This window comes from Orussus abietinus, unplaced genomic scaffold (assembly GCF_000612105.2).
Source record: "Orussus abietinus isolate OABI.00-Male unplaced genomic scaffold, Oabi_2.0 scaffold41, whole genome shotgun sequence".
Taxonomy (NCBI): Eukaryota; Metazoa; Arthropoda; class Insecta; order Hymenoptera; family Orussidae; genus Orussus; species Orussus abietinus.
The window spans coordinates 1-946,276 of record NW_019394496.1 but is presented as its reverse complement, the minus strand read 5'-3'; the positions used below and the strand labels follow the sequence as shown (position 1 = coordinate 946,276).

Here is a 946,276-nt window from a genome sequence, read left to right as displayed (position 1 = left end):
GAGCCGCCAACGGCAACTGGTAGATGGCACAGCCGTCGCGATTGCGCGAGCCCCTACCAGGAATTCGTTGCGCCGCCCTTGGGGGCAAAAAACGGTGAAAGCTAACGTACGAAATCAGAGGGCAGCACACGGTGCGATCGCGCGACCCTGCCCGTGAGCAATCTCCCAACTCATCTCTGCTCCCAACTCATCTCTGTAGCATATGTAATGTACTGTTGTGTGCAGTGTCATCTGTGAAGCCTTCTTGGAACTTTCTCATCATCTACTGTCATCTTCAGAATTACCGATATATTCTGTTGATTCATTTGAAGTAAATGTCAGGAGCTGGGTGTATGCATTTATTTTCTTAAAGCAGATCATTGTATGTACAATTGAATAGTGTATGAAGGAGAATAATGGATAACGAAGAGGATAAAGCTTCTCAAAAACTCCAATCAACCGTTCGACTCGACAAGACACCTACAAATATGGACTATGATGATGATAGAGTAAGGTTAAAGTCGATGGGCTGTATTCCAAATTCTACCCCTTGTTGTATTTTAAATCAACAAAAAAGATTATTTATCCTTTTTATGAGAAATTATTGTAAAATAATATGTCTAATTGTAAAAATTGATATTATTTTGGAACAGAATCGTCCTTCGATAGATTACTAATATTTCGGAAGAAGCTTGGTAACTAAAAGGTGTTTAAACATTTTTAGTTGCATGAGATGACAGCATCATACTCGGAGATATCCTTCGATTCTCAGAGTTCTCCACCAAATTCGGAGCTTCGATCCCTCATTGAATCACCGGACTTAGAAGCTGGAAAGTATCTAATCAGTGACTTGGAGAAAGATGGTGCCAGTAGCAGACCTGATCGGCTTGAATTGAGAAGTGGCGGTACTAGTCCTGAGGAAGATGAGGATTTGGATCCTCCTAGTTATCACAAAGCTCTCGGTTATCTACAGTTAGAAGGAACAGTTATGCAAGATGGAGACATGGTTCTATTTGTAACCGAAGATTTAGAAAATAAAATAAAATTATCTAGTCCAGTCACAAAGAAGGGAGATACTCCATCCTTTCCAGGCTCTCGAAGCTCGACTCCTTGCTTATACAGGCAAGCTCTAACACCACAGTTACCGTTACTTGACCATAATGTATTAAATGAATTAGAAATGGAAGCAAGGAAAGTTGCTACCTCCGTGGACTCTTTAACAGAGAATCTTGCTGCCATCTTGCACAGTGTAAGCAATTTTTCTGTTTAAAATGATTGATTTAACTTTTCTAAAGTACGTTACTTGTTTATTATTCAGGATTGGCATTGTTTATTTTATTGTAGAGAAATGTATTTTTTTCATTGCAAAGAAATTTATAGTATTCTATTTAGTGATTACAAAACAGTTTTATTTTCTTATGTTTTGGTTTTCGTAGATAAATTCGTTCTTGAAATATATACAATAAGTAGTACCTGAATAGTAATCAAGGATAAACGAAAACAAAAGTTAACATTAGAGTTTAATGAGTCTTGAAGTGTTGTTTGAGACAAGTTACTCTTGCAGTATGTATTCGTATTAGATTTGAATTGTTTAGGGTAAAAATTTATCAACTTAGGTATTTATTTCTTTCAGGCTTCAGCTCTCACAGTTGGCTGTTTAGAAACTTATAGAGATGCGGTGTGCAAAACATGTGATACAGTAGATCATAACATCAAGTCCATGTACCAACTAATGGCAAAATGCGAGGAGCTGTCAAAGTCCATGGGTCCTGTTTACAAGCTTGCAGAACAGATGTAAGTATCTTAAGTATTTCTTCCCTTTTTGAGAGTTAAGCGATAAGTTTGATAAAGAAACAATTTTTTCACTACACGTGATACCGCTTATTACTGTAGTTAGTCTCAAATGCAGACATAAGTATTATCACTTAGCGCAACAAAGTACACATTGAGAAATGCATTCAAACCCCGTGTTACCCATCACTGTCTTATCTGTTTATACTTTCTCATTCCTGATTGATTCTTTTAATTGATCTATTTTTAAATACTCTTGCACTCCTTTCAGTCATGGTGGGTTTTAATTAAGCAATTATAACCCGCGATTATAACACTCTTTATAGATAAGGAAATATGAGCAACACTATTTTTCATTCGTTATCAAATCATATATTATTAAAAAATGGATGACGCAATTGTTTCCATAATCTAAATGTTGAATGGTGTTTCAATTATGATTCTAGTATCCTATCGTTACGTGGGTATCAGTGAGTGTTTACATTTGTTGCTTTTAATACCATTCAGCATCTAAATATACTCAATGAACGAGGAACAAGAGTATATCGTAATTACAATATGTAAAACATGATTAAAGGTGCACCCTTTGATTCAATCCTTAAAATTGAAAGTTATCTTTTTGCAGAAATGTCCCTAGGGTGGAAGGATTACCAGTGCTCGCACCCGGGGTCGAAAGAACTTAGGAAAAGCACAGCTTATCTCGATAGGGTTTACTCTGCTCCACAGCTTAGCTTTCAAAAGTACCCTATATCTCGCTGTTTGTCTTAATCCAGCGCCGCTTGCGAGTTAATTAGAAGACAGTCGCTATTTCGAAGGGCCGGTGGTCTTTTTCCGCGCTCGTCTCTGTATAACTTGGTAACTTTATTACCTGCACCTCGGGAGGGAAAGTGGACTTGGAAAAAAGGGGAAATGTACTTTAAAAGTTCGTCACGCGTTACCGAGCTCGCAATCGTTTACGGTGGCTTGGGTCCGGGGACCAGCTGGTGCTAATTCCGGTCTTAAAATTGCATTCTCTGCCTTCCAATCCCACGGCCGAAAGTTCTTCCCGGAATCGTTTCTTCATCTCGATCTTGATCTTTACCCTGGCCGGTAAAAGAGTTAATTGCGTGCCATCCGGGGATTACTCTTGGTCTTCCGCACGCCCTGGGGAATGACGATCCTAAAGTCCCCTCGACTCTTCCAGCGATTGTGGAAAATCAACATTTTAGTTAATTTCGTTGAAGGGTCCCATGAATATTATAGTAGGTCAAACAGGCTCCTTACTCCGTATGCATGGCGCGTATAAACGTTAGCGGACCACTTACTTTACAGCAAAGAGATGAAGAGGATGCTCGAGCTGTTTGAGAGCGCAATGAATCTGTGAGCGCCTACCGGGAAGGAGAGGCACCGGAAGCTCTTCGGGTACCGAGACATCGTCTCGTGTTCTTTTCGCTACCTGTATCTGGAAATGCTTCGAGAAACTGTTTAAGACTGCTATGCAGTGAATCGTTACCATGCGGATCGGTTTACAAATGTTCTTGTTCATCGGGAAATCTTTATCCGACATTATAGGTATTTATAAGTGTTATCTGATTATTTGTAATCGTTGAGATCAACATCGTATCGTCGCGATGGTGCTATTTCCCAAATTTGATCGACATAGGATATCGTTATAAATAATATTAATCAATATTCAGGAAGAAGTGATAGTCTCACCTGAATAACATATTGATATTTTACTTCCGTTTTTTATTTTAATGTTATGCATGCCATTATCATTATTTGAAAAAGTTTTTTTATATAATACATTATTCTCTTGAGTTATGTATGATTATACAAAATGCATTTCTTCAAAATAAAACCACGTCTCTATGCTGTCTTGTCAAGTTACCAGATTTTGCACATATTTATTCAACGCAGATTTGTACGAAATTTAAATTCCACGTGAAATTGATATAATTGCCTCTTTTCACGTGGGGCCCTATTTTTTACGCGCTCGACGAGGCGTTCGCTCGATTTGTAGGCTTAAAAGGAAGCTGCGTTTACGTCGCCTCCTGCAATTTCCGCCAAATTACAACGCAAGTCGTTTTGACGGCGCGTTCGGTTATTTCCATCAAATTGCAGTACCCTTTTTCTTTTTTTTTTTCAATTCACAACGCGTGGACATTTTTCACACATACGTGTATTTCGTGCGATTTTCCCTCACGAGTCTTATTGGCATTGTTCTAGATAACACTGCAGATACTTGTAGAGAGAGGAAGATAAATAAGCACCTTAACCCTTATTCTTAGTACCTTCGACCCACACAGTTAAATTTTAAGTTAGTTTTTCGTACAGAGGACATTTTTCATTTCGACCACTTTTGCGACCTCTTCCTTAAAGTGTTTCTTTACGTGTATAGTAGCCCCTTTCCTTACATCGTTGATCGTAATAGTTGTACTGGTGTATCTTGGTTAGAAAGTGTAAATAAAATCGATCGACTAATATGGAAATCAACGCGAGTATTCTGTCTCCGACGAATTCCTCTTCGGTCCGTATCCGCGCAAGCTGCCTCGCTCTCTTCCATCCGAGCTTTGGTGAAAAGCTATAGGTTCTCATGAAAGAACCTCCGTTCCGAAATCGTCCCGATTTTCGCTACGCACCGCTCAAGGGTCGCGCATAAAGCCCGAACTTCGTCAATCCTTCTCCCGTCCATTAACGAGCGCGGCTCGTTTATCCTTCCTCGTTATTTTTCCTGGCTTTCGATTCCCCGACCGCCATAGGAGTACTAAAGCGTCTAAAAGGCGCGAAACTTTCGGCTCGAAAAGCCTCGAGGAAATACAAGTACATCACTGGCGCGCCTTCGCGCGAGATGTACGCCGCGCTTTTCCGTGTGTGGGTGCGTGGCGCTTTTCCATGTGTGGGTGCGTGGCGCGCGTATGATTCACGGGCGGCAGCGTATGTATGCGGCCAATGGAGGAGACAACGAGCGACGGACGGGACAATTGTCAAAAATTGGATAATGAAACCGACTCGTGCGTGACCGAGCGTTTCGTACGTGTGCGGCCTGTCGAATCGCGCCCGAATGCTCCGTTATTTATCCGCTCGTCGCACGTACAGCGGCGGCAAAAATGTCGACCCGACTCGCCGATAAAGACAGGGTCTACCTTGTCATCGTGGAGTCGTTGGGCGTACGTACCACTGACCCGTTGAAAACCACCATTACGTTTCTACATTGCCGTACGGAAGAAAACAAATGTTACATTTAACGGAAATTTTCATGGATATTGTATAATTAAGATTCGAGAAAACTAGTCGAATGCGACTTTCTTCGTTTAGACTAAATTTACCTGTTCAAGGCGAGTCTATCCGTACTTCGATTTTCCTTTTGGGTTAAGTGTGGATGGTGTGTGTACCCATTTGTTTGTGTACTTCGTCCCGGATCTGTCTGTGTGGACTCGTCTGTAAGGCTATCAGGCAGACCCTGCCTTAGACACCGAAAAATCTCTCCTGAGCAAGATTTTTAAACAATCTGAGAGACTACGCGGTACGAGCGGTGAGCGTAACCGCTGGGGCTATCGAAGGTCTGTGATGAAGTAAGAACTTCTGATATATATATATGCTATGGCCGCCACATCCTATTCGGAAGGAAAAGGACATTTGTCTGGTGCCGTGGTCGAAGTCCGAGCTAAGGGGATGCGTTGGTTCACTAGATCGAGATGAAATAATCGGAATTTTTGGGGGTACCCTTTAATGTCGATCCTTGTTAGCGCTGTTTGTGTTTGTTGCTTTCGTACTGGCAGAATGTCGGGAGATATTGCAGAGGTGGGGGTTGAATTTGAGCGCGGAGGCGAAACTTAGCTAATCTTTAGGTGTGATCGATGATTGCTCCGTAGGGGGTGGCGAGGCAAGAGTCAGGAATCGGGAAAGGATCCAGGACCTAAAGTGCTGGGGATGTGCCCGGTAACCGAAGACCAGTCTCGGCTAACGTGGGGATGCTTGGCTATCATGTTTCAGGATATGCATTAGGAACACTAAGCCCTCCCGGCCACCCATTTCCGCCATTAGACGCCAGACGCCAGAATCGAACGTGACGTCTAGGCCGGAAAATGCAGAACTTGATGGCTAAAAGGATACACGAAGGATCCCTTAAATGTGGGCTCAATTTTTTCTTGCACTTGGCTTTTGGTCTTAACAAGTCGGTGATCGATACAGCCTGCAGCTGAGAGCAATACCTGATGTAAGTTTGGTACCACGTAAAGAAACGTGCACGGTGCTCGGCAGAAGTGCATCGGGCCTGAGATGCATTTGAATCGAAGGATGCACCGGGCTCTACGTGCTCGATCGAGGCTACTACTAACCTCGTATTACGGGAAAGAAATGACGATGTCGAACAAATACCTCGTTAATTTATTCTCTTGGTGTACGAGTGTATTCAATGAGTCGGTTGCAACACGTACGCGCAACGATTGTACAGACGTTTTCAATAATGGTTTCGCTCGGAACTTTCGGGATATCGAGGACATGCCAATATTGCGCATAAATGATAAATTGTTATCCGTTCAGTGCACGGTCGAAAAGGGCTTTTGCGGATTTCCCGTAACGGCGACATTCGCAGATAAATATTCACTGCGTATCGTTCAAGTACGAAGGATTAATAAAACGCGTTAAAACTGATTATTTGTATCGAACTCGGCACAGCTTTTCAAAATCTAGCGCGATTACATGTGTTACATCGAAATGAATCGCTAAGTATAGGAACAGGTGTAAAAATAAGGATAAAGGAAAAAATGTAGTTTGAAACTTTTGGAAATTCTCGAGCGAAATTCCAAAGTATCTGCAGATAGAAATAGGTAACAATGACTTGCGACGATTTGAAATTGGAAGGAACGTGTAATTGTTACCGTTAATATAAAGCCTATAAACTCTAATTACACATGCGTCTCCGACAATGTTGAGAATCGCGCAGCGGTTAAACCGTATGCATTTTCAGCTTACTGGGAGGTCGTACCACGGTGAAATCATTATTTGAAACCTCTGTACGCGTGCACATATGTAAGATCGTGCGTACGCACAAAGCGTGTACACGTGCTCATGCAAGTAGAAATTTGAACATACGAGGTATAAATGCTCGGCTGGGTTGCTCACCGGAACGGGACCGCGCGTTTGCTTTGCCGGGTTTTATTCCCGCATTATACTCAGGGCATTGAAAATAATTTCAATGTTACCGTCGCAGACAGTGGCCATTGACGTATTGTTGACGAGGACACGCTAAACCTGCGGATGATATTGGAGTAATGTTTATTATTGTTCGTCGCGTCGGGACTAGCATTTCACGGACTCTGTGTGCTCATCCGTTTGTGCTCGACAGCGGAATGCATTTAGCATGCAGCCTCGATACAGTGCTTACGTGGTATTTACATGAAGGGTGTCAATGGAATACGATACCGGACACGTGGCCCTTAAGGGTGCACTTCGGTGTCCGGTTACGATGATTGAAGCAGTCGGAGAATTCAGCTAATTCGGTACCGATGAAATCAGAACAGTCCACCATTGTTCGGGCGAGGCAATTTCTTGTTAAATGTCTGTCTCCATAAGGAAAATACCGGGATGCAGTTTAAAATAATGATCAAAAGTTGATTAATACAAACGTCTGTACGATATCACCAGCAAAATTATATTTTATGATCTATGTAACGTAATGGCACCCTTCCACCGCAGGTACGTCCTTTTAATTACTAATGTTATGTGACCGATACTGCTTCATGTGTAGAAAATTAAATTTTTCCGATATTGATTTCCAGATAATCTCTCCTGAGACCGACAGACCCGGTAATTCATTCTTCAGTCTTCCACATCCGCTGTCCATGAAGCCATGACGCCATATTGGAAACAGCGTTTGATACGCAAAAACGGAGAAACAATCACTTTTTCCAGGTAATGCAGCCTTATCGCTTGTTTGATTTCTGCGGTAAAAGAACCTTTGTAAGCACGCCGCAGCTTCAGCTAGTTTCCACCGCAGCAAACCTCATAAACGAACGTTTACTTTGCGACCAAGAGTCGACCACAATGCGTCCCTTCTGACGCGTATTGTGTGACGCAATGTTTCGAGCACGTGCGGTTATACAATCGGCAAGTGCATTCTTATCAGAACCTGTTTTATCGGATGGCCATAAAGCTCGGCGGGTGTCGGGGTGTTGGTACGGAGGAGCTGATTCAATGAGGTCGCTGGACTCGAAGAGATAGAACCTTCGACCGCGTCGCTCCTCGGTGGCGCAGGCTGTGCGAAGAAGAAGAGGTGACGCGAGGCTAGGTTCGGCCAGGCCGCGGGTGAGGTTAGGTTGGGTTTGCCGAGTAAACTGGCCGAGCGAGCGAAACGCTCGTGGTCCGAAGTGACCAGAAGCGGGGTCCGTTTCTAAAGGAAGCAAAGAAGTGCCCCGTGCGCGTAATGACTAAATAAAAGATGGACCGCCAGATAGCCGCCCTATTTGTCAGCCTGTTTGCCCTGGTCGCGACGTCGCGTGTACGTCCGCTCAGATGCCTACCTTAGAGACACTCGACCCTCTTCAGCGACGCGAAATCGACGGTGATGAATTTAGATATATACCCTGGACTTTTTCTCGAGTTTACCCCCTACGTGCACTTTACGTGGTAGTGGGAAACAAAGGACCGCGTCATAACGTTGAAGACTGTAAAGGGGTGGGTTCTGCGGGGAGGATATATCGTAGCCCGTTTTTTAAGGACTAGGGTACATGCCGTAATAAGTTTTTTCGACAATAACAAATCGTTTGAGTTAAACTATTCCAAAATAGCTAATTTGATGTCCTAGGAAGACGTTAACACACGTTTCGAAAGCCGGTTCGAGACTCGTTCCTTTCGTTTTCTATCTTAAACCACGGTCGACGTCCATGGCTGATGTCCAGTGATTAGATTGGGTTAATTCGAGGAGTCTTCGTATCGGTTCCAAGCGCTTGGCCATAAAATAGTCGCCATTCGATATGTGGTATGATTTACGACAGATAAACTCTTAGAGCTGACATTAAGTTTTGGCCAACTTTGTATTAGGGTATCTCAGAACGATATCGTGCTCCGAATTGACAATGAGCCGAGGTTTGCCTTTCCTCGATGATTACCTCTACCACGATGCGATTATATGTTGTATTGGTGTTTGTGAAAATATGCTCATATTAGATTCCAACTTTTTTTCTTTGCCAATATTTATTACGTATTCGGGCACTTCTATAATGAGCGGGACATTTATCCCCATTTTGACTTAAACCGTTTTACCCTCTAATAGGATACGCCTTGTAATCTCCGCTGTATATCATGTATTGCTTACGATAGTAGCCTCTGATAGTCTTATCGTTGGCACTGGGTTTTGGCAAACTTTGAGGTCAGGGGACGCCGGATTGGTATCGTGCCCAGAATTGGCAAGCCTCAAGGTGAACCGAGTTTGATCTCTTCTCGATAATTAATACCGCAGGTACTAAACTACTGCGAAAAGCCAGTCACGAAATCGCTTTCGTAGGCGTTTAATCAAACCGCGTTAGTCGTCAACTACGTGCTGTTTGACATAACACCGCCAGAGTTAAAACGACACCTCTAAGGTTGCTACAATTTCCTTTATCGCACAGCAGTCATAACTTAACTCTCGAAAAGCCCTTTCCCCGATATTACCAACTGAAAGGGCCAAGCCCTATATCTCGCAAATTAATGTACTCGGTCGAAGTCAAAATGTCCATAATAAATGGTACTCGGTTCCCTAAAGCAACTCCCTCGGAATTACCCGCTTTATGGCAAATCGATGCAATGAAAAACCTAATCCACGTATGAAATTAGACGGCCATTATAATGGCATACCCATATGAAGAGTCTGATTATCGATTCTGAAGAGACATTTAATTAATCCTAATTTAATTATTTGACATAACAACTTTTATGATAATCTGCCCTTTAAAGCGAAGAAGACTATTCGAGGAGCCTTATGTTTACGACAGAAGGTTAATTCGAAGTCGAGGTGTGAAACGTCTAAAGATCAAAGGGGTCACAAGGGAGTTGCGGAAAAATCGCGGAGTTCCTGGCAGGTTTCTCGAAAAAGTTTTGGCCCTCTCCATGAGTATTACCTCTTTTTCGTTATTGGAGACTCCATCTACTTGCGCCGCAGCAAGAACACAAAGATTGAAACGCAGGCAGCTGATTCAGCAAGAACGAAGGCTGAAGATTTCCTTAGGCTCTCACCGCGACCAGCATCCATGTCTGGCTACAAGGGTAGCGAGGTTAGGGCGTGACGGTGGTTCTTCTTCGTTCTTTCCTTCCCCTTTTTTTTTAATTAGTGCCCTGTGATCTGCAGTGCGCTTTTATTTCGCTTCTTTCCCGCCGCCCTGACGTCCCCTTGCCAGCGCCTCCGTGCGCAGTTGCGAGTAACTGCGACAATGCGACGTTGATCTTTCTTTTCCGACCCCAAGTAGCAAGTCCCAGGCGATTCGCCTCTGATCTTCAGAGGCTCGTTTCCTTCTCATTTCTTCATGTTCCTTCGTCCAGACGGCCTGCTGTGAAAAAAGTAGCCTATCAAAAAGAATTCGCAAAACTCCGGGATTCGCCTTCCTCGGACCGGCCGCGGGAATCCCGCGGGATAATCCGTTCTCTGGGATAAGGGAAGGGTGGAGGCCTAAGTCAGCCACGTACCGTGGACATAAGGAAACAATGGCTGTTTCCATTTAAGATACGTTATAATTATCAAGATAAAAGTACCGCGATTTGTTCCTGGATGCAAAGAAAGTGCGGATAGATACCTCGCGGTCGTCTCTCTTTGGATATCAGATGAGATTCCTTATACATTTTTATGGTCCATCTTGAGGGTAGGTACATGATACGTATGATCTTATATGATACTTACATATGATAGTGCATATGATCGCGTAACTACCGCCGCTAGTTTCGCGTCATCTCTCTATTGCACTTTACGGTTCTGGCCCAGATGGAAACTGCCGCAACTTGAGATAGCTTATTTTCGAAACTCGCTCGAACGACTGATAAGGTAGTTCGCCGTATATACAGGAGTTGGGTATATAGGTATATAACAGCATTTATAGAGCGGCATCCATGCGGTAGTTACACTCCCTCTCGGCAATTGTTCCTGCGCTTCCGGGCCCGATCTTTTTACGACTCCGTGAAATCCAATCCAGCCGGGCATTCGTATTTGAGTATTCGCTCCACGCGAGTTCGGCGAGGTGGAGGCCGAGTAAAATGGAGCTCGTAAAACTGCGGTGTTCTCTCGCCCTTCACGGCCTTGCCCTGAGCCTGCAGAGCCAACGACAACCAAGTGGATTTCCTCCTTGGGAAATGTCCGGTGCGCCGCCTCCGACGTCGTCGCCGACGCGTACTGCAATTTCCTCTTTCTGTTGCCTTTCCGTTTTCCATCGCCATCCGTAACCCTTTCAAAAGAAATCGCCGTCCTACCGACTTTCGTTACCGTTATTCCTTCCTTAGGACTCTGGGGATCGCGTTAAGGACCGAGAGGACTTAGAAGAGTCTTTAAGTCAACTGCATTCTACGTCCATTTCAATGAACGCGAACTGGGATAATAAAGCGAAAAAAATGAGAGGGATGTCTTTCAGACGAGGTAAATGGGGCAAAACGAAAAACTTCACGGTAATTGGCGTAGGTACAATATGCAGAGGGTACTTAACTTCTTTCCGAGGATCATGATTTTCTTTGTTTCTGACCATTTCAAATAGTATCCGGACTCGAGGGAGGGGGCAAGAATGCTTTAGAACAGAAGAAGCGAAAGACGAGTAAAGTTGACTTCGGCGAATCTTTTGCCTAGACGATGGAGAAAGTCTCGACCCTTGTGTCTCTCGTTACGAATGCCGGAATCTTTTTAAAAAGTTAAAGGTTAAGGTCAACTTTTCATTGCAGACGAAGAGGAAACCTCGGCAGCAATATCGTCGTCACGATTCACGAGAGACGAAAAAAGTTGCCCGGAAGATACAGGACTCTGATGCAAGGGATCGGTTCTCCAACAAAAGTCGCTATTCAATTTTCTATAAATAATGCAACATCCGCGAACTACATTGGGCCAAATTTCTGAGCAAATCTGAATACACAATGCTTTTCGTAGTTAAACGGTGAACACATTGTATAACATTCGTAATATAATCGAAATTTTGCCGGGGAGCTCGAGGGAGAACGTATTACTTATTTTGAACAGCCGATTAAGCGACTAATAATTCGGAGTTAAACGTAAACGTCAGGATTTTGTTTAAGGGAGGTCTGGTGGAAGACTCGGGCTTTAAGACCCTTTTCGCTCCTGCTTCCTTCAGTAATTGCAGCAGGAGCGTTACAATGTCGTAGAGGGGTCCAGGCATCGCCCCGCACACCGAAATTCATAATCGAGATCTTAACAAGAAAACTCGAATAAAAAGCGACGGGAAAGTTGAAAAGTTCCCGGCGTCTCGCTTGTAATTCCATTCCTCGCCACCCTCGGGACTACGCCACTCTGAAACCCCACTTATAATTATCAAAGTTAATTTACGAAGCACGATTTAATTGGTGGGTTCTTCAAGGTTCCTTAAACTTCGTCCTTCGGCGAGTGGCGAGCTCGCCAAGCAAATTCGCGGTTAATGCTCGAGTAGCGCGATTCTAAGTGCTCGGTCCAAAAATCGGACTAAAGACAATGGTTGCACCGCCATTGCCCGATCGGTGGGAAACGAGTCTCGAGTTGAACTCCTCGAATTAAAAATCCTCTCCTCTTCGAGCCCTTGAAGCGATCTTGAGGGGTCTCGATCAGCGTCGATCGGTTCAATTGGTTCCATCAATCCTAAAGGGAAATTGTGAAAAGAGCCGCAACGTATACTCTATTAATGGCGTCGCCGTGTTAAAGAGCGATTTGGAATTGTATGTGAAAGAGCGTAAGGAAGTTACTTATTGTGTCTCTTTTGAAACGGGGTAATGCCTTAAAATTACAGCAAAGGAAGCACCAGTCACGATGGACGTGAAATAATATCCACTGTTTGTATATGTGGTAGCATCATTTTACATTTCAATTGATTTCAAATGTCCGAGTTGGACCGCTTTCAACGAGTTATCATACAAAGTTACTCTTAACAATGACTTCCAGTCAATTCGCTTGTTCTCATAGGAGCTGGTGAAATTCCTGCACAGATAGGTTTATCCATTCTATACGTTATTCATACAATGAATCGTTTATTCGTAAAGTTCGAGGTACTCAGAATTTCGGCCGAAATGCAACGAGGAGGGGCTAACGAAGATTCCGTATCCACGCGAAGTCCCGACCGCTCGTGTATAAATCACGGTAACCTGCGGTTGGATTCCGTGGAAAAAACACTCCCAAAATCGTAAAAACATTAGGGTCGAAAACGCCGGAGTAATTGGTGACCGTCTGCGGTTGCAGAGCGTTTCATGCCCGCGAAAATCCCACGTCTCGTTACGCCCAAATGTTGCATACCACAGGGAGTGGAAGTTCCGGTCCCTAAGGCCATGATCGTGCCCGAAAATCTCCGAAAAGTCCGGTCATATCAACTTGGGTTCACGAGAGATCATATGTCGTCTAATGAACTTCAGTAATTAATTGTATTAACACATTGCTATCGGATAAACCAAGTGTGATAAGATATCCGATTCGCAACTCGAACTCAATACAACTATGTGCAGAGGGACAAACGTGAGTTCTCCGTGCCGTGCGTTAAATTTAAACGAAATTTAATAATTTCTCTAAACAGTTGGCATTGCGCCTTGGTTCATTCTGTACCGCATTATATTACGTTACATTACGCGATGAAATATACATACAACGCATCGCATTTATAATAATAGGTAAAATCCAGGGTGATCTATCCCGTTTCTAAAATTCATAGCAAAGCCTTCCCAAGGAGTGGCCATCTGATCGGAGCACCTGATGGCGCCGCGAGATCCGGATGCCTTAGAAATTCGCAAAAACTCGGGAGAAGCAGGCGAAAAGGGCTAAAAGAGGCTAAAAGATGCAGGAGCAATCGGCCCGGAGTCCGCGTAGGCAGGGAATAGAGAAATCCCTATCCGGGTGCAGGGTGCATTGTGCTTGCGGTAGTGCAGCCCGAACTCGGTGCCCCTCTCTCCGCCCCTCTCCTTCTCGCGATCTTCGGAAGGGTCTCCGTGTCCCCACCCCGCGGCCCTGAGTCCCTGTAGGGCAGCGCGCTCTCTCCGTCTCCGTCCTTCCCGCGGCCAGCGGGCTCGCCCTCTCTCTCTCTCCGGCGCCCGCGGTCCGCGGCCGGTCCACCCTCTCTCTCGCTCTCGCGCACCTCTCGCGCTTCTCGCTCGCGGCGCTCGTGGCGCTCGGAGAGCTCGCTTCAGTAGCTGCAGAGCCGCCACGCGAGTCGGTCGAGGGTTCGTTTGCTGGTCCCCCCCGCAGTCTCCTAGAGGTCTTCGCGCGTCGAAATTCGCAGTCCTTGCTCACCGCGGCCGCGAGGGCCGAGCTCGTCCGAGGAGAAGCAAGGAATTCCGATCGACGCGGTATCGGTAGGCAACTAGGGTTCGAGTTACCGAGTTCGAGGGTGGTTCGCGCGCGGTCGGCGGTTTGAATTTACGCGGGAAACGGAGCCGCGACGCCGGAGTGACCCGCTCGGCGACGGCGGTGCTCGGTGAGTGGCGATGAGTTGACTAGTTGAGCCTGTGAGTCGGAGCGGTGCCCCGAGTGACGCCTCGAGGAACGCAAGGGTCGCGCCACCTCCGGAACTCCGGAACGCCGGAACACCGGGAGCGCCGCCGAGACTTTTTCAAACTGTGCCTTACCCCCCTTGACGCCGACCATTCTTCCGGGCCCGGCGCGACATGGACTTCGTAATATTAAAGGTAACTTTAAAATACAGTTTCTCAATATCGACCTTTCTATATTTCCGATACCGAGATCAGTAAATATTCGGATTTGGCGAATGTTTTTGACTCGCTGCGGAGTAAAGAGAATTCAAAGTGGTTCTTCGCAAAGTTGGGTACTGAACTTCTCCAGGTAACTAAATGGTACTTTACGGTCTTCAAGGTAGTATTAACCGTTTTAGTGCCAGGGGTTTTTAAAAATCCGTGTCGGATTGTGCTATGAAGCGCGATAGCGTTGCGAATCGACGATCGGGACCAAACATCGCGACACAATTCACCACAGTACGAGAAAAGCGCGATCGCGCTGCGTGGCACTAAAACGGTTAAGGGCGTTACCGTACTTGTAATATGTACGGGAATAAAATAAAATGTATATAATGAACGAATCGTTTCTATGTGCATTGAGTACATTTTTGATACGGAACCTCTTTTTTCTTTAGGTTTTTTTTTCTTGGTCTGAAAAACTACTTTGACGGTCGAAAGAAAATTGTACCATGCAGTGGTTAATGTACAATTAAAGCTGTGAGGCGAATTATTTATTATTATGTATGTTGATTTATATTTAATGTTTATTGAAGCTGCGACGAGGACGTAAAAGTCGTGCACATGAAACGTGTACCACCTAGTAATGGACCGTAATTATGAATGGCGAATCGTTATTTTTAAGGCGTAGTAAATATAATAATCTCGAGAACGAAATTTCATTTGACCTCACCTGCCGCAATAAAGTTTCATTAAGGGCTAAGACGACGAAGAATTATTGCGGGGACAAGAAAATATTGCTTTACCGGTATTTACTGTTACGAAGATGTCTCTCTCTTTTTTTTTATCTCGAGGAAATCACGGTTTTGTTCACGATACCGTTCACTAAAATGACGTAAAGATGGGCGTAGTTTCTGAGAAATTTGGAATATTAAATACCACGGTGTTTTTGTGTACAGATTCCCAGTCAGGGTTAAGTGGAGATGAGATATCGCGTTTTTTTCGAAATTATTGCCCGAATATGCTTGAATATGCTTTAAAATGACTCGGGAAGTTGAGTATATCCCAAAAAAAATATGTCAATAAATAACAAATTTTAACATCCTCAGTATTTAATACGGAAAACCTATCTCCTTGTCGAGTTTCTTGTTTTCCCCCATTTAAGAATTTTTGGCAGGTACACTTTTTGCAATTACTTCCTTATAAGACCCGAGGCGTTGCCTATTGCATCCAATATTAATAACTTTATTTCGCGCGAGATACCTGTGTCTGCAGACGCCCCGTAATTCGTTCGCGTTTCGCTTCTCGGGGAGGAGAAATTCAAATTTTTCCCGAGTCGAGTTTCCCCGAGTGAAAAGTATGGAAGGAGACTTTAATTTCACTCCGGGTGCAACCGGTGTAACGAGTATGGCAGTGCCCTTGACGTCCATGCACGTTCCCGGCGGGCCCAAACTTTCCTCCGTGTGGATTTTATTATTGCAAAAGCGCGGAGGGTAATTGTAGTCCCGCACGAAGGAAAAACGATCTCGGAAAGTTCCTTTTCCGTGGGAGTGCCGGAAGTCCTCGAAGCATGTACCGGCGCGGCCGGTGAAGGTATTCTTCGTAGAATCGCGGCGGCCCCCGTGCCCGGCTAACTCGCGGGGGAATTTGAATTTTAGCATTTAATTCGGCCATAATTTCACGGTAATTTTCGGGTGATTTTAATGGAACACGTTCCCCCGTTCACCGGTTTGCATTTTAATCGGATAATCCGACCGCGGGTGGCTGTATTTTGCGTCGATTGTTTCGCGGACTCGGAGGGACCGACTGACCCGTGCCGTTAATAAGTACGCAAAATTGTTCCCTCGGCTAATGACTGCGGCGGTCGGATATAAAAGTAGGGGAAAAAAAAGAACAAAAAAAAATCAAGAGAAAGAAAGGAATTTTTCAGTCTTCGTTAACTAAGATGACGGAGATCATTATATTCCAAAGAGGGAAGAGTGCGTTTTTTGTCCGCTAACGCGCGAATCCCGCGGTCGACGAAGGCGTTTTTCCTCGGATCTCGGCGGCCTCTATTCAGAGATGATTTATTTAATTAAATTTAACTTGGTCACGAGGGTAAGGTTATTTTTGGCCGAGCTTGATGAAAAGTGCTCTCTCAGATATCGGCTTGCATTCCGGATTCCAGTTGGGTAATTCAAATGTCGGCGTTCACGTATTAAACAGGGTGCAATGAAATTTGCGCCCACGTTTTACGCACCGTTATTCTTGCCGGAAATGGAGTCGGAAAGTGCAATATTTTTCGGCGGTGCATGGTTTGCCTGAAATTATTTTTACAGGGAAATCGAGTTGCAATAAGTGAAACGGAGATCACGCCATATTTCTGCAGATAACAGAGCGCGGCTGTTAAGCGTTCCGGTGAGGTGACGAATCGAATACTTTATTATTTCAGTTATTCGTATACGAAAACATTGGTAACTCGAGATTTGATTCTATTTGACAAATCCGTGAAGGAGGGAGGTATTTATCATACATTGAGCACGGCGAGTCTGTCGTGAGTACGCGAGTATAAGGATTGCAGTAAATTGAGTAACACGCGGTCGGTATTTCGTAGGTTACTCCGTCTCACTCTCCCTTTCGTAACTCTCATTCGTTCGTAATAATATCTCGGATTACATTAAAAATAACCATCTCGAATACATGCTTGACTCGAGTCGGAGTTGAAGTATTCGACTCGTCCCATCCCCAATGCGTTCAGCTAATCGACGCGCTTGGCTGGATATATCTCAATTAATTATTACGCGCAAAAGATGCGTCGTAGAAAAAAAAAAAGATTCTACAGGACTCGATTTTCAAGAAGGATGGCGACGCGTAAACCGCGGCCGCACGAATTCTGTCGGACCCTGTATATTCCCGACTCCAGGCAAACTGACGTTCTCGGTCAGCTGACTCGCGCCGTTAATTAGATATTAAAATTATTTCCTGCGGTCTTCGTTAACCAAGATGACGGCAGATCATTATATCCCGGGGCAAGAGGAGCTAGTATTCCTTTTTCTCCCGTCCATTAGCACGCGGGTTCCGGCAATCCGCTCTCGCGATTCGCTTCTCGCGTTTATCGCGTGGGCGAGTGTCCTCGTCGCGCTCGACGATATCGCGGCCCCGGATCGAGGAGAACATCTCGAGGCTCGGCCGAGGAAGCGAGGAAAAAGCGAAGGCGAAAAGCCAGGGAAAATCCGGGCCGGGAGAGCCGGGAATACGTATCCAGGACTTGCGCGGCGGGAGGAATTTTGCGCGGCTCTTCGCGCGCTCAAGCATCTCCGAGGCAGCGCGATAGGCGAGCTTTTTTTACCGATTCTTCCCACCGCGTGGCACGTAATTAATTACTGCCCGGGGGAGAACGTTCCAGATAGACGAGGTCGTTCTTCTTGCGATCCCCGGGACGGGAAATTAATAAGGAGGAGGCATCGATACGCGGATTAGATGACGCGAAATTTGACGCGGCGCTTATCACTCTCACGGAGGCGATCCGAAGGCGAGATGACGTCGAGGTGGAGAAGTCGCAGTTGCAGTTGTTAAGCCCTTCCCCCTGGAATCGAAGGAACTCGCAGAAGGAAGACGATTCTACGTCTCGGTAACCCGAGTTTACCCTTTAAGGTGACGCGAAAGTGGCACTCAAAGGGTCAATCGTTTATGAAATTTCTCTGAGAAACGAGGGTACCGAATCGTTAGAAATCTTGCCACGTGAATATGGATACCCTAAGGAATGTTTCAACGACCATTTAATTTTATTCTTTAAAACGTGTTTACAGAAGTTATAAAACATTTTGAAAGAATGAGATTTCACGGGCGTCGGGATCTTCCTTAGGGCATCTATAGACAGAGGTAGAATTTTAATTAATTCCGTCCAGACAGTTCGGAGAAATGTTTCGCAACGACCGACCCCTCGGATGACACTTTCGCATCACCTTAAGCTTTACACCGCACGAGGAGCTTGTCCATCTCGGGGTGGATCCTTTTTCCCTGAGATATCGCAAGAATATCGAATTCCTTGTGTTTTAAAACCGGAAGTCGAAGTGGATTATCTTCCGCGAGGAAAATTGATTTTGTAGCTCACGAGGTCGCGCCACCTCGATCGGTCCCTTCAACGCGAACCTTAAAGCCCGCTCGACTCTTCGAGTGCCGTACACGCGGATGCGCGTTTCGCGAGCGTTATCGCTCCGATGGCACGGAGGTGTATGCGTGGGCGAGAAACGTTACCGATGAAACAAGTGGATTATGTATATGTCGGGAAAAAGATGGACAACGATCGATCCCGGTTGATAGTCGGCGCGGGTTAAGCGCCGGACGCGGCGACCGCTTATCTCCGGAGTGCTGCGCGATAAGAAGGTCGAAAAGATGCCGAGAGGACTCATCGCCGGCGTTCCTCCTCGTGCCATAGGGTTGAAACACGTTACCGCGACAATCTCGAACTCGAGTGTTCAATAATTAGCCGGAAGAGCCCGGCGTCGAACCGGGTCCGTTGTCTCTCTCTTCCTCCCGCGACGGTCGAAGCGGATCTTTATTAGGTTTCCACTTTTCCTCCGTGAAGGGCGTTTTTCAATTAGGCCGCTCTTGCCCCTCCAAGTGTCTCGTTCAGTTTCCGAGCCGGCGAGCAGAGCTAGACGCTCCTCCTTGGTCCGGCTCCTCGAGGGCCGGCGCGCTTTTCCTACGTTTTCGGCCATTTTTTTCCACCGCTTCTCCCAGGTTCCTCGGAGTTTCCCCTGGGAAACCGGGGCGTCGGGGGCGCTCCTTGCACGCCCTCTCGCGTCTGAGCTTTTGCCCGGGAATTAGGCCGGCTTAAGCCCTGGCGCATTAGTGTTCGAATGCGGTGCCTGGCCGGGTGCCCTCGCCCTTTTCGGATTGTGCCCCTCCCCCAGAATTTCTCGTCTAATTTATTTTTCCATGTCCTTTTTTCTATTTAATTAGACGAGGCCGCGGGACGAGAGCTGTCGCTGCTCTTGCTCGAGATTCGGATCGAAATTCGTTATCTCTTCGCGGGGCCACCACTCGAGCTCCACCGACGGGTTAATCGATCTCCCTGGAGCGAACCTTAAGATCTAATTAAAGGGATGCTGAGAGAGGCGAGTCCGCTGGGGGGGATGTGCGAGTTTCCGCTTCTCGGCGGTCCGGCGTCCGAGGATCTCCGTTCTTTTTTCCTCGGTTTTCCGATTTTTACCCGTCTTCCTCCGTGAAAGCTCTACCCGAGCGACGGGCGTGTTGCTCGCACGCTCTCTTGCCTCTTCACCTCGCCGAGGAAATTAGGTCGTGTTAAGCCCCGGCGTTAATCGCCGAATGCCCGGCCTCGCCCCGATGCTCTCGCCTTCCTTTTCCGAATCCTTTTACCCCCGCGCCTTGATGGGACCGAGTGAAGCGAGAGGCTCTCTTCGTCCTCCCTTCTCCTCTCTTCGTCCGGTTGCTGGGAATTCGGGGGGTTGCTTGAAATTTGGGCCGGGGGCGGAGCTCGAGCCGAGAGCCCCTCTTTCTCTGCGGGGGGTAGGACCCTTGCCGGGATACCAAAATTTCACCCCTCGGACCCTGCGACCGAATGTCCCTTCGAAATGACTTTCCCGATCTCTCTGATCTTCCCGGGGGTTCTTGGATCTATTCTCGATGCCTTCCTCGACCTTATTATCACCGCGCGATTAGGCGCGGACTGTTCACCTCGGCATTAACGCGCCCTCGGATAACGAATCGCTTAATTTAGCGTGAATGGGCTCTCGTGTGGAGAGACGACCGGGTCTCGGATATCCTCGGAAGAGGTCTCGATGACCTCTGGATCTTTCTCCATTGGCCGTTTCATCCTCGCCTACCTATTTTTTTTCTTTCCTTTTATCGATCCACCTGTATCTGCCTATCGACTTAAGGTGATATGAAAGTGGCATTTGGGGAGTAAAATCGTTTATGAAATTTTTCTTCGAGCTGGATGGATCGAATCGTTTGAAATTTTCCCACGTGAATATGAAGGCTCTAAGGTAGGTCCTGATAGCCATGAAATTTATTTTTTGGCTAAGAAATTAAAATGTTTATTAATGAATTGCAAAGAAATGAAATTTCATCAGGGTCGGAACCCTTTCTTATGGCCTCCATGTTCAGATGGTAAAGTGTAAAAAAGAACATGTCGCCTTAATTTGCGCGAGAAATGGAAAGCGGCTGTTTGGGATGTTCTATTCGCGACAAGTTCTAATGAACTGCACGCGGATTTGTCGCTTTACGATTTTAAATGTCAACTCGTCCTGTTTGAGCACGACAGAGGAGAAATTAATTAATTCGTAAATGGATGTGGATCTTATTAACGTAGTATAAACGCGTCGATATTTTCTCCGGTGACTGTGTAATGAGCGTTGATTAAACTGATTTCACGTGCCGTTGCAAAATGCGTATTTACACGGGAATCGCTCCATTCGCGATTCGTATAAAATCATCGATTTCGCCGTCATTAGTCATCGATTTAAATCGCTCCTTTTAACCGATGCCGACGGTAATGTACATAATAGTCGAGCCGTGAACGCGAATCGGACGCGTAGCGATTCATCGCCGCCCCGAAGTTAATTCGATTCATAATTGGTTTCAAATAATTGGAACGAGGTCAGTTCTTTAGCGAACATAACCCTGGAGCGCGTATCAATATGAGCGAACCCGCGATTATTTGTTAGAGGATCCCGGTTATTACGTGAATCTAAAATTTCGGCACCGACGCGGGCGGTCCTTGCAATTTTTATGCACTTTTGTGTATTTTTAGAGGGATCGAGTCAACTGCAAACATCGCAGGGTATATTTTCAGTGCCAATTAGGAATGACAAGTAGAACGAATTAACAAACAGTGGATCCATTTCGTGTGTCCCTAACAAATTCGCTAGAATTCATGAATTAGAGGAAAGGGGCTTCGCTTACCTTATTTTATTTTTGTATCCGAAACGTATGAAGGGTGCAGCTTTTGCGTTACCCTTTCGGGTGCTAAAGGGGTATAGGAAATCCCGACTAGGTCTTGTCGAGAGTGAAAGCGCGCAGAAAGGTGCGAAATTTAATTGAGAAAATGTAGCGATCTCGCGAGGGATACTCGATGCGACATTGCTCCGTCGTCGAATGAAATCCCGCGAAGTGCGCCCAAGAAAAGTTGAGACAAATGGAAAGTACCCTTTTCCTACCTCTTTTTCTCTCTCTTCGTCGTTTCCCTTCTCCGTTTCGCGGTTCTCCTTTTTTCCCGTTTCTTTCCCCGCTGCTCGGGGTTCATACGTAGCCTCGGTGAGGTACCGACGTCGGATATGTATCCAACGGCTCGTGGCGCGCGATTTAATTGCTCTCGTCGGCAATATCGGTGTACTCGTATAAAGGCTCATTACTCGCGGCACATTAGCCAGGGCTACACTTAATCGCTAATTAATCCACAAAGTTACCGTTAATCCCTGGCGGTGCTTCCATGAGTGCGCGCGGGCAAGACTGGCGAACCCTCTCGAGGTTTCCTAGAAGAATCCGCAGAAGAATGACCATTCGTTAATCAATCTCCGCCGTTAATTAAGAGCGAGCAAGGACACGGTTATTCCGAAATTCGGGGTTTACATGTAACGGAGCGTTAACGGTAATTGGTTCCCGATTATCCGTAAAAAAATAAAAATTTTTTAATATTCTCTCGACAATAATTGAACTCCAGTGCCAACGTTTTGAAGGTTGATTTCTCTTCGAACTATGAATTCTGTACACCCGTTTCGTACCCTTATTCTCGAGCCCCCTCCTCTTCCGGCCGGCACGGCACCGGTCGACGTTACCGACTACATTATCATCCGCCGCGATTTCTTCGGGTTCCTTTTCCTTTATCTCGGGTCTCTCTTTTATTCCCTCGCTCTCCCGACTAAAGTCGAATCGACCACCCCTGTTTTAAGAGACCCCGAAGGGACGACGTCGCACGTCCGAGGCATACAAAGGCGACGTGCAATTCTACTTTGCCACGGACGTCGCCGATGAGGAAAGCCAATTAACGCCGGGCGTATTGAATGGTGCGACTCGAAGGACGGGAAAATACGCGTACGGCTGGTGCCCCTCGTATGGACGGTTCTACGTTTCGTCCTTTATTATCGCGGTTATTGTTTTACCGGCAGACGAGGCTGTCTCTGCCCCTCTCGGGGGGGTGGTCGTTTTGTATATCCGCGATTCTTGCACTTTATTCCTACCCTCCTTTTCCCGTCTGATGCGCCCCTGGACCGCGACAATAGGTGTGCACTTTACCGGGGCGTGTTATGTATTATTTTCTTCAATTTCCTCCCCCCCCCCCTTTCTCCGTTTCGCGGCCCGAGGAATCCAGCTATTTTTTCTCTCTCTTTTCTTCGCTCTCCCTTTTTCCCTCTCTCTCTCTCTCTTTCGCGCCGGCCAATGTTCTGCGGCAGTGGTTATTTGTTTCAATTCAATATCACCACCTCCCCGCCACCCGCGCACTCTTTCAGTGGTTATTGTGTTCTCGAACTCTCCTCCCATTCGCTGTCCGCTTGGGCGTTCTTTAATGAAAATAGAAGGTCCTCCCGGTTTGAGGCACATTTTTCAAACGCGACCAGTCGAAGGCACTTTGTTATTGGCTTCGTTTATTTTCTCCTCGCATTTCTCCCTCACCCGCCTTCCGCCCCCTCCCTCGTTATTTCCGCGAATTACTATCCGTTATCCTCTCTGCCAATAACCGCATTAATTCACCCGTAACGCCAATTCATTCCATCGGCCGTCTTCACCTGGATTTCCCACAGCCGGTCTTCTTTTTATCCGATGCCTTCCATTCTTCCTGAAAAACAAAGCCCGGGATGATTTCTCTCTTTGTGCGTTCTTATTTCTTCCTATGTTGCCCTCCCCTTCCTCCATCCCGCGCTTCCGTCCTCCTCTCTTCCCGTTTGGTCAGGATCGTTACGTCGTCTCTGCTGATGTCATTGATCTTCCCTCCCGTCGATTTTTACTCCTGCCTATCGATCCCTCCCCCCTACGTACGCAATTTCATCGTATTCCACCCCTAGAGGGATTTTTTACCGCGCAGCGCGAATTTCGCCGAATATCTCGATTTACTATTTTCAATCGAAAACCTTGGGCACAATTCCTTTGCAATTTTTCACGGATCTCACTTTGGGATTAAACGAACGTTCCACGGGTATAATATATTAGGAAAGTGACATCGGATTTCGAGGTGTACTGCCGCGTTGAATATTTGAAGCGGCCCCCGGAATTCGCGGGGGGTGGTGGGGATGCTCGGTTTCTGGGGCGATAAATATTAAGCGGCGTTTTAAAAAGTCACAATAAATCCCGTCGGGACACGGGCCCATTAGACGCGACAAAATCCGCGTCACGCCCTTTCCAAACACGTCCATGTAAAACAGCCGACTCTCTCCTGGTGGAGGCAACATGCAGCGAATGCATCGCCGAAAGAGTGCGCCAACCCTTCCTCCCCTGGTAGCCCCTGAAAGCGAGGGAGAGGACCAGGTCGAAATAAAGTCGTTTCCCTATAAATATGATATTCCGCCCACCCGGCTGGCGCCCGATAAAACAACGGGTCCCGGAGTCCGGGGTGAAAATATATCTCCATAAACGTGCACTTTTTTTTTTACATTCCTCGCGGGCTCTTTTTCTTTTGCCAAGCACCCCTCGTGCCTCCATCGCGCCTATCTCGATCCAGGTACTAAATGAGGGTTTAAATCAAACATGGTAAATAAAATCGTTAAACCGGGAGACCTCCGTGTACGCTCCAGCTGGGTAACTTAACCGTAGGGACCAGCGATGGAGAGTTGGAGAAATGACGAATGGCGTCAGGTGTCGATGACGTTTTCATGACGAGAACGGTATCGAGGTCGGGCAAATGAATTCAAGGCGGAGGAAGGGAGTTCGGGAGGTAATTTAGGTTTACTGGGCGCCTCCAATCTTCGGCAACTCCGAAATGGAAGTCGGCGGGTGGAGGGAAAGGGGCGATGCCCGCGGGAGGAGAAATAACCCACGAAAAGGGGTTTATTAAGTCAAGGAGAGCCCGCGGCTGGGGAATAACACGGAGTTATTATCGGCATGTATTTGTTCATCCCCCGTTCTGTATTATTACACACTTTATCGTCGGTCCTGCCGGGGAGGCGCCGGGGGATTTTCTCGGGTGAAAGTTTTTCATTCGCCGGGCGGATAGGTTCCGCGGGTCGGAGTTTGCAAATCTCTCGCCGCGCCCCGGAACTTCTCCTCGATCCCTCCCTCCCGGGGGTGGCGGGCGTCGAATGGGCGTTGAGGGGGACAAGGGGCTCCAAGAACTCCGGCCAACTTGCTCTCTCTTTCTCTCGGCGGCGCCTCGGATGACGGCTCGGATAGGAATTTCGCGAGCTAGCGGCGAGGAAACGCGCCCTGGCCGCGAATTGATGGCGCTCGTCTTTTTCTTTACGAGCCTTGGGACTGTCGCAAATCGCGAAATGAACACTCCGCCGGGTGACCGGGGCACGCGGGGGCGGGGTTATTGAATTCCAAATTGCGGCCTTGTTTTCTTTTTTTTTTTTCTCGGTTTTTACGATCGCACCCTCGAGGGGCGGACGCGCGTCATTGGCGAACATCGGGATCCCCGGTCGAGACGAGCCCGAGACGGGGCTGGGGGATGGAAACCATTCGAAGGCGTCGAGCTCGTGTTTGGAGGAAGCCTTCGCTCGCCTAGGGCTCGGCCTTGATTGCCTGAAAGTACGTTAGCAACGAAACGGCGCGTAATTGCATTTTACACGGACTCGGGGAGAGGGATGAATGATTATTATTATTCTCTTTTTTTTTTCATACAGAACTACGTCTTTGTTCTCGTTGCATGTCGGGCTACCAGATTAACGCTTGAGTGTAACGAATAGTGGACGGGCGAGTACGCGAGAGAGACGAAAACATCGCGTAATTTTACGTGTAATGTAGACATTGCGGTTCTGTACAAATGGTTAAATTCTCGATGTTTTTCGACGCGGAATTGTGTTTTTGTTTTCGTGGCGTATGTGGGTACTGACTCAGTGCTCGAGTGTAACGAGAATCAGACATGCGGGCAGGCAAGGGAGAGAGAGGGAGACGAAAACGCCACGTAATTCTACGTGCAATGTTCGCATCGCGGTTCCGTTCAAAGAATGAAGTCCTCGAATATTTTTTTCTTTTTTTTTTTTTAAATCCTTATCCTATATAGTTTCCATCGTGGGTGATATAGCTACCGGAATACGTGCCTCCCTCATTTTAGGTATCCTCAAAGTATTGGCGAGTCACCCAGCAAAATGAGGTGTCCTTCCCCTGATGGGGTTAGTGCAACCGCGTCTTTCCCTCTCATTCATTCGCACTTCTAATCGTCGCCTCCCTCTTGGAAATCGAGATACGAGGGGGTGCTAGTTCTCGGGCTGAAACCCTTGGCAAAAGCTTCTCGTTAAGGATTTAGGTGCGCGAAACCTTGGCACCTCCGGGTTCGGCTCTGAAAGTACATTAGCGCCGTAATTGCGAGGAATCGAATTTCCCCAGCCCCGCTCCCGCTGGCCCCCGGTTTTTATGCAATTATTTTACTGCTTTTTCACCCGGCGGGGGGAGGGGGGGGAGAGACGTATTAATAAAACATCCCCCCTCCTCCCATGGAATATCGGTGTCGGGGCGCGTTAGCCGTTCCCTTTTCCCGAAGAGGTCGGTAATTGCATCCTTCAATCTTATTCATTCGAACTCCCAATCTTCGCGTCACTTGCAAGAGAACCGCGGGGTGGAAAGGGTGGTGAGAACCTCTCCTCCCTTTCGGAACTCTTGCAAGGTTTCTCGTTGGGGTTTAGAAGTACAACCTTGGCACCTCCGGTTCCGTCTTGATTATCCGAAAGTGCATTAGCGCTGAAAGGGCGAGAGGCCGCGGAAAGGTGGGATCGGGCTTTCGCGTAGACTCGATTTCACCCCCGACCCCTGTGCATTTAGCACGATGGATTATAACGCGCAAATCCTGCCACGCATTTGCGATCTCCTTACCCGGAAAGCCCGGCTTGCCGCAGCTCCGCCATTGCCGTGATTTATCATTAGGTTAATAAGGTCTCTCACCTGCTTGTGAAGGGGGGTACGAAGAGACGATCCGACTAGTTATGGCGACCGAAGTGTTGAATCGTGGTCGAATATCGATTCCGGTTCGAAGGCCTGATAATTAATCTTTGAGAGTTTCTTCATTGCAACAGTATTCGTGCCGAGGGATGAACCGATCGATCGCGATGACTGAAATGTCAGGTCGTCCTCGAAAATCAATTGCGACTCGAAGGGTTGATAATTAATTTTTTGAGAGTTACTGTATTGGAAAAGTATTCGCACCGAAGGGTGAACCGATCGATCGCGATGACTGAAATGTCAGGTCGTCCTCGAAAATCAATTGCCACTCGAAGGGTTGATAATTAATTTTCTGAGAGTTACTGTATTGGAAAAGTATTCGCACCGAGGGATGAACCGATCGATCGCGATAACTGAAATGTCAGGTCGTCCTTGAAAATCAATTGCGGTTCGAAGGGCTGATAATTAATTCTCGGGGGGTACTTTATTGGTAAAGTATTCGTACTGGAGGACGATAGATTACGGGGTGCACTGGAATGCTAGGTCGTAGTCGAAAATCAATTGCTGTTCGAAGGGTTGACAATTAACATCCGAGAGTCATCTCATTGGGAAAGTCGCATAAAGCGTTTTCGTGAACTCTACGGAAAGAAAAGGAAAAAAAAAAAAGTTAAAATTTAAGAAGGTTAAAGAAAAGCGATCTTGACATCGTTTGCAAAACGGGATTTTTGAATTTAGATGTTCCCTTAGAAGAAGAAAAAAAAACCGGTGTATCGGAATAGGTAACCATTCATGACAAATTCATGAATCTACGTTTGCAATTCAACGACTGGGAATGCTTCTTTTTTTCGAAGGATTAATCATGGATGCAGGTCGTACCCTTTCATCGCGAAGAATTGAAACCAGTTAGTGTCGTTGTTGGGTCCCATTGAAGTGCTCAAGCCTGACAATAATTTTATTAAATTTGTATTATGTCACGTTTTCAAAGTTAAAATGAATATTAATAACATTCATGGGGAGTATAGGTGGAGTGGCGATTACGGATGCAAGAAAACCGGATGGTGATAACTGCGAGGCATTAATGACCGGCCCTGTACGCTTCCGTTAACATTCCTATTGCACCGGAAACCACCTTCGTTAAATCCAATGAAGAGATCCCGGAAGCGCGCGCTTTTTACGGCTTTGTGACCATATTCACTGGATTCAGAGACCGTCTACCCGAGTAATATCGCGGACCTGGGAATATCCAGTTTAAATAGTTTCACACAAAATTTGCCTCGTCGAGAGGAGGACGATGCAATTTACAATGTAATTCACTTTCCAGTGTTGAAAATCTCGATTACGAGATTAATACTTGGGATCGTTTCCTCATACATTTATATCGCGGCTTGTCGTTCACTTTAAGTGTACCATAGATAAATATCGTTTATTGATGTGATTGTCATACATTTTTACTGTACGCTTATTATTAAACATAGGTACGGTTAAAACGAAATTTCTATGAAGTTGAACGATCAAACGTGACATATAATTTTTGAGAGAAGGTACATATAGCTATTTGTATCGGAGCTCAAAAACGCGTAGCTAGTACAGGAATTCTTATCATTTCTTATCGAAAGGAGAGTCACCAACGTCCGCTATTTTAAATATTCCAAAGCGTGCTGTCGCCCGGGGCGGCGATTGACGTCAATGGAAATGCGGTTCGTGACGCGATTTATATATTTATATATAAAAAGAAGCGTTAAATTTTTGCTCCATCCTGCGATCCTGCCGGTCGGTAAATCCTCAAGGTTATTATTTCGAGAAGGATCTCTCATCGACGGGTACCGTTATGCTCGTACATTGACAAGTATTTTCCGTTACTAGCGAACATGTCGTGAAACCCCGAAGTGGCCGAAGTCGATACCCCGGAGGCGAATTAACGCCTTCAAGTAAGGAGGAAAAGCAATCAACGCGCCGGCAATGAATTTCGCACCGCGGAACGTAACGGCGCCGAGGAAACGAAACGCCGGGGAAAATCTCCGGCAAATTGGACGCGAATGCGCGATATAACGTGACAAAGGAACTAATTATCGCGTGCACGCGGTGAAATCGTCGCGCGGATTATACTCGCGTGCGTAATTACCGTCATTGACGATATTTCATTTTGCGACTCGCTGCTTGCGAGGTTAAACCTTATCATTTCGAGCGCTCCTCTCGCATTTGACGGCGCTATAAAAGCTCCAAGGAAAAAATTGTCCTTTTTTAAATATACAAGTATGTGACAACCGGCATAAGACCTTTTTAATGTATCTACTGATCTTCCTACGAATATCCGAGATATTAAAAATATTAATTTTTATACTGCATTTAATGTCGCACCGTGCGCTTCGTTCTCCCTGCATTGCGGCTTATGGCAAGGGGAACCTAAGGTTGGCGAATTTTGGTCCGAACGTTGGGGCGAGCCTCGGTGTATCTTACTAATATCCCGGGACACGGTCGCTTATGAAGGATAATAACCCTTGTGTCTTGGGGATTACTGCGTCTGCGGCGTCGCCGAGTGCGCCAACGCGTCGAGGATTTATGACTTATTCCTCAAGGCGTCATAAACGTCCCCGACGTCGAGGACACGTGGAGGGCTAATCCCGCTAGGTAATACGGCGGAAATGTGTGCTTGCGGTAACCGTATTTTTCTACGGCACACACCCGGCTAAATGATAAGCCGCTTTCGAGCAAGTGGGCTCTCTGTCCTTACCTCGGACCTCCGCACTTCCTGCGCGCGTCGATGCGTCGAGTGCGTTGCCCACTTCAAGGGTGGAGTACACCTCGACGCGGCCACGTGGTGTGACGGCTCTCTTTGTCTACTTTATTGCCCCTTTGCAAATAATTGTACTCTTGTGCCGCTCCACGTGTACGAGGTGCGCGATTAAGCGACTGGGGCGAGGGAGCGCCGCGGACATTGAACTTGGACTGGCAGGGACTTCCGAGTAAATCAAAATCTTCCTGTATTAACGGGGTTAGTAGGCTGCGGAGGGCATTTTAATCTAAAGGGAATTAAAAGGTGTAGGAAATACTTACGGGGCTGTTTCACTTGGCGTTTCAGTCAGAATTTAAGGTGAACGTGGTTCTCATGTGCTTAAAAATGGCAAGCTTGTGGATGTTGGACATTTTGGATCCTTCTTCATGACGTACATAATTTATATTAATTATATCTTTCCAACAAAAATTTGATTTTTTGTTTTACAACCTCCTATCCCCTATAATCGAGAAAGCACTTGCTTAAGAGATCAGTGTTTTTTTGGTTCGCCCTGATAGAACAAGCATCCAGTCCTCAAGTACAAGTCCTGGTCGAATACATTCAAAACACGAAGGACATAACTCTCAACCGAATTTGTTTTCAAGTTTTTTATTTTATTCAAGCAATAATTTTTCGCTGATAATTTTCTATTAGGTAATTCTTGTAATTTTTCCCCGTGAAGTCACTTGGTCCGTAGGAGATCTTTGGGCGAGGAAAACGCGTCGTCCGATGTCAATCCTTTTCCAAATTGGCAGTGATTTTGAAGTCGGTTAACGCGTAAATACGAACAGAAATGACACGATTTCCGGCGAAACGGGTCGCTTGGGAACGATCGACTCGGGCTTAATTTCGGTGGGGAGTTTTAGTCGGGCACGCCTCGGCGTAGGAAGAATTAATAGGAGGTAAAGACCCGGGAAACGCGACGCGTTTATACGGCAACGACGCCGGGTAGTGGGTGCGTTAACGGCGGGGTGCGGGCGTCGTCTGTTCGCGACGTCGAGTGCGACGCCACTTCGGGGCTGAAGTGGCAGCCCACGTGGTCCGCGCACTTTTGTCCGAGGAGGCTTAACCCTCGCGTTACCCTGACGTGCCGCGCCGACTTCGACGTCGACGACGAAACCCGACGAAGAGGGACCTTTCTTGGTCTTCGTTCGAGGTCGGCCCGGAAAATGCGTCTCGCGTCTTGCGTTTAAATTTTCACTTCCCATCTCCGCATGGTCGATCGTTCATTGGTTGCTTTTCTCCTCGTAAATATAACCGGCGAGATTTCTCCGTCGTCGTAGTCTCGCGATGGACGCTTTTCGTAATAATTTTCCCTCGGTTGGGCAGAGACCTTCCGACCTTTCACGCGGGACGGAACGAGGAAAAGGTTTCAAGGAGTCTTCCTGGCTCTCCTTTGGAGCAGCAGTCGCAAGGAGTGGCGCTAACCTCGGAAGATCACTCGTTGTCGGACCTGCGAAATTAGCGTGACGTTAAGAGAGCCTCCTCTTGCTCTCCCGCGTCCTCCGTCTGTTCGTGCCTTCTCCTTTGAGAGCGTCCTCGCTCCTCGGGGCCCTTGAAATGGTCGCCAACGTTACGGGGGTGGCTTTAAAAAGGCCTCGAGAGACTCCGATAAATTTCAAGTCGTCCTCCAGATACGCAACGGTGGAGGCGATTGGAGGTGCAAAGGCACTTGGTGGATATTGGTAAGGGATCCCGAGTCTTGGAAACTTCTCTGGGAAGCAGCCCTTAAGAAACATTGCTCGCTGGGTGGTCGCGTCGTTTCCTTCGGCAGAATTTTCCAAACCACCTTCAATGATATCCTTAATTGTTTAATCGATCAATTTACTCAACGATTAATCAGACTCCACGTTGTGCAGCAACCCTGCTAGGATATGATGTTCAAGTCGATAACTTCGTTTCATAATATATATGACGTACCGGTTATTTATTTTTCTTTATTATATATATATATATATATATATATTGTCTGGTGTCGGTACACGTTTACCCTTAAATCATAGAAATTTAAGGCGTGCACATTTGATGCACGTGCCTAAGTAACCTCGGGTCAAGATTTCGGAACTTGAGCTGGCAACGATCTGCCGGCACCCAATTGCACATATATGTGCACGTTTACGCATATTTTCACCCAACTGCACTTATATCCCGCGACTGCACATGCGCGCGCCCTCGTTCTCTGCGTCTGCACCCGTCGAATTGGTTTCCACTTCGGGATCGAAGTGGCCGATCGGTGGCTCGAGCCGGCAACCGATCGCGCTTATTTCGCTTAATTGCGAGTCGTTTCGACATCCCCGGGAAATAAGGTCACCGGGAAAAAATAAGGTTGTCCCGGGAACCTCGCGTGGAAGCGAAATGTTACGCCGCTCCAGGGAATTGCGCTGTCGGTGCAGCTCTCGAGAGCTGATCTGCGAATGCGTGCACTGTGTGGAAGCTGCGGTCACAATTGGTTGAATCATCCCTCCAGGTCCCCGATAGCTCCATGAGTCAGGAAACATTTGGCGTTATCATGATTTTCGACTAATGCGGACTTGGTGATTTGGCAACGGGTGGAACGGTTGGTGGAACGGTTGGTGGAAAAGATTGGATCTGTGAGCGTCTCCGTTAAGCCAGGTCGAACGTGCGGGGAATAAAAGAGCGGTAGATCGACCTGGTCGGTAACAGCAATTCCTAATTGAGTGGCGTAAACCTACAATGAGCTTGAAATTCTCTGAAACATTCGAAAACGCTCGATAACGATCGATTTCGAAGTGACATCGGTCCAGGGGGATCTGTCGACATCAAATAGACACCGAGTAAAGACCGATAAAGACTTTGGTGAGATGTTACTGTTGACAATGTGGTAAACCATCATCTGACAACAAACTCGGCAATATTGTAAAGTGACTATTACTGGCGTTGATGACGCGCACTGTTTTCTTAAAAGGTTCACATGAATTCGGAAAGAGGCGCAACGATCGATTCAGCCAGTCAGGATGGGTATCAAGGCCCCTCAATTGTGCTAATTAATATTATTTCCTACGCAAGATGTGAAACAAAACTACGATACTCGTTCAAGAATGAATGCGACGTAGTCGACAGTTTTGCGTCGTACCGGTTTATGTCAAGTTCTTAAAAATAAAACGGCACGAATGGATATCTTGGGGCGATGATACCAATTATTGGTGGTGATAGTAAATAATTATGTTGGGAAATGAAATGACCGTGCACGAGAAAGCCAGACAAACGAGGCAAATTAACGTAAAAAGGACTATCGCTAGTCCGGCCGAAATTGAGAGGCGGAGGATGGTTGGTAGGAAATTAATAAGTCGAGTTGGGTCCGGAAAAGAGAAGAGACGCGATCGACGGTTCACGTTCTCGTCGCCAAGTGCAGCAACGAACGCAGCGGAGAAACCTTTTAGGAGGGACGTTTTACGAGGAGACCGCGGAGAAAACGAGGACGGCCCTGTTTGCTCGATTGAAACTGGATTTTCTACGGACACCGGATATGGCGGCAGAATGATTGGCTGCGCACGGGATGAGATTTCCCTCTCGTTTCGTTTCGACTCCTCTCCTGCCTCTCCGGACGCGGTCTTGGATGGCTTTCATAGGAGGACTTGGCGCTGCCGGGAAAATGGGAGCACTCAGGGAAATTCCGGGAAAGTTTTCGGTCGCCGAGCCGAGGAACCTGGAACCCGACCCGGGCTCCGGGGAAGAAATCTTCCGCGAACAATGGGGGAGGGAAATATTTCGCGGTCGTTTGCGGGCAGGGAAGAATTGTTCTTTGAGGTTGGATCGCGGGGCCCGAAGTGCCTGGTGTGTCTGAGCCTGATAGGCGAAGGGAAAACTACCCGTTTGCCGCCACGAGTGGACCGAGGGAATTTTTACGTGGGGTAGACTAGAGCATAGCATACTCGGTAGGGTGTACGGTAGGACAGGGATAACCAGATTTCATCCCGACTTCTTGAGAAATAAATATCGACGGCGATTCCGGTTGACTCTTTAAAGCATGCCATTTTGGACAAAGAGTTACGGAACATCGCGTTTCGGGCTGGAATTTATTTTTCGAATTTTTTATTTCGCTAAGTGGTATCTCGTTTCCTGGGAGGGTGAACATGCAGGAAAAGCCGAGTCCACTTTGGAATTCTAAATTGTTTTGCTCGAAGGGTAGGATAAGGGCACCGCGAAGACCTGGAAGAGAAACCGAGGATTAATTTAGGCAGGAAAAGGTCTGAATTTTGTACTTAGAGTGCACGTCGCGAGTCGCCCCTCTTCGGATTCGCCATGCCAGATCGGTCATGCTCTCTCATTTGCGCGAATCTGCCGAGGCTTCTGCTCAAGCTGGTCCTCTTGGAAATTACCCCACCTCGGGGGCCCCTGGATTCCCTCTTTACTCTGCCTTCCTCTCGACGGTTTTCCATCCCTCTTTTTAGCCCTTAAGCCGGCCTTTCTCTCGCTCTGCGGTTCTATCTCCCGAACAGCAGGAACCCGGAAAAGGTGAGCTCGAGGTAAACCTGCGGAGCACTTAACCGAGCGCCGATGGGAACTCTTTACCTATGCGGTGGACCCCTTCTCGAAAAAGACACGATACTCAACCTTATATCCCGAAATTCACGCGCCGATGAATCACCCGGCATCGACTTCCCATCGAACGGATCATTATCTCTCCCCCTTTCTCCTTATCCGTCCTTGAAGTTTCCTACATGATTTCCTTTGCCAGAATTAAGGAGCAAAAGGAAGTTCAGCTCATGGCACTTTCGTTAAATCTCCAGAGAGAGAATTAAACGTGTAATAAATGATTCGACATCTTCAAAATAACTTATACTAGGTACCAAAAATAAGAAAGTGATTAGTTTTTCCTCCGCTTAAATTCAATTATTGTCGATTATGTTTAAATTAATTTTTATTTTATTTTATTTTATTTAGAATAAGACGAGAATAGAGAAGAAAATCAGGTTATTGTTATATTTTATTGACATAAATTGGGTTAGGTCAGGTTAAGGTCTTTAAACGCTTTCCTTCTGCGTTTTCGTTCGGTGATTTAGTCGCGGCTCGAATTTCTCGCGGGCGAGATGGGACGGTTTTTTTTTCCCTTTTCGTGTGGGGAAAACTGTGAAAGCGCCCGGTCGATTCGATTTTCCCTCGGAAATGGACGCGCGTGCATTCATACCGAATCGCCATTGTTAACGGGCTATTATGGGAATTATCGCGAGAATAGCACTCCGGAGGTAATGCGAGAGGGAGCTCGCCTCGTAAAAACGGGCCTTGACCGTCGGACGGCTTGCCCGCGTGCGATTTTCCGTTTTTGTTTTGCTCTTCCTTCGTTTCCTTTTGTTCTTACGTCGCGCGAAAACGAGCGGCGCGACTCCGATGAAAATTCCGCCCTGCGAAGAAAGATAGCGCAAGCGCGCAGCTAGACCTTTCATTCGATTCCCCTTTGAGCTGCTTTCTACCTCTACTTTGTTCGTTTTTTGCACCCTTATTTATTTATAGGAATATGTGCGCCCGGAGTTATTGCTCCTTTCAGGGAATGCGAAGGGTGGTACATGTTTCTGTCTGAGGATCCGTTTAATTTGGAATTTTTATTTCCGATTTGAGGAATATGTCCTTTCTGAAAATCAAATCGGATTATCCTATTATCGCAATGTTTCAGGATCAACTTCATTTCTTCAATTTTTTGTTTATTTCCACTTTTATTCCCACTCGTCACTTCATTCTGTTGTTCGAGTAGGCGGCTTATTTTGGAATGATACGGTGTTTTGGAAAATTGTATCGATATCTCATTAGGGCCCTCTTTGTTTCTCCGATGTTTGATTCCTGATGGTTAGTATTTTATGTGCACAGTATAATCAATTTAACGTGACGACGTAATTTACGGGTGAACGTGCGAGCGTTTCGAGCGAAGCCGCTTTACTAGGTGCTTGGATGGGTACTCGACGGAAATTACAGTATCGATCATAGAAATTATCAACCAAATCATGCAGCGGCCCATCCGTAGGATGTTACCGCTGATTGACTGCGTTTCAGCAAATAGATTCCAGGAAAAATGTACAGCCCTTGCAACGTAAAATTGGATGTTTTCAAAAAGGCCATAGCTTGTCATTTTCAAACAAGCTCTTGTGTGCGGAAAATAGTATCATTCTGTCTACTCTAGAATAATGATCCATTTTTTAAATTCCAAACACCGTTAGAAAGAATCGTAATAAATGCATGAAACATATATGGGAGGTTTCATTCGGATACTACATTTGCAATAAACTCGTGGATATATTTAATATACAAAGTTCGAAACTCGTTCACGCGTTCACAAACGTTGGATAGAAATTTAAACCCTCATATCTTTGTAGTTGTACTTGGAATAAAATTATACAATGTACAAAGTTTATCAATACTTTCTACCATAAATTTTCACGATCGAAAGAATATCTTTCACCTTGATTTCGTATGAATATTCGGCGCTGACGTTGTCGAACGCGTATTTCATGTCTACCCTTCAGGGTGGCATTCTTAGACGTTAAGACCCGGCGTCGATTATTCGGGTTAAGGGAGCATTGCATTGCAAATAAAATGAATCACGGTGAACGGGCGAAATTTGAGGTCCATTCATCCCGAAAACCGCGATAATGGACTTTGAGGGTCCTTCCTTGCGAGCGCAGGAGATATTTCAGACGGGGATCCTCGCAAAGGGCGGAAGCTTAACGAGGCGTACTCAGGGGTTCAATTAATATTATTATTTTCTCGCTAACCCCTTCTCGGCGACCGCGATTCTCCACGGCCTCACCCCGTTCATTTCGCTACCCTTCGAGCCAACAATCCCCGTGCCCTCCATTCTGGGTCATGTAACGAGTCCTCCCCTGATCGGGGCGCTATCAGACAACGGCACCAAGAAGGACGCGTCGTCTGATATCCTAATTCTATCGCTTATCCGCGACTTATCAAATTTCTCGTCCTCGGCTTTGGCAATTTTCGCACCTTTGATCGGGATGACACAAAAACCGCGTTCTGCTCCCAGCGGAGAGTCTGGCCGCGCATTCTCGGTGCCTATACTCAGACTCGGGGTCCTTACAATTTTAACGACCCGGTTTTCTCGTTGTGCGCCTTGTTCTCCCGGCCGACGCGTAAATGGCAAATTCATTAGATGAGGGAAAATACGCGCGGGGCTTTAACCCGAAGCACGCGGAAAATGCGAACGCCTCGCCCCCCGCCTCTTGGGCGTTTAATAAATGCGCAAAGTAAATTCAAATGTTCCCCCGTTAAAGCACAAACGTCGGGGGGGGGGGGGGCGTAAAAACGCGTCGCCGCGAACCCGTCGGCTGCAAATGCACTTTGACGGTCCTATCGGGAGGTTATTTACCTTGTTACCGACCACGCCGTCGATCGACTATTCCCCGGCAAGCGCGGCTTCGACTTAGATTCTCATAGAGTCGACAAAAAGCGAAATCCATCAGATAATAAGTGGTCGGATTCGAGGACGTAAATTGTGTCACGGGAACGTCAAGATTTTAAAGGAACGCGCTATTGTCTGCAGGTCGACTCACTTATCGCGTGGTACATCGTTAAACATATAAGTTTTATACAATTTAGTATATTGCATATAATGATGTATATTATTCCGAGACGCGTTTGGGGCGCGGCAATGAGAAATGAAAACAAAAGGAATCGAATACAAGGCTATACTTGTAAACGAGGTTGCTCATTTCGTGACATTAATGTCTTGACATCGAAATTGCCCGTTTTTTTTTTTTTTCGATGCTACGTATCGACAAGGACACGGCTTCCGGTGGCTCACCTTGAATGGCGCCAGAATCGAAGGAGGACGTTGCCGATGGTTTGACGTTGGAAATAATGCAGGGATATTGTTCGATCGCGCCTGCGTGCGGATCTTCTCCCGATCGAGTACTCGTTCAGGCTTACATACGCGCATGCACCTGTCGCGAATGATTTCCTACGGGGTCGCATCAATTAGTCGTTTGCGAGGTAGGGAAGTCCGTGACGCGGCACTCGGCCCTTCGGTTCGTTACGTCGAAGGAGGTGAATTGGCGAAAACTCGCCGAGCGAGACGGAGAGACGTAAAGGAAGAAACGGGGACGGAGACAGCGCGAGGGAGAAAAAACACGAGAGAGAGAGAGGGAGAGAGAAAGGAAGAGAGCGCGAGGTAGCCGGCTCGGCAAAAGAGAGATGCAGATAGAAGTGCTTTAATTTTTCCGACGCTCCTCGCTCTTGAGATAATTGCCATTTGCGCCAATAAAGATGAGACCTCGGCCCCCCCTCGCCGCCCCCGTCGCAGCGTCCCGTTGTAACCCTCCACCCTCGTTCCTCCCTTCTTTCTCCCTCTCCCTGCCGATCGCCCTCCTGTCGGTTAACGACCTCAAACTTTCATAGTCGAACTCGTGCTCTGTCCGTTGACTGGCCAGAACGAGAGAGACGTAAACAAGGGCCCTCTCTCTTCCTCTCCTTCCAGCTCCCTTTCCCACCCCCTTCGCGGGCTCCCGACTTTTCATCTTCCTCTTTCATCCCGAGCGGAGGTTTTCTTCGGTTTCTGGAACTGGCGAGGTCGGCCGGTGCCCACCTTTGTGGTCCGGCTTGGGTTCCCCTCGGGATTCCTTGTCTTCCTTTCCGTGACTGCCTTTTCTTTCTCTTGCACGTTTGTCCGTGCTTCTGCTTTTTTCACTAATTTCGTTCCGTCTCCTTTTCATCGCCCCGTGTTTGTTGCTCCAATCCGTGGGTTACCTCCCACCTTCGACGTCGATTCCATAAAGGAACTGTTCGTCGCGTGGAAGATTTCTCCTTTAAGAAAGATTGGCACAACGAACGCGTGATTTTTCATTTATCTCCGTTATAATGCCGCGAGGCTCGAAACTTGTTCATACGTTTACCTAACTTTACGCGATGAACTCGATTGGATTAATCGTGACTCGTAGCCTAGTTTTTGGGGCCGAGGCTCATCCTCGAATCTCGTAATTTTTTTCCGAAAATCCCCGCCATTAAAACTGGAACGCAGAGAACATTGGGCCTTGGGTCCTGCGGAACAAGTGGCACCCTGGGCGCGGAATTGTCTCCGGTAGGGTGGGATATCTCCCTGGAACATTCGCCGACGTGGATTTTCATCGCGCTTTAATATTCGGGCTGTGCACTATGTGCCCGGTAATACGTGCCACAGACGAGTCTTGCTCGGCTCCCTTGAAAAAAAGGGCTACGCGTTTTGTGACCCGGAAGTTCCGCTCCGAGGCTGCGCGACTCGCGCCTTTTGCTCGCCGGAATGTCGTTCTCGGAGAGTGCAGTAATTGCTAGGCGGCCCCGGTGAAATCTCTGAAGTGCCCCTCCGCGTTCCTAGAATTTTTTAATTATCCCGCGCAATTCAAGTGAATTAATCGACCATAAGTGCGAGCGGTGGAATAGAGGCGACGCGTAGATCGAGGAAAGAAATGGACAACTCCGTTGTCGCCACGCATTCTCTAAGCTTGGATCCCGAGTTTCTTGGGGGACCCGATGATTCAAAATGGCATCCGTTAGGCCTCGGTGGTTGTCGGGGGCACCAATGCATCAAGTGTAGTCGGATGCGGCTCATTAAGCTCGCCTCTGTTGGGTCGAATGATTAATTAGCCGAGACACCGGCGACGATTAGTCGGTCTTCTTAAGACTTCATTGTACTCGGGGCAAAGCGTCACTTGGACGGTGGCTAAAACGGACGACCATTTCGGTGGGCCATGCCAAGTTTAACAGATATGCACGATATTTCAATTTTTGAGGGTTTAAAATATTAATAATATTCGTTCATCCCCGCCCTCGTGGTGCCCTTGAGTCTACAATGAAGCCCCTTCGCGAGAGATTTTTTACGAAATTTTTTTGCGGAATCTTTCCTTCCCTTCGATCCCCTCTTCCCCCGTCATCTTTTCAGTGCCATTCACATGTGTGACATATCGCGGTATCTGGATAACGCGTGAGCGTCGCCACTTGTGGCCCTTTGATCGAAGCCGTCGAGAGCGACGACGTTCCGACGACGGCTCAGGCTCGACACCGCCGCAAGATCCACGATCGTCTTGAAAGGTCCTCGAAGTCGTGCTCCGCCATCTTTCAAGGTTACCGTGTTTGAGGACCTCCCCGGGAGATGGTGTTAAGTAGCTCTCGAGTGGGGTCTTTCGTTAGGGTATCAGGAGTTTCGGTCTTTCAGCTCCTCCGGGGAACCTCTGTCTCGCTTGCTGGCAAATGGTTATCGGACTTGAACTCCGGTATTCTTTAAAAGCCAAGGCGCCTAAATGTCTCCCCGACGGGGACTGACCTGCCCCAGCGACTTCTAGCGTGAGGCATAGAAACACCCCTGAACAAGATAGAGATTTTTAACTTTTAACTTTTTTGAAAGAACTGCGAAGTTTATCGGAGACGTCAATTTTGCGACGTGACGTGGATATGTGTGAAATCCAGTTAGAATAAGCAGTTATTTTCCTGCCGTAATGGTCATAATAAATGAGTAACGATAGGGACTTTTCCTAACGAGAAATTCTTAAACAAATATCTACTTGTATCGCTGCAAGTGAAATTAGGTCGAACGCGAGATATTACAAAGTGGCAATGACGATACTTGAAATATTTGAAAATTTGATTTGCGCGTGGGAGTGAGCGGAGCAGCAGAACGATCAATTGTTCGTCTTCACAAGGTGTCTTGTTTATGACGGGCTCAGGTGTTTAGGGAGACGGGATTTTTATCTTGGGGCAGTCGGTAGCGAAAGAGGACGAACCCTCGCGGAATTCTCTATAGATAGGTCAAAGCCTCCCTCCGGCCTTCGGGAATCGCATCCCCATCGATAGTTTACAATTCGGTCACGCGCGTGCCGTTTCGCAACATCGTGTTGCCCGATACCAGGACCTCTGCCCAAACACCTCACCGGTGTATACCAGTGGACACGAATGCCTTCCCATCGTTCAGTAATAGCACAACATCCGCAAGGAAGGCATTCAAGTTCGCCAGGGTATGTACGTGAAGCTTACATGGTACCGTTATGGGGTGGACGGTGGGTGGTTTCTTCTCGAAAGAGGTGCCCCTTAGACCCCAAGGAAGCTTAGTAACATACTGCACAATAGATTTGCCCTTTTTGGAACCTACATCTGTATATATTTTAGAAGTATTAAACTTAACCCAAGTGACGGCATTACGGAACCACCGAAGTTGAGTGCGAAAAAAGATTACTTCCCTGAGGCAACACAAAATCCATTTATGGTTCCAATATTCTTTTCTAGCGGCGACAAATTGTATGGCACTCATTCGTTTGAGTAGGGACAACAATATGTTTTTGCCCGTTGAAAGAAATTCATTTGCTAATTTAATGAGCAGTTTTTCTATAGATCTGAAAGAATGGTTAAATCTACGATTCGGTATAATTGCAAAGATTTTTGTTGTCGGTGCGATTATTCCCGCAGGAGGAGGAAAACTTTTATCAGCAGCGCCGTTCTTTGCTAAACGTGCAAATATCTTTTCTTCCATGCGCGTCTCAACGGCGGTGAAACGAAGTCAGCGCCCTCCGTGGACTCGTTCCTCGACCGCGATAGGAATGCAGGTGGCAAGTTAATCGTTGGTATAAAATCGAGATCCCTCCTGGCCTCCTAAGGTGACGTCTCGGAACGGTTCCCAGCAGGGCACTGCTATCGTCCCACTATCACCGAGCTATCGTTACCCGGTCTCGGGCGAACGGCCAGGCCATTAGAGATGAGCCACTGGGTGCGCGTCCGAGGCACCAATACCTTCGTCGACCCGACCCCACACATCTCGAGATACCCCCCGAAGTACTTCGGCCGACTCTTCCGAGGGCCGACGTCGACGTGAACAGCAGTTAAAGATTTCCAACCGTTTGCACCGAGCCTCCCATGGCACCTTGGTCCTCTTACTCCGCGCCGCCCCTCGGGTAAGTGCGCCTCCATCCGAGCGAAAAATTCAACTCCAGCGAATCCGAGTGATCCCATGGAGTGCCGCCCTTAGACCGGGTCTTAATGCTTCTAATGACAATCGCCCTCGCCTCTTCCTCCTTCCGCCCCTCGCCTGCCGTCTCCGATGCCCCGCGCCCCCTCGACGGATCTCGAATTATTCCCTCCTCCGTTCCAGAAAATGAAAATTTGCGGTGTCCTACACTTTTCAAGTATAGATCCGGGCTGGTTTTTCAATCCATCGGAGAATTTCTCGCCTGGAAATTGTCGAAATTTCAGGATATCCTGAAATCGCGGGGAAGGCTCTACCGGGGCTCCTAACTTTTCATGTTTTTTTTTTCTTTCCTTCCTTCTTATGGCATCCTTTTGGATCTCCTTTTTTCGGAGAGGGAGCAACCTTGAGTCGTTTCGGTAGGTTTCTCTTTTTCGACCTCGTCTCTCTACTCGAATCGGCCGACCGTGCGCCCACGTAGGCGTCGCGTCCTCACTCAATAAGGACACACCTTCCTGGGTAAATAAGGAGGGAGGGAAAGGCGTCGCGGCAAATAGAAGGAGCACCAAGACGCTTCCTGCCCCCTTTAACTTTCCGCCGTGTTTTCTCTTCCCTGAAGAAATGCGTGACGACTTGCACTTCCGCGTCACGTATCTCATGCGTTAACGTCGGCCGCGACCCTTCCGGCGGGCCAATCGAAGGGGCGTCGGGACGCTCTTTCCGCTTTTCTTGCGCCGCGGGACGTCTCCCGTGGTGGTAATTAGTCGTCCTCCCTCGGGAATAGACGAGCGGGACACCTCGCGAGGCGGCGCACCCCGTGTCGTTGCCCTTCCCGCCGAATCAGGGACTTGGCAAAAAAGCCTAACGGGGCGGGAGGACGATGGGGTGGCAGACGGGGGATACGCCGGGGGAAGAATGAATTCTACGGATGAAATGATCCCGGGCTGCCTTGCGTGTGTGCCGGCTTAGCATCCCCGACGAGACCTCTCCGAGGGAAGAAACGTCTTTAAGGAGGGATGTGAAATCGACGCTAACGAGGTTGCGATCGTTGCTCGAGGTACTGTACAAAAATTCGACGGTTCCATCCTTTGGGCAGAACCGCAATACCAATCGATCGCCCGTGGAATTATGCGGGGCTTCCGTCACGTTCGCGTACTTGCGTGTCCGATTTTCATTATACTTGAATTTTGAGTTCCTATCCTCATATGCAAAAAAAAAAAAAAGAAAGTCGTAATTCTATACCAGAAATATATGAGTTGAGATATGGGATCTATGGTATTGATTGGAGTATTGATATTTCGGGTGTGCCTCATAAACTTCTGTATATATTTTATATCGACTTATTGTATACGTTATATTGATTAATCTACCGCATCGTCTGCCCTTATCTATCTGCGCCCGGTTCCGGGGACTTTTATTTCTCGCGGGTAATATCGTCGTAGGTTTTCAAAGGCACGGAACGAGATATCAATACCGTCGATCGTATCTCCGAGGTTGCACCCCGACGACGACTTCGCCGGTCCTCCGTGTCAGGTAGACACGCCCTCCTTTGGAATCGACACCCCGTGGGTGTCGACGCACCCCGGGTCTCCTACCGGGAATCGAGGACTCGGGGAAAAAAAGTTTCTCCCGAGGGTGGGGTCGCCGGGGGTAACGGGGGGTGCAACGGGAACGACGTAACGCGGCGTTGCGAGCAGTTTGGCGTCGGCAACAAGATCACCCTGTCTCCTTCTCTTTTCTTCATCTTCCTCCTCCACTTCCTTCCTTGGCACGGCCGCGTTTCCCGTCTCGCTTTCTCCCTCCCGGATTCGCGGTCGTTGTCTCTCGTTTTCCGCCGTTCTCTTCGGCTCCCTCGCGTTTCCCTCGTTCTCTCTCGTCCCCCCTCGTTCGCTCTCCAGGAGGCTACCATTTCAACAAAGTGCTCGCCAATAAAAACGTCCCGCTCATCTCGTCACTGTCCGGTCCCTCGGGCATCTTGCCACTTCAAGCTCTCGACCTATTATTCCGTCCTCGTCCCCGTCCCCCGCTTCCCCCCCGCGTCATCATCTCCCGTTTCTGGTATTAGTTCACTGCTCATACCACGGCACGAAATAACCAGCCGTCGTAACGAGCCGCGTTAAGTTGCTGCGGAAAAGTGCGCCTCGGATGCTGCGTTAGTTGATAGCGAGTCGTCCGCGACTCCGCAAGATCGTGCCCATTATTTTGGCTCCCCGACTGTCGACGAAACCCTGGCGTGGTTTAATTGTTGGATCCAATTTTTGAATCGTGCGAAACCTTATGACACTTCAAGATTGTAATTATGGACGTTTAATATCCTCGAACGGATCTAACGAGAATTACCTGCACATGGTGCCTAAGTACAGGTGCATTCGTTTTCAATAAATGCGATGCTGGGTGGGAGGTATTTCTGTAGAAGTCTTTTTATTTTACATATAGGTCGAAATCCGATTTTTTTATTTTATATCCTTCGCTCTCGAGAGGAGAGACAGAGGTCTGCCTAATAAAAATTGAGGTTGGAGGTTCGAGGAAGTCAACAAATTTAGGGGTGGATATTCAGGTCGACACTTGTCAGAGTGTGGAGATTTAAAATCATCTCTGTGGAAGGTGTGAAAACGTGTAGGTGCTAGATCACCCAAGAATGATTTGAGGGAATTTAGGATGAAAGGGACGTCACTTTCGTCATTGCTCTCAAATGTCCATTATACCGTGTTCCCTGGGGACGCCGGCCGTCTCCTGGAGATGCGACTAATCGAGCTTATGCCTCTGATCAACCGTCGGCGTTACCGGGTCCAACGGAATCAACACGTCGAGGACACATCCGAGCCACCTGTAATCGCTCGTCGACGCGTCCAGGCCCGACACAATCGACATGTCGGGGACACATCGATCGGTCATCCCAGAGGCGAGCGGTCCACGTCCGGATGTCAATTCCACTCGGAAGACTCGTGCTCGCTGCTCGGAGACGGGGAAGGGAGATGATGCGCTTTGGCATCCCCCGAAACGTCATGCCAATTGAGAATTACGGGGAAAGTCTGCGGATCCAGTTCTGCATCAGGTACACGTCATTGATCTACCTCTATCAAGAACTTTGGAACATATGTAGACGATTGGTAAAATTCTTTATTTCTCATTTTAACAATTATGTCCTGCTCGAAATGTGTCAGTTGAGGATCAAGACGGAAATCTTCGGATCCGAGTCTATAGCAGGCACATGGATCCACTTTGACAAAAAATGTTGGTGTCTATGGGGGTGACCAATAATACAATAATACAAATTATAACGTCACATTGGTAACCCGAAAGGGAAACCATAAATTACGTATACACTCGCTTCTTATTGGATGAATTATGTACCCGTTCCACAGTGGGGGGCAATTTTCCAAGACGATTCGCGTCTTTCCTTTTTCTTCCCGGCGAGAGAACGAGGAGCCCGAAGGAGCCCCGCGTTTACCCTTCTTCATCGACCGTGACCAACTCTTCTTCCCGAAGCGGAAGGCTTATCCAGGCTCCTCGCGGAATCTAGCTCGGCGCTTAAAAGACCCCGCGGTCGTCTCCTGAGTTTCCGGGACAGCGATTTGACCCGATTATGACGTCGCTCGAGAAGTCGAGGAAGAGGGGAATGCCCCGGTGCCCAATGGGAAGGCCGGGGCCGCGTTGATTAGGCCACGTAGAACGATTCTCACCGCCTCAAACACAGGAATTAGCAGTCTGCCTACTAGTTAGATGGTGCATCACGGATAATTACTAATTAAGCTAACTGGCAGCTTACTCGCTCTCTCTCTCTCCCTCCATTTCCTCGCTCGCTCTCTCGTGCCCACCCCCACGGGTACGCGCACACGTACACGTCGCGGAAACGACGACGAATGGCGGCGAATTCGCCGGTCGGAACGAAGGCCAAGCGCCTTCGGCGGATATGGCGGCGCTAATGACGACGGTGGTTACGCTCAACCGGATACGGGGAAATGCCTAATTACCCGAATTATTCGCCCAAGTGCCTGAGCGAGAGCGGCCTCGCTCGAGGTGGCACTTCGATCGAGCGTTAATGCGCGGGAACGCGAGTCACCCCCTGGTTCTCCTGTCCCGGGTGGGGCAAATCCCCCGCGTGCCCGATTTTGCGCCACTGACCCTCTGCTTCCCACCTGCGACTTAGCTGCCTATCTCTCTCTTGTATATTATTGGCTCTTGGAGAATCCGGACGTGCGAAAAGTCGCGGCTCTGGCTCTCGGACTCTGGAGCTTGGTCACGTATTTGGCCCCGTTATTATTTTAAGAACGCGCGAAGCAGCGTTACCGAAGGTGGCGGCCACTTGGGTCGCGTGCTGGGGTGCAACGTAGGTAAATAGATTTTTGGGGGATTCTCTTAGAGGAGGAGGATCGGTAGAGGGAAAGGGACGGGTGTACGGGAAGATGATCGTTCGGGCTCGTGTCCAGGGTATGTCCGCTTGGAGATTTATTTGTACCGCACCCGCAGTTCTGAGGGCACTTATCATTTTTTTCGAGGCCTTACTTAGCTGGGAAAAAAAACGCGTGCAACCGCGACATATGTCCCAGCCCGTGCCCTTATGCAATCGGATTTCGGAGCGACAGGGTGCACTTTTCGAGGTGCAGCGTTTCTCGAAAAGGATGCCGATATTTGCTGCGCGACGTGGGGCGCCCCTATCGGCGACGCACGCTTCCAGAATAAACAGGGGCTCCTTTTTCATTCGGAAACTTTGTGCACCCGCAGCGAGAGGGAACTTTTTCCGGGTGACTCCGAGGTCGCAGTCGACACCCCTTCGCGGGATGCGCCTCTCTCGTGCCGCCATGGCGGCACAGATGCGACTCGGCCCACGCCGTAATTCGATATTTTTGGGACCCCGCCGACAATTTGTGGCCTGACAGCTCAAACAACAATCCTCCCTTCCGGGCCTCCGGTCTCGCTGCTTCCCGCCCAGGGATGACGGGACAATTGTCGCAAAGTGGGCGGAACGAAACCCTGAGAAGTCTCGATTTCCGTCTCAATAATTGAGTCCTATTCCCCGCCCCAGTCGGGGGAACCATATTATTCCCTTTTCGGGAGATTTCCCCCGGTTGAACGTTTATTAAGCCCCCTTCGTGCCCTTGCTGCGAGGCGAAGTGCAGTCCTTCCGCGCTAGGGGTAATTTCAAGTCACGCGGGAGACTCGATCGAAATTGACGAATTCGGGGGTAGAGCTGAACGAGATCCACGTCTCGTAGGGTCGGAATGGCACAAGGCGGCCCTTATTTTTTTTTTACATGTATTGGTCTTATTTTTATACGCATTTCATGAAAAACTTGAATTTTGCCCGGAGGAGTCCCTAACGTACCCCTAGGAACATACCTCAATACTTCATTACCTTAAAATCCTCGTCTCAGGATGTCGGAGTTTAATCGACGTCATCGTCTGAGACTCTCAGGAAAGATCTTTCGACTCGTCCATCCGCTACTTGACTCGTCTATTCCCTTTAATCCCTCGATTCTCCAAAAGTAGATCTTAAACGTTTTAATCTCGGCTTGAAAACTAGCACGACAGGGCGCAAAATTAAATTGTTCCCCTTCCAGGGCTTGAATATTATCGAATCTGGGACAGAGGGTTCTTAGATCGCGTTTGAGGGCATTTTTCTAAGTCTCAGCCCCCCTCGGGTTTCCAGTTTTCCCCCGTGAGTCGGGCTCACGGGGTGGCGGGCAAAACGCGGCCGATAAGGGGAGGTTTTCGCGCGCGGCTTAACGTTCCTCGTCTGCAGCGGGTCGAAACATGGAGGATTCCACGTCAAAGGTGATTTCCCGAATTTTCGCGCCGCTCGCGATCCCACGTCGTAACTTTGACCGCCTCCCCAGGCCTCGAGGCACCCCGTATTTTTCAAGCCCTCTCGCTTTTTCGCCGACCCCCCGCTCGCTCCCTCTCTTTCCACCCTTCGACCCTCGTCTCGACCCCTCTCCGTCTCGCGGGTTCCTCCCCGGCCCTCTTCATCCGACAGACGGGACCGCGAGCGAGACGAATGGCGAAATATTTCCCGGATCCAACTTTCGAGGGTGCCCCCTGGAAACCACGTATCAGGGCTCTAACCGTGCGTTACCTTGACGAGCATCGGACACGCGTGGCAGGTGAATAAATTCGACTCTAAGAGGGAAGAGGATCCGGGGAGGGGCTCCCCGATATGTCAGGAAATGAAACTCCCCATGGAGCCTGATTTCGTGAGTTATTCCCGGAGACCACCCCTAAATAGGACCCATTAATTATTAAAATATCCTGGGTGTTACTAATGGTACTGTATTAAAATATACGGCATAAATAATTACGCTCTCGATGACTTCTATTTCCGTCTACGTATTTCTGTCTCCATCCGTCTCCGTCTGGATATTTCTATATATGGAAATTCCATGACATACACCTAAAGGGATAAGTTGAGATTGAAATTTCAATCTATTTTTTTTTCTTTTTAATAAATTCAGATCCTCGAAGAGAGGTCTCATCTAATTTAAGGGTTCCCTTCGACAAGACCTGGTAGGGCGGCAGAGACGGCATGGCTTCTCCGTCCTCGCTCCTTGCCGCAGCTTCAAGGATGCTCGACGTCTTCCTCTCTATCCAGCCTTCCGTCGGGATACCGCGGAATTAAACAGAAGGTCCCTCGCCGGGAGCTTTAAGCCGCCATTGTCGATGCCGTGTCATCCTCGCGGGCGGAAGCTCTGCGGAAATCGCTACCGCGGCGCGGCATCGCCGATTCAATTGTGCAGAGTAAACAGAGTCGCGGCTGGAGTAATTGTTAAGCGTGGGCGAGGTTAGGCCGTGTTAGGAGTCGGGTTAGGTCGGGTTGGGTTAAGTAAGTGTCTCCCCGCACCGAGGGAGCGCCCTGAGGCTTTGCCGAAGGCGAACCCGGGATATCGCCACGAATATCGCGGTTGTCGAGCAAACCACCCCTTCCCTTCGGGGCGAATCGACCTCGGAGGAAATGGCGGTGGACGCCAGGAAGAAGCCCCGAAAGGAAAATAGTCCACTCCCGGAGGTTCAGCTAAAAGTATTTGCGATCGTCGCGGCGCGCCTCCACCCCTTGGAACGCATGGCCTTTCCGCCTTCGCGGGGGGTGCGTGCTCGCCTCTCTTGTATACACGCCTTCCTCTATGCCTGCCCCGTTTACCTTCGCGGATCGGATAAACTTCGCCGGAGCCCGCGATAAAATGGCCGATTGTTGACGCGACCCGGAAAAGGGGAAGGCGCTTTCCCGTTTGTCGCGACCGATTCCACGAAAATTGAACCTCCCTGTGGAGCTCTTCCTGGATATTTCATGCCCACTCGGGTGTTTGCACACGCGGAGATTAGTGTGCGAAACTTAAAATGGGGGATGACGATACTCGGCCTCCGCATGCACGAAAAAATTCAATTTTTGCCCCTGAACTGGACGAAGCTTATGAGCGCAAGATACGAGCGATAATTTTGGGATGGAATTAATTTCATCGTGAAATTAATTTCATTTCTTTGACGGGGAATTACATTTTTGTTTTCTTCCGGCGTGGGGGTACCAATTTAGAATTAGAGCGTAACGAAAATCGGACACGAGGATATGCGAGTCTGATGAAAATATACGTAATTCTACGTGCAATGTTAGCTTTGCGGTTCGGTCGAATGGATGGAACCTTAGATCTCTTCAATCGATTCTTTTTTTTAATAACTAGAAGCGATGACTCGATGTACTTGGATTAATTTTCTCGAGAATTTTAGCCGGTGCCGAGGAAAATGTCCTAGTATTTATGAGCATCCGTATATCGAGCGTGAAATCCGGCCGGTAAGTGCGGAGCTTTATGGAGGTTCAATTGCTGAGAATTGTAGGTATAGCTCAGCTGCGAAAGTGATCGTTCGCTACAATCGAGAGGCAATACCAGCTGTCGGAAACGGCTGGCGGTATTTATTTCCTCTCGCAGGGGAGCATGGCTTAGCGCAACCCGTTTGCAGGCGGCATTTCATCCCTTACACCCGGCCACGTGGCCCGGCTCCCCCGACGGAAATCATTTCCCTTCGGAACTAAGAAATCTTCGACATTTTTCGTTCCCAAAAGTTATTCAACGCCGTCGAACGGAAATTATTCGGGGGAATTTTAAAGTCCTCGACCGATTTTTCTAGTCGAGATGGCGCGATACGCACCTTCGATATAACCCTTTAAACGGCACCCTCGATAGCGGTTTCGATTTCACTTAGACCGCTTCAATTTAATTTCCCTCCTAAAGGATTAAACACCCCCCGGCGCCCCCCGGCGCCCCTCGCCCGAGAGACGAGTTCCCGCGAAACGTCTTTCTTTTATTCGATTTTTCTCCTCCCATCACCCCATCGCTTTTTATTTCACTTTCTTTCCTCCTTTTTTCCCTCTCCCCGTTGTTCCGTCATCCCCTGTCAGATCCTACCTTCCCGGCGGAGCTCCCTTTCTGGTCTTAGACCCCCCGCGAGGACGTTTTGACGAGTTCTGGCGCGAACTCCGGGGGTGAACCCTCCCACGCGCCTTTCCGACTCGCTTCTGCGGCTTCTTGTCAATTCCGCGGCGGATTTCTCGCAGCCGCATTTTCCGCTCGACCCGTTCAAGCCGCTCTTGGACTCGCGGGGGGTGCGGATTTCGGACGGGAAATGCCAGGTTCGGCACGGATCCGCTTTAAGGCTACTTCTTCCATCCTTTTTATAAGAAGAGATCCGACAAAAGGTGTTCATCGGGTCCAGACACTTTTGTTTCGGCACTCAATGCTCGCTTGAGTTAAATGACAGAAGTCACTGACTCGATGTCTGGAAATTACCTAACGGAGGGGAACTATTCCCGTCTTGACGTTTCAATCCCCTTCTTCGTGCAGATTTTCTCAAATAAAACGTTCCAACGAGGGCAAGTCTTATAGCCTACTCTTCCCTGTCCGTCCTAAAATTTCGCATTCTTTTTTTACTCCATACATAATTAAAATCCATAAGCAGCCCTGCCCCGACCACATCCTCTCGCATCTCTTGTCCCCGAGAATACAGAAACGGTTTCCGTAGACCTGCATTTCCGAGTCATCATCTCTTATTAGGCGGTGACGCCGTTCGTCTGGCCGTTCCTTCGACAAACAGCAGCTAATTGGATGAATTTGCGAGGGCCGAATCAGCTGAGACCGGCCCAAGTTGGACGGTATCTATTACGTGCAGTCGGTACAATCGGGCGAGTCTGCCGACCGGTTGGTCCACGATTGTCCGCGTCACACGAGTCGGTCCTATTCACCGCTCGACTTCATTGTGGACCGCCCCTACGGTTTACGTAGCCTCGCAGCCAACGCGGCCGACTAGCGGGGTCCCAACTTCTAGGTAGTTCCATTCGACAAGTTCGCCGAGTTCGCCAAGTTCGTCGCCTCGTCGAACTTGCCGATGATTCGTCGACGTCTCGTCGCCCCTCCCATCTTCCTTTTCTCTCTCTCTCTCTTCGCGTCTTCATTCCTGCCCTTCGCGCTCTCCGATTTCCCCCTTTCGTCCTCTCTTCCTCTCGTCGTTCCCCTTTTCCCTCGTTTCTCCGATTCTGTTTGCCGCGGCTCCGCCGGGGTTTTCAGGTTTCGAATCCGGCGGAAAGTTTCCGCCGCCCTTTCCGCGGCGGACGGATGAATAGCGGTTGCCGCGGATGCCGCATTCGCGCCGCGGAAACGCGATAATGGACGCTTTTCCTTTGACCGGGGGCGAAAAGTGTACTCGATGCGAAAGGGCGACACTAATCGCGTCTAGACGCATCGACGGGGTGCGTCGCATTATACAGGTACGCTTTGCCGGGGGGTGGTCGACGGATCGGAAATTGTGACGTCGCGTGACCTATCTGCGACGTCGAGCCTTCACGACTTCCTATTTAAACTATCGTATTTTTGATAAATTAATTAATTTAATTCTTATTAAATCACTATGAAGAAGTATCGTTCGAACGGTCCGGGTAGAAACTATGTGGACAAAATTCGAGGGTTCGCGCCTTTTGCTATCAGTGTACACAGAATTACGTCATTTTGCTCGCGTTGTCGCATGTTCGATATCTCGTAATACTCGAATGCCGAGTCGGTACCTCCATATGCAATGGAAACAAAGACGTAATTCTACGTCAAAATGTACCTCCTACTTTTTCCATGTTTTACCACGGCGGCGCGTTAAGTGCAGCCAGATAATACATTAGTCGTCGAGGCGTCAACTTTATGCTGCTATTCACAGATAAATTTCGTGTCTGGAATTTTTCATCCATACCGGCGCCTTGGCGTCGCTCCTAAATATGCCGCATTCGCATGTACCTCACGTCGTTAACGACTAAGCCGAATATCTAATTTCCTCGTTTACGGTGAAGATCGTCGCAAGGGGAGGCTCGGGATTCGTGACTTGATTAGTACCTTCGGTGTTTTACATATTTTTTTGTATAAACGCAGATGGCTGAATAATACATTGCATTCGATCTTATCTTAACACCGCTTTATTGGCGTTCAATGCGACATTGGTACACGAAATAAATGAATATAATAATAATCTGATACTTATCTGTGTACAAGTACCAAGTCTAACCTCGTTTATGTCATACCATAAACGATTTAATTACCACGTTTATCTTGGTAATTGTCACCGAAGGAATGCATCGAGAGTGATTTACGATGCGATTTGCGATTTTCCGTAATTAAACGCTACGTCTGTCCTCGAGGCGTCTATTTAGTACCTCTGTACCTATGTACCGCTACACCGCTGCATCGGTGCATTGGTGCATCGGTGCATCACTCACTCGCCAATGAATCCCGGGTCGGAATGTTTGGCACCCTCTAAGTGCAACCTCGCACGCGTGCCTGTCGTTAATAGCGAAGTGGAATATCTAATTTCCTCGTTTACCGTGGAAGCCGTCAATCGGGAAAGACAAGGGTGGATGATTCGAATGATTTACGAGCGTCACTCGAAGCCCCTGCGCGAGTGCTTTCATCGCACCCCCTGCACGCGCGAGTGCATGACGCTGGATGACGGGCACTGGAAATAGCCATTCCTATTTCCAAAAATTCAAGTTTTATAATCAATTTTATAAAGCCCCCTTAATTTGCTATATTTATATTGAACTAAAATATGATTCTGCTATTTCTTCAGAGGCGGAAAAATATTTATTTCTCCCATATTGATTGACTACAGTACTGGGATGCGGCGGTTAATGGACGTAGGAGGTAGTGTCGGAAATTTTGTTAAACGTGCAGTTTAACATGATTAACGACGTTATAGGTTTTGAAGCGTTACATTAAATGGATTTACTTTCTCAACTTAAGTGATAACGTAGGTCCCTCTTTAGTACACTCCTTATCACGTCCCGAATTTTGCGTTCCGCGCCCTAAGATGGGTTCACCCTCGTCTCGCAAGTCCGCATCGTCTGCGTAAATTCGTTAAATCCTCTCCGCCACTTAGCCACGTCATAGTCGTCCCCTCGCGCCCTGTCTCGATACTCAATTAGCGCGACGATATTTACGAAGGAATCGACGATTAAGCTGGGAAGAGCATCGCGACGACAGGTGTCGAGCTCGTCGAGGAGAGATCGCTGTATAGGGCGATACAGGCGATATACCGCGTAAGGGGCGGGTGGGGGCCGGGTATATACCCCCTTGGAAGGGGGGCAGAGGGGTGTGTGCACCCGTCGGGAGGAAAGGGGGTGGACTCGTATGAATATTCAGTGCACATCGACGCGGGATCTTGCGGCGTGGTGTGCGCCTCCACGTACCGGGTGGCATGATCTTCCTCTTCGAAATTTTCATCCCCCCACCTCGAGGGGTTGCGGTCCGACTTCGCTCGGGATTAACGTTTTTCCGGGAATTAGGAAAATCGTCGAGACTGGGGTTTAGGAAAGTAGACGTCGCGGCGGTGCTGGGTGGGTTCAGGGGCTCTTTGGAAAAGTCGCCCCCGGAATACATGAAAAGGGGACAACGCTAACTTTTCGGGGGTACTTCTTTTCCGATATATTACCTTCGTTGTGGACTAGTCGAAGACTATCGAGCAGGGGTTTCGGAGGGCCGGTTCAATTTTTTCTAGATCGTGTAGACGTTTTCAATATTTATACAATTTTTTCCTTTTGAGATTTTCCTGGCGCATATTGCCCGAGACCATCGATCGAATCAAAGTTCGATCAATCACCGGTATCCCCTCGGCGTCGTCGCGACAGCCGTTTTGCTCGAGGCCGGATCTCGAATTTGCAATAAGAGCCGATCGTTTCCCACGTCGCGTATATATTAATATATTACGAGGCCCCGGTGTATACGTAGATCAGATCTCGACGGGCCGACACCGGACGTCGACGTAAACTCATATCTTGCGAGCTGACGGGAGGGGCGAGGGAGGGAAGGGTTCGCCCCGAATCGCGGGAAAAGGGGAGGATCGATTTTTTACATCGGGAATTTCGCCCGTCTCTCGGGGTTTTGCATACCCGAGTAGAAATTGTCGCGGTAAGCTTAAGAGTAATCGTCTGTCGGAATCGCGACCCGCGAATGCCGAAATCCCTGCCTCGGGCTCCGAAGTTCTCGGTTAAGGAAGACAAATGGACGCCGCGAAGCTCCGGGGAGGAAACGAAAGCAAATCCTCTTGTAATGGCTTAATCTCATCGATGTATTTCCGTGTTTCCGAGGCGTTTGCGAAACGACGCGGAATGTCCTCCTCGAATGCAAACACGCCTCTTTTAGCCCCCCGCTAAGTGAATTGGCCTTCCGACGAAGGCGATTAGGATGATTCTGCGAACTGCAGAAGACACGTCGCCATTAGTCTCGTTAGGTGCTTGTCTATTCCCGTGACAATCCGTTCGTGACCCCTCCCGAATTTGGGCGTGGTTCTGCAATATTTCAATTATGTCCAAGCTATAAGATCTTAATTTTCCCCATTAAATATATCAAATGGTTGACAAAGAACTGAGTTTCTGCATTATTTTACTGTATTTATTTAAGGACGTCATTCATGAGGGGTATACCGTTAATGAAAAATTATAATAAATTCAAGATACACGTACTGCACGTTTTATTCAGATACGGTACACCATGGTTATAATACACGTGGATGTATTTAATTCGTGCATGCGTTTTAATTTTAAAAGATGGTTTAAAAAATTTCCGCTGAAGCATTATGAAATTCAGAATTTGTTCACACATTTATAAAGGCTCTACACTAATCGTGATATCAGCTTTGTAAATTTAATGCAATATGTGTACGGGAACTGTATGAAATTAACGCTATTAGTAGCGCCCTCTTGTCTCAGGTAATTGAATTTAATTTGCGAAAGAATGTGAAGAGGGTAACGACAATTTCCCCGTCACCCCGTAGAACGTCGCGTTTGCACTCGAGCTTCTCCGAGCTCGGAAGTGCTCCGATCCCATTTGTCGGCAGGGCATGCTCTCGATGGCATAGTTTATGAATTACATTGTAATCGCGTTAACATTCCGCGGCACGTGTGCGTCGGACCTGGAACCACAGCCACCTCAAATCCCTGTCCCACTCGAGGGCGTTCTCGCGTGGCCTAACCTCTAACCTAAACTAACCTAGCCTAACCTCGCCTGAGCTAACCTAACCTCGCTCACCGTGCATCATGGGGGGCGCGGCACATACGCACGCCCAGTGGAATATCGAACATCCCTCGAAGGAGTGCACCGAGGTCGAGGGGACCCCTCGTGTATGCACTAAAGCCGAACCCATGTAAACGTCTTCCATTGACACGATCCAAAGGCCTCGATCGGGACTCAAAGAGATGTCTAAAAACCGACCAGAAAACTGGGTGGTCATGTTGACTTAAAAGCATCGCGGTGTTCCGGGGGCCCTTAGATCGGAAAGGATGGCGGTCGTTTTTAGATTCACTTTGGATGGACATCCTTTAAATAGAATGAATTTAAGTGAGTCGTCGCTTTGCCCGGAAAAGTTTATTTCAGGTTAACGAAGGCGGGTACGTGGTCAGGTTTCATTTGGGAATGGACGATACGTAGATATGGGGTGGATAATCTATTTTAGGAAGTCTACTCCAAGTCTGCTGGAAAATGTACACCGAGATTGAAATCATGTAAGTGTCGTTTTTCGTCAGTCATTTTAGAGTTCTAAATAAAAAGTGAATTCGATTTTCATCAGTGGAAAGCTGATCAGTGTTGGAATGAAAAGGCTGAAGCCTCCTTCGGATGGGAAGTGGTCTTTTGATTTCGATCCCGAGCAGGAATTTTACACAGAGCCTCGATGAGACTCGATCAACGTCACCGTTTGATTGACAAGCATTATGAGGGAAATTCGCCGCGACGTTAGGTCAGAGTCCGTCCATTTTTCACGCCATTTCAGGGATTCCTGGACGCTCCTCCGAGAACGTCACCCTCTTCTCCGAGGCTGATCCACTCGTTCAACTTTCCCCGTCCTTTTCTGTCCGTCCTCCCTCGCAACCTGCTCTCCCTCTCTTTCCCTCTGACTCTGTCATGTGCACACGTGCACCCCCTAGGACCGTCCCTCTCCCTCGACAACGAAAGATATATCCTTTTTTCCCGTCATTTTATCTTTCTCCGCCGCTGCGGTGCCCTTCCGCCACCAACCCCCAATTCCCTTCATTGTCTCTGAAATACACATAAATACACATAAATACATATAAATACACGCGTGCGCATTCCGTTCCTTTTCATGGAATTTCGGGTCCCTTTCTCCGTCCCTTTTCCCCGTCCCTTTTCCCCGTCCTTGTCCCCTCTTTCTCTCTCGCTTCCTCCCTCTGTCCCTCTATCCGTCCGTGTCTGACTGTCTCCACGATGAGTCAGTATTTCACATCGCCAAACACAGCTGCACCGCAATTCGGAACGATTGTGAAGCATCTGTGCCACAGCGATATTCCTTGCTTTCGAAAAATGTGCAGCTTCGAAACCGCTCGTCTCTTGCAGCCCCTTGCAGCTTCTTTTCGAGCCTCCTCTTGAGATAGCTGAAAGAGAGAAAGGAAGGGACTCCTTTATCACATTTCGATTCACAAACAAGTGATCACGGTTCAGAAACGAAGAAAACCCCGCTATTCATCCCTCACGAGGGTACAATGTGCTCCTAAAATCCACTTATCATTTTATAAACACCCCGTAATAACTTTTAACCCTTTGCAGTCGTATCTACCTCAGATAAAAGTACCTCGGAGGCTGAGAGCAGATATGCATCCGCAAAGGGTTAACTTCTTAACGGCGCTGTATTTCCGTACAACACCGTTTCACGGTAATTGCGCATAATTAATGTACTACTACGACTTGTGTCCAACGACGTGAGCAATCCACTTTAGTGGCGTGCCGTTAAAAAACATGACATCCACTGGCATTCATGAAAGTCACAATACTGGTACTCTGTAGCTAAGAGGTTAAAGCACCCTTAAAATCACATTCCACCCAAAACTGTAAAAACTCTTGACAGCTCACTTCTTATCAGGGTGTGTTAGGAATCTAGTACCAATAATTATCACATAATCATTTTTTAATGAATTTTCCTGCCCACGTTCTCGGTACTGCCTCTTGAAGAGAACGTTACCCCTTGTGACAAGAAACGGGATTAAGGACACCTTTCGTGGTAGTAGGTATTTCCACGAGGCCTGTCCGAAGATCTGTCGAGTGGCTCGCGTCTCGTTACCGCATTAACTCCGTGTGAAGTAATAGAGCCATTCGGCAGGGAGGACGCGCATCCCGTCAGGGTGCAATTTCCAAGATGGTCGGGACACTCTCGGCTGGGAATATCGGAGGGGCGCGGGCCTCCTCCGCCTTGCTCGCCCCCTCATCAGACTAAAAACGTCGTCGCGATCAATCTCGCGGCAAGATGCGCGATCCCTTTTCAAGATTGACAATCTCGGGGCAGCGGGAAACTATTACATTTCCCCGGGAATCCTTTCGGTAGGGGAGGAAGTCGAAGGTTGGGTCGCGTGACGCTCGGCGCACGTATGGGGATGAACGCAGGAAGGAAGGCCGACGTCACCCCGGAGGTTGCCTCGCATATAAGCCCAGAAATTGAGCCAGGCTCGACTACAAAGTATATCGATGTATCGAGTCGTAATATATTAACGCCACTTTCCTGGGCTAGGAGGAAATTCTTGTCTCGAGACGCTACTTTGTAAACCGCTCGCGGATGTCGAGGGTGGTCCGCGCCAAGGGGGTTGCAATATTATGACGCAGAGGAGAATATCGGGGTGCACGGGGGCATTTTATTGGGTTTTATTAAACCCTCTCGTGAATCGGTAACGGGGGGTTTCAAGTGGAAACGGTACAGATGTACCCTCGGAAGACGTCGCGAGGTTGTTCCGAGGATGTTGATAGGGGAAGGTGGAACTGAATCGGGGAAGGTAGGTGTACCGGGGTTTGCCGGGAACGATCCTCCTGGAATTTCAGGGAGTTGCTTAACTACAAGGTCTACCTATGTTAAACGAGAAAGTTTGCGCGTTCGTTTGCCACGCTTTGCATTTTGAGCTGTTCTCCTTTCGGATGATGCATTACACTTTGGATGTTTAAACTGAATTCCCGATCGGTTTTGCACTTTTAAATGGAATTCACGTAAATTTTCCCCCTTTAAAGTGAATTCACGCATACATTCTTGAACGCTCGTCAAGCGAAGCGGGAGAGTTGTTGTTCATTAATAAGGGATGTATAGTTGCTGTGGATGACGAGATCGTTGAAGCTGCGCATCTCGTGATCGTCTTTGATTCTATCGGTAGATTCGTGGAGGTGAATTGAACCTGCTTAGCGAGACTCGCCTGGTCCAGGCTTGCCAAGCATGCGGATTGTGTATTACTTGGTCGTTGACGTAACTCGGAGATACTTGGTGAATCGAGCATCAGCTGACACAGCACGGGACTGAGCTATTGTTCGATCAACATCCTAATTGCGAACTATGCTCGCGGCAAGGTGCACCAATCTTGGTTCTGGAATGCGCACAGACCTTTCCAGAAAATCGATCGAGGACGGCCAAGAGTTAAAGCGGTCTTGCTGTAAAGCGTTCTCTTTAATATAATCTCGATAAATTCCAGACATTTTTCAAAAATGGTATACTAGTTTCAATCATCCTGTCAGATTTATAATTTCGATAAAACTTAGTATCCTTAAATTCCATGAAAGTGTACGAACGTATTAATCGATGTCGGAACGATGATCCAGCTAATGTGCAACAAGAGAAAGTAATAATCGGATAATAGCAGATGGGGCAGATAGATACATGGATAGGTGAATCCCGCCCCGAGAATAACTCAGCCAAACATAGACTTTCGTCCCCCGAGGTCTGTCACAAATAATTGTCGTTTGAGGCACGTCCACCCGTCGTCCACGGGTCGCGTGACCAGAAAGAGACCCTCGTCGAAAGGGCTCATCGTTTCACCCTAAACCCGTGCGTTCTCCCTATCCAATGAACACGTGGATGCGTGCATGCGTGCGTTGAAATCTTTCCCGAGGACGAGTCCGGTCACGCGCGTACACGCTACACGAGTTCGTCTCTAATTTCGAGCCGGCACGTTGACGGACGTAAACGTAGTCAACTCGTGGACCGATGGACACAACGGGACAGTAGTCGAAGGGCTGAACGACCAACTGTCCCCGGATGTACAGGGTGCGGTTCATCAAGTTTACGCGAAACCTGCCAGCTTGTCCCGCATGAGCGGCCAGATTAGGGTGTACACGAAAAACACGAACCCTTCGACATCCCATTTTAAAGTCACTCAATACAGAGCATTCCTAACGATTCTCACTGCGGTACATCAACGTGTCCGATAAGATACCTAACTTCGCCTAGACGGACGTACTAAGTCGAGTTGGAGGGTCATGGATTGTTCAGAAAAACGGACAAGGACCCTCCGCCATTCGTCAGCTCCCCAGCGATCGGATTAAAGCTACGCTTGAGTCATTCACCCTTCGTTTCGCCACTTTCAGCTATTTTGAACTTTTTTCATTTGACGGTATCTGGTTCCAAAGTTAATCTCGGTATATGCACGGTAAAGGGAGCAAGACATATAGGGAAATGAACAGCGAAGCGAGATTTTATCTCAGTTTTCCTGGAAATGATGTTTAAATAGGAACCATGGATGTGGAGGGATGATCAGCTCCCGTCATTGGCCGGGCCGGAAAGAACGAATTTCGTTTGGGGCCCTGACCGTGCAAATAGTCGCGGTAATGAGGACCGGGCATAGAATGGCCCTTGATTGCCGTTGGCTTCGCCTCGCCCGTAATTGGGCCGAGCGTTGACACCCAGCGGCTGTGTGCTCCCGATACCGGCAATTTCGGCATCCATTGGTCGCTCTCCAGGACCGCTCCTTCTCTTCTGGTTCGGTGGCGAGACCTCCTCTTTCATTTGCCGGTGATGCTTTTAATTGGCCCTTCATATCCGTCACGTGGCCGCCTCGGATGCTCCTTCCTCTTTGCCTTCCCTCTTTATCCCTGCTTTCCCCTCCCTTCGTCTTCCCGAGAGCCCTGATCGCACGGGAAGTGACCTTTAATTAGGGCCCATTGCACGGCTCTGCGACGTATGACGTATTCCTGACCTGCCCCACGGGAAAGAGTTACCCTTTAACCACGGTTTATCATAATTCGCTGATAGGGCAGACTAGAAGTGAAAATATAGAACGAATATATGCTGAAATTTTGATAATAGAACGCAACTCCGTAGAATGGAACAGTTTTTATTTATTTATAGATTTGAAGGGTAGGTTTAAGCTGATATGAGAGTGGCATCTGAGAGATCAATAGTTGGTGAAACTTTTCTCCGAACTCTGTGTATCGCATCGTTTAAGAATTCACGACGTGAATATGGGGGCTGCAAGGAAGGTCCTGAATTACATGAAATTTCATTTTTTAGAAAAAACGTTGAAAATGTCTACAAAGAAACTTGAAAAAAAATTAAAATTTCAGGGGTGTCAGGATTTTCCTTGCTCTCTCCATATTTGCGTTGTGAAGTTTTAAACGATTCGAAACATCCAGTTCGGAGAAAAGTTCCACTAATGACTTCTCTTTGACGCCACTTCTATATCACCTTAATATCGTAGAACTTGAATTACGGGAATATCTGACCACCGCGACACATGTACGTGAATTATCAGTATAATCTCTCTCCGTAATGCGTCATCGGTGCGTAGGGGAGGAGGGAGCCATTAAATGACACGTCCATCTGTAATTAATGTATCGAGCGATCGGCCGAAGGTGCACGTCGAGCAATTCCGTCGGTCGTCTGTTAGTTTCCAGCCCTGAGAGTAATTCTCTCAGGGCTGTAATACAAACCGACCGTCTAGGTGGATTCATTCGGAGGCTTGGGAATAGTAGTCCCTAACCGGAATCGTTGTTCCATTAACTGGCTACATCCTGTAATTAATCTGACAATAATTCGACCGATTGCCGTGATTGTAAACGTTTGAGTGGCCGATTCGATTCGGGAATCTCATGCTTGGGTGGCGCACGAAATTAACAAATTTTCGACGATGAGCTGGAATTCTGGGATTTTACGATTAATCGCGAAAACGAATGCCGATCACTATCGAACGTATTTGCTCTAGACATTTATCACCGATCAAAATTTGTTCGCCTCGTTTTTGTAGGCATATTTTCTAATTATCTCTCGAGTTCCTTTTGCTTCGTCATCAAAGCGAGACTAAACAACTTTATTATGGTATTAATCAACGGTCACCCCTTTATCACCGGCGCTGGATTCAATTTCTCGGCGGGATTCCTTTATCACTGTCAGTTCCATCTGACTCGCGCATTTATAAGTACATGGCGTACGTGGCCAGGAGTACACGTGTGGCTATGTCACGGCACGTGCTACCAAACCACCGCGTCTTTGTGGTCAACCTCGTGCAAACCGGAGGCAAACCCGAGACAAACGGGAGGCAAACCGCCGACAATCGCCTCCGTTGCGGCCACTTGAAGAGGCTCCGCCATGGTGTTGGCCAGAAAATAAAGAGGCGCCGTTTCTCAATGCCGTGTATTCATACACGTCGGTGAATGGTGCTATTCCACTCCGTTGGTCTTTGCACGCTCCGCACGCATCCCGAGGATTCGTGGTCCCTGGAGAAAAGGCAGATGCTCCTGCGCGATTCCCTAAGGAACCGCTCCTAGTGTTGCCTCGAGGTCCCTCTTCGTCACTTTCCGCATGGAAGTTATTCATGTCGGCTGACATGTTACTTAAAAAGGCACTCGGGTCGACCATACTGCCATCCATTTAATTGTCAACTTTCGTAACATTAACATTTTAAAATCGAAACACAATATAAAGTGGAACTGAGGAGAAGTAAAAAGGTATTGCCTGAAATTTCAATTTTGTTTAAATTCATACATATTCATTTTTAATTTTTTTTTTTGTATCAAAAATGAATTTTTATGAGCATCGGGACCTTATAGCCTCCGTATTCACTTGACCAAATATGAAACGGTGCGATATCCCCAGTTCGGAAAAAAGTTTCATGAACGATTCACCCCCCAAATGCCACTTTCACATCCCCTTAAGGCCTTCATTAGAAATTAGCGTTAAGTGGCGTGTCATTTTGTGAAGGTTCTGGTACGTGCAAAAGCAAGACGGGACGATTCCTTTTTCTTGGCCCGTTCCCGCACAAATGAATGTAATCAAGACCGTGTTATGGAAAATTGATCTTCCTTCAATTTCCCGTTGATAATTTATTCGTACTCTCTAATGAAATATGCCTCAATTAGCATTTCGGAGTTGCCATTAAATTATACCCCGCTATGCGTTTCTCCGCACGTTTCAGAACGTACGTGCTTCGTTCCATGAAAAAACCGCAGTGGGACGATTTTTTTGCACTGGTCCGTTCCCGCCTCCCCCCCCCCCCTTCCCACTACAGCAATTACACTAAACCGGTAGTTACGGACAGTAATTATCGTTGTAGTCATTATTCGGTCGATGATTCAATCCATTTGCGTAATCAGATTCGTTATCCTTGGAAACGTACCGAAAATTTCGGCTCGATTTGTCTGGCACTTTTCGCTCTCCCTGCACCCTAAAAATGGTAAAATGTGACATTTTTGAAAGCCAATTCGTTTATTTGTACCGTTACAAGGAAAAATCACTGTGCATAGGTACTGAATTGTAAACTTGTTAGCTAAGTGCCGAAACTTGGACTGCAAATTGGCATCCTCTCGTTTATCATACCACCCGTGTCATTTAGGCAATTTGCGTTGATGAAGCGTGTTGTCGGGTAGAATTCCTAGTTTGGGTCCCGTTGAATTCCGCATTCCATTTCTCAGCACGTTCCGTGATGCGCGCGTTTCCAAAAGGAAATCGCGGCGCGGAGATTTTTCGTGCCAACCCTTTTCGACCCGGACTATCCCAATTAAGCCAAACCGATATATTTGCGGACGGCCGTTATCGTTGAATCCATTATTCGTTCATTACGATTCAATCCATTTGCGCAATTAGATTCGTTATTTGGGATTGTTCCGCCGGTGGCGAGGGCGAATCGGCGGGAGGATCACAGAGGGCGGAAAAATCCCGGCAATCCGCGGGAATTTGGACGCAATGCGAGATAATTGGCAGGTTTCCCCGGCTCACCAAAATGTATCTGCGCGTTTTTTTCCGCGCGTGCTCGCCCGCGCGGGGTGGCTGCGCTGTGTAAAAAGCACCCGCGGGCTGTGTCCTCAGCGGCCAAAATCTGAACCGGTCGGATCCGGGGGAATAAAATATCCGCGGATTATCTACAAACCGTGGGCAATTTAATTTCCTCGAACGCGAATGGTTATGTGCATTTTTCATGTATGATGGGTCCGTCTGGAACCGGACTCTTCGCGAACCCACCGAACGCCCGTAACGCGACGATCTGTTAGCAAATTATAATATATGAACTCTCGAGAGAAACGGCACGAATGCGTGAGTTTGCAACGCGAAATGGTATCAATATTGACGTAGAGTTGTAGTCGATATATTCCACGCTTTTGGGATTGGCAATAAATCCTTTACCGTACTGGCTAATGCGTACCGTAGAAAAGTTTATTTGCGATCAATTCCTTCGCAGGTCAATTCTCAATTTGCAATTGATAATAGATATATGAATAATTAATAATTAATCTGCAGCTTTTTCTTGCGAGTGAAAGCGGCCATTAATGGGTCTATGACCCCACAAGGTGGCGTTCCCTCGGTGGTGTCGAATACCGCTCTCCACGGTGCTGTTTTCACAGGAACGGTCAACGACAACGACGTGCAAACGAGTCGGCGGTCAACACGAGTGGCGGACGGAAGTGTTAGTGGGCTAACGAGCATTTGGTTATTTCAAAGGCAATTCCGACGACCGATTAAACAATGCGACGCGCCGGGACCGCCGGGGTAACTAACAACCCTCCCACTCGAGCCTAACATAACCTAACGCTCCACTCGTCGCGCTCGTCCCAGATCGAATGATCGACTGAAACCCGAATCGCAACCCGAGCACGATTGCCCTCGACGTCCGCCATCGGCGAAGCACTTCTGACTTTATCTGGCTTTGCGTCTTCTTTATTTCCGGTATAGACATACGGCAATAAGAAATTGGTGCGGTCGAATTTGATTAAACGTATTTTCTAAAATTGTTTAGCTCATATCAAATTATATTTAATACTAATATTGCACTTCTCAACATTCGCCATCGGCGAAGCACTTCTGATTTAACCTGGCTTCGTAGGTATCTCTTTTTACGCCTTCTTCTTGTTATAGACATATAGTCACAGGAAATTGGTAATGTGGAATTATACCGGAGGTGTTTTCCAATATTATTTAATTAGTAGCGGAATTTAGTAAGTCTCATCCTAGGTTTACGTTTGATACGTTTTGTTTATATTTATGATTCCGAACGCTCGATTTTGCTTGCCATTCCTGGTGCACGTGCTCATCCAATATTTGATTCGATGCACATTTCCGGGCCCCGCGGTTGAACACGCATTCAGATCTCGAGGGGATCTGTTTTTCAAATTTGTGGTCGCAGCAGAGGAATGGCTGCACCCAATACGTCTCATTTTGAAAAGATCTTTTGACCGACCGGTTTCGTATGGCGATCTTTCCGTTTCTCGTTTTTGAGTTCTGTCCGATATTTGACTAACGAATGTGCACGTCTCTGCAAGGCCCAAAAGGGTATTCAGAGCTGACTCCGATGTTTCCCGAATCTTAGAATAAATCATGAATACGTTTATTCCTCGTTAGCTGCCACTTTTTAAGCATCAGCTTCTCCTCGGAGTGTTGTATTCCCATTATTTATATGAAATTGCGAAGTGCCTTCAAAAATCAAATTCGTTGGGCACATCCGGAAATTGAACTTCTCGTTGACGAGACGAGAAAAATTAGTTATTTCTGTATGAAAAAGAGCAGAGGATGCGAGCGAGGAGGATGAAGGATGGGAGGGTTAGAAACGGAAAGAGAGGGAGAGAGCCCTTTGGCATGGCGGCGGTACAGGAAGGCATTCGAGAACTCGAAGGGCATTTAATGACTCGAATGCTAAGCCCCCTTCAGCTCGGCTGACCGCTGGCGCAATTAGTTACAAGGCTTTCCCGCCGGATAAATAAATGCAGGGAATCTCCAGTTAAATTGTGGCGGCCCTGAGGGAGCCGCGAAGGTCTCATTGGCCCGGCCGCAAAGAGCGGGCATTAAACCTTCAGAGACAAACGCGCTGATTACCCAGGGTCGGGATTTGGTGAGCGATAATGCACAGTGGTTCGCAATGGCAACCGAAATTCGGATATATCGGTAATTTTGACAGCCAATATAATCTTTACGTATTTTCTCCCACTAATCATTACGCAAGAGTTAGACAATGGGACGAATCGTTACGAAAAGGACCCATTCTCAAGTCGCGACGGAATTAGAAATTACTATGTACAATAGGTACCGGAAACATCGTCGCCATCCACCCTGGCGCAGGGAATTAAGTTTGAAGAGGACGGAGCGAAGCCAAAGACATCCTGGCTAACGAGATGGACGAATAGCGGAAACGTCTTCGGACCAGGAGAGAAGCGACAAAACGGCCAAGTCCTCTTCCTCCGATTTGCGAGACAATCCCAGATCTCGACGGGACCTCAAAAGAGAGGCCAGACTTCCGAATGGCCGGAACTTGGGAAGTTTCAAGGGCAGCTAGAATCGTAGAGCCGAAGCAGAGCCATCGCTCCCGCGGCGCGGAAGGACCGAGACGGAGCGATGGCCCCGCCTCGGGCGAGAGTGAGACGCGCCGCACATGTGGCCCGACGTAGGAAGCGGAGATATCCAAACAGGCGAGAGCCGGCCTTTGAGTGACTTGTAAAAACAATTGGTATCCCTGAAATACAGTGGTGAGCTTTATGGTGTCTGCGTACGGGGCCCGAAAGGCAAAGAATAGCCCCGGGCCGAACGAATTCGGGGATCGAGGAGCGTGCCTCGAAGAGGACGCGGACGGTGAGAGCGAGGGATGGCGAGGAGGAATCGAAGATGCACCGTGGCCGGAGGAACGGGGACGGGAATAGGACTTTTCCTGGGGAGAAAAAGAAGGAGAGCGTCCCTTTAAACAAAGACACCGCAGATTTGCGAGCTAAGTCTGACCTAGGGTCCGACCGCGAGGCCGCGGCGGCAGGGCAAAGAAACTCGCCTTCCACGGAACAATGGCGACCAGATGTGCATACCGATCACCTTAAGCAGGCTCACCGACGCACAAGTATAGAATGCTTTTGTGCGGTATGGCGCGTCTTCGATACGCCGACCGAGTATGGCAGGCACCGCCGCCTTTTCCGTAGGAGTCCCAGTGCCGGTCGCGACTGCACTTGCCTCGTATGTGGTACCGATCTCGGCATTTATTCAAACTGCTTTTATTTATACATCTTCCATTTCAACGAGTCCCTCCAATGTTAGGTTCTCCTGAGTCACTAAGTTCATAATTGAATAACTAACGGTAGAGAATTGAGTTTTTCAAACAAGCCGAACGGCACACCCAACGGACGGATATCTGAAACAAAGACCCTCCTAATTATCATACATCATCATGCAGTGCCAAACATTTGGCATCAACTTGACTTGCAGATTACATCCGCCCTATCGGTCATTTCTAACGCTCTCCACTGCACATAGATTCATGTCCGTATAAAATGCCAAAATTGAAGCGACGATTTAAGTTAATATTTAGCCCGGCTTGGAATATTAAATAGCATATACATTAAGTTCATCGCGTATTACAAATTTGGAGTGATGCCGTATTTGAGTGAAACGTCAGATATAGGATTCAAGGTTTATTGCAGTTCATTTTAACACGGTATCTCGTCGAGTTGTGCGTCTTCTTCGGGAGCGTGTAGAAAGGCCTTTGGAGAGGAAGATCTAGTCGGAGGAATCCGATATACATCGGGGAGGGGAATATTTCCGCGATCTCTTCCTTCCGGATCCGAATACTTTCCGGAGCACATATATCCGGCCGTATCCGAACATATTTCCTCATTCCGCCATCGTTGCGCGCCTAATATCGCCCTCGCGGCTACGCGAGGCGCAAACTTTCTCCGGCCACGGTACGAAACAGTAGCCAGACGCGGGCTGGACTGAAAATAGAAGTCGAGGGTGCACTCCGTGGCCAAGCCATGCCACGGCCCTCCGCGCGAAACCATTTACATTCACGTTTCTATGCATTTACCTGGAGGTTTGCGCCGCGGAAAGCCCGCGTGCTTCTCTGTAATGTGCTTTCTCGCTCGCGTCACTACTTTCCGCGACTGCGTCCACGGCCGAAGTGGTCATTATTCGAGGATGAAATCATAACCGGAGTCTGCCAGGATTTTCCGAAAGCGCGAAGTTGAATCGCAATGCTCGCGAAATGGAGATGATTTTTATATTTTGTTCGCATTCTGTCAACCGAAGGAATTTCTGCAACGTAGCCAGGGAGGCGTTAATATTGCAAAATGCAAAAATGACGGATTTTTCGTGGGCCAAGCGAGAATTTCCGCTGTAGGAGGTTAATTTGCAACTTAACTGGCCTGTTAAAATTAATTCTAATGAGTTTATGAGTTTATTGGAAGCTTTATTTCGATGCGTCTGAAAGTGTCTGTTTAAACGAAGGCTTGTGACCCGGCTATGAACTTATTATACGATCGGCGAAAAAATATGGTGGGCCTATAAACTGAGTACTGAGTAGACACCGGGTAAAACCCGTCCTTCGCGTTTACAGTTAAGTACAAAGTTGCAAAGTTTAATACCCTCTGTTCGAGCCGTTTTGCGTTTATTAGCAGGCGTCGTGGTAACTAACTGTAACACTTTGCGTCCTTTTTTTCCTCTCCGTGCGTGTTATCGCGGCATACGTCTTCGTCCCTTCAAACAGTTAAACCGTTGCTACGAATGTGAGAAAGCGGTAACGTTAATGCCAGGATAACAACCGACCCTGATCGTAACGGGCCGAGTAACGATCGTCCTCGTCGTTAAAGATCGTCATAAAGTCGAAGACAACGCGGAATTTAAAACGGTAACATCGCCGAAGCCGTTTCTTTCGGATCTCCTCTATTATTAGGTACGAAGGTTTACACGTTCGGTTACCGCAGTTAAAGCTACGACGCATTCTGCGTCACCCTGTAGAACCTGGGCTTGTCCTCAGTCACGACTGAGGTGCAGTAGAAAAAGTTACCGTAAAAAATTATTTTTTAAATATCAACGACTTATCATTATGTATATTTTACTTAGAAACGGTTTTAATTAGTCAAAGAGTACGATGGTCTGTTGGTAGGGTTAATAGTAAGTAGTGAAAAATGCAAGGAAATGATATTTAATTATTTTGCAAAAATAGTTTCCCATGAGGTTAACAAGTGGTTTACGAATGTACGTTAAGTGTCACGTCCAATGGATGAATCGATTATGTAGAATCGTCGATACAGACCGAATAGATATTGTAATCGTTACACCCTCGATGCGGGTTTACATAAAATAATGGCCTCCTCCGATTCCCTCGAAAGAAAATCACGACTCGCCGCTTTCTTCCATTAGTTCCGTTCCATTAATTTCCTTCCTCGGGAAAACGCAGGATTATTTACGGGCGAAATATCTCAGAGCGGGAGGGCGTTTCATTGAATCGGGATCTTCGCATTTTCGCTGTGCAGCTAGATAGAGGAGGGAAAATGCATTTACCAAACGATCGGGATTTCAGTCCCGTAATAGCATCTCGGTACCAAGTACTCGCGAGGAGTGACTCGTTTTATCCATTTAGGACGAGATGCTATCGGACTTGATTCACGCGAAATGACGATCAGAAGAAGTGGAACATTAACGATATAATCGGTCACGCTAGGATAACATGATTGCACTTGTTGGAAGAATGAAACCAGACGAGAGACAAAGACATTAGGTTTCGTAATCCCTCGGCTTAACAGAAAGCAACGATGATATCGATAAGTAACTTGCACGTTTCTATGAACTTTTTAATACTACTAGTAGATACCAAAAATGTGACATTTAAATTATAAATTAATCATTTCTATGCTGAAAAACGAATTGTCGGCTACTCAAAAATCGAATTCGCTTTTATTAAGCCAGTTGTCGCACAACAAGACGAAGCCGGGAGTCCAGGAATACAGAGATAATCCCTCGAAACTCGGTCGTGTAACTGGAGTCCTGGTGTTCGTCTAATCCGATTAGAATTGACTTAATCGAGTTGAGGTGGGATTCGTAGGGAAACGTGGCGATGAGCTAGGCCATATCGTGGAAGAAGTTTCAGTCACATCTCGTCAAAAGAGGAAAAATAGCTCCGCGTTAAATAACTCAGGATTAATAATTCAAAACGTTCCCGTGAAAAATTTGCCCAATGCGACGTCGACGACCTCCTGGCAGATCGATTTTCCCGCAAATTCCGGAACCGGTCCGAATCGCGATCGCTTTTCCCATGTGGACGCAATACCCGTGTACAGATTCGCCTCTACCTCGGAAATTCGGGGATTAGGTTCGATCCGAATGAAATGCCGGCCGTCATAGATCCCCGAATTTGCGCCGCGTCCAAGTACGTGCAAAGGTTAAAGGCCGGGGTTAAAGCGAACCAAAAGGGACTTAACCCTGATTGCGAGTGCGTAATAGATGCAGTACAGGGGTGCGTACGAGATGCAGCTCGAGCACATCGACGTGCACGCGTGCGGTCCCTCTTTTCGCGCGGGAATTCACGTAACGCGATCCGCACAAATTCGAGCCGGTGTTCACCTTCACACGTACGTACTACTTACTCGTGCACGAGTACCAAGTAACACGGGCTCGTTTGCGTGGGTTCCTTTACTCGGCCGACCAAAAAGGGTCGCGACAAATAGGCGGTGACGTTTGCCGTTGAAATGCCTCCGTGGTGCTGCCGCTCCCAGTCTGAGATACATTCATGACTCCTCGCGATATTTTTTTCCTTTCCCGTCTCACTCTCCCCGTGGTAAACTTAATATCCCTAGACAAAGTTCCTTCCGGAGGAAACGCGCCCTTCGAGGCGATTTTCGCTCGCGAGTGTTCAAGGCGCGTTCGCGACCCCCTGCTCGGCCTCTTTTCATCCCCGTTTTTTACCCCCTGCGTAATGATCTTACCGTAAAGGGTGTGAAGTCGTTTGAAAGACATGAAAGATACTCTAGCATTGAGAAATAATGTCCTCGAATGTTGAACTCCGTTTCTAAGGTGGCGAGCTCCCTCGGGAGTGGGTTTAATTGGACACGCGTACGTCGTTGGGGTTATTAGGTAATTTTGTGGAACATATTGTTTAATTGGGTTTTGTTTGACTAGGGCTTTTATTCGTTCACGAGAGATTAAGCGACGGGGTCGATTGAGTAAGGCGTGGAAAATGGCTAGCCACTTTATTGACCATTTTTTAAAAATTCAGCACTACTTTATGGGACGGCGCAAACTTAGCGACTGCAACATGGCCGTTCCGCAGCCATTATTCTTCGTGAGGCATTGCCGCACTATTGGCTATTTCTCTTGATTCCGGCTCTGTTTTCGCTGTTATGGATAGCTCCGAACTTAGCACATAATCCCTCGGACTCGGGAACTTCCCAGACGCTTGTCATCCCAAGGAGGCTTCCGTAAAGAAACTCGGATATCTCGACATTGCGGAACATTTGCACGCGTAGAGCTCCCGAGGCGAATTTAGTTAAACTATTTAGAAAACCTTTGTAAAATAAACGAACCTCTACACACAAAAAAAGGACATTAATCTAAATTACCATTACGCTTTCAAGAACTCCCCCTAACCGAAATTTCAAAATGCAGGTGTTGTTAAGCACTACTTTCCCACCAGCGACACTGCTACCGATAGGTGAAGATAGACACCTATGTGTGATAAGAACCTGCTGTATAATTCCCATGGGAAACGACCTCGGTATTTATTGTCACCCCTCGCGCATCAGTGCAAGTACGAGGCAACCAAAAATAGAAAACAATTCTCAGACTCAGAAATATCTATTGCAGTGACATGTCGATACCTGTAATATTTATACGTACAGTTTTATCTGAATAGAATCCACCGTGTTGTCCCTATAATGAGGCTATGCTTCCGTTTTGTTGCAGGTACGAGGTATTCATTGATTGGCGCCGAGACACGCAGCGGGGTGGAGGGTTCACACGGCGGGTCTTCGTCGTGGGAAAATATTTGGATCCCCGTTGGGCGACATCGCAATGGACGGATGGGCCGCGAGGGGACCATAAATTGCGGGTCTGTTTTGAGGAGGTTTAATGCATTTTACGCAAATTACCAGGCAGTCATTGGACAGCCGCGTCCGACTGTGCCGGATCGAGGGTCGCTCGTCGAGGCGCCCTCTCTGGAGCCCTCCAACCCCTCTCGATGGTTTCGTCGTGAAAACCCCCTCGTTGCGCCAACATCCTCGTCGCACCCGCGACCGATTGGCATTTTCCCACCGAAATGCCCATGACGGCTTTAATTGTTGATGGTCGGTCCGGTCCTCGACGCTTGACCAAGGGTCTGGCTTTGCTGTATTCTTGGTGCATCGCCCTATCGGGTACAGATATGGAGCCTCTGGCTGGACTGGATTAAAATACCTTAAACGTGCCCTTTTTGCTTTTTCAAATGTTCCATATAATTACATGTCAGAGTATTTAGGAGAAATCGTTTACGAACGAAGGAGGGACGATTCAGAGCGCAGGATTATGGATTACGGGGGATATCAAATGTTGTTTCGCGGAGTATAGAAGAGACCGTTCAATTTGGTGTTCGTAATTTACAAGCTTAGGGCCAATTAAATTCCGACTCGGCTATAAACTGCAAAAGCGAGGCCGAACAAAATATTTAATCCGTCGCGAAAAATCCTGGGTGCACGGTGCTCCGTACCGCGATCAATTGGTCTCTCCCATTACCGTCAGTCCATCGGGTCGCGCGTTTTCGCCTCGATTCGGGGAACCATTTCGAGCGACCAAGCGGATCGGGTTTGCGGTATCAATGTTTTTAGCGGAACGATCGTTTTGAAAATACTCGGCCCATAAGGTCCGCGTTCGAGCGTGGCATTTGTCATGGGCATGGAAAAGGGAAAAAAGCGAGCACCTCCGATCCAGCTATGACTCCACGCATGGATATGGTCCACGACCCATATATCTCTAGCGGATCGTCCCTACTTCACGAAACGTTTAACTTAATTAACAATTTACCTTTATTTATATTTATTTCATGGAACTTCTCAAAGAAGCCTCAGAGAATATGAAATATTGAATCAATACTTCATTAACATTTCATATAATTCCTTCAATATTTCGTTATTATATCACGTAAGAACAATTACTGACCCATTCCTCGAATAAATTTCGATCGTCCCACGAGGTTACCCGTCCGTGGATCCCTATCTAGAGTGTCAGAGATGCTCGGTCCATGGGCAGCATCCTCTGGGATTGAAGTCCGAGGCTCCGGCGAGCGTCTTGGCGCGCCGCGGGCCAGCCGAGCCACGGGGCGCGTTTTCGCTCTCCAATGATTAAAAACGAGATCGGCGGATTAAAATCCGGCTGCGCGTTTCGAAAGCATCTTCCGAACGCGACGCTCTTCGTCGGCTCGGAGCAAAGCCTTCCCCTTCCACCCCGGCTTCCCTCTAGATTCGTAAATGCGCCGAAAGGCGCAAGCCAGAACCGAAGCTGGCTGAAGCGGAAAGTGGAGCGCGCGCCAACGACGGACGATACGCCCATTGTCTCGGGGAGAAGAATCAGACCGTCTCCGGTCTCTGGGCGCATCTCCGCCTGCAGTACCCGAGTGCACCCCCGTGCACCTCTGGCAGCGTACCTGTGCATCCGCGGCATCGGCGCACCGCGTACCTGTGCATCTGCGCGCACCCCGGTTCCCTCTGTTGTCTCTTTCTCCTCCTCGTTTCGTTTTTTCTCCCCCGCGAGAGGCCCGCGACACCACCGAGTCCCGCCCCGGCGTGTCCCGGCTCTCCGGAATGGGATACACCGATGTGGGGATCTCATACATCCGCCGCACAATCGATGTCGGGATATCTGGGTTACTGTTCTGTCTTTTGTGCACCACCTTCCGTGCGCCAGTGGGGCACCCCTTTATTCGCGACACTGTCTCGGATCTTTCGGAAATCTGGAGGAATGCTTTCTTCTTTTTAACAGCCGAAGTGTATTACGTGTTGGATCGTTGCTACACCGGATAAGACCCGGCTGCCGTGCAAGCTGCGAGATGGTACAAGTACCTGAAGAGGTACTCGAAGAGGTGCTCGAAGAAATGGCTGCACGTTCTCTTCCTTGATATTTCCCTCTGATTATCAGAGAAATCGTATATAAATTGGTTATTGACTCGATTGGGGGGAAAATCTCCGAAAAGGAAAGGAAGTCGGAAGAGGGTAGTTGTCAAGGGAGGCTGTCTAGCCAATTCGTACGATTCTCTGAGGATTCGGCTCGAAGATTTCGAGACCCCACGGCTGGGTGGTTTTCGGATTGGTGTCACGTAACCGATGTTACCCTCGCCGAGTAAATTTATGGAGGGAAATTTCCCCGCGCCACGTAGGGGGAAATTTAAATCCGAACTTTTCCGCGATCCTGCCCCGTGTAATCAATCCGGAAGGCCTGCCCTGGCCGCGGGGTGCCACGGGAAATCCGGGGATTCCACAAGAAATAGGATTTCGTTAACCCTTCGCAAGGGGGTGACTTCTAGAAAACGACGTGGGACTTCATGAATGGCGTCTTATTTCGTCCTATTCATTTTTTTTTGTTCTCGCTCAAGTGACGAAACGGTTTAAAATTAGAGCACCAAACACTATGTTAAAAATAGATGCAGGGATTTAATGATAGGATTAGATGAATTAATGTTTACACGTTGATAAATTAAATAAATTTCGTGATTCGCTTTAATTTATTATATCTATTATGAAACGTTCCTGGTTGAAGGATGTTGGAAAACCTGTGATTCGGGGTAAACATTAATTCCGAACTATCCAGAGGTAAACGTATTTTATTTAATCAATTTAGCGATCCGTCGGAGAAGCCAACAGATTCCCCTTTGGCCTATGAATTCAATTTATCTCCTACGCTTCCGCCATGTAAAAGTCTCGAGGGAGAGCGGATTACCCGAGGAAATTGTAGCCGGGGGGAACGACTAATAATCCAAGGTAGTCGAACGTAGTGACGTTTTACGAGTCCAGAACAAGTCCGGACTCTTCCGGGACGATTATTAAATCGGGCCACGGATTGTCTGGAGTGTTCCGCGGATAAAAAAAAGAAGAAGGAGACACCCCGGTAAAAACGAGAGTACAGAATCCTCGGATGGTAAGAGGGTAGCCAGTAAAACGAGCGCCCAAGAAGTGGGAAAAAAGAGAAAAACGAAACTCGGGGAGACTTTTGTTTCATGGATTTAGTTGATTATCGGACCCTCCCCTGCACCGACTGTAAATCAAGTCATTCCCTAACCTAACCCCGGGCAATTTTTTTACTTTTTACTCCACCCGTTTCCCCTGTACCGCAATAAGTAAAAGCTTGTCATCCGCGAGGCGATTTAAGGGGGTGGAAGATTGGTGCAGGTTTAGATATACTTTGGAACAATTTTTACGCGGTTTACATTTTTTAAAGGGATCCGAGAAATATTGTATGATAAGGGTGATGAGAGTTTTATCGAAAATTGTTTCGGCAAGGCGAGAGAAATGCGCGTTTATATGTCGAAATGAGTGCAAGGGAGAAAGTATACAATGCGAGAGCGAAGGCGAGTCTTTAAAGAAATAAAACAGCCTCAAATCGCAAGAGTGAAAGAGTCAGAGACGCTAGAGGGATTTAGCTGAGCACTCTTCTAGGCCAAGTCTCGGTGTAGTTGTGTCTTCAATAGCAGAAAACTCGAGCGTTTCTCCTCTATGCAAAGTTGGAAAGAAGTGGATTAAAAAATGTCACACTTCTCCCGTCACTTTTGTTGTACCGTACTTTCTGGGTGAATAGGTGCATTACACCTCATTTATTATATCCACGTACGATGTATATATTGCAACGTTAATAATGAGAATTACAACGCTGATAGGAATAAATATTTCCTGCTGAAAAATGATCGTAATCTAGAGACGAATTTACGAAACGTTTGAAATTTGACGAGCAATTGAAAATGAACCAGAAATCGTTTTAATATTCATATTTAAGTAACGACATCAAAGTAGTTTGTAATAACTTATAGCGTATACCTTCTTTAGTTCACTTCTTCTTTAATTACGTTTAATTTTAAAATTGTTTAAAACTGGAATAAAATTAATTCATCGTTTACTCGAAATAGCGGCAACGTTTCTGTGACAGTTACGAAGATAGGTAACATCGGTGCTCATAAAAGCAAGTGGACCACTTCGATATCATTTTCTACAGTACGTAGCGCGTATGGATTTTCGATAAAAATGGGCAAATACAAATAGCACGCTCGAACAGATTATCATTCCAGCGATCCACTTGTTATCGACTCGAGGCGTTTTCCGGGAGGTATCCGCGCGTTCAAAATCGATTTGCCTCGATTCCGTGCAGAGCGCTTCCGTACCGACCCTCTTTCGGAGGACTTTCTTTGAGGGCATTTGCTCGAAATCCATCTGCGGAATGTTTCGCACACGCGGGGGCGTGAACGCGAAAGCCCGGCGAAACTAAAGTCTCGATTTTCCTCCGAAGTTCTTCGACATCCCCTCGAGCTGGCACTTGACCCAGAGCGCATAAAGGTTTCAATCCGAGGAACCTCTGCGACCTCTCGAGCGAGGAGGTGCGCCACTCCAAAGTGAATCCGTGTTACCGCCTAATATTTATTCAGGAATCCGAGGGGCCGGATCTCTCGGAGGAACAAAACTACAACCGGAGCTTTAACTCAAAGGAATATTAATAGAGCCGCACGCGCACAGCCGTGGATCCATATTGTCGTGAATATCGAGCATCCGCGGAAATCGCGAATTTGCTCAGCCGTAGCGGGCAATTTCGTGCCAGTAGGAGAACAAGGCCTGTCGATGAAATTGCCTGCTGAAACTGTGGAGCGCGGACGAGTCGAGAATTTTCCATTTTTTTTTTTTCTTCCCCAGTTATGGCGTAAAGAAATTCACGCTTGTTTTCAGGATATGCTGTCAGAGAGCGTTAGAAAAATAGGGTAAATCTCGAAAGTAGAAGTACATTTTTGTGGTATCACCTCATCGGCCGATGAAATTGTTGGTTCAAACTACGGAGCGCGGAGAAGCCGGGGATTTTCTAATTTTTATTTACCTTCTTCAGCTATGGCGTAAATAATTTTCACACCCGTTTTCGGGATATGCTAATAGTGAGTGTTAGAAAATTATGGTAAAAGACAAAAATTGTTATTAAATATTTTAAAATTTTGTAGCATTCAATTATGAATTCCGAGTTATATACAATTTCAAGTTGATTTATTCATTTATCCATCTATCCTGTACCCCTTCCGTGTAACTCTCCGAGATTTGGAGTATCTGCATTCAAGGGATTTAATTGGGCCTAGGGACGAGCCGGTCAAAATTGTCGTCTCGATGCCGATCGAACGAATCCTTAAAAAAAAAGAAAATTCCGTTTCGGCCACTTTACCCAACACGGTGGATACCTCCTATCTGATGGGGTTGACGCGGAGGGTAGACAATACGCTCTCGAACACGGCTACGATGGCCATCGGGGATCTCACTCGTGAGACCGCGGAGTTGCATTCTGGGTTTCGAGGGCTGGACGAGGAAATGCAATTAGAGAGCAAGTTGCAACGCGAATTGGAACCCCCAGTCCGGAGCCTAATTCTTTTTCCTACCCCGACGAGTCCCGTCCCTCGCTTTGGCGCATTCAACCCCTTGTCCAGTGGCAATGCACATTGTTCGGGCGATACGCGGCCACCCTTATTGACGCAGCTTCGTAAAATGCCCTCTCGCTCTCTGTCTCTTTCCCGGTCGTTTCCATCTTCCCACCTGGTCCTCCGGGACACAATTTCTCCCGTCACTGGCGGGCACAAAACACCGCGACATTATCAGAATTTTATTCGACGGCCGAAACCGCCTTTATTAAACCGGGGATGGCTAATTGAGTCGAGGTCCTCATCTCGTTACTCGTTCTCCTTCCTCCCTTCAATCTTTCGAATCCCCTTTTAATGCAAACATAAAACCTCAGTTGAGTTAATTGAGTATGGCGCTCGAGGGAAATGCAGTCCACTTTCTGCACTGTCGCGTGACGCCTTGATTCGGATCTCCGATTAAGGGGATGATTGAATTTCATTTTGAGGCGGTCTCGGCGTTATTATATTATTAAATGCATAAACCGCTGAGTACTCTCCAGCTAAAAATGCCGACTAGTAATTATTGGACAATAAGAGTCACTTATTCTCCTGGAACCTTTCCATGGGTCTAAACTTTTTATCGCTGTACCGCACGAGTCCATTACGTATCCTTTTTATTGCAATTAATTTTCCCTTAAATAGGGAAGTTAGGTAATACGGTATCAGAAAACGTAAATATTCCTGAGGACAATCGGCCAATTTATTTAAGTATCTGTATGTAAGACCACTTCTATTTGATATTCCCCTTTAAAGAGTTATCGGTCATTTCATTTCCTTCCTCATCCCTTATTCCGAACGTAAACATGGCAATTCATTAGTCTCCCGGCTTCGAAACCCCTCTTACCTTTTCAAGCCGTCTTAAATTAGACACCACGGAGAGAATTAACATTTCCATTGCGCCAGTGCCCTCAATAATCCGTGTTATGAAAGACGCGACGAAGTCGCGCTCTTTCATTTGCGCGGCGCGCATTAGCTAATTATTCGCGTTATTAACTGTTTCCACGGTCGGGGGAGGGTTTCGAAATGTCTCGTTAACGGGCGAGTGATGCCATGCGCTTAAATGTGTCACGTAGTAATTTAAATTCAAGTGACCCACGTCCTCCTCCGTGAGCACCTCGCTCTTTTTATAACGATGCTAATCTCCTCGTTATGACGCTTGGTTTAGCCGGGTTCCCGATGCAGACGCACCTTTAGATCCATTTTCGAAATCTAAACCCATTTCGATGTGCTTCCCCGCGCTTAGTATATCCGGCATTTACCTCAAATCCTAATGAAACGGTAATGAAGTTGAGCAGTCTCGACGAGTATGGCTCGCTATTGAAATTGTTAAACGTGCGAAAGGATTGTAAATCTTGCATCGCGAATAAAGGAGGGTCGAAAGAATACCTATTAGTATTTTTATTCTAATATTTTTCTAATTTAGAATTTCTTTTTAATATTTCCGAAATTTACAATTTTATTCTAATTTTGTTGAATCGTTTTTCTATTTTTCTGGGGTAGGATTCGAGTCAAGTTGCATGGCGGAAAAAATATTCCGAGAGAACGGATTTGACAAACCGGCGACAAAAAACACTGCTTGCTTTTCGACGCCGGACTAGGGAAAATCGTTGAGGGAGATCGGGTTACGAGGGGTACTGTCCGATTTTGGGGAGATTTTTGGCCCAACTGGCCGGAGCCAGTCGGTTTCTCGGCCCGCTCGCATTTTTTGAAAACCAAATCCGCTTCGAATTGCGTTTTTCATTTGGTCCTCTTTCGCTCTCTGTCGGTTCCAGAACGAAAATTAACCGTGGAGTTGCAAGGGGTGAACTCCAATTCGAGGATAAAGGCAGCGTGATGAAATCAAGTCCGACCAATTCGCTCGAACGAACCCGATATGACGTTTCGAGCCGTGATTGGGTAGAAGTTTATCCGCTAAAGTGGGTTTCCTAGATTTTAGGTTAAACCAAGATTATTAGAAACTTACTCATTATTTATGTTTCGGCTTTATATAACCGTGATTAGAAATTTAATGATTTATGAAATGGCCTGGAAATACAGTAAACGTTTAATGACTCTCGGTTTACTTCGCGAGCTCGGAAAATAATTTACCCCGCTATTAATTTCCCCGGGATCTTGCGGCCGCACGGAGGAACCGCACTTCCGATAATTAATCGAATCGCAAAATCCACCCTTTGATATAAAATTAATATTCATTTAAGCTCGGCCGCTCGTTTTCCGTCGGTATTTTTAAGGAGGGAGGAAATTTCAATATCCGGCATCTTCTAATTAAAAACATGCCAATAATAGCGACATGATCGATATCGGCGGTCATTTCCAAGCCTTTCAAGAGAAGCTTTTCTTAAGCATCTTTAATCAAGGTTATTACAGGTGTGGCTCTAATTATTCACCTAAGAATCTCAGCAGCTGCTCCCTTTCTTTCCCTAAAAAGACGAGACGCACTTTGTTGCATACTTAATTTTACTCGAATGACGTCAAATGGGACCCGACCTTTTAGATTTTATTTTCTATGAAAACATGATTTCCTAGTCGCGTCACGTTTTTCTCGGAGCACCCTTGTTCCGGATAAAAAAAAGGCTGAAATAAAACGAGGGCGCTCCTCTCCCACCGACAGGAGCTTCCGGGGGTAGGTACTCGTACCGGAAGTTCCGGGAGCTCGTTTCGCCAAGAGGTGTGCAAGGTCGGATAATTCCCGGCGAGTTTCTGTAATTGAAAAAGTTTCCTCCCGGCGACACTAATCCGGCGGACAGGCAAGTCCTGCCAAACTGCGGACGAAAAGGCGAAGCCAGGACCCAGCTGGCATTCCTCCTGGGCGCGGGTCCTCTGCGTCGTTAAAAGGACTAAACGGCTAAAATACTAAAGCTTCCCTTCTTCTCTCGCCTCCCCTGGAACTCTGGGGAACCCCGACTCCTGGAGTCCAGGTTGGAAATTATCCCGAACCGAGTTGGCAGACTCCTCTTCCGCAGTGCAGTCACCGTGGCGGTCGGATAAAGACCCGGAAAATAGCGGGGGGGTCCAATCCGACGTGTCGCAGTTGGCACTTCTGTGACCAAACTGCAAATGCACCGCGATACACGGAAAAAGGGGAGAGAGGACCTAGTTAGCCCGTAATTGTCGCTTTGCAATCCGCCTGAATCGGTGTTTCCTGAATAAAGGTGCCCTGGATAGGGAAACAAGACCGCGCTCACCGAATTCGTGAAAATCCCAGGTCAAAAGAGACACCAATTTCCTTTTCCACTTATAACTCTACGATCATTCCACTTCCCCGATGTCGAATAAAAAAGTCACTGATCGACCTCCTCTTGGAGATAAAATGTAGAACAGCATCGGATGGTACATGGGTATTTTTCAGTGCCGATTAGGGCGGGACCTTGGGTATCGAAGTGGGTCAGAAATCACAGGTTTCGAGAGATTGAGGTAGTTAGAGATTATCCTGTTTTTTTTTTTTTTTCGGGAAATCCGTGGACGCGTTTACCTGCAGCGGGCAACGCGCGGGAGTATGTAAAAGATCGGAGCAGAGAGAAGCGCGATCCATGATGGCCATGACGGATCCATCGCGGCCTCGTCGGCACCTCTGAACCCGATCTTCAAACGGATCGGGCCATGGTACATTGACTGCGGAAGAGAGGCTGCTTTAACGCTCGACGAAATGAGATCCTGGCCTGATTTTCGAAGCGGACGGGGCGCAGGTGTAGGCCGCTTCCCGAGCCCATAGTGCGAGGCGGCACTCCATCGGGTAATATTTAGAAGCCTCGAATCAAACGAACCAGTCCCTCCTCTCTCGCTCTCTGTTCAAACAGCTCGAATATGTTTGACTGGGAACCGGGGAAGAAGAGAAGACGGGGGTTTGTTTGCGCTTAAACGTCGCAGATTCTTTCAAGCGGTGCCGGTAGTTGTGCAGACATTAAACAGCTTCACCGCTTTGCGGAATGAGATATCGTGGCATGGTAAGCCGAATGGAAGATGCAGCCGGTCCCTTGCAAACGCTCCCCATTGTTGGTGAACGTTGATTTCACCCATTCTACGTAAACCTGTTTATTTACTTCCCTGGGAATCCGTTTTGATGGCTACGTCGTCTGGTCGATGCTCCGCTTAAGGAGTAAAGTCGAATGATAAGGCGGATCATCGGGATGATACCGATCCGGGTTTCTGCCGAGTTTTCAATGAGTCATGGCGTAACCAACTTTTGATCGAAAATCTTATTCCGATTCGCGATCAATATGCAGAGTGAAAACATTGATCATAATGTAAAATCTGATCCCCTTGTAAATTTATTACAATTTTTTCATCGAATTTTATATGTATTAAAAGTATGATACAATTATTGGAGCAGTTCTGATATGGATGAATTAATGAGTAACGGTACTAGAGACCGCGTTGATAACAATTGATACCCGTTGATCCGGGGAAACCTGGGATCCTGGTGGTCGGTGATTCAAGGGATGAAAGGAAGTTCCTTGATACAGAAGAGGATCCGCCGATCTCGCTGGAGAGGTCGCGATACAGAAGCAAAGAAGACACAGAACCCGTACTCCCTCTCTAATTATCCATTATGTATTCATAATTCTAGAATGAGGATAGCATTGTATATTGTTTAATCGTATGCCGGAAACTCTGAAGCGCAGCGAGCAAAACCTCCTCCGCCAAAGGGAATCCGAGGTGGAAGAGATCCTGAATCAAGGAGCATAAACGATAACGTATCCCACATAGAGCGGTCCTAATTATGATGACTTCATTGTGCGCCTTACCTGGCTGCGATATCAAATTTACTCAGGGAATACTAATTTTTATCCCAAGGCACCAATTACCAATTAACCGTTAAGCAAGTACAGCCGTCTTAACGTACAATCTTTCTCATAATTTGGCATCACCGCGCTTCTAACATATAATTGATATCCCGGCATATCATCCCACTTTGCCGTGCCAACTAATTTTTACCGATCCTCGTACAGGGTGAGAAATTCTGCCTTTTTGGAGTAATTTCGGAGCAAGGCGCGAATCGATGTCGCAGGGCATTAGCTTTGATTTTCTTTGGTCCGGCAGTATCTTGGAGGGACGAGGTGCAGGTTGAGATTCTCTTAGGTAGAGAAGAGGATTTGCTGACTTTGCTCCGGAGCTCGTGGTACACGTAATAGCCTCGGTGCAACTCCTCCGACAAGGAGGCGGAGGAGGGACGAGACGACCTCGATTGTTTATGCAAATTCCCGGAGACCCCGAGGAGGAAACGCGGCCGGTGTCCCGCGCGGGTTCCCTCGGGGGACGGGAGATCGAATCGACCATTTCGAGAGTTGCCCTAACGAGTTGTACCGCATTAACGGACTCCTCGAGCAAGGACTCCGAGTGCCCCGCCTCTCCTCGAGGACGAGTCTTCTGTCTTTTTCCGGCCTCCGATAAATGGAAACTTCGATTCGCCGTTTGTTCTCCTTTCTACGGAGCCGCCTCGCTTGTTTCGTATCTTTGCAGTCGCCCGCTGCTTGTTCCTTCTCTTCCTTGTGGAGATACAAATTTACTGGCACGGATGCAAAAGAAAAGGGATGCTCGCGTAAAGGTGGTTTGGCCTACTCCGGAGTCATCGATACTGCAATTCCATGATATACGTTTTTTATACATGCTTTATGCAGGCAAACTTTAAGGATATCTGGAGTTACGTATTTTTGTTATGCCCGTATTTTGCAGTATATCGGGTAAGGAAGGTTCGGTCTACCATCGGAGTTACCAATCTTAATTTCTGATATACATGTTTTGTCCCTACCTTATGTATGTAAATTTTAAGGTTCACTGGGGTAATGCATTTTTATCGTGTCCGCATTTTACTATATCTGTAATGGGATTAGGTTGTCAGCTTGAAAGGCAGCGTCCGAATGGACGGTATCATCTGGTCCAAGATCTGTCGCAGAAACTACAATTTTTTTTTTCTCGTCAATAAAAAAACCACTCCGAAGCGGACCAGTCAGGAGTTTGCGAGACTCACGTGTAAAATATAAAATTCATTGACTGCATCGCGTTGCCTTGAGCATGCGCCTGCTTCGGATGCAAGGGCAAGTGCATCCGCCTTTCCATTGAGAATTCGAAATATTGGATCACCGAGTTGATGCAAGGTCCGGGCAAATTGCGCGAGGAATCGGACGCAGCCAATCTCCATTTCGCGATTTAACGCGGCACCGCACGGCCAAGTTTATCGTTTAGAATTCCGCGGTATGGGTCATAAATAATTTACGACGAGGCGAGGTCGGGGAGGTTCAGCTCCGCGGATGGGCCACGAACCAGGAGTCGGATATCCGACTCGACTGGGATATTTCCCGATCCCGGAATCCCGGGATCGACGTATTGCCAGGAATTCTCGGGGTAGGCAAAAGTCGACCGAGAGATCGCGAGACTTCTCGAGCGGATCGCGGATCGTCGACCTTCCGAATTATGCGGATTATGCTGCCGCAAATTCCTCGAGAGCTATGCAGCCCAAGAGTCCTCCCGTCAGGGTATCTCCGGATATCTGCGGATCCCCCTCGTCCACTGGGGCTGCGGATATGCGGATCTTCTGATCCCGGTGCCCATGGGCCCATGAACCAGCCCAAGGTCGAGTCATCCCCAAACTTCGGGAAGCCGTGATTCGGTTTACGAACTAATAATGCACGTGGCCGTCAGGATATCAACCCTAAAACCATGGGGACCCTCGTCCGGACTTCGGTTCCGCCCGTAAACCGGCTTATCCGGTGCTGGACATGGTGTTACTGGAAACGAGGCGATAAAGATGAGCCCTGCCGATAACGGAACACGGATGGCATTTATTTTCACTTAACGAGTAGCTCTGCGCACTCTTCAGGGCGGCCAGTTGCCTTTCAAGTTTGCCGACTGTCTCGCGTCTATAGGGAAAAAAAATACCCTTCTGCCGCGTGGTATGGGGTTTTTGCAGATTTCTTTCAAAGAATATACCCTTTGAGTAAACCGTATTTTTTTTAAATTACCTAAACATGCGGCTTTAATTCAAGGCTAAAATCCTACGTCAAGTGTTGATGGTACCGAGACATTCAACGTGACGTGTACATGTTGCTTTCCCAAATCATTTTTCACAGTAGGAAAAAAATCCCGAAAATTGGAAACATCTTCTCGATGTCTTCGAGAAAGATGAACGGCTGCGGTCATTTTTCGAAGGCGGCGAATTAAGGAGCATCAAAATAAATGAGACGCAAATGGTAGTTATTTTTACATAACGAGACCCCGTCGGGTTTTTTTATTCGGTGACAAGCCATGTTTCAAGTTACTCCACCCCCCTGGTTTCCTTTCCTGAAATCTCAACACGTGGGGAGCCGGATTTAGAGCCATTCTTAAGAGGAAGGACGTGTACGAATTTACAACGAATTTCTATACGCTCGACGTGGGGTGCAGAAAAGTAAGATCGTGGTGGAAAAGAATTAAATTAGAATGGTTGCCATTCGGGTTTAAATAACGTAAGGGGGCATTTTTCTCCGAAAGCGGCATAATTACTCGGCACGCTTCGTTGACCTCGGCAACCCTAGAATTGCAATAAATTTATCATTTTCCGGAACATTTACCGAGCAGCTGCATTCTCTTTTACATTGCGGCCCGTCGAGTCAAGAACGTCGCGAGTTTTTGGCACTCTGCCAGTGGCAACTTTAACTCAGCTGTAAACCGTTAATCAAACATTATTTGAATATCATTTTTTGACACAATGGAGCTAATGGGGAAGAAAGCTTCTTTTTCAGTTATTTCTTACATAGTGTGCAGGCCACGTCAAAACTGAATAAGAAGAGTCATAAATCGTGATACATCCTTTACTTCAAATCCCTGCACTAAGAATGAACCTTGTCTTCTCATTTTTTATTTTGTGCCACCTTGTTGATAGGAAATTTAGATACATATTCAGGTGACATTTGTTTAATTAAAACTGTTATTACTATTTTCCATTATTTCGGTGATATGATTTTTGTGAAGTATTTCGGTGTACTTCCAAATGGCCGGTGCGATTCAATTTATTAAACCATCTCGCACGTATCGGGTTAAATCGATTTAATCGATTTAAGATTGACAAATATTCCTCGATAGTGAAATTTGTCTTAAGTCGTACTACGATGGTGCAAGTTCTGCAATCACTTTTGTATCACTTTGAGAGCAGTTCTGAGATATCGTATAAACGTCGATATGTTGCCAGAAATCGCGTGAAATACTTCGCAAACTCATTTCCGTAGCACCGTCATTATTTCCCAGTTCAGCGAAAAATGTCGGCGAATTTCTCAAAAATGGCCATTGGAGAAGTTCGAGCGACTTTGCGAAACCGTGTAATGGGTCAGCGAAGTTCTGCCATTTCGAACTCATACGGTGGCCATTACGGGTAAACTAAACCGATCTTCTCGAATACTGTGGGTGTATGAACTTGCACAGAACTTGAATATCGGTATTACCAAAGTTCAAGTGATCTTGTGTAGGAATTTACGATCGGGCCAGTGGTCGCCCATTCCGGTTAACCAGTCACCGACGTTGGTTCAGCACTGATGAATGTTGCCGAAACAATTAATTCAGCGCCGTCAAGTGACGACAACACAACATGATACCAACGAAAATGATACAATAATTTATGATGATGCGTGATAACGTACCATCGATAAAAGAGGTCGTATGAATTTGACCAACTGTCATTTAATGTCAGCTGATTTCCCGCGATGTTCCCAAGGTGTCAATGAGGGGTAATGGAGGTTTCCAAGTTATGCAATCCATTGCGGGATAGGGGAGAATTAGAGGAAGTGATTTTGGAGGGTTAATAGGATCGATTCAAAAAAGGGGATTTTGGCTGCAACCATCTCCTCTCTATCGCCATCACGTCGCTCCTTCCTCTTCAGCGTGAGGTATTGCCGGGAATTTATTCGGGCCTAGCGAGAGACCGAGCTCGTTCGCGATAATGAAATTATATTAGGCGGGTCGAACTCTGAGATTCACTTGTGCACCCCCTGGCCCCAGCCATGCTCTAAACTCGGTTCAACTCCACTCGACCCAGCCCTCCACCGTAAACTTGGAACAACTTAAAGCTACTCCTCCGTGGCGATGCCACACGAGACGCGTCTCGCTCGAGATTCCTCTTTAACCCTTAACCACCCTAACGAAATCTTTCCCACTCCGATAACATGTGCTGTCAGCGCGACCCCCGGGAAATTTGGGACAAATTAAGTGTGACTTCAATTTTTCTCAATTTCCAGTTTACAGAACTTGGTACCCCGATGGACATGAACGCGTTCCATATGGACATGGCGTCGACAATGTATCACGAGAAGGCATTCATGTCCTTCAATGTACATTATATCTGGATGACTCAATGCATAAGTAGGAATGGTCCGGCATGAGTGGTGAAATAACCATAGACCGAATAGGGTTCATCATTAGAAAGTGATGATCTGGCCATCACGGACTGGATCAAAGGGAGATTTTCACTCTTGTTGGACATGTATGTCAAAGGGCCATGGTATGATTCCGAAGTGATCTGTACGTCACCAGATTAAAAGACACGTTACGCAATGCCACATACAGGATTTAGCTACCAACCCAAAGAGTTACCCTTGCTAATAAATTCTTACGCCTAGTCTCGGTCTCTTCAAGAAGTGGCCAAGACGGATACATAAGATGACTTATCGATCTTCACGACGGACTCGACCTACAGGAAGTTAATCTCGGCGAGGAAATCCTTACGTCTAGACTCGGCGTTTCCGAGGTGAGAGGTCTGCGTGCGTTCAAATCAAGAGAGATCCTCAATCTCGTCACATCTCGTCAAGTTTCGCTCGGCGGCATCGTCGCTTCGCCGACCCTTCTGTCGACTATTCTCGACCCAGCCCCTGGTCTTGCTCCCCAGGCTTTGTCGCTTTTGCCCCTTTTTGCCCTTCTTTTGCGAATTCCGCTGGAAAGCCAGACCGCGTGCCCCCAGCCGCAGCAAAAAGGCGTCGCGACGCCTCCGCGCTCGCCCTCTGGCCTGCGGAAGTGTGCAAGGATCAGGACTCGCGACGCCTCGTCCGGAGGTGTCGTCAATTACGGCCATCTTGGACAAAATTAAGAAAATGGCGACTGTTACGTTGAATTCCTATACATCGAGAAGAATTCATTTTATGCTTCTTTTTCCTCAGAGGAATCGTCATCACCCAGGAATTAAGAGCCGATGTACATTCGCAAGGTGCATATAGGGAGCAGTTGCTGCATCGACGTCGTGAATTGGTCAAGAGATGGATAAAGGATGATATCATTTGAACACACCTATACATGCACTCGCAGCTATAAAAGACAAATTTGACACATTTGTTCATTTATGCGATACTCTTTCTAATGGTTGAAAATTAAGAAAGAAAGAAAGGAAAAAAGTAATAACCCCGAGCATCAGTGGTAATTGTACAGAACGCATTATCTAGATTTTAGCTTACATTTTAATTTCCACTTAAACGGGCCCTCGTCGCGTTCATTTTTAGAATTACCGCCATTGCCTTTGTTACGGCACCTGACGCTGGAATCCGCGCAATTGCGATATTTGCTGCAATACTTTGCGTGATAATGCATGTTCTGGAGTGCGTATTTCCTCGCTGCATCCCCCCTGCAACTATGGCCCCCTCCTCAATTAAAGCGGTGATGACAAATTTAAGAAGTCTGCCGATAATAGGGCAGGGCTTCCATTAACGTCACCTAGCGCGAAAATAACCCCATCTCCGCGATGGCACCCCTCTCACCTCTTCCTCCTACCCCGAATGCATTTACCTCGTACTTACGCGTGAAGGGAATCTGCACACACCTTATGGGGCCTGTCATTCTTTCACACATCGGGGGGTGCGTAGATGCAGAACGTGTGGAGTCCTTAAAGTGCCTCGAGACGTCAGGGGGTGGTTTAGCGCCGCATGGGCCGTGATATTATTATATTAAGTACGTATTGCTTACACTCGAGGGCCCCGAGAGGGTGGAACTAGTGTCTCGTGCAGGGGTGTCACTCTTTTGGGCAAAAGGGATTTTTCCGTATATTTACCCCTTACACCAACGGCACCCTCCACTCATTATGCTACATACAGTTTCATTATTTCCCCGGAATTTTTTATTTTATTATCATTCGTCTAAATTCTTATCAGATTAGTATGGTACAAGATGTCTGAAATCCCCCTTGAAATGGTTTACGGCACCTTGTGAAATGCGCAAGTAAAGTCATACGTTTGGTGCCATGTTCTTAAGACGTTTTTAATTTTTATTTCGCCACCCCTTGTGGGCACAGAAGGCACCCTATGCGTTTGAAGTGCCTCGAGGTGTCGCTAGACGGGGTTGAACATTGGGCTTGGTGCGATATTATTATATTAAATACATATTGCTTATGGTGCGTGGGCGGGCGGTGCGAGGAAGTATTGTCTCGCGTAAGGCGCTTTTAGGGCGAACGGGAGAAAGGGGTGATCTCCCTCTTTCTTCCTTTCTCCATCGCTGTCATGATACCAAGAGGACAAAACTATTTCCCTGATTTTACCGCGGTTACAGTAGCGGCACGGTATGGCAGCCTCCCTTGAAAATCTTCCATGCGCCACCCCCGTTCTCTTGTTCTCCCTTTTCGCCTCCCTCTGACTCCTTTCTCTCTCGTTCACTCTCTCCGAGTCTGGCCTTGCGACTTCGCGGGTAAATAGGTGTACTCCACGTGCGCATGCCGGTGCATACCTCGACTCTTTGCTTGTGTTTTTTCCTTGTCCCTGATTTTACGTTCGCCCTTTACCCCTTTGCCTCTTTACGACCGATTCACCTACCCACTCCTTTTGCCCTGCCAGTGAGTCGGTGGGGGTTGCGTCGCTCGTCGTCCTCCTCGGTAAGCGTAATCCCGACATTACCGGCTGGCCGTTTCGTGTAAGTCACTTTATGCAATTATTCACCTTCTTTCGGCCTTCCGACATTTTTTCCAGTATGTTCAATTATACCCTGGCGTATAACAAAGTCGAAAAACGGTGGCCTTTGCGACAATTAGACGAGTCAAATCACATTTTCCCCCGATTTACGAAATCTGCTTCAAATATTTCTCCACATTATTAGTAAAAGCAGTCAACGTCGTCGAAACGAGACATATCAACGTAATCGTTACGCGGGGATGAAAAGTCCCCATGTAAATCCCCCCCCCGTTACAAGCAGAGGGACAGCGCGAAATATATCACTTTACTTGCATTTGATGGGCCATTTTCGAGAGTACATGCACGCGCATTATGCATTTCACCTCCTTCTCCTTCCTCATCCCGACTTTGCGAGCATCCCCTTGCCTCTTGCCACCACCCTCTCGGGCCGGGGGTTGGGGTTATTGTTTCTTCTTGTCGTCGGCGGTAAGCGCAATCCCGGCATTACCGGCTCGGCCGCGACGTATAAATAACTTTGTAACGATGCAATTACTCATCTCCCGGGGTACCTCGTGTCCCGCGATATTAAATTCATAATTCCGCCCCCGACGTTCCCGGGGGTCGCTGCTGAGGGTGGTTGCCGCTTTGGGGGGCGGGGGCGAACACGCAAAGTGTCAATCTGGCTGGACCGCAGACTCCGAGAGGAAGAGGGGGTGGAAAAGGATTTGCGGGATGTGGTTCGACAACCCGTGGAAATGCAGGAGGGAGGGACGCAGGGAGTTCACTCCCTGATCCTTTCAGGGCTGAATCGAGACTTAATCCCCCGGTGCGGCCGCCGCCCCTCGGATCGTCCCAAGACATCTTTTTTCGCGGTTGGAATGGGGTGCTCAATGGAAATCCCATGGCACCCTTCCTGGCCAAATAATTCGACCGTTCCGGGGCCGAGGGTGTATACGTAAATTCCCGGAAATCGCATTACTCCTGTGGGACCCAGCGAACACTTGGATGCACCGAGAGTGAGGGTGCAATGTCATTAGGTCGTTATTGCGGGCGTCGGGGGCAGCTTTTCGCGCGCTCCGTAAAATGGACTCTGATGGGATTATTTGTTAATTGGCAGATTACAGGTAATCGACCGGTAAATTTCGACGGGTGAGCGCGGCGCAAAATTCACGGCAAATTCCCACGCGATCGCCCGCCGCAAATTCCACCCTCACGAGGGATTTTTTTGCTACAAGGGGGTGGCAACTGGAATCTCTTTCCAGGAATCTTGCTAAATGATTTCCACGGTTAATTTTACGATACCGGTTTGCCTCGTGCGATCAATCGACTTCGAGTATAGTACACGGTTGCGGTAATGAAAATTGAGCTTCGTTTTAGTCAAACTTCCCTTTCCATCTACGTCATCGATTAGGGGAAATTCGTGTCAGGATTTGTTCCTTACCGCGCGGAATTAATTCTCTTCTCGGGGCAATTGAAACCTAGCCTATACTTAACGATTGCAAAAAGGCTCAGCTGAATGGAGCCATTCCGCAAAATTCTCTAGGCCGCGAGATCCCTTTGCAGGGAGTTCGCGAATGGCAATGGCGGTCGTTTCAGATGACTCCGACCGACTCCGGGTAATCCGGCTCTAAAAGCGGCCGGATTCGCAGCGAGGGCAGATTTTTCGAAATCTGGGACGTATCCTAGATTCGTTGAATCCATCTCATTTAATTATCGCCCCGATTGCTACTCGCTCGACGTATCGGGTGGTGGATTCTCCCGATCGAGCGCCTTCCGTGGCTCGGAACCAACCCCGCGACCGTGCGCCTCGTCACTTCCCACGAATCGCACAAAAGAACTCATTTCACGGCCCGAATTAGTCGACTTCAATCCCGCCGGTATAGCGAGGCTCTGCTTTAATTCGCTACCCCTCTGAATGCGCGTTTCATCGACGATCGATCGGATCCTCGATACTTTAATACCCCTCTCGGGCTAGCGTCAACCCCCGAGGAACGCGTCCCTGAAAAATCGTGCTATTTTGATAAAACGCGCGTGATTCGCGGTAATCCCGTTCTCTTTATTCCTGACGCGCAAGGATACAGGAAATAAATGAAAAGAAGGGTAATTTCATCGATATCTACCTACTCAGGTAGGTATTTAGTGGTTTCAATGGAAAATTGACTAGACTTTTTCACTTAGAATTACGTCTCTGTTTAATTTCTATGCACGGGAATACCATCTCGGAATCCGAATCTGATGAAAATCCGATATGTGAGTCGCGAGCAAGATGAAAATATCATGTAATTCTCCTTACAATGTTGACATCGTGGTTCTGTCCAAAAGATCGAACCCTCGAATTTTTTGTTTTATGGGGAATCGCGTGCTTATCAGAGAACTCCTTCCGTAGACGATTTGTCAATACCAATCACGTCGATTTCCAGCCTTCAGAGTTCTCATCCCCCGGTATGTCGTCCTGATCGTCAATTGGGGCGAATCACCCCGTCCTTGCGACCGATCCTGCGGGGCACTTTAAGGCCCGTTCTTCGGCCGCGATCCCTGTGATCCGGCACACAAAGGACGGCATTAACGCAAAGGAGGCGTAACTTCGGAAGAGACTTCCCGCTCGCCCCCCTCGAAGCACCCACACCCGGTGGCGTCCGCCCCCGAGACGAGATTCTCTCTTGAACTCCAGCAAAGGATCTCGTCTTTGTAGCGAAAATTGAATTATAATAAAATCAGTCAATAGAATCAATCTCTCCGGGTCCCCCCTGCCCCCCCCATCCCACCCTCTCTTTCTGTCTTTTGGAGATGGAAAATTGCCCTTTCGCGTCCGTTCTTCGTTGTTTCGTTGCACCGGGTATTTACATATCTTTCCCTTGGAATTCGGAGAGCCGGGGTCCGTCCACCCTCTCGACTCGAGGGCCAAGAAAAACCAAGGGGGCAGCCTCTCCCCCAGTATCCGGGGAAGGGAGTTAGATCTTGAACTAATCGGGGAATATTGCTGCAAGCGAGCCGTAATTAAATCCACTGTCCTCGGCCTCGTCATTGCTGGAAAAAGTCATATAGCTCGTCCGCGGGAATTATTTCAATTAGTCCCGCCGACTCCGCGCCGAATGAAATACTTAATCGGCCCGAATCGCCGACTCGTTTTTAATAGTCCCTGATGAATAATTAGTTGCCTCGAGGAATGTTTATTTTGGGAGCTGGTCAATGATACCGTAAATAATTTACGATGATTTGCCTGATATTGACTCGCTTTCATGGGTAATAAAACATCATTTGTTCTTTTCAATTATCATTCTTTTCCCGGTATTTCGCCCTCAAGCCGTGTACATTTTCCTAGTCCGTTGATATTCCGGATAATCGTCGAGGGTAGTTGAAAAAAAAATTTGGGCAAATTTACTCTCCCGCGCTCTTGATTTCATGGGGGGCGCCGGCTGTTTCGTTATGGGGTTTGAAATCGGCTCCGCGCGAACTTCCCTCGTCCGATATAATATTCTTCGTTTTAATTCCAACAATAATTCCCTTAATTGTCGCAGGCGCCGCGTGCGCGAGGTTCGTTTCGCGGTAAACTGGCTCTTTTATTTTCGCCCCTTTTTAGTGTTAATAAAAAAAAGAACGGTAACCAGTGCACCGCGCTCGCCCGATTCTGGGAACGATAATTTGTTTTCCTTTTTTCCCCCGGTTTTTTTTTTTAATCCGGGAAACGTTATTACCTCGCACGCGGACGCGGGACTTATGACACCTATAAAGTAGCACCATTGTCGCGAGGACAATGCAGTTTCGCCCGTGAAAATGAATTCGTTGCCGGATGCGCCACCTACGAGGTGATTATAGGATTTTTATATCATTTCCATGGGGCGTGGCTTGCATATGTATATGTACACACAAATATACCGGGTGTAGCGGATAAGATGACGGAATATTTCCCTTCGTCATAGCCGCCAGATATAATAAAAATGAAAAGATAAGTACATTTTTTTAATAATATCTATACCCTGTCGTTCAGATCGAACTTAACGTAAAGACAAATTTCGGGGAGGGAAATTAAGGAGGAGGCAACATTTTCCATCGGACGTACACCTATCTTAAGAGGTAGACAAAGGGGGGCGGAGGACGAAACTCGATCGAAGAAAATCGAAGGAAATGGAAAGCAGGTGGCGATAACGAATCCCAGGACTCTTTTCACCCTTGTCCCCGTGGCGCACTCGACGACGGTCGATTCGACGACTTAATCAATTTAATATCAATTCATTTTCCGTCGCGATGCGCACCCCGAAATCCGGGAAAATCGGCGGAGTTTTCCCAACCGCGAAGGACGAAGAGATCCCGTAATTCCCTCGCCGCGAAACCGCTAGGCGATCGATGATTTCATCAATTTAATTCACCGCCGCGGAGGCCCCCGTGAAAAGGTCCGCCACCATAAACGCAATTAAAGTAATGAGGTTCGAATCAAGGAAGAAAACACTCCTGACGCCGACAACGGGCCTCTCATCCCTAGGGACTCGAAAGTTAACGCGATCGCGCCAGACCACCTCTCCTTCGGGACGAGGTTCCTCGAACGCTTAACCTCCGCTAATGTCTCGCGAATCCTTCCCTCGCGTAATGGCTGATTTCGCCCTCTGTATTCCGGGGATTAATATCGATATGGAAAATGTAGCCGCGGCTCTGCATTGCACATTAATACACGCTAACGTGTGATAATTCGTACAGACTGTAAGAGGACAACTATACGCAACTTTAATCATCATGAGTGGATACCAAAACCGGAATACTCGGGGTATTAACTTTATTAACCATTAAGAATATTTTATTATACAACTGCATATGTGTATTAACGCTAGACCACCGACTGTTATATTAATCTAGATTATTTCGTTTTCTACGTCCGCAATATTTCCGTGCGGGGTATTGTCCTTCTAACTTTTCCAATGATTAGGAAAATTCGATTTAAGTTCAGATGGAGTGCTTTTCCTTTATTGAAGAACAAGTATCGATGTTCTTACAGTACCTTGAATGGAATCAGAGTTTCTGGTTCCGTCGTCTATTTTATTACCGAATGTAAATAGGGAAGTACGAAATGGGGCGAAGCGGTTCTTCGGTGTTTGTCCTTGGAAGGGTCCCGCTGGCATGGGGTCTCCAGGAAAATGTCCTCCTTCCCGTTACAGGATCTGGAGGGACATTGATCGCGATCTAGGATTTCTTGCTCGAGCCGGAGGTACTTTCTCCACTTCCGAAAGTAATCCCCAGGAATGGCGCTTCCGGTAGGTCGGGAAGCGTCTCCTTGGGAAGCACCAGAAGCGTTCCGGCGGCAACCCCCTTGGGGTAGGTGGTGGGTGGTTGGTTTCATGAGATCCTGGGGCCATCGAGACCCCATAGCACTATGAGGGGTGAAGAAAGGAAGTCGGCCGAGTCACCCTCCAGGAAAGCGTAATGTATGACAAGGGGGTGGATCGTAAAGCGCGAGACGATCGGCAAGTGTCTGCATCCCTTGCTCGCCTGTACGGCGGAAGGGAGGAAGAGGAAGAGAGGTATTCCTCCGTTTCCCCCAGGATCCCTTACGATCCACATCGGCGGCCGGAAGTGGGAGTCGGTCACGGCAAAGGGGGTGGACCTCCATAAAATCATAAATAAACCCCGTCGGCCGTAACTCAGCCGGCGCGATTCGTCTCTTTTGGTTTTTTCAAGCGCGCCGTACAAAAGAGGCCCCGAAATTTTTATCCCTCGTAAAGGAGCCACCCCTTCTCGTCCCGGCGCGTCGTCCGACATCCCCGTGCACACTTCATCCCTCTTGTGCCCTTGCGCGAGTCCACCCGCGGACACTTAAGGCTCTCCCACTCTCTCGCACGTCCCCTTTCCCTCGTGTTACAGTTTACCCTCGCCCTTCTCGTCCTCATACATAAATCTGAATTCATGCGAAAACGCGGGGAATTCTTTTTCGCGGATTTCTTGATCTTCCCGTTGACGCCGGGTACAAAATTCAATTCGCTCTTCGAAGAACATTTTGTTGCGCTACATTTCCTGTTACAATGCCCAGAATAAGGGAGCTCTTGTTGCAAGAATTTTCAGAATAATTTGTGGAACATCCTTTGTCCTCAATTTTTTACTTCCAAAAACTGATTCATTTAAACAAGGGATATTAATTTCCCAAAATCTTTCGTGTGTACTTCATTAATGTGGTATAAAAATACTCGAACAGAATCTGTTTAGGGATATTATAAATATTCTTGGGAAATGTCTTTTTATAAAATGTGGGGTAAAGAGCAGGGGATGAGAGATGGCATTTTTGTCAGAAAATTCACTTCCAGGGGTCCACCCTTCGCACTTAAAGCTCTCGTGCCCTCTCACCCCCTTTCGCTCGCGTTACAGTTTACTCTAGTCCTCGCTGTCTCCGTCCGCTTTTCTAAATTCTCGCGGAAAGCGGAAAATAAATTCCTCGGACTTCTTGTTTTTCTCCTTACAGGGACTCTGGTTTTAGAATAGTGTAGTGGTCGCAATTAGGAAAGACTACGCGCGTCTTCTAAAAACGTCGCGTAAAAATTCACCTCCTCGAGGGCGCCTCCGCTCTCTTCTCGGAGTACGGTGCGAGGAAATGCTTCCTCGAAAAATTCTTCGGCATAATATGAGGAAGCATTCTCCTCCATAACAGGTTACGACGCGAAGCAGAGCAGAAGTAGGACTTCCGGTTAAAGGATAGAAACGAAGACTTATAAAAATTCCACCCCCTTTGGGGCGTCGCTCCTAATTTTTCCTTAGCACTCTTCCTTGGTATCTGCCGAAGAAGAAAAAATATCACCTGGAAAAGTTCTCGGCCAAGTCCCAGTATACTTTCTGTCCGAAGTACCTTCTGATATCGTGCGCCGTTGGAGCGGAAAATTCACCTGGAATGGCCGAAAGGACAATGGCAAGTGCAGTTTTCATTCGGGAAAAGCGAAGCGAACGCCGCGTTCCCCTTTCTTTCCTTTTCACGTACTTTTGTGTTGCGTTCTGCCAACGGGGCCGTTTCCACGCACAAATTTTATGTCCTTCGAGGGACTTCTATTTTCCGCGAGGACTCGCTTCGCTGGGAAATTTATCGACTTTCGCCTTGACTCGCCGAAGTGCACACAATGTTCGAAACGCTTCGGTGAAAACCGAGCTTGGCACTGCGTGGTCGAGAGACCGACCACCAGTGGGAACTTCCAAGTCCCAACTTCGGCGTCCTCGTAAAGTGCACCGACAGAAGCACTTCCCCTTTCCCCTGCAGGAAGGTGACCAAAAGATACGCGGTCGATGGCGCAAACAACGCGATTATCGACCACGAGGAGTTCGTGCATCTCAAATGAAGAGAGGTCCATGGCAAATTTTCAGATTCCATTACCTGTTACTAAACGACTAAACTAAACTAAAGGACTAAAACGATGGCCTGAGAATGCAATGCTGTCATCACTGGTATTACCACACCTTATTAAAAAAATGTCTGCACTCTAGTTGGCTTAGAAACCTACGAAACAGATTGCATTGTCAACTACCTATGTATTTACAGAAATATTCGTCTATTTACAAAATAATCTATTGATAACAGAATGTATCAACGTATTTATTTAGGTGCAAAAGAATAGAAAATGAAATGATTGCTCTCCATATTGTACATAAAGTGCATTTATTCACCAGAATTTTTCATGTGAAGTAATTAATTAATTTAGTACTTTGGGAGATTAAAATTGCAGTCACATATGCGGTAGGTTATATTGTTTAGAAAAGACCAGACTGCATATTGCGGTTCGTTATCCTAGACCATCTTGGAGGTGCATCCACGCCGTAGAGATAATCATCAGCTTGTTCATATTGTATTCAGATATTCCTGACCACGGTCCAGCTTCCGTACCGATGATTCTTATCGGCAAGATCATCCCGATTACGATTGTTCGGAAGCGAAGTCGGAATGACAGTACAGTAGAGATCGATTATCTCCTTTTCTCGAGTACGAGTTTTCATATTGAACAATTGGTCGAAGAGAAGGAAGAATAAAATACACCGACAGCCAGGTTAACAATTGACATGGGAAACAACACAAAAACCGCAGATTTGGTTTTGTCGTAGTTAATGTCAAAGTAACTGTTTCGACGAGAGGATGGTGGACATTTGAAAAATTGAGCAGCGATATCGGGGTTTTGCAAAGTACTTTGTTAACTTTTCACGATAAAATCGACCAACGTCGGACGATAGCGAGGATTGGACTTTTAAATTACAATTCACACGAAACCATTTGAATCAAATCGTGACTGTATCGCTGATTTTAATCAGCCGGTTCAAGCCGAGCCGGCGTTGATGAAAATCTATTGGAACGAAACGCTTGAATAGCGTCTGCATGTCCCGTAGAGGAGAAATGTATCGATAGTGCGACAGAACATATCGCCTTATCAATGTCCACTGATTTGCACATTGCGATTCAAGATTAGAATTACTGGAAAAAATGTCAAAGCTGAAAATCGTATTAAAACGAAAGTAATAAAAAGGAGTAAGAAAATTGTTTCAGCTATGTAAAGAGTACATTTTCAAAAAATTAAGCGTTAAGAATTTTTCAAACGTAGATAATTGATAATCGGTATGAAGCCACATATGTAAATTGTGAGATATCCCTTTGGAAAGATTTTCTTCTTTTTTTATGTTCGGTAATTCGCATATCGAATGCTCTTTCGGAGCAAAGGAGTAACCTGATCTATTTTTCTCCCCCTAAAAAGTTTCGGCAGTCGAATTCGCTGCAAGAAGTTGCAGCTGAACGGCGCAAGATTACCTGAATCAGAAACCTAGTTGATTTGAAGAGTAGCTAATTACGTAATTAAAGTAAGAGAAAGTTCCCTCCAGCAGATTTTCTGAATAAGACAGAGGGAAAAAGAGGGAAACGGTGGAAACGGCAATCGAACTCCCAGGGACGGTGCGAAACTGTTGACTTTTTCAAATACCCAGTCACATCACTAATTATGACTAATTAGCCCCCGATTTTCGGGGCGTCTAAACGGCAGAGAAAAAGGGCGTCCTTTCACCTTTGATGAACGTTTCAAGCTTCGGCTCACTTCTGCTTCTGAAAGACCAAGATGTTTTAAAAATTGCGAGAACTCGTTCACTTGTAATGTTCGGATGGGAGAGGAAACATTTTTCCCGACTTCATATCATACCCGAATTCTTGCCTGTGGATAATTTTCACTTACAAAAAAACTATTTACAGCTTCGCGTCCCGAACATATCTGTATACAAAGTTAGAAAAATCATTACTGTAAATTTCAGATAAAAAATCTATCGGGCTTTTCTTTTTGCACGTTCGAGAATTATTAAAAGAAAAAGAAGGCGAAAAATGGGCTTGTAGGTTTAGCTCCTCAAGGAACTGCCTAAAGTTCGTGGCTCTGTCAACATTTTGCGGCAAAGATATGGGAAACCGTCGACCCTTTTTTCCCCGTTGCATAAAGTCGAGGCAAAATTGTATTCCGTTGGACTTTGTTGACCCCAAAGGTTGACTGGAACGAAACGACGCGAATATCCTTATTAGGCGAGAGGAACCGGAGCCAAGACACGAGGTCCCGTTAAAATTTCGGATGCCGAACAAAAACCTGGCCCAAGCTTTATTCGGCCGCCTTACGACACGTCGTTTTGGCACGTCCATCTTGGGCAGGTCGTGATAGTTACCGTCTCCCGGGTTCGATGCACTTGCTGCACCCAGCTGAAAATTCCTCCGCAATTCTCCTCCCTTTAACGGTCTCTACGCCGGTGTAACTTGAACAGCATCCAGCCCTCCAGAAACCCCGCAAATTACTAAACCCCCCCCCAAAACTAAATACCACGTTTATGAATACCAAAAGGTTAATTAAGAAAGGCTTTGCCCACGTAATATCGAAGACGATTCCAGATATGGCAGTGGAGTGAGGTATTGAGAAATAAAAAAATAAAAATCTAGAACGAACACTATCCACAAATCAGGGATTTGCTTTAACACCTGTTGGGCCTGCAATTTATGCCGATGGTCAATAATTTGTATTGCAAACGGGAAATATAGGAGGTATATTGATATTGAGGAAGGCCTTAAATAAACGTAATCGTACAAAATTCGGTTTCTGGAATTATTTCTCCGTAGCCATAACCTCTGTCGTAGACTCGGCGCCGACTCGGCAGAAAAAATTACCGCGCAGACTAAATAAATCGGCGATTGTTTTTCTCCATTTAGCAGTTTCCAAGCCGGTGAAGTGTCGCAAGCTGCCGGCACTCGGGAAGTACTTAAGAGGGAGTACTCCCGGGCAGGCAATCCCAATTACCCGAGTGATGCGCACGCATCCCGGGATTGCGGAATCGCTTGATTAGGCGAGGCGAATGTGGAGTCGCGCTTTTCCCCGGAAGTCGATTCGCGGAGGCAAAAATGGAACGCACTCGATCGGCGAAGTGTCGGGGCCAAAGTGCCCTCGAAAGGTTCGACATCGTGGCATCGTTCGATCGACTAATTAAGCCACTTTTGACTTGAAGCTTGCGCCTGTAACCCGAACAATCATCCCCATCGAAATATCTCGACACCTTCGCGACTCAGCGCGACCCGTCGAAGGAGGATTAATTAACTGATTTATCCGAACAACGGTCTGGAATTGCCGACAAGTAAATGCGACACTTTCGCCGCCGGTGGTAAAGACGTCGCAGCGTCGAGAAAACGTATACAGAGGTAAATGAAGGGGTTGAAGTCGTTTTTTTCATGAGGAATCGCGTATCGATGCACTGTGAAAAAAAATGGTGTGAATTTTATAACATTTCTGATGGAAGTTTTATTCAGACATGGTATGCTAATTTTATAACATAGTTTGTGTAAATGTATAAAATGTGTCATAAATTTAGTACACGCGTGTGTAATAAAATTATGAAGGATATTAGGAATTTTATGATATATGTATTATAATTTGAGGACATTCGTATGTAGAAAAATTATAAAGGAAAGTAATAATTTTATAATACACGTATTAACTGACTTCGGAATATAAAATTTGTAACTTTCAAATACAATTTCACAAAATTGCAACTTAACGTTATATAATTGTAAATTTATTTAGAAGTTTGCAACAAATATATATTAATTCACTTTTAAGACATCAGATTTATAATTTTATTACAACCTTATGTACTAAAAGTGTACGAATTTTATGAATCTTTTTAACAGTGAGGGACTCGAGGGATACTAATATTTAATTAGATCTTATGGAGAGAAGATATTAATTTGTTACGATAGTATTTTCTTCAATGTTGGTTCGTGAAAACAGCGATCGAGGGAAATAGAAATTCTAGAGAAAATCGTGTACTTGGTGTTCATTTTGTGGATATGCGTCTGTACCTATTTCGTTGCATCGAGCCGTGATTCATCCCCTCATCTTACGCTTGTACGATAATCTCGATAACGTTGATCGGGGTGTTGTGCCGGGGATTATGGAGACCGAGGGAGAGAAGGGGTTGTGGGAATGGAAGTCTGGAGCAAGGAGGACTAGCTGTACTTAATTAACTCCATTTTCCTTATTTCTACTAGTAAATTCATTTTAGGGAGTCGATTCTTTCCGTTTTCATAATCTTATATTTTTGACTAAAGACAATTCTTGTAAAAATAAACTAATTCTAAGTGCAATGCTATTATACAATAGTTAATATACAATATATACAATAGCATCGCGATTTTGTCCAAAGAATCGAACCCGTGAATTTTGTTATAAATAAATCCTGTCTACATTTCTTAAACCCGACAAAAGGCAAGATATCGCGAAATCTTCTTTTGATCTGGAATTTTGAGAGATGATTACGTTGCGCCCATTTTGCGGACAGATCTGAGACCTCGTTGCATCGAATCCACCCCTTTCGCGTTTCACCCCTTCGTCTTAAGCTCCTATGCAAATCTCGATAACGCGTCGTGACAGGGATTACAGAGAAGGAGGCAAAGGGCTTGCTCGCACGGAAAAGCAAGGGTGGATATCTGGAACAAGGGACACCAGCCGTGGGGATTCTAACGTCCCGTACTTTTTTATACAGATCGACAGGAGTGATAGGTAAAAGAGGGGGCAGAAAATCTATGCTTTAACCGCAATTTCGAGGCGACAATCTATCCCCCGCCCTTCCTCGTCGCATGCTCACCTGTTCCGAGAAATAACATACTAACCCCAGTCTGGGAGATCAAAGCTTTGTGCCGCCGATTCGGTACTTGCAGACTCGAGTGTCTCCTCTTAACAAAGCGCAGACAAAAGGGGGACGACGAGGGAGGAAACTTAAAAGGCACACTTTTCGAAAGAATTCCCAGGGAGTCTCGGTTGGCATCTCTGGGGCTCAAGATCTCATGAGAGAAATGAGGAAAAAAGAGGAAAGGTGAATCCAATTTAATTTTCCATACGTTTTACATTTTTAACTCCATCTGGGTTCGTCATTGATTAAAAGACCTAACTCGCGTGTAGGACATTATACGTTATATGTGCCGGAACTAACATTTTGTTATGCATCTTCGCGATGTTAAACAATGAATCAAAGGATAGAGTCATCTTGAATCGATTACCAGTCGTATCAGCTCAGCTAAGGGGAAGCGAGGGTCGGATTAAGGCTCAATGTTGCGCGGAACTTTAACTAATTTACAATGTATATTACGTTTTCTCGATCTTGCCGGAGAAGAGAGGAGAGTGGGAGACGAAGTGCAAGGATAAATCCAAGCTGTCGCCGATTCAGAATTTCTGCGGAGCTTATACATAAACCCAAACCTCTTAGGGCCCGCTCTCCGTTTCCGTCCCCGAGTGCTCTTTCCTCGTCTTATACTGCACATTTATGCAAATTCCCATGACATCGATCAACCCTTCCACAAAGAGGACCCGACGACGAACACTTTTTACGCCCCCACCCGGCGCGTAGACCTATATCTTTTTTTTCCCAATATCTGGCGACACCACGAGATGACGTATTTCAGTCCCTCGTGATAAAACCCAAAATATGAAAAGAACATTTACGTATTTATTCATTTATTCAGATTTATTGGCGTTAATTCCGTTGTTCTCCGTTCTATCGATCTCATGTAGACTTTCGTGAATCCGTCCTCCTAGAAAAACAAAGGGCGCGAATTTTCGTTGGGTTTTGTATTTTATTTCCGGTGGAACGTGCTTTAAAGTGACTGATATCGCGCCTGATCAAGGCACTTCCGAGCCAGACCGTGAGTTCGTTGAAAAATCGCGGAGAAATCGAGCCCTATACGAACCCAATGCGAACTTAAGGTTTCCCTGGGGAAGGAGGTTCTCGAAGGGCGCGAATAATCACCCTGGGGTTGTCGTACCCTTACGCTTCCGCCCCTGGTCTTGTCGCCCTTTCCCATTCACCCCTTCTATTTTGATTTCTCCCTGTTACGATTTCTCGCCTCGTTCGGAAAGGGCGTCGCCGCGAAATCGAGCGACGCGAGGCTGCGGATATGAAAACCTCCGAAGCGATTCGTGTGCACTGCTAAGAGGGCTTTACACGATTCCATTTCGAGGAAAAAAATTGTACACAATTATGAGAAAGTGAGAGAGAGAGAGAAGGAATACGTATTAATAATATATACGTCTCTCTCCTTATAAATCAAACAACAATTATGTAATGTTTCAAGTTATACGTTTCTTTTTAACTATGTACAATATTTTCGGTGTTTAAAATTGTTTGATGCCAGTGATGGTTAATTTGTAAAGCAAATATCTTCTAAGAGGAATGTCCACGATTAACATAAAATTCATGTTAGAGTGAAAACGTGATCCGCACATAAATCTTGGTCGCACGTTTAAGGGGAAATATGTACCCGTAATTAAACTTCCTTGGACCGTAGTCGAGGAGGAAGACAAAGTTTGACGGAGACATAGAAATTTATGCCGACAGAAAGCAGGGCGCGAGGGCGGGGAGGTGAGAAAGGGAGGGGTGAGGCGACGCAAATGAAGTTACCGAAGTTCCGAAGGAATCTCTTTGGCGAAGGCTCTGCCATCGAAATCAAATTTTGCGGCCGAGGACCCGCGGAATTTGAGGAAATGGTCAGAGGGTCGATTCACCTATCCGCGGTATAAAAGGAGAGAAGGGAGGAAAGCAAAAGTACGGTAAAATCGTTTTCCTCCGCGCCCTTTCCAAAAACTTGGGGATTGCCTTGCAAGGAAACTTCGAAGAAAATTCGAGGCTCTCTGTATTCCCAGGAATTTTAATACCGCTTTGTATACTTTGATTGCACCGTAAGAAAATTTAAAGGCATTTTTTACCGTGATGTATACCGTACTTCATAATGACTATATGAATCGTGGTCTGTTTATCATTGAACGCGGGTAATCGCGCGATAGCATTGCGGTGACATCAAAGAATAGAGATTAATCGGTGGAGGTTTCCGATTTTACATTTTCGGTAGAGATCAAAACCTCTTGGAATCGTCAGGAATGAAGAGCTCTGACAAGACCGGGTCTCGTCTCTGTGCAAACTGGTGATAAGTAAGTTTGCCCTGATAACGGAGTAACTTCCGAGGAGGGACAGAACCATTGCTCCCTGTGCGGCGAGCATCGATCAAATCCCGTCAGAACGTAATTGATCGAGACCTCCTCCTTTCCCCTTAAGGGAGGGTAAGTATAAATTACTGCGACAAACTGGCAGGGAAAAGCACCTACGCTTGAAATGAAAACATGAAACTCTCTCGCCGTGACAAGAAATATATAAAAAAAAAACTCACGAATAGAATTTACAATCTCGATTGTGTACAAAAAGTTTTAATGGCCCTCGATGATATACACTGAAATCACTGAAAAGTAGCTTATTAACGGCAAATAATTAAAGTGAAAATGGGAGAATGAAAATGAGAAGTAAATCATAAATGAATGAGGCACATATGAACACTAGATGTTCAGGGAGAAGGTATCAAGATTTTAGGTTAATTTTTATTTTGTCAACATGGACGGCCTACTTTCTCAGGCAATTTGTGGGCGTGAAACGTCAATGTTGCTTTAGGAAATTTCCTTGAGTGGAAAGCGAGACGAACGAAAGAATCTTCTTTGCAGTGCAAGGATGCCATTAGGTGGACCTATAGAGAAGTGCTCGACTCGAGGAGGTTAAAGGAAAAATCGAGGAAAGAGGGGAGGATGGGAGTGTCTTTTTCTGAGGAGAATCGACAGGAAATTTCCGCCTGTGGGTCGGTTTGCTTGATCGAAAATTCTTCATCCTTCGCGACGTCGGCAGTTAAAAATAAAGGAAATCTCCCCGACTTTGAAGGATCTCGAAAAGAAATCCACCTTTTCGATGCTTTTTCATTTTCATCTCACAGAGAGCTAGCGTTTCTATCAGCGTCGCCCAGATCAACAATAGAGGGAGTACTCCCTTCTTCAATAGGCATCATTATCGATCTCCCATTCACCCAAGACGTGTCTTAAAAATCAGACTTGAAAAAAGTATCACCTAGCACTAGAAATCCGCTTAACTGCCAAATGATTTCAGGAACAAATCTGCAACCTTATTTTCTCTTTGTAAAGAATAACCTGTGGTCCATTATTAAATTCGTGTCTCGAGCCTGGTTTCCATTTTGAGTTTGGTTCCTTGGAACCAAGGTTCCATTACATCCATCAGTTTTCCAGATATTATTTATTTGAAAATTGGAATTAGCAGCCATCAAACGTTCCCATTCGAGGCCACTGACTGAGGAAGTGAGAGAAGAGTTCACCCCTTTGACGATCAGCTGCGCTTTCATAGGGGGATGCATCTTGTCGGTCTCGGGGTGCATTTCTGGTCTCTCATTCATTCGGTCCAGATGGTCTGGTTTCTCGGCTCTTAGGTCCGACCTCGAAGGTGGCAGTCGGCAAATTGAGCGTGCACAAAAGTCGCGGTCTTCTTCCAAGGGAGGTGTCGGAGGTGGCTCGAAAGGGACGCCATTCGGCACGTTGAAAGTGCGCGCACGTAAGGAACCGGTAAAGTAGAGCCATAGAGGGAGAGAGCCGTGAGGAGGGCGACGTCGTCCGCCACGTCGAGGATGAAATAAGTTTCCCTATTTCTAAGGAACTCCGACTCTCTCGACAAACATTGGATGCCACGTTGGGCAAATACTCGCACTCGCACCCAGAATATTATCGCGCCGCGGGGATCTAAAACTATCCGGGTGAAGAGCTCATTCCTGACGAGCTCTTTAACGCGGCTCCAAGGGACGGTAATTCCGCGCCAAGATAGTCCCGTTTAGGAAAACCCTCGCTTCTTGACCGACGACTTGCGTGGACTTAACAACAAACCCCAAGGAATCGCTGCTGCCCTCGATGCTCCCTCCTATACGAAGTACATAATTTATTCCTGGATTTGAATACAATACACAGAAAAAAGATATCGCAAAGGCGCCCTATAAATCCATCTAGTTGCTAATTATTTGAGTACAATCAACAGTTGATATTTTCAAATTTAATAGATTTTTAGTACGAGTATTCGTCTCGCCTGATAGATTTCTCGGTTTAATTATCATACGGTGAGAAAATCATCTCTCTAATTGTAAGGGTTCCATTAATTTCGGAAGGAAAGAATTTCTTTATGAATTTTGTATAATGTCGAACGGGTGCAGATTATTTTTCCGCAAGTTTGGTGATAGCCGGTGACAACTAAACAATTATCTACCCGCCTGATAATGCGCAAGGCTGGACGCGAGTCGATCAGCCTTGATGGCTCGCGAAGTGTGAACTTTTGCGCTCTCGATAACACGGCTGACAGTCGCGGGAGACAATGACGAATTTATTAGCCAATCAATGAGCGTGACGAAAGTCAATTGTCGTGCCAAGTGTGAGGAGACCCTGCACAGATGGGAACGTCTCATCACTGAGAACAATAACAGGTCGATTAAGTATTGAAACTGGACGGGTACGTTATTCACGATGCTAAGTTCAACTCGATAAATGAAATCAAGTTAGCTGCGGAAAAATGACGATTAATAATTGTTTATTGCCAACGCTTCGGTATGAATAAGATGGGGCTCTAAGGCTGAGAAAATGGGCGGACAAATGCCGTTTGTTAATAGATGACAGCACAGCTGTATCAAATAGTCGAAGCTGTTATTCTTAATTTTTGATAACTTTTTACTTGAATTTTGACTAATTCTTGACCGCTGGCTGTTGTTAAAAATAATAGAAATCTGTTGTTCATAGATGACAACTCAATTGGATTGAACAAGATGACCGTGGCTAATTTATTGTAAATTTTACTTCAGTTCTGACTAATTTTGTATAATTGGCTGTTGTCAGAGATAGTAGCAATTCTTCGTTGTTAACCGTGCATCTTGATGTTAAGGTCATTGCTATCCACCATTCGTGTTTATCCAGCAGCCAAGGGTAAGTGAGGCAATCTCCAGAGTGAAAACACTTGTTACTAATGCAAATGAATTACAATGCTCGCGAGGAGTAATGCCAGCTCGAGTGCCTGTAGGTAAATACAAGAGCAGCGGAATAATTATTGTTGTACCCCCGAAGAGGGGTTGCTCCTGTTTCTAAACAGTGGAATCCTTGATTGCAAGGAAAGGAAATGGAAAATCTTGGAACGTAGAGAATCCGGCTTAAATCCTCGGCAGTCTCATCACAGGATGGGATTTTCGAATTCAGGAACGAGAAACGCCCTTTGTCCTTTTTGGGCGGAGAATCCCATGACTTGTCGAGTGTCAAAGGCAGGAGCAAGGTCCTTTAAGGTTCTTGCCTGCGAAAAATTGAAGCGTCCCGCAGTCGAGGTTACGTCACGTCTTGCCGAAAAAAGGCATCCTGGGCCAGGACCTCTGAGACCGAAAGAAGACCCTAAGTACTTGTCCTTTTGGGCTCGGAATGTCCTTTGTACCCTTCGGGTATTCTCCGCGGGATGTCCTTTGATGCGTCCTCAAGCATTTCCGAGAATCGTCCAGTCCTAAGGACGTTTCTAAGATTTCTGCTAAATTGTAAAATGAAAACACGGACCTGCCGATCATTGCATTTCCATTTTCAATATGCGAATCGTCTTACTTTTATTTCCTAGAAAAATGATAGATTTCGTAGAGACGGAACACTTTTTAAACGAACATTTAAATTGTGCGTTGTATTTTGTTTGCACGAAATCCGGCCTCGTAATAATATATTAAATTTAAGGATATTCGGGATATATAAGTGAAAAATTTGTTCTGGGTATCAATGACTCGAAACGAGGGGGGAAGTTGAACAAGGCGATGTCTGGACTATCTGATAACGTTATTACAATCTATCACGTATTGAATTAATTTAAGTGTCCTTTGTTCTTCCGGCCTTTCAGAGCAGTCGATAATTGCATCCTGACCTGTCAGGAAGACTGAAAGAGCAACGGAACATTTCAGGAAATTTTACATAAAGGTCCGTGTGTACGTTCTTTACATCGCAGAGGCGTTTTATGCTACGTTACAGTAATTTTAGTATAATACCGATAAATAATTTTACTCGATAGACTCGTAGAATTTACGCGACCGTTCTGGAATTTGGCTGAATACCAAGCACAGGATGAAGCTTGGATGAATTTTATGGAATTTCTTGGGGTGGGTGGGATCCAAACTGTCGTTTCATAATGAAAGGGACGGCGGGGTATCTCGAGAAGTATTTGAGTAATCGTACTCGCGGCGGATTAACGGGCGACAGGTATTTCCTCTTTTTAATATTTTCCACGAGACTTCCGGCAGGAGGATTACATTGCGATCCCCCTCGGATCCGAGCTCATCAGAGCGATATAATATTTCAGCGAATTGGCGTAAAGTACGCTACCACAAAATGGAGGGTGGGTCTGACAAGTGGTAGTAAATACCCCATGCCGTCTCTCTGTCCGAACATGGAATTAAACGTCGAAACTGTTCTTCACCGAGATTACCGACCAACGCTCATTAAAGAAACGATATAGCTGCAAATTAAGTAGAAAGTTTGTTACCACGAGTTTGTTGTCATTGTATTTCTTACGTGAAAAAATAAGTTCCGCCGAGGAGCGACCCTTTCGTGACATAAATACGCCGTTCCAGTAAAACCAAACAAATTTAGCGACTCCAATTTTAAACTTCGATCGCAGTTAAATTTCTCCCGAAGTAATTAACGGAACTACCTTACCACGAAGAGGGTGCAAGTTTCAGCCCCCCCTTTTATCGATTATCGACCACTCGTGATGGATTCCCCGAAGGTATAAAAATTCGAAATTTCCCCCAGCGCGGGATTTTCGATCTCGGCAACCGGTAGTTGGCATCGACCTGGCAGCTTTATAAAAAACGCGAACGGCGGGTAAAGTGGTCGGAAATTTTCATGAGGCTCCACTCTGCTAGATTTCTGTCAGAATCCATCCATCATCGCGGAGCGGAGGAAGCGGAAGAGAGAAAGATGGAAGGAGAGTGCGCCGTGGATAACCACGGGAAAGGATGTTGGTCAAGTGTCAGAGTTTGTGGATGAAGAGTGAAAAATGACGCGATTATGAGAGGGTAGTTTCAGAGGTACATTTTGCATTCCTTATACAATCTCCTTCCTCATAAGTAATACATACCTTCCAAATTATTCTTTCTATACAATTAAAATCCTCCCACAAATTGGCGCTATTTTACATGGAGTAGTATTAAAAATCTATCCTGATTTCATCTCGTATAAAACTAATTGTACAACACGCGATAACTTCAGCACTAGGCAAAACCACCCCTTGTGAAATCAGTTCCACGTTATATTTGGTCACTTTCAAAGAGTCCAAGGAAACCTCAATTTCCCTTCCGAATCAAACGCAATTCTACGGTGGTGAAACCAAAGGGTCCCGCAGAGGGGTGAAAAAAGGAGGGAGATCCCCAAGGGATTGATTTCGATATTGACATGAAAACGAGATCATAGGGGAAGGAAGACGTCTCCTTAAAAGCGCGAAAAGATCGGGTCGAGATTAAAGGGTTCTTTCGGCGGAATGGCGAGGCGATTGCTTTTTCAAGGCGGCATTTGTCGTATGGAAAAAACGCAACGTCTACTTCCGCATCGGCGGAAACGCAAATCAAGCGACATCTCGGCGACGTTAGATCGACGTCTACGGAGGGGTTGGACAGGGATGTTTGCTCGGGCAGTTAGAGGGACGGAGGTTCAGAGAGGGACAGGCGGAGGGGTTGCACATGATGGGAGTGCACCCCTGGACGAGAGTGGGCGCGATGGGGGACGGCAGAGGGTCGAAGATGGGCCAGAGATAGGATCAGGATTGGATCACGACAAGATAGAATTGGATAGGATACCGCCGCGGTATTGAGTCGGATAGGTGGCCGAGTAAACCTTTGAAATTTATTCGATCAATTTCTTCACGGATCGCGGGGCGGGATGGGGGTGGAAATAGAGGTAGATCGAGTGAGTCGATGCGCCGAGGAGATCGAGCCTAGTTGGGACGTTTGATTTGGAAGCTTGATACAAATACCCCAAGAGGAGGCTCCCCCATCCAAACTCGTTGATATCCTTCTCATGAAACGATTATACCCTAGCTTTCTACCGGCACGTTTCTATATTCTTCACAATCCCAACATTCCAATACTATTACATAATCGAATTTTTCGCAACCCCTCATATCTACTCTTAGAAAAATTCCGTTTCAAATTCGACGTTTGCTAACCATGTATACCCTCATCGCCAATTTTCCGTTTCAAATAACGGTATGACAAATTGCAAACATGATCGAAAGTGTAGAAATTAAATATCAAGACATGCATGTACATCGTTCAGAGCTCCTAGACTGACAAACTAATCCACAAGCTACTTTTATAGTTTAATATAGACAGATATATACAGGGTATCTGTATAAATACAAGGAAACGAAATAAATCCGGCCAAGAAATCGCAAGTCGGAACAGCGTTATCAGCCTACTTCTGTGACGAAATCCGAGGGCAATCTCCTAGGGTGTGCTTTTACGTCTAGTGTGGGGCAATTCCCCCGATCGTCCGCAGGGATGGTAATGCGACCGCGTCATCGGCGTCATCGGCGATGCACAGTGGCTTCAATGAGCGATTTCGCGAGAACCGCGGCGGCACGTATAAAGGACTCGTCGGGGGCAGACGCGGTATCAGGGAGACGAGTCGAAAGGAAACAACCCGTGATTAAATACCTTTGGGTATTCAACGGGTCCCCAGGGTCCCCCATGGTGCAGGTGCGCCCTCTGCGTTAAAGCATCCCGCGATTTGCGATTCATCAAGCGATGGATGGGAGTTAACCCCGGGCCCGGGTTTGCGGCCTACTCGCGTCCTCGTGTCTACGCGTCTACGCACATGCGGGCGGGAAGGCACGTCTGCACCGCGTAAACGCGGTCTCCCGCTTTGGGACGGAGTTGCTAATTTTACAAGTGGATAATGCCAGATTTTCCGCCGCGTCGCTCCCCTCGGCGGTTCGATAAATCGAATTAATCACGCGACTCCCGCGTGCGCGATTCCACCCACCTACGAGAGTCGCGAGACGAGCCGCACGCAGACCGAGGGGTGTCTCCTGGAAAAAATGCACCGAATTATCTGCCGACGCTTAATTGATGCGAGGTACGTTAGATGCGTGCAAGGGAAGCTTCCGAACCGACGAACGATATTCCGTTGCGACGGACGCACCTTCGTTAGACTTGCAGCGAACTGGCGTTTAATTATAAATGATCACGCAAGATACGATCGATTTTCCGGGTAGATTCTACGATATGGCGAGAGAAAATTAATAACTTCGTTTAAGTAACTGTTCTTATTAGGAGATTAATTAATATTGAAAATAAAATGATTACAAGAGAGGTACTTTATAATTGATTTCCCTCGGGGTTGCAGAAGGCAACATTATTTACCACCAGCTCCGATTGATCCCAGTCGACCAAATCGGCCACTCCGGGCGGCCAAAAGCGTCGGTGCAACGTGAAAGAGAGCGATGAGAGTTTACAAAAAGACAAACAAATAGTGGGCAAATAGAAAAAAAGAGAGCTAGCGAGCGAGGGAGAGGGAGAGAGAGAGAGAGAAAGGAGTCAGCATTGCGCACCGCCGAAAACTAAAAGGCCAGCCAATGTAAACTGGCTCGGAACTCGTTAAGTAACGCGCAGCCCGTAAAGTACATATGCGAATCGTGTCGGCCACATAATGGATATGGGTTTTCGTAGCTTTTACACGGTAGTCGGGCTTTTTCCTCGCGTCGAGTCAAGAGAAATATTTTAATTCGCCGGCCAATATCGGGCCACGGGCCTTTAATCTCCTCTTTCTCCGGATCCTCGACACGGCCGTGCAGCATCGGCCGACTCGTGTATAATGGATAAGGCCGCTTTTTTCCCCCATCGGATATCTCCTTAAAACGAGAGAGAGAAAGAGGGAATCGGCCCATTGAAATCGAAACCGAAAGCCGAATTGGGGGAGAACGTTTTAATCCCCTGGTTCCGTCAATCCGGCCGATCATCCATCGCTTTTCCGTCAGGGCTGAACATCGGAGTCGATTCCCTTTATTTATTTTATTAATAAATTGCCCTCCGCATAATATGCGCACTCGATACCACTTGCCTCGTCATAATGAATCGTGATAATATACAGATTTAAATGAAACCGGCGATATAAACGGGCATGGTGCACTCTAGAAGCAGGCCGTTTCACGTTTATTTGTTTTCTAATTGTTATTTGCGAAATGCGTATAACGGGGCCTTATAGTCGAAGGACCGAACGAATTTTGACGTGCACTTCCAGCTCTCGTTTTATTGGCGATTGCGGCAGAGTTCGGTCTGTCGGTTCTCTATGTACTCCCGGTTCTGAAAAAGAGAGCTCTTGGAAGCCATCCCTCGTTCCGCGTATCAGGGAATGAAATTAGCAATATCGATATTAAAATATATGTACACGCGCGCGAATTACACGTGCCGAGTCGGTCTCATCATCAACGCTGCGCCTCGACAGGCAGAGTCAAAACGACCCCGAAGTCACGATATCCATTTCGGATACGAGGATTTCTGATAGGTGGGCCCAGAATCGGGAGTGCTTTTCCCCGTATTGATCAACGAGCGATGTCAATATCATGTATGTCTTTTCACGTCGCCTTAATACCTAAGAAGCTCTTCAAATTAATTCGGATGATTTTTTCTGATTTTTTCAAATGCGATCGGATCAAAATTCAGAAACAAGAAAAAGAATAATTATTTAACTCACATAAACTCGAATAAATTGGATGCTATATTTCTCTCCGGAATTATGACAATTGATTTGAGTTTATTTCAGACAAATAAGTATTCCTTGAATTAACGAAATATTTCTTTGGTTAAATGAATTTCTTTTTCTCAGTGTAATTATTATTAATAATTTGGATATCGGGTTTCGACCTCAAAGCGATGACTCGGGGAGAGAAGGGTCCAATCACCGGTTCATTTCGCGAAGTTTTCACTGATTCAGATATATCTGGATCTCTTTATAAAGAGTAAGCCACCCATACAGGGCGAATGGTCGCGGAGGACCGGTGCAATATCATTGATTAAATCGGTGGGACCGACGCACTGATGGAATTAGCAAATTAAACCAGTGCGTTTGGACCATGATGAGGTGGTGAATTCCAGCGCGTTATGAGCGTGGAATAAATGAGACGCGAATGGGACAGAGGAGACAGTGGTCGATGCGGATGGTGTCCTGCTTGGATTGCAAACATTCCCGATTGGACAATTAATCAAGGCCCGAGTGTTAAAATGCTAAAATCATAACCGAGCTTTACTAACGAGGGCTCATTGAGAGTTAGTAAATCCCCTGAATATCACTTTCATGCCATCGACAGTGACATTCACTGCAGATGTTCATCTCCCTATTCGATGCAGAAAACAACTGTCCCAGGGCATAAATCCCCATTCACGGATGCGGATTCCCAGAGCATCCCCCAAGCTACGCCAGCTCGTGCACACCTTAAAAACAAAAACTAAATAAAAGAGGAGACGTTAACGCATTGACGTTTAACATATCTAAGTCCCGCAATCACCCTCTATGCCGTAGGGAAAGTAAAAGCGCCCGGAAAGTCAGGGCGTTTCCAATCCAGCCATCCGTGATCGGCGTCTAAAGACAAAAAGGGATCGGCTTTCGCAATCGTTAGACTCGGCTGAATCCGCATGTGGGATGCTGCGTTTTAGGAAAGTCGAGCCCTTTTCTGGCGGGTCGGGTTTGCCGCCCACCTCCCGGCCACCCATTGCCCACCCACAGCGTCTGTCCCATTGATGGGCCTTGCACCCCGTTATACGCGTACTTTTGTATTTATACGGAATATCCCATACGTCGTGCTCTATACACGCGTGCGATACGGCCAGCACGCATCGTGCAGTGAAATGCGATCCGGAAGAGGAGGCGAAGGCCTTTGAGTACGGCAACCCCCAACGGCGTCGGCGTTTCTTCTCTTCTTCCCGCAGTGGTTGGCCTTCCCTCCGAAGTGCGACGCGCGATCCTCCTTCCTCTTCCCTCCTAGAACTCCCACAGGAAAGGGTCGACCAGCCATCGAGAGCAAAAGGAACGAAACGCCCGGCGCGTTCGGCTGAGAACCTAGGCGCATCATCTTCTGTGTAGATGCGTGGATAGATACTCCAACCCTTCTACGGAGTGCTCCGCAATTGCCCTTAAAAGAAGGGCTCGCCGAGTAGCGTCAAACTTAAAGGGTTTGTATACAAATCACCCATAGCGAGTGGCTCCTCGATAGGATAACTAAAACGATCAATCAGGGCACCCTGCGACGCAATCCTCCGCACCTGCACCTTCAAATGATAGGATGAGGGGAGAACTTTCACGCATTACCACATTTCTGTACAGGGGATCGTTTCGTTAAGAAATCCACGGCGAAGAGCGACACGACCGATACGATCGAAGGGTGTCTCCAAGATCCTCGGGGTACTTCTGGTCACATTTATCCAGGTCCTCTCCATGGCTCGGAAGGCTTCCGCAGCTATGTAGCTAGTAATCGGCAAAGAGGGAAAGGTCTTCCGGGTAAGGATTGCCTCAAATCGCCATCAGGTGGAAATTCGATAGTCGAGGTACACCCAGTACACCCGGGGGTTCCGCGCGGAATGGGGTGGCCGGGAAGGGCGGCGGCAGAGCGGGCGACGGGGCCGTCGTCGGCCGCGATTAAAATGTAAAGGGATTCATCCTGCGCAGCCAATTTATATGCGTCTGGCAAGGCTCGTTCTGAAATCGGCCGGGCCGCTCCGACTCGGGCTCCGCCCGCGCTCGCATTCGATGAATTCAGGACACACTCGATGAATTCAGGAAGCCCGTCGTATAAAGGACAGCGCCGCGGCGCCGAGGGGGAGTCGGGCACAGACGCGCCGCACGGGGCGTCCTCTGCAGGAAACTCCGCGGTCGCGGTCGAAACAATGTTGAAGGGCCCTCGAAAAGGCGCGTCGCGCGACTTCCTGGACGGTGAGCCTCTTTCCGGTCCCATTCAGCCCCGGCCGCCGCGTCGCGGGCTTATTAAAGGACATCGGGATTATTAAGGCGACGAGAGAGACCTCCTGCGGAATTTACGGCGGAACGCACCCCCCCCCTGGTTACGTCCGACTTCTCCCGGTTTTGAAAAACCGCGTGAATCAGCTGTGGAAACGAACAGCGAGGAATCGATCGTTTACCGAATTTCCAAATTTAATTGCATTTGCAGCATCACATGGGGACAACGATTGCGAACGTATTTTGGAAGAGGTGGAGACGATCGATGAGTTTTAGAGATAAAGAATTGATGCGTTTATGGGGGAGCGATTTCTGATAAGTGGTCATTTTTATGTACAAAAAATTGCAGTATCCTCAGTCATGATCGCTCCATTGTCCGAAAGGATGAAAGTTTTGCCGACGTTCGATCCGAATTGCGAGCTCGCAAAGACCAGCTTTAAACGCGTCTCGTCGTCAACGAGTCGTCGCATTGTAAACAACCCTTCCTCACCTTGCGAGATGGAACTTCATCCCTCTGCGAGACGTCATTGCGCGGCCGGAGGGACGGAAGGGCGGTCGAAATGCATCTCGCGGCAATCTTCTAAGCGAGGATGGGCCGCACTCTGTGTCAAAGGGCATGGATTATTGTACTCGTTAGCGGGGGCCAATTTACGAGAGTGTGTTTTTGCTGCAGGTGTCGCATTCGTAAGGTTGCCGGAAACCGTTTCGTACGTGGAAGTCGGGACGTGCGAATGCAACCCTTCACCCCTACTTTATGGGGTTTTAGAATTCATTACAAATAATAAAGGATTTGACGTCACGACGAGGACTCTTGAGGGGTCGAAATGTCAAAATTGATATCATTGACATCGTCTTTATCTTGTTACCAATAACAGGGAGGAATCTTTTATTTTGTCCTAATACCATATATTTGCCTTTTTCCCTCTAAACAATTTCTCAGGGGACATTCTTAGGTAAATCGTTAAAGAGGAATTATCGCCTATCTCGTGTTATATGACGTGGTTTACCGAGTAACTCCCCAAAAGCTGCGATTTTCGAGTCGTGCACCTTCTGGGTGGGCACTTAAACCCTTTCTCGTCGTTCTAAGTGACTCATGCACGAAACGACGTTTAACAATCCGCGACTCGTAAAGTTTCTCGTCCCGGACAATACCGTCTGCATCGTAATTCACCTTCTAACGTCGGAAACGCGAATAAACCGTATAAATAAAACGACGGGGGTATCTTCGTCCTCTTCCTCCTCTTCTTCCCTCTTCCTTCCTGTTCGCGACGACGACGACGACGATGACAACGATTTGGCTCCGTGTCAAATGACGTCTGGAGAATGAACGGGGTCGGTAAGTAGGTGCCAATTTATGCATCACTCGCCGGTCTCTTTCGGTTAGAAAATTCGCTGACATATTACTGCGAGTTCCTGGAAAATCGCGGGTTCGTTTCAGATCTCGACGCACTGTATTCGCGGAAACGTCGCCTCGCATCGACGTCATCGGGAAACGGGAGGCCTCTGGCCGTCCGAAGAGGGATGACATCGGGAATCGCATTAGTGACTTGACACGCCTGGGTATTGACATTCGCGGTCCCGTGTTCCCTCGGATGATTTATGCGCAAATTCCTCAATGGTAAAATCGATGAAAGGGATTAATCGATTCTTCGCATATATTATTTTACTTAATGAAGAACCATCGCTACCTCAAAATTTTATGATTCGGTGCAAGAAAACGCATCGTCAACTAATTCACTGAATAATTAGCTTAATTTAATTACAGACTTTCATAGAATTTAAATGGCGTTGATAACGTTGATTTCACCTGATTTTCGACACAGAGAAGTTGATCCGATTTAATTTCATTGCCGGATTCTTGGAGAGCAATATTTTGAAGGTAAAAGGGACGATACGTGGATATTTTAAGAAGGGGGCAAAGAAGGTAGAGAATGGGAGAAATCTGGAAGCAGACGTGTAGGAAGTGAGGATGTAGCCGAGCTGAGACTAGACACGGCCTATTCACGAGCTGGTGTCGAGAAGAGGGGGCCAATGACTAGAAGACAAAGGAGACCGATTCGCCTGAAGAAAAGACCGTGGAAAAGACGGAAGGAACGGCGTTGGTTGATGAACCATCGGCTATGGAGATTCTAAGGAATTCCTCCCCCGAAAAAAAAATGTAGACTCTTTAATACCGACTTTTAACAAACTTCTCCTTAAATGATTCTTCAACGACACAATAGAATATAAAATAATAATTTCTGAAAGAAGTATCTACTATTCAAACAGTCCCATAGTAATATTACCTCAACGGATACTCAGGATTCTCATGGGTCCATGCAACAGGATAATCAATAAAAATAAGACATTACTGCACATAAGTGCTTCTAAATCGCAACGCATCTCTGAAAAACATGAATAAAGTCATCGTCGACTGATTTCACCGGCGGAATTTCTCGGCCGTTCAATCGATGCCGTTTTCCACCCCCCGGTTCAGACGTCCGATTTTAATCGCCAATTTTATTAGCGCGAAGGGTTGTTACGGGGTTCTGAATGATCCCGAGGTCATCCAGACAACTTGAAAAACCGGAGTCAGGGTTGAGTCAGAGTTGAGTCAGACCCGAGCAAAACGAAAGGGATTCCTAGGGACATCGCGATAGGGAGTGGCACATCGTTAACGGCGCACCCCCAGACGGGAGGGGAATGCACTCCTGGCCGATTTACTATTTTAATAAAGTGGACTGCGAAAAGGCCCCGGGAGTTACGTCGACGCGGGGGAGGCATGCTAATGGCCCCATAGATCCCCAAGACCCTCCGCCCCCGACCTTTCGGATTCGCACCCGGTGGGAGGAGATACTCGCTTAACCTCTAAATGCATAAGATATTTTACGCTCCCTCTTGGCAGCCGCCCTATTCACTTCGCCTTACCGCCAACTCGAAGGACCCGAGGAATAAGAGCCAGACGGGCAGGGCCGATTTTCCAACTTTTCAGGGGGCTATTCCTAAGAAGACACGGATATTCGGAGTTTTCCGAGTCCGCCTCTTCCTGCCCTCCGGTGTAGGTGTATACGTATCCATCGTCCTGCGCGAGTGGTCGTGAATTATGAAATAAACTCCGGAATTCACCTTTTCAATCATTTTCAAGGTGAAATATCCGTGTATACCTTGGGGGCAAAGAAATAAATACTGCAATTTCATGCGATGTTATGTTTCTACTTAATTCTTGATGAATCGGTTGAACCTTTGAAGTACAATTTCTGTCGGTAAAAATAGGTATTCCATCTTACCGTTTTATAAAGAAAATAGTAAGATAAGGATAATTTGTAAAGAATGGGTTAAATTAATTCTGGAGCATGAGAAAATGTATCTACGGTGTAAAGCAGTCCCGGATAAGTCCTTCGATTTGCATGTTACACCGATGCGTCTATTCCACGGCTCTCGTGAACTCGCTCCTAATCTTCAGAATTGTGGGATCACCCATTTCCGCTGCTCGTCGAGGTCTCACGCCGGCGTGCACGCAATGCAACGAGGTACACAGGTGCGAATGTCATGTCGCGCGTTTCACGCGGTCGAATACCCGTACACCCGCTACTGTTTTCGAGCGCTCGAAGCGTGCCAGCCGTTAAACGGTTTAACGCGCGAAATGCGCCGAATCAGCCGAACGGCTAATTGGCTGAGCATTCAAGTAAATTAGAGGGATCTATTGGCCGTATGAACGCGCTCGAAAAGGCATTTCATCTCGCATTTCATCGTTGCCTTGGTGCGAAATCTTATCTATACGGCCTATATCACCGATACGAAATTGAATCACTTCCATCGTAATTTTTTAACGCTAGCAAGTCTCTCAATGCCAGCCACAGTTGTAAATCTCTCGTTACAGCAGATCTTAACTACTCATCTCGAAGGAGAAATGCATTTTTTTGTCGTAAAATACAGGTAACTTCGGCGTACAACAAAATTTCGTATAAACGATTGACCAGAGATTTTTTCATGTAATCATTTTTGTACGGTGAATTTTAGTTTCAGCTCTGCGAGATGGTGCCATTTTCGACTTTTGGAGTATTATCGGCATTGTTGCCAGGACATACGGTCGAGGGTCGGCCGCTGTTCGGAATTATCGATGCTCATGTCGCGCTGATAATGGGAGCGATAATGGCGCGGTGTTCGAAGATGGTACGGCGGTCACCGCAGATCCACTAACGACATCCTCGTAAACCAACTCTGGTTTGGCTCTCTAAACACCACGGCCAGAATTCTGCCTATAGTGGGACATTCGTCAACTTCGGCCCAATACCGAAAACTCCACTTGAGGCGAAAGACTCCGCGGAAACGATGGCGAATGCGAAGTCTCGTTAGGTTCGGGGGCGTTCGATTGGGAAAAGTTGGACCCTCCACTCGGCAGAGAAAGAGAGAGAAGCAAAGTTAACGAATCGGCAAAGGGCCACGGAGAAAGTTGCGAAAGCGGATAGGCGATTTCCGATAAATCGAAGGTCTCGACTAATTCGCGGTCGATTTCTCCTCGCTCCTTCGACTCCTGAAAGCGGCCGTCAAGCTCGGAAACTTGCCGACTTCTCGACTCGATGGGGACTGAATTGGTCCACGCTTGTCCCGGAAACTCCCCGGAAATTGGGGCCGAGGTTCGAGATCTTAGTGGAAACTTTATCGAGGAATAAGCCTCTCAGAAATGAGGGACCACTTAATCGCCGCGAAGGGGCGAATCCGCGGGGGTAACAATGGCGATCTTGAAAACCCTGGAACTCTCCCCGATCGCTTCCCACCTGAAACTTTAATTTCCTTTCTGTCATTCTTTTTTTCCTAATATACATTGTTAAAAAATGTATGTGAATTTTATAACATTTATTAACACTCGAGGTATACTCCTAGCATATGATCATTTTGGTGCTCGCCAAATAAAATATTGTCTTCCAATTTAGTTTATAATTTTTTTATTTGTTTCGATATAGTTTTTAATATTTGTCTTCGGTTTGAGGATGCAGAAAACTTTGTACATACGACATACGTGAAACCGAATGTACTGTCACATTTGGCAAAAAGATTTTAGCTGAGACTTTAATGGAATGAAAGTTCTACTATATTTGACAAAAATAGATGTTTTGAGCTCTTCATGGGAAGGGAGCAATTTGCGCTATTTATGCAATTATTTGAATAAACATAAATGTATTTGGCTAAGTTGTTGTACTCCGAAGGTGTTTTGAGGGGAGTAAGAAAAGTAACAGTGCTTTCTGGAAGGTTCCTTGGACTTTCTTGTAGATTCCAATTTATGCTAACAAGTGTCTTCAGGGTGTCACTTGGGGCCCTTCGGAGATTTAATTAACGTTCTTTCCGCAGACTTCGCTCAACAATGATTATGTACGAGTATGTACCCTTAACCTCGTTGGAATTCGCTACTTAGTTTGCGATCCCGGAATCTCTCCTCGGGATAAACTTCGACTGTTTTCTTCGAGTTTCCCAACATTGTCCCGACTTATCTGGGAACTTCCTGGGGATCATTTTCTCTCCTTATCCCAATCTAATGCATGTCGTCAAGACGCCAAATCCATACATCATTTTCGAGACCAATTAATTCGCTGCCAAGCTCCAAATCACCCCGAACAAAGCATCCATTGTCCGTTCAAATAAAATCGCGACTGTAATTCGTGATTCCCCAAAGAAAGAACGCAACGTCCTCCGCATCGAGCTCAAGTACAAGAAATATAATACCGCAAGAATCCACTGTAGCATTGGCCATACAACAGACCCGAGGAAACCCGGAAAAAATCACTGAGACGCTGCAATTTAATAAGGACGTAAATAAATGTAATAAAATTTAAATGCGCAACTGCAAAATCTGGAGCCATACTTATGCATACCAAGAAACTTCGGTCTCCATACAATTATTTGAATAAAGATAAATGTATTTAGCTAAATTTTTGTACACCGAAGGTGTTTTGAGGGAATTTCACTCCTTTTTGTAAAAAAAAATGTTAATGTCTATTATTAATAATAAAATCGGCAAATGTATCTAATACCTTCCTACAATATCAAAATATAATTACGACAAACATATAATTTGATAAAAAGTTACTAAAAATATTCGTAAATACAATATGTATATAAATATATTTTTTTTATATTAACACCCTCAACATTTTCAATGGTACCATAATTTATCCGCCAATGTAAATTTTGAAATTCTAATATCAAATTTGGATTTAGCGACCACAAAAACTCTGCGAAACCCATTTTTATAAAAATCCAACCAATTTTACATTTTTATCCGCCATATTGGATCCACCATATTTGGCTCGAACTTTACCAAGTTTCTTGATTCCCACAGACTCAATGAGCCAACTGGAGCAACAAGTTTCAACGTCAAAAAAACATTTGTAAAATACATCGGCACCGGAATATCGCGCGAGAGAATTAAATGCGGTTTTGGATTAGTCCTTTTGGGGTTATTAATATCGGACCTGTAAAACTGTCATAACTTGATGCGCAGCACAAGTGTGAACACATTTGCTCGTCGAAATCCCTTTTCCTGGGAATATTCCGCACGGTTCACAGAGTTCCCAGCACTAAATCTAGCAAACGAGATCATCATCTCCCCTGCGACCAGAGTGAGAATTATTTACAGCATCCGGAGTCTTCGTACCGGTTGATTTCGGACCAGCAGACGGATCTGGAAACGTGTCTGGTTTCCGAAACGAAATCTAACGGGTGTCCCGAAACACTCCGAAAATATCCCCCCGCGTAATTAAATCAATTCGATTGGCAATGTAATTGTTTAAAAAAAAAAGGACAACAAAACCTTGTTACCATAATTACCAGAAATCCAGTATGTACGTCACTTGAGATTAAACTACCTGATACAAAGCTGACATTCAGAACTTCTATAAACTACTCCCCGTTTCATACGTTCCTAAGTTTCAATCTCGCATAAAAATAAGAAATGAAAGAAGCACCGAAAACAGAATGTCTTTCATCGAGCGGCTGATTTCCACGAATAATCCCGAGGTCCGATTCCTAACGTCCATATCTCCTCCTCCACGTGGTCCGGACACCGAACAGTCGTGCCGACTTCTAGTTCGGTCTAGGATGTCTGCTGAAAATGAAGTGGCCGATTCAATCCGGAGTTGTTTCTGCTAGTTGAAACCGTTCCGACAGCACGGTTTAATCCCGATCTAATTTGGTGGGCGTCGGGGAGGATCCCTTGCATCTCCTCTTTATTTACGTACTCGGCTGGCCGATTCACTTTCTCTGTCCCGCGAAGAGCCGGGCGTGGCCCGCAGGAACGAGGTGCACGACCACGTACGATTTAATTTAATTTCCGCTAGGTGTTCCAGACTCTGGCAGATCGGCCTTTTAACCCCATCCCTGTGGTCTCCTCTCGCCCCCGGCTTCCCTCGACCGGCTCGCTCTCTACTTTCCGGTCTCGATCTTGCATAGCCCGCGTTTCGACGCCACTCCACCCGGAAAGCCCTTCCTTCGAACTTCATTAACAGCTTCTGGGGAACGTGTCCAGGATCGTCCGGCCAAACTCAAAGGCCCCTTTGACCCTGGACGTCACTTCAAGGCGCATCGATTCCGACCCGCTCGACCTGGGAATCGTTTTTCGAACTCTCGGCTTAAATTGCCCCTAAAAGTCCGGACGTAACGCGGTTTCCGACGCATCGACTGCTTGTCGTTACAGCGGGGACATTTTCCTCTGCATTTATTGCTTCGGCCACTGGATACGGATGTGGCTGATCGCTTTACGAGCCCTTCAATTAAATCCTGCCTGGGAGTCGCATTAATCCTTTAAGGCCGCGATAACGACTCCAGTGAAACGGACTGCTCGATAAATGGCTTTCCCAAATTATGCTCCGGACCCCACGTGGCATTTATCGGAATAGACGTGGAATGAGTTTTTTTATTCATTTCGATGTACCCTCCGGGAATATTTCGCCTGAAATTCCAAAGTGTTTCACATATCGGATTTAAGGATTGTTTATAACGTTATGTAGCTGGTTGCGCGACATTTATACAGTGGAAGAGTAATCGGTTTTAACGAATTTGAAGCGAACGATTTTAGGAAATCAAGTTTGAAGTTAGGTTGAAATAATTACGCCGCACTTGTTTTAAATCGCAGGTAATAATTTATTTAAATTAGTCGGAGCTCGTTCGACAAGAGAGGGTTAGGTCGGAACTTCGGGCAGTTTTGAATCTGACTAATCAACGAACAGATTGTAGCCGTTGATTAAGCAATTCCGAAGTTAAGCGAGGCTCGGCTTTAAGCTTCAATAGGTGGAACTCGACTCTAACTATTTAATTCATGCTTCGACGGCGGTCTTCCATAGACGTAACGTCGACCTATTGAATAAAGAAAGTGGGGAAAAGAATGTGCTCGTGAACCCGAGAGTAAGGGTAATCCATAAGTGACGTGATAATTGACCTAAATGACTACTAAACGCCGTACCTTGACGTCAGTAAAGTCTATTTTATCGCCGGGGATTAAACATGCTCGAGAGATCCGTAATCTAATGAAACCCTCTTCTTTTCTCTTATCCCGTTAGAAGAATATTTAAGAAGGGTGAATCATAGGGTTAATCCGGCTTTTATAAAGCCATACCTGAGTTTCATCCATGAGGGTAAAGTATGCCCTCTTAGTCATCGTCTAAATTTAAAAATAAGGACGAGGACGGACACTTCCCCTGCTGGGCGATAAATAAATTTCTGTGAAACTTTCTGACGCAAACGATTTGCCCATAAATTTACCTAATTTCTCTCGAGAATCCCTTTCTCTGAAAAAAATATTTACTCTACGAAGAAGCATTTTCTACCTCATCGAAATCCTTTGACTCGGACACGTATGCCAATCAATGGACATGCGTCTCTTGTCGTTTACAAATGACGGAATATCCGGTCTTCTAGCCGCGACATTCGATGTCCGTTTGCGACGCAACTAATCAAATCTTTATGCGCGGTAAAGGAAACGAGAAAAGGACGAGAAACGAGGACAAAGCGACCGAAAGGGATGGACATAATGCCCATCCTATCCAGTCCCAGTGTCCATTTCGCGGACCCTCCGGTCTCGGCTACTCCTTTTCCCTCGCCATTATATTCCACGTGAATGCGATTCTGAAAGGAACGACCTCGCCGACGTCCCTCTTCTTAGACGAGGGAGACGCCGCATCGGATATTCTTACACTTTTTTCCACATTTCATTATATCCCGCCGACTCGCAGGCCCCATCGACGTCCCGACAATTTTTCATTAGTTTTGGAGTACAAGAAACTAGAAACGTCCGCTTGGTATTGGAAAATCACCCTCGAAGTATATAATAGTTCGTGCTAATAATAATTGCACTCCCTCTGTAAGCTGGTCAAGAAAGAAACCCCGATTTTAAGCGCTGCCGGAGACATTTGGCACCACGTAAAATTGATTTCACCCGTAAATTAAATGTCTCAAAGTGTTGGCCGTTAAGGAAGAATGCCTGGAAAAATGTGGAATTTTCTGTAATATCTTCTTTTATAATATTTACGGGTACATAATTCGCCATAAATTCGATTCTACTCCTGATTTACCCTAAGTAGCTTTATGCTAATAAGTAATGTATTTCCATACGTCTAGGAGGTATTTGTCCCAGCCATTCCTCGCAAATGGTTATTTAGCCGAGCGAAGCGTGCGACGCTCATTCCGAAGTTTCATTTCCGCAAAACCGGCGTCCCAGTTGGCGGGATCTCAGAGAGTGTGAGAGAGAGAGGGAGAGAGCGATTATCGATTCCGCGGTTCTGATTTCGGCGGTGCACCTCAAAAGGAGGATTCGCGATTCATCATTTCCTCGGCTCGCAGCCGCAGATGAAAGCGGGCCTTCATTTTCTCGCGGCCTAATTTCGAGGACGTGGAGTGCAAACCGGCTGACTCTCGACTAATACGGCTTTCCGATTTTTCTGTTAAGACCGGTGGTCGACCAGAAGCTGCAAAGTGCCACTTAGGACGTTTCATGCATGGTGAACGCCGCCATTGTGCACGGTGAAGGTTTGCTCGCGACTCGGCTTGCGTTTCTCCATCTTTTCTTATATACATTCTGCAAAGTTTTTCCTCAATTACACATCCTCTATTTTGAATACCTATTTACCCAGAGCGGGAAAATTCAATTCCACCAACATAGGAATTCTTTTGTTGCAGGTGAGCGAGGTTGAACGGTGAATTATAACTGGAGTGAACGATGAACGATGTCATCTCCGGATACACCTAGGTATTTCACCATTTTATTTTCTGCGACAGGTGTAGGATGAAAATGGTACTCGTTAGAATTGAAGAAGTCCTAGAAAATAATATCATGGTGTAGTTAAATCCATTGCGAGAAATGTTTGAGTTTAAAAAAATTAAACGGCAGAAGGCAAGAGGATACGAAGAAGCATTCGGGCAAGCCCATCCTAACGTCCCTCGCAGATCCTATTTGGGGTTTCCGACCGGTTGGAAACGTCGCCGAATTCCCGTCGTCTGGTAGGCACTCCAGGTCCCTTTGGGAAAGGCGAAGGGGGAGGAAGGAGCACGAAGCAGGGACAATCGAGAGCGGAAAAGCGTGGAGATCCATCCTCCCCAGGGGTAGCCTTAAGGGAAATCCTTAAGTCAATCAGGAGAGATTACCGGTAGCCCAGAGGACCCACAAGACGAGACTTAGGGGCGCCTTTTTCTCCCCTTCTTTACCGCGGATTCCATATTTACTTAAGAGCGCAACTTGCGAATCTCGACTCCCACTATTCAACTTATTTAGGCATTAGAGAGAACGTATAAAAAAACTCGAGGATTCGATCCTTTGGACAGAATACGATAATAAAATTGTACGTAGCATTATATTATTAGGTTTTCTTCTCCCGCGCGTAATCTGATTTTCATTACACTCGAATTCTGAGTTGGTACCCCCATATGGAAAGAAAATAAGGGCGTAATTCTAAAAGGTAGGAAATCTCGCCTTCTTGCATCCCATCTAGGGGTGCAAGATGGCCGCAACCCTCGCAAAAGGAACTCTCCAACGTCACTGGGAACCCTCGGCGAGCCGCGATAGCGCGAAAACCAATTTCCGGCAGGATCGCGTCGATCGCTCGGAAATTCCGCGCTGCTTTCCGGATGCTGCACCTTCCGTAATACTCGCTTATACGGAGTTATACGGAGTGGCGTTATCAGATGCGGGAGATTTCCTGACGCGGCGTGATAAGATCCTCCCGAGGCACTCTGTGCGCCACGTCGGTAGAATTTCCACGAAATACATTAATCTAGGGATTTATTCCCCGAAAAGTTGGAAACTCCATTCGCGCGATATTTCGTTGTACTTATTGATAAGAGGTTCTGGAATAGTCTCATTAATTTCGGAAGAACAAGGAACATTAGGTCCGATTTTACCGTTGAATCAGCACGGGATGATCCGACCCTTTCCAAGGAAGTGCGACCTATTGTTACAATGAACGTAAAACGAAGTTCATGATTCAGTCTGGATCCGAGGGGACGCTTATAATTCCTTAATAACGTGGGCTCTTTGTCCAAATTTAAGCGCGCGGGTAAAAATATTACTCTTTGAAAAGACTCCGATGTAACGCATAACGCGTTTTTAGGGCCTCGATTGTATTGCTCATCAGAATAGATCGCCAGTCATCTTGGACTCAAGAATATTCAGCCGATGTCTGATTTGACTTTTTAATAAACAGCTAAATAGGGTAACTGCTGTTAAACCAGTAAAAAAGAATGTATAAAAAAAATTTGGTATTTAGGATTTCCTTTCTTACAGCTCTGGAGACTTATTGAACCTGCATCGATGAGGGAATAACAATGCATTTTCGAGGACAATGATCTCGTTTCCGCGGACTCTTTGTTCGGATGCAGGCCGTCGGCAGGAAGGAACGGAGCAAGACGGTGCTTTTCCATAAAAGTGAGAATGCGTTTTCAAGGCCAGTGGTTGTAACGCGCCCTTTTCTAAGGACGCGGAACGTTTATTAGGCACGCGTGCTCGCAACCCGAGCACCTCGTGCGTTAAACCAGTCCGGGCAGGGTGTTCGTGCGAAATTTATAACCTCATTGCCGTGCATTACCTAGAAACGCTCGCAGCGGACCCAAAAGGCGCGGCAGGGCTCAATGCGATGCTCCTGCATGGAGCTAATTTACATTTTCTAAGATATGCCCCTCAATTTCTATCCGACGTCTAGCGTCGCGATACTGGATGGCCATGTGAATTTCATTCGCCCTGGGATCCGAGAAAATTTACCGACCCATGCTGGAAAAGCCATTTTGAAAAATTCCCCCAGCAACCGCAAACAAAACCTCATTCTCCTCGTAATGGAAATTTTTTCCCCCTCAAAACGTGATATCAAAAATCGAAAACGTGTCTTCCGTCGATGAACACAGCCAAAAGTTCGGGCTCGGGTAATTTCTGAAAAAACAAGATATGGACTTTAATCCCAGAGAAAAATTGAAAATTTCAGGGACTCGGTATGAACATCTTACAGTGGAGGAAGACAGTGCTTAATTGATTAGGTGCCCAAAACGGCAACGTAACGGGGCGCGAGTATCGATGTAGATTTCGCAATCGTTGAACTTTCGCCTGCGGAATTCCTCGACATCTAGGGATCTTCGCGGAGTGCTTTTCTCGCGACTTGACGTGGCTCGAGCCGTCTAATTATCTCGGCGATTATTTAGTTACTGGGTGGAATTAATTTGATCACGTCGCCTTCTGGAGAGGCTACGGTGCCGCGATACGAGGGAGAGCCCGCGCGGCTTGCTCGCTAAATGAGAATATTTATGCGAAGTAGTGCTAACAACCCTATTAGTAAGAAACTCCCTCCCTTGGCCCCGCGGCGCGCCGCGACGCCTGGCGTCGCCCGTTTTACCCATTGGCCCGCCCCACAGCCGGTCGCGAACCGGCTGAACGGAACCGTCGAGCCACCGCCAGCTTTATGAGGACCCGACCCGTCAAGTAAAAGGAACGGTTTACACCAAGGGATAATGCAATAACGCGTAATGACGTTATGCCCCAAAAGAAACCCCGTCCGCGCAGGTGCGCCCGGGTCTTAGGTGTCGCCGGGGCGCATGCGCCCTCCGTAATTCGCGTAATGTCCCGCCGACCCTTTTTCTCCGCTTTCCCGGGCTTTCAAAGGCCGCACAAAAATCACCCAAAGACCACCGGCTCGACGGATTAAATCGGCGGAAAGGAGAGCGCGTCTCGTGGAAGTTATTTCGTCCTGGGGGTTTTTTAACCCGAGAACGGGGGGCGAGGTTCTTTCTTCCCCACCAATGCGACTTTACGGCCACTCTCGGATGATTATTTCGCCGGATTAACGCAGCCGGAGATTTTTCTCGCATCCGCGATACCTGTACGCGGTTTAATGGCCTCAATGGAATAATAGAGCTCCCGGAAAGGTTAACACCTTGTCCTTTTGGCAAGAGTCTTCGGATGAGGCCGCCAAGGGCCATTTATCTTGCACCTTGAAAAATCCCTCAAGCTCGGCTTCTATGTAGCCATACATTAAGACATGTAAGACACTCTCTCGATACCGCTCGTTTGTTGGGAGTGTGAATGGTCGGATGGAGGCAGTCACAAGGTTAGAGATATTTTATAAAAATAGGAGGAATCTGGCAAAAAGCACTGCTTTTTGCACAAACGTGACACTGGCGCCAGACCGTTCGTTCCGGGACCTATCCCCTATATACTATACGCTACATACACGAACTTTATCTTTAACCGTATGACGCTAAATAAAACACTTAACATGAATCGTGTCATTTTAAAATGAATAACGTTCCATTTCCCGTGTTTCTTGAAACGAGTAGTTCTGTACACACATGAGCATTCTACAGTTCAGGCTGGGTATAAATGCTGAAGATCCATTTTTTTACTACGCGATAATACCAGTCCCACCCCAGAGGATGTTCGACTGACGCCCTACGTGCCGAAGTAGTCGTAAAAGTGCCATTTCCACGTGCGGCTAATTCCCTGATCGATCATGGCAGACCTCCAAGGGATGCCCTCACGCGAACGACGTCGGAATCCCAACCTCGTCAGATAGGACCTTTATCAGAACGGTAGATAGGACACGTAGGTACGTGCCGATGGTGTGGGCCATATTGGCGGGGCAGCGGTCTAGCCTAAAAAGTTGTGCAGGCTGGGCACGCTCGTGGATAGCCAGCTGGAAGATGGCTCGGCGGATAGTGATAAGAACGAGAGGTTGCGCCAGCAGTGCTCATCCAAGGTAGGCCAGGGTGGGAAGCAGGTAATGGCACGGGGATTCGTCATTCCTCGGGTTGGCATGAAAACCCGCAAAAAATAACCATAAAAGCAAATATACTTTAGGACAAATAGGTAAACAACCGCATTGCAACTATCAAGGAAAGGTCACATCGATCGCGTCAGACATTACTTATCGAGTGACCGACATTACACATTTTATGGATGTCTCTAAACATATCAAATTGGTAACTGGAAAAATATGACCCACTGGAATAAATTCCCGGACACGTGTCTACTTATTTTCACTCTAGATTTACCCGTACGAAGCATATTAAAATCTCTAAATCAATTGACGTGGCCTCTCCTTGTAAATGACTATCATTTCATACCCGGGGACACGAGATACTTATGTCGTGATTGCGTCGGGTTGCAGCTGGCCGCAATAAGACGTTCCTCTTATCATCCGCGTTCTCTTCTTGGGACGTAAACTTTCATTTTGAACGTAGACGTTTAATACGTACTTACAAGGCGTAATTGTACACTTGCATCATCCCGTCATTATGTCATTAACCGAGAAGTTAACGGCGAAGCGTTGAGGTTTCCCTCCCGTGGGGCCTCCTCGGTGGTGGAGGTGACGACGGCGGGCGTCGCGACGGCGGGGGTAAGAAGGGAACGAAAATAAAGATGCTTAAAGACGGGGGATGCATTGAGAGGAGCGCTCGAGACCTTTTTGCCGTTAATGCGAATTTAATGCGCGGCCATTCCGCCGCGCGGATTATTCCCTGGGCCCTTTCTCTGGACACATTTTATTAACGTTAATACAGCCCGCGAGAAGCAGCAAGAAGGGCAAAAGGTTCTTTGGACTGTCGGCGACACGGCGCGATGCCTCCCGGTGTGCCTGCCTGTTTATCCTGCATTATACCTTTACACCCCCGTCGCCGTGCTGAGTACCCAGTGCTAGTACATTCTTCTCGAGGTTTTCTTAAGGGACGGCGGAAATGCCTCTCAATGACGAGAAAATGTCTGGCGCGTCTCTCCGGACGAGCCAGGATGTCCTTGTAAGAAATTGCGCCGTTCAACGCCACCTCCGAATCTTGGGGAATTTATTAGACTGCTTTCCGCCGGGGTAAAACGCCTCCACGAGTTACTTCCGTCTTACGTTTCTCGGTCTACGTACATATACCCAGAGGTAGACTAGAAATTATATTCTAAACTGAACTGCGGTAACGCGAATCTTCCCACTTATTTTCGAAAGTTCATGGCTCGTGCAGAAATTGTTTTACTTAATCCAAACCGCTCCGATCAAATATATCGATCAAATACATGCACTCGTACAGGTAATTTCAGTTCAATCATTGAACATTTTTGTGATTATATTACTTACTAGAATGCATTTGCAAGGACCGAAAATTATGACGACGACTTTTAAATCCTGGGCCAAGTCGACTTTTATATTGCTTGTTAAATGCAATTGAAACGTGCTTTAACGAAATGCATGGGTTCACGTAGCTTGGCTTTAGCGATGTACCAGTTTTGTCTTGTATTTTACTTCTTATCATGCCTTTGTAACGTGCAAAACTCGGTGTTTCCCTTGTAAATGCCGCGTTTCGCCCCTCCGTAACCAGAGAAAGCGTAATCTCGGGATAAGATCCTTGCTATCGTGCTCCTACATACCCGGAAGCTTTCAGACCATAAAAAGGGGCGGTAAAAATATCCCGGTATTTGCGGATGCCTAGTGGAGGCTGATATTGCGATTCCAGGCAGATTCTTCAGCGGAATTTGAGGAAGTCAATGCGGAAAACGTCGTCGGCCCGAGCCGGGGGAGGGGCGTTATTATCCCGCAAAGTATACGACCGCGGCTGCTCGGCGTTCGTTAAGGCAGACCCCCAGGAATTCCTGCGACGAGCCGCAATCCTAACTCCGCTGCGTCACTGTCGGACCTCCGCCGGGGAAAAAGAAAATTGCGACGACGCCATAATAGAAACACGGAATCCGCCGCGAGTGCTCATCCTCCGGTTCGCGCGTTCTTAGACCCGAGCGCTGCGGTATCCGCATTGTTCCCGGGCAGCGCTTTATCTTCGGACTGGCCACTTCCGATGCCTCTTTTCAGACCCTTTCGGTTTTACGATCCGATTACCTCCACGGACCAATTTCAGAAGCCGCGCATTAATCATAAATTAATCTCTTCCAGTCATTTTTCCCTCCAACGAAAAACCCATGAAATGACAAAGAATCCTCCAAAGTACCCCGATCAAAACGTAAAAGACATGCCTCCTTGTTTAAGTTTAAGTCTCGGAGAGGAGTGCGACTATTTAGAGCGTCGGTTACCCGAATTGAAATCGTTCATTCGAGACCCGGAACAAGCGTAGAACTAATGGGGAACTCGTTAGGTATTCTCCGAAAGCTCTGCGGCCGATGAAAGCGCGATGAGTCTCGAAAGGGATGCCCTTGGAAATGAAAAGTTTCAGCGACACGTTTGGCATGTTTCTCCGCGGGACATTTTCCCGCCCCTTGTCGTTCATTTATCGCAATAAACAGGAGTAACGAAGTTGGCGGCGGGCCGCAAGCCTTGATCGCACGCAACTTCCGGTCGGAAGCGAGCGCCTTGACGTCGCGCGTCAGGTAGACGTGGCGCGAACAAACTTGCCGGCTCGCTGCTTACGGACCATTACGCGGCGGTGTTGTAGCCGCGATTCAAGCCATTCAATAACCCGGCATTATTTAGCCAGGGGCTCGTTACTGCCGGCAACGCCAGCCTCGGTAACCGGGGAGCTTCCGGTTGCTCGCTCGCGCCCGGTCTCTCCTCGACTCGATTCACTTCTACTTGGCTCGTCGAGCTGCTATTAATACGGGCTTTCTTTGTTCCCCTTTTCCGCCAACAGCCACGTCCTCTGCCCTGTCGCCTTCTCTCTCCCTCGGCTCCCCTCAAGATCCTTTCCTACCTGCATCCGTCTTTCGATGTATTGCGCGGTGCGTTTTCAGGTGCGCCATAATGCAATGTCCCAACAAACGCGGATTTCGGCGCTCCTCGGCCGCCGGGCGAGACTCGAGGGCGAAGGGCGCGAATCGATCTCGAAATCCTCGATGAATGACGAAGGGACCGAAGGCGTCGCTCGCGGGCAACTCGCCCAATCCGCCGATCGATCGCCTTTTCTTTCCCCGAGGCCCGCGACATCGGCGACCGTGAATGCCACATTCGGATCGATCCTCGAGTGGAACGAAGGTTGAGGTTATGTCGGAACTCTTCCCGAGAAGCAAACGACGCTGGTCGTCGAGCTCGGATATTTCCTCGTCGATATTTCACGGGCACGTTTTCTAGAGAAATCTCATTTTAAATCTGTACCCGCTGGTTGACTTTCAAATGTAATTTAACCGTGCACTTGAATTTAATTGGCCCTTGACCTTCCTTGCGCTTGTAGCCATCTTGGTCAATTTCAACGCAACTTGTATCATGATCCGACGGAATTAGAGGTTTGTACAGTAAGAGGTACAGGTAAATGGTGAAATTAAGAATGCGTTGTTTAAAAATGCGATTCTCTACGTGGAGAATTATTCTGGGTTGGTTCTAGGAGAAACCATCGTATTGACACGTTGTCGATACAATTTTAATTTCTTCATACCGACCGGATAACGCCGATATATTATTCATTGTCATAAGTTTACAATACAATTAACACCCGGACAATAAACTATTGAAACGTACAAATTGAATTGCGAGACCGAATTTGGAGATTCAGGCCATGCCAAAATGCGGGAAAATGATTTTGGAAAAATAATTCTGCGTGGCTGTGAAGAAGAATTGCAAACGTTATGGTGAGACGAAGTGTTCCCCCGAAGTGACTCCGGCATAACCATTGAAGTATGAAACTTCCAACCGAGCGTGGGTCTCACGCTTCCGTTCCAAGAGAAAGGACTCAGGGATGAAGGGTGAAAGTTGATTCGGGAATTCCGGATGAAAGTCGAAGGCGACGAGATCGAACGATGGCAGCGGCGGGTTCGGAGACAGAGTGCAAACACCCTACACTGATTGGCCGGGTGGGTGCTCAATCGACCGATCGATTGCCCTTCTACCTCGACCTTCTTCGGCCCTCTGATTAATCGGCGACTAACTTCAAGGTTAAAGTTATCTCGCCTCTGGGATCTGCGGGCGAAATTTAACACCCTGTCGACCGAAGGGACATTATTAGCAGTTTCGTCCTGAACTACGGTTGACCCAACCAAGTCGCAGCGATAAGACCTAAAGATAGATACAACACGAATTCATATTATGGCATTTACGCATTTTCCAAATTTCCTCAATATTTTAATGGTTATGAACATTTCATAAAATTCCTCCGAAGCAAGATCGTAGAAGATCGCACCCATGATGAACGGCTACATGCAGATGTTTCGGTTGGGAAGGGGCGTATCAAAAGTACAAAGCGATACAATGATCAGCGATGATCTCTCCACAATTAACCGGCTAACTTGGCGAGTAATCAGATCTCTTCCCGTTTATTCGGTCCGGCATGGATTTGCCGCCTAGTAAACCGACACGATTACCGATGGACGATCATCGGCTCGTATGGCGAAGAGAGACCGCTCGCGTTAATTACGGCTACGAGTGATAGCAAGATCGGCACACATCGATCGCGAAGGGTTCCTGGAGGTAATCTGCCGAGACAGCGACGATGACAGTAATGAAATTTGGCCTGCGGCCCGTGGTTTAACGCAGCCCGGAAACTGTATCCCGTTCGGCCCGCTTAAGGGCGCATTCGGCGCATCGCTATCACCCCATATACCGTGGTCATGTACCGAACATACCCTAATGGATCGTAATGGCCAACCTGACCCCAACCTCCCTCTACCTAACGCTAACGATTTACACCAAGAGCGACGATATGCAATTCATCCCGCACGCTCCTTCATCCTGAAGACCGAGGCACAATGGAAGCGCCGAACGAAATCTTTTACAAAATTCTAACGAGATGTACCTGTACCGTGTTTTAACGAGGTCGTGTATAAGAGGCTTGCGTGATAGGGACAGCTTAAGCGAGATACCATTTTCCAGGTAATTCCTTGATGGGATGCGTTTTTTATCCGTTTCAATTTTGTGCCTTCAGGTAGGTCCTTTTATGCGGCGGGGCATCTTCCGCGATGGAAAATGAATGGGGTAGAAAATTAATTTGCCCGGCACGTGATTTAAGGGGTAGAGGGTTAGGAATTGATCGATGGAGCGATCGAGCCGATCTTCGCGAGGAATGCATTGTTATATTCATTTTTATGTTTATCTTCGTAGGGTGCTAAGCTGCGTTAAACGCTTTCCACGTCCGTCCTAATTACTCTAGTAACTTTTGTAGGGTGCACTTGCTTACGTTAACACGTCATTAAAGTAACAATTTGCATTTCTCCTGAAAGGCATACATCGCGGCGACGACGTTTGAATTACTGCCGCAACCGTGGCGAGGCTCCAGAAGGTCGCGAGTCGAGTTCCTGTAATGCTGCATCCTCACGTGAAGTTATCGCATAAAAGACTACTTTCCCCCCGCGTCTTTGTTAAAAGTCCATTTGCGTGGCCTCTCGCCCACTCGGGGCCGTTAGTTGGAGGGTCAAAGATGCGATTGATCTTTCCTGCGGTGGCGCGAGCTCGTGTTTTTCACGAGTGTAACGTTACAGCCGGTCGCCCGACCTCGGCGCGAATGGAAGCCGACTGGTTCGGCGGGGGAAATACGAGGAACGAAATGTCATTAAAATTCCGCCATACTCGCCCCTGTTGGCTGAATGTCGGCCGGCTGAAAGTTAAATTAAATCGCGCCATTTCTTTCGCACGAGAGCCGCATAAAGGGAGCCGGGGCCGAGCTCAAAGACGCGCGAGCAAAGGAGGTATTATGCGCCAATTGGACCCCGCCTTGTCGATTTTTTACTTTCATCCCTTCCCCGAAGATTCCCCAAGGAAACGTTGTCACTCACATTATGTTTTATCCGCTTGTTGCATTATTCGCATAACCCCACCTATGGCCACCAATGAAGAAATAGGGACGCAAGACTTGCTCCCCTAGAAAGGATTCGCGATCGTCGATCGACATATTTTGTCTAGATTTTAATACTTAAATTTTCGAATTAAAATCTGGAGGGCTTCAAAATACGTAATGTTCCTAATAGTTGTTAAGAGATACCAACAGATTATTTTGTAATATCATGAACCATTTAGGATTGTAGATACCTATTTCGCAGAAATTTCACTCTAGAGGGGTGAAGCGCGAGAAAGGAAAAAAGGATAGGATCCGTGGTAGAGGTTGGTAGGCAGGAAGTACCCAGGGCATTTCTGGGATGAATTCTTCCTCGGGCACTAACAACCGTCAACGGCGGGCGAAGTCAATGCGCGAAGTTCACCGGGAGCGAGCCTAAGCGTGCAATTATATCAGGGCGTACAAAGCGGGAGGTTTTGGGGTAAGGAACGGCGGAGGCGGCGAAGAGGAACGCCGGCAGGGAGAGGGATGAAACGAGACAAGAAAAACGAGGAGGAGAGAGAAACCGCCGCGGATAAATACAATAGTTTGCGAGACAAAAGAAATGTATTTTATGAGAGCGCCACTGTGGGCGAGAGTAAACTCCCCTGCCCAGACCGCCTCCTCCACCCTCAACCCTTCTGCCTCTGACTTCCGCAACCCCCTGCCTCTCGTTACGGTGTCTGAACTCCGAAGTTTAGAATGCGCAGAGCCGCGAATAGAGGTGTACCGCGTAAATTAATCGGGGGCCGAAACTGGCTGAAATGCAGTTGAGGTAATGCGAAAGATCACCCGTGGCGCCCATACAGATTTTCACATGGGGAAGTCTTCAAACCAATTTTTTTTTTATTTATTATTCGACTAATTAACCCCCCTTCGAAATCTTCTTTTCACCGTTCGGATATAAGCGCGGATGCGAGGTTCGGGGTGAGATAAAAGATAGGATCTCGATATTTTATTTTCTACAAAATTCCTGGAAAATGAATTTCCTGCGACGAGAAATTAATTTCCTGTAGGGGTTTATTTGAAATTCAGGATGCTTCGCAGGGTGTTTCATGGTAGGATGTTTCGGACATCCTTCTTGACCGGGCTAATCGCAAGTCCAAACCCCAGCCCCTTCTCGGGTGTTGCCCCGTGTTAATTCGCTAATCCAACTGAGAACTTCACTCCTCGTCTCCGAAGGCGATTACGGTCCAGCAGTTTCCGCCAATGAGAGAGCGTGACTCCGACTAAGTAATGGCGACATCCACTTTGCCTAAATGTTTGGAGTACGGCGGATTCATCCCTCGTTAGGCTCTGTTCATCCCGCAGTTCATGCTCCGGATGTTCGTGTTTGTGTTTCCGATTACAGACCTGCCTCCACCGAATCTAGGATGATTCCGGCCAGGCCCGGAAGTTCGAACTTTTATCATCCCCTTCCGTGAAATCTTCAAATTTAACGCACTTGGTGACCAGAACCCAGCCTCCACCCTTCTCCGGATCATTAGTTGTGGATTTAGGTCCCTAAGACCAGATAATCCCGACCCTGCAACAACTGTGATGCAACTGCAATGGGCTCACTTTGGCTCTTCTTCGCTTTCGTTCGGGGAGCGACCACGTCCCAACCACTAATCTTATGTTAATACCCAATTCTCAGCTCGTTTCGGTCATTTGCCGATCCTAATCGGTCTCCAGGTCCGACGTATAATTACGGAGCTGGACCTGTGAATTTCATCGTCGGATTATCGCGTTATGTCCAGCCACGTGAAACGAAGTGGATCGATCTCGTCGGCTCCATGCGAAGCCATTCTTTGTCCAGCCACGCGTGGAAAGTGTATGCCATGGTACGGTTCGCTGAGAATTCGATGACCATCCCATATTGACTCCCATCGGCGAACTCCTCGCGAAAAAAAAAAAAATTATACGAGGGCAATCAAGAACGTGTCCTGACGCTTGTGACGCACCATCAAGGCTGATCCACTTCCCTCGCAAACTCACTTCGCGCGATCGAGGGGTCCAACGAAGTTAATCGACCAAATGCCAAAATTCGTTTAGCCCTCCTGCTGACAAGTGGCTATGGACTTGGTAATGAAAATCTGAAACGTCGAGCAGAAATACTTACCACAGGGTTTCGTGTATACCAATGTTCGTCTTTCCATTCGAATCGCTGATTTTATGATCGTTGCTGATTTTTAACTTTTTTTTATTCAAGCACTACGGAGTGCACGACAAAATAAAGTATTAATTAAATATACCGTGAGTGTGTTGGCGTTATGTGGTAGTGATGCCGAGGAAATGAATTTCTTTGAATTTCAGCTATCACAAGGGAGCCAAACTGGGAATATTTTTCACTTCTCCTCTTCAATTACCATGAGTTTTTAAAAGTACCTAATCGCTCTTGCTGGAGCCGTCTCGAGTGGGGTATGTATAAACTCGAAATACACAAAAATAAACGCCCGAAAAGTGGAATGGAAATTTTTAGGTGGCGATTATTTTCGACGGGATCGTTAATACTCGATATGGTAATCACGGATTATCCGGGAATGCGCGGTATATAGACATGAACCTTTGCACATGTATGGATGAGTTTTTGTTCGCATGAGGGTGCGAGAGCTGCGTACGATTTAATCGACGCTGCAGGCCCCCTATACAGGGTGTTTCCCGATATTTTTTATCCAATGAAACTTTCGCGAGCAGTTTGAACAAGTAAAGGCTGAATTAAATGCGTATTATAATGTACTGCCAGAAGCAGTAAAAATAAAAAGTATCGCAGCGTAGATTATTCATCGACTGCCGAGTACGCATAAACTTTCGTCCAATTTCAGATAATATCGCGACAGTTAATGTATATTGTTGTACTTCATCATTGCATATGTCCAGTGAGACCCTTGAAACGCAGTGGATTTATATTATTAAACAGGGTGGTAACTACTGGTGAGGTGTAAAAATTGATAACTCATATTTACGATATGAGAGATTATAAGGGATGGAAGGATTTGATTGCAAGCAACCCCCTTGCGTCAAATTATCAGGCGAATAAGCCTCGATCTTCCCTGAATTTGATCGCGCGTAGGACTTTGCCTCAACGCTCGATTCCGGAGCAATGAAAATAATGAGGGGCTCGATGTGCGAGGGTGCAAAAATATTTGGGGCACCCCGTATGCGCGACGATCCGAGAGAACGGCGAGTCTGTAGTAGACCACTTGTCCGGCATAATCCAGCTTCCTTCCCCTCGCTCCGTCCCTGTTGGACCCATTTCATCCCTCTTCATCCCGCTTCATCCCCTGGCAGAGCCCTCCTTCGGTGCCACCCTCCGTGAGCGTGACTACCAACGTGTACCGAGAAACCCTCCCCTCGTATAATCCCACCGTGTGCTCACTCCCCTGGAAAATAATGCCCCATCGGTATAAACGGTCTCCCATGACCTTGGAGCATTTTCCCAAAATTTCATTTTTCGACGATATCAAGAGTTCCGATTTCTTTATACTCGAGATACAGATATTCTCTAAATATGCGTGTAATAGAATTCTAGCTCACGATTTATACGTCGCCATTTTTGTTGAAAATGGAGTGGAAAAGTCCTGTACTATTTTTTCCAATGATGCATAATTTGCTTGTAATAATTAATTGAAAAATAATGATTAGCAGAGCGTGTGTCGGAGAGCACGCCGCGGGCCGGAGTCTCACAGAGCGCGTCGGATGTTACATAGAATGCAGCGCGTCTATGCGTCGACGATAAAAAACCAATCAAAACTGTGACGGAAATGTCGCAGAAAGCTAAACGCAGTTTTGATTGGTTTTTCAATCTCGACGCGTTGATGCGCCGCGTTCAGTGGGACTGCGACCCAAGTTGTCTTTCCGCTATGCCGCACCCGGCACAGCCCGTTTGATGCAAGCTCGGCTAATCGACGCGCCTGGTGGGCAATTTTTCAACGAATTATTACGGGTAAACTATGCACCATAGAAAAGAAAAGAAAAGAAAAAATTATTACGACTTTCCGACTCCATTTTCAACAAGCCTAACAACGTGTAAATCCTGGGCAGGTATTCCGTTACACCGTGTATACAGAAACCGCGGAAAAAATAATTTCCGAACACGTGACATCGAATCCGTATTCTTATCCACCGAAGGCATCCCTCTTCGGAATTTCACCCCGGTAGTACAATTAACATGATAACCAAAAATCTCTTACAGTGTTCTTATTTCGAATTCCTTTACCCCTTTAAAACCCATTACGTACAATTTACGTGACGAAAGTAGGTGCGGCCAGAATCGGAGGCAGTTTTGGGGGATTTCTCCGAATTCGGGGGAGGAAGCGGATGAAGAGGGTGGAAATCGCAGGGTCGGATGCCACTTAGGGTCTGGGACCGTTTCCGGCGCTCGAGGGATGCCTCTCGCCTCGGCGAGCGATTATTGGCTTAATCGTCGGCAGTTTCGGGGGGATTGCGATTTCCGTGTCGCCTGGCCGCAAATATCGGGCCGAAAGGGAATTAAGCCGGCTCGGTAGAGCTTCTCGGATTCTCGTCCTCGCGCCTTGTTCGCCGCGAGTGACGCGGCCTGGCGCGAATCCTCGTCTCGCGCGATCCGCGGTGTCCTTTAATGTCTCGCCGAGCTTGAAAGCACCCCTCGGTGTCGGCCGTACGCATTTTCGGCGCTTTCACGACTCTCGGACGTTTCGGCCGGGCGTCGCTCGATTTTTCGACAATGCGACTTTTCGCCCCCGCCCGCCGATACGACGCCGCGTGCGCCCCGACGAATACTTTTTTCAATTCCCGACAATGCCCCCCTCCCCCAAAAACCTGCCCCTCCATTGTCTCGCGGATCCCCGTGAATTCGGAAGTTGTCCGGCCCGCCTGGATATTTGTCAATATTCAAAATCGAGGGAAAGATGAGTCGATAAAATGGTCGGCTCCTCTTTTCACGGGCTCTTGTATAGGTAGATACGCGTTGATAATGACTCACGTGATACGAAGTACATTCGACCGTTCATTCTTACTTACTTTTACGCGTAATCCCGTCTGCGTAAAGAGAATGTATTCTCATTTGTGCGCGGAAATTACGGATATGATGTATACTTGGAATTTAAGGGAGGTTTGTCCTTAAATTAATGACTAGGAAATGTAAGATGAGGCAAGACGTGGAGGAATAAATGTATCTGGGAGACGAGGCAAGATATACGGAATTTCCATCTCTCGGAATTAAACACTCTACATTAAATTCGAACGTCGCTGCACTCGGTGTTGTCTCGAATATCCGCATCGCGATGCTGGATGCACGGTTTCTGCTCGAGATGCAGTTGCGGGCCGATGCAAAACTGCAACTGGCGTTCTGCCGAGGCCTTGTCATGGATTCGCGTCACGTTTTCGCATATATAATATATCAGTCGCGCTCCCTGAAATTAAGAATCCTTTCCCTTGCCCTTCCAGACCTCCATTTCCCGCCATTGATACCGACACTCCCCTGTTTCAGAAATATTTATTCCGCTTTTAGTAACCACCACTACTGCTTATAAAAAATCCACCACCTACAACACGTACTCCAGCTTTAATGTAACCGAAAGTACAATACGCATACATAAATGTTGTAAACCAACCCCCAGAATGCACGACCACGCCGAGGAGCGCCCTAACAATAAGTGTATCAAGTCCTCCATAATTCATTTTTACCCTCCTCGGAACAATCCATAAAAATAATTAAGGTAAATTTCTATATAGAATAAAAATGTGCAAATGTAGTCTCATTTATTAATTCATAACATCCATCATAACAGGATATCCGGGTACATAATTCCAAGTTAACCAGGAAAAGCATGGTTAGCCACATCTACCCTGGCAACCAGTGTCGTACCTAACACACATTAATCTCAGCAAGCGAGCACGAGGCGCGGCTTTATTTATAATTCATCCCACGCACTCCGTCGCCAGTATGTCAGGAGCTTCCGCGGGCCGGGACATTTTTTATTCGAGCCAGGGCGCATTAATTCAGTGCCATTCCGGAGCGTCGCTCGGGAACAAACGAAACGTTCGTCTGGCGGTCGGTATCTCTTCGGCGTAGGAAAAGCTCCCGTTTCCAGTTTCCCGGTTCCTCCGTTCCAGGAGGGAGTCCTTCCTCACCCCCGTCTCGACGAGGTCTGCGGTCGCGAAGCGACGCGCGGGGGCTGCTCGTTCTCCGCGCACCTACTTCGCGCAGCTCCGAGGCGGACATCTTGGTCTGCGGACTCACACTTTTTCTCCCCCCGGGAAGTTCAATTATCGCGCTCGATTATTCAGGCAAATTGTATCTATTCATCGGCCGACGATGCCGAGGACCAGAAGGGCCATGGGACGGTGGAAGAGTGAAGGGGGAGGGGCGGATCAGGGCGCAGGGAGGAGGGGGACCATTTTACCACGGCTCGGCTGTAATCCTGGAGGAGCCAGGTAAAGGGGAAAATGGCCTTACAGTCGAGCGTAAATACGTCCCATATTACGATCCCCTCTGGCGCAAGACCGGGGGGCGAGCCAGATACCTTCGTCGTGTATGCAACTTTCTCCGGAGACGTCCGTTCGGGAGTCCTCCTTATCGTCGTAACGGCCTCCCCCTACCGTCCTTATCGCTCTATCTCTCCCCATGTTCCGCCCGACGTGCTCCGGCATTTCGGGTCTCTGCCTCTTTCCAGGTTGGGGGTGGTTTGGTCTTCAGAATGGTCTCCGAGGTAGGCTCTGGTTTATGCCGTGGGGGAAATTATACTCGGGGTTAAGGAATGACTTAACCCTTACAAGACCTACTCATCCAGGAGTGTTCAAGTGTACCCTGGGACGGTGAACTCCTCGGCGGGATCCCATTCGTTGGGGGAAAATGGAAAATTGGGGACAAATCTAAAAATATTTAAAACTCAGGCCATAGGGTTATCGTGAAATTATGATTTTTTATACTTCCTTTTTATGTTTTCTAGGATGTTATTCAGGGGTAGAAAATAGACTCTGATTATCGTATGTGGCGATTCTTTACAGAAGAAGTGGTTGGTCCTCTTGCGCCTACTCTTACGCTTCCGCGGTAATGCAAACACGCAAACACTCGCGAATTAAAGCATTACAAGGCCGGGAATATCGCGCGGCAATTATGCCCCGACCTCCCTTTTTGATCCAGGGTGCGAAAAGGAGGGGCAAAGGAAAGGCGGAGGAAGGAGGGACGTCGGAAATCGGAAAGAGGAAATTTCCACCGGGGCCTCCTCGTCGAGGGACGCGATGCCGAAGGGAGAAGGCGTCGTGTCCTTATCGAGCTTCTCATCTGGTCCCTTTCTCCCTTTTTGCAAGGCGTCTTAAAGAGGGATGCCTTACGGCTATGACACCTTCCTAACCCTTCACCTCTTCGACGTCTTCGAGGTGTCTACGGCCACCTCGGAAGGTTCAATGCCGACGCTTTTCCGGGAGGATTTAGATACCTGGCAGCGGTTTCGACGGCTTCCGAAGGGATGCCGGCCAAGTCGTCTCTTTCTGGAAGACGACTCGAAGAGCCCATTACTGCGATTAATTGTCATGAACTGGTCTGCCGCGAAGATGGGGTGGTAAAAAATGCTCGAGAGTTGAAGCCATTTCGTTAGTAGTTAAAGGAATTAAGGGCTCGCTATACATGTATATGCGAAGGGTATTTTGCCGAGCAGGCGGGAACTTCCTTCTAATTGTCAGAAGACTACTTCATCATTTACTCATTGCAGTATTTCTCCGCTTAAGGTCCAGGGTACTTAAAGTGTCACCTCCACTTTGGGCTGAATCTAGGAAACTTGCACTCGAGGAAGGGCGAGATGAGGTGGACCTTCCGGGGAGTTCAGGTTCCCCGATAACATCTGCCCCTTCTTCATTTCGCGTTTCTTGAAACGCCATTCTCAAGCCGAGACCCCCGCAACGAGTCGTTAATCATGATCGCGCTATAAAAATGTCGAATCCTTGGTCTTGCAAATCCAAAGGCGTCAGCGGACGAAGACAAATGATTCCCGGGAGCCGGATAAGACGAAGTGAAATATAAACGTGCTTTTACAGTCGAACTTCCAAATGGAGCTGCTTTTGGGACCGCAAAGACGATTCGACGCTTCGTAGGTATTGCGAGAAGTTGAGCCATCGTCGAAATGAATAATGGCGACCACTAATTAGCACTCTCCCCGTAAGCAGGTCGGCGAATAATTACTCTTTGGGAAAATCGCCTCCTTAATGACGCTTTATGTGGATGTGACGGGCACTTTGTAAGAAGCCCACCAGATTATGTACATGATAATAACTTCCGAGGTAACACAAAATGCTTTTATAAAGACCTTTTGTGTCCACGTGCCGCTTCGTTGTTTGTGAGCACCTGGATGCGGCGATAAGTATTAATCTGCGCAGATGTAGTACATCCTGCGGAAAGGGAATACAGGGATTTCGTTGCAACCTGAAGAACAAGTCCCCTAGACCGCAGAATCGGTCGCATCTGTCCCACGTTACGAATGTGTCCCACGTGAATGAAAATAGTCGAACACAAGAGGAAATGGCCAAGGCTGCCAATGGCGTACGCACGAAGCGAGGCACCTACGCGTGCGCGTAAGTTTATTAATAAATTTTCCCATCGACTTGGCCCTCTCGGTGTGTGTAAATGAAACTGAAAGGCAACGCCACGAGGCGGGTAGTTCATGTCTGAAAAACATCGAAGATTAAAGCCTCTCCTTCCTCGCTTGCCGTGGATTATCGTAGTAACTAGATTCCTGTGCACCTCAAACGAACTGGAATTTCGCCCAGGGTTTTAATCGACGCCACTCCGGCCCGTTTCCTCCGTTAAAGCGCATAAACTGGGAAATAAAGTTCCGTCGAAACATCGGCTGCATTTCGACCAGCTCCGAACTGAAGCGAATGTAAGATCCCTCCCTCAATGGACCTACGCGTCACTAAAACGATTCGATGAACGACACACTCGATTAAATAAATTCTGCAGTAATCCCAGGGACGACCCGTAATGAAGTAAAGGGACAGAGAGTATTGAAATAGTGACGGCTAATTTTAGTTGTAGACTCCTTCCGCTGGGCAGAATGTTGATTAATTTCGGAGCAGTTTTTCGGTCTAAGAGGGGCACGCAACGTTACCCTAGGACAAGGTTCCCATTTTTTTCGGGGAAACATTCGAAGCGGCATCGTCTGCCATTCAGTCCGGAGAATGTCCGGGCAGGGAGAGAGGCGAGGAGCAATATTGAATGTCAGATAAGTTTAAAAAGAGGGAAAGGCCGTGGAGGGCGAAGAAGAGGGCGGCCGGGGCGCGGCTCGTAGACGGTTGACTCGGCGGAAAATATCTAGAATCGGTGAAGTTTCACCGCAAAGCTATAATACGACGGGGCCCGGCGTGTACCGGCGGCAAAAAAGTTTTCACTTCACGCACGAGCGACGGAGAGGAGTCTTTTCTCCTTTTTCCCGGCCTTTATTCCCGCGGGACGAGGCCTGGAGGCGCGGAGAGTCGCAGAGGAATTCGCCAGCCCCGCCGCGTCAGATCTTTGAATTCCAAATGAAATCGCGTGCAAGACCCCGCGGAATAATGCGACCCGAGTGTCGCGGATATCGAATTCACGATACATATCCCGGAAAACCGCGGATATGACGCGCGCCTCGTATCCGTCGAAACGACCGCGTTCGCAGCTTCGAGTTACCGTGGAAGGACTCTCAAACGCTGCAAAAGCTCTCTCGCCATACTCTCTACCCATAATTAGTGTAGAAAAAAGACTTGCGATATGGTTCTACGTTATAATTGATAGGATCTAACTTTTAAAACTTGTATATAAAGTGTCCTTTTTATTTTTTTATTTTTTTTCGGCTAAAACGGAGCTAGTGTAATTTCCTGTAATTGGGTTTGTAGACCCCAGACTCGCGACTGAATGTTCTCTAAAATAGGGTCTTGCAGATACGGCTCCACCCGGAACTGTGCGCAAAACCACGTGGAATAATGAGCACGACTGTCGCGAATATCGAATTCGAAATGCAGGGGAAACCGCAGATATGACGCGCGTTGCATCTGCCGAAACGACCGCGGCCATTGCGCGTTGCGACCTCCTGTTTCCGCGGAAGTGCCTTCGTGGCTTACCAAAAGCACCGGAAAATTCCCGTCGGTTTAATTTATGCCAAGGAAAACAATGAGGCAGGGCTACTACTGGGCGACATGTCATACAACTCATTGGGTCATGAAATAGTCCCTGACTTTATAACAATTTCTTCATTGCTTAGGTGAGTGGTTTTTCAATGAATGAAAAATTATTGGATAATTATTTTTTAACATACTTTGGAATTCAGGGATATGCGCATTTTATGGCTACGCCACTGCTCGTACTCCGTACAAACTACTCTTCTCACTTTGCACTTCATCAAGCCGATCGCATTGCACATGGATTGAATGGACGTAAGACCGGAGATTGAATGTTCATTGGAAAATGTTTTCACTGTAACTACAGCCTTGAATGGCGAAAAAAATAGAGATATACAGAAGTTACGAAGCCTCAGAAAATGACAATTTTTTTCCAAGGGTCGGCCATTTAACAATATGTTGTTCTACAATGTTACAAACGTGAAATATTTCAAACTGTTCTCCACCCGTTTAATCACTTTTACTTAGATAAATATTTGATTTTTCTTAATTATGACGATCGTAAAGCGTATTAATTCGTAAAAATGTATGCCGTAGAGAGATCAAGTGCCTTTAGAGTGATAACACGAAATGACGTGCCCCAATCTCGGGAAAGCGTGTAATGGTTAAAATTACACGCATTACCGAACGAATTGCAAGCTGAAAGCGAGCAATTTCGAAAGGCCATAATCATGGAAATGACGCGATGAAAGCCATTACCGTCAAGTGAGAAGAAATTTATTCTCATTGTTGCCCTCTGGATGGATTCATTGTCATCGGCCCCGTTATGGTTTTCACCACGTTGGGCAATTAAAATAACACATCCTAATTAAAACAGTGCACGCCAATGATTTCGGTCCAGGCGAAGCTTGATGTTGAGGGCGAAATGCAGGATATCGAGCATTGACGGAGATCGCTCGTTGCGTACTCGTTTTCAATGATTCAACCCTTAAACCTCCAATGGGATGTCGACCTCGACATTCAATAATAAAAGTAACCCGCAATGAAAACTGCTAAAATCAACGCCGAGAGGGAATTAGCGGATTCGCTGGCGCGCGAGATACAAAACGACCATTATTGCGGAGAAACGTGCAATCAATGATTTATATTTCGAGGGGATCAATGGAATCACTGGATTATCGATTTACCCTCTCAAATCTCTGAAAACAAATACAAATACCCAGGGAAATTGAATGTTACGCAAATTAAAGGTTCTTAATCAACGAATTGACGTACTATCATTAAAATCGCGAGTTAATTATTTCAAGAGGCTAACATTTGACGCTATACGTTACTCGAAGTCGAATTGTATTCCACCGAATAATAGGAATCGCCATAAGAATGTGATCTGATTTTTTTCAAAAGATTCTACGCGACTCCGGAGTTCCGAGAGATCCGGCAAAAAATAAAATGGAGGAAGAGAGGATTCCTTGGAAGCATAAGTCAATGTGCTTTTACCGAGGTTTTCGCTCGACAAAGCCGAAAGTATCGCATCGAGAGGATCGATCGCGTGACTGAAAGGAAATCGGGCGCATCGGAGAGCCGCGATTCCGACGTCACTCTTTTCCGAGCGACGTCTCCCGAAAAATATGGTCCGAATGCACGGCGAGGAATTCCGTTGCATGTCAGGACAGAGATGCCATCGCAAACAGGGGCTGAAGGGGGTGCGTTCCCCCCGATATTTCGATTTCCGATGTTATGCGATACCGGAGCGACGATCCGCTGAACCGTGTGCTTCCGGTGGCCTGGCACGCCCCGGCTCGGCTCGGCCTTGCACGCCGCGTCGCGGATTATTTCCGCGGATCCGGAGTCTCGGTTTTGCACGCGTTTTATTTCGGCTTGTGCATTTTTCTAGTACGCATTAATCGGCCCTCGACAACCGAGGTCGCGTTCGCGGATTAAGCGCCGCTTTCGCGATGGCCATCGATCTCGGAGTTGGATGAACCCTGCTCCGAAGTCGGACTCGATTCCTTGATATCGTCACTTGACCCTGTATCCTTACATTAGATAATACCGTCCATTCCCTTCAAAAATCAACGCTGACTTCGATGCCTAATATACACCTAACCTTCCCATAATTCGTGTTTCTGAGTTAAACAAATAGATTTTGAGGTCTGATGTTTGATGAAAGTTTGATGTTTCCCGTCCGCGTAAAAAATTAAGAGCAAGTTTAAACGAATTCAACAACTTGGGATAAAGTACACATACGCAGCAGTCGAAAGGCAAAAGACAGGAATATGAGTTGCGCATCGTCGCGGAAGATTGCATCCCGAGTCACGCAGGGTGCATTTACTCTTGCACTCTGATCGACTCGGTCTCACGATCGGTGCGTGAGAAACTTATTTCGTCAAAGACTTTCGGATGTATTTCAATGAACTTTTTAACGGATAAAAAGCGAAATCTTATTGCGAAACTTCCGCGGAGATAAAATTCTCATTTTCTCCCCCACTTTTCCCACTTTAGCGGATCGACGTTCCGCAGGATGACGACAGCATCTCGATCAAGACTCCCAGGAACCCCTTCGAATCAGGACCCGGGAGTTGCGGGTGTTCCTCCCGATGGGCCCGTAAAATTCTCGTCTCTTTTCGTTCTCCCTTCCCCCGATCGCAGACAGACATCTTGGGATTTTTCGGATTCCCCCGCGTTTCCGGGCGCACCTCCTTACGTTCCCGCGAATTGGTTTACCGTGGGCCGTCGCGCTGACGTCGGCGGAAAGTTTGCACAGGACACGCCGGTCGTTAGGGACGGGCAAACTCGAATTTCGCCGCTCTTTTCACTCCCTTCCGCCGAGGCTCGCGAATTCGTGAGGCGGGCGAGCGTGTGTCGCTGTGCAAACTCGCGCGGCCGCCCGACTTTTCGCGGAGGGAGCTGATGCCGGGATTCTCGCGGGGGATCTCCTCCCGAAGGAAAAAGCCTCGGAAAGGAGACCGAAACGAAGCCGAGAGTGAGTCGTGATCTGATTTCCTAATCGGCCGCCAGGCTGCCGGCGGAATCAGTCCGGAAACTGCATCTCGTTTCCGCGATCCGCCTCTTCGCCCCCTCCGGTGTGCCTCTTATTCCCTGCTTTGCAAACCGGGGAGGAATATTTCAGCTCGACGCGTTGCCTTATTAAGTTCCTCGAGGTCGTATCTTCCCTAGGAAAATATCTCAAAATAATATCGTCCACGAGGCGATACAGGGAATTTCACCACTTCCAGATCGTTGACGAGGGAGTACTCGTACGGTTTTCGAGCCATCCTCGACGGAGCTTCCGGAAAGTCCACCTCGAAAAATACGCATCCACGGCTCCGAGCTTTCGATCCTCCTGCTCCTCGTTACCTGTTACACCAACTTTTGCACGACTTCCGGATAGACATTTTTACGAGAGAAAATACGCATCACGGAGGAAGCGAAAATTTTTCCCACCATTATTTTAATCAAAGCTTTTCCCACCATGGAACTCCGGCACCCTGCACTGCGGGAAAACCCGACGTTGCCGTGGGTCATTTAACGATGAGACGTTAAACATTTCAAAGTGAATATTATTATTACAAAGCCAATGCCGACCCACAGATAACTGGAACGTCCACTTCTACAGATACCGAGTTTATTACAATATTTCCATTTGCACGTCATCACCGATTTATCAAATTATCCAGATTATATTATTTTGGAAGCGTTGTTGTGCGCCGTTTCGTTGTTAAGAAAGTAGAATCATTCCTGCAGTTATATTGTGCTTTATGGGCATGCTCATATTTATCGGATCCTCGGAAAATCGAGGTTGTAATTAACTGCAACGTTAAGAATTGCGCGGGAAAGGGGCGGTCTGGAAGTTGCAAGTAATCGCGCCTAATCGGCAATAATCGCGGCGGAATTCAACGTCGGTTTAGGCAGTTGATAGGGTTAGGTGACGAGCGCAAATATCAACATTAGGTTAGGCCGGAGACCGCAGGAGCCCCTCCGGACGTCGTGTGCCGTCCGATACGTATTGCACGCGTCGGAATGGCGCGGCCTGACGTGGCCTGGCATGCACCCCTACGGTGCACATACGTGCGGCTGCATCGGGCCGCAACAATGTTGGCGACAACTCGACGCAACCGCGCTCGCATTGTCTATCAACGGCGAGAGACGCGACCACCCGCTGGCTAAGCACGTCGATAATGCACCAAGAACGTTATCCGTCATCCCAATACCGGGAATTCTCTCGATTTTCGTTATCATTATTAGAATTCCTATCTTTGGAATTCCTTCATCGACATAGTGCACCCGTTGCATACAAATTAACACTAGGTTTACGGGACCCGTCAAATTGACGGAATTCAAACAAAAGAAATACCGAAAAAAACCATAGCATTAATTTTAACCATTTTTATATCGTAAATTAATCATTTCATCCAAGGAGTTTGTACACACAATTATTTTTTCGTAAGCCTTCTAATTATTAAAATCTGTATGTAGTATACCTATCTCTACGAAACCCGTCAAATTGACGGACTAGCTAATTTCATAAACAATCCATACATATTTGCTTCGTTGCAGTGAGTTTAAGGCGAAGATGAGAGTGAAAGTTTGCATTGAAAGTGGAGAGATAGAAGGATCTTCGGATAGTGAAGAGGAAAACTTCCTGAAAGGGTGTCGTAGCAAGAAAAGGATGCGCATTCTTTCTAGTTCTGTCTCCCAGGATGAGAGGACGAGCATTCCAATCATTTCCGTGATCATTTTTAAAAGAGGACTTTTTACTTATTAATAATTTATTGAAACGTAAAGCCTAGTGTTGTTTAATTCAGACTTAATTTGAATAAATCGATTTTTTAAAGAAAATGCGTGTTTTTGTTTGCCCGTCAATTTGACGGGTGCTCGTAGAAACAGGTATATAAAAAACGTCCGTAAACCTAGTGTTAAACAGTTTTCGAATTTCGCTAAGCACGTCGATAATGCACCGAGAACGTTATCCGTCATCCCAATACCGGGAATTCTCTCGATTTTCGTTATCATTATTAGAATTCCTATCTTTGGAATTCCTTCATCAAAATAGTGCACCCGTTGGATACAAATATGAAGCGAAGTCGCATTTTATAACATAACGTAAAGTAATGTAAATGGACAAGTGCTGATTATCACCATGTAAAACTAAGTAAAATCCAGTTTGGATGTGTATGTATTTTTTAAATTGATATTACAGGAGCCAGAGTTGCGCGCAACATGGAGGAGTTTCGATTTGAAGTCTCAGGAGAATGATCGATTAAACAGTTTTCGAATTTAACGAGGTAATTGTATGCTTATGGGATGCAGAACTCATTTAAGCTTGGCTTCGCCTGGGCTCGATACTTAAAGCGAACCTTCCTCTATGCGGAACGCAAGCCCGAGGAGGGAGTAATCTCACTTTTACTGGCGGTCGAAAGTGAAACGATCGTAACCCGTTTTAAACGACGCATAAAACTGTAAAAACGGCTCATTTTGCAGAAAGCTCGCCGTCAAAGCGATTCCGCGACTCGCTCGGGGGTAGAAAAATCGAATTGAATCGCCGGTGCCATTTATCAAAGCACCATTCGCCGCTGAGTGCTGATGGACACGTCGATTTGTGATCGACTCTGTTCCGCAGTGCTGTTCACTTTTTCGCTCTTCATTTTCCTGTTCGTAAGCTCGTACTCCGCGCACCAATACTCGTCATCGTATTATCCGTTTCCCGTCGATGTAACGTCGTTTCTCGGTTACCGACTTTTAAAAGATCGTCGAATATTGGAATCTTGCCGAATTGGATTCCGAGGGAAGCCCGCAATCGCTTGACACCCTGTGCGATCAACCATTGTCTACTAAACACGAAATAATAATTGTGTTTTTAATATAGCAAATACATTATTAACGAGTGCTGTATTAAATTCATAAACCATGTATAGGAAGTTCTATTTGGACAAGGTATACCAAATTTATAAAGTACTCCTAAACGTATTTATTGTACATCTTTTTTTTTTTTAATTTTACAGGCTGGTTTAAATAATCTCCAATAAAATGTCATGAAATTCGTTCGTGCGCTTACAAGCGTTACATTAATTTAGATAATTGCATCCAGTTCGTAGTTTTAATATACCTTTGCGCCCTTAAATTCTACCAAATTTGCAGATACTTTTTAACAGCTGATCTGATATCAGTGGTAAACAGAAGGATAATATTCCATAATTATTCAGTTCTCCCTGTATATAGAAGTAGTCTCTAAAATTCATTAACATAGCGCAGCTGTTTACTGATAAGGTTATCAGGGGTATTTCTTGACCCAAGAAAATCGACGATGCGCGGGCATGTACACAGAAATCAATTATCTTCCACAGTTCGCCGACTCTGTAGTTTGCGCGAGTACTATGTTTAATGTTCATGCTAGAATGTGCCGGCATAAATTCATCCCCTGTACTTCTTGCCAACGCAGGGGATAATACACCCCTTTGCGAGTTGGAAAGTTTGGACCTCGCCAAGCCGTAGTAACTGGCGTCGTTTCGTTGGTGTAACGCAAGATACTCGCGTCGGAATTGTCGCCCTGTAAGTTTCTGCCAACCCTCCACCCTTTGTGAGCGAGAAAAACTCACGGACCAGCGTAAAGAACAACGTCATTGCACCCCGTGGCGGGGGAGGAGAATTCGAGGGTCGAGGGTTGGTTTTACGGCGTTGAGGATGCGATTTCCTCCCCGATCGTAAATGTACCCCTAAGTCCGGAATTCCTCCTCCAGTTCCAAAAGATTTTTCAGAATATTCATCCCAGACATGCAATCGCATGAAATATACTTTCTAAAGAAAACTAATCGAAACGTTTATATAAACCAAACCTCGTAAAGAAATTCAAGGGTCCGATTTTTGTTACTCTCGAATAAAGTTGGTACCTTCATACGCAAAGTACACAAAGACATAGTTCCTCGTAAAAGCGAAAGCAACACTTCTGTAGCAGCTCCTGCGTCTTTTACTTTTAATTATGCTCTAATATTAAAAAAGAGAAAGCAGCCCCCTCTATCCAAACTTATGTTCCCCGACCAATGTTTCACTTTTGGTCTTACACACGACCTTCACGGATCGAATTTACTCTACCGCCGCTAAATAAATTTCACTTAAAAATGTAATCCTTCGTATAAAGATACGACCAGGCAGGGTCACTTTGGGTTCCCAATTTCCAGCAACCCCTGGCTATGAAAAATTCAGGACGACAGGGGAAAGGGTTGATACTGAAATATGTAAGAAATTTTCTGCTCCACGTTGCTGGAACGTACTAGTATATATTTTGCAGACGTAAATGTTAAAAGTTAATCGGCAAGCAGTGCGTTTCACACCTTCTTAAGGGGTTCGTGGCATACAGACAACCGGGGGCGTAACTGCTCGAAGACTCGAGAGATACACCTCGGACGATAAAACAGCCGTAAAGAAAGCGAGGGAGGAGGAAAAAGGCGATGGCGGGGACAGGAACGCGACACCCGGCGTCCCGAAGAGTCCTGGCTCCTCCCGGGACGTACCGGCATGGCACCGCGGAATTATTTATTCCCTCGTAAATCAGTCGGTAGCTTCCTTCCATCCGCGGTTACCCCGCGTATCTATCTGCCCGGAGGGGTTAAGTACCGCGGGATAAAACCGGGCGTGGGTTCTCAAATGTCGGTATATTATTCTCGTCGAGCGATACCGCAGCCCTCTCGGTTTTTCCTCCCACGTGGGGCGGCGCCCTTGTATCCCTTAAACGGACGCTGGGGATAGGAATTCAGAGACCGCCCTTGGAAACGGTTCGGACTTTCCGCCAATATTCCGCATGAGTTATGTCACTATAATAGACGAAAATTGGTGAGTGATCATTTAAAAAACGGAAAGATACCTAATGACGAATTGCCTCCCTTCAATTTGGAACTTCCATAACCGTTTGTATTGATCAAGCAAAGTATTTATTTATTCGGAATTTTGCTGATAGTGTGGAATGACATTTTATACAGTTTACGTGGTTAGACGTCGACGTAGTAAAATACTTGGTATAATTATATTTAGACGTCGAGGCCATTTAGAAATGGCCTCGATTGCGCTTCTACGTCAGCGCAGAGAAATTCTGCGAGGGGAGTTTTTAGACGATTTCAGCAATTTGGGTCGCGCACCGGCCTAAGTCTAAGGTCGTATCGGGCCGTTTAATCAGGCCTCATAGCTCGGGCAAGAATAATCGACTCTTCTCGCGGCTTAATGAAAGCGACTCCTATAAATCTCGATTTTCGCGAGCCAAGGACTCCGCCGACGTTCGTTCCCCTGGAGAGCATTCCCGGAACGAGCGGCAGCTCGGGGGAGGGTACTTCCGAAATTTATGGGGATTTTCAGTGCGTCCCTTTTTCATTTATTTATGCCGGTTATTAATACCCGCGTTCGGCCGAAGAGTCCGTGGCAGCCGAGTGGAAGTTATGTTTTCGAGTTTATCGGGACGGGGGGGCGGTTTCGAGCGAGTCGCGAAAACGCTTTGGCCTTTGCTCTCGGTAAACACGCTAGCTGGGAGACGACAATTTCATTCGTCGAGGGGGAGAGACTCTAATCGTTTGCAAGATGAAGGGGAATTTCAGTTTGTTGACTTACTCCGCGGACAGTCATCCTCCGAAAGATCTTCCATTACCGCGGTATGAACTCTTACTTGGTTTTGATAGCCTGGGTTTTGATGGGGTGCCGACTGTATATCGAGACAAATCTACTCCCCTTGATTATTTGCGAACGTACACGTACAAAAATGCGTCCCGTCAAATATATATCTCAGATAATAAATATCGAAACGACGAGTCTGAATGAATGATTAATAATTATCCGACTCTCTATCAACGAAATTATCTGTACAGAGTTGCCCAGGAACATTCTTTAAGGGGTGATTGAATAAGTCGTGAAAGCGCTTTACCAGGTCAGCTTTTCTTTCGATATAAATTCAAGAAACGATAACTTTACTCGTCAAATTGGAGAGTATACCTTTAGAGCCCGGCGAAACTCCACCTTTTTTTTTCCGCGTCTTGGAAGCATCGTCCTAGGGCAGATATCATCCCCCGCGCAATTAACCTAACCTCTCCTTCAAGAACGACCACGGCCAATCGCGTAATCGAGAGGGTAAATATTTGAATTGGAAAAGCAGAAGGATTCTAGGCGTCCGGGGTAGGAAAAAAGCTCGAATATTCGCGTTCTGCCGCCTCCGTTAGGAGGCCTGCTGATTCCCCACGAATCAACAACCTTAACCTAACCTAACCTCACCTAACCCAACCAGTCGACGCCCCAGTTAAAGTCCACTGAACTCTGCACGCTTAATTTAATTCCACGATAGATAACTGAAAAAAGTACAAAATGGCAGGTTTTATTGATAAAAATTAAAGCTGTAGTAACTCCTCAGCCACTGCATAAACACAAGTGATTATTTATGCAACGGCACCACATCTATCGGATACTGATAACATGGACAATGTAAATTGAATCAAGGCGTTATACAAGATGGAACTCCAAGTGGAACGTTCCGTTACATCATTTTTTTTTTTTAATAATTGGTAATGTCTTAAATGAACGATCTAGTATCATTGATCGAACGTTTCTTTCAGGATTGCCCATCTCTATCCAGAACGAGGGAGCTCTACCTGACCTAACAACGTCTAACCTCGTTGCTTCAACGTTAATGCCCGTTAAGCCCCCTGGCGAGAAGGTTCAGGGTTGTTCCGAGATCCCGACAACGAATCGCGTTATCTCGATTGCGTTACAAGCCCGTTAATTGAGAGATTAATGATTTCCCGTACTGGGGTGTTCCTAGTTTCGTGGGTCCAACCCTGAAGAAAAGTTAAGCGTTCCGACATTTCGGAAGACCTACTGTCGAAGACCTTATGTGATAACTCTATTAAGAGATTAATGCTCCGTAAGCCTCTTCAAGACTCGCCAAAAAATGGATTACTATCTGCCAGGGAAATAGCAGCCCGTGAAATTGTCTCTAGATACAGGCTTAAATATCCGTGACCACGGCGATAAAAGTGATAACGTACTGGTTCCTGCCTTTCATTTCATGCCTTCCTTCACAGAAGGAAGGGGGAACTAGACGGCGCGTAGTGCAGGAAGGATAGAGCAAAGGCATTGTGAAAATGACCGGGATTAGCATAATTAGAATGCTAAGTACCGGCTTAAGGAAAGGTGGTGGACACTCGCCTCGTTTCATCCGCACTTCCGGCTGGAAGTAATCCCCTTGTTGTGCACTCGAGGAGGCCGAGTCAGAATGTTAAGTGATAATTATGTACGTTTTATCACCAAGTTTCTAACGTTTATAGGCACGTTAAATAGGGGAACTCGTATTTCTCCTTATTTCATAGGAGTAACTCCTGCCGCGTGGTTCTCTCGAGAGAAAATCGCAGAAAGCGAGGAAGACTCGAACTGATCGAAATTCAAGATGGCGGCTCGTCTTCTCGCGTCGCGGGCCCTCCGCTCTCTCTCGTTGTATCACCCCGAGGTGTTTGACGACAGGGTGTCCGCCCTAACGAAGGGTGCTAACTAAGAAGGGCCAGTCCGAGCTTCGCAAAGGGGCTTTTTAATGCCACTTAATGACATTATCTTTCAGCCGGTGGCCCGGCATAATGGCGATTCGAATATTCTGGCCGGGCCGGAATAAGCGGCCTCAAGGAAGACGATCGATCGAGGCGTTAAGTGGATTACAGGGCCAGGGTGGTCTTCCTATCCTTCCTCTCAAAACCGAGTAAAAAACCTCGCCAGCCGTTGCCAACCTCTCCTCGTCATTCTCTTCGTTAGCCGCCAACTTCACGAGCGACGAGTTGAAGATCATTAATCTTTCCACAATTAAGCAAAGTGCAACGTGACGCGGGGTGAAAGCGGGATACACCCTTGGAGGCGCGAGCGCCGTGAATATCGGCCCTCATCGGGTTATCACGGATCGCTTGGTTATCCCCTCGAGTGGACGTCGAAATGGCGAATTTCGACGAGGAAGGATGCATTAAGCTTTCACCGACGAGTCCGCACTCTTCGATCCACTCGCGAATGGAATTAGTCCACCCTCCGGAAAGCTTTGTATTTAAAGCACGCCTACCCGAAGACTCGCAGACGGCTTAAAGAGTCCCGCAACCCCCGGGATTCCTCGGGGATTTATTTGTCACTCTTCGCCCGGGTTTTCTTGATCCCGGCCAACGTTAGACATTCCCGGAATAAACGAGGGCATGCCGTGGAGGAAACATCTGCTGGATCCGCCCTGTATTTTTCGCCAGCCTCACAACAGGTGTATTCAATTCGTCATGTCCGCGTAAGTTTTCTGCGCAACGTGTGCCTGGCTTATTTTAGAAATATGGCGATCTCGACCCCGTTCAGAAAGTTCCCTGATATATTGTATACATATCAAACGCGAGTAAAACGGGGGGATCGGTCCGATGTTTCGTTGCCTCTTTGGAGGTGCATTATAAATTTCCTTCGGTGCGCCAACGTAGAAACGGAGTACACATCAATGAGGAAAAGCGGGGTAGGTCTATGAATAGTTAATGCAACTGGGGAATCTCAAATTTTATCGTTAATCTTTGGAAATATTTTTCGATACATTGTATACAAAAGATAAATTGAATAATTCGATCAGTGTCCTGGGAATATTTAACTCAAAATGGAATGTAAGATTTTATTAGCGTCCTCTTTATATTTGGTGTTTTTTTTTTTTTTTCCGGCGAGTGCATCTTTTGTGCAAAGGGTTAAATATAAAAGTTGAAGGAGCAAAAGCGCAAAGTCTCGGGAGTATAAAAGTGAAATGAATTCGCGAGGGTCTACTTAAGTGTTTCCCTCTTTGATGGCATTCCGGTTCTCTTTTCAGGAACGCAATAATCTGCCGCACGTATTCGAGGACCAACCCCGAGAATAGAGCCGCCGTTGTCGCGATATATGGGGAAAAAAATAAATAGAACTTCGAAAGAGCCCTCGAAGATGCAGTAAAAGCGAGTGGAGCTTCCCCAGAATGGGTGATGTTCTCCTAGCGAGTGTGGAGCTCGCTTTCGCCCGATCGGTTTCAAGAACGAAACGTTGCCGATAAAACTTTTTATCGAAGCCTTAACCCGAAACGCTACTCTCTCCCCCGTTTATGAAGGCAGAGGCCGCTCTTATCGAAGTACCCAAAACCCTGGAAGGGCTCTAAACTTTCCATCTCCTAAGCCTCCCGATTGTCTGGACTTGGAAAAACCTCGTCGAAAGAGGAATCCGGAGTAGTCGAGTGTATCCATATCCCTGAGAAAGTAAGTATCTTCATGAAGGGCCCTAAAGAGGATAAGTTTACATTAAATTGTATTATCAATGTTAAATTTCCAATCAACTCGTTTCTTCCGTTTCCAATATTTACTCACGAGAATACTGTTTAGGTTTTTCAAATTGATGAAGTGATCGAGACGACCCCAGGAGGCACGTTTCCCTTCAGGATCATTTGGGTATCCAGATCCTGTGGTTCTCTTCGGGTCCTCCCTAGACATATATCATCGTATCAAGTCGCGTGTAAACCTGATAATCTCAATGCTATGTTCAAATCGCCCCTACAGGTGTCCCGCGTTGTGGACAATCAGTGCTTCCTGGACCCTGAGGCGATGCTCCGAGAGGATAACGAGGATCGTCTTGATATCCGAAACGAGTAGCCCCGACTTACCTAGACATCCCATTAATATTCTCCCAGGGTGGTTTGCCAATGATTCGGTCGTGGCTCGGACGTGCTACCAAGGCTTTCGGAATCGGCAAAACCCTTCCACGTTCAGCATCAAAGTCACCGAGAAACTATGGTCGTATGGCCGCTAAACCGATCTCTTTACCATATGGTTTCCAACATCAACAATGGACAGAAGAAACTCAACGAGAACGCACCCTGAATCTCTTTAACTGCATTTCACCATGGCGATACGATTCACCCTAGTCTCTATAAAGAAGAGTGAAGACGTTCTTCGATTAAAAAGAAGCAACGATTGATAAAGAAATATGCCTCCACTCCAGGGCAAGGGTAATCTAAAATAAAAAAAATTTGTAAAAGATTAATTAACCGAATTAAAATGTGTTGTCAAAAAATTACCTAACGATGTTTATATTCCCTGAAACGACAGCCAGTATAATATGTAATAATTTATGTCGAATAAATTTTAATCGAACGATGTATAATATTGCCGATGAAGAGGCATTTCTTCACGTGACTACGTACCTCCAGGGGTAATAAACAACTTCATCTGTCGTGTGCTTGGTAGAAATTATTTCTATATTAATAAAAATAGAATTTAAACGTTTAATGATTTTCCCAGGAAGACAATGTCTTTAAACATCCGCGTCAAGGAGGAGCTTGACCATTGGGATACGTTAGGGCAATTCTTGGGCCACCGGGGACCAGTACTTGCCATTTAATTGGACGTACCCTCGCTGTGGGAGCAATTAGGAGAGAAAGGACCCCAACTGGAGGCGTGTTAAATCCTCTCCTTCCTCTCTCTCTCCCTTCCTCGCTCTCTCTTTCTCGCTCCTATCTTTCTATTTTTCCCTCCCATTCCTTCGCCCCTCTCTCTCTCTCTCTCTCGCTCGTTCTCTTGTGCCCTCACGCTTTGGGAAAGCTCCGCTACCAGGGTGACACGTTTTAATTAAAGGGATGAACACCCAAAGAACCTTTCCTCCCCGTTAAATCCGCGAGACGACCGCGGGTCTCCACGACCAATGCTTTCCGAAACAACTGACCCAAGAAATTATCCGGCGCTGATTTAATTGCGGATCTTTTCAAGAGACCGCCTTAAGGAAAATCTTGCGGACTCGTTTCGCCGTGTCAAGACGCGGCAAACCGACTGACTTAAGTCCTTCCTCTCTTTTCTCCACGAGTCTTGGTACCCTCTTGCCATGCACTCCGCCTCTCGCATACTATGCACCCTCTTCCTGTACGTATTCGATTCTGGCGCATAAAGTTCGCCAGGAAACGCTCATCGCCTTCGCGATCGAGAGTCGGTAAATGCAAATGTGTCCCTCTTCCGTGAACTTCCACGTCCAGGTTTCCCTGTGGTACACCGTGCTGCGATTTATAAACCAGTTTGTGGTTATCCATCCTTGGAATAACGAATTATCCGTCGCTTTGTAATGCAAAGTGGGGGGAACTCAGCTGAAAGAGTTCGGTAGATTTACATGATTTCAGAGAGAAAAAGGCCAGTTTTATTGTTTGGAATTTGTTTACAGGTTGTATTATGAAGTTGAGGGATCCAATTGGAGTTAGAGCGTTGCAGGTTCCGATTTAATTCATGTTTTTCTTTATTTAAGGTCAGTTGATTTATTATTTAAAACTTGTTTATAGACACTTTCGTAGCTGGGTCGAGGAATCCGTCTGGATTACGGTGCGGCAGGTTCCGATTTAATTTACCTGCGGAAAGCTCGGTGGGTTTTCGGGACGTTTCAGCAGCTCGAATCCTATCAATTTGGTTAAAGGCGATCGATCTTCTCGACGCTTCAGTTCCGCAGACCCTATCAATTCTTTCCGTAAATCCCGCGACGCAAAAAGAGATTGAAGAGCAAGGAGAGCAGATGTTTCTCCTACCTGGCTGCTTCGCGAGATTGAATCCATCGGCGCGAAATGCACGTATGATAGGACATCCAATAATTATTCACTTACAGGTCAAGTAGTTCATTTGTGTTGCGCCGGGGTATTTTTGAAATCCTACGGACTTGACGAGTCCAATTAAAATTGTAAACCTCGCGGTCTCGGCTTAACTCGGCCTCGACAAACTGGGAGGATTTTTTGGATGTTTTAGTGGGGCTGTCAGTATTTTAGGTCTTGAAATACATTCCAAGCAATGAAAAGAGAACCAGGGAGCAGAGGAACTTTGACATCTCCCATCTGAAAGGGAAAATATTCTGAAACCCTAAACGAATCATCTAGAAATCGTTAAGGTGGAGGGAAAGTGGTCCCCGAAGGGGGAAAATATTTACGCAACTTTTCTCCAAACTGGATGCACCGAATTATTTGAAACATTAACACGTGATTAGAGACATCCTAAGAAAGAACGCGATGTTCATGAAATTTAATTTGTCAAACAATTCTTTATATTGCCCAGACTAGAATCAAGGACACACATTAACGCATTCACGACTGGTGTAGCGTTACGTTGTAGTCACTGTGTTACCGATCGGGAATTTTTTAACCGGGATTTCTGCAATAACTATTTTGGCTCGAATATTTGATAAGAAAAAAACAAACTTCTCCCTCTTATTGATATTTTCTTTTGGTTCCAGGTGAACGGACAAGACGTATCAAACTCTAGTCACGAGGATGCGGTGCGATGTTTCCAGTCGGCTCAGGAACCAATCATAGTCGAGGTCCTTCGACGCCATCCTGTTCAACAGGTGCAAACACCTGCCAAAGAGCTGGACAAGACCAACCACGAAGGACCGACGAATGACAAGGGTGTCGTGACCGACCGGTCGTTAAACGACGATTCCCAAACCGAGCCAATGGGTCCTTTCGTCTCGACGGCCGTTCAGACGGATTGGGCCGGACTCCTGGAAGAAGAGGAGCTCCTTCCGGTCAACGCCGAAGAGCAGACCAACGAAAGCTTCGAGGACTTCCTTAATCATGACATCGACTTCGAGGTACGACTTCGGAAAGTTGACTCCGCGCTTAATCCTCCGACCCGAGATAACGAGCCTACCATCCCGAACTCCCGGAACTATTAGTTCCTAGCTCTGTTCCCGAGGGTTCGCTTTGCCCGGTGCTCCGTGTCTTTCCTGGAAATGTCGAAGGGAATGCGTTCCTTCTGACTAGGTAAGCGAAGTAACCAGCGGAGCCAATCTTGATAAAAATTCAACCCGAAAGAATCAGCATACAGAATGACGGCTAAAAAATGTCAAAGAGTACCTAGGACCCTTAAATTTGAAAATACGCATCAGGAAATATATTTCAGGCTAGCATTAAAGAATTAGAAATGATCAGCCAGGGTTAAAGGCAACCTCCCGAATCAAAATCGCGATTCTAATATGTCAGAAGCAAGACGTGAATCGCGTTGAATTTTTATTTTGCCGAAAATTCATATTTTTTGCAAAGGGGCATTTGTAAGTTCAAACGATACGTTCAAGAGATGTGGGGTATGTGGCTATATAGGAATGCTGCTCGTTAAAATCGATTGCAAGGAAAATATTGTCGCACGGCGATAATGGCGAAGGATGACTTTAGCGTCGCGGAATCTCGGTAACCCTTGACGACCTTTTCAAGTCTCGTGACCGAGGACGTTTGCCACGACATTGATGGGCACGAGTCTTCTTTTTTTATTTAAGCTTAGGGGAGAAGCCGTTCGGAGGTAGTTACTCCCCTTTCTCCTGGTCTTCCCGCCCTTACCACGTGTGCTTTACGAGCGAAGAAAGGGGACGTCTAACTAGGAATTCCGGAAACCCGTTCAGAAGAAATGGGCTCCTCCCGGACGAGGCTATACCGGAAACCATTACGATAATTACGGGCCACTTGGAATTCTCGACGTTCTCGATTAATGGCAGTCACCCACGAAGTCTTACGTCTATATGAAAAAGAAACCCTGAAAAGATCACAATAGGGTAAAACTCCCTTCAAGATGTATCAGAGAATTCGCGATTTCAAAGAGAAAAGAATTAATACCAAAAATGATTTATCTTACCGGCAAAAAACTGTATTTCATTTAGAATACGAGACAGAAAATTTTGCACAATTTCTGCGATCCTATATATTATGTAAAGAAAGTATTACACGATTTTGTAACGCTTACGTAGGAGTGGCAGGAATTTTCAGTCAGCCTGCGTTAAGTTGAACGAAATTCGAATATTACTCGTGACGTGCAAGTGTAACGAGGTTTAATGTCGGGAAATATTATTTCACAGGAAGTGACGTTGCGTAAAAGCGGAAGTGCGGAAAAGCTTGGACTGACCGTGTGCTACAGTTCCGGATCCGGCAGCGAGGATGCCGACACGGAAGTTTACATCTCCGAAATAGTTCCTGAAAGCCTGGCAGCTCGAGATGGTCGCTTGCGAGAAGGCGACCAGATATTGCGAGTAAGTTTGCCATTATCCGGAGTACCCTCGATAATGCCGGGACTCGAAATGTCCCCCGAAAAGGTCTTCGGTGCCATTTGCATGCCCGACGGAATCCTGCAGCATCCCCGCAAAATCGAGAGACGTCCGAAGCAACAAGTTCGCTGGCACGGATATTGTGTATGGATATAATGTTTTACATGCATGAAGAAGGTGGTGGGATGAAATATCCAATTTGAATTTGAATAATTGGGTTCTGGACATTTGGGAATTTGGTTTTCTGCCTCAGTTAAGCCGTGAAAATTATTTGGGAATAATTGTTACTCCCGTAAATAGCTCCCTCGCAAAATTGGCCCATCACAATTTTTAGTAACGAACAAATCATTAAACGCGTATTTAATTTCGTAATTATTGCAACATATTCACAATTTGACAAGTCACACTTTGGGGATTGCAGTTGAAATTAAGGAGGAATGAAACATTGCGATTTAAAGTAGGAGAAAGAGTTAATATGCTTGCTGCGTGGATGATAAGGGAGCTGTCGCGGATAGGCAGAACCTTTTGGAACTAGTAATTGACCTCTTCGCATCGTCTTAAGTTGGAACAAGTTGAAGCCGCGTAAGGTCCCCTATTTTACGATCGAGAACCGTATTTCGGATCTGAAAGCTTCGTGGTTGCCGAGTCGGAAAGTGCCGCGACAGCCGAAATGCGGAATTTGCTATTGTCGCTGACGCCTCGTTACCTTTGTGCCTCCGTCTTCACTCTGAGCCCTCCGTGATCCCATTACGTAGATTATAATTAAGAACAAAGTGGTCCAGACCTAGAGGAAATAGAAGATAACGATAACGAGAGGATTGACGCGTCGGTCTTGGAAACCGCAAACCATCATAGACAAGATCTATGACGCAGGAACCATCATGTATATACATATATTGTATGTAAACCCACTGTTTAGTAGACATATAATATATGTATAAAATGACATCCACATAACTCTACCCCATCTTGTTCGGTGGTTCTATCTTAATAATATCCAATAATAAACAAAATGAGGGTGTAAGTCTTCCTTCGAGAATTCAACATTTTCTGACATCTACTTCATGTATATCTGTACTGTATTTTTGAGTAATTACGAAGTATATTGTGCTTTCGAAATTGTTAACACCCGGCACGTAGGGAGTACTTAATACCGCCTGAAAGGTCTCCTGGAGGAAATTTTTAAAAATGATTGGAACACTTGCATCGCATGTTCGTGGTGCAACGGTGGCAGTGGTCTGTGTGCGATCTTAAGCCACGATGGGAAGCCTCTTTAGCCAGCCATGTGGGGCACCACCCTTCATAACTTGATTGAGCATTATGGCGCCCCGATGGGAGACCCTAGCGAATCCCTTATCCTCTTGCTCGATCGAATTTAACCAGTGTTACCGGCTCTCTAATCCGGATCTTGGGGTGTCGCAGTTGATTAAGCGACCGTATGGGAAATTCGCCAGCCATGGGGAAGCCTCGCTCCGTTTCTTCCCTCCACTCGCATCACGTCCTTTTATTATATTTGCCCCTTATGTGTCGCGAATTAGGATGTGCGATTAAGGGCGACGAGCCGAGATTTGACGTTTCATTCGACGACATGGTACAAGATACGTGGGAATAGGTGGGAGAATATCCCCTTTCAAGTGGCAAAATTTTGATACTTTCCCTAGGCAGTAATATTGAGTTCGCGTATTTTATGTAAATTGACAGTGCTCTACAACGGGTGTTTCTTTAGAAGGGCATTTTTTAAATCCGAACATTCGAGTCGAATTCGATATTATTTGAATGTCTTAGAATTTCAAGTGCACATAAAATATTATATCACATGATATGCATTTATATGATTTTTTTTTCTTACTTCCAGGTGAACGGAAGAGACGTAGCAAATAAAGAGCAAACCGAGAGCCTCTTCGCGGAGACGAAAAACGCCGTGACCATCCTTGTCAGTCGTTGCCTGTACCAGGTATGTCAATGGACGTTCGCATGCATCCCGTCGATGTCCTTGTCAGTAAAATCAGCGTGCAGTTTAAAAGCAAAGGAGTGTTGCCTCGAATGGGCCGTGACGAATCGTTTCTATTATTCGCCATCATCGTTGTCAATCCAAGCATCCCGAGACGTAATTGGCGAAAAGATTGACACTGCCAACATTAATAATCCCCGAAAGATCATTCGTCACGACGGGATCAAGGGTCCAGGCTCTCGCGTCAATTTGACCGACTTGACGAATTGTCCCACAGTAAAGATAGAGCGGAATCATGTCCATCGAGTATCTTGCACTCTAACAATTCCCTCGCTTCTTGTTGCAGGACGACGATTACGATGGCAGGCGTATATATCATCAGGTGATTAATTTATTGGTTGTTACTTTGACTTAACAGTCGTGTAATGGCTAAGTGCAGCAAGCCCTTGCCTCTTTCGAGTCCCACGTGTCTGCGACAGGCACTCGTAGTCTCTTGCAATTTGCATTAAATGGTGCCAACACTCGTGTCGGAACCGTGGTGCAGATTTCACGTAATCTCGTAACTAAGACTTTGCTATGAGTAAGCTGAAAATCATTTGTGATCTCCTCGATATTGCCCTTCTCCCTCCCCCGTTTCGTGTGGAATAACCGGGTCTAAATATTATTTCAGGGCTCGCCCCCCGTCTCACCGGACAACATCCCTGCCTACCAGAATAGTATGATCGAGCAGCTGATCCGTCAACAGCAACAAACGGACGACCGTACCAAAGAGATCGAATCAAACGTGTCAACCTTAAAAGCTCCACCTCCAGTGCCCTCCCACACGATCCACCAACAGACGACGAACTTTTCGACGACCTCGTCGTCGGCATCCTCGCAGAATTCCCAAAAATCGGGGAAAACTGCCACCTCGCCGGCCCACCACACGGAAGGTCGGAAACAATGGATCCAGGAAGCTGTAAAGGAGTGCACCAAAAAGGTCGAGGGCATTTGTCTGCGTTCCCAACAACCGGCACCCCTGATATCCTCCGTCAAGCTCGTCGAGGCTTACTCGAGTCACGTGTGGAGCGACACGGAGCACATCTACGAGACGATACCCGAATCCGACAGCGAGCCCATCTACTCCTCTCCATACGAGCACAAGCATTGGACCCAGGCCAATCAAGTGCACGGACAGAATCAGGCAAACCAGACCAAGGCTTGGCATTCCTCCTCGAAGAGCAACAGTTCCGGAGAGGAAAAGGACAGCTCCAGCGCCTACAACACCGGCGAGTCCTGCCACAGTAATCCTTTGACTCTGGAGCTCCATCAAGGCGAGAGAGACCATCACAAGAGCACTCTGGTGCTCTGTCCCCCCAAGACTCCTCAGCCCCAGAAACTGGGATGCTCTTGCCCGATGCCTCTGACTCCTTCCTCCAAGCCTTCCAAAAATCAGCAGTCCAAGAAGAGCTACCACCATCGCGACAGGGACCTCAATGCCACCACCTTGCCCGCGGACACGATGTACACGAACGTCGCCAATCTGCAGCAAACTATGCTGCTGCAGCAGCAGCTCTTCAAGCAGGCGCTCAACAGAAGGAACGTCACCACAAGGGAACCTGGGACCAGGAAATCGAAATCTCACGGGAACTTCCAAGCCCCAAACTTGACGCAGTATCAGTTTGTCGGTAGCCAGCAGGTTTGCACTTCTACCACGTGGATACCTCCGGAAGACAAAAGCGAGGTGCAGATGGAGTGGAAAGTCAAAAGGAGACCGGATGGGACGAGATACATTGCCAGGAGGCCTGTTAGGAATAGGATCCTCAGGAACAGGGCGATCAAGATCTCGGAGGAGAGGGCTGGGCACACGACCGAGGATGACACCATGTCAGAGATGAAGGTAAGGGTTCGTTAACTGGGTTACATATGTTCACGTAAGTCTTAAGGGACCTGCTGGGATCACGAATGTCCTAGAGATACGCCGGATGATAAAAGCGATGGACACCTCCGAAATATGTTATACAGGTTTTTAGAGATTCGGGCAAAACGTTTGCCCCTGGACCCGTAACGTCAATCTACACCTACCCTAACTCTATTCAATATGGATGTGTATAGTCTCTTCCAGTTTGTCTTAAGTCTCGCAGCAATAACCGAGTTCCCGTATCGACTTCGCGTCCCCTTAACTTATGCAAATTCATAGAACGTTTAGTTTACTTTGGACGTTACATTAATGTTGTTCTTGTCTCTTAGGTGGGGAGGTATTGGAGCAAAGAGGAGCGTAAGAGGCAACTTGAGCGGGCTCGAGAGCGCAAACAGCGACAGCAAGAGTTAATGCAACAGCAACAGCAGCAGCTGCAGTTACAGCAAAACAGTGACCTCTTGATATGCGACCACCCCGAGGAGAAAATGGCCAAGAAGCCGCTGAGTATCGTGGAGCTTAGTCATAAAAAGATGGCTCGCAAGAAGACAACTTTAGATGACTTCACGACCGTCCAAGAGATGTTGGTACATGGTAACCGGGTCGGAACCGGTGGTCCTGGCACGGGCGGGAAATTAATGGGCCTCCTTTCGGTAACCACGGTCTAAAATCGTACACAGTGCATTAATCGAAAATCGCTACATACTTAATTACAAAGAACATTCTCAAGGCTGTTGTAGGTACTATTGATAATCGAAGAAATCTGACTAAAGTCAACGAAAGCTAATAACCATTCGAGTTACATTACGATAGTAGTTAATTAACGAGCGAGTGAAGTAACTATCATTAGTGTCATCGGGAATTCGAGGGAATCCATCGTCAGTTTATCGCAAGTAATCGAGATCGGATAAAAGAATTAATCATCGTTAGGAGCATGGAAATAAAGATCATATGTATGGTATGGGTTAATGATCCAGCGCATTAAATTTTACATCGCACCGCGTTAACGGAATCGTAGGAAGGCACTGAACAAAGTGACCTACAGACAAGGAATCGGAGACCAATCTTTAATACCTTTATGAATGTAATATTACCTGCACAGTTTATTCGGGACAATTTTTCTATCGTACGATGCGAGTATACGAGTTCTGCCCCGAAGGCGTATAGGATTTTTCATTAACCTGGCCGCATCGCCGTATTTATACTTATGCGTGTTCTTTGTAACTGAAGTATCATTACCGTGTCAACGGACACCGACGTCGCGATAAACTTGAGACTTTACGAGGCGACCACCACGGCCAGTGACTTCCGTTTCGCCGTATCACGAAAAGCGGAGCATTGCGAGGAATAAAAGAAATTCCGGGAGATCCACGAACTTAATGCCCCTTAGTCTCCCTTCAATGTCTTCGTCTTTGTCGTCCCTCTCGGTGCGGTCGACGAAGGCCCTTAACGTAATAGCCAGAGGCAACGCCACGTTTCATAGACCTAGAGCATACTAAATCTAAATTATCGCAAGTCTTACGATCTAAGTTGTGAACTTACAGTAGCGACCTTGCCCATCCACTTGTAAATATTTAAGTTGCGACACAATAGCGTACGCGCAGACCGTTTTACATGAGCTAACACTTTAAGATGAAGGACCTAGCTGTAGACTTGTAGATATGTATAATAAACGTAATCGCGATCTAGCGTTAAGTATGCATGAGCGTCATATTCAATTAATCGGAAGAACTGTACAATCAAGCCCATTTTCATTTCCACGTGACGTGAGGTTTCTATGTGATCATTAATATCCGGATATATTGTATATATATACATGAATAGAATGTCTACTATTAACGAGAGAATAACAGTAACAAGAGTAACGATAACCAGCCGTCTTTTCAACTCGGTAGCTTGATATATTTTTCTTCCGTGATTCCGTAATTAGGGCGAGGTGAAGCCGAGATGGAAACACTTTTGCGCAATTGTTCCACCAGTTGAGATGATTTATCGGAAATCGTGTGCTTCTGGAGCACAATTGGTTGAAAAGAGAGGAGACCGTTGGCGTTACGAAATATCGACTTCTCGGATATGTACTGCTTCCCCTCCCTGTAATTGAAACTCCGATGTAGGCAACATTTTATCAGTTAATAGCACGTTTCACCCCGCCTTAATATATGGACCGTGGGCAAATGTTTAGCGCTCCGATTTACACACGGTGAGTCACTCGCATGTGTGGATTTTTATCGAGTTTAGTGAAACTCGCGATATCGTACACTCAGAGACTTTATAAATTCGATTGTGCCCTTTCACTGTTGTGGAAGAGTCCACAGACCAGGTAAAGGGCATGTTGGAAACTGTTTTCATAGTCATTGTTGAAAACCTAAACGAAAGAAATCGAACATCCAATTATTACCTCTTGCCTGTAACACGTCGAACGTGCAAGACGTGTAACACATCGTTGTTGAATGATGCTAAATATGGTATATCGGTGTAGAAATAAAATGTCTATAATCTAAAATGCATTTCACTATTATTGGAAGCAACCTGAAACTTCAATGCTACAAATAAATACGTGACATCTATTTATTTTATTCCGTGGTAGTTGTTTGATTGTAGTAAAGAATTTTGTTGAACGGAATGTCACCGAGGGAGTAAAAGATATCTCTTACTTTATTAAGAAATAATGATACGAAACGTGTATATGCAAGAGCAGGCTGCTTTATTACGAAACTTACAAATAAAAAGGCTGATGCATTCAATTACATTGGAATCAGAGTAGTCAAAAGTTTGCGTTCGGAAATATTCAAATGATCAACGAATGCTGGAAAGCAGTGATGACTGGAAAAGTTTAGAAGGAAGTCTCGCAAATATTGGCTCAAGTTTAGATGATAGATCGAGTCCTGTAATATTTCTGGATCCTCGTCTTCTTCGCTTTCTTCTTCAAGACCTTCGAGATCTGTGGGTGTACGTGTACAATAGCAGCAACGTGAATATAATGAACATTTAACCCTCTTATCGGGCAATAAATTAATCGATCAAATAAAAATCACTTACGTAACATATTTGTCTCATTTCCTGGATCAAGTACGTTTTGGTCGTCTGCGTCTTCGTCCTCGTCAGAGTCCTGTAAATGAAGTATTTGGTTGTTATTTTCATCTACATATTGTACTTTCTTCACTTATAAATTTTACGACATTTTCAATTGGTCTTACTTCATCGTCTTGACCGGCATTCATAATTTCCAGGTCGTTTGATAACTCATTAAGAAGCAGCTTGAAAATCTTGACGAGTACAGGTATTTCGGTCCACTGATAAGGCTGCGTTTGGGATTTACTTCGGGTCCTCACACCGTCCTCGTGTTCTGCATATTTCCGTTTAACAATTCACTTATTGATCCTAAACGAATACTGCGAACAAGAATTTTGTCGGCACGGTGCGACCTTCAAATCAAATCTACGTCTTTTAACGATAAAGAAGATTCACACTAAATAATGCAAACGCATGATGATTAGGTGACTTTTACTAAACGTTGATTTAAAATTACTATTACCTCGTCGCGATAACATGACGGTAAAATGCTCACAATATTAAGCAATTTAAGATACATGTCTCCGAACCCAAAAACTCTGATCTTAATGAAACATCGTCTGCTTTTATGTAAAATGTACTTCTTCAATCTCTTTTTCTTTACCATAAATAGAGTATTTGCAAAAATTTAAATTTATATGATAAGGTAAAACGGTAGTTTCCATGCTTTAAAATAAATTTATATAATAAAAGTAGTGATGTATAATTTACTCACAATGCTTAGCGACAAAGTTTCATTAATATCGGAGTACTTAGATCCAGGAACATTAATTTTCAGATATTGACATTACGATACACAGTATGAATAATATAATGAGAAAAACATTGAAGCCGCGACAAAAACGAACCTGTAAATATTTGATCTCCTTTAACAGTGATCTCTTTTATCCTCGAATCGTCGTGGGTAACGCCATGTTCTAGGATTTTACAAAGAGCTACCGTAGCTACTTTGCGATCGTAGTTTCCGAAAAATAAGTGTTGTCTGCTGACCCATTCATAGAGGACGAAAGCCAAGGCACTTTGTCCCGTAGGACCGGGTACGGTTGACAGAAAATTGAGTACCGCGTCAAATTCAGTATTGACCAGATGTGCATAAACCATCAACAGACTCTGCATCACCGTGAGAGTCCCTGCACCTTGCATCTTGCTAAGCACAGCCTTCAGCAAAAGATCCAGATTCTCGCCCAAAGAGCTGCCAGCTTTTCTAATTAACGTCGTCACTAACCGACCCACAAAACAGGCTGTGAATTCGCTTGACTATTGAAACAGAAGTCAGTAGACCAATATGAACCTAATAGCTTTCCAAGGGTTGTCGTAAAATAAATGATTTAGCACCACAGGATATGTAACGATTTAAATCAAATTTGACAGCACGCAGTTTAGAACGATGTCAGTTTGTAAATTTTAGTTTAGATCTAAGATTGATTTAAATCGTATATAATTCATTTAACTAACAGTCAACGTCTTTTTGTAGTCAATTCTTCACATACCCTGTGTTGTTATTATACCTGTGGATTGAGAAGTTGAGCCACTATTTGAAGTATGTATTGCATTCCAGTACGGCCTTCGTTGTCCCTATGTTCGATGACTTGGCCAGATGCAACAGAGAGATATGTTCTAATTAATTCACCACCATTCTGTAATGTTCCATTATCCTCGGAATTGAGTACGCAGTGACAAGCTGCAGGAAAAGCTGTGTCGATAAGTGCGTTACTCAGTGGCTGTGGTGAGTACTGCACAAGTACTTGAAGGACATCGAGAGCCACTCCACGACAACCCTCTGACATAGAAAATACAATTAATATAAATAATCACATCAAAAGATACGAAAACATTAAAAATAAGTCGATTATTCTAGAAACTATAAAGACTTCGTTAATTATCATATCAATCAATATCAACAGAGTTCAAGAAAGAAACTATTTACCATCTTTTGGTTTATCTACAGCCATCATACTAACGAGTGTTGGGATCAATCTGGTTTGCAGTGGACCAATACATTCTGGATTTTCTGTTAATTCCTTGAAAATATTTTTACATATATAAAAGATAACCGGGTCACTGTGAAACTTCAGAAGCACTGCTATCGTCAATGGGCAAATTTTGTTCTCCACAGAGGCAGTAAATCCTTTATCCAACTGCAAACAAAATTTATAATTTGCTTTAGTCGTCATAAGCAGAACAAGAGAAGCTTTCAATAAGCATTAACGAATTAATGTAGGCATTAATGTAGTCTCCTGTTAATCCCTTCTTTTATTTTAAATCCATGCTTATGCTAAAAATAGTTAAATATAAATTATTTAAAATAAATAATAGTCTGTTTGCTACATCAATGTTTAAAATGTTTTCTTTGTAATTGTATATACTAATTATAATCATATAATTAGTTTTTATACAAACCGAAACCAGGACCGAAAACGTCTCCATCGCAAGAGAGAGAACCTCAGTATTGGATTGACTAGCCAAATCAAAAAGTCCCTGAAATGTACTTGGTAAGTGAGAGCACAATATCTTTTTGATGGTGTTATCTTCAGACTCAGTGGCCTCACAGAACCAATACAAAGCTTTGACAGAACTAATGCGAATACAGGCTGGTTGGTTCTGCTGCAAGCCATTTACTGTCGCTTCTAAAAAACGCGAACTCATCTCTGGTGGCATTTGCTTTGTATATCTTCCACCGAGGCACAAACAACGTCCTAAGAGCAATGGATGAGCTCCTACAAAATATTTGTAAAACATTGAATATATTTTTTCCAGTAGTATTAAAATTATTACAATTTAATTCACCTGAATCATTGAGACTAGCAAGGACCACGTTATCCAGGAAGCTCACAAGATCAAATTGAAGTATTCCTTCTTGAAGTTTTTCAATAACAGCATCCTTGCAAATACTTAATGCCAGAATTGACGATTCGTAAAGTTTCCATTTGTTATTGCTTCCACTTCCATTTCCTGGTACTTGTAAATGATTTGCCTCTTCAACGTGTCTTCTTATAACTTCGCACAATGTGTTAACTGCTATGCCATCTGGTCGATTCACTAGAGCCTGTGATATTTATTTTGTGAACAAATTATTAAGTCGCGTTTCTCTATTTCTAAAGTTTGATGGATACTTACAAGTAAGAGTTCCTGAGCAGAAATGCGAACATTATATGCAGATACATATTGTTCATCTTCCTCAACGAATTGACTAGGATTGTTCGTCCAAAGCTCAATTTGTTCATCTGTGATTTGCATGAATATGATCAGGTAATACATTATTTCTTGTAACAAACTATCCAAAATGTTTGTAAACCTCTTGTAATCCAGCAATGTGTGAATAAACTCGAATATGGCAATGATCAAATTGTTGAAATTTATTATTTCACCTAGTCAGAAAGAGTAGTAATTTAAAGTCTCGAGACATTATGAAGTAAAACATTTCTTATAGCAGTTTTTAACATACCATCAGAATCTACTTCCTTATCATCTTCTTCTTCGTCACCATTTACCGTTTGCTCTTGATAAACTTTAGCGCTTTGCATTAATGTTTCCCAAATGGGTGGTAGCATTTGTTGTAAAAAGTTTGTCACATACTTAGGCAGTTTGGAGATCAAACAAGTTATAGCTTTGATAATGTCAGTTTTAAGACCGCTATCACTTGTTGGACCATTAGGCACTCGCAGGCACTGGACAAATTTTTCACAAAACATTGGAATAACGGGTTGCAAGTACTGCTGGGTAAAACCCTTTTGGTACACATCCGTTGCAGCAACTAAACTTGAGATAGTAGTGAAAATTTCAACTGCTCGTCCTCGAGTTCTTATTGAATATTGCTAATGTGCAAATAAAATTAGATATTATTAATTTCAATGATGTTGGCAAAAATATAAGCAAAGAATGAAAGAAAAAAAGAGTTATTTACATGTTCACTTTGGAATATACGATACATTTCTTGAAGAATGACAGGACCGACATTAGGAAGCTGAGTGTCTGACAAATCCCGTGTGAACTCTGTCAAAACTCTCATAGCACCATGAACTGCAAATTCACTGTCACCACTTAAGCAACTGACCAGTATATCGAAGAGACCTGGCCAATTTTCTGGCCAATCCCAATGCGCTATTGCTGATATCGCATAAGCCACTGCAGTTCTTACCTATGAAAAGAATGACTTCATACATGAACATTTTAGAATATCGTCATTAAGCAAGGGAGCATTATCGTACTTTACTAATTGATTCCCGAAGTCCAAGAGGTAATAACTCTTTGATTTTCTCTTTTGTACCGAGCTTCAATTCTGGAGGTCGAAACTTTTCCGATAGGTGAGTCCAATGTGTCTGTACATATTGTTTCAGTAAGACAGAAGCCAGCTGTCTGATAGGTAATTGACCATTTGGATCAACGACAAACTCGGTTAGATGAATTCCAAATTCTTCTGTAACTTCCAATGCCTGTACTCTCTGCTCTGCAGCTTGGCGAGTGTCACCATGTGCCGAGAGTATTCCATTTAAAGTCTCATACAAAGCCTCTTTTAAAGATCCTTGTACGTCACCTGAAGCCATGCTCTCTGCCCTTATATACTATTTAATGTCCCATGAATACCTAAAGATTAAATGTCTATTAAATCGATATATTACAGCATACTTAAATGCGAACTCGTTTGAGCAAGCCATCACATAAAAGAATAAACATAATTATACTTCATGTAATTTTATCAACCTGATAAACATTATCCCAGCAAACTAAATCTTATTTTTTCTGGTTTTGACATTCAGGTCATTTAAAACATATCAATAAAGCTATGAGAATTTCTTCCATATACAAACAATATCAGTAATCGATAAAGCGATACAAAATCAGTGAGGAAAATCTGTGAAAGTTCTTAACTTCTATTACAATTTATGTTTGTTGGCCTTACCCTTTACTTCCTAGAAACCCGGTAATTGCGACCCCTTAAATTTTTTAGGTTAAGTTCAACTGACTACCATAAAATCTCCCAACAACTCGCAATTTATAAAAACAGAATATTCATGCAATTAACAAGAGATTACTCAATTCCCAAAAAAGTTAAAATTATTAAATGTCACATAATACATTTCGTAGCACGAGTAGTAGGTATGACACGTCGATTCCTTTTCAGGTATCGGCAACACGGACGTACCATTCAATTACGGAATAAAGTGGCCAATTAAATGCTTATTTTACTTTAACCAGACAAAACGTTCAGATTTCTTCAGCATTCCACGCGACATTGACACTTTCTACAAAATAATGATACAAAAATGCGGGAATTCAAAGGAAATAGTCATACCTTCCTGCGTTCATCTACTGATTTCCGGTCATCGCTGTCGTCTGCTTTGGCATGTATTACGATATGAACTTTAAAAGCTGTATACAGCAATGTTGTTAATCCGTAAATTACCCGATTATTTCAAGAACCAATTTGACCAATCGGAATACTGTATTGACCTCTGTAAAGAATTAAAGTAGCTTATATATTTTGCGCGGCGTCGTCTACTATCAAGGGGAGGCATCGTATATATTTTTTTATTATTTATTAAATTTTACAACGTTAATAACAGGTAAATTACATGAAATGTTATCTGAAAGAAGAATTGTACCCGAGATACGTTTGATCCTAAGTAACTACACTTTTTTTTCAAATTCAATAGTAGGGCTGAACCATTTGTTGACCATAAAGTGAAAACCTATCTGAGATTCATCAAATAAAAAAAATGGATGAAACGAAAAAGAATCATAATCAACAGTTGTTAATGTAGTTCCTGAACCCTCTCAATCTTAATATTAATCGCTGGCATATAATTATACGATCATGTAACGCGTTTACCTTATTTCTGTCAATAAACTAAAATGACACTTTTCTTAAAATTTAGTATGTACGGCGAAATTCTTAAAAATATATTAATACAGAAACAACACGGTATCTATTACATTTCTAACTGTGTCGTTAAATCTAATGTTACAAGGATAATATGTGTCAGAATATAATAATTTCAGAATAACCAACTTGACAATATCTGAAAAAAAATGAAGTTTAGGAGATAGTATTTAGACAAAAGATAATTTACGCCTTTGTTGGAGATTTACGGAAGAGGAACTTCTAGCTGATTTTTGAGACCAGTCGGAATTATGTTCGTTGTCACTTCGTTTCTCATATAATATGCGAGGTCCCATCGGGATTTTGAAATGTTCTGAACGTAGGACGGACGGAACGAAACGACTTGATGATCCTGTGGTATTGCAGCTTTGAGGCGTAAACTTTGAGTTTAAACTGGACCTAGAGGAATTAAAAAAGATGGTTAAAGATAAAATACAATTTCTATTGATATTTTACAATTCATAAAAAATACTAGCTGAATTGGAAAATCGGTAACAAAACGTATCACATACCGTGTAGATCCTTCAGTCGATCCCAACAAATTAATCGGGGTCTGATATTTATTGCCAGAATTCGGCTTATTTTCGTAAGCATTTACTTTTCTCTGCAATTCTGTGCAGACAGCCTTCATCTGTTTGCACTTTTCTGCCAGGGCTTTAATAAAACTCTCCCTATGCCAGTATTCTGCCTTCATAACATTGTATTTTTGTTCCTTTAAATAATAAAAACGTTACGCTAACACTAAATACTATTTGTAATTATACACAGATCCATTTAAACAAAGGAAGTTAATTAAGGAATTATATTCATTAGTAGCAAGATATTATTGGATACAACATTTTTAGCATGATGATGAATAAAAAAGGCATTTGGATGAATTTTATATCATATTAATACACATATAAGGGTCATGTATTCAATCTTAGGAAACACGGCTTAGAAAAATGTTTTGGAACTTACCAATCCCTCCAAACGTTGTTTTAAAATAGCTTCTTGTTTCATTTGAAATTGCGAAACTTGTAGCAAACGTGCTAAGGTATTAGTGAGAGGCTCAAAATAATGGGCGAAATCGCATTGTACGGGATCTTGTAAAAGCAGTATTCGTGGCGCAATACGTGGGCACTGAAGGCATTGTTTTTCAACTGTATTAAGAAAATTGACAATGCATTTAGTGCTTAGTCAAGTTATAAATATTTGTTTAAATATCAATAAATAATACCTAGCAATCTGCATTTTGCACAGTACAGATGGCCACATTGAGTTAAGAAAAATGGTCTATTTTTATCCCCTCTGAAGCTTATGTAGCAGTGATTACAAATAAAGTGTATCATTTCCGCCATCTATGTCAATAAACAAGATACAGATATTGATTTACGGAATTTTACTTAAGCAGCGGAATTTTATAACAACAGTGATTACGTCGGAATATAAATTAAGTAATAAAAACTTTATTACATTTATAATTTATCGCTAGAAATAAATATGGAAGCTTCTAGAACGTTCTACTACATTCACATTTCATCCATGAGATCGGAAACTCCGGAATTTAATATAAATAACACATGGTGTAATTTATATGATTTAGTCAAAATATCGAATAACATTCGTTCTAAAAATCTTGAAGTAAAGTCGTTATATGCGTAATTTACTTACATTGTTTAATGGGCTTGTGGTAGTCGGAATTTTAAATTTCAAGGAGGATGAATGTGATTTCCGGATGGACGGTTGACATGGATTGAGGAACGAAGGGAGTAAAATTTCAGCTTTTCTTACAAGACTGTACAACGTAAGATGGCTAATACCCCCACCCTTGAAACTTCCCTCTTCCGTGCTTAGTGTTACCAACCCCACTATTTTACTCCCTTTCTTCATTCCTCAATCCGTGAAAACCGTCCATCCGGAAATCACGAATTCATCCTCGTTAAAATTCAAAATTCCGACTACTACAAGTTCATTAAACAATGTAAGTAAATTACGCATATAACGACTTTACTTCAAGATTTTTAGAACGAATGTTATTCGATATTTTGACTAAATCATATAAATTACACCATGTGTTATTTATATTAAATTCCGGAGTTTCCGATCTCATGGATGAAATGTGAATGTAGTAGAACGTTCTAGAAGCTTCCATATTTATTTCTAGCGATAAATTATAAATGTAATAAAGTTTTTATTACTTAATTTATATTCCGACGTAATCACTGTTGTTATAAAATTCCGCTGCTTAAGTAAAATTCCGTAAATCAATATCTGTATCTTGTTTATTGACATAGATGGCGGAAATGATACACTTTATTTGTAATCACTGCTACATAAGTCTCAGAGGGGGTAAAAATAGACCATTTTTCTTAACTCAATGTGGCCATCTGTACTGTGCAAAATGCAGATTGCTAGGTATTATTTATTGATATTTAAACAAATATTTATAACTTGACTAAGCACTAAATGCCCTGTCAATTTTCTTAATACAGTTGAAAAACAATGCCTTCAGTGCCCACGTATTGCGCCACGAATACTGCTTTTACAAGATCCCGTACAATGCGATTTCGCCCATTATTTTGAGCCTCTCACTAATACCTTAGCACGTTTGCTACAAGTTTCGCAATTTCAAATGAAACAAGAAGCTATTTTAAAACAACGTTTGGAGGGATTGGTAAGTTCCAAAACATTTTTCTAAGCCGTGTTTCCTAAGATTGAATACATGACCCTTATATGTGTATTAATATGATATAAAATTCATCCAAATGCCTTTTTTATTCATCATCATGCTAAAAATGTTGTATCCAATAATATCTTGCTACTAATGAATATAATTCCTTAATTAACTTCCTTTGTTTAAATGGATCTGTGTATAATTACAAATAGTATTTAGTGTTAGCGTAACGTTTTTATTATTTAAAGGAACAAAAATACAATGTTATGAAGGCAGAATACTGGCATAGGGAGAGTTTTATTAAAGCCCTGGCAGAAAAGTGCAAACAGATGAAGGCTGTCTGCACAGAATTGCAGAGAAAAGTAAATGCTTACGAAAATAAGCCGAATTCTGGCAATAAATATCAGACCCCACTAAATTTATCAGGATCGACTGAAGGATCTACTCAGTATGTGATGCGTTTTATTACCGAATTTCGAATTGTTCGATTCAATTTTGATTGTATTTTATCTTTAACCATTTTTTTTAATTCCTTCAGGTCCAGTTTAAACTCAAAGTTTACGCCTCAAAGCTGCGATAATACCATAGGATCATCGGGTCGCTCCGTCCCGTCCGTCCTACGTTCAGAACATTTCAAAGTCCCGATGGTATCTCGCATATTATACGAAAAACGAAGTGACAACGAACATAATTCTGATTGGTCTCAAAAATCGTCTAGAAATTCCTCTTCCGCGAATCTCCAACAAAGACGGAAATTCTCCTTTGTCTAAATATTATCCCCTAAACTCCCTTTATTTAATTATCACTAAGTTATTTGTTATCGCATTATTATATTTGACATACAGTATCCTTGTAGCATTAGTTTTAACCACCCAGCTAAAAATGTAATAGATACCATGTTCTTTCTATATTACTATATTTTTAGGATTTTCGCCGTACATTCAAAATCTTTAGAAAAGTATCATTTTAGTTTATTGACTGACATAAGGTAAACGCGTTACATGATCATATAATTATATGTCGGCAATTGATATTAAGATTGAGAAGGTTCTAGAACTACAGTAAATAATTGTTGATTATCTTTCTTTTTCGTATTTTTTTCGCAATTTATCTTTCAGTTAACATTTCTTATAATCTTCCTGTTATTAACATTGTAAAATTTAATAAATAATAAAAAATATATACAATGTATCCCCTTGATACCAAACGACGCCGCGCAAAATATGTACCTGATAGGAAAGGCTTATACCTGAAAAGGAATCGACTAGAAAAGAATATTCTGTTTTAATAAGTTGCAAGTTGTCAACAGATTTTATGGTAGGCAGTTGAATTTAACCTAAGAAATTTAAGGGTTCGCAATTATCCGGTTTCTTTATGAAATATCAACCATAGATGGGACCGCGTGTGTGTAGTTCCCACTTCTTCGTACGAGGGCAGCACAGATAGACGGACAAAATGGGTCTCAGAACACTTGTCTTATTCATGTTTATGGTTAGGGACTTAGAAAGATAACATGTTAAGGACCATGTGGTCGGTATGATTAGTGCGTTAATAATTTTAAAACCGTTTTACATCTATACGTACTTTTGAGATAGAATGTCATTTTTTATAAGAAATAGCCGAGGTGGCGGACCACAAAAAAGAAAGGTATTTCCAAATATTTTAAAAAATGTACATTAATGTACATGAATTTGGTGGTTATCCCTGTTTTAAATCTAATAGCGCGTGTAAATTTTGCAAACTGCTATTGATTAAATCATTTTTCAATGTGCTTACTTTACCTTGTTATAATTTTATGTATTTAAATGGAATTTACTTTCTGTGAAACTGAATTTCATGGATAAAGTACATGTTTATGTAAAAATATTAATTTTATGGTCTTTCTCTAGTACAATGGACATGTAGATAAAAGTAAATCAAAAGGATCTACTGCAAAGTCTAAAACCAAAAGTAAGCGAAAAGGTATTCCGCATGATGAAGAAAGTATCGCCAGTAGTGATGAAGAATTTGCAGAAGAAAAACAAAGGTCAGATATTAATACATAATAGATAATTATATATTAATTATTTATTACTTAATATAAAATTATAAGTGGTAAATATTTTTATAGAGAAAAGAATGATGATTTGGAAGAAGAATCAGAGGATGAAGAAGAAACAGCTCAAGAAAAACGATTACGATTAGCTAAGAAATATCTTCAAGAAATTGAAGAAGAAGGTTAGTTAAAAACAATATTGTTAAGTCTAATCATTTTAAGGTTAATAAATATTTATGTCAATACCAATTATTACAGAAAAAGATCGAGCTGAATTCGAACAAGGTGCAGTTACAAAGAGGTTGCATGAAAAGTACTTGGAAGATAAGGGAAGATTACGAAAAACAGTAGCAAGTAATTACACTGGTCACAAAGACGTAATAGTATTGCGCTGTAAAGACCATAAAGATTCAGTCACGTGTTTATGTATTTCCAGTAATGGCAAGTTTATATATTCAGGGTCCAAAGATGGTACTTTAGTTAAGTGTACGTAAGCTACAGACATTTAATTTCCAATCTAGCCTTAATGGTACTTAATTACTTAAAAATGAATATTATTTTATAGGGTCTTTAACTGATAGGAGTAAGTTAAAAGTTGTTAAAGGAAAAGGAAAGAAACAGGATGGCATGAAAAATGTAACCTGTGTTGCCATCAGCACTGATGGAAAATTTTTGGTTAGAAAACTTATTCTTACTGTAAATGGCATTTTTCACATATGCAGGCATACTACTAGGAGTTGATATTAAATATTATTTATTTTATATAGGTAGTAGGACACAGTGGATCCAAGGACATAAAAGTATTCTCTGGAGATGATCTGAGTCATATAAAGAATCTGCAGCATCATAGAGCTCCCGTAACTGGTTTAGTGTTTCGCAAAGAAACCCACACTTTATATTCAGCTTCAGAAGATCGAAGTGTCAAAGTTTGGAATTTGGATGAAATGGCTTACGTTGAGTCATTGTAAGCAGAAGTATCCTTCATAGATTATAATCTTGACCTAATCATGTTACTGAAATGATTATTTTTATTGTTAACTTTTAGATTTGGTCATCATAGTAGTATTACATCAATCGATGCTCTTGCACGTGAGCGAGCTATTACAAGTGGTGGCTTTGATAAATCCTTAAGAATATGGAAAATTGTCGAAGAGTCTCAATTGATATTCAATGGCGACGGTGGGAGTATAGATGCCGTTAAACTTATAAATGAAGAAAATTTCCTTAGTTGTGGTGCGGATGGTCAATTATGCATATGGGGCTGCCTAAAAAAGAAACCTCTATGTTCTGTACAAGACGCACATGGAAAGGATGAAACTAATGGGGAACCCATGTGGATTTCAAGCATAACCGCTTTACTTAATACAGACTTAATAGCATCAGGTAAATAGATTTGACTTACTCTGTACAACACTATTTTGTTTATGATTATCTCATGAATTATTTATAAAATACAATTATAAATCGTAGCATCTATTTTAGGTTCCAACGACGGTGCTATACGATTGTGGAAGTGTGGTGACTCGTTCAGAACATTAACGCCTCTGTTTGAAATCAAAGTGACTGGCTTTGTAAATTCTCTCGCTTTTACTCCAGATGGTAATCACCTCGTTGCCGGTATTGGACAGGAACATAGGTTAGGAAGGTGGTGGCGAATACCCGAAGCAAGAAATAGTATTATAATAATTCCACTGATCCAACAAAAATCCGATAATTAAAGTGTCGTTTTTATGCCATTAAAATTTACTGCTTAACCGTTATCATTCATTTGGAGCTCAAATGAGACGAATCATCCAGATTCTTCCAAGAATGGAAGGAATGCACTAATAATGTTATTAAATAAACTGTATAGTTTTTAAAAATAACAAATGTACAGATCAGCGAAGAAAAAAAGAATGTCCTATTAAAAAGATAATTGTTTTGCATACTTCATTTGTTATCGTATACATATACATCTGACCTAGGTCTCCTAGTTATCTAAAACAGGATATTTTAAATATTTGTATATAACTACCACTTCTATAAATTATCTTGTATATCAATCAAAACGTTTCTTAGGAATAAGAAGGAATACTATTAGAATAGGATTGGGGTTAAAGCCGAAAGCAAATGTGCGCATAACCGAAACTTCAAAGTTTGACAATGAAATGAAAGAAATATTGGTCCACAGTACAAGTATTTATTTATTCTGTACAAAAGTTGAGTTATAAAATATTATGTCCCATTGTAGGTCTTGTTCTTAGTCTTGTATACCATACCATCTTCAGTTCGTTCGTATAACAACAATATGCCGCACGGAACGCACGTGCGTACAAAGAGCGATGGTTGAGCCTCTATATACCGTCTAGACGAGGGATGTCGAACCTCTCCTTTTCCCGTTTAATTTCTACCTAAATGACATTTCTCATCGTACTCGAAATTTCATGATCGATGTCTTTGTGCGTACACGTGCGTCCAGTTGCTCGCGCCTTTATCGGCTCGCTGCACGTACCGCCAAACTACTTCTCACGTTTAGCCACGTTAACAATTAGTACAATAAGTATTTTGTTTCCTCGTGCTTCGTAAAATTTCAAACGAGTGTATAGACCTTGGGTTGGGCAGCCGCGATCCGGCGATGCCCTTTAGACCGTGAAACGGGTGCTCTTTGGTGCTCGCTTCAACAAAATCAAATAATTCGTTCGCCTTTTGTTCTCTGTCGCTACATCCCCTATTTTACAAAGATCCGCGTACGCATTCCCAATAATCATCGTGCTCCGAGAGCCCCTCCACGGAACACCGTTCCTCGCTTTCATTTGCCAAAAAACGTGCGAGAAACACCGTGAAACTGAGAGAGGTATTCGCCATCTCGGAGGCTCCTATCCCATCGAGTCAAAGTCAGACTTCGAATTTGACAAAATCCAAATTAATGCACATTTTATGCTCATCCGAAATATCTCCATGATATACATTAGTTTTTGGCAAAGCCGAAGACGCACTACACTTGGATTTCGCCAAATTCAAACGAAATCGATGAAAACCTTCTCCTTATCCCACCACGTTATCACTCCACTCTGATATCGTTAGATTCTTTTAAATGTTCGAAAACCTAAGGAATAAGGTTTTTCTTTTCTGATTCGGAGACGGTAGTAATATACTCTAAGTACTTTATATGTATCTTTTGTCTGGAATGTATCATTGTCATTTTATTTATGAAACGTTTGTCTCCACTGTCTTCCGATATCTTATTCCTCAAATTTTCGGTCCGCCATCCTCTTCGTGTCTCGTTCGATTTATTCGTTACACATGCATACATGAATGTGTGTACGAAGTTAGTGTTGTTAATTGATCAGCATCGAAAGTTTCGTTCTTTGTATTTTCAACCGTGCATTGATGTGCACCGTGTTCGTGAAGACCACTGAAATACGTCTCCACTTTTAACAACTCGAGTTTCTTATCATTCGATTTTATAGGAATTCTTTCAATGGGTCTCGTTGTCGGGAAACCATTTGGTTTATTTATATTAAAATTCTTACGTGAGCGGGCGACGAGACATTCCGTTATTTTCGGATCTTGTTAACAAGTGAAGTTGTCCAAAGTCGCATTTTCTGAGCTTAAGCCTAATTGACTCCATGTTTCAACTAAATTTCAATTAACTTCACCCGCACAATCAAGTTTTTTAAAGGATTGCGTCATCAATACGGATTATCGTTGTCAGTGTAAAAGAAATCCAAGCGAAACAATTACGGGTCAGTCGATTAGAGCATATATTCATTTTCTGCAAACATTCGTACAAATTAAGTATTTACGAACAAAGTGAGAGACTAAAGAGCTCAATTTTTCGATAAATGCGGAGTGTCGGGAAAGTCATGGCCACTTGTACGTAGGACAAGAATTGCAATTCTCTATGACTGGGCTAAATATTGACTAGAATTCCAGTCGAGATAATTTTGCGCTTTTCAGTCTTCCGAGTACGGATGGCATCGCCTGATAAATTAGTCATGAAATTTCCCTAGAGTATAAAAGTTACCAATGAAGCTGATTATGGAAAAGGTATAGTCATTTTTAACATCAAACACCTGTAAAATGCAATTTCAGGCCATTTCGATAGAGAAAATCTCTTTTGGCGTTATGTCAACTGCAGTTGTTTTGCATCGCTTTTTTATTATAAATGCAATTGCAAACACAGAAGATAATGCTAGGCTTCTGAATGTTTCCATTTCTTTTCTCTTTAACCTAATCGAGCAAGTCTTGAGTCCGAAATCTGAAATCGAGATTGCAAATCATTTTTTTTTCGATGTCACAGAAGACAATTCAAGGAATTCCATTGAAATCATTGCAAAGAAATTACATTGTTAGGGACTGTAAATGTACTTTTCTCGAATATGAAGAACAATCGTTTGATGTACAATTCGCTCCTATTACCAATTATAAATTTACACAGAACTTTTGATATAGTACGAATATCGTTTTCTCAAGTAAAGAAAACATTGAATCAGGAACGAAGTTGAATTGAAAAGTTTTATTCAATCACATTTTCATTTCTTACTATTCTATACACAAACGTCGATTTTATCAACGCACAATTTGTTCGAAGTTTAATACGTTACGTTTATGTCCCTTCTTTTTTTTTTCCTTCCTTGTAATGACCTTCCAATGAAAATATAAAAAATGTCTAATCATTGTGGGTTTACAAATACATTTTGGGGCTTAAGATAGTGAACGGAATAAATACAAGTTTCCCATTTTCAGAGTTAATGATTCATATTGACTTCGTTCCTGATTTAACGAGATATGACTATTATATAAAACCTCCAATGAAATCGAATTGACTGCACGGTACCAAACGAAGGCACGTCTTTCAAATAATTAAAGAGAAGCCTTCAACTTGCAAATTAACGGTATACAAGTGTTTAAAATGAATTTCTTGTACCAGTACGATGTACCTATTACCCATTGATATCGTTTCGCGTATTGCTAGACAATTAAAGTTCACATGTCGCCCATTATACATTTGAGAAATTAGAAACTCACTGCAAATTCAGTAAGGTCGATTTTGAGGAAACAATTGAATGTTGACTTAACTTTATGACTAGAATTTTTATTTAAATATCGAACATTTTGCCTTAATAAAGAATACTTTTTCTAACGTACTCGACAGGAACTAACGAAAACAGAATATTCCGTAACGCGTGCTTATTAGCTCTGTAGTTGACATGTATTTTCCCCATTTCCCAAATTTGTAATGAGCTCATGTATTGCAATTTTTTCCTTCTACGATTTCCTTTTCTTTGTTTCAGGGCGAGCTCGGAAGCGCGGCTCACGCGTGTACAAAGCGCGTACGCGATGTCAATGTCTCTCGCGTGTCTCGTTGCGACGAGTGTGATTGTATGCATTGTATGTATGTACGTGTGTACGCTTGTGAATGAAATGTTGACCTTGGTAGTAAGTATGTACGGTTAGCTGTAATTTGATCCTGTTTCCTTTTTGTTTCAATTGTGTCGCATGTTTTTATCCAGTAAATCCTTAAGTACTATTTCGCTACAATGGACTATCATATGAACTCTACACTACTTTGTATTAATCATGTATGAGACGTACTGTGTGTGCATACGTGGGCGCACGCAATCTATAGAGTTCGTCCGAGATACGCAGTCCCTTCCACTCGAAGACGACGTCAATTTCATGAAATTTGGACAAATTTATCCAAATTCCAATACGGGTTGGCAAGAAAAAAAAAATGTATATCCAGGCTTCCGTTTCCATTGTGATTACGCTTACGTGCTGTTAAAAAAGGAACAAGACCCTTTTTAGTTCTTCGAGTCGACAAGAAATTATTTTTCAACGGTAACATTTCTTTCCATTCTAAAAATCCTTTATTATGAATTCGCGTCCGTAATCATGAAAAATATACAGATAAGACGTTTTTTCATCCATGACTTTCTGCCTGCAGATACCCACAAGATACTGAAATTACTAATTACCCGGATATCCAGTCGAAATTATGCCTATCTGTACAGCGCAGTGTTTTATGCAAGTTACGAAATATATATATACTGGATTTCTGTTCTTCGGTTTATATGTACATGATAACATGTAGAATGTCGATTCGTTATGCGCGTTATACAATTTCAAGAAAATTAATTAACAGGAGAAAATAATTCGGAGCCTTCGTCTTTACGAAATAGTAGCAGCACATTGCGGACAAATTAATTGTAGTAATTTTATTTTATTGCAACGACGAAAGAGTGGCAAATGTTCGCGTCAAAAGGTTCCTGGGTCAAATCTTGATAGACCAAAAATTCTCGATAGAATTCTTCGCAAAATATTGACAGTTAGTGCGAGTTAATCCACGCAAGGCTAGAGGAATTGTAACGGCATTGATAATTAAAGAACTGGCTATAAAACTCATCGTAAACGAGGGAGGGCCCCGTAAATCTCGGAATGACGAACGTATTTCATGTGGATACCGATTAAAATAATACCTTATGCAACGTGAGAGAGAATTCGTGAGCTGGCTAAGTGTGGCTGTATTGACGCTCTCAGTTAATTAGTAATTGTGTGTGTCGGTTATTAATAATAATCATAGGTAATAATAATCACTTTGTGTTCCATGTTAAAAATCTTGGACATCAACGTACATTCACTTTTATAATAAATCGTTATTAGAAACCTATTTCATACTTACTATGTATTTTATATAAATTTCATCGTTATCATCGTTAATCGTTATGTACAAGTTGTCTACGAATCTCTGTTTTTTTTCCACTTTTCTTTAAGAGTACGCACTGTTACTTATGGTAGAGATATTACCTTCGGCCTCGGATACATACGGAAACCGAAATCAAAGGCTCCAGAGTACGCGCGGATGCGCATTATTATTATTCTTTTCTCTTTTCTTTTTTTTTTTTACGGAGAAGACTGACCCCCTTGGCTTTGCTGTAGCAGATGTAAGATTGTGAGTCGAAACGAAAAACAAACGTAGAAAATCGAGGAGCGAAAATAAAAAAGAATGGGAGCGGCGGAGTGACGGGACTTCCAGGGTGTCCGACAGTAAAAGCGCACTGCGTGGTAAATTTTCATTGCGACACGCCAAGATAAATTGCTGCACTAGATTTTCAATAACAAAGTCGGGATACGAATCCTTTTCAGTCACCGGTCAATAAAATCGTTTGAATAAATGCCGTTCGAAAAGTGTCCTTCAAACTTTTGAAGAGCCTACTCTTCCTAAGTTAAACGGTATAAATATAAGAAGTAACTAGTTGGACTATTTCGTTACTTACAATTAGTCAGTCATTAAGTCTTTCTCGGATGCACGGCAGAACTGAATGAGAAAAGTTCCTCGAGGCTATCGGTCAATGCAAATGTCAACTGTGTAAATGCCAATGCCATTTTCCATTGTATTAAAAAAATGAAGTAAATGAGATGGCTTTTCTGGAACGTAGTTGCGATCGACCCTTGGATAAATAATTTAAGGCCACGAGATTTTGAAATACCTTTCGTTGAGTGTATGGAATTGTATATTATTCAGCGCTCGTATGGTAAGCTTTGATCTTGATTACGTCGGGATTCGTGCAAACGATGTGCAATGAAAACGTCATACAAAGTGTGCTCCAAAGTCGGCAAAATAAATCGAGAGGGATGTATGCGGGTGAACGTAGGCAATAAAAAATCAAAGAAAATTAATTGCAGTGAGTGACCTTGTCTATTTTCTATCGGTAGTTCGTGTCTAAATTATTGTTATACTGTATTCATCTATCGTCCGGGTGAATGAGTACCATTCACGTGGATGTATGTACCACGGCTGCATCGCTATCGGATTCAAACACAATACCAGCGGATTTTTCCTTTTGCGACTTTCGACGACGCAATTAAGTGTTAACGAAAGGCGCACCGCGTCGTCGATATTCCCGAATTCTGCGAGATTTTGACGACTCGGCGAGAACGCCGATCATGTACAATGGCGGACATGAATGCCTCCCCTGCAGATACGGCATCGCCTGTGCAGGATGGGAGGGCATTGATGTCTCCCAGTGTACGTGCTATCGCTTGCTTATGGGTTTAGAACGGTTACACATGAAAACGAGTTGGCCGTCGAGAAGTACGTCGTTTCGAGAAACTAAAAATCGCTCCTTGCAGCTTCCCTTACGATAACTCATGTGATATGCGCGCCTCGAAGCCTCGCCGTTTCTTCCTCGTCGTTCCTTCGGTATCATTTTCCCCTTCGACTACAAGACTTTCTACCGGTTGAAAAAATACATTTGTTACACGGAAGGTAGTGACGTACTTTCCCCTAAATATCCTAGACGACTTCGCTAGTCTTTTCTTTCTTTTTTACAAAGGTTTAGTCGAGTACTCCTATTTAAAACGGATGGACCGTGAGGCTTCGAGTGCGAGGACTCTCGAAGAAACGAGGCTGAAATCAGGATTCTTAATTACATACTCGATGTTCGCGTCATCCGGATATTTGATTATTCGAGGCAAGTCCAGCATGTCGGGACTACATCGCTCTAATTTTTGGGATAAGATGAGGAACTGCGCGTCTGCGTCTGGGTACCACGTCCTGTTCCTAGCCGCGAATCGCTGCTTCACCGTCGAACCCTGTACATCACTGTGTCGCTGCACGATTTAAATAAGATCTATCACGCGTAATCAATGAAAACACCCGAGGCGTGGAACCATGAATCGATCACAGTTGAATAATCGAATATCCGGATCGTCCGAGTCCTCCTAGTCGAAAGCACTCGAGAAACCGCGACTAAGACGACGACGACGTAGTACCGACGTCGTTCCGACGTCGTCGAAGGGCATTCAGTCTATTTATGTAAGTCTTCGGATCTCTCGGGACAACCCTTTCGGCAGTCGCCCTCGTCATAATCGAGAATACATCGAGCACGTCACCCACCGCGAGTGGCAAGCGACTCGGGGAAGTCTTAAATACGCGTTTCGAAACAGAGACGTACGACCGGAAGGACACATGCACGGTCGAAGAAGAGATTAACCGATCGCATAGCGACGCGTCAATACGTTGCAGTTAAACTAAAAACGAACGGTAAACAGGCACGCGAACAGACGGACAAACAGACGTGGGCTGGAGGCATGTAATACTTAGGCTTACAATACTGTAATGGATAACATTATACACGCATCTTCCCTTCTCGTCGTTAACGGATCGCAGTCGTTCGTTCGCAACGCGACGTAGGAAGTGGTCACTGTAACGCGGAATACCCGGTAATGCCATTGCCGATTTTCGCATGGATTATCTCATCCGCGGCGGATGAGAAGTCGTGCGTTAAATAACGGAGTTCTGAACGAGGATCTGTATCGAATCGCGCAGGCAGTTCAATTTCTATGTACAATTTCTATCACTTAATTGCCGACGAGAGTCAATGCTTCGCTCGTCCGGCCACCGTGCCTCGTCGTGCCGATGCACGATGTACGGTTGTGCACGTAAATTAATGTCCGCGTTGCCGGTAGAGGCATGTACACGAATAAGAAGAACGAACGCGCGTAACGGACCGATGAGAAAATGATGCGCTCGGATACGTGTCTGCGGAAAGAGTGACGTCGATGACAATAAATAAAAAACGTATAAAAAGGTTACTACGTAAACGTCGGCGAGACGGATCTAGATCGAGCGGCCAATTCGCGGGTAGAAAACGTTTTGACGTCAATGAAAACGCAAGGTCGGCTTAGCGGTAAAATACTTTTTACGCTTTTCTCGTCAACGGAGAAACGATAGGCGAGGAGAAGAGACCGCTCTCGTCGTGCCAGCGAGTCTTCGTCCTCCTCGGTGGAATTAATTTCTATCAAATTTGATATCTCTTTCACTAGTCGTAGAATATCGTGTTGAATATTCTTAGAGTCTANAAATATAATACAGATCTATAGATAGCGTTTAATATGGTACAACTATGATACAGATTTCGCTCACGAACCGCGCCGTATCTTCCTAACCTATGTCGTCTTCGGTAAGAGAGACTTACGCCGACTTCGATTCGATCTGGACCGCGTTTCGATTGGCACGGAGAGGACTCTAAGTCGTCCCCGGCCAGTCGTCTCGCCCCTGGTCTTCGAACTAGTTAATCGGCTATTCGATGCAATTGCCAACCCAATTGATCGGTCGACAATAGCAGAAAATAACAAATCATCGACGTCAACGGCGCGTCCACGACCGTCGAATGGTGCGAGTTCTCTCTTCGAGGGTGTACTTTCACGTCGCGTGTACAAGAATTTTTCCCTACTTCGTCCTTTAAGATCCACGTCACTCGCATTCGCTCTCCTTTCTCTCGTCTCGTCACTCTCTCCCTCTCGTTCTCGCTGGCGGCCAGAGGCCACTTGTACATATTCATTTAGGAATTTATTTACACGCGTGCTAACTATCTTGTCGCGACTGGATCGCGCAAGCTGAGCGGTCCCGCGACTGAGCGCGGACTCTCGCGCCCGAGGGGAGCATTCAGCTTGGCGAATGCTCTTCCACATCCCCCGGAGTTTCCTTAAACCTCCACCGTATCCCTCCACGGAGGTCCAAATCGGCGCACGAGCCACGGAACGGATGCGCTCGCGGTTACTCGCCTATTCGACAGTCTTATGTACAACAACGAGCGCTCGGCGAGCGCAGTGAGCGAAGTCGCGCGGACAGGCACGAAGGAGAGCTCGGAGGAGTCCCGGGATCTTTTCGAGCATTTCCCCAGGGATCCGATGCTCTCCCTTTCGCGATCCTTCGCCAGCTTCGGGTCCTACTTCGGAGTCGCGGTTAAGGGGGCGCTCCTCCCCTCGCCCAGCGTACGCTGTAAATCACAGAACATTTTCGTCGGCACCGCGAAGCCCTCGATCCCGGTCTCTCGTTCCGCGTCAATCATCGACCCTCGATTCTTCCTCTATCCCTAACACCTCGATAAAGCGAACCGTGCGAGTCGTGCGCGGGGCCGAGTATCGGAGGACCGCGGTCTTAACAACGAATTAACGCTAATTCGCCTAACGCGCGTCCGAATCGCTGGATCGCGAGATCGCAAAGTCGAGGCGCCGTGGTCTCGCTCGAGGATACTTAGCACGCTGTCTCTCTCTCTCTTTCTTTTTCCCTCTTTCTCTCGTCCGACGTATTTCGAATAAATAGCTAGTATTAGCGTTTAATAATAAGAAGGACAACCAATACGACTACCGTGTAGTAGTGATAATAGTGGGTTATACTATGTAGTGTCTAGTAGTAGTTATTTAATAGTAATATGGCTTTTGCTCTCGCGTCGTGTCTCTTGTTTCGCTCCTCGTCGTTTCGTTTCTCTCGATCCCGCTAGGTGCGCGCTCGTCGCCTTCCACGGCGACGGTGGCGCCGCTGGCGACGACTACCCGACCGATCGACCGATTGGCATCGATCGTCCCTCGATCAGGCGCACACTCGGAAATTAATTAAACATAGGATAATCACAGAAGAATGGGGTGACGCTGCTGGGTGACGATCGGCAGTTCCTTCACCGGAGTAGCTGTGGCAGAAGCGTGCTGACCAGCAGCGCACCCGTCAACAGGAACACCACGGGCCGGTCCTGGCGCCGCGACGTGCTCGCTCCATTGTAGGTCAGCTCCTCGTTCTTCACCACCTCGTTCGGGTGGTCCGAGTATTCCTCTGCAAATTGTTAAAGGCGATCGTTAGGCATATGCGATGTACCAGAGATACCAGAGAGTAGAGAAATAAATTATAGCGCATCCTGATATATCAGGTTCGAACGAGCACGTCCACCCATTGCTGATGAGATGCTCTTCGCACCTGGCTTGGAACCCATCATAGCGGTGTCTCTAACGGGGTTCGCGATGTCCATCCTCCCCGTCAATCATGTATGATCCGACTTACGGAATCACGGATTACTCGCTCGACTTAACCGCGTGTCATCCAGGAGTTGAGATTGCACGCGGTGAATATTATTCCAAGGAAAGGCCTGATCGGAAGCGTCGAAGCGGCACAACCGTGGCGAAACAGCGTCGATCGGCCCGGTACACACGCATGGGCACGCATGTTTAATGAAATTTATGAAGGCCCTGCTCTCTCGAACGGGGCCAGTGCCGCTACCTTGGTTGATCGTGGAAATGTAAATGTGGAACGCGAGGTGTTTCCAAGGCAAATTACTAGGTGACAACAAGAGGAGCATGGCGCGGCCAGCAGATGGTGGACGAGGAAGCGGATTGCAGGGCCCGTCAATCCAGCCAACACCTTCGCTCCCTCGGTTTCCCTCTGTTCTTGGGCCCGAGAATGCCCGCTTCGAGTCCAGCGAACGCGAGGGGGCCTTAACGCGTGCGTAAGCATGTCCACGATAAGGCGCACTCGGGGGTACCGAGAAGAGTGCTTCGCCAGGAAACCCACTCTTTTCCTCCTCAGGCCGGAATATATGCGCTTTGTTCCAAGGCGAATTCTAATCTCGGTCTGGGAGCGAGGCGAATCATTCGAATTAAAGCGATTCCCGGAATGTGGCTAACTGATACATACCATTAGCTGATATGATTCTGCCGGCGCGTGGTTTTATTACGAGACAAAGAGCACCGACCGGACGCCGAGTAACGCACCACGCGGTTCCTTTGCCGCTGAATTTGCCATGAAAGGCCGCACCGAGACGAGAACGTTGTATACGCGTGGTCATGTATTTCGTTGCGGTTATAACGCCGAGTAGCTGCGTTAACTATTGTTATTCCGTCCGCCGACTTCTTTGGGAACACTGAAATGTGTACTTGCGAGGTGTACCGAGGGCCTTTTTCAAAAGGACAAAGGAAAGTGCACGATCTTATCCGCTCTCCAGGTGGACACGATTGATGGAAGGTGAGGGTGAACCATCCACTACTCTAATGTATCATTCGCGATCGACTCGGGATGGAGGTAATGTACAACTTAGTGCAACGAGCTCTTATCGTGGTACCCTGCTGGACTCGAATGTCTTCCCCTCGGATAAGGTATCCCTGGCGTATGATGGGAAGGCAGTCGCGTCCATCGCCGTGCATCGTTACCACGAGCAAGGTAATGGTCTGATACGTACTGTTCTTCTTCTTCTGGGTGACCGAAGTCTTGGGCGGCGAAGACGGGGCTCCGGCGTGGACCGGGATCTGAGGCTGGTGGGGATGAGCGGGGTAGACCGCTGGCGGAGGCACATGGGGAAGAGTAGGCGTTGCGGTTCCTGGCTGATGGTGCTCGTCATGGTGATGGACGTTGCTGCCAGGGTAGAATCGCTCACCGCCCTTGAGGACGCTGGGTGGCGGCGGCGGTAGCAGTCTGGGTCCTCCACCGAGGACCGCCGTGCTCGTCGAGCTGCTGCTAGGCACGCTGCTGCTGGTCACCGCCACGGCTGAAAGAAATGAAGCGCGTTTCCATTTCAGAGATTCCGCGTTAGTTAGCCGCCCGGTGGACGCGGCGTCACTCCTCGTTTGTCCCCGCGACCAAAAAACGAGATTCATGGGAACCGAGCCCGGAAGGCAAGGGAACCTGGAGCAGATGAGCCCGAGAGATTGCGCCGAACGTGCGTGCAGCTGAGAGAGAATGTTTAGCTCGAGATGCTTAACTAAAATAAATGTTACCCTCGAAACATTCAGTGAGAACCCTGCACGTGAGACGAAGCCGCGTCCTCTTTTATTTTAACGTGGTTCCCTCCTTTTAATAACCGACCGACTCGAATCTCAGAAGTCTTCGGGGCATTCGTGGTTTGACGACCCCCGATGGACTTTACGACCCTCGAGCCGACCCGGAAAAGTCAGGATACCGACTGAAATCGACGTGCCAAACTCGAGAATGGACGGTCTTGCCGCCATCTTCGATGCCAATGATCTCTCGATCCGTATTTATATATCCGGGCCTAGGCGCGCCGCGTATTCACATTTTATCAGATCTGGACATTTTTATTTCGGGTCGATATTGAATTTTTCCCGGATTTTCCTTTTTTTTTTTTCAACTCGGGAACAAATCCCAAACGAAAATTCCCCTCTGTTATCTGCTCCTCGCGCCGGACACTCGAGCGGGATCCACTCGTTTTCAATAAACTCGGGTATTTCGATGAATAATATTTTTAGTTTAATTTGACGCCGTCAACATTAACACAAGCTCCGTAGGATTATTTCGAATAACGAGGGAAGGTGTGTCGAATCCCTTTTTAGAAGGATTATCCAAGCTTTCAGGCCTTGTCCAAGTGTTCGGGGTATAAAATCGGTTAATTTTAATGTCTAACTATGCATACTGGAAGATTAATCCCGGAGTCCAGTGCCCTATCGGGGACAATTAATCCGCCCCATCAGGTTGACCGGTCGTTAACAGTCGTTCCTTTAATGCCCAATGCAGATAATCTACTTACAGTTATTGCGGGCAGTCGCAGAGGAGGACGTGTCGGCTGCGTTTCCGCAGCAGACCTTGAAGACAACCTTCATGTTGTTGGTGGTGCATCGTCCGCCGATGCGTCTGTGCAGGTCGTCCTTAGAGGAGGTGCTGATGAAGAAGTAGTCGTGCCCTGGAAGGAACTCCAGGCCACCCGGTTGTGGGGTAAACGGCCTGAAGGTGATGGTGAAGTACATCGTCTTGTAGGGCTTATCGCAGACCGCTATCACCCGCGGACTGGGATTCGTTATTCGACACGTCTCGTACTCCTCCTTTGACACCTATTAAGGACAAAATTGATTGGTAACACGCTTGATAGCGGCATAAGTATGCGTAGGTGTAGGTGTCATGGCGAAGCACCTTCAACGAAGGCCATTAAAAAATCCCAAGCACCGACTGTCGATGACTAATTGTTAGAGTTCCGTTTTCGTTATTATTTTTCGTTCTTACGCACTTATCAACAGTTACTTGAACTACTGTGGGACTTTTTAACTTCTCCCTGGAAATTGTGATTTCGAGCCGAGGAAATGTGCCTCGCATAGTGTTACGAGTTAAAATTCGTTGACATCTAAGTGAATGAATGTTTTCTTCGCAGTTTCTCGCGATAATTAATGACAAACAGGTGCAACGGGAATAAATCAAACTCCGGAAGGAAGGGGACCAGACATGGCGATCCTTCATTCAAGTATCCGCGGCGTTCACGCGGACCGAAACGTCAAAATCTAAATGGAAGAGCCCAATATCGAGCGGACACGAGCGAGACAAGGAAAAACATCGGCGCTAATTGAAAATCCTCGGCGACGGTCTCGCCACCTCGGAATCTCGGCGTTATTTCTAGGGAAAATCGATCTCCAGAGGCACGTTCGAGAAGCCGCAGCTGTACAAACAGACCGAGAAGACACGCCAGTTTGCCGCTCGCGACGAGGAACATTAAAGGAGGCGGGAAAAAAGAAACTGTCGTCGCGGAGGAAGGAGCCGCCGCGATACTCCATCCTTTCGGCCTTAACTCCTAGTCGATAAACGCCGGTTATGAATCGGCGGAAAAGCATGTTTCGCAGTAATAACGATCCCGTTGGAGATCGGCTGGAAAGAAGACCGGAAGCGGGGTTCGCTCTATGATTATCCGCGCGATGACGAACGAGCGGAAGATCCCGGATTTACCGGCCAAGGATGAGGGGCTTTGTGCTTGCTCGCCCCACCGTGTGATGGCGCCACCGACGCGGCGGAGCTCGCGAGACTTATCACGGAAATCACGCGGAAAATACCGCGATATGGCTTGTGCTCGGATCTCTTTGCTTGAATTATTAAATACAATTACTCCCAGAGCTCGGTCGCGAAGAACCGGGCATACGAAATTCCAGGAAGAGGCGAGTACACGTCACACCAACCACAGACTCAAAATTATACGGTAGAACTGTGAATTAAGTGGGTACAAGAAAAATGGCGGAAATGTATCAACATCAACCCATTCCGGACGGATGCCAAAGAATAATGTGGGTACGGTTTATTCGTCGGCGATGGTCCGCAGATAATTCATGCGATATAAAGATATTACATCACAAAGATAAACGACATTGACCCGGTAAGTTATTCGCGGGGTAAACAGCATAATGAATAATTTTAAACGAGTGTCGAGGTAATTCTAAGGTATTAGTTCCAAGGTGTCTGGTCGTTAGGTAGGTCGATCTATTTTATGCGAAATATTCTTAGTCGCAGGTGGATCCCCGGAGCGAGGTATCCTGGTACTTTTACAACATCGGTAACGGCCAGTTGGCGATATTCGGTGCAACGAGGCGCGTCCGGCGTCGGTGGCGCCATCTTCGCGAGTGCAAGTCGCCCTCTCGACTCGACGAGCTAAAATCGCGGGGATCACGCACGAGGTACGTTTGTTGCTCGTCACTAACCGCGTTAAGAGTTCTCGCCGCGAATTCTGGTGCGGCAACTACCGACCAGTTACGGTCCAGATAATGGGAGGTTGTACGTACGTTGTAAATGATGTACTTCTCGGCCTCGTCATCGTAAGTGCCCGGCTGGTAGACCGGACATATTATGTTGACCTGGTCATACTCGAACGCCGCGTTGTTCTTGTTCACGTCTATTATGTGGTCCGTGTTGTCTATCCGGAATCTGCAACAGAAAGAACGCGGGGCGTTATTAATGCGACCTCGAGTGTTTCTGGACGGACGTTGGTCGGTAAGCGTGCATACGACACGGTTATGCCATTAGGAGCGGACAAGTGATCGGCATGCTCCGGTCGAGCACCGGTCGGCAACGCCGAGTACCTTCGTAACTCATAATGGACGTTATTCTACGGTACCAAGATTTTTCCCCTGATTTCAGATCCGTTACGTCGGTTATCCTGATCCTTGTATCGAGGTTTGATCGAGTTACCGCCATAATTGAGTTACCGTGGCCGAGGGTTTTCTTGGTTTCATCGCTGCGGCCACTCCTACGGGGGAACGGCGGAGGTCTCGGAGAACGACCCAATGGAACATGGCCGATCCAAGTTCACGGCGAACAATGTACATTTTAACCGGGTAAGGTGGGACGAAACGGACGGGAAATTGACGTTCATATTAAGAACGGGTACACGGGTACACGTTCGACCGTATTACGTTCTTTCTCGGAGTCTCTCCGTCCATTTCTCTTACGTCTCAAGGCTTGATCATAAGATATGAGTAGGAACACCGCCGCGAGGTATAAATCGCGGATGTAGATAATCAACGAACGGTGGATCTCTAAGGAACATTTCGAATGTACAATGAGCCGGCTCGCGTTTGTTCTAGCAATAAGCATTTAGTCTGAAGATTGTGCAAACTGTTGCGCTCCTCTACGATCTCTTTACCTTTCAATAGGTAACCCGACGGTCCAACGCTTCGTAGAGCGCCGTTTCGAGAGTGTCCGAGGACGAAATTGCAGAAAATAAAGGAACCGTCGGAGGAGAGGTCCGTTGTCTCGAAGGATTCTCCAGGGCTCGGAATTCGAGAAAGGTTTCCGCGGAGTCGGCTGGAAGTTGAATAGGTCGGCAAACTATCGAAAAGAGAAGAAAACGATAGCGAACACCTAAGACCCGCTGGTGCCCGTGACATCGAGATTCTTTCAATGAGGAAGGACTCCCGCGGTCGAAATCGGCGCGGGAGATTAAAGTCGAGAGGCGAGGCTCGCCGATTCTTAAATAGGTAATAAAAAGCGACGTCCAATGATTCATTTGACTATTTAAATTAGTCGTTTCAAGTACCATTTTGTGGCGGCCTTCTAGGATCCCGGAAACGTCCCACCACTCATCCGACTCCGATAGTCTCGTGGCCAACGCCACTGCTTAGAGCCACCGACCACGGGTCCCGAGTTCAATCCCCGCAACCGGGAAGAGATTTTTCTTCCCCGTCCAAAGCGGAGTCTCGTGTGCGTGTTTCTCACGCACGTTACAATTTACACCTGAAAAGAGGGGTTCCCGACTCGAAACGCGATATTACTCGCGTTCGCACACCGGCAACGGCTCTTTACTACCTCCCGCTTTTCCATTACGCGCAGAAAAACGCGCGGACGCTTTGCCGCATAAGGAAGTGGACATTGTACCACATATATCAGCGTTTCCACGAGCAGTTCTTTCGATAAGTATTCTCCGAGAAAAGGTGCCGAAGAGCCTTAGGGGAAATGCCGGTCGACCATTTCTCCGGCAGCAAGAACCGGTGAAAGGTTTCCGCGGACTAGGTATGAAAATCGTGAATGGCTCAAGGTCCGCAAGAACGGAAGGTTCCGTAACGCGTTTAAGGTCACCCAGTAATTCAAGGTATCGAGATCGTTCTCCTTTCGCTAAGGAAAGGAACCCGCGATCGGGACGGCCGCGCAAAGTACAAGAAGAAGAGGAGACGCGGCTTTCTTCGCTAGGGCGACAAAAAAAGTCGTGTCTAATTAGCGGGTCATTTCGAGTGTCGCCCGATGCGTCAACCCAACGACCGCGCTTGGAAAAAAGCCGAACAAAAGGCATCCCCTCGTTCATCACCGGAGCGAACTCGAGAAATAAAGAAGATTCCGAGACTCTCCTACCGATTTGTTGAAAAAAGTAGCAAAAGACCGGCGGAGGAGAAATCGGCCGGGCCGGGCGACCGGTTCCGCGGCGTTAAGGATCCCCGAAAGGTTTCTGCGGAGTCGGCTGGGAGCTGAATGGTTCGGCGAGGATCGAAAAGAGAAGAAAGCGGGTGCTAGGCACCTAAGGTCGGCTAGGTAGGCGCCCATGGTGTCGAGATTCTCTCTTGAGAGCGAGGAAGGACTCCCGCGGTCTAAGTGGTCGAGAAGGGGCTGAGAGAGCGAGGGGCCTCGGAAGGTTCCTATATAACCGGTTCCTTCTTTCTCGATCCTGGCACACACGTACCACGGGGCGAGGGAGCAGCGATACCGAGCCCCCGGGATCCCCTGAACCCGGGTCGGCCCCTCCGAGAGAGAGACCTCTCCCTTCTCCTATACTCTTACGGGCATGGCGCCCCGTTTCGCGAGCCAGATCGCAAATCTATTTCGCCCTCGACGGCACCCTCGCCCTGCGTTACATATCGGCGCTCCTCCCACATCCCGTTTTCGGCCTCGTCACCCCGACCGGACCCCTGGGACACGGTGTTTCGACGTTTCGTAGCATTAGCGGACAATCTCGTAAGTGGGCGGGTAAGGTCTCGAAAATTGGAAGGTAGGCCGGTCCCGGGCAAATTAACGTTTGGCGATAATATCCGCTCTCTCTCCGGTGCCCCCGGCTGCCACCCTAGGCACCTCCGCGCCTCGTAACCTCCACATGGACCGACCAGGGTACCCCCGCCCACCTACGCGATTCGCATGCTCGCCGAGGATCGGCCGGTCCGGAGGAAAGTGGGCATAAGGTCAATCCGCCGGTTCCGGATCGGTCCCGGTCGCTCCCGGAGGAGTGCCAATGCGTTACCATCCTGCGTCGCAACCTGTCCAACGAGTTCGATCCCCAAGTAAACGTAGTTAAGGCTTCCGAAACACCGATCATCCCACGGCATCCTGAGACGAGAAAGGTGGAAGAGGCCGAACGCACCTGAGGCAGGTGGAGGCATGTCGACGATTAACGTAGAAACGGGGGAGCGAAACGCCGCGAACTCAGGTTGGCTTTAATATTTCGGTGCTAGGGTACCACGACGTGTTGACGAATCGTGCAATTTTAGGTGTTCCCGTTGTCGTTTTGGAGTCAATTTGGAAGCACCCGTCCAGGTGTTCGTCGGTACCTCGTGGACGCCAGCCGTCATCGGCGAACAATAAACATCGGTCGGCGTGAAAATATACGGACTAGAACACGCCCTCCCTTTCCCGGCTGTATGTTCGAGCAAACCCAGTCGAGGCGGTCCGCACGAAGCGTGTATGCATACTTCCGGAACGAGTCTAGCCGTGACCAGCAAGCGTTTGGACGGAGCCATACGACTCGGATAGCCATCGGCCGGCGACGAGTAAACTCGAGGAAGGGAACGATGGAACGACCAAATGGAAATTACGAAAAGAGTGGGCGTGTCGCGTTATCGTCCCACGTACTCGGTACGAACACCCGCGTCCCTGTATTGATTAATTCACGTGCGCCATTATCTAATTTGCCGGACCCTCTGCTAGGCAAAGACGTTCGGCGGCTGCTGGTCGGCTCGGGTTGCCCGTACAACACCCTCGCAACCATGGAAGTAAATACGAGATTCGCCTTCCATTCCCGAGGACAGAGACAACATCCTCGGCGTTCCTTCGCTCGGAGGATCGTCAAGGTTCCTTCCACCGTGAGAATCGTCGGAAGCGTCCGGCAGCGGTATTTCCCGATAGCTTCGATAATTCACTTTCCTTCCCCCAGGACGCTTTGTGCGGCCGAAGTCGATGAGGAGGCCATCGACGAAATCGCGAGCGTTGTCGCGGTGAGCAACGTGTCCGGAAATAGGACGCTTCCAGAGCGGATCCACCAGCCAGAAGCAGCAAGAAACAGAAAGGGACCGGAGCGCACGTGTGTGGCAGGAGGAGCGGGCGCGAGAGAGAGAGGCCCGTTCTCGCATCGAGGGAGCCAGAGAGAGAGGGAGCGAGACGGAGTCGGAGGTACTAAGGCGGTATACTAAGTGAGGATATTCTGGCAGGAATATCAAAGTCGAGTCAGCGTCAAAGAGTGCGCCCGCGCAAAAAGAGGAGGCTCGGCCTTTGGGCGGTGAGCCTTCGGAGGAGCGACAGTCGTCGCGTCTCGGCTTTTTCATTCGTTACACGTAATTGCAGGTATTGTGGCGGTGGCCCGTCGTTTCTTCTCGGACCTCTCCGAGGTGGAGTCCCTTTCCTCGGGCGGCCTCGCTTCCTCGCGCGCCCCGGATGCGCTCGCCCTCGATTGTCTCCGCGACGACTAATTGGCACGTGCTGGGAAAACTCGAGAACGACGTCCCACTAGGCCAACCTCCACCCGGAGGACCAAGATGAATCGTCGCCCGCGACGGGATCCAGGGTCGTCCTCGATCCCTGCGAGTTTCGAGGCTTCCAGGTGGCTCAGGGCCGCGGTTTCCGTCGTTCAAGGGGACGAAGATTGATGCGGCTGCACCTGCCTCGCCTAAGAGCCCCGCCAGATTTCGTTCACCGATGTCTGATTGGTTCCCCGGGGGTAGGATCCGAATCGGGAGAATTTGCATCTCCCGGGACTTCCTCGTTATCCGGGCACGGCGGTGGCTCGAAAAAGAACGAGGACCGGGGATAAAAAACCAACCCACGGGTCTTCCACGACTTATTCGGCGGGCTGGCCCTCTCGTTAGAGCTCCCCGGGACTTTCCACCGAGCGGCGTTGAATTATACAAGCAATTTAATTAACACTTCGCGAGCGACTCGCAATTTCATATCTCGCCTGGGTGCGCCGGAGGGATCGGATCGTCTGGATCGTATGAAATTACGTCGACGGTTCAGGGCGGGGGCCCGAAATTATGTGGGAAAATGGGGAAAAGGTTACGAAACATCCCAACGGGGGGAAAAAAAAGAGGGTTCCGCACGCGCGGTATCAATGTTTTCAGAATACTTGACACATTGAAAGCCATTAAGCCATGCGCGACTCGGAATTCCTCCTCCCCGGGCGACAAGGGGTGTGGACCCCTAATTTCAACGCTTTGTGCCCCGACAAAACGAATGTGTGCTTTCGTCGACAGCCGTCATTTTTCCCCCGTGGCCTTTCTTTGCCAACAAATACCGTAATAAATTCCATTATTCCATTATGCAGATTTCCCGGGGTATTAAAATTCATACACGTCACGGTCGTTGCCACGGTCCACGAACGAGTGGGCTCCAAGTTGGAACCGTACCCGGGTTACTCGCCTATTCCTAACGTATCGGCCCGCCGAAGGCACTAAGTCACTCGAATCCTCCAAATTAATATCGCATTCCTGTCCCACGGTGCGCTCGCGTTGATAAATGCGCAAATTAAACACGCTTTTGATCCTTATCCCGGTGCCCCTCCGGTAAAGTTAGACGGGTTTGGAGGTCAGCCGCGCGATTCTTCGCTCGCCGGCGAAAGAGAAAATCACCTTGGAAGCACCCGATGCCTCGGAGCGACGATCGATCGTGAAAATCGAGAGGCGTGTGGTGTACTTTCCCCTCGACTCCCTTTGACCGCTGCCATTGGTCGGCGAGCAAAGTTGGCAGGCTTCGACGAGGCGAAGGCGCGCCGACGAGTTACGTAAAGGGGCGCGTGTACGCCCGTGTGGTTGGTCGGCTTCCTTTCAAGCCCGAGTCATTAGACGGTCCACCCAGCGGGTTCTCGTTATTATTAGTTTAACTTCAAATATTTATCCTGCTCTTCCGCCGCCACGTGACTCACCGCGTTCGCTTTTCCTTCCAGGAGGTGCCCGCAAGGACCGCGCCGTGAAAGGAACACACAAGAGGATGTGTACACCTCTCCTTCGCGACGAGAGGACGCGCCGGAGAGGTTCCAGGATATTCTCACGCGTGGCCATCCGTGAGTCTACGTTCCCTCGTTCCCGTGCAATAGGAACCGCGAGTATAGAAAGTCCATCCCGAGAGAATCATCAGCGGCCTGAGTGGTTGATCAGTTACTCATCAGGACGAGCTCTGGAACGCGGTAATCGCTTCTTGTCCTCGAATTACACCCGTTTCAAGGCAGCCCGTTAATCGGTAACTCGGTGGTAACAGTAATCCTTGAGTTTCTGATTTAGAAGCGCTTGGAGGACGATCCCGTGAATCCTGGTCAATATCCCGAAGACCTAGAAGAGGAGGACAAGGACGGCGTTGGGGGGACTAGCCTCATTGGCGTAGAGAATCAGGTAGGGATCTAGGTAGGATCTCCATACAACAAACAGGCGCTTGGATTTGTAACGCCACGCTTTTTTATGTAGGGTCTAGGTAGGATATCCCCTAATTTGGATTAACGAAGGATACCCGGAATGGGTCATCCGTGAATCTCCAATGGCAGTCTAATTCTTATCAAGAGGAGGAGCAAGGGGAATTCTTGTCTTCGTTTTTGGCGCTCGTGCCGGGGGAATCCTGGTGGTTCTTGCGGGAGTTTCATACGTAGGCCATATCCCCATCACGGATAGACCCACGAGAGCGACTACATACCTCCCGTTCCCTGGCGGCGCCGAGAGCGAGTTGCGGAGACGGAGATAGAGAAGTCATCGCGCTTCTTCCCCTTATTCGAGAATCCTGCGTTCCTCTCGAGCCTGCAATCTCGTTCTAATCAACGTCCGCGAGAGGCGCGTAGGTGGGAACCTATTAAGAGCGAAGCTATGCCGAACGTGCGCGATTATTTCGCGCGCCGGGACCGCGTTGGAGCAGAAAGACCCGCCAGGGTCGCCAGCCTTGAGAAGATCAGAAGACCCGTTGAAAGAAATAGTCCGGAGACTCGGACGAGGCCGCAGCGCCTCGCATATGCGACGTGGACCGCGTGGTCTAAAACCACACGGCCTGGCCCCATTTGTCTCCACTAATTCATCGGCTGGCACCCAACGCTCCTCCGAACCACAGACACGGATGATCCCATTGTTGCCCGTTCTCTCTGAACTTCAACAAGCAGGTTGACTGCGGAGAAGAATCCCGGAAACAGCGCACCTTCATCATCCACTGAGCCATCAACCACTAAACCCTAAACAAAACTGTCGTTTGCTCAGCTTGGTTCTCGAATTTCGGGCAGATTCATCTGGACCCTGAGGAGGGCCAACTACTCCCACCCACCTAAATTTAGCTCCTTAAGATGTGGTTAAAATCGCGAGATCTCGCGTACCGCGATTAATGTTGAACGAGAGGTCGCTAAGGTAGCGATCATCCTAAAAGAGGAAACCCCTTTGGGGTTCGTTGTCCTCGAGACGCGAGATCGAGAGGCTCGTTAAAGAATCGTCCGACCTCGGGGGAACCCGACATATGTGCCGCAGGGTACACAACGGGCCGGGAGAGAGAGGAGAGATTCCCGTGTTCGTCTCTCGCTCGTCTCCCGCACTAATTTATCAGCTGGCACGCAAGACGGAGCCACCAAAGCCAAGGCGAGGCGGCGCGGCGGTCTTGTTGTTGCCCGTTGTTCCCTTTGAATTTCGGCGAGCAGGTGATATTGGGAGCGTTCCGCTCCGGGCGGCTCGAGAGGGCTGTGCGTCTTCTTCGGCCTCTTGTTTCTCCCGTTAGGTTGTCTCCCTCGGAGGAGGGAAGTGTCGCCGAGAGCGAACGACTTCGCGCTCCGAGGGACATTAAGCGCTTTTATGGGGCTTTGGTCGGAGATAATTAGGTAGGGTCGACGGTGCCGGACGGGAATCGCCGTCCGCCTTCAAGATGGCCGCTCGAGGAGTGACCGTCGCGGACGAGCCGAGGCGGAGGGCTTTCGGAAAATCTCGAACTTGCGGAAATCTTCCGAGAGATCTCTCCGAAGGGCAGGAAAACACGGCTCGAGGACGCGGCCGGGCCTTTTGATCTCCCCGGCTAGACGTAATTGGATACTGGCGGAAATGGCTCTTGTTCTTCGATATCGCCCCGCCGTTTTCGGTCGCTATGGCCTCACGGATTAAGGACTTCTCCAAAATACCTGGGCTCGTGTCGCCTTCGGAAAACGGATATATTGGACGGCCGGGATTGCTTCCGAATGGCGGGTACAAATGGGAAAGTGAGGGACGTTTCTGTCGCCTTGTAAAAATAAATTCTGGCCACTAGCGCGCTGTGTCAATTTGCTGTCACGCGATGGTTATCTCTGACGTGCGTTTTATCTCTTCGATGGTTGTTTGATATTTATGGTATCGTTATCAGAGGATATTAGAATATTGCAGACGGACGAGACCGTGCTTAGAATCGAATCGAGGAATTTCTTGCTAGGCGAAGGTCATTTTGTCGATGCGTTAACCCTTTCGGTACGACCGCCGGATATATCCGGCATCCATGTGACAGCCTGTATGCATGCGCTATGTGTACATTTTCGGATCGGCGCCTCGTACAGCAGGAGTGTCTCGGCGGACAGAGCGCTCGTACCGAAAGGGTTAAAACTGAAATTACCCCGCTTGAGGCTTTATCTGTCGAGTTGTGCTTCTTTTTTCACATTTTCACTTTCAACGGCGACCCGGGAATCGGGATCGCGGAAGCGCGGAGGGGGATTTCGCCGTTTTATCACGACTTTGGTAACAGTGTGTTGCTCCTTCCTCTTCCGAGCGCCTTTTGAATAATTCACTTCGAAAGCCCGAGACGGACTCGCTGACCGAGAGATGTCGAAGAGGGAGACTTCCCGTTGTGACGGGAGTCTGCGAGCCATTCCTGGAGCAGTTTGCGCGGCAGAAAAGTCGGGAATAATCTCGTAGATCCCGAAGTTCCTGGGACTGGTCGCGGACACGCACGGCTTTATGAAAGACCGTGGCCGTGCAATAAATAAACGTTTAATGCCGGGGAGGCATGAGAGTCGGGGGCTCCGATCCTAAGGAAAATCGAGTTGACCGAGACCCTGAAATTCCTACGACTGGTTAGATTAGATCCTAGAGAATCGACGATATTTATCGATATTTCCAAGACCCTGGCCCGATCGCCCTTCACGGATTCATTCTTCAAGTCGGTTCTATTAATAAGCCGCGTGATGGCCGCTGCCTTCAAGAATTTTCCCCACAATGCGCGCTCGATAATCGTACGTGATTAATAATCCCGGAGAAAGCCTTCCGCCTCTGGATTATCGGGAAGGTTCCCCGAGTCGTGGAATTTCTTGGGCAATAAATAGGAACGTTTAATTGCGGGGTAGCACGAGTCAAGGTGCAACGATCTAGGATATACCGAGGTCCCCGAAGAACCCGACACCCCTAGAATTAGTTTATCCGGCAGGATTAATATTTCCCGATACGAAAATATCATCTACCCGATCAGCCGAAAGGTCAATACGAGGAGTCGAAACGTTGAACGCTCCCAGTTTCCAGGATTAATCTCGACGAGTATCTTCGAGCACGCGGACAGGACCGTAGAAATGAATCCGGAGAAAAATTCAATTAAGGGGATGTGAAAGCGGCATCCGAAATCTCAATTGTTCATAAAACTTTTCTACGAACTGGGTGTCTCAAATCGTTTCATACTTTAAAACGCGAATATGGAGACCCTAAGTTAGGTCCTGAAACTCGGGAAATTTCATTTTTCATAACACTATTTTTAAAATTCCTTTAAACAAATTTGAAAGGAATTGAAATTTCATGAGTTTCAGTACCTTCCTTATAGTCTCCCTGTTGACGTTGTCAAGTTTCAAACTATCCGGTAAACCTAATTGGGGGAAAAGTTTTATAAACAAAACCTCTTCGACGCCACTTGCGCATCACCTAAACCGGGAACCTAAGATTTCTCGAGCCGATTGGACAATCGGAGCGTCGATCGCCGGCCTTATCTCGGCTAAAATTGATAAATCATCCCAACTACCGGGCCCTCCGGTTTCCCGAAATGCTCATTTGAATGCGTGTCATTTCTTTTGATGAATTCGAGGGGGGCAAAAGCTCTACACTAGAGGCCTCGCGTCGATGGAGGTCCTACCGATTGGTAAGCGACGGTGAATCATCGATAGGCGGACTTTGCCAATGGCCCCGGGAAAAGTGTCGCCCAGATAGGGCGGATTTCGGTCTAGCAGAGGTCGGCTGGCATTGAGACATCGAGACATTCGTGTCGGTCCGATGCAGGGAAGATAATCCTTGGGTCGGTGCTCGCCGGGTCAGGGACCCGTTCCTGGATCAGATCCTTAGGCGCCCATCGTGTTGATACCTCAAGATAGCTCCATTGTTTATGGACAGTGTCGTGTACAGGTCCGTACGACAGTTCGGGGTCACTTCCTCGTGCCGTGACGTTTCACACCAGCGTGACACCCGAGATCCTCGCGATTCGGTCACGAATTCGCGTGACCGCTCGCGCTCCCCTTGAAAATCCCCCGACACTCGCATCCTGAGCGACGCCGCTCTTATTGCAGGGACCCTACATTATCGTCGATAGCCCGATATGACGCGAGTCGCCGATCTGGTTTGTCGCGCGAACTCTGACCGGGTAATGTTCGCTCGTTCCACGAAGGGTCTGGACTCGCCGCACCGTTCCGAGAGTTCCCAAAGTAGTCGCTCTTTGTAAGCGAACGTTCGCCTGGACTCCTCCGGTTCGTTTCTTCCTCTTGTCGCGGTTTCGCGTCCGTCTTTTAGCGTGTCATACCTGACGGCACTTTGAGGCGGCGGGGTTTAGGACCTTCGTGAAAATCGCCGGAGATTACGTCGCGGAGGCGCCAGGGACACGGGGCTCAAACATGTAAAATGGAACGTTAGATTTCCTACTCACGGCCAGGGTCGTAGGATCTTCCGCGTCCGGGCAAAATCTCTTACCCGTGACATTTTCAAAATATCGACTTTAATTTCCTTAATCGGTCATATAAATATTCTGAGCCGATGTCCCTTAATCTGGAAGATTTACCGAGCATTTCTCTAAATTGATCTCGTTTACGCGGTTACAATAATGCGTCCAGGTATACGAACATGTACTTATGTAAAATCTTGACGTTGCTTAACAGTAAACAAGAATTATCGCTTCGTGACGCTCGCGTTTCTCTTTCGTAGACTTTGTAGGATCTTCGTGGCGTCTAGTCAATACAGCCCGGAAACATCAAAAGCTCGGGACTTCCTCCTTTCTCGGACAGTCGGCTCGGTTCCGAGATAGAGTTTCTTTGTCCGGGTTTTTCGTGTTTATTCAAAAAGAAGGAGTTGAAATATGGTTTTTCACCGGAACTCGGGTCTTCCCTCGTTGACACGAGGCTCTCGTCGAGGGCGTTTACAAGGCGCTAAACAGCTCGGCAAACGGACCCGAGGGTGTCCGAACCACCTTCCGCACGTGGCCCCGCAAGGCCCGGGCCCACTTTCGGGGGTTCCCGAGGGAGCGATGAGGGGGTCCTCTCGTCTCCTCCCCGGATCGGCGGAATATAAGGCGGCAAGTGGTTCCGCAGAGGGAGGGAAACTCGGGCGCGGTGGTCGGCCCATCTCGAGGTAATCCCGCGGGATGAATAGGAGCCAATGGCTGGACTTATAAATCCGAGTCGAGGTCCCCGAGAAACGGCCCTAACGGCGCGGGGACTCTAGGGAGCGCTCTTTGTCCCGGAGCAAGGTCCGTCGCGGCCTGGATGGGTACCTGGACGGGCACCTGGAAGGGTACCTGGATAAGCTCGTCGCCCGTGACGACCTAGGGCACCGTCCAGGAGAGGGTTCCCTCGAGCGGGGTACCTTCGGCACAAGCTGCTCCAAAAATACCTGGGCATCCGTTCCGCTCTTTTCTCTCCTCGCCCTTTGGCACCTTCCTGCGGTTCCTCTTTCTTTCCTCCCCTCCCGTTGCCGGCCCCTCGGGACGGTGCCCTCTCCCTCGCCCACCCTAAATTGTCCTATCGAGTTCTCGGCAAATAATAGCCCACTTGATTATAGGTGTAGGGAGGGTGTTCCGGGAACGGCGGAACGACGTCACGGTCTGCGCACGTTTTGGAGCAGCCCTAAGTAATAGGAACGCGGTTCATTGTATCGATTTACACCGAGGAAAAAACATGTCAGGCTAAAAACCGAAGGATGCGCCCGAGAGAGGAACAAAGACTTCCCGGGGTATCGACCGCGAGAGTCAACGGGGGAGATACAATTCCGCGACGCCGAGGGGGCTGGAGACTCGTGATTTTCTTTCTCTTTTTTTTTCACTCTGGCTCTCTCTCTCTCTCTCTCGCTTTTTTCTTCTCTTTTACGAGACTCTCTTTACAACGGAAAGGCTCTTCGGCATTAAGAATAAGGACCATTGGAAGGAATGGCCGAGACATTATGCAGCCGAGACAGATACGGACGAGAATTGTAGCTGGTCCGGTGATCTCCGGGATACGGCCACCTTTATGTCGGTCATATTTATCTAGAGGCAGTAGATGTCCATCGGTGTATAATCTCGTTAATAAAATCGCCGCTTGTGCGCCCTTTACCCTGTTGGCCGTTAATCACGAATCCACGAGACGTCGGTCAAACTTTCGACTCGACTCGATCGATCAGAATTTCTTAGACGTACTCGTTGCATTTTTTGCACATCCTGGATCACGGTGCCTGGACGCGGAGGAACGTTTCACTTTAAACCTCGTTACCAGGTGTCGCAAGAAATACTCGGCGACAGGTGATGGGTACCTCCAACAATGCCGGACCATTGTCGGCCGAGTGGCGAGGTTCAATATTTAACCAGCACGAGACTCTCGGTTTCGAGGATTCGTAGAGTCAAGTATTTGAGCTCCTTTGCCGAATTTCGGCCGACCCGAGGGGCGACAAGGTGCTCGTCCCGCTTCCCCGAACCCGTCATTAAAGGCCGAGTCGACAATGAGCGAGGTCCTGCATTAATCTCGAAGGACTCGAAGACTCAAAGAGACCATTCTTCGCCATTGGAAACCGAGGGCCGGCCGAGCGATTTTTTTCCTTCCCTCCTCCGCTTCGCGACCTAGGGGCTGTTCCTTTGGAAACCATATATTTCCCGTTTCACAGTCCGCGGCGCCGTTGAATGCCTATCCTCCTCCATTGAGAAGAGGGTGCATCTCCGGAGCAGCCGCCAGGTATAAATTTTGGCCTCGGTTTAAAAGGGCGGTAAAAAAGAGGAACGGAGCGAGCGCGTCGCGCGAGGGCGAAAGGGAGAGCCGACGAGAGCGGCGCGGAGACGCGGAGGGAGGAAAGGAGAGGGGAAGAGAAAAATAAAGAAACGGTCCCATGGTAATCGATTGCCCCCGCCACGGAGGAGTCCCATAGCGACCGGTCCAGGACTCGGAGATTGAGCCCCGATAGGGTGGATTCCGAAATTTTCGGATTTCTCTTCTATTTCTGATCCCCGCGAATCCGCGTTACCCTTCCTCGGCTCGCGATTCTCCTCGACTCCCTTCCTCCCCTGGTCCGTCGGCGGCTTCTGATATCTCCCGTCTCCTTCCCTCGGGTTCTGGTTCTCCGGCTCGAAATCAGATCGGAAGGCCCGTGATTTATAGAGAAGGTTTCCGCCGGCGTAGATTCCTCCTCTCGGCCCTCGGTTTCGAGTGTCGGGGCCCGATGTATATAATAGAATTAATTAGCACCCTTATATCCTTAGAAACGGGGAAAAGAGGGAGACGACGCGGAGTAAAAAGAAACGTAACATTCTTTTCCCGGGGTGCCCTCTCCTCTTTGCCTCGTAGCCTGGTCCAGAGATGGCCGGCGAAGGCCGTCTCTCGGAAATGGATGCGATCCCTTTTCTCGGAGCAATATCTCCGGAGGGGGGACGTTTTGTTCCTTAATTCCGAGGTCCGGAGCATTCGTTCGGTGGTACAACGTGTAATTTTTTATCGGCGTATCGATCATCCCCGCGATCGATGGACACCTATTAGCGGGCCCCGTAGAAGTCGGTAGAGAGAGAGAGAGAAAGAGAAGCGGACAGGAAAGAAACGACCACCGATCGAGGGCCGAGGGTATCGATAGGGTGCCCCTGGGGTCGTCTTGGTGCACAGGTACAGGGATCATTACGCCCGGGACGCGTCGGTGCGGCCGTATACGCGCGGAAGGACCGCCAGGCTCCGGGGAATCACAACATAACTTAGGCATAGTTCGGCCCAGGGTGCAGCTGCTTCTTTTTCTGGCCGGGGCGCTCTCTCCGCATCTGCCTTCTTTCCCACCATCCCCCTGCCCGCTCCTCCTTTTGGTCATCTTCATTTCGGCCCTCCGAGGCGTTACGTAAGCATATTTCTCTTCGGGCCGCGCGTCGCCGCTTTGTCGATGATCGCCCGACGCCGCCCGATTCATCCCGATCGCCGGACGAGAACGAATTTCCCCAGGTGCGAGGAAAAAGGTCCTGGACGCCTCGGGTCGTTAGGAGCGCCGACTCCGCAGGCACCGCTTCCGCCCGGGAAATGTCCCGCTGCTAAGGGATTGCCGGCCACATCCTGCCCCTTCGACGTCCCCGAAGGACCTCTAATAAGCCGGAGGATGCACCTCCCACCTGGCGCCAATTTGCCCGCCATTGTCTCGAGGGCCTATGCAGAGGACGGCGTCTGCAGGGAACAAATCGCGTTCCTTGCCCCGGAGGGGTTAGAAGGTAACCCCGGAACGATGTTTAGGGAAGTAGTTGTAGCTGCGCAGGAAGTCCTTTCGAGACATCGGGGATGGCAAGGATCCCCCGGGACGAAGACCTTGGTCCCGTCAATGCCCGATCCTAGGGCTCGTCAGGAGCCGTAAATCAAACCCAAAGGACGGTACAAATATTGTTCCTGCCATAAACGTTCATCCGTGCACCCCCGCCAAGACATCATCCGATACGTTTACACCCAGGCTGGTTGCTCGTTATCATTCGCTCAGGGGACCATTATTCGAAAAACGGTCCCCCATTTTCTGGGACCCGGCGAAGGATCCCTCGGGACGAGGGCGGTCCTTCCAGCCTAATCCTGAGAGGCGTGCGCAGGTTCGCAAGGACCGAGTAATTATGACCGCTAAAAACGACTCGGAACCCGAAACGACGTCGAGGAAAATTCGTCGTTCCCATGGAACCCGTCGATCCTCGTCAGGACCGGGCCCAGCCCACGTCGTCAACGTCAACGACGCGTCCTTTCTTTTGATCCTTGGCCTCGGATGGTCCCTCGTAACCGGAGCCCTCGACCAACGGAAATCACCCGACATCCTCGCGACCAGAGGAATCCCCCGAAGAGAAGACGACGACGACGAATCCCCGATCGCTCGGGAATCGTCGACGTCTCCCTCGGGATCCGAGGCTAGACCCTCTCGCGGCGTGTCCGGGGAAATCGCTCCTCCACGGATAACATCCACATATGAAGGGGAATTACTGGCAATTGTCGATAAGTTATCGACAATTTTAGAAGAATGCCGCCGGGAGGTGACGCCACCCCTCGCCGCGCTCGCCGGGGGGAAACCAACAATTTGCCGGCATTAAACCGACCGATCCGCCGGTTCTCGTACTTATCGTACCGGCCGAGCGCACCTTCCTGCTTCGCCGCGCTCGATTTCCAACGAGAATGCATCGTTAGAGGAGGCCGATTCCGCCGTTCCGAGGAGTCCGGCCGCGCTAAATACGCGAGAGAACCGGCCGACCGAGTGTCTCGGGTAAAACACGGGTAAAACCCTCGGCAAACCCCCGGATCGCCGCGATCCGCTCTGTAATCTTACGGGTTCGGATCCGGGGAAGGACTCTATCCCGTCCGGCGCTCCTTTCCCGGAGTACGAGCTAACGATAAGTGCGAGGCGCGAACGCGGGCATCAACGCCCGAAACGTTACTACTTAATGAACATTCTGCCGCCCTGACTCATCCCCGGGGAACATAATTGTCCTTATAAATCATCCCGCTAAGCCGAGGAAGTCGGCCCTCGCGCAAAGAGGCTTGCTCCACAATCCACCCTTTATTAAGTAACGGCGAACCGGTGCCACGTTTTTCCTCGGCTTTTTGTATACCGCTCTTGGAAAAGACGCGTCCATTATAAATTTCGATGACAGATAGTTAAACATTATTAATATGTTCCAGATACGCGCGAATCCGATCGATGAGAAATGTGAGATTTCAGGACATTTATCGAAGCTGATAACGTTACGAGGTCGTTTGATATGGGGCGTATGATGATCGGGACGAGGGTATCGATATGATATTTGAGTGACGGTCAAGAGATAGACATTCAGGACGAAGGGGAGGAAATGTAAGTTTAAGGCGAGGTCAATTATTCCAGCACCGGTTTGTCATTTTATGACGTTTATGGAAATAGTATCGGAATTACGCGAAGGAATGGAAGCGCGGTATCGCTGGATCGATTCAACGTGGTCGGTACTATTTCGAATAATTCATATATAAATGAACACGAAGAATAACGAAAAAGAATACTCCACACCAGTGTGGAGTACTGGGTCGCGTGATTTACATGTTTGAAACGTGTGGACAGATTCGGTATCGCCTTTGACACCGCCCGGCACCATAACGCACGGCGGTTAGACACATGAACCCCATGTTTCGAGTCCGGAGTCATAAACCGGACAAGTACGTAAGATCCACATTCCAGTGATACTATCACACGGATCTAGCCTAACCGAGCTCGGTACTCTCAAAACATATGACAATGATACATTACCCGAGCCAACGTTCTCGCGTACATTTACTTAAAAATCCGGGCAACGAATTTTCTTAGACGAACGTTTGTCTCTTTTCAACGTAAACTACGTTCAACTGTCCCACGAACTTATATCATGAATTATGTTCCTACGAACTGTCTATTTAGCACGATAAATAAATAGACAACAACGCCGCCTAACCCGGAAAAGCAGCTGTGCATTCGAAAGTATGCAAATGACTTATAAAGCACTAAACTAAATTTGAAAAAAAAAAAAAAGAAAAAAATTGATCGGAAGTAAATGAGAAAAAGAATGTCGGAAGTAAAATTTCTAAATTAAAGAGAGTTATTAGACGGTATTAGCTGTTATTAATGATTATTAAATATTCTTTCATAAAATATCCTTACGCGCTCGGTATCGACAGTCTTGAGGATGGACATTAGAATCTTTTATTTACATTACTTCCATTCTAATTTAAATCTCGATAATTAACGGAGAGAATAACACGGCAACGCTAACGAAAACGTTCGCGTAAACTGTGTTAATGGTAAAACACAACAAATGTGGAATAATAATTAACTGTAAGAAATAAAAATAAGAAGACAGCGTTTCACTGTCCAAAACAGGTCTCCCTTGCAGGGTGCAAACTTACACCGGCAACCGTGCCACACGAAGTTTCACTTGAAAAGTGCAAGATTGCAAGTTTCAGGATCTCGAGGAGATCAACCCCGACTACCCGAGAGTCGTCCCAGGGGTTCCGGGAGATCGATCGGTAATTAAATTACGATCGCTCAGAGGGCCGCGCACCCCAGACTCCTTAGGTGGAGGTTCCAGGATAGCCAGGGAAACGGTTTCCGGTTCCACAAGGGCGAAACGCATTTTCGTCACGGTGCGTATCTAACGTCCCCCGGCGAAGAAAATCGCGGGGAAATTAAAATCGGGGCGTCAACCGAGGGGTCTTTCCCAGCCAGGCCCCTTTTTGTTCCCCTCGAAGCCTCCTGGAGCAAAATTTCAAACCAGTCTTTTCACATAAAATATTAAATAATTGTATCAAAATGTACATAAAGCTATAGTTAATAACCCGCCCAAGCTGTATATAAATGTTTAATTTTTCCTTTCTTTTTTCTACGTCTCGAAAAAAGTGTATTCTCACCGTGTCAATAGGTACGAGCCCTCCTTAAGGGAGTCCGCGAGCCAAGTGCGAGCGCGTCTCGCATAATGCTCGCATAATGCTCGCATAATGCCGCACCTCCACGCGTGCGTACTCGTTAATTTACCCGCACGCGTGCACGGATGCGCCTTTGTGATGCGTTCCCACAGGGACTTCCATCGGTGTGGGTAATGCAGGATTCTGTGTCGGTAAAGGCACGAGGGCCAACGGCCTGGCCGGGTGCACACGCGTGTTCCCGGCCGTGCGTGCACGCACTCTCGCGCCCGGCCGAGTGGCGTAATCTGGTTATTTGACAGGCCGCTCGTAAAGTCGCGGTAGAGTGAATGGGAATTCTCGTAGGGTCGTTTTGCAAATTGTAATTAGCCTTTTCGCATCGGCCGCCGCCCTCCAAAGTTCCGCGGGCTCGACTTTCGAGTCGATTTTCGAGCGGCTCGACCTTTCGACGTAAAGACGCTAAATCACCGGCTGACAATCGCGGGGGTCAGGGAACTTTTTTCCCTCAAGGTTGCTTTTCCTTTTCCCCTGGTAATTATTCGCGGATATAGGCACGACGGGGCCACGTGTGGACCCAGGTGAGCGAGCGCTCGAGTTACTCGATACGTAGGCGCGAACACGTACTTAGATACCGCGACGGTCTGTATCAGCGTACCTGGAACTAAAGCGAGGGTTATCAGTGCTGAGAGGAGTCTCGATGGCACGGATAACGTATCCAGAAAGCCGAATCAGAACCGCAATTGTTCCCGTGGGAGGAGCCCGGCGAGACCCGAGAAAGGAGTACCAGGAAATTCGAAGAGGAGAACCAGCATCCTTAATTAACGGTTTTCGAGCTTTCACCGTTCGTTAAAAATACCTTTAATACCGATTTCTCTCCCGTTAAATCTATCCGTTGCGAGAGTACGCTTTCTCACGTCTCGCGAGATGACCGGGTGGAATTTGGAATTCAGAAATTACGGAACGCGCGACATTATAGAAATATCGTAGAAATATTGTATAAATGATAAGCTTCGAGGGAGAATTTGAGCATCGTACCTGGGACAAAGAATATTTAGTGACAAAGTCGTAGACGTCCTTTGTACGGGAGATCATCACTGAATGGGATCTATTGTCGAGTAATATGTTTTATTGCGAGATACATGTTCACTCGTTTTACCCCCTCACTCTATAAAAACGTCGAAGCCGAGAAACTAAGAAGTAGAGTCGTCAGGATTTCGTAGCCTCCCTTTAAGGTTACATTGACCCGAGTTTTGGAATTCTCAGATGGGTATCTCCCTAAAGTTAAGAGTTCATCTAGACGGTGTGAAAATCCCTGTCGAGATCAGTGTCACGGCGGGTCCTTGTGAAATGGAGCAGATTTTTCGCCGATTGTGGGCTCAGAAGAGGATCCAGGTCGCTCCGAAATCCGGGTGTAGATGGGCCGGGTAAACTTTGCCGAGAGATTGGTCCTCAAGGGGAGAACCACCGTCGAGGGACGTGTCGATGGTCACCGGGGTCCTACCGAGAACTCCCTTACGGCCATTCTGCCGCTTTTCGGGCTGAACGAGGATCTACGACGCCATCGCCGTAATCCCGCGGGTTTCCGGGACCCTTTTTCCGAGCAATCCTGGAAACACGTGTCGAGCACCGGATCCGAGCACTCAAAGGAGGGTCCTGGAGGATGTTTCAGGATTCCGCGTTTCCGAGACCCGAGAATGCTTCGCTCCAGAAGGGCGCACCTTGGACCCGGAACGAGAGAGACGGCGAAGGAGGGAGAAGCGAAAAAAAAGAGAGAGAGAGAGATAGAGGGAACTCGTCTCCGTTTCGACGGGGAGAGCGAGAAGGAGAAGAGAGAAGAGGCCTCGGGAAAAGCACGGGCGAAACGAGACAAAACGCGAAGGTGCAACGAGGTAGAAAGCAATGGCGACCAGTTGGGCAGGTATCCCACCAGGGCCGCTTATCTAGATGATGGCATTCCCTCTTCAGGGAGCGCAGAGCGAAGGTTAGAAGGTAGGCAGGGCTAGAACGGGGTTTAGGATTCCTACGGGGCCCGCCGAGTGGCCCGGACATTAATCCTGAGAGGCCCCTGGAAGACCGAGCAACGGAAACCCGAAATTAAAAAGGCCAAAGAAATATCGCCGATGCTAGCAGGTAGTCCTTCGGTCTGGGGCGCCTCTCTACGTTTTCGAAATTTCCTGGCCAATTCGAGCCCTCCTAGCCTTTGCCACGCTTTTCGGCCCCGAAATATCTGATCTGCTCGGCAAGACCGAGGAATTTCTCGGAAAACTTGTTCCACGGGGAGGGGCCCCGAAAACGCGTGTAGGGCGCCTCTTTTGTTCTGGGGGAACCTCACCGAAATGGAGATGCCGAGCGTAGATAGTGTTAATTTTGGGTTAGCAATTGGCATACAAATGGGACGCATAATCCATAGTAATCTGTAAAGTGATGAATCGGCCCCGGGGCCATTAGCGTAGTTTCGGCCGAGTTCTTAAGTGAATTCGTCACGATTCTTGGACGGATATCGCTCGGAAAGTTATGGCTGCGGACAGGAACAAAATAGCCAAGCCCTATTTCTTCGTTATCGCATGTGTACCCGCGTCTTATCGCGCGTGCTTATCACGCGACTGACGAAAGAAATGGAGCATTTCTCCGCCCAAGTTACTTAAATTCGAAATAAAGCCAGCGAGAAACTCCTACATAAAACAGCTGGGTCTATTTTAAACACCCACGGTTATACAATCCATGTAATTCGGTATAATGTTTGCGGAAGAAATTTCCGAAACGAAAGAAATCTCCACAAATTGTACTATCCTCTTCCTTATGACGTTACCATTAGCTGTAATCACGCGTTTTAGGGGCGGCATGTAAAGCAGCGTTGAATATTTACCCCTTTCCCCGAAAATAAAGTGAAACGGGGCCTCATGAATATGAGAGGTCGTATTTCTTGCGAGAGACTAGAGGCCGCGAGTGCGGAAGGATGCTACTTTTTATCTGCCCTCGTACGGACGGCTCGTTAGCCTATCTACCCCGAGATTGCGCGAGAAGTCCGGCGCAATCAGTTAACCCAAGACAAACTGTGCCGAAGGTAATTGAATATCTAGCGGAAGGCGACAAAATCTAGCACGGCACAAAGAAGGCGCGCCAATTACCGCAGGGGAACCAAAGGCCGCGCTCGTTTCCCTAGGTTCACGTCATTGGCCAGCTCGTTATCCAGGAAGTACCCCGCCGACGGAAAAGTCCTCCCGTTCGCCGAAGGAATCCCGAGAACTTAAAAGGTAACAGTAAATGCGTTGGGGCTATCGGGCGAGGGAGTTCAATGCGTGCGAATTGCATCGGCGAGGTCTCCGAGTTCGCGGCGGCGCCGCAAGATGGCGCCACGGATGCCGGCGCGCGCGGCAGAACGGGTCGAGTGTTCAACGCGAGAGGGTCGCCACGAGAGTTCCCTCACAGAAGAAATCGACCTGGACATACGAGAGTTCTATTCTAAGCCGTTGTAAAATCACGTATAAATATAAGGATTGAAATAAACCTCTCCCCGTACAAATAACAGCATTATATTAATTATTCGGCACCGAATGTAGTAACTTGCACTCCTCGTTGTAACTGAATTTTAGAAAGATTGTTACGTCACTGCTAAGTTTCATTGTATTAGTGAATTTAATTGAGTTTAGGGAAACCAGTGCCTATGGGTGGGATCGAATGCGGTTAATTCGGTGTTAGATGATTATTACGTCCGGTAACCTGGCGACCTCTTGCAGATGACCGCCAAGACAATGGCGGATTTAGAAACCGAGCGAAGACCGGGGTCCGAGATATCCCGAAGAAGAGGCTGCCGTCTTATAAGGCGTCTCTGGAGGAGGACGTAACTTGGCCGGGCAGGGGGTCAGACTCCTCGAGGCGCATCTCCTTTCCGGCGGTGTAAAACCACTTATGGGCTTAGGTGTACACTTAAAGTATTTTCTCCGGGCCGGGACCCTCTCCCGCGTCCTCCAGGAATCGCCGGTTCGTGCCTTCCGGGTGTTTCGGAGCGGAAATCTTCAGGTCTCTCGGTACCCGGCGCCATCGGCCACGAAAGAGCCGGTGTACCCTTACCGGGGCAGCCCTCTTCAGGGATCTCTTCCGCGAGGAAGACATCGGGAACGCGTCGAGTGTGTCTCTCGTTCTCCGAAACGAGACCGCGAGGACGTACCTAGTGCACGCGACTGCGTACGTCGACATGTCGTTTGGTATCCTGGCCCTCTTCCCGGGAGGACCCTCGAACCAGCGCCACATGTCGCAACGCTTCTACGAGAAAACGAAGCCAAGAGCCGGAAAAATTAGAGGAATTCCCCAGCCCTCGTGCGAGAGAGACAGGAAAAAAAAGAAACGACGATTTTCCAGAAACGCATGCTCGTCTGTGCAACCACCGCACCGATTCCGCATGGCTGAACCGTGGTAACTCTTTGAAAGCACCGGTTCTCGCTCGATCACCAAAGTTAAGCAACAAGGGGCCCGGTTAATATTAGGATGGTGACCGCCTGGGGAGATCGAATATGGTACGAACGCAAATAAAAACAACTGCCAATGCAACACTACAAAGACAATAAAAGTTGGTCAAGGCGTCAGAGGGATACTGCAAGCCAAAATAAGAGCCAGACAGCGTTAGACCAACTAACCGTGGTGTATCTATCGCCCAAGGATTTTTTCGCTTCCATTGTCTCGGTACCTTTCACCTCAGAAGCGGACGCGAATTTATGCCGCGTGATTGAAACACGGCCATCGGCCGGGACGATTTATTAACGGAACCTTCCGGTAATTAATTCCTGGCGTCAACAATCCGGATGCAACAATTTCAATTAACCGACTTCCAAGAAGATTCCCGAAAAATTCACGAAACCTCGGGTACGTTCACGCGAATCACGAAATTCACGTGACATCGATATTGTACAAGATTTAATAAACGCTAAGAGCTCGTATGACGTATTTCGTTTGAACCCCTCCGAATTAGTTCGGCGGGCAAAGTCAACATCGGCTGCACCTCCGGTCCCAGAACCAGCGGAAATGACACGACACTCCTCCACCGACCACGAACACGCCTTTGCATTCTGAGTCATCTGGATCAATGCCTAGATAGAACTAGGCCTCATTTTACGGTTTGGGGTGCGCGTTAAGCGGCAGACCGCGATCGCCGTTACGACGTTAAAAATGCACGGTTACGGTTAATTAAGTGGCGGCTCTGCCTGTGGAAACTGGAGACCCGACCCAAGTCGGACGGAGGGCAGGACTTATCCGCCGAAATGATCGTGAAAAGTGGCGAGGACCGGCAGCTGCTTCCTGTTACAAAACCCCGGTGGAAAATCCACCCCCGAGGTCGTTGGAAGATCCTACGCCTCTCAGGGTGTGTGCACGCGTGTGTTCGCATGTGTCTGGCTGTGTTTGCATGTGCCTGCGTGTGCCTGCGTGTTGGAGCCACTCGCACGAGGGCTCGCGCGGAACGTCGCTCGGATATTCCTCCAATTTTCCCGCCCCTTGACTCCGTTTCCGAGTACACGAAAGCCCCGCGACATGTGCCGCAAGAGTTCCGGCCGCTCTGGAAACGAGTTTGGAAACGAACGGGATTCAAGCAGTCATCACGGTGACATGTCGCGTTTTGCCCCTCCCCGACTAAGGTAAATTGCTTTCGAGGGCCCTAACCGCGGCCGAAGACAAAAATTCCCCGTGGATGCTCTCTTGGATCCATCGGTCCCGATTTTTGCCAGTTTCTCCAGACCATGGATGAAAAGTAATCTTGCCATTAATTTGACAAGGAGTCCAACCATATCGCGATCCACCCAATGGACCGGAACCGAAGCGACGAAGAAACCCGAGAACCAGGCCAACTCCAAATTCTAGACCAACGCCTTCCGGCGAGGTAGACTTCGAGAATGACGAAAGTTCGCGTATCCCGCTTCAAAAGGAAGCCAGACGTCAACGAGTCATCGCGCAGACCGCGGAAACGCCGCGAGGCCATTAATTGAATCGCTCATTAGTGCAACGACCTCCTCCGCGCTCAACGTGGCGGCGTAGTTCCATCGATTTCGAGTTACTTCTTCATTAGCCCGTGTTCCCGTCTAAGTGGAAATTGTGCGGAGTACTTAATAATATAATCCCATCCTCTGTCTTTCGCCAATTAATTCGCCATATTTTCGTTAGTCCCGTTCGGTTAATTAGTCCCTCCATTACAGTCCTGGATGCAAATGAAGGTTCTACCGAACTCGAGTCCAGAAAGACTCTCGGCGATCTTCTCTTCTGGTCTTCCGGTCTTCCGAAGGCCTACGGCCTTTGTTGGCGACGAGGTGTATAGTCGGCCAGGTAATCCGCGGCGTATTTCACGTTTTTATCGGGCGCGTTAATTCCTGCGAGCTTTCGGAAGAGGTCCTTCGGGTCGGCAGGATATCGGCCGCAATCCGCGTTTCAATTAACGAGGCAGGGGCGACGGGACTTCTTTCGGAGCCTCCCTCGAGCCGAAGTTCTGCGTGGCAATACCCCGTTGAGCATTCGACCTTGAAAATTTATGTCTGCAAGGAGTCCCAGCGGCGACGGTACTTAATGAACGCGCAAGGCGCCGAGGAGAACCTCGCTGAAAGGTTCAAGGACGCATTTACATACTGCCTGGGCACTCGCTAAGGTCGATCCGGTCTCGCGTTTTGTTTTCTTACGGTAGGTGCGCTCCTCGCCGAAGAGACTTCGGCGGCACTACCGTCGGGCCCAATCACGATCAATCGATCGCCCGAATATATACGCGACCGAGTCCGATAGTATAACGAATCGAGACTTATTGCCGCGAGCCTACGAAAAATATCGAAGCTGAAATTCCCTCTTGGAATGCTCTTGACACTTCTCCCTCCGTACTTCTGGCCCCGCGCTTCATGAAATTCCTCCGAAAATATTCACCGCATAAATCGGCATACGCGTTACGCAAAGAAATGTCATGCCTTCAGGAATTCGATTCCTTTCCACAGGATAAATTCCACCATGGACGGACCCCTCACACTTTTTCAGTGAGCAGGATTTTTACATTCTTCTGGATCGGACTTGATGAAGAATCACGATGCGAGATTAAACGTCGTGATGTGGAAATTCCTCCGATTGTGTGCCTTGTGTGTCTAAGGTGCAAAGAATGATGCCCGTGGGTTCCTTAACGTCGGGCTCGTTAATTATTCCGCCATTTGGCCGAAATTATCCGAATGACTCGCGGTATTCGTTATGATTCGCCGTTCCCTCCACCCCGTTCCTCGGTACCTGCGGACTGCAGTCCCTGGACGGGGTCGGTCGGTTTGTTTTCTCTCGGCCAGTGGCAGCTTCTCACGAAAGAGGCTTTGGCGGCGCTACCGGCGGCTCCGATCACGATTAATCGATCGGCCGGATATCGGCGCATCGCCGATGGTATTGCACGTCAACGGCTGCGGCCAGGAAGTATCGCCACGTGAAAATTCCATTCGTGCCGCGATCCATCCCCGGCTCGGCAAAAACGCGTCACGTTCGTCGCTTAATTTCTAATCTAACCTACCCTCCCGTTAAAACCGATATTAACATCAGGAGAACTAACATCGAAGTAAAATGGATATCTATTAAAGAAAGCCCGCACGCCAAATTTCTCCCAGGAAAAGGCGACCCTTCTTCGGGCTAAAACTTTTATGAAATGATCTCGGTCCCTTTGAAAAACCACCTGAGATACCAACGCTTGGGTCACTTCACCTCTGTATACTGATTGTACACGAAAGGATCACTATAACATGTTTTAACCCCTCCGGAGTAAGTAGGAGATGGCTGTACTAATGGTAGCAATTTAATTCAGTCACGACGAAAAGTACTGTTTACATATTTGGGGTGAATATCAAAATGTTTACTATGAACACCTTGCATCACCTCGGCCGAGGCACACGATATTAATTTGGAGCGTAGCATCGGCGTGCACGCGAGTATCCGTGATACTTACACGGAACAAAACAGGGTCGGGAAAAAAGAAGAAGGGTTCCATTTTGCTCGTGCCCGAGTCCGGCAACGGACACATAGATCGGCCGAGCGTTCGAGGCTCGATCCCGGGAGGATCGAGCGACGAATAGCTACGCGTCAATCATCGATTCGCTCCGGCACTTTTTTCCCCGGCCTCAACTACCGATTCTCGTTACCGGGCGGTAAAAAAGAAATATTAAATCCGGCCATCTTCGAACTTCGATTCCCCGGTTTCCGAGCCGCCCGGACTCGGGACCACCGCTAATCGGCTGCCAAAGCCGACCGACATTTCCCAACGAGGTCGATCGATCGATCGATCGGGTAAGAAGAAAGAGGGAGAGGCAGAAATAAATGCATATATAACATACACAGGTGTACATACATTCTGATAAATGTAGATACGAGTGTACACGCATATGCATATGGAGGGATAAATAAGGGGAGAAACGGAAAGAGGCGACCTTTTTTCTTCGGGAAGATTCCTCGAAAAGTCATCGACTTGCGACCGCCACGGTGAAAGACCGCCATAACGATAGCATTAACGGCCCATCGGGATCGCTTAACGACCTTCGGCCGCTAATTTCTCGACACTTTCTCTCTTTTTCGCCGTCCCCTTTCCGTTTTGAAGCCGGCGAACGGCCGTTCTTTGAGCATTCGTCCCGGTCTCTGTCGCTGCTGATCCTCCTCCTCTCTCTCTCTCCCGGCGCTCTCATTCCGAGAGGCGCACGAGGCGCGGCTGCTGTCGGACCTACTAAGCATATTTCGTGACAGGCAATTTCGGTGAAATGACAAATCGGGAACGGGGAGTATCGGGTATTCGGCAAAACATGCCGCCGTGCAGTTGGTACACCGCCAACTCCCTATTCATTACTCGGGCGCCTAGGTGCAGCCGCGATATACTACATAATAATTAGTTCGGTGACGTACCGCGCGTACGTGGCACCCGAAGTTGCTTTATTTCGGGCTGGGTACTCGAACCGAACGCGTTACGAAACTCTTATAAAGAGTGGATCCTTAAGAGCTTGCGCTCACTTTACAACACACTGATTAAACGACTCCTCGAATTGATTTTCAGATGCCACATCTTAAAATCGTACACCTAACCAGAGAATTCTACCCAACCGTTTCATTCATTTCGAAAGGACGTAAATCTACCTTATTTCCGCTAATGTCTGGCGTCGCGTTTCGCAGATCACGCTTATTCAACGTTGTTACTATTCCACCGGAAGTCGCTTTAAAAAACGAAGGTTTAAGGCGTTCTCATTTCCGCCCCTCGAAAAATCGTTTTAGAATCGGGGGTATTCGAAGTAAATATACACTACGCCTCGGTAAAACTTGAAAAGAATTTCGCGTTCCGACCGGCGAAACACTTCGTTGACGAAAGCAAACAGGAACTTGAAATAAATCCAGGATAAAATAAAGAGAAACGGTGCGATCTTGCTACACCTCAAGGTGAGTTCAATCCCCGCAGATGTTTTGGCAGTTGCGACGTTGAAAGCTCACACAGCGCAACTTTTTTATAGAACGAACGGTGCCAGGAAATCGAAAACCGAAAGTTCGTCCATTTTCGCGAAACGGTAGCTCGAAAAGGCGGGAAAACGAAAAGGGAGGGGAAGGGGTAAGTTCAATCCCTTGCTACTGTGACGTTGAAAATAAATTTTTTATAGTCCACCGCGCCAGAAAATCGAGAACCGAAAATCCATCCTCTTTTGTCGGTCGATACCTCGAAAAGACGTGAAAGCGAAAAGAAAGAGGGCGGCGCTCGATCTCGCCTGTTCCAGGGCGAGTTCAACCCAGCCGGGCGCCCGGCCGTTGCGGGCGTCGAAGTCTCCGGGCCTGACGGGCGCCGACACGCGGAGTGGCACATCGATCGACTCCCGGGCCATTCTGGTCGCGCGATTTCGTCAAACTTTTCGACAGGTCGATGTTTCGTTCCCCGACAGAGAGAACGGATCGATAAACGAGCCTGTCAGAAACATCGACGCAGCTTTCAAACGTTTCAACGGGCGGACGCGCGCGGAGTCCCGATGCGAGATAAAACTACTTCGAGTTTCGCCGTCGAAACTAGTTTCGTCACACGGCGCGAGGCACCGAGGCGCCATTGCATTCCGGATACCCCCTTCTAACGGGCGGTGAATTTCTCCGCTCGAAGTTACGGGCAAAAATTCCGGATTCGAGAGCCCCTCGAGATACCCGCGCGTCTTCCCGCCTCTTGAAGAAAAGCATACGAAAGAGAAACCACCTCGCGACGCCGGAAACCGCCCGTCAAGCGACGATCAACGCGCTCGCGAGTACCTATCGGTGGATTCTCGATTCGCGAGTCGATCCGCAGGTCGCCAACGGCAATTAGAAGGAACTCGCGGGGGTCAAAGGTGCGCGACGGGGGCAAGAATGCCCCCGGAGGAAGAAAGGCCGCGCTCGGGCGCGTTCTTTATGACATACGCGACGCGCGCACGCATAATCCATTTCTTCCCGTGCATTTTTCTCCCGGTAAAAGCCGGGGCTCGGCGACAAGCTATTTCCTCGCCTTTTTTTTTTTTGTACCCTACCCCGTTATAATGCGGAGATGCGACGCGCGGGCAATAGCGGGGAAGAGATGTTTCGTCGGCGCGATCGTCGGCCGGCTCGGCCAAATAAATCCTCCGTATATGCCGGAGGCTCTTAACGCGGGCATTTTTTCGAGCGATTCCGCGTCCAAACTCATTTCCCCGACCCTTGGCTGTTGTACAGAACGAGAGGCTTTACTGCGTTTCCGACTAACCGCCTCCTCTCGCGCGTCCTTCCACTCCCGCCGCTCGGAAATGGACTCCCTCTCCCTCTCCGGCTCCCACCGCGTCCCTTTCCTCCTCGTTCTCTCTCGCGCGGCGTGCACCCAAGTGCTCCCGTCTCGCTGTAATACATTCACGATTCCAGACCGATCGTAAAAGTCACCGAGACGCCGGTCTCAAAGACCGAGGGCAAGACGAGTGGAGGGAAAAAGAGAGAGAGACCGAGCTCCGTCTTGGCCGGGGCCCACGATGCTGCAAGAACCGAGCCGACTCTCGGTGCCCGTTTTGCGAGGATACCCGAACCTTCGATCGGCTCGGAGTATTCATCCGAGTGGGCCCAATTCCCTCAGAATTTTACAAAACGACTCGCGTTAATTACCCACTACGTTGTACATGCGTTTCTACGTGCCCCTTTCGGCCATTCGTCGAGTCCTCCACCGCGTCTTCTGATCGAGTTAACGCACCTCGTTCTGTCGCTCATCCGATTCGTCTCCATAGTCCCCGATCAGAAGCAGATCATTTTCGATAACACTCGAAATTCTGGATTTTCCGACGGAGGCGATTTCCCTCCTTGAAATCGAGGAAATGGAAAGCAAAAGTCTTGAGAGCGAGCCCCAGCAATAATCGGCGCAGGATAAAAAGACAACGCGTTGTCATAATTTGACATGAGGCGAAAGGAGACCCCCTTCGACCTCGAGGTCCTCTCCGAGCGAGGCAGGACCGCTAATTTCGACGTCGCTCACACTTTTTAACGACGCCCCGGACCGTCCATGCGACGTGGCCGATCGGCGCGGTCGGGGTCCTCAGAAGTCGGAGCGCGGAAGTCTAAAAATGCAAATTTCAGCGGCGATGCAGCTAGGATAAGTCTTAATTAAGATCAAGCCACGTCGCTATCGTTCAGGGCGAATCTGGAGGCCGGAGTCGGTCCTGGATCGACCAGGACTCTCGCGACGACTCGTTCACCATTCGGCGTTGGGAATTATGCCGATCAGGAGGAAGGATACACCTTTCTGCCGCACTTGCCCTCGGAGTGGGACGACTTCGGCGATAGTTTTCGCGATGATTGCGCGTAATTAGAGCGGAAGCATTAGCGATACTCTAGCGGGTGATTATGCGCCCGAGTTGCCTCCTTCGTCCTGACCGCGGCTTAATCGACCCAAAGGATATCTCGGACCAATCAGGATGTTCCGTTAGAGACGCGAGTAGCCGATCGTCCGGTTCTCCTCGCGAACTTCGGCCGTGCACTTCGGTCGTTCGCTGAGAGCCTCGGAGTTGAAATTGTCGGCGCTTTTAACGCGCCGCAGAGGGAGAGAGAGAGGACGGCTGAATTTCTTCCTACTGGTGTAAGTCACCTCGGAATCCGTATTTCGCCGCGTACCGCGGAATTATCGCGCAATGAGCAACACCTCGGAATGAGCGTGCCGAATCGAAAAGCGATGGGTAAGGCGGTCTCGCCATTAATACAGACATTTTTCTTATTCTTATTTTTCTTATTATACAAAAATGTTTGCACCTGCCCGTAAAATCAACACTTTTGTCGCGGAGATTAAGTAAGACTTGCAGGAAAACATTGCCGACCCATTATGAAGCGTCTACGATTATCGAACTCAAGCGTTTCCCCATGGCCCTGATTTTTTCCCCGCATGAACGATTGACTCGTCATAACGAGCCCAGCCTTATCACGACGCCCAGAACGGGGTGAGCTTGAATCGAGTCGAAGAAACCGAAGATAACCAGACCAGCTCCAAACTCCGTACTAAAGTCTCTCTCAGTCAAAATATCGGCGGCGCTTTCAACGCGCCGCTACGACCGGACGGTCGATTATTTACTCCTAATGGTGTAAGCCACTTCGGAATCCGTATTTCGCCGCGTCCCGCGGAATTATCCCGCGGCGAGTAACCCCACGGAATGAGCGCGGCGAATCGAAAAGCGATGCGCGATAACGCGGCACCGCCGTTAATAAAGACATTTTTTTTTCCCCTTCGCCTTCCCGTCGCTTTTCGGCCCGGGTAAAAACCGTCCTTGGGGCGCACTCCCGATAAATCCTCGCCCCGGAGGAGGCCGCGAGGGGATATGCTCGTTATCCCGAGATCGAATCGTCCTCAGGAAGGGCCAATAAGGGGAGGGGGGGGGCCCTCTCGCGATTTTTCGGCGGCCCTTTCGGAGCCAGGGCCGCATTAATCCGAGTGCACGGTCGTCACGGGCCTCGCGACAAGGCGACGATAATTTTGGCGGAGTGGCTTTGGCGTCGGCGTCGCCGGCGAACCGACACGGCCTCTTATTCAAACGGCGAGAAACCCGGCGAGGCGCGTCACGGCGGCAGCGTCGCTTTGAGAAATTGATTCACTTAGGAGCCGGCTCTTTCGCGGGTTCGTTCAACGACCCGCGGAAATCGTAGGGGATTTCGCGCTAAAACTGCGAGTTCCCCCCGACCCCCTTAGCCGTCGCACAGTTTCTAATGAAAAATCAAGACCAGCGCGAGAACGCGGCGAATCGTTCCGTCGAGGAGCGTAAATAACTCCCTTGCGACGAAACGATCCGCAATATCAGCGGATTGGTGGCGACACTTATTACTTCGAGACCTTCCACAAATTCGGTAATAGAATTCCCGTCGGTCCGAGGGAAATCTATTTAGCCGGCGCATTAAGGGAGGTTAAGTTCCGAGGGTATAATTACGTTTTCAGGGGCATCGTTAGCGCCCTCTCGACGACTCGGTGAAAACGATCAATCTCGTAAAGGATCCGCCTTATTTCGGGAATTTTTAAACGCGGCGCACTTCGGTAGGAGAGAGAGAGTTATCGGCGTCGGGTGCGTCTCCGGGCGTAAGTAGAGCGGTTTTAGAGAGGGACGACAGATCACGGGGATTTGAACGACGGCCGTTAGGCTCTAAGACGTCGACGTAAACGGCACGTCGAGGGTATTATCGCCCGATGACTGACGTATCCCTGTCAATTTAGCGACTCGGGTTGCCCTCGCACGGCAGAAATTACCATTGACCGCAGCCCGCGTTTCAACGCGGCGATTCCGCGAACGTTCCACCGCCGCTTCCTGCTTTCGGCCTGGGACGAACGATCGCGGAATTCGCGTTAACCAATCAAGTCACAGTTACCCGCGGGAGTTAGGGAGGAGACCGGAATTCGCGTCCGCGGGAAGAATGAAAATAACCGCATTTTTATCCGCAACACCGGCCCGGTCCTTTGCACTCCAATTACCAGCCAAACACCTCCGGTAACGCGAAGCCGTTCTACTCCGACTACCGGCACTCCTGGCCTCGAGGAACGATTTTTTCTTTTCCTTTCTTTCATAATTAAACCGATGAAAATGAATAATACCAAGCGATACCGTTACTCTCGCGAGCTATCGCATTTACAGGGCGTTAACCCGAAGCGTACTTTCAGGAACCGTCCTTATATCGGTGTCTCCCGAATACGAATCGTTTCTTCCAACGGTTGGGTAAAAATCCCCCGAATACACGATCGGGACGAAGGGTCCGACGAACGATATTTTCATTCCACCTGCGTTCGGTCCCCTCTAAGAAAACCCCTTTCACGGCGCGCCGCACATAGCGGGAAATATTTCCTCACATCCGACCGGCGCCCTTTCCACTGCGCTCGAAATCGAGATTCGCGCTTTCCGGGAGGTATCCAAATCCTCATGTCCTGAAAATCCATAAAAGTCCAAATCCAACGCCCTGCTCGCGGGTAAATCCGGCAAAAGAGCGCTCCTTCTCCGGGAGGGTACCAAAACATGGCGGAGTTAGAGCACGGCCTCCTCCTCGAAGGCAACGTCCAGCCGGGGCACTTACATGGAGTTGGTGGTGTTCCAGTACATGCTGATGGTCTTGCTGCAGTTGCTGACGGTGGAGAGCAGTACCGTTTGCAGACACACGAGGAAGACCAGGGTCACAAAGGAGGTAGACACCATGGTAGCGAGGGCCCCCTTGGCGGCGGCAGCAGCACCGCTGTATCCCACGGATCCGCAGGACCGCGAGCGAGGGCGCGCGGCCACATCCACGCGACACTGGCCCGTGGTCGCTTCGGGAGGACGGACCTCGGCACGCCGAGAGCGCCCCCTCTAGCGGGCGCTCATTCCTCCGGGGACCGCCGAGCGAGCTTCACCCCGCCGCTCTCGCCGCGCGATTCCCTCGCGAGTCGTGCCCGCCGCACCTGCCTCCTCCCTTATCCGACGCTCAGGTGCTCCGAAGCGGCCGACTCCCTCGAGGACTCCGCTGCCATCGGCGAGGGCTCCTATCGCGAGACTCGAAGGGTCCGCCGAGTTTTCTCCGAGAGGGCCGGACGCGAGTCGAGGCGGATGGACGGTAGCTGCGTTCTGCTCGCACCGTTCGATTCCGTCGCGGTGATTTTCAGAAATCGTGGCGACACGGGATCGAAGGGATGGCGTTTTGGATGGCCGAGATCACTTTTTCGACGAGTCGATGGACGTCCGCCGTGGGTCCCGGTAACGGGGACTTTAAGCGGAATTTGGCGTTGGGCGTCGTTCGACGAGAATGTATCTGCCGCGGGACTCTAGGATCGAGAGCGGATCCCTCGTTCGCGTCGGTCGACGCAGGTGCTACCAGCCGGGAGCGGTGGCCGGTGCACCGGGCGACGGCCCCGTGGGAGCCGCGCGCTCCTTGCCGCGGCGCGTCCGCCCGCGCCGGATCTAGCGTCGCCGCTCGGCCGCGTCTCGAGCGGCGCCGAAAGGGTTCACCCGAAGACCTCCGACGCCGGCCGACGCCACCCCCGGACTCCCTTCGCCGCACGATCCATGGGAACAGACGCAACTCCCGACTTTCACTATTCACGAGTAATCCCCCGAAACCAAGTCGCGTCAACCACTCTGCACCCCGATCTTCGCACTCTCCCGAGGAAACGGGCCGGCTTCACCGATTCACCTTCCACTCGCGAATCGACCGCGATCGAACCGGACGGGTCGACGACGAAGAGACGGAGTTTAGGGGGAACTCTGGACGCACAGTCCCGAAGACTTAACCACGGTCGAGACCCTCCGAGGGAAAACGCTCGCGAGACGGGATTCACGAGAACCGAGAGAAGCTCCTCTCCTGCCGAGGTCGCGGACGCGTCTGTCGGCCGAGTGCCGACCGGCCGCTCTCGGCCGGCCGAGCCGCCGCGCCGCCGCCGCCGCTCGGTCGGGGTGGCGAACGCGCCCGAACGCTCCCGGAGACGCCCGAACCCGCCCGCGGACCCTCCGTACGTGCCCAAGGCATCGCCGCGGTATTACGTTACTTACTTGCCAGCAGTCGCGAACTGCTGCGAGACTGCGTCGGGACGCTCCCGACCGCGAGATAGCTCTCGGGGAAAGTACCGGGGAAGACTACGTTCCGGTGTCGACTACGTCGGTGTCGAGTTTGTCGGGCATTTTTCGGGAGGTTACGAATCGACGATGTTAACTTTTCAAATATTTAATTTCTAATAATAAATGAAATTTTGCAAGAATTTTAGGTCTTTTGCTTGACTCTGTAAATGTCTTAAATCACGTTTTTCCGATAGGTATACTTTTCAGATTATCCACACTAAACGCGAAGAGTAAGCACCGACGAATTGTTTTTGAATTTCTAGCAGACTTAAAAGATTCACATCTCGATGATTCCGAAAATGTTTTTAAGGTACGAAGTAACGTAAAGATAGAATTTCTTTGAAATCGGTTGATTTTGCTCCTGACTGCGTTCCAGGTACTTTTGTAAGTAAAGGGAACTTTAATATCGCGCGAAGATGAATAAATTACTTTTGCAGTGGAGAGAAAGGTGTTGCCACGATTTTATTTCGTTTTAATTGGAACGAAACGATTGGTGTTGTGAACGTGTACAATTGTGACATTAACGATGTGAATGTCATTTTTATATATTTCTCGCAACGATTCTTTTTAAATAATTCGTAAATCTGCTTTTAGAGTGGCAAAGCCGATAATTATATATCGGAGATTAATAATTAAATTATCCGTGATACGCAGTAATTAATGAGACTATTTGTATTGAGATACGGCAAAATATGGATTTCAATTTTTGTGAAGTATTTTTAATGATACTCGATTATTGTCGAACATTCTACTTGTTATTGAACTTTCGAATCTGGGCGTTTTATTGGTTTCTACTATATTATACTTGGGCCTACTACTATAATACTTCAATAATTTTGCCGTTGTTTTCTTGGTAAAACGGCTGGATTTTTACGGTCATAGGTCTTCGTCCATATTTAGTTACCACAATTTTCGAGATTCTAATTAATTGTACCGGGAAGAGCTTCATATTCATGGTTTGGTACAGTATTTCCGAGAGAACTTAATATCAGACAGTATTTCATGAAGACCTACAACATTACTCGTAATTGATTCCAACTACCTCAAATATTCGAACTCTGGCATGTCAATCTGTTGGAAATCTCATTTGCAACCCCTGCGATGTTTGAAAAAGTAAAAGGGTTTTTAATAATTTCGTAAATAATCCTGTTTTGTACCCGAGACGTAAACTTCTTAATAGATTCGAGAATTTCAATTGTTTTAAGATTTACATAATTTCATCGGCAACTAAAGACCACGAATAATAATAATAAAATAGTCCAGTTAGGAATTTCAAACCGAAAATGCAATTTTTTCCCTACTTCCATTTTCAGGCATATCTAACGCGTGCTACTTCTACCTATAGGAGAACACTTAAATCGCTCCATTTATACGTAACATTTTTACGATAACTATCGGAACACTGAGTGAATGTGTGCCGAGTTGCATGAAAGTCATCATACACAGCGCATTAAAAAAGAAATGCCCAGCACGAGATACGCCCTGAGTCATCCATAGCCCACGGCTTGCATTTCGACATCATTAAAACATGGCGCATAAATCGCTTTCCTCCTAAGTACGACTTTTCCGGGGTTTTAAAAATGAAAAACAGGGGTGAACGTGCCGCCTCGTAGGGGTCCCTTCGCGGAGGGAAGGAAATGTTACAAAAGGAGGCATATCATCATCCCTTGAGGAGACACATTCTTTGAACCAGGCCGAGCCGGCAGTCGGTGTTTCGATTTCTTTCTGCCGAGCTTCATATGAAGAGAGACCGAGAAAGGAAGAGGAAGAGGGAAAGGGACGAAGTGGGCTTTTAGAGTACGAATGGATCCTCGGCGGGCGATCGCTCGAGTTTCCATTTCCTCCGCGACGTTTCCGCACGCAGACCGCATCTCCGGGGAGTTTCCGCAGGAGGCGGATCGCAGGGGCGATAGCGCAAGGAGAGCGAGAGGAAAATTAAGGAAAAGGAGAGAACTCTCCGACTTCGCGGATCTTTGGGAATGTCCGCTGCTCGGCTTGTCCTCTTCTGCATAAGTACTCGCGACTTTTATGTCTGCACGACGTTCTGCCCGTAATGGTATGAAAGGCTTGAGCGTCTTCCGGGATCCCCGAGTGGTGGCACTCGCGTGCTCTCGGATGTTTCCTTGGGAATCGGAGTGAAAACCGTGTACCGGAAACGTTTGCTCTCGGTGCGAATTTCGTGGGAGATCTATTGGAGCGTTCCAAGTCCTGGAATGCCAACTTGTCCCATGGATATTGCGCCAACTAGGCTTGCGGTTCTTCCAGTCGCGCTGGAACACCTTGTGCCAGGAATATTATTTACAATAATCGACGCCGCGTTATGGCCGGAGGAATAACGAAGAAAGGAGGAAAGGCGAGTCCGGGTCTCCGTCTTCGGGGACCGAATGCCTGCCCGTTGACACGAAACGCTTTGCCGCTTTCTAGGATCCATAAGTTACCGCGTTTATGGCACCGGTACCGCGCTGCACTTAGATATAGTAGTCCTCCGATCACGCATAAATTAATGATAGGTTTATCTTTATCTCTTCCTCTACTCCACTTCGCGCGAGAGGTACTCTAGTTGCGCCAATAAAATCAAGTGAAAGTTGCACTCCCAGCAAATAAGACGTGCGAGCCCTCCCGCTTTCTTCCGAGGCACGATGCGGAAAAGTGACGGCTATACGAGTCAAAATTGACGCCCGCAAGAGTAAACTAAATTCCACGACGCGTAGAAATATGAGTTAACCAAGTAACATGGATTACCCGGTATCGCCGAATTTTTTCACGGCTTTATGCGGTGCACTTACAAGAGGCGGTGGTTTTAAACGAGTCCGCGGTCCGTCCATTTCACCGTCGACGTCCGACTACCGCCGTTACGTTTAGTACCGTGAAGGAAATCGAATCCTAATCTCATTGACCCCATAAAAAATGTCAAAGTGTCAACCGCCTTGACTAACTCGTCGAGTCGCGCGACTTAATCCCGTAAGAGGCAACCCAGTATTTTCGTCGTAAATACTTTTCCCCGCGTTTAAGGCAAGGCCGATCGTCCGTGGAGAGTTGCTCCTGGGCAAGATAGTCCCGAGGGATAGTAAATGTCTCTCGGTCTTCTCTTTACGAAGTCATCGAGGACGTGGCGCCCTCCTCCAGAGGTCTTCCTCGGCCGGATCCTCTACATACGTACGAGTGTCTCTCGGGGGCATGCCGAGCTCTCTCTCTCTCGATCTCGGAGAACCGGTATCTACCCACGGACAGTCATGTTAGTCATTAGTCCAACTAATATAACTCTTCAAATCCTATCGAACCCCGGCACCGTGCACCTCTTCGCCACGAAAAGGTGTCCCGACGAATGTTAAGCGTCGGCCATGGACCCGAGGACACGAAATTCCTTTTCTAGGCTCTTCCAGCACTCGCGAAATCCCCGATCGCGGATATCCCAGCCGAGCATTGTCGATGCCGGACTTTCCTGAGACTTGCTTCCCCGAATCGACCAGTCGTACGTGTTGGTCATTAGTCTGACTAATGTCACGTTGCGGTTCCTGTCAAAGAGGGTGTCGCGCGAATATTAAGTGACGAGCCCTCGAGCTATAGTCATTTTCTGCCGATTTTGTCACCGGGGTTCCAGTCTCGGTGACAATGGTATGTAACCGGTCTCCGAGGAGGATATATATCCGTCGATATATATTTGTCGATACGTGTACTCTCATGGATGTTTTTTTTCTTTCTTTTTTCTTTAAGTCGGCAGAAAAATGGAAGAGGCTCGTTGGAAGAGTAAACGCGTTATTAATTGTTGATGGGTAAGTGGGATCGGAATCGGATGAGGATTGCTCGGTGTACCGAGTGTACGGGATAGCAATCTAGATCTGTAATGCTTGCGATCTAAATTACAGATCGGAATCCCAGATTGTGGCTACCGGGAGCTGTGCGTTGCTCCTTGCTCGAGGAAACCGCGTTAAATCTTTACCTTGAAGACAGCGTCATGAACCTGTGATCTTGATTTGGCGTCAAACGGTAGATCTCCTATCTGGACAGGAATCAGAAAATCGTAAGAAATAAACTTAACATAATTATTTATGCTACCTAGACGTCCAATTAAAGTCCTGCGCGTCTTCGGTAGTCGGATGGGATTGTGCAAAATATGGAGCTTGGGGAAGAATTACGTGGCCGAGGGTACGAAGGATCCGGATCGAAGTACCCTACTCGGGATTTAATAAACTCCAGTCACGTTCGGCACATCGAGATCTCTAAATCGCAGTCAAACAAACTCGGCTGGAGCTTCACTGATCCGTTTGTTACACATTTCCGCAAAAGTGACGCGCGTTTACAATGCGCCCCACTTATGGAGCCCGAGGCGAATAAAGCCGCCGATAACGACCGCGACGTAAGTGAAGAATTACAAAGGCTCCTCCTCAAATATTGATCCTGCGCAATTCTTGCGTGGTTTTGGGCGGCTCCAGGGCCGACGAGTGGAAGTCACAATCCTAAGTACACATCGAGTTGGGTGGTGAAGGCTCTTTTCTGCTGTACTATATCGACCGACTAGCGGATGGTTTGGCTTCTCCTACAGAATGGCGGCTTGACAGGTGCGACTGTTCCGAAATGGCCGGTGCTCATGGAATATACAGCAGAGGTAAACTAGTCCGACTGTTGGCACAGGCTCGGCCGAGGAACCATTTCGAACGAGGTGGCTTAACAAATGAATGATGAATGGCCGACGGAAGAGTGGAACCCCAAAATTTGAGGGATTTTCATAGGGAAGTAGGGAGTCTCGCCGAAATGTCCACGACCACTTTGCAAGATATTTTCCAAACGGTGGAATCCTCGAGTATGGAAGGGTACTATAAAAGAATGCTTAATTATTATCCACCCTCGATGGGGATTTTTCAGAGACGCTGCCAGAGGTGCAAAAAATTCAATCCGCCCAAATTATAGTGCAACCCACTGCAAGAAGTATTTACATGCGCAGAAATTATACGGTTCCTGGTAACGCGTTATATAATAATATGTATGCTCAGCACGCGTTATTATATACTACGGGTTCATAAGCTGTTTGTATTGTAAATTCTTCCTGAAAATTACAGGAAGTCGGCTCGTCAACTTTCAACTTTCCCACCTTTTTCTTTTTAATCCAGTTTAACGCTGATTGGGTGTTCACGCGATAAGAAAATGAGCTTCGAGAATAACTTCTCACCACTTTCGGGTATCTGGAATCTTGATAGGGAATATACTCTTTCCCTCGGTGGCTTTACGCGCGTCTAAGCCATTTTGTAAATTGTATGAGAAAAATGCACGTAAGGTACACTTTGTCGAGTGAAAGCTTTCCTTTTGGGATTTTATACTCATGAACTAGCTACCGCAAATCCATTATCACGGCATATTTTTTACGGTATGTGTACACAGTACCGATTGCGGGCTTTAATAAAATTGGCGACAGGTACGGCCTAACAATGTTCTTGTACGGTCTTAGAATATAAAAATTGTTATTGTTCCAATTATATCATTAATTTTTTATCTCTAGCGCTTTCTCACGTAGTTGCCGAAGGAATGTCGGAATTAGGTGTAGGCAGTAGAGAGGTGCCAGATTTGTGGAAAGTTAATGACGGCGCGGTGTAAAAAGTATTGTTGCACGGTAGAGAAAGTAGTGCGATCTTTCAGGGGCCTCGTTCCGTTGCTCGAATCACTTTTAGGTTTCACCTGACCTTTCCCTGAGCTTCGATCGATCCCGTTATCGATCCTACTCGACGTATGATCCCGATTGGGCCCACCTTCTTGCGCAAACGGATCGTCGAAAGCTTCAGTTTCGTCAGACACAGTTCGGAACTCGCGATTGCGTCTCGAGCGCCCAACATATCCGTAAGAATAACCACATCGCCCCCGATACAAACAATACAATCGTGCCATGCGTTTTATTGCACAAGAAACTCCTGTCGCAATAAAACTCCGATAATTGAAACGTTCCCAATACAGATAGAAATTAATTTCGCTGTATCTTGACAAGTAATCAAAATCTCTCGATTTAAGTGCGCGAGTTATTTAAATCCTCGTTAAATATGCAGTGGAATAAGACTATGATATAATAATAAAAGTACAGAATTTTAATTAAAATATGCCGTCCGGATTCGTTTCCGTCTGGCCCCACCTTCCAGGGTAAACTGATAAAGGCTTATCAACCGTGGATATGTGTGCCGTATCGCTTCTCTCGTTGCATCGCCGGCCATGGGATCTGAAAGGAATTTGCGTGCAGTACGCATGTACGGTAGACTTTATGCGAATCGCACAGAGAGAGACGCGGAAAGAGATCGGGGGATCCATTAGCCATTAGCCGATCGTTATGGACATCGAGGTGTCGGACCGAACAATGGATCGCGAGAATAGAAATCGATTTCTACGCCTCTCGGAGCCGACTGCGTTCCGGATGGAGGTTGCCATTTTTTGGTCACCATTTGATCTTCGGGTAGCATCGATTGTCCGACGTGGTAAGACGCGGTGAGACACAGCGACATACGCTGTAAGACGTGGAAAGACGTGTTCCAGCGAGGTTCGGCCCTAACCTACGCCAACGTATTCGTACATCTGTCCATCTCGGGAGACGCAGAAACCGCGTCGGTTATTGTATTGTTTCCACGCTTTAGATACATGGACGGACTCGAGGCGCCAAGACAATGGTCCTTTTCTCTCATTGTTTCGGCCACAAGTGAGTCTGAAGATTTTGCCTGTCCATTATAATATTTCCATTGACGGTGCGTACCCTCGCTCCTGTCCTTCTTCGGGGACGCTATGAAAAGGCCCTAGATCCGCGCGGCGATAGGTCCTTCCAGGACGCTCGAGGAAATTTTTGACTGGAAAGCCTTTGTAGGGCCAGTCTGCCCACTTTCCGTGTGAAAATCGCGCTCTACCAGGCCGAGCACACGGGACGTTTATGGGACCGCACATCTGCAAAGAACCAAGCACCCAATCGGGCGTTTTTGTCGAGTGACAAAAACGCCCGGCTGGACGCGGAAAGCGATATTGAGATGGCATTTTTCCAAATCGTAAAAATTAATATCACGGGAACGAGGGCGGTTCCAGACCACGAGAATCCTTTATTATCACGAGGGACGCCATTCGGAGCCATTTATCGATGCTGCCAACGAATAAAAGGAACGCGGAAAATATGAATAAAAAAAAAAAGAGAGAAACGCAAAAGTGATTACCAATTCGCCCGTATTAACCGAGCACTTTCGTCGGCATTCTCTTCGAGGTAATAACAGGTAAATCTTTTCTCGCCGAATCGGTAACTCCCGGCACCCAGAAGAGAAAGTATCGAGATCATTTGCATCCGATACCGATGCCCGATCGAGCCGCAACATTAAAGCGCATTCGAAAACGATTCTTCACGGTGAAATAAGGACTTGAAAAGTATGTCTCCCACCCTCGGGCCGGGTTTGAGAGATTTCTGAAGAATCGGAGATACGGCGACTCGTAAATACGCAGGGACATAATCGCGTCGTTAGATTAACCGAGCGTCATGGCAGAAAACGTATATAGGCGTGGATCGTCCCATGGCTGTACACGTGTCCCATATAAATGCATATGAAATGTGTTCTCTTCGTGCGTTTAGTCGCGTCTTCGTCTACGTCTATAACACGCAATGACGCACACGGGATATCCAAGGCGTACCCACACGCGGGAAAGAGTACAATGGCAAATGGTATTCTATTATTCCAGATGGTGCTGCATCTCCGTGGTCCTGGGGGCTCCAGGAATGCAGCCGTGAAATCATTCCCCGATATCTCACCGTGAGCACCGGCCCTCTCCTACCTCGAGTAACGATCCTATGACCAGAACTGGCCCAACCGTCACAGTCATCTCTGTTCTCTCGGATACCCGGACCCTCCGGGCCATTCATCATACTCCGTCTAATAATCCTCTTTGCATCCAACGGGGTAGCATTAATTATAGGAAGATGTCTCGATCGGACCGGCCTTTCGGGAGGACGCGCCCCCGAGGCTCTTCAGCTAGGAGGGAAGTTATGGATCAACGATAATAACATACAACTCGAGTGAGTTTAGACTCCGCAATTTACGCCAAGCTGAGCGAATTCGCATTTTTGGAAATTCTATCAGGATATTTTCCTCATTCCGAAGACATCCGAGGTGACGAAGTGCTCTCTTCTAAATACTACAATTAATTTTGTGAGTTCTATTAATTCGTGGGACGTAACCTGTACCGGAGCGTTTCTCGGGTTTGGAAACACGTGCCACGGGATAGCGGAGAAGAAAGAGCCCCGGAAATGGGAAATGATGCGGTCGGCGGGTCAAACACGAAAAAACGGGAGCTACGTGCTCTCTAGGTCGGCTTCGGTGTGAATTAACGCGTAATAATATATGCACGAGAGATTCGCCCGGTGGCTGGCTTTCTCCAATTTAGTCCCGCGGAAAGTGGTCACGTAGGGAGAACGCTCGGCGGTGCTTTTTCCTCCCCGCCGTGTCCGCGGAAAAAGGGGGAAAGATGAAGAAGCGAGGAGAGAGAGAAGGCCGCGGAGGCACTCGGCGGATATCGACTGCGGCGTCTCCGCCTCGGCGAATTGCTAAAATATTCAAAAGCCACTATGCCGAAATCGATGCTGCCCCCTTGTTCCCCCCGGCGGGCTTTATACGTCTTCGTACGCGGTCGAAACGTATTCCGCACGCGTGATAGACACGCGTCACGCATACGATCGTGCACGCCGCGCAAGGACCTCGTGGACACGCGAGGTAGCTTTTGTGCGCTCTTCACCTGCCGCGAATCCGCGACGTGACGAGCCCCAAGGATGTTTCGCCGCTTTATTCGGCGGATAGAAATAAAGCGGCGTCGCCGAGAGCCGGGCCGAGGATCGGCGATCCGATGACTGAGCGATCCGCTCGAAAAATTGATTCGGCACGTCGATCGAGCCGCGGTCACCCATCGCTGGTGACAGTCATCGGTATCGTTATAGCTGGTTCTCTTTCGGGGCCCGTTTAGGTGGAGGGCTCTTTTGTGACATGCTTCTCGAAAATAGCGAGTACTGGATGGGGTGGATCTCGTTACTCGGCAATTATTTCCCGTTCCAAGGAGAAATGGGCGACGGTGATCGGCACATGTAACACCGTCCATAGGTAGTTACATTGGTATCTGCAGTATGATTTCATTAATTCGCTAGTATGATGGATCCGTGTTGCCGACATGTAGCAAGACTACGTCTTCTTATACATGGCGATTTATCGTATAGATGAAATTTTTTGAGTGGAAGTAATTGCGATATGTAGATATACGTAATGTCAGAAGTGGTTGCACTTGGTTTGGCGTGACGTGGTGGAGCGGTAAAGACGACGTTCAATTACAGTTTTCATGTTAATCGTACGATTTGAACATTTTGCCGCGCCGGCATGTCGCAATCGCGCGATGAAGATATCCTTAGACTAACAATGCGATAATGAAACCGCGGAATGTATCAATACGAACCGCAAGGCGAGCCGGGGAGGCAATCGCAATCCGCTTTTTAGTGAAAGCGAGAGCTCGCCAAGAATGTCTATATTAAAGTTAATGTATTCGAATACACGCAAATTGCATAAACCAGCTTATTATCTACAGCTTGTATAAGCCGCGACTAATAACGCGCGGATTGGCCGAGCAATTTGCGTTTACTGTCAGAGCACAACCGCCTCTCCTATATACAAGGTTTCATCGCCTTTCGCGCAAAATGATGTAGAACCATTAATAAAACACGCGGTACAATGCGCTGTAAATAACGCGCGCCAATACTTCTGGCTGCGATATTAATTATTTCCAGAAAACAATGTGCCGCGGCACGCATTGTTACGTCAATAAACCGAGATCGCGGCCGAACATTTCAGCTCTTAACACGTAAGATCGCGAGATAGCCCGGTGTAATACACTTTTTAGTGAAAGCGAGTGTCCGAGGAGACGTCTACATTAACGTCACGCTCCCACACACGAGTACTCACACTCGCGGGCTCATTACCCGCCGTCTTTACAAACCGCGACTAATAATACATGGATTACTTATATCACGGGTCGAGCAATTTGCGTGCGCTGTCAAAGCGTTGCAGTCCCCGTGCCGCGAACTTGCCCCCCATAAAACAGTACGTAGCGAATAATAAAACGCCATCGGTCGAGCGGTCGCGCTCTTCCACCCTCTGGATCTACGATCGCGGGAGATCTACGATCCAGCCACGAGTACACCCGGTGGCGTTATGGTTGGTTTCGCTAAACTCCGTTTTTTCCCTCGCCGACCACCGGGGCGCACCCAGGACTGCACGCACTCGTGGTCGTACATGGAAACGCCCCTAATTAGCTTAAGTCCAGCTTAAATGCCCCGGCGTTCCAGGGCTTTGTCTCCGCGCGATCCGATGCAGATCGCGAGGCACCGCTCGGCCGAGTGAGCAGGAATATCGAACGCTTTCTCCGCGGCGATATCGATAATGCCTCGATTTATTGGCCATCGGGTGGCGGGGTTTACCGGGCACAAAGGTGTGCACCGGTGGACGTGTGCGGGCCTTCGTACGTACCCAGACCGGCCCAGATTCTTCCGGTTGCCGGTCACCTATTGCGAATTAGAAACGACCACTGGCAGCACGCTGAGCCCCTCGCGTGGGTGTCGTCGAGCATGGGTTCCTCGTTTTGGGCTTCCTTTTCGGCTTTTCCGCACTTTTGGCCTCCTTAGGTACCGCAGGTGCTCGGGTACCCTTGTTTTCTAGCTCGCAAACTTTGGTTCCGCCACCTCGCGCCTCGGGATCTCACCCTGCGAGACTCTGGGCTAATTAGTTAAGCTCGAGTTTGCGCCATGTCGATGGTCGGCACGACGGCGACGGCTTCGTGACGCCGGAACTTTAAGTCCCACCTCGTGTCCCGTGCTTTCGACTCTAATGGCTTTCGGCTTGCTTTGAATTATTTCGAGCGATCTCTCTGGGAAAGTCTGCTAGGGAAATTGGCCACTCGGACGAGATTAGGCCGAAACGTCGACCGATTTCAATTTGAATGGCGTTGAGATTTAACGCGCGTGGGGACCGCGCTCCTCTTGCCTCGCCTGTGGACGTGCCCGTCTTCGGGGGTGTACGAATTTTATTCGGCTCTGGACACGTATGTCCGCCGTGAAATTATCACCGGTATGGCTCGTCTGGGAATGTGGCAAATGCAGAACTGCTCCTTTGGATATAACATTTCCGATTCACGCCGCGTTTCGTGGGTCGTGCCCAAGGGCGGCTCGAGCATGCCGAGTATCGCAAGAAATAATCGATTCTCCGAAACGATCTACTTTGACTTAAGACCCGTTCCCACTTGTACGTATTTCTTGTCACGATTCCCCGAGCTCGGTAAACCAACCCTTGCACTTTTACCGTAGAAATCCCTCCGAATGAGAAGGAATGCTCCATTTCTACTCCGAAATCCCAACCTCTCTCGGATACAGAAATCAGAAGACCAGCTTGGAGGGTAATTAAATTAAAATGAAATAAAACTTTAATGCGACAAAACGCACACGTGGACCGAGGTGCACGGCAATGCCCCATAAAGCACATTTAAATCACGTGACGTGCGAGCGCATTAACGCCATATGACATATCGGTGGCTGGGCGTTACAATGCGCAAATTCGCCCCTTAATACCCGTCTTTCGCGCGCTTATCGCGATGGTCATAACTCGGACATTTGTCAAGTGTATATTTCATCGGGCCGAGGACAGTCATAAATCTCGGGGCGGATTTACAATCACGGCGCATCGGACACACCCAGTCGAAAGGCCTGATTTGTTTTCGGTGTGGTTGATATTGGGCATTCGTCTCGTGTGTTGGCATACACGGCTCCGGTTGCCAAACTCGGACACAGTTTCGTCCGAGACCTCTAAGAACAACGACCTCGGCTCGATGATGACCACTTCTCGAGCCAGATCGCTTACGTTACCGTTTGGTCGGGGAAGAAATTGACGAGCGGTTCGACACCTCGGCTCTAACGATTCACACCCACGGTCGGCCTGGATGAGATGCGTTCCCATAACCGTTCGCGCAACTTCCACCGTTAGCTGCGCCATAAGAAACGCGTGCCGCACCATGAGAAATTAAACGCTCCAGGAAGGAGTTCAGGAGTCCAAGAGTCCATTCAGCAGGGTGTTCTTCAGGATGCCAAGAGGTAACGACTCGGGAACGCAGAAAAACGGGCGTGTGCATAACGATAATTGAAGGGTTGCAATTTGTCCGGACGCATGTGCACCACATTTTCACGGCGGTTTACCGTGAGTTCTGGCTCGAGGCTTCAGGATTAGGTCTTCAAGGTTGGAGGACTTTGTACCCTGCTATGCCGTGGTATTGCGTTTTACACTTAACGTACAACATTATTTAAAAGTTACACACTCGAAACGATGATTTAGTTTATTACGCAAAGTTTGTAAACGTAGGAACGTGTTTCGAATTTTGTGACACTTCATTGGTCATTTCATAAATCGGATTGTAAAATTGTAAAGCCTGTATATTAAATAGAAGTGCGAGGGTATTTTTTTGAAACCGTGTCTGAATAAAGTTTTGATATACGTTTGATTCATTTGTTGGTTATTTTTTTAACAGGGTATACTTAAGACGTGGTCAATATTAAGAGGGTCATTAGATGTTATATCGATACTCGCGCTCCTTGCGATCTGCGGAAAAAGGCTGAACTTTCCTCTCTTTGTGATCGCGAGTCGAGTACCCTATTATTCTACTAAAATATATATTTTATTAATCAATCGATAAATGAAGTATTCGGGACAATCGGGGAACAGATATTAATTGTACTTGTGAGTTGTAGCGTCAGGTTTTTCATTAAGTACCGATATATCGGTCCGAGTACTTTGAGGGCCAGTATCGGACATTTTTATGTACATATTTATTGTTAGGTATAAATTAAGCACCGTTTTTTGTTAACTCTAAGTGCACCCAGTCTGTACTCCCCGGTCTTTAATTATTGGTCTTTAGTAGCTGCCTTGAAACGCCACGTGGCGTTCTTAAATTCTGACTAGCACAAGAAGACCTTTGTCTCAAAGCTGGTGAATTTGTATTTCAAAGAACCTTTTTCGGGGAATAACAAAAATGTGTCTCTGTCCATGGTTGACCGATTTAGCGGCTACGCGAATTTAGGCAATATTTACTCCGGAGTAATTCCTTTGAACGGATCCTTGAGACTTCAACGAGCCTTCGTAATGGGGTCAAACGAATGGGCAACGAGTTGAGGTCGTTAAGAAGACCACCTTGCCTATGGAAACGATATCGTGCCCGATTATGACTGTTAATGTCAATAGGAAATGACTCACGACGCGACGTAGAATGATATCATTGCGTCGACCTTCTTCGTCTGCGATCGTACATGCATTATGCATTTTAACACATTCGAGGAGACGTCGGGTGCATCGAGAAATGATATAACGAAAGTAAAAAAGTTTGAATCGTTTAAAAAACCCGGAATTCCTCGTCGGGACGTGTCGGGAATGCGTAAAAAAATATCGGGACAATATTTCACTATGTACAGAATAAACCATGCGTTACTTCACCGACCGATGTTCAAATATTAAGTTGAAAACGAAAGCAAGCGTTTATTACAAAAATCCACGTATTTCCTTGAAACGTCAATAAAAGAAACCACGAAGTTCAAGTATCTAATGGGAGTCATTATCTGTCTACAATTTCGCACGAATTGTTTCCTTTTCACCCCGGTATTAGAATCAATCATCCGTCCGATCAAGTGGAACTCTGGCAATCATTTTTCTATTAACTCCGCCATTTGCCGAGCTCTTTGTTGCACCCCGTTCTCCCGTGGAATTACCTTCGGGAATACTTTCTCGAGGCGTTCTAAATGATATTGTGCAGAGAAAATCCCAGTCGGAAGTGTTGGCGAAGGTAGCCACTGAGCCGTGCATAGATCTTAAAGGGAGCCGACTGCCGATCGCGAAAGTAACCGCATTTCTTACCAACGATCGAGAGAGTGAGGAGTCGATGAAGCGCGAGGCCGAGGGGAGTGCTCGAGGAATCAATGGATCGAACGAATAAGGTTACTTAGTCGCGTAACTGGGCCGCGTACGGCAAACCTCGTGGTACCCGGAACAGTTCGAAACGGTACCGATCCGTTTGGACCCAGTGTCGGTGGCGATGTCGTCAAAGACTGTGAAACTCTCGGTACTTGGCGAGGCAACCGGGGATGCGATCCGCCTTCGGTTCGGCCGAATTCGCGCGATAAGGTTACGGGAATATGAACCTTACGTACTGGTTCGGTTTACGCCTGCGAACCCGAGGCGCGGAGATCGTTTTCCTGTAATGGCGTGCACCGCTTGTAACATGGTGAGCCTTATCAGGAATCCTGGAAGAAAGTGGCTCACTTCCTTTGTTAGGTTTTTCTAGTAATTCGGGGACTGAGGATTATGGTTGAGTTTGTGTAATATTTATGTTAGAAGCGATAGCGAGCGATGTTTAGCATGCCTTGCTAAGTGTCGTGGCCCTCGATGAGGTAATTGGGTGACTCAGAGTTTGTTTGGAGTCTTATTCAGAATGAAAGTAAAAGAAAATTCAGTTCATGCTCGATTCGGTGCTCCTTTATATTTCTGCTTTGTCGATGGTGAGATAATTTTCTTACAGATTTCATTTTACGTTAACCGGGGCTATCGAAATGGATGGTGGCTGTTGGGAATTTTTGGGGAGAATCTACGTCCACCCGAAGAGGAAAGACCAACCTGGAAGTTATCAACAACGGAACAGTCTTCGATAGCGAACCGATCTAATGTGAATGCAAATGCGTGAAATAATCCACGCCTTCGTTATTTCTTGTACATTGCCACCGTTCTATCTACAACAATGCCAGGTTTTAACCACCTGCCTTCATTGAGTCGATTTCGTAGATGAAATCGAAAGCGGGACGATGACTTCGAGCACTCGATGGGATTAGCATCGAATTCGGTGGGAGGTGACTAATGTTCGCTCTCACTTCGACGAGTGAGAGGCATCGCTTTATGGGGCGGGGTTTAGGCGATGTGCGAAAAGTGGATGTGTGCACTTCACGTGCAAACTGCGCACACACGATCTTTCCTGCCGCGGCCTACCTAACACGGCCTGACGTGTTCGTTCGAGCTCGGCCTCGCTTCCAGCAGGCCTATTTCTACTTTGATTAACTGTGAACAGGAGCGAAACAAATTCTGTTATCTTCCGTTGCACTGTAAACCAACGGACTCGAAGAACGAGCAAAAGTTGCAGCGGCCGGAGATTTCGCGTTCTCCATCGGCGCGGAGAATTTCTAGATACCGGTACACGTGATTAATGCAAATCAAGACGTTGTTAGAAATCTCCAAGACCACCCCGGATGGTCACATCGAGACCCACTATCCAAGCCCTTAAGTAATAAACTCTAAAAAAAAACCCCCTCCACGGGTGTATTCGCAAAATTCCACTTAGTGGATACGCGGACACAAGTAGGGCTTGACAGTTTTAACGGTGCAAATGACTTCGAGGTACTTTTTTTTTCCGCGTTGTCAATTTTGGGGGCGTAAAAGTATCTAATCCCATTTAGGACCGAAGGGTGGGTAATTAGATCGGGCGCGACGTGTCTTACGGCACCGGAATGACGAGGAACGGAGCGGAACAATGCCGATCGTGTTGCCGGTCGGTTCGACCGAGTGTAAGAGCTCGTGTCGCCAAAGATCGCGAGTGCCGGCACTCTCGGTGAGGTAACTAGGCGATCCCGAGCGGAGCAAGACCGGCTAAGAATAAGAGACAAGCGGTAGATCTACATAAGAGATCATGACTCGGCGTTAGCCGAGTTTCGCTCGCAGCCCAGAGAAGAGAAAGTTACCAGGAACTGTCTGAATCTGCCCGATTGGCAGCCTGCCCCTTTTCACGGGCCGCATTGTAGTCACGACATGCAACAATAATAACAACACGGTCGCCAGACGATGTCTCTGTCCGCTCTCTCTTTCTACCTTTGTCTTTCTCGTTGCTGCACGCAGCCTCCGCGCCAGCTCGGATCTGCTCTCCGGCCTCCTGCCTCTCGCTCCTCCACCCCGGCGGCGATCTCGCTCGTCTATTAGCGGCAATTAGTTCGCTCGATGAATTTTCTATTAGCGAATAATCGACCTCGTAACTTACCGATGGGAAGTTCCCGCGAGGCAACGAGCCCCGGCCGCGAATCCGGACCGATTGGAAACTCCGATCCCGAGGAGAGAGTCGTCGATCCTCCGATCGGGATCAGAAGTTGCGAGAGAGCGAATGGGAAGAGAAACGTACGGTTAAAATGTGCTTAATTTAATTCCCGAGCGTTTCTTTCGGTCCCTCGGGTCGGGCCGAGCCATCGATTATTGGCAATACCGATCAAAAACCTCTCGCCGGAAGGGGCACGAAGGAAAACGGATAACCGGGGAGTTATTAATTCGATATCCGAATGCTTTCGCATTTACGGACGCGTGGAATTATCAGAATGGGGGAGAAATAAGGAGCGGGGGATTGAAATGTTATTTTTATTACCCAGTGCACTTGCAGTGGCTGAGCAGGGGAGTGAATTACCGGCAATTATTGCGACTGCGTCCGGACTCGCGACGAATGGGAGCCGGGAGAAACGGATAAACGATATTAATTTAATGTAGCCGCGTTTTTCAAGTGTCCCACTCGGCGGGGATTTATTGTCAATTGGAGAAAATGAAGATAGAAATTCACCGATGATTTCGTTTCCGGGAAATATAAGTTAATTGCGTATAATTTAATCAGGGGCGGGGATAATTGACCTTTTAAATCTGGACCTAATTTGCGAATTATCAAATGAGGCGGGGGACGCCGGGAGCTGCAGTGGTTCAATGGTTGATACGTTTTTGCCATTGCAGCCATTTGGGGAAAATTGAAGGCCGCGTTTTGTCGTCGAACGAGCCGAACCAGGAGCCTATACCGTAACAATGGGATGGTGCGGATGATTTATGGTTTTCTCGTACTGACCTCATCGGAATGAGCCATATTATTTTATTGGATGTCCTCACGATTTCTTTTGAATCCGTGCGTGATAGGTTATCTCATCGGAACGATCTTGGCCCCGTAGTCATGAGAATAGGCGGAATAGGTTGGGTCGACCAAGAAACCGAGTCCCTTCCTCTTATGGGTATGTGTACCCGTTTCGCAACAATCGTTAATGTAGTACCTTTGTTGAAAGAATGGCTTAGTTAACTGGTATCCTTAGTTACCGAGCCATTGCCCATTGCAGTTTATCTTGTAACATAGAAAATTGTACACACAAAAGCGTATAAATTAAAAACCCGCTCTTAAAAATCATTTACACTTGAGAACTGCCTACGAATGAATTACCACGCAGTACAAGCAAAACTGCCAGAAGTGCGCAGTTCCTTCCTGACTCTACCGGTCATACGTTGTTTATAAACATTTCGTATAAGCACAGAATGTTTCTACAGAATATAAATCAACTATCGATTCGGAGAAGAAACGTTCCAGTTTGTACTGTTTTCCCGTATACACATTCGATGTTTCAAGAGTGATATTTCTTTTTGGTCAGAAATTTGGACCGTCGATAAACAAAGTTCGTAGACATTAACTGTTGGTTTAACGTTCATGCTCCGATTGAAGCCACGCGACTATTCAAGTATCTCGTACGACTACGTGATTATTAAATTTATTAAAGGCATCATTTGCCCCGCCGAAATAAATACCGAAGTCGGCGACTAGTGTTCCGCTCGGATTGGAAGTTGCACGGTCCGACGATTCCGGGAGTTCTTCAATTCCCGCTGAATTATCACTCTTTGATGTAAATGTAAATCCGCTTTCATGGTACGTTGGGAACGAGCAGTTGCCGGATAGTAGAGTAGAATCGAGTGGTACCACGGCAGCAATCATGCAGACCAGTAAGTGCCTTCAAGCGAGGCATTTCTTCCTATTTTTACCCGCGAATCTCCGAGCCGCGTGTGTCATCGACATATGCCTCTAACCAGACGCTTTCATTAGGCCTAGGGTTTCCAAGAACGAGGTACAACTTAGACGTTTATTTCCCAGAATTCCCTAGGAAATCCGGCAAAAAGGTCCCCGCGTTAAATTCCGCGCTTGCTCTCGTTGGCCCACCCCACTGCAGGAGGAATGCAAGTAATCGGACAGAAAGCGAACTATTAATTATTCCTCGACCTGGCGCCACATCTATAAACGATACTTTGGCAAATTCTACGTCTACGCGTCGGAAGGTACGTTCCGTCATTTAGTCCCGGCGGAGAGTACGGCGCACCTGCGTCAAAAGAAGTAACACAAACGAGCCTGACAAATGCCCGGTGCCGGCTTGTAGTAGCAATAATCTGTGCCACCTTAGGCTGCCTAAGCACGATGTGGAGCAGCCGATGACGTTGAATCAACGTGAAACACGAGGCAATTGGTACCGCAATCTGTCGTAACTCAAACCCGGTTTAGCCCGAGTCAATCGAGACCGGCCCAGCGACAAAAGTTCCACTCGGGTTTCCGACGGCATAAGCATATTTTGTTTATTAATCCGGGTCCGATAAGATGCAATCAGCGGTCCTAGGAGCTCCACGGTGTCTCGGTCGTGCTTTCATGAGCGCAGTTTGAGCGGAATCGATGATCGTTGCGCTGCCTCGGTACTTCAGGGTTCCTTACGTGTACGTACGGTGGTCATAATGCGCGATCCTAAGCCCCTCAATTCCGCGGCCGTATTTGTGGGCTGCAAACTTTCGACCGTTCGATAAATCGATACCCGAGACGCACGTCGTTATTCGTTAATTGTCTGAAAGGCCGGCAGACTCGAGGTTGTACTTGTCCGTACCTAGGTACCCGGCCACTTGGCGCAATGCACACGTACCGAGAGACATTGGCATTAATCAGTCACGACTTCGGTTTCGCTTCCAATCCCGGTAAATCCACCCCTGCCACCACCACCGTGATAACTATCCTCGATACTAATAACATAGATTTATCTGCCTCCTGTTTACCTTCCTAGGTGTACACGTGTAATTCCGCGGGAAAAATCGACGGGTCTTGCAGACTCGTATCGGGACTCGTTACAGAGTCGGGGTACACGGTATTACGTGTGCCAATTACAATATGTGCGTTACTCCTTCAATGGGACGGCGAGGTTTCCTCAAGGCCTTTCTGGAGCAATTGTTTCGATCTCCGAAGGTGCCGCGATCCGAAGGGTGACGGGGAGTTCCGATAGAGATCGGGAACTAGACGTTACATCGATCGACTCTAATTACAGTTGACTCGAGTGTTGATCAAGCTTTCCGGTACTCCGAGGGAGTTACCTATCCTGGATTCGTTTCCCTGGAAATGAAATTCATGAAATCCCGAAAGAGGCTGTTAGACCTCCGTGGACCAGCCGTAGAGACGTCGGAGCATCCGAGAATCGCTAGATTCAAATTTCGTTGATTCCAGGGGGCCATTTATTTCCAGGTCTGGTCATTTTGGCGGGGCTACCGCCCATACGTACTTTCGAGTTTTACAGCAAAGACGGCCATTAAAGTCGTACCTACCAGGGGGTCAGCGGAACGGAGGAACCGGCCGATTCTCACGGTGTGGCCTCCTAAGAAGCCCACGGTGTCAGTGACTTAGGTACGATAATAAAGATTCGTATTTAAGGCGGTCTTTTCGGCGTATACGTGGGGCCGGGGAACCGGGGAGCGCCGGAACGGGAACGAAACGGCCCGGGAGAGAAGCGCGGACGTCTAATCTTGGGCAATGGATAATCGGAGCAGGGCCCTACAGGCACGCACCAGACTACGGGACAGACGTATATTTTGACGACTGGAAATGGCCGGCTATCGGTTCGCCCGGCGGGCCTCAAGGCCCTCCCGAGGGCCCGCCATTTTCGGCGTGATTCCGCAAACGCTCGCGTTCGCCGTTTGTTGTTTAAATATCGGGATTATCTGGCCGGACTCCCGTGGGTTTGGCTCGGCTCTCTGTTATTTTCCCGCGGCACCGTTCCCAGTCCCGTTCCAGCTCCGTTTCGTTTGCGTTTCCAGGTGTACCAAGGGCATCGGCTCTCCTACTTTCTTCTACTAACGATTCAAATTACCCCTAGCCAACCCGCGAATTTCGGGACGTCTGCCGCGCGCTCTCTCCTCGCTGCATTCCACCCCTAACCATAAGCCATCCCCGTGCGAATGGTAATGAAACGAAATTGACCGTGGCGGCCCCGCGCCCTCCCATCGGGCCCTATGCCGACCCCTTGCTTTTTAGTATTCCGTGTCACTAATTCCCCTAGAACGCAACTGGGACTGGTCATTACCCTGTCTCGGACGCCTCTTCCACGAGCATAATTCCCGACGACGGGGTGGATCCCTACCTGGAATTAAGCGAATGCGCCTCGCGATTTCATGGCGCAGCGGATCCCCCCGAATACCGACCTAAGCGCTCTCGTATGGGAGTCCGATGCATCTTTTTCATCGAATCCCTGCAATAGGCGCGTTAGCACTTTGCACTCGCTCGTCCTTAATGTCCGTGGAGCGGACGCACGCATTTGTAGAGTCTGGGAGCGAATCCTTGAATTTTGACGTTTACGAGTCATTCCCTGTGGTCCCATCGTACGCACGATTTCTGAAAGTTTTTCATTTACTTAGTGGTCCATTTTTTACGAGGTTCTTTTGCTCCAGGGTGGGACCTTTGGCACAGTCGTTTAACTCCCGAGAACGTTCCGCCCTTAATTGCTAGTCATCGCCGAGCGAATGGTAATGAAACGAAGTTGACTCGGCAGTCCCGTTCTCATCGGGACGCTCCCTCTCTGTTTTGCTTTTCAGTATTCCGTGTCACTAATTTCCCTAGGCGCAACTGGACCTGTTCATTACTCTATCCCGACCGCCTCTTCCACAAGCATAATTACTACCAAGGGGTGGATGGACCTCGAGCCGGAATTAACCAAATGGGAATTCGAATGCTTTAAGAGCTCCTTGAATTCTAAATTGCAACTTCTTACGTGACGCCCTCTTCCCCTTTATTACAGGACCGATGTATTCCAAATTGAAGAATCCGCTACGATTACTCAAGGAAAATCTAATTACCTCCGTTACGAGTTAACGCACCTTCGCGTTACCGCTCCATTTCATCGCGAAAAGAATCCGGGTGGACTTTAATAAATGAAACCCCTCTGGCACGATTTCTTCGTGTCAAAAATAATCCATCGCATCGGTACATTTACAAGGTATGACCTAACGAGCACTTCGTTACTCCTTCCGCGGCAGTTCCGCGCCCAATAAATCGGCGGGGACGCCGCGTGGAATCGGTCAGAGTCTAAAAAACCTTTATCCGGCCATCTAGAATCGGTCAGAAATGTTAACGAATCCCTCAGCCCGGGATAAGGGGGAACAGCGACGGGTCGAGCACCGACATAATTTATTCGGCGCTGAAACTCCGTGTCGCGCCATCTTGAGCGGGACGGGAGAGAAATTGGCGATCGATCCGAAGTCCCGGTGATGGATGAGTTTTCGATCGGGTCGGTAATGGCGGCGAGTCGCGGGAACCGCTCCTGGAGGAAATGTCGCCCCGTAATTTAACGACGTTCCTCGAGATTTTTCCGTGTTCGAGGTGCCTTTGCCCCTCGTCCACGGTCGGGTCTTTAGCGTTGCTCCTGTTTTCCCTCTCGGTCGCTCTCGCTTTCTCGGCCGGTCTTCGTCGCGGAATTCGCTTCCACGAGCTCCGAGGAGAGCCGGCTCCCCGATGTGGGGTATCTAATTACGCCGCTCTTGAATGTACACGATTTTCTACTTGCGTGAAATTTCGCATAGACCGTTCGAGCCAGATCGGCGATCCCGATCCTAGTCCCGTTCGTCGCTTCCAGGCTCCTTCCAGGCTCTTTCCAGGCTCTTTCCAGGCTCCTTGCAGGACCTCCGGGCGGGCTCGCGTTCCCGGTATCCATATGACCTACTACTCCGATGCAATCGTGATCTTGCCGTACCCATAGAGAGGAGGCTCGAGTTTCTTTCGCATCGAGAGACAGGGACAAAGATCCGTTTGCCATTAGTTCGCTAATAAACCATATGTGAGAGTTTCGGTCAAGAAACTTGCCCGAGGAGCCCGGGATAACGTGGCCCTCCGGCAGGATACGTCTATCCTGGGTTTGGCCATTGTTGCGCGCTCCTGGGGAACACGTGATCTCATGCCAGTGATATTTATGTCGTGGGTGTACGTTGGAGGCGATATGTTAATTCCAACGTAGGAATAACGTATATAGTGCCTACTTGGATACGCCGGACCTGGGAACTTCAGCACCCGGGAAAAGAGGAGCTTACGGGCTTATTCTCCGTACCCGGATATCATATCCACCGAATTTGGCTAAATTCTTTCGCCTTTTCTCAGTCCTCTCTTAAAGGCATGTCCAATTTCACTCGGGACGAAGCTGCGTTACGGTATCCGATTATGCCCTCTTTTGCATACCGACTCTCCTCCGTCCTCCTCGAGTTAACGTAATCCTATACATACATTGTACTCACGGATAATGGTACGACCGTTTCATTTTCCCCAGTTTCAAAGAATCCCAATTTCCCCGAAGTAAAAATGCACCAGGCCCACGTAACTTCCCTGATCGCGAGAAATTAAACACCCGATTATAAGCAAAGTATACCAACCCGCGAGCAATAAGGTTGACACTAGCCGTTAGCTCGAGCCACCTTGTGGTAAAAAATTTCACACTTAAGCCCAGGGTGAGACTTAGGCCTCGTAGGACACTTAGCCCCGAAATTCTCCTCCACTTGACCCGCAATAAGTGCACCTAACCCCCAATCAAGTACCCACTCCTCCTCGCACCTCCCCCTTCGCCAGGCAACCGAGGATTACCCCGACGTCGAGTGAAGCAGATCGACGTCCGATGAATCAGGTGGTTCGTTTCGGTGGCCCGGTCCTCGCTAATTTCTCAGGTGTACCGGGGTTTCACCAAGGGACGGGGGGAGGTGGATTCCTCGAGTCGGGTCCGAGTTAGCTGGATTTGGCGAATACGGCTCGTTTGTAGTCGGCCGAGCGGCGTCGGGCTCCCGGGAACGGAAAGGAACGGAACGGAACGGAACGGCTACCTGCCAAACGGCGGACGGGCGGACGGACGGGCGGCCTCGGAACGGCGGAACGGCCGGACGGACGGATGGACGGACGGACCTGTTGTCCGTAACACGTGTTTGCGCGAACCCGTCGTCCGGTCCTTTGGTAGGGCGCTCCTCCGTACACGAGGAGAGGCGACGATGTATTACCGCTGGTGACAGTCCATCTCGCGGCCCGGCCGGGCGCGCGAGAGCGAGTCGGGGCCCGAGGGAAATGAGCAAATAAACCGAAGGGGAGCCCGAGACTTATTCCAGATTTCGGAATGCGGCTCCTTGGTCGCCGCGATTGCCGGCCGAGCCGAGCCGAGCCGAGCCGGAGTGCGTGCATAGCCGCTAAATTGGCGCACCGCTTTGCGCCGACGCCTTTCCGACCGCTCCCTCCGCGCCGGTCGGGATTTGAATTTGTTCGGCAGCTAAGGAGCCCGCGGATTCCACCGGGGAGCGTGCGAAACTCTTCCGATCCGATGGAGATCGCTCGAGGAGTCCGCCTTTTTGCCGACGCCGAGCCTCTCCTCTCCGTCTTCGCGACGTTCCGGATGGCCTCGTTAAGGTTTTGCTCTTGCTGGCCCGCCGACAGGGCCGAGGGCTGTAAACTGGCCCTGTCGAGCGGCCTAGGAAAACTCGACGATTATCTCCTTATTTATCCCCACGCGCGGAACGCGATTGCGCTTTAATTGTGGGATTGTAGCGATTCGACGATGGATGCGCGATCGCGAGCCGAGGAGCGTTCGGAGCTAGGGAGATTCGCGACTTCGGATCGGCGGCACAGGGAGTCCTGTCGGGAAGAGATGGTCAAAGGATCGACCGATCGACGACGGAAGTGGAGGACGGGCCATTTATTGCCTCGGTACAGCTCGAGAGTACTCTTTACAGCGAGCCGTAACATTGAAAATATATCCGTTCGGGAAATCACGTCAGAATTTGTGGACAAGACTGCGGGGGCGATTCGTTTCCATCGTCACGCCATGCGTGAGCAACCGCAATATCGGAAGGAAATAGGATAGCCATGTTTTTTTGCGAAGACCGGTCAATCTCGTTAAGAGAGCACTTCCGCTTTGGAGGCGGAACGGAAGGTCCATTACCGTAATTCTCTAGGCCAATTCGTAATATTTACTTTCGATTTCTCAAAATGACTCTCGTTTGAAATTCTGTCGTCGGTTGGGACAAAAACCCGCGGCCATCTCGATACGAACCCCCGGACGGGAGTCGTCTGGATGGGCTCGCTTTTTGGAACGACCCATTGGGGTAGGTCGGTGCCATCGCTGCGTTTTAAGGGCAGAGAATACTCGTCGGCGAGGAAGGGTGCAGGAAGGGTGGCGACTGGGAAGGGAGGCATCGGCCAATGAGAGGGCGTCGATACGGCGGCCATTTTAATGATCGGCCCAAGGTAAACAAAGGGAAAAGGAACAGAATGACTTCCACCCCTCCGCCCCGCGGGGTACGGTAACCCCCTTTCCGCGGAGACCCGCGTGTGCACGCGACACGCACCGACGCATGCACGCCCACGAAGAAGCGAGGGGTCATTCTCGACCAATCGGGGAGCTGCATCTCGTAGCTGCCTCGGGTGCACCATCTCGGTGCACCTTTCTCCCTCCCGGGTCCACCCCTCGCCCCCTCTCCGGGTGCCTTCCTCCTTTCACCGGATCCCTCTAGCTCCCTCTCTCTCTCCGTCCTTCGTTCCCTCTCTCTCGGCCGTGTCACTCATTATGCATTTTGTCGGGGAGAGACGTTCTTATTCGAAAGAGAGAGAACTCGCGGACCCATCGCCCGGGTGTAGGGCGCGAAGCAGGGCTCGACGCGAGGGTAGGTCGTCCTCGCGATTAATTAGTACGCGCGTACGTGTACGCACTCGCGACGGTTACCTAGAAGTGCGCGAGAGGCAACGACCTTTCTTTGTCTCCGATCCGCCATATATAATTAATCCGACCTTTAAATGCAGTCGCATATCGCGGCTCGCGCGCCGGGGGAGGGGACCTCGTTCCTGGAGTATCGCGCGGTGCATGGCATATTGGCATTATGATGTCGTTAGGGCATCGTTATTCGCCGTTCCCCCTGGAAATTAATGACGGGTGTGTATGTATACGGTCGGTGTCTGTCGGCATGCCGATGTCTGCGATATTTACCTACCTCTAGGGCCTTGCGTCGTTAACCTGCGGGGACGGATTCGAGGGTCGGCCATGCGACTCGTCTTTAACCGGCGGATTAAACGGCGCCGCGTCGTTGGAAATTGGTACCGTCGAGGTTAACTCCTGATCGACGATTACTCGTTTTGGAACACCCAGGGAAGAGCGCGGGGCCTGACCATTACCGTGCCTGCAATAAATGGGAGGAAGTCCGTCCGCTTTATCGACAATTATCGGTATAGAAATTCATCTCGATTAGCGTTCCGAGACACATCCCTTGATTCGTGGTGGGGCCCGAGCAGTTGTGCCGAGGGTCGAGAAACGCGACGCAGTGGGCGCAGCTGCTTGGGGGGCGCGATAGCCGCGGGAATCGGCCGAGATGCGATCTGCGGAAATAAAGGAAGCCGAGGAGGAAATCGCGACTCGGGGGCCCAAAGATTAACGCTCGCGACAATGGGCCTCGTTGAGAAGGGCCGCCATGTTTACAGGGTGGCGAGGGCCCCGGTGGAGGTGCGCGCCGCCCCGCAGAATGCACGGGGCCCCGTGAGAATGGCCGGTGGGGGGATACGGAGTTCCTCGAGTGCCAGCCAAGGTGAAGCTGATGTGATTTGACTACATTCACACCTACGTCATCCCCCTCGGCGAGGGCCGGTCCCGTTGGTCCGCTTTTCAAGGGGTACGCGGGCTACCAAAGCGGCGGCCAGAAAAAAGATGCACGCCGGGTATTATGGCTTTTTTGGCCCCGGTGCACCACCGGGGCTTTCGTCTCACTTTTGCGGGGGCCGGAGGCGCGGAGGTGGAAAAGGGAGACCCGAGAGGAAGAAAAAGTCGGTGTACGGTAGAGCGAGGCAAGGGCCTGGAACGTGGAGGTTGTCGCGGGCTCCGGTTACTCGATCACCCTCTCGGTCCTCCCTTAGGCCAACCCCCGATTCGCCGAAGAACGTCGTAGGCTGGGGAACCGAGGCTTCCGAGACACGTGTTATCGTGTGAGGTGCCGCCTGTCTCTGTTGCGGCTACTGGGACCTGATGCCGACGATGGTCCCCGGGCAAAGGACTCCGGAAACACCCAACGGGACGATGTCTGGCCTAGGAACTTTTGGCGGACCCACTTCGTTAAGGTGGGTTAGGCACGTTTGAGTGGGAGAGAATTCTACCGGTCGGTGCCCTTCTCATCGTCCCCAAGAGTGGAGGATCTTGAGGTGGGAACGGTGGTGGCCAGCGGGAGAGAGCTGGTCCAAAGGAGAGGAGTAGGTCGTCGGAGGGTCCGGTTACTCGCGGAAGTTTGCACGGCAACCCTTTCGGTTCCTCCCTTAACGAGGCCAACCCTCTTTCGGCGGGCCACCCACCTTTGGCCGATGTCCAATTACAACGAAACGCAACGGGGGCCGAGGGGACCCCATGGTTCCTCCAGGCTGGCGATAAGGGCCTCGAGAGAGTCACCGTTCTCGGTACACTTTGCAGGGCACTTGACCCAGAGGTTTCGTTAATCCTATTTAGGAAGCTGCCTTCGATGAGGGCCACGCTACTCGTAATCCGCCTCTCGATGGCTCCAATTTCGTGGGAAGGCAGACTTTATTAATCCCGCCATGGGCGGACCCACGGGCGACACGGCTGGGAGGATCTTTCGACGCGATCAAGTGGGAAAGCGGTTTTGTGCTCGACCTTTCGGAAGGGTGGCTTCCCATGGCTGGACTATCGAGCCGGATTTATAGAGGGTTCCTGCAACTGCGGGAGAAAATAACTAAAAATTTCTCTTTAGGGTGGCAACCGTGCTAAGCGTCTATTTTTCCTGTTTTGCACAATTTTATTGGAGGCAGATTCGTCCCGTCTGCTGCAGGTTTCTAAAAAGCAAATTTCTAGTTTAATGTGCCCCCAGCTGAGGTAACGTTGTCCGTTAATTATATGAATTTTTTAACGTCAACGGGGAGCCATCCGTGCAGATAGAAAACCCTTACATTCGAGCAAGAAAGCCATACAACGTGTTCACTCGAATCTGAGCTCTATTGAATACGAGAGCCAAATGGCAGTAAATTGTTCGCGCGAGTTAAATGGAAATAGCGGCGCTTCAAGTCGGCGTCTATGTTTCTTCCGAGAACTCTTTCGAGTTTGCGCGGAGACGGGAAATTGTTTTCATCTCGAAATGGTCATGTGAAATTGCTCGATGGAATTTCCGCGGAACCGAAGTGCGCGGGCATTCTTTCCAAATTCTGCCCACTTAGGGCAATTACGCGAACTTTCCCATTGGATCGACACTTTAGAAGGCCGTAAAGTTCCGGATAGCAGTACCAGCCATTGCATACCGTTCTCTGGAGGCTAAAATTGACGCACTCCGACCGGATGTAGATCGTCTTAAAAATAAAAAGGAAACAACCTTCGATTCCAAGCACTTTCAGCTACCAATTCGCCGACACCTTGTAATTACCTCCCCTATGGCCATGAATTCTCCAATTTGTCCTTCTCCTTCTACCGTGATAAACTTTCGGATTAATCGCGCGTCACTGTTTGCCCGCGTTATTTCCAAACACCCAAATTATTTTTCAATTCCATTCCTACGACGGTCTTAATAAATATCGAAGGATCCTCGACCCTCTCTTCCTTCGTGTCACCCTCTAATTTGCCGACCAAAAATCCAAGCCAGGCATCTTCGTTCTGGAGTTAGTTCCTCTCCTAATCAGCAGAGAAATCCCCGGAGGAGCCCAAAAAGCGAGACCGTCATCGAGGAACCCGTACCCCTTAATTTGCCAATCATCGAATCCACCCGAACGCAGAATACAGTTGGGTAACGAGGATCATTAACCGAGCATCGGGGCATACATCGGCTCGCATTGCCGAATAAGGCCTCATCGACCTCACGCGAGTCATACGCCTACCAACTCGTTCTTGGCAATTAGAGGGGCCCGAATAATAAATAATCGTCAGGAGTGAAGAGGTCCTTGAAGAGAGCGGATCAAGTTGGCGCTTCGTGACGTCTTCGCAATTTTCTGAACCAGTCCCCGAAGGCCGGATCGCGTGGTAGCGGTTTCAATAGCCCCTTAATAAACCCGTTTATGATACACTTGATTACGGTTGCAAAATTATACGGGGCCCTTGATTGATCGCAAAGCGACTGGATTCGATTGCTAAATCAATCTCGGTCTCACTGCGAGCCTAGAGGAGCAGCGCCCACTCTTGATATTCGCCGCTCGCGCTTCGCGGTGGTTCGGCCCTGATATCCTTGTACACGAGCACAGCCGTATATACCCTTCCGCAATTTATTAACGTGTTTTATAGTCGTGCGTTCAGCCACACTCTCCTTCGCCGGTGCCCACGTACCATGGGTCTGGCCATGGGATCTTCCCGGCGAACTCCGTGCCCTGCACTCCGTAACTCGTTAACTGCGTTTCGGACTCCCACCGGCTTACCCGGGATCGCTGGGACGGTTTACCTTATAGTTAGGTTATCGAGTTTAATATACAACTTGACAAGCCGATTAAAAACTTGATGGCACTCGTTAAAGGGTGCCGAGAGATTTGAATTCTTTGCCGAACCGTTCCGAGTACCATTCGCTGACTATTGGGGTAGGTGTCATGAAGTCATGCGGTTAAGAGTCGTTAAGTCATTACTTTTTCTCGGCTCTGGTAGAACGACCGGGGGAATTTATACATTTTTCAGGATTTTCTCGCAAGTTCTTCGCAACACCGAGAATCGTAGTAAGGGATGCAAGTTCGTCTGCATGTTTTCAGTGGCGTTAACACGTTTGCCGGATACGTGGGATGGCAGGAATTCCAACCGAGAGGTATGAAGCTGCTAGTAAAAAAAATGCACGGTATTCGTAACCGAATGGTTTACATTTTTCGGTCGGACGTAGGTTCTGTTTATGGCATATTTGCTCGTAAATATGAAGCAAGACGCCGTAGCGTGCGGTGACTATAACAAGGTTTGCGTGGTAACAAAAAGTACCGTATGCTGCGGCTGGTTTCAGCACGTAACGTGGTTGAGGGAGTGGAAATATGGTTGTAATGATCGCCGCGAGTGTATTATCTCTAGTGAATACTTGATTTATTGTAAATAAATCAACTGCCGTTTGCTGCGCAGGTAAATGTCCAGGAGGGAGAGATTTGCATCTCTAACTATTTCAAATTCGAGTGCTCCGTAAAAAGAGCCTCCATGGCCATCACGGTCGAACCCAAACAACATGGAATTATGAATTAAGCAAACAATAACCATAAATCAAAACCACTGTTTTTCATGAATTCTTAAAAAGAATTATTTATAATGTAAAAAAAAGTCGCACTTGCACCGTTGCGATTGTTTTAATAGAATATTTTTAATAGGCCTAGATGGATAATTATCGTTGAGACGTGCTATCAGGACCTTGAACTTTTTAAAACTATTAAGTGAAACGTTCGTTTTGTTATAACGTATCGTCCTATCCGACCATTACTCGCAGTTAATTTACCCGCAATTTAGTTGATAATAGTACGCAAAAACACGCGATTGCCGGCCCGGGATCCTATGCAGCACCGTTAAATTATGTGCGACCAATTCGATTCCTCCATCTTCGTACGCGCGTGCGTTAACGCGTATCGTATCGAATTAATTAGCGATTATTTGCATTCCACATTCAACGGCGCTATCTAAAGGCCGCACCTTTCAGTCGTATTCCCAGTGCGATTTGTTTCGCCTGCGATAGAATACAGAAGGAAGAGCGGTCTACGAGCGGAAATATCCGCGCGGGATATATCTTCCCTCGTTTATCCTTTAATCCTACTCCTTAAATTCTTTAAGGGATTCCAATGGCCATTGATATCTACGAACCCTTATCCACTAGGATGGCAAAAGCAATATTTCTATGCACCGCAAATATAGACAAGAATCGGCACATGCCAAATTATTTTAGTTACAGACTTTACCAATGAAATAGGATCAAGGGTCAGTTTTTCTCCTTACGGGAAGGTGGCTTTCTAATTATACATTTTCTAGCGAGGGAAACCAAGTGAATTAACGATTAATGGAAATTAACTAATTGATATTGAAATTACTGCCCTTAGAATGGAGTGATTTCCTGATTCACGTGACTTCTATACATTTTATGATTCTCATTAGCGTGTACAACGACTGTTTACTTTTATGATCGTTTACCTTTACGCAAAGACGCGTGATTACGGATGTAGAAGAAGGGTTTGCTGATAGCTCGAGTTTGCACGCATTAGTTAAAACGATTTGCGCCTTTACTCGATAAAATTGAACCCTAAGAAGGGTCAAATCCTCCCTCCTGGGTCCTTGAAGACGTATCCTGTCCAGAAAGGTTGTCCACTCGGGGGAAGGCGTTTCTTGCGTCGGACACGTCCGTGGCAAAGCCTTACGAGAGCAGCACGTAAAGTCTTCAAAGGTGGCCGATGCTGTAACCAACACCACGGACGGCCATTTGCAAAACATAAGGAATCCGATAGGGGTTTTGATCTTCATAAGCCCACCCTCGATCGTGTTACCCGAACACCTCGGGTACCCAAGATGGCAGCCGCGTCGACGGCACAGCCCCCACATCCGCCATGTTCGAAAGCCCAGCATCGGTTAACAATTTTCTCATCTTTCTCCCCTCTTTTTTCTGCATTTCCTCCACCCACCAGGTCCCATTCTCGAACTGGCCTACCCCTATGCTCCGCTTCTCCATATTCTGTTCGCCATGACGCTCCTCTTTCCACGGGGTCTAATCGCGTGCTTTGTCGCTCGAGAGCTCGGGGCCTCCACTCGAGGGCAGGATGTAAGGGGTAATAGTGGGTGGCGAGTGGGTGGGTCGGTGGGTGGCGGCGGGTGCCTGTGGATGACAGCAGGGCCGTAAAAACCGAGTGACACCCTCGAGAATGTAGACGAAAAATCATCGGGGGAGGCTACTTTTCGAGAAATTCGCTCGAGCGACGTGCGATTCGTCATCCTTGGAGAACAATGCGAATTCTAGAGACTGGAGCGGGTGGCGGGGCGGGGAAAAGGAAAGGATGCCACGGTGATTGTCCCGGCGAGAGAACAGTCGGGAACGGAATCGTTAAAAAAGCCCTCCCCACCCCCTTAATCTCACGGCCATCGTTTTCGCACGGCGTTATTCATCTGTCGATTCTGCTGGTCGATTTGCCGACTTCTCGCGGCCGATCACCGTTATGCGGCTTTCTTGTCGCCCCGAAGGATAGTTACCTTATCCGACAATGCCGTATCACATTGTGCGTGCTGAAACCAGATCGATCCTCCTCGGGAGGAAACGTTCCACTCGAGCGACCCTAAGCGAGTACGTCGGCTGAAATCGGCGGAAACTTTCTTTCCAAACGACTTCCTTGTTTCAGGAACGGCTCGATGGCTTCATTTACTGAAATTGTATCGCCTGACCGAGATTGATCCTGATCCGCCGTCGATCGGGTCCGACTTCGACATGGACGACTCCGGATTCACCTCCAACTCCCAATTTAAATTCAAACTTATCCCACATCCCTATCATAGACGTCATCGACGATTATCATCGACATAAAACTTGCAAAATTACAATTCAACATTCGACTACAGGCTGGGTTTCAAAATAATATACTTCTAATCCACCAATACGGAATATAAATTAGCATACGGTTATATAGCTCTTCCAGGACTAATTGTCGAAATTATAGAGGCCGACTTCGTTGTCACGGTGGACGCGCAATTCCTTTGACAATTCGCAAACTTCTCGCGGCCGATCAACGTTACGAGGCGTCTCCCCCGTTCCTCTTCCAGCCTTTTATCCTGCTATCTCCTCGTCTTTCTATCTCTGTTCAAATGAAAAGCTGCCGTACCAGAAACCGGCTATTAAGCGATCACATGTTTTTCATGCTCCGCTGGACCGGTCGCGGTACTGCGGCGTATCGAGATAAAGGGTTACTCTCTGGCATTACCTACGTCTCTCCGTACATAACCTAACTCACTGCGCACCACGCGGGCGGCACTATTATGCCGCATTTAGCACTGCCAGCCATCCGTAATAAGGCCCCAGCCTGAGAGGCTCGGTGCATCGCGTCTTTGCCCTTCGAAAGGCTCCGATCTACCTCATATTTGTTCCTCCATAAATCCCTTTCCTCTCATCCGGTCGATAGAATTCGCCGACATTAATTACAATCACAATTTACAATTGAATCGATTAGTCGAGGAGTTAAACAGTGCCCCAAAAATCGAGAAGCGGTGCAATCTACACCCGTTCGAGTTCTACGTGCAGTCTGGTTCTTCGGGTTCGGATGGAGATGGAGAAGCTAGAAATGCCGAGATTCCAGGAAACGAGAGCTGGAGAAAGAGGAACGGTTTAGGACTTTTGATGCCCCTCGGGTGCAGGATGGGGAATCTTCGGGATGTCTGGAGAGGGAAGGAGGAAGTCAGAGGAAGAACCATGATTTGTTGACACGCACTTGTAATTTTCGATGAGTGGATTTCCAGTCACGCCGTGTTCCTCTGCCATTTTCAATCTCCCTCGGAGGAATGTTCCATCATAGCCGGTAAGGTACCAACCTTGACCGCGCCCGGCGCACCCACGGAAACAATTAATCCGCGCTCTTTTTTCCCACCATTAGCCTTTCTTGCCCCATGGTCTCTATTACCGATGCACTACCGCCTTCCAAGACGCGCCGCTGCCACCACCATCGCGCCGGTCCCACCATGGCTACCAATGATGACCATTGGCATGGCCATGACCATCATCGTCGGTATCACCGGCGGACGGACGGACATACGGACGTACGGACGGGCGGATAATAGTACCGACATTCTCTCCGCGAAAGAGCGAGAGACTCGCGTTGGGAACTAACGAACGAATCCCGGGATCACTTGCCAAGCCTGCGACAAGGGGACGGCAAGGGGACGGCAAAGATAGGCGTTTAAGGACCGCAACGTCGCTTCGTTAAACCCACCTCCAAATGGGAAACCTCGATCCTGGCAGGAGTCACCCGGGAAAAGACAAAACGGGGCCGAAAGGCCTCGAATTCCGGCTTACAAGCGGAATCCAAGAAACCAGGAAGCAAGGACTAGCCGCCACCGTCCGATGGCTGTCCCAACTTTCCCAACACTAATCAAACGCGACGCGCGAACAGAGCCCGGAGTCCATAAAAACTTCACCCCGGCGATTTTAACTACGCGATAATTTTGTCTCTTTAGGGAAGGTTTCCAGGCCCCCGGCCGGAGATTTACAACCAAGGAAGTAACACCGGCACGGGTGCCGGCATTACCGGAGTCGCACTTCGTAGGACGCGGTGGAGTTTGCACGGTTTGCCGATGTACCTTGGGGCCGGGCGAGGGGGATAAACGCGCGCAAGGAAGGGAGCGAAAAGCGCGGGAGGATGGGATGAAGTCAATTACATTATGCATATGACTGCGAGAAGCAATACAAGAAGCAATCGGCCGGCGAACGCATGCCACTGCTAAATTAACTACCTCCCTAGTTGTATGTAATGTAATAATGTGCCGGCTAGCTACCTCCCTGCATTCCATCTGTGCTCATCCGCCCCGCTCGTCTCCCTCCCCGGTGTTCCTTCGGGTTCGTCCATCCGTCCATCGGGAACGTACATGGACGGACACGCGTGGAGACACGCGGGGAGGGCGCAACCTGACTACGCCTTGGGTTGGGTCGAACAACTTGGTCCCGGTGGGGACGAGCCGAGCCGAGCCGAGTCGAGCTGACTCCAGAGCGCGGGGGGTACAGCCGCGCACTTTATGGCATATAATGCAGGAGCTCGAATACAGTTTTAGTGCCTGCATAATGCCCAGTAAAGCTTCTAGTTTATTGTGCATTTTACACGCCGCGGAATCGCGCCCCGTGAGTATGTGAGAACGAGGCTTTAGGTGGTGACGGCCGCCGGGACCGCCGCTGAGGGAAGGGTTCGATGCGGAGATGCACGGATGCACGGATGCACGGATGCACGGATGCATGGATGCACCGGTGCAGGAAAGTGCGTGCAAGCGCTACCCGATTTTCGGTACGGCGATATCGCGCCGTATTGCGCCGAGATACCTTTTGTAAGGGGCTCTCTGTTTATGCCCTCGGCACAGGTGTGACACCGAGATGCCTGTAAAGACAAGTCCCCTTTATGCCCCGATGGTCTTGGCAACGCGCGGCTGGAACTACTGTACTCTTGTACTCTCGTTACTTGTCGGGTTACCGGAGAGCCTCCTGCGTTGTTCCTCCTTTTTGCCATCGGCTGTTACCGGGGACGGCTGTTACCGGGATTTGGTATCGCGCGTACCCGCCATTCCGCGGAGCTGCACTTAGGGATTTTATTCTTCGGATTTTATTCTTAGCTTGGGATATTATATTCGGGATGGATCGTAATCGGACCTGGACATCCACGATAGCTTTTAGAAACAGGACGGTAAAATGTGTCATCGAGCAAATGGAAAGGACCTAGTCTCCGGGTTGTAGGGATACGCCGAGGGGGTTGGTTTTGATTTCTTTTCATTTTAGAAGAAATCGTAGATTCGTTCCAAGGTCTCTTTGGACCGTTAAGGTGGTTTCCGATCGTAGGTGGGAACGTCCGGATTCGGGAAATACGCGACGAATCGCAGAGAGCGTCTCATCCTCGCGCTGCCCGGGCTATCTCCTCCATTCCTGATAGCAGAAGACGGAATAACTCGATATCTCTCGCGAACGGTGTACATCGATAAATGCCTTCTTGCGACCTACAAACGCATCGGCGGTGCCCTCGTATCTTGCTGTCGGCCATTTCTCAAAACGTTCCCGAAGTAAACTGTTGCAAATTAAGGTTGCACAAGAAGCCAGCGGTCATTTCTCAAGCTGTCTTCCCGCATAAATTATTGCAAACGAAACGGCGAGCCGAAAGAAACGCATAAAGTGCCTTCTGCTCCTCTCCTTACCCTTTCGCGTCCTTTCCTGCTCGGACCTTCCGGACCTTCCCCTTTCGTCGGTCATCTACCATGTCTTTCGGGAATATATGTGCCGCCAGTCGATATTTCCAATACGCGACTAATTCGCCGCATCGGCAACTGGCTCGCTTTCAAAAGCCGTTTCGAAAATCCCTTACGTTTACCTCCCCGAGTCTTGGGAGCCTCTTTACTTACTAACGAGGTCGGCTCGAAGGCACTCGATCAAAAATCGATCATGACTTGCACGAGCTTTTCGGTATCCCTCCCTCTATCGTCCTCCTCTCGACTTACGTACCTGAAACAGAAGAAAAAAAAGGTCCCATTTAGAGTTTTAATCGGAAGCCACAAGGGAGATGCAAATCATTGTATTACGCGTTGTAAAGTAAACGAGATCGATCGGCGGGGAGGAGAAATTATGTCGGAAATTCTCGAGGAAAGAATGAGAATAATTGTTTTGCATTTCGTCACGGAAAAATCCCGCCGAGGATCTTAGAGGGCGATTTTAAATAGAATCTTTCGATATCGTTCACTAATTGCTTAAGAGAGAAGTTAAGAAGAAAAATGATTCCTTGTTACGTAACGATGCGAAATACAATACATGACCTCAGGGAGCTCTCCTGTGCAGTTAATTCTCTGTTCCTCCTGATCGGGTATCGATAATAAATTTGATTTCAGGTGAGCGAGACCTCGAGTTACGAATGCCAATTCGCGTGAAAAATGTCCGTAACGTAGTTTAACCGTTACACGTGTAAATAAAATCATTTCTTACGAGCCAAGAGAACGCTGGTTACCGGAGGGTAAGCTTTTTCGACCGACAAAGGTTAGTGAGAGGAATCGGAATCTGCGGAAGACTTCCCCGTTAACTTCGCCCGTAAACAAGTAGCGTAATGTCCGAAGTAAGAACTGGGTGATGACTTTTTTTCCGAGTCAGCCGCAGAAAACAAAAGGATTTCTCCGCTGCCGGTGTAAGAACTTCTGCGGAATCGGGGTCTGCGACTGCGGTCGGGACCTTGAGGAAACGGCGTTTAGATCGTCGCCATCCTAATGATTCCCTTTCACGGCGTCCCGGACAAAAGGAACGCGATTCCCTCAAACCGAGAAAGATTCATTCACTCTACGCGATCGGTTGTGCACTCCTTGTTCGCTCGATGAGCCACGAAATCGATCGCCACGGTTCAATTCTTACCGAGTAAAGTGTTCCCGGGATGATTTCCACATTTTAGAAAATAGCACGCCGTGAAGTTTTACCCTCAATCGAACTGTACAGAAAAATGAAAATTCCAGAAAACCGTAATAAATTGATGAAACGTGCTTTGGAAGTTCTATTTATATACAGGTTATGTCTTTTTTAGCGGTAAAGCAGTTTCCGCTTTCCATCGGCGTTGCCTGGGGGTCTGCAGCGTCGCGTTTATCTTCATGTAAATATGGCAGGTCGATCGAATTTTCCTTTTATTCGAGGTTAGGAGCGCTCGAAAGTGGCGCACCCTCGCCCGGGGAGACTTACCCTCCGCCATTTCCGATCACGATTCTGCCTCGTATAAAAGAGGCGCACGCTCGCGGACGCCACGAAAAATGATTATTAATCGCCGGAGCACCGACCTCGGAGGTACTCGTTCCGTCGACCCCGCTTGTTACGAATAGGCCTATGTGTAGAATACGTACAACCAATAAATGCCGCAAATTATATTTACGACCTATGCGGCTCTTGTACCGGGATGGGAGCTATTAGCAGTGGTATACTACGCGACAATATTCCATATATACTGTGCCACGACAACCCGGGATTTACAGTAACCAGTCAACAGTGGTTCTGCCGTTTAATAGTATCAAACTACCTCGGGACGATTACGGTGAAAAATAATCTCAATCAAGAAGTTCGCTGCGGAGGGTTCCATGGTTAACTCCTAAATCTCTTAAACGTTTTACGGGCTCGTTAGGAAAAGCATCCCGAGACTTATGACTGCTGATTGTGAGATAGAAATTGATAATTAAATAAGAAATTCATAACGCGTTAAATTGACACATCTAATAATATTTATCGCGGGATTCTGGATGTATCTATTTAATTGTTTAACTGTTCGTTTGATCGAGACCCCACGTACTTATTTAACGTACAATTTGAACGTAATTCCGCGGGTTGGGTCGAAAAATAAAATGGTGATAAATGATGTTTTTAATTTCCTTGATTTTGAGTAGGTTTCGAGACCGAAGATATGGTTTTTGCCAAATTTATATAGGTTGTATCACTCATTGACTAAATTTGTCCGACAAGTAGGTTGTCGCGAAATGAACGTCTCGGAAGCGTCGTATGAACACCGTGCCCTCCGGAATATTGGAAGGGTAAGGCGTAGACTTATTTACCATAAGGTAAATTATTGCGTATTGTACGCAACACAGCTCTTGGCTCGCATTGCAACGGATTCGTTCGTGCGTGAAATGGACGCTGGCTGCGCCTTTATTTTCCGCTCTTGCAGGTCGTGGGCATTGCTAAGCCTCGGATTTCGACCTTGAAGGTTCAGTACCTTTTTAAGGTCCCCTCGAAAAAATCCCCGTACTGTACGTTTCCAGGACGGAACCATCGGTCGGGGGTTAAAGGTCTCTCACCAGAGTTCCGCCTCTTATTTTTTAATTCAACGATAGCTCCATAACTTTGATAAGTACAAGTATTCAGCAAAGAAGTTCGAACTACGGACGGTGTAAAATAATGATGGAGCAATTAGATTTTTTTTCTCGGTTTAAGAATTATTCGAAGCTGGTTTATGTCAAATGAACGGTGAAAACAAAGCCGCGTCTTGCAGGCTGAGACACTTGACCGTTTGACATTACACTTTGCATTCGCGCTTCTTCCGCAATGATGAGTGCATTTATGCACCCAATCTAGACCACTTAGAGTGTCATAATTCAGCGTAGTTACGACGTCTCGTAGTAATTTCCATGCGCTTTCCCCTACAACTTGTCCCAGTGTGGTAACCGCGATTAACGTAAGGACCGCAGAGCATTATATCAAACGATTAAGGGGCCATATACCCTTCAAATTAAATTTGTTTGCAGCTTAATATTGTTCCGCGTCGTCATATAGCTCGAGGTAATATTCAAGGTTGAGAAACGAGACGAACAGGATACCTCGTTTCTAGTCGTAGCTGTACTAAGGTCAACTCTGTACCAAAGTTACACTATAAAGAGTAATTACATTTCTTACTAAAAATCATGTTAAAGATCCGAGCTACGTTTAAAGAAGGAATATACCAGGGAGGAAGTTTCGAGGAATTTTATTGAATAAAAAAGTCGCAAAATTACGTAGAAATATCCCTACATTAAGTTAACGAGGAGCAAGGGCGTCTTCGAGTGCGCCGACATAAATTCGTCAGGTTTGCATCCAAGTGATCATAAAACAACAAATGACTGCTGGAGAAGGTCCCCGCGTTTACGGCGGTATACGAGCCCATAAATTACTCTCGAGGAGACTTTATCCGAAAATAAAAGAAACCACCCTAAAGCAGCAGTAAAGGCGAACCGGCGTCCCGAAAGGCCAGGGTGTCGTTTGACGTATCCTCGGGGGTAGGTGTTGCACCCGCTTGTGCAACCGCGAGTGCACTCACCACCCAATCTCGACCACTTAGCACGTGGTAATTTCAGCATAATTCCGCATAATTACAGCGTCTCGCAATAATTTCCTCGCGTTTCCCTCTTTTCTCCCCGCACTTCGCTCCTCCTGTTTCCTTTTCGAAAGGGTGGCAGCGGAGCCGAACCTGAGGGACTTCCCTCGCCCCTTGTGCCACGCGCTACACCCTGACCGTTCAATACGGAGCGACCCCAAATCCCGTCTTAACCATGTACTGGGTATACAGGAGCATAATTCACCGTCGCTATTACTGGTAATAATTTCTCCCCTCTTACTCTCTCGTCTCTCTTTCCCGTTGTCTGTCGGGAGGGTGAGCTTGGCTTCGATTATACGGGGTGTGTGGATGCTGAGAATGCTGCGAGGGCGCGTCGGGGGCTGTACAGACCTCGCAAAAATCTCTCTTCCGACTTTTTCAGAAAAAAAAGCACGGTCACGGTTTTATTCACGAGGGCACTCTTACTAGCCCATCCTAACAAGGCATTGGAATTAATTTTCTTAGGCAATAATAACCCTCTATAATCCCTAGCATATTTATTTCAGGCATTAAAAAAGAAGTCCTAGGCATGATAAGTAATACGTGTTCAGAGGGGGGAAAGTCAGACTGGTCTGAGCTCGAGGAATAATTTTCGTTTTAAGTATTATTGGAAAAAGAATTCAGTGGTTCGATCCTTTGGACGGAACCGTAATGCTAATATTGTACGTAGAATTACGTGCTGTTTTCGTCTCGCTCGCATACCGCATGTCCAATTTTCCTGACGTTCGCGTACTCGCATGTCTAATTTTTGTTCCGCTCGCGCACTCGTATCTTCGAGTTTTGCGACGCTCGCAGACCAGCGTGTCCAATTTTCGTGACACTCGCACACTCGCATGTTCTATTATCGCGATGTTCGCATTTTCGCATTTCCGATTTTCCTCATGCTCGCGTACGCGCATGTTCAATTTTCATGAGGCTCGCATACTCGCATGTTCTATTATCGCGATGCTCGCATTTACGCATTTCCGATTTTCCAACGTACCTCCACGTCCGGTTTTCGTAACACTCGAATTCTGAGTTGGCACCACCATGTAAGAAGGAAAGAAATACGTAATTCCACGCAAGAAATTGTCGCGTTTCGAGATTTTGAAACTGCATACGGGGACTATTGTTTGAGAGGCCTGTACAGGGTGCATGGTGGCGCATACGTGGATGCGGGGTTATTAAGGCACGGCTCGGAATCGACTCCCGACTGACAATCCTTTTCGCAGCTCTCGCACCACCACTTCCTGGTGAAGGAGGAAGCGTTCCTCGGTTGGGGTAGGTAGGGTTTCAGCATCACCGCGGAGAGTGCAGCTCCCCGCGGACCGCGGGGGATGCTGGGGCGCAGGGATGCAGGGGGAAGTTCGATTACAGCGGGATATCTCTTGTTCGCACCACCCTGTGCTTTCCGGACCTCTTTGATGCCCCGAGCGCAGCCAGTAGGTGCGAAGTGCGTATGAATTTCATACGAGGGTTGTAAATCTTTTTCCCTTCTGCGAGTGTCCCTCTCACTCTCGCATCCCACGCGAGTCCGAGGGGTCGGATGCGTCGGATATGCATTCAGAGCGTATTCGAGATCTTCTCTATGGCGTCCTGGAATTAAGAAGGACTCCGGTCGATCCGCACTAGAAAGCTTTCCTTCTCCCGTTTCGTGTCCGCGTCTCAATTATTTTCCCCCTATGTGCCTCGCTGGAGAATCTAAGTGGGGTGCGTTCCCTGTAACGAGGCGCCATTATGCTTGTCTAGGTGGCAGGAATATACTAACAATAAGGATTCCGGGATTTAATAACTATATGGCGAGCCGAGTGGCTCCGATACAACGTGGTATTACAGGGATTGGCAGAGAGTTTGTTCCACGGAAAAAGAAACTTCCTGCAGGAGGAGGAGACGGAAAAATTGCAGTTAAATATTAGTGAGAGAGAAGAATGGCCGTTGGAATAAATGTAGAAGAAAATGTAATTCAGGGAGAAAGGAATACGTGGAAGGAAAATTCAGATAACACAACAAACATGAAAAATATAGCGTAGAGGATGGACTCAAAGAATACAACCTGGCAGGAAATAACAGAGTTCGATAATAATCACGGGGGTAAAAGCAAAGGAAAAATAATACATAAATGAATAAAAGTGCACTTTACCAAATTAATCGCTCGTTACCGGTAATTAAATATTGAACAGTCGACGTTCAATGGCGTCAACTTTTCCGATTCTTGTATCAATCTTTTTCCGTCTTCCGTTCGAAAAGAAAGTTTCGCCGAACTTCGGAAGAATCGAAGGAACTTCTTCGGCAAGGTCGACGGTCTTTAAGCGCGACTTCTTTCCGGGGGTGCGAATCAATTAAACCGATGAATATATATTGGTCATTAGACTCCGGCCGGCCATTGCACTTGGGTTAATAAAAGACGACTTCTAACTTGCCCCGCGTTGCTTCGGGCTCTTTTCAATCGTTCGGGGTTCTGGCAACCCTAATGGGATGCACCCTCGGTCCACTCGGTTGTTGTATAGATGCGCCTATCTCTCCTCTGACCTTTGACCATGGGTATGTGCACGATCCAGATCCCTTCTCGTGCAAAATTAACCCCGTAATTGTTGCCCAACGAGATTCCGATCTGAGAAGCTGAAGGACGTAACCGTGTGAAAAGAGCGCCGCGAGGACGAGCCTCGAAGAAGAGTTTGAAGGAGCTCGAGAAAAGGAACTATTCTTCAGGTGGAATTTCTTGAACGTCCTCATGTCCGCCAACATATACCGGGTGTAATCGAGAATTTATGGTAATTCTTGTTTTATGTATATTATTAATTTTTGTTATAGTTATGAAGGTATAAGAAGTGGAAAGTATCGCTCTTCGACTGCTGGGAGGTGAGACCTATTATCATATTCATAAGTAGTGGGTTTGATTTTCGTGATTATTTCAAACTTCACGTTATTCTCTGGAAATTGGAAAGAGAAAGAAATATTTTAGCAGTCAGTTTCGGGAACTCTGAAGAGTACCACTTACCTTTCTCTTAAGTCCTGCGCCGTGATTTCGGCTGATAAGTCCCCTTTCCTTCAAAGTCATCAAAACGTCGGACGTCGCATACCGGTATTTTTCACGTGACATTATCTCCTCCCCGGCTAAAACCGTATTCCGATTCCTTTCTCTTTAACTCCGACCTACGATAAGGTCCAAGTATGTTAACCGTACGTTTTCTGGACCGCAGACCGTTCGGTAAGTTCGTTCAGCGATTTCGAAGGGTCTAACGACTTCGTCGTTGGTCCCCAAGTACCTTTTCCACTTCGCGCTAGGACCTAAACATGTGTTTGTCAATCAAATGCAGGAAGTAAAATATCCTCTTTATGGGAGCTGACAGAAAAGACTAAATTTTTGGAGTTCGGTATGCCTTCGGAAGGCCCGTAATAAAATTTCGGCAGATAGCGGAAAGAAGTAAAAGCGATTATTTCGGAATCTAGAGAATGCAACTACAGGACTTCGGAAGACAGCGGAACTCCCTTGGCTGGGTTAGTCATGAATTTTTTCAGTTAATATTCTTCCTGTAAATCTCTAATCTCAATCACTGACAAATTAATTTTTCCTCTCGTTTGCATTTTCTTTTTATGAATATATGATTACACGAAGACACGTTGTTCCGGCTAAACAATTTATTTCCCAGAAATTTATTTAACGTTCTATTCAACATCGACACGGCTTTCTTCAAAGTGTCGTTCTATTGTCTTCTACATCTCGGGTTCTCCTACCGAAGAATTTAATCGCAGTATACGGGGATCCATTTTCCCTTTTCATTCTTCGTCCTAACCTCTCACGGCAGCATCGATCCCGCCTAGCGCTCGCTCGGTTAACTTTCGTCATTGTATTCCCAGCCACAGACGAATGGATAGACTTAATGGTTCGGTTATCTGAGGAAGGGTTTTAAGGACCAGTAATCTGCACCCACCCCGAGCGAGCGTGACAAAGGGTGTCAAGGGTTTCGGGCTCCGGCGCGATACGCGCCAGGACCCACAAAAGTGCACGCACTCGACTCCAAATTTCGAAGGCATTTTTCACTCGTATCTCCAGCCCGCCGACAGCGGAAGATTACTTCCGATATTAGCTTTTTCGGAAGGGAGAAGTCATCCGTACTCGAGGTCCCGGCATCTGTAGCCGGCATCGCCTCCTCGGGACCAAAAAGGAGAACCGCGAGGCTCCAAGACAAATTTGCACTCCTTTAACAGTTACACCAGGCCGTAATAACTTGTTGCTAACATATAGCATCTACGGGCCCGAAGGTGTGACGCGTATTGATACCGGTATTAAAATACATTAAAATAATCACGAGATAAAAGCGAGTCAGCAACAAGCGATTTGGTGCCGGACAACATAAGTGGGGGTCCTATCTCGCGTTTGAACGCGGTAATTCATTCGATCCTGGAATGGCGATTCGACGGGACGAAAATATACAAATATAGTGCATTTTGACCCGTAGGAGGTTCGGATATAAAATCCACCAGGAGAGAGAATAAAAAATACGAAAGTTAGAAAGGTCCTTTTCTCGAAGTACGTTATAGGCTCCATTCTACTCAGGAACGAGACGGTCGACTTTAGGGATGTATAGAAGAAAGGCATTGCCCGTCGAACTCGAAGACACGATTCTCCGAGGGTGGCCGGGGATCCCGCGGGGGAAGAAGATAAATCCCCTGCTCCGAAGAGGGTCCTCCCGCGGCTCGGAGGACATCGTCAAACTTTTCCGGGGAGGCTCGCGGATAAATCGAGCCCCGTATTCCGGTTGTAACGATGCCTCGTTAATGTCTCGCTCCACGTCCCTGGAAGAAGGGTAGCTCGAGTGTTCGCGGCATTGTGAACGAGCCGGACCCTTTAATCCTGAAATATTCAAGGATCCGCCGGTGGGGCCGGTCCGTGGGCGCGAGGGAGACGGCGCGAGGCGCGGAGCCGCGGGAGCGAGAGAGACGGGCCTCGCAAAATCTGATAGAGACCTTCGATCCTTCGGGACCTCGCGGCCAACCGAGTCCCGGGAAGACGGAGGAGACGTGACGGGAGTCGTGGCCTCGTCTGCCGGGAACCCCGTTCTTGGGAGCGACGTGCTGGATTCGTTACACGTTTATTATTTGTCGACGAGAGCGTCCTGACATGTTCCCCGTTAGCTCGCGTGCTCGGCCCTCAACGAGAAGAACGTGTTTCCCGGGGGAGCCGAGGCAAAAGTGTTCTTCTTACTCGCGGAATTATTAGTCTTTCTTGTCGCGGAGGTGTTAGGAGAGAGGCCCCCCTCGGAAGGAACGAAGGGTCACTGATCCCTCTAGGAACGGCGCTTCCTCGGGCACGATTCTGCCGGGATTTCAGTCTCCGACCGGGACGTTCCGCTTCCGCTTCGCTATTCCTGCAACACGGTCTGCTCCTCTCCGGAGAGACACGACGCGATTCGTTAGAAATACGATTTAAATCGTGAATGGACTTTTTTAGTTTACCGAAGCATTCCTGGGTAAGTTGCATATATTTATAGCGTCGCGCGCGCGAACGTACCGGAGGACGTGTAGAAGTACTCGTAAAATTTTGGAAGGAATAATTGATGCCACATGTAAAGAATTTAAGTTTTTAGATTCTTATCTTAGGAGACACACTTTTTAAGAGATTTACGAGTTGATTTATTTTTCTTAGAAAAAAACCTAAATTGCGTTGAATGCGTCTCGGGCACGGAATAATGTAGCCATATAATACTCTTGTTAAATTTAAGTAGATCCAGTTTCGGCGGCGACCTCCGTCCCCGAAAACTGGATCATCTTGACTTTATGTCCGGTTGTCGAATTAATTCCTCTTTTCGTGGAATACGCGTTAATTGCAACTCGCCTGTTCTTGGAATACAGTCAGAGGCACCGTTAGTTGAAATTAAGATTTAGGAGGTAGAACGACAAAAAAGAAGAAAGCGTACGGACATATTAATCAAATTTTGACGTTTTCGCAATAACTTCCTTGCGCAACCCTTTCGTGACCAGCCGTAAGCCGACTAAATGTCATGCGGAGTTCTAAACCGGTGAAACCTCACTCTAAGCAAATTGGATAACAGCATCTTAAAGCAACCTGGCAGAAAGGGGGGAAAATCATATTTTAAACTGCCTAAATTATTTGTTCCGGTATTCCGACCCTCGCAGTATTTTCGTTACGTATTTTCGAATATTTTCCGATCTACTGAAGCCTGACGAAAAAAAAAGAAAGGAAGATTAAGAAATTCTCGGTTACGTAAATTCACGCTTTCTTGGCAAAACCGAATAGAGGTGGACAGTTTATGGTTAGAGAACCTTTTTTAAATGTCAATATGAATATTGTATGCTCTCGAGGTATCGTGAAATATTTGCGAGGAATCATTGATAAGCAATTTAAAGCCTGCCGTTAATTTCCAGGGGACTCGGGAGCACATCCTGATGGGATCCTGGCGAGAACTTCCGCGTTCTTCTGGCATTCTCTCTGTTCATCGGGAACGCGAGGTGACACCGTAGAGTGTAAATGCAACCTGCTGTAGGAAGGCCTCGGGATACATCAAGGTAGGCGAAGACACGTCACACAGTAATAATAATTCACAGGAAGTCACAGTTAACTCGGGATGCGAGAGAGGTCGGCAGGTCCCCCCGTACTGGTTTAAAATGTTGACAATAACGAGCAAACGAGTACGAGGGAATACGAGTTCCCCCTATCGCGGCCTCGCACCGGTGTATTTTCTCCTTCTTATTGAGACACTTTTTGCACAACTTCCCACGCCTCGAGTGACTCGACCTACGAGATCGGCACCGCGGAAATCGACCTGCGACCTCAAATTTCGCACGGCTTTCGACGGCGCAAATCGTCCTGTAGGGATAATTTAATGCGTTAAGTCGGCATCCCGGCGTTAACAAGGTGCGAAGTTGCCGAAGAGGACAAGAAACGGCGCCGCCACTTTCTTAGGCAAGAAACCTGAACATTCTAAATCGATTCGTTAATAGGGAAAAAGGGTGTCGTCCTAAAAGGTAATTTTGCCTTAACGCTCAAAGGCGAAACCGTTTGTTAAATTCCAAGTTAAATCGGTATCCTTAGGAGTAGACGCAAACTAGGTACGAAGCAGCGACTCTTCCAGGCAACGAATCCGCGAGAATAGTCTTCGCAGATAACTAGAGGTACCAACAAGTTCTTCATCAAGGCAAACCGTGCATCCCCAAATGACGGGGCGCGGTAGTTATCGCAATTAATGCGAGTTGCCATGCATGGTTCTTGGCAAGTGTACCGAAGTCGCGTTCCACCAACTCCTTCAAGATCGACGCGTTCTTGGCAAGAAATTTGGAGCACTTCGCTTGCGGTGATGACGATTTTTCAGGGCCCTCGCTAGGCAGACGCGACCCGTCGAAATGTGTCGGGAGAGGTTGAGGGGCGATGAAATAAAGGCGAGTAAAGGGGGGGCGGAGAATAAGGGGCGGCACATTTTTCATGGTCGATTTTCCGAGGCTTTCCTCGGAAATACGTGAGAGATTCCCTTGGAAAGGGGGCGGGGGTGGAGCCCCTCGTTGAAACGGGTCAAAGCGGATTCGGCATGGACCCACCTGTTGCCTCCTCCTCGTCTCGCGTCTCGTCTCGTTCTCTCGCGGAAACGAGCGAGCTTTTCGACTCCACTGTGTGGAATCAGGAAAATTGCCGGCGAGATTAACGTCGCCCGAGGATGCCTCCCGAATGCGATCCGCCCGGGGAAACGAGCGGTGAAAGGTGAAAGATTTTAGAGGGCCATTTGCGCATCAGCCGCTTTTCGAGCTCCCAGGACTCGGGCTTTTGTTCTCCAAATATCGGCTTGTCGTCCCGTTGCCGGAAAGCGGGCGCATCCACGATATCCTACTCTACTTCCTTGCTTATTGAGAGAATTAAGTGGCAAGTGACGGAACGAAATCGCCTTCAGAAGTTCCACATCTCGAATTAAACACGTGTATTTAGGTACTTCTCCCTACAAGAAGAGGGATGCCGGGGTAACTGATTAAGTTAAGCGTGAATGTACATTTTTTTTTGTTATTGTGCTATGGATGGGAAATGGCTCTACCATGATACAGAATTATCGATGCAGGACTAATTATGACGAAGAATTTCACCTTTCTCATAGATTTAGACGAAGGCTACGTTTTATCGGTTACAACTTCGGAGAACGAATCCGCGAGTAAATGACTGCACAATGAGCCAATTAAGGACTTGCACTTTCGAACGGATCCGGTTCACTTCGATCGATCACCCCCAGACGGAGAAGTGCTTTACTGGTGTCATTGTCGCGCAACTCTAAACGTCCGTCTTCCTCCTATCTTGATATCGCCGGTTGATTGCAGGAGTTTCACCTCGGACAGACTGATCCCCCGACTAATTATCGACTGGACGTATCGACAGGGCAAATCTTGAAGCCAAAACTCCCATAGCAGCGCTAAAACGCCGCTCCAAGGGTATCTCTAACGAGTCTAAGTGACATCCCCTTCCAGGCCCCGAAACGAAATCACCCGATCGTTCCCTCCACTTCCCCCCATTTAATTCCCTCCCAGTGGAGCGGAGAAAATTCGCGATGGCGGCCACTTTCAGGAGGAATGTGGGATTTTACCCGTCGAGAGTTCATTACCGAACGGGCGGTATCTCGATAAATCGATACCCCGATCATCGGAGTCGATCCGGAAGACTCGCCGATAGGATACACGGAAATCTCCCGATCGTTCGTTGACTTTAGCAGCTTCTCCCCGGGCAGGCTGATTTCTCGACTAATTACGGGATAACTCCCGGCATTCCCCGACAAAGTTGTCGATCCTGCACGTCGATCCGGATCGAGGTATCGATCGTATCGGGGAGCGGCGGGCGCTCGGACGAAGTAAAGACGAAGAGTCGGCCGGCGGAGTACCTACGGCGGGTAATTAAATCATGGCGTTTAACGCTGGGAGGAAAGGGGGCTGGCTAATGATGTCGGCTTTTCAGATCTCCTCGCCTAGCGTGGACGGTGACGTTGACGTTGACACTGACGGACGTTCTTGCCGGAGTAGGTGGGCGATGTGGGTGTAACAACTTCGGGCTTACTATTTTCCCCCTCGCCTCCCCCTGACGCGAGCAATATATCTCTCATTGGGAGACGAGTCACCTGAAAAAGTGGGTGTCCAGAGACCCGGGTACCCATAAGCCAGGCGAGCCATCGAAACAAGGAACCTGGACCTACTGGGACTTTTATCTCCAATTAAAACGCCGAATGCCTAATTCTACTCATTTTTCAAGAGCGACTTTTGACTAGCAGCAAGCGACAGGGACGAGTAGTGGGTAATTGGAGAGAAATAAAATCCTCTAATCGGTTTGGGACTCGGGCCTGGAATTTGACGTAATGCGATTTAATCCTGTACCTCTACGCCCGTTACTTCGGGCGGTTACTTAACTCGGATTCGCCGAATACGTCACATCGAATTTAATACTCATTACTCGACGGCTGAATGGCCGATGCTTGATTGATATACAAAGGCCTTTGCGTGGGTTATCGCGCGGCACCGTGTAATAATTGGTAACCTAAGACTTGCGCTGCAAAAATGCGAATTCGCCGATGGGTCTCGTGAAGAAAAGTAAGCAAACATGAATCTAGTACACTTTTCGTAATAAAATTGACAAAAGTGGTTATTATGCCTACTGTCCAAAGGCATAGGCAATCATCGATTTTCCATCGGTCAAATGGGTGGGTGCGATCTCATAGTTACATGTCCGTGCTATTTTCACGCAATTTAAAATCCAATGAAAATTTACGCTCGATGGAGTCAGCTGATCGGTCGGAATCTCCTTTCACGCGTGGATGTGAGAATACACGGCGCGCCGTACCGCTCGAAGTCATCGATCTCAAATTTTCGCACGGATGTCGAGATCGGGGACGTCGACGTCGATTGGATGCAGGAGATCCTCTCATTAAGGCTGCCGGGTAATTGGCGTCCCGCAACACGCGTTAACGTGGCACTTTTTTGACACCCACGCCAGGTTCGCCTTGATGTGACACGCGATGACCGGTCATTAGTTGATGTCTGCGAAAGGTCGACCTACACACATCTCTTGCCTTCTACGAAGGCGTCATCGCTCTCTTCCTCCATCGTCTGCGGGATAATCGCGGGACTCGCGGCCCCTTTATGCGAACTCACGAGGCCATGCTAAGAAATAATTAAAAATACGGATATAAAAAATAGTAAAATGAAAATCGAATCACGAAACCCCGCAGGTGGAGGCAGCGGTGCCATCGCTTAGCTCCTACCTTGCGGCGAACGTAGACATCCCTTCACGTAGATATGTGGACGTTTTAGGGTGCATCATTTTTCTTAAAAAAAAAATAAAAAAATAAAAGGAGAGAAAAAAGGCAATTTAACCGCACTTGGAACGTACGCTTCGTCGTGGCGTTTGACGAGTCTCATGAAGGTATCATCCCGGTTGACTGCCTAGCAGGTGGCTAATTTAGTTGAACTTACAACCCGAGCGATCAAGATGCGCGTGACTTTGTTGCCTATTACGAGGTTGAGGCAAGGATCTCGAAGGAGGTTCGGGGGACCCGGTACCTTCTCCGCAAGGTGGACATACCGGGAAATAAAAGTAAGGTGGCGGAGGCTCGGCCCGAGCGGGGCCATTATCGAGGATCGATCGGCCAATAGCAATACCTCGAGCGGCCAGGACGAGGGTAGTCGAGGGGAAATCATTATAAGTAACGAGACATTAACCAGATAAGAGGCGCGTCCGCATCCTGCCCGGTCCCGGCTCGTCCACGTCCCAGGGTCCCGTGGTAACGCGTGTAAACGTTAACGCACAATATATCCGCGCCGGATGGAATCCGTGTTATTAAAATAAAGCACCCAGAGGGGTCCGGGCGGGGTCCTGTAAACCGATTCCACCTGTAAACCGTGCAAACCGTGTAAACCGAGTACACAAGCGATAACGAAGCGGCCCTGGAGAACGATCATCGCGAGTCGATGACTACGCCCGCGGTGCCCTCCTCGCCAGATGAAGATGGTACGCCTGCCCTGCTCGTTATTACCCTGCGTTATCGGCCAGCCATTAAACGGTTTAACGCTCAAGAGACCTGGTCTCTCGCGGCCGCCACAATCACGGCACATTCAAGCTCAGAATGGAGGGAATGTCGGTGAACGAGATCCCGAACTCGGCCGGGAGTGCTCCTCCACGTCGCGCCATTCTCCACGCAGGCTCGTCGTACACGGTGATTCGTCTTTCGTATTAATTTCCAACAGTGATTATTATGCCATTGAACCGCCTTTTTGCCAGGGCTTTAAATAGACGGCGCACTTCTTATGGTAATTCGTCGTGAATTACGAGATAGGTTAACCTCGCGTATTACGAGGAAGCCGAGGTAGCGTTCACCCAGTTCGAGTTTCCTCAGACTATCCGAATAGCAATTTTCTCAGGGCGTTGTTGGACTTTTACGTTCGCTTAGATTAATTATCGAATCCATTAAGCCCATGCAAAGTTGTAGGAAAAAGGATCGTCCGAGCCGGGCTGGCATTGTTAGTTCAGCCTCGACGCTTTAATCGGCCGGTGCGTTGGTATTAAATTAAGTACACACGCGTTCGCATTACCAGGGCAAAAAGGTTCGCGGGGCTCGCATTTAATTACAATTTCATTTCAGTGAAATAAGATTCCCCGACCGGGCGGAAGAATGCGAGAGGGATTCCTGCGGAGTGGTTTACCAGGGTACTCGGGTGCATATGGGTATTAGCGATTGGTACTCGCGAATCGATTCCCCCGTGTTGCATGCCGGGTACACTGTAAGGGTCAATCGAGGAATCTCGGGAATTGGATTATTTGAATTTCAGGAAGAAAGTTACGTGCCTCCGGGGTACCCGCACGCCGTTTTATCGCGGGTCCGCAGAGGTGTCTTAAGAGCGGCGCACAGGGCGGGCTAGGGCGAGGGGCGAGGCGGAGGGCCGCTCTGGAAGGTGATCTTGTTTGCTAATGGCGTACTCGTGTTCAAATGTAGTTGCCCGCTACGTCCATACGTCTTGTGATTAAGATTAAAGAAACCACGTATCTCGTCCAGTCGTGCGCTTAATGTATGCACGCACCCATGTAAGAGTTAAGAGTGCTCACGCACGGATAGACCGGACGAGAGTCCTAAGAAACTCGGTGGCCGGTGGAGGCATGCCCTTTCGATCGCGGAATTCAAAGTCTCTTGACTTTTCAAAACGAACGGAAAATTCACCGAGAACGATTTTATGAGGCATAGGAGAATAAAATTAATTAACCAATTTTTTTATTGTTACGTAGTGGGCTTAGGTACAATCGTGGTTAACACAGTTTTGTGTGACATCGTGTTAATTTTCATAAAGACCGTAATTTATTATGTGTTATATTTGTATTACGTTTTTTCCTTTTTTCTCGGTTGGGAAGTATGGTTTGGATCATCTAAATGCGTTAAATTACCAGTGTCACAGGGGCAGGCACGGAGTGCTCCAAATGGCAGCGACGCCGCAAAGTTATTGCAAACCAAAGTAGAGTTTAATAGACCGCGAAGACGTGGAATTACATCGAATTACAGTTAGTTCGGTGCGGTACGAGCAGCGAGCCGATTAATTATATTGTATAGCCGTACAATAGGCCGGCCATAATAACCGTGTGTCAACGATTCTCGTTTTCAATCCTATCAGGTGGTAAAACTCGTCATAAATTGCGGCACTTCTTTGTTGTCGCGCTCCTATCGCTACAAACATGACGTATTATAACGCGCGGCATTCAGAGTCACACGTATCGTGAATACGGTCCAGCAAGAAGCGTTTCAACTGTTCATCTATTGTTACACACCCTATGGATTTCAACCCTTTCATGGGCTGCTACCTCGAGGCTCTTTCCGTCCGCACCCTGCGCCGTAGAATTCGGCGCAGGTTAGCAACCCTTGACGGCTCGCTTTGCAAATTACCCCCAAATGAATACAATCCCAGGAAATGACTAAAAGTATCATTAGACACCGAAACATTTTGCTACAACTAACGCAGCACACACGATTTAACATCATCGAGTACATCGACTTAGATATTAAATTTCCTAGATTACGTATTTCGACGTGCCTAATCAAATCGCTTTAAAATAATCGCTTTCAAACCGCCGAACGGATAATTATCCCTCCTGGTCGCACAAAGGTTAACACCGGAACATAAAGACGAGGCGGGAACAATCGGTGTTCGCCATTGTAACGCTTCTCTCGCACCCAGGCGCTAAGCAAAGACAGAGGACCGCCACCTCCAGTCTGCCCCGAGTTAATTACCCAGCCATCTGCCAACACCCGGGCAACAAATGCCCTCGGTTACCGTATCGAGTCGTTCCGTAAGGACGGTATCGCCGGCGAGGTCCACTCCGGTCTTCCGCGAAGCCAAGCGAGTGACGCAGAGCCCGGGTGCCATTAAGGTCCCATCGGGCATCCCGCTGGGGGTCCCGTTGGGTGTCGCATCGGGTGCCACGTAAGTGCTGGGCGTGCATCCACCCCGTCTCTCTCCGCAAGTACTCGTACCGGTGCGATGAATGGCGAGAAATGCTAGGCGATTGTCGTCCGGATCACACCTCGGCGGTGCCGACCTACCGACCGACCCTTGTGCCGGCAAGGAGCGAGCGAGCGAGCCGCCGAGTAATTGTAGAGGACAGACAGAATTTCTCGCCTCGCCAACAAAGACATGAAGAAACCCGCACTCGAGCCTTCGACAAAGAGTCCCGTGAAATAAAGACCGGCCCTCTCGCTCGCCCTCTTGGCCGAGGGGTGCGTCCGTCTCCGTCTCCGCGCGCGCGGCGAACTCGCAGCCCCGTATCCGCGTGTACGGGGTACGCAATGGGCAGGGCGCTCCACACGCACCGCACCGAGTGCCACCGAGAACGCCATGGGACGGAATTCTCCCCCATGAAAGAGGTCCGCGCTCTCTCTCCGCTCTCGCATAGCGAGAACCCGTGACATCAATGGCCAATGCCCACACGAGAGGAAATATCCCGCTAACCGATGTTGACAACCATTAAACCGCGGCGTTCACGGCGTAGCACCATTGAACGGCGCGCGTTCCAGTATTGTTTTTCCCAGACGCCGTTGGAAATCTGTAACGAAGGAAAGGGTTTCGCCGAGGCCGCGCTATCGTGTTACGGCCGAACACGCTGGGTCCGGGACGAGGGAAAGAGGACGCGGCGAAAAAGGCGGAGGTGCGAGGCCGTCACGCCCGATCTCCGCGGACGTGCGCGTATTTTAATCCGCCGCGGTCGCCGCCGAGCGGGATCGCTCGTTCCGAGTCGATCTACCGAGCAATTCCCCAGGTTTTAGGAGATTTGCTCCGGTGCCAGTGGGGCACCGGAGGAGGCGCGCGATATGTGGGCCGAGGCGATGCCGAGAAAAGTGGAGGCGAATCCGGGACGCGGCGATGGGAAAGGCGGAGGTGTTTTCTGCCCAGGGGAGAGATCGCCCGCCATTCCGCGGCTTCTTGCATAGGTGCGGTCAGGGTCCGAACCGTTTCCCGCGACGAGCGTCATGATTAAACCGCAATTCGAAGCGCACCTTTGGCGTTGCGTCCTAACCCATGACGCGCGGGGCGGTCCGGATTACAGGTGGCTCCAACCCACGAGTCGACGCACGGCTTATGATTCCAGCAAGTGCGTAGGAATTTAATCACGGAATTGTTCCAATCCCGGCACCTCGTGGCCGCGTTCCGGGGAATGCGTTTAGTTCTGCATGCAAGTGCAGGTCGGTGCATCGGAAACTCGGGGGGAAAGCTCGAAGAGCATTGGGTCCGGTCGATGGGCAATCGGTCGTTCGCCTTCAGGTTTCGAGCTCGGCTCGGAGGAGCGCCATGGAAGGCGGGAACCGTTCGGCGCTCTTCCCGGTTGGTTCCCAGACCGAGTTGTCGGGAATCTGTAACGAGGGAAAGAGGGAAAGGGTCGTCCGGTTTTGCCGAGACGATCGTATTACACGGGCCGGCGGGTGCGCCCGCGGGTGGCGCAGCAATGGTGGAACCGTGGTCGGACCATGGAACCATGGAACCACGGGGGAACGACGCCGGAACGGTGGCGGCGGAGGTGAGGAGGCGCTATCGGCAGATAGGTAGTCCGGTCTGTACGTATATTCATGCGCCTCCGAATAACTGGCAGCGATGATATCGGAGCTACAAATTACCAGGGGCCAACCACGAACTCGGTGGAGGGCCGATCTCCTCTCGGTTTTTGGGCCCGGCCTTCTTCTCTTCTTCTTTTCGCGATACGCCGCGGTTCCTCTCCTCCGGCGGGACGAACCTCTGCCTCCTTCGTCGGTCCATCGCTCCGAACGTCGGCCTCTGCCACCCTAAATTATAATAGCGGTAATGATAACGCCGGAACGACCAGCCGTGCGGTAACGAGAACGATCCCCGCGTGTGCCGGCGAGGTCGACCCGAAATTCACCTGCCATCGAGACACCTCCTCTCCGACATTGGGCCTTGATTCCGATACCCGAATATTGTACGATCCCGGGAAATATCGTGCACCCGTAGACGTCCAAATGTTACAACCTCCTGTACCTAATTTTCCACCTTGCGAACCAATTTAATAATTCATTGTAGTTAAAACGTATTATTTTTTTTTTGGTTTTACTGACGATATTCTCGGGGAACGTAAGCATGTCCGATAGATCTTTTTGCCGATATAGATCCTTTGGATATTATCCGCGTACTTTATAGACCGCTCTCTTCGCGGTGGTATCCGTTTGAACTCGGCAAAGAATACGACTGCAAAACGAGCTCATCTCTTCTACCGTTGAATGCACTTTCCTCGATCAGGTCCCGGGCCTATTATGCGTACACGCTTACACGGCTTACGCAATTTCTCTCGGTATCAGGGCCGGTAATGAAGACCACATCGACGATGCATGTCGACGGAACGAAGCGAGCACCAACGATGAAAGTTCCCTGGATCGTCGGCGTTTAAAAGGGACGCTCACCCGTGAGATCTCCGTCTTTGGCACCGAATGCATTGTCGGGCGATATAACGTTTTAATTAATGCATAATACGGAAAGGCAGAATGCCCGATAATCCCCCTCCTTCGGCGCCCCACCGTCCCGCGTTCGCCACAACTATTGATTAGGATGACTCGAACTTTCGGTATATAAGCTCGGTCTCGGCCGATCCATAGAACCTCTCGCCTTTAGACTTGCGTTGATTGAGTTCCGATGGGTGTGGCGTACTTCAAACGCCTCCGCATTAATTATCGGCAGCGGACCGACGTTTCTCGCGGCGTTCGGCTTCGAAAGATACGAGTGCCTCGCGCGATCGGACCCTTCGTGCCCTTTTCCGTGGGATGCTCCTTTGTGGACCTCTGGAAGACCCCGAAAGTCCCAGGGCGTGTCACGAGGGCGCTTTCATCTCGACTGTGAGCCGCAGAAATGATCCTTTTAGATAGCAATGACCTTTGCCCATGGATAAAACATGCAATCAAGAAATATAAAAATCCTTGATGGGATAAAATATGAAACTGTCGGATTGAAAAATCGACGCCGGGTAGAAGGAAGCATGAAATGCTAAAATATATAAATACTTGGTAGGAGATAACAAATACAAAAATTCATGATCTATCATATACCATCTAAGGGACTTCGGATTTTAAGATGGCGGTTTATAGGTCGGGAACTAAGTACCGATTGGATGGAAAGCGATGAAGAGCGGAAGGAAAGACCGGGAAGCCGCTTTCTGGTGGACATGTCGCGAGTCGACATTGCAGAAAAGCCTGCCTTGAGACCGCCATCATTGTCCCCTGGTCCCGAAAGCGTCGGCGTCTTCACAAAGGAGCGCCTCGGTCGAAAACCACGGGCGTCCAGGCGCGTAACGCCGCCTTCGTGTGTCACCATCGTTTGTCAGTGTCCCTTATGGTAATGCTCGCCGGCGTGAGATTTCTAATAGCGGTAATTAGTAGCTCGCTCGCCGGCACTGTCGAATACAGCACTTTCAACGGGCTTCTTCTTGCGCGCCGAGGCTTCACACCGATTCGCGCCTTGTAGGCCTACTTAAATCTTAATTTTCAAATTTTCAAATCCCGATTTCGACTCAGGAATAATTTCTTGCACGCGATAAATTGTACTTCTCGATCATCGCATCCTACCCCCACTAGTTCGAATCGGAAACAAAAATTCTAATTCCTTGTCCTATTATCCAATCCCTCGCCTCTTATGCGGAGGTTTAAATGATTACTAAACGCTTGTTTAAATCTGATAATATTTAAATTACAGGATTTAAAACGCGCTTGATAGTGACTTATCAAATTGATTAGGTTTCGTTGAGAGTGATGGTTAAATTTGTTCGTACGAACCCTATTTACGAGGATGTGGATTAATTAGGGGTATTTCTCTATTAATCATTCGAGTGTCAAAATTTGACAGTTTTTCGTTTCAAGGGTCATATTAACTGTTTAGAAAAATATATTTGGATTAAAAAAAAAGTCATTCTCAACAAGGACGTCCCATGGTTACCGAGAACTCTAGGGAACTGGAAGGGCAGAAAACGGTTACGGTCGCCGAATATGGCGTATAATCAAGGCTAGCCGCGGCGGAGAGCTAATTATTATAATAGTTATTTACTGCTAACTGCTCGGCCTATGTACGAGGAATGTTCTTACCGAGGTGGCGCGAGGATCGCCCTGTGGATTCGCACCGGCTTGCGCTCCTGTCCTTTCTCCGTACCATTGGCTCCTTCCCCTTGGGGCGGCGCTCGCATAGGATTACATATGAAGGGGAAAAGAAGAGGGTGCCGCCGCCATTGCAGGATTTTGGCAGAGGCCTTTTTTTCTTGTCTGCCATGGTTACCGATCGACCGATTTATTTTGCTTCGTGAATTTCGTTAGATCTAACCACTGGCGGTCGTTTCCCCAAAGAAAAAAAATAAGAGAAAACCGATGATAAAAGTTAAAAAAAAAAGTAGCATATAATTTTAGTTGTGGAAGATTATTATTAAATAATTGTAACGTCACTGTAGCAATTCCACGATGTATGCGATAAGAATGGTAGTTCTTTTTGTCATTTTTCCCGGGATTAAAACAACGTTAGTTCAAAATGCATTAAGTTGGTTTAGTATCTGAATGCAGTGTTATTTTAGAAATGGCTATAACTGGAAGAAGGGAAGCGTGGCATTTCGATCGGACAGCTTCGGAAGAAGCGATACCGCTTTTCCGGGACCATTTGCGCTTTGATTCTTTCCGCGAAGGCCGGTTGCCTCCGTTCAGGAGCGTGAGATGAAAAAGCATGCTCATTTCTGTTTCGACTCTCGTTCTTTCTTTTATTTTTTTTTCCCCCGATTTCTTACTTCAAATCTTCCTGCGCCGCCGAGTACCCCCGGGTTATATCGCGCACAAGGCGAGGGTCGGTAAAGACAGTCCGTGCAATTACCGACCGGAGTTGAAGGGATAAGAAATTTGGATTCGGGATAGAATCGGTCGAATGGCTTTGGAATGGATTTTCTCTAAGATCCATTTCTTGTTTAGCTGTTTAGTTTATTTAAAATTTGAATTCAGGTATAATCACCACGTTTAACCACTAAGTGCAGTTACGACTTCTTTTGTAATAATTTCGAGTTGACTAGAATTTGCAATGATTTTCTAAAAATGATGCACTAAATTAATAACAATTAGGGAGGGAATTATTTTTACCTGTGGCTTTACTGCAGCGTAAACAAATAATTCCGTCGAGATTTTCCGAAAGCTCCTTTTTTTCTCTTCGATTTTTCAAGTCGGTCTTTGGAACGAATGGTCGATCGGTCGATCAAGTCATCGTCCAGCCAGAAATCGAGGCGCAGCCTCTACGAAATCAGCCCCGGGAATGCTTAAGCTCTAAAGAGCATTATAGGCTTACGACGTAAGATCGAACAACAGAAAAGAGTCAAAAAGGAATACAAGGACCACCGGCCGCATAAGGAACGACTTCACTGCGACATTATATTGTGACACCCGTCCCTAGCCAGCAGTATTTAACAACGTAATCGGTCGTTGTATCGCGTCTATAAGGCACACCGAAAAAATCATTTACGCCTTTTACCCGCAATCTCGCGAACTTTCAGTCCCATAAACCTAAGCGAAAAGTGACTGGGGCGCGAGCCAGGGATCGAGTTACACAAAACATGACCGCCTCTTTAATTCGCGCTACTTAATCGTACATTTAAGAGGCCTTGAACCCCGAAGAGCTGCCGATCTAGCGGGAGAAGTTAACTGGCAGGCGCCGAGTCAGCATCCTTGGGCAAACGATGCATCGTCAATCCTGATCAAAGGAATTTAGCCACTTCGTACAAATGACCACACCAAGAAAAATGCGCAAACATTTGCCCTGAAAATATGCATCCACAGATGGGGGCCAAAAAAAAAATGAATATTAAAATCCCTTCAAGATCCCAACTTGACATTTTCTTATCGGTAGATTGAGTCGACTAATGTTTGATGTGCTAGGTTTCCATTCGTTGGGTCCTGAAATTCAAGGTTTGAGGTATAAATGGGACCAAGGGCGATAGGTTTGGTTGTTGACCTTTTCGGAGAGTATTGAGGATGCTCTTCGAGAGGTCGAAATTGCGAGTCGGCGTCCACGAAGACTCGCACTCGAAGAAGTAGGTACCTATCACGCACTGTCTTCCGTACGCTCTGTAGTCGTTAAGTGAGACGGTTACATTGAAAGATGGTCGATGTAAATTGCGGTGATGCGTGCTCGTACGTTGTGCGCCCATGCAACAATATATCAACGTCAGCAAATTGTGATAAATAAAGGGCAATTAATGGAAAAAGAAATGGCGACCGCGCGAGGTGGTGTCATTTTTTAGGACTCCGCGATCGGCATATTTGGTCGGGTCGCGATGGGTCCTGGAGGAAGATATTCGGAAGGAGAGAAGAGGGTCGAAGATGATCGAGGAGACCCTCGATCTCGGTAGGTTTTTCAAGGGTCACCCGATATATGCCACGAGGAATATTACCGAACCAGTTGGGGTATGTAATCCTTGATGCTACCAGGACTACCAGAACCCGCCACCACCGTCGTCCCTGTCCCGACCACAACGACCATCAGCGGCGCCGACGCAGTCGCTGTATTTTAAATCACGACCATCCATAAGGACCACATATTCGGGTCCAGCGGTAAACTTTTATTGGGTTGATCCCTCGAGGCGAAAATATTTTTAAAATATTGGTGGTCTTAAAAGTGTGACCAGATATGGAGACCTACGCCTCCTAACGCGTGATATATAAACAAAAAAGGTAAAAAAAGAATTACATTCGAGAGAACGATCACACGTATATGGCTATGCGGAACTCCTCGATGCGGAATTTAAAAATAGGTTAAATGAGGTTGAAATTTGTCAGTAATTGGTAAAATTATTAAGATTACCGGTAAGTATTGTTGACGTTTTTTGCGTTGTGGCTTATTTCGGCAATCTATCATTACTCCCAACGCCATCGTCGCGGAACCATACCCCGCGCCGTAACCACTACCATCAGCCCAGGTACCAAGGGTAATGGAGTACAAGGCCCGGTACTATCTACGTAATATATCGTGAGTTAATTAATCGTTTAATAAAACAGTAGTTAGCCGTGATGATTGTGATATTTTATTACTATGCCTCGCCGGCAATCGGCGAGTGAGCGGCCCATGGGTGGACGGTCGGATGGGCCGATGGTCCCGTGGACGGCCATACATACGTCCGCCACAGGTAGACGGTCAAGCCGGGGAGGAATAAACGAAAGGGTAAAAAATCCAGGAGAAAAAAAACGAACCGCAGGAGGACCGCGGAGGCAATTTATGAGAAAATTGTTGGGTGCACGAAAAGACTGATTGTCTCCTGAAGACGAAACCCCTGGACTGCCCTAATACCGCGGTGAGGAGATTAGAGTCCATAAGGATACCATCGGTATACCCCGAGTTTTTCTGGATAAACGGGTCCGCGGTTCTGTGCAAATTTCTTTATAATTGGATGCATCCATGCTTATAGTCCGAAAAGTCCGTAGAAACGAATCCGACCTACGTTCGTTAACATGACATATCGTCGACGTCAATTTGAATAGATATTAACACGGGCACGGTAAAATCTCTATTCATAAATAACAATTGGTTCAGTTAGTTCTTCCGATTGTCGAAACATGAAGTATATTTCTCATCGACGTTTCCAAAGTCCCAAAGTATGGTAAACTTTGCGATGCTAAAGGCAGGGCATTTCGGTAGGGCGGAGAGGAATCGAAGATTTTTCACTCGAGGAACGAGAGAGGAAGGAAGAAGGACCGGCGAAAGATGGTTCCCGAGAAGTGGTAGTTGCTACCGGTGGCGAGGAGAAGGAGAGAACTCGATGGAGCGTTTAATAAGGACGAGCTACCAACGAGAGCTGGTCCTTGTCCCTGTTGGGCTTGTGATTATATGTCGTCCGTCTCGCTCGCTCTTCTCCCCAAAACGAAGTTGTCTTTTAGGTAGGTGGGAGAAGGTACTTCTTGCAGACCGAGTGATTGATCGGTTGAAAAAGTGAACTCTTCTCGCTGAGACCAGACTCCTCCGGAGATTCTCCCCCGTTCTCGGTAGTCATTGTCCGTCCGGGTCTCTTCTTTCATTATGCCATTTTTAATCAGGCTGCTAACCGATGTCATTAGGCACGCCGCGAGAGGGGGGAGCCAATCGCGGCCGCCGCGGCCGAGTCATCGGTCGATCGGAAATCGCATCGGCAGATAAATCAATCGATATCGGGCCGAGCGTCACGGTTTGCTTACGCGTACGACATTCGCCACTCTATGCCGCGCTCGGTATCTTGGTTTTAATTAGCGACCGGTACGCGCGATTATGCATCCAGTTCTTCATTTACATTGCACTTGGAGTGTCCTTCGTTTATGCGGTCCCCTTACGAGCACCCTCCCCCCAAGGCGAATCGAATTACGCCTCGAATCGAAGACTTCGTTTATGCCTCTCACGTTTCAAACGCCCGCCAATAAACATTTCCCATTTTTTTTTTTCCCTCGAGTTTAGACAACGTGCGAATAATTTCGCTTTGGCCGTATCGAAGTGTTCCTGCGAGGCAGAAAAAAGAATTGAGGAAATCGAATTGGAAATTCTTTTGCAGGAGGATTAATATTGGTGTTGGGTACTCTAGGATGCCATTTGTCAATAAATTTGGATATACCGTGTCATGTTATAAATTACCGAGTTCGCAGCTCGGGCACGTTTTCATAACACGGCCGAGATTTCAGCCGTAAGAAGACGGGACCACGGGGCACCGTGTAGTAAAATATTCTTAGCATAAACCCCGGGTTATACCGTATACATTCAGAGTCTGCGACTCTCCCCGAGGATAAGACGTGTCTCCAGATAACTTTTCCCGACGAGTCGTAATTCCCTCTCCATGCAACAGGATGCGCCGACACTTTCGACCATCACATATTTATCTCCCACTTCCAATCATTCCATAAAAGTACCGATACCACAAGGGGCGCGGATAAAAGAACAGATTGTACTTTCTCGCGATATTCGGGCTGCATCTCCGCGCGAGTTTCATCCTGAGATATGCCAAGGATTGGAGTAAGCCGATTCTTAAAATCTAAGCCGTAAAAATTCTTCAGCTCGATGACTAAAACTTGAGCTACCTAGACTGCATTCCTGCGTGGGTAAAAGTTCAATTGTTGGAAATTATTTTTGAAATCATCTTATGCTCGGGTTACAAAACGAAGGAATTTTGTCCCGGAATGTCACGTAAGAAGAGTGATAATTTATTTCCAGATCTCGGTGTTGTCAGAAACTGTGAATTTCTGTGGCTTACCAGGATCTCCTGACACGTAGGATGACACCTTAAATAAGGATCTTCGGCGGCACCAGGATAATAGGATGGACATACGCTAACAGGGGTAAACAATCTCCCCATAAATTCCAGATTACCCCGCGTAGATTCAGGTTTTGCAATTTTAGAACAAGACAGGTAAACGGGCAGATGAATCCCTATTAGGATCATCGGCTTGTACCTCGAAAAAAATAAAGCAATAATTCTGGTCATTAGGTGTTTATCTCCCCTCGTCAGTCAGAGAAGTACTCATCTTGTCTAGGACCTGGGATAGATCTTGTACCAACAACCTCTCGCCGTACCAAGGACAACTGTAAAATTCTCACGATTTCTCTCGCTCAATCAAAAAATCCCACATCGCAAAATCCAAATTGCATTTATTAAGTGAATGCGAACCGTTAAAGAAAATGAATGGACACTAAGAGTATAGGAGTGCCCAGGAAGGATCAGCCATCGGAGGTTAATAGTTTCGATTCCAAGGTCTCTCTATGATCCCTTCCTTCCTCGTGCTCGCGAGGTGATAAATGCCAAGGAAACGTGTGCGCGCTCGACCGAAACCCGTGTCGCGTTCGCACGTGGTTGCGATGCACGGGTGCACCGGTGCACCAATGCACGGATGCACGGTGGACGCGGGGACCGGAGAACCATGCGGCGGAGTCTGGAGAACGCGCGTGGTCAAGCGCACACTCGTACACGCACCGGCTCATCATTCTTGGGAGCTACTGACGCGCCAATAAGCGCGCGCGTTTCATTTGTAATTAGGGAGAATGTAAATCAAAGTCTTCGCGCGGCCCCCTCGCTCCTTTTATTGCGCGTCCGCGTGTCCGTGGAACCTTGGTGCCCGGCAACCCGTTAGGCACTCGATTCCCACACGCTCGTGGGTACACAAGTCGCTAGACGCACACGCGTGTCCGGGATACACGCACGGCCGCGTCACGCAGGTAATGCCTACCTGTTGTAAACGCGGATCGGGCGTGCGTGCGCGTGCGCGCCCAGCGAGCCATCGCTCGCATTTGTTAGCTGTCCGTCCGTCCAGGTGTCCGCGCGGTTAAATGTTAATTTCGATTCGGCCGAAGTTCGCTAATTAGTAACGATCGCGGCGAGGCCCACGAGGGTACGGCTCTATTTCGGACGTCGCGCGGCCGATTCGTTTTGGCCCGTGATAAATCGAGAGCGCTCTTTCCTCTGCAAAGTGGAACCCGTGGACAAGTAGGGTGGGACGAGGGAGTACTCGTTAAGGCCGGGACCCCTTCTGCTGGAAGGAGGCGGAGACCCGGTGGTGTCCGTGTCCTTTCCGTGGGTTTTGATGCTCCTCTTTGGGGAACGGCGGATGACCGGCCGATCGGGAGGTGGGAGGAACCGGGGGACGGAGATACCGAACGGGGATCAGCTTCCGAACCGGGTGGACTCTGGGGAATAGGTTCTGGATTCCCAGAGGGGTTGTCCAAAGGAGGCAACGGATACACTGACCTTGCTTCGAAACCGACTTCGTGGTCAAATTTATATACATAAAAGAAACGAGGGTAGGTATTACACGAAAGACGGTTCCACCCGAGTACCCGTCGCGCACCATCGGTCATAAAGAGAGCGTCAAGAACGGGTGGGAACTCTCGTCTCGATGGGGTGCGACGCCATCCCCGACAAATCGGACTCGGCACCCGAAAAGTCCCGGTAGATCCTTTCACGGGTTTTTGGCAAGACCAGGACCACTTTGGACAACCCCTTGAAATCGGCGATTCCAGTGGGATTCCTAGGGGCCGATCGTTGTCAGGTCTTCGATCAGGCCGCGGCGGACGCGGAGAGGTGGCGAAGGCCGATTCGGGCGAAAGTGTCAGTTCGGGTTGCGCTATAAACATATGCTCTCGCGGTCCGGTGTCGGAGGTGGGTGCCCCACACAAGGCGGGACAGACGAATGGGGACCATTCCCAACACGGGCCCGAGGTGGGACGCCGGGCGGGTGGTTTGGGCCGTGCTTTAAGGCGCGCATACCAACCCGCGGAATGCACATCCACAGAAAGGAGGAACAGCTATTGTCTTGTCAGCGGGAGCCGCTAAATCTGCCCGCGGATCTCTTCACGATCGTGCCCACTCTCGGCTCGTTCTTCGATCCTCCTCTCGCGGTGCTCCTTCACCTCCTCTTCGTCTTCTTCCTCGGCGGCTACCGCGGCTGCCCTTCCTGCCGTGGCTGCCGTTGCTGCCGGGACTTCCCTCTTTTTTCTCTCTCCTCCTTTTATTAATTCTCCTTCTCTCCGGTCCGTGTCCACCAGGAGCACCAGCCCGTCCTCCGCGTCCAGCCCGGACCGACGATCGTACGATATCGCGTAAAAGTCGGACAAAATAAATATGTAGCAGCGCGGAGGTACCGCGGAGCCACTGCCCGCGCGAATCCTGCCAACCTGGGAGGATCCACTCCACGGAGGCCTTCCATCTGAATTTCCATTATCCCACATCGAATCGGGACCTACTCGACCTAGCCTTACGGTCGAACCTCGACATTACCACCTAAATGCTCACCTACACGAATATTCGTCCCTTAGTGCTGATGCGTCTGCGCCGTCACAAGTCCCTCGTATCCACCTGGATGGTAACGCCATATATTTTGATGATTAAGTGTATTTAAACAAATAGACAGGCGGTCTATATAAGCATGGTAAACTATACCCAGAAAAAAAGTCTAATTGACGATCAATCTACGAATTAATGTGGAAAATGTCAACGCCCTCTTCCTTAGTGGGCATCGGCGTTCCTCCGGTACCGGGATGACCCATCGTTCCCGGCCGGCTCGTGCCTAGTAGGCTCGGTCTTTCATCACGGATGTTCCTGTCGGTCTTTCAGCCATATCGGAGCATGCCACGGAGTAATGATCTTGCCCTCATGAGCCATCCGCAGATAGCAATACGAGTACTCGCGTGTACGTACAGGCCGGGTACGTGCTCGGCAGCCCACGCCTCGCCCAAGATCTGCGCCGGTCTCGATGTACCGCGAACAATATTAATTTTCTATATCGACGATCGATTAACGCTGAACTTTCGGCAAGGAAAACAGATCATCGCCGTCATCCCTCGAGATGCCGCGAGGTTACATTCGCGTGTTCGCGTCGTATTTGCTGATGGGAGCCTCGTAAACCAGAGGTGCAGGCACCGAGAGAGTTCGTGCAAGCCTCGTTCCGGGATTTTTCTCAAAATCGGATTTTTGTCGCCGGATAGGAATTTGTACCCTGTCTCCAACGGGGAAAGTACTGCGGCGATAATCCGTGTAAACTGGTCCGTGAACGTAACTCACGGAGAAAATGATGGTCGAAGTAAATCCTATCGTCGGCGCCATTAGGGCGAGAGATGACGTTCGCGATGAACGGGACGAACGAGAATTAGCCCTAGTTTTGTCCAACAGCACCGTTTTTAAGCCGGGCAGAAGGGAGGAGGATGTTTTGCGAAACGGGTTTTTGTTAAATTAACCGAGTGATTCCATGAGTCGGGTCTCGGGAGCGACCTAGCTCTGCACCTTCCTGCGCGTTCCTCGTTTTTTACATCAGCCCGCGGAATCAGCCCGGCACCGAGGCCTGGTTATGTAGACGGTATCTGCGTACGTACACAGTAGACGTACACGTGTACGTACGGGTAACACCGTCGAGCATGAGCGCACGGTTAAAGATAAAGGATAGAGAACAGTAGCAGCAATCAAGGCAGACATCGGACAGTGACGAATGCCGCGTATCATCGCGTATCATTAGCCTCGACTTAAGGCATTCTACATCCCCTTTCACATCCACATCCTCGCCACGGAAAGGCCCATGGAGCTTCTCTCTTGGGACCCCGAGAGGGAGAGAGAAGAGAGGACACACCGGACACATACCGGGCTACCTGAAGCAGATATACGCGTTATACAGGTATAGATATACACCGATGCCACTATAACTCCTGGATTCTCCTCCTGCTTACCTGTTGAGCGCCGCTCCCGGCCCCCAACCCCGCAGCCTCCGCCGCCGGTCCAGCCCTGATCTGCCGGCCGATGAACAACCCCGAAATTTTTCCGATCCGACCCCAACGATAGGACCTCCCACTCCATGGGAATCTGAAATACGCTTCTCCGCGCAGAATGCGCCAGGCACGCCGAGAGTTTGGTCAACGGTAGCTCCCGACAAGACGATAGCCCGATTCGCTGGTAAAGGCCAAAGCGAGGGGAACGCAGGAGAGATACGCCAAGGAGGTGCAACCACATGGGTGGCCGGACCCAACCACCCGGAAGGTGGTCCACGAGCTTTGTTTCGGGACTGGATACAATACCGAGGTCTTAGGATGCCAGGGTACCAGGGTCGTATTCGCAGCTTGGTCAAACTCGTGTACGGAAGTTCTCGTTTAGGCTAGAGTTGGTCCCGCAAGACCAACTCGTTAGGCCGTTCGTTTCTTGCAGATCAAGGATCAAGGAGTGTACGAACCATGTTCCTCGTTACACGTAATCTTTCCACGAGGAACCATCCGCGATTGGAGAGCCATCCGGCAGATAAGTCCACGGTTGAAGAACACGAGCTCGGAGAGTCCCAGCGTCGCGAAAGTGGGGAACGTCCAGGGCGAAGAAACGGTTTTAAGAAGAACGTTCCCCGGCATGCTCGATGTACGAGCTGGTAAATCTCGGGGCTGTCTTCTTCCATGATTTCTTTGCTCGTACCCATCGCGATTAACGTGCCTCGTGTATTTCGGAGAGGGCCCTCCGTGGCTGACACGAAAGGCGCTCATAAAAGACTGTCTCGGGCCGCAGCGCGAGGAATTCCACGGAGGTTGCCGCAGGATTTCCGCGCGATCGTTCCTCGGAGCGGATTTCGCGGGTGCCTCCCCGGCCCTCGGTCCGAGGGCTGGAGGTTTTGCCGCGATATTTATCGCCCTGGAAAATGGCCGTGGACGGATATCGCTCGGGGTTCGTAAGATGGGTTCACGGGCTGGTGATGGGGCGTGAGAACGCGAGCGACCACTGGCCTCGAGGGCCACGGTGGAGGGACTCTTCGGGGCCCTCGGTTCCCCAACCTCCGGCAAGATCGGCGTCGCCTAGGCTCGCCTCGGCGCTATCCAGCTAAAGTTTAGCGCCATCTTTTCCGAGGACTCGCTATAAGTAACGGTCCCTCCAACGGACCTGTCTGCCGTTGACGCCGTCATGGCTGCCAACGTTAACCAGGACGCAGAGGTATTACCATCGGTTAGGGCTTCGGTTTCAAGGGGCACCAGAAATGCGGGTTTCGCTTTTTACCTCTCGTAATTTATGTACTGGTTCCGACATCGTTGTATTACCGTTAACCTAACGCGGAAAAATATTAATCCATCCGTGGCACCTGCGCGCCGGAAGAACCAAGTCGGATCAGTCGGTAACCAAAGAGTGGGACGTTTCCGCCACCTCCCCGCAAACGATGGAAACGGAGCACAACCTCCCATCTCGAATTCATTCAGAACAATCGCAAACACTTTCTTAATGGCCGAGCATTGCCATGGCCGCGGAATGATCTACTCTGACATGCGAGCGATAAGTAACGCTCCGAAGACGTTTTGCGCAATTTATCGGTCAGCTCGCCCTCATTGGTATCATTTCCACTGCCGGTACCACCGGTATTACGACCGCCATTGCTATCCAAACAACCGGTTATCATTTATTGGAAGATTAGTGGCATTACCGCGAGTCGAAAAACGAAAGTTGGGAGCTTTTTGCGCCGAGTAAATGGAGCGATCGCGGCCATCTATGAATGGAGGCGCGGGGTGCTCTCGTCGCGCTTTGGCGTTAATCTCGATACGGGACGCGGCGGTGTCGAAGAGGTATCTCGCTCGTCGAATCGGTTTTGATTTATATGGCCCGGGGTGGAACGACCCCAATTCTGGACGCCGGTGCTTCCGTGTTCCGCATTAACCTGGAAGTATGCCGTGTAACTGCGCCCCTTGGCCACTCGCGGCATTCCTTCACGAGCTGGACACGCTCCCGGTCATTTCTGCGATCTCCTCGATCGGTATCGCCGCGTTATCGTTCCGGAATTGCCGCGGAATGGCCGTGGAATTGGCCCGCGACGCTCGCTGCGAGGCCCGATCGTCGGGGGGCTGGTCATCTGTCTTGGGGATTATTTATGTGCGACCACGCCGTGGAATAGGTAAAGATAACGAAAGCGACGATAGCGATAATTGCCGAGCGTGTCGGGAAACATGAGAGCGAATCGCTGGAGCACGACGAGGTGAATATATATGCGCCGGGCGAATCAGGAAAAATGTCGGAAAGCGCGATAGAACGACAGGATGTCGGCTGGGAAAAAATTCACTCGATGTAAATCGAGGGCGTCCAGATAAATATGACCACTGCGAAATTTATTTTATTCGTGAGAATTAATTGTATTCGTATTTTTTGTGAAGACTCCTAGATGAATTATTACGGGGTACCGGGTTACCACGTCACAATATGTATTTTTCATTTTTTTTTTGCGGGGTGCACTAAGCGGGGTTATAAATCGATTCCCATCGACCGAATGGGGTGCAATTTCATGGTGAACTCCCTTCGCGCCATGTCCACGGTGAAATGGTCAAATCGCCGCCAATTGGCCGTCGCAGGGGTGCCTCTGCTTTTGCAGTCATTTATACGTCCATTCACGATCGCATCTGACGTATTGATTCTGGTAAAGTGCATTTATAAACATCGGAGCTTCGATTAGCACTTGATCGAATATCCGAAAGGGACGCAAATTAAAATCGAAACCCTGTAAAACGTTCAGCACAAAGACGAGTCGTTTAAATCCGGAATTGAATACCATCCGCTTATTGTGGCCATTTTCATTGGATTTTCCAAAATTCGGATTCCCTTTCTCAAGAATTTTTCATGGGTACGAAAGACCCGAAAATTGACGTCGTTACGTCGGGGTTGTTGCGGCGCAAACGGGGAATTCGATCAAACGTCCTTTATATCGGATTAAAGGAGGGAGCTCGACATAATAAATTTATAGTGTCCCATGACGTGTTTGTGCAGGAAGTGAAGCAATAATAACGATCTTGAAGATCTTACGAAAAGATAAAAGTAGAACCTAGAACCCCAAAATTTCAGGCACAATGGTTCATTTCTGTATTAATTACCTAACTTTATGATTACATTTTTGTGAAAATTATTGCCAGGATAATTTTGGGAGTATCGGACAATAAAGAAAAAATTATAATTTATATTTGTAGCGTAATAGATTATGGAACACACGTAGGGAAGCGTTTTGTTTCAGATAGGTTAGGAACAGGGATCTCCCGCAGGAGGCTGGCTGAGCCATATCGGAAGATGTCCGTCTCCGTATCGCTCTTCAGGGTCTAAAGGATGGGTTCCAGGCGAAGAGAACGACCTAGGTGAACCTGAGTTAAGACTTATCGGAGGCTCGGAGGTTCCGTTATATATGCGAGCAGAAACCCTCTGGCTTGCGGTGAACATTTGCGTACCGATAGACGGACGGATGGATGTATTTATGTACGGACAATCACGAAGATCAAGCCGGCATTGATAATAATATGTACTCGCGGCAACGGTACGCGAAGAAAGGTCTCGTTGTTTATTTTCCCGTCGGTGGCCAAACATAGGCAACCTGGGTATTTGCCTTGCCCACTTCGGAGCGGTCTCTTCGTGACCTCCTCGTTGACCATCGCCGATGGGCATCTCTTGGTGCGTCCTAATCCAACGACCGGTGTCCTACTATACACGTGGGTACATGTACTTCCTAACATTCCCTCTCACCAGGCCGCCCGTCCTTCTTGTCCATTTCTGTCGATCCTTGTACTCCTCGACGTCCGCGCGAAGACAAGGCCCGTTAGCGACAAGGCTGGTCTGTTTTTTCAAGCCGCATTAAATTCGTAATGAGGACCAGCACTGTACTCGACATGCTTCGGGAGAAAACGCGATCCTATCCAGGCTAGAAAAATAGGATCCGCGAGAGTTGCGCGGTTTGGTCCAGGTGAACGTGGGACGAATGGATTTGGGATGTGGGACCCGGACCAGGATTGGGCAACGGTCCCCAAGAGTTCTTCATCTCGTTGATAAGAGTATTTCGACGGAAAGGGAGATGAGGACCTAGGTATGCGAATGTTTTGTCACAGTTCGGCGAGTAATAATTAATATCCTAGGCAATTCCAATGCTAGTCCACCAGCACCACACCTTACACCCGCCGATCCATCATCCCAACGACAGGTGCCAAGGTTCCCCAGTGATGTAGGTCAAAACCCATATTCCTCAACTCTTTCCTGGCATCGATGACATTCTCGATAACGACTGCGCCGACAGCTCGAGACGTTTTGACAGCGACGAAACAGTTGGATCTAGCAAACGCTTCTAGGATTTCGCTTCCATGTTGGTGCTGGTGATGTGTCGAGTGGCGAGGTGGAAACGTTGTTCACGAAGGTATCCGATGTATGTATCGATCTCTATTGCGTTCAAATCGAGTTGGGAATAGTATAGGGGCCTGTTGGGTTTACAACTTATTTTTTGGTCTTTGATTTTCGGGGTTGAGGTGGAGGGTCCACTTGGCAGCGGCTAGTCCGTTGATGTTCTCCTCTATGCTCTTTTCCTGCCGCGGTCGGGCGTGCTCTAATCGCGAGTATTCCGGTAAAGAATTTTTACGGGGCATCTTCAAGTCTGAAAAAGTCGAGCCGAGGTCAGCGGGGTCGAGGCGGGGAGGCAAAGAAAGAAAAACCTGCAGGTCCGCCATGGAAGCGGAGTTTCTGCTCGGTGGTCGAGATAAAGGTACGTCGTGGTATCGTCGCGACTCCGGGGCGCGAGGGACCATCGTAAATCAGCTCTGTGGGTTAAGGTCATTGCTCGCAAAAAGCTCGGGCCAGAAACTAACTAAGCAGTAAGTATAGTGCGCAACGCGTAATTAGTAAGGGATTGGTAAGGGGAAGATTTATCGACGGAAAAGGAGCGATTATAGAACGCACGGGCCGAGCCGCGGTAACCGGTCGGAAATGGCCTCTAAAAATGGCCAGGATTTTTTGGGGAAGGTGAAAACGTACCGCGAACCTTCTGAACTCCACTTCTTTTAAAACCCCTCTCGCCTTTACCGCCTGATCTAATTATCTTCCATACACATGCATACAGTTGGGCAATCTCTGCAAGGCAAAATTTCCAATATTAATTCCGTTAAACGTATACTTTATCCTTAAATACCATGTTAAAATTGAAAGTTAAATTTTCACCACGTTATTTCCAACTCGTGCAGTCGATCATCGTTTCACCTGCACTTTTACAACCTGCATTCTCTTCAAACCTCGATTTCTATTGAGATATTATAATAAATAAATTATCATTTTTTTAGCTTTCGTCTAAAACGTGGAATTTCTTTCACTTCCAATTTTTGGTCGAACTAATATCCTGGCGGAAAATTTTGTCGCCCGTTTGAGAGACCTCTTTCGATCAGGAAGTCATCCAGAGGCATCTTGGAAGTTGGAAGTCGGCGCACTCGGAGTGCACCCTCGGTGCGTAAGTCAGTACGGTGCGTGCGGCTCGGGAAGCGGGCAACGCGTGTACGAGGGGAGTCACGTCGCACGGAGGCCGCGGACTCATTGATCATTTCGATCGTTTATGCTAATCTCCGTGGGGAACTGGTTTGGATGCCATTCGAAGTAATTATTTCACACTTGCAAAGTGGCTGTTATTAGTAGGAGCGCGCAACCTATACTCGAGCGGAGGAGAGGGAGAGCCGGAGGAACCGGAGGTGAAGCGAGTCCTCCGAGGCCCGTGCGTGCGCGTGCGTGCGCGCGCGTTGGTGCACGAGTGCGCACGCCTCGGTACGCGTGTGCGTGCCGGTACGCGCGCAGGCAGGGGGCCGATAATCTATGACTCCGGCCAATTAATAACGCCAAACATCCCCGCGCGACCCTGGCCGCGTCCGCGTGCACGCACGCACGCGCACGCCGCACCTCCGCCGTGTGCGCCTCCACGTACGTTGTATATACTCGTTGATTAACTAGGCTCGCACTCGGCTGTCCGGTGTACAGTCTTAATGACAACCGGGGAGGTTCGACGAAGGGTAAAAAGCGAGGTCCTTTTTCTTACGCACCGGCCACGACACCGCCGGGTTCACCGTAATTTAGGGACTTTGCGATTTTACGGGCTCGCCGGTCGAGGGATGAGCGTTTAAACCTTGCCAGACGTGGGGATGAAGCTGGACTCATACATCTCTCCAGAGGGAGTTCCCATAAACCTGGTCCAGACATCTCAGTTGCGTTCGGGTCGGATAGGACCCCTCGATTTTTAATTATCAATTATTAGTTTCATCGAAGGTACTTTCCGATCGGTGAATATCCTATTTACGAGGATAGTTAAATACGTTTTAAAGACTTCATCGGGATAGCCGGAACCACGAATGGACCTGGCAGCGATTCGCGGACGAGCTTATAAATCGGGAAGGAGCCATCGCCATCTTTTTTAGGATCCCTATCCGCATCTCTTCGCTCGGTTTCGGGTCTCCTTTTAGCCGGCCGTGTTTTCTCGTCCCAATTGAATGTTTTCTCAGCATATATATAAATCCTCCCCCCGTTTATCTCCGGACTCGGCAACGTCACCCGAAACCCACCAACGGGCAGACTGAAGAGCAGAAGTAACTCCGCGATAAATCACGCCGGGCCGCTTCCTCTTTCGATTTTGTATGAATTATAGATATGATATATCCTCTCGCGCGCATGCGCCGGGGAGCGAAATTGAGTTTATAAATGGCGGGAGAAAGAATAATCATTTCCGAAGGACGCGAGGTGGAACCTTCGGGGCGGGATGGGGTCTCGCCGATCGTCAGCTTCGGTAGGGAACTTCTTCGAATCATTGTCTCGTATGAATGCACGATATATCTTCGCGTCGGGGTAGTATGGGAGAGGAGATCGTGTTAGCGATTATCGCCGATAATATGTACGCCGCGACTTTAATTACGAGCGCGCACTCCCATGCGTGTGCGAGTTATGCGCGGCATGTACACACGCGTGGATCGCCGGTTTGCCAGCTTCTGCGTGCACACGCGTGTCCCTACGCATTGTGGCGTTCACGTGGGCGGCGTCGTTGGTGCCGCCACTGTCCCTTTCCTCTCCTTCTACCTCGAGCCTCCACTTCGCCAGTTGTCTCCTCCTCTGTCCGCGATTTCCCCTAGATAGTGACACGGTCCACTTTCCGTCGACCTCCGATCTCATTCCTCAATCCCCTAAATAAACGATCTTTTACCCAGGTCATTTGAAACTCCACAATCGAGCCACGATACCACTCTCATCTCATCCTAAAATTCAGTTCCATCATCACGTATTACTCTCATCGAATCGCCATATCACCGTTGAGTTGTCGTGCAAGTGATACGAGAAGTCTTCGATACGTCGCTCAATGCATTGTTGTAAATTTCCCTCATTGAGATTCAGGAGCAATATCGCGATGATATTACGCGTTTGTATCATCACGTGGTTTGTCAAAGGGGGGATCAGGTGGGAGGGCATTCTTGAGGTGTTAGACTCATCCTCTTATCGGATCGGGCGGGTTAAGAGGTCATCTTTCCAAGATTTCCGAGTTTCTTTTATTTCTCCCGCGGTATGGAACCGACGAGATCTGCATCCGGTGCGAAGTTCGCTCTACTGTGCTTTAGCTGCTGAAGGAACTAGTGGCGCATCCTTCTCCCCTCGGTGCATCCGCTCTCCCTTTGAGCCTCGCTGCGCCTCCACCTCTAGGCGAATCTGCCGCAGATAGGATCGAAAGAGTCGTGGAAAAGGGTTATTCCACCTCTCGGCGCGTTTTTGCAAGGGGTGCGAGAGTCCGCGGAGAAAAGGTTAAACGTTGTTCACACAGGGCAGCCGGTGGCGCATCCGTGAGACAAAGCTATCGCGTGCCTATGCCCATAGCGGCCAGTTTCTACGGTAGGTGCTCGTATTTGTATACAATAGGGCATCATAATATGTAATCTGCTTAACGTATTCGCGGCTGGCTCCCCATTGGCCATCTCCCACGTTCGTGGCATCTCGCCGGGCTTCGTCGCCGTTTTATTAGCGAGGTGTTAGCATTTTCGCGCCGCCTAGTGAGCGCTAAACAAGACTCCCCTCGGACTGCTCCAAAATCAGAAAAAACGTTAGCCGTTTCCTTTTCCTTCCAAGTCTTAACGCTTCGTACAAACCGTGCGATTCCTTATCATTGCGATATGACTGATATAGACATTAAATAACTCAGGTAGCGCTACACGCGCGTAGACGCGCTCTTGGCGCGAAACTCCACCGAAGTTCTTGTATACGGTGTTTCCAAAATAGTGGACACGGTATACGTAACGCTATACTTGTCAAAAATGAAGTAAACTCCTGGACCGTATTTCTCTACGGTGGAAATTTTATCTGGAATAATTAATTGAAAAAATTGCCTACAGGTAGCGTCGGTCAGGGGAACGCGACAGGGATAACGGCTTGTCCGCCATTTTGGAAACATAATGTTCGTTTTGTGCCATCCTGAGCGTCGAGTCTGATAGATACGAGGCCGATACCTGATTGCTATAAAATGTCGGAAGAATCGTAGGGAATGCCAGGCATGCGCATCGTTAGTAGTTTCTCGCTGGGAATTATCCTACATTTCCTTAGGACTTGTCCGTTTGCCCTTACCCATCCTTGTTCCGTGGCCGCCGGGAGTCGCGGTCATTCGTCTATCAAAGTCGCCTTGGCGTGACGAGTTTCCTAAGACAGGCATGGGCGCATTATGGACTGGTTCGCGGGAAGCGGCGCTGGCATCGCGCGGGCTCGCCTCGGCCCGAAGAGGTGGAGGAACGACCGAAGGAAGTGGCCCTTCGACTCGGAACGTGTGATTCGTTTGTCGGCACCGGCTCCTTCTTTTCCTCCTTTTTCCCTACCGAGGCCGTCTCTCGGCCGGTGGCAGGAGGACTCGTTACGGCCACCAGTCCGACGCCATATTGCGAGAAATCACGAGGGGGTATCGATGCTGAATCGAGCCTCTTTGAGCGCCTCGTCTCCCCGATGTATACACTCCTCGAATTAATTCCACCGAGGGGAAGATTGCGCCCGGATTGTCGTTTCTTTTGAACCCCTTTCCTCCCCCGAATTCACGGCCAAAGAACTCATCAACGGTCAAGGAGAGGACATGTCACGGATTGACGTTAGGTTAGGTTGGGATCTTGAACGGTGACTCGTTTCGATGCATTTTGCAGAGGGTTGACCAAGTCACCGATAACGGCGAAGCCGTAATCTGGAGTAATTGTGATCTCTAATTATGGGTGACGCGGTAGGCTGCGATGTTAACGATATGAGATAATCCGTGAAATATAGCAGATTAAGAGTCGATTTAAAGTGGTCGACGGAGGATTAAAAGAGTGCTGCTCATCTTTTGAGATGTCGGTAATGTGTACGGTTTAATTGTTGAAATTCGCGTTAGTTCTTGCGGAGACGATTCGCTCGGAGTTCTGAGAATCAAAATTGATGATCATTTTTAGTATTAACCATTCCTGAGAGATCAAGTCTGGAGCTTCGGTGACCATTTTCGAAACCTTGGTCGGACCTGACCAACCCTCTTTCAATTAATTTCGTGGAAAGTGCTGGATTGCATATGGATCGCGGTACCTTTTGAGCTCTTTCCTCCTTTGACAGCCTTTATACGTCGGCGTTCAGAGAGTCGGGGACCCATACGGGGCGGCGTGGAAAATTGTTCGATGCAAAATCCGGCGAACGACGCCCTCCCTTACTTTTGTAGATGGCAGAGTTTGCAAAGAGCCGGACCAAGGCAGAGAGGAAATTTGAATTTCAGGGTCGGAGACTTTGTTTCCCCTTAGTTTCCGGACGGTGGCCGGGAGTCCGGAGCGCGGCCTCGGGAACGAGATGGAACGGGCGGAATAATATCATTGAAATGCAGCTTATAAATATTGCAAAACGTGCCGCGGCCAAGCGGCGGCTCTACGGACGATTCCGTCTGATCCTAGCACCGATGAACCGCTCGGCCTTTTATCCTTTCTTTACGCTGCATTACAAATACACCCTCGCCTGCCAGCGGTGCCAACATGACTGAATGACCGATCGATGGGCGCCGAAAACACCCAAGTTCGGCATTTTTTGTCCCCATCGATCGAACGGTTTAGAATCCCACCGTTTGGGACTACATTGGCCCACTTCGGGTATGTTTGGTGCACCCGAGAGAACAAGTCCTACAATTTCATGAGGACCGATCGATGCGCCCAGTAGTTATTCCGATTCTCTCTTACGATTGTCGATCCCCAATTGGCACCTTAATTTGCAATCTCGTTTATAGTGCCGTAGAATAATTGTTCTGTTTTCATCAGCTCCCACCTGTAAAGACGGAACCTAGACCCTATAAGTTGGATTACATCTTTAGGGGCCTCCAGGTAGCTGCTCGTTTCGCCCCTTCCGGTCTTAGAAGAAGTCTCCTGAAGTCCACGGATTACCGTTTATCGATCGTGTCGATGGTATCGAGGTATTAGATCCTGGCCCGAGATTGGTTCCTGCCTTTGACCTCCCCCAAAAAGACCAACACCTTGGCGCAGCTCTACCGTAGATCCTGGGATCTACGGTAGAGCCAGGTTCAACACCGGCCACGCTCTGGCGTGACCAACCGGGTAATTTGCTCCTTTTGTTCCAGCACACCTTGAAGAAGCCAATCAGATATAGTCCGACAGATACGCAAGTACTCGCGGGTTATCATAATTCCGGGAGCTTCCAGGAGATTTCAATCGCCTAGAGATTGCCCAACGTGGAAGTTACGGTTCGAGCACGACTTCTCTAGCCGAGGTTCCTGCTTGTAAGGTATGTAAATCCTTAACCACCTTTCGAGCTGCCTCCTCGAAAATCGTTTACATCTTTCTGCGTGTAAATAGCTCGCAAACTGCAGGCTCTTGCAAGAGATAGGAAATATTTGCAAAACTGACGAACGCGTGGGCAGAAGCTGTTAAGAGGTAACAATCAGGGACTGAGAGTTCTTCAAGGTATCTTGATATAATTACATGCCTTTATAAAATATTCCAATGGTTAAGTAATTATATTTTGCTTCGGTGTGTCCGTATCAATTGGCATCATATCGGTTTATAAAAATTCGGGAAAGCCTGGAACGAGAGAGTTCTCATATCTCGCTCGTTCGGATTTTTGAAGACCTGGCCTTAGACCTTTTCGATTTTTCGGGGAGAGGTATGGCCCAGTCGGCAGAAAGGATATTCTCGTTTTGATGAAGGTGCTCGTCCACCGGGAAGGAGAACCAGTCGATACGCAAAACCAATTGAAATTCGAGTGGAGCGCGTCGAACGGGGTCCATGGTGCGAAATAAAGGACCAGGATGTGACCGCCGTGCCTTATGGCGTCTATCTCCCGCGAACCATCGGACCGAAAGGCGGTCCAGCGAGGAAGGAGAGAAGCCGTTCTGAAAATCGGGATCGACAGCCCTTTCTGCGATCGTAAGGCTGCCGATCTTCTTTGTTCGTTTCGAAAGTAGTCCAGGCGACGAGAGCCGCCCGTTTCGACCGAGTCTTTCCCTCGAGCGTGAAGTCTCGCAGCTTCCGAATAACCGTCATCTTGACATCTCTTCTTCCCAATTTTACACCTGACCATCGTTCCGATACCTAAAAACATTCTCACTTAGACATCCGAGAAAATTTCCTAAATCAAAATGTTCCCTTCAACGTTTGCTAATCCGTCACATCTTCGGATCCTGTGGATACCCTGAGAACATCTGCCGACGTATTCCGAGGCATCACCCAACTGCTCGTTGTCGAGTGGAGATAGCCTAACCTGACCTGAAAACATCGAGAGATCTCTAAAATTCTCCGTGAAGAAAATCAGGTGCAGTCCTATCTCGATGCTCCTCGAAATCGGTCCAGCTGGTGGGGATACCCAATTCGGGTAGGTATTCCATCCTCTCTGTGAAGGTCCCCGGCTTTCGGAGAGGCTCGGTATCTTCGGGTTCTATCGAAGTACCGTTTCTTTAATTACAAACTGCCTCCGTGGGCCCTACACGCCCACACCCGTGCCTGCACGCGCGTCCGTGCACCCTCTACTAGGCCAATCGTCTTCTCTTCCGTCTTGGCAGTGTGAGTCGCGGGCACCTTCGTCATTTTTTCCTTCCTTCTCCCTTCCTCCTTCCTCCGCGGTATCTCTCGCCTCTTTCGGGCCAGATCGATCCTACGTGCACGGGGCGTGCACCGGCGTGCACGTCCTTTCATATTATTTGGCTCTTTTCGTGGGCCCCTCGTCCTTTTTTCTCCTCATCGTCCGAGGCCGCTCTTCTGGGCCCTGGCCGTGGCTATTAACAAGTAATAATTAGCGCTGCTGATAGGGAGTACACGTCCGAACGAGCACACACGGAGGGCGGATATTAGGTGCCATAGGTGACGTGGACCGGGCATCTCGTGAGAAGGACGAGGAGATGCCCCATCCGATCCTCGAGATACTTCTCCCGGTGCCCTCTTGCCGGCCCAATGACGGCTCCGAATTTTTGCCCGAATGCCAACGATCCATCGCTTTCGTCGACTCGTTTTTTATTTCTCCCTCGCCGACTATTTTTCGTCGGGACGCTTTACTCGGATCGAAAACGAGCGGAGAATGAGAAAGGGGCCTTTTAAGACAAACAGTCTGGACAGGAGCGTGTGGTACGGCGTGCACGTGAACGGTGTTGGTGATCGATCGCATTTCTCCTGCCCGGATGATGATACGCACGATGAGAATTGCTTTTCTCTCGTCCTCGGCTTTTTATGACCGTATATTGGTAATTAGGAAAAAAAGGAGCCGATCGGGGCCATTAATTAAAGTCACTTAAGTTATTGTACGGCTTTATGGATATTTTTCTTTGTTTGGGGAGCTCCTTTAAATTTCGATTAGACTCGAGGAATTGGAATTTAATTCGTGCATGATCGAAGGGTCGATTTAAAATTCAGGAACTTCTTTGGGACTCCGCCGAGATAAATTGTTCTCGTTGTCGTGCGATTTATTTCTCTCCGGGCGCTTGGCCCGGGTTTGGAGGCGACAAATGTCATTAACGTTGCGGAGGATTTAATTAAGATCATTGCGAAAGTCCTCCGAAAGGATGAGTGCTGAAGTGGACGAGGGTGCTGGATGTACGGAGCCTCAAAGCCTTCGGCCTTCTGATATACGCAACGATTAACGCTCGAGGTTTACCGACGTCGGGGCTAACGAAGCGGCTTAATGATTTCCAAAATGAATTATTTCGTTAATGGCATCAAGTTGCGACCGAGCCGCTGCGTAATTATCCCCGAGGATCGCGTTAAGATTTTCGACAGATCTCGTCACGCCGGTCTGACCCTCTCTCGGATCTACCCTCCTCTCGTGTCCCCCGCGTGCTTCGATGATCTGGCCTTCGGTACCTTGATAATTTTAAATTTATCAAAAATTAAAAAAAACTTGAATTGCGTTTATCCAAAATTAAAAGAAAATGACGCGCATTCTAAATTTAAAAATTCGGTTTATGTTAATCTAACTTGAGATTTTAGCTTAATCAGAGTAAGACCACTCGATGCATTAAAAATGGCAAATCTGTGATGAGATTTCCCCAAAATCTACTGACAATGAAAAACTGAAACCATTTTTACTAATAAGTTCAATGATTGAATGGATAAAATTCAAATCTTCTGGGTTTCTTCTATGCACGATCATACTATTTCTACGTGATTAATGACCATACCAAGTATATAGATGCATCGCATTGAGAGTTCAGGTTAAGTTTGGGATTGAAATCCCAGACAGGCGTCTAGGTTTAAATCACTCCAGGAGATAGGCAAGTATAAGCGAAGCGCCTGGTCGACCGACTGACCAACTGGACAACTGGACGAGCAGAGGAGACTGCAGGAGATCCAACTGCAGTCGACAGAGACGGATATGGAAGGCCGGCGTGTAAAGGTAGTCATATATCGTCCACGGAGGCGCGTAACGACATAATTCATTAACAATTCGATTCATGGGGAACAATCGCATTCATTAGTACGAGCCGAGGTCCTTTTGACCGGCATGGTCACGTCGGCCGTTCGCGCCGGATATAAATACATCTCTTATTACCCACCGGTCGGACCGACCGATCAACGATCGCACCTTGGAGATCCCGAAGAGAGGACTCGAAAATGGATACCGGAAAGGCCACAATGGTAACAGGTGAAGATCTCTGCATTCGATACCAATCACGCCAGAGAGCGATAACTACCTCGAAAGAGATTTGGCGAAAATAGATTTTCCCCTCGAGTACGACAAATATAAATCAAATGAAAAGACATCTCGAAGAGGCTCCAGGACGCAAAATGGCGAAATTAACTGCGCGCGCCTTTGGGCCCCAAAATGTGGAGGGATTTTCAAGCTGGTCCGGCGTCCGCAATGCCCATCCGTCCATACATTCGCCGGTCCATCCATCCTTCCATCCCCCGGCCCATTCGCACTTTGCCAAGCAATCCTCATTCCCATTTATCACCTCTTCCTCGCGTTCCTCCTTTTCTATCTGTCTTCTCTTCCTCTTTTTTCACCCGGCTCCACCCTCCAATTGGTTTCTTTTGGCCCCGCTTGCATTTTCTTATTTCGCTGCAGCCTGCCTTCTCTCTTTTTGTAACCCTTTCGAGACGGCGCGCGGCCGATGCCCAAAACGTCGGCCAACAGTCGGACGCACGTTCCTTATTACGCGCACGGAGGGTGAACCAGCCGCCAAAGCATGAGATCCGAAGGACCAGCTCCACGTCCTGGTCCTTTATGCGACATCGTTACTGCTGGTGACGACTAATGAAACCCCGGGATTTATGACCGCGCGTAACCCGGGAAGACTTGACTTTTCGAGAATAAACGCACCAGTGGAATGGAAGGTTCCAAGTTGAGCCTGAAAACCTGGGGACATTCGTCGTTCTTCTTGAGAATCAGGAATCCTCTTCGACATGGGTCTACATATGGCGGCAGACGGCTTCTCTTCAGGAAAACTCACAGGAAATCCTCCGGCTAAGGTTCTATCCGGAAGAGCTCATATGTACCTTCGGGTTTCTTCCACGAAGAGTATCGATGGACTCGTTCCCAAGTATCTGTAAACGTTCTGAGATCTCGAAGAAAGAGGAAAGAGGAAAGATAAATAATTCACCGATGTTTCAAGGCAGTCTTGTAATCGAGTGGTGGTTGGACTGGTCGTCGAAAATAGGTATCCCACATTTCAGAGGATTTGGTATAGATTTCATGGGAATTTTTCTAAGGATCTTAACTGTTACGGGTAGTATAAATAGAGGTTTAAGATTTCGAGGATCGGTTTGACCGCTCTTGACAGTGGTCCGAATACGTTTCAGGAGCGATAACTTCATCCGATCTGGACAGACCACCTCTTACGACAAGAGGCTTCTTTGTAAGGAAAACTGAGCAGTGTAGGAGCGCCTTAACGCGGTGTAACTTTACCCTCGCTGCCATCCGCGGGATGATCCCGTGTTCCTGGAACCGATGACCCTTGGACGGGTTCCGGGCACGGAGATTAACGGATTACCAGTTAGGGTCACCGAAGTGGCGGATCTTTCGTGACACGAACGGTGCGATCGCTCCCGCTGGTCTACTCGGTTTCCATAGGAAACGTCTAACGCCGATAATTGGATAGATAATTGCGATCCCTTGACTGAACTTCGTTCGAAGGACCCTTCCGGAGCCACTAACAATGGCCACCGCGTCCATTTTCGGAGTGTTCTAAAATGGAGAACCTTCGCACGTCATATCTAAAAAAAATTCCAAAAAATTCTTTCCAAAATACAACTCCCCCCTTTCCGTCTAGACACTTATACCGATGTTACTTTAGGACGTCTTTTTGAAGGGAGTATATATATTTATAATTGAAAAGACGTCGGGTCTAACTGGCAATGGCGATCGCGGTCCGGTGGGCCTCGTTTAACGCGGTCCCGCTTTCGCGCAAGGCGTCGGTCCCCCCATCACCCGTTCTCATTACACTTCCTTCTAATGACTCGTTACGACGGGCCACCGGGCTATTAATAATCCCGAAGGAAGCCCGGCTTTATATGCCAGAAAGAAGTTGGGAGCCGGGCTACGTCGGGCCCGTCGAAACCACGGCTGGCAAGATGGAGGTCTTCCAGGAAGACCTTATCCGCGCCGATCGCCGGTTCCCCATCCGCCTAGCCCCGCTCTCACAATCGATACTTACTTAATAATGAGGTTGCGGTATTCTTGACATTTTATTATCATTATTATTTATTGTTAATTTGCCCCTCCCGTGCCGCCACCGCGGCCGCCGAGGCCTTCGGGGTGGTAATAACACCCCGAAGAACAATATGTCGGCATATAAGGGAACGATTCCGAGGACCTCGTTCGCAACTCTCGTGCCGCGTTTTCGACGAGGGCCCTACTTCGGAGTCCCTCTCCTGAGTGTGCGTATTTTCCAAACCCGATCAGAGATTACGATCCATTAATCGGATAATTAATTTAAACTCCGATAGAAGTTACAATGGAAGACCTTTTATTAGGTTTCTTCAAATGGGATAGGATCAAGGGTATACCCGAATTGCAGGGAAATTTTGGGTTTGAGTTTCAAATTGAGGGTTTTATGGAACGACAAATTATGCTTCATTCGTATCTTTATTCGGACTTTAAGAAGAAGCCCAGAATTGAATTTATTCAGCATGAGGGACTACGTTTCTTCGGATAAGCTTGAATACGTTATCAATTTCTTCAAGTTTAGGAATGAGAGGGCACTTTTGGATTCTTCCAGTCCAAAGTGAAATCCTTTCCTGAAATCTGCACGACTTCATCGTCACTTCTCGCTGGTTCACCCGAGACAGTGCTTGCCCCTCCGAGCACCACCTCAGACCACGTTCTCCGGAGTCTTCACGAGGAGTCGGAAGACAGCGATCGCACGGTTCTCCAGACTATATATCATAATCCCGCAGATATTATGATCGTTTAGCGTCCCCTAGAGGAGTGCGGTGATGCAACCACGTGGCAGGCATAGTCAAACGTTCAATGTCCAATCAGCGAGCTCCGTCTTCCGATAACTCGAGCTCTTCGGGCTCTACCGGTGCCCCAGGGGGATACCTTGAAGAAGTGCCAAGACGAGCCGACGAGAACTCGGAAACGCGGAATCGTCGCCGAGGCGAATGACTCGCCCTCGCTGGTACTCGTCAATTCATGATTCATCGGTCGGCTAATTGATATGGGCAGACATGAATGACTCGCGAACTCTCGGACGAAGGTGCTTCTTGCACGATGAGCGCGAATGGGTGCTCGTGCATGGTGGTCGGCGGCTTCTAGACATGTCGGCGTTATCGAGATCGACTAGACGATAAGGGATGTCGTCGCGGATATGCTATCGCGCCTCAAGCCTATGAATAAGCGACAAGAAGCGAGTCCGACTTGAGAAATTCGCATTTTTACGGATAACGAGACGCGGCGAGGATATGTTCCCTCTCGTGCGCGTCATCGGGTGACTTTTATTCCATCGGCAAAGAAGAAGTTGTATCGTCGGAGTAAACCTAATCCGACCATGAAGTGATTAATGACTTTTGAGCCCGAAGATTTGGGATCGGAACACGCTTCTAATTGGACATGCAATAGCAGACAGGGTACCTATGCGATGCACTTTGCATATCTGCTCATAGACAAGATGTTGTTCCGTTGCAAGTCCTTTTCTGGATTTCGTGAATTTTATAAGCGTCGATATAAACTTTGGAGCGTTCATCGCGAGCTCGGTGCCTCCCAGTGGTCTCTTCGAGTTTCTAAATGCGGAAAGTCGCAGATCCAGAGACGTGGACGTAAAAGCGATTCGCTCCTCGTTCCTCGGCCTAAATTACGTGTTCCCACGGGAACGACTCGTCGTCCTCGCATATTTTCACAGTTATTAATTAACGGAAAGTTACGCAGCTGAGCGAGCTCAGTCCCGCGGGATCGGGAATACCCCCGAACGAGAAGGAGCCGCGTTTCCGGAAATAACCCGTCAACGACGACCTCTTCGGGGTCCGCTTCGAGACATATAGGTTCCCTCGGAATCTCCCTCTCCCTGGCTTGGCTCTATTAAATGCCATCGTTTTTCCTGGCCTCTTCGTCCGTCTCTTGGGGGCCCAGGCGATGACGCCCGAAGCAACGCGTCTTAACAACGTTTCTCGCACCTCCTCGTCCCTCTCGTCCCGGTTCCTGAACTGCATCCTCGGTGAGGTACCTCGGTACCGCTCTTATCTCGTACGCGCATCATTACTCAATGACCGATGCCCGGCCTGGCGAAAAAATCATTAGGAACACTCATCCATTACCTTCCCCGGGAACCCTTTTCTCATCGGCAGACACTGCAATAAAGTCCTGTCTCGGCGGTAATGCCGAAGATAACCATAATCCCCGCAGGAGCGAGGGCCTGGTTCCGCGATCGCGGCCCAGGGAAACGGCCCCTTCCGGGAAACCATCGCAAATCTCCCGACAACGATTCGACGCATTATCGGCACACCATCGACGCCCTATCCTCGGAATCGCCCGAGATCGCTCGAGGATCGCTGTCGGGATTACGGGATTCGGTGTCTTCGGGAACTTCGCGGGGGTTGCGCCAAGGAATTCTTTCGACGGCTCGAGAACCCGGCGTCGAGAAGAGGATTTCCACCCGACGTTGATCTGTACGTACCAAAGCGTGCAGCAGAACTCACAGGTGTAACAACTCGTATCTAACGTTTGTATTGTGGCTGGGTACTTGAAATCCCCGGTTCTCCAATTTTTCCATCCTGGACTCATCCGATTCGAAGATCCCTCGATTGCGCCCCAGACTCTAAAACGTCTCGATCGTTGCTTCGGGTGTTACTGGAATGAAATATTTTGGGGATGAAGTCGCGTTTCTTTGATCTCTTTTTTGGAGGCGTCGATGAATTCCTCTCCAGGGACCCGAAGACTCGTCTCGGTCCAGTCGTTCGTTCACCAAGCCGAACCAGCTGGTCCCAAAGGGTCTGCGAGGAAAGGTGGGAGTTATTTTGGCAAGGTTCGCCGCCTCGTGGTGTCTCGCTCGAGGGTAGACGAATTCCCGGGTGTCAGGCTCGACGGCTGCGAAGTCTTCGGGGTCGGTGCGCCTTTGGTGAACCCCCCTCTCGGAGGGCGTTCATTTCGGCGTCGCGTCCTCTCGGCGCGCGGGGTCCACCACGGGCCACCATGGATCGGCGCATCGTCGTCATGGGATGAGACGCGTAAAAGATGAGAAGTCGGGGGCGTGGCGGTCTTCCTCTTCTCTCTTTTCGCTCGCGAGGTCGGGACTTTCGAAAGATTCGAGCCTCTCCGGAGACCCGTGGCTATAAAGCAACTGCCGCTATAAATCATTAGGCGGTGCTGGCTCTTTTGAGGTCCTGGACCAGTCCGAGAAGCCTGCTCGGTCGTGCTTCGTCGCCAAAGTGTCAATGACGAACGTCTCGCTGGATTCCGAACTTTCGCAACTCCCGACGACGGACGAGGTCCCGGATGAGCGGAGAAAAGGGCACCCGGGACGTTTTGACGCCGAGCTGGGGATATTTCGGGGACTTTGGGATTTATCGCTGGGATATTTATTGGGAACTTTTACGAGCGGAGTGGAAGATTCCGGGCCGAAAGGTACCGGCTTATGAAGTTATATGAAATAAATTTTCTAAGTGCCTGTCCCTGACTACCACATATGACCCCGACATCGGCATTTTGCTCATTCCGATGGCGAACGCTTCTCGTTGTCAGGCCACAAGCAAGTTAAGTTCTATTTCATACATAATCCATATCCCGGTTGCCCTCCCCGGGTGCAGCATATGCGTCATCCAATTGTTACGTGACGCGATTCGAACAGCTTCACCCATTGAGTCCTGGTGGCTGGATAGATGTAGGGAGCAGTTAGCATGTACTCTCGGGGGCACCTGCAAAAGGACTGCCATGCTCATTCCGCCCCCTTTCCTCTATTTGGCGCCTCTTGGTCTTTTTAACCTCTCTCCACCTCTTCCTCCGCAGCTTCTCCTTCGTCTCTCCTCTCTTCTCCGTCGCTTAGCCTGCGGACATTTGCATGACATCCGCCCCGGGGGATCGGCCGAGGAGGGAAGGAAGTTCGAACGTGCCGCGACAACCTGGAAGATCGGTATCGCGATCTTGTTGAGCCGAATAAAGAAATGTAAAGGCTAATTAAACATTTTATTGATATGCTTATGTCGTGTCGGAACGTCCCGCCGTGCAAGGACCGGCAGGACAAAGTTGGACGAAGTTGCATCGAATGCATGAGCGAAAAGGACGCACTGGCATGCGTGTGATCGGTTAATCTCCTTGAGACGTTTCCACTGGAGTTCTTGATCCTAAGGTTCAGGGGCGATCATGTAGGTTGTCTTCGCGAGGCGCAATGCCGATCGAAAAATCCTCTAGGTTGCGTTATCGTGGTAGGTAGGTAGGTAGGTAGGTAGGTGAGTAGGTAACTAAGCTTCATCAAGTCACAGTGACGATCGAGATATCCTTTAATCAGGTTTATCACGGTAGGTGGGTTGGAAGATGATGAGGTCTCCGATTCTCGCAAGTGACGTCAAGATACGAGAGAAAGTGTCTCGTTACACATTTGCATTTATGTATTACTGAAGTTTTAGAGCAAGCCGCGCAACTTTTGTTAAATCACTATCTCAAAGTATGTGACACTCAAAATGTAATCGACGTGTACGTGAATTTTTACATTCTGAACACGTTTGCGATAGACCTATACGCGAGATAAACTTGCTTCTAAATTGAATCCAATATCCTAGGCGTTCACTGCGGAAGGCGGTATAATTGTTTTGAGTTTCTGGTTGCCTAGATCGCGTATCAGATAATTTATGAATTATTAAATGTGGAAAGTGATTGCCAAACAGCATAAATAAAACCCAAGCTAGTTTAACCACTACTCAAACTATGGCCAATAATACGAAACCGAACTCGCTCAGGCCACTTATGCTCGGCTCATATAATTCTGCGTGTACTTATTCATAAGATCCGTTTTTTAAATCGCGGTAAAACCAGTTATAGTATGTATTTCTTGTTATCATTGACTGGGCTGCTCTGCACCCCAGTTCCTGGATTTCGGATTAGTACCACTTAATGCGACTCAAAGCACTCGATTGCAGATCAGGGATTAATTCCCGATTTTTGGAACTGGACCGGCTGATTTTATACTTAATCCGCGATTACCCCGTTGCAGTTTTAATTTGCATATTCTGGTTGCGCCATTTCGGGAAGGCTTTACCGAGTAATAATTAAGTGCATGTGTGTATTTAAGTGAGACAAAAATTTATCCATGGAAGTCAACTATCAAAGATTATTTTGCTCCTGCCGCAGGGTGTCGGCATTCATTGCGATAGGTCGGTAACTCTTCAAGTAGAGAGTGAACCTTTAGCTGGATAATTAGACGTTGTCGGTCAAGAATAATTCCCCAAGATGGTCCGTATAGAAGAGAGCTTGCGGGGCTCGGGATGAACGTTGGTGCCGCCATCTTGGTACCGCGTTTCCACCCTCTTCAAGGTCGCTTAGAAACAGAGATGGTCATATTTGAAGCTAACGGGAGCGACAGAGAGATCCGACGTATCTGGAGAACTTGTAGGCCCGACAGCTCGCTGCTTACCAGTCGGTAATATGACTTATACTGCTTTTCCCGCCCACCATAGAGTAATAACAACCACCACGCCCTGTACGAGGCTACCGTATCCGTAAACGTTTCAATTAACAAAATTTGCGATGAAACGTCGATATATCGCGCCTCCATTTCCACCTCCCGCTCCCTCTTCCCTTCTGGAAAAAAAATACTCAGCACCAAGTCCCACGGCTTTCGAATCGGTACACGAGAAAACAGATACGGACTTATTTTCATATTTATCATAAATGTACGCAATTACCACATATCGGGGCTACAAGGATTTCCCGATATCTCCCCTTTTCATCTCGCCAAATGCTAACATGTACCGTAGATTATCCCGGGTCTATACACAAACAATTAGAGCAACACGAGATCACATCCTGATTAGATGTCGACAAGTTTCGCTCGGATCGGTGGACATGCTTTCCCTTTCACGCATGGCTCGGGGAACACCATTCGCCCCAAAATTCTCCCATACCGAATGCACGTATACCGACTTAATTTCAAATTTGTAACAAGTTGCGCTAATTCGCTCGTCGACGTCAGTATTCCCAATTCCAGCGAAATCCATCCGTGAAAGTCCCTTAACGCCTCAACCTACCCTCCATTCGTTCGCTTTGCGTCCGTAATTTGCATCCCTGATGTTCATGCAGCGTCGCGGTGGGAGAGAGAGAGGGTTCGGCAGAAGCAATGAGTTTTTCTGGCGAACCCGATGGCTCATCGCGATTCTGCGGTTGAACGATGGCGTTCCCGATACAGGGCCGCGGTCCCCATGGAGTCCCTTGCGGAGGGATCGATCGAGAAATGGCTGCGATCGGTCTCGCAGGTCCCCGGGGGCTGAGGGAGGGCATAATTGAGAGACCCCGAAGAGGAGGAAGACCGGAGAACGCGGACGTCGGTCTCGCGGCTCGCCCTTTCCGTGGGCGACACACCTATGCGTAAACGCGCGTACGTGCAGGCGACTTACGCGCGTAAGCGTGCCTGGCCCGAAGCCAGCCGAGGCGTTATTTTTATCTTTTGTATTAGCAAAAGGCCATAAATATCCGTTAAGGTGTTAAGTTACCACTCGTGGGTACGCGGGCGCGTTTCGTTGGTCGCAGCCTTCCATTGGCCTCTTCCTGGGCCCGGTCCAGCGCTGGTCCCCGAACACGCCCCGAGGTGTTCCTCCCCGCGCGAGGTGCAACCCCGTGTGTATGTATCATCGGGATAATCTCGAGTAGCATCTCTAGGTGCCACCGAGTCGATTCGCCCGATGCCTTCCACGCTCCCTTCGTGTGTTTCGAGGCTCGCCGATTCCGCGGACCCGAGCTGGCTATACGCAGAGGTGGATGAAGTCATCGCAACCTTTATACAGATATCGAGTCCTTTATACGCCAGTCGAATAAATCCCGAGGCCGAGGAGGGGTTCCTGCGATCAGGAACGACCAATCATTCGGAGGAAATGTTGTAATCGGGGAGTCTGGCCCGTGACGTGTACTTCGAAATTTATCTAGCGACTTGCTTGGTGTGCTTCATTTTATTTTTTCATATATTTTATTCCGTTGGATGGTGATAGCGATCGAGTTTTGGTGTGTGTTTAGAAATTTATCTGGCGACTTATTTGGTGCGTTTTGTTTTATTTTTTATCTTTTTTAATTTATTAAGTTAGATTGTAGGGACAGTGATCGAGTTGCTTCAAATGAAGTCGTTAATGTCATTATATGGGGCTTTGATGTCGATCACTGATTTAGATATTACCGTACGTGCCTTTTTTTTTCGCGATCCTTCCTCGCGATCGATGATTCCGATATTTATTCTCATTTCTTTGTCCGCTTCTCGGTTACATTATCCAGGCCGCACTTGCTCTTTTTTTCCTCGTTAAGTGCACGACACCGAATCATACGTATTATTAGATTCATATCTTCTCCGCCGTCTTCTCGAGCCGAACGAGCGCGGACGTTTCTTTGCATAAGGATCGTTCGCGGTCGGATGTAATTTCTCGAGCGAGACGTTTCCGCACCGCAAAAACCGGTGTCACCGCGAAAACGTTACCGTGCCGTTTTGCGGTGTCTTCTTGCGGTTTTCCGTGCGCAAATCAGCCGCGCGCGGTTTGCGTCCGGTGGTGGATCGCAAAGTAAACGCCGCGATTCGCCGACGTGAGACGTCGGCATACATCTCATCGCGACGTCGGTTATTCATACGGAATGAAAAAGTTTAATTACAGGACGAGATCGGATCGCTTTTCCACCCCATGGATCTTCCCCAAGACGCGGTCTCCCATGTCCAGCACCCCGCCATAAATTCGAGAAATCAACGCCAAACCCTTTAATCATCATCAAAAATTCCTGCGATCACGAGATACTTCCCCATTTTTTATCTCAGAAAATATCATCATCGCAACTTGATTACACGTCTTGGGGCTCTGATTATGGGATTCTTCCGTTCCTAAATTGATTTCTTCATAGGATCGAGTTTCTGCACGGAGATGCTCACCATCCACTTTGGACCCACCTTCGCCGATTTGGATACCTCGAGGTGCCTGTATTTGCTCGCGATCGAAGGCCCTGGTCGAGAAATGTCTATTGAATTCCTTGAGCCTAAAGAGCGTTGAAGGCAAACGGAACAATTGATAATAGCGTGGCGTTACGGACGTATGGGCATACGGTTCTGGACGGACGGGCCTTGGCGCTTCGTGGGGTGTCCCACGACCGAGATGTGACCTCGACTCTGACCAGGACCTCCACTCGGCAAGAAGAAGTTTCCGATGGATATCTTAATACCTCTGTGTCGAGGTACGTACCGACGTGCCCCTTCTCTTCAGGGTCTTCGACTTCGGGGCTGGATCCACAAAGCGCGACCACGGACCGATTTCGGCGCATACGCACGATTTGTGGGGACTCGACCGAGACCAAGGGCCGACCAGCAATGCGAATCTGGGATCTTCGCCAGATTTGCAGAGATAGCGATTGCATTCTCTGATTAAATGTCCTGCTAGGCATTTCCCAGATCGGTGGTGTGTCCTGCAAGGTGTGGAGATCTCCCCTATTCGGAACAAGGATGTAGGGAAACCACCTTTTAATCCAATTTGTGGGGTTCAAGGGTTTCTTGGATGTGACCATTCGACACGATGGTGGGGTACCCTGGGGGTATATTTGATAAGTTAGGTCCAATTCCTAGCTTATCTTGGAATCGCGTCGGTACCAGTTTGGCCCGCCCGATGGAACAAGCCTTCGAACGATGATGGCACCATTCTTGTCAGCAGCCTTCCACGTCAATCTCGGACCCATCGATACGCGCGCCATGATTATGCTCCATTCAACATTCCGTATCTCCGACCGATCAATTGTACTATTCCCGTCCATGACCTCGTACGTCGGTCTTCAAAGTAAATCGCACGTCGGATTTTCGTGGCCGCCGATCGATCCTTATCCGAGGCCGCGCACCTCCCGGTGCTTTTGCATGCCTTCCTTGAATCCTTGCATACTGAGGATGTTTCCTTGGAAGCCGTTGCAAATCGCATGAGAGACCTGGATTCGCGCGAGACTGCGCGAGGCGAACCTGACCCAATCGATGTACCCGGCAGTTCTCATTTTGTGGATAAACTCCACCGATCACTCAACTTCAGCGAAGAACCTTGGACACCAATTTCACGTTTAGTCGAACCTCAGCTCTTCGATATAAGCCATTTGATAGAATCAATTTTATAATTGCACGAAGTGAACCTGACCCAATCGCTGTACCCAGGAGTCCTCACTTCGCGGATAAGCTTGACCGATCACCCAACTCTCTGGTGCAACTTGGACCTCAGGTTTCCGTTCAATTGAACCTTAACTTCTTCCTTGTTCACCGTTGGGTACCATTTCCGATTCGAAGACGTCCATCCACATCCAGAGTTGGACGAATCGCGCCGCTTCCGTCAGCGAGCCCTTGCGCCGGCCTCGCAGAGTAAATCGCCCGTCCGATTTTCGTGGCCGGCGATCGATCCTTATCCGCGATGGTGTATCTCTCAGTGGATTTGCATACCTTCCCCGGACGGTCGCACACCAAGGGTATTCTCGTTGGGAATCCTGGTGCGGATCGCGCCAGGAGCCCGGACTCGCGGCGGGGCTTTGGGGGACGAACTCGAACGAATCGATGAAAAATAACACCTGTCCCGCTCGGCTGCCAAGATCGTAAACGCGCCCGATATGTATCGAATCGAGGCTCTGGCGACACGGTATCTCCGCGGCAAGGAGGAGGATCCCGTACGGGTTACACGCAGCCACGTCTCAGTTAGCAGCAGGCTTGGTTTATAGCGGTGCGTCCGATGACAATGTCCACGCGGCCTTAAATCTCGTCCCTCCTTCTCGGTTTTTTGCCGTCGCGTTATATCATATTCCCCTGTTCCTTCCGCCCCATTCCCTCCGTTCGGCAGCCTTTTTTCTCCGCCTTGGACGCCCTCTTCCCGCCTGCTTTATGCGAGCCGCGGAGATATTCCTCGGCGACTCGTACCTGCGGCCTCCAGGGACCTCGGAACGCAAGAAAGAGTTATTGCTCGCACTCTTCGAGCACTCCGGAAATCGGCGCGACCGGGATCGAAGCCGGAGTGCGCTCGTCATGGAGAAGCCGGCTCCAAAAAGTTCGACTCCATCGGAGTTAGCTAGAACATTAGGAACGGTAGGGGATCGTTAGGAATCTTGGACGTGGTCGATCCATTGCCCGTAGATCTTTTCGATGAGATCCAAGACCTAGGAGACGAAAACCAATTGGCGCGGTTTCCTCGCAGTTGGCAATCGTCGCTCTCATTGATCGATGACGCGATTCCTTCCTCACAAAAACTAGTACGCGACTTTCTCCCCGAACACATGTCGAAGACAGGTGCACGATCGGTCGGCACCGGATCGAAGCTCCTCCCGATACTCTAAACGCGATCCACCTGCGATGAACGTTTAAAACGAAACGAGTTCCTCCCATCACCGACCGCGTTCACGAGGGAACAATGCCAATTCACGCACAGGGATCACCCTTGCGCTGGGCTCGTGCACCGTTGGAGGAGGCCAACAATTTTTGCCCAATATTCGACCGGCCGACCGTCCCGGTCGATAACGACGTCAGGGGGCTCCGACGACACGTGGAAGCGGGGAGGCGACGAAGTGGGCGAAGCGGAACATCGGGGCCTCGAATAAAGGAGTGGAAAGCGCATAAAGATGGAGGCTCCCCGGCCGTAGTTTGTCTCGCTTCCGAGGGTATCTTTCGCAGTCGGCAGCGCCTTTACGATCAACGATGCGTTAATGCGAGGTTCCTCGTCCGGATCGGGCGGGAGATTTACAATGGCCCATTCCGTGGGCTCGCCGATAGCCGGCCCGATGAACTCGGCTCGGCGCGGCCGGAGGTGGCCGGGGTTGCGTGAACCCCGCGAGCCGAGTCTCACTCTAGTATGACAAATGTTATTCCTGACAGTAAACGTCACTAGTTTAGGTGCGATGATTCACGGCCCTTGCCGGGCCGTACGACCGAGGGCTTATTTTATTTGCGGCTTAATTTTATGTGCTCCTCAAACCCCGGTCGCCCCTTCGAGTCGCGGGCTCCGCTCGGCCCGGCTCGGCCCTGCTCGCGAGGGAACGAGTTAGCATCGGGCGTAGAACGCAGAACGCAGGCAGCGCGCCGAGCGACTCGCAAACGGATATACATCAACCGAAATTTATTCTCGTTCGTTCCCCTAGAAGTCACGAGGCACCTCGAGGTGCAAGCCCCGAGAGTTTATCGCGCGGTTTATCGTGCCGGCCGGCCTCGCGGGAATGAGGAACGCGTTGAAGAAAATGACTTAGCTCGGATAAGAAGCGTCGAGGTCGTTCTCCATGCGGCCTTCGATGCCCCTGCCTCCGGCCGTTTGCTTTTCACTTAGATACCGACCCATTCGAGATTCGAGATGGATTCGAGGTCTCCGACTACCCCTTCGAAGCCCGGGATTCGACCTCCCTCCTCTCGGTGCCATTTTTGCCCCTCCGTTATCGCTCCATTTTAAAGATGTCTTCTTCCGCAGCTTTTGCCGACTTGATCCCACTTTCCGCCGCGTCACGAATCGGATTGGGTACAGGGATCGGGCACCTCTCCCCAGGAGGTACCGAGTGCCTAGCTTTCCTCGTTTCTGGACGAAGCCACCTAACGTTACGGATTACCTCGAGTCACCTTTCCCCATGATACATGGCCGATATATTTTATCACCGGCTTAGTTGACCTTATCTTAATCTTCGTGCCGTGCGAGTGGCCGGGCATTCCGGTGCGAACTCCTCGGGGAGAAATTCGATTTCTCGGGTCTTGGACTCACTTTCACCGGACGTGGCGATCAGGGGACATTGCCGAATGGGGTTTCGATCTCGCGCACCTTGAACCGTCCATGGCCGACCATGGACCGCGGAAATGTTGAGAAATATCGAGGATCGAACGATCTCTCTGAGTATATTCACCTTCGCAGCGGATTCCACTCGCTGTCTCGGCTAAATGAAATGTCCGGTGCCGTGTCAGTGGCCATCAGACCCCCTCTGAGCGCAGTTCACTGAAACATACCTTTACTGTATAGGACGCGACACGTCGTGTCACGTCATTCCTTTATTATCCCCGGGAACGACGCGGACGTTCCTGATTTACATCCGTAACATCGGCTTCCATCGGGGTGCTCCGGATATCTTCTGCAATGACAATGGCGAAGATCGCGAGGTGTTAGGACCCGTTTACGATCTGGCTCCTCTTAGACTTCTATTTTCGCTCGCGTCGTTCTCCATGACTGAACTATTGCATAATTTACGACGCGGTCTATTATCGGTCTCGGTACATGCATATGAGATACCACTGAAATATCGCGCGTTCAAATCGCCAGTCTTCGCGAATGATTTTCATTATTGACAACGCGGGGGACAGACTGTCCCGATATCGAAGCATTTCCGGTCTTTCCTCTCTAATGCGTTTTTTCGACGCAGCGTCAATCAGGGGCGTCCTGCCAATAATCGAAGGATTTCTCGTGGAGATGTCTATGTCTGGACGGCAGGCGAAATTTTAAGCTATTTCAGGTATTTTCTCCCACGAGAAATAACTTTTACTTGTTCTTTTATGAGAGTGCCAACGAACTTGCCGTATGATCGATCTCCATCCAATTAACCACGAGTTTATAATTCCTAGGTCGTCTAATTCGGTCTTTGCCATTGTTAGTTACATACATGACTTAAACGAAAGTAGACCTGGGAATCGTCGAAAAGTTGTTCGCGTTCAAGGAGAAGCATTTATGGCGCGACCTTCCGCGCCTCATCATGGTGGTTTTACGTTTTCGAATTGGCCAGCCAACCAATCATAGTTTTATAATTTCTAGGCCATCTATTTCTGCCTTTACCATTTTTAATTCGGTGCATGACAAAACGGAAATAGACTCGAGAATCGTAGCAAAATTGTTTGCGTTTATGGAGAGGCATTTGTGGCGCGACTTTGTGCGCCTCGTCATGGCGGTCTTACGCTTCCGATTCGGCTTGCCAATTAGTCATGGTTTTATAATTTCTAGGTCATCTATTTCTGCCTTCACCGTTTTTAATTCGGTACATGATGAAACGGAAATAGACCCGAGAATCGTTAGAAAATTGTTTGCGGTTATGGGGAGGCATTTGTGGCGCGACTTTATGCGCCTCGTCATGGTGGTCTTACGCTTCCGATTCGGCCAGCATCCGCTCGGGGGCGGCTTAAGAAAATTCCTCGCGGGCGAAGGAGGGTCGTCGGAGAGGACCGTTTGTCTCGTAAGTCCTGTCTGTTTGCGGTCTGGCCTCGACGAGGCGTCCGCGTTGTTTTCCCTCGGGAGACTTTAAATGAATTACCCGAGATCGCCCACCGACGTCTGGAACCTGTCAATCCCGGTTCTCTTCCGGGCCGCCCCCTTTGCCCCGTGCCCGTCGGAAGAGGGTGGATCGGGTCCAAAAGCCCAAGATCTATGGTCCCCATCGACCGCAGCGGGAAATTTATGGGCACGACGAGTTCAATCGCAGGAAATGATAAGCCATACCCCGATACGCGCCCAACCCAAATGAAGACCCTTTCGGGGCCCTGGAACCACGAATTCGTTGTCGAAACTCTATATCTCTTCCCGCGCTCTATAATTAAACCATTCGAAATTAATGTCTCGGCTAGGCCCCGGCCTGCCCATCGACTCGGATCGATTCGACGTTCCAGGCTTTTTAACATTCGGACCGAACCTACACCTAAGGCCATAACGGCCGCCACGAAGCCCCGCTTCTAAGAGGTGCGTTCTCCAAGAGGGAACGCAGGTGATGAACAACCGATACCGACTATCCGTACACATCCTACGATCATTCGTCGGGCCATCTCGAATGGAGTTTTCCGACAGGTACAGGGCGATAAATCGGTGGCGCCAGGTGGACCTCGGAAGAGGGATCCGTCCCTCGGACCCGACTCGTCCTCTTCTTCGTCGGCGTCTCGGAAGCAACACCTCGCGGTCGCCGTTGATGGCCTTACGCGACGCTCCTTCCTCCTTAACGACGTTTCGCGCGTGGACGAGAGATTTAAGGAGACGCTGCCGGGGTGGCAGAAAGGCCAGGGCGGCCGGGGGCGAGGGAGCGAGGGAGAGGGCCAGAGAGCGCGCTGCCGAGGAGAAAGGAGGAAGTGGATAATCGAGGTCGAAGAGGCACCTTCGCGGCTCCGTCGAGAAGGTCGAGGCGAGCCAGAAGATAGAAGGCAAGGAGATAGCGACGGGAGATGCCACGGCGCGCGCAACGTCGCCGAGGAGAAGGCAGGAGGAGTGTACCCTCGCTATCTGATCGGAACTTAAGGCTACTTTGAACGAGATGAATGCCTTTACGCGTCTCTTGCACTCGCCTAGGCATATTCATTCGCCCTTTTCATTTCAAGAGGCGCGCGCTGCCCTTTTGTGGCCGGCTCCGCTTCCTCCGCGCGGCCGGGCCGGGCGCGACTCTCCGCGCGGAACCGAGCGGCCACCGCTTTGTGGCCGCTTTTGCATTCGCGGACTCGCCGTAATTTATGGCCATGCGCGAAAATCCGAGTGCGTTATCCGGCCGCGGTCGGTGACGGCGCTGCCAGGCCACGAGGTCGCATCTCGGCATCTTCGGGCCCGACCGCGACGAGTGGACGGCCTTCTGGGCCGGGACTAACCCGGGACTAACCCGGGACCCTGGGAACGACCAACGCCGCGGGATGTCCCCGTCCGATGTCCCGGCCTGGACTGGATACTAATTTACAGGAACAGTCGTTGACTCCGGAAACCCTCGACATTGGCGCGGGAATTCCAATCGCCGTCGCGATTCCCGCCGGGATTTAATCGAACTCAAAGAGCCGGTTGCCCCGACATAGAAATTAAATTCGTTAATCAACGATTACTAAACGCGCGATCGGAGTCGATCACCTAATCGACTTCGGGTGGTTATCCGACAGTGGATTCTGATCTTCGGTTGGCTTGATTTTTGTCGGTGCAACACGAATTTTACTGATCGGAGATTAACTTAATCATGGTTAAGAAATTTCACGTTGATTTCGGTTGGCGCAATCGGCCCAAAGGATCGCGTTGATCCGATGCTCAACCGTTGGGCATGATCTTCGCGACGAATCCTCCCCCGTACCCTACCAAGTCAGGTGTTTTCCATCCAAAAATTCAGAACGATCGGCACGGATCTTTTACGAGGTATGAGGTACCACTTGCCTTCTCTTCATCTCCCCAGTTGAACCCCTCGAGGCGAGAGGAAAATTCGAGGCGCCTCGTGCGGAGGGAAGTTTCGGAGTCAAAGTAGGCCCATGGAAGGTCCCAAAACCATGGATCGATCCCTGAGGGGGAATCTCCAAGGGGTCGATTAATCCCGCGAGCCAGTAGACGGCAGAGCGGCTCGTTAAGCGCGGACCTTGCGGTCCTCCGCAAGAACGGCGTCGAGGTCGTCGCGATGCTCGGATAAGGATCGCTGATAAGCGCGGGTCGGGAGGCGTCGTGTCGTCGGTATTGTCACGCCGCGAGAGTTACATGCATGAAACATGCGGACCCGGCCGTGTATATACTTAGTAGAGCGATGATTGGCGCTAATTTAACGAGGTATAAATAAAGGGCCGAAGGGGCCCGAGCGCCCGAGGCCGGCCGCGCCATCGGGGGCGGCGAGCGCGGCCCCGAAGAAGAGGAGGGAAGAAGAAGAGGCCGACGAAGACCCCTCCGGAGGGAAGGCTGGTTAGCCGTTTCGGAATGACAAGTTCATTTTATTAAGACACCTTCGGCCGCATTATGGTCGTCACGTGTTATTCGCGGACCCACAGCCGGGCGCGGCTACCCATATCCTGCGTGCACGCTTACGCGGGGCGCACGCATTCGAGTGCGTGTGGATGCGTACGCGCGTGTTCGCGCCGAGTGTGAACGGATATGTCGCCTTCTTTGATGTCCCCGTCCCCGCCTTGCGCGCGCCGCCAGCCGAGCTCTCCTCCTTCCTCTCTTTTTAGCCCTGTCTCTCGTCGACCTTTCTTTATTTCTCCCGTCTTCCCCGGCTATTCACTTATTTCTTCTTTCCGGGCCCCGCGACGAGAGCGAGCGAGAGGGCGCGATGCCTATGCTTGCGGGAGAGAGAGAGACGGAGCGTGCGTTCCCGATCCTAGCGAGACGGCCTCGCTTTCTGGGAGGATGCGGCCTCGTGGTGAGTTTCAGGGCCTTATGTTCTATATTCTAGAGTAATTTGATCTTTCTTATACTGTAATACCGATGTATAAAAGGGTGGAAGATATTTGGTAGGAAGTCGTCGGGAAATTAGAGGTTATGTGGGGAATTACCGGAATGCCGAGAGAAGTCAACGCTGGATTAATTGTGCGTACGTTTAGATGAAGAGATGTAGGAATTCTTGGCAAGTTGATGGAATATATCGGTTTTATGAATGTTTAATCGTGAAGTCGGGGTAACTATGCAGTTGGGGGGTGCTGAAAAAATGACGGTCCGTTGGGAAGGATGTTTGCCCCAGTCTTGCCGCATGGCCGTTCCGAATAGAGGCAAGCTGTATGACTTTGAAAGCCCTACAAACATCGCGATGGTGACACCGCTATCGCGGCCATAAACTATGTAACGGGAACGACCCTTCACTGACTTTTATTTCATTGCTTCCTTCAATAAACTCGTGCACGTTTGCTTTATTTATTCTGGCTGACCCACGGTATGTGGAGCGGGAAAAGTCGTACGACTACTGATGTGCAATAATATCTGGACGTCGTACGAATGTCGATATGTGGTAATATTCGGACGTTGTATGGATATTGACGTACAGAAATATCTGGTCGTATCGATAATAACGATCTCCGTATTAAAGTTATTAAACGGCCTGTGTGAAGGAAGAAAGGGAGTCTGGGTACGTTTGCATCGTTTTGGGATGATTCATATTTGTCAAGTTACTTTACTATTTTGGGTACTGTTTTTATTTTCAAGCGGGTTCGGAGGAAGCGTTCACTGGAAACGTTGAGCCGAAAGTTCCGAGAGACGGGGAAGGGATTCCCCTCTCCTCTTCCGCGTTATCCCGTCTATTTCGGAGTAGACCTAAGATAGCCAGGTTCCCTGTTACATTCGTGTCACCATTATAGCGGCACTTTCCAACCGAGGGAGATTTACTGGATATTTGTCCTGTCGCAGGTTGACCCAGATCTTCCGCAGCTGCCAACAATCTCGAGTATTTAATACATATCCACCCTCCTCGACTTCATCATCTGAAATTGTTTCCTAAGTGTTTCCCAGCGGATCGAAGCGTTCCCTTGGGAGAAAACTTGAGATATCTTCTAGAAAATGAAAAAATATCCGATTCTCTTGCCTCGGCAAACGGTGTTTATTTCTCGAGAAATGCCGACGTAAAACTTCTCATTTCGACTATTTGTACGAAATTGACTAAACGATACGAAAATTCTCTGGACGCTTTAGATACCTCCTGGAATAAAACGTGTCGTAGATAAGAAATACCTATCCTATTAATTAAATTGTATCGTTTCGCTTCAAGTTTTGGAGGAAAAAGATTGCGGCGCAAATGAGGTATATCCTCTTGTAAACGTCAAATATCGGCAGACCCTTAATTCAGTGTTCCTTTGAAAAGGTCGTACCTCAGGTTAGGTGGGCAGTGCTGAAAACGGTCGGTGACCCTCGAACGAATTGGCGACCCGCGGGCCGTGCCGTGCTAAGCGTCGCGCAATTAATCGATTATCGGTACGCGATAATTCAATTACGCACACATCGGTGTTGACCCCGATCGCTCGGTACCCCCGTCAACGGAGAGGTCTTTTAGGGTGACCAATGCGGCGTCGTATATTGTTTTTTACCATGGTGTGCGACCAAGGGGACATTCCTGTCGTCAGCCCAGGGGCCTTCCTCGTGGGCATCTTTGGGCCCCTCTCCGCCCCCTTCCTTGGCCCGCCGAGGCTCGCAGAAGGGGTCCTCGGGCCCTTCTTGTATCCGATCGAATCACAGGGTGCCCCCTCGACAACCCGGAGAACTTTACCCTTTCTTCTCCCGATATGACCGATGCTCTACGGGGTCCCGTATAACCCCGTTGGTCTAACTGTGGGAACACCGTGCCTCGGTGCCTCTTCCCAGTGGTCCCTAGACCTGACTGGTCCGGACATCTAGACTTGGCTCTTGACTTCGTCTTACTGCGACTTATCGGAGTCTTAATTTCAATGGAAATTACTTTCACTGATATAATATCTCCAGGAACCGCGTTAAACAACCTGGACTAGGTACCGATCCCCAATCACCTCCCAGTCTGATTCGATCTAGGAACCTTGGCACCTGTTCCACTGGGCCCTATACAGATTTACGACCATCAGCGTCTTATCTTCAGGTAAAGACATTGCTATTTCCATCATCCGATGAATGCCACGATTCGATCTAACATTCTCATAATTAGAATAGATGTCTAGGTTTGGATTTTGATGCCGCGGCATCTACTTCCTTGCCATTGATCTTCAAACTCGCCAACTGCAGTTTTCCAAGTTTATCTACGGGTCCGACTATCCTTTCGTTTTAAACTATTCAAAGGACTTTCACGCGTGCGTCCTTATGCGGAGGTGGATTACGAGCGCGTACTCGTGCGTGACCTTTCGGCTACCTAGGTGAACACGCGTGCACGCGTGTTCAGAGGTGTGGGCGAAATCACCTGCTCCTTCGACGGAACCTCTGACCTCCCACTGTTCTTGAAGTCTCGTGGCATTCCGCTGGCATTTCTCGAGCTGCTTTAAGCAGCTTTTACGACGAGCTTTCGGCATTGACTGCTCGAAGCCCGGGTGAGGAACGTTTTCAGGGGACCAGCTGGGTGGACCCTTATTGAGACGAATGATACGGTCTGTCCTGGCCGAAGATTCGTGTTTCCTTTTCTCGAATTTCTTTCGGACTCCCGGCCCACCTGGACGGTTCCATCTGTTCCAATTTGTGCAATTCTTCGGAAATATATCGCCACGGGACGAGATGAATCCGACCGGGGTGTTGTTGAACGCTCGTTTTGTTCCACCGCATCTAGATAGCTTGGAAATGGAAAAAAGGTCGAAGGTAGTAACCAGATAAATGGTTCTGCAAACAGCGTATGGATTCATTTGACAAATGAAATATGTTATTAAATTATATTTCTACGATTCGCTGGGGGTTGCCTTTCGATCCGGGTTGTTCATCATTGGCGAGATTTGTTGAGCAGATTAAATTTATAATAAATGTGGTATCACTAATGTTTCGGCAAAAGTGAATTTCGTTGGATTCTATGAGCCATTGCAGACGTATCGTTGCGGATCATAATTTTCCATGTTCAGCAGTCGATAAATTTTCCCTCGTTATTGGATTTTATATCTGTCACTAATGAGGGTAAAAATGGGTAAAATGAAGTAATGAACTGCTAATATTTGACGTGCACGTGTCGTTGACATGACCGTTTCCACATTTTCATCACTTAATGTCAATAAATTGCTGTGTGTTCACAGCTTTCCTATTCCAATTGTTAGCTCCTATTAAACCATTCGATGTTAATCTTTCGGCAATAATCGTCGCACTTAATATTTAATAAATTAGATCACTCGCTATTTCTTTCTCATTTTCTAGACCCGTTACTTTTTAATGTCGATCCAGCAATTCATTTTCCTCGATTTTTTTAATTACCATTTGTAAGCGAGGTATAAAATTAATCAATCAACGAGATGCGAACAGCTGATTTACGTGTTCTTATAGTGTCAAGGTTGGCACGCACTTGCTCTATTTCTATAAGATCACGTTCCTTCGACTTTGCCCTCTCCGAAGGTAAAGACCACCGTGAGCGCAACCGAGACCCGTTTCGGGTCCGTCATTTGGTCCTTTCACAGTTAAGGCCGTTTTCCCCGAGGACGAGGGCAACGTCCCTCCAATTAACGCTAACCTATACCCTGACAAGGAGATTTCCTGGCTGCGTTTTTATTAGGTGCAATTATTTACTGCGCCTAGCGGTATTATACGGGGTCTATGGATACACCGTAACGCCAGCCTCGACGAGGAAGACCTTACCGTTGGATTAACGACCCTGCCGCAGGATTCCTGCCTATGAACAGCGCAAGCCTCAAATCTCGAAACGATCTTTCTCCTCCTCTCCCTCTCGTCCTTTCACTGGTACCCCCGTGCAGCTCGCATCCTTCCTCCTCGTCGCTGGGTCCTTCTTCGGAGTATACCTCGGGAGTAAAGAGGTAGCGCGCCAAGATACGGCAAGATTGGTTGCGCCCAATCCTTCTTACCGGAAGTGGATTTGTCTGGATTGATGGCGAACAGGTGGTAAAATATGGGCGCCATTATTTCCAAAGCAGGGTCGCGGAAAGACCAGCCGAATCTTCTGCTTTCAGCCTGGTTAGGTCCCAATGATTTCTTTTTGGAGTCTCAAAGGAGAGTCTCCGAGTTTCTGGAGTAGGGTCCCATCAGGGGGCACCGGGTAGGGTCGGGCTCGGCGTCGTGCTCCAGGTCAAAAGCCACGGGCTGGAACCAGCTGGATCCGGGCCGGACTTTGATGTACTGTCAGGCGGACATCGTAAACGCATTAGTTCCCGCTAGACGGCGCGCCGGGCACTCGCGTGTGCCCTCAGAGGAGATTCCGTGGGGACGTACGGGCATACCTAGGGACCGAGATATCCGTCCCCGGAGACGTATACCGTAAACGTCCAGCTCGTCGTGTCTCGAGGACCGTCTCTCTCCGCGGAACTATGGAGCAGGCCGGGCGCCTTCGGGGTTCACGTTCGCCACACACCACGGTGGTGAACGCCGCGAGAAGCACGACCGTACGGGCTCCGAGGTGATCGATGTTAGATTACGTGCCCGGACGGGCATCGCGCGTAAAGAATCTTCGACTAACAAGACTAACACGGCTCGCCAGGTTGTAGCGACCTATCGGCATTTATATTGGATATGTCGCACGACGCGCCGACCGGCACCACCGGGGAACGCTCCACCCTGGGACCCTTGCGACGCTGGACGGAGTCCGATCACCAATTATTGGGCAGCGGAGCCTTGTGTTTTGTATGCTTGATATTCAACCGGTTACTTAGGAGGGCAGAATATTAGCAATTTATTGATCTACCGTTACTTCGTTCCCGCGTAAGTGGAGTACGTAGGGAATTTCTATAAATTAACGACGCTACGGACACATGCAACCTGAAGTCGCGGACGTGGCTCGTCGTCTAATCGCCGCCACGACCACGGCTCGAGGCACATTGGACGCGAATCTCCCGTGTAACCTGTCCGGGAGATTCCGGGTGCTAAATAATAAGAGGCAAGAGAGAGGTGCTCTTCCGCGTCCCGAGGTGCCTTCTATGGAAGAAATCGCCCCACCGTGGGCGACTTTCGAGGTCGCCCGGTGGATCCCGGAGCCTACGAATCTCCGAAGAGTCTCCGGGTGCCAGGAGGAAACGTAATACCTGGGTCATTCTCTGGACCCCCGTCCTTCGTCTTCCTCCACGGCGTCCACGACGGCCTTTCTAGGGAAGAGATCTCCTCGGCGTACCCACGTGGAGTGCCACGCCGGTTTCGGTCGGTAGTCCGGGAGCATTTAATATGGCAGCCGGCGGAGACACTGACGGATCTTGGCAATTAATAAAACGTTTCCCTGCTTATTGTCGTGAGCTACTTGGTTATGCTCCGTGGGCTACCCCTTTTCACCACCACACCTTACCTTTGGTAAGGCCTCCACGGCGCACACCGGCGTGTACCGGGTGTGCCGGTTCTCAACCATCGCGCTCAATGGACGCGTATTAATTGGGCCCGGGCCCAACGTTGGCACTAGTAAATGTCCCCGTGTCGAGTTTCCACTAAGGGGATTGTTCCAACGGCACTGCCTTTTTCAATAGGGAGGACACGCCTAGGGACCGCAGCCTCCTCCTCGGGTTGGACCTTTTAGCAGGTCCCAGCGTCCTGGATCAACGCTTTTCTTGTCTTTGGCCCAAAACTAATCACCGTAGAAATTACGGAGGACCCGCCCAGCACCATTTCTATGTCACCTATCTACATCATAATTCCTAGTTTGTTATAAAAATTCAGTGGAATTGTTTAAGATAAGGGTGAATAAATATTTCTATGATAGTGCTTTTCTTTTTAAGTTGCGGATGCAACAGGGTAGAATCTTGTAATGGTTATTTCAGTCGAGACCGTACCGCATATATTTCTCCTCTACGTTTGCATCTCTCTGAAGAGTTTCTCATCTCCCTTCCTTTTCCGTCAGTCCCCGTTGCCCCTTAGAAGCACGGTATTTATGTACTTAGTAAGTATGTAGCCAGAGTACTTCCAGCATTTACATCGACGTTATGGTCAAGGTCTCGTCTCGGGTCATCGTGTCGTGAACTCGAGTCAACGACGCATTTGACGGGCGCGAGAAATGCTGCTCGCTGATGGACTTAGGCACGGAACGCCATAAAGGGCTCGGAACATCCTGAATGCACTTTATCGAGTTTCTATCCTCTCATTCACAACAGGTATAAGCGGTTATAACGAGCTTGTGAAATTGGAAAATGGTCGGATCGACCCTCTTTGTTTCGTCCATTGTTTCCTGGAGATTCGCTTTCGTTGGTTCTCAGATTTCTTGAAAGCACTCTTCGGAGCCATTTCAGATGGGCTCTTTAACGAGGTAGATAAATCGTCCCGAGATCGTAGGGAATCCTTGCCGATGGAAAGATAAGAATTTTCGATTTTTGAAATGGCCGGACTCCGGGGGGTGGGGTTTGGCATTAATGGTTTTGGGAGATACTTTCCAGGTCGCCTTCACGAGTCTATTTGGCGGCACTCTGCGGGAGACGTCCTCCACCTCTTCAAGGTTTTGTCGAAATTGAGCCGTAAAACTTGCACACTCATCGGTTGAAAGACAGAAATTCTTTGCGTCATACCGACAGGTGACACCCGGGTACGTTTTAAAATAATTCCGAATTGCGATTTTTCTTTGTCCTGATTTGTACCAAAATTGAAATTCAGGGTTGAAGACGTGGCAGCTATCCAAATGGGTGCCAAGTCCGTATAAATCTATCTCAGCAGCGGACGCGTCGGCACGTCGGATTCGCTAATCAGTGTAGACCAGATTTCGAGTCTCGTGACAAGTAGTTCACACGAGGGGAAGTCCGCGACTTCTGTCGTGGGACGTGTCGGCGTCTTCGGGAACATGTCCGGCGAATTTCGCGGGCAGGACCGGAGGAGCGGACGGGCGACTTGGCGCTGAATATAGATCAAAGATGTGATTTATTTTACGATTGCCGGCGGGGCCTTTAGCTTGCACGTCTTCCTCCTCTTGATGGCAAGTCAGACAGTGAAACGACGCGAGAGGAAGAAGCGCTATTAGCTATTAGAAGCTCGCCCATTTACGCCACGTCGCTTTCACGTCTACACCCTCGTCTTGGTCGGCCTTGGAATTCGACCAGGTTGCGCGTCTCCAGGATCTCCGAAGAAGATCTCCGGCGAGTTTAGCGACACGGCCGAATAGGCGGGACGTACGTGCAGCCGAAGGTGCAGAGGACCGACATCGGATATATCCGAGTGGGCGTGAAAGAATTCGCCCGGAGTCCGGCCAAAAGAAGACAAGGTCGCCCGAGTGGACCGAGGGAACAAAGGGAGGAAGAGCCACCACCGGTGGCTCATTTCGAGTTTGGGATTCGGGAATTGGTTATGAATAATGCAGGCCCTCTCGAGTTCCAGCCCGGAGATCGAATCCTTGCCGGTCAAACGGAGATTCCGGATCCAAAGAGGACGCTGAGGACCCCGAAGACCTATAGGAACTGGAGAACGTCCCAAGAGGCGACCCCTGATTTGGGTTTGGTCCCTCCGAGCACGGTCCGAGTCCTCTTCCGGTGCACGCCAGACATTTTTATCTTTATCTCGAATTTATTTCATGCTTCTATTTTTTTATTTCAATATTAACTCGGAAAAATTCTGGTATTGAAATTTTATCATGCACTAGATTAGAAGAACGTCCCAAGAGGCGACCCCCGATTTGAGTCTGGTCCCTTCGCGCACGCAAAACATTTTTTTTTGTCCCGAATTTATTTCATGCTTGTATTTTTTATTTCAATAATTTCTTGAAAAATTCTGGTATTGAAATTGTATTATGCAGTGGGCTCGAAGAACGTCAGATTTTATGATAAACTGTCGGCATTGTCGTGATAGTCTCTGTAAAACCTCGCAGCGAGATCGAATTCGACACTATAGCACTTATAGCTACTCTTCGAAGGATCGAATGGTAATGCAATTAGTTAAATGCACCGGAGAGCGCGTGCCCTTCGACCATACGTCACCGGCAAACATCGCTGATGGCACGGATGCCTTCAGCCAACTGTGACTCATTGCGCTCTATCGGCTAAGTCGGCTGATCCGGAAAAAAGAGCTCATCCGTTTTATAAACAAGATGGCACGGGATAGGGGGCCCCGGAATAGCCATTTTGATTTAGTACCGGTACACCGTGAAATCGCGTGTCGCACATGCCTTTTATGGACCTTCTGGGAATACACTTTAGGCCTCTTCTCATTAGGTGGTGGATTCTCGAAATCGCGGGGAGCCAAGTGTCGATCGCTCCTCGGGCTTTTACCCTGATCAAATTTTCACAGCGATCGATACTTCCGAAACGGAGTAGAATTTTCTACATTACTCGACATGCCACCTGTGGTCAAATCGACGTTCGTCCAATCGAAAATGGGATTCTGGAGTTACAGGATGCGCCTTTATCGAGTACACTGTATATGACGCACGTACCAACACCGGGGTACCTCCTCTTCGTTAACTCCACCATGCGACAGGGTAACGGATGGTTTTTTGCGACGCGTGGCCGCGTTCCTATGCCTGGATCATTCTCGATCCATAATCCGGACATCCTGTAGGTGTCGATATCCGACGACAAACGCGACACGAGGTCTGCGAGTCTCCCTGAAGATGACGAGATGGTCGAAGAATCGAGCGATCCCATGAAAGCATGTGCGCCGGTCGCGGTGTCATCGGATCGGCGTCGAGTGTCCAGAATTCCTGGATCCGTTGCTGGCGAACGAGGTGGCCGATCGCGAAGGAGGCGGCATTCCTGGAAGAGGAAATCTCCCGAGTCATCCCTCGTGGGAAAGAAAGGGAGTCCGAGCTGGCAACAGCTGAGCTGCGCTAGTTGCTCCAGGGTGCCAGCTGATCCTCGATCATCGACCATCTCGACCGAGAGATTCCAACGTCGAGGCGGCTGGATTCCGGTCGAAGATCGAAGATCCTCCAACGAAGACCCGACGGAGATCCTCCGTCAGGACCCGCTGTCTCTAGGCGAGACCTTCCCCGCCGTCGACGTCGAGGCGCGCGTTGGACCCCTCGGACGAGGAGCATCCTTCGATTCGCTCCCCGGTCGTTCGGTCGGTCCAGTCAGTCACTAATTTTGAATAGGTGCTCATTTGCGTGCGAAACGACCTCCTCGAGTCACGGCGTGTCGGCCCGTCAGGATGGATGGTCGACGTGTGAGATCCGGACCTCCTCCTCCGCCATCGATGGACGTCTGTCGATCTTTCTCGATCTCTGTCGATCTCTCGACGTGCCATCTTCGATTAAATCCTCGCCTTGCGTTTCGGGCACTCCCGCTCATCCCCGGGTTGGCTTCGGCGCTCAATGGAACATTTTTTACCGCCATGTCCATGTTAGGAGGAACGAAGGTGGCGAATGATTAGAGGCGTTAGATGGCAACGGGGCAATTATTCTAATGCCGGAATTAATGAACTCGATCGTTTTTAATTGGAACGGCTGGAGGGGGCGCTTTGTGCGATCCTTGGCGAACAAAGGCGAGCCAAGGCGCGGACTTTTCGAGCCAATGGACTTCTGGCACGACCGATCTGCCCGTCGTACAGTCCAAGTCTTTACGACGCCTGCCTACCTCGGAGGTCAAATCGATTTCGGCCAGAGAACCCGAAGATGAGCTTCGTCGTCGTATGTGGCCCCTGGGTCCACGTTCGGCTTCGCTTTCGAGCTATCTTTAACCACTGATTTCCTCCGTTCCCACGGATGACTTATCGCGAGACTTATCGTTCGAAACGTACCTCCGGATTGTAACGTTAAATATGTTTTTTACTTCCATTGAAATTGTATTTCTTAATACCAGTCTACGCTTCTATCTTTACAATCCGTGAATGGGATTTCGATACCTTACAGTTACCATTTACTGACTGCAAATTGCAACCAATTGAAAGCAAGGTGCTCGCGCCGTAGTAGATTTTTCATGTCATCGCAAATTGGCAGGGCGTTCAAGTGAATTAACGGAGACGTAATTCTCTCTCCCTTGCATTTCACGTCTCCTATAAAACATCGTATCTTTTTCTGCATCGGCACAATCCAAGGGGGAAACGTCTAAGTACCAGCCGTGCATTAATTCAGCAACTCGCGCAGCACTTCAGAAACTCGCCGTGTTTTAGAAAGCCTTTCATCAAAACAAATTTGACCCGCCTGTGTCTGGTTGCGCATCGTCGCCCAATGAAAAGCGCTTTTACCGGGGTAAAAAGAAATTCGTTACTAAGATTTAACAGGTCCATTAATCGTGGCGTGCATTCCCGGCTCTAGCGTTTTACGGACGTGTCTCCTACCGCCATCCAGGCCCTTGCCCCCGGTGCAACGTAAAGGCAACCCCTTATCCGGGAAAATGCACTGCACTTTGTCAGTGCAGCGGAACCGTCATTGAAAAATACTTCGAGCATTGAGCGCGAGTGGTGCCTAACAGCGTTTCAGCGCTTCACGGATCCGTTCCACCGGAATATGCCGGAATATGTGAACAAGTAGAAGGTGCATCTACTTTTTAAAGAAAAAAAATTAAACAATGCCGACATTCACCAATACGCGGGATTTAATAGCACGTTATACGGTTTCAGAGCCGATTCTTCTTATTTCCCGGTCATTTTTCTGAATTAATTTATTATTTAAGGCACTTATAAGGTACGGTATGCCGCTCGAGGGAACGTGTTGATTTTTATTGCCGAATCTCCGTCTTGGATCCGAACGGGCTCCGATACGTCCAGAATGTTAAGTTTAATTTTATTTATTGTGACAGCCGTAAACAGTCGTAAATCCCGCAATTTCGGGCCCGGGCATATACCTGGCCGAAATTTAAAAATACCGAGCACTTCATACGCATCGTAAATCACGAGGTGGTCTGGATGGTTTAATGGGCAGACCTCTCGCCGAGATTGAGGGGCCGAAGGGTTGAACTCTGCCTCGACTTTTCCTCGCCCCTTTGACGCCGCCAATTATTTATTCTTTAACATAATTTTCAATGCAAACGTCAAAAGCTACCACAATCTGCGACACCCTGGTTTTTACCTCGTTTCCCCAAAAATACCGTACCCTCCTCTCTTTGATCCAACCACGACCACTAGGAAACCTATCAAGAATATAAGCCAGAGATACGCAACCTACGTACCACGAATCATTTCTTTTTTATTAAACAAACTCCCTCTAGAATCGCCATTGTCACTTGACACAGTTCTATCGCAATAAATCAATCTATAGCAATCGACAAGAGTGACGAACATTGTGTTTCTACGAAACGGAATGTCTGTTATAATATAAACTATGTATATGCCACAATACTTATCAGCAGGGGGACTTTTACACCTCGCTCCACGCCTCCGAGTTTGACGCAAGCAGCTCTAATCCGAACAAAGGGAGCCGATCTTTGGCGGAGCGTTTGCCGAGGCGAGTGCGGAGCGAAATCTTTACGACACCTGCCTGGCAGCCAGGGGTCAAATCGATTTCGGGCAGAGAATCGAAAATAAGGTTTATAGGCCCCCGGCGCATTGCGTGCGCACGCAGGCCCGCGGAATCGGCGGCTCGCGCATGCGCACGCGCGTTCGGAGGCGAGGCGACGCGGGCGCATGCGCACAGCGGCCTGGTGCATTTCACACGTGTCAATCGGGCCAAGATTTACCGGCGTTCGTCCGCCGGTGCGTTCCGTTCGGTCGTCTTTCCCTTTCTTCCTCCGTAAATCATCGGGCGTATAGTATGCACCGTGTGCACCGTGTGCACCGTGTGCACCGTATGAGCCGTATGGGCCGTATGCACCACGGTACGATCGGCTCTCGGCCACGCTCGTGACGTTCACGGTCGTTCGCTCGTATTGAACGAGACGGCGGATCGACCGTTTGGTTAACTTCACGGAATTGCTCGGCCGAAATTCCCTTCGCGCCCGCCACTCAGAGTCCGCCGCAATTGCGTCTCCGACTCGGTCGGGCCCGGCTCCACGGACATTGCCCATGCAATTTCCGGCCAGCCCTCGCGGCCCAAATCGAATGCACCGGGAATGGAAGGCTCGAGTAGTCGCGATCCTGCGCCAACGAAAGTGCCCCTGCATTTATAGGCCGGTTACGCACATGGCGAGGTGGCAAGGGGTTCTTGCACTCTTCGATTCGCTGCGATTCTGGGTGACCCTCGGCGTGAACATGTAACATGAACCTTGGAGAACTGAAAATTGGAATCTGCGGTGGGTAGACGACGAAGAATGTTATCGGTTACATTCCCCTTATATTCATATTTTGGGTATAGGTGTGTGGATGGTGTGTACCCATTGTTGTTGCGTTTCGTACCGGGTCTGTCTGTGTGGACTCGTTAGTAAGGCTATCGGGCAGACTCTGCCTTAGACACCTGCCTTAGACACATACCATATATATATGCTATGACCGCCACAATGTTATTAATTTGGAGAATTATCCCTTTTATATGCTGACCCAAGGATGAATGAAGACTCTTAAGGCGTACCTCGGGAAGATATTGGGATTCAGGAGTTGCATCGGCTTCTCTAGATGGAGTCATTGAGCGTGGAATTAAATTGCCAATGCAGTTTCAGATATTAATCGCTCGAGACTTCGGTTTAATTGGGATATGTCGCGAAGCTGAGTATGACGTTACAAATACTTGGCCGCGGTATTGCGCGATCCGGCCAGAGTTTCGTCCTTCTTGGGGCAAGAAGCTGGTTTCCCGGGGCAAAAACATCGACGCGATCCACGTTATCACGTTGCTCCATTTCCGGGGATCGCTGGCTTTTCCCTTGGCGGAATTGCGGCGACGAGTTCCGTCTTCCTCCCCCGGGTTCCGTCTTTGCTATCTGCCGGGAGTAATGTGCGAGAACCTTAACCACTTCCGTCGATGGAGGACGTGCGAGTCTTCCGCCCGGGTGTACCTATTCAGGGAGGCCTTTACAGCGCGTTAATGAAAAATGCGGCTAGTCAGCTGGTGCGCGTCCTTGTGCACACCGGGTCGTCGAGAAATAGGAGAAGTGCCTCCACCGGTGGCTTCAATGCCGAAGAGACCCGTGGTTGACGCGAAACTCGTCGCGGAGGCGAAATAGGAATAGGGCGCAAAACGAACTAGGAATCGCTTTTTAAACGGCTAAAAATGAGAATCCGAAAGAAAGTTAGAGAAATTAAAAACGCGAAACCCGCGGCAGAGGCGGAATAGAAATAGGACGCGAAACGAGCCAGGAGTCGCCGTTTAAACGGCTAAAAATAAAAATCCGAAATAATCCCTACGGTAATTAAAAACCCGGCCGAAATATTCTGCCGCAGTTCTGGGTACTCCAAAATCGACTTTGCATCGCAAGCTGCACCTGTCTTCGGTGGGGAATATAATTACGTTCCAAGTTTAGATTAACGTGTATACGCTCACCAGGGTTGCACTTAGTAATATCGATCGCATCTCTGCCTGTAAACAAATTACCTTAAATCAGAAGTGACCAAATGATAGCCAAGATATATGCAGATTGCACCTATTCTCATGAGTCAACTCTCCACCGAGTATGCCATCTTTTACCTGTATACCCTCTGGCCATATCGCGAATATTAATAGACCGAACTCTCACGATGCTCGCGTTGCAGAGGCGCTATAAAATGTCTAAGAAAAATGACCGGAAACGGCGAGCGGAGCGCCGGAAGCGACGAGGTGGAAGCAGCTTTCGTTGAGAGCACCAGGAGTCCCGGGGCCCGAGGAGGGGAGGATTCGCGCGAAAATGGCCGCAAGAAACTGGTGTAACCGGTACGGAATAACGTAATCGCGTCTAGTTATGGTATGCCTCGTCGCTCCTTGGTCGACGGTGGGCACCGGGAAGAAAGCGGTGCAAAACAGTTCGGGATGGCTTCATCCGAAGGCCGCCCACCGCTCGTGGAAAACTGCATTCGTGAGTGCACCGCCTATTACTAGGAGAAGCGTGTTAGCGCCATATGGTTCACCGGCTAGTCGGTATGTTACGTTTATTTAATGACCGCTGCCCATCGGACAAACTGATTCCGACTAATTTGCGGCTAATAACGAGATGGAGGAGGAAATTGCTCCGATACTGGTCGATTAATCGAGGCTTTAGAATCCCACACGCGTCGAGTACAGGCCGTGTTAAAAGAAAGTGTAGTTTCATTCACGAAACATGTATCGGAGGGTTTACTTAAGTACATAACACACTCCTAGATGTACAGAGTTTATAATTTCACAAGTTGATTTCAAAGATTTCCAATAAAATCTAATAAAATTCGCAACTTTTTCGTAGACTAACGGATATATTAATTGAAATCAGGGTATAAAATTAGTATTTTAGGATGACAGTATATTAATGATTCATGAAATTTAGAGAGTATTTTAACTGTGTTGGGGTAATGTTTAGGATGGTCGTGCTGATAATGCTCAGAATGATCGGGACGATTTTATTTATTACCAAGGTTTCTGTGGCACTGGCACTGGGCTTTTAATGGATCTTATAAAGATTGGAAATATGTCTATTAAAATAGGTCGTAATAATATGTCCCGTGTGTAGGTGTGATAAGAACGCTTCCTTATTAAAATCTCCGGTGGAATACAGTGGTGAATCATCTCAGGGTGAGGGAGTATGATGTCACGGCGCAATTAGCGGTGAGTGGCGGAAAGATCTTACACCGGGAGTCATCCGAACACTGTAATTAGGTACTTGATATGATCGAAGTAGTAATTACCAATGTCTGTATCGTTTTTATCGCAGAACGTGCGAAGAAGGCGCGGGGAACGCAGTCGCAGTACTTAACGGACAAGGGCAATGCATTCGAAATTATTTCCCTCTGCTATCTTTAATTTATGACACGCGTTATCATTGGAAAATCGTCTACGAACGGTTGCACTTACTTTTGCGCACATTTTCAAGCAATAATCTTATCAAATTACCTATCCACATCTACTTCCACCTAGCAATAACGCAAAAATCTATACCATGGAACGTACCTTCATTCCACATTCGATCAGATAAAACGAGGAAATCATTTCCCTCCACATTAATCGCCGTGAATTATAAAACGCGGCTTGGCAGATAAAAAAAATTTTTTTTTAATGTGTGGTATAAAAAGAGTGTAGGTCACTTTTTTGGTGGACAAATCGACGAAGGCCTCTCCTCCACGTGCCACCCAGTATACGCGGGTTACATGCCACCGTGGGGCGTCTTGCATCAACATATACTAAATGTCCACATAGATACTTAAACTACATACTTAGACACGTGTGTGGTGGCGTGTAAAAGTGCATAAGAGATGGCTATCCCTGGCGTAGGGAAAGCACCGGGCACCTGCATTATTCGTTCCTGCCTTCCGTCCATGCAACGTCCATTTATCGTCGGCTTTTCATCCGGTGTTCAAGGCGTGTCTTAAGCACGCCTGCTTTTTGTGCTATCACCACACGAACGCACCGTGTGTCCCGATGTGGCCCCTTGAGCGCATCGCGCCGAAGAATTCGGATCGATTAGTCGAAACGAAAGTCCTTCCAGGGTCGCTCGATGCCCGGCCTGCACCTGATGTATAACAGCCCCGTAATGTATTCACGGAATGTATTTATCGAATCGCACCTTGTTAAACATTACGTGCAAAGCCTGCGCAAGTCCTCGGCCGCGGAGGACGTGCGGCCGATTTGAATTCCTGCGACCTGAAATTCTTAAACGCGGCGAACGCGGATCCTTTAAGGCCGTAAGATGCCCTGGAGTCGGTAATGCCGAAGAGTACTTGTCTTCGAGAGTACCCGAACGCAGATTTTTGGGAATAACGAGCAATGGCCACTGTGACGAGTCATCGGTTGACATGATACAAATTACCAAGTTGGTATCAATAACGACCCTACATCCGAGAAAAACGATATTCAACGATTCTTGCGATCATCGGTGTCAAAGTAGGCGTGCCATTTCACCTGTACGGAAAAAGGGCCACGGGCTATCGTTGACAGCATGAAAAATGGTCGGATCCTGTAATTTGGAGCCAACCCATATTCCCGTCAATTTCCATTTCCACGCAGGCAGCCCCCGATAAAAGGATCGATTAGCCTTAATAAAAACGACTCAAGGTTCCCAGATCTCGCCTTAAAGTTCCCTCGCGCTTCCGCGTATCTCCCCTCGGGCCGTTCCGCGTCTAGTTAAAAGGACTTTATGCCCGAGTGAGATTTTTCCACTCCCAAGGAGCATCAATTTTTCCCCATGGACAGTTACCATAAAGTACATAACGGTAATGGGATTTTTGTCCTCGTACTTGGACGTAATCGGCGCTGCCCGGTGAGCCTATCCCACGAGCGACCTCGTGCTTTTACAGGTTAACGAGGCCGCGGTGTTCGCATCGATAATTAATAACTAGATTAATCGGCGGATAGAGAATCACGAGAGGAATGGTGGTCAGAATGCCGGGGCAGTGTGCACCTCGCGGAGGATCCTGCCCGCGACCTCTGCTGGTAAAATCTCGGGAGCATAATGCTCCCTCCTCTCTCTCTTTTCCAGGCGTCTTCGGTTAGCTCTGTCCTTCTCATTCCTAGCCGGCTGGCATCCGCGGGTTGCGGTTTCCGCAAGACGGACGAAGAGGGAGACAAATGCCTGAAATCAGCGGGGAAGAGAGAGGACCGCGCGAGAACAACCGGGGACGTTATCAATGGATCTGCCTCGGTAGGTGCCTATAACCACGTTGTCTAATACATATATACATACCGCATGTCGTATATGCTTATAATGCGTAAACGTCGCTGCATAATTCAGAGAGTCGCGAAGTATACCCCGAGCCCTGAGCGCGTCTAGGACTCGGTGCACGCGCTCATGTGCAACCAGCTACCGAGAGCGCCATTTTCACGGCAGGTTCAAGAGTTCACTTTCGAAATGTCACAGGACCGACTCCAGCAGGGAGAGAGAGAGAGAGAGAGATACTTGGATTCCCGAAGGAGTGGAAAGGTGATTCGAGGAGGAACGTGCGAGGTAACTCGTTAAAATGTTACCTCTTCGCTGGTGTCGACACTTCGAGGGGAAGACCTAAGAAAATGCTTTCCTAGCCACGTGATATTACGGTAGCTCGTTCGGGAATTTTATTTCTACGCAACCGTCGACGGGCAATTCGCTTGGAGGAGATCATTCCTTATTTACATATTATGCAGAAGGTAAATTACGTGTTTGCAGGAGGACGGCGCGACTGCATCTCCATATCGGATTGAGGAACCGATGGCGAAGGTGGGAAAGAGATTTATTAGTAGAGTGGCAAATGTTTGCGCGAAGCTCCTTTGTGGATGGTACAGGTGTTTGTTAATACAGACGGTAGAATTTGAAAAATCGGGGAAATTACTGGACACAGGGATTTCGGATAAAGTGGATTAATTGGCGCGAATGGTTCTTCGGTCTGGAAAGGCAATCCCAGGGATGGACTTTTTATCCCTTCACGGGGGTGATTGGACGGTGATAGTTTACATTAGCCCTTTCCTCGCGTGTAATCCATTAATTATCGAGCCGATTAATTAGAAGCCTACGTCATGGGAAAACTGTGATTTAATCACATTTACGTATGCATAACCGGATTTCGATTTCGCAGAAAATTTCAGTAATTTCGTTCAATAATTACGCGCGACATGTACGATATTTGGAATCAGGGTGGATAGAACCGCAACTAATTATACCGTAAGTACCAAACTTATTAAAATTCCCTTCCACGTGTTAACTCCGTAGATGAATGTTTAAACTCTGAAATTCGAGTCAGCAATTAATCACCCCATTTAAAATGTTCAACATCCATTACATATTCCCCCTTTCCTAATTCCCCTTCTGCATAGCCCATTCCCAATCGCGGGACAATACATTTTGGATAAAAGGCCTGCCATCCCAAAACCTCGAAGCCGCTCGAAAACCGGCCACGTAGCCGCATCGGAACGCGAGCGGAAAGCAGAAACATAAAATAATCACGGGACCCGTCGTTTTGAAAAATCGGCACTTTTTCAGCGAGGCTGATAAGAGCCCCCTAGAGAGGCTCGATATCGCCCCCTTTCTGGGAGCAGCCTCGAGGTGGGCCGAGGAGACGCTCCCGCGATTCCGAAAATAGATCGTCAGGCCGGGGCTTTCAACGAGGGGTTATTTATCGACACCGGTGGTGTCTCTTTCATTTTCTCCGCGAGTCGTTTTACATAATCTCCAAGGTGTCGGCCGATCCGCTCTGGTCCAGGAGTCTGAATGCCCCGCTGGTCGCGAGGGATGCAGCGCGACATGCGGATGACCCTAAGAGCGGACTCGTCGCTGAGAGGGTGCACTGGATACGACTCCGCTCGGCTCGGCTCTGCTCCTCTTCGTGACATCATTCTCACTCACATTGCGTTCCGCGTTCGTATTCGTTATTCAGTCGCGAGCGAGCGAGCGCCTCGCGTTTACGAGCGCTAAACAGTCGGAGTCGACGAGCACAATGAGCAGCGGTGGCTTTGATCACTCCTGACATTTGGAATTTTCATAATTTATTCCGCTCGGCCAGGACCCGGGCCGAGGGCCGAGGACGTTTGTTAGACCAGTTCCGAGCAAGGTCCTTCCACCCCGGACCCCCGATTCAGGCCCCAGGAATTGGAAAGTGGAATGTTCCCGTCCAGGACGAGGGCTAGCTCGCGAGGATGGGAAAGGATTAGCTCCAGATATCTTTCAGAATGCAACCAAGTCGGGATGTCTTCGGATATTGATTCCATTTGCGAAATAAAGAGTTAAGAGGAAGGAAATATGGCTTTCGAGGACTTTGAAGGGAGGTTAAGGATTATGGATTAAGGGCTGATGTAGGTGTCTTGGGACGATGGCGAGTATTATTAAAGATTAATTCCCCGAGGTCTTCCGAGATAGGACCGAGTCTTACCTTCAGGTGTTAATTTCATTTTTTAAATACGTAATTCAGGATATCTGATCAAGATATAATGTAGAAGTCGTGAAGGTACCCTGAGTAGTCAGTCGAATGTTGTTCTAGGGTTGTAGGGCACTAGCGGGGAAAGGGTTGGTAACTTTTCCATGCCGGGATGCGTTTGGTCTGAATGTGAACTGTGTACTTTCGTAATCGGAGTCTATTTAAAGATAGTATTCCAGTTATGTGGATCTAGATATTTCTGAACACGGAATAATGCCGACCCAAGGAATGGGAAACTGGAATTCCGCGACCATGTACTCCGACTAGCGCCGGGACGACGAAGGGGATTGCCCTGCAAGCATCCCGACATGACGTCTTATTTCTGGGGTAGCTTCAAAGACACGAGACGTGTATGAAAAATCATCTTTTACTTGGTTTTGGTTAAGAAATAGTAAACCATTGAAAGATACGGTGATAGAAAATTCAAATACTACATCCTTCCTCTTTTTTTGTTGAAATTTTATATTTGTAATGGGAACTGTCCCCTCGCAATGAGTACGAAACACTGCGCAATGAACCTCGAAACGAAACAAGGAGTACTTGAGAGAAGTGTTCAATATTTAATATACATTTTTGATGATTCTCTGCGGAAATATCCCATTCATGGCGTCCATTAAATTACATCCGAAATGAGATTTGCGATTTACAGGTTTGGGATTCAGGAAATTGAATTCTTAATACTTCCAAAAATTGAATTCTCTTTTAGTAGTTCGTATTTAGATACTCGTGGGTACGGAACAACAAGAACATAACGCAACAGAAGCTGGAATGCAGGCGCCGCGGACGCGGACTAAGCGTCGCGACGACAGGTCGGATTAGCTCGCGAGCTTCCCCTGGACATGAGTAATCGAGAGATATCTTAAGAATCGAGGACTTTACTTTTCGAGATATGCGAATAAGCCTCATCAGAAACCGGGCTTCTCCTTCGATCTCCTTCTTCTTTCCACTTCTGTCTTCCACGTTTAAAAGTAACCAAAAGAGTCCTTTATAAGGCCAGAAATAGCCAATTTTCCCGGTCGTCACACTTCCCTTGCTTGGAAGGAGTTATTTATACCTCGGCATCCTCTTCATCCCTACACCATGTAATTTTGTCCAGACGTGGTCCCGCCAATTTTTCATCTCTCCATGCACTCGTGGTAAGGCGGAATCGTCGTAATCTCGTAGAAAATAGGAAAATTCCAAAATTGAATTCCGTCCACTTCCGGAATATGCGAGCCTAAGAAAAGTGTTATCCGTTGCATTGGATCTTTACACGCGACCTCTCTATGATGAAATGCTCGGCTTCGATTCGCGATTACAGCAACCAATTGTAAAAGCAGTTAACGCGCGTAACAGGGTAACCGGTACCGATGTGATCGTGCATTTGTCGATGCCTGTCACGAGTTAATGCGTTTTCCAGATCTCGGTCGGACTAAAGTCCTAAAGGATTTCTCAAGTGCGTTGGAAAGCGTCGTTCCATGGGAACAACGTCGAAGGTCTTGCCGAGCACATTCCCATAACCGGGCGATAACGCGACGTTCACTGCGCGGGTAATTAATTGGGTGACATGTTCCTCGTCGGTATGTCGTGTAGAGCGACCGTTATATTCCGTGGCGCGTTATAAATAACGCGGCCCTGCTATTTGCATATTAATTTCGTGTAATGAAGACGATTAGGCTAATGAGCGTCGAATGTGGTCCCCGCGCCTCGATCCGGGCATAATCCCATACGCTGGCGCGTGCTCGTACTTTGCCGATAACTCCTGCCCACGTCCGATATCACGGGCCGATTATCGATTGATCGAAACTGGAATTCAATTAAGAGCATACCCTACGGCGCGGCCACCTACATTCTCGAAAATCACCGGTGTAATTTGAAAATCGGTAACCGCTCCGAAATTCCTACCCCGCATTTTGAGGTTGGCGAAAAAGTTGAAAACCTTCAGTGGAATTCGGGATATTTAATTTTTGCGTTTGCGTCCGCATCCTGTTCAGGGTATAAAATTGTTGATACGGTTACCTAGGAACTGGTGACGTAGTTAAAAATTTAATTTATTAATTGATACTTCTGAAAGGTTTCGCTTTCAATTTGGGGAAGGTGCGTTAATAGGGACTGTAAATCAAAGGCTGACAAGTTTTGACAATTATGATTGATATTTCGTTTTTCGTTGGGCACTTTTGCCCTCCTTCGGGCAGTAAATTACGCAACTTATACCAGTCGGGGTTTTTATTTCGCATTCCTCGTGCCACATACCGCTCGTGGTTTATCAATATGCTTTGGTTCACCGTAGATTAAGTTTTTTGCACGGTCCCAAGAGCGCGTCTTCTTTATTTGCACAGTTCTATAACTGGCGCGACATTTATATTTCGCTCCTCTCCGTTTTATGAAATTTGCGAGCGGCACCGAAGAAGGTTTACCTACACGTGTAATTTAAGCGAAAATGCAAATAACCTCGAATTTATGTCCCGGTGACGCTCGACCAGTTCGCGATGATTATTCCGCTCGAATCGAATTCCTTCTGGTTCAATTCGGGGAGTCGTATGTCTTTGGGGTTCCAGGTTCCTTGGATTCGTTAAACGAGAGAAAACATATGTTTTCGCCGAGGAGAAATTAGCCATACATATTCCGGAATGTGCAAAAGTGAACCCGACGAAGCGCCATTGTCCTAGCCCCGAAAAATACAAATCCACCTAAACGAGTTCTTTAACATTTGCCACATAAATCTAAATAAATCTAAAAAATTCCTACCAAATAATCTCAAGTTTTAAAAACCGTATACACGCGTCCTTTTTATTCTCCGTATATTTTTCATCTTTCTTTCTTTTCTTTTCCTCCGACAACGTGTCGCGGTCCCGACGACTCGTTCAGTTAGCCCGAAAATTCCCGATTAACATTTCGCTTTAAGAGACTCGTCATATTTTCGAGGATGACCGAGTAAAGGGTCTTGGTAATAGTCGGATGTGCTCGAAACAACATACACGTCCATCCATCATGTCTTCTCTGATCGCCTATGGAAGGTTCGCCTGGAATCGCGCGTACACGAAGGATTACCCGGCGGCTCATTTAACAACAGTTTTCACAAAGTATACCAGTCCTGGTATCCGTACCTACATCTGTACCCGCGCAGGTTCTTTGCCTCATCTCCGAACATGAAGAATGTTTAACAGGTTGTAGCATTAACATCGGACATACGAATATTAGCCGTATAAATCACGAGGCCGCCCGCAGGCCACCGATCGACCATTCGTAGGGAAATTAGACACGCGCTGGCTGCTCTTCCTTCGCTAATTTATGTAATTATGCGAATCTACCGACCGTACTTGAAAGTTTCCCCGACATCCTACGGGATAGACAGGAAAGACTTCGAGAAGTGGAAGGACGAGCTACGTCTTGATTATGCTTACTTCGATGCTTATTCAGCTTGCACATTATGCTACCACGTGGACCGAAGTCGAGCTCTACCCATTCTCTCGATACGCCAACCGATGATTCACAGTCATTTATCACGGTCAAATATCGACTAAAAACGAATAAAATCAATTGCCAATGTAAATACATAAAATTCACAGATATACACCATTAATGGCAGTTTAAACGAACAATTCAGAGTCTTTAGTTCCAGCATTTGTCAGACCTCCAGTCGTTAACTCCTCGTATCGAGAGCCCGTAAGGAAGCTGTAGATTTCAATTTTTACACCCGGATGTTTAAATACGATTTTAGGTTTGAGGTTCTCAAGGGGGAATTTTCGAGTAAAAGGAGTCGGTGCTAAATGGGAGGCGACAGGGAGAGGAGGGTTTAAAAGGCAATCGAAGCGGAGGACGAGCTCCGAGCATTCGACTCGTCCTCGATGCGATATCTTGCGGCTTCGTGATTTCGATAAAAAGTAATTAAAGCCACGCGCACGTAGGGTACCTATCGATGCTGCGGGGTCTGGACCAGCCGATCGCGATTCGTAATTTACTCTCATCCCGTGCACGAGCTACGGGGCTATGCTCGGGCTATGCTCGTGCTATCGGAGCCTCGCCGGATGCCCGAGGAAGCCGAAGACGTATCTAAATCAAAGCTGCTTAATGAGAGGCTGATAGCGAGCGGTTCGGTCTTCGATACCGGCGACGTATGTCCCGCTGTGTCGCTCCACGGAAACCGGAACGTCAAAAAAGCGAAAAATATAAGAGGCGATTTCGGCCAGAGAGGGCCACCGCTATGGGAAGAAAAAAATAAATAAGAGATAATAAAGAAAGAAAATATGAAACGTCTCTTTAACGATTTGAAACGATGTATGGGGCTGGAATCTCGAGATCTGGTTTTCGGACCGTGAGAGAATTATATATGTGATCTTCTTTCTCTACTGTTTATGCAGATCGTAGTGGTGATATTATATGGCATGATTAATTTCGAGCTAGGAGATTTGTTACACTTTTTTATGGCTCCGTTCAGGGAGAGCGGAGGAAGCGCATTGAATATGGAGGTAAATAGTTGGAAGCAATTAGTGCTTTGAAGGAACGATGTTTTACCAAGACGTTAAGACCTCTCGTTTCTCAGCAGGCCCCGATCGGATCACGCTTTTTGCAATCCGCTGCAACGCCGAAAGGCTGATCCGATCGCCTCATCGCTATTCAACGCGGCGACATTACGACCGAACTAATTGGATTCTTTCCTGAACCTGGGAATAGATACACGGGCAATTATCCCAACGGGACCGCGAATGGCATTTGAACGTTTTCTAACGCGGCAGTTGGATCGCTTGGGGGCCGCAATTTAAATGTCGACTGCACAGAAATTACCGAATCCGTAACTTCCAAGGTACAGCTCGGAGACATAGAGGCTGATCGAGTTTCACAGTTACAGGGATTTTAGATTCAGAAATTTTGAACGTTAATTCGCGGGTCCTTTCTCGGAGAAAATTTAATTCGATGAACGTTAATCGTCTATCGGAAAGGAGGAACTTTTCCAATGGGAGCCACCCGTTCCTTCTTCTTCCTTATATATGTACAATGTTTCCTGCCTATCAATTAGATACGAGGATACAATTTATGAATTTTTAATATCACATAAAAACCATATTGGAGTTTTGGAAAATCCTGAGAGGGCCCATTCTCCCTTATATCTGTATTATGCCTCCTAGTTAATAATTCGATACAAATATACCATCCATAGAAAGAGGGAAATCCATTCTGGGAGGACTCATTCTCCCGTCCGAGGAAGGAGCACGATCGCGCGGTAGGAACAAATCGCAGTACGCGGATCGCGTGCTCCGGACTCTCTTCCTATCTATTAATTGTCCGCAGAGGTACGTGGGCGGCTTCCGCGCTCAACTAATTGCTCCGGAGGAGATGGGAATAATTCGAGACAAGAATATCCTCGCGGACCTATGCCGCCGAGGAAGATGTTATGCCCCGAGGAAGAGGATGGGTACGTACCGCCTCGCATACGTTCACGTACCGGGACCTAAGTATCCAAGATGGCCGGGGAATAATTTCTCTTGGCACGGCCGCGTAACCGCGCCGATCGAGCCCGCTAATGAAACCAGACACTGACAAACGTTTCCCCGGCTCGCCCCCGATTTTTGACGGAGCTGCAGAAGGAGTCGTCGCCCTTTGTAGGCGCCCGACGTCGGGTTTAAAGCCGCCCCGATCAGCTCCCGAGGGCATGGGGGGTTCACCGCTGTCGTAACTCGCCTTTCCAGGAGACGCGGGATCGATCATCGCTGACGAAGGGAAATGTCAACGAGCCCTGGGAGACTTCCAGGAATTACTTCCGGTGTGGATGTCAAAATAATCCGTGGACGGCGAAGACGCGCACACAAGGCGACACCGATGACACCTCGACCAACCATATCCGCGGGATGAACGTTAACGAAAATGACTTTTCAACGCGCCGTTTTTTCTCTTTTCCTCGTCATTTCTCTCGTATTCATGAGTCCTTTTTGTACCACCATTAGACGCCTCTCCGATAATCACGTAAAACGGATAGCTTGGATTTCGGGGTGTCGTTCAGGGATTTAATTCGGGTTTCAGCATCAGGAGCTTTTTTGGCTCTATCTTTGGATTATTATGATTTGTCTTTCCATCGTATAGTTTCCCTCTTTTGAAAGGTGTGTTTGATGAAATCTATGCTACGATTCTCATCGAAAAGGATTATTACTCCCGGACGAATCCGCGGATTCTTGAACTCTTTTCGAGGTCTCGTTTATGGGGGTCCGGCCTCGAGAGGATCCTGCCGAGCCGGTTACGATTGCGTGTGGTCTGTCATCCTGGAGTCTCTCCTCCCAACGACCTTTCGGATTGTTTTGGCAACAGGCCCCTCTCGACTCTGTTGGAAGCGCCCCTTTCGGCTATATGGCCTAGAATAAACAAGACCCGAAAAAGCGACGTACTGGGAAAAGTTCTCACACCCGCCTGGGAGTTCGTGATACCAGGAATTTAATGGGCTCTGAAAAGCAGGAAAGTTTGCAACGAGAACGTCGAGATGACGTCTGGCCTTGTTTAATCAATCCGACTAATTGAAATGTTGTTCTTTTTTTTTTCTGGAAATCGACACACTTTTTGCACTCTGCACTCCACACCGGGATTAAACTCGACCTAATCTTGTAATGATAATCATGAAAGAAATGTACTCACGTGGTAAAAGGTCACAATGGACATTCCGTAGCCTTCGAATTCCTCGTTTTCTAAAACCTCACGTCAACCACGTAATCGTTGATAATTTTGAAGTACTTCTAATAAGACCTCGATGATCGAAGATACATCGCATTACAGGTTTGGAGTCCCTACCTCGGCTGCATCGAAGGGATCGTCTCGATCAATGGACGTCATTAGGTGCCTAGGCAATCATCCTTGCTTCAAAAGAAGCCCATGGAACTATTACTCATGATGAGATATATCGTGAATAAAGTCAACCGGAATGACTGCAGGTAAAAGGTGGAGAAGCCTACGAAGAAGGTCTTTAATAATCATTACGGGTGGTCCGGTGTGTTTTTCCAAACGCGTTTAAACGTTTTAGCGTAATTTACGTAGATATTATCAGCGTTCCGTCCATATTATCATTAATTTAACACCAAGACATAAACCCAGAGCCAATGATATTTCTCCAGATAGAGCATTGATCGATTTGCTTTATTCAGGAAAATGGAACCGGGTAACTTCTACTTCAGGAGATCGGCACAAAGAAGCAATATCTCCAGTCAGACTCTACATTGTCGAAAACATTTGCAAGTAATACTTCCAGGCAGGTTTATTACATAATTTTGAAGAAATCTCGATTACACATAATAGGATTTCGATACGAAGGACGTTGAAAGGCTCGTTCCAGGATATTTCTATCCGAGTTTCTGCGTGAATAGTAAATATGATCTCGCAGCGCACATGGCAGTTTTTCACAGGTACCACCTTCCCGGAGGATTCCCGAGGACAAGGGACTTGGAGAAGGATGAAAGGATGAAGATGGCGAGGGCCAGGAACACGTAGGAGTTGGCGGAGACCGAGGACGAGGTGGAGGGTTTGGAAAAAAGGTCCTGTCTCATGGGAGTTGTACGGGCAGAGAGAGCACGGGTCATTCAGTCCAGTGAGTGATCCATTGTAACGTAGGACAATATGGAGCCCGCTCTTCAATGGTCGACCATAGCCGAGGTGTTATGTTATGTGTTGGCTGTTATTCAGATAGGTTCGTGGGCATTCAGTGCTCATTGCTGCGGCTGTAAGGTTGGGATACCATGGCGGAGCGTGTTCCGAGAGTCGACCAGCGAGGCATACATTGTGATATCGAAGGTGGAGCGTGACGCTCGAAGGACTTCACACCTCGTCGGTAGTTTTGTGGCGAGCCGACAATATCCGCAACAAATTGGCCGGAGTTAAACAAACCGACGAGACCGGGGAGACGCCGAAGAGGCGGCCTTCGGTTCGGCCAGCGGATCGGTTTCATGGATCGGCTCGCTCGACGAGTCGGAGCCTCCGAGAGGAATCTCTTTACGAGTGTCCTGGAGCCTAACTATGTGTAACGACCGACACGCGTTCCTTAATCGACCCTGACACTGCCCAAACGGAACCAGGACGGTGACCGGAAGAACGGTTACGACGCTCGCTTGGATAGTTTTACAGAGATATTAGGTGGCGAGGTGGAGAACCGATCGGCGGCGGCCATTTTGGTTGCGGCGTCCAAGTACCGCGGTGACTGCGGTAATTCTCGGGGAGGAATTAAAAGGAGCCATTGTTGGTTAAAGTCCTAGAATGAGTTACCGCAATTAGTGGTCCCCGGTAATGAGTACCGAGGAATTGCGGGGGTCAGGGACGCGGACCTTTTTGCGACGTTTAATCCAGCCGTGAGAACGGGTTCATCGGTCCTCGCGGTGCATTTTAGAAGGCGCCCCTCAACCCCCGCAGGTTTTTTTCCAGAGTTGGTGCTCCGTTTACAAAAACCGCAGATCCTCTCCCGGAGCTCCGCAGTTCATAATAGAGGCCCTTAAACTGAGCGATCTCTATTTTCTCGGTCGGCAGTTTTGCGGCGAGTCGATGACATCCGTAACAAATTGGCTCGAGTTAAACAAACCGGCAGGACCAGAAAGGATCCCTAAGAGCCAGGACCTGATTCGGTCAGCGGATCGGTTTCACGCATCAACTTGTCGGACCAGTGGTAACCTTGAGGAAGATGCTTCTTTACAAGTGTTTCGAGAGTTAGCCAGGCCTGGTGCCCTCGTTATTCCCCCGTGACATCTCTCCAGGATGATAACTTTACTCTATCAAAATATGGTGCGGCGTGAATTTTCGGAAATTTTAAGGACGACGCAAACTGGAGTCAAGAGCGATCAGCTGATCGTCGTTCTCCAAGGTGTCAACGCGCGTCAACCGCGCCTTCGCTTCTTCGGCACACAAGGGTTCCTTCTTCCTCGGGTATAATGGCTGGGTAAATAGCGCGTGCTCCCTTTTCAAAAACCACTCGACGTTCCCAAATTCTCTCAAAACTCTGCCGATCGATCCCTACGGAGACCCTTGGGCGAGACCGATCGCTATTGTACCGGAGATGAGTCATCCTACAAGGCGCTCTATAGACTTCCCGCTGAGCGTCTGTACGCCCGAAAGGACGAATCGCCCCAAGGACGTGGACCAGTGGCGTAGATCTCCGGTTCCCGGATCCTCTCGACCCACACCGGAAGCACCGATTCCATCCTAATTAAAGTTAGAACCTCCCCGAAAAACCAAAACCCCTCAAACCCCCTCTCCACTCGGACCCTCCCTGACCAACACACGAAAAACCCCGAAAATCCCCATCACCACGCAACAAAATATACATAGTTCAGGACCAATCAGGCTAGTCCACGCTACGATCCTCAACAAACACTAGAAGAACGGATCCATTAACTATACCCAACAAGGCGTAGCTCTTTCGCCCAGCATCCTAAAACAAACCCGCTACCCAACCGCCATTGACCATTTCCCAATCGGCATCCGTCCTTGAAGGACCAGCCATTTAGGCAGGCGCATTCTAAGAATATTCCCGGCTTCGACCGAGGTCCTTGTCGAGGGCTCTCTCTCTCCCTTTCTTCAGCAGAAGTTCAGGGATGCACGCAAGCGCGCTGCCCTTTGGTCCGCACGCACAAAACGCACTTTCGTGTACGTGCGCCGGACCAGCTCGCGGTTCCCGGTCGGGGCGGCCTTATGCATTGCGAAGTTTAAATCACAGCCTGGAAATAACTTACGTATGGATAGATAGGCATTGGTATAAGCATATATGGGGTACCAGTCCTCTCGGCCGTGCATCGGTATCGGTCGGGATGCTCGCGGCTGTGTGGGTACCAGGACCTCTACCTGACCACGGGCGGACGTCTGAGCTCTTCTTTCTTACTTTTTCTCCCCCGGCTTTTTGCCTTATTTTCTCCCATCACCTCTGCCCGCCTCTCCCGCGCCGGACGCCGGCTTTGGGCTTGCTTCCTTCTTCTCTCCTACATTCTTCGCTTCTCGGAAGCACTCGGTTATCGATGCTGACAGAAACACGCGTGCGCGCGCCGCGAGGTGCAAGTCCACCCCAACGAGGCAGATCGCCGATTTCCTCCGGACCGTCATCCTTTAGGAATGCACCGGACGATCCTCGCCTAAGGAGAAATATTTCGAAATATTTTATATCCTTGGATCCGCGCAATGCATTCACGTCGGCATATTAGAGCCGAGGGGGTTGAAACGTGGATTGCATTATTTTTAGAGGGAATTCACTCACGTGGTATTCAGAGCAATTGGTGAGAATATAGATAGAGGGCACAAGCTACGTAATCCAGATTTTAATATCTCTTTCCTCTCCATTTGAAATGAATAAAATGTTGGAACGTGCAATTCCGAAATGGAGGATGGACGTGTGTAGTCGTCGGCCGAATTAAATTAGTTTTGGGATTATTTCGAGTTGCGTGAAAGGAAAGAACTGCATATCGCCATTTTAGGTGCCCGGGATTTGAAAATGGTGCCAGGCAAAAAACTGTGCACGAGTTACTGACGTGGTTACGCGATTGAACGTTGCAAGCTCATGTTTATCGGCTTCGGCGTTTATCTGCGATCAAGTGAACGATTCAATTCGGGGATAAATCCTGTAATTATATATGATATAAATTGGGTAATAATATGAGTCGGAGTCGGGTGACCAATATACTGTAGCCGTTCCTCTGCGTGCACGAGCGTCGCGTGGTCACGCTCAAAAACGCTGTAAATTAATGCGACGTTCTGAAAGAGAGTCTGCTTCTCGGAGGTTTTCTATTCCACCGGGCTGTGCTTTCTTGCTTCCCTTCTGCATCCTCGTCTCTCTCGTCTTTGACACGGGACGCACCGTCTTTCTTTCGAGCCCGGTCTTTACGGTCGCCCGCCTCGGCAGGAAAAGAAGAAAGAACCGCGACCGAACGAAAGGGGTAACGGGAATCGATGCGGACGGAAATGGCTCGTGCGAGGATCCTTCTGGCATACACTCGTAAATGGGAACATGTCTGATTTACGCATGGGATTCCATGTGCACTTTGCGTGAGAGGGAAAGCCGCGGATGGAGAAATAAGAAAGAGAGCCGTGAGATACCAGCATCACTCGAGGGCGTCCGTCGGTCGTCTTTCCCTCTCGAAGACGTCCTCGCATTTTCGGAATTTCGAGAGTGAACGATGACTCTCCTCTACGGTTCTCTCTATTTTCCCATGGTACTCTCCAGTCACGAACACGTGACATGTGCACTAAAATTTCAAGCAGAAGTGGTGGATCGACATTCGGGTCAGTCGTTCTTCGCATTGTCTTCCTGCATCGATTAATCGTGACTTTGATGAACCTATTCGAATAGATTGAATTTTACATGTTTTTTTTTTTTTTTTTAGTGGATGCCAGAGGTTAGAACGCGGTCTAATAAATTGATCAATTATGATTGACTGTAGGGAAGGATGTATTTTAATCGATTCCACAGGGATACTTAGCGTAGCCGAGCGGTATTTGCGCAATTACGAGTTTCCTCTGCGTTTCCCGACCCTTTTGCGATTCTTCGAGGGACCGATTCGAAATCGTGTTCCGAGGGCTCGCGGGAAGGGTAATGTTAAAGAAAGCCGAGATTGCAGAGTTCCGGATGCGGCTATTATGGTGGTTACGAGGGATACGTCACTTTTTGCCGAAGAGTGCTCGAAAGGTACTTTATAAACGAACGAGGCTCTTGAGTGTACCTGGAACAGTCGGGTCAGGTCGGAGGTCCCAAGGAATCGGAAAAAAGGGTTTCGAAATGATTTCGAATGAAGTGCACGCAACACAGATGCAGGTAAGCACGCACATTAAGTACACGTATGCACTTGCCTTGCATACGAATTCGTAAGAAATGATTCCCCCTAAATGAGACAAATTAACGAAATCCCCCGCTGCCACTTAAGCACATTTATTTAATAATATTTCTTTGTCACCTTGTAATATATTTTTTTTCATAAATCTTAAGAAACGTCATTTTTCGGAACGCGTGCAATTTTATATCGGAAATTCTCCGATGAAGATCGTTTTCTAAAATCCAAGCGACAGGTACCGATTCGCTCTCAAAGAATGCAGGACGATCTCGGGGGTCGGGAAAGATCGACGAGAAGTCGCGGTCCGAGGAATCGCGGAAAGGATAATGCCAACCAAAGCCGTGATTGCGGAGTTCCTTATTATAGTGGTTATCGCGAATACGTAGCTTTTTGCCGAGGAGTGCTCGAAAGGCGTTTTGCAGGCTCCGGGTCGTTTCTACGTATAATGCCTCTAAGAGTCGGGCTAGGTCGGAGGTTTTAAGACGATCGTAAGCAGGGATCGCCAGATCTTCTCGGAGCGATTCTCAATGAAAGTTCGACGTATGCACCGAGGACGAGCACATGCGTTCGTTGCATACGGTGCATTCTCGCCGTGGTACGGAACGGGCGAACCGGCGAGCACGTTCGCAAAGCTGCAAAACGAATACACGATCCGTACGGATACGATATGCGAATCGTATTATTGCGGGAGGGGCATAAAACATGCGGATAAACATATTTAAAGTCGCAGGAGGAAGAGAGGCATCGGAGAGGCCCCATCGATTTGCCGATGCACCGACCGGTCGGGCCCTCAAGGATGTTAACTCCACGAATTCACGTTCCCGAGAGCTCCATAACCTGCTCGACTGTCTTTTGCACGAAATTCTGCTCGCCAAATTTTTCTACACCTCGAACCACAAAAAATTCGATACACGGACATTTTTAAACAATTTTTTGAATGTGAAATTCAGAGCCTTTTCAGGGCTAAAATGTAATGGATGTACCTAATCGCGGGCTGATACTCCTAACAAGGAATGTTAAGATGGAATCTATAATTTTTAGTACTACTACTTCTTAAATATTATGTTTTTAGGTGGATTTTTTAATCTGGATTGTGTATTGTAAGGATAAAAAATTGAATCGAAAGGTTTGCGAAACGGTTCCCAGGTTGCAGCTTACTCTTCGGGTGTTCGGTTCGATTTCTGCCTATCGTGGGCGTCCTCATCGATCGAGATTGGTTCCCCTCGATGAAGTGTGGCGTTATCAACATGTTTATGTATTTATCTGGCATTGGTTTTTGTACCTCTGGCCTCGGGCGGGGGGCTTTTTACTTACACCTATTTTCTACCTACAATTCGACACCCACTGTTGGTTAGGTACCGTTTCTTTGCCGTAAACCGATAGAGCGTCCATCTTCAATCACATATATTTCCGGACTAATGCTTTTAACATACTTCTCGGAGCCTTCATTGCACTCGGTGAAGTTAATGACGTTTCTAATGGAAGTACGGAAAAAAAATGTAAATAGGATGAGCGTCTCCATTATCGACACCTTCGCCGAACGAAACGTTCGGTTGTTCTTGCTTTCTCCTGCGCGTCTTTTCGTTATAACGGGTCAGAAATGTCGCTAATGTCGTTAAGCGTGCCTCTTTCCCCGCGTTTCATTACTCAGGTGACTTGAAAAACCCGCGTTACTCTAGAGTATCAGAAATAAAAGCGATACCGTCATTCCGCTGGATGCTGTATCTGGTAAAAGGACTCGAAGGCACTTACCTGAAACAGAAAAATGATATTTCATTATATAACAGCTATTCGATATAATTATAGTAAAATTTAATTTTTGACAGTGATACTTATTATTCACAGCGAAAATTTGGATGGTCAATTTTTTTTTCTTTTTTCAGTGGCGAATACGAGACTATTTCTCGTTTCATGTCTTTGGGTAGAAATGCGAGGCATTTTTTCCGGAAATTTGGAAGTCCCGGCATATGGCTCTGGGATATCAACTTTCACGCGTGTATGTGCGTTATGTCGCGATATTGTCACAATGACGTGTCGCAATGTCACCGGTGTCGCGGCAATACAGTTATGTATGCCGGCATAAAAATGAAATAAAAGTTTAGTGCCACTAGGAAGTACTGTTATGCAGTGCAGGAATTCAGTAAAATTCCAGAAATGTAAGAACGGTACCGGGACGGGCTTGCGTTATGGTTCGACCGATGGTTCTCACGGAAGGACATGTAGCCCGTAAAAATAGGGTCTAAGGAAGAGCGTCGACCAGTCTTTCATCTCGAGGACGCCTCAAGAAGGTCCTCGGGACAAATCTGGAGAACGTCCTTCTCAAGGAAGCGTTCCTAAATATCACGCATTTACATATTTTTTCTTCAACAAATGCAGAAAATATAGGAATCCATCGCACGTCGGAACAGGCAGATGTCGATACTAAGAATATGCGTTAAAAATAAGATAGGAAGCTTTTAAAAGCCGAACAAAGGAGGACAATTAGTACTTGTCTTTACACCTCAAAAGGTTAATTTAGCCGCCCGGGTAATCGCGGAGTCCATCGTTAATCATTTTTGATCGACAACGCTTGCAATGCTTATCGTTTTTTACAGCGCAATGAAGACATCATTTAGTCAAGTCGTACAACATTAAAGTTCGTTTCGACAAAACGGCGAAACGTGCGCGGGAGACGCGGAGGCGTCTCCATTTTTCCCGGAGGAGGCTTTTGTTAAAACTTTCTGGAGTTCAAGCAGCCACATAATTCACTCGAGCTACTGAATATTTATTAGCCCGGCCAACAACAATGCGTTTAATAAAATGACCCATTGTTTTCCCGGTTCACAATCATAGACGTTATCCAAGGGCTTCGAAACGACCGCGCCGCTTATTGTGAGCTTTCATTATGGATGGAATAATCATTCTTATATAAATAATACTCTCGATTCACGGGCACATTTCGAGTGCGCGCATGAATCGAGCCAGTAGGCACCGAGAAGTGTCGTCGTTTACGCGCGAGATGACTTTCGTTTAAATAAACTGCCGTTCAAATAACCGCATAATTCACACCCGAGCGACGGAATATATATACCCGCGCCGAAGTCAACGCATTCAGTAAAACTACCCATTGTGCCCCGGTTTACAATCCTGGACTTAATACCAACAATTCAAAGCATTCTGCCTCGCACTACGTGCCCCGAGTAAGGACGAATGTGTAACGCCTGTCCAACTTGGGCGTCAACTGTTTCATACATTACCGTAATTGCGATAACTAGTTCCGACCAGTTGAACGTTTATGAACAATACCGCGCGCAGTTTGCCGTCAAATCAAATTACCCCGACTCTCCTAGATAGATACAGACAAGCTCTATTAACACACGTGACAGTCATTTCCATAGATTCCAAACCCGATGAATTAATGAGATCAATATTTTCCTGGTTTTTATTCAACATCAATACATGTAATTACTTCAAATTTACAAATATAATACACAAATACATAACGATGTAAATAAATAATCGTACAATTTGCACGGGGACACCGTATAATTAATTAAGTAATTTTTAGTTGAGCAGCTACATATTTTTATACTTGGAATGGCGGAGTAAAGGATAGGAAGAAATAGTTCGAGGACGTGAAATGGGCTACGTGTAATTTATTATTACAGTCGTAACGCATACAGAAGTCGTAGTTCCCAGTCGAGCCGACAGAGAGCGTCACTTTCCGGGGCCCCGGTCGTAGCTTCGCATGCGTCGACGCAGACACGACGTGTGAGGTTTTTCACGCGGGTCACCTGGCCTGGCCGAGGCAGGGTTTAAGTGGGTGTCCTGGGAGATAAGCGAGCGACTGGCATAACAGCTCGATAAACTCGCATGTTTATTGGATCGCCTTCGTTCTCTCGTCTCCTCCGCGCCGGCCAGTTTAGCCCGCGTGCCCTCCTTAGACCCCTCGACGTGCCGTGCCGCTTTCAACCCTCTCGTCTCGGTTGTTAACCTCGAATTAGTAGGACCAGGGTCCGAGGAATTCAGCAGCGGCGCTGATAAAAGGTGCCCATCATATCGCGTGCGCCTCAGGGCATAACCTCAAAACTTAACGGGAATGTGCGCGGCGTATTTTAATTCCACTTAATTAGTTCTTTAACGACGCCATCGCGAATACAAACTTTCAGGGGCAAGATATAATTCGGCACAGTATATTTAATGTATTTTAAGATAGGTTCAAGGTATTTTGGTTTTGCGGCTAGAGATTGCTGGAGAATACGATTTCGAAGAGCCACGAGGGTCTTCGATACGCTCTTTGCAGAGACTTCGATGGGTCGCGAAGTTGGACCCCTCGGAGATCGGCGAATCGTATCAGAGGCGATTGCAAGGGGCTTATTAATTGCGGGAGTATCGAGGGATGCAAATGTGCCCATTCACGAAAATTAAGAAGGCGGCTTTCGAGGTGCTTTTCGGGCCCTACAAAGGTGGAGGGCAGCGGCCCAGCCGGAACGAGGACGACGCTGGAGGTGATGGTGTCAGACAATGCAACGCGTTACAAAGCACGAATGTGGGCCCTCTCGCATAGTAGGCCTTTGATTGGATTTGCTACGGAGCGCCGTGTGCTACGCCCACTTGTAACGCGTATTAGCATTCACGGTTGGGCACTGCCTATTACTATCGTAAATCGCGCCAACGGACCTACCGAGCCGGACTCTCCTCTTCAGGGCTTCGACGCGAGCCGGAAAGCGAAATTGCTTCGTTCGTTCAGCCTCGTAAGCCGGGGAAGGTAGCAAACCTGGACGTAACCTGGACCCTGAAGAAACGGAGCGGAGGATCGAATTCTTACGGTCTTAGAAATTACCCTAGATGGGTGTAATAAAGTGCCTTAAGGTCCCAAGTGCGAAGGGCCCTTAAGCACCGAATTGCGTATTGGGCCGGTAAGTGGCGGCGATAAAGGAGACAGCCGTAATGCGAATTCCCCGCATTTCCTGGCCAGCCGCTCCGAGGACGGAGTTCGTCGACTCGTATGATCCGGGTCCTTCGGATTTACTTATCTGCATGCCTCGCACACGTGGATTACCTGGTCGGACGAGAGCGTCTCCACGGATGAGGACCTAATCTCGCGCGCCTACACGGTCGCTAAGCCTCGCTAATAGAGGAGAGGATTTGGATCCGTGTCTCCGTTGCTGCCCAAACGGGGATGCCTCCACCTGGGCAGTCCAACTTGCTCTACAACCGCCACGTATCGTTTCCCACTTTTACCAGGTGTTCAATAAGTATCACTGTCTTCAATTTCAATTTTAGGATTTTTTTTTCAAGGATTACGTGTACTTCTTGCATGGTTTGGTGGAGTACCTAGGTGGGTGGGGTTTGGCTTTCGCCGCTGGAAGAGGTCAATCGAGTTATTTTAAGGTGAAGTTGACCACCGGCACCGGGTTTGGGCCAACCTGCTGGACTACTACGTGCAACTTATCGAGCGTAAAGGAGATAAGCGAGAGGAAGATTCTCCACATTTCTCGAGGAGGCGCCGAGAGGACGGCCCTCGCCGACCGGTATGGTCCAGACTCTTCGGGTTTACTTATCAGCATCCCTCGCACACGTGAATTCTGGATCCACGTCTTCGCGGATGAGGAGCCGATCTCGCGCGCCTACACGACCGTCAAGGCCCGACGATAGAGGATGGGATTTGGATTCCCGGAGTTGTGGGATGCCGAGAGTATCCGCCTCGGAGATCGGCCTGCTCACCGATGATGCCTCGGTCACTCGGGAGTTGGCCGGAAAACTATTCGAGAGGAAAATTTAACCGATTCTCAGGGTTCTGACATTGACGGATGGGGACATTAAAACGTTCCACTGATGATGATGTCATATGCCAAGCTCGAGAGGATGCATACCGTGGTTCTTTTAATCATTCATTGGACCTAATGACTTCATCTATGCAGGTACACAGAGAAGATGGCAGCCCCTAAGATCCTGGAAGAATCACCGTCGACGACAGAATTCCGACGGAAAAAAGGAATTCCTAAAAGAGCCCAAGAATGAATATTACTTTTGCGTACATGTACATATCAATTTCATTTACGCATTTCCAGAGTCTAGGAAGGATCGAGAAAATTAAAGTGTCAAGGAATTACGGTAAAAGATAGGAAAATCTCCCGGGAGCGAGGATGGTTAGCGGCAAATTTACGATTCGGATTCCTCACCCCTTCGAGCTATCTCGTTATCGCGGTTGGCCCAACACACAACCGAGGAAGTTTAATTTCTACATACAGGCGGTTAATTTACCACTTGAGCGGGTCATTATACGCGATCGCGCTGATACAGAATCCCGGGAACTCGGATCCTCGGTGCTTGGAACCTCTAAACCCATTGCGCGAAATAAAAGACCGAGACTACACCCTCGGTGTCGACCCCGAAAGCGTGAAGAGGGCTCAAATTAAACGAAAAAGGAAAGCGAGGGTTAGGCGATTACCTTCGAGGAACCCTTCACGCGCGCCTTAACGGACAATTCGGTACTCCCCACTTACCGCCTTAACATTCGGACAGGGACCGCGCGTGATTATACAGTTAAATTCGGCCCTCAACCCCCGCGCTGTCACGGCCGTCATTATTCGGCCTCCATCACCACCTCTTCCAATCGGGGACGCAGGGGCGTAAGTTAGTGCCGGCGAGTACGAAACGAATTCTCATGCTACCAAGAGCTCAATCAATTTTCAGGGGCGCTCAACCGGGCGCGACCGTCCGGAGGAGCGGACTGGAAGGAGTCGAGAGGAGCTCGCGGTTTCCATTGAGCCCGACCAGGCAGTTGGTAGCATAGCCGAGGGAGGTTGATGGATCTCCTGCTGACTAGCCTCAAATTTGCTTCATGTTTTATGGAAAGAAAATTATAGGTATGGCCGTTCGCGCTCTCCTCGCGCCCGCCGAGCTGACCGTATCGCTGACCGAACCAGAAGAGCAAAAGCCAAGGCTGCGCCCGTCTCCCTCCCTCTGACAGAAGTCCGGCCTCTTCTCTCCCACGAATCATCCACCTCCGACCCTAAGCCCTCCCCGGCCCTCCCCGCGGTGGTTCGTACCCAAGGTGCATCTGCATGGTGCATCTGCACGCACCGCTCGAGACGGAGGTGTCGCGCGATCAGATTATCGGAAGCATTGTTTATACTTCGTGCCCACAGCCGCCTCTAAATTTTTCCAACGAGGCCGCAGCCCGGGAGGGACGAGGTCCGACGTATCAAACGGTTACGAGAGGAAGCGAGACGCGGACGATTCGCACATGCCGACTCGGTGCGTGCGTGCGTGGACGCTCCTCTGGCGATGCAGCCGCCAAGGTCCGACGTCTTTATACCGGCCCTCTAAGGGCCCGTAATTTACGATCTGCCACATAATGTCAACGGCTCGAAACGCTGCGTCAGCGCCGCTAGTAGCCGCACCGAGAGCCGCGCTTCTTTCCAATTTGCGATTATTCGGCCCCGGACTGATGAACACGACCCGGAGGTTGATGCATCCTCCTGGAGATCCTCTTCCTGGAGCGGCATCGAATTCCTTCGGCGACGAATCGATCTCCACGTAGAAATTTTAAATCTCACCGCACGAGGGGAATCGCTTCATCGATTTTCACCTCTTCCCGGCTCGAAGCTGGGATGACCCAGGAGTCCCTGAATTTCACCATAGTTGGTACAACTCCCAGCTATAAACCACGCGTTTCCTTCCTTCCTCAGAATTTATACGCCAAGGTGGACGTTATCAGCCGAGTCGTACATAACGGAAGAGAAAAATTCGGCTCGTAGTTCAAAAACCTCGTTAGTACATCGGCTGGGTGTTAATCTCGACGGCTCGGAGAGTCCGGGTGTCGAGACGGTGGGATCCATCGCGGAGGTCGAAAACTCGGGTCCCTAGGGAAAAATGAGCGTAGGTTATCGGGGAGGTGGGAGTGTTTGTGCTTTTCAAGGAGGCGGTTCCGTTCCTTCCCATTGAGCGGTGTCATTACGAGAGCTCTCTCTATCTTTACTTCTCTCGTGGCTATCTCGGCCGGTATGCGAGACTCTCTTCGAGTTGTGGACGTTAACCCTTTCAACGGCACGCAGATAACGCGTCTACGGACACCTCACGAGGAATCCGGTGACATCGACTAGGCTGGATGGACCATTCGAGCGCATCCGGTAATCGATGTTCCTTTGGTAATTTTCTGACCATCGTTCGAGGACTCCTCGTCGATTCGATGTCCTACAAAGGAGGACGCGTCCCGACGATTAATCGACGACCGGCGTCCTCGCCTTGTCCTTTATGGCTCAATTTTTCATCCATTCGGAAAGAGTTGCAGGGTATCGCCGATTATCCGAATGTCCATCAAGCGAGGGGCTAATCATTCCACTGGCAATCACTGGGAACGCCGCAATGACCTAAGCCGATCGAGATACCCCGGGAATCCGGAGACTTCGTCTATTAAACGGAGTTATTAATTATTTATTATTGCAGGTTATCGCTGCCCTGAGTTAGTTTCATCCTTCACCCTGTTTCAGGATATCCCAAAGGAGGTCAGGACCTGGTCATCGACCAGCTATCGACGTCGTTGTAACCAACTGCCCAACTTCCTGGCCCTGCAGGCTGCATCGTTTTTGGGCGATTGGAACGCGTGCCGTGGCTAACCGCATATCGATTGGATCTGATCACCGGCAGATTGATCAATTCCGGGAGTTTTCAGCGGGACGTTTTGCAACTCTCGGGCCAGCTCCCACACCGCTCGTTCGATTGACTTTCTACCGATTAATATGCGGTCGGGCCTGTTTCCAGGTTCAACGCGTCCTAGCTAGAGTTGGGTCGCCAATTGTTGCTGGCATAATCGTAGCTGGTTTCGCAGCGGCCATCGTAATTGCAAGCAGCCCCCCGAGGGAAGCGTTCCAAATTCAAATATGCCAATAAGACGTTTCGGTACCATCGACGGACGGCAACGTCTTCATAGACGCGGACGTCCTCGGGATACGGAGTTGAGGACAACTCGAATGGACTTTTAAAAGAAGGGAATTCCTGGAAAGAGCACATCATTCCCTGTGAACGGTTATGGCGATTGCAGGGAACATTTATGCCACGTAGAATTTCCTGCGCCGTCCTTAAAACGGGAAGCCAATCGACTTTCTTCGACCGCGGCAATCGATCGGCGGCCATCGATGACGGCGTTTCGGTGAGCCGCGGCTTCCGGAGGCTTCCTACGCGCAGTCGAGGTCGCGATCTCACATTTCTCAGGTGATGGACTCGGTTAACGGAGATCCCCGTAAGATTTCTCGCGCTGTTATCTACCGTTCGGAGGTGTCCGGTTTCCCCGCAAACCATCGGCGAGCCGGCCGGCCGTAATGGTCCGGTGTCGGTAGCGTGTTCCTCGCATTCCGATCAATAAGAAAAAGATCCAGGGCCCGACCGCAGAACGGTAGCTCATTCACACGGTCCTTGAAGGCGGCCTTCTGCCCGCACTCTGCCCGTTTATACCCCTTTACCCTGTACAATAAAGTTCCCCCGAGCCGCGAGATAATGCGCCTTCCTATTGGAAGTGAAACACCGCTCGAAAGCCGCGCGAGTCCATGGTCTCGGACTGCGGAATTGCCGGCCGGAATTGATGGGTCCCAGGAACTCCGGGAAGGACCTTACGGCGAGGTCCGCTTCTTCGCCAAACCCTGCGAAACTCCGCGGAACTCGGCGGAAACACCGCCCAGACCGAGTTTCGGACACCTCTCGTGTCTCTCCGCAGGCCTTGGAAGCTGCCCACGTAATGCCGGACCTCTACCGGCGGCCTCGTAATTTGAGCCTTCGATCCGTTTTGCTGTTATGTCATTATGTCCTGCTGAGAGGAAAGTGAGGTCCGGCCGGACCAAGGCTGGACCGGGAAACGGAGCACGGAGAGAAAAGTGCGCCGTACCTGGTAGGTACCTCGAGTGTTTTTTGCGGACAAATTGCCTTTGCATGCGTTTTACTAATTCTTTTCGATATTTGATTAGTAAACCGAGGGGTGGACTCGATGCGGTCAGTTTGGTGCAACTCCAGGCGGGTGAAAAGGGAAGGGTCTTAATAATTTCGTCGTTCCTTAGAACCCTATCAAATCTTCATTCTGAATGTTACTTTTTCAAATCCCTGCAGGGTTACGGTGGCGAGTTCAGGGACCAAGTTCCTGTAAGGATTATCCTGCCTAGTAAGATATTAAATGTTAGGCTCATTAAATCGGCAGACCACTACCGTCTGGAAAGGGGGTCTTTGCGGAAGGAGCGCCCCGTTAAATCTCCGCAGATGCCGAAATATCGGCGGGGTCTGATCCCGCGGGTCGCGTCTCCAATTAATTTCCTAATTCTCCCTAATAAATCAAGGCGGGCCTGGGCTTCATCGTAAAAGCCACATCTCCAATTAATTTCCCAATCCTCTTAAATAAATGGACGCCTAAGAGGCGTTCAAAGGCTGTCATTGATTTTAAAGAGCCTGTCCCCGAATCCCGACGGAGTTGGTCCTTACTTTCTCATTTACACGGATTCGTTCCTGGGGTAGCGGTATCGTTCCCTCGTAAACACGACCGTCCCGATTCTGCGTCGTTTACACCCCTCGTTGCCTAGAATGTCCATTAACCAAATGAAACCCTTCCACTTCCGGCGCGGTGCCTGTCTGCCGAGCGCGAAGATGATTTATTGGTCTGGACTCTCTGCACCACCTTCGACTCCGGACGTATCGATCCCTTGGTAGTTCCAAGTGTTACTTCCTCTTCGGGCTATCCACTCCACGGCCATGGAAAACCATTCCAGGGTAGTTTCTTTTGCGAGGAAATTGCTCCGAGGGATCCTAACTCCTCGTTCGAGGATGCCGCTATTTGTCCCTTTTCGCAAGAATTTTACAGATTCCGCACTAGCTGGCAGATCCGCGGCCATTTCGCTCCTGAAGTGCTGGGAAGGAAGGTGGTTGGCTACAAAAAAATATTTACGCCGGGAATTCCTTCCTTTCGGTGTAAATCACTGGAAAACCGAGGCTTCTTTCCGAGGAGATTCCACCAAAATGATCCCGGCTTTATGTCCCCGGAAACTGCCATGAGCTTCTCACTAGGAGTTCTCTTTTCTTCCAGACGATGCGTGCAGAAGATCCAATACTCGTAACTGAATAGTTGAATGAAAAAAATTAATTAGACGTGAAGCGACGTTTCTACTGTCCGTCCTTTTCGATTTTTCTTATTTATAGCCAGTTTTAAAGAAGGTAGTTTTTCAATTTTGCATTCAGTGGGGAATTCAAAGGAATATGGTATAACCAAAAGTTACAATAAAATATTATGTTGTATTAACGAGTTTAGGTTTCAGAGTATAGTTGCATTTTTTCTTAAGAATTCTTCGATCCTACTTAAGAAGACTCCGGATTGTCCCGTTGGTCGGCCGTTGACGTGAGAGGAAGATGAATGAATCACGAAAGAATAATTATACGGCAAGTACTTTTTTGGCAGCATATACAATATTTATGGTCTCTTTGGTTATGAATATAGTGCAATATAACGTGACTTTATGAGCTCGGTGCGCCTGGGAAAGCCTCTTTGGTGGGAACAAAAACCGTGTACACGTGTATATAATATGACGGTTTTAACCTCAAAGAAACGTACATGAAAAATTAAACCAACATATAATATACAAGAGTGTATTACCATAACACTATAACATCCCACGTCATCCTATGACATACAATCGGAGACACGATAATAAAAAATGCATATCGGTTTATACATGCACTTCGCGACATAATCCCTTGCGAAAAAATTTTCCTGGATAAAAGCGCAATTAAATAACCATAACCCTCTCTGGCGAATCTGTTTATTTCGTACTCTCAAGTCCATAAAATATTCGCTCCCCTTGAAAGGATAATTAATTCGAGCATAAAGCTCGCGATCTGCAGTCACTCCTCGGCCCATCGAAAGATGATTTATTTTCTTGCAATGGAAACGAGCGCATGCCTCCCCGTGACACCATGTAATACGGTTAAATTATGGCCGATTCAACGATATTTTTCCCCGGATGGGCCCCGTACGAGCATTGCCACACAATCCTCGTAATGTCGCGGCATCATCCTCGGAACTCCGGGGAGGATGATTTATCTGACCCGAGTGTCGGTACGCCACCTTCGACTCCAAATGCGTCGATCTCTTCGTAACCTTCTTCGGAAAACTTCCCGACGACAGCTCCGATACGCTTTCGCTTCTTTCGGTGCATTGACAAGGAACGTCGAGGAAAGTAGTAATGCAACGTCTGGAAGTCGTGCATACAGAAGATGTAAATTTCGTGCAAACGTGCTCTCGGAGGCACGTACTCTTCAGGGTGCACTTCCGCGTATCGGTGCTCCATTATGTCACTTTGATGCCACCGATTACCATTTGGAGCGCATCGGCGAAACGGTACTGAAATACGTGTCCTTCTGTTACGTCCAAGCATTACCATATTAATGTACTCGTGTACTCATGTACTAGTACTTATATTTAAAAAATATTGTTTCTCGGATAAGGCGGCTTTGACGTAAGGAAGTTCGCCAATACCATGCCGATCATCATCGTAGATGGGAAAGATCTAACGGATCGTTATTTCTTTTTATTCCCACGAGGTCTTTATCGCGATCCTGAGTTACTGACGCATGATTCCCCGCGTATGGAAAGAATTCGGCGGGAATAAGCGACTCGATGACTTACGTAAGCGAACACGTGTTTGTCAATTCCGTGGCCCTTTCATAAGCTTCGAAGCTTCAATTCCTTCAGCTCGTATCTCGGTCTATCTTAAATTCCAATCAAATGGTCGAATATTCAACGACGACACTCGCATCGTACGTCAGGTACAGGTCAAACCAGCATTCGTGGACTATCGACATATTTAACATACGGAGGGCAGAGATCATGCATTCTGAGAATTTCTAAATCATACTCCGAGAAAGCCTACGTCTTCCAATCAGCGAGATACACGAGAAAATAAATGTACTAACAAATAAGAAATACATATATGTGGAGGATATCTCTTAATGGTAACTTACAGGTGAGTAAATGTCTGTGGGTCAGTTTGTGATATACCGTGCATGTGTAAGAAGATAGTTAAACTATTGTTTCATTCTCATGTATCACTCTTCCGATGAAGTGCATTTATGCGCTGAATGACTTTTGCGGACTTACTTCCAGCCTCAGTGGGGCCTCCATTATTTGCATAGGAATTTCGCAATTGTTCACGAGGGAAGAACCGCGAGCTAAAGTACCAGGGCCGTGAACACATCCGAGAAGGCATGTGATTATTGGCACACGGCTCGTGTAATATTATGTCATTGCACTTTCATCAGCATGGTCTCCCTAGACTTCGACGATGCTGACTCGGCTCTTCATGTCTCGCGTTGTCCATTGCTCAACGTTCGTCTGCGTGCTCATTCTGTCGAAGGGACCTTAATAACACGTTTTATTCTTCCCTCTGTACTCCAAGGAGCTGATCAGCCAATGGGAATGCGAGTCCTGGTCCCTAACCGATCAGAAACCCTTTCGGATTGGCTGAACACCGAGGCTTTATTTTTCGGCCCTATCTTCAAGTCGAGCCTTCCTTTCTTTATTTCAACTTCCGGGGCCGAGATGTATTTTTTAAAATTACGGGCATTATTTAATATCGTCAGCTGTTGCATCGGGTGGGAAGAAACTGAGTTTTATCGTCTTTCTACACTTAAAACGAGGGGAAAGGACGGAGGGCCTCGGCTTGACGCGTTTTTACTACTCGGGTAGCTCCGCCATAACTTTCGCTCCTTGGCATTATAAATTATTGTTACGGTACCACGTGACAGTGTTATATCAATTACTTGGCTCGTTACTCGAACAATGACATTGTTCCCTCGGAAACTGCGAGGGCTATTCGCGGGCTCGTGAAAACTGGGAGTGTGTATGTGTACGGATGAATCATCATGTGTGATCATTCGCACACGTTTCATACTTTCGTCTTTATGTCGCTATTAAATCTCCCTGCATTCGGGCTTCCAAATGTCGGATATTTCGCCAAAGTTCTCCTCGGGAAAATCAAAGGAATAACTTGTCTGTGAACATTTTAATTTGCGTACCAGCGGTCATGTTTCGTAATTAGAATCTGTAATAATAAGGAAAACATTAGCTTCGGTAATTGGATTTCTTTTCATTCCAATTATTTGATATTTTTTTGCAAACAGTGGATATCATCTTTTACTATCGTTTCCGAGAATAATTGAATATTCCACAACATCGCTCAGTCGTTAACGAGCGAGCGGAAAACCGCGTTATTGAATATTAATGTCCGCATTAAGCAGAATATTCATAAGACATTCTAAGGTGGCTGGTAGACGTATTCTACAAATTTCCGCCCATAAAGATTTAATTGGAATGGCAAATTTGTAAAGCACACCTACCCGGCGCTGTACAAATCGAGTCGTATGAACGCGTAATTGCAGTCAGTTACATTCCATACGTAGGCCTTTGTATTCTCGATTCCGCCCAGAGCCGCGGGCTTAATTTCTTCCCAGTAAATCTTAGGGAATGTGTATCACCACCCTTTCGCAGAAACATTGTTCCCCCGAAACGATTGTTCTCACCGGTAGGGATCGTTCCGCTCCACTTTGTCAACGGCAATCGTTACGGAAAACGCGTGACCGATGCAGAGGAGCAGGCGGAAAACTGTGCGAAATCCTCGAGGAGATTAGACCCCTCATTGTCCGAGTTCCCGGTCGGAGAAGTGCAAAACTGGTGTGCAAAATTGCGGCAAGAAGTAACGGCCAACTTGGCGACCTTATTTATCGAGAAAGTCGAGGAAAAACGATTTCCGAGGTGTCCGCGCGCGTAAGTTTCTTCTGCAAGTAATTAAAGTTTCACTTTAATAATGTCGTTCTCGTACTTCTGCAATTTTCTCTTCGTACATCCATGTAAAGTAAATAAGGTGAAATAAATCCGCTCTATCATCGGGATTGAAAAACAAAAAATGGAGTATCCTCTTCCTCCTTGAATACGAGTATCGATCAATTCGCGCGCTCGGTCCTCCATTTATTTCCCGACTTCGTTTCTTGCGAGTGCAACTTTTTCCGAGGTATGCGCAATTCTGCATTCGTTTTTAAGATCGCGGACCAGGAAGCTGCGGCTCTTCCGCGCGTTCATTTCAAACGACGTGAAACAACCGCCCAGCGATTTCTCAGCTCCGCGCCCCTTTCGTCTCTCGTCTACTCCGTCTACTCTCTTCTACTCTCGTCCGCGGAGAAACTTCCGAAGCGGAATGCCACCTAAGGGACTTACGTCCGTTATACGATCGTACCTCGAAATCGTTGTACTTACGCGCTTACGTAGCTACGCGCGCTATCAGATTCGAGGCGTTGCGAAACGATTTCGAGAATGCATCAGCTGCTATACGGAGGCTGCGGTGGATCACTATAATTATTTCACCGCTAGTTAACCGTAATAGTCAACCAAGTACTCGCGGATAGACCGATCTTTAGCGGTCTATCCGCGATCTTTCAGACGAGGAGGTAACCGTGACTTTCGTTCTGCTCAGCCTCCGTCGATATGTGGGAAGTTCATGCTTCGAGCATCTCGCGATGCTTCGTTCGAAGACCGTACCGGATCGATGCGCCATCGCTCGCGACGAATTCCAAAACGCTCGTGATCGATGCGTTCCGAATTTCCGTATAATCGACCTAGCGGTGATACTTTTTCAATCGAGTAACGCGCGACTTGAGAAAAATCATCGAGTTAGTTCCAACGTTCGGATTAGTATTCCATTTGATAGGGTAATAATAGTATCATATATGCAGAACGGATGCAGATTTACCTTGAGTACAGAAATATGCATCTGTTATAGACGTACTCGATTGGTAGATAATAGTCTTAGTAAAGTAGAACGCGAGAAATCGAAATGGTAATAGGAATCACGTGCAAGCTAGTTAGAATGCACTCTTAACTTGAAAAAATTAGGTTAACGAGGTATTTTTTAAAAATTCCGCATATTGCTCGAGTCTCTATCTTGCGTGTCTATAATCTCTCTAAACCGGTAAATACTCCCTGTAAAAAATGATTCACTTTGTGGGATCACCTCGTTGAAGAATATCAGCAATCTAGTTGAGACGAATCGCAGCGTCCGTTAAACTTCTTAGGTATCGACTTCGATCGAAACGCCAATCAAAATGTCGAATTTCACGCGTTTTAGGGTAACCACTGGGCTCATGAATCTCGGAAAGTGGACGAGGAAATAAACGAATTGATCCGAAGTTCTAGGATCGATCTCAGGGCGCATTCGAGGCGCAGCATTCACCGGGGAGCAGCGATTTGGCTCATCTTCCTCGTTCGCCCACGAGGATGCATCCTCGCCTCGAGGCTGGAAGATTTCTATAATTATTCCGGCGCTCGTCAAGCATCGTAATCGGCGTGCACTCGGAAGATATCTCGATCCACGAGGCGGCCACGAGGTCGATACTCGAAGAACGGAACCGTGACTTCTGTGCGTTTCGCGATGCGCCTATCCGCAATTTCCTGCTGAACGAGGCCCTCGCTCCTGGAGACGACCCTAACAACCTTGCAACCTAACCCCCGAGTCCCTCCATCCTGAACTTCAACTTCCTCCTTCGTCCGGCGATTCTCTCACGCGGGATCCTCTTGCGAGTCGATCCATCGCCGCGAGTGGAGGCGACTTTCCGCCGACTATCCGGTAGAATAATCTCGGGTTATCTTCCTTCGAAATAAACACGGATTTTTTCCTCCAGTACACCTTGAGGGGATTCTCTTACACGTGATTTACCGTAATGTGATTTGGGTCAACCCAGCATCTAGCCATCGTTTCATCGGAAAAAAATCGAAACCGCGGCGTATAAAAAATAAGGACACAATATTTGACGAATTTTTAATTAACTTTCCAGAGTCCCTTGAACCTTGACTTCCACCGCAAAGGTAGAACGTTCCCACTTTAAAGTGCATTCGGCGCCCTCGGTGCACTACGGGGCGCTGCACAACTTATTTATGCGTCCGGTATCTTAACACTTATCCGGTACGTTGTATCCCTTTCGCATCGGGGTGCTCTCGGTTATCTGACGCATGAATGTACCTGATGCCTCGATAATATATGGTTAATGAAACGTTAAGTCGTACGTGCAGGTACGAAGCTTGCATCTCCGCGACCTCGTGGCGAGACTCCATATCTGTAACATTTCCTGGGGGCGTAGGATTTTGCCCGATAACAAATTAATTTAGGGTCCTTGCTGTATAAAATGTAAAATACAATAGCCAAGGATGATTTGAATCCCGTTTAAGACATTGATACTTAGCCTGGAGCATCCAATACACTCCTTCGAAGTTGGCGCTCGACCATGTCTGGAGTAACAAAAAGCGCAAGGGTACCATCGCTGCAAAGTGCATTTCGAACGGTATTTTCGGGCGCGGAAGGACTCGGCCGATGCCGAGCGCACGCCGAGCAATGGTCTTCGGGTGGACATGAAGGTAATTGCATAATTTAGTGCGAGGGCATTAAACATTCACGCATCGCCTTCCGCCCGGGCGGAGTCTCGGCGCGGAGGCCGCGGCCGGGCGTTACCCCATGCACGCGCACGCAGGGGGAAGCGGACAGGGCACGGAAGGTGCGAGGGAAGTACTAAGTGAGTTATGGCTCCCAGCCAGATATATCAACTCCTTCATTTCCGCCGAGGAGTCCGGGCTAAACTCCACGTTACCGACCAGCCGCGGCCAGAAACGAAACGATGTCGAAGATGGCGGGAATCGGCGGTCTCCTGCTTGCGGATCGACCCTGAAGAGATATCACGTGGCCCTACAAGAAGGATTCCGGATTTTGTCCACCCTATGGCACCCGGCTCTCCGACTTAATTAAAAAGAACACATGTAATTTTTATCTAATCAGAAAATAGGATCGAATGTCGTTCTTGCGTGCAGTACTTGTAATTTCTATGGCCGTTTAGAGATAGCTGCCCGTTTAGTAGATCTAAAGGCGGATAAGCGAGATTAAGTACACCGATACCAAAACGTCGTTGATAAGACCAACGAAATATCTGGGTTTTCCCTTGTCGAATAGCTCTTTCGTGTCTATTATGTAAAACTGGTGGTTACGACACCGTAAAAAGTGTTAAACGGTGGGAAAGTGCACCGCCGTGACGAAACAAATATTTTTTGTGTATTTATATTTCAGTATCTCATAGAGTAATCTCCGTCCCGTATTCTTGGATCACTTCTCATGGCCTTTGTGGTAAAACCTCGACGATAAGTATTTTCGGTTGTTACGAATTAAACTAAGAAAGTCTATAAATTCAGCTTACCAATGCATAATAAATATTATAGTCTCCCTTCGTCGGTCTTTGAATATTGGTGTAATATTGTAGGTCCTCGGGTCGGCGGACAAGAGGACCAACATGGCGGGCCGCGACGCAGGAAAGTCGGAGACTTCGACGCGCGGAGGGCGAGGCGCGCAAGAAAGGAGTAAGTTGCGACCCCACGGGGAGGCAGAGGCGAAAGGGGCCAGAAAGGAAGGTCCGTGGGAGTCCCGGGGAGACGTCCTGGACTCTTCACCTTCGGCAAGGAATGCCTCCTTCGCCTTTTCTGCTTTACGAGGCTCCGATTCGAGCGACCCTGGCGACTTTGGTCGCACACGTGGACGCGCGCCCTCGCGCGGCCCAGACGGCACTTCCTATACCGTAGCGAGAGCGGCTCTTAAGCCGAAAAACATTTGTGGCAATGCTAATTTTATTTTTCACACCCCGCCGGCAGGATATATAGCCGCGCCGTATTTAAAAATTTGCATAATGGCTCCTTGACATGTTTATGTACACACGGCCGGGACTCTGCCTACGTACGTGCGCGCGCACGCGGAGATTGTTGCCCGGACGAAATATATAAGATGATATAACTGGTTGGGTAGTTCGCGAGGTCGGGCCGAGGGATTAAAAATCCCGCTATTGTGAGAGAAGATCATAAATACGCGATTTGTCCGGGACAGACTTCACCGCGGCACGGGTTAATAGGCCGCTCTTGCCCGCCTCTTGTGCGCATGCGCGAGACGTGCGTTTGCATCCCGGGATCGTTTTGCCACTTGCGGATGCCCTTCTCGCTCTTTCGAGGATTTCGCGTTGGCCGAGGCCGAGCTTTAGTCCGGACTTGCGAGATCCTTAAGCGCTTAACTGTGGACGGATGGCACTTTCAAGTTACAGGAACCTCCTTTAATCCTACGAGTCCTGCAGGATTTATCCCGAGGTTCTTGCTCTATATTTTTGTGAATTATTAAAGGGAGAGGAAATTTTCTAAATCTTAGGGAAAGCACGAAGTACTCTAAACGGGTAATTTAGAGCATGACTGACATCGTATACTCTTGACTTGGAATGATCTTACTTCACTAAATTCACCCCACACAATGCCAGGACACATCGATGTTCTCACTGAGGCTCTGATTGGCACTCTAAGTGCAGTAGTTAGCGGAGACACGACAATAGTCGGAAATGTCTGTTTAATGGAACCATTCACCGTGTCTATTACCGTGCTCGGATTAGAAATGCATTGACTGCTTTAGCTCGCTCTAATGACAGAACAAACTGTACCACCTGGACGAAAATAAGTGACGTCTCTCTTCCGTGACGGATCGGAATACTTCTAATCTCAACACGACCTGTAAAAATGATCTAAGATCAGTACGTATTCAACTTAAACTCTCGATCCATGAAAATGAAATTAGATTACCTCCAATTCCAAAAGTCGACCGAATTAAAAAAATTTATGACTTAAATTACACGATCATACAAGTAAATTACTGAAAAAAATTATGCAAATAAATTCCAGGGGACATCCGAAAGTCCCGTGAAAAATGAAACACCATCATGAGTCATCCTATTTTAGATCTGTATGATTTAGATTATTTTTCAATTGCAACTCGTGTTCTTTTTTACCTTCCCCTCGACTTTCCAGGTCTACAACCCATCGAGGCACGATTTCTATTGAAATCGTTGCGAAATATCGCTAGTCGGCTGCAGAAGCAGAGGTTAGTGGCGATAAAGCTACCTATACGTCCCGCCTTGGGTATGGAGATCTAAATCTTAGGGATCCATGCGGAGGATCCAGGATGGAGATCGGCGCCGATCGACTTGGCTGCACTGTTCTAGCCGCCGACTACTTATGGGCGCATGACGGACGCGCGTCGTCGTCCTCGTCTTTTTACCGTTTGCACAACGACGGCTTTGACGGGGATCATCGCGGCGGGGATGATGATTTCCACTGCCGATGATTTGCGGAAATGGAAACGAAACACGACTCGCACGGTCGTTTACGAACGAGTCATTCGCGGCCCACGGGTGCGCTTGCAGCGCGCACGTTCGGGCCCACACATGCCATGATACGACTCATACGAATGACTTATGACTTCGAAACTCGCTGTAGTTTCATGGTTGCATTCCGACGAGAGTGAACTGGTTTTAGGGGATACAGTATCAAGCGAGGAGCAAATTAACGTCAATTTTCTCTCCGATACCTGTGGCGGTGTTTATTCTCCTCGCATTAATACGAAGACTCGTGCCTTACCTATGAGAGATGAGATATTGCGAATTTAATTATAAATCGTTGCGTAACAAAATTAACTGACCACTAGTTCCTTCGGCTCAATTTGCTCCCGACCGGAAACGTAATATCATACCTTGTTATAACGATTTCTCGACACGGAGTAACGGTTGATCGGTATTGCTCAAAATTAATTAGCCCGATGGTTCCTCGCGGAACGAGATAAATTCAAGAGTCGAGGGAGCGCGAAGGTATAAATATTTGGCCAATATTAAATTAACGAAGGAACGGTAGGATCCGTCGGAGAGTCTGAAATTCGAAACGCAATTCACGATCGGGAGATCGATCTTCGCGATCGACCCAGCGACGATTCCGACCTTCCGTGCTGTACGGGCACGTGCTTCAATTAACGTGCATCCCCGTAATCGCCGACCGATCGAAACTTCGCACGAGCCGTTGGCCAGTGGATGGCAATTTGTCAAGACCGAATCCGATAATGCACTCTCTCTCTGATCCCTCCACCTGTCCCTCTCTCGTCGAATCATCGCCTCTTCCCATATTTTATCTCCCTCTCCGATCGAATTTATACCTCCGCGCGATCGCCGATAATAAAGTATCATTAGGGGGCCAGCAACCAAAATACGTGAAAACGCGATCAAAAGGCCGAAAGTTTCCGACCTCGTTGACGGTCGCCACGATTATCCTATAAATCAGGACAATCAATGTACCCCCAATATAAAAATCCCCGGGAACGAAGCAATTTATCAGCCGTGAATTTTCAAAAAATCTCGATACAAGCATACCCAAGTGGAGAAGGAACCGAATCGTTGCCAAAGAGCCTGCAGAAATCATACCCAGTGGATTAACAAATAAGGGTGCACGAGTCACAACCATGGAACTCATGAATTATCAAGGGGTAGAAAATATTGGGAAACGAACGGAGTTTACGGAGTGGCAAGAGATCCACGGATCCAGGGATGGAATCGATCGGATTAGGGCTTAACGAGAGAGGGTGAGCGGAATCGTCGTTCTCCGGGCCTGAAAATTGAATAGAAGGCCCCCTCGTCCAGGAATCCGGAGCAGGAAGAGGTCCCGCAGGTCGCTCAGGGCCAGCAGGGGGTGACAAGGGCGACGTCCCCCTGTGGGGCGGATCTTCGGCATGTCGGGATGTTCGGGTAAAGATGCGGCAAAGATCGGTAAGATTTGGCCAGCCCTGGTCAACGCTCGGGGCACACCACGCCCCGCGCATACGCGTCAATACGGCGTATACTTATTCATAATACGTAAAGCGTGTACGTAATGCGTACGTGCGTATGGGATAGGGGGTCTCGGCCTCCCCCGCCTGGGATATGCTATTCCATTCCGCACACATATAATTAAGAGCCCTAAATCGCGCGAGATCGCGCCTCGAAGGGCGTGTTCCGTCTTCCTCGACCACCTATCCATCCCGCAGATATCAGACTCTCGTGCACTTTTTTGCGGGGCCTCCCTTCCCGAGTCGCCCCCTGCTTCTTACCGGGTCGTCGGTGGGCTCGGTGCGTGGTGTGCGTGGAAAGGTGGAGGGCAGAGGTGGGTGGTTCTTAGGTGGGCACACGAGGTAGAAAGGTCGTAGGCAGAGTAGGTAGTCGCCGCCAGGTAGGTGGGAAGGTGAGGCCAACCTTACACCCGTGCCGACCGAACCTGCCGACCAACCCCGTGGTTGGTGCCCACTTGGGGCGTATCGGTGTCTGGCCCCGTGTCGAAGCTTATCGCGCGCTTCGGGCCGGCCCGGACGCGAAAAGGCCCCGATTGATTTATAACGCGAAATGGATTTCGCGGAGAGGCAACGACAGGCCCGCTCGGGCCCGATTTATCTGGGATTTATTGCGGCAATTATCCCTATACGAATCGCCGGCTAGGGGAGGGGACCGGTTGGGAATATTCGAGGGTCGAATCGGGAGGCGATACGATTTATCGGGCCCAATCAGCGGGCCTCACCTCTCGCTAGGGGTGGCTCGCGAGCCGCAGGGTGGGACGGGCCTTGCGGGGTCGGTTCGACTCTTTGGACTTGGTTTTCTCCGGGGAACCCTGAAATTGTGGGAAGCTCGCCGGAAGATCCTAGATACGCCTCCAGAAACCGGTCAGGGGTGATGCGAGAAAGTCGAAACCTGGCTATTAAGTGACGCGAAGTAACCGGAAATGAGAGCTCGACCGTAAACTTCTTTATGCATATTTTTGGCATTTAACGTGTCACCTGTGATCTAGTCACTTAAGACGAAAACATTTTGCGCAAAGTATTAGATTCTAGTCTCCTCGAATTTAACCTCACTTCTATTCAATATTAATCGGAAAATTACCGATTTCATTTACGTATGATATTACGTTAAAAATTATCACGGATTGTGTTCGTTATGTTTAATTCTAGGAATTCCGCTAGGATAGTCAAAATTACGAGTAATCACTTTATGTTGATAAATGGGCCACGTGGCTTCGCCATCGTTCATCGCCCAAAGTTTGGGACAGCACGTGGGGTGCCTAAGTGTCGTTGCCGTCTTTATTAAATCGTCCCCTAACTAAATCGACTCGAGAGCATAAGGGGGCTGCTAAAATATTCGGCAGCTAAAAATAAGCGAGACTGTGGATGCCCCGTCTAATTATGACCCCAGAGGCGTGACCAACGTCTAATGTTGCTCACCGTTAACGGAAATGAGATTTTGTCAAAGATACTCCGAAGGCAGAAACGAGCCGAGGAAGACGAGGAGCAAGGCCGAGGGATAAACGAGGCTTTGGTTCGGCTTGACCGCCTGCGAGGAACACGTGGAGGAGGAAATTATTGATTTCACCACATATCTCTCGTACGAATGTATTATCGTAAGACCGTAACGAGCGTCTTATTTCTGCTCGCTTTGACTCCATTGTACGTGCAATCGCGTTGGATCGTTGAATTTCCTGCGATTAACGCAATCTTCTCTGCGGGGAGTCACCGTCTAATCATGCCCATAACGAAATACGCCTATTTTCCTGGACCATCGCAATATGACGACTTATTGTCCGGACTTGGCAGGAGTCTCCATTAACAGTGATGGCCCCTTTTATTAAAACACCTTAATCGTAATGGCATGTTGGTACAACTCGTTACGACACGAGCAATTTTCTGTTCATTACGCTGCGGTATATTAATTCTAAAGATATGTTCCGATGACATGGAGTCTTTTGTCAACATATTACGCGATATCCTTCAGCCTTTGATATACTATTAACATGGTAACGTGATAACGTGTGTATAGTACAATAATCAGATGTCTCATATGACGCGTAATTGATTAGTTTATGATCGTAAAAAAGTACGCTTCAATTTTTTTTTTCTTTTCAGGGCGTGCAGATCTTAAAAACGATTGTTGTTCGGCGTGTTCAGTCAACTTGGAGTTTAACAGGCGAATCCTGCGTCTAAAATCGAGCCTTACCCACCCCTGTGGTCCCAAGAGAGGAGACTAATCCTGCTGACGTTAATATCTTGTTTACATTGGCTCCAGTGGGGGATGAGCGAGGTTTACGTGACGAGAGGGTGCATGTGCAACAACATTCAGGTGTATAACTTAATATGCCTAATTCCAACTTCCAACAGCGCGCCTAATTATAGCTGATAATCCGGCCTGGAATATACGAACTTAATCCCCAGTCTCGAGCTTTGACGCTCCAGATTTGCGCTCGCTTTGCTTTCGTCCAATGGCCTTTGATTTCGTGCTGCTTTTTCCACCGGAGAAAAGAGACGCACCGACTTCTCGGAAGGCGACGGAGGGACGTCTCTTTGACTTTGATCGAGATTTTTAAGAGGGATCTTGTGGGGGCTTGTATGCTGATCCACACCCGAGAAATGGGGCGCAGGGGCGCCTCTGTTTTGCTCGACCTTATGGGAAAATGTCGGCAAAGTTATGGCTCGTTCATTTACTAGCAAGGGAACGCTAATGAAACGCGTACTTTACGATCAAATTTGGTGGCTTGGCTCTTGTCTTTAATAAATAATGGTTGGGACGCAGCGTAATGGCTGAAGAGGTTGAGCGGACCCTAACTGGAATGTTCTAGCAGGTGGACATTTCGAACATGTAGGAATATTTTACTGACATTGTCGTATATATCCTATAAAACATTAAAAAAATATCTGGTCATCTTGGGAATACATTTCATTAAGAATATTATGGGAATGTTGCGCCGATTCCCAGGACTTCTATTCTTCTGAACCACTTTCACCGGCTTGATTGACAGATTCAGATTTCCCTTCTATTTCACTACCATATTATTGAACGGAGAAATCTGAAGTGGAGGAAGCGCAATTTCACGTTGAACGATATTTCATCTGACCTTTTGAACGTGTGTCATTATGTTACCACGCACTTGATGAGTGCGACTATAAATAACGCTACCGGTATGCACATGTCCTTGGAATAAAAATATCTTTTCGCAGGATAGTAATTTAAATCAAGGCGGGTCTGCAAAGAAAGGAACTTGAAATCCTGTACAGACGTTTTATAATTATTCCGTAGAGCGGTTTTTCAAGTCACGAAAGGGCACGAAATCTGGGAAGAACATGAGTGACAGCGATGGTCGTGACTCGCTTGATCGTAGTCAACTTTTGCAAGGGGCTGACAGGCCAAGGTTCAATAGGGAATCGGAGTGAAAAGGAGTGGATGTTCCGGGAGAATAATTCGTTCCCAGACTCGGCCAGGGACTGAACCATCGGGTATGCATTTCATCCTGAGCGATAAATACGGAACAATGAAGTCGCCAAATGGAAAGCTTCCAAGTAATTCTTCCAGAAAGAGGGTTTTAAAAAATTCAGCTGGGTCTCGTTTTACGTCTATACACGCGGAATCGCCTTACGACTCGCAACGGGCTTTTGCAAGAGAATGACAATGGCGTTATCGAGGGGTTTACAGGGAAATGGGTTAAAACCTTATAAGCACCGGAGATGAGGCAGAGAACAGAGCGGAGAGCTTTCGAGCAACTGGAGCACGTGAGCGAATCAAGGATTTCAATTCTCTGGGATTTGTTCTCGGGCCGATCAGCTGACTGCTTGGAAATTCGCCGGGAATGAAACGGCGACAAAGGCGGCGACAATGTTCGCAACTATCTTGATCGCAGCGGGCCTCTGTAAGAGGCTAACAGTGGTGGACAGGGTTTACGGGTAATAGGTTGAAATCCGGTCGGCGCCATAAGTCTTGAACACCCGCGGGAACTGGGTCGAGGCGCAGCCGTGAAATTAGCATAGCTTCCCTTCCTCTCGTTGATGATGCTCCGCTCGGCTCCGGAGAAAAGCTTCGGCCTCGAGATCCTGAAGCTGAACCAACAACCCGGCCCCTTTTCCGGTCGAATTTCACACATTTATCGATTCGGTATTTCCTACTATACCTATCCAAGCTGGCGTTGCTCATCTTATAGCCATCGACATCGTCCTTTCAGTCAGAGTCAACGAGAAGCTTTGATTCCCGTTCCTTTTTTATACAGACTAGACTTTACAATCAGGCCTCACCTTTCATCCGATCCAAGGGAAAGTTGCAAACAGTTCACCCGACCCGACATCGATGATGGTTTACTCGGGATGATTTCATAACGCTAAGTGGTGGCTCCGGCACCACTGAGAAGTGGTTCCGAGCCTTTTTCCGCCGAGACAGCGAATTTGAAATTCATGAATCGGAGCTCTGGTCCGAGGTACTTGTTAGATTTTCGCAAGACCTGGTCCCGGTTAAGGGTAATTGAATTTTAATTAATGCGATTATGGTAAGAATCTCATCTTTTCTCACTTTGGGTTACGCTTCGTGTCGGGGCGTGTACAAATTAGCGCGCATTAAATCGTTGGAATAACGAAACGTGGACTTTTGTTCTCAAGTAGTGCAACAGATTAGGAGACTAATAAGAAGTACGGCTACATGTCTTCGTTAAAGAGAACGGTCAATGAACGTTTGGATTACGTCCGATAGATCGGAGCGGCGATCAGCCGACCATCGTCTTCGAGGAAGACGACGCCCCCGGTAATCGATGGTACTCGATTAACGAATGATCGGTATCGTACGCCAGCATTTGCTCCTGACTTTGTGGTGCGTAATGCACGGTGATTTTGCTTCCGGCAATAAGTCCCAATCAATCGCAATCGCTTAGGCCCGTCCTTGCGTTACGGCTATATAGAGGCGTCCCGATCCCTGCTCGTCAGTTCCGCCTCCGTTCCGCAGAACGCACCGATCTTATTGTTACCGATGGCAGGGAATTCAATTTGATCGATAAAGAAGGGACTTGCACAATTACTACTCTCGCTAATGGGTTTAAAACCCCGGAAAATAAATATGCAGAAAAATCCCTTCGGTAATACCCGTTCCCTCTGAATTGGACAATTTCTGACGTCCACCAAACCGTTGCCTCGATTTTGTCCAGATTTTATGCTTTAGGCTTCAGTTTCCACGAGTTTCCATTTGATGAAGCTATTCCTGATCACGTTACTCCTCATTTTATCAGATGTCTCTTTGGGATCTCTAACCCGTCTTATTTTGGGATTGATCATGACTTTTACATGAGAGTTGCGTCGCCAAACACCTGATCCCCATTGGGTCAAATCACGAGCGGAGTTTTCGTCACGAGGGTACAAACGCTATTATAATCTGGACCTGTATTTCCGAGTGACTTCTAGACACTCGGACCCCCTTGCAGAATTGAGTCTGGTCATGAATAATTCATTTGAGTAGCGACTGCAGGGAGGGGCAGGCAGGACAGCGGGGGGAGGGACGCTTACAAGAGAAGAACCCCGTTTAATGCGATACTCTGGTTAAGGTGCGGCAGTTACTGAATAAAATCCCTGATTGACCAGTGGTAGGGTGGTGACAGCGTTGGTAGCCGAGGACCGCATAAGAAAGCGTCGACTGGAAAGTGGGCTGTTCAACCGGATTCGGCTTGTCAAAAATAGCCGGCCAGGACGTCCGATTTACTGCCAAAACGCCGATTAATCCTGGGATTATAATAAAATACTGTTACAATCGCCGCCCGAATCGGTAAGGACTTCGGACCAAAGGTTTCCCATTCATCGGAAACGATATATCAGGAACTCCCATTCCGACTTAAACTTATTATTTTCCATCTGTCAAAATAACTCAGGAATACCAAGGCGACTGGTTTATTCTATTCGGATCGGATTAAAGGAATTTATTTTTGGAGGAGAAAATGGGTGGGCGAAAATAAGTGGTTCCGAAGTGCTACTTTTTCTTTCCCGATTCTGCGGAATCGTCAAGTCGAGTTCGAGATTTCCCGTGTGTTGGTACCATTCGTGATTCTCTCGCGCAACTCGATTGTCCATTCTGACCGTAACTCCGGGCTTTCTCCTCCACTCTCTGACAACAATAGCTAGTAGATTTGCTCTTTTCGACGATTACAGTAAACTTTCACAACAATCGGTGACTTCCAGCCGGGACTTCTGATAGATAAAGTCCGATTCGCCGGCGCGTCCGAGGCTCGAGGCTTTCCTGTTTTGCACCTCTTGACAATTTCTGGTGTCACCAGGCTGTTACTACTCAATCAGGTATTTTGCTCGGTGAATCACCGGTTCGCTCTGGATTGCGACAGTTCTACTATAGCACCACTTCCGCCTTGCGGTGTTTGATAGATAAGATCAAGTCAGCCAGGTAATTCATCACGTAATATCTTCCATTTAAATGGTTTCATCGATGCTATTAATATCTTCACATCCTTGAAAGTCAATTAATCGATAAACATTTTTCTCCGTGACGTTATATACATTTTCTTTTAGAAGAGAATCTTTACACGTTATTCAGATCACGGTTCGCGATTGTTACTCTAAAGCGGAACCACGAGGTTCCAGTGACAGGTCCGCATTGACGACGGATCCGAAAGAGCGTAACCACGTCGAAATTTTAAAGAACCGCCGATATCGATCTGTCGATAGATCTGTCGATGCCGACAATGGTTCGCAAAGTCCACCGAAATCGACCAGTCATGTACACACATCCGATGCCGAAGAGTCGGCACGACATCCGCTTGTCCGTGTCCAGGCGAAGAAGAGGCCGTCGCCAGCCGGATCCGTTTGGGGGCAAAATCGGTGCTCTCGTTGGTAATACCTGATGGAAATGGAGGAACATTGTGGGAACGGGGTAACCGAATGCAAGAACGGAAACCCCTTGAGCGACGGCCAAGCCGACGAGCAGAGCGAGGTGATGCCTCGCGTCAGCTCGCCTTTATCTGGACGAGACTATCTCCAGCCATTATTTCCTTTCAGGTTTCTAGCAAATGTCAGTCCACCGCTCTTAAGAGGCCACCCACTTGGTTTTGGTCGCGACTGCTAAGTCCGAGTGGCACGACCGACCAGTACATGGTGGCCTCCTATTTCCTATATTCTACTTATCTCGGATGGGGCAGGCGGTCTAACCCTGTCTAGAAAACCGTTCTTTGATTTGATCCATTAAAGAAAATGCGTTAATTGTAATAGGTCAGATTCTTCAAGATGTCGTCCCCGAGCGTCACCTGGTCGGTCCAGCCGTGTTCTCCGCGTCGTCAAAAGGGTGCCCCATAAAGGACACCGGACAGTCCAAACTATTCTAGAAAAAAGCGGTCCATCTATCAATGGACAAGTCAGGGCAGCGATAGACCATGTCGATATCTCGAGATGGCCATCAATTAATTACCGATCCAGCAGGTCGCGGGGCCAGGTCGCCCCGAGGCTTCCCGGGCTTCAAAGGAGACGAGAGAAGCTTAATCTTCCTTGGCAAAGCCGGTGCCGTGACTGGCGGAATGCCGAGCCACCATTATTCTTAGATGACACCCATTATTCACCCCGTATACCGTTCCATTCGATTCAATTACACCTTCGGCCCGGTTCGCGCACCGAGGCCCGCAGGTTTGGCTCCGAAGTCGGCGAAAGCCGTCGGAACCTGCGGGGAGATCGGCACCTTTTGATATCACGCATGACCGTATAGGTACATGCATGAATTCAATCGACCGTAGGAACCCCTGTAAAATTGGGCCATTTTGCGGCGCTCAAAAGACAATATTCATCCTCTGAGTGTCATCTCATCAATTTTTATAGAATTTTCCTGCACCAGCTACGAGACCCACCAAAAATTCTCAACCACTGACGATCACTGTGCCATTTCGTACAACTCATTTCGATAGCGAGATAACACGGACGGAGATGTTTCGCGCACCTGTTGGGAGCCTAATTACCAATTCTAAAAACTATTCTATTACCTACAACTCATTTTCCTCGTGCAAATGCCTTGACGCGGCGCATCTCGATGTCTGAACAACCGAAGATGGAGTTTCTCAACGTGTCTAATAACCTCCACGGGTTCTCGGAGCTGGTGAAACGAAGACATACATCCTCGGACGATCTCGCAACGTCTTCTCGGTAATCGAGAGCTACCGGCAGCTCGTCACGCTTGAATAAGCAAACAAACGAGATCGACCAAGACGGAACCCCGAGCTATTAATTGGGTCAACGATTAATAATCGAGGGGGACGAGATGGGAGCATCATTTGTGCCAATTTAGCGACAGATCGGCGCGTGACCGAGTCGGGATTGGTGCTCCTGGATATCCATCACTTTGGCGGGGCCAACCCGCGAGAGCTATATGATCCTGTGCCGCTCTTCGGGGACATGACGTCGGGGTTATCGTGACGTTATCGTTCATCGTCCCCCTTAAATTCGCTCATTTGAGTAACGCGATGAACGATGACCAGTGCCGAGTTTATCGGGTTCGTTAACCCGTTTAACGAACGGACTGCTCTCGCTCTAGGCCAGTTAGGCACTTTTGCGTGACATGAGTCCTGTGCAGATGCCCGAGGAGATATGATTTAATAATTAACAACATTACCGCGCAGATTATTTCCTATTATGTCACGAGTGCGCGATTGGGTAACCCGGAGAAACTGAACTTTCGATTCCGACTTAACCTGACAAAGTGGAGTACTCTGGATGTAGCGATCGATCGGAATCTCGTGATCGATCATCGCGATATTGTGTTAGAATTGGCTTTCGGAATTTCGTTTTTTCTTTACGTGCCGAGTGCGAGGAGTTGTCAAACCTTGGCTTGTAAAAATGACGTTTAGGCTCGGTGACGAAATTTTCTATCCGACATTGTCATGATTTCTGGCACAACGATAGTTGGAGTTTAACTGTTACATGAACCTATGCTTCCATTTCTCATTTTATCAGCGGATGAATGTGATCGGCGTGACATTTAAATACAATTTCACCCCAGATTTTGTATAACGTTGGAGTGCACATCCGTGATAGACGTTTAATTAATCGTTTCTGATGTTCGAACGAGCCGAGTTTTCGAGTGCTTCCCTCGATGAATACATTTTTGAAGCATTCCTATTTAAAATTTATGAATGCATATCTGTCATGTCGACACGTCAGTGGCACGTGCGGACTGATTAGCGTATCAGTTATCTCGAGAACGCATCATTTCGCGCTTACTTCAATTTATTTCGCTCCATTTAGATGGAAGCCCTCATAACCGGGGATTTTATTAGCAGACACTAAAGTACTTCTCATCAAACGTTTATCCATGGGCAAACGCGTTTCTCAAGAGGGTTTACAATTTCGCCAATTAATAACATTCCCACGCACATTTTTTCCATGTAACTACCCATAGACACTAATTACCGCAATATATATGACCGTCAAAAATTTTGCCGACACTTTTTATACCACTCCATGAAGTGGTCCGATCTTCGAGTGCCCCGTTCGGCATATATATTATTTCATCATGTACAAACGATGCGACCTTGGACTTCACTTGTCATTCATAGCGCATCTTCCTCCCGCGAGTGTTCCCCTTCCTCGAAGAGGCTCACGTAGGGCACGTCTTCTCGCACGCGTACACGCCATTCACGCGCCAAACATTTGGCAAGCGGGTGGTTTTTCGCCCGCGACACGTGCAAACACCCCGAACAATTACCGTGTCACGCATCAGGAAAATGCACGCATCGGGTCAGGAGTGTGCGTGGGCACGCATTATCGGGGCTGGACTCGGTTCTGCTCGGCGCGAACTCGCGGCCATGGAGAACGAGCTGCTCGCGAGGTAATCGTCCGGTGCCTCGCTCGTCACTTCTTCCTCCTTCTTTCTTCTCCTCCTCATTTTCCTCCTCGTGCCCGAGGCTCGTTAATTATGTTTTTAGTAGGCGTGAATGAGGCGGTGCAATTATCCCCCGGTGTCTCAAAGTCGGCATATCGATTAGCCTCCTTTCCGAGGAGGGTTCGCAGCGCCGAACCGAACCGGAACTCTTATTATTAATAATAAAATATGGGTCTGCGGTGCGCAGACGGGCGAGGCGAGGGGGGCCGAGGAGCAGAAGAGACTGCGCTTTTTGCCTCGCGGAAAGTGGCTCAACGTGTGAATTTTATGAACGCTCTCCAATCCGACGAACTATACGGAGGGGCATAATTATTCAATTCCTGAAGGTCGCATAGATTTCGAGTCGTTATTTTAGGCTTCTAATTAAGCGCCAGCTATAAGTTTTCGCTCTGAACATAAACCTGATTCGATTATCCCCCTTCGGAACGGAAGTTCGGATCCTCGCCCAGGGGATTCAAAATCCAGGTCCGCCGTCAAGATCAAGACGTAAAAACTAAACACGCGAGGTCCTACCGGGACTTCTTGGAGCTGACGAGGGAGCCTAAACTCGTTTCGATTTATATTGAAATTCGACGTCGAGCCCAGCTCCCAATTTCTCCTTTGGCTCGCGGGCCGGCCAGCGACGCCTAGGACGGCGGGTCCTCTTCTTCGGGTTTATCGGCCCAGAAATCGGATGCCCGCGCCAATATTCGGCTGGTAACAAGCATTAGAAGATGGTATCTCGATCTTCCCTCCGGATTGAGCTGGGAGCAGGTTCACCTCCTCGGGGACCATCCTCGGAAGACGTTAGAAGACCCCGAAGCGGTGGTGAGGCGTGGCGCCTCCACTTCGGCCGTGTTGCCCACACACCGTTGCCCTGGTAGCTCCTTCGCCTCGCGGGCGGTTCCTAGGTCCTTGGGTTATGCATAAATATCTCATAAATAACCATCCGGATAATCAATGTTGATTATAATTATCTACCGCTTTGGAATCAGGGACCTTCGCCGGTCCGACGTTTCCGAGGGCGGTCGCAACCTAACCCAGAGAATCCCACTAAACCCAACCCTGTCCTACTAAACTCTGGTTCCATCGTCTTTCCGTTCCGCTCTCCAGCCTCCTCTCCTTCTCTTACGGCCAAGGAGAGACCTTTCCGAATCGGTTCCTCTCTTTGGTTTCTGCACGGCTCATAAATGTATTTCGACCGACGGGTCGGGCCTTCCTAATTTACGCTTCGACTCTTTCCTCCTTCCTCTCGGGGCCTTGTCTCGTTATATTATTTCTTCTCGTTCCTGCACCCTCGCCCTCGCGCTTCATCTCTAGGCCTTCGCTTCTCTACGTCTCTTTCGGCGCTTTATCTCGGCTCATTTAAACGACCGCTATTCTGTCGGGTCTTATTAGCCAATATCGGCTACCAGGATCGCTGACAAGAACGAATCCGTCCGGTGGGGAGGGAACAATTATTTCCCGGCTCCTATCTTCTTCGTCGGCTGATCTTTGTTGCCCAATTTGTTAGCCACCCGCGTTGGTGCGGGGTGATGATCTTGTGTTTCTGGTTTGAATCTCTGTCATTTATTTATACTTATTTCGTTAGGGGATTTAAAAATCATTCGACTCGCGGATGTGAGACGGCTGCGACCAGGATTCCAGGAATTCTTTCCGCGGCCTTGTAAAAGGGACGCGAAGTCGTGTTTAGAGGCGATCGAACGACCGGTGTGTTATGTTAACGTCACGTAGAACCAGAAGGCTGTGATAGTCGGAATGTCCGCTTACCTCACCCTTCTTCGTCTACTGACTTCTTCCACCCACGACCACGGCATGCAACCTCGTGCACAACACGCAGCTGTGCATATTCTCCTCGAAGATGTAGGTGCCCTACCTTCCTACCGCCACTATTGTCATTCGGATTAAAGAGGAGTTCCCTATTGATTCCCTACCGTGTCTGCTTACTTATACCATGGGTACATGCCGAGGGTCTACGAGGAACCGATCGGTACAGGTCGTTCCAAGGCACACGACCCATTTCAAATCCTGAAAAGATTTCCAACGCGCTCGAATATCCGAAACTCAAAACCGCTGGATGACTAAAAATGGGCAGTCCTTCGTAAACTTCGTGGGTGACTTTTTTTTTTCTCAAGGATTTCTGAATTACTTTCTTCGATGGATCGGCCTGGGCTCATCTTTCGATTATTTCGGAACGCGTCACTCTTGGAAATGGAGTCGTGCAGCTGTAGGTTAGCGACTCCGTGTTGTGAATGACACGTCTTGGGAAGGTTGGGTTTTGAAATTCGAAACTTATGGGGTGAAGGTCTTGCTTCAGATTTATTATGTCGTGTTACGTACTTTAGTTTAATTGGAATTCTAGAGTCGAGATACAACGCGGCACAATGCACGTTTCCAGGAAGAACGTATGAGAGATTTATCTCCTTTGGGTTTTCAAGGTACACCTCGGATAGGGACGTTTTTTCTTTGATAGAGAATGGAGGACATTCAGAGACGAACAACTTATGAATGGGACTGCAGTCACGCAGCAGCTGCATCACGTTTGCAATGGGCCCACGTGCGTGGGCCTGATCCGCGCGTCCGAACGGAACTGCCATCTTCCGCGAGCAAGTCATGGCTTCGCGATGTTCAACATCGTTTTTGTCATCGTTCCTTGTCCGATGAATAAACGCCATTACCTTGGTTGCAATTATTTGCCTTTTAACGAATTTAATGTTACACGGAGAGACAATGTTCGCGCCAAGCAAAGCGATTGATTCGACAAACGATGGGCGACTCTCGGAGACTTCAATGCCCGCCCGCTAACGTTTGATAGACCGGAAGAAATATGGAAAAACTTTAACTCTAGTTTCAAGGGTTCTTTTACATTTTTCTATATATCTCTTTTAATAGAAGGTGAAAAAAGTGAAGACGCAGACGATGGTTCGATGCCGCTCATGTAAGTTCTTTTTATTTCCGCAGGGATATCATTATTTACGAATTTCCGAAGTCGTTTACACGTTGCAATCTTTTTATCAGAGGTAACCCGATCACCCGTGATGGCGAGAATTCTGTTGTCCCGAAGGCACAAGGGAAGATAGGCTATTACCGGAATTAACTGGCCCGTTTCAGAGCTTCTCAGCGGCAACGGCGTAGGCGAGTGATCCTCTTTGTTCAGCACGGTGTAAGACCTCTTTTAACGACTCCCGAGGACTGCCGTTGATTCGTCGAGGGTCCTCGTCGTTTTTCGGCCCTTTCTCAAGGATTACCCGCAGTAACGAAACTCAGGAGGGTACTCGGAACTTCATTAGACGGCCTTTATTCGTCGCCGCTAAAGTGACGGAAATTTAACGTGTCAGCGGCATAACGGAGGATCGCTTTTGCACTCGGTATCGCGTAACGCAAATTAATTACAATATTACGTTGCATCTACTTAAGTGCATCCAAATACCATAAAAGTAACATAAAAAATTCCCTCACGAGGTCGTAATTCCAGTTCTTAGGAAGGGATTAACTCCTCTAGGAAAACCTAAGGAAATAATAATAAGACATAACCGAGGAAATCCGACCGATAGAAACATGATTACCTTTGGGGAATGTAATAATCGTTATTATTTTGCAGTCTTGTTACTGGGAGCGGAGACCGAAGGGAAGCCGAAGAATGTAGATCTAAAAAGCCGGCCGAGTTGAAACGTTAGACGTGAGGTCAGTTCCGACGAGGCCTCCATTATTCTCGGGTCCCTAGAACTGGAACCAGGAGTGCTCGCCTCCGGTACGAGAGAACTAGAAGAGAACTGGCCACGGTAAGAAGGGCGAATGGTAGCGGCGTTGGAGAAACGAAGTACCGCCACTCCCTGGAGCCAAACAGTTGGAATGCGGAACCAAATTGACATTAATTCGGAACGATGCGGCCGTACATCGTGCACCAGGGGAGATGCGAGTTTCCCTGGATCCGATCGTTTCGTTAGGTTCCGCCGAGGTGGCGAGAGAGGCCACAATGGTGCTGGTTTGCTCTGGAGCTCGAAAATTGCTGGATCTTCCAGCGCTTACGCTTCGTGATCATCGGCCGGTGTACTTCATGTGGGATCGCGAAGGTACCTCTGGCGTTATCGTGTGGAGTCATGCGATCGATTTGCGATTTATCGACGAAACTATGTGTTTCCCAAGATCGTCCCAGCTGATGGGCAGAGAAGAAGATCCCCTGGGAATGGGTGTGATCGGTCGCGCCTGGTGGAGGCGCTGAGTTCGTAGAGAAGTGGCGAACGCCTTACGAGTCACGAGTCGAAATCAAAACCGTCATCAGAGCATCGGATCGGCAAGGAGGTAATTGGCTTAACGATGTTCATGCGCGAGACGTGGAAATTCTTCGACTTTCACGAGAGAACGGAAACCTTCTGTATTATCGATTTCTTTCTACTACGTTGTTTTGTAGGTCTCACGTGAGATCATCGAAGGTGCAGGACATTTTCGGATAAAATCGGAAGTATCGGTGCTTTAACGACGAGCTTCCAGTACTTCGACCTGGCGACTGCCGAGGACAACGGAAGCGAATGATAACGTTTGTACGCAAGATGTGGAAAGTCGGTTCTTCGATGAGGAGTCCATTACGTTCTATATTACTAATTTCTATTTATTCCGGTACTTGTCGATCTTCCGTAGGTTTATGTAGGGTATACTCGGATAGAGGAATTCTCGTCGCAAGTTCCACGTGGAGCTTACGGTGCTTCGAACTTGCGGCTTCCGAGGACGGCGGAAGCGAAAGATCGCTCGTTGCTTCCGAGCACTGGTGGTTGGTCGTGTTCCTTATTTCCAAGACTTCGTTCCGAGAAGCTGCCACCCTCCGTTACGAGGCGTAAATGGCACGAGAGGCGTGTAATTGGACATGTAGAGTGTTGTAAGGCAGAACCTTGGTATTTGGTTTTGTTGTTGTACGCCGTCGACCTGCGTGCCTCCGCCGGTCCTTCGGTGTGTGCGCACCTCTGAAGCAACGCCTCCTGTACCTGCGCACCTGACACTGTGCGTGTGCGCCAAGTGTTGTAAGTGCACCGAAAGCGCGTACGCGCTTCTTGCAGGTTACAAACGAGGACATTTCTTACAAACGCGCGTTGTGCAAGCGTTTTGAAACGCGACCGGTGTAACACCTGACCGGAGGCAGCTAAATAGAGCGACAAAGTGCAAGAAAATATTGGAAACGCGATTTGAAAGACGGCCAATTGCCCCTTCGCGCTTACATTCCAGAAAGTAATTGTCCGTAATTTTGTCCGATTTATTCAAATAAGAATACTCATTAAGAAATTAAATGCATTTACATGCGTACAGGTGGGTGTACGCATCCTTCGCGGTGACGAAAAGACAGGTCCGAACGGGCGGCATCATCAAACATCTCACCGCTAGGCGAAGCGATGATGGATAACCTTTGATGAAATCATTCATACATCAACTCCGGCGCGGTTATCCGCACACGGCACACTCATTTGCCGCAAGCCGTTAATCTTTAATTACCAATTGATTTATTATTGGCTAAGGAGATACACGTGTTTCCTGCTCGGCTCCTTCGTGATCGGACCCGCCCTCGAGTCGCGGTTCGCGACGCAGACGGCGTCGCGGCGTCTTCCCGGAAGAAGCTGGACGGGTCCGTCGAGGCGTCTGGAATCCCCGCAATATTTGCGACCATGCACCGCAATGTACGTTCCGACGTCAAAGACCCGTCCTGTATATTCTTGGAGGAGGGTCGACGACCTCGGCCGATCCTCGATACATTACTCCAAGATGTTTCCACCCAGCAGGTGCAAGCATCGCGATGATATCGAAACGTGGAAGAACCTCGAATTTGTCTTGATTCAAGTACTTGCTCGCGTACTTGCAACTCGCAGCTGACCTCGAGATATGGTGACGAGATGGTCGTCTCATCTGATCGTAGATGTTGAGAAATTTATTCTTACCTCGAATTCCTGGTAACGTCGGTTCTTAGAACACCTTTTTAATTATCAACGCGTAAGAGGATAGTCAAATCGGATTGTATGCACTTTGATGATTTTCCAAGATGTACTCCTAATGTTAACGCGTCAAGTTGCAGCTTCCGTACTTGAGAGGCGGCTTCCACGAGAAGGTTCCGAGGTCTCTCCACCGCGGATACTGAAGGGTATTTAAAATTAAGTACATATCCTCACTTTACGAGCATAATGAGCAAAATACCAGGTACGGGTTTTCAGCGGTGGAAGGCGTATGAATCAGTCATCCAGTCTGGGTATGACGGTACCGCTGGATATGACCCTGTCATCAGCAATAACTAAAAACGCTGAAAATAATTCCTGACCATGTCTTTAAAAAGTCAGCTAAATTTCTGGCCAATTTTCTCGAGTCTCGCGTTACTTACAATATTTCTTGTATCATCTGGACTATGGTAGCATACGGTAACAATGGTTTTGAAGTGCTTACCCGAAGAGGCTTCCGCGGTACCAAGAGCGACCTTGAATGTTGGACTCGAGCTCGGGACCGGCGTGTTCGAGCGACTCGACCGGACGATCGATGACCCTGACCCTGGACACTCGTTGGACGTCCAACGAGAGAATCCCGGCACGCCAGCCCCGCACCAGCCCCGACGGCAACATATGGCATGCCCGCGGAAGACGGAACGGAGTTAAAGGATTTAAAGATCACGCGGTTACGACTTATTTCCGTGGCGGCTTAACGGCGTTCAGCCGGACCGAAGAAATGCGCGGCCGATCGTCGCTTCCGAGCTCCGCCAAAAGCTCTTTCCGTCCCAAGATCGGGACTTCATCTTGCGAAAGCGGACGTGCGGAAATTGCCGTCTATATAAGAGTGACCGAACGGAGAAACAGCGGATGAAATCCATGGGATAAATCACGACCAACAAGGTGTTTGCCCTGGGTTCGCCATCAGGCCCCATCAAGAAATGCTCATACCGATACACCGCGAGGGCTTGCAAATGTGTCTCTACCAGATTAAAAAATGGACAGGGACACTAGTTTTCGGCTACTGATGATTTTCGATCTTCTCCCGATTCCCTTTCCTCTAAAGCAGGTTTCGGTGGAGCTAGAAGTTGATGATGTGGCAAAAAGTGGATTCTACTGATGATCAGCATTGTCGATTGGGGCAGACGGTGGGGAGGTCGCTCGATTCAGGGCCCACGCTCTTTGGAGGCGAGATATGGGAGGACTATTATTCAGATTTAGAGGAGAAGGGAAGGAACGGAGAGCTGGAGAAAAAATTGAAATATATCCCCGGCAACTGGGAGCGCACTGGCAGGTGTTGGGGGAACGTCGGATACTTTTAGAACCCCTTGGTTCCGTGGTCTGGTTGGCATCCTCGACGTCATTTTCGATCTAACCATGAGAAACAAAGCATTCCGGGCGATTCGCAAGGTACTGCCCGGATCGCGCGTTCGGCAGCAGGAAAATACCTCGAGGTGGAATCGATCGAGACCGACGAAGAAGCGCCCCGAGATTGGCGCGAACCTTCTGGCGACGAGGGAGCCGAGAAATGGGTCGAGGGTATATTCGTGGTATAAATCAGTGGGGGTCGGTCGTCTCGCACGTGGTGCAGCGAAACGTCAAACGCATTAACGCGGCGGGCTAATGCGCCGCAAACGGAGTGACACTCTCAATAATAGATCAGAGCCGGCTAAGTGCAGAGCCGGTGATTTGTAGCGGGGGCCTTGCGCTCCCGTCGGGATTTCCGCTCTTTCCCGGACAGACATCGAGTGATAATTATCCGCTCGACGGCAATCCGCGAGATCGACGCCGGGGTCTCGGCAGGGGAAAGCGGAGCCGCGGGAAAAATGAGGAAATCCGCGAGGCCGATCTCGCGAATCGATTCGGCGCGGCCGGATTAGCCGGCGTCCGAGTCCCGAAGAGAGACTCGGATCAGGGTCGACAAGTCAGCCGAGAAATCGGCGAGATAGCCATCGGATATATCGGGGCGATAATCATTCCGGGCGGCGATCCCGCGATCGGGCCTGATTATAATAAATATTCGAATTTTCCCTCAAATTATACGACTAGTTATCATAATATTATCGTAATGGTAGGGAGCGACCGAGGCGAAGGCGGGCGCGCGTGCTTCGGGACCGCAGGAGGCTCGCTCGGTGTCGTGGTTAATCGCGCCCTCTTACGCTCCGGTTTCCTCCTTTTTTATTCCTCCCCTCCCACTCTTATTTCCACCGAACTTTTTTGCCGCCCCGAAAAGAGGACCGATCCTCGTAAAGAAGAGTCTCGCGCGCCGTTTCGTCTCCGTTAATGTGCCGAGCGTGTCTTCGGCGGATCCCGGGAGATCGGCCAACCCCTTTTTCCGCCATATTTCCCGCGCGGGTCGCCAAGGTGTCCCCGTCGTTTTTAGCGGCCGTCTAAATTCGAGCGGCACGTGGGAGGTGCCATCTTCTTCCGAGGTCTGGAAAGAGGAAGAACCTCCTCTGGCACCGCCTTTCGCTCGAGATGAACTCACGCGTTTTCGAGGCTCGCCGTGAACGTCGAACGCGAATGTATGGGTGTACGCGTATACGTGCATGGATACGTAAATGGCGCCGTCACTTGACTCGAAGTCACGTCCTTTGTTAAACGCCGCCCGGCTCAATGTCTCCCCTGCAAATATGCGCGCAAGAATGCACCCTTTTACGCGCCAAAAGTCTAAATACCGAGACCCTTTGACACGTCTAAAGTGCGACCGCTAATGCCCCGGGTTCGGCGGCGCAATGTTAAATTCATGAAATAATGCCTCGTGTTGCGTAGAAAATTGCTTATGAATAATGGAACCGGGATTCGCGCTTAGTGTTAACTAGTTTATACCTAGATTGGAAAGAATCGAGTTACCGGCCCGGTAGAGTTATTTTAAGACCGCGTCGTATTTCTTCGAGAGTTGCGCCATTAACCTGGAACTAAAGCGTCGATAGTGGTTCGGAAGTTGAAGAGAACCTGTTCGGCAAGGAGACGTTCAACATCTTCTGTCACATCTAGACTTCCTGATTTTCTCGACTTTTTCATCCAGGGAAATAATTACCTTTACTTTAGCTACTCTCCCCTGTCACGCAAGGTATAGCTAAAAATCGACGGGGATTAAAATTAATCCATAAAGCCCTTTTTAATCGGCGTAACACCCGATGTCGACGTTGCAATGTCTAACCATTTCTGACTACCACTGAATGCGCCTAGACCTCCGAATTTTGAAAATTAAAATTTATTATCCAATTAAACGATATCCTTCTTTTTGACTACTCTCGCCCGTTGTACAAGGTATCACTAAAAATCGGTAGCGATTAAAATTAATCCTCGTTGTATCCTTGTTAATAGGTGCTACGCCCGAAGTCGGCGCTGCAATGCCCCACAACTTCCGAATACTTAATCCTTAAGACAACGGGACGGATCTGCATAAACCACGTTAGGTGTTGCACTTTAAAATGGCTTAACGCCGGTTCCTTTACAGCTTATGACTCAATGTCTTAAACCGGCGAGCCCGGTTTCGCCCCACGCTGAGATGCCGAGGAACTTCATCAGGCATGCACGCGTTCGAGCGTGTAACAATGAAAACGTTAATTGTCGGCGAGGCATTAACGGGTAACGAGAGTGCCGTCATCGACCCGGCTGGATTCCGCGCAGTGTTGTCATCTTCCGGGTTCAGGTGCGTATGACTCGGTCAACGAGGTGACGACTCATTGCGCGGACGTCGACGTCTCCGGACGTCGCGCCATCACCGAGGTCGACTCCCAGGTAACCGCGCCTTTAATTTTTACCATCTCGGGGGCACCATCGCGAGCCTCTCCGGAATGCGTATATCGACTCTAAGCCTGTAATAAAGGTAATACTTATTGTGATATTACGTAAAGATCGCGATACCCCGCGGAGAGGCGTCGTGGGAATGGGCAAAATGCTTCCAAGATCGATACATTCTTCGTCTTTGACAAGATAGATCCCATAGGGAATAAAATAAGAGGTCGTTAAGGCCAGGTATTTGAAAGGTATTTCCCTGATAACGGGAGAACCTTATCACGTGTTATAAAATATAGAAACTCCAGGCGAAGGGTCAAATTCTATACGTCAGTTCTCCGATTAACCTGCAGAAATAAGATAAATCGACTTATCGGCTAGTTAGGCACTGACATAAATGCGTCCGGGGCGATGAAAAGATTGATTGTTTCTCTAATAGATTCGATCGTAAGGAGTTACGCAGTTGGTATTAATCAACAAGTGCAAAACCCGTGTACGTGCATATGCAGGTGCTGTCGCTGCGTTAAAACGTTACATGATTTCAGTCTGGAATACCGCGGGCCAGGCCGCCAATAAACACGAGAAAACTTATATTCACCCGTGACACTATCTTGCGTATCAGCCATGAAAAGTCTTAACTGAATAACCGACGTGGCGCGCTCAAGTACAAGTCAGGTGCAGTCGCATGCAATTATTTCGCGTTAACGAGATAATCGTTTAAATTCCGTAAGAAAGCAGGTGGATTTTATATTTCACCCTTGGATGAACATTCTCACGTGTTACGAGAGATAGTGATGTATTGAAACTTTAGGCTCGATCCTGGAAAAAGTATAAGCAATCTACATTTTTATCATAGTCTTCGTTCTTTCCACCTAAGTGGATGCACTCGCGACATCTCGCGGCAATTTGAAGGTTCGTTAGTCTCTTGGCGCTTCTCCATCGTCGATTCGGTAATCGTCCTCGACCGGGCGATCGCCGATGCAGATAGCCGATGGAAGTACGTCGCATGGGTGAATGTTTTATTTATGTCGATGTAAATCGAGTCCGCGAGGAATTTGATAGTGAGAGCCATTAAGGTCGCGGCGTCCGTCTTCGGTGCAGATCCCGCTCGGCGCGATCCCGCAGGAATTGCACGTATTCCAGGGCCGACATTGATGCTTGTAAATTTTCAATGCCACCACAGTTTCCACGGTGGTGTACGGTAAATCAAGTTACGGGGAGGAATTTTATTTACGACCGCGTGGGCCGCATGGACAATCGGCACGGACGCGAGGGCCGACGTTCGGTTCCTCTGCCTCTCGTGCCCCAGACGAGCAAATCTACACGTTTCGAGGGCTTATTTATTATAATACCGCGTTTACAGTCGCATCTCGTGCACTTTGACTTTCGTACGATTCGCACGTCTTGCCAGCCGGCGGTGTGACGATGATTTACGCCACAGGAACGATTTGAATGCACTTTTCGGCGGCAAGGTTTGGCCCTTTTCGGTCAGGGGATTTCGGGATTTGGATGCAGTTCCAAAAAGAACTCCCAGGTTTAGATGCAGTTTTCGGGAGATCTTACCTAGGCTGTCTCGCGGACATTTACAACTGTAACAAACGTATGAATGTGGCGATACGTATTCTGGTGTAAGCATGCTATTTTGCAACTTCTTGTGTCGTCGGCGGAAATAGGGATGACGCTTTTCGGGCTGGAGACGTCTGGCGGAAAAATGGTACGAACTAACCGAGGATGGTTTGTATTTATTTTATAAACTTTTGTGGACACGGCCAAAAGAGGCAAAGTGACTTTGGTCCTAGGATCAATGACGTTCGGAAATTTGGGGAAGATTAATGGATAATTCCGAAGTTTGTAACGGAAATTGAACAATGGACGAGTTCTCCATCTTGAACATAGATGGACCAGGGTGAATCGGTTCTCCATTTAAGTCGGCAGGGGGAGAAAATAATGGCTCTAGGAGAGGCCCGGCCCGATTGTGTGACTCTGGTTATTAATGCCGAAATACTGGTGGTGGGTCGACCGCGGAGTGGTGGGAATAAATTCCGAAACTTTTTTTTTTAAGTCTTCCGAGCAGTCAAAACAACTCGCACAATGGTGCAGGTTGGTCCAGAGAATATTGAATCCGAGCCGTGTTTTTTAAATATTGACACTCGCTAGACCAGTTTCGCTTTGTCCAATTAAATCTACGGATATTTCACTCTCTGTTCAGGGAAAGGAGAGCTATGATATATCGTCAACTGGCTCCAGGTCCATTTACACGTTTTCAGGGGGGCCGGAAGCGACTATAAATAGAGGGTTAAAAGTTTCACTATATTCCATGTTTTCGTGTAATATATTCTCAAGTTGTTTGAAATTTTTTTTTTTCGGGCCGGAAAAAATTTGTATTTTGGTACCCTCCAAGTCGGGTCGACTTAGAGTGGTTTTTAGACTTTCTTGGATGTCTTAAAGAAGAACGTGCGTGGGCCTAAGTAGGACTTGAGTAAACGTGCAGGATTGTTCAAACTTTATCAAATCACGATTTCGTGTACAGATTGTCAGTTGTTTATTCCTCGAATTAATCATTAGAAGGAGTCACGACATAATTTAGTCTAAGGCGTCACCGGAGAAAGCGGAAAGTTAGCGAATTCAATGACGCAAACGATGCAATTCGGTCATACCGCAATCGGATATGATGCGTGAATCACTTTTACCTACCACAGTTCCTACCCATCCCACGATCGAACGCATGCACTCTTCGGCCTTCGACAAGTGGCAACCATAATCTCCAGTTAACCTTGCATACTGATCAGCAGCCCCGCCCTGCTCGTATTCCCACGTTTCTTCGGAGAACTGGACACGCATGTCTTTTCAAGGAGAGATCTGACGTCGACCTGCATCCTATTCCGTACCAACATAAAAGCGTACCTGTCCTGAATCTCATCGTCAACTTTTCTGGACGCCTGTTTATTTTCATCCCCAGATCCTGCCATGAACCGATGAAAAATCATCATCAAGGAGCAAACACCGTGCCAAGGAAATCAAATTTTTGCTTCAATTTTACACATAAATTAGGCTTCAATAATCTTTAATATGGGACATAATAAGGACATTCTGGAGCGAAGCGTGTCCCGTTTCCGGACCATGGCGTTTAACGGGGTCCCTTCATGGGTTCTTCCCCTTTCATCGGGTGCACATTAGCGGTCGTTGGTCAAAAGACCGTGGTGGCTCTTCCACGCGGTCCACCGATGGAGCCCAACAATCGAATGTCGTCTCGTGAGAGGAAACATAACTCACTTGTGCGAGGCACTTGCCCTCTCCTGTCCTCTATGTTCTTCCTCCTCGCCTCGTGGTCGGACCCGAGCAGATGTCAAAGGTGCATCCTCTTGGCAGCGGCGCATGCAGCGGCCTTAAACGGCGCAAGGGGGAAGGTTACTACTTTACAAAGGACTAATTGTGTGACGACACCGTCGTAAATAGAGGTGCCCTTCTGCCTCTTGCTCTTCCCCGTTCGAGCCAAAGCTTGTCCGCCCCAGGGACGAAGAATGGCATTTTTCTGTGTCGAAGACACTGGGCTCGGGATGTTTGTAAATAAATTTCAAAGCACCTGGCAGCTCGACGATGCACCGACGTGGATCCCGAAGGGAGGCTGCTACCCTCTAAGGGAGATTTTTATTTCTCTTTCGTCCTCTTTGTGGTACTCTTCGGGACTCGCGAAGTTTAATTCCGGGCAAAGACGGAAGAATATAACGAAAGTGTGGACAAGTGGTTCCTCAGGATCTCCTTGAACCTCGGAAGTACCTAATGAAAGTGGTACTCCTTTTATTAGAGACTCAGTTCTTGACGTACGAGGAACAACGAGCGTCTTCTTCTGCTTCTTCAAGTATTTCGGGTTAACGCGAGTCAGTCCTAGGGTGAATGGGCGGTATTTTACTCCCCCGAAGACCCTAGGATTCGCGTGTTTGTAAGTCAATTTCGGCGCATCTGGCGGCCCCATGACGCACAAGGGAACACCTTGAAGAAGGGCTCCGGTGCGTCGTGGAAGGAGGCTCTTTTAATTCTTTTTTTTTTTCCGACTGCTCTTCGAGGTCCCTGAAATTTATCCGAAAGTAAATCAGTCGTGAACTGCTTTTAACACTTGCACAGGTGTTCAGGGAGTGAATCGAGTAGTCATGGGCGAATCCCCGGAATCAACGATGCATCACAGAACTTTCCTTGTGCTAACACCTATAGTGGAGTATAACGTTACCGAGGAGGTAAAAAAAAAATTGACCACCCAAAGGAATCAGGATTTGACAAATGCTATGTACAATTTTATACCTGTCGGTATTGACAGGAAATGGGGAAAGGATGAAATGACAAAGAAGTCTATTAAATTTTCGAGAGGGGATAAAAAATCCACTCGATGTGGAAGTGCTACTCAAATATTTTATGAGTCAACGCACGTACTATGAATCGTTTGCTCACTTGTGGCGATCTATCGTTAGAGTCGGAAGGCTTCTTCAGATTTGACAAACGCGGCTATTTTGAGAACGATGACTATCCCAATCACCTCGGCAAATAAAACAGAGTAAATTGGCGGCGACTAGTCTCCCTTTCAATTCCGAAAATCCGGACTTTGTTTTGACAACTTTATTCAGCTCCTACGTCGAAAAGATTCGCTCTTTACTCCAGTGCGCAGCAAAATGCATGCAATCCACTCGGTTTTGGACAATTAAACCGGCAAATTCCCAAAGACCTTCATGAACTGTCTTATTAACGTCAACTCACCGGATGTCCGGTGCGTTTACCTGAATATTCAGGTCGATCCACGCATTTGCAAGAAAACAAACGTTACTCGTACTACTTCAAGGACACTAATTACATGCTTCTCTTCTGGCTCCCATTTCGTTAGATCTGAAAGTAAAATCAAGGCAACCGGATCAACGCAAAGTGTCATTATAAAATATTTAAATTTTTCCAGAGGCTTGAATGCAGCAAAGGTTATGGTCAAAGAATCTTCAGCAATTCTGTTAATAATTTATTTATTCTTTTCGTAATCTTCTGTTCTATTATCGCGTGGGAGTATCTGAACCTCGATCAAGGCTTTGAGAGGAGCAAAGATTGTGGCGAAAAAGATTCGAGGCAAAATGGGGTAAATAAAATAAAGGGAAGAGCCCAAACAGAGACGGACGTTGGTCATGGTTCCCCGGTTCCCCGGAATAATGGTCCCGGACAGGTTGCGTGTGCTATGGATAAGTCGAATCGTTCGTGTTTATCGCTGTAACGATTTCAGGCTACTCGGGTTACCCCGTGGGACTACTAATTGCTAGCCTAATTGACCCTCTATCCAGTCCGCGGCTTCCCGAAAGGGACCGAGCGAGACGATTCGGTGCCGGATAAAGAGCAGAACTCAAACATACGACCTAACCGTGAAAACATTTGATAAAGCAAAAAACCGAATCCATCAACATAAAAGACAGTTGATGTAATATTGCATTACCTAACCAAGAACGGTTAATTTAATTACCGCGGTAATTAAAGCGTAATTCGGAGCCAGACCTGAAGAGTCTTAATGGCGCCGTGGTTGAATCCTCTCGGAGGATCCATCAAGACAAGTACTTGAAGAGCGGTAGTCATAGAGTCACAAAAAGTGGATAAAAAAATACCGATGTACAGTTGAAAAGGGACCGGAAAACCATGTGGAAAAAAGGCCTGGGCACGATGTAGAATATGCGGAAGCCTAATGGCGCGGCCAGTTTATTTGGACCCTCTTGGAGGATCTTTGGAACGAGTCGACGAACCACTTGTCGTCGTCGTCGGCCTCGACCGAGAGTAAGATTTCAAAAGCGGCGGGACAGCATTAGTTGGCATTAAAGTTTCGAGTGTGACGCTAATCCCTTTGTGGATTCTCATTCGGTCGACCGTCGAAAAAGGAAAGGCGAAGCCGCGCGAATGATTCTGCGGGTTGTTCGCACGTACGCCGAAACCCGAGGTTACGGCTTCGCCTCGCTCGTCGTTCCTTCTCGCTTCCACTCCCGAGATCCTTCGTTTGGCGTCTCGCTCGCTCCTTGGCGAACCCTTTTTCTTGTGCTAGCAAATCGGAGCGACGACGTTCGCCGGAGTGACACTAATCCTTGGCCGGGCTTTGCCCCGCACACCTTGAAGAGAGGTATTTTCAGCGGCAACAGTCGACGGGACAACTGTCGATCATGGTCCAGATACCGGATGATACTTTTCAGCAGGGGTCGATGATTTCTCGGCCTCGAAAGGAACCTTCGAAAACTCGCCCAGAAATTCTACATCGAAAACTCGAGTAAGCGTTCCCGGGGAGAGGTACAGGATTCGAGGGAAGGACTTTTGAGAAATTTAGTACAACCTCGCGGTGCATGACTCCGAGTCATTTAGTAATTACAAATTTAAATCCCCACCGATAAGATAACTCGATTACCTACCAGTCGACCGTGATAATATTTATCGAGGTCCAAACAGATCGATCTGAACCGCTTTTACCTCTTCGACTGACCAGTTTATTCTAAGCTAATTGGAAGCTTTCAAGCAAGACTATCGGCACTCCGAATTACCACATCACGGGACAAAGTAACAGAGACGAGGTAATGGTCGCAAAGAGTTGCCCGGGCCCAGGCATTCTAATGGGCCGAACAATAGAATGCTAACAATACTTTATTGTTCCTGCATCGACGATTTTCCCATAAGGACGGTTTCGAGCTGAGAAATCTACAGGCGCTTTGGAAGACGTACACGTTTTGTCACGAATTGAAACAATTGTTGAGTATTAGCGTATTCCGCCCGTAGAGGTTGGAGATGGATAAAGGGTAAGCGCATTCACATTAGAAGCCGAGGAAGGACAGAAGGCGGGTAATACGGCATGAATGAGGAGGGAATAATGATGAATATTGAATCCGGCAAGGTGGTGTAACGTAGGTGACGATGATTCACGCGTCACGTATGGAGGCTCGTGCTGACGGGACCGTGGACGCGAACGTCTCCGTTCACGGAAAGAACACGGGAAAACGTCAGCCGTGAAATAATTGCGATATACAGGCCGCATTTTAATAGCGGCTGGAAAGAGTGATTTACGGTGCTGCCAGGATGGTGAAGGAAGTGGGACCTAACGGAATCCGATGCGTCACTTTGTATCGTGCTCCAACCTCGAAGAGATCCCACGAGGAAGTTGCGACATTGGCACTTGTTGATTTCTAAAGACCCGGGATCTTCCTCGACAAAATGTCGCTGGTACCACGGGGCTTCAATTCCCGTCGTTTCTAAGGATCTCGGTACCCTTCAAATCATTTCTATATTGATTTGCGATTCCCGCGGAAGGATCCAAGGCATTGTAAAGCTTTCAGAATTGGCTGACTTTATCAATTAATTTCACGTACTGCCAAGTATTCTCATTCAAGCTTATTTTCCAGGAATCAAGAGACCATGGCGAGGAAAGTGGTGCCATTCATTTTCATTCGCGTCGTTTCTTTCAGCGTATGAAGTAACGAAGCAATCCCACGTGGGTGTCGCGGCGTCGATGTACGATGATTCCCGAAGGAAGCGATTTTTATTGGCAGGGCCTTTACTTTACCTTATCGATAGGGTCCACACTTGTTAACGCCATCGTTCGAGGAATTCAAGGAACCCGAGAAAGCGTCTGCCGCGGAATAATTGTGGTACATGGAGTGCATTTTAATAGCAAATGGAAGCATTGATTTACGATATTGCCTTCGCGGTGGAGGAAGTGAAACTTAAAGCGTCAAGTACGGCACGTCGTTTAAGTCGGAGAATTACGACCCTACCGGGGACTCTTGCGACACTCGTCGGTTCCTCTAGATTTCGAAAATTTCTTTTACCGCCGGAATATCTTTATTATGTGCCCGCGTGCATATCGGCTTAATATGGTCCTTCGGGATTCCTCGGGGATTTTTATTGTCGGAGTATCTTTATTACGTGTCAGCATGCATATCGCCCTCACACGGCACGAGGGATCACGAGAAATTACGTTTCGTCTTTTCGTGTTCTACATTTCAAATGGAAGATTTATGGCACGCCGTAAAGGCGAGGCAGGCGGAACTTCATGAGCTTAGATATATCGGTTTCCTTGTTCGAACGATGAAACGACCACACGTGGAACTTGCATCACGGCGAGGTGGGATTCCTCAAAATTTTGGGATTCCAATCTCGAAGGGGGTCCTATCGACTTCATATATTTTTGCACGGTAAAAGTGCCCTGCCTAATTGGCCAATAAAAATCTACACGCAGCGGTAATTGTTACTTCTCATTCTCTGCTCTTATACGTTCTCGTGTCCCATTACTTCCGTAGAACTTGATTTAGGGACAATGGCGCAATTACGGACAAACGTGCAAATCTTGACGGACACGACCGTTTTCTGCTCACCAAACGATCAAAGGAACCCGCGTTTGCGACATCGATCTTAACATCATAACTTTCATACGTTGATGCATGTACATCGCCCTCGTGGCCAACAAGAAATCAGTGCAAATTGTACTTGTCCCCTTTGTGTTCCAGATCTCGCATGAAAGAGCTGATTTATAGCGCAACCATAGCAGAGAAGGAAGCGGAACTTCGCGACAGCAAGTACATCACTTTCCCGTTTAAACGATAAAGAGGTCCGACGTGTATATCGCTCGGAAGACCTTCGCGAACTCGCGAGGCTCTTTTCTTTTTTTTCGATTTTTGCCATCGGGTTAACTTTACGGCCCGAACGTGTCCATCGAGGATCCGCCCTCCAAGGACATCCTAGGGATTACATAAATCTCGCTCTCGTAATCCCGGATAATATTCGTCGAAAACGGCGGAACCCGAAGAACTTTACGACTCCGAGGGTAAAGCCGGGCCTCGCCGCGCCCAGAAATACAGGAAAGCCGGCGATCTCTTTGTTTATCTCTTATCAGGGGCCGTTCAACACGTCCTTCGAGGAATCGGAGTATAATCGAGAGGGATCGCGCGGTTCTCGGAACTCTTTTCCGTTGCAGGGCCTTTATCCGAGCCTCGTCGATAAGGCGACTCCCTCTCTCGGGGAGCGGACTCTTCTCTTTTTCAGGATAGCAAGCGTTAGCCTCGCCGTTGGACTTGCAAATTCTCGTCGCGCTGCGCCCTGAAGAGCCTCGTTCGGCAGCCATAAAGCTCTTCCTCGTCTTCGACGAGCATCTCGAGCCTTATCGGCCGACTCCCTTCCTCGGCTCGAAAGAACCTGATAAAAGTCTGTGTACGCAGCCAATATTGTCCGACATTTGCGGGGCGCTTGTGTCAACCCGAGGACGTATCAGCGCGGCTCGCGGGCCCGCTGATAACCCCGTGTACACACTGGAAGAGGTACACGCGGAAGAGGGATACGCCTGCAGAACCTGGTGCACGTATGTCTCCCGGGCCGGCTCTTGTTCCGGGAGGAAACGGGGGCCAAGATGAAAAAGTGGCCCGCGGATTTCCCGGCCTCTCCCGAGGGACTCCTGGACCGCGTGGGCGGATGCTGGCTCCATCGGGGCGCACAAATACCGGATAAGCGGAAACCCACACGGCGACCTGGACTGCGTCTTATCGAACAGGGGCGCGCCAAACCGAGGACACTTCTAGGTGTCCCCCGACGATAAATGATTCGAGACGTCATTTCGTAAAGTGACGTGGAGGTGATAGGAACGCCCGATTCCTGGAAACGAATGTTCCGGTCGATAGAAGTGCAAACGATGCAGTGGGCTGGATACAACCAGGACCTTTAGACAATGCACTTCTCCGCTGGGCTTTTGGTACCGGATCCGGAGAAATCGTATCTCGGATTTATTTCCCCTCCGCGTTACTTCTGGTACTTCCTTCTCGTGGTACAATTCGTTTGGTTATTTTGGAGCAGGGTAGGGCATACGAATGTTCCTGTAGATTAAGCAATCTGGATCTTTCTTATATAATGTGAAACTTTCTTCGCGTAATGATATTATACGAGATGAGATGTTAATATATGAGATAATGATGTTATTATATGAGATGAGGTGAAACGTTCTTGATTTTGTAGTCTGGAAGATCCGAAGAATAATCGGAAACACTGAATCACCATTTAGACCTCGTGTTTCGAGCTGCTCCGGACAGCCTCTCTTCGTAAGGGTGAAAAAAAGAAGTTTCTTTTCTTTCTCGCATCCGCTGCTAATTATGCGATAGCAAATGTCATGATGTACGTCAGACTCGGTGCGATCGCAGGCTTCCGAGAAAGTGCGTCTCTGTTGTTTGTAAAAGCTGAACCACGTATTCCTCGCCGACAAGGAGTCAGGGGGAGCCGCAGGTTTTTGGAATCACTGGTTAAATAAATCGCCCGGTCGGCTTCGGTGCACCGAGACGTTCCCAGGAAAGGAAAGAGAGAGCTGGATGCAGACGAAGTCTTCCATCCTTCTGCCGAAGAAGTGCTTCGGCTCGTACAGCCCAGAAACACGTGTCAAAGGAGCATCCCGAATTAGAAGAGTGCATGGTTCCTCGCTCATCAACTCCTGGACTTCAGCAAACCCCATTCGAAGAATCTTTGCATTTGGCGAGTGTCACTGAGAGTTTATAAATCCAGAGCAGATCTCTCTTAAAGACTTTCATAAACAATTTCGCACCGATAACCGCTTCCGACGAAAATCCGACGCATTGGGACACTTGGTACAAGATCGAGATGTCTTCTCCGATTAGACACTTAGGGCAGTGGTATTTAGCATTCGGTACTTTATAATTTTCTAGCGGAAAGTAGGAGCGGTATTAGTTCCAGTTGCGCGCACTGTTAGGAGAATCCATTAAGTGCTTGGCAGTTCTCCACGGAGCGCAAAGACACAAGTTCAAAGGGCCCCGGCCTAACCAGTGGGAACCCTAACAATCGTAAGTAACTTTTTCCAGGCCGAACAGGAAAGGGCGTGAAGCTCCTTGTTAGTCCAGGAGCGGCGATCGGAAGTGTTCGTTCTGGGAAAGTGAGCTTATCGGGGTCATTTGAATTTATAGTCTCTAAAAAGGCGGCAGAAAAAGGACGGGAATAACGAGGCGGAGGGAAGCGAGCAAATTAGGCCCGATCCCGTGCGACGTGGGGCCCGGGAACTCAAATTCAAGCCGTGTCGGGAAAAAAGCGTTTAGGCCCATAAAAAGTGCGAGCCCTCGCGTTTCACAGATATAAACCGCGGTGGTTAAACGTACGCCGGCCGACCCTGACCAATCCGGGACTAACCAAATATCGAATCGATTTCGAGATTTACGAGCGCTCTATGGCGAGTCTTAAGTGTGACCGGAGCTCGTTCCGCGCGCAATGGGGCTGGGCTCCGGTTCCGTTTTTGCACGGTTCTGCGTCCCACTGGACGAGGGATCGATTTTGAGCCGCCCTGTATGTGCCGCAAAGATATTAAAATAACAGCCAGAGGTGAACGCGCACTTATAATAATGCCCGGGTTCACCTATGTCGGCGGCCGGTATCGGTAGGAGTCCTATAATCACCGGACATGCGATTACAGACCGACGGACAGACGGAGAGAGAAACGGACCAGCCTGACGGACGGACGGCCGGATAGACGGACGGAGTAATTTAACATTCGGCTGAATTAGTTGATTAACGGCGGCCTCACGCACCAATGCTCCTAACCAATTTTCGAATGCCTGCCCTACCCCACGGCCAATCCTGTCTACACGCTTCCTAACCTTACGCTCGCAAGAATTCAGGATCGGTCCGGGTACCGTTCGCCGCTTGCCGTATTCTGAAAGGAATGGGTTTAAAGAGGAACCAGATTCCCGGAATTGCAAAGGAGGTTACCGGGAATTATGTTCGTTCCGTTTTTCTGCCTATTTTAAATGATTTCAAGTACAATTGTACGTACCTGTAGATGTTTCTCAGGAGATCTACGTATGAACCATGCGACGTGCTTTGGTGCTGCTTTAGAGGGCTAATTTATTTTCAATGGTTTCCTTGCTCTGGTTCGTCATTTAATGATCCGAATGATCGTTCGAGCATGATTTCAACGCTCCTATAAGCAACCGCTCAGTGAAATGATGCCGGGGGAATTAGCGATCAATTTTCAGGTTCGGACCTACGGAGTCAAGCGCCTTGAATTTAATAGTGGTTTGGAGGTATTGACACGAGTCAATCATACAAATTGTCCCCTTACTAATCGCTTACATTAAAAGTGGCCTAAATTTAGAATAGAAATGCAAGAGGAAATGTTTCGAACGTTGTGTCAGAACTTTTGATTTCTCGGGGAGAAATGGGGCCAGTTTCGAGACTCATCGGGAATGCAAACGAGATGTACGTGTCGAAGCTTGCAGTGGATTACCGGAAGTGAGATAGGGGGACCTCTGGAATTTCGTAGTGCCTTATCCCAGAAAGCCTTTGACGACAGAGATCGAACGAGGGACGAAGAAGAGATGACAGCTCCTGGAGATGACGGTCATTGGGAAATATTAATTGAGAGCCGTTCTTCTAGACGTTCTTCCGGTGTTCCACGGTACGTAGGCAACTCTTGAGGGCAATCTTAAAAGGTACACGAGTGTCGATGTCAACGCACTTTCGGCACTTTGATCCCCGTATCTTCCTTTCCGCCCTCTTCATCGGAAAGACCCTTAAAGGTTCCCACGCGAACCTGCACGCCAAGCACTGAGTCGTTCGAGTCACTTCTAAAACGTAGAAAATAAAATGACAATATCTAGATAGCTATACAAAGGTCACCAATACATCAAAAAGAAGGAAATTATCAATTCAAAGCGAACAGTCGCAAATTTCTGAAATCGAAGATTCCAAAAACCACAAATTTGATTGGGCTGTCATAAATTTCCTCGACAAACAGTGCTGAGAAAAATTCTAAGCAAAGTCACCGTATAGGTTTCACAAAATCAAAGACTCTCCAGGAACCACGAACGCGATGGCCTTCTTGGTACGAATTTCGCCGTCGAAGAGGGTGGTCGACGCATGAAAGATTCAAAGCAAAGTGACCATATTTCCAAAATCAAAGACTCTCTAAGAAATGCGAGCATGATTCCCTTCTCGGTACGGATTCGAATCGTGGTCTGGCCAGAGAAAGTTGAAAAAAAAAAAGATTCACCACACGTTTCCAAAACAAAGGACTCTCCAGGAACCACCATGAGCGGTGCCCAGGAACCACGAATGTGACTTCATTCCCAGTACGGATCTGACCGTCGCGTGGTGCGGTCGGGTCATGAAAATAAACAAAGAGGGCTGCAGTTCACACGGGCTACCAAGAAGCGAGGCCTCGAAGTTAGGGTGATCAGGGCCTCGAAGGCGATAAAAGTCGGCCGGCATTCTTGCGGCTTTATTTAACTTCTTCGACGGCGTCTCCGGTGCGTGCACGCAGCCGCGTAAACGCGCGACGTCTTCCTCCGCCCAGACGGAGGCGCGAGACGAGGAGAGACGCATACATTCCCCCTGTCCAAGAGGAAGAGAGAGGAAGAACCGAGGACGGAGAAAGGCCCCGAGAAGGAGGGAACACCGGGAACGAACGAGCAGAGAACGCTTCGCGTCCCGGTGTAAACCGAGATACTTGACAGGCGACATCGGTCGGCCTGCTTTTTCGGCATATTTCTTTGTGGACGAGAGTTTTCGGAGGAAACCCGCCGAAAAAGAGGATTTTCGAGCCGACACCAGGAAACGTTTAATTGTCCCTAAGCGGTTTTGGACTCTGGAAGGCCATTCCTCGACAGAGAACGCGTACCTCGGCCCGGCACTGATAATTACCGCCTCGTTAATCATTGACTTGTCCGCGATCATAGAATATAGTCCTAAATAAAGTCCTCCGTTTCCTGAGTAGTTTCTTACTTACTCCCGTATAATCACGCGAGTTTGACGAAGAGGACTCGACCCTTTCGCGATGGGATAGCAGAGATCCGGAACCGTCACCCTGGAAGTGGTACAGCAGGAGCAGCTCGGACGAGAGCTAGATAGGCATAATTCTCGCAGGGTCTCGCAAGAACGATCGCCGAGGGAATTCCTCTGGAGTGAACCGACAAACGGCAAATGCCGCTGTCGTCGGCTCGCCATCTCGCGAGGGCAGGGGGACGACTTTAGGAAAATTCGCGGACGTCGCGGTCGGCTGTGATTATCTTTTTAATATACCGCCTTTGCGTGCGCGAATTCCTGGGTGTATGCGTGTGCGTCGAGGCGGTGCCGTTAACGTAGGTTGGTACGGTATGTAAAACAAAGAAAGAAGCCTCAAGCCGAGCGGGAGGTACACGGAGCGAAGGAGACGGCAGAGGTCCGACAAAGAGGGAGAGCGAGAGGGAGGATGGACGCGGAGACGGGAAACGCGGAACAAGGAAGAGAGATAGACGTAAGCCATCTTGGAGTCGTTCTACGTATCAAGTGGAGACGCCGCAATTAATTTCTGAGGGCCAGCGGGCACGTTAACAGAAAACAAGGCTTTTCTCGGAGCCTTTCTTCGGCCTCGTCGATTCGTCTGCATTTTTCATGGGACTTTTCCGATTACGCTTTGGCTCTTCTTGTCGATTTCGTGTGGGTTCTTTGCCGGTCTCTTCCTAGTCCCTTGCTGGACCCATTTTGGACCCTGTCCGGATTCGTGGGATCCGTAGTTTGTGGGACTCCTTCGCGGCATGGATCCTTTCTCGCCTAATCTGGAAGTCGCCTCGAATGGCATAGGTCCAGCCATTAATAGATATATCGTCCGATGCCAATTAAAGTACCAGTACCGCTCCCACGATTAATCCAGCCCGACGCAGGCGCAACCTTGCTCGTTCTGGTGCACCGCCCGATGTAAACGCACCGAGTCTCCTCCCCCGCCTTGGGCGCACTACTTCTCAAATTACAGTCATTTGTATCGCAACGATTCGACTTCGGTGTAATTCCTGCGAATCAAGTCCGTTTCATCCGCGGACGCTCCGGTAATGGTCGGTCTCTGGCGGTGACGTTGAACCTGGGGATTATCGCACTTCTTGTCATCGTTCTCGTAATGGGAGGTGCCGGCCTTAAGAACTGACGGGCGAGGCTGCATTTTTGGAAATCATGAGCTTTCCTCGAGGGCTTTCACGCAGATTGACATTTGATGACATGGAAGAGTCTAATTTAACATCAATATCAATGGATTTATTCTTCACGAGGGTTTCGGTATATCCTGAAGCGCTTAATCTTCCGTTAGAAGTAAATTATTCGGGTCATCTTACATATATTTGGAATTTTTTTCGAAATTCCACTTTTGGGGAAAATCCCCAATCTTATTAATTATATTTTTCTTTTCGGAGGGTATTTTGCAAGGTTTGGGTTCATTGATTTTAACTCGGTTCAGGGTGAGGAACTGTGGCAGCGTTTATTGGGTAATTCGTATCATTGTGGTTGCGTATCCGAGAATTTGCAAGGAACTCTTGCGTGAAAGGCTTAAGGAGATGCGCTTCCTTTTTCATAGTACCCACTTCCTTTAACCTGTGGCCACCCTGCAAAGCAGATACCAACAAGTACGACGAAGTACGTACGCCCGCTCGTAACAAACTCGCTCGGCATGCTACCTCAAGGACAGATGTAAATAGTGAGGGTGTACTTGTTCCATGGATCTTCAACATGCCGACTGTACTCTTCTTTTCTCGAGCGTTACATGCACGAGTGGTACCAGCGGGTAAAAGTAACATCAAACCCTCCAGCGGTAAAAGAAAAAATGGCGAAAATTTATGGTAATACTAAACCGCGTAATATATATTTCCTAAGATAATTCATAATGAAACGAAGACTTCCTCATTAGGGGTATTCTAATTCCGTTTAAAGATACGAGATAACGTAAATTTTTCTCCCGAATAAAGGATTAAGCATAACTTTTGATATTTTCTTTGAGGTAATTTAAAATGGGTCGTTAAAAAAACGTCAACACCCTGCATAAGATAATGAAACACTTGCGTATGAATGGGGTGCAAGGGGCAGTAACGTAATATCGCACATAGAGGCTAATGAGGTATTCGTGATAAAAAGCTGTTTAACGCGGAAATTACCGTTCGTCATATTCCATTACCCCTATTTCTGTAACTACATACTATGGAAGCAGGCCTACTTGAGTGCCCATAAACGAGTCCTCGAGCGAGACAAGACGCGCGGAATGAAAATGCCTTAAGGCATAATAAACTTAATGCAAAGAGACAAGCCGGAAGTGATAAGAGCACCGAAGAAGGCAGGCTCCGCGCGTGAATGCTTCATTGACACCCTGTCCATACATCACGTAACTCATTTACTTATGCGAAACGCTAACCCTAATAGGAATTGCGTTGCGGGGTGATTCCACGAGTTCCTTATCGGACCTACTAAAACGGCAATATCCATATATTTAAAGCTTTCCAGCAGTCACTTAACGGTCAAACAAGTAAGTCGAGTCAAGCGAGTCTGGGGCAGAAGCGTTAAATTATAGCTGGTTAAATTTAACCTAGTATATAATTCAGCTTAATGGGATACGAAAGAGGAATAGAAATTTTATTGCACGGCTAATTTCAAGAGGAGTCTGCCCCCTTTAGGAATAATTTTAGACTCAGAATCATGTATTACAAGGACGAGGGCCTAACAGGTACTTCTGTATCCTTAGATAAACAAGGATCCACTCTCCCGTTTCCAATTTGCCGTTTTTGGACTTCTACATGTATTTCCTTTCCAGGATAACAAACTGATGGCCACGGGGACCGTGTTAAAAATCGGAAATCTCACGAAAGGACCGCGAAATGTCGCAGCCAAGGCCTGCATGGTAATTATTTGGTGAACCCGATGGGGGGATGTTTGGTTGGAATTACTCCGAAGGCGTAATTCCCAGCCGCCTTAAGGTTCATAGTTGTCCGGAGAGGACGGGGCCCGTCACCTGCGAGGAGTTAACGCGACGGCGAATCGTTTCGCGAAAAGTGGGAGAATAGGGAGAGATGGGAGAAAAGGGAGAATAAGGAGGAAGCGCGCGGCTCCTCCCTCGAATTTCCGCGGGATATCTGTGTCGGCGGCGCCGGGCGTAATTTCTCGGCCATTGGCGGCAGAGGAGCCGCCAGGGCGACTTGACCTTCCAGGGGTCTTCGCCGGGGTAGACCAAAGTACCGGGTTTACTGCCGGCTGTCCCTCGAGAGGATAGTAACGTCATCCCCGGTGATTTGTGTACGGACGGCGCGAGCGAGCCGCGCTCGGCGCATCCCTGGACGCCGCAATCCCGGCACGAGTAATCGAAGGGGTGCCAGCTTTTCACGGCCTTCAATCTCAGATCGGCCGGTAGTTTATGAAAAGTAAAGAACCTACCCTACGACCCTGTCCGATCCTCGCGCGCCCAGGATCCTTCCGAGAAACGCGTCGTGACGGAACCCCCAAGGACTCTGTCGCATCTTATTACTGCATCGGCGAGATGCAGAGGTGCAGATTTTCGAATGGAAGCACATGGCCTTGTGCATTTAGGAAAGTGAACGATAAGACTGTAGAATACGATTTGATGGTGCTAAAAATAATTCTGAGCTAAGTAGAAGTACCATGTTCCAGGTGGTACCGACCATCGCTTCGCAGTCCAGGATTAGGAAGGATCAGCAAGATCGGTGACATCCACTTTGCCAGGACAATTTTCAGGATCTAAATTCCTGAGACGAATTTCTTTTAAGGTCTTAACATTTCTTAGTAAAGTGTACCAGTGGCCGAACACTTAAGACGCCGTTAAGATTTAGATAAAGATTTTTTTATTTATTATTTTTGTTTTTATTTATTATTAAATTTACAAATTTATTATTTATGCTGCGAAGACGATGGAAATAGTCGAATGTTACAGGGTTCGAACAGCCATTATTCATAGAATGCTTAATAAAAGGAAATGTTTAAGGTGGTGTTCGGCAACTGGGACGTGCTCGACCAGTGGTACACGTACCTCAGTCCCAGGATTTTCTTCCGAAAATGCGTGACACGATTAGCTTCGTTTTTTAGCCGGACTCTCGTTTTCTGGAGAATTAATGCGCGCTCCTTTTTATTAGCGCTGCCATTCTTGCGCTAAGGACGCGGCGCATGCGGAGGCAATTCCGCCGGATTCCGTAATCTGATCGAAGTGTTTTGTTCCTTGAAATCGGCGATCTCTCCCGGGGCCCTGGAAACGTATGGGGTGATTCACGGGCCGAGACTTCGCGGCGGGCGACCAGACGCGTCGCAAAAGCCGCGACGCGCCTTTCGGCGAGGCGCGGCGCGTAGGTTTCGCACCTAGCGGCGTGTCGCCTAATCGAAACGACATTACGCCCAATTAGTCATCCCCTTTCCCATCTGCCGACCGATCGTTGGAATCCTTCGACCTCTGCGTCACGCCTCGTTCGCGGACGAGTCCTGCGGCTTTCCGCGAAAGGCCGGCATTCCTCCCAGCCTTCGCGGTTTCCGCTCAGGCGACGCCGAGCCGAGGATGTGACGCCATTAAACGAGAAAAACTGCGGTAATCTGCCGCATTAATTATGGGCCACCTTCCGTTGTTACCTGGCAAGGTGGGAAACATCGGGGAAATTATTTGCGAATTTACTGGAATTTATATGGATTTATATAGGATGAATTTATGGGGTGATAAGTTGCATGTCGGAGGGCCGTTCCAAGAGGCCGGCTGAAAATTAGCTCGTTAAGTGGCGTTGATTATGAAGTATATTTTTATAGTTCTTGATGTTATTGGACTGGTTTAGTGGAGGGACGATGGCGGGGGAACTCCTTTCTGGGGGTTGGGTATTTTAGGATTGATATGAGATAATCAGGATCATCTTCTCGTATCCTGCTGTTGTCACCCAGTTTCTTGGAAAACTATTAGGTTAACCTTTATCGGCGATTTTATTGACGAAACGCCCTGGAGATCGGCCTTTACGCCACGGCCACCGTTAACTTTATTGCGTACAGAGTTTAACTCGGGTCGGATCGCGTAATAAATTGCATCGCAGGTTGAGAGCCGAGCATTATGTTTGCCTTTGCGTCCCTGTCAAACACATGCCGCGAAGCCTGCCTCTAACGTTGCTCATCCTCCTTCGGGTACCGAGGGGATTTGAGATTACGACTATTTTGTCCTTTATCAATAGCTATTTTCAGCTCCCCCCGTCTCGCCTAAGATTCTCCTAAGTAGAGAATAATTTTACACCAAGCGTTTCGTCGTTGCTCCGACTTGGATTTTTACCAGAGGAACAAATTGCGAAAAATCTTCTTCCCTTTCAATTACCTTTACAAAATGTACCAAGCAAATATTAATCATTTTTCGTATTCCGAGTTGGTCTTGTTATGTCATATTCTTTGCATCTGCAAGTACTTCACGGCAACACAGTTCCCACGTGAATTTACTCGTCCACTCTCCATTCAATTGTACCCTGTCTCCGTGTCCTCTCCCATCCATGTATCCGTACGCGCCGTATACATTTTACATAACTCATATCATATGCCCGTTGTATATCCGAAGTAAATATGCAAGTCCATCTCTACGCACGATCGGTGTGCATGTAAAGTTCTTTCCGTTCGGATATACGCGTACAAGCCCCACCGACGAGTAGGACGATCGTCTTCTTTAGAGCCTCGTACCGATCCACCATACGGATGGCCGGGCCCCTAAGGAGAAAGAGAATCGTAAAGGAGGATATTTCTCCGACGAGTCTAGGAAACCGACTGGCGGAGTGTCGACCATTAAGAACAACTGTCGAGGGTCGATACGCGCCTCGTTTATCGTGCCTCACAGCTCCGCCGACCGCCATCTTGCCGCCCTCCACCCCGGAAAAATGGGCGCAAAAAGCTTGTTGGTACGTTTGTTAAACCATCCCGCGTGTGATGTGGACGCGCCCGAGGCGTGTTCCACCTAATTCGGTTATTAAAATGGATGTCCCGCGTTTCTTCGCGGCACGCAGCCCGAACGAGCCGCGGTAAAAAGACGCCACGTGGACGTGACATTAGCGTGCCTGCGGAAAGAACGGCCCCCGGTGAGGAGGTCGTCGTGTTTCCAGCAGTTACATGCGTGCCACGAAATTTCCTGATAAGGCGACGTGGAGGATGTCTAAATGTCTGCGTAATTCGGCTTGTTGGTTTAGAAAATCGCGTCGAATGCGTGCGTGGCTTGGGTTTAGTTGATTTATTCGACATTATATCTGATTATTTCTATTCGAAGACATTTATTCGGTTTAATGAATTTCTCTTTTTTTTTATTCTCAGGGTAGAAGTATCGTTTAAGATTTCGATATTCTTCGTGTACTCATAAATACGCTGTGCTTACATATAGAGCGGTTATTGCGGTTTAATTGAAATATGTAATCTGCGGTGTAGTCGATGCACGTTTTGCTCGTTGCAAAATCATGCGACCCAGTTCAGAGCGCTTTCGGGTGGAGCTTTTTGTCGAGTCGCCGCAAGTTGTTGCCAAACCTAGAGACACGGAGTACCTTACAGTCTGGTATCAATTAAAGCTACGTCATACTGCGGATGAACAAGTACTTTACCGAGGAAGAGAGATTCGTTCCATACATTCTGATCCCCAGATCCAGACAAAATAATTCTGAAAATGAAAATAATAATGACACATATATAGGAAAAATTGTCATTGAACCTGGGAAATATTTAAATGTATAGTACCAAGGAAATATTTTGTAAATGAAATGAATAATTATTTGACTCAAACAAATTCGAATAAATTGCATGCAACGTTTCCTCGTAATTGTGACAATTTATCTCAGTTTATTCGAGTCAAATAATTATACTTTAAATTAAGAAAATATTTTTCTTTGGTACTCAAAGAGATGTTTCTTTGGTTCAATGAATTTTTTATCTCAGTGTACCCCTCGTCCAACTTTCTCCCTGAATTGCTCCCTGTTAGTTTAATAACTTGAACGATTTCTATATTTGTCCGGGATTTTTCTGTTGATCCGGGACGAGCAAAATCGCAACCCTAGTGGAAATGCAGATCATCCGCGAGAAATTCAGGAATAGTTGTCACATCTTCGCCTCGCCGAGGCAAATTCGCTTCTTACTCTCGGTTACACTCGACGGGCGACTGTGCACGCGTGTCTCCAGGTTCAACCGTGTGTTCCGTAATCCTGGTAGATAGGAACGTGACTCCAACCGTGGAGTCGTGTACTCGGGTGAACACGGTTTTGTTCAGATAGCTCGTTAACCGCAAACGTACCGTTGGTGCATAACATAGTAGCGCAGTGCGCCATGCCGGGAGCGCCCCACCGCTCTGATAGAAAGTCGATTTCCCAACGACAAATAAATGAATTTAATAGGATGTAATCGCTCTGTTTAGGGTGCACTCGAAGCGCAAGCCAACGAGTGGGGCAAACTGCACTCATTTGTCTATGCAAAACAACGGGTAATCGGCTCCGACGAGTCATCAATGGAATGCCGATTTAATGGGTTGGCTCGATAACAAACCGTAATCGTTAACAAAAGAGGTTCTTGGAGTTTATCTTGAATGGTGGGTCATTTCGAATGCATTCCTTAATTTATTTTTTTCTAGACGATGTTGACACAGCCGATGTCTTGATCAGGCTGACGCAGTCGATGAAGTGATGCTGGAACGGCATTTACGGATGACGACTTAGGCATGCTTATTATTAATTTTTTCTTTTCTGACGAGCGAATCCGAAGGAACGAAAAAGGACGACGGTCTCCATTTCCCCGGATCCTTCTTCTCCCTCGTCTCTATCATTACCTGCGCCGTAACCGTCATCTTTTATCGCCGAAGTAGAAGCTGTCGTTTCTTCTGCGACCCTCGAGCAACGAGTCTCGTTACGCTAGGCCACGTGTCCGGAATGCATCTAGAACGTATCTGGAGTGTAATAAAGGGTTCAAGGTTATGCGCAAGAAGGTGCCACTCCAAAAGAGATCGCCTTGACTTTTTCCCTCGATTTCCAGTTACTGCTCAGGTTACGCATTTTTCTCAGATTAAACGATGTCGAAGGCTTCTTACGATTTCCTATTTCACTCGGGAGTGCGTTTTCGCTCCTAGCGAGGATTTCCGGGTTAACGTAGGAAGTCCTCTCTTATCGGGTTAAAGCATCTCACTTTTTCCTCGCAACTTTGACTCGAGGCCTCTCGACACCGGTCGGGTCCTCGATTCGTCATCCCGCGCTATCAGTTCGTGGGTAAACATTTTTCGGGCATCGCTAACGACGACGTTAACACCTCTAATTACCAGTCCGAGTCCCGGAAGGCAATTTTTCTCCCGTGGACGCCTCCGCTATCGGACGCGCCGAGCTTATCGAGTCACACCCTCGGGTCCTGCCTTTGCAGGAAAGAAGCCAGGCCGCGATATAAATGCGAGAGATTTAAGAGTTAGTGATCACGGTCGTTAGGCGCTCACGAAAGGTCCATGTCCGATGTCTCCCGTATCTATAACGTTAATGCGTTACATACCGGCCCACTCGCGTCTCCCCTGGCGAAGCCGGGGTTGTGCGTACGGAGGTGCGTCCGGAGGTGCGCCGTGGTTTTTCGTCCCATCCTCGTATCTTCGTTTCCGATGCACACTCCTCGCGCTTGTGAACCACGAGACAAGTCCCAGGAAGGCGGCGAGAGCCCTCCATTTCCCGTCTTCGGGGCTCGCCCGAACCCGGCGCTTAAGCCTCGGCGCGTCGCCGGCCATTTTACATGGCGGACCATTAATGAAACGCGGACAACTTTGTCAGAAGGCGGAGAATTATCTTGTCGAAAGTTGCCGATCGGCCTTCCTCGCGCCGGCCCTTTGCGGATACGAATTAATCCCCCCGACCGGACAGGTGGACAACACCCTGGCTCCTGGACGGACCGGCTGCCTCGACGAGGCCCCAGGACCTTGCCCACCCGATGGACCTCGATCGAGGCGTCTATCCTCTACTTATCGTTAATTACGTTCAGCCATGAAGGTCGAAGACACGAATTCACTTAAAGATGATAATACAAGTGGAGGTACACTGGCAGACATAGAAGTGGAGACCCTGTCCTTTTTTACGAACGTTCCGCCGTCAGGGTACAATACGAAGGCATTCGCGTCCATCAGTGCGGATGTACAGGAAATTCGGGTACACGGTTGAATTCACTTCCCTCAGATGACTTTTCAATCAGGCTGTTACTTATAACGCGTGGAAATACACGGAATGGCGTATAATTTCGTACAAATGTGCCCCGAGAGCCGTGGGCGTTGTCGGGTGACGAAACCGTGGGCCACGTCCGGAGCCACCGATTCGGGGTAGCAATTTGTGGTACCACTTCGGGGCACCGATTTGGGGTACCGGGAAAAGACGCGCAGGTGACAACTCCCAGTCGGCCCGTTCCCGGGACGATTCGCCGGTCGTTGAGAGTCTTTACGAGGCACGTGTCCGCGTTGATTGGCCATATCCTCAGGACCCCTTAGGTCGCGATCGAGTCCTGTGCGAGTCGACTCGGACTCTATAAAAGTCGAGGCAGCTCGGGCGCGCTCTCAGAGGCGCCGTTCCCAACACTCGGTAGGTAAGAGTTAATAACGATGATAAATCGGCGTTAATGCCGGAATACGAATAAGGCGGACGAGGGTGCCGGAGGAGGGAAGGGCCGGCGCGAAGGAGAGGATCCTCGGGCAGGGGCCGGAGGGAAGGAGAGGAAAGGACCTCCTGGACGGGAGAGGCCAGTGTTTAGTGTCCGGGCGGGCAGCGGGTGTCCACGAAAATACACTTGGCGCACTCCTATAAAACTTTTTTACCCCGTTTAAAGCGCCACGGGTCTCCCCTCGTGCGTGTGCACGGCCACGCACGAGGCGACTTGTCGCGCGGAATCGGCAGTAAAGCCGGGGGACGTCTTCATCCTACTCCTACGTGGCAAGGGGAGTCCCTTCCAGTTTTAAATATCTCTATAAATAATCGATTATATGGCCAGCATTAAACGTCTTAATGAGCGGGTACAAGTTCGTTTCCCGGGTAGCCGAAAGCCCGCGAGAGGCCCTCTTCGTCGTCCCCGTTCTCTCCTCCCTTTCGGCCTCCGTCTCCCATCCCCTCGCCGAAAAATTTAGTTACAGCTCTTATTTTCGAGGTATAGGCTACCGCGATTTATCGCGAGCCTTCCTTCTTATCCGACCGATCTCGAGCGTAACTCTCGTATGGGTGTTCCTCGTATCTCTCGATACCGGCTGCCCCTAAATATGGTTAATGTCGGGCCCGCTTCTCTTCCCGCCTTACTTTATTTTTCCCTTAATTCAATTTACACTGTGTATTTGGCCGCGGGAATGCTGTTCCCTGCTAATTATTAAATGGGACTTCGACGACGTTTATTTCTGGGACGGCCCGGCTTGGTTGCCCGGTACCGAGGCGCGTACCTTCTTCTAAATCGTTCTCAAGTACCGAAGAAAAAAATTCCAGCCAGCGGCAATCTCCATTTCACGGGACTCGGAAACCGTGCGTGTCACGCAATGTACGTCTACGTGAAATTTAGTAACCCATTCATACGTTACCACATTTATATCGGACTCCTCGGTCGTCTCTCTCGTTCGTCCGCAGATGTGCGAGCCGTAGTTGCCCTGCACTTTAAATACCGCAAATAGCCCGCCCTTTCGAAATCATCGCATCAAATCCGCGTTATTTTCATTCCTTTGATCCTTCTTTTTTGTTTTCCATAATTTACCTGCGCGGTTCGGCAGGCGCGGTTCCCTCGGCGCGGTTATTTCTGGCGGCGCCACATGAAAGAGCGGAAACGGACGCTGGCTCCGGAGGTTCGGTAAGGTCGAGGTCCAGTGGACTCGGTTGGTCGCGAGCTCGTTTCCAACGAGTGTTTACGAAGGGGGCACGAGAGCGAGACGAGACCGATCGGGCAATAATTAATTGCTTTTACGGCCCAGGGAGTTTCGGATGACCCGCGTCCTGCGGCAACGCGGATCCGGCCTCCACTTGGCCGGCTCGGTCCGTAACCGCGGAAATCAACGACGGCGTGACGAATTTCGGTAAAACGCCTTGTGACGAGATTATTCGTGCTGCCTGCCCACTCGGGTCCGAACCTCCCCGGAATAAGCGCACTGGCCCGAAAAAGCTAGCCAGTAATTAGATGGGCTTGCGGCGAGCGTTTTAGCGATACTGCGATGCGCCCCGTGAAGCTACTCGGCGAATGGCTGAAAAGCCGAGTTTGGAATGGGTTGGGAAGAAGAACGGGAAAGAGGAGGAGGAGGAGGAAAATAGTCGGGCGAGGTGGATAATCAGATTTTGCAAGCTGAAGTGTTTTATAGTCAGTTTCCATGAGCACTCGAAGGAGCAGGTCTCATCAGCATCGGGTGGTCAGGATGGCCCGAAATAAATCGGAATAAATTCGGCCCATGAGGCCCTTAGCAAAACATTCACTTCTCTAAGGTGCACTTCATCAAAAGGGGTTAATAGTGGCCAACTCGTTAATGCCAGGTTTGTCCGACGTTCCTGCTGACAAAAAAGGGTGGAAGCGTTTCATTCGGTGTCATTATGCCTTTTTATTTTCACCAGGGATTTTTCGTTACGTATCCCCTCAATTATTCCGAGGATAGGAGTAGGGACGAGACGCGTTTTTCTTCCAGCCGAGTAATGTCGAGGCGATCGCCAAATAGGTCGCGTGACCGTTCCTATTCCGCCCCGAGTAAAAAAGTATAGGTTAAGCTGTCTAGCTTATATTCCAGCCCCCTGCCCAAATTAAAAGGAGCATGCAAATCCGGGGCTCGCGTGATTTCTGACATTTCCTACCGATCCCGATACGAACACCAGAAACCAAACCCACCGTAAACACACATTGCCTCGATTCCGATGCACCGAGTACCGAGCGATTTTTCGTCTCATCGGCACTACCCCCTACGATCATCTATAAGAACTTCGTTGAAATCTGTTCTTTGCCCTGCACGCTAGAAGGCGAACAGCTCCTAGTAGCTCCGATTAAGTGTTTTTGAAATATACTTCTACTAGGGTAAAGCGTACGGAGGGATGCAGCTTCGCGTTAAGTTCGTTCTAAGTTACAAATGAGGACTTCCTTCGGTCGTTGTACAGAGCAGAGAGTAGTTTTTTAGTACCACGAAAAGACTCGCAGTGCCTCGAAAAGTGTTGCTGCGCCCTGGAAGGGGTACAAAAATTGTCTAATTTCTTCGTGATCGTTTCGTCGGCGGGGATGACTGAAAATGTCGCCTCTCACGATATCGGCAGCGAGGACAGGCAAAAGGATAGCCTACTCGAGGACGGCCTGACCATTCCTTTGTCAGATCACATACCGTCTGAGGGTACTTTTTAGGATCCTGTGTATCCGAAATTTCGCAGAAGTTTCGTACCTTCGCACGAAGGCAAGAACAACATTTGGCGGCCAAATGAGCACCGTGAGACCGGGAAGAAAGTTAAAAATTCCCTGGAAGATACGAGGTCTCGCGAAGTTATAACTATACCCTACTTCCTACAAACACTTTTCTTACGGACGTAACAAAATCAATTACGCAAATCCCGGCATCTAACGAAACCACACTTCGTGCCAGTTCTTGCAGTGGCCAGAAGTGAATTTCCACATTTGGAGGGACTTTTCTCGGCAGGAATAGCGGAGTATCGGATGGCTCGGTGTACCGCTCGGTCACGTTTCGCCCATTTCTGCGGTTCAGAGTCCGGCCTCGGCGGCGGCGGAGCAATGACTTGCGCCAAAGGAGTAATGACTCGCCCGAGGGAGCGTGACATAATGAAGAACGTGGATGTGTCATCGGCGGAAGGATCCGGCCGCGGAGTCTTGATTACATTGAGATGTCTCGAAGCTAGCCGGGCTAGCGGATACTTCCCATAGTGGGGCCGTTTAGACCCTCGGAATGCGTCCTCTCGGTTTCGCTCTGTCACTTTTGGTTCTGGGTCCACGCCTCGGACGAGTCCGGCCACGGGGACCAGTCCGGGACTTCAGAGAAAACCGAGATTTTATCGTCGCCTCGCGAACCGCCAACCCCGCTCATCGTCAGTGTCGATTTTCAAACGGCCTGCACGGATTTCGACGAAGGTGGGAGCGGTGGCGGCGACGGTGGCGATATTATTTTACCGTTCGCATATCAGCTGCGTTCCCACTCGACGCGTCGCCGGACTCCTCGGCCTTCTTTTTTCCCCCTGCGCGAGCGTAAAAACCGACGTCGCGCGAACATCTATTTAACGTCTCCCCGACGTCTGGCGGGCCTCTTTTTCTTGCTGGGAATTCCTTAACGCGTCGAAAACCCTTGTCATCTGCACTTACCGCACGTATGATCGCCCCCGACTGCCGACTGGCGATTTTGGGTCACGCTTATGGACGTCCATACGCGTGAACGGGACGGGGCTGTCCGAGAAGACGCGCGCAACTGCATCGGCAGAACGGGTACTTAATATAAGTACCACTTCTTTTTTTTTTTTAATTTGTTGGATGCAGGATTTACATAAAATACAAGAATGGTTCACCCGTTCTCCAAGATAAGGATCGGAGGGTAGATGAATAGCCTGAATTTTTTAATAACTTGGTACAAAGGTGACGGTGGGTGCCATCGTTTCCCCTGTTGAGGAGTCCATGGCGGGAGGTACCCCTGGGCGGTACCTCCACCATGGAGAACCAATGGGGCTGAACGGTGCTCCGGATGGAAGATGACCTCTCCTATGGGGTATCGCGGGTCCACCCGGGTCACGGAGTGGAGAGCAGGATTGGACTTGGGTGATCCAGCGCGTAATACAGGGTGTTCCACGGGGGTATCGGGTGTTCCCGACAGGAGTCATCGAACAGGACACCTTATCCTCGAAATTTATCCTTCGTTTTAGCATAACCTAATCGTCGGTCCGTGCTACCGTATAAGAAGGCCGGTACAAAAGGGTGTCCGTCTACGAGGCGCTCCTGACAGTCGCTTACGGGGATCGGACTCCCCATAGGCCGGGATATCGCGTTACCGCGCTCCCATTGGTCGGCTCCGCCGGTGCCAAAAGAAGGGGCCCGGCTCCAGGGGGAACCCCATGACCCGTGGGGTGGTTTGCGTGAGATCGCCGTTGGGTTAGTACGTGCCAGCCTGGAAGAGGATGCGTGTACGCACGCTGCTGACACATGTGCGCCGGGTGTATGCCCTCCTAGCTCGCGTATGGATCCCTTATGGGCACCATGGGGATATGGGAGGGATGGCCCGGCCCTGTAACTCCTGACCAAAACTAATTACGGTGGTGCCTACTTAGGCGGCAGACCTCCCTTTTGTTTATACGAAATCTCATTTGAATATGTTAAGGGGGCCTCTATGTGCTTTGAATAAGAGGATGATGCATGGCACGTATCGATTAGCGCGTAAGATGGATGCCCGAAAGGGGGAGAGCTGCACGCACGTCGGGGTAGCCGGGGGTTCCGAGTTTATGGGGTCCTAGACTGTGGACCCCTTCGAACGAGCAATTAGACGCGTCCAACGGACTTATAATTGACGTCTCACTTCCTCGTTTCCACGTGATTACGATTTTTACCGACTATTATGCGCAGGTATATATTAACCCGTGATCTATGGGAACTTCCTCGACTCCTTCAAACCTGTAGAAAGGTGAAATTAATATAGGAACTCGACCATTTGGGAGGGAGATAATTAGGCGGGCGCTTCGTTAGATGTAATTGATTCGGAGGTAAATCGATTGAAATAATTCAATTTAATAAGGGGGCTCGTTATTTCATCAGTGAGCTACAAGTGGGTGTTAACGTTAGATCCTGATCGATCTTTTCCGTATCCTGCAGTCATGAACCTTCCGTTACATGGTTCCTTCGTCCGTCATTATCTCCTCGATGATACGAGATTTGATAGGTACCCTTTTCCCGATAAATTAGCGGTATGTGGGGGAACACCCACGAGTGCATGATAATAGCTGGTACTTTCTGATAAGTGATGCGTGTTAAGATCATCATCGGGGCCTGGTTGACTCGAAACCTGAAATCACGCCGGTGACACGGTAACACCGCATCTTACGGAACATCATTTTCTATTCTACTGATAACAACCGCTTTTATTAAATTCCATGTCATTACTCAATTTAGTCGTCCGTGAACGCGGACGCCTGATACTTTCCTCGCATCTGATGGAGGGACGGTCATCTCTGCCTCGGGATGCAGCGTTGTCTCGTCCTATCGGCGTCATCGTTAACATCGACCTACTTGCTTTTCCCAATCTTTCTCCCCGGATCTCCGACTTTCCCCCTCGCCGATGGCTCCCATTAATTGATACGAGTTTCTCATTAAGAGTCCCGCTAACGACGGGGATAATGCGGAAAGGTGAAGGCGGTACGTACCCGGGTGTCCTTAACCAGAGTCATAAAACATACTCCCGGAGTAAGGTGTATCAATTTATCCCCAGTCATTGAAACGGATACGCACGGAGATACGACTCGGTCTACATCTAGGATTTCACTCGCAAATGCCTTATTAAAGATATTGAAAGAACTAGGGCACGATAAAACCTCTGATACCAGCAATTCCAGTAGCATTCCTTCCCACTTAGCCGCGAAATCTGTGCAGCGATGACATTTTACCGATAGACGGAAGTGGTAAAAAGAAATCCTTGACCAAAATCAGGTACGAGGACTCGACCTCGTCCAATTTGCGACTCGAAACCCGCGATTCAGACGTGGCTTAATTACCGTCCTTAAACGGCGAGCTCCTTTCTCCGTGTCGGGAACCCTTATCCCGGTCTACATCTGTCCTAATCGATTCGGTTACTCGATTGGCCGACTTGCTCTCCAGCCTCCTACTTTCCCTCTCGCAAGAGAGTTGCATTAATTAATACGTGCTCCTCGTTACGGGCGATCGATGACGACAGTGAAACCGATTGTCCGTCTCGGTTCTCTCGCCGAACACGGACGCGTCGTATACGCACGAGTGGGTGTCCAGGTGTACGTGGAGGGGAACACACGGAGCCCTCCACAGGGACAGCCGGGTGGCGAACGCGCTTCCAACCGGAGAAGGAACCGGAGTGTGTGGGAAGGAACGTCTCGATGCAGTCTCCCGAGGTTTGCGGAGTCGCCGCAGCCCCACACGTGTTCTGAATCACACCGGCGGAATAGAACAACGGACACGTAATGCCGGCCCAACAGCTAACTCGAACTCCGTGCATAGATAATGTGTACCAGTGTCCCCGAGTGCATAACCCGGCTAAGTAAACCTGGGCGCAACCCACGTTGGGACCGTAAAGCGGGGGCAGTGGCGTCGACTTCGGTCCAGGTCCCACCATAACGGATGAGGTGCGAGGCGAAGTGAATTGACTTCGAATGACTGCCGAATCGGCAGGATGGGTTGAGTAATTGCATTCCGGAAGTCATATTTGAAATCGATCCAACGGTGAAAAAAGTTCCGGTTAACGTTACCGGATGTACCTGGTTAGAAGACTTTAAGGCATCGTTAATTCTGATTGAACATCGTCTTGGTCAGAATCCTGAACTACTAGTTAAATGTATGGTGGAAAATTCTTCTTCTATTCAGAAGGTATCAACGCAGTAGGATAATATTTTGCCAGAAGTATCTGATACTTTCATCCGTAAAAATAGTAAAGGCATGTTTAAGAATCTAATCCAGATAGAATAATCAGAATTCTGCTTTTTTTTTTTTAAGTGGACTTTTTGTTGAATTAATTACTATTTTCAGTAATAAGATAACCGAAAGTTTATTAAGCCGAGGGAACGCGTTTCGGTATGCAGGGATGCAGGGATGCCGGAGAAGAGGACCGTCCTCCATGTTGGGGCAGGCTCCTCGAGAATGAGAAGAAACCCCCTGATCTTAGTATTTGCAGGGAGAAACGACGTTAGAAACCCATTTCCAGTTAGAGACCCATCTCGGGGACAAGAAGTCCTGGTTTCAAATGACTTTACTCAGCCTGGAATTCCGGCTCGATCCGCTCTCGATGCCTCGGCCGGGGGTTCTCGCTCGGAGCGAGGGACTACATTGTCGGTTCCCTCGGAGCGGAAGAAGGGGCCGATTTCACGCGTTCCTTACGGCTGTCACTCTCGGCGGGAGTGTCGAGTGAGGCTGCAGGCGTAAAGAGATAGGCGCAATATCTGCATCTCCGGCCGGCGATTCGAGTTTCCCGGCGCGCCTCTTCGCCCGAGGGAGAGGCCGATCGGCAGGGGAAGTAAGAAGTCTCTGGACGTTCTTTGTGCCTCGCCCCCTCGCACCCTCCCTCATTCGGCCTCCTGGTGCTCTTCGGTCTCCTCGTCCCCCTCGTCTTTCTTAACCTCCCCGCCTCTCGCGAAATCTCGCGACCCCCCGCGAAGGAGATTCCCCGACTCGGGCCGGAAAAGCGGAACGCTCCTTTGTCGCCCTCCGGATCCGTCATACATCCCCGCGACGTCCAGGTCTGCGCCATTGTTGCAGCCAAGCCTTGCCCCGTACATTAGAAAGCCCAGGCTGAATTCCGATACCGGCCACGCCGCTCGGATGTATGCACCGAGCGCATACACGTACTAGGACTCATTACTGCCGACCGCCACACGCGATGCGGCCTCTGGCCGTGTACTCGTGCGGGAATAAATTGTTGTAAACGCGGGCGCGAAAGGTCTCCCCGATACCCCGTGCACTCTCTATTGTTTCCGTTTTCATGCCCGAGCGCAGCGCGCTACGCCCTGGGAAAATGCCCCGCTCCGAAATGCACTCTTACGCGTGCGCCGTGCATCGATGAAGCGATATTCGGGAAAAATCGACATCGCGGCAGCCTGCAATTTCCATTGGATCGTGGATCAGGAGAGGCCGTAAAGACATCGTTGTCTGCCCTGCAAGTTGTTTAGAAGACCGATTGTTATCGTTTTTATGAATTTATTAGTGCGCCGCGAGCGTGGGGAATGCTCTTAGGCTCGTACCTCGGTTTTAGAGTCGAAAGGCGTAGTTCAGCTATTTGAAGACTACGGATACACTTCCTGCCGACCTGTCACTCAGGTCGGCAGGTGCAATAAGTTTCTCCGTGACCTAGGTCGGGTGGGCTTGCGCGCAAAGGTGGAGTCGCTCGCGCCCAATCTGGCCGGAAGAATGCCTAAGAAAGGAAATATGAGCGGTAATCTCGGTAGTAGCCAGAGCCAGGAGATAACAGCGGCGGTGGTTCAGTTTTTCCCCCGTTAGTAATGGGTAGAGATTTCCCAAACACCGGCTACTTTATACATGATCGTGGCCATTACCACCCTCTCGCCTTCCCAGCTTCTCAGAGAGCGTCCATGACGACCCGAAGATAAAGCCACCGGGCTTTATTGACCCGTGATATCCGAGGAGGGTGGCTTATGGGAACTCATGATATCCCGGGTCTCAGCTGTGTACACAGCCGGCCTAATCCTCGCGTACATCGTTTTCCGCCAAATAAAAAGTACCATAATCCGTACTAAATTCGTGACGCCGCTCTATATGGACACGCATTAAAATGTATCCGGAGCACGGGAAGGGGACGGTATCTGAGAACTGGTTCGAGGAAAACCCTTCCGTTCTCCGGTGAGTTTATCTAAACATTTTAATTGGACAGCTGGAACGAGTTTCAGGTCTTCGCTCTCAAACCCTCGCCGCGCAATGTAGATTATTCCCCACGTATACTCGCCCACGAGCATATACAAAAAGTGAATAAAAAATCACTAGACCGCGTATTCGGGCCTCCGATTGGAGTAAAAGACAGACCCTTCAATGGACAGCTTCTACTATATCCATTTTTTCTCACGATTATAAATTCATATTTTCAACTTCTCAGTGGCACAAAAGTGCTTTCGTAGGTTCGAACCTCTAGGAACCAGCCTCACCGTTCCTCTGCCGAAACCAGCTGAACCACAATAGTACCCATAAAGTAACCCCAACGTCGTACTCGCCGATCCGTCAAATCAACCCCAACATATGAGGCTGAACTCCGAGACAGTCGTTCAAACTCGAACGACGCCGTCCTCATCCACGCTCGCTTCATTAACAGCGGAACTTTCGCCAAGAAAGAGATCTCCGTGTGGCAGAACCGCCGGCGCCATTTCCGAGTCCCTAAGCAGCCGCGAGGTCGTAATTATGAAGACGTCGGGCTGTAGTTCCAGGGCGATCGATTTGTCCAGCAGTCTCTCTCCGGGTCCCGCCGTGAAGTCGGCGTTCGAGGCCGAACTCGGGTCCAGGCTGCATCGGGCCAGGGCTCGGGAGGGAGCAGGGTGCTTCAGGGTTTGGGCGACAAGATGTTAACACGCGTGTTCTCCCGCGAGTGTTGGTGCGAGGCGAGGCGAGGTGACACGATGTAATCTGAGACAGCCGACTTCGACTTGGACTCGGGCCCTGCCTTGCCTCGCTTTGCCGTGCCTGTCCCTGCCTGGGCTCGCCTCCTGGCCAGCCAGGTTCGCTTCCCAGGACCGGACCCCCGGACCCGACGACCACCGAGACGCGTCTCTCGCACACGGCCGAACACACGCCGCGATTAAACTTTCCGAGGCCTTTGCGAGCCTCCCGTGGCTTGTCGCCGTGCTGCGGTAGCCACCATCGACACATACCGCGGCCGCTGCGGACAAATACCCGGGCGAAACTTTTTGCGATAACGCTACGAAAACAGCAGTCGGGCGTCATTGGCACGGCGATGTCGCTGCGGGAGCTGATGGCCCGCTCGATATATTCCGGAATTATTTAGCCCGGGTGGAGTTGGCAACTTTCGACCGGCTCGATTATATCTAGCTCAAGAGGAGGAGGGAACTCATTGGGGAGCGTTTTTGGAGGTTAGGAGTGCAGCCGAGTAGGGAAGCTGCCGACTGACGACCTGGTCTAGATTTTCGGGACTCGACCGAAGAGGGTTTCCTGCACGAACGGGAGCCAGGTTACAGGGTCTAATTTTTCTGCGATAGGCACTTTTTATTTCCCGATGTTGCGGCCCTACGCGGTTCGTGTTACGTATTACGTTACTTCGTTTGTGGTGGGATTTGTGGTTCTGGTTCTAGGAAGCACGGGGATGCGCTCGGCTGCAATGATCTTCTGATATAACGTGCGACGATGTGGAGGACATTTTCGAAAGTCGGTACGCTAACAACTTTTACTCTATTTCTTGTATTCACGGTAGCGAGATAGAGCTGATTGAGCTTTCTACTCACATGTGGAGATAATATCACTCGACGTTGTTTCTCTTGAATGGAAAGCACTGACCGCGATCTCGTGGCAAGTGTCAACGAAGCAATCCCGCTTTGTTCAAATAAACTAAGGCGATTATGGGGTATTACCGGCGTTATTTGCTTTCCTGATAGTGGGTATGCTAATGCCACGCTTAATACGACCCACCTGGTACAATCTCGGTGGAGAAATGGAATTTCGAAAGTGTAATCACGCCACGAGTAATGGAGCGTGGGTTGCGAACGGGTGAATGGAATTGGGATGGGCTGACGGATTGTGCAGAATGTGCGAAAGTAGCCTCATCGTCGATCGATGTTTCGTTAATAATCGATTACGGTGTCAGACGTCGGAGGGGGGTTAGATTTTCCAGGATTCAATGGGCGGCGTTAATGAGGAGAGTGGAATCCTTTGCCAAGTGATTTACGAGAGTAGCTTTGCAGTTCCTCGATGCCACCCAGGCGCGCCTTTTCCCATGAAATTCCTTGCTCGTACTTACATACATTCAATGCCAATTAAAAAAAAGAAGAAAACACCGCCACCAAACGCTACAAACAAAATTGAAAATACCATATACAGAACGTGTTTCTCCCGACGCAATAAATACATTTACGTTAAGCACTTTCCGACATTTTCCGGGACTGCTAATTAATATCGGCGGAAAAAAACGGTGTGACATTTTACACGTGGATTATCACAGTTTTCAGAGTTTGTTCAGGAAAAATGAAATTCTCCCGAAATTCTCATAATTAACCAAATTAATTGAATGGATGCATCGGTAGTTATACAAGCAACGACCGAAATTAATATCCATGAGAAATGTGCGAAATTGCGTCGTCTTTGTCGAAACGTTTGTCAAAAAGGCGGCCGGGAGAACCCTTGAGGTTTCGAAAACCAACTGCATCCACTTTCCTGAATCCCGTCAGCCATTCGCGTCTTTGGGGATCGTCCTCGTCGCCGGCGGTGATAAGGTGAGCGGAAGCGACGTCACCCACGAGATGCAGGCTGCGAGATAGCAGATCGAGTATTAATGCTGTTTATTTAATACACGTTCCGGGCTAACTGCAAAGAGACAAACGAGCAAGCAGAGACGGATACAAAGAGGAGCGCGGAGACAGCTAAGCAAACATCCAGTCTCGTTTGGTACCCTCGTGTGAGGTCAGACGATGCGTGTGCACACGCATCCGACACACCTTCAGGAGGATGCACTTGCAACGCGCGTCACCCACGCACCCGCTCAACTTCGTTCACCCCAAAATCGCGTTTTCCGCCGGCACTTTGGTCTCAAAGTGGGTTTCCGACGCCAAACGTCCCCAGGATCTCTCGCCTTGACCCAGATCCCAGGTCTCTCATGGAGTCCTTTGAAGAGGACTTTCTATACCTTCTAACGAGACGAAGAGAAGCGCTTCGTTATTCCAGGTAAGTCAAAAGCTGAAGTCGTGGACTCGCAGAAAAGAGATGTGGTCTTGTTTGGCCTATGAGAAAACTCGCACGTCTTTCGGAGCCGCCTCGTCATCGGTGTTAATTGAACGATCATCGCTAAACGCGTAGGCGCAGAATCCCGAGGCACCGTTAAAGACGGAAGGCAATTCCGAGTGAATTGTTGTCTGTAATTTCACAGAAGACCTCTTCATCCCGAGGCGGATGTCGCAAATCGCTGGGGCCCTCCACTCAAGGCGGCGCTTTCTGCCGCGGGAATTGGGACTTCCTTCTCGAGATCCTCGGACCTCCGTTTTGAGCTATTTTTGAATGGTTCCGCCAGGGACGCCGGAAGCGAGATCTTGGAGTAGATAGGCATCCTAGAATCGTGAAGCCGCACTTTGTGTGCATTTCCTTGTTGCCGAAGGATAACCGGATGGGAGGTTACAGTTACCTGACATGGATTGAATCGGACGGTTGCATCGGTGTTGCAGAGGGGTAAATTTCTGCTCTTCCAGAGGAAGCATTGTTTCCGCGTACTGGCTCGGATTTCTTATAAGGCCACATAAAACCGTGCTAACCGAGAGTTCATCTATTTCCGTTACTCGAGGAGAGCAACGTAGGTGTTGAATTATCCTGGTAATATTTTGACACCGGTAAGTGAATTTATGATCCTGAGGCTAACGCGAGTTTTACCCAGCATTAGAAGCGTGGGCCCAAGCCGATGAAAAATGTAACAGAATTCCTGCCAAGTGCGACATAAACAAGAAGATCAGCCGAAGAATCTGTCCCGTTCGATCGAGAGGCCAGGCACGACCAATCAGGTCGTTCCCCTGGTCTGTCCAACTGGTCCGATGGACAGTATCAGGGCTCAATAGCCGATTTCCTAATCCGAAGGGCCTCTCCCCAGGGAGAGGCCGAATGGAATTCGAGGATCAATGATCCTTAAGCCGATTCTCTTCGAGCCTCGCCGCCCGGATCCACGTCGATCCCATCGGCGACGATTCAGGACTCCTTGACCTCGTACGCTTAATTACAACTCCGTAGAAGACCACACCTAGACAAAAGCCACGGCACTCACGTGTGCACTCGGAGCGGGACCGATGGAATTGCATTCGGCGAGTGAACTCACACAATGGGACGAAGATGTGGCTCTCGTGGGGAATTCGGAGATCTGGACAGCCTTTGATGGTGGACGCGGTGCACGGAGTCGAAGAAGGTGGCAGCGGGGAAACCGGCAACCGGGTCGGCTTTGAAAGATCAGCTACCAGATATTCAGGGCGCCCGGAAAACTCGAAATCTTAGAATCCGATGAAAATACACGAAATTTGAAGTCCGATCTCCCTCTTTGACTTTTCCCTTAAGCGACTATTTACCGAGTTGGCTAATCTCAAAATTAATGTCCAACGAATTAATCCGCTTAGGCACTATTTCAAAGTGATTAAAATATTATTCCCTAAATTATTGTCATTGTCTCTAAGCAACTAATATGATAACTAGCCGAGAATCAAAGGAAATGGGGTTAAACAAAAATGAGGGTCTGGGTAATGGGCAACCGCGTCGGCACTGGCCCGCTCGATCCCGTTCCCGAGATTACCGACTTAATTATTAATAACTCGGTAAATAATCACCCGAGGGAAAAGTCCAAGAGGAAGTTTCGACTGGAAATTTCGTCGACTTCCCCCAGGGATCGCTGCGAGTTCTGGGACACCCTGTATACAGACTCGTGGGCTCGAATATATAATGTGCGCCTTCGGATCGGAGAGTAGGTTGTCCTATTATAAGAAATAGATCGACTTACATAGTGCCTTAGGGTCCGGAAAGGGCGGGGAGGCCGATAGGCGGCGGGATAGAATTCTCCTCGGAACGAACATGTCTGGCACCGTCACAACACGGTGTCACTTCGCTGTCAAACCAGATTAGGCAAATAGGCTGGCGTCCACCGAAGAAGCCGGGTATGGGTGTACGGTTTCGGAGTGGTACGCGCCCAGGTTACGTGTCCGGTCCCCGTCCGGCCAGGTCGGCCGACCCAGCTGGGAGACGAGCTCCTCTCCCGATGACGATCGAGTTCCACGGATTTCGAGGACGAGGATCGCTTTTGTACCGCTCACGATCGGATTCCACGGATTTCGAGGTCGTAGTTCGCCTTTGTCCCGGCGGCGGCGCCAGCTCGCGGCGGCCCGCCGACCCCGGCCGCGGTGGAGGAGGTATGTTTATTGCTACCGTTAATTACTTTATGACCAGTCATTACTGTCACACCGCGGTCATTCCGCGGGATAATGTATTACATCGGCCGTGCGCCATTCCGCAATAGGGAGCGTGGGCGCTCCTGCGCCTGCCGGGGGAATCATAGGAAAATCGTAAATCCGAATCGGCCTCGGTATTATCGGCCGATACGCCTGTGTGCCACCTCGGTGACACCCAGCTCCGACACTTGCGGGTCTGCCCAGGGAATGGTCTCCGTATGTGCGTTCCTGCTCGCCAGTCCTCGCGAACAGCTGATTGGACCTTGTAGGACGGTCGAGTATCGTCGAATCTTCCAAGAGTTCTTAGACCGGTTGCCCCAACACTCGAGAGATAATCCTTAATCGAGGATTACTTAACGCGTGGTTAGAGTCCATCGCCAGATTGGTCGCCCTAATTGTTCTAGAAGCGACGGGAATTTCGTCCTGATCCGGGATTAACTAATCATTGTTAAGACATTCTGATCATAGCTAACCCGATCGGTCTCGTGTCTTCGATATTCAGAATTTCTTTTTAAAGCGTTGGTTCGAGACAGGATACCGGGATGTTACATGGACCTAATTTGAATCGTTATTGATTTAGTGAATTCTTTTTCCGAAACGTTTTCAGGTACATTATTGATATGCACGGGGTAGAAGCGAGTTGGAGTCGTAACTGCGATCCTTATAATTTCATTTACTTTGCCTTCTCGCTCGGCACCGAATCGCATCTTTGGCATCGTCGGGGATCTTAGCGAGATGCTGCGTGCACCGGTTCATCGATCGCTCAATTAAATCAGGAATCTCATCGCGGAATCCCGATCCCTGGCTCTCTTCGTTACTCCTCCGCCCCGAGACTGCGTTTCGTCCGCTGGGCTTCTGCCTTTCGGAAGAACCTAATACCCCATGCATCGGACCCTCCGGCGAACCTCGGCGAGATGCCGATCCTCTTCTTCGGGAGGTTTCTTGCCGGGTTTCGCGAACGATTAGAAAGGTCGCTAATTAATGGCGGGCCCTCGAATCCGAAAGCAGGATCCGCTTGCATTGTATTTCAGGCAGGCGCCTCTCGGTCCATCGAATACCAAAACGTGAGAGCACGAACGGATTACTTCTTCGCGATACTTCTTGAAGAAACCCGAAGTTAGATCTCCCGACGTCGAAAATTCTTTTTCCATCCACCTTCATTTATCATGAAAAATTTCCCTCCTCCATCCACTTCCTCCCTTCGAGGTTTACCTCCCAAGATGATAATCTAGCATCGAACCCTTGTACAGAATAATCTTTCTCTTCTGCATCGTAGAAATGAATCGGCTAATAAAATCTTAGCGAAAAAGGGCCACCGGTTCGTTTTATGTCCAGAAAGTTTGAGCGACGTGTGCGAGCCTCGATCGGATAAAAAGTTAATGCGAATTGGGATTCCGGATGGGGGGCGAGGGTCGTTCTCGTTGACGAGGATTTCTTGCCGAGTTCCGGTAATGATTCGAGTGCTCGTTAATTAATAGCGGTCGTCGAGTTACTGGGTCGTGTCCGCTTACGACGCGGTTTCGGATGAACGCGGCTGGACGAGGCTCCCGAGCCGAGTGCCACGGTGTGCTAATTCGGGTAAATGGTTAATTGCTTAATTTCATTTAATGCGACCACGATCCGGTCGGCCGATTCTCCTCCCCGGCATCCGAGAGTCCCTCGGCTCTAAAAGGAGCTGGCTGCCCGAGGAGGCCGGAGAACCGTGAAGGACCGCGGAGGACAACGGACCTCGTCGGTTCCTGGCCGGTCGATGGCCGCGATCTGCCGAAAGAAAGAAATCCCGGGCATAATTAGCGAATGATTGATCGATGCGTGTCAACCGAGCTATGCATGCGCGTTGCTCGGCTCCCCGAGAGGAGATGTGCGCCTTTTCTCCCTCTCTCCGTTTCCTTTTCTTTTTTTTCTTCCGCTTAATTCACCGACGCGACCGCGCATGCCCGAGTGCGCCAGGGATCGATGCACTCGATCGATTTCCTACGATTTTTCTTATTACCAATTCATCGGGAATTCGAGGAAGACGCTGCTGGATCGTTAGCACTGACTGCGGATGATCTTATCGGGGTACATTACTTTGGGAATTAATTCCGTGATTTATTCCCGGTTATTAGGGTGTCAGCGGAGACACGTTTTACCAGGCAGGAAATGTCGAATACAAAGTTGACTGAAAGTGGTTCTTTAATCTGCCAGGTAATAGTCTAATTGCGTTAGCATTGTGCGCCGCGAGGGCGCGCGGATTTAGCCAGTGTCAAGTGTTTATAAAGCAATTTATTCCGCAAGGTTCCCTCCCATCTCGTGTTTTTCTGCGATTATTCCTGTTCGTTTCTTTGCTCGGAGCTCGGCTCGTTCGTTTTAATGCGATTTGCTGACAAAAAAAAAGAAAAGGCGGTGACGGTTCGTTGCCGCCGCGTAACAAAGTCCCACCGCGCGTCGTTTGGATGGGAAATTTTTACCCACACTGGGAACTGAATTTCCTGTGGAATTACTATTATAAAGAGACAAGCAGGATGTTACGACCTCTGTGCAAGGAGCTGTCAAATAAGGATCTCCCTCGTTTAGCGGACGGTATTTCCCAACTTCGTCCAATCTGAACTGCAGAAATGATAATCTTCGTAATCATGTCATTATCTCGATATATTCCCTTTCACACGTACAGGAATTCACCTTCTAGCTAGCTTATGATTACCCAAGTCCACCGATGGACTTTACAAATCAGCGATAAATCCAGTCTAACAGCTGATAAGCATTCGAGCGCGTTATCCTCGGCTCCGAAATTCTGTCCACGAGGAACTCGGCCCCCGAAATGGTCACCGAAAGAGGTGCAATAGTGCCGATCCCACCGGTTCTAGAATCAATAAAAGAGATTCCTAATCCTCGTAAACGCGGCAGGAATCTGGTCGAGGAATCCTCGGGGGCGGCCCACTCCGTTATGGATCCTGGACCTGGGGCAGATCTCGAAAGCGGGATCGGGATCGGTGAAAACACCGGTTCCGAGTGCAATGACCTCCCACATAATTCGATACTAATTTATTCTCCTAATCCCTGGCCGGTAACGAACCGCGATAATCCCCAAGGACAAATCCCGATTTTAACGTTTCCACGGACCCGAAGCTGGCGGGGCTCGGGTCTGCACGCACGCGGGCCCCGTTCGCGCATGCGCGAGCGCGAGCGCGCGTCATATCGCGCGACAAACGACCGGGCGATAAAACCGGGTGAATCGGGGCCCCGCCAATGATTATTAGAATGAAAGTCGATAAAGATGCGGATTACCGGCCGAGTCGGCCGACCGTAAAGCGCTCCCGAACCGGCCTCCACGGCGTCGCGTTTTACGACTCTGTTTCGAATTTCGCCGTGTTTCTGCAGTGCCCGTTGCACCAGAGCCCGTTGCACCAGGGTCCGCCGTTATACGACGACACGGCCGTGCTCGTACGTCCCGTATGCGTCGCCAGGACCAATGGGGACGCGCTTTCCCCTGGAGCCGCGTTATGGCCCCGTTACGATCCGCGGATCTTCCGCGGATATATCCACGCTGGGATTTCGCCCGTTCGATTAGGCCGAGGTCCTTCCACCGGCCTGGCAGGAATCGATTTTACCGGCACCGGATATCTCGGGGATGTCCGTCGCGATATGACGGTCGCGGGACGATTGACCCGTACTTCGGCCCTTTATGATGACCTTTCTCCGGCCCATTGTTAGGTGACGTACTCGGACGTGCCGAGGTATCTTCGGGGTGCGCATCCTGACTCGCACGTGGAAGAATGGGCGCGTCAGGACCGAATAATTGACCAATACCTTGGATCTACCTGGCATCATTAGGTCTGCTTACGCTCCTAAGGTGGAGACTTATACGTCGATCCTGATCTTTACTCGTGGGACGGCATACTCACCTGGAACAGAAAGGACATTCTTGTTATTAATGGTATTACCTGGGTGGCATAATGCTCGTCATGTCGCGGTTCGTTTTGTTTATGGGCTTAGGAGTGCAAAGCTTCTATGGCGGATTGTTGAGATCCGATCTTCGTGGGAGGACGATGGGCCGTGCTCGGCACGTTTGTCTCGAGAACGTTAACGAAGTTATTCAGGCGATATCCCGCACAACGTTTCCATGTGGTCATCGCGGTTGACGTTTATCGCTGCATATCGAGTACGCATAGTCGCGTACTGTAGCCGTATGCCCGGTGATGTGTGGTCGAGTTATGAAATATTGTTTAAGTTGGATCGTGTTTGCGCTGCCGATGGACGAGATTAGGCCCCGGACGCCTTTGCGATCACTCGTTGGCTCGTTACGATTTGAAAATATCTTTTTTATACAATTTTTTCCAAGGAGCATTCTTACCTAATTACCCGCGGGCATCACCGTTCTTCGGTTGTTCCCCTTATCTACACCACACTATGCATATATCATTAAACAATTATAATTACAAATTCGATCTCTACTCTACGATATGATATCACGGTTAAAATTCACGACGAAACATTTTTTCGGACACCCATGAGCACCTTCTATCCGTTCCTCCCATCTTTATCGTGCTGTCTATCAGCATACAGCGGCAATTAAAAATTCTATCCCCACTCCAAGATACGATATCACGGGTAAACGTCCCCAGGAGACATTTTTCAGGTTTATCTTCCGCGGGATGAGCCCTATCGGCGATTCCAACCAGAAGGGTCGACATCTTTTCCGAATGTTCCGACCAATGTCGGGAAGAAAAATGCGTAATCGTTTCGCAAGATGGCCGCCGAGGAGGAAAGAAGAGGGGCCCACCGTCGTCCGTTGAGCGGCCAAAGAGAATGCCGTAAGTAAGCATGCCTTCGGCTCAAGATCGCAGATCGATGCCCACTCGAGTCGATTTGAAACGCGAGCGCGGGTCTTATAGTCGCGCAAGCATTATTATACCCCTGTCCACTTTATATACAGTGCGGCTGCGGGATCGCGCGAGCGCGGCTCACGCACTCGCACACGCGTGTCCGAAGAATGCGACGAAGGGAGTAGGATGGATAGCAACGCGGCCGTGGAACTGTATGTTAATCGAATGCGCATCCGAATACGGAGTAAGTATGGGAGCCATCCAGTTCGGTGTATATCCTTTCTGCCTACGTCCTGCGCCGGTCCACCTCTCGTCATGCTCCCTCCCTCGTCATTGTCATTGTCGTCATCCTTGTCTCCGGCGATTCTCCTGCGTCGACGCTGCATGAGAAACGAGAGCGCCCCCCGCGCCTCCCGGTACCTCCCCCTGGCTCGTCCCCGATATGTACACAGGGATACACCTTTACGAGGTATCCCGCAAATCATGGTGAAAGATGTACGGATGGTAAAAACGCCGGGTGGTCAAAGAGGAGGAACCGAGATAGAAATAACACTTATGTGGGAGTCGAGCCACGGATTCTGAATTCCGAGATTTGAATTTCGGCGCCGACAGCGCAATCAGGCTCGAATTGAGATCCCTCCCTCCCCGCCCCCCCCCCAATATTGAAATCGTAAGTGGTTACTCCAGTCCTTCACTCGAGGTGACGTCTCATACCGTTCCAGGTCGATTTAGACAATTTTCTCGTTGACGTTTATTTTTCGTTGGCATGGCCGTGTTCACCTGGGTAACTATAAATTCTGGGATACCTGGGAGAGACGCGTATGGAGAGAGCGTTCGCGTTGGCTCCAGGGGGGGAGAGGGGCCTCGTGGAAGGAGCAGGACATCGTCCAGTCGCCGCCGATCCGTCTGGCTCGTCTCTTCCTACTGTCCGTCTGTCTGTCGGTGCACATGTCGCTTCCAGACGGCGCAGGCCAAGGTAGGCCGGAGACGGAGCCTCGCCTGACAGGGAAACGAGAAGGTAAACCATCGCGGGCTGCATCTCGGATGCACCGAGGTACACCTCAGGTGGTCTTAGGTACCGCTGCGCCGGACGATACTTCACGATAAATTGGAGCACCGTCCTGACGTAGTCTGGACCAGCCTTGCGTCTGACGACCTCGGACGTGTACGAACTCCGGTTGGGACTAGGTAAGTGTCTCATTACATTCAGCCTTCCTTTACATCCGAGATCTCCGAAGTAAGGGCAGAAAATGGAGCACCCGTTTGGATCGCAAATAACGAGCCGGTCGTTTACTCGATTTAGGTATATCGAGGGTCTTTTAGGTACTCTATGAGAGGAAGACCCTTTAATTATCTCTACGAGGACGTACGCGGACAATCAGAATTCTTGAATTCATCGGAATCCTTGGTTTTAATCGTCCACGAGTGATGAAGACCAAGAAACACGTTTCAGAAGGGGCACTTAAAACCTCCGATCCAATCTGGGCAAGAGTGGGTCCCGCGGGTCCCACGGGAGTCCTCTCGAGGCCGCCCTCGATCCTTCCGGTGGCCTGGACGAGCAGACACTCGCGTATCCTCCCATCTCGGCGTTATCCTCGACCGGAAGCGACGGACCAATGGCGGCCTCCCTCGGCCGGACCCGGAGCTGGCGGGGTGGCTTTCGCCTTGGCAACCCCGAGCCACTTTAAAAATCTAGACCACCCAGCGACCCTTTTCCCCGGTGCGTGGAGAGGGTGCACACGTACGTAGATGGGACGGCGGAGGTGCTCGACGGCACATCGCACCGCGGACCCTTCCAGGGGGTGGCCGGGGGCCGCCAAGTCGAGGAGGAGGCTGGGCCGCGGGGAGGGGAGGGCGTCGCAAAGGGGCGGCGGAGGTTGGCGCGGGCCTCCTAGATATGGATCCCCCGCGACAGGGGACGGGGTTATTCTTAGGGTAGGGTAGGGTTTGCCGCGCGTAAAAGTGCGAAAAGGGCTCGGAGGGTGGGTCGCCGGGCGGGGGGTGGCACGTAGGGCCCCGAGCGGGGGTGTGAAAGGATTAAGGGGAGAAAGGGTGGGCTGAAAAGGTGCCGGGGAGCCCGGGGAGGGGTCGAGTACCGAGGGTGGCTGGCGGAGAGGGGCGGTGGGGGTGCACGCGAAGATGCGTAGACGATGCGCGGAGTCGGTGCACTCGCCAGGGCGGTGCACCCCAGGCATTGATCCCGCTCTCGGTGCGTACCCTACCTACCCCCTTTTTCTCGCTCCCGGTGCGTACTTACGTTTTACGTGCACTTATGTGCGTACGTAGGCAGGTATGGCGCCCTCGCGCTAGCGACGCTCGCGGAAGGGTCGGAAAAGTAGGATTTCCACGGCTGCGTTTCATGCCGTCGAGCACAAACGCGACCCCCCGCGACTACCCGGACGTGGTCGGGGGGCGGCTCGCCGGGCCGGTGGGGGCAGTGCGTAAGAAGTACGTTTGCAAGTGCGCCCGACGAGAAGGGGACTCATTAAAATAAATAACCCGACCTACGCACCGGCGAACTCCTTACGCTCGGAATCCGTGCCACGATGGCGGAACACGATTTCCGAGGTTTTGGAAAACGCGGGGGTGGATCTAAATGGGGTTGCTTGCGTTAACGCGAAACGACCCTTCTCACGCGCGATAGAGCTTCGCTTACTCTGCCGCTCCCTGTGTTCACGCACGGACGTTCGATGTTGAATTTTTTTAGTCTCGTTTGCGCTTTTTCGAAACATTTAATTTGCAATAACGTTGATATAAATAGAGGAGCTCTCCAGGGTATCGATACCGAATTTAAGTCAATATCGGAGAGGAGCACCCGGAAAAACCGTGATGCAAAAATTGAGCTTGGAAAAACGTACATTTCGGAGGGTATAAAAGTGCAAATTTATCGAGCTCGGCTGTTTTTTATGTCCACAATTTCGTACCTCTGGAACCCGTACCGCGGGGAATCGTAACGATATCGTTGCATGAACGACCGTTTTCGAGTGCCGCTAATGCAAAGGTACGTATCTCGTAAGAATGGTCGGCAACTTTTTGTCTAGTTTGTGGCGGCGCACAGAAAGAGAAAGAGAGAGAGAGAGAGTGAGCCCCGAGAGTACAATCACAGTAACTGTCGTTACGATTGATTGATAGTACACCGTCGGTGTATACCTCTATTCGTACCCATTACTACTGCAGGTAAGAAAAGTATAGTAAATCTCGCGTGTCATGCCGGGGGAATTAAACGTTAAGCTACGCCATTCAAGGCACTGCTTATAAATACACTTCCTGCATATGTAATTACCTTCTTCTAAGGATTCCCCGCTCAACCATCCCAACAAAACGTTACCATTCGTCAGAAAATACCTAAACGAATTCATCCCACCTGTCTCGCCGGTCCAAAATGCGTGTGAACGTTGTACTCACGAGGGCTCGAATTGCGCACACCGTAACTACTTACACCATTTTCCTTCCGCATAACTCTCGCCTCGATTGATGCGCTCCACCACCCGGGAACATATATATTACCCGCCTAAAAATAGGGATTTTCAATTAACATCCCACCGAAGCCGATCACGAGTCGACCGGGGGTCGGCAATCCGGACAGGGGGCGCGTACCGAGAGGATAACTCAATGAGGAGCCGATAACTAGAGCATGGCAGACACGCCTTCACTCGAGACCTGCGGGATAAGTAAGAGGCCGTGATGTATGAATGGATGGTGGATGCTGGATCCTGCAAAGTGCGCCGGCCATGTGGCAGGCAGCCTTGGTGGTCCACTGGATTTAGAAGTCCACGAGTGGACCGCTCCTCCGGCTACAAGTGTGGCACGGCATAAGTCACGATTGCCGGGCCTGGGAATCGCGGAGAAAGCTTACCGGCTTTTACAAAGTCCGACTTCCGGGCTCTCCTGGGTCCGACCGGCGTGGGCGTCCTGGCCACGGGGAAGCCGCGCCGTCTCGTTAAGGAGGCGCGTTTTATGGGTGCGCTCGCGATGCGAGTCAAAATGGAACTTCAAACGCCGCTTTATGGCGTTTGTTTAGAGTACTTGCTCGTGCGCGCGTGCGCGAATAACGCGCCCCATGTACATTCTACTCTATGTACGAGCGCGCCATTATTTCCTTTGAGGTTACAACGGTTACCGGTTGAGGAGACAGTTTAGCCGGAGTCGGCGGATCCTGCGCTTCAAAGTGAAAAGGATCTCCGGATAATCCTTATAATCGGGAATATTTTACGAGTTCACGTGGCAGCGCGTCATTTTGTGAACGCCGGACAGGGGTGTGCCGGAGAAAGGGGAGAAAAATCCTATAGGAAATTCGGTGGACTCTGAGAGGGCTCGAAATGACTGTCGATGTGGATGCGATTTTTGTTACCGCGTTCGGAAATATGATCGTCAATTTTTTTATGGGTTAATACGTAATCGCGTACAGGTGGTGCCGACGATGGGGTTTTTTAGTGGGCACAGAAAGAGGAAGGCAGAGGCGGAGGGCCACCGAGATCCCGATTAATTTCCTCTCGTATACGCATGCATATTGATGTCGAGGCGTTAATTGTAACGGCGCTTCGCGTAATTGAATTTAAACCGGCGAAATTGCGGTCTTTAGACTTTCTTATCGGTTAATCGATTTCGTGACTTAATGGGCGTTCCGCCAGTGGCAATTTGAATGGGCAGCGCCCTGCACACGCGGGGCCGAATTTTCGAGGCGCGTCTCGGGCGAATCGGTCGCGACCCGTATTTTCCAGCGAGGAGACGTCGCGTACAGAGGGGAGGCTCAAATAATTATATGCACACGTCGGGCTGCCATTTTAATTAATATTAATTGAACGCCCTCGCCTCCCCCGACGTCGCAGCGCGCGTGCGCGCGTAATTACGGCCGCGCGCGGCCGAACGAACGCGCGCTAGTTGGATTCCTTTCAGTTTCAGACATTCGGAGGGGGTGAAGCGGCCCGGCGGGGGCACACGCGTAATTGCATGTAATTTCGTCCGAGTGAACTCCGCCAATGTTATTGACACCCGTGATCCGGAGGAATAAAGACGAGGGCCCTTTGTAAGCGCTCTCCTTTGGTCCCTCTCTTCGCCCTGTGAGCGACCTCTTCCAATTTACCGGGCTTTACCTCATTTGCGTCGAGGGAAAATTCGACCTCCGTGGGCTGGCTTCCGGAATTATCGAAAAGCCGCCATCTAGAGGCCCACGGACAATCACGTGTTAAAGGGCTCGCACGAATTGCGCCAATTTTACCTCTGATCACCTTTGAGAAAGGAAAAAGCGATACATGGAAAGTAATTCATACGACGAGCGACCATCACGAGGATATTAACTTCAGGAATTATTCCGCAATGAAATGGATTCTAACGACATTTACGAGAACGCGGGTACTTAATCGAACCCCTAAGATGAACGGGGTTGGGATTAGTTCCTACTTCTCCATGAAAGCGAACCCGGGGGGGACCTCTGGTTTTCACTTTCGGCGACTCTCGCTCATGTAAATTTCATTTAGGGTGACGTTTGTCGCCCCTTCTGCCCGCGGCGCGACAGCTCCCGAGGGCTCCCCGGGTGGATTTAACGCGCGTATTAGGCCGTTTCCGGGACCTCGGAGTATCCTTAATCCTTTTAATCCAGGACGCGGGGCGTCCCTCTTGGGACGTTTAAAGCTACGGTAAACCGGGGCTGTCCTCTCGAGGCGAAGGATGAGCACCGTGGACATTATAAATACGTCCCTGCCTACCAGGCACCGACACTTTAAACTCAGGAGGAGCTCGCGAGAGATCCTCTCGTCTCTCCTCGAGATACCGACGCCGGCTCGGTCAGTCGCTAAGGTATATGATACGCCTAAAACATGTTGACGCATTGAATTATTCAAATAAGATGGCCGCGCGTCCCCGCGGAGAGGGATCGGGCTCTCTCGCTCTCGAGGTACACCGAAAGGAACGGTGCACCGGCTTCATGAACGGGAGAGGTTTTCAGATGGACCCGGGAGAACGAGCATCGCATTTCAGAATTTGCTCTCGATGTTGACGGTTGTCCGCCATCTTGTCGGTATATTCCGAGCCTCCCGTGGATCGCGCGTCTCCGGGAACCCTTGCATAAATATCCCATCGCGTAGTCATTGATACGTCACCGTCATATTATTTCGCAATTTATCTCTAATCGTAAAAAATAATACCGCAGAATAATGATTTAATGTAAAATTATTAAGTAATATCGATGCTTCATGTGAATAAAATTAAGCATTACCGAAGCGTACTCTCGTACGATTAGGTTAGGATTCCCCAGGAATTTACGGGTTCACGTAATAAAATCCCAAACCTCTCAACGTCCTCTACCTACAAGGAAACTGCACATTTTCAATGAAATGTAGTTTTTGAGTAAATTTGTAAATACATGGGAACTTTCAATTTTCCGTAGATCCTTTTGTCAGGGCGGTGGCAAGGCGCGAAATGAGTCGTCGATCACAAATCTCGATGTCTCGAGGGGCGGAATGAAAAACGAAAAATTGACCAGTGTCGTCACCCCCGAGATATCGATCGGCCGATCGGATCGCGCGATCCCGGTCGATCGTGACACCGCGGAAGTGGACGACGATCGCGAACGAGGCGCTCGTTCGTCCTCCGCCGTTCTTCCACTTCCTGGAACCGCCTCCACGTGGTCGTTGGCCGGAGGTGGTCGCGACACGTCCGTGACATCCGGCGTGGCGTGGTCACGCGTGTAGTCGATCAGGCGCGATCAATAGGTTCGCCAGAGCCTGGCGCCACACGTCCGGTGTTCGGCCATTTTTCAGAAGTGTATTTTTCTGATCGATAGCCGATCGATCTACGCCAAGATGGCTGCGAGTGGGTGGCGCCGCGTAACCGACAGTCGTGCTTGAAAAGCACGACCACGTTTAAGATACCTAGGTTAGAGGCAATAAATCCTTGGGAAACTAATCTCGTAAAAATGTAATCACCAAGTGCTGTACCAATAATTCAGAAATATATGAGGCCAAACTTAAGGTACATTCTCTAAGGAGTCGTCCGCTTTGGAAGAAGACTTTCTACATTAGTCCACCACATCCCGCGCCATGAAAACGATTAACGTAACCGTTTTATCCGCGCAAGACCCAAGTCGTAAGAAGTTCCCCGAGATGTCACCACCCCGTCTTGGTCTGGTCCAACGGGGCGTGCGATAAGCATAGAAGTTGATCTCACGGTGGTTAACCAGAAACGTTCCTCCGGCGGACTAATTTCCTTAACTCGAGACGAGGAGAAGAAAGCGAGATAAAAAATTACCCACCTCCCTCTTGGAGTCTTTCCGCGCGACTTCTCGCCCCCGCGAGAAAGCCCGATTCAGGGCGCAAGTGCGACCGCACAAAAACAGAGGGGGCGCGGCAGGGGGGGGCTAGATAGGTGGCAAAAGAGCGGGAAGGAGCAAGACGGAAAAAACACGGGGAACAATGGCGCGAGTAATTCTGTCGCGTCGTTAACTAACGCGCGACTGCTAATAAGTCATTAGGGGTTGGCTGTCAGGGCGTTGCGTGTACGCGGGGCCACGATCGCGCACGTGTGGCCGGAGGGGGCGGGGACGGGCGCACGCGTGTGCGTGCCGCGAGGATGCTCGCGCCTCGTCCCACCCTCGTCGAGTGCGTGTCTTGTTAGCGACACTCTCGGCGTCGAACGAGAGCCTCTTTTCTCTTTCCCCGGCCCGTGCACGCGTGGAATCGCGCGCGAGAGACGGCGCGTGCGCGAAGAGGCCCTCCCCCGAGGACGACCCGCAGTGCATGACTTCTGCCGAGTCATACCCCGAAGCGTGCGTGCAAGAAAATGCCGTACCCTCGAAGGAGAGAACAACAAAAAAATAGCCCGTAAAATACCGACACCGGTCGGGTGACGAATTTCTTCCTCGTTGATTTTTTTTTCGGATTTTTGCGTTATCTCGAGGGAAAGGTAATTCCGGTGAGATGAATTTCAGATCCTTCAATGGACCTAGAGGAGTGGGATCTTTGGTGCAATGGAAGGAACAAGAGACGGAATTCCTCTTTTGGACCAATTTTGCTCTTCAAGTCCTACTTTCAAAAATGGAGGTACTTGCAACTTTTACGGTCTGAAGTAAGACCTCGATTGAATTGGTGTTACCCTTCTTTATGTTACCCCAATATTAACCCCTTGCCGTACTTTGACGAGTCTGACTCCTGATAAAAATGTTGGGCCAAACGTGAACATCCGAGGCAGACTCATGATCTCAGTTTCGGATAAAACAAACTTTCCAGCTCTGCGAGCATCTTTCCTTACCATTTTCGGCCTGCTTCTGAAAATTTCCGCGGATCACTTTGGCCCGGATTTTGCCGAGTTAATATGTACGACAAAAGGTTAAGTTAAGGTCTACGATTGGCGGTTCTACTTTAGGATAAAAATCTCGACTCGGGTATATTGCAAAGTTGTACGACGTGCTTAATTCGTCTCAGTTCCTAGGGAACCTAAATAGAGTACAAATGTACGATCTCATAACTCATTGAGATAGGACTATTGAACTACCTAAAAATTGTCGAAGAAAGTGAAATTGAATGGTGTGTCAATGGATTGAATGGTTTTCTCCAGATTATTCGGACAACCGTGGCGGTGCCTATCAGTGGCGTTAATCGACATAAAGGCTGCTAGTCCGATAATATCTTCAGAGGTATGACATTTCGGGGGAATGTCGTTTCGGGGAGTGACACCCTACCCACGGGGCTGCGCGCGCAACGTGTCACTCGCGTTACGCACGCGTGTCGCTTCGTTACGCGTGGAGGCGACACGACACGCAAGCACCACCGATACCTCTCCGGTGCGGTAGGTTAGTTAAGCTCTCTTTCAGCTTCGGACTCGCTTATATGGCGGACATAAATAATGTGCGTTTAACGGGGTAAACGCGGCCACGCGGCGACCGTTTCGCACGCTCCTGCACGCTCGCCGTTACGCAACGGCCACGACGGCGCACACAACGACGCATTTCTGACTTATCGGCCGATAAGCATCGTCCGGGCCTGGAGGGAGCGTGACGCGACACCAGGAGACGTCTAACCCTCTATCAGACGGCACATCGATGCTCGCTTTGACCGCCGTTTAGATTAATGAGATAAACACGGCCTTTTTCTTGCCCGAGTAAACCGCATCCCGCTGTCAAAGTAATCCCCGGTCCCACGCGGCCTCCTCGAGGAGAGGTTATTCATCATCTATCACAATGGGACTGTGACGCGGAAGGAAGAATCAAAGACGTCCAGGGCGATACGTTCTAACGACGCCGTGTCACTTTTGTCGTTTTTGTCTATTAATTGCCAGAGAAGCGGCGTCTGATTGGTCCGACGCCAAACTTGGCTTCGGGTCGGGAGGTCTTCGTGTACACTGGGAGACATCAATGCCCTCCCATCCTGCACAGGCGATGCCATATCTGCAGGGGAGGCATTCATGTCCGCCATTGTACAGGGGGTACTCTTCCCTACGCCTCGGTGTCGTCGGCTGAGAGGGACTGCTATTTCGGAAGACTCGTTCCTCTGGACTTCACCGTATTCCGATGATCAGGGAAAGAAAGAGCTGTCGCATAGAAAGAACCTAAAGGAGATCTGGTACCTTCTTCGTTGGCTGCGTCTAAGCTCGAGCTTAGTTGCTCAACCCTGAAGACGAGATCTACTCCGCGAGTGGGGGTGCTCCCGGTAGCGGAATGTTTTAATTTCAGTAGGTACACAAGGGGGCCCATTAATGGACATCGAGACGTTTTTCTGTTTTAAGGTGGGCCCAAATTAAGGCCAAACTTGACTCGGGCGCAGGACCACCATGTACCACACATGTGTGGTGTTGGCTCGGCGCCTCGTGTAGCATGTCCCTTAACGGTCCGAGTCGAAGGTGGCTCGGACCTCGACTCGAAGCGGACCTGCTTGGCTAGTACAGGTATTTACTAGGTGGCTGTAACCTCCTCCTTCACGGGCCGCGCTAACCTTCCCATGCTTCCTAGCTGCTTACCTACCCATTGGCCAGCTTAACCAGCACCGAGCCCGAAGAGCGGCGCACGGGTGAGCGGTTCTTTCGGTGCTCTTGGTAACCCTGCTGACAGTCACCGGGCCTGGTTAGCTCTCTTCAGGGAGGCCGCCACCTACTCCGCGCTTTTCGAGTCTCATCCCGGAGCACGGTCTTTCTCGGTAGCTGGGATGCAAAACTTTTCATCTCAACGCCCGCTCCCTTTGCCGGGCGGCCCTCCAGGTCAAGATCGACGAGGAATTGCGTCGACGTGTGGGGAAACGGCGACTGACTTAAGGCTCGAGGGAACTCATCTTTTCCCGAAGGGAACCGTTCCATCGATGGGCTGTGTGAATCTGGAATCCAGTTTAAGGCAGAAACAAAATTAACAGGCTTACTGGAATGTTTCCGCGATGTAGCCGTTTGTGCCATTTTTCTTTTTACAAAATCCAGAGCTGTTAAAACAAAATTAAGAAATTCCGAAAATTACCATTTTAACGTTTTTGAGGTGCTGGAAGGCTCTGAATTTTCTTATCGAGAGAGGACCCATTGGAGTTGAAAAATCAAAATTTCCAGGATTTCGGAATTTGTTTATCTTTTTAAACAGCTATGGTTTTTGTAAAGAAATGCCACGGACAAAACTCAACATGACACGACGTCTATTTCACGGAAACATTCCAATGAGCCTGTTAACTTTGTACCTCAAACTGGATTCCAGGTTCACACAGCCCCATCGAAGATACCTCGCGTGGTGTGGACTCGTGTGGTAATCAGATAAACTGGTGGAATTCTCGATTGAGCTTGCACCGATCTTTTCTCTTAGGTAAGATTATCCCTTCCGAGCTTCAGGAAAGCACTGTATGTCTTCCAAAACGGAGGAATCGGTAGGGTAGCATCTGAGGGGTCAATCGTTCGTGAAACATTTATCCGAACTGGACGTACCGAATCGTTTCAAACTTTACATCGTGAATATGGAGGACATAAGGAAGATCCTGAACCTCATTAAATTTCATTCGTTATAAAACATTAAAGAATACACATGAACAGATTTTTAATTGAGGTCCCATGGGGGTTGGGACCTTTCTTGTAGCCTTCATATTCATATCGTAAAGTTTGAAACGATTTGGTACGCTCGGTTCGGAAAAAAAAATGTACATAAATGAGATTTTATTGACTCCACTTTCACATCACCTTAAGGGCCTTCAATGTCTGTTGGGCATGGTCTATCGGATATTCTAGCTACTCCATGTCATTGCTTGCTACAGAATACGTCAGGACCCTGTCATAAAATGACCTGGACTCGTGATATATCATATTATCCCCCCATAACATAGGTAGTCTACTTCACTTCCTATTAATTTCGAAAATCGGCGTCGCGCGGAACCGGCGAAAAAGCGCCTCGGACGGTGTTAGGTGGTGGCGGCGCGCCGGTAAAGGGCTGTTGTGCTTCTAAGAGTCGTAAAGTGCGCGAACGCGTTTATTATTCCCGGTGGCATGGAGAATTCCATAATATACGTGTCCCATATAGGTCGCGTCGTTACCCGGCCGGGCACTTGTAAATCATTCGGTATTGGTGTCCACCCACGGGCATCGGCGAATGCTCGCTCGCTCGCGCTTCCTGCGCGTTCCTTTTGGTCCTTGCGCGGTGGTTACGCGTCTACCGTAAATTCGTTCCAATTGACGATGCGTACGGTGAACCCGACGTAACTACGGTAGCGGTAACGCCGACCGATCTCGGCTGTCGTCTGCGCTTCGACTCGATTCCGAGCACATCGTTTAATCTACTCGCTTAAATCGCCCGCCACGCGCCACTAAATGTCACCCAAATGGTTTCGCGTCGTTTTCTCCATATAAACGTTGGACGATACGTCTTGCGAGGATCCATAAACCGCATCGAGCGGATAATCCGCTGGCCAAATCTTTGGTTGTCCAAAAGTCACCGGTCCAGTTCTGCCCTACTTGCAGTACCCTGGTGCACCACTGCACCGCTTCGGTGATCGTTCTCCAGATCCTGATATTTGGAATTTATGTCACTTTTTTTTTTAACTCGACTTGCCCGTTTCAGTGAATACCGCCCTCGTCAAAGTCGGCTCATGATCTGGTCTTAATATCTCAAAAAAATTTCGAGATGACTCTCGAGCTTGCAGCTCCAGCGGAGTCAATCGAGGATCGATTTAGCCGCCGGTGGTGTGTGATAATTTCTCACGTAGATGTTCACGATGGGCAATTGTCACTGGTTTTTGCTGGGAATCTGGCTCGGAAGCCGATCATTTCCTGGGGAAGGTACAGGTTGTACATACGGTCAACCCTAAAGGCCACAGCCGAGGACGACGCGGGCTAAGTTCGTAACTTTGCGTAATGGCCGAGGGCTCCCTTCTTGCCCTCGGCCGTTTTTACGGCCGTTACTTTAGCCACCGTTGGTCGCACGCGCACTTTTATAAACGCCGTAAGGCCAGACGACCGATCGGCCGTCGCCGTTAAACCGCGAACTCGCGGCCGGAAGCACGGCCGATCCCGTTCGACCTGATTTACCGACCACGCGGAATGTTCCGTTCTTGCGGGGCCCGGGTAAAACCGTCGCTCGTTTCATTATTTTCTTACGAGCGTCCTCTCTTGACTTTATTATTCCTTCTTAAAGGTCTACTTAAGACCCTTCTGCTCTTACTTACGCGCCTTGGTCTACTTATTGGCAAACGAGTCTTCGGGTAGGGCGCCGGATACCGAATGACGAAAATCGACGCTTCTACCTAAATAAATGATTCCATCAAGAATTCCTGAATTAAACCGTCGAAAAGTGCCTTAGTAACGAGAATCCCCCACGAAAAGGCTAATTAAATTGCCAGGAAATTAATATGTCTTAATGTTCATTCGGTGTTGTCCAATGGTCGATTTCCATCCCTTCGCGATGGGCGACTCGTTGAGACGTTGTCGTTCGTGTAATTTCCCCGGACTTGAACGGTGATCTCCGTGTAAACGATTCTCCTCGCTTCTTGCTCTAGTCCTCGCATCCGCGCATTTGCATAGGGTTTTGACCAACTCCCAGGCGGAAGCGGCGATCACGCGAGGTCTTCCTGTAGCGTCCGGCAGACTTGACCGGGAGAACGGCTAGACGTGTGCAGTCGGTCGTGGGTTGCGTAACCAAATAATATCATCGACGACGCGATTAGCATAATTTGATAACGCGAATTGGCTGATGTATTTATTAATGGTAATGCGTGTCGTCGTTCCACGCGTCCCGGGCGTGCGTGGCCCGGCGTTCGGCGCGTGTGCGTGCGGAGCACGGGTCGCCATAGGGTGCGCGAGTGGAAGAAGCCCACACCGCGGATAAATAATATATTATGGCTCGCGGGGGCCTTAAGACCTTAATATAACGTAAGGTAATGTATGCGGAATGGTATTTTGGGCCGAGTTATTTATCGATATATTTGAATAATCACATTCGAAAGCGCCTTGTTGAGCGCCGAGGTGCTTTTCGGTTCGGGCCTCCTTTTTCTCTCCTTGGTCCCACCTCTCCCCTCGAAACGAGTATAAATTACGACTCGGTGCCTACTCGATATCGCGAGCCTCCTAGAGAGAGAGAAGAAATCCCGACAAAATGCGACAGAGAACGTCGTACGTTAGAATCGGTAGGTATGCTTTGGCTGCCCATCACGATTATTATTCCTGTCCACCATCGCCAGCTCGAGCTGCTTCCTGGGCACGTACGGGTTTTTCTCTTTCCCTCCTCTCTATGAGCTACCTATTCGTTGGGCACGGAATTGCGCGCGATGCCTCCTGGCTTTAACTCTTTCTACCTCGAAAATCCATTCGGCAGGGTAAACACGTTAGAAACGAGCAAAAGGACCCAACCATCGAGTATTCACCGGGGATCATTGCAGTTAATTAAGAGTTCGACCCCCTGGCGATGCGGATGCCGGTTCCCTACGTATAGGGCCATGATATCGTCCTGTTAATATTTTTCTAATTTTTCATAAGTGAATTATCATCATTCATTTCCTGTTCTCCAAGTGTCGAGCAAGGATTGCCGCTTCTCGTCTCGAAATTGTAAGGATTTTGTCTCTCTTCCCTCTCTTGGCCTCTCCTTTTATCCTTCTCCTCGGGTTCTTTCGCGTTCTTTACGCATACGAATTGTGGTTAGCGGTTTGTCTCGCTTCACGGTCCTTCCAGCCGAAGAAGTAGAGAGTCGCTTAACGACTCGAAATAATCGCACAGGGTACAGGGATGAGCCTCTTGGGGCTCATGGGGCCCCCAGAAAAAGGGGCCCTATACCAGGGCTTCGCTAAATTCCAATCACGACGCGTCTTTAATTTCTCCTGCGCAGTAAGGGTCGCAAATCCCATCCTGCTTGCCGTGCGATTCGTCGAGCGCCTTGAGCTCGATTCCAGATTGGTCATGGTGTCCCATGCCCCTCACCTGGCTCGGGAAACCGGGGAACGCGGAATCGGGATTGCAGTCCTCCACGCGTCTCAGGACCTGCGGGGCTCCCGCAGCGGAGCGAACGGAATAATGGAACTGTCCCGGGTGCAGACTGGAAGGGTGGCGATTGGGGGAGAAGTGAAAAGAGAGGAAGGAAACGCCATGATAAGGACGCGCCGATGGCGCTAGGATTTCGTTCGCAGAAGCGGACCTGATGAGTGAGCCTACGCCATGATGAACGCATGAATTTTCTGCCTTTTGTGGTTATTCGAACAGTGTTGACGTTTTTTGTGGCGAGGATGGTCGGACGATTATGCGCGCGTGTATGGCGAAAGGAGACAAACACTCGTGGTACACGTGGAAGAGGAAAAGATAGACACGGATTGATAACGGCGCCTCCCCTGAGGGGATGAGTCCAGCGAAAGGATCTGTCAAATTTCAAGATGGCATTTCGACATTTCACCGGCACGTCGGAGACTGGACGATTACGCGTTAACGTGGGATTTCAACGATTTGACGAGATTTCGGACCAGAAACTGCTCAAGTTGGGACGAGATGTTTCCACCGGCAATTTTGTCCTTTCAATCGCGGAGCGGCATCGGCCATGTTGGACACATAAATCCGTAATTCGCATCACTCGATCGGATTCTATTTCGCAACGGCTGCGCCGAAGCATGTCGTAAATACGGAACGGTTAGCGGATAAGTTTAGCCCATTCGACGGGTGATCCACCCAGGACCATGAAATTCCCCTTCCCTCGGCAGGCGAGCGCACGTTAAAAACGTAGTCGGATCCTCGAAGTCCGAGGTAACGCTATTACGGGTATCTGCTTTACCGGCGCGTCTCCCCTCGGTACCCTAGAGTCCCTCGGCCACCCCTGGATATGGCGTCCATCGGCCGGTGAAACCCCATGGAAACGGGAAAAATCACACGCTCGTAAGTAAGAGTGCGAGCACGTAAGGGGACACGTAGAGCAAGTAGGTATCGGTTGCACGTACGCTACATGCCAGGGGCTTCACCTCGGTACGGCTCACTGGACTATGCCGGGCTCCCCCTTATGCTTTATGGCTTGTGGCTTATGGCTTATGCTCGTCCCATCATGCGGCCTAGCCGCGGTCCAAGGGACCGGGGAGAGCATCCCACGGGCTCCGGAAGTGCCGCCAACTTCCGAGATCGACGGATTCCTCCACCGCGATCGGACTCTTCGATACTCTCCAGTATTCGGTTTCTTTCGGGGGTTCAGGAATCGTCCGGTGTCCCATTCCCCCTTGTACAATTTTTCTCACTCATGCATACATTTTGACAAGTGTTGAAACATGCGATTCGGATTGTAAGGGCGACAGGAATTAAAACGAATTGCACGGGGAGGCGCTCCGTACCGATCCGTGCGGTACTCTGCCAGGGATCTCGACTGGGATGCCGATGAAGAAGTCAGGGTGAAGGTAACGCGAGAGAGGGATTTTATATACCATCTCCAGGGGCGATTTGGTCACGTTACAATCGAGTAACGCGCAAAAGTCGGGTCGTCGGCATCGGGTCCGCGTTTCCATGGAGGAAGGTGGGAGGAGGTCCTTGCCGGCGTCTCGAGAATTCCCGGAGGTCGGACGGCGATTTTTCGCGTCTCGCGTCCGAAGGTAATGGGGCTTCGGCTCTCTCGAGCACTAGCTACGGAGGTACGGCCCGTCGATGGCAGTGAGAGCCGGCGAGCGGAGTTAATGAAATGCAAACGGCGGCTCGCCGTGCCGTGGCAAAGCTTCGGCAGTCGTAACAAGCGCAAAATAAACGTACGAACAAATACCGGAGGCCGGCGCGATTGCCCGGGATAAAATAGTTCCGGAGGGCGGAATCGCGCGGGGAGAAATTAATAGGTGGATATTTATTAAATCGAATCGGCCTCCGGCTGAGTGAATCGGTATTTGTCCATTGTCTGCGCGATTTAATTGCAAACATCAATGTGTTTTATTTGCCGTCTAACCATCCGCGCTCGCGCTCACCCCCGCCGGCATGCGGTATGCCTTCGGTCGCGAATTTTTTCCCGCACACGGGCGAGCCGTTCGCAAAATTTGACGCTCGTATTTGCGCGGCCAAACATTTGTCCAACGACGGGCGCAAGTACGGCTCGGCTTTTGCGGCTCGTTCGTTTAAACTAATAAATCGGCGAGGCGAACGTCGCGCCGCTTTTTCGACCCTAGCACCGGCATTCCACGCATCTCACCTTTCCACTCGCCCAGCTACCAGCCAACGTACGACCTACGTTTTCCGCATGAACCTTGACTCCCCGATAAAAAATACCTACCCGAGGCCGTTCGATGGGTCTTTACGTCAAATTACAACGAACAAGGTGTACAACTTCTGGTCTGAAAGCCGCTAAATATCACCAATTGTTGTCCGATTTACAATATTTGCATCAACCAGACATTGATAGTGGCGCGTCGAAAGCTCGAGCGCTTAATATATTTTTTATCGCTTCACGGTTTCATCGGGATATATCCGCTGCCGAATCCGTGCATTAGACTCGTGTAGATTTTTAGTATCTCGAGAAATAACACGGCACAAGGTGGTCTCCTTTGTCATTGGCGGTATTCGCGTGGTTGTATTATAAGAAATATTTTCAGGGTGGCATGCAAAGGCTTTGGCAGGAGCCGCTCCACCTGCTACGTCATTGCGTCGTCGTCGTGCACGTCTCACTCGTTAAACGACGCGTCTATTTATTACGGCGGCCCTGGCGTTTGTGCACACGAGGGCTCTAATTGAATTTTCAACGTGCCGCCGTCTCGTGTTTACCTGTCTGTTTATTAATTGCTGGCACCACGGCTGGGAATACTCCCTGGGAGCTGGCGAGGACCGCCGAGATTGCGCGTTCAGGATTTCGATCGATATGGTCGAGCCCGTTGATCTCGTTTGCCGGTTTTAAAAGTGAAACTAGGAAAAGAGCGGACTTTTCGCTAATAGCACATTATGAGTTTGGAATTGCGTCTGACCCTTTCGGGGCGAAATACTTTCTACGTCTCATGAGATATGCGCCGACGCGCTAAATGTTGGACGCATTTAGTATTTACAACACTTTATAACATGTAAGTATTTGCAGCCTTGACCAGCTTTGACTCGTCTTGAGCAGCCTTAACCAGTCTTGACCAACCTTAACCAGTCTTGACCAACCTTTACCAGTCTTGACCAACCTTTACCAATCTTGACCAACCTTTACCAATCTTGACCAGCCTTTACCAATCTTGACCAGCCTCGATCAAGCCCGAGCAGCCTTCGTCAGCTCCTCTGTACCAAGCGTTCCAGCCCATCAGCAATTAGCGACACTCTTTGCATCCAGCTCTCATCTACTCGCTCACCCAGCCCGAGTCAAAGTAGAGCAGCCGAATCGCTTCCTTCCGCGGGAACTGCGATTCGTCGACATCGAGTCGCATGAGTCTCACCCCTCGGCCAGGCAAGGGTGGTTCCGCGAGTCGGGAGTGGTCCCGCGTCGCAAAGCTTCGACCGCGGGGGAGCTTTTCCGGGTTCTGGGAGGGTGACAGTAACGAGCGTGCGTAATTTCTCGCGCGCGCACACTTCTCCCCGATTGAAACAACGAGCGCCCATAGCACCCGCTGGCTTCTCTGCCGTCACCCCCTCGTCGAGACTCTTACCCTCCTGCCCCGACAACCTCGACGATCTCGACTCCCCGACTCGGCGATTTGTCCCCTCTCGCCTACCCGAGTCGGCATATACGTCCAATCAGACCGACGTATATACCCGGGCTACGAGTATTTATTCGATCGGGCTCTTTCTTAATATTCCGGAGAACAAGGCGCACGTGCGTACGCGCTCTGCATGAAAATGTACAAGTGCGGTGGTATTGATTTATTTTTTAATATCACACCAATGGACCGGTTGCTTCCTCCCCCTTTCCCACAAGCCATCGTGCTTGATTTAAATTGATACTCCCGCCGGACTCGATTAACGCGGATTATATCCATTGATAATAACAGCTGTGCTCTCGAGGCAAATCGCCAGTGACACGAGATTAACGTGGGATAACGCGCGAGCACTTTTTCCACTGGAACGTCTTCCTCTTCCTCCACCCAAGAAACTCTCCATTAGAAATTTATAAATCGCATGCACGAATGCCCGGAGCCTGGGAAACGTGGCGTGCATCACGAACACACAGTTTCAAGCTTGGTCTGCGTCGCGTGGATTATGTTTTAAATTTATTGCTCCTCGCATGACGGTCCAAGTTAGCATTCCGCGAGTCGCCCTTCTTTCCCTGCATCTATTGTCCCAAGTTAAGAGTTAAACCGGACAATTATCGGCGGACGAAAGCCATTCCTCGTCGCGTCGATAAGCCGTGCATGTCGTTAGGTCCTAATCGGTAATTCGCAGGTTTGCTTACGCTCATACGTGGAGTCACGTTCCGCCTACAATGAAATCCGACCGATACGAGAATCACTCCTCTCTGGCTGGGATTACTATAACTCAATTCCCATCTGAACGCGTAACAATCAGATCGATTAAGCACCCTCCCATTTTCGCTTCTTATTGCGGCGAAATAAGTATCTACCGATGGACCGTAACCGTCTGCTCGGCACGGCAGATTTGATTACCATTTACCGGCGGGCCTTTACGGGGTCGTTTTGTAAAATTGTCTCGCTACGAGAAATAGTATCGAGTGGTACGAGAACCTATTCTCCCCGGCTCCAAGTACCGCGACTCGATTTACCAGAGACGGGGATGCAATTGCATCCGCGCGAAGTACGGTTCCACGCAGCTGAAAGGGCCGAGGTTCGAGGGAATAAGGGCAGTTGACAGAGTCGGAGAATTCCGGCTTTAATTCGAATCCGATCCTCCGTGAAGTGTCGGACGGTGAACGACGATTGCCTGAGAACGGCACCTGGGAATGTATCGGGGTGGTACTCTCGCAGTACCCTGGTTCAATGCCTCCGGTCGATTCGACCGAACTTTAGGACACATTGGGGCGCACTAACTCGGTCTTAACTTCGATTCCGGAGTTTCCCCTTTTATTCGATATGCCGGGGGGCAAAGGGGACCAGGGATTCCACGTAAACCTGTACAACTGACGGTAAAGAGGCTCTCTCGAAATTTTCTAAAAATTAGTAACCATACCGACTATGCGATTGAACGGCGCAAATCGTAAGGGATAAAGTTGACTTTACTCGTTACCAAGAAATATAACATGGGCATAAGAAGTGTGGGAGATTTCGAAGAAAAAGATCGACATTCGAGCTCGGAGCTTGGACCTAGGTGAGAACGAGTAAGTGTCGTCGACATGCCTCCTAGGAACAAAGTCCTAGGTGGCACGTCGCTAACATTGGTAATTCGGTACAATATTCATATCTTTAGAGCCTAATTATTTAAATCGTAGTTTTTGAACCGTGACTACGAAAGAGGCGCGCTCTTCTCGAGTAGGGAATAAGAAGCTTCGAAGTTCCCGAAGAAAGACCAGAGAGCACGCGAGCCGAAGAGTCTCCCCTTAAGTAGAAATTAAAATGCGGAGTTAATTTCTCGGTCGTTCGATTCCGGAAGAATGGAGTTCCGCCTCATAAAGGGTCTTTAGGGTATAATGGAAGATTAATTCGACGAGCTGGCCTCGGCGTCGAGGCGGCAATTACGGCGGGCCAGAGGCGTCGCCGTCGTTTCGTGAGGGAAATTCGTGCTGGGCCTTCGTCGATACTCGAGGCGCGTACCCGAGGTCGGTCCGCGCTTTATATCATTTTTATAAATTAAATCTTATATCAGGCCCCGCGTGCGAGAGTCGGCCGCGGCCGTAACTTGGGGCATTACAATAATAAAGAGTCGGGTTAGGTGGCGGAGCCAAGCGCCTCGGTGACTCGAGCATTTCCATAATCCGACGGATCTGCGCCCAATGAAAACCTCGGGTTTACGCCCCTCGGTTGCAGGCATTATCCGCGAGGGGAGGGCGCCTCGGTTAACGAGGGTGCCTTACGTATAATTTATGCCTTCCGGAACGGTGTCGTCGAAAAATGTATCGCTCGTTCCGGCGCCCCGAAGAGATGGCCGAGGAGGTTCCGCGGCTCCTCCAGGACCTTACTCCGGGAGGCGCGAGAGCCGTCCGCCTCTTGACGACCTTCCCTCGCCCAGGAATACATAAATTCTGGATTAAACTGGACCGTTACGAAGACTGGTTGCCGCCGAGTAATTGAACGTTCTTCGCACGTCAGCGAGGGGAGAGCCTCCTCGAGCGGAACGACTTCGGGCCCGGCGAAAACTTTTCATCGGCACACTTGGGCGACGCGCACCCAACTTCCTGCCGATCGGTTCGAAACGAGCCAAGTTACCCGAAACGCGTACTCAGGGACTCGAACAAAGTCTGGCACTATAGGAAGGATTAACCTAGGTGAGACAATAACGGAGGGGTATTTCGCTGGATAGAACGATCAAGGTGGACGAACGTCCCAGCTGGAGAACGGGTACCAGGCGGATCGGGAACCATCCCAGGTACAGGCGACACCGGACCGCCGTCGTCCCGTAGAAGCTGAAAGAAAGTCAAATCTGGATGGCTTGGAGGTCCTGACCCTCTTCACCGACTCTCAAGGTCCTGACCAAAGCCCTGGATCCTGGACCCACATCCATCGGCGCCGTCGAATCCCGCGACGCGAACGAGGAAGTAGGGAAGTCCCATCACGCACGGAGTGCGCGTCCGCGTCTAAAACGGGCAGATGAAGTCTTGAAAACGGTGCGGAGGGAACACGTGGCCGATCCCCGAGCGGGGGTCAAGCGTTCCCGCGGCGGAATCGACGGGCACTTCGCAGTCGGATCGTTCCGCATTTCAGCGGCCATTCTTAGGAGTCTCGCGGGTCTCGTCTTAGACGAGCGTCCTGACCTTCGATGGACTTTGATCCCGCGGTGCATCCTTCAAGCTTGCCGCGGCATAGCCCATATTGAATTCAGCGGTCGTGCGATGCGCCGTGCTCGGCTCGGCTCGTATTAGCAGTAACTCAGAATTATTAGCTTACGCGCACACGCGTGCGCGGATCGGGTGCCCCGGCGTGTGCGGTTTGCGTGTCGTGCGCGGCCTGTGTGGCGCGCGCACGCTCGCGCACTCGCATTATGCCTCGATCGGCGTTGCCCGGTCGGTAGTATCCGAGAAACGGCCCAAGCCGGAGAGGAGACTGCCGGTCTCTACGTGACGGTATGCGCCTTGGCATTCGGCTCCGCACAGGTTCATCGTGCGAGTGCTGCCTCCGCGAACCGATCGTTGCTTTTGCCCCTTTTATGCCCCCCGAGCCTCCTTTTTCCTCGCGCTTGTCCCGCCCGGATAACGCCGGACCGGTGGCTCCGGTACCGTCTTCTGGTACCATTCGGAACCCTCGTAAACCTGCCGGGGTCCTGGAGCCGGGTCGGAGTTTATCGAGGGACGATACCCGCTCTTCGGGTCCGGCCACCGTTCGGCTCCTTCGCCGTCATCGCCGGCATGCCTTCTGCCTCTCTTTTCGAAGGACCCCGTGGACTCCTGGGGGTGTCATCTAGGGAGAGGTCGTACGAGAATGCCTGGGAATGGAATTTTTATGACGAACGGATTATTTTTTATCCAAATGTAGACGGGGGGTCGAACAGTTGGTCGCGAATGGCCAGTATCCCATGTTCAAGGAGAGGGGAAATGGAAATCTAGTTAACGCGTTTTCGGGGATGTTTCTCTAGGAAGTGGAACTATAGGGACTGGATTCGTTTACGAGGAACACGTGGCGGGGGATGATGCGTCCAAACCATCGCGGTTGGTCTTCAACACCCAGGAACGCGTGACTCGAAGCATCAAGCCGGTAGCGGACGAGATGAAAGAGAACCGGAAGGGATTCGTTCGATCGAGTCTACGTTCACGAGTCGATGCACGTCCCGATCGATCGAAGCTTTCACTTTCGATCGACGTCGACGGCCACTTTGTTGCGGAAGCTCCCTCGACGTCGACGTCGCGTCAGCGCCGTTGGGCTCGTGGGAGAGAAAGACTTTCTATCGCTCGCGATCTTTGCAAGATGGATACCAGACGACCTAATGTTATTATCCTTGCAACACCCGGTAAAGTATATACCTACCCTTTCCATGGAACTCCTAGAAAATCCCTTCCTAATTTGCTGTCAATCTCCACAGTGGTATCATCAAGATGCACGTTGCATCGATCATCTCCTAATTTAGAGAACTCGAAACAAGGATTTACCCTTAATCCGCCGCTGAACCGACAAATTACTTTATTAAAATTAACGGATACAATACGTTCCGAAGTAAAATTTGAAAAAAGGAAAATTCAAAGGCTCGATCCTCTGAGTAGAACCGCGATGCTAATATCGTGCGTAGAATTACGCGGTGTTTCCGTCTCACGTGCGTACCCATATGATTCCGATTTTCGTCCTGATCGTATCCGCATGTTGGATTTTTGTGAAGCTCAAGTACCCGCAAGTTCGATTTTCGCAAATTTCCCGTACTCGCACGTCCGATTTTCGTTACCCTCGAATACTGACAATGAGTTGGTACCCTCACCCGCAAGGTAATAGACGTAATTCTACGTGAAAAGTCCACAAGCCGGTCTCGGGTGAAGAGCAGAAGTGACATAGATACCGACCAAGCTCTTCCGGCCCCAGAGAGCATCTCAATTGTGCAACGCACAGAAACTACCCCGTTAACGCGGAGTGTTTGAAAGCTAGGCAAGGAAGAGCCGGCGGCGCCGGTTGCGCAACGGTTGCCCAGGTAAACCGTGGGTGCTAGAGTAGAGGCGATTAGACGTATCGTTCCCATCGGCAAGCAGCGATGTCACTCGAGAGGGGCACTCGTCCCTCTCAAGTCGCCGCCGGACTGATTACGGGCTTACGGCCGCGGCCACGGGCGCGACGTTCGATGCCATGAGAAATCCTTCGAGGAGGACTACGGTTAGGCATGAATCAAGCTTAGTCCCGTCGTTGGACACTCGGGTGATTTAAAGGTGGCGACCAGAAACGGAGAAAGGAGCCCCACGTACGCGCGGCCGCATAACGCATTGCGCGTCGCCGTGCGGTATCGAGAGGATAAAAAGGAATTATAATGCCGCTCAGGGTGCGCGGTGCCTTCTTATCAAAACATGGAGTGCGTTTAGCATTATTTATTGGTTATTAAGATTGCGGAGCCCGAGGCCATAGCCGAGGCCCTCCATGGCCCGGCGCAGCGTCTCCTTTTTACGAGCTTTCCGGGGTGCGGAAGAGAGGACGCGGATTCGATATGAGAGAAAAACATCGTTAATCCAACCATAATTTTCGGCCGACACTTTTTTACAAAAAGTCCCGGCTAAGGAGCAGGAATTTAAGGGGTTTAACTCCCTTTTGTGATGCCTCCTGTCCCGCGAATTATGAACCGACGGATTATGACGGATGCGGTGACATTGTTTATTGAATTCCAGAAATTGATTTCATTAAAGCTGCCGGCGTAACCGGAGAGGTCGGAGAACGGGAACCCGAGGGACAGGTCGCGAGTTCGCAGGAAAACGTTTTTTACGCCAAAGTCATTACCGGTCCCCGTCTTTGGGTAATGGATCCGGCGATGGTCCCCGAGTGCTCGCTTCCGGAGGATCGCGTTTAAGTTCATTAATTTCGCGATGGTTTCGGGGGGTTTTGCCGAATTTTTCGCCGACGGGATTCGAAATTACGGCCCGCGACGTCTCCGTGTCGAGCTAAACGTCGAATTACAATTAGCGAGGTAGCCCTAGGGGCCGCAATCAACTTAAGGACCGAGTCTCTGGCCCGTCCTCGTTGCTCTTCGCGAGGTTTGTCTTGCCGAGTCCCTCGGCCTCGGATGTTCCTTTAGTTCGCGAAATACTGCTTACCCAGAGTCTATAGAAAACTCCTCGACTCGGCAGGAGTCGGAATTCCGCCTTGGGACGAGGTCGGGCCACAATTAGTCCATTCACCGATTACTCTCAACCGGGAGCGTTTCCGGAAAGGGCCATTACCGTGACGTGTCCCGAATGGGTCATTGACTCGTGCTTTTCTCGGTCTCGTCCTCTCAATCGGAGAATTTAAATAGAAATTTACTTCCAGACCTCCGGGGCTCTTTCGGGGTCTCCGTACGACGGCCGTTCCTTCGAACCAATGACCCGGCCTCGATTAAGGCAGCCTTAGTTAGCGCGATTCCTTCGGAAAGAAATGTTTCCACTTGGCAAGAGGTCGAGCTTCGAGCGGAAGCTTTCGCTGTATCGGAGAAAAAGCGTAAGAGGAGGCTGCGGAGACAAACGGGAGAGAACGGAAGCCGGGAGCCCCGGTAAGAACGAGAGGGAGGATTTTTAAGAGCCGCGAACACGAAGATCCTTCTACGAACGTGAGCTATCTCCTCTGGGTGGTACATATACAGCATAGGCGTAATGGGGCAACTTGTCAGCTACTGCAGCTCGTCCGTCAGAAACCTAGTCCCGGACGAGCGCCGCCTCTTTCCTGGGGAGTTTGTATTCAAGGGAATAACCACGAGGAGTGCTAGGAATCAGCATTTGATACGCCGGACACGTACCGACCCTGAGCATAGGAGAGGAAGAGGATCGTGGAAGGAGCGAACGTCACGACGAGTCGCTTCTTCCTAGGTATAAGCGACATGGATGCGTTTCGTTACCCGTAAGCGAGAGCTCGCGCATAAACGAGTCGCTCCTGGTCTTAAACATGTCCGGGACCGGTGGATAAGTGACCGTGAGCGCCGCGAATCCTACCGCTGATGCGGATCTTTCACCATCCGGGCTGCCTTTTAACGAGGGCTCGCTGGAACTTGGAAAATGGGTGTGCCTTGAAAACCATTTGGCAGATGAGGAACCCTTTTCGAGCCTTCTAAGACCCGTGGACCGTAATTATAATGTTCAGGGTGTAACGATTCCTGCCGATTTAGACATCGCAAATGGAGTCACGAAACCCTGCACAATTTTATTTCCCTTATAAGGCATCGCATAGTAGCAAATCAGTCGATTACAGGAACGCAAATCGGATAACTCGATGCGAATTTCCTAGCTCCCACGTTTTATATAGCAAAATGGTTGACTCGAGTTCGATTGATCGACGCGTCTGGTTGCCGATTTTTCAATTAATATTTATAAATAAACTGTGCACCGTAGAGAATATATTGTACAGGACTTTCCGGCATCATTTTCGATAAGACATGCAATCTGTCAGCTGTGAGCATGAATTCTCTTACACTCCGCGGACATTAGCGTCATTGGCGAATTGACTGTTCGTGATTTTTTTGTTTTTTCACCGTGAAGCTTCTAGCGATGGAAAGTAATTGTAGCGAATCATCTACGGCAAATGGTACGATAATCCTCTCTGAATAATTCTATATCGCGGATATCCGGATATCTCTACATCCGGAGGAGGATGCATCCGTTCTTGCCGATCGCGACTCGACTCGCATCCCAATGGACCGTTTTTCTCGCTCGCTGCTCGCAGATCGCAGCCTCGGATATCCTCGCGCATGCAAGTGAGAGATCCTTTAGCGGCGGCTCGTCGCTATTAGAAGTTGGCAACTTAAACCACCTTTATTTGCCCGCGGTATCGCGGCCGATCGACTCCAGCTTCCGCTCTGTAACTTGACTCGAGTTCGGCCGATCACCCGAGATCGCATCTCGCGTGTTGAGCCGAGCAGTTCGAGTGCTAGCGAAATCCCGCCGCGGGATTTACGTGTCTATTAGCGCGTATATCGGCGAATTTCACTGCGCCCAAGCCGCCATATTGTTTTTTCCACGGGTGTCGTAAGAACGGCAAGATTACGAGAGCGCTTTCCTCCGACCGAGCGGCTCTTAACGATAAAATGATCGGACCCCATTGCAGTCGAACCAATACCAGAGATGAGTTGGGAGATTGCTCACGGGCAATAGAAAGAACGAACAGCCGTCCATCTTTTTGGCCACGTTGTCCCTCCTATTTTTTTTCTATATCCTTCTGTCAGGATTGACAGGGAAGAGACGTCGAACAATCATTTTCATATATATTTTGTCGAGTCTGCATTTATATGGACTTTTGCAAACTTAGTAATATGAAAAATACCAATTCAGTAAATTTAACGAGATCGATGTACCATTAATATTCTTGACTTTTAGTAACTTATTCCCTCTCCAACCTCAGACTTCCTGGGTTTTTTTTTTTTTTAATGTTCTGTTTTGCCTGTTCTTTTGTACCCCTTTCCAGGTGTAGGTGGATCACCACAGGATCCATTCTTTTTTTTTTTCAAGTCATCATGGGTAGTTCATCGCCGCAGATCTTGTTGGCCTTGTTGGTAAGGGATGTTAAAAGATGTTAATCGGTGTTTGTTATCCCAGGGATAAGTTGGGGGCAGAAATGAGGAGGATCCATGAATTCGGCCGCTATTGGGGGGTATCGGGTGGCAAGTGCGTTAGTCGTCCGCATCCTCCACCTGGGGGCAGCACAGGACGCGATCGCACGACCCTGCCCGTCAGCAATTTCCCGGCTCATCTCTGCCGATACTTACTTCGCACCGAGAAAACGTTTCTCCTTGCTCGACGACAATTACTCGATTACGATCGGCCTCCTCTACCCAATGGCGTTGCACGGTACCTCCCATCTCGCGATTTGATCTCACACGCGCATCTTGCGAAACGTAACATCGACACTTCACGGGCGAACGCGAAGTTCGCCATTTTCTGTGAAAGAATTCCTTTGAGTTAACACGTTTCCCAGAAAGCTGCGTTACGCTTCCTACATAATGACTATGGCAGGTATGTACTCTGCGAGTACCGTGTCGTAAATGCCCGAGTACATGCCCATTTTATTGCTTTATTATTGACTAATAGTGCTGCTCGAAGGATTGAATTCATTTGACATCGTTTCTTATTATCTCCTCGTTTTTAAAATCTGCAGATTGTGCGAGGGGGCTAATGCGAAGTTTACATGGGAATTAAGGGAACGTTTCATCATTATCTGGTAGTTACACATATTATTATGGAAATGGAGGCTCCACCTTTACCCACACGTTCCAGATTAGAGATATCATGCCGCCGCCGTCATGTGAGATTATTGGAATCGTCACGGGCACTTGCACGCCCGTTAATGATACGATATCGAAGAGAATGTAATACCCTGTGATAGGATCGTTTTCGTTGAAAGTTATACCGTAGTATAGCAGATAGCATCGTACTAATTGCAACACAGTACGCAAATGTCTAGCGGAGATCAATCTTCTATGCGCTCGGCTCGAAAAAGTCTCCCCTAATGATCAGCCTCGAATCTAAAAATGGGAAATGAAATTCTTGAAGGGAGAAAAACTGAAAGATATCCTTGTGGCAACTCGCAGCTACGAAATTGACTCAATTTCGAGAAAAAATATGGGTAATGAATCCATTCGGCAACGATGTACAATTTTTTATGATCATGTTCCGAATCGATGGTAATACAAGTTCGTAGGTAAAATTAAGTTTCGATGGAGAATTAATTTTCGTCTAGTGGACGTCGGGTGTATCGGATCAAAGGGAAGTCACGAACACCGCTTTGAAATTTTCGAAGTCGGGGAAAACTAGCCCTGAGGAGGCCGATGGTTTACGAGAAGGGGAGAACGAAGCGAGTACGCGTACAATGAAGATGTTCATCCCTTGGATGTGCGGCTGAACGCAAGAAGATGGCTCCTCAACGGGGAAGAAGCGGAAACGTCGGCTTTCCATGACGTGGCAGATGAAAACTTTGACGGCTCGTCGGGCGGTAGCGGTTTCGAAATTACCGGGATGGCTGCTAACAATGGAAGCTAAATCTAAGGGGCCTTGGCAACGCTGGCTTTGCCATAACTTCATCCTCGGCTCGGTTGACGCTAATTGGCGTATCGTGCCGTAATGCGGTCACGCCATTATCTGCCCACCGGCTGATATTGCATTCCGATGTAGACGTTTCATAGTTTCATACTTTCATCGGCAACTAGGGTGCACGACCTCCGGGGATCTTCCAACTGATTAAACGAAAGAATTCTGGACCAATAAAGTGAATTCGGCATGGTCGATTAGGTGGTTGCCTCGTGGTAAAGTTGGTGTTCAGGGGTGGCTGAATCATCTCCTGATAAGTGGGGATGCTGGGCCCTCTTCGCGTGGGGTGAAACCACGGAGAGCAATTTTATGTACCTTGTGGAATTTCAATAAATTGAACCGTCTTTTCGGGTACTTATTTAGCCAGAAAAATCGGGTCTCAGGAGATGTCGGTAGAACTGATCGATGCTGGCAAACTTTAATTTCAATGTACCCGTTGAAGTGCAACGCGAGTTACGAGACGCGGTATATCAGTTCGATGCTCATAAACGGTGGAATCGAGATACTTTCTTCGCGCAGTCTACTCGCCAAGGAGTAATGTTCCTGTATTAGCAACCGCAAGCTGTACATCATAGGCTACATTAGAAATCTCGGGGATCGTGATGTGGATTACAGTTTCCCCGTCTTACAATCTGTCATGTTGCGGAGTAACCCTCTTAACAAACAAGTCGCTCTGGACATTAAGATTGATGCTCCTACGGATACCATGAACAGGTGGTTCTAGGAATACATCTATATTCTCTCGCAGTACCCGTACATGCTTTCGCCGATGATGTACCAAAACCTGCTCCACCCAAGGAGCTTTCGCGTTAAGTACCTTAGCCTCCTTCCGAAATACCCCTCTTCCCAAAAGTTGCTAGAGATGATTTCTTTGGCACGTCTAGGTAGCTGTCATGGCGGCCATTTTCTCGCACGTATTTCGGAAGACTCAATGAACGGTTAACGCGGCCGCGGACGGGCAAGATGCATAAATCAGCGGGGTTTTATTTCGAGTTAAGCCAGCTTTAGGACTCGTCCCATTAGGGCCCTCCAGGACTCGGCATTGCGTAAGTACGCACCGGGGTAGATTAAGAGGCTCTTCGCGACTCTTAAATATCTTATTAAAGAGCACGGCAATGGTCTATTAAGTCACTCCTTTCTGTTTTTCCTTCCTTTTACGGCTCAGCCCGGTATCGCTAATGCGTTCTACCGACGCCCTGGTCCACGCCTCGGCATCCACTTCTCGCTCGCTCGCGCGTCGCTCCGCAAGATCAAGAAGAATGGCGTCCATCCGAACGATTCGGAGCGACGCCATTAAACAGGCATCCCGGCCTCTAAACCGCGAATCGCGAATTTCTTTACGACGCGGCCCTCGCAAGATTTAACCCGTTAAGACCGCGGTCGCTTACCGGCTCTCGAATTCATCTGGACCAGCGCGCCCGAGGAATTCCGGATCTTTTGCCGACCCCCGAAAGCAGCTGCTTAAAAGATGGCCGGCTGCTTGTGATGCAGTGCCCCTGCCGTTTTCGCGTAACAAAAAGGAAATCTACATCCAGAGGGTAAAAAGAAAAGGGTAGAATTAATTTGGAGACGTTGGTTTTACGCCCGTTCAAATAGCCGGTTCCTGGTTAAATGGCCGATAATGTGAGGTTATGTCGCGAAAGGTGGACTACTGAAAATAGCCGCAGCACGGTGCTTTCGATACGCCAGGGGTACGGTGAAGGCGCCCGAGAGGGAAATTATGGGTAACATAAAGTTATTAAATAATTATAAAATTCAGGCTGGACATGTTCTATTTATGGTACTTGTAACCGTAAATATCGCGCAAGGTAACGTGACGTGTAGCGCTTGTAATCAAGCTTAGGTACGAGTATGTAAAAAGCGTCGTATATAAAGTTGTTTACGAGCAAAGGATAAGGCGGAGAATTATGCAAATGGCCTCGTAGAATTTTCGAATTCTGCCTTTAGTATTTTACTCGAAAAGTGGGATATTTCGATGCCTCGATGACGGAGGTTCCCACGGCCGGGTATTTGTTAAGGCAAATTGGACGAGTGGGTGAGGAAATTATTTATACCGCGACTAGTCGCGGGCATTGTGTGCGTCATTTTCCATTCGCTGTCTATTTTGGCATCTCGGTTGTGGGATGGAATTCTGCACGGCGGCCAAAAATGCACGGAGAGGTGGTAAAATATTCAGAAAGCTTCGCACTCCGGCGTCCCAAAAGTTTTGAAGCGTGTCCGTTGCTTCCGTTGCATTATGAATTTTCGGAATAAAGTGGATGGACTCGTAGGAATTCCAGACGGCTGCTTATCGTCGCGATAGCTGCACTGATGCGTTCCTCTAAATTCCTCCAAGTACTTCCTCCCCTAAGTTCATGTCGAATTTATATCGTCGACTAAATACCGAGAGAGGTGGAAAGTCGAAGGAAGACGTCAAACTCGTGAACTTAAAACGACTCGGGCCCTTCCAAAATTGAAGGCATCCCCGCCCATCTCGATGGATAAATAATAACAAAGAGGCGCGTCTCAACCCGATACCGTTGCAGCCGTGAAATGCGATTCCTGGTGGAAAACTTCACGCGGGAGATATCGAGCAAGAAGCGGCACTATAACGAGGGCCGTCCGACGAGGCGTCCGGGTATTAATTATGAACAACGCGAACAAAGTTTCGATATCCGTCTGGGGGAAAATAAAGCGGAATTCTAACACTTTGCCGGCGCTGGTCGACGTCCCGATCGCCCGCCCCTCCGGCTCTTATTGAATTTCAATTATTTATCGGAAAGCCCTCCGCTAATTGCGAGGAGCACCGCAAGAAACGGTCGCCGCCTTCACGGTCGGGCAGACCGCAAGAAGCGAGCCGACGAGCCGCGAAACCGGGCTACCTTGGACAGTGAAAACGAGAATTACCGCGGACGCTTACGCACGCGTGCGACTTGCGTGCGACTCGCGCGCGACTTGCGTGCGAACGACGCGGAGGCGCGCGAACGCGCCTTGTGGGTGTCGCGCGCCGCCGCCTATCGGCAGTGCTCTCGTTTCCATTTTGACGTAGAATTGCGTCTTTTTTTTCTTTGCGTATAGTGGTACCAGCACAGAATTCGAGCGTTACGAAAATCCCGCGTGCGAGTACGCGTACGAGACAAAAACACCGCGTAATTCCACGTGCAATGTAAGCATTGCGATTCTGTCCAAAGGATGAAATCCAGGAATTTCTTTTTTCCAAAGTCACGCGACCAATTCCTGCACCAAGAAAAAATGTCATTGAGCGAAATCAATATTTGTCAATTCAAATAATTAAATATTCGAATTAACAAAATATTTCGTTTGGTACAATTCGAAGAAATATATCTTACGTCCAATGACACTATTTTCCGCAGGGTGAATAAACCGAATTTTACGTCACCCTACGCCTACACTTAGAACTTCATAAATCACTGGATGGGTTCCCGCACAAATACATTATGCTCGATTAGACATCGAATCCCTATCCCTAAGTCGTTGCACATGCAGTGACGCATGCAAGTGCCTTCACCTCGACGGGATTCCACGGTTCCGCGACAATTACGGAGGCATCGCAGAAATTTCATGCGAAGACCCTAACGTCGGTCTTGGTGCCGCGTCTACCTGTGATATCCGCACGCGTGGTTCCGCGACGGTGGAATAATTATGTTTGCGTCCATGCGCACGGGAGACTCGCATTCTAGCAATGGCATGTTACCGGGGTTAATTGTATTGGCTCCCTCGGCCTCATTCTCATTCAATCGTGATCATTAACCGCGGAGAGCATCTTCCTACATGTCGCGCACACCCGAACGCGGCCGTGTGCGGACGCCAGCGGCCACGTACGAGCTGCACCTACGGCCACACGCGAAATGCACCTATGGGCACATGCAACATGCATATGCGCATGTGCCCGGGTAGGTGATTTCGCTCCGTCCCATTGCCCAGAGCCCGCTCTGTCGCCGTGGCCTTAACTAACGAACGAGGGTGCATGCACGTTTCTCAGTGCTGCCTTTCTATCGATACAAATTAATAGCATCTTCGGGCCCTGATGCATTGCGGCCCGGCCGCCCGGACATGACCTTGCTCAACACTTGATACGCCGACCATGGCCACCATGGACACAGGACGTGGGCAGACCACGTCCAATTCTGGGTTTCCGAGCTCTGGCTTGGCTGAGGTAGACCGAGGCGAGTAAATTGATATTTTTCTCGAGGATCTTTATCATACTTCTGATCTTCGCGACCCTGAAGAACCAGCGAAGAAGATAAGGAAAGTCTCCGTGAACTGGTTTCGATCTTGGGGGTTGGCTATTGGAAGTCGAGGAAGATTCTGGGTATGGAGAAAATTGCGGTGACCCGTAATATTGCTTCGGTTCATGCCGTTATCATGGGGTGGCCATGGTACTCTGCAAATTTGGTACACGTGGGGGTCTTCCTTTCGGTGTTGCCGATACTCTGTTGGGGTATTTCGAGAGCAAAATGTCCGTTTAAAGACCCCATTTATTGTAAATGTAGTCTCGCGGCACCGAGGCGCGGTGTCGAGCACGGCTGACTATTATCGCCAACACGCTCAACAGTCGTGTTCACGATTTTCCCGCTTGTATCTCGCGCAGTCGCAAGGTGGAACAACGTTTACTCCAGCGTCCGGGGACAAGCCGAATGCTTAACCGCCCATTTAGATGGTCCCGAGGTCTCGAGCGCGCTTTACGACGATGCAGCTCGTAAATCGGGGCGCATCCGCTTTCCGGGTTTTTCCCCCAGCGGTTCCGCACCGGGTACTCGCGCTCCCGAAGTAGACGCCCCAAAACCTGCGTCAATGGGTCGTTGATTGTTCCTCGGACGAAACCTCCCTCGACCTCGATACGGCGAGGCCAATAAAACCGAACGGTAACCCAAATATAATAAATTCGTCAAGAGACCGACCATCGGTCGCGTCCAATCAGAGTTCCATTATTGGCCGCACTTGGAGGCAGGTCGAATCGAGTCCTCCTCGGTGGCCTGCCTCCTGTTCCTTCGTTCCAGATCCTCCACCTGCCGCCAGGGGGCAGCCTGGTCGCGGCCCACCGACGACAAATTGGTCGCGCGTCACTCGATCGAGCTGGGCTTTTTGATTATGGCGAGTTAGCACGAACGGCTTATAATCGCGCCCGCGATTCAAAGGGCCTAGGAGGCTAGCTCGCTGTGGAAGGGCCCAGCTAATCAGAGATTTAATTGATAGCAGGGGCCGAGCACGACCGGTGACCGCTCGAGCCCGCCGCGGACCAGCTCCCACAGGCCACACGAGTGGAGCTCGCGACGAAGGTCAGGACGCAGTTCCACATTGTGGGCCCGGTGGAGTGTGGGTCCAAAGGCTCCACACACGGTTCTGGCGTTATCGGGCCCCTGCGAAAGAGGACGGGGCCGTAATACATATGTAACGCGACGGGACTGCGGGACGGGGGCGACGAAGAGGACGGGGACCACGACGGGGACCAGGATGGGGACCAGGATGGGGATGAGGGTAGAATGGGTTACGGGCTACTTAGTCCTGAGCTCTTCATTAGCGTCGTCGGCCAATCGCGAGCACGAGGCCTCGGCCGATGCGAGCCTTCCTATTTCGTTCGAGTGCGATCACGGAGGTCGATCCCTGGATTGATTTTACGGATCCCTCTGTCTCTTTCTTGGGCCATGATGGTGACACCGGACCCGGAATGCGCGGGCTCGATCAGCGGCCCTCCGATACGGCCATTCGCTAATTAAACGGCGATCCGGACACGTACGTGAACGGAGTTTGGGATTGCAACGGTCTTGGCAATTGTCGAAAGTCAATATTGATGATACGACGTGCCGATGTTGGGACAGAGGTGGCGGGAACTGGTACTCGCTGGGAAATTGATTCGGAGACCCGGTACCAGGGACCAAGGCAATCCCTGTTCCTCGTGGACAGTTTTCGTCCAACCTCTCCAGATTAAAAGGGGTACCAAAGTGAACACTGGAAGCACGTTATCGCGGGATACAGAATTGGAGCTGGATACAAAGTAACCGACCAGTGGGTGTTGTAAGGTATCAGCCGTTTCCCCCGATTTTTCTCAGCTGGACTTGCCAAGGCTGCCTCTTTCGATACATGGGGTACCGAGGGCACTTAAATTCTACGTCGATCGGGGAATAGCGATAGCGATTGGCTGTCGACTCGCCAGCTACAGGTCCATGGCCCGGTCTAGAGTCTTGGAGGCCTTGGGAACTAGTTTGCTGAGATTCCTGGAGGATTCCTCGATCGAGGGCGCCGGCGCTGTTACCTTTTCTCTCCCTTCGGGTTTCTCCAGGACTTATCTCGAGAACTCCGCGAGATTACCGTGGGGCTGCACCCCGGAGGATGAATATTGTTGGCACTTACCTGAAACAAAGGAAAGGCGAAAATTACGTTCGGTCGTTCGCCCGGTCGGGACGTTCTTTGGGGCGTGGGTGTTGGGGTGCTAGTTAGGGTGCTTTCCAGGGGCAGGGGTCACTGGGGCCTTTCTGGGAAGGGGCTACCGTGGCGGGGGAAGTGGAGGCGCGTTCAAAGACGAGTAATTAAATGTATTTTCCCTACCCTTCGTTTTCACCTTTTGTCGGGAACTTCGGGCATCTGGCAGCCTCCGCTATTAATATTAATGCCGCCCTCAATGGTTCGCCGGGTAATTTCGCGCACTAAGTATACCGCAGCCTCGGCACCCACCGGGGGATAATTGCTGACCAAACAAAGGCCAATAGAATTACGAGGAATTCCCGTAGAAGACACCGTTGAGTTCGGCAGCCTGACGAGGGGCAGTCTAATTTTTTCCCCGGAAGTGGTAAAAGTAACGTCAAGAGGACAACATCCCGAAGAGGAAGAGGAAGTCGGTATTGTGGTCCTGGAAGAACTGGAAATCCTCGAGATTTAATATAAGGACCAGGCAAGAAATGGCCGACATAAACGCGAAAAGTACCGCTGTAAACGTTGCAGTAAAGATGTCAACGTAACTTAAAATGCGATTTCTTTGGCATTAAAGGCCGCATCATTTTTGGTTACGTCACTTTTACAGGGAATTAGATTGAACCCAGATTATATTTAAGGAGGTAGGAGAATGGGGCAGATCTCGGTTTGAATATATGCAAACCTCGCGATTCTATTTATTTAATATTTCAATTGTTTTGAAAGTAACGGTAAGAGGAAATGGTACCTAAAACGCGCGGTTCATTTTGAAGTTTACCTCGCGGCCCTTTCTCAACAGGGCGAGATGAAAATTATATCGAAGTCGTTTATAAACGGAGTTTTAACGCCACTTAGGACCTTTGACTGCTTTTGCGTTTAGAGCTGGTTTCACTTCTGATTGTATCCAGATGTATTTCGTCTAGGGTTAAATGCAAGTTGGTGGGGGCTTGCAGGAAAGATTTCCGGCAGAATTGAGCCGTGTTAATTCAAAGCCACTGCTTTCGAGTGCCAACTGGAATTGGACTAGCTAGTTAAGGAAGATTAGACCGGAACAGTGGTCGTTGCAGGGGGCCATCACTAGGACTACGTCACGGCGGCTTTGGCCACGCACTGCTTTAAATTTGCTACGGTAATCGCGTATGTAGAGTGCATGTTGCACGTGCATGCACTTTTACGCAGGGAAACCCAGTGTCTACTTTACACTCGGCTTCTGCTCTCTCGGCGTTGTTCCAGGGTCGGTTAATTTATTCACGCGATACCTCTTTCTCCTTTTTGCAATAACCCTTTCCTCCTGCTCGTCTCGCGGATCTTCCATTTTCATCTCTCCATTTAGGGCTATGCTAAATTTTATTAACCACTCATTAAACCTGAAACCTCTTCCAGAGAGTGATGTGCTTTGCATAGGAGGATGTTTTCTCTTCAGTTGGTGAAGACTTTCATGTCCCGCAGGTTTTCACCTGCGACTCTAAGAGGAAGTTGTCGTATACTTTGCAGGAGAGTTAGGAAATAACAAGGGAACGGTATGTGATAAATTCGAAGGTGTAATTATTTCGTTCAATCACCATTATGTCCGGTTTGCGGGGCTCGATGGTATCGGTCGCGTGTGTATGGGCGACGAGATTCGATGGTCGACGGGCTGCCGAAACGCACCGACCTTTTCGCCTTTACGACCTTGTCCGGCGCAATTTCGACGGAGTAATTTACTGGGGCAACCCTGTGCTCGGTATCTGCGACGGTTGTGCAGTTACCGACAGGGGGTGAAGGAACTCGTAGCATGTACCCTCCATTATCCGTCATTACGTACGCTAACCTTGAGGTCTAGTCTAACCTGCGGGCTGACCGCGAGCTTGTGATACTGCGGAACGTCCGTCGATTTCAGACACTCGGAACCGACCCTAACCTCGGGCAAGATTTATCTCCTCGGAATTTCGAGCATCCATGTACGAGGAAATTATTCGGTGAATTATTTAACAGGGAGATTGGATGAAATCAATAATCTAAAAAGACGCCACCGTGAGTCCAGGGGTTGATCCAAGGGGTTGATACCCTTTATACGTGGTATTATGTATCCGATAAAACGTTGTAGATTGTACTATAATCTTATTCACCATGTACCTGTTATACTCCAGCCTAACTGTTCCTCGATCAGCGGATGTGACTTTTTTTATTCCACTGACTCGTCATCCTCCCAAATTCCGAAACAACCTCCGTAATGAGCCTTCGGACGGTTCGCTTTCGAAATTCAATTCCCATTCGGCGGGTGGTCCACTAACGAATAGTCATTGTTCGGCCAATAGATAAGCATCCTAGGTTTAAATCGAACTCGCCCGAAGATGTCCGACCTCTAACGCGGCAGGAAAAGTTCATCTAACGGAGAGCGGTAATCGAAGAACCTGGAGGTGTTGTCATGTCAAAATCTGTTTGTAAGCATATTGACGGGCCTCTAATGCGATCAGAACCTTTGTGTCGAATTACGAAACCGCTTCGCCTGCACCGTTAACAATCGACATTTCAGTAGGTATATAAAATTGTACTAAAATAACACATTCCAAATTAGGTGACACTATCGGACATTTCTTCGATCAGCCTGTAAAGTTATAAAGCTTCTAGATTAAATACATCTACATTTTAAATTTAGTATACCGTGTCTAAAGAAACCTTCAAAAGCATGTTGCATGAGTTCATTCCATTTTTCAACTATATAGGAAAAAGAACATTATCTTTCTCGCGTAGGTTTTGTCGGACAAACCATTCCTCTTAAAAAAGTGCTCGGCATTTATAAGGGGCAACTATGTATTAAACATTGTCGGGAATAGTTGGAATCGTGAAATCAGGATGTCTGACCACGTACGCAAACAGGAGAAGTTATAAGGTCCTCGGATAACACGTAAGCGTGACGGATATAGGATCGTAACTTTTTCAAAGTGATTACAAGAACGATGATACGATTCCAGACGATCTCGTGCTGGACTCGTCCCATGATTCCATTCGGAATAGCTTCTTCGGACGCATTTGCGTGCCTCTGAGATTCCTGTTTGAGTGTCGTAGATGGTTCATTGGACGACCGTCTACACGCCATCGAGCAAGTTTTCCGCCAATAAGGCGGCTCGTTTGGGAGTAAAGGACATAAATCGCGGGGGCCATCGTCAGGGGTGACAGAGTTAAGTCGAATATGGTATAGCTTCTGGACGTAAATCGCCCTCGGAAACGATAGAGTCGTACGGGGTCGAGGGGGGAGCGGGATTTTAAATTCTCGTAATGAAATCGTAAAGTCCCGACAGAATCCACTTTATTTCCGACACCATTCTCCAGTGGCCGCGACGAGACTCTACCTCCACCAGGAATAAGTACCCACGATTACATACTCGAATCAGACATTCAAATCGTCCCCACACCACCGACTCATTTAGATCACCCATGCATCTCGTTATAAAAAGCATTTCCCAAAGCATTTAAGGAAAAAAGAAACCCAATACAACCGCGAATAAGAGGACAAAAAAGTCCCACGATAATCGAAAAAGGCTCTCAGAAGTTCATGACTACCCAAAATAAACGTGTAATAGTGTTTTCTCCAAGGTTATATGCTTGCTGTGCAATATACAGAAACGTGTAGAACGATACGGCTAAATGTACTCGTTTACAGGCTCCGACTCAATTTGTAATTAAATTTGCTGCACATCCGATCTTGTCGAATTTATGGATCCTTCCCTCACTTCGATCGTCCGTCTGGCCGCGTTTCGAGGCTGTGTGAAAACCTGCAATCCAGTTTAATGCACAAACAAAATTAACAGGCTTGTTGGAATGGTTCCGCGATGTAGACGTTTGTGCCATTTTTTTTTTACAAAAACCAGAGCTGTTAAACAAAAATAAAGAAATTCCAAAAATGATCATTTTAACGTTTTTCAGGTTCTGAGAGGCTCTGCATTTTCCTAACGTCATGGAACCCATTAGAGTCTAAAAAATTCAAATTTCCACGATTTCGGAATTTGTTTATCTTTTTGAACAGCTCCGGTTTTTGTTAAAAAAAATGCCATAAACAGAACTCAACATGACGCAAATGCCTACATCATGGAAACATTCTAATGAGCCTGTTCATTTTGTTTGTGCCTCAAACTGGATTCCAGGTTCACACAGCCGCGTTTCGACCTCGTTGCAAACCAGTCCGGAGAAAAGCCTATCCGCGATCGTCCTTGTAAGGAATCCCCCGGACCGATGGAAAAGTCCGCTCATTTCTGAAGATCATTTTAAGAGGAGGTGTCGGTATCGGTGGTAAAACCAGTTCGGGACGTTGTTAAGTCGGAGCCGTGTCGAACGGTGTGAACGCTCGGAACACTGCACTTCCAATCTGACGTTTTAACTATACGGCAGGATGGAAACAGGTCCGAGACTCGGCCTCGCGGTTGTAGATGCGCCTAAACTATACTTTTCCCCGGTACGAACTGAGGTAGCCCAGGCGATGCCACTAACCGCTTGATTGGGGCTCATCATTTTGCCAATTTTCTAAGAGCGCTTTGCGAATACTCCCTTCCCGGCGCTCCTTGAGACCGCTGGTTAGCCGGGGATAATGAATCGTAAAACGGATTTCGGGCAACGATACCGGCACGATGGGCCCAATAATTGTGCGGTTTCTTGAACGAGATCAGATTTTATTACGCTTGTTTGTACGCTCCGCAAAAGTGGAACGCATCGGAGTTAGCGCCGAACCGGCGGGCCGGGCATAACGTGCGGAAAGAAAAAAAAAAGAAAAAAAAGAAAAATGCAGAAACCGCAGGACCGTTCAATCATCTTATTACCTGGGAAGCAATTAAACCGCGCGGTTGAGAAAACGTTAAACGACCACTGTTCTCTCCCAAGAGGTATTAAGGACGAGAGATACCGAAGTGCGCGTCACTTATCCAAGAGGAACATATTCCGGAGCGGGTTGCTAAAAATCTGCCCGCAATAAGTTGCGATTCCGTCGCGACTCGCACTTACGGTTCCGTCCCTTTGCAATTCACAGGGGCGCATGGAAAGCCAGGAATGAGCGCGGTCCTCGGTTCGGATCCCTCGCTTCAAAGCGGAGAACCCGCGCGGATCCGGATCCATTTCGCGGTGGCGGAGGTCTCCCCGAAAAGCGAGGTCCATTAAACCATCCATCGCTCCTCTTGTTTCCGGACTAGGTTACGAGCCATGGGCTTCTCTATCGCGCGCTAAAGGCGCCGGGCGTTCCAATTACACAGCAATTTGCGGGGCGCCCTAACAAGTGACGGCACCCGTCGGTAAAAAGGCCGGTGGCGCGCATTATGTCGGGATTTCTTCGGCGAGAACCGGAGCAGAAATCAGAGGGAGCCGATCTTGAGCCGGATGAGCTTTCCGCGGATCTCGCTCGGAGGATCGCATTGAAAGCGGCGGTCGGCCGTTAGCCGGCTTACGGGGAGTTTTACGGAAGAGGTGTCACCGGTCCTTGATCTCTGGCGAGCGTGCGCGTGTGTCGGGCGTGCCCGTGAGCGCGAGCTAGGTGCCCGCGTTCCGTTCTCACACGTGCAGATAGACGCGTGTTGGACGCACCTGGTGGTGTGTTGGGCGTGCCTCGTTATGTGTTGGATGTTCTCGTTATGTGTTGGGTGTATCTCGTCGTGTGTTGGGTGTATTCCATCGTGTGTTGGGTACACCTCCTCGTATGTTGGTTGGGCGCACTTCGTCTCGTGTTGGGGGACCAACACCGTCTCCTAGCCCGGGTCTCCGAGTGGCACGCACTCCGCGCTCGAGGAAAGACACAGGGCAGGTGTTTTTGTCCGCCGCCTCGCGGAAAGGCTGGCTCTCGTCCAGCCTCGTCCGAGTCCGTTAGCGTCGGCCGACTCCGGCGGGGATCCTTGGATCTCCTTCGGATCTCCTCGGATCTCCTCACACCTGGCTGGCTACCTGGCTAGGCGGCCCCGGGGACCGGCGCCCCCCGATTCCGAGCCGTTGTCGGCTACCCGTCTTGGACCCCTACACGCATCCGAACATTTTTCCTCCCTTCTTTCTTATTCTCATTCTACCTCGGCTTGTTATGCAGAGTTATGCCCCGCCGCTGCTTGATGCCCGCCGAGCCGGCCGGCCCGGTGTCGGCCCTAGCCGATTATTTGCCTCCTTTATTTGCGACACTCGACCGACGAGCCGCGATCGCCGCTGCTTCTTTCGAGACGTGGGGAAAGGGGCCTGGATTTCTTTTGGCCCTTGCGAAAAGGAAAAAATTCCTCGAGGGCGATGAGGGCCACATCGATCCTCCCGATGCAACATTTGGGAATGAACGATGTTTAGGTAATTGAGGTTCCTTGATAGTGGTGATGGTCCCTGCCACTTATCAGCGGCTATCTTTTGGTTCATAGTATCTTTTCTGGACATCTTTCGTTGATTTTCGATAATCTTTGTGGTACGGTGGTTGTAGTTGCAGTTGCGTTTGTGGTTTTGTTGTCAAACGCTCTCGGTGTTCCCTGGTGGTCACCCCATCCAAGCATTAACCGTGTCCAACGTTGCTTAACTTCGGTGATCCAGCCATAACTGATGCTTTCCATTTGGTTTACGCGGTAGTAACTCCGTTAAATTTCAGACTCAACTTGGGATTTAACGAAATATCCAGCCCGACGATTTAGTCGGCAGTCGAGAGAACGCGGCACAGTCGCATTTTATGCGGAAAGTCGGAAAGTCCGTTCGTTTAGGAGCACCTCTTGCGGCGCCTTCCGCGCTTCCGCGGCCGTGATGTGCTTTTTTATTCGTCCAGCGCGCGGCTGGAGCAGTTTTGCGAGATCAAGAGCCGAAGGGAAGGCGGCTTTCCGTGGGGGGGATTTGAAAAGCGAAAGAGGTGCAGCCAGAATTCAATGGCTCGTCTGGCATCTGGATCTGGCCGAAAAGAATCCGCGAAACCGAAGCTTTTTAATCTCGATGATCCTTTTTTAACGCGCTCACGATTCGCACGATCGCTTCAAGTCCGCGGAAACGCGCGGTCTTTCTTGCCGGAGACGCAGATGTAGGCATCCCAAAAAAGAATCCAGCTTTTAGTGGAAAACGCGTGCTGAGATGCTGCCTTTTCCTCGAGACTCCAAGTTCAAAGTTGGCATTGTGCTACGCACTGATTAAATGGATTAACTTTCCCCAGGGATACTTCTTTTTTTCCACGTCGGCGGTGGTAGGAACAAAAGAGTCTCTTAAACGAATTTCATTAACGGCAGCAGAGAAAATAGGATACGATTAACTAATTAAACCGATCTTAGCGATTCTTATCATCATTTTCCATCACTCGTCATATCGGTAGGACCCAAATCGAGCATTGCAAAGAAATTCAGGAGCTTTAATGGCGTCCAGGCGAAGTACTCAATTTAGGACGTGAGACATTTCCCCCCCGCGATCGAGGCTTCCAGAGGAATTACTCGACGTTCCAGTCGATCGATCATTTCCGATCGATGCGATTAAATCGCCAGTAAGATAATGTTATGAGCCATACGGGACGGAAACGGTGCACGCGTGGTTCGCGCGATCGCAGCCTGCCGATCGATCGCGATGCATCGATCTCATAAATACACGGGTGACGAGCTCCAAGGCAATCCTGGTTCGACGAAACGACGACCGACATAATTGTCAGGATTGCACGACGGAACCGGCCGATCGATCGACCCTTATCATCGTAATCGCGCGGCGCGATGCCTACGTATAGCACGCGAGAGAGGATAATGTGAGAATTTGCGCAAGATGATCCGATGGCGCCGGATGATCATTGATTATCTCTTCGGTGATTTTCTCACGGCCGATCGCGCGGCCATCGTCGAGTTCGCCACCGACGCATCGGGGATTAGTTTACGATTTCTTTTCCCGCGAGCTCGCCGGTTACCGTCATCGATGACCGCGCTAATTGCTCCTCTCGGTTCCACCAGGCATTTCTCATTTTCCCCGGGAACATTTTGCAAGCGCGCAAGCTACACCCGCTGAATGCCAATGACCATAAAATACTGGCCGGGAATTGCCATTCCCGATACAAATAATTATTCACCGGACTACGGAGTGTGGGCCGTTAAGGGAGGAGAGGCAAATAAATAATCGATTAAGCCGAGTCGTTAATAACGCTAAGCGTTGGTGGAGGTATCTAAATGATCCTGGGGACCGATCGAGCCTGTCGATGAGAGATTTCTCCTTTTTCGAATTTTATACCCAAAGGAAATATCAAGACCTTAGGAAGGTGAACTTGAAACCTCGTGCTGGTTAGACGACTTTCAATTAATGAATTTTATTTTCCGTTGCTCCCGAGATATCAGGCTCGGTAGGAGCACGAGGACCAGCAATGGCCCGAAATCCGCGGGGCATTTCGGTTCCCCGTGTACGCGTAATGCCGGTAATACTTTGCTCGGCCGAGCGGGGTCAAGCTGGGTAAAGTATGCCCTCCTTTTTGGTCTCGTTTCCAATTAACGCGCGACGCCGCCATTCTCCGGTTACGAGGTGCCGACACACCGGGCCAATCGGCGAGTGGTGTTTCCTCTCGACGGCCCAGAACGGCGATGATCCCTTTAATCGAGATCAACCGATTACGACCGATCATCCTTCTTGAGGATTGCGAGCTGGACGCGGGATATTTCGCCAAGAATCGCCATGCACCTCGTTAAAGTTGGTACCGGGCTCCTCCAATAAAGTCGACGTTCCCTGAAACTCATAAATGTGCGAGCAACCTTGCCTAAAGTACAATTGAAAAATGTCTATACGAACGACCGAAAATATTCTCACCGGAAATTAATAATTACGACCAATTGCCCTTCTCGGTACCGGGGTGCCCAAATACGCGGATCCAGATTTCATTGCCTTTCCCTCCAATCCCCGGTGCTCGATCCTCTTGATCTCTCGCTTTGATCTCGCGACACGTAATTCCGCGACGTTATTTTTCGCCGGCAATTAGTGCGGAACAGGGAGGCTGTTTGGGTTAGAAGTGAAAATCCTGGAGTGGATCGGTGGGACCCAGGGAACGGTGCGACGTGGCCCGGGTTATTTTCACTGGACCAAATCGGAGTAAAGGCAGTCAGCAGCGGGACAGACACTGCCGAGGTAAATGGAAGGCAAACGGTATATTTAGATGAGACGAGCCCATTAGGCTCCTCCGCGAGTACGAGCGAGTAAATCCATCAGGACGAAATCAAAGTCGAGCGGCCTCGGTTTTGAGGACCCTCTTTTTTTACACCTCGCTACTTCTCTCCGTGAGAAATAACCGCGAAGGGACAGTACCAACGATCGGGTACTGAGAATCGCAGTTTGGCGTATTTTGATAATTGGCGAAAATCCGGGGATGCACTTTTGTGGTAACTTTAAAGTTCCATTAAGGTTAAATTAAATCCATAGTCGCTCGTTTAGGGCTGGCTTTAAAACGGTGCCTCTCTTGACTACCTCGTCCCTTTGCCGTCAACATCAGCGCCACAATCATCTCCCAATTTCTAACTATATTTACACCTTCATCTCCACGAAAACCGGTTTCACCTACTGAGGTTTAATGGCGAGCCGAGCCCCGGTTAACTTTGGAATTGGCCAGGTTAACGGCAGTAACCGTATTCCCTGATTGGTCAATTTTCGAGTTAATTGGCACCTAATTTCATACTTGAAGATTTTTACAGAGAAGAGAAGTTGACGCTGATTGGCCGTCGGCCGGAAAATGTTCCTCGAAAGCCGAGTGAAAACACGTTGGCGTTATCCTCGAGGCACCTCGAGTAGTCTCGAAAATGTTCAACCAACAATCGCGCGGTGCATATTGTGCGATATTAATACGCGTTTTAACTGGCTCAATACGTCTGAATTATTACGGCACATTATGTTATGACTTAAGAAACGAACAGTGGGTATTAAACATCAATCAAATAAAAACACGTGTTTCGATCCAATAATTACGTTCAAGACAGATTCTGACAAGTATTGTTTCTACTGGCTCCCTCGAAGTAAGGCGAAGCTATTGTCTTCGCTCTCGTTTATACTCCTACTTTGTTTGATTTCGCCTCTCATAAGGCATTATAATCTCGGCGGTAAATTCCGAAATACGGCCCACGGTCCTCATAAGTAGCAGCATTTTGATTACTAATAGCCTTTGTCGTGTCAACTCAATTTATAAATGGTATTGCTCCTGTCACCCGTTGTAGTTTGTGGCCGCAAGCGCTTTGTCCGACATATCGGTGCTAAATCCACTTGTACCAGATTTTTCCCAAACGCGGCGCGGTCTGTCGCAAGCTCCGGTTATTCGATACAAGAAATTTACAGTTTAATAAAGTTTATATTATAGCCATTACGAAATGACACTGGCACAACTTTAATTTATGCAATCCTGATGTGACAGTAACTGCAGTCCCGCTTCACGAGTCCGCGCCGATCTTCTGATCCCTGCCATCCTCGTCTTAAATTCATGATCAATAAGTAGGCACGACTCGGATATTGTAAAATTACGGTTAAGTCCAGACAGTTTAATTGAAATTACCCGGTGAACGAGGGTATTAACAATTGCGCGGGAAGAATCGGTCGTAACTTTCGATTCGACATTTTCCTCGCGCCACCTGGACCGATCGGTGCTACCGCCCACGCGATTCGGTACCTCCACCATCCAAAACAATTCCCGAGGCATTGCAAAATCGAATCTCGATACGTTCCCCATGATAGCCGTGACGCAGACTCCGGCATCGGTTTCTAGGTGGGCATGCACGTCGTGCATCCAGTTGCCCCAGGGGTTGCCACCCAACCTTGCTCTTTTTTCTTCCCTGGCGGCGTTCTCCCGTAACGTTTTCATTAGAACGCGATACCGACCGCAGGCCGATTCGAGGGGCATTCGGGATCTAACGTTTCCATCTTGGCGACCGCAGTTTAATTTACAGCCGCTCTGGTAGTCGGTACGCGGAACGGCCGACCACAGACCGCCGTCTCCTTCGCCGCCACCAGGGGACAAGACGCTCGTAGATTTCGCAAGGGTCGTTCGCGAACTCGGTGACTCACGCGAATGTCTTGCTCGGCAAGCACGGCCGCCTTCTAAACAGGAAGGCAAACATACGTTGTTCCTGCCTGGGTGGACTTCTCGAGGCCCTCCTTCCCGACCAGCTACCGATTCTTCCTCATCCTGCGGCCTACTCCGCGAGTGCTCGGAAGGCGGCAGTCGTTTGTCGTGGTCGTGTCGTAGGTCGGGGCTGTCGGAAGAGGGATCGGGGATGTCATAAAGACCCGTACCAAACGGTCGTCCCTCAAGCCCCGCGTCGGCCGCTCGTGCTCCTTCTCAGTCGGTCAATTTGTGCACTTTTCAAGTGCAATTAACATTTTTCCCCGACCCGTGGAAATTACATTTAATTAAGCATGCGTCACCGGCGGGACGCCGAAGAGGGATCGGGGATGCCGTAAAGAGCGGCGGTAAACGGCCACCTCTCGTCCCGGCGACGTTAAGAGGGGTGGTTTATAGGCAGTTCGTTTGTCCGCTTTGTTGGCTGTTTAAGAGCTGGCCTAGGGTTTGGGATATTCTCGGGGCGCTCCGGTATCTTCGTAGGAGAATTATTGGAACACGATTTTCGTGTCATCGAGGTACTTATCCCCATGTCGATAATTTCTTCTTGGTGGTAGGCGTTCCCAAATGAGTGACAGTCCCGTTCCATCGGGGTAACTAGCTACGGGTTAACCGATATTACCCTTAGCCATTGCCAGGAGCTCATTCCCTCGCCCTTCGGCTCTACTACGAACAGCACGAATGTCGCGTGGCAGCCGCGTGCATTAGCAAGCAAAACACCTCCACCGAAATAGAGGATCGGGTCGAGGATGGATCGCGAGGTGAGGCATCGAGGTCGAGGCTTTGACAGCTGGCAGGCCCCGGCCCTCCGGAAGACTCCTGAGGGAAGCTGCTCCCCCGGTTCTTGTTTCGAGTGTTGCGACTAACTATCGCAGCTACTTCGGAACCTTCCTGCCGACTCGCCATCGGCTAAGTGACGCCTCCACTCCGAGCTCTCCTCGTTCCCGTCTCCTCGGAATGTCAACTTGACACCTGGCACCAAGAGTAACCCCGTTCCCCACGCACTCGTCCATATGACGAGTCCCATCCTAGTTAATTGGAAGACTCACACCCGGGAGAATGGGATCGGCATTCAAATCCGATACTCTTGGCTCCGCACCAGGGAAGAGATGGCCAGATGGGGCATCTCTCGCTCCCCTCCGATCCCTTTCTCACCGCGTAGGCCGTTTCAACGATATGCTCTCTTATTTCCCTTTTCTAGGGGAAGAAGTGCTCCACCCCGAGAACTCCCCCTGCTTCGCGACATTTCGTGGTAAGGTCTTAAGGCCTTCTATCTTCGCCTAAAACCGACACCATTGGTACAGGCACCAAAAACCACCTGACCACTTTTCTGCGGCACGAATTAGAGCAATATAGTTTCTTACTTGAATCCTGGACATCCCGCTAGTTGGCCACGGGTCCAATATCCATTTTTCTTGTGAACCCCGTCCAGCAAAAATCATAAGGACCCCAGTCTGTGGGCAGGAATGCAGCGTCATATGCATTTCTGCACACATGGACGTCTGTAGCGAAGGATTCTCGTCGATAGGTCGAATTCCTGGAGTCCCTGGCCCACGGGGGCGGAAGAGGGCGGCTCTCGGAGAAAGTACCATTAGGAGGCTCGCCTAGCTCGCCATTAATAATTTCCCCTGGCAGCTCCTATGACTCAGTGACTCCTGTCTAGCCACGTCTCTGGCAGGAGGTTAGGTGCGCTAAGCATTCCGGGCTGTGGGCAGATTACAAGGCTCTCGACCAGACTCCGACCACTCCGCGGTTACCTTTCGGTTATGTAAGGTTAGGTCAGGCGCGTTGGGCTAGGTACCGAGGAACGATTGTCCATGCAAACGAGTTTCGCAACGCACCGTTGACGTCATTTGGGACAAGGCGCACTCCTGGCACAGATACTCGTCAGCTTCGACTTGACTCCGGAAGACAATGGGGATCTTTGCTCCCAAACTGCCTCTCGTTTGCGCACGAGCCAGGAACCGGGACCGGGACCAGGGGAGGAACTGTTCAAAAGGTCCCGCGTTGGGACGTGGTTCCTTCGGGACCCCTGGAACGGGGAATAGCTCCGGAGTCAAAGACCTTTTGTCCCTTTTTCCTTCCCCCTTTTCCCGGTTTTCGGAGTATTCCATCGTCGCGACGAAATTGCGGCCGCTTCTGTAACAACGCCTGTGTGAGCGAGCACGCCGAGGGGCGCAATTACGCGCTTCTCGTGAGACGACTCACTTCTCTCACATTTTCCATTCATGCCTTTCGGCCCCACCCGATGTTCCGCCCACTGGAAATAGTTCTCCGGAGAATCGAGGCCTCTCGAACTCGCTAATCTCCTCTGGTCTTCGGGATGGGACTCGTTACCAGGGAAAATGCGAACTTGCGAAACGATGCCGACCTTGTCTATGATACGTTTCATCTTTTATTAATAATACTTTTACACATCTAATACATTATGGAAAGAAGTAATGGATTCCGTGGTACAGTTTCTCGTGTTACGTTAGTCGGAAAGGCTCGAGGACGTTGAGAATGGAAATGTTGCCCCACATTTGCGGGTACTTAATTATCGGTGGATATCATCGATCGACATGTATAAATGATTAGCGACTGGAGGAATGCCTTTTTTTGTCTTTCGATCTCCAGGCCGTGTTTCCGATAAACATCCGCATAATAAAATGCAATCGTTATTTACCCGTTAATGAATAAATGAGGTAGTTTATCCAGCGTGCGTTTATCATGATACGACTTTTGTACCTATTTTCTCGGAATCAATTATCACGTCTGATTCGTTCATACATTTTCGATATTTGCAACTCGATGCGCTTAGGAAATCCTCTGGCTTTGCTGATTTTTATATTCCTATTACATAATAGACCCTCCAAATTCCTGAGGGTTCCGGCTCGAATTACCTCATTGAACGTGCGCGTAAATCGAAAACGGGGCCTCGAGGATTTCGGGGATGTGTGCGGATAAAAAGAAGAATAACGGAATCTGGTAATGGAAAAACGAGAATGGTGGAGGCTAGGGGGTGAAGAAAGACCGGCGTTTCGACTGACGATGCATGGCGCGGAGTGTCGCATTACCAAACGGTTTCCCGAATCTCCGACAGGAGCAATCCGATCCTGGGCGGAATTCGGGAACGCTCCCGATCGAGCGGAAAAGGAAAGATAATTGGTAGGGCGATGGGAGGAGTTCAAAGTTCGCTTTTCGCCTCGTTTCGATTCTCCGGAAGTTCCTCTGTCTAGGAGGAGTTCCATTCTCCATCTATGACTCCTGCAGGAAAAATGGTCAGAATCTAATGAGCTATTATGGTCCGCTGAGCAGCCTCGCTTGACATTTCAGCTGAGCTTAAATTTCAGGATTATTGATCATACAGTCTGTCCGGCTTGTGACATTGATTAATCTCAATGCAAATGTCAAGTATGCTGAATGGAAACCTTGCCCTTTCGTCTACGTTCTGGACGTCTGTTGGATATCAATTATGCTTAAGAGTTCTTGATACGCAAGCTGATTGGCTGAATGGATCGTTGCACCTCTTTTCTTAATTATATGAACCTTTCAGGAAAACGGTGGATGTTATCGACGTTGCTAATCGTCACTTTGTAATGTTGCTGTATTTATTGTTGTATGGTGGTTTACCACGATCATTTGCTAGGAACATATTGGGTAGGTACTCGGCGCAAACGCGATCAGCAGGGACTCGAAGAAATTGCAACCTCGTCTCATGAATCATTAGTATCATCGCGCGACTTATATGCAAATGATCATTAAAGTGTCAGCCTTGAGCGGGACCGGATCAGACATTAATTGGTCTTTGAACTAGTTAGCTGGGCAAAACTATCGACCGATCGCGTGCAGATTGCACCAGTCACCTCGGCTCGTTTACGTCAGCTGATTCTTGCTAAGCTCAATTAAGATATTAACCCAACATTAGGTGTAACATTGGATGAGGAATTTTAATGGCCGCTTGTGCAAGCGTCATAACAATTTTCTGGCTTATTTTAATCGATATCAGGAGGCGTTTACGCGTTACGACAGAGCTTTTTGGGCCCCCTGCTTCGTAAAACTCAGGTCTCCGAGCACATAATACAGGTTACTGAAATACGCCGAGGTATTTTAAGATACGTATGAATGCAAATTCACGGCAATTACCATTAATATCCATTGCCAGGTTCGCGGTGAGCTAGGCTACCCAAGTGTAACCACGTTGTTCTACGACCCGTAATTGCGTTAGTTACGCGTTTTTTCCTGAAACCCCTTCGGAAACTGGGCACTGCAAAAAATTGTCGATTGTAAATAAAATGGAAATATTTATTCTAAAAAAAAAGTCGTAACGGAGAACGGGTGCCCTTTCACTGGAGAACTAGGTAAATCCAGATTTTCACTTGGAAGCTGAAATCGATGAAAAATGGGTAGTCATAAAAGTTTAGCGTGTTACGGTAAGGCAGTCGTGGTACTTCCATGTGGGGGTCAGAAACGAGCTGCAGGATGGGCATTCAAATTTTAGTCGTTTAACCACAATGGAGGTATCGTACATTCCGCGGAGCAGAGCTCCTCCTCAATCTCGTGCTAATTCTTGGTTCCCTGCTGCAAGGAAGCATTCCGCACAATTCAAATGCGTACTGGCATTGTACCACGGGCAAATACGCCCGTAGCTGCAAGGAGCCGAGCTTATGGTGCGGCGAGCACAATAGTAGCTGTGTGTAATCATCGTCTCTAAGCTGTTGTGCTTCCAGGTTAGACCGGGATTCAATTACGATCCTCGTTTCGGTGCTGGTGCACCACCTACGCGCTCGAGCTTTTTTAGGCCGAGATTCACCGGAAACGCCAGAGGGGAAATTACTTGGCGGTAACTCCCAATGGCCGGGGCCTATTTCCTTAGAAATACAGAGTTCGTTAGGGCGCTCGTCATCTTCGTCAAAGTCGGGAGATGAAAATTGGAGCACGGGTCAACTGGGGCGTCATGGTTAAATAAGCGCCCCGGTGTATACGCGAGCTTTCCGAGCTAAGTCGGGCTACGCCGGTAGGCTTCTTTTGTCGCCCTTTCATGACGTGCTCCCATATGGGGCCGATCCGTTTCCGGCAATAATTATGCGCCCCGAGGATCCCGTAAAACCCACCCAGGGAGTCATCCCTGCTGGGAGGTTCCTCGGGAAATTCACCCTTTCGGAATTCCCGAAAGGCCCGGCTCTCTTTTTAGGCCACCGATCCGCTCCTGCTGAACAGCTTTCCTGGACCTTTGTGGGATCCACTCGAGAAGGCTTTATGATTCTCCGGCGCGCTCCCGGGATACGTGAGAATGAAGAATGTGAGACCTGGATCGTGCCAGGAACTCTCGGCATCCTTTCCCTCTTTAAATTTGCAAAATCCTTTACTCATACTTTATTAAGATCATCGCTGATATCTTTTAATTCATTAATTGCAAAGAAAGATCCAAAAGAAACCTCTTCTCACGTGGATGTTCCCACCCAACGCCATGCGCATATGCATCGTATGATGCGCGTTTGCACCATATAGATTACATATCATAAAGAAAATACGAAACCATTATCACCCCCATAGGCGGTTTCAAGCGTCGGCTTATCGGATCGATACCTATTAAAGCCAGGCCACCGGCACGGTGGTGTCCCTCTCATCACCCGCTGGTGCCCATATGTGATTTTTTCCCCAATTCCCACGAGCCGTGGAGTTTCATCAGTGTAAAAGAGAGGAGGCCGCGAGTGAAGGGGGCTCTGCAAGAGGGTGGAAGAGAAAGACTCTCCTCGAGCTATTATTTATCGTAGCTGTCATCCGGTCGATCGGTCATGCCCGCGACATATGCTTAAGCAAGATTACATTTGTACTAATACGGCCCGTGGGCCGAGCGGAGTTTCGGTAATGCCGCCGCGGGTGGTGGGGGCCGAACAGGGATGAAAAATAAGGGTGGCTGCTCTGGGCTGGCATGGAATGATATATCGCGAGGGGTTTGGACACTTTTTACCCGGCTAATGGCCGGCCTCTCGACAGATTACACGTAACCGTACTCTTCTTCCAACTGGGGCACCCCCTTATAGGGATTAGCGGATTATCGCTGGGTGCTGCAGCGATTCACGGGGTTATTTCCGCGGCTCGACTGCAAAAATCCTCCGAATCCATGAGGGGATGGTAAAGGGATCGCTGACACACCGATGCCAAACGAACCTCGACCCGAAACGGTCTTGCCATACCCATCCCAACGAAAAGGGGTGAAAAAGGTTCCCTTTAATGCCTTCGTAAAATGTGTCCCGGTAAATTGAATGGAAGTTCCGTGGAAAGTGAAAGATCGTCGGTAGCGTTCGATCAGGACCTTTTGAAACGCCCACGAGATTTTCGAAAGCGGGAAGATGGAGGCGTCGCCCATGTTGCACGATCCACGTTGATAGATCATCCGGAATGGGGGTACTAAACAATAGGTTCGGAACGATGCCAGGGAAATTATGGTGCGTCCACTCGGGAGAAAGCTGCCGAGCCGTTATGATGTCCATAACGGAGCAAAATACATCTGGTCATTCCCATAAGCCATCTTAGGCTGGACCCGTGTACAGCCTCCCTTTGTGGGTGAAAGGGCCCGCGTTAGAACCCAACTAAAGCGTAGGGAAGCTTCTATCTTAAATGGCCTACGAGGTGCCGAAGTTAATGGCGAAAGTGACGGAAAATGGGCCTCTTATATCCCAGATATAAACCCGCAATTAAATTATGTAACTCCAATCACTGCCTCCATATAAGTTTATTCCTTCGAAGGTGGCAAAAGGTGATGTAAGGCGGCCGTATGATCGCGCGGATTGCAGCCGAACAATTTAATTTCGTCACTACCCGTAAGCGTTATTTAAAATTTAAAAAGTCTCGAAGAATCGCGCAATTTCCTGATTCGTTTTACAGAGGACCATCCCGGCACTTTCGCCGGGAGGGATAAAAACGTGCTTTAATTTTACAGGCTACTAATCTGTGACATGGTATGTCTCGGGTATCGGGTAGATCTCATCTGCGATAGTTTTGAATAATTTTCATTTGGAGCCCTCTTTGGTCTTGACGAGGGGAGTATATACCGAGGTATGAGTTTAATCCCTTAGCACATCCTGTTTAGTAGATGGTGTTAGGCGGTCCCGAGTCCGGGCACGCGTCAGCTCCTGCATTTGAAAAGACAGTGTTCCAAACCCTCGAGCCCAGTGGACGATAAAATGGATTTACGATCGCGATTTCTCGCCATCTTTTCGATCAGGTTTGATCGAGCGACGCCTGGCAGGCCTGGTACTTTCTCGTGCGAATCGCGATTCCGATCGGTGGGAGGCGAGGGAGAGACGGAAAGAGACGGAGAAAGAGTCACGGGGACCGAGAGAAAAGCAAAGTGCCGTCTCTACCGAGGTAGGATGGCTGATCGGTCGGTGTCCCAGGGAATTGCGCAAGCGGTCGCGGCATCGCGAAGATCGAGAAGATCCAGGATGGTTAATCGATAAGGTATCGCCGATCGATAAGGAAAGTTCACTTGACCGCAGGTGCTGGACGAGGGTACTTCTTCCCGCGTACCCAAGTACCGGTACGGTGCGTAGATTGGTAATCGCCAATTTGGGTAATCCATATGTCGGGTCCAATGACTTTTTTTCCGAAGAAAATTAATCGATCGTTTCTAATCACCCAACTGGAACAAAGTAAATTTCATCGGAAACGGCATTGCACCGATACTAAAGTCCATACGTGGTTGATCGAGTCTTAGTGCTGAACGTTTCCGGGTGGAGTTTTGGTTCTTAAGTTTGTCAACATTGGACCGATTTAGAGAAAGTGAAGTAAATCAGTGATCCACGTTTCTTGTACCAGGTGGACGTTTCTTTCGGGCCTTTTCCCTTTTTCTCATTCTCGCGGCTATTCATTCTTTGTCGTCGCGGCATCAGAATCCGGAGATACGCAGAGATGCCATACGAAGATCGCCCTAGGCCCGTGCGCTCTCCGGTTCACCACAATGGAATGTTCGGCGCCATTATTCAGCACTCTGTCTCTCTTTTTCCCTCTCTTTCTCACAGACGAACGTGCTCCTTAATATGCCAACCTACGCTATGGTTCGCAAAAACGAGTCCCGACGTCGCTTCTTCTCGCCTCGAGCGTCGTCTTCGTCTCGATTCTTTTCGCAGATTCAGTCCACCATTCATGGAACTGCATCCCCCGCTCGATGATGCAGCCCCTTGCATTCTGACTTACTATACCCCCTAAGATCCCATGGAACTTCGAAAGAATTCTATTGCATTATAGGATTCTCGGCATTTCGGTCTCCTTAAAGTCCCACAAAACAAGACGCGTTATATATTCAAAATATATTTGTGATTCGAAACATAACAGCCTCACTCGGCACAGACCAGAGGGAGACAAAAAATAAGTAAAGCATTTCGATATAAATTTAATTTCCTTTAAAACAATATCATAAATTCTTTATTATATGGTTTCATTCCATTTTCTACACTCTTCTGAGATTCTACTATCAAGCCTTGTTTGGCAACGAATTAATTATTTGTTTAAGTGCATCCAGCATTCAAGCACTTGTCCAGGGGAGATAATAAATAACCCGTTGAAACAGCATAAACAATGTATGGACACATACTCGGCCGCAATTGAGATTAGCCAACACAAGTCCGTGTGCCTTCCATTCTCTCCGGAAGGCCTAAGAATCCTGTATATTTCCCTGCGGTGCTCACGCATACAAATGCAGATGACTACGCACTGCGTGCTCACTTTTACCGTCCGTGCGTGGAACTAAACGGGCAACAATGGGTAGAGATCCATAAAACTAGCTACGCGCGCATGCAAGTGCGTTTCAACGAGACTCGCGCCTAAATAAATACACGTGCACGAATGACCACGCAATGAGGTGCGTACAAGTAGACTTTATCCAGTCTTAAAGCATGGTACGAGGTGGACGTAAATTCCGCGTTTCCAAGTCCATTTACTCGCAGTTATATCTGCTCCTCCTCAGCATCGTGCAAATTAAGTCAAAAAAATAAATCCCGTGTTACCTTTCCTTCATTCCTAATTTTACTAAACATTACCACCGAATAATCGTGCAAGCTTTTGAGCATTTAAATTCCATTACGCTTAATCGCGGTAACGTTGCCTTTAGAAGTCCAGGATAGTTGACATCGTCAAGTCGCGTCACTGATCGGTCCCGCGGGATCGATCAGTCTCGTGCAACCTCTTCTATCGCGCTGGTCGCATTTGTCGAACCACCGAGGTTGAGCAGGGTGTACACTACGTACATTACGGCCATTAACACGTTGAGCGCGGAACCGATTTTGCTGAGCTTTCCGTTTGGGCGGCACAATTTTTTATATATAGGATTCTTGATGCCGTGTCAGTCCCAAGGGACCGACGCCGCCCAGACGGAAAGTTCACTGTCGGTCCCCAGGGACCGACGCCGCACTCAACGTGTTAAAGACCTCCGGCATTGCCTTGGTCGTGGTACTGCAAGAGTCAGCTGAGTAGAGCTATCTGACGATCGCGTGCCGGCATATAGCAGTCGGCTGGGTTTCTTTGGTTCGTGTCAGCTGACTTTTGCCGCGCACAATTGAGACATCACACGGTGCAAGTACAGATGGGGACTATTAATGACTACGTGGAGTCGGCCGCGAAAGGCCTCCTGGGTCCGGTGATTAACACCACGTGGTATTGCCAATTTGGTAACTCGGCGGGCTGGACACGCAGTGATTTCTGCCGCCAGCCCGTCGTCTAAATCATCCGGATGTGCCGGCACTTCCACTTTCTTTTCCGCGTTAACCCGCCGTGCAGCGGTAATAATAGGACGGAACTACCCCAGGAATGGGGACGTCAAAGTTCCGGGGACGGGGCATGTAATTTGAATTTAATGCCTCGCGGATGAATCGCTGAAACATGGGAAAGGAGAACATGGAAGATGGTGCTCGCGGTTAATGTCATTTGCGGGGATCGAATCCACTCGTCGATGGTTTGGGCATTTATCGTCGCACGGTATTACGCGCCTCTGTAATGACATTTAATCGAGTGGAGCGACCTCGTTAAATCTAAGAAGGAAAGTTCTCCGGAGGAAAAACTCCGATTTTATTCAAACTTTCCCGGTATGTAGAGCAAGTCGAGTTACGCAATGGACTACTCCATCCTCGGGGTTTTAATCCCGATGGCGAAAGCAGATTTTCTTCGCGCACTTCATTCACGGGAAACTGGAACGCGGTTTGACTTCGATAACCGAACTTCACCTGATCATTAAATATTCTATTAAGGAACTGTAATGCCAATCCTGCCTCAATTAATTATAATAATTAATTCTAAACGTCTACGTACATTTGACCACTCGTTGATATATGTTAGAATTAAGCCGTCTAAGGACTCTTTGACTTTTCTGAGCTTCATCTCTTTCCCCGGATCGAAGATGATCGAGGCCCCCTGAATCCGCGAGGTTAGATCGAGAGTTTCGCGATATCGGCTTTACGAGCGATATTTAATGGCGCACGCGCGCAATCGCTCGATCGCTATCGAAACGGGCACGCTTGTCTCCCGGGCAGATTTATAAGCCCCGGTAAGAAAGTCGTAATCGTGTAATAATTAATCTTTCGGGCTGACGTTAAGGCGTGCTCACGGGAATCCGCTGGTTCCCTTTGTCTCTCTAATGCACGCGCAGGAGTTCACCGGCGCTGTTGATATTTCGAATGTCGATCTTCGGCCGTCGACTTTTTTCCCTGGTTATCCTCCTCTTTTTGGCCGGGCTCGGCCCCCTTTTAATGCCTTTCACTTTCGGCCTGTGCAGCGCGAAAGCGCCATCAGCGCTTTTTGAGTGTAAAACTGGCCGGTATTTACGTCCGTCAATACGACGTATTTGCTGAGGCTGTCCAGGCAATTAACCGCGTCGGACGCAACGGCGAATCCGGGCGTTCGCATTTTTGTTTGCGGACGCGCACACATCGTTTGCGAAAAGCGTGCGAGCGCGCGAACAAACCTCGAATAACGCAAGTAAATTTGCACCGGCGCAGGAGCGAGCGGTTCCACCCTCTCTGCGTGCTTCGTAATTTATGTCGCGGAGGCGCACAGACGCTCGCCGATGAATTTAATCGCTGCCTTCCCTGGTACTTTTTCCGGATTAATTTGAATTAATCGTAGGTGCCCCCGGATCGCGATGTTTGCGCTGGACTTAGTAACAACCACGTATGGTCTAGAGTAGATCAAAGTGGTGTCACTTTTGACATATAAGTAATTTGGCTAAATTTAGAAAATAAATTCCCCACAGAGATTAAATTCCACCGAGGAAGAGCAAAGTTGACTTATCTATTAGAAAGTAGAAGTATATTAATTGCACAATCCGCATTAAATGTTGAACGAAGCATCTTAAGGGCATTTGTTGAATTCGTTATTAGGTGGGATTCTTGAGAAATGAAATTTTATCAAGATAAATTCTCATCGCCGCGTTCTCTGGTATTTTTCCCAGATTAATTTGAATTAATCGCAGGTGCCCCCGGATCGCGATGTTTGCGTTGGATCCATGTATCGACGTCCAGGTATGATCTATGGTAGCTTAAGGTGTTGCTACTTCTATTTAAATGAAATTCAGAAGTTTGTAAGATTTAGAAAAAGAAATTCCCATAAAGATTACATTCCACCTAAGCGTTGACTTATGTACTAGAAAGTAGAATTATATTCATTGCATAATCCGTGACAAATGTTGAACGAGGCATTTTGAGGGTATTGTTGAATTTATTATTAGTAGGTGGAAATCGTGAAAAATGGAATTTTATAAATAATTAGCGAAAGTACGTGGTTCACGCGTGGAAACCGTGCGAATGTGGGAACCTCGAACGGAGGAAATTTTGCGCCGGTGCAGAAGTGCAGGGGAATGTGCAATAGCACGTGGGGGCGTTTGCATGCACTTATCGGTAATTTATGTCGCGGAGGCGACACCGGATTGCCGATCAAGTTAATCGCTACCTTCTCCGACTCGTTTCCTAGATTAATTCTAATTAATCGTACCTGTGTATCTCTCGCGCCTGCGTTAAAAGTCTCGCGATGGCGTAAGTAATGATCGATACGTGCACGAAGTGCATTATGCCCTCGAGATCTGCAAGGAGACTTTTCCGGGGAAATGTTTCACGAAACCGTGAATTACTCAAGAATCAAAACATAAAAACTATGAGCATGTTGATTTTATAAATTGCACCTTTCGATTCACGATTGCGTAAGTCGCGATCGCGTTTAATTCATACGTATTAATTTCATATGCAAAAGATCCGAGGCGAAAAAGAAAAAATCCGGTGGTAGAATGGCCGGAAATAGATCTGATAGGTCTGGAAATGCAGGTTAAGCATTAAATTTCGACGTTCGGATAGGCAGTAATATTTTCAGCACTCACAGTAATAACGCAGGGTGCAGTCATTGCAATAAGATGGATATTCCGGCTCAGTCTTACCGCTTAGGTTATTCAGCGAAATCATTTCGAAGCAAACAGGATATTTTCCGATCGCTCTGCAGACACCGTACGTCATGCTAGGTTGCGCTTTGATTGCAATCAAGTGCACCATAAGTGCAGCGTATCGGATAAAAAGAGTCCCAACTATTCAATTATTCTAACGAACGCTGAACATTTGTCACTCGGAGAAATGTAGGGCAGCTCGCGAAATCCGTAAGCAAGTCCTTGTACAAAAATAATGATCAACTAGTGTTCGATCTAATCACTCGTTCCCCGCAACCGAATGTAGAGCAGTCCGATATTCCTCGATGTATGGTACACATTCCAGGAGAGATAGGTACATGAACTTCCATGTACCTAGCTGCATTTAATTGACCGGTCCAAACCTTGCCATAACATCCCTGTTGCACATTTCCTGATTCAAAATCGAGCCCGGATGCCAATTCTTCACCCCTTTCATGGTTTCGTTCATCAAAGTTGCATTGTTTCATAAATTGAAGAATCTGAGAGAGGGAGACCGTTGTTAAGTAAACATAAAATGGGAGAAAAGCATGCTGCATTTAAATGGTCGGTGCAAACCTTGCGTTAATATTCCTGCAGGAATTTTCTTGACTAAAGTTCTAAGCCAAAAGTCAAAAGTTCGTGGCTTCGTTCATAATTTCATTCGTTCACAAATTGAAGAGTTTGGGTGTAAAATCGTTGTTTAATGGGAAAATGAGAGGAAAGCGAAGGAGTAGTGACGGAGATTCGGCTCGTCGGAGTTAGAAGAGGCATTTGGCCTAATCGGGCAGGGAAATTGACAAGGAATCGACAACTGTGAAGGCGCAGCTGGGTCACCTAGGGGTGTGCACCCCTGGGTGGCGACACCCCGTGACCGCAGAGCAGCCACCCCTCGCGAGTCTCTTGGGCCTCCTGTTCAAAAGAACACACTTCACCCCTGCCCGGCTTACCTACCTATTGATTCACCCCTGCCTCTCGGCCCGCCCCTCGCCTCGTGTTTTCCTAAGCACCGAGCGATTTCCCCCGTTTCCACTTTTCCATCTCCGGGCAGCACGTTTCACGGCTTGCCGCTTTTCCCTGGCAGGGCCCCTGCCGAGCCTCGAACTTGTCGCTCGGCGTGACGACATTTTGACGATTCCAGGTCACCGAACTTCCTCGTCCTGCCGCTGCTCGTAGCAGTTTGGCCGAGAGTTCCGTTCTCGCGAAATTGCTTCGCCTGATCGGAAAACGCAAAAGAATCGGATGACCCGGACTTCCCGCCGAGGCACGCCTCGAGGAAGAAAATTCTACGGGAATATTCAAAAGTAAAAGTCTCGAATCTCAACGAGACGGCGGGCAAATCGACCCCGAGGAACCTAGGGAGATAATAAATCGGAAGTACGAACTACTTGGTCCGGAAAAGTGATAAATTTTTTAAATCCAGGAGAAGCTTGTACATCTCGTTTAACGATATCGGGGGATATAACCCCTCTAACTATTTTTCCTAAAAACTGGAGGCATCGGTTATTACGCTCATATTTCCAATTTCATGCTGCAAGACGGTTCAATCTTGGAAATATCGACGTTACGTGTCACTGCTCGAACGCGGCTCGAAAGGCGCGGAATTCTGGGGAATTCGGAAGGTATCCCATTGGAAAGATAAATAACTATAGCGAAACTATTTATCGTCCCAGTTGGGCGAAGGCGGGGCCTAAATTATGAGAAACTCGAGGCATGGAGTGTACAACTGGCGTTATCTCCTTCTGCTCGGATGGATATCGCTCCTCGGGATCCCGAGCAAGTTCCATCCAATCATCGGGACGCACCCCTGCACCTCGTTCCTGCCCTCTGCCCTTCTTAAACTCGGTTCAGGGGGCACTATTGATTTGTTTCATCGGTGCGTCTCCTATGGCTCCTGCGGCTCCTATGGCGAAACGTGAGGTAAGGGCTTCTTTGCCACCCCTGATCGCCCGGGACACCTCCAGCTTCGCCTGGCACCCGATGGCGTCTGCGCCATCCCAGGGTGGCCCACCCTCCGCCACACAATGCGGCCCTATGCGTGTAATCCCCATCAATGTCTACTTTCAATTCAACCCCCATTCAAGAATTTTTTTTCTTCTCGGGGGCTTCTCACTACCCGGTGCGTTTCCTGCGTTATGTACGATCGCCTGCACGTCCGCCATCTTTCATGGGTTCTTTGTGTGGAGTGACGCGAGGTGCGAGCGAGCCTGCGGGAACGCATTGATGGGTGTACACCGACACCATGGAACAGTGGGTGGCGGAATAACGTTCTTCAAGGTTTGTCCCCGTCATATCTCAATTATCCGAAAGGGAATATCTTCATCTAGAAGTATTTTAAAATACGACTTTAATTAAACATCGTAATTCACGGGATAACCTTGGAATAATTAATAAATTGCTGCAACCCATTGATGGGGGCACACCGACACCGGAGAATGGTAACTCACGGATTGTAATTCACCAAACGATTTTTCAATTAGTGATCAATTCTTGGGATACGAGAGTAAGGGATGTTTAATGAAATTTCTTATTTCTAAGAAGACCTTGCGAATGGAAGGGAATTCATCAATGAAGCTCGTAAAGGAACGCCAAGTCCATATATGTACATTTCCCATTGCAGAATTAACTTTATGGATGCGTAACAGAGGTAACGCGGACGAAGAATTACCGGTCTCGAAGTTCGTTCGAGAAAATGCTAATGAGTTATGTGACACGAAGAGACGTACGGAGGAATGGAATTGTGCAACGAGACTTTCCATGTTGATTGGGATCGTCTCGGCGCATTAAGGCAGGTGTGCAGGAAAGTTATGTTTCGGGATTTTACGAGCGTTTAACGATCGCTCATTCGTGCTCTTCTCGTCATAGAAAGTTAACGAGGTGCGAATGATATTCCGTCGTGGCAGTTGGCATTCAGGAAAGGCGATTGATTGGTCATCGACTGGCCGGACGTGGATGCATTGAACGTAAATTAGCGCTCGTAAACCGAGCGCCGAAGGAACGTTCCGAAGGTCTAATAAATACCGATCTTGCACGTACGCCATGGAAAATCATTAACTTAAGACCCCTCAACATCATCCATGATTTACGTGAAATTCACCCCGAACGTCACACCTCGTCGTGTTTCCTTGGAATTGAAATTGATGTTTCAATAAATGGAAGTTCGGAAGTGCTTCGCCCTGGAACTAACGAACATCGAATATTTAGTTGATTCCTCCCTTTTCGCGAAACCATTAAAACGAGCACGCGATGCATGTAATTATGTCCCGTGGAAAAAAGCCGGTTGCTTTTATTTTATCCTTGTTTGCAGTCCACGGTCCAGCTGAAACCAGGTCATTCCGTGACTGTGTATCTGCTCGTCCATTGTCGACCTGCGCCAATTCAATTAACGGAAACAATTCCTGCCACTCTATCATTTTATTATTTACCGTAGTCAACGGTTCTGACTACTAGTACTAGTCGCTTCTAATTCCTGTCACCGATTTCACTTCCACCAGAAAGGAACGAGGAAGGGGCGCTGCGCGTTGATGAATGGAATTCATTTAAAAATCAATGTCTTATGTCGGAAGAAATATACCTTGATGACGATGATTCTTCTAAATGATTTAATCAGCCACGTGGAGGAACAAGTACTTGCCTGGAAAATTCAAGCGATTCGTTTACACGTACGTTACATGGATCCCTCGACCTCTCTCCCCCGCATACCAATAGTCATTGAGAATGTCTGATATTTACGAGGATTTCACTCGTGCTGATACGTACACGAGGTACAAGAGTAATCACTGAAATGTTAACGAGAAAAGTAACGATGTAAAAGATAAGGGATAAGTTTCCTGGTGGAGTGTCTCCGCCGACTTAGCCGCAAATCTTGCCTCATCCTTTCACCGTAACTCACGGATTTAATCAAAATATTTTACATAGTGTTGCCACATCCACGGCTGTCTCATAATCGGTATTAAATCACGGGGAATTAATTCTCAAGTTCGAATAACAATACCTTGAGCTTTTAATTGCAGTTCTAGAAGAAGAGATGTTCAGAGTCTCGCTGCTTACTCGAGTCATCTCGAATTATCATGGAAATGTCTTGCAGTCAACCTTGAATCACGAGGAAATTAATATCTAAGGCTGGATAACAATACGTTGAATTTTTATTGTAGTCTCGAGGGGAAGGGATTTGCCGAGTCCTGTTCGCGTTGAATTATGTATACGCGGGTTATCCCGAATTATCCCAGAAATGGAATTCCGATCGACGAGCTCTCGGCTGATTTCAAGTCCGCCGGGAAGATTGATAACCTCCCGAGAATCAGTGCGCCGAGGCAATACAATTTACCTAAAATGCCTCACCCCGACCAAATCCCCAGGTTCGAGCTGAAATCCCCGAGCAGACCATGAACACGCGTTCCCCTCTGCTTCCCTTCGAGATCACCGTGCACACCCCCCATAGAGCGTCCTCCATTGTGTTTGGGGATGAAGCGCCGCTCGAAGGGTGGAGACTCCCAAAATGGACGTCCGTAATTTTCATCTTATCCGGAAAATGGACGAGGCGACGTTCCGCGAAAATCCACCGCAACAACGCTCGAGATTCCAGACAATGATCGGATGTCATTCTCCGCCTCATCGTTCCATTTTCTGCCATGTATACCAGGGTGGATTGAAACACAAAAGCCAGGAAATGAAAGTCCGTTCGTCTTCTCCCACTTTCGGTAATTGACCCCCCGTCAAGCTCGACTCCACTCATAAAGAGTGGACCTGGCATAAAAGTGACCAATCTCGAATGGCCAATTCGATTTGCAAAACACCGATTAAGGCAATCACGTGGCCCGAAGAGCAGTTACACCGGTCTAATCCGCGGTAATTCGGATTTCTCGAAATTCCGACAATCGTTAACCGCGAATCGAATATTCGGTAATCATGACAGTGATCGCCGGCTTTGTCGGCTATCAAACGGGATTTTCGCTTCTCAAATTCGATTTCCACGGTGATAGCAATATCCACCGACCGCGAAAATCAGTTTTCCTAATAACTCTCCACGTTTCTTTCACCATACCCGGAGTGAAGAACATTTCCACTCGAAGGCAAATCCAACGGTTCGGCTTTGCACCGTAGAATAACTTTCATATCAGGAATTAAACATTGGAATTAAACGTTCAAGTCCAACTTGAATTCGTTGGCAAAAAATGTTGAAAGAGAGATGTTAACCTACAGGGACATGGCCGGCGCTCGGTAATCTCGTAATAGAGATTAGATCGACGTAATCCATGACAATGGCGGCGGTTCCCCAAATTCGAGCAGCTGTTAAACGCTAAATCGGATGTTCGACAATCGCGGTGGGGATCGCTCTTAGATTTCGTCGGTTTCCCCGGTAATCAGGCGGTCTGATCCGACCGATTCATCTGGCGTGTATTCGGTAACCCTCGACTCCATAATTGATAGGTCCTGATACGCCTCTCCTTATCACTTAATCCATCTCGGCTCCCATGCTCCTTCATGGCGGAGCAGACCCGGCTGTTTGTTATGTACGTAATATGTTACTCATGCCATGGGGCAAAGACCATGGGGGCCTATAAAGAATCAATCCGTACAATATGCGCGCGGCGTTAGGAGCCCGGTCAATATTTGCGGCAATTCTGCGAAGATCCTGCCGCGCCGTTATAGGGCAGAGATATCGCGAATAATTCATTCGAATTGATAGCACGTGGAGGCATCGCGGGAGCCGCTTTTCCGGGTTCGGGGAAAATCGGGACACTAAACCCGGGAAAGCGTGGCCCGATATCGGATAATCGCCTTGCAAGGATAAACGACTGACGTCGATGCAACAAGTTTGCCCTTTAGCAGCGAAAGTCTCGCCGGTTCTGTTATTGGTATTGTTCAATGGCCGGAACTTCGGAAATATCCGGACTATTGAATGCGTGGTTGGAAAACTTGAGGACGGGATGCATTTAAGTGCACCTAAACAGCGGAAGGAAAGGGTGCACCTCTTACAACGCCAACTTGCGGGGCTAAGACCTGAGATAAAGACGTTTAAACTTGGTTGAAAAAAGTATCTAACTATTTGTTTTTATTTTCATATTGGAGTAAGATCGGGAACGTCTTAATTTCCACTGATTTTCTGTAACTTCCCAGAGCGTTTCGGAATCCATAATGTCTTCTTGTATCGCACTATCCTCCCTCGTGAGAATTTAAATCGTATCCCTGGAAACGTTAATTAAAGAAAAATACGAACGATTATGTAGTTAATAACTTGGCTCCTGGACGGCCTACTTAGCATAACTCGTATCGCCTTTAACGGCCCGGAACCCTTTCGAAAGTGAATACGAATCCCGTAACCCTCGATATATGTGCATATTACAATTACATTCGTTATCCCTCGTGCGTGTCCGCTAATGTTCCAGGTCTGTAAGTCACAGTACTTACCGAGCTGACCGATCGGCGTTCTTTGAGGGGCGGGATAATAGAATGAGTGCATTTGTGCATTCCCACAGTTCTTGCGGTAGGATGCACCTATACACCGAGGGGAGACGAGGATACCGGCGAAACAAAGCGACGCGACATCGTTTCTTCTGGCCGCGAGAGATGAAATTACCGTGAGGTAATTTGCGACATCTTGGTGAGCCAGGGTGCGGTGCGTGCGTGCATGCGTACGCACGTCAGTGGTAAAGCACGAATTAATGAAGAAAGACGTTATGGGATTGCCCTTACCACCTCGCGCAATATATCATCGATTTTCTTTCCCGCTAATGGGGTTAGAAACGCTACCAACGTGGGCACGCGAGAGGTAAGACGACGTCCCTGCGCCAGGGGCGACGCATCTCCGAGGTGCGTTACCCCATCCCATGACGACCCGTAGAAACGCAACCACCGGACGGGACGAGGAACGCCACGATATTTCGTCTTATCACAAGAATTAATACTTGCTCCCCAAATCTAGCCAAGACTTTTATAGAAATTATTTCATCCCTAGAACGGGACATTGCAAACTTCCAGGTCTCCAAGCCGAGAACAACGCCAACCCCACGTCTGGTTGCCATTTGATCCACTTTCCCGTCGTATCGCGGAAAGTCATAAATCGGGCGCGTGGAGTAGAAAAAAGTCTGGGCCATTAGGGGTGCATCCATTGACAGGGATTTTCAGCCGTCGAGAGATCAATTAGGGGAAATCTCGATAATGGCGTTTTGTTAGGCGACCCCATGGAAAGTTCGCCGGGCTGCCGTGGAAACCCCGTGCAGAGGCTCCAGGGTATGGGAGGGACATAAGAAAGCGTATAGGTAGACGGGGCTTTTAAGCTCGCTGAACTCGTCGCCGGCGATGCGGAACCGGGTTTGCCCGTAGAGAAAATCACATGTGCTCGCGGGCTATATGGGGACCCCTCTTAAAGGGAGGTTAATTGGATCCCATCGATTTCGATCGCACAATGGTCGGAGAGATCGAACCCCGAGAGTGGCTGCTCCGCACCTCGTAACGGTAACGGTCTCTCCCCTGAAATCTCGACAGCCCTTGAAACTTTGGGGAATTCTTACGTCGTCAAATTTATCCGATCCCCTCGTACCTCCACTTCCTCTAGGCACGTCCCCATATACGTTTCTGTAAGGATGGGGTGTAGAAAAATGTAAAATAATCGCGTTTAATTGCGCTTTCTACGAAAGTAAGGTGAGTTAAAGCGGGTCATTACGTTTCCGATGAAAGTTGATTTCTGCTACACTTCTCGCGACCCTCTTCAATTATTGGGACGAAACACCCTTAACTTAGGGTTGCCCCTGGCACGAATTCGGACGAGTCGTGCGTTTCCTTGCTTCGGCATTTTTACACCACTCGAGAAACCTCCCCTCGACGTTTCGCGGAAATCACTAGAGGAGCGGAATATTGTTCTAATTACTCGTTAAAACTTTTGAAGGATTCTCCTGAACTCGGGAGGCGGTCTGCGCTTTCCGCGACGCGCAATCGATTTCTTCGGGACGTGAGACAAGAGATAGATAGACACGGTGAGAAAGGAAAATCGAACAAGGAGAGCGGTAACGACGTGGTCAACCACTGCGGAAACTCCAAAACGTAATTCTCGAACCTTTGTGTTGGAGCCCGCTTGTTTGGGGGGGAAACTATTGGTTTTACGGTAGTGCAAGCTCGTAAAACCGATATCCATTTCATCCCGGATTACTAGAGTCAACCGAGCTCCGCTCGGAAAATCCGTTTTTATCACCTTGCGAATTTGCGAAGAATTGAAAGCCACGATTTTTCCAGGAAATTGTGACGGCGGACAAAATTAGAGATTTTCGAGGAAATTCTGTACCGTGGGAAATGCACGTTTTGATTATATTAAAATGACGCACTGAACCCGCGCGTATCCATGATACTTCCAAAAACACTAAATAAAACGATCAAGAGATGCTGGGACACGATTTATCAAGTACCTAATTCAATGTCCATTCGTTCTCTTTAGTACTTTTCTTTATTTTACCAATATTATTATTAATTTTTTGATAACGAATTTCTGGGCCCACCGTGGAAGATTCTGCAACGGGCGTAAAAAACACGCGATTAAACGGCCCGTATCATCGAGTTGTCCGATTTAACGCTACCCGGACATGATACTGAAAATATAAATTAATAAAAAAAATGCTCGTGCATCATGCCGGTCATTTTCATCTCATCAATGAGACTCATCAGCAGAAGCGGACGTTCCGCATTGTCCATTGGACACGATTGCTCCAATTCCGACGTGGACCATCGGGCGTAATTGGCGGTAACGGAGTCGAGGCTATTCAGCTCTTTTATAAGTCATCCCAATTCCCAAGTACTTCGGGACAGTTTATAACAATTCCCGGAGGAATTGTGGCCGATCGCGTTGGCCACGCTCTTTAACGTTCACCATGGCCACTTTGCTTCGGCGAGGCGCCTTGCATATTGTACGTGCTGGACGAGCTAAAGAGGACGGAAGACTTTACGGCTGGATCGTGTTAAGGCAAAAGAAATGATGATAACCCATCGTCCTGGAACTGCTTGATCTCTGTCAGGAGATCCCTGAAGAGGGCCCCGAAGAACCAGAGATCGCGAGGTCATCAGTCGCCTTGAGGATAGATCCAAACGCGAACCGTGTTGTGATCCAGAAACGATCTTCGAGCAAAATGGTGACCTCTTCCTTGTCACTGCTTTCACGTTATATCTCTTATTTTATAACACTACCTGCAAGAATATACATGTTTCCTTTTAAAATGATTTATAAAATTGGGTCTTGAAAAGTATTTTACTTTACTTCAATCCTCTGGCAAAGTTCCATTCGAGTGGCGTGCTGGATACAAATCCATCATCCGTTCTTCTGATTTCGAAAAAGGAAATGTATAATATTCACCAAAGGGGAAAGTTATTAGAGACTGAATCGGAACCGAGTCGATTGTCCTACCACGTGTCATTCCTCGTCACTGTTGCCAGCGGAATCTTTGCAGCTTTTGCAAAGAATCGCGGATGATACTGAATGTACATTCTGCAGAGATGCACCGGAGCACCCGTCGATTCTGTTTAATATCAAGAGTCCGTGACGACACACTCACCGTATTGCCTACTCTAGGAAATTACCAGAGTATGGGGAAGCAAAGGGGAAACGGGGCTTTCATGCATTCATCTCAATTCAAACGGAAACTCGGTCTCATAGTATTTATACATTGATTAATAGCGATGCCGCACGACGTCCCTGACATTGTTAATGGGCGCTTGCTAATTGCCGATTCTGGTAAAATAATGCACACACCTATGCACCAATATACGGTCTCCCCGTGCTAGATTACACGCGACAAAGAGCACTTAATATTTATAAACAAATTCCTGTACAAAAGGCGTACAAACGACTCGCGATTCCGTCCCGCGTTAAAGGACCCGAAGTACGGGAACAAATGATCCGCCATACGGGGGAAAGACTCGGAAACGTCAAAATGAAACATGCTCCCATCCCGTATAAAACCTCCGAGTTTTCCCCGGGAAGAGAATCTATGAAAAATTTGCAAAGTTCCCCTCGGGACCTCCGGCCCCTGACTTTACGGCCGTATATCTTAGCCGTGGAAGCATCTTCGGCCGCGACCGGTCAATCTTCCGAGAAAGTCTTCTCGATCGGCGGGAATATTTCATGAGACGTTCGAACGACGTCGGACGTCTCTTGATCGGCGCGAAAAAAAAAGGAGCCCGACGTCGTGATGAGGATAGAGGGGAAAATCGCGGTTTACGAGCGAGAGGGGAGGCGTTCGTTCATCTTTGATGGACTATTGGCCGAGGTGGGTGTTTAATAACGTATTCCGGTTTTGACCCTCGTATGGGTGTCTACCTCGTCGAGATCGTCGTCGTTGCGGAATGCCGGGGTACCGACTTAGGGCTACGCGTACACGGGTACACCTTGTCGTATGTAGGACGACGTGTCACAATTAGGAGGTCTCCGGACCCGGAGAACGTCCCGATAAGGTCGCCGAGACGGCCCTTGCTTTTCGGCTCTCCTCCGAGCCGCGCGTAGAAGGGTTGTCCAGGGTGTTTCGTGTTGGGAGCCTCGTGTCGGATCATTAGTGAGATCCTATCGCGGGTATAAGTCACTCAGTCGCCCGGTCAATCCTTCACCCGATTGCTGGACACAGGAATCCAGTCTCCTGCTCGATTGGCCCATGAACATTTCTGTCTATCTGGACGCGCACATCTATGTGGGGCTTCGACTCTTCTGCCAGGAAGGATCGTCGCACCTCGACGGGATCGGTTTTTTTACATTTTTTTTTCATGTAATTTTTCAATGCCTTCTATGAATCTACCCAGAGGCAATACGTTATATAAGTTGGATAAGAATGCTAATGTGAAGTTGGGGAAAATTGGAAATGACCCCCGAGATGAATTGCACGATTTCTTAGGTAAACCGATGAATTTTGTTGGTCTTGCCAGGAGAGATTGAAGTTTCTTGGTGAAAGGCTAGGATGTCCGAACGGGCGACAGATTCTCAAAATTGATACGCGTGGACTGCGACCGGTGCTTATTAGACCGATCGCGGGGAGAATAATTCGGATTCCGATGATCGAAGAGGCGCAGAAGAGACAAGATGATCTGGACAGCTTTCAGTGTGCGTAGGCAGATCCGGAGGTTGCTCGTCCAATCCTGCCCAAAGTCAGATCAGCGATTTGATTTCAATTCGTGGGATTGGTTGGATGGGCATTACAGATGATCTGCCGAACGAGATGATTTTGGAATAACTTACCATTGGTTTTCGGACTTCTGTTCTTGGTTATCGCATAATACTCGGTGAAAGAAATCGGCACGAAGTAGTCAAATGAATTTAAAAGTCGAATTCCTAAACGTTAGAATTCAATTGGAAACATAACAATTCGTAAGAATTAATGGATTCACACGAGTGCACGTTAATTCAGCACAGTAAAATTTTAAGCGTCAAGCAAATTCTATCATCAACATTTGTCTTGAAATTCACCCAAGCTTCAATAGTCGGGTAGTTTCTCGGGCCGTATATTTCCAGAACTGAATGTTCTCCCCCAAGTAATAACCATAATATTAATTTCGGAGCTAATAGAAACAGAGAGGCTGAAACAGACGAGAAATCCGGAAGCAACCTGGCATAAATGATTTTATGCTACTCTCTGAATCTAGTTAATTTAATTAAGGTCCTGCCTTGTTACTAAAATCCTTTTATACGATCATTTCAGAAGATGATCAATCGTGTGCCACGTGCACACTTTTCACGAGGAGCTTCCTACGAGAGCCACGACGATACCCAACACTGAGTGCTGCGGACGATTCGAACATGTCCCGAACTCGTTCGTCAACATGATTTACAATTCTCACACGATCGCATCACCCGATGCGATCACCTTGCCGGTTCCTACGAGGGTTTTAGCGTTGATCCGAATGATTAATAGATCGCTCAGGGTCGTTCACAAGAATCGCTTCTCTTTTCCTCGCAACCCTGCCTCACATTTTGCAAGTAATTCGCACATCGTCGAAACCGTCCTTCCTTAGTAGCGATTGCTACAAGTAGCAAGAAAAATATCGCAAGTAATTGGAGGGTCGCTGATTGGCGATCGGTCGATTTATTATCTGTCGAGTTTCTGATTTATTTTATTGCCACTGACGCGCGAGTCACCCCTCGCGAGCTACTAATCTCTGTAAACAATGACATTATCTTGGGAACGGTACAGAACTGCTTCTGTCTCCTGAGCACGCATCATTACACACATAGATCTTCCATTACATCCTACTCACAACCTAGTTCAATTAAATTACTCTAAATGGGTACGACATGCCTATTATTACTTCCTCCTAAATTGAGTAACGAATCTTTACTCCTGCACGTTACTAAAATCCTCTCAAAATGATCTCGCGGTCCATTACCCGGAAGACGATTACTTATAATGCTGTACGCATCATTCGTTGCAAATGAACGCATTGCGTTACCGTCATAACCATTCGCTAACACTCATCTTAATAGAATCAGCCAGGAAAATAATTGAAGAATCTCGTGGCTCTCCCGCGAGCATCCCAGCACGCTCGATCGTTATTTCCTCTGTAATGCATTGTTCTCGCGGGTTCTTCCCCATTCTTCCTCATGATACCCTACATAAGGCCCCACGAAAGCCACGTAAGAATGGCAAAAGGATGATTTTCGCTCCTTTAGGAGCATTTTGGAGGGCGCGAGAAGGCGGAGAGAGGGACCGTCCTGGAAGCGCCGGTTCGAGCTCGAGAGCGCGTTGTGGGCGCGCAAGGTGTGCAATTTGATTGTCACATATTTCAACGCAACACATTATTGTTGTTATTATTTCCCTGATTACCTATCGTGCGCTATTTATTGGCGACTTAACGGACACACGCCGTTCGTGGCGGAACGGTGTTCCGCGAGCGAGCAATAATTATGGCAATTGACAGGTTCGCTGAGAAACGACGTCAGGGCGCCGGATTGAGATTGTACCCACAGACGTAATAAAGTGCGGAAGATGTAATTTCGCTCGATCGCCATTGTGAATGCCGCTTAAGGAGGCGCACGGGTGAGATATAGCTCCCTGAAAGCGTTTCGTCGTTATTAACCCCTTCGCCCGTCCGACCAGCCGGCTCCGTAAAAAGGCCCGGGTTGTTCATCGTCATTATCCCTCTGTACCCCATAAGTCCCTCTTCGCGCGATTTCTTCGTTAGCTCGTGCTAATTCGCGAGAATAACCGAGGCCCCGATTTTCCGCAGCCCTAGCTCTGCTCCAATGTTTTCCCGCTGGAGCCGAAAACGCTCGGTCACAATTTTGTGCACTCGAAAACAGGGTACCGTGTCTTGATATATCTTCGTGAAAAAATTGCGAACAACGTCCTAAGGTCGTACCATGATTAGCATCGAAAGATACGATACCACGTCTCGGTAATATATGTTTCCGTTGAATTGTTCCCGATGTCGAGTAGATTTTTCTCATAAGCGACCACGAGAGACTCGCCGGAGTACACAACCCCCGTTCGGTGTTCCATCAACCTGAACCAGGGATACATATTTCCGATGGCGGAAGTCCACTCAAAACGTTCATATAAAACACCCGGGCGATGCAATATCAGACCCGAGATTGAAAATTCCAGGAGCGAGAGGGTTCTTCCGACTAATCCGTCGTCGCGAGTCGCGCCCCGTCTCCAAGTCCGTCACTTGCGAGCCAAGTCGTACCCGGAGGCGTGCGGATGGGGCAAGTCGGACCGGGGGGTGGCGGGGGCAGAATTTAATTTTTCATCGGCAGGGCCCAATTAAATTACCGGAGGGATGAATTATTTATCTTGGCGAAGAGGGCCGCGGATATTGAATCAGGCTCGATCGCCGACGCGACTGGACGTCCCGCCCCGTCCGAGGACCAAACCAACCCCTTGTCCGCGGAATTATTAAAACTCGAACGGACCACTACGGAGCCGGAGAGAGAGACTCGGGCCCGAGTATTGCGTCCGCTATATGGGTACCAGGGTGGAGGCGCATGTACCGGGTGGCCGCCGGGCAGAAAACAATAAAGCTGGCCTATCATCCGGGACGGCACTTCCACCACTCGAAGCCCCTTCGGTCTACCCGGGGCCCGGTATACACACTCTCTATTCAATTTAGATCCCACTCGTGCGGACCGACCTGTACCCTTCGGCCGGCCGAACGTCACATTTATTCTATTTATCGTATAAGCCGATCTGCTGCGATCGAGTTTGCCCTATCCTACGCGCCGGAACGCCCTGGCGACGAGCTTTCGCGAGCAAATATTTTCCCTCCCCTCGTGCCGGGCGTCGCCGTCTTCCCGACGTCGGGAAACACGGAAGAGCTCTTTCCCCATTTTTCCCAGCTCCGTCCCTCGACGGATCCGACGTCGCGAATCGCTCGGCGCACTTGACCCGGAAATATCCACCTGTGCCTTTCGGTGACGTCCGGTGCAAACCCTGCAACCTGACGGGGCCACCCCCGACTTTTCAGCCTCATCCAAAATGCAGAGAAATTCTTTCAACCTCTTGCTACAGCTCTCCTCGAACACGGAAATACTTTCCCGCGTGTTCTATTAGACAGAGGACGCCGAAAAGCGATCGAATTGACTGATCGGACGCGACATGGAAACTTGGGCAGCTTTTCTTCATACTTGGGTCGTGGTGTCGCGTTTGAGATGATGGACCGCCCTCGGAACTGCTACACAAACTCTAAGATAGATGTATGGCCTTTAAAATCGTTGCATAATTACTACATTCATATTCGCTCTATATTCACATCATTGGTACTCACTCCCAGAAGTGTATCACCCTGAAGAAGAAATTTAGTTAACTCAAAGAAATATGCGTTGCAGCAACAAAATCCTGCGATCAAGTACGTTCATAGAAATATCAGATGAGGTAACGAAATCCGTTTAAATCGGCGATATCATTTTATCTTCTTAAAAAAAATAATTGTTTCTTGCAGATAAATATGATTTAGGCAACAATATACATATAAGTTTCAGTTAACTAATCTTCTTTCTCAGGGTCAATTCATGCATAAGTGCAGTTTTTTCGTTCGAATCGCCAAGGAACCCCTAATTTGTACCTGGGTATCATCATCGTCACGCGTATTATCGGTTTTCAGGACTTTTCAGCACTTACGGTTTCTCATCCCCGGCACGTATAGGCATCCCGAAGCTTGTTAAGCCGATGGTCGGGAATTCGTGCCGATTGTCGATGCGGAAGACGCGAAGCGGATGAAATTCCCGCAATTACGAGTCAATGCGAGATTGGAGCAACGGCCTGCGGACTCACCCCTTGCCGATTTCAATTCGAGCCTTGGGAGATCGGGCCGAGCAAAGCATTCTAGCTCGGCCAGTGGCTTCGGGATAGAGACATGCCCGCAGATAGCCTCGCCGATACCCCTGGCTGCCAATTAGGTAAATTCGATATAATTAAGTATATTCTATCAGTCGGATGATCTCGCTAGCGCTAATCCAGTCGCAGTCGTGATGCCGTGCCTCCGTACCTTGGGGATCTTCCTCGACGGGAGAAACGCGGATAGGCCCCCTCCGTCTTCGAGTAACCCTTTCGCGTAATCCGTGTAATTCATCCCTAGGGAGATACCTTCGATCCGAACAGTTCGGTAAATCCATTCGGTCTAATTGAATAATTAAATCACATCTGACAGAACGCGATATAATTGGAAGGCCGTGTCGCTCAAACACGTGGGAAACCTAAACCGATAAACTCAGGAAAAATGATTCTGTTATTCCATGAATTGACATTGTAACTCGCATGGCTCGATTTGTATATGTAGAGTGAATCGTATTAATTAGAGTGTATTTTATATGTTCTTAGTAAAGCATTTCCCGATATTAAGCGTCACCGTAATCGTTAATAAAACTTGGGTGTTCCATTAGATTAAGAGGAGATATGAATGAGAATTGTCGAGCAAACGTTATGTGCCATGAGAAGTTGCAGCCGAATATAATTAGCTTTCAATTTTTGTCATACCTACATCAGTCGAGCGATATACGCACGACGAAACATTGTATGCCGATAATCTTAAAGCAGAAGGGTGTAATTGAAGGGTACTGCAGTACTAGATCCGACTTCTGACTTTGGGTCCGAGTTATGATCCGATTTAATCTAAATGACCCAGTCAGTAGCAGAACGTTAATCGATAAATCGTAAGGCGTGCTCGGACTTTTGAGCAGTCCACGGTCAGTTAAAAAAATTTCGTGAAATATCGACTATTGCAGGGAGGGCGCTCCGATACCTAATTTTCTGTTCCTTTTACCCGCCTCTTGGTATTCAATAAACACCCCTCGTTTTCATTACAAAATATCTTCCCAAAATAAGAGCCTAATAACACCGATTTACCACTTTTCTGGTAACAAGTGCGAATCAATTTCGTCGGGACGGATTGTTCGATTTTTCGGACGCGTACACCGTGTCCAAATTAGGCATCCTCGCAGACGATCCTCTCGGGAGGATCATTAGCCCTCCGATCGCTCATCGGCGATTATTATTAGGTGCAGATTCTGCACTCGGCAGATCGTTTTGCGCGACAAAGTTCGGCATGTCGTAACGAGGTGCTCCGATCGCAGCCTCGGCGACACCTCGACGTATCACGGCGAGAATCGATCTTACATGCCGAAGAGGCTTCTAACGAGACGGGAGACTGGTCCAGCTCTGGCATCCAGTGGGAAGAGAAGTATTTTTTTCTGGACCAATCATCTTCCGCTGGACGCCGAGCGAAATGGTCAAACGAATCGAGGGATCAGCGATTTCCTCCGGGTCCGTGACCGGACGTTTCCCCTCCTCTTCCGGGTGTCTTCCCAATGGGAGTGCCGAGTAAGAGCGGAGATCGTTGTTAAGACAGAACGTGCGCGAGGTCCCGTCCAATTTACAATCTTTCCTCCCCTTTTGCTCGCTTTGCCCGCCGTGGCCTTATCTCTCTCCTTTCCCTCGCCCGATCCCTTTTCGCTGTTCAATTAAATCGGCCGTCTGTAGGAGAATTTCGCGAGAATTTTCCCATAGCTCTCAAGACGGCCTCGTGCACGCGCGCGCAGTTTGCTCGATGCATTCTGCCGAACCATCGAGTCGGGGTTAACGAAGTTCGCGGAAAGGACATCGTTAAATCGGTTCATTTGTCACCGGCCGTGGAAATGACGATGGTCGTTTCGGGTGACGGACGCTGTGGCTGTCGAATCGCACATCGGCGGAAACGAGGTCGCGCTGATTGCTGTTCCGCGAGATGTTGATGTGAAATCGTCATTGCAGCCGACTTTATGGGAGTCCGTGTAACGAGATTTTTAGCTCATGGCGGTATGGTCGATAATTTTGCCACTATCGCGAGTAATAACGACGATATTACAGGATAGACACTTTTTACACCCAATAGTTCCCGATGGTTTCGTAAATCCACCAGCAGACTGCTCTGTGGTACATTAAAGAAGGAGTTTAATTAATGTGGGAGTTCGATGTCATTTTATATAGTTGGGTCAGAGAAAACTGCTCAAAAGGCAGCGGTATAGCCAAGACGACGACGGCCAAAGGAAATGGAGAACCCTCGATGAGGACCCATTACAATGCTGGAAGGAGACTCTTCGGCACGTTCCATAAGTAGGGCGAAAAGAGTGCCCTTCTCGGCCGGTAACACATAACGTCCCATTTGGTCTCGTGGTCCCATCGAGTTTTCGGATAATGCGCCGACCGAACCGAATCGGAGTTTCTTTGATTCGAGTTCATAGATCTGGAGTCCCATTACTCGGCGGGGATATGAGGACCGAGGAGAATCGAACCGCGGCCATTGGGGGAAACGTCGAGAGGAAGAAAAATCGACTGGGCAGAGATTTCTTTTCTCCCCCGGCCAGGCTGGTCTCGGACCAAATGAAACGACGTCCTGGTAACCCGCTGCCAAGATGGAGGTCACTGATCAAGGATTCTGGGCATTAAGACATCCAGGCCGGAGTCGGTCACGAAGTGGGCCGGCGCCCGGCCACGAACTGGAAACAATTAGAATAGATTTAATTCGATTAGCCTTTCGCGACTCTGCCGATAGAAGAGATCTGGGTTGAAAGACGTCGAAGACTCCTCTCCAGAGGCGCTTTTCACCGAACAGCAAAAATAGGATGCAGCCTGTCGTTCCATAACGCAATTCATTCCTCCACTTGTGAAACTCGAGAAACTTGAAATTAACCGTGGAATAAAAAATACCTACGATTAGAAGTCAACTTTCAGGTCATTCTTCCAGTTCTCTGGATTTGATGGTGGTTATCAAAAGTGCCGTGCATCGATTTTTAATTATCGATAGCTTAGGTGTTCCGGTAACCATATGTTCCCCGTTGTGTCTTTGTGCTGGGGGTTTTAACTATAGCTTTTGTGCCTCTTTTTCCATGGTACTTAGGTCTTGCCTTACTGACAAGCAACGGTATCGTCCCGTTTCCACGTGTCGTGCTCGGCTAAATGCGGTTTCTGCAAGGCGGAAGCGTTCTCACGTGACACTCCGTGGACGAAAGACAAGGAATTGGTTGTCATCGCGGCGACACCGACGGCGTCCTAGAATCTCTTTAAAAGGACTCTCCCAGCAGACGTGGCACACCTAAAAACGGAGAAAAGGTCGCTGAAATATATGGTGGTGTCAGCGAGAGACGAGGAAACGTCGGGGGACAAGCTTAACGAAAGATTCGTGTCCGTATTTGTAGCTCCGAAGCTTCTTTTAGTGACTGGTAGAAATAAATGCCTCCATCGGTACAGGGTTAAGACTTTCTCTACGATTATTAGGAACAAATGATTTGGTAGAAGAGTCTAGATACTTTATGTACAATAAATGGAGGTAAAATTATTACGAATAATTCTCAAATTTGTGTTTATACCACGAGAAGCAGTTCGCGGGAGCGAAATTATGTCTGGTGGAGACACGGGATAAAGATCGCGGAGGCTGCAGTTAGTAGCTACCGGATACCATATTCGCCCGACTACTCGAGACGTGCTCTTGGGAGCGAAAAGGAGAGACAGAGGAAGGAACGGCGAGAAAGAAAGGGCAGATCTAGGCACAGAGGGAGAGACGTAGTAACGAGTACTAAACGAGCGACTGTCTGGGCCCTAGCTCGGAGCTAGTGTGATTTATGTAGCAGGATTCGGTCGGAGAACTGGGCCACCACCCCGGAACAATGCTTAGGAAAATTGGAGTCACCATCGGAATCCTAACACATGGCAAAGCGAACCTACCGATTCGAAGAGCAACCACCATTTTATCGAAACCGCAACTTTGGTGTTGGGTGACCTTAAATGGGTATTAAGTACCTACAAATAAGAATAACGTCTACGCAATTAAAATCCTACTTCAGACCTTAAAAGTGGTAGATATCTTAAGTAAAACGAGGATCAAGGTTGAAAGTAGAACTTCACGGTCTACTTTATAGTTAAACAGGCTCAGAAGAGATCTCATTAACAATTAGATGTTTATTTTCCAACCAGGGCTAAATTTTCTACTCCGGCCTCTTCGGAAAACTCTAAAACGACGTCGTCGCGACGATCGAGTCTCAATGGACGAAGACAAGGCAGGAATCGCACGTGTCAGGAAAGGAGCCGTGGTAACGAGTGCTAGAGTAGATTCAGCAGTTTTAGGGGGCTAGCCTGATTTATGTAGGCGGATTTCGGCGAAGGACTGGGCCACCTTGGCGGAAGGGCTGTCGCAAAAACCGGGGCGGTCGAGTTGCCCGCGTCCACCCGGGTCGAGCAAAGAAGCGAGGAAGAAGTTCGGCAAGGTGGGTCTATGAGATGTCGGGCTGTGCTTAGCCCGTGTCAGGAATGTAATTCACACGCCGCTGGCATTCCGGGTCCATTCCATTGCGCGGCCCGGCCGCTTTGTGCGGCTCGCTCGTCGCGTCGTTCTTCCCGTTCTTTCGCGCGACCGAGCGGCCGATCCATTCCCACCTGAGGATCGAGCTTGCGGATTCGTAATGGTCGGAGCCGCTTAAATATCTTCGGTCTTTGCCCGCCGGGCCCGAGGACGGCCGCGTGCTTCGCGCTCCATCGGAACATCAAGGGGAAAGAAACGGCGTGCTCGTTGGGATGGAAAGCCGGCCGGTATCGATACCGTGGACTCTAAACGCCGCTGCGTGGCTCCACCCCTGTAAAAAGTCATCTAACAAAGGCCTAATCTATACCAACGCTGCTAATCGGAATGCGACGCTTACGGGATTTTCAATAAATTTGTTTTGTAGCAAAGAATATTATTTATTTATTTATTTTTTTTTCGGGTTTCTTGCTGAAACTTGTCGAGGTACTTTCCCGAAGTTCGGAGGGGGTGGATGGATTACTGGAGTCTCCTCGAGTGCAATTGACAAATGCACTGCAGGGAGAAATATTGCATTTAACGGACTATTTATTACAGTGGAACTTCATGTCGGACTAACAGCTCGCGCGCAGAACGCTAATCGCGACGCGATGCACGCGCTGACTGCATTCTTTATGCCCGTTGCATACGCAGCTTCGTGCAGCATTCGTGCTCTCGTGTGGCCGTACGGTAAACACTGCATAAAGTAAAACGTTCCTTCTTGAGGAGCTAACCAATTACTTATATTGACGGAATTTACGCCATGCAGATAACAATCCACCTGCGGTCGCGAGTGGAATAACGAATGTCTCCCGGGACTCTAGACTTTCCTCGGACGCGAGCACTCCTGATATGCCGTATCTTATCATTCTTTCGAAACCGATAATTCAAGAAATATCCCTTCAACATTTTTTATCTCGAGGCGAGAGACGAAAGTCAACACTCTCCCTCGATATTTTATTTCGCCATAGACGTTATTTATTTCATTCGTTGAAAACACTTTCAAGGTGGCCAAAAATGGATGTATCCATCATGTCCGATCGAATTCCATTACCAAATGGTCGAAGACGACGTCTCGCCATAGAAGTTATTTATTTTAATCGTCGGTAGTATTTGGAAGGTGATGCGGAATGGGTGTATTATCAAATAACCAGGTAAGCCTCGGAATCGCCTTAACGCAGTGCACTCGCCTCTGTTTTCCTCAGTCTGGCCGAATCTTAATTAATCATCCGAATTTCACTGCCAAATGCTCGAACGAGGCGGCGTACGACGTCTATTCAAAGTGCATCCAAGGCAAATGAAACGTGGATGCACCGTGGACGTATCCAAGTGGCCAGAAACAGTCCTGAATGCATTTCGAATGCACCCAGAATTTTCTTTGTGGCTCGGTAAAAATGATCGTCCCCGTGTCTTGGGAATCCCTTAAGGCGGTCCTTAAGGAGCCGCGACGTCTCGCGGCCGGGAATAATATATTGTCCACGGGATATTGCCTCACCGTATTATGATTGCCTCCATTATCGCCATTCTCGGCGATAACTCGGAGCCCGGGACTTTCCTTTCAGGACTTTCTCTCCTTTCGTTTTCGCGGCCCCCGCTTTCGATCCTTCCCCTTTCAGCGGACTATTCCTCGCGGATCCTGCCTCTTCCTGGAGTTTCTCTCTTCAGGGCCGGCGTCTCCGTCGGTGGAAACATCATTCATCCCGCCGAGGGCACGCAAGAATGAGACCGAGCGAGAGAGGGCACGGGACAAAGAGCGAAGACACGACACGACGATGTAATTTCTCGAGACTTATTTACTCACATTCACCGAGACAATTAGACCTTCAATATTCCGCCTTCCCGCGCCCCTCGACATCGCGAGACATCTCTTCCTCCCGTCTTTTCATCGAGAAATTCCAAAGACCTCACTCTACGGTGCCGCACTATTGTGAATTTCACGGTAAATCGCGATCTTAACGAGCCTAAAAGACTCGACTCCTTCCGGGGTCAGCATAATGGCGAAAAATCCTGAATTTCCCTGAAAATTCTTTACCTCCAAATTTCCGCGATTGTTCGGTAAAGATCACCGTAAAGGAATCCTCTAAACAATTCTACACGGTTCAAACGAATCCCCCCATGCATGACCTTACCTCGTTTTAAGGTGGTATAAAAGTTGCGTTTAAGAAGTCTCATTTACGAAATTTTCCCCCGAACGGTGCGCGCAATCGTTTGAAAGTTTACCCAGGGAATACGCGGGCTCTACGGAAGGTCCTGACACCCATGGAATTTAATTTCTCATCGTTTCATAATTTTTGATAAAGAATGACGTTTCATGGGTGCCGGAACCTTCCTCAGGGCCACCGCACTAACTTGATAAGACTTCAAACGATTCGAAGGAAAGTTGCGTAGACGATTAACCTCTGGTCCGGCAGTTTTACATCACCTTAATCCCGGGCATCATTTCCCCAGGATTCTCATATCAAATATCTCCATCACCTCCGGCTGCCCCGTAAATTCTGGAGATAATTCCCGCAATAAACGCGTAGGGGGGCGTAAAAGACAAGTGCATCGGAGCCGGAGGGTCTAATCCTAGTCGGCATTAGCGGCATTATCCTGCGGCAAGGTATCCGAGATCATTATTGTTCCTCTGGAAAAGGCGAGGAGGTAAGAAGGTCCTCGGCACCTACGGAAACGACGCGACGTATCGGCGGCCGAGATGGTTTCCGAGCCGGTTTGGCCGCTCGTAAGAGCCGTGTCGTTCGGCACGTCGACGATAGTTTCAGGATCGTTTTATTAAAGCATTTTGTATACTCCTGCGCGGCGGTAACGACGCACCCTCTCCGTCTCTTTCCCTCGTCCTACCGCGGATTCCGGCGTCTCCGTCGGGCGCTACTTTCCGCGGGTACGCGCTAACGTAAGTAAGGATGTAAATTTTGACGAGGAGACATTAATGCCGATGTGAATGAAGATAGTCGCCGGGAGAGAGACGAGGGGTGAGAGAGTGGAGGTGCGTGCGAGAGCGCGCACGCGAATCCGGACGCGGCTGCGCGCGCACGCGAGAGGGTCGAGGCGCATGCGCGTGTAGGTGCGTCGGTATAATTTTATCGCGACGCATCGCGCCGAATGAAAACGTCCGTGACCAGCTGTCGGTAACCCCGCGGCTACCAGCTGTGATTGGTAGATCGCCGATATATATCGGATGCGCGGAGAGAACCGTAGATCGACGCGAGCGGAACGAATTCCCTTTAATTCCGAGGGCCCGTGCTAACGAAGCGATCGATGCGCTTTGGGCAATCTCGTTTCTTCGTGGGGCGAGGGGGCGGGAGCCCCCCTCGGGGCCGCGGATCGGAAAGACGCACTTTCGACGCGTGTCGTCGCGGCCATTTACCGGGTCATTAACATATCGCGTTACCCGCGCTTCGGATGCAGCCCCTGTGATCAGAGACACCGAATTATACGGATCCTCTCGACAAATTGTTACGGATGGTCTCATGATATTGCACGTAATTGCGGGAATGTTGCATTGCGCCGATCGGCGTCTTAGAACGCGACGGAGGATCGCGTGATTAGGACCTCGCCGCGGGCGGGTGGAATTGTTTTTCATGATCGAATGATAAATTATTTAACACTGGCTGCCGAGGGATGGAAAGGGATTTCAGGATAATTCAGGTGGAGGATTTCATTGGGAGTAATTGTCGACATGGGAGTGAAGGATATGACGGGCAATCCGGTGCGAGTGGTATTCATATTGAAGGTTTAAGGATGCTCGATTGGTATCATATGATAGTACACGTATTGTAGGATTTAGATATGAAAAATTTGAGCTTTTAAGTGTATGGCACTTTTTATGTGAATACTGGTTTTTGTAATAATCACGAGTTATTGCTTGAGTGGATTTATTAAACGCGCGGTAAAGGTGCAATTATGCAGATTAATGTTGAAAATTTTAGAAGAGTCATCGCATTGTTATATTTTTCTAGGTACTGGTTACGATGTCCGAGGCGACAATTAGCGAGCCAAGCAGGGAGCGGGCAAACACCCGTTTAATGGAGGGAAATTATAAAAATGTCGTTTCCGTAATTACCGTTAAACGGCGTAATGATCAAAATGATAATTTTATGTGACCGTAATTACATTTCTCCCCGAGTTTTATCGCGGCTTCTCTTTTCCTCGGTGCGCGCGCTCGCGTATCACTAACCGCGCAGGCGCATGCAATTTCTTGCAGGTGTCCCTTCCCCCGGTAGGTCTGACGCGGAGATGATATAGCGATTTGGAAAGCTTCCAGGGGACTTTACTGACCCGGAAAAAGATGTCGCGCACTTGGATAACATCGTGGCGGTAGTTACATCCTGAGAGATTCTCCTCTACGAGCCACCGAACACTGCTCAAGGGTTTGATTGAGTCCGCCAAGTGCGCGTGACGAGCGTCCAAATTTGGATCAGTGCTGTCACGGCGCTTTGCAGTTTGACCCCCTGCCCAAGAACGGCTTATGGGGTCCTTAAAGTTGGGCGAAAGCCTAATACAAAGTACAGAAGCCCAACCAAACAAGGAACAAGACCACAGATTCATTGCGCATATAACTTCCACGCATAGATTTGCTGAAATACAACCCCCCAATGATTCACCACCCAAAATAACGAATATAACGAAATATCGTATAACCGCTCAGAGAAATATATCTACCATCGGATTGCTAGAAATCGGGGAAAGTCTCGGAATAATGCCCGATTTTCCCAAAACAGCTGATAGGATGGCGCCTCTTCGGGTACCTACGTAAACCGCGAGGAGGAAATCCGCAGAACCTCATCCCCGGTCTGTCCTATACAGGAACTTTTTCATTCATTCAAATCGGCCTTGGGGCCACTTTATGCAGTCTGGAATACGTATCGGAATACATAGCACTACATTAGAGCGGTCTTTTAGCCGGTCGAAGTCGTCGAACGAGGAGCCCATCCCCGGCGGGATCCTCGAGGAGATGGGACCGGCGTCCGGACCGAAGAGCTCGCGAGCACGTTCGATCGGGGAGCGTTTCCAATTTCCCCTATCGATAACCGCATCTGGAATATCTCCGGCCTGTAGAGTCGGCTCGATCCATTCTCAAGCAATGCGGCGAATTTAAATTTAGCATACGTGGGCGCCGGCGAGCTAGCCAGCTGCTGCCACGCCTGGGTATTGTCCCCCTAATATCGGGGTTTTACTTACGCGTTTAGGTTACTCGCGCCCGTGAGCAGCTATACGAGGACTCGAGCGAAACCCGGGAATAAGGGACTCCGCTAAAGGGCGTCGTTAATTGGTCCATTAATTAGCGGATTGATTAGCGAACGCGGGGCCTGGTTGGCCTCTCGGCCGACTTCTGCTCGTACGGCGCACCTACGACCTCCCCGCCTGGAGGTTCATGTGTGGCTCCACCTCGTGTGCGAACATTGCGTATTGTTTGCCATTACGCACGGCTGCACCACCCGAACCTTTCATGGGCGACAATGCACCCCCGCGATATACTCCCACTTCCTTCCGGGGCCGCCAGAGGGCTGCTCGATTTCGTTTCCGTATTTTTTCAGGTGGAACCGATTGCGAGGTTCGACATGGTCTTTGTAGGTTTTGGGTGGATCTTGAAGTGGGCTTATTGTCGAACCTCTTGCTTTTGGAAACCATGCACCCGCCCTTTCGATCGCGCAGGATTCGGCTTCGTTTCCGCTGACTTTCCCTTTTTTATTATTGCGCGGAAAGGGTTATCACCCTTGAGCATGGCGTTAAGTTCCACGAGATTATTGAGGCAGGATCCTGAATTTTGGAGTTTGAGAAATTCAGGCGGACATTGCGCTTAGAATTACTTTCGGCGGAAATCCAGGGCACGCTTCCGTTCTTCCATGAATTTTTCCAGAATTTTGAGACAGGACTATGACCATGAATCCAGGTGGCTCAGCGGAGATATGGATAAGCGAACAGCTCCATTTCGAATTTATTTCCTCTGGAATCCTGCGAGGCTCCGATCGATTTCGCCGGATAGTCATTTCAATGTTGGAGCAGTGCTCTAACCACAAATCCATGTAGTCCCACGGAGCTATGAATAAGCTATGAACGGCCCTCTTCGAATTTCCTTTTCTCCTTGGGATTGAAAGATTTTGATTAACAGACTTTTCCCGCAATTTGCGGAAATTACGTAACGTCCAAAATTCCGTCACCCCACCAAATGAATTCTTAGACATGCTATATCCAAGAATTATTAGTAATCAATGCGTAGAAAATATTCTAGATCGGGATATATCTAGGAATCGTGAAGAAACGAGTGGAAGCCAGAAAGTTGTCGGTAATAGTGAATTAACTTATTTCACTCCAGGATATCGGCGAGATTTATAACCGACGCTATCGCGAAGTTTCCATCAGAAATCCTTACGAGCGAAGGAACCTCTTGAACCCGAGAGATCCCATTTTGAAGCTGACCAAGAAAAAAAAGTACTTGCTGAGTTCCGCCAATTGACGTTTTGTTACACCTGCGGCATTGCGCGTATCGGATCTCAGTTGAAATCGCGATGCACCGTGTGATCGCGTTGACCTATGTAACGATCTGCATCCAAGATCGTCTCTAAGCAGCTGATAAACACGTTCCTCCAAATCTAATCGCAGAACACATCTACCTTTGCTTTCACCTCGGTCGTTCCGCTTTTTCCTTGTTAGCAGTACCGGTTACCAAGATTCCCCTAATAAGCAACATATCTCCTAGATGGGAAAATCTAATCGAACGTTTCGTGATTTACAGCCGCGACTCCCTTCTCATTGGGTATCCCGCAGAGAAGGGAAGTCGAAATTTCACCAGGCTTCCGCCATAGAAGAGAGAATTGCCTGAATTTCCCGAAGAGGGTCACGGGCCATTAATACGTTTTTGGCGGTGCCTCTTTTAAACGCTCCAGCCGATTCTGCATCTCCGACGTCGGCTCGAGTGCGAGGTGCCGCACTGGCTAAATAACACTCCTCGAAGTAGCGAAGCATTATTTGGGCATGGCCTTGGATATTACCTGTTGCCGCATCGAGGCGGAATCCGGTGCAATTAGGCGAAACGAACGTTTCGAAAAGTTTCACTGCCAATTACTCCGGCGATGTGGTTACGCGTATACGGACGAGACGGCCCGGATGGACAAGCGTCAAAACAGCCTCATTAAGGTCATTAGTGTTCGTGCGTGCAGATGCAAGTAAGAGTGCAACAGCCGCTCGGACATGCCGATGCAGCTTGCGAGGATGCGTGTCTCGAAGATGTTCCCCGAACCATTCCGGACACGGTCCGGACAGACTCGAGCGAGGTCCGGGGCAACTTGTAATAACTGTCGCAAGAAATGTGCCGACAAACCGATGATAATAATTCGTACGTTCTAATATGTAACTGTATTCCTTGAGGTAGGGGGAATTAGTGAATTCTATTCCAATTCGATATGCATGCACTGTTAAAAAAAAAATATGATAATTTTATAACATTTCTTTTGGCAGTTCTATTCAGACATGGTATACTAATTTTATAACATATTTTCAAAAAAATGTATAACATATATTTCAAATTTAGTACATGCGGGTAATAAATTTATAATGTATGTTATAAATTTATGTTGATCGGTAATTCTATTTTAAACGGTTTTTTTCCAGACAGATTTGACATATGTTCCGGACACGTTCGAGGACGATTTTAGAGACAGCTCTGGCGTAAACGCTGAAAAAAATCATTTTGCAATTATCGTGGTATCGAACCCAGAACTCACGGGAAAGTAGCAGGTACGTTGTCCGTGCTGCTACCGGAGTCTTCTATTCATTTTAAGAATTTTTTAAATAATATGTAAATATTTCTTGGACTCAAGAATATCGCTACAATGCTTCTCCGCCAGTATCACCGATACTTGTCATCTCTCGATTAAATTTGTTTAAAAATGAACTTACGTAAACGATCGTAAAATTGAAAACTCATCTAAAAAATTTGCAAACAATACGTACTAAATGACTTTCGAATATCAAATTTATAATTGTCCTCCGCAATATCACAAAAATTACAACACAATCTTATAAAATTATAAATTTCTTTAGCATTTTATAATAAATGTACATTAATTCACTATTAGGACATCAAATTTATAATTTTACTGCAACCTTATGTACTAAAAGTGTATGAATTTTATGAATTTTTTTAACAGTGTGTTTTAAAATGATTCGGTGAATAGGAGATGAGAGCTGTCTTTCAAATGCAGATTCTGATGTCGGCACTTGTTGAAATGTCGGGAACTTATTCAGAGAAAACTCAGGACAATAGAACCATTTAATTAGCTGTTAATTCTATATTATATCTTTCGAAATGATACGGTAAATGGCGACCGAGGGGTCTTTCAAATTCCGTTTCTTGTGCCAGCGCTTGTTAATATTTCGGGTATTTGTTCAGAGCAGAGCGAGGATCGAGCGATATAATTGATGCGGAAATTCTCGTCGAACCTGGCAGACGTACTGTCGCTCTTTGAATAATGGAATGGATCGTGGAGAGTGATTGACTGATCGGCGGATTTCCAGCAATCGCGGATTTGCTAAAGCTTAGTAGGATTACTCGAATGTGAACAGAGGCGGCAATGGGCGCAATCCATCGGAATAAATAACGTCGAAGAGTAGAAACCCTCGTTTGTTCAAAGGTGAATTCAATTTAAATCCTTCGAAAATTATTGCAGTCCATATCAATGAATTTTGGGTCATGTATCGATTAACCAGGTGAAATATTCGGTCTCTTAAAGTCCATCTGATTTGCTGAAGCTCTTACGTTATACTTCGGTAACTCGCCAATCGCGTTAACGAGTATTTACATCAAACGCGACACGGCGTCAATGAAAAGCGTCCGTCGACGTCGGTAGACATCTCTGAGAGCGGAAATTTTCCTTCTACGGAAAGTGGTCATGATGCAAAAAAGATTGCGGTTCCCGGAGTTTGCGTACCTAACGCTTCAGAAGCTACCACCATTCGCTGAATGAGTCAAGCCGGGGTTTCATTAAAGATAGGGAAAGAATTGCGTATGCATAGGGATGCACATATTGGAAAAATCGTTGGTTCCTCTAAACTAGCGATTAAAGAAGATCGATGAAGTGCCCCCTCGCCCACGGCCAACATGCGATGAGTTGCGTTACAAACGCAGGGGATTTTTCATAATTAATGGAAAGTACATTACTCCTAAATAAAAAAAGATCAATTAGATAAATCCGCCACCATCTTCCTTCGTGTCACGGGGATGGAAGTAAAATGAAAGTAGACGTTCCCGAAAAATTTCAAGAGCACACATTTCTCGGGACGAGAAGCCGACTCTGACGAAAAAACCGCGGTCTTCCAAATCCGCACACATAACGCTTCAGGGCCTCCCATCATCCATTTTATGAAGCAACCTGGCTCGCATTAAGTCGAATAGGGAAAAGTTGCACATGCATCGGGGTAGGAGAGTCGGGGAAAATCGTGAATTTTTCCGGGCCGGCGAGTACGGGAGATCGCGCCCTAATTAGGTATTGTCGCGCGGTCCTAAGGGACGTGCGTTTTATTGGGGTTGAAGGCACATAAGGCCGCACCCCCTTCTCCCGCCACCCCGAAAAAGCCCCGAACGAAGCTCTCCCTCGGATCAAGTCCACGCACTCCGGCCTTCCCCCGGCGAGCTTTTCAAAGTTTCACGCAGTCTCTCGTGTCTCGCCGGCCGCCCTGGTGTACCCATTAAAAAACCGTCGCCCTGACTTCTTCCTAAAACATGACGGCCTGCGAGGCCTACAGGACGTCCTATAAGACGGGACGACAACTCGGGAGACTCCTACGGGACTCACGAGTAGTCACCGCGATTGCGACTCTCCCCGTGTCCCATCACGCGGTTTCTAATAGAGACGTTTCTCACGGGACGGGACAACTGGCGACAGGTGGGAGAGACTTATTCCCGGAATAAATACATAAGGGGAAGACATTATTTCCGGACCGGATGATGCACCTAGGGCTAAGTATACGCCCGATGCTCGATAACTTCGTGAACGAAATGATTTCTGGTATCATCCCCATGGAAACATGTTTTCCGGAAGGTACAAAAAAAATGATATATACAAGTTCTATCAGGTTTTTATTTAACGTAAGAAAATATACATGTTCATCTATGGTAGATTCTTCGTGTTCGCTATGAAGTGTCCTTCCTGAATATACTGTGTCAGAAATTGTGGGGGTAGTTCAGCTATTTGATGCTTCACGGAATAATTTTGTGCAGCTAGGTAATGCGTTTTGCATGCTTTTTTTTTTTGTAAGAATTTTGGGGAAAACTGTGAAACCACGATTCGCGAATCGGGGAGTCCGTGGTGGTCGCGAGGTCAGTGATGGCCGAGGAAGGACTTCGAGTAGGACAGCTGTCCGCCACGGGGGAGAACGCGGAATTACCAACGTCAAGGAGTTACTGTTATATACGCGAGTAATGAGGTATATTACTGGTACGAGGCGAGTATAGTTAATGGCTCGCTCGCACCGGCCTGTGCCCGCTCGTACCTCAGGTCGACTCATTCCGTAAATTCCTGATACGCGCCTCCGATCGCAACTTTCGAGCAGCGCCGGGAAACACGAAACTCCGTCTCGGATTTCCGCCGATCCTCCGCGGAGGTTCGAGCGGATTCCGCACGCGGCTTGCGTTTGCGAAGGCCCGAATAACTTACGGCCAAGAGTCCCGCCAAGGTGCGACTAGTCCCTTTGCGTGTCAGTATGACGACTCGGAAGGTAGGGAGGAGCTCGAGATTACTCTTCCCGAGAAACTGAAACTCAGCAAAATGGAGCTGTTTCGGCGTTTTTCAAATTCCACGCCGACACTATAAATCGGCATTAAATGACGACCCACGGCGAGAACTGAAAAGTAATAAGTCGCAAAGTGCATTTAACTGGAATTTAAAATGAAGCAAGCGAAACACCTGGTTATCGAGATACAGAGATGATAAAATTTCGGACATGGTTCAAATAAATTATTGGATGGCAAATTAACCAGCAGGAGAGCTTCTCGTTAAAAAAAAACCCTGCAGACATATGCGCAATTATGGGTGTTAATAATGGCACGTGTGTACGGATTTCAAGGGGAATTCGCGCAGGAGCGATCGGTTTTCCACGGAGAATCGATCCGGCCCAGTTTGCAAACAAACGCTCGTATCCGTGAAATGGGCGCGCTTGGATCGAGGGAAATTGATTTGTCCCCATCGTAAACGGTCGATTCGATTTTTCTTCCCCCGGGTGTATCGCATCGGTCATAGCCGGCTGTGAGAAAAACTGGAAAACCGGGAAAAATGGCGGGTCGTTCCGCGGCAGTTCCGAGCTTGCGTCCGCATAACGAGGGTCGTTCCCGAAGTGGACGAACGCCCGTCACGCACCGGACTAATGCGTGGCACACATTGGAGACATTAGTTGCACGAGGGGAGAACCGAGGCGATTCGGAACGACCGAAAACCATAACCATACATCAAGGCTCCCGGTTGCACCGGCGAATTCTATTTGGCCCGGGTCCTCGTCGCGACGAAATCGCTAACGCCTTCCACGCTGCCGAGTCCTTTCCACCCTGAATATCGGCTTTTGTTTCGTCCTGGGAAACCCGAGGGAGTGGCCGCGTCTTGCCTCCGCAATGGAAACAAGGGAGCCTAACTTACTGCCGAAAAGTCATACCAGCGAAGCACGAAATAGGATCGTTACGATCGCCTAGTATATACAACGACCACCTTTCGACAAGGATTGCGAATATTTCTTTACGATATTCATTTCTTCTCATTATAGTGTAACAGGGTATAGCGATACGATTTCGGAGTAAAAAGTGGAAAGCATGGTTTTAATGGAAATATTGGTGATGGATTACCCCGTTAAGGCGAATTGGTTGAAAAAATTCCAGGTTGTAGTCATTATTTATGGTGGTATTGAAGAAAAAAAGGTGGTAGAGTGCGCCGTCCTGGGCCAACCTCCGCAAGGTTCCCCAATTGGTGATGGTTTTAGAGTTTTTGGAAGTGACATCCCTCCGAGGTATTTCTGAGCTTTCGGCCCATATTTTAAAGACTGCCAGGATGGCGCGGCTCGTTATTCGTGCGACGCTCGGGTGTTTACCGGGAGCAAATTAAGGGTTCGATATACCCTCTGGAAGCTAACAGGGACATAACGAGTACCTAACCCACGGAACTTAAAAATAGTCCTTCGAATCTCCGAGAGCCGACCCTCGTTCGAACTGACTGACGTATGCGCATTACGCACATTCGGTCATGTCGGTGGAACACGCCACGCGACACCGCGACGTCGCCATAAAAAGACACCATCCGAGACTAATTGCGTGCGTTACGATGACAGCGTTTGACGTAGAGAGCTACCGCCCGTTTTATCACCCTATACCCGTGTTCATTGGTCGGCGTGCTTTAAACAGTTGAAATTCTTCCTGAAACGTGTACCCGGGAGAAAACCGCGCGCGGATTCGGCAACTTCCCGCAGGAGACCCGGATTCAACGGATCCAAAACGCAACACTAACTCGAGAAATTTTCTGTAAAGAAAGAAAAGAAAAAAAAGAAATTCACCTCGTTTTCCCTCCTACGAGTTCAACTCGAGTCACTAGAAGCCGCTGAATAACCAGCGCGTGCTAGAAATGAAAAAATCCCTGGTGTAAGAGAATTCGGAGAAAAATTAGGGAAATTAATCCACCGTATTCAGGACCGAACTGCGCCTCCAATGGCGAACCGTCTCCTTCCCTCTCGAAGCGAGCGTCGCCGGGATCACGTCCCCTGAATCTCCTCTCCCATTTTCGCCGGCCGCGAACCAGATCGGATTGGCCAAGGGCAGAAATTGGATTCTTTATTTCCGCGTTGATCCGATAATCGGCGAATCCCCGAGGACCGCTCCGTCGCCTCGGCGAGGCTGACCGCTCCGAAACGGCGATAATTAGTTGAGCGCATATTTTTTTTTTTTTCAGCCGAGTTTAATTAAGATCTTGCGGAGCTGCCTGCCGATTAGCAGGCCGAGTTGGTGAACCTCGCGAGGAGTATTTACCGAGCTTAATTCGGAGCGAAATTAAATCGGCGGGTCCAATCTCTTTCTCGCGAGCGAACCGGGCCGACTTCTGCCGGTTTCGCTGGTGCGCCGCGGCGCGTCTTTATATCGCGAGAGCCGACGAGGCCGTCGGTGATACCGGTGATACCGGTGATGCCGGTGACGCCGCATTCATCTCGCCGCCCGAGATTACTTCCCACCGTCTCTACACGTGTTTCCCTCGGCGAGGGACTCTCCCGAGAACCGATCGTCGGCCATGATGCGGATTTCCATTAATTCGCTCGGCCGAGATCGGAATCGGCCCGAGACGCCGACTCGCGGAGAGGAACGACGCCGAGAGCATTCCGACCGGCACGGCTCTTTAACTCGACGTCAAGGGTAACGGCGTACGGGGCGCGAATTAAGATAATGCGATCGAACGGTTGGAATGCTCTACAAAAGCAAAAAAAAAAATTGGTCCTCGCTAGCCGATTGCCCCATCATCCGAGTTAGTCCTTAATCAAGGATTACTTGGTTACAGCTAGATGATCGCCCGACTTCAGATGGTTCCCGGACAGCGGACTGTAATATTCGATTAGCCTATTTTTCTTGTCGGTGCGACGTGAGTTTTTCTAATCCGAGATTAATTAATTTATGAAATTGTGCGATAATCACGGTGCACCCGGTCCTTAGCCACGAGACAATGTATCGCAAAGCTGGGGTCGCTTAATCATTATTTGGGAGGGAAGCGATCCGTAGGTGATACCGATACCTCTATCTGTAATTGAGACGAGAACGAATACTTTACATTTTCAATTTATATGGACGGTTTCCTTGAGGAATCGAAGGCAGGTGTCGGCCCTTAACGGTTGGTCCGCAAGGTGCCCTGAATTACAAGGGATCGTTTCAGGATGCGAAACCGGCGCGGCCAATAAAGTGCACTTAAAGCTTGCAAAAAAGGGCGCAGCGGTCTTACATTGTAAGCCGAAGTGGCTGGTATCGTCGACCGATCGCTCAAGAAGTGCAACTACGTCGGTACCAGGGGATGGAACGTGGTACCAACGGATGGACAAGCTATCCGCCGTGGACCGGTACCTACTCGCCGGTAAGTCGCGATTCTCCGCCGAGCGAAACCGCGGGAACGAGCCTTGGACGTGCTAACATCTTAGCCTTCGCTGCACTTTCCATTTCTGCGATTTCAAAGAGACTCGCTCTATCTCGGGCTTCCGTCCTCTTCTCTCCTCCGAGTGTAAGACCGCTCGGCTCTCCCCTCCGGCCGCCCCTCTTTCTCTTGAGTACACATCCTTCTTCTTGCTACGAGCCTTCTTACCTGACGTTTCCCGCGCGCGTCGATACTGCACGTGAGAAAAGAAACGAAGACTGTCGAGTCGCTCCCTATAAGGGAATGGATTTCCTCGACGCGGATCGCGAAGGGCAACGAGTGACTCCGACGGGCCCTGATGCGACGGGTCCTTTTGCGATTCCCTGCTGCTGCGAACCTCCAAGGGAGCGATTTTCTATGATTTTCATAACGCAAGACCTGCGCCCCGAGTAAAGCTCGAGAACACCTCAAATCATCATTACATCCTACCCGGAAAAAATCATTCACAGGAGTAATTAGAAATTTCACTTGCTCCACCATGCGCAAACCCTTGAAAAAAAGCCAAAAACGACTTTCTAAAATTCATTTTGCTGCATAGACAATCAGTTTTTTTCACTCGCTCGAGTAAGGAGAATTTCGCTACAAATCCATTTGCTAATCGAGAAATGTTTTTTTTTTGCCGGTGAAAGTTACCCTAAGATTTTGTCCTCGTTCGGAAATAGTTGTGTCATTAATGCAATTTTCTACGATTTTCTTTATGCAAGACCTGCGCCCCAAGTAAAGCTCGAGAACACCTCAAATCATCATTATATCCTACCCGGGAAAAATAATTCACAGGAGTAAAAACACTTTAACGCTGTCTCTTGCCGATATAGTGCAAATCCCATTTTCGTTATAGAATCAAAATATTAATATATGGAACCTTTTCCCTCCGAACCCGGTGATGCGTAGTACCTTGTAACATAAATTATCCATATCAAATAAAAGAATAAGCGACATGAATTAAGCTTAACGCAGAAGTGCACGACTCCGCGCGGAAGCTCGACTTCGCAGCAAGGTTCGCTAATTTTCCCTCTTCCACCGTCTCCCTCCACGTTCGCGGCGTTATCCTAGTCGGTTTCCGCGATCTCGGCGTAAACGCATCGGTAGTCACCGAGCGAGGGAGGGTTCATTCGAATGTTCCAATTACAGGTCCGGATGGTGTTTATTTCTGCCGGCGGTGGTGTTTCTCGCGGTCTTGTGCATCTCGAGTCCGAGCGGAAGACACGGGCGAACGCGAACGCCGGCTTACAGGGACAGATAGGATCTGCCGGGAGCCGAGCCATGTAATTGATTCAGAGTAAAACAATGAGACTCCGCGGGCAGAATCGTCGCGCATAGTCTCTTGCGCCTCCGCTTCGCTGCTCGGTTTCCCTGACTGGACTCGGTACACGCTAAAGTGGACGGATGGACAGTCCTGGAGGATCTACAAGGCTAAGAGCCCGGCAAAGCAGGGAAGAGAGAGAAGAGAGGTCTATTTCCATCGCCGCGACATTGTTGTACGCGTCTCCTCTCGCATCTCTCCCTGGATTATCCGCCGAGGGCAGGGAATTCATTAAGACGAAAGGAAGACAGAGGTACAAGGGTGTCGATGCGAGAAAACGGATACGCGAGAATGGAGGACCCGAACGGGGTTTCGTTAATTTATTGGGCCTTGCACAGGCGAAGATGCACCGCGTGTTGCGGTTGCAGACGTCTAGTATATCGGCGTAATTAGGAGGATTAATGAGTCCCCGTTGTCCCTATCGTGGAGGATATCTCGCAGGAATTGTACTTTGCGACGATCTAGGGAATCGGGTCGGCCGGAAAGTCCTGCGTCGCATAGTACCTTTATTTCTGAAATTTGATAGAAAACACGGAGGGAGGCATCGAAAGGCGTCCTATGGGTGGACACGGATCAGGGATAGAAATGGAGATATGGTACTCTCTGATGTTGCAATTCAACGAAGAAAAATAAATCTCGAAATTGCGTCGTTACGGTCGAGGGACTTTATAGCCAACCCGGGGATAAGGGGAGGTTTTAAGTATGGATTTATTATAGGATATTAAATGCGGTATAGTGCTCCGGGAGAAAGTGAATTGGAACCACCGGTAGCAGAAAGTCCTCGCCAAAATGGGTTTATTCGTAACTTTAGGGGTATGAAGTCAGAGTCTCTCCGCATTTCGAGGGAGGGCGGTGAAAAGCCCTGGTCAAAAGCGTCGCGACTCGGTACCCCGTGTCGTCCATTTCGAGATAACGCGTTTTTGGGGGCCCTTTCCTCCCAGCCTTAGGACGACCCATTGTCGAAATTTGTGCGGAGTAATCCGCAATTACCGATGCGGTGCGTCGTTCTCGAAAAACCGCCCTGTTTTTTTCTTTTTTTTTCAAACGGTGCGGCTTGTCCGAATGTAAATAGAAATACAACGCACAGGCCGTACAAAGCATCCGCGGGGATGGACGAACAAAGGCACGCGGGACTTTTATTATAATAATCTGCAGAGCATGCTACGACCATTCCATCCCGGCACGAACAACCTCCCTATTGCGGCGCCGAGCGACGCCGAGCGCCGATGCACTTTATTGCGAGCATCCCTTTGCGGCGAGGCACCTACCGCGGTGGAGTATCACGTCGACGACGACCACGACGTCGGCAATGACGGTGACGGCGCCCCTGTCATGTGTGACGTCACCTAAAAACCCGCGGCCCGTTTGTGCGCGCCGAGCTAGCTGGAGAGCTTTCAGATGGAAAGGGAGATCCGGAGCTGCCGATGGAGCTCTTCCCCTCGGATGACGCCGGGTGGGAAGCACCGACGTCTGATGACGAGGAAGTTACCATTTGAGCTTTTTTTTCAGAACTTTTAAACGACAGCGATCCCTCGTCTGGTTTTACCATAGATTAATATATTTTCAGAAAATCGAGAAACTGAACTTGAATTAAAATTCCAGCTTGATGTAGCAAGATGTGCTTAAAAATGCACGCGCCATTAAACATGACATTCGAGCCTGGTAATCTCTTAATTGGTCTAACTTATAATTATTTGCATTACCATCAATACAATCTTTCCCTTCCTTGTAAATTAAATCAGACAAATAATAGAACATGACGATAGAGACTATTGACTCGGATGGAAACGTCCAAAGAATTTCGCCGGCGTTCTTCGGGCTCCGACTATTTCACCTCGTATCCTCTGACAATAACGACCGCTAACGATCTTAACAGCCCGAGCACCGATTATTACGCAATATTCGCCGTCGTCGTAGCCGGAAGTGGAAGTAATAATTCTTTATTAAGGGCCCTCCAAGGGCGGAGTGTCTTATGGGTTGCCTAATGCCCGCGCAGCGATTTTCATTCCCCCGGCACGCGGATTATGCATCGGCGCATCAGCACGCGTCACTATAATTACGCCTAATTGTGCCGCAGAGAGTGCGCGAGAGAGAGGGACGGAGGGGCGCAAAACGACAAGTTAAAAGTCCGGCCTCTCCGAGACAAAAGGACGAAGAGAGACGCGTTATACATTTTCTCGCGTTCCTCCGCGGGGCCATAAAAAAGCGGAGTTAGGTCCCTCCGCGGGGCTGGAAGGGGGCCGGGAGATGAGCTTTACGCGTGCTAAACACACGCGTGCATCCGCGCACTTGCAAGCTTGCACCAGACGTGCAATCTATTAGAGCTCATCTCTGTCCCTGGACACCCCCGCGCCCACCGCGCGAGCGCGATGACGATAATGATGATGAGAATGATACCGGGGAAGTCGTTTGCCGTTCCATGCCTGCGCAGAACCGAGGGGATCCGGTGCGCCTGCGCGGTAGCTCTTGCCCAGCTGGATCGAAGATTTCGATATTACACCAGGTTGCTTCGGATTACGCGATCACACGTGGACTTCTTCGGACCTCTACTATAAGCGCCCTATTTAGATACAAACTATCTGATCTCTTACAATAAAAATTAGTAAGCGAAAATTTTCATTTAATAATATTCGTCCTGTATTTTAAATTTGTACCCTTCTCCCTATTATTCATAGTCCCAGGAAAAACATATGTCTCACATGCGCCATTATTCCTGCGGAGAGTCGTCAACGTTTCAATCATTTGATCGTTGATATATTACTATACGTGAAGAGCTTTATATCTCTTGCCACGTCTCGGGAAACTTCTGAAAAATTCCCCCATATTAAATACTCAAGGTGCTATTGATAGATTTCCATTTATAACCTAAAACTCCAGGTACCCGTTACCGTCTCTACTTCCTGTACCTGGGACATAAATCTGTACATACCAATGACAATATTAATTCCAGAGGACCACAGTCGTGTATACGTATAACGTTTAATATCCATGGGCTCTCGTTAATGCTTTCGGTATATCGGTTTATAATTCCTCTCGGTAAAAACGTACTTCCCCTCCTTGACGCCCGCCGCCTGTGCATATCCCCGTCCAATTAGCAAGTTTATTCGATATTGCTCTCCTGTCTGCTCTTAATTCCCTTGATTAACCTCAACGATTAACATTTGAAAGCCTTGACTTCGATCCGAGCCGCCTCTAATTCTATCCGGCGCGCTCGGAGGGATCGACTCTCGGCGTTACTTTTGAATTCAGAGTCGAGCGCGCCAGCGGGGGAATACCGGTGGCTCCATCTATGGCCGGCGGCGTCAACCCCTGCGCCACCCTCGTGACCGGGCGTCCCGCCAGAGGCGCCACCATAGGCGGCGCGTGGAGAGGAGCGCGCGGCACGGGGACGCGATTGGCGTTTCTGGGCGCGAAATACGAGAGCTTTGTCCAGGCCGGAGCGGAAAGTGCGTTATGCGGCCGGATTTGGGTCACGGGTCTTTCCCGGGGAGCAAAGAAGAGGCACGCATTACCACGCCGTCGTTTCCAGGTGAATGCGCCGCGTCGCGGCCGGGCTTCATTGAAACGCGCCCAAAGCCCGGAAACCGCCTCGGCGGAAACCGAACTCGGTTCTCTATTTAGCGCGAAATCCAATGGGCCGAGGGCCCCGGCGCGTATATCGCGGGCATTAAATTTAGTTTCTATGAGGCGGAGAACTGCTACACGGTGAAAGGGTTGCGGGCGCACGCGCGCCTTGCCCGAGTCAATAGGGTGGGTCCACAGAAAACCGCGGACTCGGGCTCGACCCGTGTTTTTCGGACCCGGTGATGCCTCCCTTCTGGCGATGCCTGCAACTCTCAGCAGAAGCGGCTCCGCTGAAACGCGTTTCCATTGTGGGTAGTTACACGTTTATTCGGCGCGCATGCATCGCGCCCCCGCGCGCCCCCCTCGGCGATCCCTTGAAATTTCCGACGGGGATTCAGCCCACGCGAAAATCAAACGCGTCTTGGATGTGAAAGTCATCGCTGCCAATTAGCGTAATGACGGCTCCCCAGGGGGAAGTTTATTAAAAACTGGGAAATGGGGAGGCGGTTCGTTCACTTGCTGAAGATTTTTCTGCTTTGTCTCTTTAGGCACCTGCATCCGCGACTTCCAAGTTAAAGAGCGATGCACGAGGGCGCTGGTTTGGAGGAGGTATATCTAGGTTACTGCATTCGTCCACCATGGTAAATTGGAATTTGTTTAAAAATATACGCGAAACGATTTTCTTTTTTAACTTAATAACTATCTACGTTCGTCTTTGCGTTTTCGCATTAACACAATTGCCGTACAAGTTTGATTCGACATTGATGCGTTATTCTCTCGGTTAATCGTTGGCATTTAAATGAAAAAGTTCAAACAGCGAGCCTTTCGTGAAATATCGACTAACAATTAATAACGTCTATGTAATAACTCTCCTGAACTTAGGAGTTTCGCTTTCGATGCGGCAATTTCTTTTCTTTTCACCTAAGGCTCATCCTCGCGTTACTTCCACCGCGTGGAAATCCATTTGCAATAATTTCCTACACAGATTTAAACCCCGCGTGTATCTATACGGAGAAATCGAATTCTAGGGAGGAAGAGAAACAGGCGGACGTCCCGACGTCGCATAGCTTAACGTGCGTGTACGACGATGGCGAGTACGTGATACCCTGGACATAAAGCTTCTCCCAGCCCTATGCCGAGTACGTAAATTCGGATAGCGCGCCGGTCACGGTTGAAAAAGGAACGACCGGCAGGAAAGTCGACGAGGCAGCAGCGCGCCGGACCCTGGGTAAGGGGAAAAAGGAAGTCATAATAAAAATCTGCATTCCCGCGGGAAGACGACGTCGCGGCGGAGGACGTTGGTGACGTCGGCCGCGAAACTCGTTTCGGGTCGAGTCCTTTTCGGAAGAGTTGCGTGACACGACCGGCCGGCTGGACCGAGAACAGGCGCAGGATCCGCCGGAGACGTACGACTCCTCCAATAGCGGAATCCAAAATATTTCTTTCCCCCTTGCACCTTATGGCTCGTATCTCAATGTACGCGACGAAATTTACGCCTCCGCCACGGCGTCGCCGCGAGTGTCTTCCCAATCAGACCGACGCTCGGCACGGCATATGCTCCTGGACGCACTCGCAGTCAAGAAAGATATCGACGCGAGTACCTCGATCAATGATTCTAGTTTTCCTTACCTATAAGAGCAATTTTCATCCTATCTCATTCTTTTCGTATCCTGCCAAAGAAGAACGATCCCGAGTCGAAATTACCGAGCCGACAGAATTTCGCCTATTGGTTGCATTTAGTTCTCCAAAGACCTGGGAATTCATTCTTCTCCCTGGAAGCTCGACATTTTAAAACTAACCATTCCGACCGGATCGCACCTTGGCAATTCTCGTTACGGAATTATTATTTCACGTTATACCCGGTCAATTTGAAAATCTTCAAATTAATAGTCGGAGGAAGTCGGAGCTACGCTAACTAGGTGATACATTAGAAACGAGCTTACCGCATTGCCGCATTTGTAAAAAAAAAGTGTAATCTCAAACTTGAATAATGTAATATTATAATTTAGGTTCGTGACATATAGAAATCTACTGCTGAGGGATGTAAGGACGAAGCGAGGCTGGACTAAATCTTCGAATACTCAGTGTTTCCGAGGTTTAACCGAATGAAACTCATTTGGACCAGAACCCAGGAAAAACGGCTGCCATTTTAAATTCTCGCATCATACTCCAAGTCCTTTCAAAGCAAAAGTGTTCGGCCGATCGCGATGGTCCTGCACTCGCATTCGAGGAAGATCTCGACGTGAGTACCTCATACCCACGATTTTACTTTTCCAAGCCCATAGTGCGAGACCTGGACGTTAATTCTCATCGAGTCTGGTTTTTCCTTATTTTATCAGAAAGGGGATCGGAGCGATACGGCCTGACGACTTCGGACTGGATTTAACGAAGAGTGAAATTATTGAATCAGAGCGAGGAATCGCGAAGACTCGCGTCCGTTATCCAGGGATCACCCCAGTGGTCCTATCCGATTTCCATTCGTCCATATTTCGCTGGATGGACTGGCACCCTTCTCGCTCTGGACCAGTTTAACTCTTGGGTCTCGTTTGCCCTCGCAAGCTCGCAAACGGAGGGCGGCAATCGCGCATGCGCAAGCCCGAGTGGCAGCGATCGCGTTGTAAGTCAAGGGTGTTTCTCCCGTCGATGTTCGTGTGGAACACGCGGACTCGTCCACGAGCACCGAGGAAATTTATGCACCTATGCCCTCACTTCGCGGCACGAGAGCAGAGGACGCCTAAGAGCACGCGCGTACACGCACGTGCACACAAGCGCAGATTTTCCTTGGAGCTGGCGAGGCGTAAGCGAGGACAGGGACTTAGACGAGTCATTAGTCGACGGTGGAAACCGGGTCAAGAGCCCAGCATGCGAGTTGATTACGTATTCGCCTGTAAAACTCGCCGCGAGGACCGACACGAGGGCTCCATACAGCACATAAGCCGAGCCAAGCTCAGAAAAGAATTCTTTGAAACGAAGACATTTGAGTCGTTGTCATTCGCGGACACTTCCAGCCGAGGATTTTTCTCGAGAAGAAGGGAGAGAAATTGTTGAAAGAATATTTCTCAGGTAAAAGTAGAGACGGAGTTATTGCTCAACCTATGGGGAGGATTTTCCCTCGGAGTGATAAGACGTACGAAATGATATAGGAAACGCTCCTAATTCGGCTTTATGGGGACACGGGACGACGACACTGAGTTCCATTCCAACGCTTTACGGTTTAACTCGAGAGTGACGCGATTCCTGTACGGATACGTTGCTTAGTGCAGGGCATTATCTCCGAGCACTTATCGCCGGTATTGCAGTACTAGAAGTGCCGAACTCGTATCCCAGGGCAAATAACTTTACGGCTTTGTCGCGGTATGACGTAGGACGTATTAGGAGATATTGCAATAGTTGGGTTTAGTACGTCCTCGACGTAATCTGTGACATTCGGAGCTTCCGGAATCCTGATTAAGACGGCAACAATAGAGGATCTCCGATGCTGCGCACTTATAGTCACCCTCTGGGAGGGAAATCGGGAGAAAGCCGCGAAAGCGTTTCGTTTTAATCGGTATAGCACTCCAGGCTATTAGTTTCGGTCACCGTCGTTCATTCGTCAGATGTATCTCTAATCGATGCATCGTTTTTTGATAAGAGACCCCTCTTTCGGTCTCGGTTGGGATGTCGGCTTCTTGGCGGAGTTGGGAGACTTTCGCTGGTTGGAATTTTGATGGAGCCAAGTTTGCGGCTCGATTCGCGGCAGATTATTCCTTTACGCGGTCGCCTATGCGTTACATATGGACAGCAATTTACGGGTTATCACCAGTCGGCAATAAACTTCGGATATCTGGCCTGGTGAGTTGACGGCACCGCGCCGTGTGAAGATAGGTGGGACAGCGGGCACATAAAATGGCGACAGCCTCGAATGAAATATAGTTTACGAAGTATAAAGTGTTAGAACGGTGCCTCGCCGAGTCTCGATGCACCGGCCACGTACGCCGGACACAATGGAAGATGCATCGGGGACGATACGGGGGTGCGATTAAATTTCGAAACGCCGTAAACGAGGATCGATGGACTCTGGGAGCGCGTTTACACCTCGCTTTTAAGTCCGCATTTAGTGGCGATTTTATCTCACGCTTAGCAGGCACACTTACTTGGCAGCCGCGCGCGACAGAAAGTGCTCTTAAAGGTACCGGAGCTCGTAACTATCGCTACTTTGTTTTCTATGAGTGGCCCAGGGCAGTCGGTAATAAGTGGCCTTAAGGTGTGCCAAAGTAAGACATTAAGAGGTGCCAGGGTGTTGCACATACTGGCGAATACTTCCATGCGAGTCCCGACCGAATGAGGAAACGAGCACTCGAGGTTTAGCAATCGGCAGTCCGGAATTTTAATATCCTCTTATTTTTCTAAAACCATTAATTGACATTTTACGTCTGTGATAAGGTGAAAGCCACGCGTTAATTCAATTTCCTCTTAATTCGCTACCTGGAGGGACTTTCTAGCTGAACGTCAATAAATTATGTACCGAATCCAGCCTTTCCGTGCTCATCAGATTTCTCCTCTAGACTAGACCCTCGGTCAACCTGTAATTTTCATCTTTGTGACACATTTGCAAAACATTCTCTAGGACTCCTCTTACGTTTCCATCAATTTACAGCGGGGGGCTATTCGCTAGGAAATCGGTGAAAACGATTTCAATTCGTTGACAAGTAACGTTCGGCCTTAAAATGGTGACAATTTCTTGTTGATTTTCAATGACTTTAGTGATTCTTCATTGCGGTTTCCAGCTGATTTCCACGTGGCATGGAATTTCTGAAATTCATGGTTTCCTGAGGGAGTAACCCCTCGGTTTGCAGCCTACCGGTGTATCGATATTTGGCTCGACCAGGTAATCGCCATTTCCTGGCCTGCTCCTTCTCGGCATCGAAACACGGCGAGATTCTTAGCCGTCGAAGAGGGCAACCTGGAACGGTTTCGGGAGTAGAGTTCCCGAAGTCGGGATCTTTCACCCCGGAGCGGATAGCCGCCTTCCGCGAATGTATGCATGCACGATAAAGGGATCTCCGGGCACGAAGCGCCGAGACGTTATTCGCGATGATCTTCCATAGCCCGTCGTCGAACTATAAATCCTACCGCGAACTCCCACGATCCGAGATATATCTACTCCCTTATACCCCCTCCCGCCCTGGCCGCCTCTCCTCCCTGTGAGCGCATCGCGATCGAATGCATTTCCTGCTTACCGTTGCACCCACCGGGAGCTTCTGCACGGTGCAACCTTGAGGCCGCTTTAAGGGGTTCGCTCCTCTCCCCATAGGCCCCTGCTCCTCGAGACTGCCGATCTTTATCGGCCCCACGATTTACGAGATGGCACGTAATAATCGAATGCACCGGACTCGGAAGACCGGTTGCTAGTCCGCTTAATTCCGGGATCCTGATTACGTTACTGATCAATTATTCGATCTAGCTCGATCCACCGTACTTTCGATGGATCGGTCATTGCGAGATGGGACGATTGCCTGTGTTTACCCGGTTCGATTGCGAATCCTGAATCGACCTCATTTCGTGATTTCATGCGACTGTTGTGCAGCTGCATTGACCGAAGTACGATGAGGATTAATTGATACTCCGTGAGGGAATTTTTAAAAAATTGTCGGATTGGATGAGGTTGACCAATCGTGACGAGGGAAATATAAGCTAAACACGTAAGTCGAGGTCATTTGTATTGCCGGTATTCGAATCAACTTGGATGACTATTTTTCAACATTCGGTGGGGAATATAAACCCGCGCGAAATACTCGTTCCCCTGGTATAGCGAAATTTAATTAAACCGAATAATTCAATTTCAAAACTCGTCCGCTACTCCATTTGATGCTTTCAAGTTAAAAATGTGGGCCCGTGGAAACCAAAATCCAGGGAGTCGGAATATATCATATTTTTCAATTTTCCCCCAAAACGTAGAGAAAAACACAGCTACGGGTTAACTCCGCGAAACTGTGTCCAACGGAAGTATTTCATTCGGTCGATTCAAAAATGTGACGATTTCAGAAAAACCGGTGTCCGGTGAAACAAAAAGCTCCCTCGATAATCACCACTCTAACAAAACTTTCTCCTATCTCAATTCATACATAAACGAAAATTCCAGGCCCACGATTAACAGGAAAATGTGATTCCTCCGAATCCCGACAAGCCGCGTATAGGATTTCCAAAAAATGGTCAAACCGGTCAAGCAATTTTTCATCCGCTGGAACTGAAATCTTTGCAAAGGAGGAAGACTTCGATAGGGGGATCAACGTCGAGGCGTGTGCCGGGATTTTCCCGGCGCATTCTCGCCTGCGAGCTTAATAAACAATTAGCGTCGTCAGGGGGGTAGCACCGTTCTTTAAGGCCAGTTTCGCCGCGGGCGAGCATAAAGGCGACGAATGCAACATCTCGCCGAGCCAGGTCCTTTTATTTCCGTTCCGAGGCGCGTTTCTTATCCGCGTTCCCGGCGATCGAGTTAGACTCGGCGGCTCCTCGGCGGACGCCCAGTCGTTAGCCCGGAGCTGGCAGGGATCCCAAGGATCGAGGTGGTACACCGGTACCAGAGGTGGTACCCCGGTACTCAGGTACAATTGGTACCGGCACCTAGTGGGTACCCTCGGCTCGGTTCTCGATAGTTTGTCGGTACTTACGCATCCACGAGGCCTTTTTGCCGCCTCACTGTTAGGGAAGCGCTTAGGTACCCATGCACGCTGTAGGGCGTTGGCTTTGGTACTCACCTGAAACGAGAAAAACGGTGAAATGGTAGCGTTGTTAAACCCCTCGCTAGAGGTGGAGAAGTATAGTTTAGGCATAGTTTACGGGCTCGAGGTGCCGGCCATCGGGAAGAGCCGGCTATTCTCGCTTCGGGCAGATTAAAACGTCGTCCGGTTTTTAGACCGCGCACTGGCTTGGAATTCTATGATACTTTGATAGCAGCCGGGGGAAACGGTTTCCGGAAGGAAGTTTACGTCGGCCGCTCCGCATAGTTTCTCGGAATCGTTTCGAAAGCTTTTTACCCCCATTATTTCTGGCGGTCGAGGCAAAATTGATGGCGGTGGAATTAACAACATAGCGGGGACTGCTTAATGCCTCCGATTTCACTTTTTGCATCTCGTTGCTCTCCCCGGCATTCGTGCATAATCATCACGCTGGTGTAAGATGGACTTTGTTAAGAGCGACAGGATGGTTATATTTCCTTTTTACAATGATCTATTCGATTTCGTTCTCGGAAATTCATCATGTAGGAGTAAACGTTAGACGCTCTTCAGGTTTTTCTTTTACCGCGTGATTATTATCTAGGCGTATTCCTTCGGCGGCGCGTCAATGGAAATCATCTGCATTTCTTTAAAGTTCTTTAATGGTCACGGTGGTCTTAAGCATCCGGTGGGGATGACATTGACAGTTGGCTGCATTTACGCGTGACTTGGGAAAGTATGCCAACCAAGTATGACAAGGTCGGGTCCACTTGTAGAGATGTCAAGTTGGATGGTCGTCGGTCCTTATGGAGAGACAGCCGGTATAAAAAGGAATTAATAAAGTATATAACTAATCCTATTAGTGTTAAATCCTCCACGGTCCTCAATCCTTACTCCGCGCGAACCGAATCCGATCCCGCCTCGTTATTAATACAACAAAGTTGCAAATCTCTCTGAAGGAATACGCTAATGTGACGTGAAATCTGCGAACTGTATTCACAACTCACCGAGGCGGCTTAATTTCGGAGAACATAATGTTGAAAGGTGAAAATCACCGATAACGATCGCGAATTCGAAAATTCAAATTCGGCGTATAAAAGTAGGTATTTTGAAAATTAGATAACTCTCTGCTTTTTCCTCTCGTATATTCACGCATTAAAGACTCGACCCCTAAAAAGTCCGAAATATCACGTTTATTCCATTTTTATATTTCTAGCAGCACTTTGCCAGCGTCAGCGCCCGAGGAATTTTCCGCAGAATATCGTGCCGATAAAGAAGTAAGTGCTCTTCTGCTCGAAAAAAGCAACTCAGTTATTGGAATTTTCAGCATTAGAGGCTATCTTCACAAAACGGCCAACAATGGTCTGGCTTCGCGGACAACGAACGCGTATAAAGCCACTTTGTCGACTAATAGGGCTAGACGAGGGTCAAACGGCGGCTTTCGGTCATTAGCGACGCGAGTTCCGGCCCGGCTAACTAGCCATTAGTTTTTGATTTGTGTATCAAAAAGACGACACCGTATACCTTTATTGCCCGCTTCGGCTCCCAACTTGAAGACTCGCGGGCATTGATACTTTTATTGCGGAGTGCTTGGCCGGTGGAACCGATTTAATGCCGGCCGAGTGCGAGGGTATGCGCTTGCCTGCGTATCGCGACAAGTACACACCCTGGCACGTCTCTGCGTTTTTACTAGACGTACGAATGTGGAGTGTCTATCGGTCAGCGTGTACGAGGCCCCACACGAGCGACTCGTTCGGCCCTCCTTACGGCCGTGCATCACGATTATCGTAAATCGCGTACTTGCGTAGTCACGTAACTTGTGCATTTCGTTTCCGTTCTTCTCGAGGGTATGGCCGGGATGTGGGATCGAAGTCACTCCCCGAAGACGACATCCGCTTCTCGTCAATTCCTCCAGACGGGGGAAGAGCCCGACTTAAATCCGACTGCCAAAGCAGAATCGGTCCGAATACGAGGACTCGCGGTTCTTGACTGTTCCTCGGCCCGAGGAACCGCCGGATGGGTTCTGTTCATATATTGCTCAGCAGATATTATCCAATAACGTATCGCGGCGCACCGCTCGAGCTAGATTTAATATTGCCCTGGCGCCAGATCCTCGACGTGGCATCTCGATCGGGATGTTTTGCGTGGGAGCGATGTAAGTGGTAGACCGTTCACAATGAAGGAAATTAATTATTGTTTCATGTACGCGGTTTATCTGCGCCGCGCTCTCAAAACAGAGGATTTAGATACTTGCGTGACTCGTTGTCGTGACCGAAGATAAGCCAGAAAAAAAGAAAAACGAGAGCTCACGATTCTAGGCTCGTCGAGTCCGGTCATTTTGTACCTGCGTATCCCGCGAGGAATCTTGTTCTTATAATTTTCATATTTTTAATATATATTCGACGAAAGCACGCTACGCGTGGACGTTGTGTCGTTAATTAATCGCTTCGCGCCGTGCTTTTTTATGGGTTTTGTTAGCCGTATCTTTATTTTTTACCCCGGGCGAATTGTATAACCTTACGTACCTATATTTCGACCAGATTTATGACTCCGCGAACTAAATAAATAGCATTACAACGACATTACGTTGTACATCTACGGTCGGACGTGGGGTCACATTTGGTGGTACATTTCGAACGCGTGCGATGCGTGCTCCCGCGTAGGTGTTGGTGTGGGACGTCGCTTCATCAGTGTCCGAAGGACCCCGGGTGAATGGGGCATAACTTCTTAGCTCGAGGGCGACTATTCAACTTTTTAACACGAGCATGTGCGTTTCGCTCTTTGCTCGCTTTGCAGGTGCGCTACGGTTTGATGTAAGCGAACTTAATGCGTCTCCTCTTCGCCAACCTGTACGATATGGACCTCGCGATCTTCGATACCCTCCGAAACTAAATACCACTTTCACGGAGTTAACATTAATCAAATTTCAAGCGCATCCCTAGAATCAATTCCCAAACCCCACTACCATAAACACCAGCAACTTTCGCAACTGAGATAACGTCAATACCCCCGAGGATGGCAATCTTGTGGTATAAACCATATAGCGTTCACATATCCATACGGTCGCGCGCGTACACGGTATTTGGCGCGAAACTCATCCGAGTTTCCCAACCAACTCGCTGGAAATCCTCTCTGCCCCTAAAGTTAGACGTAAAAAGAAATACTGGCGATGCATTTCCCTCGTCTCGCCTTTCAGCACCTCCCGGTCCACGTCGATACGCATTCGACCCACGCCTACGCATTGCCCTCCGCGCGATATGTGCATCCTTTTTCCGCCCGAAGTCCGGAAGAGGAGGCGAATGATTTATAAAGGAATTCCATTCGCACTTCCTGCCTGGAAAGAGGTTCGCGAGGTACGCACGGGCTGCGTACATTGCGTTACGCGGCGGGGAATTCCGTGGAGGTTGCGCATGCGCGTTCCCGCGCGGCACAATGGCGCTGGTGAGCGCGCGATACGTGCACGCGTGCAACCGCGCACACGCTTTGCCGCGACACGGGGTGTTTTATCGTGACACGGGAGGTATCGTTGTATAACTGCGGTGGTCGGTGTCTCGAAATAATAGTACGGAACGCGGGAGAGCCTCTCGCAGGCTCGCGCAGATTTATTGCGAACGCGGTGTATGGACGCGGGGCGGGCGGGTGGTGGGTGGTGGCCTAAGGGAGATACCCTTTGTAATATGTTGATATTTAATGATCCCGGGCGAAATAGTTTACGATCGACGTATTTATTAAACGGCGCTGTTTAAGCCTCGGCGCTCAACTGTCTGTGTGGAACTAACAAGCGAGCCTTGGTACACTCGCTCGGGAAAGGAAAGAAATGGCGCCCGGTGGTCTTTTACTACCGAACCGCGGTTTACCTTGGGCTGGTCTATCGGGAACGACGAACACCAAGAGAAGGGGAAGCATCTGCTAGATTTGGGTAAAAATCGCATTTCGGATGGACAGCTATCTCGAAGTTCGACGCCTGAGAGGCGTTGTTTTATTCATTCGTTTGCGAGATTTGGGTAGGAATTATTTCGCTTTTTCTTTCGCGTCTTAGTCATGCGAGGAGCCAAAGAGTAACGTGCATAATTATCGGAGGAACGATATGTGCGAGGAGTGGATGGTGGACGTGCCGAGTGGGCTACTCTTCGTGGTGGTGAAACCGAGTCTTCGATGGAGGCGGCGGCGAGTAATATATGGAATATGCAGATTTTATAAATGCGCATACTTTTCGGATTGAGATGTTACAATCGGTCGCGGCGGTAAGACCCTTGCCGAAGTTGGCAATATCGTATTTCTCTAAGAACTGCTTGTCTCGGCTAAAAGATACGATCTGGTCACCGGAGTTCTACGTACACGCGCGGGGTTTCAGGATTTCTCATATAGCGCGAAAAGGATAGATAAATGGGACCGAGACTCCGCGGCAACCAGTTCGGTAGTATCGGTACGACCGACGTTGCGCTACTTTATGGCGCCTACGGTGCTTAGAAACTGGATTTAGAGAGAACAAGGTTACGATTATTTCACCCTGGGAAGACAATGTCTAAATTACGCCTAATGGAACGGAGCGCCTCGCGGTAAACTTCTTCTTCCAGACGTGACACACATTCGGCTGGCAAACCCGTCGGCGATTTTACCCGGACTGTCGCGAAGTTTAACAACTATTCCGCTACCACGCGAGACGTTAAATCCCCATTAGACGTTTCCCTCCACTCGCGAGATAACCACGTACGGAATGAATCGATAGAATTCTCAGCTCCTTCGAGGCATTTTGGGCTGAAGGAAGTGACGGAGAGAAAAAAAGAAAAAATGCCATCCTCTTTCCAGGAGCAGCCATAGATCGGGCTCATCGCGTCAAGCGTCCGCCGATTCGCATCTGCTGGCACCGTAAACCCTCCGACATTAGGTGGAGGCAAATCCCTCCTTAGATGTTGCACTCGGCACCGCTCGGGCCCCAATAATTCCCGCTTCCCATCTCCTCGCGCGTAACCCAGCCCGGCGCGGCGGAGCGGATGAAACCCGCGAGGGTGAAAACGAGGCGAGGTCGGATTTATTCGGCGGAGTGTACACCTTTAACCCTTTCGTTTGGCTCTGATATACGGCCCGGCGAAATAAAGAAGTCGTAAGGCCCAGGGCCAGAGCTCCGGCTTCGGCCGTTCCCCACCTGCCACGCGAGAGCGCAGGCCACTCGGGAGATGCGGGGTCCGTAGAGTCGCAGCCTCGAGAGATCAATTATTATTACCAGTCGTAAATAAATATCAATATATTTCCCGCGTTCCCCGTAGACACCGGGGCCCTGTAGGCCGACAAGCCGAGCGGCTTAGGCCGAGTAGTAAAAGTCCCCGGCCGGGCCGTTTGCGGTCTCTTTGTGACGCGGCCCCGCGAGAGGCCGACGTCCACTTGAGTACACCATGCTCGTACGTTCCTGGTCGTTCCTACATTCCATCCGAGACCCTTCGTCTCGTGGAAGGCGTACCCGAGCCGGTGCAAACTCGCGGGGAGCCGTGAGACCGGCATCGACGAGGACGACGCCGGACCGGAGACCCACTTTACGACTTCGGGACTCCATCCGACGATTTCGGATGGAAATCCAATGGAAAATCCCCGGTTCACCGGGGCACTAGAGTCTACTTTTTATCCTCGGGACATCTCATTGTAGGCCTAAGAGACCTTGATACATAAGATCGGGTGCACCTCTTTGCGAAATGATATGAACCTTTCAGGAAAACAACGAAACTTGTCCATGTTGGTAATTGTTACTTACAATGTTCCCACATTTATTGTCAGATGGTGGCTTCTCACGTTGCCAATGGCAACGTGTCAACGCGGAAATCGGTCTCTGTTTGACGTTCGCTTGATGTCGATGGTCCCTTGCATCGCGCCAAAACACGGAAAACGGATGAAAACGCGCCAAAACCCCCGGAAAGTTCGGTTTGCTCGGTCTGGTATTTCATTTTTTACATCTCGTGGGATGGATGTCTATATGGAAAATATTCTTTGGTGACGGTGATAAGATCTGGAGGAGGTGGCGATGGTAACCACGAGCTGAAGGGACTTTCGAGGCGATTTAAACGAGGGGGCACGAGATAAGAGGAAATAAACGGCGAAGAAGGGGCTCGAACGATTAGGATGTTTGTAATGTTCAATCGCTTCGACTGATTGGAATGAATTGAGTTGCCGCGGCACAAATGCGTAGGTGTAACAAGGTACCGGGCTGCATATTCTCGTTGGTAGTATTGATATTATCGAGCAATTGCTATTCCGCACTGGTCATGTGCTTCATAACCACTCCGCGCATGGTACGAGTGCTAGACATTGCTTCCGAACTCATTGTATTCGTTCGGAATCGAGATCTCGGGGTAACATGAGTGTCGCTCGTGAACATTTGCCCCCGAACAAATTGCGCGTTTCAAGCGACTCATATCACGTGCTTTAAGCGCAAAAAGGAATTTATGCGGAAACAAGGATACCCCGTTCGCGTTGCATAAATTCCCCCAGGAAGTATATCCCATTTACTATCAGGCTGCAAGATTTCACAAAACCTGCCATTTGTAATCGGAAGCAAAATCTCGAGTCTTAATTAAACATTCATTTTCCAGAGAAAACTTCGGACACGTTTAAGGAAACGGCCTCCATTGATCTCGTTCCGGCGAGTTCGAGTTCTCGAGGCACGCAGGCGTGTATCACGGCCGATCGACCGTGCACAAATCGTGCGTGCAAATCGAGTTACGGCACGTCCTCGAGGCCCGATAAAAGTTCCCGCTCCGTGACAAGTCGTGCATCTCCCACGCGTGTACGACAGGGTCGGAAGGAGCGCCGCCATTACACGGAAAAACTTAATACGCTATTTTTCCAATATTTTTCAAAGTGCAACTAGTAGTTCAATCCAACGATAAACACCATCATCAATAAATCCTAAATTCCGTATAATTTACCTGCAACACACGTAATTGTCCTTTCCTCAATTTCGACACCAACTTACCCAAGAACCGCGAAGAAACCTGCACCCGCGTGTCTGAATATCTAAAACGCATCTTCCCTAATACGATTTAAACCTGCCCGACAGGGTGCAACGCAACAGAGATGGGAACTCTGAAATTACGCAACTTTTGGTGCATCACTCGGACCGATAAGAGCACTTTGCCGCGCAAAGTAAGGGAAGTATGGAGCATGTCCAAATGCACGTGTAGGTCGGTGACATTCTCGAGGCCCCGCAAAGGCGAGGGTCCCGAGGACTGCACCGATAAGTGCATCTCCCACGCAGTTTCGCGGGATGCTTCTCGCAAAAAATGATATATTATTCCCGGCCCCTTTCGAGAGGCCTTGCAGCTCCTCCGACCCGCTAACGCGTCACGGTTGGCAGTAGGTACGACGATATTAACATGCACCTGCTCGTATTGTTATGATAATGTATTTAAATGTCAACGAGGCGGCTCTTTTCCTCCCTTTCATCGTCCCCGGATCCGCCTCTGGAAAGAAAGAGCGCTCAGAAGGGGCTGATGCGTCCGCGCCTGCGCCGATGAGGTGCTCGCGTACGCGCACGCGCTTTACGACGAGTGCGTGCGTAAGTGCGTGCCCTGGGTGGTCGAGGCCTTGCGCGCGTACCGCCGATAATTAATCGGGCGGTTACCGATCGAGTCCTCCCGATAGTGCCACGCGGAGCGGAAACTCCCACGGATTTTTCGAGCCTCGCTCCCCTCTGCGCGTGCGCGGACGCGATGCGTGCACGACTAGAGTGCGCGCGCACCTCGCAGGCCGCATAGGTGTGCACCCGTGTGGCGCGCGGTGCACGTCTTGCCCAAGTAATTAGCATTTTCGTAAAAATGCTCCCCTTTTCATGTAGGAACGCGTACCTAACTGCGGGATCATGTGTGCTGCTTATCAATTAAGGTTTTCTCTCGCGTTGTGCGATCCTATTGGATGATTAATAATTTGCTGCACGACGTGGCTTGCACTTTGTTAACCTGGGCCTCCGGACAGCCATGATTACACGTGATACAGTGAAAGTGAATGTTGCATGCACGTACCCGTGATAATAGGAGGATGCATTATAAGTGCCCCCTAATGCAGTTTTTAATAAATGTGGGGCTTTTATTAACCGATAGCTGGGTGTTTTTCACTGCGCAGACCATTTTGGAAGGGTAGTTTTAACCTTACTGAATTTTAATATTTGTCTTATATTTATTTGGAATGCAACGTGTCGCGTGCATCTCTCCTGCGCTTTGGTCTCTGAGAGGGACCGTGAAGTGCGAGATTCGTGAGATGCACCCGGCCCACGAGGGTTCTCGCGTGCATCTCGAGACGCGGCCGGCGCCTATGTATATATATATACCCGCGGACACCATATTTAACCAATTAATATTTTCGCCCTCGTTACACGCTTCGGCCCTCGCGGAGCCGCGGCGGCGCGAACACAAGTCCGTGTTTGCTCACGCGTCCGAGCGGTGGATGTACGCGGAGCGCGTTACCGCATCGCGTGCATCGCCGGTAATGCGATCCCTCTCCCCTCGGACCTCTCTGCCCTCCTTTTCCCCCGTGCCTTCCCTCTTTCTCTACGGGATAATGAGAGCATTCGGCGCACGAAGCCTCTTTTCCAGCCGACACCGCGCAGCCACTTAGGTCGCCTTTACGCGCTCGCCGGCCGCCAGCCGATTCGCGCCGTTTACAGATTTCTTCTATACCGACGGTACGTGCGAATGGACCTGCGACTCGCGGGAACCCCCCCTTCTCTTCATCCTCCTCTTTCGTTCCCCCTTTGCCGCTCTTTCCTACGCCTATCCTGCTCGCCGTACCGCACACACACACACTCCACCAGGCCTCCTCTTCCCTGCGCTCTGCCATTCTCTCGTGCTCCCTTTTCCTCCGACTTCGTTCTTTCTCTTTCCCTCGTGGAAATTCACGCTCAAGAACCCGACAGTGGTCGATCGGAGGCGAGGTCCCGATAAATAATACATTTTGCTTGGCGCAGCAGCCGCGCAAGAAAATGTCGCGCCGCTCGCGCCTTTGAAGAATCCCACACGCTTTCAAGTGTGCACGCTCGTGCACGTGTGTGGGCATGTGTGCACTCATCTTGGCATCTTGCTGCATCCTCGTTAGGTCGACGTAACATGGACCCGAGTGTGTGTGCGTATTTGCGTGCGTAGGTGTGGGTCTACCGAGCATCTCGGTATCGCACAAGGGCTAAAAATCGAGGTTGCAGGGCACGGCTCGTTGGCGATGGCGTTGACGTTGCGCTATCGACTCGGCACTCGCACCTTTTGTACTTTTCGATTACACCTCGAGTAGCCGTGGCTGCATATTAGCTCCGTGTAAGAGCCGAGCGGGAATGGAGGCGAACCAGCCGGGACCGCGTTTATTGTCGATCCTGTGTTACGCAGGGGGATTATTCGTGCACCTGATGTAGGGGCGAGGGCGGGACTAAGTAATCCATGGAAACCACGGGCTTATTAAACGCGTTGCATTTAAGCTTCGGTCCTGAAATACCCTCGACCCTACCAGAACTTGAAACCCTACTTGCACGGAAAAGTGCCAAGAAAAATCTTTCAAAACGGATACACCCCCACTGATCACCCACGACTCTCTTACCGTCTCTCAGTTACCAGCTGCTATTATAGGGCAGGGTTGCAAATGACTCCTCTTAGGATCAAACTCTTGACATTCGTCATCACCCAACCAGCGTCTCTTCAAATCTGTGCGAGACGCTGAATTTAATGATACCGTCAGTATCAACCCATTGCGGCCAATCCCTTGGTACGAAACACATGGATAGTGACTACATGTTTCACCCGGGAAGAATATACGAGCCATATAAGTACTTTAGAAATCACACGGTCCATGTTCTCAAATGACTCAACACCCAACCCATATGATCAAGCATCGCCGGTTCAATGCAAATCCGAAGTTCTCCATCTCGACTCCTGGAGTACCGCCACGAGGCATCATCCATCCAAGCTCGATCGACTCGAAGAAAATACCCCGGCCGAGTGTACTCGCGACTGTCTACGAGATATTTGCTGTGCGAGTCGCGAGTGGAAACGGATCCTCGAGTGCCGACCTACGCATGCTATCGAGGATCCGGCGGCGACGCACTCGTCGAGACGCACTCGTTTAACCGGCGTCGCGATTTCCCAACGACACTCGACGCGCTTATGGCGTCGAATGCGAGGCGAACCTACTCTCGGCCTTGACTCTCGCTTATCATCGGCTTTCCACCCGACATTAATCTGACTCCTGTCGCCTGCTATCGATAACCTGTCGACAGGTATCGATAATTTGCGACCGATCTTAAGAACTATCGTTTTAATCGTTGGGACTTTCTCGCACAACCGAAACTCGGCGAGGGTCATCATCATTTCAATGGCTGATATTTTCGCTCCGAGACGTTTTTTTATTATTTTTCTGCTGACTCCTAGAATCCTTTTGATTAGGATATGGAACACCTACGATTTATCTGCATAGATCAAACTAAATACCCAATTAATTTCTTGTCTCGGGAACTGATAAAGTCGACGGTGGGAAGTTAAGTGCAGCTCGCGCAGGATTTTTCCGAAATCGGCGCTTGAGATTTTCTGAGGAAAATGGAGGAATAAGCGATATAATTATCTTCCAGTTCAGGAGAGGTGAGACACCTGCGTGAGAACAGGGGGGGTATTAACTGGAAATATGAAATTCTATGAAATCTGTTACAGTTGCGCAATTCAAGTTGACGAGTACACGGCGCGAGTCGTTCCCGTGTCGCTTATGTTTTTTGTCGAGATCTTGCTCTAAGGCATTTACTTTTCCCCGCCGGCCTCGAAGAGAGATTTGTGCGTAATATGAACGCGGCGGATGCTGAGTCAATTTCGCGTGTCTCGTTTCGCGAGTTATCCGCGGTAAGAGCCGCCGACAGGTTGTTGGGCCAGAAATTGAATTTCAACGAAATTCACTTTCATTTCATTTTAATGGCTGGGCCGAATTCAATTAGAGATTTTCCTCCGCCAGTTTACGAGATTTACGCAGTATTGTGGCGACTGCTGGCCAATGATTAGCGCACCTTTCAAGAAACACCGACGTCCTTTTACGTCTCGATCTAATCGGCCGTATTACATAAACGAAATACTGGATCAAGTGCCGCGCCGATCACCGAAAATAAATAAGTCCCACGTCTTACTCGGCACCGCTCATATCCTCATAATCCAGACTCATACTTTCCGTGAAAACCAGAAGAAAAAAAAATAAAACCTCCAGCATGTACTGAAAAATAAAGATAAATCTCAATATTTCATTTTCCTCGATTTCAACTCCATCTCATCTCCAGCCTTTTGGTCCCCTGTAAATTTCATAGCTGATTCTATGAGACAACAAAATTTGAATTAATTTCTGCAAGGAAGCTACAGATTTTCAGACCGTTCCCAGTGATGGACTGGGGTTGGTTGATGAATATACGAGCTTGAAATCGTTCGGAAGGAACGCACGCACGTAACGTCGCGTATTTTCCCCGAGGATGTGTGACCGCGACCCGTCTCGGCTTAGGGCGTCTAAAAGCGCCCAGGCCGCGTGGTCGCTAATTATATTCCGGGCGCCGTAGACACCACGCGGTTTTGCCGTCTATTCTAGAACGCAGTCCGATTCCTAGGAGGACGCGGAGTTTTCGGCCGGATCGAGTGTACGTATTGTTGCTCAAAGCGCGCTCACCGGCCCCTCGACCCAACGCAAGCTACAAACTAGCTCGAACTTATTAGCGGTAAATATAGGAAAGATAATTAGGAGTATGCTCGACTAAATGGGTCTGCATGGCCAAGGACTTTTCGCGACGAAAGTTTGTTGCCCCCGAGATCAAACATGGACAATGGAACCGTACACTGAGATTAAAAATTCAATCAACTAAAGAAATATTATCTCAATTCAAAGAATTATTATTTTACCCGAACAAACTCAAATAGCCATAATTAGGAAGAAACAACCATCCCACTTATTCGAGTATACTTGAGTAAAACAATTATTCTTTGAATTAACGAAACATTCCTTTCCATCCGTAACATAATTATTCTAAACTTCCTAACGTACCTTAGAAACCAAGTAACAAATACTGCAGACGTGACGTTTAAGAAAATAACTTATGTGCAACTTTCCTTTATTTTGGACATTTTATTTCCATTTCATAAAGCTTTGGTTTGATGATGCATTATAGAATGGTCCATTGAACCTGAATTTCAGATCTAACCCCCTTTCGGTGATAACCGGTCGTTCACGATTCGCATCTTCGGTCTCCTTTGCAGGACTCTTCGTCCCATTCGTTGGTGTCCCGTCCAGCACCCCATCAGTCGGTATCGGAGGCACCGCAAAGGGTGGCGAGAGAGACGGAGACAAGCCGGAGCTAATTGCTTGGTCTCGCGGGTTGACAATGGCTTACGCGTCCCTCGTTTCCCGACTTTTTGATCGTCCCGACGCGCGCCGACCGGCGGCGGCACGCAAAATAGACTCGCAAATCCCATCAAAGGCGGAGCGGAGAAACGAGCCGTCTCGGCATCTCGCCGGTGTGACCGACACTCGTCCGGCGGAGTTCCGCGCGGCGCGGAACGCGCGATTCCGCCGCGCGACTCGCAACAAAACGAACAGGTGACCACGACCGGCCTAATTAATTACATATTCCCCGGGCAAGACGCGTGCACGCGCGACTTCGGGGGAAGATGCGTCTAATTAGGAGAGACTGCGAACGAGTCACCGAGCGTGATATCGCGGGTAGTCGCTGGTTAGTCACGCCTCTCGATCATCGGGCGAATTTGTCTAGAGCGGTACAGGCAAGGCGCCAAAAAGACGTCCCGGAGACGTCCTGGGACGATGCGCCGGGACGCCGCTTGGCGCCACCCGGAACACGTACCACTTGTGCCAAGGGACGCTTTTTGGACAATTTTCAACCCTTCTGGGCACGCCGGCTCCGGGATAATTTCCCCTTTCGAGAAAACCAAGTTTCTGACACATGGTGGAATTTACCGGAGTAATTTGTGGTGTAGTGGGTGGTTCTGCTAGGTACTTTTGGTCTTCCGGAAATTTTGGGGAAATGACGAAATTGTACCCCAGAAATTCTTGGACGGGATTGCTTTACGTCTCGAAAAAGTGGGTCGTCTCTGTTGGTGATGACGATTTTTTTTAAGGTAGATCGGGGACGAGTCGATTCAGGTGGAGAACGAGTCGGGGAATGACGAGTCCGGCCAAAAGGGGGAATTTCGGAAATAGCAGGCTGGTGCTCCTCGAACTCGCGGGGGTGCTCTGGATTTATTTGACACGTCGGTTGGAGGGTCGAAAGCAACGACGGCGTTCATTTATCGGGGCTCAGGTGGCGAGGGGCGATCGGCCGAACAAAGAGCGCGTTCAGGGGATGATAGCCGGGTGTTAAGACAATTTCTTTAACGACCCCGAGAAAGGGAACGTCCTTAATACTTCGGGATACACGGGAAAACAGACTCTAGAGGTGGAACGGACGGAATGGACGCGGGTAGGGTAACAACCCTCGTTCGATTAGCCTAACTCCTGGAAGATTCCTCGGAGTGTGGTACCGTTCGGGAGACGTTTATGCGACCCTTGGGGTGTCAAGTGAATTTATGTGTTTTGGATAACCTCCTGCATTATGTATCCGGTGACCCTTCTCCGCTACGATTTACGTCGAGGGGGAAGGTATTTACACGATAATCGATCGAACGTATTAAATAGACAATCATTTTCCACGCGTCACTTCTGTCCCCACTGTACCACACAGATTCTCACGAAAGAAAGAAATCAACACCTAACTCGACCGCATCAAGCCAAATCATTATTCCCATTTGACGGTTCATTTCTTGCCACGCTTAATGTGCCGTGTCTTGAGACAACTGCACTTTGTACTGCACGCATTTGTAATAAATTATGCGGTAACGAAGCGTTATTGATACACCGGCTACCTCCCATTCTTATCCGTGTTCGATTAACCGGTTACGAATACATGGCTATTATCACCGGTGGAGTTTTATAATCCGAGGTTAATAGACGCGCCACCGAGCTAATGGGAAAGTGGCAACGTGGAATTAATTAATGCACCCACGACCCGATTACGGACGTCAGCCATTATGTCGGATACATCAGCCTGGGCAGAGATGCAGCCTAATGTCTCGTTGTCTCGTTCAGAGGTGGCTATCAGCTTCGACCAAGACCAAGGACCATAGCGCACGCGAGATGGCATTTCATCGATACCTTTAAAGAAGGATCGATCGGGTGCCATCGAATGATCTTCGGGTACCATTCTCGTCGCGGATGCTCACCGAGAACGCCTTTATGCTCGCGTAACGTAATTCCATCCAGCTCAATCGATCATCGAATTTGCGCAATCGAGTTAGGCGCGAATTCCGCGGAAATGGTATTAGGCGAGGGTTCGCGTAACACAAACGCGAAATTTATTTTCTAATGCAAATTACCCTCCACGGACGTGCGCCGTTGAACAAAGGTGAAAGTATTGAGGTAATCCGCTTCCGCACAGGTCGACAAAATGCCTGCTGCAAGCTGGGAAACATGAACTCTACATTTGCGATTGCGCAAGAGCAGAGTGCTCCGTCGATATTGTTGCAAATGTATTTATTGCTGCGGTTGGAAATATCGTGTACAGGACTTGGCGCAGAATGTAAGAGTAACCGGAGTGTATTCATTGCCGCGATCGAGCGGAAAGGTGGACATGACAGGTGTAGAAAATGGGCCTTGTCACCACTCGTGGAAATAGTGGTAGTTAACGACCGTTTTGCGAGTAGTTAGGGAATGCATTTCAAGTCATGTAGGAACCACTTTTTCCTCCCCAATAACAAGCGACACCGGATAAACACGTAATACCAGTCCATCGGATCTCTATCGGGTATCCTTAGAGCACTCATCAGGGTAACAGAATATACGAAAAGATCTTAATTCCCGATCTCACGATATCGGACCCCCCAGCGCGCACTTTACATCTCGATAAAGCGCCTTAACCGAGGAGGCCCGATCGATCGGCGAATTCACGCCACCCTATAGGACGGAGATTCCACGGGAATAAATGGTGGAACTAAGACGCGAGATGGGGTGCAATGGGGGTCCACACTGTAGCAAGGTTGAATTCATTTGTGACGCTTAAATTGCATTTTAAAGTCGTTCGCCCCGGGCCGGCGCAGTCGCGGCACCAACGCCGACATTTTATTTGCTTTCCGCTGGATCTGCGCCAATCCGCCAATAAAATTGCCCCTTTATACTACCCGACAATGACTTTTTCTGCGGGGCCCAGCTTACACCGAAATGCTGCCTCTCAAAAACGGCTCCTTCCTTCCTCCTCGCTTTCTCTTCCATCTGAAGGCTTTCGGTTGTTCAACGCCGCATCCTTCAGGAGTCACAACGTAGCCTACCTTCTTCTCTGAAATCGTTCTCCAGGAGTGCCGTTCTCCACTAGGCAACTGGACCGCAACGGGAAGTTCCGCGAATGGTGCACGGTGCAACGATTTAACGCCACCAGTGCACTCGGTGCACACGTGCAATCTGCTTGATTTTGCATCTAGATAGGTAGTACAATAGAGAGGAAAAGTCAGAATCTATAAACTGGTGGGTTACGGGAGAGATCATCCGAATATGACAGGATTGGTCATCTATTACTCAATCGAAAGAGGTCGTAACTCGTCTTGCGCTGATGCGGTTCAGTTTTAGGGGGCTGCGTTTGATATTAAATGATTTCTTATCGATTGCACTTTTCACCAACGGGACGATTTCTCTATATTTGGTAGCTTCATATCCATTCGCCACTACTCAGGTGCAAGTTAAACGCAGTTGCTCGCTTTGCCGATTCCGCACGTGCAAGTGAAGGTGCAGGTTTTAGCATATCGAGCATACACGCTGCCCGTGCATACGGCGGCTCTTAATTGTGGCCACCTGCATTTTCAACTCGGCACATAAATACAGGTATAAATACTCTCCCACGCTCCGTATCCTGTAACACGCGAGTGTCATATTTGCGTTCCGTGCAGACTCCGAAAGGGCGAGGACCCTGAGATGCATCACGGGCATAAATTAGTCCAACTCCCTGGCTGCGACTCCGCCCTTTCCGCATCCTCGAGCCAACTCGATGCGGACTTTCCGCGACTCTTCGAGACGAAAATCCGGTGCAGTTCTTCTCGCCGCAAATTGCCGATCTCACGGAGATTTACCGCGACTGTTCAGACGGTAGACGTGCATTTCGGGGCAGCTTTACTGCAGCGTTCTGTACCTCATCGTTAATATCTACTAACTTTATTAAAAAGAAAAAGAACGCATTTTACGCAAATCATGACTAACATCTGCAATATGTACTCGTAAGACACCCGCTTTAGCGGATATAGTCTGGGAGATAAAAATTACCTTTCTTGTCCTGACAATTATTCTATCACCAGCGGAAAATCGATCTAATAAGGAAGCGTTTTCTCCGCGATGGAAAGAACCGAACATGTAAATCAGATGCAGGAGAAACATTTTAATGAGACCGGAGGTAATAAACACGCACGTAAATACAACGTTAGTCACGTTACGGTTCAATTGACATTTGAAGTGTGGTTGCTAAACACCATGGTACAATTTCTATTAAATTTATGGATCGTTACGTTCGCTAAACCTTCTTAACAATCCCCACACGGCTCATTGTGCCCATTAAGACCTTATGCCTGCACTTCTTGTTTTACGTTGCGTTATGCCACCATTGTATTCTTCGTCGTTACTTAAACGCAGGTACTTAACATTTCTGAGTGACACTTCTAGGTGTACCCGTGATGCCTCTTCGGGTACGTCAAAATCGTTGCCGATACATCACGCTCGTTTTTGATAAATTTATGTAGTCGGTGGGAAAGGTCAGCCACGGCATGTGCATCCAACGAGTTATTAGGGGTTATTGTTTGATCAGGGTGGATCGTTTAATTGTTAACTGCAAATCTTATCATGATCGAAGATGGAAGTTGCGGAGGTGGCGAAGGTAACTGGCGTCGACACGAGCTGTTATTTACTGCGATTACGAAATCGCGCGTTCCACGTTCCCGTTTGCATGCGGTAGCACTCGAAACAAAGGCACAAAACCGGGTGCTTACGTGTGTGTCGGTCTTTAGAGAGACCCGAACGACCCAATGGGAACGAAGTCGAAGGGGTTCCGCAAGGTACGCCCTTATGACGAATGCCTCGGTGCCGATCGCGATTTTCCGTCGATTATTCCCGCCAGGATTTGCCACCGAGACGAAACACGTTCTGGTAGCCTGCAATAGACGTTTATCTGGTACCTAGTATCTAATGCAATAGGCGTTTATATCTCATTACATGCGTCATTCCTACCCCCAGAATAATTTCGAGCTGCACATTCGTGAGAGTTAATCGACAGTCCGAGACATAAGTACTAAAATATACCACGCGGTTAGGAAGAATGTCTAATATATTTTAATATGAAATTATGTGGCATTCTTAAACGAAAAATGCGAGACGTTCGTACATCGAACGTGATCTAATTTCATTTATGTAGGGCTCCAGTACCAGGAAGTCGAGGTTTCTCATACGGCCCGAGTCTGATACTTTATTGGAAACCGTAGGATGGAATTCTGATAGTAATAGGCCTGATGATAATTGTGATAGTAGCGTTCGCCAGCTGGCAGTTGACCCTCGCGACCCGATGAGAACGCTGAAGAGTTCTTGTCGGAGACCCCACGATGGCCTCGCGGTACTAATTGCGATTTTGCAGTCTTTCAAAGCCGGACGGAGTTTCCGCGGAGTCGACTTTTTGCCCTCATTCTTGCAGGACTATGGCGGTCCTTTTAATGCTCGGAGGTCCGGTAACTCGGCCAATCGAGATACGGCGGATGCCAGATTCCGAAATGAGCTGCCAGAGAGTAACGACGCCGAAGCCATCCTCCTCGCTGTCAGAACTCCCGGTTTTGGACATTTTCCGTCGTCCGCCGAGACAGGACGTTTCGGAACGAGCAATCGCAGACTCCCAGCAGCGTGCCTCTCATTTCCGACCGATGTCACCGACTCGCCGTCGTTCGGAACTCGTTCCGCATTGCAGACATAAAATCACCGAGTCGGACAATTTCGCGGTTTCCTCAAAGAGCGCATGCAAATCCCGTCAATTATTCATAATGACGAGGGGCATAAAGAAAATCCAAAGAAGAGTTTCCCTCAGAATTTACAGATATCGGGCCTACAAGAACCGCTTCCATCGAGCAATTAATTCAATAAAATTCGCTTTCGCTCGCACAAAGACCCGGGGAGATCACAGAGAGACGTTCCCTCCGAAGGGCCGAGAAATCTGCACGCGTGCTGGTCGGAAACCTGTGGTACCACTTGTCAGAAGTGTGGATCCTCTGACCAGCCGGCAGGGCCGCTCTTCTTAATCCGCGTCCCCATTCGTCGTGGCGAGTCGCAAAATTCGAATAAAAAGCCTCCAGCCAGAAAACGAAAGGATCTCGCGCGCAAATAAGTCCTCGAGCCTTTCCTCGACAACTCGAAGAAACCGAACACATTACTTAATGGCGTGCACTGCCGGCCGGTCGGTTGGTCGTTCTTGGCAAAAACCGATCCGAAGGGGCTCCACGCATGTGAGAATCGCGCCGTACTCGCCAGATAATTACGACGGGCGAACACTCGTCTGTGATGTGCACGCATCTCATCGCACGCATGCCCGGCCTGCGAACGGGGACGAGGACTTTATTCTAAGAGCATAGTTCGAGCAAGAAGCGGTACCTCGGTGGCGAGTATTCCGCGCAAAAAGAGAATTCCAGGATAAATGGGAAAAATTCAAGGTGCAAATGTGACGTCGTGCGAGAGAAACGTTACTCGGGGAAGTGCGGATGCAATTCCGAGAAGGTACCATGTGGTCGATAGATGTATTACTTCTCCGTGCAAGACCTCACCCTCGTATAAGAGGGACCCTTGTTGGATTTTAAAAAGAGTACGACCGTTTTTTGGAAACGTTCTCTCATGGTCCGTCCAGGCTAGAGAGGGACAGAAAATATGTGGACATTTTATCTGACGATTGCGGACCACCTTTCGCACCTGGACCGCTGAATTCCAAAAATGCCTTCCTCTCGTAAAACGCTCGCAATTAAATCCCGCACTCGGCACCATAAACAGTACGTTTCCAGACGGCGTGACACGGCTCGTACTACCAACCAATTAATCATTCAGCCATAAACCCAGACGACTCCTGGAGAGGCCCATTAGAGCCTAATAACGATCGATGATCACGAACTTTGTAGGCGATCGATTTACGACGCGGCCCGATTTCCTCGTCGCTATTAAAACACGGAGAAGAGGGGAAGAGAGAGAGAGATAGAGTCGATAGTCCCGTCGAGCCATTCCGAGAATCCCGGAGGTGGTTAATAGTGATTCGAAATGGGCTGAAAATTTGACGATCTCGCGTTCGCCTTCGGCGAGATTCGTTCCTATCTTAATGGGATGCCATACTTCTCGGTCCGGGACTCGCAGGATCGCAACACTCGAGGCTGTCAAAGGGGTTTTACGGGTCGGCGACGCATTTCTATAAATTAACTCGCTTTACGATCGAACGATATTCAATAATAACAATAATCTCGTTATTATTAGCGTGACTATTTTATGAATTTAAGGGGAGCCGCGTTTACGAGCACCATTAATTCACGGGTTGCTACCTCGGGTAAGTAACGTCCCCCGGAGAGGAGAAACTCGAGTTCCATCTCGATCGCGGCCTAGTCGAGATTATGTTGGCATTTTATTGAAAAGTTATGGCGATCGCAATGCGTCGCCAGCTATACGCACCCTAGCGGGTACCTTTCTTAGGGTCCCTGGAGATAGCTGGCCCTTGAAAAGCATGCTGAGAGGAGAATTATTGGCTGAAACCTTTGCCGTACGCGGGAGCATAGGTGGAACTTAACGCCCCGAGGAGTCACTTTTGTTACGCGCGTCGGCCCTACCATTGCGACAACTTCTACAATCCAAAGAGTTATTTTGTGTACACGCCGGCTCTCGGGATATATTCAAAGGGCGGGTGCTCGTATTTTAGCCGTTTTATGGGCCGGATCAAGACCTCAGAGATTTTATTGTTAGTCGTTAAGATCGCGGTATTCCTAAAAATAATTCCGCGGAAACGCGAGAGTGGAGCGCCCCGTTCGGCAGGGACTTGTCATTTTTTAGAAGTATAATTGTTTCGCCTATTCCGGCCTGATTTATAAGGAAGGTGCAGTCTCCCATCAAGTTATCAGACCGAAGGCTGGAAAACTGGTCATTTAAGCTCCAATGAATATCGATCTATAAAATCGAGGATCCAGCACGCGATGGGATAGAATTACTGAATACTTTCGAGCATGCTCTCGGTTTACCTTACACGACTCGTTTTCCTGCACCCTGAATTAAAAAAAAATACTCCATTAATTAACTAACGCGAATTTAATACAAAACCTGACTGTGAATAATCGTTACTATATATATTTTTTTTAATTATCTGTATTTTGTTCCATAGCGGAAAACACCCGCACTTGTGAATCGATTATACTTCTGCAGTTATTTCAGTCGGCGCCATTCGTACCACTGATTTGTCGCCAGGGATAGATAGAAACAGGAAAAACTAGTATTTTAATCGCGCAATCGTGTTTGCGTAAGTCGATTTCCGGTACCCAGGCAATGAAGCTTCGGGAGATCGCACGCGATCTCGTCCTTACGCGATAGCCAACACACGTGCGTTGCAAGCTCACGACCAGCTTGCAGGTCCTTCCCCAGGACTCGCACAGCCCCAAGGAACTCTACGTAACCGTTTCGATAGTATGCAGATGCATATTGCCGGCAGTTAGTTTTCGCGAATTGACAAGCACTCCATTTAATAGTCCCTGTGCACGCACTTGCGTAGCCGTTAACGCATGCAACTGCGCGCGTTATAATGCACTTATGCACTTCGAGCCGCAGCTCGTACATCGGCTAGATCTCCTATCTGGGGAAAACGAATCGACCATGCCGATATGTCATTTGTCGTCTCGCCGTTAACTGGCGACTCAATTATAAGGATTGATTCCGTTTGGGAGAAGGAGAGGAGGAACGCGGTTGGCAAGAAAGACGAAGACGGAGATTTGTTAATGTCTCTGGACCTGCACTTCGTTATTGCAGGTGGTGGGCAAGTTACGCTCGAGAGCACTTGTGATTAACGAAACTCTACATCTGGGATGGAGGTAAGTTAACTAGTTGGGGTGCGAGAAATTGGACTACGTTATCGATGAATCCAGGATCGATGCGTGAGATTTGTAAAAGCACCTTGACGACGGGTGTAGGGTCAAGGGAAAGATATATTTATGCGCTTTGCGTGTCCCTGAATATTAATGCAGGTGATTGGTGAGAGAAATCTTATCGGAGACGGCAAAAATTCAGATAGTATAAAAAGCTCCCCGAAGAAGCAGCTCATCTTTGGATTCGAAATTATTCCCTCCAGGTATTGCGGAAATGCAAAAGAGATACAAATCGTGGATTTTAAAGTCTAGTATGGTAGGAAAATGATGCAGCCAGGCAGGGGATCACTTGTTTTTTTTTTCTTTTTAATTCGCTGTGGATAGTATAGAGCCAGGGATGAATATGGGATGTGGGATATACGTGTACCGAGGTGGCAATTAAGAGGTAGCCAAGAGAGCGTAAGGTGGATTTATGTAACGCTTCATTTTCAAAATTGAGATTTTTTGAAAAGCACGGAGGGCGATCATTGACGGAAGCTGGCGCAGACACGAGGCGAAACGCGGAAATTCAAGAGCCGGTAATTACAAAAAAAAAAGGTAAAAAATTCCGGCGCAGATAATAAAGAGCGAGTTTAAGGGACCGAGGGATGAATAAGGATAGGAGGCTCGGAATATGCGTGTACCGAGGTGGCAATAAAAGAGGCCTCCGGAGAGCGCACGGTCGGTTAGTTAGCGTTTCAGATTTACCGTGATTCCGCGGGCCTGGCACCCTACCGCGAGCTGAACGGTTATGGCACCTCGGACGAGAGCGTAATTATCCTAACGCGCGTTAGGTCCCTCCTGTTAATCGCTTTTTACATGTCGACCCAATCGAATCCCTCTTTAAACCGCGTAAATCTCGCCCAGAGTACGATGGCCGGCCTCGGCCGGAGAGAATCGGAAGAGGCGCGTACACTTTTTCACCGGGCAATAATTATCAGGGGGATCTACATACGGAGGGGGCCCTAATTCGTTACGGGAACGTATCGTCGGGGAGGAAGGATCCGACTAAAAAGAAAGCGCATGAGGAATGGCGCTGGCCGTTTGTCCGCGATTGACCATCTTTCCTCCGACCCTTTTCGGCTCTTTAAGCGCTTTTATTTCCTCCGCGCGTTTATTATAATTTGTAAGTCAAGAATGCCGAATTGTACTTCCGGGCGCAAAAACATGAGCCCTTTGCGCCGCGGAATCGAGATGTTAAACCATTCTTGAAAATTGAACATTTGGACCGAGGAGGATGGGGAACGTTCAGGATTATTTTTCGACAACTGGGGTTCATCTGTAAAAGAACCTTATCGTCCCGAATATTACATTTTCATTAATATAAAAAAAAGGCGTTATCCTCTGCGGTCCATCCACTCTTCTTATCTAGTTCGATCACCCTATGGACCACTTTCTCTTCCAGATGCCCACTCGGCGCTTATCAGGTTCTCCGCTGATAGGATCTGGTCGGTCCCCCTGGTCCGAGGCAAATCTCTCCCTGCACAAAGAAACCAGCTTCATGGGAATTCCTTTTAGTGGTAAATTTTTTTTTTTCTGGGCAGTACGTGCCCTCCATTTGACGCTTAATGCCCGATGCGTCGTGTATTTTAGGTGTCGCGCCGGAGACGCGTGTAAATGTTAATGGCGCCGCAACCTTGGTCGTCCTTCCACATTCTTCGATCCTGTACCGCTTTGCTGTATCACGGTTAACAGGCATGTAAGAAGTAGGAATTGCGAGGTAATGGGATGAGAAGCGTGTGTGCAAGGGGGCCAGTTAGGAGTAGAGTGCACGGCGCTTGCAGGCACAGGAGCCACTTTTTCTGGAGTTAGCACATTTTTCAAAGACCGCTGACAGCTCTCCCGGCCCTCTTTCTCGCTCTTCTTCTCCCACGACTCTGGACTCGCCGTCCTCACCTCATCCTCCGAGAACCTCTCCTCCTTTTGCCGGCGATCTTAAAGCTGCACCGATGCAACGGAGATCCAACGGTGATAGGTTCCAGGGGAGACACACAGTCCGGTGCTTCGGGATGCCCAAACACCTCGGACTGTCGGGTCTGCTTTTGGGCCCTATGAAATTCGACGTCCAGATCGAATTATCGTCGGATTTTTCGTTCGATTAGCTGTTCATCCCGAGTCGAGGGCTTGTACAGGGCATAGGTACGACTTTTCATTTCCATCCGACGTCTCGGTGCATTTTATAAGCCGTCCCGATCATGGTGCCACTGGGAAAGATACTGTTAGACATCCGTCGCACCATATGATGGTGCAACATCGGCAATCGAGCAAATTGGAGTGTCTTAATGGCAATAAAGTATACATACTTAAAACGTACACTTCTTGAATAAATCTTTAAATTTGGAGAAATTCATCTTTCTCGGTACCGCCTTGCGGCAAGACGCGCGTCGATTTCGAGGAACTGATTACAAGTTCGGAGACATTTTTCGCGACCATCGGTCCAAAAGGTTCGGACAGCAGAAATATTGTCGGAAGCCAATCACCGAGGCAAGAAGTCCCTTCCATCGGCGGCCAACCCATCGGCGCGGTATCGACCGGTCGCGCGCTGTCGCTCGCATCGAGCGATCGTGATTCATCGGTGCATCTTCTTTGTCGTCGGAAACGGGAGCCGCATAGTCGCACGTTAAGTGCACATGCGAGATCCAGAAATGCGTCGGCGAGTTTTGAAGCCGCCGGGACGCGGTATCGGTAGGTTTCGCGCAAGAAACGCGAAGAAGAAGTGCATCGGGTTCGGGATCGGTTGCGTCCCCGTGCACCCCACGAGTGACCGTTCTCCGGCATCGCACCAAAGACCGCTCGAATCGCTTGAAATTTTTCCTCATCGCAAACGGCACGTGGTTGCACTCGGGACGAGAAGCCACGTAATTACCGTGCGAGTGTAGGCGGCAGCGAAGTACCGGTACCAAAATGGCGGCGCGGGGGCGCTAATGAAAATGTATCGACACAGGAAGTCATGACCAACCCCAAGGGTCCCGTGGGTCCGGCAGGATCCCGCAGTCCACTCGCCATCGTCGTCTTCATCTCTTTCTTCTCGATTCTTCCCGCAGCTCGGGCAGAGGAAGAGCCTCCAAGAGTCCCGGTCTCCGGATGCAGAAGGCAGGCAGAGCCTTGAGGTGGGTACACGGTATTGGCCGTGTACCCACCAAGGCAAAGCAGCCAGCGCTATCTACCATCTGGCATAAATCAACTCAATGCTCGCTCTTAGAGAGCTCGGCCTCCCCTAAGTTCATATTGCCTTCCTTCCATCCTTCGACTCTTCGAGGGAGCCGCTATCCCGCGATCTACCGATTATTAATTCAACTCGCCTACTACACCGCGTACTATACCTTCCAGGTTGCACCGGGACTCCCTCCCCGAGGTCTGGGTGCATTCCACGGTTGCAACCTTCCACCGATTATCGGGCACGGTCCAATTGTAGCACGAGTTACTAGACGCCCTGTTTACACCTCCGAAGCGGAGGGAGAACCTCTTCGGGCACTTGGAGCAGCATGCCGAGCGGTAACTAGCCAAGAGATGCGAACCGTCGATTGCCCCATTCTACTCCGATCCTCGAAGGCGCCTTCTCCTCTGGCCGCGTTAACGTCACCCAGGATCTTTCCCGTGGGACGCTTATTTTAATGTTCCAAATAAACGTCCAGGAATGATGCCGGGACCTCTTCTATCATCGATGACGCGCCTGTAAATGAGATTCTTTCCGGTGCACGGTTCATGGATACTTAACCATGGATATTTAAATTAATCCCGGAGAAGCGATTCCTCCGTATGCCGATGTTGGTCGAGGAATCTCTGTCTGCGATGTGTCCACGCGTGTTGAGAGAACTCGTGCAGAAATTCACCTGGGATCAGTCGTCGCCTGTCACAGGGGTGCAAAGTGTGAGATTTATGTACGATAAGTGTGGAATTTGAATGACGGTCGTCCTCGTTCATGGTTTCCCAGGTCGGTTGGGTGCACTCTCGTCCTCCGAGAAGGACCTTCGGTCCAGGCCCGGTCCCATCCTGGCCAACGGGGGACGTTTGGCAGAACGCGCGGCAGGATCACGATGGTATCGGGAGTGAGTAAAAATCACGCGCGAGTAAATCAGTCGCCTGTCGTTTGCATCTCTCGATAGAAGACAAGGCGGAGACGAGGGGCCCACGAGAAAAGGGGGCAACGCGCCCGGCAAGGGACGCCGGTGGCAGCAGAATTTAAGCAAGTTTTTGCCCGGAACCGGCCTGTCAATGCGGATGATTGGTGCGCGCGAGAATGGAACAGGACACCATGAGACAGGGGTCCCCTCTCCACACCTCGGACCGCCATTTGTTATGCCGCGACTACGCGAGATGATGGCAATGATGCATGGCGTAGATATCGAGCTCGGCCGAAAGAGTCCTTTTAGAAGAGGTGAAAAGAGCATGGCGGAAGATTCCACTCTGGATGGACCAAAAGGGGCTTTCGCCATCGCGGACCCCTAAACCCATAAAATTACACGGGCGATTTACCGCTGGAGCATTTTCATCCGCATGGGAAAGAGTAACTACCGAATTCGATAAAGGGAAACACACATTGGCTCGTATTCGCGTTCGCCACCGTCAGAGGGTCGGAGGAATTTAAAATCTTTTTCCCTGGTCCGAAAGGACGTAAACGTCAATTAGGTTTGACCAACAGGACCTTTCTACGCCCAGCATCCGCATGCCTGGACACGAGATCGTCCTCTGCGTCGGCAAGAGGAGTCGCCAGGACGCGGGGTGACGGACCTTCTCCCAGGGACGTCCACCTCGGCTTCCTGGCTGGTGGCTCTCGAGGAAAATGAATTCCAATTACGCATAACGCCTTTAGGCGATTAGCACGCGTAATTACAGAGGTGCAGCGCGTTGGGATGCTTAACCTAATAAAGCGGTTAAGTAAGCGTCAGCACGTCGGGGAGTTGACTCGCCTAGAGAGAGGTTAGCCACGTCGCCGATGAGTCGCCTCTTTAATCCGCGCACCGTGTGGGCCCCGGTATTAAAACCTTTCCGCGGAATTAATTACCCCCCGACGGAAGTCTTGGCGCGTATCTCGCGCCGCGGGACACCCCTTAATGGGATCGCCCGGCAAAATTTTGAGAACGTTATTAAATCAGCGCCCATTAAAAATAAATCACGCCAGCAGCCGCCGTTTACCCGGCGCGTTGAAAATGCGCAGAGAGAAGAAGGGGCTCGGAAGATATTAAAACCCCCCGATCGCCCGAAAAGTGTTTACCCACCTAATTATCATTCCCCCAACTTAAAATGGACTCGAACAAATCCCGGGACGCGAAAAACCAAACGGTTGGCCCCAAAAACTCTAAGTCTCGCAGTCTCCGGGCAAAGTGGCCCCACTTTGCGGAACTCGAGTCCGGGTTCTAGAGTCTCTCGAAATCGAGAAGAGGGAGGTCCTTCGATTACGGTGATACCGATTGGAATTGGTTTGGGAGATTCGACGGTGGCGTGGATTTCTCGCTCGAGGATCCTCGGAGGGAGCCGAAGTTCGGGGGCGAAACGGAAAGGGGTTAAGCCGTAGCTCCTTTACGAGTGAAACAAGACCGGTGTATTTGAGTTTGTCTGGGCGGATTACACGCAAGGGTGGCTCCGTGTCGTATGTAAGGTGGCTCCGTGCCAGAATCAGAAAGAATTCCGGCTCCTATTAAAAACCGGGAATGTCCTCTTATGTCTCCCCCTTCGCTTTATCCCTCCCATAGGGTCCCTCTCGCCGGGCATGGCGCAAGCCGAGGATCGCCAAGGAAATAGAGTTAGCGAGATAGGACTGCACAATAACTGCGCATGTTAAACTACGTTGAGGGGTTCTTCGGGTCCGCCTGCGTGTATGTGCGTTTTACGCGCGCCTATAAATTCACCCGCGTAAAGTACGATACTCCGCGCGATCTTCTTCCCTTCGCCTTGCCTTGTCACGTACCTCGGATGCCGCCTAACAAATGGCGAGCCGAGAAATCGTTGCTTAGACGATGCATCGCCTCGGCTATGATCTCCGTGACGGTCCATGTCCGAACTCATTAATCGCGATGCCCCCCAGGAGCTGGGAAGTCGTTCCAGCCCCGGGAAAATGCCCTTCCGGCAATAACCGCGACCCTCGGACGACGACAGGAAAATCCGGAGATCTGGAGATGCGGAGATGGATATTTCGGACAGAGGGGAAATCTTGCTCCCGGAGCCCTTTTTCGATAATACTTATATGATGGTATTTTATACGCGGAGGATATATACAGTATGTAACAACATTCGTACTTATGATTTAGACATCACCGTTCGTTTCGGGAATAAAGTCGCAACGTCATGCACCATTTTTTTTTTCTAGGATGCATAGTTTGCCTGCAATAATTTATTTAAGGATAACTCATCGATCAGTGAAGTGCGACGAAACGCCATAAGTTGTCATATTCTATGTCGCAGATCTCCGTTGATGTTTTGGGGTAGTTTTGTAGGATTTTGTAAAATTGTGCAAGAAACACTGTTGGAACCGTTGGTACAATTTATGTTACATCCTGTATAACATGTTTTATATAGGGTATATATTACAAAATCGTGTAAAATAGATGCGGTACTCGACCGAATAACAATTTATTTTTGACTTCTTCATTAAATATAAAACGTTCTCGAAGCTAGGGCCGATGTTACAAGATTATACTCGTAATGAATTAAATTTGAGGACACAATGCGCAAGGAAATTGTTATTTAGCCGGTGAATCCTTCGCTATTATTTTCAAGATCGATACGCCTGTCCGAATGCATTAACGGTGACGTCCTGTATAAGCTGGGATGAAATCCTGGAGCAATTTACTCCTCGCAATAACCGCACCCTCGGGACGTCACGCGGAGGTCCAAAGACTGCGGTATTCCGCTACAGTAATATTGTCATCGAGAGGGTAAAACTTGAAATAAAGTCAATAGTAAATTTCCCGCCTTGTGCAAAATTTAGACCAACGTTCTAGTCGTCCTTTACGTTGGTATTGTTTTTTTTTAACAATAGAGCTGAATTCAGAGAGCGTTCCATGGCCATTCCGAATTTTCAACAATACGACGCATTTCTCCAAAAAATGTGAAACTATTAACGTTAATAAAATCCCGGACGTTGAGAGATTTTTTGACAGTAGGGGGATCCAAAGTCCCAGACATTCACACCCCAGTTGACACTTAAGGCATTATTGCTCGTTTAGGGTCCTCTTTCTCTCTATGGTATCTCTAACGTCAATGGGGTGCATCTAAAACGAGAAATGCAAAGAGAAGTCCTCCACTATTTACGTCTGAATTACGAGGGGGGTGGAGGGCTACGGAGCGGCAAACCCACCCCGTGGGACACCACGGGGATTTGACCGAGAGCTTCGGGCTGTTGTCCTAAAATATGCAAGCACATCCCTGGGAAGCTCGAGTTTTAACGCGAGCCCGTAAAACTCATTGCAAAACTCGTGGTCCCGAGTCGTGAAATGTGCAACGTGCTGTCTCTAGAGAAAGCTCTCTATCTCTCGGCGGCCTTGTCAACTGCGTGAAAAAAAGTTAAACTTGCCCCGTTAAATGAAGATCCGTGCTTCTAGATTAGGATCCAGTCCTCACTGAAGAATTGCGATCGCGTTCCTTAACTCTTATCACTCCAACCGGCAGCAATACTGCCAACTTCAAATACTTTTCTAATATTCTTGGAGTGATAATAGTTGACACCGACGAATATTTACTTTCTCTCCTTTTTTATGCGCAACGAGCTTTTATTCCCCCGAAAAGAGACGCCAAAAAATAAACTAATTTCATGAATTTTAATAAGTATCCACAATAGTGAAGTACCTATTCCTGCACAATTGCGTCCCTTTATTTTAATGAAAATCACTTAAATTTTCAATACTTTACACTTTAATCGGGATTTTATGTTATACTTATTAAAATTCAGATAATTAATTTAATGAAGCGGAGATTGTTCAAATATCTTATAAATGTTTCGCTCGTGATATGAAAGCCTCATTTTCCTGAAAGAAACCTTCGCGGTCGATCGAGAGCGTTGATGCCAATTAAACGAAACGCGTCAGGACGTATAAGGCAGGAGAACATGGGATAAAGAAAGGGTTAAAGAAAGAGAAAGATGATTAAATAAGAATAAGGTCCCAACAGGCCGGAGAAATAAGTAAGCCAGGCCGGTAAGTATAGCCTCGGTGAAGGTGTAAACAGAGGAAAAAGAAGAATGGGCCCGAAACGAGAGCCTTTCCGCAACGCAAGATGGAGTCCTGTCAGTTCACACGTCCGTGGGTCCTCCTCCTCTCCCTGCTTACTCTTGTTCTTGTTTTACCCTTATTTCGGCTTACACCCGCCACCATTCGCCTCGAAATAATACCCTCTCGATTCTACTCCCGAACAAGGAACAAAGAATCGGCACGAAAGCATCTCGGAAATTCGATGCTGCATCCTCGGCCGTTTCGAAATGAGTCCTCGAAAGTGCCTCCACCTCCACTGAATTTTCTCATCCAAACACCATGAAATCCTGAATTTCTATCCATCTAATATTCTTTATACAAAAATACGATATAAGACGATAAAATTACCGTCGAATTTTATTACAAAGGATTGTCATATTATTTGTACAGGATATATCGATATGAGGAATTTTAAGGAGCTTTGGATATATTATTTGCATTAACCTTGAATTTTTATTCTTTTACAAATGGCACGTTTGGAGGATATTGCTACAACCACAAGGTGTCTTTACAGTGACTCGTTGAGAGAAATGGCTAAAAGGTACATTACAGATAATTCGCCTCTCTTGTGCCATTACTTTTCCCCCAACTGTCACTCTCGCTTTCCTCTCATCCCTCGATACACAGCCACTGTGTTTTTGCGCTCGAGAGTATAATTACAGCGGCTCGCTTCCGTAACCGGGCTTTTGATACACATCGAGAAGCGTTGCGCTCCGAGGATCCAAGGGTGCTTTTTGGCAGCGCATACATCTCCATGTGTGCAAAAATCGCACGAGCACCCGGCGCCTCGAAAATCACGACAAACGATACCGGAGTCGTGGATGCGCCGAGATAGATACCAGCCACTCAACTTCAAACGTTTCCACCGCCTCGTTCCTTTTTCCTCCTTTTTTCGACAGCTTTGCCCCACGGCGTCCGAGGTGCTAGTAGATCTAAATGATGAAACGGGGTATGATGAAAAGGTAGTAATAAAAGGAGGAATTAATTAATTCTTTGACAGTAGTTGAGGCAACTCAGGGGTGAAAATAAAATTTTACAAAATATCCACTTCCTCTATCACAAGTCTATTTCAATTTCATTGTACAAATTTTAAAACTGTAAAGAAATGCAACATTCAATTCAAATAAACTTCTCGTTCATTTCCTGGATTTAGATGCGATTAGATTTCGGATTACTTCGTAGGGGGGAAAAAGAATGACGTGACTCCGCTGATAGGCTTGATCTATTTTGCCGCGGCCTCTATTTTGTGATATCATTAGGAGATGGTTTCACGCGAGTTGTGGGATTTTTGGAATGACTCGAAACGATGGTGACGTTGCCCTCGTTTGACGGTATTCCTCGAGGGAGAGGAAAGAACGAAATCGTCGGCTTTAAACCGCGCTGGAGGCCAAGCCAGTGGACCGATGCTCTCATGGGACAAGTTAACGAATATTCACGGCATTCTTCTCGGTCGCGGGAAGATCGAGGGCTAACAAGAATTTCTGGGATCGAAAATAGAATGCAATTTGTGAAACGATGCGGGAACGGCGCTACGAATTCCCGGGCGCGGCTCTGTATGCACCGTATATGCACATGTGCACAAGTGCACCGCGGCGTTACGTGCGGTGCATTGATTAGAAATCAGGAAATTAACATAAACGTTTCAGAGCCGAAGTTAACTGGATTACGACAGAACGGTTGCTCCAACTTAGGGATTTCGTTGATCATTTTCGACGTTCCCGATTCGCTTAACGATCCCAGAACATCCGGTTTCCGATACCGCAAGGTGAATCGGTTTTCATTTCGCCGAGAGGCTCCGCGCCTCCTGAGGCCACGGAATAAGAAAAATCGTCTCGATCGAGCGTTCGTTTCGCCTCGCCGGCACATTCTTATTCTTTTAAAAACGCCCGTCCGGGCGTCAGGGTGCGAAACAATGGCGGCCATTAATTACCAACAACGGCGGAACTCGGTAACGTGTTATTTAGACCGCGCGTGATACGACGTTATTATAAACTTTATTAAGATGTACGATAATTGCGGTGCGCCGATGAGAAGTATTCCAAGGGATTCGAAATTGATTACGAGCAACTGCATTTGGATGCTTCCCCGTCGAGTGCACCATCTTGCACCTCCGTCAGGCTGACCGCAATAAAATAATAAAAGATATCACAGAAAGTAACTTATTTTAATAGAACTACTTACAGGATGAATGTATATATATGTATGAATAAATATATAAACCTAAGGGGGCCAGAATATTCGTAGCCATGAATATATCAATCGGCACGAAAGTGCAGTTACGAGGAGCACTGCACTGTAACTACGTGCAGTACAATTGCGCACCCCGAATAGAAATGCACGAGGTGATTCGGCGCTAATCCCATTGGTTGCCAGTCAGAACATCCGAAATTCACAGGCAACGCCGAGGCAATGAGTATGCATGTCCTCTTAAGCCATGTAAATCCCCGCGCGTTGAGCAATTCCCTCGAAAACACGGGTTACGCGCCTTTGAACGCCGGTGTTAACTGGAAGGCACTGTAGAGTATCGCGCGCACCTGTAATATACAGCTCGGGTAAAGCTGCCAGTCGCGGATGCCGCTGAGAAATGAGGCGTGCAATATTTATGGTCATTCTAGGACCAGGCGACAATGGGCCCCCATTGAACTACCGCGCACACAGGGTGGAAAGTGCGCCCGGCTGCAAGTCTGAAAACGCACACCGTGCACCCTTCGAGATGCCGTCAATCCCCGCACACGCGCACCTCCTTTCCGGCGGTGCCCATCGATACGGAGTCGCCAAATTAAATCGAGAATAATGGAAAATTTATGGTCATTCTAGGGCCGGCCAACAAAGGACCCTCGTTGAACCGCCTTACACGAGGAGGGCATGTATGTATCCTGGCAACAGGTCCGAAAACCTCGTTTATACCCACCGGATGATGCGGCCTTTCATCCCTTCCTCTTATGGCATCTTAAAGTCCTCGACGAAGGACCGGAGATTTTTCGTGTAAATTATCCGGTGATAATAATTTCTATGTACAGAGGTACCAATGCACCTTACGAAGCTCAGCGTTTTTAATCACGATTATGAAAAGGTTCGGATAGAATACGGTGTCCCGTTGAGAAGTGTCGTTTGATGTCGGGAGTCCTTTCAATTTTTCATCCTTGGAGGACCGAAGGGGTCTCGTCCTGCCTAATACCCCCAGAATGGTCTCAAAGCGCGAACCGAGGTCTGATTAATGCGCGCCTTCTCCCACTTTATTAGGCGCGGAATGGCGCGCGGCGTTTCCGTTTGCGGAATGCGCCGAAGAATTCGTCAAAGGCTAATACCAGCTAATTGTACCGAGTAGGAGGATCCGCGAGAAATCTGAGCAACCCTTCGGCATGCCCGAAACGCGCACCCCTGGTCCGGGAAGACCTCCACCCCCGCGCCCCTGAATAAAATACGCCTTCACAAAGAGATAAAGACGAGTTCGGAAATCTCCTCCGCCCTCCGGCTCCCTCGGAGCATTTCGGTCGTGCCCTGAAGTCTGCCTTCCGGAAATAATTCCTCGACTTCCTTCGAGCGACTCAAGGAATATTAGCTCGGCCCTCCTTAGCGACTCCCCGTTTCCTCGGCTTGCCCGGTGAGCCGAAAGCGACAATCGCCCCCGTTTTCGGCCACCTTTTACGTGGGAAATAAGGAGCGACCCTTCGTCGGAGGATTTTTCAGAGGGGGAAATGTTGCCTTAAGACGAGGGCTCAAAGTTAAGACCTCTCCACAGAAAAGTACACCGTACGTCCTCTTCTCATTGAATTTAGAAAATACTGCTTTACCGTAATTAAATCTGTATTAGATTTCTACATTAACGCCGCAGCATTCAAGATGAAACTGTATTTTCTTTCTTTTCGGCAAGATGTCTCTTCCCAAATCGCGACGTTGTTTCCCTGGTCCCTTTGCTGTAAAAACCGGAGGTGGTCCCTCCTTTCGGCGACCCTTTTCGCGCAGAATAAGGAGAGATTCTCGTCAAACTTTCCTCCGGCCAGGAGAAAAATGGTTCCTCGTCGCGACGGAAGACGCGGACGACTTCTTCGGCGGTCCTCCGCATCCTCTACGTACTCGATGTGTGTTTACGCCCGACTTCGTTAAGGCTCCCTTCCTTGGCCGGGTAATAAGTCGTCGGTATCTCGTCGTACCGGCGGTGGTCGATCGGCCGTGAAAAGATTGTAAATTGAGAAATTATACGTCGATCGAGAAGTTGCCGCGTCTCTCTCCCTCGCCCTTCTCGGCCCTTCCTTGCTCTTTCTTCGTTCCTTGGAAGATCGCCGGTCGATTCGACTAGTGAAAAATTATTTTCATCGCTGAGATCGTTAAACAAAATCCGGGAAGCCTAGGGAATTCTTGAGAAAAATTGTAAGTAACCGTTTAGATTTCATGTCGAAAAAGCGCAGTACATTTGAATGGTATGGACAATTGACGATGCTTTTGGAGCTATTGAAATACCGAGTGCTATCGCGCCGCTTGGCTTTCTTTGCACTCAATTAAGACAGCGCTATTGCATTGTTCGGCATTTTTTACACTGTTTTTTCAACGACCCCTGGGACTCGGACGGATAATATTAATGTATGTCATTAGAATTGGAATTGTCAGAGGTGCCATTTAGATAAGCGAACCGGAATCGCAACGAATCCCTCCCAGTGATAAACCGCGGAATCACAGGATGTTATATCGATTCCGGGAGGGTACAGAGAATTTTTTGAAAATAAGGCTAGCAATATTAATCGAATCGTACCCGTGAATTTTATTAGAATCGGCATTGTCGGAAGCGCCATTTTGATAAGATGAACCGGAACCGTAGCGAACCCCTCCTGGTGATAAACCGCGGAATCATAGGATGTTACGGCACAATGCTCCGATGCCGAGTTACAACTTGAATGGGCGGCCATTAGATTCGGCCATTGTGACGCGCCGAGACAATGGACATCGCGGTATTAATAACCAGAACCAATATCGCGCCTTGCTCTATGTACCTCGCATTACCAAATGGCTGCCTCAGAATCTGGGCCAATGGGTGCCTAAGTTGCCGGAGACGGCGAACTCCTGGAACTTCGTATTGCACGTCACAATGGTACCCGTAATACCTCATCGAGACAAGTCACCGTCATATAATTTGAACTAAATAACATAAATGTATGAGTTACAAGCATCTGACCGGTATCAATTATCGATATCATACAGTACAAGGCATGTAGGTAAGTACTGACCCGTGTAGCACGATACACGGTACACCGAAAATAAATTCAAGGGGCGTACGTTTCTATTGTTACAGAAGTTATTGCGGAGGCACTGATTTATTACTGATAATTTTCAATTAACCGTGCTAATGTACTCCAAAGTTACTCGCGGCGTGCTCGGTGCATTGTTCCGCCGGTTCACGCATATCTCCTCGACGGCGCGAAAGAACCCGGAGAACGCGATTTATTACAGGTAACATTCTTGCTGCGAACTTCTAATCCTCTCATTCGCCCGCAAGGTATGTTCCCGATGTCGGGAGGGTTGTCGGTAAAGTTCTAAAGTCTTAGCAACTTCCCTGGCAAGGCCTCGAACAATGTTCATCTCCTACGGCATTGCCAGGGTGCGTAGGCGTCCGCAGGCTAACAAGACCTCCGAGGTATTCCGACGACTTCTGGTGATCCTTTCTTTCGGACCGCGAAGAGTCAACGCGAATGCCAAGGAGGAGGAATTTCCTTGCCTCTCGCGAGGAGGTGTGCCCTGACGAAGGATGGAGCTCCTGTCTCCCGACTTCTAGAATCAGGCAATGCACGGCTAGAATCATAGAGATCCGCAAAGTGGAACCTGCCAAACTAGTGCCCGATTCCCGCTGGTTCATCAGCTCTTCAAGGTACTCATCACTGATAGATCGTACCTCTTATCCAGTTTGGTGCACATTTAGTATTAATTAAAAATTTCCTCGATACGAATAAACGAGTTTGAGTTTCATGAGAAAGAGAGGGAGTTAAAATCGAAGAGAAAGGAAGAACACGGTCCCACGTAGAGCCTGGAGATACAGGAAAAGTCTCTCTTTATCCTCGGTTGATCTGCCGTCTTCCGGGCGGCTTCGGAAAGGGATCAACGAATCCGCGGTACGTTTCCGGGCGTAAAAATCCTCGGGGGATTTCATCGACGGCGGAGTCTCAGCTTGTAGATCAGGAAGATGCTCCGAGGTAGGAGCACTTCCGAGGTACACGCTCTCCCACAGCGGTCGTAGAGTCCTATCTTCCATCCTGGACGCGTTCGCCGCCCATAAAACGGGCTACGCTCAGGAATATAACCCATCGCCGGGATAGCACCTACGTTCGGCACGGGAACGCGCTCGCCTCCTTACGTTCCAGGATCCCTTTTCGCTACGTTCCTCCGGTAATAATTTTTCCCAGGGTCCCTCTCTCCGGCCTCTCCCCTTTCCCGTCCCAAAGACGAGTCCTCGCGGCCCCTCGCTACTTTCTTCGGACGGATCGAGTCCTGGAGATCTCCTTCGAGAGCCCGAGGCGAGTCGTCCGACTTTACGAGATCGGGAAGACTGCCGATGCCCGAGGTTCCAACGACCTCCAGGACCCCGTGGTCGTTCCGCAGTCGTTCCCACCGAGGATTATGGCTTCGTTAGAATACCCCGACGGAACCCGTCGAGTCCTTCCTCAACGTCGTTTCCGCGGATCCACGAAAATGGAGCACCCGGACGGTCCGAGGACTCGGTGATCCGGAGACCTATTGCCGTTGGAGACTCCCACTCCTGTACCACGTAATCCACTTTCGATTGGGCAGATTTCCCCCCAAGGAAGAGAGTTTATGCATTCGAGATTCGGGGAAATTTTGGAAAAATGTATGAGGCTCTTTTTATGAAATCCTTTGGTAAGGAAATTAATTGAAATTTTTAAAGAATTACCGACTATTTGGATCGAGGGTTTTCAGGCAAAGATTTAATCCTCTGACGGTGAAGGGTAAATAGGAAAAATGTCGGAAGAAATCGAGCGAAATCGATAGGTAATTACACGAAGAGAGGAGGTAGAGGCGAAGAGGGTGCGCATTTCCGGTTTCCCGGTGCTTCAGACGAGTGCTTTGAGACACCGGAGATGCCGTTTACGGGGTAAGGGGTCAGTGACCATCGGAGAACTTCCGGGATCTTAGATGCGGAAACTCGCCAAGGGCTGACGAGGTTTCCGGCTGGCATTCGCTCGATGTTGCGCCACTACCAAATGGTATTTATCTAATTTGAGTTCAGCAACCGACTCTAGTGACCGTAGATTTAATACCGCTTTGAAGCGCCAAGCTGAAGCTAACCCGTTTCAACGATCCCCACGCTCGGCTCTCTAAACTTAATTAACAATCATCCAAGATCTGTCAAACAGCCCGCAAATTAGTGGACACAGCAGTAGAATCCTCGGGCCCTCTGCTGGTACCGGTGTTCTAGATCCCCTAGAATCGCCCTATTCTCCCCCAGCTTCACATCGCACGCACATGTGCATCCTAGGTGCACGTACGTCGATGCAGCATGTGACATCGTAGGTCCTTTTGCATCCCAACTGCACTTCAATGGCACTTTGGAACAGCTACGGAAACATCAGTCGTCATTTAACCAGAATCGATCATCGCGCAAACTCAACATCCCAAGTCTGCATCCTGCTGATTCCTCAACTACTCGGAAATAAATTCTTACGTGCTTCTTAAAACATAGAAAAAATATATACCTACTTATACACTTTCAAAATCCAGATTCTAAGATGTGGTTAGGATCCGTGCATACAAACGTCTAGATAGCGTTCACCTTGCACCTTATAAGAGTTTTATACCTTCGAAATCGTAGAAAAATAAAATCTCCCACCGTTTCCACCTCCACGAGGGCTTATAAGGAGGGAAGAAAAATGGAACGTTTAAGGGCAAGAGAGTGCAAATTCCCAGACCCTAGATCTCAGCAAATTACCCTTCGTTACGTCTAGCGGGGCCCATTCTCCGGCGAGTTTCCATCGACAGCGGAATCCCGAGGATTTTGTGCGAGTCCTTAAGGAACCCAGAGGGGGCTTAAAAGGAGCGACGAGTGTAATCGGCATCTAATGCCGGGTTCACGGGGTTACGGTAAACTCGATAGAAATTCCCGCATTAAATTGGTGGGTCTCCGGTCATGTGCAGACACCCGTGATCGATGGCACCTTCCCATCTTCCTTCTCCGTCCTCGGAGAAACGTTTCGGCCACGCAGGCATGCGTGCGCTCTCGCGGTGTAAATGCGCTTGAATGAGATATCTCGAGCCGCATTAATTTGCCAGGATCGAATCGACTCGGAGGCTTCCGTGAATGCCTTCGACTACCCTGAATGGATATCTCGATACTCGATCGAGCGTTACAACCGCGTACAACCGCGCGCTTACACTTACGGGGCCTCATTTACCGTGGCGCGATCCTAGCACCGCCACTTTTATCATCCGCGTCGATAGAGCCGTTCCGTAAATCTATAGGCGAGGATATCGATATAACGTTTCCCCATTTTAGTCTTTTCCCAGACAGTTCCTTTCACCGAGATGCCGGCATCAAATCCAGTATCGCTCTCTTGCCGAAGGAAAATCTCGGTTTCGCATCTAGACATAACAAAGTGCAGTTACTGTATGCTCAATTTTCATCTTTTTTTTCTTTTTCCTTTTTTCAGAGACCTGATAACGAATTGCCTTCTTTTATCGATCTTGATAAGTGCCGAAGGGCACTTCATTCGTTCAATTTTATAACGAATGAACGTGTTAATAATTCTATCTACGAAGCGCCTATTTTATTAGATCTTCGGTTGATAACGAAGCTTATTTAATGTAGTCAGTAACGCCTGTAATAATGGTTGCGCGCAATTTATATTATATTATAACGATTGAACGTGTTAATAATTCTATTCATGATGCGCCTATCTTTTTAGGTCTTCGGTTGATAACGAAGCTTATTTAATGTAGTCAGTATCTTGGTGGTCCGCCGTAATGGTTGCGCGCAATTTGGGTGTTTGAACCCTTGGCTCCCGCAAAACCACGTAGATGTAGCGTAATAATTTTGACCTTAAGGGAAGAATCTATAGCAGCCTATAACAATTGTCTCGAGTACGATGATTTCGCCAGAGGTCGGTACGAGAATGGCTGTGTGTGTTGGGTCTTCGGATACACCTTCGAGGAGCCGAAGTGTGTGGTAGCGAAGAATAGCGAGAGAGGCCTCGCAGCCTCGGTACCGAACACGAGGAGGCAACGAAGGGGAAAGAGAGAAAAGAAAATGGAGGAGCAGGAAAGACGGTGTGAGAACCGAGGCTTGTGGTGATTTCCATAGTTATTCGAGATAGTTGCCAAGAGAGGTCGTCGTGGCCGGCGCTTTCGACGAGCGGCATCCTATCATTTCGTCGGAGGCTCTCCTGCCGACATCCTTCGCGAAGATCATGGAAGAAGGGACCTGGAAAATCGAATTTCGGAGGAGTATTCGTGATTTCGCTACAATTCCAGCCGGCTAGTCGGAGTTCTCGCGCGAAATGTCGCATTCAAGTTCACATTGAGCGGGTCATGGTCCGAGGAGGGACGAATAATCAGTTTTTCCTCCTACACAATAAACTAGAGAATTCAATGGACGTGGCAATTGTTAAGAAACCAATACAGGTAAAATTTAGGAAGCATTTGAACATTGTTTCCACCCTTTTCGTATGAAAGTTTGAGAAGAGCATCAATTTTAGGTACCACGCCGACAGAGGAACTCGGGGGGGAGGAATTCGGAAATTTGCATAAAAAGCGAACCGGGTCCCTGAAAGGTCGGCATGCTCGTCCTGCGATCTCGCGGAATATCCGGAACCGATCGGAGCCCGATCTCGCTTTAGGGTGCGATAGAGGAACTGCAAGCATGACGAAAAAGGCATAGGACTTCGGTCGGCCCGGTGGGCTTTCATCGTCCATCACGTATAAACGATTTAAACGTAGCGAGTGTCAGCTCGTAAATATTATAATTATGACATCAAATATGGCGAGATCTTTACACCGTGTAACGAGGCCCGCTCGGAGACCGAAATACGGCTAAGAGGGCCGGCCCGAGGAAGTATTGACCACCCGGAGAACGCGGATCCGTTCGATTTAACTCGGTGGTCGGGTCAAAAGAATCGCTGGCGGGGGGCCGCGGATTGGAAGGTTTTGTCCGTCAGATTTGTTCGTTCAAAGGAATTAAGCGGCCCTTGGCGACCAATAATTTGGCCGGCCCCGGGATACCGGCCGCGTAGACGGAGAACGGGAACGGCGAGAAGGGAGGGTCGCCAATTTGTGACCTGGTTATTTTCAATGAAGCCTGTACTTGACGTAATCGCGCGTTTCAGGTGTTTTTTAAAGGGCTAGTTAGCGCCGAATTCGCCGCTTCGACCGTTTCCGAGGAAACTGGCCGCGAAAGGGCGAGGCATCGCTCGCCGATTTTATTAGCGCTCTTAAGGCCGCTTTCGAATTCCTCGTCTCTCTCTCTTTCTCTCTTTCTTTCTCTCTGAGACCCGCGTTCGGGTTTTATCCAAGCCGCGCGCCCAGGAAACGGAGTGGGCGAGGATTTTCATAATTGCAGCCTTACCGGGCTTTATGTCTTCGCGCGGGACGTTTCTGGCGAAATCTACTGCGAGCGCCGCCCGAGATACCCGAATCGCGCGGTTAGAGGCCGAGCCGCGGAATAAGTTGCCGCTTAACTTTTGCGGAATGCTCCGACACCTGGAAACATTGTCGGAATCCCCGTAAATCGAAGCGGCCTAACCCGCGACCGATCGGGGAGGGCTAATAAATTTTTCGGAATTTTTTCAAAAATCCTCCGAGACTCCCGGCGACTCAGAAGTCATGTCCTCCCGGTGGGGTACTTGAAAAATCGTGAAAAAAAATATTTTACTGGATTTTTATGGGAACCGCGTTTTTGTTCGCAGGGAACTGCGAGATTTCCACGGCACTGCGAGAACGAAGCAACTGTGCCGCGTCCCCGGGAAGGAAAGTTGCAACATAAAGGGACAGAGGGAGCGGGGCCAATCTCTGGAAAGGGTAAAGTCGTTTAAATCGTTTCAATTACCTGGCTGACAGGAGACCGAATTGCAAACTGGTAGGGCCGGTAATTGTTTAGCGCGTTCAAAGGCCAAAGGCATCGTGCACACGGCAGACTTGCGTTCGGACCCGAAAGGGGTTAAGCTCGAGCACCGACGCAGAGAGAGAGAGGGAGAGATCGAGAGAGAGGGCCCCGGAACTTGCGGGCTGCAATCGCGGGAGGTACGGAATTTTCACAACTTTTCACGGAATGTAATTACCAAGTTTGATTGGATTACCCCTAAAGAAATCATCCGAAGCGGCGAAGGGGGCACCGCCGAACTTGCATAGTGCATAAATTCGACACGCCGGCTCCTCTGTTGGCCGATACCGCACTCGGTGTTTCCGACCGTGGTGCGGTCGGAACTTCTCATCCTAACTTTTCATCTATTTAAGATACACAGGGTAAAGCGGAAAACGCTCGGATATTATACTTTACGTCGACCTGCGTCTTTTTTTCCCCGCCCGGAAGCTGCGCTTCGTGATTGAATTCCGAATTCGCGCGGATACCTCGAACTCCGCCAAGATCGACGCATTCTCTTCTACCGAGAAATCGTTGATAATAAACGATATTCATATATTTATGCATCTTGCATAGGAACCTTCTAAAAGGTGTATTGTACGGTACGGTTCAATCTTGGAATTAAACAGCGGATAAATCGGTAATGAAATTAAATTAAATCCTGTGTGATTGGCAGGTGTGACGTTAAGTAATATCTAAATAAATTAAATCGGTGATTTTTTTCCTCCTCTCGAAATTTGCTTTACGCGTCTCACGGAGGACAAGGCAAATGCGTGAAACCTTTGCCCACGTGAAAATAAAAATACAAGGTCGGACGGGACTAATCAGCTTTCCGAAAAGTCCCTAACTGGGACTCGTTGTTCGCGCCGTTCATCGTCCCACGAGGAATCAGCGGGTTCTCGAAACCCGTTCGCTCGTCCCTTAACGAGCTTATTTAAATTTCATCGAAGCCGACGGGGCTTTGCGTATCGGACAAATGCTAATTTCCATAACCACAATATCGTGAGGTGGGTCGCCCCGTAACGGGCTGATAGGAACTATCGTCGTCCTTTGCAAGGCCGACGTCCTATCTCGCTGGTGGACCGGATGGACAGCGTTGACAGAATCTGGATAGGATCCTCCAGGAACATGCTCCTAACGGATCAGTCTGACCAACTTCATTAACGTTGGCGCCGGAAAAATAGAGGCACATTATTAGCCCCGTAACTGTACGGTTAATCGATGAATAAATCTCCACAGAAATTAAATAAAAAGTGTATCACACCGCAACCTACCTCGTACCAGTTAATGCGTAAAAGAAACGAGGACTGACCAATATCAATACACCAGGAACAAATGCTGATTAAACCAGAGAGATATTTCTTGAAATAGTACCGAAGAAATATTTTGTTAAGACAAGTAATAATGATTTGACTGAAAGAAACTCGAATAAATTGGATGCAACGTTTCTTTGGAACTGTGACAATTTCTTTGAGTTTATTTGTGTTAAGTATTCTTTGAATTAACAATACATTTCCGTGGGACTACTCAAAGAAACGTTTCTATGATCCATGAATCTTTTTTCTCAGTGGAGGCAATGAGGACATAACGTGTGAACGGATGTACAGATAATTAGGGAAATGTTTGCAGAAGATGAAGAGCATAATAAAATAATCTGTGATTATAGCTGGAACGATGAAAAACTGACATTGTGTCGTTGAGGTTAGATATCAAGGAAGCGCGTTCAGGCTATCGGTTAGAAAAACGCAAGAAGAGAAGAGGGATTGCCGAGGCGAATGGTGTATAGGAGAAAGGGAGGGGCCGCGAAGATAAGTAGCGTATGAAAGACGGAAAGAAGAAAAGCTTTATGGCAATAAATAGCGTGCCAGAGACAGAGAGTAGGAGGGTTCATGACGGTAAGCAGCGTGTAAGGGACCGACAGAAAGAGGATTTACAGTGAAAAGTAATATGCAAAGGAGGGAGATACTTTGAGGCGAAAACTAGCGTATGAGCGACGGAGGGAAGAGTGCTTTTCCACCCGAGGAACGAGGAACGAGAGAGAACCGGAGGTTACGGTGATAAACCCTACTCAAGAGACAACCCAATAGCAAAAATAGTACAAAAACGCGATAAACGTCCACCTAAACACGTCCACACGCATACCTTACCCGCAAATCCATACACGTATTTCATCGTGCACTTTTCTCGTCCCCGGACTTACGTTTCCAATACCATTAACTTAACATTTACGACACCGAGCCGCGTATACTAAACATCGGGAAAGGATTTTTCGAAACACCAAATAAGCATAAATCTACTAAATATGTAAAAATGCTTCAGTTCTCCCTCTCGTTTTGCATCTTCCGCGAAGCCATCCAATTTTCATCGAATCTATTTTTACATAGGCGCGATACGTTCGGTTTTTAATAACCGAGGCGATAATTTATCCAGCAGCGTTTATACCCTCCGTGCTTTTATATGTGTAAACCAATCTATGATATCTAGAGTGAGAGAAGTCCTTTTCTTCGGCAGGACCGTTCCTTCTCCTCAGGGCTCATTTTCATCGTAGGCCTTCCTCCTCCCTAGAGGAACTCCCTACGAAACAAGTGCAGGGAACCGAAACCGAAGAGGGAGAGGGCATATCCCTTAGTCCGGGTGCGATGGGAAGAGAAAGCGTATCTGGAAGAGGCTGGATGGATCGGCGGAGGTGAAGGGGTCCAGGTGGGTCCAGGAATGGAGAACGGAGGTGCCGTACGGCCCACGCAAACCGGCCCCCGCTTTGGGCCCCTCGGGGCCCTCGCACTCCGTCCTCTTACGCATCTCCCATCTCCGATCCGTAATACCTTCGCGTTTGCGAATAAACTTTGCGCCGCACACGCGTGCACACGCGTGCACGCCGGTCTCCGTGTGTTGCGCGCGTGCACTTAAGAGGCGGCACGGAGATGCCCGCGGATGCATCTCCTTCGATCATATTCTTCCGACCGAGAATTATTACCCGTACTCCGCGGCCAAGGAGAAAAATAACCTCGCGTTTGCCGGTTTTTTTACCGATCCTGTGTGCGATGCATTTTGCCTCTTTTTAACGTCGCCGTGGAAACATCCACCGAGGGGGCTCTCGAAAAGGTATCGGATAAGCTTAGATTTTTAAGTATGCTTCTGTACCCTGGAAAACTGACGCAGAACGTAAAGAAAAAGGGAGAGCGACACGTGGATTAATAACGACGAGGGAATGATTTACATGAAAAAGAATAATAATAATAACGGGGTCCTATAAGGAGACACGAATGCAGGATATTTCTGGATATTCAATCGATGACACGGGGCAGTTCCCTGTCGGATATCTCGATATCCCAGTCGGGATTTGGCAAACGTCGAGGAGCATTTAAGATTCCTCAAGATTTTTTGCGTAGGTCGAGGGTCCTTGGCTAATCTTTCCCGACTCCTTCGAATCTGTCAATTGGAGATATTTCAAGATACGTCCAATGCTCCAGCCGGATAAAATTATTTTCCGTAGCGGTTATTCCCAGGTCATTCGGAGGTTCAATGACCGAATTTCGGTACATTACTCACTCGCTGGTATCATCGGTAAATCTTAAAGATTCTCTTTGTGTCCGACCATATTTTACTGGAATTATCTTAACATATTCTATTCGGATATGCATCGCAATACATATCTTCCCGGGAATTTTATCAGACACCATTAGTCGGGCATCGCGTTATCACGGTGTCATCCTGCAACCTGGAGCCATAAAGTATCCAGCTTGCAATGGTGATTTCGAGGTAAAGGCATCACTGGAAACCGCTCGGACCGAAATGTCGGCGGTTTTGACCGCGAGGTGGAAAAGCGACATGTCGGTTGACGCACTCGCTCGTATTCGCTTGCACTTGCGCAAATCGGCTCGCGCGAATCGACTCGCTAGTGTGAACTCACACGTACAAGAGAGGTGCCGCAGTACGCCATCTCTCTCGCGTTGCTTCGCGGGGCAGTTATGCTCTCGACTTAATTTCCGGTCCTCCTCTGTTCGCCCCCCGGCCGCCATGCCCGCGCGTCCCCTCGTGTACGCGCACTTACGCACTTCGCGAAGTGCCGGCTACGTAGCGTGTACGCGCAAGCTCCCCTGGTCGAGCGAAGTGCGCATTTCACTCGTGCACCGGCGTTCAAGTATCCTCGTACAAGCACTCCGACAAGTTCCTCTTCGGCCCCTCCGCCCACCCCGGCAACCCTTCCGTTTCCGCGACTCCGCGTCTGCGATTGCGACCGTCGCGACGAGCTTTCCGCTCCCGGAATTTTCAATTTTTTTTCTCCACTTTCTTTTTCAGATCCCCCCAAGTATGGTCGTAATTTTCCATACCTGGTCTCTCTCAATTTTCCTTTTTCTTTTCTTTCAAATCATCGTCGAATTACAAGAAACGTAATTAGATCGGAATAACTGGAGTGAATTCCGGGGGCCAAAAATGTCCCCTCGAAGATTCTTCATTTTTTCTGCTTTCGCATATTATCGGTTAGTCATTTTCGCCCTCCCTTTCTATTAGGCCTTCCCGCGTGCTAATATTCGGCCAGTAATTCCCATGATGGCGGGTCCGGTTTCAGGTGCGAGGGCAGCAATTTCCAAGGCGCGTTACATTGTAAGGGGCGACTTATGGTGTCGAACCTCGAGTCCCCCTCCGTCCATCTCGCTCGTTCGCGCGGTGGGCATGGGGCATAAGCGGGCGAGTATTTATGGTAGCCCGCAGAAGCGTGTCGTCGCCAGGCCGAGGATGCCACCCAGAAGATGGCCCAGGGATGAAACCAATTTTCGCCGGAGCACGTATAAATCAGATCTTGTTACAGGGCTGCGAGACCGTCAGCAACCGAGCGCGTATAATGCACCGGCTCTGGCCTCGTCCTCCCTCGCCCCCCGCGAACGCCCGTCCGTTTAAACCGAGTTAAAATCGGGGTCAATATTTATTAGACGGTTTCTAATGAAACATTTTAAATGCATGGAATTCGAGCTTGTCCCTACCCCCGAAGAGCCGCTCCCTTCTGCAACCCTCGGCTCTCTCTCTGGCTGTCTCTGTCGTTTTCTGCGGCGTTAAACAGTGATGAATCGCTGCTTCTCGTCGCGCCTCGTTCAGGATTTTTTACCATTTTTTATCCTGCCAGGAAGGACGCGGTTTTCCTCCTCCCTTGCCCTCGTCTCCGTCGATCCGCGCCCTTAACCGCTTTTAAATCCTCGGTGGCGTCGATTTGACGTTCCTCCAATTCCCTGATTTCGTCCGAGATATTCCGACATTGCTCCGATGTGCACAATTCACTTGAGTTATGAGGCATTAACGGCGCAATAAGTGCTGTCAAACCGTGTTTGAATTTTATTTTTCAGTTATTCAGAATATTCAAGGGGGTCGCGTTTAGCATGTGTGGCGATACGAGGAAATGGAATCTCCGGCTCGAGATTCGCGAATCGAATCAAACTACATCGGCCGAGGGTGCACTCGAACGAAAGGGTAATACGGCATTCCATAAGAAATCCCAACCCGTTCCACCTATCCGCGTTCGCCTTCCGTTAAAGCCTGCTCGTTGGAACGGAATTATTGGCCTATCTGTTCCGACCCGCTTAAGAATTGACCTTCGTGGGCGACGGGGTGAATCGAAGCGTTCCGTTCCCGAAGTCGGCTTCGCATCGCTCGGATTAAGCTTTCAGCTTTTACAAACGCCTCGTCGACGAGACGAGCGGACGGGGCAGAGGATTGCCACCTCCGGCAATAAAAATACCCCGAAGCTTGTTACGCGATATCGAATCCAATACTTTCCCGTGGAAGGCAAATCGACGCCTGGTTCCCTTGTTCGCGTTCCCCTTAGACGTGTTTTAATTTTCAGGCCATACCTAAAAAACGGCCATATCTAAAATTTCCGAGGGTAAATAATTCCCACGTGATTAAAGAAAAACCCACAGAAAATGTTCGAAGTGCGGATGAATAACCAAGAAGGAGGAACGAACCAGGGGCAGTTGGGTTTAACCCGAACAGCCGTTCCAGGGACTAAAATCACGAAAAATAGTCACTCCGCTCGGACTAAATTACTCGGGCTGTTCCTCTCTTCGAGAACCCCATCATTTCCGGCAACCGCACCAAAAAGAGCGGATTTCTTGTAAGGAGGGACCATGACCGAAGTTCAGCGGTCCGCCGTGGAGGCTTCCCTCTTCGAGGTCTCCCAGTCTTCAGGAGTTTCGACAGGGGGTGGCTCTGGTCGGTTAGTACGTAAGTAAGTAAGTAAGCGACTAATCACCCCACGCCCTACCACCCTCGTCCCGATCCTCCAGGACCTGGCTCCTCGTCTTCCTTGAGGTAGGAGGTGAACCTATAGGTCTACTTAGAGCACGACTCCGCCGTCCGATTAATCTCCGCTAATACTCGCTGCCGCGACACTACTTCCTCCCGATCCCCTCTCGTCCATCGGGTCCTGGCCTCCCTGCTCGGCGGTAATTTAACCCCCGAGCGGTGGTCCTTCTTTGCCGATCTATCGGTTACTAATTCCCATCAGCCGGCGCGGTCGGGGTAATCATTTTCGCGAGTTCATGCCGATCTCCCCACTGGGCGAGCCCAGGGAACCCTCCGCTCTCCACAGGGGCGACCTCGTGCGTGTCGGGAGTAATCGAAGTCCCTTCTTCGAATTCCAATTATCTCGGCTGTAATTCAGGACACCCTGGAAGGGATCCAGCTCCCAAAATCGGTTACGTTTACGAGCGGCAAATTATACGGCTTTCTATTTCGCGAGAACCATCCTACGGGCTGCCACCCAATTTGGGGTAACTGCTGGCCTACGTACGTGGGGAAATGGAGTGCGCCCTTCGAAGTTTATATTAACAAGAAGAGGCCCTCGGAAGGGCCTTCCTTTGGGTAGAACCCAAAATCCGATAGGTCCCCCCGACTCGAATTTTAATCATTTACGAGCATACCTATCCAATTAAATGTATGTTTTTAACTCCAGGGTGGTAACGATACCCGCAACGTCTTGCGAACCGTAACGATGATCATCGTTTCTCTGCTCTGAACGTGCACTCGGGCTCTTCGACCGCCTTCCTGAAATGGGAGCACCTAGGCGCGAGGAAAATCGAGATATCCTCCGCATCGAGGTGTCGGCAATTAACACTTGCCAGTTGGGAGAGCAAGCACGCCATCGGGATATCGTCACTCGGCTGGTGGTGTCTAGCTCCGAGTGGCGCGATGTGTGTGCACCCCTAATCGCACGCATATTCAGCCAACTAGGTCGGGATTCTACGTGCGTTACATCAGAGGGACCCGAAGCCACCCGACCGCGCCTCGTGCCGTTTCTGTGTCCGTTGTGTGGCACACCGGTGCACACCGATGCCGCGCACATTTGCGTGCATCCTTGCATCCAATGACTGTTTGTTCGGTGATATGCCGTAAACCGACGCGGTTGTCGGTTATTATTTCGCGAATTCATGCACCTAATACGAGGCACCTGCGCCTCTACTTGTCGCCATGCGCCTCGTGGCTTCCTTTTCCCCCCTTCCAGACGGGTGCACTTCACGTTCCGCGATCAGGAAAACATTAATTAAAAGGTACAAGGGGGCAGGTTAATGCGACAAATTAGCCGCGTCGGATTAACGTCTCAGGGTAGATGGATTTCATGGCCGCCTGATAACCAGGACTTTAAATTACGCCCGAGGTTTTTCACCTTCCTTGATACCTGCCATTAATTGTTCCAAATCCCGTGAATTGTTTTCTTAGACGAACACAATAAGAAATACGAGCGATGTTTATTATTAACATTTGTGCTATGAAGTGTGATGAGGAATACTATTGAAGGGGCGCCTCCTAGCACGAGGGTCTACGGTTCGACCCCACGGGACGTTGGTTTAGTCGTTTCGTTAGATACCGATGGAATCGTACCCCGGTGCCCGGAGGTGGAGGATCTCATCAAAAGTGGCGTCGCGACGTCACTTTACGAGGTGACTCGCGTCCATCGGACGCGTCAGCGCGCCCCGCCGATGCGTGGACGCGCGATACGCCGCGGAGAGGCGCGCGCGAAATATTAATTGGGAATTAATGTCACCGGGGGGAATTTGCGATAATGCCGGGCGGTCCGGGCCGCCTTGGCCGCGCATCTCTCCCGTCGGCTCGGAACGGAAACGGCCGGGAAAAAAAGGGGCAGGAGACGAGATTGCCGCGAGCTCGCCCGTTTTATCGAGCTCGATACCCACGCTCGGTCCTTTGACTCGTTAGCAGTTAGCAATAACATTCGTTATTTTTATCATATCTCGACGGAGCTGGCTCCGTGGCCTTTATTCGGAAAGAAACACGTTTTGGTACTCGAGTCCCGAGATACTGTCCGATAGCCGAGTGTGTCCCTCGGGGACTCTTATATTGCGCTCGTGATACTCTCTCCGGCCAATCCGCCACTCGGGAACCTCTGGATTTTGGCTGGCTTGGCCGTGACCTCCTGTCCCGGAAGTTGGGCCCGACTGCCTTCCCAGATCCGAGAGAGGGACGTGATTTCGTATGCCGGCATTTACCCGTAGTGTAAACGTATCGCGGAATTTATGGCGGTTTAATCGAATTTCTGCAGGATCTCGAAGTAAACGTAATGGTTGGCTTTACTCTTACCCGTTGCAAGATTCCGGGCAATTTGCCAGTTACCTCTAGGTTTTGAATAGCGTGGTCGTGGCCTTCCGTCGCGGATCTGCAATTTTGATTACCTCGTTAATCGAGGTGCATTGCGATTACCCCTAAGAATTTTTTAAAACTTCTTTTGTCGAGATTTAAAGGACCAACTTGGAGCCCTACTCGGCAAACCGAGGTGGCCCCGCGAGGCCGAGCGAATCAGAAAATCTTCGAGGTCGCGAGCATTCTTTCTTCTAGGGCCCTAAGTGGGACACCGAAAGCGAGAAAAACGAAGGGACGTCTTTCGGCCGATAGAATGCAAGATTTCGTGAGGAATGCGCCGCGAGTCCCGGTCTTTGGCGGCGCTGAAGTCGCGAGATAAATCACGCTTTCCACGGTTCTCGGGCTGCCTTTGTCTCGCGTGAGAGTCTGACGGGGTTTCGAAAAAAATGAGAATAATTAATCTGCGTCCGTCGTTTCATCGCGGACGCGGGCATTCCTTCCCGGAGGAGCCCACGGGCTGCGAACTCATCCAGGACCTTGTCCGGGACAGGACTCGGCCCGACGTCCTCGTGTACCGGTAGGCGCGAGAAAAGGACCTCGGCTCCCGACGTTATCGGCCCGCTGACAACCTCTCAATTATAATTGAATAGCGCCTCTTCTTTATTTTTCGCGGTTATTCAAATTCCGAGATAAAGGCTGGAGAGAGAGCCGGCCGAGTCGCGGGTCCTCGGGAAGGACATAGGTGCCAAACCGTTTAATGGAACAGCCCGTTAATACGCGACATGTGTTGCTCGTACTACCTTTCATATACATAACCAGTTATGTCTCTTTGGACTGCTCGTCGGCCGATACGAGCGCCTCGCGTCGACGAGCAAGGATTTGACGCGTCCCGACGTCAGGAGCGACGATACGCGAGATACGTCCTTCGGATCCTTTTCGCCTTACGCGAGCACCCTTTTTGCTCATTTTCCCCGTTTCCCCCGAAACGGGCTGACGTCGGCGAACGAGTGGTAACCCGTGTCATCTCGCTCGGTCCATTTAGGCTTATCGGGCCTTCCGGCTCATCTTTTCTCGCGGCAGCGAGTTTACTTCCCGACTTCTTAAAAAGCGATACAATGTATGTTCGCGCATGTTACGAATACTCGCTCCCCTCTCCGATTCTGCTCGTTATAGGCGCCTCTTCTGCGGCTCCCCCGCGATTATTATTTTACGACTAGGAATTCTTAGTCGTATTAAATATTACGGTTTTCAAAACGAAGATCAATAGTAATCTCATTTCCTGCGTTATTAATTCTCTTCATTTGAAGCTGTCTTTGGGAGATCGAGAATCGAGAGGGACGCGGCCTACCCGGCGCGCGTTCGACAACGAGACGCAAGGCGGCGCATAAGTCACTGGAAAATCAAGTCCACGTCTCGAAAAAATGGAGGCATTATTACACGTGCGTCCGGGGGTCGGGCAGATGGCCGTATATTACACCAGTCGTGGATTTACATAGGGTAAAGCTCGGCCGAGAAGGCGCACCTCTCGAACACGCGCGGCTCGGCAGTGCCGGCGAACACTATATAACTCTCCCGAGAGGGGAGCGGGAGTGATCGGGCCAGCCATAAATACCGTATTTATTGGGTTTGTAATTGTCGGTAATTAACATGCGCGGGCATACGCGGAGCTCCTTTTCGCTTTCTTATTACCGTGTCGTGCCTCGTTACCGAAGACCGAGTGCCTCCGTTTTGCATACACGCGTCTCAATATCGGCCCTCTCTTCGGGGTGGTAATCTCCGGATCGATTCACTCTCGATACCTCGCGCGATCGAATCCTCGACGCACCATCGGGCTAAGGATCTCCTCCTGTCCTCGGTTTACGGATAATGACCCAGCCACCCGCGTACTTGCGTCGAATGCGAGCAGAGAAGCCTCCATAAATAAATTTCTACAAGATTTTCGTTCTGAATCCCAAAATCCATAACCAAGACAAATCTAAGGATACCCCTCGGACGACAATTCGAGGTACTTCAAACTTCCCTAACTCCAAAATCGACACCCAAATCGGGAGAGCGTGTTCGACGTCGACTGTCATCTTGAAATTTTCCACCCTTAATCGGAGCTTCTTCGGGGGCGCGGGTCGTATCAATTAGCAGTTTGTTCAGGGCAACGAGGTTCCCGATTCCGGCACCGTTTCCACATAGCGAGAGGAGCTGTTTGAGTGTCTCGATCGAGTCGGTCCGTAAGCAAACGAGAGGGTGGCGTCCTCGACGGACGTCGGCGGGACGTGGGTTGCGCCCGGGCCGGGAAGGGCGACAGCCTGGAAGCAGGAAGGCAGACAGGCAGAAATTGATGTTAGGAGTTTACATTTATTATTAATACCTTCGCCGGCTTGTCGCTGGCCGGGCCGTCAACTACCCCGGCGTTTTCGCCCTCGCTTTCAGCCACCCCCGTCGGCCCGCGAGTCGGCGCGGCATTTTCTCCATGGTTTTCGAGGCCCGACGCGTCCCCTCTGCTCGACAACCCCTTCGGCCCGATCGATCGGAGCCTCCCTTTAATTATTAAACACCGACATTTGGCTTGCCTCGCGACGCTCGACTTCGCGTCTTTGGAGAGTCCACCCACCGCGTTTCGGATATATCCTCGATTTTCCACTTGGCTAGGCCCTGTTCGCCGGCGCCTAGTCGCGCGCACACAACCTACGATCGAGCCTTCGCGCTGTGTACGTAATTAAGTATTCTCTACCAGTAATTTAATAGAGGGTCGAACCCTGTTTGCTCCCCGAGTATTTCGGCTCCCGGCAGCGACTCACCCCGTCGATCTACGTGGGAGAGTACGCACGAAAAATATTCATTGACCCTTCCGGTATGCGTGACATATGCCGGGGCAATCGTTCCCGCGAAAGAGGGCGAGAGGATGTGCCCGAAAAAAAAATTGGATCTGACGGGCTCCGCAAGTGGTCCATCGCTCTCCCATTTTTGGACCCCGCTCATATCGGTCAGTCCGGTAACGTGCGGAACTAATTGTTTTGCGTCGGGATTGGAGGAGGGCGGTGCAAAAAAGGGGATAAGATGAAATTATTCCGCATTCGCGTCGTCGCAGAATGTTTGAATTTAATTCCTAAAATAATCCCGTTCGTGTCGCTTATTCGTTTGATGCTCCTAAATTTCATGAATATCCTGCATAACCACTGTAATTGGATTTTGGAGGGCTTAATGTGTAACGGAGACGAAGAGTAAATGCAATAAGGGACCGATGATTCCCTTGAATTATGGACCACCGTAGGGGGGGTTTCCTCTCGAGCCAGCTCGGAGTCGCCGAAGGGAGGAAAACGTCGGTTTGCTCTTGAGTTTTTCATGAAAAGGAGGAGCTCGGAAAAACGGCGGAACTTTATCCCGGATACGTTTCATCCGCTGCTGATTAACGGAGTTCGGTAAACATGGCTGCCGGATTAGAAGGAATTGCTTAAAGTCGAATACAGGTAAACTTTCGGAAAAGTCGGAGGGGATAAATTGTTTGATTCCACTACGCGAATAGCTAGGACGAGATTACTTTCAGGATATATTCTTTTGTGTTAGTAAGGACACTTTAGAACGTTTCCAACAGAGTGAACGTTTAAGTACTCGACGCAGTACTTTTCCCAGATTGTATCGAAGAGAAGTGTCGCGAATGGTACATGCAACCTCCGGTAATTCTCGATACATCGATTATGCAGAGGTATTGAAGCATGAAAGAGCACGACGGGACGTCGCCGACGACGTGCACTTGACATTTCTATTCTAAGTACGTACATGTTCGAGAACGTTCCGTGCATGTATAATACGCGCCTCGTTGCGATCGACGTCGACGTCGTATTCTCCCTCAAGAATAAAGGCTTAAGTGGAGAGAAAGTCATCAGCTCGCGATTCAAACGGTCTTAATCCACCTTTGAAATTCACTTCGGATTGAAATGCCACGGAAAATTCGGACATCTAAAGATAGTTGCAAAATGAGAGTTCAGGCAGATTTAAATGCAGGAGAAATACCAATAATTAAAAGTCACTCTTGACGATTTTATAATTACATCCATTTATTTGTGACTCGATCCTTTAACTAGGTTACGATTGAAAAATGAAGGGAATCCACTTTGACATTTTTTACCCGCCCTGCTCTCGTGGAAGTATTTCGCAATCTGTTAAATTCCTCCGTCCCCGTCTTCGTCCTTTTTCTTGATTTCCGCTATTTGGATCAAACTCGGAAACGACCGGCCAAAGCCAAAACGTTAAATCCGGCGGTTCTCCACCTCGGGATTACGGTTAATTCGTGCGACTTCAAAGAGACACGCTAAGAGCACTCGTGCTTTTGCACCTCCGCCTTTTTTTCGCGCCGACAATTAGCGCGGCTGCCGGGATGATTAAACGATCCTGGTTCTGGACTACCCTGGCGTCTCGACTAACCATCCAGGACGATTTCAAGAGGAAGGACTCGGAAGGACTCCCCCGTGCAGGCCTCACTGGTCAGGATTAAAGGTGTGAATGAATTTAACGAAGGCCGGGCTTAATTCGAAAGTATAAGTTGCGAAAGTATAATACCATGTGGAGGCCTAAGTTATGTAGATGTCTGCTACCATTGAAAATATAAAAAAAAAAATACCAATTATTATCTCTCTGAATTTCCACCGATAGGTAACCCTTAAATATAGAAAATCATAGGACGTCGTCAAGCAGGAAACTTGTTAAGCCACGAGACCAAGGAGATCTGCAATCGCTTATTCCCTCTTGCAATTCACGTAACAGCCGATGCCTACTGTTGCAGCGCGAAAGGGCGTCGCTTTATGTGTAAATGGCCTATTATAATGGGCAGTGGAGCGAAATAAACAGCTGATATCAGGAGGTAGAATATTCCGATCCGAGCTCGAGGGAAAATTTTCCCAAGTCGCACGATACGCCAGGAGATACCTTGAAGGAACGCAGAATTCTGTCGCGAGTCAAACCCCGATGATCATTTACCACAGAATCCGTACTTTCTAAGTAACTATCGAGCAAACAACATCTTCACGCCAAAAAAACACTGAAATCATAGATAACCATAAATCATTCCCCGAGCAGTTACCCGCAGAAAACTAATTCACAGTCATAATAAAATGGTTACATCCATGCTTCATACAGTTGGAAATATTTTTCCCGTTTATGCAATCACGGTAAGAACCAAACGTTATTGGCAACCCTCTACAAAAAAGGGTACAAACGTTTCTATTTTCCATGGACACTTTTCAGAGCTCCTATTCTCGAGTTCTTACGGATTTTAAAAATGTTGCGCAGACGCGTCGTTGGTTAATATTTGAAAGCCGTATACGAAACTGTCTATTTGGCATGTCAAAGTGCCTCGAGAATCGGAACATCCATGGTGTGACCCATAACCGCCCATAGCGTTCCATCGGCCGAAGTCGGAGCCGATGCCCATTGCATCGGCACAAAAGGACGTCGCTTTATGTGTAAATGATCCCTGAACGTATATAAACAACCGTGCAGTATCTGCTATCAATGGGCCGATCTGGGTGGCAGGCTCTCCTCCCTCGGAGAATTTTCAAGATAGGCGATGCGCGGTCCCGGGGAGAACAGGAAGAATTTAGCCGCGAGTTGGCCTAATGGTGAGCGACTTGTACGGAGGGAATGCCGGAGGAGAAGTCGGCGAGGAGGAACCCGAGGTCGGCCACGGTGTAGAAGTGCCATAATGGGCCAGGAACGTCCGACGGTTCTCATGGTCAGTTCCTATCCATTATGGCGTCCCACGCCGCTATCGCGGTAGTTAGCGCGCTCGGCCAGTTAGCCGAGCGGAGTTAGCGATGATGCACGACACACGCGATGCGATGCACCGCCGGAATCGCCGGGATATCCCGCGTGCCGAAGCAAACGTAGTAAAGGTAGTAAACGTAGGAAACGGCCCCATCTTGGCTGGAGCCAAGACCATTCGATTTCAAGCGGCCCTCGTGAGCGCCTTTCGCCGTTGCCGAGCAAAACGAGCCTGATGGGATCGATCGGGATACATCTCGAAATTCGACGCGTCCCGATGCGCTTCGTTAGGAAGCAATTAATTACCCTGGGAGCGAAAAGGGAGCCCCCTTCACCCGCGAGGATGCGCCACGACTTTCGCCATCTTGCCGTTTCTCCTGCAAGTGCAACGCCTCGATGCGTCGCTCGCTGCAACTCCAAGATCCGCGGAATTGGGACTGTCGGATCTCCGAGCATTCTTCGGGGAATTCGATCCAGCGAATTAAAGACTTAGCGATCGAAAGAGTAATCGGTTCCTCGCTGGTGTGCGATTGGAACGGCGCGATCGCGGGATGAATGGCGGGATTAAGACGCAGGGCTGAATTGGCCGGTATCTTGCTCGAAATGATACGGGGATTGGTAATGCGCGTCTCGTTCGCGGAAACCATTAGACGAATCACTGATGAGCCAGAGGAGTGGAAAACCGATTGGCACTTATGTTCGGGCGCGGCAGGGGAGATGATTAATTAACGACCGCGGGTCAGACGTTTTATCGCGAGGTGGGAAATGTTTAGGACGATACGAGGGACTTCTCGTTCTTCGTTTTAGAGGACTGAATGCGTGGATTATGGGGCGTTCTGGTCTGCCGAGATAGTCGTGAGTGAGGGGATTCACCCTTGTACGCTGGAACTAATTTCGCTCGGACAAAATTAACCGATCAGCAAAATAATTACGTCTCCGTGGATTATTGCGACGTTAAGAGCGAACGGCCGAGTGCTCGACTGGGTGGCCAGGGTAATTGATACTTCGGAAAGATTTATTAACAAAGTATATCTTGGATATAGAGGTATCGATTCGGCCATTCGCGGAAACGATGTGCTTGGAAGTGGTCGGGGGATAGAACAGTGGGATATTCTAATTGAGGCAACGCTAAGAGCCGGGACCTCGGCTGCTATCTTCAGAGAAAAAGGAAGAGCCAGACTGTGTTTGCAGTTTCGCTGATCGGGGGGAAGAAAAAAGGAAAAAGAAGCCCATGGGGAAAGGTGCGAGCGAGAAGATAGATGGTAGACGCCGGACAAAACTATTCCCGGCAGGTCGGAGTTCCAGCTTCCGCCGGCAGGTGGCGGCACCGGCTGGTGCAGCGGCTTCTGCATATTGCACCAGAAGAAGGGGAAAGTCCGCACGGCGCAGAAGCGCCATGCGGCTGCGGTGCTTACAGAGAAAGGGACCTGCTCTCGCCGATGCAGCTCGGCATTAGAGTACGATGCACCGAGCCGCCAACGTCGCGAATTCTTCGGCTGGGAATTGGCCCCGAGTATTTATTAGTCATTTCAAGGTGCAGACAATTTTGTGGAGTACGTAGAAACCTGTACCGAGAGGTGGCGTTAATCGTTTGAACATTTGTAGAGCTACGTTTAGATAGTTCATATCGATAGACGGTATCTACATGGCAGCGTCTGCTGCTCCTACGGTTTGTTGTAGGACGATAGTACTTGTAAAATATTGATTTCAGGTCAAGCGAGGAATCTAAAGTTTCGGCACGAAAATAAGGTAACCTGCAAGACGGTGTTCGAAAAATTCTACGGTTAGAAGAATATTGCACGAGTTAAGCATTTTCTAAGTATTGAAATTTGGGAAACCAAATTCGTAGGGAAGTGACAAAGAGCGGATTGCTGATTCTCAGAACGAAAATAGTAGAAAAATAGTGGTTGAACAGCTTTTTTTTAACGCGATTTAAAAAGTATTCCTTGGATTCACAATTTTTGTCATTTTTAGAACCTGCCAAACCAGATACAGACGAACTGTTAACGAGGAACAGTCGAAGCGTGGGCCAATTTCGAGCCATAATTGGGATCGGAATTGCGATTCAAAAGTGCAACTTCTAGCACCAATGTCGCACATCCTTCCCTCCCAAGCCGGAACAGACGTCTGGATCAATCGGATTATCCATCGTTAGCGGATGTCGAGACGTCACGTCCGGAACGTTAAGGTCCTGTTTCCGCGGCAATTCCCCGGGGTAATCGAGGTAAGATGAAAGCGGCATCCTTAACGCGTCGAGGACCTTAACCTGGACACTCGGTTAACCTTTCGAGGGAATCGCCTCTCCGTGACTGTCCGGTCAAGTAATTTCCCCCGCAGGAATAAATTTTCCCCTCCGCTGGCAGGAACCGAAAAGAAACAATAGAAAACGAGCATCCCGATGGACGAGACGGGCGAGAGAACGAGATCCAATTTCCGATTTATAATTACCAAACGGAATATTCTACCCGTTCTATCAAGCACCGGAATCAATTCTTTTTCAAACCAAAAAATTGGCCAAACATAATTGTACCATCGTCATCACCTACACGAATACCACTCCACTATGTCGCATCTTATACGGTGTTACAAGCAATGGCATCATTTACCTCGGCTAACAACGATTCTTATAGACGTTTCATAATTATCTAAACATTCCACAACGATTCTTATAAACATTTCATAACCATCCAAACATCCTATCGGCTCGAATTCTCGACGTTATCCAGAGAGATACCCATGGCTGATGGTCGCGGGTGGACTCCATGGTGTTCATTCGGTACCCTACGCCTAGATCGAGTAGCCATTGTTCTAATCACCAGACGAAATATGTCACACGTTCAATCCAAATGCCAGAATCAATTCATTTTCAAACCAAAAAATTGGCCAAGCATCGTTGCATCATCCCTAACATCTATAGAATTACCTTTTTTGCACTATGCTACAGCTTGTACGATGCCATGAAGGTACAATTTTCCTTTAGCCACATTTCTTAGACATTTCATCCTATCCTATCCAATCCAACCTATCCAAACATCCCGTCGGCTCTAATTCTCGACGTTATCCAGGGATACCGTGGCTAATGGTCTCGCGTGGACGACATGACGTGCATTCGTTAGCCTAGACCCAGACCAAGCGGCCTTTGGTGCGGAACTCCCGCGTGCTCGTAGAAGCCATTCCCAGTCGTGGAATTAATTCAAGCGGCGATTAGCCTTTGCGCCCTGGTGAGTTCCGTTAAAGTCGGCGAAGAGACCCGCGCTTCTTTGGCCGTGAGCCCGTCTCGCGTCTCGGGACGCGTAGGTGCGAGACCAGAGCTTACGACAAGTGGGCTCGAATCATGCGAACAGCCGGAAACCTGGTGAACTCACGCCCAGGCACGCGAACTACCCGTTCCACCCTATCGGCGCGTTCCTTCGTCTTGCCCTTCGTACAGTAACTTGAAATAATGGTAGTAGGAGCTAGCCTGTCCGCCCGGTCCTGCCGGTAACACTAGTTGAGCCTTACAAATGCATTCCATGCCCACCGTTAACGGGGAATGGGCGCATAGATACCCCTCGCAATCTGCGCTAATTTCGTTAATTCTGCCATATACTAGGTACTGGGAGGTACGCGGTTCCAGAGATCTCGCCTCGAGTTGGAAAGCTAATTGGAAAAGGGAGATACCGATTTGCTGCAATTTTGAAAACAACGCTTGGGCCTGCTTCCACGTAAGTCGAGGTAAGTTTGTAAATATTTTCAACATTTTTAGAGAGGTGGAGGAGGTACGATAAGGAATTAATTTATGGATCTTTAGGTTTTAGGTGGTATGCTGGTTATCAGGGGGAGAATTATTGCCGGTGGACTACGTTAATGCGAGTTGCTGTACTTTTGCATCGCGGTGCTTCCGTTCCCTCGGCGTTCGACGGCCCTTGTTCTGATCGTTCCTTCATTCATTCGTTCCACGTCTCAGATATTCGAGTAATGTCCTCCCCTGCGCACCTTACACATCCGATCGAGCCCGCGGCGTGCTTAACCCTCCGTTAACGGTGCCCTGTATTTTTCTTCCGAGCTCGCAATTACGCCCCGGCTCTCGAGTATATTTTATTTTGCGCTCCAATTCGATCGCTCGCCCTCGTTCCTATCTGTCATTGCCCTTTCTCCGCCCCGCCCGTTCCCTCGGGTGGCCATTACTCTTCCTTTTCGATAAATTCGACCCGCGAAAGTCCACACCAATCCAGAGATGTCATCGTCCAAAGGTGCCTCTACCTGTTCCTCCTTCTTCTTTCCATCTCCTTTTCTACCTTTCGCGCATACCGCCCCTCGTGCATATTCATTTATTGCACTTGATACGAACTCGATTAACCGGCTTCGTTTTCAATCAAAAATTTCAATCTCGTTTCTCGGTCTGGATTGTCCCAGGGTGTCCCGATCGATGTCAAACCATTTTCCGAAATACCGAAAATGTGTCACTAGCGCGATTACACTTTTTAAGGGTGATTTTATATGAGGAAGTTGTGAAAGTTAGTTAAGTAAGAAATTGGAGCGTTAGAATGCGCCACGATTGATCGTTACTTATTTTTAGGAACGAGGAGGGCGTTTAATTCATTAATGAATAAATTTGGAATTGGTATTATTCCGGATACGTCATGTAGCGTCCTCGACGAATCTGTAATTTCAATTAATCGATCGTGCCCCGCGAGTCGTATATCCTGAATCGCATCAATTTTCTGCAGAACTTGAACTTCCGCTTAGTGGAAATAATTTGAATCTCAATAATCCGCATTTCATGGGTACTTTTCGACAAAAATGGATCACGCCCGCGAGAGAAGGGTTTCCGGACAAATTTCAGCATCCGCCTGCGGAAAATTTATCTCGCGTCATAGGAGTTAAATGTGCGCGAAAATTCGAGCAGAGAGTCCAAATTGAGTCCGAAAAAGTTGCCAAAGTTAAAGAACTCGGCGTACGTTAACAACTGTTACTAAACCTGTAAAGCATCGTTAGATGTACGAGAGAAATGGAAACAAAACCGAAAAACGAAAGTTGCCTTCCAGATAATGAAAAGTAACACCCAACTATCAGCACCTTAATACCTATCCTCACCTTCTGGTATCTCATTCGACTCTTATTCAACAGATTCCCTACCCCAAACTACCCCGAGAAAGTCGTTTATTTTCACACTCCAAGTCCCATTCCACTTTTCATTTTCCCCCAAAATTGCGGAAGCCACCAAACCGGTACTAAATCGGCAACTCTCTTACAAGCCTCGAAGAGGGTCTTTTCCGGAGGAATCGATTCCGAGGCGGCGCTACTTCAAGTCCTTTGCGGCAGTCTCTCTGCTCCTTTTGGCGCCTCTCATTTCATCGTTGAGGCAGGTCGGAAAAATAAAGTTCCAGCAGTCGTCGGCGTGATTCCTCCTGAATTCGAATTCGGCTCCTTCCTCTTGGTCCTCCTTTCCCTTCCTAACTCCTTCTCCGTCGCGACATCATCAAGGTGCGATTATGCGAGGAGTTCTCGGGAGGGACGAGCACCTCTCGGTCCTCAATAATCTCGACACCTTAACTCGAAACGATAGTCGACGAGCGGCCCCGGATATACACCATCGGGCGGTGTCGCACACGAGACATCGCGTGTGGGTCAAGTGGGTGCATCGAGATGCACTCCACGATCCTTCCGCACCTTTATGCTTACCGGAGCTCTCTCTGCCGAGGAAATCTGCGGAAAGAATCTCAGGGCGTCACGTCCCGGTGGAAATCCGACGCCCCTCGACGACCGGATGATTTCGTCCCGGAACCCTCGCCCGAGGATTTCGATCCGACGACGTCATTACCGAGGTAGTTGCCAAGAGGACCCTCCCACCCTGAAGAAAGGACCGGGCGACGAAGAGTGCACCGATCGTTCCGCCGATAGGAATCCACCCAAGAGGAATTATTCCATCAAAATATTAATTCGATCAAACTGGGGCGCGGTATCGATGTACCGTGGCAGGAATTTCGAAATTAACTCGTATAATTGGCTTAACAGAAATGCAATTCTCCCGACCAAATGAGGTCGGGTACCAGCGAACTTGATTTAGGTTAGAGAGAGCGGGTCGAATCGACAAGGTTCTCCACTTTTGATAAAATCGGTTGTTATTACTTTTTGCAGTTTAAAGTCTGGATAAAGGGTAGCTTCCGCGCGGAGAAAAATGTATTTCCCACGAATACAAGTGCTCCGAAGTTCGCCGCGCCGTAACTAATTCCGTTCTACATAGTATTAAGAGGCTCGCCTCTCTCCCCGATGTCACGAGTGTTTAATGCCGCATTTTATCTACCACCGGGTCTTTGGGAGAGCGGTTCTCGGGTCTTAATAAACTCATTCGTCTGGCTGTCCATCCATTCAGCTTGCCAAAAAGGCCCATACATAATGCAGAGTTATGATTAATGTCGGGCGACATAATGCCCGGCCACGCCGCTTCCGAGTCCGCCCGCTGTCAATGGCAGGGGCCCTTTTTTAGCGGCCATCGCACGGTTCCTAATAGCATCAATTTGTTACGTTTTTCGTCGGTACCGTCGCATTAGAGACGCAGGGACATCTCGCACCGGAAGTGACATCGCTTGCACGTTTCAACGGGGCATTTGTCTCCGTACCTCGGGGCCATTTCCCCTGAAGAGCCGATCGCCCCCAAAGAAAATCTCTCACTACCCCCGCGAGACTTTGGTAATAAATTACGGACAGCCATATATTAATTAATTACGCCCCCTAATGAATGGGGGAAGTTTAAAACTTCCGCCGTATTTTAACACGATAATCACTTATCGTTTGTCCTCATCGTTCCAGGCTACTGCACGACTCGTCCAAGTATCGACCTATCCTTGCTTCTGATTTTTATTTTTATCGCTCTTCTATTAATCCCTGAGGGGAAAATTTATGAAATATTGTTGACGGGCCCTCGTTCGTTTAATTATCGGCACCAGCTTCGGGGAGGCTTTTCATGGCCGCTCGTAAAGTTTCGGACGTTATGCGAAGAAATTTCATTTCCTGCGTCGCTTTGAATAGGAGGAACTTGTAATTTTGACGTAACGTATATCATACACCGCTGTATATACTGCCACCTCGTGCATCTAATTTTCTAACTTTCGTTCCCTGGAAAGGTTCCTTTTTCTTTCAATTACTTAGCTTGGTCGAGCTAAATGGGACACCCTGAATGCCTATATAAAATGCAATAAGCGTTCTACGGAAGACGTTGGGAATCTGGGTTAACGAGTTGGCCGACGGGCCACAATTAATTTCCTCGGTACCACCGGCGGTACGACTTCGAAACGCGCGATTATCGTTACGGGAATTATAATAATTAGTCCGAGATGTCGCGGACAAGTGGGACCCCGACGAGTTTCGACTTCTAACCACTCGTTCCTCTGTGTGCGGTTCCATTTCGCGTCCGCCTGCATCCGCTTGCATTCGCTTGCGTTTGCGTGCAACGCCGCTGCAATGGACCACCCATAAGGAAGAGGTGTGATCGCGCCAACTGGGAAACTCGGCGGAAGTGACTTTGCGACCTGCTCTCCGGACAACTCTATCAGACTAAACTCGCGATTCCAGTCGAGTAACCCGTGGCTAGCAATGCACCGACCAACTACGCCGGTGGCGGTAATAATCATTCGTTATTCCGCTTCAACTTGCGAGGCGCCTTGTGTCCATCGATGTACTGCCGAGAATCGCGGATTAATTCATGAGCCAACTAGAACTCGGTCAATAACCGAAATTACCCCAAGAAATAAGAGAGCGCCATGCCGGAACTTCGTTAAGACCCATGTTCCTAATTTACATAAAATTGGAATTTCTGTATGAAAATATGCCTTATTAAAAATTCAAGTTGATCATCCGAATTTTAATTCCAGCCGACGCTAAAGACGACCATTTTAATTAGAATCAATTACCAGGTATACCTTTCGAAGACATCAATTTTAATTCCAGGAACTGATACTATCTCATTTGGACCGGATATGCATTTGCGTTCCAGGGACGATTCGTCCCTCGCTCCTCCAATTTGGGCCTGACCTAACGCAACAGAATTGCGTTTTTTGCCTCGTTCGGCAGACTTTTTTACTCTCCCACGAGTCTTTCCTCCCTCTCCGTACTATGTCTTTCCTCCTCGTTTCCTACGAGACGGAAAAGAAATACTCGCTTGATGCGCGCGTACCATTGACTTTGGGCGTTGCGCGCAATGATGAAATTTTAATAAAGCCGTACTCACGTACAGGACGCGTCCCTTTCCATCCTAGATATGCTCGACTTCGAATGCACTTACCTGTAACAAAAGAAAATATGTGTTACAAAGGGCCCCGCGTACGAATGAAATGCACGCGAGCAATCGGGATGCAGCTCGCGCCTAGCGTATCAGTACCGCGCCGTGCATTTTCGAGGGAGAAGAAAAAGCCTCGCAATGTAGAAATGGATTTCCTAATGTCGCAGTCAGAGAAACGCTTCCGATTCGAAGTACGACAAGGAACGAAGCAAGCGGCAAAAACGCGAAAACAATACTTAAAACAAGCACGCAATTGCGAAGGATGGAGACGTAACCCAATCCCGATTGCTCATCGAAGGGTAGTGGGGATATCGTATCAATTTCCCTGACACTGAAAGAAGAAAAGAAAGGAGGGTGAAACAGGCTTTCCGCTACATTAAAGTCAGCTGCCTGCGTTCCCACATAAATTGGGTTTAAGTGGTTTTCTGTCTTGCGTCGTTCTGACGGCTCCTCGAAAAGTTAAATGCCAAGAAGCCGGTATTAAATTCTACCCCTGCGTTAAAATCCCACTTGTTTTCGGCAGCATTCAATATCTGACTCTCGACAAAAGTTTAATAACAATTAAAAAGCTCCACTGAGTAACAACTGCAGGAAGAGCTCGTAAACGCAATTTCAAGAGGACTCCTTTCGATGCATCCTCGTCACTCGAAGTAACCATGTTTTCCTAATTGACGACCAACGTCCTACGTGCTGGTGAACAATAAAACAAGTGCATTGTACACTTCCCAGAGAAGAGCCACCCGCGACACGATTCGCTACAATCGCGCGTAATTATCTGGAGCTGGGGCAATGTGCTCCGATAACAAGCCAATTTGCAGCAATACTTCCGTATGAAATAAAGCCGCGACCATGACAATTACAAATTCCTAAGCAAAGGATATTTAGTGTTTCGTCGTCATTACGCGGTTAGCTGTAATAACAAAGAGGTAAACTTACGAAAAAATGAAAGGTCGCGACGTGATTATTTCGTGGCATGCCGAACTCTCTCTTATTGTCCGCATTTAATTATAAATTGTTACATTTTTTACTATTTTCTTTTCCACTGCTCTTGCGTTTTTTCGTGGGAGGCTGAAGTGCCCAGCGAATCTGGCAGTTCCCTAAACGCTGAATGGTTCTGAATAGTTTTTCGGCCATTCGCGACATGCTTTTCAGGAACCTCGAGGACCAGTCGACGGAAGACACGAGCCCTGCATCGCGTCATAAATTTCTGCAGAGAGTCGGTGAAACGAGAGCGACGTTACCGGCGGAGCCACAAGTCAACCGAGGCGGAAATGGAGGTCAAGTATCTTCGGATGTAAATGGAATGAGAAGATTTAAGCTTAATGCGGCATAAGCCAGGCTCCCGTCGCCTTTTTCTACCTCTCGGAATCCTTAAATGTCGTTCGAGGGAGAAAACCGCGGGACGGAGGACTGAGAACGAGGAGAGGGTGTTATTTAAGAAACTACTCGGAGTCTTCGCTTCGTCGGGAGCCTCCAGCTTCTAGGAGATACAAATTGAACTTAAAACCAACACTCGGGGCCCCCGATTAAGGATTTTCCGTCCATCGGTTCGCGTTTCCCTCCGATATTCCTGCCAGTCCTTTTTAGGAACTCCCTTTTTATCAGAGAACTTTTACGAAATGCAGCCGGCCTCCCTCGATCCTTCTCTTAATAAATTATTAAAGACAAACGCGTTTTGCCCCTCTTCCCTGAACTTCCGCCTCTCAGCTCGAGGGTCCTTTAATACTTCGTTAAGGCCGCACCGCCGAAACGTGTCGCGGTGTGCGAATTAATTGCCGAGGACTTGCGAATTAAGGGAGGTCCTTGAAAGCTGCACTCCGAAACGATCGGTTAAACCGGCGGCAAATGGCAGGAAAAAATCTAAAAGTTTCCGAGAAGTCTCCTTTAACTTTTGTAAATGTCCCGCAGAAGTCATTTAAACATTTAAAGGCGCGTTTCCGATGCACCCTTTGTGTATGTACATATTTAATATGGAGGAAAGTGTAGGGTCGTCATGAACGTAAAATATTTTTCGGAAAAAATGAACGTGATTGCACATCAATATCTCGGTTTCCAGGAACGTGAAACAGGAAAAGGGATCCGCGATTTTACAGCTGCTTAATTATTTTGCATCTTAATTTACTAGGGTAATTTCTGGATAGTACTTCGAGCAATTACGTCCTCGGTTTAATTTTGCAGGTGCAAAGGGCGCTTCCATCCGTCTTTTGGAGTCTCTCGTAAGCTGTCTCCAAGTTTTCGTACACGGTGGAGTATTCCATTGCTCGGAACCCTTCGCACCCTGAATTAAACAAACCAAGGGAGGCTGAAACTCGTAGGATCGCGTCAGTCAAGGGAATAAAGACACGTTTTCAGGGGTGCGAACCTCCGTAAGCTACACACCCTTTTCCCTTGAGAGATCAGCGATGCGTGCAGACGATTTCCGCGAGGGCGAAGCTTTTCAGGTCGGTTTAGCACGGATTTCCAGCGGAAACGCTCGACATAAACATAGTGAGCGCTTCTTCCACAAAATGTCGGATTCCAAAATCGATAGTTTCCGGGGCGCCGCGAATAAGAACCCGTCTAATGACTAAATGCGGTTACCAGTAATCCCCGAATGCGTGCCGACAAACGAACACGCGTTTACGCCTTTTACACGTGTCCAGGTATATTAGAGTAAATGCTAAAGTGCCGCCTTCGGGGCAAACGTCATTAGTCGCTGGTGGAGACGCCCTCTCTGTTTACGCCCAAAGTACGAGAGCGGGGCATTTGCAGCGCTTTACATAAACGATCTTTTTATGTAAACGCCTGGCTGATCCGAGCCGAAAAAGCAGAGATTAGGGAAACGGAACGATCTTCGATTTTTCCAAAAGTACGTACAACCACCGAGTTTTCTGTAAATAAATCTAACCACCTGGCCCTTTCCAATAACGACGTGGCAGTTTTTCTCTCCTCTTTATCTATTCCTTAGGGTTTCCTATGTTTTTCGGGAGACCTAGCGGAAGACATAGCACCTTTTCACTTGGAATATTTCCTATTCGGAAACGGCTTGTCGTTTTACCGGCGCTTTCCCAGATGGGAATCGCGTCCCTGCCGAAGAAATGGAGAGGCGTCGCGACGGAGGGACGGAAACGAAAGGGAAAAGCGACGTCCTTCTCGAGACCCGTCGCTGCCAGGATTGGCAGACGTCTGCAGACGCTCCGAGGAGTCCCAAAGCGATAGAGCAAAATGCAGCAGGAACCGAGGGAAGGGAATCTCGTTGGAACGAAGCTCGGAGAGTGCGGGCTGCGTTACATTATGTAATATTCAAAATTCTTAGGGCCCGACCCTTTTGCTTATGGCGAAAGCGTCTCTTCCGCCTATCCTTGAAGAAGGAGGACCTAACGACGAGGCTGCCTCCCAACCGGTTTCTGCAAGGGACTCCTTAACACTGCATTTTACGCCCAAGTTCTCACGGTTACTCCGCAATCGCCGATGCCGTGATAAATTTCAGCAGGAAGAAACCCGAAAGACCGCTGTTCCGTGGACTACAGTGCGACGGATATCGCGCTAACTTTAACGATAACTCCTGCGACTATTTCCGTGTAATAATGAATTTTTATTTGCGTACATGGAACAGGGAACTGTGCGACAATGTTTGTATATTACGACCCGAGGGAAAGAGTTCCCGTTGAAAGCCTAGTCGCGTCGGTGCCGGAGAAAGTTCTTTTTTTTTCGTAGGATGAACAAATTCTGCCTTGGCGATGAAAATCTCCGGATAAGGACACCTCGGAGAAAGTTTGAAAAGGGCGGAGTTTTGGAAGGGTCTCCGAGGATAGGTTGAGAGCAAAAACAATCTGCATTTTGTAATGTAGCCGATTGGGAGCAAAGGAACATAGAAAGGGAAGTTAATGCAGTCATGGAGGTGTAGGTGGGGACTGCAAAATGGACTCCTAGAGAAGTACTTCTGAGAAGGAACTCGGAAAAGCAGCGAAGGAATATGAGGACAAATTGTCTCTTATCAAGTACGGGCCGAAATTAAGAAAGCGAGGCTTGAGCGCTAAAGAAATGAATCGTCCTTCTCGGAAGGTTTGGAAAAGTTTGCGACTTGATGGTTTCCATAGGAGTCGAGAGCGACAGAGGGGCGCCCTTAAAAAAGAGACCTCTAAAACATCGAAGGAGGGAGACGAGCGTCTTGACCACAAAGGTCTACCCTTGGCGGAGAGGTTATGATGGCGCGAAGGATCGCGCGATTCTAGCGCAAGTACGCTCGTTCCATTAGCGTAGTCGAATTGATTTGTTAACCAATCTAAATCTAATTCTAAATTAACGATACGGTATTGAATCGATGGAGGACGATCCAACGGCCCTGAATGTCTGAGGGCAAAAATTCGACGATGGGATTTTTACGCACTGGATACCTCTCGATATTAATTCATAGTTTCCTAGTAAAGCGAGGAAGGGACAAGGGATAGATTACTTTATTCCCGGAATATAGGAAGCAGGATACGGTTACAAAGGGTAACTAGAACCATATCGGATCGACTAGGCTAACGAGAGAGCGCAGCTCGGATTGAATCGCGCGACATCGTGGGTGGGCGCGAAAGATGCGCCATGTCCTCTCATCTTTCCGGCTGGACCAGCGGATCTCCGAAATCGGCCAGCTTCCCGAGATCCATGGAGCACCCTTGGTCCAGGGAGATCATCTCGGTCTCCAAAGGCAACGAACCGACCTCCGGCAGCGAATCCAAGGCGACCAATTTGTAAGGATAACGGAATCGCTTTGCGGTCGCGTAAGACGCGAGGAGGAACACCGGGAAGGGAGTCCTGGGGCCAGGGTACCCTGAAGAGGGATCCGGATCTCGAAGCCAATGGCAGGGCTGAATCCACCCTCCCTGACTGATGCGGGGATGAATCGCCGGGTGAGTTGTTTCGATTCCGGGCTGGAGGAGCCGGGGCGCGGTTACCGGAGGTGAGTAACACCGGATTAGATCAGATCGGCCGAGATCGGATCGGATCAGATTTGATCAGTCGTGGGTGGGCGATGGCGACGTCGCTGGAGGAGCGAGAGGAGGAGGTGGCCTCGGTAAGCGCAGAACCGTGTCGCGGATAAAGTGGTGCCCGTCACTGTCTGTCACCGACCCTTGTCGCGGATTCCCTCTTCTTCCACCCCTAGTCCCGGCAACCCTTGCGATTTACCCCGTCGAGCCTTTTCCGCGGATCCGAAGAGCTATATTTCCGGGCCGCACATATAATTTATGCACCTGCGTGCTCCCGTTAGGACGCTCCTCTTCTCCGCGTCCCGCGGCAGCCGCCTGTCGATAAATCAATCGCCTGTCCGATTTAATTCCCGCCGTCGAAGGGGAAGTCCGGAACATTTTTTTGGGGGATTAAGACCTCGAGCCGCGACGCGACGAATGCCGGATCTGGGCCATGGAGGGCGTTAAATGCGTCGAAATCGGGAACTGCAACGCTGCAGCTGTCGCCATGGGGACGTTTGACGCGAGACCCGAGATGGGCTAAATTAGGTACCCGGTACAAGTCGATCTTGTAAATTACAAACGAACGGCCGCCTCGAGGTATCATCTCCTACCTCCGTCATCCAACGTTTAGAATTTCAGTGCCGGGAGGTCATTGAGGCATATCGATTTTTGGGGCAACTCAGAGCGAGAGATCCCTTTTCATTTTTATGTGGAGGTGAATCTTGTCTTAAAATTCGCGTTTAATAAGTGCCGTTATTCGATTCGGGTCAAAAGCCGTTCATCTATGGGAGTTTCTCGCCGACGCGATTCGAGGTCAAGAGAGCTTACGCCTCTCGCTTACGCGATGATTAGGGGCGACTGGTTATCGCTGCGTTTTGGAGCGCGACACGAGGTCGAGTCTACGGCAGAATATGATACAAGCTGATGAGCGAGCCAAGCGTTTCTGGTGCACATGTAAATCCAGGTACCGACGACACGCGTGGTACGTATGGACCGGAGCACCCGCGTGATGGCACATAGACGTACACCACGTAGGAGTATCCGAGGAAGCCCTGAGGGCCTGTCGGAGGTGAGAACAGTACATTACCCCTGCATATACGGTACATGCACCCCTCTCCCCGTCTTTCTCCGCGTCCCTTTCTCTCTCTCTCTCCCTCGGCGCATCCCTTACTCCTCATCTCCGCTCCCGTTCCTCATCCGTTGCTCTCTAACCCCCTCCGTCTCGTCCCTCCCCTCTCGCTTCCTTGCGAGCAACCCTGCACTCTGCCCACTCTCTCATTATATTCACGCATCTCTAGGCGGCCTCGCGAGGGTGCGATTTTTCTGCACGTATGCGTGCAGTCTCGACCACGTGCATCGCCACCCACGTGGGTGAGGGTGTGCGTGCGCGCAGGCGCACTTCGGCGCATCCCCTCCGTCGAGCCGAGTCGTTCCACCCTCCCTCGAGTTTTGCATCCGCAACCCCCTTGACGACACCCTCGCGTCTCGCAACTCACCTCAGGTGCCTAAGCCCTGTCCGAACTAACTCCTGCCATAACTCGGGACCGGTGACGTTCCACGGTCTACAGGGACGCCCGAGAAGACGAAGGGGTCGTCTCCATCGGCATGGTGGCCGGCCACCCCTTTCCTCCCTTCGCGTCGAGACATAATTCCGATAGTCCGCCCCCCCCCCCCCCTAAGGAAACAAGTTATGTAAGGATACTGGGTTCAAGATAACCGAAACTTTATTAATCTTAACCTGTAGTTCGTCAGAGATGGACCGACTCGATTGCCCTGATCTTAGAACTTAATCCAAGGCTTAGTTTACACCGATCACTTGGGACGTGCACTAAAAGAGTAATTTTATCAAACTCCCGGTATAAACAATGATTTACTAAGACGGTACGATTCGCACATTTCCAGCGTACCGTTCCAAGACGATGGAAGATCGTTTACTCTGACAATTTGATAAATCCACCCCTTTAGTACATGTATCAAGTGATCGATGTAAACAATGCACAAGGAGTCCAAACGCGGTCTTGAAAGCTTGAACGTACTTCTTTGGCGTCGATTCACCCGAAAGAGGCGAAGTTCTCTCGCTGCGTATACAATTTTGCAAACAAAGCCTTTCCAGTTACGAAATGTCATATAACAAAATCATGGTTTTCAAATCCAGAGTTTTCGCAGAAATTTACATTTGATCGTCTTTTTGATTGAAACTCATGGTGGACAAATGGTCCTGGCGAGAGGCAACGCCTATACCCAGATAGAGGCGGACACCGTAGGCGTCCAAAGGATCGTTGGATTTGGATCTTGTCCTGCCAAGAGGTCCTGCGGGGAGTCCTTATCGGAACAATGTCCGCTTTCTGGCTTATCGTCACCTCTCGGGGAAGGAGACACGGTTCTGGACCGAAAAGTAGACCTCGAATACGGTGGACCTCGACGAGAGCCGCAGACCTTGAAGTCGATCCGCGACACCGCGATGGTATATATCAGTCCTGGACATCGAGGATAAGTCACCTCCGACCAATTTACATGGCCTTAAGTATCCCGACCTCCTTCGTTTCCCTCTACGACCCTCAACCTCATTATTCAAGAGAAATCCGGGGGTGATCCACTCGAGGTCTCTCTCTCCTGCGATCTCCCTCTCGGATACGCCGAGCTTTTCTCTCCTGGTACTTCTCGTTTGATTCTCCCCTATTCGTCGATATGTGTTGCGTTATGTAAGTTTCTCTATATATCTCCGTCGACGCTTGTTAAATTACGAGCTCGTGTCAAACACTCCGCACTTAGGCTCCCTAGGACCAGACAAATAAATAAAACCGTGAACGTCTACCATGGACCAATACCTGGAAACGATCCTCGGGATCTCATGGAACACTCCCTTTCACAAAAGGATCTTGTCCTAATGGTGTCACTTGAATAAAGTTATTATTTGCATTTCTGTGTGGAATGCGTCTCGTTTAATTTCTTCGCCCGATATATTTCCGTAATTACTGATGGCGTGGACAAATCTTAAAGGACGCATTCGTTGTTGGTGATTAACGTTATCGTCGGTGGAGGAGTTTCATATATTAGTGTCTCATAATTAATCTCTATTTAAGTCGGGAAAGGATCTGCTTCCTTTTCTATTACCCTCTTCTCTCGCTACCCTCTGTCAATTCAACCCTCTACCTCTTCCACCTTTCCGCGCCCTCCTTCTTTGTACTCATCCCTTTTTCTTGCTTCCCTCCCCAATTTCCACGGTGGCGTCGAGCTAATAAAAGGAAATTCGAAAAAATCCAGGACAAGACGAGGGGCCGCCGGAGGTGCAAAGCTTCGGGGGTGGATTCATAGTATACGAAGCCGTCACGGGGATGATATGAAGACAACAATGGCGTCCGGTCGTCAGGAGCCGGGGCGAGAAGAGGGAGACGGTCCATTAGCCCGGCTGTCACTCAACTCTCTCGCCACGGCTAGTACGCATTATGTACATACCTGGCCGTGTACGTGTATGTGTACACTCGACAAATACCGAGACGCATCGGGGAAATCTTTAAAGAGCGCATCAATGTCCAAGACGCGCCCTTACAGCTTCATGCAGCATATTTCTGAAGCTCCGTATATTTCTGATTGACGCTCATACCGCGTGTAGTATTTGCGCCAGGATATACAAAATAATTCCATAAGTAATATTACGGATATACTAAATGTATACAAATTTGTAAGAATTTCCTACAGAGATATTCCGATAAGAAGATTAGCAAGGGCTCCGCGAAAATCACCCCTAAGGGAGGAACCTTCATCCTTTAATGATTATTTTCCAGCCTCGTTCGAATCCACCCGACCCTCCATCTCGAGTTGCCAGGAGAGAAGGACGAATCAGGGGTGTTTCTTCTGGGGATGATCTTTCGCGGAATCGAGTATCTTTAGACCGATCTTAATAAGGTCCTCCACCCATCGAAGGCTCTTTGAGATTAACAAGATCCGACTTCGTGCTCGTCCACCGCCTCGCTTTCCTCAAGTTTCTCCCCCTTTTTCTTTCAGAGATCATTCCCGATCCCGGTGGGGCCGTTTTTCCCTTCCTTCTTGGAGAGGGAAATCCGAGGTGGATGATTTTAAACGGATTCGCGAGAAGAGGTACAGCGAGGGGCTGAAAGACGAGACTTGAAAGAGACGAAAATAGATACAAGTGTAGTAGTAAAATCCTTTCACTAAAAGATGATCATCCCTCTTTGAAAAATTTCAATCGAGAATGAAATTTAAAACCAAAAATCATCCGATATATATATATATATAAAATATACACGTCTGCAAAGAGATATTTGCGTCATCGTGGGAATTTATTCGCGAAGGAAGGAAATTTCCCAAAGAAATTATACTGATACGAATTTATAACACGTCGAGGGAAGAGAACTTAACGGGGACAAAGCAAGTTAGGAGGAGACGTAAAAAGTCGTTCAATTTTACTCGGATTTGCAAGACGTCGCAGAATCTGACGAGCGTGGAGTGAAGAAAGGCGTGTGCGTTTTTCCGGGGAGAATCGTTTCAGGGAAGAACGAAGCATTTCCAGGGCATATCTTTCTGAGGAAATATACAAAACATCGCGATGAAGCCAAAAGATTCTACGCGTCTGAAAGAGCAAGGGGCGACAAGGGGGAGGAACAGACGCGAAGGGATGAGGGATGTTGTGGAGTCGGGGAGCAAGGGGAGTCGCGACACACGCAATGAGTTTCGCATTACTTCGGAACAAGCTTGGTTTATTGAGCTAAAAAGCTTCCGGAAATTGCACCGGTAAAAACGCGCAGAGTGACGAAATTGTTCGCCCCCTCAGGTTACCTCGCAGGGGGTAAATGGAATGAATTCCGCCTTCTTCAGGGTGAGCCTTTCTGCTGTTAACATTTTCGCATCAATCTATTCTCAAATTAAATACCCACACAGAAATTGAAAACACCAAAGGAAAAATCAAGGAATCTTCGTAAAAGGTACGAGAACAAAGAGGAGTAACAAAGTGATAACGAGCGATAACCGTTTCCAGGTGACACTTGTAAAATTAAGGGTAAATAATTATCGTTTGATTTTCACTGATATTCTCCGGCAAATCGGTCTCCGATTTCCGGAGATGTCGTGGGCAGGTACCCTGAAAGTATAAAGAACACTTATCGGCGACAGGTGGGCCGCGTCGGTAAAGTCAATACCTGTTTTCCGCGGAAGAGCGCTTTTATCGTCACGCGATGCGGCAGATAAATCCAGGTATCTTCGTTACCTCGAATAGTCCTCGACGGGGAGAAATGCCGTGTAATTTCTAGGATAAACGCAAAGATGGTGAAATTCCGTAATTTCGATCCTATTTATTCCGCCTTCGGTGGGCTTCCTTCGCAGCATCCCTCGTTGGACCGGGGAGGAATTTTTCTCCGGGTCGCTCGCGCGCGAGAATTCGAGGCATCTCTCTGCATCTAGATATAGAGGAAGAATCCGAATTCGACAAAGAGGTGCGGGAAGAATTCGCGGATTCTGAGGGTCTCAGGGAAGGAAGGAAGTTCCCCGTGAGACGCGAGAAACAGGAATGGCGAGAAGGGAGGGCGCAAGATTTTCGCGGAGAAAATCCGTGTGCATCTCGGCGAACAATCCTATTATGCGAACGTGCCGGCGGGGCCAGGGGGAGGAGGGGAAGGAATTAATGCAATTCCAATTAGCCGGGAGACCGGTAGTCTGTCCTCGGTTTTGTGTTTCTTTGAAAAGACAAGCCACCGTGGAAAGCCGACGGGAGCCTGACCGGATAGTGCTGCCCGGATCCAGCACCGGCTCAATTGGAAAGTAAGTAACTAAGTAAGACAGAGGAACGATGGGGGAAGAAGAGAGACGGTCGAAAGAATTAAGGAGAACCTCCACCGGAAGACGAACGGAGTCGAGGAGAACCCGGTCCTACCGATTCGCTCTATCAATTAGCACAGAGACACCATCGATTTCGCAGCTGATCGCTTAGCCACATCTTTGAGGGCGATTCAATGAAATCAAATATGAATAAATAATTGTATCGAATACGAAAAATAATCGAAGTGAGGTTTAGAAGTAATAGTTGTTCGCTTCCGGGTGTTTTCTTATTTCTTCAACTGTGGGTTAATTTGCTGAATTTGTTTGAAAAATCGTTGGACTCGGGACTTCTGCGGCTGGTTTTGCGATCTCGTCGTGGCTCCTTGACCCCTCGGAAAATCCGAGGAACTCCGGAGGAACTCGAGGAGACCCCCGAGTGAGCCCAGAGAACGCAAATCGTTTCCTCGAAAGGCCTTCCAGCGTCCTCGTAGGAGTCCTGGACCGCATCCGCGGATTCCAGCTTCCGCGGAAACAAGATTCCGCGCCCGTAAAATTGAGAATTTCTGTGCCGGCAAACGCGACGCCGGACGCGCCTTGGGGAAACTATCGGCGACGCTTTTCGACGGATCCACGAAGACGCTGCCAGGAATCGGGAAACACGCGCGAAACCTCCTCGGAATCTGAAACTCGAGGTGTAATGAATGGCCCTGCAAACGAACGCGATGGGGCCAGGTGGAAACTGGATTTTATCGCGGTTTAACTCCATGATAACGCTGTTCGACAAAGAAATCAGCCGATTCCTGGAAACTCTTTTTAGCCGATCCGCTCGTTCTTCAGATTTCTCCCAGGTGGAACCATCAACACACCTGTGGTCCTGCAGAAGCTTCGAGCAGAATACGGAAAAGTCTGCAATTTCGTCAATCCGTCCGCAGTGGTGGGCATAAACGCAACTACCCATAAAATTTGCAACTCGAAACATTTTGACGGTGAATTTAATCATTTGCCGCTTAACGATGGTCATACCTTGATATTCAAAACGGGAATAATATACGAAGTGAACCCAGGCAATGGCGCATGATTTCATTCGCGTCTCTCGATCAAGGGCGAGGCGGTTTAATAGCTGAAGAAGTTGCATTCTTATTTCCAGAAGAATTGGATCTTCGACAATGAAGCGAGCCCTTGAAGATCGCATTGTCTGAAAATCACGTCGATCACTTCTACTCGTGATAGATGGTTAAAAGTCCTCGAGACATAATGAGACCCCGAGGGTCCAGGTTCGAAACTGGAGGCGATTTCAATGAGCTCTAACATGTCAACATTAACAATCGAGGCATTGTCGAGGAGAAATCAACGCGGGATTATGAAGCAATCGGCGCGGCCTAATTATTACATTGACTGCGACATCCTGACAGGCTTGTAAAGAGTATCGAGGGCCCAAGAGAGGTGAGAGGGGCTCTCGATCAATCGCAATGACCCGTTCAACTCGGTTTACCCGGAGATGTTTATTAGAAATTGCTTTATTGTTCGTCTGGCTAAGCACTGTTAATAAAATGCTGGACCTCTCTCGCTACCTCCGAGTCCTTTTTGTTCCTCGGTTAGACAATGGGAAATAGAGTTAGGGCCCTCCGTCGACGTTAGCGTAAATTACGATAGGGCTACGCAATCGCGATGCACAAAAGCAGATGCATAGAGATGCACTTGGGGGGAAACAACATTACGGCATGGAAACATCCCGCGGTGCATGCCTTGGTGCATGTGCATCAGCCGGAAATGGTCGCCGTCTTTTACGTCGGTCTTTGAAATACGCGCTACCAGAAATTCAAGCTATCTGATAATGGTTCCCGTTTCGTCTCCTTCGGGAATTCGACGTTCCTCGATTTGCTCCTAAAGGAGTGATCACCGAAGTGTAATTGCCAGAGCGCATCAATAGTACTCTCGTGTAAAAAGAATCTGATCCAATAATATAAAACAACTGTCCTGACAAAGTATATACTTACCTCGCCATTTTCTCGCTCTCATTTCCTATACCTATTTCTTCCATAATCATTTCTTCGCGATGAACCCAAAACTGACCTACTCCATCCTTACCGAGGACCTTGCAGAGCCACTTATCGTAAAGAAGGACCCATCTCCTGGGATCCCATGCACCCGAGGCGATTTCCAACATTCTCGAGGGTAATTTCCGGTTGACACTTTTCATCTCCGAAAACATCAGCTCCTTTTTAGGGGTGCCTAATCGGGGCGGCTTGCCTTGCTCCAGAAGATTCATACGATATCCCTCTCGGCTGGATAAACGGGACGGATCGCGAGCGAGCAGGACTCCTGACCCGGTTTTGGCCTCCCAGGGGTTGTAAATTATTCCCGAGGATTCTAAAATATGGCGACGCAGCCCGAGCTGGCTATCAGTTATTAACAAGAGTGCGGCTTTTCCTGACATGACCACCTCCCGCCTTCTGGAGGCCGGACCCCCTGGAAAGTGAGTCGGCGAGTCCGACCTCTTGCATATTGTGATTTCCTGAGATACGCCGGCTCCCTCGGGAGCCATCGTTCGACCTGGGCGCTCGATATATCGCGGGCTTGCCACTGTTTGTAACAGCCGGGATAGCGCACGTAACCACAGACCCGTTGCGTCGGCTCGTCCCAGGAGTGCCACTCGCGCCAAATTGAAACTGGTCTTTGCATTGGATTAACTCTTTGCGCGGTCCGTCTTTCTCCCCGGTATCGTTTCTCTTTCCCTCGACTCCGCTTTCGCAACCTTCGCGAACGAGCTTAAAGTCTCGCCAAACCCCCGAAAACTGGGCCCAAAATTACTGAGCTCGATGGGGATGCTTGGAGACTTCGAACGATGCATAGATACAGCTCGGCTCTGCCATGCAGATGCCCTGGACAAAAGCATACTTTATGCGTATTTTTTAGGACATTTGATAGCAAGATTGACGGCCTACATTAAAACTGTATCGGTCTGCCAGACATGTAATTAGAATGGATTAAATAGGGTTAGCATGCATTAGGTAACTCCAAATTTGGGGATGCTGCGTTGGTTGTGGAGGACTTCAGGGTAACCGGTGTTACGTGATCAGGAAGGGTTCGAAATGCCGATTCTTTCAATTCACTCGATGGACCTCGATCATTTATTGTACCCATCGTCTCCAGAAGGCGATTACCTCAGCATCAACCCTCTTCCGCGAGTTCCCTATTTCTGGCCAACCGACCTTTTGCCAAACAAGCCCTTCGTTTTTCCGTGACTCGACCCTAAATACCCGCTTTGTTCCGTCGAAGGTCCATTCGGAACGTCCCTTCCAGATATCTTTCTGGTCGAAACACTGTTCCAATACCCGGGGCCACGTACCCTTAAAGCCCACATCATCGTTACACCGTGCCTCTAATGAACCCTGACAGCGGCCGCAGACCGCCGAGTGTTCCGATAAATTCTCCGATAAATTCCTTGCAAATTTTACTTTCCCGCCCGCCCCTTCCCGCCGTCGATTCGCCCCTGCGGTTCGGTCCCCGAGAGGGGGATTCGTCTAGCTCGCGGAATTCATCGAGGAATTCCTGTGAAATGAAAACCTCCATGCATTTTAAGGACGCTGGGATATAATAGTGCTAATTAATCGAGTTTGCGGAAAAAATTTCAGATAAAATTCCACATGTACAACTTTTGCTCCACTAGGGTCCGCGTGATACGGGGTAAGTTCCTGATCGAATCCACTGACTGTACATAGGACATAGGGTGAGTTCCTAACCGAATCCATTGGGAAGCTGTATGTGTTTGCACTTGACTGAACAAAGAGATACATCTCGCTCCTAGAATTAACCGCAGAATTCCTATAATATTTAAATCTCCACGAATTCCAAGGGCGCTGATATGTCATTCTGGGAATGAATTGCAAATCAAAACAATTATCGTATGTAAAACTTTATAGTCACTCTACGGATCTAGGGTGAGTTCCTAATCGAATCCATTGACGAGCTGCGAGTGTTTGACCTCGTCGAGGGACTTCCGGCTGACCGAGAGGGAGTTTACGTATTCCGGAAGTGCCATTAGACTTAGTTTTCGCGAGTCGAAGGATAAGGACGTATGCGAAACTTATGCATGGCCTAAGTATCATTTGGCTTGCACCACTGGAAGCATGTGTCTTCATTTGGCGACTCGGTCGAGCGAAGGGAGCAGTCGGGGTGGCCGGGTGGAAGTGGGTGGTGCACCGAATCGCATCGAGGGTCCCTACCATCGTGGCCCGAATTAAGCGCTAAATGCATTTCCCCTCCGCCTTAAAGTCCCGCGCCCCGCCCCCAGTGTTTTGCATACGAGAGCAATGAATGCAAAGTATGATCGAGTGGCACGAGCCAAATCTTGAGAGGAATCGCCGCCGATTCCTCCTTGGCCCCCTGTCGACGTGGCTTGAAGGATCACCGCGGCTAAATTCATTCAAATTTATATTCAAATTGTTAACAAAAGGTAGACCGGCTCGAAAGACCAGTAGAACTGCGGGGCATCTGGATATCTTCGATCTGGAATTTTTCTTACGTCAAAAACGTATCATCTTCCCACTATGCATACGATTATGATCTCTAGTTCCTGAATTTACGAAAACATTAAAAATTGTACGCGGGGCGTTTCTCCGCGTGATAAGGATAATGATCCACTTTGAGTACGTCCACGTGCCATTATTCGCGGCGTTAAATCCGAAGCAAAAATTATCGGGACTCTCAGGGAAAAAAGAGCGAGAGAGATCTATATTGGGGCGAGGGCATCGATTTATTTAATCTTAACCGCGCAGTACGGGTTCCTTCGCCCCGTTTTTCCCGTTCGGCGTGCTCGATAAGGTGTGACATCAAGTTTTATGATACGCCACTAAAACACGCGACGACGAGCTCGAGGGATGTAAACGTCGTTAAAAGTAATCGGCAAATCGAGATATCAATCTCGATGCGCCGTATTGTAAACCTCTCGGCGGCTCCTTCGATTCTCGCACGTTTGCGTGTATTTAACACGGTGCACTTCCAAGGTATACCAGATTTACAAATGATAAAAGACCAAGATACTGCCTGAATATTTGCTCTGAACAAAATGCACGAGGAGGCCGAGAATTACTCCGAGTGACTGGTTTAAATTTCGGAGTAAAAAATTTTTTCACACAGGAAAGTAGTCACTTAACAAGCGGATGAAATACTTGTCACGATAAGTCCGTATTTAAATAAAATATAAAATTCGACTCGATAATAATTATTCCCCGCTGTCAATCTTAAATCCTTTTTTGAGCTGACGAAGGTTCACACCTGCTTACTCGAAATGAACTGGAAATTACGTTTTTAAGCCAAACTCGATGGTTACGGATGGTCTCGTATCGGCGTATCGGAAATCAATTTGCGTAGCGCATCGAGACACTTTCCAATGGAAGCAGGTGTAAATTGTCGTTTAAATTAAGAACTTTCAACTTTTTTGCGGTATCTGGAGAACATAAGTCGTATTTAGCCGTGAAACTTCACTTCCCCGTGAAAAGCGATTTCGTTACGTTTTAGCAAATTAAGAGCAAATCCACTGCAAATAAGATTTTCGGCCGATTCCATTTAATTGTCCAAGTACCGCTTATAGTATTACTGGTGAATTTAAGGGTGCAGCGGACACTTTCTCATTCCAGCAAAGGATAACCGTGAAACACGAAGTCTTCCTCGTCTGCGCGTCCAATAAAGAAGCTCCGGGGGAGACAAGTTGGCCGAGAGGGTGGAAAATGCAAATAGCGCGGCGAATTTATTGCTAATAATGTGATAACACGGTTAAGTAGAGAAGGTTCAAGTTGAAGGTACAGGGTTTGAAAATGCAAATAGGAGAATGAATTTATAGCCAATAATGTGATAACGGAGACGACGAAATAAAGCCCGGGAGAAACAGGTGAATCCGAGAAGAGAAGAGAGGGAGAGAAAAGAACAAGAATACCCGGAATACCCTATAAAATATTTTTAAAAAATGAAATGACATTGAACCAGTGGTTTCCTCCTCTTGATCTATCCAAAAGCGAATGTGGGGGTAAAGACCGGAAAAAACACATAGATTCGAAAAAGATCCAGAGGAGGTTAATCGAGAAACGAAAGGAAAGGAGAAAATCCAAAACGGCTCGACTGGGAGCAACGAAACCGAAACGCAAGGGAGGAGGAAGTCGGAAAAGGACGAGGCGGCGGGAGGATTAAAAGTACAAATGGGGAAAGAAGGGTATCGCTAATAACGCGACAATAGCGGCAAGTGGAGGCAAGTGGAGGCGAGTGGAAGCGAGGGAGGAAAGCGGCAGGAAGGGGGGTGCCGGGGGCGGAAGGAGGAGAAGGGGGAAGCGTCCGTCGACGCCGGTGCGGAGAACGGACGGACGAGGAAGAGGAGGAAGAGGAGCGGAACGGGAGGCGGTGGAGGAGGAGAAGGAGGATCCGCGGCGTGAGCCAAGCGAGCGACGACCAAGCCGCCGCCGCTTTGTCCGCCAGCCCAGGAATCCGGAATGCGGTTTCGTCCAGCGACAGTCATTTTTATTTTTACTTGCAGTTTCGGTCTTGTTGCCCCTGTTCGCGTTTCTACTCTTTCCTGAGCGAGGGGCTCTCCGCAATGAAAGCGGAGATGCATGCATTCCGATGTTGCGTCCCGGACGAGGAGGAGCCCCCGGAGCTTCGACCCCACCGGGTCTCGGGAGGACTCGAGTTTGCGAAACTTCGAAATCCTTAAAGAGCTCGAGAAAGCGGATCCAGGACTCTTTCTCCTTTTTCGTCGTCTCTCGCGGAGTGCTCCCCGACTTGGCCGGTCCTTGCTGTTGGAATTTGGGATCCGCGACCAGGGGACTGTGTCACTCGTCGCTGTGCCGGTGGTCCGTGCGGTCCTTCCGGTACCTAGGAAGTTGTCCGTACGAAGTAACTATAATGAAGAAATAAAGTGGACGGGTGCCGAGAATCGAGCCAATCTCGTCGGGACCCAGAATCCGGGAACTGGTTCGTGGGATCGGGTCCCTCGACCCCTGGCCATGGATCCAAGGCGTAGAAAAAGTTGACCGAGAAGGACGCTTCTAGGAACGCAAAAATGTGGGTCGGCCGAGGGTAGGAGAACGCGGAAGAGGGTTGGGTGCAAATGGGGTTGTGGGTGGAGGGACCAATTAAGTGAGCAGCAGGCCGCTATCTCTCGTGGCCAGCCATGAGACTACCACGCACCTCATTATATCCTACAGGCCACGTTATAATCCTGGTCGCGTTACAATATCATTCGCACATCTCACACCCTCGACTCCCATGGCCACGTCCGACGTCCCATATCCGCTCCCAATGGCTGTCCCTGCTCGTTCGCGACCCCGAAATTGCATCTCCCCGACCCGAGAGGCCCTCCACTAAAAGGACCGACTATCTCCGATCGATTTAAAAACGTCTATTCGATACAAAGAATCTTCCCTGAAGGGCATCATATACATTTCATCTATTTGAACAAAAATACCGAGACTTCGGAAAATTAATAATCCCCTCCAATTATCATTAGTTAAATATTTCCTTCCCGTTCGGTCATTTCGCGCGAAAAGTCTATGTTTAATGATCCGACATTTTTGCAAATCCTAGGTAATTTGACGGGTTAATAATGAGATCTCGATGCCCCGTTAAAGCGAATCGGTGAAATTGTGAAAATTGGTATTCAAGTTTCACGTGTAACGAAGCGATGTATGGTGACAAGGACATTGTAATTCCTTGCGCGAGCATTACCGTAATTGCTTCACTTCGACGAAAGTCGGCAGCTCCGAAACTGCGTTTCTTGCCGGTGCATAATCTTCCGGACCACGTGCAACTGCAGATGCAACGAGAGTGCCCGGTGAAAGTGTTTCGTAATTGTCGGCTTGGCACTCGTTCATTTGGTTATCCGTGATCGTTTATTTGTTTTCTCCCGGCAAAGTGAATTATCTTGTAAAGATTCCCTTGATTGAAACGAACAAAGTCTGGGCCCGTAATTAAGAGCGAGACAAAAGAATTTAAAGCCCTTTAAATGAGGCTGCCATTTCCATTCCACTAAATGAGTTAGTTATTTATACTGCCCTGGCAAACGGTACAAAATGGAGCAATTAACGAGTCCTTCGGCAAGTTTCTCCATTTTTAATGGAGAAGTCTGGGGTACGGTAAAAAATGTAATCACTTGAAATTAACGCCGGAAGCCATCCGATTTGATCGAATCCAAAGATACCTCTGAAAATAGCACGCGATGACACTATTCCGCGGCATTGTCGGCAGCTCGATAAAATTTATTCACGAGCATTCGGTAACAAAGGCCGGATTTTGCAGTTGGGACCGCCCGGCATTCGATTTCCATTTGAAGCAACCATTTCATGGTTATTTCAAGCAGACCAGTGTCCGGCGGCCAATCAGTTGGCGGGAAACTGGATGCTCTACATCTGCAGCTGCCAGCTTGCTCACACGGATCTTTCTCTGTCGCATCGAAACGAAAATGTTTGTGCTACTCGAATGGACGCTGCCATTTGTTCCTCCGAGGCGGAACCAACGATCTAATATAATTGTATCATCGTCCAAAGTTCACCCCTTTAATGTCTAGCTAACATTTAGAATAATTAAATGGTAAATACTTAGTTACTCGGAATTATTCCGAGAATTTATTCGTGTTTCTTGGCATCTAGAAGACATATCGAGCTGCCGTCTCGCTGGTAAGATCACTTAGTCATGACTTTGCCCCCGGATATAATACAACGACGTTTTAAAAACGTCCCACCCAATGGCAAGCTCGACCCCCATTATCGAAAGGATATCGATAAAAAAGTGTAGAGGCGCAGTTCGGGACTGGATCGCGATTGACAGGCATCGATCGATGCATGTACCGAACGGACGAAGCGGGAGAGGATCCGCGATGCATCCTTCTTGTCGGTTTTCCACGTCACTTTTGGCACGACACTCGACGGCCCTGCGAGAGCCTCCACGGCTTTCAAGGGGAGCGTCCACTTATCGTCCAACAGACGTCCGTCGTGGTTACGCGCGATCCTCCACTGCTCGCTCGAGGAGAAAATTGGATCGGCAATTGGAACCGCGGATACAATAACAATTTATGGTATCCACACCGGACATTGCGGCATCGATGCCAAGTGCCCCGGCTGTAATGCGATAAATCGAGAAAGAATCGAGGCTTGACAACTAATCATTTCTCCCACGGCTACGTGTCACGACACCTCAGAAATCCACGTTACTGATAAATTACCGAGGCATCGTACATTTTCCTGATTTAAATTTCACATCCACATTCGGCGTGTCCATAACGCATTTTGGTATTTGACGGAGGGTTAATTACGAATATGACTAAAAGTGCCGAATTATATTCATTTTAGAGAAGATTTCCCTGCAAGGGGGTCTAAGTGCAGTTCCCAGTTCCTCAAATCTCTGCAAGCTGCTCGAGCAAAATGAGTGGCCCCTCTCGGGACCTGTTACCCTAGATCCGGAGCAGAGTTGGGTTGTTAAGAGGAGGTGGAAACAAATCGTCTTCGCGGGTCGTGATTACGAATTAAGTCGCCGGGTGGGCCTGGTGGGATGCGAACCACGATTTCCTATGTCGGGCCCGGGAAAGAGGGAAGAAGCGTCACGTAATCGGTATCGATGGAGCGGCTATAAACGAGCGTCTTCCGGGACGTCGTCGGAGTCAGATCGCGGCAAGGATCCACCATGAGAATTCGCGGCACGTAACGCGACAACGGATTGGCGGTAGGGGGCGAGACCGGGGCCCAAGGGGTGCACTCGCCGAGATGCCGGTGGCGAAGCTACAAATGGAATCTAGGTTCTCTTTGAAATCAGCCGAACGGGTGATGCAGGGTCCTGGGACCGATACAGCGAGAAGGACAAGGGACAAGATTGTCTGGAGAAAGAGAGGGACCGGGAGGAACCGGACACTGATCCACTCGTTACTGCAATGCAATTGCCCCAGGACAAAGACCAATCAAAGTCTGGCCTGGTATCGATAACGCCAATGCAGGTCGGACCCAAATGTCCCTCGCATTATTCCCCAATCTCCCTTCAAGGCCCTGAAGGTCGATTTGAATTTCACACCCAGAATTCCTATAAACTTCGTTGCGGTATTTCACTTTTTTCTTCCTCGAGATTTTCCAGGAAGAAGGTGCGAGGTTTCTTGGGCAAAAAGTCCGACAGAAAGAGTCCTTTAAGTGTCCCTATCAGGAAGTAATTCCCCGAGTCGAGTACATCGTAACGAACACCTAAAAGCCGCTTCTGCCATCCAGTACACCAGGAATAAAGCCATTAATGTCCCGGCATGATTCACCACCTACTTTTCGCGATGCATTAACTCGGCCCGGAATTACGGGGGTAATCTTCTAAGCGATCCTTTCGAATCCCTGCATACCGTCGCTTATATATCGATCATCCTTCAGCACGAAAGAGCGAGTCGGGGCTCGAACGCGAGGGGTAAAATCCCGGCGAGCACTTGACCCATTTCCGGAAGTGGATTTTGCGAGTTCCGCGCAAACTTGCCCGGCCCCGATGTATGTATCGGCGTGCACGATCGATTTGCATCGGTCATCGGGATATGTCGGTCAATTTTCCATCGAGTCATTCTGCGAGCACGCGTGCGTGCGCGCGGGTACACACGTCACCTGATTGAGATTACTCCGCGAGGTCCCACGGCCTGCCATATATTCGGTAGCAGCTGTCGACGCGCCAATTATCGAGACTTCCTCTACGAGCTCGGTAACCACATTATCGAACGTAGATAGAAACGACCCACCCAGACTGATCCAAACTTGCCTCGTACCGAAAGTCCAACAGTCCTTCGAATAGTGCCGATGACACGGAAGAAATGTTGGAGGTCCCTTGTCCAAATTTGCCAAATTCCTGCAACTTTAGCATTTACTTTTCTCCTTCGATCAGGTGACAAGTTAACCGTATAAACGGACGACAGGATGATAAATGTAAATACTAACAAGCAGCTAAATATTTGGATTTTTTTTTTGTTTCATTACCGAAGGTACTTTAATACCGCTCGAGTAGGACGTTCTAGATAGAGATACCAGAGGCTACCAAAAGAGGAAGAGTGGTTTCGTTACGATCATGTGGTGGTATGCGAGTTTCTAAATTTTATTATGTACATTCATCCTTCGGTCACGTGAGAAATTAATAATATAAACGGAGGGTGGGATAGCACATGTAAATACTGATATAGAGTTAAACGTATTGATTTTTGGAATTTTTTTAAGATACTTTGGCGCCGTTGGTAGGACGGTCTAGCCAGAGGCTGCCAAGAGAGGGAGAGTGGTTTCATTACCACCACGTGGCGGTATGCGAGTTTCTAAGTTTTAATGATGTTTATTCGGAGGCTCTCGGCATCCGACTCGACTTGGGGGTGACACCCGAGGTTCGATTTACTTTGCGAACGGCGATGCAATAAAGAGACTCGGCTCGTAGACTCGGTTTAGACGCCGGCACGTGAACTCCCCTTATTTTCCCCGTCTCTTTCCCTTATTTAGCCTGGTCCGATTTCCTCTCTCCGTCGATCCAGGGTGCCTCCAGGGGAAGGAGGCGTCGGATTGGTCGCCGGCAGAAACGGATATAGATGGGGAAGGGGCTTTGGGTCGTCCCGTGGCACGTACCGCTTTAATTGCAGATAACTGGGCTATCTTCAGGGTCATCCCCGTAATCGTTAAGATTGCTTTTACATACCAATCGAGTCTCCAGGAATACCGTCCTCCATTTCGATCGGATTCTCGGTGAGCCAACCCCCGTACGCCGATACCCCGCGGAATGAACCCACTTTACCTCTACCGGGTTAGATTTTCACCGACTCTACCCTGTAATACGGGAGTTTTATGCGAAACGACGAGAAAAATTAATTGTTAATTCGGAATTAATGGGAAAAGGAACTTATGGTGCCTGGAGTTTAACGACACTCGCTCGATTGCGTGCTATTCTAATCTATAGAAATTCGCCATTCCCTCGTCCACTCGTACGAGAAGAATATTTTAATGCGATTCAACGTAATTACGTTTAATGTAAAATGTATCGGTCAATTTGCACGGGGTCCTCGTCCTCCCAAAAAGAACAATCATCTTACGTAAGTGGTCGTTTGTAGCGACATTAATGTCGTATCGATATTAATAAATTCAACGTCATATACATTATACCATTCGATTTACATTATTAATCAAGTGATTGCGGTAAAGATCGTCATAAATGTTATTGCGCGTTCCGCTGTATCGGGCTCTATTTATGACCGAGCATGCCATAAATAAATTATGTCCGACCGGAGAATTATTACCCAACCACCTGCTACGGGGTTAAAGGGTGTCCGAAATGAAAGCGAACCCTTTGGTGTAACGAGCAATAGCTCGGGGATAAAAAGTTCATCTACGTCAGGATAGTAGGATTAAAATTACTTACGCACTGTAAGAATACACCTATACGTAACCATCACAGAAATCTATTATATGTACATATATACTCAGTGATGCATCCGAAGTTAAGAATGGTTTTCTTTTTTAATTGGAAAAAGTGGAGGAAATTTACGTTATTCGAAGTACCGATTACAGTGGGCTGTACATCTGCGTATCGGTATCATTTTATCGCGGGATTTCAACCACCCGATAGGTGTACCGAGAATGACACACGCGAATCGAGCCATGATCACGTCGAGACAATACCAGGGCGCATATAAAATCGTTTACAACGGGCTTACAATGGGAGCACAGCCAAGCGTTTACGCATTTGTCCATTAAAGGATACGCTTCCGTGCTATTTGCTGCGGCATGCACTTTCCGGTGGTACTAAAAGTATTTTACGAGACACCCCAGTGATATACCACTGGATCGAATACTTTGCTGCAACGACTTCAGTTCCTCTTAACATCCAGATATCGAGCCTCCCCGCCACCCCCAAGAGCTCGACGCCGTAAAAAGGGTTAATCCCTAAGGCCCCCTGATTTCCGTATAACCCTGGATTTGCGAAGTTTTTTTACGGAATCAACCTAGAGAAATCGACTTTCGTTCCAACCCTCGATTTCAAGCGGCAAGTTCGTTCCCTCCACCATGGCGAAATGGGACGACCCTTACCTCGGCGATTTCGGGGGTGCAAAGCCTAGCGTTACTTCCAAAGGCATCGAGCTTCCGGAAACTGGTCCACGTCGGAAACGTCGAGTTCCGGCGAGTCCCTAAGAGCATTACCGATAACGAGGGGCCGTAAGACCTTATTGGCTTCCTCATTTTCCCGGCGATTTTTCCCGGTACTTTCCCTCCGCGTCCGGACCAGGGGGACTCACGTACGGACAGTTAACTCGGGGCGACGTTTCCCCGTGATTCTCCCCCGGCGAGGAAAAACCGGCGGTTTCGCAAGGGGAAGGCCATTAAAAAGTTATTACGCCATTACGGCGGTCGACTCCATTGGCTATTTGTTATTAGCATTGACATAACGCGCCTCTATGAATATACCATTAGCGCGCGGGGGCCGTAATAAATGCGTAAATTGAATCGATTATTAGTCCTCCCCTCCTCGTCCGGGATTCCGTGAACCGGCCCGCCGAAGGAGAGCACCAGACTGGAGAGATCGGACGAGGTCGAGAGAGGGAGAGGGCGAAACCGGCCAGGAGTAAAGGATGGCTCTAACTTGAAGTGAAACTGATTTGAGTGGGGTTCGCGAGGCCGGAAGGCTTGTCCATCTGCAATTCAGATTTCAACCCCTTATGTTTACACCCCTCGGCTGTGCGCCCCTGACCCCTCGCTAAGGACTCGAAATTAAACGAGTACGAAGATCCGGAGCCGATAGCCGCTGACCAGACTCGCCTGGGTTCTGCTGATTCGCGGATTTCGGATGCTGCCGAGCTCGCGAGAAAATCGGAGGGATTTCGTAGAGATTTTTAGGACAAGACGCGTCCGCCCCGAAGTTGGTCCTCGCGGCTGAAGAAGGGGCGATAAATCGCCGCAGAAAAAGCCGAGTGAATTTCTTTGCGGTTCTCTCTCTCTCTCTCTGTTCCTCTGTTTGGTCCTGTTCCGTCCGTGGCATGACGCTTCGAGCGCGGAGTCGAGCCGGCGACAGGCCGCACGGTAATTCAATCCGAGGCCTCGGAAGTTGGTTAATGAAATTTTAAACTCCTCGGGAAAAACTGCGAAAGTGGAACACAACCAAGTCAGCCAAACCACGGCGCCAACTGGACCCGCCTCTGCGAGACGGAGAAAGCGAAAGCGCGTCGCGGTTTCCGTCGCCAGGACCTTGCCAGGACTCTCGTCAGACGCGTTAGTAACCCGCCTCCACAGTTTCGGTCTCCAGATTTACTGAGGTGGTTCTCCAAAGCGCCAGTTCCGGGAGAAAAATTCGCCATAACCTCGTCGCATTCAGCTGTCAACCTACGCGGACCGACCGTACCGATAAGAGCGATAACAGACCCTGAGTCCATGTGTGAATCCTGAAGACTCTTCGTAGCATTAATTCGGGAATTAACAATGTCAATTTTAACAATTGAAAATAAGCATTTGAGGGCTACAACGATGCGAGGCTACTATAGAAAATGTAATAAACTTATCGGAAACGCGAAGAAAAATCGGAGAGTCCTTTTCTAGGACCGCGTATCAGACGAGCACATTTTTCTCTCTCTCTCTTTCTTTCGCGGTGATTTGTAAAGCTCCGATTGGGGCATCCGCGAGTACGAGATCCGTGCAAGGTTCCTTCGCATCGGGAACATCCATTCGCCTTAATAAGGAGGAACGTGCGCACACCGGGACTCCTCGTCGCCCCGTGTAATCGGAGAGCGCGGGAGGAACGGCGGTTCCCCTCTCGAAAAATAACGAGGTGGTTCGCATGACAAATAAAAGTACCGCAATTATCGCGTAATGATAATCAGAATCGAAATAATGACGAGAATGATAACAGGCCTCGCCGCCGGGGCCCGGCCGGGACGCGCGTGCATAAATAATGATATTAATTCGGTACACCGCGGGGTACCCCGTTAATATCCACCTTCCAGCGACCCTTCGCACGCTCCTGGCCCCGGTGGTCCTGTAAATTTCACGGCCCAAGTCCCGAAGTGTCCTGGCCGAGCCCCTGCCTTTCCTCCGTGACTAGTTAGCGTCCTGGAAACGGTCCTATGCGGTGAGGAAGGAAGAAAGTGGTCCTTTGCTCCTGGGACAGTGCGCAACATGGGGTGAGACGTTGACAACCTTTTGGGTTTCTAACGCCAAATTTTTAACGATTTTATTGTATTTAAGTAGGATTCTCTAAATTTCACTGCCTACATTTTGAAATATCCTAGCCGAGTCCATGTCCTTCCTCTGCGGCTAGTTGGCATCTTGAAAATGATCCTACCCCGGGATGAAGGGAGAAAAAGGTCCTTTGATCCTGGTACCATGCACATTGTGGAGTGGGTGCTGAACCTTTCCAGCCTCAAACACCACGTTTCATAAAATTCTGTGGTACTCGAGTAGAATCGATAAGACAGCTCACGAAATTACAAGAAAAAATTAATAATAAATTGAAGAGAGGATAGAATCACCGCGTCCCTATCGTGATATTCCATCAGCTCATGCGTTCCCTGGACATTTGTTCCGGAATTATCGGAGTAACGGGTAAGATGCACGAGGTTCTCGTGATTAATCGCGGATGCATCAATTCCGGGCCCTGATCCTCGAGGATCAATTTTCGCGAAAGAAATCGCTCCAGGTATCCCGATAAGGTGGAGGCGAACAAAGAACTTCGCGAGAGGTCGAATCGTATTTCGCCATCCTCTCGGCCGGGCCTTTCCGACAAAACCGGGCTTGATGTATGTCAGTATTTAGTCATTCGAAATTCGAGTACCGGGCAGAGAGATCCTACCCGTGGCGAGCATAGTAGGTCATCAGTCCCTTTTCTTCCCTCGGCTCTTGAAGCGATAATAAAGGCCCCCGTGTCGCGGGGGCGCCGCGGGGGTCCTTTCGCGCTCGGCCCTGTCGACTCTATTCCCGATTGTCGTGTGAGTTATTTGCGAATTAGGTGTAATAAATGTACGAGACCTCGGACACCCGGCCCTCGTTCGGGGACGGGCGCCCTCCCGTTCGCTGCTCTTGTTTCGTTTCTTTTTTCCCCCTTAAAAAAAGATGGACCGACGCTTACCACTCCACCTCCAGGGAGGGGCGATCCATTTCGCGAGCTTCTTCCCCGTCGGCGAGTAATTAAACGATTTATTTTTCCCTGGAATCGGGATATACCGAACTTTAATTTAAGAAAATCGTGGAGAATTCGAAATCCATGGAAGATAATAAATATCCTAACTAGATTACACGTGGTTTAACGAGTTGTCGAGATGTCTTTTACCGTGTGGGGTGTACTCGAAATTTATGCTGGACGGAGAACAAATGGCACTTGCGATCCTGCCGAGTGTCTCGTTTTATTATGCGTGGACGTGGCCGTCGTTGATAAATGCGAGTCGCTATCGGTTCGATTACTTCCGCGAGAGGAATAATCTTTAACGAGGGCCGTTTCGAAGAATGAAGTCCTTAATATTCCCGGAGCTGTAACGCGTTTACACTGGAACGCCCCGAGCGGCGGGCTGCACTGGCAGATTGCTCCGGAAGCGCTTTGTAATCTTTTTTTCATTAAAAGTAAACTGGGACAGTAACGCTAGATTGCCGAGCGCACGGGCATTCGGCCTGATGAGATTACGCGAAAAAATTGAATTCGAAAAAGCGAATACGCGCGCGCGTCCGCTCCGCGTGCCGACTAACGCCAGGGCAAAAACGATTCCGAGGAGGACCGACTGCTTTCGAGCGACGACTTTTTGATAAGGATAAAGCCTGCCGGAAATACCTAAATTCGGTTAGCGAGTTTTACGGCTCCAAATGCGAAAGCCCGATGAAGAAGCGTCCCCTGGAAAGTGTGCCAAACGGGAACGCCACCTTCCACTGCTGCATCGACTCACCGGATTGTCCCAAAAGTAACGCTTAAAAAAATTAAATAACCCAATCTATTAAATACATAGAACCATCACATTAGATTTCCACCCAAATTGTAAGCCACGGAAAGTGCCCCGGTACTAAATTCCAAAATTCCTGGCAACACCACATTTTTTAAGAAACTCCACACGAAGAGAATCATTTTCAGGTGTACAAGAGACACCCTCTTTAGACTTCACTCTTCGAATTTACCTAGGTAGAAAAAAAATTCATTTCAGGTCACATCGATCCCACCGTCAATCAGCAAAATTCCGGATTCATTTCCGCCATTCATTTCCACCCACGCAATTATCCCCACCCGCCCACCACACAGGTAACACACACGGCCCCATGGCTTTCAGGGGTCCATTCGACCACGGGGCCGATCACCTGTATCTTTCCCAACTTCCATATCTTTCGCGTGCAAATATCACGGGGGTGGAGGGGGCCGATAATTGAAAGGGAAGGATAATACCGGTCGGGCCGTTTACGCGACTTTAATCCGCGCGCGGCCACCGGAGCGGGTCTGTTTCTGAATATTGAATGGCAACGCGAGGACCAACAATATGGGTGCGTAAACCACGGTGATGCCGTTTCGGCCGATGAATGCAACGCGAAGCAGCTCGGTGACAGGTACACACGAGGTGCTCGGTTGCGTGCAAACGCGTGCACAAACCTGGCCGCTTGCGTCGGTGCGTGCGCCTGCGTCCTACGGGCCTCGCATTAATCAAACCGGGTAATCCGAGCATTGATCAGACCTACAATGCCCGTGCAATTACATGCCCACTACCGCGTACCGCGGCCCGATTCTGCGCATTAAACATATTAGCTAATACACGTCGCGGTGAATCGTCGGTAAAAAGTGATGCGTTGACGAGAGGAAGAATGATTGCGGATCATCGCGTTGGAACGCCCTGGGCATTGCGTTGATACCGCCGACGCGTTACGTTCATCGTCATTCATGGTCGCGATTGACAAGTAGGATCGATGCGTGGTCACCGGGAACGTGGATGCTCGAATTTACATGCATCATCCCCTGGGCCTAAGAGTAATATCTGGAGGGGAAGGGTTGATTAGGGATTTTTATTTTTCGAGTGGATTTAATTACGCGTCTTTAATGTGATTGCATATCAGAGGAGTTTCGTTCTGGGGTTTGTTTAAATTTATGGGTTTTAGCGAAGGTTGGGTTCGATGGGAAACGGAGTACTCAGATTCCGGGTAATCTATGGGGCGGATTAATCGAGTGTTAGTCCCTTTAAGTAATAATTCTACTTGAGTTGGTCTGGGCAGGAATTAACGTCATTTGTCCGGAAGCGTTCGGATCCGAGAATTATTATTCTCCGGGGATCAGTTTTGGGCAGGACTCGCCCTGGTCGAGGACCTGGCAGGGCGATATCACATCCAACGCCTCCCACCGTCCTGGGGGTGGATTCGGACCAAGGACAGGAAACGTCCGTTTTGCCAGGGGGAAAGGGATGAAAGGATTAGGAGGACACGTTAAGCCTTGAGAACCTCCCTTCGCGTCCGCGTATGTCCTGTCATTTGTTTGTCTTGACGTACCAGAAGCGACCGACTCGACGATCCGCCGAAATGAAATTCCCGTCCCACGTCGCCCGAAACCGAAACCAAAGTGACGAAATCAAATAAATTAATTCCTTCTTCCCTACATCCTTAAAGAAATCATTACCACCTTCCATAGCCTCATCCTGATGGACAACAGGCTAGAAAGTAACCCAGTGGATTTTCCTTCCGATGGAAAAATTCCCTCTACCTTGAAGAGAGAGGGTGGCACGAAGTCCTGTCGAGGTCTCTCTCCGTTCCTTCCTGCAAGGCGGAACCCCGGTAATCCTTCGATAAGCAGATTCGGGCTCGTCGCGGGGGTGGAAGGACTCGCGACATCCCGCGGACTGGAAAGTCCGGAGGAGGCAGAACCCCGAGGAGAAGACGAGGCAAAGGAAAGAGCGAGAGGGCGCTTCCGAATTCTCGCGCATCGGTCGTGGAAAATTCAGTGAGTAAACCGAGCAAATATCCGGAGGGTCTCGAGAGGGGAGGGTAAATCGGGTTCAAATCAAGTGGCGGTAAATGCCCGAGGCAGGCGGCAGGTATCAGAGGAGAGAAGCGGGAGACGAGGAAAGAGGCCGGAGGGATCGAGCGCGAGCGAGGAGAACCGAACGACGCTTTTGGCGAGGGTGCGACGAAGAAAAGAAACTCGGAAGAGGGGAGGAGGCCTGCGAGGTACGTCGAGGCACTCTCCTTTTTCTCCCTCTTTCCTTCGACGGAGGCTGCTTGGGCGTCGCCGATCATATTTGCATTTTAGTCATGAAATTCGCCCCAGGCCACCCTTATATTCGCTTTACTTCACTGACTCGCCCTCTCGAGGTCCCATTCGACTCTTAAGTCGCTCTCACCTTCCGTCACCTCCTTCCTCGATAAACGGGTCGTTAGTGTACCGAAACCTCCTAACACTTTGCTGGACCAACCCCCTTCCTGAAGAGATATCCCAGATCTACGAAATCTCTGCTCGATTCGAGGCCAATGGTCCCCACCCTTAATAACCCCAAGGCATTCACCCAAATCACTCAGTCTCGCAATAAAGGCGTGATTTGATTAAACTTTCGGTGTTAACAATGATGTACCAAGACGATACGTTACGGACGTTTCAAGCATATAGTCCCAAGCTGATGCACCACCGTTTATACCGAGAGTTTGATAAAACCACGCGTTTAGAACTTCAGTACCAAATGCTCGGGGTAAAGTAAGCATAAATCGTCTCCGGATATTCGAGGATCCAGGTGGGAAAAAAAGATGATTAGATATTCCAAACCTCGTCGCAAACCACCTAGGATGTATATTACACGCAGAGGCTGCACTCGCAGTATTTCCAACTACCTGTTGCCGTGTCATAAACACTGTTACCGAGGACTGCAAAATATATAACCGGGTATTGCGCAGCATCCTGCAGAGGTGTGTATCGAGCTCTGTAACTCTAGCTCTCCTTTTACCTCTAAGATCCGAGTGAGAGTGTCTCCCGATTCGCACTTCCGCAAGCACTCGCCGAGGGAATAAATCATCGATTCCAGCTCCCAGGATCTAGCAATACCGATTATGGATGTTTCGCCATAAATTGCCACCCTCCGCGAGGGATGGGGGGGCATTAAGCAGCGGGAGATGAAAGGAATAAAAGATCGAGGCCGTCTTGTCGACACCTATCGGCGTCAATAGGAGCCGTGACAAAATGATTCGAGGGCGTCGATGAGACGAAGGACGAGGAGAGACCGGGCCGGAGGATAAAGGGAGATAGGCTCCACAATGCACCACCGATCTCCATTGTGTCCACTTCCTCGTCTCAGAAAGACGGAGATGAGGCGCCCCGCGAGCGGCCGCGGGAGAGAGAAAGACGCTCGCGGGACACGCGCCTGATTTTTCGCTTCTGAATAAAATTATGATAATGGGCTCTCGCGGCTCTTGTCGGCGAGCTTTTGTTTCAAACGCCTCTTTCACCGTCGCTTTCTTCAACGCCCGTTAAAATATGCGATAAAGGATGCCGCCGCCCGAGAAGACCGGAGGTCGCTGCATGGCGAGGTAAGGGGCCGCTGACGAGGAGGGGAAGGGGAGTAGAATGGACCCCGTGGAAAGTGAACCGAGAGAGGAAAGAAAGAGACCTTTGATTATAATAAGGTGGGAGGGAGAACGAGCGTGTCGGGGCGCGAGAAAAGGAAAAATTAATCGCCCGACCCGGTCACGACTTCGCTCCCTGGAATTCGATCCACCCCCCGCCGTTTTATTTCTCATTTGTCCGAGACACCAGAATTCAGCAACAAGGAAACTCCTATCGTATCAATTTTCAAAGAGCTCCTTAACCCCCCCATTAAATAAATACCCGCAGAGAAGAGTCCGGGACGGAAAAAACGGTCTTGAATTTTGTTAAATTTTTTGCACCGAGACCTGTCCCCGATTTTTCGTCTCCGACGATTTATTTCTTAGGTCAATTTCATCCCTCTCTTCCGGGCAGGTCGTTTCCCTGGATATCGATTATTTGTCAGCAACCGCACCGGATTATAACCCGTTAGGAGGGCTGGCCTTGTGGGAGAAGAGGAACCCGAAGAGCCCGGGGATGGCGAGACTCCTGGGTGGTAATTACCTCCTGGTAATTGACCGGTCTTAATTATCGCGAAATTTTATTACAAACGGGAAATATAGTTTTAATAAGCAGCCGCCGTGGCTTATGGATTCTCGGGATATCCCGGGAGAGCTCCGTTCGCCTTCGGGATGAAAGGTCGAAGAGGGCTTCTGGGCTGGGAAGGATTCACGGGACTTCCGGGAACCGATCGGGAATCAATGGCTTCTTCTTTCGACCTCTCTTTCGACTGGGTAATCCGATCTTCTGGACATTTCTTAAAACTGGTGAGAAAAATGGGATTCGAGGTAGAGTATGCAGAATCCGGGCAAAGTGAATTTCCTTGGACTAAAAATGATTTTTGGGATACTCGAAAAGGGTACTTTGATTTCTAAGGTGTATCTAAGTACTTGACATTCCTCGGAGTAAATCAGAGAGATTTCAATAAAATTTGATTTCTCTCTACCCAGCCTGTAATGACTTTTGATACGGAGCGAGTAAACCATGAATCGGATGGATGGGAAGGCACGTAGAAATGGCGTCTAGACAGCACGAAATTCGTGCTCGTGGCAGCCCGAAACGTGAGCGCCAGTCGACTCGGTTGTGTTTGTGTTTGAACAGGCCCGCAGAGGCTTGATTACTAATGAAATTGTCATTTTCAATGATAGCGCAGTAATGGCGGAGCTTCGCCGCGATTGCTGGCTGCAGTGCATGGAAATGTGGATGGGGCTCTGCCACGTTTGATGGACAGAATTGCCCCTGGTCGGCTATTCGACCAAATTTGTAACTTAAAGACTGTGCCTTCGTCACTTCATTCCTAACCCACTCTACAATGACTTACCCAACCAAACACTAAATACCGACCCCAGGAAACTGAATTTATATCGGAAATCTATACCTAATCCAGGTGCTGATTATTAAACGGCAAATTTAATCATCAGAGAACGATGATGACCAAGTAGTCCAACAAATTCCCTTAGGAAGATCTGTAGCAGTTACAAACCTCCAACTTCACCCATTACTCGAAAAATCCGCAGCCGAATCCCAAACATTGACTAGTCTTTACTTAAATAAATTTCCAACATCCTTCCACCATGGCGGCGGTGTAATCTCCAATCACCGAGGAGTTACAAGGGCAGGTTTCAATTTGCCCGGGATACGTGGATGCAGATAAATTCTCGCATTTCCGCGAGAACGGGAGAAGATTAATGGTTCCTTTTTGCGGTGGGAATTTTCCGCGGGTGAGAGACGCGGCCAGAAGGCGGAAGGCCGGATCGTAACGCGCGTTGCTCGATCTTTGAGCCCCTCCTCGGACGAGCGGGCTTTCTCTAGTCAGGGCATAAGTTGCTATTCCAATTACTTTACTCTAGTGGATAATGGGCAGATGGTTGCCAGTTAGCCGGCACTCGGTGGTACCGTCGATTAATTGAAAGGTAAACTCGCCGGGCTGGCTGGGCGGCCAGACTTTCGAGAGGGCCGGAACGAAGAGGACGAGGTCGGATGGACGGATAGAGAGGCCTGGCCGAGGAAGGAGAGCAACGAGCAAGACGACGAGGATATCTTCAACCACGAGCTGAGAGCGAAACTCCCTGGCTAGAGAAACGGTCTAGGGGAAGATCGAAGACCACGCGGGGGTGCACCACTTACTCGGGAATAGAAAACAAACAGTCGGCCAGGCTGAGCTAATACGGATCATCCCTTTTTGGGTCCCTCCCTCGAGTTAACACCGACATGGGAATGACGAATGAGAGGCGAAGACGAGGATCCGCTAATGTCGCCAGAAATTGGGATCAGCATTTACCGTTGGACCTGGAACCTCCAGCCATTTATGGAATTTGTAGGGGAACGTACTTAGGAAAAGTATGCGATACATGAGATGGTACCAAGTAGCTGGAAGTGGTAGTCAAGATTTGTGGTCAGCATTTCGAGTGGACTCGAACGTCACAGCCAAAATTGAATCCTGGACGCGTGGAGAGAACTCGAGCTCGAAAAAGCTGGTTTTATTGACCCTCGATTATCCACTGATATCCCGTATGCACCTATTGGTGTTATCCCGACCGATACGATTGGCCACTTTCGTTGGAGCGCTCATAACCGTTCGTTCTGGCCCCCCGAGTGGCAATTTACAATTCGCGCCCGCCTCGCCCATTGGCACCTCGAATCCGAGAAACGCCCGGTTCAAGGGTGCGTCGCTTTTCGAGCACCCTGTACGTGCAGCCGGTGAGTCAGATACGCACGATGCACGCACACACCCCGGGCTACGAAACAATCGAGGCACGCATGCATTTCAGTTTTGTCGGGTCGCACCACCTCTCGCCTCGCCCGACCTGGCTCCCTTTCACACCCTTCCGATATTCTCCACCTCCTGCATCTCCACCGCCTCTTCCTCTTTCCTGCACACGTTTACTTGCACGCGCGTGCAATAGAACACCCCGAAGGTGCACGTACGTACCTCGGCAAGTATGCACGTACCGCGTATGTGCAGGGACATGTACCGATGCCTGCAGAAGTACCCTGGCCAGACCCGGCACACTCGTCCACGCTAAATGGAAGGTATTCGTAGACAACTCCAGGGATCGGCGACCCCATAATGGCCACGCCAATCAACATTTTTCTATCGGCCCGCCCCACGGAGGACGGGGCGAGAGGGAGCCAGCTAAAGAGCCGGAGAGATGCACAGATTTACCGTGTCCTGGGTCGCGGTCCCCTCGGGTGGAGGATAACGGAAGGGATAGTATATGGACAAACCTGTGGAATAAAGCAAATGGATTGAAACGGACGGCAGATACCGCTTAGTACGGGGTGGGAGGTGGGGAGGGACAAGGAACCGGTGGAAGAGTACTGAAACGTAATATCGTAAAGTAGGGGTCCGGTGGGATGACGGCCAATTAGAGGATGAATGTTGTGCTTAGAGCGAATGCTTTCGTACGAATTCCCGGTGCTCGTAAGAGAGGAAGGACTTTCTAGAAATCGGGACCATCCACCTTGCAGACGTGCCCAGAAGAGCGCGGGTTAGTTTTTTACGATTTAGACGGGAACTAATTTCTCAGGGACCTTTTAGTTTCTGGGACTGGAAGGGAAGCGCCGTAACTAAAAATGGGAGCAACGTCGGACTGGGGGATGTCCAAAGTCTAGGTACTGTAATCAACGCGGGTCAACGTCATGTAGCTCTATCAAAGAGACGAGACGTCGAGAATCGGGAGCATTAAACATACAAACACAAATGCCGGGGACCAAATCGAGACTCCGAGATGGTCCATGGGGTAGTACACCTCGTGCCCATGTGGACGCAGAGGGTGGTGGGTACGAAGCGCGGCTCGCCCTTCGGCGGCGGCGTATCGAGATTTGTTTCCATATCGAAATTATGCGAAACTAGTTCTGAGGGTAGTTTCCAATTTGCGTCGCTCCGATAGGATCGAATCTCGATTAATTTCGCGCTGTCGGTATACACGAGGGATAGAAATTGTGACACGGCACGGGGTTGCCAGGGCGCGCGACAGGGACAGTCTCCAGGAGGGGGCGAGGGGCAGGAGGGGTCGGAGGGAAGGTGTATGCTCGTGCACACGGCTACCTATATAACCCCCGGCCCAGTTTAATCGGAAAGAAACGCGAAAACGGGAGGTCCGAGCGTTGATTGGCTGAAACACATTTACCGCGAGCCCGCGCCCGCTCTCGTTCGCTACTGAAACTCCATTAACCGCTAAAAATAGATGGCACTCCCGGAGATAACAATGGCCATTTGATAGCCCGGACTATCGCCGTGTCCGATCATGCAAGGATACCTTCCCAGGTCCGGGATATCTGGCTCCGATAAATTAAAAAACGGAACCTGGCCCGGACGAGTGACGGATCGATTTCGTCCCTGCCAATCCGATGGATACTTTAGGGGTTGGATGACGAAGCGGTGCGGATGCCTCGATGGAGGATTTCTTCGGGATCTCTCTTCGAAGCTCCAAGTGTTTCTACGATCTTCGCCACGTGGAATTTCTAATCATCGATTTTTTTTATACGAACAATTACGTCTTTGTTTACGTCGCATCCGGGGGTACCGATTGATCAATGGCCATGACCCATTCTTCAGAAGTACACACATGGAAGACGATCAGAAAATAATTTTTTTTTTTAATTTAGGTTTATTTCTTTCTAGAGCAATGGAGACGACAGTTCGGATCCTGTCCGCGGAGCAAAGATCAAGGCTTGCAGCTCAGATGGAGTTAGCGGAAACAAGGTATGGGGCAGGAGAACGAAGCCGTGCCAACACGAGACGGGCTGGCCTATCCACGGCGGCCTGCGAGAATAGGAGGGCAAAGGGAGCCCGGCGTGGGGAGGACGCGGGGGTGCGATTCTGCTCATTAAAACTCCAGTAATTAACGACTGCACCGCGCAGCACGTGACCTCACATGGTCTCATGCCTCCCTTCAGCGCGAGGAACGAAGGGAATGAATGGGAGAGGGAAAACCAAAGGTTGAAGTCGAAACGAAAGATGGAAGTCGACCTAACTACGGATTATCAAGGGGATACGGCCCTCATTGGGCGGCTCTAATCCGCCGCGATTTTCATACAAACTGTAGAAATATGCAATTAAGGACTGACCCAGGGACCATACGCAACTGAGAATCTTGGACGGGAAACAAGACTTTCTATTTCAAATGAACGTACACTACAAGAGAATACCAATGTATCTATCAATTAATATACTTTAAATGTCCATTCATGTATGGCAGAAATATAATAAATATTAAAATAAAAGAATTACTGATTTCTAGGGGTCTTGCAAGCGAAAACAAACTCAAGAATACTTGCAGGGCGGTAATCGGACTCTTACATCCCCAATTTTGCGTAACATAAATTGATGGTTCTTTCCATGTATGTAAGCGGCGTTTTCATGAGAGGCTCCCGTTGCACCGCGATCGAGTCGTGCAGTAACGAAGGATGCGCGACCCGATTCCGCGGCGTTTCTCCCGCACGGCGGATTTCCGTTCGCACGCATCCGGATAATTCCTGCAGGGTGTGCCTTGCGAAATTGAAATTAGAGGGCGAGGTTTGATCTCGCGGCGCGCGTCGAGACGAGTCGGGATATATCTCGCTTTGGCTGTCAGTCTCGAGGCGTCGGCGCCTTTTGCATAATGCAACGAGTGCAGTGCATGCAACGCGGAAACGGAAACTGCCGAATACCCTCCCTTTGGGCGCGCTCGACCTCGAGGAATCCTCGATCAACGATATTTTTTCCCACCAACCGTCCGGAAAATGAACCCCTGATACTTTGATTCTCCTCCGCTCCTAACGGGATGCAAAACGAATGCGCCGGAAAATCCACGGGAACCGGATGCTCCCTCTTATGGGATATTTTATTCGACGTTTACTGCTTCTCAAAAAATATGGAGGATACTTTATGACGTTACCAGCAGAACTCGTAATAGTAGACGCGAGCGTGGATTTATAGAGGGCAAAATAATTTCAGAAGAAATCTGAGTTTCGAATTTTAAACGAAACCTGGAGTAACGAGAGATCCGTGCCTCCGTCGTTAGCTGTTAACGGGAAGAAATAAAATGGGATACTCTAAGGAGAACGTAATTGTAACCTGTGTAAATTCGCTCAAGACCTAAGTAACCGAAGCGGGTTTCCATGGGCCAGGAATTACGCTTCTGATTACAAGCATCAAACCGCAGATTGCGTTTTGATAAAACCCTCCGCGGTAACTGCGCCGAGCGTTTACATCGCACCTCTCGATACGGTCTTGCATTTAGCCCCTTGCGGAGCATTTTCTCCGTAAATATGTGGTAGAGTAAATGTCGGTTCCTCTGGAAGATGTACCCGATTTCGCATCGTGAGTCATTCCCTTGCACGCAAGAAACAAGCCAAAAGAACAGGAGTCGAGCCCGGTCAATGGCATAATGGCCGTGCCAAAGGTGAAATCACTTTGCATGGATGGAAGGCGTAACCGTCAATTTAGCCTCTCGCAATTAGCGTGCGACTTACCCCGAGAAAATGCGTCTGCGGTAAGAATAAGTAGGGACGTTACACCGATAGCGTGTCGAGAAATCGCCGAAGCTTGTTCGGCCCGTTCGTATGAAAATGTATGCACGCTTAAACGGCTATTAAGTAACGTGGCTGGAATTTGCATTTAACTCCGACTGTATTTCTCCGCGGTCGGAAAAATCGCCAGCATATCGGGCCCCTCGAAAGTCGTTAGTTAACAACCGAAGGATCTCCATTTTGGCAAAAATCATAAAGCCAAGCGCCCCTTGCGAATCCACCAGTAACCCCTTTCCCCACATTACAACCGTAAAATACACGTAAAATAATAATGCGCCGTTTAATTCACCTGAATGGCCAACGAAGGGTCGGAAAGAGCAAGAAAGGAGAGGTGGAGTAGCGGCGAATCAAAAGAAGAGGAGCGGTTTTTGGCCGCCATTCTTGAAGCGGCCCTCTTCATCGTTTGAACCGCAACCAGCCAGGGAAAAGAGGTCCTATGGAACCCCATTAAAAAAAATTCGCCTCCTCGTTAAGGCAACGCGCATTCGCGAGCTGTGATTTTCCGGTGCTTCGACAAATCGCGTTTCGTGGAACAGAGTTGTATGCGCACTTCCAAGGTGCGTGTGTCACGCGGAATCCGATTTTACGCACGGAGACGTAGGGGTGTGTCCGCGGCGAAAGTCACTTTGTAAATCACGCGGCGGTGCTTTGACAAGTTCTGTGCCCCTGATTTCTTTTTAGAGGTCCTTCACGTTTATTCCGCCGTAAGGCAAAATTTTACGCGTGTCCTTTAGTTATATTGCCCGGTTTATATTTTTATCCTCCCGTTAATCCTTCATGGTAACCCCATCCCCGGCCTAAATCGTCAAAGAATTCGTTCCTGGTTCGCACTATCTGGCGTGGGGATTAAGGGGTTCCCATAACATCGTGGAACCAGTTTAATGATATCTCGTTGGCCACTTACCAGGAATTATTTCTGTAAGTGGTTACCGCAGGGCCAGGACGTACCGAGTGCGTGTGAAAACATTCATGGCCTCGTCCGAAACGAGGACAAAGGTGGTTATACCGACACCTTGTGAGAAACCTTCGAGAGAAATTTTTGAGTACATGGAGAAAAATATTACCACCTCCGCCTGCAAATACAACATTGAAAGATACAAATGGAATCGCATTTATCAGTTACCGTAGCTCCAGTAATTAAACGAATGAGAACTTACAGTCAGATACAAAAACACTGTCGTTATAATTCCGACATTCCTCTTACAAGTGAGATTTTTAGCATTTTTAAGAAAAAAATTAAATCTGATGGGGGTAAGAACCTTCGCGCTAGCCCCCCTATTCACGTTGTACAGTTCGATAGAAACACAGATTTGAAACAACTGGGTACACCGAGTTCGGAGAGAAGTTTCACGAACGATTGACTCCTCAGATGTCAATTTCATATTCCCTTAAACATAATACATCTTCAAGAAAATGTTTAGAAAAATATTAATCAGAAGTAATACGCCTATTTCCAGCCAGAAATTATTCCCGCAAAGCGAAGCCCCTAATTCAGCCCTCGCAAGACGCGGTTTTGCATTTCGGATTTTAGATGAGCGGATGAGAAAGCAACGTGGATCGACCCTTCCCCGTAGACGCTTATCTCGCCGTAAGAGGGCTCAGGGGTGCGCCGAAGGGGCTGATTGTCGTCGAAAATTTGACGGGGAATAGTTTTGAGACGATTTCAAGAGGCGTGCCTTCCAGCGGTGACGTTCCACGTGTAAGTCCCTCCGACCGGCACTCGAATGCAGATTCTGCAGAAATTGAAGCGGGCGCAGCGCTCGAGCGGAAGTCGACGGTGCGGCATACTCATTAGCATAATTGAAACCACTCAAAACAATTGGTAGGTGGATTAGTTGGCCCGGTGCGAGATCCAACCCTATCACTGCTCATGGCCTCGGCTTTCTACGATAGAGCAAGAAAAGATGGCGGAAAAAATTCGAGACCAGAACTGGAGCGGAGTAAACGCCAAGGATCCGAAGGACGATGCGAAGCGGTCTCCTGACCTCGCCCGGAAAATCTCAGAAATTGCGCCACCTGCGGAAATTGGAGCAAGGAAACCCTGGGAAAGGCTCCTCCATGTTTAAGGGTCTGCCGCGAAGGAAATGTAAATCATCCCCTGCGAGAGTATAGGGTTGCTAATAAGTTTGTTTTCGCCCTCGTTTACCCACCCCGCGCATAAAGTGCGCTTCTGCTTGGGCATCTTCAAAATTCGAATCACACGCAAGAGTTGCATCCCTGGAGGAGATGCATATTCACGTGGTATTGACGGAGGGTGGATCGCGTTTCCTCGATACCATTGAGAAAAAGGAAGACAGAAGGAAGACGCTCTGTCCGTCTTAACTTTGAGAATAAATTCAACTACATGATCTGAAACTTTAATATGAGGAACTGCCCCCGTTAACATTAGTTGAGCCCTTTCCAGGCCTGACTCCATTTTTAGAATTTTTACATACTTAACTTCTTGCATTTATCAATTCTCTTTACTTTTGACTTCCATGAAGTTAACCGATTGGGCCAATGGGCGGCTCACTCAGTAGCCATATCAAATTCTATTCCCCATTGTACCTAATCTTCATCTAACGTGTCCGACGAGTCGATAGCATCGATCTCGAAGAACAAATCGCAGAAGCGGATTTATCGCGAGAAGTATTTCAGAGCACTCTCGAGCCTCCTTAATTTCTCCATTGACACGACATGCGCGCAACGCAAGAGAGGCCCCGGTGGCGAGACGCATGCACATACGTATGCGTGGGGGAGCGCGGGGGGGAGGGAAATTCACACCCCGTTGGCACCCTCGCGTTACACAACAACGCATGGAAAAGAGAGCGAGAGCTAGAGCGAGAGGAAGGGGTGTCGGGAACGAAGAGGGCCGGGGGTCTATTGGCGGGTGTGCCAATTTACACGCGTTTTGTTCTCGCTGCGACAAAAGGTGCGAGCGGAAGGGGAGGTAGAGAGAGCACAAAGGTTGAGCGCGGAGGAGAGACACGCCGAGTGGTTGGCTGGTTGACGCATTGCATTCTGCCAAAGAGAACGAGAGAGGGAGAAACGGAGAGAAGGAGAGAAAAGGAGACAGAAAACGGGAGAGCGAGAGAGAGGGGCACGGGGAAAGGCCAAAAGGGCGGCGGAGAGCAAAGGAGAAGGGCGTAGGCGCGTTAGAAGCGGGAGGAACGAGAAAAGGCAACGAAAGGAGAGGCAGGGAGAAAGACTGGAGGAGGTACGGGAACAGAGAACTCGAAACGGTTGGAGGGACGTCTATTATACGCCGTAGATTTTGCATTTTCCGCGGGATGTCAGATCTTGCGACGGTCCTTTGATTTAACCACTTTGGAAGTGTCGCGATGCTGACCGACCCTGGCCGGCGAACCACGAGTCCACCATCGGTGGACCTTGCCTGGACCGTAAATGGACCACAACTGGACCATGGATGGACGTTCAAGAGGATGGACCGAAATGACGTCTCCTAGGGCCTTGCACCCTGCAAAGCGGTTGACATAGTGGAAGACAGCTTGGCCGGTGTCTGATTTTGATGAACTGGCCAGGAGCGAGGGCATCCATGAAACGCGTTCATGGGTTCATCCATGATGGTTCTCTGGACCGCGATAGTGGTGTCCAGTGTAGCTATCCGCAAGCCTGACCTCGCTTTGAGCTAATCGGTTCATGTGCTATGCCAATTAATTGAGACTCGAGCATGGTCTTCGGCGGAATGATTTCGAGGTACATACGGAAAAGATTGACGTTCTGATTAAGAATACGCGACGATGGGATTTGCGATCGAGAAAATTGGAATACTGCGAGCTGCCCTTTATCGACGCCCAGGACTTGGTTATGAAAAATCTGCATTCCGGAGTTTAATTATAAAATTTCCTCGAGGATTAATCGATGTAAAGCGATGTTTCATCCTGTTTTCCCAGCACCTTCGGCTCCCGAGTTCAGCAATCTTTTACGATACTTTCCACTTTCCCCCGTTTTACGATGCCCACCTCCCTTCATGTCTCGTAAAAAGGTAATGATCCATAATTTAAATTGAAGCCAAAGCACCCGGTCATTTAAATCGGATAACGAAAAGCGCATCTTTCCGTGATTTAAGTTACTCCCCCTGGGTAATAATCCAGTACTTCGACGGGCCTGTACGCTCTCCGAGTATGCAATATCTTGAGACCGCGGTTTCTCTTCAGCAATTTCCCGGGCGTGTCCGTTGGAAATAAAAGGAAGATAATTCCGGGGACAAGTAGAACCATTTCCGGGATGTTTCCTGGAATTTACTCGATAGGCAAGGTGCGTCGTTTCAGCATCCTTATCCTCGGTGTATGGCTCCTGCTGGTCGCGGGTCCCGTCCATCTATCCAGTTCAAGGACGGTGCGGAATAACCACGCAAATCTCGAAAAAAAATCAGAAGCCATTTTCGCGGGCACCTTACGCGCCGAGCGCGTATCCGGCTCTGCTGATTCCAATTTTATACCGAGGTCGGATTTACGAGGAAAAATGGCAGTCGGCGGCGCACCAAGGATGCACTTTTACGAGAAGGCCCGACCTGTATTCGGCGCGACCAACACCTAGAGCCCGGGGCCATCCAACTCTGTACGTAACTACTGCCCTGTATGCACAGCCCAATCTGAAATGACATCAGCTATTTCACTACGAGCCGCTCCTCCATATTCCTTCTCATGCGAACCAACCACATCAAGCATTCAGCCTGGAAGTCCTCTTTTTCCCCGGAGGAAAATTCCTGTCGTTAGGTACCGCGTGTCTCGGCCGTGGACGAATCGAATTTCCTTGCTGATCGGACCCTTGTACCGTCTCGTCCCGAGTCGAGGAGATATTTTTCGTCGGATGTATTTTTTGATGAATTTTCCTCCAGCGTATTTAACCCTTCCTGGGGTGAACGCAAAAGACTTTCATGGACCGATTTTTGCGAAAGTCAAAGAACGCCCCTCTTGTCTGGGCACCGAATGGATTCGGGCTGAAAAATCGGCGCTGGTGGGCTGGTGTTTCTCGCGTGACGTGTTCACGGCTCGCTTTCGACGTCAACCCCTAGTGACTCCGCACCCTGGAAACACCCTCCCGCCGTCTGGCGGCCTTAAAACGTTTCGTTGAAGCCGGCCGCTTTGGACAGATTTTTACGACGGAAAATAGAGCCACAAATAATTTCCGCCTCGTAAAACGTGAAATAGTCCACGTCTTCGCGGGCAAGGGGAAGAGCAGCCAGGGCAGGGGGAACAGGGTGCTCGAAGGCACCCTTTCTCATACGCCGCGGATCCGGCCTTTAATCAAATAGTCTTTACGTAACTTGCGACCCTCGTTACGGAAGCTCCATTCAGGCGCCGCGATGTGCCCCGAAATCTCCGCGAATTCGACGACTTGTTAATACAAATGGCCCCCCGCTGGGTTTCCTAATAACTGGAACAATTAGGGCGCAAATGGAAACGAAAACGCCCGGCTTAACAATTTCTGAAGGTATTTTTAATTATATGGGAAATCAGTTCAATGGCTTTCGAATTTCTTCGGTCAATATTTTGCTGCTGGGTATCAATTGTCGGCAGGTAATTTTCTGGCATCGTTCAATTTCATGGGATAATGGGAATTAAAGAGAGTGTTCCTTCGGCAACGAGCTTGCACTTTTTCGCAATTACTCGAAAGGGCAATTAATTTCTATTACCTCTGCAATTACGTCGAATAAGACAGAGCACCACCGGACATGTTTTCCCGCCGGTGACGGGATCCCGGAAACTTTGGATTTCCGTCAAGAAAAGAGAACACTGGAAATCGAAATTTCGCGTGGAAAGCACGGAAACGGGAAACAGAAAGCAGTCCACTCGATGGGCGGTGATAAGACCCGCTTTCCTGGATTACGAGCAGTAAAGTTAAACACCATTTCGAAACTAGTGCCGTTTTCGCCCAGTTCACGATTTGCCCTGAAAACACGACGAAAATCGTAATCAACCAGCCAGGAGAAAAACCAATCAGACCCTAGTACTACTCGTAAGGGAAAAAAGTCCGACGTACGTAGGCGAGGCCAGGACACAAGGTGGCTAGCAAAACGCAATGATTAATACTCCGAAATCCAGTTCCCTCCTGATAACATAAATCAAGGCAAAGGAGCAGCTAAATTTGCATTAATGTTCGAGCTAATACATGATGGCCGAAATCGATTCTTGAATACCCTACCTTACTTATTGGTTTACGCCATTTCACGCAGTTCGATAAGGAGGATTGGTTCGCTCGACAACGTCTTCAGGAAATGACGCCTGGGCGGAGTTCTCCCTGGAAATAACGAGCTGACGGGAAGATGGAGGAGTGATTGTCGAAAATTCCAGGTCGAGCGTGCAGGTCTAGGAGAAGCCATTAAGGGTGCTCCTGCAACTCCTTTAAGGGAGATCGAAGTTCAAGCTCCTCTCTAGGGTGGCCATGTGCATTCAGGAATGGCGCCCGAAAGGGGGACAGCCAACGAAATAGCAAGCAGGAACCGGCGTTACCTTGCCCATAATTAGGTGGTAACAGTTAGTAGGTTGGTTGGCAGCTTGGAAGGGGTAGTTACAGTTTATCGCGTGCAGTTAACTCCACTCTCCTCCTCCCTCCATTCCTCTCGCACTCTCTTCCTGGAGCTTTGGCTTGCCTACTTGGCTTTCCTATACATGTCGGTTGCTGCATGCCACACGAGCATGCATACTCGCATGACACCCGTGCATGAACTTTGCTTTAAGTTGCATATGTCTTGGCTGCACTTGTACCGATACGACGAAACACAAGGTACACTTCTTATACGGTGAGAATACCCAAGAGGCGATTCGACTTTACCCTCCTAAACAGTAGCGACTTTAAATCCTAAATAAAAATGGTCCACATTAAATTAAAAGTCCGATGACTATGATAATAACCAAATTTCAATTTTATAGGTCGGCATGTACTCGTCTAACACAGGTTAAGGGATATCTGTAAAACATTCGTAACTAATGTTTCTTGATAACATAAATGAAAAGATCCTATAAGCTCGGTTCAAATGAAATCTAATTAGTACGCGCTGACGCGTACACTAATTTAGTTCTCTCTAAGCAGACAATAACTCACGTAAGTAGAATTTTGAGTTGGTAATCTCACCCCGTACACTCAGTGGCTAGCTGGCAGGCTTCGCCACACAATCCTAGTGTACATACACCAACGTACACATTACCCACACACGTTAAGACACGAGCATAGGGTGTAACTCATGGATGGCTCCTCATCCGCACACATCATGCATACATACATGCGACCCCCGGGTGGGTACACGAACCCCGTAGCTAGGTACTCGCTAGGGTACACCATTGAGAACCGCAACCTAGAAGAGGCAAGTTCGGAAGCCAAGCAGACCCTTCCCTAGTGGGCCACCTAGTCCTTTACTCCAAGTTGAAGGGTGGAGGTTGGCCCTTCGTAGGGACCGCGACAGGGACCAAGGGCCAGGGGTCGCACCCGGCAGGGGACTTGCCGAAAAGTTATCCGATCGATGGCCCAAGAAACAGAAATTAGTGACGTCAAAGGAAACGGTTCACCCCGAGAACTTGTGGAACGCAACGCCACTCCTCTCGTGGAGCATCCTCTCCGGATGCCCTGGGGATGTTGCCGCAGGACTTCCAGGAGCGAATCGCCGGATCCTTAACGACCTCAACCACTGGCTGACTCTTGATGCGTTGACATTCCTGGGGATCAACTTCGGGGTGCGCGATGAAGGAGGCATGATTTTGATTTTCAATGGGGGTGATATTCCTGTACACGCGTATACACACATATATACGCTTACGTCAATATTTGAACTAGGAATGATTAGAGGATTTTTTTAAACGTGGATTTCGGAAATTATAGAGAAAATCTATGTAGTGGGTAAAGGTATGTGCAGAATCTTGAATTTTGAAAATGATCCCATTTTTTTCGATCGGGGGTACGGGTCGCTCGGGAAGGGAGGTAATCACGTAATTCGCAATTTCTCGTTTTAAGACAACATCGACGTGGCAACGATCTCTCGCTTGCATCTCGCAATTGAATATAAGTTTACCGGCGTGCAAGTCTTCCTTTAGTGCATCGATACCGATCAGATTATGCGTACCCCACTCAAAGTACCTCGACAGCTTATATCGCGATCCCGTGTGAAATATCCAATTACACGCGATCGCCGCTGCGATCGGATCGCCGATGTTGCGCGAATCGCTCGAGCACGCGTCGGTGCATAAGGTCGCTTATCAAAGAGGCCTCGTCACCTTCCTTTTCGAGGTCCTTAATGGAAATCGAAGAAAAAAGTAGCCCGAGGAGACGCGTAACGTTTTAATAAAATCGAGCCACTTGAAAGAATTATTTCCCGCTGGGAGGAACTAAGTGAAGGCTGGAATTTCGATCCCTCAAGGTGGAAATTTTGTTAGGAAACAAAGGATAAGAATTTCAAGAATTCATAGAACCGGTAGAAGGGAAGTTACCTTTACGGAAGCGTTGCTTTACTTAATCCGCAATTAACAAGTTTATTCGGTACTCCAAAATGGCTTCATAAAAGTTCCCCCGAAGTAGGTTAATTCGGCGGAGATGTATATTCCGAAGACTCCTATCGATTAGAGTTTCTAAATCGCCATTTAAGAGAGATTAATTCGAGATTTCGCGTATCGGGATCTAAAGTATTCAAATTTAATTCGCAAAGTTTAATCCTCGCGGGATGAACTTCCTACGCTCCTCTGACAATCGTTCCCTCACTTTTATAATTAAGCCTTGGTGCATCAATAATTCAGTTTAATCTTACTCCAGATAACAATTATTCGATTTCCGCTACGTCGATGTAGAGGGAACTTAGTGACGAAGGGACTTAAAGGGCCGTCAAATTATTGATATGACTGCAAAGGCAGCTTGAAGTCAGATTTCCAGATGAAGTTGCGTTAAATTTATCCTATAATGTCGGCACAAAAATAATATTATTAACAAAGAAGCCGTCTCGTGATCGTGGGCTGATCGCGTAGCTGACGAGACCAGAAATCCAGCTATCAAGAAAGAAATGAAGTTCCGATAAGCCGAGATATGGCGTTTCCGGGGAGGGAGAGAAAGAGAAAAGAGTTAAAAATCGGAGGGACGGATGAAGGAAGAGAAAGAGACGTCGAAGTCAATTCCAGAAGCAATCATAAGTAACGAAGTGGGTCGGTAAAGAGAGGGCAGAATGACTGCGCTGTAAACATAGCAAGAACAGGAGATGGGCGGCAGGACCGGGAACAACAAAGGGGAAAAGTAAAGATAAATAAAAAAAAAACCTTCGGACTTGTAGGAGGTGGTAATGGAGCACCCGATATCTCTGAACTTCGCGTCTCGATGGCGACGAGTCAATCGAACCCCCATCGGCGATAGGCTCGAACAAAAGCCAATATCGACTTTGGACCGATGCACGTGCACTTTCAACCCTGAAAATTGTCCCGCGTGCACTCGTTGAGGCTCTCACTCTTGATTATGAGATTTCATCTCCAAAAGAATTCAATAGGAATATTTTATCCCCTTAACTTTAATGCAAAATTCGATGAGGTTAAATCATAGATATAAATTGGCGCATAGGAAAGATAAATATAGTGAAATATGTAGAATTGTATACGGACCACTGGTTTCAGGGAGGCAAGGGAAATCTACGTATGTAGACAATTTGTTCATCGGAGGAAAATGAGCAAACACCGCTAGAAATCCATGCAACGATGCCTTCGAATAGAGTCATATCATCGGCTCCAGTTTATAATGGATAATGGAAAGGAAATAAAGGAAACGTCGATTTACGTCCCAAATAGAAGACGCCGGCCGGAGGAAATGAGAGGGCGAGGGAAATCATGGATCATGTCCTCGTCTCTGCCGAGACAGCGCTTTTTCCTCGGGGTCCAAGAGGAAGGACGCCAAATAAAGCAGCGCCCTCCAACGTGGGGAAGTTTCCGCCATGCCTAGAGGAGAGATTAGAGTGGTAATTTGGTGGCGCCGCCCGTTCCTTGTCCAAATCAAAATCGCTCGTTCGCCCGTTTCCCCAGGCTCCTTTTTTCCGGGGATGTCCGTCATTCCGACAAGATTGAAAGTCGCGTTACAGCAGCGCCGGGGAACCGATTGCCGTCGATAAAACCTCTCCATTCTACCTCCACCAAGAGTTTCGGAACGAAAGACTGCCATTCGGAACCAGGAAACATTTTTCCCGATTTTAAAATTCCCCGACCATCGCCCGAAATATTTCTCTCTACCTAACGCAACGCCGCTACAAATCTGCGGAAATGTCCCTATTTTTTTTCTCTCCTTGTACCCGTTAGAAATAAAAACGCAGCCATCCTCATTACCCTCTGGAACACACAGCGATCGAAATTTCCCAACGGTGAAAGGAGCCGACGGGATACCTCGTTAAGGAAGCTGGAATATGCATGGGAAAGGAATCCCGAGGACCGAAAATTGGACTTCTTCATGGTTTCGGCGTCGTTTGGTGCACCGGGAGGATCCCGTATCGAATATCGAGGATCTCTCCTTCGGCGATGCGAAATTCCGAAATTTGCCTCGCAATCGAAGTCGCCTTGAGGTAGAGGCGTGCCCGGAGTGGCGGCGCGGGACAGCAGTGACGGGGCGAGGGGAGGAATTATATGTAAAAATATCAAAAAGAAAATGTATCCCACTCGTATCGAGAGATATCGGGAGGATGCGCCCCGGGGAGAGTGTGGGGACGTACAAGGAGAGAGCGCGGCAGAAACGTCCACGAGAACCACCGGTTTACCAATTTACTTCAGGGAGGTCCACCAACGAGGGCTCTAGCCCGCGGCCGATCCCGATATTCCGCCCGGGCGGATGCTTCCTCTTCAGGGAGCCGAAGATCCCTCTCTGGCCCGGGAAGGATACTCCAAATATCGAGGTATTTACTTCTGTGCGAAACTTGATGGAGCCGAGAGCCCCGGAACGCGGCACCGAGATCAAGATCGACCACCGGTATTCACCTGTTACCGCGGCATGTTACAAGCCAACCCTGGACCGGAAAGGACGAGAATGGATGCTGGGACTCCGCGGAACGCGTTCCTCCATGGAGAAAAGAGCACCTAGCGTGAAATTACAAATTTGGCCTGAACCACATCGGAGAAAAAATACCGGAATCAGTGTGGCATATCGAATGGTTGCGACGATGAACTCTAAATCAGCCGAAGAGATGAAACAAGGAGTCCATAGTACTCAATCATCGGTTGTTCTAAATACCGTTAAATAAATCCTCTTCCCTAATGGCGGCTAACCGGGTTACCGTCATTAGATTCAATGACCGTCCCGATGATAGGGAGGATGCATTGACATCTTCAAAGGGATCCTCCGAGCTTAAGTCGAAGAATCCATCGGGAAAGCTCATGATTCCTCGGGATGAAAAAAAAAAAAAGAGGGAAGCGAGTCGGGATACCGCTAAAGGGAAAGAGATGACGTGACCGGGATGGCGATAAAAGCTGGGGAGAAGGAGTCGGCGGGGATGTTGCATTCCGGGAGTGTCGGCAGTGGGATTGCCGCGGTAAAAATTGGAAATACCTATACATCTCGGATATATAGGTGGGCGGCTCGGGGCAAGGTATACGTAATATATAGGCGGGCACCTATAAAGGTGTATATACGTTATCGTATCGCGGGCCGGCGCGCGATATAGCCAACAGCAAACGGCAGTATTAAGTTTATGGGTGCATTGCGGTGGTTCCAGACTCTTGGCCGAGTCCGGGTACGGGAATAAGGGATGCTTGGCATGGGAGTCACGCGTCCCGACAATTATTTCACCCTGCCCGGTAGCCGAGCTTCTCCGTTCCTTATTGGCGAACGGAGGAGCCGGCTAAACGTAGCCAGGAACGACCTTAGCGTTGGCCAACCCCACTAATCTTGGCGCACCTGGCCCCCCTACGTGTATTGCCACGGCAATCGTCATAATTATTCGATAACTCAGGGAACCGGGAGCTGGCGCGACGCACTCGGCAATTCCGCAGACCCGGGCAAACTTAATTCCCCGAGAATTCCGGCCAACTTGAGCAACCCCTGCCTCCGGGAGCGAGAGGAGAGGGCGAGCCCGGGGAGGCGCCGCACCAAGTGGAACTTAACCCGCCGTGGATCCCGCCGAGAACGGCTCATCCGAAATTTCAATTGAATGCTAGTTTCTTATTTCCAAGTCATCCCGAGACTGGGAGAGGACCAGGGAAGACCCACCTTGCTCATCGATTTCCGGGAGATGGGGAATGGAGGTAACGCTCGCGACTATACAGGGAAGTGCCGTGGTACTAGTTTCTGAAAAACCGTGACAAAATAAGGGATAACGCCTGATATTTGTCCTCAATTTTGATAAAGATCCTGGAATAAGAAAATGGGACCTGACGTGACCCTTCATTAATATCTGATTTCTGGTCCTGATGGTTCGATTCGGTAATTGTTAGGTATGTGTTTCGTGGCCAACCGTAGAATCATCAAGGCTTCAATTTCCTCGCATTTTGTGGGTAGCAAGAATGATCTGCCTTACCTGTGAATTACTTCTGCTGCATTATGTGTTGCACTTCACTCGGTGGCATTGCATGCAGCCTCTTTCCCGTTTCTGCCGCATGCTTGGCCGTCCCCGAATTTTATCCCGGCCGCTCGGCGGTATCGTTTTCGCGAGGATGTTGTCGCCGCGGGATAAAAAGAGGACGCCAGTCGGTAAATCACACCGCAGGAATCTAAATTATCCTCGGCAAAGAACGCGTCCACTCGGCTCGCGGTGGAGCCGACTCGCGGAATTTATCGAGCGCTAAGCATCGTATGCGACATTCCTTGCCGAAAGTATTCCGCGCGAATAAACCGTACGGCATCTCCGCATGGTACAGTCGGTGTCACCGAACAAACTTCCGGGGGTTAAAACGACGACACGCTCCGCGCATGGAAACCACCCTTAAATCACGGGCTGGACGAGGACAAAGGCACGATATCCCTTATCGCGTCGCTTATTCCGAGAGAAGCGAGGATAAGCCCAGGACGTATAAATTCGACGTTTCCCAAAATTAACCCTCGCCCTCCACTTTTTCACCCCACAACGAAATCCCTCTTCCGCCCCAATGAACCCCAAATTATAATTTATTTCTCCATTCAACGGTTCCTAAACTAACAGATCAAAGCCCCCTTTTTCAGAAAATCGTCCACCCCATTCCAGGATTTTACTATAAAACAACCCCGTCGGAACGCCACGCATTCGTCTGCTAGAGACCCTTTCCCAACCCCATTTCCCGAACCCTGCATCATGCATTTCCTTCAATTCACGGACCTAACGGCACCCCACCCTACGCCTTTCCATTCCGCCCCCCACGCAAGGTCCGCATTTGCGTGCGGACATGCACCCCCTACAAGCTCCATACGACACAAAGCCAAGGTCCATCCCGAAGTCCCTGAAACCGCATCTGCGCCAATATGCACGCTCTCTTTCCGGTGCAGCACACAAGGGTGGCATCCCTCCAGAGACATCCGATGGGCGACTTTTTCTCCGTCCTCGGTCCTTCTAGACGACGTCCAGCGACGAAACGACGTCTCCGTCGTTTCGTCACGACCCGGGGGCGGTCCACCCTCGTTTTTCGTCGCTTTTTACGGCAACGGACCGCGGAGGGTGGCTCGGCCAGGAAGAGGGGTGGGTTGGCAATTATTCGAGTAGAATTATAAAAACAAATAGGGTCGGTTCGGGGCTGCGGAGGAGGAAGTGTACAGCGGCCCAGGGTGGGGCGTTGGTGCGGGTCTGATTCAGTGTCGGGCTACGTTGGCTACGTTGGTTGGTTCGCATAAATATGAATGCGCCCGCGGCTCTCATTAAGTCTCTCTGCCTTCATTTATCTACCCCGCCCGCCGAACCCCACCCCTGCCCCTCCATGCCCCGACCCGCGGAACCGCCCCCCTCCCTCCGGCGCGTTTCTTACGGAACGGAACCGCCTCGGATGGAACCGGTAGCGATACGACGATGCGACCCGAAGTCCAATCGCCCGGTTCCGCGGCCGACTTCAGGACACGCCGCTAGTCGGAAGTGGAACCGCTCTCCGTGGAGTCAGTAGACGCTGGGCGCTCACCGCGAGAGGTCGCTCCCGCTCCCGCTCCCCGGCAAGTTCTATTCGTAAGAGGTATCGCACTCCGAAGACCTTTAATTCTAGTTTTAAGTCCGAAAGGTGAGTCCGTCGAAAGGAACTGCTCGAAGGTGGCGCTTTGAAGTCGCCTTCGCCTCGGTATAAAAACCACCTCCGAGCATCGCCTGATGGATAGCTCCTATAACCCGTGCGGGATAACTCGGGCCCTGCAGAGGTGTAGGCTCTTCGGGCCCGGGTTTGGTTTACGAGCCTGCGGTATATCCGCGGCGACGCTCTTATTAAGGTCCGCGACGACGTTAAAATCGCGACAATAACTCTCGGCTCCTCCTCGATGTCTCGACTCTCGGCCGTCCCTATGATTATTATTTATGCTCTCCCAACACACCCCGAAGGCGCGGGTACGCACTCGAGGATCTCGCCCCATTGCCGCGGGAGTTCCGCAATCTCTGATAAATCAACCGACGTAATTCCGCGCCGGGATTCCGCGCTGATCCCGGCCTCGTCCTAAGGACGTCGCGCGGAAAGTAGTCGGGGGCGCCCGAACTTTTTTCGAGGATAAGGCGTCCCGACTGTAAACGGGATATAATGGCGAGTGGGGGAGGAAAACTGAGGGAAGGAGATTTATCGGCTTCCGGAGGAAGAACCCCTGGGGTGATATATTAACAACATGGGCAATAATCTTTATTGCTTATGAATCACGGGGTGGCGATAGCGATAGCCGATGGAAAACTATCGTGCGTATCCACATCGCGGTGATGAACGTTATCACGCCGCAGCGCTCGAGCAGGATACTTAGCTCCGATAGCGGAGTTCGTGGTCCTATCGATGCTTCGATATAAACGTCGCGATCGGGGCACGATAAGACGAATTTCCCTGCAAATCCTGCTCACCGGGCAAACGTTTGCACTTATCTACTTCCGTACAACTAATCTCCTGAAGTTGACTATGCGTGGCAGCGCATTGTTCGGGATCCAATATCCGCGAACGAGATCCGTCTTTAGGTCTGGCCCTCGGTAAATGATGAGCTTTATTAATTAATTAACTTGGCATTCATCTCGTCCCCTGGCATAGAGGGAAAAGGCCGAGGAGTCCTGCGGGTGGGCGAGGCATGAAAAAGGTCGTGAAAATTCGCGGAATCCTGGCAAGTCCCTATCGGCAGAGGCGAGTCCTGCACGAGGGGTCGATGGGAGGTCCCTGGAAAAATATGCAGGGCACAATGGGGGTTGAAGGCGTGAAATTTCCACGTAGCAGGAGTGGAGATGGAAGGACTGTTCAAAGGACCTCCCTCGGCTCAAACGTAGCTTTCATCGGCTTATTGTCCGCTAAACACTGGAGTCGCGCGCTCAGGTAATGAAAGGATTCTCCCGTGAAAAAGTTGAATAAAATAGCAAAAAAGCCCGGACAGGGCGACAAAGGGTGCGCCTCGTGACGGAAAGTGGTAGGAAGGGAGAGGAGCGATGGAGATGGAGAGGGCCAGAGCGCGAGAGGGAGGGAAGGAGAGAGACGGGAAGAGGAAAGTAGACGCAGAAGTGCTGGGAAGAGAAAGAGAAACCCGGACCGTGGTAAGGGGCAGGAAGGGGAGAGGGAAATAAAACATCGAGAGGGGCTCGCTCTATCGGGCGGTTAATGAAAAATAGCGACACCCTCCGCGGGAGCGAGAGAGCCGGACGAACCGAGCCATCCCGACGATGGGGGTGCGAAAGAGACGGGGATAGGCCGAAAGCGAGAAAAGGAGGGACCGAAGAGGGAGCGAGATGATGAGTCCTCCCTCCCGCTGGGCTCCGGATTGCTTGCTCTCCGCTTTCGCTTGATTCGTTCACTTCGGGGTAGGTTTTGCGTGATTCCATTCGGCCTTGGGTTTCTATCTGGATTTCACGCAGCGACATGGTGTTACGAGACCAATCCACCCCTGCAAGCCCGGAATCGCACCGACAGAAATTAACAATTTGTGCAGGATGTTTTGTTAAGAATTCTTAAAAGAAAAAATATTCTCATTTGGGGCAATTGATATAGGTAATCAAGACTCCCTTCTTCGGGACAACCCCAAATTACTTTTTGCCCTAGATGGATGCGATCCGTTAGGGGTGTGGTTTTGCACGATCTCATTGGATCTTGAATTTCGTTCGGAACTCGCACTGAGGCATCCTATTACAGAACACCCCTCCGTACTCGGAGATGATATTTCGAACGGAATCCAAATATTATTAATTAAACGGTTCGACCGAAAGCTTGTTATTAAAACACTAATGAAGATTGAATATATCCTCATGAAAGGCACCATACGGGAAGAGCGGTGGTATAATTAAAACTCCCTGGAATGAATGACAATTGAAACAAAAATACCGGACCAAGAATTTATTGATCTCGTTACCAGACATATTGGCCGAGATTGTCATGACACAGGTATTAATTCGCTGGTAAACAATAATCTCTGTCAGATTTCTAGTTACACGTAAAATTGATGGAAATCACTTCACAAGGAAATAGCAGTGGATATTTCATTATACAAAACGATTATCGATAAATCCTTCCTGTATAAATGGTTTAAATAAATCAAGCGTTATTAGCATCCAATAACTAAAAAAGTTCCGAAGCGCGAGGACAATTAAACGCGAGAGAAAGAGAGTTAGGGTCCTACCTCCGCCTCAACCTCTGATTGTTTTGTGCTTCCCCTGGTTCCCTCACTTCGGGCCGGGTTCCCGAGATTCCACCTTGATTTTCTCTCCGCGTTTCCACTGCAAAGTCATATTACAAAACAACCCCTGGGTCTGGAGAGGAACAGGGGTAGCGTCGAGGGGTGCTCCTCCGTTGCGCCCTCGGCGCGGCGACGCGTCTCACCAGGTCTTCACGTTTCGTTTTCGGAATGTTATTAAAACCCGAGAGTGGCGTCGACGGCGCCGGTATTAATTAACAATTACGCCATACATGCCACCCCCTGGTAATAATGATCGTGCGCAATACGGGAGCCGCAAAACGCGGCTCGACGGCCTCGCGAGGAAATTTATTATTTCCACGAAGCGACCGTGAAAATATCGGGACCCATGCTGCAGATTCGCCAGGGGGATGCTCGTATGTTTGAGCATCGAGGGGATGCGTGGCTAAGCTCAGGATTTATTAAAAGGGTGGAGCGTTGCCGACGAATCTGCGAGGGGAGGTGACTCTGGGGCGAAAACTCTGAAATATGTTAAATAGAGAAATGCAATTTTCTTACGCTCTTCCCTCCTTCGGGTAAACTGAAATGGTATCACTTTCCGTACAGCGAGAATAATGGAATTAAAAGGAAACACCCTCGTTGATTGACGCGTCCCGAGTTTAACAAAGATTCGTTAAATTGAACAGAGAGGTGCGAGGTCATTTCCATGAGGTTGGTTTTGAAAATACGGCGGAGTCATGCGCGGGGAATTATTTCTCACTGATGGAGGTGGGCTTCCGGGTAAATACGGAGGATCCCTTGTTACTCTAGGGGATCACTGGGATTCTGCGGCTATTGTGACTTGACCTTCCCCAACCCGGGAAGCGAACCCCCTCGAATTAAATTTACAATTCCGAACGAGACCCAGCAAAAGCTCAGGTCCTCCGTCTCGTCCCCCCAGTAATTGCTCCGGTCGAAGGCCGACCCAGTTTCGTGAATTACGAAAAATGCCCCGAAGAAGCAACGGATACCCAGGGGGATGAACGGCCCCGGGAGGATGAGTGTAATCAGAAATCACAGCTTGTAAGCCCGAGTCGTTAGCGATCCCTCGTGGCTTCGATTCAACCCCTTGGAGTCTCCGGAGCTGACAAACCATTCGCCGTTCCGCATCCCAATCGGTCTTACTTCTGCTTTCCACTTCTTTTCAAAGTCCCTGACCTATGACCCACCCTCGTCTTTTCCACTTCTCCAGCAAATTGAACTCTAGGTACTTCATACGGTACATCTACCTCGGCTGGACATCGACACATCTTCTAATTCTAAAGTAGAATAATTGCATATCCTTTGGTGATGGAATTTTATGACATGATATTTTATGCAGGTATGAAGTCAATGACGACTTACTTCAAGCTTCGTTGAGATTTTTAACGGAGCTCCTTATTATGTTTCTCTTGAGAAATGCGAACGGTTATGAACAACCGAACTCGGGGGCTTCATAAGGAGGGAATCTCGAAAGAACGGCACAAGTCTTAATAAACGAGGTAGAAGCGAAACCGAGGAGACGCGGCAGAAAATTCACGAAGGAATCTCGGGGAGCGAGGAACCCGGGTGTTTGGCGTCAAGTCACTCGAAATAATGCTCTGCTCGGGAAAAGGGATTAATTTCGGGAGTTTTACCCACACCCGGGCTCTGTACATCCCACCAAGTTCTCAGGCGGAGACGAGATCCTTGTTGTACCGCAGCGCCACTTGGTTGTTCGCACCGACCAAACTAGACCAGTTCCATTATAAATTAAAAAAAAGGAAAGGATGATAACGCTCAATAATGAATAAATCTATACAATTCCAACAATGTCTCCTTAAATGACATTCTTTGTCATCTACTTCCATTCTGTACAATCATACAAAATATTCATGAATTAACGGAAGGTTTTATCTATTTTAAAAAAAGATCCTCATAGTAAATAGGTACATGCATTAGTTTCATACAAAATAGTATTTTAATTCGAATTGTCGAGTACTGTCGGGGGATTAACGGATTAATTTCTTACGGAGATTTACGGTTTAGCGAGCCCTTTCTGAGGGGGATGCAGTCGGTCCTAAGACATCCAAAGGAACCGTGCCTTTTCACGAGGCCTTTCAGAGGGCTGGCATTGAGAATGATTAGAGTTGCGTTTACTCGTTTTGCACGTGAAATTTCATCGGCGATTCCACTGGAGCAGTGCGTAATGCAGAAGGCGTGTCTTTCCCGACAAGTCTCTCCTTGTGCTCCTTCTGTGTGCGTTGCGTCCCGAGTTTCTTCCTTGCAGCCAGTGCACTTACGTTATTGCATCCGGGTACGTCACCAATCGTCGTCGGAAGCCTTTGACGGTGGTGCAGCGGAGAGTAGGTTTTGCGGATTTTTCGGAATTCCCTAGCCCGTCAAAGGGTACGTACACCCCGGCGTATCGGCTTTCAAGTCCCACGAAAAATCTCCCAGTCTCCGTTTTATTGGATAAGGAGGCAGAGGAGTGGAACCGACTTCCGTTCCTCGAGAAGGGTTGGTCAACGACGCACAAAAGCGAATCGGCTCCGGCTGAAACGTACCCCCCTTAAGCGCCCTCCACAATTGCCGACCACCCCGCCCGGTAATGTACCCTGCGAGCTGTGGTTCGATCTCCCGGAAGAAGGTAAAGTAGACATGTCGCCGGAACTTCCGGCCAGAGTGTTGGGGACTTCGCAAAGGATTTCCGCCACGGATCGATGGTTACCAAGAGTGTTCGACTTCGACGTTACTCCGACATTTTCGAGAACTTTTCCCCTACTTCTTCCTAGATGAAACCTTTGATCTCAGAAAAGCACAAAAAATGATACTTCGTTGAGAATAATAATGAACGAATGAAATCTTCCATATGACTTCGGTTCCCATGTTGACGAAACTTGAATCACAGTTTTAAAATAAATTGATATACGGTGACATTTTTTATTTCAGTCGTTATTTGTGGTATTTAAAGGAAGATTTTCTTAAAAGGTAAGATGTCTCTTGGTTGTCTGCAAACGGACCGAAATCTTTCCTCAACTTCTGAAATCGAAGTTAAGGCAGGCGATCGACAGATAATTAGCCAATTAATCTCGTCGCAGGGAAGGTTCGTGCAATTAGTAGTTGGTTCCAAGTTGCAGGTGGCCCAATTTATAATTATTTACTGTAAAACGAAGTCACGTTCTATTCTTTCGCGAAGTAGTTCATTAAGACGACGCTCTCATCGCGAGACGGCGGAACTTCTCTTCATCCGCTCGCTTCTTTTTCCTTTTCCTTCCTCTCCGGAAGTCGACTTGTTAAGGACTCCAGGATACTCCTTAACTCGCCGATAAGTAATTTATCAATTGAAACGCGCTTCCAATGTCGTTTATTCCCTTTGACTTGAATTTGAGGCTCCTCTTTCCCACGGGGGGAAGAATGCGATTTCGTAATTGTGTTATTTACCTTAGAAAGAAGATTACCTTTTAAATTTTCACTATTCAGGAAGACGACCTTTTTACAATCTCTTCAAGGTGCTTATTTCCTTTCGAAAGCATATTTAAAGCGATAATCGTGCAATAATCGAGTACATGCGATTTACTAGCTCGAGCCAACTTTATCCGTAGATTGCGGAGGAGTGCAAGCAAGATCAGCGAATTACCGAGACCTTATTAGCGGCTTATCCGGGTAATTTAATTATCTAATCTCTTTTTCCTTTCTTACCCCGTGCCATCCTCGAGACCTCTGGCCAATAACCAACGTTGCTCTTCATTAATATTTTTATTTCTCTCTGCGCCACCAAGGAGGCACAGTCTAGACGCTGTTCTTAATAAAGCGAACCGACTGCCGTAATTATTCCTGCCACCGAAAAAAAAATTTCAGTGAATAAAAATTAAAAATTAAAATAAATCCGGTTACAAATACTATACACGAAATTGGGAAAATTCGGGACTAAACGAATGCCCAGGCCCGGTCGTAATTTTCTGAAAATCCTAAAAAGGACATTCCGACGGTGTCATTTTGCAAACAATCGGACCGTTCGCTGATTGTGATTGCTTCTACCGCATCGAACGTATTCTGCGTGTGCCCACATTTCGCCCGCGTTAATTCGCAATTCGAAAGCGCAGCCATGGTCCAATTAATGTACCATGGAGGCGGCGTAACGAAATATCTTGATACTAATTTGATATGACTCCACCGATCGTCGGTAGGGCCGCGCGGCTTTTTATCCGGCCCCGAAGCGAGAGTTCCCGGGGCTCCGTATTTTGGGGGAGAAATTCGAAAACAAGAGCCGCGCCACCTGGCTGCGTTATTTTCCCCGAAAACTCCGGCGAACTGCTCTCGTTATCCGAACATTACGTCAAATTATAACGAGTATTGTGTCAAACGCCAAAATGCCTTTTGACCGCGTGCACGTCGTTTCATTATACGGCGCCGCCAGCACCCCGTATACGTCGGCCCCCGCCCCGCCGGAGGTGCTTCCTGCCGCGAAAACGCGGCGAAACTTTTAATTAAAATCGGAAAATTTACAAACAACCGCTCGGTAGGCCCATTAAAATATGATTTCGCGATCTGCGGTATCACCCTCGCCCGCCGAATGGACCCCGAAGAGAGGCTTCCGCTCCAGACTCCGACCCCCCGCGATCGACTCGCCGCACTTTGGCCACTACTCAAACACCGTCTATTCCATTTTCATCCTGGCGACATATCGTGCCATGTAAATCGCCCTACCGACCCCCCGCGGTTTACCGGTGGCACCTTGTATTTCAAAGCGCATTGCAACGTGCAATTCTCGCGGTGGTGCCGTATCAAAGCGCTCGAGTACAAACGGTGCCTCCATACCGCTCGGACTTGCTGGGCGAAATAAAGCTGCGCAATTTCGAGTCGCGCCAAGTCATTTACACGGGAAACGCTGATATACCGATGCGGTGTACGGTTACGTGAAATAACGACCCGTGGTTTGTCGTCGGGAGGTCGCGATTCTGGTTTCTTTTTTCAGGACAGGGCCCTGGAGTGGCTGGATCCCTGAGAGAAGGGCAGCTGGGGGTTCTTCGGATTTAAATCTAATTTCGGAGCCACCCGAGTAAACTTCCGGGTAGCAACTTTCGGCACTGTTCGGGATTCCTCTTACGATTTACAATGCTTGTCCTGCCCTTTGTTCCGCTTCGCCGCAGGTGTTGTGCAAAGGACACTCGTAGGTGGCAGGAACCGCTCAAGAAGGATTCCTGCCACAAAGGGAGACTCGGGTAAACATCCCGAAACTCAGAGTTCCTAAAGGCAAGAGGGTTGGGAGGATGTTAAGCAATACCACCGGATGATGCATTGCTGTCCTAAACCCAGTTTCGTTTCGGCCGTGTAAATAAATTCACGTGAGGGTGAATCTGCCCTAAATTTATTCCAAAAATGTTTCCGAGCTTCGTGGTAATAAATAACATTTACCAGTGATTCTTATATGCTGAACTATTCTGCCGGTAAAGTAAATGAGATTAAAACGAAATCGATTAAGCATCCCTGTGTATCATTTACAGGTGTATAATTACATGAGACCTTACGCATCTCATGGACCTCGTGATCATTTTTTTTTTTCTTTAAGAACGAACCATCCTTCATGGTTATAAAATCTAACATCAATACATTGTTAAGCGGAACTTCATAGGAGATCCTCGTGCAATAACCCCGAAGAGGTTGCCAGTTGCAGCATCTCTCGATGGACCCCTGCAGGACGCGACCACTCGAGACGAGACGGATATTTATTTTTAATCCATCAGGATTTCAAGAACGGTTTGCGGCTCGAGAACTTATGGCGGTCAGTCAGACAGGTGCAGGACCGAGAATTGCCAGGACGAGGTAGAAAATCCGTCAATCTCCAGACCGGAAAGCGACCTCGACGCAGAGCTTCGCTTCCTGATGAAACGTCGATAATCTTGTTCCTTGTCAAAACACACCCCTCCCCTGCGATTCCGCGACCCTCTTTCCTCCTCCGTGGACATCTTTTTACTTTAACTTCCATCCCTTTCGCTCCAATTTCACTCGGGCTGCTCCTTTTCTCTCTGTCTTTATTTCACCCGACTGCGACCCTTGTTGAACCCCTCTCCTTCGCCCCAACGGCGACGCCCAGGGAGGATCTTGGGCGCGCCAGAGGGGAAAAGGTAATTTGAAAATATTGCAAATTGGCCCACCAAGCTCCAGTCCCTTTACCGGCGTGATTTCGATCTTAAGGAATTCGATGTGCTCGTGGTAACGAAGTGCTGGAGCCTCGAGGGTTCATTCGGTGATCTTTGGCAACGCTCCTCGCGATCCGCTTTACTCGCTCCGAAATGGCGCCCGAGGTAGGTACCACCTTGCTAAGTGAGTTTTCACGGGGTAAGGGGTAAACGCGTTCGACGCCACGATAGGAGATTTAGATAAGCGCCGATTTTTCCTGTATTCATTACGATTACCGAACCTGCACATCTTGTTCGTGGAGAGGAATAAAATGGAATTGGGGGGGCACTTATTAATCCGGCTGCTGAATCCTAAGACATGCCGTTTTCATCGTCTTTTCTGGACTTCGTAAAATTGAGATTGCAACCGTTGTATAAAATTCCATCTTGAAATTTTGGGGGACCTTCCCGAATTTTTTTTTAGATCCTTTCCGCTCGGCTTATTGTCAGGAACGTCGAGCTGTCACGAGCATACAAATAAAATTAAATTAACCAGGGCCACGGGCTGATTTTCATTTTTAACACGCCACTGATTCGTCCCTGTTCAAACTCACCGAATGCAAATACAGACGGGGAAACGAACGCGTTGATATCGGTCGGCCTCAAAACATTTCTGTCGACGTTAACCGTTCGGCCGAGCGTCACAATTACTAGTGACCGTGGTCACTCGGTCAATCCTATCGCCGTTCCGACTTGCCCATCGAAATGTCCCAGTTAGCTAGTCGTGTTTACTCGAATAACTTGCAGATTCTCGATAGCCGCGATTGTGGAGGAGCTGCGGCCCCCTCTGGCTACCTTGCGTATGTGCGCCCAGTCGTTCGAGAATTCCAATTAAATCCACGTGGGATCCCCTTGCGAATTTCTGTATTTTTGCCAACAATTCTGGAACGGTAAATGGCGATTCCAGAGTTCGCCAATAAATGTTCCTGAGCGGTTTGAAAAGAAATGCAGAAATTTCTGAACACCTGATTACAACCCAGTCCTATTCAGCGAAGTTCCTCATTTGGTTAGCCGCGACAGAGAAACGTCACTCGTGAATTGGTCCGAAATTTTCAGGAAATCGAATCAACCCGTTAAATGGGGATCGAATCGACGAGTTAACGCCGCATCCAGGAAACGACGATGAATAATAGTTATTTCTACCGAAATGAATAGACAAGTACCATTTTTCGGGCGTGAAGCGCGAGGGCGAAACACGAGGAAAAGCTGTTTGCCGGGCCGAGCGGACCGACAAGGGCTTCGTACATGCTCATCAATTTCCTTTTTCAACAAACCGCCTCATATTACGAATGGCCGAGCGGTCGGTCGATATCAATCTAGCTTCATTTCGGGCGAGTCTGGGGCTCGTCTATACCGATCGGATCGGGTTGATCGACGCAAATAACTCGTCCCGGCTCTCGCGCCACCGGGCCCGGTAATATTTTTCGCAGTTCTCGCATTTTTCGTTACGGTTACAAAACCGCCGTTTCATATCCGAATCCCCCGGCACTTCTTCGAGTCACGAATTTCAATTATACGCGCCGCGGAGTCGCTGTGAGCGAGAAAACGCTTTCGGGCCAATTCTATTTCGGCCCGGCCCCCGGATATTCAATTGTCCCAGTTAGTCGGGATTTGTTGCCGCGAATAACTCTTTCCATTCGCCGTCGCGTCGTTTGCCACCGTTCTCGTTTTCCATTGTGCCGGATCGTTGTTAACGCCGGCCCCGGCGAAGCATCGTGCGCGATTCTTCCCAGCCGCGGAGCCTCCGAAAGGGAATCACAGAGAGGGACGCGAGCTCCAGCGATGGGTCAATTCTCCATTCGGAAGTCGCGACACGGTCTTGTCGAATGGACCAGATCACTGGAAAAGTTAGGGTTTTCGCTTCCGCGTCGGAACAATGTGTCCGATTCGTTCTCCCCGCCGTCCTGTGAAGCCCGCGATTTTTCGAATGCTGAGCTCGACGTTGAATTTCGTTTTTGCCGACCGGAGCGTGAGGTTAACCGGATCTATGAATTTCCAAAAATTGGAGGAAAAATACGAGGGGTCGGAAAGTACACGAAAATGTGTTCCGCTCAAATGTTTTCCCTGCTTTGCCGAGTTTTTGCCCCGAATGATGTGTTTTAAACATCCCTATTGTTCCGGGCCCCCCTCGAATTCGATTCTATTGTATCGTTGCTAGCTCTCGAGTTTTGAACGATCCCTGTTAACGGAACGTGCTGTATGGAGGATATAAAGTTTACACCGTACGATGTAATTCATAAATAGTCGTAGATTAATGTTTAACGAGACCTGCTCTTGTGCACATCTTTTTATTTTTTAATATAAGGAAACGTGGAAATAAAATATTATAATTGTCATCAAAGATGGACAGTTGTATAGAAGTTTTGCGGAAGAGGTGCAGAAATCTTCGGTCAAGATTACGTTGGACCTGAGGATATGGTGTAAATAAAAATGCATTGAAAGGGATTTAAAGATGGAGGAATATTTATTATATAGGGAGCTTCGTTGCTGGAGCAAAAGTATAGGCACAACGAAGTGGTCCCAGAATGTCGGCAAATGTATTTTGGGCAAATATCCATGATACTCTACGAAGTTAATTCAACGAGAGAGACGCATTTGCGAGATTACATGGTGGGAAATTCACGCAACGTTTTTACATCAACTGAGAGTGAAACGATACGGCGCAATTGCATTATAATTACGACATTAACGAGGCTCAATTTTCAAAATTGAGAGGGCAGATACAGAAAATGAGCGGAAAAAGAAACATCTCGATAGAATTTTAAAAGGGAATATCAAAAGCAGAATTTGATGATTCCCCCTTGAATTTTTATCTACAGTTCATGTCCACAGGAAATACTAAGTTTTAACGTTTAGAGTCGAAAGAAAATGTAGTTATAGAGAAATTACTGTATCAAAAACACGATTCAACTAAAAAGAAATCTGATTGCTCTCAGTAAAACATGAACAATCATTTATCAATAAATGATTTCCAGTTTACACATTACTGAAAAGTCACTGTCAAAGGCACTTCCTTAAAAAGTTGTACCGTTACTCTCGCAACAATTATCTAAGCCCAAAATAAAAAGCTCCGAAAAAATGTCAATACATTGAAAATGGATAATTTCTGCAGCGACATTAAAAGCTCGATTGACACCGAACACCTTAGTGATTAACGTGATTTGTCGAAAAAGAAAGAAAAAGGAAAAAAAATAGAAGTTATCGCCGAAGCACGTGATAGGGAACTTTCCTTTGCTCTTGTAGAGATCCATTAGCGATGAGGAAAGTCTCTCTTAAATTCCCGGCCTTTTATTTTTCTTTCCGCTTCCACGCTTTCAGGATAGTTTTCCATTTACTTTCCTTGTTCCTTTTTTTCGAGGGGTCTCCCCGTCGCTACGAGAAAAGGGGTCCATGGATGATCGATGACGGAGTTCGCCAAGCCGGTGAACCGCCATGGACATTTATCTCATTGAATATTACCTCGTTTTATTATTCGCTAAGTGATTCGCCCAGGAAGTCTAAGAAATTTAATAGCGTATAAAAGAACAGTAATGACCCAAGGCCTCGTCCTGGAAACTCGCTTTCAGATGAGCTTTTAAGGTCTTATCCCACCTTTAACCGCTGTTTTTAGTTGCGGCGCACTAAATGTGGTTTCGAACCTGAAAGCTCCTGTGGATAAGCAAGTGGAGAACTCGTTGAAATCGATATTTCCAAACGATCCCAATCTCGAGCTCGGCGAAGCTCATTACAGAACTGTCCGAACACCAGGGACAAGGTTCTTCATCTTTTGAATCTCGAATTCATGGGCCGGATATTGGGAATCACCTGGTCCCGCGATATCGCGGGCATTAGCCGAAATTTGTTGACTTCCGAATTTTGCGGTGAGGTCAATATTTGAAGAAACACAAACATAACATCGAGTTGGCCGAGTCTGAAGTCAAGGCAAGTCACACACTCCAAGTCAAACATTACTTTAAGCGGAAGTAATTGAGTACCCCCTTAATTGATTTTTCATTCGGAGGTACCTCTTAATTTGCCAATTTATATACGTAGGTATAATTGGAGCAAATGAGTAGTTTCCAAAAAGCTGCCAGTTTGCCCATCGCTCCTTCGGTTCGGAATTTCTGTAAAACGTATACGGAGGAAAATCTGGGAAGAGAAATTCCTGGAGCGTCGACTTCGTTGCTCGGCAAGCTAATAATCCTTTCGCGGTGGTCTCCGATTTTCGGAGCAGTTTCCACTAGATTCCCGGCAGCGTCAGCTTTCGTTCAAAGGAAATGCATGCTTGGGAGTGCGAAAGCGAGTCCCTCTCCTACCTTCGGAAATTAGGAGAAGCGGGTTTGTCGGCCATTGGTGTGCTCAGGAACCAATTAGAGGGGTTCCCTGGGTGCAAATTTCCGAGTTTCTAATTCAACCGTACCCACTGGTAACAACGTTGTCGGTCGGACACGGTTTCCTGCAGCGTTGTCTACCTCGTTTCCCTTTTACCCCTTTATCCCAGAATCTCGATTCGCCCCCAGCTGACTCCGAAGATCGGCTAGTTTTCCCTTACGCGACACCGATAGAAAATTCCCTTTCCTCGCTAACCCAGATTTATTATTCAATCCCAAACGATTAAATAAGCGATAAAGAGGTACATGAATTATGAATTAAAATTTCTAAAGAAAATTCCTAGCAAGAAATCGACCGGATAGATAGAATATATAATAGAATATATAATCGATTTAGTACTTAAGAGATATGCAATAATTAGAGATATCAAATTTGGATACACGGATCTTCTCCCTGGACATATCTCGAGATGATCAAGGATTCTGTTCCACGTTATCGGGAAGGGATAAATCATTTCCGACATGGGAGAGGATTTTGGGTCACTTGTCTGCTAGACTGCGAGACTGGTTGTCATTCTTCGAGGTTCTTAGCATATTCAGGCTTTAACCATTTCTGGACATTCTGGTCCTTGGAGAAGGGGAGGACGAGCTCCCGCGGGACCTCGAATTGGCAATCGATCTCGATCGATAGCCCCGACATATTTCATTCTGTACACGTGCAGGACTCGAAGAAACGCGGAGGGGCGTTCCCGTCTTTTAAGGGCGGTTGGGCGAGGAAGGGGTAAGTTGGTCGGGGTAGATTCGGGTGACGGTGGAACGGCGGCGCATAAAAAAGTCATATTTCCTCGAATAAAACTCAGAGCCCCCTGAGATATTACCGGATCTTAGCCCCGCCACCAGGTTTGATCCATTTTTTTGCTTTCATATCAATTCCTAGGCCGGACTGACCGAGGAAGCCCGGGGGTGCTTTTGGCTGCCATGGCCGTACGACTCCCCTAATCGATTATCGAAGTCCGTTAAGCACCCCGCTTTTTACCGCTCCTTTTCAGGGCCTGCCCTCTTCTGGCTTGCCGACTGCTCGCAGAAACGACTCCTCCTCTCCCGTGTCGTCGCGAACACCTTATGGGTAACCATGGGGATGTCTGGGGATACGAACCCCTGGGCAGAAATCTATCGCGAAAACTACCCCCAAGAAAAATCTCCGCGTTTCCTAGCGACGCTCTTCTTCCATCAAAAACAACTTTCACAATTTTCAACCCCTCCTCTAATGAATTTTCCTTCACTTTCCCTCATCCCACCATCGCTACTCCTCGATGACACATAAAACTACCCTCGAAAGCACTTTAACAAATTAAAAAATATATATATGTAATGTAATCAATATCCATATTTCAGCGATTCATCAGTCTGCCACTGTGTCTTCGGTGCAGCGCATCAACCGGGGCTTTTTTCTAGGTGAATCGATCAGCCGTTAAAGTGAGAAACAATTTAATCGAGTATCCGTATCTAAGGGGGCTCGAAACCGGAGTCCGTCTCGAAGAGAAAAATTGATCTTGAAATCCGAGAGTAATTCCCCTTATCGCAATTTCTCTCTGGTCTCGCTCGGTTTCATCGGCGCCGTCCGGGCGGAGGTTTGCCCTCCTCTTTGCGTGGACCGCAGGTGAGAAAAAGGCCATAGAGGGGCACGGGGTGCACCGAGAGACAAGATAGGTGACCACGGATTGTTTTGCAGTTGGCCAACTATTTAAAGCACCCCTGGCGTTGCACATCGACGCCGGTGCGGCCCGAAAGTGCGGCGTGCGCGTATACGAGTAACTTCCCCGTATACAGCCCGAATTCCGATGGCTCCGATTATTTCCCACTTAATTATCCGGAAAACCACATTGCGGATGCCCCCGCCGCGTGCGCGATAACTCTTCGAGTAGTATGGCGAACTATTCGTGCTCGGCAGGGCTAATTCACCGCGCACCTAACAACTATCGGCCACCCCAACTACCCCGCCGGGAGATCCGCGAGTCTCCGGCTTTTTCACTTTTTACCCCCGAAACTTGGACCCACCCTCGAGATTAACGCCCCCCTACCGAGGGGCTTAATCGCATTTAGGGAGCCGCCCAACTATTTCCAACGATTAGGTTCCCCGACTATCCTGCAATTTTCCCGCAAAATTCCGCCCGGAACTAGTATGGAGGACTAGAACCTAAATCCGACCCACGGTGTAAATTCGTACGGGTGGGTTGAACCGCGATTGCGCGAGAATTATCAAGTAAAATAGGGATGCCGATTAAAACTGGTGATTGCTTTATTTCTTCCTCGGTGTGGCGGACTGTGGTGGTTTTACCTCGGCTGGGAAACGGAGGAGGGTAGTTTAAAAATATTCCGACCCTTAGGCAGTCATTAAGTTTCTAATGCACCAGGTGGAACTTGATTTGCTCGTCTCGTCCAATTCGCGAACTCCTCCGCGATCATTTCCAATTTATTCCCAAAGCACGGGAAACCCAAAGTAGAGCGCCGACCCTCTTTCGATCGGCCCTCTAAATTAAATTCGCCATATCAGACGCGTTTTATTTAATCACGTATCCGCATCGACGCCCGAATGAAATCGCCTTAAACGATTTTCAAAGCGACGAGTGTCGATTTGCGGACTAACCGGGACGGAATAGGACTATCGCGTTACAAGCCGGATGAGAAAAATATCCGAAGGGACCCCCTGATCGAGGAAACGTGTGATGCGATAAAATGAATTTAAAATCTAGATAAAATTCGGAGATATTCACAGACCACGATAATTGTAGTTATTAAAATCTGGCATTGTTTCGTGGAGAGAGGACATTCGGGGGTTGTCTTATCTCGCGTTTCTCAGAGTCTTTGCGAGAAACTCGGAAGGCTCGTCCTAAAAAATTGCAGAGAGGAACAGTGAGGGTCAAGCTTTCTTTGAAACTCGAGAGGTCCAGAAACCGGTCAAAAAGCAACCCCTTTATGAATCCACCCTCCGGTAAGATGCTAGATGCCGGGGAAGAATCTAAAAATTACGTCTTTTCGTTTAATCGGAAAAAGAGCGTCTCAAGGCTTTTCAGGAGCTCGCCAAGGCGAAGGAGCGAAACTGAACAGCCTTTGAGGCCGATAAGAGAGTCGCGAGGGCATCCCTCTTAAATGGCGAGATCCATATCGCGGGATTTAATATTAACTATATTCCTTTTGAGAATCCCCAAAGGCTCCCGGACTTAAGGGTATCTTAACAGGTTAGCGAGAGAGATAAACACGGGGGAGGGAGGCGACCGAGAGGGAAGACAGGCCGCGGTCGAGGGAGGAAGGGAGACGGAAAGGACCGACAGTCCCTAGGAAATTAAGGGCCGAGAGGGATGTTCTTTGACAAGTCCTTTATTACCACTTGGCCGACTCATCCCGTAATTGGGACAGTTTGCAGAGGCGTTTCTTTCCCCCCGGCCAAGCCGGCCCGGAAATCGCCGCACGAATCGGGGAAAACTCGAGACAATAACTCGAGATCCCCGAGGGACGTCAAAGCGGGACAAAGCGAGTCGTTTCGACCTTGACGATACATATGTATATGCGTATATATACACGAATGAGTACATATACGTACATCGTACCAGTAATTGATTTACGTCCCGTTATTACACGCGTTTCACCGCGGGCTTCCACGCGGAAACTCGATATAGAGCTCGAACTTGCAGGGATACGCGAAAAGCGCGGAATCGATTCAGAAGTCAAAAACATTTCGCGCATATAGGACCGGTGATTGATGAGATGAAATTAATGGGAGGGATTCCACGCACGCGGCGTTACGGAGAGATGCGTCCGTGTGCGGTGAAACCTGCATATATGCGTGCATACACGAGGACGCCGATGCACCATCCCATCCACCTCCTGATCCTGCAGATCGTCTAAAGTTACCTTATACGCCGTTTTAATTGGCACGAAAAATAGGAGAAATAATGAGCCCATTAAATCTGAGCTGATTTCCGCATAAATTGAGATCGGTTTCCTCGCGCTGCGGCCGAGGTGTTTGAACACTGGAATTTTTCTTTTTTTCTTAAATTAAATTCCAGGTAATTTTGGTGGAAAAATCTTCAGGTGAAACCTGGAATCATATTGAACGTTTTAATTCTATTTTTGAACGGAACCCTTTTCGGAGGATAAAATTCCGACATTCTTTTATCAGTTCCGGTGCAGATATATTTTCTTTTTTTTGTTAACCCTTGGATCTGCACAATTTTCTATTGGAACTGAGATGTCTCGTACTGTCGGGAAATTAAAGGTAGAACCGAAAGGAACGACTTTTCTCCGCGAATGCATCGTAAACCGAAAGTGCCTATCACTTGCGGAATCAGTATTCCAGAGGTAGCTACTCCACAGCTACGAGGTTCCGAACGCGAACTTGTCGGGCGCATTTACGAGGCCCATTTAAAGGGATTCTTAACTACCAGAGGGGCTTACCTTTAAAATGACCATTTAATAACCAACCGCGGCTGATCGCCACTTCGCCGACGATAATGGCGCCCCGACACTCGTAAACCGCGCCCCGAGGTGGTGAATCTCATTCGAAATTCGTGAAGTCTTCATTTTCGGGGTTTCATTTGCTCCCGAAATGATTACCGAGTCGCTTCCGGTCGCAGTTTCGCTTAACATGCACGAGGAAGACGGGTCAATCAATGCCAGACCGTTCGTGCCCTATTTCCCCTCTGATACGAACCAATCTCGACCTAACGTCATCTTTTCTAATCAATATAACCGAAAATCAGTGAAAACGTATTCCCCGGACAGAAATGGAATCTCTCAATTTTGCTATTCGATATCCTCGATCTCGTCAATTGTCACCAAATCGCCGGAGTGGATGGGACCGATAAAAAGGCACGCACGAAACCTCGATAGGGCTCACGTCGAGAGGTCGCGGATTTTTCTCTCCCCGCGTTCCGGCCGCACGTATGTTCGATCGGGCTCGTTATTTATCCTCGTCAGGGACCTTCTTCCGATTTGGCATCGCAGGACGCCAAGGCAGGAACATGCCGAAGCCCGTTCCCCGCTGATATGATATATTGGACGCATTAAGTGCGTGGCCCATTGTGCGTTCATCAGCATATACCGGCGGGCTTGCCGCCATATTTGACGGGCGCGCGAATCGGCCGCGGGTTATTACATTTTTTCGCGGGAAAATTAGCTCGGCGACAATGCCTCCGGCTATTATGCCACCTACGAGCCCGAAGATCATCCATCATCCTGGATACCGGCTTCTAATATTATCATGATGCTATCCAGGGCACCGCCCTTACGGCCCGGCAGCTCCGGGTTGCACCCTGAAGACGCACACCTGCTTTCGATCTATCACGTCGCTCGGATAGGTCGGCCCGATCATTACGGTTTGAGAAAATGCTGCAGGTGGCAAGTGCGCTCGAGTGTCCTGCCACTCGAGATCACAGTCCCGGGCTCATCGGGAAATTATCGCAGGATGTATGGCAATGGGAGGGCGCAATTGATTGGTACCTTGGGACCAGCTAGAACTGGCACGGACGACGTAGACCGATGGCGCGAACTAGGGTTGATAAGACGTCGAAGTAACGAATCCCAGGGAAAACGGGAAGATTGCAGCGGGTCCAGGTTTGAAGGATCTCATTGGGTCGCCAGTCAACCTGGTCTCAACCCAGTCATGGAGGGGAAGGCCGAGGTTTAATATCCGAGGACGCGGAGAGAAGTGGTTATAAGGGGACCTGCATTTCTGCATCCGCAATGAGCCATCTCGGCCCCGAAGATATTCGGAGGAATAGTCGCTTCTAGTTGACCCTGCTCTTAATCTCCCGGGAAGATGGGGAACGCTGGGACGTTTTCATTCGAAAAATCCTGCCCTCGCGATTCGGAGTCCTGAATTGAAAAATATGTAACGCCCATTGATCCAAATTTCCACCCCCAGCGGAGCCACCCTGGACCCTCCCCCTGTCTTCCAATTAGTCCATTCTAATTCCCGTCAATACCTCCCTTTTTCATAAACGGGTGGAGGCACCCGCCCCACATGATCTCCCGTTCCATTGGCCAGGTACCCGACAAAGGGAAACGTCATCTCGGTGATCAGTCAGAGCCGATATTAAAATTCCTTGAAAATCGGCGCAGACGGGACGTGCGGGTTGGTGGGTGTCCGTGGAAGCGTTGGTTATTACAAACGAAGCGACCGTCAGAGTTCGATCGCTCGTCAAATGGCGTCAACGATGATGCATGACGCGAAATGTCAGGCGATTCCGCGTCACGGGACCAATATTCCCTTAATCTGGTGGTCCCTTGGATCCTTGGGTTTCTTGGCATCGATGCACCGGGGGGCTGATGACCATGATAACCGGGATGATCCTAGACAACTCGGATGGTCGATATGACCTGGACACCTGAAACGGACGACGGAAAACTGGAGCAGGGAATGACCGGATGTCGCTTCGAAGACATCGGACTCGAGCCGGACGCTATAAGCATATTTCCAGCGGATGGCTCGGTAGCATAGGTTATCCAGTGGTCCATTGGTCAGCAGAGGTTAGCTGACCACTGGCCGGAGCTGGACCCGACCGGTCCTCGTTGCTCGCGTGAAATAGTGGCTGGTCGCGCTCCAACCTCATAGGTTAGTTCCGTTCATACGTAACCGAGCTGCCAACCCTTTCTTCGACCTCGGCCACCCGTTTCCACCCTGGCTTTTCGGCTGCCGAGTTTTCCCACGACCATCCACGCGGAAACGGATTAATCGCGGTCCTAACACCACCCAGAATGGCCTAAAATTTCGGAGGAAAGAAAGAAACGTTCAAAAGAAAATGACATACTCCGCATATCTACTTTATTTACAAAACTCCTCCACGGTCCTAAATCATACCCATAAATAATGACACTTAATCATACGGAGAACGGGAAAGAAAATTCAAATCAAAATGAATAATTGTCCAAATGGATTAAGGATGTAGTTCAGGGGTGCGCGTATTATTCGGTGGAATTTGGGGGAATATTGAGTTAATTTGGAACGGGTCGAAAGGGATACATGCATGTAGGAATGGGGGTACGCGAGGTGCACCGTTTTGGGCAGCTCGGCCTGATCTACCGACGTTTAATGTGCAGGGCCACTTTTCACGCGAGCAAAAACCGCGATAACTTACTACCCGGCACTCTATTATCCGAATTATTCGGCCATGTATGCAAGCGGCGAAAGTAGTCTCCGTGTAAATGCGCCACCGCCGGATATTGCCGCGATATCGCGTCCGTTCTGAGGCACGAGCCGCCGTCGACGGAAGTTCTGTTAATTTCGTTCGCGTGCTTCAATCGTGTTTTTCCAATCTCCGCGTTACGGCATACGTATCGTGTGCCGTTACTCCTACTGCCGTTGCACCGGATGACATAGAATTGCATGCAGCTACGGCTCGCGGCCCCGATCATTTCGGCACTTCCGCGCAACATCGTCACGAGCCATCGATTGTCGGGCCAAAAAATTCCACTCGACGGCCTCGTGATACGCTGCAGAGGTTTCCATTTTATAAAACGAAGGAACCTGTTACGATTAATCCACGCGTCCCTCCGTTTCGCGGCTGAGGGACGATGATCGAATCGTACGCTGTTAAAATAGTGCATACACCTTTAGTACATAAGGTTGCAGTAAAATTGTAAATTTGTAATTCTGTGAAATTCCGGAGAAAAATTATAAATTTGTTATTCGACAATTTGATTTAGTACGCATTGTTTGCAAATGTTTTAGATGAGCTTTTAACTTTATAATCGCTTACATGGGTTTATTTTTAAAGAAATTTAATCGACAGATGATAGGTATCGCTGGTACTGGCGGGAAGCATTTTGTAGCGACCTTCTTGAATCCGAGAAATATTTAGATAATATTTTTGAAAATTCTTACAATCAAGACTCCGGTAACATTATGGACAACGTACCTGCTACTTTCCCGTGAGTTTCTGGTTCGATATCCCGATAATTGCAAACAGATTTTTTTCAGCGTTTAGGGCAGGGTTGTCTCTAAAATCGTTCTCAAACGTGCCCGGAACATGTGTCAAATTTGTTTGTCTGCAGAAAAACTGTTTAAAATCAAGTACTGATCAACACAAATTAATAACATATGTTATAAATTTATTATACATATGTACTAAATTTGTAATATATGTCATACATTTTATTTGAAAATAGGTGATAAAATTTGTATACCATGTCTGGATAAAACTTCGAACTCAAAAGTTATAAAATTATCATATTTTCTTAACAGTGTACCATGCACCGGTTACGTACCCAACAAATATTCATTACATCAGTAAATTAGGAATATTACTGTATGAAAGAGTCCAGTTTAAAGGACCAGAATTCCAGTTATTTTAACTGGATTAAATTGTTAATCCGCCCTTACTATTTTTCTAGTGAAAAGTACTAGCTATTCCCAGCAAATTGCGTTAATACTCTTTCTGGTAAATCCAAAGAGAATTCCTGAGGAGAAGAACAAGAACGTCCTCCTAGAAATTCATATCGCAGTTTGGGATTTTTATCCAGGTGGTTAGATATTCAACTAAATTTCGACGTTCGGAATTTTCTATCCATGTAATCAAACTCTCTCATCCGTGATAACTAGAATTCTATAATCCCCAGGGTCTGGCAACATTATCCGGAATATTTTTTCGAGCTAACAACACACCATTGTGGCATTTTCTATTACAACCCTTCCGGCTCTGAATCGCGTTACCCTCCCAGGATTGCAAACTGGCATTTGCAAAGAAAGTAAGTCGATTAAAAAATGAATTCTTTTTCCCAGCGCATTGTTCCACCGACAGTATGCGCTCGTCGCATCCGCGTGCAATCGACGTCAAGACTGAAGAGGAGCGGGAAAACTAAGGAAACTAAAGAAAGTAAAGAAACCAAGGGAACCGATTTCCTCCCGGAACCCAGAAACGCTCATTACGCCCGCGCCCATTAATCAGCCCGTTTATGCTCTCAATGCGTAACTGCAGAGTCACGCGGAATTAACGATGTGCAGCACTAACCGGCAAATGACTAGCCTCGTGTAACGCCGTTGCAGTCACGGGAAGGGTATTTTCCCTATTTCTATTTGTGCTAATCGCACGCTATCTTCGTATCGGCGAGCTGGCTCGCAGCTCGCGTTTCCACCGTGGAGATCGTAAAGGCGCCGTTACGCACGCGAAACGCAATCGGCGACGAGAACGCACTTATCGCGCAACCCGGGGCACGTTCGCCTCGATTCGTTCTGCCGGCAGTAAAAGCCGAGTGCGGAATGAAATAAGGGGGCGAGCGATTTGCGAGGGGCGAGAAATCCGTCCAAGGGTTGGCAATGGGTTCACTCGGAAAGGAAATCGCAGCCGCGTATAACGCATGCGCAACCAGTGATTTTGATTAGCGATTAACGAAGAGCTTCTAATATCGCCGTCTGATATTCTTTTCATATCTATTTATATGCTTATTAAGCGTAATTATATAATAATGCACTAATAATTACGCACTCTGTGAAACTTGAGTCGGAAAGGTAGAAGCGTCATGTCTGACCATATATGTTCACATATTGATGTTGTGTAATATTTTTAATGAATTTGGCAATTTCTTATTCGTCGATCTGTGTGATCTGACACGTCGTGAATTGATGGTGGGACCACAGAATATTACGAAACGCTGAATACGTATCGGTATTAATTTTTATCGAAAGGACCATTTCAGGAAATAAGTGATTACCTCGAATTACGTTGATTTTCCGTTCGATATCCGCGACGCGAAATATTTTCGCTCCTCAGGCAACGTTCTGCAGATTCAGCCCGACACGTTATGGATCTGCTTTACGAGACCGCAGAAAAACATATTCCTGATAAATGGGCAGCATCAATCAGTGGACCAGTCATTAGCGCAATGTATCGCACCCGCGTGAATTAGCACATTTACGTCTACGCATTAAGCGCGCGTTCATAAATCGCGTCGGCTCGCGTTCTGCACGTTTTGAAAAAAGGAATAAGTAATCCGTGATAACAAATATAGTGGCGATCATTTACATGCCTCCCATGCGTCAAAAGGTAACAGATTCGGAGCCTGCACCTAATGCATTGTGTTACGGTTTCGTTACCAAAAGCGCTTCGTTATCCGTTGGCGCACCGCGTCCTCTTTTTCAGCAACGTCGTGGCGTAACGACAAAAATCGTCGTTGCGATGGAAAAAAATGCCCGGGAAATAACAGAGTTACCGGACAAAAAAACGTCCAACTGGCCGACTTTTTTCTCTCTTTTTTTTTTTTTTTCATTTGATTTCGTTAGCTCCCAATGCTCTTCGTGGCGTGCCGGTAACAACGGTTTCCACTGATGATGCCGTGTTTTGTATTTCGATCGGCAGCCGAGAAGAGCGTGAAGTGCTCGCGAAACACGTCGGGCGCGTTCGGAGTGGAATAATTAATTGAAATAATTGCGCCGCTCTCATTTGCTGACAATTTTCCCGGCAGTCTCGCCGTTTCCCGGGAAAAACGCATCCCGTTTCGGAGGCTTTCCGGAGTATCGACAACCTCTCCCCTACACATGGTTTTATTAAGTCCTGATTCCCCAACCCGACCAACACAATTATTATCAATAAATAATTGTGTCAAGAGCTAAGCGCGTACCTTAACTCGGAATTTTCGTTCCGTCTCGCATCTACAAAAGGAATGCGAAAGACCCCAATTTCCAAAGACGATTTTGGCATCGCAATTTGGGATCATATCGAAGCTATGTGATGGTCTCCCACATTACCTAAAAGACTGTTACGTACTATAAATAATTCTATACAATCTAGGCACGAGCCTTTTCTCATTCTTTTTTTTTTTTTGTATCCACAAGGGGGATAACGAAATTCCAATTTGAAAGATTTTGGCTCTCATGTCCTGGGACCATTTCGAAGGCCCCCTGGGAAGCGAAGCGTCCGGTTCCCGTCTCTCAGGCCATTTAAGGACTTCTATATCTGGCCAGCATCCGAATCTCGTCTTGACCGAGCCGAGCGAACGGATGCGTCGCATTCTGGCCGGGCTGGAAGTGTTAATTCGGTATTTAGTGCGACAGGGAGGATCGCTTCGGCCAGGTCAGCGCTCCGCCAACAAAGAGGGAAGTGGCCTGCCGGTGACGTTTATCATATTTTATTACCTTTGCTCGCAAGCCTCATTGTTCGTCCGTCTGTTTTGTTTCCGGTTATTATTTGGCTAGCACGCCTCTTGCAGTCCGGCCATTGGGTCGCGGCGATGCACCCTGCGGTAGTTCGTCCCGATGAGGTCGAAATTGCTGGCCCAGCCCCGCCTTGCGGCCAAGGATTTAAGTCCACTTCACGCTCCCTTGAATCGCCGGGATGCATTAATTATGCGCAATGCGCTAGACGCCATATTTGCGAAGGACAACCCGTAAATTCTCCCGATGCACCGGCACCGCTTGCGCGCGCGTGATCTCATAAGGACTGTACTCGGCAACTGCAAGGACGCGTCATGAAGATTTACGACGGGCTTTCTTGGCAGCTCTCGAATGACGGAGGTGAACGAAGAAGGACCGAACGTGCTCGCACGGCTTCGCCAGCAGAGATCTTGGACATCTCGAGTACAATTTTCGGAGCTCCTTCTCTCCGCCATTTCCTTGCCACCTAGACCAACAGGCGGAATTGCATCGAATTTCGGTGAAGGTGTGCATTACATATTTAACCATCCAGAGTAAACTCTAACTCAGAAATCTCAACGATAAGGTCTCAACAGATAGGACCTAGAAAGTAATTAATGGAGAACATTTTATTCGGGACTGCCTCCGGTGAATGTTAAAGCGAACGGATGCCTTGTGACATCTCCCGAGATGACTTTTAATATAAGTCAATCCGACGTATCCGGCTTTCCGAGACCTGTTATCCGCATTGTTATCGATTCCCGCCCTGAGGAGTCCCGTAATCCCGACCCGTAAGAACGCCCCACGTATTGGTGGAGGGAGTCCATTTCGCTCTGCGAATAAATCTCGTCGGCTCATCGAAACGAGAGCAGATGCATAAGCCGTAGGAAGGCGCGACGTGCTGCAAGTCCGCTGCCGGGACTGTAATTTCGTCTTAGAAATTTCTTTCTACCCCCTGAGAACGCGCACACCCATGCACATTTATGCCCCCCGTACGCACACAAACCCAGGCACGTGCTGCAGAAATAGGGAGCGGCAAAACGAGGAACAGAAGAAAGGTGCCGGCTGAGTGTTTTTCCCGTTTGATTAAAATCACAAATGATTTATTTCCGGGCCGATTCGCGCACCGGCTCGAGTCGCCGCCCTTATTTCCATCCCCGAATTCGGTCCTGGTGGAGGAACGAAAACTGCCCTCCAAGACCCGCTCTATCCGGGATTTCACCTTATTTTATCATACCTCAAAGTGTACCCCACTGTACGGACATAATTCTTATTACCCTATAATATCACCCATGCAGCCGTTTTATTATAATAAATTATTCATTCGCGTTATTAATGTCCTCCCTTGGTCGGAGAAGATATCGAGGAATTGCGAGATATTTATGGGATTCTAACGTTCCTCAGGATAATACCGCCAGTTATCGCGTTTTCCTCGGTAGCCTTCGGCAGGATTATAGTTAAGCCAGCTAATAGCTCACCTCGTAATTACTCCTATCGTCCGACGATACCGTCTCTGTTCGGTAGATCCGAAGCAATCGATAGGCGAGTCGTAGCTTAAGGGCGGTTTGGTGTTCCATTTCATAGATTAAGGGAACAGCTACGGGGTGTTGGGGTTCCACCGGCGAAACGAGAGGCAGACTCAGAAGAGGACGCCGGAGATAGGGAGAGGAGTAGCTGAAGAGCTAAAGAGGAAAGTTCATTGCAACCCCGAAAGTCGACGGATGCTTTAGTAGAGCACCTGGCAGGGTAGTTGTGCCAACATTCGTCGGCTTCGACGCGATTCTTAAATGAATTATAATTGGAAAGTTTCTCGGAAGGGAGACGATATTTTTCCCGACAATGCGTTTGTCCTGGGAAAATAGAGTTCGGAAATTCAGAGGTCACGGTGCAATTACGTCCAGGAAAATTCGAGAGGAAAAGGAGATTTCCTTGCAATAAAATATATACATGGAAATGTTTCGCCCAATGTGGGGATGGTGTTTTAGATAAGGGTAACAAAGATTCAAGATTTTCGGTGATGCCGCCAATCTTGGCAGGAAGGGTGCAGTCAGGATGAGGTGTGCGCAAAATGGCCGGAGATGCGCCAACATTTGGGGGTGTCTTCTATAACGTGGCGTTGTTGCATGCGAAGTTACCCGAGCGTTATTAATAGTGGACGCGTTATCAGATAAACCCGGGTGCATCAGTGCCATGGTACAGAGACTACGTCAGAGGGGATGCAGAATCCTCGAAAAGCTCTCCGAGGCTTCGGCGCGACTAAATGAAGCGATATCCACTCCCGGCATCCCCTCCACCAGGTAAATCGATTTCTGCATGAAATCTTCAGATGATCACCAAAATTGATATCATTCCCGTGAAACCTGGCTCATGCGGTCGAAAGCACGGCATAACCGGAAGGAAACGTTAGGTCGGGATATCCCGATACGAACAATACCTAATCAGTTTCTTATCAATAGGATAGTAGAAGCAGAGATTGCCTTTCAGAGTGATCTATTAAAAACAAGTGAAATGAAGGAAATGAAATAATTCTTTCGCGGATGATCCGAGCTCGAGTAACTGCACCCAGCTGGGGATCTTTCCAGGCATTCCACACCTTCGAGTCCAGCTTCATTCTCTTTTTCTAATTAATAGTACCGCGAGAATCTTCCGGGTCAAGGGAGTTTCGCATGCGAGCCGAAGAATCGCTATGGTCTGGAACAATGCTTTGTTCATGAGGCCCGGTACGCCGGTGAAACAAGCCCACCGAGCCTTAACAAGGAGCATGTTTAGAACCTTCGGTCAGAGCGAAGTGGCACGGCGCAAACCGGACGATGTTAATTATTTTCGCGAAATTTACGGCGACCAAGTTGCGTCCCTTTTTGGGACGCGAGCGGAGCCGCGCCATGTTTCACCTGGGCCCGGGGATCGGCAGAGGTTAATTACACGATTTTCCTTAGAATGCATTCGCATCCCTCGTGAGGCGGCCAAAACAGAAGGCGGACAAACCCCCGACCTCCAACACCAAGCTAGTATAATTTCCCCCCCATCAAAAACGTTATCCACAAATTAATTGCCCAATACCACCATGACCAGCAAATATCAAGTATACTCATTGTTACCGAAATATAAAAAGACAAAGATTTATAAATAAGATATATAAATTCCTACTACATAGAATGAACAGACCGCAAGTATTTTATCAGTTCATTTTTAAATTCCTTTTTTCGCGAAGTGCCGGTTTAGTTCCTTGTACGGATTTATAGAAGAGGAAGTAGTCGAGAACGGTCGAAAATGGATAAGTACGAGAATCTCGGAGACGCCGGGTAGACGCCGGGTAGATGGCGCGTTGATGTAGAAGTCAAGCTTCATTTCCTGTAGATTCGTGTTTCCCGTGGAAGGACAATTTTTCCATTTTCCCGCAGCAATCAAGGTGGCTGCACGAGAAGCCGCGTTCCCCTCCAACTTTCGCATCCAGCACCGATCTCCACCGACTCCCTCTCGTCGGCTCTGATTGTCGGCGATTTCGAACGATAAAGTACCCATTCCGTTTTTATCTCTCGTCTTCTCTTATGGCCTCGCCGCAGACAGAGAGAGAGGAGGAGAGAGCTTTCGGGCAAGTCAGCGATTGGTGGAAATTTTTCCTACCCTTCTGCGAGCTCCTGGAATAAGCTCCCTACAACGTATAGTATACCGATTCTGGTGACGTTCCTGGGACGTGGTAATGACATCCGAAGATTCTCTAAAATCAGGAATCCTTTCTCTAGATGTCCTGAATTGTCCCAAGCCCTGCGTTATTCCGCGTCTAACAAAGCCATGTAACGAGGAAAATTGTCTTGGTTGACATTGGTGTTTCTTTTTCCTTTTTTTCTACAATTTATTTCATTGAAGTTGCACATTTTTTATATCCACACTTGGTCCGAAATGAGATATGATCGAGGTCCTGAGCCTTGTATCCGATGTGCCTGGGATGTGGTACGCATATTCGCACAGTACGGTTCAAAGGGACAGGTTTTTCGGTGGTCCGAAGTAATTCCCTCCATACGCCTTCGGCACGCACGGCTCGTCAATGTATCGAACGCGATAACTTATCCAGCTCGAGCCGCGGAGGTCCTGCGAACGCACGTTTCGCTCTCATTTTCATTTTAATTGAAAGCAACATTTTTCCGACCTTCCTATAATATTTCATCGTAACATTAATGAATAACAAAACTGGATCCACGCACCCAATTTGCCCATTTCGCATCTCCCCAAAAAGTACTTTTTCACCGTCCGGCCGGACTCCTTCGCGCGTTATCACTTAATCAACCGAAAAATCAACTGGAATTAACTTTAACAAATTAACGTTTCGTTCCATCTCGCAATCATTTAATACGGTAGTTACAGCTCAGGCCATCAATGACGGGCGGCGATCTCCCGCATAAAATCTGAATTGTTTTAAATAGTAGAATTCGCTGGACCGCTTCATCAATGACAACGAGACGGATTTTATTATTCGCACGTAAACATCACATCCGACCGCCTCATCAATGACAGCGGGAAGAATTTTATTATCCCCGCGTAACGACGCGCGACCAGTAACGCCGCAATGCAGGGGATCGTTTAGTGGATACAGTCGATTCGATCAGCCCAATTTTCTCGCCCACCATGCAAAATCACGATCACTGTACCGATTCAGGGCTCAACGCTTCGTTCGCGACCCTTCATCGTTTCACCGGCCCGTTTCATATTCCCTGTATAAAAAGACGGGAAAAAAAAAGAGAAAACATTGCATAACCTCTCATCGCACGATTACCATAAATCGACCCAACAACAACGATCGCTGAAGTCCTCAACCCTAAGAAATTTATCAAATTTCGTAACATGGAATACTAACTTCGCCTGCGGAACAAGTATTAACAACCCTAACAAGAGATTTGACATTCTTCAACAAACGTGAACATTTTTCTTCACATTGACGACAATACTTTTGTTGGTGGTTGCTGGAAATTTAAATTATTCCTACAGTAAGAGCTAAACTTGATCAGCAATACTGCAGTTAACTAAAAGTGCAAGCGTATTTTTATCCGTGTGCCCTGTTTAGTCATTGATGAATTCTTTACGTCTTTCAGGTTAAAGAAAACCATTTAATTTCGCTGGTTAATGCGTAAGACCTAACAATTACGTCCTCCCATCCGATGTAACCCCTGTTAGGCGGCAGAAGAAAAGCGAGACGTTAGGGCGCGTCCGACGAACCGGTCGGCCCTCGGTGGGACCTAACCTCAAAAGCGGCTGGCCGACCCGCCGATAACGAGCCCGGAATTAATTAATCAATTAATTCGGCGATCCTGGCCGAGCCGGGCCGGCGCGCATGCGCGGCCAACGACGTGGCGGCGTCTCTCTCTACTTTCTTACCGGGGCTATGTCTCTCCTCTGCCCTCGCATATTTATGCTCCGAGAGCACGTCCTCGGGACCTCCGCGGAACATCCTCTCTCTTTTCTCTCTTCTCCTCCCGGCCTGACACGCAGTCCGCTTGCTCCGGAGCAAGTTTTTCGCGCCCGTGTAATTTTGGCCGCCGGCGTTACACACGCGTGCACACGCACACGCGGGCCTCGTTAATGCAAGCCCCGGGACGGGAGGATGGGTCGCGAATGGGTGGTAACTCGAGAACCAAGGAGGACCCGGAGAACGGGCAGAAATCGAAAGCCGATAAAGCGCCGGCAGAGTTTGGCCAGAAATTGTTGAACACCTACTTCGCCTGCACTCTTTAAGAAAAAAAAAAAAAAGAAAAATATAAGCGAGCCGTGATGTGTCTAAAAACGATAATTTATTAACCCCATCTCTACGGCAAAATGAAATGCAGAGCGCGCGAGGCACCGGTAGCCATTCCGCCATGATGCCGCAGAGGTCGTTGAAACCCCGACTTGCGATAATGATGCAACCACCTCCAGCCTCCAAGAACCCTGAACTGGATTTCAAGCTGTCCATAAACACGAAGAATATTAAAAGATCGACTATCCAAGCTCTCCGGCTTTGTCATATAGCCCGGAATTTATGAAAATCACCCCTCTTTGTTCCGGCTACCCTGAGGACACCGAACGCCAACATGGCGGCCGCGTATCGGAAGCCAGGGTAATTAATCACGCGCGTTTCCAGGAGAGTAGATTTTTGCGCTTTGAAATAAGCGAAGTATATGCAGGCCGTGTTTATCGAAAGGTTGCCGGGGGTCGGGGGCGCCATTTCGGAAAGCCGCAAGGTCGCGTAAGAAGGGACCGCCGCTCGGCATAGAAAAAGGAGTCGGAGAAAGAGAGGAGTACCAGACGGTCGACGAGCCATCAGGGTGTGCGGCGCAAAACGAAATCGCCGGGCAGGTGGCGGGGGGCGGGGGGTGCATGTATATGGGTTGGTAGTTTTATGCAAGCGCTGATCGTTAATCAATCACCCAGAGACCGTGTTGCGGTCCATCGCTGCGGACGAGAGGCGCGGCGCGAGGGATGGAACGAGAGGGGAAGATGGCCCAGGGGAAGAGAAAGAGAGAGGGTAGCTGGTCCGATAAATATTGTTTTTGTCGCGCTTTGTGCTGCCCGCCTCGCGGCACGTTTCCAAGTATCCCGGCCCGAGAAAAACTATTCCGCTGGAGCCTCCCGATCCCCGTCCGCCAATTTCCTGGCAATAATCCATCCTCCAATCGGCACCCCTTCTGTCCCCGCGCGGAACCCGCTGACCCGTGGATAGCTCGATCGACGTTGCGCGCTAATTACGCGTTAATCGGCCGCCATTGCCCTTTTTCGCTTCCTGGGAAGGTGGCGGCCATTTTGGTTCGTCATTAGCAATCGTTTCGCTAAATGCCCGGACGACGGAAACTCATCTTGGACTCGGCCCAGATTTTCTCCCTGCTCCCCTAGTAGCATGGAATCATTTCTAAATATTTCTCTGTAATCTTTGCTAAATATCTCGAGCGACAGATCTCTGTAGATCTCTTGTAGACTTCATTCGAGGATATCTATAATATTTCTTGAACATCTCAAGGACATATTTAGTCTGAATAACTTGTAAACTTGTATGTAGAAATTATATCTTTTAGGTTATGAACATATAATAAAAATACATCTTTTACTTCGGGATTTATTATCGGACAGTTCATATGGTATCAAGAAACACGACAAATTTTTGTAACATTTCCGTTCCGCTATTTCATTATGGGAGCAAAACGTGTGATTTTGATTTTAAATATGTTTAAAACGTTTATAATGCATTAGAAATCTCTCCAGTGCTCAAGTTCTTCCTTTTTTGATGTCTTTAAGGCATATGTGGCGAGATAGCGTAGATACGTTCCGTGTATAATAAATTATTTTCATAACTCTTTGGAGAGAGATTACGGTAACGAGGAGATCGAGATGCGCGTGTAGGGTGAATTCTTGTCTCTTTCTCAAGTTGAGAAAGTCTTTATAACCGGCCGGAAGTCAGCAGGAAGATGAGCGAGGTGAACTCTTGAAACAACAACGGTACTCGGCTGGAATTCTTTAACTGGGCTAATTTCGCGATCCCCTTTGTGCACATCGAGGAGACTCAGGGAAACGTAATAAAGCGCGACATGGCGTCGGCTCAATGTCTCTCTTTCCGCGTATAATTTATTCCTCCGCCCTCTTTCTCTGGTGGCCTCTCGCTTTACCCATCGCGTTTCTCTCTCCCCTTTACCTCCGAGCCATGGGGTTAGACAGAGAAGTTTCAAGAGAAGTAGCTCGTCTTCGAGGACTTAACACCTTGCGACTTTAATAATGGCGTTAATAACGGCGTGCACAAGCTGGAAGCAAACTGGCACGCCGACTTAATTACTTACTGTCCTACAGAAGCTTTGGCTGCTAAATGGTCGCTTACTCACCTGAAACAGAGAGAAAAGTCGGCTTTGTTAATTAATTTGTCGCATTGAGAGGGAGGTGGGAAAGGGGCGCTTCGTGGGAAACGTTTGGGAACGCTCCGAGGTGAACGGATATTGGACCTGGTGTCGTATTTGTCGATCTCTGAATTACTCCCTGTGCCCTACCATGCAAATCTTACGATACACCGTGGGATACTTATTGAACTACGTTTTATCAGTCATCCCCAATGTCAAAACATAAAAATCGCTTCCGGATAAGGAATACATCTCGATCTAATATTCAGCGTTCTCAAGATCGCACCAGTTGAAAAAGCTCTATCTCCAAGAATTGAACAGCACAAATGGTGAACTATCCCATCAATTCTATTCGGTAAATATCAAACGTTTCAAGTTAACCGAGGGAATTAAGGTGTTATAAAATGGTCATTGTATACATATCGAAACGTCAAAACATTGATAAAACCGAAGGAATAACGCGATGCTCGTGAAATTGCATTGTTCAAAAGAATACATTTTCATTTATCCCAGACCAGAACCAAGGACACATACTTCCTTTGAAAAATGAAATTTCACGAGCATCGCGTACTTCCTTAGGGTATCCTGCATAATCACGTGAAGTTCCAAATGATTCGGGGCACGCAGTTTGTAGAAAAGTTTTATAAATATTATGACATCTCGATATATACAGAATAACTCTTTCGTAGCACCTTAAGCTCCGAGTCCACCGACACCGATGGAATCGCTTCCTGCAGCGCTTCCCTCCCGGCGCAGGATCAAGCCTTTCGAAACGCGAAAGCGGATGAAGGTCGCGAATATCGGCGATGTCAATGGACATCGTCGGTAGCCGACGGAAAAGGGCGGATCGTAAATCGTAGACGGATGATCCGGGAGGCTCGTTATGCGCATGACGGCACGCCGCGATTCAGGACAGGAAGAGCTCGGGCGGCGGTCCATCGTGTTCCGGGTGGCCCTTAATTGGACGGGGCCGGTGCTTCGTTAATTTGTTTATTGACAAAGAGCCGTCGCCATCATACTCGGTGTGGTCCTCCCCGGCCGATGACGGCGGAATTCAATCCGCGCTCCGAGGGTGCCGGTGCTTCGTTAGGGATCGACTCTCGCTTCCTAAAATCCCGCTCCGGGCTCGGACTCCTCTTATTCCCTCTTTGTTCGGCCGCGGCGCCACCCTGGCCCCGTGGCCAGGCCTACCAACCCCGTGGCGCAAACCGTATTGTTCCTCCATAATAAGGTATTTTAATTGGTGGTTGTTATATTATGTTCGGCGCGCGGCCTCCAGAGAGCGGCTACCGCTCGGTGTACCCCTTGGTGGTCAGAAAAGATACTCCGTCCTGACCGAGGGTCAACCAGATACCACCGAGCTGTGTTTCGAGTGCCTTGCGCCCGATTAATTGCATGCTCCCCGAGATTTATCCTCCTGGAACCGGGTAAAACGGTATTCCGTCGGTTTTCTTACCGCGGTAATTGCCCGGACCGATTACTAATTGCTGGGGCCGAAAGCGATCCGGACCGCACCAAGGGTCCGGCCCAATACCCGACACCCAGGTTTTTCCATAGATTTTTCCGGGGCATAGTCCATCAAAAGATGAGACGTAACTTGAGAATGCTCGAGACCGATTTTCTGCCGCTACGGAAGAACAAAAAGACGCTCAGATCCAAGTTGCTTCCCCTGATCTGGGTCTTCCGAAAATCAGCTGGAGACCATGTAATGGACCTGGTATCTAAATCGTTTTTGACGCCGCTGATAGGGATTTAGAGTACTCGCAATTTGGAAAGCTTCGATCTCTTTCGTAAGAAGATATATAAAAAATCGGTTTACTAATTTCAGTAATTCTCGGGACTGTAGCGGTCCGGAGTTCATCTCGATTCGCCCGAGCAGCGGGATAATATCTCTTGGATTTCTGGCTAGACTGGATTCATCTCCGTGGGAAGATTAATCCGGGAAATCGGCAGCGATGGTTCCCGGAAAGATAGGCCGTAGGTAATATCCGACTACTCGCCGCTTCATGCTTCGCGAAACACTCTTCGGATCGTAAATAATAGACGCCTTAAGAGTTTGCCTTCTTTCTTATTTCTTTCCACTACCTGCCATACTTCAAATGTTTGCCTCCTACGGCTTCTCACTCGATCGCTTATAGGTACCATTCGCCAGGAGAGGATGGAAGTTTCGAATGCGAAGTTCGAAAGCCGCCATTACAAGTAGGGCCGGGACGCATACTTGAGTAGCCATTAACGGCTTTGGCTCGGTTGCTTGTCAGTCACAAAAGTTACCTCCAACGCAGCCCAGACTTTCGTCTCTTGCAAATCCGAAAAACGGATTTTTCACCCCTCGACTATAATGCGACGTATAAAGTTAAATTTTAACCATACTTTCATTTTTCGTCTGTGTTTTTCTTTCATTTCTTCCACGACAGACAATATTTAACATATATAGATTCAAAGAATACACGATGATAAAGGGACCATTTTCTGTTAACAGAAAGTTCCTTCACGACTAACTTTTTGCCGCTTATCCTACCATTTGAGACGTGATCTCGGAATACCATGCGGTAGTATTTTCCGTAGAAATTTTCATTCCATTCATGCCCTTTGTTATGCCGAACGATTCCTATAATGCCCTTTAAATCTACAAACTCCGAGTTCGAAGTCCTCCCCTTAACAGTGGAGGGACAATACCTTGATAAGCGTAATCTTTTTCCGGCTTTCGCCATATTTTCCAAGAAAATTTTCCGCGGTCTGTTTCTCGCTCGGCCGAATTATGCGGAATTTCTGTTGTTTGGTCGCTCAATAAACGGCCGCATTTTCGAGCATTTCGAAGGTCTATCCGCAGTTAATAACCACGCAGGGGCGAGCGGCATTCCCGGGCATAATTTTTCATTCCATTTCGCCTGTTTGTTCCCTCCAATACCCTTGCCACATCCGAACTCTGATTCATGAATATTTCTCCCTGACAATGGAGGTAAACGAGTACAAAAGTCTAACACCATTACGCGCTTTCACCGAATCGAAACACTCTTTAAAAGCCCTCTCGCCCATTGCGGAATCCCTTCGGTAAATGGATCGATTTCTACATCCCAGCCTTCGCAATCGGTTTACAGGGATAATTAAGTAACGCGAGTAACGACATGAAAGAGCCGGCATACAAATACGGCCAATCGAGAAATTAATAATCGGTTAAAACCGAATCCCCCGAAAGTACCAAATCGGCCCGAGGAAGCCACAGGACGTCGGTTGGCAAGACGCATAATTGAATATTGCCTCCACCCGAGGGTCGGTACTCATCGGCATCGCGCTCGATCGTTGAATACACGATATTAAAAATGTCCAATTTCCTCGGCGGGCCCGAAAGGGTATTCATCATGGTAATAGCGGCACCCTTCGCGAGTACCTAATTCCATTTCAAGACCGACCTTTTCAGGGACTCTTGGCCCCCTCGGCACCGCTTCCTCCTCAATGGCTCCTCTTAATAGTCTTTCAATTTCATTTCCTATAAATAGCCATGTTAAATCTCCTTAATGACCAATAAGTTCTCTTGCGGCTATAATCGGGGCCTCCGCTAGCCTGACGTGGACGGGATGGAAGGAGACCGAGGTCCTCAGGACGAATTTAATTCATTGGCTGCGGCCGATCATCCTTAACCTTTGGTAACAGCTTGCAGGCGTTCCTCAGCAAGTATATACGAGTTTGGTCCGCGCTCTTCTCTCTTCGGTGTAGCATTACAAACGGCTCCCTAAGGAGTCTCGTCCAGCTCCTCTTATTCTCTTGCCACTCGGTCTGGTTCCCTCTCTCGTTCTTCTCTCCCCTGTTTCGCGTCTCCGTTTCGCTCGGCTCATCGTAGCTGGCTCTCCGACTTCGGAGCCGAGCTCGGCCCGACCTTTAAGCGACCATTACTGCCCACTTACTGGACACTGGGCGACCGCGCGCCGAATAATGCACGATGTGCATCCTACTGGAGCATAATTCCGTTAACAGGAATCGATGTCCGGCGACATCCAATACGCGTCCTGGCGATTTAATCGTGGGGGAGTCTTCTGAGAATCGAGACACGACGCCGCTCGTGCGTTAAGTCCATCTTCCGGTAGCTGGAGGGCCGAAAATTAACGAAAAGGGATGGGCTGGATGCATCCGTTTTGGACTGGAAGAGATCAGCCGACGAGAGGATCCGAAAGGACCCCCGGTGAAATTCCTTTGCATCGAATACGTGGTGCGAGGATTTATCATATAATTTTTTACCACGTCGAATGGGAGCGGTTTTAGAGACGATATAAATGGCGAGCTGCGGAAAGCCCGAGGTCAATTCGGCCAGGTCGTTGGCAGCATTTACTCCGATCTTCGGTCTCGTAGGAGAGACAAATGCGAGCGTTTCGCGACAAAGGGGCTAGCCGTGCCATTTCTCTCAGGAAGTGCATCATCTCCTGGAGAACGAGCTGGCCGGTGCTCTTTCCTGCGAGGAAGTCTCCAGGATGGGGGGGAAAAAAACTCAGGAAAAAGTTGATCCACCCTCGAAAGGAGAGCCCCATCGAAGGGGCTCGCTCGCCTCGTATACTTCTTTTCCGCTCTGTGTATCATCCTCTTCCTGCGACCGCGGTAATCTTCTTACTCGATGGGCTCCCGAGGAGCGGCGTCGCGCGAGGTTCTTCGAAATCGCGACTCCGGGGAGGGAAGTGCCCTTCTCGTCGCCGAACACCGGCGAAATTCGCCGGAGAAGCGGCGAGATGGATGGATAGATGGGTAAATAGATGGCCAGAAGGGGACGGACGAGGCAGGGAGGAAATAGAGGGAGGCCATCGACAGGAGCGATTTCCCGAATAATATATTATCACTTATCACGCGGGGAGGCTCTTTCGTGGACCTGCAGGGAACTGGTGGGATATCAATAATTATGAAATATCGGCTGCCTGTCACACCCTGCCCATCCCAACTTCCTCGCTTTCTCTCCCCTTCTGACCCACCCTTCGTCTCTCTCGCTCTCCCGGCCTCTCCTGGCCGCGCCAGAGATAAACGCATTAAATTATTACAAAGAGGAAGAGAGACAAAGCGTGAAATATAATGGAGGACAGCAGACCCGCGCGAAGTGCATTACCGATCACCAGCCTCTAATAGAATATGACGGATTTTAACACCCAGCCACCGGACCGTGTCACTGCACCGGAACTGCATCTCTCTCCCTCGCGTTGCCTGGTCGGAAAATAAACACCCACGAAAGATCGAACTTCGAAAATCGATCCCCAAGGAAGTAGAACATTATGCGTAAATAAAAAATTAAACATAAAAATATACCCCCATAGCATTGCACCGGAACTGCATCTCTCTCCCTCGCGCTGCATCGTCGGAAAATAAGCAGCCACGAAAAATTGATCCCCAAGGAAGTAGCAAACTTTACGTCCATTCTCAATTTGGGTCGAAGAGGAATACGAATTCGGCATGCGATATGCAATGGGACACCGATTCGACTCATCTCGCTCCTGTTTAAAATTAAGACTCAAGTAAAAAGTAAAGAAAAAAAATATATATTAGTTTCTTAATAATATCCTATTTCTACCCATAACTGATTGAATGAATTTTTCGCTGGAATTAAATCGCGCCAGAGGTGAGTTGCCAATTTGACGCGTCAATACCAAATCATTGTTAATTCTGCCGACTTCTATAGGTTTTAATATTTCACAAGGACCCCGCAAAGGACGGCCTCCGCAATGAGGCTTCCTCGTCCCGGTAACACAGGTTTGGCAGAATTTATTAATTGCTTTTCCACCGACGAGCACCCTGTTGACACCCAATACTCAATTGCGTTACATCGGTCCGATTCCGCCGCTCCGCCCAGCAACGCAGTCGCAAATCAGATTAAACTCCAATAATTAAAACTAGAGTCCCGAGCGTGTAATCTGCGGATGAAAATCTGAAACAGTCCTGCGCGAGCATTCCCGCAGGTGAATTCTCCCCGGATCCACCTGAAAATCTATTTCAATATTTGCTCTAAAAAATATATTCCGAGACTGAAAGTCGTGCCGAATTTCTAACGTCTTTAGTTCAGTAGTATCGAAGCGGAAACATCAGAGTTCGGATCGGTTCCGGCATTTTTCTTTACGTTCCAACAGTGTCCGATCGCGTGTCGAAGTTCGCCCCGAAGTTCCATTGGAATTCTCGCCCATCGCCCCTCTTTCGGGGGTAAATAGCTCATCATTCCCGGCGCGTGGCGTCGCGACGGGGAGGAAAGGAAACGGGAAAAATACCAGAATTCCGGAATTCGATAGACAATCAAGATGGAAATAGGAATTCAATGGAGTACGCGGAGGGTGGCTCGATGCAATCAATCTTCCGTTTAAAATCGTAAAAATAAGCTTTAGCTGCTTCCCCTCGCCCCGCACCGCCCTTGCGAGCGCGATATTGGTTTTCCATTTTTTCTTTCTGTCTCACCCCCTCTCATGGTCCTTGTCATCTGCCCTTCCTCTCGTTCGAAATCGAGCGATTGCTTGCGCGGCTCGCGAATCGATCCTCGCGGATCAGTATACGTGGTTATCCGAGCAAAATCGATTAAAAATTTATTACACCCCCCTATGTATAAATAAATGCCGCCGCATAAAGGCTGGCGAAATTTCCCCTGTTACGGAAATATTTCTTTTGAAAGCACCCGAGTGGGGAGGTTATTTTATTCCGCCCTGTTAAAAATATACTCCCGGGAATTGCAGCTCGCCCAGGGACGATCTATCGCGAAAGCTGTCACAAATTGCCGTCTCGGCAGGGTAAATAGTTAAGGGCCTCTTCGAGGCGATATTTTCATTTTATTAATGCAAGTAGGTTTCGCGAACTACCGCGAGAGGACCTCTTCAGGCACTACAGACCCCTCGCAAGTGGCTAGACCGTCGGCAGACTGGAACTCGTTTAGTATTAATGTACGTTCCGTGCACGTTTCTTTTTCATTTTTATTTTTATTTTTATTTTTTCAACCTGCCGGATGTAACTGCTTTCATGTAAAGTACAGTTGCGAAAAATAATCTGACGGAAATTTTTCACGTACTCGCGGGAATTAATGGGAAGTGACCGTAACATCTCGCGTGGAACCTCCACGAAGAGTACCAGAAAGCCTTCCTTACGGGTAATTAATTTCTTCAATTCCTCAAATTTCCCGCAATTTCATTCGTTATTTAACACATTCGCAACTGGCAAATTTTTGTCCGTTTCAAATACCGAGTACTGGCGAAAATAATGAAATTCTAAAACTGGTTGCCGCAAACTTGTATCGTGTATCGTTATGGACGTGATTCACGGCAGTGGCAATCAGGAATAGAATATAAAATGACGTGAATTCACGTCAGCTGTCGCGAATGTGTTAACATTTTTCAATGAAATCGAGAATCGGTTTGTCAGTAATACACGGCGCCGTAATTCGAGCGTTAATATTTCTGCCGCATTTTGGCGAAACCTCTGACGTTTCTCCGGTCCACTTGCAATCTCAGTACACGTGCTCGGGTCACGACTTACGTGCACGAGTGTTAAGGGGTGATTCCGCGCTTACGCGTCGCGAGAATTACAATGCAGCCCCGCCGTAAACTTCGCCCGGCGAGGGTGCAACCTCGTGCTTTTCTTATTACCACCCGGCGAAGATTCTTGTGTCTCCCGCGCAGGTGCAAACCAGGAGCCGCATCTGCAGCCCCGAACGTGGTAATTCCCTCATCGAGACCCCGTCGTTCGAATTTCTCGCAAATCACGCACCCCAAGCAATGGAGCACGAACCGCCCCGCGTAATCGCGAGCCCTCCTCTTCCGCCCCCGCGGAACGACGTCCGCCGGAATATTCCGTGGGAAAATCGGCTGAAGCGGGAAATTGCTCAAGTTGTCAAATGGCCGAACCTGGGAGTTGGCAGTAAAGTTGCTCACGACGGTTCATTCATCGTCGTTTCGTCCGCGGTCCGCCCGGGACTCGCCCGGAAGGAGCGATGATGAAATTCAGGAGGGACCAGGTCGGCACGCTCCCCGAATCCGCGCGATTATGCACCTGCGGACAGACCCTCTCAAACTGAAATTTGATTTTAGTGACCCTTATATCGCGGCACTTCGTGTCACGAGTTCCGTCAAGAGTACGCCTCAAAGTAGAGTGTTCCCTAATATTTTTCGGGGAGCGTTCCCTCAGCTGACTGCAGAAAGATGGCGCGTAGGTCATAGAATTCGTCGCGAAGGCGCCCACTGAGATTTCCACCGGGAGGATATAAATTAGGAAATGGAAAATGTACCCTTAGGTTATAAATTCCAGAATGAGACCTCTAGCGCAGTGCCCCTGGGTGCTTATGAGAGGGAAAAGAGACGAAGGAGGCACAGGATGTGGAGGGTCCGGGCGAAAACGGGTGGTAAAAGGTTATTGGTGGACAAGGGGCGGCACCAGGGGGTGGGTCGGTATTCAAACGGCACTTTAACGTCCGCGAGACGGGGTAAAACCGGAAACTGCTTTCCCGCCGTTGGGCAAGGCTCAAATTATTTCCCAACATCGGCGTCGAGCGACTGTAAATCGCTTTTACGGTGGCCCCGTTAAATTGGCCCCGCCAATCAGGGGCCGCGGTTCGATCAACGGGCCCGGCCATCTTGGCTCGTTTAATTCGATCGCTCGTAATCGGCCTTAAGGCTAGACCGCAACCCCGTCTCGACGCCTTAAACAGGGAGAGGAAAAGTGCGCCCCAGGTGGCGCGAAAGAGCCAGACGTGGCGCTTTCTCGGGAAATTGGTTACGCATAGATATAAGGGAGGAAGGGGTGTCGAACGGCGGACAGGGGGTAGGGGACGGGAAATGGCGGCGAAATAAAATTCGTGACACATGCGACCGGGGACTGGAGGCGGGGATTATGACGCGGTTAATGTTCTTCCCGAGCTGGACACTCAGTGCTCCTGGAACACTGCCTCGGCAATAAGACTGTGAAAGTTTCACCGATGCCAAAATTGAAGTGTATCGGTATTAACGCACCCATAAGGTCTATTCCATAAGGGAAATGACTAGGGTATTGGAAATCTAGATGCCCAATCTTATCCCCGAATCTGTTCAACTACGGATAAGGAATTATGACATTCGATCAATTTTCCAGAGCCGCTCCTAAATCGAAGCCTTTACAGGAATTTCCCCTCAATCCTGGCCCAACCAACCGCAGGGAAACGTACGTTGCACCTAGACGGCGCACGCGAGGTCACAAAAAACCGTACCCACTGCAACGAGAGAAACGCTCGGCACAGAGCAGGACCGATAGGAAACGGTTGACAAAATCCGCCGAACTTGCGATCGTGCCCGACAAACGGAGGTGCTGCGGTTTGTACAATGACCGGACCGAGCTGCATTCGGGTGCATAAAGTATTTACCTGAACGGACGCGACCCGTTGCCTTCGGACGTTCGGGCTCAAAGCGCACTTCCAGAGGGCCGACTGCCTGTCTGTGGCGGACGGCAAACGCGACGGGGCCCGTGCACTTTCGGGTGAGAGAGGAAACAAAGGCTCGACAGAGCGTTTACGAATCTTTTCGTGCCATTCGGCGCGACAGAGGGAAAGAGAGGATCGAAAGAGGCGCGGAAAGAGAGGCAGGGAGCAAGGGACGGACGATGGAGAACCGGAGAGAGAAGAGGTGTTCCTCTCTCTACGGTCCCGTTTCCCTCCTCTTCTACTTTCCCTCCTTTCCTATCTTCCCTCTCGCCCGCTCTCGGCTGATTACCTCGACGATGGGGGCGAAGAGCGGATTTTCGGCGGGCCTTTTTCGCGGCGCAGGGGTGAAGGAAAATCGGTCGATAAGGCAGACCCGTCGACGTCGAAACGTGATCCAGAGATCCCCTCCAGGACGGTCCTAAACACATTAGCGAGTAATCTGGTTGTCCCTCTTCCCTTCGCGTAATGCCCTATCTGTCCCACGCCCTGCGCTTTCTTTCCCTCCCCCGGGACCCCCGGTAAATGTTTGGCCTCGACAGTTTAGATCTAATTTCCACGAGGAACTCGCACCCCCGTGTGTTTGCGATGTACATTACGGACGTGGATGAGAACGCTGGTGTAACGATATGGGGTGAGAGGAGTTAAGGATTGGACGTATGCTAATCGAGCCATAAATTAATCTTAATATATTGGTCGTTTTAAATCTCCGCCTTAGGTATTCAATGTTGTCCTTTCTCGGTTTGCGCGGTCTAAGTCGTGATAATTGTAAAGGATCGTTATCATCGTCGAGATCGATGATGATGTTCGGTGTACGCATAGATTTCTGCAATTCTTCGTGATCGTTTATGTAGACATCGCGTAGACATACGAACCTATATAACACTTTACGACCTGCTCTGTGTTTTAAGGACAAACCCAAGGGATGCTCCCCGTTTCATGTTGAAATGGGCGATAAATCCATGACAAAGATGTATGGAATGAGGAGCGTAGAATCTGGAGAATGGAACCCAGCCAAAGGCTACTTGTATCATCATTCTATAAGAAGAGGGCAGAGCTCTTAAATCCAGCTGGAACTGCAATAAGCATCCCATCGAGCTGGATGCTCTTGGCAGATCCGGCGGTTCATCGGTTCCTGGGGAGTACCTCGGCGATGCCCTTATCATTTTCTCCGAGGAATATCCAAGGAACATCGAGACCATGGATCGCAAGCGGCAGGGAAGGGTTAGGTGAAGAGCCACTTCAAAGAACAAGATTGCCCAATTTCGATTCGATGCCGAATCGCGGCACCCAGGTTCGTGTTTGAAGATTTTAGGGATCCAAGATCCGGAAGGGCAATTAATTTGCGTTTCGTAGGGCGATTACTCCTACGAGGACTTCGAGGGCGCCGGAAAAAGCCGCCTAGCTACCCTAATTGGCCAATTTTCGCCGTTTAACGTCCAATTTATTACTGCCCCGGAGATCCTCGCCCTTTGAGCGGTCGTTAGGGCGCTACCACCAAGGAGCAGCTTCCCGGCGTACAATTCGATCATCGCGTCGATATCTTGGGATCACATCCCCAGCTCGAGCGCTAATTAAAATGATTCGGCCTCTAGATGATCTTGGTGGCAACCAATTAACCGCTTCCGAAGACAACGAGGGAGTCACTAATCGCTCCTCTAATTCCAACCCATCGCTCACTTCCCTCGGGAACCCTCGCCTCTGGAAACGGCTACACGTCGTTCCGACCTGCTTTATTAAGCCCGCGATAGTCAATCTAATTAAACATATCCGAGGCAAATATGTTTGAACAAAGTTCCGCGACAGGCCAGAGAGAATCTCGTTGACGTGCACGTCGCTTTCATCCGATCGAGAGTAATTCTGCTCTGGGGAGGAATTTTCGAATTAATGGCTATATATATATATATATTTGCAGATTAATATGGCAGGGTGAAAATTTTTAATTGAAATTTCGAAACCGGAGCGCTGGTTTTAACAACCGCGAGAGGATTTCTGGATAGGCGCTCTAATTTTGAGTTATCACTCGCTTCCTCCTCTGGGGACCCGTGATAAGCCGAATGTTCAATGTTTCTGACGGCCTATGGTAGCTATGTGCAGTATTCTGATCCTCTTTGTGGAACCTGCTCTAATCTTCCTAATTGAATATAATCCGCGTCAGCCCAATTATAATTGGACTAAGTCAACCAAGAAATACAGGAAGATCTTAATCGAAGCGATACATTGACGAGTCCAGGGTGTACGTACGCTACAAGCTATCATAGATTTATCGATCCCAAGTTATCGCGACAACGTGATTATTAAAGATGCATCGATCTTCTGGTTATTTTTCATTTTTAACGACAATAATCCACGATGGAAAGAATTTGGCATTGTTATGAACGTTCTTAGGCAGGAATTATCCCAGCTGAAAATCTGCTCCGTTTCTAATTCTTCAGAGGAGTCGAATGCAGACTCTCGTTATAAGTATCAGCTAAAGTAGCAGATCCTACTCCAAACAATCCTGCCTCGTGGAACCGATTAACGAGCATTCTCAACAACGACGATGGAGTTGCTAATAGCTCCCCTAATTCTGACTAATAGTCCACCTCTGAAACTCGGTTAGCCTAGCGAAACTCTGATATTTCTAACGACCTTTATGTGGATCATGCGCGATTTCGAGCTCCTTTGGAGAATTCGCGCTCATCATCCTAATTGAACGTGGCGGAGGTAGCTCCATTAATCGAATCCCTCAAAGATTCGCATTATTACAGGAATTCCTGCATACACCTGACATTCTCAATAGACCTACCGAGAATAATTATTAACCTCCAACCATCGGGAATTAAATTCCGTTTTATATATTGACTGTCCCACCTCGTGTTCAAAAGGATAAGAGCTGCAGCGGAAAGCGAGCGGACATTGGCAGACATTTCCACTGAAACTCGAGCAAAAGATCTCCACGGGATAAGGAAAATCAGGCGACACCGTAGGGTGATTCCAGGATATCGCCATAGTCGGGTAGGAGTATAGGGAACGTGTGTGGAAATTCGATTGGGCGTTGGCGCCGGAGAACAGAGAGGGAGCCTTAATGCGATCCGGATGGTCCTCGTGGCGAGTCCTGACGAGATATTTCCGGCAAAGGAAAGGGTCCTGCCTAGGAGCCAGGGTCAATATTATCAATACCTAAACGATGATGGGATCCCACGAGTTTGTAAACCCGCGCCGAAAAGCGTACCCTGCTTAAAGCCGAGCAAACTGCACCCCCTAAAAATCCGTGTTAATCATCCGTCTATTTCCTCTAAAATACCAACTTTCGTACAACTCACCATAAATCACAATCACCTCAAAAGACACCTTAGATGTCAAAACACTTCGTCAGATACATTCCTTCTATCTTGAATTGCAAAAATAATTCAAACCGTTTCCCTTTAATAACAAATGGAAATCAACTACTTTTGCCAAATATGTTAGTGCTTTCATTTGATTAAATACTCAAGTCAGATATTATTACCTAATTGTACATTTTCTTCCACATAATACATCTATTCTAAAGTTGATATCATCGCTTAAAATCATGTGTCTACGAAAATCCACAGTTTTCTATTTTCATTTAACCAAAGAAAACGAAACTAAATCTGATCAAATAAAAAAATTTATTTTAACCTCAATTTGAAAACATTTTATTTGCCGACCACTGAAACACTGACGAGAAGGCCAATGAGTACACTTCGGGCCGGCTTCCCGATTTTCAATCCCGATAGGTGTCCTCTCGTTTCCTAGACGCTCGTCTAGGTCCACCCTGCTCTTCGACGCTACAGGGCTGCAACTGCACCGGTGTAGCGTTAACGCGCTGGGGCATTGTCTCGCACGGAGGCGCTTATCTGCGCTCCTAATCCCGCAGAACCCTCCTGCCCCCTCATTATTCTTACATTTATTGGCCGCCTAAGTTAAGGACTTCCGATGCGATCGGGCGCGGCGAGACGCAGAAGAAGGCATCCCGGCCACGCGGAGTCCGCTTGTTAACATTCTTCACGCTGGAGGTGCGGAGGGGCACGCGGGTTATGCTGTGCTCAGCGGAGATTACGCTGGGAGCGTGCACGCTGGATACGTCACGGCAAGTTGTTCAAGTATTGGACGCGTCGTCCCGCAGTTGCCACCCCGAGGGCACCGATACATATCCTGTTTCAGGGCAACATCCTCGACGGAACGACGTCAGGACCCGGGGGGAAACGGCGGGACTTTCGAAATTTAGGGTTCCAACGGACACCTCCGGGATGAGGTGCCGGTCCGAGGATGGATGGGCAACGCCATCCTGGAGGTTCCCTCCTAGAGACAAGGGTCCTTCCCAAGTAGGGCGAAAATTTCTGCCCTAGTTAGGAGTCCTAATTAGGACCCCAGGTAGGGTCTTAATTAAGGGCGGAATGACGACTGGAACCTGGAACTCGGGGTGCATCATTTATCCCGGGTTCTAATTTCTTGTTAATTTGGAAGGATTAAGTCGCGGTAAGTCTGGATGATGCGGGGTCTTATAGGGGATGTTCTAGGGTGGAGGGGAAAAGTGCGTGCATCCTCTTCCTTGCCGTTGGGATGATTAAGGACGCTCTTCGTCAGGCAGAGCTTTAAGTGCGGGAATATTCATCGGCCCGTTCGAACGGCCTGTCAATGAGGAGGCCTCGATTAAGCAAGCCGACGCTAAAAGCGGAACAAATAAACGAGGGGACGCAATATTTTCGAAAACACGGACAGACATATGGAGGAAATGGAAGGAGACGGCCGAAGGGCGGGAGGGGGCGAAAATCGAAATTGAATCGGCGCTTTCGACTTGTATACGAGGTCGACTGGGTGCGGCAACAGCGTCATACTTGTTTCGATACTGCGTACAGTGCACGCCACTCGAGCGACCATAAAACCAATCGTTATTGCCAATAACGACCCATTAAAGCCCCAAAATCCCTGCTGCCCCTGACCACAGCGAATCTGTAATGCGCGGTGTCGTCGCAGCCCCGACGAAAAATTCGAGCCATCGATTCTCGCATAACCGTGGCCGGCTTAATTATTTTAGCCGCGGCTTCTGGAATTGCGCGCAAAATAAGGATGCCCTCGCGCTCGTTCATGCGTCGCGACGTCCATCTTCTTCCTCGTAATTAATAGTCGCATTAAATTCTCATACCGAAAGGTACCTTCGAAAGCGGCACCCGTGCTCGCCGATTTCCTGGCGAAAATAGATCACGACGAGTTTTAAAATGACCCCGTTAAATTGTTCCCAGGCAGCAATGTACCGTTAAATACCATCAACTACATATGCACGTATTAATGTGGCATTTCGTGCATCTTAAATATGAGGTTTGCATAAATTTCCCTGCAATTTTTCGTCGGAACTCATGGATACGTAAACTGTATTATTGCCGAAGAAGGGAACATGCCTCGAGGATGACGTCTAGAGCTGTTATGCCCTCCGGACTGTATTGGAAATAAGATCGGCGAATAGTTACATTTGCACCAGGGCCGAGGTTGGAAAGGGGTAAGATAGGGCTAATAAAGTTTACGAGCGAGTCGTTACGGGGCGTCTAATCGTTGCTTCAGCAATATTAAATACAGGTTGCGATTATTCGAGGCCCGTGTCTTCTCGCGTAGGTTCTCGCTCGGTACCGGTAATGGCACTTGCGCTAGTAAAACTCTAATAAAATTGCCGCCACCTTGTCATAACATCCAGCCCGCGCAAATGCATGCAATGAGCGCAACGCGCGTCGACAGTCGGTGGATAGTCGCTTCGCAATGAGTTCGGTAATGCTTCGCGTCCGGCCGCGTGTAATTTCAAACCTTCAGACCCGTCATCTTTCGGACATAAAGGCTGAGCGGAAAACGCCGTCTAGATAGCTGCTTAATTGGAGGAAAGTGCAATGGACTTGACGCGCCGTGCACTACTACTTACGTAGATGCATTTCTCGTGCAGCATTGCACCTCTCCTAACGCGCAGTCGGCGACAAATCGCGATAAAAAGGCCAAGTTCCAGGCAATCCTCGAGAGCTAAAAATCCCTAAATTTGTAAACACCCTTCTGGTGGTGTGGTTAAAATTACGAATGCATTACCGAGCATGGAATTTTTTAAGGAAGACCTTGTAATACACATTTTTCGGCAAGTGGAGTCAACGCGTTTCGATCGAGTTTCCGAAAGTTTGGACCATTCGGGAGCAGCCGGGATCCCCTCGCCAGTCGAAAAGGCACTCGTTTAGTATCGATACGTGGAACGTGCGTGAGTGGCGTGTCGGAGGGTCGGGATGAGGGCTGAAATCGAATATGAGGTGCGAGGGCTAAGCCAAGCTAAGGAAGCACACGGTAGCCGCACGGTAGAAGGGAATGGCTTCTCCTTTCCTCATCGCTTCCCATTAAAGCCGAGCCCGTAACACGCGGCCGAAACTCCCGAGGAGTCCCGGCCTCGGATCCGCCAAAGCTCCCGAATCGACCCTGAAACGAGAGCGGATCCAGAAAAAATATCTCAATCTCGATCCCCCTAATGGATCTCCGATTTCTCGGTCACTTAGCGTCACTGGCTTAGCGCTGCGTCCTATGCTCGGCTTAAACGAGACGCCAAGATGGCGGGCTCGTTATCGAAAAACCTTGCGGACGGTTTGTCCCAGACTAGACCGCTTTTAACAGTCCTAACCGGATTTAGGATTTCCGATTATCCGATTGCCGGATTTACCGGCTACCCTTAAATACCTGGCGAGTTCCTTTCGATTTTTTTTCCTTTTTTTTTCCAAGATCTTCCTCCTAATGAAATTCGAACGACCCAAGATACAGGACGCTAAGTGTTCGGCGGAATTATGGAATCACTGTGAGCGTGAAATTTACACCGTAATTTTTTCTTTTTCATTTTAATTTCGAATTTTGTGTGGTTTCAACATTTATAAGATGCCGCGTCTGAGTCTTGGGACTTAGTAATTCTAAAATGCGTCCTGATGTTGCGGTACACGGTAGGGTCTCATGGAACCGTTGACACACTGTATAAGAGTCCAATCACCGTTCCGAAAAATCCGGTTATGCGATCTGATACGAACCGATCCGAGCGCATTCGAGGCTGTTCGGAGGTCGACAGTTGATGCATCTCACGTGATGTTTTCTCGGGTGCATCGATTGGTGCCTCGAGGCACCAACACCATCTCCAGCCTCGACTCCGAGGGACGGAGAAGGTCGTCCCACCTCGAGGTGTGTGTACGTGTGTGTATACTTTCGCTCGGGTGCGCAGAACATGATACATCTTCTCGAGAGCCGAGGAATGACGAAGGTACGTCCTCGTCGCCGAAAAATCTGGCTCGAAACTTGGGCGAAGTGAGCGGAATTTTGGAGGAATATCAACGCCGACCGAAACCCGCGTTTTGTCCTCTGCTCCTAAAATCATTGGAAATCGTCATTATCCCGTTTAATGTACCCGTTAGTTTTATGATTGGATAACGAGGGCGCCGAAAGAACATTCGGAATAAATTGGAAGTCATCACGGCGCGATGCGTCGCGTACGCAGGATTGCATTGGAAACGCACAATTCCCGAGTGGCGGGGGCATCGGAAAAACGGGCGTTACTCTTTATCCAGGGCCTCCCCGTCGGCAGGTGAACTATTCATTTATTTATAGCCCATGTGCAAAAGTAAATGCGCTCATCTGGCCGGGATCACGCCCGATGATACGCTGGCCGCATCAACGGGTGACAATTTACGCGTTTCGGAGGCAATATTTAATGTCGCGAAAAATGACGCCCTCGCTACGGATGTTCCGTCACTCGTGGAATTTACGAAACACGAAATGTCGAGAATCTCTAAGCCTTGGGATTAATTTTACACCCTGTCCGCTCCCGCTCCTTCCGAGCCCCATCACCAATACCCCTAAACGTTTCCTGGATTCTGGAAGAAGTACCACCCAATTGTCACCGTTTCATTGTTTCCCATTGCTCCTCTCACCTGCAGCGATAAAAAATCTCATTGGTGCCCCACCTTACGCACCAAAGTACCCATGCCTCCTCCTGGTTACGTATGCCATCATAAAAAATGCATTAAACGCCGTCGCGGTAGAAGATCGAGCCCCGGCAGGAGGTCAGAGGCGCCGAAAGTAGGGCCGATTTTCTTTCGGGCAGTTTAATCCCGCCAGCATGCAGTTCGGTCTCACTTAAGAGAACCACCCCCCGCGGCAGGTCGCTCCGTGGGGGTTGCACCGCTGCAACCGCTACCCAGTCATCCAGCCAGCCAACCAGCCAGTCAGCCTAACCTCCCCCGTCTGTCTAGACACTCTCCTACTCTACTGCACCCTCCGTAGCTCGCGCAACGTCCCCTCGGCCTTCCAGCCTTCCCGCTTCCCGACGCGCACACCTTCACCCCTTTGACACAGCAACGCGTCGCCCCGGTGCCGCTACCGGTGCCGTGCGTGGGCTCGCCCCCACCTCCCCACGCACCCCTGCACCCTCGGAGAGGGTCGCACACATCGAGCGCCGCATCGCGTATCGCGAGTCGCGCGTACGAGTGGTAGATCCGACCAGCGGGGGTGGCAGGGTTGGTAGGGCTCGTGTGGCTGGTAGGTAGATGAGCCGCCAGGAGACACACATCGCGAAGTCACCCTTCTTCGATCCGTGTGCGGCGCGACCACACCTTCCACCCCACGCGAGGCCACCCCTGGGGTGCTCCCATCGAGTCGATAGAAATTTAATAGACGCTCCTAACGAATTCCACACCCTGATCGGGGTCCGACCAATCGAGTAAAGGGGCTGCCTCTTCAAAGGGTGGCTCGCTGGACTGGCGTCGGATGCGTTTCCGCCCTGGTATCGTGACTTATGGGTTTCATATGGGGTGGGACGCTACGCTATAAGATGCGGGGACGCGTCTCTTAGGTGCAGTAAATCTCGGGATGCAGCGTGACTCGAAAGTGTGGCTGGAAGTGAGAGTTGTGGATGCGGTGGGGTGTGGCTACCGTCAGGGAGAATTTTTCAAGGAGTTGATGGCGAATACTGGATGTACTGGGAGATATGCTCTTTCAGGGGTGCTGCAAAATGATAAGGGGCGTCATTGGTCGATTTTTTGGGAGGAATGTGGTACGCTCATAATGTACGGAGGAACTTTTTGCCGGTTCTTGCCGGGGTTTATTTCTACCGAAGCGAGTTCAATGATGGGTGGCTCGTGTATTTCGTGACGAAACGTCGCCGCTACGTCCTGGGAGACGGTTTTGAACCTCTGTCTGATAATACCAGTGGCCGCCATCTTGTGGCGCAAAGGACCTACGACAATGTTCCTCCACATCCGGCAGACTCGGGGGTTCACGCGTAGGCAAGCACCCGCACTTTCTTTTCTGTCCTGTGCGCCTGTGGATGTGTAAAGTGCGTGGGCCAAGGGGCGGCAGCAGACGCCCATTTCAAAACTGTCGCTAAGGGGTAGTAAGACTGCGAGGGTGTAACTACTAGGGTGCCCTGGAGGGTGAACATCACGACGGAAGGCGCGAGAACGACGGCGACGGCTCCCAGGAGATGACTCGTTATTCGTTATTCGAAGGAGCCTCCTTCGCCCCCGATCGTCGTCGCGACGAACGCCCGGATTTGTGCCACGTTTTTCAGAACATAACTATTACGCATCTCTATAAAACATTCATGTACTAAAAAGTAGGTATCAGCAGTGCAGACTACTACACCTCTGCACTACAAAAAAAAATATTATAATTTTATAACATTTTTGTTTTCATTCAGACATGGTATACTAATTGTATAACATATTTTCAAATAAAATATATAACAAATATTGTAAATTTAGTACATATGTGTAAGCAATTTATAATATATGTTATATATAAATTTGTGTTGATCAGTACTTGATATTAACATTTTTTTCTGCAAACAAACAAGTTTAATATATGTTCTGGGCACGTTCGAGGACGATTTTAGAAACTGCCCTAACTTACACGCCGAGAAAAATCTTTTTACAATTATCGTGTTATCGAACTCGAATCCACGGAAAAGTAGCAGGTACATTGTCCATGATTCTTGTCATCTTTCCATTAAATTTGTTTAAAAATAAACTTATGTAAACGATCATAAAATTATAAACTCATATAAAAAATGTGCAATGCGTACTAAATGACTTTCAAATATGAAATTTATAATTTTACAACGAAATTTCACAGAATTACAACACGGTGCTATAACATTGTAAATTTACTTAGAATTTTATAATAAATGTATACTAATTCACTGTTAAGGCATCAAATTTATAATTCTACTGTAACCTTATGTGTACTAAAAGTGTACGAATTTTTTTAACAAGGTGTACGTCTTGTTTTTCAAGGAGCATTTGTTTAATGCCCTAAAAAATGTGGAGTAAATCTTATCGTCGTCTTGGATACGCAAACGCGAATATTTGCCACCACGTCCAACACCAAAGACTACAACTATGAACATATTTCCATCGTATGAAACCACTTGAAATACCTGCGCTCAGTGGAGGGAATAACTAAGTACGATATTTGAATTCGAAGAATTCCATGCTTCGATGCGGTGCGTTACCGCGAAATAAGGGCATTGGCTTCTCGCCATTTAAATTTCCGCCTTGGTTCTCGAATTCCACCACCGAGTGGATTATAGTATTCGAAAGAGACGCCCTGAGCCCCGATAGGTATCCTGCGTAATAACGTAGGGGTCTCGTTGAAATTCAATTTCGATACGATCTCGCCCTTCAGCCTCGGACCGTGGTAACGAAAGGTTCGCTCGCTTATGAGTATCGGGGGCCATCTTTTTGGATCCGGTACCCCTTGGCGTTTTGCTCGCTCCGGTCATGTTCGCGATGGAACGCCGCATCGAGATGTTCCACCTCGAAAAAATGCCTAATATAATACGTCCCATAAAACAATTAAATAGATAATAATTCCGCCAGCTACGTAGGCAGCTGAATCTAATTTAAATTAAGTCGATCATACGTTAAGCTTCAATTTCGACTGACAAACCTCATGATCATTGCGCTTAAAATAGCGAGTCACATTTATACGCAAAATTAACTTTGGATTCAAAGTCGTTTGATAATGACGATTCCCGCACCGTGTCGGATTTTTACGAAGAAACGAGAAATAATACCAGGGGACATTTCGCGGCGAAATTTATTCGTCCGCCTCCCTAAATGCACGAAACGGTCCAGGAAGACGCAGCCGCGATTTACTCACGGCCCTACACCCTTTCCGTACAGCTTCGCTCGGAGGGTGCACCGACTAAGTATAGTTATTACGGAATTACAGACCGCCGAAAACTCCTCCGCACCCTTCATTGTCCTCTCGAGGTAATTGCACGTAAACGCTCTTACGTAGGTGGAACGCCTCCGGGGTTGGGCGAATAAGTCCGCGACTTCTTGCCTACGTCGATCGATCGGTGACTCGGGGCCATTGCGCCCGAAGGACCGAACGACTCCCGACGTCCACCCTTTCCGTTATTAATCACTCGACTCCAACTTTTAAATCAGACCGACCCGATCTACAAGACGGCAGCGTTAAATCTGACCCTTTGCCTCGGCGATAAATTACGGGGAAGTTAGAGAGTACCGAGTAGAACTCGTGTTCCCGTCTCGAGGAACGTCCTTCGCAGATGCTTAGAACACCTATTTTCCGCAAAGGTGCTATCAATTATTTTCCAATTTTATTCCATTCCCACGTCCCTCGACATTCTTAGAAACCCATCCACCCCTTTTCCGCTCGCAATCGATGTCCACTTTCGTCGACGACCGCAAACGCGGCGATCCGACAGGACCCTGGAACGGTCTCGGCGATCCAGCGGACGAGATCAAATCGGATTGGCCGTGGCCGAAGGAAGCCGGGCAAGCAGAATGTAGCGAAGCGGTTGCAAAGGAAATTAACTCTAACTGACCGGGTTTCGTTTGCTCTAGTCTCTTCCTCCACCTTCCTCCCTCCCTCCACGACCAGTCCCGATACCAATCCGTTCGCCTCCTCCGGCTCTTCCTTTCCGGGTTTCCTCAGGAGTCTCCGTCTTTATTCTCCCCTTCTTTCCGTTCTTTTTCCCCCTCTCCGTTTTGTCCTATCTGCGCGTCCGTTTCCCTGGTCCCGTCTCCTTCTCCCCGGCGCCCTTTCGCTATCTCGCTCTCTCTCTCTCACCGGCCGTTACCTAACCTGCCCCAATCTCCCCTGCTCGTCCAGCATTTTTCTGAAAACCATCTCACTCGCCCCTTTGGGGCAGACACCCAAATGCTGACGCCGCTGGCGGCCCGTTCGACTCCTCCACCCAACTGGCCGCTACATCTGCTACATTTGCAATCAGAACTTCGCCGAGTGGAAATTAGTACACGCATCGCCCTCCTAAATCCGGGATCGGCGACCCGAAATTTCCAATCGATACCGGGCCACGGCCGATAAGACGGGGAGAATCGCTCGATTCGGCCGCTGATTGCGCCTCGGTATTGCGAGCCATTGTCCGGCAGCTCACGCATGTTACGGTGCCAAAGGAGAATGATCTTTCCAGCGTTATCCCGAGTATTAAAGAACGGTATGTTTTCCTAAAATTAGAAATAGGTCTCCTTTAATATTCTCTTGGCATGGGATGAATTCAATAACCCAGTTCTTCTATTTTCAAGCTAAGACTTAGATCCTTCAGATTCCTATCACACAGCACTCCTTGTGATCCGCTCATATTCCGGCCGTTTTCTAAAAAAACTGTTATATCCAACAGAATGATTGAAAACCTATCTTTCCCTCGTTATCTATGCACGAGTTTCGATATCCGAGTCCCCCGTCATCAAATAATTCCGCCATGGCCTGGGCACTAATTAGGTGATTTCGATTCCGTTGAACTACGCGGCGATTTCAATCGGGCATGAATTAGTAGGTCGAAAATCGAGACCGGGGAAGGCAGGGCCCTTACTCATTGACTAGTCGCAGATCGTTACTGCCACGTTACTAATTGCGTTAGTATCGGCTCGTCGGGCCGTCTAACTTGTTCCAGACGAGGGATGTACTTCCATATGGAAATTGAACCGGTAGAGGAGGCGTAACTCGGGCATTTTCTTTTTTGCTCCCTTTCTCCCGTTTCTTTTTTCGTTTCCTTTTTTCCCACCGGAACGAGTCGAGTCGAGCAACTCGGTGGATACCGAGAACGTCCCTGAGAGAACGTAGACGAGTCTAAATCCCTGACCAATCGAATCGATCAGTCGATCCGGCAGAGAAAGCCCACGAGTTGGTTAAGGAACGATCCAAAATAATTATGCTAATCGGACGTTTCAAGTATTTATGACAGGAACAAATCGCGACGGGAAACTCGGACTTTCCGAGGGCGGCTCTGACGAATGGTGATTACAATCGTTCCTATTCCTAGGAATCCATTATGGTCTTCCGCGATTCGTTTTCCCGCCCTTCCGGCGAACCGCGAGCGATCCATTCGTTTCTACTTCAAAGCTCGTTCCGACGGGCCATTGAAAAGCCCGAAGTCGGTAACGTTTCGAAAAAATTTGCATCTCCAATTTGCGCTCCTCGATGCCGCGAAATATCCGAGGGTTCTCTGCCCCCCGCGCCCGGAAACATCACACGCCTCTCTATGATATTGTTAACGATATAAAAATTGTCTGTATTTAATTTATCCCGTTCCTTTCCACATCCCTGATAACCTAACTTACCCGGAACACGTTTGCACCACATTCGATAGTATTTTTATTATACCGTGCTGTTAAATTGTACTTTATTTTTAATGGAGCTAAGGACACGCGAAAATTTGGTCAATCGGGGAAACGACCAACAATGGCGCGATATCGATATCGGGCAGATCGGCCGCATTGTTTCGGGATTCCTGGCAACAACCCCGGTCGACAGCAATCTATCTACCCATCGTTTGGGCATACCGTGAATTACCTAATCTACTTTATAGTGCTGCCAGCCGATAAGTCGCGCGGATAGCAGACTTTCTGTGAATTATAGCTAAGCGTGCGTAAACGTTATCGCTCCATAATTAAAGCGTCGCTTTGCCGAAGAGTACGTGATAAATCAAGAGTCTCCACCCTCCCGCCCCCCGATATTCACGCTAATCTAACGGGATTACCGGTGAACCTGCAATTAAGTTATCTGCTCCTGAGAGGACACGACGCTCGACTACGTTGTTATAAGGATTACAAATTGTTTCGATAAGAAAAGAAATACCGCGACGGAGGAGCCGTAAGTCACGGAGAGTTATTCCTTCGGTATTTATTAACTCCTCGCCGGGAGCATGCAAATCAGCCGCCACGTTGTAATGACTTGGAGCGAGTTATTCCATGTTGGAAATTAGGGGAACCTCGCAGCTGCGATGTACAAGTGTGCCCTGCACGGTTTAAGTCGAAGTTGTGGTTGAAACCTGAAACAATGGAAATCTCCGCAACTAGACGATATTCCAATAATTTTCTCGCATTACTTCGATTCCGATCTAATTGTTATTATCTCGTCCCTCGCGAAGAGTCTACGTTAAATTTCAGGAATTCATAGATCCACCCTTATCAACTTTCCAGGCGAAAAATTCATAAACTACCCCTTAATGATCCGGACCTTCTGCGTGCTGGTGGGGGGAGACACGTTCAACTGAGTGTTGCGTTGTGTTTAAATACAACGCCCGCGAATATCCAGAAAGGGGGTGAATTTTTTGTTCCGAGAGATACGCGGATGACTGGGAAATCCTCGCGCTATCTGCATTTCTGTCTCATTCCCTCGGTCTTCACGCCCTATATTTTTCCACCCCCGATCTCCCGGTCGGGTTTCACCAACTCCACCGGCGAGTCCGCAGTCGCTCGCAAGAGTTACCACGGGCTGCGACTTTTAACATTAGAATAACGCTCCGCGGCATTTCTGCTGAGCGATTTGTACCCCCCTTTAGCCCTGCCCCTCCTGCAAGCTCGACTCGCTTCGCGCCATTGCCCGGAAAAATTATGCGACCGGCACGAAGCGGAGTCGCTCGCTTTTCCGGCTCAAAGAAGGCTCAAAGAAAGAGGGAAAAGGGCGCTTTCCTTTCGTTCGCGCCTACGCCGACTTATTTTCCAAGGGGGTCCTCGTGCTTCGGTGGACTTCCCCCTCCGAGTACTCCCCGATCGGTTTGGCGAGTCCTTCCTGGTACTATTGCATCGATCGCAGGTTCTCACCAAGGTAGCCCTGAAAAATGTGATTCCAAAGCGCTGTAAATTAAAAGATACGTTTGTAAGGTGCCGCGCAATGCAAGAATGCAATCAGCCCGTAAGACGCGTCAAGGCTCCCTCGCACGCGAGTGCAGATTTCTTTCCTCGTGGTTGCACCCCTGCGCGTAAAACGGAGCCTCGTTCTAAAAGCAAGCCACTCGCGGGATTCCGATTTCAACAGCTGCGAATAAATCGTCCCGAGGGCGCAGCGGATCAGCAAAAGTGGATCATCAGGACGTTTTACGAGGCGCAATCCGGCGTAATGGCGCCCCGGGACTCTAGAGGCTCCCCGTGGTGGAGGGAATTGCCTAAACAAAGTGTTTATTACATTGAATAAAGTCGTGCGTGTCTCGGCGGAAATTAGGGAAAGGAGGGGGCCGCGATTTCAGCTCGACGGAGGCTGAAAGGTTTCCTCTCGTTTCCGGGGAGCGGACGGGAGAAAAGCGGAATTCACTCGGGTGCCGTCTTCCGCGAGGCTGGCTGAGAGAATGGCTCCTGCCACTCGGGACTCGGCGAGCGTCTAATCTCTAAGTGGCGTCATTTATCCGACGTAGGAACAAATGTAACGTCCGTGTACAAGCGCGAATCCGAGCAACCAATCTTGTCATACTCGCGAGGGGGAACCAGTGCACCTACGTGCCGGTCTACGACGGTGCACCGATACAGTCTCCCCGAGACTCGAGAGATCGCGATCTTCCGGTGTAGTTTCTTTCTCAGGTCGCGGAGTACCTCCAAATGCACGGGTCTTGAAAGATTTGCGACAATTCGCGAAAGTGCTCGCAATTAGCCTGGATATCTGGAGACTAGAACTACAGACATGGCGCGTGACGGATCATTCATTTACCAACGTGTATCCGTAAATAACATACAGGGCAAAAGAAAATTCCTAGTCCCGGTTTACCCACCACCATCCTCGTCAAAAATGGAGACAAAACCCCCCGTATAATATTTTTCTACGATGCATAATTTACCTGGAATAAATTATTGAAAAACAGTCAACCAGGCGCCTCTAATCTGCGACGTGAAGAGCTCCCTGCGCACTCCTTAATTCGCGTTCCGACAATCGACGCGCCTGATTGGTAGTTTTCCAATAAATGATTAAGGACAAACTGTGCACCGTGGGAAAAAAATTCCACTGGACTTTTCGACTCCACTTTCACCAAGGATAGTGACGTCTAAACCACGGGGTTGAATTCCGTTCCACTCTGGACATATCGTATGAATATCGAAGAGATCGATGTACCCAGGCGTTCGAAGACGAGTCGAAACATTTGTAGGGTCCCACTAGGAGGAGATCTAATATTTCAGAGACGGCCTCCCAGCGCTCGTCCGAGGCGATAGTCTCGGAGCCGTATCGAAGGACTCGGTTTGCGGGCGCTTTATCCACGAAACGTGAGACCTCCCGAGGAAGGGCATTACAAGTTCGTAGGTTGGCCAGGTCCCGCGGGACCGGGCGAATCCGACCTGACATCGTTCGAAGTTCTTCCTGGGAAGACGTCGGGGGCTCAGGTGGCAGCGGCGACGTCGGGGTGGGTTGCAAACAGAAGTTGGCCCGCCAAAAAGAGGAGGACAGGCGCGTTGATCCTAATGGCGGTAGCGCGGTCCTGTCGAGCGGGGAATGGCGTCCGGCCACCGGCCTGAAATCCTTGGCAGAGCGAACCGAAGGTGAGATGGCACGGTAACCCGAGGCGTCAACCGAACGTTACCTAGTGCGGCCGGGCTCTCGTCCGGGGCGAAATCCTATCCGCGCCACTCTTAAGAAACTGCAGGCAGCCTCCTGGACCGGGGAAGAGAATGCCCGGGACCCGTTCCGTCGCGCCAAGAGCCTGACTATATTGTGCCCGGTCTTAAGACCGAGGCGGGCCCAGCAGAGGGAACGGAGACGGAAGATATTCACGCGTCATAAAGCAATGGAACCAGCCCCGACCCAACGTCCCGACCAAAGGCGACCGGGCCTCCACCCTGAAGAGGACCTCGCCGAGTTTCGGGCCCAACGGTCCGAATATTTCGAAGCGAGCGTTATCCCGCCTGAAAACGGGATGTGACGGTGCCGCGAAGTTCCTACTAGGGTGGAATCACGGTGGAAATATATTTTCCCCATTAACAAGAGCATGTAAGTTTCCTGGACAGTTCTCTGTCAACGAGAATTATGACTTTTGATTGCTTGCCGATATCGGAAGCATGGTGGAATTCGTTTGCTCTCATGATTTATCATAGTTACGATTTCACTATGACGCCGGAGCGCGAGGCCGCGATTGCCGAGTTAGTCGAACGAAAAAATAATTAGCGCAGTCAGCGCGCGCGTTAATTGCGCAAGTAAGTGAGTAGAATAGATTCGCGCCGATACCGTGCCGACGGAATTCCTGTACCCGCGGATGATTGACGTTGCCCGAGAGTGCGCATTTTTTATATGGATTTTCCAGCCTGCTAGCCCGAGCGGAGCCCGATCTGCCGTCGAGTTCATCGAACCGAATATTCCCTCCTATCGCTAATATATCCCCTCGTGCAACAGCGACTGAGATGTCGAGAGGCAAATCACGGCGTTTAATATTACCGCGTCACTGGGCGACCGACCCCATGGCGCAGGGAAACGACGTTCTCCACCGTCATGAAATACCCGCCGATAAAGTATTTATAATATAATCCCTTGCGAAATTATTTCACCGTCGATTGTAAATACAAGAATCCTTAGACGGAGAGGACGATTCGCTCCAGGACCTTCAATCCCTGCAATCGTCTGGAATTCTCTTCGTCTACCATTTCGAGCTCCCCATGGCCTGGCTGCGATGAACCCCAATAGGATTTATCTCGTGTCGGACAAAACGGCAAGGGTCCTCGAGCGGGGACTCTTACGTCGTGCGTTACACGCCGGTAATCGGTTTACCGGACATCCGACGAGACTTCGTGTTACTAACGACGGTAACGAGTCCACTTAAGCGAGGTAACGACGACGATTAACCGCGTTAAAGCGCGACCGAGTCTCCTGGCGGCCATGGTCCTCTTCCTCCGCACGGAGCCACTCGGATCGATCCTGGCAATCTCGATACCTTGGAAACTTCCTGGACCCCTTCGGTTCTTCAGGGGTCTGATTGATTTCCTGGCCGTCTCCCGCCAAGCCAATCGAAATAAGTGATACACCTGCCCTTCCAGCTCGCGCCATGACGAACAACGCCGTCAGACCCCGTCGAACGCCACCCGGTGTTAGGGCGGCCTATGGGGAACGCGTATGGGGTGTGCACGCGAGTAAGGGTGAGACCCGTGTTACCGGGTTGTTGCGGCGTGTTCGTACAACAGCCATCGGGTTATCAGATTGAAATGCCATTCCCGGGGGATGGTATCATCACGAAAAGCTGTGCCTTGTCTGACGCCCCGGCGAAACACTGCAGGAAGTGGTCGGCTCCTCGAATCACGAAAGTGCTCCGAAACGTCTACGTGTCTGTTCCGATTTTTCGCCGAGCTTGAATCCCAGACGCGGGGTGCAATTCCGAGCAATTAGGGGATTGCGATCGCGTCGGTGGCCTCGGCCGATAAGATCATGTCCTGATGACGGGACACTCTGGGGATCAAACGTGCGGCAAGGTCTGGATTAGATCATTTATTCATAGTTAATTTGTTACGCCTTGCGATCGTACGACATGAAATTTGAGAGACTAGTTGTTTTAAACCATTTATCTATGATTATCTATGGCTGGAATTTTTAGTACAAGGGGGATGATGGGTCTTCTTCTGCCCAAGGAAACGTAGATCTTGGAGGGGTCCTACTTCGTCGTCGGCCTTCCTAGTGTAAAATAAACATGGTCCCCGATATCCATTCCCGAAGGATGACTATGCCAGACGTCGAAGAGGCTTTCAAGGGAATCTGCAAGGCGTGCAAGAATCGAGTTTCCTTTCAGGCCAGTACACTAGAATGGCGCTAGAGCAGCGATGAACGAAGGTACCTCCTCAAGAGCCCGTGGCGAGCCGGAGTTCTTCGGCTTCGTGCCGCGAGGCGATTCTTCGTAGTTAATGCCGAGAAGAAATCGAGAGTCCTGACCAGGTCTCGCTGCTCCGGGGACGTCCTAGATATTCGAGTTGTCGTCGACGACTGGAGGAAGACGGAGGAGCCTTCCATGACAAAGCCAATACAACGGTCGACGACCGCCGAAGAGGCCCACATGAGTCGAGTAGTCCTTTCGGGCTGACTTTGTCGATTGTTACTGTTTGGACAAGGAGGAACTATAGACGTTTCGATCTGCGGCAGGAGTACCCCAAGAACTTGAGAACTAGCGATACCCGTCTTCGATATTCCGAACTATCATCAAACATGCCCGAAGAAAAATGTAGATTATCGATTTTAATTGGAAATTTCTTATAAATTAATTCACTGCGGAAAGATCTTAATTACTGAGTCCATGACTGGTTGGTCGTGCATGCAATTGTAACAGTCGAGTAACTTTCGTAGGGTCAACCTATTTCAGGGGGATCATTAAACAGGGCCCAGCCAAACATCCCCTAATCTCGGGCCAAATTCGCATCCTGCCTAAGACGGGCGAGAGTGCGTGCACCGGATGCAATATAATTCGCAATAACGTAACGAGGTGTCTAGGTCTCTTTTGTCGTCTCGGTGTGCTTAGGCTGTGATTGGCCGAGACGATTGTCTGCCGGAAGTCTGGCAGACGGGAGCCGCGCACCCTCCGTCGACTTTCCGCGCCTATGGTGCGCCATGGAATTAGTCAAGGTAGAAACGAAGGCTGAGGAGGAAGGACGAACGAGCTGCCGAACAGACCTGCCAATAGGAAGATAATTAAGGAAACCGAGTCAACCCCAATAGCCTCGACGGAGAGGAATTTGCGCGAATACACGCGAAAACCCGTGACCCTTCCGCCATCTTTGTTTACAAACTTTGCCATCGTCGCCTTGGTCGAGTTCCCATTACGAGGAGGAAGCCATAAACTCCGCAATTATCCTATGAACTGCGCAACTCCTTTAAGTCACCCGAAAGCCCTTCCGTAACATTCCTCTAATTTCCGATATTACCATCTCTTATAATCACCACCACCATAATATTTCTAGGCAGTGCCTTCTGATGGTATAAGATGAAGACATTATACTAACTGTTATTACTTTATTCAGGTTCCCTGTAAAAATAATTTCATTCATCGAATCACCCCGTAGGAAAATCTAGGAATCTCCGGATATTCTCCAAAATACATCAGCAGTACTCCACCCCACTCCATCAAAAGCAGAGCGTTAAATTTTCCGTAAGTTCTGATTATTAACTGCCTTTTTAAACTCCAGATTCATGCGAGATACAATAACCCCTGAAAAGATTTCCCCACCCGCTTGCGAACCCACTGCGTCAGCTGCGTTAACCTAACCTCCTCGAGCATCAACGTCCACGCCACGATCTCTACCGCTCACCCGAAGCTTTCGAAAAGTTTGAAACTTCCTGCTAAAAGTGCGGAGAAACTTAAAAGTCTCCCTTCGTGCTGGGAGGGGTGCCGCAAAGGGTATTTTCCTATTTCTACCGAATTTCTTGCCGGAATTGGGAACCCGCCCTCTACGAGGACGGCGGTCGGCGACGACCAGCGAAGCAATCACGTGACAACGAGGGAAGATGGCGGCGGTCGCGACCGGCAAGCCTCAGGGGAAAAGAGGAGGACGATCGTCATTATGCTCGTCGGAAGGAAGGCTGCGCCTCGGCGCGGGTCTGAACAGTCATCGAGGCGTCCCGGGGGTGGAATTCCGAAGAGGAGTTTCGTCGTTTCTTTCGAGGAGGGCTCGGAGAGTCATCGATGTAGCGCGCCGGTGGCGCCGCGCGCGGCGTCGGAGGGAGTCGCCGCATGGCGGAGTTTCGCATGTGAGTCGCTCCCCAGCCATCTCCGCACTTGATGTCGTCCGCCGTTGGCGTCGCCAGTGGATGTCAATGACTTGGATGACTTCGCGGATTCGCCGCCTCCGCCGCCGCCGTCGACGACGTCGTCCTAGCCGCCCAGACGAAAGAATCGATCGCCGCCCGCAGCGCGCCCTCGCGGCCGCCGAGGAGCTTTCGAGATATCTCGAATGCGATCCGGCACAATTTGCACGAAATAACCCTGGATGCTAACTCGATTACTCGCCATATCGATCGGGAACGCCGCCACTGGCGTTAGGTGCGCGCCGGCCTCCCAGACGATGTCGTCGGTTAACGGAGAACGAATCGAGATTGCGATCGGGATTTACGGCCGACCCCTCGCGATGTTCCGATCCGGACTCGAGAGGTTAAGGAGAGGGTAAGGTGTCTCGTGGTTCTCCCCGAGACCCGGCCGATCGGTAACCGTCTTTATTCCATATTGAAATAAATAGAGGCGTCACCATCACGGACAAGATGGCGCCGGTCCCACCTTAGCTCACCTCTGCTTGGGATACATTATATTAAATTTTCAATAACGGTTCGGTACTTTTATTAAATAAAATGCTATTCGTATTTGCGATTTTTCCTACTATTTTTCATCGTTATGACCATTCGAAATCATTTATCATATTTTAGGGTACCAATGCGGTTTATTAACGAGTCCTGGACCCCGATCGTCTTGAGCATCTTTTGCAAGTTTCTTGTTAACACCCCGCAATGGAGAATTTCTTCCTCGGGCCTCGTTTAAATCGAGGATAAGACGTTTTGAAGAAAAAAAAAAAAAGTCGCCCGACACGGACTGCGAGTAAGGACGCGCTCCTTATTACGGGGGTGTCCGTATAATAGGGGTGCGTGGAAGGCGCCCCGACGAGAGTCATCGAGAGACAGAGGCCCAGACTGGTTGACCACCTCGGCGATCTCTTACAACTGGCGTCTGCTTCCTCCACGTTCTCGCCAACCCTTCGCCCACCAACCCCGTTCCCAACCCCACCCCAGTCCCGCCACCCTGCCGCTGGCAAACGCATACACGCGTACGCCTAAGTGCATCCCTACGCCGCTGCAGGAGCTATATCGCGTTTCTGCTAACTCCGACCCCAAGCCAGACGCACTTGGCGCCCGTCTTCAAGGGTTTGCAAAATCGTGGATTAGCGGAGGAACTTATACGGCACGGAAAATCGAAGGTTAGTCGAGTATTTCCCTAATCGCCGGTGCCTCTGAGCACCCATCCTGGCTGCGCTCCAAAGCGGAACTTCCGTACCGATATCAAGGCGGTATCAAGGTATCAAGATGGAATAAAATCACTAAAATTCCCTCATCTTTTCTGCAGATTTCAATTGCCGGTCACTCAAACTTAAACCCTGACGTCTGAAGCTCCGGGGGGCGAAAAAGACACTTAACGGACGGCCACCTTTTACTTCGCTTCTTTTCGCCCACACCGAAGCGTTAGCACCCCCCCAGTCGGCAAATTTGCGTTCCAATTTCAAGGATCCGTGGGGGATTCTCTAAACTTGGGTATGAATGATGTTTAAACAGGTCCAACTCCCCTTAATTGAATTTCAGTTAATTGGACGACCCGAAGCGACGATTTAGCGCCCTTAAAAACTAAGTTACTTGCGAGGAAGCCACGCAGCGACTCGACGACTCTTCGCACGGGGAGACTCACCTGGGACGGAAAAGAAAACGCTTCGCCAAGGGGGTCGTGGCCGAGGGGACGATTCTTCCCGGCTTATTTCCGCGGCGGCTTATCGACCGCGCGGCGGAAACGCGTCGCGGCAGACACATATCCGCGTTCCCGAAGAGGTTGCGGTCGCGCCGCTCTTAAGTGCCGGAAAGGACCAGGACTTTTCTTTTAATTAATTCGGGGAAGTTACCGAGGCTCTGCACTCCGCCTCTTGTCGCCGCCTCGTCCCATGCTTCGCCCATCGGGTGTTCCCGTTACCAGAAGTTTTATAATTAAGCAACGAAGGAAACTTCCTCGAGGAATACGCGGCTCGCGGCGCCCCCTTGGAAATCCGCTACGCGGAATCGCGCCCTTTCGCCCCGTCGCGAGTGACTTTTCATTTTCCACCTCGTCTCCGACCACCGGCTGATCGCAGCGGGCAGGTGTGTCCGGAATCGCTCGGAAAATGGAGCATGGGCGCGTCAACCCTTTCGCGGCATCCCGGGGTGGTTTGACGAGGCCGGAAAAACGCTGCGAATCGAAATATCCGCACCAACCCGAGTGTGTCGTCGAGGGCAAATTTCTATACCTCTAGGAATTATTTCCGGAATTATCGGCAATTATTATGCGTTGTTCAGGAAGTTATCTAGTTTCTTCGTATTTAAGATTTCACGCTTCCTTTACAAATTAAGCCGTTTTACATTTATATATATGTTATGTACTAGTTTAACCCTTTCGGTACGAGCGCCGGATATATCCGGCATCCATGTGACAGCCTGTATGCACGCGCTGTGTGCATTTTTGGAGCGGCGCCTCGTACAGCAGGAATGTCTCGGCGGACCGAGCACTCGTACCGAAAAGGTTAAAAGAACTAAACTCTACGTTTTAATGAAAATCCTGTTGGAGATATTTATTTCTGTTCTATTTAGACTATTTAAAATTGACCGTAAGGTAAATATAGTGGCTGGCATGTCGACGATGCATTTAGTCGAGGAGCCACTAACGGACGTACAGTGCAATAATTTAAATCATTCCGTGGGGAAAACAAGAGCCTTGAAGATCAATCGCATATTTCGCCCTGTCTGCGGTCACTAACGACGACTACTTGGGGGTATCATTGCAAACAATTGAAACACAATTATTGTAGGCAAAATGTAAAGCAAAGCCTGCGCTTTAAATTGATATGTAACATGGGTATATAGGAAGAAGATTTTTTTATTTGAGAACGAAGCGTGAAATCTTAAATAGGAAAAACGGGAATAACTTTCTGGTCATTCGAATTTATTAAATCGTGTTCGTTAGGTGTTAGGTGCATCGGTAGAGGTTAAGTCCATGAACCGCAGTGAACTTGGTCGGAGTAAAATTGACGCATTTTAAAAGTTTCGCACAAACGGAAGGGGGGAATAGGGTGCGGAGAATTCCGCACAGCCGGGGCACGTACCGGATAGAAAGTGTGTTATCAAGTTTCGTCCCATGGTTATTTCATATAGTCAACTCGGTATAACTCAACACGTTCATGCATACCTTATGTCTACGTGCAGGGCCGTCGACGGCCGCGTATATAAACACCGTTACGTCGGTCACGCTGCATTCTCGATGAAGAATATTGCATTTGACGGTTCTAGCCTGAATACCGATATATTCGCAGTTTACAACTCGGGGGAGGAAGCCGAAGGGGGCGGCGATTCGCCCCTTCCGGGGATTCGCTCTTCCCGTCCCTCCACCCCCTTCGCACCCTTCGCCGCCGGAAGTCCTTTCAAAGGATACGGTAATGCCAAAATTCTCAAATTTCCATGCAGCCCGAACGGCCCGAAAATTGCGACTTAACGTAGCACAATTCACCCCTAACGACTCCTGACAAAGATATCGTGGAACTGTTACGGACACACCTAATGTGTATACATATTCTAGTAATCTCTGAAAATAATTACTAAATAATCCTCTAGGACCTAACAAGGTGAAATTTCCTTTTATAGGGGATTATCGGGTGATTTCATAAAAATCGAACTCCCTGGCTTCGATTAAACGGCGGACGCGCGAACTGGTCATAACGAAGTAACGAGACCGCCATGGGAGGGCGAGATTACCGGAGGTAATGGTAGTGAAATTAACAATTAGACGCATAAGGTTAGGATGAAGTTCCCGCTATTCGGATTTCCACCCCGTGCGCTCCACTTCCGCAAACGCGTTTCCTCTTCCACGTGTTCCTTCTATGCCTCGCCGGGGTAACTCGTGCACGGAGCGAGCCTAGATAATGCCATGTAACGTAATCCCAACGTGGCTTTTAATTGTCCCCCTCTGTTGCCCATGAGAACTAGTTCGCGATAGAAATGACCCGACAATAATCCGCGATTTAGACGCACCGATACCAACCCCCCATCGGCACCGAGTGACGCCGTAAAAAATGGGCATTTCAATTTTCCTCCCACCCCTTTACTTTTTTTTTTGGTCGCAACAACTTTGCGAATTTTTGCATCAGGATGCATCGTCACTGTCACTTCCAACAGCGCGGAAATTTATCCCCCGCCCTATGCTATGCGAAGCCGGAATGATGCCGGTTATAATTCCGGCGATAAAAGCTCGACCTGTGATCTGCGATACATCACGCTCTCGAGATCGATACGTTCGGTGGGTGATGCGATGCCAGAGAAAAATGATAGATGACGCTTCCGGCATAATGCCATGCAAATAGATTCGGGAAAATCGTCTCAAGGCGAGAGGATCGTCATTTTTTATCCAGCGAGACTCTAAGTACACAAGGTGATCAGCGGGTATTACTTCCTATTTATATGCATATATGTGCCTTCGAGAAATTGATGAGACGGCTCGAGTGAATGATCGTTGGCCGAGGTAAATATTCCATTAGAAAAAGCTAACGTTCGCGTCGAAATCCAGTCCCCCGACCAGACAAACACCCGACATGATCACACGACATTGCAGTCGCGAGAGGGAATCTGAAAATCCCGAAAGTCCAGACTTCCAATTAATTTGGAGATCAATGAGCGCCGCGTATCAGGGGCGGATTTTTGGGGGAGCTTTCTCCTTTTTCGTAATTATACCGCCCGGCACGAATTCCCCGAAATTATAAATCCCCGGGCTTTTCTGTTGATGATCGCCGGGGCGGCACGGTCGAGCGATTTGGAAGGGATTTCGACCGGCGGGTCTAAATGGAATCATTTTCAGGTTGGAATTCCGCAAGAGGGGGTCCAGGAATTTTCGGAGGAGCTTAACTAGCTGTCGAGGGAAAGTGTTGGCGAACAAAAATATCAAAATGGAAGCGAATTTTCGTGATTATAAGTAAAAATCACTCGTCACATCTTATCGCGGATTTCACCAAAATTCATCATCTCGTTGAATTCATTCTTCATCGACCCTGCGAAAAAAATCGAATTAGTCAAAATTCCACACGAAATTGTGTGGGTGAAATTGACTGCAGTTCTAAATGGAATACATTCAGAAAGTCTAAATGGAATCATTTTCATTTTGGAATTCCGCAAGAGGGGGTCCAGGAATTTTCGGAGGAGCTTAACTAGCTGTCGAGGGAAAGTGTTGGCGAACAAAAATATCAAAATGGAAGCGAATTTTCGTGACTATAAGTAAAAATCACTCGTCACATCTTATCGCGGATTTAACCAAAATTCATCATCTCGTCGAATTCATTCTTCATCGACCCTGCAAAAAAAATCGAATTAGTCAAAATTCCACACGAAATTCAGTGGGTGAAATTGACTGCAGTTCTAAACTAATATAATTATTGATTATAACGACGTTTAAGAATTTAATCCTTTACCAAATTGCCATCGATACATAATCAATCCGGAAAATCTGTGGAGACTACGCGAACGGAAGGACTCGAACAGGGCGCCCGGCAATTGATCCGGTCGATATTAAACGCGCAAAAAAAATTAGGCGTCGTCGAAATTATTAATCGACGTTCCCGAGGACGGTCGCGAGGGTGGCACGGTCGGGCGATTCACCAGGGTGGAATTTCCCGTGCGAGGGTCGGGAAATTTTCCGGAAAAGGTCGCCAGTTCTCGGAGCAGGAGGTTGAAAGGGGTGTACGGCGGGGGTAATCCACACATCATATCTCACCGTTGACAAGCATTCATGACCCCTGGCATCGGCGCCCTCAATGGCGAACGGCTTCCACCGACAAACACCCTCCTCGACCATCCACCTCCACGCAGCGCCGAGAACCTCCTGGTTCGACGAGGCCCATAGACCGAAACCATCCGACCGGATGAGATGTGTCGACGGTGCAATCCCTTGCATATGCTCTGTTAAAAATTAACCGAATCACCGTGAACGCATTCACATCCTCCGCCGGTTTCCCGCGGCGGACGCGTTTTTATCGCGGGTTTATCGCCGCCCCTCCTGCCCCCCGGTTTATTCCGCAGCCCCGGAAAGATACGTCCCTGCTCGCGGACGCGGAAATCTATGCATCCGCAAAGCTCGACGGGGCCTCGTTATGACGAGCTAATGCGTCTCCTGTAATTGCCGTAATTGCCGGCCGCGGTGCGAAATTCATGCAATCGAGTCTACTTGGTTGTCCAGACTGCCCGCTTATGACTATTTTACCAGTCAACGCGATGTAAATTACGTGACCAAAGTGCAAGTTACCACGGTGACCGTGAAGTCCTCGGGTACCTAGAAGTTCACGTACCCCATGGAATTGCAATTTACCTTCTTAACTAAAATTTCGCTGTAAACTTCTCTCTATAGTACGTCGGTCACTTTTTCCCGTGGCAACGTGATTTTTATTCAATTCATCTATTTCTTCTAATTTGCGACAATAATGACTGAACTTAAATTTATGTGATTTAGACGTTTGTGTCATCTTGAGTTTTGTTTGTGGCATTTTTTTACAAAAAGCAGAGCTGTACAACAAGGTAAACAAATTCCGAAATCGTGGAAATTTGGATTTCTCGACTCTAATGGATTCTCTGACGTTAGGAAAATTCAGAGCCTCCCAGAACCTGAAAAAAAGTTAAAATGGTCATTTTCGGAATTAATTAATTTTTTTTTAACAACTCTGATTTTTGTAAAAAAAATGACACAAATAAAACAACATGGCACAAACGATTACGTCGCAGAAAAATTTCAATAAGCCTGTTCATTTTGTTTGTGCCTCAAACTGGATTCCAGGATCACACAACCGGGAAGCGATGGGTTAATTGGCGGAAAGGTAATTGATAATTTCAAGTTACGGAAACATGTGGTTGGAAGAATACACCAACGTTAGTGCCCCCTACTCTGTCCAGGGCACCGGATGCATCGGAGGTCCCAAAGTTGGTCTTGCGACGTTAAAATACCAGAGAGTGCTCGTCCACCGAGTGCACTTTGGGAGCGACGCTTAATTTTAGTGACAGAGCAGCCATTAGTTATTTGTTTATGGCTGCTGTGCTGACGAAGGTGCGTTCTCACAAGAATGTCGTCGACCACTAGCGGAGTGACTCCTACTAATTAGCGAGTGCGGTTAGTACAGGTACAAGTGCACACGTGCATGACGAACAAATGCACGTGAGAGCATGCCCACGCTTGCAGACGACGGTATCTGAACCCAGTAGATAATTAGTTTTTCGATATTAAATTATCACCATCTTTTGCTTCTTCATGATATATAATCTGGGCCGGTAAAATATGTGCGTAGGTGCATTGAAAACATGTAACGACTATAATTCTTCCTGCTGACGTGAAATGCGGTAATGCACGTACGGGGTGAAACATGTGCGGCGAATTTAAAATGCCGTGAACGTTCTTGGAAATACTTTTTACGGGGGAAGAAAATCACTAGGCATAATACCGGGGCAAAAGAAAGACCGTTCCAACTCCGCGAATGGTAGTCAACTTTCCATCGGGAAACTTTCCCGTTGGCATGCCACGTTAAAAAGTTTAAGTAAAAAGGTCACGAACGAATATTAAAGAGAGGCAATTAGAATATCCCGCGGTGTACCGGGGCTGCGCAATGAATCGTTTTCGGATACGTAATTCCATTCGAAAATGGCGCATCTGTGTAACGACCGGGCTCGAAAACAAATTAATTTACCGACGACGTATTAATTTAAAAACTCGGCCGGGATGACTTGTTAGTGCGCCGGATTAAACAGAGTCGCCGAAATAATTGCTTTTTTAAAGGGTGGCTGCGAGAGAGAGAGAGAGAGCGAGAGTTGACACAAAGGGAGGGACAACTTAGTAAAGTCACCTCAAAGACCGCATCAAAGTATACCATGTACACCTATACCAGTAATTATAATTACATCGAGATCAATTCAGAACCTCGGTCCGCTATATTCCAAATTAAAAACAAAACTGACATTGAAAACGAACAATGCAATAATTAAACCTCAACAATGAAAACTCATAACCGACATTTATACTCCTTGGAATTTTTCACTGGATTATTTCGATAATAGAACCAATTAACGCTTTATTCCCTCGAATTTACAGCGCAGTCATTAAAATTTTAATTAAATACCTATTGGTTTAATGTTTCATTGTTAACGCTGGACCGATTTCAAGTGGCAGTTTCAACCGTAATCCGGACAGGGTGATGGCAATGGAAGAAAAGAAAAATATTCATCATTTGGTAAATGAAATGTTACGGTCAAATCGTTGGTGGTTGGTGCACTTGATTTTGATCGAATATGTGTAAGACCGCTGAGAAATGTCGCGGCTTGCTCCTACGTTGTTCGCCATTGTTGCATTTTCCGTGATATTAGCCGACGAGATAGTATAGGCGATGTTAGAGTATTAATATTGTCGCGTTAGGCTGATAAATAGTTCTGGTTAAAGTTGCTGGCAGACTCGCAGGCTTACCAGGACATCACGGGCATTGTTAACGATACCACGGCGGCACGTATACACGTTGTTCGTACACGGTGGCATGGATCGCCATGGAACATGAGTGGAATATTTGGAATTTCGAAATGCCTGGGCCCATTATTAGTTTTTAGGCAATCGCTGTTTCGAAGTAACTCGAGCGAACCAACGGCTATGGCACGTCGAGAATTCCCATTTCTACTGCGACATCGTCTTAGTCTTTATAGAGAAGATCCGGTCAACATCGCGCATAAAAGTTGCTATAATCATTGAATCTTCCTTCTGATTACTAAACCCAACAATTTTCCGATTCTATCACAAATTTAAATTTATTTCACCACCGCGTAAGGATTTGTACGAGTTAGACATTAATGTTCTCACGTAGTTGAATTCATTTCTAAAATTCGATTAATCTGCGTACGAAGTCACTATGTCATCGGACGATATCGTCCCACGTGACTTCCGGCACGGTGCATATACTTTTCGGAATAATCCTGGGTATAATGAAAACATTATCACCGCCAACAAAGTGCGCGTTCACCGGCCGGGGGCACTTCGGTACTCGTTACTCAGGCAGATACATTGTCGCGTCATGCAATGAAAAATTGCCGCAGATTTCCCGATGGGACAAAACCGCCGGCCGGCGTCGCCACAAGGGACCCCTCTCGGACTTTCCTCCAGCATTTTTCCGCCGGTGGAAAAAATAGTATTGGATAAATCAACGAGGGCCCTCCACCGTGTTCATTTACCCGATCGCCTCGACGGGCGCCACGCGTGTGTGCAAATGACGCGTTGCTCTGATTTCGGACGTCCCGCCCTCTCCCCCGGTATCTTTTTTGCATTTCATTTATTCGGCTAGCCCCGAAAGTCATTTTATTTGGTACCGAGGCGTACCCATGATTTTCGAATATGTGGGATATATCCAGGACTTGGAAAGCCCAAGCGTCCATGGCACGTCCGGCCATCCGGTCGAAATTGCGCGGCCACGAATCGCATGAAAAATATTAAGCACGTAACGCCGAATGAATTTCGGTATTTCGGGGAAACAAGGCCAGGCATGGGAGGCCAGCCGGATTTCTGGGAGACCCTTCCTAAAAGTATGGACGATGATAACGAGGGGGACGGCGAGATACCGAGAGGGCGAAACGTCGGACGATTAGGACCGGCCCGAGATTTCGGCAGCTTTTGCCGGCGTCGCGGGATTCGACGATGCGGCCAAATAGGGCCGATTACTCGATCCACGTCCACCCCTGATATCTGTTGCTCGGGATTAATTTAATGGGCGTCGGTCTTTGGGGAAGTCTCGGCCGAGAGAGACGCAGGAGTCGAGCCGGCCCCGAGCGGCCGGCTTAACGACACGCGAGAGCGAGGAAAAACGTGCGATCGATGTCGCCGTCGTGCGAGCGAAAACGAGGGAAAAGAGGGGAAAAGAGGAGGGACGGGAGGAAATAGGACCGAGGAGGTGGATGGACTCGGTCCCGAGAGCCTCGCAGAATTCTCGTAAAACGCGCGCTGCGCTCCGCTCCGGGAAAATCGGCCGCGAAGCCGCCCTAAGTCGACGATAAACTTGGCCTGCGGACGAGAACTTGAGCTCTATCGCTTCGTCCTCGGGGAACCCTTCCGCCCCTGCAGGAACTGACGGCGGAATCGTTAATGGCGAGCCGAACGATCCCCGGCTGTTTTACGATACAAACCGACATTAGGGTCTAACTTAATTGCGGGGACCTTCGCAGCGGTTTTATCCCATCGAAGGATAAAACGTTCCCAATGACGTGGATGGCTCCGTTCGTGTATCGGTTGACAAAGTGGAATCGATTGTCTACCTATTATATTTTATACTACAAATTTAAGTATTCCCCACCCTTTGCCAATTTAGAAAGGAACTGAACTGAAATTTCAGGTTACCCTTTGAGGCACTAAGAGTGGTATTAAGAGTGTTCTACCTTTGAAAAGCTAAGAAAAAGTTGGTACAGTTTTTAACCCACCTAACCCTAAAGAGTTAATCCGAGTATTCTGAATAAAACCTCTTTTGATTCTATTACATTGAGGTTACCCTTCTTTGGACTATCGAAAGATCGATTTAAAGCCGACAATTGCAGGTTCTGGAAGGGTCAAAATTTGGACTCCGGAAACACGTGGGGTTAATGGGCACGCCAATAGCGGAACAGTGAAAGGGATACGTCCGATACGTTGGATCTCCTCGATAAAGGAACTCTTTTAATCGAACGCATTTAATTATCGCAGACCGAGTCGGTTTTAGTGGTCCTTTCGGTGGCGCAAACGCAAACGGAGGTTCATTAGTCGAGCACTCGGGGTCGTTCGAGCATTCGCGACCGTAAAGACTGCCGCGAAGTGCCCGGGGTAATCCCCGCGAACGATTTCGGAAGATTTTGTTGGCAATCGTCGTTTTACGAGGGGTAATCGCGGACTCGAGGTCCTCCGATCTCGATCTCGAGGGGGGCTCAAAGTTATCACGCACGGTCTCACGGTATCACTGAATAGGGAGTCAGGATCGCGAGCTGTGTATACGTGTCGCGTCATATCCGCTAATGGAATTGTCTCCAAGACCGGCTTACGGGCTCGGAGGAACTCCCGATACTCACTCTCCCCCGGGGATACGCAATGCGCCGTTTCGAGCTCCGGGTACTATCGTTAGACAACGCTCGGAATTTCATAATAAAACCGGATACGCGATCCAACGTCGGCGCCGGGAACGGGAGGGTCCGGCAGCGCTCCGGGAAATTGTATCCGGGAACCTAGTTAAAAAGGGTTTACCGCCGGATAAAATCACCCCCTGCTGGGCCTTGTGGAATTAAGGAATTCCTGGCACTCCTGGCGCCAAACGGAGGACCTTAGTCGCTTCTTAACGAGGACTAGTGCGAGGAATTCGGTCGGGCTCGACTTGAAACTTCCGCCGCGCTGCCGAAATGGCCCGTGGTTCCGCTCGAATTTTCCCCCAATTTTTATACCATTTTGATAAACTTCTTGGAAAAATCATTCCATCCGATCGACGTTAATTTCTCTGCGGATTTTATCTTGCAGAAGTACAGGGAAGGAGGAGACGGAGTAGCGATACTTTCCTCGGTGGCAGGTTCTTCCTTAAGGGTAAGGTAAACCTGCCTCGGGTGCATCCCTAGGAAACTTCTATAGTCATCGCCAAACGCGTTTATACTTCTGGAGAACCTTTTCTCGGAACGTCGAATGTTAAACGCCGTGCACCCCCGTGGCGGGGGATGCGCGGGTTTCCGGGGATTTATCGATTTGGGGGTTGCACCCTGGCTAGGGTAGAGCAGCGTGAGTGACGCTAGAGGAACGGCATTATCCGCGCAACCATGGCGTGTCCCGTCAATTACATTCTGAGACGCATCTTCGCAGCTCGCTTTTCAGGGATTTGCCATTAGCGACCTCGACTGCTGCTTCGAATTTTCGCGACTGCAGCTGCAGCAGTGCAGCGGGATATTCCTCGACCGATAAACTCCTCAAACCGAATTTACACGAAAAAGAAAAGTCCTCCTTTACACAAAATTCTTACTTCATGACTAGAAACGAATAAAATTCAGTACTTCTTTCTACAAAAATTAGATGCTAAAAAGTGGTCAAGGGAAATCGTATCTCATGTATTAATGATGAAGTCAATAATTACGGTATTACGATCGAATTTAATGCAACCCTGTACGGTAATATTGATAAAGTAGTAGATAGAAAATATATTTTTAAAAATCTGAAAATTATGCAACAAAGTAACCTCGTCTTTCGCGCAATTAATTTCGCTCTCAAGTCGGCAAGCCCGAATGCCGTAGCCGATAATTAATCCGTAAAAAGCTTCTCCCCGAAGCGCGGTACGTAAGCATTCCGCGGGAAGACCGTGGAACAAGCAAAAAGTAATGCGGCCATTATGTCGGGGACAGAGGGACGCGAGATGACGTTAACAAAAGCCGCGGAGCGACAATGAGTGCTTATTAGGGGGAAGGCGTCTCTCCTTACACAATGTTTAAACCATTTAATACCTTAATATGGACGATTTATAATCGACGGAGCAAGGGGCTTGGGGGATGGAAAGGACCTGGAGCAATATAGGAGTAAAAAGGCGTTAAGGCGGCTTTCAATGGGGATATCGAGGACCGTCATAGAGGCGCTGTTTTCATTCGAGTGTGAAGCGGATAAGTACTGTCCCGGTGCTTCTATACGTATTACGTGGAATATGAAATAAAAAGGGCGCGAGGGAGAGAAAGCGTCGAGAAAGAGTCGGGGCGAGAAGAAAGGACGAGGGGAGGGTCGCGCGAAATCGCGCGATATTATTTCTTACCTCGGCCGGAGAGCTCCTAGATTGTTTCTTTTCCCCTTCTTCCCTCCTCCTCTCTTTCGGCTTTTTTTTCCCCTTATTTGCTCCGATTATTCGGCCTCTTCGGCCCCACCCCTCGACGGCCTCCAGGAAATTCAAGTGGGACTGGAGAGGAAATTTAAGGGCTTGTTGGTCCTCCCGAAGCTACCCAAGGAAAAAGTGTTCTCCTGCAGACACGAGAGCTTTTCCTCCACGCGGAGCCTCCTAATGGTCCAGCTAAAATTATTTCCAATTTCCGATATTTTCATGACCCTTACCGTTATTCTTAAATCGCATCTCCGTTCGGATTTCACCGATCTCGTTGTTAAGTTTTCCATTTTATTTCGCAGTGACCGAGTGTTAACAAAATGTTCTGTTTACATTGAACGCTATACATTAAATGTATGGAATTTGTACTACTCGTATGACGTGTGATGCGCCCTGCACTCGGTTTAATTAGGGAACGTCAATATTGCGCTGGAGCCGTTATGATTACCCAACAGTATTCAACCGATTGATTTCGAGTTGACATATTTTTAGTAACAGATGCTTGGCATGCCGGAGATAATTAAATGATTTAAATGGTAACGAAGCAAGTGCCAATAACCGTTGACGGAATTAACATCCATAGTAGATGAATGAACAAGTGACACTGTATCTTTACAACGGATGCTCTATACCAGGGATAATTAATTGCACTAAATGGTAGCGGAGTAAGTACCAATAAATGTTAGTGGTAAAAACATTAATAACTCGTGGGTGAACTATTGCTGTTTAATTATCAGTGGCAACGCATGTTTCATTTAACTGTAGCTCGGCCGGTAAGAAACGTTCAATGCCTTAAGGATTTAATGTCCTGCGTTATAATTTACAGATTACAGGACATTTGTCGTGGGTTTTCCTATATGGGGGAGCCAAATGTGACTGGAAATGACCTCATGATCCCCCACGAGGGTAGTAGTTAGCACCGGGAAATCGCTTCGAATGCTTTTGCCGTAATTTAAGATAATAATAAATTTCTATACCTCGCCCTATCTCTCCCTCCTCCCTTTCTTCTCGTCGCGTTTTTACCGATACACTCGTGGGTTCGTTGGGGCAAAAGTTTTCCAGAAATTGAAAACGTTAATCAGTGTAAATCTCGTATATTCCCGCTTTGACCTAACATTTTAGTCGGAGTCACTACGCATTTGCTCACCCATTAAGGCAATGTTCAATAAGGCAATTATCGTACGTACACCCCGCTCGACGATACTTCTCATCAAGAAATCCGAAGAAACTTCATATTCCAAATTATCTCATTAGAGGGGATAAAAAACTAACTAGGGATCCTCATGACGTCCCTACATTGAAGAGATACAGACTGCACTTCCTCGGTGGGATTTGACGAGCTCACTTCCCTGCATTTCTCGGTGCATCCACCGTATACACGTGCCCTCCTACATTGCGACGCTTTGCGAAATTCATTTATCACCCGGCGTTGTCACAATGTGCCCTACTAATATCTATATCTCGCGGGCAATATCAATTTTCCCAGCCCAGGCAGGACGTGAAATTTTCCGCCGGTGATTTAATAAGTCCGCTTCGGCGCAATTACCGGGCTTTTCTGCCGGGAGTCGCTCGAGAGTGCAGTTTTAATCCGCGAAGTCGAGAAAGTCATCCATCACTTCCAAGCAGGTGCACGAGAGAGCGCCTATAGAAATCCGCGAGTGCGCGCCGACCGCACGACGTACAATTTCGTCACGACACGTGGCCTCTCTCTCTCTCTCTCTCTCTCTCCCGGGCATGAACTAATCGTTCATTGAGTGGCATAAACGCGTTAAACGTCACGCACCGAGCCGGGTTTGCCTGCTGTGGTGGGTCAGCGATTACCAATTATCCGCTCCCAAGGTAGCGGTTAAGCCGCGACAGAGACGTTCGAGGTGCTGTCAAGACCTCGCGTTTTTTTCATCGCCGGCCCCTTTGCGGTTGCGGTTTTGCGCGGACGAATCGCGGATGCGGAACTGCCGCGACTCCCCGGCAAGTCCCACCATTCGGGAAGAAGGGGTTACCTTCTTGCAGTCGTCGTTTCGACGCGTTTTTACGGGGACTTCTTAACACAGAGTACCTCCCCGGAGCGATAAGATAACCGTGATAAGATTTGCTAAGGATTTATTATTTATTCAAGATTTATCAATTATTCCTTGCTCTAGAACCGTAGGAACGGTATAGTTGCAGGGGATGCGAGAATTATTTTTCATATTGCTTTAGAAATTGAGAAGGAACTCATGGTACTCGAAAGTGTGTTGCTGGTCATTAGATCACTATTGCATGTCCCAGGTAGGGCCGCCGGATGTATAGTAGATGGAGTAATTTTATTTTAGAGCCGGTGCAATTATAGTCACCCATAGTATTCTCGGGGCAGTAATAATGAGATGTAATTGGGTCACCGAAGGCCAGGTCTCGCGTACTATTAAAGAACCGCGGTCGCGACATTCGCACGCCGTAAAGCTCAGCAGCGGCGCAATAATTCATCAAGTTTGAAAATTCGCAATTTCAGGGCTCACGGCACAGCAGGCTGGAACTTTTGGAAAATCCACAAGTGCGAGTCAAGGGGTGCCTCGAAGTGGCGCATTACCGGGAACATTGGTATCTCATGGAAGAGACTGCTTAACCTCGATTTCGAGGCAGCACGAGTTACGAACCCGAGAGGGCGGTTCCGCCGTTGGGAACTTATTTCTGCCGCAAGTACAGGACAAATTATTCCATTGCAGACCGAGCAGAGGTCGAATGAACGTTATCGTCATTGAAGAGGCTCTGGAGGTCCTTTAATCACTGTCCGTATAATATAAACCGGGTTTCCTATCTCAGAAATAGGGACTATCCAACGAAGCGACAAAATGAACGAAGGAAGGCGGCCATCAAAAAAGGAAAAGAAGAAAAAAGGAATATTAATCCGTAGATCTTCTCGCTCTTGAAAGTACTTTTCGCGTATTTATCTGTCCTATCTTTCCATCCGGAGAGCGTGGCGAACCGATGCACCTCCAGGCCCAACCCCTCCCGTTTGAGGAAACAAGGGGGAGCCAATCAAAAGCCATCTTCCCCCCGTCAGACTCCAGCAGGAGCACTCGAAGAATTGGAGGGAATTGAAACCCCGGTCGCCGCGCCACGGCAAAGTGGTTGAGGGAAAAAGTCGCTTTCGCGAAACCTATCGGTACACAGCCGAGGCGTCGTAAGCGGGCCGATAAAGCGCTAACGTAAACTCGGCGTCGCGACGTTTGTCCCTATTCCGCCCGCTTCGGCTGGGGAGAAAAGGGGAGCAGAAGGAAAGGGTTGGGCGAAGAGAGAGAGTCAACAGCTTGCGTCAGACCCCAATTTCCGCAGCAATAATACCGGCTTAAACAAAGCGCGCGGATCCGCGCCTGCGTGTTCGGGGGTTGCAGACGCCCCCTGAACACGCGACGAGCAAACACGTTCCTTCTGGAATGGAGAGGGAGACTCGGTCCATTCCGGTCGCTCCCAGGGACCCAGGAACCGGGAACCAGCCGTCGGATCCTGCGGTAACCCAGTTTAGGTAACTGGGTTTTCTACCTACGAATACAGACGTCTTACACCTTTAATCCGCCTAGGAAGGCATCCCCGGGTGAAACCTCTCCGCGAGGCGCCCCGTTTGTGTCGGGTAGTCGAGGACAGAAATTTGGAGGGTAGGATTCGAGGCAGCGAGGGAGGTAGAGGGTGCTGCTAGATACCCACCCTTATTGGATAAAATTAGGTACAAAGTCAGATTTGGGAAATTATCGAGAATAACATGGATCGTGGTTCTCCTGTACACCGCTATGCCGCTAAGTTTAAGTATTGATATTAATATGCAAGATTTATTGACTTCTTCTTCTAGGTGGAGGTCGCGTTTCAGCGGTATATATCGGGTATCCTGGAATGGCTGTCAGGAATGTAGCAGCTCAAACACCTGTCTTTTCCCTGAAGACACTTTAGGCACCTTTTGAACCCTGAGGTCGCGACACCTCGCCGTGGTAGAGTTCAACGGCATCAAATTACGGTCGCTAACCACTCGAGACTAATGCACGTCGCTCCGCCCTTTGTCGGACGGTCGCCTCGCCACCTCCGACCGAGTGTGGGATGCAGGTGCATCGCCGGATTTTAATTCTGCGAAGCGTTTCCCGACCGGCGGAATGGAAAGCGCGCAAGTGCAGGCTGGAGGGGAAGCCGACGAGCTCTTCCTTTAACTTTGCTCTACCTTTCGCCAGAGAGAGAGTGAGAGAGCGGCGTGATTAAGTGTGTGTCAAAGCCCTACCCTACCCTATCCCGCGTTGCACCGGCGGCTACCCTATCCAACCTTAGTCTACCTAACGGTCCCCCCATCCTTTCCACCCATCGCCACCCCCTCGCACCCTCTGTGCCCCGCCGGTGCATGGATGCAGCGTAGCTACCCGAGGTGCATGGAGAGTGCAGCGTCGCTTCTGCCGCACCGTCGAGGCTCGACCGGTTCCGAAGTGTACCGGCACACCTTTTATGGGCCCGTGATCTACGTGGCCTCGGATTTACACTCGAAACCGGGACCGCGATGCGCATTAAAAATTCATGTCGAACCGGTGCCTTGGAATTTTTCCATCCGGCGTACTTAACCGCGAGTACTTAACGCCCCAGGAAAGGCGAGGAGCCGAGAATTAATGAACACTTCATGGAGTCCACGACGCTCGTCAGGTGTTCTTATGTGACTCGGGTAGACCTTTCATTCTGGATTTGATCTCGGAAAAGCCTGGAAAGTATTGATGATAAAATATGCCATTTATTTTTTTCTACAAGTAGGTAGAGTCCATTTCAGATCTGGTTCCCCGTGATGCCCACTTCGGGGAAGTGCTGATTTGTAGAGTGAATATTAGGAACACGAATGAGCTGGCGTTTTGTTTCAATTAATAGTTGAATTTGAATTTCTATTAAGGGGTAATTTAGTTAAGTATTTTTTTTGTTATGTTTATTGGAGGATTTTTTTTTTATTGGGGAGAGATCATAGGAAGGGGGAAGTTTTCGATTCTTTTTTTGAACGATTTCCGATTTACGTCGCAGTTTGTCTAATTGTACAGGGGGGTCCATGAATCTGCGCGTTTCCCAGCAGCTCCGTATCGCGGGTCCCACCCTTTCCCAGCCCTTCCGACCCGCGAAACACGGCTCGTGGGAAATCGCGTTTCGAGCATCACCACGGCCCGTTTAATTCTGTAAAAATAACGGCAGGCGGCACGCGAAACCGCGACGGAAAACAATATCAGATTAGCGAATGAATATTGGTAGCAAATCGCGCGGAGAGTAGATACGGTATCGCTCCGGAATAATCCTCTTCGCTCCTGCCTCGACACTTCGCGTCCTCCTCTGGTAAGCTTCATTTTCGGCCGGCCGAAAATTTTCGAATTCCCCCTGATTATATAGCAATTTTACCTGTCGAAAATCGGGCTAATTACAAAACCAACGAGTCGGTGGAATTGGTAATCATTTCCCTAACGCACTTTATTCGAGCCGATGCACCCCCCACTGGGACCCGTAATATACTCGATTAAATCGATGTTAACTTTTGGCAAGTCAAATTGACATAACAGGCGTGATTATTAACAGCTCGATAATCCCTACAAATTATGTAGCTTACGTGAATAATTAGCGAGTACTCAGGCCCCGTCGCTCAACCGACCAAATTACATATCATTATACATTATCCACATTACATATTACATTACACATTACATTATATATCGCAGTCCATTGCCCTCTGCGTATTCAATCAAATTTCCGCAAGAAATATTTTCCTCGAAAAAATATAAAAATGGACAAACACATTTTAACACCCCAGACGGTGTCGGTATCAACCCTACAGGATCCACTATAGAGACCGAAGTCATGAGCAAGTGATACCACCATCACGTCAACCATGACCACTCTCAACGGGTGCTCGGCCAATCCCTCCCTTATCACTGCACCCCGATTCAGCAGATCTTAACGCAACGATAAACCCGAACTAAAGTCCGAATCTAATCTCCAGGATGACGACCCTAAGGTGGCCATATCGCGCGGCGAGCTCTCGAAACATAACCCGAATCTAATCAGTTGGCGTCCACGCATTAACCTCCTCCACGAGCAGTCATTCACTGATATGAGGTACGTCCTACGACGCGGTAATGTCGCGTCGCGTTGCATACGCGACTATTGGGCAATCCGGGATATAGTTGGGCGTTTATGCGCATCCAAGTGCAGGGTGGGTCTGCATCCTTCCTCGGCGGAATTCACCATACAAGGGTGCAGGGCAGGCCCAATTTCGCCGCCACATGCAAGCTAGAATTTCGATGAGGAAAGGGACCCTATCGGTTCGCGAATCAAAACGCAGTTGCCAAGTCATATCCACGGGACGTACCCTCGTCGCCAAAACAACCCCTAAACGGGACTCAAGCTGGAACGACCCTTTACTTCCACTTGCCGCGAACGCTGGCCGAGGACTATTATTTGAACGGTTATTGGTGTGATAGCGCGTATCTGGGCGCCGTGCATCACGGGCCAACTCTACGGTTGTCAGCCTGATTTCGGCCCTCCACCCTGGCCCGGTCTGGCACGAACCGGCGCACAAATGTATGCCCCAGGATTTCTGGTTGTCCAGCGCCGATGAATTATCCAGAGACCCAGAGGCCAGTTTCCACCCTCCGGGAAGACCCGAAAATACCTTTTTTTCACCCCCAAAAAGGATACGGAGCCGCTTGATTAATGGCTGTTCATTTGTGTGTTTCGGCCCGACCGTCGCCGGAACACCGGGAGCTGGAATTGAATTAAACGCGGGAAGGAGGAAGGCATGGGTGGCATTTATTGCGAGGTGTATGTAAAGCAGGAAGGTGGATGCACGTACCTCCCGGAAGTGGACCGCTTTCGGATAAGTAAGATGGGGGCACTTTTGTAATGCCGATGCACCAGTGGTGCCTATCGTTTATCTCTTTACCCCCTCGTGGTTGGGGTTTCGTGGCTCCCGGGCACGACGACTCCCGAGTCGACTCCCAGAAAAGGATTTAGGTAACCTGTAGGCGGATGCTGGGATAAATTCTCGATATCGGGGCAACCCCTTTCGGGGATATACGCATACATATTTCTCGGGCGACGCATATAACTTCCGCGGATGTCCCCCGCCACCTCGTACATACATATGTGTCTCGAGGAGATACGGTTGCGAAGTTTGTGGACCATTTGGCTCCATCGAACGGACTCGTTCGGGGAAGCGGAAATCATCTCTGGATCTGAGATACTTCCTGCGGTGCCCGAGGTACAGTAATATTCTCGTAAAGTCGGCTCCCCTAACTGATGACCGAGAGTTCCCAGATACGCCGAGCTGCTCCCAAGATACGTAACCGGCCCGATATTTAAGACGTTCCCTTCTTTACGTAAATCTGCCCAGACAATCGAACGGACTACGGGACTCGATAACCGGCTTTCCGGTCCCACTCCGCCGTGAGAAAAAATTGGAAAGATCTTGGATTTCCTGCAATAGCGATTTACGAGAAAGAAAGACGCGTTGCGAGAGTCTCCCCAAGCCCGGAGTCACCTTCGGACGAAGAGCGGGAGATCAGCAATTTCCAGAATTTCTTAGAGGGCTCGAATTGTTTTCTTAACTCCGAGGGCCACTCGAAGTGGGTTCGATTGATCGAATTACGGTGGGGGTCTTCGATTGGGGGACCGACCAATTAAATACATATATACTTGAGAGAGATAACACTTCGCTCTACCCTGGAATTTCTAACATCCAAAAGTTTGTATCGATTAATTACCGACTACCGCGTAATTGCATTAAATAAATCGTTCTCCGGGGGGCAAAAACATGTAATTGACTTCGGTGCGAGTTTCTTCAACGTAACGTTAATTGCGCTTTATATTGTACATGGTTGATAGCATTTGTCACGCGGTCTCTAATTTCTCTTTCCTAATTTCCACGTTTTGTAGAACAACGTGTAACAATTTCTACCTCGCTTTTCCGGCGAGCCGGAGAGCCGAAGGGCTCTCTTCGAGACTGCGCGTAATAGTTTTCCGCCCCGACGTTCTGTTTGTTGACTAAACCCGTTCATTGCATCTGCAGAATTTCCCCGAAGGGGCGTCTTACGTACGTACAAATACGTTGATGTTTGTCCGCCATAAGTGCCTCGCCACTCTCGTTGAAGCTTGCTTACGCCCTCTCGTTCCGGGGAATTCAGCAAGGCAAACTTGCCGTGCAAAAATAAAGCCATTTACCGGAATTAAGATGCTCACTTGCAGTGCGGAACAAAAATACGCGGCGAGGAAGTCTCTACAAAATATGGAAAAATGTCCACACCCTCCAGCCTGGAGTAATTTTCCTTCAAGAACTGTTGAAGTGAACGTCGGGTACGTAGTCATTAAAATTTGATGTAATAACACCGAGCCAACGGCGGTCTTCGATCAATGTCAGCTGTTATCCCTGCGACTATTTCGCCCTGCGTTGTTATCACAGTTATTTTCGCTTCTTTCTCTTTTTTTTTACAGAAATCTTGGTAAAATCGATTGAGCCTTGATTTTCCAAGTTCCTGATAAAAATGGAATGGATTAAGTGTGGATCGTATTGATAATTGAAATATTTTAAAAAATTTTGTACAGGGGGCAGTTAGTAAGGGGTGGAGATACACCCACCCTATATATCAGGGTTACCGATCCGCGTTCCCAGGGAGGTTCGTTCCTTCGGGATAAATTCCCGAAATACGTGAACATGGACAGATGCGTTTTCCCGCGATATGATCCCTCGCATTCACCGATTCGGCCGCAAACAAATTACTCGGCGACCCTCAGCGAAGCTCTCTTTCATCCCCGATGCGATGTCTCCCACCGTGGTTATTCTTGAAATTGCGTTCCCTCGCCCACCCCCGACAAAATGCGCCTCCCAACGCTCGCATTGCGGTCGCATAAAGGAAATACGTCACACATCTCGATTCCGTGTGCCAAACATCCGCCGTGAAACCCCCTGTAGGATTACCCCATAATACCATCCACCGATACTCGAGCTCCCTTTTCAACGATTCGCCATTTATCAAGGATCAATTCCCGGGGCACGAAATTAATGAATTAATTCCCTGCTAACGATTTGTAAAAAATTTCTAGCTCGAGTACGAGATCGATATGGGTAACGAAACGACAAATCACCCATATGATACTCCCAGAAGTGTGGGAAGAAATTTAAGTGACTCCAAGGGAAAGAAACAATGTCCACAGGATTGGGCTCCCAGTTTCAAATATCAATCCTCGAGATACGAAATTCATGAATTAATTCGCTCCTAACGATTCCACAGAAATCCCTAGCTCGAGGGTGAGATCGACAAAGGTAACGAAACGACACTTTACGCGGATGACACTCTCAGAAGTGGCGGAAGAAAATTTAGGCGACTCCACGGGGTGGAACAATAGCGCTGGGGCAGTTCCTCCAGCTTCCACAAGACATTTACATCCGATTGGTCACGCATTCGAGTGCACGTCACAAAATGGCATAAATGGACAGTCAGACTTGTCGATGTCAACGTTACGGGGTGAATCATCCCCAGCGGGCGAAGTTTCACGGTGAGAATAACTCGACACACCGAACAGCTTCCCGGCTGCGACCTCTTCCACTGGAAATGGTCCGGAACGGGGAGGGGACGCAGGGGTTGCCCTTCTGCAGCGGCTGATTCATGGGTGTCATCCGCGTCATGGATCCCGGAAGAGGGATGCCCCTCGAAGGATTGACGATTGCATCGCGTTCCGGGATCGATGACGAAGGAAATTGCCACGATTACGAGAAGAAAGAGGCTCCCCAGGAGACTTAAAATAATCTGTCCTTTCTCTAGGGTAGTAAAATCGCATTCGAAACTACCCCCTTCGCGCGCACATGGTCTTCGAGTCGTCGTCGTTTCCCCAGGAGCTGGGGGCGATTCGGGGGCAATTCAGGGGCGAGTACAGCCCGAAACCTGATTTATCGGCTCATTAAATGGGCAAAGTCAATTCCGGTGGTCTCTCGAGCAATGTCGCAGGGCTGAATGGGGTTTTGACGTTTACCGTCCAATGGACCGTCTCAGGGTGGACCGAATGCGGACCTCGGCCGGGGATTCGTCCTCGAGTTCAAATTACCGGGGCGAGAATGGCGCAAATCGAGGTGGGGAAGACGTTTACGAGGTCGCGGGGTTTCGACGTGCATGTCGGGGGTAGTTCGCCCAGGGAAAGTAGTTACGGTGTGGCGTGCACCCGAGGCGTTATTAAAACTGCCCTTCCCGATTAGGCCGGCTAATTTCGTAGGTGCATATTAAATTTTTGCCGACCACCCCTTTGGTGCCCCGGGCACGCAGCCGGGCTCGGGCTCGAGTTTTACGACTCTTCAAGGGGTTAGAGGTTTCTGGGCCAGCGCGCCCGGCTTTTGTGAAAAACGCCGTTCCATCTCGAAAGCGTCCACCCATGGGGTCGACATTTCGCCCCCGCCCCTCACCCCGTACATCGGGGTTGCTTTATAGGCTAATTTGTTTGACAGCCCCGGTAACGACGCCTCGTAAACCTGGCGCCCTTTGTTTCCTTTCGGCGAGACTGCGTCGATCGGAAAGATATGTGTCTCTCAAGGGACGAGTGTCGATAAGATTGATTTTTGCCACCGAGCCGGTTTTTGCCTTACTTTATTGCCTCCACTTTATGGCCTTCTACGTCATTGGCCTGAAATGCCGTCTGATTTATTGAAATCGGTCCAGGTACCACTGTTCAACTCAAAGGATTTACCATGAAATTATTTACCATGAGACTCTGGGGGTGTTCGTTCACCTTTACCTCGAACGGGCCGAATTTCAGGATTTTCGGGGGATTTTTAACGAGGCCAAAGTAGGCCCTTTCCAGCCGGAGAATTATTAGTCGCGAATTCGCGGGGCTCTAATTCGGTTTTTAATCTGCATTGATTAATTCGGTTCGCGGATGTGGCTGGTTACGTGAAAATTGCGGCGGCATTATGCACCTCATTTTTCTGATTACGTTGTTCGTTTTGGGATACGTAATTATAGCGAACAGCGAAATGGGGGCTGCCAATGGGTGGACGTAGAAGAGGAAATAATAATGTACGTGAAATATCAAGCCGCGCGTTAAACAATGTATGAGCAATTATTGTAAAAGCTACTACCGCCACCACCGGTACCATGGCCGCCACCATCAACAACCCCTGGCCGCGACTACGGGTTTAAAAAAAGGAGCAACCCCTGGAAAATGGAAATAAAAATGCATCAGCCCCGCGAACCTCTCTGAATCACCTGTCCCTCGCCGACCCAGCGTCGTGCTCGGCATCGCGCTTTTCCTTTTTCCTCCCGGCAAATTATTGTAAGCTATAACTTTTACGCCGTCCGAAAATCTCGCGAAAACAAGTCTCGCCATGGTAGAAAACGACGACTTCTCAAAAACTCGCCTTGCACTTTTTCCCGCGAATAAACAACCGGGAAAAAAATAAGATAAGGGGGAACTATTATACGATTACAGAATTTCGACGTTTTCGTGTAAAAGCTTAACTACCGATAAGCAAAATCCGCAATTCAATTTCATTTTACAAGATTATTGCTTAAATGGAGCTATGTGTAATTATATGACTCTTATCGAATGTTTCGATGTCGTATCTTTTTTTTTTTACTATTGGATGTAACGATGAAATCCCGGCGTAATTTATTGCGTGGGATAAAGAAGATGGCGCCCTTCGGTAGATTCTATGGCTGGACCTGTGTTAAAAGCTCGTTCAATTACGATGACAGGGAAGCTACGATTAACATTAATTGTAGCACTAAACCGGCTTTTATGTTCGTGCCTCCTTACCGTTTTCTAGGGGACTAATTGATTTACAAGGACGGTTTATTACCATACGGGTAATAACGTCCCATGGGGCGCCAGAAGACGGAAGGTTTTACGGCTGTCGACCTATTAGGTGACGTGAACTGCTCCTTCTTTTTACTACGCATTTTCTTCGCCATGTTTTTCCCTCCTCGCGGTTATAACAAGCCATCGTCACGAACTTTATCCTTCCGTGTATTGAATTTTCCGGAAAAAATGGCTACTCACGTAGCGCTAAGAAGACGAGCGCGGGGAATACCATCCGAGATGTAAACCTGCCCCCTCTGGTACTCCATTTTCACGAGGAATTTTCAAGGAACAATGTCAGAATTTCCATCCATCTCCTACGAACTATAAAAACACACCAAATCCCTTAACGTTCGAAAAATATTTAGATAAAAATCCTTTGCATTTAGAAAAACCCTGTTTAACGTGGCGTTAATGGGGGGAACATCAACAGACTGACAATTGTTAAATTTTCACTAGATTTTTAAGAAAATTTCTTACGTTAGCAATGATTGTACATAGAAGGAGGTCTTGCCTTAGACCCCACTTTATACTTCTTGCACAATTTCCAAGGGTTCCGATTTCGTCTCATATCGAGACTGCCCCATCGGACCATTTCTTTCGCGTCTCCGACTTCGAAACGAAGTTATTGCAAACCTAACCCGTTGACATTAATGATAGATAGGCGCGCATCGTCAACCGGCAAAAACGACATATACCACATGGGATTTGTGTGTCCAGCGCGAATTCGTGTTAGCCGATATATGGATCGGCGCATGGGTATATGTATATGCCCCGCGCACACACACATTCTCACCTCTCACGCACATTCTACACACACTTCTGGACTCTACATATACGCGGGAGTGATAGATTGCCATATGATGGCTACTCATCTGATAAAAAGCGAAATCACGGCGTGACGCGGCGATCGCCAAAGGAAAAAAGCCGGCCTCGCACCCATCGCCGACCTCGCGGTCGATCCATTGTGGACTCACCTAGAACTAACTTTACCGACTGGAAAAACGAATTAGATATATTAGAGGATAAACGGTACGGTTAGGCTGAGAAAGAACGAGCTAGTGTCTGAAAGAACCATCGTCACTTGGTGCGTGACGTAGCCCATTAAAGATGGACCCACGTGGGTTTGACATTTGAGGGACCAAAAGAGGCAGGGGTGCTTTTCCGGCTTAATTTTAATATTTTCATTGGATAGGAAAAGATGTTAATTACAGAGACTGGATTTAGATCAAATATTATCCACAATGCAATTTGGATTTAAGCATGTGCAATTAAGCATTTAATGTTTGAAAAACTTCGACTCGGCGCAGAGATAAGAGCTCATACGATTTAATTAAATTTTTTTTTGTTACATAGTGGATGGGAATTAGAAGTGATTGTTTCATATGGGTTGTGTTTGGATGAGATATTATTAATTTATGTAATTTGGAGTTAACGTTCTGGTTAAGTTGAGTTTCTGCAGCGGCCTTCGGACAGTCGGAGGGTCTAACGTATGGCGCAATAAAACGCCGATTATGGCGGTACTTTCACGAATCATAAGGATTAGAAGGTACAGGCAGAGCCGAACGACGTCGCCATATTCGCCATTATCGCAATGGCCAAAGGAGCAACCGCATTTATTACGTCGCATCGAGGTCGTACGTCAGTCGAAATACACGCAGACTTGATAGATCGTACGAGGGTCTCGTTGCAAAGGCGATCCATCGTGTCAATCGACATTCCCGCTCGTTCCCGAGACGTCTCATTCGAGTCGCAACGATTCATTGAGCCATTATGCCGATTGTGTCCTCCAACCGAATCGGCCCAAATCGAGGAGATCCCAATGGAGTCTAACGAGGATCACGAAATTCGTTTTCGATCTCTCGACGATGCGTTAAAGACCCGCAAGTATTCGAGTACGTGTACTCGAATGCTCAAACGTGTATCTAGAGACAGGTCCATACCCTAAAGGAACATCCAAAGACCGAAAGAAGAGGAAGAAAATCCCTTTATACCCCCAAGAAGGCACCAAAGTGAAAAGAGTCCGTGCCGTGTCGGACAAAGCAGAAACTCGCGCCTGGGAAAGACTAAATTTCGAAAGTGCACTCGAATCCAATATTGCTGGTCAGATAATGCATCCCTCTCGAACTCGCCAACAGTTTTCGGCTCGGAAAAATATCCGACGTTGATCAAGTGCTTTTTAATATTTATCTGCCATTTTTATTCCCAAAGCGCGGGTGTTAATGGAGTTGCCAAATTGGGTGCGCTCCATTGATGCTGCCTGGAAAAATGGCTTGGAAAGTGACGTTCAATGTACACGCTACTATTCCCATATGAAATTTAGAGAATGTGTACTTTCGTCGGGTTTAAAAATGATATTGACACATCCAACATTTGGTTGGCCTCGATCGGTGCCCCAAAATGGCCTCAGGACCTTCTTTCGCACCGCGAGGGAAACGAGAGGGCAATGCAGGGCAGCAGGTCTCGATCGATGTGCGAAAATAATCGATTCGAGCAGCCGTTCGATTCGCCGTGGCCTAAGCTCTCGGTTTCCCTTCGATGGCGAGACCGCGATCCGCCATTAAAGTGTTTGGCTTTTTTGCAAAGGCGATCTCGCGCCAATCTCGCTACGCCCGGCACAATAGGGCGGCTCGCCATTAATCGAGCCGCTCGGTCCAGGAGAATAAACAGCCGGTTTCTGCCGGTCACGAGCGGCCCAATCGACGAGGGAAATTTCCCCGACTTTCGAGAAACAAACGAAAGAGCGGAAAGAGTGCCGAGAAAATTCTTGACAAAATTCCGATGGCCCCGGGAAAATGGGGAGGCACATGAAACGCGAGAGCCCGGCACGCGAAAAAAGGTCGTTAACTCCGAGCCCGGGAACGGTTTAACAACCGGCTCGTCCACGGGAAGGAAACTCCGGAGGACAGGATAGGAAATAGGAGAAAAAGCGACGAGCCGAACGGAAAAAAAGGGCGAAAAGTCCGCGGGGAGGCAAACGGGACTTCGAAAATTTTAACGAAGGCCGGCGCCATGCCAGCCGGCCCGTTGCCATTCCCTGGCGTAATCCCATCAATTAAGTTGGCCCGACGCGTCTCGTTATTTTTATACTAATTATGGCCCGATAATAAGCCGACGTGACGGGCACTTTTAATTGGAATCCGTTTCGCACTGCCACCGCGTAGACGTTATCGCTCGGAGGGTGATTCGTAGGACTTTTGACGGGTCTTTCAGCGCCATTGACACGCTCGATTCCTGGCCTAGCCCCTCTCTGCATATTACCCGTGTCCCCCCTGGCGGTACGTCGACGTCGCGTTACTTCGGGCCTCGCCGGGAAGATCGATCGATCGATTCGATTGTCTCTACCAGCTGCTCGAATCGGCCATGCGTCACCGGACTACCCAACTATGCTCGGGATAGGGCAATGCGATGTTAAAACCGATGGCATAATCGGCACGCATATTCGCCGTGCTGCCGAGGCCGAGGCATCCATTGCCAATTTGGAATCCTGCAAAGTACTGCGCACCCAATCCTCGTAATCGGCACTGTTCCCGATGCAAGCGCTCCGTGCCTGCATAAACCTATTACACGAGATGAATAAGCCACTTGATTATGGGACTGATTTTAAACCGTAGGAATGTGTCGCGCACGGGGATTAATCTCTGTCCGTATCGAAACAAGAGCTAATAAATTCTTTAAAACTGATAATCAATGCACTTATCGCTTCGGCATGCAAGACCAGGTAATTGATATTCGACTTCGTCGACACCCTGCGGCACTTTGGCTTTTTCATTTTTCTTCCAATCTTCGCTATTCACCTGAGCAGATCGTGATATTGTATCGTGCCCAGTGATTTCAGTGGTGCTTAAACTTCAAAAATAGTTTCTTAGTAGAAATGATAATTACTTTACTTATCACTTGTCATTTTCTACCCTTCAATGGTATCAGCTGACTTCCACTTTCGTTGCAGAACTACCCGGCAATTACCAGTAATAAGTGCGATTCGTGATGCGGTGTACATTCCTAGTTGATGGAGATCGTTTCTTTTCTTTTCTTCTTTAATTTTTCACTGTCGCAGGTCCAAGGGCAGAAGTCTGCAGGGCGCTCCATCGGCTATCACGTCCTCAATGATAAGGGAGACTGAGATATCAAGCAATCTCGCGCAATCGATATTTTGTTTATACCGACGTTATGGCTCGCATCGCACTGGAGTATACTCAGGCGTGGATGTCGATGTATGAGAATATGTAGGAATATTTGGGAATATGTAGGAATATGTAGTTCCAGCGAGTATGTGCTACGACGGGTGCGCACGGTGCGTGGCGATCGAGCGCATCAGGTGCGTACTCGCGCATAGTGGCCGATATAATCTCGGCCAATTTAGTAAACATATTAAGTGCAATCTGAATAATGTGAACGCGATTTGGCGTCACGCTCGCGTAACGTACCTGCGGCGGGTTTAACACTGCGAAGACCGGGCTACGCGTCGTAAATGGGTATGTCTATAACGAATATCGACCTGTAACGAATACCAATGCTCATACCCTACATCGGAGAACCAATTAAACTAATAATCATTACCTTCTTACTAGATGGAAATTATTTAAACCCTCTCTTTGGATATCTGCTGCTAATAAAAATATATATCTTTTCGTCCGGACGAATTTATGATTTTTTTAACTGTGGAGGGATAGTACTTTTTATTGGCGGCGGTGATATGGCTTTTCCGATTTTTCTGGAGCCGCAGAACTTTGGTGGTCACGGTTTTCAGGATCGCAGAGAGGAGAATATCCTTTGGGAATGTACAAGGAGATTAATGAATGGCTCGTTGCTGGGTACACAGCCTCGGACATCAGTAGCAGTAAAATCCGAACGTTCAAAGCACCGCAGTCAGAGGCTCCCCGCTTATCCGCGGTAATCGTGCAGAGACAGCAAGTGATTCGTAGATATGCCAATAAGGCGGAGGCCCATTGGCAGAAATTATCTAGATAAAGCTAGAAGGCAGAACATTAACGACGAAGAGGCCGGGATGCGCCGAATGGAAGCTCGCCTGAAAAATTCCCTAACTGCCCTATTGACATGTCAAGCCGGTTGTCAAGCCGAGGCCTGCAGAAGAGCGGCGAGGGTGGAAGAGTCGAGGAGGATCCTGGAATCGCTGGAATTCCGCGAACTTCTTTGGGTACCCATCTTGGGGCCGTATAAACGTGGCTAATACTTGTCCTTATCGATCGACATTACCTGAAATTAAATGTCAGATAGGGAAATAATGAGAGAAATAACTTCGCCTGTCCTGAAACACAGCTGATCGATTTCTTAAAGAAGACATTAAAATGAAATAACGCTAACCGAAAATTGTACGCAAATTGGGGCAATTCTAATAGAAAAACAGATGAAAGTAAATAGTAATTAACTGTAAAGGAAAGCCGAAGGCAAAGCGTTTCATTTTCTGAACCTGGCATTTTTCATAACATGGGAAATTATACGTAGGTACCTGTAGAAGTTCCAATTCAAAAGTAACTTTTAGTGGGGTGTTCTTTTAATTGCCTTCTGTTTCCGACTTTCTTAAATGTAATGTGCAAAATTAATGTTAATGTCTTGTGAAAACATGGAACTGGAAAATGAGTCGTCAAGGTTTGTTGCAAGTTTCGAAACTGGAGGACGCAGGATACAGGTCACAAAGTTGACGCATCCTGTATTGGTTGGGGAGACGGGAGGCATCCTTGCGAACGGCACTTAATTCCCGGCGATTTGCCGGGACTCTGTTTTTGACGTACGCTGAAAACTACTCCCTTCAGGACGACGTTGTCGATTCCATCATCGACCTCGTAAACGTCCGCTCCGGAGCGTTCGACGCTGCGCGACGTGGACTTCGGTCATAAAATCACAGCTATATACGGAAGGGAAACTGAAGAAAAGGGAGAAACAGAAATACGGGAGAAAAATCCACCGATGACAATAGGAGGGGAAATAAATAACCGGGATGAAATACCCAGTTATCAGTTTGCTCTTCTCTGGAAGAGTTTCACAAAGTTCCGAATTTTTAAAACGAAACTTTTCAGTCTCGGAAAAAGGGAAATAGTTAAATCAATTTACTTTGCATATCAAGGGTACAATTTCATAGAGAAAATGTAACGTGCAGTAACCTTTGTCGCGCTTAATATATTGCAATTGCTATACCAGGACGCTCATATTTATTATGATTCAACGTTGAATATTTGATCTATCAAACTTAACGTGCCATTTCCTTGAAACTCCCTTTCTCCGGAACGTGGAACGTAAAATCGAGGTTTAGGCACGGGTCCAATTCAAGTGCACTTTTCAAGTGCTGTGTAAGTGTACTTTTGAAGCACATTTTTTTTTCGAGGGCTCTTGAATTGGACAAGCTAAAAAGATCAGCTGTTGCACGTACTCGAAAACTCGATAAGAGGCGGGGAATATAGACAAGGAAGATGTACCATCGCCGCTGTAAGTGCACTCGTAGATACATATTTGCGAAGCACGTATTCCTTACAGGCAGTATACATACATTTACGCGTCAAAGAGAACTTTAACGGCGTCGTTTATAAAAACGTATATCACTTAGAAGTAGATACTCTGCTCCAGAAGTAATCCACCGCACATTTTTCTATTAAACAGCAATGACAAACTTTTCAGCCTGTAACCAGTTCCCATAGATCCCTCTCAACGCAGCAAAGTAAGTCGGATCTATGTGGTACATATTTCTAATAAATTCCCGGCCATTAGATCCAAGTAATTTGCGTGATTGCAGAAAATTACCCGTAAACAATCTCCTTAAACATCTGATGGACCACTGGCAAGGAGTATTAACCGACACAAAGGGGGTCCCGTGGGAGGGTCTCTTTGAGACCTCATATCCAGACGAAGCGCGCCAAAAGCCCGGGAAGCTGGAAAACGGTATCGATATTCTGCCTCGAGGCTCTAAAAGTCTTCGATTTTGAAAACAGCAGGGTGAAAGAGCTTTTAAGGAGTCTCTTTTGATTGGACAGGAGCCCGGGGCGCAACGGGACACCCAAACGCCTAATTGCTCTGGGTGGAGGCATCGTAAGCGCCTTTTAGGTGCGCGTTTGAAGGAAAATGGTCGACGAACACAAAACAAGACCACGGTGGATTTCGAGAGAAGAATTCCCACCGAGATGAGAAGCCGTTCGAAGGAAAACGATGGTTAGACGAGACGGACAACAAAACTGCTAATGGACCAACTTCAGCCAGAGATCGCCTTTCGCTCCTCTCAAAGAGATCGATATTAGGACGGACTCAAAGTTTTTGTCAGATATCGATCGTTGTCTCTTCGTTCTTACTTTCTAAAAATCGCAAACATATTTAAAACCGGGCGAGAATTGCACCATTGCGACGATTAACGTACATGGAATAAAAGATCAATTGCACCCTCGTAGAGTAATGGGATAGTCATCTAAGTATTACGTATTTTATTTTGTTAATAAAGTGTATAGAAGTTAATTCACAGTGGGTAAGTTTGTTGACTCGGGAAGGGGAAATCGAAGATATATTAAAAGCGAGGTTCAACATCCGTGCGTAGATTTAAAATGACTTCGAGAGAGACCTATAAATGGTTCGTGTAATTTATTACCCACGACTGACTAGACACTTCCTTGTCTTCTTTTTTAATAAACATAAATTCCATGCGTTCTTGGCAGATCTAATCGCGTTCAATGACGTAGAAAGCGAAAAGCGGTACGAGACAGTCGCGGGTTCGGTCGGTAGCTATATATCCGGCGATATGATAGCGTTTAAAGAAGAAATATGGTGCATAGATGAATGAACTCATTTCCCATGAAATACGAGGTGGCCAGTCTATCCTGAAATTCGAAGGAATTCATGGCTGAAAATATATAGGCAACGTTGTGTATAAATTTACGCTGCTGTAAAATTATCACTTGCGCGAAATCATGGGCATAAATCATTAAATACAGCATTTTCATATACACTAGTAGTTGCTCTACATATACATTTAATTATTAATAAGCAGAGGTGAAATGCATTTCTCAATAGCAAAATTACATTTTTTACTATCCCTAAAATTCTGAACGAAATTCATGTTGGGAAAAGACCTGGCCAAGTCGAATTTAAACGTATAGATAATTAAGCGCTTTCGTAAACGAGGGGGGGAAACTTTTCCCTGGGTTTTCCCGGATTCCGCGGAACGGTCCTATGGGGGAGGGAGAAAACCAAAGGAAAACCAAGGGAGGACCCCGAGCGATTGGGGTGCGTCCTGATTGCGGGGAGGATCGCCGAGCATAAATACGCGGCGCACCCCTTGGTCTTTGTTCTGGGGTGTCGGCGGGACAACGCTTAGGGGATTACATATGCGACCTTCAATTTTTTCAGTGGGTCCTTACAGGGTGAAATTGTTTAAGTACCCCCATCCCTCGGACCCGGCAATGACTGTCGTGGATTTCACCGCGAAACCTCTTCTCGGTGGACAGTGGCCTCTGTGATGGCACCACTTTGTGCTCCATAATTATTGCGCAAATGTGTCCGAGAGGACACTAAAAGCACAGCCGCTGAAGAGGATGTCAAATTAAAGCGGTCGTCAGGCCCTGGTGAATTTGCATGAGAAATTTTGTGACTCCCCAGAAAGATGCGCTAAGAACGTTTTTAGTTGATTCTGACATTAGGCCACTAGAAAGTGCATTGGCCAGAAAATCTCTACTGAAAATGATTGACATTTGCCAAGAACTGAGTTCCTTGTGAAATCTGGTTTTGAAATTTCTTTGACGCTTTGACATTTTTTCACGAAAGACCTGCCGAATGGTTGCGCCATCCAAAAGCGATTGCCTGGTTAACGATGCTCCATCCTTGTAGAGGGGAGAGGTGCACCGCTAAATGCGATGCACCTGTAGGGAAAAAGGAAGGAGCTGACCGTCCGGAAGCCCCCAACGACTCATCGAGAAAGCCGCTGAACGGAGGAAATGATTTCAGGGGAGCGTTGAAACGGCCAGTCACGCAATCCGCTCGCGATGTATTCTCGCACGAATCGATCCGCTAATTACTCATTATCCTCCCGAGGTAGTTAGAGTGATTGATGAAAGGGACTCTCCTAAACGAGTACGGGCTCGGGAAGAAAGGGATCACGGGTGGGTGATCGTAACGCGTATCCGAAAACCTCGAAATCGAATAACCCGGCGATCGAGGTCAGAGAAAGAAGTTTCGAGCGCCCTTTAAGGGTAGTTATGAATTCTCGTACGCGTTATCCCCCAACCCCTTCCGGTGTTATCGAGCCCAAACTTTCAAATACTTTCCCTCTTAAAACTACGGAATCGCCAAGACCGATGGACACTCGAAAAACCGGATAATTGGACTTGGAGGTCGAACGCGCCCTACTTTTATAAATATTAAATAATCCAGTTAGAGGAATAAAGGATTTAATGTCTTACATCATCGGATGACTATGTAACGTGTCACCAGTAAATGTGACGAGTGGGTACACTTTCAGCTACGCCACTCAAATTTCACTTACATCCCTTTTGCGTATGCACGTTCGCCTTTCCGTTTCATGAGCACCCCTCGATTCAGCCCTTCCTACTAATGGATTATTATCCGCCACTGCGGCGCAAGAATCGATCCCTTTCTGCCGAAACCAGCCGTAACTTCTTCGGACACTTTCGCATCGATTAATGGCTCCCAACTCCGTCGAACGGAAAACTCTCGGCCGTGTTTGCCCGAGAATACGAAGTAATTACCGTACCGGCGGATGCGTCGCTTTTTTTCGTCCCTCCTTCTCCTGGCGGGGAACAAATTGAATTTCGGGAAAGGATAGGCAAGGACAGAGCTCGCCTAAATTATCGCGATATCGGACAAGATCTTACTTTTTCAACGACACTCCACTTCGCGTCCTTCACTTTGACGGCATCTCAAGTAGCAAAATTTGATAAGCTATTTTAAATAGAAATGGGCATCCAGAGGGGTGAACACCGTGTTGGAGGCTCATTTGTCAAAGTATCTCATAATTTTTACTCACTTGTTAGTAATCATTATTTTTCGTTTCTTTTAATAATGGAGATGAGTGGTAAGTGAGGAATATTGGAAGAAGTGAGTAGAGTTTCCTTTAGAATTAATAAGTACTCGCACGTGTATAGGCAAAACTACTGCGTCCCTTTATCAGTCTTTATCACTTTGGTGCCCGTTAAATATTCATCTAGTCCTTTAAGCCCTCCTAATATTGAAAGCTCCTCTGAAAGAGCATTTCCAGAAAACGGTCCTGGTCAATGGTGACTGCGCGATCTTTGACGCGATTCGCGAGGCCACCTCAGGTGGCTTCGATGGGTTAGGGGAATAAATAAATTCATGTATTCGCCGAAGCATTAATATTTAACGCGGCCTCGTGCTTGTTTCGGCTTATATTATCTATGCGTAAACACGGTGAAATATATATTTCGGCAGGCCAGAGGATAGGTCGAAATTTATTGTATCGTTTCGCCGGCGCGAGGGGTAAACGTCATCCGTAAAAAGGAACCTGATGATCCTCAGCGCGGCAGAAGGATACGTCATCCCTGGGATGTAAAATCCGACGACAGGAAGGGTCAACGACGAGGAGACAAAGCGAAGCCGCTTGGAATAATTCCAAAATGAGCCGATACTCCAAGTCAAAAAGGCCTGAAAACTCGAGCTCGCGCGGCTTCTCCTGGAGGATCGCTTCTTTCTTTTGTCCCGAGGTTTTTCATCGGTGTTTGCTTGTTTATCCACTTTTTCGACCGGCTCGCATTTACCGGCTTGTTGAGTGGCCAAGTGCACGTGCAGATCAAACAAACGCGGAAACCCACCGCCTTTTTCAGTTCATCCCTCTTCCTCGGCCCTCGGCTCCTTACTTCTTCCTCTTTCATTTCGACTTGCAGGTCGTTTTCTGGTTTTCCTAGCTCCCGAGTCTGCTTACTTCCTCCCTCCTTTCCCTATCCTCGACGTATCCCGGGATCCTTGAGCCATTTCCTTTCCTTTAATCCGCACGCGCGAAGGAGTTAAGGAAACTGAAAGGGAGCAAAAGAACCTGGGACTGCGTTAAGCAACCCCAGGAGACCTCGAAGTAAGTCAATTTACCCAGGAGGAAAATTAATAAATTATCTAGAAGAGTTTCGCTTTGACTTCCGAGTTTTAGAAATTTTAGTTCCCTCGCGAAAGTCTCCAGTCAAGAGGGATGGCGCATTTATCTCGAATGCTTATCACGGGCTCCACCGGGAAGCAGAAGAGTAATGCCCCATTTTTCTCGCAATCAGTAGTTCTCTCCGGGCGCGTAATTCCCCGAAAAGCAACAGCTTCTCCTTGATTATCCTGACTAATTGACGGCCACGAAAAACAAGAGCAACGGCATCTTGCAACTCGGATGGAGCGCAAGCTCCGCGAGATACCCGGGAGAGAGGAGCCTATCTTTAACTCCGCTCCAGGTAGTATCACCGACTCTGGACCAGGCGAGTGCAGCCAAACTTTAATCCCTGGTGGATCGACTAACGAGCGGGAGTACCGCTGCGGAAACGCCGGCAAGTTTTCGCTGATTCGCGCCAGGATTGACGGCGGTGTTTGTCATACACCCCGCCGTGTGTAAACTGCACTTCGGCTCTGTGCGCTGCAAGAGTCGTGGATCGCGAGACTGCACCGAGGGTGGGAATGGGGATGAAAATAAAGAAACAATGGAAAGCAGAGCAGATGATAAGAATGCGAGTCAAGATAAAAATCTTTCAAGGGACAGGACAAAGTAGGGAATAAATAACGAAAGCAGGAGAAAGGTGAGACGCGAGGACAAAGTGGTTTGAAAACCTGGGCTCTTTTCGGGAAATTTTCGAAATTTTCCGAAATTTCTTCGAGGACCATGGATCGAGAAATGGAGGACGAGGTCGAGGGTAAACGCGTTCTTCGTCGAAGGTAAATTTGAAGACGGAGCCCCAAGACAAAGTCCTGGAAGAGTTGGCAGAAGAAAAGGACAGCTCTCGAAACGGGGTTCAAGGCGAAACGCGAGATAAGGCAAAGAGGCCAAGTCGGGAAAACGGAATCGCTCGGATTTCTGGACGTCGACATCTGTCGTCCCGTCGATGCACCGTTGCATAAGGAACGCCGGAAATTAACTCTGGTGACTGTCTAAATTCACCGAGTGCCGGGGCGCCCGAGGAAGGACGGCTAAAGGAAAGGGAAGAAAATAAAGAGAGGCGGAACGAGTAACTCGTTGAAATCGTTATTGAGACGGTTCCTGGACTCTCCTTGCCGCTGCCGTACTCTCCCATTTTGTTTTAGTTCGTAACATCGTTTAGACCTCCACCCTTGGCCCCCTTCCTCCGAGGGGAAGTTTCTTTACGCTCGGCCTCCGGCACCCTTCGGGAAGACGGTGTTCCTCTCGGATTTCTACGAATTGGAACACTCCGAGGGGACAATTGCTTCTTTCCTCGAAGAGGAAGTGCCCAGTTACCATTTTTATGGTTTATTCAGAGAAGCCGAACTTTATACCCCGATTAGCCGAGGCAAATAGCACCTCCCCGCCATCACGAAATTAACAAAGAGGGTGATGGTTCTCTCTTTTCGAGATACTGCACTCTAAAAAGGTGAACCGAATAAATGCGCATACGTCCCTCGATTACGATAATTAAATTGAATACCTGGTTACCCCAAATTATCCAACGATCTACGAAGCTAAATTCGAGCAACCGAGAAACGCGTCCAAGACTCGGCAAATGTCTCGGCCCACATTTGCCTTTGGTAATGGCTATTCATGGCCTGATTAACTGTACTTCTCCTAACCAGTTGCGACCAAGTTTCTCATTACGAGGACTTCGGCTACGCCGCGGACAGGATACCGGTAGGAGGACTAACTTCAGCGAAGTCCTGCAAACGCGAGAAGCTGTCCGCGCAGTTTATTAAAATCCGAAATTCGATGAAGACTGATAGAGGCTAACTTCGGACATTAACTTGCAGGAGGGAAGTACCTTAGCCACCCAGAATTTCGTTCCCAAACGGAAATCACGAGTCTTAAAAGCAGCTAAAAGCCCTCCTTTTGATCTGCCCTTCTCAAATATTACACGCATAATTCACGGATTTCTGGATATTGAAAAAGAAGCCCCCTAAATTGCCTTCTACGTGCACTTCAGAAATACCGATAAAGAACCAGGTGATTCTAAAACCCCTCCTCTTTCTCCAGAGCCAGGACATTAAAGGATAACTCCGTAGCGACCACCTATAAGCCCCGGGACGCACCGTGGATGTCCTTTATTGGAGGATCCTCGTTCATACGTCTACAATCCATAACCATCCTGAAAGTCCAACAAAGGGGTCCTAGCAATATCGGCTCGCGTCTTCCTGCATCGAGGCTGGAACGTATCAATTGCGAGTAAACGGAAGAAGGAAGAGACAAGAGCCTTCCTCCGGCTCGCGTCCGCAGAGATAGACCTTTAAAGGACGACTCCTTGTCCCGGTTTGTATAAGTGCATAGAGGGGTATCGGCAAACCGGGACGTCTTCTTCGGAAGGTTGCCATGAATCTCGCGGCTAATAGAGCCGGAGTGTTGGCCGCGTGCTTCCTCTGGCCGGCTTCGATCAATTTATTATCCACACTTAAGGTTCCCGCTACTTCCCCTTATTTTATGCGCCTTCTCGTCGGCTAGTTTGCGCCCAGTGACCGTGGTCTCTCACCCACTTGGGCCTTTATTTACCGTTTCAGGTATCCCGGCTCGAAATCTCCTATGCACGAGGAAAGGAGCTGGCGAACCCGAGCGTGATTATAGTGTCGCGGAGGTTCCATAAATAACGGCAACAACTTAACGAAAACGTAAATGCCCCGATAAAGTAGGAAGTTAGCGAGCCTGATCCATTTGCTTTGATTGGATTGTGTCAAGAGTCGTTAGTGGTCCGTGAAAGCCCCGTAAAGTACGCGTCTTAACGTCGGCTGGCATTTTTCGGAAATTTCCCTTTTCCTTTCCAGGAGGAGAGAAATTTCTTGCGGGGAGAAAAGGCCTCGGTCGATGCTCCCTCCTACCTTCATTTTATTGGAATTATTTATTTTAGGTTAAGGGCAGAGGTTATCGGCTCCAACTCGAGGTCCTGAATTCTCGTAAGGTCGGTCCATCCGTTATCACTCCCCGGACTGCGGTGTCCTGGTCAGTGATTAGGGCAGTGCAGTAACTAGAGAATGTTCCAGTCTGGAATTGCGGTAAAGTTGAACCGGGGTTCCGATCGAATCCGGCAAACCGGAAGTGGACGATCCGCTCCTCGTTACCACGTACCAAGACGTAAAACGTCCTCGAGGGTAACTGCACCTTCGCGCAAACTTTATGGCACGGTGCCGGCCAAGATTCGACGTAGGAATACGACGAGCCTTCAGCCTTTATCTCCGCCACCTCTCCGTGCTTGGAGGGTCCCAAGGGAACGCCGGTAAACGGGAACAGTGATAAAATTCATTGGATCCGAGGCCTCGTCCTTAAGGCGCGGTTGGAACCGCTATCGATCCGGAAACCCGCGATTTCTCCGCATCCTGACGACCACGCCCCATTTTTAACTACTCCGAAATAAAATGTACTAAAATTAGAATGTCTCCGTGATAACGTATTCAGCATCTAAGGTAAGTTAAACAGAGTTAAAATGTAATATTTCATTTTATTCAAGTAGAAATACGCTAGTACGGTAAATATACAACGTACAAGGTAGAATAGAAAAATATATGATCAAATGAAAAACAAATGCGAGCATCGTTAACGTCATTAGATATATACACTGTTAAAAAAATATGATAATTTTATAACATTTCTGTTCGAAGTTTCATTCAGACATGGTGTACTAATTATATAACATTTTCAAATGAAATGTATAACATGTTACAAATTTAGTACATATGTGTAATAAATTTATAATATATGTTATAAATTTGTCTTCATCGGTATTTGATTTTAAACGGATTTTCTGCGGACAAACAAATTTGACGTACGTTCCGGGCACGTTTGAAGACGATTTTAGAAATAGCCCTGCCCTAAATGCTAAAAGTGTATGAATTTAATGAATTCTTTTAACAGTGCACGCGTCTCAAAGTACCGAGTATATCTCTGATTTTCTGAGGTATCCTGGTCAACGGGACGCAAATCCTTATTTTACGTCCCGGGAAATAAATCCTACAAGTCCTACGCGACTTATCAATCCTATCAGCCTGTATCGTCACATGCAGAGTTTCGTCGGGAATTTATCTCTCCCTCCCCGTCCCTGGGTGCCGATCGCCGTTTCACCGGGGGCCGATGTCCGAGGTTTTACGATGCATTCTCTTCTGCATTCGCCTTTGCCGACCGAACGCGCCTTTTGCAGCGAGTCCCGAACTGGTCCGGCCGCGCCGTCCCGCGGGAAGTTCGGCCGCAATCTCGACGTCGGGATACGCGGCCACACACGTGGACGATTTTCAACAAAGTGGACGGATAACGGGGCCACTTTGTGTCGAGTGTTTTATCTGGGCGTGGAAGGACCCCACGCCAGGGAGGCTCGGCTTCCGGAAACTGGACAGCCGGAATCTACAAAGCGTTTCCCCGGCTTTGGTGCTCGGCCGAGAGAAGGACCTCACGCGTGCACGCGTGTCGCCAGGACGTGAGAGCGACGAAGACCGAAGGACTCGGGAACCTTTATTCGGGACCCGGGTCAAGAGCGACTTTGATGCAATATTGAATGCGAAGTAAAAGAAAAATTCCCGATACTTTGTTAAAAACGTGAAAGGGGGGCGGAAAGGGAGGACTTCAAAGAGGCCGAGGAAGTAGCTTAGAATCTGGCAGGATTATGAAAAGAGGATGAAGGAGTTGCGCGAATCTCAAAGACCCGGACTGCTCTTCGGGGTCTGGTCTATTGCGGAGGATGCGACGTTTTCGGATATCCCAGTATCATCTTTTCCAGTCGATATTACAATAAACGTACCCAACGTATGAGGACTGACTAGAAAAATAGGAAAAACTGGAAAAATTAGCGGGTTCAATATTCTCTGGATTAAAAGAGAAGGGGGAAATCGAGGAGGCGATCCTTGAAATACGAATTGATGTTAGATACTTCTTTCAAGTTCGGAATAGGTTAGGTTTAACAGACATTCGCAAGAGAGTAAATATAGGGTCGAATAAAGAATGTGATTACATAAAAATCTCCAGGAATATATTTTTCAGTTTTACAGGTACTTGAGTAGTAAGAATGAGAAATCACGTGGAGGGAATTCGGGTAATTTCATTAATTCTTTCAACACCCTTTACACAGCCAGGGCATTTACATAGGCAGGGCAAAGGGACGGCCAACAAAGAGGCTCGTTAGAATCTCGTTTAGGAGCTTACAAATTTCCGAAAGTCCCCAGTCAGCCGGTCCCGTTTATCTCGAAAAATGTTAAGAACCCGGGGAAGGGAGGAGCCCAGTCTCCGACGCTTTATATACGGTAATGATCTAACTGTTCTTTAAGCCTCGTTAAGGCCGCGCAATTTTCGCGCAGCCGCGAGGAAACGGAAAGGCAAAGTAGATAAGTAAAGCCCGGTCCACGAAAACTCGACAACTTTGAGGATTCTCATCGGTGCCTCCCTTCCGAAGTACTTCCGCCTACCTACACCACCAGGGGCCGAAGAAGAAAGAGAAATATAATGGCAAATTTTATAAGTGTTAAAGCCGCTTAACATGCGCTAAGAAGGGTAGAGAGGAGGAGAACGAGGAAGAGGGGCGACCACTCGAAGAGTCCGGAAGAGGCGGAAGAAATAGGAGAAAAAGAGAAACCTACCGAGGGAAGGCTCTATTTAAAATGCCTTGCTTGCTCGTCGGGGGAAAAGGGGTGGTTTCAGCGTTTATAGACGTCGGTGACCTCCCTTGAGGGAGGATAAAATGAGATACAATCAAAGGTGCGCGCTGGCGAGATGAGAAACGAGAGCGGAATTGCAAGAGATCGCGCGAACACTCGCGACCTGTCCAGAGAGGAAAGGGTTAAGGGAGAGGAAAACCCCTGGACACGACCCAATAGGGAGTCAGATTCTTCCCCATCTAGGGAACGTTGCATAATTGAGGCCGAGGTCCTATTGTTGAAATGCATCGCGGATGCGCCTCTTGCAGTGGTTCAACCATTGGCAACCCCCCATTTTTCGCGACAAAAGGCCGGTCTTAATGATTCCGACCCAGTTAGGATCACCCCCCAGGTGGAACTGATAACGACGTTCTCGATTTTTGAATATGGGTACCAACGGAGTTGCGCAATTTATCGACCGGACAAAATGAACTGCAAATGGGGCCTTACCGCCTCATTGTACCTGCACTTCCGTGCGCATAAAGTGTCTCTAGCCAATGGAGACATCCATCTAGAGTACATTATAACCAAGGAAACCTGCAGAAAATCGATATCACGGTTATTGCCAATTCGAGTGTGGGCCATTTTTTCCCCGCATCCGCGGAAATTCACGAGGGGAGGTCCGCACCCCGTTCGGGGGTGTCTCGCCCCATTTGACCGATGACACTCGCAGTCGCCATCATCTCGAAGATAGATCCTCGACGGTCTCTGGAAAAACAAGGAGGCCTGCACGCGTGCCATAGATCGTCCCGGGGAATTTCATAAATAAAGAAGTTTCTCGCGGCGGCAAGATGGCGACGGGCGGTCCCCTTCTTCCGGCAGGGTCGGCGCTCGTCCCTCTTCTTGGGCTCCGCACCCATGCCTACGTCCACCCCGGATTTTCGCTTCGAGATTTATTCCCGATTCCGAATTTGCCCTTTATTTGCGACACTCCGCGGGCTTTCGTTATTCCCGCCCCGGCACTCTCTCTGCGACGCGATCAATCATATCTTTTCTTTAAAATACTTCTCCGGCTCCCCAGGGGATGCGACAGAGAGAACGCTCCGAGCACAAGATACGCGGAAAAGAGGATTGTTGAACGCTACCGAGGAATCAGAAGAGCTCAATTACATAATGGACCGGTTGCTCGCTTCCTCGGAATCATCGCTGCCGGAAATGCTTCTCCGGAGACGGTAAAATGCGCAATCTGTACGGCGACGTGATCTCGTCTTCCCGTTTACGTCGACGCAAGTCTTAGTACTCACTCCGCAGCTTTTAGAGGAAGAGACGTTCCTGGATTTCCGGCGAAAAACGGACAAATGTGGAACTCTGCGCTGAAAACATTCTCACTTCAGAATGTGTGGCTATAATCCACCATACGGCGAGTTCTCGAGAGAGTATTAAGCGCCTTGTCCCAAATGACGATGATAATTATGAAACATGGAAAGTTCGAACCCACTGACCATTTTCAACGAGACTATTCCGCCATTCGTTGGGAAACCTTCCTGTAATGATCTTACCTGAAAAATTTTCAAATACTATCAATCATGATTTTATCCCATGAAATGCAGATTTTAAGATGAGCGATGATAAAGAGGATGGAACCACAATTAGGGGGTGGTATACAGTTTTCCCTTATATGTTGAGGTCTCTAACGTTAATGTTCAAAGCTGAATCAATTTCTTCATCTTGTAGACGGCAGTCCACCAAGACCTCTTCCCAGGAAACCCGACTTGGACCAGGACTGCAGAGAACAGTCCGATTGCCGGATTTCCCGCGATTATTCAGGCAATAACTAAACCTGTCCGTCTTAAAACAATAAAAATGTCAACCCGGCCGTGCGTCTTGGAGGCAATTCCAAAAGGCGGGGGTGGTTTCGCGAGCAGTCACGAAGAGACACCAGCAATATTTGTCAGGACCGTACCTCCGGGACAAATTGAAATGACGCGTATGAGATGGGGTTTTCGCGATGTTCCCATGTCCTCCTTCTCCCGTGGGAAGACGTTCCCCCCACCAGGGGGGCGCCTCTCCCGATGGGGAAGTGTCCCGGACAGGTTCCGGCGAGGAAAGCGTCCAAAGTCGCAACTCGAAAGAGAGTGGGAGAGAGCGCTCGAGGAAATAGAGCGGAGAGACGAGGATGGAGCTAACTTTCTGAGCGCTTATGGATTGCGCCGCGGATAACCTCGCCACCGGAAATTTAATGCGACGCCATTGTTATTCGGTTGGATGCACCGCCAAGCTTAATCCGGCCAGATAAGGTACATTTTATATGCGCGAAACTCCGATGTGTTTCGAACCGGTCTGCTGGAATGTCCACGATTACCCCCCAGGAAAATTACAACTACGGAAGATGGATAAAAGTGGCTACCGTTAATTGAATAAAAACGAGAAGGGTGAAGACGTAGTGGATGGGGGTTGCAATGAATATTTTATGATTCAGGGAATATACGGATCCGGTTCCTAAATCAATTTTAACGGGTCTTGTATTCACATGACATTGATGCATGCGATTTAGAGCGGTAAGAGGGATCCATATTACAACTGCAGCCAAGTAATACTTGTTAAGGATAATGTAAAATTATTTCAATATATTCCAAAAACACCTTGACTTTTATTTCAACCCTAAGGCGCACTTAAAACATGACGATAAAATTCGATTAAACATTTCCATCGTTTAGTTACCACCACGAACAATATCCGCCACGTCACCGCGTGGAACACTGATTCACGGAATGACATTGAAAATCTGTATGGGGGGAGGCACTCTATACTCCGGGGTTTACATCAGGTTCACATCCACGAGCTTTCGTTCCGGCACTCGCGTCTTAACGACATCATTAATTTTCCTAGTACACTCATTAATAATAACAAAACATTTTCCAGGCAGGCAGGTGGCTGCCGCGCTAAGTAACCCTTTGTCCCGACTTTCCATTTTCAGCGATGCGCCACCCCCGCGATGAAGGTGCAAAAACTTTCGGCCAACTCATTTCCCCGTTCTTCCTTATTTTCCCGCGTCACGCCCAGGCATTTTCAAAAGGATCTCAAAATGATTCCCTATTAATTACTTCGTCAAAAAGTGGGATACCCGACGTCTTGCCGGCCCCCGTTGAAGCATAGATCACGCCATCTTGGAGTAATTCTTCGGCAAGATCCTACCTGACGTCCTCTCCCATCTTCGGAGCTCGTCTTGCGAGTCTCCGCGAATACCAGAACAAATTACGAGGAATTCAGCCTAATTGCCGAGGAGCGATTGGACAATTAGTCCGCGAATCCATTACAACCCGGAACATTGCTCCCAGGGCATGTATGTTTCAGCAGATGTATTCATCAAGCCTGAGAGAACCTATCTCGCGAGATGTGTCTGTATTACGCGACAATCTCCATCTTGAGAGACGAGATGAATCTCGATTTTATAAATCCAGGGAATTTCTTCCGTGAATAAATTCACTTAAATGACTACGCAGATATTTTCGGCATCATCGAATATATGTACAAAAAAGTTTATTCCCGGTTCAAGTCGCCTCAACAAGGAAGCTTTCATTTTCGTGAAACTCGCATCCGTGTAACTGGGTTCCCACATACGCCTCGGTGCTTTTGGCCTGTACGTTGAACCCACTTGCGGTGCAGTCCCGAAAAAAACGCGTCCACGCTGCGATTAAAAGCGTTTGCATTACGCAAAGTGTTTTTTCACACTTTGCTTTGTCCCTGCATCCTCGACGACAGGAATACGGTCATATACAGGGAGTACCGTGTTACGCTCGCGCCTGGCAGGACGAAGATATGTGTGGAACGCACACATCTGACATCACCACACACATCCACAATCATCCAGGTATCCAGAGAAAGGTGTACATACTCCCGAATACTCCTGTACACGTGTACGCGCATATCCACACCCATGTATGGCCACACAGAAGTGCGTTAACATCGTCCCTTGTACGTGGCATATGGTATACGCACAGGGTGTGGTTGCAAGTCCACCCTATGATACGGCGAGTCAGTGTGTGGCATACGTCCGAATATGTACATTGTGCGTGTACGCAACCACACACCGCGATCGAATGTGTAGGTACCAAGGGCGCAAGGGCACCCCATACCTAAGAGGAGCTCGTGCGGTACTGCGGCACCGACTAAAATTGTAGGCTTAGAACATGTACGCCCTATCCCTAATTATATGCCATTACCTGGCGAGTGCGCGTGCAGGTGGGTCGTCCAGAGGAGTCCGTGTGGCCTGGACGGCTTCCCTCCTCCCTGGCGACGTGTGGAGCCGCCCGCGCGGTTACACGCTTACGCGTCCACATTTCTGTGGTACATATGTGGGGGGCGTGCGTGGTAAATCCGTGTGTGTGGGTTCGTCGGAGGAATTATGTGTGGTGCGAGTATGTGGCCTTATGTCGAAGGGGTATCTATTGTCCTCTAATGGCCGGCTGGAGATGGAAGTGGAACCGAAGAGCCGCTCTCCCGCTCCATGTCCGCACGCGCGTCGTACTTCGGCAAATTATTGACATAACTTAGCTCCCTCGATCGATACTCTTGTCCCTTCCCCCAGCCAGAGGGAAGAAGGCCCTAAATAATGAACCAGAGGGAAACGGAATTCGCCGCGGTGTAACGAATCGGAGAGGAACTTACTAGGGTTTACCATCGCTCTAGGCTGGACTGACGATGCACCTATCTTGCTCGGAAGGACTGATCGAAGAAGAATTTGTTTTTAACGGCATTTTCTCGGGGAATCGAGGACGCTGGAGGCATTAGGAGACCGGGTCGTTGTTTAAGAAGATCTCCCTGTTATTTTAGGAATACTGGCGGACCGATGGGAATCCAATTGCCGAGTCGCTTTCCCCGACCTCGCGCCTTCCTTTTTGTCCCCACGGAATGTTGCGCTCGTCGCGCGGTAACTGCGATTTTAATTTGTCATTCCAGCTCGGAGACGTTCGCCTCTCGGCGAAATCAATTATAACTTCTGAGACGGCAACAATAAACAGCGCGACGGTCCCCTCGACGTTCGGGTGCATCGAGCAATTAATATTAATTCCGCGGTGGTCCCGCTGCGGCACTTCGATTATTTATTTAGGCACTACGACTCGGATCTCCGTTTGTAACTACGCGTGTCACTCTATCCCCCACCGTAACTGGCTGCGAATCCGAAAGCAACGCCGACCGCCGCGTGGTTAATTATTTTCATTTCCCTCCCCTCGTCGCCCTGAGTACCGGGGATTATTTCCATCAGTGTCGGAAAATTACCGCGGGGAACTTTCGCGGGCTCCAAACTTAATCACTCGCGAGAGTTGTGCCCACTTCCACCCCTCTCCTGGATTTTCGAGTTATTTACCTTCGTGCATGACGAACATCGGAACGATTCTCTTACATTGGGATGAAAGATACTCAACTACATCCCTGACCGATGAAGGTCTCCAAATAAAATTCTTCCAACCGGTCATTGAAAAAAAATGAACCCATCGCGTAAATCATGTTTCAAGTAGACGGATGACGTCTCATCCACTGTACTTCCTGGAGTTAAATTGAAATTCATTTTTAGTTTGAGTTACATTTATGAAGTCCGCACCTACTATGTCGATCGACCCAAGTCGAGCACTCTGAATCGAATTGCCATTCGAAGAGATGCAGGGATTCCGACTGAAAATGTATGAGCAATAAGCCCATCGCTGCAGAGTCTTCGAGGGGATCGGTTACGAAAAGAGAATTATACCCAGGAGTGGGCGAAACTTTTTAATTCACCCGCGGAGTCCTCGTCGGAAGCTCTCCGTCATTACTTCGGGACTCTTCGAGTACATATCGGCGCCGCCACCTCCGCCGTATGGTGCCAAAGAAGTTCCAAGATCGAAGACTCGAGAGCTTCCAAGAGTTGTCACGAGGCTGACCAGCTCGAGTTTGCGGCCAGCCAGAGAACGTAAAGCGCAGAACTGGTACACCATCCTGCGCTGCCTCCGCGTCACTTTTTTGCTGGGCACGTCTTGACACTCGGGAAGAACTCCGAACAGACTGCAGCGTCCATTCCGAGTCACCGGAGAGAAGCTCCTAGCAGGATATCCTGGAGTTCTACATCGGTCTCAGCAGTTTTTGCACCGCTAACGGCTCCTGGAAGACGTTCTTTTCTCGGGCGAAGTTTAAGCAGACCGCGAGGTGGAGTCCTCGCCACCTCCGCGATGACAATGGGGACCCAGGAAATGTGGGAAAAAGATCGAGACCGGTGCCAGACCCCAAGGATCTTCCTGGTTTGGGATGATCGCGATGCCGAGTGCTGGCGAAAACCAGGATTTCGGGGGAGACGGTTGTCGAGAAAATTCCGTGATGGTTATTTGATTTCTTGGTTTGGGGCCCAGGTCCAGATACGGATGACACCCTCGCGGGGGTGTCTCGCAGCGAAATGTGGATGCTTGTGTGTTTGACAAACATCCGAGAAGGTTGGGTCGACAACCGGACATCTTCGTTGGGTCGAGGCAGACTTTACTTGCCGCGAGCGTATGTGGCTCCAATGCACGTCCACCGGAAGGAGCCCCACAGAGACGCCCCGGAAGCCGGTCATAATGGAAGAGCTTCCGTCGCCATCGCGAACGTCCGCCACCGCCAGGACCTTACCACCGGGCTATCCTTTCTCCTCCGGCGACTTCCGAAACCGCCGGTTTACCGGAAGCCTGTTCAAAGGGTCAGTCTTTGACCGAGCTGACGCGTTTACCTAGGACACCGACTCCTTACCGAGGGTACACTCGAAGAGTGCTCTTGGGTTCCTCCCGACTTCGGGACTTGAACCGACGACCAACGGCGACCTATTTTTTTTTTTGCACTAAACGAAGAATTCTCGAGACCTAGAGGAAGTCCAGTGCGACTTCTATTAATATTTAGAGAGCGAAACGGAGCTCCCCTTGTCTCTAGAGATGACTTTCAGCCACGTTCCTGGGAGATACAGGGCTTTTGTTTCTTCAGGAACATCGGATTGCGGCCAACGCGAGCATGTAAATGCATTAACGGTCGGACGGTCCAGAGTTAACGATCCGCGATCTAACGGCGTCTTGGGTGCCCTTTAACGAGGGATTAACGATCCCTAGGATGCAAGGGAAATCGGGTACTCGGTAATTTGGCCAGTCGTCGGTTACTTCCGTTTATACTTGTCTCGTGCTTTCCCCGCAGCACCTGTCCGCTCGTGCGGCAGGTATGAGTTAATTGCGGCCGATGGACGACAGCCCGGGGCCCTCGTTAACCGATTTCGGGGCCGATTAATCGGGCGATCGGCCCTTCGGGAATTAATCGCGATAGCCCGCTCGCCTTCCGCGGCGAACAGGTTCTTCGGCCCGGCCGCGGTTCGAGATTCCGCCGACGGACGGCCGCGCGTTTTCGGCCGCGTGCTCGCTGCGACGTAATGGCCTCCGCGGCCCTAACAGCCGTGAATAAAAGCCCGACGCTTTCCCCGGGGCCCGGGACGGAAAACATCTTGAGGGAAGCCGACATCCCTCTGCATAATTTACGAGTCGACTTTAACGACTATTTTCAGTGTTCTTCCACTTTTTACTCCTTAGCGCACCCCCGCCGTGGTTTCCGCCGCTCGACTCTCGCGATGCACCCCCGAGCCCCCCCGTTCCAGCCACCCCCCGCGAAGCCGGGCTTCCGATCCAGAGCCGTACTTACGTCTGCTTCCGCCGCTGCGACACTCACCCCCCGACCAAGGGGTTTTTACCTCGAGAAAATGATCGGCCGGCACCGCACCCCTGCACCTTTCAACCCCAGAAGGCGAATGGGCTTCGATCGAGCGAGCGGAAAATCGGCGGCTCGATGCTTTCAAACTTCTTTCGCCAGGGTGGCTCATCTAGAATACACGCGTTCCTGGGGCACTGCCCCCTTTTTAGCCTCTTCGGGGAGACTTTCTGCTATTATCACCTCGAGAGCTTTCTTGTTTCGCGGAAATTAGCCCTGAGCGTCCCCGGAGTTTCTCTCCGACTACCCTCTAAAGTCCGCCCCCTTCTTGATGGACTTTCGGACGAGTCGGGGAGATCCTCTCGTCGATCGGCACCGTTTGTTGAAAGGCGCTTCGCCAACTTTTTCCTCCTCAGGGGGTGGACTCCACTTCCCTCGCTCCTTGTCGTTTCAATAATTCTATTTAACGTTTGGAAGCGTTTTAAAATTTTTCCTGGCACTTCGTGGGGTAGGGGAGCCAGCTCGAGGGAAGTCCGAAAAATGTCTAACGCGAGTTCCCCTCCCTCGTGGGAAAGTTTAAAACCGCGGCATTCAGGGTGCAAAGTTGCCGGCACGTCTAAGACTTCGAATTCGAGTGGGATCGCCGGGATCGGGGCTGCAAATGAATTTCGCGGCGAACCGAGGAAAGTTTCATGTAACAAAGGATCGGAAGTTCGGAAGCGATCGGCGCCGAAGGGGTTACGGAAGCGGGGGTGGAGCTCGCCCCCTCCCCCTCGGAGGAGAGATTTCGGGCCAACTTCCGGGGCACGGCGAAAGAGGGCCACTCGTTCTAATTAATTTCACCTAACGACCGCACAGCTGTAGTTTAGTTACCGCAGAACAACGATATCCGCCGACGTTTCGCCCCGCCACCCCCGAGTTAACGCCTGGTTATTTGTCACTACGCAGCCTCCGTAAAGGAGTATCCCTGAGCTGCCGGTCCTGATTTTAATATTACGCTCCTCGAGCTGCCGACAAGGTGGAAAATGTTTTGCCCCTTTGAGCTTCAAGCTCGAACTAACGGGCGAGTTGTCGCGGGGTTTCCGTCGCAGGGTTTCTGGCGCACTATTTTCAACCCCCAACGCCTCCTAAAAAGGCGCGATCAGCTGATACCCTGAAATATGGGATGTGGGAAAGGAAAGCTAAACCTCTAGCACCTGGACTCATTGATTTATCAGCGGCACCGGAGAGGATAAACGAATGTTTCCGGGGTCCCGTATCCGGAGGGAATGAAAAACTGTATGCACATGCACATCTGCCTGACCGTGCGTGCCGAGATTGCGATGCACGGTTTTCATCGTCGCTTCATCAGTCTCCGATTGTTCCGAGCAGGAAAGTTAATTGAACCTTGATTTCGACTGGTAACTAGAATTTCCCCCGAGCGACCGACCGATTGATTTGGATTAGGAAGTCCATGGGGCGTCGCAACGGCTCGATACCGTCCCGATACTCAACCCTGACCTACCCCATGCACGCCGATACTTCCGCAATTTCCGATTGAGGAAGCCGATGCGTTAATCATCGATGGATCTGTTACTCTGCTCCGGAAAGTTCCTTTGGAGTTTCCACAAAAATATAAAATGTAAACTCGAAGGTAAATGGCTCTTGCTCAAACAATTTCTCTCATTTTTGCGTTTTAAAACGTGTTAAGTGCGGAAATCATGTCGTCCCATATACTATGGTCAAAATTACTTCTTCGGCATGAGACAACACGGTAAAGCAGTTGATCCTGGAGCGACGATTCCATAAATAACTAATTAAACCTTAATAAATTAAGCACTTCAAAATGAGCGTCCTCGACCAACCGAGACACTAAACGATGTCGGCGAGCAATTTGGGGGCATTTCCGAAAAAGTCATGCGGCATTCCGGTCATTTCTTTCGGGCAAGTTCCGAGGGAAGAAACAGGGGTAGGAGAGCCCCGGGTCCCGAAAGAACGACGCAATAAACGCGACCCGGAATTAACCGGAAAATAAAGAATCCCTGAAACATAAATGGCATTCTTGGCCCGCCCGGATAGGAGGGAGAGTGGACGGCTCCTTAAGACGGCAGGGCACGACCAGGACTCTGTCCTCCTTTCAACCCCCTCTTCTCTGCACCCTCGGGATTCTCCCAAGACACAGGCTAGCCACCTTATCGACGATTCCATTGTTCCAAAATTCTCCCTTTCCCTGATCCGTTTTTTTCCGCCGACCTTTTATCCCCTTCGCACAGACTCCACCTCGAGAGGGAAGTCCAGTGCCCGCCGAGAGACCTCTTTTCCTCCCTTTGGATTCTATATCCGTAATGTGAGTGCCGGTCTGAGCCAGGAATTAAAATTCCCAACCAGTGGGGAAGACCCCGTGAGACCAGGAGCCTTGAAGGAATTTAGAGTTTTTTTTAAACCGTTTTTAAAATCCCCACCAGTGTGGTGCGGTTGAGACATCGGCGATGGGCGTCAAGAGGAAGATAGACCCGGATGTGGCCCGCTTGCAGGGATTGCACCCTTTGGGCTGATCAGTCCGGCTCGCCAAATCAGCTCCAAACACCAATCGACCGTTAGAGTCCACGACACAGAGCCCATGGTCTGGTGAACGACTCAACGGGACAACAGACTATTTTCATTGGCAACACGCAACCAGAAAGGCGGCCGTGCAGTGGCCGTCTACGTGCAAACACCGCCCGTTTGCAGCCCGTTTGCCAAACAACCTGTCGAAGCTTTACTCACCCAATTTTCCATGAGCAGTTGAGCCAACAATGAGTCGCCACGAAACCGTAGGCCCAGCTTTACCGCTTTTACAGTCGCCTTTTCCGACCGCGCATTTATAGGAGTGGCCCTGAACCCATTACCTCCGACGAGACGTAACCTCCGCTCGAAGACCTTCTCTTTGCAGAGGATTACGAACCGAAGGACAAACCGAAAGCTACGGGCAGAAAGCCGTGAGAATCTTTAATGCCCCTGAATTAAAAGCCAGTCTTGCCGTGCAAGCTCGCCTGGGAATCCTCTTTTTCGGAACGGAGACTCGGCCGCTATTGCGCCGTTCCCACAGCTCATATTCCTTTCTTCTTCAGCTCCTTAATTTTTTACTCTCTTCAGCCACCTAGCCTCCCCTTTGAAGGGGAGGAGCGAAATGAGATGAAATGTTTGCAATTACAATCCCGACACGTCTTTTTCTTCGCCTGAACTGGGCAACCCTTTCACGATTATGGAAGATCATCAGTCGCCTCGAGATGCTGATTACGTTGAACGAATGAATGCGACATTCAGATACTAAAAATGAAAGGGGGTCATTTGATGATTTTAAATTGCGGGATAATTACCTCTTAAGCGTCCCGGATATTTAGCCGTGCAATTTCTTGCGCAAATATTTTTTCTCAAATTTATGCTTCGATAGAATTTTCGCCGTTCAGCAGGAAACCTGATTAATCGGAATGAATTGTAGGAAGAGTCGAATAGCTTCCCTTTGGGACGATTCCATTAGCGATGGGATCGGAGAAGAAATTCTCCGCTGCATTAATGTTTTAGAGTGCATTTCGAGAGAAATTTCGAGGGATAAAAGCTCGGAGATTTTTTTTTATCCCGGACGCGCGCGAGGAAACGTTACATCCAGTTCTCGTCACTCTGGTCCACGCCATCAGCAACGCGGCAGTCATTAATTTCGGCTTCCAGCCATTTTGCTCGCACCTTCCACATTCGTTACCCCGCACTTTGCTCGCCGTGCAATTTTGAAGAAGCTGCGGCAACGCGCCCAGAAAATGCTGCCTGACAAATCGAAATTTTCCCCTGAAGGGTCATTTTTACAGTTTACGTTTCGCTTCTGTGAAGCCTCCCCGAAGAGGAACCAGAAACGGTAAAATAAATTACGAACGAGTTTTAAAAAATTAGAGAAAATTATTCTAGGTCGTTTTCGCGGTGATTCTTCGAGAGAAGTCCTCGGGATTAATCCCAGAATGGAGTTGGAGGTTCGAGATGTGATTCGAGCGTACAATGACTGCAGGATACTCCTCGAGTCCTCGCTCGAGTACTCCACTTAGGGAAATTGTTTGAAGGTAGCGTTAAAAGGGGATCTTCAGGAGATTCGGCGCCGGTTCTCGTGGCAAAGCATGGGGAAACGGGATCAAAGACAGAGCCGAAGTCAGGGCCAAACATGGAAGCGAGTCCCGGACCCACCCTCTCCTAGGGTGCCTTTTCACCCTTCCCACTCTTTATCTCTTGTTTAGCCACGGAACCAAGAGTCTCTTCTTAAATTTGTGGCATTGTTCCTTTGCACCTTCTTTGCCAGTTTTCCCTTTCAAGATCCGGAAGCAGGACCCTGCCAAGCACCCTGTTCTTCAGGATCTCTTCCTTCCCTCTTGACCCTGCTTAATCTGAGATTTCTCTTTCAAGTCCTCCTCTTTAAAACCTGCTTTATCGCATTAATTGGAGATCCAAGATAGATTCGCGTACCGTGGATATTCGAATTTTGAGCTCCCAGTTCGTGGATTTTGCATCGGACGAGGCTCGGCGACGCGGTCTATATCTCGTATCGTAATATACGTCGAAGAGCACCACCTACTTGGTGTAAGCCACTGGGCCAACCGAACTTCCAACTCGAGGATTGGCCGGAAGTTTCGGAATGATTAGGGGAAATTGCTCCGAAATTTGCTGGGGGTATTATCGGGAACCTCCCGATTTAGATCCCGCAATTTATGCTAAGATAATGAATTAGGAGGGTGTATGAATGAGAAGTTTAAAACCCACAGAGAGGGAGAGAGAGAATTCGAATCGATCCCGGTTAAGGGATGAATATAAGAGAAGAGAGAATTACTAAAAACCAAACGAACCTTTCCTCGCCTTCATATTTAGAGGGAACACTTGACTGATTCGGCGTATAAAATAAATACAAAATAAATATTAAAAACTCTACACCTACCGGGAATTAAAAGAAACCGTTTGAAAATTCACATTCATCCTTCGCGAATCTGCAACCCTTCCTTTCTTTCTTTCCGTGTAATGTACCCTTGGACCCATAATTTTAAATAAAATCTAAAAGAACAGAGGGCACCAATTTACCAGGACCCAAGAAACAGGGCCCATGCCAGTGATGTGATAAAACTCCCCTAATGGCCCCCGTAAAAATCCCTGGTTTCGGTCTCCGTTTCATTTCGAAAAAACGGACACTATAGTCACTTAGGAAAAAACTCCACACCAGGAGCAAAACTGCCATAAAAGAACGCGCGCCTAGTTAGCGTTTAATCCTAAACAGTAAGTCATAACCATGGCTTAACAGTTTCAGCAGTTAATTCCCATGAGCTCGGAATGGTATCACGTGCGTTCTCCGTTTACGGCCTTCGCGTGTCATTCGAGATAATCGAGTCTCGGTGAATGGACTGCTCGGATAGTTGGCATTTCGTTCAAGAGGCGTTCGTTTAGTAAGGATCGCGGCGTAATAAAGACACTCGTTACAGCGACGGGTGTGGGATTATCGCGCTCGATCTTCATATGGTAGTCGACGTTATTACTAGAATTATTAACTCGTTAGCCAGTTGGCCGTATTGCCCGGCTCGAGAAGGTGGAAAAAATGAAAGAAAGTCCCGGCATTACGCGAGGACCTTGTCTCAGATGTTGGCTCTAGAGGCGATTTTATATACAGTCGTCTTCGGTCAACCTCGAGTCACGAATTCGAATTAGCAGTAAGATGGGACTCGTTGCTACGTGACACGCTCCGGGCACTGCACAGAACCGCCAAGAATGGCTGCCTTTTTTGCCCCTCGACAATTCGGGTTAATGCGAGATTGATGTCCTGTAGAATTAAAAGTGTATCATGGCTCGCGCCGACCGGATTCGCCGAGATTGCAGGAAATCCCGACTGGGTCATTTATCTGCACCACCACGTTCGCTTGGTTCCGGTAGAAGAAATGAATTTTTGTAATTTCATAGGAATTAAGTAATTAGATAAATAGGCGCATTTACCGTAGGTTTAGAAATGATTTCGTATAATTCGCTTATCAAGAGCCCCGTCCTTCAGGGTGGTGATACGCGCTAATGGTGTCCCATGCCTTTTTGTGGTACTCACCTGAAACAGAAAATGGAATTCCACTGTTAGATAATCTAGGTAAGCACGGGTTAAAATTTTATGGCGTCTACTGGTACGAATATAATTTAGTATACAGGCGTAAAAAACGCGGATTAAATAATCGTTGCTGACTTAGCTCTTTGACCACGGAACCATTTCGACATATGGGCAAAATTCGTCTGACAGTGCAGGCAATATTGGACCAAACGTCGGGCGCCTTTAGGCGCTCTTACTAGCCAAAGGGTTAAGTTCGTTAAAATTTTTACATTTTCCATTAAGAGAGCCCCTTTATGCGGCGTTACTACTCAAGGTGCGGGACGACTTCATAGATGAGAAGCAATTCAGGGGCGAGGCGAATTAGTCCTGAAGCAATTTTTCGAGATTGAAAGGGGGTGCGAGGACTGCCCCAGGACGGCGGAATCAGAAGCGGCGGAGGCGCCTCGAAACGGGCGGAATCGTCTTCCGCAAATGGAATTTAGCGAGTTACACGTCCTCATTTGCACCAGAGAATTTTCGGATTTTTTTGCAGGACACCGCTGGCGAGGCCCTTTTCTCGTCTCCGAGTGGCGGCGCGTCGTTCTCTGGACAAACAGGAATTCATTCCCGCATCGCGCGGAACGTTTACCCGAGGCGAAGAAAAGGGTCCCGCCGCTGCAAAACGATGAGCAAACTGATAGAGACGAGCCGGGAGAGCTCTTTGCCTACGCTGATTCGAGCTACTTTTTGTTATCCTCTTCTTCTCGCTGCTAAATCCTATTGAACCCTCCGCGAGGACGAGGAAGCCGCGAGACGGAAAGGAGGAAGGAAGGAAAGAAGAGGTTTCCACCCCTCCGCAGGAAGGGACCATTTTTAGTAATCGACAGGATCCAAACTGCTAGTGTTTAATAACAGCTCCAGGAATATAATTTATCTACAGATATTATACGTGTATCTTAATAATTCGGCACTTTTATTTAATATGGAATTTTATTTAATATCGAAAAGTAGGAGTTTTTTAATGCAACGAGGAACACGTGAAAATAGTAAATTATCTATGCTTTCCAATTTATTTAAAAAATCGTGCAAAGTAAGTCTGTGGATTGGATTAAAAGCCCAGACAGTGCGCACCATCCCCTCCTGAATAACCGATTTCCTATCTCTTTCGAAACTCGATTTTCTTCTCCTAATTCCGTGATCGATGGGAATCGTTAAAAGCCGCAATCGCTAGTCACGTCGAGACGTTAAAGCGGCGAATTGGTTCGCTCGGCTTGACTTACGAATGCGACCGAATAAATAACGACAGAGGTCTTCGAAATAGTGTATTCTAATACGAACATTCGTATTCATGTAGTTCCTCCCGTGGCGAATGTCTCGTAGATTCCCCTCACGGTGGCGTCTACCGCGATTACCCCTATTACGGATTAAATCAAACAATATCAGTCAGTTTTTGATTTTAATGACACCCTACTCTTCACAAAAATGACATTTCTAGACGATTCCACTCAAATTGCGGGGATAAATTTTGAGCATCTCACAATAGATACACGTATTAAGCGTCCGGTATTAATTAATATATATAAATGATTATCGGAAAGGAAGGGAGACTCGGCTGTTCCTTATCACCGAGCAAGGGCAACTTTCGAAATCAATATTTCCTTATTGACTCGAGGCGGAATCCTATTTTCATCTGATAATTCAAATTAACGTAGCCCGGGAGGTGCGCCCGGGAAAATATCCGAGGGATCGATCGAACCTTTCCATTCGAAGGGATGCAACCCACGACCACCCTTACAGAGACACTTCCGACTGGGGGCAGAAAGAATCGCGAAAAGTGTCTCGCGGGCGCGACCCTCTTTTAAATACCAAATTCGCCGTTGATTAAAAATTGGGGTAGACCCGGCACCCCGGGGGTGACGGATCTGAAATTCAATTGGGCAATCGTCGACCGGGAACGGTGACCCAGAAACGTGTAACACCGTTTTTCCGCGATCACCCCTTCGTCCATGGAATTCGAACTTTTCAATCCGCGTATTACGATGTCGCCGTGTTTAACATGCAACCACCGTTGGGGGTGCACAATGAAAAATACGTCAAATCGAGCCGCTTCCGACAGGAAATCGCCGCACCACGAAACAAAGCCACGAGTAATGAAATTCTACAGAAGCGATTATAACAATTTTCCCCAATAAAGTTATTTATAAAAACGACATTCTTGGAATACTATCAGAAATTACCATCGAATACCCAACATTGTTCCCATCTATCTCGTGGCACCAACCCCTTCTAAAAGCCACCCCTTCGGTGCAGACGCATCAGCTATCCGTCACGCACCTAATCCAAATCTTGGCGCGGGCGGCCTTATCATTCGGTCTTAATGCCGGTCATGGCCTTTCGTCCGCCGCTATTTGGCAAAGGGGCGAGGGCCATCTCCCGAAGGCACTTCCCCTATCTCGGGAGGGAATCCTGTAATTTAAAGGACATCGATTCGTCTGGTCCGCGCCGAGGGCGCAAATAATGTCTGCCCCCGGACGCGGTACGCCCTCGCGCTTCAGGGGGTGGAACGCCTTCTTCTAGGCCGCTTCATGCCTACAAACTGCCCTAACTCGGCGCCAGGACTGCTTGTTTTAACAAGGACCTCTTTCCGCTTCCCCTTCTTCGGTCCTGCCGCTCCTCCTCCTTCGATCCTCCCAGAGCTCGCGTCCTCTCACAGCGTTCGGTTCCCACCCCCGCGGAAGCCCTGGAGACATCCAGCCTCGAAGGTCACCGAAATTATATCGCTTCCACCCCGCGATCCTTTATGCCTCCCCGTTGGCCGTAAAGAAAACGCTCCGAAGAGCTTTACTACCGCGCAACACATACAATTAAAGCGTCTCGTCGAGCTCGCCGATAAACCGGAAAAATATGATGGAACGGGGGTGCGCACCCGAGCCACCCCCAGGGTGTTTCAATACGCTGGAAATCGTAAAAGTGTTAAGGGGTTTCCACCGAGGACGACCCTGCGTGGGGGAGGGTTTTCACTATGGTCGCACTCGAGAGGATAAGGGCGCCTTGATCTTCGGGGACGAGCACGGTACAGGGTGGAATTCTTCGGGAACGACGAGAGGTCGTATGACGTCTAAGGGAGGGTTTGCACCTCCGTTCTCCCTAAAAGGTACCGAGAAAGTAGAAAATCTCCCGACCTTATTCCAGAAAATATAATGTATGACACACACCCCTCGATTATATCCCCCAAAACGGGGGCGGAATTAATTTTTTTCGTTGATAATCATTATTTTCATACCCCGCGTGATATGTGAGATCTGGCTTAGAATGACTAATTGTAAGTTTCGTGAACTTAATTTCATTATGAGAAAAGTAAAATGTTCATAGACCGTCCCACTCTTTTACGTCACGAGTCGAGATCGTCTTTCATAAAACCTGAGCTAGAAAATCTGCCTTGAAGCGCACATTAAACGCCCCTTTACGCTTCGCGTTCATACGCGTACAAGTGTCGCCACTGCGTGCGGAGTCTCGTTTCCCTCTCGTGTTTTCTAAATCGGAATTAGCAGTTTACGAATTAAGCCGGCTGGCAGGGCTCGCTCGTGCGATCTGGATTTGCGTTATTAATTTAAATACGCCCACCCCCGCGAACCTCCGGCTCCGTGGTCCGTTGAAGAAGCGAGGAAAAATGTTGTTAACTTTGTGGTGCCTTGTCGGTGCAAGAGCAGCTCGTCATCAGAGGGCGGAAAACATAAAAAGCTCCGACGAGACACCACAGAGGGATGAAGGGAGGGAGGGAGAGAGGGGACGAGAGCGACGAGGAGAGGCAGAGGGCTCGCACATTTTTCGGAATGGCCACCGGGCAAAATTGCATACAATACCGAATCCCACGTGTAATTATCGTGCAACTCCGTCTCCATTGTCTGTGGTAACGTGAAAGAGTAATTCGCTTACGTTGCGCCGTACATTTCATTGTTTTGGATTACCCTCGACCGTCCCGTCGACTCGCCCATGGACCCTTCGACTAACCCTTCCGCTTCGTGGCAAACTTCTCCGACCCGTAATAATTATTCCCCATGTATGATTCTATGCTCTCGTAATTCATACGTAATACATCGAAATACAGGCCGCATAGTCCCAAACCATTTTCTGCCCATTTGAATGTAAAAGGGGGAATTCCTTTCCACAGAATTTCACGTACCAATGTATCCTTCCCCTTTCTAATGAAATAAACGACATCATTTTCTGGTAATTTAAAATTCTGTATTTGAATTCAGATAGTTATTATCGCATTTCATAGAGGAATTGTGCATGTTCGATGTTCCCCGATATTTTGCCATATTTTGTAAGCATATCAGAACATGATTTTCGAGGCCCCCTGATCGGAAATTTGTTACAAAATTGGAGTCGACGAGGTAATAATTATTCTCGTTATATTAACAGGATCGTGTACCGTGTATAATGGCAGAGAGGTAATAAAGCCGGGTAATTTAAAGGGATTCCTTTATTTCAAACAAGTCGGTCGCGTTTCATTGAGGGATTCGACGGCGGAAGTTCGTCTCAACTCGCGACTGTAGTGGTACTCGAGGAGTCAATATAAGAAGTCTTTGTCGTTCCTTGGCTTTCCTCCCACGGGACAGAACCTAGGATTTGGAACAATTTACTGCCGCATCGTGTTCCGTGGGAAAGACCGAGGGACAGCGGTAACACGGCACAATCGACATATAACGGCATTATGGTTTCCATCGATTAACTCCTCTGTCGAGAATGTCGAACTCGCCAGTTCATATTGTCAATCCTCAGCAAACCGCGAGCCAATTATATATAACGCGGATATTATGGACATGTCAAGGTATCGCATTTTAGAGCTACAAGTGACACGATTATCGGCATTCGAATTCCCACGCAGAAATCGGACGCAACAATTTTTCGACATGATTCGCATATCGGATATTAATTTCGATATAGATCGATTAAATATACTCGAAATTTGGTAAACGTGCAAGTATTGCGAAAATTGCCATTCACTTCGCTCACAGAAATGACGAAGGGAATATTAGACGTAAGTTACGTTCTTTGAAGGTCTAATTTAGGTATTAATCATGTTTTCACATGTTACGAGATTTCATCTCCCTTAATTAATGACACACGTACGAGGTGCCATATTGACCCAGGTCATGACATCGGTCGTAATGGTCGCCGAAAGAATGGCGAAAACGACAATGGCGTATCTCCCTCCTACGTACGCTCCTGATGACACTGAGCGAGCGATTAATTACGAACGGTAATGAGAGCGGTAATGAGATTATGTACGCGGCGGACGCGTTATCACGATCGAGGTTATCAGGCGTTGCGGCAGGGGCGCGAGAAGTGCGCGAAGTTTTGCGAAGCTCGTTAAACTTCGCCGTACGAATAGGGCTCGGTTGATTTCGAGTTTATGCCCGCGATGCTCCCCCTGACTTTCCATTTCTCTTGCACCCCCTGACTTTCTCCCGCGCCGTCTCTTTCCGGCGAAAATGGTCGCCCCGCAAAGGGTGGAAAATTGAAGGAGGATCCGCCGCGTGAGTTTCCCTTGACGGGGGCTCTCTAATCTCCTGAGATAATTCCACTCCTCCCGAAAGGCGAAAATCTGCTGCAAAATAGTACGTAAACGCGTACTGTTATCTCCCCTGGCTGACAAAAAATTAAATTAAATTTTTAATTCAGAATTTAAACAAGAAATCTATTAATCGTCAGAACTGGATACTGCAGAAATTCACGGGTAGTAATTTACAGGATTAGAAATATTTTTCCGAGGTGAGTTGGGTTTAAAAATGCCTCCTAGGTTTGTCCCTCATTTTATGAGAGCTGTTTTCAATTTTAGTCCTCGGCTTTGATCAGTGGTCCCGATTTACTTGATTCAATCAGGGCGAGAGACTCACCGTGTAACGCAATGAAACGGAGCCACCCCGCGAGTATTGACGTTACCTATCAAAGTTAAACAATTACCCGGCTCAGTGGGGTACATAGATAGAGGCAGTGGGTTACGCGGCAGACGCCGCGCAGACATAATCCCGGAACCAACTGGGGCAATAATTTTTAATCAAACACGCAGGCCGCGGAAGCGATTTATAGTGCATGCCGCGCTGGCGTGCGCTAATCAGGAGAGCCAAAAACGGTCTCCCGACTGCGGAAGCTGCAGGCTCTTTTTTTCCCGGGATTTTTTTTAAACACCCCCTCGCGTTCCCGGCACGCTCTACGGGCCATTCGTTACACGCCTTGCTGGTACGAATTTGCAAAACAGTATTATTAGCGCACCAGCTCACCGACCGGTGGTCGAAAGCCCCCGGGAAAAAATCAGGGATATTCTAACGAGACCCTGGGGACGTATTTGATGATTTCGAATTTTCGAAAGTCTAAACAAAATCCTCCTTCGTTAGTTTAGACACTATATAACAGGTGCGGAATTCAGAAAGCTGCGTGGAAAAGAATTACGGATAGAATAATGGGGGATGAATCGTGGAAAATTGTCCGGGAGACCAGATGAGATTTGTGACGATCTTTTTTCGTAATAAATTTCTGTTTTATTGACCCGGTTAAAAAAATCGCAGGGAGCACGGATCCATCGAACCCTTGCCGTTCCGCTCGGGGGCGAGAATTATTCCAGCCGATATTCCTCGGACGAGCTTTTCAATTTATTCCGCGCGAATCGAGGCGAAAAGAGATTTGCGTCTCTGTCATAATCTTCGACAGGGCGAAAGCTCATCGATCGGCGAAGAAACCCGGTGGGGGGTCGCGTTCTCGACGCGGCTTTTTCGCGTCACGGGGTCCTCCGGAGTTCCACGGTATTGCTATAATCTACCAGGGTAAATATTTAGGTTTGGTCTAAAGAGGAAACTGAAGGCGCTACTCTCTCTCCCAGGAGCGAAGTGGTAAGAAAACGCAGGGGTGGATGTGGCGACGGAACGAGGGGGCGAGCATGGTGATAAAAACACACAAAGGGAGTCGAGGAGTGTCGCGTCGGGTGGGCTCTTTATCACCATGAAAATGGAAATTTATAAGCAATATCGCGTTTCATATAGCTACACGTCGCCGGGAATTATCAAAATGTGATGATCGTCCGCATGGTAGATGTCTGCATACATTAAATAATTTCCTGTATATTGGAAGTACTTCCAATAACATTATCCTGATAGTTTTCATTAGCGGAGCAGGATGAGATCACCGTGACAGAGAATGTTTGTAATAAAAAATGCTCAGTTACTTAGGAACATAATAATTATTTACTCGAGGTACTCTGTGTAAACTTTTTATGTTTTTATTGTCAAACGAAATACCGTTCATCCGTTTGGGTTTAGTCGAAGGGTGTAAAAGGCATTCTCTAGCGAGTGTTAGTAATTTGTCGATGCGAGGGTGGCAATGGTAAGAAAACCCAGAGGGGTGAGAAAGGGGTGCCGTGTTTTCGCAGCTAATTGTTTAAAAGCTAGGCAAACCCGGGCCAGGAATTACGGAAGTGAGGACGAAGACAATCCTCGAGTCAATATTGAATTATGAATTTATTAGCTCGACGTCTTCAATGGAGCGCGAGGGACACCCGAAGGTATTCGACTTCGGAGAGACCCCACTGCTATTCAATTCGTGTGTAGACAGTAATTTTACCCAAGTAACTTTCGGCGGGTATTGTCTTTTTCTCTTTTTCCCTCCTTTTTTTTCCTCATTCACGAGACTTGGTCGACATTGGCACCGACCGTGTCCCCGTCGGTCGTTTCTTTGCTCCTCCACTGTCTTCCAGGACGAGCCCCTCGATAGTCGTTCATGAATTCGAAGCTCGGCTCTTCGGTGTGAAGTTTGCAGAATCCGAGCTTTTACCTCGTCAGATTGCAACTTCTCGATGGCCCTGGAGACTCTTGCAAAAAATATCGGCCACCACTCCTTGGGGTGACATCCTGAAGAAGGCACTCTTTCACCCAGCAGAGCTTCGCCGCCTCAGAACCACACGTTTTGTGGTAGGTCAAGGGATGAAATCGCAAAGAAACTTACTCCTTACTTCCAGTTTATGGATATTTATCCAAGGGAGATCACCAATAATATTTATTAACCATTTCCCTTCAAACTTAAACTTCTCTAAGAATTTAAATCGTCCTAAGAGTAGCTACGTATTCGTTGCGTGGGTACTTATTAGCAGATAAAATTAAATTAATCGAAAGGGTAAACATCCACGATTATGGAGAAGGTATAAAATGATTCGTCGTTTAACGAAGATAAATGACATTATAAAGGAATTCATCCCTTGGCCATCTTATCGCCAGGCGTTCGTACGCATGACTTCGAATTCACCCCAACGCGGGAGGATTCCACGGTGGAGGGAAAAGGACCATTGCATTTTTATGTCCCCGTGTAGAGTCGAATAACTCGACTGTGAGAGACGAACGAATCTACATTTTTATGTGCATCGGACGATTTGCGATTCGATTTAAACCGCGCGCCCGCCAGTATAGGCGGCCAACGCGTTTATTCCCAAGTGAACTCAATTATAACGAATGTTGCGCTACGATGATTCGCCTAAACATTCAAGCGTGATCGTTCCTAGCCCGAGCAAAAATTATGAGAATGATAATTCAGTTCCTCGGGCGATTTATCACCGACTAACCGAAACAAAAGGAAGATCCACGAGCCGTAAAAAATTGGCATAGAAGAGCAGGGCAGCCACTTCACCCCACATTGTTCACCAGGATACCCAGAAAACAATTAACAAGACCCATACGAAGTACCACATACGGATGATATCCTGCGCATTTATACATCACAGTATTATAAAAAAATACACATAAATCTATATGCCTTCAAAGACGAGCATTAAATAATTGTTTTTCCCTCATCCTCGCGATTTTTCCGCGCCATAAGCGACGCGGCCAGAGGGGATTATTTTGCAGCTATTCGACCACTGCACCGGGAGATGCCGAGCAAACAGGTATTGAATTATGCCACGAGTGCATAGGACTCGGATATGTATTATGCGCCTCTATTTGAATTACACGGTGTCGCGCAGTAGAGAGAGGTGCATGTTGCGAAGAGAAAGGAGAGCGAGAGAAAGCGCACAGATCAGGACGGACAAGGGTAGCACGTGGAAGGACTCTCCGGACATGGAGTATGCATAGAGTATGTAGGTTTGGATGACAACGCGTGACGAATGGCGCCTCCGAGATTCCGGCGGTATTATGTAAATTTCATTAGGGCTTTTTGCCTCGGCGTGGGTTTTATTAGCAGGGTGGATTTTTTCTCGTCCTTCCGACAGCTTAACGGTCCTTTCCGCCCGCTCGGGCGTTATGAAGATATCGAGGACGCTCCTCGGGGCTGAAGGCTGAAGGCTGAGGAAAGAAAAACCAGAGAACCTCCGGCTGATTGATGGGAAGTCGCATAGGTTGCTTCGGGAAGTGAATTAAGGAGATGAGATCCCAAAAGCCCGGGATAAGGTGGTCGAGGAGGGGAGCTAGATCGATACCGCAAGGGTGCAATCAATTCCTCGTAGGCATGCCCCTTGGAAAGTGTCCCGAGATAAATTGTGCGGCGATTAAGTCGGAATTAGACCTGCGTTTCTTGGGAACACTGTTTAATGATATTGACATAAGAGTTAATACATTCCATCCTAGTGCTGGTACGAACGACATAGGGAACTGCAACGTCCAGTTCTTCATCCTGATAGAACGAGTGGGTGGGGCAAGAAAGAGAAAAGTATCGCAGGAGACCCTTCTGATCGGCAATATGCTCCACGAAGTTTCGTATCCTTCCTTCTAATGCCGCTCAAGAACGCAGCAGCAGGTCGAACTCTACTAAAAAAAAATGTAGCGGTGTAAATTAAAATGAATATCGACTTTTGAAAATTAGTTAATTTACTCAATTCTGCATTAAAAGCATCGCGCTACTCGTACACCGGAGCGGAAGAAGGTGACGTGACCAATTCCGTGACGGATAATTGTTGCCCCAGCTGTTATCAATGGCGGCTCGGTATCACCGCGTGCCGTTCGGTCTCGGAAAAGTGGAGGCGGCGTAACTTCTCCTTTGACTCGGGGATCACTTGTCTGGCCGTTTCCAGCGAGAGCCAGGGAGTCAAAAGTTGTCTCTCGTTTGGATAGGGAAGGTCTGCTTCCGGATAACGTGGTCGCGTGCGGAGCCATACCCTTTCCTTCCCGAGTCTCCGCAAGCCCGGCGGAACCGCCGCTCGCAAAGCGCGCCGGGCAAAGTTGTAAGTAGCGCTTTCGTCCGTTTGATTGCATTAGCTTATTCAACCAAGTTCGGACGGGAGCAGCCTCTATCCAACATCCACCGAGACACGAGAGTTCCCGGGTGCGCCACTAAATACGCACCGAATGCTCATCCGACCACCGGCTTCGCTCCCACCACGCTTTTCTATTCCCCCCACCAGCTCGGCAAAATTCCCTCCACCTCTACGTTCTTCCCCCGCCACCTCTCCGATGTTCCTCCACCATCACTCCCAACATCGGTACCACCTTCGGCATCAGGACACGCGCGGAATCCCTACGTGTTCCGGAGCTGGACCGGCGGTACCGTCGTCACCTTGCTGCGCCGGATTGTTCGTCGATTACGCGAACGGACGGTTGCCAAAAGCTCCCGAATAGGAGCTTTGCGAGCGAGTAACTACTGCGAGGATTCGTGCCGTGAATGCTTGCATAGGACGTACACATGCAGGGCCGGTAGCTACATCCGACTGGAAGGAACTCGAACTATAGTTTTCCGGTTATAATCCGGAATTAACACCTGGACCGGACCAGAGGTAGTTGGGTAGGTAGTGCTTGAGGTACGTGTAACGTAGAGAGGAGTAAAGGGACATGGGAAAGGAGATCTTTAGAGAAATCAGAAACAAAGAAATGGGTATCATCCGGGGAGATAATGGCAACTAGTGGGAGGAAGCTGGCGGTCGGGACTGCTCATGGGTGACTCACCTGTAGGAGTCTTATTTGGGCATGAGTTTTTGTTGCTTTTCAACAGTTCCTTTTTATAACGTTTCCTTTTAATAGAAACCGGTGTTAATAATTCGGCGTCCGTCGGTATCGTCCCGCCGCGATAGGTGACAGGTGACGGAAGTCGGGCTTAATTAATCTCGAACTTATCACGCACGTACATTTGCGTCTCCATGCGCACTTCATCCCCGTCGAAATAATTACGCTGTCGGTCACTTTGATCGACACGTATCGTAATAGGCTCAAAATTACGAAATTGATCAATTTATTCCCGCGGCGGACGTACTTTTTATGAAAGTTGGGACCCTTTTCACCGTACACTCTCCGGGAAGGAAGAGGAGAGGAACCGGAGGAAGAGGATACTTCGGAGGATAAATAACGAGGCGAGTGGACGTAAGTCGAAGGTCAGCATTGTCAGCATCTTCTTTCCGAGTTAATAACCTCGACGCTCGCGGAGCGGCAACGTAAAGGAAAACGAGCGGACATAAAATTCCCTAGGGACGCGGTGGACCACGGGGATCTCTCTTTCAGCCGCTCTCCGATCCCGCGCTGCACCTCGGCCAGCTCTCGAAGGGACGTCGAAATTGCGCCTCTCCGAGCAGAAACGGTCTCCTCTATGTACGGATAATGCTCCAAAGGATGTTGCAGATGGCGTCACCGCTCCGCGTTATTATTTCCGCATCCGACGTGCCGCCGTCCTTCGCGTTTACGGCCGTTTCTTGCGGCCGCGACACGTCTCGACGGAGAGCACGCTTCGCGATTTCCGGTATTGCCCTAGGAAACTTCACCTGACCTCACTTTTCACCAATTTACGGCCGCACGATCGACGCTGACCGACTCCAAAGGAGTATTTGACGACGACGCACGTGCCGATGCTCTTTCACCGAGCCCTCCTCCAGGGTTTCGCTCTCTTTCCCAACGAAAGTCCCCTGATGGGAACTTTTCACCAACTGGAACACTTCTACCGAACGCTCGCCTCGAAGTCGAGGGAAACTCAAGTAGAACCGATCTGGGAATTTTAACACCCTAGTGGTGTGTCACGGGGCATAGGCTAGGATGAGTGGTTCATCAGACTTTTGAGGAATAAGGGAAAAATTATTTCCGGAAGAAAATTCATGATTTTTTCGGATGATTTGTGGGTGGCTGGCCGTCGAGGTTAGGACCATTCCGAAAGTCGTTCTTCGGGGTGGATGGTCGTTTTAGGGGGACGTATGATCGCACTTCCAAGGCTTGTTGATTCGGCTCCGAGTCGAGAATCCAGAGATCTTTGGGAGCCGGTGGGATTAGGAGTCCGCGGAATGGAGCTGGAGTTAATTAAATCATCCCCATCGTCGGCGGGTGGCATCCCTTGGGTGTCTTTGTCCCGGGGGCACTCGGCCCGTTGGTTTTATTTCGCTAAATAGCAGAAAGGGAGCTTGGCAAAGAAGGTTGGCCCGCGTCGAAGAAAAGTGCAAAGAGGAAGAGGCTCGCCAAGTAACGGCAGCAGCCCTTCAAAGAGAAGGAATCTCGGCGCAACCTCTGATCTCTTATCCTGGATCGAAGTGGTAGTCGGACCAGTAATTGGGATTATCTAATATAAAACTCAATCCCTTTCGATTGGCTGCGATTTCTCTTTGCTCGAAGCGAAGAGAGCTGGACGTGCGAGTACAGCAGAAGGCGGGGGAAAAGTTGATGTTCTGGGAAAGTCGGAATCTTTTCTAGACCAACGTTCTCGAATTTCCATCATTTTTAGCCACGCGGAAAAGCAAACTTTTCTGGAATTAGCCTTTTCTACTTAGGTACAGGTAATTTACTTGTGTTCGAACCATATTTTATCGCTGTTAATAATTTCTAATTTAACTAAGTTGTGTCTCCGCCGCTCCAGCTCAGCTCCAGGCGACTTGGCCATCCTGACTAAGCAGCTGCTTTTCCAAACTGTTTCTTTCATGGAAATCTGCAGGCCGAGCATGGCCGTTGGGAAAATTGCATAGTTGCTCGTCGTTGCACCTTATGAAACGCTACCTACCAGCCATCCGTTATGATAAAACTACGGAAGCATGTAAGTTCTCGCGCCCCATCTCCCGCGCCCCCAACCATGCAGGGCGACCATCGGAAGCAGATAGGTAGCAAGATTCTCCCATAACTCTTCTCCGTCATAAAACGTTTTCAAAAATTAAACAGAATATTGAATGAACATTTCAAAAAATATTCAAAGTGTTAGCGAGATGGTACGATACAAGACGATGTACATGGTGATATTTCACGCTCAAAGACGTTTCAAGTATGTATGAAGAAAGCCGAAGGTTCTGCATTTACAAAGAATGATATAAAAATGTCTTTCGTAAGAACAGTTTCCGATACCAGTATTCTACATTTCAAAGGAAGAAAACGAAAGTCGCTGAAGCGGACTAGCTCGAAGTGGGGATTTTGTACACGGAATATCGAAGAATCGGACTTCAAAGAGAACTAAATCGAGATCGGAATGGAGAATTCGATCGAACAGAAATCGACCGTTCGAAAGGAGGACAACATAGAACGCAGCAAAAAGGGGAATTCTTTGTCGGATGACACTATCCAGTCCTCGTAAATATTTGCATCATCTCAGAGGACACGGCCCGTCCAGCAGGGTCTCAGAGACGAGGAAAAAGGACCCAGGTTTTCCGGAATATCCGGGCTTTGAAGACCAGAGAGTATCGGAAAAATCCTCGCAAATGACAATGGCATCGTCTCGTAAACTCTCCTCGGCTTCCCCTTCGTTGAACACGACGCAAATTTATGTCTCGTAACGGATACACAGAAATTCGTCTGATAACGCGGCCCATAATGGGCCGATAAAACCGTGACGAGACCCATAAACTGCACCGCCATGTTTGTTTATCGGGCCTCCCAAAACGTTTACGAGGTATTTCAGACCTTTCGGGTGTTGGGGGCAATCGTTATGCCGACATTATCTCTTCAACTTTCCCTAAAGCTCTGACTTTTTAATATCTTTTTAAGGAGAATGAGAAACTCGTCCAATAGAATCCCAATTTTTTGAGATAATTCTGAGTGCGCGATATTAAAACTCTTAGAGGACGGTGATGATCAACTGATAACAGAGGTATGAGTGAATCAATTCCGAGATTTTCCATGATTGATTTCGCGGTCAGTCCTTTCACGATTCATTAATGTTTTCATTCCAACATTTAATTATTCCTTCCGGCAGTCCGATTATCTTAAATTACGTACACATTCTGCCAGAAGAATCAACGCGGATATTTGTTCCGTAAACGATGCGTTTTCCTTATTGCTGATGTCTGTTGGCTTTTGTGTCGACCCCCGATAATGAATCAAACCGGATCAAACACTGGGAGAAAAAAAAAATGGTATCGACTGTTTCGTAAACAGCGAAGGAGAGCTGAAAGACCAAGAGGCGAAAACTTCCGATCCCCTGTAAAGTTCGGAGTAGAAAGGTACTTGAGTACTACAAAACAGTTTTATTAAAGTGCGGAAGGAAATGAAATCTCCTCAGAGTGAAGAAATTCGTTGGAAAATTCATTTTCTGTGCTACTTTCAAGGGAGAAGCTTTGCGTGGAGGAGACTCTACATTTTTTATTCCCTCGAGCACAAAGCCATCTAGTTATTGGTTGTTTCTCATCCGTGCTACGCAGTGCAAACAATCCCCGGAGACTAAATAGGAATAAATGAGCCGTGTAGAAACCCGATAACAAATAATATCCAAAAAGAAGTTACCAGGGAGACTCGAAGAGACTATTTTGAAATGAATAACCTCCTCGGAAGTCGGAAATTCCGAGACACTATCAGGAAGAAGAGACTTTCAAAATCCCCAAGCTTTAGTAATAACTTTCGGTTAACGTTACATTTTATCGAGCCCAAGAATTCAGACGGAAGCAGCGAACCGTTTTCCATTCGAGCCCGGAAGTTAGCGTGGGCAAATACCTGAAAGGTGGCGAGAAGAGGAAGAAACAGAAATGGGAAAAAGCGTCGAGGAAGGGAAGGTAAATGATATTCTCAACCCTCGGGATCCGTAGATATCCACATACACCCCTGAAAGCCGCTCTTGAAGGAAATCCTGCGGGCATACATTAAATCGATCGGCCGCGAATGCCGGCACCCTCGTGTGCACCGTTCTAGGTTTTTTCTCGGCGAAAAATATTCCGTAAATCCGGCTCAACGAGATTCGAAGGCGATCGCTTTGAGTCGAGCCGCTCTCCAAATCTTGAGTTAATCTCCATAGCGCCGCCGAATCCGAGAAAGACGAGATCGGCTCTTTCCCAACATCGTTCCACCTCTCTCCGGAAGTTCTCTATGCCCCATTTCGACACATCCCCAAAATATATTTAAATCCAACCCCATACAGAGATAACTCATGAAAGAATTAAGTATGTGTAATTAAAAAATTCAAATCTTTGTCTCGTTAATTATCCCGAGGTTCCCCCATATCATTAGAGGGAGAGCCAGGGATAGCGTCGCGTTCGGATCTCCGCTTGAATCGTTCAACCCCTTCGCGAAAGTCCCGAGGGGTGGACGTCCTAACCATGGCGCGCGTACATACGCGGGCACGAGATGAGGAACGATCGGGGAGGCAAAAGTTCATTTAGTATTCAAATGGGCATAATTTTTCGCACCTTCCATGCCGGCGCGACGAGCGTGACCATTAATTAGAGGTCTCGGTCGACGGGAAGGGTGGAGGCCCGGGGTGACGGAAGCGAGTCGGCGTATCGGCGGCCATGGGGGCGGAAAGCTCGGGGGTGCGAGGAAGGGATGGTATCGCGGGAGTCGAGGCCGTAATGGGTAATGGGGGCGAGTCGTCAGTACCAGCGGTATATTCCGCTAAATCAAAACCAGCCACGGCGCTATTCCTCACTGGGGGTGGCTCCCCCGAAGGAGGGAAGAGGATCGAGGGGATGATTTACCTGCCGGGGCGGACCACGTGGTCCGGCACGCAAAGTCCCGGCCATCGGGGAAAGTTTAAACGGGAGCAAAAAAGGTGCCTTCGTTTCGAGGAAACATAACTCAATTCCAGCGAGATTTTGCTTAATCCAGTAGGATCAGATACAGCGGGAATATATTTGCGATCAGATTATTGAGAAACACCCCCTGGCACGAGGTCACTAATTATTCATAACGAGGTGGCCGATTCGGTGGATTGGTTCGAAGTAGCGGAGAAAATGAGATTATCGTTGACGAATTTTTGGGGGATTTTTTGCAGGGGTGTTGGGGTGGATTTTGGGAGTGGGGAACTACTTTGGAGAGGTGCGGAGGAGGAGAAGAGGCAAAATTGAAGAAAACTAAGGGGATTTCTCGGGATAACGAATAGCGAAAAATGGAGGGTGCGACAGGGGTAATGGGGGAGGGACCTAAGAAGGGGAGTGGAATCCAAGACGGCGATTCCCATTCAAATTAATGCAAACGCCCCGCACTTCTGGCCGCTAGGAAATTCCGCCCACATTTTTTTCTCCCTTCGCCGGGCGGCCGCAATGATGAACATTTGCGTACTCCGCCGCTGCGTTTCCGTCGCGTTTCCGCCGGGCCGGGAGCGCGCCGTCCCCGAAAATCCTGTGATTTTCCCAAGGCGAACCATTCTGCTCCCGAGGAGATCTTTGCATAATGCACCGGTGAACTTCCTCCTCCATTTTGCGGTTCCTTGACGTCGAGATTCCGCCTCGTAAACGAGACACTCCCGGCTGAGATGTTCTTCGAGGTCCTAATGAGCTCGAACTGTTGCGAATTGACCATGAGTAAAATGACGTTCAAGACTGAAAGCAAAGTGCAAGCGAGTGGAAATTCCAAGAAATTAGGAACCTCTCAGACAAAGCAGTCCATTTTGAGAAGCCCCATCTTCTCCTAATGACCAGCGTCAAAATGAAATTTCACTTTTCCACCCCCGGGTGTAAAATCCTTAATTCCACGTTAACTTCCTTAAAATTCAGAAAACCTCCTAACAATTCACTGATAAATCTTCAAACTCGTTACCCCATCGAACCGACGTGTATTTTCGTTGTTGTTTTCCCCTACTAATGTCAAACTGAAATTTCACTTTTCCACCCCGTGCCTAAAATCCCAACGCCATCATAAATTGTTAAAAATGCAGAAACTCTCCTAATAATTCCCCACCAGATCCTGAAAATCATTTGCCCATCGAATCGACATGATTTTTTTTGCAACTCGCACCAGAAACACCTCCAACCCCCAACCTCTTATGGACGCGAAGCGGAAGCCGAAGAACTCACCTATCACTCTAATCACCTGATCGTCTACAGACCCTACGGGCAGCACTCCGTCGAAGAGCCGAGTGACGGGCCAGTATTGAGTCTTACCATTACCATTTTCCATTACTGTGATGTGCCCATTGAAATAACATGAGCCAACCGAATAAAGGTGATTCCGGGAGTAGGCTCCGGATAACGCGGAGGGTGGCGGTCTGTTTGTCAGTGACCGGGAGTCTCTGTACAATGGACGGCCGGGTGGGCCTCGTATTTTTTTCTCCGCCCTCTTTCTCTTTCCTCCGTCCACCTTTTTTATATTCTCATTTCGGCTATGCCGACCGCGCGTATGCGCCGCCGCGGTGCATTCATTCGCGAGCTGGTCGGCAGCAAACCACGGACTCACAGATGGTGCAGGCAGCGACTCAAATTTACCAATCGCGAGATGCATCCTAAACTGCGAATTTCGCCGCCCCAGCTGGTCCCTACCGAAACTAAGGGAAGCGAAGGAATGATTATCCGGCTGCGAAAAAAAGAATCGGCCCTAAGGCGAGGAGCTTTGGGACACTTTCGGGGGTTCCTCGGCCCTCTCTTCGTGCGTAACACGGCAGCTACCCTCCTGCGTGCGAGCACCCTCCTAGAGGGTAACATTACATAACGAGACGTGCGATTAAAAGTTTCACTTTCCGAGATGTTTTGTAACTGGATAACCTGACACCAAGAGTGTTAAACACTGTAAATAAATTAGAATGCCAGGTCGGTGCAAACTTGCAAACTGAACTGAAATGGGACAGTGGTGATGGTGATCAGCTGATCGATTTCCTGACCCAAATATTGGTGTAGGTAATATTTAGTTCAACTGATCAGGTTGAAACGTTGACAAAATTGTAGCCTCGTATATGTTGCTATGAATCTGCCACGTTCTACGTCTCTGACTAAAAGATACTGAATGGGTGCGATTAGATGTCTCAAAAAATTACTACGAAGTGGAAGTAAAAACCGAGACAAGGGTTTCAGCGTTTCGGCCTCTGCCTGAGTTATGGAAAGTGATAATATCCCTCTCCAAAATTCGTTGCGCCTTCAATTACCAAGGATAGTCCCTCCTAACTAACGCCCAGCATTATTCCAGGACTGAACGCTGCGGCCAGAGAACGAAGCATTGGCTTTGAATAATCGGCAGGTTCTCAGCGTTTCAGGTTATACGATTTGCCCGGAATCAGCAGCGTGCCTTTATACAAGAGGCGAGTGTACTAACGTGTTAACGAGTCGGCATAAACCGGCAAAATGGAGTTGGAAGGCGAGGCCGAAATTGGATTATTCATTGCGAGTCGTCTTCTTCGCCTTCCATTTCCAAGGTGGCTGCTCTCAACACTTCCGGAAGTTCTGACGAGGTCTATCTTCACCCTTGCGAATGAGCGCGACATTCCGACAACCTGCGTCCCCCTGAAACCCTTGAAAAAATCGACCAACTCTCCATCAAGGCTCGCCTAATTTCCTAAAAATACCAGTTAGAAAATAATTTCTTTTAAATCCTCCACGTGCGATACTCTTCAGAACTCATATCCTGAAGATCATGTTGGCATCTTTGGCGGAACATCACCTTCAGGGCAAAAGTTCCTAGCAAGGTGGTCCAGTCCGACTAGGATTTACCGCATTCCGTGGAATTCCGGGGAATCGTATCGCGGAAGAGCCGCAGAGCATTCAACCTTAATATCCCTTTCAGCCTTCCCTCTCATCGGGCCTTTATTCGCAGCAGGCCGAATTTGCAAATCGAGCCCGCTTAATAAAACAAACGCCCCTGTAAGCGGCTCTCCAGAATTCCCTCTCTGTCGGAATCGCGTCCGTCTGTCGGCTCCTCCGCTCGCTGTCCGTCCATTCGCCATGTCCGCTTGTTCGTAGTCCTGTCCTTTCACCACCGCGAATACCATCGCGGTTGGCCGCCCGTTTATTTATTTATCACGGGGGTGCCGTCTCCACAGGGGGCGGAAATATTGCCGTAAGAGGTGCACCCCTCGCTACGTCCGATCGATCGCTGCAAGGATGATTGGTTAATGTATGTACATTAAGAACCCACTCTGCCAGGTTCCCTGAATCAATTAGAGTAACGAGAAGATGGGTGTCAAGCATCGACAAAAATCATCGTTAAAATAACCGCACTCATTGCAGAAAAAAAAAAGTATTCAACTGCAGGAAATATTGTTTATCGCAAACTACCCGATGACCAATTGACAATTTATTTTTTTTACTCTTCCTTGACCCATCGGTGTTCACGATGATATCCAGGATATCCCGAATCAAATGTGGAAAATTTCTAATCAATATATTTCCGAGCCATTGCTGGAGATCTTCGGCAAGTAGCTCGACTCGTGGCCGTGGGTGTGGACCGGGCAGGACTGTGGATTAATTGCGGGGAAATAGATATTAATTGCCTTCCGTATGGACGGAGTGATCATCGAGCTTTCAAATGCATTCCGGACAGATGGACAGTTCGATGGTGCTCGGGAATGTGTGCTCCGGGACGATCTCGTTGATACTGTAATGACTTATATTTGAAATAATAATGACAAAGGGCCGGGTTAGTGGTTGCGGGTTGCAAGACGAGTGGATCCGCCACGCGTCACGAGATTCGCGATTATTTGCAATTTAAATATGCCGGGGATGAAAACCGAAATCCGGGCGAAAAGTTTGGTTCTCATCGTCCTTCCCTGTACGTGGAAATATATCATGACTGGTCGAGAGCGCTATTCTTGTTACTAATAAATTTTCAATCGAGCGATCGACGAGCGGGTGGTATGTATCTCTTTCTAAGGTACGTCCGCTTAGCGGAAATGGCGGCGCTCGGGGAAATTAAAAAGCCACGTTCGCAACACGTATTTGCCCACGGATATTTGTTTTGCAGAACGAACAAGCGGAATATCAAGTGCCTCTACATTTCTACCGCGAATTTACTCTTCGCAGCGCTCGTTTCCCGCAAACTTGCCCAGCCTTATAGGTACACCGCGCCCACGAGCTCGCGTTCTTCGCCCCCGCGGAAGACATTCGCGAAAACCGAGACTTAGATGTGAATCTGCATGATGAGCAGATATCTAAGAATGTTTACCTGTTATGCTTCTCTAACCACCGATATCCGTTAAACGTTCTCCTAGTTTCGCCTCGTTAGTCACTTTTACCGTCGATTCGGTAATTATTGAATTCCTGCAGTACGTCCCAGTAGTCGTTCAACCACACCGAGACGTTTATTTATTTCTTTAATAATCAATAGAAAATTGCCGAAAATTAATTACGAGTTAGAGAATCACGCGTTATCGTAAATAAATGCGAGCGGGAAATTACGTGGGGGTGTTGCGGCAAAAACAAAAGTACTTGAGGCAAAGAGGTAGATCCCACGCAGACGCCGCCCTCTGCGGCTGCTAATTTCCCTAATTTCGCTAATAAATTTCCGCTGTGTAAAAATTCGCAGGCGGATTATAAAGGAATTAACTTCATACGAAGACCCTCCGCGTCTCTCTCGTTCCCCGGTTTCTCCTTCGTTTCGCGAAGCTGCGCTCCCGAGCACACATGCCCCCCGCAAAGAGCTCACCAAAATTCGGAGCAAAAGAGGCGCAGACAAAAAATTAACGATGTACATTTTGACAACCTTCGAAAATCCTATTTTCGGCTAAAATTAATCCTGGCTTTCTAAATGATTAAATCCCAAATCCGTTCTCTCCATAAGAAGTCCCATGCAGCTCTACCAGAATTTCATGCAGCCCCCCTTGGGGATAATTTCTTATGCCAAGGAAAAAGCTCTCTTTAACGCGACGCCGCGATGCATTAAAACTGTTTACGCAGCTCGATAAGAAAGGGGGGCAGAAAGAGAAACAAAGGGAGAAACCCGAGAAGTGGAGGCCGAGAACGGGAGGAACGATTAAAAAAGTAAATATGCGAGAAGAGGAGAGGCGTGAGTGAGAACGAGAGATAAACGAGGGGGGGGCGGAGGGGCGGGAAGGGGAGGGAAGAAAATGAGAAAGCCGGAAGCAAATAGCGAGGGAGCGAAAGCGAAGAGATATGGACCGCGCGGCCGGCTTGCGCGCAAGAGATGCCCTGGAAATAGAAGAGAGCGATAGTTTTTCGCTGCGCTTTCTGCTGGAGCTTTTTATGAATTACATTCGTAATTATGCCTCGCCACGGTTGGTCCGCCGTTGTAAACATATTTCAAGCGGCGGGGTCGAATGCCAGGCGCTGCTGGGGTGCAGGGCGCCGGACTCCGGGGGTGAAATACAGTAGTCACTGTTCACCGAGCCCGGCAATTTTTTCTCGTTTCCAGCGGAACCCTCCAGACCTCCTGCGCTTTCCTGGCCGCTTTTCCACGACACCGAGGGCGTTTCCTCGAGGACAGATTAAACGGGACGCCCGGCTGGAAACGGGGCGCCAGGTTCGGCCAGAAAAGGCGGCGCTCCTTCCTCAAAAATCGCGGAAAGGGGAGTGCAAACTGAACACGGGGAGAAATTTGACAGGCCGAAGAAACTGGAAACAAGGGGCTCCCCTGGGAACTGACGACCCAGTTTTCCATAAAAGCGAGCGACTTTCGAGCTATTCAGGACGTCCTTCTTGTACGTGGCTTTTGGCGCGGGAGAGAAAACGGCGAGCATCTTGAGATTGCATCGGCGCACTTCTTTATTTTATTCCAGTGTCCTTTGTCGTTTTATTTCGGTACCTTGGAGTTTGTTTAAGATTCTTTATATAAGGTGGTCTCACACTCCCGTATAGAGTATTTATTTTATGCGTTGCTTGAAATTATCGTGGCATCGCATGTCGGTGGACTAACGCAATATGACGGGCGATTCATGACGAGCTCCGGCTCCAGTCATTACGGAACGTAATTCAATAGCCGAAGGTAATTCGGGCCACGGTAATAAGAATGGTAGCGACAACCACGTAAGCTAGGAGAACCTGTTCCGAGGTACGAAGAAAATACGAAAGGGTGGATATAAATCTCGAAGATGAGGGCGTAATCGCTGTTCTTTGGGCAGATAAATCCCGCCAAGTTATAACGCTCGGACGGTGGAAGTAGTCTCAAAATATATGGTCGGCCGGGAGGTCCGAAGTTGGGAATTACTCCATGGTAGTGCCCACCTTTTCCGAGAATCTTTCCAGGGTGAGGCGAGAGGATCCATGGAGATCGTCCGGGAAGCGCCTTCGAATAGATCCGAGCTCCGTGGATCATCTTACGGGCGTTCGGAGTCCTGTACTACGTCTTGAAGGAAGATCGATCTGGGTACGATTATAAACGAGTGTATCCACTTCCTAGGGCTCGGCCGTCTGGCGTCGATTTGTTTCCATTCCGGGTCGCCATTAATTCTCGGACATCGCGCCAATTAATCCTCCCCGGGTCAAAAATGAAATGAGAAATCATTCGCGAGATGCGCCGCCGAGTGAGGTACCTCACCTTAAATACCATCGGGGCGTCGTTTCGCATCGCGAAGGAATAGGCTGCCCGATGCACTATGAGATGCACTCTGATGTCAGGGGGCTGTGCGCTCTCGTCGCATCATTTATCGCGTTCGCTTAAGGAGAGCGAACTGCGACTCTCCAAATGCGTCCATTAAGACTTTACAAGATGTCGACTGAACCTTCGAATAGTAACGAGGTACACCTCCTAAGATCCAAAAATCCCTGCAGGAACTCGAAGACACCTAAATTAAAGCCCAGCGATAATTCTCAATAAATCCAGGATGAATACAAGAAAAAAAAAAGATTGCACGATTCTATCGAGTCTTGCTCTCAATTCCCACCCACCGGAAGTACGAAACGGATCAAGAAGGTGACGGGAGAGACTGCGATGAAAATTATCCCGAGAATCTCTGATTCTCGTACGAGTGGAGGCATCGAGTGAGTCGTGTATCTCGGTTGCCCCGAAAATAAAGAAGCAGCATCGGCGACGCAGAGGAGGGTGTCCCGCCCGAAGCAGGAAGTTAGAAGCAATCGGGTGAATGGAGTCGGTGGTCGAGGAGCGACACAAAAGTCTTGGTCGAGCAATGGACGCGTGTCCAATGGTGTCCAGGTCGGGCTTTTCATAGCGACTCGATCCTGCTTGACCGCGAGCTCGACTCGGATCGACCAGGAGTCCCTGCAGCGGGGGTCAAAGGTGATACAACTCCCATTTGCAGGGCACAGGGGGCAGGATGACGTACAATGGACGTACAATGGACGTACAATGGACGTGCAATGGACGGGCAATGGACGTGCAATGGACGTACAATGGAGCAGTGCGGCGCGAGCGGTCACACTTCGAGGGTTGGCATCGAAACGAAGCTCGCAAGCACGGCCCTGCACTCGGCGGTCAAAGGCCGTCATCGCGAGCAAGTGTTACCACCTGTCACTAACAGGTATCGACAATCTGTGCCCTGAGGTGCATAATCCAGTGCACGGGGCCCACGCTCGTTAAACGGCTCGCGGAGACGCCTCGTTTCGCCGTGGTACGTGGTGCACGGTGCAAGGTATCTGGTGCAGGATACAAGGTATCCGATGCCTGGACCAGGTGCCTGCTATTTGGTTCACCAAAACCTGAACAGTCACCAAAGGTACTCGAATAAAGAAAAGAACTAACGGGTGCACGATGGGAATCTCGACCACCCCATTGCACGGCTTATCAAGGGACGAAAGGCCTAAGGGCACGAAATCCGAGGTTGCGGATGCATTTTAACGCAAAAGTCCCTGTTTACGTCCTGGCCGTTAATATCCTCGTTAATCAATTATGCTGATACGGTATTCGGTGGTTAAAGGTCGTCGTCACGAGCAAGTGTTACCACCTGTCACCAGCAGCCATCGAGGGTTATGCCGCGCGGTATATACGTATAATCCGATGCATTGGCTCGAACGAGCTCAGCTCGCGTTCTCAAGCTCATCTCCGAGCCCATTAAACTGCACTCAGAGACATCCCACTTAAACGCCCAATATGCCAAAGCGTATTACAGAGGTTATTGCAGACGACGTCCTACGCAACCCCGGTAAATGCGCACACGGTGCGTGAGAGATCGTTGCGCGTTCCCCCTGTGAAAATGAAAAAAATCAATCAATTTAACTGCACTTGGAAAAAATATGATATGCACTAGAAGGTACGGACAGTGCCATTGCTTCGTACTTGGATAATTATTTATCCGATCGAGGTAATTCGTCTTATACGAGTACCATAATTCGTAAGTATTCACCCGATACTTAAGGGGTGATGAAAATATGTATGTAAATCTATGTACATGTATTATAGCGCTGTCGCGTATCGCATATGATTTTTCAACTCGATTTCAAACGTTAATCTCCATTGCAGGTATTACTCAGGCGCTCAAAATTCCTGAGTGGCCATCGGCGGCGAAAATTCAACCGGCCTATTCCGTCCACCCCTACGGCCACCTGCGTTTATTGTGTTTGTCGGCTGATACGGTTATAACTGTAATTAAGTTCTCATCTGTTCAGCAGTTGCATATTCGTGCGTGAATATCATACGCGGGGAGGGTTAATAGCGTTTACCGTTTTACTACCGGCATACTCGTAGCCCCTCCAACCAAATTCGCCGGCCGCGTCGCTAAAGTACGTATCTCGACCACCCTAAACGGGTACCTACGTATCTGTCATCTCCCTCTTTCCCTCGATAACTGCCTATAGCTTTCCCTTTTCCAATTTCCTGCCCTGATGTTCCAAGCCCTCTAAACGACGGTGGAAAGAAAAATAAAATGTAACAAGCTCGCGTTATCCAGTCATATTTAGATGCAACGAAAGACTTGCACCAGACTCTCACCCATGACTATTCTATTATAATTACAAACAGGTGCGTAAAGCTGGCACCCCCACCTTTACAAAATTCAAATTTCTTTGTCTTCACATGTTGTGCTCTTTATGTGCTAATTATGTGCTACATTCGCAAATTTTGTGCTAGCTCGGTTTTTGGAAAAAAATTCAATTTTTCTGTGGGGGTGCTGGGTACTAATAAAGCTAGCACCCGCACCTATTACAAACGATCTCTTTAAATTATATTCATTCTCTATTAGAGGTCGAAATAATTCTTCGATAAAAATATTGATAAAATGATGCGAACGCGACAGAGCGTCTCGAGATATATTAAAATAGTGGGAAAAATTCAGGGGAATCAATCTCGAGGTATTATGCCCGCTTATCACACCTCGAAATAATTCGTCGATAGGAATATGCATGAGATTAAAAAATTTACACGGAGAGCACCTAGGAGGTTATGTCCGACCACCCTCGCGATAATTGTCCCTCTCGGTAGCACCGACATTCCAGTTTTCCGCGGACCAGGGGGTTTTCGCTCATCGTCCGCAATTTACAGCGCGCTTAAGGGACTCGAGCTCCTGGGGCAGAAATAAACGCATTTCTCTCCCGTTTTGCCCCCTCGCCCTTTCCTTTAACCTATAAACGCGCCCTAATCCTGCGGCGAACGACGCGACTGCGGCCCGCGCGAGTTTAACCGTTTATGACTTACCGCGCGCACGCGGACATTCCGGACTGCATCGCGTAACCGTACGACCGTACATACAACTATATCCCACCGGATTCGACGTAACTCACCCTGCCCCCTTCCGCTCACTTTCCAGCCCTTTATAGCCCTTTCAGCCCCGGCCCCCTGCGCCACCCACCGCCACCCACCGCCACCCACCAGCCGCCCACCCTAACCGCCGCGCTTTTCTCCCGTGCGAATGGCATACCGCGATGGGATTGTATAGGGAGTTTGTGTGTACAGAGACCCTCTAGGTATTTTCAATATCCGGCGACGAGCCCCACGTTTCCGCCGACCACCCTTCACCCCTGACTCCTGTGGTCACCCCTCGCGGATGGACAAGACTGACCTGTCGCATCTCGATACGTTTTATTTCCCTGCGACCTCCTCGTATGATTAAGTCCAATCCCTTTTTTAATAGTCCAAAAAAGGGAATTACATGGATCTCAATAATTTTCAAAGGGTTAGTCGAAGCCTGGAATTTTTAGGGAATTTCTCAGATTTTTCTTCTAGGTATGATAGGTGGTTGGAGTAGGAAGTGCTGATTTAAGTGGGGGGTAATTCCGCGAGGGTATAATTTTATCGAGAGAGGTAATTTTCAGGTGAAATTAGCAATTAAATGCAGTTGTCCCCTGACCGCATTTCCAGGGCACAAATATATCGGTCGATTCCTCTACGCCCTCGAAATCCATAACTTCATAAGGCCAGCGCCATGTAGCGATCCGGGCTGATGTCGTGCAGTGAATTCGGCCATTTCCGGGATATATTTCCTCCATTATTTCTTCCTCGTAACGTAAATAAACGGTCTTTTTCGCCCTTAACAGCGCGACCCGTGGCACGGTTAAGCCACCGCATCCAGAGGTGATTCTGATAATGAAATACCGTTCAATGATCGCGTTCTTTAACGCCGCGCAAATTATGAATAACTGGCCTGCCATTCGACGTTACTCGCTGGAGTTAGGTATAAAACTGTACATACGTGTAGGTAATGACCCGAGGCAAATGAGCGCGGTGCGTGCGATGATTTGCAGGATGCATTTGTACCCCTGGCAGAATTAAACTCCCGTTTTTTCCCCTAAGGGTGCTCATCAATCGCAAATCTCCCCGCGCCCCGGGGAACCAATTTCGAGATTGTTTCTCGGAATTTAATGGCGAATCATCCGCCGACTGTGGACATTAAAAATTAGGGACTTATCGCGGCAAAGTGGTTTCAATGGGTCCGGATTTATTCCACGGTTCGTTAGCGAGCCGATGAGCCTCACAAAAGACCCGACATGGGGTCCCTAGTTAGGGGTACCAACTGGTCGACTGTTTAGCTCATAATGCCTACCCCACCAGGCTTACGGGGAGAACCTCACTCGGCAGCTAGTGCCTGGTATTATGACATCATCCCAAGTCCAAACCCATCAAACGCTGGACATTTCAAAGCGCCATTAAGCTGAGACTGTCCAATCGAATGGGATGAAGCGAGGAGATCGGACCGGAAGGTGCACGTCAAGAACCTGGACGACACGGCAACAGTCGGAACACTAAAAGGCAGGGATTGTCTGCTAGTAATCGAGGAATTAATTTTTACTACCTTCCTGCTCACTGGCGGAACGTGAACAGTTAGTCAAGCGTCCCGTATCGCGGTCTAGATAAACGATGTCTCGATGGAAAGAAAAATAAAGACCCTTACCCAAGCATCGAAGTCACCCTTGAGAGTCCTAGGATTTTTTATTAGATAATTGCAATTTGACCATGAACAAAGAGCGGTTTAATGTTACGATACAAATTAGCCGTGGGAGACAATTTCCAAGGTTTCGGAATTCTGGTCCAGGCAGGAAGCAGGTCATGTGCAGCGGCCATCCAAGATGGCGGGTCGCAGCACGCGGAATCACTCGACGGCATTTCCGGGGGTATAAATACGAGTTAGAATCGTCGCACAACCAGTGGCGTAATTAGTAATTGTAATAGGTGATTTCCCGGCCGTGGCCGCGCGCGCGGCTGATTACTTACCATTAATATTGCATTTGCGAATTAATTAACGACAAAGCCTGCCGTCGCGTAGCCATTGTAACGCCACCGGCGGGGTCGGCGACGGTGCGCCAATGTGTCCAAAATCAATCGGCCGATGCGACCGTGCCTGACCTATACAGGTCGATTCATCAAATCCATACTTCACATGCACGACGTCCGCTGTTGGCTTTGCGTCTCCCGCCACTATCAGGAGGGAATTTTAAGGCAAATTTCCAATTTGCCAGGCATACGCAATTACCGTGGTCTCGGGCCCGAATTTACCGGGCTCGCGGTGCACCCAAAGCGGCGCGGCCAAGAACCCGCGGAACTTTCCGCGGATGCGTATGGAAATTCGGCCCCAACTTTCCGCGGAAACGGACCTGATGGTAACCTAGTTTTTACGGGAAGACGGAGGAACTTTTGCGGAAGAAACGGCTCGCCCCCGGGACCCGAAAAGCACCCCAGGGAAAATGTTTCGTTAATTCCACCGCGTTCAGCCCTTTTTTGAATCCAGCCCTCGTTGGTCCACCCTGGTCCGGGTATAACAAGTCGCGCCACCGAAATTCCTATTCCCGCGGAAAATGGCGCCGAACTTCCGCAATGTTCTCGCCGAAAAATTCGGAGCTTGGAAGTTCCATCTATTCGATGAGAAATGAAAGTTAGAGATCGTTCGCCGGAGGGCCCTTTTTGGCGTCACATTGCGGGACGGTGGTGCCGTATTTTGTTATACGTTGTATGGAATTTAACGACAGGTATTAACGATTTTACGCCAATTTCACACTGGGGGAGGAACATTGTCCCTCGGACCTGTCACCGGGATATTGTATGCACCGGGCTGCTGCAACGGCATTGATTTTAGCTCCGACCTTTCGCGGCGGGTCGGCGAAATATTTTGATGGCTCGTATAAAATGGTCGGGCTATTAGAACGAGATCATTTTTTCTTCCTCAGGACGGTGAGCCGTCTTCGCGCGCCTCGATAAATCCGATTCGTCGTCGCGCCAGACGCTCCTTCGACGCTCTGGCCGTCATGGCGAAGGTCGGCATCCAAAAAAAATCGCGGATATCGTCGTTTAATGTGCCAAAGCCACGCAATTGAAAATTCCGGCGCGGGCACGCGCGCAGAAAGGCGGCGGAAAAAAAAAAGAAGTAAAAAGCCATCGCGTTTTCGGGGCCGATATTCTGCATGCACACCTACGCCGCCGGCTTGGCCGAGGACTCGACAATGATTTTTTTTTTTTTCAACCCCCCTGCACCCTGCACCACACTTTTTCTCTCCGCTGTCCCGGAGAAGGGTGACAATGTGGCCGCACTCGAAACCCAGGCGCAATTAGACTACTCGTGAGATTTATTGCAATGTTCTCACGTACCGTGAGATTACTCGAAGAGCCATCTTTTCTGGACCTAAGGTCGATCCTGGTGATTTATATCGAATAATTTTAACTCCACGTGACTTAGGTTGTAACGTAAAAGAAAATGTACACTTTCACGAGAATAATTCATTGTATATAATGATTCGCAATTGAATAAATTGGGATCCTGATGCCGCCTCTTGCAGACCCTTAGGAGCTCTCTTTTCTCAAACTTGCTCTCCCTTTATGGGGCTCGCCTCGAATCAATTATTCTACCGCGATTCGGCCGATGTCGGTCTCGAGGGCGCAACCCTTCTCCGGGCAACTTTCCGCCCGATTTTCACGGGGATTTTCGCGAGACGGCGGTTTCCGCGATTATTTACGCGTCGGCCGTAATCGGCGAGATCTCGCGGCGGATCGCCGCTCGTAATCGACGCGATCCGTCCGAGGCGACGCCGTGGGAACGACGCCTGCCCGATGCGCCCACCGAGATAAGCGACTTAACCTCGTCACAGTTAATTTCACGCGTTGCGACGCGAACAATTAACCCAATATCGATCGATCTTCCCCGCGTCGCGACGCCTTATCTCCCGCGAAAGGGTACCATGAGCGATATCCGGTTTTTTGATCCCCCGTATCAACCTGTGTCCTTCAAGGGCGAAGAACGAAATGGCCTCATCTTTCCAAAGATATCTTCCACCTGATAAAAACGCTTTCAGATTTGGACCCGAATTAATGATAAGAGGATGACACGCTTGGCGTCGCCGGCGATGACGCGTCGCTAACGAGGCATCGCGCGTTATCATCTAGATGTGCTGAAACTGATAAGCGCCTCTCCCCGACATGGGACATGTAACATAAACAATTATTGCATTCACGTACTACAGGTTTCTTTTTTCTTATTGTCCGTGGAATTTTCTGATTATTATGATGCTTATGAAAAATAATTTGTGGAATGTGAATTTTATGTACATTGTTAACAAAAATTCATACGTTTTTAGTACATAAGGTTGCAGTAAAATTATAAATTTGGTATTCGAAAGTCATTTAGTACGCATTGATTGCAAATTTGTTAGACGTTTTTAATTTTATGACCGTTTACGTTAGTTTACTTTTAAACATGTTCAGTCGAGAGATGACAAATATCGATGATACTGACGGAGAAGCATTGGAGCGACATTCTGGAGTCCGAGAAATATTTAAATAATATTTAAAAATTCTTACAATTAACAGAAGACTCCGGTAGGAGAAAGGTAGGAGAAACTCAGTTTAAAATCAAGTACCGATCAACACAAACTGATAACATATATTATAAATTGATTAAACATATATACTAAATGTGTAATATATGGTGTACATTTTATTTGGAAATATGTTATATAATTAGTATCCCACGTCTGAATAAAACTTTCAACCGAAATGTTATAAAATTATAATTTTTTTTTTAACAGCATAGAAAGTGAGGTAATGTCCGGGAGTTGTTATTCATTATCCGAATTCTGCGACTATGTGGTTCGAAACGGTGCTCTGGATTTTTAGTTTCGGTTTCGTAGTGGTAGCGGGGTTGTCCGCTATCTGAGGGCTATTTATTCGGGAGCATCGAAGAGAAGTTATCGCTGGGAGTAAAATTTATCAACCACCGATCGCTCGTTATTGACCGCTCGGCCATCGATGGCAAGAGGGAATCCTAAGTGCGACACCGCAGGATGCTCGGAAAAAACCTAAATCACGGGACTCGGCATGTAATATTAACGCTTAAGAACGGGTCCCTGGCACCCCCTTTTCCCCTCGTAGGCAGTTAAGATAACCTCAAAAGCAGACAGGGACGTACAAATATACCAGCCGACCCACGCGCTATCTTTATTTCTCGTACGGTACGTGCGGCCCACTCGATATGGGGTGGCAAAGAAGTACGCACTGACAACTGTATTCCCCGGAATCCAAAAAGGAAATATATAAACCGGGCTGACGATTCGCCCATCATTTATCAACAATAAAATCAACGGAACGATTTTCAAATGGAGAAAGTAAAATCGATACGACTGAAAAATGACTACGAGACGAGGAAAATCGGAAGAAATGTTTTAAAAAGAGGATTTTAGTAATAAGACGCACGAGGTAGGTACCTTTAGGATTCAAGAATCTCTGGATCCTCAGGAAACGTAATAATAGTAATTCAGGGTAATTGTGGCAAGACCGCTCGAATTCAGCATGCCGAGTAACTTCATACATACATAAAACACGACCTAACCTACTTTATTCCCTTATCAAATGCAATGCCCCTGCACCGACTTAGGTAACCACATTTGCGCTCCCCAAATTAGTGCGGCACAATATCTGTCGTTACATGGGACAAAGGGGCACGAGTAACCGCGTTCCGCGACCCCGGGGGAAACGCAGCGGGGTCAATTATGAATTAACGTAATGGTAAGTGCAGAAGTCGGTCGCGTGCTGAAAATCCGAGGACGGAGGAGATAAAGGCTCCTTGGGTTTTCAACTTGGCTCGATGTGGTTCAAAGTGGCCACCCCGTATGACGAGGGACGTGCCCACCATCCGATATTTCACGCGGACGAGGGAAGAACGTTGCTCGGGAGAGACACGACTCCGCAATTACAAGATGCTGTCCCCTTATCGAGTATTTACGTATCGATTGCGCTATCGACTCTCGGAGAAAGCGGGGACTCCACCTTTGCTCGATTAACGATCTCGCCCCCCCGTCGACCAGCCCTGCCACTCTTTGTTTCACGTTTCACGGTATGGAGATCGATCGGGTAAAAGATACGCGTGAAGATCCCCTCGCTCTCGATCGAATCGCTTTCCTCGGCATTAATCACTCGCGTTTATCGCCGGCTCGATAGAAATCGGTGAGACGGATCGATGCGTCGATGCGCAGGGGCATCTCCGGTGGTGGATGCCGCAATTCATCTTGCCCCCGCGAGATGACGGCCGAGATTCGGAGGATCGCGAAGGACGCCTTTAAAAATCTCCGAGGAACACTTCGAGCGCATTAATTAATTCATTTCGAGGTCGCGGTTGCGTTGCATTACCGGTCAGAGGAGGGTATTGAACACGGTGCACGATAATCGAATGACGACGCGATGCCGGAATTTGGGGACACTTTAGCACCGAATTCTGAACTGCGTTCGGGGATGAGAACGGATCCAACTATTCCTATAAATAATACCATTTGCTCCGTTACATTATACATATAATAGTTTATTATATCCTTAGATTTGTATCGATAGATATAAAGAACGTTTAATTTTAGCGTGTCTAGATGTGACGAGAAACTCGTGAAAACGGTATGTGGAGGCCCCATGGAAGGTGAAGCCATCGGGTCCGGCGTTCGGCCATGGGGTGTAAAGTCGGGGACGGCGCTTCCGGGCGATTTTTCAGCCGCCGCAGCAAACACCTCGGGAGCTCGTGAATGAATGAACCCACGTCGCTCTCGCGCCGAACATCAAGCACTGAATTAACAAGGCACGCACGTATGCCGCAGCTCGCCGCAAGCATCTCTATTACGAGTGGCACCGACCGCGCGCGCCCGGCTCTACACCCTGCACGCACTCCCGCGTGTGGTTACGTGTACTTCCGTAAATATGGCCCTACACGCACCTTCGCACAGGGCAACGAGTGCATCCACACACCTAATCGCGGGTACACGGGAGGATACGGGAATTTACCCGCGCAACTTCCCATGCAACCACGCGAGCCACATCGGTTCTCGCTGGGGTGGATTTTTCAAGGGCGGATTTTTCGAAAACGACTATTTTCAATTTAAACACACTTAGTTTCATATAAGTGCTGGTAGTATAAGAGCTCGCATGGCAGAGTTGCGCCGACTGACAGTCACAATATGGTCCCGAAGTGAGGAAGGAAGGTGTTGGACTCTCCTGACCGGCAACCCCTTTTGTGGGTGAAAGATTGTAAAAATCAAAGGTTAAGTAAAGGTATTACGTCCATATATCTACTCCACACTCCTAATGTAGGAAATGGTATCCAGTTATGTAGAATTATGTGGGTATGTAATTGCTAAATGGGATATGTAGGGATTTTGTATGTGTGTGTGTGTGTGTGTGTCTTGCGGGGGTAGGTGCGCCTTCTCTTCCCTCCCACAAGAACAAAGCAAAACGCCCGTCATAAATCTCGAGGCCCGATCGATTCGGACCCTTTGTCCGCGAATCCACCTAGATTCTCCTTCCCGACTTTGCCTACGTTTCCTCCGTAAACTTCTCCACTCATCTTGTCTGCTCTCCGCCGTCTCCTCCCCCTCTGTGGCGGACCCGGCAAAGTAAGGGTGAAAGTAACTGCTATCATGGAAATACATTGTCCCGGTGAAAAAGTACTTACATCTGTTGAACCGAAGTGTGGGAAAGTTAAAGGAAAGGATACGGAGGATGCGCCGTGGCGAAGGAGGGAGGAGAAAGCTTTGAGAGGAATGACAGCGAAAGTGAAACTTTCCGCGATGGAAAGAGATTCTTCCTATTTGTTTCTCTCTATCCCACGTTGGATTCCTTTGAATCTCCCTTTCCGACTATTTCTCTCTTCCTCTCTCTATCTCCTTCCCCCTGTGCCCCATCTCGCTTTTCTTTCCATGACCATGGTCGGGTCGCGTGTTTCTCGCTGTCTCGGCGCGAGAGTAAAATCGACGAGGGCGAAAAAAAATAAAGAGAGGGAGAGAAAGAGACATAATTACGTTTCGTTTCCGGAAAAGAAACCAGTCGACACGCGGATAAAGAAGCTCTGTGAACCTCTCAACTGCTCTAAGTACCGTACTTCGAGGATCGACCTAACCGTTGACCTCGACTGCGAGTGCCCTTTTTGTCATTTTTCCATTTTATTTCGCCGACTGAGAAACTATTTTTCCCATTTACTTTTGCAAATTAAGAATGCTCGTGAATTAATTTTTTATGCAAATACAGGGTAATTGCGAGTCAGGTTAATTAAACGGTTGACTCTGTTGAATCGAATCATAAAAAATATGACAAGATGTCACCTTTTTTACCTCTTTTCTCCATCTCGAATTTCGGGCTATAAAACTTAGTGGAATCGATGAAACGTTTCACATATTGGGGGGGAATTGATTTGATCGAAAGCGTTCGATCCACGATTTGCATCCAAGACTTGATTGCGAATAATGTCTCTAATGCGCATTGCAACGCATGAATCTGTCAAAATCTGGTGAAGTATATTCAGTAGGTGGTAGTGGAATATATTCAAGGTGGAGTCAGAATTGAATTAATAGGTTCTCTATGTAAAAAAAGAATAGTTAAATAAAACGAAAGGAAAAGTGAAAAATACATCAGTTTGATAATACGTTTTGAATAATTTTCAAATGAAGGAACGTGCTATGCTGTAATTCTTAACCACTTAATTCGATTTTGTGTTTCGCCAAACTTAATGGCAGAACCATATTTTCCGGTTTCCCTGTTCATCCCAATTTCGTGGCGTCCATTCTTCCTCTTCACTTTGTGCGACTTCCCTCTCGTCCCTTCCCTCTCTTCCGCACTTTCTTTCCCGGTTACTCATCCCCTCCTTTCATTGTCGCAGAAGTTCCCATTGTGAGGGCGGTACTTGCAGCTCGGCTGGCCGACAAATCCAAGATACATCCAGTGGTCCGTTGTTCCCTTGTTTTCGACTTTCACGCCGATACCCTTGCAAAAAGATTACGACGATTTTCTGTCTCCCTTATTGCTCAAGAAACTTCTTTCCCATCGCTTCCGCGGAACGGGTGGAGTTCACCGAGAAGGACTCTCCGAGAAGTTAATTAGATTAATAATTCCTAGGAGGAGGCCAATCCCTTAAAACTTGAAAAGCAACCCGCAAAATGACAAACTGCCACATCCTTTTGTTAACCACAAAACTCTTGGAAATTTAACCGAAAGAAATACAGAAACTTTAAACCACCACACATCGGAAGCACCCTTATCTGCAGAATCGAGTGCCATCCGAGCCCTATCTCAAAGTCTGCCCAACCTCCACCTCCACCCTGCTAAAACACATCCCCTCCGAAATTCAGCCGAACACGGGATCCCTCGGTGAGAAGCGGCGTTTCCCGCAGGAAAATATCCCGGGGAAAGTCGATGCCCTAATGCAAGGAAAAACATTTCCGGGGGGAAGGTAAGAGGTCGGGATCGTCTATCCCGTTGGGGCCATTTCCGCACCGACGGGGTTCCAAGAGCAGGAATCGGCAGATGCCCGAGAGATGTCACCCTTGTCGAGAGATCTCGTCAAGGAACCCACGATCGGGAGTTAACCTGCACAGGTGAGGGCGCGGTAGGCACGATCGGTGCACAAATCGGTCGGGAATTCTGGAGCCCCGAATTCGCATCGGTTCCCAAGCCCCACGACGTCGTTAAGCTTACATCGTCGGGCTCCGTCAGGCGCGAATAACGCGTTAACGGGGGCCGTTCAAGTTTCATGGAGTCCGCGAGTTTCCGCGGTCGGGTCCGAGCGGGGCCGGGTTTGGCTCGTAAATTGCGCCGAGCTGATCGTTCCTTGGGACGCGCCGACGTGTGCGTTTGATGCGTAAACTTGAACCGGAACGGGGCCTCGTTTGATCCGGACGTACGCCCGCGAACGACGCCGCCGTCGTTCCGGGACCCCCAAGATTCTGGCCGGCTTTCCGCCCCCGCCGAACCGTCGTTCGGTGCAACGGCTAACGAGAGATGGGACCACTGACGCGCCAAATTGGCAAAGTTCCACTTTCGGAAGCGCACTCCGCGCTCGATATTCGATGACTTGCGCGCATATTTAGCGCGCGTATTAATTAGAGAAAAATAATTTCAGCTAGTTACCTCGGAAACTGTACAAGTTGCCATCTAATTTTGGGTCCTCGGCTTGAATCGGAACGATTGATTTTTCCAAAGTTCCACTTTCGAAAGCGCACCCCACGTTCGGTACTCAATGACTTGCACGCATATCTGGCGCACGTATCGATGGGAAAATTAATCTAGACGAGTACTTGAAAAATAATCGAGACCTGATTCCTGGATATCGGTGTTACTATAACTTACCACTCCTAAAAATGTACAATTGTAACCTAATGTTAAGTCTTCGATTTGAATTGACGCGGCTGATTATGGACTCCCTCGTTCGATCGTCTTTGGCCCCAAAATTAGAAGGCATTTTTTTCCCCAAGTGAGCCCCCCTTTGGAAGCAAACGCATCGACGCATGAAATTGGCAAAGTTCCTGCGTTCTCAAAAGCGCATCCCCTCGGTCCCCGGTCGATGGTTCGCACGCATTAATCGGTTCCATGGAGTCCCCTAATAAAGGCAATCGGTACACGCCGAGATTGCTTTCGCCTCGTGGAGGAGTCGAAGGAACGACTCGAAGGCCTCTCAAAGGACCTCGCGGTTTTATGAATCGCTGGGGCTGAATTCAGGAATAGACCCTGATGAAATCGGGGCGCGTTTATAAACGGTCGTTAGAAGTCCTTAATGCCTCTGGTACAACGGAAATGTTTGATGATCCCGCGGGCGGAAATACTGGCGGCGCTTTGATCTCTAAGCCGCCACATAATTTGCCATTTTTACTGCTCCATATTTTTTTCCATGTTTATAAATGATCCTTTTTTTAACCCGTACGTTTTACGAGATCTGACCATGTAAGGCGTTCGGACAAGGAGACGAAAATGTATGTTTATAAAAATAGAAAAGACGTCCTCAACGGCGAGAGTACGTCACTTTCGGGACTTCGGGAACCTTTTTCCAGAAAAGGGAACTCTTCCCGCCGTTACCTCTCGACATCCATCATTGCGGTCCTGTAACTACCGTCCTTATCACTACGAGGCGCGTTTCGGGATAAACTGTCACAGCCACTCTGGACCCGTCGCAAGACGAGATCCTTTCGCGATTTATCCCCCGCGAAATTCCATTCCCAGCTTGACTCCATAGTATCGAGAAAACTCAGATTTTCGCAGCGGAGTCCATGGACTCTCGCAATTTCCTCGATGCACCGGAAAGCTGGAACGCCGAATGCAAATATCCGACTTTCTCATATCGGATTTACGATTTTTACGATAAATTTCATTACCGCTCCCCGCCCGCCCCTCGCCCTTCTCCCTCCACGAGAGTGACGGTAATAACTCCCAGGTTTCTCAGCGAGCCTCCGTAACTTCTCTTCGAGATTTTTATGCCCTACCAGTCGTTAAGAGTCTCGAGCACCGAGACACACGGCTGCGTGGACTCATCCAAAATTCATTTCCCCGTGGAAACTTCGGCATAACGCCCCGCGGCTTTGCCTCCTTTATCACCTAGAATTTCTCTGAGAAGGGCCACTGATACGGCGCGGCCGGTCGTGTATATTTTCTTTGTTTTACTGCCTCGATCGACCGTAAACTTTGGAGAACTTTCCGTAAAACTGTCGAATCGCTCCCGTTAATCACAGAAATCCGGAGAGCTCAAACGATGGCGGGACGACTTGAAAAACTTTCATTTATTCCAATTTATAAATTGCACCTCTGCGAATAAACTTAGAGGTGGTCCCGATTTCCTCGGAGGTAAATTCCACTTGAATTTGTAAAATGTTTAAACTGATGAATTTTTATCGGAATTGATGAGATGTGATTAAACCTACAATCTCATCCCAAACGAATGCCTTTTTTCATGTTTCCACGTGGCGGTGTAACGCGGACACGATGCAGGGCGATGCAATTTTCGGAACAGTCCATTTGCCAATTACGCCTCATCGCGGTAGTCTCGTAAAATCGCAACTCCCGTGAAACATTTAATTTGCGGCTGCATTCCGGTAAATTAAGTTCAACGAGTGTCACGCGAACTGTACAAAGTAAGTGATAGGATGGCGGCACTCGGTGCACCGAAACGTCGCCCCGCGAAAGCGCATTACTGCACCGGGAATGTAATCGCGTGCAACCATTTCCAGGGCAACGAAAAATTAAATACGTTCTTTCCATCGCTCCTAGATAACTTTTGTAAAGAATAACCCGAAGCGAGACTTGCTATTTAGGCCGACTTTCGAAACTAGAGCCGATAAGGATTTTTAATTACTCCGAATATATGATTTTTTAAAAACTATTTTCGCTAATAAGGGAGTTTGCAGAGTTTACGGTCGAACGTCAAGAAGTTTCTCGGAACGTTTAAAAACCTGGTCATCGCCTTGACGTTATTATCATGCTTTCGGCACCTGAAGATCTCGCGACTGGTCCAGGCAAGGCTTGTACAGATCGAAATCGTAATCACGAGAGACCCACCGAAGGGAGCGTCGGGAGGATCCTTTTTTTCCTCCCCTCTCCTCCCCTCCTGCAGGCCGTTGCCGCGAAAACAAATTACATGGGCGATCCTTATAATTTCTTTTTACGGGAGCACACTCGTCAGCGCCGTTATGCACCGCGAATACTCCGAAGTCATCCTCGGAGCGCATCGGCATTCCGTTGATTTTTTTCCCCTACCTCGAGAAGATCTCCCTTTCTTTCGCCGGCCCTTTCCCCGGTTTGCTCCCTCTCCGTCCCACCTAGATGGTATCGTCCTTTTCCTTATTTCGGCATCGCCATAACGATCGGCGTCAGCCAGAGAGGAAAAAGCACCGCCGCGATGACGAGCCGGTAATTCTCTGATTACACCTTTCCGCATGTCGGTGAGATTACACGGGAGCTTCCCCTCCCGAGGCAACGGCCTCATTAACACGGGGATACCAAATATCTGCCGCCGGTGATGCGCCAAAATGGCCGAATTTGCGATTCCAAAGGGACACCGATCATTTCTCGCGCCGGACCAATCATTTTTTTCGACGGTCGATGAAGTCCCTGGATCTGATCTCGCTTCGACTCATTTGCATTCGTGAATTCGGATTTGTAATAACGGGACAGCGCCACTTGCTGGTCAATGTAAAAGGAGTGATAAAGGGAGAGACGTGGCATTAACATGGGGATATCAAAGTTCTGCCGCCGGTGATGCGTCAAAATGGCGGAGTTCGCGGTCCCAAAAAGACACCGATCATTTCTCGCACGGGATCCGATAACTCCTTTCGACGGCCGAAGAAGTCCCTGGATCTGTTCTCGTTGCGACTCATTTGCATTCGTGAATTCGAATTTACAATAAGGGGTCTGCATCACTTGCAGATCAATGTAAAAGGAGTGATAAAGAGGGAGATACGTCATCATCACGAGGGTACCGAAGATCTGCGCCAAAATGGGAGAATTTTTTACCCCGAAGAGCGAATCATTTCTAGGTCAAATTAATACAACTTGGTGACACTTATATAGCTTATGAATTTTTACAGTGTATATATAAAGCATTTTCAAAGGTGTCGAAGTGAGCGACGCGAATCCTCTATCCGACATTTTGCGGTGGTCTTTCTCGCAGTCCCTCCTCTCGAAGATTTATTAAGAGGGGCCCGTCGCCACGGGCGACCACTGCCCGTGGAAAATAAACGATTCCTTCTTCTAGAACCTGTAAATAAATCTACGGTGGCCGGTATGAATTTTTCCCTTGGCCGGAAAAGGAGCGCGCCTTTGCGCGTCTCCCGGCGCCGGGGCGCCATAATCGCTTTAAGCGTCCCTGGATTGACGTGGGATGGTTCCAGCTTTGATGTTGCGAGGTCTTAGAAGCTTTTCGCAAAAGTGACGACGGTTATTAAAGATTTCTCGTGAGGGGAACCCCGAAGAAGTGGTCTTTTTGCGAGCGAAGGGAGGAAAAGTTGCGAGTCCCTTTCCGTGCTGCTTGAAAGGACTTCCCGGTATCCCTCAGTTCCTGAAAACCACCATCCTTCCTGGCATTTCTCATTCAGCTTTTATCATCAATCTCTACCCTATTCGAAACCGAAAGATGAAAAACCAAACATCCAACAAAACATTATTTTAGCAATTTCGCAATTGTAAATAGATCTCACAGTCTTTCGAGGCACGGTAAACAGTCTCAACGTTTAATTTGTTAACAAAATGTCTAATTTGCATCTCTTGATGAATTCCAAGTTTATGGCAACACTTCTCAAGGCACGAATTTCCCTTGACACCAGTCAAAAGCAACCGAGCTGCGTTTGACAACCGTGATAAGTGCTTCTGGGGTTGTTTAACCTGTTACTATGGAAGCACGTGCTGCAAGGACCTCGCAAGAAGGGAAAACATTGTATATCCTGGAACTGAGTCCACCCCAAGAGCGAGAGGGTTCCTAATCATGGGGAAATCCCCCATACCATGAAACGTTCATCGCCCTAAAAACCAAAAATCCCCAAACCCCGATATAGCTCAGAACTTGGAAAAACTACAAAAATAGAATCGAGAAACGCTACCCAATCTCAATTTTCCAAGTTAAATCTACAACTTGTACCTCCTTCATAATTAAGGCTTTTGACTTCCTCTTCAGATCCGATCACAATTTCTGGTGAATCTTCAGCAAGTACCCGAAGTAATAGCGGGATGCAGATGGGAGGATTTAAATTTTCGTCGAAGCCCAACAAATGTGATACCAAGTTGCAAGATTAAGGCGGAAGGAGCGCGGAAGGGAATTCCTGTAATCTTCGAAAACGGCCCTGTGGGCAGGACTCTTCGAGGCACGTTGCCCGGGTCCCGAGGGCCGAAAAATTTGCACCACGCGAGAGGACTCTCGGGCATCGATGTGCGTGACTTTAATTGCCGTTCCCTCGGCGAAATATTTCCAAATTAATGACGGATCTCCCGGGGTCTCCCTCGCACCCGACGGATATTCGAGGTCCAGGAGGGGCGAGAGAAGGACCGGAGGAAGCGACGCCCGACTCGCGTGTCCGTCGTGCGTGTCCCGAGGGACGAGCCCAATATCCACACCCAGAAAAGAGCAGGACCGGTAATAAGATGCAAAGCATGCGACGCGCACAGGGGCCGCTGATCGACCCGGATATATATGTGTCTATATGCAGGTGTATATATATATATATCGGTATGCACGAGCGGCCACCGCCCGATCGTTATTAGCATTTAATTAATTCGACTAATGTGCCAGACACGTACGTATTTATATGTACGAGGAGTCGATCCCGGTCCAGGTCGGGCCGCATGCGGTAGGACCGCGCCGCAACGCGGCCGGACCGCGGACCGCCGATATCCGGATCCCGATTCCCGATTCGCCCGCTGATCGATTTACGATGCCGGTCGCGAAAGCGAGAATCTCGACGGCTGTTAGATCGATTCCCCCGATAAACGCCTCGGACACGATCCCGGCTGAATTCGGGCCTCGGGGATCGCCAAAACACGTCCCCAGGAAAAATCCGGGCAAGTCACGATCCTCCGGAAAAAGAGCACCAGAGATTTGGAGTCCGAGTCGCACGACTCGGGGAGTTGGTCCCGCAAAGACGTGAGCTGGACGAAATTGGGGAAATCGGAGAATATGAAGGAGCCCTCCCGAGAGAGGAGCTGGGTCGACTCCGGACGGTCGATGTTCCTCGAAATCCGGTAATTAGTAAAATCCAAACGCGCCGGTGCGTCCTCGTGGGCCCAGGCTCGGGTTGTTGGTGTAAGAATGTTTAATTGCATTCGACGATCGCATATCTTAATACCCCTCCAGGGGACTTTTCCGGGCCACCTGCAATCCAGCGCATCCCCGGAAGAACCTAGAGCAGGGGCTGACAGGACTCTTGGTGTCCCCGGGAACTCTTTTGCGAGAATCCAGGAGGAGAACGCCGAGGAAAAGACTCTGAAAGATTGCAGTTAAGAGAATGCCCGGCGAGCGCGTGAATGAATCGGGCCCGGTGCAGCGGGTGGTGCAACTGCAGCGGCGGATGCAGCGGCAGCACGGAATGGTTCTTCCCGGAGAAAATAGCGCGTGTAGTTTCTTTTGAATGGCGGAAAGGGCCCGGGAGGGACCGGAATAGGCTGGAGAGGGATCCAGAGGGATGCGGCGGGATGCAGGGGACGAAGAGGGCACCGAGGTGTGCGGGTACGGTGCATCTCGGTGCGTGTTGAGTGGTCTCGCCTTGCCTCGCCCTGGCGTTCCTTCCTCGCTATCTATAAGGACGCGGCAAACCTGTTTCTCCTTACGTCTCGCGATGGGATGCCGCGATCTGCCGGGCGACGCAGCATCCGCCGTGTACGGCTGGACCAAAACTGGCTCTCAACTTATGCTAAGGGACCCTTTACACCTTCGCCGCGCAACCAAGCTTGCGTATTATGCTGTTACGCGTCCGGGGATTTCGTTGCGCTAACGGGCTACGGATTCGGAATTTGTCTCAACGGGCGAAAATGGACCTTTGATAAATCTCGCGTTAAGGGGATGTGAAAGTGACACCAAAGAGATCTCGTCTCGTTTATGAAACTTTTCTCCGAATTGGGTGTACCGAGTCATTTCAAACTTTACAACGTGAATATAGAGGCTATAAAGAAGATCCTGACACCCCATGAAATTTCAATTTTGAGGAAATTTATTTATAGATGTTTGCAAAATTTCTTATAAGACAATGAAATTTCGCGAGTTTCAGGACCCACTTTAGGGTCTCCATATTCACGTTGTAAAGTTTCAAACGATTCGGTACACCCAGTTCGGAGAAAAGTTTCATGAACGGTTGACTCCTCAGACGTCACTTTTACATCCCCTTAAGATCCTTATTTTTCTATCAAACGTGAAATTTTGTTACGGTGTTGGGCATACGTTGCACTGTTAAAAAAAATATGACGATTTTATAACATTTTGGCTGGAAGTTTTATTCAGACATGGTATACTAATTTTATAACATATTTTCGAATAAAATGTATAACATATATTAGNTAGAATTTTATAATAAATGTATATTAATTCACTATTAGGACATCAAATTTATAATTTTACTGCAACCTTATATACTAAAAGTGTATGAATTTTATGAATCTTTTTAACAAGGTGGAGTTGGAATTCGATTTCGTCGAATTTGACGCAACGATCGAAAGTGGATCTTGGGTAAGACTCGCGATAAGATCCTTGACTCTTGATTAAAAGCGAAGTGCTGTCACGATATTGGATACACGGTGAAATTTAGTGCGGTCAATATGCTCGAAATTGAATTCTTTTTGGTGACACAGTTGGTGAAATAAAAATGGACCACGAGTCGGGCCTCGAAAGTTGGATGGAGAAAGTATTAATGATTTCGAAAGAGCCTGTCGATGACAGTTCTTGCGCGAGCGAAGTAACTTGGAAAATAACGAGTTCGTTGGCCGAAAGCAGGAGGGTTTTTTGGCTAGGTGGACCACCTCGTCAAGTTCTTCGCGGCGTTACGTTTCGAGCGAGGCCGCAATTAAATGGTTTTATGACTTCAACGACCTGTATTCGGTCCGGGTATCCTGGACATCCAGGACCGCCCCGAAGAAGTCGGGAATTTACGACGTGCCCTGTCCTCTCAACCATAGACGAATACAAAACACGGTAACACCGGACAAAACTCTCCAATTACTCGTCGCATTAAAAAGTTGAACCGAGCGAACTCCACGTTTAACATATTCCGCGCGAAATCAATTTTACGTAATTCATTTCCTAGGTGGGATCACCCATTTACAAATCATGAAATACATGTGGTAACCGCGTCCCGACAAATGACATCTACGAGAATTTCACACTTTTACTCTCATCATGACAAAATACAAAGTGGCCCGCGGGAAAAAATTCAGCCCGAGTTACCCGAAGGGGTGATCCGCTTTCACGAAACGCGTCGAACGAAACACAGGATCCCGAATTGGCCCGAAAACTGGAGAACTTGAAAAGCACCTGGATCGGACACCACTTCCCGAGGGGATAATCAATTTCGCTCGTTACCGTCGATTTTCGATCGGCGATAGAGACACGCGCGATCGAAATTCGCTGGAATTCCTGAGCCCGGCCTGTAGGAGGTATTTAAAATACACGTGTCCACTATTGACAATTTTCCAATATTTCGTATATCTCGCAGCCTAGTATGATGGCTTGTTACATGACAAATGTGCGTGTATGCCTCAAAACTAGAGTATTCCAAATAAGAGCCAACTGCTTGATTCTGTGGTCCAAGACTGACAAGGAAACATTCCCAAGTGTCCTTTCTGTCCACTGTTTCTAGGGACAGTCTTGGTTTAGCGGTATCAGTAGTTTAGGCAATGATATCGTCTTCTAAACAATGCTCACGTCTTCTTACCCGTGATCCCTGGAATAGGGCCGCCCATGGACCTGCGATCATTTTGCCTTCGTCTCTTTCTTAACATTTCCTTCATTAAAATGACCCGCGCAAGAAAATTCAGCCCGAGTTACCCGAAGGGGTGATCCGCTTTCACGAAACGCGTCAAACGAAACACAGGATCCCAAATTGCTCCGAAAACTGGGGAACTTGAAATGCACCTGGATCGGACACCACTTCCCGGGGGGATAATCAATTTCGCTCGTTACCGTCGATTTTCGATCGGCGATGGACGCGCCGCCCGAGGAGACGCGCGCGATCGGAATTCCCTGGAATTCCTGAGCCCGGCCTTGGTTTCTTTGGCCGGCCTACGAGTCCCGAAGGAAGTCCCGGGGAGACCGGAAAGTCTCATCCGTCGTTCCGCACGAATTTGCGTGAAGTGTTTGGCCGAGACGGCCGACTCGAGAGACGCAACAAGAAATCGCGCCGCCATCGCCGCCGGCCGATGAGAACGGATTCCGACGCGTCGCAGGATCGCCTTGTTTAGAAGCCGATCCGTTCTCCCATGGCGTCGAAGATGGTAGGATACCATATAGAAAGGGTAAACAGTAAAACATGAGACGGCGAGACAAGGCCTTCCTCGGCTCCCGGTTGCCTGGTCCGCTCCACCTGATCGAGGTGGCATATGGCGGATAGTCAAGGATTCTTCTCGAGGCATCGACACTCGCCGATGCGCTATTATAAAGGAATCTCTTGTATATACCCGTGTACCTGACGCACCTGCACGCGAGAGACTTCCAAGGTGGAACATCTCACGAATCATTAACGTATGAATTTCAAAGTACGACGCACACTGCGCACAATTTCTAGAAACTACTTGGAAAAATATATTAATGTACGTTTACATAATTTTACTTATTTCTAGGGCATTACTCCTAGTTCAATAATTGTTTACTCCGAGTGGTGACGTTGATTCGTTAATTCATTAGGTAGTCGTACTCTGGTAACATATTTATTATGAATTGCCGAGAATTTTCGGTTACTCCCTACGAGTAGACGTAGGAATAATTTCCTGATGTTCATTTTCCGTTTTCGTTTTATTTAGGGTAATTTTGCCAGTTTCATTGATTTCGGTTAATGGCTTAGGTTTGATGGATTTTAGGCGAATTGTAAAAAAGTGCCTGGCGAGATCGCGTGTCGCGCGACATTCGCACGACACACCCACGCGGTGCATCCAGTCGGGCCTGGAAGCGCAGTTGGACCAGATTAGTCGAATTGAAGCGAAGTGCGCATCGGGACCCTCTAAAAGGGGAGCTGCACTTCATTACGGGGGACGTCGCGTGCAACTCTCGCATCCAGTCCGGCGTGTCGTTTGTTCCGAATCTCGACCAAGAAGTGCCGCTCCTCCGATCGAGATGGAAGGACTTCGTGGCCGCGCTCGATCGCGGTAGGTATGCCAACCGCGAGATCAACATAATCGCCGCGTACTCTTGCGATCGTAAAAACGAGACAAGTCAGCCTGAAAGGCCCCCGACGTGCCCGAAAGTAATGCTCCGCAAGCACGAGACCGAGGAAGACGCACGTGAAGGATGCGAGTCCGAAAATCGAAAGTGACGTCAAGAAATTGCCCTCGAATTTATCGGCCCGATGCCGCATCACCAAACCGGAGGACTCCCCTCTCCCCAATAAAAATGACGCCAAACATTTCAAGATAATTAAAAGTAATCACCTTATCCCTCTCCAAGTGACATTAGAACTAGAGAAAGGCACTCCTAGGTGCCGAGTTAAATCCTAAATGAACCGTGCAAGTATATTCTTATTCCCGAAACGCCGTCAGGCTTTTATCCGAATTAAATCGATTTTTTCCTACGAGGGGAAGTGGGGGAAAAATAAGAAATTTGTAAAGGGCGCAATAGTCGAGATACTTAGACGAGGCATTCGATCGCCGGGGTCCCGTTCGCTCTCGCCCTTCGAAAGAGCTTTCGTTCTCGAAACGGCGTCGGGTTCACCCCTTTTTCTCGATTTCTCGCAAAGCGGGCCGAGTGTCGTCTGGTTTTCACCCGACCCGACGGTCTCGAGCAGGAATCGTTCTCGCAATCGAATCGATTGCCAATTGGTCGAGGTCTACCTGCAATTGATAGAGCTACAGTTGAATGGAAACGAACGGTGTACATCCAAGGCCCGAATAACAATAGGTGGCTGAGCGAGGAATAATCGAGCTCGTTCCGTTTCCTCCTTCTCTCTCTCGGCGATTTCCTCCCCGTGTCTCCGTCTCTTGTTCTTCCTCCGAGGAGGTGTCCGCTCGGTCAGCCACGAAGCGTTGTTCCTACTTAGTCCACAATACGTCTGTCCACTCGGTCGGCGCCAAACGCGACGACACCCTATAACATAATCAGTCCACCGATAGATGTATTTATCGGGAACCGCTCCTTACACAATGCCCATTCTTCCTTAACAAGGTCCTGCGACGAGATTCGCCAATGTCTTCCCGTTCCCAAAATTCTCGACATCGAGATTCCGATAACGAGGCCGACCATCGAAAATATAACGTCCACTGAGAGTTCCCTCAAAAGGGGAGAAATTCCAATGGAAACAATTTACATACATTTTTTTTTTTGTTATCACTTTGACACATTTCTACAAGATTTTCTTGGACATTAATTAATGACTCTTGTATAATGCGTAGAAATGAGGAGATACATTGATTGTACGTGGTTTATAATTTTTCTTGAATTTCGCCAAGTTTATAAACTACTTTAATAGTCCAAAGGAAGATTTTTCCTCAACCTCGGGATATGCATTTCCTGCATTTGCATCCGCCTGCAATTTCGCGGAGGGTCACCGGCGTGGCCGGTTTCCGCGAAATATGGAAAGCCCGAGGGAACGAGCTGGATCTTTTCGAGGTTACGTTATGTACCTTAGAGGATATTGAGAGTTTCCGGGCACGGACCTCGAGTGATCGAGCGAATATGAAGCCCCGAATTGGAAGGTCGCTCTCCGGAGGGTGCAAAGAAAAATAGAATCCCACGAATTGGAGACGCCTCGGGTGGAGTCGGTCAGGACGATCGGACTCCAAAATGCCGCATAGCGAGGTCAAGCTCTGGACACACCCTCGCTTCTTCCTGCAGGATTCCCGAGGAAGGAGGACTTCAAAAAGATCAGGCATAAATCGGCGAATTAAAGCGCGCTCCAAAAAAACCAAGGCTCCTCTCGAGCAATTTTCGTCCCGCAAATCCGACGATAAAACGGGCGCAAAACCGCGAATCGTGCACCTCGAAGAGGAGGAGATAACGAAAAGTGGAATTCTACAAGGTGAACACCACCTCGGGTCGAATCCCGGCCGGCAGGAATCGGCAATTTGCAAGGCCGCGAATGCAAATTTTAGAGGGTGCTCTTGCCATTCCCAGTCCCGAGTCCTGAAAACCCGCCCCGTTAGTCCAATACCGAGGACCACACCCACTTTAATCCCAGGATACATTTATTGATCGCCGTATCGATACCATTCCTGCTATCCCCTTACTTATGCAAGCCGGTGCTCGCCTGCTTGGGTTCGAGATACCCGATCCTCGCGAAACCTAGCAACCTGGAAACCCTAAAGTGGACCTCGGAGAACTGAAGAAAATTTCCTGGGAAATTCGTAATATTTTTTTATGGACACCAGGCCCGGAAACTTTCCGGGTTCTTGACTCGACGAAGTCGGAGCACCTCGGGGAGGGTCTCGGCAGGAATTGGCGGCATCCGAGATAGAGATTCGCGAAGGTAAATTCCGAGAGATGCGCTTGTCTCTTCGGGGCTCGGCGCCCTGAAAACTCAACTCGTTGGGCCAATAGGGAGGACTGCACCCACTTTAATCCCGAGGTGTATCCACGTACGACGAAGTAGGGCGCATTTTCATTTCGCCCCGAGACGACGGAGGGAGGGAAGTCGCGTTCGAAGAGTCCTCCAGCTTCCTGGATTCCACTAGGATGGACCGGGATAGAGAACGAGGGGAGCGAGGAACGGAGCCTGATTCGTACCGAATGCTGAATCCATTTGAAACTTCGGACATTTTTATCCATTTGCTCGAGTTCCTGGTTATCGCACGGCGTAGGGAATATCAAGTACTGCCGAGCTGCGACGCAAATGGAAATAAGTGGGACAAACAGATACGACGGCGAAATAATAGGGATTTCGATACAAGGAATTATGCGCTCGCAGGATACTGGTGACTGGTCGATTAGCGACGCACCAAAGTGGATGGTTAAATCCAAAATCGATTTCTTCTTGATAAACCGAACAACCGACGTTATCCTATCACCTTCCACCGACTCCATATCGGTAATTCTGGCTGCTATTAAAATTCGAATAATATTTTCCTGAATCACGATTCACGGTCCAAGCCATTTGGAGCGTCCTGTAGCAAGGATGCACGAGGGGAGCATATCTCGACAAGATTTTTTCCGGCACGAGGTTCGCATACGTATATGTACATACACGAGCACCCACGTGGCATGTAGCGAGGCGTGCGAGCAGCCTGCCGTTGCCGCTACGAGAGGAAGACCAGGGAATGTTTGCCGACAACAAATAAACGAAAATAAAGTGGCACGAGTAGCTACTCCCGGAGCCGGATCGGAGGGATCGGCTTCAATTTATACAACTCAGGGTTTGGACTTAATCTGGGAGACAGATTTACACCCACGGAGGTAGACGAGGCCGAGCGGTGCACCGCTCTTAAAGGACGCTTCTGCCCTCTCCTATCGATCGGAATAATATTCGAGTTAGGGCACCGATAAGAAGAAATGCTGGTTCGATCGCTATCTTATTAAACGCTTCACAGAAAATACCGGCGATATACCTACGCGAGTCCACCGTAAGAATCGATGAACCGTGGACATGGAAAGCGAAGTCATGTTTCGAAGATAGAAAATTCTGTTCGCCTGAATTAATTAAATCTTGGCCGAGCGCTTTCGACATTTAACCCGCGAATATGGATTAACGTTTAACGAATAGGTGGCACGAGTTTGGCGCCAAATGTAGAGCATGTTTATTTAGGACTACACTTATGCAGATGAATCGCGGGGATGCACTTATGCTAAGAGGTTCCGAGTGTAGAAGACATGACGAAGGTACGCCCTTCCGTTCAGGTAACATAAGGAAGACAAAGCGGTCGAATTTTTCCGCTGGTACGTGCACGGATTCTTTAAAATTCACTCGCAGCGCAGAGACTGCGGGCATAATGTCCTGTGTTTTTTCAAGACTGATGTGGCTCGTGATTTATCGTTGCTTCAACACGAGGCAAAACGCTGTTCCTGGATTTGAGGATATTTGATGAAAATTGTGGTACCAATAATTACCTACTGGATATTACTTCTACATCACCTGGACATCGTTTTTGATTCCAGCTTCTGTTGGTTGTCCAAAACCTAAACCAATGAATTTAAAAAATAGCCCTTATCGAAGATAATATGATTACAAATTGAGATAACGAGACAAGGGACCAAAACGATACCAAGAGCATCCCAAGAGACGTCTTCAAGGTCCATTGTGCGTTTCCACTTGATGCAGCGACGCTTCCTCCCCGAACCGCTGATGGATGCGATACAAACACGTTCATACGTCTTAACTCGCGCCCAAGGATCCGCAGGATCCTCGTCGAGGCTGACCAAGAAAACGGGCGAGGAAGAGGGACGGAACGCCAGAGAGAATGGCGGCAGAATCGTGTTCCTACTTCCTCGCCGGTGGGAACTCGTAGCCATATATCAAACCGAGTTCTGTCCTCGGGGTTGCGCTACTGTCGCTCCAACTCCCTAACTTACGTACTTACTTGGAAACCGCCCCATATAATCTGGCGTCGTGCACGCGCCCAGAACCCTGACCACGCCAACGTTAAGAGCCTATCGAGGACGCTCCGAAGGACCAGTTACCGTTTCACGGCTCCGGTATATCGATGCATTGATAAATCCACCCCAATGCCTCCCAGATACCGGAATCTGACTGCCAAGTACCGATTCTAGCGACTCCGAAGCGGAGGCTTGCGTAGGAAGTTACGAAACGAGAACCCGGCAAAGCGGTGGCCATCGTGCAAAATGGAACACCTTACGTCGAGTCGGAGGAATAAGCCGGAGTCATTTGTACCACTGGATGACAGCGTACACATGCTGGCTCCGGCCGCATCCCCGGTACCGAAGCAAGAAGCAAAGTACATTTTCCCGAAGCGTGGTCCAAAGCGAAAACCACTCAGCGAGCCGCCTCTTCCGCCCATCCGGACGCGCCTTCCGCCCACGTCCCATTCGGGCCGCAACCAAGTGCGCTGAACTCGCGAGCGACAAAACCCGCAGCCTTGGATAATGTGATTAATGGCGCTAAACGTCCTCGTCCTTTTTCCCCGGCCCGGTTCCAGAGGGGCCAAAAACACCCCCGGAACCGAGGGCTCCGATCCCGAGTCGCGATGCACTCTTCGCCGGAAGTGGATCTCCGCAAGGTGGAAAGCGGCCCTCCGGTCCCTTATAATCGACGCGGGAAAGCCGCTAGGTTTCCCGCTGACAAATCGGCCGATTTGTCGGACGCCCCCCTGGACGATCTTGTCAATTATTCCTACGACTTCGTTTTCTAACGCGAATCGCGCCCGAGACCTCCGGCTGTGTGAACCTGGAATCCAGTTTGAGGCACAAACAAAATGAAAAGGCTTATTGGAATGTTTCCGTGATATAGACGTTTGTGTCATGATGAGTTTTGATGTGGAATTTTTTTTTTACAAAAACCAGGGCTGTTCAAAAAGATAAAGAAATTCTGAAATCGTGGAAATGTGGATTTTTCGACTCTAGTGGATTCTCTGACGTCAGGAAAATTCAGAGCCTCCCAGAACCTCAAAAGCGTTAAAATGGTCATTTTCAGAATTTGTTTTTTTTTCTTAAGAGCTCTGGCTTTAAAAAAAAATGGCACAAACAAAACTTAACATGGCACAAACGTCTACATCACGGAAACATTCCAATAAGCCTGTTCATTTTGTTTGGTGCCTCAAACTGGATTCCAGGTTCACACAGCCCACACCTTCGAGGCCTTAGGTTGGGACTTTTTGTCGCCGCCATCCGTTCTGCCTTCTGCGTTCCCGAGGACGGTCTTCGAGAGGATTCTTCTTTTCTTCGGGCCATATCCAAGACGCCCTTCTTGGACCGACCGCGGAGGACCGAGTTCGCGCAAGATGCTCTTCCGCAATAAGAATATCCTATCCGCCGGTCTCGCCTCGCCCCGAGTCACAGGCTCAGGATGGCGCCGCAAATCCGTTCCCGCCCGAGAAGAGCACGGACTTAGAGGAGAATACTTTTGAAAGATCGCCCCCCGGCCGCCCCTCCGCGCCTTTTGTCTCCGCAGCCCACTTTTCAGGAGAATATGCCGCCGGTTGGAAACCAACGCCGCGTGGAGTTAACTTTTTCCCCGAATGCCTGGGAATGTCATAAAATCCCTGGAGAAGCGGCCGCGAAACGCCTCGTTCCTAACTTCGCCTCGCGTTATCCTCTCTCTCGGCTCAACTTTTACGAATTTCCCGGCGCTACTCTTTCTCCGCCTCCTCTTCCGCGAAGAGACCGCCGGAATTAACGCACCCGGGCAATACTTTGTCGATAAAGCGAAGCACTTCTGGATTTACAGCTCGACTGTTTTACGCGGGCCCCTTAATCGCCGCTAACTATCCGCGGACCGCGCAACCCTTTTAATACGCAGTTTAACTTGGGGAAATTCCATCTTCATTCGTCGGCTAGATCCCGGTTTACTCCTCCTCGCGGGTTCCTCCCGCTGGAACTTGGTAAGAGGTTTCCACCCCTAAAACCCCGGCGAACCGAGGAGTCGCCGGCCATGGAAGTTTAACTCTTCGCGCGATTTCCATTTCCCGAACCCATTGGAGGAACCCTCGCCCTAACCGAGCCCCGACCATCTTGTCCTCGCCTCGGTGGATGTCTTCGATGCGTGGCGACATTTGCCACGGTATCGTTTCCATTTTATCGCCCCCAAGACGAAGTGTCTCCCCGCCGGAATGAGCTTCCCATGAGATACAACGAAACCGTAAAAAATCCAAGGAACTCGATCAAACGACAAGATTACCTGGACAGACCCTTCCAATATCTCCTATCGACGAAATTCTAGAAAATCCAGATTTTGTTCTGTGTCTAATCCTGGAAATATCTAAATCATCCCCGAAGATCCTGATGAGGAAACGGGCACCAACGGTCGTCGCTGGATGGTACCAGTGTCAAGTATCGATGTTGGGTATCTGGTTCAGGTATTGGTATCCGGTTCCCCTGGTGGTCGGGATGTAGAAGGAACTAGATAAGGGCGGGGTATTATATCGGTTCACGGAGAGGTGAGCCAGTGATTGCAGCGAGAACCGGAAGGGGGTGGCGGAGGTGCACGGAGGCCAGGATCGGCCTAGTGTTGGGTGACTAATAGCCAGGGGTCCACCTAGACCACCGGCCATCGCTATGTTCTCGGTTTCTTCCCACATTTCTTACTTTATGTTTTACCCCTTTATCCCACCCCCGGGTTAGCTCCGCTCCCGGCTCTGCGGCAGGAAGCGCGCGCAAGCGCGAGTACACGGTGCTCTTCTTCTTACTTATCCCCGCATCGAGCGGAGAGATTGCACCCTACTGTCACCTGGTCCCTCGTTCCGTTTCTCATTTTCTCGCGTCGATATCTAATGCGTGAATTTTCCCTCGATTTGCGGCAGTAATTTCGCCTTCACTAATGTCGCCATTAACCTTATCAATGATTACGAAAACAGCCGAAGTCACTTTTCTGCCATTAAACGTGTCGACCACGAAACTGGCACTAATCATTTTTTTTTTTTTGTGAAACTAACTTTTCATTATTGTAGTTTAAATGGATACGGCACAAAATATGGGGCAAATTAATATTTTTTTCGATTTTTTTAAACCACTTCCATAATCTCGGGTATCTTTAATGTTGCCTTCGATGGTCGTCTATTGATTTTCATTTTATATACAGGGAATCGTTTTAGGGTGGGATTAGAGTTCATTTTAAGGAGCAGTCTCCTTACCCTGTCTTGTGACAACTTCGGGCTGATAGATCACCCTCAGAATCTAGGAGTGGAGGCTCCTTGATTTTCGCCTCGTCTCTGCGATCTACTTTGCTACGTCCATGACTCTGGGACTGTCGATGGAGGCCGATAGGCAGAGGCCAACATTACCATAACGCCGATAAGCTGCCGAAGCTGCAAGGACGGTCGATAAACCGGCGAGCGCTACGCCACGGTGATCGCAGCTGCACCTGCTGCAATTCGACGCGAGCTCTACCTCCTCGCGATAACCGCAGGCTTCCTCTGTCCTACCTTGGATAGATATATGCGAGCCGATCCCCGAGCTCGAGAACGTCTTCAGGGACGTGAGAAGATGAAGATAACCGGATTGAAAAAAAAAAGAATACATTCCCCGCAATTACAAAAACCTGCGACCCTACCTTACATTTTCAAAACGTCTTATCCACCCCCCAAAAAATGATACTTTCGAGCGATTTACGGAAGGAACGCAACGCAATATCGCGCGTCACCGCGAATGAGCCTCGACGCAACTCGCATAATTCCATGATATATTTAACAGTGCAGCTTTGAGCAGCTAAAGTTGAAGTCGTGGTCGCGATTCGAGTATGGAAAATCGAGCGATAAAGTCTGCGGCGCGTAGGCCGGGCGTTTACCCCTTAATAAATATCGAGCAAAAAGCGCGTTTCTCGTTCTCTCTTTTGACTCCTCCGAGCTCGACCCACCCACCGTATAGGCGTTTCTTTTTCTCTCGCGGTTGGAAGCACGCATTTGCGAGAGCGCGTGCGTGTTTCGCCTCGACACGAAAAGAATGAGGCGAATACGCGTGCATACGCACACGCAGCCCCACGGCGGAGAGACGCGGTGGCAGATGCAACTAAGTGAATTAAGAGTGACACGGGACCGGTGGAAACTGCTACCGGGGCTAGGCTCCTGTATAAATGCTTTTAATGAATTAGCGAGCAGACCGGTCTCAAAGCTGGAAAATAAGCGAGCCAAATAACTGCTTCCTCCCCAGGGAAATGGAGGTTGGGATGATCCCCCGAACAGGACCCTCCGCCCGAAGAGTCGAAGAATTTCAAAAATCCACCCTAGTTTACAGAGACTCTTTTATCGAAACGTCCCGTGGAATCACTTTTCAAGGTGCATCGAGCGTTTACTAAGTGCCAAGTGCTTCTACATGATGGAATTTAGTGCCCTATCCTCGAAGAAGAGCAACCTCGTGCCACCAGCTAGTGATTCATGGCGAGATAGACATCGGGCTCGTTATAAATTTCAGATATGTCAAAATAGTTTCTCGGAAAGCGTTAGTACACTATCGGGATAAAAATGGCTAATCAGCCCGGCCCGATCTGGCCGTGCAAAATTGAGCCTTTATCAGGGGCCAATTAACGAGCAATAGGTAGGGCGAGATAGCATCGACGAAATCCGAAAAGGGTCGGACCTCGGCGATAACATCCGCCAATCGGACAAGGTCTCGTGACCGAAAACATGTCTCACCCTCGGTAATCGCGTTATCCAAGAGACCCTGAGGAAATCGCCGGCAGAGGCACACAAAAGTGTACAACCAAGGATAGGGAAAGTGGCAAGATTGACTTCAGCGACGCTTAACCTTACGGCACTCGAGCACGCCATGGCGGAGGAATGGGATTTTGCCATACTAAGTTCCACCGAGCACGTGATCCGACCCTACCACCGTATATAAGAGCGCTTTCGAGTCCCATTCTCGTTAAAAGCGACCTGGACGCATTAACCCTGACTCCTTGCCGTTTCCCGTAGGCTGCAAGTGCTCTCGCGTCTCGATTTCTCGAAGGCGAGCGTAACTTAAGATTACCTCGAAGCAAAAACGCCCGATTAGACAAATGCACCGCTGGCACGAGAACGATAGCGAATACTTGCCGAAGTCCAGAACGTTTGGAGCGATTACCCGATGCACCAAGAAAATGCCGGATAATTGTTAATTCGGTAGCTCTAAATGAAATACCCTGCAATGGGGAGCACCTGATGCGGTGGAGTGCCCTAAAGACAGCCAGAGAGGGAAGAATTGAGCAATAATTAAGAGCAAAAGAGGCCGTATTTGTTCGCGCCGACTGACCTCCACCTCTTCGGCAATGGACGAGGTTCCAGTGATCTATGAGCGTCTAACACGCTTCCACTGCAAACTAGACGTTTTCCTTTGTCAAGCTCTACTCGCCCGTTCGGCAAGGTGGTAGCCGTGCCAAGTCCACACAATTCATGGCATGAAAATTTAATTCCTGGTTTAGTTACTTGATTTACTCTTTCGGTTCAATTCTTGGGAAAGGGTGGATCGTGAAGACTTACCGAGCCTGTCGAAGTAAGCCTTCAGGAGACTAAGAGATTGGTTCTAGAAACGTTTTATATGTAGCTCTCTCACGTGACCACACGGTTCCTCTACATTTTTCTTTGTTCGTAATTTCTAGGTAGCTGAAGAAGTGAACAGAAGATATTAATTGAGAGTAAAAAAAGTCCCTCTGATATTAGCTGTAGATTACCTTTAGGTGGACGTATTTGGTAATCGCCTTCGGTTCAAGATGGAGGAAAGCTAGGTATATCGACAGACTTCAGAAATAGTTTCAGGTGTCTGGAGGTACCCAAGACGCACGATCCACTCCAGGTGAGATGGGTCTCCTTAAACGGAGAAACCCGATGTCTCCCTAGGGATCGTTGACAGAGCCATTGGCAGCACCTCGCAAGTAATTTTGCCGCACCTTCCAGCTAAATCCCTAGACAACGTGCAAATAAGGATTAACCAATTCATCTCCTCTGGGACGTCTAGTCGAGGTAAAACGGAGTTGCTGCCCGCTCTATTAACTCCCTTGACGGTCGTTCGATCTCGTGAACAGCCAAGTCGATCGAACCCGATTGTAATTCTCCACGGGAAGTCCGCATCTGGCTCAACATCGAGATCTCGTTACAAGGCTTCGAACGCAAAGTGAACACGGTGCCTGCAATGTAGATCACCATCGATCTCGGAACTTGGTATGCCCCACAGATCGCGGACGGGAAATCACAAGCCGGACTTTCGGTCCAACAATTTTGGCAACGTGCGCTCCGAATCTGGAACTCGACACTAAACTTCTCTTCAAATCGCGCTATCCGAATATTTTTGTATACAACAAAAAGAAAATTATATTTATAATATTCCTCGAGGTCCTTTTTCATGGTCCCATTCCCATTTGATGATTCAATTTGTCGTTCAGGTCAGATGCATGCTACTTGAGTTGATTTAGGACTAAAGACGGAGAAAATAAAATCTTGATAAAATAAGAGGGAGTCCCGAGGTATGCAGGTGCTCGTTATGTATAACACTTTGAAGCAGACGTTACGCTGGATATACTCCAGATCCGGAGATTAAGTGGTAACAATATTATTAGATTCGTAATATCAACCACCATTGGTCTTCGACCGTGCGAAGGTATGCCCGTGTACACACATGTCGGCGATGCGAGAGCGAGAAGAGGAGGTGAGGAATGAGATGATAAGTTGGATATTTAACACGAAATGCGAGATAGAATCAAGTCGGAACTATATGGCGGCAGCGAATGGCGAGCATTATCTTATAACGCGCACGAAGTCCAGTTCCTTTACCCCTTTTCCTCCTTTTGTTCCGGCCTCGTACCAACACTCGTACGCGTACTCGTCCACTTAAAGCTAGCCCACGCTTATCGCCCTCTGCATCAACTTGCGTTAACGCGGTGTTCATCTGCCAACTCCGTTTTACCGTGGTGTTTGCTAATCTTGCATACCAAGCATCGCCATTCGCACTTTTCGCGGATCTTTCGTTTTGTCATTGAATAGCGATAAATGAAAATGCAAGGGTTTTATTCTTCTGAATGAACGGCAATGTTAGCACGACCCGTAGAATTGCATGGTGCCCACCCACAACGAAAACAAAGACCTAATTCTACTTCAGAAAAGCTCAGAAGCTGAGGGACACGCGTTACAAAAAGTGCACATCAATAAAGAAAGGTTTCTAAAGGTTTCCTATAAAGTGCCAGTTGGCCGTTCGACCTCCCGCGTAATAAGAAACGTCTATCTCGGTTCTCCACCTCCGGTGCCATTCAGCCCCCACATTGTCCACCCCCTTCGGACCGTGTCGATCGCTAAATGCAACATGACGTATTACGCTCAATCTGTCCCAACCCAACTACTGGTGACAAACGTTTAAGGCGTTGTAAAAAGTGGCGTCGTAAGAAGCGATTCGTTTTCACCCACGAGTCGTGCGGCCGGTCGCGACAATTTGTGCAGTCGAGCCCGTGTTTCAGCGTGTAATAAAGTGTCTCGTGGAAGACGGTCCATTGTCGGCAGTGGAGGGTTTCGATATAAGGACGACGTTTAGTGGGATATACGCGGCGGGGCTTGTAAAAGGTGCAGAGGCCGGTGCTCCCGTAACTCGGTGGGTCCGAGAAGCGGTTTTGATAAGCGGGTTGGACGCGGCGCCACCTAACCATCCACCCTTATCATAAATTCCGAGTCCTGCCACCCCTCGATCCCGGCCCTCCTCTCCCCCTCTCGGCAGGTCGTAACGACCGCGAACAAGAAGGCCGCGCGCGGCCTCGGAGGGAGGAGTGATGGGAAGGTTATACCTTTAATTAGCGGCTCGGTTGAACTTTTTGGCGGATAGATAAGGATATATTTACTGCGTTCGCTCCGGTACGCTCCAACCCCGTAAGTGAGCGAGGCTAACCACCGTTCTTCGCTTCGTGGTCTCGCTCGTATCTTATCCTATACCGGAGCCCCGTGTTGCTTCCGAGATATCCCAGGACAAAGCTTAGCGATGGAGACGAGTGGCTGTCGAGTCGGAGGAAATCATCCGATTCTCCCTCCCACACCCACACACGCTTTTATGATTTCCGCTATTCCAGCGGAATCGCCCCGCGCTCAAAATACATAAATATTCATGGGGTATACGTAACGAGATATGAAAGGTGCTATCGAGGTACCCGAGAGACCGGGCGCCCGAGTTCCATCGATAAGGGTTAAAAGTAAATAAAATAATCCCCGGTTAATTTCGCCCCCCCAGATACCGAGGCCTCCCGTCTACCGATCCACTAATTACCCCTCCTACATCCGATTGAACCGTAATCAATGTTGCCCAATTTCTTTATCGCGCCCCTCCTCGATCCCCAGCCCAACCAACGCACGGAGGACTCCTTCCGAGGCTGCTCATCCGAGCCAGCTGAGCCAAGTATTCAAATGGACTCGGGCCGGGATTTCTTTTTGCCACCTCTCGATGCTCGGAAATATGTTAAACGCCCCCTGGTACGGGGGCCGTTATCCGTAACTCGCCTAATTGATAACGCAGTCGAGATTAGCTTTGCTCAAGCCAATTTAGGTAGTCAGATGCGCCGATTAACTACAAGGCGGAAGAAAATTGCCCAGCCGACAAAAATTTACTGCTGGTTAGCATGAAAGCCATTCTCTCCCCCCGCGACACCCCCTCGCACCCCTGGCCGTGGGTATCACTGCCCCCTCTCTATCTTGCCCCCTGCGAGCCGGGCCCTTTTTCTTTCCCCTCGAAGGGGACCCACCTCGAGGGGGAAGAAAAAGGGCGCGAGAGGGCGCGAGAACCGAGGACTAGAATTAATTTGAAATACGACGTACGATCTTTCTCAATCGAAGCAAAGAGCCGGCCGATCGATCTACCTCGTCGAGGGGGCGGGGGAAAGACGGGGGCCACCGATATATATACCGGCCCCGGTCTCGCATGTCCGCCGCGTTCCGTAATCTGCGTGCGACTCGATAACAAGGATGAATGGAAAGGAGAAAGATTAAGTACCCGATTGGTACCATCGTGTTATTAGCGTCGGCCGAGTGGCACCGAGTCCGCAGGAAAGAGAACACGGGCGCCGGCCTCGGGAGCAGGAAAAAAAGGAAGACGCCGAGGGGAAGGCCGAGGGGCGGCCCAAGGCTCCCCGAGGAGGACCTTAATTTCTCCTCCTTAACGAGTGCCCGAGGAGCCCCCGAATCCCGGGGAGCCGCAGGAATACCTCGAGAGTGTCGCGAGCCGGACACCCAGAGCGGAGGCCGCGGAAAAACGCGCCGCAGGGTCGGGGGGAAGGACTCCCTACGAGGGGCGAGAGTCGCCCTGGTGCGACACGAGGACCCCCGGCTCTATTTTTAGGACGCTTATGTACGGCGCTGAGGTCCCGGGGAATTTATTCCCTAATTATGCGAGATGCTGGATCCGCCGCCGGCGAACCTGGAACCAGGCGACCAGGTTACCCTGAAGAGAGCGGGGCACCTGAAGGAATTTTTCCTTAAGAGTCATCGCGTGGAGAATTTTGTATTTTTGTGTTTCATATCTTTGGACCTCTGAGTGGTAATGATAATGATATGACATGTAGATATATGAAGTGATACGTAGAAATTCAATAGGGGGTTGTGTCACCTCAGTCTCTCCCTTAACACTTTGACTGCCACGCGCACTTTATTTCACTGCTATGTCACCCGAATATAGGTGACGCGGCAATCCACGTGTTAAGATCGGTTTTGCAAGATTTCGGGGTCAGAGAGCTTTGTCCCACCTCTCCTGATTTTTTGACTGGAGGAAACCGAGCTGGGCCTCTTTGGACCAACCTGGATGCGGATATCTGGAGGACTTCTTGCTCGGCCTTATACATGCCGAACGCGTATGAGTAAGTGCACGTATAAAGCCTGCTTAAAAGTAAGGCGCGGGCTCAGCGGCGTCGAGTTCTCTTAAATGGACTCTCGTGGAGCAGGTTAAGTAGTCCCGGTAAAAAGTTATTGATTTTATGTCTCAATACTCTAGGGATCCCGGCGGGGGCTTCTTCAGAGAGCGCGACGAGCCACCCGGAGAGAGAGGGAGGGATGCGGGATCGCGTAGGAGCGAGGGAGACGCAGATAGCGCGCTTCGGGGAGGGATGAGCCGCGAGATACCGCCACATTCGACGCTTTTTGCAATTATAAACGCCGTGGAACGGAACCAATTGATAATTGGACCGTCGGCACGTTCCTCGGGCACCAGCCCTAAGGGATGGCGACGATCGGTCACGACGTAACGGCCTTAATTCGACGCACGTACCGAGTTGGTACCGAGGTACACACCTTGCCTCGATCCGAACTTTCTGCCCGATTCCGATGTTTAAGGCGAGGATCGAAACTTCCAGTTCCGTGGATTGTGTCGTTAAGGGGCCGACTTACGTGAGAAAAAGGACGCTCGAAATATCGGACCCCCGAGTCGAGTCTGATTTTCTCGATACCAAGATATGACGAAAAACGTGAGTGTTGATATGAAATACCGATGATCAAAGGATTAGAAAAAGGAACACGAGCTTTTCTTGCCTAAGAAGATAGACTCGCAAAATGAAGATTAAATGTCCACAATTTTAATGTAATTTCATTCAACGGCCTTGATTTCACGATAAGGATGTACTCGAGGTTGGGTATCAGTTCGCATTTCGCGATACCTCGAACGAGCTCGAATCGATCTGTCGCGTCGCCGCGAAGCCATGCATAATCGCTCCGAGCAACAATAAAACATCAATTAATTCGCGCGATCGTATCGTGACGGCCCCGCTTATCAGCCCTCAAATCACTGCGCAATGTTCCTCGGAAAAAAAGCGGGAAAAAAACGAATCGACGTTATTGGCTTCGCTAAGTTCGCTCGAGCGTGGACAATTTGAAATTTGTCCGAATCATCGTCGTCACTCTCGCTGACTTCGTTCACCCCTCTCTCTCTCTCTTTCTCTCCGTGTTCTTCTCTGTTCGAGAGTGCAACAAAGCACAGGCGTCTCCTTCTCGCCCATTCCCGCTCCACTCGCTTCGATTCTCGCGCAACTCAAGCCGAACCCAACGGTGCTAGGAGAGCCGCAAAGGAGATATCGGTCTCTCGTGACACGGCAAGTAACTCGAATCTACCTCTACTCTACCGTGGAAGCGATACAGTCTTCGACATAATGTTCGACGTAATAACCATTAATTTTTACGATCGGTTTACAAGCCACCGCGCGCCGTTCGCGGCTCGATCGGCGCGATTCCTTCGACCCCGGTTCGCGCGCCGAGATTTGCCACCGTGATCAACGAGCGACCTCATCATACCCGCCAAAGGCCTTATCAATTCCATATCGGTCCTTCTAAAAACCGTGTTTTACCGAAAAAAAAAGAGAAAAAAAAATAAGCTCCCAAAAACACGAACCAAAATTGGAATCTCCGGATACACTTATCTCTGTCTCCATTCGCCCTATCCCTTCGTCCACGGATTGGAAATGGTGATTCCTTCAATCCCGGTTTCTATACGAAAATTCCCCACCGTACCTCATCATCCCTGCCAAAGGCTTAATCATTCCCATGCAGGTCCCTGAAAAAACCGTGTTTTACCGAGAAAAAAAAACGAAATTACCAAATTGATGGTCTTAGGGCGCAACTACCCCTACCCTCGTTCGTCCTATCCATTCAGCAGCGAATTAAAAAGGTGCCTTTGAAATGCGCACCCTGAATAAATTCCCATGAATCTGCACTTGTAGCCAGTTGCTCTCGTAAACCATGGGTATAGATGTCTCCAGAAGTGGCGGCATCGTCGCACAAAGTATAAAGGCCGAAATTCGGGCACTTAAGCCGACTACTCCGGGGGTGCAGGAAGCGTGCCGCCGTCAGGAAATCATGGGGCACCGTGCCATTAGGGGGTGTTTCGGGCCTCGGGATGCCGAGGGGCGACCGCAAAATGCTCGAGAGCCCCGTTGCAAGTCTATGGGCGAGATCGCTTAATTAGCGAAGAGCCGAGTCTCGCGCCGTTCCGCGTTCCGTTCCATCAACTCCCGTCCTTTACGCGGCCGCGGCCCTCGCGTGTCCAATGAGCGAATTTCTACGGTAAAGTGCACCCACGAGTGTACTTGCCGAAGTTACACGCCGGTTTTGATCCTTTTGACCCGCCGCGCCCGTTTCGTCCTGCCTGCACTTATCCCGCCCGGATACCGGGCGAAACAAGCGGGAAACGCGAGAGAAAGACGAAACGGCGAGAACGGAGAGAGGGAACCGGAGAACGCTCGCATTTATTTCGCCCCGTAACACGTAATGATTCCTTTCGAGTAGTTCAAGAGAGGCTGAGAAACGACGGCGGGTGCTTTACGCCCCGGAACGAAGTTTAGCTTCCGAGCAGCGGAATCAACGAACAAATTTCTTAGAAGGCATCTCAATTTCGGTGCGCCCAGCTTGTCGAAAAAAAAGAACCCCGTCTTACGTGCAAACGACCTGAAAATCACGTCCCAACGTATCAATTTATTTCGATTAATTATTTTTAAAAAGTAGATCAATCCTGAATTTTTCTTGCTACTTCAAGAGGACGATTTTCCTGCGTCTAATAAGAGGGGTTCGTTCGCATAGTCGGATCGAATCTAGAGTAGCGACGCGACTAATTTCCTCCCTCGGGCCGAAAGACTCCCTCCCCTCGGGGTGCAAAAAGCCCCCGAAGGGAGTCGGCCGGCCGGAAATGAGAAAATGAAAAAGAGACCGACCCGGTCCGCTCTCGCTCGCCCGCAGCATCCCCTCGCAGCCCTCTCGTGGGGTTGGGAATAATTGGACGGGTTTCGGCAGGGTGTGATCGATGAAAATTCGAAGCGTCGCCCGCGGCGGGCCGAAACAACCGACACTCGCCACGTCCGGACCAGTTCCGGACGACAAGTCCGAAGCGTTTCGACGCCGATCGACGCTCCCGGGAATCCTACGGGAACCCCGACGAGAGTCCCGCGAAACGCCCGCTGGATACACCGTTTCCCACCCCTGCGAGCTTTCCGCGCGGAGCCGCACCTGTTGCGCCGGTTTTATTCTTCACTAGCTCGCGAACTTCCGATTTCGATTAGAGCCCGCGACTCCGCGACGCGATTCCGCAATGGCCCCGGATTCTCCCCGGGAGATCGAAGTGTCGACATAACCTCGCGGGGGGAGGGGGGGGCGAATTAGACATTTTCCACCCTCAACCCCGTGGCTCCTCGAGGGCCCCTCCTTTTCCGCGCCCGATGGCCCCGAAACGAGCCGATGTCGACGGTTCTTCGCGCTGACTCGTGATATGACGCTGTTAAGCTGATATGAGAACGCGTAAAACGCCGGGTAAAAACCCTATTGGATTTTAGGGAATAAGGGTAGTTTATGAAATTCCCTCGAATGTAAAGAATATTTCACTGGTCCGTCTAATGGGTTTGGGAGGGTTTTTTTAAGTGGAGAGATTTCGTCAATTTGTCGCATTGTGATTTTTGGTTCCAAGGGAATATCAGCTTTCCCGGTAACGGTTTCTGGGAGGAAAACTAGGGTGGAGCCGGAACAGTGGAGGGTAATAAAAAGTCATTTGCCTGGGATTAGATTGAATTTGTTGTCATAACTGCTTACAGGGGTTGCCACTTCGGGCCGCGATGGAGTTTCCTTGTTACCTAGGAGAAAATGGCTTTCGCGGGAGCTACTTTGCGGGAGTTGTTTTCATTAAACTTGACTCGGTGTCAAGTTTCGGCGTTTGCCTAGGCCTCTTTTTGTTTTTTAACCGTCGACTCCCAGGTGTGGTTTGCTCTTGCCAGATCGGCCACTCTCGCCCGCTCTCGTCCACTCTCGCCCATTCACCCACTTACCCATTTTCACGCACTCTCGTGGAGCACTCGCCGGTCGGTTGCTCGTTCCATGTGCTTCATTACATTGTCCCTGGAGTATATTACGGAATTCCGACATGAATCCCGAACCGAGACCCTATGGTCCACCCAGCCTGGATTCCATCATGGAGGATCGCGTCCTCCGTGATAAAAAAAAAAAGTTAACCACAAAGCGAATGGAGCATACGTGCACTCCAGTACAGCATTTTTTTAAATGGCGCCAAAAGCGCCATTACCCCAGTTCCTGTCGAACCATCCATCCACCGACATCGAAGCGACAGACTGCTCAACCCAGCAGGAAGTGCAATCACTTTCCTGTGAGATGGAAGGAAAGTTTCGTTTCCTCCACTCTGGGAACGAGACGACACGGGCAGTTGCCCTTCCACGGAAGAAGGGAGCGAATTCTCCAAAAGGGTGAGAGGGATTCTCCAGGTGAGTCGGGGTGTCGCACCCCTCGACTCCGAGATAAGTTGCGGATCGGCGTGATAAACGACTGGGCCGTTATTAATTGCGGCCTCCATTAACTGATGAGTCCTCCGTCGTTTTGTTTCTCCCCTGGTGCTCTCTTCGGCTTGTTCGCCACGGTCGCCGCCATGGCCGTGGCCATGACCATGACCATGACTATTGCCATGGCCACGACCATGACCACAGTCACGGCTGCGCGGAGGGCGGCGAGAGGGCGTAAGACGGAGTCAAAGCGATCCCGCGAATTTTTGCGCCTCCACCGCCAAATGATCCCTGGGGCCTGGCCGTAGCTCGCTTGCAATTTGCTGTCGAGAAGGGAGCCCACTTTTACGCGGCCTTAATGAATCATCTTACTCCTCCGAGTGTCCAACGAACTCTTTGCCCTGACTATGCCACAGTGATTCAATGGACCTCGACATAATCATATTGTAAGACATTGGGATAAGGCCACGACCATGAAGCAATGAGGCCATCGAAATCGCCCTGACGAACAGGCGAATGGCCAATCAGCGATGGACCTTCCGACACCAGTGCTTTTCAACGTTTTGCAAAGGAGAAAAATATCACAGAGAAACGATAAGGACCAACCCCCTATTATAAAGTAAAATATGCAAATAAATGAATAAAGTAAATGATAAATAAAATAATGAAATAAAGTGAAATATTTTGAAAGGGGGCATTTCTTGACCGTGGAACTCTGTGTATGAAAATAATTAGAAAAAATGTTTAATTCCTTGTAATCAACGCATATATATGTTTCGCTTGTCGGGTTCATCGAAGGTTTCGGGTTGCCCGCCGAGTTTATAAAAGCGCAAAATAATCGGTGAACGATGATGGACCGCCTCGTGTATGGGCAACATCGGCGTCGCGCTCTCAAAAGGTGGACGGAACATTAATCTACGTATCCCTCGTGAAAGGCAGGGCAAAGAGACGTTGGCCCAGTAACAAAGAGCAACCACGGCGCTGGTGATCCCATGGTAATTCTGCGGTTGACGTACAATTACCTTCGTCAGGACCATCTAGGAAAATAACCAATTTCAGAAGTGTTTATTGCGGCGCGGGCTCCGCGCCGAGTCGCGCTTATTGTTCGTGCCGTTAATTAGAGAGACCGAGAGAGAAGGAAAACGCCCGGAGAGTGGTTGAAAAATAGATCGAAAAGAGCTGGGAATAAGGACCCGGGAAGGGAGGCGGGGGGCATTACTTGTTAATTTAAATTACGTCCGAGGCATTGACGAGTCCTCGAGGAGTCCTCTCGCTCCAGGGCCTCTTGGAATTTGTCATTTAATAGGAAACGATCATTTCGATGGTCGAGTCTATCAGATCCCTTTTTTTCTTCTTACAAAATGTACCCTTCGATATACACCTTACGTGGCGGGCAAACTTCTACAGTCAAATTACCAATTTACTATTCATTCCTGTCTCCGCGTGCAAGGTGCATCCGATGCACCGAGTTCGGCCTAATATCTGAGAATTGCAAGAAGCACGTCCTCCTGACTTAATGATATATCTTACGACAACCGAGGTGAAGTACGGGACGTGTTGCCCGAAGAGCTAGTTACCAGTTATCGGTGCAAGCACTGTACTTAGAGGCAGGTATAGAAGTGCCCTCGTGGTAAGTGTCATCCTTCGGGTAGCTTTAAATATAGTTAGTCTTAAATAATGTCGTTTATCCATTGGTGTCGGTTGCCTGGAGGTGCACCAAGGAGGCACCGATACACTTCCGGTATCCATAAAACGCTTGCCCGCAAGATGGCGCCTTTTACAGTAGCGGGGTTTGAAGGGCACACCTCGAAGAGGCATTCGACGGGGGGTATAAATTATTTTCCCAGGAAATGATCTCTTCGCCGGCGTGGCATCTTCAGGGCCGCGGAGCAAGGGATCGCGGAAAGAGGTCGAGGGGTGTAAGGTGAAATGGAATAAAGAAGAGCACAGAGCCCGGTCTGAGAAGCCCAGGAAGAGAGCTCGCCAGAGGCGGAAAGGCGAACCTTCCAGGAGTGGCAGGAGATGGAGTGTGAAACATCGGCTCATCCTTTCTGCCTTACCACCAAGGGTATCTTCGAGATCGTACCTATCGCTCCGACTCACCATAGATTATGTACCTGGTGGCCAGAAATCCATCGACCCTAACCTACCCCAACATCCATGATCCAGGAGCACCGAAATGCCCCTCGGCGTTCCAAGAAAAATCAGACTCTGGCCCAAACCTATTAAATCCAACGAAACCTTAAATTCTCTGCCCTGGAAATAAGAGCAAATATTTAATGGAAGGTAAATATTTAACTGAAGGTAAAATCGTTGAGCCTTAGAAACGAGGTGAAGCTTCAACAATTAGTTCCCTCCCCTCGGTCTCAAGTAAAGTTTCCTTATTAGTTGAATCCTCTGATAGCAGGGCACAGCCACGAAAGATCGGATTAGCCAGCTTCGGGAAATTTGGACTACATGGAACATGCCTCAAAGTGGTTAATGGCGATATAATGGAGTGAAGATTTCCCGAGAAGTAGGAAAAATCGTGGCTCTTGCTCCGATCGATGTGGATGTTTGCGTGGAAATTGATCGTCGGGCCGGATGGCGATATTTCGGAATTTTTTTATAGCATCTCCTGGTTCCGGACGACATGGGGAAACAAAGGGGAGATGCTTCATCCGACTTCTTTCTCTTCAGGAAACAGCGACGGTCATAGTTCGGCCGATCCGGAAGCCGAGGGCAACGTCGTTTAAAAACAATTCCGGTAATGAGATTGCAGCTAACTTCGCCGGGCCGGAGATCCGAGTTACCTCGTAACTTTGCAATCGAGAGCAGAAATCGGCGGAAACTCTTCGGGTCCCTCTACTTCCTCGAGCGGCAACCCACTCGGCGAAAGAGAGATGTCAAGGTAAAATTATCGGAGTTACCGGTTACAATGGCGAGGCACACAAAACTCTCGCTACGCCGCCTTCGAGTTTGATAACGGATCGATCCTCGTAATGAATCTTTCTTTATGGTAGCCGAACTTTCCGAAGGAGTCGTATATAACGCGAGCTCTGTACCCTGGCGAGCCCATTTCCGGATGAACGTGCACGTCTAGAAATGGTCACCGGAAGAGAACCGAGGATATGAAATCGTCATGGACGGGATTACGTCTAAAAATGATGATATTCTTGGAATATTAAAAAAAAAAGTCGAGATTTTCCCACAAAATGTCCATCTATACAGGTAGAGTATTTTATAAAGACGAGACTAATGTTATAAAAATAAACGACTGTAAGATAACAATATATGTATACGTATGCAAATAAAATTGCCTCCGATAATTCCGATCGCACCCAGCATCCAGCCCCAAGTATCCGAAAGGCAGTCGAAAACGACATTTCCCCCGGCCTGGGACAAAGAGCCAAACCGGCACCTGGGGATTCGGGCCTCGATAATAATTCAATTCGCGAGTTATTTATCGGTAATACCGCGCGGTGGTTCCGATATCGACCGGCGAAGGCGGAGGGCTCGGAAAGAGAGAAATTCGCGGACAAATCAGAGAAGGGTCGTGACAAAAATGGCGAGTCGTTACGTGCCATACGTTACACCGCGCCTCGACTGTTTAGACGTCCTCACGGATCCGGAGGGCGTTCATCCCGGGTCGCATCAGCAGGGATGCATCGACATGCGAGCTGCATTACGACTTCGCGAGCGATCTTAATGTCCGGCGAGCGGGCCTTGTGGTCCTTTTTTTACTTTTCCTACACGCAGCAGAGACACACACAAATCGCCGAAAGTTAGCCGGACGTGATGTTCGGCTCTCCCCGGGATGAAGGGCCGGCGGGCACCCGGGACCCGATAATAATTCAATAACGAGTTATTTATCGGTAATACGGCGCGGTTGTTCCAATATCGGCCAGGTGAAGGCAGAGAGGGTCCGCTGGGAGAGTTTGGCAGAGAAACCGAGAAATGGGACGACGGTGCCATTAATTTGGCAGCCGTTGTTCGACTCGCCCACCGGACCTCTCCTGGTTCTCCCCTCGCGTTCTTAGCCTACGTTGAAATTCCGCCAGGCTACGGCGGAACTCCCTGTCGCTGTAATATAAGTCTCCCATGGCCGAGCTCCGTCTCCTTCCTCCGAGCCTCGACCTCTCTCCTCCTCGTTGCCAGTCCCATTCCCGCTCTTTATTGCTTCTATCAACGTGCCCTGCTTGATTTATACATCTGCGAGTCCCGGTCCGCTCCCCGTTCGGATATCAGCCGGCCAGCTTGTCACCTCGGACGCGGGAAGGACCCGACGGGGTAAGGACGAAGATGGTCCACCGAGATATCGGGAAGACTCCTGAAGAAGGAATTGGAAAATGATCGACAGCTCGCGATGGCTAAACGACTGAAAACGCCCTCGACCAGGGAATTTCGAGTGGACCTGACCTTTCAACGGGATGATTCAAGGGTGACCGGATCTTTTCATCCTGGACGACGTGAAGATATTTTCCAGAGGATGTAAGGATCTGATCCTTGGTTGAAAATTGCATTCGGAATTCAACTGCACTCTTGCTCCAGTATTTATGTAGATATCTAGAATTCCATCAATTTTGGGTGATGTGGACCGATATTCAACCAAGATTCGGGATGCAGACGCTTGTTTCTATTTTGGACCTGAAAATGGTGAAGTCAGGAGTCGTCCGACCGGGACACCAGGTAAATCCACTTTCCTCGCGAGAAATTCTCCCAACCTGACAAGGCTGTCAAAGTCAGCCATAGATGTCCAACCTTCCAGGGTGGAATACGAAGGGGAGATTGTGTGGGAGTGCGAAGTAAGCGGAACGGAAGGAGCTGGCCAGGATCCAGATGGTACAGCCCCGGGGATTCGAGCTCCATCGAATGCGTCTTGCCAAAAATGATCGCGACTCCCGAAATTCAGGACCTGGACGTCCTGAAACGTCCCGAACACCTTCCGAAGACGTCTAGAAGACGTCCGTAAAACGTCCAGAAGACGTTCAGGGACGCGCGACGAGCTCTCGTGTCCGCGGCGAATAGTTGACCAGGTCTCGATCGTTTTCGCGGCTCGTGCTCGAAGAACGTATTTCATCGGAGTCGGTATAGTCCTACAGGCTGAGAGCAAATATGAGCGATTAACAAGTGAGCTCTGACAAGCGACAAGTGCCTACTACTCGTATTCGATACGCGCTAACGCGGTAACTCCAGCGCGCGGCATACGCGCTTAAGCACGGCGAATAACTTAACTCCGTAATACGAAGTACGTGTAAGCACTTTCCTGGCCGTGTCGGAAACTCCGGAATGGGAAAAGTAAAACCGGCGGGAAGAATAATTGCCCTGGAGAATTATCTGCTTCGGGATTTTAGCGACAGGCGTTATAGCGGGTTAAAACTTCTGCACGAGCTGGACGGAAGAAACTCGAGGGAAGGACGCGAAATTCCTGTCCATGAATTACAAAAATCTGCAGAATTAAAATTTCTATCTACTGTAAATTTCTAAATACTTAACCTACATCCCCTTTCCCGTCTCTTTAACCGACATGGATACGTCTCGTTAGACTGTGGGATTTTTTGGAGGCGATTCTCTTATTCCTCCTGAAAGGACGTTTCTCTTTCTAAGTGCCTCGTGAAATCCGGCGAACGTCATGAAAAGCGAACGAAGAACGGAGATTTTTCTTCGCTTTTTAACGAACTGGCAAGAAGTATGCAATTTCTACCGACAGGGGATGAAAGGAGTCCAATTTTGCAGAGTCCTGTAGCGCGTCGGTCCCTTGGCGTGCTCCGTCATACAAGACTCGCGGGCTCTCGGAGTCGTGGCATGATATGTTTAATGGCAGGATCACCGGTTCGGTCTCGGTTCTCCGATTATTAATGGCACCATCTCCGAGCGGGTCACCACCCAAAGCAAGGAACGGAGATGGCACCGATACTATTTCATGCCTTATTTATTTACACGCGGCCGGGACGCATGATCGCGCGATAGAGCGCGACGGGATTTATGAAGCGTGGCGCGAAAAAGGACTCGCGGCGCTTTCTTGCCGGGAACACCTCCGGGAGATCTGCTCTCCCGAGAGTACGCGAGATCGTTAAACGACCATAGACCCAAGATAGATCACGAGATGGGAAAAAACGACTGGCACTTTCAGGTCGCGCTGGCACTTCGACGGCGCCATTGACGCGTCTCTATCGCCGGCAGGAACGAAGATATCCGAAATTGCAGAGATTGACAAGATTACTAATAAATATCAGATTGGTTAGATTCAAAAGGACTACTTTTTGCGTGCCATGGAAAGTGAAATTAACGCGTAGGTCCAGAGGTTGTTGAAATTTAATGTACAACGGGCAAGGACGGTTTCACACCCCTACCGACTTTCCTCTCGTAATCAGCGGGCAAACTGCGTTCTGAAGTTACAATTAAACGTCCTAATTTAGTCTCATTACGCAAATCCAAACATTCGGGTGGACAAATACAGCCTCGACGTGCAGCTTCGTTACGAGTGTAACGTGCCATTCGCCAACGTGTCTACTCTAGATCAGCGGTCAAACAAGCTTTGACTGCATATAATCGAGTGATCGGATGGCACGATTTTACCGTATCGTTTACCATTCTTCGCGAATGACAAGTAACCCTTCCGATGCAAAACTTTCCAGACAAATGCGCGAGTCCAACGATCTGCCGATTCATCCCGAAAATAAGGATTTGTTGTCCGGTCCTCGGTGCACTCTCATCGAGGCACATTAATTTACCAGCCGAAATCCTAAATGCACTTCTCATAAAGGTACGGAGTATCCGTACACGACCTCGGCCGTTTCAGGATCAGCGAGCTGATCGAAACATTCTATCGATACCGATACAAGCCTGAGACACAAAGGGCTCCTTGTGAATTGTATCCGCTGACCCGGGGTGTGCCGGATCGTTCCAATCGATCCTCGATCGATCATACTTCTTCCAAGAGGTCCACGATCGATACGAATAGCTCAGGGGATTAATATAATATATTTTAAATCAGACCAGATTTACCCAGCCGTCCAGTGAAACATGACCGTAGCAAGGATTCGAATCCTTCCCCTACTCTAGAGTAAAATCGGCACTCACCTGTAACAGAAATAAAATCCACAAATTAATAAATTACAACCGCAAAGCACATTCATAGATATTACGGATAATTTCAGAGCCAACGAAAAATGGACCAGTTTCTAATATTTTGATTTCGACTTCGTAAATATTTAAAATAAATTAATGTATACTTAGAGAAGGATTTGTAAGGAACGATTCGTTATTCAGATTGCTGAGAGGTTTTCGATCTCGGAGAGGTCCTTGGAAGGGATGATGGGGAAGATTCTTAGCGCGATTAGGGTCGACCCGTAAGCGTTTCCTGTTCCACCAGGTAGCGAAATTTCCGATCCACTTTCCTGGAGATGATCTTTCTCCTTGCAGGGGAGAATTGGCTGGCGAGCAAGCAGGCCGATTCCCGGATCCCCGTAACCGGGCTATTTCTCCCGGATCCCCCCTCGGGCGAGGATCCCTGGCGGCGTTCCCGGGCGCAAAAACGAGATCGGCCTGGAGCAGGAGCATGACCTACCTCACTACGTCACGGCGGAGAAAGGGCTCCCTATATAGGGAGCTTTATCGCGCCAAGGCTACGGCCGACGTTCCCGGGTTTCCCACAGGAACCCGGGAACTCGGTGTTCTTGCGGTTTCGGCGAGCTTGCGGGATCGAGAGAAGGTCCCGGTCACCTCGAGACCCAAGTCTAAAGATGGATGGTCCAGGACTCGATCAGAACCTTCCACACGGGAAAAAGTCCCTTTCACCGCGTAATTCTCATTAATGGAGAATGTCCTGCTGAATCGTAATACTCGATCAGGACGATTCTTTGAAAAACGAGGAACGACCGCTGATGTCGACGTTGAGGAAGAAACTTGGACGGAAAAATAATGTACTACGAAATTAGAGATTCAGAGAAGGAATTGCACGGTGATCTGATTAACCCAGTTGGCAACTCGCTCACTTGGGTACCAAAGGATGTGGGCTGGGGAATTGCTCCAGATTGCTCATTTCCCTGCGGTGATAAGAATTTTTAGATACGAGATCGTAAATTTTGGGGACTGTGCAGCTCTCGCATTGTAAACATTTTTCGGTGGGCTGTAGAGCAACAAGAGGAGCTTTAAAGAGGTACAAGGGGGTTTAAGGTGAGAAGGATGTGCCTTGAAAAGCAGAGACCAACAGCCCCGACGGGTCTTCTATATGCTCGCTCGGAGTTACCGGAAGTTCTTCGGCTACTTCGGAACGATCCCATCGATCGACGGGATTCTGGGACGCTTTCCATGGAAATGGCTAAGATGGCCGCCGTTGCGGATGTAGGACTCGCCATGGTACATAGTGGAACCGGAATCTGCTACATTAACCGGCCACAAAGGCGCACAACAGCGCGGTGCGAATCGCTCGTAAAACGCCCTGGAAACGCGCTTCCTTCCAACGACCATCTAACTTTCCTTAACTATCACTCTAAATGGCATTCTTTATTTCCCGGAGATTCCGCGCAGAAGCACCAATGCGGAATCGGGAGCCTCTCTCGATTCGCCGAGTGAATTCCGCACGCCCGCCATGCGAAATCGAATTCGCGGCCCGAATCGCTCCTCGAGGATTGATGTTGTGACCGAACGGGAGAGTACTTTTTACGGATTGTTCCTATTGGATTCTGATAAATCGCCTCTAAACGAAACAGTAGACAATTTCAAAGAAACCCTGAATATTAAATGGCACGATTCCTTTCAAGGTTTCTAATATACATAATATATGTTTTGAATATCCTACTGCACTTGCTTTGTCATTAAGTTGTGAGCTATCACTCTGTTCCGATACTAACGGATGCTCTTATATTTGTATATTGAAGGTTAATAAAAGCCACTGAAAGGGTGAATACATCTTTTAGGACACCCTGCATATGTACATCATTTTCGAGAATTTCATAAAACATATTTTCCACTTCAGAATTTAACAATTACGCGCATACAACCCTATATATGTAACAAATCGCACGAACATTTGTATCAGGCACACTTGCTGAATTTTCGCGTACAGCTGGCACGTTCTCACATCACGGGATACTGTAACGATGTGTCATTTAATTCGTGCTCCCTATTCGTCTCCATGTAAATGCAACGTGCTTTAATCGGTGTACCATTTTACGTGAGAGTTAATAACGCGACATTTATTTCCACCCAATTGCTTTTAAGTAAACGCGTTGCCTCGTAAACGGGAAACGTGTCAAAAAAGGTGAAAAGAAAAGGTCTTTCAAACAAATCCAACAAAATGTGACAAATGATCTCTCAATTGAAGAAATGAAGGGCCTGCCAAAATCTCTCTTAGCAAGCTTACTACCTTTAGAACTCCCTAAAACATTAAAGTCCGAACGAAAATTAAAATTCGGATCGAGAATACGAAGTGACATGGAACGTCGAACCGTCCATCACTTTCCCCCATCCTCAGGAAATCGACCCTGTCCACGATCCGAAATTCGAACCGCGAAATAATGCATCTCACGCGAAATAACTGAAACCGAAACCCCAGGAAATTATTTTCGAAGGTACTCGACTGGGTTTGGTGGCATTTCGTTAGAAATCGCTGATATGGAACGAAGATTTAATTTAATTACGTGGGGTGTGCAACTTTGCCGCCGTTATATTTTCAATTTCTGGGCATGCGGTGAGCTTTACGAGGATAGATGTGCAAGTAGCTCAGAAGTGATTACTGCACGAGGGAGAATCGCAAGCTCTAGGTAGAACGTTAGAAGTAAGCTGGATTCTAGGAGCAACTACGGGGACCTAACAACGCCGATGCAACGAGTTTCTGGGGCGGTCGAGTACCTCATAAAAATGAGCGCCATCCCTTACGGGGGTATTTCGACCGGTAATATCGTCTCCGATAGCATCCCCTAAGGCTGGTGCAAGCTGGGAGCACTGTACCGGTGCTCCTGAAATAATGTTACCAACGAAAATATGCTACCCAATGTCTTCTGAGAACATAACCTTACATAAAATTTCAGCCCAAAGGGTGGGAACCCATTCCTAATAAATAATCGCACCGTACGCAACCGGCTAATTTTCGAGTGATATTAAAAGAATAGGTAAACTCTTCATGGACTCGGGCATAAATATGGGAAATTACCTTTATATATTTATTTACACCTGGACACATATTTTAATCATCGATGGATAAACTGAAGTATCCGTGTGCATAAAACGAAAGGATTTGTGGATTCGTTCGTCACGCTTTTCAATTATTTTCCTTTATCGACGGTGGATGAAATTTTCCATTTTCGAATTAAATTCAATTATAAATTTCGGATATTTTGGGTGTTGCTAACGATGGGAAGATAATCAAGGCGTAAGGTGATTATTTTAGGGTGTAAGGAATAGTGTGTGTATTATCGTCAGTGAGATGGGACTCGCAATCTCTAACGGTAACTACGTCTATAGAATCGCCCGTTATTGAAGACACGACCCGACTAATCGTATAAACCAGAGCGAAGTAACACCAACGCCAGTTCCCGGTACAACGCAGAGAAATACCAGCGAAGCCACAACTTGCAGGCTAGCGTCCATGCACTACCAATTAGAGGGATAAAATGGGTATCCTCTGCATTAAGTCTCCTACTCGAAGAGAGAATCACGCTACACAACCGGATTTCACCAAGGCACTGCCGTTTCAAAGGTCGGAAGAACCTGCGATTAAGAGCTAAGGTGTTATCAATGCTCCAGGGAATTTAAATTTCCCACTTAGCCGTGCAGACGGAATCGTCGACGAGGTCTAAAATCATAGGAAAGGGAATTTAATAAATCCTAAAAAATGTTTCCGAGCTCGCGAGGTAATTTCATTGCAAGCAAAAAAATCCGTGACAAGAGACCTACTCGATCGCTATCATTTTTCAGGATAGAATACCCAGCTAACTAGCATTCCCCATCTAGCATCCCCTGAGAATCCTGAAACCACAAGAAAACGTCCCTTTTCCTTCGCAGTTACATCTTGACCCAGAAGTAAAAGAAACTCCAATTTGATCTCATCAAATCCCGAACTCTGAAAATAATTATTAACTGCATTTCTCAGTTTCCCAGAATTGCACATCTATCAATTACGAAATTCTACGAATCGGGATAAATCCATCCCTGATTTAATGGAGCGTCAATTAGACCCCTGAACTCTGTATACTCCTGATCTCATAATCCAAAAGACCAAAAGAAATCCTGCGAGAATTTTTCCTGATAATGCAGGAGAAAAATGTGACATCAAGAGCCAAATCGGCGAGATCGAACAGGGAGGACGTAAATGTCAGGGCAGCACTGCCCCTGCAGGTTGCAGGGGGCTGCAGCGGAGTCAGAGGAGGCACATAGTATCCCTTGCACCCCGCACCGAGCTCGTGTAATTATGTCGTGATTTATAATGATGGCGCTCGGTCGCCGGTGCGCGATTCATCTACCAAATGAAACGCCCGAACGTTGTCCGGGGGAGTCCGTCATGGACGGGTCCGCCGAGAAGCCGCGGCTTTTGTTCCGCGCCCCTCCAACCCCCGTATAATTGAATTTGATCGAGTGCGAACGTACGTTTGCACTCCACTGATTTCCCCCCACGTGCCCCGAGTGGCACCGAGGCGCGAGAAAGCGATTTCGGAACTTAAACTGAATTTCCAGGCCGAGCCGAGCGATCGAGTTAAGGGCGCGGAGGGGTAGCGGAAAGTTCACCCCGAAGAGCGACACACCCTGGGCAAGGAAAGGGCGCCGCGACGCCCTAGTCGTGGACCCTGACGTCTTGTCCAGGACCTCAGGAGAAGTCCCAGGGGAGGAACTCCTCCTTCCACTTGCTACTTCGATCTACTTTCTTCTCTACTTTCCCTATTTTTAGAGAGTCGGTTATTTCACTCTTCCCCCCTTACAAGTGAACGAATAGAAAATGGAATATAGAAGTTGTGATAAATAACACGCGTCTCTCTTCTGGATTCAAGGGTGATTGTCTGGTGAGGGGAAATCATGGAATTTGGGGGATAAGCAGGATTTTGGGGCAGGGCTCCCGGGCTCGTCCTTGCTGGGAGCTGTCCCACTTCGAGTTCCACCCTACACAACGGCGGCCGGAACGCCGATGTTCCGCCAGGACGATCTTCCGGCAGGAACTCGGGCTTCCGGAGTTCGAAGTCAATCGTAGGAGCCCTTGCTGCACTCCGGCAATCAGAGAGGGCTTTGCTACTTTGACTGATAGACCCGGTGCAGATGAGTCCCAAGATTGACTGGAAGCTACGGTGCCGACGTAGGTACATTACAGAGTTCCAGAACCACCCCCGGAACTCCGCGGCGGGCCAGGGGTGTCGACATAGACTTCGCGAGCTTGTTCATTCGACTGCGTTGATTACGCTCGGCGACCCATGGAGTGATACTCCCGCCCATCTCATGCGGCCCTGGCATCCTCCGGGACCTCCCTTCCCGAGGGAATCCTCCCCTTACATAGAACGCTCACCTACGATGCCGTTCTTTCGCGAACCGGGCCAAGTTCCACCACCTGACTACGAGTTCAACCCCCCATCGCTCTCACCTTGGACCAGTCCCTGATCCTGCTCTCCCGTCCAGGAAAAAGGATCTTCCCTAATTTCTTGAGTACCGCTATAAAATGAATACAAATTCTGGAAGAAACGAGCATAAACCAGCGAGAACGAACCTTCGAGATCTCCTCATCTCGTGATAACGATGATGAAGGAGAAACTCGAGTCTCCACAATCAGACCTCTTCAGAAACCTAATCGGCGGCTCCTGAGGGAGCTTTCCTATCAAAGCAAGGAACAAATAGTCATTTCATTGACCGCCCTCGGTCCCACGCTTCTCCTTTCAGGATCGCAGATGGACAGTGGTCCTCGGTTCGATGGCGGACTGAGATTGGTCTCGGGGTCCATGAATCTCCCGTAGGGGCAAAACAGGCTCCTCCTCCGCAGGGGAGGCCATGAACCCCGGGGAACGAAGGAGGAACAAAGTTTCCGCTTTCAGGAGGAGATAACGTAAGTGCCGAACGCTATCGCCTTATAGAATTCGCCGTTCGCCGTTACTTCGGCGGACCCATTCGCCGGATAACTGCTCGTGAAGTCGTCAAGCCCGACCACGCAATGGCATTAACGGGGACCAACAATTTATCGTCCTCTTAATTCCCCCTTCCGAAACACCGGGAGGCCAAGGGCAGCTCCCCGGACCACGAATCCGGGAAATAGAGGAGGAGGAAGGGTGAATCTCCCCAGGGAACCAACGCTGGCTTGACTACCGAAATTCAATAATCCTCCACCATTTCCCAAAAATCCCTCGGTTATTAAATTACTCTTTTTGTATAATCCCCACGACTAGAAATTTATATCATTTTGAATTCTGGGTGATTTTGGGCGCACGATCGATTAGTCCTCGGAGGACCATAGGGACCCCTCGTATCCTTGGGGACGCGTCCAGAAAGCGAATACGCCACCGGGCGGTCTGTACTGATATGGAAAATCCAGCGCAATGGAGAGAAGGACGTCGACCGAACAATTAAATTTCGCTTTAATAAAGGCACAGGAATGTCGGTGGAGTTTCATTCCTACAGCGCGACATTCCTGGCGTGCAGGGCGCGTTTTGCCCCCAGACAAATCAATCACGGCCACGAGGCAATGGTGGCGACGGCGTCGAGGGTTTCCACCCCAGAAAACAGATTTAATCTTAGGTTTAACCGCTAAACCGAAATCCGATCTCACATTTCGGTGTTTTCCATTATATTTATCATTTCCAGTAAAAATCCTCCGTTATACCCGCAAATCTAAACGCGGGTGTACTCTACAAAAATGTACCATAGGTTGGTTTACTGTATGAATGATAATTGGATTAATGCATGTTAAATTAATATTCAACGATAGCCTAATATTAACTAAAGAGGTCAGAAATAATTCGGCGAATATAGTGATACCAAAGGTGCTGATCAAATGAAGATCTTAAATCCACCGTCGCGAAAGGTTAAATTTAATCAGCGTAGTTTAAGCCAAGATTGGGTGATCCGATTCCATCCCTTCGTCTCGACGCTCATCGTCTCGACGAGGATTCGGTGAAGACCTCGTCCTCGTCCTCGCCTGGGCCCGGGACAGCCGAAGGAGAACTCGAAGACGTCGGAGTGCTCCGCCTTCTGTTTCGACGAGACGACCCAATTTCCCGGATAAACGCGAGTTTTCCAATTTCTCGAGCCACCCCGGAGGAACGAGCGAGGAAACATCTGCCACTTATTTGTGAGTCCAATGTTTGCTGGGGCTCCCAATATTTACGGAGCTTTCGGAACACCGATGCGACTGCCGCCCTCGACCCTCTCGCGCCATCGGATTCCGAACGGTATACGACCTACTCCAAGTAAGACTTAGGGGATGATACGGTGATCCTGGTTTAATGTGCGTCAAGAACCCGCAGGGGTGAAATTTTGCCAAAGTCCCACGGACCGAGTGAAGTTATGAAGCCGTGGGAGGGATTTTGGAAACGTGCTTCAGGGTGCAGTATCTCGATTCGATGATCCAGGCCTCGTTTTTCAAGAAAATTGGCAAGTAAAAATAGGGACATGGAATTCCTGGATCCAGGGATAATACCTCTCCATGCCATGATACCCAAGAAGAATCTTCAAAAAATGTAAGTATTATTTGTATGTACCGGAACTTCTATGTATTTATTCAAGGTGGGATATCCCGAATTCAATGACCCGGAAATGATTTTCCAGAATAATTGTCGCGTAATAATGGCGACTCGAAATTCCTGGATGGGAGGATGAAACCTCCCCATTCGTGCCATGATACCAAAGGGGGATCTTATAAAATAAAATATAAGTATTACTCATACGTAAAGGAATATCTATGTACAGATATGATGTTCGAACATATCGCGATTAATTCAATCGACTTTCCGGGATTTTCTTGATCGTCTTCGGTCATGGACCGACAAACAACGGAGTTCCGTCCCTCGTCCGCAAAGGATCGGTAAACGAAGGGGTTGCATCCTGGGAAGGTGAAGACGGAAACCCCGAAGAGAAAAACGGCGGATGGTTCCGTGGGAGGACAGTCTTGCGGAGGAACAAAGGACATAAACGAACGATTCGGAAGCAATTCGGTAAGTACGCGTCGATTTATGTCCGGGAATCGCCGATAGCTCACCTCCATTTTCTCCCCCTGGATCGACGAAAGCTCCGATTCGAGAGAGCGCGCCGGCAACGACACGAGGAGATTCGCGGATGTTATTGTATGGGAATGTTGGTCGTTCGGTTCTCCCCATATATTATACATCCGTTATACGTAACGGGCAGAAAAACGCCGCCGATGGTCTATCTTATGACGTTATTTGGGGAGTGGTTCGAATGGATGGCCCGGCGCGGAGGCGCTTTCACCCTCGCATCACGACCTGCTCCCGAGGGATGAAACTCGAGAAGGGGTGCAAACACTCAGAAAAATCTCGGAATTTCACCACATACCCTATGCTTCACTAATCACTAATAAAAGTCATGTACATATACGCGATAGACATTCCTTACCAGGATCTCGACGTCGAGATCGATCTCCGCAATTACGATTCGTAATTTGTACTACGATTTGATGGTGCTTTTAGAATCCAAGTTAAATCAGAAACACCCCTCCCGTTCCGGTGCAGTTACCTCTCGCTCGTTTCCCTCGTTTTCATAAAAAGGAGGAAAAAGAGAGCTCGGAGAAATTGGAACACAGGCTCGGCCGCTATATAGGCACCAGCGGCTGACTGGCAGGATAAGTTGGCGAAGCCGGATACAGGGCATGGAAAATGGAAATGAGCCGAGGGGGGTAAGTTCCCTCACCCCGGCGGAATTACCGCTCTACGAGTGGACCGAGAGCCTCTCGAAGACGTTGAATCTTTATTGCCCGAAGGTGCGGAGGTCCCCGTATCCGCCTGTAATCCAAAGTCATCCTGGCTGGAGACTTCGATCAACCCACCCGTCATCCAGGGCGCCGTTAAACCCGATACCAGGGGGAAGGGGCACGGATCGAACTTCCATACCGGCCGCGGCGAGATCGATCGACCTCGTCTACGAGGATCGACTTTGCACTTTGAGGCGGCTCCTGGAGAAAGTTCCCGCCACGTAGGTATAGCGCTCCGAACTTGACTCAAGGGATAGGCTGATACTCTCAAAGGGTGTGCCTTTAATGAACGCATGATAATGGAACGCCCCGGCATTTAGCGCTCGAAGTCGTATCCGGTAGGTCCGAGAGTGTTGCCTTCAAATGAGAAAAATTAATTACACCGGCAAAACGCGAGAGACGTCATTCGATTAAAATGTCAGGAAGTGGATAAACCCCGGAAAAGTGTCGAGGATAAAATTTTAATGCCACCAGGTACCGCGTTCCGTAAAACGGATTTCTTCTTGGCGAGGTACCCCGCAGCATCCGCAAGAGGAACAGGGAAGGGGAGAGAAAAGTGGGAGGAAGGTGGTGGGCGGGCGGCGATTCGGACGTTTTTTTCCACCGGCTATCCCTCATTTGGTTTATCTCTGATTCTGACTAAGACTAATGCGAGCGATTCGCCCGATCGTTTGTAACCCCCTTCCTTCCGTTCCGCGACCGCCCACGTCCGTCCGCACCCCCGAGCACCACCCTCGCCACTGCCGCCACCGCCGACTGCGCTCTCGCTTATTCCCCTGTAACCGATGTCTCGCCAATGGGGTGCGGCCACGGGGTAAGTTCGCATATCAGAAGGGAAAAAGACCCCCTCCGTCTCGCGCTCATTGACCGGCCTCATGCAGTGCCGAAATCGTTATTGAAAGCGCCTTAACGAATTTATGCCCCAAGGGAATGGAAACGGTAACCAGGATCTGCGGCAAATATAATTTCACATATCAGCTGCGTGAACATTTGGCATACGGATAACTATGTCTAGTTTCAATTAGACGTCATGAAACGTTGAAATCCCAAAATTAAATTGCTGACCCTTGACAAATAGCGCTGAAGGAGATTAGAGACTCTTAGAGGGGTAGTTTCAATTCGTAGAAAAATTGTTATCTTCGGGGAAGAGAATACCGACATCGGTCCGGAATAATTCCGCAGGTTCTATTGTACGTGCACCATGTATGTGCGGAAAAAAATCCCTCTCAAACGGGGGTGCATCGCCCCGAGGTACTCACCCCCTTCCGATACGAAGCATAATAATTAGGCTACGAGGCACGGGGTATATTTCTACACGAAAAATATTTGCCGACGCGGCGCGTTTCGGGATATGCCGGGAACGGCGGGCGGAAATGTTTGCCGACTGCGGGCGACTCTTTATTTATTCCTCGATTTGCGTTCCCAGTCATGTCCGCGCCCCTAACTCTTGGCCGGGTCAAATTAACGAACAAAAGCCGAGATCAAGCCGGGCGCTGCGCCGGGCAAACGGGGCCGCATTGTCATGACGGGAGCGCGACGACGGGGCGAAAAATCCTGCTTTCGGTGACTTTGCGGGGCGTCGAAAGAATTTCGATTGTTCTCGCTTAACAATCGACGTGGCTTCGGAATAAGCCTCGAGGTTTACGAGAGCGCCGGGCGCGACGATATTTGTTGCGCCCTCCGCACCGGGGGGGACGTTTCCGCGAAAATTTTCGAGCGGCGCTCGCCGCTCGTAAAGCCATCTGGTTTTAATTTAAGTTTTACTGCGGTCAGCCCGCCGCGACCGCGGCCGCGTATATGTAAAACTTTACGATTTTCCAAAGGCTCATGCGAGCCCGGAGTTCCGCCCCTCGATCCCCTTTGGCGCGTCGTTTCGCGCCGCTGCTTAAGCGGGCCGGAGCCGTTCCTTCGGACGCGAAACTGAAGTTTCCCAATTTTCGTTAAATGTTGCCCGCCTCTAAGGACCCCTGGAAAAGGGGAAAGCAATGCAATGTCGGTCGGGAGAATTTTTTTTTTCTCCCGATTCCGCTCAAGTATCGACTGCTTTGACTTTGAGAGCCGTTTCGAGCGTAGCGCCCCGAGAGTGGAGTTAAAGTTTGAGGGACCCGAGCCATGATATTTACAGGAGTGAATAATTTTAGTTGCGATGTACCAACAAATGCATTTAATTAAATCACAGAAATTCCTGCAGCAGGGAAACATTCATTTCGTCCGTAACTTCTCAGGGAGAATATTTTATTTATATCAATGGAGTATTCGGTGCACTGCTAAATTGCTGTGGGTTAATTTCTGGTATTGTTTTTTTACAAGCAAGTCTTTGGCCTCGAATTTTACTTCTCGTGTGTACGAATTAAACGTACATCATCTGATGTCTTTTTTTTCCCCTCGTCCTCGTTATTCACCCGAATAAGTCGAGCTTAAAAGAGCTTGTACCAAGGTCGCACCCCATCTTAGTCTACAAGCGATTCAGAAACAGCCATTTCACCCTCTTTCTTCCTCTCTCTGTCCCTCCCAGATCCCCCTTCCTCTCTTTCTCTCCTTTCCTCCATACCTTCGTCCCAGTTATATGACTCGTGTAACTGCGAGTGCCGGCAGCGTTTCCATGCTAGAATAACGATTTGCACTTATCCGGGCTTTACGTTCCGGCGCTCCTCAAGATATCAGGATTTTATTTCAGCCTACGAAACAATGGGAATTTCGAAATCGATCATCCGGCATCACCTTAAAATATGCACTTTTCCATCCGCGATAGAATGTAATTCCACTCCACCCCAAAGCTAAATAATATTTACATTAATATAATAATGAATAATATTTCTCACGGATCATGTGCAGAAATTAAAGCGCTGCATGGAAACGTCGCATAAAAACCGAAGAGTAGGTCAGATAGTAAATCCTTTAAATATTCCCTTATTTACAAAATTCTGTTATGAGACTGCTCTACATCCGCACCCTTTCGTGTCAACTGTCGCACCCCGACTGACACCGAGGGTGGCAGAATGCCGCGGTTTTCCGCAAGTAATTGAAACGGCAAAACTCCCGATTCGTTCCCCGCTCTGAGACATTTTAATTTTCCTCCGGCTTTAATTCCGCGCCAACTGCGCTCCGTATTGCTGTGGGAAACACCTCGAGCAAATTTCCCCGAGGGAGCGGGATCGTTGGGGAATTTTTACGAATTTATAAAAGTACACAAATTCACTAAATAAAGGATTCAAGCGAAAGACTAAAGAGTCAACGTTCCTTTCCTCAATGCCTCCAGTCCATTTTCATAGTATCAATTTAAGAGATAGCAGATATTCTTGCATTTCATTTTCCTCGTGTCTCGATTAATTCTTGCCTTCCCCTTTATCCCAAGAGCAGCGTTATTCTAGAAGCAACTTTCTAGAAACGACTTTTTCCCAACCATCTCATAGCGCGTCCCGAAATATATCCACATAAGGAGACAAACATGGATTCTTTGTCATAAGGATAAACCCGCCGACATACAAGAGCCTTATAATCTCCTGCCTTGCAAGGATGTCACGTTTTTGCGTGAAATCCATCGTAAGGCGTGAGTTTTTCAACAGTTGCGAGTTTCTCGAAATTAATAAGAAATCTCAGGTCTTGTTAATAATTCCTTTTCATACCGCAAATTTTCCTGTAGATCTCGAATTATTTTTCAGAATGTTTTTCAATATTATCCGAGGTGCCGCGTCGACCCGCGGAATTCGGTTTTGTGGGTTAATTCGATGCAAAGCGCGCCGCCATTCCTGATATGTTCTCAAGACATTCTTCTTATTCAAGACGGGTTCCCCGCGGGATAGCCTGAACTTGCGGGATATCCGTTGTATACGTCCCGTGGGAGAGTTAATTCGCGCCGGGCTGCGGGCTGTTTACATGCGCGCCGCCACCGAGGCTTCGCACCTCGGACGGACGTCTTCGCCTCCTTGTCTGGCGCACGCAGGCCCGCATAGCTCCGTCCTTTGCGCACCCACGTGGAAGGCGGTCGGTAATTACAGGAGCCGTGGAAACGAGCGGAGGTGCGGACGCGAGTCGCTGGCCGAAGGCCTCCTGCTTGCACCTCTTATTACGAGAGCCATGCGACTTAGATGATGAGGGAAAATATGCTCAAGTTTGATTCGCAATTACAGATAACAAAATTTCAGATAATTCAATCCTAAGTGTTATCAAAGATGGAAGTCAGGAAATCAGGATTATCAGGATTTGAAATTGAACGGTGATGAAATTCAATTAGTGACAGGGTAGTTTCATCAGCGGAGGATGATATTGTAGATTTATTATTATCTACCATGTAGTTGATATGCTGCAATCATTGGTACTACTGCAGTAGTAATTGTCGGGGTGGAAGGGGGATTATCGCCCTGCATTTAGGAAATTGTTGCCGGAGAGGCACTCTTAATCTAAAAAGCAGGAGTTAAGTGTCAGGGAAAATTGAACGGGAAAAACTTGCCTAACCAGAAATATCGCAAAAATTAAACACAGAGGGGGGAGAAAGGTAATGAAAGACCCTTGCCTAATTAAGGCTACTTTTACTGCCGCGCCCAAGTACTACGCGAAACTTCCCGAGTGAAACCAGGGCAGCAACATAGCCCGGAAACTTGGGTAACTAAGTGTACCCCCGTAGAAAAGTTTTTCCTATTTTTTTCCCCTAGGGGATTCATTTTGAGATGGATATTCGGACAAGGTGGATATTCACGTATGAATACCGGAGTACCCGAAGCTCCCTCTTCCGGCGAAGTACGTACTCAGACACTCGGAATTTGCATATAAGCTTCGGGTCACCCAGGAGGTATTCGGGTATCTACTTAACCGAGTGAAATTACCTGCTCTAGATTCCGTACGTACACGTTATAAGGGGAGGAAAGGAGATCGAGCCACGAGACTCCTATCCCCGCGCCCAGGGATTTGGGACTAATGATCAAGAGTCATTAAGGGCCACTTAAAGAAATGAATGCAAATCCAGGCTACGGGAGAATCAATATTCCTCCTAAAGCATATTTGATGGGCAGGCAACCCCTCTTATTTTTCTTCGATCAGGTTCATCCATCGTTGTTGAATAAATTTTATAATATGCAAATGTAGTGGCCATTGTCATGGGGACCTGCAGATAACGACTACACGTAATGTACATTCTCGAAAATGATTCATGAGGGAGACTCATACGTGCCAAATTCCTTAGTATCTGGAACTTTGTTGCAGAGTATGAGTTTAGACCTTGCAATTGAGTTTTGAGTAGTCCTAAAGTACTCGTATACGTACCTAACCGTGTAAAATCACCAGACCTGGACCGTGCGCAGCGTCCAAGGGGATGAAAAGAGGGTGTGGCGCAAACCGGCCAAAGCGAGGTCTGCCCATTCCCGTGTCGAGGGAGTCCTAGCTAGTAATTAAGGGAGAATAAGGGCGAGGACGACCCGGTCTCGAGGACTCGACCTACCCTGAATCCCCGCGAAGAAGCGCCCCTAATATTCGGCTCTGATTAGGACGCCGGACTCGTTAATTGCTGCGACGGACGACGCTTTCGATGAGGTGAAAGCCATACGATTATGCCGTCCCTAACGACGAGCGCCTTAATTGAAACCGACTCGGCTGACTCCGCAATTTTAAGGCAACGCGAACTACGACCGCACCCCCCTTAACGGCACTAGCAACCCCTTCTAACGAGCCCTTAATGAAATCGGGAAACTTTAGCACCGCCCACCAAAAAAAGGAAAAAAAATAGATACTTAGTCTTCCAAGATGTAATTACGATAAATCCAAAGGGACTTTCGGGATTTAGTGGCAGGGTTCGCCCAGTTTCCATTATCAATGGTTATGTCACGAATTACGATATAAGACCTCATAATGAATATGAGAAAAAATTATATTTTTATGTTCGATTTGTTGAAAATATTTCTGGGAAATATAAAACATTCGAGGAGTTTAATTGAGCGGAAGTCGTAGATTCGGATCTGGGGTGTGTGGGGGTATTAAGCATCGGGATTGGGGATCATCCCCGTCCGGTCGGCTTATTAATTTTATTGATTACTTATAAAAATGTCATTAAGCTCGGCAGTGTAGGTCGGATAGGGCGAGCGAGGCGGCGAGAGAGGATAAGGCGAGAGGCCGGTCAATTAATTACCCTTCCTTGTACTTTAATCTCCAGGGACCTTACCCCGTCCCAGGATTCGCAGGATTATTATACGACATGCGACGGCGATTCACGGGGTAGCTCAATTCGAAAGCGTCGCCGTCGCTGTCGCGAGCTGGCCCGGAAACTTCTCTCATAAATCATCCCCCGAATCACCCTGCACCATCATTAAATTAATAAATAATCCGTCATCGCGATCTCAAGCCCGATGTAAGGTCTTTCGGTTATGGTTTCGACTATAAGTCACCCCCGCTCGACACAGTGCGGCGAGATGGAAATTAAATTTTCGACATTCCTCAAGCGATACATATACCTAATCACGGGGATGACGAGTTCTTCGAGCCCTATACAATAAATAATTTTCTTGCAAAAACGTATTGCTTAGCTGTACCATCAATTAAGGTGCACCCCCAGCTCGGGAATATATTCTACCCTGGGTTCCATATTTCATTTTTCATAGGAACTGCGACAGAGTGGCGTGAAATTCGGGAGTAAAGGCTCCCGAATGAACCACTCTCTACGCTACGGTCGCGGGTAGTTCATGAAATTTGGAGGAAAATAATTCTTGATTAGCGACGGAACATCAAACGAGGCCGTTTCGGTGCGAATAGCGGGACGCGCTGGGAGCGCAATTTTGAGCGGACCCACCCTCCGATGCGTCGGGGACTAAACCCGGTTTAGGGTTGTGTCCGAACGAAGGTTTAGGATTTAGGGGTTGGTGCGAGGTCGAGGCAAACCACAGAGGTGCGTGCGAGAGCCGTTGAATCTTTGATAGGGGAGAGGTTGAGCCGAACCACCCTCTGTTCCTGAGGGTTCCCCGAGGACCGAACATGGCGGCCACCGGGTTAATGTCCAGCCGCACCACCGAACGTGATGCCGGAACGCGATTTGGCCCAACGCGTACCCATTCAGCCCGAATGTGTCAAACCCGAAGTGCTCTTCATTTACCTTAAAACGTTTCGTTCAACCCTATTAAGCGTCCACTGGCACCTGAGCCGATGGTCCGAAAAAAATAGGGCAAAACGACACCTCTAGCGAAGGCCCAGCGGGACACCCCGAAGCCAACACTTCCAGAAATGAATTCGCTCCCCAAAATCGAAAGACCCATCCGAGTCGATCTGCTTCGGGTCCAGGACGTCGAAGCAAGACTAAGCAGGTACCCCAACGATCAGCAGTATTTCCCGCTGGAATCCCATCCCGATTTCAATTTCGTTGCAGCCATTGTACAACGGAGGCAACAAGAACGTCTCTATTTCAATCCCATTTCGATCCCGCTGGAAGGGCATTGTGCCGCGGCGACAAGCAAATCTTGCCCAAGGTCAGAGACGCGGTTAACCCCAAGACCAAGAGCCGGAGCCTATCAGATACGACCGAAACAATTCTCCTGACACAATGGCCAGGAGTCCCGTCGTTCCACGGCGCGATTCCTCGCGCCGTGGCCCTCCCTGGTCACAAAGGCGAGATGGTAACGAGGACGTCTAGCTCGCGGAAACGCTCCTCTCTGCCCAGGTGGGAGAACTTGGAAAGGGTGGACGAGTCCCTGCAGGAACCGGCCAAGTCCTGCCCAGGCAACACCGGAAGTCGGGTCGACGCCGGGGCTTCCGGTTGGCAAACTCGTCCGCAACAGGAAGAAGCCTCCTCAGGAGTTTAGCAAGTAGGGATCCACCTCTCCACAATAGCGGCCCAAAGCCTATTCCCAGGAGCCCGAAAGTATCCGCTCGACCGGAGACCTTCTTTTTCCTGACCCGACTTCGCGTCTTCAGGACTCCGCGACCTACTCCAATGTCCTTTCCGATCCTTTCAACTCTTTCGAAGCATGGACTCTTTGCGCCGCGCATGGAAAGTCCGCGACCGAAAGCACCCCGGTCGGGGGTGGAAACTCTTAGATTCTTCGATGGTTATACAATGGATATTGCCACGTGGAAAGTCTAGGAATGTACCCTTAAATGTTGGTCGGTGGAAGTGGAACGGTGCGATCGAATTAAATTGATGTTTTAAGGTAAGAGTTGGGATGTCAAGTTTTAGGGCACAATTATGAAGGAGTAACTAATGAATCGCGGGGAGTGGAATGGTCCTTTTTTGAGGGTAGATCTGAGTTTTCGACCCGTGGGATCCAGGCACACCATAAGTGTATGGGATCGGCCTGGGTTGCTCCACTTCCCTCCCACCTTCTCTGTGCACGCTTCGCGACTCCACGACCTACTGAACGTCCTCTTTAAATGCCAATAAAAGTGCCCCGTGTTATGGCTGAATAGGTCACATGTAACGATAATGCAAAACGGATTAAAGAACCCTATCCTTTTCTCCACACGTTCCTCGTGCCATGAGAAACAACCGTGTGTGTTAACACAGTCCCTGGCCACGCAGAGTGGATATGGGCCGACTCGAATCGGTGACTTTCCATTACGTTAAATAAAAAGTGAATATGTATCAGTGCAGGGTAACATGTGCACCGTGAATTGTGCAATTTCTCCCACTAGTTGTGCAAGATCGTCCCGCGAGAGAAATACGGAGTGTTGCACTTAACCCACACGTGGTCGCAATTCTGCAACGCAGGGTTTACGGTTAATTATAGAACTCGCTTTCATAATCAATTACGCTAATTGCTCGAGGAGCGGGATTTTAGCTTTAGGTTGTTACAACGTAGCGGTCCCAATTGTATCGCACGGCCTCACCCGAGAAACGCTACATGTCCAATTATCATTTTTACCGGCGTACAAAACTTTCTTTAACACTTAACACACAAAAGTTGACAACCACTTGTCATCGTTAGTCTCTGCGTTAACTTTGAGACGTGTATAGAAAGTCGCCTTTGAAGTGCCTCCTTGAGTCGACGTTGCATTTCCAGAGTCCCCATAACTCGTCTCTAATCCGCCTAAGTCTTCCAGGCCATAAGTACATAGCTCATTGTCGCAACGGTGAGGCCCATTCAAGTCAATTAGTTAACGATCGGGACTAATCGAGAATGGAGTCTGTGGCAAGTCTCCATTCTCGATGGAGGTAGCAAAGGTCGAGTCTTTGACGTGGGTTGAGCACGCTCTTAAATCTGCCCGGTGAGAATGTCGCGCACGGTCGCGACATTTTCATCCTGCGATCGGCGATTAAACGTTGGAACTTAGCAACGACCTCGCGACAGGAGGAAGATAGCGTAACGAAGGATCCAAGGGAAAGGGGATAAATTCGAGCAAAAGAATCGCAGTTAAAAAGGGTCCTGGAAAGAGATGGACCTGCAAGTGGGGAAGCGGACGCAGGAAACGACGCGAAATCGGAAAGGAAGGAGAGGAATCGCGTCCGATGAGGTGCAATTAAATGAAGAAGACACCACCCACCGATAGCTCCCGGGATAAATTCCTTTAGCGAGTGATTAAATTTTAATCCACTTCTAATTAGAGTCCTCCTTTTTCCCGGGCGGCGCCGTAAGAGCCACCGGGCCCGGCCGAGTCGCGGGCTAAAGGGATTTATTTTAATCGATACTTTTTAACGAGGATCGGTTGTCCGAGATTCCGATATCGTTAGCGCCGCTCAGTCGGTGACGTCTTCCTTTCGAGTCCTCTCGCCCTCCTCCGCGACCCCATCGGCTTTGTCCCGCGGGGGTCCATGGTCAGGATCCCAGATCGACTCGGCCTCCGAACCTTCGCCGAGACGATCGGAACAGGACGCCACTTTCCGAGAGCTCTTCGATAATAAACTCCGATTGTTTCTCCGGGTGCCCACATGAATAATTCCCTCGGCCCGCGTCTAATAATCCCTGGCGTAATGCCTTTAGACGAGCCGACCTAACCGGGGCCGGCGCAACGGTACCCCGGGAATTAAACATGCCCGATGCAATATCGTACTTCATTCCGAAGGAATCCACCGAGTGCCCCCCTGCGATCAAAGGTTCCCAGGTAACGGTACCGGCATTGGCCAAGGGAGCGGAGGAGAGCTCCCGGGATCTTCCTTGGAATCGATGCCGATCGTTCGGCGGATAAGGCGATCGGCGGGCTATCTCGTGGGTTTTGGCCGAGGTCCATGGCGGCTCGTACGCGCGACCCGGCCGACTCTTCTTCGACCGAGACTCGAGCTCTGGCCGGCAAACGCCGCGATTCGAGAGAGTTGCGGGCGCACTGGACCGAGCTGGGCCCTGGTCAGCAGTTACCGCAAAGTCGGTTCTATTCTGCCAAGCCACCGCTATTCGAGCCGGCTGCCCCAAGGAAGGCCCTCTCCCGCCTCGTCGCCACCCACACCTCGTATCACGGTCAACTCCGGCCGTTCTCTTAATTGAATTAGCCATCCGGAATTAGCGATTTCAGATTAGCCTTCGGCCTCACCTTTCGGATATCCTGGCCCTCTTCCTGCTGGCCGCGGCGCTTCTCTTACTTGAAACGCCCACACCGCCACCGACCGGATTACTCGGCCCACTATTAGTGCTTCTGTAAGTGGCCGTATAAGCCTTATGAATGACGACCGCCGGGATCACTGGCGAGTAGCCGATGTAAACGCGCTCCTGCCCAGCAGCCGCGAGAGCTAATCCCGGAAGCGAGATATACTCGCGCCCGCGTTTGTTCCCCCAACACCCCGGTCGACGTCCACCTACGACCTCGACCTGAAGTATGTCTTTCTAGGTACCCATGCACCTCTGAATAGAGGCATCCCGCGGGCTAAGTGCGATTGGTACATTTAATTACGCTCTTATTCGGATTTATCGAGTACTGGGTGGAGGATGTGAATTGAGCAGAATTGCTCGACAAAGGTGGGTTTTATAGAGAGGACTTAGAAGGACTTGTCATCCAATGTGGTTTGGCGGATAAGAATGATACTCTCGTTTATTTTTTTTTTTTTGTGATTTATTGAGGAAGTGTAGGAACTTTCTCGAGACACTTTCTCGGGTAAATACGTCCCCGGAAGTTCGTCATGTCCGAGTCTGCTCTATTCCATTTGGGAACGGATGGAGGAGCGATATTTATCTGGCCAAGTTATTTCCTAAGGTATCTTCCTAACGTGGACCGAGGACCTTCAAAGTGGGCGTTTATCATTTGTGATCTCAATTGAAGGAGGTCCTCGGTTTGACCCCTCGCGCGATCTGGAAGCCATCGATCGGCTTTCTTCGAGATCGTCTTCGCTCTTATCCCCCGGCTTCTCATCCCGACTCTGCCCACGTCACGATCAATCTCAAACCCGGAGGAAGTGTCTCGTCTGAACGGCAACGCCCTATCCGAGTCGCGATCCCTCAAGAGCAGAAATGTCATTTTCCGCGTCTTTATTCTCCCTCGGCGTTCCATCTTCCCCGGCTTCCCGTGTTGTCGAGATCCTCGTTTCTCTTGTAACTCGGAGAAATTTCCGAACAATTCGTCTGATTAAACGGGTTAATCGATCAACGAGAACCGAGTCGACCGGGAGCGACTGCGTAACGAAGGCTTCTATCTTCGAGACGGTATTGAGACGATGTCCGAAGGGCTAGGACAGTTGTCGCGAGACTAAGAATTACTATCAATGTGCCCAAGAAATTGAAGGTGAATAATTACATATTTCCAAACGCTTCAACTATTCACGCCGGAGCCCAAGTTCATACTCTGCGACCGAAGCCTAACCTAATTTGCCGCACCTGTACCGGATTTGTACCCGTACAAAGTGAATTGTGATACCAAATCTGTTGCCATACTGGCCCAACTAACTACAAAATCACTGCATACCCGATTTGCAGAATTAATCATATCAAGCGATTCGGTGCTTGGGTCGGCCGGGGGGCAATTTCGGCACAAAGTCTTCGCATCAATTCGGACCTAGAACTCGGCTAATCGTTCCGTCCATTAGCTGTTTCGGCCAGTTAGACCAGTTAACTCCGCGAACGGCCCTGTTATCCCGGCACGTTCAAACTACGGATGTTTCCACTGAAACCTTGTATCCGAACAGAAAAGACGACGTTTCATCGAACAAAATGTGATCATGCTCGAATTTGAAGCGACTTATTGTTGGCTCTAGAACATAAAACGACTGATACTTAAACCGCGCTTAATCGATCGTTGCACGCTTTTCCGAAATTTTATTTACCAAAATCGAAGCAATTGACAATATCCATGTCAATCGTCGTCACTTTAGAATATTGTCATATTTATTCTAAAATGACGATTGACCACGTTATCTATTGTAACGCCTCGCCGTCGCGAAATCAATCTGCCCGGCATTCGCTTAGGCGCTGACAAATCTCCGTGCACGCGGAAAATCACGCACATCGGGGGCGGAACGCGAAATAAGCTGTCTCAAAGACATTCCGCGTCCCACCCTCCGCATCAACCCGCGCGCTTTTCCGCGTGCATGAAAATGAAGCCTTAGGCTGGACGTCGCATCGGAGCGTCCAATTGTCGCCCTTTCCCTGAGAAAAAATGGCATTGAACATTCCCACCGCGAGCTATGCAACAAATGCCAGTCCCAAAAAAGATCCGACACCCAACTTCGGAAAGAAAGACAAAGACATCGCAATTTTACAAATTATCCACTTTTACGTGCTTTTCTGCGTGGAAACGCCACCTAATCGAACGCTTGGTCATAACTTAAAAAATGTTCATCAAGATATTCTTTACGTCCGCGATTATTCCCTTTCAAAAATGGCGCCTATTTCACAGATGATTTATGATTACTCCTTCTTTTTCTCCCTGCGGATTCAGCTTTGGGACGGTACGTCGGATTCGGGTGTCGTAGCAATAAAAATATTTATTTAAAACAGCTTACAACTTAGAATCCGGTAAGGACTTAGGCGGTAGTTCGACGTCTCCGATCGGGTCTGCTCTCCTTCGCTCGTCGAAAATCTAGTATCTAGCGAGTCTCTTCGCTGTTAAACAATTGTTGTTACCTCGCAGGGAAAGAGAACGAAGTGGGAGTAGGTACGAAGGACCTGTAGGAACGTTGGAAAATCTATGGTGGAGGAGGTAAAGGATAAGAATTTTGGGCTAGTGATTTATTAAGGACAAGGGTCGTTGACGAAATGCAGGATTACGAGTTTCTAGGGAAGGATGCAAAAAAGGGGACTATTGCTTCGGTCGTAAACTTGCCGAAGATCTCTCGGGTAACGCTATGGAATTATAGAAAGTTAGACGAAAAATTACTTTTAGCTGACTTAGCGTAAAAGCGGAGGACCGTGGTAATGGCCCTAACAGCTGGATTTAGGCGCGTCATCCAACAGATATAACTACGCACCAGGTCCGAAAAGCCAGGAAGCGGTCCTCTCTCGAGGACGTCTCCCGGCAGCTATTTACGGTTCCCGATTTCCGGTCGCATTAAGCCGGCCTCTGCGGGATGATACGTTTAATGTCGGCGAGTTCGGCTCGCGAGGAGCACACGGCAAACGGCGCGTCGTCGCTCAAGGCGGAGCGAGGTCTAATGCGGCGAGGAGAGCTCGCTGGAAACGAGCCCTGAGATCATTTGCGTATCGTTACTCCCGCATACCTGCCGGTACCTACTCATGCCGGGCGCATTTGCATCGGCCGCGACGGGATTCCGAGAGATCGGCGGCGGAGGAGGGTACGAATCGAGGGCCGAGGGAAAAGGAGGAACGAAGGAGGAGGGACGAGGCGAAAGGATAGGAGGGACCGAAAAGGGGGAATCGTCGCTTGGAGGCAACCTTTCGACGAAACCGATCCTGCCCCGAGTCTCGATCCCAGCTCCTTCCTTAGCCGATATTCCAATAAATGTTTATCTAGCTGATTGCCGGAATTCAATTTATTCGTTATCCGCCGTATTGGGAATCGAGTTATTCGCGATTTATGTTGTTACCCTTGTTTGGTATTCGCCTTGTGCCGCGCGCGAGGGAAGGAGAGGGAAAACGGCCAGGACTCATTTCGGAAGGACTCGAGCTTAGCTCGAGAAGACGAGCACTCGTCTTGAGGAACGGATGCGAGCATTGGATCGGAAGGAGAGGATGGACGAAAACTGGAGACGGGGACTCTGGAGGTCCGAGTGCTCCTGGATCTGCCCGCAATCTTGGACTTCGTTTCATCGAATCGTTCCGTGGTAGTCGATACCTACGCGAGGTGGAAAATTCTTCATGGCGATTCCTGGGCTTGCGATTAACTCATTTTTATACCTAAATCGAGGGTCGACGGTAAGTTTAAGCCGAAGAGGCTGAAGTATAACTTTACCCTAAACGCCTTGATGACGAATGCCCTCGAATTCCAAGTTGGCATCGACACCAAAACCTGCCTGTAGTTCGCTACCTGGATTCGACACGGCTACCGAAACGACCGCGAGCCGTGTCCGTCACTCGATATTATCAGCCCCTGATGTCACAAAAGGAGTACAGAGGGAGAAGAGAGTTCAACTATTGGGGCATTTAGTAACCCTAGAGCAGGAGAATCAGATCCCATTCTCGTCTGCCGGCCTCTCGACTGACGCTCCTCCACTAACCGGACGGATAGAACGGATGGAAATTCGAGTTCCTGGAGAGCTTTCCGAGACCGGCTGCTTCCTGGTGGAGTAAATACTCGAGCGATTTCCACGTAGACCCGACACCGACCGAACGGGATTAACCACCGACACCTGCACCAAGTGCAGCCACCAGCTAACTACCGCTTCCTCCGTCATTCACGATGTACATAAAATAAATTGTATATAACGGATAAACGCAAGAAATGAACGTTTCGCGCTACCAAAGACGAAATAGGTTCCTCTCGAAGGAGGGTTCTCCTCCCTCGGAGGATCCTCGCAACGAGTGCTTCTCGGAGTCCGCGACGAAGATCGTGGAAGAGCGAAGAGGAGCCGAGGGGTAAAGAGGAATCGCCTTGGTAACTGGTCCGGATGGGTCCCGAGGTGAATATTCCGGCAAGCGGCGAGGGAAGGTTTCAAAGAAACTGGGCCAGCTTATGATATACATCTCGAGGAGGCACCTCCGCCCCGGTTTTCGGCCTCCTCGGGCCACCGCCGTGAATCATGCTCACGCATGGTATAGATCACGGTTAGTACCGAAGTAGCCATCGGAGGCCGAGCCGGAGAGAGAGAGAGAACCGGCCCTTAAGCCCACGCCTTCTCTCCATTTCGATTACCGTAATACCGAATCCCGCTCGGGCCAGGGTACACACGCGGCGTCGGGTAAACACGTAAATACTCCGAGTCCCTCTCGTTAATCTCTCCGACCACCGGACATACTCCTGCAAGAAAGATCCTCGATACACCCCGAGGGGAGAGACCGCGCTCTCCGCCTTCCGCGATCGAGGACCGGGACAATTACCGCCACTCCTGCCCACCCCCCTCGTTTTTTCGACCCGGTGGGACAATTACCACCGGTTGTCTCCGAAAAATCTCCCGGTGATAAAATTACGGGACTTTATTCGACGAGGACCTTCGCCGCTCCCGAGGAGAGCCGTCCCGAAAGGGAGGTCGTTCTTTGCGGAGGTTTTCAGGTGGTCCATCTGGACGACCCTCGTTGTTCCATGGAATTAATTGGATGTGTTTATGGACCGTGGGTTTACTTTGGAGCATTTTTGGAATCGGTGGGATACTCTGAAAATTTTCAGGTCTTAGGAAAAAAAGAAAAAACGTTAGAGTACGTTCCGCGGATCGGTGAGAGTCGTTCCGAAGGGTTGGAATTATATTGGTCGGTATCTCCTCTTCGTCGGGTCGCTCGATACCGGTTAAGGTATCTTTCCTTCGAAACGATATCGCGATCCGATATCACCGTTTCGCAATTCCTTTCGACCCAATCAAGTTGCACGAGCTGCGGTCTAAACGCCGCGCCGCCGTTCCTCAAATTACTCCGGAACAATAAAAATGATTCCCACCGACGGGATCCCAACGATAACATCAAATTTACATTAAAATCCCATTAACTTAGGTTAGGGAAGACCGACAAGCTGTCATTAAGTTGAAACACTTTCGCTGCTATATCAACAATATTATCGCTTCAATTTTCTCCGTGTAATTACTCCGCCACGCCCCTCATCCAGCGCCGGCGATAATTACTCGCCGCGGCGAGTTCCTTTATTTCCCGTAAACCGTGGCGGTCGTTGTTTCGAAAGCGCCGCCCGAAATTCGCCTTTTCCGGAAATGCCGGAGCCTTTTCCCTGGACGGAGCCCTCTGTACGTGTACGCGTCTCCATGCGTACCCAACGATTCCACCGTAGTGCACGACCATTCGCACCTACCGCGACACGAGATGCTCCCGCGACCGTCACGCATTGCGCCCATTCATCACGGATGAATAGCGAGCGCTGGTTTACGGTTGAACACGTTCAGAGTTAAAAAAAAAAGGCGGGGGGGAAATAAAAAATACCCCAAGTCCGGGAGAAATGCCTCGCCATTGGCGCGTCATGGAAATACTTGTCAGATGCTGTTACCGCATGTCACGGTAGTTAGTTATTGCTCGCGTGCGGCGCGAGATGCAAATTCTATTAATCCCCGCGAAATTAGTGGTCTGCGCGGGAAGTTTGGAAAATATCACCCGACTCTAACCCAATTCATCGGGAATGCAATCCTTCGAATTAGCCAATGAGGATGGAAATTTACCGTGAAAATGAGGAGGCGGGTGGGGATCCGATATGAATATGATTTTCATGGACGCAGTATAGAAATGATTTTCGTAGCCACAATTGTATTCAGAATTTTTTGCAAGAGGTACAGCTCGTTTTCGATACACCCTACGTGATATCTCCGTGATTGTTGGGGACTCGTGCTTTTTTTTTCTAACCGAATGGCGGATTTTTCGGCACGCTTTGGTGGTCGGTTCGGAGGTGATTCCCGGCCATGGGCGACCATGGGCGACCATGGGAAGCCATGGGCGGCCTTTTTGCGCCCGGCTCGATGCGGCCGCGAGCGAGCCGGTCCTTGCCTCCTTTTATTCCTCCTTTATCCGCCACGCTATTAAATCATATCAGGTTCAGCCGGCAATTATTTAGGTATTAGTACTCTTTCAGCCGCGTCCCTTTGCTTCGCGTCCTTCCCGCTCCCGCAAACGCTGCGTGCAGAGAGGGAGGGGAAAAAAGGGAGTGCGCGCCCCATGGACTCGAACCCTTTGAATATTTTTGCCCGAATACCGGCAGCTTGTTCCAAGACCGAGCTTTTTCGCCATCCCGGAATCCTCGGCTTATTATGAACAATGGAACCCCCGCGAGGAGAAAAAAAAATGGAAAGGGCGCGAACAGTCCTCCCGTGCTAACCGACGCGACACCCAGTCGAGGACCCCGAAAACCCCTCTCGCTCCCACTTGTAAGAATAATGGCCAAGTAATAAAACGTCGAGTTCACTTTCCGACCCTTTTTTTTTTCCTCAGTCAAAAGGATATGCGTCCGCGTTTGCTTTTGAGGCGAAAAATAGCCCGATTTCGTACGTCGCCGCTCTTCCAGAATTGAACCGCGAATGTACAGGGTAATTATTTCTGCGAGGTTGAGAAACTCGAAGAAAATCCTTGAGGCGATATTTCTTATATATTATTTTGTTCTTGCAATTCTTAATTATTACATAAAGATTTCCTTCGTGGAAAGCTGCGACGCAGGTTACGTTATTTATATCCTGCGTTTGGCATGAAACGTGAAATGCTTTCCACCTGCGCCCTCGTTACGCGGTACGCTTGTAAAGTAAAAGATCAATTGCATGTTTTCACGTCAGAACGGATCCATGTTACGTGTTGAGCGGTAAAAAATCTGCAGCTTCATTCCGCTTAATGAACCCAGGAGAAAGGACCCGAGATACGGTGTGGCGGAAGGCAAGATCGCACGGTGAGCGAAATTGTTTCGTAGATCATCGACTCTTGCATCGGTAATGAAATCAGGAACCTATTCAGCACTTTTAATTAGATTCGAATTAAATTCATCGCGACCCTCCGGGACTTGGCGAGCCGAATTCGATCTAAAAATAATTTATAACGGCTCCCTACAAGAGATCCACCAAACTATGCAGGAAATGAGGATGAATTAAACGATTAAAATAATACAATCAAAACGAAGAAATCCAAAGTCAGCAATTTATCTTTTTTCTTTTCTTTTTTTCCATAGCCTATACGGCATATCGGCGTTAACTAAAAATTCCCTCGAAGGGCATAAACTTTAATCGAGCCGGCCTCTCGATTCGACGGGCCGACATTTCGGCGAAACAACTTCTTTTAGCCGGCGCGACTAAAGGATCAAGAAAAAAAAAACGAGGAAAAGGATCCGTTCCGGTAATACATGCGGTGGAGATTTTCGCGCGCAGAGGGTCGCCCACGCGTCGAAAGGGGCACCCGAAGGGTTCCCGGGAATAAATAATCGTTCCCTACGAGCGTGTAGCCCTCCACGTTCCCTAGGGATTTTTTGAAGATGAAGCGGAAGATGCGGCAGGTTCGGCGCGGCGAAAATACCGCTCATAAAAATGTCCCGGTAAGGAATGGCCGCGGTGGGAAGCCACGGGGCAAGATGGCTCAGTTTAACTCGGCGCGGTGCATCCGTGGGTGTGCACGCCGCTTTACGTTTCGCCACGGTTTGCCGCCTCCACCCGGCAGCCTCCTCTTCCTCGTTCGCGGCTTCGGCTCCTCCTTTTTCCCCTTTTTTCTGCGAGAACCCTTTCCTCTTCTTCGTAGGAACTAATCCGCGCGAGGTGGATCCGGACGAAATCGCAAGCGAGGAGCTCTGGACCGACCATCGAGGCGGCGAGGATTTGTAACTGAAGGGAATTTCTAAATCAATCAAATAATAGTATAATTTTTTGCAGCCAGGATATGGAAATTTTCGACTCACGCGATCCACCTAGAAGAGGGTCCGTCGGTACGGAGTGTAAAGGTGCAAGTGTATCAGGCGGTCCAATGGGCGGATTTTCTGTCAGCTTTGCATGAGAATTACAGTGCACCGCGAATTCTGTGTTTTGTGCAATATCGGCCCCCGGTTCGCACATTATTTTACTGCCTCGCGATTACACAACAGTGGCATTAAGGGCAATAAAAACGATCCCGATGATCGCGGTCCACGTCGGGAAATGCGATCACTCCCGGAATAGGAATTCGCGAATGAGCCGGATTAATATGGTTATAATACGTAGGTAGGGCTTCATTAAAGGATACCTTTCATAGATGTACGTATATTCTTTTCGATGTAATTTACGGAGCTTGCCGGAGTACATTTTATCAAGGAAAAATTTCGTTTCCATTTATGAAAATACGATGTGGAGATTACGTAGATTCTTTCCTTGCTGCCGGAGGTGCCAGGACCAGATCCTGCATCCCGGCCCGAACTATAAGTACGTCTATACCTTACGGACACGATCAAGTTTTTTCCTCCCCGTGCAAGTTTTGACTTAACAGCTTCCCTCTTTCGCTTCTCCTCGCCTTTTTCGCTCCGGCTACGGGCGAGGTAAACTGGGGTAAAAGTTGCCCTTACCGCGTTACTCGATAGTCTAAATCTAGTTTGAGAGTTGCGCAGGTGGTCCGAGCAAGACGTCAGGCCGCTGATCGTATAAGGTCGTGATATGGTTCCTTCGAAGGACACGGATTTCTTCAAGGATGCGGTGCTCCCCGAATAACCCGTGATTTTCTCCCCCGAGAATAGATATCTTAAATAAACGGAGAAAGGGGGGAATTAATATTTCTATTTCCAAGAAGCCGTGCCTCGGTCGGGCAGAATTTCAAAAGGATCAGGAACCCGACACGGAGATCGGCGAGGTCGAAAACGCATAAAGAGTTCCAGCAGGATGAATACGCAGCATCCCGTGGGAGGATACGAGGACGTGGGACGCGCGTATCCGTTTTACGGTCGGTCATTTTCTTTCAGCTCAGAAGTTTCGCTCTAATTTCGGCGTCCTGGCCGAGGTCCATCTTTTCGTCCTTTGGTTTTCTCGTCCGCCGATCCTTGCTCCCGCGATTCGCATGCGATGGTATCTGCCACCGAGAACCATCGACTCGTATCACCTGATAACCCGGTACCGCGATACGGATTTCGTAATTCAGGGTTACGAGCTTGTTTTCGTATCCGTACCTCGGCTAGGACGACGTCGACCCGAGAAGAACCTAGAAGGAATCGATTCTTCCCAAAGTATCGAAAGGAAACTCTGCCATCGAAGGCCTTCTACGGTATCTCGAGGTCGACCCGAGTTTGGAGTTCAAGGTCTAAAATATCTCTAACCCTGAAAGAACGGAAATCCTTCATCAAGGTTCCTTGACTCCGTCTTAACGATTTGAGTCTGCAATTTGCATGTTGCGTCCTGGGGAATGCGAAGGTCTTTCTCATACACCATTCCATATTCACAGAGAAACATTGACCGTCATTGTACAGTGGCGGATCTGAATGCTTTCTTATACACCCTGACGGCGCCATTTCTGCAGGGAAGACATTCGCGTCTGTCGGGGTAAAAATGCGTAAATTAAACTATGATTCCTCTATTGCGATGGACCCTGAGAAAAGAGAGCATCCCTGGTGTCCGAAATTGCAGGGCCGAGGCCGCTTTTCGAATGCAAATCCTCGAAAGGGTTGCGCGTGCATTCACGTGCGCAGTGAAAAAAAGTAAAGAAGAGATATCGGTTCGGACAAGCCAATTAGGGAAGGATGAGTTAGGTGGCGTCTCCTATATCTCCGGTGGCCGTGGCATAGAGCAGGGTTCATTGTTCGCCTGGTATTATTCCGTAAAGACCCTCCCTCACCTCGTGGCCCTCTCGGGCACCTCTCGGGTACCTCTCGGGTACCTCTTGGCCGATTCCTGGACGCTCCTTAGCCAAAGTCATCTCCCGGCAGGAGCGGCCAATTCAAAGTTATGGTCCTGCGAGGAAGCGGCAGGGAAGAAATAATAAAATATTGAAAAGATTGTTCGCCAACTAATAATTGGACCCTGTCGGTTTCTCCTGCTCCCTGGCCTGCCTCTTTCTCGCCCTAGCCCCTCTCGGGTCCCCTCGTCCCTTCCTCCGAGCAGGGCAATTAGGTTCGCCAGGTTCCACCTCGACCTGCACACCTACAGGGCCAAGTGGAACCCTCGGACCTGCCGAAACGAAATCGAGAGGAAGCCGAAGCGATGGTCGCCCTTTTGGGGTCGATGCGCTCGTAAAACGAGTCCGAGTCGATTTCCAACTTGTCTACGGCTTTGCCCCGGACCTGTCCGCCTTCCACTTCTGCCTTCAACTGCACTTGTCTTTTCTCTTTTCTCTAACCTCGATTGCGCCCGCGATAAGATCCCGGGAAACTCGCGAGGAAGGTTCGACTTCTCGATCCGAATTTTGGAAACTGCGCACTCGGCTCGGAGATAAGGACTTTTGGTCTGAAAGCGTTATCCTCTCGCGAAATTCTATAACAAAGTTCATGGGGCCTGAACTTTATACTTTTCTCGGAGAAATTAAAAGTCCCCATTAGAGGCTCGAAATTCGACACTAATGGGTAAAGTGACACCGTTCAGCCGATTTGCAACATCGTTGGTTATGTCCGAACTCTTAACGAGGTCCTTCTTCCTTCCTCCTTTTTTAAACACCGATCGGGCCAAAAGCTAGGATAACGCCGCAGATAAATCCGTGAGAAAATATCATTTTCGGTCGGAAGAAATTTGAAGAAAAATGAAAAGGCGAAGATTGAGTCAGACATCCGTTCGTGAGAAATGGAGGTACGATAAGGCGTATTGTCGTATGATCGACAACTCTGCGGATACCGCGAATCCGAGGACTACTAGCAAAAATAAGAGTTATGGTAGTATATGAATTATAGATTTTTTGCTCGACTAAGGGTAGCCTACAATTATAATGGTGCAGCTGCACCAGTGGCCTGTCCCGGTCAATTATCCTGTCTCAATGTAATCTATAGTTTCGAGGCCCATACCCACGGGTCTATCATTAAATACTATATTTTTAGGACTGTTGATTGCCCCGTTAATTGCTCGGAAGACCTGCCGACCGTTCGTTGGTCAAATACCGTCGATTAAGCGAAGATGAAGCACGCTCCATGTACGACACGATCTACAACCGGCATCGATACCTCTCGAACAAGGACACGTTCGTGAGCCTGCATTAGTCCTGCCACTTGTCAAACAGGACAATCATTAGGGTGACATGATCCCGAGAAAGGATACTTAATATCATCGATATTAAGTATCCTCGGATCGCGAGCAGAAGGCCACTTATTAATTTAACGACCCTCCACACGAGATCGTTCATATCTACGATGACCCTTCATTTCTATTTGCATCCTAGACTCCAAATCACAGGGGGTAATTAGCGCTCTAATTTGTACCCTGAATATTTCCACAGTAATGAGAAGAACGCCTTCATTGATTTCAATTTTATCGGTAAATATTTCAACTGCTGTCTGTATCTAATGATTATTCAGAAAAATCCATCATTGTACAATGAATGAAATTTTTCAAGTACGTACGGTAATTTGATAAGTTCTAATATACAAGGTCACCATTCCTTGGTAATTATTTATTATTTAGGGTATTTTGAGAATATATCAAGGAGAGGAATCTCAATATAGGGCGTACCTCAAGCACCGCAAAAATAGCCTCAAAAGCGCGAAAACAATCCCGCGTCTCTACTTACTCACTTGGTGGCGTGGTAAAATATACATGAAGTGGACTCACCTGAAACAAACGAGAAAATGTTGTTGTTAGTACTCCAAGTTAAAATGCAAATGAGGCGATGCGTACGGCCGGATGGCCCTGCTAGCGCACACGCACGCATTACCGCCACCTACCGCGGTGATACACCCTGGATGAATATAAAAAAAAAATTAAAAACGTCAAAAAAAAGAAGTAAAACGCACCGGATAACGAGCGTCTGTAAGCGGCGGGGGAGTTACGAGGGCGCTTTATTTTCTCAGATTATTTCGTAACAAATGTATCGGAGATCGACGCGCGTTACGTACACGCAATTCCCTACGCACATGCGCCCGGATTCCATGACCTATCTCTCCCGCGGCATCCCTTAAATCACCTGATAGGCGCAAATGCGTTTTTCGGATTATTTATACGTATACGCGCGGTTAGGTGTAGGTAAGATTTACGACGGCGGCATTCCGCGATGGCTGGTCGCAATTTAGAGAATTCCACGTGGGGTTAATGTAGTGAAAATAATTTGTATAATTATTAATTAATACATATATTAAAAATGGACATTTTTATTTTCGGAAGGCAGCAAGTAATTGGCCAAGGGTGATTGGGTAGATACAAGGGTATTTGCAAATTTCGGCGAAAATCAATCATCAATTGACTCGAAGGAGGATCGAGGTCGACTTGGAGGAGCCGTCCAGGTGACGAGTTGCCGAAAAATCGATGAAAGAAAATCGTAAAACGAACGAAGGAAAATACGGGTCTTGAAAGAATGACAAGAAGCGACTTCGAGGAGGTCGGTCAGTGCTCGGTGGACTCGAAGAACCGATTTTTGCCGACGAAGGAGGAGGCCGAAGTTCCGGCGAGGTGGATGACTAACCGAGGGGAGGCTCAGGAACAGAAGAGGCGGAGTGATATATGGACAGGATTCAATTTGAGGCCAATCAACATTCTTGTCTCTCCTCTCCTACTGTCTTGTCCGTCCGTCCTTCCGCCTGTCCCTACCTGTCCTTCGCTTTTTCTCGCGCATTGCGTCTCTGTGTCGAGCACAGTGTCTCGGATTACACCCCCGCTCGGTCCTAACCTCCTGAGTGTTTCTTAAGGCAAGAAAATCGTTACAAGAGAAACGGAGGCAATATTGAAGGATTGCACAGCTGGAAAGAAATCCTGATTCGGCTGAATTTGTATTAAAAATGTCCAAAAAGTATACCCCCATACTATCGAATTTAAATAGGAGATATTGTGCAAGATGGAAAGAGATTAGACCGATGATGGAGGGTCTTACAAATTATATGGATTGCACTTCCAATGACTCCATTTTCAATTTAATTGAAGCAAACTACGTGAAGGTATTCAAATTATTGCTTTAATTAAAAATCTTTTCAATCTCTTTCCATGCGTCCAAGAACCAAGTAGGTCATACTTCGTCACGTGCATTATGTTTTATTATTTCCAGATTGCGTCAAGTGCGCGTGACGTGCACGCAAGGCTGATATACTTTCAACGCAGGAGGCAGTGTTTTATTTGCCGAAGGAAACGGGTGGACGTAGACATACGTAAGGGAAATAATCTTATTATCTAGCTCTTATCACCGCCGAAATTATTTGTTAGCCCCCCAATCTCGACGGTGCATCTACTCGCCGACTCTCGAGAGACCGATCGGCGAATCCAATAACCCGACTTCTTATTTTCAAGTCTCTTAATCGAACACGAGCGGAAAGTGGAGCTTGGCCCAATCTCGAACTTTCAAAAATTAATTTAAGTCAAGAACGGAACTCCGGGCAGAATTCGCAAACTCGAGGGCTAACTTCGAGGGGGAATTAAATGCGCAGAAGGAACTCCAGAAACGCATTGATTATGATCGGTCAATAACGATACGTCAACTGCAAACTTGAAAATTCAATTGACGTTTGCTGTCACCTTTCGTTATCAACGCGTTCCTCGTATTCAACGGATTAACCCCATATCGGGTTAAACAGTAGCTCACGTGTCGAGGAGGTTGTAACTAGGCTGCCCTCATTGAACGCATTAATAAATCGCTAAAAAATTAATAAATCATAATTTCGCATTCCAAGGAATCTGACGGCGACGAGCACTGTCTTCCTCGTTATCGTCATAGCCATCCCTTGCGGAGAAAGAACCTAACCTCACTTTGGCGAAATAAACCTAACGACATCCATTAGCGTAGCGACCTAACCTAATTCCTCGACGTATATATAACGAGTAACGAGCCAGGCCCGAGTAAATGCGGCGTGGCAAACGAGTGTAAACGATCCGAGCACACCGAGCACCCGAATCATCTCCCTCCCACTGCACCAAACCCGACATTTCCGCCCTTTGCAGTTCGTGCACGCACCCCTCTGACGCACTTCCTGATTACATCCCCGAACTGCTTGAGCGCTCGGACGAGTAATGGCCTCCATGAAAATTCCCGCCTTTATTAGTATTCGCGTACAACCCCGGCCAAGTCGGAGCCAAATCTTATGCGTAGAAAGATTCGACATGGGAATCTTTATTTCGCGCTAAAAAACGCCGAACAACGTACGAACCTCGTGTTCGGCGCCGCCACTTATGAATTCACGGCATGGACTTCGGGTACCAAAAAGAAAAAGAAAATGGACTGATATGGCATGAAGGGAATTGAATTTTATTCAATTTTCATACTTCATATCCAGGCGATTTCAGTTTTCTGAGAGCGGTAACAACGCTAATAAAGCCCTCGATAACACAATCAGCGAGTCGATAAATAAGGTCAACGAGTGCGGTATCGTCACATAGGAATTCATGGCATGATCTTCGGATAGAGAAAAAAAACAAAATGTATTGATATGACACGAGGGATGAATTTTGTTCAATTTTTATTCTTCATGTCCAGGCGGTTCGAGTTCGTTGAGAGCGGTAGTAACGCTAATAAAATACTCGATAACACAATTAGCGAGTGGAAAAATAAGGTCGATCGAGTTAGGTCGGACTTGACGAGGTAACATATGTTCAGCAATGATGAATAGCGACGCGGCAACACGCACCACTAGTTGCTATCTGCGAGCGAATCATTTCGTATCCGCTCGCGTGAATGATTTTCTGAATCATGGGGTTGCACCCCGGTCGCAAGGCGTGCATTACAAGGGCTGACTCGTGACTGCGAAGTAACACGTGGAGTACATGGTGATAATCCTGGCCATCGAGTAGTATCTACCCCGTAATAGCGTGTAACTTCTCTGATGGTTTTATTAAGGATATACCTAAGCAATGGCTCGCCACTTCTGTTAAGGACGTCCATCGATATGAAACTAGTCGTCTGGTAGTTTTATTGGAAACACAGGCACCTGCAATCCACCGCCTCTGTTGGCAACATTCATCGGCGTGTCATGCGCGGGCATACGCGTGCGTTTTCTCTTCCGCATGCGCTAATCGTACACGCCGTATGCGGCTCCGTACTTTGGTAACGCGCTCGACAAACTGTAATTTCTCATAAGCTTTATAGGAATGTACGTACACTTAGGTTTCTCAGTGTGGGATATGGGCACAAGGGGAGAGGACGCATTATCGCGAAATATCGCGTAGATCGAGCTCGTTGCACCTGTTACACTCGGTTACACGACTCGACGAGGACGAGGTCGATCGCTCGGGAAGATCCGAAAAGGGAATAAAGGGTAGGAAAAATGAAGAAAATGGATTTAAAAAAAGGAGAAAAAGAATGAATAAAGAGACGACCTTGTCCCGGTGACTCCGAGTTTCCTTCAAACACCCTGCAAATTGTTTCCGCTGAGAGAGAGAAAAATTCGGAAAAACGACTTCCAAAAAATTCACCACATCACCACCAGGTGGCGAGATTCAAGGAAATCGACCGATAAGATGCAATTTAATTATTTTTCATAACAGCTGGGAGATAAAAATACGGGAAAGGTACTTCAATCTCGCGTTGTCGAGGTATACGTGGTCTCCTTTGTTCCCATTCTTCAAGATCTGGGGAAATCGCGCTTCCGTATCGGTCCATCGATCATCCGCGCAATCAGGAACGCGTCGGGGCGATTATTTTTCGAAAATCGAGCATCCCTCGGGATCCGCGCAGATGTGGCATCCGAAACGATCGATCACGGGGGATGCGCGAAGATGTTCCCGAAATTTCAATTGGCGGTGTCACGATCCGAGACCGATCCATCCGTTGTCGAAGGGCTACCTTAATGGCTAATCTCGATGAAAACTGACGCGTGTTAATTGCCACTGCCGGTGACTCGTTTCAACGCGAGACTGTCAATGGGTCGAAACTTGACTGATACCGCTAACGAGATCTTCATCGCTCGATTGCCTATATCAGGCCGTCCAGGCTTGAAGCGTTTATCTTGATATCGTGTCAAATAAGTAAGGCAGGGTTCGAACGGGAAGCACACGGCAAGGCACGATCGAGATTCCCGATTGGTAACGAGAATTTTGTTTGGTAATATCGATTAAGACGTCCGCGAGATCCTATCGATCGGAGACGGGACGATCGATCCCCCTCGCGTTTACTCGGGATGTTAACATGGTAAACAGAGTTCGGACGAATTAAAAGAAAATTAAGAAATCCAGGAAAGGAGCGAGCACCGTCCAAGGTGTTATCGACAACACCCTGGAATCGGTAACCGATGTCGAGGCGTATCTTGAAATCGATCGACATCCATCCAATTGTGTCTAATGAATGTCTAATTTCCGGAAATGCGATTCTAACGAGAGTCGATGTTATATGCATTTCCCAGCTGGGCTTCCAGGACTCTAAGGCCCCGATATCGCCTATAGCGGGCCAATCGATAGCCCCATTCAAGAAAGCCGAGGCGGAAGTAACACTCGAATCACCGGGGCTATATCGCAAAGAAACCGGAAAATCTCGAGGAGCTGGGAAAATTTGTAAACCAGATTCTTCCTGAGCACTGCACCGAAAGCTATGCCGTTCCTCGGAAACGGCCGATGATCGATATCGCGTTCCGGCCTTCCGCGCTCCTCGGGGTCGGCGGGACTCAAAGCGGAAAATGGAAAGTGCGGTAAACAGCGCCGAAACGACCGGAGGGGGGCAACTTTTTCCCGAGAGAAGCAACTGCCAAAGGCGAACCGGGCAACATTCGAATCAATTAGTTTCCGGCCGGCCGTACGATTGGGAAGCTACGAGCTTTCGATAGGGGAGCTTAATTTCCCTTAAAGCGCGCGGAAAAAAGGAAATCAAATAGGTACCTCCCGGATATCAGAAAGTTCCGATTCGGAAGAAAAGAAATTCCTAGCGCTAATCACTCTTTTCCCCTCTCTAGCAAGTACGATGAGGTTAACCGAGGAGGAATTAAGGGGAAAAATCGGACAGACGGGGAAAAATGCGAAATACAGGTGAAACGGAAAAGCCGCAGGGTGAGTGACAAAAACGCGATCCGGTTTCGGGTCGCAGAGAAGTTACAACGAGTAGGTACTCCGCATCGAAAGCACCCCGACCCATAATTCCCCATATAATCCTTAATTCCGTGGGGGAGAAAAATCGAGGGTAGCACGTAATACGCGATCGTAATTTCGGGAAATCGGGCCAAAACCGAACCACCCCCGTGAGGGGTTGAAACTTTTTCGACGTCGACGAGCCGCCTCCAATTTATCGGGGGTGCGTTTAACCGAGTGAAATCAACGCGTGCGCTAATCAGCCCCTGCAGTACTCTCGCGCGCGCGCGCGTTATCGCGACAGTCTCGTACCCCCCGAGGGTGGTTTCGGGGGTGGGGTCCGATATTTGACGAACTGCAAATATCGCGAGCCGATACGCCGAACAAATTTGTAATCGGCAGTTTAATTTCCATGCGGCGTCGCGGATTTCGCGATCGACTGCCGCGGTTGGAGGACCCCTTTCCCGAAACAACCCCTCGCATATCCCGACAACCCCTGCCCCGACATAACTCGGCTGTTTGCGTACGCGGCACGCAATCTCGAGGATTTCCGGCTTGATGCACGTCCCCGAGAAGATCCAGATTTTCCAGAGCTACATCCCAGGGCCGTAGCCACTCGGTGGAGCCCCCGAAGGGCGCGTCTCGAGTGGTGGGTATAGTTTGTCCAGGAAAACGGGCGAAAAGGCTGCGCGCCTTCGAGAAGGGTGTTATCATCGGAGGATGATCACAGAAGCGATGGGGAGAGAAAGTTCGGGACACTTTTGTTACAAACGATAAACCTTCTTAGAAAAAGAAGAAAATTAAATGTGACGAGAAGGAAACTCCAATGCTGTTATTTCGGGAATTTTTATGTATGTACCGAGAGATTCTTGTGTTTCATTGAAGTTTAAATTTCCTCGGAATTTGTTAAGTTTGATGATGGATTAATGACATGTTCGTGCTATGGGAATTTAGGGCAGAAAGTGGAGTTGACGGAATCGAGGCACTCCGGTTGACGGAGGATATGAGGAAGGGGGAGGGAAAATGTGAAGGGGCGACGAGGAACCAGGTGAGAGGACGGCTCGGTTGATACTCCCTCGTCCCTTGACGTCCCTCGTGCTTCCCTTGGGTTACCGGTGGGACGCCTAATGAAATTCCTGGGATTATTAATATCGCCGGGATTGGAGTGGAAACAGCAGTCAGACGTCTCGGGGAATGACAAGACCGCGACGTGAAAGCGCGAGCGCAAGGAGACGCGACTTGCGCCAAATGCGTACGAAACGCCGCCTCGAGAGCGCTCAACGTTTGTCGATCGCGACTCCCGGAAGCGAGCAAGAGGAAATTATTGCGATGTCTGTAATAAGAGGTCTACAAGGATGCAGGATGCAATAATCCTCCGACAAGGAGGTACCGGCAAGCGGCGACACATTTCGCAGGCATTAAATGCCCCCACCCCGTCGCAATGATAATTCCTATCGATGAATCTAAAAATGAAACCCCCCATATGACGTAAAGTAAGAAAAATTAGTATCGAATTTAATGGAATATACGTTGGGAATTATTTTGATCCAGTTTAAAAAAAAAAGGAAAAAAAGAGTTTCAAGAGCATCGGTGCCGAAGGAGGTGTGGAAGAATGGCCGCGAATGGTTCCTTCGGTGAGATCTCGAAAGCCCACGGGAATGTGGAAATGGGCGATAAAGAAGTATCCAGCGGTTGGCTATGAAATCGATGCGCCTCGCGCATGAAAGGGGGGTGGCGAAAGGGGAAGGGCTGCGGGGTAAATTGTGGCACCGTATATTTCTCCGTTCAAGTAATTGGTCCAGCAATTACAGTGCCGCCTCGCGTGAGAAGGGCCAAAGTGGCCTCAAACTGAGTTAAGCAAAGTGAAGGAGGAGCACACTCGCTCCCGATAATATTACACGGGGCGCGGAGAGACCGACAAAGAGGAAGTCGGAGAGACAAAGAGGGACGGGCGAAGAAGGTCCGGGGACCGAAACCCGCGGGATATCGTTCCTGAAATTGCGAACCCGAAGGTACCAACCCCGAGCGATGTCCGCGACGTTCCGTCCGTGTTTGCAACGCGGAAGTTCCGCGTCCGTTAAAGAAAATAGCTGGGGTTTAACCTTTACACTTGCTAACATGGTAATTCCTCTCCCCTTCCCATTCTAGGAGCCATTATGGCCACGGTACCGACACCTCGAGCTGCACTGCGGAAAAATGTGTACTCGGGTATCCAACACGAACACTCGCAACGCTTTTTGGCGTAAATTATACCAGCCCGTTGTAATCTTTTTATTTCTTTTGTTTATAGAGGTCAGGTAAGTAGAGATTGCAGACAATATGGTATCATGAAAATGTGACGATGCTCAACTATATTGGAGAATTTTATGAAATGACGTCGATCTTCAAGTTAGAAAAAAGGATGCGTTCGTGATATCAGTAATTCGATGATTGGGGTAGAAATTGATCAGGACACTGTGGAGATTTTTTCCCTGCTCGCTGAAGATTATTATGGTTATTCTAGTTTCAAGGACCAAGGACCTGGCCACTATATACGGTCTTACTGTCACCTTTCATCTTCCGGCAGTACCTTTGACTTCCCCTTGCATCTCCCTAAAAGCCGCGTTGCCAGGGAGACAGTCCTGTCATGAAAGCGTTACCCCAATGAAAGAACTACAACCCGATAAGCGAGCATAAAAAAGGGAATCTAAGCGAAAATACGTAGACGCAGCAAGGAGTCTCGCATCCAAAGCTTCCATGGAAAGGTAGACTCAATTTCCCTGAAAAGTAATTAAAATGTAGTCCATACCTGCAAGAATTCGATGTCCATTAATAAAAACCCTTTTTTGGTTCTTGCAGTACCCGAAGACGTATAATGTGCAAGTTGTCCACCCTCGATCGCGCCTTCCGTATTTTACGAGTGGCGCGTCGCAAAAAGCCAGCGACCGGAGACGTATGTAAGCATTTTAATTCGCCCGGCAAATATTATCACGAGACTGCGAGGCATTAATCATTCCGGGGGTAATCCTTGCCCGGCATTAATTACCCCGTGCCATCCTGAGCGGACGCGGCTCGTCCGTGGGCATTTTCCACCATGGTAACGGTTTCCCCAGCGGGTGGAACGACGCCCAGCGTCGCTACGCGGACCCACCGAAACGGATCCCGGCCTTTCTGGCTGACATTCCACTGAAATTGATATGTTATCGCGAATTAAACGGGTCCGGTAGGACGGCTTCGCGCGAATCACGCATAAGAGTGAAACCCAGACCAGTCCCAATTTGGCAGACATCTGCGTCGAGCAAAATACAACGTGATCAAAATTCAGATTGACGATATTTATTGGAAAGGTTTTGATACCTCCGAGCGTTGTAAGGGGGCACTATCTCGTCGCACATCAACTACCTCGTGAAAAGCAATTCCGCACTCCCCGACTAATCAGCTGGCCAAGCCCAAGTGGAACTCGAAATATTGATTTGACTAGGAACGAATGTATCCTCGCCTAATGGGCAGCAACGGGCCGAAAAAATGCAGCTAATAAAGGGGGCGTTGATTCGTCAGTTCCGAGCAGTCAGCAAATCAATAGTTAAAGTTCCGGTAGGTCCAGGCCGAGGTGGAGGCGCAGCGGGAAATTCTGTATCTGCGCCGGCCCCGAGTGCACCCGCCGCAAGTGGGTCAGTGATTCGCATTTCCTCGGTCGGCGAAAAATCCAAAATTTCTCTCGGACGATCCGAGGGGCTGAATTTCGTCGGCGAAGGTGTCACGTCCACCGATCCGTTCACCCCCGACCCCCGTTTCAATTTCCACGCCGTGGATGCCTGGAATTAATAAGGAAACCGCGCAGACTCCGGGTGCTCGGCAACCCCGGGGATCCTTGGCGCACCAGAAGTCCATCCAACGTCTCCGTATGTCCGGCGACTCTCCTCCAACTTGTCAACCAGTTGGCAAACTGTTGACTCCCCGAGACCGAGTCAAGTCGACCAACTTCCGGCCTGACCCTATATTAGTTGGTGAGTTTTCGCGGGGGCCCGAGTAAAGCCTCTCGTGGAGGCTCTATCGATCTTCCAAATATCGAGCGATGAACGACGGCTGATCTTCGATCTTCGAAATCGGTGATCGGTTCCGTTCCCAGAGCTCGAATTTCACCCCAATCCCAAATCCCGGGCGAATTTGCCTCCGCGAAATCCAGGATTTTCTGCTGGAGGCACCGCGGTCTTATTCATAAACCACTTCTGACGAGGTCCGGCGATATTAACCCGGTTCCCGTGGCTCTCCAAGACGGATAATCAATTCTGACATAATCACCGCGGATTACAAAATAATTTCAGAGCACCCCCGGGATCACATCCCACCGGTAGTTGGCAGACCCATTACCGCTTCAATAAAATCCGGATTCCTGCAAAGTCCCACTATCCCCTACCAGTTCGATAACGATCTTCTTTCTCTCTTTCGCGAATCAATCATCCGATCGCTCCCCGGCCTCCCGCGAGTTCAATCTCAGGTGTAATCTACCGATTAAGAAGATTCTACGGCTCTCGGCTAGCTGCTGGTACAAAGCCGCGGGATAAGGATCACTTGTCAGAAAGTGGAGACCGGTCCATCAACAACTGTGCGTGCTCTGTGCCGAGCCGATGCTCGGGTGCAATCAGCGACTAGATACAATCATGGGATACTTGAGGCAATGGACGACCCGTCGATGCACCTACCCTCCATCCATTCGCATCCATCAATATACAAATTCGCATGTACACCGGTTTTCGAAAAACGCAGCTTCCGGGTGCGGACACTGCGTGCGATACGAGGACCATCAACGACTCTGCCCTGTACAGGGTGCCATTCTTGGGGCACCATCAGCAGTCATATGCGGTTTCCGCTTGCGGTCGTCCGGCCATCAACAACGTTCATCTGTTCTGCGTGTTTCATTAAACTCGTAGCAAGTTCATTTGACCTGCACGTTTTTATACGCTTTAACCATCCACGTATTCAACAGTCTCTATCAAATACACCTAACTTGATCGAAAATCCCATATGCAAAGCAAAAGCCCTCGACAACTCCGCACTATGCAGAGTGCCATTCTTTGGGCATCATCAATAGCCATATGTTCGGTTCGTTGAACTTACGAGTCATTTACGTTTTACAATTCCCTCGAATTTTTCAAGGAATTGCCAAGTTCGATATTACCAGGACCATCATCTTTTCGCTTTACAGGGTGCAGTTTTTTGAGCACCATCAGCAAATGTGGTTTCCGCTTGCGGTCGCACGACCCGTGGACAACGTTCGTCTGCACGGCGTTTCGTTGAACTCGTAGCGAGTTCATTTAACCTTACGGGTTTTCTGCGTTTCGGGTATATAAATACCCGGTAATCGGTGGAATTGTCCACCCAAATCGGTAATTGCGAAGCAGATAAGCCCAATTACGGCAGTACGGTCGAGTTTTTGGGGGAGCTGACGCGTGCGGTTGTCGGTTGGAGTCCCTTGGCCGCAGCCGAGCCATTTTTCGGAGTGACCAAACCGCCGGTTAGTCGGCCCTACATATTCATTCGTACATAAGCTAGTTTTTGCCGGTAGCCTCGGCCGATGACTAACGGCCCGCGAGGGATCGTTCCGGGTTAACGGAGCCCCCGCGTTTGTGTGTTCAATTTTTCACGGCTCTCGCCCGGCCGCCGCGCCGCTCCCGTTAACCATAATATTTTGATATTACCCGTCGATATCTCGACCCGGAATTGCGAGGCCCGGAAGCCTCGACCTGAAGGAAGGGTATATCCCTGGGAGCCCGGTTATCGAACTTCGAGTGCGAGCTTTACGACCTCTCCTCCCACCGCGGTCGCGACTCTTCGGCTTCGCCCGCGAAAACTTGGAAAACTCGAGCACTTGGCGGAAAATCATTTTCCGCGGTTAATACCGGCGCATAATGAAGGGAGCTAGGTGGTTAATATCTCTGAGGTACTCTCCGCGAAGTGCCTAGCTTCGATAAGTCGAAATCCCGCGAAATATGTAATCAATTATTTCCATTTCCCCAGCAATACCGATTTCCATGATTCGCGTAAGATTTCGTGGAATTTACTCGTCACGATATAGAGGAAGCAATCGGAACACGGACTCGTTATCACATTTGCGGCGTTTTTAAAGACTATTAGGGACGATCTCTCTCCCTTTCGATATCGTCCAACTAAATCGCATCCATTCTTCGTTTATATGTAAATCTTGGCAAAACCTTCTCCATCCGAGGGCATCCTCAATACTCGCTAATACTCACTAATACTCCGAAAATTGACAATTACAAGTATTCCATGATTCACAGCGTGGATGTAAAGAACTTCGAATGGAAAGGATCCAATTTTTCCGAGGAACACCTTTCTACCCGGATGTATAAAGGATTCCTGGAGGCGGCGTAATTCGCGCCGGCCTCGTTCGGGATCTACCATTAGACGGAATCAATGACGATGCGCGGAATCATGTCGGTCGCATGACATAATGCACGGAGAGCGTTCCCATGTGCCGGGCAGGGTGGCACTTACTTACCGGCGTTACGGTCGCATCGGCCACACGCGGACCCGCGCGGCCACATACGGCCTCGTGATGGTCGCGATGAAGATAGTGCACGTAAAAATGGTATTTAGAGGTGGATGATTGATGCCCCGGGGAGACGAAGCACCTCGTTACGAGGCTGCTTCCGACGTTTTTTTCGCACGCCTTCAGCCGCGCCCGCAACCCGCGACGAGCCACTACCCTAAATTAAACCCTGATGACCGAGACCGCGAGGAAACGTTATTATTTCCCCTAAAATGCGAAAGAGAAGCAAAAGCGAGAAATCTACAGGGTCCCATGTGACAGCAAACGATAATTCCAACAATAATTTAAAAAGAGCTAGGTTTAATTTATCATAATTCGACCCATCCGAGTAATGAAATTGTACCTCCTCCCAAGGCGAGTGAAAAATGAGGATGACCCGTGGAGACGTTTCCGACGATCCCGATGCCGAGATCTCTATCGAACGTTCTTTGTCGGGGTGGAATCTTTCGGTTTCTCGAGGAGAGAAAAAAAAATCAAGCACACCCCCGCCTCCTGGTCCCGCGATCTTTCATCCCCTGGGAAAGGACACGTGACTCGTGACAGGACTCTCAAAGGCACGCGGTCCCGCGGATTCCGCGCTCGCAAATTTATCTTCCCTGCCGATCGAGCCGCATTTATCGCACGACAATACTAATCTTCTTCCCCCTGAACTGGTCCATTCCGCCCTTTCCCCGCGCCGCGATCCGCCCCGAGCACCCCGTATAAATAAATATTGTTCGATGATTGATCATCGCCGGCGAGCTCGCGGGCAGGACATTACATCAAGCGCCTCGACGCCAGAGGGGTAACCCCCTCGCCCCGTGAAATTCGCCTTTTTATTCATTTCTCGCCACTGTAATTTGTCATCGTGCCACAATGCTCGCCTTACGGCCCCGATAGGGGGAAGTTAAAATTCGTGTAGGGCATAATTGTCCCGGGTGGCTCGACCTGCGGCATTGTTGATGGGCCCCTGCTCGACCGGCTGCCTATCGGTCGAGATCGAACGAGGAACTTGCCACCGAAAGAGCCAATTCGAGTTCTGCCAGAGATAGCCTAAGACTAGTGATGATGAAACGAACCGTCAAAATTGGCCGAGGGGACCCTGCAATGAATCAAGGTCCGGTCATCTTCCTTTGGGCAGAACAAGAGTGCTCCTTTGAGGACCACACCTTTTTTCTTGGCTATTTTCTTATGGACGACCGAGGTTATCTGCCGGAGTTTCTCAACGCCCAGCCATTTTTTAAACGTCGTCTCCGCAAATTTTAACGCCTTTAGGAATGCCCGATGGCACTTGGGGTGGTTTTGGAGACGTTGGGTCAAGTCTTGGAAAACGATCTCGCGGTAAACTCTCCTTTGGACGACGAATCGGCCGCCGCGAGACGCGACACCGGATACCCCTCGAACATTCGCGGATCCGCGACGAGCGTCAATTTAAACGCGCCTTAAAACAATGCAAGGATTTGGCAAGCTAACACGGCCCCGTGTTCCACTGCGCGAACGGCACTTTATTGCCGTGGACACCCTCGCCGGTTGGCACCGAACGCCGACAGACAAAGTGTCTTTGTACAGGCGATTTCCTCCCGGAATTCCCCGCCATCTTGTCGGAGACAAAGAAATGTGAGAGGTTCGCGTTTATCGAGCCTCGCCTCGCCGAATTTTTTCGAAAAATTCGGGGGGAATTTTTAATCACTAATCCCTGAAGTGGCTATTTTTGACTCGACGAAGTTCGAACATCTCTTCGACGCAATACTCGATTAGAATCGAATGGGGGAGCAGTTTAAATGTCTCACTATTTCAGTGTCGAGTATCACTATTTGGGATAAAGGGATAATGGCAGATATCTTTATCATTTCTATATGGGTCTCTTATATTACAACCCGGATATGTAACCAGCACTTAAATCCACCAGTTCCATTTCCACAAACAGGGAAATATATCGAAGGCATTACGACTAAATCGACGTCGATATGATTTGTGTCAACTCCGCCGCGGCTGCCGATTCCCGTTTTGTTTGCCGAAACGAACAATAATCGATATTTGTTGGAATTACACATCCGCGCGAACGTATTGCTTTATATTCCCGTGCAAATAAAATGACTTCGGTTTGAAGCGCGGAGAGAAAGCACTCCATAGAATGCGCATTCGTGTGTACTTTGCCACCTGAACATCGCACACAACGGCCGAAGAATGCGATTACTCCATTGGCCGAATTGTTTTTCATGAAATAACGCAGAGGGCAAATTTTTATTTTCTTGCCTTACTCCATGGCGGAAGAAATTTGAACAATAGTAAACTGTGAAAAGGAATTTTCTTGCGGGCGGGGGCATTCTTAAAACTGCCAACTGCAGTGTCACAAGATTTGTAGCCCAGAGGGTAATATTTTCTTCTTGACAAGAAAGATGTCGTTAGCATTATATATTATGTGGGAGAAAAAGTAAGGGTCATGGGTGGAGGGTTAGGCAAGAGTCACTCACACAAAAATCAACCCCCAACGAGAACGAATCGCGAGTGTCGAAACGATGCACCGCGACCATGTAACCATTGATTTACGACCGTGGGTAAACATGCTAATTCGAAAATTCTATTCCACTATGAAATGAGCGCGTTTTTATGACGCGTTAAAAGAGCTCTCGCTGGATAAGGGCTTTCGTGGTTATCGATTCGAGATGATCTATTATACGCGAGGGGGCAGTCAAAATCCCTCCCACCGCCGCAGGGTAAGAGGAAATTAAATTTGTAACGTTTTTCAAGTACACGTACCGTAGCGATAAATCGATCTTAACCTCTGCTTTGAGGAACCAAATTCCCACCGAGAATATACATTGCGTCTATAATATATTCAATTTCTTTTTGTTAAAGAAATGAAAGTGGGAACTTTATTTTCAAATAATTACTTTCCCCGTTAGGGCGTAGGGGTCGAAGTTTTCGGTGCCTGGGTCCCTGGGGGGTAATTTCTCTCCGATTTTTGTTTTCGTTTTCCACAGGCCGCGGTACTTCCGTACAATTAATCTTCCCCCCTCGAAACCTCTCCGAAAGCAGAGGCGAGAGTAGTCCGTGCCGATTTGAAGTTGGCCATGCAGCCGGAGAGCAAGGGAAAAGTCGCGAGGTTAGGAAGGAGTCAGCGGGCGGCCGAAGTAATGTGCGGTGCGCTTGCGGAAGGGAGGGAACAGTCATCTTGGAAACTTCTGGCCGTTTACAGCTTAAAGTAACTCGTAAATCTTATTTTTCCCGGGCCGGCCCCCTGGAGGCCCGGACGGATATGCCGGCGCAGCGTGTATATACATGTACACCGGCAACTGGGGCAAACTTTTTACGACGGCTTCTTAGCGTAATGCATTTATTGTATAATAAAGTCCGTTTACGTGAGAGCCGGCGACGAGGAACTCGACGTCGATGACGTCCGTCTACCCCGTGACGCTGACAGCAGCGTCGATTTGTCGCGCAACTTTCCTCTTGGGTTTATGATTGTCCCCGTCGATGGGACAGAAGAAGAGCCACATCAACACAGGAGCCGGAAAAATAATAAATTACAAATTTAGAGGCAATTTCCCGAAACCACCCCTTTTATTTCAGAGTCATCAGGGACCTGCAGCCGAACGGAGGCCATGAAAGAGTCCCGAAGGATCCCCGCTTTTTCCAGGAGACAATCCCCCAGGACCCTACGTCATCGACCCACGTCACTCCGGCGCGGTACCTCCCGATTCCTCGGGGTGAAATTTCAGGAGAAACACCCCGTAAAGGGTTGAGCGCCCTTTACGATTCCTCGACCTTCCGCCCCGAGGATATCCGGCCGTTCGCCGTTGAAATCGAGTCGGCCGATTCCCGAGGGGTCGAAGGACCTTCCTGCTAGGGGTGGCCGAAGAGTAGTTCCGCACCCTGGAATCGGCTCTCGAGACTTTTCGAGAGACTTTTTGGAAACTGGCATGTATTCCCATGGGGCGATATATACCGTGGATATACGTTAGCGAAAGGGCGACCGGAAACGCAGGGGGCAAGGGAACGAGCCGAAGAGGCTGTTTGCCAGGAACAATTTTCCCCGATCGCATTGTGTTACGATTCGTTCCTTTTAGTGAGGCATAAACCTCGATTTAAAGGGCGGGACTCGACGTCTCGGGGGCGAATTGAAAGACGTGTCCCCGGGTAGCTGCCGCGAGAGTCGACTCCGAAGGGAGCCCGATATTCGATTAACTCCCCCGATTAAGGAATAACCCCTTTGCATCGGCGATCTGGCCGAGTCGATCCTGGAATCGAGTCTGATTGAGATCTTCCCTTTGAACAACCCCGAGGAGTCGTTAATGATCCGAGCTCCAAGACCAGGCGCTCATCGTTGCACTTTGAAGATATTTCCCATGCAAGGTGCGTCACGAGAAAATTTATATGAAATGAAAAGTGTAATAAATTCATTTATATCAGGAGTTGCCGAGATCGATGCCGATCACCGTGGATGAATGGTGAAATCGCGTTAGTCATTAACCCGGTAAAGATGGGTCTTAGGGGTTGACAAATTACAGGTGCAATCGATGGTTCCAGGCTAGATGAGTCCTACGTCGTGCCTCGGAAAATCAAGTGACCCCATTATAGGTTGAGCACATTACGGTCATGCACGTACCCTCAAAGGGGGGTTCGAAATAAGTGCCCTGCCAGGGCAACCAAGAGCCGACCAATTACGAGCGACCTTTTTACCCCTTCCTCGCCATGACCGACCACAAACTGCTTCATCTTCGGGACTGACTTCAACAAGTTCCAGGGAGAAGGGTTGACAGCCCTTCGACGGCAACTTGTCGAACTATTGACACACTCAGGGACGAGAACGGGAGGGGATGACGCGATGGGATCCAAGAGGTCCTCCCAAAGTCTTCCCAAAGCACCAATGAGTGAGCTCCCCGACGAAAGTTCACCCCATTACGTGAACACCCAAAGAAAAAAAATATGACACCTAATCCATCTTTAGAGTCCTTACAATTCGGGGCCAACGACTGTCAAGACCAGTGCTCCGAAATAGACGCGGTCCAGATCGTGCAGGAAAGATGACCGGACCATCCCTATCGGTCGAACCGGATCACCCTCCTGAAAAGCCAGACCTCCACCCCCTCGAGCCCATATCTCACCAATGATATTCCCCAGGTCGACCCCGCGGATAAGTCCGGAGTCAAGGGTCCGGGAAGGCAAAAGGAAGGCCGTAAGCGAGCGGACGCGATAACCCGGCCAAACGAACAGGCGGAATTTCGAAGCGAGGGTATAACCGAGAGAAGGTGGTTGGAAAACCGAGGGGTCGGAATCCAAGAATTCGCGGGCGAGGACCGCGGAGGACCAGGGGGTGATTCGGGGAATTCGGCGAATCTCCCGTGATTCCGCGAGCATATCACAATCGGGGGTGCGAGAGGTCGAAGTCGGTGGCGAGCGATACGGTCAGCCGGTGGTCGGAGGGTCCGGAAAGGGTTCCGCCCGCGGTGTGGGGGGTGGGGGTGGCGGAGGTGGAACCGCCCGGGCGGATTGGTCGCTCGTCCACCCCGTGGCGATAATAAAAGCGCGGTCACCGGCGCGACCGGGGACTTTAAAGGTTTTCAAGTGCAGGTTACGGGTTGGTGCGCATCGCGCCGGAGGATGCACCGGGGCCGAGGACGAGGGGAAAGGACGAGCGGGTATATTTAGTGGCAGTGGACTCCACCCGCTGTCCGCCCAATATTAACTCGCGCCATAATGCGCTAAATTCCTACCACCATTCCCGGCATCCTTCCTTCCCCGGAGCGAAGGCTTTAAATCTCTCTCAGCGCCCGGAGTAACCGGCAACCTGTGCTCCCGCCCGTATATCCTTAAGTCCGTTTCGAACAATCGCGCTTCCACGTACGACCGGCGCGAGAGAACGAGCGAGAGAGACGAGGGATATAGAGATAGATGTGGCGACCGGTCGGGGAAACGGGACGGAGGGAATTCGGCGCGCCAGGACTCTCGTAAAATCGTCAGGACCACCGCCACCGAGCAACGGAACCGGATGAAATATCATCCGCCGGACGACGGATGCGAAGACCCGAGGACGCGTCCGCCGATCCGTGTCCCTCCAAAGAAATAGGCGTTTCGCAAATTTTTCGGATACCACCGTGTACCTAGTTCCGAACCAAACTACAAATGCGCACCGTTGAAGCACCTACGTCACATTTTCGGTCGCACCCCATTGGGACCCGACTTGTCCCGGGCGACGCCTGGTGCCTCTCTTGAAAAGTGCAAGGCCCTTAGGAAGCGTGTTTGCAGAATTTCGATCCGTCGACTCTACGCGCACGTGGCCCCTGTAAAGCTCAATGGCTGAACGGATACATTTGGAGTGCATTGTGTCGAAGCCGGTTCTGGCGCGCTGCCGCTCCACCCCTTGGATTATTCCCAGGCCAACCCTTACGGATTCAGGGCGCGTGTCCTGCAGGACGCATTGATTATTCCCGGTGTAAAGCCCCGCAACGCGGAGGCATCTTCAATCGGTTATTCCCCGATTGTGCACCTGAATGCACCTCCACCCGAACCTGCCCTCTCCTCCGCTCGTGAGACTCGTTTGCGGGTCCAAGGAGCTTCCTCCCTCTCTCTATCTCCCTTCCAGGCATCTCCGACTTCTCCCTCTCGCCCCTCCCGGACCGACCTCCGCCGAAAGCCGCAAACCTCGTTTTTGCTCGGGGAAGTTATTTATTACTTCAATTAGTCATGCGACAAAAGACGCGTTAGTTTCCACTCTGTATGCCGGGCGCTCTGCTTCGTTGGGCGCTAACAATGGCTAAGCTAAGCTGCTAACGCTGTCGTCGGCCATGCTTGGCTGATATCGATACGTGGATATCGTGGATAATTTGCTCGTTGCTCCTGCCGATCCCGGGATGGTTTCCCCGGGGACGCCGGGTCATGGGAAACCCTTTCTGCCTGCGAATAAATTCAAATCTGAACGAGACACCGTGACCCGTCATCCCCAACAACCGGGACAAACCGAAGACGGTCGCACATCTCGCGTTTGGGAAAAATCTAAAGAGGGATTTAATAAACGTTCATATTATCAGCGAGCAGAGTTTGGTCAGAATTGTAATTTAAATTGAAATAAATAATCAATCCAATTGTAAGTGCGATTGGCGACCCCAACACTTTGGGCGCAACGGGTCTTTGCTGATCAGCTGATCGGCTGGCGTCCTAGCCGTCTCAGGGACGCAATCGGAAGAGATCGGTTCCTCGTTCCCAAAAATTCGGATGCATCCTTGGATCAGCATGCAAAGGCATATGTCCGACTAGACGCCAGCGAGTCGTATTTCCATTTTTATCCGGCGCGTCCGGTCAAACACAAAGACTCGCAAAGGAGTCCCGCTCTCCAATGCACTTCGCGGGGCTCTCTTCGACATCTTGCCAGGATCCCCAGCCCCGTCCACTCCGCGTTCGCTTTTATCGCTTTATTCCGGGCCTTCTCCGTTCCGCACGATGCGGAACACGGGGCGAGAAAGGACGCGGGAGATGCAAGACGCGTCATAAGTCCCGTAGAAAAACTCGAGTGTCTCCGTGTCCCTTTCTGAATTTCTGGCCCTCGAGTGCCGTCTGAAGTTGGCCGTTTATTCCGAATACCCTTGCAGGGAGGGCCCCTTTTTTGGGGGGATGAAAGCGCACTGGGTGGATCGCGAGTAGGCTACATTTACCTCGAATGCGTTGCTAAAACGGAACGGTTGGTCCCATCTCGTGTTACGGAGCTCCCTTGCGAGAGCTACCGCGAGAACTCTTGTTAAGGGGGCAAGAAATCGAGATGACACTTTTTTTTGCTACAGAGAAACGTGATAATTCGTGAGCAACATTGCCGAAGAAAGGAGGAAAAAAGTCTCTCTGGCACGTTTCTACCCAAGAATTCGCGCTTGAAGTCGACATTTATCGTCGATCGACTCGCGATCGAGATTTCGGGAATGGAGTCGGTCAAGTTCAGGAGCGGCGTGAGGATAAGGCGATAGGGCGAGGGGACCAAAGGAGGAGCATAGTTCCCAGGCAATGACGTCACAGGACAGCCTATTCGCGGCGGTTGTTTGCATAAATATAGCTGGTCGTATTGCACGTCGGCCAGGTATCGAAGGACGCGTTCAAACCGCCATCATGAGGAGATCGTCATGCTTAGGTGTCATTACCGATATGTTAATGACGGCCTGTTGGCGCCATAAAGCTTCCCTTCCCGAACGAGCAGCGGAGTCGCGCGTAACCTTTCACCCCCCGAAAGGATCGGGGTAAATTTAATGCAAACTCCTGGCTGTTCAGCGAAACCTGACGAACGCGACGCAAGGGGCAGTCGTAAGCGCCAGGAACTCGAGGAAAATTCTTCGGCGTTAAATTCGGGAAAATGGCATTTTCGCGTCCCAGTCCAGGTCCGCCATTGTCCAGGGAGCAGGGCGGAGGTGTTAATTTAGAGGGAAGCTGAGCCGCTCGCATTCTGGAGGGCGTCCAGGGGTTGGTCCTGGTCGGGGACCCACCCAACCTTTAAGACCCGTAACGACCGGACTCCTGGGTATTTATTTCTCGCGAAGCAGGACGAGGATGGTCGAAGTGGAGCTTCGGGGTGCATTTAGCGAGCTTAGAGGGAGGGGGACGCGAGGCGAGGCGAGAGAGATGCCCGATAAACGACCGTTTCCCCGGCGGGGAGATGCCCCTCGGATTTGCCCCGACGAGGAGGAAACTGCCCCCGCGGCGGGTTGGGGTAACGTCCTCCCCTAAGTCCGCGCGACGTGGTCATGGATCGACTTCCCGGAGGAAGGAAGGATCCCGGAAGGTCCTTTCAGTCCGCGGTGGAGTCCTTTACGAGATCCCGAGGCGGAACCGGGCCGAGGACTCAACGAACCGTCGACTACGTGAGAATCGGGTAACGACTCAGAAGACTGCTTCGTTGCTTCCGCCTGATCTCTCCCGTTACCTCCGGAGAACCCCGAGGAAACGCCCCGACCGGGAACGCGAGGGACCTCTCCCGGAAAAATGATCCTCGGTCTGTTTCTCAGCGGATGCTGCGCGGTCCAAAAGACGCTCCTGAACTGGTCCAGTGGTACGCTTGACCGTTGACTGGTGACCTCGGAGACACGAGATACCTATGTCTAGCTACTTCCTATCGCCTGATAATGACGATGATCGACCATGTTTTGGCAGGATGACGTTTCAACGGAACGCAGAGTCCAGAAGTAAACGACTTAGGATGGTCGGAGCCACATAGGGCGACCCGGAAAAAAGCTTCTCCGGGGATTTCGTCCAAACTCTACCTTGGACACTCGAAAGGGCGTCGACAAAAACCGAAAAGGTACGAGAGGCATCCCGAGTCGACTCTGGGGCAAACGGGCTCTCGCACATACCTCCGACGACAAAGGTTATCGCGACTAGAAAGTATTCGGCGTGTCCCACCATCGGAGCTTCACAAAAGAAAGCAGGAAACCCGGAAATGGAATGAAATCCCCTTCATACAGAAAAGCCGGCCGCAACAACGGTCACGCTCGAATAACGTTTTCTCGGCATTGTTAAGATATCCTCTCCCTCTTTTTCTCCCACCAGTGCCCCCGGTGTCGCCCTCTCTATCGCCCCTTTTTACCCCGGGTCGACCCACCCTCGCGATGGGGTTGGTACCACCGCCATTCAGGGCTGCGTCCAATATCCCTAAAACTACGATTCATCCGCAGAGAGGCCTGAGGGAGGCAGCGAACTCGAATTAAGAGAAAAATTGCCCCCGAAGACAGGAGGTTAATACCTCCTCGGGAACATCTTCGGGATGTCAGGGTAACATGGAACCTTCCGAAAATGGTCTTTCTCGTGAACCCTTGATCGTGCCTCCCCGATGCACGACCCTGTAACATCCTGCAAACCCTTATTTCTTTGTTCTCTCCTAAAAAGATCTCCAACTAATCTATTTCGAGATGGCAGTCAGGTACCTCGACAACGATCCGATAATCTCGTTCAGCGTCCGAATCGAGCGGATACCGTTTGCTAACCGATCGATAGTGGGATAATTCAACGATTCCTTCCTCGTGATAAAAGAGACGGAAAATTCCCACTTTCTTCGACAATTGGCCCTAAAGAAGATTATTCCCTCGAATAATCCAGTCGAAGACATCTGCGCAATCGATGAAGCAACTCTTCGGTCGCGTTTTTCTCTCGGTGACTCCGTTGTTCCCACGACTCGGTGCGGTCCAAGTGCACATGCCTGGCACCGATGCATATATCCCCTAAAGGTGCACATTTCGCATAGGTGCGCCTCCGGGGGTGGTTCCGGCTAGAGCGAAGCCGAGGAAGAAGCGTTCATAATTCCCGAGGAAGGGGGTAGGCGCAGTAAAACCTGACCACGGGTGGCGGCGGGCAGACAATCACCGGCGAGTTAAGTGGGTCGTTGTATCACCTTAATTGAAGGTATAACCGTAAACCCGCCTTTACCACCTTCGGCATGGCGGAGTCGGGCGAGCCCGTCGAGGAACTTGAATATCGTCCGGTCCAGTCGGGAAACCCCTTCGGAAGGCCGGCCACGTTCCGCGTTCCAGGCGAGAGACATTATCGATTCTGTTTTCCTTCCTCGCCGGTCTGATAAATTAATAGCCAGTCCGGAACGTGGGGAGTGACCTTTCTCCTCGACGTCTCGACCCGGTTCCCCCAGGACCTCTCCCGAGGGACTCGCGAAAAATCGAATTATCGCCCGGCGAGCCCTGCATATCCTGCAAGCTCAGGACTCCGGAAGTCGAGCTCGGTCCCGACGTCCTCGGACTTCACGAAAGAGTAAAATGGAGGAAAAGGCAAACAATGTGCAGGAAAACCTTCCAGCTACAAGGGAAAAGTTGATCGACTAACCCGGAGATGTGATCTCTTGTGGATAACCCGGGATTTCGTCGTCGGTCCGCGCACTGATAAGGGAAACTCTATGGAAATTCTGTGAGAGGCTCCAAGGAGGGAAGGGCTAAATTCTTGATTCCGTCAGGGCGTAATAATTGAGCAATTCAAGAAGATACCTGCGAACGTTCCCACGCCATTACTCCGGAGGTAAGCGTTTCCGTGAGTTTCGGGGAAACGTAGGAAGGCGAAAGGGGAGGACGAAGAGAGACCTCGCGGACGGAAGTTGACCGATTTTATTAATGAATTACCATAATTATGCTACGAACGACGTCGTCTTTATTACCATACGCTGTTTATGTGACCTGCATCCAGCATCCTGGGAGCCGGGTTTCCATTAGCCCTGGCTAGGAGTCGCGCCAGACGCGGAAGACGTTATCGTTTAACGGAAACGCGTGTGCGTTAAGCCCTACGCATTTCACGGACCATTTCCCGACTTGTTCGTGTCGCACCTTACGGCGCACACGGCGACACCTAAATCGGCCGAGCGACGCGAAACGAGACTCGTTGGGAGAGAGAAATCGAGCTTGTTGGCAGCCTCCTGATGGGTCCATCCAGGAGACTCGAGTGGACCCCCTTAAACATCATAAAATCTCGGTAGGGACTTTCTTGGAATGAGATGGCACCTTCCTTTTGACTTAGAATTGCGACTTTGTCTTCTTTGCACGTATTTGTACTAAATCACTCGAGTGGAACGGACATAGGACACGCGGAGACGGAAGCGTCACAAGAATCGGACATTCGGGTATACGAGTGTGGCGAAAATTCAAAATGCGAGTTTACAAGCGTAACCAAGAATTGATCTAGCGGGTACGCGAGTGTCTTGAAAATTAGACATGTGAATACGTGAACGTCACGATAATCCAATATGGTGGTCAACGAGCGTCACGAAAATCAGTCATAGTATTTCAACCGTTCAACATTTCACCCCACGTAATTCTACGTTAACAGTGCAGTTGTATACAGAGAAACGAACCCTTATTTTTTATTTTTTTAGTTATCTTGGTCTCCAGCGCCTCCAGCCATCTCTCCATACAGACCCTGAAGACCCCCCGCGAGATCGACTCGCCCATTCGCGCGCCTACCCCGAAAGGTCCTTCTACCAGACGTGGAGCAAAACTAGGGCTGAATACTCATTGGCGGCACGAAGCCCGCCAGGAGAAGATCCCTCGAAGGGAGCATCGCCCGTGTAGCACCCATCCAGCAGCTAGACGGACGAGGAGCGAGAGTTGCCGTCGGCTTTCATCTTCAGGCGTTACGTCCTGATTGACATTTGTAGGAGGCGAGCGAAAGATCTATCCCGAGGAGCACGGAGGGTGGATCCTCGGGTGGAGGCTGCTCGCGAGGACGCTGTTGGGGTGGAACTTTTAAGGGTGCATTTAGGTTGCACCCGGGATCTTCTGCCAAGAGGGAGACACCTTATCCGGCTTAACACTCGGGGATGATACGCCGCCGCGAAGGATTGCCCCCCCGGCGTCAAACGTCATTACGCAATATTCCACGGGGGATGAAAAACAGGGCTGGCTTAGCCATGCCGGGGCGAGGGGGCGGCATCTAATGTACCGTGCGAGATAGATGGCGAGGCGAGACTTAATTCGCGCTTTCACCGCCTACCAGAAAAGCCCACCTCGTGGAAGCGGACGGGGAAGGGTTGGTCGAGGTGCGAATTACGGTCAGAGGATCCCTTAACGGCGCCATTATCGGCCGAGGAGCCTCTTGCCGGGATACTGCGAGAATTTCATCGTGAAACTCGCCAGAGATGTCCCCGAGCATTATTCACTGGACCTGGGAGATTCCCCGAAGATGAGGGATGATAAGTAGGAAAATGAAGGGGTTGCATAATCCCGGCTGATTTATCGTCTCTCCGGGTATTAATCGATGCTCCGATGACGACTCTCTTATAATAGTTTTCTTCTCCATATTAATCCGCTTTGAGGCTCTACGTTTCTGGTGGACGCGCTCGTCTGGTTCACCACGGATGAATGGGCTCTCGGAGATATCGGAGAGTCCGGGTTCTTCGAATTCAAAGGCATCGAAGTTTGGTCTGCTTTAAGGAAACTAGCTCGTACCGATTCGTAGAGGCTGCTTCGACTTCGAGATTCGCCATCGGGATCGGTTTCCCTGATCCGGGAAGGATGCGAGCCAACCCGGGCCAGCGGTTAGAATCGAGGAAGGGTCAACATCTTATCCGGTTAGCTTAACGAACCGTACAGGTCGAACTTGCATGGCGGGACGTGTTACGCGGAATCTCGGCCATACCCTTCTGCTGAATAATTATCGAAATTACATAAACTTAATTATAAGAATTCTTCAAAACCGCCCCACCACCCACCCTAAATTTACCGGCCAAAAAAAATTTTCCCTGGCACAAATTCAACTTCCCACGACTTAGTCTGCTTCCGATGTTTTTCGAATAAACTTTGTAATTATAATACTGAATGAATTTTCTGGGCACTGAGGAAAAGGAAAATGCATTGGCCCAAAGAAATATTCTGTTAATTCAAATAATAATCATTCGACTCAAATAAACTGAAATAAATTGTCGTCATCCCGAAGAAACTCTGCAACCCAATTTATTCGAGTTTGAGTTTGAAGGGGAATTTAAAAATGTATCGCATGGTCTGTATATTATGCACGATCCGTCAGTGATCGATGATGAAGTGATCGATGGGAAAAAAAAACTGATCAGCCGAAGATCAGCGTGAGAACGGACTCGGCGAGACGGAGCGGCACCCCATGAAATAGCCATAAGGTCGCGTGCGGTTCGCCAAAATCCGCGTAAAACCCTCTTAGGGAAGTTGGGAACATCGGTTAATAAGTCGGACACCGAGTGGCTTCAAGTTGGGCGTTAACCCTTCCTGCCGCACCGACCGAGCTCTTCGCACTAACGATTACTTCGCACGAGATACTCGGTTAACTCGAAATTCCGGACTGGTTCATCACGAGCACCAGAGAAATATGCATTGCCCCGTTGGCCATGGTCGTACAACTTCCCAGCCCCATCCGATATAAACTTCGTCGATTTTATTGGGGTAAATCAGAGCACGCCGGTCCAACTATGCAAATGTTCCCACGCTCCTGACGAGGAGCGCCGCGACGCTGTCGAATCAGCCTGGATTTTTCCCTATCCCGGATAAACAGAATTTTCGAGCCTCCGCCAAACCTAGAACACCATAACCTGAATCCTGACAAGGATGAGCCATCAAGATCGAAGGTTGAAATTTTTCAAACGACCCAGAGTACGATGAATTTTTTGAAACGACCCAAAGAGCACGATGAATTTTTTGAAACGACCCAAAGAATACGATGAATTTTTACAAACGACTAGTGAAATTCTAACAGGGGTCGATATCTGGGGAGAAGGGAGAAGATACTAAAAGACGCATTCCAAGTTGTCAGCTGGATCATCCATAATCGAGCAAGACGTTTCTACCTACCCCACATCGAGGGTATCTCGAGGTCTACCAAGGAAGGTATCCCAGGTCAATCTCTCCGATTTGATTTTTTTTATAACATGTTATAGTAGACTGAAAACTAAGCGACACGTATTTTTTTTAATCTGCCATTAAACACTTTAAGGGGTTAAAACCACCATCCAAAGCAAGGCATGGCAAGAGGCGATTTGGCAGTTTCACCTACAAGAACATAATATTTTTTAACCAATCCACCTGGAAAAGGTTTCTCGTAACGAGAAATGAAAAATATAATTTTCTAAATTAAAAAGAAGAAAATTAAGGGGTGAGCCACCCTTTAATTTTATCAGGCCTTACTTTGGATGGTGGTTTCACCCCCTTAAAGTGTTTAATGGCAGATAAAAAAAAATGCGTGTCGCTTAGTTTTCAGTCTACTATAACATATTATAAAAGAAATGAAATCGGAGAGATCGACCTGGGATACCTTCCTTGTAAGACGAAGAAGGCAGACGAGGCTTTTCCAGAGAACGTCCATCGGGTCGTAGCGCGGAAAGGCCGATAAAGAAACGTTTAGGGGGATCAAGTATCGATCGCCCACGTCGAAGGACAGCCTCCGATGAAGTGTGTGACCGATCGAATAACGAGGGCACTAAATTCCCGCGCGGGGTCGAGCTTCGTTATCGATCTCGGGGAGGCTCCGACGTCGGCGAGGGCGGGGCAGGGCAAACCGGGGGAGTTCGAGTGGTTTTTCAGGGGGTGTCTATCCCTCCGTATGTCTGTTCTCTCTCCACGAGTCTGAGAGCGTATCGTGCAGCCAGCCGACGAAACGCATAAGTGCCCACGTGACCCGCGCACCAGCCAAATACGGGGAGACGGGAGGACCGGCAAGAGGGGAGGAGAAAAAAAGGAAACGGAGGGAACGTCGACTCGAGGGCGAAAGGAGGCGAAAAGCTGCTCCGCGATGATTGCACTTTCGATTCCCACCTGTAGGAGATTATCCAGCTCCGATCCGAAACGAAGCTTCGGGCGGATCCGAGTACCTGATGTCTTAATCTGGCGCCGGTGGAGGGGACCGGATCAGATTAAGGCGTTATAATGAAAAGAAAAAAGGTCCGCTGCCAGAGTCGGCACCTTCGAGAGGGAGAATCTCTCTCTCCGAGAGTGAGACCGAGTAAACCGCTGCTCGTCAAATACCAGATGATGAGACCAAAAAGACGAGAAGATAAAGTCGACTCCGAGACGCCGAAGCCCCTCCGCGGTGACCATCGGCGAAGACGTGGAAACGCGAAATCGCGAATGAGGGAAGACTTTACAATCAGATTTATATAAAATGCATGGAAGTTCAAGGTAGAGAAAAAAGGTTCCACGGTGAATAACAATTTTCTGGCGGAAAAACCGATGAAAACTCGGCACGCCACAAGGAGGCACCGCGCCACGTGGAGAGTTCGTCCCTCAAAAGCAGCGATACTCGGGAAACATCGACCCGAAAAGGCTGGGGTAATGTAGGCTCGTGACTAACTGCCTACCAAGGGGTAGACCGGTGGCATTCCCGTAATAAATAACGTTACGAACACCCGAAAGCACTTCGACGCGGTCTCTTGGACAACGTGACCCCGGCTCGGATCGATCGGTCAATCGATCGCCGGGACGGTCGCTGCCAAATTAGTTTCAGGGCCTATAACCTACATTTTCCCGTGATTAATTTTCCCAGTAGTTCCTGTCGCGAAAGATCACTGACCAACGGACTCAAAGTCGCCCTACTCGAATCAACTGAAACTGCGATAATCGATGCTTAGTTCCTATCGCTGACCGAAGAAACATTGTATAAATAATCGAGGGAATTTTTCATATCACTTTTGGCGGGATCTAAGAATTTTTCCTTAAAGTTTCAAAGCTACGCGGATCTTCCCTTTAATAAAATGTAATTTTTCAGGACTACCAACCCGAGATATGGGATCGGCGATATTCCCGAGCGCGTATACGCGCACAGCCTGGGTACGCGTATGTGCACTTGGCCTGGTATTGCATCGCGGGAATACGGCTCATATAAATTTCTACACGGACATGCATTTACTTCGGTTTGCCTATGAATCGAAAGGAGGTCGCGACGACGGCGAATTTTCATAAAGACGCCTCGAGACGTCGGAAGAGTTTACTGTCTTGCCATTCACGCGCGACGCTGCCGGAAGGACGCGAATGATATGCGACGCAAAAAGGAAAATAATTACAGCGAGTATGGAAAATCGAAACGAGCATTACTGAAACATTAAAATATGAGCCCTTTGCAGGTTACGGAACCTCGCAAGTTCTTATCCTGACGCCGTTTGCGTTATCTTTCGTAAAAGAAATCCACGAGATGAGGAAACCTGTGCGTGCGGCTTGAAGGAAAGACTATCCGGTATCCAGATAGGTATGGATACTCCACGTGGAGGGACAATTATGTAGATAGAGTCAGGATAACGGAGATACAAATATCCGGATGCACGTGGGCGGCAAGTATCGCTAAGGGCACGACTAACGCTTACGACCATCCTGTACGAGCGATGCTTATAACAATACTCTACGACTAATACAAGTTTAATTGCGAATGAGGGGAATGAAACAGGTACTTGATGGCGTTGGTATCCGAGTATTCGGTTTCTTGGACAGTCCCGACACGAGGGTGCACCGAGTTGGTCAAATTTTGTGTCCCATGGGTCCTTTAGATTAGACTAGAGAGTACCAAGATTTAGAAGAAGGAAAGTAAACCAAAAATCGAGGACGACTCCTTTGCCTAATTTAGTCACCTCATGTACATAATAACGATGATACCGCACCCGGAGTTCAAATCGGAAGCCTTGGTAAATCTGGTATCGATACGCCATCGATTACCTTGCCGCGGCTTCGGCGATACTCGGTCATTCTTACACGATAAGGATAAACATCGATTACAGAATCGCTCCAATCCAGGGGAATGCGATATTTTACCAAGATCGCGTAAACTCTTAAATCCGGGGAAAATAAATGAGAGATAGAAATTCATAAATCTCAGCGTCGAGAAAAGTGGGAGAAATGCCCGTTTTCCCTTCATCTCGAGATTCCTTCCCGCTTCCGAGAGAAATTCGAAATTTGATCAACTTTCTTCGAACAACAACACGATGTCTTTTTCGATTTGACTATTCAAGGTGCTCATTACCTGTGTGCTAATAAAATCGTTTAAAAAGGAGCCTTATCGGACAGCTTTCATCTCCTCGGTCCAGTCAGACCGCAAAGACCCGAAGTTACGTCTTCGGCGACACAAGTCAGAAAACCTTTTCAAACGATTCGGCTCGAGACTTTCCATCCCCTTTTCCGATTTCCTCGCGAAACGCCCGCGACCTGGTTCGCCCTGCGCAGAAATAGCGGCGCGGAAGGGCAGCTCGCGGGCCCGGAAAATTCGCACGTAACGTACGGTCCACTTTTTCCTTCTTTCTCTGCCTCCGCGAGACCGCTTTTACCGATCCATCCGGTTCGGCTATGCACGCGCGCGAGGAGGGGGATTTCTTCGCTCAGCAACGCGGTAACTTCTGCCCATCTCCATTTCACCCTGCTCCACTTGCGCCCTGAGTTACGGATTTTCCGTCGATACGCCCGAAAGCCGGGAAGAGTTAGGGATCGACCCGAGGAGTTCGGGTTTCGGCCCCGGGATGTGCCGGGAAGCGTCAGGAAGCGCCGGATGGGACGACGCTTCCACATTCGGTTGGATTATCTTACGTGAGACTTGAAACCGGATAGGCTTACGGCACGCGGAAAGCGAAAGGACCGGCAAAAGAGTAATTTACACGGCAATGATACGCATCTGCCATCGCCGTCCCCCGCAATTAATTCCACGGACTCGTAAAATGAATTACTGATCCAGAAGCCTGAAAATAGCAAAACAAAATTTCAACATTTCATAAAAATCTAAACGGATGCTCAAGACGTGGTATAGGCGTATAACCGCTGTTATCGAGAAGCCACGAACCCACCATGGGAAAATGTCTCTTTCCCGATCCGGAAATGGCCGAAGGGGATGTCGGTGACGCGGACCGCGATTACCTCCGCGCCCTCGGGGTGGTGACTCCATCGAGGGGGTTGAGTCGGGGTCGGCATTAATTTCGCATCATTATTTGAACGACACCGTTAACCTCCCGGTCAAACGTGCATCTCTGGCGGAGGCAAAGAAAAGACAGGCGCGGTTGGATGTCGCATCGATTGAAATTTAATATCTGGTCCCCGATGGACCGGGGATCTCTCCTGTAAATAGAGGGGAATCCGCCCTATCGGCCTTAGGAGACATCCCCTTTTCCCTGCTCCCTTTTCCGCCCCCAGCGGCCGATTCCGCCGGCAGAGTCGACTGCCCAAAGGCTGCAACCTTGAAAGCTCGAGAGCTTTTGATCAAACGCCGGCACGGGGCCCGCCGATTCGAGTTACAGCCGGCCAGGTTTACGTGCGGCATACTTCTATATACTCCGCATACAGCGCGGAATGAAACGGAAAACGACAAGCAGCTTCGTCGGCGGAAGATCGATTTTCGGAGTCAAAAGAGACCCGATTCAAGGGCCGAGCTTTAAATGCCTCCACGAAGATGAATCGCGACCTGATCGAGTGTCACCGACATTTACTCGCGAATTTAGTCGGTTTGTTAAATCCCCTGCCGAGTATCCGTACCGCTGAAAATGTTCCTCGATTTCATATATTTTTTAATTATACCGAAATTGCACATTTTATATGACGATTTAAATTAATATTTAGCGGTTATAAACGTGTAAATGCCATACTTTATGGCACTTCGTCGGAAATTTCTCCAATTTTTCAACCGAATAAAAATATAATTCCTACGTATTAAACGCATCCGCGAGTATATTATAAATTTAGTATAGCCTATCTGAAAGATCGTTCAAATGCACGGTTTATTTAAAAGAATTAAGCGACCTGAAAGACTGGGGCTCGAAATTTCGATTAACGATCTCCAGGTACGAAAGTCGAAATTGGACCTCGCTTAACCTGGAATTACCTGAAATGTAAATTTTTTTCCGCGTTCCCGTTTCAACAGCACTCGATACGGCGAAAGGTTCGGCGAGTCGCCGGCGAAATTAGTCGCGTGTCGTCGAGCGGCGATTCGCGAATCGAGATTTCGCCTCCGAGAATCGCGTGCGTCCTGTTAACGGGTTTACGAGGCCATATATTAACACGGAGTTACTTTTATCATATCCAGACCGCATGAACGCTCTTCCCTTTAAAGGTAGCGACTCCGTTCTCACGACAAAACGTGCGTGAAACGAGGCCGGCGATTGGTCGGAAAGTCGAGGCTTGCGGCTCGAAAAAATTGCCGGCAAAAATTGAGAACAAGGACAGGCCCTTTAGCTCCCCTCCAAAAAGCAAAACGCGCCGAAAGCGGGCCCAGATTATTTCGGAACGGCCTCACTGACATTCTGCGTTAAACACATAGAGCCTCCTCGCCGAGAGAGTTATCCTCGTATTCTTCTCACGAGAGACGATTTCGCGCACGCGATATTTTTTACCCGGGTTGCACACGCAAAAGAATACGGGGCGAAATGGGCGCGGGGTCCTCGTGATGTATTTCCCCGTCTTCGGGGCCATAATCCTACCCCTGGACCGGATAATACCCATAATGTGTCGCCCCATCTTCTATCGTATAATCCTGCGTGTAAGCTGCGCGATTAGTCTTATTACAAACCGCTCTTAAGACCGCATCCAAAACGCCCCGATGTACCGACTCGGAGTCAAGAGCCCCGGTCGATTAGGGGTTGCCCAAAAAAATTGATAACCTCCCCTCGCGCCCCAAACGACCGCAGTTATTCGCCGAGAGCCCGTTTTAATTTTAATCGAGCCAGGGTCGTTTCTTTGGGGCCTCGAATTTGGGGTAAAGTGGATTGAAATAACGGAAGAGAGTCCCACGGGGGTGGGCAACCGTTGTCGCGGGGGCGGCCGAAATAATTCCGACAAAGAGGGCCGGAAATATTTAAAAGGGGCGCGCGGTGCTTTAATATCCTTGAAAGGTGCACGACCGTTGCGAACATTTCAGGGTCACCGAAGGAAGGAGCTTTAATGGATACGAGAAACTTGGCAAGTTTCTCAAGCTTCCTGGAAGTGACGTTGACGTTGCCGTCGGGGTGGATGTGTCGTGCTAGGTTGAGGAGCGTTAAAGCCACACTCGTGCCCCGTACCGTATGATGGATGAATTCTTATAAAAATAAGTGAAAGGGGAAAGGAAGGGAAGAAAAAAATAGTAACATTTTCCAATTCCCCGCGGAAGCCTTTGGCATATTTTACCCTGGCTACAAATTCCCTCGTAAACTTCTACCGGGGCTTTTCTCCGGGCAAAAATTGATTTATTAACGCTAATACATCGCTGCGGCTAAATCCTCGGGAATAACTTTCCGGCTTAATTTCCACCTTCCTTTTGTTAACAAAGAAATCCAAAACAGGAATTAGGGCGTAAGCTGGACGGAAATAAAAATGGTTAGGGAAATCCCCGTTTCGGAAATCCGAATAGCCGAGTCAAAATTGCCAGGGAGGCTGCGGCAACGTTAAGGGATGTACTTCTTGCGCGACTAATAATCGCGAGTGTTTAAAATTTTCGCGGACCTCCGGTAGGCTAGGAGGAGCAAGGATTATTCCCTTTAAAGGGAAATAGTGATATTCCAAATTTATAAGCCACCGTCATAGCCAGCTGGGCCTCCAGCCAGGCCACCTCCTGCATCCCGCTACCCCCAACGAGGCCAGCCTGCACTTTACGTTATACATTACGCATTACATTACGTACTACATTCTCCGCGACGTAATACGGGGATTCGCTGGCGCGGAATTTAACCTCACATTATAACACGCCACCTGCAAACTCGCCAAATCGAGCATAACCCGACGATTATTCCGCTGATCCCGTTTGGCCGAGGCCGGAATTAATCGGCCGGAGGGTGTCTTCGGGAAGGGAGGAGTGAAAGAGACCCGCAAAATGAAAAAACCCTAATTTCTCGGACTCGTCCGTTCTGCCGTATCGAGGAACGACTCGCGACGAGGAGGAGAGGAGGAAGAGATGCCGAGTCCTTATATCTCCTTTCATCCTTCATTTAGCGGTCTTGATCTACGGGGGGCTGGCCAGACCATAAGCTCTTCATGTCGACAGTAGCTGCGAAGGGTGCGGGAGGGAAACGAATCGAGTCGACAAGGGATGTTTTATCTGATGGACCGCTATCTCGACCCTGGAGATTATCCGTCCATCCCCCAACATTTAAAATCCCTCTAAAAGTCCCGGGTCCTTCCCGCGCTCCAGGGGAGGGCGAAAGAGATACGCGATAAAAATAAAACAAGAGAAGACGGGAATAGATCTGCATTAAACTCAATGCGCTATTGTTTGAGTCCTGCCGATCTGCCTGGGTGGAGGAAAAAAGAAAAAGGAGGGAAAAAAAAATGGAAGGCAGATGTTTCGCGAGCTACGTCATCTCGTCGATTAGTTCTGGATCGAATCAATTTCCGCCAGGTAGCTACGCGATGGCGGAAGCGAGGGGTGAGGCGAGACGGGGCTCTACTTCGTTCCAAAGAAGCAGCCTTCTATCTCTTCCGCTTGCCGACGTGTCTGGCAGCGGATATTAGCAAGGTAAGTGTAATGCGAACTTCTTGCCAGGGTTGCGCATAATACCCGCCCTTAAAGTTCATCCCCCGAGCGGCTGGCTCCGGGAGAAAAAAGAGACCCGCGGGAAAGTGGGACACGCCGACTAACCTCGACTTTTCCGATTCACCCTGGGTTTCAAAGCGCCGGGAAAGCATCCGATCCTCCTCACCGCTCGAGCCCCACGGCTGCTACTTCTCAAACTGACCGCAACTTCTCAAATGAAACCCTCGGCGTAAGTGGCTTCGCACCTTACGTCGCCTCTTTCTCCTATTTCCAATATTCATTCCGCGTCGTCAACGCGGAATATCTTGAATGTATAAAAAGAAATGGAATTAACGTAAAAATTCATGATATATTTTTAGCTGAAGCCCTTGGAAAGATTCATTGACTAGTATACCGCATCACCTAGCGTCATAGGTCGCAATCCTTCCTGGCCGTGTTCAACGTCCACTTTTGGGACGAACGCGGAATATCTTGAACATATAAAAAGAAACGGAATTAACCTAAAAATTCATGATATATTTTTAGCTGAAGCCCTTGGAAAGATTCATTGACTAGTATACCGCATCACCTAGCATCATAAGGCGCGATCCTTCCTGGCCGTGTTCAAAGGCCATTTCCGAGACGACCCGGTCTCTTGGCGGTCGAAGTGCAATCCCTTAGGAGCATCGTCACCTCCGACACCCGGGGCCCGGTGGAAAACCTGCCCTCGACAGTGCCCACCCCCACGTGTGCACAGCCCTGGGCGAGTGCGGAACCGCGTGATGTATGGACACATTCATGGCCGAGTACCCGCTCAGGGGCGACGCACGGGGGCGCACGGAGGCGCGAACGGGGGCGTCCGGGGCGGCGGGGGTGCCTTTTGATGTATAGAAAACGTCACCAGCTCGCTTCCCGTCGAAAGCCAAATCCTATTTTGTGGATGGCGCTCAGACGGCGGAGACCGCAGCCCCGCTGGAGGTGCCCCTTCCGCCCTGGGAAATGAGACGGCACGTCGCCCGGCGAAAACGAAAACCCGGAATTATTACTCCCTTTGATGATTAATGAGACAAATAGCGACGCGCCATTATTCCCCCGGTATTGCCGCATCGTTCCCGATTCTTCGAGAAATACGCGAAAGTCCTCCTCGGTTTAACAAACGATCTACGACGCTCTATTTATTACGCCCCCAGTAATTATTTCTTCGTAGCCACCGCGCGTCATCGAATCAATTTGACCAGATCGTAAAGAGCTTCCGCAAAAATGCCTCCCATCGAATGATCGTTCTTATCGCAAAATTTCTGATCCTCTTATCTCCTCTGTGCCCGCTTCGTCGGTGGACGCGCCGACGCGGGGAACGGCAGGGCAGCGTTCCCCATGTTTCCACGTTTGTCGCTAGTTTTAATCTCCCCTGAGTCGATCTCGTGAACGAGGGTGGCGATGTAATTATAAAAAGGAAGGAAGCGAACGATGACGGCGCCGAGGGCGCGCGTATGATCTAAGCAATTGTTCATCCCCGACCAGTGTTACTAACGGTTACATGTTCCTGATATCTCGCACATACGCCAGGGTGGCCATCGGTCTTTTGTCCGGGGCCATTTTCGATCACGCGAGAGCGACGTCGGCCCCGATCGAACGAGCGTTGCGGTGGTCGGGGTTTTATTATCGGAACCGATAAGCGCGAACGATTTGCACCAATCGACTCCGGTCGAAAGCTCGATCTGCAAATCCGCGGGAAGGTCGCTCGTATTTCAGCTTGACACTTAGAGTCGCGGCCGCGCGGCGATCCGAATGACGTTAGTGTGTTAAGATTATGATTTAGCGGTATCGTAAGTCACCGGTTAAGACGACGCCGTGAATTATTGCCCTAATGAAAAATTCAAAAGACGCGGCCTGCAAGCGGACTAATAATATAGCCTGGCGTTTGTGATTCACGTGGCGCGTTATTACTGCGCTACGTAAGTGCGCCTCCACGTGGATAAACGGCCGAGATTGGAACGAATTAGAATAAAACGTTAAACAGCCGAGAGCGGCAGGGTGCGGGAAAGTGCGACGGGATTTTTGCAAAGGGCTAATTCGACGAGGTTTAAGGGACTATTGTATACAACGGTAGATAAACGCTTCCGAGAGTATTAGAAATTTCTTCGGTGGGAAATTCATTTTCCAACCGTGACGGCGGAGTGCCGAGATATGGAAGCGCGCGTCGGGAGGAATGGAGATTATGATTGAGGGATCTGAAACGACGTTACGGCCCCATTAAACGGTCCCGGTCCTGGCAAATGTCCCGCGACTTTGTCTCGGAAAATAATTTCGCTAACTCGGCCGGGAACGAGCGAGCGCTCGCGACGTCTCCCTCGGAACCACCCTCTTTCGGGTCCCCGAAGATCTTTGCGGGGCAGGTGGTGAAAGATCGCGAAGTTAAGGCGTTCCATGTCGTCGGGGCTTAAGTTAAGGCGGCTTCGGGATTTACATATTTCCCGGCACGGAGCTCTCCAAAGACACGTAAACGCGAACCGGGGAACGCGGTGATCGATTTCGCGGGATCAAAGTGGACGATAAACAGCTGGATCTTATCGGCCAGTTTGCTCTATCTAAATTTAGTATACAGCCACTGGATGCGGTGTCCGAAATTACCGCAACGTACTTATTAATACCAACGAACTCCACTGGAGCGAATATAAAAACTTAAGCGGAGTCTTAGACGTTTTCATAAAATAACTCGTTTTTTTTTTTTTCTCAAGCTATAAGACTTCGAAGAATTTTTCGAACTCGCAAAGTGAACCCTCGACGTGGCCTGATTTCGGAGCAGGAGTTCGGCAGAAGTCATCCCCTTAAAGGATTCCATTTGGTAAGGCGACCGATATCCCGCCAAGTCGGGGAGGGGGATGAAACTTTCCTGACAATCCGTCGAGCAAGGCCCACGGGAGAAATTCGAAAAGCGTGTACCGCGACAGCGGATACGATAACCGTACGTAAGGACAGGACGTACAGATCGACGTGTACGTGGGGTATATATCTAAGCCGCGGAAACAGGGCGCTTCAGTTTTAAAGTGGGGTAGAGAAAAGTTGTAAGCAGCTTCGGGGTTGCGGGGAGAGAGAGGGAAAGCGAGAGATCGAGCCAGAAGGGGCGAAGAGGGAGTCGGAGGAAGGAGAGTACACCGAGGGAGAGTTCAAACTCGCGGACTACGATCCCGGAAACCGAGACTCATTGGCTAAACCAAACCCGACTAGCGAGCCGCGGACTAACGACTCGGCATAATGAGAAAGTTTTTGGGGTTAGGCCTCGGTTAAAGTAACTATTTGGCCGAAACTTACCCCAATGCGCGCGCAATGACGGAAAGTGGCCCGAGGTGTGCGGCCTTGATAATACCGATCTCGTTCCTTTAGACTCCAAATGACTATCATGCCTAAAATCGACATAGCGGATTTTCAAAGAAAGTTTCAACAGATGTGAGAATTTTACTAATCTTCATATATTTTTAATCACCACGACCCAAACCAGGCGGTAGTAAAATGAATCGCAGGGCTTCTAAAAACTACCAAATCGGTGATAATTCTTTAACGTCACAAGAGCGAACGTGGAAGCGAATGGAATATTAATCGTCAGACGGGTTGTCGCACATTGTTGCCCAATATTTGCAGTCCGATGGACATGTCCATCGCCTCCAGGAGCAGGGTGGTCGATTTCCGCACAGACGACGGCCGATAAGGGTGGCTCGACGGCCGGGTTTTCGGGGGATTGAAGGATCGCTAAGAGGGGCGGATCACCGAGGGGACGGGGTGGTTACACACAATCCCACGAATCAGCAAGGAAGGCTTTGTTCCGTTCTCCATCACCCCGTCCGACGCGGTCCGAATTGCCCCGAGCCACTTAAACTCCTGGCCAGACCCGCCGTTCCGCGGATTCCATGTTACTAAGACACGATTTGCATTTCCTGGTCGTCCGAGTCACCCCTAAAGCTCGAGCTTAACGCTCCATCCCTCGAAAAAAGTCTCATCCCAGATCGACGACCTCCTCCGGTACCATCTCCAACATATTAATAATAAATCGTCATCCATGGGCATTCGATAAGCCCCAATATACCCGAAAAGACCCGTTCCTATTCATTTCGAGTTACATCGTTGCGTGCGTCCACAGGGTGCGAGTACCTCCGACTTATGAGGCATACACGTACAGGACCCTCGGTACCTACGGTACTCGTACCTCCCAGAGTATATCTCACCGAGCTGGCGGCGGCGTGCGATTCACGTCGAACCGAGTATAGCGAGACTGCAGACAATATAACCGCGAAGGTAACCGGATCTTACGCGCTCGGTGAGATCATTATACTTGCGGAGTTTGCACGATCAAGAGTTAACGATCTGGTAATATCACGATGCGCGGGCCGGGTCTTCAAAGGAAGTACGATCGGGCCGCGCGGCGAAAGACTGGCATCCGAGTACCTGTGAAATTGCGCTCTATTCGAGGCTCGGGTCGCATCGAGGAAGACGGAGAGGGAGAGGAAGAGCGAGAGTAAGAGAAAGGAGGCGAGAGGGCGAAGGCGGAGTTAAGGTCGATCCACAACGAGGTCTCGCCCTTGCCTTACGCGCCGTTCCCTCTTGGGCCCGCCGAGATTTCGTGCTCTCCGAGCCATCAAGTAGATACACGTGTACATACACGGCCGTATGTACCATGTCAACGTCGGGTTAAACGGCTCCCGGTAATCTCGAGGTTATCCTAACCCCCCGTTACCCGTGTATCCGAGTCACTCGGTTGCGCAGCCTCGAAATCGGGACACTCGGTTCAGAGGGTGGATTTACCAAGGAAGAGGAGGAGAGACGAATCGATCGATCATCTCGGGAGTCGTCCAGATCCCTTTTCCTATTTTCTATTTTCCTTAAAGTAATTCCAAACTCCGGTAAAAACGCAGATACGAATGGACGTCCAAGATAGGAGCTACCGGAGTGGGTCATGGAGAGCGAAAGCAGAGACGAATTCTGACGAGCCAAACCAGTGCCAATGGAAGAATGGGATTGTCAACGGCACCATGTGCATCACCCTGTATTTGTTTATGCCCGTTAGCATTAACGGAATACCTACTAGAACGCGATCCACCCCTTTGGCACGAGCCAAGAGCGAGTTTTCCACAACGTCGGATTTTCAACGAATAAACTCCGCTCCATAATGCGCACGATATACCTGACCTAACGCGAACGGCCATTTGGGTTGAATCGTGCAATTACCGACGATGCAACGGACTGATATTCCATTATTAGCCTAGATACACGGACTGCGATTTACGGTAAACGGTCCCTTACTCGAATTACGCCAATGACACTTTCAACGTATAGGCGCGCCACTGGGTGCCGCCCATTGTTGTAAACCCTCGATCGACGTTTCCCTCCAATGCGGTAAACTTTGCCCAGCAAAGTGGTGCCCGAACCTCCCCCAAAACCTACAAGGTAAACGTCCCCTCCCAGAGGGTGAACTCTTCGCCGAGCGGAAGATGAAGTGCCACCAACCGCGGGAAAAGCGGCATCCAAAATGGACAGAGATCGATAGAGGTGGCCGATAACTGGTCGCCCACTTAAAGCCAGTCCTTGGATGCGTCAAAATCGGTGACGCTGCGGAATTCCGAGGCACCGAGGGTGTGAAGACCTCGGGGAGGAGCGCAAAAGGAGGATCAACCGATCAACGCCATCGAGATTCGGCCGAGTCCCGGATTTTTTCGCGGCGATACAGGTCGTAACTTTAGCACCCGATATGAGAAGACTAAAAACCGGCGCGACTCGGTCGGTAAGGCAGGTCTCGGTAGCGAAGGCGAGAGCCCGAGGGAAGAGGGGAAGAGAAAGAGGGCAAGGCGCACTTTGCTCGCGGCCGGCCGTGTTGCTGGCGTCGGTGCTCGTGACGGTGGTGTCGGTGGCGATGCGATAAAAAGAGAACACCCTGTACAGAGACTAACTACCTGTAGGTACCAGCCACTATTTACGGACAGGTAAACCGGTCGTTCCCTTCTTGTTTAGCTTTTTGCCCGCGCCGGGAGAACAACGGAATCCGCCCGTCGACGGCCGTCCACGGGGAGCGCCTCTTCTAGGACGAGGATTCGGCCAAGCCCGAAATCACCGCGGTTGCCCTTTTTCCCCAGACTCGAAAACGCGAGGAAAACCGGGACCACGCCGAATTATCGACCCGTTGGAACGGATGAAGACCGATGACCTCCTCGAGGAATCCCCTCGGCCCCGGAACCGCTCCTAATTTCATTGGTTTTCTGCGAAAATGGACCCTAGAAAACGAAAACCAGAATTCCAAAGGCCGGAGTCGCAGGCAACGATTCTTGCGTACCCAGGAATGGAGGACGAAGCAGCTCCCACGAGTCCAGCGGTCCTAGGGCACAGGGAAGACGGTCATCCTGGACGAGTCCTTAGGTAGCACTAGCCACTGTCCGCGGACAGGTAAACCGGTCGATCCTTTATTTTCATTCTTTTTCCTCGATCCCGCCTCCGGGGCTCGAGCCGAGTATTTTTATCGCAGCCTCCGCAGAAGCGACTCCTCGCCCCCTCCTCGTCTCCTCTTTCCCTCCCCTCTTCGTCCTGTACCCCACCGCGGACCGGCCAAGTTATCCGATCCCAATGAATGAATACTTAGGTCGACAATGCACCTCGACGTGCACCACGAAACTCCCATCCAGCCCCCTTCCCGCGGACGTGCACACCCCTCTCCTAGCCCCGTGTCACAAAACCGACACCCCATACGTACCCTCTACGTGTCACCCTCAATGGGGCCCGAGCGTGTGCACGTGCACGGCCTGCGACGGCTTCCTTTCACCGAGTCCTCGGATCCTCGCAATTAGTTAATCTCCCGAGTAGGAAACGTTAATTGGCATAATCGATGCACCAATTAGAGGATGCGAAACCTAACGAGATCCGACCAAGTCGGGCCACCCTGGCGGCCTCTGGGCCCTCTCTTATCGGGGTTGTCGGCCGCCCCGGAGATTTCTATCCCGATGGAAAGTGGTCCCGAACTGGTCCCACTCGGAGGGACCGAGTCCTCTCGAATATGTAATTCGGGCCCCGGGTAGGACCAATCCAGGAGTGCGTGTCGAGAGCCAATGTAATCCGAGGGTACTCTTCGTCACCGGAGTTCGGTCCCTGCCGATAATCAATGTCGAGCTTGATTTTGGCTCGTTATACGCGTGCCGTTATTCACGCGGAGGTGGGCTCGGTTATGGTTCCAAGTAAGGCGTTTTACTCGTCGCGACGTTTATCGGGGGTTATCCGGACCCGGCTTTGCAGGGGCGTCCCTGGGGACGCCCGTCGGAATTGAAGCTGGAGCTGGACCGACCCAAAGCGGGCGATCGATCTTGCGATTACCGGAACGGTGTTGCCGAATAAGTAGCTTGGGTACTTACGGGTCGCTGCTCGGCCAAAAGACCCCGTACAAAAAAAAAATATAACACATCGCCTATCCATCGCGTCGGAAAAAAATCAACCGTAAATCAACGCAACTCCAGTTGTCCCATAATAAATTCCACGATTTCCCGAATTGATCTCGCGTTTTCCTTTTTAATTTCCTTGGGCCTCTTTATTAATATAAATTTATTAAATATTCCCCGACAACGTCAACGAGAGGAGGAAATTTTCGTCCCAGGAACAAAAATGGAATAATTGCCTTTAAGAGGGATTCGCTGAAAACGCTTTGACTAACATCCTAGCGCGTTAATGTATGTGAAAGACGAGCCGCGGTCCTGACCATAAAGGGGTCTCTCCATGGCATCACCTGTGCCGCACCCTCCAGAGGCGGGCGATTAGCGGAATGTCAATTAGACGGCGAAAGAAATCGCGCGGCTCAAACGGATTTTAATTAAACGTATTAACGCGCACGCTGCTCGGGCTTAGAAAAGGGAAATGATTAGCCCGGGACATAATGGAGCCTTTCTGTCGGGTCGGCGGGTACCGCTCCCGGAAAGGTCGAACAAACGCGATCCAGAGGGTTGCGGGGACCAGCCGGTGCGTTCCTTTTTTTTTTTTTGTCCGCCCCAGTCCGGCCACTTTTGTGCCCTGGCGACGAGTATACGAGGCACCGAATATGACATGCCGTTTCACGCGTATTGTGCAAACCAAGCGAGAATGTACCGAATTAATAGCTACTCGGGAACCCTCCGAATGGCGGCCGGAAAGGAGAGACGAGAAGGAGGACCAGAACTCAGGGGTACTCCTCGAGCTCCGGCGACGAGTCGACCTCGAGTGTCCTAAAAACGTCCCGCCGTGAACCGTGCTATTTCTCACCGTGTCCCCCCAACAATGGAGACCTTCCTGAAATTCTTCGGGTCCGTGATGGCGCACCGCCTCCGCCCCGGGATCGTTGGGTATGCCTGAAATTCCGCGGGCCAGGACAAACTACGCAACCCTTCGGCCCCCACCCCTTGGCCGTGGCTGCGGGATCCTATTGGAAATTTTCGAGGGGATCGATGGGATTATTCGGACCCTAACCAACGAAGCTACGGACCAGCGAGAGCGGGCAGACAAGACTGTAACTACTTCCGTTATAAGTGCACTTCCACTATTTTTAATTCGACTTTTATATGTAAGATATCGATGGGATAAAATTATCAGACAGGAATCTACGAGACTATAGAATCGCAAGGATGAATACGCAAGGTCTGGGATTAATTCCGAAATGAACGCACTTTTTTATTCGATTTTTGTATGTAAGATAATAATGAAATAAGGTTAGGTTAGGAAGGTAAGAGGAAAATCCAGGAATTGTACTAGCGCGACCCAAGTTATTAGGTAGGAAAAGGAGAAGGGAATTCGGTGGTGGCAGCCGAAGGAAACATCGCTCGAGGAGTAACCTCGGAGGGACTTGATGAATATTTCCCGGGCCGGGCGTCGCGCAGGTGAGGGAGAATCCGGGAAATGAGACGACTTCGGGGTGGCTCGGCCGGGACTGGGGGAGGCCTCTCTGTCGTTGGAATTCTTACGAGTGTGCGAGAACTTTAGATTGAATTCGCGGGACCGAGGCTATGAAACGCGAGTCCGTTCTACTTTCCCGTGGGACTCGCGCCCCGCTCGCGTTTTGCGCGCGCACGTTATTGACTCGCCTCCCAGAGATTTCCGGGGAACACCCGGGTTCGGCGGGGCTTCGAAGGGTGGCCAGAGTTCGGCAGGGAGAGCCAGGAGGTCCCGAAGGAGAGCGAAGGAAAAAACGGTAACGAAGCGCGAAAGTGGAATAATAAATAACGGCGGAAAAGGCGAGTCAAAGGCCGGCGATTTCGAGCCGGCGCGACGCCGGCGTCGCGTCGGGACGATTCCGATTGATCGGCCGCCGATCGATCGCCTTGCGACTGGCGGAAAATTCAATTTTACCGGCGAGCGTCGTCTCCTTTGAAATTACTCCCAATTAAAAGAGACTCCGGGTCAATTCGGGTACCGCCCTCGGGACGAGGACCCTTCAAGGGTGGATGGTCAAAGACGACCGGACAACTGCTCACCGATATTAACTTCGGAAAGTACCGCCAGAGGTGCAGTAGAGCCTCGAATTTCCCCATCTACAAATCCGAAACGTAGAAGATACTACCAAAATACCAGCCCTGGCTAATTCACAAAAAGGAACCACTTCTAAACCTCCCTCCCCTCTTCGATTCCGGGTCAATGGGTGAATACTCGTCCACCGTTTACTCGGAGCCACCCAAAGCACCTACCTCGATTGCACAGGTACCCGATTGCGTTTCCGCGTGGCGCGTCGCCGAAGTCCGCGCGGCGCATTTTACATCCAATCGTGCCACGTGTTAACACCTTATGCTAAAGAGCGCCATTTCGCCGGTGTTTGCTCGCGTGGGCATCGCGTGGCTTGGTGACGACCGCCGCCCACGCGCTCGCGAGGAAAGCATCGTCGCCGACCAGAGGGCGCCCCTGCGATCAGGGGTGCGTGTGCGTACTTCCGACACGCAATCGGGTCTATGCGTACCTCCAATACGCGGGGGGTTGCGCGTAGGCGTAGAGAACGCACCGACGTCGGTTCCGGCGTCGACGCGACGCGACCCGACGCGCAGCGCCGCAAAGCGACAGGACCCGATCGTTGCACAAAACGGGCGTCCCGGGCGTCCCGGCCGCCTAAACTAAATAATGCATGAGGCTGATCGAACGCAACATTTAAATACGTGTATCCCGTCGGTGCGCCCGCGGTACGCCCCTTAGCCTCGCGAGCCGGCCGGATCGGCCCTGACAGCGGAGAAATTCGCGGAGGCGCTTCGAGCCCCGCGACGAAAGACAAGGACGCCACTATTCCCCGCGCCGTGGGAGAGACGGAGACGCCGATAGGCGAGGAGAATCCTACGCGGCGAGGGAGAGCGAGAGGGACCGGCCGGATTCGTTACGCGAGTTCCACCGGATTCCGGGTTATCTCGAATCGGATCGAGACGCGACAAGCCCGAGTGAAATGTTCGCCACCACCCGGTGGACGAGATTTTCTGGGAGGATATTTTTCAAATTAGGAGGACAAGATTCTATGAACATTGAATAGAGCAGAGCACGATGGCGTGTTCCTTTTCGTGTGACAATGTAGTTTCGTTAAATGGATTTGTATATAATTATGATATTAATTTATTAAGTGTAATGTTAAGAGAGGCGAGTTCGTGGAAAGGGGATGATGTATGTATAATTGAATAATAAATACGAAACGTGGGGTTAAGGGGGTATTTTAACGGGCTCGAGCCCCTTAAAGTCAGGGAACTTTGCGATTCCGACGTATGTAGGGTAGAAAGGAAAGGAGTCGAAGAGAAGGCGATATCGACTGATAATCGACTGATCCCTTTGAAAGGAGATGTAACCATGGGAAATAATTTATCGGTGGCGTTTAACGAGTCAAAGGGGTGGGGCCGAAATCTGGGTCGCTCGGATTTTTGCCACTTCGATTCTATAATTCACCTGTCGCGAAATGCTCCAAGGTGAGATAGCAAGTAGTTAATGGCGGTATTAAACGCGCGCCCTCGGATCGAATGAGCGCCGAGGAAGGAACCGATCGCGAGTCGTTACTTCGACTGCGTACCTAGAGACTCTCCGTTAACTCTTTTCGCAGCTTGCGCGGCTGCGAAACGACATGTTGCAAGATAAACCCTTCGCCTAATGGAAAAACATGAAAATAATTTATGGCTGGCAGCGCATCACCGGCGGCGATGCAAGCTCCGAGGCTAGAATCTCTCGCATGGGATAGCCATAGAATCGGGAGAAAGGAAAAGAAACCGAGTAAAAATTCCGAAATAATTTCTAACGTCTTAAGCAAGCACCTCTACCCTGGCGAATGGATTCCCCCGATTTTATCGGCCGTTGTCGAGACGGAAGAAAATTGCAACGGGCACCGTTCGGTCCCCCTTCGGTGCGCCAAAGTTTCCGGAGGCGCGACACGAATGCCATCACGTTCCGCATATCTATATCCACATCGCATGAAACGTGGAAGTGGGTTAGGGGTGCGAATACCCGAGGAATTTTATTATAGACTTTTTAAGCGCTTCCTTCCACATATTCGAGGCCGGGGAACAGGAGCCGACGCCCTCGAGCTTGCACAGCATGAATTTTTCAGACGTGGAGAGACGGACCGCGCGCTTCGGATAGGAGCTTCGGCGCGGCCCCCGTGACAAAGAACAATTAATTCGGATTCACGTGGAATCGTGAGAATAGTCGAGGGTAATTAAACGATACCTATCTCTCACGGGCCGCATACCGCGGGAATCGCCGGATCAGAGGGCGGAAGGTACCGAATGCAAAGAAAGACGGGACTCGGGTATGCATGCGATTAAACATTAACGTAATTGCCCGGGATATGCATCGCGAGTGCAGGTCAGTGCATTCAGGACTCACGGGATCGTCAAGGTGCAATGTTCCGACATTAAAACCTCAGAGCCCACCCTACTCCTCAATGAACGTTAATTGTACACAAACCATGATACACAAGCTGATAGACTAAATCGATCATTGAGCCACTTTCTAAAATTATACGAACCTTTTAGGAAAACGGAGCACGATATAGACGTTGGTGGCCGCCACTTTACCGTGTTGCATAAAATTGAAAGGTAAATAGGAAGCATCGCAGAAAAATCTGCTTTTCTTTTCAACACGTTGTATATGGTGAAATAATTAGCCGAGAGTATTACAAGCATTGGGGTCCTTTGTAGAGAAAAGAAACGACAAGCATCTCGCGTGATACGTAATCGAACGGCAATCACCGGCGGATCATTCGAGGTGCAATTGCACCGGTGTGCACTATGGGCATCTGACCGACGTCCGATTGGCCAGTTACTGGCTAGATTTGGTTAACCGCGTCGATGAAGTCGCCAAAATCGCACCGATCCCTCTCCCTGGAATTACCCTGCAGTACCTATCGCTATTTGTAGTGCTCGTAACTATGCCGGAGTAATAATAACGGAAACGTAATGTTAAACGTTGGATCTTTTCCTACAAAATTGGAGAGTTCTATTTTCCGGCAGAACTGCAATTGCAACTTATAAGTCCCTCGTTGCATCCGAGGAAGACCTCGCGAAGTCAGACTTCATAAAACCATTCGACCCTCTCTTCTCCGTTATTTTTTTCCATCTTCAGAGAAGTAAGAAACATAGCTCGACCCATTTACGAGTCTCGTTGTATATATGTATATATACCCCCCGCCGTTACCCCGCACCGAACAACGATATTTACTTTCGGACTCACGGTATTTACAATCGTCCACGGGTAAATGAATTTAGGACGGAGAAAGAAGATTAAGTTCGGCGTTAAGGGGCGAATATTGAAGAGCACACATGGGTAGGATTTATACGGGAGGTGCAGAAAGTGCATTAATCCGTTTAATAGGCTTGTACTTAGGGCCAGTTCAACTGGAATTAATGCATTATTAAAGATTCTCCCCAACAAGCTTCGAACATCGTCGTTACCGAATCTGGAGGAAATCTGGGCCGAATTATGCATCGCCACGGCGAAACTGAACTCCGCGAAATTTAGGGACATTCCTGACATACTCGCGAGCTAATGAACTCCGAATGAAATGAAAAATAATACGGGGCTTTCACCCTCCCCGGAAAAAATCGATTTTTTAAAGCGGGACTGCTACAGTTCCGACGGAAGCTGGCGCCAACTCACAAAATCAAAATTCCGGGACGCCAGATTCATACGCTATTTATGGCTGCACAACGACCCCATATTCCCCAGCTAGCGCCCTTCCGGAAGGGTAAAACCAACCCCCACCTAATTATCGGATAAACGAATTTTCGAAAAATTAATATCTTCGCCATTATCGATATGCGCTCGAATTACGGGCTATTTATTGGTTTCCCAATTATGCACCAAAGTCCGTAATTCACGATGGGGGCACCGACTTCGTTCGAATATGAAATTTAGAGGTTGCACCCCATGCAACGATCCAAATGTAACTCTAAATTTGAAAACTTCCTCCAGCAGGACTTCATAACGCATTAAGCGAGAACTCCCCGTTAATATAAGCACAGTTTACGAAGACTCGAGCTATCCTGACTACTCACCGACACGTTTTTCCATGTAATTATCCAGGCGAAAGTTTACGCCCGAACGGCCGACATTTTCGCCGGCGGAAAAAGGCGGGATGACGTGGAGGAGCCCGGGGAAATGGAAGTCCTGGAGGATCCCTCCACCCCCGGGGGCTCGGTCGGGCGTGGAGGGTCTCGAAGAAAATTTTCTCGAAGAAACTTACCACCGGGGCTTATCGCGAGGCGACGCCTATTCAGAGCCTTGGCCTTTGTGGATTTACAAGATTACGAAGTTCGCGACTGGATCTGATGCGGCCCCGACACTGGGAAAGGGGTTTCCGCGACCCTTTGAAATGCCGATTGGAAAAATTATACCTCTCAATCCCATCTGACGATAAATGCTTCGCCCCCCTTGAAAACGCCGAAATGTAACCAGATGATGTCTTGAAAATTACCGTAAACCCGTTTTATTACAAAATGTTGAATAAAAAATAATATTTGATTAGGAATAGGTAAGGAAGTTGTCTTTAGGAAGCTCGGCTGCTTCCACAGAGTCGGTATAAACGGTCAGGGAGAAAATCGAGGAACTCCGTGGATTTAGCAAACTAATCGTTTTTTACAGCGGCCGCACCGGGCGTACTCGTCCAGGGCCAAACGCAGTTTTTGTATTTTCTGCGGTCGCAGCTACTTGATCGTCCCGGCAATAACCGACCGTCCGGTCAATGAATATCGGAGGAGTACATCAAGGCGTGACAAGTGCACTCACCGTGGATCCACCGGGTGGTCTATTAAAATCTCACGGCCGACACGCAATTATTCGTGACGCCGCAGCCCGATGCGTACGCGAGCGCCCGCAAAATAGACGAGCCCTCCCCTATATCGGGGAATTTTCCGCGAAATTAAACATTCCAAAGCGACCAAGTCAAAGGACTCTCGGGAGCCCTCTTAACCGGCTTCCTCGAGCGTGCCCCACGCGGTAGAAATTTTCATTTTCGATTTTCCTTCGATTTTAAAAGGAACGAGATTGCGAGCACCATCGAGCCGCCCTCCATCTTCGCAGGGGTGGGACACAGCGTGCTTTCGGCTTTAGGGGCTCCCGGTTGTTTGTATTTCGGGACTCGGTAATCCGGAACGCACGAAAAACAAGGGAACGATATGTGTAGCAAATGAAAAAAGTGGAGGTGTAGAGTGCCGGACAGAGCGACACATGTGGAACCGGTGGGGGCGCCGGGGTGCAAAATGTGAGCCCCTGTCGGAACCAGCCAAAGCTTTCCGTTGTAGCCCGACCATGCGTGGCGAATGCAAAATGGGAAATGAAATTCGGCACACTTCGGGGAAACGCACGTACGAATCCCCGCTAAGATATGAGCCCGTAAATTCGACTGACCCGAGTGGGACTCTCGACGGCCTCCTCACAAGGACGAGGACGAAGAAGTCGCGCTCGAAACGTTACCGTAATTGCCAAATTCCGTATAGCGTTTCCGTCCTCCGCAAAGCTCCGGCGAAATTTCTGCCTGACGAGGTCGGTTATACAAACTTCGTCGACTCGTTCGAATACCTCGAACCGGGCCTCGTCTTTTGCGAGATCGATAGCGCGCAAAAAAACTTCACGTTGAGTGAAAATTCAATTTTCGCGCACCGCCATTGTTTATTTCCCCGCGAGAACGTGGATCGAGAACGTTTAATTACCGGGATCGGAAGCGCTTACCTAAGTAGTTTCTTAACTAAACGTTGGCTCGCAGGAGCGCACACGGGCCGACTATAAAGTAATGAAAGGAACGTAAAATGTCCAAGTTCTCTAGGAATTCCCTATTCGCCGCACGGAGGTAATATTCGGGAAGAAACGCGGAAGGGGCGAAATGTTCCCGAAAAAAAGAACGCGTCGGAGACTGCAGTTACGGTGCAGTAACGATGAAATGGAATCCTCGGTAATATCCTGGATGGTTAATACTGTTGCTGTTGCACCCCGTTGTCGGGAAGTACCAATAATAATTAACCTCGCACACGTTCTGGTACGGCATATCGTTGTTGGATGAAAAATAAGAACTACTGCGCCGACCTATATTGTTAAGGTATTTAAACTATTCCTCCCGTTAAATAAAAGGCCGGGGAACCACGTTCCGGCTATAAATGAGCGAGAAAATATTCGGAAAAGGAATAAAAGAGCCAGCAACATCAGCTATTCCGCGCACGCAAAATTACCAAGCTGAAATGAAAGCAGAAAGGGCGAAACGCTCCCGAGAAAGAAACTACAGAGTGGAGCTCGAGTGCAGTGCCGTCGAAGGGAAATCGATAGCAGTATTCCGAACAATTAACACTACCCCTACTGTACTTCATCGTTACTATTTTGTCGTTCCGACTAAACCCTTCCGTTTGATATATAAAAGGTCGACCTAAGAAAACGTACGTTGAAGTCATGGAAAATATCTAAAGTAGGTATCTAATAAGACCAGATCTTGTTATGCAATGTCGCCAAGTCGAATGAGAGACAGAAAAGGGTGAGAACATTTTTAAATAAATATTAAAAAACAAAAGGGCCGTATCGAGCTACAAAAGCACTAATATATAAAATGTAAAGAATCTTAAATAGTTAACGCAGTCGCCATTGTGAAGGTGGTCTACGCGCATAGTCAAGGCGAAGAGCGGAAGCGTCGCGGGGTCGACGCGTTAATTAACGTAGCTTCGAACGAGGATGCTTTTTTGCATAGGCAGTGATGCGTTCATCACGTACGGACACTTGACGAATATTGCGGACGCGGGTACGTGCCATAACCTCTTAACGCGCGCGTATGCACCCGTCTCTCTCAGAAGAGGGTGGAAAATTAGGTTAGACAGGAGCCGACTCGGCAAGGGCGGCGCGATTAGAAGTAACCTTCGCCGGTTAAAATTTTCGGCAAATCTTGATCGATCCCCCGTTTCGTTGCACCGATCTCTTCGTCCGCACCTGCGGTATGTTAGTTCGAAAGCAAAAACCCCCCGGATTAAAAATTCAGGGTGTAATAATTCAAGAAGACACGGCGCGTTGCCATTGATCTCGCCTCCTCGGGGGCACCGTCCGCGCCGACTTTCGGAGCAACAAGTCAGCCGGACGCGGCTTATTAATTCAAAATAAATCACGGTCTACACGGCGAAGCCTCGAAAGCCATCGGGGCGCACACCTTGTATATCGCGCCGAGTTAACGGAGAGGTTGCCGCCAATCATTAATACGTATTTAAGATAATGATGCTGTTCCTTCGGCGGCTCGGCCAAGGTTTTTCGAGGGTCTTGTTGCTCGTCTTGATTATGCCGCGACGCCTCGTCCTCCCTCGTTTATCTTACACGCATGCAAAGCCGAGCGCGATCCCGCCGCCCGGCTGTGTACGTAAGTGGAAACAGGAAAATGAGTTTTCAACGGGCAGACTTATGCCCTGATGAAAGTGGAGGAAAGAATGCGCAAAAAACGATCGCCAAGAGCGCTCGAACGCGCTCGGAGAGAAGGATGTGGTACAAATTGAGCCAGGAAATTGCAGCTGCTTGGTGCGATCGCGTTTGCATCGAGGGGCAAGGCGGTTCATTAATTAAATCACCGTATAACAGTTTTACACTAACCGAGAAATAAGCACTATAGAAATAGAGCTCGACGCTATTTCTGCAATAATTCTCTTGCGGCTCCAATTTTAAATCCCATCAACATCCTTTCAATATCCATGTTACAATTCTTTCCATTTCCTAAATTTCAAACTACCGAACAATTTTTTTTAATACCTTGTGCTATTTTTAATTTTCCGTTTCACGCGAAACAAACCACTGAGAGCAGAATTTATCTGAATTGAAAGGAAAAGATGAGATGAATAAAATTCGATCGGGAAAAACCACGATTTTGCTCATGCATATTTGCGATCTTTTTTTCTACCGACTATGTTAAATAATACAGGATTGTCAAAAAACAAATGAACGGAAAGCTGAGACGAGGAAGCATAGGACTAAAGGTTGAACCCATAGAACTCATGGATCACTTAGCTGTCCCCCGAGATAGTCTGGAGGGAGCAAGAGCAAAGGATTATAGGACCCTCAAGTAGACGAGAAACGCCGGGACAATTGTTAATCTTCGGAACAAGACCAACGGCCACTTCAGAACTGGCCAGGCGATTGGATAGGTGCGCCAAATACTGGAACATCCTGCTGAAATTGAATCCCTTAGGACCCAATACTACCTAGAAATTTCTATTGTCATGCGTCCATTCGCTCGGACCTGCGTTAAAATCATGCAAAGTCGTCATTAAAATGCATTCACAACACAGATTAAAATGATAGTTTATCGATTAGATCGGGATGGCCGTTCGACTGTCCTCGGGTTGGTTGAGCCTCGTCGGCTGCGAGGCTAATTAATTTTCGGAAGCGCGCAGCAAGTGATGTTTCCGTGAACTCCAATCGCCCTACAAATTTTATCGATCGGCATGATATACGGTGTTCATATTCAGATACAAAAATCGGACATACTACTACCAAACTTCCGCCACTTTTCCCGCACCTCGGAAGGTTTTTCCGGCCGGATGTCGAGTCAAGCCGAAGTCTATCTTAGATTTTCCCAAGCGGCAAAGAACGGCCGTTTAAACGCAAGCAACCGAGGCTCGACTGGTCGACAAAATTGTATTAGTCTCAGTCGTAGACAGAGATCCCGCCACGGGGAAGCGAGAGAACTACAGCAAGCCGGGGAAGGGTTCGAGCGTGGACGGCGGCGGCAGAGGGACGGATCGCTCTAGACTCATTACTCAACCCCCTGAATCCAGAGCAGCGAGAGAGAAAGAGAGAGAGCCGTCGAGGACCAAGCCGAGTATGAATGTCGCCTTTATTTCATTTCGCGAAGTAACACTGCCGTTTAACCCGATAAAGGAACTTATACATCCACCGCGGACAGGGTGGTCCAGCCAGAGGCTGCATTCAGGATTTTCTTCGGCTTTACAACAAACCAGGGATCTTTCGCCTCTCCTCCACCGAGAAAAATTGCCATCTCGTAACCCTCGATAACATTAAATTACCTTAAATCATTACATTAATCGTATGAAATAATTGCGTGACAACTACAGGAATTAACGGGAAAAACTTTTCACGGGAAAATTTAAACTGCGTCTTCCCACGTGTGTCAGTTTCGGTATGAATGAGTCCCCAATCTAGACGCGTCGCCGCGCCGCGCTCGGTGCGACCCCCGACGCGCTCGACCCGCCGTGGACTCCGGCCTAAGCCGGTGCGGCAATCATGGTCGAATAGGCGTACAACGACGCGTTAGAATCCCCGGGTCCGCAGGCCCGTTTCCGCGTCCCGGTTCCCGCCGCCCCGTCGCGGCCGCGCAATTAGTGCGATCGGACGCGAACGGGAAGCGCATCAGTCGGCGCGGCGCACCGCCACGGCCGACAGGGGTTGGGCTCTCGCGACCTTCCATCGATAAAGGCGGCCTCCTGACACCGGGTCCCGCACAAACGGGGTATCAATTTCCCGGCGAAATCCCCGTGTAATCCCCCGACAATGGAGGCCGGCCGGCGGATCGCACTCCGGCGAGGAGACTCGCGACGTCGAATGAAAACGGACGACCGCGATCGGCTCCCCGAAACCGGGGACCATAACGCGGACCGCTCCCGTCCTGAACGAGATTCGCCATTGGCCGAGTCCCGGCATTCATCCCCGACGGCCAAGCCACCCCATAAAGTACTCGCTGGCTGACCGACCCATCCCCCTGGAATGCATCTCCACTTAGGTGGTCCAACTCCGACGCCTTCCAAGGTTCAAAAATCTCTTATTTACCGGCCAGTTTATTTTCCCTGGCCAAAGTAGATGCCGAGAAAACTGCCCACCTTAACCCCCTCGAAATTGCCGGCAGATAAATCGACAACCTGTGCTTCCGTTTCAGGTGACCTCGCGAGCTGAGATTTTAGAATTCTCGATGATAAATCTGCTCCGATTACGTTTCATTCGTTCGACCACGGAGAAAAGATCGCACACCGATGAAAATGATTGTGAATTTTTCATACACACCTTTAGCAGACGAAAATATACCATCGTTACCAATTCTATACGATACGACTCGGTAATTACGTTTTATCGGAAATTTATTGAACCAGGTTACCGGATGTGGATAAAAATTCCAGCTCATGTTTCAGGAATTTATTAGCTCTGTTTTGTTTTTTTTGTTTCTGTATTTTTTTTTTTTTTTACAGGGTACTTCGTAATTGAATCTGGAGGAATGAAAACGCGTGCGAGAAACTATGCTCGGTATGTCTAACGATCGTTATGAAAAGGGTCGTATCGATATCACGATAACGGAGAGGGGGTCCCGGAGGAGCCTGGAGCACGGCTCGTGGGTATGCATGGGATTTCGAGGTTCGGGGATCCCAATAACCGTTCCGTCCATCCAAAATGTATTATCCGCTGCATCCGAAGGTATATTTGCCGCAGGAAAAATACTGCTCAGACGCTCCACCGTGTCCAGGCCGGAAGCCCATCGGGTCCGTTCGATTCAGGACCGGTACGAGGAAAATCGGCAACCTGTAGGTATAACGAAAAGTGGAGGGAAAAAAAGGCACCGAGAGACCGAGCTTTTCCGAGGCCCCTCCGGGATCGAGACCGAGATGTGCTCCCGATGCCACGATAACGCACCGGAAGAGCTTCTGTCGAAACTCGTTCGCGATTCTATAGTTCGAGAATATCGAGAGAAATGTGTACCGCCAGTGGAGTGGACACACGGTGGATGTCGGTGCATCCACCGTTCCGCCGTGTATACCGGGCGCAGGAACAGGACATTGGTCTTCGTATCAATAGACGTCCCATCTATACGCCCAAGGTTTACGGTAATCGATTTCTAAGCCATTGAGAAACGTACGCAAACGATGCTCCCAAAATATCTCGACATGCCATGATCCCGAATAAAGGTGTAACTTGGAAAAAGATTCGAGGATTCGATCTACTGAGCGAAACCGAAATACTAACTTTGCTCGTACAATTACGTGGCGTAATCGTCTCATTGACGTTACCACGCGTCTAATTTTTGTGACGCTCGCGTACCCGCGTGTCCGATTTTCAGTACGCTGAGCTGGTACCCCCACAAAAACAAAAACAAAGTCAAGGAATTGAAACCAATCTATGTCAGGATTTCGAGCTGGCTGAAAAATACCGAACGGCTTCAATTTCATCCTCTTCGCCGTCTCCGATTCACTTTCGCGGGTGTATATGCGATTAGAAACCCCGTAGAAATTAATTCCGACTTAATTATGTCCGAGGACGATTAACGGGGTCGCGCTAGAGGGAGTTCGCAATCAGGGAGATGGTCGGATGAAACCCTAGCGAATGATCCAATGGGTGTCATCAGGGAGCGGCTCGTCGTGAAAGGTTCATCCACGGACCCTGATGTATTCTTCGGACGTAGAATGCGAGACGTAGAATACACGGGAGGCCTATCCACGGGCTCTGATGTATTCTTTGGACGTAGAATACTCGTCGAGTCAGGGGGTGGCACGACGTAAGAGCCCGTGCGTGTTCGAGAGAAGACGGGAGAGGGTAAGAAGAGTTGATGAGAGCACGGCAGAGCGGGCGAAACCGGGCGAGAGGGACAGCGCGTGGGGACGAGGGAGGCGGGAGCGAGAAGAATACATTATACGTAGCGTCAGCTGTACTTTATAACCCAAGCATCGGGCGACGTCACGGTGTGGGTAATCAGTTTACGCCACGATACGTTGCATCTGCCTACCCCTCCGGCCGGGACCACTACCCTCCTGTCCTTTTTCCACCGACGCATCGTCCCACCCTCTTCGTTACGCGGGACGCACGCACCGTCAAGAACCACGTTCCACTCGAAACCATTCGATGCGCCAAATCACAAAGGCCGCGGCTTCCACCCCCGAAAACGTACCGGAAGCCGACCGCGGATTTCGGCCCCCTCTTTCATTCTCGACGCATTTCGGCACACCTACGAGCCCACGACTAACTCGTCGGACCTATTGGAAAATATTTTTTGGACGAGACTGAGAACCTATTACCTACTTAAATTCAATAAAACGCAGGAATTTAGGCATGTTCGAATACGGGAAGGAAGCGAAACCAGCCCTAGATTGTTAACAAAAATTGGTCACGCACCGATCTCGGTGAACAGCGCCTTTCAACAGGACCCTTCATCAGACGGATCGGCACCGCGTCACTTATCCCTAAATCGTCAAGCGAGACAACCCTTTACCCTCCCTATCCCATCTCTCCCCGGGTCCAATTCCTGCTTCCCAGCCCTTAATCAGTACTTTCCACGCGGGCCCCACCGCACTTCGCGTTAAGTATTTCGCGGGGGTTGGAGATAATTACGTCGCGCGTGGATTTCGCACGGTGGCCCAATTAGCACGGGGTGTTTCGGCTTTTTCCCCTGGGGGCCTTTTTCCAGGGCTTGGCGCACGCATTTCTCCCCGCGGGCGAAGCCTCGAGATGGAGACGGACAGCCGCAATGCGTTCGCTCTAATGGCAGGCGGCTCCACCTGCAGGATGCATCCCCGTAATCGCGGACTTAATGAGCCACTTAACAGGTGCGTCCGTTGTGCAACTTAAGCGCGAATAAAACCACCGTGTACACACGCGGAGGAAGGTTTAGTGGATCGCAATGCTCGGTGTTCAGAGCGGTGTGTGTGGTACGTGTACTACGTGAGGTACATGTACTGCACGCGGTACGTGTTATGTGTGCGGTGCGTGCTATGCGTGCACCCCGCACAACGACATGCACGAACTGCCCGTGGAATTGTACTCGCACGCACGAAATTACGCACGTGCGAACGTCGTTACACCCCCTGCGGCCATTTCGCGCACACTTCGCGAAGTGTCCCCGCCACCGAAGCGTCCGGACGCATTGAATTTGATAGGCACACGGAAAGATAGGGAGAGTCGGTACAACCCTCGATGACGCGAATAAAAAGCGGTGGCACCTCGAGCACGCCAACACCTCGGACTTCGCGAAACCGAGAAATATGTACACAGGTGGGCGAATATATCGATTGACCGGCGCGCGTTTTATGAGCGGTTGCCCACCCTGGTAATTGACCCGGACGTAATGTAGAACCGCGATTAAAAGGGGCCCGCAAGTTGCAGCTGCGTCAGCGCTAAAAAGCGGATCCCGGCGGTAACGCGCCCTTCCCCGGGAGGCGCCTTTCCTGATTCGTTGACTTCCAAGGTGTCGGGTGGACTGGATGAGACGAGAGTACTAGGTTACGTCGGAGTTTGGATAAAAATTGATTATCGAAAATTGATACGCCGTTACACCTTAAAATTCGATGAGCGATGGGATTAATCCTTGGGGAAGTGGCTCGAGGTGGTGTTATATAAACGGGATTTCGTAATAGCGGGCTCCGGGTCGCCGAAAAGGAGAAGAGTCTCTCTCGCGCCGCGAAATAAAGGATCGCCTTCTCGAGAGGCGGTTTGATCGATTATTTCCCTGAATTCCGGCGGCGTTCTCGCCGCGTTTAATGGCCCCGAAGTTAAAAGTGCCGGGAGAGGAGGACCGTAGAGAGGAGCGGTTACTCGTAAGATTTCGAATCCCCGAAGTCATTCGTTATTCTTCCCTCCGTATCTCTCTGCCGAGACGACTGTTTCTGCAAGCGAGGGATAATTCCACATTTTACGATCCGGAGTGCTGACGCACGCGGCGCAACATTCGTACGCGATGCTACGGAGCGGACGCATTAAGGACATTTAAGAATATTAATGTCCTTACCAGGGACACCACCCTGCGTCCTCGGTGCATATACGCCTCGCCTTGGCGAGCGGAGGGATATAATTTATAGTCGGCAGAAGGCTTGTACCTTAATCTCATCGGGTCCTCGCGAGCGCGGCCTAACTTACCTCGTGTGAAACCGGGTGTAGGGAGAGACGCGAGGGTAAGAGAAAACGGAACGACCACGTGCGTGCCCGTCGATGAGATGCACCTTCCCCGGGATGCTGGGAACTAGGACGTAATATCCCCCCAAGAGCCGACGGAAGTTATCGCGCTTAATCGCCGGGAAGCCTGTAAAACGATCTGCCTTTTCCCAGATTTTTTAAGAAAAATAAAAATAATTTAAAATTGTTGTCTTCAAAAATGGGGTATTCACGCATATACTTATGTATGTTTAAGCGAAGGACAAGTGTTTAAAAAGTTCCGTCGAAGTCGCACCCGAGCGGAATCAGCTGGCTGATAAATTTCCACTCGACGTTGGCCGAAATTTGATGGCAGCGAACAGATCGGTGATGAACGCGCGGCGTAACTTTTCTCCGGTTTTGGAAATTCTTTTTCCACCCCCTCCGCTCCGTGTCCCGGGAAAAATATCTGCGGAAAGTTTCGCGGGGGGTTGGCTCGAGGATCGCCGACTGGTATTGGCCGGCCGGTCGCGGAAAACTTGACACATAAATATCAATAAACGCCTGTTTGAGAGCTCAATCTATCTCCCGCGAGAGGGTACTTCCCCGGTCCACCGGGTGCTCGATACATTCCATCTTTCGATCCATTTTTCCTCCACCCCTGTAGTCGCCGCATTGGAATCGTCATTTTCAGGAATTTCCCGGTGACTCCCGTGATTCGGGAAAATCGAAGAGACAAAAATTCGAGGACAAAGCCTTAAACCACGGGGACCGGTTTAATCCCCGTCTCGCTGAACCAGCATCTCGATGCATCATCTCGGAGAGGCTTCGTGGACCTATAACGGAGAATACCCTGACCGGTACTCGCAGGAAGTACCTTTCGATTACCCTGGAATTCCCGTAACGAAGCAAATAGCGAGTCCGTGACGGTCATCCCGAACCAGCCCGAATCGTCGAGAGGGTGACCGGTGATTTCGGAGACACCCGGTAGGAATTCGCGAACATACTCCTCATACGTGGAACGTATCCAAATCATGGGCGAGCGTGGAGGAGACTCTAAATCGTACGTGAAAAATGGAGGTCAGTGTCCTCCAAGTTGCGGGGTGTGCGAAGAAAGTGCATCCCTTGGACGTATCACTTATACGTTTCCACGAGCATAGGTAGTGACATATTTAAAGCACTGCTCGTCATCGAGATGAGTGAAAACGGAACTCGTTGGTCAGCCGGCTCCGAAAAATGACGAGGCGACGAATTTCCAGACAAAAGAAGTCTAAATGTCCAGATCTTCCGGTCCAATATCTCCGAAGTGCCTTTAATTCCTGGCATTCAAATTTCCGCTTCGATCCAGGGACCCGGAAACATCCACCGAAGAAACGTGGTTGTTTCATCGCGGCTCGAAATTAAGTGAAAAGGGGCGGGCTGGATAAGGAGGAAGACGGCATAACCGCGCGAAAAGGGATTGAAAAGTCGGCGAAACAAAGGAGGGAGGCACAAAGGGAGAGCCGGAGCGTGTAGGTGGCGGGCTGCAAGGTCGTAGGTGGCTCCGGCTCGATGGCCGGAGGGAAAAATAGGAGCAAGAGTAAGTGTTATGGAAAAGTAAGGATACTCGCGCTCGCTCCCAGCAGCTCCGAGGTACTCTCTCGATTCGAGATAATGCGATTCGATGGAGTCGCCAGGTTGGGTTACGTCGAATCGATGCCGGAGGTGGAAAAACAGACCGTGAGAGATCCCAATCCCCCGTTCGACTAAGAGTCACCCCGTGTCTCTCCTTCACCCCTTTCTTACCCCGAGGATTCGAGGGGGCCTTCGCAAAACCCCTTCGTTTCCGGTTTCCACGCCGAATTTCCCTCCCTCCCCAGCGACGATTTTTCGACTAGGGTGTCCCAACAACCTCGCGGAGAGGCCCCACCCTCAAAATAATTCTCTCCGTCTTCCTCGTTTTCGAAGAAAGAAAAATTGGTAAGATTTTAAAATAAACTAAAATTGTTTCTTTTTTTTTTTTCGACACGACCGTAACACTACACTACCAGGATAGTATAATTTCACCCACAAATGTGACGCCTATTTACAACACACTAGTAAACCAATTTAGATGCACTTGTAGTAGTAGCTGTAAGTAAAACGAAAATATGAAACACCCTAGCGTTGCACTACTGACAGTTAATGAGGAGAGGGAGACGCTACTGCCCCCCAATCGACGTTTCATTTTTTCGTTTCATTTTAATCTCCAAACAGAGAACTCGCGGAAGTGTGGCTAAAAAAGCTTTACTTGGAAAAAAAAATACAAAAACGATTGGGACCGAAATATACCCCCATCCCAGAATTTTCTTCAAGAGGAATTTCATTGCCTAACTTATTGCCGCCACCAATAGGCAAATGCATTGCATGCAGTTTCATTCGCGCGAGCGGTTTAAGTAAGGAATAAGCCGAAAAACCGCGAGTGTTCCAAATCGAGCAAAGCGAGCCGCGAAACGAGCCCCTGCGCCTCCGGTTTCCACGATAAATTCTCTTTCCATCGTCAATCTCGGTTTTTAGGAGGGAAATGTTCGGCAGTCGCAGGGAAAAAAAACAGCCAGAAAATCGTTCAGAACGCAGGCCGGCAAAAAATCAAAGTAAAGCTTAATCTCCCCGCAGAGCCGCGACGAATCCGTCGGCGGCTTTTCGCATTTTGATTTCGGCCGATTCTGCTGGTAGTTATGCTTTAACGCGGGGCCGCACTTAAATAAATTATTAATCGCGTTAAAAGCTGGCGAAAACTGGCGAGTGCAGTTAAACAAATACCGGACATTTTTTCTCTCTCGGTCCCAGGCTCGTTCTCCCTCTCTCGGCATGGTCCCGACGTAAATTCTCCAAGCTTTGTCCGCCATTCGTGCCGGCTTAATTTTCGAGCGGATCCTTATCGCGATTGAGAACGATTGCCGATATTCAATTACCCCGATACACGCGTGCACAATTTTAGAATATCTGCCGATACATCGAATTAATTCATCCGGCAAACGAACAAGCGTGGAAAAGCTCATTTAACTGTTACCATCCCCGCCTTTTTAACCTTGTTGTCCTAGATGAAAATGATATGTTAACGGAAAATCGTCGCGCGACACCTTGACAGCACCCTCAGGGGGTGTAAGGTTGAATTAGGGAGCCGAAAATCGAAGGAACGGGACGAAGGACAATTAAGGGGGGGGCTCGCGGTAAACGCGAGAGAGTGCCCGCTCGGCACGAAACTCGCCGACGTGGCAGGGAAAGAAGAGTGCCGATTTCAGCGGAAAGTTCGCCGACACGGCAGGAAAGGAAGAGTGCCGGTTTCACGAAGAGAGAACCTCGCTGTCGAGGACAGGAAAGGAAGAGTGCCGATTTTGTCGGCGGGAAGTCCCGTCCAGAGGACGAGATACCGCACGCCGATTCGACAGCTATCGATATCGTAAGCTCATTGAAATAACGCGGCCAGATGAAACTATCATCACTGCCCGTATAAAATTCAAACCCCCGCGACTCGAACGAGAGGAAAAAATAAAGTGGTCAAAAGCAAGCCGTGGGATATAAAAAGAAAAATAAAATGAAACATCGCCGGACACAAGTGTCACCTTGTAAGTGCGACACATTATTTTACGGCGCCGTAGAGTGTCGTCTTAATTTCAGTCAATAGATTCGTTAGTCCCACTGTCATGCACCAATGTATGCCTAATATACACGTTAATGCAACGAGCATTAACGAATCGATGTGCCACCCCTGCATCGCGTCTTAGGATGCGTCTTTCGATCTCCCCTTGCTCGCGCGCGCGCACGACACGTTAAATCGCCCCGGAGGGCAATAAAATTTTAAGTGGCAACGACGTAAATGCCCGTACTCGGGGATAAGAAGGAGAAGGAAGATGACGCGCGAGTAGGGGAGGAAAAAAGGGGGGATACGCGGGAGAGCGAAGTTTTATGGTGGCCGCCGTCACTTCTGGCCGCGCGTAATGATACACGGGTCGGCCCGCGGGCGATCGCAAGTGTTTCTCTTTTCTTCGGCTTTTCTCCGCCGCATCGCGATGGACGTTTGTCGCGTCGAGTTTCCCGCGGATCTGCCGGAGAAAACCCTCTTAGACATAACCCATAATCTCGGCGGGATTTCAAGCCCTAAAACGGCACCCGATCGAAATTAAGAGGGCAAGAAACCGAGACATTATTTTACATTCAATTTATACATTTATGAATTTCTGTACTCTCAATGCATTGTAAAATATGCATCTGAAGGATGTGACATCGATAAAAATTTACGTACGATCCGAATTTACAGCGACGCCGCGGTATACCTCGAACGATGGAGAATCTTCCGAATTCGTCTTTCATCCCGAGGCCGCGCGACCGATCGACGTGTGCGTGCGTGTAGGTGCATCCATGCATGTACGCATGTGTGCGCCTAGCCGAGGGCCCTAGTCTACCGCGCGTTTTTCGGATGTCAGTCGGGCGGCGACCGGCGACCGAGGTGGATCGCTCTTAGAAGCCCGCAAATGGAGGTAACCCTTTTCGAGCCACCTGGCTCCGGAAGTCCTAATTTTTTAATTGTTAATCCTGTTAAGGATCCAAGCTGCCTTTTAGGAGTATTCTCTCCTTGTGCTGGTATCACTAATGTTTATGATTATTTAATTATTAACCCAGTTATGAATCCAAACTGCCTATAAGGTGCATTCTCCACTCGCGCTATCACCACTAGGAGCAGGTGAACGTCCAACTCTAATCCCAAAACGCAAGTCTGCAATCGGCGAGATGATCTTATCGAGTCACGCATCGGTTCACCAACTAATCCGTCGGAACATCTGCCCGACGTCTAAAGTGACAAGGACCGCGATCGTCATCTCCGCGACGCAATTTCAGCCCCGCAGCCACTCGTGTGATTCGGTTGAACGAACTTGTTCTAATTGCCCTCGTCAACGAGCCTCGACGCGTACCGGCACTTCATTCGCGAGCCGATCATCGGTATCTGTGATCAGTGGGGGGTCGCATCCCCCCAGCCACCCAACCTCCCCCCGAAGTAACGATACAAGGGTCGACGAACATCGGCGGCATTTCTCATCTTCCTTGGAATTCCTCCCAAGCCTGAAGAAATGATCGTCCACCAGGTGAAGCTATTCCCGGGTTTAGAGGCTTCTCTGCGGAAGCGGCGAAGGTTGTCGCGACCTCGGCCAGGAAAAGTGGGGTAGGTCGAGGTAGGTGGCTGTCCGCGGGCAGAGAAAAGAGAGTCGATCTTCCCCCGGTTTACGAGGAATAAAACCGCTCTCGATGCGTTCCCCGGCGAATACCTGCCGAGTAGATACGCCTATCGCGCGCGAGTCCGTGTGCGAGAGCGCTGGTACAGGTGCGTAGCGTTGCGTGGTGTCGCGTGTAGGTACACGACCCGACACAGGTGTATCTACGAGCCGGGGGAGGGATGCCCATATCGGATAGTAGGAGGTACTTTCTTTATACTTCGCTCCCTCGCATATACATATACAGGTGCGCGATACGCCGCGGAGAGTCAATTTCCTCGAACAAAACCGGCGCCGAGGGAGTTCGCGGTGCCAAGGATGGCGGAGGATAAGCTCGGTCGTTCCTCCTCGAGGGAAAATTCGAAAATCTCCGCTTAAATCCCAAAATCAAATTGCCGACTCGCGACGACCCGAAGACCGACATTCCTGATTAAAAGGACACCCTGAACCTTACTACAAAGGATCGATCCATGCTACTTATATATCTAAGGGTAGTGGAATCTTCTCGTCAAGGACCAAGGTGCACGTGGTATCTGCGATCTAGCTTCGATGTATACGTCCGTATACATCCATATATATTCCTACACATTCGCGTATACCTCGGTATGGATGGGAATTAACTGGACCCATCAACGACGCTCATCCCCCAGATTCGCGACCGACTGCCTTTGGGAAAAGTCGAGTCCAGAGGTGCGCCCCCGCCCGAATCGGAGACACAGCGCCATCGAGAGGGCGGCTCCCCCGGAGTAATTTCGTGAGTGAACGACCTCGTCGCCACGTTTCCTTTCCCTCGGTCGCAGAACCCGCAAACGTCGACAGGAAAGGAGCTAACACCGCCGCGCCGGCGAGGAGGTCGGATCCGCGCGGACCGAGGAAGAGTCGAAGAGAGCGCCGTAGGCGCCCGGGGAGGGCGAGGCGATTGGAGGAAATTAAGGGCTTTTTTTGCCGGGCTCCGGGAGGGAAAGAACGGGAGGGCCGCCGATCGCCGTTCGACGACCCTGGGGATCTTCGGGAGCGGTCGGGGTCCGACTCGAAAACCGCGCGGACAAGCCGCACCGGGTCACCCGGTATATTTATAATGCCCGACCTCTCTCGACTATGCCCAAGGCTAAGCACGTACACCTCCGAGTCGGCAGGGGCGTGAACGCCGGACGTTTTTCATTGCGCTTTCAATTCTGGCGAATTTCTTCCCTTTTATTTATCCTCCTCCCTTTTTTCCCCCGTCACCCTCGCCGCCGCTCCCCGCTCGGCGGCGCTTTTTACCGGCGCGTTTCAGAAAGAAGGGCGCCACGCCGGGGACGCGGAACCGCGGCGTATCGGCCGGCGTAACAGGGCTTCGGGAAGAAATATAGCGACGATACCTCGGTCCCGCTATATTTCTCCTGCAACGGACGTATGACGAAATCGCCCGGGGCCCTGGAAATAAGAGGAGCGAGTATTCCGCCGCGGAAGCCCGCAGGGGTCGACCTAAGACCGGCGAGTCCGCGCGGGACGAGGATATCGACGGCGTTAGACTTATGACTTCTATCGGCTTTGTCCAACGTGCAGGGAGAACCGATTACCATATCCTATCGGGGCCGCTTATCGTCCCCCGTGTCCTGGCGTTATCGATCCCCTCCGCGACATCTAACGATTCGGTAAAAATCGACAGGATGCATTCCTCTTCGTTTAAACTTCGAATCGTCCTGGCACAGGTACCTACCTGGTACGAGGCTTTTCGACACTTTAACCGGCGGCCTTGCCAACGATTTCGCGGGCGGACAAAAAGAGAGGCAAAACAGCCCCTGCTTAAAGGACGGGCACCTGAACCAGGACGAGGGAATCCGAGCGGAGGAGTCAAAAAGTGGAGCACTCCGCGCGCCGACTGCTCGGAACGCTCGAGCCGCGAGACGTAAAGGGAGTTCGTCGCGGAAATTCGCACCGACGATTCCAAGGATTAGCCGAGGCGCGGGAAGAAAAGGTTTGCCAAGAGAAAGGAGCGCTTCCCGAGCGCGAAACCCCAGGAGATGGTACCGGCGGACGAAACGGCCAAACTCCGGGGGCATGATTTATCTCATCCGGCCCAATCTTGGGATTAAACGGCGCCGCCACCGGTTCGAACCGTCACCCCGACGGTGCGGCAAGACTCCATTCAAAGTGGCCATATCGAACGCTATCGAAAGCTATCGAGGGCGAATAAGTGGGGAAAGAGGTCCTACCTTAGCCTGGCAGCTTCGCTCCTCTGGGAGTAGCTCTTTCGGGGGTAAAAATTCGTTTTAATGACCGCGCGGGACGGATAGACCCGATCGAGGGAGACGGAGGAGCGGGGGAGCGAGAGGGCCCGATCGGCCGCGGGAGTATCGGGAGACGGAGGAAAGGAAAGAGAACGAAGGGGAGAGCCGAGGTACAGGTGGTTGGCAGGGCCCACGCCGACTCGGCGATCCGGTATGCTAAAGGTCGGGGCATAAATCTGCTACGCCGCGGACGGTAATAAGACGGAAGGGATGCGAGAGACCGAGTATAGGAGGCGACGCGTAGACGTGACTCACATTGGATTGGTGGAGTTCCAGTAGATGTCCGGAAGGCGGGAACAGGTGGCCTCCCGAGGGAAGGCCTCCATCACGGCCAGCAGCAGGAGAAATAGGATGAACCAGGGCATGATGTCCAGCTGAATCTTGAGGCCGTTTGCCAACCACTGCCCGGAAGAAGAGTGTCACCTCGGCCACCTAGGCAGAACGAGAAATGCATCAGTAATGCCCGCGCTCTCCGGGGAATTACCTCCGAGGACGAGCGATCGATCCCGACGACCGGTGTTTCGCGTTCCGTTTCTTTGAAGAGCGGAAACCCGCCGTCCAACGTTTGCGCCGTAAGGAAGGAAAACGCGCGCCTCGCTCGCAGAAATGTATTCATACCGACGCGTTGCCGCGGTAATCGAAACAATTACCGCTTTCGCCGGACGGCCAGGCATCGGTTCGATATTCAAATCGCGATATATCGATATGCGCATCCCTGATTTACCCCACTTCTGGATTCGGGGATTCGATTGTCGATATATCGGGAAATGCCGCAATTATTTCCCCTCTTATGCGTGTTCCTGCTTCCCCGTGTGCACGAGAATGCGAGATACCGGCTCTAGGGCTTGTCGGAAGGTAACCGGCGATCCTTGCAATATTTAATCCATTTAACCTGACCAACCTGTCCAATACCTCTCATCGCAGTATTTCATTAAAACCCTCCTTAACCATGGAAGGAAAATTCTAAACGATGAACCAGTGAATTTCTTTCCGGTATATATGGCAAATCGCCGCGATTACCAGCTTATTATCGTTAAAGACCATGTTAAAAAAGAGACATGGAACTGCCTCGGCGAGTCGCATGGAAAAAGAAATATCGCTTCCAAAGGGGGAGGGTAAAATGAGGAATACGCAAGATAGATATTCAAGGCGTAATTAAACGCGGTCGTACGTGCACGTGAAGAAGATGCATTTAAAATCTACATGCTCCTGCATTCTGGACTCCGTCCCAGTTAAAGACCCACCAAGTTCCTCCGACCGATAGTTACGGCAAAGGAGCTCGGCCGGGAAAATAAAGGAACCCGAAGGAGATTCGACGTCGGCGTAGAATCTTTAGCGACCTTAATTACGAGGGGAGAAACTAACCGTCTCTCTGCAGTACAGTCCGCACCCACCCCAATTTGGCCCCGATTCGCAAAGGACCCCTTTTGAGGGATCGCCCGGCATTCGATCGGCCAATTTGCCCCCTCTGTTCGCTCCGGACCGGTCACGGTTTGTCCAAAACGGTGCATTATACATCTCGTCGGTATGCACCTGAGAGAGCTCCACGGAAATCGAGGAAAGTTCAAGATTCGCGTCCCCGAACTGCCTTCAATGGTGCCGCCACGATGAAAGGGGGGGTCGGGGGAAGGGGACGGGCATACGGACGAAGGGGGTGGAGAGAGGACGAAAGAAACTCGGAAGTGAGGGCAGCTCTCTTTCTTGATTCTATGAAACCAGACGAGGGCTAATGGATTCCCCCGGACAACAATTAAGTAACGGAGAAAAGGCAACAATTCGGAATCCGGGTGAAAATGACAATCGGAAAACGTCGAAAGGTAATGCAATTATCTGATTGAAGATAAATATGTTTGGCTAAATTTCTGTACACCAAAGGTGTTTTGAAGGGTCATAATAGCTATGTACTTCCCTTTTACTTTTATATGAAAGCTTAGGATTAATCGATAAACACGAGCCAAAAGTCAACAATTCAAAAGACGGTACAAATGCCAGCTACACTGTCAACTTTCTCTTAAAACCGTGCACGATACCCCTTTCGATTCGAGGAAGTAATCGATAGAAATCCGGAGGAAAATAAAAAATCCTCGCTTGACCCGATCCCGACAGCGACCCAGAAAATGGGACGTAAGTCGAAGGGGCAAAGAGGATCGAGGCAAAGAGTCGAAAGTGAAAGAGAACAGAAGGAATCCTTTCAATTCAAGAGAGACGAATCGCTCCGAGTATCGAGTCGGGGGCTAATGGAAAGAAAGAAGGAAAGAGGGAGAGAGGTTCGCCGAGACAATAATTGAAAAACAGGGAGGAGCCGCTTACAGGAGGGAATCGAGCAAGTGCGTCGCCCCCGGCGTCTCCGTCGTCGACGTCGAGGATGCCACGGGGGCGGATGGGTGCCCCCTGCCGCTGGATCACGATCCATGGAGGGAAAGGGAAGCTGCGGCAAAGCCGAGCAAAGAAAAGGCGTCGGGATGCAGTTATTGCAGTCACGTCTGCTCTAGTCGCGAGAGTTCGCCGCGGCCGGTCGTCTTCGACGCCGTTTACTTCTTTTTCACGTTATCCAAGCTCAATTAAGTCCCCCGTCAGGTTCCGGGGAAAAAGAGACAGCCCCGCGGATTCCCCCCTGGCCTCCGCGTCTCGCCGCAAGAAGAGCCCTGGCCCGAATCGGCAGCTAGCGGAAATCCATTTTTCGTTCCGGCGACCCCGCGACCGAAGCCGCGTTTAGAACCCAATCGAGTAGGTCGACGATGATCGGTAATTTTTTCCGGTAAACAGAGAGAGAGGGAGAGAGAGAGAGATGTCTACGTAAATCCCACCGCGTTCGGAAGCTGGCTCGGAAGCGAGGTAGATGAATTACGAATTACGAAGAGGCGAGGTAAACTAGCGTCAAGAACCCGGGGGACGCATTACTTACAAGGAAACATTCCCAAGTGTCCGCCTCCGATCTTATTGAGTTTCATATATGTTGAAGAACACAAAAATCTAAGAGACACGTGTTTTTTTATATCTGCAATAGTCCACGTTTAAGGGGTGAAACAACCCCCCAAAGTTTAGCGAAAAATCGGTTTTTTAAATATTTTT

At 48.7% G+C, this 946,276-nt stretch overlaps 7 protein-coding genes and 1 long non-coding RNA gene across 11 annotated transcripts; 5 read left to right on the top strand and 3 right to left on the bottom strand.

Moving 5' to 3' along the window:
* Positions 1–250: 250 nt before the first annotated feature.
* On the top strand, positions 251–4,151 carry LOC105699635 (BLOC-1-related complex subunit 6). 2 transcript variants are annotated; one of them, XM_012424775.2, is made up of 4 exons: positions 251–488; positions 704–1,228; positions 1,613–1,773; positions 3,082–4,151. In XM_012424775.2, the coding sequence occupies exons 1-4, from the start codon at positions 396–398 to the stop codon at positions 3,131–3,133; spliced, it is 831 nt and encodes a 276-aa protein (XP_012280198.1). In that variant the 5' UTR covers positions 251–395; the 3' UTR covers positions 3,134–4,151. The 2 variants fall into 2 exon arrangements, with proteins under 2 accessions (XP_012280198.1, XP_012280197.1); XM_012424774.2 differs by having other exon boundaries at positions 2,396–4,151.
* A 10,226-nt stretch (positions 4,152–14,377) lies between these two features.
* LOC105699937 (PDZ domain-containing protein 4) lies at positions 14,378–167,014 on the top strand. Its single transcript, XM_012425390.1, has 7 exons — positions 14,378–14,574; positions 158,986–159,342; positions 160,597–160,767; positions 162,638–162,736; positions 163,080–163,115; positions 163,404–164,612; positions 164,963–167,014. Exons 1-7 carry the CDS (start codon positions 14,554–14,556, stop codon positions 165,296–165,298), a joined length of 2,229 nt encoding a protein of 742 aa, XP_012280813.1. The 5' UTR covers positions 14,378–14,553; the 3' UTR covers positions 165,299–167,014.
* A 309-nt stretch (positions 167,015–167,323) lies between these two features.
* LOC105699925 (importin-9) lies at positions 167,324–173,005 on the bottom strand. Of its 2 annotated transcripts, none has more exons than XM_012425371.2 (13): positions 172,603–173,005; positions 171,911–172,286; positions 171,607–171,840; positions 171,148–171,517; positions 170,820–171,070; positions 170,490–170,748; positions 170,103–170,419; positions 169,630–169,840; positions 169,211–169,482; positions 168,551–168,959; positions 167,828–167,976; positions 167,670–167,739; positions 167,324–167,571 (listed from the first exon to the last, which is right to left on the bottom strand). In XM_012425371.2, the coding sequence occupies exons 2-13, from the start codon at positions 172,244–172,246 to the stop codon at positions 167,375–167,377; spliced, it is 3,075 nt and encodes a 1,024-aa protein (XP_012280794.1). In that variant the 5' UTR covers positions 172,247–172,286; positions 172,603–173,005; the 3' UTR covers positions 167,324–167,374. The 2 variants fall into 2 exon arrangements, with proteins under 2 accessions (XP_012280794.1, XP_012280793.1); XM_012425370.2 differs by having other exon boundaries at positions 172,846–173,005.
* LOC105699630 (RING finger protein 212B-like) lies at positions 172,886–174,923 on the bottom strand. The gene is made up of 7 exons (XM_012424768.1): positions 174,803–174,923; positions 174,544–174,725; positions 174,096–174,295; positions 173,793–173,982; positions 173,713–173,722; positions 172,996–173,072; positions 172,886–172,945 (listed from the first exon to the last, which is right to left on the bottom strand). The coding sequence occupies exons 1-7, from the start codon at positions 174,921–174,923 to the stop codon at positions 172,886–172,888; spliced, it is 840 nt and encodes a 279-aa protein (XP_012280191.1).
* Positions 174,924–175,859: 936 nt separating this feature from the next.
* On the top strand, positions 175,860–177,361 carry LOC105699628 (RING finger protein 212B-like). The gene is made up of 6 exons (XM_012424767.1): positions 175,860–175,980; positions 176,058–176,239; positions 176,488–176,687; positions 176,778–176,886; positions 177,085–177,227; positions 177,358–177,361. The coding sequence occupies exons 1-6, from the start codon at positions 175,860–175,862 to the stop codon at positions 177,359–177,361; spliced, it is 759 nt and encodes a 252-aa protein (XP_012280190.1).
* Positions 177,362–177,747: 386 nt separating this feature from the next.
* LOC105699872 (U3 small nucleolar RNA-interacting protein 2) lies at positions 177,748–180,028 on the top strand. Its single transcript, XM_012425263.1, has 8 exons — positions 177,748–177,886; positions 178,129–178,265; positions 178,350–178,456; positions 178,533–178,760; positions 178,840–178,949; positions 179,042–179,238; positions 179,320–179,657; positions 179,757–180,028. The coding sequence occupies exons 1-8, from the start codon at positions 177,836–177,838 to the stop codon at positions 179,990–179,992; spliced, it is 1,404 nt and encodes a 467-aa protein (XP_012280686.1). The 5' UTR covers positions 177,748–177,835; the 3' UTR covers positions 179,993–180,028.
* An 8,126-nt stretch (positions 180,029–188,154) lies between these two features.
* Positions 188,155–943,531, bottom strand: LOC105699938 (ephrin-B2). 2 transcript variants are annotated; one of them, XM_023432519.1, is made up of 5 exons: positions 943,460–943,531; positions 194,574–194,715; positions 192,569–192,869; positions 191,267–191,572; positions 188,155–189,870 (listed from the first exon to the last, which is right to left on the bottom strand). In XM_023432519.1, the coding sequence occupies exons 1-5, from the start codon at positions 943,528–943,530 to the stop codon at positions 189,719–189,721; spliced, it is 972 nt and encodes a 323-aa protein (XP_023288287.1). In that variant the 5' UTR covers position 943,531; the 3' UTR covers positions 188,155–189,718. The 2 variants fall into 2 exon arrangements, with proteins under 2 accessions (XP_023288287.1, XP_012280814.1); XM_012425391.1 differs by lacking the exon at positions 943,460–943,531 and adding an exon at positions 226,814–227,673.
* LOC105699657 lies at positions 600,398–602,910 on the top strand. Its single transcript, XR_001104043.1, has 3 exons — positions 600,398–600,628; positions 601,997–602,118; positions 602,195–602,910. It is a non-coding gene; the product is annotated as an uncharacterized LOC105699657 (long non-coding RNA).
* Positions 943,532–946,276: the final 2,745 nt, after the last annotated feature.

Excerpts from the sequence above, each read along its gene's own strand:
- LOC105699635 (XM_012424774.2), top strand. The coding sequence starts at position 396 with ATGGATAACGAAGAGGATAAAGCTTCTCAAAAACTCCAATCAACCGTT. Across the intron at positions 489-703 it reads TGGACTATGATGATGATAGA|TTGCATGAGATGACAGCATC; the intron begins GTAAGGTTAAAG and ends AAACATTTTTAG. Across the intron at positions 1,774-2,395 it reads TACAAGCTTGCAGAACAGAT|AAATGTCCCTAGGGTGGAAG; the intron begins GTAAGTATCTTA and ends ATCTTTTTGCAG.
- LOC105699937 (XM_012425390.1), top strand. The coding sequence starts at position 14,554 with ATGGACTTCGTAATATTAAAG. Across the intron at positions 160,768-162,637 it reads AAGGCGACCAGATATTGCGA|GTGAACGGAAGAGACGTAGC; the intron begins GTAAGTTTGCCA and ends TCTTACTTCCAG. Across the intron at positions 163,116-163,403 it reads GCAGGCGTATATATCATCAG|GGCTCGCCCCCCGTCTCACC; the intron begins GTGATTAATTTA and ends ATATTATTTCAG.
- LOC105699925 (XM_012425371.2), bottom strand. The coding sequence starts at position 172,246 with ATGGCTTCAGGTGACGTACAAGGATCTTTAAAAGAGGCTTTGTATGAG. Across the intron at positions 171,071-171,147 it reads TAAGGAAGTAGATTCTGATG|GTGAAATAATAAATTTCAAC; the intron begins GTATGTTAAAAA and ends CTTTCTGACTAG. Across the intron at positions 170,749-170,819 it reads CTGCTCAGGAACTCTTACTT|GCTCTAGTGAATCGACCAGA; the intron begins GTAAGTATCCAT and ends TAAATATCACAG.
- LOC105699630 (XM_012424768.1), bottom strand. The coding sequence starts at position 174,923 with ATGGCGGAAATGATACACTTTATTTGTAATCACTGCTACATAAGCTTC. Across the intron at positions 174,726-174,802 it reads TGCAAAATGCAGATTGCTAG|TTGAAAAACAATGCCTTCAG; the intron begins GTATTATTTATT and ends TTCTTAATACAG. Across the intron at positions 174,296-174,543 it reads AACAACGTTTGGAGGGATTG|GAACAAAAATACAATGTTAT; the intron begins GTAAGTTCCAAA and ends TATTATTTAAAG.
- LOC105699628 (XM_012424767.1), top strand. The coding sequence starts at position 175,860 with ATGGCGGAAATGATACACTTTATTTGTAATCACTGCTACATAAGTCTC. Across the intron at positions 176,240-176,487 it reads AACAACGTTTGGAGGGATTG|GAACAAAAATACAATGTTAT; the intron begins GTAAGTTCCAAA and ends TATTATTTAAAG. Across the intron at positions 176,688-176,777 it reads TCGACTGAAGGATCTACTCA|GTCCAGTTTAAACTCAAAGT; the intron begins GTATGTGATGCG and ends TAATTCCTTCAG.
- LOC105699872 (XM_012425263.1), top strand. The coding sequence starts at position 177,836 with ATGTCATTTTTTATAAGAAATAGCCGAGGTGGCGGACCACAAAAAAGA. Across the intron at positions 178,266-178,349 it reads TTTGCAGAAGAAAAACAAAG|AGAAAAGAATGATGATTTGG; the intron begins GTCAGATATTAA and ends ATATTTTTATAG. Across the intron at positions 178,950-179,041 it reads GCACTGATGGAAAATTTTTG|GTAGTAGGACACAGTGGATC; the intron begins GTTAGAAAACTT and ends TATTTTATATAG.
- LOC105699938 (XM_012425391.1), bottom strand. The coding sequence starts at position 226,932 with ATGGTGTCTACCTCCTTTGTGACCCTGGTCTTCCTCGTGTGTCTGCAA. Across the intron at positions 192,870-194,573 it reads AGAAGTACATCATTTACAAC|GTGTCAAAGGAGGAGTACGA; the intron begins GTACGTACAACC and ends TGTCCTTAATAG. Across the intron at positions 191,573-192,568 it reads TGCGACTGCCCGCAATAACT|CCGTGGCGGTGACCAGCAGC; the intron begins GTAAGTAGATTA and ends CATTTCTTTCAG.